General features: G+C 40.2%; 4 protein-coding genes, 1 long non-coding RNA gene, 3 other non-coding genes and 1 pseudogene across 14 annotated transcripts; 5 read left to right on the forward strand and 4 right to left on the reverse strand.

The window, feature by feature from the left end:
• The first annotated feature begins 34,253 nt into the window (after positions 1 to 34,253).
• Positions 34,254 to 550,255, forward strand: COL25A1 (collagen type XXV alpha 1 chain). Of its 6 annotated transcripts, XM_027543857.1 has the most exons (39): positions 34,259 to 35,765; positions 36,849 to 36,918; positions 306,763 to 306,807; positions 308,790 to 308,797; positions 341,096 to 341,113; positions 376,867 to 376,893; positions 377,043 to 377,069; positions 418,063 to 418,134; positions 418,875 to 418,982; positions 420,474 to 420,509; positions 437,882 to 437,908; positions 440,312 to 440,356; positions 463,018 to 463,071; positions 465,107 to 465,133; positions 467,781 to 467,825; positions 475,663 to 475,695; positions 476,104 to 476,139; positions 480,918 to 480,962; positions 495,054 to 495,116; positions 499,469 to 499,537; positions 500,507 to 500,551; positions 502,120 to 502,164; positions 503,304 to 503,381; positions 509,626 to 509,649; positions 510,278 to 510,322; positions 514,529 to 514,573; positions 516,762 to 516,842; positions 517,693 to 517,755; positions 518,386 to 518,436; positions 521,004 to 521,030; positions 525,598 to 525,678; positions 528,335 to 528,370; positions 530,505 to 530,558; positions 535,195 to 535,248; positions 536,659 to 536,685; positions 537,640 to 537,693; positions 542,075 to 542,152; positions 543,950 to 543,988; positions 549,542 to 550,037. In XM_027543857.1, exons 1-39 carry the CDS (start codon positions 35,469 to 35,471, stop codon positions 549,542 to 549,544), a joined length of 2,082 nt encoding a protein of 693 aa, XP_027399658.1. In that variant the 5' UTR covers positions 34,259 to 35,468; the 3' UTR covers positions 549,545 to 550,037. The 6 variants fall into 6 exon arrangements, with proteins under 6 accessions (XP_027399663.1, XP_027399660.1, XP_027399659.1 ...); XM_027543859.1 differs by lacking the exons at positions 418,063 to 418,134; positions 500,507 to 500,551; positions 542,075 to 542,152; positions 549,542 to 550,037 and adding exons at positions 417,265 to 417,324; positions 541,386 to 541,472; positions 550,128 to 550,255 and having other exon boundaries at positions 34,255 to 35,765; XM_027543858.1 differs by lacking the exons at positions 500,507 to 500,551; positions 542,075 to 542,152; positions 549,542 to 550,037 and adding exons at positions 541,386 to 541,472; positions 550,128 to 550,255 and having other exon boundaries at positions 34,256 to 35,765.
• LOC113894040 lies at positions 64,138 to 64,692 on the reverse strand (annotated as a pseudogene).
• Positions 65,267 to 65,338, forward strand: TRNAS-GGA. Its single transcript has one exon. It is a non-coding gene; the product is annotated as a tRNA-Ser (tRNA).
• A 7,291-nt stretch (positions 550,256 to 557,546) lies between the features above and the next one.
• Positions 557,547 to 557,681, forward strand: LOC113894818. The gene has a single exon (XR_003511663.1). It is a non-coding gene; the product is annotated as a small nucleolar RNA SNORA70 (small nucleolar RNA).
• A 17,751-nt stretch (positions 557,682 to 575,432) lies between these two features.
• LOC113894864 lies at positions 575,433 to 575,534 on the forward strand. Its single transcript, XR_003511701.1, has one exon. It is a non-coding gene; the product is annotated as a U6 spliceosomal RNA (small nuclear RNA).
• A 9,927-nt stretch (positions 575,535 to 585,461) lies between these two features.
• ETNPPL (ethanolamine-phosphate phospho-lyase) lies at positions 585,462 to 605,260 on the forward strand. Its single transcript, XM_027543863.1, has 13 exons — positions 585,462 to 585,684; positions 588,352 to 588,470; positions 588,735 to 588,894; positions 591,178 to 591,252; positions 594,588 to 594,678; positions 595,726 to 595,842; positions 597,579 to 597,661; positions 598,466 to 598,691; positions 599,611 to 599,765; positions 600,380 to 600,469; positions 600,693 to 600,823; positions 602,390 to 602,457; positions 603,876 to 605,260. Exons 1-13 carry the CDS (start codon positions 585,629 to 585,631, stop codon positions 603,996 to 603,998), a joined length of 1,494 nt encoding a protein of 497 aa, XP_027399664.1. The 5' UTR covers positions 585,462 to 585,628; the 3' UTR covers positions 603,999 to 605,260.
• Positions 605,261 to 664,121: 58,861 nt separating this feature from the next.
• On the reverse strand, positions 664,122 to 675,831 carry OSTC (oligosaccharyltransferase complex non-catalytic subunit). Its single transcript, XM_027543864.1, has 4 exons — positions 675,628 to 675,831; positions 671,062 to 671,155; positions 667,953 to 668,150; positions 664,122 to 664,695 (listed from the first exon to the last, which is right to left on the reverse strand). Exons 1-4 carry the CDS (start codon positions 675,764 to 675,766, stop codon positions 664,677 to 664,679), a joined length of 450 nt encoding a protein of 149 aa, XP_027399665.1. The 5' UTR covers positions 675,767 to 675,831; the 3' UTR covers positions 664,122 to 664,676.
• A 27,476-nt stretch (positions 675,832 to 703,307) lies between these two features.
• Positions 703,308 to 707,923, reverse strand: RPL34 (ribosomal protein L34). Its single transcript, XM_027543866.1, has 5 exons — positions 707,894 to 707,923; positions 706,892 to 706,965; positions 706,710 to 706,809; positions 706,323 to 706,426; positions 703,308 to 703,440 (listed from the first exon to the last, which is right to left on the reverse strand). Exons 2-5 carry the CDS (start codon positions 706,954 to 706,956, stop codon positions 703,356 to 703,358), a joined length of 354 nt encoding a protein of 117 aa, XP_027399667.1. The 5' UTR covers positions 706,957 to 706,965; positions 707,894 to 707,923; the 3' UTR covers positions 703,308 to 703,355.
• Positions 707,924 to 895,434: 187,511 nt separating this feature from the next.
• On the reverse strand, positions 895,435 to 1,080,826 carry LOC113894044. Of its 2 annotated transcripts, XR_003511451.1 has the most exons (5): positions 1,080,648 to 1,080,826; positions 1,079,085 to 1,079,200; positions 1,037,346 to 1,037,541; positions 901,040 to 901,104; positions 895,435 to 896,662 (listed from the first exon to the last, which is right to left on the reverse strand). It is a non-coding gene; the product is annotated as an uncharacterized LOC113894044 (long non-coding RNA). The 2 variants fall into 2 exon arrangements; XR_003511452.1 differs by lacking the exons at positions 895,435 to 896,662; positions 901,040 to 901,104 and adding an exon at positions 1,035,391 to 1,035,600.
• Positions 1,080,827 to 1,098,703: the final 17,877 nt, after the last annotated feature.

A 1,098,703-nucleotide genomic window follows, 5' to 3' on the forward strand; every position in this document is an offset into this window, starting at 1 on the left:
AATGACTTTGTGTATATTTTTGGGAAAGATGGAGTTATCAGTGTCCCAGCTGTCACTCTTTCACTGTATTTTCTCCACTCCCACATCTGACCTATAGGAACCTCTACCTACAATCAGAAGGAATGGCACTTTATCCTATCGATAAGTGTGCTCTGTGGGGTTACTTCCAGTCTTTCCCTTAACAATCCCTTACTGTTCTTAAGGGCTAATTTTCAAGTTTTAGAAGCTTACAGGAAGTTATTGGGATAGATTTTTGCTGGTTTTTGAAATGAGTTCTGTTGGTTTCTCACCAGCTTTAGATTTTATGATACTGTAAATGAAGTGAAGTCGCTCAGTCATGTCTGACTCTTTGCGACCCCATGGACTATAGCCCCCCAGTCTCCTCCATCCATGGGATTTTCCAGGCAAGAGTACTGGAGTGGGTTGCCATTTCCTTCTCCAGGGGATCTTCCTAACCCAGGGATTGAACTCGGGTCTCCTGCATTGCAGGCAGACTCTTTACCATCTGAGGCACCAGGGAATCCCATGATACTATAAGCATGATCACTAAGCAACTAAATACTTTTTAAGAGTCTGCTTGTTGGATTCTCAAAACCACTTATTTCTGTGATTCCTGACAATAATGAAATCTAACATTAGAATATAAAGTACCTGAGAAGATAACAAGACAATTTTAATGATGAGATATAATGTTAGAAAAATATACTCCTTTGGAAGTTTTATCTTAATTTCTATTCATGCCCTCACAAAAAGCTTCTGATGAATCTAAGGAGAGAAGTGGAAATAATCATTTTTTATAAAATATGTTTTTTCTTCATGAGTGGAATGAAGATAGCACTTGCTAATCAATTAAAAAATGCTTTGAGTCTTCCTCATTGTAGGGACCTAGGAGTATCTGTCTTCCAAATGGAAAACTAAGACAGTTGAGGCACAACATTAAAAAAACCATTGGCTGTGTTCCGTGTGGAGTATCTGGTTTGACACTTTAGCACAGTTACACCCATTAGACAATTGTTGAGACATTGATTCCTCTCTCCCCTACAGGTCTCCCCTACCTTCCCACAGTTCAATTTGTTCCCAGGTCCTGATGAAACTAACACATCAATTTTTTGAATACATTCCCCTTGCTCCTCTCCACTTTTGCACCTTTGTCCAGATCATCTTTATCTCCAGCCTAGTTACTTGCAGTGGCTTCTAAATAATTGCTCAGTCTCTAACCTGTGGTCCATACCGAGGCAAGAGTATCTCTAGGAAATGCAAATTTGATCGTGTCACCAATCTGTTTAAAGTTTCTAGACTCCTTCCCATTGCCTTCAGGGGAAAGTCCAGGTGTCTCAGTTTGCTTTAAAAAACCCTTCCTCCAATATCATCAGTTACCTCTTTCCTTCCTTTTGAGTTCTTTTTCCTTCTTCACATACTCTTTCCTCTGACAGGACCATTCTGCCCCCACTTTTCATCTGTTGAACTGTACTTCAGGTCTCAGCAGAAAGGCTACTTTATCATGGAGGCAGATCCTCTCTTAGATACCTTGCTATGAGGTTTTCCTTAGATGCCCGTCTTCTCTGCTGAGAAGAGAAGAGAACTATAAGCTTCATGAGGATTAGGACTTTGTCTGTTGACTTCCCACCTAGTTAGTACCTAAACCAAGTACCAGACACATCAGAAGTGGTCAACAAATACTTGTTATATAAAAGAAGTAAGTGATTCCCACATTGCTGGCATGTAGTAAGCATTTGATGAATGGCAGCTCTTTGCATCTACGTCTAGGTCACTATCAATGTACACACGTGTACACATGTGGCATGGTCAATATTAATAAAATAGTCTTGTTGTACATAATAGACTCACACTGAAGACTATGATAGGAAGGATACAGTCTGTTTATTTATTGAAATGATTGCAAGTGTGTAAATTGGCTCTCCACCCAAACTGGAAAATACTCTTATAAATAAACATGTTCCAGTGCTGCTGAGACTTAAATTTGAATGAGCTTTCTGTGTAGGAGAAGTGGTAGAAGAGTACACGTGTGGTGAAATTTTAGTAGCCAGTGATATTTGAACATACACAGAGGTTATGGTGAGCAAATGTTGAAGTTATTACTATTTAACATGCTCAGTACTAAGAGCTCACACTGAAGCTGGGTACAATTGATCATTTAAAAGGCTATGTCCTTGCCAGATGGAGTAACATGTTCTGATTTAGGAAGGGATTGAAGAGATTTGAGGTTTTGTTAAACCTTAGCTTTACTACAAAGCTCTTCCTGGCTCCCTGGTGTATGTTGGAACTTCATGGCATTAAAGGTGAAGACGATGGTAAAGTGAGAGGCAAGGAGGAGTGTGAACCGGCTGAGCGGACCAACCCTCAGCAGCTGGCTTCCAGTTGCTACTTGCTTTCCAAAGGCAACAGTGGTATGCACAAGGAAAAACAAATCAGGGAGTTAGAAAAATGTGATTGTGACATTTATGTCACTTTCCCTGATTGAAATATTGAGAGCTGAGAAGTGACTTTCCAAGCCAATTTCTCACTGATAAGCTCTGTTCCAGGAATAGCTGAGCCACATGGAGTCAATGACTGCAATCCCTTTCCTTTATTACTTTATGACCTCAGTGTCAGCAGAACAAAAAGTGTATGTTCAGAGGGTCTGTAAGTACCCAGTTATGTTTTCTCAGAGATATACCCACTTTTAACCTCTCAAATCAAGAAATACATGTTTTCTCTTTGAAAAATTAGAATTAAGAAAGAATTTCAAAGATCAATGTATATCCAAATTGGATCAATATCATTTTTCAGTCATTCTCTTGAGCTAACCCCAAATCTCTCAATTGGATGCCATCTTTAAAGATTTGACTCTGAAGGAGAGAATGAGTGACTGTGCTCTAAGTATCTGCTCTCCATGACTCTACCATAGTAATTCTGTGTTGGTAGATATAATATATCTTGCTCTAGTCTGCCTACTGGGGGCTTCCCAGGTGACTCAGTAGTATAGCATCCACCTGCCAATGCAGGAGACAAAGGTTCAATCCCTGGGTCAGGAAGAACTCCTGGTGAAAGAAATGGAAACTGCAGTATTCTTGCTGGGAAATTCCATGGACGGAGGAGCCTGGAAGGCTACAGCTCATAGGGTCACGAAAGAGTTGGACATAACTGAGTGACTAAACAACAATAACAGTCTACTGGCTCTTCTTCTCCTGTATTTTTTATTTATTTTTTATTTTTTGGCCATGCCATGCAGCTTGTGGGATCTTTGTTCCCCAACCAGGAATTGAACCCATGCCTTCCAGGTCCCTACACAATAAAAACATGGAGTATTAACCACTGGATCGCCAGGGAATTCCCTCTCTTGCATTTTAATTATTCCAATGGTCTTAGTATATGTGGCTTGAGCACTGTTAAGAGATGTGAAAAAGATGTCCATTTGGAAATCCATATCTGTAGAATCAAAATGAATAAACTTAGCATACACAACACCTAACTCATGACCCCTTCTGGTTCCAAAGTAACAGCTACGTAGTGCTGAGAGGTGTAGAAGTCAACTTTCTCTCCTCTTCTTGAATTCTTCATTGAAAAGGTTGAGCAGATCACAGGTTTGGCAAAGCTGTTTTAAAACACACATTTTTGGCAACAGGGACAATCATGAAACAAGGGAATTATTTTAGGATGTATGAATACTTGCTCACTGTCCCCCAGCAGTGACCTGATGGAGCTCATATCAACCTGTTCTGATCTACTGCACAGGGTCCTTGCATGTGGATCTACAGCTGGGGCCTGGGCGATTCTCCACTCACCAGTGACACTTTTTAGACCCTGAAAAAACTTTGCCTCTAATTTTAGACAAGAGTTTTGAGATTACGTAAAATATCTTTATATACTACTTTTCTTCCATATAGTTTATTTTTAAATGTCATGTCATAACCATTTCCGTTTATGAATGATCTGATGAAAAGATAAACATGTTTTAAAATATAATTTAAACATTGAAGCAAAATCCCCTAAGGCTTCATATATTTTCAAAATATATGAGATATTAAAACAATAGTATGTTAAATTAAAAATTGAAAAGAACTACAAAAATAGTGTGTTAATATGCCTATTATATAAAAGTGGGCTTCCCTGGTGGCTCAGAATATAAAGAATCTGCCTGCAATGTAGGAGACCCGGGTTCAATCCCTGGGTTGGGAAGATTCCCTGGAGAAAGGAATGGCTATCCAATCCAGTATTCTTGCCTGGAAAATTTCATGGACAGAAGAAACTGGTGGGCTACAGTCCATGTAGTCACAAAGAGTTGGACACGACTGATCGAATAACACTATACAAAAATACTTTCATGCTACAGGGGAAAAACATGCTCATGACATATATAATTATATATTTAATTTTTATGAGAAGTAGACTTAATTTACTGATAGGATGTTTATATAAATTATAATTGTGAATATCTCTCTTCTTTCATCATTCTTTTGGGGGATTTCACTTAAAAAAATAACACCCCAAACTAACAAAAAGTACAAAACAACAACAAAAAATGAATTTTAAAATGGATAAAGAAATTCTTTAAAAACTAGAGAAAAATAGCATCCACAACCAAAGATTTAAATAAGAAAACAATTCCTACGAAATATGTGTAATAGCTGTTCATAGTCCTGCACAACTGTTATTTTACTTAAATATCACAGTTTTAAAGAGACACCGTCATCCTGGGATATATGATGCATGCATGTATGGTGTGTTGCTGCTCTAGAAAGAGTCAAGGCAAATCCCATTTTTATGGCTCCAGTTTTTAAATCCCAGGAAGACTTTGCAGAATGAGACTGACAAGAGGGACAGGTGGATATTGGCTCCAACTTGGTGACAAGTTTTCAACCTCAGCTGCATTCTTACAACAGGGGAGTGAAGAGCAGCTGGCAGCCTGGGAGCCACTGTTCTACAGATGGAATTCTTGTGGCAGAGAGAAGAATGTTCTATCTGGCTCCCCAAGCTTTATGAACAAAGAGCATAACTTAAGAGATTGAACCTACTGTTTGATCTAAATGGTGGAGCTTTATTCCCTGGACCCTCTCTCCCATCTTTTGTATTACAGTCTTAGTGATTTGTGTTTAGAAAAGGATATAAAGTTTGCCAATTTATCATTAGCCAATGATTTCTCTGAAGTCAATATGCTCTTCTAAAAACCCATCTCTCACATTTGTGAGGTTTGGGGTAAAAAAATAAATAAGGCCCACCTATCCTATATCCACAAATTTATCAGTTATAAATCAAGCTAGCAAATTGTTAAATGGGAGGTGTTCTTTCTCCTAACCTGGACTTGCCTACCAGAGCAGGGACGTGTGGAGGAAGTCAGTCCTATTCTGCCATTACTGACTCTGTTCCATACACCTGGGGCTCCATGTGCACACATGTGCTTAGTCGCTCAGTCGTGACTGACTCTTTGTGATCCCATGGACTGTAGCCCACCAGGCTCCTCTCCCCATGGAACTTTCCAGGCAAGAATACTGGCATAGGTTGCCACACCCTCCTCCAAGAGATCTTTCTGACCCGGGATCACACTCGCATCTCATGTGTCTCCTGCATTGGCAGGAAGATCCTTTACCACTAGCACCATCTGGGAAGCCCATGTGCACATGTATTAATGCCCCAACTCACATGTCTAGGCTCCGTCTGCTTGCCTATAGCTACCCCTTGGTCACCTTCGAACTAGGAATTTTGGAAGCAGGTTGGGGACTATTTAAGCTGGGAGTTCTATGGTCCTAGAACTCAGAAAGCGGTCCAGAGGGAAAGCTCAGGCTCTGAGGGGCACATCCCCCTCCCCTGCAGCAGGGGGAAGGGTAGGGCTGGAGGGGAGCTAGAGAGGAGAGCTCATCAGCGCGAAGCTCAAGACAAGAGCCCCTTTACCTGGGTCTAGGACAATGCTTTTCTTTCAAACCTCGAAGTCTATAATATTGTTCCCTCCATGGCCAGGCAGGGAGGAAGACATTGTGGTTAACTTCTAAATTCTCCATTTAATTAAGTATGGTTAAAGCCAGTAATTATTTACCTGGTGTTTATGGCCCATCTGCTCTCAAACTGGGAACGATTTCAGTAAAGACAGGGTAGACTCTTTACTGCTGCACATAAAATATGAAACCTGGTGGTTCCACGTGGAGATCATGCCTCCCTTGCATTTTCTATAGCCTTTGGAAGGGTGACTGCAAATGCAGACTCATCTCCTCCCAGTTAGTTATATTTGACAGAACTTTGGTCTGAAAGGTAAATGGTATCCATTATTCTAATCCTATAAATAAGAGAAGCTGGAAAAGCCTTTCACTTTATGGTTACTTCAAATACACAATAAAGTAGGAAAGGAGCCAGTAGCAGAAGCAAAAATCTACTGGTTCTTAGAAATCAGTGAAATACAGGTTGTGATAGAACACAGAACTAAAAAGACCTGACCCATATTGCCTCATAATATAGTGAACAGAAATTTAAAAGAAAGAACAGAGAGAGGAATCCCCATTTGCGTTACTCATAGAATCACCCATAAATTAGTGACGTGATGTAGGCGAGAAACCCCGCACAGTGTTGGCAGGAAAGTTAATGTTACATAGATTTTTACTGTAAGGTCCAGGGGAGCCCAGCCAAGTGGAAAAAATAGCTGAGTTATGGTGGAAACCAGTCACCTTGTTAAAACTGAACAACCAGGTGTGTAGGGAAAGAATAGCACGAGAGACTGGTTTCTTTCCTGCTGAACACAAGCATTCACTGTGAACAGAGAAAAGGAATCTTTGTGACAAGCATAGAGGACAAAAAATGGCGAATTTGTTTTTTTTAATAATAGTGTATTGATATTAGCTGTCCTGGGTCTTTGTTGCTGCGCGGGCTTTTCTCTAGCTGCAGCAAGCAGTGGCTATTTTCTGGTTGAGATGCGTGGGCTTCTCACTGCAGTGGCTTCTCTGGCTGTGGGGTACGGGCTCTGGGGTATGCCGGCTCCAGCAGCTGCGGCACGTGGGCTCAGAAGTTGTGGCTCCTGGCTGTAGAGCGCAGGTTCCATAGCTGTGGCGGAAGGGCTTAGTTTCTTCGTGGCATGTGGGATCTCCCGGATCAGGGATGGAACGCGTGTCTCCTGCACTGGCGGGTGGATTCTTTACCACCGAGCCAAGAGAAGCCACCACAATGAGAAGCCCACAGTTGGTGGGTCTGAATGCTTACAAACTAACCTATGACACGAGTCCATTCTGGGTTTCACAATATAGTCCAGGAGAGCTACATGTCGAGCTACAATTACACTCTATTTCTTGGAACAACCTTAGTTGAAGTGTTTGTTTTAGCACAGAGTCTATAGCAATACAAACTGGGATAAGTTCACATAGATGGAGGATACATTTATTTTTCCCATGATTTTTTTTCCTCCTAAAGAATAATGAATTAGACAAACAGAATGGATGTAGATCACTCTCATCCCAAAATAAAAACCTTTGGTGAATGTTGTGCAGTGAATAAGAACGGTTCAGAGTAAAAGATCATAGGTCTTGGCTTTAAAAGAATGCGTTTGTGTTAATCAGTTATGTCTGACTCTTTGCAGCCCCCTGGACTGTAGCACACCAGGCTCCTCTGTCCATGGAATTCTCCAGACAAGAATTCTGGAGTGGGTAGTCATTCCCTTCTCCAGGAGATCTTGCTATCCCAGGAATCAAACCCGGGTCTCCTGCATTGTAGGCAGTTTCCTTACTATCTGAGCCACCAGGGAAGCCCTGGTAAAAGAATGCTGCTGTTGCTAAGTCACTTCAGTCGTGTCCGACTCTGTGCCACCCCAGAGATGGCAGCCTACCAGGCTCCCCCGTCCCTGGGATTCTCCAGGCAAGAACACTGGAGTGGGTTGCCATTTCCTTCTCCAATGCAGGAAAGTGAAAAGTGAAAGTCAAGTCACTCAGTCATGTCTGACTCTTAGCGACCCCATGGACTGCAGCCCACCAGGCTCCTCCATCCATGGGATTTTCCAGGCAAGAGTACTGGAGTGGGGTGCCATTGCCTTCTCTGGGTAAAAGAATAGTATTTACCAAAAACAATAATAAAATTTGATCTAAAAATATAAAGAGTATTTACATTCATAAAGATGACACAGGGCTTCCCTGGTGGCTTAGTGGTAAAGAATTTGTCTGCCAATGGAGGAGACGTGGGTTTGATCCCTGGTCTGGGAAGATCCCACATGCTGAGGAGCAACGAAGCCTGTGTGCCACAGCTATTGAGCCCATGCTCTAAAGCCCGGGAATTACAACTACTGAGCCCACACGCCTCAACTACTGAAGCCCTTACGTTCCAGAGCCTGTGTTCCACGACGAGAGGCCTCCACAATGAGAAGCCCAAGCACTGCAACTAGGGAGTAGCCTCTGCTTGCAGCAGCTAGAGGAAAGCCCGCTCAGCAGCAAAGGTCCAGCACAGCATGAAATAAATAAATGAATAAATAAAACTATTTTAAAAAATGAAATAAATACTCATGCAAGACTTCCTGTTGCTTTGCGGATAAAAACCCTGTATGACCAGACCCCTCCCTGCCTGTCTAGCCTTATCTCCCGAATCTCTCTGTTCTGCACTGATCTGCATTGTTACTTAACTTCTCCTTCCCCCTCCAACACCACGTGCTTTTCTCTCTCACTCACAGTGTCTGATTTTCTTCCTTCTCTTGCTAAATCCATTCCCTTTCTAGTCTCAACTTTAATGTTACCTTCCCAGGGAACTTTCTCCATTTTAAAACCAGGCCAGTTAGGGCTCCTATTGAACACTTCCATGAAACAACTGTAGCTTTCCTTCTGTGTAGAAATAAAAATTTCGGTCACAGGGTGATCCTGGCCTTTTCCATTTCAGCTGCTAAAGAGTGTGTTAGTTTGTTTCTTCCACTTTCACAACTTCCAGGGAAATTTTTATATAAGGTGGGGGGAAAGGGGAAGTGGAGAAGACACCAGGGAGGTGAGAAATGGGGAACAAAGTAGAAATAAAGGGCCGCCGTGGCCTCAGGCTGGGGGCTGAAATGTTTTGTGACTTCAAGGAATGAGTCAAGTGACAAGGAGAGGGAATTTGTGGAAGTGTTGCTGAGGATAAGTATTTCTTCCCTGTTGGAATTACCTGTTAGTTCCTGGACTACATTCTTTGCAACCGCGCTGAGACTGAATCGCACGTCCTGGTGTGAGCAACACTTCTTGCAGTGTAGAGTTGTTTGTGTAATTATGCTTTTCTTTTCCTCCCCACCCCGTAGACTGCAGGGCAGGACTCATTCCTGTGTTCTTCAGAGCTCAGTTCCCAGTGCCTAAGACAGGGTTTGGCCCATAGTAAATACTCAGTAAATACTAACTGAATGGACAAGTGAGTACACATACGTGTCAATCCATTCTATTTTAGATTTCTAATCACTAAATAGCACCCTAGGCCTCAGTGACAAAATTATGCTCCTTGGCCAGAGTTCTGTAAAAGATGTTCTGAGCTGGTTTTCAGATACCTGCTATTAGAAACTTTTAAAATAAACTTTTTTTTTTCCTTCTCACCACATTCTGATGATACTAAAAGGTGCAAGGATTGAATCTTAATATGATTCTTATAATTGAAATGAAACTTACCCAATACTTATACACTTTTCAAAGTATTAAAATACTTCCTGAAAGAATTCTGTCTTGGTACACTTGTTAGCTAACAGTTTCTGTCTATTGAAGAGCAAAGAGAGTGTATATAATGCTGCTACTTACTGGGAATTTACCGTAGGCTTGGCAGTACAGTATTTACTACACACAAGCTACATCATTTGAACACATAACTAATACTTTGATGTAGGTATTAGTTCCTGATTTTTACCAGTATGGAAACTGGTTGAATGGTCTTGCCCAGGTCTCCTAATTTAGAAAAGGTGGAGCTGGAGTTCAAACCTAGGCCTGCTGATTCTGAAGTTTAATGCTGGTGAGAGGCAACATTCATTTTTTAATTTTGAAGAATAAAGTACCTAATTGATTAAGAGTTTGGTTAACTTGTAGTTATAAGAGTTTGATTAGCTTGCAATTATAACAGCAAGTCGGGGTCCACAGTCTTGCTCCACCTTCTTTTTTCCAGAGATCACGTCCACTTATCGTGCCTCTAATCCACACTGTCCATTATGGAACTTTTCTAATATTTAATACTATTGACTAGGTAAAGACAACGCATAGTTAATGTACTTCACAAGAAGCCTTATGTCAGTTGAGTAACTTGACAGAAGCCCAAAACAGTATGAAAACCCACTTTCAGCCACTGTAGTCTACCAGCTACTTCTCTGGATTAATTACCTGTTGACCTTTATTTTCATAAAAATCCACGTTGGCTTTTGCAATTTCATCTTCTGGATTATTAACCCTCTGTGTTCATCTAGATCATCTAGAAATTTTTCTCCCCTTCAAAAAGATTACCTCATCCTCTTTTTAAAGACTTAATGGAACAAAATACATGCATTGAAGGCAGCCAAAAATTGATCCTGGGAAAAAGTACTCAATGAGTTGACTAGAAAGTAGATTATATCTTTTTTTTAAAGTTTATTTGAAAACAAAACAGAACTGAGGCCCAGATGGGGTTAAGTAACTTACTAAGACAAAATGGTTCCATAGGCCAGGCCAAGAACAGGAAACCCTAGATCTTCCTCATAATTATTGTGTGGCTAAGGCTAGACCCTGATGCTATCTGTGCTTCATTTCCTTTTCCTCCTTGTGGTGTAAAAGACTGAGAAACATACATTGAAAAGTTCTAGAGATCCATTAAAAACAACTTTGCATAAAATATTAGTAACATAACTTTCTAGTCCTTTGGCTTAAGTCAAGACTCCATTGAGGCTTAGTTTTCTTTCTGGTGTGTGTGTGTGTGTTCAGTCATGTCTGACTCTTTGCAACCGTATGGACTGTAGCCCCCAGGCTCCTCTCTCCATGGAATTTTCCAGGCAATAATAGTGGAGCGGGCTGCAATTTCATGCTCCAGAGGATCTTCCAAACCCAGGGACTGAACCTGTGTCTCCTGCATTGGCAGGCGGATTCTTTACCACTGTTCCACCTATCCGAGGCAAAAACAGTGAGAAAGGCAGGAGGTGACCTGAGAGAGGGTGCTGTGGAGAAGGAGAGTTGGCTGGAACCAAGTCTTCCATGTGCTCAGACGAGCCTCACACTCTTCTATGATAAGACTCTCTATTCCTTCTAATGCCCAAACTCTTCTGGTAGAGTGATCAACCATTCCTGTTGTCCAAGACTGTTTGGGGGTAATGGGTCCCAGAATGTGGGACTTTTAGTGCTAAAACCAGGAAACCTGAGCAAATCAGGATGAGCTAGTCAACCTTCTTGTGTTCCCTCTCTTTTCTTAAAATTAATTTTTATTGGAGTATAGTTGCTTTACAATGTTGTATTAGTTTCTACTGTACAGCAGAATGAATCAGCCACATATAATATGTATGTCCCCTCCCCTTCAAACTTCCTTTCTATTTAGGTGCATTAAGTTGAGTTCCCTGTGTAATACAGTGTGTTCTCATTCGTTATCTATTTTATATATAGGATCAATAGTGTACATGTATCAATCCCAGTCAGAAAAACAAATATTGCATGTTAATGCATATATGTGGAGTCTAGAAAAATGGTATATATAGATGATCTTATTTGCAAAGCAGAAATAGAGACACAGACATAGAAAATAAATATATGGATTTTTTTTTTTGATAGCATCACACTCAACGGACACGAATTTGAGCAAACTCCAGGAGATAGTGGAGGACAGAGGAGCCTGGTGTGCTGTAGTCCTTGGGATCGCAAAGAGTCAGACAGGACTTAGTGTCTGAACAACAGCAACAACTCTTTTTTAAAATACAAGTTGCTGCTGCTGCTGCTAAGCTGCTTCAGTCGTGTCCGACTCTGCGCGACCCCAGAGACGGCAGCCCACCAGGCTCCGCCGTCCCTGGGATTCTCCAGGCAAGAACACTGGAGTGGGTTGCCATTTCCTTCTCCAATGCATGAAAGTGAAAAGTGAAAGTGAAGTCGCTCAGTCGTGTCCAACTCTTAGTGACCCCATGGACTGCAGCCTACCAGGCTCCTCCGCATTTTTAGAAAAGATCAGTGTTTCTTCATTAAGAACCATATTCAATAGTTGACATATTTAGGGGGCCATTGTATGAAAAAGATATATCTTAGATCATAGACACATGCTCAGTAAGGTGAGGTGCTCATAGTAAAAGAGAGTGTCAAGAACAGAATATGTCCCAAGGAACAGCAGATCTTATTGTAGCTCAAGCTTACACAGGGTTATACATTCATTGAGAGGAACAGCCATAGAACTGCAAGCATTGTTTAAATTATTTATATTCTCAGGATCCCCACCCTTTACTCCACAAGCACGTATAATTAAATTCACATAATTTAAATCCCTCTACTGAAAGAGACATCTGGATGTAGGAGAAGACTGATACAGCAGTCAAAGACCTCAGAGAATGTGGAGAGTGGCTTGGAGGTGAGCAGTTGTTAAAAACAAGTGTGACGCATATAAGATAGAGAACTTCCAATCACAGTTTGGGCTGAACCTCCAAAGACTGAGAATAAAACAGGACATGCCCGGTCACAGTCATGCATAGAGGTAGGTCCTGAATTCTGCCTTCAGGACAGGCTACATGATGGAGGTCAAAGAAGCTCTAAGAAAAAGATCTGGGGGAGAGAACTGTGGTATGAGTAGCCTGTTCTCCCATGGGAGAAGGGAGTGGGTATGTTTGGGTTGTACACATTCGCACTGTAAGCTATGTGAGAGAGGCTTCAAGGAGCCCTTCTGGAAACCTGGCCCATGTCCGCTGGGGTTGAGAATGCATATGTGCTGATACTGACACACCACTGGGAAGGCTAAAAGGGAGAGCCGTGTACTGTCACTAACTGCAAGGAAAGGATACACGAATTTTCCTTTGGAGCAAGTAAAACCATCAGGACTGGGGACAGAGGAATAGACTCAGCCTAGAGCCAACTTAAAAGTCATCTTGCCAAGAAGGCTGCCTGGAGGGTTATGGAATCCCAACAGAGAGAATCTGGAGTGTACTGCCAAATGCTCTGGAGATTAGAGTTGGGGTTATTAGTGACCAGCAGAGAAAAAGGCCCCTTCCTTTAAAAAATGTAGACTTCTGAGGAAACTTCAAAACCACTCTGCTGGAGAAAGTTCCGGCTCTAATCAACAGCCAGGCTCAGAGTGTTCCAGTGTTAGATCACAGTGGCAGCAGCTACCATAATAACCATCACTGCAGGCTTTCCCATAATACCCTTTTCCCTGGTGCAGACCATGGAAAGGTCAAGGATGCTGACAGGATGCTGGAGTAGAAGGAGGCGAAATTAGGAGGGAGAATAAAAGATGACACATACCATTCTCTCCCACTCTGTCCACCACACAAAGCCTTCCAGGTCGAAAGGGGTTTGAACTGATAGAGGAAAATCTCTATAGTAGACAAAAGTTAGAGATGTTGATGATTTCACGTAACTGGATATCTTAATTATTCAAATATAATCTCTTGGGGAAGACAGAGATTGGAGTCATGAAGAAAATGATGGAAAAGTTATAGGATCAGTTCACTATTTCATTCAAAGTATAGGAAGAAACGAGTTCTTAGATGGGATTTAAAGGGACTGTGTGTGTGTGTGTTTGTATATGTATATGAGAGTGACAGAGGAAGAGTGAGAGAGAGAGACCCAACTGAGTTCAGCCTGTTTAACAACAGCTGGCATTTATACTGTACTTATTATGTGCCTGGCACTGTTCTTTTTCATGTGATAAATCACTTAATACTCATAGCAACTCTATGAGACAGGTACTATTATTTCTCACATTTTGCAGATGAGGAACTTGAGAGCCAAAGAAGTAAAAGTAATTTGACAAGATCACACACCCAATAAGTGGAGAAGTTGGGGTTAAAACTCAGATATAACCTAGGAGTTCATACTCCTAATCGCAATTCACAGGTGGTGCTAGTGGTAAAGAACATGTCTGCCAATGCAGGAGACACAAGGGACGCAGGTTCGATCCCTGGGTTGGAAAGATCCCCTGGAGAAGGAAATGCAACCCACTCCAGTATTCTTGCCTGGAGAATTCCATGGACAGAGGAGCCATGGGGTCACAAAGAGTCGGACACGACCGAAGCGATTTACCATACTTAGCACTATGCAATATGCTTTGCTTGTTCTAAGAAAATGGTTACAAAAAGATGCTGAGGGACTCACAGAAAAATGGTTTTTGATTGAGCAGGTTAGAGCAATGGTCTGGAAGCACCTCTTATGTAGGAGGAGGCTGCCAATGGCCGGCACCTAGGAACTCCAGCTGGAATTTGAGTGCATTGTAGTCTTGGGGTTGCTGTAGGTTTTCATCCCCAGAGGACTCTCAGCAGACCTGGGGCGGGGGTTGCCACTTTTCACCAACAGAGAGACTTTCTTAGACATGGGTCCATTGAAGGTTTTTCTTTTTGAATACTACCTATTTTATTTCTACCCTTTTGAATTATTTTGCTTCTGATCTGGTCCCCACTTCTGGGCTCCTTTTTGTCTTGAGTCATCAGGGTGCTAATGTGAAATGCCATTATTTCATTGTGTCCCTCCTTCAACTTCAAGACTAACTTAAAATCTTTCCTGATTAAGTAAGTACTAAGTACCATACATCATGCATAATGCTCACTTTCGTATGCAAGGATTCCAGACATCACAGCTTCAGAATGTGCCCCAAATTATTTGATTTGATTAATTATTGGAGAAAAGATATATTTCCATAATAAATTAGACATAATGGAGAATATAGTAATGAAAAATTTTGTAGATATGTTTTTGCAGAGTTAAAATTCTCCAACCTTGAAAGTCAGTGAATACAAAGTCATAGTTTTCATGAATTTTATTACTCTCTTACACTTTTTATATCATTGTAATATAGTGAAAATTATTTTATTGCATTCATGCAAAATTTAATGTCAAAATAATGAGGCTGCACTGAGGCTTACAGCAGGAAAACTTAGGCACTTAAATGCTATTTTTCTTATTCCATTCTGGCAATACTACCTAAAGTGCCAGTCAACTGTGAGAAGAAAGTGGATGGAAATTAGTGAGGAATCAGATAAAGGAAGGAATATTGGGAGGTCAAACTAAGATCACTTAGAAGGGGGGTGGGTTCTCCTTTTCTACTCTAACTTCTCATCTTCCAACTTGGACTTCTTAAAAGAGTAAATCTTGGATAGGTTCAATATGAAATTAAAGTTTTTCTAAATTATTTTTTAATATATGCATGCATGTACGCATGCCCAGTTGCTCAGTCATGTCCGGCTCTTTGTGACTCCCGAAACTGTAGGTTGCCAGGTTTGCTCTGCCCGTGCAATTTCCCAGGCAAGAACACTGGAGAGGGTTGCCATTTCCTTCTCCAACATTTTTACCACCTTAGAGTAATTACTCTGTATTTTTAATTTTTGAAAGTAGAATAAAGATTAAGTTCTAGACTTGAAAGAAAATTCATTCGTTCATTCACTCTTTTTTAAACAGATGTTTTCATTAGATATTTTCTAACACTTACTCAACTATGTTTGATCTACCAAAATGGCAATTTCATGTGAGTCAAATAAATGCTGTATGTCTGGGACTCTGTTAAGTGCTTAGTTAGAATGGTCTTATCCAGTCCATCACTTTACAAATGAGAAAGGAAAATAAAGCTAGCTTGTAAAGTCTGTTGATAAAACTATTATAAGAACAATAAAGAATAATACATTTCTAAGAGCTAAACAAAAATATGCTTGTTAGTATATGTATTCGAGGTGTAGTTTTGCTTCCTGTGGATTTACAGCTCCTGTGGCACCATTCATTTTCCTGATACTTTACTCTTGTACATTTTGAACATGTTGATGAAGTCCTATGTCATAGGTACTTAAAAAAGAAAATGAAAAGAAACTTTCTAAAGTGTAAACAAATAAAAACATTATAAAGTGGGAAAGTCTGAAAACATGCCTGTTTATTTTTCATGTTAAGGTGGAAAACTCTTTAGCCTCCTGGGTAAATATTCATTATCTTAATTGACTTCTGGCTAGTTAAGTCTTTGGGAGGATAAAAAATAGTCTGTGGGTAAAATACTTTTGCTGGAAACTATAGGAGTGGAATGAAAGCAACATCTGAATTTCACTCTGAAACCAGAAAATCTAATACAGTAATAATGATTTCGTCATGCTGCTTTTTCCAGGCGTGATCAATAAAAGAGGGGAAGTCAAGTCTTACTTTGAACACTGGAGTTCAATAAAGAACCAAGTAAAAGAGCTGAAAAAGAAATCAGAACTACATTAATTTGGAAGCACGCACTGGTAAGAAAAAGTCCAAACAGAGGAGTGTGAAGAGAAATGGAAAGAAACAAAACTGTTCCATTAAAAAGGTGTTTAAAGGGCTTATTCTCCCTCAGCGTGCATACATATAAATTCCATTAGTGTTAATAGACCTAACTGCATGACTCACGCAGAGAATAGAGTGACTTGTGTATATGTAGTTAAATGAAGTCTAGGAAAAGTCAGTTAAAAACCATAGATGATAGTTCAGGACTCTAATAGACTTATAGATATCTGCAAGAAAGGTGTTTAATTTTAATCAATGGAATAATGTGTTTTTCTTTCACTTAAGACAGAAGTTATAAAAATGGCAAATGGAAATAAGCCTAAATTTAGCTCTTAAAATTATTGCTTAAAGGTAAGCGATATATTTTTTGCTCTAAATGGTAAAATTGATCCCTTGTGAAAGATTTATAATTTGTATTCAAATTAGAAGTCATATAAGGAATTCAAACTACTGTCTATTTTTCCTAGCTTTCATAGTCAGAAAGAAGAGAGAGAAAGAAAGAGAGAGAGAGAGTCAGAGATAGATTCATTTACACAGAGACAAAACTCTGCTCTTTGGTTATTTATAAAATGGAGCATAATCGAACCAAATTTTTAAGAAAATGCATGCTGCTGCTGCTAAGTCGCTTCAGTCGTGTCCGACTCTGTGCGACCCCATAGACGGCAGCTCACCAGGTTCCCCCATCCCTAGGATTCTCCAGGCAAGAACACTGGAGTGGGTTGCCATTTCCTTCTCCAATGCATGAAGGTGAAAAGGGAAAGTGAAGTCGCTCAGTCGTGTCCAACTCTTCACAACCCCATGGAGCAGCCTACCAGGCTCCTCTGTCCATGGGATTTTCCAGGCAAGAGTACTGGAGTGGGGTGCCATTGCCTTCTCTGAAGAAAATGCATAATGGTACACAAACTAGTAGATGGAAATCTCATAATCAAGGGAGGAACTGTTTCTGGAAGAAACCTTGTGATTACTTTGCACTAGTTCAAGTGAACAATAAAGTTCTTTATCCAGAAGAGATAGAAAGCTAAGGATGTTTTTCTTCATAGAAAAAAGTTAATGGTTACAAATAAAAGTTTTCTTTATGAGTATTTACTACTTATGTCTTATAAGCCATGCATTATTTGAAACCAAGCATGTTGTAATCCTTTACCTTAGTCCTCACGATTCTATGTGTATTAAATATGTTCTCAAATATTTAAGTAAAGATGAATAAATGAAGATGAAAGTGGATTTGGAAATAAAAAATGTCTTGCTTGAAGTGTTTTCTTTGAAGTGTCTTATCTTTCCTCTGCTTTTGGAAAAAGTTGGGTTTAGCACTGAGAAATGCTTTAGACAGAAGTTGAATGCGTCAGTACTGACGTGATCTTTTTTTCTAGCAAAAGGAACTACATTTAGGAAGAAGAATGTGAGAGAGTTCTCTTTTGGTTTAGTTTAATAAGAAGCAGATCTTAGAGGGACTTGATATCATGCATTTGCATTAAGCTTTAATCCTTTACTCTATATCTCTAGTATTATGGTACTGAAGTCATACTTATTATAAAGCAGTAAGTCTCTAATATTGCTATCTCTTTCCAATCCACTTTAATTTTTAATCATTTTAAAGGATCCTATAGATTTTAAGACCTAATACAGCAATATTTTTGAAACAGAAGGTTTATAAAATTTGCCTATTCAACTGCACTAGCATCAGATGTACATATTGTGTACTGTTTAAACAACCAGCTCTAAGTTAGGAAAATTATTAAAAACTATGGGAAGCCTAAGAAGACTCTATGATGTGCAATGTTATTTCTTCACTGATAGTGCATACACAGTAGTACCAGAACTAGAAGGGTGAATTTAGTTTTAATGTAAATACTAATTACTATAGTGATGCTGCTAAGATGAGGCTACTGGGAGGGCTGGCATAGAGGGTGGGATGGGAAACTGAAAATTGCACATATCCACAAGAATTAAAAAGGGCTCTGCAGGACTTCCCTGGTGGACCAGTGGCTAAGACTCCATTCTCCCAATGCAGTGAGCCTGGGTTCTACCCGTAGTCAGGGAACCAGATCCCACATGCAGCAGCTAGAGTTTGCATACTGATAAAGATTCCTCATACCACAACTAAGACCCAGTGCAGCCAAATAAATAAAATAAATATTTCTAAAAAGGGGCTTTGTAGTACCAAGTATTGGGGCGTGTGTAGAGCACCTGGAGCTCTCATACATAGCTGGTGGGAGTATCAATTGTGCCCACTTTGAAAAATGGTGTGGTGGTATTTCTTAGTGCCAAGCATTTGCAAAATGTATGAACCAATCATCTTCTAGGTACACACACAATGGGAATGCATAGATACTTACCTAAAGACTCAAGCAAGTTATAGAACACTATTTGTAATAGCCAAAGATTGCATCCAACCTAAATATCCATCAACTGTAATATGGATAAATAAATTGTGTTATAGTCAAGCATAGAAATATTGGGTTGGCCAAAAAGTTAGTTTGAGTTTTTCCATAAGATATAACTCGAATTTTGGGCAACCCAATGGATACGGTAACAGGAATAAATATGGATACTACATGGAATCTCAGAAACATAGCATTGAGCAAAGAAGTCAGGGAAAGACAAGTCTGTTCTGTTTGAATCCATTTATAGAAAGTTAACAAGAAGCAGGCTTCAGTTCTTTATGGAATGGCAGAGCGAGTCATGCCTGTTTCTTAATCTGGGCATAGGTTACCCAGCAGGGTTCACTTTGTGAGCGTTTATGGAGGCGGACACTTTTGATTTGTGCAGTTTTCTATTTTTGGATGCATGTTAACTTTCAACAAAAAATTTACTTTCATCCTCAATAAGTATAGGCCTTATGGAAGCTTGGGAACTCAAGCCCTAAGGGAAGAACTTCCCTTTTCTTCAAAAGGGAAGAAAAATTGGGAGAGTACTGTGGTCAGTGCCTTCAGTCTATGATCACTTAAGGGAATACAATGAGTATTTTGATAAAACCTGAGGTCATGATAAATAATAATATAGACTCACCATTAATATTCAGAAAATCTGAGGAGATTCAAGCTTAAGTCAGAATAGTCACAGATATGGTTTTCAAAAGAACAGGGACAAATAAGACTAGAAGACAAGATGAAATGCCAGAGTTGAAAAAGCAAACTGTTGATATATAAACAGAGTATCCCATAGTAGTTTGGAATGAAGGGCCTGCAAATCCATGAGTGGGCTTAAAGTTCTCTTGCCCATGCGTGAGGCCTGGGCAACTATGTAAGGTTTATATAGAAGGCTGGAAAACAAAATGACAGGACTTCATGACTTACCGTTTTATTTATAAATCAGTTATCACATAGTCATGCCCTATACTTGTAAATTTCCTTCTGTTTTTCAAACTATGCTCTGACTTCTACATGTAAAACATGGTGTAACAAGCAAATCAGACATTTAAAAATTAATTAATTAGGCTGCATCAGGTCTTAGTTTGGAGAAGGCAATGGCACCCCACTCCAGTACTCTTGCCTGGAAAATCCCCATGGACGGAGGAGCCTGGTGGGCTGCAGTCCATAGGGTCGATAAGAGTCGGACACAACTGAGCGACTTCACTTTGACTTTTCACTTTCATGCATTGGAGAAGGAAATGGCAACCCACTCCAGTGTTCTTGCCTGGAGAATCCCAGGGACGGGGGAGCCTGGTGAGCTGCCGTCTATGGGGTCGCACAGAGTCGGACACGACTGAAGCGGCTTAGCAGCAGCAGCAGCAGCCTAAGACATACGTTTAGCGGCAGTCTGATCGTTTCGCAGTTTACTTCAGAGACAAAATCAGAGTAACTTTGAAATTTGATCACCAGTAGGCAAGAATGGAGAAGGCAATGGCACCCTACTCCAGTACTCTTGCCTGGAGAATCCCAGGGACAGGGGAGCCTGGTGGGCTGCCATCTATAGGGTCGCACAGAGTTGGACACAACTGAAGTGACTTAGCAGCAGCAGCAGCAGCAGCAACAGTTACTGAGTACTTGTATATGAGACACTGTTCTTAACATTTTACATCTACACTGTCTTGTTTAATTCTCACAATTATCCTGCAACTTAGAGGAAAAGGTGTACAGTGATGAGGGGCAGAGCCAGGGTTCAAGGCCAGGTTAGTCTGACTGCAAACTGTATTCAGTTTTATCCTGTCAACTATATTTAGCCATCAGACATAAAAATGCTTTGAAATCTCAGTGAATATACCTGTAAGTCTTCCTTAACTCAGCTCTTACCAAAAAGAGAAGGCCATCCTCACCACCCCACTAGGTTCCTTTTTTTCATCCATGACAGCTGGATCACATCCACAGGAAGCCATCAGCAGGTGAGGGAGGTGGTGGGAGATCTCTCTCAGGAAAGGGTGGCTCATCCTTGGCAAAGACGCAGCACAATAAGGCTCCTGTGCACTTGAATGGAGCTCCTTAGGGTGACCCTCCCTCTCTCTGTGAGGCCGGCCTTCAACTCTCCCCACCCTCACACGCAGCCTCTGCTTCCCTTTGATCATCCTTCAGTGTGAGCTGCGGTCTCTTCTTTCCTTCCCCAGTCGTCTGTGACAAAGAGAGCCTGGTGTCTTTCTCTTAAGGGGAGAACAAGGAGTGGTGGATCTTGAAATACGCCCTTTCTTCATCTCTGTGGGTACAGGATCAATACACAGAGATCATAAACTCATACATCTACAGAAGGGACATTTATTTAAATGACTGACAGCAGAGGTGGTGAGGCCTTCTTGTCTAGATTTTTCATAGAGAAAAAATAGGGTTAAAATGTGTGTGCATGTATGTGTGTAGGGGGTGTGGATTTGAGGGTCTAAAATTCACTGATGGCAAGGAGAAGGGCAGAAAGCTGCATTTATAGGACGTTTTTCATTAGATTGAGAAAGTGAACGTGCAGGGTGTGAAGGGTGATGGTGGGGGACTGATGGGAAATGTGGCCAGCAGGAAAAATTAATCTTTCTCCAGGGACGCAGCGTCTACTTAGCCCCAGCTGATGGCTGCCAGTTGGCAATGAAAACAGTTGCCAGATCTTCTGAGTTTTCAGAAGATGGAAATCCAGATTTTTTTTTTAAATGGGAAATCTCCTATTTTTAAAATGCCGTGAGGGCCAAACCAAACATGATTATGGGCTGCATTCAGCCTGTGGCCTACCATTCTGAGACCTTTGATTTATAGCCCTCGCGGAACAGGACGTTTCGGTTCCAGTTTGTAATCCCGAGGCTTGCTCCTTCCAGACTCAGTTGGTTCTCTGTACTTCGCCTTCCTCCTTCACTCTTTTATTATTTACACACATGTCTGATGTCCCCTCAAGATGATACATTCTTTGGATGGCACGACTTGCATCTTGTTCGGTTTCCTACCTTCTCTGTGGTTTTCTATGGAGCTTTAAATAGAGCAACACTCAGTCAGTGCTGGCTTGACAAGTGTTTGTTAATGCAAGCGCAAAGCTAGTCCAGGGAAATAAAAAACTCTACGTGGGGCCCATTTGCTGAAACATAATTTGCCAAAAAACAAGTATCTGAAAGCCATTTTGGGATTTCCACTTTCAGTGATAGTTGATGATAATTCATTCCAAATTTTTTTGTAAAATAAATATAGAAAACATCTTATTAAGAACATCATGGGGCTTCCCCTAGAGCTCAGCGGTAAAGAATCTGCCTGCCAATGCAGGAGACATGGATTTGATTCCTCTGTCAGGAAGATCCCATGGAGGAGGAAAGGGCAACTCACTCCAGTATTCTTGCCTGGAGAATCTCATGGACAAAGCAGCCTAGTAGGCTACGGTCCATAGGGTCACAAAGAGTCAGACGTGACTGAGCAGCTACGCATGTAAGAACATCAAAAGCTGAACAAAATAATGGGGAATTGCTCTGAGAACACAGAGGGAGTTTAAGAGTGCACACTGGTGAACAGATACATCTTTTATTCTTCACGGGGGCCTTCAGACTGAGTAGAAGGAGACAGAGGGAAGGAGGAAGAGACCCATAGGTGGGATAGAATTGGAAAAAAGATGGAGACCTTGGAGACTTACATATCAATAATTATCAAAATATGGGGCTTGAGTTCTTTAGCCACTTGAATCAGATTTACTTTTGTAAATGATGCTTTTCTAATTGTTCTCTAGACAAGTTTTGTATGCATTGTATTTTAACTTGCAATTTGTATAAATTCACCATCTGCTATCATTACAAAAGTGTTGGAAAAAAAGGTTACTTAGTTGAGAAAAAGGTTACTGAAAAGAAACAGCCAATCCTTCTAGGAACTTTGTGAAGCTGAGATTGTATAAAGTTCCCTGAATTGGACTTGTTGCTATGATAACATGACGAGCTGCCAACTTGTTGATAAAATTGTATTTCACATCAGTCCATCAGTCTTGGTGTAAGACCAGTCAGAGAAATTTCCTATTCAGGTGTGAGATGTGTAATAGATGACTATATAATGAGTGGTCTGAAAAACATAATGAGGTGATTAAAATACATAACTTACCTGGATTTTTGCCTCTAGCCTACTGCCAGACCTCTCCTGATGCCACACTCTACCCATTTGCAATGATTTTCATCTAATACTAACTTCTAGGAATTTATGTGAACACATGTCTATCAGACGCATTAGTGACAAGAGTAAGAACATGTCTATCATATTAGCAGTGAGCTACATATCCCTTGCTCCTTATAGTAAATGACATCTCAAAAAGTGAGACCTTAAATATTCTTTGCAATGTCAACATGCTTGAGGAAAATGATTGCTTTTCACAAACAAGTACTTTTAGTTTTAATGATTATTTAGGGATGTTGAAACAACATGTCAGACATGTCCTGTTGGGAGAATTGAATAAAATTTGTTAATTTTTTTTTCTTTTTAGCTATAAATTCTGACTGTAATATTGTCTTTCAATTTTTATACATGTCTGTGGTAGATAGGTATATGAATGAGATGTTAAATCTTGATTTTAATGTTTGCATTTTGTTGAATACTTAGTTTAATGGAAAGTGGTTTAATAACCAAGTTTTTTTCTGTTTTTAAAAACTGATGTGCAATTAGCCATTTAAAAGTATACAATTCAGGGTCATTTAGTTTATTCACACTGTTGTGTAAACACTACCACTTCCTAGTTCTAAGACTATTTCATCACCCTGGAGGAAAACCTCTATGCCTATGAGGGAATCACTGCCCATTCTCCCCTCCCCCTCACCTCCTGGTTACTATTAATCTGCTTTTGGCCTTTATGGACTTGCCTAATCTGGACGTATCATACAGAAGGAGTCATACAATATGTGACCATTGGTGTTAGGTTTCTTTCACTTAGCCTAATGTTTTTGAGGTTCATCCAAGTTATAGCATCTACGTACTTTGTTTCTTTTCATGGCTGAATAATATTTTATGGCACATTATGCATACATCATGTATACATAATGACTTATCCTTTCATCAGTTAATGAACAATTGGGTTGCTTCTCCTTTTTGCTATTATAACTATGTAGTAAACATTCATGTACAAGTTTCTGTGTGGCTAGATGTTTTCATTTTTCTTCGGTATATACTTAAGAGTAGAATTACTGTGTTACATGATAATTCTATAACTTTTTAAGAAACTGCCAAAACATAACCAAGTTTTAAATACTCAGATTGCCTTTGAATTTGAAACAATATACGGCATCTTTTCTTTTGATGGCTTAATTCATTAAAAAATTTTTTTTTAACTTAAAAATTTTTTTTTTTTAGCTGTGGCGTGTGAACTCTTAGCTGTGTCATGTGGGATATAGTTCTAGTTCCATACACGTTTTTCTGTAGACATATGCTTTCATTTCTTCTGCAGATATACCTAAGGGTAGAATTGCTGGCTTATATGGTGACTCTATGTTAACCTTTTTGAAGAACTGCCAGATGCTTCCAAAGTCTGTACTATTTTGCATTTCCACTAGCAGTGAATGAAGGTTCCAACTTCTCCACATCTTTGGTAACACTTGTTACTATTGGTCTTTTTATTATAGCTATCCTAGTGAGTGTGAAGTGATAATCTTGGTGCAGTTTTAATTCATGTTTCCCTGATGGTTAATGATGTTGTATGTTTTCATGTAACATACTTATTGCCTATTTGGGTGTCCTCTTGGAAAAAATGTCTATTCAGGCTTTTTTTTTTTTTTTTTTTCCTGTTTAAAAATCGGGTTGTCTTTTTATTATTGAGGTGTAAGAGTTTTTGTATTTTCTAAATTCAAGTCCCTCATCAGATATACGATTTGCAAGTATTTTCTACCATTTTGTGGGTTGACTTTGCACATTTTGATCATTGAGACACAAAAGTTTTAAATTTTGATGAAGCCCAATTTGCCTGTTGTTTCTTTTGTTGTTTGTGCAATTGCTTAGTGTATCTAAGAAATCACTATCCAAACCAAAATCATGAAGGTTTATTCCTCCGGTTCTTCCAAGGACTTTATAGATGTAAGTCTTTCATTATTTTGGGCTAATTTTTATAATACAGTATGAAGGAGGATCCAGTTTTATTCTTTTGTATATGAATTTTCAATTGTTTAAGTGATACTATATATTATTTTTCTAAGACTGTAAACTTTTTATGTATTAATAAATTTGAGGGGGCATATTTCCCCATTTATGTCAGTGTTAACATCCATTTTCCACAAAATGGAAATGAGGAGTTTCTCATTTTCTTTCCTTGAATATTTTAGCCCTCAGCTCACCACTCTCTATCACTATTCCTTTCAAATAAAAAAAAAAAATGATTTCAAGGCCCATGCAGATGATTGTTCAAATATCTTGGTGTCTCTGTATTTTATTTAACCTAATAATCTTGTTGTACAGCTTACCTCAGCCATTTGCCTCCAAGGTCATATTCTAGATCAGTAGTCCTCAATTAGAATCAGAATTAGCTCTTAATTAGAATTGGTTGGGGAGTTTTTAAATGATATCAGTGATAGTCCTTCTCCAGCATAATTACAACAAAGCCTCCTGGGATATGACCTGAGCATCTTCATTTCCAATGTGACACCAGGGTTGAGAAACGCGGCCCAGACACTGCCATCACCAATCACTTTATAACATGCCTCATATCAAATACTCCACTCCTCAGGTGCCACCTGCTAATTTTCCATCTCACCGGTTTGAGTAAACTAATTCCAGTAAACCTTCCATTGGAACTTATAATCCACTCATCTCAGCATCTTTTCATTGTCCCTCATATCTCTAGCGTCTATACTTTCCTTATGTGGTTATATTGACGGCCCCCAGTGAATCCTGCCTCCAGTATTCATGCCCTTGTGTAGTCCCCCCTCACCCCCAAACCCCACTAGAAATAATGCTAGCTATGTGACTTGCTTTAACCCCTAAAATGTGGTCAAAAGGACACTGCTGTTTGAGAAGAAGCCTAGCTACCCTGCTGGAGAGAGCACGTGAAAGGACCACTTTTGTTGTTTAGTCCCTAAGACATGCCCAGCTGTTTTGTGACCCCATGGACTGCAGCCCACCCAGCTCCTCTGTCCATAGGATTTCCCAGGCAAGAATTCTGGGTGGGTTGCCATTTCCTTCTCCAGGGGATCTTCACGATTCAAGGATTGAGCCTGTGTCTCTTGCATTGGCAGGTGGATTCTTTACTACTGAGCCACCAGGGAAGCACAGAAAGACCACACAAAGAAGCTAAGTGAAGAGGAAGAGGCCCTGAGGGAACAGGTACTAGAGCCGAGAAATGCAAATGACAGTAAGGCTCCAGGCTCCAGACAGTCCAGGTGATTTCAGCCTGCAATGCTGAGACCCACTCAACTTTGAAAATTGAGAACCATACCAAAAGCATGCTCTATAGAGGCATACTAAACTGATGAGAAAACTGAGGCACAGAAAAGTTAAGCAATTTACCCCAAATTACATAGCTATCAAATGGTACAGCTGGATTATGGGTTTAGGCCGTCTGGCCTTGAAGTCTGGACTTGTAACCATGATCTGAGTCAATGCTACAAACATGTTTTGTCTACTTGGCATTATAACAAAAAGTCGGTCGATTTGGTAAGTTCAATGAAATGCTGCTTATTAGAATTAGCAATATAATTGGCGAATTTTGGGGGAAAATCCATTAAGTGAGATTATGCATGCATGCATGCCAACTCTCGTCAGTCGTGTCCGACTCTGTGCAACCCCATAGACGGCAACCCCACCAGGCTCCTCTGTCCACAGGATTCTCTAGGCAAGAATACTGGAGTGGGCTGCCATTTCCTTCTCCAAAGTGAGATTATACTACTACTAAGTCGCTTCAGTCATGTCCGACTCTGTGCGACCCCATGGACTGCAGCCTACCAGGCTTCTCCATCCATGGAATTCTCCAGGCAAGAACACTGGAGTGGGTTGCCATTTCCTTCTCCAATGCATGAAAGTGGAAAGTGAAAGTGAAGTTGCTCAGTCTTGTCTGACTCTTAGCGACCCCATGGACTGCAGCCTACCAGGCTTCTCCATCCATGGAATTCTCCAGGCAAGAACCCTGGAGTGGGTTGCCATTTCCTTCTCCAATGCATGAAAGTGGAAAGTGAAAGTGAAGTTGCTCAGTCTTGTCCGACTCTTAGCGACCCCATGGACTGCAGCCTACCAGGCTCCTCCATACATGGGATTTTCCGGGCAACAGTGCTGGAGTGGGGTGCCATTGTCTTCTCCAAAAGTGAGATTATAATCCCACATAATTTAAGGTTTAAGAAAAAATTTACCTCCTCTCTAAAGACAAACAAAACAAAAACAAAATAGGAAACCACATAAAACTGACTCTGCAGAGAGAAATGGGATTTTGGAGGACAAGTTAACCTCAAAAATTAATAGTGCTAAAAAAAGATATTTTCTAAAGAAACTGAAATATTTTTCTCTCGTGTAATAAATCTAAAAATAACATAACATGATTATTCAATGCCTTATTTTGGTCAGAGAATCTTTCTAAATACAAGTAAGACATCAAAATTTGGAGTGTGTGTTAATTCACCTCTCTGCTATATATCCACTATTGATAAACCTCTTAGAAGCCTATGGGAATGGATTATGTCCTCCCCTGCCTTTTTAAAAAAATGAACACATATAACTACATTAAAATATTTTCCTTCTATCTTCAATTTTCCTCTTTATCTTGTTTTTCTTACATTCATCTTTTTTTCTTACTTTAACTTCTTACCGTGTCTCTCTGTCAGAAGTCTTTGTTTATTTCTTTTTTTTGGGGCCTCAACATTGGTAACAGGAATTGTAACAGAAGGAGGAGAGATGAGAGTGATTGAATAGCTTGACTAGTTGATTCTTTTTGAGTCGCACCAACGGGAGGCATCAAAGAAACAGAACATATTTTACTGCTTAATATGCCTTAATAGAGGGCATCCTAATTTTGCATGAGATGGAAGACATATCTTTCCAATTTTTCCTGGTGGGTGTGTCAGTAAAACAAGAATGCATCTAAAGAGATTGTTATTGTGGGGCCTGCTTGGCATTCTGCTGTTTACGATACCACTTATGAAGCTGTCACAGATAAAGACTGATTTCTTGTGACTCTGAATCTGTTAGTTTCTAACAGATTATCTGTTGTAACCACAATTATGATTACCACAAACAGTGAATTAAACAATACAAACATTAATTATATTTCTGATAATAAAAAGTCCTAAAATCAAAGAACTGGCAAAGCCATATTCTTTCTGGACACTCTAGGGGAGAATTTCTTTCTTGACTTCTTCATTTTCTAGAAACTGCCCATAGACTTTGGCTTTGAGTTCCAATTTCAAAGCTAGTATTCACATCACTCTGACCCCTGCATCTCCTCCTACTCTGAAATCTTGTTTCTCTCTTATAAGAACCCTTGAAGTTACATTGGGCCCACCCACAGAATCAAAGAAAATCTCCCCATCTCAAGATCCTTAACCTCTCACACCTGCAATCCATTTTGTCAAGTAAGGTAACATTCCTCATTACAGGTTTTGGAAGACCTGTAGACATCTTTGGAATGTAGACATCTTTGGAAATCCATTATTTTTCCAATCACCAACCAGCTGCCATTGATATTATCCAAGAGACAAATTGGGGTCAGCTAGACTCCACCATTTTTAGTGCTATTTTTACTTTTTTGAATCCTTATTCATACAGGAGCCAAAACAAACAGAACAACAGGGGTTCAAATGCCCAGAGTATTCTTGATCCACACATTCTCTGTGCTTGATGCAGAGAAATCAAGGTTTAGAAATCCTAGCGCTAATGACTGGTACATTTCTGGTATACCATGCCCATCAAAGAAATAAAGGAAAACTGATCCTCTGGATAAAGATTCCAAATCCACAGAATTCCAGCTCTCCCTTTCCACTGAGATCTGGCAGTTCTGAGAGCCTGTGAGAGTTCTTTTTTCAACTTTTTATTTTATATTAGAATATAGCTGATAAACAAAGTTGTAAGAGTTTCAAGTGGACAGCAATTGGACTCAGCAACACACCTACGTGTATCCATGTTCCTCTAAGCTTCCCTCCCATCTAGGCTGCCACATAACGCTGAGCAGAGTTCCTTATGCTATACAATAGGTCCTTGTTGGTTCATTTAAGAATTGTTAATATACCTTCTCAGGGCCAATTTCCACAAAGGATAGTATAAGAACATTACATCACCCTAATTAAATGTGTGACCTACTGTCAGCCTCCATCAGCACAGAAAATGGCTTTTCTATTTAAGTGTTAACAGCATGGTGCCTTGCCCCAAAGAAAAGTTCCTCATACTCTTTGTTTCTGTACCTTCATTAGAGAAACTGGCATGGAGGGTGTGAGGGGAAAGATGAACAAAGAGGAAGGTGAGATGACAGACATCAGGTGTTGACGTATAAGACAGGGTTTCCACCCTTGGGACAATAGAAAGTATTGAAGGAATTTAGGTGGATAGGGAGAGGAGGACATGGGAGAAGTCAAGGGTTATTTACTGCGTATTTTGGCTTGGGGATGCTGGATGAATGGCGGCTCCATTCACTGAATAAAGGAGGAAGAGCAGGGTTTGGAGGGAAGATGCAGGTCAAGTTGTAATTGCTTAGGACATCCAAGTGGAAATGGTTATATGGCTCAGGAGAAAGGTTTGGGCGTATTACAAATACGGGTTTATCACTCATCAGTGCAAATGCAGTAACAGAGAGCAAGACTGGAGACAGTGTACAAAGTTAGAAGAGAAGATGGCACAAGACAGAGTTGCGAGGAGCACTGACATTTAGAGAATAGGGAGAGGAAAGCCTGAAAAGAAGCTTAAGGAATGGTAAAACAGGTAACTGGGAAATCTGCAAGAGTTGACATGCTAAAAAATTTGTACTCATGCCCTGGGAGCTATTATTGGAAATATGTTTCAGTTCAGTTCAGTTCAGTCGCTTAGTCGTGTCCGACTCTTTGTGACCCCATGGACTGCAGCACAACAGGCTTCCCTGTGCATCACCAACTCCCGGAGTTCACTCAAACTCATGTCCACTGAGTCGGTGATACCATCCAACCATCTCATCCTGTGTTGTCTCCTTCTCCCCTGGCCTTCAATCTTTCCCAGCATCAGGGTCTTTTCAAACGAGTCATTTCTTCACATCAGGTGGCCAAAGAATTGGACTTTCAGCTTCAGCATCAGTCCTTCCAATGAATATTCAGGACTGATCTCCTCTCCTTTAGGATGAACTGGTTGGATCTCCTTGCAGTCCAAGGGACTCTCAGGAGTCTTCTCCAACACCACAGTTTAAAAGCATCAATTCTTCTGTGCTCAGTTTTCTTTATAGTCCAACTCTCACACCCATACATGACCACTGGAAAAACCATAGCTTTGACTAGATGGACCTTTGTTGGCAAAGTAATGTCTTTGGTTTTTAATATGCTTTCTAAGTTGATCATAACTTTTCTTCCAAGGAGTAAGCGTCTTTTAATTTCATGGCTGCAGTCCCCAAAATCTGCAGTGATTTTGGAGACCAAGGAAATAAAGTCTCTCACTGTTTCCATTGTTTCCCCATCTATTTGCCATGAAGTGATGGGACCAGATGCCATGATCTTAGTTTTCTGAATGTTGAGCTTTAAGCCAACTTTTTCACTCTCCTCTTTAACTTTCATGAAGAGGCTCTCTAGTTCTTCTTTTCTTTCTGCCATAAGGGTGGTGTTATCTGCATATCTGAGGTTATTGATATTTCTCCCTGCAATCTTGATTTCAGCTTGTGCTTCATCCAGTCCAGAATTTCTCATGATGTACTCTGCATATAAGTTAAATAAACAGGTGACAATATACAGCCTTGACATACTCCTTTTCCTATTTGGAACCAGTCTGTTGTTCCATGTCCAGTTCTAACTGTTGCTTCTGGATCTACATACAGATTTCTTAAGAGGCAAGTCAGGTGGTGGTCTGGTCCTCCCATCTCTTGAAGGATTTTCCAGTTTGTGGTGATCCACACAGTCAAAGGCTTTGGCATAGTCAAAAAAGCAGAAGTAGATGTTTTCTGGAACTCTCTCGCTTTTTTATTGATCCAGTGGATGTTGGCAATTTGATCTCTGGTTCCTCTGCCTTTTCTAAAACCAGCTTGAATATCTGGAAGTTTTCAGTTCATGTACTGTTGAAGCCTGTCTTGGAGAATTTTGAGCATTACTTTGCTAGTGTGTGAGATGAGTGCAATTGTGCAGTAGTTTGAGCACTCTTTGGCATTGCCTTTCTTTGGAATTAGAATGAAAACTGACCTTTTTCAGTCCTGTGGCCACTGCTGAGTTCTCCAAATTTGCTGGCATATTGGGTGTAGCACTTTCACAGCATCAACTTTTAGTTGATTTGAAATAGTTCAACTGGAATTCCATCACCTCCACTAGCTTTGTTCATAGTGATGCTTCCTAAGGCCCACTTGACTTCATATTCCAGGATGTCTGACTCTAGGCGAATGATCACACCATCATGGTTATCTGGGTCATGAAGATCTTTTTTGTATAGTTCTTTTGTGTATTCTTGCCACCTCTTCTAAATATCTTCTGCTTCTGTTAGGTTCATACCATTTCTGTCCTTTATTGTGCACATCTTGCATGAAATATACTCTTGGTTTCTCTAATTTTCTTGAAGAGATCTCTAGTCTTTCCCATTCTATTGTTTTCCTCTCTTTCTTTTCATTGATCATTGAGGAAGGCTTTCTTATCTCTCCTTGTATTTGGAATTCTGCATTCAAATGGGTATATCTTTCCCTTTCTCCTTTGCCTTTCACTTCTGTTCTTTTCAGATCTATTTGTAAGGCCTCTTCAGACAACCATTTTGCCTTTTTGGATTTCTTTATCTTGGGGATGGTTTTGATCACTGCCTCCTGTACAATGTCAGGAACCTCCGTCCGTAGTTCTTCAGGCACTCTGTCTATCAGATCTAATCCTTTGAATCTATTTGTCACTTCCACTGTATAATCATAAGGGATTTGGTTTAGGTCATACATGAATGGTCTGGTGGTTTTCCCTACTTTCTTCAATTTAAGTCTGTAAATGTCAATAAGGAGTTTATGATCTGAGCTACATTCAGCTCCTGGTCTTGTTTTTGCTGACTGTATAGAGTTCTCCATCTTTGGCTGCAAAGAATATAATCTGATTTCGGTGTTGACCATCTGGTGATGTCCATGTGCAGAGTCTTCTCTTGTGTTGTTGGAAAAGGGTGTTTGCTATGACCAGTGCATTCTCTTGGCAAAACTCTATTAGCCTTTGCCCTGCTTTGTTCTGTACTCCAAAGCCAAATTTGCTGGTTACTCCAGGTGTTTCTTGACTTCCTACTTTTGCATTCCAGTCCCCTATTATGAAAAAGACATATTTTTGGGTGTTAGTTCTAGGAGGTCTTATAGGTCTTCATAGAACCATTCATCTTCAGCTTCTTCAGCATTACTGGTTGGGACATAGACTTCGATTACTGTGATATTGAATGGTTTGCTTTGGAAATAAACAGAGATCATTCTGTTGTTTTTGAGATTGCATCCAAGTACTGCATTTTGGACTCTTTTGTTGACTATGATGGCTACTCCATTTCTTCTAAGGGATTATTGCCCACAATAGTAGATATAATGGTCATCTGAGTTAAATTCACCCATTCCAGTCCATTTTACTTCTCTGATTCCTAAAATGTCAATGTTCACTCTTGCCATCTCCTGTTTGACCACTTCTAATTTGCCTTGATTCATGGACCTGACATTCCAGGTTCCTATGCAATATTGCTCTTTACATCATCGGACTTTACTTCCATCACCAGTCACATCCACAACTGGGTGCTGTTTTTGCTTGGCTCCATATCTTCATTCTTTCTGGAGTTATTTCTCTACTGATCTCTAGTAGCATATTGGGCACCTACCGACTTGGGGAGTTCATCTTTCAGTGTCCCATCTTTTTGCCTTTTCATACTGTTCATGGGGTTCTAAGGCAAGAATACTGAAGCATGTTTAATCACAGCTAAATGTGCCTTGCAAATTGTTTCCTTATATCCAAAATGGAGCCAGTAATTTCTTTCTTGCATCACATGATTATGTGTTTTAAATGAAAAAGTATATTTGAAAATATTTTGCAAAGTGTTACTCCAGTGGTCTCAAATTTTAGTGTGCCTCAAAATCATTAGGAAGATGTGTTAAAACACAGATTGCAGTGTTTCTGATTATTAGTAATAGTAGTAGTTTCTGAGTCAGTAGATGTGGGTGCATGGTAAGTCGATTCAGGTGTGTTAGACTCTTTGAGACCCCATGGACTGTAGCCCGCCAAGCTCCTCCTGTCCATGGGATTCTCTCAGCAAGAATACTGGAGTGGATTGCCATTTTCTCCTCCAGGGGATCTTCCCCATCCAGGGATGGAACCCATATCTCTTAGATCTCCTGCATTGCAGGCAGGTTCTTTACCACTAGCACCACCTGAGAGGCTCTAGGTGGTGGGTGAAGACCTAGAATCTGAATTTTGCATAAGATCTCAGAAGATACTGATGTTTCAGTCTGGAGCCCCTCTATGAGAACTACTGTGTAATCCATTGTGTAATGCAAATGTAAGGAATTAGGCTTTTGATTTTATAGCAGAATTCACTGTTTTCCTCTGATTTGGGTTTTATACCCTAATTTTTTCAAAGTTGTGTCCTCCATCAGCAAGGTTGTTGAAATATCTCTACCCTGCTTCACGCCTAGTAATGCTGTTGTTCATTCAGTCCTGTCCAACTCTTTGCAATCTCATGGACTGTAACCCACCAGGCTCCTCTGTTCATGGGATTTCCCAGGCAAGAATACTGGAGTGTGTTGCCATTTCCTTTTCCAAGGGATCTTCCCCACCCAAGGATGGAACCTTCGACTCCCATTGGCAGGCAGATTCTCTCCCACTGAGCCCTCTGGGAAGCCGTTGCACCTAGCAATACCTGTTTACATTTATGACACAGCAGTTTACTATTTTGTTGATTGTTTACAAGAGTGAGCAACAACTTGCCGATTAATCTTGATTAAGAAGGATATGAAAAACGATGTTATATTTCTCGTGGGGAGAAGGAGCTAAGAAGGAACTCTGGAGTAAAAGGTAGAAATGTTTTTTTCTTTGAAGTCGATTAGATACAGAATGCTACTTGTTACCTACTTTCAAAAAGCCCCCTGGAAACTTGTAATTTGATCCAGAGGGCTCAGCAGGAGGAGAGACAGGTAAAAGGAAAAGTTGACCTCATTCTTCAGTCCTTTCAGAAATTCTGAGAAATGTGTGTACCTCAACACTCCGTTCTTTAGTCTCACAAAACAGGGAATCAGGAAAATGCATTAGCACCCTAGTACAGATTAGGAGCACGGGGCGGAGAGGAGGCTCAACCCCAGCAAGCCAGAAGGAAACTGGGGGAGGGGAGAGAGAACCTCCCGAGTCGGAGACGGCAGTGCGGCCGTGGGAAGACAAGGGAAGTGGGGAAATGTACTTCAGGCGTCAGCCAGACACTCGGCCTCCAGGCATGTGGGAAGGCGAGGGAGGAGGGAAGAAGGCTCTGCACCAAGTCGGGATCGCCGGAGCTCCTGCCACTGCTTCCGAGGGAAGACATAGAGAGCTAGAGCTTTCTGCTTCCCCCTCTTCTCTCCTGGAGGCCATTTCTCCACATTTAACCGGGATAAAATGGGGGCACCGCGCCGAGACAGAGCAAGCCAGGATCGCCAGCCCCCAACTGCCGACCCTGCTTCGGCCCCCGGCCCAGGCGGGGCGAACTGGCCTTAGGGGACGCTGAAGTTACTCGGAGAAAGAGGGAGGGTTCGCCAAGCTGCTCTCCAATCGCCTTGGCAGCTCCAGTTATTTGCATCTATTATGCTAATGAAAGACCTCCGGCTCCGCTCCCACCCGAGCGGCCCGCCCCTCCCGGGCTCTCCCCGGTCCCGCCCACGGGCTGGGCGAAGGTGAATATATTATGCTAATAAGGCGGGCCTCTGCCAGCCTCGGGAAGGGGGGCGCACTGCCACGGGAGCCGCGGGCTGGAGGCGGCTCGCCGAGAGTGGGTCGGGGGAGGGACGCCGCTCGTCGGAGCGCGCGCGCGCTCATACACGAGCATCCCGAAGGGTATTTAAGGCTCGTACACGCCGGGCTGCGGAGATACTTCGGGCGGCCGCGACTCGGGCCTCGCGACTCGCGTTTTCTCCTTGGGTATTTCTTTCTCCTCTCTGCTCTTCCCCACTTGGCCACCCTTTTTGCACTGCGCTCTCGCGGTCTGTGTCAGCCTTTTTGCCTGGAACTGAATCTAGGTGGGAAACGGAGATAAAACACCGAATAGGTAGAAATAAGGGAAACTAACAGAGGCGCAACAGGTCCGGTGCTCTGTGGCAAGGGTCAGCGGCGGCCCCTCGCAGCGCCTCTGCCGCTGTCCCCTGGACCCCGCGCGGCCGCCCTCTTCAGAGGAGGTCCCCGTCCTCGGAGGGGCCAGGAGGGACACCGGAGGGTGGGTTTCATTCTGGATTTTACCTTATCGCCACCGGTCCGCGGACTGAGGGTGCTTTTCCCTCGCAGCTGGGAGGGGGAGAAGAAAGCGGAGGATGGTCCAGGTCTGCGGTTCTCGGCGCTGATCCATCCTTGCGCTCCGGCTCCGACTCCTCCAACTAGTTGTGCAGCTATCGGGACGAACTTTGCAGGAATCATCCTTTTTCTTTTAAGATTATTGGAAGTGCTAGAGGGTGGGAGGCGAAGCCGAGACAGCCGACCCCGCCACAATGCTGGTGAAGAAGCAAGCAGGGAAAGGAGGGGGGCGGGAGCCGGGCTCAGAGGACCGGAGCCCAGCCGGGCAGCGTTGTGCCCGCCCCGTGTCGCCGTGCGCGGCCCTGGCGACCCTCCTGTCCGTGGTGGCCGTGATGTCTTGTCTGTACCTGGGGGTGAAAACCAACGACCTCCAGGCGAGGATCGCTGCCCTCGAGTCTGCCAAAGGAGACCCTTCCATCCGTCTGCTGCCTGATTGTGTCGATCAGCTCAAAGCAATGGTGCAAGAGAAAGTGGAGCGACTTCTGGCTCAGGTGTGAAAGGCTGGGTGTGTTTTGTACGTGGATAACATCTTACAGTCGCGAGTCTGTGTGCATGACCAACCTCTGCCTTACTATATGCAGATGTAGTATGGCTTGTGCACACATATGTGTTAGGCCACCATCTCTGCTTACTGTAGCATATATTTGTATATGCACATCCTCTCTTACCACCCTCTCTGTATCATCTTCCCTTACTCTTCTTAATGTTTGCATGCTAAACATATATGGAAGTCTAAAAGGGGGAAAGGTGGCTAGAATGGCACCTAGGTTGGCATTTAAGCTCTTTTTAGTTTCTGAAGCTGTGTGTGGATCTTTCCCAATATTGTGGAGAATATTTCTTGCAGAGATAACATCTGTTAAATCCTTCATACAGTATAGGAAGGTTAGGGTCATTTGTGTCATTAACATAGCGATAGGATTGGAAATCACTCCTAAAAGTGAAATAACTGCATGTGATTTTATTACTTCACACATTGAATATTTTCATGTTAAATGTTTAAAAGAAAAAAATAGTCGCCCTGTTTATTTATTTTTGGTAAAGGATGCAGTGCCACGGGTGTTTGTGAATGCAGAGCCATTGGAGTTGAGAGTTGAAAGGAATCTGTGTTATGTTCATCAAAACCAGGAGTGCTTTAGAGTCCAGTTAGGGGATTTTCTGGGACTTGCTCTTCCAACAGAGAGGTTGGTTGGCAGTAGTGGCAGCACAGCATGATAAGTAGTTGACATTTATGGGTAAAATATTGGTTGTTTTAAAACTCTTAGCTTACCTAAAACTGCAGCGTGTTAATACTGATTCTGTACAATGACTGCATATGCCTGAGCTGAGAGGGAGGGTGATGGTAGTTGAAGAATGAAGAAAGATGTTATGCAAGTCCCACAGCCTTGATACCATCTCAATGGTCGTTTTCTTTTTTTTAGGGCCTGGGTACTGTTACCTTTTGACTAGAGTCCAAGTACATATGTAAACGTTAGTTATGCAGGCTGGTAAATCAGGCATATAGCCAGAGAGTCCCTAAAGAATCCATTTCTCCGCAATGCTACTGATGATTGTTAATACCTCTTCTTTTCCTCCAGAAGTCCTATGAACATATGGCTAAAATAAGAATCGCGAGAGAAGCACCTTCAGAATGCAATTGCCCGGCAGGTAAAATGGAACTTATTTCATAAGGTTTCCTCCATAGCAGAGCATTTTAAAACAAAGGTCCTATGTCTGTCAAGTCTACCTGTAATAATAGTAAAGAAAGAATGCAGACCCAACTTACTTTAATAAAATCAACATGTCTGGGTAAAAGAATGGCAGATAAAGCCACAAATATTATTTTAAGCAGCATACCAAGGTCTGCTAAGGGCAAGCAAAGAAGATAGAGATCTTCATCAAAGAAAATACCTGCAAGATGATGTCCAAAAACAAAGTTCTTAGTTTCACAGATTGAAAATTATTCTTTGGTTTTACTTGCTTTTGTTATCTATAGTGAGAAGGATTGCAGGACACATTAAACTTGAACTCCTTAGTGGCTGATACTGCATTAGTACAGATTTCTGTTTGCTCCCCTTGATGGACGATCATGTTAGCAAACCACCCTCACTTCTTTGTCTGCTTTTATTTTCTATAAGAAAGGTTCTCTCTCCTATCCTATAGCAATGAGGACTGAAAAGAAATTAGTTGTTTATCTTGAGCTTCTCATTACCAACTACTGTGTTCTCAATGACTTCTCAGAAAAGGCTGTTACATTTTTACCATTTTTCTGTGTGGCTTTAGGAAACTATATTAATGACCTCCTTCTATATTCGTAGAAGAAGGGAGGAGAAAGACATCAATGAATCAAAATCTCTGGGTAATCATTAAATCTTCCTTCACAGACCTCTGAGGCTTGGTGGTCAGTCTTCTGTAGACCTACAATTTAGAAGCCTTTGGAATATGTCCATTGGAAAGTATCTAGTGGCTTTAGCTGAGAGAAGTCATGAAAAACTCCCATGAGTCTTGAGATTTTTGTTTCAGATAAATGTTGTTAATGTATTTCTGAACAAATTAGTTTCTCTTATCATCATGTATAGGAAAGTAAGTCTCTTACATTTTCTTTCATGTTCAGGAATATGATACTTAGTTACTTACACTGTATGGAAAGACTAGTTCCTATATTTTTTTCACATTCTGAGGTTTTTGCCTCATGACAATTTGTTTTGACACAGCTAAACCAGGTACCATGTTTAGAAATTTCAAATGTCAGCTCCTGATTTTATGTCATAAAAATGTCACTGTTTATATTTTGCTATATTATCGACCATAATGGAGCTGTATTTTTGGAAAATGAAGACCTTTCAATTGAGAAGGCATGTAAATTAGGTAACAGGAAAACAAAGAATTAATGTTTATATTGTAGGTTTCATTCTTAGTTGTTTAAAGTTGGGAAAGATCTCAGAAGTCAGAAATTCAAGGAAGGCACTTTTCTAGTGCAGGAATTAGCCCACAACAACCTCATCAGCCTGTAGGGATTATTTAAATTCCCAAGACAGTTGGTACAGGACTTCACTGATCATACCACTCAGAATGCAGCATTTTCTGTATAGAATATTCTCTCTAGCGGTGTGAAAATGCTTAGCATTTAATTAATGGGATTCTTAGTGAACTTGGTAAAAAGTAGAAAAGTGACAACCACAGCCCCGAGTTCTGTGTTTTTAGGGGTTTTAACTGCTTCATGATGTTTGATGTGAGTTGGTTGTTGAGGTCTAATTTGCAATCTGGAAGAAAGTCATTACATTTAGAGTTTACCTGAGATAATCTTGGATGATCATTTGGAACCGTTTTTCTTCTAAACATAATTTAACAATAAACGGCCATTTCACCATAATAACAATTAAGTAAGTGATTCCCTTGGCATTTCTGTTGGCTCTTAGGATGGCTGCTTTACTTTCTTGCCACCACTAGAGCTCCACATTACACCAGTTTTCACCAGGTTACTTCAGAGGGAAACTTTTGAAGGTGCATAGTCCAATACACAGAATTAGACAGGTTTCTTGCTGACAAATCGCTGTTATAGAAAACCCTGTCTTCTGCTTGTGGAAGAATTAGACATCATCAAAATAAAGGCAATATGTTGAAAATAGTATCCTGGGGGAAAACCAGCTATTTTGAGTTATGGTCAGCAAGATATTGTTTTAGGGACTGGGCTAGCCAAGAGGATTAGAAAGGAGATACAGCACTTCCCACCTGGTTTGGCTTTCCCCTTTGTTTGCAGTGACTAAGAGTTGTCACCCAGACATCTGTTTGCAGGGCAGAGTGAGACAAGTCTGTGACCTCAGCTCAGTTCCTGTGGAGAGATGCCCACCCCTTGAAGTTGACACTCTTGTTGACAGCCTCCATCACAGAGCCAAGGACTGATAGCAGAGGGCTGCTGTGTTATTTGTGTTCACTTTTTGATAGAATTCAATACCAGTGAGGTTTATCTAGGTAGGCTACAAACAATCATAGAATTGAAAGCTTTTATTTTTCCTTTAAACTGGAGTATAATTGCTTTACAATGTGTGTTAGTTTCTGCTGTACAACGTGAACCAGCTCTATGTATACATACAGACCCTCCTTCTGAGCCTTTTCCCCACCAGCTCCCCCATCCCACCTTCTAGGTCATCACAGAGCACCAAGCTGAGCTCCCTGTGCTATGCAGCGGCTGCCTACTAGCTGTCTGCTTTGTACGGGGTAGTGGATATATGTCAGTGCTCCTCTCACTATTCACCCCCCCTTCTCCTCCCAAACTCCCCCCGCATTCCCCGCCCCGTGTCCACAAGTCCCTTCTCTATGTCTGCACGTCTATTGAAAGCTTCTTTTTTTTTTAACAAAAGAAGGAAATTTTGTGGGAGAGTTTATTTGATAACAAACTATTGTCAAACCGTTTTTCATTGTAGGGGAAGCAATCTTGCATTTAATCTTCACAACAGCCCCAAGAGTTAAATATTAGTAATCTCATTTTACAGGTGGAGAAACTGGGACTCAGAGAAGATGACTAACTTAACATGGTAAAGGCAAGGGCAGGATTCATGCCCACATCTGACTGAGTCAAACACAAAGTCTGATGAGGAATTGAAGATGCGTATAGGTTTTGGAGCTCAACAGCTCTGGATTGGAATCCTAGGTCTGCTACTAAATAACTGTATTACCTTGGTCAGACTAATGAACCTCCCTATGTTCCAGTTTCCATCTGTAAAAAAAGGGACTAATATTATTTTCCTTATAAGTTGATAGTTTACCTAAATTCTGGCATATTAGTGGCTATTCATTAGATGATATCAGTTACTATTCTTTTTAATATATTGTGTGTTACTTGACTCTGATCTGGTCCATGGGGACATGTGATATAGGTGGGAAAACTAAGACCTGAAGATGTGTAACTTACTCAAAACCCCATGGCTAGTTAATGACAGGTTTTGGATGAGAACACTGTGCTTAATTAAGCAAACATATCTGTAGGCCATTTATGCAGATAATCAAAGGAGTCAGTATCTCTTGGTGCTACATCAGTGAAGATGTTACAGATACTATATTAGTCTACTAAATTATTTTTACCAAAATTCTAGGAAAAGGTTTTGACCTTGTAGGTAAATCATGATTGTAGTGGATAGAACCATGGCTTAAAAGAGTATGGGAATAAAGAATGTCTTGGCAGTTTTGATACCAGATGTTTACAAAAAGAAGTACTTTGACTAATTTTCATGCTTATTTTTTAACAGCTTTATTGAAGTATATTTTATAGTATTTAAGAATATGATTAAAAAAATTAAAAACAATTTATGGAGCTGGGAAGCCATCACCACAACCCAATTTTAGATCACTTCATCATTCCCCAAAATTCACATTTACTTTTTTCAGGTGCTCAGGAGAAGGTCTATTTTTTGAATATTTGCTTTAAAGAAACCTCAAAATAAAAAGTTAAAAACCATACAAGTTAGAGTTCTGTTTAGCAGAATATTTGATTTAGCAGTAGCTGAACCATGGAAATTCAGGTGACTTCTGTGGCTTGGCCTCTGTAAAGCTTGACCCTCATAGGAGAGAATAAATCGGCTCTTTCCGATGGCTGTAGAATTCCATTTGGGGTTCTGTTTTTAGAGTCCTACATAAGGTATGTACAGATTAGGCATATTTATGGGAAGGCTTCTATGTTCCAGTTATGAAGACCACTGGGAACCAGACAGATAAACAAATGGTGTTTAGATAACAAAGGTTTCTGTACCTTACTCATCAGCTGTGCCTGCCCAGAGTCTTAGAGAAAAGAACCTCTGTGGCGAAATGGGCAGAGAAGGTGAATGGGCAATAAAGAATCCAAAGGTCTAATTGTGATGATTGGTAGTGACCTTTCTTCCATGACAGCATTTCTGGAGGAGCAATCAGGATCTACCAGTAGGATTGTTTTAATGATAGACCCTGGTATATTCAGATAGAGAGCCTGTCCTGATCAAGGGGTTGCTTATTTGTCATTGGGGTCATGGACTATAGATCTGTAAATTAGTTCAACAAAAAATCCTGAAGCTATTTTGTCTGGCAAGTGAGAGAACTTTGGGGGAGTCCCAAAGAGTTGTTCAGTTGCTCAGTCATGTCCGACTCTCTGTGACCCCATGGACTACAGCACACCAGGCTTCCCTGTCCTTCACCATCTCCCACAACTTGCTCAAACTCATGTCCATTGAGTCGGTGATGCCATCCAATCATCTTGTCCTCTATCATCCCCTTCTCCTCCTGTGTTATCTCTTTCCCACCACCAGTCTTTTCTAGAGTCAGCTCTTTGCATCAGGTGGCCAAAGTATTGGACCTTCAGCTTCAGCATCAATCATTCCAATGAATATTCAGGGTTGATTTCCTTTAGGATTGAGTATATATAGATTATTCTTAAATCTTATTTTTGAATAAGGTATATTAATTCTCTTATAACAAAATTTTGATAAAAATATAGTGGAAAAAAAAAAAAGAACCCTGAGTTCTAACCCTGGTTTTGCCATTAATGTGTTATACAATCTCAGGGAAATCACTTTCAAGAACGACTTTTACAGACTCTATTTTCGTATCTCCCAGATAGCGGTGTTGGACTAGAATGATTTCGAAGGGCATTTGTCAATTCTCCAGGTGTGAAGAGCCTGTTGTGTGCTAAATATCTTGACACAGGGAAAAGGCTGATGAACAAGGCAGACTTGATATCTGCCCTCGTGGCACTTACATTTCAATGAGGATGGCAGATATTTGAAATGACTTGAATTCACCAGCCTGACAAGTACAACCCAGAGAAAGTACAGTGTGCTTTGGAGCACATGACCAAAATTTCATCCATACTGTTAATACTATGGATTTTCTTCCCTTTTCGTGCAGGAAGAGACTTTCATAGTAGGAGAAACTCATAACATGAGAAAATCTGGCTTCTGATTACAAATAAGAACTTTGGCAATGGATAAAAATGCACCTGGCTTTTGTCTTTCCAAGAATTTATGGCCAGATGAAGTACACTGATAGCTGTTTACACTGCTATCCAACTGAAACAAAAAGTGCCTCTAGTATATAAAAGGCTGTGGTAGAGAGCATGTCGATCTGTTTTTCTACATTTCTTCGGAAAACAGTGAGATTTGGGCTGAATAAGAGTTGAAACTTCCTACTTGGTGGTACTGAAAAGTTCCACTGAATCTGGCTCCGCTGCATTCACGGGTTATGATGAAGTAGTGTAGTGCATCTAGTCATCTACTCAGTGAGTCTAGCCAGAAATAAAAAAGGTTTATCCCATAATTTCTGAGGTCCTTCCACACCCTTCAAGTGCGTGAAAATGGTTGGAGACAAAGTCATATTAAATGTCGGTAAGTAGAAATACCTCTGATTCAGAAATATGAATGCCACAATCTCTGGTGACTCCTCTTGTGGCAACTTCTCGATTTGGGGTGGAAAATGTTAGCTGTAACTTTAAGATTGTGCGTCCTTTCCCATCACATGAAAAGACCTTTAAATTACCTTGCTAACATAAATCTGCTTTATCATATAAAACTGTATTTCCTACTAACATGGTTTTTCACTTACGCTGTACATTTTTCTTTACCGGCTACAAAATGAATGGAAAGAGTGAATCAAGTCAGGACATAATAATGTATAGATTTTCAATTATGTTAGGCAAAGAATAGTCAGAAGCGGTTTGCAGAAAGAAAGCAAATTAAAATGCCATAAGTGTTATTTAAATGAGACTAGCAGGCATTCCCCTCCTCTACTCAAGCCAAACAATGCAATGTGGCATCTGAGTGCCTCCAAGCCTTCCCGTTAAATGGTTTCAGTCCTAATGAGTACGGCCGTCTGGGTGTAACACTTTTAGTTGGTCCAGCAGTGAGAGCTGACAAAATGCCCTCTCACCTGAAGAGCGGAGGACAAATTGCTTGTTGAAGCAGGTTCTCTTCTTTTTCAGCTTCTCTTCTGTTTCTCTTGTCTGAAAGTCATTGAGAAGCAAATCCTTCAAATACTCTTTTCTCCTTCTTACTTTAGTAATTCTGTTTTTCTTTCCTCAAGCTGGGAGTTATGTAAGAGAAGGGTATACATTCTGTGCAGGGGTTTGTTGTTTCCAGCTCAGCTGAAGAATGTATAGGTCACACATAGCCTCTCAGGACCTGTGCTTCTGATGGTTTGTAAGTGTTCAAAGCCAACTGCCTGGCATGTTTGAATGTCAAGATTAGGTTTAGGGATGGAGAAGGAGGGCATTGCTTCATTGACAAGATTAGGTGAATGGAGGGCTAGTGGGGAACACGCCAGAATCAGGACTCTTACAGTTCAAGGGGACACTATTTTCTGCAGGGGGAGCCTCAGTAGACACTCATCAAAATGACATCAATCTATGTTATCTTGAGTGGATACCATCTAAAACCTATTATGAAAAAGTGTTTTTAGTTCCTCCTTCCATTTAATGGAGGAGGAAATGGCACCCCACTGCAGTATTCTTGCCTGGAAGATTCCATGGACAGAGCAGCCTGGCAGGCTACAATCCGTAGGGTCGCAGAGTTGGACATGGCGGAGCAACTGAGGATGAACTACTTCATAAAGGCTACTTGGTGGTTTGCTGGGAGCTGAGAATATGAAAACCATGTTATGAGTCAGTCTGGGTTGACGCAGTAGCCCAGCTAAACCCAGAATCATTCCCGTCCTCCCTGGTTTGCCAATACATGTCAAGTTCCATGCAGTGATTTAATGCACCATGATACTTAACACCTTTTTAAAGAATTTGTGTTAAAAATGATTGTGGCACACCCAGATAAGCTTTAGACATGCATTGTTACTGTTTCATTTGGATTGTGTTCGGCAACCTTGCAACGTAAAAATGTTTTATGGTCAACTTTTAAAAAGGAGGAGATGCTTTAAGTGGGAGGCAAAAGTAATTGGAAATTCACTTATGACTTAAAATTGAGCACTTTTCACTGGTATCATGTATTTCTTCATAGGAATATTCCGTGTTTAAGTAACAGGATTCCTTGAAGAAATGCCACCAGAGGGCAGGCACCTTCCCTTTGTGACCACTAGGAGGAGAAACTGAGCTGAACCAGTGGGATTGTCACCTGCTTCTCACTTAAATTCCTAGTAGACTTCTACCTCTCAAATTGTTTACTATGGAAAAGTTTAATGGACTCAGTATAATTATTAATAATGATGAAGTTTAAATCTATCACTTTGTTGTTTTGCTATTTATCCCATTAGATCTTTGTTTCCTTTTCCCATTTTTCTGCCAATAACCCATGGATTTTTAAATAAATGCTTTGTCTAATTTCAAAAAAAAAAAAAAAAGAAAAAAGTTTAATGGAAGGAACAAGTAACCTCTTCCATCTGTATTTGAAGACTAGGCTGTCTTATCAGCTTTAAGATATTTAAAATAATCTAGTAAATTGCACTTTTGTATTAGTCAAAAATTTAGTTATTTAGTAGATAAATTCACATATATGAACTTGAGGCTGGTATTCCAATAACTAGAATAAATGAACTAAATGTAATTGAGCTTATCAGTTGAAGATTTTGTGCTTCTATTTTGTACTTTCTCAGAATCAAGAATTGTTTGGAATTGCTATCATGCTTTTGACATAATTTCGTTTGGAGGCTCCATTTCAACTTCAGTCATCACATAATACGTTAGTTGGAATGTGTTCTTAATTTTTGTCATACTGTGCCTCTTAGTCTGATTGGTTTGTCTGATTTTCCAGAAATGCCAAAAACTATGTGTTCATTTGGATAATCATAATTTTGATTTTGGGCTTCTTCCCAGGTGACTGAGTGGTAAAGAATCTGCCTGCCAATGCAGGAGTTGAGGGTTCGATTCCTGGGTCAGGAAGATCCCTGGAGAAGGAAGTGGCATCCCACTCCAGTATTCTTGCCCGGGAATTCCTACAGATAAAGGAGCCTGGCGGGCTACAGTTCATGGAGTTGCAGAAGAGTTGGACAGTACTTAGTGTCTAAACAACAATAACAATTTTGATTTTAGGAGCTCTAGGCTTCTGGATTATGTACACAAAGTTTTTATTTTTATATTTTAAATGTAATCAGCACATATTTAAATATTGTTTTCACATTTAGGCTAAGTGAATGAATTATAGCCCGCCCTAGCTTGTGCATTATGATAATATAGTCAGAATATGTCACTTCCACTCCAGTATTCTTACCTGGAGAATCCCAGGGAGACAGGAGCCTGGAAGGCTGCTGTCTATGGGGTCACACACAGTTGGACATGACTGAAGCGACTTAGCAGCAGCAACAGCAGAAATAGGTCTGATTGTGGCAAAGGTAAAATGTATTCTTCTTTCCTCAAATATTTCAGATGTAAGGAGAGTGAGAAGGGAGAAAAAAGCCACCTATATCCTGTAATCTCTTGAAATCATATCTCTTTACCATCATATAGCAAGCTTGGTACTTTAGAGTTCCTATTATAAATCTGGACAATGGTTAAGAGAGTAAGAGCAATTCTCTCTGTCTCCAACATCCTCTTTTACTCTTGCAGCAGCTAATGGGAGAGAAAAATCTTGTAGAAGTCTCTCCATCCAGTCAATTACAGAGCCAGAATGGTGGTATTATTTTTGATCCTTTATATACTAAAGTCAAATGTGCCTGGAACTTTGACACAGTTCTTTCTCAATATTCCTGTATCTTTAGGTCAGTTCTGACAGTTATTAAATGTAAGTTGTTTGTATTACCTTTCTAGGAATTGTGAAACTCCAATTTATGTCTTCAGTTCAGTTTAGTTGCTCAGTCGTGTCTGATTCTTTGCGACCCCATGGACTGCAGCACACCAGGCCTCCCTGTCCATCACCAACTCCCGGAGTCCACCCAAACTCATGTCCATTGAGTCAGTGCTGCCATCCAACCATCTCATCCTCTGTCGTCCCCTTCTCCGCCTGCCCTCAATCTTGCCCAGCAGCAGGGTCTTTTCAAATGAGTCAGCTCTTCGCATCAGATGGTCAAAGTATTGGAGTTTTAGCTTCAACATCAGTCGTTCCAGTGAACACCCAGGATTGATTTGTGTCTTAAGGGCTCCAAAATCCAGCTGGCATTTTAAAAATGTGCATGACATGATCATAAGATAACACATTCCCATAAACCACGGAAAAAAAAACAACCTTTTGACCTGAAAGTCATATAGAATTGCTGGCAAATTCTAGGGCTTTGCCAGTGAACTTTGGAATACTAAAAATCATCTTTCTACTGAAAAAAGTAGGGCTTGATGTCAGAGCAGACAAAGTTTGAATGGACACAAGAATCTTAAATAGATGCCTTTCTGAGGATGGTTATCAACCTGGTTGGATGTCAGATGAGTTAAGTGTGTCAAGGGTCATGTGTCTCTCATGGGCAGATCCTAATGCTAATTACTATGTGGTTTCACAGAGTAATTGCAGTCGACTTCCTGAGGGAGTGGGTTGGGAGTCCATTTCTACCAATCTCATTTATAAGCTCCATGGCTGGGGTTCTGGTTTGTATCTGTGTATCTCTAGGGCTTATTGTAGAGTTCTCTACAGAAAGTTAGCTATAAAAGTTCATAATGATCATAATGAAGATCTGTCAACTTGATTTGGTTGAGAACTTTTTTTGTGGTTTATCTCTACGTACACTAATTATCCTTATCCCTATGCTTTTTAAACATTTTCTCTGAGGATTTTCGGGGCCAAAGCATATTAAAGTTAATACAAATCTTAGAGGTCAAGTGGTTCAGGGGTTTTCCAGCATTTCTCAAAGAGCCTGAAACTTTAGAAAAAAATGAAATCTTATGAGGAAATCCAGTATATAAAGTTGTATATAATGTTAGCCACGCACACAGTGATTAACCCTGGAGGTCAGAGGAGACAGAGGCCAAAACCTTATTTGATCTTTTTTTCCGTTGCTCACCTCACTCCCCCATAGTGGCCCCTGAAGAACTCCAGAGAAGTTTAGAAATCCTTTGGTTTCTGTTAATAGTTTACTCAAAGGCCAAGCCCCAGTGTGATCCCAGCTCCTGTGTTTAGACACACCATGTGTTTGTCGATACATAAACCCTCTCCAAAATTCTGTAACTAGAAACTTTACAAGGAAGGATGGAAACAAAACTGTATATTAAAAGGAATGGAATCCAGAAAGGACTATTAATAAAATATTGTCCTGTAATAGTTTTAGTAGTCTAGCAAAGGAGATGTAATAATAGAATTAGCGCTGGAAAGCTGTCAAAGTGCATTGTGTAACTGAGCGTGGGACTGTGTGTCAGGAAATCATCTCATCCCTTTTCTTAACGTCGCTTATTTTTTAAGCTTCCAAGTCGCAGTATTGTTGTTTTTCTATGACAGTTTTGTGTGTGTGTGTTTTCATATTTTTCCCTATGTATTTTTACTTATTCTGTAATTTTGGATATGTCTATGAAGCTTCCTCACCAAGTTAGAACAATCCATTGCCTATTTTATATATGTATTTAAAGCAATTGATTTTCTAAACTAATAGTGAATACTTGGTTTGCAAAGTAGTATACAAAAGATGGTGATGGACAGGGAGGCCTGGCGTGCTGTGATTCATGGGGTCGCAAAGAGTCGGACACGACTGAGCGACTGAACTGAACTGATAAAAAAGATAACTATCCCCAAATTATATTATTTATAGAAAATTTATATTGTGGAAAAGTTGTCATTAAAGATACTTGTAAGATCTTTGAGACTGTCTTTTTGATCTGATTCTTATTGTGTTAAACTGATGTTTATGTATTAAAATTTAGATTGACAGGGTAATGTGAATATGTGAATTGCACATCTGTGTTTAAATAATAATAGGAATTAAAAACATTGTAGCCAATGCTGAAGGGATATGTGTAATACTTTTCAGGAAGAAAGTGTAAATCTAGGTACAAGCATTCTGTAGCAAATACTGCAAAAATAAGTTTGAAAGACTGAACTCTTCCTCCCATTGAAATGAACATGCAGTATCATCTGCGGTGCTGTTAGCTGTACTGAGTAGCTAGTCGTGGACAGTAGTTTGGTCAAGTGCAACACCTTGAGTGTCTTACTGGGCAGATAACAGAATGACAACTGTACATGTTACTGAACTTTGGTGAGCAGTTTATTTTCTCCTTAATACCCTATGGGCTTTCAGGAAGTCTGGAAGAGAAAAATGACTTTTCTTTTTTAAATGACTTTGTAGTTACTTTGTCTTTTGAGAGAAGACAGAGCAGCAAAGATAGGCTGACCTGGTACTAATGACTGGAAAGACCATTTATGCCAGCCAAAGCTACCATGAGCTGTAAAAAGTCTAATCAAACTGTATTCCCTGAATTTACTGTCAAAATGGTAGAGACATACTGACAACCTCCCAGGTGTTTAAGCAGTGAGCTTGACAGCGTGGCTTAGTATTGCTATACATGTTATGCATCTGAAAGTTTTTAATAAAAGAACTCTAGCATGGAGAAATTACACATGTAAAGGAGCGAGGGCCTTTATGTTCTTGTATAGTTTCCTTCTGTGCATAGTTATTTAATGTTCTAGATTTCCACTATTTCTGAGGATACAGTCCTGAATATTGCTTTGGTTCTGCAATCAAGTTCTGTGTAAGGAATGCTATGTGTTGGTAGTAAAAATTTATGTTATTAATGCCAGTTTTAGAATGCTAAAAAGTTAATTTTAGAAAAACTTAAAAAATTTTAAATCTATTTATGGCTGTGCTGGGTCTTTGTTGCTGCATTGGCTTTTCTCTAGTTTTGGTGGGCGGGGATTACTCTCTACTTGTGGTGAATGGGCTTCTCATCGCAGTGGCTTCTTTTGCTGTGGAGCAGAGGCTCAATAGTTGTGGCATACGGGTTTAGTTGCCCCATAGAGTGTGGGATCTTCACAGATTAGGGATCAAATTCGTGTCTCCTGAATTGGCAGGCAGATTCTTTACCACTAAGCTACCAGGGAAGCCCCCAAAAGTTAAGGCAGAAAGTATCCTTGAGTTGAGACGTCTGAGGTATACTTTCTGGTTTTTGAAGTCTCCATTTTTGTTTAACTGTAATGCTATACGACTAGCATTTTGAATGTTCACACTGCTTTTGCAGTTATAGGATGTGGTGAGATTAATAATGTTCATTGAATTCCTAAAAGCCAAGAATGAATGCAGCAAACACACCCAGAGACATGTGATTCTCTATCAGGCTATATCCATGAACAAGCATTGCCCTAAAGTGAGCTGTTGTTGGCAAATAGAATGGACAAGGTTATCTTTGGGGTGGAGCCATGTATCTGTGAAACTGCAAAAATAGAGGATCTTCTATGTTCTCAAATAAAAGCTCCCATTCTAGTCAAACCTCTCTTCTCTCCATCCTCTCTTCTTCTCTAGCATGAATATAACTCTATTTTGCCTCTATTCTATAGATGACACTTTACCTGGCTTATAGTCTGCCTCTAAATTGACCATTCAGAAGCTTTGTTATCCTTAGGTCCCCAAACCTCTAGGCGTTTCCTGGGCAATATTATACTTGTGATTAAATCCAGCAACATAACTGAGAAAACATCAATGGCAAATGTCAGTATTCTATCAAATTTCAGAAAGTAACTGCTTCCCCAAAATTACTGTTAAAAGATAAATTTCCAAAAAAGGTAAAATCAATAAACATGTGTTAAGGATTTTACTTGAATCAATAAAGAAGTAACTGGTAAGATGTGATAACCAGTTCAAAGTAGAATTTAAAGACAGATACATTTATAGATCTAGAATATTGAAACTAATATATAAATGGAGGGAGAACTGGACTTTTTCCTCAGTAAGGGAGATAAATCAGTTGCATGCAGAATTTGCATGTCTATAGACAACAGTTAATTTTTTTAATGCACTAAGTTTTTTAAATTGGAGTTTAGTTGTTTTACAGTGTGGTGTTAGTTTCTGCTGCACAGCTAAGTGAATCAGTTATATGTATACATAAATTCCCCTCTTTTTTGGGTTTCCTTTCCATTTAGCACAGAGCATTGAGTAGAATCCCCTGAGCTGCACAATAGGTTCTCATTAATTATTTATTTCATACATAGTAGTGTATATGTCAATCCTAATCTTCCATCTCACCCACCCCTCCTTCCCTTCCTTCAGTTCAGTTCAGTCAGTCGCTCAGTCGTGTCCGACTCTTTGCGACCCCATGAATCGCAGCACGCCAGGCCTCCCTGTCCATCACCAACTCCCAGAGTTCACTCAGACTCAGGTCCATCGAGTCAGTGATGCCATCCAGCCATCTCATCCTCTGTCGTCCCCTTCTCCTCCTGCCCCCAATCCCTCCCAGCATCAGAGTCTTTTCCAATGAGTCACCTCTTCTCATGAGGTGGCCAAAGGACTGGAGTTTCAGCTTCAGCATCATTCCTTCCAAAGAAATCCCAGGGCTGATCTCCTTCAGAATGGACTGGTTGGATCTCCTTCCTTAGTGTCCGTTTATTTGTTCTCTGTGTCTGTGCCTCTGTACATCTGTACCATTTTTCTAGATGCCACATGTATGCTTTAATATATGATATCTGTTTTTCTTTTTCTGAATTTACTTTACTCCATATGACAGTCTCTAGGTTCACCCATGTATCTAATTATGTGAGTTTGTTATTAGTTATCTACAACTTACAGCATTCTACAATAGCTTCCAAAGAATCGGATAAGTGGGACAGGTGTGCTCTAGATTATGCAGAAAACTAGATTACTAGTTTTCTGTTGGAGCATATGTTTTCCTCCACGTTACATGAGAGCAACTTCACAGGAAAAAATTCTTTTAGGTTAAAAAAAAAATGGTTTTTTACACTTCAGTGTAGTAATGGTTGTTTATTTTCTGTCTTTATCCTTGTTCTTATCTTATGGGTTGTGTGGTACTCAGTTTTCTTATTGTTGCTAAAATTATGTAAAGAACAGTTCCTTTCAGTTTGACTTTAAATGCTTCATTTACTAGACCCTTGGTGGCAGTGTTGATTGCTATGCCTGTATTACTAGTATCCTGGACATAAGTGGCCTTTAAAATGGTAACGCTGAAAATTTGTTTAAGGGAGAAACCACTTTGGAAGACTCAGTGTCCTGTGTTTGGGTATCAGTGAGTAGTTCTTCTAATGTAAAAGGAGGAATTGCTGACCTTGCTCTTGTGTTTTGGGATACGATGCCCAGGCATTATTTCTACAGAGACCACATTTGCTTGGTGTGAGCATGTGGCTGGCTCTGGGGTTCTGTGCTGCTATTTTGGACGTCCTGGCTTTGACTTCAGTTATCTTATTTACTAGTTTGGCTTTTCACTGGGCACTCCAACCAATTCCCTTCATATTCATTCATGTGTTTCCAGTTCAGATAGCTGTCTTTAGTCCATACTGGGCTTCCTTGGTGGCTCAGATGGTATAAGAATCTGCCTGCAATGCAAGAGACCTGGGTTCGATCCCTGGGTTGGGAAGATCCCCTGGAGTAAGAAATGGCAGTATTCTTGCCTGGGAAATTCCATGGGCAGAGGAACCTGGTGGGCAACAGTCCATGGGATCGCCAAGAGTCAGATATGACTGAGAGACTAACACTTTCACTTTCTGAGATTTATTTCCTGTTCTTGGCCAGTTACCTCTCCTGTTGTCTCTGTTTTGTTTGATCTTCCTTCCTTCTCCTGATACCTATGGACACTATTCACTTACCATCTCAAAGAGCTCAGCCCTCAGCTGCCCAGGGGTATAGACACTCTTCTCTGCTCCAGCCTATTTCAGTTGCTTCTACCTTTTGACTAAGCCCACTGAACTTTTGGCAGAAGAAGGACTGAAGCTATATAATGGCCCTCCCATATGTTCTTGGAAGAAAGTGTGTTAGAATAGGGGCTGGGTGGGTGGTGACACATTGAACTACATGGTGATTGGCCAGCTTTTTTGGTAGGGAAATATTTACCTTCTTCAGAAGCAGTTTATGTTCTGAGAGTCTCCTATTACTAGATGGAGGAGTGAGTTAATTATAAATATTAAATATTCTGTATATTAGTATGTAAAATTTCTATTTTATAGGTAGTAACTGACCTCTGGTATTACCTAACTCCAACCATCTCTGACAAAGACTAAGGGATCGTGTGTACAGTAGTCTTTAAATGTCTTTTTATTCAACTAATAAAATATATATTGCCATTTACTATGAATGACACCCTGTGCCATATGCCTTACTATTTAAAGAAATAAGTAGGCTGCTGAACTCTTACAAAGGAACAGTGGTGTTGAAACGGCAGACTGGACTACAAGGGAAGTAAAAGCTAGAAAAATATAGCCTGTAGCCAACTGTATCTAATTTTAATGGGTTTAAAACTACAATGATAATTGGTATTTGAACTCATAATTCTAGTTCATTTACTTTTCGTGAATTCAAAAATAGCAACATGTTATTAAAGAAGTTACTTGGATTTTTTAAAAAACTTCTTCTAGAAAATGGAAAAGTTCTCTAATGAATGTTGTGATACTTTGGAGAAATGCTGGCTACATGCCAATTAGGTGATTTTTCTCAGGATAAATTATCTCTGTGAGTTAGTTGTGAGGTCAAGTGTAATGTTTTTAACCCTTCGGCAGGTTGCTTTCCATTGGCAGTTATTTTTACGGAGACTTGCAGGCTTTCGTAAAAGTCAGTTCAGATTCTATGGCCATGTTTTCTAGTGAGGACAGAATCTCTGGGACTTGGCTAGACTCTTGGCTTTTAAAGAACAGAGTCCATTCAGGTGGCCTTAAGGAAACAGGAGTGCAGGGATTCTGAGCTTTGTCACTGTTTACACTGTGGGCTGGATAATTCTTTGTTGTGGGGTGGTCCTGTGCACTGTGGAATGTTTAGCCGCATCCCTGGGCTCTCCTCACTGGATGCTAGTTGCACTCCCTTTCTAGAATACAAAAAATGGTTCAACATTGCCAGATGTTCCCCAGGGGTCGAAATCACTGCCAGTGATTGCAGGATGCGATTGTGTGCTCAGACGTGTCCGATTCTGTGCAACTCCATGGACTGTAGCCCGCCAGGCTCCTCTGTTCATGGGATTCTCCAGGCAAGACTACTGGAGTGGGTTGGTTTTTCCTCCTCCAGGGGATCTTCCTGACCCAGGGATCAAACCCGCAGCTCCTGCGACTCATGCGTTGCAGGCGGATTCTTTACCACTGAGCCATCTGGATACCCAGTGAGTAAGGAAGGCAGGAATATCAGCTCCACAGCAGGCTCCTCTAGAAGAATAGGAGATGGAAGGTGATCAGAACACTCAGGACGTATTAACAGTATCATCCCCTCATCTGGAGGCGGCCAGTGTAGGACCCTCTGAGCTTTAAGCATTCTATCTCTGCTTCTACTGCTTTTGTCAAGGTTGCTCTCTTCTCTCCTCCTTGTGGTAAGAGAGAAAGTATTGCCCCAGGTCGACCTCCTTCTTTGTGTTTGATTATAGCATTGTTATTATTATTAAAATCATACATACATATGACACGACAACAAACAAACATTTGTATGGCACACAATGCCTCCCCCAGAGGAGTCTGCTGTTACTAGTTTGTTGTGTATCTTCCCAATACAAACTGATTTACATCATTCTTTTTCAAGGCTATAGAGTAATCTGTTGTATAGACATACCACAATGTATACAATAAGAAGACAGATCACTTAAAAAAGTTTAGACATTGCTTCCTAGTTCTTTTCCTATTTCCTGAAGGAAGATTGCTTTGATTTGTACTTTTATTCTACGCAGCCTGATGCTGTACATGTGGCAGCTTAATAAATACTCATGGATGAAAGGTATTCAGTTCAGTTCAGTCACTCAGTCGTGTCTGAGTCTTTGCGACCCCATGAACCGCAGCACACCAGGCCTCCCTGTCCATCACCACCTCCTGGAGTCCACCCAAACTCATGTCCATTGAGTCAGTGATGCCATCCAGCCATCTCATCCTCTGTTGTCCCCTTCTCCTCCTGCCTTCAATCTTTCCCAGCATCAGGGTCTTTTCAAATGAATCAGCTCTTCGCGTCAGGTGGCCAAAGTATTGGAGTTTCAGCTTCAACATCAGTCCTTCCAGTGAACACCCAGGACTGATCTCCTTTAGGATGGACTGGTTGGATCTCCTTGCAGTCCAAGGGACTCTCAAGAGTCTTCTCTAACACCACAGTTCAAAAGCATCAATTCTTCTGTGCTCAGCTTTCTTTATAGTCCAACTCTCACAACCATACGTGACTACTGGAAAAACCATAGCCTTGACTAGATGGACCTTTGTTGGCAAAGTAATGTCTCTGCTTTTTAATATGCTTTGTAGGTTGGTCATAACTTTCCTTCCAAAGAGTAAGCGTCTTTTAATTTCATGGCTGCAGTCACAATCTGCAGTGATTTTGGAGCCCCCCAAAATAAAATCTGACACTGTTTCCACTGTTTTCCCATCTATTTGCCACGAAGTGAACGTTGAGCTTTAAGCCAACTTTTTCACTCTCCTCTTTCACTTTCATCAAGAGGCTCTTTAGTTCTTCACTTTCTGCCATAAGGGTGGTGTCATCTGCATATCTGAGGTTATTGATATTTCTCCCGACAATCTTGATTCCAGCTTGTGCTTCCTCCAGCCCAGCGTTTCTCATGATGTACTCTGCATATAAATTAAATAAGCAGGGTGACAATATACAGCCTTGATGTACTCCTTTTCCTACTTGGAACCAGTCTGGTGTTCCATGTCCATTTCTAACTGTTGCTTTCTGACCTGCATACAGGTTTCTCAAGAGGCAGGTCAGGTGGTCTGGTATTCCCATCTCTTTCAGAATTTTCCACAGTTTATTGTGATCCATGCAGTCAAAGGCTTTGGCATAGTCAATAAAGCAGAAATAAATGTTTTTCTGGAACTCTCTTGCTTTTCAGTGATCCAGCGGCAATTGTTGGCAATTTGATCTCTGGTTTCTCTGCCTTTTCTAAAACCAGCTTGAACATCTGGAAGTTCATGGTTCACGTATTGCTGAAGCCTGGCTTGGAGAAATTTGAACATTAATTTACTAGCATGTGAAATGAGTGCAATTGTGCAGTAGTTTGAGCATTCTTTGGCATTGCCTTTCTTTGGGATTAGAATGAAAACTGACCTTTTCCAGTCCTGTGGCCACTGCTGAGTTTTCCAGTGATATGCTGATGACAAATATTTAACAACTGCTCTAAAAAAAGAAGCCCCAAGTTATAGCATTTGTAGATTTCCAAGATGTGAATATCCCACCAGAGTCACTTGAAAGCTAAGAAAGTGACATTAGGAAGCGTTAAGTTTGGGTGTTGACTAGTTTTGTTTTTCATATAATTTATCTCATTGTAAGGTTATATAGTTTAAATTCTAATAGTGACTGTTTTAACAATAAACTTCCTAAATCCTGAAAAGTGAAAATTGGATTTCCCCGAGTCAGTATCCAGTACCCATTGGCACTGGTATCCCTGATTCCATATAGAATGTATTATGTGGTTCTTGATAATGTCTCCAAACGGTAATGCTGTTTTTGATAGTATTTTAGAATCTCAGTGTTGTGAAGATCTTTAAAGGCTATCCAGACTTAACATTGTACCTGATACTTGAATTCCCTCAGTGACATTTTGACTAAATGATCATAACTCATTATTATTTCTTGAATAGACCATTCAGTCTTTGGACCAGTTTATTACAAAGCTTCTTCTGTTTGTTAGGTTAAAATTCATCTTTTGGGCATTCACCATTTGATTCTGTATACCATCCCGCCCTGCATCATAAAAAAGAATTCAAATACCTCTGTCTTGTGACAACTCGTCAAATATGTGAAATCATCTATTCTAATTTCTTATTGAGAGTTTTGTTCTAAAATGCCATTGACTTATTGAGACATTTCAGGGTGTCTGCTTCTTCCTTAAAATGTTGCACATTGATTTGAATAAAGCCTCAGATGCCTGGTGGTCATCTGTGAGGAGGAAAGAGAAGAAAACTTCCCTAGTTTTATATACTCTACTGTAAATGCAGCCTAATATGACAGTACTTTTCTTTCTGGTTCCATAATTCTATTAACTGACACTGAGTTTAATATTGATGAAAACCCCTAAGTATTTTTCACATATGCTTCTGTTAAGGCCTGTCTTTCTCACTCTTGATTTTGCAGTTTTGGTTTTTTGGGGAGTGGGGAGGCAAATCAAGACTTTCTATTGTATTCACTAGATTTTCATCTATTTTTATAGACCCAAATCCCAGCCTTTCAGGACTTGCTGGGATTGTGATTCTTTCAATACATTTCCAACTTTTCTTGGCTTCATATGATCTGGAAATTTGATGAACTGACCAACATGGTTTTCTTCTGATTCTGTGATGAAATGCCCAAGCTTAAGAGAGCTCAGGAGAGAACCAAATGGCTTTCTAGTAGTCTTTCCCTTTTGCTTACCATTCATCTATTTATGAGCAGCTTAGGAATTGTCTTTATAACAATGATCCATGTGCTCTTGTCTTTTGTTTATCTCAATGTGTCCAGCTGTGTTCCCTAGAACACCATTTCTTCTTCATGTTAGCAAACAAGTTTCAAGACAAGTTAGAGATGCACTGAGTAAGCAGATTTATTTACTGTAGGATATGTGTATTGTGATCTCCAAAATGGGGAATATAATGTATCATGTTTTAAACATTTATGGTCATGAAACACTTTTCTGTTTAGATAAAATTATATGTCTAAGAGCCACCTGTTCATGGGTGGATAAATGCTTTCATTAAACTAGCGTGTTCTGTCTTCAGATTGGAGTGTAAGAGCCACCTAACAGCATTCAGATAACTTAAAACATTCTTCTTACCAAGTATAGCCCTGGTGGCCCAGGTAGGTCTCCTGCCTGCAATGCAGGAGACGTGGGTTCAGTCCCTGCAGTTGGGAAGATGCCCTGGAGGAGGGCATGGCAACCCACTCCAGTGTTCTTGCCTAGAGAATCCCATGGATTGAGGAGCCTGGTGGGCTTCAGTCCATGGGGTTGCAAAGAGTTGGACACGACTGAGCAACTTACTGATCTACTACATAGTATTTATGGGTTACAGGTGTACAGTATAGTGAGTCACAATTTTTAAAATTATAGTCCATTTGTGGTGGTTATAAAATATTGGCTATATTCTCCATGTTGTATAATATATTCTTGTAGCTTATTTTACACCTAGTAATTTGTATCTCTTATTCCCTTACCTTTATGTTGCTCCCTTTCCCCATTAACAATTTTTCTCTTTTTATGCCTTTTGATTATTTTTAAGTTATAAAAAATAACTTCACAGTGAATAATCTTATATCTTTATGCCTTTGTGTGGATTGCCTATATTACCTATAAGTAGAATCGGTAATTCAAATATTATGAATGTTTCTACATCCCATAATGCATATGAATTACATAGAAAGTGAATAAAAGTGTTGCTCTCTTGGCGCCCTCTCTAGCATGGTAGGGAACTCTTGAAGTGGGGTGGTAATACAACCATAGTAAAAGGAATTAGGAAATGGTATTTTAAAATATTTAAAAATTCTTCTTGATTCTATTCTTAAGTGAAATCTCCTCATAATTCCTTCCAAAGTCTGTTCATTTTTTCACCCTTTAGCTTAAGTTTAGTTTTTGTGCTATAAATGGGAAAATATTGTAGTTTTGTAAGTACAAAAGAGTGAGTGCATGCTGTTACTTCGGTCATCTCTGATTCAGCAATCCTATGGACTGTAGCCTGCCAGGCTCCTCTGTCCATCGGATTCTCCAGGCATGAATACTGGAGTGGGTTGCCATCACCTCCTCTAGGGGATCTTCCCCACCCAGGGATCGAACCCATGTCTCTTATGTCTCCTGCATTGGCAGGCGAGTTCTTTACCACTGAGCCACCAGGGAAGCCAGTAATCTGAATATAATAATCATTTCTGAAGCACTTGACTGTTTTTGAAGTTTTGTCCTGAGGCTTTGCAGAAACTTTGATTTCTGTTGCTTTTATTCATTGGAAAGATGGATTTAAAATGCAGCCAGAAGCCTATCAACATTCTACTGTATTTTTGAATATTTGAAGAATTGCTTAGTATGAACTTTATTCTTTATATAAAAACAGGATTTCATGGAGAGGTGAACTAGTTTCAAAAATATATTTGAAGCAAAAACATAATTTAACAGTGTGACTCATCAGTTTCCCATTAGGTTGGTTTTCTGTTGCCTGCAAGATGGCATATTGACATGTTCTGGAAACTCAGTGAGAATACATGATTATATTAATGGAATTGCATTTGACTGTCACTTAGAAAGAATGGTCCCTGTTCTAGAGGTTTTCAGAGAAGAGAAGTGTTTTTAAGGAAGAAAGTTACTAGAGTGACTAGGAAATGGGCTTATATTACTACAAAATTGAGCTATAGTCTTAAAACAAAACACCTTCTTTTTTTTATTTTATTTTATTTTTAAACTTTACATAATTGTATTAGTTTTGCCAAATATCAAAATGAATCCACCACAGGTATACATGTGTTCCCCATCCTGAACCCTCCTCCCTCCTCCCTCCCCATACCATCCCTCTGGGTCGTCCCAGTGCACTAGCCCCAAGCATCCAGTATCGTGTATCGAACCTGGACTGGCAACTCGTTTCTTACATGATATTTTACATGTTTCAATGCCATTCTCCCAAATCTTCCCACCCTCTCCCTCTCCCACAGAGTCCATAAGACTGTTCTATACATCAGTGTCTCTTTTGCTGTCTCGTACACCGGGTTATTGTTACCATCTTTCTAAATTCCATATATATGCGTTAGTATACTGTATTTATGTTTTTCCTTCTGGTTTACTTCACTCTGTATAATAGGCTCCAGTTTCATCCACCTCATTAGAACTGATTCAAATGTATTCTTTTTAATGGCTGAGTAATACTCCATTGTGTATATGTACCACTGCTTTCTTATCCATTCATCTGCTGATGGACATCTAGGTTGCTTCCATGTCCTGGCTATTATAAACAGTGCTGCGATGAACATTGGGGTACACGTGTCTCTTTCCCTTCTGGTTTCCTCAGTGTGTATGCCCAGCAGTGGGATTGCTGGGTCATAAGGCAGTTCTATTTCCAGTTTTTTAAGGAATCTCCACACTGTTCTCCATAGTGGCTGTACTAGTTTGCATTCCCACCAACAGTGTAAGAGGGTTCCCTTTTCTCCACACCCTCTCCAGCATTTATTATTTGTAGACTTTTGGATCGCAGCCATTCTGACTGGTGTGAAATGGTACCTCATAGTGGTTTTGATTTGCATTTCTCTGATAATGAGTGATGTTGAGCATCTTTTCATGTGTTTGTTAGCCATCTGTATGTCTTCTTTGGAGAAATGTCTATTTAGTTCTTTGGCCCATTTTTTGATTGGGTCATTTATTTTTCTGGAGTTGAGCTGTAGGAGTTGCTTGTATATTTTTGAGATTAGTTGTTTGTCAGTTGCTTCATTTGCTATTATTTTCTCCCATTCTGAAGGCTGTCTTTTCACCTTGCTAATAGTTTCCTTTGATGTGCAGAAGCTTTTAAGGTTAATTGGGTCCCATTTGTTTATTTTTGCTTTTATTTCCAATATTCTGGGAGGTGGGTCATAGAGGATCCTGCTGTGATGTATGTCAGAGAGTGTTTTGCCTATGTTCTCCTCTAGGAGTTTTATAGTTTCTGGTCTTACGTTTAGATCTTTAATCCATTTTGAGTTTATTTTGGTGTATGGTGTTAGAAAGTGGTCTAGTTTCATTCTTTTACAAGTGGTTGACCAGATTTCCCAGCACCGCTTGTTAAAGAGATTGTCTTTAATCCATTGTATATTCTTGCCTCCTTTGTCAAAGATAAGGTGTCCATATGTGCATGGATTTATCTCTGGGCTTTCTATTTTATTCCATTGATCTATATTTCTGTCTTTGTGCCAGTACCATACTGTCTTGATAACTTGGCTTTGTAGTAGAGCCTGAAGTCAGGTAGGTTGATTCCTCCAGTTCCATTCTTCTTTCTCAAGATCGCTTTGGCTATTCGAGGTTTTTTGTATTTCCATACAAATTGTGAAATTATTTGTTCTAGCTCTGTGAAGAATACTGTTGGTAGCTTGATAGGGATTGCGTTGAATCTATAAATTGCTTTGGGTAGTATACTCATTTTCACTATATTGATTCTTCCAATCCATGAACATGGTATATTTCTCCATCTATTAGTGTCCTCTTTGATTTCTTTCACCAGTGTTTTATAGTTTTCTATATATAGGTCTTTAGTTTCTTTAGGTAGATATATTCCTAAGTATTTTATTCTTTCCATTGCAATGGTGAATGGAATTGTTTCCTTAATTTCTCTTTCAGTTTTCTCATTATTAGTATATAGGAATGCAAGGGATTTCTGTGTGTTGATTTTATATCCTGCAACTTTACTATAGTCATTGATTATTTCTAGTAATTTTCTGGTGGAATCTTTAGGGTTTTCTATGTAGAGGATCATGTCGTCTGCAAATAGTGAGAGTTTTACTTCTTCTTTTCCAGTTTGGATTCCTTTTATTTCTTTTTCTGCTCTGATTGCTGTGGCCAAAACTTCCAAAACTATGTTGAATAGTAATGGTGAAAGTGGGCACCCTTGTCTTGTTCCTGACTTTAGAGGAAATGCTTTCAATTTTTCACCATTGAGGATAATGTTTGCTGTGGGTTTGTCATATATAGCTTTTATTATGTTGAGGTATGTTCCTTCTATTCCTGCTTTCTGGAGAGTTTTTATCATAAATGGATGTTGAATTTTGTCAAAGGCTTTCTCTGCATCTATTGAGATAATCATATGGTTTTTATTTTTCAATTTGTTAATGTGGTGTATTACATTGATTGATTTGCGGATATTGAAGAATCCTTGCATGCGTGGGATAAAGCCCACTTGATCATGGTGTATGATCTTTTTAATGTGTTGTTGGATTCTGATTGCTAGAATTTTGTTAAGGATTTTTGCATCTATGTTCATCAGTGATATTGGCCTGTAGTTTTCTTTTTTGTGGGATCTTTGTCAGGTTTTGGTATTAGGGTGATGGTGGCCTCATAGAATGAGTTTGGAAGTTTACCTTCCTCTGCAATTTTTTGGAAGAGTTTGAGCAGGATAGGTGTCAGCTTTTCTCTAAATTTTTGGTAGAATTCAGCTGTGAAGCCATCTAGACCGGGGCTTTTGTTTGCTGGAAGATTTTTGATTACAGTTTCAATTTCCATGCTTGTGATGGGTCTGTTAAGATTTTCTATTTCTTCCTGGTCGAGTTTTGGAAAGTTGTACTTTTCTAAGAATTTGTCCATTTCTTCCACGTTGTCCATTTTATTGGCATATAATTGTTGATAGTAGTCTCTTATGATCTTTTGTATTTCTGTGTTGTCTGTTGTGATCTCTCCATTTTCGTTTCTAATTTTGTTGATTTGATTTTTCTCCCTTTGTTTCTTGATGAGTCTGGCTAATGGTTTGTCAATTTTATTTATCCTTTCAAAGAACCAGCTTTTGGTTTTGTTGATTTTTGCTATGGTCTCTTTTGTTTCTTTTGCATTTATTTCTGCTCTAATTTTTAAGATTTCTTTCCTTCTACTAACCCTGGGGTTCTTCATTTCTTCCTTTTCTAGTTGCTTTAAGTGTAGAGTTAGGTTATTTATTTGACTTTTTTCTTGTTTCTTGAGGTGTGCCTGTATTGCTATGAACTTTCCCCTTAGGACTGCTTTTACTGTGTCCCACAGGTTTTGGGTTGTTGTGTTTTCATTTTCATTCGTTTCTATGCAAATTTTGATTTCTTTTTTGATTTCTTCTGTGATTTGTTGGTTATTCAGCAGCGTGTTGTTCAGCCTCCATATGTTGGAATTTTTAATAGTTTTTCTCCTGTAATTGAGATCTAATCTTACTGCATTGTGGTCAGAAAAAATGCTTGGAATGATTTCTATTTTTTTTGAATTTACCAAGGCTAGCTTTATGGCCCAGGATGTGATCTATCCTGGAGAAGGTTCCATGTGCACTTGAGAAAAAGGTGAAATTCATTGTTTTGGGATGAAATGTCCTATAGATATCAATTAGGTCTAACTGGTCTATTGTATCGTTTAAAGTTTGTGTTTCCTTGTTAATTTTCTGTTTAGTTGATCTATCCATAGGTGTGAGTGGGGTATTAAAGTCTCCCACTATTATTGTGTTATTGTTAATTTCTCCTTTCATACTTGTTAGCATTTGTCTTATGTACTGTGGTGCTCCCATGTTGGGTGCGTATATATTTATAATTGTTATATCTTCTTGGATTGATCCTTTGATCATTATGTAGTGACCTTCTTTGTCTCTTTTCACAGCCTTTGTTTTAAAGTCTATTTTATCTGATATGAGTATTGCTACTCCTGCTTTCTTTTGGTTCCTATTTGCATGGAAAATCTTTTTCCAGCCCTTCACTTTCAGTCTGTATGTGTCCCCTGTTTTGAGGTGGGTCTCTTGTAGACAACATATGTAGGGGTCTTGTTTTTGTATCCATTCAGCCAGTCTTTGTCTTTTGGTTGGGGCATTCAATCCATTTACGTTTAAGGTAACTACTGATAAGTATGATCCCGTTGCCATTTACTTTATTGTTTTGGGTTCGAGTTTATACACTGTTTTTGTGTTTCCTGTCTAGAGAATATCGTTTAGTATTTGTTGGAGAGCTGGTTTGGTGGTGCAGAATTCTCTCAGCTTTTGCTTGTCTGAAAAGCTTTTGATTTCTCCTTCATACTTGAATGAGATCCTTGCTGGGTACAATAATCTGGGCTGTAGGTTATTTTCTTTCATCATTTTAAGTATGTCTTGCCATTCCCTCCTGGCTTGAAGAGTTTCTATTGAAAGATCACCTGTTATCCTTATGGGAATTCCCTTGTGTGTTATTTGTTGTTTTTCCCTTGCTGCTTTTAATATTTGTTCTTTGTGTTTGATCTTTGTTAATTTGATTAATATGTGTCTTGGGGTGTTTCTCCTATTAAACGCTACAACATTCAAATCATAGGGGTTCCAGAAGAAGAAGACAAAAAGAAAGACCATGAGAAAATACTTGAGGAGATAATAGTGGAAAACTTCCCTAAAATGGGGAAGGAAATAATCACCCAAGTCCAAGAAACCCAGAGAGTCCCAAAACACCTTCTATTAATCTCTTTACTTTAGTTGTTTTTGTTTAGTCCCTAAATTGTTTCCAACTCTTTTGCGATCCCATGGACTGTAGCCCACCAGGCTCCTCTGTCCATGGGATTTTCCAAGCAAGAATACTGGAGTGGGTTGCCATTTCCTTCTCCAGAGGATCTTCCCACCCCTGGGATCTAACCCATGTCTCCTGAGTCTCTAACACTGGCAGGCGGATTCTTTACCACTGAGCCACCAGGGAAGCCCCTTTACTTTAGTGTCGCTCCTTATTAACTAGCTGGGCATAATCTGTTAATCCAGTATTTGGGGGGAAAACAGATTAATAACCATTAAGAACTTGGAAGTGGCCTTTCCCATTGAAAGCTATTGTACTTCATGCATATAAAAATATGCTTTGAGTAGATTATTAGTTGTGACCATTACGGGACCAAGTTGCCCCTTTAGGGCACAGTCAGCTCAGATCCACGCGCCTTCCAGAGTGGACACTCAGGCCAATTAAACATTCCAAAGGTGGCTTGAGATATGGAGTACTAGTCCGTCCTTGCAAAGTTAGAATTTCTACTGTTTGATTAAAAAGCAATCTAAAAATGTCAAAATAACTGTTCTTCCCACACCTCCAACTTTAAAAAATACCTCATTTATTTGGAACCTAGGTTTTCTTTCCTGTTTTTGGAAAAGAGAAAAATTCTAAAAATATAGCAAGCTGATGTCAGGGATTTGTTCAAGACAGCAATTTTCAGGTCGTGACATAAAGTCAATTCATAGCAATCTCATAATCTATAGTTGCTGGGTTTCATTCTTAATCACAAAAGAAAAATTAAACAATGTCTTAAAAAGTCGTAGGTTTTTTCAGTAGGTCTTTCTACTAGTGTTTGGTGTAAGAGGTCTTCTGACTCTGATTATTGAGATTTTTAGTAAAGCCAACACAGAACAAATGAAGAAAATAACCGACACTAGCCTTGACATCAACATGCGCTTCAATCATGGTCTGCCGTTTTTTTTGATCATAGAGTACATTTTTTATAAGTAAGATCCATACCACAGAAGTTAGTCATGCAGTTTTTTTCCTCTGAACATCCTCAGTAATTCTCTTGGATTTTCTGAATGCAATTATCATCCTGCAGATCAGCAAGGCTTGTTTCAAAAACATGACCCTTGAGGCCATCAGGTCAATTTTGGTTTCTTGAGTTCTTGTGACTAGTGTTTTCCATAGTTCTCATAGCTCGTGCTTTCATGTCCTACCAATCTTTTTTAGAAAATAGATCAACCATTTTCTTCTTGGCTCCGTTTTTTCTGCCTTCCGTAAGGCTTTTGTTCTTGCCAGCCGCCATGGTGCTGCTCGCAGAGCCAAAAGGGTGTGTTTCCTTTAAAATTGATAAGATTCAGGTTAAGCATTTTTGGCAAGAATATTTTATAGGCAATACTGTCTCATTCTTTGTTGCTTTAACAGCTAAATACAATTCCACTGAATGGATGTATAATTGAAACAAGACTGTCAATGGATAAACATTTGGGTTGTTTTTCACCTTAAAATATCTTTTCAACATAGAGTAATGCACTTTGGTAAAGAGAGGAGAATACTTAAAATTTGCTCATATTTTCATCTTCTTTGTTCAGGCCTGTTGAAGTGTTTAATATCTGTGTGTTTTCTTCGGTCCTAAAGCAGACCCAGAGAGTGAGCGTTCACTTGTGTGAAAGACAACAGTTTAAGGTCAATGAAAATGTTTGAATCTCAGTGTGATTATTTAGGCTGTTAAAAGGATCATCACCAAAGAAGAAAGTGTTTTTGCATTGGCTCTGTTCTGAAGGCTTCTGTGAGAATATGCTTGCTCTGAAGCAGGGGGGTGTAGGTCAGTTTGTGGAAGACCTCTATGAAAAGTAGCTTCTTCATAAGATGATGTAGACCCTTTGCTAGCTGCTAGACCCTGGCACATCTTTCAGTACCCTTAGAATCATTAGATTGGGATTTCTTTATTAGATCTGACTAAGGGGCTTCCCTGGTGGCTCAGAGGTTAAAGTGTCTGCCTGGAATGCAGGAGACCCAGGTTCAATCCCTGGGTTGGGAACTTTCCCTGGAGAAGGAAATGGCAACCCACTCCAGTACTCTAGCCTGGAGAATCCCATGGAGGGAGGAGCCTGGTAGGCTACAGTACACAGACTTGCAAAGAGTTGGACACGACTGAGCAACTTCATGACACAACAGTGATTCATGTTTGAACCCTTAATTGTAGGATTTTTTTTCATAAGTGGTCTGTTTTTTAGAAAACATTTTTTTTAAATATCTTTTATATTAGATTATTTGCTTTTATACACTTTTTTTTAACTTTTCAAGAACTCATAGTTTGCTTTTAATTATGAGAGAGGTATATATATATATATATATATATTTTTTTTTAATCACAAAATTACCTTCTTAATGGATAAACACTAAATCAGTTGCATTCCTTGGTCCTTGACTATGAAAATCTCATAACTACAGTTTAAAAAGATTTTAAACTTAAACATTAAACCAGTTGTAACAAATTGGAGGATTAGTTTACTTTCTTAAAAAAAATCATTTGTTGAGAGTTCTTCAAGGGAGGTGAACCCCTTGTCCAAGTCACCAAATTCTTCATGAACAGAATTGAAACTGAAAGGTAGTCCTTGGGGGAAATATTCTTATTTTAACTACCTCATTAAGAGAAGGCTGTTTCTCATAATTAGCCAGACCTAAGGACTCAGTATAGCATATTGTAAATTTTCATAAGAAATGCATTTCTTATATGTATGATAGTATATTTAGTTCTTTAGAATTCTGTAAGAACTGATAAATGGCCATTCAGTTCTATAAAATAGCTTTCATAGGAAGAACATAAAAAACATTTCTCAAGAAACTATAGGACTAAATTTAAAAAAATATATAGTTTAAGGCATCTAGCCTTTTTCTTTGATGAAGCTGCCAAATATTTATTTCAGTATACCATTTAAAAATATACCAGAAGGACAAACACCAATACAGTATACTAACGCATATATATGGAATTTAGAAAGATGGTAATGATAACCCTGTATACGAGACAGCAAAAGAGACACTGATGTATAGAACAGGCTTATGGACTCTGTGGGAGAGGGAGAGGGTGGTAAGATTTGGGAGAATGGCATTGAAACATGTGAAATGTCATGTATGAAACGAGATGCCAGTCCAGGTTCAATGCACGATGCTGGATGCTTGGGACTGGTGCACTGGGACGACCCAGAGGGATGGTATGGGGAGGGAGGAGGGAGGAGGGTTCAGGATGGATTTTCTTTTAAAAATTTAAAATAAAAAAAAAAAAAAGAAGGTTCACACCAAAAAAAAAAAAAATATATATATATATATGAAATATGAATGCTAGACAGAAGATATAATCATTGTACATTTATAAAGTCCCATAGTTGCATGCTGTCTGACTAGTAGACTATAATGGGTTTGAAAATGAATAGATCAAGTTCTATTATTGTGTTTGCAGAGAGGTGGCCTGGATTGATGTGCTGATTCAACTCAAGTTCATTAAAATAACAGCACATATTGAGTTTAGAAAATACTCACATGCAAGTCATGGTGTAACATAATGATAATAAGATATATTAATTGGGCCAGAAAAACTAATATTGAACTGCAAGAAGTAGAATTGTTGCAGGAAAGGGGACCCCTTCCAGGGCCCTAAATTGGGCTCTTGTCTAACACTTGGAAATGAATTGTCCGAGGAGACACATGTGCTGACAAAGCAAGAGATTTTATTGGGAAACAGCACCCGGGTGGAGAGCAGTAGGGTAAGGGAACCCAGGAGAACTGATCTGCCATGTGGCTCACAGTCTCGGGTTTTATGGTGATGGGATTAGTTTCCAGGTTGTCTTTGGCCAACCATTCTAATTTAGAGTCTTTCCTGGTGGCGCACGCATCGCCCAGCCAAGATGGATGCTAGCGAGAGGGATTCTGGAAAGTGGACGGACACGCGGTGTCTCCTTTTGACCTTTCCCGAACTCTTCCGGTTGGTGGTGGCTTATTAGTTCTGTATTCCTTACCAGGATCTCATGTCATAAAACAACTCACGTGAATGGTTACTAAAGGGCTTGGCCAGGGTGGGCGGTTTCAGTCAGTGTGCTTCCCCTAACAGAATCAGATACATGGAAATGATCTCAGTTCTATGAAAGACTTCCAAGGCATTGATATTTACTACTAAGTGAACTTTCTCTATGAACTATGTGTTAATATTTTCAATAAAGACTTATTTGTTATTGAAGTGTAGGAAGCCAGATTTTCTTGGGACATTGTTCTGATATTTATTACAGGAAAAATCCAAATTAGTTGCTACATACTTTGAGAAGAAATTCTCTTTCAAAACTGGAGAAATCAGTAAGATTTTCCTTCCTCCCTCTTTTGCCCCACTCCTGCCTCTTGTCTTTCAATCAGGCTAATTACTCGAAGCAACTGCTTATTTGAGGCTTTTTGGAAATTAGTATAAACGTGTGAATGATGACGGACTTTACACAGGGGTTTCCTGTCTGGTTGGTAAAATATATTTTCATGGGGAAAACAGAGGTGCTAATCCCACTGAAGTTTTCAATCATCCCTTTCAGAAGCACAGGCGGAAGGAGAAGGTGAAGAGGAACATACAAGGCTGCATTTGTAACTTGTGCCTGGGACAAGTAGGTAGCAGTTTTCCTGTGTGATGCACAGACAGAACCATGCATGTAGTATTTTGTTTAGTTTTGAAGGAAATACTGACAAATGAGAGCAGTTCTAGAGAGATGAAAGGCAATGAGGATGAAAGACATCAAAAAATATATTTTTTAACATCTGAAATTTATCTTAAAGGAATAACAGCAGAAGAAAATAGGAACACTTAGCTTGAAAAAGACAAGAGCTAGAGATGGTAGTGATGTTAAGGAAGCAGGGTGGCTATTGTCAGATGTGTGGTGGACCATGTCTGCTTAGAACTGCAGAGCAGAACTTGGATCTGGGAAGAAGTTAACAGGGATAAATCTTGGTACCTACTCCACTCCCAACAACGTTCTTGTTTAAAAATGGCTTCCTTTCTAACACAACACTATAAATTAACTACATTTCAGTTTTTAAAAAGTGGCTTCCTTTTGCTGTGGTGGGCTGTCTATCATGGGGAGATTTCAAGAATGACAGTGAAAATAGTTATTAATTGCCTACTATGTGTCAAGCACTGTCTTAGGTATATACAATAATATGACATAATCTTTATCTTTGTAAAGTGAAGGTGAAATTTGCTCAGTCATGTCCGACTCTTTGGGACCTCAGGGTCTATACAGTCCATGGATTTCTCCAGGCCAGAATATTGGAGTGAGTAGCTTTTCTCTTCTTCAGGGGATCTTCCCAACCCAGGGATTGAACCCAGGTCTCCTGCACTGCAGGTGGATTCTTTATCAGCTGAGCCACCAGGGAAGCCCAAGAATACTGGAGTGGGTAGCTTATCCCTTCTCCAGGGGATCTTCCTGACCCAGGAATTGAACCTGGGTCTCCTGCTTTGTAGGAGGATTCTTTACCAGCTGAGCTACCAGGGAAGCCCCTTTATCCTTGAGGGCTTATCATCTAGTAAAAAGAGACACGTGTAATAAGCATAGTTAAATGTTATCAGTTCTGTGAGAGCAGTGTAAGCAGAGAAGAGTGAGCCAGGGAAGACTAGAGAAGATATTGTCTTTGAGGTTAACACTGGACAGTGTATGGGCATTTGCCCAGAGGAGGGAGGCTGAGAGAGGACCCTCACATGGCTTCCTGTCAGAGGTTTTGTAGGAAGGCGTTTACCGCTTTGGCAGCAGGGTGGTGTGTAGACAAACCCCAGGGCCTGTTATAATTCTATAGCTCTACCAATGATTGCCTTCTAAAATAAAACTTTACAGAGAGAAACCTAACATTGCACTCTATTCTTCATTTTGCCTGAGGTTGAATAAAATTGTCATTTCTGGTAATATTTCTTATATAAAGAGACAGAATTATTACAACTCTTCGGGAAAACGCCTGTTGGCAGTAAAGAGCACTTGTTTCCAAGGGAAGACAGAGTCCCTTTCCAAATCCTCTTTTCTTCTCCCTCGGGCGCTTCTGCATATTCTGTAGTTGACTACATCCACTGTTTTCTATTCTGTGTGGCAGGATGTTACAAAGAGGGTCCCTCATATCTCTATCTTGCTTTGTGTCCAGACACACTAATCTTTTTGTTAGGTCGTGGTTGGTCACTTCAGCCTAAAACCCCATGAAACCTCTGGGGAAAAGTGGTCAGTGATGAACTTTTGTGACAGACAGACATCAGTTCAAAGCCTGTGCAGTGTTAGGGTTGACGGAAGCTGTAATGGCCCATGAGAAGAGGCTCACAGGGGGTCCTTTTTCAGGGCAAAAGGACAGATGGTTTTCTCTACTCGAGATCATACACAATGCACAATAGCTCCAGTACTTGCTCCTAACCATGTTACATGCCCGCCTTCTTCATGACGGGAACGGACACTTTTTATAGACCCAGCAGGGGGACATTTACTCGTTGCTGCTGTTCTTTTCAGCTGTTTTGTCGGTAGGCTAAGCCTGCCCTTTTGTAGAGGGACAAAAAGGGATTTAGTAAAACACTGGCTCCATAAAGAGGGTCATTGTGTACACATGTACCTTCCATGTAAAAACTAACGTATTTTAAACACAGTCAAAGGAAAGTTCAACAATCAATAACTCTGGGTCTCAATTATTTGTGGTAAAATATAGTCAATGGTTTTTATTGTGTTAATGCATGCTGAAAATTTTCATAGAGAAAGTTAATCATCTGTGTATTATATAAGATACACAGTATATTATTTCTAGACAATTTTAAGTATCATAACCACATGTACTATACCAAGCTACTTAAATATCTATTATACCAGTTTTAATTGCTGAATTTAGTCATAATTTTTCAGTTATACATAGAATATGGTTTTCCATTTATACTTTCAAGTGTCCTAAATACTTAATTTAGCTTTATAAAGAAAGAGATAGCTTTGTATATTTCTTTGAATTCTTAGATTATTTGTTTTAATAGACATTAATTGGAAAGATAATTTCTAGCATTTTTATGCGATTGCTTCTGTCCCTTAGGACTTGGCATATTTCCTACATATTCAACAATATTAATATAAAATATTAGATGAAAGAATTTTATATAAATTCACTAAATGATTAATTAATTTATTAATTAATTTCCAATTAATCTGTGGAAATGACTTCTCCCTCTGTAAACCAGTCTAAAGCTAAAAAGAATAATATCAGTTTAATTTATTAGAATCTTATTAAATTGTGTATTTTTCTTTTCATCTCTTTCTGTTATATCCAAAATTGGAAATTTGAGATGAAAATAATCTTTACACAGAAAATTAAGGTGTTTTTAAATTAAAGAACCAGAAAAGCAGATTTTGAATTGAGTTTTGATTGTCAACTTTTTTTCAAATTGAAAAAATAAAACATCTGATTGATAGGAAAATAAAATATACTTTGACAGATTGGAGATTGTGTAATATAAATACAAAGGAGCATCGCATGATACATGACTGATTTCTAAGGTGAGTGGTACTGATTGTATGTGCTATCTGGAGGAAAGAGGATTTGCGTCTGTGTGTCCGGTAATCCTGTGTTTCACCGTGTAAAGGAGAAATGTCCTTTAAAAATTCTTTGTTTTTATACTCATTTGATCTCTACAGCAACCTGGACAGCAGGTATGACAGGCATTATTATCACAATTTGCACAGAAGAAAACCAAGACCCACAGGTAATGCCACACTTGTCCAAGTTGGAGGTGTCAACCTTTTCTTTTTCTGATTGCTAGGATGGGTCTTCTGCTTAAGCACAGAGTAATAATTTCCTTAAAATAGGATTGCTGACACACCGAGACAGGTGGCCATTAGTACCTTTGATGCTATTAGAAACCATTGGGTCAAACATAATTGCTTTCAATCAACTAATTACATCTATTCAGAAGTAATAATCATATGAAAACACATTATTTTGAGAACTTGGTGTATTATTATCTTCTGGCAAGTAAGAAATGCAAAAGTTACATTCATTTTCTGTATATTAATGATTTTTAAGCAGCCCAATTTGCTGATGTAGTTCAGTGCCAATTTGGTTCTTCCATAAGACTATATAAGACTCTATGTGGTACTTGGCAAATTTGAGGTAAATTTGAAATTTCAATTATTAGCATTTAGTTCAATAAAAATCTGGGGATATATTTCTTACACAATCAACTCATGCTTAGTTTTTAAAAATCTCATTACTTTTTGTTGGAAGACTTAGTCTTCCAATTTGGTGACTTAGTGACTTCCAAAGTACTGACTTAGTAATTCAGACAATTATAATAATCTTTCTTTTTGTATTAATTGAGACTCTGGTGAGATTGGAATATTTTGCTGAGCTGGGTGGGGTTACAAAGGAAGCAATCCAATGTGTGGCATCTAATGTCTCTTGATCTTCTCTGTCTGGAACTTAGTTCAGATATTACCCAATCCCTTACATCTCTACCTCTGGTGGTTCTTCAAAAGGCCGTCTGAGGACATTTCTAAAATGCAAGTTTTATGTCATGCTTAAATATCTCCATTCACTCACCATGCTTTTAAAAATAATTTTACTTTATTTATTTTTGGTTGTGCTAGGCCTTCGTTGCTGCTCTGATATTTTTCTCTAGTTTCAGTGAGTGGGAAGGCCACGCTCTTTTTTTGGAGCACAGGCTCTTGGGCGCATGGACTTCAGTAGCTGCCACTCCCAGGCTCTAGAGCACAGACTCAATAGCTGTGGCACACGGTCTTAGTTGCTCCAAGGCCTTGGGATCTTCTCAGGTCAGGGATTGCACCTGTGTCTCCAGCACTGGCACACGGACTCTTTACCACTGAGCCACCAGGAGAGCCCTCCCCATTGCTTTTAGGATGAAGCCCACTTGACACCGTGCTTATAGTCTTCATTCCCTCAGATATGCTGGTTTCTACTTTGTGTCTTTGCTTTCTTATTTTTGCCTGCAGTGTTCTCTATTAATCTCTGCCTGCTTATGCTTCAAAACCTGCTCAAATGTCAATCCAGGTGACATGCCTCCCCCCAAGTCTTCCAGGCATAGTTAGAACCTCTATTGAGGATTTCGATAGATTGCTCTCATAGGAATACTTCTTCACATCTCAGTTATTTATTTGGGGGCCTGTCTACCCTACACAGTGCCTCTCTCATAGTGTATACTCAGTGAGCATTTGCTGGAGAATCTCTGCTTTCAAAGAGCTTTATGAAGAGTTGGGTAACACAACTATCAATGAACTCAGGTTACAAAAAAGATTTTTTGGCTAATCGTAAATAATGCTGTCATGATTACCTTAGTTTCTATATCCTTTAAATTATGGAGTTGGATTAAATTATTTCCAAAGTATATACTTGCTTAAAATTTGGCCATTTAAGGAGAGGAAACTCCAGTACTTTGGCTACCTCATGCAGTTGACTCATTGGAAAAGACTCTGATGCTGGGAGGGATTGGGGGCAGGAGGAGAAGGGGACGACAGAGGATGAGATGGCTGGATGGCATCACTGACTCGATGGACGTGAGTCTGAGTGAACTCCGGGAGTTGGTGATGGACAGGGAGGCCTGGCATGCTGCGATTCATGGGGTTGCAAAGAATTGGACACAACTGAGCCACTGAACTGAACTGAACTGAAGGAGAGTAACAATGTGATATATTTTAATAATGACATGTAGGAAGTGGTGTTTCATTTGCACGCTGTTCCACACATTAAAGAAAAACTTCAGCCCCCTCCATGATTTCACTGTGATACAATTGGAAAGAGGCTTCTTGATTCTTAATCCAACTTTTCAAAAATTTACAAAAATGCCCTGCATGCTAAGTGAAGACTTTCAGAGAAAAAGTCTTTACAATGAAAACATTGGTGGAATTTTGGAAGGATTTAATTTCCCTCCCCCCACCCCTGCTGATTCTTTGAAAAAGTTTAGCATGAACACTATAAAAATTATATGCTTTCTCCCCAGGTTCTAAGTCACATCTTAAAATTTGAAGTAAAAAGGAACTCATCAGTATGAAAAATAACTATGGTGTCCAGGGTTGAAGTTTTTTACATAAATAATTCCCTGGAAAGGTGCTGGTCAAATTTCTCTTTTGCACAGTTCATAGCATGTAACTGGTATTCAATAATATTTAATATAATGAATTACAGAGTCTTTGAAAATTTAGGCCTCTAAAGACCAAATCCAAGATGGTAGATGGGATTTTCACATGACTGTGAAGACAGGGTAGAAGTTGACATAGTTGGCCTCCTGGGGGTGTTTCATCACACGAATGAAGGAGCTATATTCACTTAATTTATTTTAGCGAAAGAAAGACTATTCTCTTTAATAGCCACTTATTTAAGGCCAAAGGGTAAAGAAGGCCAGAGGAAGTGATGTCAATTTCAGTTAGGTTCTATTTTATAGAATGTAGTGCACTATAAAATTTGGCATTTTCTCTCCCAGCTTTTTTTAACAGCCAGCATTATTTTATTTGCCTTCATTAAATTTACATTTTAGCTTCTGCTCTTCTATGTTGTTAGGAATTTTGCATTTAAGTGTTTTTGAGTAAAAATAATAAATGGAAAAGAAAATGGCACTATATTCTAAATTAATGCAAACAAGAAAGTTGATTATTTTTCACGGAGGCAGCAGTGGTGTACCCAGTGAGTGAACGTAGGCTTTGGAACCAGATAGAACTGGCTCTGATGCTCAAACTTACCAACTGTTTGACCTTGGGCACATGACTGAAATCCATCCAGCCTCAGTTTTCTCATTCATAAAATAGAAATGCTAACATCCATTAAGAATTAGGAACAAAGTATAGTAGGCATCTAGCATCATGCTGTCACACAGGAAGGTGTTAAATAAATGGAATAGAATAATTTTGGTGGCTAAGTTGTAGAAGCCTCTGGTCTTTAAATTCTAGTTTTTATTGAAAGAATTACATTCCATAAAATTTTCAGCGCCTAACACTTAGCCTGACACATGGCAGAGTCTCGGTAAATATTTACCAAATAAATGAACTAGTGTAATTTTGTGCAAGAAGGGCCTGCTCACGTAAACCACTGGTGTTGTGTAGTATAAATAGTAAACAGGGAAAACTAAGAAAAAGGTCAAGAGTGGAGTGTGTGTGTGTGTGTGTGTGCTCAGTCATGTTCAACTCTTTGGATACTCCATGGACTGTACCTGTGGAATTTTCCAGGCAGAATACTGGAGCTAGTTGCTGTTTCCTATGCCAGGGGATCTTTCCAACCCAGGGACTGAACCCATGTCTCCTGCATTGGCACATGGATTCTTTACCACTGCACCAACTGGGAAGAGTTGGAGAAGTAGCTCTAAATGCCTGAGTGTCATGAAGGAGGCTAGACTGCATCCTCTGGGGGAAGGTTCCAGGAGAGGGTCCTCCCCCTTAATTCTCTACAGATTTATGTGGATGGTGAAGGGGCAACATGGTGAGTCACCATGAAGAAGGGAACCAAGAGGAGGCGGTCTCCTTAACAAAGGGTGCCGTCAGGTCTCAGAGACTGGGTACCTTCTGTTAAGCCAACTCATGCTCTGAGGCCAGCCTTGTGCTGAGGCCTGGATGTATGGATTTGCCCTCCTGAGCAGTGGAAGTAGTCCCATTTAGCAAATCCCTTTTCTGGTTCATACATACTAGGTTATCATGACTGACTTTTAATCTTTTTCTGTTTCATAAACATAAACAGTATTAAATTTGTGCATGTCTTTGGCTCCACTTATTTCATTTCAGAATAGTTTATTTTTGAAGGAGTTACCCAGGTTCATTGTACAAGAATATAAAGATAAAAGAAGTATTTTTTTCCTAAAAACCTGCTCTTTTCTCCAGAAGACATCACAGTAGCCTATTTCTTGCATAATCTTTCCAGAGGTGGCTTATGCATGCAAGTATTCCTTCATGGCTCAGAAGGTAAAGAATCTGCCTGCAGTGTAGGAGACCCAGGTTCGATCCCTGGCTCAGGAAGATTCCCTGGAGAAGGGAATGGCTACCTACTCCAGCATTCTTGCCTGGAGAATTCCATGGACAGAGGAGCCTTCTAGGCTACATCCATGGGGTCGTAAAGAGTCAGATACGACTGAGCGACTGTCACTGTCACCTTTTTGGTTCATGTATGTTCCATATGCTTTATTAGGACAGTAGTCACCACTTAGGACCTCACAACAGCAGTAGTTTGCAACATAAAGTATATACGAACCTTGTGATTAAATGTGCATAAGTACCTACCCTAATTGTAACAGTTTCTTGAAAAGAAAAAACAATGGGAAAAAAGTTCAAATAGCTGCAGATAGACATCCTTTGGTCACTCCAGTCTCTTCATGCATATGCTATTACCTGTGGTGAAAATAATTGAGCTTTGTTCAAACAGTGTTGTGTTTGTAATACACTGCAGATATTCACACCTTTTAAAAAATGTTTAAAGGTGAATTTCCGTCAGTGTGATGATTTACTTATAGTCCAAATTTTATGGTAACTTAAATTCGGCATTTTAAAGTTTTAGATTTCTTTCTCCCAGATAATCTCTCTTACAATTTTTCCATACTAACAAAATAATCTTGATGAATGGATGTCATAAATAGACAATATGAGCTAAATCCAAACCTCAGATAAAGTCTAATTTGATTAAAGGTCTTTTGGGTAGTTTTGTACTGTGTTATTCATAAAGGACATATACAAAGCTGTACTGACTAAATTAAAAAAAAATATGAAGTGTGAAATTTTTTTGTTTGACTATTATGCTGAAAACTGACAATGGAGTTTTGTTTAACTTGATCAGGGACATTGAATATTTTTAAAAAGTTGGCTTATTTCCTAGTTTCTTTGAGTTTTTTTTTTTTTTTTTTTTCATTTTTAGATCCTTATAAATACAATTGAATAGTAAAGAACATTTAATGTTTTGAATGTGAAAAGAACTTTTGTGTGTTTGGAAAACTTTTATTCAAATAATGGGTAAATATGGGATTTAAGCAGATGTATTACGCTCTCTTATTTTGTCAGTCATAGGAATGAGAGCTTGGGCTTGTATTTGCTACCAGTAGGGCTAGATAAATGGAGGTTTCTGATAGTGTATTTGGAAAGGTGACTAAAAGGACAGTTTTTACAAACCCATCAAAAACTCTGTAGATGTTTCCCACTGATTTTAAGAGCTGTAGCTCAGCATTTGGGTTCATTAGCTTTTCCATCATGTGATTTAGGATGATCTCAGATTCAAGTGATGTAGTTTAATCTAATTAAGACATAATGCAGAATAAGCTTGAAATACAATAGTGAAGGCTCTCAAAGAACTCCCAAAAGGCTGACACAATGAAAGTCCTGGGTTCAGTTTATAACCAAAATTACTACTTGTTTTTCACTTGAACAAACATGCAATTCAACTGTACAGAAAAAGATTTGTGTCTATATTTTTATGTCACTTTTCCTGTGGCTGAGAATAATCTTTACCCTGTCTTCTACAGTGAATACTCATTTATTTGTCTTTTTTTCCGCCTCAGAGAATACCTCTTTTGGGGAGGGGGGGGCACACCGCTGGGCCCACGGCAGTGAAAGCACCAAGTTCTAACCACTGGACTGCAAGGGAATTCCCAAAAATATGTAACTAAAAGTTGGTATTTACTAGTAAATGGGTGTAAACATTATGTACTGAGGAGGTCGTGCTGACTGGTCAGGAGGCACCCATTTAGTTTTGAAGGTTCGCCCTAGATTATTAACATATTCTTTCCTGGCTTCTTTATCTCGACAAACCTAGTGCCAACAACGAAAGCAATCTATAAAGTATATTTTGAGGTGAATGGGGAGTTTTTAGGATATTGGATGTTATGCTTAAAGCATAAACTCGGTTATTAGCATTCTTTCTTTGATATATCCCATTTTTATGCATGTTTCTGAAGGTCATTTATCTTTGCCTCTTTATTTCTAGAGAATAAGAGTAGCTTCCTTAGCTGCTCTTCCATAGCCTTCCAGAAAATAATAAAAGTATTAGCTGATACGCTTTATACCAAGTATCAAGCATTAAGTATTTTTCACATAATATCTCAGTTAATCCTTACAATAACCTATTAGCCCAATTTTGTAGATGGGATAAATGCGCCCCCCAGGAGGCTAAATAACTTTCACGTATCAGGTACTTTTTAAAATGGAGGTTCAGTTCAGTTCAGTCACTCAGTCTTATCCAACTCTGCAACCCCATGGACTGCAGCATGCCAGGCTTCCCTGTCCAACTCCCGGAGCTTAGTTCTTAGTTATTATGGAGTCCAAGCTTATACTTCTTAACTATTATACCTATTGGGAGCTTCCCCAGTGGCTCAGCAGTAAAGAATCCACCTGCAGTGCAGGAGCCACAGGAGACATGGGTTCAGTCCCTGTATTGGGAAGATCGCCTGAAGGAGGGCATGGCAAACCACTCTAGTATTCTTGCCTGGAGAATCCCATGGACAGAGAAGACTGGTGGGCTACAGTCCATAGGGTTGCAAAGAGTTGGATGTGACTGAAGTGACTCAACAGGCAAGCATGTATACTTATTACCATAAGAGACTATTAAAAAAAGAAAACTTTAGCAAAGTAAATATTTGGAGGTACTGTTAGTAGCAGGAAGGATGCATAGGGAATAAAAGAGCACCTGGGAGAAGAGGACTGTTGAAAAGAATTATGTTAATATGTTGTTGTTTAGTTGCTCAGTTGTGTCCAGCTCTTTGTGACCCCATGAATCGCAGCATGCCAGGCCTCTCTGTCCCTCACCATCTCCCGGAGTTTGCTCAAACGCCTGTCCATTGAGTTGGTGATGCCATCCAACCATCTGATCCTCTGTCGTCCCCTTCTCCTCCTGCCTTCAGTCTTTCCCAGCATCAGGGTCTTTTCCAATGAGTCAGCTCTTCACATCAGGCAGTCAAAGTATTGGAGTTTCAGCTTCACCATCAGTCCTTCCAATGAATATTCAGGAATTTCCTTTAGGATGGACTGGTTGGATCTCCTTGCAGTCCAAGGGACTCTCAAGAGTCTTCTCCAGCATGAGTCTCCGTCTTATGTTAATGTGAAAGGACTGCAGAAAAAGGGCTGTATTCACTGAAATGGCTCCTGTGTAGTTTCTGTGCTTTGAAAACGAGTATACCAGTAAAATTCGATACATCATGTAATGCTTTAATTTTTTTAGGTTGATTTTCTGAGTGTTTATCTTCTTAATGTTGCCTGTTTTTAATAGCCATTTAGTGTGCAGATTATCAGAAAAAGCAGATCAGTTATTCTGAAAGTGAAATTTTAAAAAGTCTGGTGGTGTATAGCATGGGGCCACAACAATGGCTGTATTGGAGAATAATCCTGACATTCATTCGTATTCTGCTGTTATATCTTTAATTCCTTGTGTAGTTCAAATGATTTATAGTATATACTATTATTACATCAAAAAAATGCATGTTAAAATAGGTATCTATTGCCTTAATTATGTCATCTTAGTGAAAACATATTAAAATATCACTGTTAATTGATAAAAAATACCAAAGAGAAAGCATAGTTTATTTAAAGAAAGTGGTGCTGTTTAAACTGCTCCTTCGACTTTCAGCTAGTGTTTTTTGCAGATATGATCTTTAGTCCAAAGTTTTAGCCCATGCTGAATATTTTTCAATGTCTCAGTTCTCAAATTTTAATAGATAGGTTAATAGATTTGAATAAGAGAGTTGAACCGACATAGCTCATGATTTGCCCTGAAAACCTGAGGATTTTCTAATTAAATACTAGATGATCAGTCAGTGCTGCTCAGCTTACTAAATCATGAATTTTTCCATCTTAGTGACATGGTTAAAATTGGAAATGTCAAAAATGCCTGAACAAGAGTGTGATTCATGGACTTGAGCCTGGACTTGTTTTCAATTTTCTTTATTAAAAAAAGACATTATAAGTAGATTAACTAGAAATTATAGTGTACCTATTAACCTGTCTTTTAGCAAGACTGTGTTTCTAAGTTAGAAAACATTTACTTCCTTCAACAAAAGTGGTGTTAGTCTCTTTAAAATATAATACAATTAATTAATTTCTCAACATCAGAGGCGAAAACCATGTGTTGTTGAATTTCATTTGAAATCTCCTTAGAGAGACTTGATCAGCCTGATCTCTGGTTGGGCAGCTCAAAACTCAAAGCAGATTGAACTGAATTTATTATTCCCTAATAAATAATAAATAAATACAAATCAACTTTGTTCCTCCCTTTGCACCTTTCTCAGTGAATGGTGCTCATTGTCCAAACCAACCTCTTGAGAACTATTCTTAACTTTGTCATTTTTCATTCACTGGGGCATGTCTGTCCTCCCAGATGTCTCAGATCTGTCTGTTCTTCTCTGCTGCTTCTGCTGCAACTCTCGTCCTGCCCACCCATATCTTTCCTTGGGTGATGGTAACAGCCTGATTTCCCCTACTTTGTTATTGCTTTCTTCCAGTCTGTTTTCCACACTGTAGCCAGAGTGGTCTTTCTAAAGTGGAGTCTGGTGACTCTGGAAACAAGTCCAAATATCTGAACAGGGCGGACCTCTACTGGAGCTGCATCCGCCTTCCACCCTCATCTCGGGCCCTTCTGGCTGTCCTTGAGCCATATAGCACTCTCTTCTGCTCTCCCATGCTGTGTGCTCCTTTGCAACCTCTGAACCTCTACCCATGACGTCACAGGAGACTCTTCGTCTCCCTCAGCCTTCAATTCCTGCTTAAACCTTCTTCTCTTCCTGGAGCTTAAGTTCTCCTGCTTATGTTCTTTTGTCTGGATTCCATAGAATGCAGTCCTTAAAAATTTTTTCTGTACTTGTAATCCTTTTTTATAATATGTTAAGATGGTTTGATTCTAAAGTACATGTAGGAAGGAACTTTTTTCCCCCAGCGTTGTGTGCCCAAAGTTCAAGAGTTTCTCATAGCCCATGGAGAACACTTAGCAGATGTTTATTTAATGTATGAATGATTCAGGTATGCCTTTTTTGGGGGGTGAGGCGAGTGGTAGAGTGTAGTAGCTCTTGGGCTTCCCTGATAGCTCAGCTGGTAAAGAATCCACCTGCAGTGCAGGAGACCTGGGTTTAATTCCTGGGTCAGGAAGATCCCCCGAAGAAAGGATAGGCTACACTCCAGTATTCTTGGACTTCCCTGGTGGCTTAGACAGTAAAGGCTCTGCCTGCAAGGTGGGAGACCTGGGTTTGATCTCTGGGTTGGGAAGATCCCCTGGAGGAGGGCATGGCAACCCACTCCAGTATTCTTGCCTGGAGAATCCCCATGGACAGAGGAGCTCGGTCCATGGGGTCACAAAGAATCGACAGGACTGAGTGACTAAGCACAGCACAGCACGTAGTAGCTTTTTCATTACTATGCAAAGTACATTCTCAAGGTAGCACGAAAGAAGAACATTTAGAAAATGTAAGTGGGAGAACACACATGGCTCAGTGACAGAAAATGAGGCAGGAATATAGTATAAAATTCCAGAGGCAGAGAGGACTTTGTTTTAAACAATGTTCAGATTATTAATCTATCCATCAACCTTATAACAATTTCCGTTGAAACAGAGTCTGTAGCTGGATTGTAGGAACCAAAAAACCTCAAATTAGACATGTCTTTCTAATATCTAAACTAATTTCTTTTGCTGTAATATAAACTCATTTCTTATCTTTGGTGAAATTAAGAGCTTTGTACACCTACTTAGGTTACTACCATGTTTTTCTGTTTTCCTCCAATATATGAGGTTTCTTTTTTCCTCTTTCTTTCATATTGTATCTTATTTTCTAATCTTTTAATTATTCTTATTGCTAGTACTTTTTAAAATTTATTATTTTTTTAATTGAAGGACAATTGCTTTACAGAATTGTGTTGGTTTCTGCCAAACATCAACATGAATCAGCCATAGGTGTACATATGTCCCCTCGCTCCTGAACCTCCCTCCCACTTATTGCCAGTATTTGAACCTGAGTATGCCATCCTTTCGGAGAAGGCAATGGCAACTCAGTCCAGTACTCTTGCCTGGAAAATCCCATGGACGAAGGAGCCAGGAAGGCTGCAGTCCATGGGGTCGCACAGAGTTGGACACGACTGAAGCGACTTAGCAGCAGCAGCAGCAGCAGCATGCCATCCTTTATGCATAAACCAGAGTCATCAAAAACTGGTTAGTAATGAATACAGTGAAAAGATTACTACTTTTAAGGCTGATTATTGTGTTCTTTTGAAATATGTCTCTAGCAAATCTCTGCCTGATATATTATAAAGGATTTCATAATTTGTGACTAAAAAAAGTATTGCCCTTAATCTGAAAGATTTTGATGGACAAATTGCCCCAAAATCATTCCTTCTAATAAAATGCTACTGTGCATAAAGAACTTAAAAATAAATATATCTTTCTCAGCATTTTTTCCAGATTGAGCTTAATTATGACCCTTTTGACAAATAAACGCTGAAGGCAGGAATATGCACTTTGCAAATTGGATGACACTTTTAAAAAAAGAAACTTTTGCTAATGAACTAAGAATGGCTCTGTCTGGCCCACTGTGGTTTAGATATATAGAATGATGCTGTATTATATGCTATAATTTTTTTCGGTTATGGCTAGGATGGGGGAGTTTTAGAGCTTGCATTACACTATGCTTTTAAGAGTAGAGTAGGTAAATGTATGGGAAAATGGGAGAAGTGCTCTGAAAATGTACAGGCCAGAAATCCAGATCAGGCTGACCTTCACCTTACAGGAATCAAAAGTTCCTTGTTATGAGAAAACAAAAGGGAAATAATATAGGCCAAGGACATTTAAAATTACTGTATTTTAAAATATAAAATAAAATGACTGTACATTAAAATAAAATAGTATTACTACATCAATGATTTGCTATAAGAGCACCTTGAGAGATGCTTCAGAGATGCTCAAGTGGGCAAAGTCACCTGTTAGAGGAGAACACTGTTAATTTCTTTATACGTAAAAGCTGATTCCATTCAAGGAGTATTTACTTAGCATTTGTAATATGTCTAGCACTAAACTGTATACTGTGAGGAGCAATATTTTAAAAATTTGTTTTCTTGTGATGAGAACTTTTAAGATCTATTCTCTTAGCAACTTTCAAATATATAGTATAGTACTGTTAACTCTTCTCAGATAGCTTAATGGTAAAGAATCTACCTGCAATGCAGGAGATGCAGGTTCAATCCTTAGGTCAAAAAGATCCTCTGGAGGAGGAAATGGCAACCCACTCCAGTGTTCTTGCCTGGGGAATCCCATGGACAGAAGAGCCTGGTGGAGTATAGTCCATGGGGTTGCAAAGAGTTGGATATGACTGAGCTTGTATGCATGCTCAATGGTTAAATCACATATGATCCTCAGATCCTGTATACTTCAATGAACACTGCTTATTTTCCCCTTTCCCACCTCCTGCATGAAGCACTTCTGACAGATCCTAGCTGTGTGATTTCTTCCTCAGACTTTGCTGTGGTGTTAACATATTGACCTCTGATGTAGCCTCGAATAATTTATCTTCTTGCATTGTTTATTTCATGTCATTGTATCTCAGTTATGAACTAAATTAAACAGTCTTGGGAGGAACCCCATGTCTTGAACAATGGTATCAGATCAGATCAGATCAGTCGCTCAGTCGTGTCCAACCCATGAATCGCAGCACGCCAGGCCTCCCTGTCCATCACCAACTCCCGGAGTTCACTCAGACTCACGTCCATCGAGTCAGTGATGCCATCCAGCCATCTCATCCTCTGTCGTCCCCTTCTCCTCCTGCCCCCAATCCCTCCCAGCATCAGAGTCTTTTCTGATGAGTCAACTCTTCGCATGAGGTGGCCAAAGTGACTGGAGTTTCAGCTTTAGCATCATTCCTTCCAAAGAAATCCCAGGGCTGATCTCCTTCAGAATGGACTGGTTGGATCTCCTTGCAGTCCAAGGGACTCTCAAGAGTCTTCTCCAACACCAGAGTTCAAAAGCCTCAATAGTAATGCATAATAAACATGAAATGACGTTGGCTTTGAGGAGTGTTCTTTTTTACTTTAAGAAGTTAAACATACGTTGAAATACTATACTTTGGAATAAGGCTGCTAAACATTTTTATGGTTTTTATTACCTCCTAGTCTTCATAGGAAATCTCCCTTGGTTGCTTTATTTTTAAAATGATAATAATTTTAACAATAGTTTGTATCATTATTTATGGATTTACAGATTACATTTATGTTGTGGTGCTGTATAATATTTGACTGTAAAGGTAGTAAAAGCAATAATTTAAAATGATAATAATGATTGTTAATGTTTATTGAGCACTTATTGAGCAGTACAGCCACTGTTTCAAGTGTTTTATATGCATCAAATTCATTTTATTCTCAAAATAGTTATGAGGCTGCTGCTGCTGCTGCTAAGTTGCTTCAGTTGTGTCCGACTCTGTGCGACCCCATAGACGGCAGCCCACCAGGCTCCCCCGTCCGTGGGATTCGCCAGGCAAGAACACTGGAGTGGGTTGCCATTTAATTATGAGGCAAGTATTATTTATTCCTATTTCATTGATGATAAACTGAGGCACAGATAGACTTGTACTAAGTCCAATGGGTAGTATAATGGTCACAGAGCTCATAAGGTTGACTAGGGTTATATTGGGGAATAGGTTATATATTTATTTTTTTTTTCAACTCTTAAAATTTTAATTTTTTCCCAGTTTTATTGAGATGTAATTGACATATGAGTTTAAGATGTATAGTGTAATGGGAGCAGTTAAATTTAAAATGCCTATGGGTAATGGAAAAGACTATCAGGATGAATGTTGTGTGGTTAGTAGAAAACCATTTTGATTTCTATACCAAAGAGTAATATGGTCAGACAGTCTTTTAGGGAGATTAAGCTCAAAAGTATAAAGTAAATGACACAGACTGGAAGGCAGGAGACCAAGCTGCTGCAGTTTTCAGCTGTGAAACTATAAGGGCCTGAGACTTGAAGGGAGCAGGAAGAATGGGAAAGAAGTGCCAGAAAGGAGGATTCAACTGGGCTTTGTTACTGCTTGGTAAGGGAGACCGAGGTGTCAGTGATGACTTGCAGCTGTTTGACTTCGGCTAATGGTGATCTCATTAGGAGGTGGTCTGTCCTCGCCTTTAACCACCTTCCGAATACTTAACATTTCAACTAACCTTCTTTTGAAATTCTTTTTCCTTCTTTCTGCTGGTGACGATTGTTAAATCTTGGTTTTCGTCTTACCTAATTCCTCCTTCAGAGTTTTTTCCTGTAGTGCAAAGTCTTCAAAGCCTCAATCTGAAACATTTCTTTTACTTTCACATGCCCACTTCATGATAGAATGTGTATGCTGTCCAGTTAACCTTTAATCCAGGGGCAGTGTGGCCTCATGGAAGGAGGAAGCGCTGGGCCTGAGTCCCAACCACACATTAGTAGCTGTGGAAAACAATGCCTTTGATCTTAATTCGCTCATTTATAAATGGGAAGGATACCTGCCTTATGCAGTTATTATGAGTACTAAATGAATCCAGGGAAAAAGCTCCAAACACACTAGTTCCTTACCAAATTTTATTTGCTCCTTAAAAGAATTTTTTTTTTTTAGATTTTTTGGCTCTGGGCATGTGGGATCTTAGTTCCCCAACCAGGAATGGAACGCGCACTCCCTGCATTAGAAGTGCAGAGTCTTAACCACTGGACCACAAGGGATGTCCTCTTCTATTTGCTCTTTTTGTTCCTCTTACTCCTCTTCAAATATTTTCCTTCAGTTCAAGTTTCCCTGATGGAGGCTCTCCCTACCTTTGTAGGAATAGTTGTGATTTTCTTTTGCTTGCCAGATGTTAAGCTATACATTATCATCATTCATGGATTAATAGCACAGTGATTGTCTTTCTGTTTTAAACATGGAATGAGTTAATACTCTAAAAAAAATATAAGATATGAACTACAAAGAGGTGGAATCGTAAACTGGTTTTATGTGAAATTACATTTCAGACTATGGGTGAAAATTTATCTTCAGATCGGCTTAAGTGCAGTCTGAAAACAAGCTGTGGGAACATGATATGTGAAATATAGAAATTTCCACAGCTCTGATGTATCTAGAAATTTTATTTATACAGATGTTATGAATGATACAATGATTGATCTTTTGTATAGCAGTTAGAATGGGGATTTCATTTGATTGAAAATGCTGTTGTGAAGAGTATGGATCTCAGTATGGATCTCAGTATGGATCTATGACGCACATAGATTAATAGGAAGCACTATCTTTGCAGATGGGTGAGACAATACTATTTGCTACTGGGAAACCAGTCAGTGAGTTCAACTTACATGAGTGCTTAGTCACTTCAGTCTTTAGTTGTTTCCATCTCTTTGCGACCCTATGGACTGTATCCCACCAGGCTTCTCTGTCCATGGGATTCTCCAGGCAAGAGTACTGGAGTGGGTTTCCATGCCATCTTCCAAGGGATTTTTCAACTCAGGGATCGAACTTGCATCTTCTGCATAGCAGGCGAATTCTCTGCTATTGAGCCACTGGGGAAGCCCTGAGATCAAATTAGGTAAGTTCTTATTAAGGATTTGAAAATGACCCACAAGCGACTCTTTTCTGAATCAGTTAACTTTTTGAACTCTAATTGTCCGTCTAGTCAAAGCTATGGTTTTTCCAATAGTCATGTATGGATGTGAGAGTTGGACCATAAAGAAAGCTGAGTGCCAAAGAATTAATGCTTTTGAACTGTGGTGTTGGAGAAGACTCTTGAGAGTTCCTTGGATTGCAAGGAGATCCAACCAGTCCATCCTAAAAGAAATCAGTCCTGAATATTCATTGGAAGGACTGATGCTGAAGCTGAAAGTCCAATACTTTGGCCACCTGATGTGAAGAACTGACTGATTGGAAAAGACCTTGATGCTGGGAAACATTGAAGGCCAGGGGAGAAGGAGACAACAGAGGATGAGATGGTTGGATGGCATCACTGATTCAATGGACATGAGCTTGAGTAAACTCCAGGGGCTGGTAATGGACAGGGAGGCCTGGCGTGCTGCAGTCCATGGGCTTGCAAAGAGTCGGACACGACTGACTGAACTGAACTAAACCGATCTCAAGGGTAAAATATTAAAAATAATCTCAGAACATAGAGTGTGAAGAGGTTTTAGGTATGATCTAGTATACACCCATTGTTTTAGAGAGGCAGAAACTGAGGTTTAGAGATTGTAACTTGGCTAGGATGCCCAATAATGACAGTGGTAAGTCAGGTCAAACTTAAGTCTCTTAATTCCCAGTATTCTTGCCACTCTACCACAAAAGCCCCATAAGCATGAACAGTATTTCAACCAAACACTGGTCTAGAAATGAGGCTTCTGAGAAATTGAAAAAAATTGGGGGAGTATTTATAGACTTCTTAGATCACAAAAATTCAGCTATCCTCAAATATTCACATGAGATGGATGCTTCAGGAATATCCGTCACTCTGGTACCTTGCGCACTGACATCCACTGGAGAACCTGAACTCCAGGTTGAGAGGATGCCTCAAAAGCCGCTTATGGTCAGGATAGTTGCAGTTGTACACATTCACCCAAGGTGAATTTGATATGCAAAAATTAATTTATTAATAACTGTTACACATTTTCTGAATGAGAAAAGAATTCTTACAGTTTAGCTGTTGATCAAATTTGATTTTTTTTGGAAAATTATTAGAAATATAGTACCAGAAGGCCGGAGAAGGAAATGGCAACCCACTCCAGTATTCTTGCCTGGAAAATCCCATGGACGGAGAAGCCTGGTGGGCTACAGTCCATGGGGTCGCAAAGAATCGGACACGAGATCGACTTGACTTTGACTTTACTTTACCAGAAGGCCACTTTAAAACAATGTGGTAAACTCTTGCATTCCTGCTTAAGTTAGATCAATACCAACAACCATACATACACCAACACACACATGCACACACACACACATGCACACACACACACACAGGACAGTTCAGTTTTGCCACTCAGTCGTGTCTGACTCTTAGAGACCCAATGGACTGCAGCACGCCAGACTTCCCTGTCCATCACCAACTCCCAGAGCTTGCTCAAACTCATGTCCATCGAGTTGGTGATACCATCCAACGATCTCACACGCTGTCGTCCCCTTCTCCTCCCACCTTCAATCTTTCCCAGCATCAGGGTGTTTTCCAAGGAGTTAGTTCTTTGCCTCAGGTGGCCAAAGTATTGGAGTTTCAGCATCAGTTCTTCCAGTGAACTCAGGACTGATCTCCTTCAGAATGGACTGGTTGGATCTCCTTGCAGTCCAAGGGACTCTCAAGAGTCTTCTCCAGCACCACAGTTCAAAAGCATCAATTCTTCGGTGCTCTGCTTTCTTTATAGTCCAACTTTCACATCCATACATGACTACTGGAAAAACCACAGCTTTGACTAGAGGGACCTTTGTCAGTAAAGTAACGTCTGCTTTTTAATATGCTGTCTAGGTTGGTCATAGCTTTTCTTCCAAGGAGCAAGTGTCTTTTAATTTCATGGCTGCAGTCACCATCTGCAGTGATTTTGGAGACCAAGAAAATAAAGTCTCTCACTGTTTCCATTGTTTCCCCTTCTATTTGCTATGAAGTGATGGGACCAGATGCCATGATCTTAGTTTTTTGAAAGTTGAATTTTAAGGCAGCCTTTTCACTCTCCTCTCACTTTCATCAAGAGGCTCTTTAGTTCCTCTTCATTTTTTGCCATAAGGGTGGTGTCATCTGTGTATCTGAGGTTATTGATATTTCTTCCGGCAATCTTGGTTCCAGCTTGTGCCTCATCCAGACCGGCATTTTGCATGATGTACTTTGCATATACGCCATATACTTAGGACAGTGACTAACAGGTTCCCATCTCTGTGTAGTTTCTCTATATGGCTCTTTTCTGAAAGGCTTCAGATTCCTGTGGAGGAGGTGAGATTAGCACTGATGAGCAGACAGTGTGGGAACTTGATTTGCTTTGTTCTAAAGCCCAGTTATGACTTCTGGACTGTCATTTGAAATCTGTAAAATACCCATTTTAACTAAGTAAAGATATAAGGGCAGAATGGATATATTCAAAACTCAAAGCAAAAAAAATCTGGTTAGAGTGTATAACAGATGCAGTATTCATTGTGAGTTTAATATATTTGAGATTGACAGAAAGCGTCAGTAGTTTGAAGTTATCCATTATTTTAATGAGAGGAATTTATATGATGTTGCTGTTTAGATTTTTCATCAGCTTCTCACTTCTGCTTTATTGGTTTAGGGGAAAACCAAAAAAAATGTATAAAGATTTTTTAAAAATAGTCTAGAACATATTAATAAAGATTATTTGAATGAATGAGCAAGCAGTAGTTTTCATTTGGGAGGGAGTGTAGTTGAGGGGAGAGAAGGGGAAGCACACAGGAATTCTCTGGATGGCCTTCCCAACCACAAATATTCACCCTGTTTCCCGTTCAGAGACACAGCGCCTTGGGCAGAACCATGGCTCTGGAGCAACGAATTAAAATAAATTTGGAAGTCACCCAAACCACAAGGCCTGTGAGCTTTGCACCAAATTTTCAACTTCAATAGAGTCTGGGTTTGTTTTAGCAATATGGCACTTTTTGGGTTTGATGATTTAAGTTTTATTTTTAAATTAAATTGTAGTATATGATGAAGTTACTCTTGAAATGTATGAATTCAGATGTTACAAGGATGCTATTTATGAGCAAAATAATTTTTCATTATGGCTAAGCTCAGAATTCTTGAAAAGTATCAAAGTTTTTGTTTTGTTTTGTTTTGCTCCAAGTAACAGAATGCTCCCATTAAGTAAAAATTTTCACTGAGAAGAGGTGTTTTCCCCACTTAAACAAGATACATTTTTTTCTATTAGTTCAACTGCCAGATTTCACCTTGTAGAAAAAAGATAGCATTTTCTTTGCCCAGTGACACCAAGGCATCCCTAACAAATGAGATTTTTGTAGGCTTTATATTTGCATTAGCTTTTTGAAACTAAGAGAATTCTGCATAAATACATAGCACAGTGCTTGGTGCATGGTAAAGCCCAAGAAATGTTAATTTTTTTTTTTTCTGTTTTCTTTCTTCTCAAAAGACATCCAGAATTTATTTCAGTGAATTTATCTATTGATTTGGAAGCCCTGTCAAAAGTTGGAAAAATCTCACTGTTGAGCAGTGTGTCTCATTTTCAAGCATGTTGATCAAAATGTAGTAGCAGGCAAGCTTATTAAAGGAATTTCTTTAAATTCAGCTCAATTTAATAAAAATTTATTTACTAACTACCACGCACAAGGCACTTATATAGACATTTTAGGGGATAGAAAGATGAGTACAACATAATTTCTATGTAGCTTATAATCCATGGTTGGTTAAAATGAGGGGGACATATATTCAACATAATGTAACATTATATATATGTGTGTGTGTGTATACATGCATATACGCATTCACATATATAATATAAACATATGCACATGTACACATAACACGTTGTAGAGTCCAGGTCTCTAAAACTTACAACCCATTATTCTTTCCATTATACCATATACAGCTTCTCAGGAAAGAAGTGAAGTGAAAGTCAGTCATGTCCGATTCTTTGTGACCCCATGGACTATTCAGTTCATGAAATTCTCTAGGCCGGAATACTGAAGTGGGTAGCCTTTCCCTTCTCCAGGGTATCTTCCCAACCCAGGGATCGAACCCAGGTCTCCAGCATTGCAGGTGAATTCTCAAGAAAGAAAGTGGGTTTTAATTCCCACCTTCCATTTACTTAGTTGGTGTAACCCATAAGTGTTTCAGTATATTTCCAAAATTTTAAGCTTTCTCTCACTAATTAGGGCATTGAAGGAAATGTTCCTGGATTAGCAAACTATATGAATTACAGGTTATTTCTAAGTAAGCATAAATTTAAAATATTTCAAGTACACACAGTAACCCAATTTTCTTGCTAACTAATGTTGTGTGCATAGAGGGCAGTAGAAATCTTATTGAGCATGCTTTAATGAGCCTAAAAAACTCAAGTGTAATTAATGTTCTAAAGTACTTAAAAAGAGTTCACCTAGGAAGTTTAAGTAGGTCATGCATATTTACTTTGGTAATTTTTTTCTATCATTTAAAATTTATTTTTAATGGGAGAATAATTGCTTTACAGGTAATTTTTTTTAAATAAACACTTTCTTTAGTAGATGCACAGATTAAGTTTAATCTTGAAAATGTGATAGACTCTAAAACTGTGGTTATTCCTATGTTGCATGTGTATATATACACACACACACACACACACACACACATACATATATAAAATCTTTGTTTATTCCTCGAGATTGTTTTTGACTATAGAGAGTAAGACAATGTTTTTTCCCCCAGGTATATAATAATTTGTTTTGGACCAGGGTGGACAGAAGGTAGCTCATTATATTCATTGTGCAAGGAACTACCTTATGCCCTGAGGAATAAGAAGATGATGAGATTGTTAAGATGATATGACTCTTGGCTTCAAGTTACTTGTAGTCTATTGTGTGTTAGTTGCTCAATCGTTTCCAACTCTTTGGGACCCTGTGGACTGTATCCTGCCAGGCTCCTCTGTCCATGGGAATTTCCAGGCAAGAATACTGGAGTAGGTTGCCATTCCCTTCTCCAGGGTATCTTCCAAACCTGAGGATCAAACCCAGGTCTCCCGTATTGCAGACAGATTCTTTATCATCTGAGCCACTAGGGAAAAGCCAGTAGTCTATTAAGAGGTGATATGAAGAAATAATTACAATGGGGGGATAATATCATGTCCCATCAAAAAGATCCAAACAAGATGCTGTGAGAATTTAGAGAAAAGAGCTGTTACTTTGGCCTGGGAGACTCGAGAAAACCTTTCTAGAGGAGCTGGCATTTGAGCTGGGCTCTTAAAGGCAAGACTGGATTTGAACATAAGGAAGGTATTTCTGAACATTTTCCACTATGTATATGAATTAGTTTGTTGTTTAGTCACTAAGTCATGTCTGACTCTTTTGTGACCTCATGAACTGTAGCCCACACGGCTCCTCTGTCAATGTGATTTTCCAGGCAAGAATACTGAAGTGAGTTACCATTTCCTTCTCCAGGGGATCTTCCCCCACCCAAGGACTGAACCCACGTCTTCTGCATCTCCTGCATTGGCAAGCGGATTTTTTTTTTTTTTTTTCCACTGAGCCACCAGGGAAGCCTATGAATTAGTTAAGGTGGTTAAAATACCTAGTTCTTACTACCATTTCCAGCATCCAGTGGGCATTCAGTAATTGTTGCTGAATACGTGCATGAACCAGAAGGTTAATTGCATGCCACTAGCTGTCTTCCTTATAAGAATGCTGTCAGAAAAGTAATTGGAAAATTTCTGCCCAGGTGCCGACTTAAGCAATGCCTCTGCACTTATCAAGGGCTTTAACTGCTTAGTTGCCCTACATTCATCTTCATTAAGTATCAGGCTTTATCCCTGAAAAATGGTGCAGCTGCTTGGTGGCTATTTCCCATACCCCTCACTAATCAGCTGTCCACCAGAGAGCTGGGTTGATGTTTCAGACAAACATCTGAAACTTTAGAGCACCTATTCTGTTTCTTAAACATTTTAAATTGAGGTAACATTGGTTTTGTAACATTTTATAACTTTCGCTTGTACCGAATTGTATTTTAACTTCTGTACACACTGCTAAGTCGCTTCAGTCGTGTCTGACTCTGTGCGACCCCATAGACGGCAGCCCACCAAGCTCCCCCGTCCCTGGGACTCTTCAGGCAAGAACACTGGAGTGGGTTGCCATTTCCTTCTCCAATGCATGAAAGTGAAAAGTGAAAGTGAAGTCGCTCAGCTGTGTCTGACTCTTAACGACCCCATGGACTGCAGCCTACCAGGCTCCTCCACCCATGGATTTTCCAGGCAAGAGGACTGGAGTGGGGTGCCATCGCCCTCTCCGTCTGTACACAGTACAGCGTGTTAACTACCGAAAGCTTAGCTTTCATGTGTCACCGTACAGTTGATCCCCCTTACCCATTTCACCCTTCCTCTCTCATCCCTCCTGGTAATCACTACTCTGTTCTCTGTATGTGTGTGTTTATTTGGTCTATTCATTTATTTAGGTTTTCTTTTTGTTTCTTTTTGATTACAGTGATTATAGTATTTTTACTCCACTATTTATGTGGATTTTTTCATATAAGCTTCTTAAAGGTAAAACTCATGTGGTTTCATCTTTGATTCCCTCACAAACTCCAGAACAGAGACCTCTTCCTAGATGACTTAACAAATCTGTAGAATGAATACGTGTATTAATGAAGATGCTTAATGAGAGAGCTGGGAGGAGTGAATAGGAGAAAGAGGATCGATTCATATGTGGAGGAAAAATGAGCACAGTGGAGTCAACTCTGCAAAAGAATTAGAGTGCAATTTAACCCTAAAATATTTATAAAATTTTAAGATTTGTTGAGTGTGTATTCAGATATATTTTGATTTGGCTATACAGATACACTAATTATAACAAATATGTTAAGAAAGTTCATACAGTATGATCTCAAATCACTTCTGAGAAATGAGTGCCTTGAGTTATGATGGGGAACTCACGTGTGCGCGAGTGCCAAATTGCTTCAGTTGTGTCTGACTCTTTGCCATCCTATGGACTGTAGCCCACGAGACTCCTTTGTCCGTGGGATTCTCCAGGCATGAATACTGGAGTGGGTTGCCGTTTCCTTCTCCAGGGGATCTTTCTGACCCAGGGATCAAACCCGTGTCTTGTGCATCTCCTGTGTTGCAGGTGGATACTTTACCATTGAGCCCCCGGGGAAGATGGGGAACTCACTCATCACCAATTAGAGCACTGTGTACTTTTCTTATGTTTTAATATCCGGTGATCCAAATTTCACTGATGGAACTGACAATGATTTTGTCTCGGAAGCTTTCACTGTAAGGACTCGCTTGCTGCTGGAACTAGTAGCTCCCTGGCTCTCCTGTAATGCTGACTATAAAGGTTTATCACACGCATGTGCTTCAGTGCAGCTCAGGTCAGTCGCTCAGTCGTTTCTGACTCTTTGCGACCCCATGAATTACAGCACGCCAGGCCTCCCTGTCCATCACCAACTCCCGGGGTTTACTCAAACTCATGTCCATCAAGTCGGTGATCCATCCAGCCATCTCATCCTCTGTTGTCCCCTTCTTCTCCTGCCTTAGTTTTATAATAAAATATGCAATTTTACACGCAATATTGTAAGGAAAATCTGAACATTGATCAGTATAATTGCCCTGTTTATAATGTTGCTTCTGAGTAGACTTAAGGAATTTGAAATATCCCTCTGAGATAATGTCTATCTTCCTACTTAAAAAATGATTTTCTGACGCTTTGGATGCTTTTATTGTTGTTAGTGTTTTTGTTTTGTGTATTACTTATGCTTTTTTAGAATACTATTTTTTATTACTTAATAAAACACAACTAGAAGATCACCTATTAAAAAAAAAAAACAAAAAAAACCCCCAAAACCAGTAGCTAAGGCCCAGTCTCTGCATTCTCCCTTCCTTCTTGGATATAGTTCTTTACATAAGGCTTCTTTATATTTTTCTTTCAGATTTAATCCTTACTTTGTGCTGCACTTTTCTTAATTATCATCTGCTGTGTTTTTGCCCGATGCTCTGCCTTTGTAATCACCACTGCTCTAGTCCTTCAGTCAGGGTTAATCTAGTCTGTGTTCATTCAATATCTGCACAGACTGGATGAATGGATCCACCTCTTGAATTCCAATCAAACCTGCTATTTGCTGATTGTATTTCTTCTTGTCTTGTGTTTTTTCTGCCTTTTCTTTGCCCATCACTATGCTCTCTACATATGGTAGAACATCTCTGTTATTTCAGAAATGTTATTTCACTTCTCTGGAGTGACCCTTCAATAGATGCTTTGACCTTCAAAATAAGCTTTCTTTCCACACCTTCATACTAGTTAATTATGTCCTGCATACCAGTCCCAACCCAGAGTGCCAACTACCTGGAGACCTTTCAGGCTTCTGTCTTTGCTTATAACAAACAGGATCATGTCGGTCTAGGAGACAGGTGTCCCTATTTCCTGGTTTGCCTAGGACAATTCTGGGTTTCGCCAGCTATTCTGGTTTAATTATTAATAGAACCCCCTTCACTCTCAAAAGTAAGATATGTAATATGGTCACCTAACCTCCTCCTAAGATATGACAGTAGCCAAACTTTAAAATTTTGTTTTGTGTGTTTCAATTTTAGGGCCATATTGAGGAACTTTGAGGTTTAGTTTTTAAAATCAGATCACATAAACTGTGTAGTTTATGAAATGATTTTCAGCTTACAGCTATTTGAAAAGACATTATAAAATATAAGGATATAAAATGGACAGATCAAGGCACAAAAATTTTTCTCAAGGTCCACACATTTCTGGATAATATATTATTATAGGCTTAAGAATTCCTAGGAAGCCAATTTTAAAAGATTTGTTTCATTTCCCCTTATCAAATATTCTGGAAAACAGCCCACTGTCCAAGACACTTAATTTTGAGTGCCTATAATTGTATATGTTTAGTTATGTAAGCTCTTTTGGGGACCATATAGCAAGTAATGCAGTTATTGAATCACTCAAGTGAGGAATTATAACAATTCTAAAAATATAGCATCTCAAGATATCTTTTAAAAAATAGTGTTAGCGTGCCTTTCAAGTTCAGTGTAGCAGAAAATGACTAGGCCCTGGTAATTATTCTCAGGGCTGCCGTCTGTGAATTAAAGCTTAAATGCCTTGAATTGCAGATGCTTCAGTTCCTTTTTTATTCACTTTGTAAAGTCCCCTAAAATTATTGCAAATTACCTCAACAGAAAGAAAACAGTGGGATCTTGTGTGTACATTTAAGTGAAAAATATAATCATTGGAAGGCCTACAAGGTGACACAGCACTTTTTCTGATAATTCTGTGAACTTTACAGATATTACTATCCTGCTTTTCCTAATATTTCAATGGATACTAAGATCTGGAAAAAAGAATAACCCATAGAGTAGACGCTATGCTTTTCCATTGCACATGCGTAATTTCCTTGACTTAGGGAGTTCAGTGTCTTATGTTTGGGCTATTTTTATGATGAAACAAATTTGCTTCTGTTTCTTTTCTTTTTATATCCTTCGCCTATTTCAGGATAGGTAAAGAGGATAGTGTTTTAACATGATTGTAAAGTCAAGAAAGGAGGTCTACTGTAGTCTGGGGCTTTGGGCAAGTTCTAAAAACCCTTTATGTAGAAGTTTTATCTTCCAGATCTCTTTTGACTTTGACTTTTAACTTCACTGCCTCCAGTAATTTTTTATACAATTCATGTGTATTAAAATAGACATAAGAGAATCTGACTCAAAATCACAGGTTTATAGATACGGAAGAGACACGAGAGAATTTATCTTCCTAAATTTCCATTAGCACCACAGCTCCCAACTCCAGAGAGGGTCATCTATGTCAGACATGAAGACTTTTAGAGATAATAGCCCATTCCATTATTAAACAACCCAGCTCTCTGAGAGATCTCTTAGATCTCACCTAAGTCCTTCATATTGGAATTTAAGGTTATTTCCTTTGGTTCTGTCCTCATTGTCGATAGAGAACAGCTGGTCACTGGGATAACTGATCAAATACCTTAAGAATGTTATTAAATCATCCATCAGTCTTCCCTTCAGCAGGCGCAATAATCTCTGTTGCTTTAATCTTTCCCCATAGATATTACTTTCCAACCCTTTAATCATCTTTGTGGCTCTTCTCCACTTTAGTAGAGTTAAATTTGGACCCAACAAATTGGGTACAGGTTTTAAAAAACCGTTCCTTTTAGAATAAAGAGCAACTATCTGGTCCTTGAAGCTTTTGGCAGTGTTCCAGCTGCACCCAGAGGCCCCTTTCATCCCAGAGACAGAGTTGGTTCCTAAACCTTTTCCTTCCAAGTTCACAGCACAATGTTTTCCATGTGTGTTGATGGCATGAAGACTCACGGGATCAAAAAGAGATGAAGCCCTAATATTAAGGTGACACTCCATTTACTTCTATTTTCTTCCCCCTCCTACATTGCAAAATTTTATTTAGTTTATGAATATAACTATTAGTTGAAGTGATATTTTAAGTAGGCTAGTTAATATTGAAAAATTAAAGTTTTTAAAGATATCAAAAACAGCTTAGAGGAAGCTTCTTTTAGTTTAATGAAAGAAATACAAATAGGTTTGCTAAGTTAACAATGAATAATCATTTGTGTAAAGAATTTCTCGAACTGTGGGAGTAAAAGAGTGAAGAAAGTTTTCATGAAATAAAAATGCCAGTTACTTACACTTGTTATTATAAAAGTGTGAGTGTCTAAATGCAAATAATGTCAATATCAAGGTAACTTTTACATAGAATGTGAGTTTTAAGTAACAAAGAGGAATAATTCAAATATAGTATATGACTTCTGGTCTACTGGGTTTATACCACAAACTCTATCCCAAGCTCCATCTTATGAACACTAATATTGGCTAGTCTCCCAGACCATAAAGCTACCATTCTTAATTTGACCTTCAACCCCACCGCTCCACCTCTTGACAAACTTTGACAGATTGTGTGTTGGTGTGTGTGTTTATTACAGGGAGTAAAATGGAGTGCATATGGGTTAAGAACATTCATTATTCCAAGATTAGAGTTTGCCTTTAAAAAATGAGGCTGAAGACTTTCAAGCAGAATAGACTATTAGAAAAACTGGTGGTGGAAACTGGCTTGTTACACAAATGATATAAAGGTGAGGAAACGTGGCTGTGAAACACAGCGGCTATTGGAGTTTTTGTAGGAAAAGCTGGGATGACAAGCATGCAAGCATGTGCAAAGCAAGCAGTGTTCCACTTTATAAAGGCTCAGGACACTGATGTCACGGTTAGAGAATGTGGGGTCTGTGAAAGATGAAGCCCATCAGCCATGAATATTCCAGACCCAGGGCTCTTGGTCTTTGTATTCAGCAACACTTACATGCTTGACACAACTTAAGGACACAGGTGGAAAAAAGTCAAGACTTGATATGGTGTCTTTATGTCAGTTTTTTTAAAGTGCAATAGAAGTGTATTATATGTGTAATAAAAAAGACTTATGAACACATCAGGAATCTGTACAAATGAATTAAAGTCATGGAGGTAGTTTTCTGGGGGTAAGATTGGGGTTACTAGGTTCCACTAACTCTACTTCAACAACAAATTCTAAATGTTTCCTGTGCTATAAATTAGAAACTACTTGTTTTTTAATTAAGACCATCTGTAAACTCAGAAGGACTTGAGGACTAAAGGAGTACCAAGGCTAAAACTGGTAGTGTTTATTTCTCAGGTCAAATGTTTTCTGCTAGGTAAACATTTCATAGATTTGAGATATCTCATGACCTGTTGCCTTTAAAGATCTCCCATTAAGTAGCTAACAGGTGATTTAATGGCAGTGTGTTCAGAAACCATCTAGAAAATAAGACGACCCTCTTTGGTGTGTGTGTGTGTGTGTGTGTGTGTGTGTGTGTGTGTGTGTGTATATATATATGACTTAATACAATTTTTAGCAATAGATCTTGATGATTTAAACAAGGTGTCTGTTATTTTAGGGACTGGACAAAGAAGGTGAAAATAAAGAAATATGGCACTCTAGAAAATATAAACCTTATAGATGATGTTTTGGAAAGAAAGAGGGCATTCAAGTGGGACGATAAAGAATTCTGGCAAAGCTAAAAAGCAGTAGCTTCACTGAAGAACAAGAATGATTTGACTCTCATGGCTATTACAGGTTTCCAGAATGTGAAGATTTAAAGACACCTTAGAGATTGTCTAGTTTAGTCCTTTAAATTTATAGATTAATAGCAAACAAGCAGACAGACCCCCTGAGGTGCAGAAAATTCTTCCTTTATTTTGTCTTTGTATTCAACTGAAACACTGGTGGGATGAATACTAAGGAAGTGAACAGTTATTCAACAAATAAATGTGGGAGGCATTGTGTAGTGTTCTGGAAGAATTAATCTTCATTCAAAGTAACACAATAAATTGATATTAGGAAAAGCAATTAAGTGCTTTCATGGAATTAAAAAGATTTGTAATTTTTTTAGTTGTAAAAGATTTATAATTTTCAGAAAAGATTTATAATTTTATATGAGATAAGATGTACAAGTGATCACAGTTCAGTAGCAGTGGTTGAACTTAATGGACTGCTAAACTCCGAGGCAGGCAAGTGTATTATCTTATTTAATTCTTACATTGACCTTATAAGGTCCTACTATTATTATCTTCCCTATTTTACAGCTCAATAAACTGAACCATAGAGAGATGAAACTGCTAGCTCAAGTGAGAGTCTCAGGGTTTGAACTCAAGTCTATCTTTCTGCAGAGTCTGTTCATAATTGACACTACTGTGCCTTTGACGATACAAGGAGGTACACTAGGAAGTGTACTGCAAGAAAGATGTATATGGACTTCTACGTGGAACTGAAAGATTATTGGAGAAAATTGCTTGGACCAGGGTGGAGGGTAGGGTTGGAAATAGGTCTCTGGGAGATGGTGGTCCTTGTAATGGCCTTTGAAGGATGGTAAATTTTAGTTGGATATTATTGAGAAGCATGATCCTGAAAGTTTAAGGATGTCATATCTTCTTTTAGCAATAATGGAATGGATTCCAGAATAGTTGGTTCAAAGATTGCCATTGAACCATTCCTTTACCAATGTACATTCTGTGCATTAATAAGAGTGGAAATTCTCCAATCTTGGCTTTAAATAATCCTTAGGGTAACTCCCTTGTTTACTCATATAATTTTTATTTCTCTTTTTACTGCCTCAGTTGAAGGTTTATACCCTTGTAAACTTTGTATTTGAAGAGTTCCATCTGGTTGAAACCCAGTTTCTCCCCAAATATGTTGAATTCTAAAAGAGAATTTTTCAAAATGCCTCAGGCATGAGATGTTTTATTCATTTCCACTGACAGATGAATTACTCTTGCTTTTCATTTTTCTGGTTGTGCCATTTATTTGAGCAGTCATGTCTCAGCACTTATTGTTTGTAATGTGTAGATCACATTGGAGATGTTTTTATATTTCCTTTCTGGTTATCCACAAAAGAGAACAAAGTACTGCTACTTGAATGCTGGGATAATATCTAACATGGTAGTAAAATAGGGCTTGTTGTAAATTATATCTTTTGTAATAACTGATTCAGATCAGTCACTTAGCTTTTTAGCATGTTCAACTGACCAACTGGTAACATAGCTGCTAGTCAAAATATTTCTTTATAAACTTTAATGTTACATGTTTCTAACAGTTGGAAGCCATTCCTTCATTTTCAGTGATCATTATACATAATTTATAACAATGTTTCTAGAAAATTTTCCTTCAATGTTTTAGAAAAATTTTTTGAGGAGAAAAAAAGAGCTCACTATTGTCTGATTATCTTCTATATAAATTCCTGTTGAGGAACAAAGATAATAAAAAGACTAATATATATTATGTCTAGCTTTTAACATGGTCTATAAATTGATATTTAGAAAATATAAATCATTAGAGAGAAATATTAAATCTCAAAACAAACAAGAAAATCTTAAAGTGTAAAATAATAAATAATGATGTATTTCTAGAAAATAGTTATTCAGAGGAGACTCAGAGTCAAAATACCTGCCATGGATTAGGATAACTTTTTCAATATAAACAATATTTAACAATCAACTACATTTTGTGCCAGGCTTATGGACTGACCATTATTTATTCATTTCCTGAAGTACTGAATGGGGGAAGTGGCCATTTATGGTTGTACCCATAAATTTTATGAGAGCTTTTAAGAATGAACTGGAGGGACAACCCTGAGGGATGAGATGAGGAGGGAGGTGGGAGGGGGGTTCAGGATGCAGAACACATGTATACCCAGGGCTGATTCATGTCAATGTATGGCAAGAACCACTACACTAGTGTAAAGTAATTAGCCTCCAATTAAAATAAAAAAAAATAAATAAATAAACTGGAGAAGTTAAACATGTTTGGGGAATGGCTTTGGGTTTCCTCCAATTCAGGACTAATATTCTCTGCTAGCTTCTATTGCTTCTAATGCCTGGCAAATAAGAAAGTTCAAAATGGCTGTTATGTATACAAATTTATCTTAGTTTCTGAAGTGTATCTTGTTTTATTCAACAGATGTAGTCTTGAAAAAAAATTTTTTTTCCTCTAATTAAAATAAATAAATTTAAATTAGAAAATTTTTTGTATAACAAAGTTTTATAAGTTAGATTTTTAAATACATACTGGAACTTATTTAAATGATAGTACAAGAGTGAAGAAATGTTTGGCAAAATTTCTCCAAGGTTTTATATTCCAAATATTTGTAAGTTTGTGTTTTTTTGAACTGTTATTATTTTACAATAGGCTGTAAAGTTTTATCTTCAAGCAATTTTATGAAGACTACAAATGAAATAGTTACTAAGTATAATCAGTATACAAGAAATCAGTGTTAGATATTTAAGCACACAGAAAAGGTTATACCTAGAGCTAACTGCCGAATTTGTGCCGATTAGCAGGTTATATACTTAGACATAACTTTGCCATAAATAAGTAATAAATATCCCTGATATAGAGGATATTTCCCCTGAACTCTACTGCAAAATCTAGACTACACAAGCAGGTGTCAAGAGACCTGACTGCACAGTGTATGGCATAGTCTGAGCATTGCCTGTTCCTTGTTGCTCGTTTCATGACTTTATTGAATGAACTTGGTGAGGTCTGTGCTCTTTGTCAGATGCTGCCACCGAAATCTCTGCTCAGTTAGCTTAATTGTTAGCTGATGACTGAGTAGAGATTTCTTTAAATGCTTCAAATCAATACAGTAAGTCTCTATTTTGGGACAGGTTTCTCTCGTGATCTAAGATGGCTGCCGGCAGCAACTGGTAGAGCACATTCCTTGGGGTGGGAGGGTGGGCAGAGGGAACCAGCTTCTTTGAGCAAACCAAATCGACATAGACTAAGTCTTCCCTGAAACTAATGTTAATTGCTGGCAGGGTGAAGGACATGGTCATAGTTGGCTCAATTTAAACATTTGGAGTTGGAATGAGTGTTAGAGAGCCAACCACATGGCTAGCAGAGTTAACTTCTGGAGAATAACCTTCAATAAGGGAAAGGCACAGTCTTGAAAGATAGAAACAGCTCAAAAATGGAAGACTGGAGACAATGATTGAGAATTCTTGCCCAAGGCTTGGCTTTTTGTTCTTGCCTTCATCTTTATTTATGCAAAGACGAAGTTTGTTGTGGGAAGAATATTTACTTTAGTCACACTAAGATTAATTTTCAAATTTGTCTGTATAAGCTTCTACTCGTTTTTTAAATTTTCTGTAATGCAGTAAGGTGTGAATGAGGTTGCTTCAAGAAACAGTTTGGGGCAATGTAATGAACACTGAGGAAAAGTTTGTAAGGAGTAGGTAGGTAGGAAATCAGAAAATATTTGAAACTGAGAAATATTCTACTGAATTTCTATTATTCAAGCTGGGGAACACTATTATGTTTGGAAGCAATAACTATGATCTTTAGAACATGAAATTATTCAGTAGCTGGAGAATGGTAACAGGATTGTACCTAGTAAGTGGTATTAAGTATGGTACATTGTGTTCTTTGGCCCCTAGAAGCTTCTAATTACCCACTGCAGAACACTGCAGCATGAGTAATGGAGCTTCGTGCTCTATAGAGTAATGTCAGATGGCCCATTTATTATCTTTGAGAAGTGGATCAGTGTTATTATAGGTCATTACCTGTCTCCTACATGATGAATACATTGAATCTCAAAAATATGAATCACATTACTAAAGATCATGCACATAGCTTATATTGTGAATGTCTCAATTATTTCTTCCAGTGTTTGTTCAATGCTCATTCAATGAGCTTCCTTTGACAAACAGCCTTAAATATTATTTCTCCCAATATTCAGGAAAAGAAAAATATCTACATACTATCTTTTAATATTCTCTGTTTCCTGATGTTCATGAGGTGAGATAGTTTTGTACTTGTTGAACTAGAATGAATCTGGCAGCCAGGGTACTATAGAAGGAAATCCAGTGTAATTAACATGGAGGAACAAAGAAAGAACAAGAGAAAGAGAATATGGTTTAGCAGCCTCAAAGTAAAATTATAGAGAATATATTTATTATACTTAATTATGAGAGTGATTATATTTTCATTAGGCAGCACATTCCTCTGTCTTGCTAAGTGAATTGGAATGCTGTATACAGCTGATTAGCATTAAGGAGTTGTGACTCCCTTAAAAAAATAAAACCAGCCCGAAGTCCTGCAATTCATAATATGTAGGGTAAAGCCATATTTGACAGAAAGGAAGAAGGCAAAATTCATTAAGTATCCGAAGATAGTTGTTGCTAACGTTCGGTCTAATTCCAACATTTTGGACTTCCTCTTTTCCACTGCAGATAGCAATTATCACTTTTTAATGTGGCTTTGAAATTTTAGAACAGAATCTTTGTGAAGTGCATCAAGCATTCTTGAACTGTTTTCAGAACATTCTTTTCATGGAGCCATGGAGCCAGCTGCTCTTCTGCCTTAGTCAGTTAGTGTTCTGTCATTGATGTTTTTAAGAATGCGTGTATAATAAAACAGAATCTGAGACATTGATCCTGCTACAGCTATTTTAAGGAGGCAATAATAGCAAAATGAGACACTGATTTATAATGTATTGTTCTCTGGTCTAGACCAGATTACGTGATTTGTCACAGAGGTTACCTATGTATATCACTTAGGAAAAAAAGTGCTATTGAAGTAACTGCAGAACAATTGAATGGACTTTTTTCATGCTAAAGAATAATGCGTCTTCCGTTAGGGAATTATTATGGACTAAGGTTCTTGATGTCTTTCTTGATAGCTTCACAAAGGCATTAAAACAATGACACAGCTACTAGGATAATTCAGTCCGAAAGTGTTTTTGTTGAAGACAAAGTTTTGTTCATTCTATATGTATAAAAAGTGAGTCCGAATTTCAGCCAAAATTACAGGAGTGTTGCTTAGCACCAACATTTTCTGATCCAATATCTAAAGTCATCTTGCAGTTTTATTGACTGAAATAGTAATATTTACCTGTTTCATTTTTTTCTCTGTGACATGTTAGAAAATCAATCAATGTGATGAATTCTGAGTATTTTGTGTCCGAGACCGGTAGAGAAAAATTGTCAGCAATGGATTCTGATATGTTCTCTTGCTCATGGTGTGGCTTATTATCAAAGTTCTGATGCTTGTACTTATGAGTCGAAGGTACATTTCTCTCTTTTTATCCACTTACTCTACAAATTGATTGTGTAGAGAACTGGGTGACTTCTGAAATCAATAGCAATCATATTTGGATTTTTACGAACATCTGGTTAACCCAAGATATTGAAGTGATGACTTCAGAATCCTTAGAAATTGATTATCCTACATCAAAGAACTGTCATGTGTTGAGTAGTTATATATAAGTTCTATATGAGATGCTATTTATGCTTTAGCCTGTGTAGTTTTCACAACACAACCATTAGTGTAAGGATCTAATTTCCTTATTTTGCGCTTGAGGAAACAATCTCAGCAAGTTTCTGACTTGCCAGATTACACATAGTAACTGGGAGAGCTGAGGTTTAAACCAGGTCTGTGAATCTCAAGGCACGCTTTTTCTTCTGTCCTGTTGCCAGTCAGCCATAGAGAAACATCTATTTCAGTAAACACAAATAAATCTGCTTAGAAAATGCCATTTAGTTTCAACCATCAGGATAGAATTCATAGGATAAAAAAATAAAGCAAGCCGAGTCACAGTACCGATCCAGATAGACTTCTTTTATCACATCCCTGACCACACACCTCATGTCATATACAAAGAGCCACCTTCTCCTTGCAGTTGTCTTTCCTGGATTTCCCTGTGAAAGTTTGCCCTCTTTGATATATTATATCACACATCACAAACAAGAATGTGATGCAGCTTGAGACTGGCTTAAGCGGAACTTGTAGTCACTAAAGTCTTATGTGTAAAATGAGGATGTTGAATGAAAAACAGCTCTATCTTGGAACTTCTAAACTGTAGATAAGCTGTATCTTGGAACTTCTAAACTGTAGAATTCCAAGATGTACAGATGAGTTTGTCATGTAACATGGGTCTTGACTATAAGTATTCAGTAGTTTTTGAAGACTGAAATGCAATCCCTAAGTCATAGCAGTAGTTACATTGAGTAACCTTCACTGATCATGAATAATTTTATTGTTTGACGTCTAATTTTTATCAGCACTTTTGAGTTTATATTTTTGGTAGTAGAAATCTATTTCTGTTTCTATGTCACCTAACCTCCATTTGTTTTCTGTGCCACCAATTTAAGTAATCTGTTTGAATGTACTTTTTCCATCTTTTAAGTTTTTTTAAATTAAGTGCTTTTGAAATAGAACCTTTGAATTGGCCAAAGTGCTCCCCCTTTTGATAGTTGAAACAGTACGTTTGTGGTTATTAACATATTGGTGGTAAACTTTCTGGCAACTTCTGGGTCCTTAAACAATGGTAAACACATATCTGTAATTAAGACTATTTCAGAAACTTTTAATTAAATGTCACAGCTGTTGATTTATCTGAAAGATAAATCATTGGGAATGTTACAAATAACATCACTATGGTGCAATAATATAATTCATTACAGTATTATATCACTTAAAAAGGATTTTAGGAAAATTCCTGTGTGTGTGTATCAAACCTAAGATAAAGACATTCACCTTGATAGTGAAAGTACAGTAGATTCTTATTATTCATAGATTCCATATTTACAATTTACCTACTTGCAAAAATTTGTTTGTAACCCTCAAGTCAGTTCCTGCAGCACTTTTGCAGTTATTCATGGATATGCGTAGAGTGGTGAAAAATCTGAGTTGCCCAAAGCTCACATGTCCAACTGAAGTGAGCGAGGTGATGATTGCCCTTCTTGGTTCAACTACTGAACAGCAAATACTTTTTTTTTTTCGGTCTATTTAGTACCATATTTTGGGGGGGTATTTTTGTGTATTTTATTGGTTGTCTCACCGTTTCATATGGCCTCAGGTATAGTGCTAAGTGCTATCTAGTGTTTTTAAGCACAGGAAGGCCATGATGTGGACAGATTATGTATTAGGCAAGCATTGTTTAATCTTGAGTGCTAGTGCTGTTGCCAACGTGTTCAACATTAATGAATCAAAAATATCTATTAAAAAGATATTTTTAAATGGAAACACTCATAAAATAGGTTATATATAAAGGAGTTGACAAAAATGGTGTGAATCAAAAGCTCACAGGAACCTAACTTCCTATTTCCATTAAGAACAGTGCTTCAGAATTTGCTAATTTAACATATGTGGTGACTTTATAAAACTTAACTATTGTAAATAAAAAGAATAGACTACAGTTAGAGTCACAACAAAATAGCTCCAAAATTGTTAGAGAGATTTTTCAAATGTTGTTATTTTTGAAATCAATTTTTCTTAGGGAAGGGGGGGGCAACCGCACAACGTAAAGCTATTTTATGCTTTTGCCAAATGCTTCTCCTGGGATTTCTCTTAAGGTATTAACATTACTCTTGTACATTTTGTTCATTCTCGCTTTCAAATTTTACTGCTTCTTTAGACATATACTGCAACTTATCGTATAATTATACAAAAATGACAGTTAGTTATGCAGTTGGGCTTTTAAAAGAAATTTTGTTTAAAGACTAATGCAAGTAACTACAAGATAAGCTATTCATAAACAGAGAGATAGAAAAAGTCTCCCTTACAGTTCACTCAGTTACTGAACTATTAGGAATTGCAATGCGACAAACTTCAGTGGACCCTGCACATTAAGGGATGATGTTCCTATATATGGCTGATTCACGTCAATGTAGGGCAAAAATCACTACAATATTGTAAAATAATTAGCCTCCAATTAAAATAAATTAATTAATTTTAAAAAATTAAAAAAAAAAAAAAGGGATGATGTTCCTACTGTAGTTGGTCTCTGGTTAAGAAGGGATCTTTAGAAAGCTGTAGCAGGTTTTCACATTGTAGGAAAAGCCTTGGTAGAATTCATTCTGATGGCCCAAAAAAGGAGAGAAGTCTTTAGATTTTTCCCTTTGGATTGATAGGAGATAAGGCTTGATTACTGTTGAACATAATAGTATGTTAAGTAGCAATTGAATGGTGCTTTGCTGCAGATGGTGACTGCAACCATGAAATTAAAAGATGCTTACTCCTTGGGAGGAAAGTTATAACCAACCTAGACAGCATATTAAAAAAGCACATTACTTTGCCAACAAAGGTCTGTCTAGTCAGGGCTATGGTTTTTCCGGTAGTCATGTATCGATGCGAGAATTGGACTATAAAGAAAGCTGAGTGCCGAAGAATTGAACTGTGGTGTTGGAGAAGACTCTTGAGAGTCCCTTGGACTGAAAGGAGATCCAACCAGTCTATCCTAAAGGAAATCAGTCCTGAATATTCAAAGGAAGGACTGATGTTGAAATTGAAACTCCAATACTGGCCACCTAATGTGAAGAGCTGACTCATTTGAAAAGACCCCGATGCTGGGAAAGATTGAAGGCGGGAGGAGAAGGGGAAGACAGAGGATGAGATGATTGGATGGCATCACCGACTCAAAATACATGAGTTTGAATAAACTCCGGGAGTTGGTGATGGACAGGGAGGCCTGGCATGCTGTGGGCTATGGGGTCACAAAGAGTTGGACATGACTGAGCAACTGAGTTGAGCTGAACTTGGATAGGAGATGTGGCTTGATTAACATTGAACATATTACTATGGTTATTTAGGGGTTGAATGGTGCTTGGCATAAATCTCTGCTGTTTTTCTGTGGGTAATTTTTCTGAAAACAGTTCTGTTAAATTAATTAAAACAAGGTGTCTGATGCCATGGGTAGCCTATGAAAGCAAACCAAGATCTAAGCCCATAAATGCCTCAAGGTTATGAAATCAAAACCTAAGAACAGCCCATCACAAATAGCCCACTAGGCTTTAAGCTGAAGCCAGTCAATAACTTCCTTGCTTTACTTCTGCCTTTTCTCTATAAGTCTCTCCTGAGCTCCAGTTGGTGGAATGTTCCTGACCACTTCCAGTGTTGCTCAGTTCGAATCTGGTTTTGTTCAAATAAACTCTTAAAAATTTTAATATGCCTCAGTTTATCTTTTAACAGTTCTTTGTGGGTTATTTTAGAAGTAGTTGTCAGACACCTACTGATAAATGATCATATAATTAGAAAGTCTCACCTTTTTGAGATCTGACTGCTGTGTTCATCAAAGTGTGATTCCAAGGTCACCTGCCCTGTGATTAGCTGGGGGATTATGAAGTTTGCAAATTCCCTAGGGACCCACTCCAGCTTGATTAAATCAGATTTTCTGGGAGTGTTGCTCATGTACCTGTATTTTTTTAACAAACATGTTGGGTACACTACTCTTCTACTGAGTTTGTGGAAAACCAGAGTGTTATATATTATTTAGTCAAGTGAATTACATTCTTTGCCAAAAATAGATTTGGTTTTCAAAAAAATCTCCAAGGAGTACAGATATAGCCCACATTAAGTAAACCTAATATGTGAAAATAGAGATAAACTCTAAGGTGATATGATATTTAGAGCTGTATGTCAAACTTAGAAGTATGAAGTCTTATTACTTTCAGTGCAGTCACTCAAGGGACCTCCATGTATAGGTCTTCCACATATCCTTTCATACATGTTTTCCCCATGTGGGCAATTCCTGTGACTTTTTTTTTTTTGGTATTTCAGATTTTTTCAGAACCTGATTGATAACTTCCCAAAGCAGTCTGATCACTTTTTTCACCTTCTCCTTTCTTTTTAAATACAAATGACATTATCCATCAGGTTCATCAGGTTATCATAAGTCCTGGCTCAGAATAACTGTGACTATTTCTAAAAGTCACGTGCACTTTTAAAAGAAAATGCTGAGGATATTAAAAATACCAAAACAGGAGTTCAGAATCTGTTTAAAACAATGAAATAAATATCAAGATAACATCTTAAGGTGCTTACTTGGAAGAGGATGATGGAAGTTCTGAGATGTATGTTTCAAAATTAGTAGATATAGGTATATTTCCTATTAATATTGATAGTTATATACTCATATATCCTTATTGATATAAACATCTTATATTCAACACTAGATGTAAGCTAGTTTATATGCTATGCTTGGCTGTAAAAGGCATTATTTAGTAATAAATGTGGAGGACATTATTATTTAATACCTTTACTGAGCCTACTGGATACATTTTGTTAAGCAATGGCCTGATTCAGTTCAGTTCAGTTCAGTCGTGTCCCACACTTTGCAACCCCATGGACTGCAGCATGCCAGGCTTCACCGTCACCACCAACTCCCAGAGTTTACTCAAGCTCATGTCCATTGAGTCGGTGATGGCATCCAACTATCTCATCCTCTGTCGTCCCCTTCTCCTCCCGCCTTTAATCTTTCCCAGCATCAGAGTCTTTTCCAATTAGTCAGTTCTTTGCATCAGGTGGCCACAGTATTGGAGTTTCAGCTTCAGCATCAGTCCTTCTAATGAACATTCAGGACTGATTTCCTTTAGGATTGACTGGTTGGATCTCCTTTCAGTCCAAGGGACTCTCAAGAGTCTTCTCCAATACCACAGTTCAAAAGCATAATTCTTCGGTGCTCAGCTTTCTTTATAGTCCAACTCTCATATCCATACATGACTACTGGAAAAACCAAAGCTTTGACTAGACAGACCTTTGTTGGCAAAGTAATGTCTCTGCTTTTTAATATGCTATCCAGGTTGTTCATGGCTTTTCTTCCAAGGAGCAAGTGTCTTTTAATTTCATGGCTGCAGTCACCATCTGAAGTGATTTTGGAGCCCCAAAGCAAAGTCTATCACTATTTGCATTGTTTCCCCATCTGTTTGCATTGTTTCCCCATCTATTTGCCATGAAGTGATGGGACCAGATGCCATGATCTTAGTTTTCTGGATGTTGAGTTTTAAGCCAACTGTTTCACTCTCCTCTTTCACTTTCATCAAGAGGCCCTTTAGTTCTTCTTCACTTTCTGCCATAAGGGTGGTGTCATCTGCATATCTGAGGTTATTGATATTTCTCCTGGCAGTCTTGATTCCAGCTTGTGCTTCATCCAGCCCAGCATTTCTCATGATGTATTCTGCATATAAATTAAATAAGCAGGGTGACGATATACAATTATACAGTGGAAATGACTAATAGATTCAAGGGGTTAGATCGGATAGACAGTGCACCTGAAGAACTGTGGACAGAGGTTTGTGACATTGTATAGGAGGCAGTGACCAAAACCATCCCCAAGAAAAATAAATCCAAAAAGGCAAAATGGTTGTCTGAGGAGGCCTTACAAATAGCTGTGAAAAGAAGAGAAGTGAAAGGCAAAGGAGAAAAGGAAAGATATACCCATTTGAATGCAGAGTTCAAAAGAACAGCAAGGAGAGATAAGAAAGCCTTCCTCAATGATCAATGCAAAAAATAAAGGGAAAAAAATAGAATGGGAAAGACTAGAGATCTCTCCAAGAAAATTAGAGATACCAAGGGAACATTTCATGCAAAGATGGGCTCAATAAAGAACAGAAATGGTATGGACTTAACAGAAGCAGAAGATATTAAGAAGAGGTGGCAAGAATACACCAAAGAACTATACAAAAAGAAAAAAGAGCTTAATAATCCATACAACCACAATGCTGTGATCACTTACCTAAATCCGGACATCCTAGAATGTAAAGTCAAGTGGGCCTTAGGAAACATCACTACGAACAAAGCTAGTGGAGGTGATGGAATTCCAGTTGAGCTATTTCAAATCCTAAAAGATGATACTGTGAAAGTGCTCCTCTCAATATGCCAGCAAATTTGGAAAACTCAGCAGTGGCCACAGGACTGGAAAAGGGCAGTTTTCATTCCAATCCCAAAGAAAGGCAATGCCAAAGAATCTCAAACTGCCGCACAATTGCACTCATCTCACACGCTAGCAAAGTAATGCTCAAAATTCTCCAAGCCAGGCTTCAGCAATACGTGAACTGTGAACTTCCAGATGTTCAAGCTGGATTTAGAAAAGGCAGAGGCACCAGAGATCAAATTGCCAACATGCATTGGATCATTGAAAAAGCTAGAGAGTTCCAGAAAAATATCTACTTCTGCTTTATTGACTATGCCAAAGCCTTTGAATGTGTGGATCACAACAAACTGTGGAAAATTCTTAATAGACTGATTAATAAGATTTAACTAATGAATACAGTAGATAAGATGCACTTTCCTGAGTTCCATGGAGTTTTGAGTCTACTAAGCTTATAATGTTTTAGGAAGAGAATCATCTTTACTCAAATAAAGATACAGTTTGATTTCCCTATTAATTAAGATCAAGGTGGGGATGGAAGAGATGAGCCCCATTCCCTTTCTCTCAGAACCCTTTGCTGACTTTGTTTCGGTGCTTCTAGCTATTAGAAACTCTCACCAACTGATTCCCCCTAGGCCTAAACTTTGGGGATTCAGGGTTTTTAAATCAGTATTTAGGACACAGAATCATCATAGTGCAGTTTTGCTGGTGAACTTGTAATAATAATATCCAATGTTTTCATGTAAAAATGTATCCCAGATTTCTATGGGAAAATTTAAGAATAAGATTGAGACCTGCTTGGTTGCAATAGATATATTAAGATAATAGTGTTTATTTTTAGATAAGGTCTGCTATGGTGGCCTGATTAATAGGCTGATACAGATTAGAAAAGTGCAAATATCTATAACAACATAAATTTCCATTTTAATTTATTTCTTTATTTCTATAGATGACATAAAATTAAAAATTATAGCATGAGGAGATTTAGCCTGAAAATAAAGAAGCGCTTCCTGATCATGTATGGACTTAGAGCATATTTAGGAAAAAATACTGAAATTTCACTCTTAGAGTCAATCCTTAGTCTCTTTGAGTTGGTTTATGTATAATACCAGCTGAAGGCAAGAGGATCCGCTTCTGTGGTACTGTTTAGTCCTCAGAATACACCATACATGTACCTGCTAAGCCGCTTCAGTCGTGTCCGACTCTGCACGACCCCATAGACGGCAGCCCACCAGGCTCCCCCGTCCCTGGGATTCTCCAGACAAGAACACTGGAGTGGGTTGCCATTGCCTTCTCCAATGCAGGAAAGTGAAAAGTGAAAGTGAAGTCGCTCAGTTGTGTCCGACTCTAGCAACCCCATGGACTGCAGCCCACCAGGCTCCTCTGTCCATGGGATTTTCCAGGCAAGAGTAATGGAATGGGTGCCGTTGCCTTCTCCGATACATGTACCTACATGCTCATATACATGCAACCATCCATTTTTTAATTAGTTTTTAGTGCTAATCATTTTTAGGCAATTAATGAAACTAATCAGGTTTCTTTCTAGATGTATAGAAGACAGAGTTATTGAAACAATAAAGTGGATTTGTATAGTATCTGTTTAGGGAATTATTTAGAACACTGGAAAACAAAACCCGAAAGGCAGCAGTACAGCTTTTCCGCTCAGCAATGTAGATTTACTTCATCCTGAGCCCAGGACCGACAGCTTCCTTTGGGAACATGTCTGGTTTATAGCTGCAAAGACAATATGACCTTTTAAAACTCTCTTGGGTCACTGAGGAAATAGTTGACTAGGTGTGTGAAGTAAGGCTTCTACATTCTACATTTAGCATTAATCTAAAGAGAGATGAAATTTATAAGTTAACATATTAAGATGTTTGTATAGTAATTATTAAGTTGATTATTAATTAGCTTAATATTAATTTTTGAGAAATAAACCCTAATAAGTACTTAGTAAAGCCCAGAGCTTATATAGTTGAATTTTTAGTTTATCAAGTTTCTCTGAATATCAACTTTTAAAAAAATATTATTGTTTCAAATGTTGAGAAGTATTAGAATTGAGATTGAAGAATAAAGAGTTTTTGGAACACTGTGCTTAAATGAAAAGACGTGGTAATATAATTTAAAAAATATGATTTATGTCTAATTTTATTTTAAAATTTTATGAGTTTCTTGATGCTTTTATGTCTGTATGCTGAGTTTGCACTCACTCGATCCTCCTGCCACCTCTTTTAGGGGTTATATCACAGCAACATTGGCCCATGACCGTGCCCCTATGAGGGTTTTATTGGCAAACAAGATCTTTAAAATTTATATCACTGAAGAAGACTGACATAAAGGGAATATTAAGGTATAGTTATTGAGTGATAAAGCCTTTGCATTTCAGATGTGATCATGAGCTCATGCATGTGGTAGGTTAATCGTGAAAGGAAGGCCAAGACAGCCAGGTGTGTAGTAACCTTGGTGTGGAGCCCCTTACACAGAAGGTATGCATTGAGTCTCCTGACTGTTAACAGTATTGCATGCCCTCAATCTGATATTCAAAAGCACTATTGCTTAAAAATAATACAAGTTTTTTAAAAGAGTTATTTTGTATTTATATTTTAATTGCCTTTTAAACCCAATTTCTTGTTATAACAGATATGAATATGTGTTTCGGGGTATTAGAAATGAAGCATTTACATAATGTGTTTTAAGGACAGCAGAAACCTGCTGGGTTCAGATATATTTCTGCAAATTCTTGAAAACATTACCTGGGATTTCATCCATTACTATTTCAAAGAAATTTAGTAGTTTTCTGTGATCCCTATGGGTTGAGGCTTTCAGAACTCATCAGAGAAATTCACATAAATTTTCATTCTACTCTGATTTAGTGGAAATTAAGCAAACTTGAGAAAATTTGAAACTGCCTCAGTTTTCAGTGAATAATTTATTCACACAAAGAGTAATATGGGCTTTTTTTCCCCTATAGGGTTTTATCAGTAATTCACTCCAAATTATTTAGCCCTTGATATGGATAAGACACTATGCTAGGTTGGGAAACTGTTGTTTCCTAGGAATTTTGGATCTAAAGACCTACCCTCATATTCAGTTTGTGCATTGTTAAGTCTTAGTTTTATATGTCAGCTATACAATTTTTCTGGAAAAATATTTATATATACTAGTAAGATACTTGTTGATTTTATATTTTTTCAGAGAAATTATAAATGTAGAAACCTCATAAATAATGTGATTCTAAAAAGTGAAATAACAGTATTATTGGCAATAAATCATATTATATTTGGTCACTAAAAGAAAAGAAAATTATTTCCATGTTCTTAAAGAAATTTGAATTTAGTTCCCCAAATTTAGATTTTAATAATGTACTTTTGAGCTTTTTTCTATTATTTTAATCTGAGTGACGTTATTCCTGTTAGGTTTGATTTGATCTTAATAGCAAAACACATTTCTGTATATTATGAAAAAATTCTACTCTTTATAGACAGTGCTATAGATATGATAGTAAAAATATTATTACCATATTTAAAACATGCAGTGTATTCAATTTTCAGACCTTCATTAAGAAATAACATTAAAATTATCTGTATTTCATTGGGGTAACCACAGGGTGCTTGATGAAAAACTTTTTGGATAGTCTTTGTGTCCAGTTTGAGTTGCTTTTGTTCATAAACATCTGTGATGTAGACTTACTTCTGAGTATCTCTTCATTTGAGATAAACCACAAGTACCTGAAGTGAACTACATGTCTGCTTAATCTCAAGGAACCTTTAGGTTCAGAAATATGGGTTCACTGAAAAGCAAGATCAGTTAATCTTTAAAATAAAATATAATGAACCAATAAAAGAACTACAGTTCAAGTCGCTGACATCATACTAAATGTATTCCAGGAAATAGACATCTTTTCATAGTATGATTTTGCTGAATTTTTCTCTTTTAGAATATACAAAGACTCAATTGACTGAGAACTCCTTTATTAGATTAGAAGTAAGGCTATAAACGACATATGGCACCTTCTAGCCTGCTTTCTAATTAGGAAACAAATAATAGATACAGATTTTCCATTGCATTAATGAGCACAGATACAAATACACATGACTTGTTTTTCAAGGGATTAAAATAGTATAGAAACAATAAACATAGAGCCATTTTTATTTTAATATGACTTTTCAAAACAGGATCGCAAAAGAAGCTGGTTTATTAGAGGATAAATTGATATTTTGTAACTTTATAATGTCATGTGGTAGGTGATCTCAAGACAGAAGTGAAAATTATAGCTATAGACATCAAGGAAGTGTTAGCCTTTTTCTTCAGGCTAAGCTACACAAAAGTAAACTCTACAAAGTCATGACAGGCTGTTTATACTAGGATGTACAATGATTCTCTCAATCTCATTGAGAATGATAGACAGGAATTGGTGAAAATAAAAGCCTGGCATAGGAGAGGTAAAAAGTAATTAAAGCCTGATACCTAGGTTTATGTTTCCTTCTGGTGGGTGGCACAGAGTGATGGGGCAGGAGCTTAAGGGTTGCGGGAAGGAGAGTAGGAAGAAGAGGCCAGTAACATGGAACGGAGACTGAGGTTAAAATCTGGTCATTAAAAGACTTAAATTATTTGTTTTCAGCCTTTCTTGTACCTTAAAAACCCCCAAACATAAAACCTCAATCTTATTGTGACCATTTATAGTGACTGCCTTGAAATGCACACTTCTGACAAGTGGGAAACTGGATAATACACTAAGTTAGAAATAAAAGAACCCAGAAATCTAGTCATGTGTAAATCAAAGTTCTTTGTGGCCCCAACTTTATCACCTATAAAACAGATTATCTGTATAATACCTTCTAGTTCTATCTTATTGTGATTTGGTAATTCTATAAATAAACTGGACTAGCTTACTTGCTTTTCTACTTGAACGATTCCAACTAGACAACTTACCAGGAAAAGTTTATATTGATTCATTTATACAAATTTAAATTTGTTTATCCTTGATTAATTTCTTGAATTTATAACTGGCTAGTCAAATTCCACCAATAGCTAGATTAACATAGTTGAGATCGATTAGATTGCAAAAGTCTAGTGAGGCATCACGAGCCTTGTGGAGGTATTCTAGCTATGAACCTATTAGGTAGAGGATGTTATGAAGGAGGAAAATGATCATTGTGGTGTCATTTTTTAAACTTTTTCTTTTTTTTGATAATTACTTTGATCTTAAATCTATTTTAGATTTAAGTTGTAGAGATCAGTATAATCTCATTGGCTCCCATGAATATGGTACTCATTTGGTCATCTTTGCTAGATGAATTCAGGGTGTATTTATTCAGAATATGTATTTAAAGGGTAATTTTTTTAAAGTGAAGAAGATGAAAATTAGTGAGATATATATATTAGGTTTGGGTCTTCCCTGGTGGCTCAGATGGTAAAGAATCTGCTTCTAATGCGGGGACCCTGGTTCGATCCCTGGGTCAGGAAGATCCCCTGGAGAGGGAATGGCACCCATTCCAGTATTCTTGACTGCAGAATTCCATGGACAGAGGAGCCTAGCAGGCTGCAGTCCATGGTAGCAGAGAGTTGGACAGGACTTAGTGACTAACACTTTCACTTTCACACTTCATATTAGTTTCAAACCAATAAAAGTTCAAAAGCATTTCAATCGGTAAGAATATGTATCCAAAATTTTCCTGAAGTTAGGAGACTTACATGGTTTCTGGCCTAAGAGCTGAGAAAATACAGATTGCATAATTTGAACAAGGACATGGCAGAATGACAAATTATATCAAAATTTGAAATGGGTGGAGGCAAAATCTACACAGAGACTGGATTGTCTTGAGTTTGGATAACATTTAGATTATCCAGCGTTTGGATAACATGAAGCCCCTTAGCTGCCATAAAGTGTAAGTTTAGTTCAAAAGCCAAAAAGAAAAAAAAATAGTAGCGATTGATTCTACAGAACTTTAGTATTTAGTAACACTTTCCACTGTAGTACAATAATAAATCATGTTTCCTAGTCTATAAAGTATTGTGGAGCCTCCAAATTGCATCTTGTCAAACAGAACAACCCATATTATAGGATTTATCCTAAAGGTGAATGTTATTTTCATCTTTATTGGCAACTGAGAAATGATTTTACTGTACAGTAAAATATCTTACTTGATATGTGATACTACTGTCAATCATCTATATGAGTAAATCAACTTTAGGATAAACACATACCTCCAAGAAGAAGACATGAGTATAGAATAGTACACAAAGGCATAGTCTGTGGAGCCAGATCGCCTGGGCTGTGGGAGTGTACAGATTACATGTGACTTCACGTGACTCAGCTTCTGGCTTGTCAGGTCCTACCTATAACTGAATTGACATCTTTGAGACCTGTTGCATTAAACATTTCAAAGCTTCAGGATTAATATTAGGATATTAATTGTATCTGTTAAGGCTGTTTTTGAGGTTTAATTATCTAGTCCACAAAAAAGGTCAAGTGTGTCTAAGTGCTAAATATTAGTTATTATATGATTATATTTGTTTTACGTTTCAATGAAATACGGCGTTAATGGTCAGATAGCCAAAGAAACAAATGGAATTAGCCTTAAAATATGGCCAAACAAAGAAAATCTAAAATCTCATTTCAAAGAAATGTAAAGAGGACTGATTGTTACAATCATTTTATGTACAAGCCATACCAGATGTTATTTTTTTTCCCAACTTTCAATCATGGTTGAAAGTATAGCAAGAAAGCCTCGTTCCAAGCACAAGAGAGAGCTCCACAACAATGGTGATTATACTGCTTGGAAGGAAACAGAGTTCTTTTAGTAGTGAGCATCTTTCTGTACACTTACTGGCTATTTGTATAATGTCTTTGGAGAAGTGTCTATTCAAATTATTTGCTCATTTTTAAATTGTCTTTTTGATAAAATTTGTCTTTTATTATTGACTTTTAGAAGTTCTTCATTCTGGATACATCTCTTATCAAATGTATGATTTACAAATATTTTCTCCCATTCTCTGGATTGTCTTTTCATTATTTTATGATGTTCTTGAAATCACAGATGTTTTATTTTGATGTCTAATTAATCTATTTTTTATGTTGATATAAAATTAAAAAGAATGCCTAATCTAAGGTCATGAAGATTTGCTTTTTTTTTCTCTAGAGTTTTTATAGTTATTAGCTATTACATTTAAGTCTATGAGTCATTTTGAATTAATTTTTGTGTCTGATGAGAAGTAGAGGTTAAACTTCATTATTTTGCTCATGGACATCCAGTTGTCCCAGCACCATTTATTGAAAAGGTGGTCTTTTCTCTATTAAATGGTCTTGGCTCCTGTGTCAAAAATCAGTTGACTATAAATATAAGTCCCATATCCTTTTTAAATTCTAGACTTTATCTAATTTGTTCCAGTTAAATGGAAAACTGAGTATGATTTTTCTTAAATATACTTTATAATAAAGTCTCCTTTCCTTTCATCCAATTGATAAATCATTTCCATTGTCAGTTTCTTTGTTATTAGTACACCAAGTTTTTTATGTTTCAGCTGAAACTAATTTTCTTTTATTTCTGTAAGTCAAATGACCTTTGTCTTCCTTGCAATGTTTTACTAAATTAACTTTCTACTTAGATGTTCCTTATACTCAGGGGAAAAATATTAATTTGAATGGAAGTTGCCTGTGTCTACTAAAAGAAAGAATCCATTATATTTCTAGTTCTTTAATTCATTTGTTGATGTGTGTGTGTGTGTGTGGGTGGGTGGGTGTGTGTGTTTGAGTCACTCAGTTGTGTCTGACTCTTTGCAACCCCATGGACTGGTAGCCCACCAGGCTCCTCTGCCCATGGAATTCTCCAGGCAAGAATACTGGAGTGGGTTGCCATTTCCTCCTCCTGGGGATCTTCCCGACTCAGGGATCAAACCTGGGTCTCCTGCATTACAGGTAGATTTTTTTACCATCTGAACCACTAGGGAAATCCCTAACAGATATCTTTAGTAGTCAAAAAGATAATATTGTATAACTAAAGGGTCATATAGAATAATTCTAACATTAACACAATTAGAGAGATTGGGAGAAGTTTCATAGCTCTCAGAAGAAATTTACTTAAAAATCTAGTATAATTTCCAAAGCAGAAGTAAAACTTACATAAAGAAATCCTCCATTACCCTTTCTGTAAACCCCAGTACACTCAAATTGCAAATTTATTATTATTTCTCAGAATTTCCTTTTTATGAAACATTGTCTTGCCTGGGTCCTGCACAAGCTACAAAATAAGCCATATCTATTTGATTAACTCAGTTGCCAAAATTTAGATATCACCTTTGCAGTCTCACAGTCTCTCTCCTTTTCTCATGTACCTTTTAGGCTTACTTATAAGACCATAATGTAAGACTTACTTACATTATAAGACCATAATGTCAATTACAAATTCTACCTTAACCCCCAACACTCTCATGCAATGACATGCTAGTGCTATTGGCAAAATCTATCAGGTGTTCAGATTTTGTGTGGACTTGGAAAAAGTGAAATTCGAACGTGAAGGTAAGTTAACTTTTTTCCTCTTAGAAACTTTAACGAAAAATATAATAAAATTTGTGCCCTCTTTGGTAGCAAGATCTTGATACTGTTTGATTATTGGGGATTTTATTCAACTGGTTAAAATTCATTTCTTCAAACTTCCTTAATGGATTTGAAGAAGCTGATGATAAAAGTAAATTCAAGGACCTCATCAGCTAGGGCTAAATGAACCCAAAAACCTAGTTCTCTAGTCTCTCATTCAGTCTTTTTTTTTTTTCCTTTAAAATTATTTATTTGGCCGCTCTGGGTCTTAGTTGTAGCATGCAGGATCTTTAGTTGAGGCATGTGGGATCTAGTTCCCTGACCAGTGATTGAACCCGAGCCCCTTGCTTTGGGAGCATAGAGTCTTAGCCACTGGACCACCAGGGAGGACCTTCATTCAGTCTTGATTTTCTCTTCATGAGCTCATGTTATCTCTCCCATCTGCATGATGGGTCTGGTGATGGCTAAGGGACTGGCTTGCACCAAGAGTCCATTTCATGTTTGTACCATACAACATACGGTAATGATATTCCTGAAAATTGCAAATTAAATGTTTACAAATAGAATATTTTAAAATACACAAGTCAAGTTTACCAATCAGATTACCATTGTAAAATGATAATATAAAAAGTTTTTATAAAGCTAACCACCTCCTGATTTACCTGTTTTAAGTTATATTTTAGCTTTTTAAAAGATTGAAAGTAGAGACCAAATATTTTTACCAGCTAAGTAATTTGAAAAATGGTCTTTGAATTTATTAGGCTGGGAAAAGCATTTTAGTGATTTAATTGAGAAGAAGTTTAATGAAATACAAAATATCTCCAAGTTAGTGGTCTCCTCTTTGAAACATTCATAATAGCAAATGTAGTGAAATTATCAAAATAATAAAAGTAGCAATAATTAGATAGCTGCAGTCTGAAAAGTTACACTTTATCATCTGAAGTAAAATATTGACTCACTGAGAAGCTGAACTTTGACTTTAGACTTTTTCTTAAGATCTTGGGAACCCTATGTAAAGCATTTATTAGGCAAACACAGTAAAAATTAGATTTTTTGTATTTGTTTTTTAGTTGAGTGATGATAGCTTTATAATATTGGTTTGATTTCTGTCATACGTCAACATGAGTTAACCATAGGGGTACATATGTCCCCTCCCTCTTGAATCTCTCTCCTCCCTCCCTTCCTTAAAAATTAGATATTTTAAACTAAGAGATTAACTTAGAAAATCAAGAAAAAAAACTGATTTTTAAAAAGAATAATATACCTGTTGCTCTCAGAATTTACCTTTTAAATAAAACTCCTAGTACAGATTTTCTTTGGAGAAGGCAATGGCACCCCACTCCAGTACTCCTGCCTGGAAAATCCCATGGACGAGGAGCCTGGTGGGCTGTAGTCCATGGGGTCGCTGAGGGTCGGACACGACTGAGCGACTTCACTTTCACTTTTCACATTCATGCATTGGAGAAGGCAATGGCAACCCAACCCAGTGTTCTTGCCTGGAGAATCCCAGGGACGGGGGAGCCTGGTGGGCTGCTGTCTATGGGGTCGCACAGAGTCGGACACGACTGAAGTGACTTAGCAGCAGCAGCACATATTTTCTTAGTTGCTTTGGATCAGTATGAAGGCAGATGCATTAGGTAGGCCAAGTTTGTCTTTAGTATCTTCTACTTCTCTTTAATATGTATGGTTGTATTAACAAATTGTTAAGAATAGCTTTTTTTTTTTTTTTTTTAATTTTATTTTATTTTTAAACTTTACATAATTGTATTAGTTTTGCCAAACATCAAAATGAATCCACCACAGGTATACATGTGTTCCCCATCCTGAACCCTCCTCCCTCCTCCCTCCCCATACCATCCCTCTGGGTCATCCCAGTGCACTAGCCCCAAGCATCCAGTATCGTGCATCGAACCTGGACTGGCAACTCGTTTCTTACATGATATTTTACATGTTACAATGTCATTCTCCCAAATCTTCCCACCCTCTCCCTCTCCCATAGGGTCCATAAGACTGTTCTATACATCAGTGTCTCTTTTGCTGTCTCGTACACAGGGTTATTGTTACCATCTTTCTAAATTCCATATATATGCGTTAGAATACTGTATTTATGTTTTTCCTTCTGGCTTACTTCACTCTGTATAATAGGCTCCAGTTTCATCCACCTCATTAGAACTGATTCAAATGTATTCTTTTTAATGGCTGAGTAATACTCCATTGTGTATATGTACCACAGCTTTCTTATCCATTCATCTGCTGATGGACATCTAGGTTGCTTCCATGTCTTGGCTATTATAAACAGTGCTGCGATGAACATTGGGGTACACGTGTCTCTTTCCCTTCTGGTTTCCTCAGTGTGTATGCCCAGCAGTGGGGTTGCTGGATCATAAGGCAGTTCTATTTCCAGTTTTTTAAGGAATCTCCACACTGTTCTCCATAGTGGCTGTACTAGTTTGCATTCCCACCAACAGTGTAAGAGGGTTCCCTTTTCTCCACACCCTCTCCAGCATTTATTATTTGTAGACTTTTGGATCGCAGCCATTCTGACTGGTGTGAAATGGTACCTCATAGTGGTTTTGATTTGCATTTCTCTGATAATGAGTGATGTTGAGCATCTTTTCATGTGTTTGTTAGCCATCTGTATGTCTTTTTTGGAGAAATGTCTATTTAGTTCTTTGGCCCATTTTTTGATTGGGTCGTTTATTTTTCTGGAGTTGAGCTGTAGGAGTTGCTTGTATATTTTTGAGATTAGTTGTTTGTCGGTTGCTTCATTTGCTATTATTTTCTCCCATTCTGAAGGCTGTCTTTTCACCTTGCTAATAGTTTCCTTTGATGTGCAGAAGCTTTTAAGGTTAATTAGGTCCCATTTGTTTATTTTTGCTTTTATTTCCAATATTCTGGGAGGTGGGTCATAGAGGATCCTGCTGTGATGTATGTCGGAGAGTGTTTTGCCTATGTTCTCCTCTAGGAGTTTTATAGTTTCTGGTCTTACGTTTAGATCTTTAATCCATTTTGAGTTTATTTTTGTGTATGGTGTTAGAAAGTGGTCCAGTTTCATTCTTTTACAAGTGGTTGACCAGATTTCCCAGCACCACTTGTTAAAGAGATTGTCTTTAATCCATTGTATATTCTTGCCTCCTTCGTCGAAGATAAGGTGTCCATATGTGCGTGGATTTATCTCTGGGCTTTCTATTTTATTCCATTGATCAATATTTCTGTCTTTGTGCCAGTACCATACTGTCTTGATAACTGTGGCTTTGTAGTAGAGCCTGAAGTCAGGTAGGTTGATTCCTCCAGTTCCATTCTTCTTTCTCAAGATCGCTTTGGCTATTCGAGGTTTTTTGTATTTCCATACAAATTGTGAAATTATTTGTTCTAGCTCTGTGAAGAATACTGTTGGTAGCTTGATAGGGATTGCGTTGAATCTATAAATTGCTTTGGGTAGTATACTCATTTTCACTATATTGATTCTTCCAATCCATGAACATGGTATATTTCTCCATCTATTAGTGTCCTCTTTGATTTCTTTCACCAGTGTTTTATAGTTTTCTATATATAGGCCTTTAGTTTCTTTAGGTAGATATATTCCTAAGTATTTTATTCTTTCTGTTGCAATGGTGAATGGAATTGTTTCCTTAATTTCTCTTTCTGTTTTCTCATTATTAGTGTATAGGAATGCAAGGGATTTCTGTGTGTTGATTTTATATCCTGCAACTTTACTGTAGTCATTGATTATTTCTAGTAATTTTCTGGTGGACTCTTTAGGGTTTTCTATGTAGAGGATCATGTCATCTGCAAATAGTGAGAGTTTTACTTCTTCTTTTCCAATTTGGATTCCTTTTATTTCTTTTTCTGCTCTGATTGCTGTGGCCAAAACTTCCAAAACTATGTTGAATAGTAATGGTGAAAGTGGGCACCCTTGTCTTGTTCCTGACTTTAGAGGAAATGCTTTCAATTTTTCACCATTGAGGATAATGTTTGCAGTGGGTTTGTCATATATAGCTTTTATTATGTTGAGGTATGTTCCTTCTATTCCTGCTTTCTGGAGAGTTTTTATCATAAATGGATGTTGAATTTTGTCAAAGGCTTTCTCTGCATCTATTGAAATAATCATATGGTTTTTATTTTTCAATTTGTTAATGTGGTGTATTACATTGATTGATTTGCGGATATTGAAGAATCCTTGCATCCCTGGGATAAAGCCCACTTGATCATGGTGTATGATCTTTTTAATGTGTTGTTGGATTCTGATTGCTAGAATTTTGTTAAGGATTTTTGCATCTATGTTCATCAGTGATATTGGCCTGTAGTTTTCTTTTTTTGTGGGATCTTTGTCAGGTTTTGGTATTAGGGTGATGGTGGCCTCATAGAATGAGTTTGGAAGTTTACCTTCCTCTGCAATTTTCTGGAAGAGTTTGAGCAGGATAGGTGTTAGCTCTTCTCTAAATTTTTGGTAGAATTCAGCTGTGAAGCCGTCTGGACCGGGGCTTTTGTTTGCTGGAAGATTTTTGATTACAGTTTCAATTTCCATGCTTGTGATGGGTCTGTTAAGATTTTCTATTTCTTCCTGGTCCAGTTTTGGAAAGTTGTACTTTTCTAAGAATTTGTCCATTTCTTCCACGTTGTCCATTTTATTGGCATATAATTGTTGATAGTAGTCTCTTATGATCTTTTGTATTTCTGTGTTGTCTGTTGTGATCTCTCCATTTTCATTTCTAATTTTGTTGATTTGATTTTTCTCCCTTTGTTTCTTGATGAGTCTGGCTAATGGTTTGTCGATTTTATTTATCCTTTCAAAGAACCAGCTTTTGGTTTTGTTGATTTTTGCTATGGTCTCTTTTGTTTCTTTTGCATTTATTTCTGCTCTAATTTTTAAGATTTCTTTCCTTCTACTAACCCTGGGGTTCTTCATTTCTTCCTTTTCTAGTTGCTTTAGGTGTAGAGTTAGGTTATTTATTTGACTTTTTTCTTGTTTCTTGAGGTGTGCCTGTATTGCTATGAACTTTCCCCTTAGGACTGCTTTTACCGTGTCCCACAGGTTTTGGGTTGTTGTGTTTTCATTTTCATTCGTTTCTATGCAAATTTTGATTTCTTTTTTGATTTCTTCTGTGATTTGTTGGTTATTCAGCAGCGTGTTGTTCAGCCTCCATATGTTGGAATTTTTAATAGTTTTTCTCCTGTAATTGAGATCTAATCTTACTGCATTGTGGTCACTAAAGGATATTCTCTAGACAGGAAACACAAAAACGGTGTATAAACTCGAACCCAAAACAATAAAGTAAATGGCAACGGGAACATACTTATCAGTAATTACCTTAAACGTAAATGGGTTGAATGCCCCAACCAAAAGACAAAGACTGGCTGAATGGATACAAAAACAAGACCCCTACATATGTTGTCTACAAGAGACCCACCTCAAAACAGGGGACACATACAGACTGAAAGTGAAGGGCTGGAAAAAGATTTTCCATGCAAATAGAGACCAAAAGAAAGCAGGAGTAGCAATACTCATATCAGATAAAATAGACTTTAAAACAAAGGCTGTGAAAAGAGACAAAGAAGGTCACTACATAATGATCAAAGGATCAATCCAAGAAGAAGATATAACAATTATAAATATATATGCACCCAACACGGGAGCACCACAGTACGTAAGACAAATGCTAACAAGTATGAAAGGAGAAATTAACAATAACACAATAATAGTGGGAGACTTTAATACCCCACTTACACCTATGGATAGATCAACTAAACAGAAAATTAACAAGGAAACACAAACTTTAAACGATACAATAGACCAGTTAGACCTAATTGATATCTATAGGTCATTTCATCCCAAAACAATGAATTTCACCTTTTTCTCAAGCGCACATGGAACCTTCTCCAGGATAGATCACATCCTGGGCCATAAAGCTAGCCTTGGTAAATTCAAAAAGATAGAAATCATTCCAAGAATAGCTTTTTAAAAGATTGAAAGTAGAGACTAAATATTTTTACCAGCTAAGTAATTTGAAAAGTGATCTTTGAACTTATTAGGCTGGGAAAAGCATTTTAGTGATTTAATTGAAAAGAAGTTTAATGAAATAAGAATTTAATGTTTAAAAAGATGTTCTTAACAAAGCACCACAAACTGTGGACCTAAAACAACAGAAACCTATTTTCTCACAATTCTTTAGGCTAGAAATCAGAAACCAAGATGCTGGCAGGGTCATGCTCCCCTCAAAGCTTCTAGGGAAGGATCCTTCCTTCCCTTTTTCAGCTTTGAGCCCCAGATGTTCTTTGGTACGTGGCAGCATCACCCAGTCAATGCCTCTGTCCTTACACCCATGTCATCCCTCTGTCTGTATCAGTGTCTCTTCTCTCTTTTTCATAAGGACAATAGTCATTTTGGATTAGGGCTCATTCTAATCTAGTATGACTTCATCTTCACTTGGTTGACAAATACCCCATTCCCAAGTAAGATTGCATTGACAGGTATAAGTGATTAGGAGTTGAACATCTCTTTTGGAAGGACACAATTCAGCCTATCTATTATCTTTAATTTCCTAAGCACTTCTGTGAAAGTCCATTCAGTTTACTTTGTCTTTGAATCTTGTTTGTTTCATTGATCCATCCATCCATCCAACAAGCAAAACTAAACCTGCTGTGTGACGGCCTGTACTTACATTCTGTTAGAAGTTGACAGACGACCAAGCCATTAAAAATATAAAAACATTTTTTTCATAATAACTTACAAAGAAAAGTGGCTCAGATGGTAAAGAATCTGCCTGCAACGCAGGAGATCCAAGTCCAATCCCTGGGTCAGGAAGATCCCCTGGAGAAGGAATGGCAACCCACTCCAGTATTCTTGTCTGGAAAATTCCATGGGCAGAGGAGCCTGGTGGGCTATATAGTTCATGGGGTTGCAAAGAGTCGGACACAACTGACTGACTAACACTTTCACTTTACAAAGATAAATTAGGCATGAAAGAATATAAAAAAATGTGGGGATGATAGGCATGGCGTGTGCACGGCAGCTACATTTCAGACAGGATAATCAGTGTCAGCTCTCTGCTCTGCTAAATGAATACATCTGAACTTGTTGGTGATCACTAGCCAATGTGCTGACTCATTCATGTAATATAGTAAAAACATCCTCCTAGAAATAATTCCTAAAGTTAGACAAGTGGTCAAATATAGATAATACAAACTTGGGTTTTATAAAAATGGCTTTGAGGAATGTCCCTTGCTGTATTCATTCAGCTAACCAGTGTTATGTGCATTCTGTGTGCCAAGACCTCTGCCAGGTGCGGGAGATGCAAAATTGTAAGCAGAAAAAGGCAGCTTCTGCCCTCCTGGAACTGTATATTATAGGGCTGCCCCTCAAATCCTGATGTAATGTGGAAATCATTCTCAGATAACAAAGAACCAGCAGCTCTTTGGTATATGAGGAAGAGTCAGTTTGAATCTGACTTTACTAATGTGTTTCCTGCTGATCTCGAAGCAAAAGAATGGAATGTAATTCATTAGTTGTTGAAATGATATCTTTTAAATATTCATAGCTTATTGATTAAAGGCCATGTATCAATATTCTAGGGAGGAAGAAAATTTAGGGTATGAGTGCTGATGGCTAACCTCAGATAAGCTATGTTGTTTTCCTTGGTTTAAAGTTTTGGGTTATTTTTACAGAAATATTATAGTGGAAAATATTATTATGAGCTGCATAGCCCAGCTGTGAAATACAAAAGCTGGTAGAGACCAAATTTTATTTGACAATTTGTTTATTGACTTTTAGAATATAAAACCAAAAGAAACCATGTACTTTCATTTAAGAAAACAAATCTTCATTTCTTAGAGGACAAATCAAAGTTTGCTGAGTAGCTCACCTAAAAAAAAAAATGACCCAAGTTGTTACCCTGATTTCCTGTAGACTGTGTATATCTGCCAGCTATTGTTTTACTAAGATGAATGAATCTCTGCCAGAGGATTTAAAAGCTCTTTTAGAACTATAAAATTCCTTAGTGTACAGAAATAAAATTTGCTGAGCTAAATGTTCATCAAAAGGTAATGCATCAAGCTAAAGGAAAAGTCTCCAGACACACAGGCAGATTGTACATGTAGATTTTCTTGTATATCATGTTAAAACAAAAAGTATGGAATGCATCTGTTACTGGCCTGAAAACCAGATTAAACCAGAATGGAACCTGCCAAGATCTTCCTCACTGTTATGCCAGTCATGCTAAGATCCAAGGGCACCCATGGCATTCAGTGAGTGCTTAGTAAGCGTCCTGTCTGGCATCTTTGACTGAATTACATCTCGGGTTCTGATGCTCTCCAGCTTTACTGACGCAGAGGGTAGATGTGTCCTTGCCTCCCTTTTGTGGTGTGTTTTATCTCAAGTTGATACTTTTTTTATTCTCTCCACTTGGCCCTCCTCCAATATGTAACTTGTTTTACATATTTTTATTATATCCAAGCTGAGACTGTTAGGAAATGAAACATATACATTTTAATAATTGTGAAACTACGGCTTATTTGTTTTTCTAACAAAGTCGATAATCTAGGGCTTTTCTTGACCTTAGTGGTTTTTTACACGAACAATGGATATTGATTTCCGGGCCACTCCCAGTTTCCTATAGACTAAGTATATGTATTATTAACTATAAGTCAGGGAATCATGCTATCTATATTTCTTCTAGAATTTTTGGGTTTACTACAATGGAATTTTATTTTAATTCTATTGTATGAAACAGTGTAATTGATATTATGAAATTTTTAATGTATTTTGTTGTTTTTTTTTTTTGCTTGGGATTTAGGTTGGTTAAAATGCACCATTTGTGAGGCTAAAGAAACAAATTTATTCCCTCTGAATCTGAAGTTTTATTCTCTTTCCTGATCACACATTGTCCCTTTAATCACAGATCAGCAATCTCACCATATGTGTGTCATTGACTATACAGAGAATTCAAGCAAAATGGTAGAATGGTTTGAGGCTAATCTGTCATCACTTTGAGATACCAGCTTCTCGTGTGTAACAGTAGGGTTACTTTCATGTGTGAAGGATGTTGGGTAGAGCACACTGCCCTGACTATGTCATGTTATAGCAGAGTTCTGTTGCATTTGCTCTTTAGTTGCTAAGTTGTGTCCAACTCTTTGCAACCCTATGGACTATAGCCCACCGGGGCCCTCTGTCCGTGGGATTTCCCAGGCAAGAATACTAGAGTGGGTTGCCATCTGTTGTGTTACTTGTCATAAAATAAGATGGTGAGTTCTCATGTTAGATGAAACTCATTCTTTTTAATTTATTGAGAAATAAAGGCATTTAATAAGCAAGCTTACACTTGGGACAGCTATGGTTGGGACATTGTTCTGATTATCTATTTTTGTGGAATAAGCCACTTCCAAAATAGCAGCAGTCATTTAATTTGCTCACAATTATGCATTTAGGACTGAGTCTGTCTTTGTTTGACATGGAATCAACAAGGTAGTTCAAATAGGGCTTCAGAACCTGTTTCAAAGATGGCTCATCACATGGCTCACAGGTTGGTACTGACTATTGCCTGGAGTTTACCTGGGGCTGTTAACCAGGCTTCTCAGGTCCTTTCCATGTGGGCCTCCCTGTTGGGCTGTTCGGGCTTCCTCAACGGCATGGCAGCTAGATTCCCAGAGCAGTGTTCCAAAAGACGGGAAACAGAGGATGCCAGCATATCAAGACATGGGTCTAGAAACTGGCTCACTATCTCTTGTGCTAAATTCTGCTGGTCACAGAACCCACTCAGATTTACGGGGAGGGAACATAACCCTCACCCCTTGGTGGAAAGAATGTCAAGTAATCTATCATCATATTCTGGGAAAATATAGGCACTTGGCCACTTCTGTAATCTTAGGTTAGAATCTGTCAGTCACATCCCAAAACAATGGAATCAGGTCAACAGATATCGTGATCTGACAAGCTGCATTCTAGAAATCCACTCTACCTTTTTTGCGTATTTTTCTCTTTCTAGGTGCGTACCAACACATGAATCTCCTATAGTAAACTTGAAGTCATCAACATTTCTAGGCAGAAATAATCCATCCTTTTGTCAGTGGTCTCAAAATATTTTCTATTATCAGATCAGATCAGATCAGTCGCTCAGTCGTGTCCGACTCTTTGCGACCCCATGAATCGCAGCATGCCAGGCCTCCCTGTCCATCACCAACTCCCGGAGTTCACTCAGACTCACGTCCATCGAGTCAGTGATGCCATCCAGCCATCTCATCCTCTGTCGTCCCCTTCTCCTCCTGCCCCCAATCCCTCCCAGCATCAGAGTCTTTTCCAATGAGTCAACTCTTCGCATGAGGTGGATTATGCATCTCTATAATTACTTGTAAAAAAGTTTCTTCTATTTTCTTCTATATGTAGTGAAGAATGTTATATTTTATTATTCCTGCAGAAGAGGACAGATGGTTCCTTGCCTTCATCTCTGTGAATGAAAATTTTTGAGTATGTATCAGACTACTAATATTTTATTTCCCTTACAAAAATATTAGGAATTAAAAAAGTAAAAAAAAAATTAAGAACTTATAATGTATTATCCTTGTGTGCCTGGGTTTGCACACCTCATTGTAGGGAACTCTAGAGTACTGTTTTTTTCTCTTTCTTTGGCTTTCCACCTTATTCTCTATTCATTTTTGGCACACAGTCTGAAAATAGTTCCTTCTCTCTTGATATGAGTGTTTCATTCTTCATCTTAAGAAAGGGGGTCTAATTCCCTTCCTCTTTAATCTGGGCTGGGCTTGGTGTTATCCTGACCAGTAGAATGTGGCAGAAGTTAGGTTGTATGAGGTCTGAAGTTCTGTGAAGGCATGCAGCCTCCCTCTAGGCCTTTTAGAATGTTGTCTCTTGGAATGTCCCCTTTTAGAACTTAGCCTCCTTGTTGTGAGAATGCCGAGCCATGTAGATCATCTGTGTGTACGGCTCCTGCTGCCACTCCAGCTGAAAGCCAGGTGAGTGTGTCATTTTGGATGTCCAACCCACTCATGCCTTCAGATGACTCTAGTCCCAGCCATCGTCTGTGACCATGTTAGAGAACCACCCAGTCAAGCTTCCAGAATGATGAGAGAAAAGAGCAAATTGTTCTTTTAAGTCACTAAGTTTACAGGCAGTTTGTTATGCAGCAGTAGATAGCCAGAACATATTCTTCCTTATTCTATTGATTGGTCTTCCAATTATTAATGCCCTCCTATGAGTCATGACTCTGGAGAAGGAAATGGCAACCCACTCCAGTATTCTTGCCTGGAGAATTCCATGGACAGAGAAGCCTGGTGGGCTGCAGTCCGTGGGGTTGCAAACAGTCAGACACAACTGAGCAACTAACACACACACACACACAAACACACACATGAGTCATGACTAAAGAATCTCATTAAGAACATTAAAATGTGTGTTTTTTATAGACAAGGAAACTGAGGCTCAGAGACATTAGTTAATCTCTTTAAGGTCAAATTGTCAGGAAGAGAGGGTCTGGGATTAAAAATGTAGGTCTTTTGGATATGAGAACCTATATTCTTTCTACTGAAGCATTCTTCATGTCAGACTGCATGTCACTGTGAAATAGTATTAATGTCATTCAACATGATTATCTGGTTTGCTAAACAGCCCATAGTAGGGCTTCCCAGGTAGTGCTGATGGTAAAGAATCCGCCTGCCAATGCAGGAGATTCAAGAGATGTGGGTTCGATCCCTGCATTGGGAATATCCCAATCAACTCCACTGGAGTGGAGTAATGGCACTCCACTCCAGTATTCTTGCCTCCAAAATTCCTTGGGCAGAGGAGCCTGGTGGGCTGTAGTCCATGGAGCTGCAAAGAATTGAACATGAAGCAACTGAGCACAAACAGACCATGGCAGGTAGAAGCTTTTGTTGGATCCTTGGATTCCTCAGGGCTTGGAAAGAGGTAAACAAACAAACAAACCCCAGCCAGATTAGAAAAGTAATTGGCAGTGTCAGGAACCCCTAGCAATGGAGGTGTTTCTGAAAAACCCTATAGTCATCCTACAAAAGAAAAAGCTTTAAAAATCTTCCAGGTTAATAGAGTAGGACGCCAGTTTACAGCAACAACAGTAAAATAAGAATGTTTTGTTGCCCATACCTCTTCTGTCTCCAAAATTATGATCATCCATTCCCCACCCAGTTCTGGAAGGGTCAGAATAGGGAGTTGGTGAGCAGGATAGGAGGTGAGCTAGATAAGTCCATTCAGCTGCCTCCCAGGTCACAGGAAAGCTTTGTCTGTGTTAGTCGTTCAGTCATGTCTGACTCTTTGCGACCTCATGGACTGTAGCTCTCAGGCTTCTCTGTCCATGGAATTCTCCAGGCAAGAATACTGGAGTGGGTTGCCAATCCCTTCTCTAGGGGATTTTTCCTGACCCAGGACTCGAACCTGGGTTTACCGCATTGCAGGCAGATTCTTTACCATCTGAGCCACCAGCGAAGCCCAGCTTTGCCTAGGGGTAGGTGAAATTGCCGGACTGGGGAGTGATAATGGCAATCTTAATAATAACATGAGACTGGCTTTATAGATTATCAGATTGAGATATTTTCCAACTTAAAGAAAATATAGGCATTTTTATTATCTAGGAGTTATCAAAAATGTCATGATTGTCTGAGTTTCTAGCCATGGCAAGGGAAAAAATTGACCCACTGCGTAAATTCTGAAGACAGTGGGAGACTAAATTAGGTCATTGCAATTTTATCTGTTGAGTTGGGCTGCTATGCCACCTATTAACATAGGTGCATAGCACCAATGTTGCAGCTAGATTGCACTGTGCAGTGTTTCATAGGGTGAGCAGAAACCTAAGAATGAATGTGGTTAGATTATGAGCTCTTTTGGAATGGAAGTGAATTTAAAATTTTTAAGCAAAGAAAGATCTCTTTGTGGAGAGAATAGAGGCACTCAGAGATTCTATACCTTTTTTATTAAAACTTAAAATTTCAGTAAAAATATTATAATTATTCAATATAAAATGGAGTTTTCTAATAACCATATTATGTGACTTGCATTTTGTTTTGATGATGATGCTGTTAGAGGCCTTTCAACGTTTCAGGTAATTTTTTTAAGGCTTCTCTCCTTTATCTTACTCCCTCTCTTTTCCCTTCCTGAAATTGGTTCATCACCAAACTATAACAAAATTAATATATAACAAAGCACAAATATTATATTTTGATAGTTATTCTTGAAAGCAAGTGTTTCTGTTGAAGGTTTAGTGTTAATAAACAGTTCAGTTCAGTCACTCAGTCGTGTCCGACTCTTTGTGACCTCATGAATTGCAGCACGCCAGGCCTCCCTGTCCATCACCAACTCCCGGAGTTCACCCAGACTCAAGTCCATCAAGTCCGTGATGCCATCCAGCCATTTCATCCTCTGTCGTCCCCTTCTCCTCCTGCCCCCAATCCCTCCCAGCATCAGAGTCTTTTCCAATGAGTCAACTCTTCGCATGAGGTGGCCAAAGTACTGGAGTTTCAGCTTTAGCATCATTCCTTCCAAAAAAAATCCCAGGGCTGATCTGGACTGGTTGGATCTCCTTGCAGTCCCAGGGACTCTCAAGAGTCTTCTCCAACACCACTGTTCAAAAGCATCAATTCTTTGGCGTTCAGCCTTCTTCACAGTCCAACTCTCACATCCATACATGACCACAGGAAAAACCATAGCCTTGACTAGACGGACCTTTGTTAGCAAAGTAATGTCTCTGCTTTTCAATATGCTATCTAGGTTAGTCATAACTTTCCTTCCAAGGAGTAAGTGCCTTTTAATTTCATGGCTGCAATCACCATCTGCAGTGATTTTGGAGCCCAAAATAATAAAGTCTGAAATTGTTTCCACTGTTTCCCCATCTATTTCCCACATAGCAACATCATATAATCTTTTTAGTGAGACAGATAATTATATAGAAATGCTCATATTTAATGCAAAGATAATGATTGTGTTTTACTAACCAAACATTGTTGAAAGAAAGCAAAGGAAATTTATTAATGTCATTACTGATGACCTTTTCTGTTGTATTTTTTGGATTTGTAAATGAATTATTATTTTCCCCAAAGACATTAAAATTTATTGCTGCACGCTCATTCATTTCAGTCATGTTCGACTCTTCTCGACCCTATGGACTATAGCCCACCAGGCTCTTCTGTCCTTGGGATTTCCCAGGCAACAGTACTGGAGTGGGTTGCCATACCCTCCTCCAGGGAATCTGAACCTGAGTCTCTTATGTCTCCTTCATTGGCAGGCTGGTTCTTTACCACTGTCACCACCTGGGAAACTCAAAATTTTAAAATCTCATTCAAATAAATAAGAGTCTTTTACTCATTAAAAGTAAAGGCAGCATTAAATGTAAAATAACACAGAAAAGATTAACTGATAAGCTCTTTCTTTCCAGATATGAAAATATACCGCTACATATCTGGAAAGAAAGAGCTTATCAGTTAGTTGTCTCTGATTTTTCCTACATTTTAATGCTGCCTTTATTTTTATTGAGTAAAATACTCTTATTGATTAGGATGAGATTTTATCTCTGAAGGAGTTCACTGGGTCATCCATCAAATCAGGATCTCTCATTTAATCTCCTATCAGCTGTTTGGTATAATCAAAATAAAGTCTTTACCATTCAGTATTATTATGTGCTTAACTTCACCTGCTTTTGGAAACAGAAATAGATACTAGCTTATTCCCAGTATGTGTGGAGCAAGTTACACCCATTGTTTTCTGGCCTTTCTTTCTTGCATAGAACTCTCACTGAGGCTGTTAAATTTACTTGAAATGTTAAGAAGTCGTCTTGCTTTCACCACAGATATCTGGAGAAGGAAGATTTGCCAAAAAATGCCATATTTAACATTTTTGATCATAAAAATGGAAGACATATTCACTGAATATGATCAATAATATAATAGTAAAGTAACTTTCATTCAGTTAAAATTATACACTACTTATTTTCTTAGGGCAGTGGTAAGAGCAGGAAGTAGGAAACTGTTAAGAAATGTCTGGTTTATGTCTGTGGCTTGAATGAGAAGCCAGAGGATGGAGAAGGAAATGGTCATGCTCAGGGCACCTTGTGTTCCATGTGAGATGGAGCATCACACCCACAGGTGAGCGTTCAGGAAATGCGGTACATTGAAGCAAAGCATGCGGACTCATGATGTATTTGTACCTGCTGCTCTCCAAAATGGAAGCAAAAATATTTGAGTTAACATTTTCCTCCCTAATATGAGTCTTTGTAGAGTCGTTGATAAAATAAATAGTCTTTACAGAACAGTAGATTGGATTAAAAAACAACAACAACAAACTAACTAAAATCACTGTGTTGATACCTTCTGAGAAAAATTCTTGTTTTTAAACCACCTGAATGAGATCTAAAAATGCCAGTTTTTCTTATTGACTAATTTTTTTTTTTCTTGGAAAAAAACTTTGGCCTGCAGGGATCTGCAAGGTCTGCTGGGCCAAGTGAGGTAGAGGCTGCAGCTATGTTTAGGGTGTGGAGCAGTGTCTGCGACAAAGAGAGAGGCCTTGGTAGATGTTTGCTGAATGAATGCAGGTAGTCCACAAGAACATGCCGTGCTAAGTGATTATTATTTTTGGTTTACTGGGTTGCCTGTGTTCAGAAGCATAAACATCAGCCTAAAAGCTCCAGTCAAAGCAGTTTTTCCTAGACTGATGCATGGTACATGGAAGGGTTCGCTTCAGAGTTGTTATTCAATGCTTATATTTTAGCTCTTCTAGTCATATGATTTTCCATTATTGCATGTTAAACTCTAATTGGCTGAGGACATATGGCAAGAGTACACATGTGTGTCTCTATAATTCTTTTTTAAGCCACAAGGCACCTAGTTTATGATCCCTGGGAAAAGAGGTGATTACAATGTGTCTGCTTTAGAAAGACTAGGAAAGGCCTTCCAGTGATTGTGGAAGAAGCTTTAGAATGTCTTAGCAACAGGTGTCGTGATGTCTTGTTGGAAAACTTAAAAAAAATTATTTATGTATTTTTGGCTTCGTCAGATCTTAGTTGCGGCCCATTGCATCATGCAGGATCTTTTTTGTAGCATGTGGACTCTCTAGTTGTAGTGTTCAGGGTTAGTTGCCCCACAGCATGTGGGATCTTAGTTCCCTGACGAGGGATTGAACCCACATCTCTCGCTTTGCAAGGTGGATTCTTAACTGCTGGACCATCAGGGAAGTCCCAGGAAAGCTATTCTTTAATGGCGTGTGCCTACTACTGTTCTTGGAAGCTCTGTGTAGATTAGATTGCTCTGCAAAACATAACTCTTCAGGTCTATTTGGATGAATTGTCAAATAAACATTCCCTTTTGTTTCTAAGCTTTTTCAACATCCTGAAGATTCTCTTCAATGAACAATAATGAATATGGTTAGTAATCACTGTGCACGCATGTGTGTTTAGTTGCTCAGACGTGTCCGACTCTATGCAACCCCATGGACTGTAGCCTGCCAGGTTCCTCTGTCCAGGGGGTTCTCCAGGCAAGAATACTGGAGTGGGTTGCCATACCCTCCTCCAGGGGATCTTCCCAACCCAGGGATCAAACCCACGTCTCCTGCGGCTCCTGCATTGGCAGGAGCGGGTTCCTTACCACTAAGGCCACGTGGGAATCCCTAGTAATCACTGTGCATGCTAAATTGCTTCAGTTGTGTCTGACTCTCTGCGACCCTATAGTAATCACTGCTGCTGCTAAGTCGATTCAGTCGTGTCTGACCCTGTGCGACCCCATAGACGGCAGCCCACCAGGCTCCCCCGTCCCTGGGATTCTCCAGGCAAGAACACTGGAGTGGGCTGCCATTTTCTTCTCCAATGCATGAAAGTGAAAAGTCAAAGTGAAGTCGCTCAGTCGTGTCCAACTCTTAGCAACCCCATGGACTGCAGCCTCCCAGGCTCCTCCGTCCATGGGATTCTCCAGGCAAGAGTACTGGAGTGGGGTGCCATTGCCTTCTCCTTAGTAATCACTAACTTGATGTAAATAAAGTTAGGAACATTTCTTACATTATGGGGCAATGCTTAGTGCTTATTTCAAAACAATAGATAGCCTGTTTTTTTCTGTTTTCTTCTGCATTAGTCAAACAAATAAACTGCTCTTTTCTCACTAACATTTGCCTAAGGAAAAACTATGCACTAACTAGAAAAGTAGTGTTCTGAGAAATTTCCATGAAAAGTGCCAGTCGGCACCTGAGCTGTATCCTAAGTGTTTTGTCAGTGACGGAAGCCTCAGGGACAAGCCATCACGAGTGAGAACAGAACTGCGCTGAGGACCGCGAGTGATCCTCGCGATTCACTGACTCCGCTATTCCCTTATGTCACTATAACCGGGCTCCAGGAAGACTGCCAAGATGTCCGGGTTTCCCTCTCCAGCCCCCCAGAGCTAACTGATGATCGGACCCGGGATGCCTTGACTCAGCCGTACCGCATACACACAGTGCGGTCCCGAGGCCGCCGGCATCCTCACCACCGACTTCTTTGTTGGGCAACTTCCTAAGGCAGCGTGGGGCAGCAGAAATGCCGGGCTCTTCACCAAAAAGCAAAGTCCCGTTGGTGAACCCTCGCCTGAGGGTAAACGGGATGTTAACTAGGGTCTCTAATGTGTTGGATTTCAGGTTAAGGGGTGTAATTTATGGGTTGTGTTGGTAAGATTCCGGCTTTTTTTGTTTGCAATCGTAAATTTTATTTCTAAGTTCTGCGCAGAAATTAGGTACGGAAAGCAGATTTTTATACACTACTGAGGAATTTCAACGGAAAGAACCCCATTTGGTGGAGTTTGAGGCCCAGTTCAGCTGATTGGATGGGTCCTTGGGGGCCACTGATGTATTACACTAGACGGTAGACATGAGGGAGTTGTCAGACTGCCACCGGGGCTTTCCTTCCCCCCATCCCCTCCCTGGTTCTTGCCAAGTCTGCTTTGCATTTGAAGTTGATTGAAATGGGTCTCACTGTTAACCTGTCAACTGAAACCCCTGTGATTTAGAAGGCTTTTTGTTCATTTCATTGGTGCAAGAAATTAAAGTGAGAAATCTGGATCCTTTTAGAGCGCTGGAGATGACCAAACAGAACAGCATCTGGACTTACCCCCAATTAATGGAAAAGTGTTGTCAGGTGCAGAAATGAAATTTTTTTTTAGAAAGGTAGTTCTTTGGTGCCAAAAGTTTGTTGTGGGTAATGACCTCTCTGGAGCTATTCAGAAAGTCCCTGGAAAACATTATGAAGAATTATACCATCTTGGATTTAGGTGCATTTATTCTTCCTAAGACCACAAAATGCTTTCATATATGGGTTATCTCATTTATCTTCATAACATCAGCATGAAACAGTCTGTGGCAGGTATAATTATCCACTCTATGGAGAGAGAAATGGGGTGTCCAGAGAAACCAGAGAGTCACAGAATGTTTATGTTTTGTAGTGTTTTTCTTTCCAAATAGATGAAAATACTCTTTATTATGTGAGGAAGCTATTTATTATGGGCACGTTGTGTACAGTAGAAAGGTGTTAACCATTTTGTGCCATATGATAACTTGAGGGGGTAGCCATAAGTTGCTGTCTATTAAATCACTTTGTATATTGTCTATTTTTGGTGAATTGAACAAGTTATGAATGAAAACAAACTTGTCTGGAAAATGGGTTAAAATAATCTTTTTCTTGGTCCTTAGAAACTGGAAATGTAACTTGTCCAGCAGTAACGAAACAGAACCAGATGTTATTTTCCAGAGTAGAAAGCAGCCTGACATGAACACCTTGGTCACAGAGTCTGGGGGTTGAGCCAGATTTAAAGCATTGTTACTGTATTACATCAGAGATGCTGTGAAGAAAAAAATGATGTAAAATTATGGGAACTGAATTGGACTCTTTTGGAAAAAAAGGTGTTTGGTAAATTAAGTATGTTGTCAAGAATCCCTGAAGTATACTTGAGGAAAGTGTTAGGGGGGATTTTATTAGATAGGATACAAGGTTTTCTAAGGCAACAGAGAATCTAAAAATATCTCGACAACCAGGATAGAAGTTTTCTTCCTTTTTTGTAAGTCTGGGTAAGTGGCCAGGGTGGTCTGGCAGCTTGACAGTATCGGAAACCTAGGATCCTTTTAATTCAGTGTTTCATTTTATGGTCTGAGTTGATCCTTATTTTCTTTACCATGTCAATATTCCAATTGCTGGGGGGTTGAAGGTTGGGGAAGAGACAGTGTACCAATCAGAGCCCTATATATCAGTGTTTATCCACTTGGCTTCCCTGGTGGCTCAAATGGTAAAGAATCTGCTCATAATGTGGGAGACCCTGGTTTGATGCCTGGGTTGGGAAAATCCCCTGGAGAAGGGAATGGCTACTCACTCTAGTATTCTTGCCAGGACAACTCCATGGACAGAGGAGCCTGGTGGACTACAGTCCATGGGATCATAAGGAGTTGGACATAACTGAGTGACTTTGCAAGAGATCCACTATCCATTGGTCAGACCTGAGTCCTATGGACACATTTAGTTTGAGAGAGCCTGGGACATAAAGTCTTTAGCTAGGTAGCCGTATGCTCAGCTAAAATGTGAAGGGCTGATACTAAGTCAAGAAGGGGAGAAAGTATATTGAGGAAAACCCAGCAGTCTCCAGCACAGAAATATATGGGGCAAAATTTTAATCTATTTTGAGATGTATCAATTCTATGGTTGTTTTAGAGTTAAATGTTACCCAGTGTGCTTTCTGGGGCTTCCCTGGTGGCTTAGTGGTAAAGAACTGCCTGCAACACAGGAGATGTGACAGGAGCTATGGGTTCAATCCCTGGGTGAATCCCCTGGAGCAGGAAATGGCAACCCACTCCAGTATTCTTGCCTGGAGAATCCCATGGACAGAGGAGCCTGGCAGGCTACAGTCCATGGGGTTGCAAGAGCTGGACATGACTTAGCAACTAAACAACAGAATAAAAATGTGCTTTCTAGACAACATTGGTGATGAATATATGAATATGTCTATCATCTGATAGATTTCCTTAACTCAATTGAGATTTGTGACATAGCTAAATCATTAAGATAATGAATTGTGTATTTTTTATATTAAAAGGGTGAATATAAATTTGGTTACTTTTGCCGTGTTCCTTAGTACTTTGCATTGGAGTAATCATAGTTTGGTAAAAAATTCCCTAACACTCCTCCCTACTCTTAACACACACATTAAGACAGTAAAATTGGAAGAAATACTAAGAATTTACTTATTTATCAATTCTATATTACAAAATCAAATTTGTCAGTCCTGGTAGAATTAGAAATACCATTTAGCTACAAGAAAGGGTAAGGAGTCATTTGACCAGAATACTAAAGATTAGTTTTTAGGGGTGAAGGTATATATTTTTCTTCTTTGGTCATAAGTATTGCAACAAGTTTTAAAAATGTTTTTTTGAAAGATTTTAGAAAATATTTTTACTTACTGGATTGAACTTATGAAAATATCATCTATTTCTGTTTAATATCAAAGAAGTAGCTGTGTTGTGTCTATAAACAGCCTATCTTTCTATAAACAAAAGTTCTCTCTGGTTTCAGTTTCTTTAAATTTCATAATTGTTCATATAACCTTGCTCAGTTGCTTCCGTCGTGTCTGACTTTGTGACCCTAAGGACTGTAGGCCACCAGGCTCCTCTTGTCCATGGCAAGAATACTGGAGTGGGTTGCCATTTTCTGCTCCAAGGGATCTTCCCGACCCAGTGATCAAACCCTTCTCTCCCGAGTCTCCTGCGTTGCAGGCAGGTTCTTTACCACTGAGCCGGCAGGGAAGCCCCATATGCCCTTAGTGCAATATTTATATTATTTTCTAAGTACTCTATTGCTTGCCATAGTTGTTTGTTTTGTTAATTGCTTTTACTGTTTTTGGCTTTTTTGGTCTTAATAAAAGTGTATTAGGCCACTTTTCCAGACTATTCCTAAGATGTGAAGGAAAAGAGCTTTCTGGCTGTGATATGTCTCTCACTCTTTGGTACAGAATCTTTCAGCTTATAATGCAAATATTAACCTTTGCTGAAGTCCAGTTGGGAATGATCCATCCATTTTGGGATCCTTTGGGACTGAATATTCTTCTTTAAATTTTTAAATTGCACTAATATAGGCAGGTAGTTTGGAGAAAGCAATGGCACCCCACCCCAGTACTCTTGCCTGGAAAATCCCATGGATGGAGGAGCCTGGGAGGCTGCAGTCCATGGGGTCGCTTCACTTTTCACTTTCATGCATTGGAGAAGGCAATGGCAACCCACTCCAGTGTTCTTGCCTGGAGAATCCCAGGGACGGGGGAGCCTGGTGGGCTGCCGTCTATGGGGTCGCACAGAGTTGGACACGACTGAAGCGACTTAGCAGTAGCAGCAGCAGGCAGATAGTTTAAGAAATCTAAATGCTGATGATAAAAAAACTTTTCTCTGCCCCACACTCTTTCTACCCTTAATTTCTATTCCACAGAATCAAACACTTGAAACTATTTAGCCATTGTTTCTATTATTTATTTCTCTATTTCTAAATAAAATGCTTGTGGGACTATTTTTAAGTCTTTTTAAAGTAAAAAGCATGCATTTAAAAAATTGATGTCTAGCTTTTAACGATGATTTTATTGTACTCTGCCTGCAACTACATATGCCCTCAGTATACATAGATATCCTCCCTTTCAAGAGCTGTTTTATTATTTGTGCTTCAGTCACGGTTCAGTGGTTATAGTACTATGATTATATAGAAATTGATCAGAGATGAGCCATGGAGTGTTTTATGATTATATTTTCTTTTGGAATTAAACATTGCTCTGTTTTTTCTTTATCTTTCTATTTCATCTCACCATTGCTTCACCTTAAAACATTGCCAAAGAGATTAAATTCATCTCACTATGGTTTAAAAAAAAAAAAACAACCAAGAAAACAAAAAGCAAACAAAAACCTCAGACAACCTATAGGGCTCTTTTTGTTTGTTTTCTTGGCGACATTCTTAGAGTTCCCAGTCTTGCTCCCTTCTAGACTGGTATTCTCTGGGCCTGAGAAGCATTGTCTAGCATCATCCTATGAATTTCTTTTGCTTCCTCTTCCTCCTCCCTTGATTCCATATTCTCTTTCTTGGGTGAATCACTGTTGAGTGGACTACATCAGCCATTAATTCCTGAGAAAGGGTATATGCGAAGTAAGTTTTTCAGGCCTTTTATTTCTAAAATGTCTCTATTTTGTACTTAGCTAGTAAAGAATTCTAAGTTGGAAATCATTTTAGCTCAAAAAATTGAAAGCATGGCTCCATTTGTCTTCTAGTTACTTTTATTGTATCAGAGAACTCTAGAGCCTTACTGATTCTCTGTCCTTCATATGTGTCCTGTTTTTCTCTCTTTGTTTTATGAAGCTCTTGTTTATCTACAATTGTCTGAAATTTTAGTGTGATACACTTTTGTGTGACTATTTTCAGTCAGTAAGATGGATACTTATGGAAAGCACTTTTCAATCTCTAATTTCCTTCGTTCTAGGATTTTAGGAGGAGAGAGTATTATTTCATTATTTCTATCCCTCTGTTGCCACTACTCATCTCATTCGTTCTCTCTCGTCTCCCTCTATCTCTCTCAGTCTCCATATACATATATATAATCTATAAAAATATAGCTATATAAGAAATATATGTTTAGATATATACCTATATATCTATCTGTCTGCACACTTATAAAGACACAGATACAGATGGATGGATAGATAGATAGGAAGATAGATAGGGAGTGTGTTTTGCAAATGTTTTCTCCCAGTCTGTGACTTTGTCTTTTCATTCTTTTAACAATGTCTTTTGGAGATCAGAAGTTTTACATTTTAATGAAGTCCAGTTTATCAGTTTTTTTCTTTCATGTATTGTGGTTTTGGTATTGTATCTGAAAGGTCATTGCCAGATCTAAAGTCACATGGTTTTCTCAAATGTTGTCTTCTAGGACTTTTGTAGTTTTACTTTTTGCATTTAGGTCTGCAATCCATTTTGAGTTAATTCCTGTGAAAGGTACAGGGTCTGCTTTTAGATTCTGCTTTTGTATGTGAACATCCAGAGGTACCAGCACCGTTTGTTGAGAAAAGTATCTTTGCTCCACACTGTATTGCCTTTGTTCCTCTTTCAAGGATCAGTTGCCTCTATTTGTGTGAATCTAGTTCTAGGATGTCTCTTCTGTTTCATTTGTCTATTTGTATGTATATATTGCCAATACCACACTGTCTTGATTACTGAAGCTTTGTAATAAGTCTTGAAGTTGGTAGTGTCAGTCCTCCAACTTTGTTCTTCTTCAACATTGTGTTGGCTATTCTGAGTCTATTGCCTTTCCATTTAAATTTTAAAACCAGTCTGTCAGTATCCACAAAAGAACTTGCTGCAATCTTGATTGGTATTGCATTGAGTCTATGGATCAAGTTAGGAAGAACTGACATTCTAACAATATTGAGTCTTCTTATCCATGATTGTGGTATATCTCTTCATTAATTTTGTCCTTTGATTTCTTTCATTTGAGTTTTATAGTTTTTCTCACATGAATCTTTACATATTTTATTAGATTTATACCTATTTTATTTTTTATTTTGGTAAATTAAATGGTATTTGTTTCAAATTCCAATTTTTATTGTTGGTACACGGGAAAGCAATTGTATCTGTTTATTAACTTTGTATCCTGCAGTCTTGCTATAATTGCTTATTAGTTCTAGGAGGTTTCTTTTTCTTTTTCCAGTTCTTTGGGATTTTCTACATTAAGAACTTGCTGTCTATGGAAAAAATAGTTTTATTTATTTCTTCTCAATCTGTATACTTTTAATATCCTTTTCTTGTCTTGTTGCATTAGCTGGAACTTTCAGTATGATGTTTAATGGGAGTAGTAAGAGTGGGCATCCTTGTGTTTACCTCGTATTAGAGACAAAGCTTCTAGTTTCTCAGCATTAGGTCTGATGTAAGTTTGGTTTTAGTAGATGTTCTTTGTCAAGTTGAGGAAGTCCTCTTCTGTTAGTTTTCTGGGAAATTTTATAATGAATGGGCATTGGATTTTGCCAGGTATTTTTTTCTGCATCTGTTGATATGATCATAGGGATTTTCTTCCTTTAGCCTGTTGATATGGTGGATTACATTAATTGATTTTTGAATATTGAGCCAGTCTTGCACAGCTGGAATAAATCTTACTTGCTTGTGGCATATAGTTATTTTTAAACATAATAGGATTCAATTTCTCTATAATGTTTATTTACTGTGTTCTTTATGATAAATTACTGAACCAAGTAATCACCAACAGAAAATGTAGCCTTTTTTTCATAGTAGTCTTGTGATAAATGTTTCTTAATAAAGATAGGATTTAGAAACTGATTGTGTTTGGTGAGTAAGAGGACATGACTGAAGATCACTCTAAACAGTTGAGATTTGTTGAGAAGGAAAAGACAAGAGATGGAAAAGAAAAGAGGAGAAATAGATATTCAAAAATAAAGTATTTCAAAAGATATTAAAGAATACTTATTTTCGTGGTTCTAGTATTATGGCTGGAGAAAGCAATGGCACCCCACTCCAGTACTCTTGCCTGGAAAATCCCATGGACAGAGGATCCTGGAAGGTTGCAGTCCATGGGGTCCCTAAGAGTTGGACTGGAGTGGGCGACTTCACTTTGACTTTTCACTTTCATGCATCGGGGAAGGAAATGGCAACCCACTCCAGTGTTCTTGCCTGGAGAATCCCAGGGACGGGGGAGCCTGGTGGGCTGCAGTCTATGGGGTTGCACAGAGTTGGACACAACTGAAGCGACTTAGCAGCATCAGTATTATGGCCAGAAAGAGGTATATATCTAAGTAACCGAATAAGCAGGAAATAAGTTGAAGACAGAGAATTTTGGAAATTGTCTATGTATTAGTGACAGTTGAAGCTGTATAAGTGTAAGTGTATGATATTGTTAAGTGGGGGAATGGAAAAAAGATGAAAGGTTTGAAATGGACACTCAGGAATACTTATACATAGATAGATAAAAGAGAATCAACAAGAGATAGAGAAGATGCATATCAATGGAGAACCAAAATGTTATAATATCACAGAAGTAAAAGGAGGAATTGCAAGGACCAAGGATTGTAATCAACAATGAATGTGAAAGAAAAATTGGAAAAATGGGAGCCAAACAAAGAGCCATGTATTTGATAAATATAAGTTCATTGATAAAACTTTTCCCCTTAAAGTATAAGGAGTGGATGTTAGAATGCATAAGGTAAAACAGGAAGTGGAGGCAGTGATTGTAGACTATGCTTTCAGAAATGTTGACAGTGAAAAGAAGAGAGAAGTTAATTCAAAGGCATAGCAAGATTGAAGGAGGTATCTCATCAGCAGTAAGGTTTTAGCATGTCTGATTGCTGCGTCAAAGGAGACACTGGAGAAATAGTGTGAAGATTCAAGATGGAAAGGAAATATTAGACAGAATGAGGTTGCCATTTAATATATTGCTGCCTCAAAATAAGCCAACATGTAAGTGATCGGTTACTGAATGATTTAGATGTCTTTTAGAAAGCTTTAATATATAAAGGTGTATATCAGTTAGTTTAGCTGAGGCTGTTCTTCAGTAATCCACAATCCCCAAGTCTCAGCGGCTTAAAAGAACTAAGTTGTATTTCTTGCGGACACTCTGTGTATATCATGTAACAGGTCAGCTGGGGATTTTGCTGCAGTTCATTCTTACTCTAGGATCCAGGGTAATAGAACAGCTCTTTTTCTGAAGATTGCTAGTCACTCTGATACAGGAAAAAAGAGACGTGATAAATTAAACACTGACTTCTTAAGCTTTCAGTTGTAAGTGACTTTTGGTCACTTGCACTCACAGTTCATTCACCAAATCAAGTCACATGGCTGTGCTGTCTCCCCAGGGATGGGAAGTACAATCTTAATTTAATACTTGCCAGGAAGGAGAGCAGAATATTTGCAAACCAGAGTATTTGCAAATAGTCCTAATGAGCACCATAAGGAATATATTTACCTGGAGTAATATATTGAGTTACAGTTATCAAAAATCTAACATTTATGATCATTTCTGTAAATAGTTGAGCAGTACATTTTTCTTCAGGAAAATAATCCTATACTACAACTTTGCTCCTAAGGGGAAAATATGATTGGAATTAGAGCTCATTTACAGTTACAATGTCATTTTCAGTACTCTGTCTCAGAAGTATACAATATGATGATAGAAACATAAAAGGAATACATTGGGTTTTACCAATTATCACTTTTAAATGTGAAATAATGAACTTTGGTAAAAAAAGTAACATTTTTTCTTAGAACTTGTTGACTTAAAGACCCTTTTCATTCCTTAAAATTCTAGATAATTCCTTTAAATAGTGTCAAGTTCTATAAAGGAGGAAAATAGAAGATGAAACAAAGATCTGACCCAGTTCTCAGGCTAATAGTTTAGTCCCCTCTAACTGTACAGTTGCAGTTTAAAACATTCCGTATTATCCCAACAGGAAACATTTCCTTTGTACAAGTGATGGTGCACGTTTGGTTCAGCGTAGATTCAGTTCCCAGTTGCAACTTATACATGCTGTACAGGGAAGTGTTTAGTGTTCAAACAAGAATTATACTTCATTATCCTAGTTTCAAGTTTCTGCATCATCTCATGAATCTGACAGCTTCTTCACAAATGTACTTATTTAGAAGTCTTCAGAGAAGCGTCCTAGACATTTGTAGCATTAATAGGGATTTAGATTGTAAACGATTTTAAGTATGGGGATGGCAGGTGTGGTAATTTTATGGATTTTGAAACATTTTCTCATCACAGTTGTAACAGACCTATCTGCAGTACTTTGCTGTGTCTGTTAAAAAGGCTCCAGGGCCAGAATAGAACCCAATCAGGGTGCTTTTACTGTTGGGTGGCATCCATTTCCTTGATGTCCTGTACAGTCTTGCAAGAGTTTCTCTGTAGGACGTGACTGTTGAGTGAGTTTTACCTGGCTGTCAGTGAATTTAAGAGAGTAAAAGGAGACTCTCTCTGCAGTACTAATAAAGTTTCTTTGGAACATAAAAGGAATGAAATCAGGTGTCTAGAAGCCTGCCAGAGAGATAAAATGCAATGTGCTTTAGCCATTGTTTTTCTCCTGATTAAGTGCATAGTATTAAAGCTACATATAAGTTTGGTGTGTGTGTTTGGGTGCATAGGTAGAATCTGATGTGGTTAAAAAAAGGTAGACTTTACTGTTTAGGGAGCTGAGAAGAGAGTGTTCAGTTCAGTTCAGCCGCTCAGTCGTGTCCGGCTCTTTGGGACCCCATGAATCGCAGCACGCCAGGCCTCCCTGTCCATCACCAACTCCTGGAGTTCACTCAGACTCACGTCCATCGAGTCAGTGATGCCATCCAGCCATCTCATCCTCTGTCGTCCCCTTCTCCTCCTGCCCCCAATCCCTCCCAGCATCAGAGTCTTTTCCGATGGGTCAACTCTTCGCATGAGGTGGCCAAAGTTTTGGAGTTTCAGCTTTAGCATCAGTCCTTCCAAAGAACACCCAGGACTTATCTCCTTTAGAATGGACTGGTTGGATCTCCTTGCAGTCCAAAGGACTCTCAAGAGTCTTCTCCAACACCACAGTTCAAAAGCATCAATTCTTCGGCACTCAGCTTTCTTCACAGTCCAACTCTCCCATCCATACACGACCACTGGAAAAACCATAGCCTTGACTAGACGTGTTAGTTATTTCCAAAAAGGGCCTTTTGACCAGGGTTGTGTTGGTTTAAAGAATCTACAAAAGAGGTAAGTGTTGGCGAGACACCACACTCATTTTTTAAACAACCCGAGTAAGACAAAATGGAAGAGGTTCAAAGTACAAGCAAACAGTGTAAAAGTACAAGGAAAAATTAATTCTAAGACATATACAATCCAAGAAAAAAAATCAAAATATTTTTGTTATCAAGGATCAGGGCTTGTTTAAAATAGATTTTTTAAAGTAATTTTACTTATGTATGTATTTTTGACTGCGCTGGGTCTTCATTTCTGCTCGGGCTTTTCTCTAGTGGTGGTGAGTGGGGACTACTATCTATGTGTAGTGCCTGGGTGGTCTCTTGTTGCAGAGCATGGGCTCTAGAAATGTGGGCTTCAGTAGCTGTGGCTGCCGGGCTCTACAGAACAGGCTCAACAGTTGTGGTACACAGGATTAGTTGCTCCACGGCGTGTGGGAATCTTCCCTGATCAGGGAACAAGCCCATTCTCCTGCACTGGGAGGTGGATTCTTTACTGTTGAGCCCCCAGGGAAGCTCTGAAATAGATTTTTATTAATGAGAAAGCATATTGCTTGGATATAACCACTGGGAGCATATAGTTTCATGTGTATCATGAATAATTTTAGCTTGTACTAGAGAGGCCTTCCACTGATTTGCTGCTGCTGTTGTTCAGTGGCTAAGTCATGTCTGACTCTTTGCAACCTGGTGAACTGCAGCACGCCAGGCTCCTCTGTCCTCCACTATCTCCTGGAATTTGTTCAAATTCATGTGCACTTCCACTGATACATGTTAATTATTTAATGAAATATAAAATATTTTGACAGGATAAGTGACTTATTCATCTGCTGAACCAGTCACCTTAAATCTGTAATAATACTCAGCGTATTGTCAGGTATAAAGTCTTAGAACTCTTTAGTTGATTTCAAGGATTTTGAATTAAGATGTTTGCCTGGAATTTTTTTTTTTTTTTAAGATGTTGACCTGGAATTTTAAGTGGAATTGAGGCTTAGAAACAGCCTGAATAATATTATTTTCATGAAAATACGATATAGGCTTCTGAATTTAGGTGTTTCCCACGAGTACTTCCGAGGTGGTGCTGTTGGTAAAGAATCTACCTGCCAATGCAGGAAATGTGGGTTTGATCTCTGGGTCGGGAAGATGCCCTGGAGTAGGAAGTGGCACCTCACTCCAATAATCTTGCCTGGGAAATCCCACGGACAGAGGAACCTGGCAGGCTACAGTCCATGTGTTGCAAAGAGTTGGACACGACTGAGCATGCATGGGTACTTATAGATTTTAACGTGAAATTTAAAAATATTGTCACATGACTTTAATATTTGAGCATATAGTTTGACTAAATATATGTGTTTGTGGGATTTGCATATATTAGTAAATTTTTACATAGGTTAATAGATTTTAAATGGACCATAAGTAATAAGTAATAGCCATATTATTTATCTAAAAGTTTGTGTTTTAACATTGCATGATAACTAGGTTAAAGATGAATCTCTGTAAAATAACTCTGGCACCTATCAGTATTTACACACTGATAATCAAAATGTCTCAGTGGTTGATTGATTTTCTGTGCCTGAGGGAGCGCCATCGGAGAAGGCGATGGCACTCCACTCCAGTACTCTCTCCTGGAAAATCCCATGGACGGAGGAGCCTGGTAGCTGCAGCCCATGAGGTCGCTAAGAGTCAGACACGAATGAGCGACTTCCCTTTCACTTTTCACCTTTATGCTTTGGAGAAGGAAATGGCAACCCACTCCAGTGTTCTTGCCTGGAGAATCCCAGGGACGGGGGAGCCTGGTGGGCTGCTGTCTATGGGGTCACACACAGTCGGACACAACTGAAGTGACTTAGCAGCAGCAGCAACAGCAGCAGGAGCACCATAGCTTTCTTGTTAAATTTACTACCACTACAGAGGTAGTGGTTTTGAGGTATAAGATTTATAAGATGAAGTACAGTTTTCTATTTTTAGTTCCTCGCACACAGAAGAATGCTTGGTAATAGCTGCACTTTATCTGTGAGCTGCACTAAATTTTTATAAATTATAGGCTCCATATTTCTGAGGCCAAATTTAAAAAAACACCTTCTTCTGAAAGATTTAAAGTGGAGAGTACTGTCATACTCATTGTATAGAATCCTGGTAGAGATGCAAGTGAGGATGCATGATTTGTGTCTAGGATTACAACTGTATTAGAGCAAACACATTTAACATATACATATCTTTGTGTATGTATCAGTTCAGTTCAGTCGCTCAGTCGTGTCCGACTCTTTGCGACCCCATGAATCGCAGCACGCCAGGCCTCCCTGTCCATCACCAACTCCTGGAGTTCACCCAAACTCATGTGCATGGAGTCAGTTATGCCATCCAGCCATCTCACTCTCTGTTGTCCCCTTCTCCTCCTGCCCCCAATCCCTCCCAGCATCAGGGTCTTTTCCAGTGAGTCAACTCTTTGCATGAGGTGGCCAAAGTATTGGAGTTTCAGCCTCATCATCAGTCCTTCCAAAGAACACCCAGGACTGATCTCCTTCAGAATGGACTGGTTGGATCTCCTTGCAGTCCAAGGGACTCTCAAGAGTCTTCTCCAGCACCACAGTTCAAAAGCATCAATTCTTCGGCGCTCAGCCTTCTTCACAGTCCAACTCTCACATCCATACATGAGTACTGGAAAAGCCATAGCCTTGACTAAATGGACCTTTGTTGGCAAAGTAATGTCTCTGCTTTTGAATATGCTGTCTAGGTTGGTCATAACTTTCCTTCCAAGGAGTAAGTGTCTTTTAATTTCATGGCTGCAGTCACCATCTGCAGTGATTTTGGAGCCCCCAAAAATAAAGTCTGACACTGTTTCCACTGTTTCCCCATCTATTTCCCATGAAGTGATGGGACCAGATGCCATGATCTTAGTTTTCTGAATGTTGAGCTTTAAACCAACTTTTTCTCTTCTCTTTCACTTTCATCAAGAGGCTTTTTAGTTCCTCTTCACTTTCTGCCATAAGGGTGCTGTCATCTGCATATCTGAGGTTATTGATATTTCTCTCGGCAATCTTGATTCCAGCTTGTGCTTCTTTCAGCCCATCGTTTCTCATTATGTACTCGCATATAAGTTAAATAAGCAGGGTGACAATGTACAGCCTTAACGTACTCCTTTTCCTATTTGGAACCAGTCTGTTTTTCCATGTCCATTTCTAACTGTTGCTTCCTGACCTGCATATAGGTTTCTCAAGAGGCAGGTCAGGTGGTCTGGTGTTCCCATCTTTCAGAATTTTCCACAGTTTATTGTGATCCACACAGTCAAAGGCTTTGGCATAGTCAATAAAGCAGAAATAGATGTTTTTCTGGAACTCTCTTGCTTTTTTGATGATCCAGCGGATGTTGGCAATTTGATCTCTGGTTCCCCTGCCTTTCCTAAAACCAGCTTAAACAACTGGAAGTTCACGGTTCACGTATTGCTGAAGCCTGGCTTGGAGAATTTTGAGCATTACTTTACTAGCATGTGAGATGAGTGCAATTGTGCGGCGGTTTGAGCATTCTTTGGCATTGTCTTTCTTCGGGATTAGAATGAAAACTGACCTTTTCCAGTCCTGTGGCCACTGCTGAGTTTTCCAAATTTGCTGGCCTATTGAGTGCAGCACTTTCACAGCATCATCTTTCAGGATTTGAAAGAGCTCAACTGGAATTCCATCACCTCCACTAGCTTTGTTCGTAGTGATGCTTTCTAAGGCCCACTGGACTTCACATTCCAGGATGTCTGGCTCTAGGTGAGTGATCACACCATCGTGATTATCTTGGTCATGAAGATCTTTTTTTGTACAGTTCTTCTGTGTATTCTTGCCACCTCTTCTTAACATCTTCTGCTTTTGTTAGGTCCATACCATTTCTGTCATTTATTGAGCCCATCTTTGCATGAAGTGTTCCGTTGGTATCTCTAATTTTCTGGAAGAGATCTCTAGTCTTTCCCATTCTGTTGTTTTCCTCTATTTCTTTGCATTGATTGCTAAAGAAGGCTTTCTTATCTCTCCTTGCTGTTCTTTGAAACTCTGCATTCAGATGGGAATATCTTTCCTTTTCTCCTTTGCTTTTCCCTTCTCTTCTTTTCACAGCTGTTTGTAAGGTCTCCCCAGACAGCCATTTTGCTTTTTTGCATTGCTTTTCCATGGGGATGGTCTTGATACCTGTCTCCCGTACAATGTCACGAACCTCTGTCCATAGTTCATCAGGTACTCTGTCTATCAGATCTAGTCCCTTAAATCTATTTCTCACTTCCACTGTATACATATGTTATAGTGTATATAGTATATTTATACATATATGTTAACACATTCCTAACTATGAGAGTGATTTCTTTTATTGTTTAGATAACTGAATTTAAGTAAGTAATCAGATTGTGTTCATTTCATTAAATATTGCTTTGGGTTTAAAGAGGAAAGAAGGCTGTCTGATTGAGTTTGCTTTCAGCACTGCAGTTGTGCTTTGCCAGAGGTCTCATCTCCCTGTAATGAAGGTCTATTATCTTCTCTAGCAAGTTCCAGCAACCTGTGTGCAATACACAGGGAACATCTTTGTATTAGACATGGAGCATGAGCCCAAACCAATTACCCCAGGAAAGATACCACATTTACTCCTCGGTGGATTGCTTCCTTCACTGCTGCTGCTCTTTCAGAGACAGGACAGAGGGGAAAAAAGAGCTCTCTGTAAATATGAAATTTAAAAGAATAGCTGGAAATCTCTGTGTTGGGAGCCAAGTATGCTATACCACATTGACTTCCTTTTTAGAATACCAGAAAATGAAAAACACATGGGGTGACTTGTTGAGTTGATTTTTGTTCTGTACTCTATTCTTGTTACGGATTCATTTTCAGTATCAAGCATTCTGAATGCCTCTTGGTGGACGCATGTGGGTTTGAAAACATCACAGCATGTGGGACCCAGTGAAACAAGAATTTCATTTGTTTTCCTTGGCTTCTGTATGTCATGATCTGTTCAATATGACAGACTAGGAAATGGTAAATTTTAGCAAGGTCTTAGGGCTGAGTCGTGAACTCCACTTTGGTTAGGATAAGAAGTCTGGTAATGAGAAGTGAACTGATATTCTAGTTGGTTGTTTCATTTATGCAACTCATATTATTGGATTTTAGTTCTCACTGTTGAGACTGGAGCACCTCATTATGTGTCCAGGCGCATCCTACTTTGTGTTTTTTCTGTTTGTTTAGCACCCATTCTATTCTATCAGATGAACGTTAGGCTCTATTAAGATAAATATACATAAAGTTGTACCAGCCACTTATTGTTACAATAATGCCATGTAACAAGTAGCCACACTATGACATAAAACAAAAAGCATGTATTAAGTTCTTATGTTTGTGGAGGTCAGCAGATCTAGACTGGGCAGCAGATCTCATCTAGGGCAGCTGGCTGGGGCTGCTCTGCTCCACATGTCTCTCTTTCTCCTCTTGGGACAGAGGGCTATACCTGCCGTGTTTTTCTTGCAGCAGCAGTAGAAGTATAAGAGGGCAAGCTCAATCATACGTGTGCAGATCGGTGTTTTAAAGGGGAGGTGTCACATTATATCCATTAGTGTTCTATTGGTCAAAGCTTGGTACATGGATAAATCCAAAGTCAAGGAGCAGAGAAATATTTTCATCCTCTCTACTGGAGGAATTCAAAAGTACCTGGTTATAGGGAGTGGTAAAGAACTAAAGCCATTAACACAGCTTACCATAAGGGTTATTGCTTTTTCTCATACTCTTGATAAGAACAGAACATTCAAATAGACTGAATTGAAGGAATCAAAGGAAGAAGTTTACAAAGTAATAATACTGGTCTATTAAATTGCTTGATTAAATATATAATTGCCTAATTATATGCTTTTCTCCTGCCTCTATATGCTCTGTGGAGTAATGATGAGAAAAAAGAGAAAAAGTCACTCAGTCGTGTCTGACTCTTGGCAACTCCATGGACTATACAGACTATGGAATTCTCCAGGCCAGAATACTAGAGTGAGTAGCCTTTCCCTTCTTCAGGAGTTCTTCCCGACCCAGGGATTGAACCCAGGTCTCCCACATTGCAGGTGGATTCTTTACCAACTGAGCTATCAGGGAAGGCCAGAGTAATGACATCTTCTTTGTTATATTATGCCCAGGATCTAGAATAGTTGTTGGCATGAAAGCAAAACATACATTATTTCAATGAATTAGTGAACTTTAAAGTTAGGCTTCTCCCAGAATCAGTTAGGAAAACAAACTCATTGATTTTTTAACTGGGATATAATTGACATATACCATTTTATTAGTTTTAGGCATACAACATAATTATACAGATAGATAACAAATAAATTTAGTTAACATCCATTACCACACATTGTTGCAATTTTTTTCTTGTGATGAAGGCTAATAAGATCTACTGTCTTAGCAACTTTCAAATGCACAGTACAGTTTTGTTAACTATACTCACCATGCTCTACATTATACCCCCAGAAATTATTTACAATGGAGGGTTTGTACTTTTTGACGACCTTCACCCATTTCATCTGCACTCCGCTTCTGGGAACTAACAGTCTGCTCTCTGGATTTATGTTTGTTTGTTTGTTTTTAAAGATTCACTATATAAGTAAGATCATAGAATATTTGCCTTTCTCTCATGACTTATTTCACTTAGCAAAAGACGCTTTCAAGAAGCATCCATGTGGTCTCAAATGGCAGAATTTCCTTCTTTTTTCTGGCTAAATAATACTCCATTGTATTGAATATGCACCCCGCATTTTTTTTATTTGACTGGTAGATACCTAGATTGTTTCCATGTCTTGGCTATTGTGAATAATGCTTCAGTGGATATGGGGGTGCAGATAGCTTTTAAAAAGTATTTACTTATTTATCATATCTTTTTGAGCTAACAAACTTATTCTGGCTTGCATGAATGTTTGAGATCTTGTCGTTGAGTCTGGATATTTAACTGGATATAGTTGAAATACTTTAACAGTTAGTGCTTAAGCGGATTCATTTTGATATTTGGCAAAACTAATACAATTATGTAAAGTTTAAAAATAAAATAAAATTTAAAAAAAAAGAAATTTTGTGTTTGACAAAAAAGGGTCTAATTTTTAAGGAAAGAGAAAGGTATTAGTTATTATTTTCATCAATTAATATCTTGATTCCTCTCTCCCTTTTCAGTGGTTTCTTCCTCTTGATATATAAAAGAATCAAGTTGATTATATCCTAAAACTTTGATCTGACTTCTTAAAGCTACCATACCATCTCTCTTCTTTCCACTGTCAAATTTCTTGAAGGCATTATGTATACTTCCTGGGTTTCCACTTCCTTAGCCTCCACCTCCTCTTTTACCTGCCGTATTCCAGACTGACCCCACTTCTGCCTCTGCTTCCTGAGAATGGAGTTCCTAATCCAAAGCTTTTTTTCTTTTTTTTCAAAAAGAATTTATGTTTTAAGGACTCTTTGTAGCATATACTAAATGTTTCCAAAATGGCCTATATAAAGAGCTCATTAACAAAATATCCAGTAATCACTTCTAGAGAGTTCAGGATGGAATTTCAGTTTCACTTTCTGAACCCAAACAGTAAGCTAATGAGGGACTGTTTTACTGCAGGAGGGCTTGTGACACAGATGACACAAACTTTTTCTTAAGGTGTGTCATCCTTTGCCTCTCTGTAGTGGTAGCCACAAATTAACTACTTCTTGGGCCTTTTTAAATTTTGTATTTAAAGTATTAACCATTTCTGTTCTCAACACTATGTTAGTTAGTTCACTCAGTTGTGTCCGACTCTTTGCGACCCCATTAACCGCAGCACGCCAGGCCTCCCTGTCCATCACCCACTCCCGAGTCCACCCAAACCCATGTCCATCGAGTCAATGATGCCATCCAACCATCTCATCCTCTGTCGTCCCCTTCTTCTCCTGCCCTCAGTCTTTCCCAGCATCAGGGTCTTTTCAAATGAGTCAGCTCTTTTCATCAGGTGGCCAAAGTAATGGAGTCTAAGCTTCAACATCAGTCCTTCCAATGAACACCCAGAACTGGTCTCCTTTAGGATGGACTGGTTGAACCTCCTTGCAGTCCAAGGGACTCTCAAGAGTCTTCTCCAACACCACAGTTCAAAAGTATCCATTCGTCTATGTAGGCTTCCTGGAATAAACAGATGCATAGAACACAGTGCTTGGCATACGAAGATTTGCATGAACAGCTAGTTTATTGAAGAGTCACAACTTTATAGGAGTCCCACCATGAAACTTTAAAAATGTTTCCAGTCACTGCCTTTAATTTTCAGTTGAATTCTCTTTTTCCATTTCTTAATGATATCTTAAACGATATAATTTTCTGGTCATTTTCATTGATTGAAAATTCAGTCCAGGTCAGAACTTTAATCTCAAACTTGACTTAAATCTTCTGTCCTCTCCTCTGCCTGTGGCTGACTTAACCAGCTGCTCTCAGGATTTGCAGAGGGTGGGGGCTATCCATCCGCTTTTCACCTCTCATCCCCCTTCTTCATTTTTGGGTGGTGGTGGGTCTAAACCTCACCAGCACCACCCTTCCCTCTCCTGGGGGCCTGCATAGCTCTCATCCTCACTTTGTTGGTGTGGCTGTTTCTGTTACCAGCACTGACTGATGTCTGATGGCCTGAAATACGTGGTCATCCACCACATGGCCACGTCTGCCTTTCCAGGATTGGGTGCTACAGTTCCTCAACATACCCTCTGTTCTAGTCAAGCGAAATTACTGCTGCATCCCAAGCAGATTCTGTGTTTCCCTGGGCTATCCCTCTCAAGTTCTAATCCGACTGTAAGAATCAGCTTAAATGGTTACGTAACTTATATAGCTCTTGCTGTCACCCTTTTTGAAATTAATTTCTCTCTCAGCACATTCTTATTGCACTTCATTTTTCTTAGAAAAGTTGCCGTTTCTACTTTGATTGTAGTGATTTATAGGATGCTTCTCTTTGGTACCAGTGTGTAAATTCCTTTAGCGCAGAGACTGAATCTTGTGTTTCCTCTAGTGCCTTCTTACAGTTGGTGGAATAGAAACTCACTCTTAGAGGGCTCTCAGATGTCGAGTGTGCTATCTTATTCAGAGATTCAGCAATTGGGGGCATAATGTTTTAAAAGTCAGAATATTACTGCATGCGTAAGTGCTTTTCATAGTTCTTATTGCTATCAACACTCAATAAATGATTTAAGCTGTAATATCCATTTTTGGGGGATGGCAGATATTGGATCTGTTAACCCAAAATGTAGTGGATACTCTTAAGGCAGAATGTATTCCTTGTGGAGTGCAGGGGAGACCTCAAAGCCAAAGGTGGCTGGTCCCAGGGAGTGGCTTTCGGTAACATGGCTAAAGGCAAGCAGCCTACTAAGCCCTCGATCTTTCTGAGCAGCTGCTGAGCTTTCTGTGTTTCGTGTGTTCCTTTCTTGTGGGTGACAAGTACCAAATCTCTAAGGCACGCAAGGGTATGAAAATGAGAATTTGGGGTTCATGGCCTCAGCTGTTTGAATTTGTCACCCTGCTCAAATAGCACAAATTCTCTTCTCCCTTTAGCGTGGTCTTTCTCGGCTTCCTACAAGAATGTGATTTTTCCCCGACCTGATGGGCCAATGCTGAAGAAGGCAGTGGCACCCCACTCCAGTACTCTTGCCTGGAGAATCCCAGGGACGGGGGAGCCTGGCGGGCTGCTGTTGATGGGGTCGCACAGTTGGACATGACTAAAGCGACTTAGCAGCAGCAGCAGATGGGCAAATGCATAAGTTGCTTCATCACTGAATTTACTATGAAACCAACTGTTTTCCTAGTGTGTGGAATCAATGTAAACAAAACCAAGAAGCATGGTTTGTGGCTTATTTAAAATACTGCTTTCTGTATATTATTCCTGCAAACTTTCTGCTTTGGGATAACGATCTGGTATGTATTAGTAACCTTGCGGGAAAATGCTGAAGCAATTTGCCATCTTCTCTTAACAATAACACTCTTCTAGCCCAGAAGGGTGATATGCTTTATGCAGCAGATATAAAATAATTTCTGAACTCAAGAATTAAGGCTATTCTCCAAATTTATTTTGGATCACCATTTTGCTCCCTTATGTGTCACGGTACATGAAAGATGCCTCTCAGCAGCTCTAAATGTCAGGTCTGACGTGTGTGCCTGATTTTATTAGTTAGCATTAAAATCTATGGACTAATAAGGAAAAGAAAAAAGATATGGATTATGAAACAGTAATGAAATAGCAGTGTTTAGAATATATAGGCTCTACAAAATAACTAATCAATTCCTATTATATCCATCTCTTTCATATTTTTTCCAAGAAGAAATTGAATCAGCTGATCAGATAATTTCAAGATCCATTTTTTAAAAAATTTCCATTGTACACACTCATTAAGTTTGTTAATATCACACATGACTTTCCCTAAGACACTGACCAAGCTACTGTTCTACTTACACCTGCAATCTCTCACCTGCATCTACCAGACTGCATTGTTTATGGTGCAGAATCAGGTGAGCTCCACATTGGAACTGACTAGATTACAAGAGCGTGGATATACATATATACATATGTATATGTGTGGATATACATATGTATATATGTATATGTGGATATACATATGTGAATATGTATCTTTCTTCCTCCCTTCCTTGCTCCCTTACTTCCTTCTCTATTTGAATGCTTAGTGAATATTTTCCTTATTCTTATGATTAAAATATTTGTCAATATGTTTCTTAGCATTGGTTTTCTTCCCATAGATTTTGCTGGAAACATGATGAGTCCATTCGTTTGAATACCTGGGATTTGTTTCAGTCTAAGAAAGTTTTTCTTTGATTTGTCTTTTATTATTGTTTCTGTTCCAGTCGATTTAGTGAAATACCAAAATCATTGGCTGTCTCTCCATTCTTTTGCCTACAAACATGTCATCTTCGCTCTTGTTTTTTTAAATTTGTTTTCTTTCGCATTAATAGAGAACATCTGAAGTTTTCCCTTCACATTACTGGTTGTATTTTATGAAGCATAAATTTTGCTCTTTATTGCCTTTCTGCTCAATTTATTTTATCCCTGCCTTGTTAGATTTTTTTTTTAAACATGAAATTTTGAAACATCATTTATTTTTTAAATACCACAAATGAAATGAAAGGTAAAGGACAAATATTTGGTGGAGGAAGAAAACCCCACCAGTATTGAGGTTTATAAGCTTAATGAAAATAGCTCTTCCAACTGAGAAAAGTATCCACACCTGTTTTAAAGAACCTGCAGTCCTTGCCTCCTGTGTGTCTCTTTCATTATCACACAAAACATTTCACTTCTGACACTGCTGCTGCTGCTGCTAAGTCGCCTCAGTCGTGTCCGACTCTGTTCGACCCCATAGACGGCAGCCCACCAGGCTCCGCGGTCCCTGGGATTCTCCAGGCAAGAATACTGGAGTGGGTTGCCATTTCCTTCTCCAATGCAGGAAAGTGAAAAGTGAAAGTGAAGTCGCTCAGTCGTGTCCGACTCTTAGCGACCCCATGGACTGCAGCCCACCAGGCTCCTCCCTCCATGGGATTTTCCAGGCAAGAGTACTGCAGTGGGGTGCCATTGCCTTCTTCACTCTGACACTTCTGGTCACCAAATGTCAGGGGTTTTTCCTCACACCACCAAGTAATTCTCTGCAAACCAGCTGATTTTCCTGCAACATAATTCTGACACTATCCTCCTGAGGCTGAGGACTCAGTCTCCTGAGACTGTCCCCGCTTCAGATGCCAACCCCAAGTGCAGGTTGTTGCCTGTACTTCAGTGCTTCTGATCAGTTGTTATGTCTGAGGTTCCCATGACCTCTTCCTTGCTACTGCTAAGTCACTTCAGTCGTGTCCAACGCTGTGCGACCCCATAGATGGCAGCCCACCAGGCTCCCCGGTCCCTGGGATTCTCCAGGCAAGACCACTGGAGTGGGTTGCCATTTCCTTCTCCAATGCATGAAAGTGAAAAGTGAAAGTGAAGTCGACTCTTAGTGACCCCATGGACTGCAGCCTACCAGGCTCCTCTGTCCATGGATTTTCCAGGCAAGAGTACTGGGGTGGGGTGCCATTGCCTTCTCCCACCCCTTCCTGAGGTTTGATTAATTTGCTGGAGCAGTTCACAAAACTCAGAGAAACACTTACTTATGTTTACCAGTTTATCAAAGGATATGATAAGGGATGGGTTTCCCAGGTGGCTCATTGGGTAAAGAGTCTGCCTGCAATGCAGGAGGTGTAGGAGACGTGGGTTCAATCCCTGGGTCGGGAATATTCCCTGAAGGAGGGCACAGCAACTCACTCTAGTATTCTTCCCTGGAGAATCCCATGGACAGAGGAGCCTGGTGGGCTACAGTCCATGGGGTGGTTGCAAAGAGTTGGACACGACTGAAGTGGCTGAGCACACACACATGCAGGATAAAGGATACAGATGAATGGACCGTTGAGGAGGTACGTAGGGTGAGGTCTGGGAGGGTCCTGAGCACAGCTTCAGTCCTGGAGTCGGAGTGCATTACCTTTCTTGTATCTGGATTTACCAGCCTGGAATCTTTCTGAACCCCGTGCGATTGAGATTTTTGGAGGTTTCCTCATTTAGGCATGAGCAATCATTACCTCCATTTTCAGTCCTCCTTTCTCAAGAGAACAGGGGGCGAGGCTGAAAAATCCAGACTCCTAATCATGTCTTGTTCTTTGTGGTGACAAGCTCCCATCCTGGAGCCCACCCAGAGTCGCCTCCTTGGAACAAAACACACTCCTATTAACCAGGAAATTCAAAGTGTTTCAGGAGCCCTGTGTCAGGAACTGGGGTCAAAGACCAAATATGAGAACAAAAGTTGCTTCTAATACTCTTATCGCTTAGGATATCACAGAGACTTTAGGGGTGTGTGCTATGGCCTGAGGCAGAGACCAATATATATTATATATACATACCACATATATTTTTTTCTATATTTTCACAATTCTCTAAGAGAGAAGCTATCAGAGGCAATTGCAAGCACTTGATGGAAGATGACAAATAGACAAATTCAGGACAAGTGCTAAACCTAATCAGTAAATATGTTGGTTATTATTTTAACCAACATAATTTTAAAATATAAACTTTCAAGATTAAACAGTAGATACAATGCTGAAGTATATTTGCTTAATGGATAATCACAAATCTTGCTAACAGCAGAGCAAACTTTAATAAACTTCTTGAAACCAATTTATTGATATATGTCAAGAAACTTAAAAAGGAAAAAAGAATTCATTGATCCAGCAATCTTACTTGTGGAAAGTTGTTGTAAAGAAATTATCAAAGGTCTTATGAAAAGTATAAGTACAAGGATGCTTCTTATGCTTTAAAATTGTAATTAGCCTCCAATTAAAATAAATAAATTTAAAAAATTAGAAAATAAAAGAGTTAAATACCCGATTCAAGAGAATCATACATGATAGAATACATATATGGTGTAATATGCATCTTTTAAAAAATCTGTTTTAAAAGAGAATTTTTGGATGTGGGAAAAACGTTTTAATATTAATGGAAATAAAGGATAAAGATTGTGTATGATTCTCATTAACTAAATAACCTGTTGTTTTCTGTCTACATACACATGCACACACACACACTCTTCATTTATTATTATTACTATTTAGTTCATCCTTTGATCTTTTAACCACAACCCATTCTCTTCTGAATTTCTCCTTTTTCATGGAAGGCATGCCATCTTGTGTCCTATGGAAGATTTCCTCCCGTAAATATGTTTAGATGTCTCCTTACTTCGTTTTGCAGTACCTTTCTCCTTAGGTACCTTATGAATTGGACTTTTGTTTATGCAGTCTTGAGGTGAGAGATCAGCCTATGATTGATGATAGCCCGTGAGTTACCGTTGGCCTCATCCTTGGACCACTTGAGTGCAATCCCACTCTTAAGTTCTACGGTGCCCTAGAAGTTTGATTCATTTATCTTGCCCAGTGTTGCCTGTCTGGTTGACTTTCATCCAGTACGGCTCAGCTGGGCTGAAATGGTGGTTTCTCTTGTGCTTTCCCCTTACTGCACATTTCTCTGACACTGGGAACAAATGGAATCATGAGAAACTTACCAGGAGGGATTGTGTTTAGAGATATGTATCACCAGTTGTTCCCAATCTTGATGCCCACGTATTTCTAGCTTGGTTTTTATTAGCGAGGAGAGAACAGGATAGGGTAGCTGGCTTGAGAAACAAGCAGGAAAAAGAGTAGCTGGTCACCTTTGTGTTTGTGAACCAGAGAAGAGATGGTGGGGGGGGGACACAGGCTCTATAGGCCCACATTAGAGTTGGCACTGCGGTTACTCCCTATCGATTGTGATTTCCTGATTTGTCTCATTGGCTTTGTCATTAGTGGCATATTATTCCAGATTCGTAGCTCTCCCATTACTCTAGTTTTTTTTATAATGTGACTTTTCTCAGGTTGAGAGGCTATCTTCATACTTATAAAGTTGGAAACTTTATTATGAAGTTGGAAAAGACTGCTTCAGGGGCTGCTTAATGAAATACAATTTTAAGTAGGAAGAAGGAGAAAGAGATGTTTTTAATCCTTAAACCATTCTTCTCCAGTTAGTGTACTTTACTTGCTCTAGTATGAGAGAGAAGATGGCATATGTCTGTAGCTTGGGCAAGCAGTACAGCTTATTTTAGCAAGATGATCACATTTTTCCATTGCACTTGGCTTTGCCACATTATATCATTGTAATCAAATGAAGCTGCCAGTCACTGAGAGTAGAAAAAAAACATAATTATATGGAATTATACAGTAGCTTCATGTTGAAGCTATGCCATGATGTAAATGTATGAATTCATAATGCTAACTACTGGAGCTCTTATAATGTGCCAGGTACTGTTTTGAACATTTTGTATTTATTAACTCATTTTATTCTCCCATTAACTCTATGAGGTAACTATTCTTTTTAAAGTCTTACAGATGAGGAAACTGAGGTATGGAGAAGTCAAGTAACTTGTTCTAAGTGTTATAGCTGGTAAGTGTCAGAGGTGGCATTCTAGGGAATTTCCTGGTGGTCCAGTGGTTAGGACACTGCACTTTCATTGCTGAGCTCATGGGCTGTGCAGTGTGGCTTAAAAAAAAATAGAAGAGCGTTGTAAATTTTTTCTCCTAAAATCCCAAATTCAGGTTTTTTTTTTTTTTTTTAATTTTATTAGTAATCTAAATATAAGTAAAGAAACCTGGAGAAGTCTTTGAGAAGAAGGATGGAAAAGTTTGTTGATTGTCATCTATGTCTATATCTAACCTATAATACACAGAAACACAAACACAGAACTTTATATGTATTTTTAAAAAATGTATTTATTTATGTCTGCACTGGGTCCTCACTGTTTTGTAAGTGCTTTCTCTAGTGGTGGTAAGTGGAGTCTTCTCTTCCTTGTGGCGCACAGGCTTCCTGTTGTGCGGCTTCTCTGTGGAGCACAGGCCCTTGGAGGCGTGGGCTTCAGGAGCTGTGGCTTGTGGGCTCTGGAGCTTGGGTTCAGTGGTGTAGCATATGGGCTTAGCTGCTCTGTGGCATATGAAATCTTCCTGGACCAGAGTTTGAACCCATGTCCTCTGCACTGGCAGGTGGAGTCCCATCCACGGCACCACCTGGAGAAGAAAATGGCAACCTACTTCAATATGCTTGCCTAGGAAAATCCCATGGACAGAAGAGCCTGGTGGGCTACAGTCCATGGGGTCGCAAAGAGTCAGACACGACTGAAGCAGCTTAGCACACATACACCACCAGAGAAGTCCACTCTATGTTAATATTGAAAAGGGTACTATTCCAGCACAATAACCTCTTTCTATTGTTTCTCTTTTCATCCAAGTATTTTGAAAGTAATTTTTATAACTTTGCCTTCTTTGGTATATAGAGATAATACCAGTGATTTCCCAGTATCATACTCATAAGAGTTTTCCGCTATAAGAATGAAAAAATTGCATTGGCTGATTCTTTATTTTCTCATACCACTTTCCATAGACCATCAATAGTTTGAATTTGTGAGATGGATAAACACAGTTTTGAGCCTAGGTTTTGGCCATAAGAGAGAGCAAATCATACAGTAATGTTAAATTCATGGCTTGGATCTTTTCAGAAACATTCTCTAATCAAATCAGCTCCTGGGAACAGATTATTTACATCTGGAAGGCACATATTATGTAAATGCTTCTCCTTCCCATGTTTGTTTAGAGGGACTCAGAATTATCCCCAGGTGGAGAAGTCTACATTTTATTGTCTCTCGGGTGTAGCAACCATGCGTCATTTGTCACACTGTGGAATGAGCTACCCTTCTGGAGAGGACCATTTGAAAGGGCTACCCCAGAAGGGCTTTCAATGTCTTTGGTGAGGTTTTTTTGTTTTTTCATTTTCAAGAATTCCTGAATCTACTAGAACATTCTTGGGATGCTTTAAAAAATGTTTTGGGTTGTTTTAGTAGGCATCATGCAATAATATAAAAGATGAGGTATGGCATGCATTCACAAACAAAATTAACTTTAAAACCGAAGGTCCTTTTTCCCCCTGAATATTTCTACCATTTTATAGTTCTCCCAAGTATTTCTTCAGTGTTTTTACTTTAAAAATCCAAAGATGTAAGAAGCATTCGAGAAAAGAGGACAGTGGAAGAAGCGTGCAATAAATGAATAGATATTTTTTTAAAAGTTTGATTCAGACATATAAGATGATGGAGTGTTAGAAGTGAGGTCTTTCAGTTTACTAAGAAGACTGAATCACAAAGAATTGATTTCTCTAAAATGACACAGGCAGCAGCTGGGCCATGGGAAAGACTTCAGTGTGGTTCACTTTCATTCCACCAGCTCACGTCACTTAAAGGTTGGGAGAATAACCAAAGTTCTGGTGAGAAAGATGCCTCATTGCTGTTCTTCTCTCAGATATTCAGTTCAGTTCAGTTCAGGTCAGTCACTCAGTCATGTCCGGCTCTTTGGGACCCCATGAATCACAGCACACCAGGCCTCCCTGTCCATCACCATCTCCTGGAGTTCACTCAAACTCATGTCCATCGAGTCGGTGATGCCATCCAGCCATCTCATCCTCTGTTGCCCCCTTCTCCTCTTGCCCCCAATCCCTCCCAGCATTGGAGTCTTTTCCAATGAGTCAGTTCTTCGCGTGAGATGGCCACAGTACTGGAGTTTCAGCTTTAGCATCATTCCTTCCAAAGAACACCCAGGACTGATCTCCTTTAGAATGGACTGGTTGGATCTCCTTGCAGTCCAAGGGACTCTCAAGAGTCTTCTCCAACACCACACTTCAAAAGCATCAATTCTTTGGCGCTCAGCTTTCTTCACAGTCCAACTCTCATATCCATACATGACCACTGGAAAAACCATAGCCTTGACTAGACGGACCTTTGTTGGCAAAGTAATATCTCTGCTTTTCAATATGCTATATGACAAATAGCAGAAAGACCCTACCTTAGTCTGCTTCAGCTGCCATAACAAAATACTACAGTCTGGGTGGCTTAAAAATCAGAAATTGATTTTCTCACCATTATAGAATCTAGAAGTCTCAGATCAAGGTCTGGCGGGGTTGGTTTCTGCTGAGAGCTTTCTTCCTGGCTCAAAGATGGTCACCTTCTTGCTGTATTATCACATGACAACAGAGGGAGAATGAGCTCTCTGGTGTCTTTTTCTTATAAGGACACTGATACTATTAGATTAGGGCCCCACCCTAAAGACCTCATTTAACCTTAATTAGTTCCTTAGAGGCCCTAGCCCCAAATACAGCCACACTGGGGGTTAGGGGGTTCATATGAACTCTAAGGGTTGGGGGGGGGGGGATGCAAATACTCAATGCATAACAAAACTGTAGTGTTTCCTAGTCATAGCAGGGAACACATTTAGTTTTATCTGAATCATAGGCAAGAGGGAAGAAACTTAGATCTTGTACGAGACACATCTGGATTTGATCCTGTGGCTCCTTTATTTAGTACCTATATGACCATGGATGAATTATTTAATCTTTCTGAGTCTTGGTGTTCTCATTTGTAAAATGGTAATGATAATACTTCATGACTACTGTAGAATGTACTTAGCACAGTGCTGTTCATATGGTCAAGTGCTCAATATATGAAAATGATTACTATTACTAGCTGGTAGATATAGTATAGAGCAAGGACTAAATTTGCCTTATCCAAGAAAAACTATTGTAAGCAAATATTCCCTAGTCTTTAAACTATTTTATGATATGAATAATCTTAGGAGAAGTAAAGCTATAATTATGTGTGTAGTTAGGGAAGAAGCAACACTATATATACCTTGAAAAATGGCTTTAAAATTAGTTTCTTTGGCCTTAAGATTCTTGACTGTTTATAACACTTTTTCTCTACAAATCTTTGAATTTTTAAATAATTTTATACCAGGGAAGAGTTATCACTGACTCACCTTCTTCTGGGGATCCCAGAGGGCAGAATCAGGACCAAGTGATGGGCTTTTGCGGAAGAAAGATTTAATTTCAACTAAAGAGAGAACTGCAGAACAGTCTGAGCTATTTGAATAAGGAATGAGTTTTCTCATGAGGTGGTGAGTTCCTTATCTCTGAACAAGGACCACTTGGCAGGAATATTGTAGGGTTTCAAGAAGAGGACAGGAAGCTGCTTATAGGACTTCAGAGACTTCTTCTAGTTTAAACTTCTGTGATTACAGAATGTCATTTTCAGGAAGTCTCTCACTTTAGAAAAGGATGTGCAAACGGCAGTTACCTCAGTGTCTGGCTTATGACTTAGAAAATAGAACCCTGATTGGTCTGTTCAGGCAGCCGTGGAACTTGAAGTTCTTTCAGATTGTTCCTTGTGTCTTAGGGCTACTGATGATGACTTTGGAGCTAAATATAGCCTAGAAAGTACCATTGTGTGTCCAGCCACTCTGAGCCAGTGCAGCAGACTTCCTTCTTACCTTGGTGTCTAACACTTCATTAGGCTCTGGACATGATCCTGTTGTTAGATGCCAGCACAAGCATTTCATTACAGATTCAGGAAATGATGAAGAGATAAATGTTAAAAAGAATGTTTCCAAGGAAGATATTAATGGAGTGTTAATGCATCTCACTCTCTTCCCAGAGTAGAATTCTCTAGAGGGTTTTGGGTTTATGAGAGTGAGAGTTAATCCATGCCAATAGAATCTGTAGCTTCATTTAGCAACAAAGTAAGTATGAATATTAATTAAAATACGGGGTTTAGGACTTCCTTGTAAGCAAAATTCCTTGAAAACTTCCATCTGGAACAAAGCCATATGCTTGCTCAGTCATGGAAACCTAGAGCCAGAAAGACTAATATATACTTTCCCTAGCTCTGAAGGCAAGACAATAACAACATTGTATTCTCCAAACTGAAGAATTGTCGACAGCAGCATTTTCACAAAGGGAGCTTCAAAGGAAACTTGTGAAAGAACCTTTAAAGGAGTTTCCGGAGCTCAGTCATTTTTTAAAAGCTGCTGTGTGTTTTAAAGGTATTAGCAAATAGGCTTCATGAATACTTTAAGTTTAAATATCAATTTAGTCTTTACCATTTCAGTTTGGACACTGTAAATCACAAAGCCATTCTGAATATTCTAGCTGTCTTATTAAAATCCAGCAAGGGAAATGTATGTACTGGCCTCTGTGTTGTGCCTGCCTTGAAATTTTGTGCTTTTAGGATCAGCATTTATTTCTAAAGACAAAGAATGCTTTAAAGTGCACAGCATTTTTTTCACGTTAGAGTTTCAAATGTTTTTGAGATGTTCTAGAGAATCTGAAATGCATCATATAGTTAACCAGTGTATAGATGAAAAAGTGTGCTTGCTGTATCTCTGAGTTGTCCTTAAAATGACCTTTTATATTTGAAATCACTTGAGGGTAGGAGAAAGAGAAAGAAAAAAGCACAGAAAAGTGGAGTTTGTAAAATGAAAGTTTTCGCATTTTTTCCCACCAGCTACCAAATAAATGTTTGTTCTTTGCTCCTGGGACTTGAGATGTGGTTGATGAAAGGAACCCTATGAACTTCATTTTTGTTCACCATTTGGTACGAGTATAAACTTCATCATCAGTTTTTCTGCCTCACTCTTGCTTTCCATTCTCTTCTCTTTTTCTCCTTTCTAGATTTGTGGCAGGTGGGTATAGGAGCAAAGGACTTGATATTGTACAATCAGGATGCTGGGGAATGGTGAACAATGTCGTTGTTTTATTTCAATGTATTTTAAGGTATCCTGAAATATGATAATAGGTATGGGAGGGGAGAGGGGCGTCTCTCAGTCACCATATCATTTAGGTTAATGGTCCTATAAGATTTAATATATGATAGGTTTTTTTTTTCTATTTGGTTATTTAAATATAGCATGTACATGTCAATCCCGAACTCCCTAACTATGTCTCCCCATACCAGGTAAGCATAAGTTGTTCCTTAAGTCTGTGAGTCTGTTTCTGGTTTGTAAATAAGTTCGTTTGTAACATTTTTTAAGATTCCGTATGTAAGTGATATCACACGATATTTCTTTTTCTCTGACTTACTTCACTCTGTATGACAATCTCTTGGTCTACTTGTGTTGCTGCAAATGGCATTATTTCATTCTTTTTTAACATGCTAGTTTTAGTGGTTGCCTATAATGAAAGTAACTAGGCCAACCCTTGTTTTAAATATTCCTGACACTAGGTAAAACTGTTGCAGTATAATGAACAGTGAAGTGGGGACAAAAAGGATTCTGATAAAGTTAGGCTGGTTCCACTTTTTCTTTTTTAATGTTGTGACCTCTGTTGTTCTCAGAAAAGCAGCTTGAAGCCTGAAGGGCTAATAGGAAACCTTTTCTATATTATAGTACAAAAAGTTCTCAGGCTGCAAGTTTGCAATTTATCCTAACACCTGCTGTGGTAGGCCCCAGGCTGAGTCTGCCTCTAATTCCAGGGGCCTTCTGGTGTGTGTGATTTCAGTTCCTCGCTCATACGGTGAGGGAACTTTCAGTCTCTGTAGCCCAAGCTTTGTTTAATAGGAACGTTTTGATGAACTGTGTGTAGAGCTGTCTAAATGAGTTTTGTTTGCAGCTATTACCTGGGCATCCTTAGCGCTTTAGAACACTCTGTAGAACAGTTGGGAAGTGCCAGGAGCACCTATGAACCAGAAACGTTGCCTGAACTTTTACCGTGTTTACCAAATGTTTTACTTTCAAATAGTTATATTGATTTTTTTTTTTAAACGGATGTCTGTCTTATTCAAACATTATTATATATAGCTGTTGGGATCAATATAATCATGCCATATAGCTCACCCTTTTGGATTACTTTTACTTAATATTGAATGAAACCTACCCTCTACCCGTATCCCCTGCTCTGTGCTTTTTACAAATAATTTAAAATCATAGCAAACTACCTTTAAGGAGTATGCTGCTGCTGCTGCCAAGTCGCTTCAGTCGTGTCCAGCTCTGTGCGACCCCATAGACGGCAGCCCACCAGGCTCCCCTGTCCCTGGGATTCTCCAGGCAAGAACACTGGAGTGGGTTGCCATTTCCTTCTCCAATTAAGGAGTATAGTGTATCCTATTTGGACAATTAGAAATTGGTCTCTATTTTCAAAAGATAGTAATATCTTTAATATAGGTAATAATATAATCTTTTCCCATAGAAATTAAATTTGTGTTAATTAATTTGATCTTATTTGGGTAAGTTTTATGAATTATTAATATTAAATTTATTTAATTTCAAATCAAGTAGTCACCATTCAAAGTAGGAAGTTTTCTGGATGGAACTCTGGTCTGTGAAGCCCCTGAAATTGAGTGTAAAATCATTCATGTATGTGAACCTTTTGGGGAGAAGGTCCATAATTTTTGTCATTCTCATAGAGATTCTGTCCCTCACCCACACCCTCAAACACATACAATATTCAAGAATCAGAGAATTAATATAAAGTAGAAGGGACTAGCAAAACTTGGTGAGCTGGTGAAAAGATTTTAAGGATTTATTTCCAAGACTACTTCCAAGTGCTTCCTGTTGTATAGAACTTTCTTCCTTTGGTACAGACCTTCCGAGGACCTTCACTGCATAGACGACATTAGTGTTAGGAATTAGGATATTATATGTTCAATTCTTTTTTCTTCTGAAAACAAAAAACTCTAGAAATGTTATAAATATGTATCAAAGTATTATTGTAGTAGTGTATTTTACAAATTCTAAAAAAAATAACCATTTTTTTCCTTTGAAAATTTAAGTAATTTGCAATAACTGATTTTATTTTCTAGAATTCAGCCCTTATGACATTATTTCAAAGGGCTTTTAAATTTCAAAAAAACAAATTTGAAGTGTGCTTTACAAATTTCTTAGTGGAGAACTTCTTAATATAAGAGATTTAAAAAAATATTTCTGAATTCTGAAAGTCCTGTCGATAATCATCACCATCGCCAACTGTGCCAAGCACAGTTGTAAGTACTTTTCATGTATTAATTCATGTAATTATAATAATCTTATGCAGTAAGTACTACTATTAGCCCCATTATATGATAAGAAAACTGAAACAAAAAGAAGTTAAATAAGTTGCCCAACATACTTTCTTCCTGTAATTTAAATGTGTGAAAAAAAATGTATGTTTAAATTTCACTATCCTGGTTTTTCTTTATATCTGGTCATCAGAGCTGGGGTATTAAAAGCCTGAACACATACATTTGACTCATTATCTGGGCTTCAAAATCAAATTTATTTCAGAATTTAGCTTTGAATTTTGAAGCCACTTTTGCAGTGTTGCCTAAGATCTTATCTTATGGTCACTGCATATATTTACTAATTAACTTGAGATCTACAAGCAATTTGTCAGCATTTTAGTCTTCCTAAATTTCCCATTCTCTAAATAAAATTTGAGAGCAAGATATTAAACATTTTCACTAAAGTGAAGACCTCACTCTAACCAAACATATTCCTTAACAACATATTCTAAGAGCAGAAAGTTCACCCTTTACCAAAACTGCATGGTGCTTACCGCATTGCAGCATCTGTTTGACAAAAGCCTTGGAACACAATAATTAAAGTATGCAAATCTCTTCATAATGGTCTGATTTTACAGTCATTGCTCATAGAAAATCCCAATTGATTTCAGATGTGAAGCATTTTGTTATTAAGTTTTAATTGTTGATTAAATAATAAGAAACATACACAGAACTTTCCAATCCTCTATTTAAAAATAAAACAGCATTCTGATAAGCTTTTCTAGTACGTCTCCAAGAGTTCAAATTCTAGAGAAGACTGCATTAACAAAAACACAACATAAAATCTTCAAATTTGGTTGTGCAGATGATCTGAAAAAGTATGTATATGTAGGTTTATAACCCAGGAAGTAATCAGTGACAGGTGTTGGTTAAGTGCTTTTGTGACTGGTTATCTGAAATCAAGCAATTTGTGAAACAAATGGAGACTGCATACTCACATGGACACTACCTTTCTCTTCCCTAGCCTGCCAGGTTTCTAACAGGGAGTCTGGTTTCTGAAATTCAGAGAAATTGAAGTGAGGAGCAAATGTTTAGGATCACGAATGCATATCTGGTGTCTCAGATGACTGTGGTGTCACAGGATGGGATGGACATGCATAGCTTTGAAATCCTCAGCCCTTGCGGGAGCTGCCCAAACAGTTGCTGCGTCAGGTGCGGGGGGCATGGGGGGAGGGGAGGCTGGTTCGGGCAGGTTGCTCGGAAGGCCGTCGGTGACTCAGAAGAGGATATTCGGCGTGTGCCAGTTCAGAGGCATCTCAGAGATGTTGATTTAATAGAGTGGGACACAGGTGGTGACTGTCACCTTGACGGTCTTCCTGTCATTAGTGGCAGATGATTTGCTGTGCCTTCAGATTAGGAAGTGAAGATATAATTGCCCGGAGGCTTGTCTTCAGTGACAGGCGACGCTTGGAAAAACATTTCTGGACAATTGTTTCCCCCTATTTTTAAAAATGGAAGTCTGATATTGCTCCCATGAGTTTATTCCTTGATGTTGCCTGCTTGCGTGATACCCTACTCTCCTATTTCAGGCCTGCTGTTACAGAAAAACTGTAAGCTCTTCCATTAGATCTGAAGCTCAAACATCGGCTAGGTATTATGAAATCTATTTTTCAGATGAAGAAACTGAAACTTAGTTTGTCACAGGCACACCATAGCCAACAAATGCAAGGTGAAGTGTCAGTCTAAATTGATTGGCTTCACATTTGGTTTAAGTGCTCTTTCTACAATACAATGCTCCGTCTAAATGGAAAGTTCTAGTTATTGTCTCTTGTTGTTTAGTTGCTAAGTCATGTCTGACTCTTTTGCCACCCCATGGACCGTAGCCAGCCAGGCTCCTCTGTTCATGGGATTTTCCAGGCAAGAGTAGATTGCCATTTCCTTCTCCAGGGGATCTTCCCAAGCCAGGGATTGATCCCACGTCTTCTGCATTGGCAGGCAGATTCTTTACCACTGAGCCACCAGCGAAGCCCCCTAATTATTGTTGTTTTTTCCCTTAATTTCATGTTTGTTTTTAAAAAATACCTTGTGGGTCCATAGTTAATAAACTCTGACCGATGACAGATATGAACATTTTGGAGTTTCCTTTCCTCAGGAGAAAGGCACTTGACAATTCCCTCTTTTCAAGAATGTTTCAGATATTTGAATTTGTTATATTGTATTTGAATCACTGGCATGGGGATGTATAAAGGAGGGAACACATCAACCAGAATAGTAAAAAAGAAACTTACTCAAGTAGATAACTGAATTAGGGTAATAAATTAAAGTTAATTCCCCAGAAATTGTAAGATCAGTCTATATTAAGCCTACAATATGAGATGAAAATAGATATTTTGCTTGCATTTAAGTCACTGACCCGTTTTAGAGTACTACGTTCAAAACACTACTCAGTTCTTTATGAAGCAGCAGTTTGTGACAGCTTAGGTCAGTGTTACCTTTGCTGTCTTCCTCACAAGATTAACATATCTCTGCTCTTTTGCATTATTTATATAGTTAATTTTGATAACGGGCAGTTTGTAGTCTCTGATGTTTGCTGCAGAGGCACCCACAGAAGCAGATTTAACTAGGGCCATAATTACACAGTGAGTCACATTATCTGGCAAATCGGGCTCTAAAGTTTAAATTATTCAAAAATGTTTTTGTTGTGAGCTCTGGCACATCCTCATTAGCATGGAGCTAGTCAGCCAGGCTGAATCAATCACGCAGGGAGAATTCGTGTCCTGCCAGGCTTGTCGCCTCCTGTTAACTCACAAGATAAACTTGGCCTGGGACTCATCTTGGCTGGGGAGAGTGTCGGCTGTATTGATAGCAGATGGTGCCCACTCCATCTGGCCTAAAAGGTTCAGTTTAAAAATGAAGGAGTAGGGTCTGCAGATGGGGGCAAGTCCTAGGAAGAAACCTGTGCGAATAAAGTTTTGTATTCTCACTTTGGTCCCTGGATCCTCGTTTTGTTTTTGAGTTTAGATTTTTACCAGCAACCCACAAGTGCTAGGATGGGTGCGTGGTTCTCTCGGCGGTTGTTCAGGTTTTGTTTACACTGTGTATCTTTACCTTTAAACTTTTCTTCCTCCATCTCACTCTAGAGGCAATGCAACCGAAACTCTGAGAGGAATGTGTCCAAGTGACACAGTGAAGTAGTGACAGACGGGGGCTCCTAATTCAGGCCAACACAGGCTTCTCTCCCTTCCATCTCTTGTCATTATCCTGGAGAAGGTTATTTCCCAATTTAGAAACTTGATTTTGTTTGTGTATTTGTTTGTGCTATTTGTCCCCAGACCAGGAAATCAATATACAGATACTCAACCTGTGTTAATTTCCTAGGGCTGTTGTAGTAAACTACCACCAACCTGGTAGCTGAAAACAGAGATTTATTCTCTTATGGTTCTGGAGGCCAGCAGTCCAAAATCCAGACGTCCTCAGGGCCATTCTTCCTCTGAACTCTGGGGGGTATCCTACCTTTTCTCTGCCAGCATTTCCAGGCATTTCTTGGCTTATGGCAGCATAACTCAGATCTCTTCCTCTGTCTTCACGTGGCCTTCTCTGTTTCTCCTCCTCTGTGTCTTCTCCTCTTACCACAAGGACATTTGTCATTGAGTTTAGAGCCCACCTGGTTAATCCAGGATGATCTCAAGACCCTTCTTTAATTATAGCTGAAAAACCCCCTTTTCCAAACAAGTCTCATTCATGGACACTGGGGTTCAGACTTGGACATATCTTTTTTGGGGAGGAGGACACAATTCAACCCACTGTGCCATTTTCATGCTGTCTTAATTCACTCAATCCTCTGTTTATAGGAACTTTCTCATTTTTAACTTTTTTTCCCTATTGCAACCTGTTTTTACTGACCCTTTTTAGTCTCTGAGAGAAACATTAATTATCATTAATGTTTTCTGTATCATTAATGGGTCCTCTATTCTGATGAGTCAAGTCCCCTCTCTAGATGCTCTGTCAACTCCTTGGGGAAAGAGGCTATGTATTTTATCTTTGTAGCTACAGTGGGTGGCCCTGGTATGTGTCTGGTAAGTGTTGAATAGATGAATGGCTGTATGACAATTAGTAGAACCTTTCAAATGTTCATGATCCATTATACTATTCTCTAATGCAGTTCTATCAAACAACATTTTTAATGTAGAGATTGATGCTTATTGGAAAAGGCATTTAGTAGGTCATGAAATGTGGTTTAAAAATAATTTAAAATGAGAAAATACTGATACCATGGGCCCTCTGTAAAGATGTAGTTTTAATAAGCTCTGGGAGATGGACAGGGAAGCCTGGTGTGCTGCAGTCCATGGGGTCACAAAGAGTCAGACACGACTGAGCTACTGAACTGAACTGAAAAACTTACTAGGTGCAAATCCTTCCCAGGTGGCGCTAATGGTAAAGAACCTGCCCAACAGTGCAGGGAACCTAAGAGAGGTGTGCTCGATCCCCAAGTGGAAAGACCCCCTGGAGGAGGGCATAGCAACCCACCCCAGAATTCTTGTCTAGAGAATCCCATAGACAGAGGAGCCTGGCAGGCTATAGTCCATAGGATCACAAAAGAGCTGGACATGGCTAAAGCAACTTAGCACACATGCACATCTGTAGGTCTTCATTAGACAGTATTTGGTCTGAATTTTTAGCTCTGCTATGGAAGAAGCACAAGCTGGAATCAAGATTGCCGGGAGAAATATCAATAACCTCAGATATGCAGATGACACCACCCTTATGGCAGAAAGTGAAGAGGAACTCAAAAGCCTCTTGATGAAAGTGAAAGTGGAGAGTGAAAAAGTTGGCTTAAAGCTCAACATTCAGAAAACGAAGATCATGGCATCCAGTCCCACCACTTCATGGCAAATAGATGGTGAAACAGTGGAAACAGTGTCAGACTTTGTTTTTTGGGGTTCCAAAATCACTGCAGATGGTGACTGCAGCCATGAAATTAAAAGATGCTTACTCCTTGGAAGGAAAGTTATGACCAACCTAGACAGCATATTCAAAAGCAGAGACATTACTTTGCCAACAAAGGTCCGTCTAGTCAAGGCTATGGTTTTTCCTGTGGTCATGTATGGATGTGAGAGTTGGACTCTGAAGAAGGCTGAGCACCAAAGAATTGATGCTTTTGAACTGTGGTGTTGGAGAAGACTCTTGAGAGTCCCTTGGACTGCAAGGAGATCCAACCAGTCCATTCTGAAGGAGATCAGCCCTGGGTGTTCTTTGGAAGGAATGATGCTAAAGCTGAAACTCCAGTACTTTGGCCACCTCATGTGAAGAGTTGACTCATTGGAAAAGACTCTGATGCTGGGAGGGATTGGGGGCAGGAGGAGAAGGGGACGACAGAGGATGAGATGGCTGGATGGCATCACTGACTCGATGGACATGAGTCTGAGTGAACTCTGGGAGTTGGTGATGGACAGAGAGGCCTGGCGTGCTGCAATTCACGGGGTCACAAAGAGTCAGACATGACTGAGAGACTGAACTGAACTGAACTGATGGTATTTTGTGTGGTTTTAGATCTACCTGTTGAACGACTACAAATTCAACAGATTTTGAAGCGCTTTATTCTCAGAAAGACTATTTGTTTGCAAAAATTAAATATCTTGGGATAAATAAATAAGTAATATTTTTGAATACTTGGGTAGATTGATGTTATGTACCAGCAGGGAAGTATTTAATCTTAAAATGTATGAAGATTTAAAAAAAACGATGTTTTTAAGATACAATGACAATTGTGTATTTTGTATGAGTAACTTTATTGGGATAATGTATATTCACCAATCTTGTGCCTCAATTAGACAAGATTTCCCTAACCTATCAGCAGTATAAACTAAAGTTAGTTAATAATGATTGTGTATGTTAGTTGCTCAGTTGTGTCAGACTCTTTGTGACCCCCATGTACTATAGCTGCCAGGCTCCTCTGTTCTTGGGATTTTTCAGGCAAGAATACTGGAGTGGCTTGCCATTTCCTTCTCCAGGGGATCTTCCTGACCCAGGGATCAAACTCGGGTCTCTTGCATTGCAGTCTGGCTACATCTGAGCCACCAGGGAAGCCTAATAATGATTACTTTATGGAATAATCATTGAGTGGTAAAGATTCATTCTCAGGATCCCAACTTTCAAATAAAATATGTTAGCTGTGCAAAAACCAGCTTTGAAAATGGTACAAACCATGTGCTTTGTAGTACTAGAAATCTAATGTCATTTTTCACGACCTTGACCCTGAGTAGAAGCCCATGGAAGTTTCCATATCCTTTTTTGGTAATAAAGCTTAACATGCAACTAAAATGATTTGTATGTATACAACAAGGCAAGTCTGTGATTTTGCATTAGAACAACCAATTAAGTTGCTATTTTAATTGCCTTCTTTTCATACTGGTGGAGGAAGGATTCCTGCCCAAGAGTTATAGGGATGCCTGAGCTCACAGCACCTGACATTGGACAGATCAGATGGACAGCAGTTTACTGGTCACACGTATTCTCATAGCTTGGGGAGAAGGACACTGCATGTCATGGAGGGTCACATAGGGTTTGCATAACCAAAGGCTGTGAGAGGCAGGCTTCAGAGTATGAAGAGGGTGTGGTGGCCCTGGTTCCTATGGGAGGATGTAATTGGCTTGCTTGAAAAATTCTATCAGTTGACAAGGAACTGAAACTCACTGCTCAGGGATTAGCAAGAACTGTGCCTATGCCCCTTGATAAAAGGGTATTTTGGCTAGAGGACCTGTGGGAGCAAGATGGGAGGGGAGTGTAGGCCATTTGAGGCCCTCCCAGTTTTACTAAATGTCAAGAGAGCATGTAATATGGGTCTTAACTTTAGTCCTTATGCTTCACTTGTTACTTGTGATTCACAGGGTTTTAATATTTTTAGGCACAGAAGTATATTCATTTCTCATAGACATCAAGGACTCAGGGGTGACCAATTTTTTCTTGGAGTCTATGGACAGGACTTAGAAGGTGGCCTAAGGTTTATGTTTTACAAGTTCTAGCACCTCTCTCTCTGGAGAAGGCAATGGCAACCCACTCCAGTACTCTTGCCTGGAAAATCCCATGGGTGGAGGAGCCTGGTAGGCTGCAGTCCATGGGGTCGCAAAGAGTAGAAAACGACTGACTGACTTCACTTTCACGCATTGGAGAAGGAAATGGCAACCCACTCCAGTGTTCTTGCCTGGAGAATCCCAGGGACGGGGGAGCCTGGTGGGCTGCCGTCTCTGGGGTCGCACAGAGTCGGACACGACTGACGCGACTTAGCAGCAGCAGCAGCACCTCTCTCAACATTTAGCTTTTATATTTGACAATATAGCATATTCAGTATATGTGAGAATTGTATCTGACAATGATTACATTTTGAGTTTAGAATGATTTATTTTAAGCAGACTGTAATTATTGTTTTGTTGCTTTGGTAACAGAGTTCTTACTCTATGAGAATTTTTATAAAGATGATCCCTGACTTAATCATGGTTCAACTCAACAATTTTTCAACTTTATGATGGTGCAAAAGCAATGGACATTCAGTAGAAACTGGACTTTTGAATTTTGGTATTTTTTCTGGTCTAGTGATATGCAGTATGATACTCTCTTGATATGTTGGGCAGTGTCAGCAGTTGCAGCTCTCCATCAGGCATGTAATCAACTTTCGATAAATGTAGAATCATTCTGTACCCACACAACCATTTTAATTTTTGCTACCAGTACAGGATTCACACTTTATTATAGGATAGGCATTGTCTTAGATGATTTTTCCCAACTGTAAATGTTCTGAGTGTGTTTAAGGTAGGTGAAGCTAAGCTATAATGTGTCTAGGCTATAATCTCTTAGGTGATTGAACTTCTGATATTTTCAATTTAACATGGTTTTATCAGGACATAACTTCATCATCATGTGTTGAGGAAGATCTATAATTGATTTTTTTTACACTAGTATTTTTGCCAATTCAGGCTTGCTGTTGGCTCATAAAACAGGTTCAGAGAGAAACAATCACTGTAGATGTCTTACTAAAAAAAAGTGTAACTTTGCATGCCCTTAAGTACAGTAAAATTATATATTTCTTTAGTGCAATTTATTGATACACTCAAAATAATATTTCCTGTTTTGTTTCAGATACATAAGACTCTCAATGAAGGACATTTATTTTATCAAAAATTTTCTCACATCTCACTGCATGGTTTTTACCATGTTCAATTTTAAGAACTCCAGCAACTCCTAGCAGTACCTTCTTAAGGATCAAGCTCTTCTGTATTGAAAGCTACTATTTAGGATATTCTTACTCTAAGGCATCTTAAGTGCTTAAGTATGACATTTTATTTTGAGTATTTTTATGGTATCTTATATTTATAGTTGACTAGTCAACCATGTTTACTGTTTATCCCACCATGATCTTTTCCATGATGTAGATTTGATTTATTTTCCCATTCAGCATAGGTATAGTGAGTGCTTGACAGAAGGGGAGGGTGACTGATTTAAAGGCCCACAGGAGATTATAGCGCTACTCTCAGCCTTAGAGATTCTAGGATGCTGTTTACTTAACTGAATTGCATTGAAAAAAAAGCTTTTAAATGTTGGTCTCAAAGAGGGATTCTGAATTTTAGTGTTCTAATAGTACCAAAAGGAGTCTAGTCATTAGTTGAGAATTGAAATGGCTTGTGGCAAAGTGGTATAATCAAGATGGATTATAATCAAGATGGATTATGGTCTTGCAGGCAGGACACTTAGACCCACAGGAGGCAAGCAGGATCTGATTGTGGTCAGGACATGGATTTGTAGGAAGGCTAAAATCAACCAAATTCATCTTCAGGTCCCAACCAGGGCGTTAGGACCTCAGGGATGCCTTTCTATCCCCTCCTGCCACCCCTTGGGATAGTGTCCTTGCCAAGTGTCTTATTATTCTTCCTCTATTCTCTTCTATCACATTTGATTGTATTTGCTTCCTGAAATACGCTTCCCCCGCTAGACTATAAACTTTATGATGGCAAAGACTGTAACTATGTTGTTTACTGTTTTTAATCTCCATCCCTTAGCGCATGCCTCACAGAATGAATGTTTGCTGAACAGTGAGTAGAGGGAGAAACACAGGGAGGTTTAAGTACCAGGAAATGTTCTCAGTGAGCAAGAAGCAAATGGCTTACTCCCCGCATTGTCGCAGGCGTCCAGCACTGGTGGTTCAGGTGACCCTGCAGAACATGTTAGACCTTCAAATGCCTGCAGCTGTTTTCTCAGGTTCTGATCCCTTGAGGAGAAACTCTTTACTTTCATTTTCATTACCTCTGTGTATGTGTTGGAAAGGCTTAATTTTAAGATCTATCCTCTCAGCAAATTACTAGTGAACACTACAGTATTGTTTACTGTTGCCACCATGCGGTACATTAGAGTTCCAGAAATTACTCATTTTCACAACCAAAACTTTGTACCTTTTTGCCAGCATCACCCCATACCCCCTTACCCCAGCCTATGGCAACAGCAAAAGTTCTCACTGGTTACGGGCATTGAAAGACCTAAAAAGTGTGAATTGCGTAGTCTGCATTCAACTATAGTAAATTCATTTCTCCACTTGAACTAAACAAAAGAGCTTATGAAACCTGCTTATTAAGAGTATTTTTTAGAAGGACCTGCTATAGATTTCCTATTTCAAGAGCAATATGTTTTTAGCAGGTAACTAAATTTTATCTCTAATTTTCATCTTTCCTATTAAGGAATTGTTTCTTCTCCCTAATGAATAAAATGTCAGAAAAAAATATAAGACACTGTTTAATTTCCTCCTTACTTGCATTTTTTCCCCAATGGAAAATAAAATATTGATTTAGAAAATGCTATGGATTACACCCTCTGTTCAGATTAGTTCTATGACATTTATTTTCCTTTGAACTAATGTTCATAGCTGGAAACACCAAATCCTTTACTTTACAAATTATTTCATTGATTTGTTCAATTAATATGGAGGTTAATTCATGTATTTTGTAATACACGTATATAAATGAATATATGAAATTACATTGTTTTTAAAAATAAATCATGGAATTGAAAATATTGAATTCTGGAATTCTTGGGGCTAATTTGACAATATCAATATAACAATATACTACCAGGAAACATGCTCTGTGATACAAAAATATAAAATGCTTTAGTTTGTCTCTTTTGTTGCTTGCCATTTTGGGAGGAAAAAATATTCATTTGACTTTAGATAAGATTTTAAATATAAATCCAAACAAATTAGTTAAAGGAAAGCTATGTTTCATTATATTAGGATAGAAACAAGTTGTTAACATATATTAATTTGGACTATTTAGTCTTCATTAAAATCCCTAGAACTGGGTGGAATCTGATCAACCTAACCAAAATGATCCAACTCAGCCTAAATATGCATTTTGAAAATTTGTTTATTTAGCTGTCATTGAGTGCTTATATTAAGCATCAGGTAGGTGATAGATAGTTAGCTATAGATGTATATGTACACACACTAAGATAATAGAGACATGGTCTTATACAGCAAGAGAATATAGACAAATATGAGTAAATGTCGTAAAAGAGGTGAACAGATTCCTGTGACAGTGTTGCTAATCATTCCTGGCTAAATTAGAGAAGGCTGAGAACAGAGGGAAAGAAAATTTAAGCCAAGTAGTATGTACAGGACAAGATTTACCAAGGGGCCCACACAGGCAGATGTGAGGTATCAAGTGTAGCTGGACACAGTGAGTGAGTGAAGTGGAATAGTAGCTGAGGCTGGAGAGGTGCTATGGGAATGAACTTGAATAAGGACATTTAGGCCATGTAAAGGGCACTAAAGGGTATCCTGTAGAGAGTGAGGAGCATGTAGAGGATTTTAAAGACATTATTAGATTTTTAGCCAGATGATTTTCAGAATAGTGTGAGCAGGGAGAATTTGGGAAGAGTAGCCCAAGACACATGCAATAGCTCAGGTGAGAGGTGCTGAGCCTCTGGACATGGGGATGAAGAAGGGCAACTTGGAACCGTTTGATGAATTCTCAACACAAGTTTCTAAAGAGATGCAAGGAAATTTAATTAAAAAATATTAGATTCTCTCTACTATGGATAATATTTCATTTGTCTTATAAGCTTGTAATACTTTCTGAGTCAAATTTTGGCGTAGTTTGAATCACAGCTTGGTTTAGTTTCGTCTGGTTCCAGATTAAATTTTTGGCACAGCCTTGAAATAGCATCCCCTGCGAGGAAACGTTAATATGATATATAACAGCTCCTGAGAGTCATATATGTCAACAGGAACTGGAACTTCATAGGTATATTTTGAGTTTAGCAAAGGACATACTATAAATAATAATGATAATAATAATATAAATTTGGAATCTTATGACTGAGCATTGTTTATATGCATGTTTGTGTGAGATGCATGTGGTAGAATGCATTGGAATGATATAATAATTATTTCTTCCTATTTGTAAGTTAAAGAAAGAACTTTAACTCACAGAGAAACTACAAAGCAAGAGAACTACATTGCATTTGCAAAGTGATCTAGCAAAAACTTCCCCTCTCTTGCTGGTACTTGCTTTGATCTTTAGTATTTATTTGGTAGTATTTCTTGCATCTGTGATGGTGAGAGTTCTGTAATAAATTCACTTAAAATCTTCAGCATTTTAAAGCCAGAAAAGAAACCAAGAATGTGTAGGAAGAGTTTAGAGAGATATCACTGAAATTTCACTTCACCTTGAAAATAGTTCTGGTCAAGGGACTGTCATGATTCATTTAATTTTTCAAGAAGGTGCAGAGACTCCTTCAGAAGAACTAATGAGCCATTATGGGAGAGTTGGATGCTCAATTCTTAGTTCATCTTTCTTTCTTAGGATCCTCAGAAATGGCAATCTAAAGGTTCAACTGGTTGCTGTAATCCATGTTCTCTCTGCCCAGATTTATTGGTGTAAGGATTTAAGGATATATTAGTATATGAATGGAGGGCAAGATGAACAGTTTTTACTAAATTGTTTCTCTAGTTCTAGAAATCAGGAATCCATCAACCTTCCACCTCTATCTATCCAAAATTGTTGATAAGTTTATCAGTGGTGGTCTTTTTCTACTAGACCATAAGAGCCTATATATCCATGTTGTCAATGGGGTGTCTGGCCCTAAGCTAATGCACATTAAGTATGTCTCAAAAGAAAGGGAGGGGGAAGCTTGGAGGGAGAGAGAAAAGAGGGGAAGCTAGTCTCAGAAAGTAGAAGACAAGACAAAATCTCATCATTTTAATCACTGTTACAAGTGTAATTATACTGACCCTTTTCTTAAAATGCTAAAAACGTTATGATGATACATTTCAAGAGCAGTCCCTGAAACAATGAATATTTGTTTTTCTTGAATGTTCTCAAACTTGTTCTTCATCCATTGAATAAGCTGTGGGCAAAAGGCTTTACTTTGTGCTACGTAGGTGGAATTAGTGATAGAAAATATAGAGGAGTTATGGGGCATAACTCAGGAAGAACTTGGCTCAACTCCTGATGTGTCTCTTGCCTCACTTTGCAGCCATATATTGCCTAGGATTTGCACACATGTTGTCTTGAATGGGACTCTTGAGAGAGAAAGATGAGTTTTATAAAATGGACTTCTGGTTCAATTTCAAGGATTATTTAAATCTACTTAAGATGTTATAGACATTCCTATAGGGTTTTTGTTCCCTCTTACAAACTTTTGTCTAAAGCACAAAGTTTCCATTTTCCTTCCATTTCATGAAATTGAAGAAAACCATACTTGTTAAAAAAAATTCCTAACAAAGACTTCATTGAGCATATCCATTTTCTAGAAATTTGATTAAAATTCACTTTCCAATTTCAGTGGCATGTTATTTACATGATTCTTTTCCACTGCCTGTAAACAAATTTCTTCTCGCAGATTTCCCAATCCTAACTAGCATGAAAACTGTCCGATATATCGAATTCACTAAAGATGTCTAATATCACTCAGCAATAAAAAATAAAGGAATTCAGAATTCTTGAAAAAAGCCACTAGCCACAGACTGTAATTTACATATTTGTTTTATATTAATGAATGCGTTATTTGGCATTAATGTCCAAAAGACAAAAGCAATGGCATAGTGCAACAATCAGAACCTTAATAAGACTTGTGTTCTCACAGCTCCAGGAAATCTTTTCATTGGAAATATGCTTCACTGTAACCGACTTGATACAGATCAGCAGAGTGCAAAGCCCATTTCACAAATATTTTGATGTTTAGGCCCCAGGAAAAAATGGCACCTGTTCCAACTCTGAATGCAGAACCCAAATAAACAGCAGAGTCAGAGCACCACTAGAAGTTGGCTTCATTGTTTTTATTTGTGAGCCAAAAGTAATAGGGAAGATTGGAATTTTATACACCAGATTGGTTGGAAAGCAGATTCAGTTGAATTTCCAGCCAAAATGAAAGCAGGAAAATGACACTTATTTGATTGAGGACATAAAGAGAAAGAAGAAAAAGTGACAGAATGATAGTTAGATTGGCAGAAAGAAGCTAATGAGTCCCAGCTGTACTTAAAAGAGAAGCTTTAAGGTTTTTAAAGCGTGAATAGTCATGGAAGGAAGGAGATTGGGATAATTGATCTAACAGACACGGCAAATGAAATCCATTTGTTGTTCAGTGGGGGCTCTGGACTATGCCACTGAATACCTTTAGCTCATCTCATCTTATACATTGTAACTAAAAATACACATACTGTCACACACTCATAGAAAACTCACATTGATTTGAACTGTACTGATTTGAAATTCAAGTACCATGTGTATCAGTCTTATTAAATAGAAAATTTGAACTAATTTTATTCATTTTCCATGGTTTTCAAAAAATAAAAATGGAAATCTAAACTTAATGTCATCTTTTTAAAGCAAGGCCTCAAGAAATCAGAATTTTTTAATGTTGAAATCCCAGGTGCTTTCAGATGCTGAAGATGCTTCAGTCTCAGGAAACATTTATTTGAACACCTATTTATGTACAAGCCCTATCCTTAAAACAAACCCTATAAAAACAAATTATTTACATTACATTCAGGTGGCACTAATGGTAAAGGAACTGTTTGCCAATGCAGGAGACATAAGGGACACGGGTTCGATCCGTGGGTCAGAGATCCCCTGGAGGAGGGCATTGAAAGCCACTCCAGTATTCTTGCCTAGAGAATCTCTCTGACTGTAGAGCCTCGCAGGCTCCCGGCCATAGGATCTCAGAGTCAGACATGACTGACGTGACTTAGCACACAATGATACTGAAATAGCACATGCTTGATATGAATTGTAATTTCCTACCAGGTACACTAGCAGGACTTTTTCTTTTTTAAATAATGTAGAATGTCTAAAACTGCCTTTGTGGTGTGTGTGTGCTCAGTCGTGCTCAACTCTTTGCAACTCCATGGACTGTTGCCCGCCAGGCTCCTTTGTCCAAGGAATTTTCCGGGCAAAAATACTGGAGTGGGTTGCCATTTCTTCCTCCAGGGGATCTTCCTGACCCAGGGATTGAACCTATGTCTCTGGTGTCTCCTGCATTAGCAGGTGGATTCTTTACCACTCTGCCACCTGGGAAACCCAAAATTCTCTTCAAAAACCTTTAAAATGAATATGTATGTACTAATTTTAATTTGTATCCATGTTTTCTTGGTTTTCTTTTTTCATGTTGATGGTTGAAAATTATTAGAGATGACACTGATATCTGATTTGGGGTCTTTAGTGTTGTTAGAGTTGACAAGTTTTTTCTGACTCAACCTAATGCACAGGGACTTTGTGACAACTCTACATATTCTGCTTGAAAGTTATGAACTTTATTTAAATATTTAAAAAATTGCCATTTTTTAATTTATTAACTATTGAAGTTAAAGCCTAAACTTGAGCTAATTTATCTACTTGAATTCTCATTTAACTTAGAGAACTAGATTCTTATTTAGAGAATCTAGTTCTCTAAGTTAAATTAGAGAATCTAAGAGAACTTAGGTTATCTGAACTCAGAGAATCTAGTTCTAGGTACAGATGGTGTTACTTGGCTGTCATTGTATATTGAAGATAATACATTTGAAAGATGCCTCTCTGAGTTCAGGTCTGGGACCTAAATAGGAGTTCAGGGATCACATTCCTCCAAGCCATCCAACCAGACTTGGTAAGAAATGAATTATTAAAACAGCGAGAAGATAGTCATATATCAAAGTAGGCTTAATTATGATTATTCAGATAGAGCCTGGGCTGAAAGTTCATATTGATAATATCATAAACCAAGTTGTGAAAATGCTTCAAATATTTAAGAGAACAAAAAACACCCACATTTGAGAGAATTGGGCTTCCTGGTGACTCAAATGGTAAAGAATTCGCTTGCAATGCAGATCTGGATTTGATCCTGGGTCAGGAAGATCCCCTGGAAAAGGGAATGGCTACCCACTCCAGTATTCTTGCCTGGAGAATTCCATGGACAGAGGAGCCTGGGGAGTGATAGTCCATGGGGTCACAAGGAGCCGGACACAACAGGGCGACTAACAGACACATGACTGAATTATTTAGAGAAATTGATCAGCATAATTATTCATTAACACGTGATTCCCATAGACCTGTTGAATGAATAAGAATAACCCTTGTTAAGTAAATGATTAAATGAATGCTGTAACTTAGTCTGGATTACTAAATTAAAATTATCTTGAACTAGTCAGAGGAGGCAACACTATTTTAACTAACAATTCTCCCTAAATCCAGTCTCTTAGCATAAAGATGTGTATTTCTTGCTCAGGTCCACTCCAGCATGTGGGGGTGGTGTGGAGGTGTGAGATGGAGGAATTGTCTCTGCTCTTGCATTCATTCAGGGTTCCAGGATCCTTTCGTTGTATCTCTGTGCTAACATCCATTCAAGACCTTGTCTTCCATAGTGGCTAAGAAAAGAGGAAAATCTTGGAGGATTTGCATAGAGGGCTTTTTGCATAAGCCAGGGCTAAAAGGACTTACCTGGTGGCTCAGACAGTAAAGAATCTTGCCTGTAAAGCAGGAGCCAGGTTCAATCTCTGGGTGGGAAGGTCCCCTGGAGAAGGGAATGGCAACCCACTCCAGTATTCTCGCTTGGAGAATTCCATGGACAGAGGAGCCTGACAGGCTACAGTCCATGGGGTAGCGAAGAATTGGACAGGACTGAGCGACTAACACTAGGGCTAAGAGTGGTCCATATCATTTCCGTTCACATCCCACTATGTGCCCAAGCACAAAGGGAAACAGTTTGGTGAATACACAGCACTCTCATCCACAAGCATTTCCTGAAGAAAGATTTTGCAGTTCATAATTTTCACTAATTAAGACTGACCATCCCACTCGTACCACATTACTTAGGTTTTACAACTTGGGCTAGGTAATTACTTAGCAAAAGTGTTGAAGCAATTTGCAGTTCTGTGATGATCAACATAGACCAGTTTTACATTGGTTCTAAGCTGAAGAGGTCAGGAAATCCCCCTGAATTATTTGTTTTACTTTTATAATTAGAAATGACTCTTTGGTGTATTGCAACAGATCAGAACCAGAAACTGGTAGGATTGGATGAGCAGAGACACAGGTGGCTTCCCATAATGAACCCGATATGAGGAATTTGGAGCAGTTCAAGAGCTGAGCTGGCTTCCAGGTGTTCCTGTTCCCAAAGTCAGATTTGGGTTACCTGCCAAGGAAGTAAAGCCTATTCATCAAAAAACACCTTTAGCCATTTATGCTGCTTAGGCTTCCAAAGGCTGCCATGCAACACTCGCAGCAGAATTTCCTGCTATGGGGAAATGGTTGATCTTCTGCAATTAGTCTGCTTCAATTTCCCACTGCTTCCCTTCGGCATGTTTTTAGCCCACCTCCTTCTCACCCTCAGTTCTTTCATAGCCTATCTTGCATATCCTCTAGTCACATAAACAATGCACTCTGGAGTTTTGATTGCTACATGGCTGCAGCAAAGACCACAGTGTCTGGTGGAAACAATTTTGGGCTGATGAACTGGCAACTTAAAGTTGATGCCACCAGTTTAGCCTTTTACACACCTCTAAACCTTGCCGGATTTACTCAAAGAGACTGTGCAGCTAAGTTCTTGGGTTGTATTTCACTAACCAGATAGGATAACTTTTGTCTTAGCCTGGGATGCCAAGGAAACAGCCTAAGAAGTTTACTTGTTAGCACTTTACTGGGGAGTGCAAACCCAGGGAAGCAGAAGTGAGGAGAAAAGTAGAGCAAGGCAGGGAGGATAGAAGGTACAAGGAGCATGTTTCCAACAGGGCCACAGCTTCACACAAGCTCCCTGAAGATTGCCGAGTTTCATATGACATCGTCGGAGAGGACAAAGGAGCTACTGCCTGTCAGAGCAGTCTCTCAGGAAGTGGAAAAGAATCTATTCACTGGCTCTCTCCTGATAAAATTAGTTAAAATTCTCTCTCCGAGGGAGAGGGGCACTAACTCTCAGCCCTTTCAGGTTGTATCGTTTGAATCTCCAGGCAGTTGCCCCTGATTCTGGTCCTGCTAGTCTCTGTTAGGCAGGGCTTCCCAGGGCCACTGCATCTGAGCCAGTGCGTTTGCTGTGGCAGCCACTGTCTGCAGGACCTCAGGAGTCACGACTGCTGAGGCTCTTCTGGCCAGAAAGCAGTGTCCGGATTGGGGGAGGGGAGTAGGAGGAAAGGATGAGGGCGTGTAAACCGAGTGCAGTAAACTGGGATTCTTGCATCCCGCTCTTTTTAGCCATGCCCATTCTGGTTTCCATAACTGTCATATTAGTCCAATTCATATTACAGTGATCTCCTTGACTCTAGACATTCCTCACTGCAAAATCTAAATTCTTAGTGTCTTGAACTTCCATTGTAGTTAGGGAGACTGAGAAAAGTCAGGTAAAACAATCAGTGTGATAATTTCATGGAGCAGCAAGTGCCATTTAGAAAACAAAGCAGGGTGACGTATAGTCATTGCAGGTGCTGAGAATCCATACAGCTTGGTGTTTGGAGGCTTTTACCATTTTCCCTGCCTCTCTCCGTTGCCTTGCTAACTTCAACAAATTCATCTCGGATTCTTCTCCAACATGGTCTTCCTGATCCAGAAACTTGAAACTATTTGCAGTCCTCCACATTTGACTTGCTAATTTTATTTTGGGGTTTTTACTTGTATCAGTACTTGAATAAAAAAAATGCCCTCCATTCTTCCTGATTAATTTTTCTCCTGTTCATCCTTCAAAATCTGATTAAAAACTCACCTGCTACAGGAAGCCTTTCCTGATATGCTTTCCCCTTGTTATATCTTCAATTGCCTGTATTTATGTCAACTGCCTTATATTATGTTAATTTGAACCGATTTCTATAGTATCTTAAATATGTTCTTAAGTCACTTTCAGAGTTCTTTATTCAACATTGCTTTCCTGGCCCCATATGCAGAGCCTTGGGCAAAAGTGTTGGAATGACTGGCAGATACCACTTAGGAGATTCAGGGCTATGTAGAGAGAGGTTCAGTACGTAGTACATTGCGCGAGGTTGGATGTGAACCACTTCTTCACACTTTATACTAGTTCACATAAGATCCCTAGTTACATCACTAACTGGTTCTGTGATCTTATCTGACTTTTCACATCTAAAAATGAGTCTTATAATGAACTGCAACATCTTTTCTAACCTCAGTATAACTTTAAAATATTAATGTAGTACTGGAATAATATATGTTTTCTGAATTGTATAAGGAAATAGACCATAAATTTTGGAATTTAAGTGTGGAAAAGAAACCCTTTATTATGTAAAATGAAGATAATATTTGGCTTTAAAATTTAGAGTGCTGGAAAAGCAACAGGGTCTAGGTATAAATGTAAATTCTCTCATCCCTTCCCTAACAACTCAGTGTCAAGGGTTCAGGAGGCTTAAACAGTCAATCCAGGTATTCTGTTATAGGTATGATATAATATTACTGGATGTAGATAGTTTGAGATAAAGAAAAGAAGAATTGATCTATTAGGTCATAAAGCAAAATCGAGTAAAAAGAACTAATATGATTTTCAATCATTGAGAACAGTGTATACTCTCTTGACATTTTGGACCTGATAATTCTTTGTTTTGAAGGGCTTGTCCTATGCATGATAAAACGTTCAGCAGGATTCTGTGGTCTTTATCCACTGGAAGCCAGTACCACCCTCCACTCATGAGAATCAATATTTCCAGAATTTATCAAATGCCACTGGGGGCAGAATTGCCCTGGTTGAGAATCACTGAATTAGAACATGTTGAAATCCATATAAAGGAGTTGAAATATGTAAAGTATTATAAGTATTTCTTGTACTGATTGTATAAAATATCCAGAGTCTAACAATATTCAAATTTATGAAATTATTAATTATAATGAGGGGAAATAATTCAATTATTTAGTATGTAGGATGTTAAAAGGATTTGGGGGTACCTTTATTTTAAAACAGTATTTTTTGAATTTGAAAAACAGTGAATCCTAATGAGAGTTTTTAGTTCTTTCCTCACTTACAGGTCAGGCTAACAGGTCACTGGCAGTCCCTTGGGGTCAGTGGTTGGGTCACATAGCTCTTCCTGCTGACCTCTGGCTCCCTGGCTGTCTGTTGGAGCAACAATAAGCCACTCTTGCAGTAATTAGAGCAAATGTGTTAAATTGTGCAGATGGATAGAGCCTGGTCACAAGAGAACTTTTGGGTGGTGGTTGCTTATCCACAATCAATTGAAGCAAAGCAAACTTAGTGATGAAAACATAAAATAAGTGAAAGTCTCCTCAGCATTTCTTTTCATTTGATTTAAATTTGGTTTGGCTTCTACATCCTTAAAAATGAGTGACAAACATGACAATATTTATTCCTTTGGGTTAATTATGGCCAATTTCCAAGGCAGTTTTATTTTCTAACAGTTTGCTCTATTTATAAACATAATAAAATTTTTGTTAACTTCATATTACTAATTCAGCGTTTCTAAAAATGAACCAAAGAGCTGTTATTTTCTTTTCTTCAACTTTTTACATATGCTCAGTTTTCAGGAAGCTCTTATATTGAGTAATGGAATTATATTTTTACTTAGACATTTACTTATTCATGGATACCTCTTGAACCTAAGTTAAGAAAAAAATGTAAATTTCTATTCTAGAACAAAATTTGGAAAAAGCAATGAGGATCTTGGCCCTTGTGTTTAAACTGTAGTCATCATTTTATTATTCTATTCCTACCTAAGCACGATGCCTTTTTGTTTTTTATTTACATATTCTAAGAGACATTGGTTTAGTCAGTTATAATTTTTTGTTATTTTACCCTCTGACCTCTTCAAAAGTGTGTGGTATTCAGTATTTACTTTATTTTCTACTTATTCTTTGGTAATCAATTTATTTCCTATTGTGCTACTAATCTCTTTGTTCTGATTGTCTTGTTTTTTATGTAGATTATTCTGTTTGTTCCTAATGCCTTCCTTTCATACTTTTTTGTTTTGTTTTGTTTAATTTATTTAAAAAATTTAATTTATTTCTTTAATTGAAGGATAATTGCTTTACAGAATTTTGTTCTTTTCTGTCAAACCTCAACATGAATCAGCCATAGGTGTATATATATATATATATATATACATATCCCCTCTGTTTTGAACCTCCTTCCCATCTCCCTCTCCATCTCACCCCCTCGGTTGATACAGAGCCCCTGTTTGAGTTCCCTGAGTCATACTCCAAATTCCCATTTGCTATCTATTTTACATATGGTAATATAAGTTTCCATGTTACTCTTTCCATACATCTCACCCTCTCCTCCCCTTTCCCTGTGTCCATAAGTCTGTTCAGGTGTATGAACCTAGAGCCTATTATACAGAGTGAAGTAAGTCAGAAAGAGAAAGATAAATATCGTATGCTGCTGCTAAGTCGTTTCAGTCGTGTCCGACTCTGCGCGACCCCATAGACGGCAGCCCACTAGGCTCCTCTGTCCCTGGGATTCTCCAGGCAAGAATACTGGAGTGGGTTGCAATTTCCTTCTCCAGTGCATGAAAGTGAAAAGTGATATTGTATACTAAGGCATATATAAAGAATCTAGAAAGATGGTACTGAAGAATTTATTTGCAGGGCAGCAGTGGAGAAGCAGACGTAGAGAACAGCCTTTCGTACTTTCGACCTTCTCAGTTAGCCTACCAATATGTCTTCTGTTCCTACGGATTCCACGCCTCACTTTCAAAATGCTGCACTGGTTCCCAGTGTTGATAATGTACCACATCTGCAGCCATTCCAACCCCAAGCCCAGAAACCTGTCTTGTGAGTTTGGAGTGCCCAAGGTTGAGGTCTTTTTTTGATCCTTTTCTTCACAATGAATGCTTTCCATGGCTCATTCTTTTTTACTCACCTATTGTGTACTGCACATCCTGCTTCTTACTGTCCAATTACTTAACTGTTGGCCATTGTGATTTTGGAAGAAAGCCTGAGGAGAGCTCGTGCAATGAGGGGAAGGACCCAGCAGAGTAGGATGGTGCTGATGGTGAGAAGTAGGAGCAGATGGTTCTCCGTCATACTTTCGTGTTCTCATGATGTCTTCATTATGAAGAAAGGTGAGAACTCACTCATAAATTATATTTTTATTTCCTTAAAAAACTGTCACCAAAAAAAAAAAAAAAAACCTGTCACCAAAACCACTATTAGCATTAGAGAAATTTAGATTGTAGTAAGAGCCAGTTGAGTAGTATATTCTACTGAACTTGTGACAGTATCTTTATTTTTTCATAGCTATTTGTTCTTTATTTTATTTACTTATTTTTTGCATATATATATATATATATCTTTTCTTTTAGATTGTTACATAATATTGAGTAGCGTTTCCTGTGCTATACAGTAGGTCCTTGTTAGTTATCCATTTTTAAATAAACCAGTATGTAGATATTAATCTCACACTCCCTATTTATCCCTTTCCCCATCCTTTCCCCCTAAGGTCATTCTCTATAGTCTGTGAGTCTGTTTCTGTTTTGTAAATAAGTTCATTTGTATCATTTCTTCTTAGATTCCACATACAAGCAATATCATTTGATATTGGTCTTTCTCTGTCTGACCCACTTCACTCAGTATGACAATCTCTGGGTCCGTCCATGTTGCTGGATGCATTATTTCATTCTTTTTAACGACTGAGTAAAGCCTCCTATGCTAGAGAATACTTTCACAACATTCTTGCCATTTTCTTTTTTCATGTGGAATGTATCATATTTTTTTAGTTTATTTCTGTTCATTATCTCTATTTTGGAGTACTATAAGAAATTTTAGCATATGATAAATATTTTTACTTGATATTTTGTAACATTGAAAGTCTGTCTATATGGATTGTGCCACTTACTAGAGTTGCTTTTTTCTCTTTCAGCTCTATTGAGGTATAGTCAACAAATAAAATTGTAAGATGTTTAAAAGTGTACATTGTGATGATGTGGTATCCATATATCTCATTCTGAACAGGTTTCCTCCCATCTAGTTAATGAATGCAACTACAGAATTGCTTTTAATCATACAATTAAATGTATATTACATCAATATGTAATAAAATATAATAGACTTATGAGAGTGTTATTATAGACTTATGAGTGTAGCCAAAGCAGATAAACAGAATTTGGTGTTATAAGAAACTCTCATGTTAATATTGGATGTTTATAGGGAGAGCAACTAGGTGTGGCAAGGAGAGTTTTTCACTGTATAGCCATTTGTTTCTTTTGAATTTTGAACCAGGTGATGATACTACCTATTAAAAAAATCATGTTAAATCTTTAGAGCTTAAAGTATTCTCTTTAAAATTCTGAAGCTTGCTCCCTGTAAAACCTTCCATAAATCACTGAAGCACAATACCATGTACATACCTCTATGAAGCCACTGATTATATTTAATTCCAGCAATTGTCCATCTCTCTGTCTCCTTTACAGATAACTTTGATGGTAGGGCCATGACTCATTCTTCTTTTTATCTGGAGCCCAGATTTGCTACTAGAATATTGTGCTTACTTAAATAGGAATTTAATGATTGAGTAAGCATCTTGTTTGATGGGTTTTATGTTTGTTTCTACCTTGCCTTATTACCATTGTGCTGTATATTCAACATGTTTTGAAAAAAGGACTATATAGCATATTATAATGCAGCTTCTTGATAGCATTTCCTAGAAACTTTTAGTGGGAGTTAGAAGTGTCACTGAAAAAAATGTCTTATCTGTGTTTTTCATTAACTTTAAAATATTGCCAACAATAGGAAGGCACACAGATTGGTAAATAACAAGGATAATTCCCCTGCCCCCCCTCCACCTAACCCTGCCAGCTTTAGAGCATTTTGATAAGCTAAAACTGAAAACTATTTTTCTGTTTTCTTTTCTTTCTTATTTTAAATTGTCATGACTTTCCATAGGCTAGATACTGCAATACATTTAAAATAGAATATTTGCATTGAAAAAAAATCAATGAATTTTATAGGAGCATATAGGGAAAGTGATGCGCAGTTTAATTTATTTTTTTCTTTAGTCCAACAGGTGGTTTGTCAACATCCATGTAATTTTATATAGGAGTATTCAGAGGCTTTAGGCTGTCGATGATGGCATGCCCGCTATGTGCATGCCTTTGATCCCGTGTGTGCTTTGGTGTCGGGCATGGCACGGCACTCCACGCCACTCTGTGGCAGAGGCTGTGGGACTGTGTGCTCAGCGCCAGCAGGCTGGTTTCTCTTGCCAACAGCAGTCAGTGTCTGCTCCTCCTGGGCAGGAACAAGCAGCTGTACTTGCAAAAGATGTATTTTTTATATACTACATGGTTGTCTTGTTACCAATAGCCTTCAAAATTCTTACAAGGCAAGATTGTGATTTTAAAATAAATATGAAATAAAGTTGCAGCAGTGGTTTTATTTTGCTTCAGTTGGTTATAGCTAAGAATATATATCAGAAGCAAGAGTATTAATATGCTTTTGAATTTATTGCCATCTTTCTTTAAGGAGCTAAAACATGTTGTACATACTGTCTTCAAGGTTCCCTTGAGGAGTTATGAAATAGTACAGGTAAATGTATTGGGGAAGCCCCACAGGAAACACCAGAAGTTATTTTGTTGACTAAATTATGGAACCACTTGACTCTCTGCACTGTGCTCTGGAGGTCACCTGCCAAGGAGAGTTTCCCAAGGCGAGTTAATTGAAAATTGTTATGATCTTACTGGAGTATGCTCTTTGGATTTTAGTTGTCTTAACTCAAGTTTTTCAGTTGAGACTTGATCTTAAAGATATGAGCATTCTAGAATCCCAGTAATTTTTGTTGAGTCAAAATTCATTTTGTGAACTTTCATCTCAGTTTCTTCAAATTCAGGAGCTATCTGTAAGGCAATTGACTATCCATTAAAAACTTGAATTTAAGTGTAGGATCTTGCACTGGATCCTGTGTACTTATCTGCTAGATGCCTTTGCTTTCATCAAGCTTAGGCTGAAAATGAAAAAGGTCTCCAGATGTTATTCTGGGTAGCTAGAATTCACATGCAAAATCACATAGATTTACAGCAGTGACTCCTGACTTTTATTGGATTGCAGACTCCTTTGAGAATCTAGCCATGCACAGAAAAAAGTACTCATGTGAAGCTTTTTGCTTGTAATCTTAAGAGGATCAAAGACTTGCTGAAGTGAGAGTAAGAACCCTTGATCTGTTTGTGGTTCACTGGTAACAAGAACTGGAGGAAATAGAGTGAATATTTGTTTTGTTTATTCTCTTTTCTTGTTTCTGTGTGATTTACAGTTGAAATCCTAAATTATCCTCTTTTTTTTCCATATCTCTTACCCACTTAAATCCCCAAACAGGCCCTAGATTTTGTATCTCTACACATCACTTTGTTTTGTAGGTGAGGTAATACCAACATAGTATAGATTTGAGGCAATTCCAAAAGGAATAGTCAGGAGTGGCAAATTTAGATGGAAAACCAGATTTAAAATCACTTACAGATGAATGCTCTTCAGAGCTTGCTGCTTGACCATTTAGAATTAAACATTTTTAACTAGCTAATTTTGCTAGAATATGACATACAGCTTGCTTTGGTTCTCCTGCCTTTTTTTATTTAGCATACCAGTAGACATGGAAATAAAAAAGCAAGCCAGCTTTCAGTTTTTTAGTTGTCCTCATTCTCATCCAGGGAGGCCTACTTCAAAAACTGGGTCTCAAAGATCCTTAGCTTTTATCTAGAACAGACAACGCACTTGAGAAAGTTCCTTTAGTTCTTTTGTCTCAGTTGACATTGACACACTGGGTCAGACCTGTCCCAAAGCACCATGTCTAAAAGGCTTCCTTTATGTGTTTCTAATTGGGATTCTTTCTCAGGAGGGTCAAATTAGAGCTCCTGAGACTGGGACTACAGCGCTGGCAGTTGACAGCAGCAGCTCGGTTCCTCCCCTTGAGATACGTAAGACAGCCACTTAGCGCTTGTTCCTACAGACTTTTGACAAATGGCCCTACTCTGCCTGTGTACCTAATAGACATTTTTTGTTTTTCTTCTGGAGCAGTGCCAAAACCATCATTTTTCCTTAAGCACTCTATTTCTGCTTTGTTCTCTTTGCTTTTGCCTTTTGTTTGCCGTGGTTCAGTTTGTTCAAAAACATTTGCAAGTGTTTCTTGTTTATGTATGGTTGTCTAGCATACTGACGTAAGGGGGACTGGCTTAATCAGCCTTTTGGATGTATTAACCTCTTAGGAAAATTCACTCTGCTTGATTGAATGAAACAAATCTTTGAACACCTAGACTGTTCTGTTGGTCTGTTGATGAAGATGATGCGGGATAGATTAGGTGGTAATAACGTACATTCAGCATTATCACAACCAAAATTAATTGTTTAGCAAAGACAGGATATAACTGAAGACACCTGCCAAAGATTCATAGATTTTTCAACGAGGTACCAAGACTTTAGTGCATTCATTTTAACTTTCTGTAGCATTTTGGCACACAGATTTTCTAGGATTCCATTTTGGGTAATTTTGAAACAGGAAGTTTTTATAAAGATTTTAAATTGCCTCATACATCTAAGCTCATCTAAGGTACTGGAATTTAAGTACCTTACAGTGTCCTTTTAGAATCCTGTTGTTTTAAAGCCTGAGAAGTAATTTATGACTGTGAAAATAGAAATGATAAATTGAAGACGGAGGTATGTGTTGCTTTTCCCCAACAGCCTGAGGGATAACAGTGGAGGTCAGACAACTTAAGTCCGTTTCTCTGTCTTTGGTTCTGTCATGTTCTTGCAGAAGGAGAGGTATTTTTTCTGAGAAGTGGAAATAAGAGTGCCAAGTGATTCCTATCTTTAAATACTGTGAAGTTTGGTTAGTTTTCTGCTCCCTTGACCAGAATTACTTAAAATGGGAAAATCAGGTGCTTCCTGGTGGTCCAGTTTTTGGGAGTTCACCTTGCAATGCAGGGGAAATTAGTTTGATCCCTGGTCTGGGAAGATCCCACGTGCCTCAGAGCAGCTGAGCCCATGTGCCCAACTACTAAAGCCTGCAGCCCCTAGAGCCCTTGGTCTGTAACAAGAGGCCCCCACGGTGAGAAGCCCATGGACCTTAGCCTCCGCTCACAACTAGTGAAAGCCTGTGCAGTGATGAAGCAGCCTATAAATAAATAAATTTTTTTAAGGGAAAATTTAATATTATGAATATACTTAACATCATGAACATCTTTCCTGCCTTGTTTTGATTCTGTAAATAGTAATTTATTATTTTAGCATATTCTTTTTTAAATTTATTTTTTAATTGGAAGAAAATTGTTTTGCAATGTGGTGTTGGTTTCTGCTTTACAACAACACGAATCAGTCAAAATTTTGTACACATATACTCCCTCCCCTCTCCCATCCCACCCTTCTAGGTCATCACAGAGCGCCAGGCTGGGCTCCCTGAGTCATAGGACAACTTTCCACTAGCTATCTGTTTTACACAGCGTGGTGTATATATGTCAATTTTACTCTCTCAATTCATCTCACTCTCTCCTTCCCCCGCTGTGCCCACAAGTCCTTCTCTACATCTGTATCTCCATTCCTTTCTGGCAAATAGGTTCATCAGTACCATTTTTCTAGATTCCATATATAAACTTTAATATATGATATTTGTTTTCTCTTTCTGACTTACTTCACTCTGTATAACAGGCTCTGGATTTGTCCACTTCGCTATCACTGACTCAAATGCATTCCTTTTAATATCTGAGTAATAGTCCACTGTATATATGTACTGCATCTTTATCCACTCATCTGTCAATAGATGACATTGACATGTCATCCAGGTTGCTCCCATGTCTTGGCTATTGTAAATAGTGTTGCAATATACTTCAGGGTACATGTGTCTTTTAGAAGTGTGATTTTCTCAGGGTAATGCCTACTAGTGAAATTGCTGGGTCTTATGGCATTACTTTGCCAACAAAAGTCCATCTAGTCAAGGCTATGGTTTTTCCAGTGGTCATGTATGGATGGGAGAGTTGGACTGTGAAGAAAGCTGAGCGCTGAAGAATTGATGCTTTTAAACTGTGGTGTTGGAGAAGACTCTTGAGAGTCCCTTGGACTGCAAGGAGATCCGACCAGTCCATTCTAAAAGAGATCAGTCCTGGGTGTTCTTTGGAAGGACTGATGCTGAAGCTGAAACTCCAATACTTTGGCCACCTGATGCGAAGAGTTGACTCACTGGAAAAGACTCTGATGCTGGGAGGGATTGGGGGCAGGAGGAGAAGGGGACGACAGAGGATCAGATGGCTGGATGGCATCACCAACTCGATGGACATGAGTTTGAGTAAACTCCAGGAGTTGGTGATGGACAGGGAAGCCTGGCGTGCTGCGATTCATGGGGTCACAAAGAGTTGGACACAACTGAGCGACTGAACTGAACTGAACTGAATGGTAGATTTATTCCTAGATTTTTAAGAAATTTCCATACTGTTCTCCATAATGACTGTATCAGTTTGCATTCACACCAGGAATGCAGAGGGTTCCCTTTTCTCCACATCCTCTCCAGCATTTATTGTTTATAGATTTTTTGATGATGGCCATTCTGACAGGTGTGACGTGTTACCTCATTGTGGTTTTGATTTATATTTCTCTAATAATGAGCAATGTAGAGCATCTTTTCATGTATTTATTGGCCATTCCTGCCTTGCTTTAAATACTTTGACTAATATCAGAGCTTCCTTTGCAGTCTGAAAGGTCTATGTATATGGAGAAAATATAATAGGATCATCTTTTTCCTCTTTGCTTGTTAATAATGTATTTGCCAGGCTCTTCTTCATGTCCACTAAAGAAAGAGTCTCTAAGTGTTAGAAAATATTCCTCATGATTGAAATCTCAAGAATAGGGAAATTAAATTAGAAGAGAAACTTCCTGCATGTTTGCTTCACTTGACACACTTTGGGATTTTAATTTCTCACTTTCTTTTGATTAAAAAGACATGCTTTCTCTTGAAATTACCTGTTCATGTAGAAAATTGGTAAACTTTAACTTGCAGTTCTTCTAAACACATATGCTTCATCTAGGAACACCATTAGGGAATATTTGGCTAGATCTAGTCAAGCGTCCCCTTTCATGGAAAGTGAAAGAGGAGAGTGTAAAACCTGGCTTAAAACTCAACATTAAAAAACTAAGATCATGACATCTGGTCCCATCACTTTATGGCAAATACATGGAGAAACAATGGAAACAGTGAGAGATTTTATTTTCTTGGGCTCCAAAATCATGGCAGATGGTGACTGCAGCCATGAAATTAAAAGACACTTGCTCCTTGGAAGAAAGTTGAATGACATGCCCCAACACACACATACTGGCCATCAGCAAAGACTGGGAACTTACTGGTTCTAGGCAGTTAAGGTTATTTCTGTATAGTTATTGAAAGTGAAAGTGAAGAAAATGAGGTTGCTCAGTCATGTCCGACTCTTTGCGACCCCATGGACCTATGACCAACCTAGACAGCATATTAAAAAACAGAGAATTACTTTGCTGACAAAGTATTTACTTTATTATTTTACAAATAAAGTAAAGTCTATCTAGTCAAAGCTATGGTTTTTCCAGTAGTCATGAATGGATATGAGAGTTGGACTGTAAAGAAAGCTGATCACTGAAGAATTGATGCCTTTGAACTGTGGTGTTGGAGAAGACTCTTGAGAGTCCCTTGGACTGCAAGGAGATCAAACCAGTCAATCTTAAGGGAAATCAACCCTGAATATTCACTGGAAGGACTGATGCTGAAGGTCCAGTATTTTGGTCATCTGATGTGAACAGACAATTCATTGGAAAAGTCCCTGATGCTGGGAAAGATTGAGGACAGAAGGAGAAGAGAGTGTCAGAGGATGAGATGACTGGATGGCATCACCAACCAATGAACATGAACTTGGGCAAACTCTGGGAGATAGTGAGAGACAGGGAGGCCTGACATGCTGCAGTCCATGGGGTCGCAAAGAGTAGGACATGACTAGGCAGCTGAACAACAGCAACAACTATTTCTTTAGTCTTAGTTTATATTGCCTGATGTAATTAGATCAGATAAAAAGATTAGTCATATAGTCAGAGTATCTTTTGAAACATAAAAGGTTCTATTTCTAAGAATCAATGAGAGATGAACCAACTTTGGAGTAAGTGAAAGGTTAGTCAGACAATGATAGTTTGTGTATTCCAATAGTGTGAAATGTTATTTCCAAATATTTCTAGGATTCCTAGGGATAACCTGGAGGGCTTCTTGAAACCAACTGATTCTAATTGAAGAATTTCTGATGTCACTCAATTTTTTTTTTTCAGGACAATTAAGAATTTTAAAAAAGTCAGGTTAATGGAGGGAAAAAAAAAAATCTATATCTATCTTACATAAATTACTACTCCACAAGCAAATATTAGTAAAACAGTAATGCTAAAACTCTAAAGGATATAAAATACTTTTCCATGATTACTCAATAGTCAGTGTCAGTTATATTATTATGGGAGAGTTGATGAAGTGAATGCTAGCTAAGTCTAGTGTGTCCTAGAAGAGACATGAAATGGTCAGTAATTCTAGAAGGTTCTTTGTATTTAAGGAGATATCATTCATCAGGACATTTGTTAATTTGTAGGTAAATCTCAGTGGCATAGAAATGACCTCTAAAACATTCACATTTCTTTTACTGAGGTGAAATTTACATAAGAAAAAATTAATCATTTTAATACATATAATTCAGTGGTATTATGTACATTTACAATGCTGTGAAAACAATATATTATTTTTTTTACTAAGTGCTAAATAATAAAATCTGTGGCATTCTTAGAAATTACTTACCAAGTTAAGAGCCTTTTTAAAAGGTTTGAAATTTGTCTCTTTGCAGATCATACCTAATTGATTTTCAACCAACCAAAAGAGAAGTCAGGAAAACAGGGTTTGATATCTTATCATTGTTTTCCCTACATTTGCAAAGCTGATTCAATTGGAACTGTTAAATTGATAAATGAATAGAGAACTTAATTTGCAATTTCAAAGCTTCAGTCAAGGAATTTAATATTAAGGGTAAACAGTTGCGTGATTTCACTTATATGTGAAATCTAAAAAGCAGAACAAATAAAAAAATGTATCAAAGTAGAAATAGACTCATAGATACAGAGAACAAAGTGGTAGTTGTCAGAGAGGAGAGGGAAGGGAAATGGGTAAAGGGGATCGAGAAGTACAAACTTGGAGTTATAAAGTAAATTAGTCATGGGGATGTAATATGCAGCATAGAAAAGTTAGTCAATAATATTGTAATAACTTCATGTACTGACACATTTTAACCAGACTTATTGTGATGATCATTTGTAATGTATAAAAATATTGAATCACTATGTTGGACACCTGAAACTAGTATCCTATTGTAAGTCAATTATACTTCAGTTTTTTCGAAAAGGTAAACAGTTTCACAACAAATTCAGTGACATTTTGATGTATAGGTCATCTTGAGATCTAAAACTATTCAGATAGCAGAATAATGAAGAATGTAAATGTACGCATAATATATTTCAGTACTGAAATTTGTCATTAGATATGAAGATCCCAGTGTCAAGTTTAATTCTCATAGAACAGTTGTTTCTCCCACGTTCACTCTGGGTGCAATTTTCCTGTCTTACATAACTGTTGATTCTATTAATGATAATTATTTTAGAAACATGCTGTTAAAATAAATTGGATAGCTGCAAGAAACTTTTCACCACATCTCTATATTTCTCCTTTTCTTTCTTACCCCCTAGACTGAAATAGAACTGCTTGCTATGTAACATCCCTGGGGTTTATCCAAAGTATAAATTCCCATTTTCTTGACAGTTTAGAAATTATGACCACAGTTTTTACTCATCTCGTAAGTACCCTTAGGAGGTATTACTTGATTAACTAGACAGGAGAGAACGGCCAAAGACCTTAGAAACTTAAGAAGCCTAATAGTTTCTCATTTTAAGAATCGCAGTGGGGCTAGACAACTTTTAGAAAACTCACAGAAAAAAATAGATCAAAATGTGATCATTCATAATATTGCAATGGCCTCTGTATGGCTTTACTTTCTTTATCTCAAAGTAATAATAACCAATTTTGGAAAGTAGATTAGGTAAATTAGAGACTGTATGTATTTACATTACATGTTCATTAGGCATTCATATAAAATTATTCTCAGGAACAATCAATCCAGAAACATTCATTATGTGTGAAAACCAGAAATGGCCTCTTGATCATTTATGTATTTCCACATTATCATCCATCTAATCCCATAGAGCAGCCAGTTATTATATGCTTCACATCATTTTTCATTAATATATATATTACATCCATTTTTAAAAATCCTAATTATTTAAGAAAGAAGCTGTAAGTAAAATATATAGTTCTGAGCCAAGTATTTCCCAATGATCTCAATTCAGTGTTCGTATTGATGTCTGCTTTTCTGTGTTTTGTAGACTCATTTATATTTAGCAACTCCCAACCTCAGTGACATATGTTATTCTTATGGCTTATAGTCAGAACTGTGTATGTTGCCAGTGTCATATTTTTAGATTCTAAATTCCCATGGGCAGAGATTATATTTTATTAATGCTATTTAAAATCACCTCAGGGCATAGCTCTGACATGTACTTCAATAGGTTCAATTAATATTAATCAATGAACATCTAAGTGTAGTGTAGCCTTCCATATATTTCATTAGTTGATTGCTAAAATTTAATATATATTAAACTATTCAGTAATTTTCAGCTTTCTTTAATGATGGCAAGTGATCCAGTAGGAAATCATTTTGAAATGACTCTTGACCATTGACAATTGACGATTTGGATTCATTGCCAAAGCGATTCTATTCCACATTTACAAAAAAGGGTACTTTCTTTCTGTATACCAGTCTTCCCTGGTGGCTCAGATGGGCTTCCCTGGTGGCTCGAATGGTAAAGAATCTGCCTGCAATGTGAGAGACCTGGGTTTGATCCCTGGACCCTGAACATCCCCTGGAGAAGGGCATGGCAACCCATTCCAATATTCTTGCCTGGTGAATTCCATGGACAGAGGAGCCTGGTGGACTACAGTTCATAGGGTTGCAAAGAGTTGAGTCGGAGATGACTGAGTGACTGATGCTTTCACTTTTTCCCCCCTGTATACAAGCGCTGTGTTGTAAGGAAAATAGGGCTTCAAAAATAGGCAGGTCTCAATTTTGGAGTGTATGTGGAAGAGAGATTGAAATTAAATTTATTTCAAAATGTGGATATAATAATCCAAATAAATATGCTGTGATAAGAAACTGTTGTGGGGGAGTAATCAATTGATATATTGTGTGTTTTTGGAAAGTGAAAGTCTTTCAGTACAGACTCTTTGTGACACCATGGATTGTAGCCTGCCAGGCTCCTCTATCCATGGGATTCTCCAAGCAAGAATCCTGGAGTGGGTTGCCATTCCCTTCTTCATGGGATGTTCCTGACCCAGGGACCGAACCCAGGTCTCTTGCACTGCAGGCAGATTCTTTACCCTTCAAGCCACCAGGGAAATCTGGTGATTTTGGAGAAAGACTTCAAAGAGAAGATACATGAAAGGTGAAAATATATGAAAATATGCAAGATAGAGAAAGGAGAGAATAGAAGTGGGTGGGAAGAAGACTCAAAAAGAGTGAGAAGCATAAGTCAAGTCACAGAGGTATGAATATTTGTGAAAGGTTGAAGGCGGATGCAGCTGCACCCTAAAATGAGTGGAGGAAGGACCACAGAGGACACTGGTCAGAAATTAAAGCAAGAGGGTAAGAAGTCGTTGACCGCCATGCTATGGTTGGGGCAGAGGAGGGTCACGAGGCGCCACCAGAACTTGGAAAGTGAGAGAATGACAAGACGAAACTGTGGATGAGAAATCATTATTGCAACAATATGGAGGGTGCCTTGGAACTGAGCAAGACTGACACAGGGAAATATATGATGATTTCCTGGGAAGAGAGGGAGAGCAAGTTGCAGACTCAGGACACATCTGAGTGCTGACAGATGAACAGGCATCAATGAAAGTTTCATTTTTTCTAATTTGGGCACGTGACAAGATGGTAGAATGGATATTTCCTTTGAATAAATTGGTTTTGAAGTTCTTTTATGAAGGTAAGAATAAGCTACTCTTTTCCCATGTTAAGTGATAGTTAAAATTGCGAAATATGTATAAGTAAAAGCAACCTCTGTTATAATTTAAAAATATTGTTATTAAGTCTTATTTCTGTAAGTTTAATTCTTTATCCGGAAAATTTTGTGGCTTAGGTTAAGAATTAAATGATCGTTAACTCATTAATCATTAAGATTTGCTCAAGTTCTAAATTCTGTGACTGTAAATTTCTGTTGATCTAGTTTTTTTGAACTGAAACTTTCCCATAGTAGTACAGTGATGGGAAGACACTGTATGAAGTTCAAGTTCTTTATATTTCCTGATACCTTATCTCTACAATATTTCACTTTAATTTACACTGCCTCAGATCAGATCAGATCAGTCACTCAGTCGTGTCCGACTCTTTGCGACCCCATGAAATGCAGCACGCCAGGCCTCCCTGTCCATCACCAACTCTCGGAGTTCACTCAGACTCACGTCCATTGAGTCAGTGATGCCATACAGCCATCTCATCCTCTGTCGTCCCCTTCTCCTCTTGCCCCCAATCCCTCCCAGCATCAGAGCCTTTTCCAATGAGTCAACTCTTCGCATGAGGTGGCCAAAGTACTGGAGTTTCAGCTTCAGCACATTCCTTCCAAAGAAATCCCAGGGCTGATCTCCTTCAGAATGGACTGGTTGGATCTCCTTGCAGTTTAAGGGACTCTCAAGAGTCTTCTCCAACACCACAGTTCAAAAGCATCAATTCTTCTGCGCTCAGCCTTCTTCACAGTCCAACTCTCACATCCATACATGACCACAGGAAAAACCATAGCCTTGACTAGGCGGACCTTTGCTGGCAAAGTAATGTCTCTGCTTTTGAATGTGCTATCTAGGTTGGTCATAAACCGAGTAGGAAGTGAGGAAATTTGTCCTAACAATTACTTTAAAAAGGATTAATCTCTCCTGACCTCTGCTAAAGAAAAAATTGTTCACAATACTGTGAAAGAACAGTAAGACAAATTTTTTTCAGGGGACTTTTAGGATAGGTTATAAGAACCACTGTGATGGAGTTTTGCAGCGGGGGCAGTGGGGAGAGAAATTGGAGTCAGCTCCAAATACAACAAGGACAAGTGGGGACTTGTAGCCAAAGAGTAGGCTGGGGATCAGCAGACGAAAATTACTAAGAGGAAACCTCAGGCTTAAGACTAGTTCTGGTTACAGTGAACTAACAGGATTCTTGCTGAAGGCGGGCCTGAGCGATCACACATCACCTGGTCAATCAGATATTGAAGGTGATCATAGAGGTTCTGGTTAAACCAACTTAATAAGATTCTCACTAATATTGGATAACACAGAGAAGAACATGGAAGCCCAGAAGTTGAGGACTAGTTGAAAAAGAGATCAGAGGAGCTTGACTTAAGTTTGGCCATGAAGAGAATCTTCATCATATCTTAGCTCGGAGATCTTGACCGTCTGCTATCTGCTATGATAAAAATAACTTCTCTTAACCTGGGTAGTCTTTCAAGCGGTTCATTAATAGAGGTAACACATTCTCATTTTAAGACTGATTTTTAGATATACAAATAGAAATACTCTACTGTATTTTCAATCGATTATCAGTACAAATCCAAAATAGTATAAAGGTGGGGGGGAACACCCTGATTACAAATATCAATACTTTCTGCAAATAGACATTTGAAAAATAGTTTCTCCTGAACTGATTTTCCTGGCCCAGGGTTCAGAGGAGTGAGCAGTCCCTTGGGGTCATGTGCAGGCTCAGAGTGAGGAAAGTGAAACCTCTTTTTCTAGTACTAGCGAGTCTATGATGGAGAAGCCTTGTGCTTAAGTCAGGACTCCTTAGGTGGAAAAAGAGGACCAGATTTCATGATGTAGTGTTAATCTGAAGTATGTTTGCAATTTAGAAGTCTGCATGTAAGTTCGTTCATCATGGGGCATTTAAAACTGAATAACAAGCTGAGATGTCGACTGGGATTAAAATTAGGAAAATGCAGGCAAGAAATGCAAATGCTGCGAAGGCATGCAAATGTTGTGAAGGATTTCTGAGTTATTTTACTCCTTCTCTCGCCATGACCTGCACTAATACGAGAATAATGTGATCCTGTCTTGGCCCACACAGTTTGGGATTTAACACAGTTTTCTTGGTCCTCATTCCAATCCATGTCAGGCCCCTGTGAAGTTCTTTATTTCCGGTATAAACACGGGTTTGGTCTGAAGACATTAGCAGGTTCCAGAGACACATTGGCTTGAGCTTCTCAAGCCCAGTAGTTATACAAGTATAAAATTTGGAGGTCATTAATTGAAATGAAATAATGGGAAATGAGAAAAGGAAACTCCGTATTCTGTAAGAGTGGAAACCTACTTCTGTGTCCTGAAGGGAAATCGCTGCAGGGGGACATGGACTGCATCACGGCTGCCTCTTGACAGCTTCACCTTGGAGAGACACAAATTAAATCCTTTCAGTTGCTGTTTTGAAGCTAAAAGTGTTTGACCGGTTCAGCCCCTGAATGGTGTTTAAGGAATAAAGAGAAAAGAGCAGGAAGTTCTAATTGGCAAATTACTCCTTGTTATTTAGTTTGGCTTCCAAGTTGGAAATTCCAATAATGAGGAGCTTTGTGGGACTTGCCCTTGAGGAGAACCAGGGGGCTTTTTGTTCAATTACTATTTAATGTGAAGATATTCAAGAAACATATTGTAGCATTTAAGCCATCACTTTCTATTAAACAAACATTGTCATATAATGATTTTTAAATCTCTCTTCATAGATGCTTTTATGATTCTGAACCATCTAAGTGAAGTGTAAATTGCAAAGAAGACATAAATGGATTTTTCTTGTTATGTAGTATTTATAGAGGTGATATTACTTAATGACAGTTTCTCAAAAATGTTAGAAGATATATGTTTACCTAATAGTTATCTAAACTTCTTCATCATGGTTATTCTAATCTTGATTAGAATTAAAAAAAAAAAAAACTCTAAAGATTTCTTCAGAGTCATTCTAAACTGACCTTACAGCAAGTTGAACATTTCCTTTTGATGCTAACATTTCTGAATGTTAATGAATAATTTATTTGATTGTTTACTTAATAAGCTACAGAAGCTTTTTTAACATTAATTTTGACTTACACACAAATGGTTTTAAAAAATGGGTTTCAATCTGCAGAATTACCTCATAGACTAATTAGCATTACTCTAGAATGGAGGATTATTTCATATTTGGAAGTATATCATAGTGGTTAAAAAGAATATTTTTCATTTTCTACTTTGATGGTACCTCTGAACTTCAATATTTGACCTTATCAAAAGTTATAAAAGGAATGATGAAAAAGAGTTTTGCTCAATGAATGCAATTTTAAGAATAAATGATTATGTGTAATTTTTCATTAATCTTCAGAAGATGGCCACATCATTTAGATAAATAACAACTAAGGTTTTAGTTGAACACTTCTGTTTACTTTTATTGCTTGGATTTTAAATTTTAATATTATTGGATTTTAAAGGAGAAAGTGACCTTTCCTTTCTTGATTATTGGAATTTTTTGTCTTCGTTTAATAGTTTGTTACTTGGCTAAACGATTTTATGACATCAGTGTTACTTGAAACAATCATGCAGTTGAAATGACTGTGAATTAATTACCAGTTTCCTTTTTACAATTAAATGTCTCACACAGGAACAATTCATATAATGCTTTTGGAAATGCTAATGGTTCCTCAGGTACTAATCTTGCCGTGTTTCTGAATACTTATAGAATTGTGTCTCCTGAGTGGGTCAGGGACTGATGCTATGTTGTGAAGAGCTACACTGAGGTGTCAAGCTGGTAAATGGAATAGTTTTCTGATGAGATGTGCGTCTGAAACTTCTTCCCTAATGAGTTTGTTTTCACTGATCAAACAGAATGAAATTGCCTTTTTTTTTCTTTCCAGTGTTTTATAAAATTTCTCTAAATTGGAGCTTATATCTGGAAGTTGTGAAAACAATTGAAAATGCTCCGTCTTTGAGATGCACAGAGGACAAACTTCTTGATTAAGGGATTCAACTCTTTTATTTTGATGGAAAGTTATCCTAAGCACTCTACAGATTATTTTGAGAGCCCATTGAATTTGATGTAGTGTGACAAGCTGTGACTTGGGAGCTGGTGCAAAAGAGGCAGGCACCATGTCATTAATATGTATGTATGACTGGCAGAGCAGATCAAATTTCTCCCTGTAATCTGATGGAATATAATGTGATTAGACTTCCCTTTTATAATCCCTTTAGACTACCTTTTTTGGGGGGTAGTAGTTTGAGAATCGGAGAAGGCAATGGCAACCCACTCCAGTACTTTTGCCTGGAAAATCCCATGGGTGGAGGAGCCTGGTAGCCTGTAGTCCATGGGGTCGCTAAGAGTTAGACACGACTGAAGCGACTTAGCAGCAGCAGCAGCAGTTTGAGAATGGGTTGGGAGGCAACGGACTCTAGGTACGGAAATAAATAGGGCATTGCCAATGGTCTCAGAGCTTCCCAGGTGGCTCAGTAGTAAAGAATCTGCCTGTCATGCAGGAGGTGCAGGAGACGTGAGTTCAGTCCCTGGGTCAGGAAGATCCCCTGGAGTAGGCAATGGCAAACCACTCCAGTATTCTTGCCAGGAAAATTCCAGGAGGAGCCTGGCGGGCTACAGTCCATAGCCACGACTGAGTGACTCAGCATGCCCACATGCCAGTGGTCTAGACTGGAGATGATAGAGGCCTAAATTAAAGCAGTGAACCAGAAGGGGGATTTTTAAGAAATTGATCAGGTTGATTGTTGACTGATTAATGTGATTATTGAGGTGGAAGTTTTACACAGGGTATGGAACTTTAGACTAGAATTTTGTAGCAGAAATTGTTATTTGTTTATTGGGAACCCCCCACCCCCCAACTGAGCAGATTATCAGTAGCTCCAGAGTGCTTCTGGGACAACAGAGTCAGGACTTATAAATGAAGTAAGGAATTTACATTGTTCTCTTTGGTCAGCCAAAGACATACTTGACCTGTTCTTGTATCAGTACATTCTCTCTCCCGCCCTGCCCGCCCCCACCCCCATCTTCCATACAAAGGAGATCTTATTCTAAGAATCTGTAAAAATCCCTTACAATGTATAGCAATCTAATTTTATAAGAACACTTAAAATGCATCAAAGTCTTTTTGTTTGTATAACATGCAATGCTCATTTTTACCTCATAAAAGTTTAATATTAATAAATATGACTTTGAAAAAGAAATTGTTATTTGTTTAAATATTTATTTTCCTGGATGGATCTAGGTTATTCTTTCAGGCTTATTGTGACAGTTTTATAGAATATCTAAATTTGCAAGTAGAGATATGTTTAATATTTTCTCCTTAAAATCCTTTAACATATTCTCATTCCATTAGGTTAATGCTCAACCCAATTTTTAAACATAGTATATTAGCTATCTTCTGCTGTATTAGCAAACTACTCTAAAACTTAGCGGCTGGAAGCAACACACATTTATTATCCCACAGTTTCTCTGGGTCAGGTGTTAAGGAGTGGGTAATACTGACTTCCTGGTGGCTCAGCAGTAAGGAATCCACCTGCCAATGCAGGAGACATGGATTCGATCCCTGGGTTGGGAAGATACCTTGGAGAAGATGATGGTAACCCACTCCAGTATTCTTGCCTGGGAAATTCCATGGACAGAGGAGCCTGGTGGGCTACAAGTCCATGGAGTCACAGAGAGTCAGACGTGACTTAATGACTGAGCACACACACATATATAGTACTAACTTCATGGTCTCTCACAAAGCTGCAGTCAAGGTGTCAGCCAGAACTGCAGTCATCTCAAGGCACAACTTGGAAAGAATTTGCTTCCGGGCTTACTCATGTGAAGCTCAGAGGACATGTGGGCTCCAAAGGACTGCCTCATGACATGTCACTTGGCTTCTCCCAGAGTGAGAGATGAATGAGTGATCCAGAAGGAGAGGCAACACCCATACCAGAAGCCACAGTCTTTGAATAACCTCATCGTGGAAGTGACAGCCCATCACTTTTGCTGTACAGGCATGTCTCATTGTATTGTGTTTCAAGATCTTTTATTTTTCACAAATTGAAGGCTTGTGGCAACCCTGCAACAAGCAAGTCTATCAGTGTCATTGTCCCGATAGCATTTGCTTATTTTGTGTCTGAGTCATGTTCTGATAATTCTCACGATATTTCAAACCCTCCACCAGCAACAAGATTACAATTCACTGAAGGCTCAGGTGGTGGCTAGTTTTTTTTTTAGAAATAAAGTATTTTTAAGTGAAGATTTGTACGTTGTTTTTTTAGAGGTAATGCTATTGCACAGTCAATGCACTACAGAATAGCGTAAACATAACCTTTACATATGTTGAGAAACCAAAATTTTGTGTGACTTGCTTTATTGCGTGTTTGCTTTATTGAGGTGTTCTGGAACCGAACCTGCAGTATCTTTGAACTATGCCTGTAAGCTATTAATTAGGAGTGAGGCAATAATTCAGCCCACACTCCAGAACTGAAGGCTACACAAGCCAGGGATCCCTGTGGCTTTCTCAGAGGCCGCCTACCACACGTGGCTGACATCATCTGGACCCTAACTACCCAACTCTCCAGTTTCATGCCTTGCCAGGTTTCCACTCACACTAGACTCCAGCCAAGTCAAACTTCCTTCAGCTCCTGAAATGCTCCATGCTCTCGCTTGCTTGCAGACTTTCCCCTCTTCACTTGGCTAACTCACACGTGTCCTGTAGATTCCAGCTCATGTACCCTTCCTCAGGAAGCATTTCCTCACTGTGTTTTCTCAGTCCCCTCAATTTCCTAAAAGCTCGGACACGACTGAGCGACTGAACTGAACTGAACTGAACTTCTTCAAGTTTAGCATGTGTCAGATTTAAGATTCTCGCTTTTTAATAGTGTGCCTTTTCTACCAACCGTAAGCTATATCCTTAACACAAAGGCTTCTCCCTGGCACAATACTAGATACTTATTAATATTTGTTGAATGAATAGCTGAATGAATACCATAAAGTGTGGTCAGTGTGATCAACAAGCTTATTTTGTTGCTGTTGTTGTTCAGGTGCTCAGTCGTGTCTGGCTTTTTGTGATCCCATGGATTTTGGACTTCAGCACACCAGGCTATCCTGTCCTTCACTGTCTCTGGAGTTTGCTCAAACGCATGTCCATTGAGTCGATGATGCTATTCAACTGTTTCATCTTCTGTTGCCCCCTTCCCCTCCTGCCCTCAATCTTTCCCAGCATCAGGATCTTTTCCAATGAAAAAGAAGTGCAAAATGGTTGTCTGAGGAGGCCTTACAAATAGCTTAGAGAAGAAGAGAAGCAAAAGGCAAAGGAGATAAGGAAAGATATACCCATGTGAATACAGAGTTCCAACAAGTTTATAGTCTCATAAATGTGGATCAGAGAGCCACTGCGTATAACAGCCTCTGAATACTTTTTATTGACCTACGTCCCAAGTTTGTTGCTTTAAAAAAGCCAATTTCTATTTTATATAATGTTCTCTATTTTCTCCTCCCAGTTTTATGACTATGCTACAGATTGAGTTTGGAGTTAAGAGAGTAAGAGTAAGGAAAAAAGCTCTGTTTAAGCAAAGCTTCAATTGTTTGGCAGAAACCAGACCTTGTTTTGACTTAAACTGTCCTCACTTTTTTTCAAAGTTGATAGCAGGCAATGCCAAGAATCAAAACGGATTTAGTTTGAGTATATTACTTTCAGTCTAGGTGGAGTCATAAGTGGTTTTAAAATTTTTGCATTGAAAATGTGGACATAATAGTTTGTATTTTCTGGCTTCACAGTTGGGGCAACTTTACGTGATTATGCATTTCTTTTCAGTTAAAATGAGAACAAATCCTTTTTAGTGAGTAAACACAAAAATGAAGCAGAGCGGAGAGAAATAATTAATGTATTTTAACTTCTTCAAAGAGTAGACTCTTTGTGTCTTAGTCATTTCCACAATTCCAACTCCTCAGTCCCATATAACGTGTCTCCTGTCTCCGTGTCTTTGTGGAATTTCTTCTGGCAAAGCTTATGAAACTGACTTACTGCCCAAAGCAGGGGGTTCCCGGCGTTTATCTAGTGGAACCTTTCTACTGCATTGCACTCTTGATTACTGCCTCTTTTTTGAAACTCTTCTCACTTGGAGGTTTCAGAATAGGACTCTGCTGGTGGCGGTGGTGGTTCTCCTCTTTCTTCTCTTCCTTTTTCTTCATCACTTTTTTTTTTCCTTGCAGTTTCTTCTCAGCTGTCTTCTGGAGCTCCTCTTTTCCCGCTCCCTAAGGAGGGCTCTACAGCTTCTATTTGGACCCTCCAATTCTTCTTGGTCTACAAGAAATTCCTTTACTTGTATTTTATCTGTCACTTATATCTTGATGACTTTAAGTTTCCAGCTCAGACTTCTTCCCCAGGCCTCAGACTTTTATTTCCCTCTGTTAACCTTTTTGGGGCTTCCCTGAGGGCTCAGATGGTAAAGCGTCTGCCTGCAATGCAGGAAACTGGGGTCTGATCCCTGAGTCAGGAAGATACCCTGAAGAAGGAAATGGCAACCCACTCCAGACTCTTGCCTGGAAAATTCCATGGATAGAGGAGCCTGGTGGGCTACAGTCCATGGGGTTGCAAAGACTGAGCGACTTCACTTTTCTTAAAACTTTTAACCTTTTTACCTAAATGTTCTGCAAGCACTTCAGACTCTGAAACTTGCTGCTTCTTTGTACCCTCTCGTGCATCTCAAGAGGCTCTGTCATCTCACTGATGGCTCTGTCATGCATGCAGTTCACACAATGATTCTAGATTTTATTGTCCACTCTCCCATGCAATGATTTAATTACTAAGTCCAGGTGATTTTATTATTACCTTCTAAATATACGGTTTTCAACCTTTTTCTCCTTTAAACACCTGAGAGCTATGACAGACTTATAGATGTCATTAACAGTGGGTCACAATGTCAGTGATTCTTATTGGAAATAAGGGTACACTCCTTAGGGGAGATCCTTAGAGGGAGTGGAGGGGCCATGGATGGTCTGAAACAAGCCTCTTCATGATTTTTATAGCCTTCAGAGATTGAGAATTGGTGTCCTAACTTCTGTGAGAATCAGATGCTCTCTAGCTGGCAGATGCTTCTGATTTAGTGGTAACCTTTATCCCAGTTCTCTGATGACTGGAATATTGTTTCACCTTCAGTCTAATCTATCTTTTACATAATTACCTGAGTGATTATCTAATATAAAAACCCATTATCTCCACTCGAGACTTCTAAAGATTCACCATTACCCATAAGTAGTTCTATAGTCTGGCCTTTGTCTTCCTTCCCAGTTCTCTGCCTTTTGTTTAGTTCACAGTTCCATGGAACTCATCTTTTCTGAGTATCCCCTTCCTCTGTCTGAGGTAGTATTTTCTTTGTTTTTTATTTGACTGACAGTTGTCCATCATTTAATACTCATTTCTTCCAAGAAACATTTCCTGACCCCTATCGCTCGCCCCACAGTCCTCCCCAGATCAGTGTGTTCTAAGTTTTCCACATGTGCACGTAGAATTTTGTGAAAATTTAAATAATTGCATGTGCACATGTTTACTGTTATTATGTGTTTTTATTTTCTTTCCATTTACTGAGAATATTTTGAGGTTGAGGACCATGTCTCATTCATCTTTGTCTCTAGTGTGTCTATGGTTTTTTTGTATGTTTATAAATGTTTGTGGAAGAGAAAGGTGAATTAATAGATTTAAGCAGTTTATCCATTTCTTTCACTTAAATATTTTTATTGCATACCTACTGTGTGACAGTCATCACTCTGTACACAGATTGCTGTAGTAAAAACTTTTTATAAAAGTTAAAAAATTCCTGCCCCCATAGGTTATTTTGCTAGTATGGGTTGATATAATAGCTGTTGATAGTTACATGAACATTTTGATAAACATTCAACAAGTTAGGCTTTTTCTTGGTGAATGAATGAATCTCTGCTAAGTATTTTTCAAATTTGTACTTTGGATATTTCTTCCTCCAACATTTCCTCCTGGGGAAACATTTATTAGGTAGAATTATGAAAAAAACCTATAAATCACAAATTACCCATAGTGAATACTAAAAAGTATTGGACAATAGTAGAAAATAATATCAAAATAAGATCTTGTGTTTCAGTTAAATTTTAACTTCTGTTACTTGGCCCACAACACTAAATGTTTCTTTAATATTATTACAAAATATGTTATTTCTCCAATACTTGGAAAAATTGAAATTGTAAAATTAGTTTCACTACAGACATTTCTTACTAAATATCATGTCCAGAAAGAGGAATTATATCTTATCTTTGAAACTAGGAGTGTAGAAAAAAGGTCTCTAGCTCTAGTCTAGCGGTAGTAAATGCTTTACTAATTAATATTATAAATGGGCTGTTTATTAATAGTTGTCTTTCTAAACCATAATATAGTCATTTGGGGGAGGAAAAAGTCAGGTTCACAAATCAATTATTTCATTAGGAAAAATGTAAATGAACACGTAACACGAATATTCCTACTTTTTATGGCACTACATATCACCATGAATCAATCCTCACGACCTAAATACTAGTATTTAGTATTTTCAATTGGAAAAATGAAAATAGAATATATTTTCACAAATGGGCTGTTTATATATTTCCACAAAGTAATGGTAGATTCTAGAAGATTTAAAGAATTGTTATTAGAAAACTATGTTTGGCAGAACTAATGCAATTATGTAAAGTTTAAAAATAAAATAAAATTAAAATATGAAAAAAAAAAGAAAATTACACCATTTCCACCCTTATGTCTCCTAAAAATGAAAAAAAACAAAAAACACAAAAACAACCAAAAACACCTGTACCATTAATTCCTTATTTTCAGAGGATAATGCATAACTCCCCAAAGCACGCTCCAATATATCAAAATCTTTACTTTGGCTCAATAGGTTTTCTTAATAACATCAAAATATGATTAAATTAAATTTTTAATATAATTTATTCAAAATGTGATTATTGAATCAAATTACTAAACTTTTTGAAGTTTTATTTAAATTAAAACATTTTAACATATTGTCAAGGATGAAAGTAAATGGCAACCCACTCCAGTATTCTTGCCTGGAGAATCCTGTGGACGGAGGACCCTGGTGGGCTGCTGTTTATGGGGTCCCACAATGTCAGACACGACTGAAGTGACTTAGCATAGCATAGCAAGGATGAAAGTGGGAATTGCCTGCTAGTCCAGTGGTTAGGACTCAGCTCTTCCATTGCCAGGATCTAGGTTACATCCCTGGTTGGGTGGGGAAATGAAAGTGGGTAATTGCAAGTCTAAGATAAGACCCTATCCTTTACCTACCAATCATAGCCTATCTAGCAGTATTAGGTTCCAAGAAATTAGTTCTCCGAAGGGTGTTGGAAGTAGCTTCATTGAAAACTTTTCTTGAGAATCTGGGAACAGAATTTCAATAAGAAACTAAAGCTATATAGAGAGACTTTAATTAAAATCTGTTGGCTTTTCCTCCCTGATTGCTGCTTGAATGAGCACCAACCATTGTTTATCTCACTCCCATTGTTTATTGATGCATTTGTGAACTAACCATTCCTCTGAAAGTGAAAGTCGTTCAGTCATGTCCAACTGTTTGTGACCCCATGGACTGTACAGTCTATGGAATCAAGCCAGGGTTTCCTGCATTGCAAGTGGATTCTTTACCAGCTGAGCCATCAGGGAAGTCCAAGAATACTGGAATGGGTAGCCTATCCTTTCTCCAGGGGATCTTCCCAGCCCAGGAATCAAACCAGGGTCTTCTGCATTGCAAGTGTATTCTTTACCAGCTGAGCTACCAGGGACGCCCTTACCCTGTTCCTCTACCCCCGTTCTTTTTCCTTTTTCAGATCTAATATTTTTAACCTTAAAACCTCACTGACACTTTTCAGCACCATGGGTCTCCAAATCCAGTTCTGATGAACTTACTTAGTGACCTTTATCTGTTTCAAAGGCTAGTGCTCCTCCCAGGCTGGCTCCTCTTCCCTGCCTGGCTCCATGGCAGCTGGGGAAGAGCTGGGGAAGAGCTGGAGGCACCCCTCTGCCCCCCTGCCCTCCATTAAATAATGTCGTTGGCAACTGTGCTGACATTGCCGGCTCCCGGCAATTGTCCAGCAGTGGCACGTGCTTGTCATCAGGCACCGCAGCATACCTGGTCTTACACTGTCAACATTCATGTGTACTGGCTGGGTTCCTGATGAAGGTGGAGTTGAGGGGGGCTGGCTTCTGTGATGGATTTGCCCTGGTATGTGCTGTCTTGCTTTTCCATATGCACCCTGCTCGTCATCTCCCAAATACAGGTTATATCTGGATCATGATGATAAGATGAAGGATTTTACAGTCCTGGTTGGTTGTATCTTTCAACTCCCTGTACATCTCAGACTCCCCTCATCTTTTTTGCTTGTATATTCTCACTGAATATTAGTAAAATATGTGATATTAACAAAGCAAATTATATGGCCTAGAAATGATAATCTGATTAAATCAGATAGTGAATGCAACAGTATATTAAAAACTTTATTCAGAATAATCTTGCTTTCAATCATCTTTCACATTTCAGTCACTTTGGTATCTAGAGCAGTACAATAAAAATATAGTGCTATCCACTTGCACAATTTAAAATTTTCTCATAGCTACATTAAAAAAAATAAAAAGAAACAGGTGAAACTAATTTTAATAATGTATTTTATTTAACCCAGTGTATCCAAAATAATTTTTCAACAAACAATCGACAAAAACATTACTGAGATTTCTTCATTCTTTTTTTTTTTCCATTTAAGTCTTCAAAAATGGCACAGCCATTTTATACTCCTCCAGTTTCAGAATCCCTTGCTGTCCTTTGGGAATCCCTTGCTGTACTAAACTTCTATTTCTCCTTTTAAGAGCTCTTTGTCTTATAAGGTTAAATGTAATTGTCTAATCAGATATTATTGCCAAAAAATCTGAAACAAGCCAAAAGCTTGTTAGAAATGTGAACTTTCATCTCTTCTCAGCCTTTTGGCTAAGATCAAGTGAATTAAGAGCTTTCATTTAGTACTGTTATGCTGCAATGCATCCCCAGTAGCTAACGTGCCTTGAGATATTAAATAGTGATGGTATGGAACTATTGTGATGAGCAAGGTATTTAAAATTGTTTTTCTTTTTTTATATTATTCTTTAAAAATCTCTTTTTATATATGAATTATAAATTAGTGGCTGACTAATATAATTTATAAATAAATATAAATATATTATAAATGCAGATTCAAAAAGAAAGGGGTATATGTTCAAAAATATTTGATGACCACTGGTATACAGGATAAAGTCTAAATATTTCAGTTCATTTTTAAGGTCCTTTTACTTTACCCCCATAGTAACTCCATTGAAACTACCAGAGCTTTCCCCCATGTTTCCTCTAAGTTAAGGCCACCAAAGAAAGCCTGATTCTCCTTAATTTGTGTGCTTTAACTCAACATTTCATTTCTTGTATCTGTGATTTTGCTCAAGTTTATGTTCTTGTTTGCTTCTCTTTCATCTTTTTACCTAAAAAATAATCTTTTCTTTCAGGATTCAGCACAATTTCCACTTCCTGGAAATCATACTAGAATGGTTACTCCATCCTATGTTACTATCTTTTTGACTCGAATTCTTGTATTTTTTTTTTTTTTGTTGCTATTTATTTTGACATCCATCTATAGACTATCTTTTATTATTGTTTACCTTTTTTTTCTTTTAGTGTATATATTCTGTTTTCTCAACTAGATTTTAAGTATTTTAAAGCAGGAACATTGTATGTCTTTTGTTGACCTTTTATTATAGTGTACAGAGCTTCATAACATTATATAAATTAACACTGCTAAGTTGCTTCAGTCGTGTCCGACTCTGTGCAACCCCATAGACGGCAGCCTACCAGGCTTCCCTGTCCCTGGGATTCTCCATGCAAGAACACTGGAGTAGGGTGTCATTTCCTTCTCCAATGCATAAAAGTGAAAAGTGAAGTTGCTCAGTCGTATCTGACTCTAGCGACCCCATGGACTGCAGCCCACCAGGCTCCTCTGTCCATGGGATTTTCTAGGCAAAAGTACTGGAGTGGGGTGCCATTGCCTTCTCCGAAATTAACACTAGGCTGAAACAAAATTAAGATTTAAATACTCCTGATTTAACCTTAATCATCCTCATCATGACATCCTATCTTATTCTCTATGGTCTAGAGGGATTTTATTGATAAATGTGTATGTTCTATGGAAATATGGGTTTAATAAATAATTTCTTTGTGAAGCCAAGAAATTTTCTGTTATCTCATGATTCCATGATATCTCAGAACTCCATGGTTTTTATCCTTAAACAACTTTGTCTTTGTAAGAGATAAGGATAATTTAGAGACTTTCCCTGAAAGGCTTAGTAAACTTGGCTAACTCTATATAATCTCCCATAACTTGTGACAGTCTAGCAGGAATGGAAATATGGGGTGGTTTATTAGCAGAAATGTTGTCACATGATGTAGGTGAGAAGATAACATTTGACGTCTGTCAAAGGAACGGGACAAATTTCACAAATCAAACCCCAGCTTGGCCCAGGTTTCAGTGTCATCACATCATATAATCACCATTTAACTCATATTTCACCTATGTTAGTGGTATATTGCCTTCTCTGAACATTTTTATGTTATGTCTTTAGAAAATGAGAAGTTATTTTATAAGGTTTGTTATATTTGAGCACAGCAATTGGGATTTGAGTGAAAATTACACAAAAGTGTTAGAAAATAAGGTTAGACAAAATAAGGTGCGTACAACTAAATAAGGGAAAGTGAAGTTATTGTTTAATGGGTACAGTGTTTCAGTTTTACAAGATGAAAAGAGTTTTGGAGATGGATGGTGGTGATGACCCAAGCTCCCTTACCTTGGAATCTGTTTTATACTCTCTCTAGTTTGGGAATCCCTTGCTGTCCTTCTCAGTTTCACATTGGTTATCACACAATGTGCTTCTTACCATGGTTTTAAATTTCTTAAAGTAGTAGTAATTCCAGACAGATAAACTGGAAAAGAACCTGGGTATTAACTTTTCCTATTCTCTCCTCTCCAAATGAGTCTTTGGTGATTAGATAGCAGACAGTCCCCTGAAATCACCATTGTGAGGTTTCCTCCTGTGTACCATGGGTCATTGTTTTAATCCCTCTGCTGCTGCTGCTGCTAAGTTGCTTCAGTCGTGTCCGACTCTGTGCGACCCCATAGACGGCAGCCCACCAGGCTCCCCCATCCCTGGGATTCTCCAGGCAAGAACACTGGAGTAGGTTGCCATTTCCTTCTCCAATGAATGAAAGTGAAAAGTGAAAGTGAAGTCGCTCAGTCAAAGACAGTCCCTGCCCTACTCTGGGATACACTGCAAGATAACAGCTTCATCATGCTCATTTCTTAGGGCCAGGTTAACTCTCAAGCTAGAGTGGATGTTCCCTGGCCAAGGCTAAACTCTTAGCCATAGATATTCAAGCATTTTCAGGCACAGAAAAGCCAAACACACTTCGGTATAGAGCTGACTGCAAAGCTAAATCCCTACCATGATTTATTGACTGAAATATTCCTTGGAGAGGTGGGGGCTCAGTTGCTATAGAACGGAATATAGTATCTCTTTAGATACCAGAGGAGGATGCATGCATGCGTGCTATGTTGCTTCAGTCATGTCCAACTCTTTGCAGCCCTATGAACTATAACCCACCAGGTTCCTCTGTCCATGAGATTCTCCAGGCAAGAATTACTGGAGTGCGTTGGCATGCCCTCCTCCAGGGGATCTTCCCCACCCAGGGACTGAAGCCACGTCTCCTGCATTGCAGGCAGATTCCTCATTGCTGAGCCACTGGGGAAGCCCAGAGGAGGCTTCAGGGAGTAAACTTGTCATTTCTCATTGTTTTTGACAATTTCAATTCTATTTAAGTTTCTTTTATACCAAGTTTTGTTGTTCAGTTACTCAGTTATGTCTGACTCTCTGTAACACCGTGGACTGCAGCATGCCAGGCTTCCCTGTCCTTCACTACTGACATATGGTATGAGTGTTGCCTTTGTTCATATAGGTGTCCAGGTATTGTGTTTACGTTTGGGGTGTGTACAGATCAATATGCTCTGTTCCCCACTCGAATGTTGATGGCTACCTCTCCATCATCACGTTCAACAATATTCCTTTGCTAACTAGATCCATGTTGTATATAGGTACATAACAGTAACAAACAGTATCTCAAAAGGAACTAACATTGGCTGTTTACTAAGTGGTTTTAGTCCAGTTAGTCCTCATACTAGCCCTCCAAGATTGGTTTTACTGTCCCTTTTTTTTTTTTTCTTTTAACCGATGAGGAATCTAAGGCTTAAAGAGTAACCTACCTGAGATCACCCAACTAGTAAATGATAGAGCTGTGTTTTCATGCCTCATACGTCTCGATCCAAAATCAATGACTTTCCTACTTTAGCATACCATTTCAACTAGAGCTTATTTCTGCATCAATAACTCATCCTCTCTTTGGGTACTGGAAAGAATAGTTGACTAACTGTAACTCAACCATGTTGAGGTTCCATTATACCTTATAAATGTTTGATTCAAGCAGCACATACTTAGGAATGAAGGACTGGTCCTAATACTCAAATGGGTCAAAGCACTGTAGAATGTTTTATGGCTAGGACAGAATATGCTGTTCCAATGTAATGTTCTGCCTTGTCATGAGTGATTCTTATTCAATATTTTGAAGCTTTTCCTCCCTTTCTCTTATCACACTTATCTAATTGTTTAATGAATGAAAAAATGAGTTCTGAAAGTGAGAATGTAGAGCGAGGAGAGAAGTATCCTATGAAGCATAATCCTATAGCTTTTATTTATTTTTAAATATTTGTTTATTTGGCTGTGTCGGGTCTTAGTTGCATCATGCAGCGTTGTTGCGATGCAGACTCTCTAGTTGTGTGTGGGCTCAGTAATTGCGGCTCACAGGCTGAGTTCCCTGACCAGGGGTCAAATCCATGTCCCCAGTATTGAGGCGGATTCTTTTTTTAAGATAAGCTTTTTTCTTTTTTTAATTGGAGGATAATTGCTTTGTGAATCAGCTATAAGTATACATACATCCCCTCCCTCTTGGACCTCTTTCCCACCCTCCACCCTGTCCCACCCACCTAGGTTGTCACAGAGCTCTGGGTTGAGCTTGTGTGATACAGCAACTTCCCACTAGCTATCTATTTACATATAATAATGTATAATGTATACATTTCAATGCTGCTCTCTCATCCCACCCTTCTCCAACTGTTTCCTCAAGCCTGTTCTCTGTGTCTGTGTCTCTGTTCCTGTGCAAGGCAGATTCTTAACCACTGCACCTCCAGGGAAGTCCTAGAATCCCATAGCTTTTAAAGTGAAAGTTATCAGGTCACCACTTATCTCATATTTGGAATAAATACAATAGACTTTGTGTTAGACTGTAACAGATATCTGGTGTAATTTAGTTTCATTTGTCCTTGAAACAAGAAGATTTGCTATATTTTGGAATATTATTAAAATGTGCACTAGTTTGTGTTTATATTACTATCGAATCTCATTACTGTGTTTTGTTTTTATTCTTAGTATAGGACATGGTGATATGATAATGACATATGCTTGAATTCTGTTCTCAAATCAGAGCATGTCAGGTTAGGAAATATTGTTCTACCTTCCTGTTTCCAGAAATAAATTTAAGATGTAAATTTCACTGCTTGCAAATGTTCTGATTCCTGATAGCCTTGACTTAAAAGTGCATACAAAATGGAATAAATTGGCTTCTAATGAGTCAGTTTGTCTTGTTTAAGAAAGAACTTGAACATTTATCAACAAAGTATGTTTTTCATTTGTGTACTTTACTTTTTTATCATGAGATGTATGAAAAAATTCTAGAGTTTTAAATCTTCTTTTCATTTAAATTAGCAAAATAGTGAGACTTTCCACATACACATTTTCTTCCTTAAGAAGAAGGCTACAGCACAACAAAGCACATAGAAGTTAATAATAGAGCTTGGTGAATGAGAACAAGACTTGGTGTTGGAATAGGAATTGAAATTACACTGTGCCTCTCTTCCCACCTTTTTGTTTTCTTCAAAAGAGGAACCATTAACAGGCAGTATTGACTGAAGGAAAAAGAAGTCACAACCTAAAATTTGAGAATTATGTTTTATTCAGGAACCTTCGGAGAAGGCAATGGCACCCCACTCCAGTACTCTTGCCTGGAAAATCCCATGGACAGAGGAGCCTGGTAGGCTGCAGTCCATGGGGTCACTAAGAGTCGGACACGACTGAGCGACTTCACTTTCACTTTTCACTTTTTTGCATTGGAGAAGGAAATGGCAACACACCCCAGTGTTCTTGCCTGGAGAATCCCAGGGGCGGGGGAGCCTGGTGGGCTGCCGTCTATGGGGTCGAACAGAGTCGGACACGACTGAAGCAACTTAGCAGTAGTAGCAGCAGCAGCAGGAAACTTACTGAGAACTACAACCTGGGATAAAGCTTCTCAGATAGCTCTGAGGGACTTTTCCAAAGAGGTAAGCGAGGAGCCAGAATATGTAGGAGCTTATGCTGGGAAAGAAAAAAAGATATAGACAAACATAACAAAAATTACTGCTAACCACAAAAACCAGACATCTCAAGTTAATGATTTTAGTGCCTTTCTATGTATGGTTTTAGAAAAGGCAGAGGAACCAGAGATCAAATTGCCAACATCTGCTGGATCATGGAAAAAGCAAGAGAGTTCCAGAAAAACATCTATTTCTGTTTTATTGACTATGCCAAAGCCTTTGACTGTGTGGATCACAATAAACTGTGGAAAATTCTGAAAGAGATGGGAATACCAGACCACCTGATCTGCCTCTTGAGAAATTTGTATGCAGGTCAGGAAGCAACAGTTAGAACTGGACATGGAACAACAGAATGGTTCCAAATAGGAAAAGGAGTACGTCAAGGCTGTATATTGTCACCTTGTTTATTTAACTTATATGCAGAGTACATCATGAGAAACACTGGACTGGAAGAAACACAAGCTGGAATCAAGATTGCCGGGAGAAATATCAATAACCTCAGATATGCAGATGACACCACCCTTATGGCAGAAAGTGAAGAGGAACTAAAAAGCCTCTTGGTGAAAGTGAAAGTGGAGAGTGAAAAAGTTGGCTTAAAGCTCAACATTCAGAAAACAAAGATCATGGCATCTGGTCCCATCACTTCATGGGAAATAGATGGGGAAACAGTAGAAACAGTGTCAGACTTTATTTTGGGGGGCTCCAAAATCACTGCAGATGGTGACTGCAGCCATGAAATTAAAAGATTCTTACTCCTTGGAAGAAAAGTTAGGGCCAACCAAGTCAGCATATTAAAAACCAGAGACAGTACTTTGTCAACAAAGGTCCGCCTAGTCAAGGCTATGGTTTTTCCTGTGGTCATGTATGGATGTGAGAGTTGGACTGTGAAGAAGGCTGAGCACGGAAGAATTGATGCTTTTGAACTGTGGTGTTGGGGAAGACTCTTGAGAGTCCCTTGGACTGCACAGAGATCCAACCAGTCCATTCTGAAGGATGTCAGCCCTGGGAATTCTTTGGAAGGAATGATGCTGAAGCTGAAACTCCAATACTTTGGCCACCTCATGCGAAGAGTTGACTCATTGGAAAAGACTCTGATGCTGGGAGGGATTGGGGGCAGGAGGAGAAGGGAATGACAGAGGATGATGAGATGGCTGGATGGTATCACTGACTCGATGGACGTGAGTCTGAGTGAACTCTGGGAGTTGGTGATGGACAGGGAGGCCTGGCGTGCTGCGATTCATGGGGTTGCAAAGAGTTGGACATGACTGAGCAACTGATCTGATCTGATCTGATCTGATGTATGGGAAGATTAAGAGTCTGGACTTTTGAAGTTATTCCTTTGATACTCAACTGTCTAGGGCCAGTATCCTCTTTTTCTCCATCTTGAATTCCCCTCCGGTCAAACCATCCGGGAGCTGCTGCAGTGGCATATGGCTTGATAGCAGGCAATGTTTTGTTGTCTACAGTAGTACTTCTCAAGTCACAAAATACTTCTTTCCTAATAACCTTACCAGAAAAATGGCAAAAGTTGTTTTTATGTGATATTGAAATCATGTTCAGTTAGCCATTCTTTCTATGTTTATATCTACCGTCATTTGCAATTTTCATCTTGTCAGCCCACCAAAGTGAGGGGTTCTCTTTCACTGGGGATAAATCTGTATATTGAATGGACTACCTAGATTATAGCAAACACTCTTGAAAAAAAAATCCTTGTAACTGTTAGTAATGTCATATCATCATGATATTTTTCCCTAAGGGAAAGCAATCTGCTACCTGACTTTTTTCCACATATTCATGTAGGATTAAAAGTTGATGTTTAACGGCTTCCCAGGTGGTTCAAGTGGTAAAGAATCCTCTTGCCAATGCAGGAGACACAGGCAGGAGAGGCAGGTTTTGTTCTCTGAGTCAGGAAGATCCCTGGAAGAAAGAAATGGCAACCCACTCCAGTATTCTTGCCCGGGAAATCCCATGGACAGAGGAGCCTGGTAGCCTATAGTCCATAGGGTTGCAAAGAGTCAGACATGACTTAGCGACTGAGTACAAAAGTTAAAGTTTAAACATCTCTTTGATAGCTCTAAGAAAGCAGTTTCCTATCTGTTGACATTGGTTCGATTGCAGAGTAGGGGCCTATTAGGTAGAATTCCATGTCAGAGTCCTCTCCTTGATTTGTTGCTGTTGTTATTCTAAGGGAAAAAATGAGGGTTTTCTTTGTTTTAAAAAATTCTATAAGTATTAATCAAACGTGATGAACAAATAGGCTACTTCACACTTTTAGGACACTCAGCCAAGTATCAAACATAGTTAAATGTATTTATTGAGAAATTCCCAGTTATAATAAAAGGGAGAATAAAATAAGTACTTTTAATCTTTTGCTCTATCCAAAGAAGAGAATAGAGAATGTTTCTCTATCCAAAATAGATAATGAATTAGTAGAACTGAACTATTTGGCTATTTAAGTCTGTGTTTTGCTTGTTTGATTTTGGATACAATTGTTCCTCTTTAGAAATTAGAATAATTCAGTTATTGTTAAGTGTTTGCCATAGAAGGCAAACTTTATTAGTTTTCAACTATTAATACACCTTTAAAAAAAGTATAACAACTATTCATTCTCCACTATCAGTAAAAGATTAAACTCTGGAAGGAAAATAAAGAAAACATTTCCATTTTTACAGTTTCTATTTTCACATCTATCTTTGTGAGTTTATATGATATTCCTTTAAAAATTGTTTGTAAATCAGAAAAATAAAAAATTTGTGTATACCTGTGGTGGATTCATTTTGATATTTGGCAAAACTAATACAATTATGTAAAGTTTAAAAATAAAATAAAATTAAAAAAAAATTTGTGCATCATTAAGGAAAGATTGTAGCCAGAATGGAAAATTTCACAAAATCATATATTTTAGACTTTTATTTTAGAGAATGATTATAGCTAATAATGTCTAGCCTCCACTGAGTACTTTGCCCACATAATTACATGGTGTAATTTAACATTACATTTTAGGATGTTAATTAAAACCTTCAATTTAAGTCAGGATAAAATTCTGAGAAATACATGGGATCTGGGAGTGGGAGTGGAAGCTGAATAATTGTCTTACTGTATTAAATTAAACACTGATTAAATAGGGAGCAGAGATTGCAAAAAAAAATATCATCTTGCACAAAGTAAAATACTAATTTGATATGTTTTAAAGTTCATGTTGACACTATTCAAGTGTGGAATAGTATGATAAAAATGATCAGAGAATGTAGTATTTTACTTCTTGTGTGTCTAGACTTGCATTTTGTGAATTTCTTTTTCTTTATGAATCAAATATACTCTGAACTTTTAATGTGAGGTCATCGGTGCACATTCTGGGCCTCGGGAGAGTGGATTGAAACAGCATGTAGATTTTATATATCTGTCCCTCAACTTGTATAAACTTACCTTGCTGTTTGTTTGCATTTGTGTGTCAGAGGCCATGAGGAACCATCAGGAGATGCAGAATTTCAAGATGAAGTTGAAATCCTAGGGAGACAGAAGTAATCCACGGTGGCTTTAGGGCCCAGGCCCAGGTCCAAGAACAACAGCTGGTCCCATCAAATGCTTAAAATAATTAAGAATATATTATGGTTCTTTACACAAATGTGGAAATAATTTCAGTTTTCAATTTCAGTATCTATAGAGTATTTTTTCTTTGTAGTTGTGAGATGCTTTATTTCTTAACCATTGGTCTCCAAATAAACATATTGCTACATACATATTTTGTTAGGGAGAAGTTCAGTATACTTAATTGTATTTCCATGTACTTATTGATTTACCCAAGCCCTGTTTTTGCCATAATTTAATCATTGCATCTTAATCATTTATTCATCCATTCGACAAATGTTATTATAAGCTAGGAACTTATTTATTGGTTTTATTGATCAGATTGTGAAAATAGTGAAAAATGAATTTTCATTTAGAAGGACACAATTAATGGAATGATGTGATTTTGCTGTGTTAAGCAGAGATCTCTAGATTTATATTAAACCAAAAAGTTTGTGGTTTGGGGCAGTAAATCTGGCATCATTAACATTGGTTCCTTATTTTTCTAGCTCCTGATTATTTTTTGAGAAGGGAAGACTTCCTTATTAAAGTTCTTGTTAACAGAGAAAAATTAAACTCCCCACACATCAGTCATTATAATCTGCTCTGCATGTGAAAGGTGTCAAAAATATATCACTGGAATCTTTGAGACGTCTTACAGCCTCTCAATAGTGGGCTTAAGTATAAGGATATTTGATTCCTCTTGCACAGCCTTAGAGGGTCTGCAGTGTTCCCTGCAGATAACTTACTTCATCACCTGAGTGTAATGAATATGAGTAGTGATGAGCTGCACAATGTGCTATTGTTGGATAAAGTAGACATCCATAGACGTCAATTGTTAAAAGGTGGTTGATGGCCCTGTTAAATTCAACTACATCCTTACTGATCATTTCTGATAGAGAGGTGTTGGAGCTCCAGTTACCATAGTAGCCTCATCTATTTCTCCTTGTTGTGCTATCAGTTTTTGCCTCGTGTGCTTTGATGCTTTTTTGTTAGGTGCCTACACCCAAGGATTGTTATGTCTTCTTAGAGTATTTGACCCTTATGATAGTGTAATGCCCTGCCTTGTCCCTGATAACTTTCCTTGCTCTGGAGTCTGCTCTGTCTGAAATTAATATAGGTATTCCAGCTTTCTTTTGATTAGCATCAACAAGGTATATCTAGATCTATTTCTTCATTCACTTACTTTTAAGTGTCTTTTTATTAAAAGTGGGCTTATAGATAATGAACAGTTGAGCCTTGTTTTATAATATGATCATTGGTGTGATTATAACATTGAAATTTAAATTGGGTACTGACATAGCTGGATTCATATCTACCATATTTATTACTGTTTTTTATTTTGTTGCCCTTGTTTTTGTTCTTATTTTTGTCTTCTGTAATTTTTCTGCTCTTTAGGTTTGAATTGAGCTTTTTATATGATTCTATTTTCTGTCCTTTCTTAACATATCAGTTGCACTTCTTTTTTCACTTTTCTTTGATGGTCTCCCTAGAGTTCACAATATACATTTACAACTTACCCCAGTTGTCTTTCAAAGAACACTATACCACTTCATGGATAGAGTGAATATCTTATGTTTATAAAATAATCTTAATTCCTTTCTTTCATACCTTGTCTCTTTGTTGTCATTCAATTCAAAGAATTTGTAAGTATATATAATGTACATTTGGACATACTGGCAATGGCGACCCACCCCAGTACTCTTGCCTGGAAAATCCCATGGATGGAGGAGCCTGGTAGGCTGCAGTCCATGGGGTCAAGAAGAGTCGGACACAACTGAGCGACTTCACTTTCACTTTTCACTTTCATGCATTGGAGAAGGAAATGGCAACCCACTCCAGTGTTCTTGCCTGGAGAATCCCAGGGATGGCAGAGCCTGGTGGGCTGCCTTCAGTGGGGTCGCATAGAGTCCGACACGACTGAAGCAACTTAGCAGCAGCAGCAGCAGTACATGATTGACTATATTATTGTCATTATTATTTTAAACAAGCTGTTATCTGCTAGATCAGTTAAGCAGAAGAGAAATAAAAGTTTTTATTTTACCTGCACTTATTCCTTCTCTGATGCTTCCTTTTTTATGTAGATCCCAGTTTCTGAACTACTTCATTTTTCTTTTCTATGTGGAAGTTGTTTTACCATTTCTTGCATGACAAGTCTACTGGCAACAAATTTCCTCAATTTCTTTTTCTAAAATAGTCTTTATTTCTTCATCACTTGCAAAGGATAATTTCACAGAGTATAGAATTCTAGGTTAGTGGTTTCAATTTTAAAGCATAGGTTCAAAGGGTACAGAGTTTTCAACACTTAAAGTATTTAGAGTGTTTTTTGAGAAGTTGGATATAATTCTTATCCTTGCTGCTCAATAGGTATGGTGTTTTCCTCACTCTCACCCCTTGACTTTTTCAAGATTAAAAAAAAAAAATCTGTGATTTTCTCAAGTTTGAATATGATATGCCTAAGTGTCCTTCCCCACCTTCGCCCCCCCCATTTATAGTTTGATGTTCTCTGAGCTTCCTGGACCTGTGGTTTGATGTCTGACATTAATTTGAGGAAATTCTTAGCCCTTACTGGGCTCCCCAGGTGACACAATGGTAGAGATCACATGCCAGTGCAGGAAATGCAAGAGACAGGAGTTCAGTCCCTGGGCGGGGAGGATCCCCTGGAGGAGGAAATGGCAACCCGCTCCAGTATTCTTGCCTGGAAAATTCCACGGACGTAGGAGCCTGGTGGCCTACATTCCATGGGGTCACAAAAGAGTTGCAACCGAGCACATTATTTTAAATATTGCCTCTTTCCTTTTTCTCTTTCTTTTCCTTCTAGTGTTCTCATTAGGTATGTGTTACACTTCTTATAATTGTCACATGGTTCTTGGATACTTGGTTCTTTTTTAAAAGTCTTTTCTTGATTTATTTTTTAGTTTTGGAAATTTCGATTGTCATATTCTTAAATTCAGAGATTTTTTTCCTAGCCATGTCCAATCTACTAATGAGCCAGCCCACCAAAGACATTCATCATTTCTGTTACAGTGATTTTGATCTCTAGCATTTCTTTTTGATTCTTTCTTAGAATTTTCATCTCTCTGCCGACATTCTCTATTATATCTGTTCTTGCATGTTGTGTATTTTTCCCATTAATGTCTTTAGCATGTTAGTCACAGTTTAAAAAAAGAAAAAACAAAAAAACCCTGATAATGGCACCATCTCTGCCATTTCTGACTCTGGTGCTTGTTTATTGTCTTCAAACTGTATTTTTTTTTTTCTTTACCTTTTAGTATGTCTTGTAATTTTTTGTTGGAAAATGGACATGATATATTAGAAAAGGCAAGTGTGGTGTTTAGGCCTTTAGTAATGTGATAGATGTTGGGAGAGAGGAAATGTCTACAGTTCTATGATTAGATCTCAGTCTTTAGTTCTGATCATGGACTGTCAGTTTCAGCAGTGCTTACTGTTTTTTTCCCTCCTCTCAGGTGGGACAGAATGGCTCGAGGTGGTGTTTTCCTCCCTCTGTGTTAGGTTCTGCTATAACCCCAACAGATTTTGCAGTGGTAAAATTGTTTCCACTGGTAAAAGGCCTGAGGGTGGCCGTTTAAAGAAGAACAGAATACTCTGCCATATTTCAGAATGGTTCCAGAACTTTGAGAGAATTTGTCTTCAGTATTCCTATGAGGACATGTTTGAACTCCTAGAGATAAAACAGAAGTTTGTGGGTGTCCTTATAATTGAGACCTTGTGGAATTTTTAACTCTCAGACTTGTCCACACTGAGCCTCCAGCAATTCATCAGTGATATTTTAGATTCCCCTACCCTGGCACTAGTTCTGGTGGTGGTTTTTGCTTGTGGGTTTCCGCTTTCAAGTTGTGAAAGCTGTGATTCTCTTTTTCTGCCAGTCTTTCTCTCTAATTTGGGCTTGCTGTGTGCCATGTCACCTAACTTCTCTGAAAGAATGAGTTGTTGATTTTTTAGTTGGTTTAAAGCTTTTTTACTTGTTGTTAGGGAAGAATGGAAACTTTTAAGCTTCTTTATCTGTGGGACTGGAAACTTAAAGTTACATGTGTTCCTTGAAAGCACTGATTATGTCTAAGTCATCTTTATACATCCCCTTAATGTAATTATCAGAGAAGGCGATGGCACCCCACTGCAGTACTCTTGCCTGGAAAATCCCATGGATGGAGGAGCCTGGTAGGCTGTAGTCCATGGGGTCACACATGAGTTGGACACAACTGAGCGACTTCACTTTCACTTTTCACTTTCATGCATTGGAGAAGGAAATGGCAACCCACTCCAGTGTTCTTGCCTGGAGAATCCCAGGGACGGGGGAGCCTGGCGGGCTGCCATCTATTGGGTTGCACAGAGTCGGACACGACTGAAGCGACTTAGCAGCAGCAGCAGCAGCAGTGTAATTGTCATGGTACCTCCTATGTAGTTGGTTCTCAATCCTCTCAAATGAATGACTAGGTATGTGTCTACACTGTCATAAATTTTTTTGTGATCCCTTTCTACTGTTGAAATTCTGTTTTGTTTTGCTTTTACTCATCTGTCCTAAAGTGTGACATCTCCACTGTTGCAAGTCTGGACAGTGAATCTACAATTGAAATATGTGACTGGAATTTGTCCCAACTTCAATCATATGGTCAAAGGTCACCTTCTCTAAGATACATGTTAAGCAGAGGGGGTTTCACGTGTACTGTTGAGACATCATCTTGGCAGCAGCTTCTCCAGATCTCATGCTCCTTTCGCAGATCTAAGCACTGCTGGGGCTGCTTCTCACATGGATGCATCAGGAGCTGGAATTCTGGAACTACTGACTCCTTGATGCATCTATTCTACTCTAGCTTCAGGAGAGGGGTTTTGTAAGAAAAGCTACACAGTTCTTTTATTGCCTAATATCTCACCCTTTTCCCCACTGAAACCCCTGTTACATCTCCACACTCCTTTCTACAGTTTTCATCAACATTACCCAAGGAATGGAAATGAATGATGGAAAGTAGAACAGAAAAAAATAGATATAAAATCAATGTTACGACTGTCCATCTAGTTCAAATGTAAAAAACTAAGAATATTAAGCCCTGCACACTTCATTTTCTTGGCTTTTGACGGAGTTCTTCATAAGCCTACCTTTTGACTTTCTGTTTGCCTGTACCCAGTCCCACCCCATAGACCTTAGTATCCTTAGGATTTATCTTTCTTCCTACACAAGAAAGTCTTTGAGATCATGAATCCTACAGCAGCTCCCACAGTCTGAAATACTGTTTAGCATGGGAAAAGAAATGCTAAGTGAAGTGGTAAAGCTCCAGCAGAACCATCTGGGTGGGCTTTTCTACTTTAATTCTATATCCTTTTGAAGTCTCCCTGAGCATACAAGCTATTGCTCTGCTCCTTCATTTTGTGATTGTAGAGTGGCCAACTATTGGATCAAATACACTCATGCACCCATATACATCTACACACAGACAAATATAAAAGTAATTTTTGTTAAAGAACAGTAGAGATTCATACTAGCTAAATATATTTTCCTAAATATAACCTAACTTGCAGGTTCCTATGCCCATAACCATTCTACTACCATTTCATACTCAGAGGTCAATATTACATAAGGAATAGTCCATTACCAGGCTTATGGGTTACCTGCCAATTTATGGCTGCTCCCTAGCTGTCTTGACATGGTCTTAAAAGCTATACTTTCCTGTAGCTCATGCCAACTCAAATTCTTAGCTAACATGTCACTTACAATAATCTTTGGACATGCAAAGGAGAAAAATAAAGAGATCCATTTTGTTTCTGTTCAAGCCAATCCCCTGGAAGTCAGGGTGCAGGTATTTCAGTTGCTGCTTAAAATCTACTGGATAATTTTAAAGAAAACTTCTGATGTATAATTTTATGATTCTAAGCACTACAAAAATGTTACACCTTATTTTGAATTTTATGTAAACATCAGATCTTCCCTGGTGGCTCAGAGGGTAAGGCGTCTGCCTACAATGTGGGAGACCTGGGTTCAATCCCTGGGTCGGGAAGATCTCCTGGAGAAGGAAATGGCAACCCACTCCAGTATTCTTGCCTGGAAAATCCCATGGACGGAGGAGCCTGGTAAGCTACAGCCCATGGGGTCACAAAGAGTTGGACACAACTGAGCGACTTCACTTTAAATAGATCACAAGCCCCAATGTTCAGTGCAGCTACAAAATGTTCATTGCATCACTACAAAAATGTTACACCTTATTTTGAATTTTATTTAAACATGGGAATTTGATTTTTGGACTGATGCATTTTGTTTCCATCTTACAAGTATTTCATTGGCTAGCTATATTCACAAAGTTTTAATGACTTCTTAGTGTTCTAAGAATTATTGGTCTAGCTGTCTAATTTGATTGAAGTTTGATTCTTGTCTTAACAAATACTTTATTGAAGTTGTTCTTTACTGTCTGGCAGTTTTCTTATGCCTTAAATATATAATCATTCCTTCCTTCAGAAGACCAAAAATTGGGTGGTCTTGAAGATGTAGTACTAACACAATTTAAATGCAAGAGTAATTTCAGCATTCAGATTGCCACTTATATGCTACCAGTGCTATGCATGCCTTACATAAAGAAAATACCCAGTTGCCTATCTTTGGCAACCTCACACTCTACTACCTGCCAAAAATGAAATTGCTCTACATCATGTTGCTATTCTTTGTAAATGTGTTTGAATCTTATGCTCCAGACTTACTGAAGCGGTTTGAATTCCCAGGATATAGACTATTTTCTTATGTTTTCATGACTTCCACACACTGTTCCCTTAGTTCAGAAGTCACATTCCACCTCTCAGCCCCATTCTCCATCACCTTCTACACCTGCATAACTCCTTATCCTTCAAAACTCAGCTCAGATGTCATATCCTTTGGAAAGCTTTTCAATTCTGCCTTCTCCATCAAGCCTGGATTGAATGTCCACCCTGCAGTTATATTTACACAAAATTATCTGCCTTTACATGTTTATAGCTTTATAAATCTCTCTCCTAATTGGCGAGCCCAGTGATCTTAGGAACTAATGCCACTTATGTCTGTATTGTCAGCACATAGTAGATGACCAGTTAATATTTAATGAACTGAGGGAAATATTGCTTGTGGGTACTTATCAAAGTATTCATTCTGATTTTTCTATTGCACCTGGATGATGTATGTGAAGCTCACCAATCCGCTAAGTCACCCACATATTCTATAGAGAAGACTTTTTATTTCTTAAAATATTTGGATCTTTTCCTGGAACTGTTATCATTATTGTTCTTACTGTAAGTGTGTGATAGATGGACATTGACAATTACTGATCATCTGTGATTGCTAGATCTGCTAGATTAGTATATTTTCTCATTTAATGCTTGTGATTACCCTTTAAGATTGTTCTTTTATTGTCTTCATTTTAAAATCAAGGACCTAAACACTAAGAAACACTAAGTAATTTTTTCAATTTCATATCTGCTAATTGGCAGAGCTAGGATCTAATTCTAAGTCTATCAATTATTCAGAGCTCCTCCTTTTTGCACTATTCATGTTGTATTTATTTTGATGTATAGAAAGTGCTCATGAAAGGTTCCTAGAAGAAGATCTTTATGTATGGAAATAGCATTAAAGGAGTGATTCATAGAATGGTTAGCTCAGTCATCATACCCTTATATTCCCCAACTTACCATAAGTAGCTATTCAGTTTTAAATATATTTGGCCTTAAACATGTCCATTAAACAACCACAGTGAGCATTTTCAGAAACTATACTGCTATAAAAATAAAGTCCCCTGGACACTTTGAGAATTACAGAAAATTAATAACAACACTTAAACTAAAAGTTACATTTGATATCACACACACAAAAATCCATACATGTTAAGCCGTCAAGACAGAGCTTTGCTTTCGAAAAAAATCTCTTGTGATATTAAGGGATCACTTTGGAATTCTCTAAAAATGTGATATTACGTCTCTGCACAGTGTCCAGGATACAGGATCTGGTTTGCACATTTGTGACAAATCTCTTCCCAGAGCTGCAAAACAATTTGTTTCTGTCATCAGGGGGTTAAAGAGGCAGTTTTCTTCCTGTGCTGTTGAGAGACTTTTTTTTTCCCCTAAGAGATCAGGGAAATACATCAGAAGAGAAGATTACTCACATTTGCCCCAGTGCTACTAAAATGGTTGTTTTTTGTCTCTCCCGTGTGGAAGCCTTTCCTGTTCTTCACTTATCAAAGAAATTGAATAAGTGCTCCTATGCCACCTCTGCTGTTTCAGTTCTCTGGTTTCCCCCTTATCAATCAGATTTGAACTTGGTTGTAGAGGGAGCTTTAGTTCAAAGCTCAGCTGAATTTGGTGGTCCTTCTTCAAGTCTTTGTGGACATGTGCCAATTTTGTAAAACTACTACAGAGTTCAGCAGACTTTTGCATTCTTGGCAAGATTCCATCTCTAAGAGATCTGGGATAAGAATAGGAATAACACTACATAGAGAATAAAAAAACCTTTGTGGGAATGTGATAGAGTAGTTTATATCATGTGCTTCCTCATTTTTCTCTGCTCTGTAATGATATGAATTTTTCAGGCTATATCAAATGTAAAATTTACTTTCTTTGGAATACTCTAATTTTTATTTATTTTTTTGAGAATTAATTTTTAATAAGGAAATATTTGTATATTCACTTTACTTAAAATTTTAATATAGACTGAGAAGAGATATTAGAGAGAGAGAAAAAATTGCCTTTTTAATAGATAGCATACTAAAATAGAAATGTTGGATTTTATCATTTATTCACCTATTTAGATAACCTTTGAAGGCATCAGGGAAAAAAAATTCTACAGTTTAATTAAATTCATTAATAATAACAGTGCCAAAAATAATGATCATTTATTGAGCACTTATTTAATTTTTATAAATAGGAACTTTCACCAGTGTTTTACATATATCATTTTATTTAATTGTCACAAGAATCTTATGAGGATTAATTGACTTATTTGCCTTCTCCAAAAGAGGAAAATGAAGTATACAGAAGTTAAGAAAATTTCCTAAGGCCAGACAGTATTTCAGTTAGTATGCTTTTGATGACAAGAAGAGAAAATAAAACAGTAGGGACATTTACTAGCTGACCTAACTATCAGTCCAGAGTTAGAGCTACTCCAGGGTTAAGTCAGTGACATCATCAGAGACCTGTTTTCTTCTCATCTTTCTACTTTGCTGTCCTTAGCAAATTATCTTGTCCAGCTACCCTTTAAAATGGCTGCTATATTTTCAGACATCATAGGCAGAAAACTTTGTCACCAGAGAGAAAGAAAAAGGAAGAAGCGCTTTTCTCAGCTCTCTTTTTAAGAAAGAGGAGTCCCTTCCCGGATATTCTTTAGGCAGTCTTATACTGTCACCTCATTGGCTGGAATCACATTATATGCTCAAGTCTAAACCAATCACCAACGAAAGGAGACAATTCCTACACAACTGGCCTCTCCCAGTAAAGATTCACTCCAGTCCAGTTCAGTCGCTCAGTTGTGTCTGACTCCTTGTGACCCCATGAAACGCAGCATGCCAGGCCTCCCTGTCCATCAAACTCCCAGAGTTTACCCAAACTTATGTCCATTGAGTCGGTGATGCCGTCCAACCATCTCATCCTCTGTCATCCCCTTCTCCTCCTGCCTTCAATCTTTCCCAGCATCAGGGGCTTTTCAAATGAGTCAGTTCTTTGCATTGGGTGGCCTAAGTATTGGAGTTTCAGCTTCAATATCAGTCCTTCCAATGACCCAGGACTGATCTCCTTTAAGATGGACTGGTTGGATCTCCTTGCAGTCCAAGGGACTCTCGAGAGTCTTCTCCAACACCACAATTCAAAAGCATCAATTTTTCTGCGCTCAGCTTTCTTTGTAGTCCAAATCTCACATCTATACATGACCACTGGAAAAACCATAGCTTTGAGTAGATGGACCTTTGTTGACAAAATAATGTCTCTGCTTTTTAATATGCTGTCTAGGTTGGTCATAACTTTCCTTCCAAGGAGTAAGCGTCTTTTAATTTCATGACTGCAATCACATCTGTAGTGATTTTGGAGCCCCAAAAAACAAAGTCAGCCACTGTTTCCCCATCTATTTCCCATGAAGTGATGGGACTGGATCCCACGATCTTAATTTTCTGAATGTTGAGCTTTAAGCCAACTTTTTCACTCTCCTCATCACTTTCATCAAGAGGCTTTTTAGTTCTTCTTCACTTTCTGCCATAGGGGTGGTGTCATCTGCATATCTGAGGTTATTGATATTTCTCCCGGCAATCTTGATTCCAGCTTGTGCTTCCTCCAGCCCAGCGTTTCTCATAATGTTCTCTACATGTAAGTTAAATAAGCAGGGTGACAATGTACAGCCTTGATGTACTCCTTTTCCTATTTGGAACCAGTCTATTGTTCCATGTCCAGTTCTAACTGTTGCTTCCTGACCTGCATACAGGTTTCTCAAAGGCAGGCCAGATGGTCTGGTATTTCCATCTCTTTCAGAATTTTCCACAGTTTATTGTGATCCACACAGTCAAAGGCTTTGGCATAGTCAATAAAGTAGAAATAAATGTTTTTCTGGAATTCTCTTGCTTTTTTGATGATCCAGCAGATGTTGGCAATTTGATCTCTGGTTCCTCTGCCTTTTCGAAAACCAGCTTGAACATCTGGAAGTTCACGGTTCACATATTGCTGAAGCCTGGCTTAAAGAATTTTGAGCATTACTTTGCTAGCGTGTGAGATGAGTGCAATAGTGCAGTAGTTTGAGCATTCTTTGGCATTGCCTTTCTTTGGGATTGTGTTGAAAACTGACCTTTTCCAGTCCTGTGGCCACTGCTGAGTTTTCCAAATTTGCTGGCATACTGAGTGCAGCACTTTCACAGCATCATCTTTTAGGATTTGAAATAGCTCAACTGGAATTCCATCACCTCCACTAGCTTTGTTCATAGTGATGCTTCCTAAGACCCACTTGCCTTCACATTCCAGGATGTCTGGCTCTAGGTGAGTGATCACACCTCGATATGATTATCTGGGTTGTGAAGATCTTTTTTGTACAGTTCTTCTGTGTATTCTTGCCACCACTTCCCAATATCTTCTGCTTCTGTTAGGTCCATACCATTTCTGTCCTTTATCGAGCCCATCTTTGCATGAAATGTTCCCTTGGTATCTCTAATTTTTTAAAAGAGATCTCTAGTCTTTCCCATTCTATTCTTTTCCTCTATTTCTTTGCATTGATCACTGAGGAAGACTTTCTTAACTCTCTTGCTATTCTTTGGAACTCTGCATTCAAATGGGAATATCTTTCCTTTTCTCCTTTGCTTTTCACTTCCATTCTTTTCACAGCTATTTGTAAGGCCTCCTCAGACAGCCATTTTTCTTTTTTGCATTTTTTTCCCTTGGGGGTGCTCTTGATCCCTGTCTCCTATACAATGTCACGAACCTCCGTCCATAGTTCATCAGGCACTCTGTCTATCAGATCTAGTCCCTTAAATCTATTTCTCACTTCCACTGTATAATCATAAGGGATTTGATTTAGGTCATACCCGAATGGTCTAGTGGTTTTCCCTACTTTCTTCAATTTAAGTCTGAATTTGGTAATAAGGAATTCATGTTCTGAGCCACAGTCAGCTCCTGGTCTTGTTTTTGTTGACTGTATAGAGCTTCTCCATCTTTGGCTGCAAAGAATATAATCAATCTGATTTTGGTATTGACCATCTGGTGATGTTGAAGTGTAGAGTCTTCTCTTGTGTTGTTGGAAGAGAGTGTTTGCTATGACCAGTGCGTTCTCTTGGCAAAACTCTATTAGCCTTTGCCCTGCTTCATTCCGTATTCTAAGGCTCAATTTGCCTGTTAATCCAGGTATTTCTTGACTTTGTACTTTTGCATTCTAGTCCCTTATAATGAGAAGGACATCTTTTTTTTGAGTATTAGTTCTAAAAGGTCTTATAGGTCTTCATAGAACCGTTCAACTTCAGCTTCTTCAGCATTACTGTTTGGGACATAGACTTGGATTACTGTGATATTGAATGGTTTGCCTTGGGAACGAATAGAGATCATTCTGTCGTTTTTGAGATTGCATCCAAGTACTGCATTTTGGACTCTTGTTGACTGTGATGGCTACTCCATTTCTTCTAAGGGATTCCTGCCTGCAGTAGTAGATATAATGGTCATCTGAGTTAAATTCACCCATTCCAGTCCATTTTAGTTCGCTGATTCCTAGAATGTCAATGTTCACTCTTGCCATCTCCTGTTTGACCACTTCCAATTTGCCTTGATTCATGGACCTAACATTCCAGGTTCCTATGCAATATTGGTCTAAACAGCGTCAGACCTTGCTTCTATCACCAGTCACATCCACAACTGGGTGTTGTTTTTGCTTTGACTCCATCCTTTCATTCTTTCTGGAGTTATTTCTCCACTGATCTCCAGTAGCATATTGGGCACCTACCGACCTGGGGAGTTCATCTTTCAGTGTCCTATCTTTTTGCCTTTTCACCTTTGTCTTCTATTTCTCCTCCAAATAGACCCTCAGAGAAAAGTGAACAATATGGGGCTTTGTTAGCAAGGAAGATTAGTGGGCAGGGGACTATGGCTGCTGGAGAGGTGGCCAACAACATCTCACATATACTAACAAGTTGTGGCCTGAAGTCCAGACCCAAGCAGGTTGCTGCTTCTTAGCCTGTGCTCTTAGCCACAGGCTATGAAAAGTTTAATACTAGATTCTCAAGCAGTTTTCTCTAATCTTTTGTAACAATCACATATTCTAAAGAGCAAAGTTGAGCAAAGCGTGATGTTGGAGAAAACTCTTGAGAGTCCCTTGGACTGCAAGGAGATCCAACCAGTTCATCCTAAAGGAAATCAGTCCTGAATATTCATTGGAAGGACTGATGCTGAAGCTGAAACTCCAATACTTTGGCCACCTGATGCGAAGAACTGACTCATTAGAAAAGAGTCTGATGCTGGGAAAGATTGAAGACAGGAGGATAAGGGGGCAACAGAGGATGAGATTGTTGGACAGCATCACCAACGTGATAGACATGGGTCTGAGTAAACTCTGGGATTTGGTGATGAACAGGGAAGCCTGGCATGCTGCAGTCCATGGGACCGCAAAGAGTTGGACTCGACTAAGCGACTGAACTGAAAGAGCAAAGAAGCATATTTTTCAAACAGGAATTTGGGGTGAAGGAGATTTCTAACCCACAGTTCACCACATTTACTATGGACAGATAAGCTTTAACCTGTAAAGGATATATGTATCTTAAAAGGATATATGTATAATACCTTAATGTTTCTTAAGAAGAGTAGACAGTAGTCATTATCATTAATCACATCTACTTCCCATGAGAAGAGAAGAAATAAATCATTACAGAATGAGGAGGAGTCTCAGACTTCATTTAAATATCTGGAGGATCTTCTGTAACATCCAACAATTATTGCCCATGTTTATTTATAAGAAAATGGAAATATAATGATATGATTTCATTTATACTACTAAATTAATCCATTTATTTACCATTTCTTTACTCAGTAAATATTTATTTAGTGCAAATAAAAAAAAGATTACATTAAAGGCAGTAGGATAGAAACAAACAGAAACTAGAGAGAATAAACAGAAGTCTGAGGAAACCATAATCTGTCTCAAAGACTAAATATGAGATTCTTCCAGTGTATTAAAGTATGCATTTCTTTAGTTTTAGGGTAATATTCACTGTAGAAAAATGACATTGAAAAATAAACTTTTTTCAATCATTATGTGTTAAGCATTAAACATCTACTATATTCCTGACATTATTTGGTATTGTTGATTTAAAATAAATACTACATTCTTCCTTTAAAGAGCTGATAAACTAATGAAGGAGAAAAGTAAGCACTTGGCTACAACATTACGAAAGCTGTGTAATGGAATGTATTTAAAGTCCAAGAAGATCAGGGATGGAAGATCAGGGATAGCTTCACAAAGGAGTATAATGTTTGGGCTGAGGCTTAAAGAATAAGAAGAATTTTCCAGGTGGTCTAGCCATTACCCAGCTGGCCAAGGCCAAATCTAGTCCGGAAGCACTGGACTGTACCCACCAGTGTCCATCAGGGAAGTTCCAGGGGGTAGGGTTCCAAAGCCAAGACAGGGCACTTTACTGGCTTGCTACTGAGCCAGAAAGCATAAACATAAAGCAGTTAATTCCTGCTGGATGCAGAGAAGAGGAAGGAAAGACATTCCACATAGAATGAATAGTATTTGCAAAAATATACCACAGTACCTTGAGGAAACACAACTATGGCTGAATAAGGATCCTATGTGTAGATGTACAAGGAGAAGCTGAATAAAAATAGGAAGCAGTGACTATGAAAAGATTCTGAAGGGCCTAGTGTGCCATGTAGAAGTTTTGAACTGATCCTATCCATGAGGAATTCTTGAAGGATAAATGTTATCTGCTTAAAAGTTTAGAAAGATCACTCTGGAGCTGACTTGGAAATACCTTTCAGGGATATGGGATTGTAATTGTAGTCACGGAGACCAGGTAGGATGCAGTTGCAATTGCAGACAAGAGCAGATGAAGGGCCAAGCTGAACCCGTGATAGTAGATATGGAAAGGGGGAAGGGAAACGTATATATGTTATCCAGTCTCTATAGATTTTGAAAACCTATTAGATGCGGTGACACTAAGAGTCCAGGATAATGGACTCTTATCCACTGTCCACTGTCTCCAATTTCTTGGTAGACAGTGGTGCCATTACTCTTGATTGAAATTAGAGAATGAAGAGGAACAGGATAAACTGAGGGAGTATAAAGCATGAGTTTGAGGCTAGGAATGGGGAAGAGTGAAGGAATAACCTGAAAAATCCAGTTTTGTGCAAATTGTAAACAAGGCATTTGGAGACTTTGCTCATGTGAAACTGGTGATATTTACCTAGAGATTAGGAGTGATATGTGACTTAAAGCTACAGATTTGAGAGGCATAAATATTTAGGTTGAGCCATGCTGCTGCTGCTGCTAAGTTGCTTCAGTCGTGTCCAACTCTGTGCGACCCCATAGACGGAAGCCCACCAGGCTCCCCTGTCCCTGGGATTCTCCAGGCAAGAATACTGGAGTGGATTGCCATTTCCTTCTCCAATGCATGAAAGTGAGAAGTGAAAGTGAAGTCGTTCAGTCATGTCTGACTCCTAGTGACCCCATGGACTGCAGCCTACCAGGCTTCTCCATCCATGGGATTTTCTAGGCAAGAGTACTGGAGTGGGTTGCCATTGCCTTCTCCGAGGTTGAGCCATAGAGGTAGGTAAACTCCTACAAGAAATAGAGCTAACAGAGAAGAGAGTAAAGGATATGAATTTTGGAAAGCATTAACATTCCAGGGACAGTGAGAAAAAGTGGACTGAGTCTGTAAATCACAAAATGGAATTATGGAAAACAAAAGTAAAGAAATTTCAAAGTGACTGCTAAAACATAAACATGATAAACATGATAGAGAATTTATCCAGGAAGTTAAAGGCTTCCTGAATAAATACCAGCTGAATATCAACCCTAGGGGACAGATTTCAAATCAGTGATGTGGTCCCTTTTTAGATGTACCTGGTTTCCTCTAGCCTTGTGATTGAAGACTGTTTTAGGAAACATGGCCATTAGGTAATATCAGAAGAAATGACAATGAAAGCTCTTTTAATGCTTTACTTGACATCATCTTAGTGGAGGATAGAGGACTGCTGCTGCTAAGTCGCTTCAGTCATGTCCGACTCTGTGCGACCCCATAGACGGCAGCCCACCAGGCTCCCCCGTCCCTGGGATTCTCCAGGCAAGGACACTGGAGTGGGTTGCCATTTCCTTCTCCAATGCATGAAAGTGAAAAGTGAAAGTGAAGTCGCTTAGTCGTGTCCGACTCTTAGCGACCCCATGAACTGCAGCCCACAAGGCTCCTCCATCCATGGGATTTTCCAGGCAAGAGTACTGGAGTGGGGTGCCAATGGGGAATTATTTATAATATAGTAGAAAGGTCCAAAGTAGGATTTTGGTTAATTAATTAATAGTTTTTGGTCAATAGACAGTAAGTAACAAATAGCTATGGTTGGCGAGAATAGAGAAGGGGAAAAATGGAGTGGGTGCTCACTCGAATCTCTGAGTGCTCCTGGAACAGCGTTTGCAGCCGCCTTGTCCTTTGTGGTGGGTGTCCTGAGCATTCTCAGTAGCACTCACTCACCACTGAATGACAGGACCAGGAATTTCCTTAAATTTGTACCTTAAAACAGCCGTCCACAACAACTTTTTGTACAAGGGACTGGTTTCATGGAAGACAGTTCTGTGGATGGCGGGGGCAAGGGGGATAGTTTGGGGATGATTCAAGAGCATTACATTTATTGTGCACTTTATTTCTATTATTGTTACATTGTGATATATAATGAAATAATTATACAGCTCACCATAATACAGAATCAGTGGGAGCCCGGAAGTTGTTTTCCTGAGCTCAGGTGGTAATGTGAGGGATGGGGAGCGACTGTAAATACAAATGAAGCTTTGCTTGCTTACCACTCACCTTCTGCTGTTCGGCCCAGTTCCTAACAGGCCACAGACGGGGAGAGGTCTGTGGCCCGGGGGCTGGGGACCCCTGCCTTAAGGGAGACAATGTGGTGTGGCCTGAAGGGCAAGAAATACAGAAGACGTGAGTAGATGGTGATCTTGGACACTTCCGGTGATCCATGGCTACTACTTTCTTCTACCCTGAGTGATGAGGAGTTAATGCAGAACTTTAAAAGAAAAGCTCTTCCCATTTTTTGATTGGGTCGTTTATTTTTCTGGAGTTGAGCTGTAGGAGTTGCTTGTATATTTTTGAGATTAGTTGTTTGTCCGTTGCTTCATTTGCTATTATTTTCTCCCATTCTGAAGGCTGTCTTTTCACCTTGCTAATAGTTTCCTTTGATGTGCAGAAGCTTTTAAGGTTAATTAGGTCCCATTTGTTTATTTTTGCTTTTATTTCCAATATTCTGGGAGGTGGGTCATAGAGGATCCTGCTGTGATGTATGTCGGAGAGTGTTTTGCCTATGTTCTCCTCTAGGAGTTTTATAGTTTCTGGTCTTACGTTTAGATCTTTAATCCATTTTGAGTTTATTTTTGTGTATGGTGTTAGAAAGTGGTCCAGTTTCATTCTTTTACAAGTGGTTGACCAGATTTCCCAGCACCACTTGTTAAAGAGATTGTCTTTAATCCATTGTATATTCTTGCCTCCTTTGTCGAAGATAAGGTGTCCATATGTGCGTGGATTTATCTCTGGGCTTTCTATTTTATTCCATTGATCAATATTTCTGTCTTTGTGCCAGTACCATACTGTCTTGATAACTGTGGCTTTGTAGTAGAGCCTGAAGTCAGGTAGGTTGATTCCTCCAGTTCCATTCTTCTTTCTCAAGATCGCTTTGGCTATTCGAGGTTTTTTGTATTTCCATACAAATTGTGAAATTATTTGTTCTAGCTCTGTGAAGAATACTGTTGGTAGCTTGATAGGGATTGCGTTGAATCTATAAATTGCTTTGGGTAGTATACTCATTTTCACTATATTGATTCTTCCAATCCATGAACATGGTATATTTCTCCATCTATTAGTGTCCTCTTTGATTTCTTTCACCAGTGTTTTATAGTTTTCTATATATAGGTCTTTAGTTTCTTTAGGTAGATATATTCCTAAGAACTAAATAGACATTTCTCCAAAAAAGACATACAGATGGCTAACAAACACATGAAAAGATGCTCAACATCACTCATTATCAGAGAAATGCAAATCAAAACCACTATGAGGTACCATTTCACACCAGTCAGAATGGCTGCGATCCAAAAGTCTACAAATAATAAATGCTGGAGAGGGTGTGGAGAAAAGGGAACCCTTTTGCACTGTTGGTGGGAATGCAAACTAGTACAGCCACTATGGAGAACAGTGTGGAGATTCCTTAAAAAACTGGAAATAGAACTGCCTTATGATCCAGCAACCCCACTGCTGGGCATACACACTGAGGAAACCAGAAGGGAAAGAGACACGTGTACCCCAATGTTCATCGCAGCACTGTTTATAATAGCCAAGACATGGAAGCAACCTAGATGTCCATCAGCAGATGAATGGATAAGAAAGCTGTGGTACATATACACAATGGAGTATTACTCAGCCATTAAAAAGAATACATTTGAATCAGTTCTAATTAGGTGGATGAAACTGGAGCCTATTATACAGAGTGAAGTAAGCCAGAAGGAAAAACATAAATACAGTATACTAACGCATATATATGGAATTTAGAAAGATGGTAACAATAACCCGGTGTACGAGACAGCAAAAGAGACACTGATGTATAGAACAGTCTTATGGACTCTGTGGGAGAGGGAGAGGGTGGGAAGATTTGGGAGAATGGCAATGAAACATGTAAAATATCATGTAGGAAATGAGTTGCCAGTCCAGGTTCGATGCATGATGCTGGATGCTGGGGGCTGGTGCACTGGGACGGCCCAGAGGGATGGTATGGGGAGGGAGGAGGGAGGAGGGTTCGGGATGGGGAGCACATGTATACCTGTGGCGGATTCATTTTGATATTTGGCAAAACTAATACAATTATGTAAAGTTTAAAAATAAAATAAAATTAGAGAAAAAAAAAAAAAAAAAGAAAAGCTCTTCCCAGCGATTATTTGTTCTTTGACTCTATAGCACACACTCAGTCTCTCTGAATCTTCTCACGTTATTCAAGGTGTATCTACATCAGAAATAAAATTATTTGAATTTTTAAATACTCTATTTATACATTTGGCTTCCTTGGTAGCTTAGCTGGTAAAGAATATGCCTGCCATGCAGGAGACCCTGATTCGATTCCTAGGTCGGGAAGATCCCCTGGAGAAGGGATAGGCTCCCCACTCTGGTATTCTTGGGCTTCCCTGGTGGCTCAGCTGGTAAAGAATCCACCTGCAATGCAGGAGACCTGGGTTTGATCCTTGGGTTGGGAAGATCCCTGGAGAAGGGAACAGCTACCCACTCCAGTATTCTGGCCTGGAGAATTCCATGGTCTGTGTAGTCCATGGGGTTGCAAAGAGTTGGATGTGACTGAGTGACTTTCACTTTCACATGCATATATTTTAATGTTTCTATAATGTATGCATATGTATATATTTTGTGTTTCAGAGTCTGCACAGAAATAAATATAAACTAAACACAATATTTTATTTCTATGTCCAAGGAAAAAAGTAGGCATTTTTTTAACCTAAAGGGTAAAATTTTAAAAAACGTTTCCTACCAAATGCTCTAAACAATTAGCTGTATTTTCACACAAGATATAGATTTCATGTAACTTGGACATGTACATAAATAGGTTTATAAAGTATGTTGAACATTTATGCTGATACTTTTTAGATTTGTATTTTAAAAACAAAAGGATGGGAAGAGTTGATCACATGGAATTCAAAGTTAAAGGAATTTAAAGAAAAAATGTTGTTATACATCGATCCCTTTCTCTACTCAAAGGTACGCTGTGTACCCATGAGACACAGACAATGAGAGAAAGAACAAAGAGTTTGGATTTATTTTAAAGTATGTCTTTGTTTTGAGAAGTCATTAGTAGTCATACTGGTGACCTGGTTTTGGGTAAAGCCCATCCGTTTCTGATACTTGTTACTGTGACTTTAGAGATGTCAGCATTATTCTCTGTATAGGGGATGGTATTGCTCTCTGTTCATTTTAGGTGAAGTTGCATGATGAAAGGGGAGGGATAACTGACTTTAATCTCCTCTGTTTTCCTCTCCCCACCCCAGACATTTCCATGTTTCTCTTGTCAACAGTAAAAAGTGTTATCTTGCTATATGACAATTCGTTAGTTTTCTTCTCGTGATGGAAATAGGTGAAAAATTTTATATTAGCTCAAGGGGAACTGTAATACATATTACCCACTTCTGAACTGTTATGTTGAGGTCTAAACATTAAAATGTCTGGTCATCTTTGAGGATGAAAGGTGGGTGAAATCTGTAAATAATAGACTTTGTGGAAAATACCTCTTGGAGATCTCATGAAGGTAAGAAACCCAGAAAAAAATGTTTCCTTGGGAATTTCACGGAGGTGGGGGCAAGTGTTTTTAGTAACAGCCTCATTTTCTTTAATATCACTTTTTGTCTAAATTGTTTCATTGGGACTTATGGTAAGTACTGTATCTATCATTAGGTTTTACACTAAGTTAAGAAACCTTTTACTGGAGCACTTATTACATTCTGAAAGAATATTGAGAATTATACATGCATGGAATTATACATGCAACATGAAATATTGCTCCATTTGGATGAGACCTTTAATTTCTGTTCTTTAATATATTTTGTCCATTGTTGATAAGACATAGAGACAAATGCTTTTATTTGTATTCTTCCTATGTAGCAATTTTATTTATTTATTTTCTATGGCTTCTGAAATAGCTGAATGCTTCTTCAAGGTATTCATGTGTTATGAATAATACTATAAAGTAGCTGTGATGAAAAAGCATGTCAGTCTTTATGGCCAGCCTCTCATAAAATATATAGTTTCAGAATTTCGTAGATCTCCCTTTTGGGGAGGGCAAATTTTAAGGTAAAGAAAACACCCTTGCACTCACAAAATAAATATAAATGTCAATGTTTTGTTTTAAGTAGGTGTAGTTTGTGTAAAAGATGAGGCATGACCAATTGAAGTAGAAAATCACTGCTCATCTTTCTCAAGATTTAAAAAATATGTCATAGGTCACTGTAACAATAATCTGTAACAGGATATTCTGGGATGGAACTGGGGAGACGGAGAAGAAAGATAATTGTGTTAAAAATTTGTTTTCTTTTAGTAAAGAGATTAAGAATGTCCCTTTCCCTGTGTTCTCATCTTCATTGTATGAGTGGTAGCACTCACACTAAAATGTAGAAGACTCCAACAGTTTGTTCATTAAATGCATTTGGGGATCATGTCTGACATCCTAGAAAATAATATGTTGCTACTGCTGCTAAGTCGCTTCAGTCGTGTTCAACTCTGTGAGACCCCACTGACGGCAGCGCACCAGGCTCCTCCGTCCCTGGGATTCTCCAGGCAGGAACACTGGAGTGGGTTGCCATTTCCTTCTCCAATGCATGCATGAGACCCCATAGACGTCAGCCCACCAGGTTCCTCCGTCCCTGGGGTTCTCTAGGCAAGAATACTGGAGTGGGTTGCCATTTTCCTTCTCCTGAATAAAAGTGGTACTTAGGATTGTTATAGAGTAAGGTCATTTTGACAGGAAATTTTTTCTAGAAGTTTCTTCTAGAATGAACCATATTCAATAAATGGAAATATAATTGATAGATTTTATAGGGGAGACTGAAGTGTATTTAAAACGAAAAGCTGCTGCTTGGTACAGTAAAGTTTGCTGAAGAAGTTTTGGGGTTTTATTTAATATCTTTACCATCTATTTCCTTGAGAAAAGCAGCCTTAAGGACAAGTACCAGAACTCTTCCTGTGGTATTTTACACTCTTTAGAAGAAGGAAAATGGACTATTTCCAAGTAGTTGGAGACATTTTCATAGTTCTTGATTTCACCTTTTCATATCTCTCCATTTTCTTTTTGTTATGCAGTATGAGATTATCAAATATAAAATTATTTATATTTCTCCAATTTCTTTGTCATTTAGTTTGAATAAAATGACCAGAGTTTTTTAATATAATTTTTTGTCATAGATAATTACAAACAAATGCAAAAGCATAGAGACTAGCTTAATGAAATTAGTTTTTCCTCAACCAGCCTGAACAATGATCCATATACGGCCTGTATTCCTACCTTCTTTCTCCCAATGCTAAGATTATTTTGAAAAGTTTCAAAATAAAATATTCTTTTATATGCAGATATTTCATTATTTATCTCTAAGAGTTTAGGACTCTGTTGTAATTACAATCCTGTTATCATATATAATACTTAGCAATAATTGCTGAATATCACCAAAGATTCACAAGTATTTTCATTTCCTTGATTTTATATAGACTTAGTGTTTCTCTTGTTTGAATCAGAATCCAAGCTTTTCAAAATTGGTTGATATGTCTCATACATATTTTTCATTTGTAGGTTGCCTCTCTCATTCATTACTGTTGGTGAAGAAGTTAGGTAATTGTCCTATAGTTTCCTACAGTCTGGACTTTATTATTGCATTCCCAAAGGTGTCTTTTAATGTGTCCCTCTGTTCCCAGTATTTCCTTCAAATTGGTAGTTAGAGTAGTGATTTTTCTAATTTAGTATTCCTTTTTCACTTATTAGTTGAAATATTTTTGAAAGAGGAACTTCTTATCATCATCTATTCGAGTTACTCTGAGCTACAATTTCTATAGAAAAGGAAGGAGCCATACCTAATTCTTTCCCTTCATTTATCACTGTTCAGAATAATGAATTGGTTTCCTAGCATCTGCCCAAATTGACCAATGTCTGTCTGTGTTTTTAATATCATTAAAAACTCATGAATTTAATGTGTCAATACTTGGTAGTTATTATCTTTATTAGTACTTAAATTGCCCCATGTTTTATCCAAACTGGCTTGTGAGCCCTTTCACAAAACTCTGGTGGTCTTGATAACTTCCTTTCTACATAGTTTGACAAAAAACTGCAGGTTCCTCTTGATTATTTCCTATCCCAGACCTGAACTTAGACATTTCTCCAAGGAATTCTAGTTTCTTTCCATGGCAAGTGGTATTTTAATGTCAACATTCTGGATTTTTTGGTTTCTGGAAGAACTGTTACTTTGAAATTTGTTTGCTACTTTATGAAAGTAGATACATGGCTACAGATACAAATAAAATATTAGTGCTTTATAGGCTTGATCGTATGACTTTAGACATGATCCTAAAACATAGGTGATAAATTAATTTTTATTTTAATAATGGAACTGTTGACTAGCACAGACTTTGAGTGCATAATGTAAGGCAGAAAATAAAAGTATTTGGTAACGCTTACTCCTTGGATGGAAAGTTATGACCAACCTAGATAGCATATTCAAAAGCAGAGACATTACTTTGCCAACAAAGGTCCGTCTAGTCAAGGCTATGGTTTTTCCAGTGGTCATGTATGGATGTGAGAGTTGGGCTGTGAAGAAAGCTGAGCGCCAAAGAATTGATGCTTTTGAACTGTGGTGTTGGAGAAGACTCTTGAGAGTCCCTTGGACTGCAAGGAGATCCAACAAGTCCATTCTAAAGGAGATCAGCCCTGGGTGTTCTTTGGAAGGAATGATGCTAAAGCTGTAACTCCAGTACTTCGGCCACCTCATGCGAAGAGATGACTCATTGGAAAAGACTCTGATGCTGGGAGGGATTGGGGGCAGGAGGAGGAGGGGACGACAGAGGATGAGATGGCTGGATGGCATCACCGACTCGATGGATGTGAGTTTGAGTGAACTCCGGGAGTTGGTGATGGACAGGGAGGCCTGGCGTGCTGCGATTCATGGGGTCGCAAAGAGTTGGACAGGACTGAGCGACTGAACTGAACTGAATGCTGCCTAAAGGAATGTAGTTTGAACGTCCTGCTGAATTTGTCTATAGAGTTAACATTTTGACATGCAGATTTGATTGTGAAACCATCACTTAAAAAGTATAATTGGGTGCTAAGAAATAGAATGAGTTTGCTATGAAAACAAATAATTTGATAATGGTCTCTTATGTATTTAACATAGTTGATTGAAGTTAATGAAATTAGATTTCTTTGTAGCACTCTCTGGGGACAAGAATGAAAGTTTCAGAACATTAGTTTGTGTCTGTGACTCTTAAAGTTCTTTGTGTTAAGGAATCTTTTTTTTTTCTTGCGTGCTAGTGCTATTATCAAGCCACTGTGAGAGTTCAGTGTTTATGTGACCTGTAAGTATTTACTTAGCAAAAGGGTAGATTTTAAAACTAAGCACAATGATAATTACATTAAGTATAAATGGTCTAAACACCTCCCCAATTAAAAGGCAGATAGTATTATTTTGGATAAATTGCAAGACTCAACTATATATATATTCAGAAATTCAATAGAAATTAAAGAAAGCTGGAGTGGCTATTTTAATATTAGACAAAATAGATTTTTTTTTTAATGATGTATGGTTGATTTACAACTTGTGTTCATTTCTGGTACACAGCAAAGTGATTCAATAATATATATATTCTTTTTCATATTCTTTTCCATTATGGTTTATTATAGGCTATTGATTATACCATAATCAATTATACCTAAGCTATACCATAGACACTTATTGTTTATCTATTTTATATTTAGTAGTTTGTATCTGCTAATCCCAAACTCCTATTTGTTCCTCTCCCTCTCCCTTTCCCCTTTGGCAACTGTAAGTTTGTTTTCTATGTCTGTACAAAGTTTAAGAAAAAAAAAATCACAAGATTATCAAATACATGTTTATCCACCTGTATAAGTGATTTTTATACATTTATGGTTTTATATGTTACATTTACATATAAATATATGTGCATGCATACATTTAAAGTTAGAAGTTTCATACTTCTTTGAAATAAATGGAGTTAGAATAATTAAATGTAACTGATAGATTTCTATAGGGCAAGCATGATAATCATGCTGCAACTCTGTATAATGGAAAATGCTTCTTATAAAGAAGTTAATTCCCAAAGGGAGCAAAATATCACAAAAATAGAAATACAGAGCATTTAATGTTACTCTTTAAGCTTTTTTATAAAAATGATAGCCTGGACATGTGTAATGGGTTATTTATTTATAGAATGAAGTTCACTGAACTTTTGGTTGTGAGTTGTGAGTTTTCACAGGGGATGAGGAAGAACCTTTCAGCAGTAGCTCAATCAGTTCAGGGTGTGTGAAAGGGAAACCTAAGAAGAGCATTGAAAGGGTCTCAGCTTTGTGAAAGAGCCAGATGTCAGCCTGAAGGGTAGCCTTGTCTGCTTTCCATGATGGGGAGAGTATGTCATGAGCGAGATGATAAATGTATGGAATAAATTACTGGGAAAGGCAGTTGGAGGAGAGCATAGGTGAATTTAAGAAACACCTAGACTTGTTTTTGGAGAAAACAGATTGATGAGTCTAGGAAAGCAGCAGAGTTGTATTAGCTTCTGCAAACAAAGTGACTGATGGTTACCTTGAGAAAGATTTTTTTTTCCTTTGTATACTTTTTACATTTTTATGTATCTTCAATCTCTGTTTTAAAGCTTCTTACCGCCCCCCCACCCGTGAATCACACTATTCTTTTACAAACAATTTGTTTTCAACTTTATCTATCAAGAGGTCAGTTTAACTTAGGTTTGGAGCATCAAAAACTATTTACTTTAGCTTTTTTAGCAAACTTCACTGCTTACTGCATTTTTATTCACTTTGTAATCATTGCGAGTTTGGCTTTACCTGTCCATTCCTCCTCAGCCTCTACCTTTCATGTTTATGGCTAAGACTCATAGGATTTGACAAAATATGTTGAATATTTATGGTTTTTCTGACTCTGTTTGGATTCTACTTTGAAGTATTTTCCAATTGTCCAGAGGTATTTCATGATGTAAACAACATAGTCTCATCATACTTTAAAAAGGAAATTATGAATTGTCTCCCAGTCCCCTTATCGTCCACTTAGATTTTCATTTAAAGCTCCTCTGAAGTAGTCACTTAAATTTTCCTGCAATGCTGATTCTAGAATTCTGAGACCAGAAATAGCTATACAGTATATAGCATGTGACATCCTTTTTCAATGTCACATCTGAAACTCTGCACCCTCTGAAACACACCTTCTCAGAGTTATTTGTGTGGAAATTTATGATTAGCTTTAATTATTAGAGGTTAACATTTTTCTCTGGAAAGATAAACTTGATGGTAAAGGTATTAAGAAGGAGATTTTTTAATAAATATTTTCATTCTTTCAGTTTAGAAAGCTAGAGGGGCAATAAGCAGGCATCCTCATCTTGCAATACTGTTTTAACATTTCCTAATCAACTTTAAGGTGCCTGCACATAATTTAAATCTAGTTTAACCTTAAATTTTGTTGTAAATAGTCTTTGCCCTCATAAATGTGCTTATATATTCTGTATTTCTGCACCCCTCTCTAAAGATCTTTATTATCTTGCATGTTTCTTTTATGTTCTCATAGTTTCTTGAATTTTTTCTCAACATTTGTTTGCAACATTATATATAAATATTCTATTCATAATATAGCCAAAGCATCACTTTTCATGGAAGTTAAACAGAACATTTGGTAAAAATAGAATGCTATATTTTTGCCATATCTTCTCTTTTCTATAAAAAAAAGCTACATATAACATTAAATATGTTTTCCTCTTATCTAGAAATTCAAATACTTCAGATGGATATCAGGTTAATTTTGGCTTTTCCAAGTCAGTTTAACACAATCTTTATGTTAACATAGATTTCTATGAATAGTTCCATATTTATTGTTAAATCTTTCTTTCCCAAAAAAAAGCAATATTCTGACTCTGTATAAAATTCTGCAAAAGATTCAGTTTAGAAGTTTTGACTTGACTATATTTTTATTACTGTACATAAAATCTCTTAAAGGAAAGCATCTTTTAAAGATTTATAGATCAATAGAAAATTGTGTGAAATAATAATAGTTAACATTCCTCCTGCATGTGTTGTGAGTCCTGTATACCCTTAATACTTTACAAGGACCACATGCTTTGAAGTAATTTATGTTAAAATACCCATTTTACAAATAAGGAGACTGAGTTTTCACAGGTTGAGTGACCTATCCAGTATCACAAAACTAATAAGTACTAGAGACAGTAACGACTCAAGACAGTATGATTCCAAAATCCATAGAATCAGTAGTTAATATGACCTCTACATTATTTCATTTGGTTTTCTAGTCTCTCAAATTTTGTGATTAACAGTGGTTATATAAATGTCCTATTCTTGAAGTGGTTTGGAAAGTATGGGTCCTTTTGTTTTTTATCTTCTTGATGAGTTATATTTCTTGTTTTCAGTTGAAATTACCTGGCACAGATAGTACAGATATTTAAATTAGTAAAGAAAACAAATGTAAATAAAGAAGAGTGATCAAGACTTTAACAAAGATCAAAGTTTTGTTTTTTCTTTGAGAATAAGAGTTTTTAATTATTACTCAGAAAGTGAAAATGGTTCATAATATCAAAGATGTTTGAATTATACTTAAATTGCCTCTACCACACAGAAAAATATTTACTTACCTAAATAGGACAGTTTCCTTGATCATCTTATTAAAAAATGTTATACCTGCACATGGATTATGGGGCTTCTCACTTGAAGCAAGTGCTGGTATCACAAGCAGAAACACGCACTTGTCCAGAGATATGTTCTCTTTGTCCCCAGTCTCCCTGTATTTTACAGCATCTTTGCTCAACCATCAGGTTCTGCATCAGATTACCTGGGGCCTTCCTCTGGCTCATAGCTGCTTATCTGCAGGACAGCTTGGGTCTTAGAAACTAGGTATCACCTTAAGCAACTTAACACTTCCTTTTCTCTTTAAAGAAAAATAGCACACCATAAATCGAGAATTTTCAGGAAGTATATGATACAGATAAAGGCGCTCAAAATGCTGTCTAGAACAATGGAAAGTCCTCCATGTATGTGCGTTCAGAGAGCAATGGAAACAGTTTACTGAAGCAGAGACTTCTATGAAATTGATATGCTTTCTGTGCCTGGTAAATGTTATTCTTCCATCATCCAAATGAGTGTTATTTACATTTTAAAAAGTGAAATTTGTTGTTTATGTGAGATAATATACTTCCAGTGATCGTGGTTCACCAGTCAGCCTCTTCTGCCACAGTCAGACAGTGGAAAGAGCTCTTGGCTGGGAGCTGTGCTGTTGAGTGACATTCTGTAACAGGCATGCTTTTTGGTTGGTGTGTTTATATAAAATTAAAAATAGGAGTAGCTGAACTTGGTTAACTAGTTGGCAAATGGAATTATAAATATATAGAACTTAATAATCAGAGAAGGCAATGGCACCCCACTCCAGTACTCTTGCCTGGAAAATCCCATGGACGGAGGAGCCTGGTGTGCTGTAGTCCATGGGGTCGCTAAGAGTCGGACACGACTGAGTGACTTCACTTTCACTTTTCACTTTCATGCATTGGAGAAGGAAATGGCAACCCTCTCCAGTGTTCTTGGCTGGAGAATCCCAGGGACAGGGGAGCCTGCCAGGCTGCCATCTCTGGGGTCCCACAGAGTCGGACATGACTGAAGTGACTTAGCAGCAGCAGCAGAACTTAATAATAATAACAATAATAAAGCAGGAGTATTAGTAGTATTAATATGCTGTCTAGGTCTGTCATAGTTTTCCTTCCAAGGAGCAATAGTTTGAAGAACAAACTATTCTCTGCTGAGGAAATAATAGGGCAAAAATTTTTAATACTCTATTTTGCTGTGCATGACAAAAATAAGCATTAAATGTCACATGATAATGACAATGTCTATTTGCTCTCATGTCACCAATCAACTATTTTCTATAGCTGTCTAACTCTTCATTCCAAGTCCAAACACTTTTACTCCATTTTAATTCCCTAAATCTTTGCTCAGTTAATGGATTCATCTTCAACTTCTGGGTAAATGTAAATCTTTGAGTATACAAAGAACTACGCTTCTCTGGTGGCTCAGCGGTTAAGCATTTGGTTGCAATGCAGGAGCTACAGGTTCTGTCCCTGGGTTGGGAAGGTCCCCTGGAGAAGGAAATGGAAACTCACTCCACTATTCTTGCCTGGGAAATCCCACAGATAGAGGAGCCTGGTGGACTACAGTCCATGGGGTCACAAAAGAGTCAGACACGACTTAGTGACTAAACAGTAACAGCAAGGCAAAGAGCTAATGTCTACTTTTTTATATTGCTGTCTTTATATGATTAGTTCTGTGCATGTGGACATGCCCATCAGGGGTTGCCAAGAATAATAAGATAACTTGATCTCCTTTCTCATTTTCTAGATAAAAGCCTTAGGTAAGTATGAGGGTCACCTTATTAAGTCCAGCTAGGCCTTGTTTTACAAATACCCTGGCCTCCAACCCCATCTTGGTTCATTTTACTGTTGTCTTATTCAGAAACATACTTCAAAGGCTTTTCAGAAGAGCAGCTGATTTTCACAGTCTGGGAAGCTTTGGCTTAGGATCCTTCAAGCTTCCCCAAGAGAAGCATGAGCTGCTCACGCGTTGTCTCTGTATGATCTCTTGGTATGAAGCCTTTGGGCCTGGACATATTGGCTGCACATGTACTGCAGTCCAGTTGTGTGCTCTTGAGAAGATAAGTCAGAGAGAATCCACAGTCTATATCTGTTTCCTGGCATTTTGGTTTTGCATTGTTATGCCCCATTCCAACGAAGAATAATGGGAGGAGTTTCTTTTGTTCCAGAAAGCACGATTCAGCCCCCAGTTTTCACACTTTCTGGGTTTTAAAAAAACCCACTAGTGTATTTTTTTTTTTAAATGCATCATTCATCTGTTTTGTTCTAATGGAAGCTGAGTCTTTAGTTGTTCAATCACTAAATCATGTCTGACTCTTCGCCACCCTGTGGACTGCTGCATTGAGGTCTTTTCTCCAATGAGTTAGCTCTTTGTATCAGGTGGCCAAAGCATTGGAGCTTCAGCATTAGTCTTTCCAATGAGTATTCTAGGTTGACTTCCTTTAGACTGGTTTGATCTCCTTGCTGTCCAAGGGACTCTCAAGAATCTTCTCCAGCACCACAGTTCGAAAGCATCAATTCTTCAGTCTTAGTCTTCATTATGGTCCAACTCTCACACCTATACTTGACTACTGGAAAAGCCATAGTTTTGACTATATGGATGTTTGTCAGCAAAGTGATGTCTCTACTTTTTAATATGCTGTCTAGGTCTGTCATAGTTTTCCTTCCAAGGAGCAACAGTCTTAATATCAGGGCTGCGGTCACCATCTGCAGTGATTTTGGAACCCAGGAAAATAAAATCTGTCACTGTTTCCACTTTTTCCCCTTCTATTTTCCATGAAGTTATGGGACTGGATGTCACTATCTTAGTTTTGTTATGTGGAGTTTTAAGCCAGATTTTTCACTCTCCTCTTTTTCCCTCCTGAAGAGGCTCTTTAGTTCCTCTTCACTTTCTGCCATTAGAGTGGTATCATCTGCATATTTGAGGTTGTTGTTATTTTTTCCGGCAATCTTGATTCCAGCTTGTGATTCACCCAGCCTAACTTTTTGCCTGATGTGCTCCGCATATAAGTTAAATAAGCAGGGTGACAATATACAGCCTTGTTGTATCCATTATTCATTTATTTTGTTCTAATGGATGCTGAATCTTTAGAAAGTACATAGTTGGCATTTTGATAGTCGTGAAATGGAATGAATTATCAGTGCATGTTGCCGTTTAGTCACTAAGTTATATCCGACCCCATGGACTGTAGCCTGCCAAGCTTCTCTGTCCATGGGATTTCTCAGGCAAGAGTATTGGAGTGGTTTGCCATTTCCTTCTCTAGGGAATTTTTCCAACCCAGGGATTGAACCCAGGTCTCCTGCATTGGCAGATGGATTCTTTACCACTGAGCCACGGAGTCATTTCTGAGGAGAAGGCAATGGCACCCCATTCCAGTACTCTTGCCTGGAGAATCCCATGGATGGAGGAGCCTGGTAGGCTCCAGTCCATGGGGTCGCTAAGAGTCGGACACGACTGAGCAACTTCACTTTCACTTTTCACTTTCATGCATTGGAGAAGGAAATGGCAACCCACTCCAGCATTCTTGCCTGGAGAATCCCAGGGACGGGGGAGCCTGGTGGGCTGCCGTGTATGCGGTCGCACAGAGTCGGACACGACTGAAGCAACTTAGCAGCAGCAGCAGCAGCAGTGTTAGTATATATCTATTCACTATCATTGAAAGAATTAGGATTTGCAGAGTATCAGAAATGTTAATTCATCACTTTGAATGTTTGAATAACCTTTTGTTACAGCTACTTGAAATTTCCAGGTGTTGCAAAAATATTGAAGCTAAAAACTTTTATTTGGGACGATGTTTTTCCATATGAACTTCAAGTGATGGCTGATTATATGGGCTGAGAATAAAGCAAATGATTTTCTTTTAAAAATCTGGACAAAATAGGCAAGAAAGGTGAGCTGGTCATTCAAAGGCAAGACTGGCATATATTTAAGCTACTTGACCTGTGGTTGTTGCCTTCTGTGGTTGTTGAAAAACCTGTTTTCAAATGTAGTCTTTGTTACTCATCAGATGACTTAAAAGAAGGCTTATTGTGACTTCCAGGGGAGGATTTTCAAACTAATCATCAACAGTCCACATTTCCACTGATGAATGTCTGAAATCCTAAAGTTTTCAGACATGTGGCATGAAGGGTAGCGCCAAAATGCAGTCTCTTAATGCTGTGTGATGTAAATGATTTGATTAAGTTGACAGTCAACTACCAAACATAAGAACCTTATGTCAAGTACTAGGTATGAATATGAATCAAACTAAGCCCAAAAGAAGGTCGCAGTGACAAGTAAAAGAATCGAAGATTCCTAACTTAATAAATATAATGCCACACATTATTTTTGAGGAATCATTTTTAAAACTTGTTTTTAAAAAAAGGAAGGAAAGTTTAAAAAAAATCATGGCACAAAGTGAACTTGAATATTCAAGAGGATTATGGTGATGTATTTAATGGTTCTCTTCTGATGGAGTTCCAGTGTCTGTGCCAAGCAAATGTAATGGAAATGAGGAAAATTAAATTCAAGAGTTTGCTTTATGAAACCTCAGTTCTTCTGGCAGGATCTGAATGAGGACTTGTTTGACTAGTCAACCCTAGATATTATCTCTTATCCAACATGTGCCTGTGGCTTGGATGGACTTCCTTTGTATTTTTATGCAATTGTCAATGAAGAAAGGAAGAGCTCACTGACACCCACTAGAAGGATATTATGCATAAGGAGAAAGATTTAGAAAACCCTGCAAGGCAAATTATTTCTTTCATTTATCTTTTCATTTATTCAACAAACATTTATTGAAGCACTTCAAAGCAGTGTGCTGAATTTGAATAAACACATAATATTAAAGAACCGACCTTTAAAAATTATGGCTTCTTTGATTTGTCATGGATGTTTTCCAACTCAATTCCCTTAAAAAGTTAAAAACACTTTTGCAGTGAGAAATATTAAAAGAAATCAGTTAAAATTTACAATGGACTGAGAAAAAGCTTAAATCTTTTGATGGTAATTTTGAAGTAACCAAAGTATTATCATCCAGATTACATGACTAATTGATGCAAAAACATGCTATTAAAATTTTTGGTCCCAATGTGCTTTGCCTCAGATATTATTTAACAAGTTGTTAGTTCTGGCAATTTTTCTTAGAATGTGACTCTTAGGAAACAACTATATGTTTGTGTATGTGCATGTTTGGCTGTGTGTACTTTTTAAGAAGAGGGATTAAATTAGTTAATAGGTCAGAGGATTTTTAGTTGTAATCCTAAGAAGGGCTGGAAAGTCCATTTTACACTAATGGAGGAAATGGGGGTGTGATTTTTAGTTTCAGTTTGTCTTTTTCAAAACGTTATTAAAGTTGTGTCCAATAGTCCTCTTTTAATTTAAAATGCATGCTCTGCATGTGCTTAGAAGATCAGCTAAGTCCAAGGTTTCTTGCTTTGTTCAGACCCAGAGCAGTAAATTGGACCAGTGTTTGGTGTAACTTTCACCAGTAAAGACAAAAAAGTGACTGGGGTTTTATATTAGTTTGTAAAGTGGTAGTCAGAGTTAAAATTTTTTCTATTAATGTGTTTTAATTTAACCTTCAACTTTCTGAACCTCTTGAGATCACAGTTGATTGTTATCTCCGTTCTGTAGATAAGCAGTCTGGGGTTCATACAGATGGAGTTGCTCAAGGTCCTCCAACTTCAGCTGGACAGAGACTCGAACTAAATCTTCTCATGCCAAGATATATGCTCTTTCATTACAACTTAGGAACCTCCAAGAAATGTTGGGGATTCGTAAAAAAAATGCTATGCATGTAGGAGGAACTAGCATTGTTTTGTAAACATTGTTATTTACCTAAAATGAAAAGTGTTAGTCACTCACTTGTGTCCAACCCTTTGCGACCTCAAGGACTGTCAGGTTCTTCCATCCATGGGATTCTCCAGGCAAGAACACTGGAGTGGGTTTCCTTTTCCTCTCCTGGAGATCTGCCCTACCCGGGATCAAACCCAGGTCTGCTGCATTGTAGGCAGATTCTTTACCATCTAAGCCTCCAGGGAAGCCATTATTTACCTATGAAGTTAGAAATTCATATTTATATATATATATATTTCTTTTTTTTACTTGACATTCCCTGGTGTCTCAGATGGTAAAGAGTCTGCCTGCAATGCAGGAAACCCGGAAACCAGGAAACCCCTGGGTTTGATCCCAGGGTCAGGAAGATCTCCTGGAGAAGGAAATGGCAACCCACTCCAGTATTCTTGCCTGGAGAATCCCATGGACAGAGGAGCCTGGTGGGCTAAAGTTCATGGGGTAGCAAAATATGGGTTAAACATAAATGAGTGAGTAACATTTTCACTTTCAATGGAAACAAGATTTTGAAGTTTCATTTTGCCCATGATTTAATACCTTAAAATTCAAGGTTAACTTCTAAAAGAGTAAGAGGGTAAGGGAATAAATCTTGTGCATGTGCACTGGGTTATGTCTGACTCTATGACCCTATGAACTGTAGCCTGCTAGGCTCCTCTGTCCGTGGGATTCTCCAGGCAGGAATACTGGAGTGGGTTGCCATGCCCTCCTCCAGGGGATTTCCTGATCCAGGGATTAAACCAGAGTCTCCTGCCTTGGCAGGTGGATTCTTTACCACTGATCTGCCTGGGAAGCCCCTGTTCTTTGCTGAAAGCAATATTTATTCCCCTGGGTGTGTGTGGGGGTATGTGTTTGCAAGAATACGTGCATTTATATGTTTTAACTTCTCTTCGGGCTGCATGCCTTGGTCTCAGATCTCACTGTGGACCAGCGGTCGTGGCCCTTGTCCTATGGTCACTTTCCCTGGGTCACAAATAGCTTTCTTTATTGCTTTAGAGGGCTATAAATTTTTCATGATCCCAAGCTGAGTTTTAACCAGTCACCTCAAGGTGAAAAGCTCAGTATCACGTTACTGTTTCCTTGGGCTGTCATCCATTGCCTCTGACCAACATGTCATAAATGTTTTAAGACTCTGCAGCTCTTTCAGCGTGGTTCTAATCTGAGGTCTACAGCTCGGGCTCACATCTCAATGAATCTTGGAAAACTTGCTCCTGCACTTGTGTGTTCATGCAGAGCAGGCAGACTCTTCAAAATAAGTGGTGATGTGTCCTGGCCTATTTCAGATTAAAATGGATTCCCTGTGAGTCTAGTGTTAAGGACAACAGTATTGCACAGGGCTTTTTTTCCACCCAAAGAGTTATTAGTCAGACATATGAGCCATTATGCAGGAAAGGGAAGAATTGTCCTGGAAATGCTTTGGCTGACTTCTAAAAGAGCTCTCAGGAAGTGATATATGCTCTTGAGCACTCTACTGTGAACTCTGTTAAGTGTTGTGGATATGTTTTAAAGTACAGGATGGACATACACACAAAGACAATTCAAATTAAAATAACTTTTAAGCAAAAATATTGGACAGCTCAGAAACACATGAGAATTGTATAGATAATGGCTCTAGAGTTTTGAGGGCAGAGAAGTACTTGGCACTGAGGAAGACTTCCTTAGTGAAATAAGTTTGAGTTGCATTTTAAAGAGTGATGGGATTTGAAGGGGCAAAAAGGAGAGTATTCATGAGCAAAATAATAGAAAAAGTGAAAGCCTTTTAGTAGAGTAGGGAAATGAGTCTAACTGTAGTTAAGAGTTTACAGGAAGGAGAATCGAAGCAAACAAAGTAGAAATTAAGACTGTGGTCCAGGTTCTTCCTTGGTGGCCCAGTGGCTAAGACTCCAGGCTCCCAATTCAGGGACCTGGGTTCAATCCTAGTAGGAAAACTAGATCCCACATGCCACAGTTAAGAGCTCCCATGAAACAATTACAGATGTTGCAAGGAAGATGGACGATCCCTCGAGTGACCATCAAGACCTGGTACAGCCTAGTAAATAAATAAATACTAAAAACAAGCAGAAAGACTGTAGGCCGGATTACAGAAGCCCTTAGATGGACCCAGCTTTACCCTGGAGCACTGCAAAAAAAGCTTTCACCCACTTCCTATTCAACTATTTATACAATGCTTTGTCTTCTAGGGGCTGTGCCAAATTTGTATTAACATTTTGCCCTTTGCTGCTGCTAAGTCACTTCAGTCGTGTCCGACTCTGTGCGACCCCATAGACGGCAGCCCACCAGGCTCCCCTGTCCCTGGAATTCTCCAGGCAAAAACACTGGAGTGGGTTGCCATTTCCTTCTCCAAAAGAGAAGAAACTGAGCAAATTTAGAATCTATTCCTGTACATAAAAAATATAGGCTTTGCTGAAGAGAAGACTTTCCCCAGATCTTTTTCACAAAAATTACCTCTGTGTTCAATCCCGGCTGTAATTATTAGCAACCTTGACTTCAGTTTGGTGATATGCCTTCATCTTTTAAAAATGCCAGCCCCTAGGCTGAGTCCAAAAGACAGTTTCCTTCATTGTTATATCATGTCATGTGACTCAGTACAGTTCTCAATGATGTTAATTCAGAAAATAAACTTTCAAGTGGAATTTAAAACTGATATGTTCTTCTTGGCTTTCTGACCAAGAGTAAGTACTAATATATGAAACCTAAGAAGTAAAGAATGTTTTGTTTTTTAAAAAATAGCACTTACTTATATTATCTTTAATAAGACATTTAGACATAACATAACTGCATTTCAGCACTTGCAAGCAATTTGTTTAGTTCTGGTTGCTATAAATTCTAGAACTATATATTTTTAATTTACTTTCTGAAAACACATTCAGGGTTTCCTAACAGCTTCTTGAATTTTTGATAAATGTAATGAAATGACTGATGAAAGATATCTTCCTCTGTGTTTAAGATGCAAAGTCATTTGCCAAAGGGAAAAAATTATTATGTGAAGATAGAGTGTAGAAGAAAAATAAAGAAACCTGTTAACAAGGAAACAGTAGAAGATAAAGACTCAGATTAGATTTTCATAGATAAAAAATATCAAAGGCTTGTTACAGAAGGGATTATGTAGAATAATCAGCTCCTTATACTTTTGTAACTCAAAGGTACTAATCTGAGCTTAAACTCTATGTAGAGAAAAAGAAATTTGCTTAAAGAGTAACTTTATTCTGAAATAGAAGCATTTTATATTTATATATAATGAATTTTGTAAACTGAAACCATGCAGAATATAGTGCTTCATATTTTTGTCAGTTCAATTGAATCTATAGAAAATATTACCTATTCAGCAATTATAATTCTAAAATATATTCAAATAAGTCACATAGTATATGTAACTGCGCTAAACGTCTCAAGCAGATCTGACTTCATTGTTTATGATCACTCATGTAAGAATGGAGGTGAAGTTTACCTTTGCATTTTTAATGAAAGAACAGAGTAATAAAATCAGTACAGTTACATATGAGAAATTACTTCTCAGTGCTTTTGAATTCTCCACTTTGTAGAAAGGAAGAAAACCTAAGGTTTATTAATAAGAGGTGATGCCATGCACCTTCCCTGCGTTCTGTGAGGTAGGCATTCTAATGAATAAATTGATGATCAGAAATAAAACTGACCTGCTCAACATGGGTTGCAGTTGTTTCATTGGAAGAACACTTATTTCCTGGGTTTTTATAGGCATGACTCTGTTATCTTTTATTATTGAGTTTTCTCATGGGAAAGGTGGGGGTCAGTTTGATTTTTTCTCTCTCTCTTAGTAATGACCTGATCTTTCTGTCAGGATGATTAAATGACCCTTTGTTTGTAACTTTTATGTCTCCAGTTTGATTGCCCTGTGTTCGTTTTCCTGGAAGTAGTTTATATCTTCCTTTGTTTTGGATTTCTTGAACTACTCTTTCCGAGTTTCCCATTGTGCTTGTCTAGCTGTCTTCTTCAGGTGTAAGGCACAGCTCCCTTTTAAGTCCTCTCAAACTTTTTATTGATAAAGAATTGTTTAGTTTCATGAAAGTGAAAAGTGAAAGTAAATTCGATCAGTCGTGTCCAACTCTTTGGGACCCCATGAATTATAGCCTACCAGGCTCCTCCCTCCATGGGATTCTCCAGGTGAGAGTACTGGAGTGGATTGCCATTTCCTTTTCCAAGGGATCTTCCCGACCCAGGGATCGAACCCAGGTCTCCTGCATTCCAGGCAGATGCTTTAACCTCTGAGCCACCAGGGAAGCCCCAAGTTTCATGAGACCAAGTTGAATGGAAGAAAGTCCCTGATGTCTAGAAGTTTACAGATTTATGGGGGAGACAGACAGATTAAACAACCAGTACATTCATGATGCTTATGATAATAGTGGTACCCAGTAAGTTCACTGAAAGAACAAATATCTCAGATCTATTCCTTGAATATTCTGAGAGCTTAAAAAAAAAAAAAACAAACTGTTAAAAGTCACTGCTGTATTTCAGGCTTCCCTGGTGACACTACTGGTAAAGAACCCATCCGCCGATGAGAGAGTCTTGAGAAATACTGGTTCAATCCCTGGGTCAGGAAGATCCCCTGAAGGAGGGCGTGGCAACCCACTCCAGTATTCTTGCCTGGAGAATCCCATGGACAAAGCAGCCTGGTGGGCTGCAGTCCATAGGGTCGCAAAGAGTTGGACACAAAGTGACTTAACACGCACGCATGCACAGTTTTTATAGTAGATTTAATTTTAATGTCTTTAGTGCAATTTAGATAATAAACTGGATTCTAGTCCTGGATCCGATCTTAAGTTCTAGTAGGGAATTTATCTAGAAGTGGGAAAAGATACTTGGTCCTCATTTGTGGGATTATGGCAAAATTAAAACAAGATACTTTAAAAAGTGAATAATTCTCTTAAAATGTACCTTAAGACTTTATCATTGGATTCATCTTTACTTCTGTTTCTAGTGGGTAGGGAAGATTGAATTGGCATACATTTTGTAACCTTTCTAGATAATGAGCATGGAACTTAGCATAGTACCTGGAACATTACAAACACTAAATATAAGCTATTAAAAAATTTACTAAAGATACTGGTGTTTTCATGAAATGGCAAAATTATTTACCATTGATGACTTTCATCTTGATCCTCCCAACAGAACTTGACAATGCAAAGTTTTCTCATTTATGTAGTTTGAATGTTGTATTTTTGAATCAGTAAAATTAGAAAAATATGCTTTAATCTTGTTTAATAATTTCTCCATTATGAACATATTCATGGTGAAATATTTATTAGCAGGCTAGGAATTTTATTTATGGATTGAAAACAACTTAGTCCTCTTACTACTAGAAAGTTTTAAGAATTTATGGTTTCAGGCGAACATTTTACATTTGAACTGGTTTTTGCAACTTGTGTGTGGCCGAGATCTCAGAATCACTGACTTGAGCCTCAGTTCTATTTGGCTACAGTTGGCACCAGAACCTTAAATTGTGCCATTATGCCTGTCCCTCATTGTAAAGCCACAATTACTCCAGTTCTTAAATTCAGAATTATTTTTGTCATCTACTGATATTAGATATTAGAAATGTAGACTCAGGAAGCTGAGAAAGTCTTCAGTTTACTTTTGTTTGCATTTCACTATCATTTGTGACCTTAAACTTAACTGTCTTTGTCATGAGATTAGAGAAGAAATATTTTTAATGTTGCATACCTATTGCTTGTTTTTGCAGCTTAGAGAATGATGAGGTTACAGAATCTATAAAATAGAATCACAGGTATTAGCATTAACTTTGATAATTGTGGATTACATAAAATACCTCTGATATTTTACCTAAATTGCATGATATATCGCATTGTCCCATTTTCCTTTTTAATAGGTATTTTTATGATTAGTATAGTATCTAAGATTAAAAGGTTTTTTTGAAGATTTTTCCTCTGGTTTATAAATCATCTTCTCTTTGTATCTGCAGAATAATGTTTTGGTGAACACTTGTGCAGAACACTGTGTAAGATACTTTTCAAAAACTAGACTCAGCTGAGACAGGCCTTGAGCTGTGTAAACTAACATCCTCAAGTATCAGGCAAAATTGGTAAGATTAAAATTTGCAAAGCACTTATCTAATACTAAGATGCAGCATAAACTATGCCTTTTCATGTGTGTTGATTATTTTTTTAATATTATTTCAAATTTAAATAAGTTTCTTATAAAAGTATTTTCAATTAAAAAAAAGAAACTTAGAGTCTATTCATTACCTCCCAGAAACTTCAGAGTATTAAATAACTCCTGTACTAACTTTTTGGATGCCAGTCAAGTTGTATGTTATTTTTAAAACATAATGATATGAATAGTATATAGAATAAGGCTTAAATAATAATCAGAGACCAGTGTATATCTGAGTACACTGCAGCTATTGACCCAATATATAACTATTACGGGAATTCTAATTCTTCAAAAAAAATACAGGTAAGACATAGTATGAAGAAGGCAATAAATTTTTGAGGAATATAAATTCTAATGTTCATGATTGAATATCAGTATTTAATAAGAGAGCTTTTTAGAATAAAGAAGGCAGAATAAAAGTAACATATATTCCTAGAGGTGTAGCCACCAGGTCAGTCAGTAATAGATTAAATGATCTTAAACCTGAAGTGGTCAGAAAGAGCAGGGAGCCACCCAATGTGAAACAGGGACCTTGCATGTTGGAGAAGAGTCTATTTCGTGTGTGCAGATGAGTTAGAGTCCACTTCTATCTATAGTAAAGTGTGCTGCATGGATCACTTGAGAGAAGGTTGTGAGACTTCGAGGAATAGGTTAGGTGGTTTTGTTGCCATTTTGGTGTTAGGAGGGAAGGGTAGGGGATGAGGAGTATGTTTGAATTTATATTATGGGTGCTGAGCCTCTTATTTACTCTGTCCAGTTGAAAGACTTTATGAAACCTAGGGTGTTTGCTGTCTACGTAATTGACGACTGTTGATCCTATATTAGTCATCCTATATATGCTGTTTTTCTCAAAGAGTTTTGGGTTTTCTTTTTTACTAAAATAAAAAATGATGCCAAAGCATGAGTACTAACAGCAGCATTACTAAAGGCTAGGATTAAGCCATGGCTCTGGGATTACTTGAATGTTATGTCTTCACTAGCTCCCTGGAACATCCTGCCCACCCACTGAGTGATTGTTAGGCAGGTCCGTCATCATCCCTCATCATACTCACAGTCACATTTCCACACCAGCTAGGTGATAGCAGGTGTCCTGTTGTTCACTATCTGCCAGACCCTTTCCTTGCCCTGCCCCTCCACCACCTCTCCCAGCTGAACCATGTCATACAGCCCTCCTGTGTCAAAGGTCCGATCAGTGAACTTAGTGTGATATTTTAAAATTAATAGATTTTTTTTTTTTGGAACGAATATTTTTAGAATGATTTTAGATTTACAAACAATTAACAAATAGTTCAGAGAGTTTCCATACACCCCATCACTGCTTCACAGCCTTCTCTATTAGTAACATATTACATTAGCATGGTTCATTTGGTTACATGGTTACAATTAATGAACAACATTGATAACAGTAATATAAACTGAAGTCCATGTATTACTCACATTACTTCTTACCTAATGTCATTTTCCTATTGCAGATATCATCTATGATACCACATCACATTTAGTCATCATACTTTCTCTTTGGACTCCTTTTGAGTTTGACAGTTTCTCAGACTTTCCTTGTTTTTAATGACCTTGACTGTTTTGAAGATTACTTAGTCATCAGGTATTTTGTAGACTGTTCTTCAGTTGGGATATTTCAGATGTTTTTAATAATTAGATTGGGGCTATGGATTTTGGGGAGGCAGACCACAGAGATAAAGTACCCTTTTCATCACATCATATCAAAAGTAGTTATTCTCTACAGGATTTATGACTGTTGTTGACTTTAATCATGTGGCTAAATCACTGATTGTATTCTCCATATTTGCGGTACTTTGGTTTAGATGGTAAGCCAACATGGGAAACCTGGGTTGGGAGGATCCCCTGGAGAAGGAAAGGGCAGCCCACTCCAGTATTCTTGCCTGGGGAATCCCCATGGCAGAGGCGCCTGGCAGGCTAAAGTCCATGTGGTTGCAAAGAGTTGAACAGGACTGAGCGACTAAGCACAGTAATTCTTTGGGTACTTTCAAGAGACTTTCAACTAACACCTTTAACTAAGGGATTCTGATATTTTGAAAATGCAATTTTCCTAGATTCCTATGAGTTAGAAGGGACACTTCTTAGAAGAGTTAACTAAAATAGTCAGGTGTGGGTGATGAATAATTATTAATAGTCCAGAAATAATTCCAATGGTCAAGCATAGGGCAAGATATAACAGTGCTTTCTTATTTAGAAATATTAAGAGTTCTATATTTTAAAATAAAGACAGAATCAAGATTGTTAATTAATTAGAGAAGAGCCCACACAGCTCCTCTATGTATTTTTTTAATAATTTCAATGTTATGTAGTTCAAATCCTATTACAAAGATTCCATCACAAAACATATCTCAAAGCATAGGTAGGAGAGATGTTACCTGGAGTATAGTCATTTAAAGGCTAATTTCCCTCCCCCACCTTATTCCTCAACTTTATCATTATTAGGCAAATTGGCATCTATTCCCTCAGTTTTATGGATGTTGAGAGTCAAACATACAACATATGTTTTAATTTACCAAGTAAAATTCTTTATTTTCCTTTTGGTACCCGAATGTTTCTGAGTTGAACATTCAGCATCCTTCGGCTCGTATGTTAATTATGCATTCTGCTGCTGCTGCTGCTAAGTCACTTCAGTCGTGTCCGACTCTGTGCGACCCCATAGACGGCAGCCCACCAGGCTCCTCCGTCCCTGGGATTCTCCAGGCAAGAACACTGGAGTGGGTTGCCATTTCCTTCTCCAGTGCATGAAAGTGAAAAGGGAAAGTGAAGTCGCTCAGTCATGTCCGACTCTTCGAGACCCCATGGACTGTAGCCTACCAGGCTCCTCTATCCATGGGATTTTCCAGGCAAGAGTACTGGAGTGGCGTGCCATTGCCTTCTCCGTAATTATGCATTACTCATAGTGAAAGGTTCAAATTTGTTATGCTGCAACTGTTCAGTCCTTGACAGATGACTCTGATAGGTCACACCCATTTTTAAGTAAATAAAGAACAGCAAGAGCAGAATTTCTTCTTTAAAAAAAATGTGTAGTACTGGGAGTTTCTTTGGCAAGTTACCATTTGCCCTTTTACTTTAAGTCTAGAAAACTCATGTGCTTTCCAGCAGAGTTAATAATATTTTTAGGACAGGGTCCTCTTGGAGCTTCCTTAGTGGCTTCCACATCTATTACCCCTTTGGCTTACTCTACTCTCTGCATTTAACAAACATTATGGTAGCTTCTACTTTATCCTTTTAAAATATACTGGGACTACTTTTAGGGTTGGAAACTCTTATGTGTTCTCATTTATTTTCTTAACAATTTTTTATTGAGCGTTTTTACGTACTAGGCAATGTCCCTGGTGCTAGCTGTGCAAAGAGGAACGTATTCACTTGGAGCACGCGTGAAGAATTACTAAGTTGGTTCTGCTGAGATGCTGAATACCTGGAGGGAACAGAGGAAGATGAGATTGGAAAAGTGGTCTGAATGCTAGACTAAAGTTTTTGCATTCTATCCCTTGGTGGCATTTTGTGCAGTGGAAGTATATAGTCAGAGATGTCCGTAAGGAAGATTAACGGCAATATGTTTATTATGTTGGAGAGGGGGAGCTAGGATTTCATTTAGAATTTTATAATTGTCTGGGTAGATGGAATTGAAGACCTAAATTGAGGCCAAATAAGTGGAATCAGAAGAAATAATTGGTGTAAGATATATTGCAGAATGGGCAAGAAAGACAGCGAGTAGTCAAAGTTTGTAAGGTTAGAACCTGAAGGAAAGTATAACACTTAAGAGAAATGAAACCCAAGGGGTACATCTGAGGGCAAGATAAGTTATGTTTTGAAAATTTTGTATTTGAGAAATCTGAAAGTTCTCTGTGTAGACATATAAGACTATTAGGAGTGCAGGCTTGTATCTTGTATGCATCCTAGGGCTGGCGCTTTAAACGAGGGGACGGAGCCCAGGATACAGAAGATGAGAGAATGTACATGGAAGCGTGAGACAAGGAAGAACCGAAATGTGGAGAACAGGCACATAGATATTAAGGGTGACTGAAAAGCAAAGGTCAGAAGTGGAATGAGAACTGAATAACTGATGCCCCAGAAGCCAGAGGAGACTTAGCAAATGCTTCAAATGCTGCTGTGAAGTCTAAGGACAGGACGTAGAAAAAAGAAAAAGGTCATTCCATTTGGAAAGTTATTGCTGACTACTGAGAGAGCTCTTTTGGAATTGTCGGATAAAAATCAAAATGCAAGAAAGAATAGGCATATATAAAAATGTTAATTAGGATCACTGTTTGAGAAAACAGAGGAGCACTAAGCATATGTCCCAGAAAACCAAATGAAATGAAATAAAACAATCTAGACACCAACTAATAGTGCTCAGATGTGAAAACCACTGATTTATATGAAGTGAGAGACTGGTATTGCATCATAAATAAGTCATACTGGGCCCACAGGACATAATGGAACATGAGCTTGAACCCTGGGCATAAAATCTGGTATGTGGTTCTTGATATGGTGTTGCTTATATAATATCATACCAGAATAAATTCTCAAGAAATTCAATTTAATGTAAAAAGTAGTTTAGGCTCCCCTGTAGTGTTAGAGAGATTAAGTATGTGATGTGAAAATAAACATGTTTCAACAATCTCAGTCACCAAAAATGATATCTTGAGAATTTTCAGTGGAAAATAGATTTTTTGATACTTAGTATTGCTGATTTTTTAAGAGGTAATTTTAAGTAGTTTCCTTCATTACAGTTTTGGTTTTTAAATTTCAACTCTGCAAGAAAAATATTAATACTGTGGCCTTAATTAGGGAAAAGCATCTGTTCAGTTCAGTTAAATCACTCAGTCCTGTCTGACTCTTTGCGACCCCATGGACTGCAGCACGCCAGGCCTCCCTGTCCATCACCAACTCCCGGAGTTCACTCAAACTCATGTCCATAGAGTCGGTGATGCCATCCAACCATTTCATCCTCTGTCATCCCCTTCTCCTCATGCCCTCAATCTTTCCCAGAATCAGGGTCTTTTCAAATAAATCAGTTCCTCACATCAGGTGGCCAAAGTATTAGAGTTTCAGCTTCAGCATCAGTCCTTCCAATGAATATTCAGGACTGATTTCCATTAGGATGGACTGTTTGGATCTCTTTGCTGTCCAGGGGACTCTCAAGAGTCTTCTCCAACACCACAGTTCAAAAGCATCAATTCTTTGGCACTCAGCCTTCTTTATAGTCCAACTCTCACATCCATACATGACCACTGGAAAAACCATAGCTTTGACTAGACAGACATTTGTTGGCAAAGTAATGTCTCTGCTTTTTAATATGCTGTCTAGGTTGGTCATAATTTTTCTTTCAAAGAGCAAGCGTCTTTTAATTTCATGGCTGCAGTCACCATCTGCAGTGATTTTGGAGCCCAATAAAATAAAGTCTGTCACTGTTTCCATTGTTTCCCCATCTGTTTGCCATGAAGTGATGGGACCGGTTGCCATGATCTTAGTTTTCTGAATGTTGAGCTTTAAGCCAACTTTTTCACTCCTCTCACTTTCATCAAGAGGCTCTTCAGTGCTTCCCTTTCTGCCAAAGTGTGGTGTCATCTGCATACCTGAGGTTATTGATATTTCTCCCAGCAATCCTGATTCCAGCTTGTGCTTCATCCAGTCCAGCATTTCTCATGACTTACTCTGAATATAAATTAAAGAAACAGGTGACAATATATAGTCTTAACATACTCCTTTCCCTATTTGGAACCAGTCTGTTGTTCCATGTCCAGTTCTAACTGTTGCTTCTTGACCTGCATACAGATTTCTTAGGAGGCAGGTCAGGTGGTCAGGTATTCCCATCTCTTGAAGAATTTACCACAGTTTGTTGTGATCTACACAGTTAAAGGCTTTGGCATAGTTAATAAAGCAGTAGATTGTTTTTCTGGAATTCTCTTGCTTTTTCTATGATCCAACGGATGTTGGCAATTTGATCTCTGGTTCCTCTGCTTTTTCTAAATCCAGCTTGAACATCTGGAAATTTGTGGTTCACACACTGTTGAAGCCTGGCTTGGAGCATTTTGAGCATTACTTTACTAGTGTATGAGATGAGTGCAATTGTGCAGTAGTTTGGGCATTCTTTGGCTTTGCCTTTCTTTGGGATTAGAATGAAAACTGACCATTTCCAGTCCTGTGGCCATTGCTGAGTTTTCTAAATTTGCTTGGATATTGAGTGTAGCACTTTCACAGCATCATCTTTTAGGATTTGAAATAGCTCAACTGGAATTCCATTACCTCCAGTAGCTTTGTCCATAAGGATACTCCCTAAGGCCCACTTGACTTTGCATTCCAGGATGTCTGGTTCTAGGTGAGTGATCGCACCATCATGGTTATCTGGGTTGTGAAGATCTATTTTGTACAGTTCTTCTGTGTATTGTTGCTACTTCTTAATATCTTCTGCTTCTGTTGAGTCCATACCATTTCTGTCCTTTATTGTGCCCACTTGCATGAAGTGTTCCTTAGTATCTCTAATTTCCTTGAAGAAATCTCTAGTCTTTCTCATTCTATTGTTTTCCTCTATGTCTTTGCACTGATCGCTGAGGAAGGCTTTCTTATGTCTCCTTGCTATTCTTGGAGCTCTGTATTCTGTATTCCTTTTTTTCGTTCACATCTTTTATTCTTTCAACAAATATTAGTTAATTAAGTCCTTTCCAAAATCTGTACCAGGTGCCAAGGAATCAAAGATGAAGAAAATGTGTCCTTTACCCTCAAGGAACTTCTAGCCCTGTAGTGGAAACAGATGAAACAAATTAATGCAGTAATGTGTTGTAGCCTCTAAGACAATATACATGATTTCAGAGGATACAAAACAAGGGAACTCTGTTCTACTTGTGGGCAGAGTCATTAGGAACAAGCTTTGGAAAGTTTGTGACACTTAAGTCTTGAAATATGGGTAAATGGATTGTTCTTTCCTCTTAGAAAAGAGTACATGTAATCTTTCTCCCTTCAATTTAAGTTGTTTTTCTATTGCTGAATTTAAAAGAATAGATGAGAGGGAAAAGAGAAAAGATGGAAGGGAAACCGACTTGAAAAACTAGGGAGATGAAAGGTTAGGTTTTGGGGTTTTTTGTCCCCTTATTCTGTATCTTTCTGGAAGCTAATTACAGAAACCTGCCTACTCTTTGTGAAAGTACTGCATAAAGCTATTTTAATTTAGCATAATTATTGGCATTACTATGTTTTGATTATAATGAATATGTAGTTAAGAAATAGAGCAGTCTGGAATATATGGAGTAATGCAAATTGTTATACTTTCCTTGAGAAGTTGTTTTTCACTTTTTAGCTTCACAATCACTTTTTTTGACTTTCAGAAGCAGTAATTAATCTAATGTATATTGGGAAGTCAAATAAATCTATTTTTTATTTTATTTTTTATTTTACAGTTAGCAATATCAGAAAATTTAGGCTAGATTTCTTAGGCAAATACTTGGATTTGTTTCTCAAAAAATCCTAAAACAGATGAATGCTTCTTTGTTTTGAAGTCCTATTAAATTTTCATTACAATATCAGATTTTTTAAGCCACATGTTTCCTCTAGAAAGTTTTGTTTTAGAAAATGGGTGTTTTATAAAACTTGTTTTATATACTACCATTTTCATAAATTTCCTTCTCTCATCGTATTGTATTTCTCATCCAATAATATTCTGGGAGAGATTCTTTTCTTAAGGAAACAATGTTGTTTTGTTTAAAATATCAATCCTGAAAATACAGTACACATAGATATTTTTGGATTCATCACTAATGCTTATTAAAATTTTTAACAGTAAAAAATTGAAAAAAATGGAATTAATTTCTGTCTTTCAGATCTAAAGACATTTACTCAAGATTTTCCTTTCTTTTTTCCGAAGAGATGATCCAAGCATAGTTACTTGATATGAAGCAAAAAATTCCCGTGGGTGATAGAGTATTGAAAGCTAAATTGTTACGGAATAGTAGACTGAAAGAGCTTTGTACATTTTTCCTGTTATGCGTCAAGCAGGTCTTAATCAATTCATATGTGTGAGGCAGAGGAGTTGCCCATAAAATAGGATGGAATCTTGGGGAAAATGTGAAACATACACAGAATGGTCTTGAATTCTCCCAGCTGTATTGCTCACCCATATTGCAACCTTGGGCAAGTGACTTAATCTCTGAAACTTTTCCTTTTCTGTTCAATGTGGATACTACTCCTCTGCTCAGAACTTTTATGAGGAACAAATGAGATTAATATACTATGCTTCTATCACAATAAATAGCATATAATAAGAACTCAGTAATTTAAGGGGGTTTATTTCAATAATTCACGTGAGAGATAAAAGCTAAAAAGAGGACACTTTCATTGAGAATGAGAAGGGAGGGATATAGTTAGGAAATATTCATAAAATTTGAGCGATTTAATTTAATAGTACAGTTGTGAAAAAATAGTAATAAATATGAGGGAGTTTGAGTCTGAGATGTCCAAAGAACATAAAGCATGTAGGAATCCCATCTGCTACTCATTGGAGCTCTGGGTTTAACATCTTTTGATAGTTACATGAAAAATATGGCTGCTCATCACTGTCCTTAAGGTAAGCTTAAGGAATAACATATTTAAAATTAATTTCCCAAATTGTGTTTAATTAGGTGAGAAATATAAAGGAACTTTTGGGAAAAGAATTAATCTTTTTTTTTTCAGTGTGACACGTTTGCGTAAGAGTATCATAGACTTATGGAGTCCTGGAGGTAATTTATTCCTTGCTTCTTGTGTATAAACATGCATTTTTTTTTTTCTATCAGGATTAAATCTCTTAGGTAAAAACTATATTAGTGTATTTATTTTATTATACTTAAAAAAATCTCTAAGGAAACAGTTTAGTATAGTGATTAAGAGCTAATACTATGCAGCCATACTGCCTGGGTTCATTTCCCAGCTCTGCTACTTACTAAGTGGTTAAGAAGATACTTAACTTCCCTATGCCTCCATTTTCTTATCTGTAAAATGGGGATAATAGTATCTATCATATAAAGTTAAGTTGAGGATTAAGTGAGTTAATGTTTGTAATAGGACAGTGCCTGGTGGAGTGGCTTGTGCTGTAAATGTGTTGGTTGTTATTAATGTGGTGGTGATGACAACACAATTTTGTGATGATTGTGTCCAAATACAACCTGGCACAGTCCGGTGTTCTTGAGTAAAGCAGGCAGGCACCTTCTGTGAGTATAAACAGCTTTGTACTGGCTGGAAAGCAAGTCGTTTGAGTCACTTCCCATTTCTATGCCTTTCGTGGTCTGAGTTTGAATTCCGTATCATTGATTCCTATTCCACATTGCTACTGTCAACTTTAGTTATTTCAGTAGATTTGAAGTGATTTCAAAACTACTAGCTTTGACTCACTTCAACTCTTCGAAATGTAAAATAAAACTTTTTCAGGAAGACTGGAAGCATCTGACACGAAAATTGGTGTGTCAGCTCCAAAATGAGGAAACCTGCTCTGAATAAATAAAAATCTTTGTCTTCTTATTTTTTGCAGTGGAAAGACAGATTTTCTCAGCCACCGCCACAATAAGACAGAATTAACTTCTTTTCTTGTGGAAAAATTTTAGCTCTCTGAACTTGAATTTTTATGGCTTGTGAAAGTGAAAGTCACTCAGTTGTGTCTGACTCTTTGCAACCCCAAGAACTATACAGTCCATGGAATTCTCCAGGCCAGAATACTGGAGTGGGTAGCCATTTCCTTCTCCAGGGGATCTTCCCAACCCAGGAATAGAACCCAGATTTTGCATTGCAGGCGGATTCTTTACCAACTGAGCCACCAAGGAAGATTTATGGCTTTTATCATAATTGTATGGTATTAATTGTGTGTCTCCCCTTACATACTGGTATCCTCTTGTGGATAAGAGAATGTGTTATTTTTCAGCTTTTCACCCAGTACCAGTTTAGCACAGTTTCTAGCCCAGAAAGCACCAACATTTTTGCTGTTGTTGAATGAATGTATGAGTCAATTCAAAAGGATTACTCAAGTTATTCTAAAGTTAGTGTATATTAAATACAATCCTATACAGTTCAAGTGGATTAATAGTGAATAATGGGTAATATTCTCCAATAGAACAATGAGAGCATTCAACTGACTAGCAGGAGAATCTGTCTAGACATCAAGAAAAAATGAAAATCTTACGTAGAAGAAAATCCATCTAAGAGATTGTGAGGTTTTGCTTTAGTTCAGTCTGAGGCTCAAGATTATTATGAAACTATATTTCAGAGTGATCTGTCTTACTTAACACCATTCTTTCATTCGCCTCCTGAAAAAAAAAAAAAAAAGGCACAGTAACCTAGATCATCAATCTGTTTCCAAGAACATCAGCAGAAATTGTAAGATCCCTCTGACCACAAGGCTCTGTAAGCTTGCCAGTGAAAACATGCATGTTTTTCTTTTTGCCTTTTGCATTTGGTGCACCATGCAGTGGGAGAAACAAAAATCAAGTTTCACAAGTTCTGTGGGCTGAGTTTCCGCCAACACTCACCTTTGGAACCGTCCTTGGGAGCCAGATGCAGCTGTTGGACACACTAAGGAGATGCCAGACTTTAAGACAAGGGCCCACAGGAAGAACACCCCCCAGGATTTCAGCATGGGGTTCCACACAAGGTGGCCCGTGATGCTGAGTTGCAGACACTCTGCAGTGTTCCTGCTCTCACACAACATAGTCCACACTACACTCCTGCCTTGTGATTCTGCTAGTTAAGTTTTTCCCTCTATAAATTTTAGCATTTCACCTAGAAATAACTCTTCTACATGTTATAAGCCCAACTTACACATTTGAATGGGGTTATGATTAAATGGTGTCTTTTTTTTTTTTTTGCCATAATCCACTTGAATCTTGATCTGTTTCAATAAATGTATATTTTTAATCTGATGCTAGAAAGCACTGAAAAGCAGCTATATGATAAATACTTTTTAAAAGCATTATTAATTTTTGGGGTTTTTGACAAAAGCCTGCTTGGCAGTTCTGATGATGCAAATGCTTCATGTCTTTCATTTTATTCAGCTAAAGAAAAATACAGATTTTATTTGAGAGTGTCTGGCAATATATAAGAAGTAGATAATCTCAAAAATTACTTAAATTATGCTTAAATGCCTCAAAGTAGTACAATTAATTTAATTAGACTATAATAACCCTCTAAAGGAGAATCATAAATATCAAGCTACTTTTAAATAGTACTACAACCATTGATTCTTATTTTAAAGTTAAAACAAAAACTTCCAGCATGTTCTAGGAAATGAATCATGTGTGATATTATTCCAATGTTTCTTTGGGTTCTGGAGGGTTTAGAAAAATTAATTTAACCAAGAAACTCAAACATAGCAAAAAGCTTCTTAGGAAACAGACTAGTCAAGAGACTCTCTGGACAGGCCCTAGAAATGGTGATATTGCAGGATCAGCCAAGAGCAAAAGACAAGAAAACACCTCACCACCATGTGCTACAACCGAGCCATGCCCATCCTCTATGGGTGATCCGGAATTACTCTCGGTGGGTGATAGCCAAAGAGTGGAGTGTATATCTATCAGACTACTCTAAATGTGAAGATTTCAGTCACCTACCACAATGTTGGAGAGACTACCCTCGTCAGAGTAACAAATGACTTCCTTACATGGCAGACTTTGCTTTCTCCTCCAGTCTTATCCTTCCACACTTGCTCTCAGTACAGCTTTCAACACCATTGATGATGATCTAGTTTGAAAATGCTTGAGGGAGTTTGCCTTTTTGTTGAAATGGCTTTATTCTTACCCTTCAGACAGTTGACATCCTGTGTCAATGGCTGCTCATTGTTCTGGGGCTGAAGTGCTTGAGGCTGGTGTTCAGCAGGGTCTAATACTAATATGGGCCCACAGCCTGCCTTTAGGCCGGCCCTGTGACTGCCAGATGCTGTAGCAGCGTTAACTGAGCTGTTTAAAAGGTGTTGCTACCTTTTTCCCCCTGGTGGCCGGTGGGGAAGAAGGAAGAAGTGGGAGGCTGGCTTTGTTTTTAATGAAATTATGAAATTATAAATCTGGAAAGAAATTACACAAACTGACAGTCTGTCCTGTGTTCTCTGGAGCAGCGACTTGGCCTTGTGCTGAAATATTGTTGTATATAGCTATCCCACCATATTTTGCTCTCTACTACATTTCTGTTCTAAAAATTTATTGGTTTAAATTTTTTCCTTTACATGATTTTAATGCTTCCTAATTTTGGTTTTCCATTATCAAACTGTTCACTTAGTATGTGGCAATTAGCTTACCTCATGATTTACTTTAAACAGAGCATTAGCATCATTGCAGGATCCTCTGACTCTACTTATTGTGGTTTAGTCACTCAGTTGTGTCTATTTTGTGACCCCCATGGACTATAGCCCATCAATCTCCTCTGTCTATAGGGTTTCCCAGGTAAGAATACTAGAGTAGGTTGCCATTTCCTTCTCCATGGGATCTTCCCAACCCAGATGCCTCTCCTATATTGGCAGGTAGATTCTTTACCACTGACCCACCAGGGAACCTCAACTCTACTTATTAACGTAATAGATCTCATTAGGAATGATATGCAAATCTTTTGGTCACTTTCTCAATTAGGAGACTCTAGAAGACTCTTGCAGAGAAGGCAATGGCACCCCACTCCAGTACTCTTGCCTGGAAAATCCCATGGATGGAGGAGCCTGGTAGCCTGCAGTCCATGGGGTCGATAAGAGTCGGACACGACTGAGTGACTTCACTTCACTCTTCACTTTCATGCATTGGAGAAGGTAATGGCAAACTCACTCCAGTGTTCTTGCCTGGAGAATCCCAGGGACGGTGGAGCCTAGTGGGCTGCCGTCTATGGGGTCGCACAAAGTCGGACACGACTGAAGCGACTTAGCAGCAGCAGCAGAAGACTCTTGAGAGTCCCTTGGACTGCAAGGAGATCCAAACAGTCCATTCTAAAGGAGATCGGTCCTGGGTGTCCTTTGGAAGGAATGATGCTAAAGCTGAAACTCCAGTACTTTGGCCACCTCATGCGCAGAGTTGACTCATTGTAAAAGACTCTGATGCTGGGAGAGATTGGGGGCAGGAGGAGAAGGAGACGACAGAGGATGAGATGACTGGATGGCATCACCAACTCGATGGACGTGAGTTTGAGTGAACTCCTGGAGATGGTGATGGACAGGGAGGCCTGGCATGCTGCGATTCATGGGGTCACAAAGAGTCAGACATGACTGAGCGACTGAACTGAACTGAGAATAGCAGGGTTAGGCACATAATAAGCACTCAATAAATGGTCATTGATTAATAAATGAACAATTACTAAGGTCAATAAAGGTGGTCCAGTGAGTGGGACAAGAGAATAAGTTCTACTTAAAGAGAAAGTTATAATTTTACTGTGAAGTATAAAGCAGGTATTACTTACATGGTTTAAAACACCTGAAAAATCATGTATATGTGACTCTTCCATTTAGGAAATTCTGCTAAATGCTAAGACTATAGACATATGTATTGTGAATGTTTAAACCTTCAGGTTTTACATTGTCAGTCAGAACCCCAGGAAACACATGATGTATACATTTATATGAACATTCAAGTGAACACATAAATTATACAGATTGGTGATTTGACTGAATCTAAATGGATTAGGTGAAAGGAAAATATACACAGAAAATGTAAACAGATTGAAAATGTAAACACATTAAAATTCTTAATATATTTTTATTACAGATTGTGTTAACTATTTTTCCTTTGGGCTATATATTTTCAGTGTTAATAAAATATATATATATATATTTACTTTTCAGTGTTAATGACAATTTTTGAGGGAAAATATAAAAATATGTATACTCTACCACAATTTTATGGAGAAAATCTAACACAAAATAAGATTTTTATCTTTTGTCAATTTTTTCATTCTTTTCAGATTACAAAATATTAGCTCTTATGACTGTTTTCCCCTTCAAACATGATTCTGGTCATGTCTTGACTTTACTCCAAAATTTATGGACTAACTTAAAATTTCTTCTTTATTTGTTATTATGTACACCTAACTGTATGTACATCTAAAATATTTCCCATTTTAATGTATATATATATGACTAATCTACTAATTCAGTATTTAATAACAATAGGATAGAAAGTGTTTATAAACCACTTGAAAATTAAGTTTCAAAGAACAAAATAACAAGATTAATAATGATATTCTGTCCTGGTTATTAGGACCACCATCATAGATACTAAAATTCAGTAAATGTTGGTGTTTTCTGGGTTTTGAATTGATATCTGACAATTATTTTCCCATCATAAAACTGTGAGATGATGTTGCCATATGAGGAGTGTTACCAGCCTTTAGAGCATCTATCTGTATCTGTTACTGAGAAAATCTATCACTGTTTGGGTAGGAAATTACATTTTCCTTGACTTTTTGCCTTTTTTGTTTTTTTGCTAGGGATACATATAATAAAAGGCTCACCTTACTTGAGTACTTTCTAAGGGGAACTATTGTGGGTAGAAAACTTTTTTGGGTAGATACGTAAGACTTGGGATCACCAGTGTTTTAGTCGTGTGCATACCCCTTTCAGTCTTATTAAGAAAGAACTTTGTATTTTACTAGGGCCTGAGTAGTGTCAATGGCACTCTAGTAATTTTATAAAAATTTATAAAAATAAAACAAACACGGTTTTCTTAAATGAAAGATCTGTGATTTTCTTGAACTATATTCTACTGAACGCCTAAATGAAGGCACTATTGTAGTATAAATCATTTAATCATACCCTCATAATTAATGAGAATAATACACAGAGCTCCCTTTAAATCTTATGTTAATTTCATTACTCTCATAAGTCACATCATCAGGAATCCATCTGCCTGTAAATTAGATTTGGATGCAGTTTAAATAGCTTGAGAGAACACTTTGAATTTTATACACTAGCTAACCCAGTTTAATATTTTGTATCATTTTATATATTCATGTTGTATTTTTTGCTACATGATAGCATAGAAAATTTCAAGATTAGTTATCTATTTCTTCTTTGAAGCAAAAAAGCCAGTAATACTGTGTGTGTGAAGCAGGGATATGGGGTGTGGTGGCTAGAGTTGGTCATAGTCTCTGGAGCCCTTAGACAGCAAAAGAGACACTGATGTATAGATCAGTCTTATGGACTCTGTGGGAGAGGGAGAGGGTGGGGAGATTTGGGAGAATGGCATTGAAACATGTAAAATACCATGTATGAAACGAGTCGCCAGCCCAGGTTTGATGCATGATACTGGATGCTTGGGGCTGGTGCACTGGGACGATCCAGAGGGAGGGTATGGGGAGGGAGGAGGGAGGAGGGTTCAGGATGGGGAACACAGGTATACCTGTGGTGGATTCATTTCAATATTTGGCGAAACTAATACAATACTGTAAAGTTTAAAAATAAAATAAAATAAAAAAAAAAAAACTGCTATGTAAATACTGACTGTTTACCCTGATTGAATAATCTATTACATCTTTTTATCTGAGTCAAATGATTAGTGTCTCAGCAGAAGGGCATCGTTTTGGCTTTTCTTTTTATATGTTAACCACTGTTCTTAATTGTGGCTATTGTGTCATGGAAACAACAGTAAAAAAAATTAGTAGGATCCAAGGGTAAACAGCAAAATAAAAGGGGCTTGAAGCTTTGGTCTATTAGAGGATATTGAAGAATTGAGTGTTTTCAGCCTTGATGGAAAAAACCAAGAAAGATATGACAGCATCTTAAATTATATAAAGTAAAGTAATGCTAGAATAAATAAAAGAAAGTTAATTTTCAGTAGGCCACAGAAACAGGTAAAGCTGCAATATTTTGTCGTGATGCATAGCTAAACCGTAAGTAGCTAGCATTAACAGTGAAATGCTATGTTTTGAAGCTAAAATTCCAAGGAATACTTCCTAAAGAAGATCTGCTGCAACTGTGTTATTCTTTTAGAGCAAATAACACACTAGGTGAAGGAGCCTGCCCAAAGGATGAAAATGGGTTTTGTCATTATGCAATCTTTGGTCTAATAGGTCTCAGTAGTCTCATGATGCCCATCATGGAGGTTATCTCTAGGATCATTTTCAAACCCTGCTGCTGCTAAGTCGCTTCAGTTGTGTCTGACTCTGTGCGACCCCAGAGACGGCAGCCCACCAGGCTCCGCCATCCCTGGGATTCTCCAGGCAAGAACACTGGAGTGGGTTCCCATTTCCTTCTCCAATGCATGAAAGTGAAAAGTGAAAGTGAAGTCGCTCAGTCATGTCCGACTCTTAGCGACCCCATGGACTGCAGCCTACCAGGCTCCTTTGACCATGGGATTTTCCAGGCAAGAGTACTGGAGTGGGGTGCCACTGCCAAACCCTAGAGAGTTGTTAACAGAGATGATTTACAGCAACACGGATGGACCTCGAGATTGTCATACTGAGTGAGATGAGTCAAAGACAAATACTGTATGACATCACTTACATGTGAAATCTAAAAAGAGATTATACAAACGAACTTATTTACAAAACAGACTCACAGAGTTAGAGAACGAACTTATGGTTAGCAAGGGGAAGGATGGTGGGGAGGAATAGATTGGGAGTTTGGGATTGGCAGGTACATAGTGCTATATTTAAAATGGATAACCAATACAGACCTGCTGTTTAACATGGGGAACTCTGCTCAATATTATTTGACAACCTACATGGGAAAAGAATTTGAAAAAGAATAGATGTATGTATGTGTATAGCGGAATTACTTTGCCATACACCTGAAAATAACACAACATTGTTCCCTCCAATATTTTTTTAAAAGTTAAAAACAAAGAAAATTGATAGCAGAAATTATGTTCTGGAGTTTTAAAAGTATATAAAGAGTTTGTTTATTCTAAGGTGAGTGTTCCAGGTCTTGGTTTCTCGTTCTAAAGCACTCCCTGCTTTCTTCCATCTACCTGACACCCACCCACACACGTGCACACACACACACGGAATTTATCAGAGATTCTCTGAGGTAGCCCAGATTGTGTGTATAACAGTAGAGTGATCCCATCTGGAAACACCAGGAATAATGGTAAATTTGTCCTCAGAGAAAAGCCCCAACCTGATAAAACCAGATTACAGGTCTCGGCCTCAGCCCAGAACACAGTGGAGAAGGAGAATAAACCATTAAACCCTACACTGTGTAGTAAAGTTGGGGCAGCTCTTGTTGGGAGCTTGAGTGGGGTGGTGAGGAGGAGTGTAAACTTTTATGTGGGCCCCCTGTAGAGTCGTGTAACTGATTTAGCACATCTGGGCAAGGAATAGCTTGGCAACTGTAATGCTGATTGCAACACTTACTGTTGAGAAATAAGACATCTTGGTGAGGTTGGGAACCTGCAGTGGTCATGGTGCATGTCATTTCAGAGTAATCAGAAGGCTTTGGAAAGAAGACAGAAAACTTGCAGAGGGGTTTGCAAGCTGAGAATGTGGGTGAATCTATATTACAGACTTCAGGAAGGAAAGAAATTAGAAAATCACTATTAACCACTAGATACAAGAGACCCATATTGATCTTATAATTGCAGGAAGAACAAAGTTCCAAAATCTGGGATCCTTGTAATATGAGTTATGCTTTAGACTGGAAAAAATACTTCAGTGAAAATAATGACCTCAAATACCTATTTTGAAAATAACACAAAGGATTCTCATTGTTTCATTCTCTTTCCAAATTCACCCATACAAAAGATGTAAACAGTTTGTAAATGAGATTCAGTTCTGTTCAGTTCATTCAGTCATGTCCGACTCTTTGCGACCCCATCAATTGCAGCACGCCAGGCCTCCCTATCCATCACCGACTCCCAGAGTTCACCCAAACCCTTGTCCATCGAGTCGGTGATGCCATCCAGCCATCTCATCCTTTGTCGTCACCTTCTCTTCCTGCCCCCAATCCCTCCCAGCATCAGAGTCTTTTCCAATGAGTCAACTCTTCACATGAGGTGGCCGAAGTTTTGGAGTTTCAGCTTTAGCATCAGTCCTTCCAAAGAAAACCCAGGACTGATCTCCTTTAGAATGGACTGGTTGGATCTCCTTGCAGTCCAAGGGACTCTCAAGAGTCTTCCCCAACACCACAGTTCAAAAGCATCAATTCTTTGGCACTCAGCCTTCTTCACAGTCCAACTTTCACGTCCGTACATGACCATTGGAAAAACCATAGCCTTGACTAGACAGACCTTAGCTGGCAAAGTAATGTCTCTGCTTTGGAATATGCTGTCTAGGTTGGTCATAACTTTCCTTCCAAGGACTAAGCGTCTATTAATTTCATGGCTGCAGTCACCATCTGCAGTGATTTGGGAGCCCCCCAAAAATAAAGTCTGACACTATTTCCACTGTTTCCCCATCTATTTCCCATGAAGTGATGGAACCAGGTGCCACGATCTTAGTTTTCTGAATGTTGAGCTTTAAGCCAACTTTTTCACTCTCCTCTTTCACTTTCATCAAGAGGCTTTTTAGTTCCTCTTCACTTTCTGCAAGAAGGGTGGTGTCATCTGCATATCTGAGGTTAAACAACTAGTAAATAAAAAATGTTTACTCCAATTAGTAAAGAAAGAAATGTTAGTTAATTCTAAATAGCATCTTTCATCTATTAGAAATTTCAAGATTAATGGCATTATATAGTGCTGGCACAGAAGTGAAGACCTCAAGTATCATATGTTTCTAGTCAATTTCCACAAGAAGGATCTTTGACTTCTTAGCTCAGTGGTTGTATTTCTGAGATTACTTCCCAAGGAAATAATTTCTATTAAGGAAAAAAACATCAACAACAGCTTGTCATAGTCTATTCAGGTTGCTGTAACAAAACACCATAGATTGAGTAGCTTATAAACAACTGAAATTTATCTTTCACAATTATGGAGACTGGCAGTCCAAGGACACAGCATTAGCATTGGTGAGTTCTGGCAAAGGCCCTCTTTCTGACTGCAGACTGCCAACGTCTTGCCATCCCCACAGGGTGAAAGGGGTAAGGGGTCCCTCTGGAGCCTCTTTTATAAAGGCACTAGTCCTATTCATGAAGGCACCACCTCCCCAAATACCGTCACCTTGCAGGTTAGGATTTCAACATATGAATTTTTAGGACACAAACATTCAAATCATCACTAACCATATGCACAAATAGGTTCATCATGATTTGTTGTTAACGATAGACCCGATGTGTAGGCAACCAAAATGTTCGACAGGATCAAACATTACTGTAAAAGGAAAAATTTACCTAACAAACATGATTATAGATAATGATTATGAACACTGATAAAATATGGGAAATGCTTATTATGTGAGATTAAGTTTAAAAAGGAAAAAATTAAAGAATTAAAAATTCTGTGTATGTGAAACAAGCATATCAAATATATAGTCATGAAAATATACTGTAGTAAAACAGTAGTTCTTTTAGGGACTTGAGAGTTATTTTAAATTGTTTTTTAAAACTTTCTAAACTGGGGATTTCCCTGGAGGTTCGGTGATTAAGACTCTGCTTCTAGTGCAGGGGGTGTGGATTTGATCCTTGCTTGGGGAGCTAAGAACCTCCGTGCCTCGTGGCATGGCCAACAACAAAAAATTTTTTTAAAAAATGAAAAATTTCAAAATTGCCTGTTATATAGTTATCTTGCTTTTTCATTTTAAAAAATTGCATCTTTAAAAAAATTAGCTATTTAAGGTAAGCAACATTATGCCTATTTTATAAATGAATAAATACAATGAGTTTTCAAAATGTTAGATGCCAGAGGCTTCCATGTCTCCTAGGCAACTCCAGTTCTCTTGTTTCTCTCCCAGAAAATTGAGCCAGAGATAGATATGAGTATTTCATGTTTCATAGAACCCTTAAAGTGCACGTGTTGTGATTTGCACTGAGTTCTCTCTTCCTTCCTCCTCCTTTCCTCCCTCCCTCCCTTTTGGTCTGTCAAAGAGGATAAATCTGTTGCATGGTCACTAGGCCCTTAGACCAAATATCCTGTTTACCCATTGCTAGTGTTTCTTCATAGAATTCATCTTTTCATTCAAGTGTAATGATATAAATGCTGTGTTGAGTGTGGGGAGCCTGTAATGTGCCATTAGGAAGACCATGATAAAAGAAAAGGGCAGGTGTCTCACCTGTGAAAAAGCAATAATAGAGGGGATTAGTTTCCCAAGTCCAGCACAGGCTTACTGTACTGGCCAGTATCCAAGCCACTGAAGATATGTGCAGCTGGCCTTGGAGGAGCCTCTGAAAGCCATGGCACGTGCCGCAGGAGGCTTCTGGGTATTTCGTAGAGTAGGACCTACACTTAAAAGACAGGCTTTCAGTTTTAGGTTATTGCTGGACTCTGACATTCCTTTGGTGCATCAGGCTGAAGAACACACGGTAGTGTTTGCTTGATAAAGAATTATCCCAGTGTCTTGATTTTATTTGCGATCAGACTCTCCTCTCCGTGTCCTAAGGCATTCTTTAATTACATAGAAGTAGACTGGGACATTTTTTTCACCTCTCTAATCCCTTGTCTTCCGTCTTCTCCTTCTATTCATTTTTGCTTCTTTCTGCCTGAAATCATTACCATAATCTTGGCCTCAAAAAATCAGCATAAGCCAAAGGCAGTCTCATGAGGGATATATTACTTTCATGTGTGGCCTAAACATAGCACATAAACTACTCCCTGGAAAAGAAAACAAAAAGCGTTCAGCAGGAGCTATAGAATATATTCTTTATAAAGAGATTTTTTTCCCACTGCGTGCCCTGATAGTCTAAATGTTCCCCAATGTGATGAAACAAAATGTGGGTTCTCATCTGGCACCAAAGCATTAAAAACATTCTGTGACTTGTGTTTTAAAGTGTTGTAAAGATAAAAAAATTTTCAGTATTTTTCCCCTGAAGGTCAAAGAGTTATACTGTATTTAGATGATGAGGCTACCCATTCACGCAGGGGAAGGGGGGTGCTGAGGGCATGATGGAGTCACTCAGAAATCAAAAAGTATGGATATCTGAAGAATGCCGGTTCTAAAAATTATTTCTATAGTGAGTCAGATAAAAGCGGTTTTTAAATTTTTTTCATATTTTTTTATTTATTGGATATCTCTTATAAACCTTATCATACCTCCTGGAAAGTAGCAGGAATAACATAAAAAGCACAACTAACTCAAAAGGCTTCTCTCTTGGGATTTTCAGTTCATTATTGCTACCTCTCTACATAAAAGTCAAAGAAAATTTGAAGGTTATAGTGTCTAAAGGAAAATCCTTGCAAGCAATCACAAATACTGTGTAAGTATGAGAATACTTTATATATAAATGTTAAACTCTCAAAGTGACACAATGAAATATGGTGGTTTTTTTTTATGGTAGCTTGTTTGTTCATAGATTCACCAAACATCTATTAATACTGAATCATTCTCTTAGGCACTAAGGCTCAAAGATGAATTAGACTGATTCCTTGTCCTCAAGTACTTGAAATCGGTAGATGCAACTTTTACAGGAATAATCACAGTACAACTTTAATAGGTGCTATAAAGGTGATGGAGGTGGGCAAGATGATATTCAAAATATCAATCAAACAGTGTGGTTCAGGGACCATGAATCAGAATAGTTGTTGTTGTGTTATTGTTCAGTTGCTAAGTTGTGTCTGATTCTTTGAGACCCCATAGACTGTAGCACACCAGGCTCCCCTGTCCTCCACTGTCTCCCAGAGTTTGCTCAGATTCATGTCCATTGAGTTAGTGGTGCTATCTAACCATCTCATCCTCTGCTGCCCTCTTCTCATTTTGCCATCTATCTTTGAATCAGAATAGATACCAGCATTCATTCTGGAACAGAGTTTGAGAGATATCCTGCTGGCTAGGTCATTTTTTTTTTTTTTTTTTTGCATTGAGATCCTGGAGGCTTCCAACAAGGAACCAGCATGGCCAGGGTTATTAAGAGGAGAGGTACTTGGCAGGGAGTGGATGGGTGGGGGGGTGCCTTCAAAACTGGCTAACTAACAACCAATGAGGTAGGGCTTATGTATACCAGCTGCAAAACAGCTCTGGATTTGGAATGTTGCAATTCATTTAAATATGAATGTCCAGATAGTGCCAGGACGATTATTCTAGATTGCTGTCTATTTTAGATTCATTGAGTACATTTCTGCAGCTGTCACTAAGCTTTGTTTCAAATGATGTATGTATCACCCTAGGGCAGGTGGGCCATGTAAATACTTTGATGGGATTCTGCTCAGCTTGAGGTTCTGGATTTAAATGACTGATTGCATGTGTGCGTTCACCAAAGATATTACTATTACAAAAGGGTAGCTATGTTCCTACCTTTAATCTGACCATATTGCATTTCATCGTTGGTTGCTGCAGTGAAATGAAAAACCTTGCCATACAGTGAATACTTTAATCTGTCATCATAAAGAAGGCTTTGTCAATATTGGCTCAAGAAATCTAGGCTAATGACCAAACTGGTGCTAGTCTTTAAGTAAAAATATAGGTTATTCCGTAGTTATCTTTGTATGTGTTCTTCTAAGTTAATATTTTTCGTCTTCATCCAATAGAAAAAAGTAAAGAAAGTTGAAAAGAAACTTATTCTTTGAACACACATACTCGCATCTATAAAACACAAAAAGAGGTATTTACAAGTCTTTTGGCATTATTTGGGTTACTGCATCAATGTTTTACATCACAGCAAAGTGTTTCTGTCAGGTAACTGCAGAAGATGGGTTTCTACTTTATTCTGGAATGTAGAACTCGTCTGGTTAGATTGCAATTCACAAAGCCGAACAAAGACTGGCCTTTGATTTATTACAACTTGTGATCCAATTGAATGGACATGGTCTTACTTCCGAATATTTCTTTTGAGGGAGCCAGAGTGTGTAGCAAGATCAAACAACTGTGCTTCATGATTGTGGGTACTCAGGCAGAATGACTAGGACTCCAGGGGGATTTGTGTGCCTGAATCATGCCCTGGGCACTTCCCCTCCACAATCCCTGTGGAATTTCTCAGCTGCAGCCATCAGTCCTAAGGGTTAGATGAGCCTGAAAGAAACAGACCACGTTGCTCTCATTCATTACCACTGCCTTGTTCTTGCCACAGTTCTGAAGAACCAAAGAATTGGGGGCCCTGGCTGACCTCCTTGCATTTCATTTGATACAGCCTCAATTTCTACCTTCTACCTCCTCAAGGCAGAAAAAGATACCTGGCAGCTGTTATGATACCTGCTTAATGATATGCCTGCCTATTTGATGAAGAATCAGTTGACTGACGTTCTTGTCTTTACTTTGGTGGACCTAGAGTTGCCACTTTTGAGAGTGGGTATTAGGAAATAAATTATTTTGTTTCCTAGAGAAGCATATTGCTGAAAGGTGCTTTAGTACAATCTTTTCGTGTTAGAGATAAAATTCTAAGATTCTGCAAAACTTCATGACAACAGAGCATAAGCGGTCTATGGTTCTCAAACCGCTTATCCTGCTATATCTGTATTTCAGGGATAATGCAAATCAATAATTGCTAATGGAAATCCTGAATTAATTCACTTTATGTGTGTAGAAATATTGGAAATGGTTTCACAGATTCTAAATGAAACCAATAGAAAGATACAAATAACTCTAACAGGTTTGGCCTCAGTTTTGTGACTTGTTACAGATTATGTAATATCATCATCAAATAATTACTTATTTTGCTTGGGTGGAATTTTGTAATCATGTCTCTGAAAGTGACCTTGAATGCTGCTGCTGCTGCTGCTAAGTCGCGTCAGTCGTGTCTGACTCTCTGCGACCCCATAGATGGCAGCCCACCAGGCTCCCCTGTCCCTGGGATTCTCCAGGCAAGAACACTGGAGTGGGTTGCCATTTCCTTCTCCAGTGCATGAAAGTGAAAAGTGAAAGTGAAGTCGCTCAGTCTGTCTGACTCTTAGCGACCCCATGGACTGTAGCCCACCAGGCTCCTCTGTCCATGGGATTTTCCAGGCAAGAGTACTGGAGTGGGGTGCCATCACCTTCTCCAGACCTTGAATGCTATCAGTGTCTAAATACGAGAGTAATGTTTTCCAAGTTTGAGGGCTTGCACCTTCAATTGTAAAGGCGTGTGTGTTACATCTTGAAAGAAAAAACATACAGACTCTGCAGAGAATCTCATTCATATTAACATGTCAGAATTCTGATACCATGTCTAAGGCACAAGATTGACATTTGATTACTGTGTTAATAATAAAAGGACATTTTGTTTTATCTACCCAACATATGTAAATAGTCCATCAAGTTTTTATTCTATAAGGTTTAGATCCTAAGAGCCAGTTTTGACTTTCAATCTTTCCTACTCATGCTTGATATCTAGTTAAGTCTCCATGTTTGATTTTTCTTATCAAATTACTTTTAGTATCTTATTTTTGTCCCTATTGCCACTATATAACTTTATGTCACAGCTTTTATGAGAGATTCAAAATTGGCTTTGATAACTCCTGCCACATTAGTTTCCCCGAAGTATGTGCCACTTTCTTCATGTCATTATCTTGCTACTCAGTCTATAACGGCTTCCTATTATCTGTTGGCGGACTCCAGTACTCTTGCCTGGAAAATCCCATGGACGGAGGAGCCTGGTAGGCTGCAGTCCATGGGGTCTCGAAGAGTCAGACACAACTGAGCGACTTCACTTTCACTTTTCACTTTCATGCATTGGAGAAGGAAATGGCAACCCACTCCAGTGGTCTTGCCTGGAGAATCCTAGGGACGGTGAAGCCTGGTTGGCTGCCGTCTTTGGGGTCGCACAGAGTCGGACACGACTGAAGCGACTTAGCAGCAGCAGCAGCATTATCTGTTGGAGAATTTCCTAACTCCTTCTCCAGTCATTTGAGGGTTTCCATATTCTAGACTCACCTTACTTATCCAACCTCGTTTCAACCAAAAATTCATATTCCTATGAAGGTGGTCTCATGGTTAGCTGCAGTGCACATGGCTAGCTGTATTCATTCATGTCTTGCTCTAATATCCTGCCTTGTCCTTTTTTTGACTACTCTTTTAAATCAAGCTGAAGTTTCACCTCTTTGAAAAGCATCTCTTGATTCTCTTCTCTGAGCTTTGGTGTTATAATCAATGCCATGTACAGGACAACACAGTGTTATATGCTGGCTAATATTACTCCTGCATGCTTATTGTCTTGTTTTTGTTTTAGGCCTTGTATGTCTAACAAGATCACAAGATCTTTTCAGGAAGAATCCATACATATATGCTGCTAATAACATGAGGCATTCTTGCCTATTCTTTGAGTTAAAGTATTTTAAAAGTCAACAACTTTTTTAGGTATACCCACTTTTATCTCAGCAGGAGATATTCAGAGAACAATCAAACTCAATCAAGTATCTAAGGGATTTATTTTATTTATAGGGTTCCTTTTACACCTTGAATATTAACAACTAACTTCAAAGCTTTCTGGTAGAACTTACAAATTCCTTAATGATCATTGTGTAATAAAGAGGCTGAATATGGAGAATGATTAATGATGTACAACCTGATCAAGTCATACATTTTCACAAATATGCATGCTGATGGAATATAAATGACAAAACTGATTAAAATCCTAATATCCTCATCTTGTTCACATCTAAATATAGATATAGAGAATCACTATAAATGAAAATTTAACCTATTGAAGATTTTACATAAAGCTCTTTGTGTAAGAAATTCATTTTAATCATAATGTACAGTTGTCTTATTCAGGATATCTTCTTTTGTGTTTTGAAAGACACCTAATGAGCTCCTTTACTGGCACATTAAAAATATGAGTCATTTTACTAAAGAGCATAAAATAGGTTTTATAGTACCAATTCCATTCTGAGCATCATGGTTCCTTCTATATTCACTATAGTCAATCTTTTCCTTGAAGGTTTCCCTTCTAATGTTACCTGGTATCATTATAAAATGCCATATTTTAAAATTGTTCTATTTTATGAAAAACTCTTGTGAGAGCAAGTTGCAAAATAAAAAAAACCCAAATTTTACTTTGAAATTCAGATCAGATCAGATCAGTCTCTCAGTCGTGTCCGACTCTTTGCGACCCCATTACCCTCTTCCTTATAACCTAAAGTTATAACTCTTGAACTTTCACCCTTGATAGTTAGTTCCTGAGTTCCTGGTCTACTTTATCAGGGCTCTTTCATAAGTCTGTTAAGGATAACTGGCATTTGAGGTTGGTCTTAAACATATTACTTACTGGCCTCTGACACACATCCAAACCTTGGTGTGCCTTGAGGCTTCCATCTTGATTAGAACAAAGGATCTGTGGTAGAAAGCCAATACAATTCTGGTATATGTTTTCTGTGTTACTTAAGGCTGTAAGAGTGTGTGTCTACCAAGATAAAAGACTTGCTATTTTTAAAAAAAACTTTATGTTGGTTCATGTACCACATAGAAAAGAAACTCCGCTTTCCCAAGTTAAAATCGCATGTCTTGGACTGGCCCTTCCACAGTCGCATTGGAAAATGTTTGCTTGCCATGTGATGGAAATAGCAGCAGTGAAGTGCCAGAATTATGATGAAATCATATGGGGAAACGCTTTATACATAATAATCTGTTCATAATGTTTTTGTATTCTAGGGAATTTGCCTGTCAGGATGAATCTGAGATTTAACTGTAAGGAAACAACTCTGTTTATTTTGAAGGAGGCAATGAAACTCTGTGGGGTGGTTGGGAGATTTCAAGTATCTTTTTAATGGCCAAGTGGGACTTGATTTTCTGGTGAAGATCACCTATATTAGCATTTCTATGAGAGGCCAATCATTATCCTAACCTGCACTGCATTTTGTTCTCAGTTAGTTTAACAAGATAATTTGACATTCTGTAGAGTACGTTTCATATGCATGACATTTCAAATACCTCATAGCATTGAGTAAATTAATTCCTTGTATAGGCAAATGGCAGTTCCTCCTTAAACTATGGTATGAAGGATGAAATGCCATTCCTATTGTTATTTAGGAAACCCAGAATAATGATAAAAGAATTGTGTGTTTTTACTTAACAACTCTGTTAAAATGATTATGGTAGTGATGTTGTAAGAAGACAGAATTTATATCACAACAGAATAAATTCATGACTATGCCTAGGGGGCCTATTCTAAAGAATCCACCTGTCAGTGCAAGAGACACAAGAGACATGAGTTCTATCCTGAAGAAGGAAATGGCAACCCACTCCAGTATTCTTGCCTGGAAAAATTCCATGGACAGAGGAGCATGGTGGGCTACAGTTCACGGTATGATGAGCAACTGAGCAGCATATTGGGAGAAAGATTGGAGGAGAACAATGGGCCAATAAAAATATATGATAGGGGAAAAAAGTTTAAGTAAGAAGATGACAGGAATGATGAGTAACCAGGATCTGGGCAAAAGAGACTCTTATGTAGGGTGGAGACTTGGGGTTGAGTAATAGTGGGGTTAGGTTTTCCCAGGGTTACCAAACAGAAACCTGAATTCGCTCACTCACCACACAGCAAAGCTGCTCTACTGACACTGAGTGGCGGTGAAGGAAAGTATAGCATTTATTGCAGACTGCCAAGCAAGGAGAATGGGCAGTTCATGAGCAAAAGACCTAGACTCTGGACTTTTTCTCTTTTTTATGTTTGAATATAATCTCAAAGTGTTTTCTTTTCCTCCTCCTTTCTTTTTTCTTTTTTTTTTTTGCTGTTTTTAAAAATTTATTTTTAATTGGAGGATAATTGCTTTACAATAGTGTGTTGGTTTCTGCAATATATCAACATGAATCGCCCATAGGTATACCCTTAGGGAAGGTTTTTAAAGAACATTTTGCATGAGAGTTGCAGCTTGTGGACTTTCTTCTGGTGGGTTGGTGGTGAGGTATCAGGGTGATGCTTTGGGAATCTTTATCATCAGCTTGGTTCCAGCCAGTCTGGGGTCTAGTACATGTGCTGTCACCATCTTCCATGGGGAGGGGGTCTTGGTTTCTACAGAGCAACTCAAAGATTCATGTCAGATTGCTATGGATATCCCTTGAGAAGAAACTCAAGACTGTTTTATCACTGAACTGTTTGCTTTTCCTGTTTTTCTTCATTCCCTTACTTCCCTAATTACTAACTGGGTCCGTTCTTTGGAACTCAGAAAAGGGCTAGGAGACTAAAGTCTTTTTTCTGCAAATGAGAAGTGTGGACCACAGAAGGGCTTTTGTACCCAGGAAGGCCATGCAGGGTCTTACTCAGTTTCACTGGTGGGAAAACCTTATCTTTTGGGCCAGTATATTTTCCTCCATATATATGGAAGCTTATTGATCAGGAGAATTGCACAGTGAAAATGTATTAAAATAATCACCCCAGTACTTATATACAGATGGATTTGAGAGAGATCAATAAGAATTCAGAGCTGAAGAGTAAAAACCCAAAACATCTGAGGTAGATATTCTCTATGTTTTGTAGATAAAGAAGCAGGTTGTAAAAGGTTAATCTGTCTAAAGTCACACAACTAGTATGTGGCAGAGTCAAGTTCAAACATACGTCTCTGTGGCTTGTTAACAAAATCCAACCTAGTACATTTCAAAGAGCTTTACTGGCTTTATTCAACAATTTGTAAATTGGGGAACATCTCATCTAGTAGATAGAAAGGGGCTTGAGGAACTGCACAAAATGGAAACTTTTATAGGCAGAAGGGAGGAGGAACAAGTGAGTTCTACTAGTCAAAAGGCGGTTTGGTTTTGCAGGCTTACTTTCCTTTAGGAAGTGACAAGGGTGTATCGGGCAGATTACCTAACTGGTGCTAATCAAGCTATTCCTGACTGACTGGTTAAAGAATCCACTTCTGGGAGAGACCAAAACTGTAATCAAGTCTTGATTCAGTGATGTAAGGCCTAGCATAAGTAACTCCACTTTGGGCCTGTTGTTTTATTTATAACAGGCTTATTTTTTTTTAATTGTATTGTGCTATTTTTAACCAGAAGAAATGTTACAAAAATGCTATTGTTATTTCATCTTTTAAAAAACATAGTCATCCATTGAACTAACATGTCCAGGTTTTGAGAACAAAATAGTGAACAAGACAGACACTATCCCTTATTTTTAAAAGATCAATATTTTTCTTATTTATCTCATTCTAAATACTTACATGTAAAAGATTTGTTAAAACTGGTGTGCATGCTATAGTTAACAACACTGTATGATACATTTAAAATTTTGTTTAAAAGATGGGTTTCATGCTAAGTGTTCTTACCATCAATAAAAATTTTTAAAAATTGCATACATTGTGTAAGGGTATATTAACTGAGCATATACATAAATATGTACTATCACACCCTAATAGGTTAACTATAAATGTTTTCAGTGTATGGAGACAGAACAGTTCCTTTCTAGTTTTATAAAATAAAGTTTATCAGTTTTTGTCCAGTGATTTCTCATGATTATTTTACATTTAAAATAAGAAGCCAAAAAATAAGCCTATAAACTGAAATTGTAAACACAGACTTGCAGAAATACTCTTGAACCTGTTCTTTCTGAGTTTATTTAAAGCTCCTATTTCCTTAATGGCAGGTCTCTGTGTTTGTATCAGAAAATAGTGATCCATATTGTGCTTGGTAAACGAGTCCATCTTTCAGTTTTAGAATTCACAATTTGGGAATCAGACTCTCTGGGTATAAATTCCTAACCCACCACTTATTAGACATGTGATGTTGAGCAGTTCACTTAGTCTCTCTGTATCCTCACTTTCCAAACTTGCATTGTGATCATACAATTAGTATAAATAAATGGAACAATGCTTGGTCAGTCAGTGCCAGAAGGGTGATGAACACTCATAAATATTAACCACCATCATTCCCCTTTGTATCATGTTCAGGTATTTTGTGGATTTCTTTTCCTATGGCACCATGTGGTCATCATGTTTGCTGGCTTCCAGGGCCAGCCTCCTATTCTGTCTTTCCTGTTCTCATTGCTTTACTGCACTGGGGCTTGATGCTTGTTTCATCAGGTCCAGACCTCCACGTTGCCCTTTTCCCCTGGTGTGCTCCTATTCCTGCCTTGGTGGCTTCATCTTGACTTTTGTTTACTCATTCTCTATCACTAATTATCCGAGTTAAGCCAGTGCTGTTATGATTACTTTTCCTATTATGACTAATTTTGGCAAAGGCATGAATAATTAATTTAGCATCAGCTTAAAGGCTTGTGGGCCATTTACATGTGTATATTGGTGTATGTGCTGCTACTATATTCATCATCCATCGCTATTTGGCGAAAGCTTATGACATTGCAAAGTCATCAGTGAAAACAAGTCCCGGTTTCCATTAGCCCACTTTCTTTTTTCCATTTCCCATAAGGAAGATTGTTTCAATCTTCGATAAGCTAAGAATTAGTATTATTTAATTCATTGAGAGTATGACAAACTACATTCAACCCTTGGTCTCTTAATCTTTAAAAGTTCTGTTTACCACCCCATATTCCATCAAAACATGGAATCTAGAGACCTTATTTAAATTTTTTTGCAAGCTTGGGAACTGAACTTTTTTTCGTGTTAATATGTGACATTGTATAGGTAACAATCATTCATTATGTAGCATATAATCTCACAAAGAAACACATCTTTCCCATTTCCCAACCCCTATTCTCTGACATCTTGCAGCCCCTCTCCCCTGCAAGTAGAGATTTTTTAAAAAGCTGTCATGACAAATCCCCTGTAGGATCACGGGGTAAAACATTCTAGTACCATAATAATGAAACACTTTATGTGTGGGAGAATGATAGAAATAACAACTGTGCCACATCAGGCCTCATTAAAGTCAATGAACTGCAACACCGGTTATTTGTAGTCTTGAACAGTTTCTATTCAATATTCTACTATATTTATTATTTAAATATTGAAAACAGCAATAGGGATAGCTCCTCATTTGCGAGAATTCCGCTTCTGGAAGCAAAGCATCTGCACAAAGCTCAGAAAACATTTCATTGCGCTAGATTTAGAAATCCCTTTATGTGCAGTACTTTTCTAGTATGTTCTTGTGAGAGTTTCCATTTATCTCATAAATATGCTCATTTCTCCTTATAAAATGTGTAAATATCAGTTAATTTTTGGGTAAACATGAAATGCTTCATTTAAGCCTAGTCTAAGCAAGAACTGAACTTACAGTGAGATAACTGGGAACAAGAAGTTTCAGAAGGCCATTGGCCTATCTCCACAAGGAGTAGCAACTCAGCCACTTTAAAAACAATCCTAATAATCAAGTAATGTCAAGAATTAGATTCACCACAATTCTGATGTATGTTGTATTGATTTGTTTAAAGTAAATAATTAAGTTAATTTGTTTATTTTATTTGTAATTAAATTTATTTAATTACAATTGTTAAAATTTTCCTTTATTTAAAATTGGAAAAATATAGAACTAGATAAGACAAAAGTCCTGCTCTCAGTGTATTTCATGAGAAAGTAAAAACGTACTCTGCCAGAAAGGTATAGCTTACTGCTTAAGGGCTCCTCTAGTGAGCAGTATATTCTGTAATAACTAGCCCATTTTCTTCTACTGCTGCTGCTGCTAAGTCGCTTCAGTCGTGTCTGACTCTGTGCGACGCCATAGACGGCAGCCCACCAGGCTCCCCTGTCCCTGGGATTCTCCAGGCAAGAACACTGGAGTGGGTTCCCATTTCCTTCTCCAATGCATGAAAGTGAAAAGTGAAAGTGACGTCGCTCAGTCGTGTCCGACTCTTCGCAACCCCATGGACTGCAGCCTACCAGGCTCCTCCGTCCATGGGATTTTCCAGGCAAGAGTACTGGAGTGGGGTGCCATTGCCTTCTCCGATTTTCTTCTAAACTAGTGGCTATTCACAATTTTGGCTACTACCCCAAAAAAGTACAGGCGTATCACAGAGATATTATAGCTTCAGTTCCAGACCACCAGAATAAAGTGAATATCGCACAAAGCCAGTCACATAAATGTGTTGGCTTCCCAGTGCATATAAGAGTAGTGTTTATACCATACTGTAGTCTATTAAGTGTGCAATAGCATTATGCTTTAAAAAAGTATATACTTTAATTTTAAAATATTTTATTGCTAAAAACTGATAACCATTATCTGAGCCTTCAAAAAATGAGTCACAGTAGTAACATCAAAAATCACTGACCACAGAGCACCATAGCAAACATAATAATGATGATGAAAAAGTATGACTGTTACAAGAATTGCCAAAATGTGACCCAGAGACAGGAAGTGAGCAAATGTTTTTGAAAAGAAATAATACTGATAGACTTCTTGGACACAGGGTTGCCAAAAACCTTTAATCTGTAAAAACAAAACAAAAAACATAGTATTTGTGAAGAACAAAATGAAGCACAATAAAACAAGGCATGCACCTGCCGCATTTTACATTTAAACCGGGGCGCACATACGTATTCACCCAGTTGTCTTTGGGTGGCCTAATGTGTACACTATTAATGTACTCACACTTACTGGCCATTTTCCTCTTGTTGTACCTTCCATGTGTCCTACACTTTTATCCTCATTAATTGGAGACATTTTTGGCGTAAATTTTCTGTTTCATAAGTTTTACTTGGAATTGTCAAAAAGTTCGTGGTATGAAAGCTTTATAATAAGCATGTTTATGAAAGGGATATTCACAAAATTACTTTAAAGATTTGGTGTTTTTATTTGATTTGTTTAAATCCACTATAGATTTTGGCAAAACAACCTTAATTATTAATCTTAGGGTGCTAGTACATTTTAGATATTCATAGTCCATTAAAGGGCTTCCCAGGTGGCTCAGTGATAAAAAAAAGTCTGCCTGCCAAGTAGGAGACTCCGGTTCTATCCCTGAGTCAGGAAGATATCCTGGAGAAGGAAATGGCAACCCACTCCAGTATTCTTGCCTGGGAAATCCCATGGACAGAGGAGTCTGGTGGGCTACAGTCCATGGGGATCTCAAAGAGTTAGCTATGACTTAGTGACTAAACCACCACCACAGTCTATTAAGATTGTGATTTGGCCTGGTAAGGGTATGAAATTAAAATTTTGCAACTTCTTGCTTACTGTTTATAACTAAAATATTAATGAACTATTTTTGCTAAGAAACTATTCATTTTTTTATTACTCTGATAACTTGTAAGAATAGAATCCCTGAAACATTTGATAGTATGTCTCTTAAAAACAGAGGAAATACTTTTACAACTTTTCAGTTAAATTCATTGCTTTTAAAATAAATACTGTATATCTGGAAAATTCTCTGTAGTGAGAGTTATGGAGCTTGGTTATTGTAAACTTAAATTATTACTTATTTATTATGATTAACTTTCTTTTATAAGCCGACATTCCACAGAGATAAGAAACTTGAGGAAATTTGTAATAAAAACACACATAAAATATGTTTAAAATGAACAAGCCTGTGTTATGTACAGTGAAGTACAGGCTGATTTAAAATACTTTGGGAAGTAAACCTGTGGCCGATTCATTTTGATATTTGGCAAAACTAATACAATTTTGTAAAGTTTAAAAATAAAATAAAATTGTAGTTGGAAAAAAAAAATACTTTGGGAAGTAAATTTCCTGAATAAGAAAAATTATTTCTTTGAAAAATTAACGTGGTGTGAAATAGCATTGGCATGCATCAAGTAGCCCTTGGGCTGAATTTCTGTAAAGGTTTGTCAAGGAATAAGTGTTGTGCCAGTTGCTGTAGATGTAAGGATGTAAGGGAATTCCAACCCTCAAGAGCTCATAGTCTCGTGAGGCAGTAACAAGTAAGAACACATCTGCCTAAGTAGCCCTGTTATAAGAATATGAAGTAGGCTCTTGATCAAATGGGTGTCTTCCCTGGTAGCTCAAATGGTTAAGAATCAGCCTGCAATACAGAAGAACTAGGTTTGATCTGGGTCAGACATATCCTCTGGAGAAGGGCATGGTGATCCACTCTGGTATTGTTGCCTAGAGAATTCCATGGACAGAGGAGCCTGGTGGGCTACAGTCCATGGGGTCGCAAAGAGTCCGACAAGACTAAGCGACTAACACTTTCATTGGTCAAATGAAGCAGTTTGGAACATTTGCCCTGGCTGTGTCCAGTCTCTCTGGAACTCAAATGCAGTGCGAGTTCAAAATGGAGAGACAACGCGGTGAGTCAAAGAGTGCTAAGTCTGCCATTAGGGAGCTGTGAGGGACCTTCTGCAGCTTGTTTTCACCCACCGCTCCTGGCCTTCATTTTTGTTTGCAGGATTCTGATTTATAAACCCATTTAGCCAACAAACTTTGCAAATGGTTGCAGTTCAGTATGCAAATTGGAGCTACTCTGGTAGTCAGTACGAAGCACAGGGTGAAAACTTTTAGGCTGAATCACCTCCTGGGGTTGTTTTAGGACAGACATTCTACGAGTATGGAGAAAACACATTTTAGCTAATATTCGACTTCTACTAGGCATTTGCTGTTTAAGCCTTTACTTCTAATTGTGGAATGCAGAGCTTTGGTCTATGTTGAAAGAATCTCAGGCATTAGACAAGTGAGCAGGTGAGAGGACTTTGGGGAAGTCCTGAAATTCAACTGTGCCTCCTTGTGAGGCTAATCCGGAAGATCTGAAGGTAAACCTGGTTTAGACTTCTGAAAGTAGCTGGATGATGGGGGAGGATGGGCCGTCCAGAAAGGATGATCCGCCGTCTCTTCTGTGTCTGGACAGGGTCCTCCCTCCCTGGGGGCATTTGCAGCTGTTGGAGGCCAGCTCCTGGGACTGATTGAGACGGAGGGGCATCCTAGCTTTGCACTCATTTCTTCTCTAGGCCTCCTTACCCCAGCATCTATCTGCCCCTAGGGCTTCGGAGAAAGCAATGGCACCGCACTCCAGTACTCTTGCCTGGAAAATCCCATGGATAGAGGAGCCTGGTAGGCTGCAGTCCATGGGGTCGCTAGGAGCCGGACACGACTGAGTGACGTCACTTTCACTTTTCACTTTCATGCATTGGAGAAGGAAATGGTAACCCACTCCAGTGTCTTGCCTGGAGAATCCCAGAGATGGGGAAGCCTGGTGGGCTGCTGTCTGTGTGGTCGCACAGAGTCGGACACGACTGAAGCGACTTAGCAGCAGCAGCAGCAGGGCTTATCCATCTGCTAATTACTTCTTACTCAATCGTTCCCTGCTTACCCACAAGCCCTGGTGCTTGCTGTTTCCTTTGCCTTACATTTCTATTTTTCTGTCTTCAGAAATAGGATAAGGGTACAGTTGGCCTTTGTATCTGTGGGTTCTGTGGATTCAACCAACTGTGGATGGAAAAAATGAGAAAAAAATTTTCTAGAAAGTTCCCCAAAGCAGAACTTGAAGTTATTGCACACCAGTGACTATTTACATAGCATTTAATTGTATTTATTATGTACTGAAAGTGATCTAGAGATGATTTACATTATGCAGGAGAATATGCATGGGTTAGATGCAAATGCTACACTGTTTCATATAGGAAATTGAGCATTGGAAGATTTTAGTATCTGAAGGGGGTCCTGGAACTGATTCCCCTGTGGATATCAAGGAACAGCCATGAAGTACTTTATGGTACTTTCTTTGATGTCCTTAAAGAGTCTCCATGTTTCTGGAGATGAAATTCTTCTAAGAAGTTTTATCTTTTTATTACATAGGTAGAATTGTTTAGAAGTCTCGCTATTTTTATAGACAGTGTGACAGTAATATTAGCATAGAAATAGCTTATAAGTTTTACTACAATAATGAAAAATAAAGGAGACAGTTAACATAATATAGAAAGCCGTTTAGTTTTCACCCTCAAGATAATCATATAAATGTAGTGAAGTTAAGGCCATTTACCAGATTTTTTTGGCACACCAAAATCAAAGAGGTTAATTGGAAGTTAGCTCAGTTTACACGTTACTGAAAACCTTTGTCTTTTAACTCTCTGTGTCATATTCTTTTTATTATACTAAATTGCCACTTTGACAATATACCTACCATATGTGGAAGGTAATGTTAACCTGTCACAGTTTCATTCACACATATAATCGGTGTTTTTTATCAAATACTCAAATATATTATGATCGCTTTATGACTAAATATACAAAGAGAATATAAATAAAGCAAAAGAGGGAGCTAGTATTTATTGAGCCATTATTTTGTGCATGTATTACCCACCTTCATGGAAATTCAGTCAAGAATTAATTCCCTGATGACTCGGGCAATGACTCGGGCCATTAGTGACCATTAGGTCATTTTTATAACGAGATGACTGCTATTCTCCCCATCTTCAGGTTTTGATGACAACAGACCTAAGCACAGTCACTAAAAGCATGAGCCTTTGCCTCGTTTCTTTTTTTAAAGAGAGAACTTTTGTTGAAGTCAATGAGTGACACGTAAAAAGCTGTACATATAATGTGAAGAAGCTGATGAGCTTGGAATAAGTATACATCTGTGAAACCATGACCATCATAAAGGCAGAGACAATCCATCATCTCCCCTTCACCGTTCTTATTATTGTTCTGTGGTAAGAACGTAACATGAGCTGTACCCTCTTAGCAAATTTTAGCAATGAATTATTAGCTATAGGCACTATGTTGTATGGTAGAGCTCCAGAATTTATTTATCTGGCATAATTAAAACTGTGTACTCCTTAACCATAATCTCTCCTTTTCTCTATCCCCTGGCAAAAACCACTACTCTCTGCTTCTGTGAATTTGACTGTTTTTGATTCTACACATAAATGAGATTGTACAGTGTTTGTTTTTCTGTTTCTGGCTTATTTCATTTAGCATAGTATACTTCAGATCTATCCATGTTGCTGCAAATGCCAGAATTTCCTTCTTTAATTTTCCATTGCATATATGTACATATGTATATATGACATATACCACGCATTTTCTTTATCCATCATTCATCTGTCAATAGACATTTGTTTCCATATCTCAGCTGTTGTGGAAAATGTTGCAATGGGTGTGGGAATACAGGTATCTCTTTGAGATTCTGATTTCAATTTCTTTGGATAAATACCCACAAATGGGACTTCTGGATCACATGGTAGTTCTAGTTTTAATTTTTTGAGAAATCTCCATGCTGTTTTCTATAGCGGCTGCATCACTTTACATTCCCACCAGTAGTGTAACAGGGTTCTCTTCTCTATACTCTCTCCAACACTTTTTTTTCCCCTTGACTAATAGCCATCTTAACAGGTGTGAGGTAATATTTCCTTGTGGTTTCAATTTGCATTTATCTGATAATTAGTGATGTTGAGCATCCTTTCAAATCTGTGTTGGCCATTTGTATGTCTTCTTTGCAAAAATGTCTATTCAGGTCCTTTGCCCATTTTTTTAAATTGGATACTTTGGCTTTTTGCTATTGACTTGTAGGAGTTCATTACATATTTTGGATATTAACCCCTTATCATATCCATGACTTGAGAATATTTTCTTCCATTCTGTAGTTGAGATTTTTTAGTTTGGTAATCCTGGTTTTATTTGTTTTTGTTTTTTGCTTTTGTTGCTGGTACTTTTGGTGTCATATCCAAAAAATCAGTGCAAGGCCAATGTCAAGAAACTTTCCCACTGTATTTTCTACTAGGAGTTTTACAGTTTCAGCTTTTATGTTTAAGTCTTTAATCCATTTTAGTCGATTTCTTCCCTTTGTTTCTACCCACCTTTTCTTCTCCCTGAAAAGCACACACAGCAGAAATGTGTGTTGAAATAGAAAGCCACAGGTGAAGACAAAATACCCAGCCAATTATGAATCCTGAAACTTTTCTTGAATGCTTCCTGTGTATTTAATTGCAAATGTTTATTAGCAGTAAAAATATTTTTTAATACAAAGAGAATTCCAGTTAAAAAAATCTCTCCTCAAAGTACCTGTCTGTTTCAGTTCAGCTACTAGGAGTGCAAGGAGATCCAACCAGTCCATTCTAAATGAGATCAGTCCTGGGTATTCTTTGGAAGGACTGATGCTAGAGCTGAAACTCCAGTACTTTGGCCACCTCATGCGAAGAGTTGACTCATTGGAAAAGACTCTGATGCTGGGAGGGATTGGGGGCAGGAGGAGAAGGGGACGACAGAGGATGAGATGGCTGGATGGCATCACTGACTCGATGGACGTGAGTCTGAGTGAACTCTGGGAGTTGGTGATGGACAGGGAGGCCTGGCGTGCTGCGATTCATGGGGTCGCAAAGAGTCGGACACGACTGAGCGACTGAACTGAACTGAACTAGAAGTGGAGAAGAGAAAACAACCCAAGTCATAAGAGAATTGATAGGATTTGTTAATTTATCTGATAAGCCAGAAAAGGGTATTCTAGACACCTGTAATAACTACCCACCCTCAAGACCATTGGAAGACCCATATACAGGCATATGTTTATTTCTAGATACATCTCTAACCTTTAGAGAATAGCCTAATCACAGGTAGATACATCATTACTAAGGAGTAGAGGGCTCCAACAATATTAGTTGTGAGCCAAAAGAACTGGGTTGGCTTAAGACACCTTGCTGTGATGTGATTTGATGACCTTGATCTGTCTGCAGTTGAAGTTGTCAACACTGGTCTGTACAACATTGCCGTTATGGCTCATTTTTACTAATTTCTGTCTCAGAATGACAGCCTTTGTACCATCTTTCAAGCAAAAACTCTTTCTGAAGCGTGAACAGTATCAGTTGCCATGAATTTTCTTATTATGAAGAGCAGTCTGGTTTTATCACCTCCCTCTGTTTTCTGTAATTTATTCTTTATTTCATGAATTGTCTGTAGGTTTTTACTTCCTCTGTTGCTGATAGCTTCTGCTTTTCCTCTTCTCATTCATGTTCTTGAACCAGTTTCTTTTGTAGAATCATGTTTTTCTGCTGAGAAAATTCACTCAGAATTTGTGCTGCAAGGATCTGGCCAAATTCAGTGAATAAGAATCAGGTTCCAGCTTCTATATTTGTTCTTACGGCTCATGCCTGGCTGACGCTTCATCACTCAGTTTGGAATAGGAATGGTCATTATCTTTTTCAACTAATGTTAACTATTGTTAACATCGGTCTGGTCTGGTAAGCATCTATCATTTGTCTTTTCTAATTTTTTCATTCTGGTGATCTGCCAGCTGTCCATTGTCAAATTCATTCCATGCATATCATTTTAAATTAATTTTGCTTTAAATTCAAAAGTAATATCAAATGATCTGCATGGTAGACTTCTTAAAAGCTTCTGTTTATTTTCTTTGTATGCAAGATCTTTATGTGTCACGTGTGTTTTGTATAATTTATTAGTTCACAAGATCAGTCTAGTGCTCATTCCAGTCTTCTGTTTCTTACAGCGATTATAATATGCTCTTCTCAAATCTAGTATTTTCTTTGTAAATCCAACAGGGCTTAGATTCTCATTTCCCATAACTTAGTTTAGCTTCATTTTTTCTCTCAAATATTATGAAACTCTTTGGAAAACCTTGTCATAGTCAATAGGTATCTGTCTTACCAAATATCTTCTCAGTTTCCTTAGACTTTATTTTTTTCTCAACTCTCAAAATAATAAGCAAGTTTCCCACAATATTTGGTTCATTTCTGTAAGTCTTCAAATTAAGTATTTAAGGCAAACATGTTCTTTTTTTTCCTGACATGGATTGTGGTATCTTAGTTCTCCAACCAGGATAGAACCCAGGGCCACGACTATGGAAACACTGAGTCCTAACGACTGGACTGCCAAGGAGTCCCCTTAACTTTGTTGCTTGATTTCTTCAAATATATTGCTTCTTTGATAATTCTTTTATAATCTGATATTTTAAAAATATTTTTTAAAGTTCGTTTCAAATTATTACTAGACATTTATATAATTATTGTTTTTACTTGATAAATTCTATTAATATTTAAAAGAAATATTTAAGAAGAAAGTGATAAAGTAATTCCAATAAACAGATATAATTATAGGCTCCAAAAACTTTTCATAAAAATCAGGTCTGGACCCTTCTGGCACCTTTGTTATGGATAAGACAGCAATTAATTTAAGTGTCTCCCATGGTAATCTTCTCTCTGGTAGTTCTTAACATTTTTTTCTTTATCCTAGAATATTTCTAAGTTTCTCCTTCTTTGTGTTTGTGTGATTTATTTTTACTTGCCACTTGAGTATAAGTTCTATCTTAGATCTCTCGTTTTCAATTCTGGCATAGTCTCAAATATTATCTCTTAAACAAAGGCTTCCCTATCACTTCTTTTGAGTTCTCTTATAAGTAAAATTTTTCCTCTTAGCATGGATAAATGAGACTTCCCTGGTGACTAAATGGTAAAGGACCTGCCTGCCAATGTGGGAGACACAGGTTTGATCCCTGGATCAGGAAGATTCCCCTGGAGAAGGAAATGGCAACCCACTCCAGTATTCTTGCCTGGGAAATCCCATGGACAGAGGAGCCTGGCAGGCTACAGTCCATGGGGTCATGAAAGAGTCAGACAAGACTTAGTGACTAAACAACAGCAACAACAATAGATGGATGGATGAATGGATGGATAGATAGGTAAGTAGATAGCTTGATAGCTAGATAGATGACAGAGTCTTATTCTGTTTGGGCTACTATAATAAAATACCACAGATGGGTAGCTTATAAACAACAGAAATTTATTTCTCATGTTTTGGAGGCTGGGATGTCTAAGATCAAGGTGCCAGCACGGTCACCTTCAGATGAGGGCCCTTTTCCTGATTCATAGCCGGCGACTTTTCACTGTGTCCTCACATAATGGAAGGGACTAGGGATCTTTATGGGGTCTTTTTATAAGTTCCATTCATGAGGGCTCCAGCTTCATGATTTAAACACCTCCAAAAGACCTCACTCCTAATATCACCATCTTCGGGGGTTAGAATCTCAACCTGTGAATTTGCACGATACATTTACATTCAGACCACAGTGGATAATTAGATACATCGATAAATACTGGATCTGTCTCTCTGAGCTGCATTCTACATCTTCCAAATCTATTCCTTTTTCAACCATATCCAGGTTAGCATTTATAGATTTATCTTTTTTATTTAGATTTCAGTGACCATTTTCAAGGTTTCTAAAGGATTTTCTTTCAAATCCACTTGTTCCTTTTTTCCTTGTTTATATTTAAAATCCCTTGGTCTTGAATGGATGTTATTTAATTTATCTCTTAAAGCACAATTAACATACTAATCTTTGTCTGATGCTTTCTTAAAATTAATTAATTTTACCTGAAACAAATCCGTGATCTGATTATTGAGTGCTACCTTTCTTAGCATTAGATTTCTTCATGTGTTTTGGAACTTTGATTTCTAACTGTTTGTAAGTTGGAGGTTTTGAGTGTATCTGTGGGTGTACAGTGTTCTCTGGATGTGTGTCTGCCTTTCTTTTCTCTGTATTCACCCCTTCTTACCTAATCATTTTATGCTTGTCTTTACCTGACCTCCCAGCTTTCTAGAGCAGATCTGTTTTAAAATGGCATTTCAGGACTCCTGTCCCAGATTTATGTTGGAAATATCACAGAATTAGGTATCAAACCAACAGAGGCTTACTTCATTTTCCAGTTGAGGGATTATATTCCAGAGATCTAGGTTTTTTTCATCTTCTCTTCAGCATTTATAAGCCCCCAGCTTCAAAAAGTGAGTCTGGCTCTGATGAGAGAAGTTTTGAGCATTTATTCTTCAGGGATAGAACCCATGGGCACCATTTCTACCCCCAGAACTAGGGCCAGGCAGGTTCGTGCTTTATCTCTGCTCTCCACTTTGCATTTCTCATCTATTTCTGGCCTGCAGACATGCCCGTCTTTGTCAAATACAAATACTTCTAAATGTTTTTTGCTTTTTATAATTGACTATGTTTAGAGTAGAAGGAACAAATCAGAGCATAAACTCATGTGCCATCTTTACAACATACTACTAATGGATTTTTCATGCATGTTATTTTAATCTTTTCAACTTCTTTGCTTCTTCAGAGCAGATATACATCTAATACATGAGGACCTATAGTCCTAACTATGCAGATCACAGACAACATAAGTACCTAGTAGTTGCTAAACACTTCTTGTTTTATTTTGTAATATACAAAATTCCTTTGGATTCCTAATCCAAAGGACATTGTATATTATATATCAGAATTTGTCAATATATATATGAATATGTATGTTTTTGAATGTGTATATAAATGCATATTTTTCATACCTATTAGAATTCCCTGGGTTTATTTACCTATTTTTATGTTTCTCCTTATGCTCCCCATCTGGCCAAAGATACCTTGAGTCTGATGAAAATCTCTCTTTATTCCAGAATACAAAAAGAAGTCTGAAATTTCAAATGCCAATTCAAATTTGAACTCTGCTTCAAAACTGCTTCTCCTAATGTTTTCATTTGATCTTATTGTTTGATTGGTTTTTAAACCTCTTAGAAAACACAGATGGCCAGACTTACTCTGTCTCAGGGCTTGCTGGGAAGCTGATCTGGCCACTGCTGTCTTCATTTCCTGTGATGGCGTCTCCATGTGGAAGTCAGTGGCTCAAGATTACAGTTAAGAGCCACGTGGGTGCAAGGCCTGTGCTTCTGTGCCTTGAACTTAGAGTTCAGAAGTCATCCAGCTGCCTTTGCAACTTGTTCTTCAAAACCAGGCAGTTCTGTATTTTCCTTGGCTTCTTTCTCTCAGCAAATATAGTAAGATCTCAATTCTCATTGTGAGCTGATTATTCTCTTCTATCTGCCGGGATCATAATTCAGTGAGAGCTGTTCCTAACCAAGGAAATGAGGGCAGAAATTATATAATTGAGAGTAATGGCTTGAAATCCATGAATATCTAGAAACATGTACAAGTCTGACACATACTAGCTTGGTGGTCTTCATAGGCAACTCACTGAAGAAAAAGTTTTTTTCTCCACTTTAAAAATGAGATCGTCATAAAGACTAAACACTTATTGAATGACAATAATGAGCTAGCCCTTTAGAAAAATGAGACCAATAGTTACTCCCTAAATGGTTTCCAATTAAAAGCGTTCTGATTTTAAGTCAGTGTGTTATTAGAGAAATTCCAATATATAAAAATTCACATTTAATAATCAAGAAAATAATAATGTTTAATAAAATAGAAATATTTGTAAAATTATTTACATTACTAGTATATACATTTAACTAACTGCCAACTAAATATTTTCAAAAGAAGTTTTATGAATGTGACTGAAGAGAAGCTGTAATCATTTTTACTTAGTGCTTTCAATTATTAATATACTGAAATCTTCAGAAAAGAAATTTTCCTAAGAGACATGAAATCTCAACACCACCAATTTTCTTATAAACCCTTTCTTACTGATGATATCTAGGCAAGATGAACAAAAATTCTGAATCTTTAGTGTTTCTAGTAACACATCATTGGTTAGAGATCTAGGACAGCTTTTATAATTAAATGCAGCTAAATAGTTACACTGGGATACCAGAGACAAAGTTAGCCTTTACAAATCACTGGTCCTTTTCATGTTAGTCAAAACAGTGATAAAATATATAGAAATCATTTACTAGCCATTTTGGAATAAAAAAATTCCAAAAATTGTTCTTTGTCTTTCAGGTCCTCCAGGGAAACGAGGTAAGAGGGGCCGAAGAGGAGAATCTGGTAAGTCTCTCTTTCAGCTGTCCTGTGTCATTCATATCCTGGTTAGGGTCCCACATCTGTTCCTCCTAATTAGTGATTGCATTGCTTTGTTGGGTATTGTGTCTATGTGTGTGTGTGTGTGTGTGATGTTTAAATCTTCTCTGCTACATCTAGAATTTTTTTATCTTATTTCCATCAAGCTGTAGGAAGGAGAAGTTTGCAAAATGTTATTAATTACAGTTTAATAACCCCTGGCCCCCTATTTTGGCTTGTTTAGGTTAAATCTGCCCTTTCAGTGTATAGTGGAGAATTTCTTAGCCACACACAGTGTGACAGCATCACCTGCTTTCCATCTACATATAGGTGGTCAGTCAGGGTAGGTTCTCTGCAGAAACATCCACCTTGGGACACCAGGGCATATGTCTTGGATAGATTATTATTATTTTATCCCCTGGTAAAATTTTGCCATGCTTCTACTCTCATTCTTTTCAAAACTTGAGAATTTTTATTCTTCTTGTATAGCCATAGCATTTTAGTGATGACAGGAGCCTTAGTAATCAGTCCAGAGTTTTCATTTTCTAGTTGAGGAAATGGTGGCCCAGAGTGATCAGGTGGTTAGCAAAGCTCGTGCAGTTTTTTTTATGAGCAGAACTTGAAGCACAACCAATTGTCCTGATACCCATTTCAGTGTTTTTCTTTTTTCTTTTTGGTTTCAGGCCAAATCCCTATATGCAAAGTCAAATAAAAACTATTTTTTGAAACCAAGATATTCAAATGAGTGTGTTCAGTTACAGTATTACTAATACTTTGATAAAGTCTAAGACTCCAAAAATGTAAATGTAAATGTGAAGTCTTAACAGGGTATCAGTTCTTTCTTGAAAGATAAGAGGAAGGTAATTAAAGGTCTGATTTTAGTAAGAAATATTATTTTTCAATATTTTCTACCTACAAGTATTTATTAGCATTAAAAACAATCTACTAAGGGTTAAAACGGTGGAAATACTAACACAACAAAAAAGATAAGACAGCAGATTGGGTTTTTGTCTCATCCTCTCCCTCTTGGAAAAATTATGTCAAAGTAAAACGGTTTTATGAAAAAGTATCTGCTTAATTCCTTTAAAGAAATTCTCAAAAGTTATCTTTAAACCTCATTCACTTTAAATAATTGGAAAGTTATATAGATATCCCCTTCATGAATTGTGAAGGTTTATAATAGAGGATGCTTTATAAATTTGTTTTCAAGGAAAAAAATGATAAAACATTGGTGGACCCAAATAATCACTGAATTGATCTTTGTGTTAAAAGAAAGAAAGATGATTAAGGGGAAAAAAGTGAAAAGTTGTACTTAGGCAATTTTACAGAAAATATAAAAATCAGTTCCCAACTTTCTGACTACTGAGAACTGGTGCTTTAATTGAGCATATGGTGTGTGAAATATTGAAATTTTCTTAGACTTTGCCTGTATTTTGATGAGAATACACAGTTTTAAAGAAACATATAAACATCAGGACTTAGTCTTTTACAGATTGAAAATACTACTGAATGGTAAAGATTCTTAAAAAAAATAATGGTACATTTCTGATTTAGCCATTTTACCAAACTCAAGAAAATTATCCATCAATTGTTTACAATCATGAAGGCTAAAGACCCTCCTGATTCATATTATCTAAATTTTGGATATATAAATTAGACAGTCTTTGCTTAAAATACGTGAACCTCTCAGTAATTCATAAACAGGCCTCAGGGAATCTGAATATTCCTTGAAATTTTACATAAAATTCTGTGTGCATATAGAAGTAAATGTATTTTTCTGATGTGGTCTTATAGGTCCATGATCAAAAAATGACTTAGAATCACTGAATTCTTAAGTGGCTTCTGTGTCTCTTGGATTATGTTGATGATGATGATGATGCTCTCATGTTTTATTTCATCTTACTATTTGGCATATTCACTAATTTACTTCTCCTCTTTTTCTTATTCTCTCCACTCTCCTCCGATCATAGGTCCTCCTGTAAGTATATTTGCTGACTTTTGGCTCTTCTGCGTTAATCAGGACCACGTATGTTAAAACTTTGTTAAAATATCAAAGTCTAGTCTGCATTTCAATTAGAAAAATGTTGCTGACCTTTAGTACTTAACTTTGGGAAATTATTTTTTTAAGTACACTATTGTGTGATCATATGATGTATTAGAGTGCAGTATGTGTCAATTAAAAAAACTTTATTTTTAATATAATCACAAACCAATTATTCTCTTGGTAATTTTGGAATAACTTATGAATTATTAATAACTCCTGATATTAAATGTTTTTCCTGGAATCCTGAGGTTTCTTTGTGAGCAAACCCCCAAGCTCTTTCACACGTCTTTCATTCGTTTAAGCCTGTATCTGAAATATTTACATTTGCCAGTACACGAAATGTAGATAGCAACATGATCACGGAAGTGATACCCCCAGAGGGCTTGGTTCAAGCTCACTCCATAGGCAACACTCCCTTTGAAGTCCCCTGGAGTTTTGCCTGCATAAAGAGCTTGAGTTGGGGCCCTGGGAGAGTTGCACTTTCTTTTTTCTTTCCTTGAGTAGGGTCATAGCTGCAGCATTCCAGTCTGCTTTGCACTCACAGGAACAGATTATCTTGTCAGCTTTGAGCTAGATGTGTTTTTGAGTAATATCCTGGATATCTGTTGTCTGACCCCAGTGCCGTACTGTGAGCTGTACGTTTACAGTAGCAGTGATCACTGGCCTTGTTTTCTCATCCCAAGTAGCCAGTGTGCTCCAGGGTTCACAGACTCCGCGTTGGCAACTTCCCTAACAGGCCAGCTTGGTCCAGGGAGAGGGGCTTAGAATATACTCGTTTACTTGATTCAGAGGAAGCATTGGCTTCTAAATATCTTTTGCAGTCTTCCTGCCATGTTCAAGGATGGAACATAAATCATCTTAGAAATGACTTTTTTTTCTGTAACTGACTTTCAGCTCTTGCTTAATGCTAGGCAGATGGCATGCCCCAGGTCTTTGGCTTCATATGTAAACCTCTGTCTTTTGAACTAGAAACAAACCACTACCACTCAAAGGAAACCTTGGCGATTACATCCAGAATAGAGTGTTCAAGGCTTCTTTTTGTGGATGTACATATTAGGTAGGCCAGAGGTAGTTCTATTTCATCTCTGCCTTATGATGACGTTCAGGATGCTAGAATTTCCTCTTTGATCCTTCACAAATTTAGGCAGCCATGTGGCTCCTGCTTTTTGGGGGGCTTTCTATTAGTGCAGGCTCTCTACTCTAAAAGATTTCAATTGATTTAACTTTTTAAAATTGTACAGGCAATATTCTAGGCACTTCACATAACGTTTATTTCGTCTCTGATGTTACCATTCCCATTATCATTAATATCCCTAAACATTACCATTTTTCAACAAGGAAACTGAGGCTCATGGAGGTTAATTATCAGTTGGGCCTCCCAGGGGGTGCTGGTGGTAAGGAACCTGCCTGCCAACACACAGGCCATAAGAGATGTGGGTTGGATCCCTGGGTGGGGAAGGTACCCTGGAGGAGGGCATAGCAATCCACTCCAGTATTCTTGCCTGGAGAATCCCATGTACAGAGGAGCCTGGTGGGCTACAGTCCATGGGGTCGCAAAGAGCAGGACACGACTGAAGCAACTTCGCAGGCATGCATGTACAGCTAAAGAGGATTTGCAAAGTTTGAATTCAGTTAGATATGTCCGATTCTAAATACTTTCTGCTTACCACATTATCTTTCTTCCTCAAAATCATGAATATATTATAACATGGGTCGTTGCTACACGGCTTTGGCAGGCTATGGGCCAAATTGTAATTCTTTTTTTATTGAAATATAGTTAATTTACAATATTATTAGTTTCAGGGATACAACATAATGATTCAATACCAAGTCATATTTCTTGATATAAATAATTACATGTAATAAAAGCATGATAAAATTGTAAAATGGCTAGTTAACATAACATGCATTAATACTATGGCTTCTCAGCTGCATTTTAAAGAAGTTATAATGTCTATAATGTGTTTAGCAAATTGCATCAAATCAAAGAAATAAGGTATAATTGTGAGTTCTTATGTTGACTAAAAACTAGCTCAAGATTAAAAAAACCATTGCTCATGAAAAAAAGAAAAACATGTTTATTCATTATGCTACCTTTCCTAATAGGATGGAGTCTTACTATAGAAGCAAATACAGTCTTGTAGTAAGTACTTGGGACCCCATACTCCTGGAGCCCTTATGGGTGAAATCCTCAAGTCTCCAAAGCCCCATATATGATTTTTAAGAAGTATTTGCTTTTCATCAAATTTTGCTTTAGGTGGTTTTGTAAAATATTTCTGTTATATTTCTTGCATCTGAATAAAAATGGATGAACAGTGACATTATTATGATTAAACAGAATGATCAATTTTATATTTTTTTAGATGCAGTATCCAATTATTGACAATTGGAACTTGCAGTGACCATACTCCTCCTATTTTTAGCGTTTTAATTTTATGTATATTTTTCCTTCCATTTCTTTTTGATAAAGTGAAATTTTAAAGTTTCTGTAATTTTATTTTTAGAAATGTTATTTCCCTAATTCTGTTTAACACAAAATATTTATCTCAACAAATGCAAAATGGATAAAATATCAAGGTTTTGCAGCGATTTTAATAATTGCCATGCCTCTATTCTGTAAACTAAATGTAACACACAAAGGTAGTCTGAAAAATAAATAACCTTGTTTCTGATGAACAATGCATGGCATAGAATCTGTATCAAGTATCCAATAAATCCTTCCAACTTCCATCTAACTGTGAACTTCTGTGGTCCTGTAATTTCACATGTACAGAAAGACTGAAGTGTAACTTTGTGTCCTGATGCATATTTTCTTGTCGTTCACTTTGTTATATGTGATCACTGGTGCAAAAGATAGCATTGGGGCCCTCATCAAAACAAACAAATAAATGGAAGATTGGTTTTCCCCAAGGGACAATAGCAGATAGATCTCTTTTGTCACTGAGAGTCACCTTTTTTTTATCACCCTCCTGCAGTAATACTCTCAAGTAAGACTGAGGAGGGAAAAACACTTAATAATAGAATTTAATTTAGAAACTTTAACATATTTATTTGATATATTTGGAAAACTTGGCAATATCACAGTAGAATTATTTGTGGCTGGAGTGTTAACTTCTGTCAGTTTCTATATCTTGCATAATAAGATCATTTATAATTTAAAACTTAAAATAAAACTTGAAATAGATCCCACATATCGATATACTCTTTAGGAAGTTGTTCAGCTTTTTACTCAGCCTTATCCATTTTGACAAAAAGATATTGCTACCACAGGAATCTTTGCTATAAACAGCTGCAGTGGAACAATTTTATGATAATGTATGTAATTTATTTTATGTGACTATCAGGTGCTTTTTTCTATATTCTTTCTTATAAAAGTAATATGTGTTAAAACACTCCTCTAAAGAAATCCATGCAAGTGCTTGGAGTACCTAGCTTGGATTTTACAAATGTATTTGGTAGAATGATTTGTCTGACCACTGTGTTATCTGATTCCAGATGGCATGAAATTATACCTTCTATTTTGGATATCTCAAAAACACATTTATGTTTCAATAAGAAGCAAAGAGTATGATCAAAAAGTACAAAATAACTTCAGCATTTTTAAGTGTGGCAAATTGTGCACTGGTTTTGACTTTTTAGAGTCAGTGGGAGATGCCTTCTCTCTGTCCTTTTGTCCCCAAAGGAGATGCCATTCTGCTTCACATGCAACAGAATCAAACAAGTCCTGTAACGGTGGCCAGAACAGAGTCAGGAGATCTGTTTTAACTGGCTTTTTCATTTGTATCAGTCTATCGAGTGCTATAGTTGTGCCTGACTGACAAAGATATGATGTTATTGTTAGTAGAGTAGAACCCTCCGAGGTGTGAAATACAACACCTGTTCTGTTCTGTCCACCTTCAACAATTGTCAACAATTGATTTGAAGTCCGGAATCTTGTTGACAGATGAATGAAGCAAACTTTAGCCAAGTTAAGCTTACAGTGCTATTTCTGCCAATGTGGTAGATGAATTAGGAAAAGAAATCTCTGTAGAACTTTTAGATGAGAAACTCTGATATCTTTACTTCATATTGGAAAAAACACCAATATGACTTTTAGGTCAACAGTAAATCCTTTCCAGATACATCCATAACTGCAGTTTATAATAACTACCTAATATGTGTCACTTTACATACTAATTCCCATACCAGCCCAGTAAACTAGAGATATATTATACCCACCCATTTTCCAGAGGAGGAAACAGAGGGTGAGGCATGTCAAGTAAATCTAGCCCAAGGACTCACATCTAGTAGGAAGCAGAATCAGAATTTGAACCCAGGTTTATTTCTCTTCAAAGCCCACATCCCCTCACCCCCATATTTCTACAGGTTGTTTTTTAGGCAAGTAAACTTTAAGTGTTTCTACCTTCTTTGCAAGTATCTTCTTTATCTTATCCTATCTTCTATTATCTAAGGTTTATTTTAAGTTTTTCTTAGCTACCTGTAGATCATACATCTCGTATGTGATCTTTCATACTGTTCTTGATTCAAAACACACTTAGAAATCATCTAATTCTCATCTAACAGAAGTAAATTGGTGAAGACATGAGCTTTGGATCTTGAGTTGAGAAAACTTCATAAAAATTGTAATGGAGTTTTTCAGCAAACATTCCTTTAATTGATTTTTGCTATATTCTTGATTAATTATCAAAATATTTTTATTTCTATTTGGGCTCAGATAGTGTGCTTTTGACTGTGTGGTTGCTATTACTTTTTCTATAATAATAGATGCCACTGTTGTTGGAGGGAAGCAAAGCACGTATTTTGTAGGAAACAATATCCCTGCAAAATACTGGGATGGCTTGATAAATTCAGATGTAGTCACTGTAACAAACCAGATAAGCAATCAAAGCAAACCTGGAGAATTAATTTGTTTTTAATGGCTGTTTGAAAACAGAGTTATAATAGAATGACCATAGGCTGTCACAGATGGGTAGTTCATTTTCAGACCTTATCTCCTGGAACAAAAGGTAGAAAAAGAGACACAACTGTAATCCTTACATAGAATAGAATTCCCCAGTGTTTTTCATGTCTTCTGTTTTGAGTGGTTCAAGCTGCCATGTTTGAAGAGGGAACATGAGTGCAGTGGCAATTTGTTTCACTGCTTCCTCTGATATTGTTTACATAGACTTCGTGCCAGATTAAGCAGAACTTTGAAATTCTGGAAGTAGCAGAGATAATAGATAAAGAAATCCCCAAACTGAAATAAATAAAGGCGTTAAAGTGAAAAAAGAAAGAGGAGGAGGAGAAGGTGGAGGAAAAGACATACAAAAATATTGACAATATATTTTTGCAAGATTATTCTTTCTTTTGGTCCATTTCTGGATACCATCTGTTTTAGAATAACTTTAGCTGTTTTAACAGACAAACTCAGAGATGTTAGTGGCTTACCACGATAGACATTGATTTCTTACACATGATAAAGAGCACGGCTTCTTGCAGGAATCCAGACTCACAAAGACTCTACCATCTTTCACATCTGTGTTCTGATGTTACCCTGCACATAGGCATGAAGCCATTGGATAAGAGAAATAAAGAAAGAGATTTGACGGTCAGGTGGGAGGAATTTTTTGGCCAGCACTAGAAGTAGAAGATTTTATGGTTTATATCATTTCTGACCACATTTCTTTGGCAAGTGTGAAGTCACATTTTCACACCTAACTGCAAGGGAGAGAGAGAAATATAGCTGTGGGCTCAGACAAAAAGCTAAACGAAGTTGGTGAATAGCCAATCTCTGCTGCCTTGTCTGGAAATAATTCCTGGAGAAATTGAAAGAACCAGAAATGTCCAGAAAGATGTATATAGGTATATCACTTGGGGAATAATGTCATCTCTGTCTTTGTAAAATTTTAGAAAGAAACATTTTATCAAAACTATTATCACTAGAAACTTTGAACAGAAACAGGAAGAGAAAATATTTTTTTGAAAAAAAGAGCAAAATAGGAGTTTATGGTGTGGTTTGTAAAAACAGGGTATGAACACCAAATTAGTATCCCCAGCTTCCCCAAGTTACTTCGTACCTTCATTGATAATGAAGACTTATTATCTCCAAGCACTTACAAAATCTTCAAGCACCAACTGACACTGTTATGGTTTTCTCTTTCTTCTCCCTGTTGCTATTTAATTACTAAGTCCTGGCTCACTCTTTGCGACCACAAGGAATGCAGCACGCCAGACTCTTCTGTCCTCCACTATCTCCCAAAGTTTGCTCAAATTCATGTCCCTTGAGTCAATGATGCTATCCAGCCATCTCATCCTCTGCCATCCCCTTCTATTGTCTTCAGTCTTTCCTAACATTGGGACCTTTTCCAGTGATTTGACTCATCACCTTAGGTGGCCAAAGTATTGGAGATTCAGCTTTAACATCAGTCCTTCCAATTAATATTCAGGGTTGATTTCCTTTAGGATTGACTAATTTGATCTCCTTGCAGTCCAAGGGACTCTAAAGAGTCTTTTCCAACACCACGATTTGAAAGCATCATTAAGTTGTTGTTGTGTAGTTGCTTAGTTGTGTCCAACTCTTTGTGACCCCATGGACTATAGCCCATCAGGCTCCTCTGTCCATGGGATTTCCCAGAGCCAAGATTACTGGAATGGGTTGCCATTTCCTTTGCCAGGGCATCTTCCCAACCCAAGGATTGAACCTGTGTCTTCTTCACTGGCAGGCAGATTCTTTACTGATGAGCCACCAGGGAAGCCCAGCCTTTCTTCTCCTGACTGTTTCCCATCCCACTGACCAACTTCATTGCCTTGCAGTGGATCCAAGGTGACCTTCTCAACTAGGAACTGTTCTGTTATCTATCTTGTTTCATATTCCCAATTGTCTCACATCCAAGTTTAATTTTTACTAATGCGTCTATGAAAAAATGATATACTTTTAGAGTCACTTTTATAAGGTTTTAAGAGCGAGCAACTGCCATTCTTGTGGTAGGAAACACGCTGCTATGTGAAGTCACTTCAGTCATGTCTGACTCTTCGCAACCCTATGGACCATAACCTGCCAGGCTCCTCTGTCCGTGGGATTCTCCAGGCAAGGATACTGGAGTGGGTTGCCATGCCTCCTCCAGGGCATCTTCCCAACCCAGGGACTGAACCTGAGGCTCTTCTCCTGCATTGACAGGCAAGGCTTTACCACTAGCACCGCCTGGGAAGCCCAAATTAAAACAAAAACGTGAGTGTTTAGGGATGAATCTTTTTTTATTCCAAAGATTCTTGGAGGATGAAATAAGGAAGAGCTAAAAGAGTGTTTCTTTTTAGGCTAAAAAATAAAAAACAAAAACAAGAAACAGGTGGCACAGGCCAGCAGAACTCTTAAAAATGAGCCCTTCAGTTTTGAAGTCTTTGCTTTTAGTTGCTGATGGGGCACCTGCATACTTTTTTTAAATATCCAGTCTACAAACAAATGGGGTGGCATGTCACTTCTTCCTATTTGACTATCGTATGTCCAAATACCTAGTTGTGTGGCTAAATTCCTAAGGCTGTCTGTGTATACAGACCGGTAATGATGAACAGAACAAATTAGGGAAGTAATTATATGACTTCTATGGATTTATGAGGCAATAACTAGCCATAGTCAAGAAAGCCACTCTAAAATAAAGTGCTGTGAGAGAAGCAGCTTGGATACATTTTTGAATGAACATTTAAAAAAATTAATTTCTATTAAAGTACGGTATAGTTGCTTTACAATGTTGTGTTAGCTTATACTGTATAGCAAAGCAAGTCAGCTCTATGTATACATATATCCCCTCTTTTTTGGATTTCCTTCCCATTTAGGTCACCACAGAGCACTGAGTAGGTTTCCCTGAGCTCTACAGTAGGTCTTCATTAGGTATCTGTTTTATACACAGTATCAGGAGTGTATGTATGGCAATCCCAATCTCCTAGTTCATCCCATTCTCTCACTCTTCTTGGTGTCCCTACATTTGTTCTCTGTGTCTGTGTCTCTATTACTGTTTTGCAAGTAAGATCATCAATAAGATACCATTTTTCTAGATTCCACACATATACATTCATATATGATATTTTGAACAAGGTCAAATGAGCGACTTAAGGCTACATTATTGTTTCGTTATGAATGGCTAAGCATTAAGTACTCTTTGGCCGCACATGATTGCAGAGAAGACCTCAGTGTCTCCATTCTTCCTAATCGGCTGCTTAAAATGCTATGATTTCTTCTTACACAAAGAGAGGCTCCTGCCTAATCTCTGATCATATACCGTGATGCTGACCTACATTTGGCCCAAGTTAACTGAGTGGCTTGTTTGATGTGAATTGAGTCCTAAACTATAACATAGAAAGAATTCCCTCCTTTAGTTATGAAATAAACTTTGGTTCTTGCTTTGGTGGAATTAAAAGGACATCAAGCCTTGGAATCTAAAGTACTCCAGGTTACATAAATGTTCTTGTGGGGCTTTTTTAAGTCATTATGAATGATTCTTTTTGAGACACCTTTTATCTTCACAGCCCTCATACTTTCTTAAGACGTACTTAGTGTTGTAGTGTTAGTTGTTCAGTCACGTTGGACTCTTTGCAACCCCATGGACTGTAGCCCGCCAGGCTCCTCTGTCTATGGGTTTCTCCAGACAAGAATACTGAAGTGGATTGCCATTCCCTTCTCCAGAGGATCCTCCCGATCCAGGCGTCAAACCCGGGGCTCCTCCATTGCAGACAGATTCTTTACCATCTGAGCTACAGGGAAGATCCTAAGATTTAACCCTAAGATTTACTTAGGGTTGAATAAAATAAAACTTTTTCTTGTTTCCTTATGCATTAATGTTTTCAGTCTCAAAAATACATATATATGTCTCATGCTTGTATTTTTGCAGAATGTGTTAATAGAAATGATTTCTGTGAGATAAGAAATGAATAAAGCATGGAATCATGGGATATAGAGGCAAGAGGGACTTTAAAGGGTTATTAATAATTAGTTCATAAAGTTATTTAAAATTTAATGCCCATTCATTCACTGATTCACTCATCAAACTCATTTTGTGTGCCTAATATTTGCCATGCCCTCTGCTCTATATCATGGGGATACAATAGCAAGTAAACATACTCACTGCCTTCAAAGACTTTCGAGTCTAGTGGGAACTAAACAAAACAAAAACATAGTAATATTATGTGAAAAATATGCTCAGGATATGTCAAGGTACAATGGGAAAATCACAGAGGGGTAAATCATCCAAATCTGGGTGGGGAAGAGATCAGGATGCCTCTGAATCTAAGTCACAGTGTTGTCAATATGAAAAATATTATTAATAAATAGCGTGGTGTTTTCCGGAGAAGGCAATGGCACCCCACTCCAGTACTCTTGCCTGGACAATCCCATGGACGGAGGAACTTGGTGGGCTACAGTCCATGGGGTCACTAAGAGTCAGACATGACTGAGCAACTTCACTTTCACTTTTCACTTTCATGCATTGGAGAAGGAAATGACAACCCACTCCAGTGTTCTTGCCTGGAGAATCCCAGGGACGGGGGAGCCTGGTGGGCTGCCGTCTATGGGGTTGCGCAGAGTCGGACACGACTTAAGTGATTTAGCAGCAGCAGCAGCAGCAGTGTTTTCAAGGAGGTTGCATGTTCAAAGCCTTTGTGATACAAGAAAGAAAGGCATTTGGGGAAACTGCATATTGAATAAGGTTGAAATGTAAAGTTCTAGGAGAAGATGAGGAAGTAAACAGAAAGCAGAGACTGTAAAGGACCTTGCATGGCATGCTAAGTAATTGTCCTAAAAGTATAGAATCTGAAGGATTTAAGAAGTTGGGTAGCTTGATCAGACAGACATTTTAGAAAGATCACTCTTGCTAAAGGATGGGAGGAAGACAAATGGGGAGAGATAGTTAAGATGCAGTTGCAATTATTCAGATGAAAAATAGAAGGGCCTGGAGAGATGTAGAGAAAGGGATAGATTCAGCGTGGATTGATGAAGTAGAAATGGCAAGATGTGTGACTAGGTGAAGGGATGAGGAGGAGAGAGAAGTAGGGGTGATTCTCAGGCTTTGTTCTGGAGAATAATAGTGCAGACCACAGGACAGAAACTAAAGAAAGAAGAGCAGATTGGGGAAGGAGATGACGCTGAAGTCTGATTGGAGCCCACATCCAGATTGAGAAAAACGACAGGAATGGAGCGGCCTGAGCTGGCCGGGCCTGAGGTGGCCCGGGCCTGAGGTGAGCAGGAGTCAGGGGGTCCCAGGAAAGCAGGCTGGGCTCTTCCTAGACCCTGCCCCGCTGTGCTCTGCCTTCCCCCCAGCTTCAGGCTGGTCCCATTTTACAGTGTTCTGTGGAAGGAGAGTACAAATAGGAAAACTAACGTGTCTTTACAAAGCGGCTGAGTCACCACGTCTTCCTATCAATAAACAAAGGAGATCCATATTTGTGTAGCTAACTCACAGAAAAGGAAGAATGTTTGGCAGGCTCAGCAGAAACCCAATCTGGAAACTACAAATTTAAAAGCAATTATTTTAAATTTCATATCACAAACTTCCTTTTGGAGGCTTCCGTTAGCTACATCTATGTTAGCATACTCTTCTGGGGGTAGAAATATAAGTGCTTCAGAGCTTTGCTGCCCGGAGTCATTGATTTTAGAGGACACATAAAAGCATACTTTCATCCTGTACTGCAGACACCATCTTTTGTTCTGATACATCATTTCATTCCACGGTAGTAGACACACATGCTTTGTCTCTTGATTTGCAGTTTGGAGAACAGTTTCAACTTGCTCCCTCCCAGAGCGCATTATTAACAACCAATTGGCATACAGTTTCAGACTTTTTCATAGGTGAGACTGAAAATTGAAAGAGTGGATTAGAGGGTTCTCTGCAGGCACCCTGGATAATTTATCGCGCTTCTGTTGTAATGGCTGGATGGATATATCTTTCACCATATGTAGCCTTTCATTTAGACTTCTAATCAATGGTAAAGAATAAGAACTGGTTTTTAAAAACCGGCCCTTGGAGTGGAACTAATCAGCTTGTGGTTTCCCTTCAGGTAGTCTGACCATTATCCAGTATGCCCTCTATGTCCTCACATAGGAAATGACCTAAACTCCCACTTCCAGTTGCGCAGGATTATTTATCCAGATGCCCCCCCTCCATCTCCATCCAACCCTCTACTTTGCATATTAAAGTTAAGCCTCTAATCATTGGACCTTCATGTCTGGAAAGTTGATACGGCATCACCATTTCATACAAACTTACTTTGTACCTTATATGGTGTGACCTGAAAAGAAACTATTTTTGAATTCTTGTGTTCTTTACCAGTTTGAAAGTTGTGTGAAAGATGAGGATTTATTCCTCCGCCTGACTGGATCCCCTGGGCTTTATTTGTTAAGAATGCTATTTTCCCATAGGCATTAGCTCCCATGTTTAGAGGAGAAAAAAATTCCTTATTTTAGCTTTAGTTTGGTAATGTTCATAGAGTTTAGGAGGAGAGACTTTGAAGGGCATAAACAAATGGATGGCGATTTCAGATCGTTGGAACATTTTGAACAAAATGAAAAATTGCTTGACCTTGTACCCAGTATCGTAATTCATAAGAAACTCACTACAGAAATTATGTATTTCCTACAATATGAATTTCCTATATGCATATATTTAATCAAAATTACAAGGCAAATGAATTTAGATTGGGAAACTCCTCCTATTTATCATAGTGAGAAGTTTTTATTTTATCATCAAAAAGTAGCATTAAATATGAGGCAATTTCTTTCATTCCTATTCATTTCAGTAACTTTTGATACTTTCTAAAAGCTCTAATATAGAGCACCTGGATCATTTTCTAAGTTTGTGTTCTGTTTAAAGTAAATTAAATAGAAAGTTTTCATTTATGTAAATTATTACTGGAAATTGACCTGAATCTTCTCTCTATAGTAGTAGGAACTCAATCTATTGCCATAAAGTACAGTGATTACAAAAATGGGACCTACTTTAGTACTTTGAGTGATTTATAATATCCTTATTATATTGTCAGTAGATTACACTCCACAGACAATATAAACATTTCTTTGGGGAAGAGTATTGGTAGCAGTCAAAGGGCACGGTTTTATTAGAATGTTTCTTGTTTGGGGCTAGAAGTCAGCAACATTTCAGGTGTGAAATGTTTCCTGCTTTGCTTGTTGACAGTAGCTACCGCAGGTGGCTTACTATTAAAGTAATTATTATAAGTCTCTTAGAAAATGACATCTTTTTTTGTTGTATATTTGTTCCCACTTTGTCTCACTTTGTGCTGGCTAGCCTTTTAGTGAATAAATACCTTAGCATATCAAGAATGGTATCTAAATAGCATCCTAAATTGCAGATCTTCAAACTTCTTACTTTTAAATTATAACCAAAGCTAGTTACATGTTTGGCTTTATCTAACAAGGGCATCATGTAAAGCCCAGTAAATGAATGTGTGTGCTTATGTGAAACTAGCTCCTCATCTAACATCTAAATGTATATGTAATGGAATACTAAAACCTCCATAATGAAGTATTAACATTCTAATATTTGGCATTTACTGGCTTTTAATTTCTTTCTAACAAATTTAGAAATAGTTCATCTGTAGCAATTGACCAAAGTATTGACCCTTAACTTTTCTGTTAAGTAGAAAAGAATTTTTTAGAAAAGGAATCTTTTCCTAAGATTTTTATCTTCAAATTAGGGAAAGTTTCAGAGTGCATAAAATACTATAATTAGAATTTGAGTTGATGAGAACCTCAGAGATAGAGTCCAAGTTTTCCCTTTACTTTTTAAATTAATTAACTAAAAGTGGATCCCAACCACAAAGAAACACATTGTCACACTGACATAGAACTATTCTGCAGTGATGAAAATGGGCTTATGAATAATGGCATACGGTATTTTCTATCTAGAGTAATTTATTTCTAAGAGGATGTCTTTTGAAACCTCCTTATTTTAAAAAGTTCAGTTCATCAAGGTCCTTATGTCACTTCTGTTACAAAGATCCATCTCTTGTTGATCTACGGGCAACTAATTATCCAGAAATGACCCTTCTCATAGTTTATTGTGTTCTTATCATAATGACACAAACCAACATCAAATGTGTTTCTTGAGTGCTGTTCAAGATGAAGTAGCCATGTGCATTCTGTTTCTGCACATGGAGGTTTTGGTTTCTTAAAAGAAAGAACTTTTAGGTAAAGATGCCTTTCAGTTTCAATCAGCCATAAGCTTTTACATTGACATTTTAAAAATATTTGTGTGGTTAAAAAATAGAATAGCACCATGAAGGAAATATTTCCTACTTTTAAATAATATTAGTCTCTAATGACTTGAATTAAACCTCAAAACTTTATTGATCTCTAATTGCTTGTTTTACCTTAATTTAAATGAAAATAGGGTTAAGAGAAAGCTTGAGAATCTATTTGCTATCTAAGAATTTGAATTATTGGTGTTATTTATAAACTTTTTTTTTTGGTTTTTGGATTCAAACCTTATTTAGACAAAGTTAATTATTATGCAAATGAAATGATAAAAATTTATTACAGAATGACATAAGACTGAATGAAATGCATGTGTGTTGTAAAGGATATTGCTGCAAAAACAAATTATTTTCTTTTTTTTTTTAATTCTATTTTATTTTTAAACTTTACAATATTGTATTAGTTTTGCCAAACATCGAAATGAATCCACCACAGGTATACCCGTGCTCCCCATCCTGAACCCTCCTTCCTCCTCCCTCCCCATACCCTCCCTCTACAAATTATTTTCTTTTCCTATAAGGGTCAGAAGAAAATATGATTCTACCACGTTGTTAGGTTTGATATTTCTCGTTATCCTTAACAAATGTGGGCTCTTCATGAAAGGGTGATGCTGAAAAGAATTTAGAAACCTGGGAAATGTCTATACAGAAAATAGGTGAAAACTCTATTATCTAGGGTCATAAAGAAAGTGGTTTCAAACATATTGTTTCCTTCAAAAATTTGAAAATGAATCATGGTTTGGTTGAAATACTTGAGCTCTCTCTTCTGATGGGGACTGCCCTCACTGTGCCTGCCTGCAGTCACAACATGACTGTACAAATAAGGGGGCCGGATTCCACTGTAGTACCGATGGTGCACGTGGGAATAGACGCAGGGGCTAAAGGAACCCGGAAGCGCACCGCACCTGGCCTCTGACATCGGTGAAAAATCCTCCCTCCACTTAATGGCAGAACCAGGTCCCTCGACTTCCTCTGTGAATAAGGACAGTGCTACATAACTCTCATGTCCTAGTTCATGCTTCACACACCTATATGGTGTGTGTGCATGTGGGTGTGTGTGAACTAAAACCTCTCCCCGAACTCCCCGTTCCATGGGAAAAAGAAAGAAATGGCTAAGGTTTGCAGTTTGTCAAAAGCTTTGAAGAGATGGCTTTAGCAGACTTTATTTCTGGAGGCTTGTACCGCCCCTCCACCCCTTTCGGAAGGACCTGGTGGGTTAGCCTAATTTGCTTCATGCACACCAATTATTAATACAAGCCTCTACCTGTGCCTACTTCCTTTCATTTATACAATTTCAAGGATGGCCAGTCAGCGTGCTCCAGGCAGGACATAGAACCATTCATGCATGGGAACTCGAGCTTTATTCTCTCCCCAGGAGGCTCCTGGCATGCTGTGGCCACAGCCCAGGGAAGACTATCTTTTAGCCCTCAGCAGCTATTTAGAATCATTCAGAAAGAACTTGCTAAGCCTCATCAATAGAGGTAATTTAGCCAGTGGCTCTAAAAATGCTAAGTTACAGTCCCAGTCGCAACTGAGAACATTTATGTTATAGGAGAACTGAAACGCATTCAGTGTACTCTTGGTGATGTTACAATCTCTAATTTAGCCCCAGCATCATTAACTGCATAACGGTATCTATTAAAATAAATTAAGGTAGTTTACTTTTCAATCATTTTTGTCACAGCAAGAAGAGAGGATTAACTAGTTTCCACAATTTAAACCTACGTCAAAAGGTCTTCCAGTTGCTTGGGAAGAAAAAAATCCAATAAAATATGGAAATTTGACAATGTACGAATTTCTCTGTGTCACTTATAACTGCAAAGTCCCCCACTGAAGGGTCTGTGCCTTATTTTTCCTTGTTCCTCTAGTACTACCATAGTGCTTGGCCTTTAGTGGATTGATTGAATAAAAATTCATAAAAAGATAAACTTTTAAAATCAAATATTATATGCCTTCCACTGTCCAGGATGGAGGTTAGAATAATAGCTAAAAAGTTCAGGTTCAGGAAAGACCTGAATTTATATTTCAGTACTGCCACTTTCTAGCTGTGTGATCTTGGCCAAGTCATTCATTCTGTCTCAGTTTCCACAACTGTATAATGGGGGTAACGATAGTACCTATTCATGCTCACAAAACAAAAGGCACAGTGCTAACTTTCGCAGCACCGTAAGTGTTAGCTGTTCAAAGAGCATGCCCTTTAATAGGAGAAGTAAGATACCAAGAGCCATAGTTGAAGGCAGAGTACAGTGCCATAAAATAATTAAGGAAATGATCTGTGGCTATTCAGAAGAAATAAAGTTCCTATCTGCTGGGGGAAAACAGGCAGGTCTTTGAAAGAAATGAAAGCTCTAAAAGCCTGGATGGGATTTAAACAAGTGAAGTGGGCAGGAGGGCAGCCAGACTGGGTGGATGGCAGGAACAAGAATCTCTGAGGAGGTCAGGAGCCTGGAGCAGTAGGAGGGAGGTCACAAGGACCACGGCTTCCCAGGTGGCTCAGTCGGTAAAGAATCTGTCTGCAATGTAGGAGACACAGAAGACGTAGGTTCGATACCTGGGTCAGGAAGATTCTCCTGGAGGAGGAAATGGCACCCACTCCAATATTCTTGCCTGAAAATTTCCAGAAATTGACAGAGAAGCCTGGAGAGCTACAACCCATGGACTCACAAAGAGTCAGACATGACTGAGCACACACACATGCACACAAGGGCCATGGATCCCTCCAGTGGCTGAGCCAAGGGCTTGGACTCCCACGTCTAACTGAGCCTTGATTTGGTCAAGATGAGATGTCATTATCTTTGGTGGAGCAAAATTGAAGTTTTGAAGTTGGGTTAGATCCTGCTGGGACTGCTTGAGTCCTCCAAGTGCTGTATTTCTTCCTCTGGCATTTCAGCAGCACTTTGTTTACATAGCCACTGTAATCCTTAAAGTTTTGTGACTTGATTGGTAGTTTCTTTGGCCTTATTACAGAAAATGTAGGAAATGGTGATTCATGGAAATTCTATGGTAGCTTATCACGAACAATGTCTGGAAAGGTGAATTATAGGAAATCTATAGCCTTTTGGGCAACATACGGGCTTCCCCGCAGGCTCAAGTGGTAAAGAATCTGCCTGCAATGTAGGAGACACAGGAAATGCAGTTCGATCCCTGGATCAGGAAGATCCCCTGGAGAAGTAAATGACAACCCACTCCACTATTCTTGTCTGGGAAATCCCATGGACAGAGGGGCCTGGCAGGTTGCAGTCCATGGGGTCTCAAAGAGTCAGACATGACTGAGTGTCCACTCACTAGGCAACATACTTTGCATAATTGCTCTATACTTCTAATAATTTTTGAGTCTCTATTGAATATCAGTTCAGATCAGTCGCTCAGTCGTGTCTGACTCTTTCAGTTCAGTTCAGTTCAGTTCAGTCGCTGAGTCATGTCCGACTCTGTGCGACCCCATGAATCACAGCACACCAGGCCTCCCTGTCCATCACCAACTCCCGGAGTTCACTCAGACTCACGTCCATCGAGTCAGTGATGCCATCCAGCCATCTCATCCTCTGTTGTCCCCTTCTCCTCCTGCCCCCAATCCCTCCCAGCATCAGAGTCTTTTCCAATGAGTCAACTCTTCACATGAGGTGGCCAAAGTACTGGAGTTTCAGCTTTAGCATCATTCCTTCCAAAGAAATCCCAGGGCTGATCTCCTTCAGAATGGACTGGTTGGATCTCCTTGTAGTCCAAGGGACTCTCAAGAGTCTTCTCCAACACCACAGTTCAAAAGCATCAATTCTTTGGCGCTCAGCTTTCTTCACAGCCCAACTCTCACATCCATACATGACCACAGGAAAAACCATAGCCTTGACTAGACAGACCTTTGTTGGCAAAATAATGTCTCTGCTTTTGAATATGCTATCTAGGTTGGTCATAACTTTCCTTCCAAGGGGTAAGCATCTTTTAATTTCATGGCTGCAGTCACCATCTGCAGTGATTTTGGAGCCCCCCAAAAATAAAGTCTGACACTGTTTCCACTGTTTCCCCATCTATTTCCCATGAAGTGATGGGACCAGATGCCATGATCTTCGTTTTCTGAATGTTGAGCTTTAAGCCAACTTTTTCACTCTCCACTTTCACTTTCATCAAGAGGCTTTTTAGTTCCTCTTCACTTTCTGCCATAAGGGTGGTGTCATCTGCATATCTGAGGTTATTGATATTTCTCCCGGCAATCTTGATTCCAGCTTGTGTTTCTTCCAGTCCAGTGTTTCTCATGATGGACTCTGCATATAAGTTGAATAAGCAGGGTAAAAATATACAGCCTTGACGTACTCCTTTTCCTGTTTGGAACCAGGCTATTGTTCCATATTTAATATAGATAATATTATTTTTATTATTGTTATAGTACATGTTATTGAAACTGTATTCCTGCAATTAAGCCTAAGGAGATAGAAACATAACTAAAATAAAGTTAGAAGTATGGTTTTAAAAACTGTTAAAATATCACTGGTTAAAAACTATGATGATAGATTAAGATCACAGCAGACATTCTACTAACTGAACTTATTAAAGATAGTCTACTGGGTATATCACAAACATAATGTGGAAAGAATAAAAAATTAATCTGACAAAGAAATGGAAAACACTGTTCTGTGGCCCTCTCATATCCTCACTTTCCTCCTGAACAGATTAGATGTCTTGTTCGATCGTTACACTCCTGCTCTTGTTTGTGTACACCTCTAACTCCCTCTCTCCCCCTGTCTTACCCTGGGGAGACCACAAACCTACTTAAATTCAAGTCACCCTCCACTCTGCGCCTGCGCCTGCCCAGCTGAAGGCAGATGGAGGAAAACAACCCTGCTAACTGGCCTCATTTTAAACTCTCAACCACTAATCTTGAGGATGCACAGTGCTATCCATGTCTGCGATCCAATCACTGTCTGACTTTCTTAGCTGTTTCAAATTTTTTTCCTTACTCAATTCTCTAGCATCTCCTTCACACTTAATGTTGTTAAAAAGTATTGTTTGTTGTTTCTCTGCGAAAATAGAAGCCATCAGAATAGAATTCTATGCACTCCCACCACCAAATCTGATAGTTTCCTCAGATCTTTCCTCGTGCTACAAGAAACGAACTGTTCCTTCCTTGTGCGGCTGAACCAATCCCCTCTGCCCTGCTCGTGTTCATTGCTCTTCAATTGTTGTTTCTCTTCTATATCGATTTTCTCTCTCCATTAAATAATTCTGTTAACACAAATGAAGCCATAATATCATCCATCTTAGGGGAAAAAAATTTCCTTGACTTCATATCTTCCTCTAGACACTGTTGCATTTCGCTTCCACTGTCCACAGCAAAACTCCTAGGAAGAGTTGTCCATAACTAAACAAGATATTAGTATCTGCCACTCTGCTGAATCCTTCTTGTTCGGGTCACTGATTATCTTCACTATGAAAAATTCAGGGATCAGGGTTCTGTTCAAATGTTACTAGATCATATTTAACAGAGCCTATTGCTCTCTTCTTGTTGGAACACTTTCATTGCTTATCTCTTTGGTGGGTATATCTCTTTCAAGGTGCTCTTCCAATCTCACTGGCCTCTCCTCAGCCTGGCTAGTTCATTTACTTCTTCTTGGTCTCTAAATGTTGTGCTCAAAGGCTCAGTCCTTGGACCTTTTTTCTTCCTTATTTACATTCACTTGCTAGGTGATTGCATGTAATCTCATGGTTTTAATATCATCTGTATGTCAAAGGTTCCCAGATATATATCTGCGGCCTAGACTTCTCCTTTACTCTGGACTTGTATTTCTAAGTATCTACTCAACATCCCTACATGGCTGTTTCACAGATATCACAAACCATATGTCCAAAACCAGATTCTCCAACCCTGCTCCTCTTTAGTCTTCTCCACAACAGTGTATGACATCGCCATTCCTTTAGTTGCTCCAGGCAAATCTGGGAGTCACTCCTGACTCCTCTTTTTCCTCACACCCTGCATTCAACCGATCTACAAATCTTATACCACTTTCTTCACAATATTCAGTTCAGTTCAGTCACTCATTCAGGTCCGACTCTTGGCAACCCCATGGACTGCAGCACACCAGGCCTCTTTGTCCATTGCCAACTCCCAGAGTTTACTCCAACTCATGTCCATTGAGTCGGTGATGCCATCCAACCATCTCATCCTCTGTTGTCCCCTTCTCCTCCTGCCTTCATTCTTTCCCAGGATCAGGGTCTTTTCAAATGAGTCAGTTCTTTGCATCAGGTGGCCAAATTATTGGAATTTCAGCTTCAGCATCAGTCCTTCCAATGTACATTCAGGACTGATTTCCTTTAGGATGTACTGGTTGGATCTCCTTGCAGTCCAAGGGACTCTCAAGAGTCTTCTCCAACATCACATTTCAAAAGCATCAATTTTTCAGCGCTCAGCCTTCTTCACAGTCCAACTCTCACATCCATACATGACCACTGGAAAAACCATAGCCTTGACTAGACGGACCTTTGTTGGCAAAGTAATGTCTCTGCTTTTTAATATACTGTCTAGGTTGGTCATAACTTTTTTTTCCAAGGAGCAAGAGTCTTTTAATTTCATGGCTGCAGTCACCATCTGCAGTGATTTTGGAGCCTCCCAAAATAAAAGTCTGTGACTGTTTCCACTGTTTCCCCATCTATTTGCCGTGAAGTGACGGGACCAGATGCCATGATCTTAGTTTTCTGAATGTTGCGTTTTAAGCCAACTTTTCACTCTTCCTCTTTCACTTTCATCAAGAGGCTCTTTAGTTCTTCTTGGCTTTCTGCCATAAGGGTGGTGTCATCTGCATATTTGAGGTTATTGATATTTCTCCCGGCAATCTTGATTCCAGCTTGTGCTTCATCCAGTCCAGGATTTCTCATGATGTACTCTGCATATAAGTTAAATAAGCAGGGTGACAATATACAGCCTTGACATACTCCTTTCTCAATTTGGAACCAGTCTGTGGTTCCATTTCCATTTCTAACTGTTGCTTCCTGACCTGCATACAGATTTCTTAGGAGGCAGGTCAGGTGGTCTGGTATTCCCATCTCTAAGAATTTTCCACAGTTTGTTTTGATCCACACAGTCAAAGGCTTTGGCATAGTCAATAAATCAGAAGTAGATGTTTTACTGGAACTCTTTTCCTTTTTTGATGATCCAGCGGATGTTGGCAATTTGATCTCTGGTTCCTCTGTCTTTTATAAATCCAGCTTGAACATCTAGAAGTTCATGGTTCATGTACTGTCGAAGCCTGGCTTGAAGAATTTTGAGCATTACTTTACTAGCGTGTGAGATGAGTACAATTGTGTGGTAGTTTGAGCATTCTTTGGCATTGCCTTTCTTTGGGATTGGAATGAAAACTGACCTTTTCCAGTCCTGTGGCCACTGCTGAGTTTTCCAAATTTGCTGACATATTGGGTGCAGCACTTTCACAGCACCATCTTTTAGGATTTGAAATAGCTCGACTGGAATTCCATCACCTCCACTAGCTTTGTTTGTAGTGATGCTTCCTAAGGCCCACTGGACTTTGCAGTCCAGGATATTTGGCTCTAGGTTAATGATCACACCTTCGTGATTATCTGGGTCGTGAAGTTCTTTTCTGTATAGTTCGTCTGTGTATCTTGCCACCTCTTCTTAATATCTTCTGCTTCTGTTAGGTCCATACCATTTCTGTCCTTTATTGTGCCCATCTTTGTATGAAATGTTCCCTTGGTATCTCTAATTTTCTTGAAGAGATCTCTAGACTTTCCCATTCTGTTGTTTTCCTTTAAGTCTTTGCACTGATCACTGAGGAAGGCTTTCTTATCTTTTCTTGCTATTCTTTGGAACTTTGTATTCAAATGGGTATATCTTTCTTTTTCTCTTTTGCCTTTTGCTTCTCTTCTATCCACTGCTATTTGTAAGGCCTCCTCAGACAATTTTGCCTTTTTGCCTTTTTGCATTTCTTTTCCTTGGGGGTGGTCTTGATCCCTGTCTCCTGTATAATGTCAGGAACCTCCGTCCATAGTTCTTCAGGCATTCTGTCTATCAGATCTAATCCCTTGAATCTATTTGTCACTTCCACTGTATAATCATAAGGGATTTGATTTAGGTCATACCTGAATGATCTAGTGGTTTTCCCTACTTTCTTCAATTTAAGTCTGAATTTTGCAATAAGGATTTCATGGTCTGTGCCACAGTCAGCTCCCAGTCTTGTTTTTGCTAACTGTATAGAACTTCTCCATCTTTGTCTGCAAAGCATATAATCAATCTGATTTCAGTGTTGACCATCTGGTGATGTCCATGAGTAGAGTCTTGTGTTGTGTTGTTGGAAGAGTGTGTTTGCTATGACCAGTGCGTTCTCTTGGCAGAACTCGATTATCCTTTGCCCTGCTTCATTCTGTACTCCAAGGCCAAATTTACATGTTACTCCAGATATTTCTTGGCTTCCTACTTTTGCATTCCAGTCCCCTGTAATGAAAAGGACATCTTTTCTGGTTGTTAGTTCTAGAAGGTCTTATAGATCTTCATAGAACCGTTCAGCTTCAGCTTCTTCAGCATTACTGGTCGGGGCATAGACTTGCATTACTGTGATATTGAATGGTTTGCTTTGGAAATGAACAGAGATCATTCTATCATTTTTGAGATTATATCCAAGTACTACATTTCATGCTCTTTTGTTGACTATGATGGCAACTTCCCAATATATGCAGTATCTAATCATTTTGTCTCCTCTACTGCTCTCCTGGGCCATCCCATCATTTACCTTTTATTTGGATTTTAACTTCCCTCCATGCTTACACTCTTGCCTTCTTACAGTCTTTTCCCCACAGTAAATGCAGTCCCTTTCAAATATAATTCAGGTTATGTCACTTCTCTGTAAAAAACCTGCTCTCAATGGCTTTCTACCTCACCCCAACTAAAAGCCAAGTTCTTATCGCAACTTACAAAGTTCTACATGACCTGGCTCTTCCACCTCTATGACTGCATCCCTGCCTGTTTCCTATTGCTCCCTTGCATCCAGACCCTGGACTGGAAGATCCTATCTCTTTAGTGGGCATTCCTCTTGCTCTTCATTTTCCGTCTTTTCCTCTTGCCTTCCATGATGACCCTATACAGCAGGGCCCTCCTACTCTGTCCTCCTTATCCTCATATATTTTTCTTCTTAACCATTATCACTACTGGGTGGATTATTTATAAACATTTTCCTACAGTCTGTCTCCCCCTACAAACAGCTGAGTCTTTGTTGGCATGGACTTTTTTATTTCTCATATTTACTTTTCCTAGTATTTGAAAAATGCTAACACACAGGAGTGGCTTGCAAATATTGATTGATTGAATAAATGAGCTATCAACCACAGTTTTCCCACCTTCATCCCACACCCAGACAACTTCTACTTCAGAGCGCTTTGAGATTTAGGGCTTAGCACACCTCCATTTTCTGCCCCTGAGCACCCAAATGTATTATTTGCGTGTAGCCTCACTTCCTTTCTCCTCTTCTCAGAGTGATGTCTCTTCTCCTTGCCCTGATTCTCTGACACCACCTCTTTTTGTGTTCTCTTATATTGATATATTGTGCTCTAAAAGCCTTTTCTTTCCTCTCAGCTAAGAGTTGTCTGTCAGTTTGCAAACATTGTCAGATCCTTCCCTTCTACTGCAAAAACAAATAAAAGAACAAAACTTCTAATCTTCGGCCTTTTACCTTCTATCCTGTTTCTTTTCTTCCCTTTATACACAACTACTCAAAAGAATTGTCAACTGAGATTGATGAAGAGTTGGTACACATGCTTTCCACTTTTTGCCTTTTATAGACATTGCTGATTAATCCCAGTGCCATTTTCAAAGTCTATAACCCGGCCTCAAAGCCCTCTCTTAACACATTATCCCAGGTGGCCATTCACAATTAGAGTTGCCACTTGGGATGACACCTGCTTGCCATTTCTGGAGCTTATCCTTAACTTGCTCACCTCACTGCTCAAACAATTACATTTCATATTCTTACTTCCTGTGGGTTAAGTGCAATGGACTCTTTGCAGTCTTCATTTAATTCTCTTTTTGAAATTCTCTCCAATATTGGCTTTATAAAACTCATGTTTGTTGCTATTGTTTTTCATTCTCTTCCTCCTCAGTTACCTTCTGGGGACTCTATTCCTCTCTTCCCCATAAAATGTTTATTTTTGTCTACGCAAGGATTCTTAACCTGGGATGAAAGATTTGCTAGAGAATCCATGGATGGACTTAAAATGTGTGTTTTGTGTGTGCTGGATATTAAGTGTTTGGTGTATGGATATGTCTAGGTAGAGCAGCTATATCTTTTATCCAGTTCAAAGGAGAGTGAAGAATGATCGCTACTTGCTTCCTCTGGATTGTTGTTCAGTCGCTCAGTTGTGTCTGACATTTTTGTGATCCTGTGGATACGCCAGGCTTTCCTGTCCTTGGCTGTCTCCTGAGGTTTGCTCAGACTCATGTCTGTTGAGTCAGTGAGGCCATCCAACCATCTTATCGTCTGTCTCCCCCTTCTCCTCTTGCCCTCAGTCTTTTCCACTATCACAGTTTTTCCAGTGAGTCAGCTCTTCACATCCAGTGGCCAAAGTATTGGAACTCAGCTTTACCTTCCAGTGAATATTCAGGGTTGATTTCCTTTAGGTTTGACTGGTTGGATCTCCTTGCAGTCCAAGGGACTCTCAAGAGTCTTCTCCAACACCACAGTTCAAAAGCATCAATTCTTCGGCACTCAGCCTTTGTTATAGTCCAACTTACACATTCATACATGACTACTGGAAAAACCATAGACTTCCCTGGTGGCTTAGATGTTAAAGCGTCTGCCTACAACGCGGGAGACCCGGGTTTGATCCCTGGGTCGGAAAAATCCTCTGGAGAAGGAAATGGCAACCCACTCCAGTATTCTGGCCTGGAGAATCCCCTGGATGGAGGAGACTGGTTGGCTGTAGTCCATGGGGTCTCAAAGAGTCGGACATAACTGAGGGACTTCCTGGAAAAACCATAACTTTGACTAGATGGACCTTTGTCAGCAAAGTAGTGTCTCTGCTTTTGAATACGCTCTAGGTTTGTCATAGCTTTTCTTTTTTTTTGAAGTTGTGTGATTGGGAATGTTACCCAGCCTCTCTGAAACTTGGTTTGTTCAACTACAAATGATGGAAATGACCCCTAATTTGTAGGCTTATTATAACAGAAATGTCATTCTTGGAGCTCTTGGTGTCTTGTGGAAGTCAGTAAGTTATAGTTGTTATGATACAGCCCCAAAGACCTTGGTCCCTAAAGTACACAAGCTTCTGGGCTTGCAGAGCCTCTCCACCTGAATTTTGAAATAGGTTTCCATTTTTAGGGCTCTGTCTCACTGGAGCAAAAAGCATTATGTGACTCATGTATTATCAATTAGTTGACTCTGCTTTAATTAATTTATTAATGCAAACATGTAAGGCAGCTGCAGAGAGCACGAAGTCCATTTTTTTGCACAATATTTAGAAAATTGGGCATTTACATAAATTTAATCAGACTGAGAGATGTTTACAAATTGGCTTCTCATATTATCTGGCACAATCAAAATAGCATACTTTTAAAGATGTAATAAAATTGGAAGAAGCCAAATTATTCATTATATACAATTTAAGAAAAATTTGTTAGGCAGTAGAAATTGCCTTTGTATTCTTTAAAAAGCATGTATTTTCAAAACAGTGGAAGCTGAGCAGGTGTCTCGACTCACATATATTCTATGTGTTTATTGTATCCTATTAAATGTATGTTTGTAAACTTGTCATTTATTTACATCTTCCAGATTCCATGCCAGTTGGTGAAAAAACTTGGAGATGTAGTTTGTTTTAGAAGTTTGATATACATTTATATCCAAAATTATACATCCTGTAAATGGCTTTATAAAATAATACAGCTAAATCCCCAAGCCCAAATATTTTGGTCTGCAAAACTGCAGTTTCCCAACAAATTCAACTGAGCAGGGATCTCCAGTCTCATGAACCATGGCCTTCTGTAGTTGGTTCTTGACTCTAGAACTCTCCTACCCCTATGTCTATGACAGCTCCATTCCTAGAAATGATGCGGGGCTTACATAGAAGGTGAATTCAAAACTCTTACTTATTGAATTCTAAAGAATAGTTTGAAGAATTTTTCAAATGCTTCCAAGTAATTAAAAACACCCTGAATTGAGAAAGTTGGAAAATGGAATTCAAATCACTGACCTAGATCTTTGAGTGAATGAATCTACTATGGAAAAAATTTGGTTCTGTTTAAAAATTTCTGCAGTGAATTAGGTATCATGCTCAATATTTTTATGATCAAGACATGGGGCTAGAAAAATGTTGGGAAGTACAGAAAAGTCTCAGGATAGAAAGAATTACTCATAATTCCACCACCAAGAAATAACTACCATTTTCATGTATTCTTCCTCTCTTCCTTCCTCTCTTCCTATCTTCTCCTCCCTCACCTCCTTCCTTGTTTCCTTCATTTTCTCTTTCTTTATTTCCTTCCTTCTTTCTTCATATAGATATATTTACAAATATATGTCTGAATAAATACATATATGTATATGCATGTAGAATTATACCCCAGAAAATATATAATCTGCATTTATATGAATAAATTTATATGAATAAATAAAATATGAATATTCATATAAATAAAAATTTATATGAATAAATAAAATATATGAATTGTATAATTGGAATAACACTGCCTTATCATTGTTGTATCATAAGGAATTAATTGTGCATGCTAAGTTGCTTCAGTCATGTCTGTCTCTTTGCGGATCCTATGGACTGTAGCCAACCCAACTCCTCTACCCATGAGATTCTCCAGGCAAGAATACTGGAGTGGATTGCCATGCCCTCCTCCAGGGGAACTTCCCCACCCAGGAATGGAACCCTCATCTCTTACGTCTCCTGCACAGGCAGGTTCTTTACCACTAGCACCTCCTGGGAAATACCAAGGACTAATCATATATAGTCAAATATTTGTATAGAAATAAGTAGACACTGTTATAATAGCAAAAATCTGAATCAATCTCAGTGGAATATTAAGCATTCAATACATTTAAATATTGTAAATTAATGCATAAATGGAATCCTTATCTTTCTTATGCTCTGTATGTGAAACTTTTAATGACAAAAAATGCAGCTGATAAAATTCTTTACTTTCTTATGTTCCCACTGTGACCATTTAATCGTAAGATAAACATAGCATGGTGTTAGAAAAATAATAATGTTTTAAAATTACTGTGGGAAGGACTTAATCTGCTTAAGTATGAGTAAATCTTTAAATAAATCATATTATTTATTTATAAAAGGTAAACATCATGGAAGAAATCTTCCAAGTTGTGAATGAATTTTGTTTCCTTTACATTGAACCCAACAAAACCATCTCCATGTTCACTCTCACTTTCTCTCTTTTCTCTTTCAAATGAACAAGAAAGACATATCCACCAGGCTTGAGTCTATAGCTATTTATTTTCCTGTTGCGTAGAGTATGACTTTTCTTTCCCAGAGTTAAAACCATGGAGGATTAAGTATTTTTCAAAAGAAAAGCTTAAATTGAAATACTCTTATCTAAGTAATATTATGTGACTGTGACTAAGGTAAGAATTATTAATATCTATCCTGCAGGGTAACGCAACAGGCAGTATAAATTATGAATAATGTTTGTTTCAGCCAAGCGTGTAAGAGTCCTTGGAAGCATGAGTAGTTTACAGACACTGCGAGATTAGGCAGTCTTTGCAAAGCCATTTCTTAATGCACATAATCTGTATTGCTTTATTTTCTTCAATTGTTTTTCTCTGTAGTTCATCATCCCCATGTTAATTTGTTTTTAAAATTAATAGACACTTTTTATCTAAATTTGAATTAGTCGAATGAATTGTTGGTGTTGGTTTTATAGCCCACTTTGAATTGCCATGCTACAATGGTATAGCATTTTATAATTTGCAAAGTCATTTGATATAATATTCTCACATTAATTAGATACAGAGACTTAATCAAACTAGGGAGTGATTTTTCTTCAAGATATCAGTCTCATGCTTTTTGTCCTAAGGCACACAGGTAGGTGTCTAAACTTCCCCTGATACCCTTACAGGCTTCTGCCTTAGCTCCATCTCTGGCATCTGAAGAAGATTCCAGTGAGGAAAGAGACTTCCTCTTCAACATAGATGTGTTTATTTGCATGAGCAGAAGCCAAGAGATTAAGAAGTTATATTTTGAAAACGCAACTCTGAAATGTAAGGATAGCCGACTCTCTAATGGTTCTCTAAAAATACTGTAACCAATTTGAGGACCAATCCAAAATTCTCACCTTTCAGCAATTCAGTAATTGTTTCCAAAGCACCTTGTAACTTGGGCACTGGGGTGTCAGGGATTAAATGTGAATAGACTCAGGATGAGCAAGATTCCTGCTTCCTGGTGCTGCAAATGTAGAGTACACATATTCTGCTTACTGGCACAGACTTTGCGTCAAACTGCGACTCAAGAAAGGTTAAGGGATCCCACTGAGATGGTTCTACGTGAGTGCGTGCGTGTGCGTGCAGTCGCTTCAGTCGTGTCTGACTCTGTGCGACCCTAGGGACTGCAGCCTGCCAGGCTCCTCTGTCCACGGTATACTCCAGGCAAGAATACTGGCATGGGTGGCCGTGCCCAGCTCCAGGGGATCTTCCCGACTCAGATATTGAATTCTTGTCTCTTAAGTCTGCCTGCATGGGCAGGCAGGTTCTTAACCGCTAGTGCCTCCTGGGAAGCCTGATGGTTCCTATGATAGGATTCCAACTCTCAGAATGGCTGCCACCAGAATAATCCTGTTGCCAACTGAGACAATCTGAAGCTTTACCTGCATGCTTGCTTCATGTGCTTTTTTCTCCTGAAAAGAAAAATAAACTTGACATCTGAATATGTGGATTTGAACATTTTCAAGAGGTAATGAAGTTACGATGATCATCTTCAAATGATCTTTATAGACTGCAAAGGTTTGAACGTGCAAAAGCATAGAAATGATTATTTTAAAGTTTTTTTTTTTCAGTTCAAGACAGTGAAATAAACTGAATCTGAGTATACTAACGGTGATAGTCAAGCTTAGGTTTCTTAATGCTGAGATTCTAAGTTAAGTGCTTTCTGATTACCTTGAAGCAGAGGGAACACCTTTTAGAGGTTCATGAACAATCATCCTCAAGTTTTTGTAACTGAAAGTAATTTTATTTAAAACTTATCACTGTAAAAATGTATGTGGGTCTGATATCCTAATCAGTATTTCAAAATAAGATGGTATGTGAAAGTACAAATTTTGTGTGCCTGTCTGTGCACGTGCTAACGGAAAAATGGCATCTGTCCCATTTGGAAAAGAATGACCCAGAATCACCAGCCATAAAAAAAGTATCATGTGGTGAAACTAATTGCCTCAGTCAAAAATCTAAATGACTTGGTTGATTTAGAAAAGGGTGTTAGTACTTTCTGGCAACCATAGCTGTGATAACAGCCTGGCAAAAACTGGTTAATACTGCTCTTTAATTGCCTAAAGTAACAATGCATACTCCAGCGATATGTCTTCTCATTTATCATGTTCCATCTTGGTTTACTTGCCTCCCGAAACTTTTAACTTGCTTTGAACACTTTTCTGTCAAGCATCAGCTACTGGCTGATTGTTTTCCGCCATGCTGTTCTGATTACCACGTTTTCAAGTCAGCTTTTCCTGCTGTTTCTTTTTCTTCACGCTGGTGCCTTAGCAGCCTTGAGGGCATTGCACTGAGCTGTTGACGTACAGTAAATCAGCAACTCCATTCTCCATCTTTAAATGTCTGGCCTAAACTTAAGTATTTCTGTGATTTAACTACTTCTCTTGGCATGGCTCCTGATTATGCTAGATTGTACTCTTTTGGGTTTTTATTTATAGAAACATTTTTGATGATTTGCTTGGGGGGAAAAGGTCCTTTTCAGCCATTTTTAAAGATTCAACTTAAAAGTTTTATTTGCTAACCTTCATCATAATTTTTAACTCCTCAGAGTGCATTTTAGAAAACCAAAAGAAATTCACTTTCACTTTTGATTGCTAATAATATTCACTACCTATAAGTTAGAATAGACTTGAAAATGATCCGCTGGTGTATGAAAACACTTGTGCCACTCAGTGAACTACTCAGTAGCAACAAAGAAATTCTGAGATACTTCTTTGGATGATTTGTCTGTGAAGAAGTCTTCGTCACATAGTGTCTTGGATCACCAAGGATATTTCCAAGATGCTTTTCTTGGGCTCTTGTCTACTCTCTATGCTCTGCTCTCCATGGGGGAACTTAACACTTCCACACCCTCTGAAACCTCTCCTCCAACACTTCACTCACTTAGCCAGATGGCTTTATACCATGACTGCCAGATTCCAGCTGCTAGACTGCTTTCTTCTAGGTGTTCACTAGGAGACACCTGGTATTCTACGTGTCTCCAGGTGAAGAGCTTGTTGCATCACACTGAGTTAAGGAGACTTGGTGCAGGCAGCCCTGGAATCTTGTGTATGATTTGTAAGACTTGCATTGTGTAAGCCATGTTTTAGGGAGGTTGCCAAATTTGCCGTTTAGTTTGCATTGTTTTTCTGGGAATCCTCTCTGTCAACCCACTTCCATCTCTCTTTTTCACATTCTCCACCCTGCACATATCCACATACATATATACACACCAAACACACCTCAGATTCATATCTGACATTAGGGTAATCTGAGTTCCCTGGCGCTGTATATGTTCCAATGCCTATATAAAAGTCAACTTTTTATCTTTACCATCACTTACTATTTGTTCTCACTATCACTCATAAAAAGTTTATAATGCAATGTATATTTGTGCAATTTATACAAACATTGTGCTAAAAGTCATTTGTTAAATGTAATGGCAGAAATGCTAGTTTTTAAAGATAGACAAGAAAAGCCTGTAATTTGTAAAACAACCATAGGTATGAAAAAATCTCAGCAATGATGCTAAAATATATTCCTTTGAAGAAATTCTTTCTGATTTTAAAGATGTCTACATTTTAGTCTTTACCAAAAAAAAAAAAAAACATATAAGAAAGGTAATTTATTCTGAGGTTCTATAAAAGGTTCATGGTCACATTTCAGAGTGTGCATTAGCTTAAAAGTTTGGAAAGATCAAAAGTGTAAAGCATCCAGAGGAAGAGTGATCATGCAAGAGCTTGTGAGCATGCACTGTGATTTCATCCATTATGCAGATCTGGAAGATCCATATTTATATGTAGATGAACAGCCCTGTACTTATAGGTTCTCCATGTTTAGAGCTGATGTTAGAGCTGTTTGCTACCCTCAAGAACCTTTGCTGACCCGGTTTTTGTACAGGTATCAGTTAAGAGGCTGGGCGCCCTCTGGCCCTAGGTCTTCATCTGGAAGCAGAGATTCAGGCTGTTGCAGCCTGGGAGTACCTGGGGGGTTTAGTGCCCACTCAAGTTAAGCATGCTCTGGGACCATGCCGATCTCAGTTAAGTCTGCATACAGCTCTGAGTTTAAACTTCCAGAGTGAAAGCCAAAATGGCCTGCTGCAAAATGTTTGAACTTTGGAATCAGTTTGGATTTAAAGTCTGCCCTTTTTGCCTATAGGCTGTGTGATTTTTTAGCTTATTTCTATGAGTCTGTGATCTGGTGGTTCAGACCATAAAGCATCTGCCCGCAATGCGGGAGACCCAGGTTCAATCCCTGGGTTGGGAAGATCCCCTGGAGAAGGAAATGGCAACCCACTCCAGTACTCTTGCCTAGAAAATTCTGTGGATGGAGGAGCCTGGTGGGCTACAGTCCATGGGGTCGCAAAGAGTCAGACGCGACTGAACGACTTCCCTTTTCTATGAGTCTCAGTTTCTTCATTTATAAAATGCAGGACAGTTATAATAAATGGAATAACACATCCAAATTTGCCTGGGACTATAAGGAATGAATGACTGGTATTCTCTTATCCCTCTGCATCACTAAAGAGTCAGGCGTGGGGTGAGTCACATCCACAGTAGCTTGGTATAACTCCGCTTTCTGGTTTGATAGATGAAATCTAGACAGAGCTCTTGGATCTGTTCTATCACCAGTCAGTTAGAGACCGTGTGCCTAGAGGAATTCCAAGTCTGAAGAGAAGCTGAAAGAGAAAGAAAGAGCCTTCTCTGGGAGTTGTATTAGCTCCTTGTTTTTTTGTGTAATACTCAGTGGCATACAGGTGATATAATGAGATTATACATCATTTACTTTTTAAGATTCCCTAATTCAGTGTGAATTTTTTCTTTCATCTCATCTATACAAAATCCAATTGGAGATTTGAAGAAGGTGATGTATAATCAATACTTTTATTCACAGGTGATTTTCCTTTAGTAAGAAACACTTGCAGTTATGCTGTTTTGAAATTTTTATTAGTTTAAGCAACAGGAAAGTGACATGCAAAATAAATCTGATTGACCAGAGGTTACATAATCTTGTTTGTATGAGGAGTTATGATGCACTTTAATTGAGCCAAAGACCTCTCATATTCTTTTAAAATGCCCTTAGATTGGATTATGCAGAGTAAAAGATAGATGTTTATTTTTAATAGACTTAAAGTATTATTGAAACAATGAGAAATGTAAAGAGTTGGTGAATTCTAAAGTTAAACAGCTGCCTCTTTTTTCTTCTCTCTGTGCCATCTCTGAATATGTAGCTCATAATAATAATGTGCTAGAAGATCCTCCCTTTATGTAACCGATTCATTATTATCATGTGAGATGTATTTCACCCTTTGCCTTTTCTTTCTCCATTTTAATTCCAGAGCATAGTAAAACTCTTGAGTCATTTTGGAGTTACATATAACAGATCATAACATCAAGATTTTAGATAAATAGCATAGAGTAAAAATATTAAGAAATAACCTGATTAAAACACAAAGTGAAATTGTCTGTAGTTAGGTATTATTATTTTCAGAAATATTTTGAAAACATGTTCAGAACTAGTTTAAGTTTTGATACTGGAAATACTCACTGAAGAAGCAATTTTATAACTATTTTCCTTTCTTTCTACTTTTCAATTGCAGGGTCAGCCCGGTCCTCAGGTAAGTGAACACTTTTTCTTCTCACAAATTAATTTCAATTTAAGATTTTTCCAGCCTAGAGGTTTTGCCATTCTTTTCAAAGCATATAAAAAAGCTATGAACCAGTAATCATGACACCACACAGTAGACCAAATATTTCCCAGGAGTAAATCTTTGGGGCCTCTTCAGGATTGCGTGAGTCATATCAGCTGTTGGGCCAGATGGCAAGTTTAACAATGTACTATCATATAAAGCAAGACTCTTTAATAGATCTGAGACAGTGCCACAGGGCTTTAATGTAAGATAAAATGACTTAGTAGTAGATGTTGGGTAGGAACTGGTTGGCATTAGGTATTGATTCATCATTACTAATACATTGTCGTCAATCCCCACAGACTGATTATTTAGACTGCCATCCTATCAACTAATTTTGACTTATTATAGATAGATATTTAATTTGTTCTACATTTCCTTTTTTTAAACTTTTTAAAAAATTTTATTTTTAATTGGGAGAAAATTACTTTAATGTTGTGTTGGTTTCTGCCATACAGCAATGAAAATCAGTCATAATTAAATATATATCAACTCCCTCCCCTCCCTATATTTTCAATATAAACTAACTGCTGAAGATATGATTTATCATTATGAATGCAGTCAACAGACAATCTTTTGAGCCCTAAATCATAGTGAAGAAAATGAGGAAATATTAGGAAGGGGAGGAATGTGTATAAAGATGAAACACACAGAAGAAGAGAGTTGTCAGAAATGAACAGTCAATAAAAAACCCTCAATATTAGCAATTATTGTAGTCAGTAGGAAACCAGAGACAAGGAAATGACATTATTAATGTTTTACCTCTAACACCATCATACCTGTAAATAAAATAGTTATTTATTGAGTTCCCTTTTCGTGTTTTTCCCCTCAATATGCTGAATACTTTTTCTGTCCTAGATTGTTTCCTAAATAAGTGATTTTCCCAAATAAGTGGAGCCAATGCCACAAACTGTCTATTATGTGCTGATTCTCCTACTAGACCATGATAATATATTTATATTTTATGAGCTCTGAATATAAGGATATCTAACAAAACAAACAAACCCCCCCCCCCCCCCGGTAGAATATTCCTTTTCACACTACTCATGAGAAATATCTTGAGAAATAATTAATTTATATTCACTCATTATTCACAATAATGAATACTCTCATTATTTATAATTTTCACTTTTTAAAAAATATTTATTGGAGTATAGTTGATTTACAATATTGTGTTAGTTTCAGGTGTACAGAAAAGTGAATCAGTTATACATATACACATATCCAGTCTTTTTTAGATTATTTTCCCACATATACCATTACAGAGTACTGAGCAGAGTTCCCAGTGCTATATGACAGATCCTTATTAGTTATATATTTTATAGATAGTAGTATGTAGTATAGTAGTATGCCACTGATCTAAGATCAAACCAGTCAATCCTAAATGAAATCAACCCTGAATGTTCTTTGAAAGGACTGAAGCTGAAGCTCCAATACTTTGGCCACCTGATGCAAAGAGCTGACTCATTGGAAAAGACCCTGATGTTGGGAAAGATTGAGGGCAGCAGAAGGGGGCAACAGAGAATGAGATGGTTGAATGGCATCATCGACTCAATGGACATGGGTTTGAGCAAACTCTGGGATAAGTGAAGAACAGGGAAGCCTGGCATACTGCAGTCCTGGGGTTGCAGAGTTGGACATGACTGAGTGGCTGAACAACATAATGTATATGTCAGTTCCAGCCTCCCAATTTATCCCTCCTTCCTTTACCCCTTGGTAAACACAAGTTTGTTTTCTATGTCTGTGACTCCTGTTTTGTAAATAAGTTCACTTTTACCCTTCTTTTTTAGATTCCACATGTAATGACATTGTATGATGTTTGTCTTTCTATGTCTGTCTGTCTTCACTCAGTATTACAACCTCTGGGTCCCTCTGTGTTGCTGCAAATGGCGTTATTTTGTTCTTAATTTTCACTCTTATGTTCTAAGTAATCTCAGGCTAGTTACTAGAGGGAAAAAACCCATGGAAGAAAGTCATAGTTTCTTCCCTAAATTCGAAACTGCTACATTATAATGAGATGAAAACAAAGTAAAAGTTGCTTTGCATGCTTTATTTTATTTAATGCTTACAACAGCCCTGAAAGTAATATTATCCTAGATCTAGATCTAAGAGATATATATTTTTGATCTCTTCTTATTCTGTATATATGCTAGGTTTTCCAGGTGGTGCAGTGGTAAAGAATTTGCCTGCCAATGCAGGAGACGCTAGAGATACAGGTTCAGTCTCTGAGTTGGGAAGATCCCCTGGAGTAGAAACTGGCAACCCACACCAGTAATCTTGCCTGAAAAATTCCATGGACAGAGGAGCCTAGTGGGCTACAGTCCTTGGGATCGCAAAGAGTTGGACGTGACTGAGCACATACGCACCTTCTGTATATATCCTTACCTATATATGTATCTGTGTCTGTGAACCTGTGAGAACTATGTACACACACAACCTATGAGAAACAGTGCAGAGCTTGCCTTAGAACTGCCCTGCTGCAGGGCAGGAAAACTAATGCATTTAATCACTAATTTCCCATTCTTCATTGGTGAAAGCTGTACCTGGGTGTTAACTCCCTGGCACTTCTGGCCTACCCTAGAAGGTATAACACACTCCAGCTGTTCAAGGAATGCAGGAAGCCGTAAGAACATATGGGACCTGCATTCTAGCACAGTCTTGGAGAGAGGCAGCGGCGTGTGTTGGCACCTACATCTGCTACAACACTCAAGTGCCAGTGTCCTATAGACGAAATAGAGAGGGAAACTCAGATAGGGCTATAAGGACTGAGAAAACTGGACAGAAAGACAGCATGAAAAGCATAATGAGACATTAGAGAGGATAACTATAAAAGAACATAGAAAAAAAGAACATGGTCATAACAAATTTTGAATGCACAGCCATAGTGAATGAGCAGATGAAGGATGATAAACCAGTACAGGAAGCCAAGAATAGTCAGAACCAGGAACATCTATGGAGGGATCATGGTAGCTGAAATTTAAAAGTGTATCACGGCACTTTAAGAAGCCAAGAGATACCCCGACATTGTCTTTCTACACCATAGGCAAAGAGTTTTGTTGCTACGTCTCCAAGGAAAAGTCTGACCTTCTTCTTATTCCTACATCATTATAGTATTTTTCAAAAGAAACTTCCAATTTTAGATTTTAAATTAGAGAATTATTAACGAACTTTTCACGTAAGTACTAGATGATCATTAACTGCTTGTTACTCATATACAAATGTTTATGTCAATTAGCGTTTTCTTGCATAGGTTGAACATTGCCACATGATCTTATTCACATTGCTGTATGATGTAAAACTCTTAGAAAAACTCAGTACTCTTTCTTTGCTATCACACATTATTTAATAAGGACTTCCAGATTAATAGGGTTTTATTTTGCAGACCAGTGGTAAAAAGGGGAAATATCTTATCATCAAGGAGTTCTGATTGTCTTTCTAAAATTGAAGACGGCTTGGATGGACTTTGATTGTTAAAAAATTGCAAAGACTAGAAAGCTAAATAGCAGTGAACTCTGTTACAGTAACAGTACAAAATTGAATACGAAAATAGGCCTTAGGGAAAAGAGGTGAATCTATGCATTTACCTAAATGGGTGAGAAAATGGTTCTTGACAAGGGAAATGAGATGGTGAAAGGATATTAGAAAGAAAAAATAAAAAAGGCAGTTCTAGCAGCTGTGGTTAAGATAGGAAAAGAGGCAGGGGAATGAATGAAGAGGATATTGCTGTGAACCCACTGAATCAGAGGAAATCAAATCCTTGGAGAGGAAAAGGGATGGTTTAGAGTAAATAATGGTTTTTATTTTTCAATTTGTTAATGTGGTGTATTACATTGATTGATTTGCGGATATTGAAGAATCTTTGCATCCCTGGGATAAAGCCCACTTGGTCATGGTGTATGATCTTTTTAATGTGTTGTTGGATTCTGATTGCTAGAATTTTGTTAAGGATTTTTGCATCTATGTTCATCAGTGATATTGGCCTGTAGTTTTCTTTTTTTGTGGGATCTTTGTCAGGTTTTGGTATTAGGGTGATGGTGGCCTCATAGAATGAGTTTGGAAGTTTACCTTCCTCTGCAATTTTCTGGAAGAGTTTGAGCAGGATAGGTGTTAGCTCTTCTCTAAATTTTTGGTAGAATTCAGCTGTGAAGCCGTCTGGACTGGGGCTTTTGTTTGCTGGAAGATTTTTGATTACAGTTTCAATGATCCAGCGATCCCACTGCTGGGCATACACACTGAGGAAACCAGAAGGGAAAGAGACACGTGTACCCCAATGTTCATCGCAGCACTGTTTATAATAGCCAGGACATGGAAGCAACCTAGATGTCCATCAGCAGATGAATGGATAAGAAAGCTATGGTACATATACACAATGGAGTATTACTCAGCCATTAAAAAGAAAACATTTGAATCAGTTCTGGTGAGGTGGATGAAACTGAAGCCTATTATACAGAGTGAAGTAAGCCAGAAGGAAAAACACCAATACAGTATAATGGCGCATATGTATGGACTTTAGAAAGATGGTAACAATAACCCTGTGTACGAGACAGCAAAAGAGACACTGATATATAGAACAGTCTTATGGACTCTATGGGAGAGGGAGAGGGTGGGAAGATTTGGGAGAATGGCATTGAAACATGTAAAATATCAAGTATGAAACGAGATGCCAGTCCAAGTTCGATGCACGATACTGGATGCTTGGGACTGGTGCACTGGGACGACCCAGAGGGATGGTACGGGGAGGGAGGAGGGAGGAGGGTTCAGGATGGGGAACACATGTATACCTGTGGCGGATTCATTTTGATATTTGGCAAAACTAATACAATTATGTAAAGTTTAAAAATAAAATAAAATTAAAAAAAAATAGAGTAAATAATGTCACAGAAACTTGAAAAAAGCAATTGGGTAGAAAAAGAAAAAAAAAATAACGTGACAACAGAGTAAAGGAAGAAAGAAGGGGAAGAAATGAGAAAACAGACAGATGAACATTTGTATTTCAAACTAAAGGTAGTGGGAGTTATTCAGGGGTGGGGCAAAGTTAATCTGTTGAAATGAAAGTCACCCTGATATTTTTTATTAATCCGTATTGACGTAATTCAGTTCAATAACTCATGTCTATTTTGCCTCTATTAGGTACAAGGCTGTGAAATTGTAGTGAACAAGACAGACTCAGTCTCTGTTGTTTTGGTAGTTCTTTTAATAATAATAGTCAAGTAGAGTGTCAAAGTTCTGTCAGTTCTGCAGACCCGCCATTCTGAGGATGGCTTTAATCATACCTGCGAGGCCTACTCCGTGTTTGCACATCTGGTTAGTCCCCAGGTTCTGTTGGGACTTTGACATGAGGCATTTAAGGAAGCCTTTTTCCTACACACACAGGTGAACCACCATCAGTGCCATTGCTCCAAGTGTGGCCCTCGTGCCATGCCTTAGTCCTGATAATGGGATTCTGCCCAGATCCAGGCACCCCGTTCTGATGACTTGAGTCCTTTCCCAGCTCCACGTGTCTACACTGTTTTTCCATTATCATCGTCATCCAAGGTCCTCCTTTTCCTTTCCTCTCTACTGCTAGGCTGCCCTGCTGGCTCAGCGGTAAAGAATCCACCTGCAATGCAGAAGATGAAGGAGATATGGGGTTTGATCCCTGGGTTGGAAATGGCAACCCACTCCAATATCCTTGCCTGGAGAATCCCATGGACAGGGAGCCTGGTGGGCTACAGTCCATAGAGTTGCAAAGAGTCAGACACGATGGAAGCGACTTAGCCCCCACGCACCCTGGGTGTTAAGTCATGGTGTGTATACTCTGTGCAGCCTTGCTAATGGCTGACTGAACAGGTCGATGCCTCTAACTCACTGCCTGCTTGACAGGACTCTCCATTTCTATTTCTCTTGACCCTGAATCTCTCTTGCCATTCTGCACACTGAGCAGACATGCCTGTTGCCTGGCCTGTCACTGCTGCAAAGGAGCTGAGTCCAAATCCCTGTAGTGGAGTCATCAAGTGGGAATTAAGTTGTAGCATCAACCAGTATCAACTTATATATGTTTTCCAGACAAAGTTTTTCTCTCATGGTTCTTATTATGTCATTCTTCTGACTCACAAACTTTAAATCTCAGTATGATTACCATTTAGACTGCAGTAAAATCTAGTTCCTTCCCTGACATTCAAATTCTTTGACTTGACCTGTTTTTCCAGCACTATATCCTACTGATTTTTAAAAAAATAATTGTATTTATTTATTTTGGCTGTGCTGGGTTTTCATTGCTGCTCAGGCTCTTCTCTAGTTGCGCTGAGCGCGGACTCCTCTCTAGCTGCAGTGCGTGGTCTTTTCATTGATTGGCTCTTCTTGTGGAGAACAGCCTCTAGGGTGCATGGGCTCAGTAGCTGTGACTTCTGGGCAGTAGAGCACAGGCTCAGTAGCTGTGGTGCACAGGCTTAGTTGATCCACAGCATGTGGAATCTTCCCGGATCAGGGATTAAACCTAGTCTCCTGCATTGACAGGTGGATTCTTTACCACTGAGCCACCAGGGAAGCCCCTAGCCCACTGATTTTTAATTAATTTTCTTCCTGGGCACGATACTTCATCCAAACTGAATCAAACCATTAATTCTCTTCTCTTCAAGTCTGTTTTCCTTCATTTGTCTTTTCTTAAACCAGTATTTTCTCCAGAAGTGCTTCCCTCTCAGTGCCTAGATACACTCAGATTCTACACACCCAAATAGGATAACCCTTCATACTTACATGTTACTTCTTCCATCAAGATGTTGTTACTTCCCTTAGCTGAATATAATTTCTCCCTTTTGCTGATTCCACACAGCATTTTATCCTGTACAGCTTTTTATATTACTTTATGTTTTAAAACAGAGAGAATGTAGACAGTTAATCCAGACAGATCGTAAATCACATCCTAGCTCTACCACTTACAAGCTCTGTGATCTTGGGAGAGTTACTCAATCGCTGTGAGTCTTATTTCCCCCATCTGTAAAGCAGAGATGATAAAATCCTATTTCAATGGAGGGTGTGAGGGTTAAGCATGTATATAACTTTTTTCTTTTTTTAGTGTATTTATTTTTTAATTGAAGGATAACTGCTTTACAGAATTTTGTTGGTTTCTGCCAAACGTCAACTTTTAACACAACGTCTACCACGTGCCAGGCACTCAGTATATGTTAATTCCCTCCCTCCCTTTTCCTCTTTCTATTTTATAATAATCATTTATAAACATCTTTTCTTTTTTATTACTAGCTTTTATGATTCTCAGGAGCGGAATCCACGCTTTCTTTAGTCTTTAGTGTCCTCTATAACATCTAACTCAGTTCCTTGTATGTAGTCGAAGTTCAACAAATCTTACTGAGTCACAAGTGGTATATACAAGAGCTTAAGGAAAAGGAAGCTGAGGAGGAGAGAAAACTTTCAGCTTTTCATAATTCTAAGAGCACCAGGCAGTAATACCATCTGTTATCAATTATACCATGTAAAACTGGTCTGAGGTTTCTAAGCTCTGAGATCTTTCTGAACATTTATTGTTGTTAATATCTAACATCCACGTGGTTGGAAGGGCTTCGATGCCTTTGTTTCCTTTCATTATAGTCATTTATTCATGTTGATATTTAATTTTTGGTGAAAATAAACAAATAGCACTCGCCCAGGGCTATACTTATGATGTGTAATTATATTTTGTAGCTATTTATTTGTAGGGTTCAAAGCCCGGATTTAATTTTTAACAATCAGGACAGCTATAGAAAGTAGTTCATGGTGGTTGCAACATGGCATTGCTTAAGCAATAATATTCTCCCATTAATAATAATTTAATATAAATTGTATTTGTATTTGTATTAAAAAACTAGTTGTTTTTTTAAAAACAAAAACCTTCTCAAGATTCTGTCTTGCACACTTTATAAAATATATTGGCCTTATCTTCACCCTGAATAACTCCATCAGCATAGTCAGTAGAGGATAATGAAACAGTGGAATCATTACATTAATGAAAGGTACCCCTTCTATGACAAGGGCATTTCTTTTGCATAAGCTCTGTAGAAGTATAAAGCCCTCCTTGTAACTCCCCTTTGGAGTTGCATGTGAACATAAAGGAGATACAATTCCCTTAGGAATTTGGAAGACTAAAGCTGCGTGCATGGTGTAATTCTGTATTACTCACTGAGAAAAAAATGCAAGAGAAAAACCACAAGCAAATACCATTAGACAACTGCACATGGACGCGTGTGCCTTCCATTTATACTGGTTCAGATGCACTTGAAAAGAAATGGAAGATGTCACTTTGCCTTTTTCCCCAAACTCTTTTTTACTTCTTGTTGTTTTTTTTGCTTTGACATTGTCATTGCCATTTCACAACATTTTACTAAAATGTACAAAAATAAAGCTGCATGTGCCTTGTAAGGAATTATTCCTGAAAAAAAAAAAAATACTATCTTTGGGGACAGTATTTAACTTTTTGCTCATATGCTTTTAATTGTACTTTAAGCTCCTTCTAAGCTAACACTTTAGCAATTCCTATATTTCATGTTTGTGTTTTAGTCCAGGCTTTGTCAGATCCATATAGTCTGACTTGGGGGCAGAGGGGAGAATGTATTCATTCTCTAAGAAATCTGAAATGCATGTGTCTGTGCCCGCATGTGTGTATGCATGCGTGTGCATATGTGTGTACATGTGTACAGAGTCTTTTACTCACTATACAACTGTCCAATTAGTAATGTATCCTACTCTGAATAAACTATGTTAGAACCGATAAAGTATTATCATGCCCCATTATCTACACTTTATGTGGTGATTGTGTTGATAAAGAGAATGATTATAAAAGTCTTAAGATTAAGACTTTGTACTCCAAATAGCTTATACCATTAAGAGTACACACAACAGCTTATTTATTTTACTATAACCATATTTCTTTATTTTTACGTGGTCATTTGTGTATTGAATTGAGGTAACATTACCTCAAAGCTTAATGTTAACTTAGGATTCTTTCCTACTGAAATTAGTTGAAGAAAATTTACTGCCAACTTTGTATTTTGTTTTCTACTAAAGTGAAAGTGAAAGTGAAGTCGCTCAGTCCTGTCCACCCCTTTGCGACCCCGTGGATGGTAGCTACCAGGCTCCACCGTCCACGGGATTTTCCAGGCAAGAATACTGGAGTGGGCTGCCATTTCCTTCTCCAGTTTCTACTAAACATATTCCTTTTAATTCTACCTGCATAAAGGTGAATAACACATAATCTTTCATGAATAATTAATCCAACATGGATTTGCATATATAGCAACTGTTATCATTCTCCAAACTTACTCATTTTTCCATCTCAATTTTTAATACAATGTTGATATATAGAAAATGTACAATAAGGTTTTGTTGAATAAATGTATTTAACAATTTAGATTTAAAACTAATTTTATATTCACTTGATGACATGACTGAAAGAACTGAAAATAGCAGCTTTAACAGTCCATTTTAAAAGCAGCATATGGAATACATTGAATAGGTTAGGGGGATGAGCTCCATGGGAAGACACCTGGATTTACACCTTGGTCTACCACTTACCAGCCGCATGACTTTGGCCAAGTTATTTTTTTCCTCAAGTTTTTCAATGTCATATAAGGGTGATTGGTTTGACTTACCACATGATTTAATGAAGCACTTAAAACAGAGTAGGCACACATAAAGGTTATTATTAAATCTAAACACTTTCATGAGTGTCATTATTAAATTTAAACACCTTCATGGACTTCCCTGGTGGCTCAGACAGTAAAGAATCTGCCTGCACTGCCATCAAAAAGTCTACAAACAATAAATGCTGGAGAATGGGTGGAGAAAAGGGAACCTTCTTACACTGTTGGTGAGAATGCAAGCTAGTACAGCCACTAGAACAGTGAGGAGATTCCTTAAAAAACTGGAACTAGAATGGCCGTTCAACCCAGCAATACGACTGCTGGGCATACACACTGAGGAAATCAGAGTTGAAAGAGACACATGTACCCCAGTGTTCATTGTAGCACTGTTTTACGATACCTAGGACATGGAAGCAACCTCGATGTCCATGGACAGACAAATGGATAAGGAAGTTGTGGTACATATATACAATGGAATATTACTCAGCTATTAAAAAAGAATGCATTTCAGTCAGATCCAATGAGGTGGATGAAATTGGAGCCTATTATACTAAGTAAAGTTAAGTCAGAAAGAGAAACACCAATGCAGTGTATTAACACATATATATGGAATTTAGAGAGATGGTAATGATGACCCTATATGCAAGACACCAAAAGAGACACAGATGTAAAGAACAGACTTTTGGACTCTGTGGGAGAAGATGAGGGTGGGATGATTTGAGAGAATAGCATTGAAACACATACATTACCATGTGTAGAATAGATGACCAGTGCAAGTTCAGTGCATGAAGCAGAGCACTCAAAGCCAGTGCTCTGGGACAACCCAGAGGCTTGGGGTGGGGAGGGAGGTGGGAGGGGGTTCAGGATGGGAGGACGCATGTGTACCCGTGGCTGATCCATGTGATAGCTGGCAAAAACCACCGTAATATTGTAAAGTAATTAGCCTCCGATTAAAATAAATTAATTAATTAAAACAAAAAAAGAATCTTTCTGCAATACAGGAGACCCAGGTTCAATCCCTGGGTCAGGAAGATCCCCTGGAGAAGGGAATGGCATACCACTCCAGTATGCTTGCCTAGAGAATTCCATGGACAGAGGAGCCTGGTGGGCTACAGTCCATGGGGTCTCAGAGTTGAGCTTGACTGAGTGACTAACACACATACAGACACCTTCATACATACCTTCTTATATAAGCATTCACACTGAGACAGAGCCATGAAGATATATTACCCTTGATACTTCTTATGATGGATATATATCCCATAGAATAATGGCCTCCAAAGGTAGAGGTTTAGGATAGTAGTTTAATCTTAAGTAATTCATGAAAAATGATTAGCACTGTTAGATATACTTATTGTATAGATTCTCTATCTGAAATAAACATTTATGTGCACATTTGTGTATCTAATTCTTTCTAAAGATATCAAAAAGCTTTAGTTAGAAATATCGTTCTTCATAGTATTTTATAATATTAACTTATCCCAAACAAGGGCAAGGTATATAAAATGTACAGATATCAGTTATATCTCATATTGCTATATAAATTTATTTCAGTCCCAGTCCAAGACCCAAGAGGACTTTTTAAGAGAATTTAGCAAACTAGTTCTGCAATTCATTTGAAAGAGAAAGGGACCCCAGTGACCATGAATATTTTGAAATGAAAAATGTGGGACAGCTTTCCCTGCTAGATATTGGAGCCCTAAGTCTACAGTAGACTTAGTTTGCAACACTCTGTAAGACTTCTGCTCATGTTCGTGGTGAAACGACTGGGTCCAGATTTAGCCTCCTCCCTATACAATTAAATCACTAGAAAAAATATGTAAAATAATAGTTTTAAGGCCCTGGACAACAGGCAGCACAGAGAAGGAAGACAAACAAGGTGAACCAAATGACTGCTTGAGCATACTGCCTGGAGAGCATTTCTCAGCTGCAGCGCAGGAAGGAGCACCTAAACAGTGGGCTCTGACCTTGGAGGAGGTTAAGGCAGTTGGAATTTTTGGGTCAGGCTAGAGAGCAAAAAGCCAGATGGGAAGAGCTCAGAAGATATGTAGAGAGTCCCCACTGAGAGCTCAACGCATCAGTACATGTGTGTCTTAGCTTAGTTGTTGCAGCAGAATGCTACGGACTGGGTGGCTTAAACAACAAACTTTTATTTCTCTGTAGCCCTTATTTTGTGGTAATTTTAAGTAGAGTAGGCCCACTCCAGTGTTCTTGCCTGGAGAATCCCAGGGACGGGGGAGCCTGGTAGGAGGCCGTCTATGGGGTCGCACAGAGTCAGACACGACTGAAGCGACTTAGCAGCAGCAGCAGCAGCAAGGCTTCCCTGGTGGCTCAGTGATAAAGAATCCTCCTGCCAATGCAGGACACCTGGGTTCGATCCCTGGGTCAGGAAGATCCCCTGGAGAAGGAAATGACAACCCACTCCAGTACTCTTGCCTGGAAAATCCCATGGACAGAGGAGCCTGGTGGGCTATAGTCCATGGGGTTGCAAAAGAGTCAGACACAACTGAGTGCCCAAACAAGAACAATAATCTATAAAAATATCAAATGGATGTCATATACCTGAAACTAATATTGTAAATTAAATAAAAACTTTAACAAATTTTAAAAAGAAATATTGTTCTTAGTGAATTAAAACTAATTTAGCTTGAAGTGTTTCAAACTTTATGAATTTTATAAATGTTCTCAAGTTTATTATATATACATATGTAATTTCTCATATATATCTTTATGAATTTCTTATCCTATGAGAATTCTTGATAGCTAAATTTATTTTCTTTCTATGGATCTCCAGTCATATTTCAATTGATATCACATTTTTATACAAAATATAAATTGTGAATTGTGTAGAGATTAAAATAGAAGAATGTTGTAAGACAGTAGGTAGAAAGATAACTCAAGAAACATCTTATCCTATCTTCTTTCTTTTGACTAGACCACATTTAAACCTAGTTTAAACACTGACTGAAGAAGACTCCATTACCTCACTAAGCTAATGTGAACCTTTACATTTCAGGTTTATTTTTTTCAAGTGATCCATTTATTCAGTATTAATTATTTAAGATCTTAGATCAGGCAGAATCTATCGCAGTAATTCACATTCAGCAAATATCATTTTTATTAAAAAATACATGGAATTAAAAATAAATCAATGGCGATACATCCTCAGTTGATAGTGTTGAATAAATATCATATATTAGCATTTGGCTTAGAATAGTTATGGCACAGATTCTTTGCAACCTCTTACCTGGCAACCTGAGCTATGGTCCTACTTGTAAAAGTAAATAAGCATAGTGAGGTTTTGAGTTCCCAAAAGAAATGTTACTCCTTGCAGTAAACGCAAGGGCCACAGTTTACATTCGTCCCAGTTGTGCCCCACACAAGGCTACTCAGCTCATGCTTCATTTGCCAGGCTGGTGGGGGCTAAATCTGCCTGGAGGAAAGCCTCTTTATCTCATTAATGGAAATCTCAATTTCAGTCATCAGACTCTGAATGAAGTACATGGAGAGTACACTGAAGAAAACTATTGGAAGTCTTAGTGGTGGGCATCAGGATCTGAGATGAGAAGAGTGCATCCAGGAGGAAATGTGTGGGGCTGCCCTGGTGGCTCAGTGGTAAAGAATCTGCCTGCCAATGCAGGAGACACGGGTTCTATCCCTGATCTGAGAAGATCCTACGTGCCTCAGAGCAGCTCAGCCGTGTGTCACAACTATTGAGCCTGTGCTAGAGCCCAGGAGTTGCAAGTACTGAACCCGTGTGTGGCAACTACTGAAACCCTCATGCCCTAGAGCCTGTGCGGTGAAACAAGAAGAAACCCTTGCAATGAAAAGCTCGCACACTGCAACTAGAGAGTCTCCCCTGCTTGCCACACCTGGAGAAAAGCAACGAAGACCATGGGATTCTCCAGGCAAGAATATTGGAGTGGGTTGCCACTTCCTCCTCCAGGGCATCTTCCCAACTCAGAGATTCAACCTGAGTCTCTTATGGGAGGCCTGCTCTTTACCACTAGTGCCACCTGGGAAGCCCACAAATAAATAAAATTATTGGGGGGAAAAAAAGGAAATCTGTGGTGGGCAATAGGCATCATCCTGGAGAGAAGCCACCGCTGAGTGTAGAGGAGATGGACAAGCAGCAGCTGAAACTATGGGAATGAGTGAGATGCTAAGGGAGTGTGTATAGAGGGGAGGAGAAGAAGGCAGGGGTGTGGGGGAGGGTTAGTCAAGAAGTACAGAGGAGGACGAGGAAAAGGAAGCCCCATCAGACAGTGGAAGACCCAGAAAACTTTGCCAAGAAACTGAAAATTCAGCCATGTGAACTTTGTTCCTGGGTTTACAATTAGGAGGTCAGTTAGTAACTTTAGTCACCTATGGTTTTTCAAAGCAGTAATGCCATGGTTTTAGGAGTGACTCAGTATTGAAAATGTAGGGAGAGTGAAAATAGAATATCCTCTTTCTAAAATTTGGAGTCACAGGCAGGAGGGAGAAAGGAGCCAAAAATATCTGCCCATGTTGAGATGTGAGAAAAAAAACCTTTCATTGAACAGAGTTCATTTTATCTTCAGCAGACTGTGCGAAGTTGTTTGATCCTTTTACTGTTAGTTTTAGCTCATCTGAACTAGAGTCATGAGTCTACAAATGAGAAATGGTAGTGACTTTGAAAGGCATAGTTTCTAGCCAAAGTCAAATGTATCCTCATAAGCATTCATTGAGAGCACGTTGAACATACAGATCTGTGACTTTTTGATTGTCAACACAGTATTAAGAGAATATTAATTTTGGCCCTGATGTCTTGTTACAAATCTTTGTTGCAGGAAATCTGCTAATATATTTATTGGATACTTACTGCACATAATGTATGAGACTACACATTTGAATTAGTAAGATAGGTGCATGTGTGCCATTGAAGGAAATGACAACCCACTCCAGTGTTCTTGCCTGGAGAATCCCAGGCAGGGATGGGAAGCCTGGTGGGGTGCCGTCTATGGGGTCGCACAGAGTCGGACATGGCTAAAATGATGCAGCAGCAGCAGCAGCTCCATAGTTGAGGTTGCCAGGTCAGTTCAGTCGCTCAGTCATGTCCAACTCTTTGTGACCCCATGAAAAGCAGCACACCAGGCCTTCCTGTCCATCACCAACTCCCAGAGTTTACTCAAATTCATGTCCACTGAGTTGGTGATGCCATCCAACCATCTCATCCTCTGTCATCCCTGTCTCCTCCTGCCTTCAATCTTTCCCAACATCAGGGTCTTTTCAGATGAATCAGTTCTTCACATCAGGTGGCCAAAGTATTGGACTTTCAGCTTCAACATCTGACCTTCCAATGAATATTCAGGATCGATTTCCTTTAGGATGGACTGGTTGGATCTCCTTGTAGTCCAAGGAACTCTCAAGAGTCTTCTCCAACACCACAGTTCAGAAGCATCAATTGTTCGGTGCTTAGCTTTCTTTATAGTCCAACCCTCACATCCAGACAGGACTACTGGAAAAACCATACCTTGACTAGATGGACCTTTGTTGGCAAAGTAATGTCTCTGGTTTTTAATATGCTGTCTAGGTTGATCATAACTTTTCTCCCAAGGAGTAAGCATCTTTTAATTTTATGGCTGCAGTCACCATCTGCAGTGATTTTTGAGCCCCCCAAAATAAAGTCTGTCACTGTTTTCACTGTTTATCCATCTATTTGCCATGAAGGTTGCCAGATAAGAGGTTTCAAGAAAGGTGTGTTGTAGTTATTCCAAGCAAAATGAAAGTGGGTGGTGTTTATTCAGCAGAAAGAATGGCATAAGCAAAGATACAGAAAGTGAGGAGAGTGAGGGGCATTCTGACCACAGCTGGTATTCAAGGCTGACTGGTGGGGAGGATTGTTATGGGAATGGAGGCAGGGGTGGAATAGGGGATGAGGCAGAAAAGGAAAGATAGAAGCAGATAACAGACAACTTTGGGCACAGAGTTAACACTTTATATGGTAGGCATCAGAAGGGTCATCTCAACTGAATTTTAATTATGTAACTACTTATTTGGGGAATTTTCAATCATATTTAAAAGGAAGAGAAAATAGTGTCATAAACTGCCCAAGGCCCATCACCCAGGTTCAAGAATTATCCAAGGCTAAACCCTAGGGAGTATCAAATAATGAGAACTCATACAAAGGAAAACACTTGAATACGAGACCAGTTGAATACAACCACCAGTAGCACCGTGTGCAGGACACCTCATCTAAACAAAACAAAACAAAATACAAACCAATCCTCAGCAGACAGGATTACCACCTCACTCAGCCTTGCCCATCAGAGGAGAATCAAACAAACAAACAAAAACTCAGGACAAACCTCACCCTATACAAAGCTTACACAAACTACTGGACCAGCCTTAGGAGGGCAGAAACCAAAAGAAAGAAAGAATTCAACCTTGAAGGCTGGGAAAAGGAGACCTCAAACACCATAAGTTAAAAAAAATAGTGAAAAGGCAGAGAACTATTACACAAATGAAGGAACAAACTAGAAACACAGAAGTCCGAATAAATGAAGAGGAAATAGGCAAACTACCTGAAAAAGAATTCAGAATACTGATAATAAAGATGATCAAAAACCTTGAGCACAAAATGGAGAAAATGCAAGAATCAATTAACAAAGACCTAGAAGAATTAAGGAATATACATACAGAGACAAACAACACAATTACTGAAATTAAAAATACTCTAGAAGGAATCAATAGCAAAATATCTGAAGCAGAAGAATGAATCAGTGAGCTGGAAGATAAAATGGTGGAAATAACTTCTGAAGAGCAGAATAAAGTAAAAAGAATGAAAAGAACTGAGGATAGTCTCAGAGATCTCTGGGACAATATCAAATGCACCAACATTCGAATTATAGGGATCCCAGAAAAAGAAGAGAAAAAGAAAGGGTATGAGAAAATTTTTGAAGAGATTATAGTTGAAAATTTCCTCAACATGGAAAAGGAAGTAGTCAATCAGTCCAAGAGGCAGAAAGAGTACCATACAGGATAAATCCAAGGAGAAACACACCAAGACACATACTAATCGAACTAACAAAGACTAAACACAAAGATAGAATATTAAAAACAGTGAGAGAGAAGCAACAGGTAACATACAAGGGAACCCCATACACTTAACAGCTGACCTTTCAGCAGAAACTCTTCAGGCCAGAAGGGAATGGCAGTATATCCTGCCACTTAAAGTATCGAAAGGGAAAAATCTACTACCAAGATTACCATACCTGGCAAGGATCTCATTCAAAATTGATGGAGAAATAAAAAGCTTTTCAGACAAGCAAAAGTTAAGAGAATTCAGTACCACCAAACCAGCTTTACAACAAATGTTAAAGGGACTTATATAGTCAAGAAATACAAGAGAAGAAAAAAGATCTACAAAATCAACCCCAAACAATTAAGAAAATGGCAATAGGAGCGTATATATCAATAATAACTTTAAATGTAAATGGTTTAAATGACCAACCAAAAGACACAGACTGGCTGAATGGATACAAAAACAAGACCCATATATATTCTGTCTACAAGAAACCTACTTCAGACCTAAAGACACATATAGACTGAAAGTGAGAGGATGGAAAAATATATTCCATGCAAATGGGAAGCCAAAGAAAGCTGGAATAGCAATCCTCATATTAGACAAAATAAATCTTAGAATAAAGAAGATTACTAGAGACAAAGATCAGATCAGATCAATTGCTCAGTCATGTCCAACTCTTTGCAACCCCATGAATCGCAGCACGCCAGGCCTCCCTGTCCATCACCAACTCCCGGAGTTCACCCAGACTCACGTCCATTGAATCAGTGATGCCATCCAGCCATCTCATCCTCTGTCATCCCCTTCTCCTCCTGCCCCCAATCCCTCCCAGCATCAGAGTCTTTTCCAATGAGTCAACTCTTCGCATGAGGTGGCCAAAGTACTGGAGTTTCAGCTTTAGCATCATTCCTTCCAAAGAAATCCCAGGGCTGATCTCCTTCAGAATGGACTGGTTGGATCTCCTTGCAGTCCAAGGGACTCTCAAGAGTCTTCTCCAACACCACAGTTCAAAAGCATCAATTCTTCGGCACTCAGCCTTCTTCACAGTCCAACTCTCACATCCATACATGACCACAGGAAAAGAAGGACACTACATAATGATCAAGGGATCAATCCAAGAGGAAGAACATAACAATTATAAATATCTATGCACCCAACATAGGAGCACCTCAATACATAAGACAAACACTAACAGACATAAAAGGAGAAATTGCCAGTAACACAATAATAGTAGGAAACTTTAATGCCCCACTCATGCCAATGGACAGATCATCAAAACAGAAAGTTAATAAGGAAACACAAGTCTTAAATGATACATTAGATGAGATGGACCTCACTGATATCTTCAGGACATTCCATCCAAATGCAGAAGAATACACCTTCTTCTCAAGTGCAGATGGAACATTCTCCAGGATAGACCACATCTTGGGTCACAAATCAAACTTTAGTAAATTTAAGAAAATTGAAATTGTATCAAACATCTTTTCTGGCCACAACGCTATGAGGCTAGATATCAATTACAAGAAAAATAAACTGTAAGAAACACAAACATATGGAGGTTAAACAACACATTTCTAAGTAACCAACAGGTTACTCAAGAAATCAAAAGGGAAATCAAAAAATTTCTAGAAACAAATGACAATGAAAACACAAAACCTATGGGATGCAACAAAAGCAGTTCTGAGAGGGAAGTTTATAGCTATACAATCCTACCTCAAGAAACAAGAAAAACATCAAATAGACAGGCTAACTTTACACCTAAAATAACTGGAAAAAGAAGAAGAACAACAACAACAACAAAACACCAAAATTAGTAGAAGGAAAGAAATCATAAAGATCCAAGCAGAAATAGATGAAAATGAAATGAAAGAAACAGTTGTAAAGATTAATAAAACTAAAAGATGCTTCTTTGAGAAGATAAAACTGACAAACCTTTAGCCAAAATCATCAAGAAAAAGAGAGAGAAGAATCAAATGAAAAAAAATTAGAAGTGAAAAAGGAGAGGTTACAACAGACAATGCTGAAATACAAAGGATTATAAGAGACTATTATGAACAACTATATGGCAATAAAATGGATAACCTAGAAGACATGGACAGATTCTTAGAAAAGTTCAATCTTCCAAGACTGAACCAGGAAGAAATAAAAATTATGAACAACCCAACTACAAGCACTGAAATTGAAGCTGTGATCAAAAATCTTCCCCCACCAAAAAAAAAAGCCCAGGACCAGATGGCTTCACGGGAGAATTCTATCAACCATTTAGAGAAGAGCTAATACCTATCCTTCTAAAACTCTTTCAAAAAATTGCAGAGGAAGGAACACTTTCAAACTCATTCTACAAGACCACCTGATACCAAAACCAGACAAAGACAACACATAAAAAGAAAACTACAAGCCAATATCACTGATGAACGTAGATGCAAAAATCCTCAGAAAAATTTTAGCAAACAGAATTCAGCAATACATCAAAAAGCTCATGTTTCTGATCAAGTTGGCTTTATTCCAGGAATGCAAGGATTCTTCAATATATGCAAATCAATCAATGTGATACACCATATTAACAAATTGAAAGATAAAATCATGATAATCTCAATAGATGCACCGACAAAATTCAGCACCCATTTATGATTAAAACTGTTCAAAAAATGAGCATAGAAGGAACCTACTTCAGTATAGTAAAGGCCATATATGTTAAGCCTACAGCAAACATTATTCTCAATGGTGAGAAACTGAAAGCATTCCCCCTAAGATCAGGAACAAGACAAGGGTGTCCACTTTCACCACTATTATTCAACATAGTTCTGGAAGCCCTAGCTACAGCAATCAGAAAAGAAAAAGGAATAAAAGTAATCCAGATCAGAAAAGAAGTAAAGCTCTCACTGTTTGCAGATGACATGATACTGTACATTGAAAACTCTAAAGATAGTATCAGAAAATTACTAGAGCTAAAAAGTGAATTTAGCAAAATTGCAGCATACAAAAATCAATACACAGAAATCACTTACATTTCTATATATTAACAAAGAAAAATCAGAAATATAAATTAAGGAATCAATCCCATTCACCATTGCAACAAAAAGAATTAAGTATCTAGGAATAAAATTACCTAAGGAGACAAAAGAATTGTACACAGAAAATTATGAGACACTAATTAAAGAAATCAAAGATGACATAAACAGATGGAGAGATATTCTATGTTCCTGGGTAGGAAGAATCAATATTGTGAAAATGACTATACTACTAAATGCCATCTACAGATTCAATGTGATCCCTATCAAATTAACAATAGCATTTTTCACAGAACTAGAACAAAAAATTTCACAATTCATATGAAACACAAAAGACCCCAAATAGCCAAAACCATCCTGAGAAATGGAGCTGGAGGAATGGAATGGAGCTGGAGGAATCAACCTTCCTGACTTCAGATTATACTACAAAGCTACAGTCATCAGGACAGTATGGTCCTGGCACAAATACAGAAATATAGACCAATGGAACAAGATAGCCCAGAAATAAACCCATGCACCTATGGGTACCTTATTTTTCACAAAGGAGGCAAGAGTATACAATGGGGCAAAGACAGTGTCTTCAATAAATAGTGCTGGGAAAACTGGACAGCTACATGCAAAAGAATGAAATTAGAACACTTCCTAACACCATACACAAAGATAAACTCAAAGTGGATTAAAGACCTAAATATAAGACCAGAAACTATGAAACTCTTAGAGGAAAACATAAGCAGAACACTCGTTGAGAGAAATCAAGCAAGATCCTCTAAGACACACCTCCTAGAGTAATGGAAATAAAAACAAAAGTAAACAAGTGGGACCTGGTTAAACTTAAAAGTTTTTGCACATCAAAGGAAGCTATAAGCAAGGTGAAAAGAAAACCTTCAGAATAGGAGAAAATAATAGCAAATGAAACAACTGACAAAGGATTAATTTTCAAAATATATAAGCAACTCATACAACTCAATGCCAGAAAAACAAACGACCCAATCAAAAAGTGGGAAAAAGACTTAAACAGATATTTCTCCAAAGAAGACATACAGATGGCTAACAAACACATGAGAAGATGGTCAACATCGCTAGTTATTAGAGAAATGCAAATCAAAACTACAATGAGATTTCACCTCACACCAGTCAGAATGGCCATCACCAAAAAGTCTACAAACAATAAATACTGGAGAAGTTGTGGAGAAAAGGGAACGCTCTTGCACTGTCAGTGGGAATGTAAATTGATTCAGCCACTATGAAAGACAGTATGGAGATTCTTTAAAAAACTACGAATAAAACCACCATATGACCCAGCAATCCCACTCCTAGGCATATGTCCTGGGGAAACCAAAACTAAAAAAGACACATGTATCCTATTGTTCATTGCAGCACTATCTACAATAGCTAGAACATGGAAGCAACCTAGATGTCCATCGACAGATGGATGGGTAAAGAAGTTGTGGTGCATATACACAATGGAATATTACTCAGCCATAAAAAGGAACACATTTGAGTCAGTCCTGATGAAGTGGATGAACCTAAACCTATTATACAGAGTGAAGTGAGTCAGAAAGAGAAACATAAATATCATATTCTAACACATATATATGGAATCTAGAAAAATGGTATTGAAGAACTTATTTACAGGGAAGCAATGGAGAAACAGACATAGAGAATAGACTTATGGACATGGGGAGAGGGGAGGAGAGGGTGAGATGTGTGGAAAGAGTAACATGGAAACTCTCATTACCATATATAAAATAGATAGCCAATGGGAATTTGCTGTATGGCTCAGGAAACTCATGAGACTTCCCTGGTGGCTCAGACGGTAAAACATCTGCCTATAGTGTGGGATACCTGGTTTTGATCCCTGGTTTGGGAAGATCCCCTGGAGAAGGAAATGGCAACCCACTCCAGTATTCTTGCCTGGAAAATCCCATGGACAGAGGAGCCTGGTGTGCTACAGTCCAAGGGGTCGCAAAGAGTTGGACACGACTGAGCGACCACTTTTCAGGAAACTCAAACAGGGGCTCTATATCAACCTAGAGGGGTGGGATGGGGTGGGAGATGGGTGGGCGTTTCAAAAGGGAGGGAATATATGTGCACATATGGCTGATTAATATTGAGGTTTGACAGAAAACAACAAAATTCTGTAAAACAATTATCTTTCAATAAAAAAAGAAATTGAAAAAAAGAATTATCCAAGGCTAATCTTGTTTCATGAATCTCTCCCTCTCATTTATTTTTTGTTTTCTGATGGTGTATTTAAAACTAAAACCTGGATATCCTATCACTACATGTATAAATGCTGAAATATTAATCTCTAATTGATAACCTTTCTGTAACTTAACTGTCATTTCATTATTGACTCTAATAAAAACAGCAATTATTTAAATGTCATCATACCCAGTTCATATTCAGACTACCTCAGTTGTCTCAAAAACATCCCTTTATAGATGGTTTGAATCAAGATCCAAAACCCACACTTGGAATTTAATTGCTATAGCTCTCCAATCTCTTTTATTCTACAGTCGCCTTCCTTCTCATTTTATTTTTTCATGTCATCAATTTTTCCAGGACATTTGTCCTATATATAGAATGCTCCACATTCTGGATTGATCTGACTTTCTTTTTTTTTTTTTTAATTGTATACATTTAATTTTATTTTATTTTTAAACTTTACAATATTGTATTAGTTTTGCCAAATATTGAAATGAATCTGCCACAGGTATACATGTGTTCCCCATCCTGAACCCTCCTCCCTCCTCCCTCCCCATACCATCCCTCTGGGCCATCCCAGTGCACCAGCCCCAAGCATCCAGTATTGTGCATCGAACCTGGACTGGCAATTCGTTTCATACATGATATTATACATGTTTCAATGCCATTCTCCCAAATCTCCCCACCCTCTCCCTCTCCCTCTCCCACAGAGTCCATAAGACTGTTCTATACATCAGTGTCTCTTTTGCTGTCTCGTACACAGGGTTATTGTTACCATCTTTCTAAATTGCATATATATGCATTAGTATACTGTATTAGTGTTTTTCCTTCTGGTTTACTTCACTCTGTATAATAGGCTCCAGTTTCATCCACCTCATTAGAACTGATTCAAATGTATTCTTTTTAATGGCTGAGTAATACTCCATTGTGTATATGTACCATAGCTTTCTTATCCATTCATCTGCTGATGGACATCTAGGTTGCTTCCATGTCCTGGCTATTATAAACAGTGCTGCAATGAATATTGGGGTACACGTGTCTTTTCCCTTCTGGTTTCCTCAGTGTGTATGCCCAGCAGTGGGATTGCTAGAAGATATACAGATGGCTAACAAACACATGAAAAGATGCTCAGCATCACTCATTATCAGAGAAATGCAAATCAAAACCACTATGAGGAACCATTTCACGCCAGTCAGAATGGCTGCGATCCAAAAGTCTACAAGCAATAAATGCTGGAGAGGGTGTGGAGAAAAGGGAACCCTCTTACACTGTTGGTGGGAATGCAAACTAGTACAGCCACTATGGAGAACAGTGTGGGGATTCCTTAAAAAACTGGAAATAGAACTGCCTTATGATCCAGCAATCCCACTGCTGGGCATACACACTGATCTGACTTTCTTATGGTGCTGTTTAACTTATTCTCTTACCTTCTGTATTTCTTTTAAATATCTTCTGTAAATTCTATTTAGAGGGTTGATTAGGTTCTGGTTTGATTTTCAGGAAGAGTCTCTTATAAAGGCATAATTTATTTCTTATGTCATCATGTCAAGAGGCATAAAATGTTTGGTTGATTGACAGGTCAGTGGTATTGGCCTGCTTTCCACAACCTGTCACCTAATCGCTTTTGCATCCTTGGAGGCTCATTGCCTTAACAACTTTTTCATTGTGGATTACAAATGAACCCTGGATGTTTTTTGAGCTGAGAAGTGATATGTTCAGAAATATGCCTTAGAAAACAGAGCCTGACAAAAGAATGTAGGGTGAAGCAGCATAAAGGAAGACTAAAGATGCTTACACGCTAAATTCTTGTTTTCATGGAACAAGGGTAGTAGCGACAAAATGGAAAGCTAGACTCAAAGGATTTGGGGAGAATGAATCTTGAACTTGTCAATAGAGTCCACTTACTGAATCAGAGATAACGCTTGAGTTTTTAGGCTTGCAGAGTAGCAATGCAACAAAAACTTCCCTCAACAAAAAGCGGGAAGTCAGAAGTCATGACTGGCTTGCAGTAGAAACTGAGAAGTTTGGTTTGGGAATGTTGAGCTGATGATGGCATATCTTGGCTTAGACATCTGGTGAGCAGTTGTGAATGCAGGATTGCAGCTTGGAAAAGAATTTAGGACATAAGTCAGGTAATACTTAGAGCCAAATAGTATATTTGATAGCTGATGAAGGAAGTAAAATGAAAAGACAAAAGGTTTAGACACAAATGTGGGCAATCTTGACATTTATGGGCTTTGTCAACCCTCCTTCTCAAAGCTCTGGTTTATTTAGTTTTGGTTTAGCCCAGGGTAACTCATTTCCAGGCCTCCGGTGACTGGCTCAGCAGTTTCCCTTCCCATAGCTCAGCTTTCTTCTTTCTGATGGAAAGAAATGCCCTCAAGGCCAATATGTATTTCAACTCATGTTACTTTATTTTTCCCAAGGCCAGAATGTAAAAATATGACTTCTACTCTGCTACCTCCTTTCTCTTCCCTCAAATTCAATTTCCTTTCTTTCTATGACCAGTCTATTATTTAGGGAAGTTTGTTGGAGATGATATGAAGTTAGGACCTTAGAATGGTGAAATAGAGGGCAAAGGCAACTTTTCTTCCCTTTGACTTTAGGAGAGGAGGGCAGGAATGTGTTTGAAGACCAAGAAGAAGAATACAAGGGCACTATAATGGGTTTTTAAGTTTTATTTATTTAAAAAGATTTTTTATTGAAGTATAGTTGACTTACAATGTTGTATTAATTTCAGCTATACAGCAAAATGATTCAGATATATATATATATATACATATATATATATACACATACAATTCTTTTTAAATATTCTTTTCCATTATGGTTTTTCATAGGATACTGACATAGTTCTCCGGGCTGTACAGTTCGACCTTGTTGTTTATGCATTCTGTGTGTAATAGCTTACATCTCTAACCCCAACTTCCCACCTGTCCCTCAGTCGTCTCCCCTTTGAGCCACCAATCTGTGTTTTGTATCTGTGATTGTTTCATAGATAAGTTCACTTGGGTCATATTTTATATTCTACATATAAGTGATATCATGTGGTATTTGTCTTTCTGACTTACTTCACTCAGTATGACAATCTCTAGTTGCATTGATTTGGCTGCAAATGGCATTAATTTTATAGCTGAGTAGTATTCCATTGTATTTATGTAAACATCTTTATCCATTCCTCTGTTGATGAGCATTTTGGTTGTTTCCAGGCCTTGGCTGTTGTGAGTAGTGCTGCTATGAACATAGGAGTGCATGTATCTTTTTCAATTATGATTTTGTCCAAGTATACTCAGGAGGGATTGCTGGATCATATGGTAATTCTGTGTTTAGTAGTCTGAGGAACCTCCATACTGTTCTCCATAGTGACTGCACCAAGTTAGATTCACACTGACAGTATAGGAGGGTTCCCTTTTCTCCACATCCTCTCTGGCATTTGTTATTTGTAGAGTTTTTAATGATGGCCATTTTGACCAGTGTGAGGTGGTACCTTATTGTAGTTTTCATTTGCATTTCTCCAATAATTAGCGATGTTGAGCATCTTTTCATGTGCCTATTGGCAATTTGTATTTATTCCTTGGGGAAATGCCCCTTTAGGACTTATACCTGTTTTTCAGTTGGGTTGTTTGCTTTTTTGTTGTTGAGTTGTATGAACTGTTTGTATATTTTGGAAATTAATGGTAATGGTTGAAAAGACAAGTGAGAGCAACAGTGAAGAGCAGCATGAGGGTGGAGGGAATAAATCTGATATTACCTTCACCCAGGAGAGAGGAGGTGAAGATACAGGAAAACATGGAGATGGAGAGCACGGTAGTTGTAGAAGCTTCCATTAAATGCTTTTGCTCTATTTAGTCATCAGCTGAGAATGAGGGAGATTGGGCTTCTAATTTATATAGGAAGCTCAGGAATCATAGAGGAACCACATTCAGGCTCTCCCAGCCTCATCTGACAGTTCTTTTTTCCATTCCCTCTCTGAATCTCCTTAGACTCAAAGGGAACATGATACTCCCATCCCTGGGATCTGTTTAGGTGCCCTTCACAAAATCAATATTGCTCTGTGAGATATTACAAGTGAAGCCAAGAATCAAAGTGACCTTCAAACCAGTGTTTCTTAAATAGCCTGGGCAAAATGATTTGGAGACAGTATATTAGGAACCATGCAAAAATAGACGATTGTAAATTAAACACAAGGTTTAAAGATGAATCTACTTCTGAATACATTTTAGTTATATTGAGGACACTAAGAGTATTGTAGGATAGTTTACACCATTAGCTGTAAAATCACAGGGGCTACTGTGGGCATTTGGAGAGCAAGTTGATACTTTCTTTCGACAAAAGGAATGTTTAGGATTCCAAGTCTTTCACCATGGAGTTCATTTTATTTGACCTCTTAAAAATGAGTTAAAGAAAAAAAAAGCAAAGTTAAACAAAAAAAGTTTTGACAATCTCTTAGAATATTTGGATGTAAGGGATGATTCTAGAAAGAAGGGACCTCTTGGTTTTGATTGGCAGGAGCAGTAATTTGACTGTATTTAATTTGTATTGTGTTAGGAAAGAAAGCCAGAGTGAGCTTCCCTGGTTCCTGCTGTTTTATAAGCCCTTAACTCCATTGAGCTACATCAACCTTGCTTTTGAGAGTCCTTTTTTTAATGTTTGATTTTTCTAAATTTTCTTTTAGTGCTAGACTTCACTAATTGTTTCCTTATGGCAGCTACTCATGATTTAAAACTGATCATGGGTACATATAGTCCCTGGTCAAGGCTCAAGCTGACATCACAAAAGAACTTACACTTACGATCTTACTACAGAAAAGGCCCACGAAATAATAGCTGTAAAGATTAGTTTCTCAATAAGAGGGGCTGGTTTTGATATTTTAAATTTCTGTATATACTGATCCCCTTTTTCTGCTTCATCTCTTTTAATCTTCAATGCAAAATGAAAGGTGTAAAGTCTGAAGCTATAAATCTGTTTATAGCTATAACTCCCTTCCCTGGCTTAGCAGAGTCGACACTATAATAAACACAGTTCTTCTGCAGCAACATTGAATCTAGTTCTTGGATAATTCTTTTGTATGTTGTTTCTTTGAACACAGAAAGTTTTGAGGCATTCTTATCTTTCTGTGTGTTCAATTCACAAGACTTGACTGAGCACCTACTGTATACTAGGATGACTAGGTAGTTCTAGGGCCTAAAGTTTGATCTTATTTAGTCAAAGTAATGTGGTTAAAATGACAATTAAGTGTTTTATTTTGTTTTTGGTGATAATTCCTGAACATTGAAGTAACCTATATTAAACCTGCAGTCTTCAAATGTTTTCAACCTTCTACCTAATACATTTCTCACTGCATTGCTTATTGATTTTAGGAAATCAATATGTTTACTTTCTTCATCCTCAGGTCAAGTATCTGAAAAAGAAATTTACTTTTATGTTTAGAATGGTTAAAATGTTTTAAATGTTGAGTGTGTGAATCATAATTATTACCATTAGTAGATCAGGCATTCTACAAGTTCCTTCATGGACAATGTTTTATTTAAGCAAACAGTAAGTATTGCTTACCCCATTTTTCAGATGAAGAAACTGAGGCTCAAAGAGAATATTTAACCTGCAAGATCACACAGGTGATGACAACCAGCATTTGAGTCTGGATCTGTTTGACTCCAAACCTTGAACTTTTAATCACCAAGATAATTTATTTTATGTATTTTATTTAAAAATAATTCCCCCCAATTATACTTTTTTTTCTTTTTCTTTTTTACTGTTTTCTGAGACGTTTAAAAAGAAATTATACACAAGCACACATATAACCATACACTGATCTATACTTATACATAGGAGCTCCTACATTTTCACATCAGGTTTTCCATAAAAATCTTTATATTTGCACATTATTAACTGAAGTTATTTGCAAAGTTGGAATTTTGTGAAACAAAAAAATTGGTGATTTGAGAAAGAAATGTTCCTAAAAATATATTATGGTGTTAAAGCAGAAGATGGTATACACGTATGAGTTCAAGGTTGAGGTATAGCCTTGGAAGAACACATGTTCACATTTTAGTTAGAGGTGAACCTATGCGAAAGTGCACTTTATTCATAAGGAAGGTAGGTTTATCCACATGCAAATAGCTAGGGTCCCTATTTTTCAAGTAAATGGTAGATTTTTTCATTGTTGATGCTCTTTGCAGTATGATTTTGTGCAGTTTCAGATGCATGCTGAGAACCATGGTCCCAAATTCAGTTTCTTCGTGCCTATATGGTTTTGAGTATCTTCATTGGTACAGTGGGCCAAGTGAATGATAGAGTCAGGGAGAAGATGGAAATCCTGCAATGAGTGAAATGAGGCTTCCATCCTACAAGAGAACACCAGATACTTCATGTTTCCTTCATCCCTGAGAGACTGTGGATACTGATAAAGAAATGTCTTCAAGGGTGCCTGAGCACACAGACATCAAACATGTAGTAGCCACTGAGGCTGTGCTGTGCTTCCAAAGAATGGCCGTGCAGCAGACTGTCTTCTTTATCCTTAAAAGAGTACAGAAATGCTTTTAAAATATATGATTCCATGTTCAGTTTACAGTTTAAAAGGGAAATATACTTTATTTGTTTATAAGTTAACCTAGAAGAAGGATGGTTTCGGTATGGTGGCAGCGCAGTATGACTACCGTATATCATCCATGTTCTTTTTACCCAACGGTATGATAGAGAACCGGAGAAGGCAATGGCACCCAACTCCGGTACTCTTGCCTGGAAAATCCCATGGATGGAGGAGCCTAGAAGGCTGCAGTCCATGGGGTCGCTGAGGGTCAGACACAACTGAGTGACTTCACTTTCACTTTTCACTTTCATGCATTGGAGAAGGAAATGGCAACCCACTCCAGTGTTCTTGCCTGGAGAATCCCAGGGACGGGGAAGCCTGGTGGGCTGCCATCTATGGGGTCACACAGAGTCGGACACAACTGAAGTGACTTAGCATAGCATAGCATAGCATGATAGAGAACTCTCTCTCTCTCTCAGCTATTTTTGATTAGGTCAGCCAAATCTGCCAATACTCTCTTTGGATTTGAAATACATCCCTAAAACCAGATTTTACACTTTGTGGGGTTCACTTCCCTCTGGAGCTGCTGTGTTTATCAGGGTTGATCTTGCTTGAAAAGTGAAAGTTTTAGTTGTTCAGTAGTGTCCAACTGTACAGCATGTACTGTAAGCCCACCAGGCTCCTCTGTCCTTGGAATTCTCCAGGCAAGGATACTGGAGTGGGTAGCCTTTCCTTCTCCAGGGGATCTTCCTGATCCAGGGATCGAACCTGGGTCTCCCACATTGCAGGCAAATTTTTTACCATCTGAGCCACCAGGGAAGCCCTAAACCAGCTTAGGTCAGTGCTTTTCTTCAAATGCACTAAATTGCAAACTTCAAATAAGTAGGACTTCTTCAACCATGATGATCTGTCAGTGGCCCCCAAGTCCAAAGAGTTAACTGGGCTTGTTAATTCTACCTCAGAAATGTCTCCTAAATCTAGAACTTTCCCTGTGTCCTCATTGTCATGATTTTAATTCAGATCTTTGCCACGTCTCTCTTGGACCAAGGCAACAACTTCCTAAGAAGAAAAGCATTCCATGCTCTCATCAAAGTTCCATGAAGCACACTTGATCTTGCTACTCCCTTGTTAAATTGATGACCAAATCAGCCCAGGGACCTAGGTATTGTTAGCCAGTCTTCCCAAATCTCTTTCCTGCTATTCCCTATCTCTACTCCCCACACCACATAGGATCTTACCACTCTGAACTCATCTTTCTCTGATGGCCAGATAGCCTCTCACACATCTACATGTTCATTCCTTCTGCCTGAACAGCCCCACTCCCCCCACCCACCCCCAGTCTCCCTTATCCCAGCCAACTTTCCAGAGCCAGTTCCAATATCATCTTTTAAATTCCAGCTCTCCTACCTTCATTCCTTTTTGTTCTCAGACAACATAGCATTTATTTCACTAGTTATAATTATATTTACATGTCCAGACTCAGAGCACATTGCCTGACTGATGAAAAAGTTAAAGTGTTAGTCATTCAGCCATATCTGACTCTTTACAACCCCCGGCTGTAGCCCCGCTAGGCTCCTCTGTCCATGGACTTCTCCAAGCAAGAATGCTGGAATGGGTAGTCATGTCCTCCTCCAGGGCATCTTCCTGACCCAGGGATTGAACCCCGGTCTCCTGCATTGCGGGCAGATTCTTTACCATCTGAGCCACTACAGTTGGTCATAAAGGCTTAGAAAATGAAACTTGCTTGTCCTCACAATTCTACAGTAATGCAGAGATTCATCAGAAAAAGGATTGTTTTATATCAAAAATACAAATGATTTACACTTTTCTGTGATTCTTATTCCATCATTCTTATTTCAGCAGTTCTGGCTGCCAAGAATTTCCAGGGTTTGCTCCTTTTCCATTTGCATACCTCTAGCAGAATTTATTTATTTTTTTCATGACTGCCGTCTTATAAAAATTATTCCCTCTTTAGCTGTTGCCAGTTCAAAGTAGACAAAATTTACAGTTCTTGTGAGTGAAATGACTTTATTGGTCCATTCAACCCCTATGAATGTATCTGTCTTTTTCAGATATATTTGGATTACTTTTATATAGATTGAAATTCCTATTTTCCTGAATTTCATTTATTTTGCCTCTTATTCTTGTGCTTTTAATTTGGTTTTCTCATTTAATTGAAGTAGATAATAGACTGTGGAAGAAGAGCTGAAACCTTAGTTGTTTGGATAGAAATAGAATTTAGGAGACTAAAATTATTATAGGCCCACATTAAAGTCTTGTTACAAATAGGTTTGTTGCTCTAAGTTCTGTATTTGAAGTCACTTGAATAGGAACTAATTTGAAGTTTGCCACTGAAATTTATAAATACTTTGGTAGTAAGTTAAGAACACTAACAATGCTCTAAAAGAAATGTTCCAGCTGTTAGGTAACAACACTAATAAGAAAGATTTTGTTAACACCTTCAAATTTATGCAATTAGAGCTAATTACATAAAACTACTTATAAAATTATTTAAAATACTCTTATTTATTTATTAAAGTAGACATTATTAAACATCTGACTTCAACATACCAGACAAGATCGGAAGGACAGGAATCCTAAAAAAAAAAGCCTCATATAAAGCTGTGACTCTATTCACCTATTTGTGATGAGTAATTTTACTGCATTTCCTTCCCACTGACCGCAACCTTGTTTTAGCAACAGGCTTTTACCTTCAAGTAGTTACCAACCAGCCATTGATACTGATATCTGGGCAACATATTTGTCCACTAAATATTAGATTGTTAGCTCAGTGTAGGTGGAAGCAGCAAAAAGCCATTATAAAATACTCTGATTCAAATAATTCATTTATTTGTATTGCTGCCTATCCTTTAGTTTATACCAGAGGATTTTGTTTTGTTTTACTCTAAAGACAAAAAAAAAAAAAAAAAAACAAAACCACAAAACTTAAATCATGACCCAGCTTTAATTTTAAAAGTTAATAATCAAAGTAACCCTTCTTTCAATTCTAATGTTTTAATTTAAAAGGGTCATGGCTTCCAAATTTTTAAATACTACCTATGTTGCTAAGGTAGCTCACGTTTTTCTGCACATTTAACTCATATTTGCAGTGTGAAGGATCCAGTTTAGAAAGAAGGGTGGGATTTCACTCAGAGCAGAAGAAAACACCTGCGTTAATCCCGGGAGCACAAATGGGGTCTGGAGTGTCCAGAGCAGCCACCGCAGCTGTGGATGGAGGCTGACCCCTGCTTCGGCTCTGTCTTGAGCTGGCAGGTGCCAGGACGCCATTCTGTCTGCTCAGAAACACTCCCTTTTGAAGCAGCAGTATTTATTGCTCAATTGTGAATGCAAATTTTCATGTGTTCCTGAATTAAGCATCCCCGCTCATGGCAAGTTGTCTAAAGGACTCTAGTGGACACACGTGGCTTTGGTGTTAGTAATTGGACTTTGGGGAAAAGAATCATTTCTGTTGCCCACTGTAAAATAATTTCATAAAAGCTTTGACCTCAGACCTGCCATATCAGCTAACAAAGTGAATTTGGGGGACGGAAACAATGAGAGGCTTGGCCTCTGAAATCTTGCACGAAAAGAAAACTAAGCTTTAAAGAGAATCTTTTGGTGGCGGTGGGAGGGAGAGACTGGAGACGAGTTGGCAGTAATTGTAAGTGACCTTACAGTAGCTGGTTGTTTTAGGGGTCGTTTTTCTTAACACCAGTGTATGAGAAGTGTTTGACTTTGGCAATAGGCTATTTAGCTTTTCCAGAAGAGTCAGTTTAGCTTTTCTAAATCAGCGTGTCCCACCATATCCTCCACCAGTGTTTAGAACATTGCCAAACTCTTTATAGGCATTCACCGAATGTACATAAAAATATAATTAGTTAAACAACATGCTACCTAATCAAACCAAGACCAGAATTTCCATTGTAATTCTAAAACTTGATGCTAGATATCCTCTCATTCATTTCTTTGGGTTCCTCTGCTCCACCAAAAACAAAATCCTACTTGTAGGGCATTAGTGAGCATTTTGTGTGTGTCAAGAATGACCAATACATTTCTTAAACTTAATTTTAAGAGACACCAAACTGTTCTTATTACATGCTACTTGATTCACCGAAAATATTAAGAAAAATGTTAAGAAACATAGTTTTCTTGGGTTCCCATTTTAATGGCAAAATTAACAGGGTATAAGAAAAAAAAGGGTTTGTCTAGTTGCTTCCATTATCTTAGCCCATCTCGCTCTTCCAGATGCTCTAAAATTCCTCTTTTCCACATTTTGAACTTGAGATCTTGAATTCACTGTCCTTGACGCTATGAAAGGCAATTGGGAGGCATTCAAGAGAGCATCTAGTGAAAGCAGGCACCCATTAGGTTTTCCGAGAATCGAGTTCTAGAGCTGCATCCCAACACTTAGCACCCTAATCCACTGCTTTTAAAGCCACACAAGACTAGCTTATGGTCCTGGCCAGCTCACTTACAAGAGATCCAACCTTGATAATCTTCAAGTTTTATTTCTGGAATCTGTAACAGGAATATCATGATACTTTCCTCATTAGATTGGGAGAAGAGTAAATGTAGTAACAGTTGAAAGTCCTTTGTTGATGGCAAAACGTACAGAAGAGAAGACATGATGTTCTTGTTAATGTCATGCTAACCTTACAGCTGTTACCAGAAGTGCTGCAGAGTGGAAATTTGGCACAGCTCCTCTGTAACTCATGTTTAGCAGTATATCTTTTGGTAGGTAGAGCATTCTTACATTCCCACCTGAAATGAGACAGCAGTCTCCATGGGACCTTGGGAGGGACACTTTGCTAGGATTTTGGCTTTACCCCCATCTTAACTTGTGTGTGTCTCCCAACCCTGCTAAAGAGGACGGTGAGAGATTGAAGGTAGCTGAAATGATCCACTTCCTCAGGTGGGCTGAGTCCTGAGACATGACTTCATCTTTGTTGTTGTTCAGTCGCTCAGTCCTGTACGATGCTTTGTGACCCCATGGACTGCAGCACACCAGGCTTCCCTGTCCTTCACTATCTCCTAGAGCTTGCTCAGACTTCATGTCCATTGAGTCGGTGATGCTATCCAACCGTCTAATCCTCTGTCGTCCCCTTCTCCTCCTGTCCTAAGTCTTCCCCAGCATCAGGGTCTTTTCCAATGATCAGCTCTCTGTATCTTTAGCTCTTAAAAACTTTGAGAGCTAGGGAAAAAAAAAAAAATCGATGCCTCTAGAATTCATGTTTCCTGCTAGTATTTTTGTTCAAAGGTAAAAAAATCTCAATGTGGCTGAATAATAGACAACTGGCCAACAAAATAAAAATCTCCAAAAGACCCACCCATCATCTGACTTATGACAAAGATAACATTGTACTTTGATGGGGAAAGGAGGCATTTTCAGTGAATGCTTTTGGGTTAATTTGATAGCCATATGGGGAAGAAAAGCATCTTGACTTTGACCTCACATCATATAAATGACCTTGGAAGAGGCAAAAATTTCTTAAGTGGAACACTAAAAGAGATAACTATAAACATAAAAAATGTTAAATTGAATTTAAGAACTATTCATCAAAAACACCTTTAAGAGAATGTAAACTCAATATGCACTGTGGGAGAATATATTTGTAATAAATATATTCTTTTCTGACAAAAGACTCATATTCAGATATGTAAAGAGCTCTTATCTGTCTATCTAATCTATTTATCCAATGTATAATATATGATGAACTCCAGCAAATAATAGGACAACTCAATAGAAAATGATATGAATAAATACTGTATGGAAGAAGATACAAAGATACAAAACAGCCAATACATTTATTAAAAAGAGTTCAACTTAATCGCTGGAGAAGTACAAAAATTAAAACACTCTGTAAAACCGCTACACCTCCCACCAGAGTGTCTAAAATGAAAAAGATGGAAAATACCAAGTATTGGTGATGATACAGGGGAACTGAAAATTCTCATACATTGCTGATGGAAGTATAATTGTTAGAACCGTAGTGAAATGCTATTTGACAGTATCTACTAACTAATAATCTGAACATATGTATTCTCTGTAATGTAAAAATTCTACTCCTAGATATACACCCAATAGAAATGTGTACAGTTTTTAGCAAAAGACATACACTAGGACGTTTATAGCAGCATATTTGTAATAACCAAGACATAAAAACTTCTGGAAACAAATGGATGTCAATAGTAGGACAAATAAATAAATAATGGTTTATTCACACAGAGTGATATTATAAGGTAGTGAGAACGATCTATAACTACGCACAAAATTTTGCATGAATTTCACACATGCTAAGCAAAAGAAAAGTTATGACCAAGCTAGATACCATATTGAAAAGCAGAGACATTAGTTTGCCAAAAAAGGTCCATCTAGTCAAGGCTATAGTTTTTCCTGTGGTCATGTAAGGATGTGAGAGTTGGACTATGAAGAAAGCTGAGCGCCGAAGAATTGATGCCTTTAAACTGTGGTGTTGGAGAAGGCTCTTGAGAGTCCCTTGGACTGCAAGGAGATCCAACCAGTCCATTCTGAAGGAGATCAGCCCTGGGATTTCTTTAGAAGGAATGATGCTAAAGCTGAAACTCCAGTACTTTGGCCACCTCATGCGAAGAGTTGACTCATTGGAAAAGACTCTGATGCTGGGAGGGATTGGGGGCAGGAGGAGAAGGGGATGACAGAGGATGAGATGGCTGGATGGCATCACTGACTCGATGGACGTGAGTCTGAGTGAACTCTCGGAGTTGGTGATGGACAGGGAGGCCTGGCGTGCTGCGATTCATGGGGTCGCAAAGAGTCGGGCACGACTGAGCGACTGAACTAAACTGAACTGAAGCAAAAGAGGCTAAAACACCGAATGGATGACAGCTAAGAAATACCTTTATATATAGTACAAAAACAGGTAAACTATTCTATCAGAAGTCAGAATAGTGATTATTATTGGTGGTGAGGAGTAACAAGGAAACATCGCAACAGGAGATTTGGGGTTTCTTTAGCTACATTCTATGTGCATTAGATATGTTTAGCTTGTGAAAATTTATTCAGCATTTTATATGCTTATGACATGTATGCTTTCCTGTTTATATATATAATACCATTTTTGCATTCTAATCATATTATAATTATAGTTTTAGAACCTAAAATCCCTTGAGAAACCTCATTGACAGGTACAAATCTGTGTCCTTTGCATGAATCTGTGACTAACCCTAGCTGATCTATTCAAGCTATATTTTAAAATATATTAAAAAAATTTTTTGTCTTTCTTTTTTCCTTATTTCAGGGCCCTCCTGGTCCAAAAGGTGATAAGGTAAGAAAGTATATAGAAGAAACAAATTAAGTTAGTGGAAATCCATACTGGCCTGCCTTATACTATGTTATATTTAGATCTTTTTAATGAGCATCATCTACAGACTTTATTCTAAAAACTATCTATCTTCTCATTTTCCTACTCTACAGGGAGAACAAGGCGATCAGGGACCTCGGGTAAGTTGTTCTCTTCCTTGCCTGGGCAGAAAATTAGTTTTTAGCTCCAAATTCAGTGAATTAAAGTAGCCCTGGCCCCATAACTATGTTGTGTCATGTGGTTTAGTAATGGCTAACAAAAATACCATACTACTTATAACTGAAATAGCCTTAATTATAACTAATGTTTATATCTTGTTGCATTATCTTGATGCCTGTAAATAGGACACTCTACAACAATGATCCCTTATGATTAAGGGCCAGAATCAACTAAAAGTCAACAACAACCACCCTTCCATTGGCCATTGGGTCCTTCAGATTAGTATGCATGGTTTTGTAACATAGAGGCCATGTGGATTCCTATTGAGTTTGGCTTTTTTTGCAGTTAAACTTTATGTGCCATTGCATAAATGTGTTGTATTATAGATGAAAATATTAATGTATTTTATATATTTTCTTCAAAAGTTTGAATAATAGTTATTTGAATTTCTTATTCTTTATAGAATTTTAAACAGATAAAAGGTATAATATCATTTAGCATTCCAGGGAGGAGGGGCATTCCTTTATTCTTCTCAAATGTGGCTTTTTAACCCATCAAAACACAGTGGTGAATGCTTCGTTGTTACCTTGGTAGTGCCAAGTCCTCTGCCTCACATCTGTGCCTTATTACCCAAATGTTCAGACATACTGTTCCAATGATGTAGTGGCTCTGTGCAGACATACCTCTCAATTTTCTCGTGTCACTATGCACAAACGCGAGTATCTGGTTGAAGAGAGTCATTTTTTACAGTGGAAAAGCACTTTTAAAACTTTCAGGTTGAAAACAGAACTGTGTAGGTTTTTTTGTGAAATTCACTCTGTGAAATTAATTATGGAATTTACTTACACTGCAGTATCATGAAAGATACAGTCAATGAAAACTTGAGAAGTTTGTAGTCTTACTCCTCCTATTTAGTAAACTAGATGAAAATTATGGTATGATTTACTTTCCTTTCTATTCTTCTGCCATTTCTTCATGTAGAAATAATGACTATGCTTCAGAGCATTCTGTTTCTCATGGCAGTTTTTCTGTCTGATGTCCAGTTGAAACTTCATCTTAATGGTCAAGGATTAAACATCATGAGTGGCATGGATGTGAATGGAATAAAATTCTCATAGCCTTCAATGATTAGAATGTAGCCACCTTCCCTGTATGTGGCAGTTTTTTCTTGTGGCATGTTCCCATGCACTGAGTATCATTTCTTTCCACATGCAATATCAAAATCACTCGATTTGCCCTTTCCAGGTAAGAGAGAAACTGTTTCTATTCTAAATCTTCTTTTGGCAAAGGAAATGAAAGGGTGGTTCACAGCTTAGCTGTCATCAGTGTGCACACAGCCCTCATTTTCAAAAAGGTGTGTTGGCTTTCATCGTTCCAAAAAGTGATGATTGATTATAAAGCAAGGCCAAATTTTCAGGATGAAACCCGAAACCATGTGAAATTCACCTGGTTTCATGTTGCATTACAAACTAAGACTTGGACCAGGTTCCTTGCAAGTGTGGCCAAAGTTCATGAACTACTTTGACGAACCCAGACTGCCTTTCATACAGATTTCAGCCAATTTTCACACTGACTGGGGCCAAGTTTCACACAATTCAGGGGCCACTTAGCATTTTAGCTGGAAAGTGGCAAAAATTGATCCCATTTTCATCTGGATTTTGCTTTGGGTTGAAACAATTTTGATTGAATTCATAATGCAAGATGAATCTTTATGGATAAAAATTTAAATGTCCTGGGAAGTATATATGAATATGCACGTGAAAACTTATGGAATTGCCTGGCTTTTCTCAGATTCCTAATTTAGAAACAAGGCAGGACACATCTAGCAATCTTACATTTATAATATAAGTAGTGTCAGCTACTTTTTAGAAAATTCACATATCAGTATGGCAAAATGAAGATTTTATATTTCCAGGAAAATCAAAAGTTAGTTAGAACTGGAAATGTCTTTAATTTTAATGAAAACCAACATTTCCCATATTCTTTATGAGCACACTATTCCAGCTGATGCTGACAGAGGCTCTCTTTTTAAAAATGTAGATCTTTGTATTTAAATATCCTTTCCATTTTCATCCTATCATAGAATTTTGAATTTTGAACAAACATAATTCCAAGTAATTTATTTCTTTCCATAACTATATGATCTTCCATTATTTTAATTCTTTGTTATCTAACTTTCCACTGGGATGTATGCTATTTTCTTGAAAGTGAAGTTCTCTCTCTTTTTTTTTTTGGCTCCCCAAATGCCAGACAGGAATATAATAGGTCATAATATGTGAATCAAAGAAGGAAAAATTCGAAGATAAAATAAATATTAAGAAAGTAGAGCTATCTTGAAATACTTGGACATGTATTTATCAATATATATTGAGTGTCTGCTATGCTCAAGGTACCATACTTAACACTATAGAGACTACCAATGTATCCACTTCTCTTGTTCTCTTCTAATACCAGCAGATTCAGCCTATTCTCAGTTCTTCGTTGCTGCTGTACTGTTCCAATTGATTTTGTTTCTGCTCTTACCCTGTACAATGCATTTCCTAAACAGCACCCAGAAACCATTTTATGCTTTAAATTAAATTGTGTTACTCCTTGTTTTAAACCTTAGAATGAAATCCAAACCACTTTGCTTGGCCTCCATGGACCTTCAAGATCTTGCCCTTTAGTTCACTTCAGTTCAGTCGCTCAGTCATGTCCAACTCTTTGCGACCCCATGGACTGCAGCACACCAGGCCTCCTTATCCATCACCAACTCCTGGCAGTTTACTCAAACTCATGTCCATTAGGTTGGTGATGCCATCCAAGCATCTCATCTTCTGTCTTCCCCTTTTCCTCCTCCCTCAGTCTTTCCCGGTATCAGAGTCTTTTCCAATGAATCAGTTCTTCACATCAGGTGGCCAAAGTATTGGAGTTTCAGCATCAGCATCAGCCCTTCTAATGAATATTCAGGACTGATTTCCTTTAGGATGGACTGGTTATATCTCACTGCAGTCCAAGGGACTCTCAAGAGTCTTCTCTGACACCACAGTTCAAAAGCATCAATTCTTCAGTGCTCAGCTTTCTTTATAGTCCAACTCTCATATCCATACATGACTACTGGAAAAACATAGCTTTGACTAGATGGACCTTTGTTGGTAAAGTAGTATCTCTGCTTTATAACATGTTGTCTAGGTTGGCCATAACTTTCCTTCCAAGGAGTAAGCATCTTTTAATTTCATGGCAGCAGTTACCATCTAGGTGATTTAGGAGCCCCCCAAAATAAAGTCTGTTACTGTTTCCACTGTTTCCCCATCTATTTGCCATGAAGTGATGGGACCGGATGCCATAATCTTAGTTTTCTGAATGTTGAGCTTTAAGCCAACTTTTTCACTCTCCTCTTTCACTTTGATCAAGAGGCTTTTTAGTTCTTCGCTTTCTGCCATAAGGGTGGTGTCATCTGCATATCTGAGGTTACTGATATTTCTACCAGCAATCTTGATTCCAGCTTGTGCTTCTTCCAGTCCATGATTTCTCATGATGTTCCCTGGTGGCTCAGATGGTAAAGCGTCTGCCTACAATGTGGGAGACCTGGGTTCGATCCCTGGGTCGGGAAGATCCTCTGGAGAAGGAAATGGCAACCCACTCCAGTACTCTTGCCTGGAAAATCCCATGGACAGAGGAGCCTGGTAGGCTACAGTCTGTGGGGTTGCAAAGAGTTGGACACAACTGAGCGACTTCACTCACTCACTCTGTATATAAGTTAAATAAACAGGATGGCAATATACAGCCTTGATGTACTCCTTTTCCTATTTGTAACCAGTTTGTTGTTCCATGTCCAGTTCAAACTGTTGCTTCTTGACCTGCACACAAGTTTCTCAGGAGGCAGGTCAGATGGTCTGGTATTCCCACCTCTTTCAGAATTTTCCACAGTTTGTTGTGATCCACACAGTCAAAGCCTTTGGCATAGTCAGTAAAGCAGAAGTAGATGTTTTTCTGGAACTCTCTTGCTTTTTCAGTCATCCAACGGATGTTGGCAATTTGATCTCTGGTTCCTCTGCCTTTTCTAAAACAACATTGAACATCTGGAAGTTCACAGTTCATGTACTGTTGAAGGCGGGCTTGGAGAATTTTGAGCATTATTTTACTAACGTGTGAGTTGAGTGCAATTGTGTGGTAGTTTGAGCATTCTTTGGCACTGCCTTTCTTTCGGATTGGAGTGAAAACTGGCCTTTTCCAGTCCTGTGGCCACTGCTGTGTTTTCCAAATTTGCTGGCATATTGAGTGCAGCACTTTCATAGCATCATCTTTTAGGATTTGAAATAGCTAAGCTGGAATTCCATCACCTCCACTAGCTCTGTTCATAGTGATGCATCCTAAGGCCCACTTGACTTCACATTCCAGGATGTCTGGCTCTAGATTGATAATCACACCATTGTGATTATCTGGTCGTGAAGTTCTTTTTTTGTATAGTTCTGTGTATTCTTGCCACCTCTTCTTAATATCTTCTGCTTCTGTTAGATCCATACCATTTCTGTCCTTTATTGTGCCCATCTTTGGATGAAATGTTCCCTTGGTATCTCTAATTTTCTTGAAGAGATCTCTAGACTTTCCCATTCTATTGTTTTCCTCTATTTCTTTGCATTGATCGCCGAGGAAGGCTTTCTTATCTCTCCTTGCTATTCTTTGGAACTCTGCATTCAAATGGGTATATCTTTCTTTTTCTCTTTTGCTTTTTGTTTCTCTTCTATTCACAGCTATTTGTAAGGCCTCCTCAGACAACCATTTTGCCTTTTTGCATTTCTTTTCCTTGGGGGTGGTCTTGATCCCTGCCTCCTGTACAATGTCACGAACCTCTGTCCATAGTTCTTCAGGCACTCTGTCTATCAGATCTAATCCCTTGAATCTATTTCTCACTTCTACTGTATAATCATAAGGGATTTGATTTAGGTCATATCTGAATGATCTAGTGATTTTCCCTGCTTTCTTCAATTTAAGTCTGAATTTGTCAATAAAGAGTTCATGATCTGAGCCACAGTCAGCTCCCAGTCTTGTTTTTGCTGACTGTATAGAGCTTCTCCATCTTTGACTGTAAAGAATATAATCAATCTGATTTTGGTATTGACCATCTAGTGATGTCCATGTGTAGAGTCTTGTCTTGGGTTGTTGGAAGAGGGCGTTTGCTATGACCAGTGCATTCTCTTGGCAAAACTCTATTAACCTTTGCCCTGCTTCATTCTGTGCTCCAAGGCCAAATTTGCCTGTTACTCCAGATATTTCTTGACCTCCTACTTTTGCATTCCAGTCCCCTATAATGAAAAGGACATCTTTTTGGTTTTTAGTTCTAGAAGGTCTCGTAGGTCTTCATAGCACCATTCAATTTCAGCTTCTTCAGCATTACTGGTCAGGGCATAGACTTTGATTACTGTGATATTGAATGATTTGTCTCAGAAGCGAACAGAGATCATTCTGTCATTTTTAAGATTGCTGCATTTTGGACTCTTTTGTTGATTATGATGGCTACTCCATTTCTCCTGAGATTCTTGCCCACAGGAGTAGATATAATAGTCATCTGAGTTAAATCCACCCATTGCAGTCCATTTTAGCTCGCTGATTCCTAAAATGTCGATGTTCACTCTTGCCATCTCCTGTTTGACCGACCACTTCCAAATTGCCTTGATTCATGGACCTAACATTCCAGGTTCCTATGCAGTATTGCTCTGTATAGCATTGGATTTTACTTCCATCACCAGTCACATCCACAGCTGGGTGTTATTTTTGCTTTGGCTCCTTTTTGCTCTTGCCCTTGCCTACTCTATAACCTCATCTCGGACTTGTCTTGATCTCCGCCCACTATGTTCCATCCACGTGTTCTTTAAACACAGCACACTCTCAACGTGATGACTTTCCATTTGTTCTTTACTGGTCTTCTTGTGATTGGGTTTTTCTTATCATTGAGATTTCCTCTCAAATATCTCCTTGGGGAGAACTTCTTAGCTTCATTGTAAATCTGAGATTATCCTATTGTGTTTATTTATTTACTTGCTTCTTTTTAAGGAAGGGCATCTGCAAAACGTTGTTGTTCAATCATTTAGTTCTGTCTGACTCATCGTGACCCTATGGACTGTAACACGCCAGGTTTCCCTGTCCTTCACTCCCAGAGTTTTCTCAAACTCATGTCCATTGAGTCAATGATGCCATCCTCACCTCATCCTCTGTCATCTCCTTTTCCTCATGCCGTCAATCTTTCCCAGCATCAGGGTCTTTTCCAAGGAGTCGGCTCTTCACATCAAGTGGCCAAAGTATTGAAGCTTCAGCTTTAGCATCAGTCCTTGCCCTTCTTTAAAACAAAAACTCCATGAGAATAAGGGCTTGTTCATACCTCCATCACATAGGACAATAAGAACTAAATGAATATTTGTTTAATGTTAAAAGAAAATATAATTTCATCATTATTGCCTTCAAGGAGCTGGTGATCTCATGGGTGCCTGAATAAGAAAACTATGTGGTTGTAGATTATATGTCTTGAATAGCTATACTAAGCCATGCTAGATCAGTGAAGCATCTTCCATTTTTTTTTATTTGTGTTATTTTATTTTATTTATTTTTTATTTTATTTTTTAACTTTACAATATTGTATTGGTTTGCATCTTCCATTTTAAATAATCACTGGAGACTATAGAAAATATGGCATTTGAACTAGGACTTGATAAATGGGTAATCATTAAAAGATTAAATGAAGAGCAAGACATAAACATTCCAGGAAGAAGAAATAGTTCAAATAATATTGCACAAGCAGGAAATGACAGTATTCATTTAAGGAAAAAATTCCATTTGCCAAGGAAATAAGTTAAATATAGAAAAATTGTACCCATATAAGTTTGTAAAACCTTTATTAAAGTTACATTATAGCCCACTCCAGTACTCCTGCCTGGAGAGTCCCATGGACGGAGGAGCCTGGTGGGCTGCAATCCATGAGGTCGCTAAGAGTCAGACAGGACTGAACGACTTCACTTTCACTTTTCACTTTCATGCATTGGAGAAGGAAATGGCAACCCACTCCAGTGTTCCTGCCTGGAGAATGCCAGGGATGGGGGAGCCTGGTGGGCCGCCGTCTATGGGGTCGCACAGAGTTGGTTGCACGACTGAAGTGACTTAGCAGAGCAGAGTAGCAGAACATTTTTAATGTCTTGTGTGGTGAGCAATAAGGAACCATTGAAGATTTTTGAGTATAACATTTATTGTATATTACCACTAGACTATTCAGTATAATTACCAAATGTTCCTTATGAAAATCTATATGGTAATAGTATTAAGTATGGAAAGGAATTGGAAAAGACTGAAAGGAAGGAGACCAAGTAGACCAGGAAATGATGTCAGTCATCTGGTCAAGGTCACAAAAGTCTGGGCTATAGGGATAATGTCCAGTCCTCAATGGAGAATTGAGTAGAGGGCATGGACTGGCTCATCAGGTGTGATTGGAAGTACAGGGCCACACTGAGCAGAACTCAGTACCATAATGAGCAGTGGAGTGTGGCTAAGTTGGTGAGCCAAGGCAGAAATTCCAAAGGAGTGACCAGAATATTGGAGAAAGCTCTATGTTTGCAGTAGAATTCGAAAGGAAAGTTGCATCATCTCATCAATCTTGTCTGCCACAAGCACCAAGCAAAAACCTGGGCAGACAGAAAGGGAAAACCAGGATTATTACTAGTAGAGGAGAATTTGACAAAAGTAAAGTCTTAAAGCAGAAAGTGAGAGAAAATTTTGACTCACACTGGATTTACATCCAAAATCGGTGATCATGGGTAAAGTTGTGACCATGTTAAATTTTCTAAAAAAGAAGAAAAGAAGTAATCAGGGATTAAAATTAAAAATATCAAGATGGAAATTTAATAGCAGTCTTGTAGCTAACTGGATGTTGGAGCTGAGGGTGATGAAGATAAAGATAGAGCTGAGGTTTCCAGCTTGATTCCTTGATAAAGTTGGCCAGAAGAGAGTCAGGAAATAAATGATAAGCTGAATCTTAGTTATGTTGAATTTGGGATCTTGATGAATTACTCCATTGGAATAGTGTAGCAAACAGTTGGAAATACGAGACTAAAAGTCTGAAGTGGTGTCGCAACTGGAAAGAACGGTAACATAGCAAAACTGTCACAGAGTAACAGTTGAAACCATAGGAGGAGAAAAATGAAGGGTGACAGAAGGAAGATAGAAGCATTTTAGAAATATCCACATTGAGCGAGCAGGATGAAAAGCAGACTCAGGAAACTGAGCATTCAAAGGGAAAACCACTACACTGCAATGTTTGAACAATAAGGCCAAATTACTTTTTAAAAAGTGGCCATCAGACTGTTTGTAATAAAAAAAAAAAAGCCACAGGGATGAGACCTATTTAAAAAACACACACACACACAACAATCAGGAGCTAGAGGGGTAGGATGGGGAGGGAGGTGGGATGGAGATTCAGAGGGACGGGACATATGTATACCTATGGCTGATTCATGTTGATATTTAGCAGAAAACAACAAAATTCTGTAAAGCAATTACCCTTCAATTAAAAAAAAAAAAAAAACTTTTGGACTTGGTGTTCTGGAGTCCTGGGGTAGTAAGGAGGTGCATTTTGTTCAGTGGTGAGAGTGAAAGTCAGATTGCAAGAAGTTAAAAGTAAATGGTAGGAAAGATGACTGTCTTTGAATGCTGTTGATGGCATATGATTTAATGCAGAAGAAATGTCTAACCTTTTTGGCGTGAGCTTTCTGTCAGTATGCACTGAACCAATTTCAAGCCTACAGTTTTAGGTATAATATAACAGCCATAGATATCATTTGGTTTTCTTCTACAAGAAACTGAGAGTTAGATTTCCGCAGATGAATGCATCCTGACATTGGAACTGCACTTCCCTCCTTGATTCTTGGGGAGATGTCATTACAGATTTGCTATTAATCTTTGTTTTTGCAGTCAGACATTGCACTTCAGCAGTTAGGCCTTTAGGCTGTATGGTCAGGAGGGTGCTTTTCTATGTTGTCAGTTACCATACTCATGCACAATTTTCTTCATTTCATCCTCAGGGATCTGTATTACAGACTGTTGAAGCTAAGCATTTACTTTGTGTTCAAGTAGAAATTGGAGACCCACCATAAGGGAGTCGTAGGGGGTTTCCTAAGCCAAACGAAAGTTGGACTGAGAAATAATACCTCATGAAACAGTTATAATTGCTCATCACTTAGAGTTGTACAACTTGCAGAACATCTTTCTAGGTAAATTATACATATCATCTCTAAGCCTTCCTACAGTTCAGCAAAGTACGTTATCAGCAAAGAAAAATAGGAAAAGTGAATGCAATAGAGAGAGCTGATTATATCCACATGGGCTGGGGTCAGGCTGGATAGGAATCAGTTCTAATCCTGCCACTATCTGTCTTCATGGTTATGAGAAGGATTAAATAAAATAATGTATGAAGAATCTATAATAAACCCTCAACAGGTCATAGCTGATTATTCTCCTAAAGTTTCACACGAAGAATCTAGGGTAAAGTAACGTGTCCAGTTCACACAATTTGTAAGTGATAGAAGTGGGATTCAAACCCAACTCTCTCAGCCTCTGGTTTGTGCATCTCCTAGTGGATCATGCTACTTCCCTGTCAATCAAGTGGTTGGTATGGCCATCAACCTCAATATGGAAAAGCTGGGGTTACCAAAATTTCTAAGACTGGATTATTTATTTATTGAGTTCTTAAAATATGCCAGCCACTCTACGATGGCAGCTCACTCCAGTACTCTTGCCTGGAAAATCCCATGGACGGAGGAGCCTGGTAGGCTGCAGTCCATGGGGTCACGAAGAGTCGGACACTTACTGAGCGACTTCACTTTCACTTTTCACTTTCATGCACTGGAGAAGGAAATGGCAACCCACTCCAGTGTTCTTGCCTGGAAAATCCCAGGGACGGCAGAACCTGGTGGGCTGCCGTCTGTGGGGTCTCACAGAGTCGGACACGACTAAAGTGACTTAGCAGCAGCAGCAGCTATGAAGACATGTATTTCAGCAATTCTGGGGTCTTCCCTGGTGACTCAGCGGCAAAGAATCACCTGCCAATACAGGAGATGTAGGTTCGATCTCTGGGTGGAAAGATCCGCTGGAGAAGGAAATGGCAACCCACTCTAGTATTCTTGCCTGTGAGCCTGGTGGGCTGCAGTCCATGGGCTCTCAAGAGTCAGACACAACTGAGCGACTAAACCTACCTACTCACAAACTTCATTTTCCATGTACTCCATCATTTATTCTCAAAGGTGAGTTAGTAGCACAGATTTTTTTGTTTTTTCTTTGACGTGGGCCACCTTCAAAGTCCCCATTGAACCTGTTACAACATTGCTTCTGTTCTATGCCCTGACTTTCCGGCCGCAAGGCACGTGGGATCCCAACTCCCCGACCAAGGATTGAACCTGCTACCCACTGCACCGGAAAGCAAAGTCCCAACCATTGGACTGCCAGAGAAGTCCCAGTAGCACCGATTTTAATATGATATATATATTTTTTTCTGATGTAGACTGAGCTCACACAGGTTAAGTGACTGATTCTAGTTCTTTCACACACACCTCCCAAAAGACAATGCTGGAACTCAAACATGAAAATCAAGTTCTGCCCTCTTTCCATAATGTTAGGCTGCCTCCAGATCACTTGTAGGACCTTTTTCAACTTTAGGATCCATTCCTCTATGAATCAGCTTGAAAAAGTTGGGGAGCACACATGAAAATAAGTGCGTCTTTTTTCTTTGCAATCATGACAGTCACAGTCTTTACAATTCATGCACTGTCAACCCTCTGGGAAACAAAGGAATGGCTGAGTGCCACTTAGTAAACCCTGAGACCTCTTGTCATGGAGCTTAGAGAGGCAGGGCAATGCTGACTTCCATCCAAAGTGTGTCCGAATATCCAATTAGCTTGTTGTGATATAGTTTCACTTCTCAGCTCAGGGGCACCAATTTGGAAATTGTATAATATCAAGACCCTGGTGAATTTGCTGTTAGTGATTTTTTTTTTTTTCAGGGTAGCCAAATGAATGAAGTCTGCTTTCTGTAGTTCATAATGCTGTGCTTACATGTTCTACGAGGATTTTGTTGCAAAGCTTCTCTTTGCAAAAGAGATTGAGTTATATTTCTAGATCAGAAGCTGAACCTGAATGTCAAGCGTAAAAGACTCGAGACTTTTCAGTATTTCCACATTGTTGTCTGCACCCACTGTTACTCCCGACCTCTCTCTCCTTCATTACCAAAAAGGACTTTTGCCCAGTTCATGCAGACTTCTGCCCTCATCATGAACCACAGCCCTGGGCTTTGATGTTAATGACTCAAATTTCATTTCTCTGTCTTAGTGACTTAAAAACAGCCTTAAAAATAAGCCAAGCTATTTTAATGTTTCATACTGTCTTTTTAAATTAGGGTATTATGTTGTTCTGAAATTGTGGTACATTTGTTAGTCAAACTTAGGCAGTAAAATGAACAGACATGATGAAGTTATCTTTTGGCTACATATTAATCTTCTAATCAGTTGGCTACCATCCCCTTGCCAAATAACACAAAGGCCTGATAAATAAAAGGTTTAGTGGTTATTGGTCTCAATATCATCAGCCAACAGCTGGTTTTAAATGAGTCCTGAGCCCTCACAGTTTCAATAAGCCACCCAGGAGCACTGCCTAACTATTTTCATCAAATTCTCTTCTCTTCCCAGTGTATTCAAATAAATTTTCATAACAGCTGGGACTATGAAAAATTGATAGCATCTTAAAAACATCTTCAGCAAGACAGATTAAGTTCCAGAAAAGGAAAGCATTTAGAAGTTTATTTTATTATCTTAACCTTTGTTGACTTGAATGATTAAACAGATTCTTTGGCTCTGCTAAAGCATTTAGGCCTGGATATTAATTTGATGTTCTTATTTACTTAACCCTTGCCTTTCTCTTTAGCCCTAATGAATACACTACTCATTTGGTACTGAATGTATTGCCTGTGAAAAGGGAATGAATATAACACAATGGAAAGAAATAAATTGTGAGAAAATTATTTTAATGATTTCCAGATTCAGGAGAAGTTGGCATGGAAACTGCAAGCTCATTAAAATTTGCAAACGTTCTTATTATAATTTATAATCAGAGTTCCTTTTTAAGTGTTCTGTCATACTTCAAACCGCTAAGAGCCCAGGAGCATTTGTAAATTTGTCCTAATGTGGGTTAATTTAAGGAATAAATTATTTTTACAAACAATTCTTGGTAAGTAGACAATATTTCCCTTGGAATTCAGTGTTGGAAATTACACCTCAGTTATTGACTTTATAACTGTGCCCATTAAGGAAAAGAAAAAGAGGTATTATGAGATGTTGAGGAAGAGACTCTATTTACATCACTTTAAGTCTTGACATTTTTGCCTAATGTGAAGTATAAGTATAGTACATATAATCATCCAGTGGGATAAGCTTTTATACAAAATATTTGGAAGTAAAAGTGAACATTTCACAAAACTCTCATATTTAAACAATACATACACACATAGAGTAGTTGAAAAAGCCTGAGGTTTGAGTCCTTAACTGAAAATTAAGAGCTTTAATTAATAATTAACAGTGGAATTATCAGTGACCATAGATGTATTAAAATAAAACCAAATTCATTCCTAAGTATATCCTTTGACAAGGAATTCTGGAGAATAATGCCAGCTGGTTTAAATAACTGTTGGATTTCCTTTTAGTCTTTTTTAATGCAGTGACCTTCATACTAAAATAGCTACTCATTATGTTTTATGAAGTAAGGCAAAGATTTCATTTGTCTACACTTGTACTCATTGCTTATATCAAATGCAATATTTTTTTAAGTTATTTTACTTTTTTCATGATTTATATATCTTGACTTATACGTTACAATCTATTCAGGCTAATATCCTTTATTTCACATTTTTCTTGAAAACTAGTGGAATGAAAGATTTTAGATGTATATATATATTTAATATTATCCCATTTATATTTCTCTTGTTGGAATTTTTCAAGTGCTGCTTTCTGTGAAATATTTTCTAAATAATTTAAAGAATTCCTTGATAGAAAATTGATCTTTTCTGAAATGCAAAACTAGACAGATGATTTTATTCTTTTGTCTTATATTTAAACAAAATAGTTTTCACCTGAATTCATAAGAATTCAAGTGATTAGTTAATTAATTAGATTTGTTAAATCATATAATATGTAGCTATGATTTACATATTGCAAATAGCAAATACAGCAATTTATACTAATAAAATCCAACGCAATTACCACCTTTCTTTTTCTATCACTCCTAAATGCAAAATTATAGTTGCAACAAAATGTTAATGAGGTGGATTAACCAAATAGAAATCATGAAAGTATGAAACAGCAGATTTTTAATGGTGCATCAGGATTTGCAGAAGGGACTAGAATGCAAGACTATATTTTTGACTCATCCCTTCAGAATGGGTGGAAAAATGGCTTATTCACTGACAGATCATGTTCAGGGAGAACAGTTCCTGTAGGTCTGAATGAGAGGGGTCTCTGGAAAGTCATTTAGTGCCAGACAGCAGCATCCTTTCATAAGCATACCTCCACTAATGTGTCCAGCAGCTCCTTGTAGCAGACACAGACTGTAAATCACAAGTGGCAAACAAGACTGGCTTTGTAGGAAAAAGATGTCAGTTGTGAGGTCCTACTTCTCATACAATTCTAAGGTGACTAGAGAAAGTCAGGAAGATTTGATTGTCATTCCTTAGAAGTCAGTTAAATTTTATTTGAAAAACGTTGGTATTCAGATGACCCTTTGTTGACCACTATTATTTTTATTATCACAAGTAAACTTTTAAATGACTTACACATAACAAATAATAATAATTAATAACAATGCAACATTATTGTTTTTATATTTCACTACCAAGGAAACTTCCAGACCTTCTTCTCATACTTTATAACCTTGTAAGTTTAGAATAAATCTGTTGATGAAGAAGTCTAAGTGATGGATAAGGTAGCATCTACATCCTCCAATACAGCATTAAAATATCAAAGAACTAGGAATGTCAGACTGTTTTTCCAGGACAGGAAGTACAGTTAGCTCCAGTCCTAAAGGAATTCATTAGAATTAAGATAGCGAAATGCTGGTGAGTAACTAGGAGAAACCGGCATGGCAGAGAGTCACTGCTCTTCTGGCTTGAAGCCTGTGTGATGTGATGTGAAATAAAAGGAACTAACTATAACCCTAGGAAGTACAAAGGGACAACAGCTGGTAATTCCTGTCTCATTCGCCATGTCTTCAAAAGGACATGTCAGCCTGAACATTCCAAGTTTATTGGCAGGTGAGAAAAAAAGCTACCCAGAGACACCACCAGATTTTTAATTAAGAATACATTCAATGGTTTTAAAACATAGTTTGATTGCATGGGTCTTTCATCAGTTTATTTTTAGAAGCTGAGTTAATCTATTTATCTAGATTGTTAAAATTGTGGCCCAGCTTTGAAAGATCGCACCCAGCTCTTGACTGCATCATAAAGGGAGACCATCAGCATGTGACATTTCCGGGATGGCTGAAGGGAGATTCTTCCACTGGTGAAGTAGGAAGTGTGGAATGAAGGATGTGACTGAGGAGCTGCGCCCAAACACAGAACACGCCAGAGAATCTTCTAAAACACAAGTTCCCTGTGTTTGGTAGTTTGTTTATTTCAAGGTGTACAAGTGGTTTCTCATATCAAACACTTGCTTTTTTGCAACAATGGCTTAAAATATTATAATGTTTGTTATTCTGTATGTAAGTGTTAAGACAGATATCATTCTCATTAATAGGAATTATTCTACGTATAGAGATAGATATATACACATATGTGTATGTGGATATTTACTTACAATTACACTGCCTATACTGTCTTAGTGAAAAGAGTTCTCCATAAGCATAGATTATTATTCATATATACAAGTTATAAACACATAGAAATGTGAACCAACCCACTCTTGTTCATATTCTGACTCCTATTAAAAAAGGCATGTAAATATTGAAAGTGATTTGTTAAGTTCTTTTGGAAGTAAATAATATTTCTTCCTTAGCTGCTTTTTAAAACAGCATTTTTGTGCTCAGTGTGGCATTTTAGAATTATCTAAAGAGAAGAAGATGCTGTGAAAGTGCTGCACTCAATATGCCAGCAAATTTGGAAAACTCAACAGTGGCCACAGGACTGGAAAAGATCAGTTTTTATTCCAATCCCAAAGAAAGGCAATGCCAAAGAATGCTCAAACTACCGCACAATTGCACTCATCTCACACGCTAGTAAAGTAATGCTCAAAATTCTCCAAGCCAGGCTTCAGCAATACGTGAACTGTGAACTTCCAGTTGTTCAAGCTGGTTTTAGAAAAGTCAGAGGTACTAGAGACCAAATTGCCAACATCTGCTGGATCATCAAAAAAGCAAGAGAGTTCCAGAAAAACATCTATTTTTGCTTTATTGACTATGCCAAAGCCTTTGACTGTGTGGATCACAACAAACTGTGGAAAATTCTGAAAGAGATGAGAATACCAGATCACCTGACCTGCCTCTTGAGAAATCTGTATGCAGGTCAGGAAGCAACAGTTTGAACTGGATATGGAACAACAGACTGGTTCCAAATAGGGAAAGGAGTACGTCAAGGCTATATATTGTCACCCTACTTATTTAACTTATATGCAGAGTACATCATGAGAAATGCTGGGCTGGAAGAAGCACAAGCTGGAATCAAGATTGCTGAGAGAAATATCAATAACCTCAGATATGCAGATGACAGCACCCTTATGGCAGAAAGTGAAGAGGAACTCAAAAGCCTCTTGATGAAGGTGAAAGAGGAGAGTGAAAAAGTTGGCTTAAAATTCAACATTCAGAAAACGAAGATCATGGCATCTGGTCCCATCACTTCATGGGACATAGATGGGGAAACAGTGGAAACAGTGTTAGACTTTATTTTTTGGGGCTCCAAAATCACTGCAGATGGTGACTGTAGCCATGAAATTAAAAGACACTTACTCCTTGGAAGGAAAGTTATGACCAACCTAGATAGCATATTCAAAAGCAGAGACATTTTTACTTTGCCAACAAAGGTCCGTCTAGTCAAGGCTATGGTTTTTCCAGTGGTCATGTATGGATGTGAAAGTTGGACTGTGAAGAAAGCTGAGTGCCAAAGAATTGATGCTTTTGAACTGTGGTGTTGGAAAAGACTCTTGAGAGTCCCTTGAACTGCAAGGAGATCCAACCAGTCTATTGTAAAGGAGATCAGCCCTGGGAATTCTTTGGAGGGAATGATGCTAAAGCTGAAACTCCAGTACTTTGGCCACCTCATGCGAAGAGTTGACTCATTGGAAAAGACTGTGATGCTGGGAGGGATTGGGGGCAGGAGGAGAAGAGAATGACAGAGGATGAGATGGCTGGATGGCATCACTGACTTGATGGACGTGAGTCTGAGTGAACTCTGGGAGTTGGTGATGGACAGGGAGGCCTGGCGTGCTGCGATTCATGGGGTCGCAGAGTCAGACACAACTGAGTGACTGAACTGAACTGAACTGAAAGAGATTATAAATTAACTTTAATAGATTCACGCTTAATTTTTATTTGCGCATGTCTTAGCCTGCAAGGAACACTGTTCTCGATGTTTCTTTGCAAAGTAAGATGGAAATGATCACAGTGACAGTCCTTGATAATCACATCAACATGGCTCTGACTCTGCAGTGGTCTACTGACTGAGCTTTCTTATGATCATCTTTAAGAACAAAGAATTTCCTTGACTTGAGTATCAGAGGAAAGTTCGAGATCTAATTCAGAACTCAGTTGCTGTTTCTTTGCTGTAGTTGTTCAGTTGCTCAATCATGTCCGACTCTTTGCAACCCCATAGACTGCAGCCTGCCAGGTTTCCCTGTCCTTGACCATCTCCTGGAGTTTGCTCAAACTCTTGTCCATTGAGTCAGTGACCCCATCTAACCATCTTGTCCTCTGTTGTCCCCTTCTCCTCTTGCCTTCAATCTTCCCCAGCATCAGGGTCTATTCTAATGAGTCGGCTCTTCACATCAGGTGGCTAAAGTATTGGAGCTTCAGCTTCATCATTAGTCCTCCCAATGAATATTTAGGATTGATTTCCTTTAGGATTGACTGATTGGATCTCATTGCAGTCCAAGAGACTCTCAAGAGTCTTCTCCAACACCACAGTTCAAAGACATCAATTCTTCAGCATTCAGCCTTCTTTATGGTTCAACTCTCACATCCTTACGTGACTACTGGAAAAACCATAGCTTTGACTATATGGACTTTTGTTAGCAAAGTAATGTCTCTGCTCTTTAATATGCTGTCTAGGTTGGTCATAACTTTTCTTCCAAGGAGCAAATATCTTTTAATTTTATGGCTGAAGTCACCATCTGCAGTGATTTTGGAGACCAAGAAAATAAAGTCTCTCACTGTTTCCATTGTTTCCCCATCTATTTGCCATGAAGTGATGGAACCAGATGCCATGATCTTTGTTTTTTGAATGCTGAGTTTTAAGTTAGCTTTTTCACTCTCCTCTTTCACCTTCATCAAGAGACTCTTCAGTTCCTCTTCGCTTTCTGCCATAAGAGTGGTGTTATTTGCATATCTGAGGTTATTGATATTTCTCCCTGCAATCTTGATTCCAGCTTGTGCTTCATTCAGCCTGGCATTTCACATGATGTACTCAGCATGTAAGTTAAATAAGCAGGGTGACAATATACAGCCTTGAGGTACTCCTTTCCTAATTTGGAACCAGTCTGTGGTTCCACGTCCAGTTCTAACTGTTGCTTCTTGGCCTGCAGAGAGGTTTCTCAGGAGGCAAGTAAGGTGGTCTGGTATTCCCATCTCTTTAAGAATTGTCTACAGTTCATTGTGATCCACACAAAGACTTTAGCATAGTTAATGAAGCAGAAGTAGATGTTTTTCTGGAATTCTCTTCCTTTTTATATGATCCAACAGATGTTGGCAATTTGATCTCTGGTTCCTCTGCCTTTTCTGAATCCAGCTCAAACATCTGGAAGTTCTCAATTCACGTACTGTTGAAGCCTGGCTTGGAGATTTTGAGCATTATTTTGTTAGTGTGAGAGATGAGTGCAGTTGTGCGGTAGTGTGAACATTCTTTGGCATTGCCTTTCTTTGGGATTGGAATGAAAACTGGCCTTTTCCAGTCCTGTGGCCACTGCTGAGTTTTCCAAATTTGCTGGCATATTGAGTGCAGCACTTTCACAGCATCATCTTTTAGGATTTGAAATAGCTCAGCTAAAATGTCATCACCTCCACTAGCCTTGCTGGTAGTGATGCTTCCCAAGGCCTACTTGAGTTTGGACTCCAGGATGTCTGGCTCTAGGTGAGAGATCACACCATCATGGTCATCTGGGTCATTATGATCTTTTTTGTACAGTTCTTCTGTGCATTCTTGCCACCTCTTAGTATCTTCTGCTTCCCTTAGGTCCATACTGTTTCTGTCCTTTGTTGGGCCCATCTTCATGTGAAATGTTCCCTTGGTATCTCTAACATCTTTGAAGAGATCGCTAGTCTTTCCCATTCTATTGTTTTCCTTCTTGCATTGATCACTTAGGAAGGCTTTCTTCTGTCTCTTTGCTATTCTTTGGAATTCTGCATTCAGATGGGTATATCTTTCCTTTTCTCCTTTGCCTTTCATTTCTCTTCTTTTTCTCAGCTATTTGTAAGGCCTCCTCAGACAACCATTTTGCCTTTTTGCATTTCTTTTTCTTGGGGCTGGTTTTGATCACCATCTTCTGTACGTTACTAACCTCTGTCCTTAGTTCTTCAGGCTGTTTCTTAGTTACCTTATTTCTTTATATTTCTTAATGGTTGAGGACATCAGAATTTACTAGTATGCACTCTAACATGTTCCTTGCATTTAACATAAGTTATGGAAGCACCTTGTAATTTTTCAGTCTTGGCTCTTCCTTACTTTTAATTTATTTTTATTCTGAAGAACTGTTCTTTGAGAAGGTAAACATTGGAAAAATTTTAAATCATTAGTATAGTTTTATCAGATGTTTTGAAAATCGGAAGCTATTTTGTCTTAATCAGCATGACTGATGATTAGCATGACATATGATACATCATGGGCTTCCCTGGTGGCTCAGATGGTAAAGAATCTGCCTGCAATGCAGGAGACCCGGGCTCGATCCCTGGGTTAGGAAGATCCCCTGGAGAAGGAAATTGCTACCCACTCCTGTATTCTTGCCAGGGAAATCCCACAGACAGAGGAGACTGGCAAGCTACAGTCCATGGGATCAGAAAGAGTTGGACACAACTTAGTGACTAAGCACAGCATGATACAGCATATGGCAAAAAGCCCCCAGCTACAAATTAACCATTTTTATTAATTATTTAAATTTATTTGATATTATGTCTTGTTTAAAAAATTTATAGTCCATATGACAATTGCAATAATTTTGATAATGAAAACGATAATAAGAAATATTTTACCTTTATATTGTTATTTTTTATCCACCATGTAGATAACTACTATATTTAAATTAAAAACTTCATCCCTTACATACACCACTTTTATTTTTTGGTATAGATAAACCTAAATTACTTCTGTTTTGACAAAGCAAAGTTTCTAAAGGATTTTCAGTGTTGGGAAATTCTAGAGTACAACTTTATAAAGCCATTTTTGTTGCCTTTTTTGCTCAGTACAAAGTTACTTTTCAGCCTTACAACCCTTTGTTTTGCAGTCATTCATAATTAGTCAATAATATTGTAAAAGGAAATGAACTTTGAGGAATAACAGGAAGAAGGGAATATTTGGACATTTTGGATCTGTTCAGAAAATTAATGTAGAGATTTACCACTTCATCTTTCATTTTACACTTTGAGGCAGAAAAGTCAAACAAAATCGACATAGAAAAAGCTTTCTATGTCACCAGTACAATGTTGAACATTAATGCTGTAACTCTATCCTACTCTTTTGGTATTACTTCCACTTGGGATCCCTATAGTTCTAATAAAATGTGTCAGAGAAGAATGCAGAGTTTGAGTCATGGTATCTACCTAGAATTTTATAAAGTAACTTTTATAATAACTCAAGATTTTCAGAATGTGTCAAATGAAACGGCATGTGCCAATAGGGTTGTAGTTTGAGACGTTGTCACAGCTTATATGAGATTTCTTTTTAGGGTGGAGAGTAACATCTTTGGTTGTAGTGGAGAGGAGTGCAATCTCTTTATTTTTCCTTATTTTTGAAATGTGCTATACTATTTTGTACTATCTTCCCTCTAATGTTTTGTTTTGCATCAATAATTCTCATCAGACAGATTAGAAGCTACAAACTATGTACTAGATTCCAATAGTAGATACATTGTATTTGGCTTACCCAGATTACTTGTTAATATTTTAATGTTGGGCAGTTTCACACAAAATCTTATTTTAAGACTCCTCTTGGAAAATTAGAGAATCTGACACCACTGGGTACATATTCTTTTATAATATCAGTTGGCCAAAGCTGGATGGAATCTCTCCGCTTTAGATAGGCCGTGTATTCTGCCCACTTCAGTTATTTACATGTATGCATAGCCCCTGTTGACACCGGAGTTTGTAATACTCAAATTAGAGATGAAGGTGATTTTGCTTCTGATATTATAAGGACGTGCATATGTGCTAAGTCGCTTCAGTCGTGTCCAACTCTTTGTGACCCGATGGACTGCAGCCCACCTGGCTCCTCTATCCATGAGGATTCACCAGGCAGAATACAGAGTGGGTTGCCTTACCCTCCTCTAGGGGATCTTCCTGACCCAGGGATCGAACCTGCAAGAGACGTAAGAGACAGTTTCAGTCCCATCAAAATAGACACAGGTAACAATACAGCCAATGACAAATCATTTGTCTTCTAGGAATAAGAATACATTATTGCCTTTGATTTAATTTACATGTAATTTGTTTTTAAATTACATAGAATTCTTCTTACAGTGGTAATTGTCAACCTATGGTATTAAAGAATTTTTTAATTAATATACCAAGTCTGTTCAAAGGTCTAAATTAGGAATAGTTCAAGGTGATAGTATTATACCAAGATGGAAATATAATTTATGCTATCTTTCAAAATTTTATTGAAGTATAAATTGTAAATAACAGAATTTTTATTAAGCTACCCCTTTATATATAGAATAACAATTAAATGACATGCAATAATATTAAAAGATATACTTTAGTCCTTTAATTATATATGTTTAAAATTGGAAACAGTACGACACTTAAGGCTTACTCTTTGAAGGCATTCTTTTGATGGAAAAATGCAGCCCCTAATTACAGAATTTCCTCTAGGTTTTTCTTAGCAGTATATGGTGTGTTGGTTTATTACTTAAGATAATAGTATATTATAGCTAAAGTTCACAGATATTTAAAATCATAATATAAATTTAGTTCCATATGTTTTTATTGGACCCAAATAATTTCCTTTATATTAGTCAGTATACTTCTAGAGACATCCATACTTTAAGGAACTGTATATTTCTTCTGGGTTTTTGTTGTTCTGGTTGTTTAGTTATATTAATGGAAACATCTCCCCTTATAAACATTTCTGAATAAATTGCCTTTATGGAGCACCAATAAAAAAATAAGTTAATAAATTGTTTGGTATGGCTCTTTGTACCTATACTGACAAATCCTAAGGAACAGAACTAATTTGAGTCATTATTATTTGACCCTCTTTTCTCTATATTCTCCTTGATGTAAAAATAAATTGAAACCGGATTTCTCTGAGTGTAACAAATACAGAATCTGAGGGTGTGGTTAAAATGATTTTAAAAAGATGGCATGAAGAGGATCCTATGAAGTAGATCATATTTCCCTTTATAAAAAAGAGTTGCATGCATTTGAAACATTTTTTCTTATAGTATGTTTAACTTCTGGATAGTATAGAAACTAAAAACTGACTTTTTATTAGAATTATAAAATATTTTGGCAATGTCAGAAAGGATTTCCAGGTAAATCTTGATTGTCCTATTCTAAAAGGGTGGTGAGAAGGCAGATGAGTAAGAGAAATTCACTTGCTGCTCTATTAAATTTTCTCTTATAACTGCAAAATAAACTCATTTCACAGCCAGTCAACTGACTAAAAATTCACATAGGGTATCCTAAGCTCATGATTCCCGAGTTTTGTTCAAACACCTTTAGTGGCCACGAGCTCGCTCTCTTGAGAAGCAGACTGTTCTAATTCTGCTGCTGCTGCTGCTGCTAAGTCACTTCAGTCGAGTCCAACTCCTAGACAGTTCTAAATATTACAATGTAACTTAATCATTCATTCATTCAACAAATATTTATTGTTCCTTCTTTTGGCTTAACGTCAGCTGTTCACTGCTTCCTATCATTTAGTTTTCGTCCTGCCTTCTAAACTAATTCCTCTTCCACATGACAGCCCATCAGGGATTTTATAGAAACACCGAGTGAAGTTCAGGATTGCAATGACCCCTAAAGCCCTGTTGGTTCAGATGTGCTTCTCTCAACAAGAAGAGCATCAGCCTGACTACTCCCTGTGACGTGCCCCAGGCAGTTCTGAGCCTATTCAAAACAGCTCTCGTTTCCTAGATCACCTTCTTCTGCTCCAACATCCCGGCTTCTTCATCCATTCCTCACGTGACACCTTTATATCTTTCTCTCCTGGTTGTTCTCTATATGTGCTTCTGTCTGCCCTTAAAGGGTAATACTCCAAAATTAAACACATTAATTCAGATGTAGCCTGGCCTAAGCTGGGTAGAACCGACTTGCTTATACCTCTGTTTGTATTAATATGCCTGGAATTAGATTAGCTTTAAAACACATTGGCAATCATATCATGTATTGATGAATACATACATTTATTATCAACTTAAATTCTAAAGTCTGTTTGTTTTTTTTCCACTGCTACTAGCCCTTAATTCCTTCACTGTGTATCAATGTGGCTTGTTTATTGGACCCAAACAATTCTTTACTTTTATCCCCACATTGTAAGTATATTCCATCCTGCTGAGATCCTCTCTTAAAGTCTGACTCTGCCATCCAGCAAATATTACATCTCTCTGTGGTTCCATTTTCTGGAGATTTGAGATATTCCCTTCTCCAGGGGATCTTTCCAGCCTAGGGATTGAACCCAGGTCTCCTGCATTGCAGGCAGATTCTTTACCGTCTGAGCCACCAGGGAAGACCCCAAAAATGAAAATGTTAGTCTCTCAGTTGTGGTCAACTGTTTTGTGACACCACAGACTGTAGCCCAACAGGCTCCTCTGTCCATCGAATTCTCCAGGCAAGAATATTGGAGCCATTCTCTTTTCCAGGGATCTTCCCAACCCAGAGATAGAACCTGCATCTCTTGCATCTCCTGTATTGCAGGCAGATTCTTTACCATCTGAGCCACCAGGGAAGCCTATAGAAACAGATACACAGAGAGAGAAATTATTCCTAGATCTAAATTTTAAGAAGACTAACCTAATCCATGATATAACTATTGAATGGAGTTAAGACTGAAAACAAGAACTATGGGATGAGTTAAGCTTTGTTACCAAGGTAAAGTGTTCAACCAGTTATAAATCCACTTGTTGATTTGCTTTCAGTTCATATTTCTCAATTAATATATGAGAATAATATAATATACCTCTTTCTGTAATCCAGTTATACATGTACATCCATCTAATAACCTTTTTATAAAAAGGCAAAAAAGATCATATTTTTAAACTGAACTTCTTTTCCAGATTTTTACCAACAATCCTTATAATAATCTATTCTAGTCTTAAGTCAATGGAATTCTACCAGTCTATATATATTTTGCAGGATTTACCATCGTCCTTGTTTTCTCTTGTTACTTCTCTTACTTTCTATACTTCCTGAAAAATAATCTTAATGGTTTGGTAATTTTTTTGGCAAATGCTCAGTATTTTAAAAGTTATTTTGAAAAAAAAAATAAATAAAAGTCATTTTGTCATTTAGGTTCCCAAAGTTTTCATTGATAGTTTCTTCACTAGCATTTTATACTACCAGTATTTATTATTTTTAATCCAAATATCTGTATTTTTTCTGTTTGACAGAGAATTAGAAACTAAATAGGAAAGTGATGCTGTTGATTTCATTATTAACAATTTACTCTCAGTTGACTGAAGGCCCAGAAAAAAAGCCTGTTCTTGTATTCTTCTTCTGGTTCCAGTTCTAATGGCAAATGCTCTTTTTACCCTTATTATTTCCCCCAGATCCTGTGGGGCCTTAGTGCTCCTGACCTTCACTGCCACTCTTCTCTATTAATCTGTAGTTTGACTTTCACTTCCTTTTTTTTTTTCCTCCCTTCCATCTAGTAAGACAGTCATTACAAAGGAAATCCAACAAAGATTGGGAGAGTGGAAGGGAAGTGAAAAAAGTGTTAGTCATTCAGTCGTGTCCAACTCTTTGTGACTCCGTAGACTGTAACCCACCAGGATCCTCTGTCCGTGGAATTCTCCAGGCAAGAATACTAGAGTGGGCAGCCATTCCCTTCTGCTAAAGATCTCCCCAACCCAGAGATGGAACCCAGGTCTTCTGCATTGCAGGCAGATTCTTCACCATCTGCGCCATCAGAGAAGCCCAGAAGGGAAATGAAGAGCCTAATAATTCACAAATTGGTTGATGATCCCTTGTACAGAAGTTGACTCTAGCAATGCCTTTGAAAATTATTTTTTTCTTATTCATATTTGTTTCATGCCATTTTCCCAATATTGAATAATTTTCCCAAACATCTCACAAGTCAAGAAGCATGGACAGTTGTACAAATGGGTAAATGTTTATGAAGCTTCATCTCATCTGTTGGTAATGTTATGAAGCTTCATCCCAGAGCTGGAAAATGGTAAATTATTCTTTTTTACTTTGTGACTGTAATTGTTAATATTCCACATCACTCAAGGAGAAAAGCTGACAGTGCCTTATGTGTAAATAAGTAGTTCAGTTTCAATAATGATATGACAGGCATATATCTGTAATTTTTTAGCCACATATGGTAATCATAAAAGTTGCAGCTGATGAGGTGGTAGCACTGGTTACTTATCTGAGTATACCAGATGCCATTTGGTTTTTGAAATGTAAACTTTGTTCTTTATGGGTACTGGAATTGGAAATGCATTGAGTTAAAAATAAGCCCTATGAAATATGTTTTTATTTTGGAAACTGAGCTATTAACTCTTATCTTTAAAGACAATGGAGAAATATTTGTCCTTCGTCTTACTTATGTATAATTCCCTCATTTCATACACAGGATACAGTTATTCACCATTCATTCTTTTTTATTGTTATTTACCAGTAAATAAGGCAAGGATTGAAAGTGTTAGTGGCTCAGTTGTGTCTGACCCTTTGCGAACTGTGGACTGTATAGCCCACCAAGCTCCTCTGTCCAGGGAATTCTCCAGGCAAGAATACTGGAGTGGGTTGCCATTTCCTTCTCCAGCGGATCCTTCTGACCCAGGGACCAAACCCAGGTCTCCTGCATTGCAATCGGGTTCTTTACCATCTAAGCCACCAGGGAAGCCCACAAATAAGGCAAACATTTCATTTAATGTTTACTAAATTAAAAGACAATATTACACTTTGAATTAATTCCTGTAATCATAGGGAGAAAAAAAAAACTTGCTCCTATTACATGTGGCAAATTCCTTTGATACATGGCAGATTAAGTACTTCTAAATAAAGAGAAAATTGACCCCATCAGAAATTGCAGCTACAGCTTATTTTGAGCTCTCATTTTCAGTACCTTTCAAAGACAAGTTAATCTTTATTTTTAACATTTTTGACTGGCTTATTATCATCTGAACATTTGAAACTTGAAGGTATAAAAGGAAATTTGAGGTTAAAAAAAGACTTTGAATATTAGTGTACTTATTTCAAGTACACTATTTCAGTTACCGCTGCACATAAATATGACTTTTAAAAGTAGGTATAATAAGCATCATAGTATGTTATAACTAAGTATTTAAAATGTATAGCACTTCATGAAATAAATCATCACCAACATAGCCAGGAAATGAAAACTAAAAAATAGAAAGTTCATATTATGATTTCTATAGCCATATCATTATAAAATTTAGACTTAATTTCACAGAAGTCAGGGAATTCCATTCTGAGATTCCCAAAGAAACCATAACTCTCACATAGATTACAGTGGCCTCTTTCACGAGGAGCTTAAATCATGGAACTCCTCCCCACTGGATGCATCACTATAGGGTACAGGACTTGGTTTCCAGAAAGGAATTATACCTTGTTTTCTTCTTTCTCCTGGAAGTCCTGGATAACAGTCATATTCTGAAGGTTTTACAATTTAAGAACCAGTGGTCTGGATTGAAGCATGTAGTTGATACAGTGGAAATCTGTAGCCCTTTCTTCACGTGACAAATGTTATAAATAAAGTTCCTGCAAGAGATTAACCAAATCACTTCCTTTCTGAAGCAAAGCCCTCACAAACTTGCCTTGTTTCTAAGTCAACATTCAGAATCATAGATCAAAGACCTTTAGCTGTGGCCCAAATTACCCTTCAAATGTATTTTTGTTTGGACTATAAAGTGTTTTTTTTTTAATTTAAATTTATTTATTTTAATTAGAGGCTAATTACTTTACAGTATTGTATTGGTTTTGCCATACATCAACATGAATCCGCCACTGGTATACGCGTGTTCCCAATCCTGAACCCCCCCCACCTCCCTCCCCATACCATCCCCGTACCATCCCTCTGGGTCATCCCAGTGCACCAGCCCAAGCTTCCTGTGTTTTAAAGTAAATTTGAATTGATTATTGTTGTTTCTCAATCGCTAAGTTGTGTCTGACTCTTTGTGACCTCATGGGCTGCAGCATGCCAAGCTCCTCTGCCCTCCACTATCTCCCAGAGTTCACTCAAATTCATCTCCATTGAGTCAGTGATGGCATACAACCATCTCATCCTCTGTTGCCCCCTTCTGCTCCTGCCCTCAATCTTTTCCATTGAGTTGACTCTTTGCATCAGGTGGCCAAAGTATTGGAGCTTCAGCTTCAGCATTAGTCCTTCCAAGGAATATTCAGCATTGATTTCCTTTTGAATTGATGGTTTGATCTCTTTCCAGTCCAAGGGACTCTCAAGAGTCTTCTCCAACACCTCAGTTCAAAAGCATCAATTCTTCAGCACTTGGCCTTCTCTATGGTCCAACTCTCACATCCATACTTGACTACTGGAAAAACCATAGCTTTGACTATACAGACCTTTGTCAGCCAAGTGGTATCTCTGCTTTTCAATATGCTGTCTAGTTTTGTCATAGCTTTTTTTCCAAGGAGCAATCATCTATTAATTTGGGGGCTGCAATCACCATCTGCAGTAATTTTGGAGCCCAAGAAAATGATGTCTATCACTGTTTCCATTGTTTTTCCATCTATTTGCCATGAAGTGATGGGACCAAATGCTATGATCTTCGTTTTTTGAATGTTGAGTTTTAGGCCAGGTTTTTCACTCTCCTCTTTCACTCTCATCAAGAGGCTCTTTAGTTCTTCTTTGCTTTCTGCCATTAGACTAGTATCATCTGCATATCTGAGGTTGTTGATATTTCTCCTAGCAACCTTGATTCCAGCTTGTGATTCATCCAGCCCAGCATTTCCTATGATGTACTCTGGTTATGTTAAAATAAGCAGGGTGACAGTATACAGCCTTGACATATTCCTTTCTCAATTTTGAACCAGTCTGCTGTCCCATGCTCAGCTGTAACTGTTGCTTCTTGACCTGCACACAAATTGTTCAGGAGGCAGGTAAAGTGGTCTGGTATTCCCATGTCCTTAAGAATTTTCCACAGTTTATTGTGATCCACACAGTCAAAGGCTTTTGCATAGTCAGTGAAGCAGAAGTATGTGTTTTTCTGGAATTTCTTTGATTTTTCTATGATTCAATGGATGTTAGCAATTTGATCTCTGGTTCCTATGCTTTTTCTAAATCCAGCTCGTACATCTGGAAGTTCTTGGTTCACATACTATTGAAGCCTAGCTTGAAGGATTTTGAGCATTACCTTGCTAGTGTGTGAGATGAGCACAGTTGTACGGTAGTATGAACTTTCTTTGGCATGGCCTTTGAATTGGTAGCAAATGTTTAAAATATGAAGCATTCATTACACACACACAAAACAAAAACACACAAATGACACCTGAGATTTCTCGCTTCTCCTGAAGCATGTAAAGATACAGCAGCACTATGTAGACCTTCCCCTGAGGCAAAATCAATCGAGTCCTCATTTCCTTTTAGTCCCAGCTTGACTCCTATGCAGCCAAGTCTCCCCACTTCCTCTTGCCTTAAACCTGCTCGCTTATTTATGTTATCTACCTGGTACTTATAGCCATTTGCATTTACCCCATGTGCAACAAATAGCATCAAATATAAATATTGCTTCTCCCATTGTAGCCACTGGATATAAGTTAAATAAGCAGGGTGACAGTATACAGCCTTGACATATTCCTTTCTCAATTCCTTGATTAATATTCTGTGTAGGGCATTCAAATGTCCTAAGTTGCATCCAGTACTTAAGGTCCATATGGAAACTTGCATATTTAAAGGATGTTTCAAGACACAGACTATTTTAGTTTTGAGTAGTTGAACAGACTGGGAACACACTAAAATTTAGGATGTGGACTAAAGGGGGATATTAGAGAACAGGACTAGTTAAACAGTAGAGGAATGTACCTAGAGTGGTATTACTCCAAGTAACAGTTCTACCTGGTGAACTCTTCCAAGTACTCCATGGTCTTTTGTTGCTAAGGTCAGTTTTGAAGAGTTCCATTATCCCAGGGGGCTATCAGGTGTTGGCTGTGGGCTCAAATTTACTTATGCAGGAGGGTGAACTTCAGAGCTGGATTGGGAAATATGAGGATGACTGTCCACTCATTATAACTGAGCCCCATGGGACACTCGCCAGCTCTTTTATAGGTGGGCTTCCAGCCATCTGCCCCATCTGCAGAAAGAAGAAAAGATGCTGCCATCCAGGAAGCACACCCAAGGAATTTTAGAGTCAAGCCAATCTAATATCATACAAAGGAAGTTTAGCAAACACCCACTAAGCCAGACACTAAATAGAGTCTCTAGGGAATAACAGGACACTTCTTTATGCTTTTCTCCCAGAATGAAAAATGCAAAAAAGTTGAGTTTTTCTTACAGGACAAATGCTGATTTTCCTTTCAGTGTACCATCAGCAAATGAACCCCCTATTTGCCTGGCACTGCTCTTTCCTAATCCTACTGTGCCTCCTCTCCCAAATATAGACTATTTCCTTCCAGAAAGTGGATAGGGTATATTCAATTTGAGGTAAGCTCTTGACCTGGCAACCTCAAGTGAAAAGCACACTTGGTTTTATAGAAGTATAGGAAGTGAAGTGAAGTCGCTCAGTTGTGTCCAACTCTTTGCAACCCCATGGACTGTAGCCTACCGGGCTCCTCTGACCATGGGATTTTCCAGGCAAGAGTACTAGAGTGGGTTGCCATTTCCTTCTCCAGAGAATCTTCCCAACCCAGGGATCGACCTGGGTCTCCTGCATTGTAGGCAGGCGCTTTACCATCTGAGCCACAAGGGAAGCCCTGTAGAAGTATCAGTCAGTTCAGTCGCTCAGTCGTGTCCAACTCCTTGCGACCCCATGAACCGCAGCATGCCAGGCCTCCCTGTTCATCGTGCAGCATATTATTGTATTGTACGTTATCGTGATACTGTACTATCTTTGAGGGAAGATTCTTGGAGAATTAAAAGATTATTAATCTTTTATTAAATAATTCGTAATTTGTATTTCAAATGCAAATTTCATGCAAATCAGATGGGTTGAATTAAAGCTTGCTTTAGCATGATTTCCTTTTTTAAAAGGGGAAAGTTGTTAAGCAAATTATTATGTACTGCTTTGTAATTTGATTAACGCTCTAAACAAAATCTCTGGATTTTTTTTTTTTAATTTCCTAAAAGATCAAAATTTTTTTCAGGTCCGTTTTTGCATTTACTTGCAAAACATGTATGCTAACCATGTGGTTATTAATTCATTAAAGCAATTCATTAAAAGACACTAGGTAACAAATGATCAGGCTAGTCCTGATTAATATATAAAATTGCAATAATAAAGGGAAATTTATTTCTGATTACTGTAAACTTGTATTAATTACAATATGTAATTCAGATTACCATGTATTTAAACAGGACATTTGCCAATCTAGCCTATATTAACAAGTTGTACTGTTCAAAACGAAATGCATTGCCTTAACTTCACAACTTACTACTCTTTCTACAGTCTTTAATTCTGTTCAAAGGATCTTTGTCATCAACTTGGGAACAAGCTTACAGTCCCTTCTTGAAACCCTCAGAGTCAAGCGTGTTTCAGAATTTAGAGTTTTTAGGCACTACAAAGTTATTATTTTCCATCCACCACATATTGTCTGACACTGTGAGCGAGACCCGCGGCACCATGTAATCAAGCCATCAGTTTCTGCAGTGGAGCACATGCATGCTCATGCTAAGATGGATTATTAGTGACCATAAATAGCCTCACATCTGCTCAAATAAGTTTTTGTCACCAAATGAGTTTGCTACAAAGTTATAAAAGTCTTTAGTTAAACTTAAGAAATGTTTTGTTTTCAGGGACCTTTGGAATTGTAGAGAAAGGATCATGAACTACATCTTAATTCTTAATCTTTTTTTTGTAATTTGGCCAGGGTTGGCTTCCTAGGTGGCTCTAGTGGTAAAGAACTCACCTGCCAATGCAGGAGACATAAGAGACATGAGTTCGATCCCCAGGTCAGGAAGATCCCCTGAAGGAAATGGCAACCCACTCCAGTATTCTTGCCGGGAAAATCCCATTGACAAAGTCTGGAAGGCTACAGTCCATGGGGTCACAGAGTCAGACATGACTGCAGTGACTTAGCATGTCCTCCTCAAATGCATGTATGGCATGGGATCTTCATTGTATAAACACCTTCATGGTTTACCACCATGTCCGCCTTTAATGCTTCTTTGAAGACCTCCCGCTTCTATACTATATCAGCTTTTTTAGGTTTTTTCCTAAAAACTGTGTGCTTCACCCCATCTAAACTCAACTTACCAGCAATTTCCAAGTATACCTTCTACCTTTTTGCTCACTATACTTCAGACTGGAATGCCTTCTTCCAGAGGCCCCAAGTCCACACCCCACCCCTCCTCGAATATATTTTCCTTTTCATTCTTCTTTGCCCATCTCAAATCCCAACTTTACAGAAGCACCACTCCATCCCCAAGTCAGAATGTGCTTAGAGAGCATACTGCTCGCTCCTCTAATCAGCATTGTTGTTGTTGTTGTTCAATCACTCAGTCACGTCAAGTCCGACTCTTTGCGGCCCCATGGACTGCAGCATGCCAGGCCTCCCTGTCCTTCACTATCTCCCAGAGCTCAAACTCATGTCCATTTTGTTAGTGATGGCATCCAACCATCTCATCCTTTGTTACCCCCTTCTCCTCCTGCCCTCAATCTTTCCCAACATCAGGGTCTTTTCCAGTGAGTTGGCTCTTTGCCTGGGCCAAAGCAATCAGCAATAATTCCGTATATTTTCTATTTAAATTGATAATCTTGTGATAACCTCTCTCCCCACTAGATTTAAACCCCTACAGCTTCTGTCACTGTATTTTGCATATTGTTTGTTAGATGAAGGAATGGACGTTTCAGTTAATCCCTTTCAGCTCATCAATCTGACTTCCCACAGCAATCCCACACCCCATGGTCATCGCTATTGCCCTCGTCCTAACCTTCCCCAAGTGGAGAACAAGGTCTAGGTCTCAAGGAAATACATAGAACATTACCTAATCTTTGTAATCCAAGTGTAGATTCAGCATTTCTTTGGAAAAGAAAAACATGCTTTCTCTTTGGCTGTAATATTCATCTTGATGATACTGTCTGGAAGGAAAGTGTCAGAGCCCTTGGAGAGCCACCACAGGGTACTTGGTTCTCCGGGTCTTACCTTAAACATCACTTCCCTCGGAAGTCCTCCCTGACCACCTCATCTCAGTTTCGGTCCCCTTTCTGTGGATTCTTGTGGCCTTTGTTTTGCCAACAGTCATCATATTCGCTTCGGGGGTGTGATTCTCAATCCAAACTCTGAATGAGTAAGAAATATGATTCAATTTTCTATAACAACTTGATTTTTGAATCTAAACCTCCGTTTGCCTGTGCCAGCTGAACAATCAAGATCAGTCTTCTTGGGATTTCTACACTTTTATTTCTCCTTTTGGACCAATTCACAGTTCTAGGGTCTTGTAGCAGCAAAAAGCCTGGGGATGGGAACTGAGAGACACCTGGTCTTCCACCATTGGCCCACAGAGTCTGCTGCTGAGAAGGCAGCATGACCCAGCTAAACTGCATGGCCTTTGGAGACCACGTGTCACTGCTGCATCACCAGGGCATCGCGGGGGACTCTGCTGTTTCTGTGCCACACTTCAGACACAGAAATCTTTTTCAGGGCTTCCCATAGGCCTGTGCATCTAGGCATGTCACATAGCCATTTCTTCTTTGCAGTATTACTGCCTTGCTGGAAGTGCTGTAGGGAAGCCAAACCTGAGCCCCCTTTAATCTTGGGGACCACACTTCTCCTTCTCTCTTCCAGTTTGGGGAGTATCTTCCTGGATATTTTTGGTTTCTAGCAATGTTGGCAAACAGGTTTTATTTTCCACTGTCTCCTCTTACCTCTCCTGATGCAGTAGCAGATGGCCAACCAAAAGCTTTATTGAGAGATTAAAAGAAATGGAGGAATATAAGAGAAAAAGAGCATAAATATGTATGTGAAAAGAGATCCCAACCACATTTATAATTGCCTGTTTAACATCTACCTTTCTTCATTATACTCTAAGCTCCATGAAGCCTGGGACAAGGCTTTCTAATCTCAATATCCAAATATTGCCTTTTTATAGTAAACATAAATTCTTGTAGTAGTACAAATTCTTCTTGAATAAATGAATGAATAGATGGGAATGAAATTCAGAGACTGTGAAGAATTTATGGAAAGTACGGTAGCTGAGAGTGTAGATTCTGGGGCAGATGGCCAGTATGTGAATCTTGGCTCTGCTACTTATTGCTAGTTGGGCCAAACACATAGCCTCTCTGTACCTCTAATTCCTCATCATTCAGATGGTTGTTCTGAGGATTAAAAAGCTAACATTGAAATTCTTTGCTTCCATTGCAGGGAGCACAAGTGAGATCAGGGAACTAAGATCCCGAATTGATAAAGCTCTTAGAACTCATGCCTGGCACATAGTATCATTTGAGTGTTGACCACGATCATTACCATCATTATCATTATTTATTGTCTCATTATTATTAAGAAGCCCCAGTACAGGACTGAGCCAATGACTTCGTTGTTGTTCAGTCGCTAAGGCATGTCCGACTCTTTGTATACCAGACTCTCCTGTCCTTCAGTATCTCCTGGGGTTTGCTCAAATTCATGTTCATTGAGGTGGTGATGCTATGATCCAATGATAGCAAAATATTTATTTAAAAATTGACAGAATTTTAATTTTTCACTATTTCCCATACTGTGAGGCTATTTTGTTTTCCTCCCTGATTTCCTCAGGCTCAGGCAGTGATTCTTCAGGAATCCTACCTGTTTTCATGGGGGTCTCGTCTTTTGTTGATATTTCTTAGTTGTATGTCCTTAGTAAATACAACACCTCCTGAAACTCCTTCTCAGATCATATGCGCCAAGGAAATCCTGTCTCAGTATGCATAGTTCAGGTAGTTTTTCTTCTCCTTTACACCCTCCCGTGTTGAAATTTATCCACCATCTTTCTGCTTAGTTACAAGGTCCTTTGCAGTTTGTCTTTGCCTACTTGGCATTTCAGTAGCTATAATATTTAATGACATGACTTCGTCAATGTAGAGATTGCACTATTCTCTTCTAAATAATTTGTAAACTCACACTTATTTTTTACATATGAAGAGATAATTCCTGGAGTAACTAAGGTTAACATTTATGGTAGAACACAATAGCTGACTGTGTGGATCACAACAGGCTGTGGAAAATTCTGAAGGAGATGGGAATACCAGACCACCTGACCTGTCTCCTGAGAAACCTATATGCAGGTCAGGAAGCAACAGTTAGAAATGGACATGGAACAACAGACTGGTTCCAAATAGGAAAAGGAGTACGTCAAGGCTGTATACTGTCACCCTGCTTATTTAACTTATATGCAGAGTACATCATGAGAAACGCTGGGCTGGGAGAAGCACAAGCTGGAATCAAGATTGCAGGGAGAAATATCAATAACCTCAGATATGCAGATGACACCACCCTTATGGCAGAAAGTGAAAAGGAACTAAAAAGCCTCTTGATGAAAGTGAAGGAGGAGAGTGAAAAAGTTGGGTTAAAGCTCAACATTCAGAAAACTAAGATCATGGCATCTGGTCCCATCACTTCATGGGAAATAGATGGGGAAACAGTGGAAACAGTGTCAGACTTTATATTTTTGGGCTCCAAAATCACTGCAGATGGTGACTGCAGCCATGAAATTAAAAGACACTTACTCCTTGGAAGGAAAGTTATGACCAACCTAGATAGCATATTGAAAAGCAGAGACATTACTTTGCCAACAAAGGTCCATCTAGTCAAGGATATGGTTTTTCTAGTGGTCATGTATGGATGTGAGAGTTGGACTATGAAGAAAGCTAAGCACCGAAGAATTGATGCTTTTAAAGTGTGCTGTTGCAGAAGACTCTTGAGAGTCCCTTGAACTGCAAGAAGATCCAACCAGTCCATTCTAAAGGAGATCAGTCCTGGGTGTTCTTTGAAAGGACTGATGCTAAAGCTGAAACTCCAATACTTTGGCCACCTCACACGAAGAGTTGACTCATTGGAAAAGACTCTGATGCTGGGAGGGATTGGGGGCAGGAGGAGAAGGGGACGGCAGAGGATGAGATGGCTGGATGGCATCACCGACTCGATGGACATGAGTTTGAGTGAACTCTGGGAGTTGGTGATGGACAGGGAGGCCTGGCGTGCTGCGATTCATGGGGTCGCAAAGAGTCAGACACGACTGAGCAACTGAATTGAACTGAACTGAACTGAACAATAGCATAGAATTTAGAGTACCTATAAAAAACAAATATTAATATTCTGAGCCAAATATTTTATTTAACTATGGAAAGCTAGCTCTTTCAATAATTATCATAAGACAGTCTTTTTCAGCCAGCTATAAATACTGATTTTCACAGACTCTGATGCTCATTTTATTTGGTTGTTCAAAGAATTATTTTAGCTCTCTAGCTTCATACAGCTGATTTTTCTATTCAGACAGATTATACCATCTACTACAATATGGAATGATTTACCAGCAAATTTCTTTCTTTTAATTTTTCCCTTATTTAGCCTTCTAAGAGTTCCTGCTGTTAAACTAAAGTAATTCTTTTACCTAAATATTTTTGCATTCTATTATAATATTTCCCCATCTGGTCTCTCTTAGCTAGAAATCATTTTATCAACTTATAGGAATATTTGTCTTTATTTATGCTGCTCACATACCCACTATAATGGTTATGCTGCAATGCATGATATGCTTTGGGTAAACAATTATGATACTATTTACATTATGGAGATACTCGGAGTTTCTCATTTTTCAGCATAACATTTATCATTTGTTCCTAAAAATTTGCTATGAGGCCCCCTTGACCACCTTTATAATTAACATAATTGTTAATATTTTCCTCCAGACATCTACAACCTCACAGACATTCCCTTGTGCTTATTAGTGAGCATTTATCATTAGTAATATTGGCCATTGTTAGCCTGCTCTTACTATGGGTCATTTATTTCATGATGCAGTAAACAGTGGAGTCAAGTATATGTGTATGCCATTTTGAGTCATCTGCCTGTTCAGAATTTTTGTTAGAAGAGTTCCTATTCTTCCTGTTTCTACAACCACTTTTTTATTAATTCTATTTGTAGTTGCCTCTTCCTCTGTTCATCCCTTAAATTGAAGTCTTTCCAAAGGTTCCTCTCTAGGTCTATTCTCTCTACCCCCTCTTTAAGCGACTTCACATAGCCCTGTGACTTGAGATTCCTACCTCTCTCCTGAATATTTATATGCATATCCAACTGCTGCCGCTTGGCTGTCCATAAACACTTCAAATTCGGCCATCTAACTGAATTCATCATTCGAAACCAACTCCCTGCTTCCTTCTAGTATTCCCTCTACCATCCTCCTGTTGCTCACGGTGGCGACATAGGACTCTACTCCTCCATCTTCTCTGCATGTTCTCAGCGAAGCTGCAAGTCTCATGAGTCTTACCTCCTTAAATCACATGAAACTATGAATTTGTCCCCCTCTAGTTCTAGAACATAGCCCCTCAACTAGACTACTGTGCATTCTTAGTCACTCAGTCATGTCCGACTCTTTGTGACCCTGTGGACTATAGCCTGCTAGGCTCCTCTGTCCATAGGATTCTCCAGGGAAGAATTCTGGAGTAGGTTGCCATTCTCTTCTGTAGAGGATCTTCCCAACCCAGAGATCAAATCCAGGTTTCCTGCATTGCAGGTGGATTCTTTCCCATCTGAGCCACCAGGGAAGCCTGTAACATTTTCCTAAATGATCATCCTGTCTTTGATTTTATTATGGCTCTGCCAACCCCTGAGCCCTCATTCACCAGTCTTGCATGACTCTGCCAACTGACTGTTAGGTGCACATCTTATTTCCTTTGCAGTCTCTACATGTCTCCATCATAATGGTTAGCACTTCCTATCTTTTCTGCCCACTTATTTTTCCCTATTTCCCCACTACACATTAAACCCAATGAGCTTGGGGTCTTACTCACCATGCAATCCCCAGGGCCTAGCACATTGAAGACTACACAGGAGGCACTCAGTAAATGCTTATTAAATATTGCTGTATGTTAGTCAGTTTTTCAGCTTTCTGATATTTAAACTATAAAACCAGTAGAGAGAAATTATAAACATGTAAATTTCATGATGACAAAGTCTGAATCAGAATTCCTAGATTAAGTTTCTGGCTCTATCATTGCCTTATTGCATACTTTTGACAAAACACAAAATTTTCTCAGTATAATGTAATCGCATAACACTCATCCTTACTGAGTACACAATAAAAATGACAATAGCATCTTGTATTTAATGGCTTCCAAGTAGTTAGAAGCATTTCTTATGAAGTATGTATTTGCCCTCCATCCCTCTGGGGCAGGCCAGCATCTTTCCTTCTAGAAGGCAATGAAGGGGGAGAGAGATCCTCCTGTAACGGAATCTGAACCCTAGTCCTGGTTGGTGACCTTCTTCACAGAATGTGGGGAAGATTCATGAAGTTGTCTAAGTCTTTATGCCCAGGAAAATGGGTTTTAAAAAGTAGTTTTATACTCTTGTGTATCCAATTTCTTAAGCACTCAAAATCTTTGGGGGTGAAAATGAGTACAAATTATTTCAGTATTTCAGCTGATTCCTGGGCTCTTTCTCCATGTTTTTCTAGAGACAGATTTTTTCTTTCCACACCCACTCAAACCATCTGTGTACCAGGCAAATTTTCTGAGATGTAAAATCAAGTGAAATATGTCCATTCCATTTATTTAAAAAGGCCTGTAAGTAATGATACTGTGGAAGAACGGCATGTGTAATGCTAAAGTGCCCTCTCTGTGAACAGCTAGGGCGGCCTAGCAGTTGTGGTCACACGAAGCCTGGGTGTGCAGACAGGCACTCGGCACCAGTGCTTTCAGACTCGCCCTCCAAGGACCTCCTGCAGGAAGCAGGGTCAGCCCAGGGTGCCTGTGTGACCTGGGGGTCTCCCCTGTGAGATCAGGCTCTTTACCACTGTCCAGTGGTAACATTGTTTTAAAGTTTTGTGCCAGGGTTACATTCTACCCCATATTATGTCAACCTTTGCTTTATCTCAAAATGTTTCAAATTACTTACCATTGGGAATTCCCTGGCAATCCAGTGGTTGGGACTCCACAATTCCACTGCAGGAGGCATGGGTTCAATCCCTGGTCAGGGAACTAAGATCCTGCAAGCGCCACAACCAAAAAAAAAAAAAAATTACCATTCATTAAAATTGAGTCTTAAGGAAGAGGCACCACATTTATTATTGTCTTTAAGCTCTTCACAGGACACTCTCATCGTGATCTTGGTTAAGCTTTATCCCAGTTTGAAACACACAGAATCCTAGGATATTGTAGCCCAGGCCGTGAGTTTGTTGTTAGAATTCATGAGAATTGTCCACCTGTCTCTTTTCTACTTCACTGCATGTAAGCTCCTGAAGTCCTTTTGGCTAGCTTGCTAATGAAATCTTTTAAATGTTGTTTTAAGCACCTAATTGGCAGTGCGTCCACAGTTAAGATGATTGAGGAATATATAATCAGCTTCCTCAAACAGAGATTTTCTGTTTGAGAAAAAGGGTCTGTCTGAGATGGGAATCACCTATCCACTTCTCTCTTTAGATCTTACTGGCAACTGGAAACCAAACTAAGTTCTAAAACTTAATGCTTTGTTGGTAAGCATTTAGAAAATATAATCAAACAGCAAGCTGGTCATGTTCAGATATGAGTAAAAAAAGTGACTTATTTATACATGCAAATTTCAAAACATTTGTAAGATTTACCATGTGTGCTGTTAAAAAGGTTTTTTAATTTTAAATTATTTTTGTTAGATAATCCCGTTTCAAGTGACACTATGATTTATCGCCACTAATCAAGATTCCGATCCCTCATAGACTTCTTGTTTGTATCTGTTTTTGTTCTTTGTTACATAAATATGAGGTTTATATATAAAATTCTGACTGTGTAATATAGGGCTAATGAGTCACAGATGGAAAGATGCTGGCACGTAACCATCTAATAACATTTTAAACTCATATTCCATAGTAAAACAAAAGCAAATTGTACACATCTGTTTTCCAACTCGTAGCATTGCTGAATTTGTGAAGAGTCTATGTTTAAAGAACTTTTACTTGAGGAGAACAAAAAGAGGCTATGGGTCACCCTGAAACTACCCAGCCACCCAATAACCTTATTGGAAAGGATTTGGCAAAAGCGATGCGATGTCCTCGACTTTGCCTCCTCAGAAGCCCCAGCTCTTAAAGAAGGAGAACCAAAGGCATTAGGGCTGAAGAGCTGTCTCAGACTACAAACATAATTTTACTGGCTCTCTTAAGAGAAAAAGATTTCTAATAAGGGGAAATAGGGGAGAAAATATACCCAAACTAATAAAATTTAAAAACTAGAAAATGTCTGGCTTTTCCCCAAAAATATCCTTAAAATAGATTTGGGTGGGAAGTGGGGAGAGTGAGGCATAAACCTAGGAAGGAATCTTGCAGACGCTCAAGGCCAAATATTGTGGTTGTTGTTTGCTTTTTGTATGGTAAACGCATTCTGTGTGGGAAAAAAATTGGAATACAAGCCTCTGGTGTCCCGTGTCATTGAAAAAGAAATCGAACACAGGCAAAATTTCTCTCTCAGACCTACCCAATTGATAAAGCCTGTGAAGACAAATTAGTACAAGCTAGTAAAGTTCAGGCCGTTCAAAGCATCCCTCCCTTGCTCTCCTCTGTTACGGAATTCAAAACCACTTTTCTGCTTCAGGGGGGTGTGTGAACTGTCAAGTTCTCTTGGAAAAGTTACGTGACAGAAGCAATTACTGCAGAGTGTGACCATAAATCCCCCTGACACGAAATCCGCATGTTATAAGAGACAGATTTCCATCCACCACCTCTGCAGGCATTCCTGAGACAGGAAAGACCTGAGAGTCATCATAAGATCGGAGAGAGAAATTTTGATATGTGGGTGGTAAGACTATATTTTGTGAGGCATACTGCAGTTATTTGGAGGAATACGTCTGATCTGACTGCAAAATTCTGTTCACTGTTGTCCAGAAAAAGATTTAATACATGTATATCCTGAGTTGTAAACAGAATTCCAGTAGAAGGAAATTACAGTGTTGTGTTCGTAACAGAGTCTGTAGTTACCTCCATTCTGTACTAACATTTTATATGTAAGAGTCCAGAAATGTTGAGTATATACGTGGAATCCCAGTGGACCTGAGTTCTCTAGTTGACCATTCCCTTGAAGGAATGCTTGGCCTGGGGACCCCCTGTGTCTGACTTTGTTTAGGGTGTGTCAACAAGGCAAGACTTACAGCCGGGATGGGGTGGCTTTAGGTGCGTGCTTGTTTTGTATGTCCACCGGTGGAATGTCTGTGTGACGTTTTGTGTCGTGTTGTTTTGCTGCTGTGCCCTGTCCATAGGGTCTGCCAGGCTTCCCCACAGTTGCCGCTCTGCACAGTAATCAGATCCTCACCGTCAAGGTTTGTGGTTGGCACCCATGGCTGCTCGGTCAGAGCCCGCAATCAGCATAAGAATGAGCAAGAACAGCTCAACTGACTTGCCGAGTCCAGTCACTCCCTTCCATCCCGCACAGCAGGTCATCGGGCATCCAGGACCTCACCTCCATCAGTGAGATCACATGTATATTAAAAAGGAGACTCTTGACCCCGAAAGAGGGGAGGATATTGAAGTCGAAGAAAGGCAGGCAAGCTCTCATAGGCTGTGCCATGCCCTGGTAGTCTGATTGGCATGCATCACCATGCTCTGTGAAAGCTTTCAGTACATCAGATAATCCTAAATACTCTGGACTTCGGGCATCAATAACATGACAGTCGCGTTCATGCCACATTATGCTGGTTGATGAATCTGACAGAATTTGAACTGGCACTTTGTCTCTGGACTTTCTGCTCGGAGTACAGGTGACTCGAGGTTACCTGCTTCGCTATATACAATGTTTAAAAGGACCCAACACCCACAGCAAACAAAAAAAGATTCATTTCTAACCAAAAATCTGGTTTCACCACCCCATTTCAGGGTTATGGTTCTTTCAAGAAGAGCCAGAGGGTCCAATGTCAGACACAAGTACCAGTTCTGTTTTTCTGGATGGTTATTATAAGTCTAATGCGTGTATCTTTATTTCTTTCTTGGGGTCTTCTGATGCCTATTCTTCAACTCTCTCACCTCTGAACTCCAACCTTTGACCTCACCTGACTGATCAGATGGTGTTTCCTAAAATCAATCATGGGTTTCTCTCTGCTGATCAGCAGCTCATTAAACGCCGCCTGATTAAGGTAGTGCTTATTCTTGCTCAAGTTGGATTTCTCCTTTACATTCAATTTTTACTCTGTATACTGTTGCTTAACTATTTATCTTTCATGGGTGGGGTGTGGATGGTGGGTATTTATTTTAAAATATACTACAGCGAAATTATGTTTCATGAGCTGCATTTGTTTGAAATGTATATGAAAATACCCAAAGCAAAAGGTATAGAAAGTCTATCTAATTTTTTCTTAAATGAAGAAAAAGGAAAACAGCTTAAAAATTATATCCAGCGATAGATCCAGTTTCTAAGCTCTCTAGCTTTAGAAATGTATAAATTATTTCTCAGCATGACTAGAGCCTTGTGTGTCAAATTTTATAAGTTATGAAAAAGTAGATATTTGTCCAATTATAAATGCAGCCATTTTATTAAGCATGGTGAATATAACCGATGCAGCATTGTCATGGATAAAGTTATGCAGAGGTTTTCCGCCAGCTCTGATATAATGATAACGTACACACTACTTCCAAGAGCTGAGAGTGCTGGTTCCTGAGCTTTGATTTCAACAGTGTCTACTCAGCTCACCCAGCATGAATATTTATTTGCTTCCTGCTGGCAGGCAAATTGCCTACAGGCTTTACGTTTCTGGTTGTTCGGGTTCTTTTTATAGTATAAACATGGATTAGATAATACAAATTTAAAGTGTTGAAAAGAAGACCTGGGTCTTTATCTCTCACAGTTATTGTTGGTCTGTCCCCTTCTGCACTGCAGGGTGACCAAGGTCAGGCTGGGCCGCCAGGCCCTCCGGGCCCACCGGGCCCAAGAGGGCCGCCTGGGGACACAGGGAAGGATGGCCCCCGCGGAATGCCAGGCATGCCCGTGAGTTGCTTTTTTGGATCCGTTGTTCTCACTGGTTTTGTTTCCTTTGAAGTGCTGAGAATTGGGATGGAGTTGGGGACGAGGGGCTGGTGGAGGTCAGGTGAGTGGAGTCGGTTGAGGGAACTGGGATGATAGGAAAGTCACCGGTCAGAGAAGCCACTGCCAACAAGATTCTGCTCCACACTCAACCCACTGGGCACCCATGCAAACCACAGGAGAGGCCTGGAAACAGCGACTGACCTGGTGTTCAGGTAAGCCTCAAGAAGCCTGCGGGTAGAGATGCCTGATCACATGTGTCCTGACTGCCACGGAGGACCTCAAAACCTTTGGTTTAAGTGGAAGGCTGGCTTGAAAAACTAGACGGGAGATTGGTAACATCCCAAAGGACCAAAACAGAGACAATAAAGTCGTATGCAATTTACAGAAAGTAAAAGAGATAAATCATTCTAATGTTTAATCCCTTGCAAGTAATTGCTAATAAAACAGTGAAATTAATGGTTAAAACAACAGCATTTACGATTTGAATATCCTTTATCCTTTGTATGTGAAGCTTATGAATAGAAATAACTTAGCCATCTCAATACTTTGATCTAAGTACTAATTTACTCAGTACTTACTTACTTAGATTGGTGAAGTGTCAATAATAGAGTAACACAAGACATCAGATAAATGATTTAGTTTTGTAGAGGCAAGTCAGCGATTTAAAGAAATAATGGAAAAGGTAAAAAAATTTGTACACTTACGACTTTTGGACCAAAAGTTTAGGTTTATTGCTGAATTAAACTATTTATTTAATATATTGCTTTAACTTATCTTCATTAGTGTTTTCACAGTACAAAGGTAATAATAAAATATTAATCCACAAATAGAAAAAATTGAAAATAAAGGTAACCAAAAAAGAAAAACATCTGCCATAGTCATTAATGTTTGGCATATTTAATTTTTATATTCGCATATTTATTTATGTGAATATAGGGTACCTTAAACCTTTTCTGAGACAACCCCCTCTCCAAAAGCTGCGGTAAATTTGTCTTATGAATGAAGTTGACTTTCAGCATAATTTTCTGGTTGTTAGGACTGCTTTCACCGGACCATCAGAGGTAGAGGTTTCATCTTAAAACTGTCTTCTAAGGTCTCACTTTTTCTCAGGATGAAACCCCAAAAGATAGAGAAAGCCATAGCTGCTTTACAATATAATCACTCCTACTAGTTTTATTTAGAAAACCTTCTTGGCATAGTTATTAAATTTCTGCAGTAAGTAACATAGAGTCATCATATTAAATCTTAAAATGTTTATAAAATGCATTTGAAGAAAGAACTTCAGTACTCTTTAAATTTCATTATGTTTGCATTCCTCTCTTTAGCCTGAGAAGTATATATTTACATTCTCAATCCCCAGTGGATATTGTGAAAAAGACAAAAAAAAAAAAAGATTGACATTGGTTTGTGCTGTTTATGGCATTAATAAAATTATCATTATTCTTTTTTAAGGGTGAGCCAGGGAAACCAGGAGAACAAGGCTTGATGGCAAGTATCTGAATTTCTCTTTTCCTATGTTGAAAAGAATGGAAAGACAAGTTACTCAAAGCTGTGCTCAATACTGTGTGTAACAAATGTATCAATTGTATAACCTATAACAAAAAAAGAGTAAGAATTAGTAAAAGCTCAAAAACTGATAGTGATAACAGAATCACTTTGCTGTACACATGAAGCTAACACAACATTGTAAGTTAACTATACTTCAAATTTTTTCAAATGGTAAATGTATATGTATGTGTGTGTGTGTGTGTGTGTGTGTGTGTGTATGTACGTGTGCTCGCTTAGTTACGTCCAACTCTTTGCAACCTCATGGACTGTAACCCACCAGGCTCCTCTGTCCATGGGATTTCTCAGGCAGGAATACTGGAGTGGGATGCCATTTCCTCCTCCAGAAGATCTTCCCGACCCAGGAATTGAACTTGCATCTCCTGTGTCTCCTGCATTGCACGTGGAATCTTTCCCCCACAGAGTCATTGGGGAGGCCCTGGACTCCTTTAAAATAAACAAGCAAAAAAAGTGATAGATACCGTTCATCACATGGTAAGGAGAGCATGAAAACACATCTGCAGAACTGATACAGGAAGAAAAGAAAGAGGGAGATTCCAGGTGAAGCAAGTGACAAAGAACGCTGAGGAAGACTTCTATAAGAGAGATGAAATTCAGGGATACGCCTGTTAAACAGAAATGAGACATCAGAAGAACCAGGTGTGACTTCCCATGAATTAGTAGAGCAAACCTTCCACAGAGATTCAAGGGGGTTTTCTTTTGTTGAAGGGAGAGAGCAGTTGTGCCTTTTTGACCCCCAAAATTGATAATAAAACAGTAAAGTTAATGGTTAAAACATCAGCAGTTATGGTGTGAATATCATTTGTGCTTCCACCCAGAAACAGTTGTGCCTTCCTGATTTCTGACATTATAAAAGAGCATTAAATGATTCCTCTTGGACTTGCCCATAGACATGTGGGTCCCAGCTCCTCAGGTTTGTTTATCCTTTGCCAGAGATAAAGAATTTGGGGCAGCTTGCTGAGCCCCAAAGAGTAGAATTCCTTCAACCTGCCTCTTCCTGTCTCTGCCTGCCTGTCTCTCTCTGGAGTCGCCTCTCTGACCTACTTTGTGACATAAGCAATATTGGGGAACACAGGGCTGTGGTCTAATAACCCAAATTCCAGAGGATGGTGATGTCTCACACTCGCCCTGGATACAGTGATGACAATCAGCTTGATCACGTCCATTCCACGCGATGTGTGACATGCAGCCTGCAGATGTTCAGGATATAAAATGTATTAAAAAAAAAAAAAAAGTTAGCTGGGTCGTAGTGAATGCACAGAAACACGCTAGTTGGCCAGTAATTAAAACAAATGTGTGCATAGGCTAAAGGTCAAAGGCTTCCCCTACACAGGATGCCTTTAGCAGCCCTCCTGGGAAGACACTCAGCAAGCTGTAGTCCTAGCTGTCATGGAGCTGTCTTCAGAACGTCACTGATGAAGTGGAAGCATCCTGGGACCACACCTGACCCACTGCCTGGAAATTCTCTGCTCCTGACCTATAGGATCAAGATAGATATTTGATATGGATGATCGGGCAGGACGGATTCTTTTTTAAAAACAAGTAAAATGAAAGAAAAGCAACAACAGTGAAAGAGCGTATGTGAAAATTAAACAAAACATCTGTCATCTGTGGTAACTTTTCATACAAATGCAGCATTAGCTCTCAGGATTATAGGATCACAGAAGGTGAAGGATCTTTGGAAATCTTTAAGCATTTGAATGCACCTGTGATTTTTATCATGGATAATGGTCAAAACATTTTACTCCCATACACTCTTATATCAAAGATTACTTGGGATTCTCAGGAGCCCAGGTATGCAGAGTCAACTCAGATTTTTATCATTGCCAGTGATAAATGGTTTTCTACCCCAATGTCCAAAGCAGCTCTGTAATAGATAAAGTTCTAAAATAAAAATGGCTGTTTTAAAAATTATAATCTTATCTTCTCTAAATTCATACATGTACTCTATGATACACTTTGGGAAGAACAATTTAATCTTAATTCTCTACTCTTCCTAGCTTAATGTCATTAAGTATAAATGTCCCATCTAGTCCTAAATGAATTATATCATTGTCTTAATTTGCTCCAATTTCCCATTTCATATAGCTACTTTTCAGATAAAGGTGATCCTTGGATATTTTTTCTCAACTTTTTTTTCTCTTTAAACTCTTCAGATTTAGTTCATACTCTCATTTTTAAAAATGCTGCTAACAAATTCAGTTGAAATCACAAATGTTTGAAGGATGTGTATAATATAGTGATCTTATAAAGTGTGTTGCACAGTTCTTAACAATGTAAAATTCTCCTTTTAAAGAAAACTTGTATAATATATATTTTTAAAAGTAGATAAGTATACATCTCAGTGAATCTTCACAATGTACATAATTGTTTAACCACAAACTAGATCAAGAAATAGAATGTCTCATATCCTAGAAAACCTGCCCTGCTTCCTCACCATCCCCCTCTTCTACCTTCTGCTGAAATAGATTAATTTTGCCTGCATTTGAATTTTATAGTAATAGAATCCTACAATATGTAACTTTTGTGTCTGGATTCTTTCATCCGGCGTTATATTTGTGAGATCATCCACCTCTATTTTAATAGCCTTCACAGCTGGTTACAAAAAAAAAAAAAATTAAGAGGAAGAACCTTACTTCCTTGACTTCCCTGTTAAAACTACATCACTCAAATAGCAGTAAATGAATGAATAGTCTGTCTGACCTTGGGCAAGTCACTTAACCTCTCAATTATTCATCTGTAAAGAAAGGATAATAATACCCTCTCTACCTCCCTTATGAGGTTACCAAAGACAAATGCTATAAATTAGGAGAAAGCACTTTAAAATATATAATGAAGAATTGTATGAGTATGTTATTATTATTATCACTCAATTGTTCCCTCTAGAGTAAATTACAGGTGAGCATGGATTTATATAACAGATGTATTCCTGTAAAGTTCTATATGAATCAGATTTTCATAAATCAACATAGCTTAAATGTACTGGGAAATTTTGCTATTTAAGGCAATCCTATTCAGAGTCTTTTTGTAAAGGAACATAATCCCCTAATTCCTCTTCCCAGAAAACCAAATTTTTATATATTATTTGCTTAAAGAGAAATATTTCTATTTTTAAAGAAATCACTATTTATGTTTGTTAACTTAAATAGCACCTGGGTATTTTAACCTATCTCAAAGAAGAGATACTAAAAATATAATAGCAGCTTTCATGAGGAGAAAATTTTCCTTAGAAATTTTCTTTTTCTTTCAAATATTACGTGTAGGGGATGGGGAGCAGTGAGTGTGTTTTGACTCAAAGTCTGGTAGAAAGAAAAGTATATCATGCCAGTAATTCTGACCTCAAAACAACTTAAAGAGCGTATAACTGTAGTCTGTGACCCTTTTTACTGATCTATAAAATGTAGGCAATGATTTCTATTCTACCCCACTCACTGGGATATGGTAAGAAGCAAGTGAAATAATAAAAAATGTGAAAATGCTTTATGAAACAAAAACTTGCCATAAGTGAGAAGTATTGCTGTTAAGATAAAAATGTCAGATGCCATAACTTCACTTGCAGAAAGCCCACTCGATGAGCCCTAAGAGCTAACAGAGTGATTATAGCTATCAATTAGAGTGTGTCAAATACTGCGATTGATAATGCACCTTAATCCTTTTGTCTTATTTGTTGCTGTCATTGTTTTTGGCCTTCTCTTACGTATCACATCTTCTTACATCATCAGCTTTTCACAACACACCACCAGTTCAACCAAGGGAAGATAATAAATGCCACTGCTCTCATCTTTTGCATAGTACGCTAAACCCACTACATCTGTTGGGTTCTATCATGGGAGAGTGTTTGCTTTCATGAGGATCTTGAGAGGCACTATAGAATTTTTTAAAAGTTTAAGTATCTCTAATGATGAAATGGAAAAACACTAGGAATGATCTAAAATTAGCTCTTATAAAACTGTTTATGAGTCTGTCAGGTGGGGAATTCGTTTTTGTAATCCAGGCTATATATTTTATATTGCAAAAATAATCATCTGCAGATTAACAGCATCTCTGATAGAATAAAAGAGAAGTCTTGCTTCTCAAGCAGTTCCACATTTATTTAGCCCTGCTGTGCATCTATTCCATAAATAAGGCCTTCAGGTTTTCCGAGAAGTTCTGGAGGAGATTTTAAAAGGCAGAATCTTGAGCTAAAATAAACTGGACCCTATTTAAATAAAGAGAAAATCATTCTGGCTTGTAAAACTAGACTCAAAAATCAAACCAAGAACTGACCACAGCTGGAAATGCTAAATTTCTGAACCCCGGGACAAGTTATCTTTATTTTTCAGTTCTTTCAGTTCAGTTTAGTACAGTTCAGTTCAGTCTCTCAGTCGTGTCCCACTCTTTGCGACCCCATGAATCGCAGCACACCAGGCCTCCCTGTCCATCATTAACTCCCGGAGTTCACTCAGACTCACGTCCATTGAGTCAGTGATGCCATCCAGCCATCTCATCCTCTGCCATCCCCTTCTCCTCCTGCCCCCAATCCCTCCCAGCATCAGAGTCTTTTCCAGTGAGTCAACTCTTCGCATGAGGTGGCCAAAGTACTGGAATTTCAGCTTTAGCATCATTCCTTCCAAAGAACACCCAGGGCTGATCTCCTTCAGAATGGACTGGTTGGATCTCCTTGTAGTCCAAGGGACTCTCAAGAGTCTTCTCCAACACCACAGTTCAAAAGCATCAATTCTTCAGCGCTCAGCCTTCTTCACAGTCCAACTCTCACATCCATACATGACCACTGGAAAAACCATAGCCTTGACTAGACAGACCTTAGTTGGCAAAATAATGTCTCTGCTTTTGAATATGCTATCTAGGTTGGTCATAACTCTCCTTCAGTTCTGAAGAACTTTTCAGTTCTTATAACTTTGAATAGTATTGAAATAGTATTTTTGAAGGTGTCTTTCCTTTTGATATTCTTACAGTTTCTTTCTTTGACAAAAGTAGAAGTTCTCAAAAACATAAAAGATAAATGATGTATATTCAGTATACCAACTTGTCCCAGTTTTGTTTTGTTTTTTTTCATATTTATTTATTTATTTGGCTGCACTGGGTCTTGGTTTCAGCATGTAAACTCTTAGTTGCAACATGTGGGATCTAGTTCCCTGACCAGGAATCAAACCTGAGACCCCTGCATTGGGAGGTCAGAGTCTTAGCCGTTGGACCACCAGGGAAGTCCCTGGAAATTATTTTTTTATCCAAAGTATCTATAACCAAGGTTTCCTAGACCATATCCCTTTCCCTACACTGAACTCTTTCTTCCTCTCCCTCCCCCTATATAAACGCAAACTCCATAATGTATCCATTCATCTCTTTATGAATTATAAGAGTACTTACAGTGTCATTCATTGGGCCCTGGTGGTGTCTGAGAGTTTAAAACTCAGAAATTTTTTTTTCTGTTATTGTTCCTTAAAGTGGAATTTATATCGTATCCAAAAATTCATAGGTTTTTTTTTAGTTTATTTTTGTTTTGTCTGCAAACACGTTTAATATATTTGAATATATTAAATATTCAAATGAATACAATGAATTGTATTCAAGTGAATACAATGTATTTCCATAGTAGCTAATAACATAAGCATAAATCATTGCTTCTGCTTCATTTAAGATAAAATTGAATCAACCAATATGTGAAGATTTACTTTAAACATATTTAGTTATAATGTACTGCTATGCCACAGATTTGATAAAAACTTATCATATTACTTAATTGTACTTTGCTCTCTCAGCCTTACTAATCTGCAAGATGATAGAAATCAGACACAGCAGAAGGATTCCCTTCATGATTTTAATCTGGTGGAGCAAGAAAAAGTGTGACAGTGATGGGTACCCAGTCATGTCCAACTCTTTGAGACCCTGTGGACTGTAGCCAACCAAGCTTCTCTGTCTGTGGAATTCCCCAGGCAAGAATACTAGAGTGGGTAGTCTTTCCCTTCTCCAGGGGATCTTCCCAATCCAGGGATCAAACTGGGGTCTCCAACATTGCAGGCAGATTCTTTACCATCTGAGCCACCAGGGAAGCCCTGGTGGAGCAAACAAGCCTTTCAATCACAAATAACCAAAATGACCTAAATCATCTTAGGGTATTTAGTTATTAGACTAGATTTAACAGTGAAATTTTTTTTTATAAAACTGCGTTACTTCAGTTATACACACTGCCTGCTGCGATGCCTTAGCAACCGTTCTAAGCTTTATTATCTTCAGTTAATTTAACTGCCCACGAAATAGTGGTGTGTAATAATGGTGTGTAAATGCCACACCAACAGAGCTCTTCTGACCTATGGTGCTTTTCTCTAGAGCCCGTAATACTTGGTTTTCCAAATTGGCCAAGGCCTGCTCCCTTGTTCTTTCACATGTACCTAATATCCAAATCTCTACTAGACTCCAGCTCTCCCATGTAGATATCTGGAATGCTCACAGGATCAAACTCCACCCACGTGCTTCAAAATACCCACCTCTTTGCCCTGTTACTATAGTGCACAGCAGTGGTATGGCTCACCCTCAGAAGAACAGACCTGGGAAGACGGCAACTCACAGTCCCTGAAGTGAGCTCCAGTCACTGGGGTGGAGAATTCCAAGGTCACAGGTACCCAGAGGAAGTCAAAAGTCAAGGAGTGGGCTACCAAAGGAGGAGGAGTGCAACCAGGAAAGAGATCTCTAAAGCATGGGCCCCAGTGCAAGAACCCCCTTGCCCAGGGTAAGGGCAATACCAAGCCCATGTGTCTGAATGGACTCTTAAACAAATAGACTTCTGCTTTGGTCGGTCACTTCCTTTGAGAAAACTTCACACACAGTCATAGATATTCACATTTCTCTAAGCTAAGTTAGAAACTGTCTTCTCCCCTCCTGCACATTTATCACATCACATATAATATTAACTGTGTTTGGAGCTTAGTGTATTCAATACACTGAGTGACTGAATGATATGAATTGATGATTCAATAAATCAAGTACCAATGCAAGGAAATCCTATTTAGATTTTTATTTTATCCAGTGTCATAGCACACCAGGAGTAGGATTAGACAGGATAAATACAACTACAAAACCACTTTTTCTTCTGCATCACTGTGTATTCATTCATGTATTATAGATAATTTGCAATATGAATGTTCATGAATAGGCATAGTGTAACTAAAAGACTGATTTTCATGAGGAGATTGAAATAATAACTCACAATTTTTAGTCACACTCGATGAGTATTTTTTAAATAGAGCATAAATGATTTAGAAGAAACCTTAGGAATCATCTAGTTAATCACTTTAAAGATAAAGAAATAGCATCAGGATGAATAATAACATGATCAAGCTCACAAAGTAGTCCATGGCAGAAGCAGGGTCAAATCCAGTTCACTGGATTGCAGTCTTATGCATTTTATACCCTAGATCTGCTAGATCTACACTTTCTAATATAGTAGCCACTAGCCATGTGTGGCCATTTAAACTGCAATTAAACAAAATTAAATTTAAAGTTCAGTTCTTAATAATTGTACTAGCCGCATGTCAAGTGCTAAGTCACCACATGTGGTTACTAGCTACCATACTGGGTGGAGCAATAGAGACTATTTCCGTTATTCCAGAAAGTTCTATTGGACAGGACTGGTCTAGATAGAAAACAGATCTGAACAGTAGATGAGTATATATTAAGGTCCTAAATTTAAGTCTTCCTTCTGCTGATTGTGGGATATTTAAATTTTAGCAGTTAGTGTTTTTTAGCATTGTTGATTTAACATGGGAAAAGCACTTACACGTTACTCCTTAGAAATATTTTTTCCTGAGCGTAGCATCGGGTGATAGGCCTTCATAAACCATAAATTTACTGCCTTTATGGTACACTGGGGAAGTATGCTTAATCACAGAGGGCAGAAGAAGCCTGTTAATTTTTCTTTCTTTCCGGATCATTTCCATTTTGGATATAGCACTGAGAAACAATTTATTAAATATTTAGAAAGGATAAAGTGAGCTAATTTCGGCCCTGGATATCTGGTAGGAGGTGATAGAGTCTCTGTTTGGGGATCTAATCAGAGCATAGATTCTCAAATACCTAGATCTGTCTTAAATCTGTTTGCTGTAGTTAACGTTCAATTTTTTGTCTTGGGTCCTGGTTTCATCAAGTGGTAAGAAAAATGTATAGCTTCTTTAATTTCCTGAGCGTTAAGAGACCTCCCTTAAAGAGGTTGGAGCTTCAGGATTTTGAGAAACACCAACAAATGAATCATCCGGGTTTAATATTTTTCCCCAAAAGTCAGCACATGAGATAGAGAAGTCAAAAATAATTTATTCTTTAAAAAAAATTAATTACTGCATTTAAAACTTTTTTCATCAAATATTCATGAATTAAAATATAGTAACATGTCATCTTATAGATAGGCTCTAAAGGAGACCTGTTTTAGAGAAACTTCTTCAAACAATAGAAATTATGGAGTGATGTTATTGAAATGAAAAAATCCCAGATACTTGGGCAGAAACAACTGCCTCAAAACTGAGGACTTCAAGGAGAAAAATAGAATGATGTCTAACTTCCCATAAGAAGAGCTTCAGTTCAGTTCAGTTGCTCAGTCGTGTCCAACTCTTTGTGACCCCATGGACTACAGCACACCAGGCTCTCCATCACCAACTCCCGGAGCTTGCTCAAACTCATGTCCATTGAGTCGGTGATACCAACCAACCATCTCACCCTGTGTCATCCCCTTATGCTCCTGCCTTCAATCTTTCCCAGCATCGGGGTCTTTTCTAATGAGTCAGTTCTTCACATCAGCTGGCCAAAGTATTGGAGCTTGTCCATGCATTTTCTAAATAGATAATGATGGATGAATCACCCTAGTGTTTTGATTCTATTAAGTACTACTGTGAGGCAACCATTTTTATTTCAAAATATTGTTTATATATACTGGGAGATTTTTGCTTTTTAAATTTGACTAAAAGTTTTAGACAGCCATCTATTAAAAAAACAAAAAAAAAAAAACAAAAAAAACCACCAAGCTTTTTCCAGTGATAAGAAGGAAGATAGATAGACTTGTAAAACAATGGCAGAAGTTTGGTAAATGGAATTTTGTAATTTTCATATTTACTCATTCATTGTTGCAATGCAGTCAATAATGATTTATTTGCTAGGAACTGACCTAGGTGCTGAGGATGTAAAATATATGACCTGAAGAATTTGCTTCCTAGTCAAGTAGATTTTATAAATATGTAAATATATTAAAATTCAGCCAGTTAAAATGTGCTCAAGAAACATGGAGGACAAAAACAGGCTCTGTCTGGGTGAACCGGAGAAGGTTCAAAGAGGAAGTGATTGAAGGTTGCTGAGCCTCAAAGGATGATGAAGACCTTTACGTGAAGTCTTAATGTATGGATGACTTGCTGTGACTGAAGAGAGAATTCATGGAGGACTCAAAACGAAAATGAGGCTCTCTCAGCTCAGCTCCGTCCCACTCTTTTTTTGTTTATTCTGTGCTCCTTCTTACCCAGTCCATCTGAATCATTGGCTTTTGTACTGAAAACATATCAGCACACTTTATATTCTAAACATTTCCCCAAAGTTTCTAGTTTGGCATTTCCACACACTTAAGCCATGAAATCTGAATCTTGTAAAACATCACTTGAATTATATTCCAGTCTCCCATATAATAGTGGCTAGAGTTTATGTTTCTTGACCCTCTCTCATCAGACATCCAAGCAGAACACGAAATGTTGTAAAAGTACATCTTACATGAATCCCTCTTAAGTAAGACAAGCTTCTATTATTTATTTCAAATTTCCCCTTATTCTTTGAAACCAATTTTTTGTATCTTCTGATCTTGTGACCAGGTTAATAGCTTTCACAAAGTTATAATTAAAGTCCGTTGCAGCAAACTCTTGAAAAAGTCTGATATTAACATTTTATGACTCTAATAAGTTAGATTTCATGTTATCATTTTTCCCATAGAAACAGACTTTAAAAAGTATTTTCTTCATTTTGCCTAACTTTTATTAAATCCTGGAACAATTCTTAACTCAAAAAGGAAATAATTTTAAGTGGCTTAATAGATTGGGGCTTTTCTCTCCTTCACAGATGGACCACCTCTCTTTCGTTCCCTTTGTTTTTTTATTACAGAAGCTGGTTGTATATTCTTGCATCCAGGAATGACCAGCAGCTTTCAGAGCTTCAGTTTTACTGTTAGCCATCAGGGACAGAGCAGGAACTGTGTCCGCCCCCTGCTCACACAGAACATCATCTCCTAATAGCAGGCAACCAGAAGTTGCCTTAAAACACCTCCCAAGAGGCATCCTAAAGCACATCATTTAGAAACTCTACATCCTGTTTAAGTAATTAATGCCTCAATCAAATTTCTGCTAGCATCAGTAGTGTCGGAAAAATTCATTAATTTTTTTCTATTCCATGATCTCTCAAACAAAAGACTTTTTAATTAAAAAAAATGATATTTTTACAAGCTGGAAAGTGAAGCCAATGCATAATAGCTATAGAAATACCCATTTCATAACTGCCTGCTTTGAAGATTACCATGGTTTGATAATTCTACTTACTCTTTGCATGATGGCTTTCTGAAGTGCATTAGAGACCTTAGACCTACATTCACATCCATGACAGTCTCTGAACGAATGAGACCACGTAGACAAAATGATTTTTGTTTTGCAGTTTTAATGTAGAGACTATGAATTGAATTACTCTACTCACTTTTGCACTTAGAGGTAATCTAGAGGCTATGAAATTAGGCTTGTAGCATTAGAATGACTTGGGTGAACAGGAGTGAAAAATCTTGTCATTGTAATTTTTTTCTGTTGTTTGTTTTTATATTCTTTTTATTTTAAACTTTTAATTTTGTATTGGGGTATAGCCAATTAACATTGTTGTGATAGTTTCACAACTAGTGAAGGGACTCAGCCATACATATACAATGTATCCATTCTCCCCCAAACCCCCCTCCTATCCAGGCTGCCACATAACACTGAGCAGAGTTCCATATGCTATACAGTAAGCCCTTGTTAGTTCTCATTTTAAACATAGCAGTGTGTACATGTCCATCCCAAACTCTCTAACTGTCCCTTCACCCTGGCAACCATAAATTCATTCTCTAAGTTGTGTTGTCATTCTTATCTTGAGACACTATTGTCTAAGATATTAGGGGAAACTTGATTTACTCCATGTATTTATTATTCATTCCTATAATTTTTATCAACCTCAGTTCACTTCAGTTGCTCAGTTATGTCTGATTCTTTGCAACCCCATGGACTGAAGCACTCCAGGCTTCCCTGTCCATCACCAACTCCCAGAGCTTGCTCAAACTCATGTCCATCGAGTTGGTGATGCCATCAAACCATCTCATCCTCTGTCACCCCCTTCTCCTCTTGCCTTCAATCTTTTCCAGCATCAGTGTCTTTTCCAATGAGTCAATTCTTTGCATCACGTGGCCAAAGTAGTGGAGCTTCAGCTTCAGCATCCATCCTTCCAATGAATATTCAGGACTGATTTCCTTTAGGGTTGATTGGTTTGATCTCCTTGCAGTCCAAGGGACTCTCAAGAGTCTTCTCCAACACCACAGTTCAAAAGCATCAATTCTTTGGCATTCAGCTTTCTTTATGGTCCAACTCTCACACATACATGACTACTGAAAAAAATAGCATTGACTAGATGGACCTTTGTTGGCAAAGTAATGTCTCTGCTTTCTAATATGCTGTTCAGGTTGGTCATAGCTTTTCTTCCAAGGAGCAAGCATCTTTTAATTTCATGGCTGCAGTCACCATTTGCAGAGATTTTGGAGCCCAAGAAAATAAAGTCTTCACTGTTTCCATTATTTCTCCATCTATTTGCCAAGAAGTAATGAGTAAGCACCATTTTGCTGACAATCTGTAGTCCGTACACATGTGAGCTGCCTTCCCTCTCCACAGCCCTGCCTTCTACCACCCACCTATTGCCTCCTTGCTGTTATTTGAACACCCTGAGCATGTGCCCACCTCTTGACCTTCGTACTTCTTCTTCCCTTGCCTGGAATATCCTTGCTCCTTCTACATGCATGACTGACTTGATGGCCTCTTCTAGAGTTCTATCCAAGTGTCACTTTATCCCTAGGCCTTCACCAAATCCCCAATTTAAAATGCCACCACATACACTTCTCCCAGTTCCAAACCCCCTATCTGCTTTAACACTTACCCCCGACACAACTTTATATTTTACTTATTTTGTTTATTTATTTATTTGCTATCTTTCTCCATTAACTAGACTATGAAGTCCAGGAAGGCTTGCATTGTCATTTATTTTGTTCACTACTTTATCCCCAGTGCCTAGAACATTGCCTGACACTTAATGGGTATTTAAATAACTGCTAAGTGGATGAATTCATGAATGAACCCAAAAGAACTGAGCATTTACTATGCCAACTATTGTGCATGATAAGAGAAGTTTAGAGTGAAGAAAGAAGTAACCCAACAATCACAACTCTGTTGGTAAATTCTGGGAAGAAGTGCAGTCATAAGGGTACTTTGGAAAACAAAAGAAGGAGACCTAGCCTGAGAGGGATGGCCCTGAGCTCTGAATTATGTAATGGGTGGAGGAGGGAAGACCAGAGAGAAAAAGGCCATTAAGGGAACAGACAGCCAGATGATGCAGAGGTGTAGAGGTGAGAAAGCATGGCTTTTTCAACTGAGGAAAGGTATGAACCTGAAAGCATTTTAAGAAAGGTCCTTAGGCATCACTATGCAGAAAGGGTTGAAGAAGACTGAAAACACGGTGGCTTTTAGCTGGGTGTGACATTCGCTTAGGTGAGAGAGATGGGGGTTGAACAAGACCAGAGCAATGCTGCTGAAGAAGAGGGTGAACTGGAGGTTGTTCTCGAGTTAAGTATCTGGAGGAGTAAAAGATCACCCTCAAGCCCGAGTAATCCACCATTTGGTAAAGGCAATCGCTAAATGGGAACTACAATATTCCTTTAACTTACTTGGCTGCCACTTTTATACATAATATTTTATATAATCTTTAAAAATGGAATCTAGTGGGGCAGGAACAGGAATGACAATCAGTGCACTGTATAATTTCTTGCTTGTTTATAACTTTTTGCTTAACTTGTCATCACTCTCTATAGTCTTTTCTGAAGGAACATGAAAACTCAGGTGCCAACATTTATATGCAGATGAGTGATGCTATTACTCCACGCTTAGAAGTTTTCAATGGCTCGTTTGATCCTTATGAATTGTTATGTTCACTATGCAAGATCCTTTAATGAAAAAAGCTCATACATTCTGACCAAGAGCTTATGTCAGAGTGAGTATATTTTAAGATATAGTTTAACACTTCTAGAATTGAACTTAAATATAATTTATCATATTGAGATTCTGAATGTTACACAATTTTCAATCTGTAGATAAGGATAAAGAAATGATAACAGAAAATAAAAGAGACTAGATAACAGAAAATAAAAGAGTCTACAAAGTAAATGCAAACATACAAGTGCCCGCCAAGAAAATACTTAAGAAAGGAACAATTCATTGATTGATAAGAATGAACTAAAAAGATTGACTCAGTTTTGAAAACTATTTGATTCAAACTTTTAAGACATGGGGTAACAATAATGGATTTATTTTAGAAAACTTAGAACATGAGAACAATTTTAATTTTAGGAATAATAGGAAATACTAGCTTGACTGGTGAATAACGAATTTATGAGTCTTCATCCAAATCATTATTCGGACTAAGAATATAAGCAAGTTTATGAAAGATGAGATAAGTCAGTCAGTGGTTCCATGGCATTTGCTCACTGTTTTATAAATTTGTATTTATACTAGAGGCCACAAAACTACTCAGATGTGGACATCTTAACCAACTGGTAGCAGCATACCCTAACTTCAAAATCAATTTTTGGTCAGTGAAGCTTTCATTGATTGGTCCTTGGAAGGAAAGTTATGACCAACCTAGATAGCATATTCAAAAGCAGAGACATTACTTTGCCAACAAAGGTCCATCTAGTCAAGGCTATGATTTTTCCAGTGGTCATGTATGGATGTGAGAGTTGGACTGTGAAGAAAGCTGAGCGCCGAAGAATTGATGCTTTTGAACTGTGGTGTTGGAGAAGCCTCTTGAGAGTCCCTTGGACTGCAAGGAGATCCAACCAGTCCATTCTAAAGGAGATCAGTCCTGGGTGTTCATTGGAAGGACTGATGCTAAAGCTGAAACTCCAATACTTTGGCCACCTCATGAGAAGAGTTGACTCATTGGAAAAGACCCTGATGCTGGGAGGGGTTGGGGGCAGGAGAAGGGGACAGCAGAGGATGAGATGGCTAGATGGCATCACCGACTCAATGGACATAAGTTTAAGTGAACTCCAGGAGTTGCTGATGGACAGGGAGGCCTGGCATGCTGCGATTCATGGGGTCGCAAAGAGTTGGACACAACTGAGCAACTGAACTGAACTGAACTGAAGCTTAAATTTAATAACCACAATGCCACAGATATATAATGGGATTATTAGTGCATATTCAAAAAATATATACATAAGCAAAATACTGATCAAAATAGCTATCTGTCTGTGTGTGTGTGTGTGTGTCTGTACTCACTTGAACGCATGTCTGCGTCTTATATTCAACACTGCTTTTTCCTAGTTCCCTTCTAATGATAAATGACACTATCTTTGGCTTGCAACCATTTTTCCTGCCAGCACGATCACAGGAGTATATGCATACTTTTGGTAGCTGAGGATATATCCTTGGCGACATTGTCATGAAAATACAAGATATGTATTCACAATTCAAAATTAACGCTACATCTTAAAACTGCTTTTACTTTAGGAGTTTAGCAAAAATAGCAGTAGTTTACTAACAGTGAGAAAATATGATTTTTATAACCTCCTTTGATTTTTATTAAGTATTGTATTAAAATATGCAACTAATAAGATTTCACAGATTTCAGAGCTGTGAGCAGTTTTTCTAAATCTCTGACTTACTGTGATCATGCAACAAAGACAAAATTAGAAAATACCAGATATGTTCATCTCTAGTTAAAACATTTAAAATTTGCTCTTATTTTCATCTGAAAATTTCCCTTCTAGGTTATATGTCAATGTACAAAATGTCCAATTTAATGAACAGTATTCTTTCAAGTGGCAGTTAGGTTTAAAATGGGAAACAAACCTTTTTGAATTGAACATATACATTCTCAGTCTAAACATTGAATTAATGTACTTTTTGTTATATGATTTCCTTTTCAACATCAACATTTTAAAAAGTTAAGTACTCTGGAGACACTTGGAAAAATGGAATCCTAGACAATGATGAAACCCAAGTCTTTTCTTCACTCTCAGATCTCCTATCACTGCAGCTTCGAGATTCTGCCTTTACTTAGCATTAACATTCACTTCCCAAACAATTTACCCAAGTGAGGAAATGATTACACATGTTTATGTGCTAAGCGGAAGGAACCCGTGCAGAGCAGGAAGCTCTGATATGGTTACAGAGATAATTGATTGAGAAAGATCCCTGAGGATGGAGGCAAGGATGAATCCCAGAGTCTATGGATGCCTCTGCCGTGTGGGAGGAGGGCATCTTCCCCCTCTGATATAGGAAGGAGAGCCACGTGGGTTTGAGTTGATGAGAGACATGATGCTGGGAAATTTATTCCTAGAGACTCTGTTTTCTCTGCAAAATCTAAAACAGAGATTTTTAAATTGAAAGAGTAAGATAAGTGAAGAGACAGTCAGACCATGCAGATATATGAGATAACAAGTTCATTAAGAAAATGGTTGGTTGAGTAAATCAAAAAGGAATATATATGGCAAAACATTAATGGTTACATGTAAGTGTAACATATAAATGATAAATACATAAGTGTAGATTATATTACTCTTCCTACCCTTTATCATGCTTTTAACTTTTTGTAATAAAAAGGAAAAAGAAAAAAAATTCACTTTCTTTCAGTTCCTAGGCTTGTAGGCCAGTATTTTTTCATACGTCTGAACATTCTATCTCCTTACCCCTATTGTCACTGAGTCAATAAAGCTACATCCTACATTTTTTTAAAAAAAGGAATATATAAAGGTGATATTGCACAGTGCACTTTCAAAAACCTAACGCTGATTATATGAGGAAATTGTTAGTCTTCCTGATGATTGCAAAATAATTTACGAGGAACAGATTCTCTGAATGTTCTTAAACAGTGTATTTTTAATTAAAAAATTATGCATGACCAATTCTTCCTCTAATTACCATTCTCTTACTTTATTTTATGTTAGAGTCCAATGTAAGATGCTGATTATCTGAAATGTCACACATTGAAAATAAGTTAGCCATTAAGTGTAAAATACACTGAAGTTAAAAGCATTTTTGAAAGAATTGGGAAAAAAGTGCTTAATATTTTTATTTAAAAATAGACCTCAGTAGTCAGAATTATAGCTCTATTTGTGCTCTTTTCTACCATCTCAAAGAATGCCTTGCTCTAAATAAAGCCCACAGATCCCCAACATTGACTTGGCAGTCAAAGAACTCTAAATCTCAGAACTGCCACATTTCCATTTTAAATGTAAATATTCCCATTCATCTTCCTAAATATTATATTTCTTCTCCCCCGTCCCTCCACCCCAGTGTCATAGTCTATGCAACAGCTGACAGCATCTTCTGTTCCCTTTTTTGGTGCACACTAGTTGCCACAATTGGCTTTGGCATCCCCTAGTTTGGAAACACGTTTTTGTGCAGGTCGATGGGCCACATTTCATAAGAGGAAGAATAGAACAAAACATGTTTCTTCATAATGCCATTCAATGATTTCCTTTGCAAATCTGCTTCCTGAAGTTTTGCAGATGCAGAAGTCATAGAACAAGTCAGTGGGCTGGGAACTGCATTGCATTTTAAGTGTTTCTAGAAGCAACATCTCCAGCCTTTTAAATGCGACTGAAGTGATAGATTTGCAGGTGTTTGAAGAAACAGATGCGCTGGAAGGGCAAAGGTTATTTTTTTGATTAATTTATAGTTGATTTACAATATTGTGATTCTTTTTTTAAAAGCAAAAATCGGGGTCCTACTGCATAACGTTCTTCAAAAGAAAACAAGAGAGATAAAATAAAATTTAAAAAAAAGAAAAAAAAAGTAAAGAAAAAAAAAAGAGAGAACAAGAGAGAAGAAAAGACTCATTGTGTACTTCCAACCGAAAAATCTCGTTTTCCTTGATGTACACAACATCAGCATATTTCAGCAAAGAGAACCTTACAGAATAGGACAACTTTAATCAGTCATTTAAGTTTAAAATGGTTACAATATTATGTTAATTGAATTATTTTTCTTTTTTAGGGTCCTCTGGGACCTCCAGGACAAAAGGTAGAGTATAAACAATACTGTGAAAGTAATTATATCCCCATCGCCTAATGACTGGCCTGAGAAGGGAATGGAATTAGCTACTGTGAGCCATACCAAAGCAGTCTGGTTTGTGCGTTCTGCTTTCTAAAAATACAATCATATAATGTGAGCCATTAGATTTCTAATTGACTCCATTATAGAAAGTCCAATAAATCCAGAGCAGACTTCTATTAAGCTGTCTGCCAAATGTGTAGGTTATTGAGTTTTTTAATTCCAATACTAGTAAAATATTGTGACAAAACTTAGAAATCTGAAGGGTCATAAGACATAGCAAATTAAATGCATGGTCTTGCACAAATATATGATTGTCAAAGGACCATTAAACTTGCTTGGTGGCTATATTCAAGTGGCCCACTATTATCTCCCTTTGCTGAAGCAACCCAAAAAATGGCTTCCCGATTGTTATTTCAACATTATCCAGAGCCATCAGACTTGACCCTTTACATTCTGGAGAAGAGAGTCTAACACTTCTAAAATTACATCAATTCTACAGTAGTAAATGCATCAATAGCAGGTAGATGGCCCTTTGTGAACAAAACATCACTAAACCCCCACTCCCTATCCACCTCCCGCCCTACAAGGAGGACATAAAAGGATATTTAACCTGCAGATAACCAAAATAATAATAATAATAATTGTATTACAACAGGTGGAAAAGTGATTATTCTTTATCTTTGGAATCCATCAAAGATAGAGACGTTTATCCCCCAAGCTTGGGCATGTGGCATCTGTTGAAACATGATCCCACGAACCAAGTAAAAGCCAGTGTGTAGTGAGACAACTTGTGTACAGGAACACTTTGTCCTTTGCAATAATGTCTCTATTAAGTATGGTGTGAAATTGTAAAGCTACCCTAATCCACATGCTACCAGGATAAAATTACTGCCTCAGGCTTTGGGAAGTCCTTTAATGACCCACTCAATATAATCACCAAGAAAGCACTAAGGAGCTTGCCATCTCAATTTTTTTTTTGCATGAAATGACTGTATTTTTAATAGACTTTATTTTTTAGAGAAGTTTTGGATTTCTAATTACTATTTTAATCTTTTCCATTATTCTTAAAAAAAATTTAATATCACACACCTACTAAGAAAAATCTGTTTTATAGTGCTAAACAAAATATAAGCACCTTCTATTTAAAAAATGATTTCTCCAGAGCCTCAAAGGAAGATGTGTGGAGGAAAATGACATCACTATTTGAAAACATTTGTTAATGTTTCTGTATCTAGTTAAATGTAAGATTTTCTCAGGTAGTAACTACTTTTCATTTCTATTCTAATCACCCCAGTGCTCATGTGTGCACACATCCAAGTGCTTGTGCATACACACGGACAACATAATATTATAATATTCAGCGTATAGGACTAGTATTGTTCCTAGTCTATGCTCACCATTTGCGACATCCTGTCTAGTCTACTTTGGAAGATATATTCACCCTCACATGGTTTAAACATACTCCCTGAGTCTCGGGGAAATGCTTCAAATACAACAAATTTCACTTTACAACATGGGTCCCTTATAGTGGTTGTTGTTTTCATTACCTTTTATTTTATGGTATTTAATTTCATGAAATTCAAGAGTTACTGGAACAGCTAAGCTTTTTTGAGATGAAACTAAGCCTATTTAATTCTCAAAAGCACCCAAATTTGGAGCCATGAGGCCTTCTGATAGCTTTGCTGCTGCTGCTGCTAAGTCGCTTGTTGTGTCCGACTCTGTGCGACCCCATAGACAGCAGCCCACCAGGCTCCCCCGTCCCTGGGATTCTCCAGGCAAGAACACTGGAGTGGGTTGCCATTTCCGTGTCCAGTGCATGAAAGTGAAAAGTGAAAGTGAAGTCAAAAGCTCAGTCGTGTCCCACTCCTAGCAACCCCATGGACTGCAGCCCACCAGGCCCCTCCGTCCATGGGATTTTCCAGGCAAGAGTACTGGAGTGGGGTGCCATTGCCTTCTCCGTCTGATAGCTTTGGATCTCAATTTATGATGTGAAATGCTTTAAAATCATATTAGGGTTAAGTAGATATTTACAAACATGGTGAGATTTAACTTCATGGCTTCTAGAAAAGCTTGATGATTCTGTTTACATTATTGTGTGTTAGTTCAGTCACTCAGTCGTGTCCGACTCTTTGCGACCCCATGAATCGCAGCACACCAGGCCTCCCTGTCCATCACCATCTCCCGGAATTCACTCAAACTCATGTTCATATTGTGTGTTAGAACACAGTGGATAAGATCTGTAAAACATACCCTCTTGGATATGTTTTGGTAAGATAAAGTGATAGCTGACATAATTAATATGACATAAATTTAGAATTCAACTATTTTGTGCTTATGATATCAACTTATTTTAATCATATGTCTCCTTAGGGTTCTGTTGGAGTGCCTGGAATTCCAGGGATGAATGGACAAAAGGTGAGTTCCATAGAATATACTACTTTTGGTCATTTGAGGAGGATTAAAATCACAAAGTTGTTCTAATCAGTAATGTTGGTAATAAGTTTATATGCATATAAAAATATTATATACACTTTTGAAATATAGAAAAATTGTGTTGCAAATGATCAAATTAGTTTAATTTTTAAACAAATGCATTGAATAGCCAAAAACTCTTAGACAATTTTTCATTTTTTTGATATATATGAGATACAGTGGTATCTTTCTCATAAATATATTTGGAGTAGGAAAAATATGGTATTTAACATTGATTGCGATAAAGTGCACTCTGGTTTATTCTTGTTATTGCAGACTAATATGTATTATTTCTTGCATTAACAAAAGTTATTCCTACAGAGAGATGCTATTGGAATCGTGAATTCAGAAGCTTATTTTACAGCTAAGCAAAATTAAGAATTAAATAGATTTGCTAAACTCTGATAGCATGCTTTTATTGTACTATTAATAATGAAGGGGGAAAAAAAGTTAAAAAAACAAAAAAACAAAAAAAACCCCCACAGCTCTACAAAGACATATCTGTGTGCCTGTGTGCATTTTTTCCTGCAACATATTTGCCAGTGGGACAAAATAGTTACCAAAGTCACTGCAGGCCAGTCTGCCAGGGGCCGGGGAGCTGAGCCAGGGACTTTCCTGTCTCCCTCAGAGTTTCTGGGCTGGCCCTTTGAGATCCTGTGACCCAGCTTCTGTTCCCAGAGGACTTGAAATCCAGGCATTCTGAATTGAAATCATAAAGGGCCCAGCCCTTATAGACAGAATAGACCTCCTCTTGACCTCTTCTAGCTCATCCATCTTTTTTCTCCAATGAGACATAGACAATGGCAATTTAAAACCTACGGAGTGACTAAGAACATGGATCTGCAGCTCAGAGAATGTAAATTTTGACAAAGTCCTTGAATTCTCTGGTCTCAATTTCTTCATCTTTAAAAAGGAGACTAGCGATTCCTACCTCATAAGGTTACTGTGAGGATTAAATGAGGAAATAGGCATAAAGCCCTTATATCCATGTCTGATATTGCTATTAAACTTTTTTTTCAGCTCATTTTAGTGAAATCCTGGATATTTGATTGACCTCTGTTGTAAGAGACTCTCTATTTCCAGAATTCCTTGATTCCCAAGTAAAATTAGTGTTCTTAACCAAATCTTACGGCAGCCTGTGGTCCATAAATCAAACACTGGGCACTAATCAGTAGTTCAATGCCCGTGTCACTGCCGTTCTCCACTCAGTAAAATGCATACCTGTTTGCTTCCCAGATCCTGATAAAGACAGAGGATTACTATTCCATTTAGAATATTGTAGATCATGGAGGGAAACATAAATAAAAATTTGAAAGCATATTCATTCTATGATGAATTTGAAAATTACATAAGAGGATAATATTTAGAAAGGACAAAATATAATGTAAATGTTGTTTATAATATTTGTACACGTAAGGTTAATGTTTTGCTTTTACTTCTTTGTTTCATCTTTGAGATAATCATGAAAATTTATAGAAAACTTTACCCTGAAACAAAACAAGTCTGCAAGTTTAAAACTGTCACATATATGCTTATGAAGACTATGTGTTCTTTCTTTTTTCAAAGGAAGTATGCAATTTCCTTAGCAAGAGAAAGGAATGTGACATTTTCTTGTCCTAGTCACCAAGTTTAAATTATATTTCAAGGAAATAGTTAATATTTGCAGCTTTATGTCTTGTTATACATCTTTGTGGCATTTTTAAGGGTTTTCTGTAAAATCTAGGGAAGCTAAATGATTTCATACTTTTATGAAGATATCAGCAAAATGTAGTTCAAGATTTGTTTTTAATTCATATAACTTAATTAAAACTTTGTTTATAGAATTTCTTTTAATGATAGCCATTATCTAACACCTATAATATTTGCTATATCATCTTAGGACAATAAAGTACAAAAAAACTGAACTCCACATCACTGAAGTAGCAGGTCATTTAGACAGTAAAAACAAAGTTGAAAATAGAGTAATATCGATAATTTACACTTAGAGCTATGAACTTTGCCTTGGTTCTCTAAAATTTATTTCTCTAGAAAGAGAGCCTAGAATCACATTAATAATTTTTTAAGCACCTTGATGTTCTTAAACTGTCTAGAGAAAATATCTTCTTTGCATGATACAATTTCATTTTTTTCCAGAGAAGAACTTTTGATGCTTAGATCATTTTCAAGTACTGGTTAAGGAAGGATGTTATTTCTAAGCTATCAGAAACATGGCAAATAACTAGAAAATTTTTAGAAACTTCTCTATTATAAGAGAGAAAGAAAATGACTGTATTAAGCAAATATTTTACTTGTCTTCCACTAAAATATTTTCCATCCATTCAGATTGAGGTGATTGACTTTGGCCAGTCACTTGATGGTGATTTTTTTTTTTTTTTTTACATTACTTTCCTTTCAGTTTTGGTCAACTTGATTGTTAATCTGAATATTTCTTATTTTTGTAATGGTCCTCCAATTCTTCAGATCGTATTAGGAAAACAGACTTACAGAAGCAGTAACATGGCATTAAACTCCAATCTAGCCCCTTCTAGCAGCAGCAGCAGCAGCCTTATAATCTATCAAGGGCTACTAAACACTCTTCTGTAAAAAGCGGGAGACAGTGTAGTGTGTGGTCTCTGCAGTCTGCGAGAGGAAGCTTCAAGTCTTTGTCCTCCTCTGTGTGAGTTACTTAATGTTTCTAAGGCTCCAGTATAAAATATTAATATAGACTTTGCAATATTAATGGGAAAATATGTCTAAAGTGAACATAATGTAATAGGTACTCAATAAATATTGTCAACTATCTGTAGTACTAATAGTATAACACTTCAAGAATTGCAACAAATGAGCCCTAGGCTTACCCTCTAACAGGACGAGAAGCCAGGAAGAAAATGAAGGTGTAAACTCACACGAGAAGGTAAAATATTTCTGCGCTACCTGCTATGTCTCCAGTCACAATGCACCCCATTCCCAGTAGTAGGAATACAAGTACCTTAGAAAAGAGAAAGACATTTCTCACACCTCTTTGAAACCTCACTCACCCGTGTGGGGTCTTGGAGGAGCACTGTCTGGAGTCAGACACTCTGTGCTCTTACAGCTCATGTGCAGCCTTTGAAACTTCTTCCTGTATGGGCTCAAGGTGGCTTCATTGTAGAGTGAGGGAAGGGGCTGTTCTAATTTATATCTAAGTCTCTTAGAGATACTGTGCATCCACAAAAAGTCACAGGTGTCTCTTTTCCATTCTCTGTTCCCAATTCTAAAAGCAGTTGTTTCCATAACTGGAACTTGTTTCCAATAGCCAAAGCAATTAGGGAAAACTTAATGCTAGGTCTTACCTAAAAAGAAATAAATGTTGCCTTCTTTGCCTCTGGCTAATTTATTTAGCACAGAAACTTTTGTAATTCTCACCAATAGATCTTGTTGGTTCAAAGATATTATAAACATTTTATTTATGCTATTTGATTCATTCCCCGCCCCCCTCTCTCTCACACACATATGTATCTCTGCATGTGTACATGCTCAATCGTACTCAACTCTATGTGACCCCATAGACTATAACCCAACCAGGCTCTCAGCCCATGAGTTTTCCAGGCAAGAATACTGTAGTGGGTTGCCATTTCCTACTCCAGGGGATCTTCCAGACCCAGGGATTGAACCTGCATCTCTTGCATCTCCAGCATTGGCAGACAGATTCTTTACCACTGTGCCACCTGGGAAGCCCATATAACTGAATGTTTGTCAATTAAACTCTGCTTCTCAGATATACTGGAAAGTGGGCTTCAAAATAATTTTGTGATAAAAATATTTTTAGACTAAATAATGCTCAACACAATAAATGGCTGGCTGTAATTTTTTGTATGTATATACATATATATATGTATATCTCAGAACTTTAAACATCTCCACTCTTAACATGTTATTAGAACCCTGAATTTTTCTACTGTTTCCACATTTTTGCATTAGGAATAAATCATCATAATAACAATGTATTTGAATAGCAAGCGGTGCCCAGCACTGTGCAAATGCCATAGGAGAAGAGGGCTAGGGATAATTAGGGGACGTTACAGGTCTGCTTTGTGCAACCCTTAGTTCACATCCTTATCTCTGTTACCATAAAATTAACATTAGAGTTTCAGGATTAAGAACAAATTATTTTGTCTAAGCAGGCTAGAATTTTTCTGAGGTCCCAGAATCATACGGATTGTTTCCAAAGCAAAAGATAAGTATCAGATGATCTTGTTTCATGTATTTTTCAAATGCTTGCTAGGGTTTATTATATCTAAAACTTCAAATACAATATAAATAAAATATTGATATTAATGTATCATCCATGAATCTATCCCAGATAACTATGTGATTTTTTTAAGTAACATTAAAATTTAATTAGTTTATGGCTATGGTATTCAGAGTTCCTTTTCATCTCTTATCCATGAGTCTCACAGTTTTTCACTGACATTAATCCTCACAGCATACTTCTAATGGCATTTTTATTGTAAGCATATCTAGAGAGCAGATAAATGGAAGCCCTCAGACTTTCAAAGGTCAAGCTGTTTATTCAAGTCTATACAGTAAGCTGTATACAGTGAACTCAATACTTTTTTATTCCTGATTCATTTTCTGCAACCACTAAATAAAACTCTTCTCTTTTGCAACCTTGACTTTATCATTAAAATGTCTGAGTTAAATTCCTGAAGGATTTGAATATATTATAGTTCTGTTTATTTCCTGTCTAGTTAGCTTAAATTTACCCAGTGATCTATTACCAAATGTATTTATAACTTTCCAATTTTACACTTTAAGAAAAGATATATAGTGTAAATAAAGTGACTGATTTTTTATTTGAGATTAATTAATAGCTTGGGGAAAGTGTGTTACAGCAGTTTACTACTTTGCTGGTTAAAGTAGAGAATTAAATTATTTTTATTAATTTTTCTATCTTTGAAAGTTGGTAACTGTGTACATTATAGTTCTAATAATACATGATTGTGTTTTCTCTGATAACTATGAAAATAGGATGCTTTCTTTCTTCTTGAAGCAGCATCATTGCTTTCCTATTGTAGGATATTTCTCTTTTTTCTAGTTTTATTGAGATAATGTATACAGCATAAAGGTTTGACTTCCATATATAATGAAATGATTACCACAATAAATTTAGCTAACATCCATCATCTCATGTAGATACAATAAAAAGAAATGGAAAAAAAATGTTTCTCCTTATAGTGAGCACTCAGGATTACTCTCTTAACAACTTTCATATACATCGTACAGCAGTGGTAACTATAGGCATCGTCTTGTGCCTTACATCTCCAGTGTCTAATAAATTGGAAGTTTGTACCTTTGGTGAAGGTCACCTTTCCCAGGTGGGTCACCTTCCTTCAATTCTTCCTTCCCCAAAACCTCCAACCCCGACCTCTGAGAACTACAGATTTTATCTCTTTCTATGAGTTTGGTTTTTTTGTTGTTGTTTTTTTTTTTTTAGATTCCACATAAAAGTGAGATCATAAAGTATTTTAATCTTTCTCTGTCTGACTTATTTTACTTAGCATAATGCCCTCAGGGTTCATCCATGTTGTCACAAATGGCAGGATTTCCTCGTTTATTATGGCTAAATAGTATTGCATTATGCATACACCGTCACTTCTTTATCCACTCGTTGTCGATGGACCCTAGGGCTGTCTCCATGTTTTGGCTACTGTACATAATTTTGCTGTGAACATGGGATGTAGGTGTCTTTTTAAGTTAGCGTGTTCATTTCCTTTGGATATATTCCCTGAAGTGGAATTCCTAGATCATGGGGTAGTTCTATTTTTAAATTTTTGAGGATCCTCCATCCTGTTCTCCATAGTGGCTGTACCAATTTACAGTCTCACCAACAGAGCACAAGATTCCCTTTTCTCCACATCCTCACCAGCGATTGTTACTTTGTGTCTTTTTGACGATAGCTGTTCTGACAGGCACGTGAGATATCTCCTGTGGTTCTGATTTGTGTTTCCCTGATGGTTAGTGATGTTGAGCATCTTTTCATCTGCCTGTTGGCCATTCATCTACAGATATTTCATATAGTAAAATCACATCACCTCTGAGTTCTATGCATATACTCAGAGGCAATTTTATATATAAGCTTACTCTTAAAGAAACTTTTCACTTAATTTTACCTATTGAGAGAAACAAAAGATATTTCTGTCCTTTATATAATTAAATTTAAGTTCCTGTAGAAGGGAATAAAAAGTTGGTTGACAGAAGTAATGTAATGCTTCCTGACTTGAAATTTAAAAAATGATGGTAATTTAAAAAAAAATACACTTTCCCTTGACTTCATTTAGGCATGTTGCTATAAATTTTAATACTCGTTACCATCCTACTAAATGAAGATACTGGGAGAGGTAAGAATAAATAATTGAGGAAATGGGATTGGTGGGGAAATCCAATAGGACTGGGTATGAGAGCAAAGAAACCTGATCACAGGATGTTGCAAAACAAAGCAACAAGAAGGCAAATATCTTTGACTGAATTATGACTTCAAGTCCACTTATATTCCATTTTAATTGAAAAGGCACTATATTTTATAGATAGGATCACCAAAATATTATTTACTAAATCAAATTAAACTACATATATAACCTAATGATTTGGGGGGGAAAAAACTTATGTTAAATGTATTCGTTGATTATTTGCCAGTTTCTTCAATCTTTCATTCAACAAATCTTTTTTCAGTCCTTACTAGTAAGTGCAAGGCACATCTGAGCACTGACATTAAAGTGGTCTCTGCCCTCATGGAATTTCAGCCAATAGAGGGATAGAGACATGATATAAACAGGTACACTAAAAATCTGTTAAATGGCAATACTGTCAAGCACTATAGCAGAGAAGCACAGGGCAGCTTGTCCTGGTGCAAAAAGTCAAGGAATGCTTCCCTGAATAGGTGACTTTCAGTCAGTCAGTCAGTTCAGTCGCTCAGTTGTGTCCGACTCTTTGCAACCCCATGAACTGCAGCACGCCAGGCCTCCCTATCCATCACCATCTCCCGGAGTTCACTCAGACTCACGTCGATCGAGTCAGTGATGCCATCCAGCCATCTCATCCTCTGTCGTCTCCTTTTCCTCCTGCCCCCAATCCTTCCCAGCATCAGAGTCTTTTCCAATGAGTCAACTCTTCGCATGAGGTGGCCAAAGTACTGGAGTTTCAGCTTTAGCATCATTCCTTCCAAAGAACACCCAGGGCTGATCTTCAGAATGGACTGGTTGGATCTCCTTTCGACTTTAGGTGCAGCTTAAATAGTGAACAGCAGTTGGCAAAGGGAAGGGAAAATACCACCACATTGCAGTACTTCCAGATCAAGTTAGACAACCTTGGTCTTAGAATTTTGTTTCTAAAACACCATATTATAAACCACTATAGGACCTAGACTACTCTTTTTTTTTTTTTTTGCAAATTTCTTACCACTAAAATAGTTAGTTGATATAAATCACAAAGCCTGTTCTTTTATCATTAGATCTGATCTCTGAATGACACTCTTGATTTTGAGATTTGCATTAAAAATAAGGCTTCAATGAAATAACTTATTTTGACAATTATAGTGGCTTTACCCAGTTCCCAGGTGGCTCAGTGGTAAAAAATCTGCCTGCCAGTGCAGGAGACATTGAGATGTGAGTTTGTTCCCTGGGTGGGGAAGATCCCTGGAGGAGGAAGTGGCAACCCGCTCCACTATTCTTGCCTGGAGAATCCCATGGACAGAGAAGCCTGGTGGGTTATAGTCCATAGGGTTGCAAAGAGTCGGACATGACTGAGCGCACACACGCACACACTCAAACACACGCACCCACACCTGTTCCATACCAGGTGACATTGCCAAGGGGATAGGAACCATTATCCAACTGTGAAACAGCATGTGTATATGTGTGTGTTAGTGGCTCAGCTGTGTCTGACTCTGCAACCACCAGGCTTCCCTGTCCATGGGATTCTCCAGACAAGAATACTAGAGGGGGTTGCTTTTCCTTTCTCCAGGCGATCTTCCTGACCTAGGGCTCGAATCTGGGTCTCCCACATTGCAGGCAGATTCTCTGCCATCTGAGCCACAGAGGAACCATGAAACAGCATCAGTGGGGTTAATTTAGGAGAGATCAAATTTCCTTTTCAACCGGCTGTGTCTTCTCTGCCTAACACAGACAATAGAAGACAGCAGTGTGTAGTATTTACTAACATGTATTCAGCATCGACTGTCAAGCGCTTCCTAAGTTTACCCCACTTATTCCTCACAGCAATGCTGTGAAGTGGATACTATTATTATCTCCACTGCATTAATGAGGAAACCAAGGCACAGAAAGGATATTTTGCCTATGGTCACCAAGGTGTTTGTAGTAGATTTCAACTTCAAAGTTAGTCAGTCTGCTACAACTGTCAAGAATATGGATTTTAAATTCAGGGAATCCCAGGTCTGTCGTTCAATATTTGTATGGTCTAAGACAAGTTACTTTCCTTCTCTGAATTTAGTTTCCTCATTTGTCAAATGAGAATTGTCATGTTTACTGCAAAGTTTAATTGGACAAAATAAAGGAAGTAATGAATGTAACTGTTTAATTTAAAACACTATTAAATAAGGAAACACTATTTTCCACTTTGATTTGGGAGCATTAGGAACTCCATGACTCAGAAACCTCCAGAGTATGTAAATGAATGTTTGTAAGAGCCATTGTCTCTTTCTACTATTCTTCACTGATCTTTTTTGAAAACTATGTCCAATTTTTCCCATTAGACATAACCATTTACCATTTCCATGAATAATTTGGCACATCTTTTCCCAAGTGAAAAGAGTAATACATCGACTTACTATTAGGAATTGTACTTAGGAAAAAAGAAATTAGCTGGGATTTTGAACTTTAAAAGTGGGTATATTATCAAAGCCATGTTATATTGCAAGTCATAGAATACTTAACAGAGCCAATTTTTTAAATAAAGGTATTTATTGGTCTGTAACATGGAATTCCAGGGCTTCCCTCATAGCTCAGTTGGTAACGAATCCGCCTGAAATGCAGGAGACCCCGGTTCAATTCCTGGGTCAGGAAGATCCCCTGGAGAAGGAAAAGGCTACCCACTCCAGTATTCTGGACTGGAGAATTCTATGGACTGTATAGTCCATGGGGTCGCAAAGAGTCGGACACGACTGAGCGACGTTCGGTTCACAACGTGGAAATCCAGCACTAACACAGCCTGCAGCCTTGACACCTAAGCTTCGTCACTAAGAACCCATTTCTTCCATTTCATCGTCTGTCGTTCATGTTGCTGCTGTCAGCCTAATTCCCTCTCTCCTGGTTCTAAGGTAGCTGCTGATCATGCCTGGGGCTTCATTCTTTCCTATCTACATCCAGAGTGAGTGTCTTTCCCCAAACATCCAACACCGCTTTTGAGTTTCCTTGTTATTGGGTACACATAGGTCCCCTCCTTCTCCTCATTTCCCAGCAAGGGGAATGCCAGATGCTAATTAGCTATTACCACTGTGGTTCCTTTTCTAGCAACCCCAGTCATGTGGAAAGTTGCAGTAAACACTAATTATCTAATTTAGGAGAGATTCGTGTAAGACACCGGAGCTGAGCAAGTGTGTTGTTTCTGACTTATCCCAGTCCTAACAAACTCCTCTGCATCACGTACCCCCTTCATCCATTTTGATATTTTGTCTTCCTGAAACATAAGCCTTTGTTCTTAATCTGTTTTTCTCCATAAGAGTGCTCATAGAGAATAATTTCTCTGATACACAGAAAAGAGAAGCCCACCCCACACTGTGACATCATGCTCCCTGGCTGGGTTTTGGCAACTTTCACACCTTTTATAAGTTATTTAAGAGGGAATACTAGACAGTGTTTTCCTTAGACCCAGGCAGTGCTCCTCTGCTCCTCTTTGTCCCTCTAATGGTGTGTCCCCCACCCCAGAGTGAGGAATCCACAGGGCCTAGGAGATAAGCCATCTCAGAGCTCAGCTCCCCACTTGGAGATCACAGCCCAGGTACCCAGGACCCAAGAATTCCTGCCCTAGCTGTGCTGAGTCTGCTTCCATCGTCTGTAGTGGCCTCTTCCTCAGATCCATTTTCCCAAGGGTGAACCACCAGCTGGCATGTGCACCCATTTACTTGTGAGTGGCCTGGAGCAGCTAAGGGTAGGGAGCTGTGGGCAGAGCTTGCAGGCTGTGGTGTCCACACGCGACTCCCAAGGCCCTTCCTGAAGAATAAGAGAACTGGAAGAGACGGAAGGGAGACATTAGCAGGCGGGATTGGGATGGGGGGCGTCATCTGTGTGTACTTCTCCCTAGACCTTTTAGGGGTGTGCTCAAGGCAGATCATTCTTCTCATTTGTGTAAATTTCACCCAAATAAACTCAATTTAACTGTTTTCTGTGACACCTAAATTCTTAGCTGTATCTTTGCATTTGAATTTCTTTGTTCAAATTATATTTTGTACATTTCTGTCTGCATTAGCAGTACAAAAACTCGATTAAAAAGTGTTAACCACAAACTTACTTCTGAAATAGTCCTTGCTGCTGCTGCTAAGTCGCTTCAGTCGTGTCCGACTCTGTGCGACCCCATAGACCCTGTGCGACCCCTGCTAATGTCTCCCTCCCGGATCTCTTCCAGTTCTCTTACTCTTCAGGAAGGGCCTTGGGAGTCGTGTGTGGACACCTCTGTGCAGCCCACCAGGCTTCCCTGTCCCTGGGATTCTCCAGGCAAGAACACTGGAGTGGGTTGCCATTTCCTTCTCCAATGCATGAAAGTGAAAAGTGAAAGTGAAGTTGCTCAGTCATGTCTTGATTCTAGCGACCCCATGGACTGCAGCCCACCAGGCTCCTCCGTCCATGGGATTTTCTAGGCAAAAGTACTGGAGTGGGGTGCCACTGCCTTCTTACTGTAGTATTATTGACAATAAGACAACTATCAAGTTTTCTTATTTACATTTTTAGATATTCGTACTTTTTTAAAAGTATAATGAATGTTTGGTTATTAGGTTTAGCTTAAGTATTATGTTAAGCAGTTAAACCCATTTCAGTAGATTATCTGAAATAAGATATTTTCATTGTTTCTGACTGATAGAACCATCTACTTTTCTACTGTTATTCATATTACCAAGGAGGACAAAGAGATTTTCATTTTAGGGAGGGAGTTTGCTGATTGGATAAATAAGACAGCACTCCCTTACAGGGATGTCAGTTCTCTGATGTACGACCAAACCCAACTGGTCAGAGTTTTCTGTTTCTCTTCCATGAGTAACAAAGCCTCTGCCTCCAGGAAACAAACAAAAGAAGCATTAGGCGCTGAGTATGCAAGTAGGAGCTACAAACTACTGAATTGCTCCACATTAGTACTCTTGCCTGGAAAATCCCACAGACAGAGGAGCCTGGTGGGCTGCAGTCCATGGGGTTGCCAAGAGTCAGACATGACTGAGCGACTTCACTTTCACTTTTTACTTTCATGCATTGGAGAAGGAAATGGCAACCCACTCCAGTGTTCTTGCCTGGAGAATCCCAGGGACGGGGGAACCTGGTGGGCTGCTGTCTATGGGGTCGCACAGAGTTGGACACAACTGAAGCGACTTAGCAGCAACAGCAGCAGAGGGCGTGAAGCTGAATTCCCAGTGTGGCTGAGGAAAGTGGTAAGAAGGAAGCAGGAAGGTGAGGTGGGAGCGGAAGAGAGGGGAAGGCGGTGAGATTAGCAGTCTGAGTGCTCTGTGATGACACACCTTTCAGGAGCACCAGGTGTTCAACCCTGAGCTCACAAAAGGCCTGAGAAGAGTGAATTTCCTGGATAGCTGGTGAAGAATCACTGGTCTGCAGCAAAACAGAGAAGACATACAGATGCAAGAACTTGAGCACAGGACCCCAGAGCAGGTCCTGGGCTTCCATACTGGGTGAAATTGGGACTTGAAGCAAGTTTAATCAGATGTCAGAGGAACACGGAACCACCACTGACATCTTTAGTCCAACAAAACAACAACTGCTACTAATAAAAGAACAACTAAATCTTAATCCTTTAAACCTGAGAGAGGGTAAGCACCTAATCTGCCCCTGAACACTGCATAGAATAAAAGCTAAACCCCATGGAAGCTCAAGCAATTTGCTCTGTGTCCCAGGACCAGAAGTAGAAAACTTAAATTAGATTGGAGGCTTCCTAATAAGCCGCTTTCTTATTTTATGCAAAAATGAAAGACAAAAGAAACCCAATAAATACGAATGAATTCTTTAGACAAGTTATTCAAATAGAAGGAACACAAATTCAAATAGAAGGGAATTGGAAGACCTGGGTTCTAATCTCACATCTGCCTCTTTGCAGCATTTTGTTTCTGAAAAAGGTACTTTCCCTCTCTGAGCGTGTTTCTTCATCTATCAAGAATGGCTCGCTTGGCTGCTTTCGACTAAAACATTGCCCCGGGACTTCCCCGGAAGTCCAGTGGTTAAGATTCTGTGCTTCTTCTGCAGGGGGCATGGGTTTGATCCATGGTCAGAGAAATAGGATCCCCCATATAAGATAATAAGAAATAAGATCCCCCATATTATCAATGATAATATTGTTCAAGTTGTCTAAGTCCTATTGATTTTATATTTAACTTGCTCTATTAATTACTGAGTGAGGGGTATTGAAAACTCCAACCATAATCATGGATTTGTCTGTTTCTCTTTGCAGTTCTATCAGTTTTTGTTTACATATTTTGAAGCTGTATTATTAGGTACATCAAAATTTAGGATTCCTATGCCCTCTTGATGAATTGACCCCATTGAAATGATCTTCCATATTCCTGGTAATGTTCTTTGCCTTGAAATCTACTTTGTCTGAAATTAATAGGTGGTGCTAGTGGAAAAGAACCCACCTGCCAAAGCAGGACACATAAGAGATGTGGGTTCAATCCCCGGGTCGGGAAAATCCCTTGGAGGAAGACATGGCAACCCAATCCAGTATTCATGCCTGGAGAATCCTATGGACAGAGGAGCCTGGAGGGCTACAGTTCATAGGGTTGCAAAGAGTCAGACAAGAATAAAACAACCTAGCATAAACTCAACTAGTGATAATCATCTTATAGGCAAAAATTTTTTTTGTCAGCATTTCTATGTGAGGTCAGCAGTGTTATTATTTCAAAAGTAGACAAGACATTACCCGCCCCTCCCCTCAAAAATACTATGATCATAATGCAAAATTTGATGAGAAGCCCTGAGCTTCTCATGATCATAAATGCAAAATTTCTAAGCAAAATGTTAGTAAATCAAATCTAATAATAGTTTTTGATGTGCAGTTGGTTAACTCTGCCAATGTGGACCTCTCAGATACAGAGGACTGACTACGTGGAACTTGAGCATCTCTGGATTTTCGTATCCCTGGGAGTCCTGGAATCAATCCCCTGTGAATACCTAGCAACAATTTTATGTAAAAACAGTAGCTTATCATGACCAGATGGCATTTATACCAGGAATTCAGGGTTGGTTTAGTATTTGAGAATCAATCAATGCAATTTTCCACATCAGCAGATTAAAAAAGAAAAACCATATGATCACATCAATTTATGCATAAAAAACATTTGACAGAATGTGCTTCCCTGGTGGCTCAGTTGGTCAAGAAGCCGCCTGCAATGCAGGAGACCGGGTTCAATTCCTGAATCAGGAAGATCCCCTGGAGAAGGAAATGGCAACCCACTCCAGTATTCTTGCCTGGAGAATCCCATGGACAGAGGAGCTTGGTGGGCTACAGTCCATGGGGTTCAAAGAGTCAGACAGGACTGAGCAACTAAACCACCACCATGTATGTACATGTTGCCTATTTGTGAGTGCTTCTGCTTAGGGACATGCAGATGTTAGAGTGAGTCTGTAAGGTAAATGATGACACACGTAGGTTCTGAAAGGGTCTTGGAGGAACTTGAGATGACATGATAAATACACATCTGGCATTGTCCCAGCTGCTCTTCCCCCTTCACTGAGGCACACAGGGTGAGGGGAGGAGCAGATGGAAGAGGGGTGATAACCGAATAGGTGGAAACGTTTATAATGGCTGGGTCCCCGTACTCACAGGCACGACTGTTGGAGCCTCCCGTCCCCCAGGCAGCCACTCTCCCCCGACAGAGTCCTGGCTCAGTGCTTCCCCTTGGCAGCCGTGGACGTTCTGCTCATTCTCAGCATCCTGCCTCTCAGGGGACTCCTCCCGCCGTTCACTGACCCCAGGCTGTCCCTCTATTTTTCAACTTTATTTTAGACTGACCTGCGGAACGTGGATGTGTAACTGCTGGGTCAGTGTCTCTCCCATCTTCTTCCTGGGTCCCCGTCTCTTTTCCCACCGTTGCCTTTTGCCAAAGCTGAGACAAAGAGCTGTCTCTTGCACCAGAGTTGTTGGTCTTTTCCAGTTTCCCAGCAGAGACTTGCTGTCTCTAGCTCTCATCAGGCCTGTACAGGCTTCACATTTCCATATCGACTTAATGTATATTATTTGCATCTCCTGTATTCATTCATTCCTCCAATGTAGATGTACTGAACAATTATTATGCGTAAGGTACAGTTCCAAGGCAATGTGGAAAGAGGAGTAAACAAGAGAAACCAAGTTCATATTCTGGTGGTGGAGAGGGGGTGGGCAATCGGGGCACCAGGTAAAATATAAAATGCCTGATCAAATTTGAATTTCAGATAAACAAACAGCCCATCATTTTTCATGTGCTATGTCTATTTGATACTTAGGATACATTTAATTAAAAATTCTTCTCTTTGTTGTTTATCCAAAGTTAACATTTAACTGGGTTTCTTATATTTTTATTTCCCAAATATGGCAATCCTAGTAGGGGAAACAGAAAAGAAAAAAATTTATCTTAGGTGGTAATTAGTGCAGTAGAGGAAGCAAAGTCAGATATAGGTGGACATCGGGAGTGGTGGTAATTGGGGTAGAATTCTGGACAGCCTCTGTAATAAGGGGCAGTTGTGCTAAGGATAAGAAGGTGAGACTCAATCCCTGGATATCAGAGGGAAGATGGTCCACAGGAGAGAAGCCCAAATGCAAAGACCCTGGTGGCTCCTGCTTAGTATCTGAGAACAAAGAGTTCAGTGTGGCTAGAGTGGTAGAAAGGGAGGTCAGAGAAACAGCAAAGCCAGATCTTGGCTGGGACCCTCACTCAGTGCGATGGAACAGCCTTGGCGAGAACGAAGGGAAGGAATTTATAAGCTTGCCTTGTTTTTCGGAGACTGTTGGAGGTGGGTGGGTGGCAAGGAGATGGGTTAGGAGATTGCTAGAGTCAGCCTCTAGCCCCACCCTGACTGTGGCTCCCCCAGCCCTTCGGCAGCCTCTGCTTCAGATCTGCCCTCTGCTTTCCACCGTGGCAGAGTCTTGGCAGAACTTGGCAGAGTCTGGTGATCGATTTTAACACCACAGTGGGCATCTCCATTCTGAAGTCTCGCTGTACGTTGACTTGCTTGAATACTGATGTGCTCATCCTCTGCTTCTAAATGCATTTGTTTATCATGCCTTATAATAATTACAGAATTTTATAGTTTGAACCAATGCTGTTTGATAGAAACATAAAACGAGCTCCAAAAACAAGCCATAAATGTAAATATGAACTTTCTAGTAGCCACATTTTTTAAAGTGTCTGAAAAGAATTTATTTAGAGCATGAGTGACACTTTAAAGTTAGGGGTAGGAGTCTTATTCTTTTTGTTTGTGTGCAGTAAAATGATACATTCTAGAAATTTCAAGGTCAAATATGTTGGTCATTTTCTACCTCCTGTGTTCAGCCGAGTTTGTGTTCATCCTCACTTGCATTGAGCTTCCCTGGTGGCTCAGATGGTAAAGCGTCTGCGTGCAATGTGGGAGACCCAGGTTTGATCCCTGTGTTGGGAAGATCTCCTGGAGAAGGAAATGGCAACCACTCCAGTATTCTTGCCTGAAGAATCCCACGGATGGAGGAGTCTGGTAGGCTACAGTCCACGGGGTCGCAAAGAGTCGGAAACGACTGAATGACTTCACTTCACTTGCATTAGGGACTAGTGTGGGAGACTAAACTACGCTGAATTGCTTGCCTGCTTAGTCATGCCCAACTCTTTGCAACTCCATGCCTGCCCAGCTTCCCTGTCCATGGGATTTTTTTCCAGGCAGGAATACTGAAGTGGGTTACCATTTCCTCCCCCAGGCACTCTTTCCAACCCAAGGATCAACCCACATCTCCTGCATCTCTTGCATTGCAGGCGGATTCTTTACTGCTGAACCATCAGGGAAGCCTCTAGAGAAAGAGAATAAATAGAAATGGAGAACAGAAACCCCATTTTCCTGACTCTTTCCCGGATAGTTCTAGCTGGAAGTCCCCGTGGGCACTTCACTGCCTTCAGAGAATCCTCCTCTACCAAGGGTTATCTACCCAATAGCTGCCAAAGCTTCTCAAGCCCTGAAGCCTCACAAAAGGTTGCCCCCCTGCCCACCATGACTGCCTGCAGGAGAGGAAACACCAGCAGCCACTGAGATGCTTCTGTGAAGTGTCACTGTCAGGAGGAAAGACCCAGTCCATCCAGTGTTTTAAAGAGGTATCAGTGACCAGTGCTGCCCATTTTTAGTCTTTATTACACATATGCACCAACCACACCAACTCCAGAGGTAGGAGAATAGCCTTAAGACTGACACCATGTTTTGTTCAATATCACTCATTTCATTTGCTGCTGGTGCATGTTCTGGGCAGCAGCCCCGCCTTCTTATCTGCAAGGAGTATGTTCCAAGACCCATAGTGGATGCCTGAAACGGAGGAGAGTACTAAGCACTATGTATACCAGTTTTTTTCCTATATGTGCATGCCTATGATGAAGTTTAATGTAGAAATTAGATACAATAAGAGACTATCTGAACTGCTCACATTTGTGGCCATTATTAAGTAGAATGGGCTTCCCTGGTGGTTCAGACAGTAAGAATCTACCTGCAATATGGGAAACCGAGGATCAATCCCTGAATCAGGAAGATCATCTGGAGAAGGGGATGGCTACCCACTCCAGAATTCTTGACTGGAAAATTCTATAGACAGAGGAACCTGGCAGGCTACATACAGTCCATGGGGTTGCAAAGAGTTGGGCATGGCTGAGTGAATATTAAGTAAAGTAAGGATTACTCGAGCACAAGCACTGTGATGCTCAGACAGTCGATCTGATAATGTAGCCTGGCTACGAAGTGACTAGCTGGCAGGATATGCTGGACAAAGGGATAATTGATGTCCCAGGTGCAATGGAGCAGGATGACATCAGATTTTAGCATGCTACTCAAAACAGCACCCAGTTTAGAACTGTTTGTTTCTAGAATTTTCCTTTTGATATTTTCAGACCTTAGTTGACCATGGATAACTGAAACCTTGGGTAGCTCAGTGGTAAAGAACCCACCTGCCAATGCAGGTGATATAAGAAACGTTGGTTCAATCCCTGGGTCAGGAAGATGCCCTGAAGAAGGAAATGACAATCCACTCCAATATTCCTGCTTGGAAAATCCCATGGGCAGAGGAGCCTGGAAGGCTACAGTCCATGGGGTCGCAAAGAGTTGGACACGACTTAGTGACTAAACAATTGAAACTAAAGAAAACGAACCTAAGGATAAGGGGGGCAATTGCAATTATTTTCATCTTCTGTTTAGATGAGTTCTTTCTGAAAATGTAGTACTTAAAGGAAACAAATATATATTGACAAGGTGAATGTAAAATTATACTGTGCTAAAATTTTTAAGCAATAACTCATTTTAAATTCCCATTGTGATTGAAATGACAGGGAGCAGTATTACTACTAAATGACCTGTTTCTCTTTAGCACTCAGTTTTGTAAGGAAACTACATTCCTTTCTACCTTCAAGTATTCTTTCAAATCGCCCCTGAATAGCTGTACCTGAAATAATTGTAAAAGCCTTGAGTGAGTGTCTGGTTTAAAAAGAAAGAAAGTAGTGTCATCCTTCTCAAAAGGCAGTTCAACTTATTTTTAGCTTAAATGCACAAATTGTCATTTGGGAGTAATGCACTGGGAATTTAAAGTATAATAAAGAAAAATCCATCAATCTACCTGTAGTTAAGATGTTGGCTGCTATTTTTGTTTATTACCATCTTTATAATGTCCCTAGTACTTGTGAATATGAGATGCATTCAGAAACAGATGAATAAAATATCCAATAAACACGAGACTATTTCTCTACATGCATACACACACATACACATAAAACTTAATTCCTCTTTTTTTGGTCTATACTTTTCTGATATATTTCTCTGTATATGTACTTTTTATACTGTATTATGTACAACAATTAAGTAATGTAGCTGTAACTATTTGAGGAAACTCATGAGATTAATACGGAGAAGGCAATGGCACCCCACTCCAGTACTCTTGCCTGGAAAATCCCATGGATGGAGGAGCCTGGTGGGCTGCAGTCCATGGGGTCGTGAAGAGTTGAACACGACTGAATGACTTCACTTTCACTTTTCACTTTCATGCATTGGAGACGGAAATGGCAACCTACTCCAGTGTTCTTGCCTGGAGAATCCCAGGGACGGGGGAGCCTGGTGGGCTGCCGTCTATGGGGTCGCACAGAGTCGCACACGACTGAAGCAACTTAGCAGCAGCAGCAGCAGCAGCAGCAGCATGAGATTAATAATATTCTGTCCTCATATGCTAGAAAATACTAATACACTATATGATGTATGCTTTATTCTTCATTAAGACTCTCCTTTGATTTCTATTTATTATGCCTCTTTATGAAGAAAATTTTGCTCAAAGAAAAAAGTTCCATCTCAATTAGATATCCTTTTAAGTTATTTATGTAGATATCTCTTTTCTCACTCAAAAATAAGCTCTCTGGGCACAGGCACCTGTCATATCTATTTCATCTTTATATCCCAGGAAACACTGCTCAGAGTAAAACATGTAGTAAATCTTCACTAAATGTTAATTGAATGAATTAATGTCTTCCAGAATCCCACTGCTTGGCCTTGGTACTCAAAGTTGTACAATGTTTCATCTGTAACATTACTTTACCATAACCTGGGAAGCTAAATTTGAACAATAATAGAATGTTTCATAACCTCCTAATCTGAATTTGAGTGTATTTTCTTTATTATAACTTTTTAGAAAGGTAAAATGCTATGAGTCACTTTTCCTTCTTTTTATCTTGCCTTGCTTCATTCAGGAAACAGCCTTATTCACTTTTTAGCTTTAAAATCTTGCTGGATACCTATTTAACCTTACAAGGGATAAATGTAGAACTGAACTTTAGGAAGTTCTTATTTGTACTCATTAAAATAGCCACAAAAGTAATTAAGATTATGATATACAATGCTGATGAAGTTGGGAAAAAGTAACAGAGTAGGTGCCTGGAAAAGCAGATAAAGCTCAGATCCTGTTTGGAAAGCAACTTAGAAATATTTACATAGATGTTTAATTTATCTTTAATAGCAAAGTTTGGAAACAATGTAAGTATTCAACAATTTGGGGCAGGTTAAACAAATGATCAGACCTGACTTTGGTAGATGATAAACTATTTATAAGACACAAATACTGTGTAAAACCAAACATGCAGTATAAAATAATAAAAAATCAGTACGTCAAACTATGTAATAAGTTTACAATTGCTTGAAATATGTAAGCATAAATTTAAGAGACTAGAAGGAAACAGGACGAAATGAAAACAGTTATAGAGTGATAGGATTATGGATGCAATGTTTTGCTTCCTTTTACGTTAAAAGATTATTTTAACAAAACATAAAATCAAAGGAAAAAAAGGATCAAGTTTTAGTCCCTCGATGTTCATATTTTAAGAAGGATGTTATGCAGATACCTAAGCATTTGTCTCCCGTGCTTCAAAATCTCAGCATGTATTTCGTCTGGTTCCAGGGGCTTAACCATTAAAAAAAAAAATAATTCTGGCTACCATAGTTATTCTTTGAAAGTCTAAACAAAGTTTGTATTGTTCCCTGGCAGCATTTCTTGTTTGCATTAAACCATGAGTTATGATATTAGTGCATCCTGTTGTAGGTTCTTTGAAGAAGCAGACTCCGTAGCTCTTTTTATGGTTACACAGTAAATGAGAGTCCTCTTTAGGGGTGTATTCCATTTCCTATGGAGTTCTTACCCTTGTGTGCGCTCAGTCACTCAGTTGTGTCTGACTCTTTGCGACCCCATGGACTGTGTGATCCACCAGACTCCTCCATGGAATTTTCCAGGCAAGAATACTGAAGCAAGTTGCCATCTCCTCCTCCAGGGGATCTTCTATTCTTACCCTTAGTGAAACTGAGTGAAGTCGCTCAATCGTGCCCGACTCTTTGCGACCCCATGGATAGTAGCCTGCACCAAGCTCCTCCGTCCATGGGATTTTCAAGGCAAGAGTACTGGAGTGGGTTGCCATTTCCTTCTCCAGGGAATCTTCCCAACCCAGGGATTGAACCCAGGTCTCTCACATTGTAGACAGACGCTTTACCGTCTGAGCCACCTACAAAGGGCATATCAAAATTTTCTTATAATGGCCATCATTATTCTAAGTCAACATGTTTGCCATTTTCTCGAAGAAAATGCAAATGATTGCAATGTAACTTTATAGAGGAAGAAGAATTTCTTCCATGAGTTAAGACATTAGCAATTATAGTACAATAACCCAGTGTAATCGTAAAACATTTTTGCCCTTTTAGAAAGACACTATATGCTTCACATTGCCTAGTTTTATCTGGTAGGTGTACAAAATCATCTTTAAATAAGTTACATTTAGTCCAAGTTTGTATACATTCTGGAGGTCATTTATTAATGAGGAGTATAAACCAAATGATAATGAGGATAGAAATATTCATCACCACCCTCCCAATTTCTAGATGCATTCATTCACCAATGCATAATTGTATTAAGAGCACAACCTCTTAAGGCAGAGTTGTGTAAATCTGGAAAAATTACTTTACCTTTCTGTGCCTTAGTTTCTTCACCTGTTAAAGAGAAATAAAGATAGTACTTATCTCATAGAAACTTGTGAGAATTAAGTGAGTTAATGAATGTAAAATTCCTGGCATTTAAAAAATGTTACCATTTTACTAGGGTATGTGTTTTTGAAGGTAACAGCGCAGATATTAAAATGTCACAATTTCTGCCCTCCGGGCAGCTTAGAAGTGAAAGTGAAAGTCATTCAGTCATGTCTGACTCTTTGTGACCCCATGAACTATACAGTCCATGGAATTCTCCAGGCCAGAATACCGGAGTGGGTGGCCTTTCCCTTCTCCAGGGGATCTTCCCAACCCAGGGATCGAAGCCAGGTGTCCCGCATTGCAGGCAGATTCTCTACCAGCTTAGCCACCAGGGAAGCCTGAGTATACTGGAGTGGGTAGCCTATCCCTTCTCCAGGCAGATCTTCCTGACCCAGGTATTGAACCAGGGTCTCCTGCATTGCAGGTGGATTCTTTACCAACTGACTTATCAGGAAAGTCCTAAGTCAGGCAGCTTAGAGAACATTCTTAAAAAATCAACTAAATTTGCTATGAACCTAAAACTGCTCTAAAAAATAGTCAACTTCAAAGAAAAAAAAATCAACTAAGGAGCAGCTTTTTAACCCTCGGTGGAAAGAAACTTGCCCAGTAGTTGAAGCACATAATAAATGACTTGGGAATGTTTTTACATGAAATTCTAGTTGCTGTACTTTTAAGCTTCATGGAAATAACAAAAGCCACACTGCTTTCTGTCTTCTCCCAGTTTTATTGAGTTACAATTGACATATGACATTGAATTAGTTTTAAGTGTATACCATAATGATTTGATATGTGTATATGTTGTGAAATGATTACCACAATAAGTTTGGTTAACATCCATCATCTCACATAGTTACATTTTTTTTCCTTGTGGTGAGAACTTTTAAGACCTACTCTCTTAACAGCTTTCAAATATACCATAGAGTATTGTTAACTGCAGTCATCATGAAGAATATTTTTCCTTTGCTTCTGAGCACTTGAAAAGATTTTTCCTCTTCTTCTTTGGAAAACAATTGTTGGTTCAGAGTCTAGAAAGACTGATATACCTCGTTATCTTTCTGAAATGTGTAATCTTTCTAGCTAATAGCCATCATCATTTTCTCAAATGTCTGTCACTCAATATGACAATGAAAACCACAACTGTGAATGTTTATTTTAATCATTTTTACAATGAAACTGGGGAGAGAAATCAAAGGCATCTTTATTTTTGTGTCAGATGTGTCTAAAGGAATTAAGTAGATGTGTGTATGCTTCAAGATTTAGGTTTGGAGATGCTCATTTTCCTTAATTCTAATAAATACAATGATTTAGTCTCTGTTTTCCTGAGCTGAGGAATCGCTTGAAAATTCTCCATCAAGTCTTAAATTTTCAGATGTCTTTTACTCATTCAGCAAATATTTACTTGGTGTACCTAGCACCGTGCTAGATATTCATTTCCACTGGTAATTTGCTTTTGCTTTCTTAGTGAAGAAAAGACTGAACACAAGAAAATTAGTCCTCTTGTATCCCTGGTCCATAGTGCATAGAATTTTGGCCCAAACAAGCTAACTTGTATAACTAGTTTCACATACTATGTACTTCTTGAGTATTATTGGATGGTTGGTTATATCCTCTAACAATCTGTATAACGTGTTGACTTTGTGTGCTTTACTTAGTAGTATCTTTTTTTTTTATTTTGAGGGTGAACCCGGGTTGCCTGGAGCAGTAGGACAGAATGGAATACCAGGGCTAAAGGTCGGTACGAAGAAAACCAAGCAGAGTCATTTGAGGCATGATTTTTCATGAAATTTTAAGCTATTACAATTTTTTATATCCCACTGGTTTTACTTGGATGGAATCTCTTGTCCACAGTAAAATATGTTATAGTATAAAACTTTGTGACTAAAGAACAAATGATGTTCATGATTCTCATTACATTAAAAACACACAGAGAGTGTAGGATATGATTGTCTACACTCTGACTTCTGGGATATTTAACGTGAGAAAGCCTGTATTTCAAATATGACTCTTGTCATTTTCCCACTTGATGAATGTATTAAAACATAGGTCACGTCCACACTACCAACGTTCGCATAATTTTTAGGAGACACACTAAAGGAAATGTTTACAGTGCCACTGTGACTTGTCCTCAAGATTTGGCCGCCTCTAAAACTTACATAACCCAACAAGTTAATCAAATGAAAAGCATAAGAAAAATGGGGCATGTTTGAAGTTGAAAAATGGATGTAGTCTGCATTACTAAATAGGAAAAAAATGCAATGGAGATTTGGGGGGTGATTCCAAATTTCCTTTGTTTCTGAAGAACAAATGAATCAGTTAAGTATAAAAAGATTGGTGACAGTTTAGTTTAAACCAGATAAGCAGACAAATCCCAAATCCTTTGATGAGTGACCATCCCTTGAAGTACAGAACTAATGTCTAATCCCATCAGCTGTGCTGCTGTGTATCCATACCCACAGATGCCCGTCAGCTGATTTTACAGATCACATTGCTATTGACAGGCGCCTAGAACAGACCTAAAATTTATAGACCTGTCCTTTGTCCTGCAGGAGAGGAAGGAAAATATTCCTTCTGGGACTACAGCCATTTTCCTGTCTTCTTCCCTCTCTAGCTCCATGCTAAAAAGTCAAATGATAAGAGTTAATGCTTAATGCTTGTTCTCAGTACTGTTCTTCTGTTGCCTAGCAACCATCAGGATGGTTGTTAAGCAGTGAAAGGTAACCAGAAATTCAAAAAGCCAAAGGGTCCAGCCAAGTTTCAGGGAGTGAAAAGAGTGTTGCCTTCAAACTGACTTTAAGAGTGCATTAGGATTTTTAAAAAATGCAATAACCACCTTAAAAATAATTTTTAAAGCAGTGTGACCTTATTGCAACACTTCCTCAAGCTTTTCTTAAGAAGGATATTATTGTAATGTGTGTGATTTGCTGTAGATTTACTCTCTGATTCTGTTCCCTGTCTCTTCCTGGGTAAAATGAAAATGAGACTCTTTTCAGAACACAGTTTTGCGTTTTCGTCTTTGTACTGTCATGATCATCGTTTTTGCATAAAGACATCTCTCCTAAACTCACTTAGATTCTGCCTCAATCTAGTATCTTTTCTGAAAAAACTAATGACTCCTAAAGTACACCTGATTTAGACACGGTGGCTAACAACAGATTGAAGAGCATTCGTGATGTTGTGAAAGGGTCCAAGTTCAGGCCTTAGTCATGTCAGGGCAAAATATTCTGGTGAACTACACTGGTACTCCAGACCCCAGAAATAATCCATGCACCAGGGGGTGCTTTGAATGAAAGATTTCACAGAGGGATGTGCTAGCTCACCTTACTGAGTCTGAGTCTGGCCGGAATAAGATGTCATAATCTCAGAATTGCCTCAACATTGCTCTCCTTAGTGCCCTAAAAGCCAGGCTTTGCTGATCATCTTTAGTCCTCAAAAGAAAAGAATTAAGGTGATATTTGCTATTGATATCCATATTCAATTTTCCAGGAAATTCATCATTTGCTTTTAGAAAGCAACTGAAATGGCAACCCACTCCAGTACTCTTGCCTGGAGAATCCCATGGAGGGAGGAGCCTGGTAGGCTACAGTCCATGGGGTTGCAAAGAGACGGACACGACTGAGCGACTTCACTTTCACTTTCACTATATATTAGCAAAATAGAAAATATCACATATAATTTAACTAGTATTCTCAATATTTAATTTTGTTTAATGTTGCTTAATTAGGTGTTTTATAATTTAATGTGTCACTCACTTTGTCCTTTTGTGCAGGGAGAACCTGGAGAACAAGGAGTAAAGGTGAGATGATTCTGCCTGTTTTTAATCTCCTCCCCCAAGAGGTACCAAACTAAACTGTATTTATATGTGGATGGATAGATAAGTACAGGTATACAAGTATATCTTGGAGATATTGCAGGTTCCATTCCACATCACAGCAATAAAGTGTATATTGCAATAAAATGAAGCACATGAATTTTTGGTTTCTCGGAGCACATAAAAGTTATGCTATACCGTAATCCTCTAAGAGTTCAATAGCATTATAACTCCAAAACAGTATGTATATCTTAATTGAAAAATGATGCTGTTAGAAAAATGGTGCCTTTTGTCTTGCTTGATACATAGTTGCCACAAATCTTCAATTTGTAAAAAATGCGGTGTCTTCGAGGTGCGATAAACAAAGCGCAATAAACAAGCTATGCCTAGATATAGATGTAGATAGATATACTGGCCACTGTTTCTTTCAAACTGCTAATTAATGGAAGGAGAAAGTAGGGTGATTCTTATGTATGTTCAGAAGTTTGGGTAGAAAGATTTAAAGAAAGGAGAAAGCAAATTTAAACATTCTGTGTCAGGCTTTAAAATGGCTTTCAAAAACCTCTAGGCCTGCAAAATTTCTGTTCTGCCTGCTTGCCGATGCCATTCCAGTACTGTTCTAAGCATCCATACCTCTATTACTTCTTAGGTCACTAGGTTAAAGGGATACAGATGTTTACCTGCAACAAACATACTGAAAGTTGTCCCACAAAGAATTCCCATAAAAACCTAAAAAGAGAAACAAAAGGAGAAGCAGAGGGCGTGTGTTTAATTTCTCTCAGACAGACACCCTTCTTCCCACTTTGGGGAATGTTCTCTCGCTATGTACTTTACCGGTATTTAAACGTGTGTTGTCTGTGTAGGCAATCGCCAAGATATCACATAATGCTCTTCATAAGTGACATGATCTTTCTGACAAATCAGTTTCATCACCACTAACCCCAAAAGAAATACATCTACAGATCCAGCAAGCTTTGTGAATTTAACTGTATTTTTGACCATTGTAAAACAAAAATAAAAGACATTGATTTAAACGGAAGGTGAGCAAAGCAGAAGGGTGGCTTTGCTCAGTCAAACCCTTTGCCTCCTGACCTCTCTGAACCAGTTTTCCTAATAAGAAAGTTTGTTTTATTTGTTTTGTTTTTTAACAAAGGGATTTCCAAGCAATTTTTTAAAGCATGCTAATGGGCTGCCTATCAAAAATCCTTCATAACTGATAATCAGTATATTTATTTGGCATCCAACCAGTTCATGGTAATTAATGTGAAATTAATTAGTCATCAGATGACTCTTTTGTGTGGAAAGTAAGGAGGGGAAAGCAGCAGTGCCAGCATGGTTCCACGGGCTCGTGGGATAAAGTGACTCAGACTCCCGGGCGCTCTGGTGTACCCGTCTCCATAAAAGAATTCCCGGGCAGGTTAGCCTCATGCTTATTTGAAACAAGAAGAGAAACCGAAGAGAAAACGTTAAAATCTCCCTCTCTCAACACTCCTTCTTCTCTCAGGGAGGTCATTATCAATAGCTTCTCTCTTATTTTATGGAAAATGTTAAATGATAGAAACGGGACCTCCTATGGGAGCCAGAAGGGTATTCTTAGGGAATACAAGAACAATAATGCATTGTTACTGCTAATGGCCACCATTAACAGCTTATGTTGCGTCAGATATGGTCCTGGTTGCTTTAGACACAGGAATTATTTCTTATAACCCTGTAAAATATTCTCGTCCTTGTGTTGCACAGGAGAAACTTGATGCAAATAGATTTTCACTTGCCCGTTAGGTACTGGAGCTGGGCTAGGTCTCAGGCTCCAAAGTCTGTGATGTTTCCACTAGAACATGCTGTGTGACTTAAAGAATTCGGAATTCAGGACACAAAACATGGATAATACACAAATGACTTGTTTTCTACTACATTGCTTTGTGGGTAGAAAGGAGATATCAGTGACAAAATAGGCATAGGAGCTCTCAAAACTAACAAAAGAAGCATGAACTCCTCAGATTACTTTGCTATGAGTTTTGAAGATTCTCTAATAAGGTAAAATTTTTATTTATTGACTTTATTAAAACATTTATTTCTCAATGCAAAACATGTATGCCCAGATAAGTCAATATTCACTGCACAGTTTTGAGGGCTGTGTCATGCACTTTGAGAGCCTAGAGATTTGAGATGGGCTCGAAGACAGAGTAGAATTTACACAGATGGAAGGGAATGGAGAGGGCAGGAGTCCAGGAATCAGGAATGGGACAAAGAAGGAGACAGAAGGGATAAAGCAGAAAGCATATGGAGGGAATCAGGAGAAAGTCTTTGTTAGAGTGACTCTCTGAGCAGAGGAAGCAGAAAGCAGCTCTAAGTGCCAGAATAAGCTATTAAAAGTCAGAGAAATTACTTTCTGTTAATTTCATGGAGTAGTTTAAAACTATTCAGTCATCTTCATTGTAATAAAGTTTATTTGGACGGGTTGATATCAAGCAGTTGGTCAAGTAAGGTACATTAGCTCTGTTGAACATTTACAACAGCTATTAATATATAGTGCCTCTGAAAGGAAACCTAAAATAAGGAAAACTCAAAATAAGGATACTCATTGCTGAGTATCACCACTATGTTTTCATATATTTCTTTTCTCCCCCCTTAGGGAGATGCTGGAGAGAATGGCCCCAAAGGTGACACAGGCGAAAAGGTACAGTGTTTTTCAAAAATAGGAGAGCATGTATATGAGCAAGAATATTATTTCATTTACATGAAATGGGAGATTTTGAGAAAGTTGAGAGATCATAGCTTAATATGACAAGATCAGAGATAATTTTACAAGATTAGAAAGCATTTAAATATTTAATTGATAAGAAGTGATTATTCTAGCTACAAATTTAAATATTTTAAAAGTAAAATGGTACTTCAAAAATTCTAGAAAATGTGTAGCTGGGTTTCTAGTAATATGACTCAAGACAAAAACACCCCCCTATTTATGTGTAAATGGAGCACTCCGTTTATACACAGATATGTAAAAATAGAGTTCCTAAAGTGATTCCATTTGTCCCAGCTTTAGGACGGAAGATTGCAGGACTGGGATGAGATGTAAGAGTTTGATAAAAGTTAGTGTCCCTTGATTAGAATCTCTAATGCAGTCTTGAAAATTTTCCTCGACTTAAAATGTACCGAACCCAAATATTTTGTCAGCTTTCATATTGTCCTTTTTAAAATTTTTCAACCGTTACTAGCCTTTATATTGCAGTGATCTTTGGTTCATCTTCCTACCTCGTGTTTTTTTCCCCAGGCTATCACAGCTTTTGCTTGGTTTCTTACTTCACAGACGTCTCTGACATAGAAAGGAAATTTTTTCTTCGTTTGTGGTATATGTTAAGAATTGTGGAACATGTGTGCTCAGTCCCGCAGTTGTGTCTGACTGTTTGACCTCAAGAACTGTAGCTGACCAGGCTCCTCTCTCCATGGGATTTCCCAGGAAAAATACTAGAGCGGGTTGCCATTTCCTGCTCCAGGCATCTTCTCAACCCAGGGATCAAACCCAAATCTCTTGCATCTTCTGCATTGGCAGGCAGGTTCTTTACCACTAACACCACCTGGAAAGCCCAGATGAAAATGGAATAGTCAGATATAATGTAAATTGGGCTAATTGATGAGACAAAGAACGATTCATTTAGGCTTGTAGTTGAGAATAGGAATGGTCTAATTTGAAAATTATTACTGTACAGATGGATAATTGTTAGTCATAAAACCATACCCATAAAATAAAGAGAAATTTGTCTTTCTTATTCTTATAAATATTAATATAAATATGGCGTGGGTGGTAGGGATAGATTAATGATAGTGTCACTGAGTAGCAATTGTGTTTGTATTCAAGGGGTAGTCTAGAAGTTCTCTGGCACCAGATGGCTCAGTGGTGAAGAACCCGCCTGCCAATGCAGGAGACACAGGAGACAGGGATTCAATCCCTGGGTTGGGAAGATCTGCTTGAGTAGGAAATGGCAACCTGCTCCAGTACTCTTGCCTGGGGAATTCCACAGGCAGAAGAATCTGGTGGGTTACAGTCCATGGGGTTGCAAAGAGTCAGACGCAACTGAGCACACACACAGTCTAGATGTTAGGATAGACTGTCAGTTTCTTGCAGACCAGGGTTTCTTAACCTCAGCACTACTGACACTCAGTTCAGTTCAGTTCAGTTCAGTTGCTCAGTCGTGTCCGACTCTTTGGGACCCCATGAATCACAGCATGCCAGGCCTCCCTGTCCATCACCAACTCCGGGAGTTCACTCAGACTCATGTCCATCAAGTCAGTGATGCCATCCAGCCATCTCATCCTCTGTCGTCCCCTTCTCCTCTTGCCCCCAATCCCTCCCAGCATCAGAGTCTTTTCCAGTGAGTCAACTCTTTGCATGAGGTGGCCAAAGTACTGGAGTTTCAGCTTTAGCATCATTCCTTCCAAAGAAATCCCAGGGCTGATCTCCTTCAGAATGGACTGGCTGGATCTCCTTGCAGTCCAAGGGACTCTCAAGAGTCTTCTCCAACACCACAGTCCAAAAGCATCAATTCTACTGAGAGTCAGAGCTGGATAATTCTCCATGGGGTAAATGTCGGATGTCTAGCGTCGTTCCTGGCCTCCCCCACTAGATGCCGATAGCATTCCCAAGTTGCAACAACCAACCTTGTCTCCAGAGCTTACCAGTTGTCCCCTGGGGAACAAAATTACCCCGCGTTGAGAACCACTGCTGTAACCCATCTTATTATCTGTTAGATTCAAGTGTCACACTGCAATCCACCACAACACGAGTATGTTTTAATACTAATGAGGTCAATGATATACCTCTATGACTTTTTGAAGTAAAAATTTCAAACCCCAGATCTATAAACACGGATGTTATATTTAACTTTCTTGTTGTGCTTAAAAGCAGAGGTCAGCAAACTTTCCCTGTAAAGGACCAGAAAACGAATCCTTTAGTTTCTGTGAGCCATATGGTGTCTGTCACAACTACTCAACTCTGTCATCGTAGCATGAGAGCAACCGTAGACAATATGTATACTGATGAGAGTGGCTCTATTCCAATAAAACTTTATTTCTGGACATTGAAATTTTAATTTCATGTGCTTTTCACATGTCATGAAATAGTCTTCTGACTTTTTTTAACCATTTAAAATGCAAAACCCATTCTTAGCTCTTGGGCCACGCAAAAACAGGTGGCTAGCTGCATTTGGCCCTCCCAGGCCATAATTGCCAACCTCTGCTTGAAGAAAGGAAATCTTCTAAACAGAGAGCAGTTTCTTCAAGTGAAAACAATCTATGCCAAGTCTGAGCTACGCCTATGTGGATTTCTGTAGAGAGGTTTAAGCTTTAGAAGATGTATTTTTAGAGCTTCATATTTTGAATGTAGGCCAATAATTATTTCACACATTTTTAAAATTTAACATTGTAATACTAAAGCAACTTTTTTACTTTGTAAAGGCTAAATTCATCTCAAAGGAATACTGTTCTTATTTTTTATATTAATGCAAATCATTTACCATACCGACTCACACATAGTAAACTCTCAATAAATGTCAGCTTTCTTACCACATGGAAATGGAAATCAACTAGATTGGTTATTTTTCTTTTTTATCAAAAAGTTTTATTAGTCAATTGAAATTAGGTACAAGAAATGCTTCAGTTAAAATGGAAATCATTTCTATAAACTTTCATTGAGTCTAAACAGAGGGTTGTAAATAGGAATATGTAACATATAGTATGTAATCTGACCTGTAGCATTCATTCCCAAGAATGCTGTAATTGGAATATAATTTTTGATGTGTTTTTTAAACATTTCCTGCTTCTGTCATATAATTTGTTTCCAGCATGTTAGAAACACTCTTCTCACGGCCTTTGGGTTCAGTATGTGAAACTCATTCATCATTTACCAAGTTTGAGATGTAAAATCAAAAAATGCTTCTTTTCTGCCATTGATGTAGTAAATTACATCATCGGCTGATTCACTTTAATAGAATTTTTTTCCCTTTGATCCAACTCTGCCTTTGGATGGTAAAGCAATCTAAACCTTTTCAGACTGGTCATCTGGAAATGCTGTGGGACTGTTAAAAACCTCAGGACTGGGTTTTCTCTGTGGCCAGCAGCTACAATGCACTCTGGACTTAAGAATGACCTGCCAAAGACTGATTTTAATCATACGTGGAGTTACTGAGGGAAGGTTAGATTCTGCTCTTGGAGTGTTAACCTCACCAACTAACGTAGAAATGGATTTCTTACCTTTTATTCCCACACTTGAAAGTAAATGTTGGTGCATTTAAGTCACTTCGGTCATCTCTGACTCTTTGCAACCCTGTAGACTGTAGCCCACCAGACTCTTCTGTCCATGGGATTCTCCAGGCAAGAATACTGGAGTGGGTTGGCATACCCTCTGCCAGGGGATCTTCCCAACAGGGATCAAACCTGCATCTCTTGGGTCTCCTGCATTGGCAGGCAGGCTCTATACATATATACCATTGATTACCATAGGCCATTGGTATCCCAAGGGGATTGATTCCAGGATCCTCGAAGATATCAAAATCCTAGGATGTCCCTTATTTAAAGTGGGGTAAAATTTTCCTATAACCCATGAACTTTCTCCCATATTCAGTTGACCCTTTAACAATGTGGGCCTTAGGGGTACTGAGACTCAGCCACGTTCGAAAATTAGGATATAATTTTATAAAAGACCCACCTTCTACATGCTTCCTTCATATCCCCATTTCCTCCATATGTGGTTCTGCATCTGCCAAATTCAACCAACTGCAGATCATGTGGTACTACATTATTTACTATAGATGTTTTTGAAAAAAAAATCCGCATACAAATGGACTTTTGCAGTTTAAACTCATGCATTCAAAGGTCAACTGTACTTTAAAAAGCATCTCTAGATCACTTATTATACCTATACTATGTAAACAGTTGCCAGGGACCCAGGAATTCAAGTTTTGCTTTTTGGAATTTCCTGTAATTTTTTTTTCCCCTAATATTTTTGATCTGAAGTTGAGTGAATCCACAGGTGCAGAACCCAGAGATATGGAGGGGCAACTGTATTGTAAGCACAGAACAAGGACAGGGTTTGAAACTTTGTCTCCCTCTCTCCTAGTATCCCTGCATCCAGAGCATGGCTGGCACAAAACCGATGCTCAATAAGTACTTACTGAATGAATTAATGAGTGATAGAAATGTCCCCACATTCACTTCATTTATCTACATATCAATGTTGTGTTTAAAAATAATCACAGCCCAAGACAGAAAGTTTCTGTACTTGACTGATTGATTTGTTGTTGTTCAGTCCCTAAGTCATGTCCAACTGTGACTCCATGGACTACAACACGCCAAGTTCCCCTGTCTCCCTGGGTTTGCTCAGATTCATGTCCATTGAGTGAGTCAGTGATGCTGTCTAACCATCTCATCCTCTGCCACCCCCTTCTCCTTTTGCCTTCAGTCTTTCCCAGCATCAAATTCTTTTCCATCAGGGTCTTGTAATGATCAATAGCAAAATCAAATTCATTTACCTCAAGTGCCTTCTAAAAGTATTTTTCATTTTATGATTTGCCCTGCAGATTTACCCTTTCATTTCAAAACCAACAGATTTATGAAGCTAAGAGTATACTTAGAGAGACACAGTTGGGTGTTTTTCCTACTTTAATCCCGTATTCATTTTTACTTTTAGAGGAAAGAGGATTATAAACACTGTTTTATTTTCACTACTTGCAGCATCATCCTTTAAAATGTTTAACTTAGAAATGTCTTCCAGCAGTTGCCTTGCCACTTTCTAAAAGTTATAAAAATTCCTTGAGATTTCACAGTTCTAATTTTTGAAAAGAAAATTGAAATATCAGTTATAGTTGTCCATCAAACAAAACTACTCCAATGTCCACAAATAAATCAGCCTTTCAGGAAACTGATCTTTTCTTCATATTCCCTTTCTCTGAGAACTAAATCTAGCCCTTATTCTCACTAGTGGATTATCCTGTCACTTTCTGCCTTCAATGCTGGAGACCTGGGTTCGATCCCTGGGTTGGGAAGATCCCCTGGAGAAGGGAAAGGCTACCCACTCCAGTATTCTGGCCTGGAGAATTCTATGGACTGTATAGTCCGTGGAATCACAAAGAGTCGGACACAGCTGAGCGACTTTCACTTTCACTTTCTATTAAAATACTAGAATGAAAAAGTTTTTATCTACAGTTAATACAAGCAACTTCCTTTTATTTACAAGTTTACTACAACCATTATGCCTTATTGTCAAAATGAGATAAACCAGTAATTCTTCTCTTATTCTAATAAAAAAGAAAGCACATGGCAGTAGCATTTAAGAAGTCCAAAATTTACTTAGCCTCAAGTTGCTTCAATATCCTCATCTATTGAGAGTAGTAATATCTGTCCTATCTCTTGGGAGGGTTGTGAGGTAAAAATGAGATGAAAAAAAGGGACTTAGCAAAGTCAAACTTGCTTTTATGAATACAAAGGTCTTATTGTGCAAACTATTGCGGCCCTGACTCATTGGTGTTGATGGCTCTCAGATTTGATTTAGTAGAAATAGAAGTACTATTTTATTAACCACATTTATTTCACTTCCCATTCAGAGCTCAATTCAGTGTTAATGTTGGGGAAAAGAAACCAGTATCATTTTACAGTAAGACAGTATTTGGGGTCCTCTTCTATATGTTTCGTCATGTTTTAATTTTTCCTTGAGTAATAGCAACTACAAATGTCAAAGAAAATCATATGTTTCCTCAAATAAGCTACTTTATTATTTCCTTCTCCTTCCTAAGCTCTTTTTTTTTCCTTCCTCAAGGTTTTTGTGTTTTTCATTTTGATTCTTGACTATTGACCTGCTGGAAACCATTCTTTCTGAGATACGTTCATTCATTCACTATATATGTATCCAGCATATTTTATTTAGACACTGAATAAAAATAGGTACTGAGCCTGCCCACATGTGGCTGATCTCCTGATGGAGGGACGAAGAAAGACTCGGCAGAAAACACACACACAAATCCATAGGTAGTGAGCGTGCAGGACACGTAGAGATGTGCGGAGAGAGATGTGGATATGAGGGGCGAGTGTCTAGGTTGGTCGGTGAGGAGTTGAGGCGAAGCCACTCAAGACTTGAACAGACAAGCTGCCAGCCGTGGGAAAAGAAGACAGCGACTGAGGGAGGGAGCAAGTACCCCATGTACAGAGGCCTGAGGTTTGCCTCTTCTCTGGAAGAGACTGATGCGCATAACGAGGAGGTAGACCCTGGGACTCTGTGAGCACTTGCACAGAGAGAACAGCCGAGGAGACCCCAGTAGGTGCCTCTCTCCTTGTGGCTGTTTCTGTTTTCTTAATAGTCATCGTCTGCATTTGCTCCCTTTTGTTTTCCTTGTAGCGTGTTCATGAAAGAGAGGACCAGAAGGAGCTTGGAAATCTAAAGCCTTTGTCTGGCATCACCTCAGAAATAAGCAACATCCCAAGCACCCCCTGAATTCTCTCCGGGCAGCATCTATCTGCCCATGGAGAGCAGATTTGCCTTAGGAATGTAGTCACCCTCCATGAAATCCGGATGGAATACAATGCCTTTTAGAAAACCAGATTCTATCTCACGAGTTCCTCTCAGATCTTCTGTGTGTCCCTGTCACCCACAAGTCATCTATCATCCTGTAAATTTCCGGTGACCGTGTCACAATGAAGTAAGTGTAGGGCCAGAAAAAACGTGCCAGCCACAACTGTGGTGTGCTTCACGAGGAAAGCAAACTGACCAGCTCCGTGGCTTTTTGCAGCTCAACATCGTTAACCCTTTGACTTCATCTGTTGAACCCTGACTTTCTGAAGACCAAAAGAGTTAGGGAATTCCTAGCAAATGATAGCCAGTGACATTAATAAATTTCAGAAATGGAGAAAACTGAAACTCCAGATCTGCTAATGTATTGCTTTAGAATACAACTGTAGCACTCTATCGGAGAAGGCAGTGGCACCCCACTCCAGTACTCTTGCCTGGAAAATCCCATGGACGGAGGAGCCTGGAAGGCTGCAGTCCATGGGGTCGCTGAGGGTCGGACATAACTGAGTGACTTCACTTTCACTTTTCACTTTCATGCATTGGAGAAGGAAATGGCAACCCACTCTAATGTTCTTGCCTGGAGAATCCCAGGGATGGGGGAGCCTGGTGGGCTGCTGTCTATGGGGTCACACAGAGTCGGACACGACTGAAGCGACTTAGCAGCAGCAGCAGCAATAGCACTGTATCAGGGGAAGAGATTCATATTCATATATTTCTATTTATTTCAAGGAATGTAGTCCTCATGTATTTTGCATTCAAAGTAGTTTTAGAAAGTATATTGTTGATCTTGGAAATTATTGACATCTTCACAGCCATATGGATACAAAGTCTTAGGGAGCATAGTTTGACCCATTAGTCACGGCATTTCCCTTGGGCGCTCCTGTCAATAACGGCTCTCAGTGTGTTTGTGTGTTTCCTCTTCTCATAACTTGTAGAATAATCTTCCTGGGTTTCGTTTTAGGGTGACCCGGGATCGTCTGCTGCAGGAATTAAGGTAACTATATGCTTACAAGTGTTTGTACCCCAAGAGTTACAGTTTTGACTTTTGTATGTCTCTTGTTTCTCTTCTCTTTTACCATTTTGGATGGTTCTAACTCTGTTTCTATTCTCCTGCAATAATTGGCTTCCAAATACAACAGGGAGTATCTGCTGGAAGTCTAATAAAGGCTTAAACAATACCTTTCTGATTGGTTTTAATGGAAATGTGGATTTGTATGTAAGCTTTAGACATAGTCAAAGCAGAAAAAAAAAAAAAAAAAGGTTCCTATGTCTAGTAATATAGAGAGTAATAGAGTGAATGAAATGCATGTGTCATCAAGGAGGCTGGAAGTGTCCAGGGGTCTAAGGGTTCTGGAGAGTTCTTTTAAGACTGCCTTTTCCATCTTTGGTTTTCTTTGGCCAGGGAGAACCCGGAGAATCTGGTCGTCCAGGGCAAAAGGTAATTTCCCTATTCTAGTGTGGTTTTAGTACTATTTTATATTCACCATTTTACCATATCTGCTATCCACTGTGTAATATGAGAACAATTATTGAAAATGTTGCTGTTTTCATGCTTTGTATGCAGTGTTATTGTTTTTCATTTTAAAAGGGTTGATGCTGACCATAGCAAAAGTGTAAACACATTCTGTACATGTGAAAGGAAGTTTTATGAACTAAAGTCTGCATGTACTGAGCTGTTTAATACTAACAAGGATCATCTGGGTTGGAATGCCAACAACTTGTCTTGCATGTTTAAAGATACTCTGCATGTTTCTATCTTTCACGAGAAGAAATGAATATTTACTAAACTGTGTCAGTAGGGGATGATGGACAGTTCTTTTAAGATTATATTCCTTTCCTCTCATTTCAAATACTTCCCAGCTGATAGTTCTTTATGTGAATAATATCTTCCTAAGCAATGAATGTTATGTTGTACCAAGAGATTTGTTCATGAACTAAACTTTAGTTGTAGACACTAGCCAAACCACTTTAACCAATCTGTAGTCACATACATTAATTTTTTTTTTTTATCATTTGTGCCTCACCTTAGTGATAAATTAGAGGACATGCAGTGAATATGTTTATTCTCATTTGAGTCTGAAGCTGGAAACAACTGTTAGTAGTTTATCGTCTAAGCATCTGGATATCAACGCCCAGTGCAGATTTCAGATAACAGATATAGCTAACAAGTAAATGTGAATTCCACACTAGGTTAAACCTCCTAAGATCATGACTCTGCCTTTGTCTAGCAGTAACTAATGTTATAGAGAAAAAACATGAATAGAGACATAGAATATACCTCATTAGTATAAAGAAAAAGAATAAATCCCACTGTAGTAGTTTGGAATCTTAAAACATAACATTCAAAACTATTCCCACATTCTTGAAGTTATTGAGAGGATCATTGCTTTGTTTAAACACTTAGGATTAAAGTATTTTTTGAGAAGGTCTTTCACATCTTTTAATATTTCCCTAATTTAAAAATAGGTTTTTCTCTTGAAATTAAGAATCTGAGAGAAACGACTCATTAAGCTTAGTTTTAGATAAAGATGAGACTTTTCTGAAGAGCCCAGCAGAACACTGCAAATTTTTCTGTCCAATGCCTAAAATTTCCTACTGATTCTTTGTGTAAGAAATTTGAAATTAGTGATGTCACAGAGATCCATGATCTGTTTTGGTGTGAAAGAGCATCTGACTTTCTCTAATGAACTAATTTTAAGTTCCTTAGTCTTTAAAAATTGAAGGCTAAATTTAAGCTGCTCTCCAAATCTGTGATAAGGTAAAAGAAATGTCTGCAAAACTGGTATGTCTTTTTGAAACACAAAACAAATTTGCTATAATTTCATATAGGTTTCACTATTTTCAGGGTAGAAGATCCAAATTGATTTTCAATTGGTTAATAAAACTGTGCCTTTATCATGATTACTTAAAAATACATTTTAGATTCATTTCTGAAAGTTTGTAGGTTTACTTATGGAAACGTTGGCTTTTCTTTGCATTTTATTTAAAACCTGTTTTAAATTATATTGAGAGAATTAGATTATATCTGAATGAATATGTGTGTGAATGAATATGTGTATGAATATTACAACTCATCTGAATGAAAATGTGCCCTGAAATGAGCAATATCTTTTTCATCAATATTTAGGCCAGATTCTACCCTTTGATGCAATATCAGTTTCCCACAAATATTTATGACTTCCTTTGTTTAATATCTGGATTTGGCAATACTTACTCCAACATTGATGTAAAAGTAGTGTTCCCATGCTTGCTGGTTGCTTAGCTTGGAAAATGACAAACAGAATGAGTACAGAAGCCATTCAAGGACTCTTCAACAACGTTTGTCTCACCACTGTAGAACTGTGTTGTGGGTTCTTTGATATTTAAGCTTCTGCACTGGGGATGTTCTCAGAAAGTAGAGGATATCCTGACAGAATTGAAGTGCATTGATTAGTTCTCCCCTTTCTGGTATTTGGCAGTATGAAATTTGACTTTTAGTAACGTTCATAATGTAGGAGTGATTTCATTTCAGTTTTTTTTCTTTCATAAACTCAACAGGAGAGTCTGTGATTGATATGTGAGTTAGGGTATATGTATTATAAGGTGAGTGTGTAGATATATGAAATAGGCATTGTGTTTCATCACATGATTTTTTCCTTCCTACCTTCTCCACATCCAGTGGCACTGGTGGTAAGGTGGTGAGCCTGCTGCCTACCTAACTTCTCCACATCTTTTTGAAATTTATATGTATTTTTTAGTTTTAAAGGAGTGAAAATGCTTGTTGCTCCATCGAAAGGGACCATCACAGTAGAAGTATATCGAGAAACACCGGGTGTGTCACGGGGACACGGGGTGAAAGCAGAGAACTGACTTTAACAGTAGACTGGGTCTCCAATAATGGGGAATAAAGAATGAAAGGGAGAGAAAAAAGAAAACCAAAAGTATAATGTATCATTATAAAGTATAATCTACTTGGACAAGTAGTCTTTGAGTGGAATAACAAACCAATTCTTAGTTATGACCCAGACCTGACCTTGGGCTGTACATGCCCAAGAACTCAGCTCAATAAAGCTCTGAGTTAAGAAATAGGCAAGAATGGAGACATTAACTGAAGAACTATCTCTTAATTAAAAGACAAGCCTTGATGGTATAAAGATAGAGAATTTATATAAGAAGAAACATCTTCCTAAAAGTGTTGAGATGTTTCTCGAAGGGTCAAATTAAATGTTTTATAATCTTTTATTATGTGAACTTTTAAGTAAACATAAATTTGGAAAGGTCAAATTTATAAAAATCCAAGACTATGAAATATTAATTACTGAAATATTTGTTCATTAAATAGTAAATTTATAACGTTTATACCTATATACATATGCATATAACATAGGGAACAGCTAAATGCTCAAACTCTGTAAGTATTAAATCTATATTATAAAATATTCCACAATATCTTATACATATTTCTCATGTGAGAAACATGGGTGTGTGTCTATGTATGCATGTGTATGTAAATATCTTACTTTAGTCATTTATCTTTTTATTTTGGTGGGAGGGAAGAGCTTAGTGAGAAAGCTTTTGGAAAAACAGTGTTACAACCCATATGTTTAAATAGGGTTTCCACATGTCTTAAATAGGATGTCTTGAGTTTGGGGGCAGGGCTTCTCTAAGACAAAACAAAACTATGGACTTGTCAGCAATATGCTTACTTTTATTATTTGCTTATTATACAGCAGCTTACTGTATTTTGAAGGGTCTTATACTTTTTTCTTTGTAAAAGAGAATCTTCAGTGAAATATGAATAAGTTCATTTTACTAGATCTTCCTGAAGTCATTTATTGAAGGGGAAAAGGGAAAGAAAAAAGAAAATCAAAGATATAATGTTGTATCTGTGTAAAGTTTAATCTGCTTGGATAAGTATTCTTTGAATGGAATATCAAATTCTTAATAATTATTCTTTCTTCTCTGGCTTAATCTCATCTTAGTCTTGTTCACAAGGCAAACTTTTATTCATGTAGTTTCAAAAAGAATAGCTTTTCTTTTGCATTCCTGAAGCACCTTTGACCTAAACCATTAGGAAAGTCATTGTTCTTTCTATGTCTAATTATACAGCTTCATATAAACAGTATCTGAAGTCATTTTGTGATCATACCAGAGCAAATTATAGTTCTCCATTGTTTGAAAGTAATAATATTAAAGATTAAATGTCTGGCTGCTGTTAGTAGACTTTCCTTGAAATAGGATTGTTCAAGCGTTTAGAGTAGAAGGAGTTTGATGCTTCTGTCTCTTTTGGTATAGTTGGCATAGCACTGGCTTGCAATCCTGAAACAGTGTGACCCTTTTACCTTCAAATGTTATTTCCACAATATTTGGTCACCTCAGCCCAACACGGGATGGGCTTTCATCCCGTGAAATTTAGCAATTTTTTATTTTAGCAATTTTTAGCAACTTTTTTATGCTTTTTTAGTGGAATTCAGGAGATTTTTCAAGCAATAGAACTTCCTGTCAGTATACTTTGTGCTTAAAATAATGTAGACAATCCTGTGAAAATGAGAAGATTTAGCTTGACTCCAGTGTGCTCACCCAAAATGTACCACTTAATCTCAAACCTGTATTCAGAAACAGCTGCATGGTACCATTAGCTCTCAGTGGCTAAGCAGGGCTACCCCAACTCAACAATTGTCAGCTACATGGGCTGGAATTCAGTATAATCTTAACTATGCGTTTATCTTCTCATCATTCAGGAATGGAAAAGAAATAACTGTTATACTTTTAAGTGAGGAAGACTTTTCATGTGTATTGTTTTGATGTGACCATCTGTTCATACAGCCAACTCTTGATTATCTGAGGTAAGAGACCTCTGGAGTAGGGTGCATTGTTCAAATGCAAGTAATCCTCATTTCAGCTGATAGCTTCAACTTCTGCAGCAAGTCATTTACCAGACGGCTTCCTTCTCCTTTTCTCTCTCTCACCTTCTGGTAGTAATGACAATGAGCAAGGAACTGCTCATTCCCCAAAGGGAAACTCCTGGAAAACCTGCGTAAGGGTCAACCCATCCCTGAATCAAGAGTTGACTGAACTGTATAATCTCACCAAATGTCTTGAAGCTAGACAGTATATATTATATATATATATACCTACAGCAAGAATTCAACTGGGAGCATTTGCCATGTTTTTCTCAGATACTGTGCCTGAGTGAATACTGTTCTATAATGCTGTGTGATTTTCCTATCTACGTAGGGTGAACCAGGGCTTCCTGGGCTTCCTGGACTTCCGGGGATAAAGGTAAATACGCACTGACAGTCTTGGCTTCGTAGAAATGTAATTGCGGGAGTCACAAAAATGAAAAAAAAAAAAAAGTGAAAGCTAAAAATATACTGCTGTTCTTTAAATACTCACCAGCCATTTCAACCAATTAAATTTTTAAATGAAAAACAAAGCACAGGTAGCAGAAGTAGAATTACAGACAAAAAACAAACTTATAGTTACCAAAGGGGAAAGCGAGGAGGGGGATAGATTAGGAGTTTGAATCACTTTGCTGTATACCTGAAACTAACACAACACTGTGAAAATCAACTATACGTCAATTAAAAAAGAAAATGAAGCACAGGCATTTCTGAGTTTGTCATGGCTATTTGGATATATATTCACTATATAACCTACTATGCCCCTTAAATAAATGTAAAAATCATTTCACTTGAAGTCATAGGAATTCTTTCAAGTCTAGGAATGTCTCCCTTCACATTTAAATTTACTCTTAAAATCCTATCAGATTTTGACCAGAATTAGAGTCTTAACATCCCCATAAATCTAACCTCCAGGCAGCTGTTTTTGTGATTCACCCATTATAATAATCCCTCCAAAGTGTTTTGTGCCTCCACTTCCTGTCAATAGTTCTCACTGCAAACTACAAATCATATTACTAAGCTTTATTGACCCACGTACTATTCCCATAAAATTTGTATGTGTCTTTTTAAATAACTGCTTAAAGCTTAGTTTGAAAACATTGTTTTACACGTTTTTAAATCATCTAAAGATGTTAAGAAATGGGTTTTTTGTTTAAAATTTTTCATGTGGCAACTGACAAGGCTTAAAAGTTCTATTGCCTTGGCTGTAGTCACTCCCTTAGAATCAGCTTCTTATTTTAAGTTTCTTTTTTAATTCTAGAACTGTTTGATATGAGAACAGAATGCAAGGAGATTTTTCTTTACATTGTTCTTATCTTATAGGATTTTAAATTAATCTCAAGAGTGCTTTAGATGATTCTAAAGTTAACGTTCCTAGTTTCAGTAAGAGAGTTGTACATACTACTTTATGAAGATTGTATTTAAAATGTCTTACATGCATAATATGATTTTAGAATAAATATATTAAATTAATGAGTTCCCAGACATCATATGGTATAATATGTAGTATTTTATGAGGCTATTTGTTATAATTAACAGATATGAAAGCTATGAATTCCAGGTTGGCACTCAGAAATTTTGGTTCTGCGTTTTGTTTGATGTTTCCAGGTTAGCATTATAGATGTTTGGATAGGTCCTTTTAATGTATAATCTTTTGTCTTCTCCATTGAAAAGTACACTCTATAACAACAGTTTACTAAAGAGTTGAAATAATTTCCTTATCTTTTGATATTTAGCAAAAATAACTGAATAAATTGTATGTGATCTCATACTGTAAATATGCGATTAGTAATCCCCCATTGCACATCTTTAGGAGTCCCCCCCACACACACACACAAAAACTTTTTACTAATATTTGGAAAATCATAGATTTTTTTAAACAAATTTAAGAAAATTATATTCAGCACTACTTTAAAAGAACCTGATGGCATTTAAATAAGAGGGGGAGGGGATGCATTTAAAGGGGGAGCGTTTTGGAAAGACTAGGGCAGGATTTCCTGCAGTACTTGCCTGTAGGTCAGCTGGGCTCTGCCACCAACATCAGTCACATGCCGGGAATCTCAGTGCTGTGTGGAAATCCGGTTGTCCTTTCTCCGGAGCGTGAGCTTTCTTGTTAAGAGAGAGTACATAAGGGTGAAGGTATTGGGGTTTTTCCCTCCAAAACAAACAAACAAAGCTACTGTTTTTTCTCATTACCTTTGATTTCTGTCCTCCGCCAGGCAAGATATACCAGTGCATTTCTCTAGTCATCAGTGGACCAGTCCAGAGGTTTTGAGGTTTCAAATTGGGAAAGATGGTGATTTGCCATCTTTAATGTTTTTGTTTTTATTCCTAGGGTCATGGGAAGTTGCCAGACAAATTTTGTTGAAATCTTATAGCTGACATTTTCCATTGTTTTTCTAAGCTGACTGGTGACTATGGTGAAAGGAAGCTATTGATTGACAAAAACCTTTCTGTCATTCACTAGAGATACTTTTCTAGGTAATTATCAAGTGCTGTTGGGTAACTTGTCAGTATTCAATTTAAATCACCAGTTCTATTTTGGATTAATAGCTCTATCTTCTCTAGTTCAGAATGTAAGCGATATGCTTGCCTTATAATGTACTACATGCTCAATATAAACGAGTAATTCTGTAAAGGAGATAATTTAAAAACACATCATAGTAGCAGTCATTGGATATTTTTAAATGTAGAGTTAAAAGTTTATAAATTTATGATATAGCTTCATTAACTTGGGATATTCTTTATTCCTTTCATATGTCTTGCTTCTACTAGGTAGCTAACCATAGGACAGTTAACCTTGATTTCACAGTTTGAATGAGTAATAATACTTAGAAGATGAAACTATTATGTATGGATTTAGAATGCGTGGTAGCAAGAGCATTAGTCATAACCTTCCTAGACCTGTGTTTTTGTTTACCCTTTGGAAATACTTCCTGTTGCTACTCATCTCCCTATCTGCTGGTACTCCAGAGAGCATGCAAATGCCATCCATTATTTCCAAGACATTGAGGAAACCAGCCATGACATACCAGGGAAGCTTTGATTGCCACCTGTTGCTCTCCGGGAATGGTTGGAAACTTAATGAGTATCCACATGCCCTTGCACACAGCTCTCAGGAAATGAGCAAAGTGCCTGAGTACAGACAGCAGACTCATCCATCTATCACCTCAGAGTCCCACTCAGAGAAAAGTGCTAATACCTTCGGCATACATAAAAGTCACTAAGAACAGGCATTGCTTAATTTCAAACTACTCTCAAACTTCCGGCACAAGTATTGGAAAATGCGCTCACCATGTGGAAGACATTTGGAATTCCTATTTCATGCATTCATGGTTCATGTAGTGTTAAGATGTTCAACTGGGAAAATTAAATTATGCACAATGTACCATGCAAACATCAGTCTTCTGGAATAAGAATTGAGCTTAGAAAATTATTTTTATAAATAAGCCTTTAAATACATTTTTCATGGGTAAAGCTTATTGTGACTAGCTTTTCCAATATCACTCACTTAAAAGGGGAAGATTTCAAAATTCCTATTTTTAAACATGTTTTTCCTTTCCATACATTTTGAAACATTATTTACCCTTTTCATGGTTATGTTACCCTAGTCATTAAGTCACGACAGGCAGTGATCAATAGCCTTGACTTTAAAACCAGACTGCCAGTATGTAGATCCTGGTTCTACCCCTCACCAGTTGTGAAGCTGTGGCGTGATACTGGGCAAGTTACCTAATCTCTGTGTGCTGGGTTTCCTTATAAAATGGAAATTATTATTGTACATAACTCAAGGGGTTGTTGTGAGGATTAAATGAATTAATATATGCGCAGCTCCTAAAATAGTACCAAACATATAGTAAATGAGATATAAATTTTAGCCATTGTTAATTCTTTCTCTTGGAGCAGCTCAGAATATTGGAAACATTGTTAATGCACCTGTTCTATAGAGTCTTACCTCCTGTGGGTGATTTCAACCTAGAGATCATAAGGCCCATTTATACCCTGCAGGTTCATAGATGTGACTGAAAACTCCTCTGTAGTGATGGTTGAATGTTACCTTTAAGAGCAGTAAGATAACCTACTTTCTTACATCACACCATTCATCTTTTCCTCTGACCCAGTACATTCCAAGAACAAAGAATAAAGGAGCACAGCTTTCTGGGCGTAAGACGTGGTGCTGAGTTCTCCTTCCTGACACTGTTCACAGGAAAAGCAAAAGCAAAACCTGACATGTAATAATGAAATACTCTAGGCCCCATTCATAGCGTTGCCTAACCCCAGGCATTTTTTACAGATATGGATTTTCAATGCTGGCTTTTCTCCTTTCAACACTGACTACCAGTTTATCTCATCATATTCAGGAAGTAAATTCAGAAAAAAAATGTAGCTGATACAAGAAAATGAATGCAGTAGGGAGACCTAATACAGTAAAAATTACAACAAATCAGAAAAACAAACCATTTAGGTGGCAAAGAAATGTTTACAGTGTTTTCCCTCAAAGCTTGATATTTTTGTTCTGGCTTCCACATTAGTGAAAATTTGACATTCAGATCAAGAACTTGAGGATTGGGAGACAGTAACTAACTCATTATATAAATTCATCCTTGACACTAACTCATATAAGGACTAACTTTTACAGGTGGCAGAAATGTTGCTTTGTCATTCTTAGGATTAAAAGCAGTGCTCACTAACCTATGAAAATTTATCTTCTAAATCCACTGGAGATGAGGTTCCTTCCTCATATATACCAAATCACATTTTAAAAATAAATAAAGTTCTTGGAAATAACATGGGATGTGTAATGAATTCCTAAAAGAAAAGGAAAAAATACTGATTGGAAGGATAACATTGTGTTATTGTTACTTATAATTATTTCCTGCTTGCACAAAGTGTGTCTGAGCAGTTAAGTAGTTTAAGAATTCAATTAGGAAACTCATACAGCCAGAAATCAGAGAGTTTTTCACAGCCATAATGAAACCTCGAATAAATACAAGTATGCTTTCATGATGCAATCCCATGAAGAAAAAGAAAAATCAGAAAGTTATGTTTTCAAAAAAAAAAGAAAGTTATGTTTTCTGCTGCTGCTGCTAAGTTGCTTCAGTCGTGTCCGACTCTGTGTGACCCCATACACGGCAGCCAACCAGGCTCCACCGTCCCTGGGATTCTCCAGGCAAGAACACTGGAGTGGGTGCCATTTCCTTCTCCAATGCATGAAATTGAAAGGAGAAAGTGAAGTCGCTCAGTCGTGTCTGACTCTTAGCGACCCCATGGACTGCAGCCCACCAGGCTTCCCCAGTTCCTGGGATTCTCCAGGCAAGAACACTGGAGTGGGTTGCCATTTCCTTCTCCAATGCATGAAAGTGAAAAGTGAAAGTGAAGTCACTCAGTCGTGTCCGACTCTTATCGAGTTTTAAATAAACTTGCTATTGTATTTCATTTTCATCATAGCCACCAAAATGTTTAATTTGTACTCAAATGTGATCCTTCAGGGAAGTAAGTGTTTTGGGGACAGATTCCATTTTCTCATCCTTTTTTCCCCCCTCAATAGTTTTACAAATCAATCATTACCAAAACTGACTGCCTAGAGGTTCTTATTACAACAAATGTTCTTGCTGTTATCCTCAAAAGTAGGTATCATGCTGACTTGAATTCTAATTAGCCCTTAAGCTAAAAGAATATTGTACGGTTAATGCATTCAGTGTCAAGACAAATTAATCAAAATTATTGGTGATGCCTTTAGCACCCAGGCAAATCAGCACATATTTTCCAAACCCTGTTGTACTATTTTTTGGGCAATGAAAATTGGATGTGTTCTGGGTAATAAATATCATGGAAAGCATGACTTGGTTTAAGCTGGTATATTAGGTTAAAAAAATAATATCTTTTATTCCTTAATTGATAATGACATAAAAATAAAACAAATGGTAATAAATGAAAAACCAGAGAATTTTCTATGGGCAAGAACTAATCAGTTAGGACTTTCTGGCCACCATTCCATTTAACAGATGATAGGTTCTAGAAATTTATAGGGAAACAACTGCTAAACCATTTATTTATGAATGAAGCTGTCTCTACATTCTTACCTTGACTAGTAATTCCATCAACATATTTTTTGACTCTTCTCACTTATATGAAGGACACCCTTTTTGTATTTGACCAAAAGAGGTATTAAATGAACTGTCCCAATAGCCATTTGAAGGGTAAAAATACTTTCTTGTACACGTATATATGTACACATGCTGTGCTTAGCCATCAGTCGTGTCTGACTCTTTACGACTCTTTGGACTGCAGCCCACAGGGCTCCTCTGTCCGTGGGATTTTCCAGGCAAGAATATTGTAGTAGGTTGCCATGCCCTCCTCCAGAGGATCTTCCCAACACAGGAATCGAACCCGTGTCTCCTGTGTCTCCTACATTGAAAGCAGATTCTTTACCTGCTGACCCTACTTTCTTGTCATGTATTAAATGTGAGTTTGAAGAAAAGTCAGTCAGTATTTTATTATGGCATTCCAGGACTTAATGACTTAATGGTAAATTGTTAGATTTCAGAAAGATCATGTTTTTAAGGGATATGTTTTTTTACCCTTTTGTAATAAAGCCAGATTTTGTTGCCTTATTAGTTGGTAACGATTTTTGTTTGCTTTGTTTGGGGGTTTTTTGTTTTGTTTTTGAGGGTTTTTTGGCCAGAATACATAGAGCTTAAGCTATCTCAATAGACTGTCTAAATTTTTTTAAAGTGATGGTGAATGAAAAGTGGCTTCAGTCAAAAATCTTATCTTTGCAACATCTTCTTTTATCTTGCAGAGTGAATAGATCCCACCTTTTCATAACTTAATTATCTTTTGATTTACTTTATTTCTCTGTGTACATACTGCCAATTTATAGAAGAAAACAGAGAGAGGAACTCTAATATTGACACTAGTCAACAGGGGAAAGTTTTGTTGGGTATGAAGAGAAGATAATTTTTTGAAATTTAGCCCCATATTAGTTACTATGACTTATGCCCATTGAGCTTTATAGTACAAGATCAGTGCTGTGGCTGCTGAAAGGTTTAGCTACAATTAGAAAGCTCAGTGTGAGATCCTTAGGCCCTCCCAATGTGGTCATGTATAAGTACACCTTTGATTTCAGCTATAGCTATTCTTTGTAGATTGGATTCTGCATCTTTAAGTACCCCCACTGTTTAAAGTTCCCATTCAAATTAGCAACCTGTGTCAGATTTTCAGAGAGCTCTGTTTGCTGCTACTGCTGCTCCCAGTTTATTTCTAGACCTACCAATTGTGCTTTATCCTAAATTAATAGCATTTATTCTGCCCAGCCCAAATCCCAGTTTACTTGCCAAAACCACAGTCACCCCATTATTCACCTTTTCTACCAGCTCAACACAGGCAGATGTGTTACCATCTGGGTATTGAGACCTAGTGTTCAAACTAATTGGTGGTGAGCTAATGAATTGATGTTAAGGCGAAACAAAAGACAAAACTCATGAAACAACTAAAGATAAATATCTAAGATAAGACAGGAAAGTTAAACCATTTTTTTTAATTTGAAATTTGATGCTGCATTAATGCCATTTCCAATAGCATGTACAGAGCTGCGATTTCTGTTTCTCTGACAACAGTTTGATCACTGACAGGCATGTGGTTTGGGTAGCAGAATTTGGTGGCCAGCCATTACTTATGTTTTAGCAATTAAAAGGTTGGATTGTATTAAGGGTTCTGATAAATAGTGTTGTATTTTTTTTTTTAATTTCCAGGCTTTGGTTAAATCACAGCTCTGTATTTATTTTAAGAGTTAGCCATTACATTGTTTATATTTTTCTGTTTGCCAAGAGGGTAGATCTCATGGGATATTGCCAGAACCAGTGAAGACAAAACAATAAGAAAAACAGTGGATTATCCTGGGTTTAATCGTTATGATCATGGTAGAGGAATAGAACATTTTAGGATGCTTGTTCCTCTCCATTCTTCCCCTCTTCTCTTCCTCCATCTCTCTCCCTGCTAGTTGGTTGCCTTCACTCTTTTGATTCACTTCCAATGAGATCAACAACTCCAATATGAACGGAACTCTGTTTTACTTTGTAATCTTATTCTCAATAATAACAAAAGTAAAAACCTCAAATGTTATCACATTTGAGATAGTGAGTAAATAGGTAGAGAGAATGAAGGAAAATTTCATTTTGAGATATATATGTGTGTGAAAGAAAGTGAAAGTGAAGTCGCTCAGTCGTGTCTGACTCTTTGTGACCCCATGGACTGTAGCCTACCAGGCTCCTCTGTCCATGGGATTTTCCAGGCAATAGTACTGGAGTGGATTGCCATTTCCTTCTCCAGGGGATCTTCCAGACCCAGGGATCGAACCCAGGTCTCCCACATTGTAGACAGATGCTTTACTGCCTGAGCCACCAGGGAAGCACTGTATATGTATGTGTATATATATATATATATATATATATATGAGTAAAGCAGATTAAAGTGGCTCTGAAGTAATTATGCTCTTAATTTATTCCTATACTATTCATTGATGTCCTGGTGTTCATAACAAACCAACGTTTGATGCCTCTGACTTTCCCGCATTTTCTTAGACATTTTTTGGTTGTCATTTGTTTAAAAAAAGCACTAGCACATCATAAACTGAAAAGATTAATATTGTTTCAGAAAAGGTCACATTTTATTGTTTTCACTTAAATGGTAGAGCTATTTTACTTGCTGTTTCCCTGTATAAATAATGACAGCCAACATCTGCCCTTTTCTCATGTTATTCCAACAGTGGCCCACTGAAATTATAATTGGGTTTTCTAGTTCAGGTAATTGCCTTGTAGAAAAGTAAAGGGGAAAAAACTCTGGATTTAATTGTTTCTTAATTAAAAGTATGATAGGAGCTTAATTCCATTATGGTGCCAATTTCCTCTATTGCATCTCTCCCACACTTTGTCTATTCAGGCAATCTGTGTGGATAACTTCTAATTTAGCAATATCCTATTTCCTGTTGATTATATGAGATTAGATATGTAAAAACAGCTCTGTGAATCATCATACAGTTCAATAGAAATAGTTACTTCTCCCGCATATTGCCCTGAAATTTACGAAAACTCATTTTTGTGTAGTCTAATTTACTTCAAAGATGATTTTGCAAAAGCATTTTGTGTTTGAGTCATATTTTAGCTGCTTTCCCCTACCTTCCTTTGACTCAGTCTCCTTCCTTTATCCTGGATAACTAGAATTATGGCTAGAGTAGAATAACCAGTTGCTTATTTTTTTAATCACATCAAAGTATTTATAGAACCATAGGTTGTCATAACCTTTCTGCTAGACATTTTAGGAGATTCTAGGACCTTTAAACTCTATATCAATCCTTGCAAAGAGGCAAGATTTTTTTTAAGGATTACATTATTTAGGGAAATTTAACAGATATGACCATTTTCTCCTTTTCTTTTCTTACAGGAATAAAATTCATTCTTAGTAAACCTGTCATTTGTCTACCTTACACGTGGTTGGCTTTTCAATCCTAAATGTTCTGGCAGATGGATATTGACTCATAAAATGATTACATAGTCACATGAGAAAATTTAGGGTTACTTCTTGAAAGTAATTGAAGAAGTACTGAATATAACCCCATACAGGTTGTAAAGAATCAAGAAGTTAAAAAAAAAAAAAAGAGTCAAGAAGTCACCATGTGTATTACCAACTAGCTATTGAGATATTGTAATAGTACTACTAATATTAATACTACTACTACTAATAATAATATTGGTAGCTGGCATTTTTGAGCCTATAAGATAAGAGCAACAATAACATTTATCATTCACTTACTTTGTTCTAGAGTTGGTGCTGATTGCTTTGTTCACATTATCTAATAAATCTTGACTAAGCCACCCCCAAATGACACCAGAATCATACATTATTTGGCACCTCAGGATTCCAGCTTGCAAAGTCAGGCTTTAACTCAATTCTGTATGTTTGTACCAACAGTTCTCAAAGATTTAACTTCAAAACCCTTTTACACACCCAAAAATTAAGATTTAAAGAGTTTTTATTTGTTTATACATATTGATGTGTCTGTATTAGAAATTAAAATAGAGAAATTTAAACAGGTCATTATATGTTAATTAAATAACATTTTATGAAATATAGCTGAGTTTTACAAAACAAACAAAAAATTAACAGGAATAGCAACATTATTATCGTTTTATGTTGTTTTTTTTTTTCAAATCTCTTCAACATCTGACTTAATCAAAGGTAGCTTGATTCTCTTACCTGCTTCGATTTTCTTTCTGTTGCAATTTGTCTTGGTTGAAGCACAAGAAGGAAAACCAGCCTCATATAGATATGTAATTGGACAAAGGAAGATGATTTTCATAGCCTTTCTATAAAAGTGTGGATGTTCTTTCTTAATACTACCCCAAACTCTACAAGTGGTAGCTTCAACTTAAAGGTTAGGTACAATGTGAAATCTGAAACCATGTCGATGAAACTTTCCAACTCTGTACAATAATAAGGTTAAGTGAATAGGCGCTCTGAGACCTCTGGTATAAGCCTAGGAAAGTAAGAAGCAGCCCAACCAGCTTAAGGCCATGAGTAGACATATTTATGCCTTATTTACTTCAATAATTCTTTCAAGCCTGAGACAGGAAAGGGACCAATGATTATTTCCTCCCCATCCTGCCAAGACATAGACTAGATGGACACAATGTCTCTAAAGAAATTGAGAGCTCTGGAGTTAAATAATCATAAAACTGTGGTCCTAAAGTTAAGTATTGTTTCCCTTGAGTAAATTGAAGGAAGAAATGAATGTATTGAGATGGCGGATGCTTTCTTAGAGTGGCAGGAAAAAGTATAACTAATCATACTCAAAGTCTTTAATACTAGTCAGTATTAATAGTGCTAAAGTTGTTAAGAGTCCAGTCCTTTGCTAATTTTATATCTTGAAATAAAAATTTTTACCCTGAACATTCTGCTTGAAGGAAATTTCTATCCATTTTACTCAGGAGAACTTAAATAGATTCTGTTTTTAAAAAGGAAAAAAAAAAACAACACTTCAGCCATTGAGATCACAAAGCCTTATTTATTTGTGAATTATGAAATTGCATGCTTTGTCTTTTTATGAACTAAACCCTTGCCTGAATAAGAAAAACATTTTTGCAGCATTTACTCTTTTTTCTTCTCTTTTATTAGTATGCTTTAATGGTGCTTCCATTTGCTTTGCTAGCAGTGAAATCTTTATTTCCACTTGAAGATATATGAATCTTGTTTACCTTTAAACTTTCTACCTGTTAACTTGCATTATATTTTCATGATATAATGTGGTTGCATTATATTTTCATGATATAATGTGGTTGCATTATATTTTCATAATATTTTCATGACAGAAAGTGGTTACTAATAATATACATGACTTTAATACAGCCTTTTTTCTTGAGGGTGGAGAGGGAAAATTTTTATGCTTGTATATATCATTTTATTGAGAGAAATATCTTACATGTAAATAAATGTTTCTTAACTTTTTTTGCTGTTGTTTCAAATAAGTTAAACTTTTTTTACAAGAAGTAGAATGGTCGTCATTGATTTTTCTGAATATAGTTGATTCTCATTTTAGGCTATTACGAGATCCATCCAAGGCTATTTGTTCAGCTTTTCCTCTCCACTATGTGTAAGGGTATGGAGACAAGTAGAATACAGTTATAGAAATTTCGCAAACAATAAACCTAGAGCATTAGTTCCCCTACATTTTTTTTTCTTAAACCAGTACCCTGAACATCAGAGCTAGAAATAAATCCATTTGAGTTATTCATCAAGGGTGATCTTTTTGTTCCCTACCCAATACCAAGGTTTTATATGGCATATATTTTTTAAAAACTCAGTATTTCAAAAATATTTGATGGCATTCTAACATTTCATATAAAACATCTTCTCTGCATCTTTCTGCTCAGCGCTAAAAAAAACAAATGTTGAAATATAGGTACTTTAAAAGAAAATCAAATTTATCAAACAACATTAGCAGAAATAATCCAATGGGGAAAAACAAATAAGCAAACAAATCCCAGGAAATATGGGAACAGAGTCATTATGTTTTTGCTTTGTTTTGCTTGAAAACATCATCACAGATTTCAAGAAGTTAGAATTTTACATTTGAGCTCATGTAGTTAAGAAGAAAATAAAACTTTACAGTTTATATGTGAACACTGGTCTCGGGTGTTCACTGGTGCCAAATATATGGTGTTTTTCCAACACTGGTTCTCCAACTCTGATTCTCTGACACCAACTCATGTCCTATTGTGACACTCACTGCTCAGAGTTAGCTTCAGATTCCACAGGTTTAAGGGTTCAGTCCCACAAGACGGCCCTCACTTCAGACCCCAGTCCAAGTACCACCCCTCCTTACCTGCACTTCCATCTGACTTGGTTACAAATTCCAGGGTGCTCACAGCCACTCACTCCCACCCCTATCCAAGCTCGATAATTCGCTACAATAACTTACAGAACTCAGGGAAATGCATACTTACCATTACAGTGTAGTGCAAAAGGTGAAAGTGAACACTAGCCAAATGAAGAGATACAGAGGGTGAAGTCAGAAGGGTCCTGAGTGCAGGAGCCTGTGACCCTGTGGAGTTGGGGTGCCATCCTGCTAGCACATGGAGATGTTCATCAGCTCAGAGGCTCTCCAGTCCCCATTGCCTAGGTCATCTTACGGAGGCTGTGTTACGTTGGCATGATTGATTAAAGCTTTGCCCACTGCTGAGTTAACTCAGTCGCCAGCCCTCTCCCCTCTGGAGAGATGGTAAGAGGACGGGAAATGTTGAGAGTTCCAACCTTCTTATCACAGCCTGATCCTGAAGCTCTCTAGAGGCCCACCACAGTCACCCCATTAGCAACAGGTATTTTTAAAAGAAGCTTAGCTTGTTGCGAGTAACAAAAGATGCTCCTATTTACTCTTCAGTTCAGTTCAGTCACTCAGTCGTGTCCAACTCTTTTCGACCCCATGGACTGCTGCATGCCAGGCTTCCCTGTCCATCACCATCTCCCGGAGCTTGCTCAAACTCATGTCCATCAAGTTGGTGATGCCATCTAACCATCTCATTCTCTGTCCGCCTTCTCCTCCTGCCCTCAATCTTTCCCAGCATCAGGGTCTTTTCCAATGAGTCGGTTCTTTGCATCAGGTGGCCAAAGTATTGGAGCTTCAGCTTCAGCATCAGTTCTTCCAATAGATATTCAGGACTGATTTCCTTTAGGATTGACTGATTTGATCTCCTTGCAGTCCAAGGGACTATTACTCTTACTACTCAGGAAATTCCAAAGATTTTAGAAACTAGGAACAAGACCAAATATATTTTTCTATTATACTACAACTGGGTTTCCTCCAGGTAATAGAGAAGAGATTTTGGAGGTATGGCAAGGAGAGATTTTTTTGCTTTTTATGCTGAACATTCTTGAATCTCTTCCCTAGTCACACCCACTGAATCACTCATGCATTGCTGCCTACCATATAAGCATCCCAAACTGCAGTGACTTATAACTACAGTCAACTCACATTTTGGGAGGAATAAGCATCTGAGTGTAGCTCAGCTGGGTACCTCTAGCTCAGTGTCTCCCAGGAGGATGCAATCCAGCTGTCAGCCAGGGCTGTGATCTCATCTGAAGACTCTAATGGGATGGAGCACCTGCTCCCAAGTTCACACATATGGCCATTGGCCGACCTTGGTCCTCACCTTGGGGACCTGTCTGTAGGGCTACTCACAGCATGGCAGCTTGTTTCCTCCGAAGTGAATTGACTCAACTGAGAGAGGACAAGAAAGAGCCCTCAAGATGGAAGCTACAGTCTTTTAATAACTTAGTCTCAGAAATGATATCCTATTACTTCTTGCATATTCTGCTCATTAGCTATGAGTCAGTAAATCCTGTGCACACTCAAGCAGAGGGGTTTTGCAAGGGAATTGAATACCAGCAAGTGGTATCATTGAGGCCCATCTTACAGGCTGCCTACCACATCCACCCCAACATAATGGACCTGATTTGGTAAATGATAAGAAGCACGAGACAATAGATGAGAAAGAAAATTGTAAAGACATTTATCTGGTCTCTTTGTCACTTTTACTTTTCAGAGCTTCTCCAAAGTTTTGCTCAAAGTGTTGTCACTGGTCAAAACCAATTCTAATTAATTTTATAGTTAGTATCTGGATCTCAGCAAAAGCTGTATACAATCAAAGAAGTAAAATCCCAGTGAAGTGAAAAGTGAAAGTCACTCAGTCTTTGCGACCCCATGGACTATGCAGATTCTCCAGGCCAGAATAGTGGAGTGGGTAGCCGTTCCTTTCTCCAGGGGATCTTCCCAACCCAAGGATAGAACCCAGGGATTGAACCCAGGTCTCCCACATTGTAGACGGATTCTTTATCAGCTGACCCACCGGGGACGAACAATAGTTCACATATTTACTGTCAAACATGTGGTGATCTCATCTGTCCATTTTTTTTAAAGGGAGAACCAGGTTTCATTGGTCCTCAGGGAGAACCAGGCTTACCAGGGTTACCAGGAACAAAGGTAAGTGGAGTGTTTTCCCCTTCCTTTCTTTCTGAAAAATTTTTGTGGCATATTTTTAGTCCATTTTGTTACTCAGGTGACCAGATAGTCTTGCCTAATAGAGAACTAAATCAGCTTAGCACCCATTCCCAACACTTCTCATAGTAATAGCATATTATTGTAATTAGAGTAATAGGAAGTTAATTCCAGAAAGCCTTAGGCAGGGCAACAGGATGGTGGGATACATTCGTTGTTCCAGTTGTCCCCCAGTTGCACCTAAATTGATGTGATGCTGTTAGTCTTCTGGCCATATGGAAAAGTGAGGCAATTCTGAGAAGGAGAGGTAGAACTCATTAACTCCAGCTCCTCGTTACCCATTTGAAGACATACTTGTAAATCAAACATGAACTCCCTAGATTGCAAAGGCAAGTTCTGATGTCATATAGATTCCTAGTGCTTCATCCTGAAAGGATCCATCCTGAAAAACGTCTGCAGAAAAATCCTGTAATGAAAACCATCTCATGATCTTCCACTTGGCAACCCGAGAGAGGGCCCTGAAAGCAAAATCTATATGCTGCCATATAAAAAGTTATGTTGCTGTGGATACAGTCAGAGCCATGGTTCCCTTTTTATCTACCCGGAAAGACATAAAAAGGTGCCGTTCTGAGGATGGAACTTTATTCATGACAGACTCATGAATCAAAGAAAGAGCAAAATTAGATCAAACTACATTCTTTTATTTTTAAACTGTAGCAGTCTTTGCCTCAATGTGTATTTCCAGATATAAGCCAGGATGACTTCCAAGAGCTCGAGAAATATGTTCCTGGTCTGTTCTGACAGAGGAGTCCTCATTTCCACTGGTCAAGAGAAAATAACTCTAATCCTAGTAAATGGAAACTACGCATGGCCTAAGGGGGACTGAAGCTCGGTCGAATTTACGCAAAATTGCTCTTTTCTCAGCAAGTTCTTTTTCACATAATGAGCTGACAAGCTTATTAACAAAATATGAGGAATGCCTGCTTTAGCCTGAACAGATTTACACACAAAGTGCACTTTCTAGAATCAAGTGAGCTAGATCAGGAGGATAACAGGCATCCTGTGTCCACATCAGAACAGTTGTATGGCTTGCAGCCTCAGAGTCAGGCAGAGAAAGAGGTGGCTTTGTGGATAAGTGCAGAGAAGCGGGAAACCTGCTCAGTGCCAGCGAGGACCAGGCATGAATGTGATTTCTGTTTGTGGCATCTTGTTTGCGAAACAAGGAAAAATAGAAGAAACACAGACAGACCCCTGGAGAGTAGAGTTCATCCCTAAATATCTTTTCTTTTGTTCATTTATTTTAAACTGTTCCATAGTCAAAAAATTCCAGATGTAGAGCTATAAAATCAACATTAATTACTGTCCATGAAGAACCTGGGCTGACTTTACAGATCCCATACTTTTATAACAAATATTACTTTGCACTCCCAAGAAAAGTAAAAACTGTACTGTAACTGCTTTGTAGTTCCACAGAAAGGATGTGAATAAGAAATTCATTTAAGAATATTTTGAAGTTAATTTTTGGCTAAACTGCCTAACATGAAATTGGTATCATAATGGAAAAATCATGATTATTTAAAAATCTCTTTCAGCCAAATACTAGTCTTTTTCCAGTTGTGTAGACAGGATTTGTACCAATAAATTCAGATTTTAAAAAAACTAACACTGCATATTTTATCCCCAACACAATGAAGAGAGAGCATAATGAAGATGTATAATGGTATCTAAAAATCTGTTTTATGTGCTGCTGTATTCTCAGCATCTGTATCAGTGCCTGCAAGAAATCTACATCAGTCTAAAGAAATAGGACTTTATCATGAATAATTTAGAAAACTTTGAATAATATTGTTTATTCATTAATTCAACACATTTTTTCCCAGACATTTTTCTATTGAGAATGGAGATTAAATGCAACAAAAACAGTTTCTACTGAAGCTTACACTGTAATATGTGTGAGAAAGGGATGGAAGGAAAAAAAAAATGTAATTCCAGAGAATAATAAGCAATTAATTAGGGGTATTATGTTAATAAGTGATTCTAGGTAAATATATAGAGACTTCACACCTATGATATATATGCTATAGAGAAATGATTTTCTAAGATTTTTGCTTTTCCCTAAAATAAGATTATAGTTACCATTTTAGAATTCATCTGTAAAATATTAAGCAAATAACCAAACATTTATAAATGTAAATTCCATATACCAGTAGAAGCACTTCAGTTTCTAATCCCTGGAAAATCCCTTCTGGAGCATTTTTTCCATCTTCTGCCTCCAGTCAAGTTCCAGCCTCTCCATTCTTCTACTCCCTTTTGATTCATACTGAGAAATTTACTCAGTCTTCCATAATCCTGGCCCTAATCTATCCCACCTCCCCTGCAAAACCACAGAGTCTTCCCAAAGTGGGCATGATACAGATAAAGATCTTGGAATTCAAAACTCTCCATCACCCATAACAAATCCAACCCTACTTTCTTTTCCTTTCCAAGATGAATCTATCCTTTAGTGAGGAGGGTGCCTCCTTCATCCATTAACATGCCATCACCAGAAGTCAAAACTTGTTTGATTATTCAAATTCTACCCATCACACAGGAAGCTGAACTCTCAATTCTGTGTTCAGGGAAAAACAGAACCATCTTCCTAGAGGGTGATTTGGCAAGATTTTAAAGTGTTTTTATTTTTGACACAGACATTTCCCCACTAGGAATTTATTCTGAGAAAATGACCAGAGATGTGCAAAATATTTACATACCAAAACATCTATGCAAAAATTGAAGATTGAGTACAATCCATTCTAAATTACAGCTCTCCCATGTTAAAGGCTTTGGGAAAATTACTTAATCTTTCTGAGCTTCAGTTTCCTCATCTGTAGACTATGGATACTAACACCTTTCTCATTTGTCTTGAGAACTCAATAGGATAATGCATGTAAAGTGTTGTGTGCACTCCTCAAAAGCACAGTCATAAGCAATAATAATTGTAAAATACACCCTACCCATCCTTCAGGCGGAGAAGGCAATGGCACCCCACTCCAGTACTCTTGCCTGGAAAATCCCATGGACAGAAGAGCCTGGTGGGCTGCAGTCCATGGGGTAGCTCAGAGTCGGACACGACTGAGCAACTTCCCTTTCACTTTTCACTTTCATGCACTGGAGAAGGAAATGGCAACCCACTCCAGTATTCTTGCCTGGAGAATCCCAGGGACAGGGGAGCCTGGTGGGCTGCTGTCTATGGGGTCGCACAGAGTCGTACACGACTGAAGCGACTTAGCAGCAGCAGCAGCAGCAGCAGCTGGGTTTCACCCGCTCCAGTGTTCTTGCCTGGAGAATCCCAGGGACGGGGGAGCCTGGTGGGCTGCCATCTCAGGGGTCACACAGAGTCGGACACGACTGAAGCGACTTAGCAGCAGCAGCAGCAGCAGCAGCTGGGTTTCACCCGCTCCAGTGTTCTTGCCTGGAGAATCCCAGGGACAGGGGAGCCTGGTGGGCTGCTGTCTATGGGGTCGCACAGAGTCGTACACGACTGAAGCGACTTAGCAGCAGCAGCAGCAGCAGGATCCTTCAGGACTTGACCCAGGTCTCAGCAAAAAGTCAGTCCAGACTGTTGAAAACCCTGTGGAGTTTCTTCTTCTCTCACATATGACTTTACATTATTCCTTAACCCTAAACTATTTTGTTCATGTGGATCTTATCTTACTAGAGCACTGGCCCTCGGAGGGCAGTGACCACGATCATCGTTCCCAGATCTATAAATGTAGCAAAAACTGTAATACCTGCATGTCTTATACCGTGACGAGGACTTTTTATTTTAAATTATGAAACCAGTACTATAATTTTCTCCATTTTATAGAGGAAACTGAAGCTTTCAGAACTTAACTAATTTTCCCCAAAACACAGACCTGGTAAGTAATAGAGCCAAGATTAAAGTAGAGAATGTCAAATTACAAAACCTGGTGCTTAGTCATTTTGCCATGCTTCTTCCTAGTAGATCTTAAAAAGTCACTGCAGAGTGAAGACTATGCCAGTGCCTGTGGTGAGGCTTAAGGATGGCCCTTATCAATTCCCTTTAAAGGTCTTTCTGTTTACCAACGTAGGTGTCTGACAGGCATTTACCAAACCATTTCCTCGTCTATAAAAATGCGGATGAAAATGCAAACACTGTATAGTTGTTTCGATTATTAAATGAGATAATCCATGCTGAAGTTAATACAATGCTGAGTATGTAGTAAATAAATAGTCACTTTCTACTTTCTTTGGTTTTATTCACTTCACTCATTAATCTACAGGGACCGGTTGGGGGAAGATGGGTCACCATTTACTTATTTTGTGATTTGTGACAGGGTGAACGTGGGGAGGCAGGGCCTCCTGGACGAGGGGATCGAGGGGAGCCCGGAGCCCCTGGACCAAAGGTCAGTTATTCTCACACTGGAAAACAACAGTCTCAGTTTGGAAATGTATACCACTTACTTTTAGAACATGCAACTAAAATAAAATTATTCAAGGGGTATTAAAACAGCCCAAAATCACAAATAATTCATTGAAATGCATACCAATTTGTTATTTTCTAAAAGGGGTTTTACAATTCAACTTTTCCAGTTTACTCCGTTCCATTCAGTCAACAAATTTAATAACACATCAAAATGTCAATGGGGAGGGACTGTCACACTAACACATTACCACTCAAGGCATATTAAAACCTACTGAGTCTGGTGATTAGGACTCTGCACTTTCACTGCAGAGGGCACAGGTTCAACCCCTAATCAGGGAACTAAGATCTCACAAGCTGATCGGCCTGGCCAAAAACAAAAAAAAATCCCTGCATTTAAAAATATATATATATAACAAAAATAAACAAGCAAACAAAAACCTACTGAGGAAAATGTGGATCCAGACCATTAGTTTCCATGGTAACTTGATGGTAAGTAACACCTTGAAAATATGAGAACTAAGGATTTATTTGACTGTTCACTTTATTCCTCTAAGCTTCCTGCAAACTGATATGGTAACACTTTATTTTAATAACCCATCCTAGAGACATGGGAAATGACTTCCTCTTTGATGAAATTTATAAGCAAACACTTTTGAGACTACTGAGAATTATCTGCAGAACTCTTCCCATCCACCAATGGGTGGTCAGACTTTAGAATTATAATGACGCGAAGGTTGGTGAAGAGCCCAGGGAGTGAACTAATGATGTGCTGATAATGCTTATGTTCAGTGTTGTAACAGTTTACATTATAGACAGCCATCTATTAAAGCAGTTAAAATAAAGTGTTTCCATTTTTCTTCATTATTCTGAGTCACTGCTAATTTCTTTTTCCTATTGTTGTCTCCCTCTATTATTTTCTCTTTTCCATCTTTATATTCTTCTATAATAGGGGAAACAAGGTGAATCAGGAACTAGAGGCCCGAAAGGGTCAAAGGTCAGTACCCGGGTAACCATTTTAACATAACATGAGGCCATCAAGAGCTGTGCTTCTCACCTTTTCCACAGGAAAGTCATGTTTTGGACTAGACTCTTTCACACACTGGCATTGCAGTAATTTCACCCTTATGATGATATCCTGGTTTGTTTCATCTTGTTTTTGTGTTCTTGTGCTTCAGACCATTCTTTAAGAGAAAATGTACTTCCTGTTTCATAAATATAGCTTATTTGGAAAAAATTAAGTACTTAGTTTACATTATGTGCAATATAATATTTTTTTATTTCCTGGCTGTCTTTGTGATAAATGTTCAACTACAGTTTGCTTTTAAGTCAGTTGACTCCCTCCATTGCATTAAAACTTCACCACCAATGGAAATTCTCTCCTTTATCATGTTCTTATAGAACCTGCAATAATCTGTATACTATTAGCAGAATCATGTTATTTGAGATTCTATTAATGACTAGCATGGGAAATGGGGAAAACAGAAAACAGATATTAGTAATTCTGCATTCAAGCAAATTTAATTATTATGGTCCATGTTACTAGCATACTGTGGATAGAAAAAATCATAATCCTTTTTACTGCTTATCTTCACTGGTCCTTATCCAGTTTATAAGGATATGGAGAAAGATACAGAAAAATGCTTTGAATTCTGTTTAGGAAAAGGGCTCTATAAATTTTAGGCTATTTGAAAGAACTCTCAGTTCTACACAGGTTCAAATCTCTCCTCCAAATTTTCTGTTGAGATTTCCGAGACTTTCTGAAGTATTCTTAGTGATATATTTTGGAGTTTGAGGCGTAGGTGATTCCTAGTGTCTGTCCAGGGAGGGGGGTGAGGTGGCAAAAACACTATAAATGGACATTTAAAGACTTGACTTTACACTGGAAAAAAGAGAGAGAGCCAGGTTTGCCCAGCTCTTGACCTTCAACCTGGCCACCCTGGTCTAACAGGCTGCTGTCCTCTTGAGCACTTCCTAAGTAGAAAAGTTTTCCTTAGATCCTTATCATCAGAGGGAGACCCAGCTGGGGACCTTTCCCTCCTAAATCTCCCAACACTGAGCTCCCCGTTGATCTCTCTTCCTTCCTTGTCCTGATTGTCTACACTTTTTCTTCTTAGAGAACAGACAACCTATTAATTGGTTGCCTCTTTTCCCCCTTGCACCAAATCTCTTCATATAAAGGCAAGAACATGGCTCAATCTGAGAGATAAAAGCCTAACTTTGGGTGTCATAGAAGCCACTTGCTTTGCCTTTGAAGATCCCTAATAAACAAGTTACTGTATGTGTTGTCGTTTCAAGATACTCTGTCATCTGAAGGGGGAAATTTAATTCACTTCAAGGGGCATCTTAGAGAAGAGTTTGCCATGTTAGGAGTTATTGTATTTCAAGTTGCTATTTTACATTTCAAAAGTTCATATTAAAGGTGCCACTGAATGATAGTAAATCCTTGGATTTAAATCCTTGGATTAAATACTTGGATATCAAATCCTTGGATTTGAGATATTTGGGGACTCTTGGCCTCACTACTAACTAACTAGGTTCTTTTTCTCTTTTTACCGGGGAAAGGGCGATCGTGGAGACAAGGGGGACTCTGGAGCCCTGGGACCAAGGGTGAGTGTGTCTCGTCTACAGCTTTGGCCTCCAACGAGCCTAGATTTGAAGTATGTGTCTATGTGGCTTTTCACAAGGCACTTGGATTAATCATACCCAATAATAGCACAGGAGGTAGACCACTGTGATTATTCCTGCTACCACTCCCTTTCTTCCTATTTTTTAGTGTAGTCACTGGGAGCACTGAGTCTGTAAATTTGGACACATAAGATAGGCTTCACAAGAAGAAGTGAAGAACTCTGCTTTCCCTCTGCTAAATGAGCAGTCGCAAACCCACAGCTATCTAACAGTAGAACTTTCCACTTTTCAAGTAACTCAATAGTAAAGAAAGAAATAGTCTAAATTTTCAGAACCTTTTTAAAACACAGAGAATTAGGACGTAACTAATGGAAATTCAGTGGCAGAGATACTGAGTAGGGTAGACGTCTTAAAAATATTTGTTCCCTCCATATATATATATATATATTCAAATATATATATGCATGCATATTTATTCCCTGTTTGATTCAATTTTAATGGAGTTCTATTCCTGTTGGAAAAGCAAGCATTTCCTGTAGTTCTATCTTCTTAAAGAATGTTCTATCTTCTTAAAGAATGAGGAAGCAATCTTTGTGGTATGGATGTGGAGAAAGATGTCAGGGGTTGCTTTAATAAATATGGATAAAGCCAGCAAGATTTTGTCAGTCAAATCAGATTAGCCTACAAATAATAATTTTCAGGGAGCAGTTTTTGATATTGAATCTTTTTTCTTTTTTATCTGAATTAATATCTTTAACATACCACAGGCAGGAAGTTGGAAGTAGTTTGCCTGCTTTGAAATAAGGACAAACTTTGAACATGGTTTATTTATTTTAACATGGATTTGGGCCTCAGTCGAGAATTGATGGTCAGAGAGAGTGTGCGTGCTGCTCTTTCTGTTTCTGCCACCGTCCCTTCTCCATCCTAGCCTAATGTTCTCTTGGTTTAGGTCAGAGAGAGCGTGCGTGTTGCTCTTTCTGTTTCTGCCACCGTCCCTTCTCCATCCTAGCCTAATGTTCTCTTGGTTTAGGTCAGAGAGAGCGTGCGTGTTGCTCTTTCTGTTTCTGCCACCGTCCCTTCTCCATCCTAGCCTAATGTTCTCTTGGTTTATTTTTCCATAGGGTCCACCTGGTCAAAAGGGAGATGCAGGAGCCACCGAGATCATAGACTACAATGGCAACCTCCACGAAGCCTTGCAGGCAAGTGACTGCTCCCCATCCTGACACAGACAGGGACCCCGCTGAGACCTGGAGTGTGTGGAAATATCACCTTCCACCCGCCTCAGCTCTCAGAGGGCTCTACCTCTCAAAGCACACCTTTTCCCTCATCTTTTGAACCCAGCTTCTTCTCCCTGGCCAAGTTTACCCTCTTTATTTCCTAGTGTTTTTCAATCCTTCCTTTTATTTTCCTTCTTCCTCCAGATATATTTAGCTTTATCTGGTTTAACGTATATTGGTTTTGCAAATCTTCGTCTCCTTTCTTGAAAAGTGAACTTAACAAAACCATTAAGAGCCCTGTGGCTCTGGAGTTGGAGCTGCCTGGGTTCAGATCTCTTGCTTACTAAGTGCATGAGCTAGAGCAAGTTATTTAGTTCTCTGTGAAATGAGGACAATAATAGCATCTGCCTCAAAGCATAAATAGGGCTGTTGTGAGAAGTACATGGCTAAATACTTGGAAACGTGCCTGGCACATGAGGCCTCTATCATTGCTTCTTAATACTGCTACTGTTCAATTCTTTTTCTTCCATCAAGTAAAAACACATAGAGGGTAGTCAAGAGGGTTACTCTTCTGATTTTCCTAAATTATCACTATTTTGATGACCCCAATCTACTCAAAACCCTCAGTGACCCCCTTGCCTACTCTATCAAGTCTAAGCATCTCTATCTGATGTTTAAGCCCCATAACCCTGTCTTTTCTATACAGATTTTTTTATTTCTCCACAACATAGTTATCATATCTATAAAAATTGCTCCTTTTTTTCCTGGTTCATCTTTTCCTTTCATTCATCTCTAAATCCTCTTCAACAGTTCACTTGCCACCCAGACAAGTTCCTCCTCTGAATCCTTTTAAATATTAGCAGTCAGGACCAAGTAGTTTAACATTTAATTATTCTCCCAAATCCCCTGATTTACTTTAGTCTTGCCTCTTACCAAATTGTAAATTACTTGTTGACAGAAAACTTGTTGTATGGTTATTTTGACTCCTGCAATGTGTCCAACCCAGGTCTGGGAATGTAAATATTAAATAAAGTTATTGGTTGTATTAGTGATTACACTTAGTTCATATGCACAACCCATTTCTCTGCTCGAAGGTCAAATTAGTTGTTTTAAATGTTTTTCCATTTTGTACTTGCTTGAATTTTTTCCCTCTATATGATTTCACTAGCATTACCAAATTATGGTAGATCTACAACACTTCTATGGATCCTTTGTTACAACTGTCATTTTTAACTAATAAAGCATTTATTACATAGTTTTTACAGAATCTATCTTCAGCTTAGCCTATTTTTCATTCTTTTTCTTCTTCTGGTAAAGCACAAAGAAAAGCATGCTTACTGCTTGGAGAAACATCCCTTGGGCAGTGTGTTCAGTCAACAGCTTGCATGAGTGTTCCTCAGCACAAGTGGATTAGACTCAAGCAGTAGATTCTGGGCTCCTGTCAAGTTCTAGAACATGCTTTCTAAATTCTCCCCTGTTCCCCAGAAGTTGCTGTCTGCATGTATAAAGAAAGAAAAAAACAGAAAGTTTTGGTTACCTACTATGTTGTCAGAGTTCTTACTTATAAAATGTAGGGACACATTTTCAACTTTGTGAACAATATTGTCAATTTCCCTTGAACTGCTTCCAGTGGCACCGTGATTCTTTTAACTGCCTTTAAGAGGTATCCATTCTCTTATCTTTCAAGATATACTCCAATATTTTTGGCCATGGCCATTTTATGGAAAAATTGTGGAAGAGTTTTAAAGCCTTTACATGAACAAGAGCTTGGCATGAAGCAAACTACCCTTAGTCTAAAACCAAAATCTGCTTTGATTTCTCCTCTATTATTAACTAGGTGTGTCCCTTTGGGGAAATCACAAAATGTCTATATTTTATTGATCTGATCGTTAAATGAGAATGTTTCTAAATGGATCTTTTATGCTTAGAGTTTTTTTTAGGAGCTGAATATTCTTTGTTGATGTGCCTGAATACACTGTACTTTTTTAAAAAATCTAACACCTACATCTTGATATGAAACAAGAAATGTGCACTCACTTTCTTTTTTTACCTTCAGTTCTATTTGACTATAAACCAGTCACTATCCATCACAACCAACTAGTTCATGTTTATGTCTCAATCTTCACTCAGTCAGTTCAGTCTCTCAGTTGTGTCTGACTCTGTCACCCCACGGACTGCAGCACACCAGGCTTTCCTGTCCATCACCAATTCCTGGAGCTTTCTCAAACTCATGATCATCAAGTTGGTGATGCCATCCAACCCTCTCATCCTCTGTCGCCCCATTCTCCTCCTGCCTTCAATCTTGCCCAGCACCAGGGTCTTTTCCAATGAGTCAGTTCTTTACACCAGGTGGCCAAAGTATTGGAGCTTCAGCTTCAGCATCAGTCCTTCCAATGAACTTTCAAGACTGATTTCGTTTAGTTTTAACTGGTTTGATCTCCTTGCAGTGCAAGGGACTCTAAAGAGTCTTCTCCAATACCACAGTTCAAAAGCATCAATTCTTTAGCACTCAGCCTTCTTTATGGTCCAACTTTCTCATCCATACATAACTACTGGAAAAACCATAGCTTTGACTATATGGACCTTTGTTGGCAAAATAATGTCTGCTTTTTAATATACTGTCTAGGTTGGTCTCAACCTTAAGATTTATTATTCTTATGGAGTTATTTAGGCAACTAAGCATTGTGCTTGTAAATAACTTATTGTTATTTTTTCACTTCAAAACTATGTCTTTGTTTTCCCAATATAGTACTCTAGCAGATTGAGTACTTAATAAATAAATTAAATAGCCATTAGATTGAGAGGAAGTAATAGACACTTGTTCTTCTAGTTCTCTAACCAGTGATGGATAGTCACAGTTTTGCAAATTCTATGTCACTATCGCCTCCTCTTTAAAAAAAGGCCTGCAAAAAAAAAAAAAAATCTAGAGTAATTAGATAAATAAGAGCATATTATAGTTATAAAATATCACCCTAGAAATATAAAATTTTAATGTTGCCTCTATTGAAAATTGTTACAGGCATACCTCCTTTTATTGTGCTTCACTTTATTGCACTTTGAAGATACTGCTTTTTTTTTTTTTTACAAATTGAAAGTTTATGGCAACTCTGTGCCAAGCAAGTCTATTGGCTCCATTTTTCCAACAGGATTTACTCACTACATGTTTTTCTGCCACATTTTGGTAATTCTCACAATATTGCAAATTTGTTGATTTTGATTTTATTTGTTATGGTGATCTGCGATTGTTTTTCCTCGCCCTGCTACGTGGCTTGCAGAATCTTAGTTCCCTGACCGGATCAAACCCCAGCCCACTGGACCACCAGGGAATTCCTTGTGATCCGTGATCTTTGATGTTACGGTTGCAAAAAGATTAAGACTCTCTGAAAGTTCAGATGATAGTTAGCATTTTTTAGTGTAAAAGTATTTTTATTGAAGTATAATTAATGTACAATATTACATATGTTACAGGTAAACAATACACTGATTTTTCATTTTTAAAGGTTATGGTTATTATAAAATATTGGCCATGGTACAATATATCCTTGAGCTATAAAGTATTTTTCAATTAGGGTATGTACATTGTTCTTTAGACATAATGCTATTGCACACTTAATAGGCCACATTACAGTTTAAACATAACTTTACTTACACTGGGAAATCAAAAATTTGTATGACTTGCTTTATTGCAATATTCACTTTATTTCAGTGGTGTGAAACCCTAACCTGCAATATCTCCAAGGTATGCCTATATTTACATGGACATTTGTCATAAGTCATTTATTTTTTTTTTAAGGTGGTTATGTTTCCACAATTAGCAGCAAAACCTTTTCATTTAAAAGCTCTTAAAAGCTCTAACTGAAGCTTTTAAAATTTCTCAACACCATATAAACTAAACCTGTTCTCTAGGGTAAATCAGAGGTGATTTTAAGCTTGCTTCATTATAAGCCATGAAAGAAAATAACCTTTAATCTTAAAGCGATTCACATTAGCATCTAAGAGAATAAATTACCGAGCATCCTTCTAGCCGTCAACCAATTTACAGCTTTTCTATCTCATGCCTTCCATTTCACATCACAACTCAGTAGAGAATGACATGGCTTTCTCCATCACTACCCAAAATTCTGGTTTTCAAATCATTACTGAAGTTCAGCAGAGAACCCTGCTGAGTTTATGTTGTGTTAACTTAGAGGAACCACATACAAGAAATCCAAAGTGAGCCAACATATTTGCGAAGTCCCTGAGTGTCTACACACTGGTTCTTCAGGATGGCAGTAACATTATGGTTTTGAGAAGTTGGCTTAGTTTTCTGTCATTTATTCTTCTGTTGAATGGGTGGAAACTACCCTGTATAATTTTTAGGTCTCACAAATATAGTTATTTAACAAAGTCATTTAAGCCCCATCTGTTCAATAGTTGAGGTTCCAATAATATAATATTCTTTTATTTATGCAATTCATTATAAAACATGTTGTTATCCCTAAATTAAAAGAAAAAGACAAACTAGTTTTGCATTTAGGTGGAAAATGAAACATGTATGGCACAGATTGGAAAACTTTGGAGAGTTCAAATTTTAAGCTACTCCCCTTTCTAAGCTTTTCTGGATTTGCTTTCTAGTTAAAAAAAAGAATTTTTAGTTGGAAGGCTATGGCAAGGAAATTATTTCTGCTCAGTAATTTTCTAATAGCCTTTTAAAAATGACTCATCTATATACGGGAGCTAAGAAGTAGCTTTCTCATAACCATAAATTCAACTCTTGGCCTAGGTAAATCCTTTAAGTATAAAATAAGTGGTGTCTTATGTTAACATATATATGATGGTATAAAAATCTGGACCTTGATTTTTTTTATAACTTTGCCCCCAGTTTGTGGCCATTTTGCCCTTTACCTTAGAAGCAAACCTTACTGGGTTGTTTTTTCCTACCCTGTTCTCTCTGAAGCTGTAAGGACTATGACTGATTTTACCATAGAATACAAACTTGCACCATCTCTATGTGTGCATAAATACATTGTTTCTAAGATATGATGACACTATATCACTAAAAACTCAAGTGTCTGAACTGAGATAGATAGATAATGTTAAAATTATTTTTTACAACACAATAAAAACAGCACCTTGAATTAGATAATGGAATGGAGTAGTGCTTGGTGATGGACAGGGAGGCCTGGCGTGCTGCAGTCCATGGGGTCACAAAGAGTCAGACAGAACTGAGCAACTGAGTGACTGAACTGAACTGAACTGATGGAGTAGTGGAAGACAAAGGGATGGAGTTAAACTGATATTCACAAGGTCACACGTAACTGGACAGTGTTTTTTTCTAGGACCAGAGCTCCTAATAGAAAATGTTCTCCCCTCTAAAATCCCATAAAGTGGCACAGACCTTCAGCGGGCAATAAGCCTGAGCACTGTCCATGCTCCGCAACAAGAGAAGCCACCGCAACGAGAAGCCACCACTAGCGTGTAGCCCCAGGTTGCTGCAACTAGAGAAAGCCTGTGCACCGCAGTGAAGACCAAGCTCAGTCAAAAATAAATAATTTTTAAGAAAAAAAGCTTTTTTAAATCAGCAAAAAAAGAAAAGTGGTGCAGAAAAGAAAAGAAAAAAGTGCCTTACAGAAGTTTTTGTATAACACTTGGACTAGAAAATCTTAATACAAAAACATTTCATGGATTAGGGATTGGCTGTTTTAGAGATTCACACTTTGAGAGAATGTATTTTGATACAGTATTCAAGCCCTTTAAGAAACAAGGTGAATCCCATGTCAGTTCCTATCTTAGTCTTGTCACACACACACACTTAAGCTAATTATAATACAACAAACAAGATACAAACTAAAAGACAAAAGCATAACTTACACAGTTAGATATTTCATTTTCTCTAATCAAGGTACTCTAGAAATAGAGCTTTTATGAATAGCAGAGTTTCTTAGCTCACAGTTATGCTGACAAACCACAGGGGCATACTATTTTACTTCATAATTTAAGTCAAGTGAATTAAATTTTTGACGTTTTCTTTCTCCTTTATCCATAGGGTTTTAAATAAAATTCTAAAAATTATTTGTAAAAAGAATCTTTACAATCTATGGTATTTGTTCAAAAATAGGATGGTATGTTCTCAGTTTCTTGTCAGTTCTTACCAAAACATAATCCAAAAGTTGATTATTTCAGAAATGTATTACTGTACTTTGGCACTAATTAGGTAACTGTCTTTATCAATACATTTTCTCAACAGAGGATTACCACCTTAACAGTCACGGTAACTCCTATTGCATGATTTCTGTGGTTTGTGACTTTGTATTCAGTGTTGATGCATGCCGGTCATAATGGTACTAATGTAACCATTGTTTTTATCTGATAGTTAATATATTTTCTTATGTCAATAACCTTTTACAACATTTGCCCCAGTTGAATCACTTTGTCTGCTTAGTTAAAAAAAAAAAAAAGTCAAGAAAAAATGTATTGCTATTTTTCTTAAAAGTCTTTGGCCTTATCTCAGTAATACAGCTTTGTTCTTTAGTGTTCGGGAAATTAAAGTGTTTGTGGCGGGTGGGAGAAGTGTTTCTAGAAACAGAGGAAATATTAGGAAGTTAATTCAACCCTGAAAGATGAATGTGGAACAGGGCAGCAATGATTTAACATTGTCTTACAAATCAACTTGAGAGCATTATTTTAACCCAAATATGGTGGGGTGTTTTTTTTTGCATATATTTAGGTAGTTTTTATAATTCTGTAACCAGTGAAATGTTTCCTCTTTGCAAATCAATATTGGAGGATATTTGATTATGATAGAAATTAGGGAAGTGTATAGTGTGCTTATTATTTAAAGCATATATTTTAATACAGATAGTTGCTATCTTTTAAAACTTTGTCTTTTCTGGATTTAGGGTCCCCCTGGACCACCTGGACCTCAAGGACTACAAGGGCCAAAGGTTATTCTTTGTTTTATTTGTTTCCATTTACTACATATGGTGCAGAGAATCCATATTAAATATATGTGCCTTTGAAAATCAGTCTTATGAAATCCTGAAAGAGCTGAGATCAGCAATATTGCTTAAGAGAGCTGAAAATAGAAACTGAGTTCTGGACTAAAGGAAGAGGAATCAGAAAAAAGTAAAAATTAGGAAGGAAGTGAAAGAAATAGAAATGGCATTAAGTTTAGAGGGAGAACACTCAGAAAAACAGAGTATTCAACAAAGGAGAAATACGTTTTACAGAAATGGTAAGTGTAAAGAAACACCTAATGTGGTATATGGAAAAAAGGCAAACGTTTAAATCAAGAAGGATTAAAGGAAGATTTGCTCTGACATTAAAAAAGATCCTTATCTTCAATGCTTTTGTAAAAAAGAACGAGAAAAGCTTCAGCATGACACATTCACAAATGATAATTTTAAAAACAATTTTCAGTCATGTTGACAACACATACTGTATATACATTCAATTGTTCTGCCATTTAAACTTCATCTAATAAAACATACCTGGAGACGGCAATGGCACCCCACTCCAGTCCTCTTGCCTGGAAAATCCCATACCAACTATAAACAGAAGGAATAAAATTACTTGATTATATCAAAAATTTGTTGGTAGCATTAACTTTTTCTCTGCAAACTAAAGCTTATTCAACCATGCTCAATCAGTTAACACATGGCCAGCAATTCTGTCTTTTCAGGACTGAACTACATATGTTGAAATATGACTTTTGTCATTGGGTTTTTTGTAGATGATTCAAGTGGTGTCAAAATCCATCTTTTATTTATGCCTCTTAAGGCAGTTTATTTGCAAAATCTATCACACTCACACGCAAATGCACACATTAGTTTTTGTACTTTTCTCTTTCAAGATACTTAAAAACAGAAAACTAGCACATAGAAACAATTATTTTTTCTATTAGAAAAAGGAATACAGAGTAAAATATTACTAAGGTCCTTGGCTATGTGAGATATATTTAAAACATAGACTCTAATTTCAAACAGATTTCATGTATAACATTAATGTAAGTTTGGGGATTTTTTACTTTTTATTTCTCCACCACATTCTGGTCCCTAAGAGATATAACACAAAAAAATGCTCCAATAATATACAGCCTATATTCCCGGTAAACAAGTTGACCTGGATCCCTTTTCTTTATTTTTTTTTCTAGATTTGAATATTTAATATAATTCACTAAATTTACAAAAATAAATTAAACTTTCAGATTTAATTACACAATTTATTTAAAATATTGATAGTATAGTTTGTAATTTTTGTAATATAGGTTGTTTCAGTTATTTTAGAGACAAGAAACATTTTTTTAAAGAAATAGAACTTAAATAATATGTGCATCTAGAGGTTCCTTGAAGAGATGGTGACAATCATGACATACAGAGTGGTTTATGTCATTCAATTAAAATAGTCTATCTCTTCTTTGATAAAATAAATTCATGATCTGCAATCCCATTGCAGTATTTGATATGGTATGCGAAAGTCATTGGGTCCCTGTTCTTTAATATCTTGGTGAGCTAGACTAGACAATCTAAAAGAAAATCTGCAGATTCCTTTTTTCTCTGTGTAGAGTCAACCAAGGTCAGAGTTCCTTGCTTTATCCCCTCACTTGACTAAGTCTCCAGAAGCAAAATTGTCCTCAATGCTAAATGTGTGCCTTATTCTGTACAAACTTCAAAAAACTTGAAACTTGACTCTTCTTTGTAGCTCAGAGGCCTGCAGAAGCCCAAAAGGACTTGACCCAAAAGAGGCAAGAAGGACTACCTAGCCAAGAAATCTATGTTGTTAAAACCTACATCCCCTGTTTTTTATAATTCAACTGCTATTCATTTAGTAATCATATCAATCAATAATTAATTGGTGGACCTCTATTCCATGATAAGTACTATTACCTAGTAAAGATAGGAGGATATAATAAAGGGTTTCATCAAGGAGCTGTCAGTTCAAGGATGGAGAAAGGAAGGTAAAGGCAGTTATTAGTACATAGAGTAAGTGCATTGGGTAAGAAGCATATAGGAAGTGTGCTCTCTGCCTTGGGGTCAAGATTGACTTGGAACTGAAAGTGAAAGCAACAGAAATTGGCCAAATGAATGTCTAGACAAGTAGGGTGGGGACGGGGTTAGTCATCCTCCTTTACCTCTTACCTGTTAGCCTTCCCACCTTGCTGGTATGCTGGCCCACCTCATACACTGACAATGATCTTGTAATTGGGATCCTGGGTTAGCTGATACAGTCTTTGATGCTTTCCATGAGCTCCCCTTGATAAAGCTGGGATAATTGGAGTGAGATGTGCCTATGAACTGGAGTCAGCAAATGCAGTGTGAGTCAAATATAAAACTCATTCCTGCTCAGGACTCAGAGCCTCAGACTGAATGTGAACCAAGTCAATTAGTATTTCTCCTTTCTTTATCAAACCAGGACTGTTTGACTTCTTATATATCAAATGTGCAAGCTAAGTTGCTTCAGTAGTGTCTGACTCTTTGCAACCCTGTGGACTGTGGCCCTCCAGGTTCCTCTGTTCATGGGATTCTCCAGGCAAGAATACTGGAGTTGAAGAAAAAAATACAAAAAAGAAAATAAAATAACAAAAAAATGAAAAAAAAAAAAATTCGAAAAAAGAAGAAAAAAAAAGAATACTGGGGTGGGTTGCCATGCTCTCCTCCAGGGGATCTTCCCAACGCAGGGGTCGAACCCCCATGTCGTATGTCTCCTGCATTGGCAGGTGGGTTCTTTAGCACTAGCTGCACCTAGGAAGCCCTATACAAATAACTCTTTACAAACTACATTTGGTGGGTGAAGGATAAATAATTCATGAACTGTATTTTTGTTTTAAACATTTGTGAGTCACAGTTTGGAAGGAAAAACGTAGCAACCATTATCCAACCCAGAGTGCTGACAGATATTCAGATTGCATGAGACTAGGGCTTAACCAGTTGCAGCCAACCTCAGCAGACTTGTTTGTGGCAAAATAAACTTTGCCACTACCACAAAGAGCAGGAAATCTAGAATTTAAAGGAAGAAAAAAGTGTTTTTCTTTTTTTCATTTGTTTGTCATGCCTTCCTTTAACATTTGGAAGGATCAAATTTCACACTATGACCAAACAGCTCTTAAAGTTTTTACCAGGGAAAGAAGCTCCAACCATTTCATATTGTGGTTTATATTGTGGTTTATAACATCACCAAACAAGGCTTTCTAGAAAAACAGCCTCAAGTCAGCTTCCTTGGAAATCTGTCTGTAAGGCAAACCATTCACTCACTCCAAAGAACTCGTTTTACAAAGTTTCCATGATGTGGAAATCAGAGATATTTATAATGGGATCTACCTAAATGACCCATTGATATAATATCTTATCTTTCAAAGAATTTGCTTGTTCAGTACGTTTCTTACTGAAAGGTGACTGGACATTTGTTGTTTGAATAAATCTCCAGCATGTTGTTTAAATTTGTTTTTAATGGAACATCTTCAGTTAAGAAAAATAAATCCATGTATTTGAGGTTTGTCAAGGGTTCTAATAAATCATAATATGAATAGTAACTTTAGTTCATTCCTAGCATAGTATAGGAAATTGAATTGATCTCAAAGTAATTTTCTGTGGATTAAGATATTATCTGATTTATGATATCCTTCAGTGAGGCTTATCTGGAAATAGCACATTCACAATCATTATGAATTTGTATTCACTGTTCAAACAATGCCAGGTGAAATATTATAAATGTATGTGGCTTTGCATGTTATTTTTTCTTAAGTTAACTGCTATGGTTTTGCTCTTTTCTCAAATTTGAAAATAAGAGACATCATGCAGATTTTTTAAGGAGAAAAAAATTAATTGAGGCATATAGGTTGTTGCTATAGGATATGCTCTGCCATCAAATGATAGCAATTTTTTTAGCCTGAATCTCATATGAGGGGATAAAATTTTTAAAAATGCTAGATCTTATTTAGCTACAGACAAATATTATTATACATAATATTCAAAAAATGTTATTTCACTTTGTGTAATGATGCGGTATGATGTAATAACATATTCAAGTTAGGATGCATTTGCTGAAAAGTTAAATTGCACTGTTACCAGCTAGCATCATTTTTTGCATCATTTTTAGTGTAGTATGCTACCAATAATAAAGAAGAAGCTAGCCATTAATTTTTGTCTTAACAGGGAGAGCCAGGATCTCCAGGAGTCCCAGGAGTTGATGGAGAGCAGGTAATTTTCAAAGCTTTACACTGTCATTTAAAGCATTTATTATATATATATATATATATATATAATATAAAGCATTTAAACCTTTTTTTATAGGTTTGAAGACATTGTTGATATATAATATTCTCTTTTTTTACCTTCTGTTCTAGAGATGACATTAACTTTAAAAAGCAATTAGTTTTAACTGGACATTGCTTTTCTTTGTAGAAACATGCAAGTTATATGATACCTTAGATTTGTCTTAATAACTCTGATCAATCTACCAATGACATATGAATTTTTATTAGACTTGTAAGATCATTACCAATTTAGTAAGAATTATCTAATTCTTATTAGTGAATACAAATTAATTTAAGATTTAAATCTGTGACTGTAGTTTCTACAAAATTAGATGTTGCTTACACATGTTATTTTGATATTGTTTTATTTTCCCAAATAAAGATTACACCGAATTTTCTAGATCATTAGAAGAGACAGAAACAAGCAGGACACTTGTAGTTTTGTAGAATATGACAGTATCTCTGAGGGTTTCCCCCTAACACAGAGATTGGCAAACATTTTTGATGAAGGACCAGGGAGTAAATGTTTTAGGCTTTACAGACCATATACATTCTCTATCAAATTTTTAAATTTTATTTTAAACATTCAGCCTGTACAAAAACAATTTCTGAGCTGAATTTGGCCCTATGCCATGGTTTGCTCACCCCTGAAAGAAATGAATCTGACAAGGCAAATGTGGACAATATTCAATATTTAGAGAGTCTAAGCACAAGAATTAGTTTCAAGATATCTGATGTTTTCTGGGCTTCCATAATTTACTCAAGAAATGACTAAAATCAAGAAGATCATAAGAAATCAAGGACATTATTTATACAGCTTGTGGAATAAACTCCTCAGAAGATTGTATTAGATAAGTAAATTAAGAGAAGAGTTATTTTAATATGAGTTGTATATTGAAATCATATAATGTCACACTAAATTAACATGTGGTAGCTAAAAAAAGACTTTAGATGATCCACTGTATCCATCGGAGATCACATTAGCATTTAAAAACCCAGTGGTTTTTCCCCAGTTAATCATTATAAATAATTTGATATATATTATGATATACTACATAGACATCCCTACACATACAATAGCTGAATTTTTTTCTACAGGCTTTACAAAATCTTCTATACTAGGTCCATTGGGTTGGCTATCCTGCTGCTATTACTAGATCCCTAAAATCAACCAGCTTTAAGATCCATCTATCTATTTAGGTACCCACCCATCCTCCTAATAGATGACTCTGAAGTAGGTGCTATGAAATAGGTATAAGTAACAAGAAAAGAACCTTCCTATCCTTAAGTAGTTTTTAGTACAGAAAAGTTGGACAGGTTATTGCAACCAGGAAGCCCTATAATCATAACTGAAATAGCTATGATCATCTCTGCTGAAGAGTGGGCCATCTGGTCATAGTGAACTAAGCCTCCTTGGATAAAAATGCTTAATGATGTACATTAATTTCAGTCTTAGTATTGAAAAATTCCTATGTTTGCCTTCAGAATCCACATATATCTATTTCCTCACTGTAAAACAAGAATAAAAATCACATCCTGGATCACCTCAGAGAGATGTCATGAGAACAAAATAAGAATACAAAGTGGAAGTATTTCTAAGCATTAATTGAACATGAGTGTATAATGAGTGATCTCCCAGTCTGTAGACTGAACCATTGAAAGCTGGTGACCGGAACTTCTGCCTACAGTTAAGGAAGGATAGGGGATGTATAATGAATGGAGATGGGAGAAACTCATTTGTACCTTTCTTACTATAACACTAGGTCCTGGTTCAAAATGTGTACTGTTCTGTTATGCGTTAAGTCCATTAAGCTGTTTTCAGGACTGATGACATAGAAGTAGCTACCAGGTGAAAATGTGGAATCAGAAGAAATGACGTCAACACTTATGCTTATGCTTTTCATACTTAAATGGCCTAAGCAGTAGAATTTAATCTCTTCCATTACAAGGGGAAATTATAGTGATTAATGTAGAAGGTTGCTGTAAGAGATAACTCTACCTAAAAATGAAAATCAGAATCATCTCAGCATAGGGTCCATTTGTTGACAAAATTGATCTGGAATTCCATTTTCCCTACTATGTAACCATCAATGGTCAGTATGATTCTTAAGTGCAAACCGTGTCATTTGTAGGGACTCAAAGGCTCAAAGGGAGACATGGGGGACCCAGGTATGCCAGGTGAAAAAGGAGGAATTGGACTTCCTGGACTACCGGTATGTTTATACTCTTAAAGATGTGTTCATATTGAGATAAATCAAATAATCAGAAAATAGTTGTATTATTAGCTGCAGTCTCATCCAATGATTTATATAATGTTTTTATTTTTAATATTTGAGGTATTTTTGGTTAATTACTACAACTAATTAAGGCACTGGAAGAAGTTTTAAAGCATCTAACCAAATGAATTACAAAATAAACCTTTATGTTTTCTTGATTTTCACTAGAAGATAGTAAAATAAATAGAGTTGGTCATTAACATAAGGTGTAACCAATCATTTTTAAATAAATCATAATTTTAAAACCAAAAAGTACAGAATAATTAAAAACAAAATACAATAGAAAGTGTTCTCTTTATGTGTGCAGTATTATGGGGTGATGTTTTTATGGTTTTCCCCATAATATTTGCTGAGAATTTGGAGACGTAAATGTAGAAAAACACAGGAAAAAAATATAGAAAACCTCACTGCCCTAGATCATTTTTTAAAACAAGGAAATGCATAAATGTCAGTGAAAACTAAAAGACTGCTATTTAAAGTCAGCACCACCATTAAAATATGTTATAATAGGACATATTTAGCAATGTATAATTTAACCCATCAAGCATAACTTAGTTTTTATTTACCTTATAGTTTATTTCAGAAATCATCCACAATCCTAGGGATTTGAGGAAGTTTGCTGCTTAGCTTGAAACTAAAATGCAAGAAGATAAATCCTTGTCTTACATATCATGTTGCATGATATTATAACAATTTCAAGAGGATGATGGATTTGGGGAGAAAATTCAGCTGTTCCTTATACTTTGCAAGTAACTTGACCGGCTCCACTCTTAATGGTTATTTGTAGGGTGCCAATGGAATGAAAGGAGAAAAAGGAGACTCGGGATTGCCAGGTCCACAGGGCCCTTCCGTAAGTCCGTGGTGGTTCAACGCTCATGGTTCCTGAAAAACCCTGAAATGGACAAGTTATTTACCAACTTCAACCCGTGCCAGATGGCTTATCAACAGTAGAAAGACCATGATCCTCTTGGTCTGTCAAGCTATACAAGAAATATCTGTCAACCTTGTACAGGGAGAGACAAAAGTGTCTCAGAGGTCTGAGTTTGAAGCAATTTTTCAGAGGACTGTCTAATCCTGAGGAGAAAATCAGTGGTTTTCCCACGATGCTTGTGGGTCGAGCTCTGTGCACATAGAACCTACGTTTTTTTCTTGTTTTTTCTCTCCAGAGCTTAGTGAAATATTTGAAAGTTTGAACGTGGTTGTAGCATTATAGCATTTCTTGGTAATCAGTTGCTTCCTTTTCTTTTAATGTGCTTTTGATTTATTCTGGCTTTTGTAGAACAATTGTATTTTTTTTTTAAGTTTGTTTTTTTTTCTCACAAAGGAATTTCCAAATGTACAGAATCAAGCACATTACTTCTTCCAGTATCCTTCCTCTGCAACCATTAATGGCCTGAGCAGAGCCCTAGCTTGAGACTCAAGCCTAACTGCCTTATCTAAATGAAGTGACCAAATCTATATTTATTTTCCTGACATGCAGGTCATAGGCCCACCAGGCCCACCAGGTCCCCACGGCCCACCAGGCCCCATGGTAAGTTTCCCTTCTCTCCAAAATGGAATCATTTGTTTAAGAGCATACCTCCAGAGAAAGCATGAACTCATCCCTCAAAACAGCCAGCTTGTATCTGGTACTTCCCAGGCGGAAAATAGGAGGTGTTGTTCTGATTTTACCGTGTTGTCTTTCACTGTCCCAACCATATCTGTTGGAAAGCAGTAGGGGAGTTTTGCGATAGGAAATTTGAAGAAATAGGTTCAGCAAGTTTTACTGTACCCTCTCTGGTGACTAACACCACACAGAATCTGCAGTGTGGGAGACCCCCATTCGATCCCTGGAACAGGAAGATCCCCTGGAGAAGGGAAGGGCAACCCACTCCAGTATTCTTGCCTGGAGAATTACATGGACAGAAGATCCTGGCAGCTATAGTCTATAGGGTTGCAAAGAATTGGACACGACAGACCAACTAACCCTTCACTTTCGCCTAGTATGAACACTGAAAAATCATTTTAACCAATCACTGCTCTAGGCCATTAATACCGTAACAAGTTTAATATTTATAGCTATTAATGAATGTTTTTAACAAACTTTGGTGGGAGAGAGGGGTCTGAACGCTACATGACTTTTGAGATTTTAGTTCCCTGACCAAGGACTGAAGCTGGGTCCTTGATAGTGAGAGCTCAGAGTTCCGACCACTGGACCACCAGGGAATTCCATGTTTCTGACGACAGAGGATGAGATGGCTGGATGGCATCACTGACTCGATGGACGTGAGTCTGAGTGAACTCCTGGAGTTGGTGATGGACAGGGAGGCCTGGTGTGCTGCAATTCATGGGGTCGCAAAGAGTCAGACATGACTGAGCAACTGAACTGAACTGAACCAACTTTGAGGGTTGTGACCCTTTAATGAAACATTCAATAAGAACATTTATAAAACAGTATGAAAACAGAAGCTTACTTCTACACATGATATGTTAATATATTGTTGGATCTTTTTCTTTTCCCTTTTTACGTGCTTTGGCAAATACAGTGTTCACTGCAGATATCTTTCAGTGACCAGTGGAGAAATGACTGTGTCCTCATAGAATTCATGTTCGGTGAAGAAGGTAGCCATTAAGGCAGCATAATTCTCCAAATGTCTACCTAATGACTGTTGTATTAAGGCTGGAACTAGAAGGCAGAATGCTCCAAATGCTTTTGACTGGGACAGATTGGGAACAAGTCAGGCAACCTCTTAGGTCACATTCATCTCGAAGGTGACTCAATAAACCATGTGTCTTCAACCCTGGAGATTAAACAATGTGTCAGTCTCTCTTTACTCCAGTTGTGCTCCAAGAAAGAGCATCATTGGAATGGTCTAAACCACAGAGCATAGCACCAGATCCCAATCATCTACTGGGTTTCTATTTCATACCACAAAACAGTTATAATTAACCATATTTTTATAAACCTAAACGGTTCCTTAAGAATCAAGAAAATGGCATACCTTTGGCTTTTCTGTACTCCCACCACTTTGTTAGAAAATTAAATTTAAAATGCTATATCCGTTCAAATTACAAAATTAATTAGTTTAAAGGAATTTAAAATCACTTCTAAAATGAAATAATACTTGATAAGATGACCACTTCCTGAAAATGTTTATGCACAACTTATTCAAAAGGAAAATGTTATTCCAAAGTAGACATGTATAACAAATCTATCTATTGCTTGATTTAAAAAAAAAAAAACTTTTTCCTCTTGTACGATTTTGCTGACAAGTGTTTAAATACTCCTGTCTCCAAATAGTTTATTTAAATGACTTGAAATTTAAAGCAATCCACAGTAACCTTTATTTAGTTAATTTAGCTTAGCTAATTAGTCTCTATATTTAGATTTTCCACAAAATATATGGGAAAAGCCCTGACTATGGATGTGTTATGACTTCCTTCCATTGGTCAAGAGTTATTACATTTGAGCCTTGAATAATTCATCTTTGTAAAAATAAATGCATTCTAAATACCAATGTTTAGCAGTCCTCTCCTAGAATCCTTTTCTTAGCCTTAAATTAAAGAAATGATCCAACAGGGTTCCAAACTTGACTATCAGTCTCCTCACTTTCTTCCTCCTCTAGATTTTTCAAAACCTTGAGGTTAGAGGAGTTAATAATTGAAAAGATCTCCTCTACTGATACTTAAGAGTTCCAAATATATTTTTGGCAAATTTCTGTCTTTTAAGGTTGACCTCTATTTCATATAAATTCATAATGTATCTCACATAGTCCACCTAGATTTTTTTTGAATAGGAATTTGAGAAATAGAAGTAGTATGGGTTCACAAACACTTTTTTCTGGGTGTTTTTTTCCCTCCCTTGTAACCCTGGCAGATTCCCCTCTCCCTGTCAGAGATACTCAGCAGAAAGAATTGCTATTAATGTATTTCCTATTGCAGAGCTGTCCACGAGCTGGAAGGAACTTTCACTGAGTGTTAATACCCACTGGCCTGCCTCTAGCTGTAGATCAAACAAGATTCTTGTTTTACATCTCTTTTGTTACTTCATATAATAGTCACTTCTGCTGAGAAACAGTGATTCAGTTCTTAATTAAAAGCTGTGTTTTCCGTTTTCAGGGACCCCATGGGCTTCCTGGACCAAAGGTAATCCAACAAATCCCTTGTTTGTTTGATTCTATTTCATTGTTAATCATGGAGAAGCATGACAGACGCATGCCTGTCCTGTCTTATTTATTTGTCAAGTAATGTTGATAATCTTTAAGCCTTTAAGTATACAGATGTTTAAATTTTACAAGGAATGACTTGCCACAAATTTAAGTGATATCACCTGGAGATTAGTCCTCATTTTGCCTTTTTCCTTGTCACTATGTCAGTTTCTTAAGTTACTAATCACAATATTATACTCAAAATCAACATTCCAAAAGGAAAACAAAAGTGAATCTGATGAGGTTCTGAGACTAGTCCAGATGCTCTTTCTTAGTATGGTGTCTCTAGTTATATATTCAGATGGTATTGGTTGATACTTCTTATTTGTCATAATAGCAGTACTGCATCTAAATGCTTTGATTGTCCAGCATCTTAATTTTGCATTTCCCTGTAAGTCACTAGTGTATAATGAGGTAGGGCATATCAAGTGTGCTATACTGAGAAGATTACATCACATACATGTATTCTACATTTGACCTAACAAGAGAACAATGGAGGATAGCCCTTCCTTGTCAGAATTAGTGCAGGTCAAATCGTGAAGATGGATGAAGATGTGTTCTTTGCCTTCGTGTAGACCAAGAAGACACCTTGGAGGATTAATATGAGACAGACTTCTTCCAGCGAGCGTCTGGGATAAGGACCCATCTTCTAATCTCAGCTTTGTCACTGACAGGCCATGCGTCACCTTGGGCAGATTATGTCCCCTCTCTAATCCTTCCTTTACTCGAGGAGTTAACTTGCCTCAGAGTGTTGTGATGATTGGATGAGGTGTGATTACAGAACACTTAGCAGAAGGTCTGTGCAGCTGTTGATAAACACCCACTACATGTCAGCTGTTGTGGCACTCCTGTTTTGATGCTTTGTTCTGAACAGAAAAATTTAGCTAGTCCTCAAGGCTGCTTGGGGGCTTCGCTCGTGGCTCCGATGGTAAAGAATCTGCCTGCGATGCAGGAGACCTGGGTTCAATCCCTGAGTCGGGAAGATCCCCTGGAGAAGAGAATGGCAACCCACTCCAGTATTCTTGCCTGGAGAATCCTGTTGACAGAGGAGCCTGGCAGGCTATAGTCCATAGGGCCACAAAGAGTTGGACATGATTGAAGCGATTTAGCATGCATGCATGCATGCGAGGCTGCTTGAAAGAAGATTCACGACTCTTGACAGCTCCTCAGTAGTGAGTTGATGCATTTAGTGGAGATGGGTTGGGGGAACACATAAATGTAACGTTGGCACTGAGTCGAAAAGCCCATAGGCAGCCCACTGTCTCTTCTGAGGATTCCCTCTGGCCCACCCCACTTTCGGGGTGGTACAGGGATTGCTCTGACTCCAGAAACCTGAGTTTCCTTTTTGAGGTAAAGGAGGTGACTCAGCCAAGAAAGGAAAAAGTTCATGCCTCTTTATTCTTCTTAAAATACTTTACCTTCTGGTAAGGCCAATGAGTGACAGTGTCTCAGTGGCATGAATTATTGTTTAAGATAAGGGCACTGTTGTAGGGGTCAAAAGAGAGAGATTATCTATCAGCTTTGTCTTAGTACTTATCTAACCTCCTTGGATCTCTCTTCTCACACTGGACTAAATACTATTTCCTTCTCTTGGTCTCTCTTTGGATTTTAAGGTACTGCTAAGGACCAGATTAATTGTAATGACTCAGGCCAAAGCCACCAAGATCATTTTTAATTCTATGAGTCATTCAGTTACCCCATCACCATTAAATTAATAGATGCCCAAGATCCTTTTGATATCTACAATGCAGTTATTTACTTTGCTTACACTTAACTTCAATTGTTACTTAAATCATAGATTTCAGAGAATTAAAAGGTTGAAAGCCCCATATAGATTACCTGTGCTAGCCCCTTGATTTTATAAATATTAAACTATGGGCTCAGAAGATTTAGGTTGTTTTCCCTAAATTACACTGCTAAGTAAGTGAAAGATCTGGGACTATAATTTAGGTTCAGAGTTGAAATTTTTGGCCCAAAATTGGGAAAGGAGTATGACAAAGCTGTATATTACTTAACTTATTTGCAGAGTATATTATGCAAAATGCCAGGCTAGATGAATCACAAGCTGGAATCAAGATTGCCAGGAGAAATATCAAGAACCTCAGATATGTAGATGATACAATTCTAATGGCAGAAAGTGAAGAAGAACTAAAGAGCCTCTTGATGAGGTTCAGAGGAGAGTGAAAAAGCTGACTTGAAACTCAACATTCAGAAAACTAAAATCATGGCATCCGGTCTCATCACTTCATGGCAAATAGAAGTGGAAAAAGTGGAAGCAGTGACAGATTTTATTTTCTTGGGCTCCAATATCACCGCAGACAGTGACTACAGCCATGACATTCAAAGACCTTTGCTCCTTGAAAGGAAAGCTATGACAAACCTAGACAGCGTATTAAAAAGGAGAGACATCACTTTGCTGACAAAGGTCCAAATAGTCAAAGCTATGGTTTTTCCAGTAGTCATGTACGGATGTGAGTGTTGGACCATAAAGAAGGCTGAACACCAAAGAATTGATGCTTTCAAATTGTGGTGCTGGAGAAGACTCTTGAGAGTCCCTTGGACTGCAAGGAGATCAAACCAATCAATCTAAAAGGAAATCAGCTCCAAATATTCATTGAAAGGACTGATGCTGAAGCTGAAGCTCCAAAAGTTTGGCCACCTGATGCAAAGAGTTGACTCGCTGGAAAAGACCCTGATGCTGGGAAAGATTGAGGGCAAGAGGAGAAGGGGTTGACAGAGGATGAGATGGTTGGATGGCATCACTGACTCAACAGACATGAATCTGAGCAAACTCTGGAGGATAGTGAAGGACAGGGAAGCCTGGCATGCTGCAGTCCGTGGGGTCGCATAGAGTCAAACATGACTGAGCAACTGAACAGTAGGCTACCTTCTTAATTAATGCTCACTGCTATCAATGTGTGATTCCTCACCAAAGAAATTCATAGCTTACCAAGGCTGCCCTGTCTATTCATCATCTCAAGATCACTTGCTAAATCAAAATCCGCACACATGCAAAGCCATGAATCTCAAGTTTCAATCAGTTAACTGACGTTGATTGCTGAGCCTTGGCTTTAATCTCACATTGATTCTAGCTCTGTGACAGTCACAGGATCCTACTTCCTATCTCAGAACTGCCTGAATCCACTAAGTCATGCCAAGGTGTATATTATTTTGTGACCCCTTTGAAAGTTCAAATATAGAGCACGGTTCCATGGATGAGTCTGGCTCACTGTTCCCTAGAATTTCCTGATGAGGAGAATTACCTGGGGGACATTAACAATATCATTCCTACTATTAACAATATTGTTAATATTAATGTTAATGTTCCTATTAACAATATCATTAATATTAATGTTAATGTTCCTATTAACAATATCGTGCTACTGTGGCCTAGGTGGGGCCCTCGACTCTTTACCAAGCACTGCACTGACTTTCATCTTCAGGCAAATAGGGGAGAAATACTGCCCAGGTTAATAATCCTTCCTGCCATGCAGGCATAATCTCTCCCCTCTCCCACCCCCACCACTCAAGATTGTATAAGCCATTTGAAAATGAAACCATCTTTCTTTCTCAAGTCTTTCAAGATCTTATGATTAAATTAGTATCTATACTTAAAAGGTGAAAAGTGGACAGGTCACAATTCTATTTCTAACATGCTGCTGCTAATAGAAAAGAGTGTATTGCATTTTTAGATTTTTAAAAACAGAGTTGAGAGTTTATCACTTTTCATGACTTTTATAATGTCACATTAAGTTAACTTCAAACCTCCTTTATTCTAACTATTTATTTATTAATTATTATTTATTTTAACTAATTATTCTAAATATTTAGAATATTCTAACTATTTATTAATTTATTAACTATTTTTTTCTACTCTATTTATGGTTAGTAAAACCCATAAAAGTTTTGTGATCTTCACATTCTCTTCCAGGGTTGGCTATTTGTTGTCTATCCTATCGATTAATCCACATAGGGACCTGACTTGGCAATGTCCATGAATGAGGAGTCACCAAATGGCATTACTTCAAACATTGGCCTCTACATTTATCACAATCCCCTGGACAAAATGCTTAAAGGCTTAAAATATTCGTTTGTAACACTGTCCTGCATATTCCAGTTTTCTATTCCAGCAGAGTGGCTCTTTCCTGCTGAACATCCTTGCGCATCCTCTACTCTGACTGTTTTGATTTGCTTGGTCAGAACAATGTAACATAACACTAATTTCCTTGAACTAAAACTGAAAATATTGGAGCTCAGCCATATACTTTTTTGGTCATAGGGAGCAGATTTTCTAAGGAATTTTGCTTCCTAGAAAATTATTTAATTCCAGCTTGTCCATTTTTTGCATTTTTTAAATTAGTTTCGAACTGGTGCAAGACAAATCTAGCCTGACTCTACTGTTACCTAAAACTGGAATCTGCAACCGTGTCAGAGACTGGCTCTTTTCTCTCACAGTTGAAACACCCATGATAGCAACCAAAATTGGCATTTGCTTTTGCATTTAGGGTGAACCAGGGTTAAATGGTGTTAAAGGATTGAAGGGTGAACCAGGTCAAAAGGGTGACAGAGGACCCCTTGGTCTTCCAGTAAGTAAAGAAAACTTTCCATTTCGGTGCAAATCTCAGACTATTCTTTCTACCCTAAGTAACAACTCTGGTTTACTCGGTGACTACCATACAGTTGAGATTTCTGTAATTAGAAAACATATTGTGTTCAAGCAGAGCTCAGCCCAGTTTTATTTTCTCTGATGTCTGCTCATGTGTCAGAGGAAGACCCCATAACAAACAACACCATGAGTGTTCAATTACATACGTGCCAGCCTTCCTCTTTTACAGCTGACAGTTCTTCCCCCATCACCCTCCCCTTTAAAAAAAATGTTATACGGATTGTTTCATAATTTCTCCCAAACGCTTTTATAGTTTAGTGTAGTGTAAGATCCTCCCTCAATTTTCATTTTTTCTTCTTCGATACTGGAAAGCACAGCCCCTTGTCAGTGGCAGGTATGCAGTTGGCCATTGCTGAAGGCGTGAGTTCAGTGCCGTGGCTCCTACATTAATCAGTCATATTGTGGTCTAAATGTTGTGTGTTGTTTGTGTTGGAAATGCCCTCTTATGAGGTTCTTGTGGCAATTATAAATAGTATGGAAGAAGTATTTCGCAGTTATTTAGAGATTTTTTTTATTTTGAATGAAAAGATTGCATCTTTTATGCTCTTTATGCTAGTCTTCTTTCTGCAATAACTAAAAAGTTATTAAATGATCATTAAATATAGGGTTTTTTGTTTGGGGCCACACTGTGTGGCATACAGGATCTTAGTTCCCTGACCAGGACTTGAACTGTGCCCCCTGCAGTGGACACACAGAGTCCTAATCACTGAACTTCCAGGGAATTCCTAAATGTGAGCTTTAGTTTCAAGCTTTTTTTTTTAATTTCAAGCTTTTTAATATTCTTTCTATTCAGTGAATGCAGATAAAAATCAGTAGAGAACATTATAGATTACATTATTAAAATATGACATAAAAATGGTAATAGAAAATATTTCATATACATATTTTATGCATAAAAAATTGGTGACTACTTATTTTACTTTTTCCACAGGTACTGTATTATAAGTACTAAAGTATTCCTCTTGATAGCCAATGCCTTACATAATTTCAGGCATATAGTAGATGCTTAATATGCATTCATTTATTGAATGAATGATGTAAGTCTTACATTAGAATATAGGTTAAATCACACCAATTAAATCATGCCACAAGTGTGAAATCCAAAACCTCTATAACGACTGTGAGTCAGGAATTCACATTCCAGGTAAATATTAATATAATATTATTTGTGTAAAAATTTTATCATCCCCTTATTTATTTTTAAATGCTATAATAGTGGTGGCTCTGAAGAAAGTATCAAAAAAGCAAAGTAAAAATTTGGATTTCTATTTTACTTAAACCCTCAATTTTATTTCTTTGAAGTTTGCCCTAATTTCAAATTTAGGATGGTCAACCATTTTTATGCAACATTTAGCCAAAAGCTCTACATCTTCTAGCTCTAAACAAACAATAACACACACATTTTTAAAAATTTTAATCATTTCTAGCTAAATTAAATTTTGCAGTTATAATCTGATTCACAATAGGATTGTACAGAAGGAATTGTACAATAAAAAAACTAAAAGTACCCCCAAATGTATGATGTAGCATCATTGGTAGAGTTTGCAGCTGGAATAGATTGTTTTTCTTCCATTTTATATTATTAACTACATCTGAAGCATAAAATGGGGAAATAGTTCTGCAACCTTGCCAAGAGAATTTATAGAACTAGTGCATTGTCTTTCTTAAATACTCCTTGATCAAATCAACATTTTCAAGGGCTATAAATAAACATTTGAGTTTTGAGATACAAAAGCCATATTAAAAAAGTAATTGTGCTTACTCTTAAAACAAGCATTGAAAATGTCATCTTTTGGTCATACGTTATACATAGCCTAGGGATGAGGAAATAAAAGCATGCGTTGCCTGAACACAGCATTAGATTTTTAAAGCATTTCCCACTCAGACTCTGATGCTTGATTGTTTGTAGTGAGCTGAGGAACAATGTTTGGGGCAGTTAATTTTTGTTTGGACTCAGGAAATTTTTCTGCCTTTTTCCCATTCCTAGAAGTCCCTCTAGTGGTGACTAATGTGAACACAGTAAGAACAACGCAGAAACAATTATTGTTTGTGTAAAATCCAGAGTCACCCTGACATGTTAAAATTCTGCATTTGTTTTTCATAAATGCTATTTTAACAAGTAAAACTAGAGCTCTTTTCCTCTCCTCTGAAATTATAACTTGATTATTATAATGAGCCCTTACCTAGGAGACTGGCCATTATCTTTTTTCCAGAACCTAAAGAAATATATTGTGAATAGCACAGTCTTTAGAAAATTTAATTTCATATGGAAATTAGCAACCCGGACTGTTACTGGTAACTATTTCAAAGCCCACTTTATAAACCTCATTCACTTGATTTCCAAATAAGAATTTGCTGAATGGAAATGTCATTAAAATGCCATCATCTGTGGGGTGTTTATTGTCATGTGCTTTGTTTTGTTTTTTTAACTAACAATTTGTAGCGATGTGATTTTCATCTCAGAACCCTGTGACTGCCTATTATGTTGTTTGAAGTGTTACATTTGTTCATCAGTACCTCATACTAATCTCTGTTCTTGTCATTTGTGTCACACCCACCAACCCTGCTACACACAGGGAGCATCTGGCTTAGACGGAAAGCCAGGATCCCGGGTGAGTCAGCACCTCAACTTGCTCCAACATGTTTTGTGGCTGTGAATTTTATGCTTTAGGACAGACTCCCATCGAACGATGAGGAGTGCATGGGACTGGAGCGGAAGGAGAAGGTGGACAAAGAGAGTGGCCAAAAAAGGGAGAAGCAGAGGGAGCATGGGTGGCAGGCCTGTTTGAGACACAGCCTACACTCCAGAACATCTTCTGAAGCCTGGGTTCAGGTCCGGATAACTTGCAACACGGGAAGAATGACCAGTCTGATTGACTTCATTGTCTTAGAATCCCAGACAGATTTTTTTCATAACCAATGGATACATCCCGCAATTCCATGTGAGAGGCCCTCTGAAGGAATCAAAATCATGTGAAATCATTTTAACTTGTTTTCCTTTTTTATGTTCATGTCTATATTAGAAACGTAACTTCTTCCCTGGAACTAACTTTCAGATCTCTGTGCATTGAAATGATTCATCTGTCTTCTGTCATTTTGTCTCTTTTCTATGGTTTCTAAGAGCTCCTTCTCTTAAAGTTCAGCTTCAGGTCTTCAATATTTAGAAGTTTTCTGAAGATGAGCTTGGACTTCAGGCAGTAAGAAAGAGATCAAACTTGATGATAATGCAGCAACACTAGAATGAGTTTAAAACCCTGAATTATTTCATGTCACAAGGCTCCAATATTGTAAACAAGAAGAGTAAAAGAGAAATAGGAATACTGTTTAAAAAAATTGTGCTGGAATAGCTCCTATGTTTGTAAATGCCATAACAAATTCATTACAAATCTAAGCATAGTCTTCCTGAAAATGAACAAATATATCTGAGGTCCTTGCTAGATATTTTAAAATAATTTTATTTATTTTATTTTTATTTTTGGCTGTGCTGGGTCTTTGTTGCTGCCCAGGCTTTTCGCTAGTTCCGGAGAGTGGGGGCTGCTCTCCAGGTGCAGAGCTCTGTCTTCTGATTGCAGTGGCTTGTCTTGCTGCTGAGCACAGGCTCCAGGGTGCGTGGGCTTCAGTAGTTGCGGCACAGGGGCTCAGTAGTTATGGCTCCCGGCCTCTGGAGCGCAGGCGCAATAGTTGTGGTGCAAGGGCTTAGTTGCTCCGCGGCATGTGGGAATCTTCCCAACCCAGGCATTGAACCCATGTCTGCTGCATTGGCAGGCGAAATCTTTACCACTGAGCCACCAGGGAAGCCCCTTGCTACATTTTTAAGCATCAAAAGAAATTCCAAACTCCTCAATTTATTTACTTATTTTTTATTTTATATTTTTGCCACACCCCACGGCTGCAGGATCCTTGTTTCCTGACTAGGCCTCGAACCAATGCCCCCTGTAATGGAAGAGCAAAGTCCTAACCACTGGACCATAGGGGAATTCCCAAGCTCTTCAATTCTAAAAACCTGTTTCAGGACGTTATTATTTTCACTGGACCTCAGTGTTCCTTTGTTCATTCAAATATCGCCTAGTCTGCCACAAAAATCCTAATCCTGAATCAGAAGGCCAGAGGGCAATTATGCCATTAGATCACCTGGCTGCCTGGTTTGTGCCTTGCAAGCTCACAGACCTGAGCCACTGCAGCAGAACCCATGAGAGGAATTCCTTCCTCCTAAGCCCCCTGCTCCTTCCAACAGAGCTGAAGAAAGTTTAAACAGTTAAAACATTGTTCTCATTTATTTAATTTTTTTTTTTACTTCTATAACTGTTCGAGCCTCTTAAGCAGCTGAAAACAAGACTTCAGAGCATTTGTGGCCAAGAGGAGTTGGGGGGTAACTGTGGGGCCAGAGAATGGATGTGAATAAGAGGTGATGTGAAGCAAGAACAATTACATTTTTCTTCATATGGTTTTAGGGGCAAAGTGAAGATGTTCTATTTAGCCAGGGAGGAAATAGATAATTAAAGTTGATGCACAGTTTTGTGTGTGTGCCTTTCATTGAAATATGCAGTTATATAAATCATTCCTTTTGCATGAGTTTCTTGAAAACTACTGGCCTGAAAGAATCAAGAATAAAGCAGTTTGAAAGGAGATGTGTCATCTTACTTTCTAAGGCATATTCACCCAGGAAAAGTCCAGGATAAATTATAACTGCATTTCTTACAACCCTTGGGATATGTCTCATATCTTCTTATTTTTATCTTTTTTTAGGGTACAGATGGCCCTATGGGACCCCATGGCCCTGCAGGTCCCAAAGGAGAAAGAGTAAGTCACTCCTGAGGTTATAGAGCTGTGGCCTAAAGAAAACACAAAGTGTGGCTTTTCCTGTTTAGCTGATCTGATATGTTCATTTCCCAGAAGAAATAAAAGACCATCTAATAGTAAATGGAAATAGATACCGTCTTAAGTTCTACTCAAAGTCCTCACACAGGGAGAATGACAGAGTATTAGAATATGACTGCTTTAATTTAAAAAAAAAAGCAAAAACAATGCATATATTTTCATAGCTTAAATAAATAGCTCAGACCATTGCTTCTTAACCCATAAGGAAGATATTTTCATTGGGCCTTTATCCAGAAAGTTGAAGTCAATAGGGCTAAAATTTCCGGGATTATATAATCTGGTTGATAATCTTTTATATAAAGCTCTTGTATTCATTCAGAATAAGTTATAACCTGTTTTTAAGGGAAATTACAAAACCTAAGTATTCTCTGCACAGTTACACATGCTTCTTTTATTTTAAGCAAAAGAATAGCCTTTCTTTAATCATAAGGAAATAATTTTAGTGCTTTTTAAAACAAAAACCTCTTACAACCTCTCTATATCTTTGAGGGGGAAAAAGAAATTCAGTGTAGAAGATAAATATCTGACACAAAAAAGAAATGTACTAAAGCATCAGCAGCTGGTTATCTTTCTAGAACTTCTCTCCCTTTTTTTTCTGTTTTTCTCTCCTTTTCTTTTCCTCACCTTGGAAAACTTAGAAGGTTTTTTTGTGTCTGAGTAGAACTGTGTAATCAATTTCCCCACCATCCAGGATGGATGTAAAGAAAGTATCCTAATAGTGAGGTCTTCAAAATGTTGGGATGATTTGCTGTGCATGTTTGTGGTCTTTTAAAACTAGATAAGAGTTTCATCAGTCTGGGATAATTTGCTTTAAAACAGAGAGCCATATAGAGATTTCTTTGGCATACATTCCAATCCTATAATATCATGTCCTATAAAGTGAAATCATTTAGTAAATATTTATCACATTACAATATACAAAACACAGGGTACTCTAGTGTGAAATGGAAATGCTCTCCTCCCATTTGTGAAGTCTGTTTTGCTAATTGTTCTAGTGAATTGCATAATACTATTATAATTGATTCATGATCCTATAACCTTTTATTAATACACTGTATATATTTACTCAGTACAGTAAAGGAATCAGCTATATTCCATGATTTAAAAGAGTTTATAATCTAATTGTAGAGGAAAAAAATATCTGCAAGGAATAACTTGATAATGATGCCAAAATGAATACAAATATTGCCGACTGTGGATTCAGCGATGAGGAAAGCTGGTGTTACTCAAGAATGCTTCTAGAACGGAGTGACTCCTAAAGGAAGAAATCATATGAGCCTGATTATCACTGTCTTATTCCTAAGATCAAACCAAAGACTTATGAAGATCATCTTACTTAGAAATATTTAAAAGCCAAGAGTCTCACGCTGCTGATGCATTCAAGCATTGTATCAAGAGATTCAGCACGTGGACTAAAAATGGAGCACCAAATCTCAAGTAGTCTATTGGCAGAAGGCCCTGGGACTCAAGAGGGTTTACCGTTTGGTAAATCAGCTGTTACTTCCGAGAGCTCTGCAGTGTCACAAGAGTATCAGGTCTCAGCGCTGGGGCGGAATGCACCAGGGGAGCAAATGAAATGACTAAGAATTTGTGCAGGCATAGTTTAAGTCAAATGGTGTGCAGTGTAAAGTGTTATGCTTATATTTACTCGGCGTGTTAACTATCTTAACTGGATCAGATAGCAGTACTCTCCAAGTGTCCCTCACCCTAAGTGCTAAACTGGAGTGAGATTCTCAGAGTTAATTGGTTGAGGTGCCATCTGGACTCTCTTGAAAAAGTTTCAAATTTTAAAGAGGCAGGAATCAAGAAAGGGGGCCATTCTAGATTAATCCCTCAGTATAGACAGGCAAATTAAAAATCCTGAATGAAATGAGACAAGCCTAAAAGAAAATAGGTGTTTGATGGACAGTACTGTTTGAGAATTGTCAAATACATGACCAGCAGTATTAGTATGCATGACTAGTAGTAGTAGTATGCATGACTAGCAGTATTGAGTACACGTGACTAGCAGTGTTAGTACACATGACTAGCAGTCTTAGTATACAGCTCCTCAGAGCACCTGATGGTCCTGCCTTCAGCTGATTTCTTCATCTTGGCCTTGTAACTACTTAGAAACTCTGTAGAATGTGTTAAATTTGAGAGAGGTTCAGCATTCTTTTGGAATGAATTAATCCAGGAAAAGAAGTGGTGCATTCAAAACCATGTGTTAATATTTCACTCCTAAAAGTTTTCAAACGAGGACCGTTAGGATGATTTTGGTTCTAAGTGACAGAATCCCAACTCAAAATGGCTTTAAACAGTAAAGAAATTGATAGTTTTATGTAGCAAAATATTCGAAGAAGGAAGTCTAGTCTTTGCTTCTGTGCCCTTTCCCTGGCTGGCTTTGCCTTTTGACCACAGGCAAGCTGGTTACAGTGGTTCCAGACTTCCCCTCTGGAGAGGCATCAGCAGAGAACAAACACAGGGACCCTCTTCTCCTTTATCTTCCTTAGCATCAAGGAAACCTTTGCCCAAGCTTCCCAGCGACTTCCCCTGACACCTCAGTGACCAGAATTGGGTCATATGTCCATTTCTGAAACAGTCACTGGCGAGGGGGATGCAGTTGTCATTATTAGCTTAAAGTAATTATTTGGGATGGGCAGTTCTATAAACGGAGTTTTCCATAGACAAATGCTTCATGACGGCTTTATTCAAATCAGTCACGGTGTATTAATTTTAAAAACAATAAAGCTGAAGTATTTAATCAGAGGAGGAAGGAGGGACTAGGTATATCTTAATAATCTATGGAGATATTTCAAACTAGATCTACTCTAATCCATTGAGTTTCTTCAAATTAGACAGGCTTCAAGTTATGTGAATTCTCCTTCTAAATCCCCACCTCCCACTACACACACACACACACCGTCACCGTCAGCACCACTACCTTGTAAAAAAAATCATAAATAACACTGCCAGATGGCAGCACTTATTTTGAATAAGTACTCTTTGGGTTGCCAAGCCCTTCATTAAAAACAAGACCTTTAACTGTATAATAACAATGACAGTTATTATTTATGGACATATTATTTAGCAAAATATATTTCATAGTTTATAATAACATTTCATCTTTAGAAAAATTACTGCAGAACATGTATTCTTCTGATTTTACAGCCAATGAAACAGACACAGAAAGGTTAAGAAAATTACTCAAGGCCGCAGGACTAGTAAGTGCCAGAACTGGCATTCAAATTTAAATCTGTTTCATTTCAAAGCCTGGCTACTTTACTGAATACAGCTCCTGTTCTTTCAGTAATAAACATGAAGTAAAAATGGAACTTTTACTAAGTTCAACAAGATTTTATTGTATTTATTCCCAGTAATCTGATACTATATGTGCCTCTAAGTGACAGTGTTAATTAGCACCAACAACTCCTAAATTTAAAGATTGTTAACAGTGAGTTGAAATTTGCCCCCATGGCAATCTAGAGAGTAGAGAAACACAGAATAACCCTTGGATCTGTATGCACAGTTATCAGCTGAATTTGTCATTTTACCCTTGAAAAAGATTTAGCACCTTTATACTTCCTCAAGGGTGGTGATAAAAGAAGGTAACATTTTCTGTTTGGCCCTCGTATAAACATCGCCATTCCTCCTCAAGTTTTTATTCTATGGACTATCAAACTTTGGAGATGGCAACAGAAGAAAATACTACTTGAAATGCAGAACATTTATTTCTCTACTATCACAATTATATCATATTCCTGGAACCACCTCCAATTGCACTTTTATAAGTGTTCAGATTACTGTCTAAGCCAAGGTAAACTATTCTCCTTCGAGAGGTACATGGAGAGAGCGATGAAGGCAGTAAATTCCTACATTATCAAGCATTGAAGAGAAGGCATAAAAGTTTTTAAACCCTCTTTTTCATAAAGGAAGAAAAACATGCACGACTGTACTGATTTGACTTGATTCATTAATTCTACAAATATTTACTGATGTGCCAGACACTATTTAAGCTGTGGGCATGCAGTAGGGAACAAAGCCAGGATCCGGATACCCTGATGTGCATATTCTAAGGAAGGACTCAGCAGAGGATAGACAATTTATAACATGGGTATGTCTCCCGGTATATGAGCACTCTCAAGTAAAATACAACTCACGTAGGATGGAGGGGAGGGGAGTAAAGGAGGAAAGGCTTGCTGAAGAGGAGACATTTGGTAGGAAGAAAAAAAAACATTTTATCCTTACATTTTTGAAAGAGTAGTAACTTAAAATAATTAGTAATGAATAAACATTTCACATGAATGCCAAAGAAACCCAAGCACAGCACATTAGATAGGCAAGTCCTTTTGCACAGTTGGACAGCGTCAGTCTGACCTACAGCCCTTTCAGAGGTGATTCTGTAAAATGCACTAATATTTTCTTTTGCTGTATCACTGGCAGCAACCCTGGAAGAGTCTGCCTTTTTAGAAGTTTGATAGAATGATGCTTCAAATAGAGGCTTTAGACACAAAGCATTAGAGAAAGTGTATGAATATAGACGTTTGTGTATGATCGGAACTCTCATCTTTTATTATAGGGTGAAAAAGGAGCTATGGGAGAGCCGGGACCCCGAGGGCCGTATGGTCTGCCCGTGAGTTCTGTGTCTCGCGATGTTTCCCCCAGCATGTGTAGACGATCTGTTACTGGCGCAGTTAACTCTCCCCTCATGGGCAGACTAATCCCATTAGAGGAGCAAAGAGCAACCCGCTAATTCTCTTCAACACCAGTGTAACCGTGTGTTTCAGAGATAGGTCATATTTGTGCCATGTTCTCACACTCAGGTACACTCATCCGCGTGCTTCACAAGACTGAGAGGATCAGAGGCTGTCCATGAGATGGACAGGGCTAAGCTGAAAGCAGGATTTGGGGCCATCTGACTGGACGGGTACTTGGCCTTTCCGTGGGAGGTCATTGTACCAGAAGTGGGTGTGGAAGCTTTATTTAAAACAGCTGTCTTCAGACTTTATCCATTCTCACAGATAACTTACGAAAACTGCTCTTGCTAATAAAAGTTATTTCTAAATGGATATTGACAATGGTTTTGCTGTTTCTGACCTTTCTAAATCACTGTGATGACAAGTGATCTTCAGAACAGAGAATGTTTGATAGTGTTCTATCTTCTGAAAATTCTCAGTTACCCCCACTTCAAATTGAGGGCCTGGGGTCTGCTTCAGAATATTCTTTTTAGGATAATTGTGAATGATGCAATGGGGTAAGATAGGACTTCAGTAGAAGCACATACTTACTGTCATCTCGAGGTTTTTAACCACTGTGTAGCTTCCACATACCTTGCACATTCTAGTTTTTATAAACTGAAATAAAAGCGTCAGCCATGATTATTTGAGTGCTAAAAGAGATGCCGATTTTGAAATAGATTTCAAAATCTAATTGATGGAATCAAGCATCTTCTCAGCAACTTTTGGGTGGATCCATTGTGTGACCCTGGTCATTGCCCAGAAAATCTGCTCCACAGGAGTGAACGGATAGGAGACCATTCATCTACAAACAGTTTTTAAATTGTGAGCTTCACACCCTCAATATTTATAGACAAAGTGCACATCTAGACAAACGAAAGCTGTATTTAACAAACAGTTTTCACATTCTTTGCTCACTCATTTATTAAGCTGTCAAAGTAAAGTAGTTTTGATTTCCATATTCTATTAGTGCTTGTGCGTTTTTAAATCAACTAAACAGTATTTTTGCTTTTGACTTACTCCTAGATAAGTAACTTGGATACCAAGAATTAAACTTCAGCAAAATATCACACTATTTAACCTGATACATACTAAAACATGTTCATCACCCTTAACTGCAACATTAACAGTCGCTTCACTCGATTTAGTGGAAGAAATTTGCATTACTAACCAATAGAGGATTTTTTTCACTTTTCTGAATTAGTTGTTTTAATACTAGTGTTGCATGTCCAGGCAGCCTTAAATAGAACAATAGCCTATTCATGAAACGTAGGAACACTAATGTAGCTACTGTGGTTCTTTGGCAGGGGAAAGATGGAGAGCCTGGTCTTGATGTAAGTAAAACATACAGTAAACATCTTCCCATTATAATAGATGCTGATGGTCTCCATCGTCAATCACAGCAAGAATAGTTCTAATTTTTTTCTGTGCACAGAGTTACGCATACAGCATATGTTGCTGTGCATGTAGACAGCAATATGAAATCTACCGCTAGTGTCTGCATGAGATAGACATGGAGGCAAAGACCATAATTAGTTTGGTATAAAATTAATAACTGACAGTTGATATACTCCAAAATACTTTCCCAAATTAGAGACACTCAACATCTGTGGCTGAACCACTTATTTTAAAATATGCATAAAATTGAAACATCTTTTACATGCTACCCTTAGGGAAATGGTTATGTTTATTTTTAAAGCTGTTATACGGTATTTTTCTTTTTAGCATTAAAGTCTCTATATATCTTATAGTAACATAATTTTCTAAAAATAATGTTAAAGTCAATCCGTCTTGAAATGTTTACTGCTCGTCCTGTATTATGTGAACAATAGCAGGAGCAGAAGTGTTAGTAGTAATTGTGTATCAGGCACCTGTGGTGTGCAGACATCATTCTGGTACTTTATATACATCTTCGAGTTTAATGCTCACATTGGGAGTTGTGTAGTAAATATTAACCTCATTTTATGGTCAAAGGACTAACATGCTGAGGTGAGTGATTTGCCCACAGCCACACAAATCCAAGGACGTGCCATGATTCACACTAGGGTCCTAATATTCTCTCCACTCCATTTCTTTGGAGAAGCAGCAAGAAACCTTTGTTTATAGATACTTGAGATGTTAGGAAACTGTTATTTCCAAGTACTACTTTACCCGTCTAAGTTTTGAGATTTGGGGCCATGCCACGTTTCTTTATATTTGCGTTCGGAAACATGAAATCTTGTTTCTTTCAGTATGGTTTTGCCACAGTTACATCAATAGATCTTTTTGGTTTGCTTTTTGTCCTGTAGGGTTTCCCTGGTCCACGAGGCGAGAAGGGTGACCTGGGAGAAAAGGGGGAAAAGGTGACCTCTCCAACCTAGCATGTGCCTGCTTGATTTTTCTGCTTCTGTCTGCTTTGCTGTTCAAGCTGTGTGATTCTTTCTTACATCTCATCTTTCTCCATCCTGTGCTCCAAAAAGACACTGATGTCTGATCTAATGAACCAGGTCTTCACAGAGGAATAAAGAAGGCTACACTGAAAGAAATAAGGGCACTGTTAGTGTAAAAGAAAAGAATTATAATCCCCCGAAAACCAGGCTACAATTTTTTGGACTACCTGACACCAATTAGTTGAAAAACTGAAGTTTCCAGGAGGTGTCAAAAATGAGAGGGGCAGGCATTTATTACATTAATAATATTAAATAGCGCAAATCTGCAACAGTCTTCTGGCAGAGCTCACCTAAGCCTATAAAGCCAGCACCTCATTTATCTCCACAACATTCACGGTAGAGACAGGATATGTCCTGTATCTTGATTTTTTTAGTTGGAAAGTGGAAGACAAGCATTGTTTCTGAGACCATTACACAGGGACCAGGACTTGTTGCCTTCAAACACCACAGGCATTTTAAATGAAGATATTAGTGTATTTTATGAGATTGGTTTTTAGGTTCTATCTCAAGATAGATAAGGAGCCAATATCAGACAAAATGGTTTTATGTCTGGAAACAAAGTTTGGATTATGGCTATTTTAAACCACTTTTTCTTCTTTGAAGAATAGTTATATATAGTTTTATATATATATATATATATATATATGACACAGATGAAGAAGGGGGAAAAAAAAGAAACCTCTATAGAATAATGAAAATCCTAAAGTGGCTGAATTGTACTTCCACAGTTCAAATTTAAACCAATTCTCTTTCTCAGATTGGGCTTCCCATGTGGCTCAGTGGTAAAGAATCAGCCTTCCAGTATTGGCAGGAGATGCAGGAGACACAGGTTCGATCCCTGGGACAGGAAGATCCCCTGGAGGAGGAAATGGCAACTCACTCCAGTATTCTTGCCTGGAAAATCCCCTGGACAGAGGAGCCTGTCAGGCTACAGTCCATGGGGTCACAAAGAGTAGGACGTGACTGAATGACTGAACACACACACACACACACACAGAGTTCTCAGATTAATTTATGCTCTACTTAACACACTATTTTCAAAACCCTATAAATTCTCTTTAACAGTAAAGTTCATAGATGTTAAAAAGCAAGGCCAAATGAGAGTTGCCCCAAAAAGGATATTAAGCCTTCTGTGTATTCTTCGGGCTTTAAACAATACTTAGCTTCCCACTCCTAGGAAAGTGCATGTGAGTGGTTATATAAAACATCACTATCATCTTTGTCAACATCATCATATTTATTGATGTGTTTTTATGTTTTTCCTAGAGCTTTACATATGAGAGTCTTGTAATCTTCATAACAACCCCCTAAGGGTGGCGTTATCATTGTCCCCATTTCATAGGCAAGGAAACTGAGGCATAAAAAAGTTCTTTTATTCTGAACTGTAAATTGTAACTATGAAATATACATGTTTTGAGGTAAAAGCTTTGGGCCCAAGGTGTGTGTGTGTGTGTGTGTGTGCCTTCAAGATTATAGACATTTATTTTATACTTACCTAATGGATTATATGAGTCTAAAACTTCATCCACTCAAAATAATGTTAGCATTATGAAGATATTCATTCTAATGATCTTTTAAACAAAGAAGAAATTACCAGTATTATAACTTGTGAAAACCTAAAGCTACAAATTTAATCCTCAGAATAATGTTAATCACTCAATACAAAAGTATTTCTGTACTTCAGATTCCATTATTAGAAGTTTTATACTTAGGAAATTAGATCCAAATGTGAGCCCTTTATGTATATCATTCTTTGACAGTGGAGATAAAAATTAGCAAGAGCCCCTATGTATTTATATCCACAAAGACACAGTTGCAAAACTATGCTGATTAATAATAACACTGACACATTATTCTCTACAATAGTATCTGTTTTCCATAAAGCTTGAGGTTCTCTAAAATATTGGTAAAAAATGATTCCCTGAGCCTGTTACAGTCAGCATTCATATGACAATGCTTTTTCATTGAATGATTAATCTGAGTTGATTAACCAATCAAAGGAATGGAGTCCTAAATTAGTAACACCCAGCATACCTGGTGTCGGTCACACCTATGTGAGGAGGAGCCCACTGCCTCTCAAATAAGTCTAAGTCAGTTTTATGTCACAGAACAATGTTATTTGCTGAAGAAGAGTGTTGATTCATCTCGCATGCGTGAGCAATTTACTCCCAAAGCTCCTCCCATCGTCCTTCCTATCACACCTGCTTTCATTTCATGTCACCCTGGCATCTCGAGTCTTTGTTTTTGATTGCGATCAACTAAGCCACACAGAATTTCTCTTTCCCCGATAGTAGAGAAACCCAACTGGTTTTGATTCTGAGCCTTCTGATGCAATCTTTTTGGCACACAGGAGATCAATGTGGAGTTTCACTCACACAGTCAGAACGAATGCATTAATTTGAATGCATATCTCATCTATATCTGTTATGTATATGTCTTTGAATATTAATGCTGTTTTGCTTCTGAAATTATTCAGATTTACTGTATCTGTCATCCTGATTGCAGAATGAATATACTCATTTAAATATGTATTGCATAGTATTTTGTATTCTGCACTGCACCAGCTTCTTGTCTATAAATATGCAGATATTTATGCTAATATGAAACAGCTGAGGTACATTCCTTCCTTCGCCTCCTTTTGCCTCCTTTCCTTAATTCCATGCAAACTTCCACAACCTTTACCTTGATTCCTAAATACTAATTCCCATGGCTACATTCCCACTATGTAATTATCCTGCCTACCTCATTTTTAATATTAGCTCAACTGAATCCAAACTGCTTTTCCCCTCTGGAACAAAACTTTTTTTTCTTTTGCTTTTGTTACCTTGTGAGTAAGCTGGAAACCCATTTACCATTGTGAATACCTGGCATGACATCAAATAAGCAATTAAAAAACATCTCTTGGTTTATAAATAAGTCTATTTCTCCAACTGACATTGCTAAGAAATCTTAGCACTTTTAAAATTTATTTACCTGACACAATCAGGGAAGTATTTGTTTTTAGTTTCCTTAAAAAGAATGTTAAAAGAAAGAGAAGGATCTTTTTTAACACACTGTGTTTAAATGAGAGCTACAAAAAATGATGTCAGAAAGTTGGATACATTTCAAAAAGATACAAATATTTTTTCCTTTTCCTCTGGCTCATGTAACTTTCATCTCTTATAGGATTAGGGTGGGAAAAAAGTTGGTAGGTACTGCAGATTGGCTGTGAAAGCCTCCATTATTCCTCTCAACTTCCCCTGCCACCGGCTGACTTCAATACAGTTGGTGTCTGCCGTCTTCACCGGAGCTGTGGCGGGAACACCTCATTCACAAGGACCCTGGCATTGGGTCTAAGTCAGCACTGATCCTCCTTTCTGACGTGTCAGCTTTTAAGTTCTTCTTTCATCTTGCTGAGTCTTTTTAATGAAATCTTGTATTTCACTCCCCAGAATCCATCGCCACGCTGAAAGTCTGTTTTTTCATAACGTCATGCCTTATCTAAACCAGAAAACGGTGGTAAATGCCCTTCCAGACTTTCATTGGCTAAACCATCTTTTGAATCACCATTACTTCCCCCCACCCGAAATAAAAACTGTCTTTTATTTAAACCCTTGTATCCACAGGGGGAAAAGGGAAAGAAAGGCAAAAAGGGGCCTAAAGGGGAGAAAGGAGAACAGGGTGCTCCTGGATTAGATGCACCGTGCCCGTTGGTATGTCTGACTTGTGCAACTGTCTCCAGGTGCCCCATGCGGAGGCTGAGCTGGGAGAGGAGCAAGCTGGAGGGGCCATACCAGCGCAGTTCTGATTGGGTCTGTTTTCAAAAGACAAAAAGCATTTTATTTTGTTATGGGAGTATAGCCGATTAACAATGCTGTGATACTTTCAGGTGGACAGCAAAGGGACCCACCCATACACATACATGTATCCACTCTCCTGATTGGGGTCTTTTAACATAGACTTTAAAGTCCCTCGGGTTTTCCTGGTGTGTGCCACCCTTTGCCTCTGGTCACCAGCTCTTGGGTTTCTCAGCAGTCAAGGATTGATGTGCATCCAGGGAGTGAATGCAGGATCAGAGGAGGAACCAGGACTCTTCCCTCACGCTCCCCAGAGCAGGTCCAGGTGCCCAGACAAGCCCTGGTTATAGGACCACGTCAAGCTCTGTTGTCTTTTGTCCAACCTCGCTGGCTGTTGCCTTTCCCTTCAGAGTTGCTCCTCTCCCAGTCTTTTGTTACCGTGGTTATTTCTTTAGCAGGATTTGTGCTCAAGTGATTTCTTCTGTTTAGTAACGTTATGAGTTAATCTTTACAAACAGGGATTCCGTGGCGTTAAGGGGGAAAAAGGGGAGCCAGGCCAGCCTGGCCTGGATGGGCTGGATGCCCCTTGCCAATTGGTACAGTATTTCTCTTTCCTACCACCCTGCATGCCATTCCTTTGTTTATTACGCATTCATCCCTCTCAGTGTAAAGTGGTACTTCCAGAGCAAGCTTTCCATGATAAACACACCACATGCATGTGCATGAATAGCTCCTTCAGCGACTCTGCAGAGTGAAGAGAGCATGTGTTTCAATCAGTGACTGCGAACTAACCTCCTGACGTTGTTCTCACAGCTGACATGGGTGCCATGTCTGTGTCCTGGGGAATGTCAATTTATCCAGTAACTATTTCAAGATGACAATAAAAGTACATTAAAAAAAAGTAAAGGTACAGCTAGGCTTTAACTTTGGGTTTTTCCCCTAAAGTTAGCTTTTTTTCTTTAAAAGAAATAAAGGCATTTTTGCCACTTCCACTAAATTTCTGTCAGGCTGTAAATAAGGCCAAACCTACAAAGTTAAGCTTCTATGGTCAAGATTTAACCAGTTCGAGGGAATGCTGTTAAGAGACCATAGAGACAAAAGCCAAACTTCTTGAAGCTTCTAAAGGTGATAATAGTCTGTAGCCCATATCCTCTTCTTTGTCACATAACCTTTTCAATTTAATGGCCTCTCCTTTTGAAACTCACTTTCCTAAAGTAGAAAGATCTTCCCTACCTCCATTTGGCATGAACTCAAAATCCTTCTTACACTAAAATCTAAAATTCTACTGGGTGATCCTTCTCCTTGTACCAATCTGGCATTACCAATTTTTTCCCAAATAAAGTCATTTTAAGGTGTTTTTTTTTTAAAAAAAAACAATTAAAAAGTATATTCTGACTTTCTGAGGTGTAAAGGAAAATTGTATGATTGTGTTGATGGTTATATTTGGTCTGCATGTTCTCGTATTATTCTTAAGTACTAAGCATGATTCTTTAAAGATAAATTTATGCTTCTCAAGTCTTTTAAGAGATTGCATAAGAGAAGAAATTTTTATTCAGTCAATAATTGCAGTTAGATTTCCATATGATGTGCCCGGTCTTTTATTTTGTTTGCTTGATATTGACAATAAATAATAGTTTACAATCATTTCGCTGGGAGAAAACACAAGCATGCTTCATAGTATGTCGGTTCTTCTTATTTATATCATTTGTATCTGAAGAGTGCTTACACCTTAAGTGAAAATAAATTTTGCAACATTTTTGTTTATTCAGGACTTGTTAATTGGCTTCTGAAGAATTTCAATTAAAAAATTGACAAAGACTTTGGATAACATTTTACTGTAAAGATATAAACACTACTTATTTTTTACTCCAATCAATTTAATGGTCTACTTTTTCTGCTTTCAATCTAGAAAAGTTGAAAAATACGCCATGTGAAGAGCTATAAACTTCAGATATAAATGGTTCATCACTGATTACTCATCATTATTATGCATTTAGCCATAAAACATAGTGATCAGGAAGAGAAGTTATTTTCATTTATTGAATAAAGATAATTATAAAAGGCATTTTAATGAAATTAAGAGAAATAGTACAGATTTATTATCTAAAGATATAACTAAGTAGACCACTAGGTTTTACAAATCATTGTTCAACGTTAAGGATAAATATTTGTATATTTTATTTATTTGCAAAATGTGTACTCACTTTGGAAAACATTTGAATTTCCTTCATTTTAACTAGTGTTGGGTAGTCTATTAGGGGTGGATAAAAGATGCCTATGACTAAAGCCACCTAACAGCTATAAATCCATTGTTAAGCCTCTGAGCTTATTAATTATGAAGTATGATAACTTTTGTGGAAGCTGAGGAATTTTTATTCTTCTTTTTAAAATAGGGGCCAGATGGATTACCCATGCCTGGCTGTTGGCAAAAGGTAGGCATTACAGAGTTATTTCTAAAAGAAGCACTCTCCCTTTCTCTTCACCTGGCCTAGCCCTTTCCATTTAGAACAGATTTTTTTTTTAAATTTCACATTCTTGGAATGTATATGGGTATTAAAAAGCAAAAGCTTCCATCTCTGGAATACCTTTTGATGGTATTTGCTGCTAATTTATTTCTAAATGGATAAGTGAAAATAGTACCTAGCAAACACTGTAATTTGGACCTCTCCTTATTTAATCTTTTCTTCAAAATGGAAAGGGGCAGTGCATCTTGACAATGGTTTGCTTGTGTCAAATTCCTTTTCTTCCTATTGTTTCAAATTATTCTTAATTGTGATTCCTTTCCTATTTATACTCAATTACTTAGATAAAATATGCAAATACACGGTAGAACCCTGTCGATCAATATTAGTCACAAAGCTGAGAAAGCAGAAAATGTAAGAATGATTTTTTTATTCAAAGATGCCTTGATTTATTTAGGAGAATATGGTTATATTTAAGTTGATATACTTTATGATAGCAGTTTGCTCTAGACTCTGCATTTGGCCACCCATAGTCACCGTGTGTGTATTCAGTAGAGAAGGGAACTTATTCTTCATAGAGAACCTGTGTAAAAAGGCTGTGTGATAAGCCCTTTCATATAGGTGACATCACTTTAATCCTTATCATAATCCTATAGGGTATCACTGGGCTTTCCATGTGACTCAGTGGTAAAGAATCCACCTGCCAATATTGGCAGGAGATGCAGGTTCGATCCTTGGGTCAGGAAGATCCCCTGGAGGAGGAAATGGCACCCAGCTCCAGTATTCTTGCTGGGGAAATCCCATGGACGGAGGAGCCTGATGACACAACTGGGCACACAGCACAGGGTGTTAGTAACCCCAGTGACGCTGTGAGGGAAATGAAATGCAGAAAAGTTAAGTAACCTCCAAGGGCACAGACCTAGTATGTTACAGAACTAGAAGTAGACAGTGGAAAGCAGTGGCAGAACTTTGCGGAGGGAAGAGATCTGTATACTGTGCTGTGCAGAGAATACCAAACCTTTACACTGTAACGGTGCAAACCTCAGCATAAAGCACTGTGCGTACGCTACCTAAGGTTAAAGGAGTTCCACTGATGTGAAAATGAGCTGAGGGAAGTATCAGTTCAGTTCAGTTCAGTTCAATTGCTCAGTCATGTCCGACTCTTCATGACCCCGTGCATCGCAGCATGCCAGGCCTCCCTGTCCATCACCAACTCCCGGAGTTCACTCAGACTCACGTCCATCGAGTCAGTGATGTCATCCAGCCATCTCATCCTCTGTCATCCCCTTCTCCTCCTGCCCCCAATCCCTCCCAGCATCAGATTCTTTTCTAATGAGTCAACTCTTCGCATGAGGTGGCCAAAGTACTGGAGTTTCAGCTTTAGCATCATTCCTTCCAAAGAACACCCAGGACTGATCTCCTTTAGAATGGACTGGTTGGATCTCCTTGCAGTCCAAGGGATTCTCAAGAGTCTTCTCCAACACCACTTCAACAACACCACTTCAAAAGCATCAATTCTTCAGCACTCAGCTTTTTCACAGTCCAACTCTCACATCCATACATGACCACTGGAAAAATCATAGCCTTGACTAGACCAACCTTTGTTGGCAAAGTAATGTCTCTGCTTTTGAATATGCTATCTAGGTTGGTCATAACTTTCCTTCCAAGGAGTAAGTGTCTTTTAATTTCATGGCTGCAATCACCATCTGCAGTGATTTTGGAGCCCCAAAAATAAAGTCTGCTACTGTTGCCCCATCTATTTCCCATGAAGTGATGGGACCAGATGTCATGATCTTCGTTTTCTGAATGTTGAGCTTTAAGCCAACTTTTTTACTCTGCTCTTTCACTTTCATCAAGAGGCTTTTTAGTTCCTCTTCACTTTGTGCCATAAGGGTGGTGTCATCTGCATATCTGAGGTTGTTGATACTTCTCCCGGCAATCTTGATTCCAGCTTGTGCTTCTTCCAGCCCAGCATTTCTCATGATGTACTGTGCATATAAGTTAAATAAGCAGGGTGACAATATACAGCCTTGACGTACTCCTTTTCCTATTTGGAACCAGAGGGAAGTATACATGCACTTTTATCATTTTGAATTTTTTCCTCTAACACTGTGGCTTATTCAGTCATTTTTTAAAAAATGTATTGAAGTATAGTTAATTTAGTGTGTAATATTGTGTTCCTTCCTTCTGTACAGCAGTGATTCAGTTATACACATATTCTTTTTCATATTCTTTCCCATTATGGTTTATTGCAAAATATTGAATATAGTTCCCTGTGCTATACTTTAGGACCTTGTTTATCATTTTTCAGGCGTTTTTGACTGGCAGGCTTCACGGGCAAAACTGCAGGAAGGCAGAGAGACATGGAGAGACAGGACTCTTATTTACCTCTCATCTCATCAACTCTATTGGTGAGGAGATCCTGTGAAACTGCCTCTCTTGCCTAACTACTGTCATACCAGCTTGGCCAGGGAAAGAAAACCCTTCTCTCCCAGTCATTTATTCAGTAGCTTCCCATACTCCACTTTCAGCCTGTCAGACCACTAGCTCCCTCACTTTGGAGGTCAACTGGTTCTTAGGAAGATGAGCCTGTCATCATAGTCTTCTTCACCTGAGAAAACTATCCTTTCACCGTCATAACCCCTGTTCTCAGAATTTTTAATACCATCCTGAGCTGGAATTACCATCTGCTCTTTAACCTTGGCCCTGTAATCTGATCCTGTCATGATTTTTTAATCCAGTCATCCGAACACTTTACATGGAGGGAGATGTGAAAGGCCTAACCTTATTCAGCCTCTGACACTACTCGGAACTTGGGTTCACGTCATTTTCAGCCTCTTCTAAACCATGGCCCTTTCGTGAGGCATAAAAATAATGGCAACAAGCAAAGGATTCATCATCTTGTTGGTTCATAAAATGGCCAGACCATTTTATGAGCTAATGTGAGTGGCTCAGAAAATCAGAAATTTCCCTTTTAGGTACTTATTTTTCCACAGAATATATACTATGCCCTGTATAAGATTAAGGCTCTCCTAAATCTAGCCTCTCTTTATATGAAGAATATATACAACACTTAAATCAATTAGACTTCAATAACATTTTTAAATGGTAAAAAAGAGAATAACTCAGTGATAAAGCTTCAAGATTGCTTACCACATTCCCCAACACAATCAAATGCAAACCATTGTGATCATCCTCTCCCAACATCTTCCTGCACCAAAAAGAGAGAAAGAAAACAATTAATTGGGGTTGGTAGAGGCAAACTATTCAATTTAGAATGGATAAACAAGGTCCTACTATATAACACAAGAACTATATCCAATCTCCTGGGATAAGCCATAATGGAAAAGAATATTTTTTTAAAAGTGTATGCATGGGTAAAATTGAGTCACTTTGCTGTAACAGCAGAAGTTGGCACAACATTGTAAACCAACAGTACTTCAATTAAAAAAAAAAAATTAGAAAAATGAAATGTTCTAAAATTTCTTCTGTGGTCAACTTAGCCATCTCAAATACGCTGTTGGTCAAATCAAATTAATTTTTAAGTGATATTATTAAAAGAAGGCCAGGAGATTACTTAGTCCTGTTTTAGTGGACCACATTTTTGAATATTAAGTTTAGTAGTGTCTAGAGTGATGCAGGTTCAAACCCTGAATTGGGAAGATCCCCTGGATCGGGAAATGGCAACCTGCTCCAGTATTCTTGCCTGGAAAATCCCAGGCAGAGGAGCCTGGTGGGCTACAGTCCATGGGGTCACAAAGAGTCAGATGTGACTGAGCACACACACAAAGTCTCTAGACTCAGTGATAAATGTTTGACTGAAAATTCAGATTGTAGCCACAGTAGAAAGCACTGTGATTAATGAACAAGTCCTATTTTTTTTTTTTTTTTTTAATTCCCTCTCTGGTGGCTCAGATGGTAAAGCGTCTATCTACAATGCGGGAGACCTGGGTTCAATGCCTGGGTCGGGAAGATCCCCTGGAGAAGGAAATGGCAATCCACTCCAGTATTCTTGCCTGGAAAATCCCATGGACAGGGGAGCCTGGTAGGCTACAGTCCATGGGGTCGCGAAGAGTCGGACACGACTGAGCGACTTTCCTTTCCTTTCCTATTGTTTTTATGCTGCTCTCAATAATAATTTTTTCATGTAAAACTATTTGATCTTTATTTAAATTACTTTTCTTTCTAGATATAGTTCAGTTATCTGTATTTGGAGAATAATGATGTATCAATTCACATTGTAATTCATACAGTGAGTAAAAGGCAGAACTCATGGTTCAGAAAATCCTTACAAGCTATTAAAGTTATCATCTGTCCTTATCCAGAGATTAAAAACCACTTCATAGGAAAAATACCTATAGCCTTCACATTTTTACATGTTTCATGAAATTTTGTTTTTTCAGATAGGGCAGGCTTGCAACAGAATCTTCCTAAAGTAAGGTGACCGATTTTTTAAATTAAGTTTTAAAAGCTTGTGGGGAAAAAAGGATCTTTAAAATTCTGGAGACTATTTACAAAACATTGGTTTCTCAAAAAATATGTTTGAAATTTGAGATGAGTGGGTGTGTGGAGAAAAGAATACTTCCTGTACACATTCTCTGGCCTTAGCATGATGTGTGTAACACTAAGTGAACTTTATTGCTAAAAATCACAGGGTACCCAGCCTCTTACACATACTTAATATAGCATCTATTTTTACTGGAGAGAAAAAAGCAAATATTTTTAATTAGTGAAATGAAAGATGACTGAGGATGAGTCACCATTGTGATGGGGAGATGAGAGATCTTTAACATCGTCCTTCTCTGGACATTCTACTTTTCTCACTGATTTTTGTTTGCAAAAAAGTCAAGTTTGTCACCAAGATCTGCTCTATAAGTTATACCTCAAAGACTTTTGTTCTTGTATTCTCTCAGACTTAAAACTTCAGCTCCAGGGCAACCTTAGTAATTATGGCTGCCACCCAGAGCAAGGAACTGGGCATTTCTAGATCTTTAGATCACAGTAGAACCTGTCATACAGCTTGAAGACTTGACAAGAGAGGTCAGTCCTGCTCGCCCTTCACAGCAGGGCAGGGCCGGGAAAAGGAAATAAGAACAAGGACAGCGGAGTGTTACAGTTGGGTGTCAGTGAAATAAGCAGTGCATTACACTTGTGTTCTAATGCTTGGAGACGATTACATAAGCCATGCATAGAACATGTATTTTAATTATGGTGTGTCTGTGATAAAATTCAAATTTTCTGCTTTCCCAGAATAGTTAGTGAGACAAACACTTCCCACAGACTTCTCAGTAGCAAAATAAAAATGTGGGTTGAACCGAGGATAAAATGTTTGATGAGTTTTAGAAAACTAGTGTATAGGACATATCAACTGGCTCATTGATTAAAAAAAACCAACAAAACAACTTCTATTCAGGGTTCTACCAGTTTTCTTAAAATAAAGCCAATTGGGAATTTTTATCCTAAACTACTAATTCTCTATATTTCTCTTTTTTGTTTGTTTGTTTGTTGTTTGTTTTCCTGCAGTGATGAATCTAACCTTCCGAGCATGACGTTGTGTATATAATGGTCCAGTTTTTATATTTATAGTTGAAATTGGATTGCAGATTGTACAAGTCTGAGATATGTTTACATGTAGCTGCTTCTTCCTGTTGGCTGTCGTACACATATCCATCTTTTCTTCCCTTACATCTAAAATCGGGCAAGATGTGAAACCAGTAAGAAGCCTGCAGAAAATATAGATCAGTATCTCTTTATCTTATGTGAAGATATGTATTTATATGGACCCAGTGATAGAAATCGATTGTTCTTGCTATTTTCTTACCTTGGGCTTGTTAATTGCATGGGCAAAAAAAGCGCCATGAGATAGTTTACATGAAATTGTGACCAAATACGAACTCAAAGCTATGAAAATGTACTATATGGACTGAGTTTAGAGTTTATCATCACAGCCCTCCTCACCTTTGCTGTTCATACCCACACCACCCACTGAAACTGACTAAAGAGCATGATTGTGTGCCGAGCCTGCTTGCTGTGCACCTTCAGATGCTAGCATGCCGCGTGATGAGTCATTTGATCACAACGGAGCTTTTATTTCTTTTGTCATCTCAAGGGGGTTACACCGTGGCTTATTGCCAAAAAGTGATAAGGTGGTGGAGAGCGCACACACAAATGGTCTTGTATTTTACGGGCGCTGCGGTCCCAGCTACAGATCTTCAGCTTCCAGGATTGTGGGCTCATGTGGCCTCCTTGGTTAAAATGTCCGGGGGCTGAGCTAGTTGCTGACACCAGTTTTCCTTGGGCTGCCCTTGGCAGTGAAGACAAGGATAGAGGATTGGTTCAGCCTCCTGCGCTGTCTCTCGTGTGACCAAGCAGAAAAGAGGTTTACAAAAAGGCAGGCACCCAGAATAGTGGACTTTTTTTTTTTTAATAAACCAAATTCCAGCAAGTGTCAAAATGGGTGCATTTGGAAAATGACAGAGGCGTACAGCACTTCTTTGGGGTAGGAGGTTCTTGGAATGGCAGTCCCTGTTGCTGAAGACAAAGCATGTGTACATCTCACCAAAGCTTGGGTTGCTGAAGAAATCACAAATCCCAGGAAGCGGGTGGATGAAACAACCTTTCCTGAAGATGTAGGAGAGTTCACCCTACATTGTCTACAGAAGCTGATGTGAGAGCTTGCTCCCATCCAAGATCCAACCCGTGCTAAACATTTTCTACAAACTTCTAGAAACAGAACGATATTTTCCATTCTGTTTAATACTTTTTTCTTTTAGCCCCAGGAATATTCAGGAAACTTTTTTTTCAGCTTTTGTCACATTTATTTTGAACAATTTTTTTTTTTTGTCTTCAAAGCCTTGCAACTTGGTACACCAATGGTCCAGATGAGCTTTTGCTAACTTCCCTCTTGTTCTGAATAATTGAGGAGAATATAAAAGAAGCTCCACTTTCAGTTCAGTCATTGTAAAGCATCAAAGTTAAGCCATTTTTCAGTACTTTTTGACTTTTTTTGTAGGATGAATATAACATACATAGTGATTATCAGTTAAGATAAAGTCAAGATTTGGTCACATTTGATAGTATTAACTCATTTCTATTTCTTGTAGTTCTATTTAGATCTAAGTTGTATCTATATTTGGATTTCTTTTATCTTTTTTATATTTCTAAATGTTTGTCTTATGCACAGACCAAATCTGAGATCTCAGAAAGCTGTGAAATATAGTTGCCATTAAGAGTATTTTTTTCAACTACTTGCTCAAAAGTTACCTAATTGTATTAGACGGAGCATTTCTTTGCACAGTAAAGAGTTGCCAGCGTGTTTTGAAATGACTTATTACGTTAGGGTTACGTTAGGAGGAACATCATCAGTGAGCAGTCACTCTTTCAACCCATTGGACAATACAATTTCTCATTTCGGGCCGTTTTGTGGGAAATTTTCTGGTTTCATGTATAGGTTTTCACCAGCAGAAGGGAAATTACCTCACCATTGGCTTCTGGTGACAACAGTTAAGATAACGATTGTAAGACAGGGATCCTAAGATCCTTATGATCTCTTTCAGATTATATAACCAAATGCTCAGTTATACAAAATGCCTTCTTTTTGTTTCGATTATGTTTTTGAGAATTGAAAGATGTTTGAACGAATCTATCAATCAAATTGGTAACATTTCTAGTAACATTCCACACTCCGAAACCAATTTAGCATTTTTCAAACAAAAGAGGGCATTTTCTACCCATCTCTTGTATGAGCTGGCTAGGATATGGTGTTTTTTCAATGTCTGAAACAATTTGTCTTAAATGGTTTGGAAAAATGAACTAAAGCGGGTAAAGCTACAATCTCTTCAGGAGAACAAATAGTAGTGTCTTGAGAAAAATCTGGTGGCTATATTTCTTCCTGTCTATCTTTCTTTCTACTCCTCCAGCAGAAAGAGGAATCAAGATGGATCACTATTTAAAACTTGCACAGCTTCAAAAGAGAATACCTCAACATCAAAAGAGAAACATTTCACGTACAAAAAATATATATATTTTTTAAACATGGCCCTTTAGAATACTGTTCTATCCTATGTGTATATTGAGGTTTTGCTCTATAACTGATTTGACAAAATTGATTTTTATTCCATGATTAAAGGAAGCTGTAAACTTTCAATATATTTATTTCTTTGGGGAAAACCAAAGGACTGTGGTCCTCCTCTTTGTTCCATGGAATTACTAGGTCTTAACCATCTTGCATAATTTTCAGCTTTTGTTATTAAAATATTTTAAATCATCCATTTTGTTATCAACATAGAAAATCCTCAAGTAATTGCCTAATGAACTCATGAATGTGTCTGCTGATATATGTGTTGGCAGATACATATCTTTCTTTAAGTTTTCTTTCTTTTAATTTCTCATTGGATAGAAGATTAAGAAAAAATACATGAGAGACACATTGAAAATAAGTCAAGATCAGGTTCTATTTCTGATAAGCATCTTTTAAGAATGTCAAATTGGTATGTGTTTTAGCTTTTAAATTGTTTTCCATTTATGTTGGTGCTAATGTATTTCTCTTTCTTTATGGAAAATGCAATTCTACTATGGATAATTTCATTTCTCTGTTTAACAGCATTCCTAAACTGTTAGTGTGTGATTTTAATTTTAAAGTTTATGGATTCACTATAATTATGGTTCAATGACCAGTCTTTCTTAATGTAAAAGAAAACAAAACAGCGTACCCTTAGGTGATGTGTGTTTGTTTGGATTGTGGATCCTCTTATTTCATGTTCATTTCATGTATCATATGCCTTTATCAACTTTCATCTTTTAGCTTATATAATTTGAGTGACAAAACCAACATTAGACAACCTGCATACATTCATAGAGTACCTGACACATAAATATGCTGAAATTTTTCTTCTAGTTTTCATTTTCATTATGAAAAGCAGTCATGAAAGGTTTTTCTTATTTGATTTCATAGAAAACATGAGAATATCTTTAATTTCTACCAGAAATTATCTGTTCTTAAACCTTGTGCATGATGTTCTGATGAGACAGTAAGAACTCTGATTCACCCAGTAGTTCAATCTATATATGCTTTGTCTACTATATGTATATATATATACACACACCTCTCTGCTAGTTTGGAAATGATCAAATCAGCATGATCAAATTAGGACATTAATGGAAAAATTAATGGAAATTAATGGGAAAAATAACTGGTATCATATCTTTATCACTTAGAAAACATGCTTAATTTTCCAAAGTTTTATTTTTAATGTTTCTATTGTAGCATAAAAAGTTAACACAATATTTCATTCTTTTTTTTTTGACCATTATATATAATCTTGCCCAGAAATACACAATGCTTGTTAAGGTGGGTGATGTTTTTATGTCTCCTAATAAATGATCATAGGAACATGCAGATATTGATATTTGAAATCTTGTTTTTCTCTACTTCTTGATAATGAATTTATATTAATAATTATTGTTACCAAAAATGAACTTTTAAAATTTTTACCAAAACAAACAAAAACCTTGCTGTATCTAAAAAGTCAGGACCTCAACAACTTAATCTTATATTCTCAAGAATAAAGATTAAGAACAGTCACCTGTGATTCTGGCTGTTAAAATAATTCATTCCTAGTGGAATTAACATACTTGACCAGTTATAATTCTGCTAAGTTATTTTAGAATATAAAGACCTTCAGTCCCTAATCTTTCCCATTTTTGTTGAAATAGCTTCATATCAGCTTGATTTACTATATGCCATAGCAGAGATACCCTTACAACTTAAATTTTAAGTGGATTTTGTTTTTGCTAATTCAATACTGAAACATTTTAATGGCATTTCTCATTTTTTAATGTATTTAAATGCAGAAGTTATCCTATGCTGCTTATTGACAAAACTGTCCTTTGGGGAATAAGAAGACTTTTTCAACCTGACCTATTACATTTGATTTACTAATAACAAAGTACCAACATTTCTCAAAATGCAGTGGATATTCTCATATATCTCAGAAATATTAATTGGATTCACAAAAGAATGTCTTACATATCATTGACATTTATGTGAATATTCTTTATACTGTTGTAAATGTTTCATGCAATTTAATAACATTTTTAAAAGATGTATGTATCTGATTTTCCTTTAGAAAATATATTTTTATTTGTATTTTTTACATTTTAAAGTTCATCTCTATGTGCAGCTATTTTTATATTGCCAAAAAAAATCACATAAATACAAAATGAGAGAAAATGCAAAAAAAAAATATTTTGGCAAGCATTACACTGCATATTTTTCTTACTGTTGTGTAGGCCAGTCTCATGTAATTGATTATTCTAAGAATGTGTTGTGTCTTACCCCTGTAAATATGGCACAAACCTGTTTTTCTTGATAGTATAAATAATTGAAAGATTGAATTCTCCCTGTTTGATTTCTTGTTTCATTTCATGATCATTTCTCCAGCTGAGATTACAGAATCAAAAGACACAGTGGTTTTTGATTTGCAGCCTGGAGATAACTGCCTTGTGTTCAGTTTCTGATTTGTTTTTATTTGCTTTTTTAACTTGTTTTCAGGGTTCCTAGTTTGTGAGAAGTTGATCTTCATAATTATTTTTACACTATTTATGACTTATTTTCATAATGTAAAAAGTGTGTAATTATTACAATATTAATCCAAACATGGTCATGAATTGTATTGTTATAAAGCTTTATTGATGTTCACGAACACCGTGGTCTGTCTTCTCTAATTTAAACACAGTCCATGAAGAATTTTATTCTATTTTTCTACAGTACTGTAACACTACCATTCAACTTAGTGCTCCGCTATAGTGATTTTCTGCACACACAAAAAAAAGACTCATACTTTCTGTTAATTAGATAGTAAAAACTATACTGAGCCTCTCCTCCAAGTTCACTTTTCTTCCAGAACCATTCATCTTGAATTAAACTCCCTTGTATTCAGTTGACTCTTACCTGTGCCACATCAAATCAGGGATTCGAGTGTAGTACCTAGCAATCACATCAATGTATTGAATAATGAGTGACTGAATGCCTCTCTAAGGCATCAGTTATTTTTGCGTCCTCACTAAAAGAGCCCTTGTCTTTCTTGCCCTTACCCATAGCGCTCGATGCAGGTGACGGTTGTCTGTTAGTCACTCAGTCGTGTCTGACTCTCTGTGGCCCCATGGACGGTAGCCCACCAGGTTCCTCTGTCCATGGGATTCCCCAGGCAAGAGTACCATCAACACCCTTTTAAACACTCTTTCCTTTAGTTCCCGTATCATGTCCCTTCACTCTTGTTTTCTCCTACATTAAAAAAAAAATTTATTCAAGTATAGTTGAATTATAATGCTGTGTTAATTTCTGCTGTATAACAAAGTGATCAAATAATATGCATATATATATATATATATATATACATTCTTTTCCATTATGGTTTATTACAGGATATTGAATATAATTCTTTGTGCTACACAGTAGGACCTTGTTATTTACCCATTCTATATGTAAGTTTGCATCTGCGAATCCCAAACTCCCAATCCTTCTTTTCCGCATCCCCTCCCCCTTGGAAACCACAAGCCTAGTCTCTGTGTCTGTGAGTCTGTTTCATAGTTATCTTCATTTGTGTCATATTTTAAATTCCACATATAAGTGATACCATATGACACTTGTCTTTTCCTGACTTACTTTGCTTAGGGTGATAATGTCTAGGTCCATCCATGTCACTGCAAATGGCTTTATTTCATTCTTTTTTATGATTGAGTGATATTCCCTTACTCATGCTATATATCCATCATATATATACCACATGCTGTCTATCCATCCATCTACCAGTGGACATTGAGGTTGCTTCCATGTCTTCGTTTTTGTAAATAGTGCTGCTGTGTTGCATGTATCTTTTTGAATTATAGTTTTGTGTGGGGGCTTCCCTGGTGGCTCAAATGGTACAAACATCCACCTGCAATGTGGGAGACCCCAGTTTGATCCCTGGGTTGGGAAGATCCCCTGGGTGAGGGCATGGCAGTCTGCTCCAGTATTCTTGCCTGGAGAATCCCCATGGACAGAAGAGCCTGGTGGGCTACAGTCCATGGGGTCACAGAGAGTCGGACACGACTGAGCGACTAAGCAGACACATGCCCAGGGGTGGGATTCCTGAATCATATGGTAGCTCTATTTTTAGTTTTCTGAGGAGCCTCCATACTGTTCTCCATAGTGGTTGTACCAGTTTACTTTCCCACCAGCAGTATATCTCCTACTTTTCATTCTCATTTTCTTTTGCCAGCTCTTTCCCCTCTTCCTGACCATTAAATGATAATCCTCAGGATTCTGACCTCCATGCTTCTTTTGCTCTTCTCCACCATATTTTTTCCTCCAGGAAAGCTCATTTACTCCCACAAAGATCAAGTTATTATTGGCAATGCAGATTTTCTTCTGACTTCCAAACCAACTATTACAGACACGTCTACCAGGATGTCCCACAGGCCGTCCTCATCTTCACACCTGGTTCTTTTCCAAGCTTCCATATTATGGAATGTACTGTCCCCCACCTGCCATCTAAGCAAACATGATGGAAATGTCAGAATCCCTCTAGACACCACCTGCCTCTCATTACCCACCCACTGCTGCACACATAAGCATCTAATTACCAAATCCCTTCAATTCTATCTCCCTAATATCTTTTGGGATCCACCTCCTTTCTCCTTGTCCCCATTACCATTGTGTCAGTCTAGGCTTCCCCCAGTTCTTTTGGGGGGACTTTTAGAAGAACCTTCTAAGTGGCCTCCCTGCCTCTAATAACCAACTCCCCTCCACCTCATCGTACTCCATGTCACTCTGAGGGTAATGATAGATTTAAAGAAAGCAAATATGGCCATGTCTTATTTATGAATTTATTTATTTCACTTCCTATAGAATTTGAAGTAAATTAAACAAACACTTATAAAGAAATTAAATACATACATTTAAAAACAATCAAGAAAACCAGACTTAAACAAAGTTCAAGGTCACAAAGACAGTTGTAGTGAAAAGATATGAGTTAAAATTGTATGATTCTGAGCTTCCCGGTGTCCATAACAAAAAAAGAAATATGTCAATAACATGTTTACATCATCTGTAAAGTGAAAATACTACTTCCTCAAAAGAATCAAAGCTGATTGACAAGAAATACCTTATGTGAGATTTCTCATGGATGGTGCTACTGTTTAGGGCACAACTACAATGAACCCAACAGCAGATTTTTGTAATGTTCTTCATTATACGTCAAGTGCATGTGCCAAAACCATCAATGAAAACAGTTATTCAGAAGACTAATCATGCCATTCCCTTGCTTGAAATCCTCTGTGGACTTTTTATCATGCAGGTATTTACTTGGGGATAAAGTAGCAAGCCCTTTGCAATCCCACTCTGCCTAGCATCATATCCTGCTGGTCAGCAACCCTCACCCCATGTTAAACTATATGAGGATCCCTTTGTCTGCTTCCTGGGCCTGAAACTGTCTCCATCCCATCCTCAGCATCCAGCTGAAGAATTCTTGCTCTTTTTTAAAATTTTTTGCAGCCAATTGAGCTGACCTTCCTCTTTTCCCCATGGGGGCCCAGTGTGCAATAGCCGCAAACAGCGGCCTCCTTGGTGGTGTGCGCAGCCTGTGGCCTGTATGGGCTGCCCTAAGGGACCTTGGAGACAACCCTTCTGGTGGACATTTATAATTGGCATGCTATCTCTGGTCTAGGCTCCAGACGGTTATGCATGGTGCCTTTGGAAAGCCCCAGGGCACAGTAGCCACTAACCAAAACATTATGTCCATCCACACCAAGCTGCAGAACAAGAAGCATGAGGTTGAGGCCCTCTGCAGAACCAAGTTCAAGTTCCCCAGCTACCAAAAGATCCACATCCCCAAGAAATGGGGATTTACTGGTTTAATATGGATGAATTTGAAATCATGGTGGCAGAAAAGCAGCTCATCCCAGGTGGCTACAGGTCAGACACATCCCTAACCAGGACCCCTGGACAACTGACAGTCTCTGCAGTTAGCAGGGAGAAGGCGATGGCACCCCACTCCAGTACTCTTGCCTGGGAAATCCCATGGATGGAGGAGCTTGGTAGGTTACAGTCCATGGGGTCGCGAAGAGTCGGACACCACTGAGCGACTTCACTTTCACTTTTCACTTCATGCATTGGAGAAGGGAATGGCAACCCACTCCATATTCTTGCCTGGAAAATCCCAGGGATGGGGAAGCCTGGTGGGCTGCCGTCTATGGGGTCACACAGAGTCGGACACGACTGAAGTGACTTAGCAGCAGCAGCAGTTAGCAGAGCCTTAGTGCCGTCCCTTCCTTACTCATAGTTTTGTGTGCTCAGTCATGTCCGACTCTTTGTGACCCCATGGACTATAGCCCACCAAGTTCCTCTGTCCATGGAATTTTCCAAGCAACAATATTGGAGTGGGTTGCCGTTTCCTACTCCAGGGGATCGTCCTGACCCAGGGATTGAACCCACAACTTCTGTGTCTCCTGCATTGCCAGGTGGATTCTTTACCACTGAGCCACCTGGGAAGCCCCTCCTTAAGCATCAGCTCAGTTCAGTTCAGTTCAGTCGCTCAGTCGTGTCCGACTCTTTGTGACCCCATGAATTGCAGCACGCCAGGCCTCCCTGTCCATCACCAACTCCTGGAGTTCACTCAAACTCACATCCATCGAGTCAGTGGTGCCATCCAGCCATCTCATCCTCTGTCGTCCCCTTCTCCACCAGTAAATCCTACTTTTCTGTCAAAAAAAGAATTATTGCTCTTTCAAGACCCAATCCATGTGTCAACATCCTAAACACCCCTTCCTGCCAACTTTAAATTCTCCCATTTTCTATGCTCCACTAATTACTTTTACTTATCACTGCTGAAACACTTATCAACTTGTTGATAATTACATGTTTATCTCTCTCCTCTACTGGATGGTGTACCAAAGATGAACCCAATTTTTATAGATTTTCCGTAAATATTTTCAAGTGAATAAATGAGAGACAAAAGTTACAAAAACAACAAACTCACTTAGACTTACCTATTTTATTAATGTACATAATGGATAAAGCACCAATCTTTCCTGGGTGATAGGAATGTTTTTGTTCAATGAGGTGACCCTGGGTGGGCTCCTGGATGGGGACTGATCATCAGAAAGACCAAATCATGATTAGACAGCTTGGAATTTTCAGGCCTAACCCCCCATTCTTGTGAGAAAAGAGAAGGGCTGGAAATTGAGTTAATGTCTTGGATGAACCATCATAAAATTCTAATAGTACGGGGTTCCGAGAGCCTCGAGGTTGGTGAATGCATGGAGATTTGGGGAGACTGATGGACCCAAAAAGAGCATGGAAGCTCTGTGCCCGTCCCACATACCTTGTCCTATCCATCTCTTCCATCTGGCTTTTCATCTATATCCTTTTATAATCAATTAATCAACAGTAAGTAAACTTAAAAAAAAAAATTCTCTGGCCTTACCTCTCATCATTCTCTCTCCTGTACTTTTACAACCTGCCCTTGTCTTTCAGTTCTTCAACCAAGCTCTTCTCTGTCACTTCCAGAGCCCCAGTCTGTCACGTTTTCATCCCTTCTTCACCTAAAACCCCACTTCACCTCCCCAACTCTTATCTATTCTTCATGTCGCAATTTAGACATTCTTCTGTGCTCCCTTTGCATTTTGGATTTAATTTCTCACAGCACTCCCATGGTACTGTTCCACAGAGAATCTCTGTTGTTTACTCTTTAGTTCTGAATGTCCAGCACAATGCCTGGCAGGGAGTTGGCACTCAATAAATATCTGTTGAATAAATAAGTGGAAGAAAGCAATAACCCACAGGGATACAAAACAAGCCATCCAAGGATATTATGAGCAACTGAGTGTGAAAATATGAAACAGTGAGAGTACAATTCTTGATAAAAATTGCATGATTATTCCATTAACTCAGACATGATAACATAGTTCTATAGGCCTGTTCTTTTCTGTTCTCTTATATCAATATCGAATAAATATCAATGCCAAATAGTGAAAGCAAAAAAGACTTAAGGGATCTATTCCTTATTTCTTTTGGATCAAGTTGTGTTCCCTAAAAATATCTTATGATCTAGTAATGGGTGTTCCACCAAAAAAAAAAAAAAATCATTAAATATAAGAATATGTACTGGAATGTCCATGAAAAGGATAAAGGATATAGTCTCCAGAGAACACTTTGGAAAATGCTGCTCTCCAATAGTACTTGATCTAAATCAACACCTGCCACAGCTCAGACATGCAGGAGTCCGCATGCCTGTGTCTTGTAGCTCAGTCAGCATTCCTATCACAGGGGCCGCTCCAAGAAGCGACTCTCCTCAAAGCTGTCCTCGTCCATAACACCTCACCCTCTGGCATGCTTTTCCACTCCGCCTTCTCGTCTTCATTGCTTGCCTCAATCCTCGTTCACATCTCCACTCTAAAATGTACTCGGATTCGCTTGAATTGGAACTTGATTTGAGTGTCGACTCAAATCTATCATTCAAGGCAATGACAAGAGCCAAGAGTAATAAAGTCCCATGTGGAAAACGTGCTTCAGCAGAGCATACAATAGGCAGCCAACCAGACACAAACGTTTCTAGCTAATTTATGAGTTTGTACTTACAAGTGGAGGGGCAGGTTGGAATAGGAGAACAAGAAAAGCAGGTGAACCACGTTTATATTGAACCTGTATATCAAGTCACAGACTGAACAGATAGGCACATTAACGTTTTCAGACTGTGGAAGAAAGAGCTGTTGACTCCACCTGTGGCTGAAATGATGGGTAGATAAAACATCAACTATCTGAGAAACATGGTGTTGAATAACTGGGGAGTTTCCTGTTCAGTCTCCCTTTCATAAAGTATCAGTCAAAACAAACATAAACAAATGCAAGGGATAATGGAAAAATGGGTTCAAAATGTTGGGTGAGAGAACTTATCTTTAAAGGTTTTAGTGACGTATTTTGCACTATTTGCTACTTTAAATTTACTGTCCACAAAACACTGTCATAATTAGCTCTCACTCCTCTTTTTTAATTCATCTAACCATTTTAGCAGTGCTCTGAGAGTTCCACAACAGTAAAGATACCTTTTCTACTTTAAGGGCCAAAGGACTCATTGATTTTAAAAGAGTACTTTCCTCCCTGACTCAGCACCCCTCCCAAAAATATAGGATAGGGAAAATAATCTAATTATGTTATGCTCTTGATACCAAAAAAGAGGGAGGGAGAGGAAACACATAACAAAAGAATGGGGAGACTGAAATATAGCATTTGATAAAATTCAATAGCTATTCCTGATAAAAATTGGAAAGAACTGAGTTTCCTTAAATGATATAGGCATGAATATATTAGAAACCTACAGCAAATATCTTTCTTTTTTACTTTTTGTTTTGGCCATGCCACACAGTTAATAGGATCTCAGTTCCCCAACCAGGGATGGAAACTGCATCCCCTGCATTGGAAGGGCAGAGTCTTAACCACTGGACTGCCATGGAAATCTACATTGTTCTTTAAAAAAACAAAACAAGAACACTTTCTTGGGAATTCCCTGGCAGCCCAATGGTTAGGCCTCTGCACCTTCACTAGAAGGGACCCAGGTTCAATCCTTGGTTGGGGAATTAAGATCCTGCAAGCCATGCCTGGTGACCAAAAAAAAAAAAAAAAGAATCACCACAACCTACAAACATGTTTCTTAATAGCAAAATGTTAGAAACATTTCCTTTAAAATCAAAAACAAGATAAAGATATTTAATATCACTACTGCTATTAAACATTGTATTGAAAATCTCAGTCAATGTAATCAGAAAATTAAAAGTGAAGCAAAAGTGTTAGAAAGAAAGAAACAAAACTGCCTGTGTTCCTTGTCTCTGGCAGCTGTAATAAATTAGCAAAGTTTAGTGGCTTGAAACAGCACAAATATATTATCTTATAGTTCCATAGTTTGGAATCCAAAATGGGTCTCACTGGGATAAAATCAAGGTGTTAGCAGGTCAGCATCCCTTTTTGGTGGCTCTAGAGGGAGAGAAAGACGCATCCTTGGATTGTCCAGCTTCTGGTGGCTGTCCTCACCCCTTGGCTCATGGCCTCCTTCCTCTGTCTTTAAAGCCAACATCAGGCCAATTCTTGAGGCTGCCATCTCTCTGGTTCTTCCTTTTCTGCCTCCCTCTTCCTCTTTTAAGGACCTTTTGATTATACGCGTCTACCTGTATAGTCTAGGATTCACCCTATTGTAAAGTCAGGTGGTTAGCAAACAATTTTTCTGCATCTTAATTCTCCTTTGGTGGATAGCATAACATATTTTCCAGAGATTTAGGACATGGACATCTTTGGGGGTTCATTATTCTGCTCACTACATGCCATTATTCACAGATTATTTGAATTATTTGATTGTGTATATAAATAAATTCAAAGGAACTGATAATTTTATCAGATTTTGTAGTATTGTCATTTGCTAAAATTTTTAAGTAGTTACAGCACCAATGTTTTTTATAAAATAAAGATGCCATCTATATCTCATACCTTTCTCAAGCTATACTGGTAAGAATAGTTGAAACTTCTCAATATGGTAATACTTAAATATTTATTGACTTCTATTCATCTTCAAAATATTAAGCTATTTGAGGATTTCCTGAAAGAGCATGTGACCGGCTATTATTTTACATACTGCCACAGTGAATCCTCATAATGCTGAGAAGCAAATATTATTCTCTCTCTTTTACAAATAGAAAAGCTGTGACTCAGAGAAGTTGGAACACTGGTTATCCAGAAATAAGTGATCCTATGAGTATCTTAATGCAAGACAAACATTACAGCTCTGGGAAGTTCTACCGCTGTACAGTTCCAGCTCTCTGCCCTCTCGGAGGTTCTTGGTGCCACCACCATTTCTTCTACCCTGAACTGACATGATTCCATATGTGACCAGTGATGGTAAACAACAATAATATCGCTTTAAATTTACAGAGCATTTTGTGTACTTAAGCCGTCATCATATCAATTACATCTGATTCTCACAACATACAAGATGAATAGCAGTATATTAATATTTTATGTGAGAAAAGGATTCAAAGAGGAGGACTGGCCCTGGTGACACAGTTTTTCCTAGCAGACCATAGAACCAGAGTCTCCTAACTTCTAGAACACTGACCTACACCAAGAAACATAAGTGGGAAAACCTGCAAAACACACAATATTCCAAAAGCCTTTTTAACGTGTATTTCCATGAGATGTTTGGGGGCAGAAAATAATCTATTCTAAAGTCTCATCATTTTCTTCTGAGTTTCTTTTAAGGGGGTTATAGTAGGAGTAAATTATTTCTAGAATGTTCTTAATTGATGTTTGAAGTCTTTCTTGGCATTCAAAAGACAAGTCATTTAATGTTTAAGAACTCAGTTGCTGGAGTCAAAAGCCTGTATTTGAATCCCTGTTTGACCCCTTACCATGGCAATATATCTCATCTCAGTGGGCTTCAGTGTCCTAGTATGTAAAATGGGATTCATTTCACTCCCTCGAGGTAGTGAGTTAATAATACAGGCTTCCCTGGTGGCTCAGATGGTAAAGAATCTGCCTACAATGTGAAAGACCTGGGTTAGATCCCTGGGCTGGGAAGATTCCCTACAGGAGGGCATGGCAACCCACTCCAATACCGGAGAATTGCCTGGAGAATTCCATGGACAGAGAAGACTGGTGGGCTACAGTCTCTGGGGTCGCAAAGAGTCGGACGTGACTGAGCGACTAACTCTAGACTAGACTAGTGACTTAATATGTACACAGGCTTAAGTCAGAGCCTGGCCCGGAGTCAGTACTCAGTAAGCACTAGCTATTATTCTCTACAGAGCAGAAGCCTTGCGTATCTATTATCTTAGTGAAAGATTACAGTGATTAGAAGGTTCCAATCTATATTTGTTGTTAAAAGCTAAATGCTTTCTCTTGCATGTCAGTGATGCCTTTACGGTCACAAAAGCATCTGTATAATGTAAGCACCAACTCCGATAGGAGAGCTAATGAGAAGGATAAGTAGTTTTCTTCTCCCCTCAACCCAGCTTTATTGAAATATAATTGACAAATAAAAATTGTATATATTTAAAGTATATAATATGGTGTTTTGATATATGTATACATTTTGAAATGACTGCCAAAATCAAGCTAATTATCATACTCATCACCCTACATGGTTACCATTGGTGTGTGTGCATGATGAGATACAGTATTATTAACCATAGTCATTAGACTCTACATGAAACTGTACTCTAGACCTCCAGAATTTATTCATCTTACATAACTGAAACTTTGGACTTTTTGCACCCATTTTGCCTACTCCTTAGACCCTGGAAACTACCATTCTACTCTCTACTTTAATAAGTTCAACTTCTTTAGAGTCCACATATAAGTGAGATCACACAATATTTTTCTTTCTTACTACATATCACATCTTCTTTATCCATTCATCTGTTGATAGACACTTAGAGTGTTTCCATATTCTTTCTTAAAATTGTATTCATTTATTTATGGCTGTGCTGGGTCTTTGTTGCTGCACCAGCTTTTCTCTAGTTGCATCGAGCCGGGGCTACTCTCTAGCTGCTAGAGCTACTCTCTGGCTACTGGGCTTTCACGCCAGTAGCTTCTCTTGTTTCAGAGTATGAGCTCTAGGGCACATGGGCTCAGTAGTTGTGGTTCCCAGGTCCCAGAGCCCAGGCTTAAGAGTTGTGGTGGAAGGGCTTAGTTGCTCCAGGCCCGTGGGATCTTTCCAGATCAGGGATCAAACCCGTGTTTCCTGCGTTGGCAGGCATATTCTTTACCACTGAGCCACCAGGGAAGCCCCTCCATATCTTGACAATTGTAAATAACACTGCAGGTAGTTTTCCTCTACAACTTGAGTTCAAAAACAATGCATATCACCACTAAAGATAGTTTAGTATTGACAGGGGAAATATATGAGACTCAGGAATGAACAATGAGAGGAAAGACCATCAAAAGACAGCTGCATTAAGAACCACTGAAGTAGAGGCATTTTGGTAAATTTTCACCTGTGTGGTATGCACAGTGTAATCAAAGCTGGACAAGCTAGAATTCCAGTGTCTTTCTTGAGCAGTTCCACACGCCAGAACACTGAACTTTTGTGTTCCAAGGCTGGCACTACACGATGTACTGTAATAGTAACAAAGACAAAGAGATTAACACCAAGCTTAGGGTACTGAGACTGTCATGAAATAGTCTCTTCCTGTTTAAGTTAATAGTGCAGAATTTTATTGACACTCAATAAAGGTTAACTCATAAACTCTTCTGTCATATAGCAGTTCAGTTCACACTTGTGTTCTCTTAAAGACATTTGCATTTTATCTAAAAGCCAGCTAGCACTGAAGCTCAGCAAGAAATCGGTAAGTAACTCTAATGTTGTTTCCTCTGCAGAGGCCATGCCTCTCACTCACATGCACTTGAGCTGTTTTCTGATACTAGCAATAGGTTCACAACAAACCAAGAAAGCACTCTGGTTCAAGGTCCTTCAAGACCAACGGCTTGAATCTAAGGGATCTGCCAACCCATCAAACCTAACTGGGTTCTTAGTTCAATATCATATGGGCTCTGTGACCAAACTCTACTCCATCAGTTCAGCTCAACAAATAGTCACAGAAGTTGCTATCAAGGTCTGTAAAAATAAGACACAAAGGGATTCTACAAGTACAGAGGTAATAGTAATAGCTGTCATTTAATGAGTGTGCACTGCCTACCAGCATGCTAAGTCATCACAAACGTTATCTCGTTTATATCACCCTGGGATTTAGATATGACCTTTTAAATTTTATGTTTATTTTTGGCTGTGCTGGGTCTTCATTGCTTGACGTTTCATTCTGGGCTTTCTCTAGTTGTGGCAAACAGGGGCTGCTCTCTAGTTGCGGTACACAGACTTACGGCTGTGGCTTCTCCTGTTGAAGAGCATAGGCTCTAGGGTGAGAGGGCCTCAGTAGTCGCAGCGCAGGGGCTTAGTTCCTGGACCAGAGATAGAACCTGTGTCCCCTGCATTGGCAAGAAGATTCTTAACCCCTGGACCACGAGGGACCAACAACAGAAACCACTGGTCTCAGTTTACACATTACAAAACTGAAAGAAATCTTAAGTGATTTCCTCCAAGCTCACACAGCTAGAAAATAGCAGCACCAGAATCTGAAACGAAGCTGATTCTCCACACTCACCACGAGGCTAAAACTAATGGCCTTGCAGTCAATTTAAAGTTAGAGGTGTGTTCAGGGTGTATAGTGTGGCACAAAGGGACATTTTGGCAAAACTACCTTCATTTCTCACTCTGCATGTCAAGAATGCTGGAAAGGATTATGACTGGATTCAAGGAAGGAAGCTACGAACACTGCTGCTGCTGCTGCTATCGCTTCAGTCATGTCCGATTCTGTGCGACCCCATAGACGGCAGCCCACCAGGTTCCTCTGTCCCTGGGATTCTCCAGGCAAGAACACTGGAGTGGGCTGCCATTTCCTTCTCCAATGCATGCATGCATGCTAAGTCGCTTCTGACTCTGCGTGACCCTATGGACAGCAGCCCACCAGGCTCCTCTGTCCACGGGATTCTCTAGGCAAGAATACTGGAGTGGGTTGCCATTTCCTTCTCCTGGGCTACGAACCCTAAAAGACTCCAAATGTATGCTTCTAACAACTGGGAACTGGAAGGGTGATCATCCCCTCCTCTCTAAGACCAGAACCGAAATCAGGAATCACACTACTTGCTAAAAAGGTTTTCTGTCCTCCCATCACAGAATTCTGAGGGGTAAAGGCTTCTTAAATAATCTCACCAATAGAGGGCAGACCCTGAATGCCCAGAAAACTGTATCCTTAAATGCCCTTGGACCCAGTTTCCTTAAAAGCTCACATATAATAAAGAGTTATAGCTGCCAGTCCTCCTGGTTGTATTAGTGACCCCAAATTTATTTCATTTATTTGAAGTAAGGTCTTATTTTTAAGAGAACAGTATCAAAAACAAACTACATGCTTCTACAAATTCCCAATCCCAATAATGCAAGGATTTTTTTTTTAGAATAAAACTTACTTATACCATTAGCAGGCTTTCCCAGCAAACCCAAGGACAGATGTGTATTTGATAAAACTCAGAAATCTGAGGGCTAACTGGCAAAGATAGGTTAAAATAAATAAGCTATAAATAAAATATTTGCCCTAGAAAGGCCCACCTACTTGAAAACTGGCAGAAAAAAATTTGCCTTAGTGCTAATAAATTCTTTTGGGGTTTTACTTTGTTTATTACTTATTTATTTCTGGCTTCACTGGGTCTTCATTGCTGCATGCAGGCTGTTCTCTAATTGCAGTGCTTGGGCTTCTCATGGGGTGACTCCTATTGTTCTGGAGCACGGGCTTTGGAGCACACGTGGGTAGTTGTGACCTACACTGGCTTAGTTGCCTCGTGGTATATAGGGTCTTCCCACTAATAAATCCTTGATTTTTTAAAATTAAATGAATTCTGTGCTTTTTAAAACAATGACCAATAACCTTATCTTTTATAAAATTACCATGACTGATTTGATAGCCATTTTTAATATAAAACCATTTGATTGTTCAAAAAGTGAAAATTGTCTAGTAGCTGTCTTTCAATATTTCTTAAGCTACCTTTCCCAACCCCACACTTTATTCCAGTCAAAAACACTTTAGCACACAACACATATAAAGCTCCCAGATATGATGAGCAAAGGGAAGTTTCTGTCCTCAAGGTATGTGTAATCTATATAGACACCATCAACCACTGGAAAGCCCTGGGCGCATACAATAAATTTAATAATGATAACACAAAGAAAATGTTGTGGGGAAAATCAAGAGAAATATTAAATAGTTCTTGAACTCATGGGTCTTAAACAGAAGAAAGGTGCTTTCATATTCAGTTCAGTTCAGTTCATTTCAGTTGCTCAGTCGTGTCCAACTCCTTGCGACCCCATGGACTGCAGCACACCAGGCTTCCCTGTCCTTCACCATCTCCCGGAGTTTGCTCAAACTCACGTCCATTGAGTTGGTGATGCCATCCAACCATCTCATCCTCTGTCATCCTCTTCTCCTCCTGCCTTCAATCTTTATGGTCATGATTTTCAATCCCTGAATCAGATTTTTCTTAGCACATGAAGACATTCTGACTGGAGAGGAACAGAGGCTCTGGTCTACTTGCAAATGAGTTTGTGTCTGCGTATGGACTTTTTATAGAAAAATCTTTCATATAAGGAAGTGTAGAAAAACCCACATTACTGATGGACACTGTACAGGCAGAACAGAAGCCTGTCCTGGAGAAGACCAGAGTCCTGGGGCTTGTCCCTGAAACAAGGGGTGACTTTGGGCAGTGGTGACCCTCAAGGTTAGAGGAATTTGAAATGGGGTTTCCCACCAAACATGGAGACTGGTCATCCTGCTCAGACTTACAAACATTCCAGTAAAGAGTGCAGCTAGATTGAGGAGAACGGCATGCACTTTCTCCCACAACCTCTACTGATGACCAGCTGTGCTTCCTGAGGTGCAAATGAGAAAGCAGATCGAGGATTCCAAAAAAGAACAGACGTTTGGAAATAAAGAAATGTTCACTCATTTCAGAGCTTGAAATCAACTATCTATAACATAATGCCTGAAAATAAACCCCTTTTACATTCTTCAAGGTTATCCAAATTTAAAACACATGGATAGTTTGCTGCTGCTAAGTCACTTCAGTCATGTCTGACTCTGTGCAACCCCAGAGACAGCAGCCCACCAGGCTTTCCCGTCCCTGGGATTCTCCAGGCAAGAACACTGGAGTGGGTTGCCATTTCCTTCTCCTTAATTATCCGCCCCCGCCCCCCCGCCCCGCCCCGGCAAAAAAATCTCTATCTTCCTGTTTCAAATCATATCCTGTGGCTAATAATCAGCAAAAATCAACTAACACGTATTTCACAAACTTTCTTGGATATAGAACCTTGCTCTGTGACCACCATTGCAAAAGGAAGGGAATTGGATGCCTAAGAGCACCAGCATTATGACTACAAGCAAAAACAAGCTCCAGATAAGCCTGGGTATTTATTACTATAAGCATTATTACCAACTTAGTATAAGATAACGTATTTTTCTAACATTTCCCAATTTAAAAATCATTTCACATTGATTTTATCATCTGAATCTTATAGAATCTATAAGAACCAGTTGGGGAAAATGAAATGGCCTGGCTGTAAGTCCCCCACAGGAGGGGGGGACTGAATCCCGCCCCAGGCAGGAGAAAGTACACAGGTCTGAGAAGATCTCTGGACTGCAGGTAATGAGGAGGGAGCCTCAGACCCATTTTATACGAAATGAAGACAGCGATATAGAGGAGGACGGTACCCTTTCAGGGCTGGGGATTAAGACTAACCTCCAACTCTGAGCCTTTCCTGGCCTTCCAGCACTACTAGACTTCGTGACTTCCTGAGCCAGGGGCGGGAAAGAGTCTGGTTTGGGGCCTGAAATAATTTACTAAAGTATCCTAGCCATTAACCGCAAGACCCAACCCTTGCAGAGCATTAATCACATCTCAGGACTATACAGATATCTATTTCCTCTCCCTCCCTTCCAGCATCAGCTATCTTACTTTACCTGAGGAAACTGACGAAGAGAAAACGTAAGACCACATTTTGACCAAGATCACACACCTACGCTCAGAGCCAGGCCCTGAACTCAGGCCGTCTGCCCACCTAGTTATGCTTACCCCAGGAGGGACCACCACTGCCAGGGCACTAAAGAGTGCCGCTCCACAGTGACAGGGCCTGGAAAGCGTGCTTGTAAAAACCCTTTATTTAGAAGGCTTTCACAGGGCTTTTCTGGTGGCTCAGTGTTAAGAGTCCACCTGCCAATGCAGGAGCCATTGGTTCAATCCCTGGTCCAGGAAGACTGTACATACCATGGAGCAACTAAGCCCAGGAACCCATACGTCTCAGTCACTGAAGCCCGAGAGCCCGGGAGCCCGTGCTCCACAAGAGAAGCCACTGCAATGAGAAGCCCTCACTGCACGGAAAAGTAGCCCCACTCACCACAACCAGAGAAAGCCCGCACAGCAACAAGGCCCAGCACACCCAGAAATAAATAACTAAATAAAGTTATAGAATGGCTTTCACAATCTTGGCACGTGAATGTTGCAGTTTGGGTAACAACTGGACTCCCCAGGTGGTGCAGTGGATAAGAATCTGCCTGCCAGTGCAGAGGACATGTATTCAATCCCTGGTCCAGGAAAGTTCCACGTGCTGTGGAACAACCAAGACTTTGTGCTACAACTACTGAAATCCACATGCTCTAGAGTCTGCAACGAAGAGTAGCCCTCACTCTCTGCAACTAGAGAAAGCCCTTGAGCACCAGGGAAGACCCAGCACAGCCGTAAATAAATAAAATTATATTTAAAATAAAGGAATCTGATAACAATCAACCTAAAGCAATAATAGGAATCTACTTTTTAAAAAATATTTATTTGTTTGGCTTTGTCAGGTCTTCATCGCGGCACTCGGGATCTTAGCGTCAGGCAGGACCTTTCGTTGGGATACATGGACGCTCTAGGTGTGTCACGTGGGCCCCGGAACACACAGGCTCAGTAACTGCCCCGTGTGGGCTTAGTTATTCTGCAACACCTGTGACCTAAGTTCCCCGATCAGGGATTGAACCATGTCTCCTGGATTGCAAGGCAGATCCATAACCACTGGATCACCAGGGAAATCCCAATAGTAGGAATTTAAATGTAAGAAAGTCAAAGAGCATCAAAGGCAGAGCAGACCCTTCACAAGGAAAGCATGAGGCCTGGCGATTTAAATTACAAGGAGATTTGTTGAAGAGCAAAGAAAAACATAAAGTATATTTCTTAAAACTGACAGCATTGTTTTTTTCCAAATAAAAATACTTCTGTATCAACAGCATCTTAAACCCCTTAGCGACAGATCTTTATGAAGGATAAAGTGAGGAAAGAAATGATTAAAGCTTCTACGAACCTTCATAATTGATGTATGTGATCAGTTGATTCTCTTTTAGTTAATTCCTCCGGGAAAATGAGATGTCTGTAACATGGGAATTCTCAGGTCTTCCATTCCTACAAATTAAAGAGCAGAAGTCATTAATTAATGTCCTATCAAAACCAGACATCTTACATATATAATAATAGTAACAACTGCAGTAATGGCTAACACTTATTAAACACAAGATGTAATGCCAAGCATAATTCTAAGTGCTTTACTGTTTTATCTCATTTGATCTTCCCAACAACCTAATTTTTGCCTTATTTTTCATAAAAGGAAATTGAATCATATACCCAAAAATTAGACAGCCAGCAAACAACAGAGCCAGCATTTGTATCAAGCAATCTAACTCCAAGACCTAAACTCTTAACCCATGAACGTATGATATGTCATTTAATTTAAGCCTACTCATAATCCTGTCCTGGGAGATGCTTTTTACAGCTCACAAAATTGTGGCTCAAATGGGTTAAGCAGTTGAAACAGAGCTCAAATTCAGGTCAGTCTGTCTCCAAAACTCCTATTCCTTCTACCATGGTTTCCCTAAAAGGAAAAGAGATGCCAAAGATGAAGATGAGCGACAGGTCTGGGAAAGGAACTCTCCACAGACGCAAACCAGATGTCAGCTGGGGTCTCCCCTGCCCCCTTGAAATCTAGGAAACAGTGTCTATAAACTATTTTGTACATGTTGGGAGAAGTCCCAGGAGGGGTTGAAGTGTTTTCTCCTGGCCAGCTCAGCTTCCAGTTTCCACCTGTGCTGAGTCCTGGTTCCCACTCTCCACCATGGACCCCATGATGGAATTCAACCCCAGTCCCTTGATTTCCACAGCAGTCCCCAGGTGTGCGTACCAGACAACCCTGCTCTTTAAAAAACTGTTTCCTTGACTTTTTTCTCCTACACCCGAGCTCCAGCTTCCACTGATGACCCTCCTCTCTCTCTCCTTCCCCCTGCTCTCTTCACCTTGAACCCCAAACCTCCGGAACAAGAATCCCTCCACTTTCCCAGGCAGCGCCGTTCAGTCTCATGACCCCTCTGACACAAGACCCTCCCTGACGCCTACAGTCTCAGATCCAGAAAGCTCCTCAAGGCATTTTCCTTTCCACAGTAGTTCTCCCTTTCAGAGAAGGCATGACTCTGGCTCTGGCCGCAGCAGCTGCCCCCACTACAAAACCCACCTCGAATCTTCCCATCAGGTCAACCTGGGCTGGGGAGGAATTTCAAGGCAACCAAAGCTGAATGTCAAGAAAACCTCAGCATATTTTTTTTTTTGAAGTTTATAGTTTCAAACTAGACACCAATTTACTGCCATTTTAAAAAATAAAACATATATATTTCATAACCTTGGCTGCTCCAGCCTGCATCTCCACATCCCTCAATACCAGCAGCAAAAGGGGAAGAAAGGAATCTCGTTGACCAAGTCTTTGGCAGCCACTCGGCTCTGAAGGCTTGCCAGTTTCTGGGAGGCTGCTTGCTGGCGGCTGACCTGGGTCCCTGGCGCTCCCATCTCCCCTGTGTACTCTTTTTTTTGGATCCACTGGGTCTTTGTTGTCGCATGTGGGCTTTCTCTAATTGTGACAAGCAGGGGTTACTCTTCACTGTGGTTCATGGGCACATGGGCTTCAGTGGTTGCAGCATGCCAATGGGTTCCCTTCCCAGGGAAGTCCCTAAATTTACATTTACTCTTAGAATTATTTTGAGTACCTACTATATGCCAGGCTCTGGACAAAACACGAGGGATGCAGTGGGGAAAGGTCAGACCCTGTCTCTGGCCCATGGACCTTTAATTCCTGAGAAGAAAAATTCGGCTTTAAACATACCTAATTTATTAATTACAATCATGACAAGTACTACAAAGGGAAAGGATGAGATGCTGTGAAAATACTGGAAAAAGATAGGCTGACTCGTAGCCACGTTGGCTTCCTAAGTGGGGAGCAGCGAGGCTGATGGAGGTTGAAGACACCAGCATCGAGCACGGTTGAAGCTGGGATCTGAGCGGAGTGTGCAGAGATGAGGGTAGGGTGCGCATCATGAGAGCAGCTCCAAGCAGGGCCATTGCGCCTGGAGGTGAGCTGAAAAGAGGGAACAAGCAAGAAGTGAGGCTGTGGGACACAGGGCTAGCAGCCCTTGCTTGGGACTGCGGATTGTGTTCCGAAGATGAATGTGAAATCGTGAAGTATTTGCAGGGACGGGGAATGATGCAGCTCTCATGCTAAAGGTGTCTCTTTGGCTGCTCTGAGGATGAGGCACTGGAAGGGACCCATGAGGAGCCCTGGAGCAGTAATAAAGAGGCCGCTGGTGTAATTCAGGCAAGAGATGATGAGATCTCAGACTAGGAATAACAGCCATGTTGAAATGGCCCTGTGGCCTTTCTCCTATTGAAATGTTCCTCACACTTGCCTGATAAGAATCTGTGACGTTCATTAAAAATACAGGTTCCCAGAGTCCCATGCTGCAATGGGGTGGAGTTTGGGAATCTGTACTTTTTTTTTTTTTTTTTAATCTGGTTGTTTATTTTTCTATTATTGATTTTTAAGAATTCCTTATTATATTTGTAAACATGTGACAATTAGCTTTTTTATTATAATGTAAGCACCAGATATTAAGTTGTTGATTGCTAGACATCCATACTTTAAACAAACTTCCTGAGGGATTCCTTTCAGTAGACAAACTTGTCCCGTGTTACCCTGCAGTGTACACTGAGAAATAGACCTTCCTTTCCCCTGCAAAATAATTCAGTTTCTAAGGATGGTGCTTTTCATGACCTCAGTCAGCAGAGGATGCAGGAGAAATCTCACCGTTCACAGAATGCATTCCCTATTTGGCACTTCTTCTGTAATACAGGTCCAATTTTAGGTTACCTACATTTGTGGGTTTTAGGTCTGTTTCTTCACACATGAGCTTTTTTCTTTTTGTTTTGGGTTTTTTAAATAATTTATTTGTTTTATTTTTGGCTGTGCTGGATCTTAGTTGCTGCACGCAGGCTTTCTCTAGTTGCAGAGAGCAAGGGCTACCCTCTAGCTACGGTGCACGGGTTTCTCCTTGCAGTGGCTTCTTTAGTGGTGGAGAACAAGATCTAGGAGCTTGGGCTTCAGTAGTCGTGGCATACGGGCTCAGTAGTAGTGGCTCCAGGGCTTAGTTGCTCTGTGGCATGTGGAATCTTCTGAGACCACGGATTTAACCCGTGTCCCCTGCATTGGCAGGAGGATTCCTACCCACTGTACCACCAGGGGAGTCTTCTTCTTTTTTTTTTTTCTTTTTTCTTGTAGTATTAATTTATGTGCAGCTGTCAAGAGAGGCAAAAAGGAGGTACTTCTGCAAAAACTACCAGGAACAGCAGGATTGTAGAACAATAGATGGAGCTAGAGTCTAGCTCTATATTCATTCTATAAACATCCTGCCGAACTCAGCCCATCTCCCCCGACCATCAACTGCTGACCTGGGGACGTCTTACTTGCCCCCAACCTCTGCCAGCTTCTACAGAGGAAAACATCAAGACCTTACATGGATTATGTGCTTGGAAAATGCTTTCCAATATTGTCTTAGTTGCATATGATCCAGGTGGAGTAAGAAGGAGTTTTTTGCACTTCATCCATCCAGTTATCCTCTATCAATTTATCTACACAGAGAGCACAGCACAGTGGGTAGAAGGAAAAGTTTAGGAATCAGTCTACCAAAGTTCAAGTCCTGACTCTTTCAGTTATTAATTGGAGAAGTTACTTAATCTCTTTGCTTTTCAGTTTTCACACATGAAAAACCAAAATAATTATGGTATACTACTTTGTTCAGGCTGTAATAAGGAAGTACCACAGATTGAATTGAGACAAGCGGCAAGGGGGAGGGGACAACTTTTTGTTGTTGTGCCACCAGACATGTGGAATCTTAGTTCCCCAACCAGGGATCAAACTCATGGCCCCTGCATTAGAGGGATGGAGTCTTAACCACTGGACCATCAAGGAAGTCCTCCATTATGCATTTATTTATGTGACTAAGCACTGCATGCAGAACTTCCCCAACTAGGGATTGGACCCATGCCCCCATTGGAAGCACAGTGTCTTAACCAATAGACCATGAGGCAAGTCCCAAGGGCAGAACCTTTAAAAGAATAGCCTTTGAGGATACCACAAAAACTGGTTACAAAATGTGCTCACCACAGGGAACTCTGCTCAATATTATGTAGTAACTTGAATGGGAAGAGAGTGGGGGAGAATGGATACATACGTGTGAATATGTACAGCCCAGCCGCTTTGCTGTGCACCCAAGACTATGGCAACATTATTAACCAGCTACACTCCAACATAAAAGAAAAGAGAAAAGAGGAAAAAAGAATACAAGGATGGGCCAGTATTAGAAAACTATTAGTGTAACCTGCCACTATTAATAAATCAAATAATAAAAATCATATGATTACCTCAAAGGGGGAAAAAAAAAACACTCACTTTGGCAGCACATTTACTAAAACTGGAATGATACAGAGAAGATTCGTATGGTCCCTGAGCAAGGATGGATGAGTATTCATGAAGCATTCCATATTTTTATTAAGGGGTGGGGGGGAAATCTGGTTACAACCAATTAGGGCCAAGATGGCAGAAGATTCCACTTCCAGTAGACCTTGAACTTCACTGTACTCTCATTGTAATATTAGCATATGCTGAATGACAGTTCCCAGGCTGACCATAAAAGGTCAAAAAGTGGGTGGTGGCCCCATTCTTGGAGATTCCTGCCCTTTCTTCAAAATAGTTAGCATAATTATTAGCATAACAAAATAGTTAGTTTAACAGATATTCCTTTTTTTGTTAGCATATAAAATTACCCAGCCCATAACAACTAAATGACCCCATACCCCGGGGCCACTCTCACCTTCTGAAACAGACTATTGTTGTTGTTCTTCAGTCCCTAAGTCATGTCCAATTCTTTGCCACCCTGTGCACTCCAGCATGCCAGGCTTCCCTGTCCTTCACTTTCTCCCTGAGTTTGGTCAAACTCATGTCCATTGAGTCAGAGATGCCGTCCAACCATCTCATCCTCTGTCACCCCCTTCTCCAGTCTTTCCCAGCATCAGGGTCTTATCCAATGAATCGGGTCTTCACGCCAAGTGGCCAAAGTATCAGAGCTTCATCTTCAGCATCTGACGCAGACTACATTTTGCTATATGATGTGGATTTAGATAAACTCACTCTCCCTATACTGTGGCTCACTCTTGAATTCTTTCCTGCTTGAAGCCGAGAACCCCCACTTGGTGGGCTGTCCCAGGGAGTTGCCTGGGACAAGGATTTGACCTGGAATGTGACCATTCTTTCCTGTCCCATTCTCCTGCAATAGAATGGCATGGTTGTTGCTGCTGTTTAGTCACTCAGTTGTGTCCAGCTCTTTGCAACCCCACTGACTGTAGCCCACCAGGCTCCACTGTCTATGGAATTCTCCAGGCAAGGATACTGGAGTGGGTTGCCATTTCCTTCTCCAAGGGATCTTCCCAAACCAAGGGTCAAACCCAAGACTCCTGCCTTGCAGGCAGATTCTTTACCACCGGGCCACCAGGGAAGCTCATAGAATGACTGAGACAACATAAGTTTATTTTCTCACAATTCTGGAAGCTAGAAGTTTCTTCGGAGGTTTCTTCGGAGGCCTTGCTCCTTGGCTTGCAGATGGTCATCTTCTCCCTGTGTCTTACCATGGTCTTCCCTCTGTACATGTGTATGTCTGTGTCCTCATCTTGAAACCAAGCAGGACTCTGTGGGGGCCTCCCAGGTACAAATCCTTTTAGTATGCTGGCCCTCCCTCCCATTTCTTGTTTGTAGGAAATAGAGTTCATTCAGCCTCCTTGACCTTCCCTGAGTTCCACAGAGCAGATTAAACAGGTGCTAATCAGGGGAGGAAAGGAATGCAGAAACAGGGGAGGAGCAGTCAAGCAAGGAGATCCAATCAGTCTATCCTAGAGGAAATCAACCCTGAATATTCACTGGAAGGACTGATGCTGAAGCTGAAGCTCCAATACTTTGGCCACCTGATGCAAAGAGCCAACTCACTGGAAAAAGAAAACCCTGATTCTGGGAAAGGTCATGGTTGGATAGGATCATGGCTCAATGGACAGGAGACTGAGCAAACAGGAGAAGGTGAAGGACAGAGTAGCCTGGTGTGCTACAGTCCACGGGATCACGGAGAGTCAGACATGACTGAGCAACAACAAGAAGTCAAGAAAACCAGTGGGTTAGGGTCCTGATTCCTTCTCAGGGAATATCCATAACAATATATCTCCGAGTTCTTCTGCAAGAACTAAGCTCTTCCTCCCCTTGGTGGAAGATGGTAACTTCAGGCTGAGCATAAGACTCCTGTTACCTCACCACTAACCCATCATTAGAGAGTCACGTACCCTGCAGCCCTAACTCCAAATTTTGTCTATTAAAAACCCTTCTCTGAAAAGCATCAGTGACTTCACGGTTTCTGAGGACCCATTCTCCTTGTTGGCTCTGCTGTAAACCTTTCTCTGTTCCAAACTCTGACATGTCAGATTGTTTGGCCTTGCTGTGCATCGGACCCACAAACTTGAGTCCGGCAACAGCTGGAGAACCTCTGTTGCTGGGCACATACACTGCATTCACCTTTGCACATTTCTCACTGACCAAAACATTAAAACCTGCTGTTCAAACTCTTCTCAGCAAACTACTGGGTGGAATTCTTTAAGTCCCAGACTCGTGTGGGCTGTGCTTTCTCATTTCAGGCATGTATGTACCAGTGTGGTTTGCTTGATCCAACCTAGATGGTTGAGAAATCAGTGATGTTCAGGTCAGAACCCACTCAGCAGGGTGAGCCAATCAATAGGGTCAGGACCCAAGCTGAGTGAACGTCAAGGGAGGAAGGCACTTCTGCACCCACCCCTAACCAAACAGTCCTAGGATGGAGAAGCACAAGAGAAAATATATCAAAAATACCTCTGGTATTTGACAAAGTATTGCATAGGGCAATCTGTTGATTTTATCCATCTTTATTCTGGTGCTATTATGTGTCTGTCTTTATATTTAAAGACCATTTGTGGTACTTAGTTAATTTTATATATCCTACAGTGTGAAAGAAATTAAACAATTTGGGGAAATGATGTTTTATGTTAACTTGCTTTCCCATTAAAGACAATGAGTCTAAGTATTTCTCTCCTTAAAAAAAAATGGTTAAGAGGTAAGCTGGCAGTCAACACCCAAGAGCTAAATGATGGTAAGAACTTTAAAATCTTCAAAACAAGATTAGTAAGTCTTTAAATGGGTTTTCCTTTCAGTATGTCAACAAACATTTATCAGCGTGCCATACACCCTCAAAGCTCAGTGGGTAAAGAATCTCCCTGCAATGCAGGAGACCCGGGTTTGATCCTTGGGTGGGGAATATCCCCTGGAGAAGGAAAAGGCAACCTACTCCAGAATTCTTGCCTGGAGAATCCCAGAGACAGAGGAACCTGGCAGCCTACAGTCCGTGGGGTCACAAGAATCGGACACTACTTAGCAACCAAACCACCACCACCATATGCCAAGGGTTGGGCTAGTGCTGGGGTACATTGATGAATAAAACAGATAAAGACCCAACAAAGAGGGAATTAAGACAGAGGAACAGAAGAGATATTAGTTTTTTATATTCACTAAGAACTGTTTGAAACAGAATAGTCCAGGATGATATCTCTGAGGCTGACTATGGAATATAAACTGAAACAAATATAGTATATGAATTTGATTAAAGACAAGGGAGATAGGTGTGGTGTGTGTGTGCTGGGTGGTAGGGGTGGGATGGAAGGTGTCGAAAATGAGCCTGGAGAATAAAGCTGGAAGTCACTGATGGGTTTCAAGGAGGGAATGGACACTGCATAGGGTCGGAAGCGGAAGCAAGGAAATGAGTTAATAGAGTATATTTACAGAGTGTTGGCAAAATGCAGAAGGCTTACACAGGGTGGTAGTAGATCAGGTGATAGCACATAGATTTAAAGGTATATTTTAAAGTGGAGGCAGCAGGACTTAAAATAATTCAACAGGAGGACAGAGTTGAGAAAAAGATAAGATTATCCAGGGCTCCTAGTCTTCTGGCTTAGGATAATTTCCTTCAGTTTATTTCCTTCAAAGCATTTACCACAATTAAAGCTTTTTAAGGCATTATCTTGTTGATTTGTTTACTTTCTTACTGAGTCCAGCAAAGGAGAAAAGGAAAGATATTCCCATCTGAATGCAGAGTTCCAAAGAATAGCAAGGAGAGATAAAAAAGCCTTCCTCAGCGACCAATGCAAAGAAATAGAGGAAAACAACAGAATGGGAAGGACTAGCTATCTCTTCAAGAAAATTAGAGATACCAAGGGAACATTTCATGCAAAGATGAACTCCATAAAGGACAGAAATGGTATGGACCTAACAGAAGCAGAAGATATTAAGAAGAGGTGGCAAGAATACACAGAAGAACTGTACAAAAAAAGATCTTCACGACCCAGATAATCACGATGGTGTGATCAGTCACCTACAGCCAGACATCCTGGAACGTGAAGTCAAGTGGGCCTTAGAAAGCATCACTACAAACAAAGCTAGTGGAGGTGATGGAATTCCAGTTGAGCTATTTTAAATCCTGAAAGATGATGCTGTGAAAGTGTTGCACTCAATATGCCAGCAAATTTGGAAAACTCAGCAGTGGCCACAGGACTGGAAAAGGTCCGTTTTCATTCCAATCCCAAAGAAAGGCAATGCCAAAGAATGCTCAAACTACCACACAATTGCACTCATTTCACACGCTAGTAAAGTAATGCTCAAAATTCTCCAAGCCAGGCTTCAGCAATATGTGAACCGTCAACTTCCAGATGTTCAAGCTGGTTTTAGAAAAGGCAGAGGAACCAGAGATCAAATTGCCAACATCCGCTAGATCAGCGAAAAACCAAGACAGTTCCAGAAAAACATCTATTTCTGCTTTGACTATGCCAAAGCCTTTGGCTGTGTGGATCACAAAAAAACTGTGGAAAATTCTGAAAGAAATGGGAATACCAGACCATCTGACCTGCCTCCTGAGAAACCTGTATGCAGGTCAGGAAGCAACAGTTAGAATTGGACATGGAACAACAGACTGGTTTCAAATAGGAAAAGGAGTATGTCAAGGCTGTATATTGTCACCCTGCTTATTTAACTTATATGCAGAGTACTTCACGAGAAACGCTGGGCTGGAAGAAGCACAAGCTGGAATCAAGATTGCCGGGAGAAATATCGGTAACATCCGATATGCAGATGACACCATCTAAAAAGCCTCTTGATGAAAGTGAAAGAGGAGAGTGAAAAAGTTAGCTTAAAGCTCAACATTCAGAAAACTACAATCATGGCATCTGGTCCCATCACTTCATGGGAAATAGATGGGGAAACAGTGGAAACAGTGTCAGATTTTATTTTGGGGGGCTCCAAAATCACTGCAGATGGTGACTGCAGCCATGAAATTCAGTTCAGTTCAGTTCAGTTCAGTCGCTCAGTCGTGTCCGACTCTTTGCGACCCCATGAATTGCAGCACGCCAGGCCTCCCTGTCCATCACCAACTCCCGGAGTTCACTGAGACTCACATCCATCGAGTCAGTGATGCCATCCAGCCATCTCATCCTCTGTTGTCCCCTTCTCCTCCTGCCCCCAATCCCTCCCAGCATCAGAGTCTTTTCCAATGAGTCAACTCTTTGCATCAGATGGCCAAAGTACTGGAGTTTCAGCTTTAGCATCATTCCTTCCAAAGAACACCCAGGACTGATCTCCTTTAGAATGGACTGGTTATATCTCCTTGCAGTCTAAGGGACTCTCAAGAGTCTTCTCCAACACCACATTTCAAAAGCATCAATTCTTTGGCGCTCAGCTTTCTTCACAGTCCATCCCTCATATCCATACATGACCACTGGAAAAACCATAGCCTTGACTAGACAGACCTTTGTTGGCAAAGTAATGTCTCTGCTTTTGAATATGCTATCTAGATTGGTCATAACTTTCCTTCCAAGGAGTAAGTGTCTTTTAATTTCATGGCTGCAATCACCATCTGCAGTGATTTTGGAGCCCCCCAAAATAAAGTCTGACAGTGTTTCCACTGTTTCCCCATCTATTTCCCATGAAGTGATGGGACCAGATGCCATGATTGTAGTTTTCTGAATGTTGAGCTTTAAGCCAACTTTTTCACTCTCCACTAACCATGAAATTAAAAGACGCTTACTCTTTGGAAGGAAAGTTATGACCAGCCTAGATAGCTATTCAAAAGCAGAGACGTTACTTTGACAACAAAGGTCCGTCTAGTCAAGGCTATGGTTTTCCCAGTGGTCATATATGGATGTTAGGGTTGGACTATAAAGAAAGATGAGCACCGAAGAATTGATGCTTTTGAACTCTGGTGTTGGAGAAGACTCTTGAGAGTCCCTTGGACTGCAAGGAGATCCAACCAGTCCATTCTAAAGGAGACCAGTCCTGGGTGTTCACTGGAAGGACTGATGTTGAAACTGAAACTCCAGTACTTTGGCCACCTCATGGGAAAAGTTGACTCATTGGAAAAAACCCTGATGCTGGGAAGGACTGGGGGCAGGAGGAGAAGGGGACAACAGAGGATGAGATGGCTGGTTGGCATCACTGACTCAATGGACATGGATTTGGGTAGACTGTGGGAGTTAGTCATGGACAGGGAGGCCTGGCGTGCTGTGATTCATGGGGTCACAAAGAGTCGGACACAACTGAGTGACTGAACTGAACTGAACTGAACTGAACTGAGTCCAGGAAGAATAATGCTGTCCAGGTGAAAAGTAATGCATTATCCAGCAATCCCACTCCAGGGCATATACCATAAAGAGCTATATGCACTCCAATGTTTACAGCAGCACTGTTTACAATAATCAAGATAAGGAAGCACCTAAATGTCCCCTGACCAATGAATGCATAAAGGAGGTGCAGTACATATATATAATAGAATATAACTCAGCCATAAAAAAGAATGAAATAATGTCATTTGCAGCAACATGGATGAACCTAGAGATTGTCGTACTGAGTGAAGTAAACCAAAGACAGAAAGACAAATACCGTATGATGTTGCTTATATGTTAAAAAGAAAAAAAAAAAGATACAAATGAACTTGTATACATAACAGAAATAGGCAGGCCCACAGACAGAAAAAAAAAAAAAAACTTATGGTTATCAAAGGGGAAAGGGAGAAGAGTGATAAATTAGGAGTTTGGGATTAACATATATACATTATTGTATATATAAATTTGGAGAAGGAAATGGCAATCCACTCCAGTACTCTTGCCTGGGAAATTCCATGGACAGAGGAGCCTGATGGGCTACAGTCCATAGGTGGCAAAGAGTCGGACATGACTTGGCAACAACAACATATATTAAAATAGATAACCAGCAAGAACCAACTGGGAAGAGGGAACTATAGTCAATATTTTGTAATAACCTGTAAGGGAAAAGAATCTCAAAAAGAATATGTTTATATATAAAGCATATATATACATATCACTGAATCACTTTTCTGTACAAATGAAAATAACACAGCATTGTAATTCAACTATACTTCAATTTTTTAAAAATCAAAATTAAAAGTAATGCAAAGCACATAGGTAATTTAAAATTTTTAATTTGCTAATAGTCACATTAAGAAGATGTGTAATTATATATATTTAAATTATATATATAATATATATATATATATATATGGCCATGCACCATGCAGGATCTTAATTCCCCAACCTAGGATTGAACCCATGCCCCCTGTGATGGAAGTACTGAGTCTTAACCACTATATATTTTCACGATATATTCTACTTAATCCCATAAATCCAAAATATTATTTCAATAAGCAAACAAAATCAGAAATAATGAGAGATTTTACTACTCTTTTTATACTGAGTCTTCAAAATATGGTGTGTCTTTTCCACCGACAGCACATCTCAAGTCAGCCTAGCAACAGTTCAAGTCCTTAATAACCGCCTGTGGCTAGTGGCTTTGTACCGGGTGGGCACTGCAGATCCGCAGTAGCAGGCACTCAAGGCAGACATGTTCAGTCTGGTTCACTGTTCTTCTCCAGCAACTGAAACGTTCAGTGGCACATAGAGAGTATTTGATATATCGCGAATGAGCGAACAGATGCCTAGTGATGGGGGTGTGTACTGGAGGCCATAATTTTGGGGATGGGCTCAGAGCTTCCACTTGGATTCCTCTTGGTCCAGACAACTTGGTCGGAGGCATCTAAGAGACGTCACAATGAAGATGTCAAGAAAGGAAGTGGATGGGACGTGGTGGTAAAAGAACGAGAAAAAGAGAAGGAAAAGGTGGAAGGAAGGAAGGAAGGGAAGGAAGGAAGAAAGAAAGAGGAGATGAGAATCTGGGACTGAGAGAAATCTGAGTGAATATGTAATTTTGGTATTTGATGATTTCTAAATCCAAGGGAATCATTTCTGGATTACCTGAGGAAAGAGTGCAGAACAAAGAGAAAGCCTAGGACCCCATGCGCAGAGATACCAACATTGAAATGTTGAGAATGTTGAGCTAGAGAAGAAAATCAGGAATGCGTGGTCGCGTCAAGAAATCAAAAAATGAAGAGTTTCAAGAAGAAAGGAGTAGCCAGCCCTGCTGAAAGTTCTGGTTTAAAAAAAAAAAAAAAAAAAAAACAGAATAAAAAACGAAGAATACAAGAGCATTGAGACCTTAACAATTATCCCAACACACATTTCACAATCATGATCTCTTTTTAGCCCTGCTTTGTAATGCTTTTAGTTAGAGAATGATTGAGGTTTTTTCTTTAATACGAAATTTGAACATTTTAAAGAAATTTGGCCTCCAAAATGTCAAGAAACCCAGCTAGTTTATGCAAGAACTAGGTCAAGAACCCAAGACCCTAGGGACTTCCCTGGCAGTCCAGTGGTTAAGACTCCAAGCTTCCACTGCAGGCTGCATCCGTTTAATCCCTGGTTGGGGAACTAAGACCCCCACATTACAGCAGGGCAGCCAGAATAAATAATAAAAGAGAGCTCAAGACCAGGATTATTTTTTTTTTTCAGGATTATTTATTTAAAGAACATACTTTAAAGCACTGGAAATAACTGGAGGTTTATGGAGGGAGCCTGCCTGTATGTGGCTTCACTAGCTGGTTTGAGAGTCGATGTACACTTGGCAGTATCTTTCAAGTGTGTGAACAAGACCGAGATTACATGACTGGGATTTCTTGCAAGCTTCCTAAATGTCTTCTCCCCTTCATTGATAACACCTAGAATTCTTAACATGTTTTTCCTCATAGAACTCCATTTCTCAACCTATCTTAGGCAATGAAATAATCCTACTAATCCTGCAGGAAATCAATATTAATTAATAACTTTACTCAAGAGAAAGGTAAGTTACAAACATTTATCAAGCATGTTCTTACTGGTAAAATAAGCTTTCTCTGCTGTCTTAAAAACACAAAGAATGAAACGATCTCATCTAAACTCTATGGCTAAGCAGTTGTGTGACCTTGAATAATAAGATTTTACCTTTCCTGTACCTACATGTCCTTATCTACAAAGCACAGGGGATAAATCAGATGATCTCTACTTCTTCAAATAGTTTATGATTTAGTGCTATAGTTAATTAGGTTTCCTTCTGTCCACATATTTAACTTTAAATTTGATCAGTGAGAGAAGAGAACCCTGAAGGAAGTCAAGAAACCTAGGAATGAATTCAGGTTCCCCATCAGGTAGACCTGTAATAACTGTTCCCATATGTTAAATAAGGTGGTAACTTTCAGGCTTACCTCAGTCAGGGTTGTTACAATGCTTTGTAATCTGTACCGTTTCAGAGAAACTACAAGTGCAATTATCTCTAAAGCAGGTGTTTGAAACCGGGGTATATATTATCCCTCCCAACAAATAACAGACTGAGTTCCTGTGATTAACCCTTTGGGTGTGTGACTTCTTACTCTTGTTAAGCAGATTTTGGTATTGAAACTTGCTCAAAAGGAGAATGGAGACAAAAGTCCTGTTATCTCCAGGGAGTGCCTATCTTTGAATGTGTACAAATAAAGGGAGAAAGGAAAGAAGAAAGGAGGGAAGAAAAGAAAGAAAAAAAGAAAGGAGGTCTTCCCAAGTGGTCCAGTGGCTAAGACTCCCTGCTCTCGATGCAAGCGGCCCAGATCCTGCGTGCCACAACTAAGACTCAGTGCAGCCAAATAAATAAATAAATATTTTAAAAAGAGAGTGGGAAGGAGGGAATTCATAGGCAGAAAAGGAGGAAAGGCCATGGCGAGGCAGGCTTAGAAAAATAAAAGGCGAGTTAGGAGAACAACTATGGGGAGGGGAAGTGGGCAGCAGGGCGGGAAGGGAGCGAGTTAGCCTGGGGCAAGAGCGGAGGCGGGGGTAGGGGGTGGCGACTGAGTGGCTAGCCCAGGCACTGGCCAGGCGGGCACCAGGCGGAGGAGGGAGGAGGAGGGTGGGGCTTGGCGAAGGGCAAAGGCGGGGCAAGACTTAAAAGGGAGATGACCCCAGCGGGTTGACACCGACCTCGACCTCCGACGCCTAGGGCCAGGGGACCCAACGAGGGAAAACAGGGAAGGGCCGCAGCTGAGGCCGTCCGCGGGCTCCGGACGCGGGCGCAGGGACTGGAGAGGGAGACCTCTGGGGGCTCCCGGCACCCTGCCACCATGTGCGAGCTGTACAGCAAGCAAGAGACCCTGGCTCTGAGGAGAAAACACATCGGGTAAGGGCTCCCCAGCCCAGAAGAGAGGCGCAGAGAGTGGGAATCACCAGGTCACCAGCGCAGGGAGCGGAGAGCTGAAGCGGGGCCGGGAGCTGGCTGGCTGGGGTCCCGCGGGGAGCGGGACCTGCCGCTTGCCCGCCGCACCTGCGTGCACGCGCCGCCGCCCGCGCCCCAGGGGGGCTCCCTTGCAGCCGAGTCCCGGGTGATCCCCGCGCTCTGCAGCCCGCGGCGAGGCTGAGGGCTGCGGGCTGGCTGGGGGAATTGACCATGAGGGTTGATAGCCACTGAAGAACACCGTTCCAGGGCTGGGCTCTGGAAGGGGAGAAGGGTAGTTCTCCGCCACGCTCACCTACTCGAAAGTTTTCCATAAGTATGAACTCTGAAATATTTTTGACGATGGCTATGAAAACTAATTCTGACAACTTTTGTTGAAAGCGAACTCTTCCTTCTTGCACGCTTCGTTAAGAAGTGAAAGGTTAATCTAGCCAGTGGAGGCGGGGGGTGGGGGGGGGGGTGGGAAGCGTGGACACTTTTTAAAGGGTAAGATGCCCTTACTCACCTTGGTCTCCCCAGATGTGCCCGCACTACAACGTAAAGATGCAGGGTTCTCTCGGGTCTATTTTCGTTTTGCTCACATTAATAGTATAAACGACTTGGTGAGTGAGCGTACAGGACCCATACTTAAGTCAGACCTGGGCTCTGGTCCTAGAAGAGTGTTCAGTTACCTTGTGATCTCTGTCACATTAAATTCCTCTTCTATGAAAGTCTGAGTGGCAAGGTGGGAAGTACATTAACAAAAAGGCAAGGTCAAGTCCACAGTTTTCAGCCCACATTCATAAGGAAGAATTTTTCTGGATTTTAACTTGTAGTTAATAAACTAACAACTGAATTTGAACCAATAAGAAATTCTCATTAGTTTCATTTTAGCTGATGACACTTAATTTTAGGTATTTTAAAAATTTTATTACTTATTCACAATAATTACAGTACTTTCTAAACTGTTGTGTATCAGTTTAATACGTAACTATTTACCCTCTAAACTACTCTAGTGCACATGGGAACATGTTTTCTGTGCATGCAAAGCCACCAAAATAAAACGATATTTTGGGAGCTTTTCTAGTGGTCCAGTGATTAGGACTCCTTGCTTCAAATGCAGGGAGTTTGGGTTCAATCCTGGTTGGGGAACTAGGATCCCACATTTCCTCATGGCATGACCAAAATAAAATAAATAAATAAATAAAAATAATAATAATATATTTTGTTTAGTTTCTAAACATCCATGGAGCCAAGATCAGAAATGTTTGTAATGTTTTCATGTTGCTAAAACTTGTACTCCAGACAGCCACCAAGTAACCATAAATAGGGATGACATTTTATTAGACTCAAAAGAGTGGGTTAAAAGGTTAGAATAATAATTGGATCGTATTATTTAAGAATGGAAAATCCATTTGCTGCAGAACAAGAACCAATTAAAAGACATGAAAATGATCTGTAAAATCTCCTGCACACTATTTAACACTAAGTTATTTGTAGTAGCTTTTAGTGCTATTCATTTCTTTACAAGTAGGTTTGAGGGAGAGATTAGATGACAAGCAAGCTCTATTTTGGGCAATGGCATAAGACAGTCTTTTTTTTCTTCCAATTTTATTGGTATGTAATTGACATACGGCACTGTATTAAGTTTGAGTTTCACAGCATAACGATTTGACTTACATCATGAAATGACTATCACAGTTAAGTTTGGTGAACATCCATCATCCCATTAATACAAAATTTAAGAAATAGAAAATCCCCTAGGATTTGCTTTCTTAACAACTTTCGTATAAAACATACAGCAGTGTTATAATCAATCATGTTAAAAGGTAAGACGCCCTTATCATGTTGTACATGATACTTATTTACCTTAGTACTTATTTACCTTATAAATGGGAGTTTGCGCCTTTTGACTATACTCATCTGATTTCCCTGCCTCCCAGCTCTTCCCAAGGAGTGTAATCTCTTTTTTTCTATGAGTTTATTTTGAAGCATGATTCACCTACAACACTGTGTTAATTCCTACTATACAATATAGCGATTCAATATTTCCATACATTTCAATTTGGTCACTGTGGTAAATCTAGTTACAATCAAGACAAAAATCTGCTTCCAAATTCTGGTTTTCTCTCTTATTGGCTTGAACCAAGCTTCTTAATTTTTCTGTGCCTGTTTTCTCACCTATAAAAGTGAGAATGATGATAACTCCTATTATATTATTGTTGGAAGGATTAAATGAGATAATATTTGTAATAGCTATCAGTTCTTAATATATAGGAAGGCTCAAAAAAAAATTTTTTTTTTCCTAGTTGAACAAAATTTCCCAAAGGAAAATTAGTTCTTGGTTTGTGTAATTAGAGCTGTCAGAGTTGATCCATGGGCCTCTAAAAGGTATTGTCAGATCGTGGCAAATTTAATATAACAAGCATAAGAAATGTGAGCAATGTCACGGATGGGGGGTTAAGGTAAAAGTTTCCAGGCTAATATGAAATTAAAAAAAAAAAAATGTCACCTAGGTTGTGTTTTCCCTTTCTTTTATGTAATTGTAATTTTCCACCCATCGTGACCTTGACCGAGAAGGGCAAACACTGAGCAGTCCTACCAGACCAAAGTGTTTCCTTTCATTATTTCTAGGCCTTCATGCAAAGTTTTCTTTGCTGCGGATCCCATCAAAATAGTGCGAGCCCAGCGGCAGTACATGTTTGACGAGAAAGGTGACCAGTACTTGGATTGCATCAACAACGTTGCCCATGGTAATGTGCTGTCTTTGTTGTGCCTTGAAGGATACATTTATGGATTAAGGCAGCCTTGGCACCATTGATATTTGTCCCAGGATTTGCAGTGGCTGCAGTTCCTCGGCTGAACAGGGCCCTTAGTCCTAGGCTGGGAAAAGCTAGAACAAAATCTGGGAGAGGAACAGGATCAACTTTTCTTTTTTTTTGCTTCAGAATCTGCCTCACTTCCCAGGCATTTCGAATTGTAACTCATTTTGAGGACTTTTGTCTTTTAAATTTTAGTGGGACACTGCCACCCAGAAGTGGTCAAAGCTGCCCAGAAACAGATGGAACTACTAAATACAAATTCTCGATTCCTCCACGACAACATTGTTGAGTATGCCAAGCGCCTCTCAGCAACCCTGCCGGACAGACTCTCTGTTTGCTATTTTACAAATTCAGGGTAGGTTTCAAGGTTTTTCCAGCCATCCCCATTCCCATGAATCTCCTTGTTTCCTCTCTCACACGTCTTTTCTATTTTGATTGCTGGTGGAGTAGGAATACCTAAACAGGTTGCCTGAGACTCTTACTAATGACCCTGCATGGGGGACCTGATGTCCTGGTTCTTTCACTTGGGCCCACCAGCTCCTTGTAGATAAGATACCTTACATTGTGTTCCAAGGCTCTTGATGTAGCCTGTAAGTGCAGTCCCATGATTAACATGTGCGAGTCACTCAAGACTTTTTACTACCATGCTTCTTTGGTGATAGATGGGGAAGGTGCACCAGTAGGGATCCCTAAACATTTCCCCAGCACAAACACAAAGGAGGAAGGAATAAATTCAAGTGAATAGATGTGTTACAACTTTTAAATTCTGTAAATTCAGATGGTTGTATCCCATTCTGTTGAATATTATGCAGACATTAAAAAGTATGTTTTGGGGGGAACTCCCTGGCAGCCCGGTGGTTAGGACTTCAAGCTTCCACTTCAGAGAGCCTGGGTTTGATTCCTGGTCAGGGAACTAAGATCCCACAAGCCGGGAAGTGCAGCAAAAAAAAAAAGTATGTTTTTGAAAATACGTGTTTATAGACAGGTGAAAAGCTTACCTATTAGGAGGAAAGCTGTCTATACAACACAGACTCTTATTTTTTAAATGATATATATGTACATATATACTAAAACTAAAAGAGATTCTGTGATTCCTTTTCTTTCTGGCCATGCCTGAGGCTTGTGGAATCTTAGTTCCCCACCAGGGATTGAACCCAGCCCCCTCCAGTAGAAACTCGGAGTCTTAACCATCGGACTGCCAGGGGGCTTCCACACTTCTCTTTTCAATGAGGTATTCTAAAACCCAATTTATAACCAGAAAATTGTTCTTTTTTTTTTTCCTTTGTAAAGAATTAAGACATGTTAGGATCTAATTTGTTGTTTTAAAGCATTCTTGCCTTCAGTGAATTAAATAGCGTAGTAGTATTTGACTTTCCCTTCCAAAGAATCCTATGCTGTCAAAGAATGATTAGCCTTAAAGAGCACTGTCACCAAAGACTGGAGGTAACAGAGCCTGGAATAGTATTCATACAAAGAACATTCTGGAAGTTAACCAGGCTTCAGTCAACACTGGCTCTACCTCTTCGTAGCTGTGAGAACTTATCCTTGTTACTTAACCTCTCTGAGCCTTCACCCATAAAAAGATGACAATACTTGCCTTGAAGAGTAGTTATGAGAATCAGTATAAGTAAAACAGTATAATACCTGGCGCATGATAAACATGCCACAAAAGATTACTTTTCCACCTGTGTCTGAGTAGTATATCTAGACTCTCTACAGCAGATAGAAAGATTACGATCTTCATTTTTTAAAGTCTCATTTATCCATCGATCTACTTATTTTTGGCAATGCTGGGTCTTCGTTGCAGCTTGGAGTTTTCTCTAGTTGAAGCGAGCGGGGCTGCTCTCCAAGTTGTGGTATGTGGGCTTCTCACTGGTGGCTTCTCTTGTTGCATAGCATGAGCTCCAGGTACACGGGCTTCAGTAGTTGCCGCAAGTGGGCTCAGTAGTTGTGGCCCATGGGCTTAGCTGCTCCTTAGCCTGCGGGATGGAGAAGGAATGGCAACCCACTCCAGTGTTCTTGCCTGGAGAATCCCAGGGACGGGGAGGACTGGTGGGCTGCTGTCTCTGGGGTCGCACAGAGTCGGACACGACTGAAGCGACTTAGCAGCAGCAGCAGCACGTGGGATCTTCCTGGGCCAGGGGTTGAACCCCTGTCTCCTGCACCGGCAGGAGGATTCTTTACCATTGAGCCACCAGGGAAGCCCTGATCTTCATTTTCCAGATAAGAAACTAATCAAGTATTAGGTCAGCACAACACGGTTCAGCCTCCCTCCGGTTAGTGGGACCTTAGACTCCGATTCCTCCCATTGAGATCACACTTAATATAGGTTTCTTGGGCTCCTCAAACTTAGTCACCTATGATATGGCTGAATGGGGCCAGAATTTGAAATAAGCAGTATATCCTTAATTTGTGCTGAGTTTCCACGTGCGTCTCATTCTTTTTTGAAGACATCTGGGGAACTTAGGAGGATGATGTGAGATGGCTGGCTGGGCAAGATTGAGGGGGAAAAGAGGACCTCAACTTATTTATTTATGCAGTTCTGTGTAGTTGAAATCCTCAACTTTGAAAATAGCATTTCAAAGGATTTTTAAAGAGCTTATGTCACATTGCTCCTCTCTCTCTACTATCTTAATAGATCGGAAGCCAATGACTTAGCCTTACGCCTGGCTCGGCAGTTCAGAGGCCACCAAGATGTGATCACTCTTGACCAGTAAGTCTTGGATACGAAACTTCTCAGCAGAAAGGTCCTTCCGAGATGAAAACACATTGATCCTATCTACACTAATACCAGAAGTAGGTACAGAGGAGGCTGGATGGCACAAGGATTTTTTTTTTTTTATTATGTTTAAGATTTCAAGGCCAACTCTGGCCTAGAGAACACTTAATTCTTTCCAAGCACCTGGAGGCTCTTTTGGGTCCTGTGGTCATGGTCTCATGGGCTTTGTATGAATTAGAATTTACTTTCACACATTAACTATTTACTGAGCCACTGCAATGTGATTATCTATGTAATTGATTTAAAAGACAGTAATTTAGAGCAAATTTTAATGACTACAAGCAGCCAAGTTTAAAAAAAAAAGGGGGGGGGCGGTTTTGGCTACATTGTACAGCATGCAGGATCTTAGTTCCCCCACCAGAAATCAAACCCAGACTTCCTGCATTGGGAGCAGAAGTCTTACCTACTGGACTGCCAGAGAAGTCCCAAATTCATTACAATTTGACAACTTCTATCTTAAATGAGATTTTTTTTTTTAATTGTTTCTGCCTGCCCACCCCACTAATCTCACACACAGGGTTGAACTGAACATGCACCTCATTTCTTGCCCATCTATAGGCTTCTCTTGTTTTATGTGTTGGTTGATGTAGTCATTCTCTATTGTGACTGCAGCAAATTATCACAAACAGTGGTTTAAGCAACATGAATTTATTCTCTTACAGTTCTGGAGGTCAGATGTCCAAAATGGGCCTCACTGGGCTGCAAGTTAGGTGGCAGTAGGGCTGCAGTCCTAGAGACTCTAGGGGGAAATGTGTTGCCTTGCCTCCAGCTTCTAGAGGCTGCCTGCCTTGCTTGGCTTTGGGCCCCTTCATCCACCTTCAGAGCCAGCCATGCCATCACTCCAGCCCCTGCTTCCATCACATCCCTGTCTCTGACCACCATCCCCCTGCCACCTTCTTTCACTTATAAAGACTCTTGTAATAACATTGGCCCCTCCAGGATTATCACTCCATTTCATGATGCTTAATCACATCTGCAAGGTCCCCTTTGCCATGTAACATATTCTCAGGTTCTGAGGATTAGAACGTGGGCATTTTTGGGGAGGGCAGGCATGATGCTGCCTATCGCAGAATGGACACTGACTGCTCTCTATGCCCAGCTACCACAGGCAGCACTGCAGTAAGCACCCTTAGACATGTGCCCTTATGGACCTTTCTGAGGATCTCTTAGGAATAAGCACCCAGAAACAGGATTGCTAGGCCATAGGGATACTGTAAACATTATTGATTTGACTAAATGCTGTCAGGTCGGTCTCCAGAGTGGTTGAAACACTCTACCCAGTGCATGAAATGTTCCATTTCCCCATATCCTGGGCAAAGCCTGAGAGGATTGTGCCTTTTTTTCCTTTAATAGTTTCTGGTCTAATAAGTATAAAATAATATCAATGTTGTTTGTATTTGCAATTTTCTAATTATGAGATTGAGTATCTCTTCATATGCTTATTGTACATTTGTGACTCCCCTTCTGAGAATTAGCTTCACTGGTGGCTCAGATGGTAAAGAATCTGCCTGCAATGAGAGAGGCCGGGTTCGATCCCTGGATTGGGACGATCTCTTGGAAAAAGAAATGGTAACCCACTCCAGTATTTTTGCCTGGAGAATCCAATGGACAGAGGAGCCTGGCGGGCTATAGTCCATGGGGTTGCAAAGAGTCAGACACAACTAAGCGACTGACCCACTTTTTTTCGAGAATTATCTGCTTATATTCTTTACCCAGTTTTTCTACTGGGATTCCCATCCTTGTTTTTGTGGTTGCATGCATAGACTGGATCAGAAGATCTCAGCCTGGACTGTGTTTTAGAAATACCTGGGGAAATGTTCTTTTTATAGTGCCAGTCAGTGCCCAGGCCCCACCCCAGACCAGTTAAAGAGAGTCTCTAGAGGCAGAGTCCAGAAACCAAGTTTCCCAAGTGATTCTTTATGCACACAGACCATTATGGAAGTTAGCCTCTTTTATTTGAGACATTACAAATATTTTTTCCCAATCTATCACCTGCCTTTTAACTTTGTCTATGACATCCATCTACCCAAAAAAATTTTGATTGAATCCAAGAGTTTGCATTTTCTTCCTATGGTTTGGTTTTCTAAGTTTTGTTAAAATCTTTCCCCCATACATACCCATCACCATCCCTCAGATCACAAAGATGCTCTTCATTTTCTTCTACTGTCTGTAACTGCTCCTCAATTAACTCCACCTAGAGGCCATTGTGTTGCCATTTACGTATGGCTGAGCTTGCTTCTGTCCCAGTCATAACTTTGTTCTTATTCCAATACCATACTAATTTCATTGCTATCGCTTTGTAGGATGTTTTAATCTATGGTAGAGGAAGTACTCCCTCTTTGCTTTATCTATTCATGGGCCTTTTATAATTTCCAGAGAGAGACAGAGCCTGTTATGTGCTGGCACAGAAAGAGAGATATCAACATTTGATCTACTGTGTGTGTGCACGCGCTCAGACACTTAGTCATGCCCGACTCTTTGCAACCCCATGGAGATTCTCCAGATAAGAATACTGGAGTGGGATGCCATTTCCTCCTCCAGGGGATCTTCCCAACCCAGGGATCAAACCCCTGTCTCTTATGTCTCCTGCATGAACAGGCAGATTCTTTACCACCATCACCACCTGGGAAGCCCTTATAACTTCCAGTCTCCTGATTATATATATCTTGGAAGAAAAAAACATTCAGGGAAATAGCATAGCCACCTGATTTTAAGTGAAAGAAAGGAATTTTACAACCTTAGGAAGAACTAAGTTCGATCACCTCTCAACCTTAGTTCTTTTTGAAAAAACCGCCTATTCCTTACCAATTTGCATTTGTTCAAAATGTGCTATTGGACATCCTTTAGAAACCATCCTAAACAGAAACACAGCCCATTTTATGATATAAATTTGTTAAAATTTACTAGAATATAACTATAAAATGCATTTAAAGAATACGTACATCTGATATTTCTCATGAAACTAGAGAAAATAATATTTTATACTTAATCTAATTTAGCAGAGCTAATACAAGCCAAAGAAATTAAGCTTTTTTCTGGCTAAAAACTGCCTACAAGGATACATACTTGGCTTTCTATGTGTTTTATTGCCTGAATCAGGAGAGCTGGACAAATTAATGGCCAGTCCTACCATGAAAAATAGGATTCCATATAGTTAAATCTGGCACCAATGTTGAGATTCTCCCTGGATGATACGCAATACTATTTTTCACATCCTGGAAGAGCATCCTGCTTTGAATGATGTTGGTTACCATTCCTTTTTGTTTCAGCGCTTACCACGGTCACCTATCATCTTTAATTGAGATCAGTCCATATAAATTTCAAAAGGGCAAAGATGTCAAGAAAGAATTTGTGCATGTGGTAAGTATCTTGGAATTCAAGAATCAGAATGTTACTACTGGAAGAGTGCCCAGTGATAATCCAGACCAATCTTTGCATTGAAATGAAACCACGAAAAAGGAAACCAAGATACAGAGCTGTTATATGACTTGCTAAAAGTCAGAGAGCTAATGACAAGATGTGGGTTAAAATCCATTGATGCGTACCATACAAATCAGTACAGTGGTAGTGACAGCTGTTATTCACAGCTCTTATTTTATTTTTCTTGCCCCTGGATCTTCAATTACTTTTTCTATCACTGAAGCCAATTTGAAACTCAGAATTGCATCAGGTGTGTATGACTGTCTTAAAATTACTCTATGCTAAATTATTATGTAAATTTATTAAGTCAAATAAATATTAAATGAAAGAAAATAAAGAAACCAAGTTGTTGAAGCAGTAAAACTCATTTGGCCTAATTAAGGATCAGTGGACATTTTTAAGAGAATCATGAATACATTTTTTCAAAATTTTAAGATCTGAAATTACTCCTAAAGCACTCTGAATTTCTGAATGATTACAATTTGCTATATAGTTGGTAAGTGCTGGTTTATTTTCTTCTTCTTTTTTAAAAATATTTCTTGGCCTCATCAGACAGCACATAGAATCTTAGTTCACCTACCAGAGATCGAACCCATACCTCCTGCTTTGGAAAAGCTCAGAGTCTTAACCACTGGACCACCAGGGAGGTCCCTATTTTCTACATAGAACAGTTAGTACAGTTTCCATTCATTGAAATTTTCAAATAACATAATCACATTTGTTGTTTGAATTGCCCCTTATGTGATCAGGGATGCAATTTTGACTTCCAAGGGCCTAGAAGTAAATCCAAGCTCCTGTTCACAATGCAAAGATTTCAAGTGTCACTGAATTCAGAAATGTTAAGGAAAAAGAGCAGAAGAACCTCGAGTCACATAAATCCATAGGTCACCTTTCTATTATGCTCTTGTGGGGAAATACCCTTTCTTAAAAGCTCATTTGTCCAGGAGAAAGATCATGAGAAACTGTTATATCTTTTGATGTTTTCAGGCACCAGCTCCAGATACTTACAGAGGAAAATACAGAGAAGACCATGTAGACCCGGCCAGTGCTTATGCAGATGAAGTGAAGAAAATTATTGACGAAGCTCATAACAGCGGAAGGAAGGTTTGTATTTGCAGCTTTGGAAACACGTTAACATCTTTCATAAAATAGATTGAAATTATCACGATACACTAGAGAGGTGGAAAAGGATTAGACGGCAAATCCTTTCTGTCCTTCTCTGGTTACATTTTCACTTAGTTCATATATCAAAAAATGCATTATTGTAGTCATGCCTCTAAGACTATTTTTATTTATCCTGGAAATGTAATTATTGTACCTGTTTCAGAACTGGTGGTCAGATTCTAACCTTCCCAGTGGGATGCAGACTGTGGTGCAAAGGGATAGGAGGAGAGAATTAAGAAAGGTGATAGCCCATGGACAGAACATTCCAAATGAGAGTAACATGAGGGGCTAACATAAGGTGAAGAGGCAGGGTAGCCCCAGGGCCTCAGGATCAATGCAGGCTCCTGGACCCTGGGAGCCTTAGTTTTCCCTAGGATTGGTTCAGCTTTCCTGAAGGTGCTGAGCCTGGGTAAGACCAAGCAGGAAAATGCTCTTCCAATCTGTGTCTGCACTTTTTTTTTTTAATCTTCATTGAATTTATTACAATATTTCTTCTGTTTCATGTTTTAGTGTTTTATTTTGTTTTGTTTGGCTGAAAAGCATGTGGAATCTTAGCTCCCTCCCTGGGGATAGAACCCTCACTCCCTGTATTGGAAGGTGAAGTCCCAGCCACTGGACTGCCAGGGACATCCCCGGGTCTGCACTTCTAAAACAAACCAAAATCCTACCGAGTAGGAAGAGCTTTTGTTTTCTCAGCCTTCACTCTACCATCTTCCACCTTCAGCCTAATGTTAAATTCTCAACCCACGTAGGGGTTACTTACATGAAGTTTTAATGTGATTTGACATATGCTTTGCCTTTAAATTGATTTATGGCATCAATATGGCAATTTAAAAAACTTAGTAATTGAGAGAAAAATGAAGACTTTGTGTTTTCCAGTTCAAGTATTTTTATCTTAATGACTGGAGAGTCATTTGCCTTTCTTAGCTATTTTCTTCTTTTTCTTCCTAACCCATTCATTTTTCATATCTTAAAAGAGGTAGTCTAGAGTAGAACCTTGGTTCCCTTGTATGTTTGTTTTTAATTGAAGTATAGTTGATGGCTTGACTTCTTATCTCATACTATTTCCATGCTTCCTCTGAATTTAGTGATTTTTTTATTCTCCTTTCTTAGCCTCTAGACCATTTCCTCTGCAGGTCTATGGTGAATTGCCTATGTTGGTCAAGTTGTAAGCCTGGTTTAGGGCAAGAACCAGAAAGAGAGCCCAGTAACTAAGGTCTGTGACCACAGGTCACCTTCTCACCTCCCTGGTGAAAAGTCCAGACTCGGGCAGTCCTAATTCAACAAGTTGAGTAAATAGGCATTACAGTGTATGTTTGCAACCTGGGTGATTTTGTAGAGGCTCGTATCAAAGACTGATCAAGATATCCGTCTTATTCAGTTGATCCTACTGCAAACACTGCATTTAAATTAATTATGGAGAGATGGAAGGCACCTTTTCCACCATTTCTAGTGGTAGTTTCATAAGAAACCTAAAATTTCAGAAACTAATGCTTCAGATCACTTGTTTTTCCAGCATGAACATCTTTTCTTTTTAATCAAATGGCCAATTTGCCTCTTGCCAGGGGTCCATTCCCAACCATGTTTAAGTCACCCTCTCTATAAGAAGTCCTTTTTTTTTTAGGGGGTACGGGAGGGGGACCGAATGGACTTTGACCCCATCTTCTCTTGTATAGATTGCTGCCTTTATTGCTGAATCCATGCAGAGTTGTGGCGGACAAATAATTCCTCCAGCAGGCTACTTCCAGAAAGTGGCAGAGTATGTACTTGGGCATCTTTGGTCAAACAGAAGGAACTGTGACAGTTCCGCAGGGTCATCTGGTTGTTCGCGAAGTATGGAAGTACTTCCCATTGTTGTTTAGTAGCTGAGTCATGTCAAACTTTTTGGCGACCAACTGTAGCCCACCAAGCTCCTCTGTCCATGGGATTTCCCAGGCAAGAATCCTGGAGTGGGTTGTCATTTCCTTCTCTAGGGGATCTTCCCAACCCAGGGATCGAACTCAAGTCTCCTGCACTGGCAGGCAGGTTCTTTACTGCTGAGCCACCAGGGACTAGATGGTAAATAGCCACTTGGGAGTGCCTGCCGCCCAGGACTCCTGGAACTCCTCACCTTCCAAGATCCCAGCTAATAAAGGGTTTGAACACAGTCTAGCCGGGGGGTCCTTGTGGGCTCTGCCCCACTTTACCCACCCGGCATCCTCTCTGATTGATTGGTGTCCAAGCTTTGCTGATTAGTAAAAAGTTGAAGACTAACTCTGCTAACATTACTTTTTGTTCACTTTTTTCTCTTGCCACTTAAAATACTGCAGTAGAGCTTACTTTAAGCAGCACAAACCCAAACAACATAAACTATATCTTATCTGGAAATGACGTGATTATATTTCAAAGGCAATGACATCACATAGATGTCATTGGGGATTTGAGCACTGAAATGTTTTTAACAAAGATTACAGACTTCAGGTTAACACCATTCTTTTTAAGTCCTCAATAATCCGAATCTTGAAGGGAGGATATGGGGGCTGTCAGTGACCTGAAGGCATCATGCTGCCCTTTTGCTTTTCAGATATGTCCGTGGAGCAGGAGGTGTGTTTATAGCTGATGAAGTTCAAGTAGGCTTTGGCCGAGTCGGGAAACATTTCTGGAGTTTCCAAATGTTTGGCGAAGACTTCGTTCCAGACATAGTCACAATGGGAAAACCAATGGGCAATGGGCACCCAATGGCATGCGTGGTAACAACCAAAGAAATTGCAGAAGCCTTCAGTGCCTCTGGGATGGAGTATTTCAACACGGTAAATTTTGACCTCCCACTTTAATGCTAAGAGGGAAAAATTCTGTGTGTTCTTACATTTCTTTCCAATGTAATAAAGAATAAATCTCACTGTTGCCAGCTAATGACCCCAGAACCGAAGCCAGACTTTGATCTAACCATATTTTATTCTGTTTGGCACAATCCTCCTTGTATTTTTTATTGTATCTTTCCCCTTTCTAAAATGTTCCTATTGATTGTTCCAGTGATAGATGGATGCCCTGGTAAACTCTAGAGGTTATGATATTTCATTAACAGATGATATGATCTTTTTTTGTTTGTATCACACTTAAATTCTCAAAACACATCTGAAGTGTTTAGATGATTCAGTACTATAAATATTATATGGCTGTCATAGGAGATACTAACTAAATTTCTATCTTTGGGAAATTTTATTTCCTTGATTTTGCCCCCAAAAGTTGTAAAATTCTCAAGTTTGGAAAGACTGTTATAGTTTGTGCAGTATGTGTAATAGGACTTGTTGCAGCTAAAACTCAGAATCAAAATCTAGGAACATAAATTATTTGGAGAAAATGTCATTTTTTGGCTTTTTTTTTTTTTTCACACAGATATTCAAGTGCTGCAATCCACATCCTTCTAACTAAACCACACTCTGAAATCCTTAATTCCCAACACAATATCTGTGTTTGGTTTGGATGAATTTATACATTCTCCAGTAGTCCTTCATACCAGTTATGTAGCATATATATAATTTAGAATTATATTCTCAATCCTGAATGAATAGAATTATGCTATATTCTAAACTTAAAAAACTAATATCACAAGGGAAAATTTTATTGAAATTATATCTTTACTTGCTTAAATATGAGCCAGATTTCTCATAGATGAAGCAACAGCATGAATTCAACTAGTCTGTTTTCTCATTTATCTTTTTTCTGCAGTATGGAGGAAATCCAGTATCTTCTGCTGTTGGTTTGGCCGTCCTGGATGTAATAAAAAATGAAGATCTTCAAGGAAATGCCACAAGAGTAGGGAATTATCTTACTGAGTTACTGAATAAGCAGAAGACTAAACATACTTTGATAGGAGACATCAGGTATGTTTATCAAGGAATTGTAGTTATTTGTATGTCCAAATGAATATTGGTGAGCTTATAAATTTAAAATAAATTACACAAAACCAAATCTAGAAAACACTGAAAAAACGTTTTTCATTCAGTACCCAGATATATCACTTTTAACTTTTGGGTATATATCTTTCCTGACTTACACTTTTTTAAAAAAAAATTAAGCCAGGATAATTTCAACAGCTAGAAGGTGAAAAGAAGAACCTTAAAGTAACTCTATATGATCTATGAAAAAATAATTTAAATGACATCTAAGAAACATCACTATTTTTCATATATGTATTTATCATCATTGATGTAATATGAAACTAAATAGTATAAGATTGTTTTTAAGCCTTTTTTTTTTTTTTTGCAATTATGTGATGAAAAAAAAAACTGGATTACAAAAACTAATTTCAGAAACTAAGGAGTCCTGTGGACACTGGATTGGTATCATGGATTAATTAGAACTAGTAACAACTACCTTTAAAGAGACTCATATTCAGCCTCAAATCAAACTTGAGTTTGACAACTGTGTTAATTTTTTGTGACAATGTGGTGCTTGATAGAGTATATGTCAAGTTTCCTTTCTTTATCTCCCTCAGGGGCGTTGGCCTTTTTATTGGGATTGACTTAGTGAAGGACCATCAGCAAAGGACCCCCGCCACAGCAGAAGCTCAGCACATCATCTACAAGTAAACCACCCCTCACCTGTTTGGTATCTCAGCTTGAATGCTGTCCACCCTCTTGAATGTTTTTACTTCCTCTCTTCTCCCTGAATATGGAAAGTTTAAGACTCTTGCAATTACAAACATGACTTCTTTCATGCATATACTAAATTGCTGTCTGTTCACATCATTCTGAAATCATCTTAGTTATTGCTTGTATGCACTCACATGTATTTCCTGCACTAATTAGGATGAAAGAAAAGCGAGTGCTTCTCAGTGCCGACGGACCTCACAGAAACGTCCTTAAAATAAAACCACCTATGTGCTTCACTGAGGAAGATGCCAAGTTTATGGTGGAACAACTTGATGGTATTCTAACAGGTCTGTCCACAGATCTTTAAATAAGATGCCCCCCACAACTCCATCCTGGTCATACATGACAGTGCATCTTGCTGTCCATGGTAGAAGTGAAGGAGGGTGGAAATGACTGTATAAATTTATATTATCATTTATTTTCACTTTAAAAAAATAATTGCATGTCTTCATTGTACCACAAACCATAGATGTTGCAGTGTAAGAGTCTTTGAGCTTTATACCCTGAAAATACTTGAAATGTTGTTAATAAAACTTATAGGCTATAGGTTAACAGTTATTTGCTATTCCCTGACTCATTTGACTTTGTGCTTCACTTACTGCAATTTCATTTTTGAGGATTTGTTCATCATTCAGAATTATAGCCTGTCATAGGAATTAATCTTTTTTGACCTCTGTTAAATAATGAGGTTGGGCTTCCCAAGTGGTGGTGGTGGTGCTGCTGCTGCTAAGTCGCTTCAGTCGTGTCCAACTCTGTGTGACCCCATAGATGGCAGCCCACCAGGCTCCCCCATCCCTGGGATTCTCCAGGCAAGAACACTGGAGTGGGTTGCCATTTCCTTCTCCAATGCATGAAAGTGAAAAGTGAAAGTGAAGTCGCTCAGTAGTGTCCGACTCCTAGCGACCCCATGGACTGCAGCCCACCAGGCTCCTCCATCCATGGGATTTTCCAGGCAAGAGTACTGGAGTGGGGTGCCATTGCCTTCTCCCCAGGTGGTGCTAGTGGTTAAGAATTCACCTGCCAATGTAGGAGACACAAGAGATGCAGGTTTGATCCCTAAGTTGGGAAGATCCCCTGAATTAGGAAGTGGCAATCACTTGCCTGGAGAATCGCAATGGACAGAGGAGCCTGGTGGGCTACCATCCATGGGGTCACAAAGAGTTGGACACAATTGAGTGACCGAGCATACACATTAAATAATTAGGTTAATTTATTTTTCATAAATTGAGATTAGCTAAGTAAGGGAGCAATGTAAAACCATACTGAAAAACATAAAGCCCTTTCAAATGTTGGAGCTTTTAGGTATATTAAAGATTTTACTTCTCTGCTCCCACTCAGCCTCTTGGGGTTGGGATAAGGCTGATAAGCCAGGAATCAGTGCAGTATACAAAATAGATCATTAATATTGGAAAGTTGAGAGGCAGCCCCAAGTTATTTGTAACACAGTCACTGTCTTTGGACTAAGAGACTCCCAAACCTGGCCAGCAGTCCTCACACACCTGTTTCCTCTGGTCCCTTGAAGGCCAGGTGGATCAGAGTACATGTTGGGACAAATGTCACTATTACTTAAAATTCAGCTCAGAGCCTGAACATTTTTAGCAGTGGGTCTGGACAATTCTTTTAACAATGTGAATGAGACGGAGCTAATGCAGGCTGAGAGTCGTGTGTAATGGTGAAATGCTGCAAAAAAGTTGAAGAGAAGTGATTTTAAAACACGTGGACCTCTCTATTTTTCTCTAGTAAGAGTATCCCTATAGTTACCAAAATGGGTTTTTTGTTTTTCTTAAGGATTTTTTTAAATGTCTTATATTTATGTTTTATGTTTTTTTTCCATCTTATCTACCTTGATGAAGGTTTAGAAGAAGCCACTGGAGCTGAAACTGAGAGTGGCATCTCTAAGAATACTCCTTGCAGAACCAAGGTAAGAGTCACTTGCTTAATATTTAAGGGAAAAGTTTAAAATTGGAGAATAAAAAGGAATGCAAATGTTTTAAAATTGTACAGTGACTTTTAGAACAAACCCACCTTTGCTACAGTTGGCTTACTGTTGCAATTCTGAGTGCACAATTAAATTCCAAGGCAAGTGTCATGCCACTTGACATCTATAAAAGCAAACAACCATTTTTACAGGGTCATTCCCATGCTGAAAATAATCATAATAACCTTCAGGCTTGCAAAGAGGGCCTTCAAAATATAGAGAGAGAGGATAGCAAATGTCCTGAGCTCCTTCCTGTTTTTCTGAGTGATGCTTGACACTGCTTCGAAGTCCCACATCCCACTTCTTAATCAACAAAAGCTTCAGCAGTGTGACTTCAAAATGCCAGAGTTCGATCGTCCATTAAATTAAAGTAGAAACTTCGACTGGCAACAGGGCCTGGGAACCGTCTCGCGCTGAGTGGCCTAGTTTTTGCATTTGATGTGCTGCCAGCAGAGGGCTTCCCCATTCTCTCCCCAGGCTCCCCAGGCTGTAAGAAAGGGCTCCCCAGGTCGGGAAACAGAAAGGCAAAACCTTGAGAGGCTCTGTTGCATAATCTGTTATTTGTTTATGACTTTGACGCATAAAGGAACCCTCGGTACCTCGAGTCCGCCTACACATCGAGTATAGTCAGAAAAGCCCTTTCCCTGAGTGAAAAGCATGAGGACCTTTGAATGAGGGCAAATGATCAGCTCACAGGGTGCTTCTGTTTCTTGGTGCAACACAAGCCAATGCTAGGGATCAGCTCCCCTCTGCTGTGTGAGAGTCGCATAGAGAGTCTGGGGCAGAATCACGGCTGTCTGAACCTAGCAAGTTTTGGAAAGTGCTCAGACCCTCAGTTGTGTCTGACTCTTTGCAACCCCATGGACTGTAGCCCACCAGGCTCTTCTGTCCGTCTTCTGGCAAGAATATTGTAGTGGCTTGCGATGCCCTCCTCCGGGGGATCTTACCAACCCAGAAATGGAACCAGTGTCTCTTTCGTCTCCTTCATTGGCAGGTGGATTCTTTACTACTAGCACCACCAGGAAGCCTATAAGCATTGAAAAGGAGCTTATTGAAAAGGGACTCTGAAAAAAGAGTTCCCCCACCAGAAATGCCACTGTGGAGCTGGCAAAGTTAGCATGCCTTTCTGAGTTTGGCTTGGACTCCCAGATTTTAGGTTGCTATTACATTTCTGGTGTCTGTGGAAGGTAGTAATCGGGGTTAGCGAGGAACAACGCCCTAACACAGCACTCCTGTGCTGTGCTGTGCTGCTTTTGTGTTCTCCCACACGCCGCATTCCTGTGGGGTCAGCTCTGCGGAGGCTGGAGGCTGGGCGCGTTAGCAGTGGGCTGCCCTCTGGAATTTGTTCGCTTGTCTTACAGATGCCCAAGGAAGCACAGTCAGAATTGCTCAGAGACAGCAGCCTGGAATCCAGAGAAAATCCCAGCCAAAAGAGAAATGGATTGTGCACAGATTCACTGCTCAGCAAGAGGCTCAGGACGTGAGAGATGAGCGTTTTACAAGATAAATGTCCGGAGTTACAGAGGATGAGTGCAGATAGTCCCTTCTGTTAAAGCTCTGTTGTACCCTCTGAAAGAAATGTTTGCATTTACTCAGAGGTATAAAGTCAGTGAGTCATAAGATTAATCCAAATGATAATCGAACCATGTCAAGACTATTAGTTCAGCATTTAGCCTATTAATTCCTTACTTGAGATTTCTGCAAGTACTTCCTTTATTCTACTCAATTTAAGCTTCAAATGAAATATTTATTAAGTTGACAGTTTTACTTCTGATGTTTTAATCTTTGACATGACAGAGTAAAGTACAGTAGGTTCCTGAACTTTGGAGACTTAGTGCCTTAAAATATTGAATTCTTTAATGATTTAATTTATAAATATTTATGGCTATAATAAAATAAAAGATGATAAGAACCAAAAAAAATTTTTTTTGACTAGAGAAGTATGTACTGTTCTTTCTCGGAGAATCATAGAGTTGGGTGGTAAAGTCAAAAGCCATTTGGGGAAAAATCACATAGCAAATGTGAAGAAGGGAATGAATAATCTGGACTCTTGTTGGGGAACTAGGTTAATCGTGATCCTCTGGGGATGAGGGCACAGGTGCAGAGGCCAGACAAGGAGTAGACACAGAAACACTTAAACATGGAGCTGGAGCAGTAGCCAGAGCACCACATTCACCTCGGCTCTGGCTAATCAGACTGTCATCTTGGCAAGTCACTTAGCTACTAGATGAGAAATTAACTTTGCAAGCAATCCTCTTCTCCTTCTCATCCAGCCTATCAACCCTGACACACAGAGAGATCTTCAAGAATCTCTTCCTTAAATGTGCAAGTGCCATGAGACTTGGAGGCTTGTGTGAGTACTGACCTGGAAGAAATTTGACTTTTAGCCTTGACTTCTTATTATTTCTCAATTGCCCTCCTAACAGTTATTAAGCTTTGTATGTTGGGTTTTTTTGGGGGGAAGCGTTCTTTGTTTTGGGGTTGTGCCTCATGACTTGTGGGATCTTAACTGCCCAACCAGGAATTGAACACTACTTGGGCCCTGGTAGTGTGGTAGTGGAAACACAGCACACTAACCACTGGACCGCCAGGGAATTCCCTGTGCATTGGTTTTTGTTCTATAAAGATGAGTTAAATAATTTTGCTATGGCCGTTTCATGATAGCTGAGAAAGATGTTGGGGGGGAAATTAAATGTAAAAAGCTTCCTTTATGAGTTGACCATAATAAAATGCTGTGAAAATGCAAGGTCTTGTTGTTAAAATAGTTTCGTCTCCTAAATGTATAATTGACTATGGGTCTGAGCTGGATTGCACCAAGATTGATTCCCAGGTAGAGAGGAGAAAGCATGAAGGTCTCTGTGGTTTGCTTCTATGAAACCAAGGTTAATTCCAAGACCGTTAGACCTTTTACAGCACAGGTCAGTACTCCTGGGAACACTCCTTGTGTGCTGAGAAAGTACTTGTCTCCTTGAAAGAAACTGTTTCCGTCTCTGCCGCCTTGGCCACCCTGCTCATGTGCCATTATGCCTATTGTGGGGGTGGCTAATGTCCAAGTGTCTGATGTCAACCGGCCAAGTCATTTTGTCTATTTGGTTGTTCAGCCTTCTTCTGTTAGTGGATGCTTTTTGGTGGACATGAACATGTGACACAGAAAATCTTAACCTGTGGTTTTTATTCCATATATTCATTCATATGCCTCTTCCCAACACCTCCTTTTGCCACACACTTTCTAATTCTTTCAGGCTCCTGACCAGCCATGCAACCACTCCCCAGTGCTCATGATTTCACATATATGCTTGCTTTTTTTTCCCCACGGGACATTGAAGACCAGGTGCACCTTTCAAAGTTCTAGCACTGGGAAGATCTTCCCTGGCCGAGTGTGCCAAGCACTGGGCCATCATTCACTTTACTGAAGTGATAGATCCCTGATTCTTCATAGGGTTTACTGCTGCTGCTAAGTCACTTCAGTCGTGTCCGACTCTGTGCGACCCCAGAGACGGCAGCCCACCAGGCTTCCCTGTCCCTGGGATTCTCCAGGCAAGAACACTGGAGTGGGTTGCCATTTCCTTCTCCAATGCAGGAAAGTGAAAAGTGAAAGTGAAGTCGCTCAGTCGTGTCCGACTCTAGCGACCCCATGGACTGCAGCCTACCAGGTTCCTCCGTCCATGGGATTTTCTAGGCAAAAGTACTGGAGTGGGGTGCCATTGCCTTCTCTGCTTCATAGGGTTTATCTCCCACCATCTCAAGCAAACGTGTCTTACTGAGGCTTCCAGCAGATCAGCTGCCTCTCTTTCTACAGCATGATCTCTTCTTACTAACTGCTCATCAGAGAGTCCAGTCTTCTCTTTAAGGAATTACTTTTACTATGTATTTTTTTAAATTAATTTATTTTTTTAATTGAAGGATAACTATTTTCTTAAGCCACCTTATATTATCACTTGGCATTCGCTGTTAATTTCCTTCACATCTGTAGTCATTTGTTTTGTTATATTGTTGTTGTTATATTTTAATTTTTTCTATATATTTTCCCCAAGTTTTTATTTTGAAACCTTTTAAACTTTCAGGAAAGTTTCATATATTTCATGTAGCCTTCACTGGGATTCATCAGTTGTTCATATTTTGCTCCACTTACTTTCCTGTCTGTGTGCCTACACATGTACTTTTTGGCTTTGACTAAGCCATTTGGGCCATTGGGAATTTAATTGCTGGCATAAAGACAATTTACCCTGAATATTTCACTTTTATCTTTCCCCAAAACAAGGGCATTCTCCTACAAGTCAATTATTACATTAGGGGCATTTAATATTAGTTTATAATAATATTTAATATATAATTGATATTCACATTTTTAATTATGTCAGTAGTGTCCTTTGTAGCTTTTTTTTTTTAATTCAGAATTCTTTTTGGCTGAGATGTACAGCACATCTCAGATGCGGGATCTTAGTTCCCCAACCAGGGATCAAATCCCCTCCACCTGTGGTGGAAGCAGAGACTTTACCACTAGACCATCAGGGAAGTCCCCCAAATTTAGAATTCTATCAAAGATTCTTCACAGCATTTAGTTGTCACTTCTGTTTAGTCTCTTTTCACCTAGAATGCTTCAACCAGTTAGACATTTAGAAGAATGTCTCAGTTTGAATTTATATAATATTCCTCATGATTAAATTCAGGTTAAACATTTTTGGCCAAAAAAACAAAAAATTACATAGGTGATGTATACAGATTAATTTTCAAATGTGAAACTAAACTGAAATCAACCCAATTTGGTCATAATCCATTATTTTGTATATGTATGTATATACATATAGATTACATACAGGATAATCTATTCTATATATAGTATGTATATATGTATATACGCAAAAATCCTAAACAAAATTCTAGCAAACTAAACCCATACTCATTAAGAGCCAATGTGCAGGACTTCCCTGGTGGCTCAGTTGTAAAGAATTTGTGAGCCGATGCAGGAGATATTGAGTTCGATCCCTAGTCAGGAAAGATCCCACATGCAGTGGAGCAACAGTCCATGAGCCACAACTGTTGAGGCTGTGCTCTAGACCCTGGGAACTGCAGCTATGAGCCCATGCTCCACAATTACTGAAGCCCTTGTGCCCCAGAGTCCTGCTCTGCATCAAGAGAAGCCACTGCAAGCAAGAGGAGCCCCTGCTTGCCACAACTAGAGAAAACTTCGACTCAGCTCATCTCAGCCAAAAACAAATGCATATATTAACATATATAGAAAAACCAATATGCAATATTGACTGGGATTTTTACCCTCTTCCTTATCAACACAAAGGGCTTCCCCAGTGGCTCAGTGGTAAAGAATCCACCTGCAAAGCAGGAGACACAGGAGACACAGGCTCCATCCCTGGGTCAGGAAGATCCCCCGGAGGAGGAAATGGTAACTCTTTCCAGTATTCTTGCCTGGAAAATCCCATGGATAGGGGAACCTGGCTGGCTACAGTCGATGCAGTTGCAAAGAGTTGAACCCAACTGAAGCAACTGAGCTCACAGGCACGATCAATGAAAAGACTTTAGAATATTTTTATTTTATTTATCTCCCTCTGATGTTACTATTTTGAATTTTAAATCTGTAATTTTAGGCATATATATATATGTATTGTTTAATATGTATGCTTTTTATTGTTCTCCATTTCTTCGTTCCATTTCGAATTATTTTCCCTATTTTCTTGAAGAACATCCTTTTAGTATCTCCTCTAGAGTGGGTCCTTGGTTTGGCTTCCTAGTTTGACTGATGGATAAACTGAAGACCACAGGTGTTGAGTGGCTGGATGAGGTGCCCACGTCTTTGAAGCCGGGACTGCCACACAGACCACTGACTCCCAGGCCAGTGATTTTTCCTCTACATCATTTTTAAATGTTGGGATCAGAGGCATACAAGTAAACAATGCCATGGATGGTTAAATCTATTAATGAAATGTTCTAAAACCAGTTATTTTTATGAATTGGCTTTGAACTATTAATTTTAGCGAGCAAAAGGAAAACAGTTTATCAGCCAGTGACACACACCAAAATGTTAATTAGGAAAACCCACTCAAGTGACCCAGTAACAAATACACACAATACTTCTACTAGTTAATGCTGACCTAAACATAATGAAACATGGGCCACCAAATGCTGACTTCTACATCCTTACTATTTTATATACCGATAGCAACATCATCTCTGAACTGAAATAGTTACAATAAGGAAAGTAAAAATCCAGGGTGCATTTTCCTCCCCTGGGAAGAAGAAAATTGCAACAATAACATATAACTTGAAGTGGAAATGGGGCTGTAGAAGCAGAAAGTACCGCTTTAGAAAGCAAAAATGACTTTCAGAGAGCCACAGGCCCCTAACACTTGTTCCTTCAGAAGACCCTGAGGACTCCCTGATTTTAACTGGCCCTGCTACATCACACATAGCTTATGTTCTTCTTGGTGGGATACAAATTAAAAAGGAGAAACAAAGAAGATAGAGAACACTAATCCCTCATTCCTTTTGTATATTCAATTATTTGCTTTTATTCTTCACTATTCTTAAAATATTGCTCTGTGATATTCCTGAAATTCTTAACCTATGATGTCTATCTTGGGATTTACAATTTGTTGTGTTTTTTTTTTTTTCTTACACCATGCAGCTTGTGGAGTCTTAGTTCCCAACTGGGGACTGAACCCCAGCCCGCGGCAGTGAAAGCTCTGAGTCTTAATCACTCAGCTGCCACGAAAGTCCTTGAACTGCTCCTTTATTTATATCTCTTTTCTAAAGGATTTCAATTGTACAGACTGCTTTTATAGAAACACCAGCTTTTCCGTGATGGGCAGATTCAATCACTTCAACACTCTTGTGATCGTCCAATGAGGCAACAAACAAAGTGCCCTGGAGGCTGGGATGGAGGTTACTCGGAAACTCAGCAACAGGGGCTTCCGCTCACCCAGGTCAATCTGGCTGCAGCCACTCCTGAGTGCCCAGTCTGCCAACAGCAGAGGCCAACACGCAACCTCCAACATGGCCCCATTCCCCAGGGAGTCAGCCAGCTGCCTGGTGACGTGTTGCTTAAATTATCCTGCTTCAAACATGGAAGGGGTAGTGCCTTATTTTACTAGGAGACAGTTACTCTGGATATGAGTTTTCCTTTCCTGCCTGAAATGCTTCTACCTAAACCATCATCCACGGATTTACAAAGTCATTTTCCACTGCCATGGTACTACACACTCCTGAGGAATGCATTTCAAAGAAAATAAAATGTGGAAGAGGGCCCAGGATCACAGAGTTCACTAGTCTTCCCATGTTCTTCATTCTGAAACAAGAGCACATTAATACATTCTCTGTTAGTTGAAGGTTATCCCAGGTGGGGTTCCCTAGGAACAGAGTCTGAGACAGGGATTCTAGTGCAAGTGAATTACTGGAGGTGCTTTCAGGAGTAGCAGGTTAAGGAAGTAAGGGGAAGCAAGAGGTCTTGGAAAGAAGGCAGCAAAGATATCCTTAGTTGGAACCCAACCAGATCTGAATGCAGATGACCACCTGCAATTAAGCCTGCTTCAGGCAAGGGTGTGCGAGTGCTGTCTCTTCAGTCATGTCTGACTGTTTGCAATCCCACTAGGCTCCTCTGTTCATGGGATTCTCCAGGCAAGAATACTGGAGTGGGTTGCCATTTCCTTCTCCAGAGGATCTTCCTGATCCAGGATTTGAACCCTGGTCTCCTGCATTGCAGGCAGACTTTTTACCAACTGAGCTACAAAGGAAGCCCCCAAAGAACTGCACCCTCTGGGGTTCGAACTCTGGACCTACAGATTATGAGACTGATGCGCTGCCTGCTGCGCTAAGAAGGCAGAACTGAGAAGCTCCTTGGGGCTTCCATATCAGGCCGTCATTGGCTGCAGGACAAAGAGGGGACAAAGTTTCCAGACAACTCTAGAAAGCCAACTCCCTTGGGCAGAGGGTAGTTCTCCAGAGAAAGGAGAGCCCTGAGCCATCAGCAACCATTGCTTAAGAGTAATCGGAGGAGGGGCTTCCCTGATGATCCAGTGGTTAAGAATCAGCCCTTCCACTGCAGGGTATATAGGTTCCATCCCTGATCAGGGAAACTAAGATTCACACATACCCCAGGGCTTCTGAAGTCCATGCATTCTAGAGCCTGTGCAGCCTAAAGAAAGAAAAAATAGGGCTTCCCTGGTGACTCAGAAGGTAAAAAATCCACATGCAATGCAGGAGACCTGGGTTCGATCTCTGGGTCTGGAAGATCCCCTGGAGAAGGAAACAGCTACCCACTCCAGTGTCCTGACTTGGAGAATTCCATTGACAGAGGAGCCTGGCGGGCGACAGTCCAAGGGGTCGCAGAGAATCAGACAGGACTGAGTGACTTTCACTTTCAGGAGTTGGGGGATGGGTACACCAAGCTGATGAGTCTGTCTGGGTGGGGTCCCACAAGCATCCATTCAAAGGGGATCCTTCTTTTAAGCGTAGAAGAGATTTGTTTGTGAGTCTGCTAACACATTTTCTTTTATTTGGAGACAGAAAAGCATAATCCTTCACTTAGGTATCTGAACATGTAAACAGCATTTTAAAACTGTTTTCTTGTGCTGTCAGGAAAAAAAATAAAAAAACAAACAAAATTGAAAAATTCTACATATTAGGCACACATCTACTCTTAAGCAGGAAACAATGAAGTGTGCTCCGAGGTGTCAACTCGAAAATACCCACATATCCCACCCAGATGCTGAGCAACTGTGAATTCCTTCCCCCCAAAGACTGAGGTTGAAAAAACTGGTGAGAAAATAGAGGAAACAGATTTCCCTGAGTGGGAGTGTTTTGAATTTAAAGTCCAAAGGCAGGGTAGGGTGGTCTGGGAAGGAGGCAATCTAGCTCAGGATGGAAAGGAAACGGGAAGGGTCATGGTGGGGCTCTGCCCTGACTCCATTGCCTTGGGACACCCACAGCCTACAGATCTCCCAGGTGTCCTACAGATCTACACTGCTCCAGGTGTCCCAACAGTATTCAGTTCAGTTGCTCAGTCGAGTCTGACTCTTTGCAACCCCATCGACTGCAGCACGGCAGGCTTCCCTGTCCATCACCAACTCCCAGAGCCTACTCAAACTCACGTCCATCGCATCGGTGATGGCATCCAAAAATCTCATCCTCTGTCATCCCCTTCTCCTCCCACCTTCAATCTCTCCCAGCATCAGGGTCTTTTCAAATGATCAGTTCTTCCCATCAGGTGGCCGAAGTACTGAAGTTTCAGCTTCAGCATCAGTCCTTCCAATGAATATTCAGGACTGATTTCCTTCAGGATTGACTGGTTCAATCTCCTTGCAGTTGAAGGGACCCTCAAGAGTCTTCTCCAACACCGCAGTTCAAAAGCATCAATTCTTCAGTGCTCAGCTTTCCTTATGGTCCAGCTCTCACATTCATTCATGACTACTAGAAAAACCGTAAATTTGACTAGATGGACCTTTGTTGGTAAAGTAATGTTTCTGCTTTTATATGCTGCCTAGATTGGTCATAACTGTTCTTCCAAGGAGCAAGCATCTTTTAATTTCATGCCTGCAGTCACCATCTGCAGCGATTTAGGAGCCCCCCAAAAATAAAATCTCTCACTGTTTCCATTGTTTCCCCATCTATTTGCCATGAAGTGATGGGACTAGATGTCTTGATCTTAGTTTTCTGAATGTTGAGCTTTAAGGCAACATTTTCACTCTCCTCTTTCACTTTCATCAAGAGGCTCTGTAGTTCTTCTTTGCTTTCTGCCATAAGGGTAGTGTTATCTGCATATCTGAGGTTATTGATATTTCTCCTGGCAATCTTGATTCCAATTTGTGCTTCATCCAGCCAGGCATTTTGTAAGATGTACTCTGCATATAAGTTAAATAAGCAGGGTGACAATATACAGCCTTGACGTACTCCTTTTCCTATTTGGAACCAGTCTGTTGTTCCGTGTCCAGTTCTAACTGTTGCTTCCTGACCTGCATACAGGTTTCTCAGGGGCAGGTCAGGTGGTCTGGTATTCCCATCTCTTGAAGAATTTTCCACAGTTTATTGTGATCCACACAGCCAAAGGCTTTGGCATAGTCAATAAAGCAGATGTTTTTCTGGAACTCTCTTGCTTTTTTGATGATCCAGCAGATGTTGTCAATTTGATCTCTGGTTCCTCTGCCTTTTCTAAATCTAGCTTGAACATCTGGAATTTCATGGTTCACATATTGCTGAAGCCTGGCTTGGAGAATTTTGAGCATTACTTTACTAGCATATGAGATGAAGCAATCGTGCAGTAGTCTTAACATTCTTTACTATTGCCTTTCTTTGGGATTGGAATGAAAATTGACCTTTTCCAGTCCTGTGGCCACTGCTGAGTTTTCCAAATTTGCTGGCATATTGAGTGCAGCACTTTCACAGCATCATATTTAGGATTTGAAATAGCTAAGCTGGAATTCCATCACCTCCACTAGCTTTGTTCATAGTGATGCTTCCTAAGGCCCACTTGACTTCACATTCCAGGATGTCTGGCTCTGGGTGAGTGATCACACCATCGTGGTTAACTGGGTCATGAAGATCTTTTTTGTATAGTTTTTCTGTGTATTCTTGCCACCTCTTCTTAATATCTTCTGCTTCTGTTAGGTCCATACCATTTCTGTTCTTTATTGTGCCCATCTTTGCATGAAAAGTTCCCTTTGTATCTCCAATTTTCTTGAAGAGATCTCTAGTCTTTCCATTCTATTGTTTTCCTCTATTTCTTTGCATTGTTCACGGAGGCTTTCTTATTTCTCCTGCTCTTCATTGAAACTCTGCATTGAAATGGATATACTTTTCCTTTTCTCCTTTGCCTTTAGCTTCTCTTCTTTTCTCAGCTATTTGTAAGGCCTCCTCAGACAACCATTTTGCCTTTTTGCATTTCTTTCTCTTGGGGATGGTCTTGATCACTGCCTCCTATACAATGTCATGAACCTCCATCCATAGTTCTTCAGGCAATCTCTATCAGATCTAATCCCTTGAATATATTTGTCACTTTCACTGTAGAAATAGAAGAAAACAACAGAATGGGAAAGACTAGGGATCTCTTTAAGAAAATTAGAGATACCAAGGGAACATTTCATGCAAAGATGGGCTCAATAAAGGACACAAATGGTATGGACCTAACAGAAGCAGAAGATATTAAGAAGAGGTGGCAAGAATACACAGAAGAACTGTACTAAAAAGATCTTCACGACCCAGATAATCACGATGGTGTGATCACTCACCTAGAGCCAGACATCCTAGAATGTGAAGTCAAGTGAACCTTAGAAAGCATCACTACAAGCAAAGCTAGTGGAGGTGAAGGAATTCCAGTTGAGCTATTCCAAATCCTGAAAGATGATGCTGTGAAAGTGCTGCACTCAATATGCCAGCAAATTTGGAAAACTCAGCAGTGGCCACAGGACTGGAAAAGATCTTTTCATTCCAATCCCAAAGAAAGGCAATGCCAAAGAATGCTCAAACTACTGCACAATTGCACTCATCACATACGCTAGTAAAGTAATGCTCAAAATTCTCCAAGCCAGGCTTCAGCAATACGTGACCCGTGAACTTCCAGATGTTCAAGCAGGTTTTAGGAAAGGCAGAGGAACAGAGATCAAATGGCCAACATCCACTGGATCATGGAAAAAGCAATAGAGTTCCAGAAAAACATCTATTTCTGCTTTATTGACTATGCCAAAGCCTTTGACTGTGTGGATCACAATAAACTGTGGAAAATTCTGAAAGAGATGGGCATACCAGACCACCTGACCTGCCTCTTGAGAAACCTATATGCAGGTCAGGAAGCAACAGTTAGAACTGGACATGGAACAACAGACTGGTTCCAAATAGGAAAAGGAGTACGTCAAGGCTGTATATTGTCACCCTGCTTATTTAACTTATATGAAGAGTACATCATGAGAAATGCTGGGCTGGAAGAAGCACAAGCTGGAATGGAGATTGCTGGGAGAAATATCAATAACCTCAGATATGCAGATGACACCACCCTTATGGCAGAAAGTGAAGAGGAACTAAAAAGCCTCTTGATGAAAATGAAAGAGGAGAGTGAACAAGTAGGCTTAATGCTCAACATTCAGAAAACTAAGATCAACGCATCTGGTCCCATCACTTCATGGCAGATAGATGGGGAAACAGTGCAAACAGTGTCAGACTCTATTTTTTTGGGCTCCAAAATCACTCCAGATGGTGATTGCAGCCATGAAATTAAAAGACACTTGCTCCTTGGAAGGAAAGTTATGACCAATCTAGATAGCATATTAAAAAGCAGAGATATTACTTTGCCAACAAAGGTCCGTCTAGTCAAGGCTATGGTTTTTCCAGTAGTCATGTATGGATGTGAAATTTGGACTGTGAAGAAAGCTGAGTGCTGATGAATTGATGGTTCTGAACTGTGGTGATGGAGAAGACTCTTGAGAGTCCCCTGGACTGCAAGGAGATCCAACCAGTCCATCCTAAAGGAGACCAGTCCTGGGTGTTCAGTGGAAGGACTGATGCTGAGGCTGAAACTCCAATACTTTGGCCACCTCATCTGAAGAGTTGACTCATTGGAAAAGACCCTGATGCTGGGAGGGATTGGGGGCAGGAGAAGGGGACGACAGAGGATGAGATGGCTGGATGGCATCACCGACTCGATGCACATGAGTCTGGGTGAACTCTGGGAGTTAGTGATGGACAGGGAGGCCTGGCATGCTGCGATTCATGGGGTTGCAAAGAGTCAGACACGACTGAGCGACTGAACTGAACTGTAAAATCATAAGGGATTTGATTTAGTCATACCTGAATGGTCTAGTTCTAGTGGTTTTCCCTACTTTCTTCAATTTAAGTCTAAATTTGGCAATAAGGAGTTCATTATCTGAGTCACAGTCAGCTCTTGGTCTTGTTTTTGCTGACTGTATGGAGCTTCTCCATCTTTGGCTGCAAAGAATATAATCAATCTGATTTTGATATTGACCATCTGGTAATCTGGTGATGTCCTTGTGTAGAGTCTTGTCTTTTGTTGTTGGAAGAGGGTGTTTGCTATGACCAATGTGTTCTCTTGGCAAAACTCTGTTAACCTTTGACCTGCTTCATTTTGTACTCCAAGGCCAAATTTGCCTATTACTCCAGGTATCTCTTCTCTTCCTACTTTTGCATTCCAGTCCCATATAATGAAAAGGACATTTTTTTTTTTTTTTTTTGGTTGTTAGTTCTAGAAGGTCCGTAGATATTCATAGAAGCATTCAACTTCTGCTTCTTCAGCATTACTGGTCAGGGGCATAGACTTGGATTACTGTGATATTGAATGGTTTGCCTTGGAAATGAACAGAGATAATTCTCTCATTTTTGAGACTGCATCCAAGTACTGCATTTTGGACTCTTTTATTGACTATGAGGGCTATTCCATTTCTTCTAAGGGATTCTTGCCCACAGTAGTAGATATAATGGTCATCTGAGTTAAATTCACCCATTCCAGACCATTTTAGTTAATTCCTAAAATGTTGATGTTCACTCTTGCCATCTCCTGTTAGACCACTTCCAATTTGCCTTGATTCATGGACCTAACATTCCAGGTTCCTATGCAATATTGCTCTTTACAGCATCAGACTTTACTTCCATCACCAGTCACATCCACAACTGGGTGGTGTTTTTGCTTTGGCTCCATCCCTTCATTCTTTCTGGAGTTAGTTCTCCACTGATCTCCAGTAGCAGATTTAGCACCTACCCACCTGGGGAGTTCATCTTTCAGTGTCCTATCTTTTTGCCTTTTTATACTGTTCATGGGGTTCTCAAGGCAAGAATACTGAAGCGGTTTGCCATTCCCTTCTCCAGTGGGCCACATTTTGTCAGAGCTCTCCACCATGACCCATCTGTCTCTGGTGGCCCTACAGGGCATGGCTCATACTTTCATTGAGTTATATAAGGCTGTGGTCCATGTGATCAGTTTGGTTAGTTTTCTGTGACTGTGGTTTTCATTCTGTCTTCCTACTGATGGATAAGGATAAGAGGCTTACTGGGTCTTGTTCTGATGGGTGGGGCCATGATCAGTAAATCTTTAATCCAATTTTCTGTTGGTGGGTGGGGCTGTGTTCCCTCCCTGTTGTTTGACCTGAGGCCACCTCTACCTATGGTGGAGGTAATGAAGATAATGGCCTCCTTCAGAAGGTCCCATGCATGCACTGCTGCACTCCATGTCCCCGACCCTGCAGCAGGCCACTGCTGACCCACACCTCCACGGAGACTTCTGGATACTCACAGGCAAGTCTGGGTCAGTCTCTTGTGGGGTCACTGCTCCTTTCTCCAGGGTCCTGGTGGGCACATGGTTTTGTTTGTGCCCTCCAAGAGTCTGTTTCCCCAGCCCTGTGTAAGTTCTGGCAGCTGTATTGTGGCGTTAATGGTGACCTTATGGAGAATTAAAAGAAAAAATAAATATATCTGCATAAATCACCCTTGCAATGAGTCCTTAAAGAAGATTGAACTTCAGGGGACTAATAACCACTCTATGTATGTCTTCTAGAATGGCAAGACAAAGCCCACTACAACTCTCCTGAAATCCACTAGACTACAAATAGTTGAATCTAAGTTTTTTCCTTTTTATAAAATATAATGGTGCATAGTGACCTTTAAGGTGGAGGGGAAAACTGGCATTTTATTAAACATTATTAAACAATTCACACATTTATCTTTTCTAAATGAAATAAACCCATTTATTCCAGTCTTTCTGCATCCAAACCTGTTTCCCAAGTGTTGATTAACTTTTTTTTAACTTGAGTTTAATTACATATGAAGTATCATTTATACACAGTAAAATTCACTCTTTTAAGCTATGTAGATTGGTAACAGTATATTCATATTTGACAAATATATATGAAATGAGTGTGAAAGCCAGTAAGACCCCTTCTTTCTGATCTGTGGTCAAAGTGTGTTTTACTCCAGGAACTTTGTTTGTATGCATGAAGTGGCTCAGCGTCAGACCTAAACTGTGTTTGAAAGGTCAGGGTAGAGAATCTCCCATTTCTACAGAAACAGGCAGAGACACTCTTTGTTTATAATCAAGCCTTGAGGAGGAAATGCGAGGGTCAGCTGTTTCTGTGGGCAACACATGAACTCGGTGTTTTCTTACCCCCATTCAGGTTAAAAAGTGTCAGGTCGAGACTCCACACTACAGTATGAGTCAAGAACCAAAGTTCAATTTTCTGAAAAATCAGAGCCTTCCTAGCCCTTGGAGTCCACAGTCAGATGCATGACAGCTCGGGTTAATTTAATCATTTTTATTCTAAACGTTGAGGTCATTATGCATCTGCTTTAAAAGGAGCAAGATGATGAATTTTCTCTGACATTCAACATTATAAAAATCAGAAGTCAAGATGGCTGTGATGCATTTGAATAAAAAAAAAAACATCTACAGTTGGTAATTTAAATGGAGTTGGCCTTTCTATGAAAATGTGAGAAGCTATTGTTACAAACAACTGCTTCAGGATCCTCAAACAAAAGAATAATTTACATATTCAATAGGAAAAATTTCCAGTGAATAACACAAAATTGTAACTGAAACTTCAAATTGAGTCACTTTATTTCTAAATAAATATCAAATAAGAAATCTATATGGATGAGGAAAGGGCAACCCACTCTAGTATTCTTGCCTGGAAAATCCCATGGACAGAGAAGCCTGGCAGGCTACAGTCCATGGGGTCTCAAAGAGTCAGACTTGACTTAGCTACAGAGCAGGCATCCTTAAATAAAACATTTTAGGACTGAATTTCCTGAGGAAGGTACAATATGTAGCATTTTTCTTCCATGTTGTTCCTGACCAAGTGGTTTCAAGGATTCTTAGAAAAACATAAAAAACAAATAAACAAAAAATTCTATTCCAGGGCACTCTCTTGCATCAGCTTTGCCTTCAAAGTATACAAACACATGAAAAGAAGGTATGAGGCAAAGCTTAAGCATAGTCAGTAAAAGTTTAAAGATTTGATAATGGCACAAGTGGCCTTTTCTTAAAAATGGCATTATTAAGAGCCAAAGCTGAGTCAAAGAAGTAACAAGATGAGCAGGGCGTGAACACTACAAACCCAAGAGAACCACAGGAGTATACAGAAACTTGTGACAAGTAGGGGAGCGAGCCTAATGACAAGGAACAAGTGGTAGGGCACAGTATGGCAGAAATTTGATGTATGAAATGGTAAACCATCGCCACTTAGCCTCCCTTCCCCCCATCATGCTGCATTGAGTGAATGTTTGAGTGCTTCATGGCTTAGCCAGCAGGTTTTAGTGGTAAAAATTCAGTGAACTTCAAAAACAGATAAATTGTGGTCTAAGAGAATATGCTCATGAATCAGGGCAGATATGTTTAGGGGAAAAAAGACGTTTATTCACTCTGGCTTTGTAGGGCGTGCGATGCTCCTGCCAAACCTTGTTTTAAAATTAATCAGAGAAATATTTCTTGTAAATTCAAATAAGATGCACCAGAAAAGCTTGTATATTACAGTTATGTTGCTGCTAAACTGACATGACTTTGATGTGGTGTTTTGTGGCTTTTGAACATACAATCAGATCAGTGCCCATTCATAAATGTTGTATAAATAGTTCAACCTATCACAGTTGAAAAATCCGTTTAAATGAAAAGAAACAACAAAAAATCTGATGTTGAACAACCCATACACTGATTTTATGTTCGGGACAGTTCTTAGAACCTGTTAACATTGCAACTTTATCTTAGCTTTCCAGAGTGAGTATATAGTATTAGCTATATGTTATGACCTCACGTTGAAAACTATGAAAAGTTCTGGGGTCTATTAAAGTTTTGGGGTCTAAAAAAAAAAAAGAAAGAAATTTGTGGCCCTGGGACTTCCCTGGTGGTCCAGTGGTTAAGAATCTGCTTTCCAACACAGGGAATGGGGATTCCCTCTCTGGTTGAAGAACTAAGATCCCACATGCCACGGGGTAACTTAGCCCTCGCACCTCAACTAAGACACATGCAGCCAAATAAATAAACGAAAAGAAAGAAATCTAGAGCTCTGAAAAGAAAACCTAAGAGTTTCTCCAAAATCCTTTAATATGGCAAAACCCAAATATAATTTAAATAAAAAAGCTTTGCTCCAAAAATGCATGAAATCTTTTCATTGTGATTGCTTCCATATGTCTTTTTGAAAGCTTCACAGGTCAAATTCAAGAGTGATAGAAAACAGTCTTTATTTTTTTAATGACATGTTTGCATTAGATAGTCCTACATTAGTGCTCTATCAGATCTGGCTTGATTCTGGGTGTTATAACCTGGGAATGCAGGCAGACATGGCCCCTCAAGAGGGAATTGCTGCCAGTTGGGGAAAGAAAAACAGGTACCCTCAAAGTTGCCAGATGATTAGAATAGGCAGTGAGACTTCTAAATGAAAGGATAGGAAAATTTTCTTAGCTTCATCTCCTTGATTAAGTCACAAAGACTTGACTTTCACTAATGTGTAACCATGAAGTTTATCTTGGGTTTTCTGGAAAATAGACCCTGAGACAAGAACCTGGGGGCAGATGGTTTGTTTAGGAGTAACCCCCGGAAGCAGACGTACGGAAGTGGGGAAGGCAATCCTGGGAAAGGTGAGGAATAATAATGAAGGAATCACCGCCCTCATGTAAGTTTTTTTTTAAGTACTTTGAAATCATTAAAGGCTAAAAGGCTTCAACAGTACATGAACCGAGAATTTCCAGATGTTCAAGCCGGATTTAGAAAAGGGAGAGGAATCAGAGATCAAATAGCCAATACCCGCTGGATCATCGAAAAAGCAAGAGAGTTTCAGAAAAGCATCTACTTCTGCTTCAGTGACTACGCTAAAGCCTTTGACTGTGTGGATCACAACAAACTGTGGGAAATTCTTAAAGGGATGGGAATATCAGATCACCTGACCTGCCTCCTGAGAAATCTGTATGCAGGTCAAGAAGCAACAGTTAGAACTGGACATGGAACAACAGACCGGTTCCAAATAGGAAAAGGAGTACGTCAAGGCTGTATATTGTCACCCTGCTTATTTAACTTATATGCAGTGTACATCATGAGAAACACTGGACTGGAAGAAGCACAAGCTGGAATCAAGATTGCTGGGAGAAATAACAATAACCTCAGATATGCAGATGACACCACCCTTATGGCAGAATGCAAAGAAGGACTAAAGAGCCTATTGATGAAAGTGAAAGAGGAGAGTGAAAAGTTGGCTTAAAACTCAACATTCAGAAAACTAAGATCAAGGCGTCGGGTCCCATTACTTCATGGCAAATATATGGAGAAACAATGGAAACAGTGAGAGACTTTATTTTTCAGGCTCCAAAATCACTGCAGATGGTGACTGCAGCCATAAAATTAAAAGATGCTTGCTCCTTTGAAGAAAAGCTATGACCAACCTAGACAGCATATTAAAAAGCGGAGATGTTACTCAGCCGACAAAGGTCCATCTAGTCAAAGCTATGGTTTTTCCAGTAGTCATGTATGGATGTGAGAGTTGGACCATAAAGAAAGCTGAATGCCAAAGAATTGATGCTTTTGAACTATAGTGTTGGAGACTTTGGAGAGTCCCTTGGACTGCAAGGAGATTGAACTGGTCAATCCTGAAGAAAATCAGTCCTGAATATTCACTGGAAGGACTGATGCTGAAGCTGAAACTCCAATACTTTGGCCACCTGATGCAAAGAACTGACTCATTTGAAAAGACTCTGATGCTGGGAGAGATTGAAGGTGGGAAGAGAAGGGGATGCCAGAGGATGAGATAGTTCGATGGCATCACTGACTCAATGGACATGAGTTTGAGTAAACTCCGGGAGTTGGTGATGGGCAGGGAGACCTGGCTTGCTGTGGTCCATGGGGTCACAAAGAGTCAGACATGACTTAGCGACTGAACTGAACTGATGTGAAGAAGTGACTTATTGGACAAGACCCTGATGCTGGGAAAGATTGAAGGTAGGAGGAGAAGGGGATGACAAAGGATGAGATGGTTGGATGGCATCACTGACTCAATGGACATGAGTATGAGCGAACTCTGAGAGTTGGTGATGGACAGGGAAGCCTGGCACGCTGCAGTCCATGGGGTTGCAAAGAGTCAGACACAACTGAGCAACTGAACTGAACTGAAAGGTTGACTTTAATTTCCCATGACTTGGAATTCTTATCTATCTTTTCTTCTAAAAATATTCCCATGCTAGGTCTGCTCTTCCTGTGTTTGTTTCCACAGATACAAGGTGTGTGCTCAAACTAAGGACAGCCTTTGGCCCAGCCTCCCACTCCAGTGCCTCCTAGAGCATTTCTCAGGCTTGAAAGTCTATGACTGAAGAGGGGTGAAAACCTGTGAAGATGTAGGTCTGTTTGGTAAATGTCAACTCAGATGACCCATCAAAAGCCCAACTACACTGCACTGGAGGAGGAAAGAGAGATGGCATGCCTCACTGGAGTCCTAGAGGCAGGTTGGGTGACACAGTCATGATAAGTGATCCCTTTGGCAAATATTTCTTGAGCTCTTCTGGTTTTCTTGCCTAGGATCAGTGCCTTTCAGAAGTATCAGATGTAAATGGCACAAGGACAACACCAGGCCATATGTGCTATTGCCGCAGGGGATAAATGGGATGTGAGAGGACGGTCATGTCCCAGGTCTCAAGTGAGTCCCCTGGGACTGGCTGCCAAGTGAGCGGCAAGCCAGCCATTGTAAAGTAAAAGTAGGTTTCTTCAGAGATAGACAGAATGCATTCTGTCTCAGAAAGGGAGAGCAGGCCGGGCCCTAAGGTGTGGGGGTGGTTAGTTTTTATGAGCAGGGTAATATCCCAGGCTAATGAGTGGGAGGACTGTTTTAGGGAAGGGATGGGAATTTCCAGGAATTGGGTTACCACCCACTTTTTAGCCTTTTATGGTCAGTTTCAGAACTCTCAGGGCTTCCCTGGTGGCTCAGAGGTTAAAAGTGTCTGCTTCCAATGCAGGAGACCTGGGTTCAATCCCTGGGTCAGGAAGATCCCCTGGAAAAGGAAATGGCAATCCACTCCAGTATTCTTGCCTGGAGAATCCCATGGACGGAGGAGCCTGGTAGACCCCAGTCCGTGGGGTCGCAAAGAGTCGGACACGACTGAGCGACTTCACTTTCACTTCAGAACTCTCATGGTGCCTGTGGCTGTGCTGCGTAGCATACGTTAATATATTACAGTGACATACAATGAGGCTCAAGGTCTACTGGAAGTCCACTCTTCTGCCATCGTGGACCTGGGTGGTTCTAACCAGCTTATGGAATACTGTCAACTGCTATATCATTTTTTAAAACTTGAGCCCTGCCCCTTTCCTGACTCACGGTCAGGAAGGTGTACCTATCATCAAGGTGCATAGGGAGTGTGATGGAAACTTTGAAAAGAGCCATCAACTCTATCCAGGACGGTCCTGACGTCTTCATGGTCCAGAAGACCTTGAAAGAAACGGAGAAGGGTGACACCACCTTCCAGACATAGAAACAGCGTGGCAAACACCCAGCGTCTAGAATGAGAACCAATGAAAAGAAAGGGAAAGGGAAGACAGGAGGAGGGAGAAAAGGTAAGGGTGGCGAAGGTATATGAAGGCAATTTATAAAGGAATTTGGGCTTCATCTTCTAAACTATGGAGTAGCCTGTGAAGAGCTTTAAGCAAACATGTTTGCATTATATATTACCTAAAAGGTATAATCTAAAGATCTCTCTAAGGTGGCTGCAAGGTAGAGAGCAAAGGGGTGAATTTGAAAGTAGAGGAGAGGTACTATGTTAGTTTCCTTTGCTGCTGTAACAAATTATCACAAATTTAGTGGCTTAAAACATAAATTTATTCTCTTTGTGTTCTGAAGGTCAGAAGTCCAAAAGGAATCCTAAAGGGTTATTAAAAAGCAAGGTATTGGCAGGGCTGGTTCTTTCTGCAGACTCCAGGGGAGAATCTGTTTCCTTGTTTTCTCCAGTTTTTAGAGACCACCTGCATTGCTTGGCTCCTGATCCACTTCCTCCCCCTTCAAAGTGCCTCCCTCCAACTTCTATATCTGTCATCCCATCCCCTCCATCTTTGACCTTCTTGCCTCCTTCTTCTTAGGGCCCTTGTGATTACAGCAGACCCAGCTGGATCATCCAGGGTAATCGCCCCATCTCAAAAATCCTTAGTCACATCTGCAAAGTCCCTTCGGATATAAGGTAATGTTCACAGTTCCAGAGATTTGGACAGGACATCTCTTAGGGGCTATTATTCAGTCTACTACAATGATAGTTTGCAAGTGAGAGACAAGTCACATGAACACCTAAAATACATGGGAATATCCTAAAATAAAGGAGATCTAGGAAGGAAGAATATGTTTCATTTTCTTTTCTCCAATGCAGAATGAGAAACTTGTTACAAACAAATACAAACAAAAAGAATTAGAATCTTAGATGTTCTAGGTTTCTTCTCTTCTTACCCAACGCTTCCTTTACATTTTGTGTGTGGGTGTGTTTCCACTAGACAACTGCTGTGATTCCAGAGTGCAAGTTCTGGGGGCTGATGATGGACAGGGAAGCCTGGCGTCCTGCAGTCCATGGGGTGGCAGAGTCGGACACGACTGAGAGACTGAACTGAGTGCCCATAAGTCAAGCAAAATGTAACACTGGTCTCTCTCTTGAGACTGATAACAGCATAAAAGTTTGGTAATAGAGTATTGAAGCACATTGATGTGTAGTCATTCAGGAAGTAAGTCTTCTCTCAACTATCTCCCTTTGAGGTCCTGGAGAGCACCAGTGCTCTAATTTGCATTTTTATCTCCAATGAGTGGAGCACAGGCTTCCCAGGTGGCGCTAGTGGTAAAAGAACCTATCTGCCAATGCAGGAGATGTAAGAGGTGCTGGTTCGATCACTGGGTGGGGAAGATCCTCTGGAGGAGGGCATGATAACCTATTCCAGTATTCTTGCCTGGAGAATCCCACGGACAGAGGAGCTTGGCGAGCTACAACCCACAGGGTCGCACAGAGTTGGACATGACTGAAGTGACTTAGCACACACACACAAGGAATGGAGCACAAACAATTTCTACACTAAATGTTTCCCATCTGCTGCTCCAGCACGCATTTCTTCTTTTCCTCATCTTTACAGGGCTAGATTTCCAAATGGATGTCCAACACTCACACATACACACACTTGTTAGCATAGTCAGTCAGCATTTCCCATTCCATGGCCCAGTCCCTGGACCACTGGCCTAAGCTGTTCCCAGCAGAGTGAATGCTACAACAGAACTCTTCTGTTTTGAGGATGTGAATCTAAAACTTATACAGACACTTAGGCAGCCTGAGGATAAAAGTAATACCTCTTGAAGAGAAACACGTCGTTGAACCACTGAAAAAATCAACCCTAAAGCCTGCTCTTCCTCTGGACATTCCAGTTAAATGAGCCAGTAAATCCTTTTTGCTCATTAAGCTAATTTAAATTGTTTTCCTATTTTTGCAAGCCAACATTTGCTAACAGGAACATATTTATTCGTTGGTGAATGAATAAATGAATAACAAGAAAAATATTTTCATTACAACCTTCTTCTTAATCTACTCAGAACATTTTTAGTGCTGATATCATCAAAATATCTGTTTCCCCCCCCCCTACCCTGGGCATTGGCATAATTAGGAAAATACAGTCACATGATTTTTAAATTATATATTTATTTATAAATTATATATATATATATATATATCAAATAAAGATACTTGAAATGTGGTTTTCTAGGGTGCAGGGTTTAAGGGGCAGAAATTCTAATCAGATTGCTGAGAATTAGGGTCCTGGTCTTAGAGAAGCTTTTGCAAGGTTAACACTTTGCTTTCCTTTACTTATTGGAGTTTGAGATTGACTTTGGGGAACTCAGCGTTTATGAGGGTGTCAAGGCCTTTACTCCTCGTGGCCTTTACTGGTTCAAAGGTTGCTGCTCCTCACTGCTTTTCCAAAAATCATTTGGTGTATTAAATATTAAATAAAGAAATGGTAAAATCAATTGTAGAAAAGGAATCCAGTCCCAAGGCTACTTATAATTATACTTGTAATATTTATAGGCAGGTAAGGAGAATGTAAGGGTGTTTCACCCTCTTATGTCACCAATTCAATTTAATTTTCTCCATTTGTATGAAAACCCATTTGGGGCAGAGAATTGAGCATTTTTGATCCCACCAAAATAACAGAATTGGCCTGACCCACCTACATTTTGACCTTAAAAAGCCCTTTCAAAATTGCCTCCCTCCAAGATTTGTCTTCTCCAGATTCATGTATCTCGCTACTCTTCTTAATTTGTCTTTATCTACTCACAGAGGAAAGTACGTGTAGCTTCTCAGAGGCTGAAAATTTCTGCTGACTTTTCATAAATGCTGCCAACTACAAATTGGCACTTGCCAGCGACTGAACAACAACAAAAAGTGCGTGTGAACCCTGTGCTGTTCCACCTTCAACACGCACTGAGGGGCATTCAGGGTAGAGGAGGTAGGGGCATTCAGGGGAGAGGGCTCCAGGGAAACTGGTGGAACAGGTCTTTAGATAGATATTTTCAGGAACTGAGTTCACGAACCCAACCCTTGCATTTCCTCCAATCCAGAAAAGCAGTAAATCCCTTCATGGTGACATCAGCTCCTTGTGACAGGCGGAAAATGTTTTGTAAAATAAGCGCTTGACTGCACTGAACTCCCCCTTCAACAAAATCACATATTAATATGTTGACCTTCCCCCATGACTTCCTTGAGCAGTCTCTCAGAGCTATCTGAGGGGCTGTCTCCTGGGCTTCCGTCCTCATTTTGCCCCAAATAAAACTGAACTCTCAACTCTTAGATTGTGCATCTTTTTTAGTCAACGATGCTAACCCTGTTTCAGCTGTTTTAACTATTTTAATCAAACATTGCTATTTTATTCTTGTATCCTCACTGCACTTTCTCACCAGAGCCACAGTTTTGTAACTATGAATATACTTAAGCATATTGAGCAATTTTTTTTCCTGAGTAGTTTGTGTAGTATGTATGTAAACCTATTTGTTACTCTTCTGTAGCAATAATATAAAATACAACTAGCAAAGTACATGTAAAAACTCAAAACTAGGTCCGTCTAGTCAAGGCTATGGTTTTTGCCGTGGTCGTACATGGATGTGAGAGTTGGACTGTGAAGAAAGCTGAGCGCCGAAGAATTGATGCTTTTTGTTTTTCTGTTTTTTAATTTTATTTTATTTTTAAACTTTACAATATTGTATTAGTTTTGCCAAATATCGAAATGAATCCACCACAGGTATACATGTGTTCCCCATCCTGAACCCTCCTCCCTCCTCCCTCCGCATACCATCCCTCTGGGTCGTCCCAGTGCACCAGCCCCAAGCATCCAGTATCGTGCATCGAACCTGGACTGGCGACTCGTTTCATACATGATATTATACATGTTTCAATGCCATTCTCCCAAATCTTCCCACCCTCTCCCTCTCCCACAGAGTCCATAAGACTGTTCTATACATCAGTGTCTCTTTTGCTGTCTCGTATACAGGGTTATTGTTACCATCTTTCTAAATTCCATATATATGCGTTAGTATACTGTATTGGTGTTTTTCTTTCTGGCTTACTTCACTCTGTATAATAGGCAGAATTGATGCTTTTGAACTGTGGTGTTGGAGAAGACTCTTGAGAGTCCCTTGGACTGCAAGGAGATCCAACCAGTCCATTCTGAAGGAGATCAGCCCTGGGATTTCTTTGGAAGGAATGATGCTAAAGCTGAAACTCCAGTACTTGGCCACTTCATGGGAAGAGCTGACTCATTGGAAAAGACTCTGATGCTGGGAGGGATTGGGGGCAGGAGGAGAAGGGGACGACAGAGGGATGAGATGGCTGGGTGGCATTATTGACTCGATGGACGTGAGTCTGAGTGAACTCCGGGAGTTGGTGATAGACAGGGAGGCCTGGCGTGCTGTGATTCATGGGGTCGCAGAGTCGGACACGACTGAGTGACTGAACTGAACTGAATTGATAGATACCACACATTGTCTTTTTTTAATATGTATTTATTTGGCTATGTTGGGTCTTAGTTGCTCCATGTGCTGCCTGTGGAACCTTAGTTCCTAGACCAGGAATCAAACCCCTGCCCCCTGCATTGCAAGACAGATTCTTAACCACTGGGCCACCAGGGAAGTCCCACATCCAGTTTTTAAACTGCTCATAACTGGTGGCTTATTTCTTAATGGGGCTGGGAGAACGAGGCAGCCTCCAAGAGGAAAATGAAGCTAGATCCACAGTCCAGACCTTTCACTTGGTTAAACACCCTTAGGTAACAGATTAAAATATTTAAAACTAAACTAACTTATTTTAAAATATATATAACCATAAAGAACAGAAAACCTTTCTAAACATGTTACACAATTTAGAAACCAAAGAAGAAAAAAGTGAGAAATGCTACCATGGAAAAACTTATTTGTAAAAGCTCTAAATCTAGAAAAAATTTTTCTTTAGAAAGAGCTACGTGAAGAATTATTAACAAGGTGTAATTAGAGCAATGTAATTCACACATTAATTTTTCTGTTGTATCTGTGTGTGTATGGGGATGTGTGTGGAATAGTTGAGTCTGCAGAGCAACTCCCTTCCCTGTCTTTCTCTGATCACACCAAAGTCTGTATCCTCACACATGGTTAAAAATTCTCCTTTACTGACATACAGAACAGACTTGTGGACACAGCAGGGGAAGGAGAAGGAGGGACAGATGGAGAGTAGCACTGAAACATATATATTACCATATGTAAAACAGACAGCTAGTGGAGAGTTGCCATGAAACACAGGGACTCAACCCAGTTGTTGTTATTCAGTCGCTCAGTCGTGTCCGACTCTTTGAGACCCCATGAACCACAGCACGGTAGGCTTCCCTGTCCATCACCAATTCCCAGAGCCTACTCAAACTCATGTCCATTGCATCGGTGATGCCATCAACCACCTCGTCCTCTGTTGTCCCCTTCTCCTGCCTTCAGCCTTTCCCAGCGTCAGGGTCTTTCCCAGTGAGTCAGCTCTTCGCATCAGGTGGCCCAAGTATTGGAGCTTCAGCTTTAGCATAAGTCTTTCCAGTGAATATTCAGGGTTGATTTCCTTTAGGATTGACTGGTTTCTGGTTTGATCTCCTTGCAGTCCAAGGGACTCTCAGGAGTCTTCTCCAACACTACAGTTTAAAGGCATCAGTTCTTTGGCACTCAGCCTTTTTTGTTGTCCAACTCTCACATCCGTACATGACTACTGGAAACCCATAGCTTTGACTCTACAGACCTTTGTTGGCAAAGTAACGTCTCTGCTTTTGAATACGCTGTCTAGGTTTGTCATTGCTTTTCTTTCAAGGAGCAAGCATCTTTTAATTTCATGGCTGCAGTCAGTGTCCACAGTAATTTTGGAGCCCAAGAAAATAAAGTCTGTCACTGTTTCCATTATTTCCCCATCTATTTGCATAAAGTGATGGGACCAGATGCCATGGTCTTCACTTTTTGAATGCTGAATTTTAAGCCAGCTCTGTGACAATCTAGAGGGGTGGGATGGGATGGGATGGGTGGGCAGGGAGAGGCAAGAGGGAGGGGACATGACTGATTCATGTTGTATGGCGGAAATCAACACAACATTGTAAAGCAATTATCCTCCAATTAAAAAGAAAAACAAATGTCTGCTTTCCTCCTGCTCCATCCTTGTTTGCACTGAGAGTGGGGAGATAAGAGGAGCTGGCAAAGAAGAAAATGACTACTGCTCCTTGTTAAGGGGAGGGGAGTTGAGGTGAAAGCTGGCTGCCTTGAGAATGGAGAGGATACGCAGCGCTATCTGTAGCCCCCAGCTCACTCTTAGCTATCTGTGAACCCTCTGGCACTGGTCTTCCCACAGGAAAGCTCTCCTTCATTTGACACGTGCTGTTTGAGAAAATTAGAAGGGAGTGGAAAGAGGAAGTGTCCATAGGTATGGTTATTATTATAAAGAACAGTTGCAACGACTTGCGGCTTGGAAATTGGATCTATGGTCACCGTTCACTCCAGGGTAGGATCTCTGACGGTTCCAGGCCCAGGAATTCTAGGGAAAATACAGGGACGCAGCAATGGGTGACCTTTTGATGCAGAAGGCCAGCAGTGGCTCCGCTTGCTGAAATGATAGCCTAGAGGGGACAGAAAAGGCTGTTAGAAGTGGGAGGAGCCTGGGGTGGCACCCAGAGGCTAGATGGGGGAGCCATGGCGAAGTGGGAGGAGCTCCAGTGCCCTGCTCACTTTCCAAAGGAGACAGTGGGAATGAAAGCTTAGAGCCTTGCCAGAGTGTGAGCAGCTCCAAGTGTGATGAGACCTGGACTCGACCGGCGTTGGAAAACAATCTGACGTACACTGGGGCGTATAAGTGGATAACTGACAGGGCCGGGAGGAGCAGAGAGAGAGTGCAACTGAAGAAAGCTTATTTATTCACTTCTCCCTGCTCTTGTCATCTAGGGTCAAGTTCACAGTTAGAAGAGCATGAACTGTCTGTCACTTGGCAGGAAGGTGTGATATGTTGCAAGGAAAGGAGAAGCTAACCTGCAAGTAGGATTCATCCGGTTCTAATCATTTGCCTACCTCCTACACGGTGTCTGCAATCTCCCTTTCTTCCAGGGGTTCAAAGAGACAGAAGGGTTCCATCCAGGCTGCTTGGACTGCCCTGCCCTTGAGCCACCTTCATAGTTTCCCTAGTCTGCTTCCAATTTCCAGAAGGAAAATAATGCAAACCAATTTGAAAGGAAAGGGATTGTCCCTAAAATGTGGCAGCTCTCCTGTAAAATGTCTCTCTCGCAGTTCCCAGAAATGGTTGTCTGTCTCTAGAGAATGTCATAGAATGTGAAAAGGAGGGGCTCTGAGTTTATAGATGCTCAGATTGAAGCTGGAGTTGACCACAAAAGTGTTTACTCCCAACTCCTCATTTTATTTGGGAAGAAATAGAGACCTAGGAAGGTTAAGGGACATGCCCGTGGTCATCTAGTCCCCCTCTCTAGACATCTTTAGGTGGCTCTGTCAAATGTACTAGCTAATGACCTCCCACCACCTCCTTTGTGAATTTTACTTAATACAGGAGGATCCCTAATAGCCATGTGGGTGCTCTGTGAACTTAGTCCACTTGCTGTAACTGATCAGATCAGGAGTACATACACAGTTGTGGCATTCATCTCTTAATATTTGAAGCCACAAAAAAAGAAAAGAAAAAAATGTGAAACTGTTAGTGATCCAAAACTTTTTATAGGGCTGGAAATATAACTTGTAAATTCAGGAAATATTACTCACATGTACGTTAAAGAGGCATATTCACCTGTCACATACCTGTGCACCAAGGAACAAAGAAGGGGGTACACAGAGTGAAGCAATTGTGTAGAAAGCAATGGTAGAAAAATGTGAAGAGGGTGTGAATCCTGGGGTCCTCGTAGTTCCACTTTCCAGTCACTCGCTGAGCTTGGCTGCATTCCTGCTCTTGGACATATCCCTCCGCCCCACCCCTTTTATCCGTGTTACAGTTCAAGTTGTTGTTGTTCGGTCGCTAAGTTGTGTCTGACTCTTTGTGACCCCAGGGACTGCAGCATGCCAGGCTTCCCTGTCCTTAAGTTATTTGCTTCTGTTACTTGCAACCAAGGAATACTAATATCCTCTCACAGTAGGAGTAGACGTGGGTGCCAGCATGGCTCTCTCAGCCTGCACTCCTGACGATCAAACAAGGAGCCCACCTGAGCCTCCTTTTTCCCATTGGTTGCTGAGGAAATACCTGCAGAGGGGCCATTGGGAACTGCTTTTCTGCATCCAGAAGGATGCAGCATGGCAGGGATGCTACTAAGAGCACCCAGATGCCCACGTGATGGGGATGTATATAAAAAGGGAGAGATCACAGCTGAGTGGTCTGACCATCTGAATTACTGCCCCCCAATCCTCCTGGGACAGCCCAGCTCTGGCTTTCCCCTTTTCTCTGTCTGAGATCCCGTCATGACTACTTTCTTAGTCTCTGTGTGTTCTTAGATCGGTCCTGACAGCCATTTCTGAAAAACCTAGCTAAGTCCAGGTCTCCTGCCTGGGAGCAAATATTCTCTCACTGCAGCTCAGGATTACAGACCTCCAGTCCCTGGTTCCACATTTCTCAGGTCAGTCATCTGCTTTCTTTTGCCCGGGCCCTGATCTCCAAGACATCCTCCCGGGTCTTAGGTTGGGTTCCTCAGCAATAAACCCTGGGAAAGCCTTTGTGCAAGTGGATTATCTCAAGGAGTGCTGGCAGGGAGATGGGAGGGGAGGGAGGGAGGGCAGGCATGTGTGTTAGGAAGAAGGTTACTACTTTGGGCAGCTTGGGTGCAACCCCGCCCAGGGGGCTTGAGGGACAGTGGGAAAATGCCTCAGAGTTTACAGAAGTTTGCTAATATTCAAGGAAGCTAAAATCTATTTATCTTCCAATTCCCAAGCAAAGTGAGCTGATGGCTATTCCTGGAGGATCAACTTGCCAATACCGCGGGCATTGGAGAAGGAAATGGCAACCCATTCCAGTGTTCTTGCCTGGAGAATCCCAGGGATGGTGGAGCCTGGTGGGCTGCCGTCTATGGGGTTGCACGGAGTCGGACACGACTGAAGCAACTTAGCAGCAGCAGCAGCTGTCCCACACTTGGCTTGAGAGCAAGCAGAAGAGATGCAGGTCCTTGCAACAGGATGCTTTCCACACATGTCCCCTGGTGAGGTCCCAGGGGGCGTGGGCAGAGCACAGCAGTGTCCACTACAGCCCATGTGTCCCGACTGCACCTGGGCTTTGGTACATGATTACACAAGCTTGGCATTGTCCAACCGGAATCGAAGACAAAGCATTCAGATATGAGGACCCTGGAGGCCTGTATTCAGCAGAGACGAGCTCCAGAACTTGAACCTCAGGCTGGTACTCATCCCCACTCAACTTCAGCCCCTGGAAAGCAGAATTAAATCTATTCCACACAATTTTGCACAAATGGAGATGTTACTTTGTGATGTTAATCACATATGTATAAACTTAGTATTTTTGTGTTTAAGGAAAAGCCTTATTTCCAAGGCCGTTCCAAGTTTTTATCAAGTCTCTCTTTCTCCTACCTCCATGAATGTAAATGCAGGATCAAGGAATGCCACAGGACAAAGATATTAATATTTGTTCCTCTGCTAAAGCATAACACAGTCGAAAGAGCATGAACTTTGGAATGAACCAAGCTAGTTTTACTTCTGCTTTTGTGTCTTAAAAAATCCTTCTCAACACTGAAGTCAGGAAGATATACTTTAATGTATTTTCTAAAGGCTTTATAGCATTTCACATTTAAATATTTAATCCAGTTAGAATTGATTTTTCTATCTGAGCTTTTTTCCGGTTTAGATTACCCAGTTGTCGAAGAAACATCTATTGTAAAGACCATCCTTTCTCCAGAGTATCACCTTGTCATATATCTAGTGTCCATACAAATGTGAGTTTGTTTTAGACTCTACTCTGCTCCAGTGGTCTATTTATCCATCCCTGGAACAAAACCACAATGTGTTGATCAGTACGGCTTACAAGTCTTTTCATCCAGTAGGACAGGTTCTCCTACTTTACTTTTCTTGTGGACTTCCTCACCAATCCTTGACCCTTTGTACTTCAGTATAAACTATAGAATCCGCTTATCAAAGTAATTGTTGGAATTTTGATTGGGATTGCTGAATCAATAAATCATTTGGTGGAGAATTGACATACATACAGTACACACTTCCTTCCATTTATATAAAGTTAAAAGCTCAAAAAACTACAGTGCTTAGAGATTGATAAATTTAAAATACAGCAAAGAATCAATTACCATCATAGTCAATGGAGTGATTACATCTGAGAGGGAAGTAAGAGGCTTTGATTTCAAAGGGATACACAAGAAGCATTTGTTTTATTTTTTGACCTGATGGTAGTTATATGAGGGTCTGCCTTGTAATTATTTATTAAAATGCATATCTATGATTTGCTTAATTTTTATAGTATTGTTCATGATGAAATATTTTTAAAATTCTAACTCTGCCTTTTGCTAGTTATTAATTTTTGTTACATTAAAAAAATGTAACAGTTTCTCTCTAAGCCCTAGTTTTCCCATTTGTAAACTGGAGTTCATACCTACATCAGATTTATCTTTTCTTACAACATTGCAAACAACACATACTACTATGCTTAACACATGCTAGATCATCAAGAAATGCTGGTTTACTTCCCACTCCCAGGCAATCTCTAGTAGAATCAACCAGAAGTGAAATGACAACATCTAGGAGGATTATGTACTTAGGAGTCCCCTGCATGCAGCTTTGGACTTGAACTCTGTCCTGTACAAAACAAATGTTGACTGGACTGTGAGGTTATCTCTTGCTCTTTCTGGAAATCATGACATCTGTCAGTTTTATCACCTTAGGTGTAGGGCAAAGTGAAATCCGTTCAATAATGCTTATCTCTAAACCAGCCTTCTGCTGAGCCACCAATTGGCAATGGGCTTCCTTCCCACCCCTTTCACTCTGTCCTTGGCTTTAGAGAAATGAACCTGTAGCCTTTGACCCCCTACAGGGAGGCACTGCAAGACTGCAAATGGTAGGGAATGGTGGTAGAGGTTTTTAAATATTCATTCTGAATTGAGATCCCTTTAAAATAATGCCTGGGCCAGGGCGGTGGGTGGGAGAAAGGGAGGGGAATGGGTATTTTGTGATACACACACACACACACATATCTTCTTTGCAGCTATTACAAGCCAGGCACCAAAGTTAGTCTTTTAATAGCAAAAATTAAAACAATAATGGCTAAGAGATGAGTGATTGCTAAATACGCCAATCCTTTTGTTTTGTACTTCAGGTGTATTATTTTATTTAATCCTCTCATGATAATGTGTTCTTTTTATCCCTCATTTTTCAGTGAGGGATACTAGCTTTACTACCTTCACTTACTAGCTTTACCTAGTAAGCTGGGTCTTAGAGAAGTTATGACTTGCCCAATGTCTCATAACTAGTAAACTGTGGGGACCTTAATATGCTGTGTATCTAAATTTGTGTAATGGCAAGTTAGGAACTGAAGAGGTGGAGATACATGTACTCTGTATGCGTGCGAACTGGCCTTTACGCTGTGTCTTCTGTTTCTGCAATGAATGACTGTCACGGAGTGGTCTATTCTCCTCCCTGCGTCATTCCTCTGTGACTGGTGGATGCATGAGTGAGTGAGTGAGTATGAAAATTTCTCAGTCATGTCCGACTCTTTTGCAACCCCATGGACTGTAGCCCAGCAGGCTCCTCTGTCCATGCAATTTCCCAGGCAAGAAAATTGGAGTGAGTTGCCATTTCCTTCTGCAGGGGATCTTCCCAACCCAGGGGTCAAACCCGAGTATTCTGCATTGCAGATTCTTTACCATCTGAGCCACCAGGAAAGCCCTGGTTGACACATAACAGTTCACTAATACATAACCACAATGAGTTTCCTGCTCAGATTGGCTCTGTGAGTATTAATTAATCATGGTAAAAATGAGATGATGCAGGACGAAAAGGACACAGGTTTTAACCCCTCTTATCACAAGTGCATTTTATAGCCAGTTATTCCACATCTGAAGGAACAAAATTTCCAACTGTACACAAATTAGTTGCTGGTTGGGCCTTGCAGAAAGCAATTGTCTGTGGTCGAAAGAAATTTCTGACCCTAGACCTTTAAGACAAAAACCAACTAACCAATATGGATATGAATGAAAATGTATATTTTGTGACATACACACACATATATATATCTTTTTTGCAGCTATTACAAACCAGGCACCAAAGTTAGTCTCTTAAAAATTAAAACAATTATGGCTAAGAGATGAGTGATTGCTAAATACGCCAATCATTTTGTTTTGTATTTCAGGTGTATTGTTTTATTTAATCCTCTCATGATAATGTGTTCTTTTTATCCCTCATTTTTCAGTGAGAGATACTAGCTTTACTACCTTCACTTACTAGCTTTACCTAGTAAGCTGGGTCTGAACTGCTCTAAGGATCTGCCAGTCCTTCCACAGAGCCTCCCAGCGTCCCTCAGTGTCTGTCCCTGTTATGGTGGCTCTTCAGCTCCACCTATAGCTCCTGTTTCGAGCTCTACACCCATGCAGTGTAGACTGGGAACTTTAATCACCGCTTTCTCAATTCATTCCTTAAATGAATCCAAGCACTGGGCTCGTTCATCACTACTGTTCACCTGACTAAGTCAAGATTTACCCAGAAACATCCCAGAAGATGTCTTTGGGTATACCTTGTTACCATGGTGGCGGTGAGCTGCCCATCAACATGTCCTTTGAAACTTATCTTGCACCTAGCCCAAGAGACTGCTGGACCTCTTCCTAATTTACAGGAATCCCTAGATTTCTTGGCCAAGATGATACCTGACGACCGATTGACCCTTGTTCATCTATTGGCAGAACAAGGAGAGGTTTGTGCAACTGCCAATACTTTCTGTTGCACATACATCAATACCTCTTTCCAGGCAAAAATCCACGCTGAGGAAATCTGACAACAAGCTACTTGGCTTCATTAGACAATTAACCACCAACACTAGATAGTTAATATGGGCGGGGAAATTGAAAACTGGTTATCTTGTTTGTTTGCTTGGATCCCACAAGGTTTAAAAAACTTTCTGGCAGGAGGTTTTCATTTTTTATAACTTTTCTTTTCAATCATGCTGATTTATGCCATATTTATGCTAGTGCTCTGCCGTCTTCCCTACTGTTGTAAACCTGTGACTAAGATTTTTCAGTCCAAGAAGGAGACCTAGGACCTCCAGGTCCAGACCTTCTATTCTAAAAATAGATAAACATGTTAGACTTGAACCCCGAGATTAACAAAAATATATATCCAAGCAGAATGTCTCCTTGGCAGGGGTAACATCACCCCTCCTACCTGGTCAACATTAAGGAAACCCTCCTAAAGTTAACCTGGATCCTTCCTTTCCTAGGTCCTTTAATAGGTATTGCTATTCATCTTTTTAGCCCTTGTTTGTTTAACCGTTTGGTTACATTCATGTCTTTCTGAGGTAAGATTCATGATGGCTCAAGGAATCCAGCCCATTCCGGCAGAAACAGGCTGAAGGCTGCTTAACAACACGTCTCACCTGCTCCATCATGTGACCCTAACCAAGGACTTACCATATGGAGCCCATTTGTATAATAAACCCATTTTCACAATGAACAGGATACATACCAGAACCTGCCCCTTTTCAATAAAAACAGCCAACAGATTTCCCTGATAGTCCAGTGGTCGAAACTCCATGCTCCCACTGCAAAGGGTGTGGGTTTGATTCTTCGTTAAAGTGAAGAGGAACTAAAAAGCCTCCTGATGAAAGTGAAAGAGGAGAGTGAAAAAGTTGGCTTAAAGCTCAACATTCAGAAAACAAAGATCATGGCATCTGGTCCCATCACTTCATGGGAAATAGATGGGGAAACAGTGGAAACAGTGTCAGACTTTATTTTGGGGGGCTCCAAAATCACTGCAGATGGTGACTGCAGCCATGAAATTAAAAGACGCTTACTCCTTGGAAGGAAAGTTATGACCAACCTAGACAGCATATTCAAAAGCAGAGACATTATTTTGCCAACAAAGGTCCATCTAGTCAAGGCTATGGTTTTTCCAGTGGTCATGTATGGATGTGAGAGTTGGACTGTGAAGAAGGCTGAGCGCCGAAGAATTGATGCTTTTGAAGTGTGGTGTTGGAGAAGACTCTTGAGAGTCCCTTGGACTGCAAGGAAGTCCAACCAGTCCATTCTAGAGGAGATCATCCCTCGGTGTTCTTTGGAAGGAATGATGCTAAAGCTGAAACTCCAGTACTTTGGCCACCTCATGCGAAGAGTTGACTCATTGGAAAAGACCCTGATGCTGGGAGGGATTGGGGGCAGGAGGAGAAGGGGATGACAGAGGATGAGATGGCTGGATGGCATCACTGACTCGATGGACGTGAGTCTGAGTGAACTCCGGGAGTTGGTGATGGACAGGGAGGCCTGACGTGCTGCAATTCATGGGGTTGCAAAGAGTCGGACACAACTGAGCGACTGAACTGAACTAGTAAACTAAGATCCTGCATGCTGCATGGTACAGACAAAAAAAAATTTTTAAGTGAATAAAATTTTAAAAATAGATAAAAACAACCAAAAAAGTAGAATCCTCTCAGTCGCTAGAGGTAGCGTGACATAGCCATGAGCTGCTGTTCAGAAAAGAACTAGAGATCTCAAGAGTCACTGGACACAAAGAAAGAACAGAGAATGAAGGAAATATAGACCGGATACACACTGGAATCCCCTGGGAAATTAAAAAATCATGACACCATGGTACCATCCCCAAGAGATTTTAATGCAATTGGTTTGGGGCACTGGCAATTTTAATGCAATTGGTTTGGGGATTTTAAAAATTCCCCAGCATCCCAAGGGGTTCTAATGAGCCATCAAAGCTGAGAACCACTGACATAGAGGAGAAACATAATTGATAGGAAGTTGGGCAATTTTAGGAAAAGACAAAGGTGATAAGAATTATGTTGATTAAACTTTTTTAAGTTTTTTTTTTTTTTTTTTTAGCTACACTGCATGGCATATGTGATCTTAGGTCCCCAGCTAGGGATCAAACCCATGCCCCCACCAATGGAAGCACATAGTCTTAACCACCAGACCACCAGGGAAGTCCCTTGACTGAACTTTTTATCCTTTATGGCAACTTCATGTTTTAAGTAACGACGGTCTATTCAGCACCTGCTGTGTGCAGGGAACTATACTTCACATTTGGACATTCCTTACAGTGACCCTGGAGTTTTCTAGCCGAGGAAGTTAAAAGTCAGGTGAGGAAACTCCTCTGAGGACAAATGACTCCTAAGTTGCAGAGTCTGTGTCTTTCCTTTACACCAGCTGCTCCAACTTTAGTATGCATCAGAGCCACCAGGACGCTTGCTAGAAAAGCCCTATCACAGGGGTCCCCAAACTTTTTGGCACCAGGTTTTATGGAAGACAATTTTCCCACAGCCAAGGGGTGAGGGGATGGTTTCAGGATGTTTCAAGCACAGAGATGGGGAACAGCTGTAAATACAGATGAAGCTTTTCTCACTTGCCTGATGCTCACCTCCTGCTGTGTGGCCACAGACCAACACCAGGGCTTAGGGCCCCCTGCTCCATCACACAGGGATGAAATTAAATAGGTTTCAACAGGCTTGAGTCTTTCTCTCCAGGTTAGTCTGATGCACGCGCTCCACAGAGAACTTTTGAGAAAGAGTTTCCCATCTACACTGTTTCCTCTGGCACAGGGCTCCCAACATAGTAGAAGCTCAAAAAAAATGTTGGCAGAGGTAGGGAGGGAGAGGGACTTCCTCAGTGGCTCAGCAGTAAAGAATCCACCTGTATCGCAGGAGACATAGATTTGATCCCTGGGTCAGGAAGATCCCCTGGAGGAGGGCATGGCAACCCACTCCGGTATTCCTGCCTGGAGGATCCCAGAGACAGAGGAGCTTGGCAGGCTACAGTCCATGGGGTTGCAAAGAGTCAGACATGACTGAAGCGACTTAGCACACACACATGCAGGCAGGGAGCGAGGAAAGAAGGAAACGAGGCAGGAAGGGTACACTTCGGGCTATACTAATAGTTGAGTAGTGATTATTAATTGATTCACTGAGTAATAACTAGGATGACTGTAAGACAGTAGTCAAAAATAATAAGGGATATATCTGTGGGGCTTGTTTGTCCGTCTTTCTTCCTATTTGGTGTCCAAGAGCTCCAGTGAGAAACTCTGAAAATGGGGGTTTAGAGGCAGAACAGGGCCACCCCAGGGGTGGGAGGCAGGCAGAGTGGGTATATTCTTCCACAGGGCCACCAAGGTGGCCTGAGAACGCCAGAGGCGTCCAGTTCCAAAGCCTCGGCTCTTGAGCACAAAGGCGCTTTCTTGTTTACACACCTATTTTATTTAACTTGATTTTGACATCCATGAAGAAAAACATCCGTTAACACACATAAAATTGCAGAGGATCAAGCTTGCAGTTCCAGCTGGCATTTCAGCTCTATTTAATGAACAGTACCATCCAGCAAGAAGGATTCCATCCTTTTAAAGAAAAGGTCATAGGCAAAGTGACAAGAACAAAATAGATCTGAGAGTTAAATGACTCTGCCTGCACAAGCAGGAGAAAATCACTCTAAGTTATATACCATTGCCCCCAAAATCTCTATATCGAAAAAGTAATAATTACCAAGTTTCAGCAGCACATAATATTTTATCTAACCACATTTGTGGCCAATAAAGGAATTCAGACAGTCCCTCAGAGTCTGTTCACTGCCAAGGATAGAACTGTGTTGTAATATTGACAGAGAGCCAAGCCACATCTCTTCCTGCCTCACCTTCCCCCAAGTTCTCTGCAACCATCATTAATTGCCTGTCAAAGCCAGTGACAAGAGCTGACCAGTGACCCAGAGATAGAACTTCAGTGAATATTTCCTCTTTCAACTAAGCATATTTGTGGGTTTCTGATGGACTTTAGTATGTGTTTGTTGAATGCACAAATAAGTCGAAGAATTAATCTAAAGATAGCCTGGGAATCAATGTAAACAAGTTTACATTGGACTTCCCCAGTGGTCCAATGGTCAAGACTCTGCACTTCCACTGCAGGGGACTTGGGTTCAGTCCCTGGACAGGGAGGTTCTTCAAGGTGCAGCCAAAAAGAAAAAAAAGGTTACATAACTGGAAAAAGAAAAGTACTTGGAATGATTCAGAAATGCTGTAGTAGTTGCTCACTAAATGAGTGTTACATGGCAGGGAGGGAAAAAGTACTCTTTGAGACACAGAACCAGGTGAAGCACATTTATGGGAAACCCCAAGGCTGTTTCCAAAATGTGCCTCATACCAAGTGTCTTGTGTTTTTATTAAAAATGCAAATTCCCCATGCTCCTGCTATACATATTCGATTTCTGCAGATCTACTGCAAAGACTGGAAATCTGTATTTACAAAATTCCTAAATACCCACGGGCCAAGCTGTTATGGTCATGTGCTATTTTCCTTCAGTTCAGTGGAGTTTGACCCATTCATTCATTCATCAAACTTTTATTGTCTACTGTACACTAGGCAGGAAGTTAGGTACCAGGAATCCAGCAAGACCAAGGAACACCAGGTCCTGTGCTTATGGGGCTTATCTTAAGGGAAATTAGAAACTTTCTCAATGAAATGAGATAACAACTCAAGAGCATTTTGAGACTAACACGCCTTTATTAAGTCCCTGGTCTGATAGATGAGAAAAGGGAGAGGACAGACAGAAAGAAATCTCTTATAAAAGGATTCAGACTCAAAGTATAGGAAGATGCTAGAATGTGTGCAAATGCTTATTTTCTTATCCTCACCAGCACCCCGGGTGGGGGGCCTGAGAAGAGAAGCATTCCTGTGGTTTCCTCGGGGTCACTGCAGTGACCAGAAGTGGCCACAGACCCAGAGCTAAGGCCTGACATCCACAACAGGAACGTGTCCTTCCCTGGGGCCTCTGGGACTTGACATACAAGCGTTTCCAGAAAGTAAATGTTGTAATTACTGCAACAGATGAGTGAAGCTTTCACTGGTTTCTGAAGAGCATTTGCTGTGAAAGTCTCCTCAGGGAGGCAATGGAGAGGTGGGGCCACGGGCGCTTCTCTTTATTAGCAGTCGACAGTAAATGGGTTCCAGGGCTGAAGTACCGAAAAGCACCAGAATCCTGGCTTCTCCACTTATTTATTGTGTGAGTCAAGGTAACTCCTTGAGCCTGTTTTCTTGTTCCTCAGGATTGTCATGAGCATTATATGTCAAAAAACATTTGAAGTGTTTGGCAGAATTGCTGGGCCATGGTAGGCAATTAACGAGTCATTGCAATTATTTTCATAGATGTGCATAAAAAGGATAAGGATATATGTGTTGATGGATACCAGTTTTTCTGGCTGTCATCTTGACAAGTTTCCTACTTATGGAAACTTTAAGTTTCCACACCCATCGTCCAGATTTTCTATATAGAAGTTATGCATTAAAAGCTTTTCTACACTTCCCTGGGGGTGCCACAGATAAGAAACCACTTGCCAATGCAGGGGACATGGGTTCTATCCCCGATCCAGGAGGATCCCATATGCGGATGGGCAACTAAGCCAGTTGTTGTTGTTATTTTAGTTGCTAAGTTGTGTCTGACTCTTTCGTGGCCCCATGGACTGTAGCCTGCCAGGCTCCCCTGTCCATGGGGTTTCCCAGGCAAGAATACTGGAGTGGATTGTCATTTCCTTCTCCAGGGGATCTTCCCGACCCAGGGATGGAATCTGTGTCTCCTGCGTTGGCAGGTGGATTCTTTACCCGTTGTGCCACCAGGGAAGCCCAGCTAAGCTTGTGCACCACAGCTACTGACCCAGCGCCCTAGAGCCTGTGCTCTGCAATAAGAGAAGCCACTGCAGTAAGTCTGTATACCGCAGCTAGAGAGTAGCCCCTGCTCACTGCTGCTAGAGAAAGCTTGAGCACAGCATTGAGCTTTTGACTGCACATCACAGTCAAAAATAAATTAATTAATTAATTGAAAAGAAAAATCTTTTCTCATTCAAAGAGTGTAAGAGTAGGTCCTCGTGGATTTAACACCATTAGAGAAGGATCCCCAGCACAGACCTAGCTGAAGATGGGTTTCCAGGGTCTCTGCATTTATTCCTGACAAGTAAGAATTGTTCCTGGTATGCAAATTTTAATGACAAATGTTAAGGACTAAAGCATGACCAGTATTGAGTTTTAGCTAATCAATTTAGAGATCAGAAAGAGAGTTCAGAGCATTGGTGGGTTATAGAATTTAAACAGTGGGTGAAACAGACACCTAAGGAGCTAGGGACAGAATGAAAGCAACTGAGACTTGGGGTCCCCTTGGAAGGGGAGTCTCAAACGAAGACAAGGAAGGAAAAATTATCAAAAGGAGGGCAGAGTATCTCCATCAGAACCTTGGGTACTTTGAGTAGTACCTGGGTCTCAGCCTGGCACTGAACCCCATCAGGCCATTTATTCACTGGTCCATTCATGTGTCCATTCAACAGGTTTTTTATTATGGACCTAACGTGCAACTGCTCATCACAGCAAGTACATAAAAAATTCCTGAACAGGATTATCAGAATGCTCCATGTAATGACTGACTTTTGGGCAGGTTACTTTATCTTTGTGCCTTAATTTATTAATTGATGAAATGAGCACAATAGCAGTACTTACCTCATAGATATGTGATAAGGATTAAATTCTTATTTCAAGAATTTAAAGTGTGAAGTGCTAAGAAGCGTGCCTAGAAAACGGTAACTCCTCAATAAATATTAGCTACTGCTTATTATGAATAGAAAGTCGTTTGGGTATCAAACTACGAATGCTATTTTTAGGAGATTATCAAATCTTTCCATCCCCTGATCATCCCCACCACCCCAACATACACACACACTCCAGTTCAAGGTCATAAGATTTACCGTCAGCTCCATCTTTCCCAGACTTGAAATTTTCAGAGGTCTTTCCTTTTCCTTCCTTTAGATACCTCACGTAAGATTCTTCTGTTTCACCTCATTCACATTCCCTCCCCTCATTTTTGCAACTCTAGAACTCCTGTTTCTGTTCAGAGCATTCATTTTATTCTCATGCTTACTGCTCTCTCTAATGAGTCTTGGCTTCTCCAACACCTACGACTGGAGACAGTTTAAAAGAACCAGATAGAAAGTGCTCAATAAATATTCTTTTCCTTCACTCTCATCATTTTTTTTAACGTGACTCTCTATCTTTGAGATCTATGATCCAAGTTAAAAATGACTGGTTCATCTTAAGGTGATTAATAGACTTTAATTCATTCTTATGCCCTTAAACTGATGACTCTCACAGGACTCAGCCTAAGATTTACTTATATTTGAGCTATGTCTACAATTTTCTTCAAATCTCCCTGTCACCATTTGCCCACCACAGAAAATGGAAATCTCATCAAATTCCTGCTGACCCCACAAGGGTATTATAAAGGTTAATGAGGCAATTTCCCAGCAGTGTTTTGAGTGCTGAGAGTGTATGAATATTATTATGGCAAAAGTATTGAGGACTTTCAGTGCTTATAAAATAGCAGACATTTCCCTCAGGCTGTTAGATAAGAATTTTTAATTTTAACTTTTCAGATTTCAGTAAATTCAGTTTCTTTCATCTTTAGAGTTTTGTTTTGATGGTATGGAATTCTGAGTCTTCTGTAAATTAGACTGTATATGTATAAATACAAACACTTATATGTATTTATATATGTGCATAAATAATTTTATTTGTATTTAATAAAATACAAATGATTTTATGTATAATACTATATACTATATATAATATATATAATTATATATAATATAATACTCCAGTGATTTTATGTATAATACTAAAAAAATCCTTCCAGAAATAAGTTTCTGAAAGGATAAATATTAAAGAGTTGAGAAAGGAATATTTACCCATCACTGCATCTTCAATCTGATGCTTGAATTCCCCCTAGGATAACAGTGGTAAATGTTATCTATGCGTAAATCTCCCCACTGACAACTTATTTCATTCTAGAAACTTTCTAAAGTGTAGAGAATTCTCCTTTTGCCAGGGAAGGGCCATTTCATGTTGTCTCCTCACCCCTGAAAGTTCCAACTCTTCTTCCATCCTCATGCAGTAGGCGATCTTGATTCTTGCTTTGCTGGGGAAATGAAAGCCATCAGAGGAGTACTTCCATAACCTCCCTTCCCCACACATTCTGCGTTCTCTCTGCCTCCTATGGATGGATGAACTGTCTGTGCTTCTGGCTAAGACCATCCTCTCTCCTCGCTTTAGGACCCTGCACTACCGTTCTTTCCATCATTTGTATCATCCACTTTCCTCTTCTTACTGAATTATTCCCATCAGCATACAAGTATATTGTGAATTTTCCCATCTTCAAATAACGTTTTAAACCCCACGTGTCCCTTCAGCTAATACTCATTTCTCTCCAGCCTTCTTTGTTTTTCCTGTGTTTATTTCTTTTTTAAATTTGTATTTATTTTATTTTCTTTTTCAGCTGCACTCGGCCTTCATTGCTGCTTGTGGCCTTTTCGTAGTTGCAGCAAGCAGGGTCTACTCACTGATGATGCTTGGGCTCCTCGTTGCTGTGACTTCTCTTGTGGAGCAGGGCTCTAAGCGGGTGGGCTTCAGTAGCTGGGCAAAGGAGCTTAGTTGCTCTGCAGCATGGAGGATCTTCCTGGATCAGGGATCAAACCCATGTCCCCTGAATTGCAAGGCAGATTCTTAACCACTGGACCTCGAGGGAAGCCCCTCTGTCCCTTTCTGGCCAAAGTCTTTGAAAGTATTGCATGTGCCTGCTAATCCAAGACCTCTCCTCCAGTTCATCACAAATGCCCAGCCATGCCATCCACACTGCACTTCTCTAGGTCACCAGGGCCCTCCAGGTTGCTAAACCTGCTGACCATTTTTCAGTCCTCATCTCCTGGGACCTAGTGGGGGCTGATGACCTAGCGGATCACTCTCTCTGTCTTGAAATACTTCTCCCACTCAGCTTCTGGACACACCTCTTGCCTGCTTTTCCTCCCTCTTTTCTAGCTGCTCATTCTCAGTTCTTTGGTTCTGCCTTCCACATACTTCACTTCCAACCCCACCTTCAGGCCCCAGCCTTGTCTGAGTTACTATCATCTCTCACTTATGTTATTGCAACTCATCTCACAACCCGTCTCCCTTCAGCTCCCCTTGTGGGAGTTTCTCACTGCAGCAGCCAAACTGATCCTGTTACAATAGGTCAAGTGGGGGACTTCCCCGACAGTCCAGTGCTTAAGACTCCAAGCTTCCACTGCAGAGGGCATGGGTTCTGCCCCTGATCTGGGAACTAAGATCTCCCCAAAACAAAGATTTTTAAAAATAGAAAGCATTATTAAGGGTGTAATGCAGTCCCTTAGTCTCCCCAGTCCTGTGGTACTGCATCATACAGCATGCTGCGCACTTCAATGATACACACAGATGTGGGATTTGCTGTCTAAGACCACATCCTGAACAACCTACCATTCAGCTCCCTGTCGATTGTCACTTGGCAAAGTAAAATCATACAGCCACATTATCTCCCTGTTAGTACTCATCTTGACCCATCCCTTCAATCCAAGTGGAAGACTTGTGGTGGTCATCTCCTGATGACCTTCCCTTGCCAACATTCTTTATTCTTTTAATTCTAGAATAAATAAATAAGCATGCATCTTAAATAAAATAGGTCAAGTTGAGTCATCTTTCTGCTCAAAACACCGCAGGGGCCTCCCATTCTATCTGAAGTAAAAGCGAAGTCTTTTCTGCCCACTGTGATGGGATCCTATGTTACCTTCTAATCTCTTCTCCCCTGCTTGTGCTCTGTCGCTAAGTTGTGCCCGACTCTTTGTGACCCCATGGACTATAGCCTGCCAGCCTCCTCAGTCCATGGGATTCTCCAGGCAAGAAAACTGGATGGGTTGCCATTTCCTTCTCCAGGGGATCTTCCTGCCTCCTGTATTGGCATGCAGATTCTTTCCCACTGAGCCACCTGGGAAGCCCCTTCTCTCCTGCTCCATCCCCTCTTTGTCACTCCACTCCAGCCGTCTGGGCCTCCTTAGAGCCCAGCCCTCGCTAGTCCTTCTATCCATAGGGCCTTTCTCCTTGCTCTTTCTACTCTCCCTACAAACTTCCTCCTTCTTCTCCCCTCCCTCACTTCCTTCATGTCCTTACTCAAGAGTTGCCCTTCTCAGGAAGGCCTTCATTGACCATCCTATCAAAAATTGTACGTACCACCTTCCCCCCCAAATTCATATTCCCTTTTTCAGCCTTTATTTGGCCTCAGCACTTTTCGTATCTGCCTTTATCTCATTCATTTGTTTATTATCTGTCTTGCACATTAGAATGTAAGCTCCATGGGGATGGGGAATTTTTTTTTTTCTTCTATTTTGTTTACTGTTTTATCCAGTGCCTAGAACAATATCTGGAAACTAATAAACATTCACTATAAATATTTGATGAATAAATTATGAATGAAAGAGATAAGTCACTTTGTTATAAATGGCCAACTGTTGGGACAGGAGAATTCAACTACTGGCATCACAGCACCTCTTTGGTGAGGATTAGACCATCTGTACATCTGTATGTACCCTGTACATTCTCAGGGCAATGAAGCTTCTTGGCTGGGTGACCTCACCCTAACCCCAAAACAGCCAGCGCTGACCAGTCTTCCCCACAGAGGTCAGCTCGTGCTCAGAGAGGACAAACTCTCCACCAGAAGGAATTTGTCAAGCTTATCGCCATGAAGTCATCAACAGAGGCAAATAAGATTGTGTCCTTCTTCAATATGCTGCTAAGTTATCAGGCTTCGATCTTGGCTTTTGCCTCTCAGTTTTTTGTTCCCAACTCCAACTGGTGAAGATTTCTATTCAGATTTCATTAAACTCTGCAGGAACTGGCTGTATTATAGTTTTCTGCTCTTAGGAGTTTGACTCTCACTGTCAGCCTGAGCATAAACATTTAAGTACGGTATCATTCATCAACCATTTATAGAGCTACAAAGTCCCAAGCACAGTGTGATGGAGGCAAGAATAAACAAGACCCAGTCCTTGCCTTTGAGGAGATGGGAGTCTAGAGGGAGAGGGAGACTTAGGGGTGAATTCAATGCAATATCACAAGAGCAGAGACAGATGAAGGGTTACAGGTATGCCAAGCAGAGAAGGATGAAGTTTGTGGGGATCTATGAGTTTTGTAGGAAGAGAAGGTGCTTGCTGAAAAAAGAAAGTACATCACAGCCAGAATCGCTGCAGTAGATTCCCTCAAATACAATGATCTCCATCTCACCCAACACAACACAAAAGCCAACTCCTGCTTGCCTTTAGCCTGAACAGTCCTCCACCTAAAAATGACATGGTCTTTTACAAAATGTTATATGTCATTTGATCCATCCCCAGGAATTGCCTCTCTGTGATGAATATCAGGCTGAGTAAGTAGCACAAGATAAAGTCATCAGAGGGGCCCATTTGTTAGGTTTCCCACCTTGGACTCAGACTAGTAGAGCTGTGGCTTGAGAGATTAACTTTGCCCGTTTGGGCATTCCTTCCATTGCTGAGGAAGTCAGAGCCCGGGGCCGGGACTGCCCTCCCAGGTGTACCTGGTGAGTTATGTCATGTTGTCTCTCAGCAGGATCTAATCTGAACACATATGAAGTGAATGAATCAATTATTGGAACTTACTTCCTGCATTTCCCAAACCTGTCTTACTGCTCTGCAGACCTGAAGTAGGCAACCCTGCTCTGAACTATTCCCCTTCCCACATGTCATTTGGTGGCAAAGAGCCTGCGTAGCCCAGAGAACCAGCACTAGGAGATCTGTTGGACCACTGCCCCACATCTTCAGCCATCCTTGAGCCGCTCAAAGCTTCGACTTTAAAGAAGCCCCAAGACTTCCCCTAGTGGTCCAGTGGTTAAGAATTCACCTACCAATACAGGGGACATGGGTTCAATTCCCAGTCTGGGAGGATTCCATATGCTGCAGAGCAACTAAACCCATGCACCACTACTGAGCCTAGATCCTAGAGTCCTAGCCCTGCAACCAGCCACCGCAATGAGACGCCCGTGCACCACAACTAGAGAACCGCCCCTGCTCCCCACAACCAGAGAAAGCCCAAGCTCCGCAACGAAGATTCAGCATGGCCATAAACAAATCAAAGATTTTAAATAAATGAGTCTCCGAATGGGTTTCCAGGACTATGAAAGTGAAAGTTGCTCAGTCACGTCAGACTCTATGCGACCCCATGAACTATACAGGAATTCTCCAGGCCGGAATACTGGAGTGGGTAGCCATTCCCTTCTCCAGGGCATCTTCCCAACCCAGAGATGGAACCCAAGTCTCCCTCATTGCAGGTGGATTCTTTACTAGCTGGGAAGCCCGAGAATACTGGAGTGGGTAGCCTGTCCCCCTGGAGAAGGAAATGGTAACGCACTCCCGTATTCTTAGCTGGGAAATCCGACAGACAGAGGAGCCTGGCGGGCTACATACAGTCCATGGGGTCACAAAGAGTCAGACACAACTGAGCGACTACAAACAACAACAACAAAAGAGAGTTCTGTCCTCTGTCCTTGGTGCTTTAAGATAACTCCTGTTAACTGAGTCAAATGTCACTAGATTTAAGCTGATCTACCCACGTTGTGAATATTTATTCGACAGAGCCAGGACCAGGTAGGGAAGACAAAGTCCTGAGCAAAGAACATGTCATTTTTCCTGAACCAAACTCCAAATATAGGTCTTTGTTGGGGTATTAAAACCGATTACATCTTGGCATTGAAGGTTGTTTTTTTTTTTTTATTCCTCAAGTATTCCTCACTGAGCCAGATTCCCCAGAGTTTGTCCTGATTTGGGACAACACAGGGAATGGAAAAAATGACATGTTCTTTGCTCAGGACTTTGTCCTCCCTACCTGGTCCAAGCTCTATCAAATAAATATTCACAGTCATGGGTAGGTCAGCTTAAATCTAGTGACACTGGGCTCTTTCAGCTTCAGTAAATAGGTTATCTTGAAGTACAAAGGACAGAGGACAGAAGTCCCTTTTACTGTTTCTGTTGTCTAGATGCCCAGTCTTGTCTGACCCTTTGTGACACCATGCACTGTATGTAGCCTGCCAGCCTCCTCTGTCCATCGGATTTCCCAGCACATTGCCATTTCCTTCTCCAGGGGATTTTCCTGACTCAGGGATCGGAACTGCATCTCCTGCTTGGCAGATAGATTCTTAACCCCTGAGCCACCTGGGAAGCCTCCAGAGCATGAGCCTTGTACAATCAGGGTAAGCTGAGAGACTGGCAGGCCAGCAGTTCCTGAGTCTGGGCCATGGATTCATGCTGACTCTGGCATCTCTACTGTTCCCCTTCCCTCTGCCTGTCTACAGTTAGACTTCAGCTGTCTTTCCTGCTGCTGCCAACTCCCATTTTAAAACATCTGACTGTGCCATTTCCCACAATCTAATGTATCTTATTTCTGTTAGTCTTGGTATGGGCTACTGGTTAGTCTCTACACAGCTGTCCTTAGCTCTATGAGTTGAGATCAGGGCAGCTGAGCTACAGGGCTCCAGGCGTGGAGACCTGGGCATAAAGAACTGCCTGTAGCCACTTATCTCATGAGGGGACGGTGTCAGGCGCAGACCAAATGGCCTGTACAGTACGGACAGTTTCCAGCTCTCTGGTGTCTTTGAACCATTTCAAGAGAAACAGCACTTTTGAGACCTATCAGATGGAAGAAACTGCAAGGGCTTTGCACGTGCATATTGTAGGCAAAGATGTTTCTTCTCTTTATCAGTTTTCTCTTCTTAACACTTGGGTTTAACATATCCAACCTACAGAATTGTTTGAGGGATCTGAAAGTTCTGAACACAGGGCCAAGTACGTAGTCACAATTTGACATCAATGGCCATTCCCTTCCTTTGAGGTGTACAGTCAGTCACACATGCAGAGTCTTTAAACAGGATTGGTTCCACCTTGGTGAAGCCTGGTTGGCCATGCCTTTGGGCTTAGATGAGGGGAAATAGTAACATCTAGTGTTGGTTGAGAGTTTTTCCTGTATGAACACCTTTAATCTCCATATCCTCATTTTTCTTCATAACACTTGTCTATCTGACATTACATGTTGACTAGTTTGGATATGTCTCCCCTTCTAAGACTTAATCTCCACGAGGATCTTATCCTCTTTAGGTTGTTTTCTTCTATCATCAGCATCCTGAAGAATACTTGACAGTTCTTTAAATATTTGTTGAATAAATAAATTTAATCCCCTAGCAAACTATGCTAGAGGTAATATGATTACTTCTTATTTCAGATTAAAAAAAAAAAAAAAAGCTGAGGCACTGAGGAGTCACGTAAGCTGCACAAGGTCACAGAGCGGGTGGTGGAGGCCAGATTAAAACCCAGACTGACCTGAGTATCCCCACACTCTGCCACTGTGGTCTCCTGCCTCTGGGAAGAAAGACTGCCTTTCAGCCCCTGTCTCTATGAATTAGACTCACACTTGTGTTTTTTTGTTTTGTTTTTTTAATGAAATAATTAATTCCCTTCAGCACTGATGCTATTTATCAGCAGCAGTGGCGCACATTTTACCTCCCCAACCCCACTCTTGAAAGAGGGATAGCATGACAATCACCGCAACGAGGAACACGTCTGGTCAAGGGCCATTGCCAGGTCCAAAGAGCCCGTGTAACCCTGGGACCAAGGCCGAAATGAAATGCCAGCAGCTTAGAAAGTTAAGACAGGTGGTCCTGTACAGCGGCTGCCCAATGGGGCTAACATCTGAGCTACTGTATAAAGAGGACCTTCTGACAGCTGAGTCATGTTTTTCCAAAAGATGAACTACCTTCATAAGCTGTAGGGAAAAACATGCCCCACATTTCTAGCCCGAGTGAGACGTGTCAGGAGCACTTCAGCTGCAGCCTGTTGGAATTGTCACGGCAAGATTGTCTCAAAGGACGAATCTTCAGGTCTAACTCAATCAAAACGAAATCTTCAGAGAACACAAGTGGCTTGAGGCAAAAGTGCTGCAGTTGGGCGGTAATACTTTCGTCACGAGTAAACATGTCAAGAGAAGAACAGCCATAGCATTTAAATAGGATCAGAATGATAGAATATGAACTAGACTCATAAAAGACTCCTCATAAAAATTTATTAAATGTGACTGAAATTTATGGAATCTCAAATGAATATTCTAGTTCTGGCCTAATAACTACATTCTAATACATTTATTCATTCAACATGATTTACTTGCTTACAGATAAATATATATCACATTATCTGGGGTTGACTTCAAAATAGCCTGGTATGGGAGTGGAGGGATGGGGGGATTATCTCTGAAATAAAACTGTGCCTGAGTGTTTTGTTTTTCAGTGTCTGGTTTTATTTATTTGGCTGCACCACGTCTTGGTCATAGCATGTGGGATCTTCAGTCTTCATTTCAAGGTATGGGATCTTTAGCTGAGGCATGTAGGATCTAGTTCCCTGACCAAGGATGGAACCCGAGTCCTCTCCACTGGGGGTATGGAGTCTTAGCCACTGGACTATCAGAGAAGTCCCAGCACTGAGACTGATTTGGTGACGCTAAGAATGGGTAGGAGGAGAAGGGAATGAAAGAGGATGAGATGGTTGGATGGCATCACCGACTTGATAGACCTGAGTTTGAGCAAGCTCCGGGAGTTGGTGATGGACAGGGAAGCCTGGCGTGCTGCAGTCCACAGGGTCGCAAAGAGTCAGACACGACTCTGAGCGACTGAACTGAACTGCAGCAATGGGTAAGGAGAGATTTATTGTACTATTCAATCCTCTTTCACTTCTTCAGTGTTTAAAATTTCCATAATAAAAGTGAAAAGATCAAGAAAACCTTCACACAAGAATTCTTGAGCACTTCTGATTTGCATGAGCTTTCCTGGTAGCTCAGTTAAAGAATCAACCTGCCATGCAGGAGACCTGGTTCAGTCCCTGGGTTGAGAAGATTCCCTGGAGAAGGAAATGGCAACTCACTACAGTATTCTTGCCTGGGAAATCCCACAGACAGAGGAGCCTGGCAGACTATAAAGTCTGATTTGCATAGCACCACTGTGCTTCATGCTGTGGAGTGTGTGCAATCCAGTTCCACCTTGAGGAGTCCAAAGTCCCAGTAGGGAAATAGAGCAGGCACTCAGGGATCCCAAATCCCAAGAGGGCTTTGGTTCGTCAAGAGAGACAGAGGGAAAGCCCAACGAGGTTCAACTTCCTGGAGCCTGGTTAGTACTGTGTTCATTGAAACAGCCTTGTTATGAAGATTTGAAATACTATTCCAACCTAACTTACAGTGCCCCTGACACTCGTCACAGAGAACAGACATCTGTTATCTTACACGTCCTGGGATGTGGTGGGAAAGTAGAGAAGCTAATTTTCTTCCTGGACAGGACACAGCTGTGCTGGAGTATACTATTTGAAAAGAAATGCAAAGATTTGGCTAGGAAATCAAGCTGGGGGTTGGAATGAGGGATAGAAGGGGTACAGTCAGGAGTGTGTCAGATGGAGATGGTTCTGCAGTGATTAAGTGATCCTAAAAATGTCCCCCAAATGAGAGCTCAAGCACTTGTCTCCTTTATTGAAATCATCTTGCCAAACAGGTAAATACTCAAATCTACTGGACAAAGGCTTCTAATATCCTGGACAGTGCAAGAGAAATCTTGCTGACTGCTTGGGGATGTTCTTTTTCACAGGTCAGGCCAACCCTGCCCCTTTTACCCTTTAGCCACCTGCAGACCGACCTTGGTACAAGTGGACGAGCGTCCAGAGCTTGCACTTAGCCCACCGACTGGAGGTGGTGCTCCCACACTCTCAGTTCTACATCTGCGGTTTCTTGACTTATAATCCAAGGTAACTAATTACCTCTACTATAGGATTTTCTACCAGTTAAATAAGAGTGCTTTCATTTCCCTTTTTTAAAAGTTCTTAATAGGTCTCCTCATTGCTGAAGCCATGAACTCCCAACATGAACAAATGCCTTGATTCATTTTGCTCTCATACTTGAATAAAAAATGAAATAAAGATGCTACATTATAAAGAGGAAGTAAGGGGAATTCTCTGGCAGTCCAATGGTTAGAATTTGGAGCTTTCACTGCGGTGGACCGGGTTCAAAACCCAGTCAGAAAACTAAGATCCTGCAAGCCTTGGGCATGGCTATAAAAGAAAAAGAAAATAAGGTGCATACATATAACCTGGTACATATAATTCATGTACAATTAAATTAACATGCTTTCAGATAAAAACTGCACGAAAGCATACTTTTCTAAATTCCAGCTAAATGAATGCCATGTGAAATATCTCTCATTAGTAATCAGTGGAGTAAGAGACATGTATTTTGTAAACTTTAAAATAGTCTCCAAAAGTTATTTCTACTTCAGCCCCCAAACGTAAATTAAGTTCCTATTATATGCTGAGTACTGGGTACATTTCTCAGATGCAAATGATGAGGCTAAACTGATACAGTATAAGAGATACAGCAGGTGACTATGAATATTATATGCAGGGCTATGCCATGGAGAATTTTGTGAAAAAAGTAAATAAGAAACAGGATCAGACCCTCGAGTAAAGTAATTTTCAGTCTAGTTGATTCTGTTTTATAAATATTTAAAAGTTTTCTATTCCTTTGAGGTCAAATAAGGACACATTCCTGGAATGTTCCATTGTGGTGAAGAGCAGAGGCTCTGGGTCCATCACCTACTGTGCAATCTTTAGCAAGTGACTTGACCTCTCTGAGTTTTCTCAGCTACAAAATGGGCCAAACACTACTACTCTCATAGTATTGTTGTGAGACTGCAGTGAGGTGACAAATGAAGAATGCTGGGGACAATGCCAGGCACACAATACATTCTCAATAAATATTAGCAAATAGCTAATATTAATACCTACCCAGGTGGCACCGTGGTTAAGAATCTGCCTGCCAATGCAGGAGACACAGGCTTGATCCCTGGGTTGGGAAGATCCCCAGGGGTAGGAAAGATCCCCAAGGGGTAGGAAATGGCAACCCATTCCAGAATTCTTGCTTGGAAAATTCCATGGACAGAGGAACCTGGCAGGCTACAGTCCAAGGGGCCACAAAGAGTCGGACATGACTGAGCAACTGAGCATGCAAGAGCTTGAACAACAACAACTCTTTCCAAGGTAGAAGAAAGTCCTCTCAAGAAAAGAGTTAGGGATGTAACAGGTTAAAAGTCCTAGAGAATGGAGCACTGTATTAAGACTAGTGAATCAGCACTTTCCTGTTTCCTCCCCAGCTGCTCAGAAACACTGATTAACATGCTCAGAGGAAGAGTTCCAAGACAAATTCCAATGACAAGGAAAACAACCAACTTCCCTGGTAGACAGGCAGTTCCTTTATTAAAGTTCCATTCTAGTAACAAACTGGTTATGCGACATTTTGGGTGTCAGAGGGGAAGCGGGAAGAAACAGCATAACTTCACGTGCTGGACCCCAAAGACCCATTCAGCTTTTTCTGGTAGGTCTGTCTTTGCTTCTCAAAGTGCTGACCAGACATGGCCCAGGGCAAAGAACATCCAGCCATGTGGACCCACATAGGACAAACCTGTGGCAAAGACCTGCGTGGATTACTCAACCTCTGCATGCCTCAGAGAAGAGGCGCTTACACCAAGTGGGGGTGTGACCGACCGCTCATGGCCAAGCTTAGGGAGTGGAAGAACTAGTAGTTTGTCCTGGCCTGCCTTTGAGAGGTTATCTAAATATTTGGCGGATCTTCTATTTGATTGTTGAAGCAGACTCTTTTTTGGCTGCCCCCTGGTGGCTTATGGGATTTTAGTTCCCTGACCAGGTATTGAACCCAGGTCCTTGGCAGTGCAGAGTCTCTAACCACTGGACTGCCAGAGAATTCACTGCTGAAGACTTTTATGTGGCATTTCCAGCTACAGTGCAGCTCCTATCTTGAGACCGCTCTTAGAAATGTTAAAGAACAATATAGTCACCACCCTATAATTGCTTCCCTGGTAGCTCAGCTGGTAAAGAATCCACCTGCAATGCAGGAGACCCTGGTTCGATTCCTGGGTTGGGAAGATCCCCTGGAGAAGGAAACAGCTACCTACCCCAGTATTCTGGCCTAGAGAATTCCATGGACTATATAGTCCATGGGATTACAAAGAGTAGGACATGACTGAGTGACTTTCGCTTTCTATAATTGACAGGTGGCTCTGTATCAATTAATAATTGATTTTGGAAAATCATAAGAGAGCTTGAGAAACAAAGAGAATACAAATTTTCAGCAGCATCTGGAATATTCTACTTCCCATTTGGAAGCATTATGTATTGAATAGCTGGTACCTATGGGTGGAAAAAAAGATGGTATTAGTATTATTATCCTTTTATAGATGAAAGATTGTATTAAAAATACATGTATGAATTAAAAATATGCTTTAACTCTCAGTGGCTTTGGTATCCTATTTATGATCACAAAAGTCTTAATAAATTGCAGTATCTAGCCCCTGAGCTCCTGGGAGACATTTGAAAGTCACAGAAGATCAGACATATCAGCTCCTTCACAAAGGAGTCCTGGACTCCTAAGGTCACTTAACTCTGGACATCAAATCATGGCACTTAGCATTGGGAGACAACTCAGTAATCAATCAATTATTCAAGGGGAAAAGTTCCTTCTTGGTAAAATAGTAAGTGTTCCTTTGAAAGTTCTTAACCACATGTAAAAACAAGAATTTGAAATAGGCCTAAGAACATAGTTACATAAATCTGAAGCAATAGCAGGGTTGCACCCAGGCCTGGCACAAGGTGCATGCCCAGTTGCTCAGTCCTGACTCTCTGTGACCACCTGGACTATAGCCCTATAGGCTTCTCTGTCCAAGGGATTTTCCAGGCAAGAATACAGGAGTGGGTAGCCATTTCCTTCCCCAGGGGATCTTCCTGACCCAGGGATCAAACTTGCATAGCCTACGTTTCCTACATCGGCAGACAGATTCTTTAGTGATTGAGCCACCTGGGAATATTTGAAAGTGTTAGTCGTTCAGTCATGTCTGTCTCTTTGCAACCCATGGACTGTAGACCAGCAGGCTCCTCTGTCCATGGAATTCTCCAAATGCTGGAATGGGTAGCCATTCCCTTCTCCAGGGGATCTTCCCCATCCAGAGATCAAAACAGGGTCTCCTGCACTGAAGGCAGATTCTTTCCTGTCTGAGCCACCAGGTAGGAGCTCAATAAATGCTTCTACCTATTTGATTATCAAGAGCCCCATCTGCTGGTCAAACAGAATTCATTTGCAACCCTGCAGATAACTGTTTAGAAAACCCGTGTGTCAGAAAATTAGAAGACATGAAAGGAATATTGAAGGTGAAAGGGGCTCTGGAGGTCACCTGATCCAATCCATTTTTTCACAAATAAAGAAGCTTATTATAATACTGGTGTATTCTAACTAAAAGAAATGGGGAACATCAAAAAATTTATCAATACTATAGATCATATAAAATATTGACTGTGAGACAATGAGTACGAACTTTTTAAGGTGAGAGTATTCCACACATTGAAGATGTTTTCTGGTTTAAAGCTGATACCTGTTCTTCTCACACACACAAAAAATGTAAAACTTTGGACTTGGAATTAAACTAAAGTGTGAATTGAGGTTTTACCCCTGATGTTTCCTGGTTTAGGTATTTACCTCTCTGGCTTAACAGACTTCATCCTAAATACTTAATAATAATAAAGTAACAATCCTTCATAATCCTCCTCTATAAGGAGGTAAAATCACCTGTCTAAAGCTTAACAAACAGCAGGCACAGAGTCAGAACCCCAAAATTGCTATTATTAATATTGTGAACTAACAATAGCTTCCTATATAAGTCTAACACCAGGATTGTCAGAATTTGGATAATGTATATAAAAACTCTTCAAAATTGAAAATTTACAGTACAACTAAAAGTTACAGTTTTAATTTGGACACAGAGCAATGGTGTTTAAAACATAACATTTTAAATCATCGATTTAACAAGAAATTCTTTAAAAAAGAAAAAAATGAGGGAAAATTTCCCTGGCTGTCCAGTGGTTAAGACTCCACACTTCCACTGCAAGGGGCATGGGTTCGGTCTCTAGTCAGAGAAATAAGATCCTGCAAGCCTTGCTGTATGATCAAAAAGGAAAAAAAAAAAAAAAGGAACATTTCTTTGATAAACTACATTCTTAAAACACAAGCTTTCATTTGCTATCTGGAAAGATTGGTCTGGCTTCTCTATTTCTCTACACTCCAAAAACTGAACTGAAAAGTTCTTTCTTTGGTTCGCCTCTCTCTCCTCACATTTCATTAGCTGCAACAGAAGCTACAAGAAGCCAGCACACACTTTCTACTTTCTGCCTGGAAGTCTCTCCCTTGGATCCATGGGTTCACTAGGTGCCCTTTCTATTTTCCACGTTAACAGCAGGCAGCAGAACCTGCTGCCTTCCCTTCAGCCTCCAAGGTCATTTTCCTCACTGTCTTCAAGCCCTCGTCAAACTTACCTGGAGACCTGTACCTAGGTCTTCTCGAAGCCCTTCTAGGTGGCATCCTCTACCTTCTCAAGACCCTGGCAGTGTCCATCCATTACTCAGTCCCAAAGCCAAGGCCACACCCCCATTCCAGTTATCTATGCTGCATACAAAGCCACCCCAAAATGTAATACCTAAGAGCAACAGCTTATTAATACTTCTCCAGGTTTTCTAGGCTAGAGGGGCAGTTCTCCCTGGGGTGTTTCCAGTGGCTGCAGTCACCTGCAGCTGGGACTGGCTGTCCACGAGGGCTCACTCCCAGGCCAGTAGTTGATGGTGGTGCATGGGGCTCTGCTGGCATCTCTAGTGCAGTGTGTTGGTGGTGTGTGGGCTTAGCTGCCTGGAGGAAATGTGGGGTCTTAGCTTCCCAATCAGGGTTGGAACCCATGTCCCCTGCTTTGGAAGGTGGATTCTTAACCACTGGACCCCCAGGAAAGTCTGTAGAAGTGACCAGTTTTATAGAGAGAAAAGCATGAAGCAGACCCACGGGATGCATCAGAAGAAAACAGTGGCATCCTCAGAGTCCCATATTCTCAACCCTGGTACTCTCAACACCCAGCATCCCTGCCCTGAGTATCATCACACTCCAGCATCTGAATAATTTACCCTCTTTGCTTAAGACAGCTTGAGTGAGTTTCTCACACTTGCAATTAAAAGTCATAGTGCAATAAATGCAAAAGAAACAAAGGAGATCATAGCAAAAATCAACAAAGCCAAAAGCTGGCTCTTTGAAAGGATAAATAAAATTGACAAACCATTAGCCAGACTCATCAAGAAACAAAGGGAGAAAAATCAAATCAATAAAATTAGAAATGAAAATGGAGAGATCACAACAGACAACACAGAAATACAAAGGATCATAAGAGACTACTCTCAGCAATTATATGCCAATAAAATGGACAATGTGGAAGAAATGGACAAATTCTTAGAAAAGTACAACTTTCCAAAACTGAACCAGGAAGAAATAGAAAATCTTGACAGACCCATCACAAGCACGGAAATTGAAACTGTAATCAGAAACCTTCCAGCAAATAAAAGCCCAGGTCCAGACAGCTTCACAGCTGAATTCTACCAAAATTTAGAGAAGAGATGACTCCTATCCTACCCAAACTCTTCCAGAAAATTGCAGAGGAAGGTAAACTTCCAAACTCACTCTATGAGGCCACCATCACCCTAATACCAAAACCTGACAAAGATGCCACAAAAAAAGAAAACTACAGGCCAATATCACTGATGAACACAGATGCAAAAATCCTTAATAAAATTCTAGCAATCAGAATCCAACAATACATTAAAAAGATCATACACCATGACCAAGTGGGCTTTATCCCAGGGATGCAAGGATTCTTCAATATCTGGAAACCAATCAATGTAAGAAAAACACATTAACAAATTGAAACATAAAAGCCATATGATTATCTCAACAGATACAGAGAAAGCCTTTGATAAAATTCAACATCTATTTATGATAAAAAACTCTCCAGAAAGCAGGAATAGAAGGAACATACCTCAACATAATAAAAGCTATATATGACAAACCCACAGCAAACATTATCCTCAATGGTGAAAAATTGAAAGCATTTCCCCTAAAGTCAGGAACAAGACAAGGGTGCCCACTCTCACCACTGCTATTCAACATAGTTTTGGAAGTTCTGGCCACAGCAATAAGAGCAGAAAAAGAAATAAAAGGAATCCAAGTTGGAAAAGAAGTAAAACTCTCACTGTTTGCAGATGACATGATCCTCTACACAGAAAACCCTAAAGACTCCACAAGAAAATTACTAGAGCTAATCAATGAATATAGTAAAGTTGCAGGATATAAATTCAACACACAAACATCCCTTGCATTCCTATACACTAATAATGAGAAAATAGAAAGAGAAATTAAGGAAACAATTCCATTCACTGTTGCAACGAAAAGAAAAAAATATTTAGGAATATATCTACCTAAAGAAACTAAAGACCTATATATAGAAAACTATAAAACACTGGTGAAAGAAATCAAAGAGGACACTAATAGGTGGAGAAATATACCACGTTCATGGATCGGAAGAATCAATATAGTGAAAATGACTATACTACCCAAAGCAATCTATAGATTCAATGCAACCCCTATCAAGCTACCAACGGTATTTTTCACAGAGCTAGAACAAATAATTTCACAATTTGTATGGAAATACAAAAAACCTCGAATAGCCAAAGCAATCTTGAGAAAGAAGAATGGAACTGGAGGAATCAATCTGCCTGGCTTCAGGCTCTACTACAAAGCCACAGTTATCAAGACAGTATGATACTGGCACAAAGACAGAAATATAGATCAATGGAACAAAATAAAAAGCCCAGAGATAAACCCACACACCTATGGACACCTTATCTTTGACAAAGGAGGCAAGAATATACATTGGATTAAAGACAATCTCTTTAACAAGTGGTGCTGGGAAAACTGGTCAACCACACTTGTAAAAGAATGAAACTAGAACACTTTCTAACACCATACACAAAAATAAACTCAAAACGGATTAAAGATCTAAACATAAGACCAAAAACTATAAAAATCTTAGAGGAGAACATAGGCAAAACACTCTCTGACATACATCACAGCAGGATCCTCTATGACCCACCTCCCAGAATATTGGAAATAAAAGCAAAAATAAACAAATGGGATCTAATTAAAATGAAAAGCTTCTGCACAACAAAAGAAACTATTAGCAAGGTGAAAAGACAGCCTTCAGAATGGGAGAAAATAATAGCAAATTAAGCAACTGACAAACTAATCTCAAAAATATACAAGCAACTCGTGCAGCTCAATTCCAGAAAAATAAACGACCCAATCAAAAAATGGGCCAAAGAACTAAATAGACATTTCTCCAAATAAGACATACAGATGGCTAACAAACACATGAAAAGATGCTCAACATCACTCATTATCAGAGAAATGCAAATCAAAACCACAATGAGGTACCATTTCACGCCAGTCAGAATGGCTGCTATCCAAAAGTCTGCAAGCAATAAATGCTAGAGAGGGTGTGGAGAAAAGGGAACCCTCTTACACTGTTGGTGGGAATGCAAACTAGTACAGCCACTATGGAGAACAGTGTGGAGATTTCTTAAAAAATTGGAAATAGAACTGCCATACGAACCAGCAATCCCACTGCTGGGCATACACACTGAGGAAACCAGAATTGAAAGAGACACGTGTACCCCAATGTTCATCACAGCACTGTTTATAATAGCCAGGACATGGAAGCAATCTAGATGTCCATCAGCAGATGAATGGATAAGAAAGCTGTGGTACATATACACAATGGAGTATTACTCAGCCGTTAAAAAGAACATTTGAATCAGTTCTAATGAGGTGGATGAAACTGGAGCCTATTACACAGAGTGAAATAAGCCAGAAGGAAAAACACCACTACAGTATACTAACGCATATATATGGAATTTAGAAAGATGGTAACGACAACCCTGTATGCGAGACAGCAAAAGAGACACTGATGTATAGGACAGTGTTTTGGACTCTGTGGGCGGGGGAGCGGGGGGGGATGATTTGGGAGAATGGCATTAAAACATGTATAATATCATATAAGAAATGAATCGCCAGTCCAGGTTCAATGCAGAATACAGGAAGCTTGGGGCTGGTGCACTGGGACGACCCAGAGGGATGATATGGGGAGGGAGGTGGGAGGGGGGTTCAGGATGGGGAACACGTGTACATCCGTGGCGGATGCATGTTGATGTATGGCAAACCAATACAATATTGTAAAGTAAAAAATAATAAATTTTTAAAAAAAGGAAGAAAAAAAAAAGTCATAGTGCAAAAAAGAAAAACAAGAGATTAGGGGGAAATGTATTTGTACCTTGAAATACTTAGGCAGATGAGTAGCCATCGTTCTCACAACAAATTAAAGGCTTGCCTCACCACAAGTCTGGGCTTAGGTGCTCCTCTCTTGTGTTCCTGTGGCCAAGAGAATTGGTCCCTTGGTGTATAGTCAGTGGAGAATAAATTCCACATGAACAAAGGTTGTGTTTTTCTTGTTAACATAACCCTGCATCTGGCATTACCTCTTTTATTAATATAAATAAGTGTGTACTCGTTACTACCTTCAGGGACTGATCTGTATCAGAAAACAGTATATAATGAAAAGAACTGGTCTGCTTTGCAGAAGACCTGGGTTCTAGTTCAAGCTCTACAACAATGAATCACCATTTTCTTATAAGCAAAGTGGAGAAATAACCTTTTTCCCAGCGTTACATTTCAGGAATATACCAGTTACTAAGAACCTAAGTTGCTCCACACTTCCCACTTCAGAAAGACATTAACAAGCAGAGCACCACCCTCCTTTTATAAGCAAGTGAATGTCTGTCAGTGTGTCCCACTCTCTGCGACCCCGTGGACTGTAGCCTGCCAGGCTCCTCTGTCCATGGGATTCTCCAAGCAAGAACACTGGAGTGTTGCCATGCCCTCCTCCAGGGGATCTTCTGGAGCCAGAGATTGGGTCCAACCCAGGTCTCCTGCACTGCAGGCAGATTCTTCACTGTCTGAGCCACTAAGGAAGCCCCTTATAAGCAAGGTACGCAGGATTTCCTCATTGTAATCCTATAAAGAGGGTATTTTCTTTCTAAATCTGTGGCAAACAGAGATGTGCTGCTCAGACCCCCTAATGGCTAGCTGCAAGGAGGGGCCAGCTGACAGTCTCCAAGCTTTGTCAGGCTTCCCTTACCTTTCCACCATGTTAGTCTCAAGACGGCACCAGGCCAAAATCCGAAGAGGCAGTGAATGGTACAAAGGCCCAGCTCTTTCCACCCAACATGTTTCTGGCAGGCATTCTTTCCTCTGGAGCTCCCCCTGGGCTGACACCAATTCTGTCAGCTGTGTATCACAGGATGGAGCATCTCCTGGCAACTTCTGCATCTTCTTTACCTCTCACTGGAATTGTTCTTTAGTCGCTAAGTTGTATCTGACTCTTTTGCAACCCCATGGTCTGTAGCCCGCCAGGCTTCCCTGTCCATGGGATTCCCCAGGTACCAATACTAGACCGAGTTGCCACTTCCTCCTCCAGGGGATCTTCCCCACTCAGGGATCAAACCCGTCTCCTCCATTGGCAGGCAGGCTGTTTACCGCTGAGCCACAAGGGAATCCCTTCACCAGTTACTCTCCACTAAACCATTTTGCCCTTCTAACTCCATTGTAGCATACACATTCTAGAGAATTCTGTAATAAAATCAAAGACTAGTTTGTTTCCGATCTAGGCCATTAATTTACTCTATCTCATTTATTTAACCTCTGCTGATGTTAATACTGCTTAGCAGGCTTTTTATCAGGCTGTTAACATTTTGGCAGTGTCCCCAAAAGCAAAAGTCTAGTACAAGGCACAACTTTTTCCTTCACATAAAACACTGCAATTTTACCAGTAGAATTATTTAAATACATCTCATTGTGTTTAGTCAAAAAACAAAACCTTAAAAAGCTATGACATAGAAACACACCCCAAACCTTAACAGCGCCATCTGGTGGTACTTAACAGGAACTTCTCACTATTCAATCTCAGGAAAAGACCTAAATCATAAAACCTTTGTGTCACCTTGTCCATCTAGTTTAATCAGGTTTTAAAATAAGGCCAAAAAACAAAAAAAAACAGAAAATATAAGTTAAATCAAGCCTTTAAAGTTGGTGGATACATACAGGTCTTGTTTTCCTTTTTCAGAGCTTTGGATATAGTAACCACCTCTCCCACCTCTCATCACTAATGGACTGTTCTTGCATTGTTTTTGTTGGTTGTTATTTATCAGTATCTGAGATTTTATAAACATTTTTTAACTTTTCAATAATTTGACTTCCTTATAAGCATATAAGCTCTGTGCTCCCTGGCATACAATATGTTCTCAAAACTTTCTGGATAAATAATAAATCTTTTTAATGAACAGCTACATTTAGATCAGTCCTGGAATAAGGGAAAAAATCCACCTGAGCTGAAATTTTACTGTAAACTTAAAGATCTTAGGATAAGAGTTGAGACCCCAGAGAAGCGTCCTCCTCCCAACCTCCATGACAACCACAAGTCTGTTCCCTACAGGCTTCGCAGGCGGTGCAGTGGGAAAGAATCCACCTGCCAGTGCAGGAAACACAAGGGATGCAGGCTAGATCCCTGGGTTGGGAGGATCGCTGGAGGAGGAAATGGCAACCCACTCCAGCATCCTTGCCTGGAAAATCCCAAGGACAGAGAAGCCTGGCAGGCTGCAGTCCATGGAGTCGCAAAGAGTCAGACACAACTAAGCAACTGAGCATGCAGGCCCAGCCCGCTGGGGGGAACCAAAAGCCCTGGCTAGAAGAAATTAGGAGAAGACCAGACTAGTCTACAGATGTTTTTATGTGCTCAACACTGTATTAATTACTGGAAGTGAATGCCTGAAGGGAACTTCATCTAACACAATCACATTTAAAACCGACATGACTGCGTAGCCCGTGCTTGAATATTTATAGGGATATGGATATTTATGCCACCTCATTAGACATCCTGCTGCCTACACCTGGAGACTTCAAGCTACCAACAGTAGCTTGATAGTTACAGGATGGGAGTGGATTAATTACAGACTGAAGATTAATACCATCAATAAAAAAAAACACAAAAGTTAATTAGAAAAATTATTTATTTCTGCTCCTTTCATACATCTTATTGTTCCTGAAACAGTCTTCCATATATATCTGAAACGATGTACTGTCACACACTCTGTTTAAAGGCAAAGCACCATTGGTAAAGCTGATCAGCTGTCCAGAGTTCTCAGCTTATGGGATCACGTGTCCTGATTTTACATTAATTTCTGAAGGTCAGAAAAGTCACCTCCAAAAAATGTTAAGGGGTTTGTAAAAAATAATCACTTTATTCAATATTATAGCTATAGAAATGAAGTACATTTTAAGAAATGAAAAAAAAAGAAGAAAATGTCACTTAATATCATTGGTACATCAGTGAAGGCCAGCAGGAAAAAATACTGATAAGCTTGTCTCTGACACCAAGAAGACATTCTAGTCCACGCTTTAATATGCTTCCTATGTTTTCACTAGATGTTTCTTTTCTGCTGCTTTTCATCCTTCTCTGTATTTCATATCTGAGGACTGGTATAGCCTTTAAAATTTCATTAACAGGAGCAAATTCAGTACCTGCTGATTTCTTCTCAAAAGGCACTCTAACCCATCAGATAGCCCCTGTAAAACATAAAATTTATAAACACAAAGAGTGAAAAGGAAGCAACATTTCAAAGTGTCCCAAACAAATTTTATGATGAATCAAAGGACAATCTGAAAATATAAATGTGTGATTCCTCATTGTGGTTCTTCTTTCATATCTTGCCCCCTCAATAAATATAATACATTACTGGGCCTTGGTTCCATTATCCTTCCCCCTCAAAGGACAAATTTACAAACCAATATGCTAAATGACACCAGATAAGAAAAGAAAGAAAAGAAAATGTTATGTAAAAGTTAAAGCTAAGAGTTAGAATCAATCTCCTTTGGATTCTCACAATTCCAACAAGAGTCACAAAGCTTTTTATAGAAAGCAGCTCATTTCAATATCCCAGAAAGCCTAATATTACCAAAGGGAAGGATGGAGGGACCAGGAGCTGTCCATGCCTGGGAAGTGAGCCCTCGCACCCTGCGCCTGTTTCTTTAGGAAATGTCCTGACGGTGGGCAGGGGCGTCAGCTGTAGCTGTTGAGCAAGTCACACTTCACAATGTTCAAATAGAAGATCCTTTTACTAAATGGACAAGGTAGGCCCTGAAATTCCCTTTAAATTCAGGTAGTAACAGTCTGCTTTATAAAGCTCCAAACTTTTCCTTTTGCAATAAATCCTTGCAACCTATTAGGATCAAGAGGAAAATAGAAAGGCTGTGTAAAACTATCTACATTAAGAAAGGGGTAAAAACATCCTGTCCTCATTGATGCCTTTAGAACTTCTCTGCTTTTGACCCTGTTTCTAACATGAGTAGATAAGCTTGGGCAAACCTTAGCTTCCTCATCTGTAAAATGGAGTTACATCAAAGAATTTAAAGGATTATATAAGACAATCTACCAATATAGTAACTGCTACTCACAGCAGTAAGCACTTGACAAACATTAGCTATTATTAGTTCAGAGTCTCAAGTTTCTTCCTCTCTTAGGTGGCGGCAAAAAACTGCATCATAGGGTTGATACCTCCCACCGTGCCTGACACAGCGCAGACACTCAGGAATGAGATTTTCCTCCTTCCGGCTCCTAGACCCACCTGACTCCCTACAGGTCTTGGGTCTACGTGCAGCCTAAGTGATCTCCTTAGAACTCATTTATCCCTTTCTTTCTGCTCTACCAGCCTAGCCGATTCACACTCTGAGCACAGAGATACAGAACTTTAATCTCACAACCCTGAGACAACCCAGGGTTGAATAAAAAATAAAAAGGCTCTTAACATATATATTCATTTTGAAGACCTCCACGTAAACTTGCTAAGGTAATGCCTGATACTTCACAAAAAGCATACTTCAAGACCTAAGCTTCACAAGTACTTAATCTGAAAGAGAACCGACAGGTGTATGTATATAACTGGATCACTTTGTTGTACTCCTGAAACTAACACAACACTGTAAACCAACGATACTCCATTATAAAAAAAAGATTAAACCTATAATAAAATAAAACCTGTCAGATAATTCTTAACAACGGTAACAAAAAAAAAAGACCTAAGCTTCACAGGAAATAAAAGGTTCAAGAAGATTCTAAGAAGTGCCCACCACCAGTGTCGGCACCGAGGGAAGCTGCTCAACAGCTAGCTTATGCTATGAAACAAAAGAGCTGAGGACTCTTTAGGGACAGCTGTCGGTCATCTGCATGTGCTGATATGCAAACACAGGACATTTATCTCTTGATATAGTTATACGCTGCGGTATTCTTCCTTGTAATTAGTGTGTGACCTATGCTTCCGCATCAAATAAAGCCATCTTTTAATGTTTAAAACTGTCAGTAGGAAGGACACCAGGTCTTTTAAAAAGCATAGCTCAGAAAATATAAAGCAGGTTGTACTCTTTCACTGCTCTTGTTTTCTCAGGGTACCTGTTGTTAAGGATATCAGATTCTTGGTGAAAGGGAGTGCTACCCTGGAAGTTATCTTACGGCACAGCCATCTTTTATCTCAGATGCTAGCAACTTATCTGATGTGAAAAAATTCCTGGTTACTGGTGTTTTTTACTGTATTGTTGCTGTCTCATTTATTACATATCTAATGCTTCTATATGTTGGGACATCAAAGAGAATCTATGCCCAAGACGACACATCCCTTCCTTGCTGGTGGTAGTAACCACACCCGTCATGAGGAATGTGCAGGCCCACAGACCTGGCTCATCATCTCTCTGGGGCCTGCAAATATGCCAAAATGCAATACTGTTGCGTCCCTTTATTTTCTAAAACTGTCCCATTGCTTCTCCCCATGCCACACTCAAGGTACCAGGCATTAGGAGCTGTAAATGAGAAACCACATCAGAGAGGGGACCATAAAGTCTTTCCTCTTTAAAATTTAAACCTTAGATTTGGCTGCTTGGTAAGTTACAGAAACAGCAATCTTTTGTTTAGACTACTGTTCTGTTTTGACTACATCTATCTACACCTGAAACCCAGAGAGTATACTCCTGTTTCTTATTTCCTATTGTTAGATCTTAGTCAACTATCTTGGAAATTGGCCTACGGAATGCAGAAAACAAATGTTTACATAAATAATTACAAAAGATGAAAGTAATCCAGAGAATTAAACAATTTTCAAAATTTTTTTCTAAGCAGGAGATAGCTCAGCTCTGTTATCCTATCCTTCAAATGCCATTTTCTTTCTTTTCTGGGGGGGGCAGCGCCACGGCACACGGCTTGCAGGATCTTAAGTTTCCCAAGCAGGGGTCAAACACAGGCCCTGCAGTGAAAGCACCAAGTCCTAACCACTGGACCGCCAAGGAATTCCCAAACCAATTTATTTTTGTCCCAAAGATAACGTAAGCTTTCTGAATGAATCTAAATAATGTAATATATATATGAAAGTCTCTTTTCTGTCCAAGGCTTAATCGATTTTCCTCCTATCAATATTCAGAAAGCAGCAGCAATTAATGGCTTGAAAATACTCTCTATTATTATTAGTTCTATGGGAATTCTTCCAAGGTCACAGATTAACCAAAAAGCACTTTTAGAGAAAAGCCTCCATCAGCGGTCACTGATGCTACAGCAAAATAACTGGATTTTCTCATGAACATACATGGAAATAACAGGAAGATCTGTTTGTTTCCATTTTGCTACTAACCTTAAGCAAGTCACACATTTCTTTGGTTCTCAAAATGTTCATCTATTTAAATGAGGGTTAAATTAAATCTCCTATGATTTCACATGATCCACAAAATTATTTTACTAGTTTGCAAGTTAAGATATTGATTATACAAAGCACTGAATAACTTACGGCAGCTTCATTCTCATGAATACTCTAGCCATGAAAAAACTCAATAGGACACACACGAATCCAATGAATAAAAGAAGAAACCTATTGAGTTTGGGAATGTTTGGTGCATTGGATCGGTCCAGGATTATAAAACCTAAACCTCCCATTGTAAACAGGAAGCTGGATGCAAGTCCTTCCATAATGTACTGTCCATTTACTCTGAAAAAGAAGAAAACAGCAAAACAGTCAATGAAAATTTCCAGAAAAATAAAAAGTTTTTTCCTCAGATTGAAATTCCTATTTCTGCTAAAACATTTTTGTGTTTATTTTTTATTCTTGTAAGTGTTTTACCATATTTCTGGCTATTCATTCCAATAATTATTTATTGAGAGCCTATTATGCATCAAGTACTGTTCTAGGCTCTGGAAATATAACAATGAACAAACAAGAGAAAAATCTTTCATCTTCATGGAGCTTATGCTCAAAAAAAAAACTTTAAAACTCAACTAACACAACTATCTACGTAAAACCAAAATGCACATTTTAATTATTAGCTTAAAAAGTCAACTACTATAGGTACATGAACCTTTTACGCAGAATTTTAGTTTTGCTTTTAAAAGTTATGTTATTTAAATGTCTACTATCGATTTCAAATTGTGAACTGGTTAGAAATGTTTCCTGAGTTTTATAGTAATTAACAAACCTCTTATTTCAAAGGGAAATTTTTAAAAGCAAGTTTTCTTAATTAAGGCTTCATGAACTCCACAAAGATTTCCAGCAACCTATAAACTCTTCAGTTCCTGTATATACGTGCATATGATTGTTCTAGTGTGTGTGCATGCTCAACTGTGTCCCACTCTTTGCGACCCCCGTGGACTGTAGCCTGCCAAGCGCCTCTGTCCACAGAATTTCCCAGGCAAGAGTACTGGAGTGCATGGCCATGTCCTCCAGGGGATCTTCCTGACCCAGGAATCGAACCTGAGTCTCCTGCATCTCCTGCACTGGCAGGCAGAGTCTTTATAACTGCGCCACCCGGGAAGCCTCTTTCTAGGGGTGAAAAGCTTTCAAATTCTCAAGAGTTCATGGACCCCAAAAGGCACATTTCTCTGTTAAAGATATGATTTATACAAAGACACATGTAAATAAAGTATATGCATGCATGTGTGTATGTATGTGTATATATACATACATTTGCTAAACTAATTGCTTTAACTGAAAACAACACATGCAGCAGTTTCAAAATTCAAATTCAAATGTCAACCCTGTGAAAAGTCTCCCTACCAGCAGGATGTCCAGCCACCCAGAACCCTCTTCCCTGCAGAGAATCATGGTAATCTTTCCAGGAATATTCTCTGCATGGAATACCATTCGTGTAACTGTAAATACAAATATGGGGCTTCCCTGGTGGCTCAATGGTTAAGAATCTGCCTGCCAATGCAGGAGATGCCAGTCCAATCCCTGGGTCAGGAAGATCCCCTGGAGGAGGAAATGGCAACCCACTCCAATATTCTTGCCTGGAGAATCCCATGGACAGAGGAACCTGGCGGGCTCCAGTCCATGGGGTTGCAAAGAGTTGGACACCACTGAGAGTGAGCACAAACACACACAAACACAAATAAAGAGCTATCTTTAGGTAGACAGTTACCAAGTGGATTTTATAAGGCAATACAACAAACACTGTTCAAGGGAAATAAACAACAGGAACTCTCAAGTCTCAAATATTACTTTTCTTATTTAACAGTATAGGGTCTTCCCTAGTAGCTCAGCTGGTAAAGAATCTGCCTGCGATGCAAGAGACCCCAGTTTGATTCCTGGGTTGGGAAGATCCGCTGGAGAAGGGATAGGCTACCCACTCCAATATTCTTGGGCTTTGCTGGTGGCTCAGCTGGTAAAGAATCTGCCTGCAATGTGGCAAACCTGGGTTCGATCCCTGGGTTGGGAAGATCCCCTGGAGAAGGGAATGGCAACCCACTCCAGTCTTATGGCCTGGAGAATTCCATGGACCATACAGTCACACGGAGAAGGCAACGGCACCCCACTCCAGTACTCTTGCCTGGAAAATCTCATGGATGGAGAAGCCTGGTAGGCTGCAGTCCATGGGGTTGCTAAGAGTCAGATATGACTGTGCAACTTCACTTTCACTTTTCATTTTCATGCACTGGAGAAGGAAATAGCAACCCACTCCAATGTTCTTGCCTGGAGAATCCCAGGGACGGGGGAGCCTGGTGGGCTGCCATCCATGGGGTCACACAGAGCCAGACACGACTGAAGCGACTTAGCAGCAGCATACAGTCACAAAGAGTCGGACACGACTGAGCGACTTTCACTTCACTTCACAACAAACACTGTTCAGGAAAAATAAACAGCAGGACCTCCCAAGTCTCAAATATTATTTTTCTTATTTAACAGTATAATCCAGTGGCCCAATTTTTTTTTTGGGTTGTGCTGGGTCTTCACTGCTGTTTGAGGGCTTTTCTGCCCTAGTTGGAGTGACTGGGGGCTACTCTTGCAGAGCCTGGGCTCTAGGCGCAGGGGCTCCACCAGATGCAAGGGCTCTGGAGTGCAGGCTACATAGCTGAGGTGCACACATTGAGCTGCTCCGCAGTATGTGAGGTCTTCCCTGACCAGGGATCAAACTGCAGTGAAAGGCAGATTCTTAACCACTGGACCACCAGCAAAGCCGCACATAGTTTTCCTTAAATGGCCAAACAGTATATATCTTCCGCTTGTCACCCATATAGTCTGTGTCACACTTACCACAGTAGCTTGAAAGCAGCCATAGATAGTATAGAAGTAAATGGTTGTACCTAACTCCAATAAAGCTTTATTTACAAATAAATACGTACCAGTTTACTGACCCTAGAACAACCTACAAATAAATGTATTTTAAACTGATATCTTCCTTTAAATAAGTGATTATGCCCATCATTGTGAAATATTTTCTAATACAGATAATATACTTTTATTCTTGTTCTTGTCCACTTCCTACAATCTCTAAATTTAGCATTTTAAAACAGCTATTGTCAAAATACAAATCGACCCAATAGGTTGTGCCATAATTTTAAATACGCAGGCATGCCCCAGCAATCTTCTTTCCCACCATCGAATCACTCAAAATGGTATCTTTTACCTGTAGGCCAAGAAAGCGACTGGTCTCTGATGCCCGTGTTCATCAGTCACTGAGCCGACACTTGGAGGTTCAACAATAACATCATAAATGATTCCTAAATGAAAGGTAAGAACATAGATTAGACTGAATTTCTAATTTATTTAGTTTGTATCTATCTCTAAAGTGAAAGTGTTAGTTGCTCAGTTGCATCTGATTCTTTGTGACCCTATGGACTGTAGCTTGCCAGAGTCCTCTGTCCATGGAATTCTCCAGGTAAGAATACTGGAGTGGTTAGCCATTTCCTTCTCCAGGGGATCGTCCTGCCCCAGGGTCAAACTGGGTCTCCTGCATTGCAAGAGGAACTTTTACTGTCCGAGTCAACAGGGAAGCCCATTTGTCTCTAGAGGTTCATTTGTATTTAAGTAATATTTCCTTTTGGGGCTTCCCAGGCGGTGCTAGTGGTAAAGAACCTGCCTGCCAAAGCAGGAGACGCAGGTTCGATCCCTGGGTGAGGAAGACCCCCTGGAAAAGGAAATGGCAACCCACTCTAGTATTCTTGCCTGGAGAATCCCATGGACAGAGGAGCCTGGCGGGGTACAGTCGATGGGAGTCATGAAGAGTTGGACACCACTGAGTAACTGAGCAGAGAAATCTTAGAGCCTGAGTGCTGGAGAAGATTGGGAGCCCATTCACAGAAAGATACTGAAGTTAAAGGAAGTATCTGTCTCTAAAGATGCATTTATATTTAAACAGAACTGCTCTAATGTATTATTACAGTGAAATGAGGCCCAGCTTATCTCCTATACTTCAGATAAACCATTCAGAAATTCAACTCAGTGTTTTTAGAATGACTTGTAAATCAGAATTATCTCCAAAAAGAGATATTTTATGACAGAATTCATTCAGTAACTGTTTCCAAACTCAAGAATGACTCCACAATAAAGGAAATTTAACATTAAAGGCTACTTCTAATTCAAGAAAAATGTTACACATATGCTTGGATATGTTTCTATAATTAAGAGGTAACTAGAGAATTTTTCTTGCTTAAAAGTAAAATGAGACATTTTAAAATCACATCATTAAGCAGACTGGCAATACAGGAGGCACATGATCATTTCATTATGTCTTAATGACCACTTATGTTACTGCCCATCGACACTGTTTTCCAAATCTCCTGCTGTCAACATCTACTCTTTTATCTTCTCCACGGTTTTCGACCATCCTCATTTTTAGCTTTTTTTAAGCATAGCAAGATGGTCTCCCTCACCTCTGATAACAAAACCACCATTTAGGAATTGCCTAATGCTACCTCACCATCAAATCCACAAACTGGAACCAGCTTCCATCTTCACCTCCTTCCCTCCAGCTACACCAGAGGAAGAGTCCCTCCTCCTATCACGATGGGATCCCCTTTGCAATCATCAGGACTCCACACCCTTACCATTTCAAAGACTGTTCCTCTGGCTAGCTCCTGTCTTTCCTGTATTATCTATCAACCTCCCATTCCCTACATCAACCTTTCCTTGACACCAGATCCTCCTAGTTAACATTCTATTTCTATGCTTCCTTTTGGAAAGGGAGCCAGGCTTCTTTCTGGAAAAGAAAAAAAGAATTTGGTAAACTTGCTGTCTCCACTTTCTCATTTACCCTTCATTCCTTAACTCACTCCAATCTGACTTCTGCCACCACTGATATTACTCTTGCTAAGGTGACCAATGACCTTGCTGTGGTCAAATTCAAAGGACACTTTCAGTTCTCAGCTTAGGAGGTTTCCTAGCAGCACTCCATCCAGTTTACTAAATCCATTTCTTGGGGGGTGGGAGGGATGGCTTCTTATGGCTTTTGTGACACTCCTATCCATGTTTTTCTTGCTCTCTCTCTTGCTGAGCCGCTTCTATAAAACCACTAAACATCGGAGTTCCCTAGGGTTTGATCCACTATTTTCTTCTCTTTCTACATTCTTTTCCCAACTGAACCAATCCCTTCACATGGCTTTTCTATGCTAATGATCCTCAACGTGCCAACACCTATCAAATGTTCACACCATTAAAATTAGATGTAAGCAAGGAGATCCAACCAATCCATCCTAAAGGAAATCAGTCCTGAATATTCATTGGAAGGACTGATGCTGAAGGTGAAACTCCAATACTCTGGCCACCTGATGTGAAGAACTGACTCATCTGAAAAGACCCTGATGCTGGGAATGACTGAGGCAGGAGGAGACGGGGACGACAGAGAATGGGATGTTTGGATGGCATCAGCGACTCAATGGACTTGAGTCTGAGTAAGGTCCAGGAGGTGGTGATGGACAGGGGAGCCTGGCGTATTTCAGTCCATGGGTCGCAAAGAGTCAGACACAACTGAGTAACTGAACTGAACCGAAGCTCCATAAGGACAGAAATTCTGTCTCTGTTCTTCAATATCTGGCTTATAGGAGGAGTTCCAAAAACATCTGTTATTGACTAACTTCAATACAAACCTCTTTTCTCACTTCCTATCTGCATACTTGACATTTTCAACTAATTATAGTTGGTCTGTCCAACTATTACATATCCCAAAGTGACCTCTGGATTCACCATTCCCCACCAAAAAACCACTTTATTTCTTTAGTCTTCTCAGAAAATGACACTTCCGCCTACTCAGTGCTCAAACTAGATACCAGTAAAATAGTAAAATTCCTTCACGCCATTCTCCCCCTACATCCAATCAATCATCACCAAGATTCTGCTTCCAAGATATCTTTCATTGTATCTTCCTCCATCTCCGCTGCCACCATCCTAAGTACACTGTAAAACCCACCTAAATGGTCTCTTAATCCCATATTTGTTCAAACTTTTCCCTCTGCCCAGATACTCTTCCCCCAATCTTGCAGCCTTTGGCTAACACATCATTTCCTCAGGGTCTCCAACGTAAATGATGTTCCTAACTCTGATTATTTTTCAAAATCTCTTTTTCTTTTCCTTCAAGGCACTTGTGGCAATCTGCAATGGAAAAAATGTTATGGAGAAAAATTTACATGAGATTTAATGTGTCTCAACCAATGGCATTACAAGCATCATGAAGGGAGGGCCCTTATCTGTTATAGTCATTGTTCTCTCCAGTACTTAATGCCTAGAACTTAATAGGGACTCAGTACATTATTTGCTGACTATTTCTCAGCAATAAGTATTGTTTATTTATAAAGGTACACTCAGTATTCAGGTGATTCCTTTCCAGTGGCAAACCCAACTCCCGTATGAGATAGCTCATGGCCTTGGCCACTAAAAGGGGTCCTCTCACTTCCGCCAGAAGTTAGGGCAAAGAATTTCCCCATTACAAAAACTGACAGGGAAAAAGGAGCCAGAATGAAAACTGTGAGGTTTCCAGTAAAGGCCCTGGCTCCAAGGGAGGTTAAGGGTTACAGGAAAGATTTCTAGCAGATGAAGATTTTTTTTAAAAAAGCAACATACATTTTAAATTTTGTTTATTCAGTTCAGCCCCTATTAATGAGCTGAGCAAATGTTAATACTAATGTTATGCTTGGACAGTATCTTAGCAACATAAAAAGTATTTTAAATGTAACTTATTTTGAACATAAATTAACTGTCATTATCCTAGATTTGGGAGAAGGGTAAACCTAAAGGTTCATGCTAGAACTAATCCCGCATTTCAAATACTTCCCTCTTCAGTGCCAATTATTCTCACAAAACGTCTATGAAAATGATGTCTCCGACTATTCCCTTAAAAATAGTCATCTGCTCTTGCTGTCCTTAATCTGTACAGCTTTAATTTTATCATTTCCAAATTAAGCTCTCCACTTCCCCAAATCCAAAAGTGCAGTAGCACAGTGCTGAGTAAATCATGGAAATGTTGAAGGGGTGGTGGCTATGAAAAGACTGCAGCCGGATTGCCAACTCACCACTATATAAAGCGACGCCCCTTTTGCAAAGAACAGGATAAGATGATAATGCAAAAGTGTTCAAAAGTAATGCTATTCCCCTTATTCTTTAAATTCTCCACTTCTGCTCTCTCAAATACGACAGCTTCTGAAAATTTATCTCCAACCTCAAATATTTATCAAAACCGTGGGTTTCGGAAGATTCCATTCATACGTATTGCTGACTGAGGAGAAAGCGACACCAAGCCTTAGGTTCGAGCTGACAAATCCAGACTGTTAAGTGTCTACCAAAGTTCCAGGGACCACAGACAGAGAAGGTAGAAGTCCCACACCCTCCTGATCAACAGTGGAAATAGAATGGGCCAGAACAGATTTTCCTAGGGCCTTTATTAAGTAACTCATGGCATGCAATAACAACAGCAACAATCTGGGCTTGAAAAATACACTATTCAACTCGGATCGTTTAGCTAAGAGGCCAGGAAAGTGAAGGCAACGGGATAGAGAACACGACTCCTCTCAAGATACAAGACAGGGCGTGAGGGTAAAGAAACCTTTGGGCGGTGAACACTTAGGACCCCAGAATTTCCCTCCACCCTCCGAAAAGACTGAGAGCAGGGCGATGCTTTCCCCGGCTGAAAGTCAGGGAACTGACGCGCCCCCGGGGCGGGCCGGCTCTCCGAGCCTCTCGGGCTCCCGGCAGGCCGAGTTACCTCCGGTAATGAGGAAGTAAGACACCACCACCAGAGCGTACACCGTCATGGCCGACGGCATGTGCACCCAGGGCGGCTTCTTCAGCTTCAGGTTCGGGCATTCGAGCACTAAGAACGGGACTCGGTACAAACTCTCCATGTTGGCGGTAGCAGGGGACGCTCTCGGCCTCCAGCCCCACGCGACACCCGGAAACAGGCCCGCCCTCCCTTTCCCCGGCGCGTGCGCAGGGAAGCGACCGGCAGGTCCTCAACGCTCGGAGGCAGTGTGTACACCCCCAGAAGAAAAGAAGGAACTATAAAAACGGATAAGTGACGTGACCCAAAACTATGTATTACAGAATCTTGTGAAACATAAATTTGAATAAGAAGTTCAATTATTGCCAATGAATAAACAGGCGATTTATGCACCTTCAAGGACCTGCAGGCCTTCAGACGTGGCCAAGCCGGAGAAGCAGAGGGAACTGAATCTATCTGAGCCCCTCCCACTCACAGATCCCGCGGATTTTGGAAGCTGATTGGACGCGGAGCGCCCTAGGTTCCCAGAGCCAGAGGATGAATGGGGAAGTTTGGGAAATGTTGTCTTTTTTATTAGCGGGTTTTTCAAGAGTTTGAGAAAGTCCTAGGTTGTTGAGCTTTTACTTCCTGATGTAGCAGTGGTGCTAATAATAATAACTGTTAATAATAATTGCTACGTTAATATTTTATAACATTTGAAAATATATATCTAATTTAGAGCTATCACAAATGTCAAGAAGACATCGCCACAAGATGCCTAAAGCAGAGACTTTGAAGTGACCAAAATACTATTTTAAATAACCCGTGTCCTCTGCTGTTTTCGTAAATGCTTTCGTAAAATCTTTCAGGCCGAAAATCTTGAGATCCTCCTGGTTTCTCTATGAAACCTCCATGTCCAAAGTATCAACAAATCTTTTTGGTTGTACTACTACCAAAAAAAAAAAAATCTAATTGATCCACTTCTCTCCATTTCATATTTACCACCCTAGTGGAAGGCACCATCGTATATAGCCTGGGCTAGAAATTTACAATCCAAGCGAATGAAAATAATTGATGGAGAATTTGTCTTTGGGGATGGACTAGATGGCCTAAAAAGTCTTTGTTTTCTGTTTAGTTTTTCTTTTTTATATACTCTCTTGAAAGTGAAAGTGAAGTCGCTCAGTCGTGTCCGACTCTTTGCAACCCTGTGGACTGTAGCCCAGCATGCTCCTCCGTCCATGGGATTCTCCAGGCAAGAATACTGCAGTAGGTTGCCATTTCCTTCTCCAGGGGATCTTCCTGACCCAGGGATCGGACCCAGGGATCGAACCCAGGTCTCCCACATTGCAGGCAGATGCTTTACCTTTGAGACACCACGATTTTTTACAGGATGGCATGAGCTCAGAGGGTAAAGCGTCTGCGGCAATGCAGGAGACCCGGGTTCGATTCCTGGGTTGGGAAGATCCCCTGGAGAAGGAAATGGCAATCCACTCCAGCACTCTTGCCTGGAAAATCCCATGGACGCAGGAGCCTGATAGGCTACGGTTCATGGGGTACCAAAGAGTCGGACACTACTGAGCGAATTCACTTTCACTTTCTTGCGTTGGTTCTGCACTTTCAGTGACTCAATTAATGAGAAATTGTTTAAATACCATAATAATAAAAATACTTATAAAATGTAGTAGCATCTAACTCTAAATATAGACGAGGCTTGCTGCCCTAACTGTTTACCAGTGAGAGTCTCCCCAGAGTCTTACTTAGTGTGTATTAAGGAAGGTATGTTAATGGTAGATTATGAGAGAGCCACTAATAACACCAATAATAAAAGCTGTTTACACCACAGCCAGCATTTACACATGGGAAGTTTTTCTGGGGACTATACAACAGAATATTTCTGAAATTCCCATGCTGCTCCTGCTAAGTGGCTTCAGTTGTGTCTAACTCTGTGTGACCCCATAGACAGTGGCCCACCAGGTTCCTCTGTCCCTGGGATTCTCCACTCAGGAATTCTGGAGTGGGTTGCCACTTCCTTCTCTAATGCATGCATGCATGCTAAGTTGCTTCAGTCGTGTCCGACTCTGCGACCCTATGGACAACAGCCCACCAGGCTCCTCTGTCCACAGGATTCTCCAGGCAAGAATACCGGAGTGGGTTGCCATTTCCTTCTCCAGAAATTCCCATAGTTTTATAAATAAGGAAAACTTTGGAACAATTAAAAATATGTTGCCTTGAAAAAAATAAGAAAAAATGTATAAATTAAAATTTTTAAGCTTTCTTCATATCTTCTGAAGGGAAGCTAATGTTAATTAACCACCTCTTGGCAGATATTATATTGTCATTTACATTAGTTCTTACTTACTCTTCATGACAATTCTATTAGGTAATTACTAATGTCACCACTTTACATATGACAAGACTGAAGCTTGGGAAGTAAAATAAACTCAAAAGGCATATTATGTGATTGGATATGAACTAAAGGCAATTGCCCTAACGTAAAGCAGATTTAAGACATTTGAAATGAGACAAGTTTATATACTTATCCTTCCTCATATATCTTGGGGCCAAATAAGTCCATATACACTGTGGATAAGGCACAGAATTTTTAAAAAGTATCAACTTTCCAATAAAAAAATAAAACTAAAGTCAGAACACATCAGTTCAGTTCAGTCACTCAGTCGTGTCTGACTCTTTGCGACCCCGTGAACTGCGGCACACCAGGCTTCCCTGTCCATCACCAAGTGCCGGAGTCTACCCAAACCCATGTCCATCGAGTCGGTGATGCCATACAACCATTTAATCCCCTGTTCCCTTCTCCTCCTGCCCTCAATCTTTCCCAGCATGAGGGTCTTTTCAAATGAGTCAGCTCTTCGCCTCAGGTGGCCAAAGTATTGGAGTTTCAGCTTCAACATCAGTCCTTCCAATGAACACCCAGGACTGATCTCCTTTAGGACGGACTGGTTGGATCTCCTTGCAGTCCAATGGACTCTCAAGAGTCTTCTCCAACACCACAGTTCAAAAGGATCAATTCTTCGGTGCTCAGCTTTCTTTATAATCCAACTCTCAAATTCATACATGACTACTGGAGAAACCATAGCCTTGACTAGACGGACCTTTGTTGGCAAAATAATGTCTCTGCTTTTTAATATGCTATCTCAGTTCAGTTCAGTTCAGTCGCTCAGTCGTGTCCGACTCTTTGCGACCCCATGAACTGCAGCACGCCAGGCCTCCCTGTCCATCACCAACTCCCTGAGTTCACTCAGACTCAACGTCCATCGAGTCAGTGATGCCATCCAGCCATCTCATCCTCTCTTGTCTCCTTCTCCTCCTGCCCCCAATCCCTCCCAGCATCAGAGTCTTTTCCAATGAGTCAACTCTTTGCATCAAGTGGCCAAAGTACTGGAGTTTCAGCTTTAGCATCATTCCTTCCAAAGAACACCCAGGACTGATCTCCTTCAGAATGGACTGGTTGGATCTCTTTGCAATCCAAGGGACTCTCAAGAGTCTTCTCCAACACCACAGTTCAAAAGGATCAATTCTTCGGTGCTCAGCTTTCTTTATAATCCAACTCTCAAATTCATACATGACTACTGGAGAAACCATAGCCTTGACTAGACGGACCTTTGTTGGCAAAATAATGTCTCTGCTTTTTAATATGCTATCTCAGTTCAGTTCAGTTCAGTCACTCAGTCGTGTCCGACTCTTTGCGACCCCATGAACTGCAGCACGCCAGGCCTCCCTGTCCATCACCAACTCCCTGAGTTCACTCAGACTCAACGTCCATCGAGTCAGTGATGCCATCCAGCCATCTCATCCTCTCTTGTCTCCTTCTCCTCCTGCCCCCAATCCCTCCCAGCATCAGAGTCTTTTCCAATGAGTCAACTCTTTGCATCAAGTGGCCAAAGTACTGGAGTTTCAGCTTTAGCATCATTCCTTCCAAAGAACACCCAGGACTGATCTCCTTCAGAATGGACTGGTTGGATCTCTTTGCAATCCAAGGGACTCTCAAGAGTCTTCTCCAACACCACAGTTCAAAAGCATCAATTCTTTGGTGCTCAGCCTTCTTCACAGTCCAGCTCTCACATCCATACATGACCACTGGAAAAACCATAGCCTTGACTAGACGGACCTTTGTTGTCTAGGTTGGTCATAACTTTCCTTCCAAAGAGTAAGCGTCTTTTAATTTCATGGCTGCAGTCACCATCTGCAGTGATTTTGGAGCCCCCCAAAATAAAGTCTCTCACTGTTTGCACTGTTTCCCCATCTCTTTGCCATGAAGTGATGGCACCGGATGCCATGATCTTAGTTTTCTGAATGTTGAGTTTTAAGCCAACTTTTTCACTCTCCTCTTTCACTTTCATCAAGAGTCTCTTTAGTTCTTCTCCACTTTCTGCCATAAGGTTGGTATCATCTGCATATCTGATGCAGATAATATTATGCAGATAATATGATGATATTATATAAGAATAACAGATGATATCTGTTATTGATATTTCTCCTGGCAATCTTGATTCCAGCTTGTGCTTCTTCCAGCCCAGTGTTTCTCATGATGTACTCTGCATATAAGTTAAATAAGCAGGGTAACAATATACAGCCTTCACGTACTCCTTTTACTATTTGGAACCAGTCTGTTCCATGTCCAGTTCTAACTGTTGCTTCCTGATATGCATACAGATTTCTCAAGAAGTCAGGTGGTCTGGTATTCCCATCCCTTTCAGAATTTTCCACAGTTTATTGTGATCCACATTCACCTATATATCAAATTATTACTGTCATGTCTTTATGCTAAAAGTTTGTTCCAAGAACCAATTCATTATTATTTTTAACACCTTAAACTTTCAAATATTTTCCAACTTGAGTTTGTAATGTTCTACAAGCCAGGTAAAAAAAGAAATCTTTCACGCGTCAAATATGTACATCTATTACCATCTGTGTCCAAACCAGTAATCTTCCTATAGAAAATGTTTTTTTTTAAATACAACATAAACTTTGCGACTGAAAACGAAACAAATAATGAATATAAGCCTGGGCATTAGGGCATGCCTTAAGTAAACAGAATCTAATTCAGTGGGTGATTATTGTCTGTAGATGAAGAAGGACAAATGTTGAAAGAAACAAACTCGAAACATGTATTCATCTGAAGCGAGCCAGGCAAGAGCAATGTCCCTCTGCCTGCCCAGCCGCCAGTGCTGCTGTTCTTCAATAAAATCAGAGTTGATGGATTAAAAAAACACATTTTGTATAGAAGTGCCTATAATTTTAAGCTACATATAAAAGCAAAAAGGACTAATTCTTGCTGCGCACAATCAAATCCATACTCGAGGAAAGGAGCATAAAACGTATCTACCAAGATTTTCATACTTAATGTAAAAACTTTTAATAAAAAGCCTTGAAGTCAGGAATGGCTGAGCCAGTCAAAAGAGAAGGTAAACCCTACAGATAAGTTTTTTGTTTTGGCGGAGCTTTTTTGGCTGCACAGCGTGCAGAAGCTTAGTATTCCAGCCAGGGATCTAACCCATGCCCCAGCAGTGGAAGCAGAGTCTTAACCCCTGCACCACCAGAGGAAGAGTCCACAAATAAGTTTTTAAGTAAATTCTAAACAAACCAGATAATATCAAGGCTATTAATACTACCAACTTCATTTTTTTTTAAATATACACTAGAGAGGAAATTAGTAACTTTTTTAAAATCAGAGAATAATATACAATTTTATCCTAGATTTATTTCCAAAGATATTTTACAGTTTAGATGACAGTCTCTTGAACTATGCTCTTCCCTTCTGGGTTTTGTATAAGCATGAGAATATTTGTTTCCCCAGCTCAGTGTTTATTGAGCGATAACTCTATGCCAGGCACTCTGTGAATCACTATTATGTATCATGATCTATACAAACTCTTTCCAACGCAATACGAAATTGTAGATATTGTCACTATTGCTGTCATTTCTTTTAAACTTTGAAAATTAGTAAGTAAAACATAGGTACATGCCCATTGTAACAACAGAAACACATATGGAAATATTTTTCTTCATCGTGCTCCTGCTAAGTTGCTTCAGTTGTGTCTGACTCTGCGACACCATGGACTACAGCCTGCCAGACTCCTCTGTCCGTGGGATATTTTCTGGCAAGAACACTGGAGTGGGTTGCCATTTCCTTCTCCAGGGGATCTTCCTGACCTGTGTCTCCGGCATTGCATTTACTGCTGAGCCACCAGGGAAGCCCCTTCTCTTCATAAGTGCTCTCATTTTAGTTCTCCTTCCAGAAGTAGTGAGGATCGTGGAATTAGTTTTGGAATGCACAGTTGAAATAAACATACTCAAGGTCAAAGAATCCCCGTCCTTGTTCCTTTTTTTTTTTTTGCCACCCTAAGCTACTGGTGGGCTTTCCCGGTGGCTCAGTGGTAAAGAATCCATCTGCAATTCAGGAGACACAGGAGACCTGGGTTCAGTCTCTGCATCAGGAAGATATTCTGGAGAAGGAAATAGCAACCCACTCCAGTATTCTTGCCTGGAAAATCCCACAAACAGAGGAGCAAAGAGTTGGACATAACTGAGCACCTATGCACGCGGTACTTTGTAACATATGAGATATTCTTTCCAAGGTAAAGGATAGTTACTGCATCTGACTTCTCCTTCCACCAAGTTGTACAATGCTTAGAGAACCTTTGGAGGCAACATATACCTCATTTAATCATACTATTCCAGTCTATTTAGTGAGTAGTCCAATAAGCTGCTTGTTTTGAGTAAGACCCAGAACAAGCAAAGACTATGCAAAAGGTCCAGTCTGCCAGTTTGCTAAACTGCTCTGTCACTTGAGCCTTATGACTCAGCAGATCCAATATCATTTATGATATTGCATTTATGATGTCTGTGGCAGGTAGGGATGCTTAATGAATTTTTTGACAAGCCCCTTAAGGTTAATCACAGTGTGAAGCCCTAGAGTTTTAGAGCAAATCTATGTCATCCTTAGCAGGTAAATAATTTCCTTTGAGAAATAGCTTCTGGCTCACCACTGGATCTTCAGTTCAGTTCAGTCACTCAGTTGTGTCCAACTCTTTGCGACCCCATGAATTGCAGCACGCCAGGCCTCCCTGTCCATCACCAACTCCCGGAGTCCACCCAAACGCATGTGCATCGAGTCGGTGATGCCATCCAGCCATCTCATCCTCTGTCGTCCCCTTCTCCTCTTGCCCCCCAATCCCTCCCAGCATCAGAGTCTTTTCCAATGAGTCAACTCTTTGCATCAGGTGGCCAAAGTACTGGAGTTTCAGCTTTAGCATCATTCCTTCCAAAGAACACCTAGGGCTGATCTCCTTTAGAATGGACTGGTTGGCTCTCCTTGCAGTCCAAGGGACTCTCAAGAGTCTTCTCCAACACCACAGTTCAAAAGCATCAATTCTTCAGTGCTCAGCTTTCTTCACAGTCCAACTCTCACATCCATACATGACTACTGGAAAAACCATAGCCTTGACTAGATGGACCTTTGTTGGCAAAGTAATGTCTCTGCTTTTGAATATGCTATCTAGGTTGGTCATAACTTTCCTTCAAGGCTAAACTATTAGTCAATGGCAACAAGTCCCCATGAAACCTGAACCAGCCACCCCCAATTTGGCATTGTCTGACCTTAGTTCAGTTCAGTCACTCAGTTGTGTCTGACTCTTTGTGACCCTATGGACTGCAGCACACCAGGCTTCCCTGTCCATCACCAACTCCTGGAGCTTGCTCAAACTCATATCCAGTGAGTTGGTGATGCCATCCAGCCATCTCATCCTCTGTCACCCCCTTCTCTTCCTGCCTTCAATCTTTCCCAGCATCAGAGTCTATTCTAAAGAGTCGGTTCTTCTCATCAGGTGGCCAAAGTGTTGGAGCTTCAGCTTTAGCATCAGTTCTTCCAAATGATTTCCTTTAGGACTGACTAGTTTGATCTCCTTGAAGTCCAAGGGACTCTCAAAAGTCTTCTCCAACACCACAGTTCAAAAGCATCAATTCTTTGATGCTCAACTTTCTTTATGGTCCAACTCTCACATCCATATATGACTACTGGAAAAGCCATAACTTTGACTAGATGGACCTTTGTCAGCCAAGTAATGTCTCTGCTTTTTAATATGCTGTCTAGGTTGGTCATAACTTTTTGTCCCAGGAGCAGCCATCTTTTAATTTCATGGCTGCAGTCACCATCTTCGGTGATTCTGGAGCCCCCAAAAATAAAGTCTCTCACTGTTTCCATTGTTTTCCCATCTACTTGTCATGAAATGATGGGCCCAGATGCCATAATCTTAGTTTTCTGAATGTTGAGTCTTAAGACAACTTTTTCACTCTCCTCTTTCACTTTCATCAAGAGGCTCTTAAGTTCTTCGCTTTCTGCCATAAAGGTGGTGTCATCTGCATATCTGAGGTTATTGATATTTCTCCCAGCAATCTTGATTCCAGCTTGTGCTTCATCCAGTCCAGCATTTCACATGATGTACTCTGCATATAAGTTAAATAAGCAAGGTGACAATATTCAGCCTTGATGGACTCCTTTCCCAATTTGGAACCAATCTGTTGTTCCGTATCCAGTTCTAACTGTTGCTTCTTGACCTGCATATAGATTTCTCCGGAGGCAAGTCAGGTGGTCTGATATTCCCATCTCTTTCAGAATTTTCCACAGTTTATTGTGATCCACACAGTCAAAGGCTTTGACATAGTCAATAAAGCAAAGTAGTTGTTTTTCTGGAACTCTCTTGCCTTTTCAATGATCCAACAGATATTGGCAATTTGATCTCTGGTTCCTCTGCCTTTTCTAAATCCAGCTTGAACATCTGGAATTTCACAGTTCATGTACTGTTGAAGCCTGGCTTGGGGAATTTTGACTCATTAGTAGCAGCTAATCATTTGGTAAATGGATGTCTAAAGGGAACTAAAATGAATACAACCAGAAAGATGTTGAGGAGATCTGGAAGAGAGACATATGGATAAACCTCTCTGTATCAGCATGAAGTATGAAAATATTTGTACCCCATGTGGATTTCCACCAAATAGCCATCTATGTAGAGAAAAAATTTTAGGAAGATGAGATGACCCTTCCTGTGGACATTAGTCATCTTCTTTCCCCAGTCACTCCTGTCCATGTCCAGCAGGTCCACAAACAAAGGGCCATGGTAGCAGGGATGGAAGTTATGCATGGACTTCACTCATCAAGGCTGATCCGGCTAGAGCCACTGCTGAGTGCCCCAACTGCCAACAGCAGAAATCAACAATGAGCCCACAGTCTGGCATGGATCTCCAGGAGGATGAGCCACCCACTTGGTAGCAGGTTAATTACACAGGAACACTTCCAGTAGCACTTAGTTCTTACTGAAATAGATGTTTACACTGAATACAACTTTTCAATCCTTGCCCACAGTGCTTCTACCAAAATCACTATTGTGTGGACTTGAGGAATGCCTTAATCAGTATCATGGTAGCCCACATAGCACTGCTTCTCACCAAGAAACCTGTTTGACAGCATATGAATTGTGGTGATTGGCTCATGTTATGGAATTCACTGGTCTCATCGAGTGCACCATCGCCTTGAAGCAGCTCTGTGAAATGGTGGAATTGGCCTTTTGAAAACTCAGTTATGCTTCCAGATTAATGTCAACACCTTCTAGGGCTAGGACAATGTCTTCTGAGATGCAGCATGTGCTGTAAATCAGTGATCAGTGTATGATGCCTCTTCTCTTAGAGCCAGGATTCACCAGTCCCGGAATCAAGTGTCAAAGGTGGGAATGACTCCACTCACTGTTACTTCTAGTCACGTACTAGTAAAGTTTTTGCTTCCTATTTCCTACAACTTTAGGCTTTGCTGGTCTACAAGGTTTAGTCCCAAGGGAGGAATATTTCCACCAAGGGACACTGCAATGGTTCCATTAAACAGGGTCAATGTGTTTTTCAGCACTGAATTCCTTGGATCTCTCACAGTGCTGGCACATAATGTGTGCATGTGTGTGTGTGTGTTAGTTATTCAGTCATGTCCGACTCAGCAACTCCACAGACTGTAGCCAGCCAGGCTGCTCTGTCCTTTGAATTCTCCAGGCAAGAATACTGGAATGGGTTGCATTCCCTTCTGCAGGGCATCTTTCCAACCCAAGGATTGAACCCGGTTCTCCCACATCACAGGCAGATTACCATCTGAGCCACCAAGGAAGCCCACAGTAGGACTCACTAAATATTAGTTGAATCAATCAACAAACAAGCAAACCCGTGGCTCTTCTATCTCTTTTGATCCTTCAGTGCGTCATCTTAACAATTGTGCTTAATTAATGTTTCTTTAGTTTGTCCTCTCCTCTCCATCTTCCCCACCATTTAATAGTCCAGACCCACGTTGTCTCCTGCTCCATTTCTCTCAACTTTGCAGGCAGGGTGCTCTTTCTAAGAAACTGAACACATTTCAAAAGTGCCCATTAAGACTCCAGCTTTACTGCTAACTAGAGAAGTAAGTTGGATCAGACGCAAAATTTGGTTTGTTTTTATTCTTTACTATCTCCTTTCTTTTCTATCTCATAGCTTCTTTCCATAGTTTAATACCTATTTTGTGGAAATTGTGAGTATACTCTTAAAGCATCTGCCTACTCCTTAGGAGAGGTGGGAATCAATGAGGGCAAGCAATAGTGCAGGTGATAATAATGTTCACCACTATTCATTCTGCAGGCATTCGTGGAGCATGTAGCAGAGACAGCACTATACTATGCGATGAGGGGTGCCTGATTCCTGCCCCCAAGAGACTGGCATTATAATCAAAGGAGAAACACATACCCAATTAATGGCAGTGCTGTCTGAGAAGGGCATGCTTATTGGAGGTTTGCTTTGAGAATCCTGGAGGGAGTCATTATCTCAGGGAGGAAAATGCAGGCTTACCAAGGAGTTCACATTTGAGCTGAGCATCGAAGGAGGAGCTGGATTCTTTAAGGGTCAGGAAAAAGCTTTTTAGGAATAAGGACCAGCCTGAGACAAGAAAGAAAGGTGAGAGAGTACAAAGGAAGATGAGTGGTTGTGTATGACAGAAAGTAAAGGAAGACTGGTTGGGGATACTACTCAAAAGGGAAGGATGGAGCTGGATTGTAGAGGGGTTCTCAGGATGCATTTAGATTTTATTATATAGGCAGTTAAAAAACCACCGAAGCTATGGCTTCATGTTTGTTTGATAGAAACCAACACAATACTGTAAAGCAATCATCGTTTAGTTTAAAACGAATTAATTAAATTAATTTTAAAAAATAAAAAAATTGAAGGATTATTTTTTAAATTGAAATAGTTGTGTGTTTGAAAGATAGATGAAACAGCAGAAAGACGTGAAGCACAGAGACCTTTCAGGACCTTCATGGGGACTCTAGGTGGGGACTCTAGATGATGAGTGTGTGACAGACTGGGGAGTGGAGAGAGCAGGGAGGTTGGTGGTGATGGAAAGATTAAAAAGGATCTTTCACAGATAAAATCAGTTGAATTTGGTCAACAAATAGATACGAGGCTTGGTAAAAATGAACTGTGTAATAATGGCCCAGGCAACTCTGCAGCTTTGTCCAAGAGCTGGACCAAACAGGAAGGTTTTCCTGGAGCAGGAGGAGGAGCCTGGGAGAATGGCAGGTGTCATGCAGTGCTTATATGGACACAGGAGCCATGTCGGAGTGCTTTCCTCAGGGACTTTGGTTATAGGTGCACTCCCTGCCCATCACCCCCAGACCACACAGAGGCCCCAGAGAGAGATGCAGGGGGCAGGAGGCGGAGGTCCTGCCATCCGCTGGCAAGAACTGCTGTTCTAGGAGGACCCAGCAGGGTTGGACCTTAGTAGGGTTGGGAAAGAGGCTAGGTTTAGAGATCCAGAAGTCAGCAGTGACTGGGTAATGGTGGGAGCCATACCAGTGGATGAACTGCTGAAATGTGAAATGGAGCGGGCAGGGCTTTTATTTGGAGGGATCACAAATTTCCTTGCTGATATAAGCTATGCGCTCTCTTCCCAGAAAAGTACCCCCACACATCCACCGACTGCTACTGCTGCTAAGTCGCATCAGTCGTGTCCGACTCTGTGCGACCCCATAGACGGCAGCCCACCAGGCTCCTCTGTCCCTGGGATTCTCCAGGCAAGAATCCAGGAGTGCGTTGCACCATTTCCTTCTCCAATGCATGAAAGTGAAAAGTGAAAGTGAAGTCGCTCAGTCGTGCCCGACTCTTAGCGACCCCATGGACTGCAGCCTACCAGGCTTCTCTGTCCATGGGATTTTGCAGGCAAGAGTACTGGAGTGGGTTGCCATTGCCTTCTCTGAATGTGGCTATAATTACAGGAAGTTCACAGAGTAAAGTTAAAAGAGTGAGAGGGAAGAGACCCAAAGATGTTGCCTAGGGAATCATCTGCATGATTAAGAGGTTACTACAAAGTAGATACAGCAAGATCAAAGGGCCCAGGGAGAGAAGGAGCAGAGAAAGCTCAGGAGAGCCAGTCTCCAGCAAATCACATAGAGTGAAACTGAACAGAAGCCACTGGGTTTGACCACTGGGCATTGGTAACTTTTGACCAGTGAGTATTTTGTTGAGTGTACAATATTATGATGGCTTGAGTAGGGATCTGATGCCATGACTAGGCACAGTCCTAGAATATGGTATCATGATAAAGGTTTGGTGAATTAATTTGTTAATTTCAGTACTATGGTGGCAGGAGAAGCCAGACTGCAGAGGAAAGAAGTGAATAGGAATTTAAAAAAATAATAGTAGTGAAAATAATAGCAGTGAATCAATATAGAGTCTATCCCTCCCAGTACAGCTGGGTATGAAAGGGAGAGGAGATGGTAGCAGAGAGGGGTTTTCAAGGATGGTGGGAACTTGGGTACATTTGTATAAAATGGGGCAAAGGAAATTGTGGACAGGGAGGGACTGAAGGAGAGCGGGTTAAGTAACAGAACAATATTAGGGCCGTGGTGAGAGTGTGTGGAGGGAGCCCACCAGGGGTGAAGCTTACCTTGGGAAAGATTTGAACCATCTAAAGAAAGAGAGCAGCAAGAAGGTTAGTGGCATAAGGAAGTCAATCAACACTTAGTGTCCTGTTAACCTGTCATATAGGAGAAGGCAATGGCACCCCACTCCAGTACTCTTGCCTGGAAAATCCCATGGACAGAGGAGCCTGGTGGGCTGCAGTCCATGGGGTCACTGAGGGTCGGGCACAACTGAGTGACTTCACTTTCACTTTTCACTTTCATGCATTGGAGAAGGAAATGGCAACCCACTCCAGTGTTCTTGCCTGGAGAATCCCAGGGATGGGGGAGCCTGGTAGGCTGCGATCTATGGGGTCACACAGAGTCGGACACGACTGAAGAAACTTAGCAGCAGCAGCAGCAAACTGTCGTATGTAAACAATCCAATAGGCATTATTGATTCCACTTTTCCAGGTGAGGAAACTGAGGTTTATAGAGATTGAAAACATACTAAATTCGACATAGTTCGAAAGTAGCCCTGGCTACCTGACTACAAAGCCCATGCTTTTACATACATTAAAGTTTAAAGGTGCCAAAGAGGGCGAGGGAGCTCCAGAAGCTCATACCTAGTGGTTTGCATACTTTCAGATATTATTAGACAACCTGGAGTGAGTGCTGGGTTGAGGAGAGAGGTAAAGACTTTGAGACAGCCAGTGTGAAGAGTGGATTACTGTGTAACATAGGGATCAGATTTTTAAGAATTAATTAATTAATATATAGAATTTATTAGATATGTATGGGCTTCCCTGGTTGTTCAGACAATAAAGAATCTGCCTGCAATGCGGGAGACCCAAGTACCGTCCCTGATTTAGGAAGATCCCCTGGAGAAGGGAATGGCTGTAGCCACTCCGGTATTCTTGCCTGGAGAATTCCATGGACAGAGGAGCCTGATGGGCTACAGTCCATGGGGTCGAAAACAGTCAGACTTGACTGAGCAACTTTCACCCACTCACTCAGTGATGATAGTAGTACTCTTCCATTATTTGTAATATAAGTTATTGCCAACAAAGGTCCGTCTAGTCAAGGCTATGGTTTTTCCTGTATTCATGTATGGATGTGAGAGTTGGACTGTGAAGAAGGCTGAGCACCGAAGAATTGATGCTTTTGAACAGTGGTGTTGGAGAAGACTCTTGAGAGTCCCTTGGACTGCAAGGAGATCCAACCAGTCCATTCTGAAGGAGATCAGCTCTGGGAGTTCTTTGGAAGGACTGATGCTAAAGCTGAAACTCCAGTACTTTGGCCACCCATGCGAAAAGTTGACTCATTGGAAAAGACTCTGATGCTGGGAGGGATTGGGGGCAAGAGGAGAAGGGGACGACAGAGGATGAGATGGCTGGATGGCATCACTGACTCAATGGACTTGAGTCTGAGTGAACTCCAGGAGTCGGTGATAGACAGGGAGGCCTGGCGTGCTGTGATTCATGGGGTCGCAAAAAGTCGGACATTACTGAGCGACTGAACATGAACTGAACTGATGTATATATATATATATATATACACACACTCATTTTACTCTAAATTTATTGAAGGAAAATAACTGTAAATCTGTACATTTTTTTTAGCTTTCCTGCAAAGCTGTTGCAATTCAACTCAAGAACCATTTTTCTGACAGCTGCCCACATGTAATTCCTTTCTGTGGCCACAGCAGGGCAGACGTTCTCTTTTATAAAAATCACAGTCCTTTATAGTTTTAACTTCACCCAAATGTATTTTCAATACTTTGAGATTTATAAAACAATATTCACTGGCATAATGAAAAGGCAAACTTATTTAAAAGAAACTTGCCTCAATGCCATGATCAAATAAGTGCAATGAAATATTACACAAATGGAAAAGGCTGCTTCTCACACAGTCAAGCCTATCTTTAAAATGCGAATGGTTTACTCTTTTAATGATGAAAGAAAAATCTTGTGAAAGCAGTATTTTCAGATGAATTAAATAGCAAACCCAGGATATTTACTTTTATATTTAGTTGCTTTGCAAATCATACAGACTTATAAAAGCGAGAACAGAAATGTGTATTTGTCTGGCAAGTTTTAATTATTAAATCCTAAAAAAGGGAAAATTTCTAGTTAAGGTTTGAAAAGTAAACTTAATAGAATTCATTCTCAATATAGAAAATTTTAAAGAATAAATAGCAACAATGGCCTCTAGCAGGTTCATACAGATGATTCTTGCTTGTTTGTTTTTTTTCCAAATAAGATCACCTGTTCAGAGTTATAAAATTCAGAGTACCAAGGATTAAAAACATGAAAATCAAATGCCATCTCCCGCTTATCATCTCCTTCCTGTCCCCATCCTTTTTCTCTGAAAGTAATCACTATTAGTAAATTCTTGTGATGAAGAATATTTTCCAAGGAATGTTTTACCCCACGATTAGGAACGGCATTTAAAGCAAGAGACTTTAATCTTTTCAAAAGAACGCGAACCAGAATGCAGATCACTATTTAGTTGCACATGTGAGATGTGGCAGTGGCCTGAAAACCAAAGGCCTGAGTACGTGGTTCACCGCCCTGCCGCCACCCCCGCCCACACATTTCAGAGTGGAGGAGAAATCAAAGCGCCTTCTCACCTCCAGAAACGATCTTTCCAGAGGTGAGCTATTTGGGGGACTTTTGAACAGCAGCTGCTCCTGCTGTCTGCCAGAAGCCCGGAGAAAAGAGGGTTGTCAGTTCGGTCCTTTTAGGCACTGAAACCGATCTAACAAAACAAAACAATTTTAGCTTGGAAATGACAAGGGACTCTGGAAGACATTGATTTATCCATGTTTGCACACAGTGAAGAGCAAAGTATGCTTTATATATACCGAATAAAATATCTAAGTTTTTAAGAATGTTGTAAAATATTTCCATATGTACATTATATCAAAGTACTTCCCCCCTCCCAAGTTCGGTTGAAAGGAAATACCCAGAGCATTAGGCCCATCAGAATAGATGTCTCCAGTTGTGGTTTTCAGATGCCCTAACGTGCTTCTGCCCAGAACTAATCAAATACAGCTTGGCACTTTCAGGCGGGGTGTGGGTATAATTCCTTACAAAGAGAGAGAGAAAAAAATCATTCTGGGTTGCCTTTTCAGTCTATTTCCAAAGTTATCACTTGTCTTTAATCATTCCAAATGAAAAGACTCCATAGTGACCATCTTCATGCACTGTGTTTCTCCTCCATAAATATATGAGAAGGCAGCTTTGGGACCAGAAGCAGGAAAACATCATGAGTTCTATGGTGTGGATAACACAGGATATTTCATTGAACCTCTGAAGTTATAGTATCTTCATTTTATAGGTGAGGCGACTAAGACTTAAGAGAGAGGAAGACACTTGTTCAAAGTCACCTAACTGGTTAATGAAGAACTTAAGATTGAAAGCCACATTCACCTAACACCAAATTGTACACAGTTGACCCTTGAACAACACCGGGGGTTGTAAAGCATCTGAGCATGACTTACAGTCAGTTGTCAGTATCTGTGGTTTTGCGTCGGTGGATTCAACCAACTGCAGACCCTATAGTACTGTAGTTTCTATATCTTAAAAAATCCATGAATAAGTGGACCTGCACAATTTAAACCTGTGTTATTCAGCATCAGCTGTCCTTTCTACCATAACTTGGGAAAGGCTGGTCCAAGATCCATCTCTGTGAGGATCAACTAGGTGATCTTGATAAAATGTAAGTTCTTGGCCCGATCTTCAGAGATTCTGATTGAGGAAGTCTTAGGGGGCGCTCAGGAAACTGCATTTAAAACACCTCCCCAGGGACTTCCCTGGAGACCCAGTGGTTAAGACTCTGCACTTGGCCCACTAGGGGCGAGGGTTCAATCCCTGAGATGGAACTAAGATATCGCATCCTGCATGCTGAGTGAGCAGTATGGCCAAAATAAACAAATAAATAACAAAAAAAATCTCCCCAGCAGATTCTTAGAGGCACTATGTGAAGACAGCCATGGGCTGACAGAAGTAGATAGTAGATTTATATGGCTACAAGCCAAGAACTGTCAAGGACTGCCAGCAACAACCAGGAACTAGGAAGAGCTCTATGCAGAGTCTCAGAGGGAGCAGAACCCGGCCAAGACCTTCATTTTAGTTTGCTAGCTTCAGTATTTTGAGACAGTAAATTCTGGTTCTTTTTTTAAGCAAAACTAACAAACAAAAACTCCTCAGATCAGATTAGATCAGTCGCTCAGTCGTGTCCGACTCTTTGCGACCCCATGAATCGCAGCACGCCAGGCCTCCCTGTCCATCACCAACTCCTGGAGTTCACTCAGACTCATGTCCATCGAGTCAGTGATGCCATCCAGCCATCTCATCCTCTGTCATCCCCTTCTCCTCTTGCCCCCAATCCCTCCCAGCATCAGAGTCTTTTCCCATGAGTCAACTCTTCGCATGAGGTGGCCAAAGTACTGGAGTTTCAGCTTTAGCATCAGTCCTTCCAAAGAAATCCCAGGGCTGATCTACTTCAGAATGGACTGGTTGGATCTCCTTGCAGTCCAAGGGACTCTCAAGAGTCTTCTCCAACACCACAGTTCAAAAGCATCAATTCTTTGGTGCTCAGCCTTCTTCACAGTCCAACTCTCACATCTGTACATGACCACAAGAAAAACCATAGCCTTGACTAGACGAACCTTTGTTGGCAAAGTAATGTCTCTGCTTTTGAATATGCTATCTAGGTTGGTCATAACTTTCCTTCCAAGGAGTAAGCGTGAATCTAGACTGTCTACACGGCAATGCTCAGATTTTTAGAACAGAAAGGGAAGTTTCCTATGACAATCCTCCTTCAGGCCCCTGACATCTCTTTGTAAAGAGCTAGTGATCTCAGCTTGCTTTGACCATGACCGTGTTAGCTTTGTATTTAATAGTTAATATTTGTATTTGTAGTTAATAGCTTTGTATTAAAAGTTAATAGTTTGTGTGGTCCTTGACTCCTAGCAGGTTGAACTACTAGCTTCACCTGCTTGAAATTCCTTTAGCAGAAGTCAGTCTTTCAACCCACTGACAGAAATTTTGAAGCTAAAATGTAAATAGTTCTAGAGGGAACATACCAACTCATGTTCACACATGGCTATTGGCAGATGTGTTCTGAGATCAGTTTTTGTTTTTTTTTTTTAATTGGCATATAGTTGCTTTACAATGTTGTGCTAGTTTCTGCCGTACAACAAAGTGAATGAGCTATATGTGTTAGTTGCTCAGTCATGTCTGCCTCTTTCGGACCCCATGGACTGTAGCTTGCCAGTCTCCTCTGTCTATGGAATTCTCCAGGCAAGAAAACTGGAATGAGTAGCCATTCCCTTCTCCAATGGGATCTTCCCAATCCAGGGATCAAACCCAAGTCTCCTGCATTGCAGGCAGATTCTTTACTGTCTGAGCCACGAGGGAAGCCAGTATCAACTATAGGTATACATATATCCCCTCCTTTTGGGACCTCCCTCCCAATCCCTAGATGGATGACCCTCACCCATCTAGGTCATCACAGAGCACCAAGCTGAGCTTCCTGCACTATACATGAAAAGATTATCAACATCACTAATTACTAGAGAAATGAGGCTAGGTTTTGAAGAAATGTGGAAAGGGACCCTGAACTAATGTCTGTTAATTCCCTGCTAGATACCAAGTTCTTTATAACTTTTGGAAGTGGAGTATTTTTATACTCATTGGTGACTCACACAGTAAAGAATCTGTCTGCATTGCAGGAGACCCAGGTCTGATCCCTGGTTTAGGAAGATTCCGCTGGAGAAGGGTTTGGCTACCCATTCCAGTATTCTTGCCTGGGAAATTCTATTGACAGAGCATCCTGGCGGGCTATAGTCCTCGGGGTCGCAAAGAATCAGACACAACTGAGCAACTAACACTTGAAGAGCTCACAAAGCAGAGACTCAGAGAATTTAAGCAGCTTCTCAAGTTCACATAACAACACTAGTGGAAACTATGAAATTTTGTCGAATACTCCAAGCCACACACCTGCATGCGTGGAAAGAGGGGTAAGGGAAACAAATGAGAGACTCCAGAAACTCTTCCCAGGGTAAGCACTGGCTTAGTGCCTGCACACAACCAGTGCAGAGTTAATATTTGTTGAATGAATTGATGTCAGTTCTTCATGCCATCAAAGAGAACTCTCTAAACACCAGTGTACTGAAAACACTTTGGAGTCTCTTATTAATTCCCAGAGTAATTCTCTAACTTGCTCAGAAAGCAAAGCACTTAGAAATCATGGTGCTCTTTTCAGAACATGATCAACTTATACATTAAGCCACAAATTAACTTATTGTTAATCGATTTTGTGAAAACAATATCCAGAATCGAAGATTTAAGAAAAAATATAAACCAATACATTCACCCATACGTTTACAGTTTTGTCTAAAAATTGTGAATCTTAGATTCCTTTGCAAAAGTTTAAAACTTTATTCACTGCTATTTCTTTTTTCCAAAATGTTAAATTTCTCCAGATAATGTTTGGAAGAGAAATATAATCTCCCTGGTTTGACATAGTGCATTCCCAGAAATTTTAGAACTTATTAAAATGATGCAAAAAAATTTTGTTTATATTCAAATGGTGTTTACCAAGGTTGAGATAATAGTAAGCAGGTTTCTCACCTACACAAAAATCTGATTGGGTACTGGAGAGTCACGTAGGAGTCAGGATGGTTTGTTGAGCAGGGCTGTCCTGTACATCACAGAATGTCAGTTCCCCAACAAAATGCCTCATAGGTGTCATTCCAGTTTGAACCACTGATTTAAACTAATTACCCAAGAATCATAAATTAAAAAGCTAAACTACAAGCTCCTGGAAGGCACCCGTTATCACATTCACCCTTGAGCCGCATCCAGTGGCTGAAGCACAGCGGTCATAGGGCTTTGTATCTTGCCCTGACTTACGCACAAGGGAGATGTTTGATACTGGAGCAGGATATCCTGGCTCACATTGGGATGACCTGAATTCAGATACTAGGTTGGCCAAAAAGTTTCTTTGTATTTTTTCATGAGGTGTTACAGAAAAACCTGAATGAAATTTTTGGCCAACCCAGTAGAACAGGGTCGGGTAGGGGGGTGATGGTCATTTTAATTTAACATCATCACCTCTTTTATCTCCCCAAATTGTCAAATGAATCATTCTCGAGAGAGAGTCCCTTGAAAGCAAAGTAAAGAGAACAGGGTTGAAAAAGCAGTGATGCTTTGCTTTATCCAGAGGACAAATGGGTGTTAAGACTCCACACCTCTCTCGTTTGCTTTTTCTTTCTTAGAGACAGAATTGTGGAATTACTAATCAGGAAAAGACTTCCAACATGAAAACATGGTTTAAAATTCCATAAAGGAAATGGAATGGTAACACAAGTCAAGAAGAAGGAAGACTCTAAAACTTCCAATTGTTAAAAGAGCTTATTCCTTTAAAAAAAAAAAAAAAGGCTGCTGTGCAACTTCCATCTGATATATTTAAAAAGTGATAGAATAATTTTGAAAAGAAATATTCATACCTTTACTATGTTGGAAATGATATCCTTTGAAATGATTTTAAATTTATGGTGAAAAATTTTGGATGATAATCTAAAATCGTGTGAGGGTCTGTAGAGCTTTTCAAAATTCTTTAAGGAATATACAAGCAAAAAAAAAAAAATTTTAAAGACCATAGAACTGTTTCAGTGGTATATTGCTGTATAACCAACCACCTTAAAATTTAGTGTGATAGAACAATTGTTTTATTTTTTTCTCACTGTCCTTTGGGTTGATTAGATTCAACCAGGCAGATTTCTGCTGGTTTTTGCTTGAGGTTTCTCATGTAGTTGGTCAGCTGGCAGCTGTAGCTGGAAGCAGGGGTCATCTAGAGCAGGGAAGGTTCACAATCTACAACTTGCAGGCCACCTGTGACCCAATATCAGTTTTGTAAATAAAACTCTATTGGAACACAGCCATGACCATTCATTTCAGTACTGACTACGGCTGCTTCCACACTCTATTGGTAAAGCTGAGCGGCTGCAACAGAGACGATATGGTTTACAAAGTCTTTACAGAACTTACTGTAAAATGTAGTAAACATTTGGATTTTCTTTAAGACCATTTGTTCGATAGGCATGTTAAATAGGCATGTAAACTTACTTCCAACCAAAGAGAGAGAGAGAGAAAGAGGGCATAGCCCTGAGGCTATTTGCACAGGCCAAGGAATATAAAAGCTGAGTGAATATCAGGGGAATTGAGTCAATAATTTTGATGCTTTCTCTCCTTAACAGGTTGATGCCTAAATTATCTAGGGGATAGCATAATTTAAATATCCTCTGATGCACAGGAGTGTCTTTTCTCCTAACTGAAATAAACAGTTTAGGAAAGCTTTTCCTTCACTGGTCTTACTTAGGAAGGAAAAAATGTCACAGAGCTTTTGACTGGACACAGGTGGACTTAAAGCTATGTGCTAACACGGATGCCCCTTCTCAGTGATTAACGATTTGCTCACACACATTAGATTTACTGAGCTCTAAATACTGAGAATGAATTGCATTGCATGTATTGTTTTTATGCTTTTTTATACAAATTGTTTCTTGACTTAGGGCATTTGGACATGTTGGTTCTTACATCTGGAATGTTCTCCCTTCTTGTCACTCAGCTGACATCCTTGCTCTGAGTTTAAATGTGACTTCCTCTGAAAAGCCTGGCTTCACTCCCAATGAGGTTCCTTTTTACATGGTTTCACAGTGCTGTGTACTTCATTTTGGTTTTTATTCTATTGTGTGCAATTAAAAACATATTTGTATCCTCATTTAACCAAGTCCCCCATGTAACCATGAGAGCAGGGGAAGAGTTTGCTTTGTTGACAATTGTATTAATGTTCACCCAGCAACATTGTTCCTGGAACGTAATTGAATTTCTCATAAATATTTGTTGAATGAATGAATGAAATCTGAAACAAGTTATAAAGTAATGTAAATATATGGCAAAATATTTACATAGTCCTTCAAATTAACCAGAAACATTTAAGACTTACTCAAAATTATTGACTAGCTAATATTTTGGAAACCAGAAATTATCTTTTGATCCAGAATTATTGTGGATATCATCCTTTAAAAAGGAAACTCATGGAGTCTTAACTTTTCTACTCTTGGTTTTAAATAAAGTGTTTATCATTGTTAAAAGAGATGAAACTTTCAACATTTCAAGATTTTAAATTCTGTTTTTCTCCATATTCACAGAACTGGATTCAATAAAAGACTCATTGTCATTTATAAAATCAAATTTCAGAATATTCGTAGATTCAATTTATTACAAAAAAATTTAAGGGCAAATAATAATCAAACATGTACCAGATTTATAGAGAGCTCCTGGTACCAACAAAATCATACCTAACTTGTAGTAATAGACTGTAATTTGAATAATATCCAGTGACTTGCTGGTAATATAAACATCAAGCTCCTTGGAAGGAGAAAAAGAATTTTGTGGTACCTGCTGATTTCCCAGGTGTAAATACTCCTTCCATACCAATTTCAAGGCCCCAAACTGACATCACTGAACACAGAGCTGGAAAGAGATGCACACAGCTGACTCACATAGCTGGAATAAGCTGGATCCACACTCCAGTGGTTCTATTGGTAATATCGTATAACTATAGGACTTTTACTGGCAATAAGTAATCGAACTCCGAGAAAAAATCGTAATGTTCAGCTCTGCTTCACAGTCTTACTCCACAGGAACTGTATATGATTTTAATTGGTGTGATAAGATAGTTAACAGTTAAAGCTAGACATCAGATCAGATCAGATCAGTCGCTCAGTTGTGTCTGACTCTTTGCCACCCCATGAATCGCAGCACGCCAGGCCTCCCTGTCCATCACCAACTCCCGGAGTTCACTCAGACTCACGTCCATCGAGTCAGTGATGCCACCCAGCCATCTCATCCTCTGTCGTCCCCCTCTCCTCCTGCCCCCAATCCCTCCCAGCATCAGAGTCTTTTCCCATGAGTCAACTCTTCGCATGAGGTGGCCAAAGTACTGGAGTTTCAGCTTTAGCATCAGTCCTTCCAAAGAAATCCCAGGGCTGATCTCCTTCAGAATGGACTGGTTGGATCTCCTTGCAGTCCAAGGGACTCTCAAGAGTCTTCTCCAACACCACAGTTCAAAAGCATCAATTCTTTGGTACTCAGCCTTCTTCACAGTCCAACTCTTACATCCATACATGACCACAGAAAAAACCATAGCCTTGACTAGACGAAACTTTGTTGGAGCCCTGAGTATTAAAATTCTGGGAGTCCAAGTTACAAATTATTAGTGTAAAAACTGTAGGTATGCCATTGACGCTGCTGAAAATAAACTTGATTTATTTATTTAAACATATGGAGACTTTCTGCTTTTAAGGGTGAAAGAACTCCCCACCCCCATCCCAATCCTTCTAATAGAATTTATAAGCAATTCAGTGGAAGGAGAAATACTAGACTTTAAAAAGAAACCACTGACTACATTCACATGTCTTTTTAGGAACCTGTCAAGAGTACTTTAAGTCACACACACAGAACTGGATTTAATAAAAGCTTCATTTTCTTTACAAAATCAAAACCCAAAACAGTGCAGAATCCATTTTGATCATTTGGACGGAGCTGATACTATGTTCACACCAGTCTTCGCTCTTCTGTGTCTACACATCACAAGATGAACTCTGCAGTCCTGCGAGTGCAGGTGTGGGAGGAGGGAACTGGACCAGAGAGTGCAAGAGAATGAGGTGAAGAGGACCTGCCTTAGTGAAGGGAGCATGAAGTGCAGTCTGTGGTTAAAAACGTAGTGGCAAAGACAGGTGAAGAAATGGTCACCAATCAGGCACATTTCACATCCCGTCTTGGGGACTGTGTGTTTGTGCTTCCCCCAGGTTTTAAGGGTTCACAGGTGGCTCAGTGCCAAAGAATCCACCTGCCAATGCAGGAGATTCAGGAGACGCAGGTTCAATCCCTGGGTCCGGAAGATCCCCCGGAAAAGGAAACAGCAACCCACTCCAGTATTCTTGGCTGGAGAATCTCATGGGCAGAGGAGCCTGGCGGGCTACCGTCCATAATGTCCCAAAGAATGGGACACAGCTGAGCATGCACGCAAGAAAAAGCAGAAGAGAGCTTTCTTCCCTCTCCCCTGTCCATCATGTGAAGACACAAGATAACAGCCATTGGCCTACTGGGAACAGCGGGGGTCTTCACCAAGAGCAATCTGCCAGCACCTTCAATTTGGATTTCCATCTCCAGAAATGTGAGACATCAATGTCTGATGTTTAAGTCACCCGGTGTATGGTAATTTGTTATGGCAGCTTGAGCTAGGAACCTTAGGAAACATCACTGCCACCCTAATAATTAAAGTTGACTAGTGAAGTACTGTACTCCAGTACCAGTTTATGAATTAAAAAAAAAAAAAAGATTGGCATAAATGAAATAGAAAGCTGTATAAAAATGTGCACAAATGTTAAAACAGAGAAAAATTGACAGTAGCCCAAATGTTCAAATGAAAGAAACTATTGAAATTATGCTACATAGATTTGATGGCATATATAGTCACTAAAATAATTATTTTGAAAGAAATATGCTCACAGGGGTTAAGTGGGTAGGGCGGGGGGGAAAGGATTGAATATTTACATATAGTGCTTATATATATATATATTTTTTTTTTTTTTTGGGCAGCATTGGCTTCATTGCCCATGAGCCAGCTATCTGTCGCAAGCACATGGGCTGCCTTTAGTTGCAGAGGGCTCTCTAGTTGCCCCTCAGCACTTGGGATCTTGGTTCCCAGACCAGAGATTGAACCTGCATCCCCTTCACTGGAAGGTGGATTCCTAATCACTGGACCACCAGGGAAGTTCCACAACTTTTAAGATATGTAACTTGGGAATTCCCTGGCAGTCCAGTGGTTAGACTTGGCACTGTCACTACTGGGTCTCCAGTAGGATCCCTGATTGGGGAACTAAAATCCCATAAGCTGCACAGCACTGCCAAAAAAAAAAAAAAAACCCTAAATTTAAAAAATAATAACTAGAAAACAAAATGGGAGGAGAGATATCAAACTGTTAAAAATGATCATCTGTATACTGAAACTGACCCTGGGAAAAGACCCTGATGCTGGGAAAGATTGAAGGCAAGAGGAGAGGACAGGATGAGATGGTTGGATGGCATCACCGACTCAATGGACGAGAGTCTGAGCAAGCTCCAGCAGTTGGTGATAGACAGGGAAGCCTGGCGTGCTGAGGTCCATGGGGTTGCAAAAAGTTAGACACGATGGAGTGACTGAACTCATACTGAAACTGAAGGTGATTTCATTCTGTTTTTCCATACTTTCCAAATTATCTATAAAGTTGTTTTTTTAAGACTAGTGGACATTTCAAACTTAGAAAAGGTTGAACTATCTGAACACCCTTAAAGCAAAGTGCAATTAAAGAGCTTCTTGATGCAGGTGAAAAAGGAGCATGAAAAAGCTGGCTTAAAATTCAATTCAAAAAACAAATATCATGGCATTTGGTCTCATCACTTCATGACAAGTTAGATGGGGAACAATGGAAACAGTGACCGACTTTATTTTCCTGGGCTCCAAAATCACTGTGAACGGTGACTGCAGTCATGAAATTAAGACAACTGCTCCTTGGAAGAAAAGCTATGACAAATTTAGACAGAGTATTAAAAACCAGGTATTACTTTGCCTACAAAGGTCCATATAGTCAAAGCTATGGTTTTTCCAGTAGTCACGAACAGATGTGAGAGCTGGATATAAAAGGCTGTGTGCTGAAGAACTGATGCCTTCGAACTGTGGTGCTGCAGTAGACCCTTGGACAGCAAGACCAGAGCAGTCAATCCTAAAGGAAATCAAACCTGAATATTCACTGGAAGGACTGATGCTGAAGCTGAAGCTCCACTACTTTGGCACCTGATGCGAAGAGGCAACTCATTGGAAAAGACCCTGACGCTGTGAAAGATTGAAGGCAGAAGGGGACAACATAGGATGAGATGGTTTGATGGCATCACCGACTCAATGGACATGAGTTTGAGCAAGCTCCAGGAAATGGATGGGGAAGCCTGGCATCCTGTAGTCCATGGGATCGCAGAGTTGGACACAACTGAGCCACTGAACAACAAAAAGTCACCTCAAGTATGAAACTTCAATGCTTTGACTTTCTCAAATTTCTAAGTTAATCCATTTATTTTGCAGAAACTTACTAGTCCTCATGTCTTGTGTTCTGTTAAATTCTTCAGTGGAACTGTCTTTCGTAGGGAGGGAAGAGTCCTGACAGACAAGAACTCATGCTGAGCTACTCAAGACTTTTAACACCTATTTACTCTATAAGCCAATCAAGTAATTGAATTTATTTTAAAAGCACCATCTTTTAATTAAATTTTTATCAAACACAGTACTACAGGATCACATGTCCATGCAGTACACATCAGCCTAGGGCAGAAAAGGGTTTAATCTACTTCAGAATCCAATGTTTTTCAATTATATCCCCAATAAAAATTTCAGTGATTAAACATAATTTTATTATCCTGGTTGTTTAACAATTCTTGGGATTGGAGGGTGTTTAGGGAAGGCTGATGAACTGTCCCAAGACTGAACTTTGACAATAAAGGGCTTCAGCTATCGTTCCTTATGCTAGTGTTTATTGGGGGTACCTCCATCACTGATCACACCACACCACTTCCAAGTATTCTAGCAACACAAGCGGCTCTGGGTAATATATATAACCTACACCTCAATTTACCTCACTCAAGCCAGAAACCATCACATGATAGTTGGGTTCCACACTAAATTAAGATGTTAAGTGCTGTGGACATGCCATTAAGTATCATTGATAAATTTATAATGGCCCTGAGTTCAAGTGCCACCTGGCCCCTTAGTTTTGCCTTGCCTCTTCTGCAAAAATGTTAAAGGGCATGGTCTTGATTTTAATCAAGAGAAAACACTCTTCATGACACTTGAGTCTCATAATGCTAGTAACAGTAAACACCTAAATGGAAAAAGGTCAAATTTTACAGAACTTAGATACTTTTCCAGCTTCTAGATTCTCGGCTTGTGAAAACAGCACTTGCTTTCTACTCTCGAGATGGGAAATAAGCTTGACATGTCCTAAGGAACGACCTTGTAAGACAATTCAGAAGAGCTTATGTAGACCACTTTCAAGAATACTTGATACAGTCTTAAAAGTGTCAGCTGCTCAGTCATGTCATGTCAGACCCTGCAACCCTGTGGACAGTTAAGAACACTGGAGTTGGTTGCCATTCCCTTCTCCATGGGATCTTCCTGACCAGGGATTGAACCTGGGCCTCCTGCATTGCAGGTAGACTCTACCAGCTGAGTCACCAGCGAAGTCCACTGATAGTCTAAATACTGCAAAAATGAGCTATTATTAAAATCTTTAGAGGGTTAAATAACCCGCAATTAATGCAAGAGACCTGGGTTCCAGCCCTGGAGATGGGAATGGCTACCCACTCCAGTATTCTTGCCTGGAGAGTTCCAGAGGAGCCTTGTGGGCTACAGTCCAAGGGGTCACAAAGAGTCCAACACAACTAGGTGACTAACACTCACAGTGTTTATTAACAGGAACAATATAACATAGCCTCTAGGAGAAAATACGTTACAGTCCGTATTTTAATGTGTCTAAAATTCCAGCAATCACTGACTACCAATTATTTTCAGAAAAAGTGATCAACTAAAAACTGTAGTGTATGTGTTGGGAATCTCCAGTTACCACAGAAACCAAACCTGTACACTAACAAACCACAATAGAAGTGAACAGAACGAGGCGTTTTGATTTATTACTCAAAAACGGTTCATTTTTTATTTAGCTTTCTGACTCTGTGCTTGTGCTTTCAATACTTTCACAACGATCTTCTGCTCTTCAATAAGGAAAGCGCGCTTGATCCTAGAAGAGAAAATATCAGTTTAAAAAAGTTTCATAAAAAACTGCATAGCGTGGGGGGTTCAAGAGGGAGGCGATGTATGTATACTCATGGCTGATTCACATGGTTGTATGGCAGAAACCAACACAACATTGTAAAGCAATTATCCTTCGATTAAAAATAAATTTTAAAAAATCACAATCTTTTAACACTGTAAATTAATTTAACTTCCATAAATGGGGGAAAAAAAAAAAGAGAGAGAGAGAGAAAGAACTGAGTTGATCATATCAGCTAAGATGCTCAGAAGGGTAAAGGAAACCTACACAGGTAGATTTAAAACTTTAAAAGCTGAGATTTTATGGATAGACCTTTTCAGCCTAACGTGTCCTTCCTACATTGGAACTTAAAACAGGTTAATTCAATTTTATGCCAGCAGCACCCCTTCTGAGCCATGATACACTATAAATTCATCCCACAGGAGACTCTGTCACTTATGACAGCTTTTATACAACCTCATTTCATCACTGGGATTCAAGACTAATGAAACTACTACATTCGTCAGCATGTCTTAGAACTTCCATTTAGAGAGGAAACACACGGGAATCTCCTGGTGTTCCAGTGGTTAGGACTCTGAGCTTTCACTGCCTAGGGTCTAGGTTGAGAGACGAAAGCATTTTATTTATCACTATTATTGCTGCTAAGTCGCTTCAGTCGTGTCCGACTCTGTGCGACCCCATAGATGGCAGCCCACCAGGCTCCCCCGTCCCTGGGATTCTCCAGGCAAGAACACTGGAGTGGGTTGCTATTTCCTTCTCCAATGTATCAAAATGAAAAGTGAAAGTGAAGTCGCTCAGTCATGTCCAACTCTTAGCGACCCCATGGACTGCAGCCTACCAGGCTCCACTATCCACGGGATTTTCCAGGCAAGAGTACTAGAGTGGGGTGCCAAAATAGCCAAGTCCTTATTACCATTTGTAAAGCTACTTCCACAGATAAACTCCCACAGAAACCCACCCCTCCATGCACCCCATTGGTACCCCTGGCTACCCTCAAAACCCTGGGGTTTCTGACTCCTTCAGATGTCCCAGATGAAATCACACTACAGAAATAGTTGATATCCTTCTTACTCAGAGCAAAACAGACTCCCTCAGTGTCACAGCAAATGCTATGCTTTAAGCTATGCTACGCTTTAAGCTATGCTACAGATCTACACCCAAACCTCCAGAAGCTAGGGCTTCATTTTTAATAAATATGCTCATGGGGTTACATTCAGCAGAGCCTGAGAACCAGAGAGACTGGTAATAAGCTCCTGTACCTTGAAATTCACAACCCATTCATCCAATGTACCTTTCCAGTTTCATTTCTCATTCCCTCTGGAATCTCAATGTGTCAGACTAAACCATGCTCAATCCCTGTCAGCAATGCCCTCTTCACCTCTTGTGGAAACTTACCCATCATTCAGGTTCCACCTCAAACACTACCCCCAGATTCTCAGCTACTTTAATGTCATTTCTCCTCCAAACTTCAACCATAGTTAAGTTTTTCTGTATAAGTTATATATATTTTGCTTGTATTTGTTTCGATGTAACATACCTAACCTCCCCTTACAAATTAACTCCTGAAAAGCAAAGTGTCGTTAGATTCGGTACAGGGACTGAGCCAGATTATTTCACAGAACAAGTTGAATAAACTGGAAGCAAACCATGTCTCTGAACCAATTTATCTTATAAAGACCAACACGTCTCAAATCTTTCCACTTAAGTCTTTGGAGACAATTTAATGTAGCCAGTGGGATTAATTAAGAGCAAGAGCCTCAATAAAACCTGGGATGAATCCTCTTACCAGCTATGAAACTTTAAGCAACAAGCCTTGGGTTTTCCACAAAAAATAAGTAAATAAATTGATACCTCCCTGATGGACTTTTGACAGCGTTTCTTTTTAAAACAGGAAAGGCCGCACAGCTGGGCAAGCAGGATCTCAGCTCCCCAACCAGGGATGGAATCTGGGGCCCCTGCATTGGGAGCTCCGAGTCTTACCCACTGGACCAAGTCCCCTGACAGTGTTTATCATAAAACCGCTGAGCAAGTATTATCCTTATACACCCTACTCCTGCCTATGCCACTACCTGGAGAAATCAACAGCAACAGCAATCCACTCCAGTATTCTTGTCTGGAAAATTCCATGTAAAGAGGAGCCTGATGGGCTACAGTTTACAGGGTTGCAAATAGTCAGACACAACTGAGCGCACACACATGCCACTACCAATCCTTGTGCATATCCACAAGACCCAACAATCTCCCAATAACCCCCTTTACCCTCAGTCCAGCCTTCGGGTTCATGCAGGTGCCATTTCCTTAGCCTTAACAAAGTAGAGAAACCATTCCAAGCACGCATCCTTTGTTGAATGCCTTTACTATCCACACTGGGGCACATTCAGTCTCTGGGACCCCAAAGTTTTCCCAGCCCTGTTCAAACCTCACCAATCCCCCCATTTGTAAGAATCAAGCCAAAAACCTGTCCTATAGGGCCCTTCCTGACTTGTGACATTTCTACCTTTCCTAACATCTCCCACAGTGCTCTGCTCCAACCACATTAGAACCATACCCAGCTGTTTCGTTTCTACAATCTTTAAGACTTTCCACTCCCCATCATCAACCAAACCTTACCAGACTCAGCTTTTTAATTTCTACATAGTATAAAGATGTCCAAACATCATACCTAAATTAATTGGGACTATATAATTAATATAATTTTTAAATTTGTACAGCACCAATTATCTCCAATCAAGGAAGGATTCTAGAATATGCGACTTTTGTTATTTTTCCACTATTCTAACGATTAGCATGCAGTGCCACACAAACACACACACTTGTTTAAGACAGCCCCTCTGGTTTCAGCTACTTACCTGTCGCGGACACATTTAGCACACATGGAACCACCATAGGCTCGGCTGACGTGTTTCTTCGTTTTAGACAACCTCATGAGAACTTTTGGTCTCACAGCACGAACCTGCATAAAGAAAATGTTGACATTATTTTGTGAAGCGTTGACAGAAATTTTCCTTGATATTCGATGAGTGTGAAGCGTAAACATTAACGATCTACCCGAAGAGCATTTCACTCTACTTGTCTTACAGGCTTTAAAAGAAAGCCTATGTTCTTCATATTTGGATCATAAACCCTTAGTAATTCCCCACCCTCCTACCGGTGACCGCTCCTTCCCTCACTCCCTTATGGAGGAATTAATGTTCAGACGTTCAACCCTTGTTACTCATAGCAAAAGGTTCACTTACGCCTCTCAGTCGGCCTGGGCACACACCACATGCAGATTTTGGTGCTTTCCCAACCTTCTTGGTATAAAGGTAAACAATTCTGTTACCAGGGGTCCGGGACCTACGAAGTGAGAGAGTAGACAACAGCTCAGCATTCCGCAGAATAAATGACAATACCTGTATTAAATTTTGGAAATACTTACAGCCTGGTTTTGTTAGAGGCTGTATTGTAGGACAGCCTACGACGGTACGTCAGACGCTGCACCATCCTGAAGGCCTAAATAGTTAAGAAATAAAAATGCAATCACAGAGTTTACACATTACCCATGTATATTTTTACACAGGATATCCTTGCACTAAGGTATCTTATGAGAAGGATTCCATGTTTTAAAACTGGCTGGCCCTCTGTAGGCGCAAATTCTGTATCCGCAGATTCAACAAACTGCAGAGCAAAAATATTCAAGGAAAAAAAATTTTCAGCAAGTTCCAAAGAGCAAACGTTGAATCCGCTGTGTGCTTTAACTATTTACATAGCCGTCTACATTGTATTATGTTTTATAAGCAATCTAGAGATGATTTAAAGTATACGGGAGGATTTTATATGAAGGACTCGAGTACCAGCGATTTTGGAATCCTCCGGGTTACTGGAACACCCGATGGACAGCTGTACTTCTCATTTCCCAGGTAACTACCCAAAATAATATATTAATAAAACACACATTACACTTGAACTGTCAGCCGACACGGAACCGGCCGTCTGCCTTTCCAAAACCAAGACAGAAAACTCCAAATCAAAACACTTTAATGCATTTTGAAGTGACCCTGACATGCCGCTTGTCGGCCCTCCCAAAGCATAGCTACAGGCGCGGCGTTAAAACGCGGCCCTAACATATGAGAACGTTCCGCGATATCGCAGTTTCAAGCAGCCGAAACACAACTCATTTGTTTCCGAACGCTGGACTGCGAAGGCGGCAAAGCCAGGGGTGCTGAGCTCCGGCCACTCACTGATCCAAAGCAAAGGTCGAGATCAAAGGATGTCTAAAGCTAAATTCCGAGGAACAGCTCACCACCAACCTTCCTCCGAAGCTCTTACACCTATGCTAAGTAAACAAACTGTGCCTGAGAGATCCTGGCCCCTGCAACTCCCCGGATGGCGGCCGATTGTAAATGCAGTAGCGATAAAGCGAAGAAACAAGCAACCATACCTCTAGATGCCGTCCTGGGAAGAGGAAGAAGGAAGTCCTTGCGGGTTCAAGGGTCAAATACGATCGCGCATGACAGGAAATAAGTCATTGGAAGAGGCGTGGTGACAAGGACGCCGCCATCTTGTACGGAAGTCTTGTAGTGCCCCTCGGTCGCGGGGATTCACAACACCGCCACGTTTTGCGTCAAGTGACGCGTCTCCCCTCCGTAGGCCGGGTTGTGTTTCAGCCTACCGCCTACCGCAACAGCGACACACAGAGGTCATTTGGGGATCGGTGTAGAAACAAATGATAAAGGAGCTAGCTGCAAAAGGCAGAGGTGGGACAGTTCAATTCAGTCGCTCAGTTGTGTCCGACTCTTTGCGACCCCATGAACCGCAGCACGCCAGGCCTCCCTGTCTATCACCAAATCCCGGAGTCCACCCAAACCCATGTGCATTGAGTCGGTGATGCCATCCAACCATCTCATCCTCTATCGTCCCTGTCTCCTCCTGCCTTCAGTCTTTCCCAGCATCAGGGTCTTTTCAAATGAGTTCAGTTCTTCGCATCAGGTGGCCAAAGTATTGGAATTTCGGCTTCAACATCAATCCTTCCAATGAACACCCAGGACTGAACTCTTTTAGGATGGACTGTTTGGATCTCCTTGCAGTCCAAGGGACTCTAAAGAGTCTTCTCCAACACTACAGTTCAAAAACAGCAATTCTTCGGTGCTCAGCTTCTTTATAGTCCAACTCTTGACTAGATGGACCTTTGTTGGCAAAGTAATGTCTCTGCTTTTAAATATGCTGTCTAGGTTGGTCATAGCTTTTCTTCCAAGGAGTAAGCGACTTTTTTCATGGCTGCAGTCACCATCTGCAGTGATTTTGGAGCCCCCAAAAATAAAGTCTGACACTGTTTCCAGTTTCCCCATCTGTTTCCCATGAAGTGACGGGACGAGATGCCATGATCTTAGTTTTCTGAATGTTGAGATTTAGGCCAACTTTTTCACTCTCCTCTTTCACTTTCATCAAGGGTCTCTTTAGTTCTTCTTCACTTTCTGCCATAAGGGTGGTGTCATCTGCGTATCTGAAAGTGAAAGTGAAAGAAAGTGAAGTCGCTCAGTTGTTTCCGACTCTTTGCGACCAGTGGACTGTAGCCCATCAAACTCCTATGGCCATGGGATTCTCCAGGCAATAATACTGGAGTGGGTTGCCATTTCCTTCTCCAGGGGATCTTCCCAACCCAGGGATTGAACCCAGGTCTCCCACATTGCAGGCAGATGCTTTAACCTCTGTGCCACCAGGGAAGCCCTTAAATACGAGAATACAGTCTCTCAGAAAACCTCCTATAGAGGCACAGAACCTGCATATCTGAGGTTATTGATATTTCTCCCAGCCATCTTAATTCCAGCTTGTGCTTCTTCCAGCCCAGTGTCTCTCATGATGTACTCTGCATATAAGTTAAATAAGCAGGGTTACAATATACAGCCTTGATGTACTCCTTTTCCTATTTGGAACCAGTCTGTTGTTCCATGTCCAGTTCTAACTGTTGCTTCCTGACCTGCATATAGGTTTCTCAAGAGGCAGGTCAGGTGGTCTGGTATTCCCATCTCTTGCAGGATTTTCCAGTTTGTTGTGATCCACACAGTCAAAGGCTTTGTTATAGTCAATAAAGCAGAAATAGATGTTTTTCTGGAACTCTTGTTTTTTTGATCCAGCAGATGTTGGCCATTTGATCTCTGGTTCCTGTGCCTTTTCTAAACCCAGCTTGAACATCTGGAAGTTCACGATTCAAATATTGTTGAAGCCTGGCTTGGAGAATTTTAAGCATTCCTTTGCTCTAGGTGGGACAAGATCTACCTTTTTCCATTCTCACAGGTGCTAGAGCACATTGGACTTACAGAGCATCAATTTTGGGGTTAGGCCTCAGTTTAAATCCCAGTTCTGACACTTGGCACTAGGTCACCTTTGAGAAGTTAGTATCCTTAACTGTTCCTTTTTTCTTGTCATTCGTTCAAAGCACAAATTTTACAAATTAGGGTTCTAATCCAGTATCTGCCGATTATTAGTTGTGTTATGTTGGTTGAGTCCTTTAATCTACAAAAGGAAGATAGTAACTACCCTGAAGAATTATGTTCGTGATCAGAGTCATTATGAAGTTAAAGCACTCAGTACAGTTTCTTATAGAGAGTACTCAATAGATGGTAGCTCACTTTAGGATTATGTGCAAAAAGTTTCTTGAGGCTTCATATGGGTTGTAAAGTTTGAGCTGGGCCTTAAAGATGAGGAGGAAGAAAAAAAAATGTTTACATTAAGTGCCTCTGTTTATTTTTCCAAGAAGAGAGTCCTTTGCTTTCGTTATATTGTCAAAGGGGCTCAGAACGTCCAAAAAAATGAAGAGCACCTTGGGCTCTAAGGAAGATGGCTGAAAAGGGTCTTTATATACTGAGAGAGAGTTGTATGCTGGTGTATTGGGGAATGCTTTTAAAAAATACATCTTTAAGGAAATAAAGGTAAAATCAGGGGACCCACAATGTGGTTACTACTGAGTGTAGGGTAAGGGAGTTAGAGAAGGCAAGGTTTGGAATGCACTTTACAGAAACAGAACGCCTTTAATGAGGCAAGAAGGGGCAGCAGTCAGATTAGTGAGCTGCTGCACTAACCCAAGAAAAGAGTAAAGTATATATAGGCATGTATGTGGAAAGTTACTGTCTTAAGGGGGCCTGTTCTTCTCCAAGGTTGTTTGGAGTAGTTATCTCTTAAACGGCTGGGGCAAGAAATTCTGGAGATCGGCCAGAGGCTGGACCAGCTGGGAGCTGGGTGTAATCAACCTTAATGTCCATTTTTTCTTTGGGTGAGAGAGTTCTTTGTTTTGCATAGAATGATGGGGAGGACTTGGAGGGGAGTTTTAACTCAAGGCTATTTTGAGCCGTGTAACTTTCCTTCATGGAGGCCTTGTCTGTTCGAACAGGAAGCTCTGAAATTGGTGTGGCTCTTCCTCAGTTCAGTTCAGTCCCTCAGTCGTGTCCAACTCTTTGCGACCCCATGGACTGCAGTACACCAGGTTTCCCAGTCAATCACCAACTCCCAGAGCTTCCTCAAACTCATGTCTACTGAGTCAGTGATGCCATGCAACCATCTCATCCTCTATAGTCCCCTTCTCCTCCTGCCTTAATCTTTCCCAGCATCAAGGTCTTTCCATATGAGTTAGTTCTTCGAGTCAGGTGGCCAAATTATTGGAGCTTCAGCATCAGTCCTTTCAATGAATGATGGTGGTGGTGTTTTAGTCACAGAGTCATGTCTGACTCTTGTGATCCCATGGACTGGGAACCTACCAGGCTGCTCTGTCCATGGGATTCTCCAGGCAAGAATGCTGGAGTGGATTGCCATTTCTTTCTCCAGGGAAAGAATGAATAGTCAATACTGATTTCCTTTAGGATTGACAGGCTTGCAGTCCAAGGGACTCTCAAGAGTCTTCTCCAACACCACAGTTCAAAAGCATCAATTCTTCAGCGCTCAGCTTTCTTCACAGTCCAACTCTCACATCCATACATGACTACTGGAAAAACCATAGCTTTGACTAGATGGACCTTTGTTGGCTGAGTAATGTCTCTGCTTTTTATTATGCTGTCTAGGTTGGTCATAGTTTTTCTTCCAAGGAGCCAGCATCTTTTAATTTCATGGCTTCAGACACCATCTGCAGTGATTTGGGAGCCCAAGAAAATAAAAGTCTATAACTATTTCTGTTGTTTCTCCATCTATTTGCCATGAAGTGATAGGACCAGATGCCATGATCTTAGTTTTTTGAATGTTGAGTCTTAAACCAGCTTTTCACTGTCTCACCTTCATCAAGAGGCTCTTTAGTTCCTCTTTGTTTTCTGCCGTAAGGGTGGTGCCATCTGTATATCTGAGATTATTGATACTTCTCCAGGCAATCTTGATTTTCAGCTCGTGCTTCATCCAGCCTGGCATTTCACATGATGCACATAAGTTAAATAAGCAGGGTGACAATATACAGCCTTGACATACTCCTTTGCCAATTTGGAACCAGTCCATTGTTCCATGTCTGGTTCTAACTGGTGCTTCTTGACCTACATTCGGGTTTCTCAGGAGGGGAGTAAGGTGGTCTGGTATTCCCATCTCTTTAAGAATTTTCCACAGTTTTTTGACCCACACAGTCAAAGGCTTGTCAATGAAGCAGAAGTACATGTTTTTCTGGAATTCTCTTGCCAACAGATGTTAGCAATTTGATCCCTGGTTCCTCTGCCTTTTCTGAATCCAGCTTGAACATCTAGAATGTCTCTGTTCATGTACTGTTGAAGCCTCACTTGGAGAATTTTGAGCATTACTTTGTTAGTGTGTGGGATGAGTGCAACTGTGTGGTAGTTTGAGCATTCTTTGGCATTGCCTTTCTTTGGGATTGGAATGAAAATTGATCTTTTCTAGTCCTGTGGCTACTGTTGAGTTTTTCAAATTTGCTGGCATATTGAGTGCAGCATTTTCACAGCATCATCTTTTAGGATTTGAAATAGCTAAGCTGGAATTCCATCACCTCCACTAGCTTTGTTCATACTGGTGCTTCTTAAGGCCCATTTGACTTCACACTCCAGGATGTCTGGCTCTAGGTGAGTGATCACACCTTTGTGGTTATCTGGGTCACAAAGATCTCTTTTGTATAGCTCTTCTGTGTGTTTTTGCCACCTAATATCTTCTGTTTCTGTTAGGGTCATACCATTTCTGTCCTTTATTGTGCCCATCTTTGCATGAAATGTTACCTTGGGATCTCTAATTTTCTTGAAGGGATCTCTAATCTTTCCCATCCTATTGTTTTCCTCTATTTCATTGCATTGATCACTAGGAAGATTTTCTTATCTCTCCTTGCTATTCTTTGGAACTCAGCATTCAGATGGATATAGCTTTCCTTTTCTCTTTTGCTTTCTGCTTCTCTTCTTTTCTCAGCTATTTGTAAAGCCTTCTCAGACAACTATTATGCATTTTTGCATTTCTTTTTCTTGGGGATGGTCTTGCTCACTGCCTCCTGTACAGTGTTACAAACCTTCATCCATAGTACTCTGGGCACTCTATAGAATCTAATCCCTTGAAAATATTTGTCACTTCCACTGCACAATTGTTAGGGATTTGATTTAGGTCATACCTGAATGGTCTAGTGGTTTTCTCTACTTTCTTCCATTTAAGTCTGAATTTTGCAATACGGAGTTCATGATCTGATCCACAGTCAGCTCCAGGTCTTGTTTTTGCTGACTGTATAGAGCTTCTCTGTCTTTGGCTGCAAAGAATGTAATCAATCTGATTTCGGTATTGACCATCTGGTGATGTCCATGTATAGAGTCATCTCTTGTGTTGTTGGAAGACGGTGTTTCTATGACCAGTGTGTTCTCTTGGCAAAACTCTGTTAGCCTTTGCCCTGCTTCATTTTGTACTCCAAGGCCAAACTTGCCTGTTACTCCAGATATTGCTTGGCTTCCTACTTTTGAATCCCAGTCCCCTATGATGAAAAGGACATCTTTTTTCTGGTGTTAGTTTTAGAAGGTCTTCATAGAACCAATCATCTTCAGCTTTTTTGGCACTAGTGGTTGGCACATAGATTTGGATTATTGTGATATTGAATGGTTTGCCTTGGAAACAAACAGAGATCATTTTGTAGTTTTTGAGGTTGCATCCAAATACTGCATTTCAGACTCTTTTGTGGCTCTTCGTGGCTGCCCTAAACTGGCAGGAAGCTGGGCCTCTGCACCCCCACATCAGCCAGTCTTTGGTCTGGTGGCTCCCTGACCGTGAGCGAGGCAGTCTCTTGAAGCTGAGAGCAATGTCCAATGACCCAGCTAATATCCTTAGTCCAGAAGAGAGGATTTGCATAGAGCATCTCAGTGTCCACTCAAGTTCCCTTCCAGTTTTTCCAGGCCAGTTATTGAGGTGAGAAAGCAGGTGAGTGACCAAGGGCAGATTCCCTGTCCATGCAGACCTATGTCAGACTGTGAGACCTGTAATTCCATCCTGTTCACATTTGTCACCACGCCAAATGGGAGGCTCTGGTTTTACCCCTCCCTTTGCTGACTCTCACATAGCTGCTTCTCCCCTGACCTTGTCATAGTTCCTTCTCTCCTTCCCAGTCCTTCCCTTTTCATCCCTTGGAAAGTCTTTCATCTCTGTACCAGTCCTTGAGATGAAGTCTGGGGCAGAGAGTCAAATGTGGTCTTTGAATGAATGAACAACTGAATGCATTTACTTGGAATATATTCCATTTCTGGAAAGACTTTCCCAGCAGTTGAGTGTAACAGAAGGTGGGGGCCGTTAGTGCACTGCAGTGAACTTGGTGGACTTCACCTATCTTTCCATGCCCACCTCCACTCCAGTAGATAAGAACCGTGGTCTCACTGTCACAGTTTTCCCTTATCGTACTTCACCTAGTTCTATAACATGACTTTTCTCCTCTTTCAATCTGTATTTGCATTTTTTTCTCTATCAGACTTGCCAGAGACATGGCACTGTTATTAAACACTTCAAAGAACCTCATTTGCTTTTATTAATCTTTTAGTTTTTTGTCCATTAATTTCTGTGTACACTTACTAAATATCTCCAGTTACATATTGTACTGGTTTTTTTTTTTTTTTTAATAGTAGTTTTATTTATGTATTTATTTTTGGCTGTGCTGAGTCTTCGTTGTTGCACGGGCTTTTCTCTAGTTGCAGCAAGTGGGGCCCCTCTCTAGTTGAGGTGTGCAGGCTTTTCACTGCAGTGGCCTCGCCTCTTTCAGATCGTGGGCTCTAGGGCTTGCGGGCTTCAGTAGTTGTGGCTCCTGGGCTCTAGAGCACAGGTTCAGTAGCTGTGGCCCACAGGCTTTTTTGCTCTGAGGCATGTGGGATCTTCCAGGACCAGGGATCAAACCCATGTTTCCTGCATTGACATGTGGTTTCTCACCACTGAGCCACCAGGCAAGTCCTGTACTTTTAAAAAAAAAAAAAAATCTATTTATTTATTTGGCTGTATCCAGTCTTAGTTGCAGCACTCGAGATTGTCAGTCTTCATTGGGGTATGTGGGATCTCTTTTAGTTGTGGCCTGTGGGATCTAGTTCCCTGACCAAGGGTTGAACCTGGGCCCCCTGCAATGGGTGCTCAGTCTTAGCCACTGGACCACCAGGGATGTCCCCGCAGTGTATTCTTATCACTGTATCTCTAGGCCCTTCTTCTGGTTATTGTTTGCTGCATAACAAGCCATCTCAAACTTAGTGGCATAAAATAACATCACTGTATTACACTTACGGAGTCCATGGGTCAAACATTTCTGCATGGCATAGTGGGAATTATTTGTCTTTGCTACAAGATGACAGGGGTGCTTCAGTTGGGGGTGACTTGAACAGTTGCAGACTAGAGTCATCTGAAGACTTTTTAAGTTAATTCCTGGGTCGGGATACCTCAAAAACCCAGCTCAGCCTGAGACCACCAATCAGAGCACCTCTACACAACATCTCTGGGGCTTGGATTCTCACATACATGGCAGCTGAGAGAGAGCGTCTTTAGAGGGAGCGTATAGAAAGCAAGCAGTCTAAGAGAACCTGTAGAAGCTGCATGGCCTTTTATAATCTAGCCTTCAGAGCAACATAGCATCATTTCCACCGTATTCTATTGACCAAAGCTGTTATGAGCCCCCAGATCCAAAGGGGGTGGACATATATTCTTACCTCTTGATGGATAGAAAAAGTGAAAGTGTTAGTCACTCAGCTGTGTTCAACTCTTTGCAACCCCATACACTGTAGCCCTCCAGGCTCCTCTGTCCATGAGATTCTCCAGGCAAGAATACTGGAGTAGGTTACCATGCCCTCCTCCCGGGGATCTTCCTGACCCAGGGGTTGAACCCATAACTCATGTCTCCTGCATTGGCAGGTGGGTTCTTTACCACCTGGGGAGCCCTGATGGATAGCAATTTTGGGATTCTATTTTAAAGCTACTACAGTTTCCTACACTCTTTAATATTTATTATCCTTTTCTTTTTCCATGCTCTGTTCTGTTTTCTTTTGACCTGTCTTCCAGTTCATTGACTCTCTTTTCAGTATAACTCCAATGGCCTTTTAATTTCAGTTCTAAGCTTTCCTTTTCTCTTTTTATACTTCCTATTCTATGCAGACATTTTTATCTTTGGTTTCTCTTTCCTTGAATACTTGAGTATATTTAGCAGAATTAGTTTTAATGTTTTGTGACTGACAGCTCCATTATCTGAAACTCCCAACCTTCTATTGTCTGATATTTCTCTCGGTTTTGTTGTCTTGTTACCTCATGTGACTGGTTGCTTTTTGTTGAGTTCAGGATATTTTATATGAAATATTAAAATAATTTTAGGCCTTGAGTATCTACTTATATACAGATTTTAGAATCAACTTGTTTAGGTCCAGATAAAAACTTGTTGACATTTTTATTACATTAGATTAACATGTTAACTTGGGGAGAATTGACCTCTTTGTGATGTTCAGTCATCCTATCCAACAGCATGGAATGTCTTTCCATTTATTCATCTTTATTTTTAAAGCTTTACTGATATAGATTTTCTGCATTTTTTATTGTTTATTTTACCCCTTGTTTTGGAGGGGTGTCCTGGAGAAGGCAATGGCACCCCACTCCAGTACTCTTGCCTGGAAAATCCCATGGGCGGAGGAGCCTGGTAGGCTGCCGTCCATGGGGTCGAGAAGAGTCGGACACGACTGAGCGACTTCACTTTCACTTTTCACTTTCATGCATTGGAGAAGGAAATAGCAACCGACTCCAGTGTTCTTGCCTGGAGAATCCCAGGGATGTGGGAGCCTGGTGGGCTGCCACAAAGTCGGACATGACTGAATCGACTTAGTAGCAGCCAGGCATATTATCAAGGTATATTACCTCTTCCTTTCTAATTCTTATGCCTTTTGTCCAATTCCATTACCTGATGCTTCAAACACAATATTAAATAGCAGTGTAGATAATGTTTTTTTTTTTTTTGCATATTCCTGACTTTAGCAGAAAAGCATCCAGTGTTTCTCTGCTAAGTGTGCTAAAGAGATAGCCATTGATCATTGTTTCTTAGTGAATTATATTTTTTGCTATGTCAGGAATGAGTGTTGAATTTGTTGATTTTCTTCCCTGTATCTGCTAAGATGATAATTGAAATTTTCTCCTCGGGTCAATTCTTGTAGTCAGTAATATGGGGTGTGGGGGAAGCAGCATCTTTTCTAATTTGCACAAAGTCACCGTGGTGTTCCTGTTTCCCTGGCCATTCCTCTCTTGGAACGTTCTTCCCCCAGATGTCTTACTGGGGGCTGGGGACATGACTTCCTCTTACTTCCTTTACTTCTTTGCGTCACTTTTCAGTGAGGCCTATCCTAACTATTCCACAGAAATCATACATTTCTATCCCTCATTGGTGCTTATAGATGCCCTCAACCCTGTTCTGTTTTTTCCTGCACTTATCATTTTCTAGATTCTATATATCTATTTATTATGTTTATTATATGTTTTCTTTCTCCATCAGAAGCATGCTCCAAGAAGTAGGGAGTTTTATCCTTCTAAAAAGAATTTTTTTGACTGATATAGTTTCTTTCTTTTTTTTGTTTTGTTTGTTTATACATTATTTATTTTCTTTTTTATTTTTTCTTTTGACTGATATATTTTTAATGCCCAGAGTGGTGCCTGGCACATAGCAAGAACTCAAAATAATTTTTGAGTGAATGTATGAGATTGAAGCTTATCAAGGAATGCTGAGAGGGAGCATTTGAACTTGAGTTTTCTGTTACAGAGAGCTTGAAGTTAAAAACCTAACTTTTTTTTTCTATAAATGAGGTTATATTTATATTTGCAGCCATTGAGATACAGAAAAGGGATTGAAAGACTTTCATTGTAGATCTTGTGTACTTTGTCCTATTACTGGATGTCACAGCTTATAGTGCTTTATGAATAATGCATTTTCTTAGCATTGTGATTATTTGTGAATAGCTCAAATATGTTACACCGTATTTTGTGTATTAAAAACATTAGTTGGTCCAATGTAAACACTTAAAATGTGTCATGGTTTTGGTTATCTTGTTTTGGCATGTCTTCATTTTTAAACTGATACTTGGGAACCTCAGGCAAGGTGGCCTCAAGCTTTTCTTCACCTCTGAGAGGCCCTGACGGAGACGACCGCTCATCTTACACTGAGCTCTGAGTCTTCCAAACTACTATTGAGTCCTTTGGTTAATTGTGCCACCTGCATCTTTAACTGCTTTGCCAGTTTGAGCTGTGATTTAGACATAATTTTTGCTACAAACAGTTAAAATATGAGAGCATTTTAACCACTCTAAAATTTAGAAATAGGAACTTGAGCCAAATTAGATTTTTCTAATAGAAATGTTCTGAGCCTAAAGCCCTAAAGGAGAGTAAGGAAACCAATTAACTTTAATTTAAATAATTATGTCTTAAGTAGTAAATGAACCAAGTTCTATTGTTAAAGAACAACTGTATTAAATCCCTGAAAGGTTAGCTTCAAAATGGCATTAATGCAGTGGTTTCGTGTCTAACTAATGAAATAAGTTTCTATTGGACATTGTAACCTCTGTTTGTTTTACTAGGCATTGTTATTGAGCATGTGGAGGGGAAAGATTGAGAGATCAAGGACAAAATAATTCCCACTAATGTTCCTATTGTTAGTAACTTTTTTAAAGCCACAAACAAAAAACTAATCATTTCACTCCTGGGAAAAATAGCACAATAAAATGGGAGAGCAGCTTATTTTTTTATTCTGAAACTTGCATATATATATATATATGATTTTCTGTTTGTCCTTGCTGTTTTAAAATGATTTATGATGATTCAGATCACTATAACTATAATGACTGAACTTCAGAGAATGTCTATAAACATTAAGGCAACCATCAACAGTATATTAATAAGGTAAAGTGCTAGAATCGGCACTAGGTTAATGCCTGGAGATGTATTTTGGATGAGTTTATGTAATAGAATAGAAAGAATATGAGTTTGGCAGACAGATAGTTTGAAGTCAGATCATGGGGGGTTTTAAATACTACGCTCAGAGACTTAAATGCTACCTTTGTGACCTTAGGAAGGCCAGGTTAACCTCACTGAGACCATCTCCTTATCTGTATATGGGAACGTGTGTGTGTGTGCACGCGTGCTTGGTCATGTCCAACTCTTTGCAATTGCATGGACAGTAGCGTGCCAGGCTTTTCTCTCTATGAGATTTTCCAAGCAAGAATACTGGAGTGGTTGCCATTTCTTACTCCAAGGAATCTTTCCGACCCGGGATTGAACCTGCATCTCTTGCATCTCCTGCATTGGCAGGTGGCTTCTTTACCAGTGCGCCACCTGGGAAGCTCTGTATATAGGAATAGTGGCAACCCACTCCAGTGTTCTTGCCTGGAGAATCCCAGGGGTGGGGAAGCCTGGTGGGCTGCCGTCTATGGGGTCACACAGAGTCGGACACGACTGAAGTGACTTAGCATAGCATACAATAGCAATCCTATATTATGGGTATGCTGGGAGAATTACCAGATATAACACATATCATCGAGGCTGGCACACACTGGAAACTAAGTATTGGTCTTACTTTGTTTTCTAGAAGTGAAATGCTGCTTTCTGCCATCCCTTATTAACCACTTCTGCATATCAGTGTTATATCTTGTGCTTGGCTACTGTTTGCTGTGTTCTTGGGAGAATCTTTTCATTTCCTTGGGTATATTGGGGAAGAAGTCTAAAGAAACTAGTACAGAATTTATCAGAATGGAAATTAGCATGGATTGACAGGCAAGGGCAAAAAGAGTTAAAAGGGTTGGAATATCAAAGCCTTGACTTTCTGAAGATACTTTTTTCTTCAAAACATAGCCACTGCCTTTGCTGGTAACGTGACCTGTATCTTGTTCCAATTATTTATGCAAATCAAAGTAATTTTTTTTTCTCTGTGAAGGACTCGAAATGATTCTATTGAAAAATCCAATGCGTTTCCATTATTGCTTGCTCAACAGCTATGCTTACTCTGTATTAATAGTGAGAGGAAAACAGTTTTGTAGACTGCTTCTCTGCCCCTGATCGAGAGTACATAATATCATGTTTGTGTTGAAACTTTTTCTCCTGAAATGTCATAACCCCATATGGAAGAGAATTAAAATCCTATTATTTTAATTTACATCTCGCCACAAGATAAGTAAAGTTATCATTGAAATTCTAATTAAATGGGATGATTGACTAAGGTAGCACATCAAAGAAAAGAAGCGAATATGATAAGTCAAAGACTTATTAATTAGTCTGCGTGGAAGAAATTCCAGGGATGTCAAGCTGAGCCTGCTGCAAGGAGAAAAAAAGCAGACAAGAAAACGTTCATTTCTTTGAAGTTAGGAACTGAGATAGTGATGGAGGTAATTGTGTCTGACTGGATCCAGTAATGAAGAGCTGTAAATCAGACCTCAGAATCGAAGGAAAGATTCAAGTAACGAATGTGGCTGGCCCGCTCCTGCTGTGAAGAAACAGAACGCAGAGCGCACTAATTGACCCAGCCTATTTCCCAGTAGTTCTCTGTTATTATTTATTAATTTTTAATTTCTGAATTATTTACATCCTGGGAAATTATTCTTGACAGCCTGTTAGGCGTGCCAAAGTTAATGGAGGATGAAAGGACTGGTACCAGAATTAGCAGGGATGTGTTCACAGGCTACTGGATTTAATGATTTTGGAAAGAAAAATTGATTTCACACAGCGTGTCACTTTATACTACTTTAGGGATACACCAGCTATTTGATTAATTGAGGAATAACCAATTCAAAGTATATTTGAAGTGTAAATGAGTCACACTGCTCAGCTGTTTATTTTTCCCTCTCTCAGAGAGATCCGAGTTTTCTTGAAGCTGATGATTCAAAGCTGATGAAGACACACTTGAACGCTTTGAATGCACACCTGTTTGATTCGTATTAAACACAGAAGGGAAGAAAACCCAGAAATACAAAAGGAGATATTTTCACTCTTCTCATTTCTTCTAATCTCTTTATATGATTTTTTTCCTTTCTTTTTTTTTTAACTCCAGCATCTTGCACAGCAGCAGTTGCAATCTGTATCTTTTAAACACTAAGCTCTGGAAAATTTTTCATTTATAGCCTATGAGACAATTAGAAGCAGTGCTTGCTAATGAATAGAAAGAACAAATAGAAGAAAAGTGTATTCAAAGGAAACAATGACATTAATGAATAAGGTAAGAGGATTAATCTATTAGGAAAGTGAGTGAGGCAGAAATAAGCCATCACCCACCAGTCTAAAAGCTCACGGCATCATGGCATCTCCTTTTTGGCCAACCTTGTTAGCTTCGGTTCATCTTCTGATCTCATCTTTGTCCATCTCTCTCTGGCCTAACCTTGCAACTGGTCTCAAGTCAGATTTTCCTCTTCCATTGCATTTCTCAAAGTTTAATGTGCAAGTAGATCACGTGGGGGGCTCTTGCTACTCTGCAGGTTTAGATTCGATGGGTCAGGAAAGAGGGACTGAGAGTCTGCTGGGGTTCCCAGGTAAAGCTCATGCTGCTGGTCCTTGACCAGTCTTTGAGCTGCAAGGTCCTACAAAACTCATTTGAAAAAAGAAAAAAAAACATTGCTTTTAACCATGTAACTCTCATTCAGACCCATGAGTTGATTTCCAAATACCAACATTTAAATTTGGATTCCTTAGTGTGGCATTCAAGATCTTCCTAATACGATCACAACCTGCCCTCCTGGTCATATCCTACATTCCCCAGCTCCGTGCTCTTGTTTATGCTCTTTCTTATTCCTGAAATGCCTCTGTCTTTGAGAATTCTACCAGTGCCTCAAGGTGTATCTCAAATATCACATCCCCAGTGTTGGCTATTCTAACCTTTTCTCTCACTCAACAAGCCATGAGTTCACCACTAAGTTCTTCTCTCATATTTTAGCTTTATCTCTTGCTTGCCATGCGATTTCCAATCTTGCATTATTGCCATTAATATACTTATTTTTCCCTATGGTACTTAACCCCTATACCTTTCCAAATGTAGAGGAAAAAACATTTTTTAAAAGCCTCCTAATTTCACATATACCATAAAGATTCAGACAAAAATGAACCATAAGAAATTGTGTCATGCATATATGATGGGGAAATGTCCAGGAGTCTAACTAAAAATTTAAAAAGACAAAATTATACTGTGGTTCTTTGTAAGCTAACTCTGGCTAATAAGCAAACAGAGAAGGAGTCGAGGATTGTCCAGAGAATAGAAGATAGATTTCATAAAATTGAGTTTAGGTGAGCAAGAATACCACCCAATAAGAGACTGATCTCTTAGTGCCCATGTTAAGAGGATTTACTTAGGTCTAGATCTTACTCTTTCTCCTAGGGATTGACTCATAAGTACAGTCGCCCCAAAAAAGGAAAAGGATTGGAGCCAGGCCATTCCCCTTGGGAAGATTGCTTATTAATCCTATATCCCAGAACTGTGTTCATTCTTGCTCTTGAGTTCTGGCTGTTCATCTTTTACTTCAACTGATTTTTAACACTGGCAGCTAGAGAACTCTAAGTGATATGAAAGACAGTCACAGCAGTAGGTGTTCAATAGAGATTTACTCATCATCCACATGGTGATTCAGATATGAATTTTATACATTCTCAGGGACAAGTCTCTAGTCTCTTTGTACACAGGTATATTGCCTTTGTGCTTTTCCACAAATTTTTCCTTGCACCCAGAATGTCATGCTCCCTGCTCCCTTCTCTACTTGCTCAACGCCTACTCTTTCTTTATTTTTTTTAACATTAGTATCACCCAAAGGAGAGAATCAGGCTTCCCTGGTAGCTCAGTGATAAAGAATCCATCTGCCAGTGCAGGAGACACAGTTTCAGTCCCTGGGTTGGGAAGATTCCATGGAGAAGGAAATGACAACCCACTCCAGTATTTCTGCCTGAAAAATCCCATGGATAGAGAAGCCTGGTGGGCTACAATCCAAAGGGTCGCAAAGACTAAACACACAAAGGGGTCGTTATTCTAAGTTTTATTATGAAAAAAATTCCACATACATCAAAGTTAAAAGAACCATAAGATGAAACTCACATATCCCCTGCCTGGCGTCAATAATTGTTAACATTTTGCTGTGTTATATTTTTTCAGAGTAAATTTGACATTATTACTTTCCCTGCCTAAGACTCACCATACAACTCCTAAGAATAAGGGTATACTTCTATATAACACAATTCCTTTATTATGCCTCAGAAAATTAGTAGTAATTCCATATTAATCCAGTTGTTTCAGGAATATCTTTTATATGTTTTTTGTTTTTTTAAATAAGATCAAATCAAGTTGTTCACTCGTATTTGATTGTTCAGTCAGTTCAGTTCAGTTCAGTTCAGTCGCTCAGTCGTGTCCGACTCTGCGACGCTATGAATCGAAGCACGCCAGGCCTCCCTGTCCATCTCCAACTCCCGGAGTTCACTCAGACTCACGTCCATCGAGTCAGTGATGCCATCCAGCCATCTCATCCTCTGTTGTCCCCTTCTCCTCCTGCCCCCAATCCCTCCCAGCATCAGAGTCTTTTCCAATGAGTCAACTCTTCGCATGAGGTGGCCAAAGTACTGGAGTTTCAGCTTTAGCATCAGTCCTTCCAAAGAAATCCCAGGGCTGATCTCCTTCAGAATGGACTGGTTGGCTCTCCTTGCAGTCCAAGGGACTCTCAAGAGTCTTCTCTAACACCATAGTTCAAAAGCATCAATTCTTTGGTGCTCAGCCTTCTTCACAGTCCAACTCTCACATCCATACATGACCACTGGAAAAACCACAGTCTTGACTAGACAGACCTTTGTTGGCAGAGTAATGTCTCTGCTTTTGACTATGCTATCTAGGTTGGTCATAACTTTCCTTCCAAGGAGTAAGCGTCTTTTAATTTCATGGCTGCAGTCACCATCTGCAGTGATTGTTAGGTTTCCTTAGTCACTTTTCATATAGAACAGGGCATTATCTTTTTTATGATGGTGTTGACTCTTTGAGAGTCATGTTGCTCCTCTATCTCCTATACTTTTGGTAAACTGAAAGTTAGGTCTAGCGGTTTGATTAGATTCATGCTAAATATTTTTAGCAAGACTGTTTCTCAGGTAATGACGTGTATTTCTCATCATATCAGGAGGCATATTATATCTGCTTGTCCTACTATCAGTGATGCTGTGTTTGATCATTGACCAAGATATGGCCCCAAGATCATTCCATTTTAAAGCTAAAATTTGCACCATTTTAAAAATCTTCAGCTCAAATGTGATGTTGTAATCTCTTCCCCTTATGTAGTAATTATCCCTTACTTTGTTCACCATGTATCTATATCATAATACTTCTACTCTGTATTATGGCAATAAGTTTTTTAAGTAATTTTTGTTTATTTATTTCTATTTGTTTTTGGCTGTGCTGGGTCTTCGTTGCTGCAAGGGCCTTTCTTGAGTTGTGGCGAGCAGGGGCAACTCTCTGGTTGTGGTGTGTGGGCTTCTCATTGCAACAGCTTCCCTTGTGGAGCTCGGGCTCGAGGGTGCTCGGGCTTCAGCAGCTGTGGCTCCAAGCTCAGTAATTGTGACAAGAGGATTTAGTTGCTCCATGGCATGTGGGATCCTCCCAGATCAGGGATCAAACCTATGTCTCCTGCATTGGCAGGCAGACTCTTTACCTCTGAGCTCCCAGGGAAGCCCTATGGTCATAATTTTGACATATGTTTTCCTTGCTAGATGGTAAAATCGTTAGGGGGAAGACTGATATTTTATTAATTTTATTTTCTTCACATTCTTTTGCGGGAAAGAAGCAAAGTATAAATGTAAAAATGCATTTCATTTATATTTGAAACTCCCATGTTCAGCATGTGAAAGATTCTTTATAAGGAATTATGAGCCTTAGCTGCTCCAACCCTCAGAATGATCTATCAGTGAAAGAAATATTTTTGAATATACTCATTTTTTGTAGACTGTTTCCACTGAACTTTGGAACCACAGTTTCAAATAGCTGGTAGCCGCACCACATGGAATAGGGAAGTCTAGAAGATACTCCTAAGGATTCTTGGCCATTCATTACTGATCAAGTCCCATACAAGTCTTATATTGAGAGGGTTATTTTACTGAGTTCTGGGTTATGTGGTTCATGTATTATCCAGTCTATTCAGCTCATGAGACCAGACAACTCTGTCTAAAATGAATAGGCAGATTTTTACTCATTAGCAGTTCTAAAAACACTCACTAAAAACAACCTCCTTAAAGAAAAGGTGGTCAAAGGGAGTTCTAATGGCAGTGTAGGTTAATACTATTTGAAAGGTCAGAATCCTTGACAAGACAAACAAAGGGATAATATAGGAACTCATTTGGTGGGATGTTTATAACTGACATCAGCATAGGAATGAGGAGTGATTCAAATTATTAATTGTTAGGAAATATTGCAGTGTGGTTATGGGGTAGGAGCAAACCAATGAACAGAATGGAGAGTTCAGAAATCTGTGTTTATGGGAATTTGATATATGATAAATATACCATAAAAAATGGAAAAGGATGCCTTGTTTGATATATGATATTAAGAAAACTGGGTCCTCACTGGGAGAAAAAGCAGAATTTATGACTTAACACCTTATAAAGATGAACTCTAGATGGATTACAAACCTAAGTGAGAAAAGCAAAAAGGCAGAGCTAGAAGAAAAAGAATATGAAGTTTATCAAACTGTAAAATTACTAATCATAAAAGAAAAATGGATGATTTAACTGCATCAATATTAAGGTGTTTCTGTTCAATGAAGGATACCAAAAACAAAGTTAGCAGAGATAAAATAATTTCAGCATTGAAAACTAACAAAGATTAATATCTAGATCAATGCTGTCCATTGAAAATATAATATGAGCCATATATGTATCTTATGTTCTAGTAATTACATTAAAAAATTAAAAAGTAAAATTAGTTTTAATAATATATTTTACCCAATATACCCTGAATATTAGCATTTTAACATGTATTCCAAAAAGAAAATTATTAATGAAATGTTAAAAAAATTTTATACTAAGTACTTGAAATCTGGTATATATCTTACACTTATAGCACATCTCAATTTAGACACTAAATTTTCATTGGAAATATTATATTTCATAAAATATAGACCCAGTTGTTCCAACATACTTAAAAATTTTCCAATAAATATAGTAAACCCTCCAAAATATTTTCTGTTAATATTTATCCATGTTGACAAAACTGGTTCATCTTTTTTAGGAGAATTGATCTGACCTTAAAGCAAAAGCATATCAGTTTTAAAACTACATTAATTCAAAGCAAGTAAATTAACTAACTTTTGTATTACTTAGTGTTAAATGTTGAATTCAAACGGGTATTGTATAATTTAAAAAGCAACTCTAAACTTACCAATGTTACAAGACATTCTTCAAATTTTCCTTGTGCTTTTTTCTTTTTACAATCAAATTCTCTGATGGCTGTCAAAGAGTAGAAATTATCTGCACCACAAATTTAATTTTCAAGCCATGAGACACAAGGGATAGAATGGGTGCTGTGGTTACCTTGCGGGTGTCTAATCCCGGCAGGACCCTAAGCTATCTTTGCCTTCCTCCTCCCGGTTTCGTACTGGTGACTTTTTGGCAAACACAGCCTTAGGGCATAAAGGTCAGCCTCGATGATGGATTAGGGTGCAGAAACAAACTCTTCAGTGCCATAGGTCTTCCCCTTTCCTGACTTTTTCATTTTGGAGGGAGCATATCCTCACTATCTTCTCAAGAAATAGTATGTAGGAATTAAATTTTTGAGACCTTGTATACCTGAAATGGAGAAGGAAATGGCAACCCACTCCAGTACTCTTGCCTGAAAAATCCCATGGAAGGAGGAGCCTGGTAGGCTACAGTCCATGGGGTCGCAAAAGAGTCGGACACAACTGAGTGACTTCACTTCACTCATTTCATACTTTATTACTGGAGAAGGAAATGGCAACCCACTCCAGTATTCTTGCCTGGAGAATCCCATGGACAGAGGAGCCTGGCGGGCCATGGTCCATGGGGTCTCAGAGAGTCAGACACGACTGAAGTGACTAAGCACATATCTGAAAACATCTTTGTTTCCCTCATATGTATTTGATAGTTTAGCTGAATCTAGAATTACACTAGGAATACTTTAACTCGGGAAGTTTGAAGGTCTTTCTCCCTTGTCTTACTGCAACCGAGAAGTCTGAAGTCATAGTGATTCCTGATTCTTTGTATATAACCTGTTTTTCTCTCTGAAAGCTTATAGGATCTTCTCTTGGTTCCCAGTGCTCTGAAATTTCAGTGATGTTCCTTAATACAGATCTACTCCAGTGTACTTTTTTTTTTGGTGGGGGCACTCAGTGGACACTTTCCACCTGGTAACTCGTGTCTTTAGTTTTGAGAAATTTTTATTGATTTATTTTATTGATGGTTTTTCCATTTTGTTTCTTCTATGCTCTTTTCTAGGAAAAAATATCCATTATTAAAACGTTGAACCCTCAGGTTGGTTCCTTTTATTTTTTTGTCTTTTCTCCTATTTTCTTTTCTCTTTTGTCTTTTTTACTCTACTTTCTCAGATCTTCAAATTTATCTTCCATTTCTTCTACTGATTTTTTTTCATTTCAGCTATTTTTTATTTTCAAGAGCTCTTTTTACACTCTGAATTTTCCTTATAAATAGTAAAAGCACCTTTTAAAAAAGTTTTCACAGGGGTAATCTTTTTCTTCTGATTTCTCAGAAGATACTAATAGTTTTAAGCGTTCTTCTCTTTCTACAGTCTCTATTTTCTCCAAGTTACTTGCTTTTGATCTTTGGTTTCGGCCCCTGTCTTCTGTGGTAGAGGTCCTCCTCAAATATCTGGTCATCCTCTCTTATACGCTCATAAATAAGAATGAGGGGCTGAAATATAGTTGATTGCTCTGATTACTTTCAAAAGGCTTGTTTCCTTTGAATGACACTGTCAGACGATATGGGTGGTCTGTTTGTCGGTTAACTCTTGATGTCAATATTTTCAAGTCTTTCCTCTTAGGTTGGTTATGTTTATCGGAAAATAATCTTCCAATCTCTTGCCTAGAGGGAAATAGTCAGGCTGCTGGCATCCTAGCAGCCGGCTTAGGGAAGAGATAGAAGTTGCCGGCACTCCGCTTTCAGTCATGACATCTCTCTGTGTTTGGTATGATAGTAATATCCCTTCAATTATGTCTAACATCTCTCAGTCCAGGGGCCTTCTGCATTTACTTCTGAGAATACACTATTATGCTACGTAGTTTATGTGTACCTAATTTAATGTAAATGCTATATCCAGGCTCTTCAGTCCATGGGATTCTCCAGGCAAGGGTACTGGAGTGGGTTGCCATTCTCTTCTCCAGGGGATCTTCCCAACCCAGGGATCAAACCCAGGTCTTCCTCATTGCAGACAGATTCTTTACAGTCTGAGCCACCAGGGAAGCCCATATTAAAATATAGCCGTGTGCAATGTGAGCAGATATAGAGAGCTAGCCTGGGGGAACAGCTTTCACCCAGTCCTCATTTTAGCCCCCTAGCTATTTCAGCCTCCCCTTTACAGCTTCTGCACAAAGCAGAGGTGTTAAGTGCTGCCTGTTGTCAATCTGCTTTCTAGCTTCCAAAATTTTACTGTTCTTGTGTTCTCTTATGTTCACTGTCATGTGGGTTCATGCCTTTTAAAGAATTTTTTTATTCAAGTTTTAGTGGAATTTTGCAGAAAAATGAGATGTGCAGTTTATTCTACCATCTGAACCCAGAAAACCATTTAGGTCCCTTTTTCTTCTTTTAAAATGATCAGTGAAGCAGACGTTGCAGGTTATTGAGATAAAGACCAATCTAGGGGTTTTCCTGTTTCCTTTATCCTCTTTCCATGACAACGTGAAGCAATATTTAGATAGAACAAGTATTTACACTCTCTGCTATTGAGAAAACTAGTTTTGAAAATTTGAACAGTCTGAACGAACACATTTTGGCCCTTGAAGCTGACTCAGAGGGATTTTCCACCACCCGTGATTAATCTTGATGCACAGGGTAGCTGGTTACTTAAAGAACAGAGGCATTCACCATGTTACCTCTCCAGGTTGGTAGCGATTGATTCCTCTGAGAGCAAATTCAAACTACATTATCTCATTTGAGGGAATTATGGTGTCCAGTTTTTCTCTAACAAAGATGTCAAACAGCATGAAAGTTTAATTTCTGAACAAGAAACTTTCTTGTGTTACTTATTACACAGTTACGTGTGTTAATTATTGAAATATGGGTAAATTGTCTTCTGGGAAGGTGTACTTGGGGCTTAATATGAAATACAATAGTAAATAAAAAGTTGGAAAATATTAATTCCATTCATTTCCCATAGAAATGAGAAAAAAAGTCATTCATTGTATTATAACTGCTGTTGATACTTCAGGACTATAAAACGGAAACTTTGCCTAGGATCTCTTCAGCTGACCTTGAGTAACATTTAGCCTTCTTCCTGTTTTTTTTTCTCCCCACCTTCCTTCCTTCCCTCAAACGTGTTTCTTGATTCTCAATGTGTGCAGGGCTCTGAACTAGGTTCTGGAGCTCTAACTGTGAACAGGGCAGATACTGTCCCTGCCTTCTCGAAACTCTCCTCTGGCAGAAGGGACAAAACAGCCCGACTTACTGCCATAAGAAGAGAAAAGAGGAGGACAGTATTCTTGCCTGGAGAAACCCAGGGATGGGGGAGCCTGGTGGGCTGCCATCTGTGGGGGTCGCACAGAGTCGGACACGACTGAAGTGACTTAGCAGCAGCAGCAGGTATAATGTTTGAGCTGAGATCTGAGAGGAGTAAAAGACTTGACCTTAGGCAAAGAGCAGATAAAGCAGGCGACAGAGGTGGTGAGGGGGTGGTGGGGTGGTGGAAGCAGTACCAGACCTAAGTAACAGTACATGTAAATAAATGCCTAGAGGCACTCCTGGATGGCCAGAACCCAGAGAAAGAGAGAGATCAGAGATGAGGTTGGGCAGGCCTTTCCTGGTGGTCCAGTGGTTGGAACTCTGCACTTCCAATGCAGGGAACGTGGATCTGATCCCTGGTTGAGGAACTAAGATCCCACATGCTGCATGGCCAGAAAACCCTCAACAAACAAGCGAAAAAAAAACTGGGCATAAAGCCGAGCCTACATCGTGTTCGGCTATAATATTCCCTCAGGAAAAAAAGAACCCTTTGGAGCAGAAACATAGTGCAGGGAGGTTTCCTCGCTCAATATTTTAAATGGCCATTCAGCTTCAACATGACAATACATTTCAATGAAAGTATTTTACTGAGGACATGTCAGAAAGTACATATGTATTAATATATATATTTATTAGACTACAAAGTGGGTTTTCTAACAGGTAAATAAGAACAGTGTCTATTAAGTCTGCCCAGCACCATCTATTATGTTGTCTGCTAATGTGTCTACCCCCCAGTGTTTTTGTTCTGTTTTGTTTTAATCACAATTCAGTGTTTAAAAGATAAAGCTTTTTTTTTTTTTTCAATAAACATTCACTATTGCTCACTAGCTGAATGCATGTGCTGTCCTAGATCAAGAGGTTAGTGGTGCTTATTTCAATATTAAATAAAAGGATTCATTTTCATTGAAGCAAGCAGGGAATTAAGCTTACAACTTCAATTACCAATAATTAATTCCCTACACTGCAAGCCATGCAGTTTGCATTTAAACTCCCAATGCCCAACGGATAACAAAAATCTATTTTGATCACTTTTTATTTTCATCATTTAAAGAGTACATCTTATTTCAATTAGGCACATGCATTTCTAGATTATAAGAGAGAACAAATATCCTTTCTAAAAAACCAGGCGATTGGAGCCTGGGAGACTTTTAAGCATAACAAAGAAATCCTAGGATCTTTTCATTTCTCTTGCTTTTATTGAAGGAGTGCCTGACATTGTGTAGAATTAGCTACCTCATGTACGAGAACCTGTTATTTATAAGCAGATTATTTCCCTAAATTAGTTTTTTTAATTGAAGTATAGTTGATTTATAATGTTGTGTTAATTACTGCTATAATTAAAGTGAGTCCGTTACATATATATATTTTTTTAAATATTCTTTTCTACTATGGTTTATCATTGAATATAGTTCTCTGTGCTGTACAGCAGGACCTTGTTGTTCATGCATCCTGTACCTGAAAGCTGACGCCTGCTAACCCCAGCATCCCACTCCATCTCTCCTGCAACCCCTCCCCCCTACATTTGTTTTTCCTTATGCATTAAGCTGTTCTTTGGTGGCTTTCCACTGTATGAGAAAAGGAAAGAAGTTGAGCACAGGATTGAAAATGAGGCAAAATTACGTCCTGCTCCAAAGCCAAGCCCCCAGCTTGGGCAGCAGGCCTAAGGATCAGAAGAACTCTTCAGAGAGGGAGACCTGACGGAGAGATGAGTGAGAGACTGACTCATCAGGAGTTTCCGCATTTTGCGGGGACAAGTTCTGAGCAAAAGAAACAAGCTGCCAGGGTGTCACCAAAGCAAAGGCACAGTCAGAGCCAGAGTTCTTAGAGATGTAAAGAGGCTCTTGAAATTAGGTTTTGCAGGAAACAGGCAGACCTGTGTGGCACGCAGAAAATGAGTTCTAAGAAGCCTTTTCTTTCAAGTTTTGAAGACATTAGTTTTCTTCCTGCTTACCAGTGTTAACTTTGCTCATTATTTGTAGTAATTGACCATATTCTAATAATATCTCATTTAAGTGAACCTCAATGAAGTGAAACCATAAATTAACTGGAATCAGCCTCTTCATATGACTTTCAGGAAAAATATTGCAGTGTCAGTCCTTTAATAAAAAGTAACAGCCACAGTGGCAAGTTCTAAGGTTAGTACATATCCATTCCAATCTTCAGTCCACGCTGTGCAATGTCCAAATAGGCTTAGAATCTGATTCCCATACCCTACAATATCCTTAATATAGCCATAACACACTGAAAAGATTCCCATTCTAAGGAAACAAACCAAGATCAACCAATATACTTTAAAAATGATTCTCTTAACATGGGTTGAAGCAAAAAGTATTCTCTGGACAAGTGAACCTTAATCATTAAAAATGGAAACAGTTATTCAGCCTAATATTCAAGTAGTCTGATTAATCAATCAACATTTTCCATCACTAAGTAAAGATATATTCCACATTGAAAGCCCCAGCCATCATGTCAAATTCAGTCAACAGTTTCTAAATGCAAGGAGAAACAAGAAGGATTTTCTGGTTATTAATATACAAACCAAACAAAAGCAGATTTCATGCTTCTGGAGGCCAAAATTCACATCTATTAAAAGCATTTAAACACAGAGACCCACCACTGGCCCAAGTATGTATATGCTTGACACATTGTTAGCACAGCCAAGTATGTCCGTCCTAGGAAATCAAAGCTAAATAATATAGTAAATGATTTCACATGACAGAGAACACATTTTTTTTTTATTGCAGAGTTTTTGTTAATAAACCATTCTGATAAAGGAAAGGTGGAGGAGCAGACTTAACTTCCTTGGGAATAAAGACCAACTATGTGATTCATTTCTTGGTTTCTGTCTTGATGACATTTTTAAGGTCAGACCTTCAACAGTAAAGGTGAGTGACTCATCTTAGACTCTTTGTTGCCTTCCTGCTCCACACCATCTGTCTCTCTCTCTCTGCTGATGCTTTTAACACAGACAAGCAAATTCAACCCAGGACCTTTATTGTGGTGCATACAAATGTAAGTTTCCAAGCACAATGGGCATTGTTAGCCCCATATATCCCTAGTGGACCACACAGCTCTGAGACCCAGCCCTTAGTCATTGATAGCCACAAGGAGCAAAGAGGAGAGAGATGGCTCAAATTTGCTTGGAAAGATAGGTCAACCCTGGAGGTCCACCCAAAGCCTGACGGATTTGCTATTACACGGCTGTTCTTGCCTGGGAAGAAGAGCAGGGTACACTTGAATTGCTTTCCAAGATTCTGTAAATGATGAGCTTCTGAAGCATACCCCTGGCTAAAACCATCTGGGTAAGTATATTAGAACTCAAAAAAGACTGGATCAGAAAGCCAGCGAGATCTTTGTTGTTTCCCAGTTGGAACTGGAGTTTGGTCTCAAGGTCAGCAGTCAGCCAAAGCTTGCAGATGAGCTACTTTCCACAAGTAAAAGAGAGAGTTTATGACCATTGTCTGTCACTAATGCATCTTCGAGTTGCTTTCCCACTAGAGAAACACTGCTCTGTGCTCCTTGTTAGCAAATTACAGGTTTAAGTGAACAGCTAGGTAGGGGTACAGGCTTTGGTAGTGCAACACCACTCTTACTGCATGTGCCCAAAGAGTTCAAGTGGCTTAAAATCAATGGAGGTCATAAAACTAGTTAATCATCAAATGCAAGCTTGAACTCAGGTCTTTTATCATCTCCCTTGACCATGCTGATGATCTAAGTCATCCCAGTGTTTAAGATAGATTGCTATCCCTCAATGTGATGGGTGGAGCAATGCCCCGCCCCCCTCCTAATGTCTACATCCTAAACCTTGGAAGCTACCAATGTGTTTTGTTACATGGCAAAGATTCAATCCCTAGGTTGGGAAGATCTCCTGGAAGAGGGTATGGCAATCCACTCCAGTATTCTTGCCTGGAGAATCCCATGGACAGAGGAGCCTCCTGGGCTCTGGTTCATTGGATTGCAAAGAGCTGGATACGGCTGAAGCTTAGTATGCACATGAAGAGAATTAGGGTTGCAGATGGAATTAAGGTTGCTAATCAACCGAGTTTAAAATAGGGAGATTATTATCCTGGATTATCAAGGTGAGTCCAGTGTAATGACAAAGGTCTTGACATGTGGAAGAAAGAGGTAAAAGAGTCGGTGTTAGGGTGATAAAACTTGAGAAAGTCTTGACTGGGCATTGCCAGCTTTGACAGTAGAAGGGGTCACCAGCCAAGGAATGTGGGCAGCCTCTAGAAACTGAAAAGTCAGAAAAACAGATTTTCCTTTAAAACCCTCAGAAAGGTGGTGTCCAGCCAATTTCCTAATTTCAGCCCAGTGAGACTCATTTTGGACTTCTGACCTCCAGCTCTCTAAAAGAATACATTTGTGTCACTTAAATTTGTGGAAATTGGTTACAGCAACAAGAGAAAACTCATAGTCTCTGCTGTTGTCGTTCAGTGACCAAGTCTGTACGATTCTTCGGGACCCCATGGACGGCAGCACACCAGGTTTCTCTATCCCTCACCATCTCCCAGAGTTTGCTCAAGGTCATGACAAGTGAGTCAGGGATGCCATCCAACCAATTCATCCTCTGTTGCTCATTCCTTCTTCTGCCTTCAATCTTTCTCAGCATCAGGGTCTTTTCCAACACACTCTCTAAAGTCTCTAAAAATAAACACATGCTAACAAAACTCAACAGTACACCTTACTATTTTTAAAAAAGTAACTATTATTTCTCAGAGGTTTGATGTTTAACAAGTTGTAACAATTAAGAAAGCCTTCGCTGATGGCTCATTGGTAAAGAATCCACCTGCAATGCAGAAGACGCAGGTATGATCCTTGTACCAGAAAGCTCCCCTGGAGAAGGAAATGGCAACCCACTCCAGTACTCTTGCCTGGGAAATCCCATAGACAGAGGAGCCTGGTGGGCTACAGTCCATGGGGTTGCAAAAGAGTCAGACACAGCTTAGAGACTAAACAACAACAATTAAGAACAGCAGCACATACTCAATATGGTACCTATTATTCATGTCAAGAACTGTTCTAGGGCTTCCCTGGTGGCACAGTGGTAAAGAGTCTGCTGACCAATGCAGTAGACATGGATTTGACTCCTGGTCTAAGAGTATCCCGCATGCCATGGAGCAGCTAAGCCCCTGCGTCACGATTACTTAGCCAATGTGTGGCAGCTACTGAAGCCTATGAACCCTAGATCCCATGCTCTGCAACAAGAGAAGCCACTGCAGTGAGAAGCCCGCACACCACAACTACTGGAGAGAAGCCCCCTCTCTCCACCACTGGAGAAAACCCCACGCAGCAGCAAAGACCCAGCACAGCCAGAAAAAAAAGTGTTCTAGATGGTAGATATGTTAACTCATTTAAACATTTTCAGAACACTGTGAGGTGGTTCTATTATCACCCCTACTTTACAGAGAAAAGAACGGAGCACAGAGAAGTCATGTACCAAACTTGTCCATGGTTACACAGCTGGAACGCTGCAGAACTGGAACCGAACCCAGACTTGAGCCGGTCTACTGCTGGGCCATTCTGCTTCTCTCAGCGGTAGTGGCTCAACAGCTGGCATCCTTACCCAGAGTCAACACCTCTTGTCTTTTACACAGGAACTGAACAAAATTGCTTACGGTAATACGTTGTTTTCTAGTTCATAGATTTCCTTCAAAATATTTTTAGCTTTTTCCTATAGGCTTTCCATACTGTTACTCAGCCTTTCTTCTCTTCTTAGCACTGAGACTGTTTTTATGTTGATTACCAAACATGTTATAGCCTTGCAGATATGGGTTATTCAAGAACTGATCAATATGTCTGGTTTCCCAGCTCAATTGTTTCTTTTCCTTTTTGCCTCTTGCCCTCTTCAGATTCCTTACCCCACCGACTAGTCTACTTGCAGTGAAGGGCAGAGGAGGTGCAAATAAAATCTGCCGACTTAGATACTCATCAACAGTTATCTTGACAAAGCAGGAGGTTCACCCATCATTGCCTACCATGGATTTTCTCTTTTTTCTGCTTTTTTGTAAAAGGAAACTTAAGCTTCTTGTGTTCCTATGATGTCTTACATTTAGACATACTTTTCTTTTAAATCTTCATTTTAATGTAGGCTTCTGAGAGTTGTTAATTTGATTTGTTCATGCTATGCCATGTTCTCCGTTATCACAGATGATCAGGAATTAGCTTTAATCATGTTTTGCTTTGTGTTTTGTTTTGGTCTCTAGACATAGAAAGCCAAAATGAGCCTTGTTCTTCAAGGCTTCCTTCCCATTTTAAATATGCCTCACTCGGATTGTCCATAAATGGAAAGGGATTAGTAGTGGCTGATAAATCAGCAGAGACTGTCTGAAGTATTTTTGAAAAGGAGTTTATGGAATAGTCTGGACTCTTTTAGAAGAGCTCAGTGATCTAGGTTTCATTAGCAGATGTAGATGCATATGTTGGAGGTGAGCTAGTCTTACAACTGCCACATATTTGGCCATGCCTGCTGGCCTGAGTCCAGAACTGTTTCACCAAAAATTCCTACTGAACTTCTGTGTGGATGAACTTGGGTCTAGGTGGTACCATCTGTTACAACCTTCCCATCTTCCTGAATCCCCAGAGCTTTCAAAAAACTTGAAACTACCGTAAACCTCATATTGTATAATTCTCTAAAATATAGCCTAAAACGAATGGAGATAATATTAAATTAAGTACAGAGTGTTTTAGGCTTCAAATAATATTTTACCAACTTGAAGGATTATTAGAAAGTCATTGACAGCTGGTATATACTTTCTTCTGGAGAAGGAAATGGCAACCCACTCCAGTACTCTTGCCTGGAAAATTCCGTGGATAGAGGATCCTGGTAGGCTACAGTCCATGGGGTCGCAGAGTCAGACATGACTGAGTGACTTCACTTTCACTTTTATACACTTTCTTTTTATAACAATAGTTATCATTTCTTGAGTTTTTTTAATCGGTGAGGTCCTTTGCTCAGTGAATTTATACAGTTAACTTATTTTATCCTCATCCAAACCTACACATTGGTATTTCTGACTCCCATTTTGCAGAAGAGAAAATTCAGGCCAATGAGGTTAAGTAACTTTCATTTGTTTCCAGAGGAATCTCCCCAGAAGGCTTTCATGGAGGATTGCCTCCCAGAGCAAAAAAACAAATAATCAGAGGGATGCCTTTCCAATGCACCTCAGCCCACAGATGATATTGAACCCACTTCTTGCTCTCCCTATTTGAAAAAGTGCGAGTTACCAGAGCAGAAATATTGAGCTGTATGTTTGAAGCCATCGAGGGATTAGACAAGGCCAGACCTCAGCGATGCCTGCCTCTCAGGACTGTGTTAAGATGGAGCAACCAGTCCGTCTCAGTGCCTTTTATCTCCCTTTCTAGGTCAGTCCCTGCAGGGCTTCAATCCCGTCAGTTACTCTTCTCTGCATCGCCTATCAATTATTTGCTGTCTTGCTCTGGGGTTGTGATATATAAAAGAAGATGCATATCAAGCTGTGAAGTTTTGCCTGAATTTCCCGGGTTCTTGCCTCAATTTTCTGCTTAATTTTTGCTTTAGAGACAAGTTATACAATGAGGGGTTTCCTTTTGCATCGGCGGTCAGGGCAGAAAGTTTGGAAAGCTTGGTAATTAACAAGGGCTCATGAAATCCAACCTCTGGCAGGAACTTAAACCAAATGAAATATCAGTTGAGAGACTATTTGGATGTTCTGTTGAGGCTTTGTCTGGGTTCAGGCTTTCAAAAACACAAGCTTAAAAACACCCATCCATGCTTCAAGTTGGTGCATGAGGTGTGCTGAGCTGGGTCACACAGGCCAGGAAAAAATATTTGGGTGATATTATTTTGATTCACTCCAGTTTTGAGGGTTAAAGTTAAGTGAAAGTTACCATGTCTACCTTTTTTTTTTTTTTTTTAACAGACAGGTGAGTAGAAAAGTACTTTCAGAACTTTCAGAAAAGTACTTTCAGAAAATTGCATGGAAAACTGAATTCAGGTACTTGAGACAGCGATGATCAAACATCATGTTATATAAATGGCTACTGGTTACTTAATGCCTTTTAACTAGAATAGTATTATGAGTATACTACCTAGACTTTTGCGGTGCTTGAGAAGACTCTTGAGAGTCCCTTGGACAGCAAGGAGATCAAACCAGTCAATCCTAAAGGAAATAAACCCTGAATATTCATTAGAAGGACTGATGCTGAAGCTCCAATACTTTGGCCACCTGATGAGAAGAGCCGACTCATTGGAAAAGGACCTGAGGTTGGGAAAGATTGAAGGCAGGAGGAGAGGGGGATGACAGAAGACGAGATGGTTGGTTGGAATCACCGACTCAATGGACATGAGTTTGAGCAGACTCTGGGAGAGGTGAAGGACAGGAAAGCCTGATATGCTGCTTCCATGAGTCCATGGGGTCACAAAGAGTAGGACTCAACTGAGCGACTCAACAGCAACAACAGCAACAACTTAGACTTTATGCCTACTACTCAATTTAGAGTGAGTAGTGATGATCTCTTGTTTTAAGAGCAATGATGAGATTATATTCCCATTAGCAAGTTCTTGCTGAAGTTATACAGACTGTGCTGTTTGCTATATGTTCACCAAAATCCATTTCTTACCTACTTTGCAGACAGACAGCCTACATCTGCCAGCCTCCCCCGTACTTAGCTGTGACCATATAACTGGGTTCTGACCAGTGAAATGTGGGTGGAAGTGAGGTACACTACTTCTAGCTAGACTCTCCTCCCCTCAAACTGCTGTAATACTCTTCAGAGTCTCTCTGACTTCCACCCTCTGACTATGTGATCCAAGAGAGGACTCTGAGACCATTCTTTTGAAGCCACATTGATGAAATGATGAAATGACTTGACATTGAACATTGTGTGTGAAAGAGAACCTTTTTTTGTGATAAGATCCTGGAGCCTGTTATAGCAGCTAATACTACTTACCCTAAGTAATAAAGAAATAGTTTATGCAAACTAGATAAACATAGTGCTTATTAGCAGCCCTGAGTAAGTAAAATTGCATTGCTTTTGCAAATTAAATTGGATTTGAATTGAGATCTCAAAATCTATGCTTTTCCTGTTGCTCTAGTATACAGAACCAAAATAACTAATTGAAAATTCAGTATATCGATCATTGTGTTATTTGTTACCATGTCCAGCAAATGGTTTGTCTGATATTTTAATTAAAATTAACAGGTATTTAAACTCAATAAGTTAGTTGTTTACATGACATAAAGAGTTTACAAGTGAGCTCCTTGCTTATGTGAAGAAGATGAAGATTTTATATTTCTTATCTGTTTTCAACAGTAAAATTAGCAGTCTTAAAATCCCTTTTGGAGAAGGCAATGGTACCCCACTCCAGTACTCTTGCCTGGAAAATCCCAAGGCGGAGGAGCCTGGTGGGCTGCAGTCCATCTGACTGAGCGACTTCACTTTCACTTTTCACTTTCATGCATTGGAGAAGGAAATGGCAACCCACTCCAGTGTTCTTAACTGGAGAATCCCAGGGACGGGGGAGCCTGGTGGGCTGCCGTCTATGGGGTTGCACAGAGTCGGACACGACTGAGGCGACTTAGCAGCAGCAGCAGCAGCAAAACCCTTTTAAATGCTCAGTTTACCTGAAAGCATTTGAATAGTCAACTTAAAGTAACAACATTTAATTTATCTTGAGTATCTCAATGATACTTTAACCAATTTAGTTTATTTTTGTACTTAACCTTTTGTTTCCTAGAGAACTGTCCAAGTGAGTTTAAAATCTTTGGGGGGAAAATGGTAGTGAACATGATATAAAACCATCAACTGCTTATTATAACATTAGACTAACCAGGGAAAAGCAAAGTAGCAACAGGACTAGTACTTTATGAACAAATGTGCTTTCAAATAATCTTAAGCTCTGATAGGAGAAAGAAATGGAATTTTTAAAATAAACCTCAGTAGGAGAACTCAGATGCGTTTTGGAACACAAATTGGAAGCTACTTATTAAACAAGGGTAATTTGTTCTGGGTCTACACCACAAGATGACTTCAAATGCCTTTAAAGTAGGTCATTTGACTGCTCTAAAATGTTTGGCATATGGCAACCTTCTTTAGCATATCTGTAATATAGTTAGACTGCATCCGAGTAGCATCCTTGGGATTTCTGACCATATCAAAGCATCATCAAGGAGCTCTAATGAGACAGTTTGCTTAATTGAAATACTTTAAACTACCATGTAGTACAGCATGAAAAAAATATTATTTTTCATTAGTTGAACTATTTCTGCTAGCCCCAAACTAGAAGTCCTAACGTTGGAGCATGATATAATGCATTGTAAAACCTGTTGAATGGCAGGTCACAAAGAGGAATTTAAATGAAAGAATTCATCTAAAATATCAAGACTTTGGACTTTCTTCATGGCGTGGTAGATAAGAATCTGCCTGCTAATGCAGTGGACGTGGGTTCGATCCGTGGTCCAGGAAGATTCCACATGTCCTGGAGCAACTAAGCCATGCACCACAGCCACGGAACACATGCTCCAGAGCCTGGGAGCTGCAGCAGCTGAGCCCACACACCCTCAAGCCTGTGCTCCACAAGAGAAGCCTCCACAAGGAGACGCCTGCACACTGCAACCAGAGAGTAGCCCCAGCTCAGAGTAACCAGCAAACGGCCGAGAGTAGCAACCAAGACCCAGCATAGCCAATAAATAAATAAATTCAGATAAATTTTTTTAAAAAATCAAGATTTTGCCTTAAACATTATTCTTGGGCATCAATATCTTACTGCCAATTCTGCCAAGCCAGAGGAACTATCAACCAGAAATAGACCCCATGTATTTTGTTACTGTTCAGTCACTCAGTCTGACTGCAACCCCATGGACTACAGCATGCCAGGCTTCCCTGTCCTTCACCATCTCTTGGAGTGCGCTCAAATTTATGTCCATTGAGTTGGTGATGCCATCCAACCATCTCATCCTCTGTCATTCCCTTCTCCTCCTACCTTCAATTTTTCCCAGCATCAGAGTCTTTTCCAGTGAGTCAGCTCTTCTCATTAGGTGGCCAAAGTATTGGAGCTTCAGCTACAGCATCAGTCCTTCCAATGAATATTCAGGGTTGATTTCCTTGAGAATCGACTGGCTTGATCTTGCAGTTCAAGGGATTCTCAAGAGTCTTCTCTAACACCACACTTGGAAAGCATCAGTTCTTCAGCCCTCAGCTGAAGACCATCAGTTCTTCATGGTCCAGCTCTCACATTCGTACATGACTACTGGAAAAACCATAGCTTTGACCAGATGGACCTTTGTGGCATCACTGTTCAGTCACTCTCTTTGTCTTCATAGGCAATGCAGCTCTCGTGTCAACACACAGCCAGAGTGGGTTGCTTCCAACACAGACCATTTATGAATTTTTCTTTGAGTATTTGTATTGCTGAAGATACACTTATTTTGACTTAAGGAAAGCCTGTCTATAGTCAAATGAGAGAATTCACATAGCACTTGTCATGATTGTCTTTCCATTGAAAGAACTGGCTGTCCAACAGCAGAATGTCAAAATAGAATCTCCCATTTGGTTAAAATAGGATCTATCTCAACATAAAGCAGTTTTGTTTTTAAGAAGCACCAAAAAATATCCTGAGACTTGTGTCCCTCACTCAACTGATCTGTTTCATGAGCTAGATCAAGAGGGTCCCAAGGAAATGGGTGGAGAGTGAAAGAAGCTGGATAACAGAGGGGACAGGAATGTTCTTTGTAGGCTAATCTAACATCACCTAAGGATACACTTTGCTTTAACATGTTAGTCATAACTTCAGAAGAAAAAGAACAAGACTCAGGTCTGCTGACCGAGAAGTGGATATGATTGATTTTTAAAATCTGATGCAGTGTTAACAATAGAAAAAGACTTTCTTTGCTTTTTTTTTTTTTTTGAATGATAGCAGAGGTTTGAATTATCTGTTTTTATTTTGTGCAAAGGAATAGTTATAATAAGAAAATTTTATTCCTTGGGGTTAGTTATATGGAGGTGACTTGAAGATTTTTTTTCATTTATTTTTCGGTAATTTTTGTGGGACGTTAATTTTTCTGGTCTGTTTTGCTTTACAGTTAAATGTTTTAGGTGCTGGGCTTCCCAGATGGTGCTAGTGGTAAAGAACCCGCCTGCCAATGCAGGAGACATAAGAGACATGGGTTCTATTCCTGGGTTGGGAAGATCCCTGGAGAAGTTTATGGCCACCCACAACAGTATTCTTGCCTGGAGAATTCCATGGACAGAGGAGCCTGGCAGGCTACAGTCCATAGGGATCGCAGAGTCAGACACTACTGAAGCAACTTAGCACGAACGCACGTGTGCCTTTCAGGTGTTATTCCACTAATCACTATCCCAAGAATCAAGTTCAGAAATTTCTCTAGGCTCATACAGTAAGCATCCATGGACAAGGAGAACTGGACCCAGAAATCTTTGTTTCATGAGTGTTCTTATATTTCTGACATTTTGTGTATAATACTTTTATGATTTTGAGGGTCCTTTTTTAGGCACCCTGGAGAAACTCCTTTCATAGAAAAAATATTAGTGTATTAATAGATTATGCCAGTTATTTTTTCTCACATTTTATAAACTAGACAGTTGAATTTTCCAGCTTGTAAAAAAAAAAAAAATCTCGAATGTTTTGATCGTAAGTCCCTTGAGTCCTATGCTTGGTTGGAGTTTTATTTTCCCATCCCTGATCCAATCTGAAGTTCTTTGTCTGCAATTCAATCTCTGCAGCTTTAATCATTTTGGATTGTACCAATGGCTTCTCAGTAATAAAAGAAATGGGGAGTCAGTCTTGGCATGGGACAAGTCTCTCCAGCTGGAGCAAGATGCTACATATGAGTTGTCTACCCACAAAAGGGCTCACTGTCAGATTAAATTAATGAGCTGCATGTTTTAATCATTAAGGTAGTAGCCACGCAGGGATTCATTGCCTCTGTTTTAATCATTTCTATGTTTCTACCAGCTAGATCATCAAATGCTTTCTTTTGAGGTCTTCCCATTTCATTGCAGAGAATGGCTTCTATGTGGGGCAGAAATAAATGCCTTAGATTCCCAAGGAACACTAAATAACTTTGTCCATCAGGGTTCAGGGCAATTTATAGCCATGTCTTTGTCCTTCAGTGCAGGAATTTGGAGGGACAAGGTTGTAGTCACTATTAGCAAATGGAACCCGCGAGGGTCTCAGTTTGCAAAAAGTCAAAGTAGCAAAGATAGGTTTCAGTAGCTGAGGTCAAAACGGATTATGATGTCATGGCCCATGGGCAGAATTTAGACCAGGTGAGCTGAAAGAGATACTGCCAGCTAAGCCAGTACTGGGGGGCTCTGAATGTTTTGCCTTAACCTGAAATTGCTCTATGCAGACTTTCAACTTGCAGGTCAGTGTAAACTTTCGAGTCGGTGTCTCCTTGGCAAAGTTGGTGTCTGCTTGGCAAGAGACTTGCTGTTCACAGGAGCGTCCATAGTGAGCAGATCAGGACATGTCCCCTCAACTAGATAGATGTTATCAAGCTTATTTCAGGATACTACATACACATACAAATGCCATGAAAACTCCATTTGTATTCTCCTCAGATATTTAGGTTACAGCCAAGTCATATCTAGAACATAGGTTCAAAAAAGAGAAGAAAATCCAATGCATTAATTATTTTGTTTGGATGATGCCAACACATGGCTTGACAGATTTTTCACTTAGTTTTTTAAGTTAAAACAATCATTATGTTGAAGTTTGACAGAAAACAACACAATTCTGTAAGCATTATCCTTCAATTAAAAAATAAATTAAAAAAAAAACCAATCAATTTCTGAGCTCTGTGGGATTATTGCACTGTCTGATGTGTTACCACAGCAACTGTTTGTAGCTTGAATATAGCTTGTTCTAGGTGTGTTATTGGAGAAGGCAATGGCACCCCACTCCAGTACTCTTGCCTGGAAAATCCCATGGACGGAGGAGCCTGGTGGGCTGCAGTCCATGGGGTCGCAAAGAGTCGGACACGACTGAAGCGACTTAGCAGCAGGTGTGTTATAGTGGATTACACTATTCAAGTGTGAGTTTCTAGAGGGCAGGGCTAGTACCATATGTCATTGTCTTTAGGTCTTTGCACATAGTTGACGCTCCATAAAAGATTGTAGAACAGAATTGAATTTTCTGTTGTTATTTAGTCGCTAAGACATGTCCAACTCTTTTGCAACCCCATGGACTGTAGCCCACCAGGTTCCTCTGTCCATGGGATTTCCCAGCCAAGAATACTGGAGTGCGTTACCCATCTCCTTCTGCAGGGGAATCTTCCGAGCCAGGGATAGATCCCGCATCTCCTACATTGGTAAGGCAGATTCATTACCACTGAGCCACCAGGGAAGTGCCAGAATTGAGTAATGTAGAACCAGAAAGTTTCTTCTTTCCTTTCTGGAAACTGGGTGAGCCCAAGGGATGTGGGGGGAGGATTTAGAAATATAAAATCATAGGTTAGACAGGGCCTCAAAGATCATGTAGTTCAACACACTTATTTTACAGATGAGGCAAGTGAGGTCCAGAGAGGTCAGTGATCTGACAAAGTTCACTTAGTTGGTGGCAGAGCCAGAATAGAGATGAGTTCGCATTCACCAGAACTTGCGATGAGAATGTGCTAGATGTGCGTGGTCCAGTATTGTAGTGTGTTAGCCAAGGTTCTCCAGACAAACAGAACCTATACTGTCATTCATTTATTAATTATGAAATTATGAGGCATTGGCTCACACCATGATGGAGATTAAGAAGTGCTACTATCTGCCGTCTGCAAGCTGGAGACCCAGGAAAGCTGGTGGTGTCATTCGGTCCGAGTACAAAGGCCTGAGAAATGGGGGAAACAAAGGTATAAATCCCACTCCCAAGGCAAGAAAAGATATTAGCTATCCCAGCTCAGCAGGAAGGCAGGAGGACAGAGGTGGATTTCTTCTTCTTCTGGCTTTTTGTTCTATCCAGGCCCTCAACAGATGGGAGGATGTCCACCCACACTGGAGAGAGCAATCTGCTTTAGGGTGTGAGCTGATTCAAATGCTAACTCATCCAGAATCACTCCCATAGACACACCCAGAAATGATAGTATTTAATCTGGGTAATCCACTGGCTGGTCGAGTTGACATAAAGTCGTCCATCACCTTAGCTGTTAGAGTCACCTGGACAGTGAGAGCTGGAAATGTGGCAAGAGAGGTGGAGGCACTGAATTTCAGACTTCACTTAACTTTTTTGAACTTTAATTTAAACACAAACTGTGTAAAATATTCTTCCATTAAAGACAACTTTATTGCTTTGGTAGAACCACATTTCACAACCATCATTGAAAATTTAGTGTTTGGAATTGAGACATGCTGTTGGTATATGATAAACACTGGATTTTGAAGACCTCATAGTGAAAAACAGAGTGAAAATTGTTTACAATTTTTTATGTTGATTACATGTTGAAATGGCAATATTTCAACTGGGTTATATTGGGTTAAATAAAATATAAAATTAAAATGACCCTCATTCATTTCTTTTTATTGTCTTTAGCATGGCTACTGGAAAATTTAAAATGGTATATGTAGCTTGCATTATATTTCTATTGAATAGCTTTTGCTAGTGTCTGCCTGCAATGCGGGAGACCTGGGTTCGATCCCTGGGTCGGGAAGATCTCCTGGAGAAGGAAATGGCAACCCACTCCAGTATTCTTGCCTGGAGAACCCCACAGATATGGAGGCTACAGTCCACGGGGTTGCAAAGAGTCGGACACGACTGAGCGACTTCACTTTCACCTTCAACATACATTATTTTATTTAATCCTTACGACAACTATTTCCATGTTACTCTTAACTCCAGTAGGTAGATGAAGAGACTGAGAGTGAGAGGAGTTAAAGAATATGCAGAAAGTCAAGCCACAAGGAAACGGCAGACTCAAGATGATGCCTGGTGTGGCTGACGCATGCTCTTTCTAGGGGTTGTTCTGGACCCAGCTTTCTGAAACTGCTTCAGCAGTACTTCAGATATTCAAAACCAAACTGTAGATCCTAACATACAGATTCATCATCATTCTGCTATTTATTTTCACTAACCACTTCATAGGAAAAAATAGGAGAGCTCTCTTGGCTGACCACTGAAAACTTTTCACTTTTCCCTTTCATGCATTGGAGAAGGAAATGGCAACCCACTCCAGTGTTCTTGCCTGGAGAATCCCAGGGACAGGGGAGACTGGTGGGCTGCCGTCTATGGGGTCGCACAGAGTCGGACACGACTGAAGTGACTTAGCAGCAGCAGCAGGTATAATGTTTGAGCTGAGATCTGAGAGAAGTAAAATAAATGTCATATTTAATATTTGTCATTGTTTCCAATATAAGTCTGATTTTTGCCCACGCAGAGAAAACAAAAGGATAATCCACCAGCTCTGTGTAGAGCATATTTTCTCCATAGGTAAAAATGATTCTTTTTTTACTGCTATTTGAGACTTGGAAATTCTATCACAGTTTTGCTCAGAGTTGCCCGAAGATGCCCAAAGATGTGTCCAAAAAGTTCAGGTTCATGACACCACTTTTGATGAAAGAGTAGTCTGATTTTCCCAAAGACTGTAAATTCACCCAGAATTTGTAGTTGTTTAGTCGCTAAATCGTGTCCAACTCTTTTGCGACCCCATGGCGGTGTAGCCAGGCTTCTCTGTCCCTGGGATTTCCCAGACAAGAATTCTGGAGTAGGTTGCCATTTCCTTTTCCAGGAGTCTTCCCAACCCAGGGATCGAAACCGTGTCTCCTGCACTGTAGGTGGATTCTTTACCACTGAGCCACCAGGGAAGTCCTGAATTGGTAGAAAGACCTGCAGATACACTCCTCACAGTTCTCCCGCCGCCTAGGAAACAACTTGGTATAATTTCACTGCAGTTGAGTTTATCGTCAATAGAGGGCGCCAAAGGATGGAAAAGTAATTATTGATGAATCTGGTTTATTTCTCCAAGTCAATTAGTTATTAAAAATTAATTAGTTAATTTAAAAAACCTTTGAAAAATCATCTTTTCATCTTTAAAAAGGAGGAATCAGCAGTGCTTTTGATATGTGTAATCTCATGTTTCCGATCCAGCCATGGCCAAGCTGACCAGCCCACCCTGACGCACGTCTTTGTTATCTGGCTAGTGTCCTTAGTGGAGAGATAACACCTACTTTCTGGCTCTTTCACCAGAGGACATGGTCAACGTTTCCCCAGCTGGACCCTGTCCAGTAGCTTTGCTTGCAACTAGTCCTTTAATTATTAGCAAATTAAGATCCTTCATAGGGAAGTAAATTGATTCGCCAAGTATTTCAGTTCCTGCCACACAGCAGGCACTTCGTTAGTTTCTGCAGAAACCAGGCACTAAAACAGACCTGCCTGCATGCAACCTATAGTCCAGTGGGCAACAGCGACTGTAACCAAACAACCCACAGACTTACAGTAAAAACTTATCTTGACAAAGCAGTGTTCTAGTGGGGATCTGAAGACTGAGTAAGAGTTAATTAGGTGAAGTAAGGAGGGTTGAGGCAGAAGATTCCAGGCAGAGAGAACAACTGGGTCCATGTATCTGAGCCAGGAAGGAACACAGACACTCCAGGAATTGAAAGTCAGAGTGGCTGGAGCCCCAGAGATAAGAGGACAGCGGCTGAGGCTGGACAGGGAGGCAGAGATCATAGATACTAAGACTTGGTGGCAACACTGTGCAAGGATTTTGTTGTATGTGCAATGCAAAGCCCTTGATAAGTGGATGTTAGGATTAGGCTTATGTATTTAAAAAGATTACCCAAGCTGTTTTGTGGAAAACGGATTAGAAGAGGGCAAGATAACAAGGAAGCTATTGCAGCAGTTCAGATGGGAGATTTTGATGACTTGAACCAAGGTTGTTGTTGTTACTATGAATAAGTTGTGTCCGACTCTTTTGCAACCCCATGGACTGTAGCCCATCAGGCTCCTCTGTCCATGGGATCCTCCAGGCAAGAATACTGGTTGCTTGCCCTCCTCCAGGGGATCTTCCTGACCCAGGGATCGAACCCACGTCTCTTATGTCTCCTGTATTGGCAGACAGGTCTTTACCACTAGCATCACCTGGGAAGCCCATCATGGACCAAGGTACCGATGTTGAAAATGGAGAGATGTGAGCAGGGAAGATCAAACTGGCTGGACATAGTTGTGGATGGAGCACGGTGGTGAGGGAGAGGATATTGTTAAGGATAACTTCTAGGTTTCAGGCTTGAAAAGTGGTTAAGGGTAACTTCTAGGTTTCACAGGTTAGGTTTTACAAACTTAGAAAGCACAGCTGGCAGAGTTTAGAAAGTATTATCATTGCTGATGTGAGGTGGAAATCAAAACTTCCAATACTGGGCAAACTCAGTCCAGGCTGTTGGGCTTCCCATCACATGTCAAAGCCTCTGTGTTATGAAATGAACATTTCAAGAAGATCTGGGCATGACCAACAATATTGTAATGTAATATCACGATACATAACCCAATAGCAATATGTGCATATATGCATACATAGAAAAGGTTCTGGAAGAATATAAGCATGTTGCTACTGTGGTTAATTTTGGAGGGGTGAGATTAGAGGGAGCATCATTTTCAAGTCTAGATGTTACTGTGTTGTCTGAAAAATTTTAAAGTAAGCCTTAATTGGTCTTCTAATTAGTAGAATCCATGAAATTCACCATCATTACCAATAAAAAGCTTTTTTTGGCAGGGAAATTGAAAGCCTTTTGTGGAGCCCCAATAATCTCCTACCTCCATTAGATCTCTGTCCTAGAATCTAGAGAGCCTTTCCATCTGGGGACCTTCTAACCCCAGAGAGCATAGATTCCTCTTGCTGCAGCTCATTAGAGATGCTCAGAAAATCAACATAAGGACTGGCTGTAGAAGCCCTCTCAGCACCATTTGATCTTTTCAGTAGCAAATATGTCATTTGTAGTACAATTGGTCCAGTTCTTATGTGAGGCTAACAGAGCCACTCCAAGATGCTTTTGAGATTCCCTGAACTACAACTACCTACCCGCCTTTCTCCCAATTGTTGTATCCATTTTGCCATATCCCTGAGGACATCACTTCCACTTGTTTGGTAAATAATTAGCCTGCTGCTGTTGGCTATAGAAAGGATTATAAATATTTTAGCACTGCAAGTGATTGAAACCCATCTCTATTTGACTTCATCTATGCCTGCAATGCTTTGGGTAAAAACTTACCTCTTAACATGAGACACCGTTGGGCAGATAACTGTTCTAGGTGTGACAAGAGTAAATTGTTTAGACTGCTTTGGTCAGTGGGCACTTAGAATCAGGCTCTAGTAAGCCGAAGGTTTTGAACTTTTCCAATTTTGGCTCATACCAGTTGATTTTTCTCACGATGTGAGAAATAAATAACCCCATTTCCTAAGAACATTTCTATGCTAATAGGATTTTTAAAAAATTAACTTTAGAAGGGATGCTGCTGCTGCCTAAGTCGCTTCAGTCGTGTCCGACTCTGTGCGACCCCATAGACGGCAGCCCACCAAGGCTCCCCCGTCCCTGGGATTCTCCAGGCAAGAACACTGGAGTGGGTTGCCATTTCCTTCTCCAATGCAGGAAAGTAGGAAGTGAAAGTGAAGTCGCTCAGTCGTGTCTGACTCTTAGCGACCCCATGGACTGCAGCCCACGAGGCTCCTCCGTCCATGGGATTTTCCAGGCAAGAGTACTGGAGTAGGGTGCCATTGCCTTCTCCGTTAGAAGGGATAAAGTACTCATATAACTCAACAGCAAAAAAAATATTTTTGATTAAAAAATAAGTAGAGTACAGTGGGTAAGAATCCACCTGCCAATGCAGGGGACGTGGGTTCGATCCTTGGTCCTGGGGTGTTCGTTCCAGTGCCCTGCAGAGTATCTGTTCTCAGCAAGCCCAGTGTGACTTCTGATGAAAATGTTAACACGTGCCTATTGATTCACAAAGTGAAACAGTACAATGGTGTACAAAGCGATGCTGCCATGCTCTCCTCCTCCAGAGATGACTACTGTTTTCCTTACATACTATAAATGGGCTCATACTGTACTTGGTATCTGAACAACATGCTGACTTTATCAAATAGCATCATGGGGAGCTTCCCATGCCCATTCATAAAGATCTCATCTTTTTAAAGATAGTCAAAAATTTATTCCACCAGTTCTCTACTGATGGCTACCCGGATTACTTACAAATATTTTCTGTGAAACACTGGCAAATGAAGATTCATAGGTCTCTTTGCACATCTGTTTGATTATTTCCTTAGGATAGATTCCTGGAAGTTGAATTGCTGGGTCCAAAGGTAAACATGTTTAAAATCGTGATACATATTGCCCAGTTATACACTCACCAAAAGTAAAATGAGAATACACATTCTTGCATCCAGATCAAGAGAAAGAATATCAGTCTTTCATCTTTGCTAATTTGTTAGGTTAAAAAGTTTTAATTTCATTTCTTTATTAAAATATTAATGAAGTTGAGTTTTTATTTCCGTGCTGGTTACCTGGATGTAGTTTATGAAAATTCAATGAGCAGTATATTTGTGTATGTGCACTTCTGGGGATTAAGTATTATATCTTGGCTTTTTTTGCAGGATGGATTTCTTGTGTCTCTATTAGGCTTCAAGTAGCAGAAAATCAAATATGTATTTAATTAAATTCTTTAATTAAATATGTGTATAATCTCTTATACAACAAGAATTCTATAGCCAGCATGGTGCTGTTATTACTTGTTAGGTCGACTCTTGTAATTCCATGGACTGTAGCCTGCCAGGCTCCTCTGTCCATGGAATTTCCCAGGCGAGAATACTGGAGTGGGTTGCCGTTTCCTTCTCCACACTAGCATGGTACAGGTTGACTAATTCAGTGTATCAGTGCATCTCAGTCACCCTCAGAGCTTTGGCTTAGTTCCCCTCATGAATGTAAGACGGCTGCATCAACTCCAGGCCTCACATGCAGATACCACACTATCCCGTGGGAGCAGAGAGACTGTTTCATCCTATCTGCCTTTATTGTAGGGTAAGGGAGTTAGAGAAGGCGAGGTTTGGAAAAAGAAGGAGACCGGCACCTTACAGGAACAGATCACCTTTAATGAGGCGAGAAGGGGCAGCAGTCAGATTAGTGAGCTGCTGCACTAACCCAAGAAAAGAGTAAGTATATACAGGCATGTATGTGGAAAGCTACTGTCTTAAGGCGCCCTGCTCTTCTCCAAGGTTGTTTGGAGTAGTTATCTCTTAGACGGCTGGGGCAAGGAATTCTGAAGATCGGCCAGAGGCTGGACCAGCTGGGAGCTGGGCGTCGTCAACCTTAATGTCCATTTTTTTCCTTCGGGTGAGAGAGTTCTTTGTTTTGCATAGAATGGTGGGGAGGACCTGGAGAGGAGTTTTAACTCCAGGCTATTTTGAGCCCTGTAACTTTCCTTCATTTATCACTGAAGAAAATCTTTCTTACATACTTCCCTCTTCCCCAAAGGCTTGCTCTCACATCTAATTGGTACGTCCCCACCCTAGTCAATGGCAAGAGGAACCAGTACACCGTCTAAAGGGACAGAGGCTGCTGGGGATGAGGCCCAGCTCCCGGCAGTCTCCTGGAGATTGGGTGTGCGTAGGAGAACAGTGGGAGACCAGATGGAATAGGCAGGTAGGACAAGACTGGGATAGAGCTGGGTTGCCAGTTAGGAAAGAGTTGAGTTATTTCACAATAACCTCAGGAATTAGATATTATTATCCCTATTTTGGAGAAGGCAATGGCACCCCACTCCAGTACTCTTGCTTGGAAAATCCCATGGATGGAGGAGCCTGGTAGGCTGCAGTCCATGGAGCCGCTAAGAGTTGGACACGACTGAATGACTTCACTTTCACTTTTCACTTTCATGCATTGGAGAAGGAAATGGCAACCCACTCCAGTGTTCTTGCCTGGAGAATCCCAGGGACAGGGGAGCCTGGTGGGCTGCTGTCTCTGGGGTCTCACAGAGTCGGACACGACTAAAGCAACTTAGCAACTTAGCAGCAGCATCCTTATTTTAGGGCTTCCCTGGTGGCTCAGCTGGTAAAGAATCTGCCTGCAATGTGGGACACCTCGGTTCGATCCCTGAGTTGGGAAGATCCCCTGGAGAAGGAAATGGCTACCTTCTCCAGTATTCTGGCCTGGAAATTTCCGTGGACTGTATAGACCATGGGGTCGTAAAGAGTCGGACACGACTGAGCGACTTTCACATCACATTCCTATTTTAAAGGTGAGGAAACCTTTAAAATAGGGAAATAGTACCAAGAGAGAAATAACCTTGGCCTGAGTCAAAGGGCCAGTGAATAGAGGAGACAGGAGTGGAGCCCAGGCAGCCTGCTGCTCAAAAAACCCACAGGTCAGGAGTTAGAAGATAGTATGTAAACACTGGCCGGAGTGGAAGCAGCTGGAATAGAGGGGGATAGCTATGATTGTATTCGTATCTGACATTGCCGAGTGCTTCCTGTCTAATGGGAACTGTGTTCTGTGCTAGTTATATGTGACCTCACTGAGTTCTCACAGCTCTGGAAGACGGGCATTCTGTTCCACAAGTAAGGAAACTGGGGCTTCAAGATGGTGAATCACTGGCCAAATTTCAATTGCATTTGAATCTGGGTCTTTAAGACTCCAAAACCTGTGGAATTAATTAATTTCACTATATTACTATTAAAGTATTTTCTAAACAAAAAAAAAACAGGTAATTCAGTGGGAAAAAAGGCACTATAAGATATAAAAGTGTATATTTCCTTTTTTTTTTAATTTTTTAAATTTAAGGATAATTGCTTTACAGAATTTTCTTGTTTTTTGTCATACATCAACAAGAATCAGCCATAGGTACACCCATGTCCCTCCCCTCATCTCCCTCCCCATCCCACCTTTCAGTCTGTACATATACTTTTTTAAATTAAAAGACAAAACCTTAAAGAAAATCCAATTTTAAGTGTGCTTTTGCACTTTGGCTGGTCTGAATCAGTCTTCACATAGTCTGATTGGTCATGGTCTGATACTTTTGAATACCTCGATTTATTTTTTTTCCTCAAAGAAACCTAAATTCAGAATACAGACACTTTTTCCTAGCTTTTTTTTTTCATGAAAAATGTCATGTATATTAACATTTTATTATATATTTACAGACCTTCAGTGATACTTTGTGTATATAATAGGTACCTTGTATTTACCTTTTTTTTTTTAGATGCAATGCAAATTAGTTTTAATTTGTATAACCAACCAGCCAAACCGCTGCTGGCTGTCCGCACAAGTCAGGAGTTCTACCCCCAGTCCACTCTACCCCCTCTCAAGGACTCTGCCTTGCAGAGTTGGGAGCAACTGTAACCCAGAGGATTTTTTCCCTTTTCTTAGTTTCCAGGGAGAGTCTCTCAAGCCCTTGTCCAGATGTTAATGTGGCACATACGGTGCAGAGCCTTGACTTAAATCTTCTTTTCTTTAGTAGAACGTCTGGGTGGAGCAAAGGAAATTGTTAAGAAGTATTATGGTTTCTTTCTCTTATGAGTTGAGTTGGATCCAGCCAACATCCTCAGCGACCTAAGTCACTGCCATCTGTCAGCGGTGGGTGGCCCACACCCAGTGGTCTCCTTGGCTCCCAACAGACAGGTAACTCACATCTGAAAAACCAGCACATCACATCTGGAACTGATTGGCAGAGTCAAAAGAGAATCCAAAAATGGAATCAGTCGCAGAGATAGAACGCCCTGCTTTTTCTTGGAGCTGGTATCTGCTGGGTTCTGGCTTGTGGCATATGTCTAAAGCAACTCAGGAAAGTTTTCCAATGATATAGGCCAACTGAGCATACTTTTCTGAAGCACAACCTCTGACCAAAAATGGAAAGGAATTAAAAAAAAAAGCCCCAAACCAAACACACCCAAACCAACTCCCATCTCTGGTGTGCCACATAAAATAAAATTGCCTGTTGTGAAGATATTTGAATTTAAATTGTTGCCAGTTCTAAGGAAGGGGTAGGGGTAACTGCTTGAGAGATAACCAGAATTGTAACAAAGTCGTCAGGACTAACACTAAAATTAGTGTACGCAGGTGGTACAACTTCTTGCTTCCTCTTCCTTAGATATATAGAGATTACCGAGGGAATAAGAATGACAGGATGGGGGAAAAAATAGAAAACATTTAAGGAAACCACTGTATAAATAGAATATAGTATAGGTTTGCATCAGAATGTTAAAAATAAAAGCATATCTCTTTAAATATTATTTTACTTTGCAAAATATTGCATAAGTATCTCAAGTCTAATTCATAACTGTATTAGGATTTACAGAATATTGTCCCTCTTAAGTGTTTCAGCTAGCAATATACAGTGCACTTCAAATATAAACCATGGCTGCTTTCATAAGAATATTATAGAAATAAAGAAACTGGATGAGTGAAGGAAATGGGGAAACTGTATTTGAAAAATACTCTGATGTATGTATCCTTGGAGGGGCTGAACAGGCAGCCATTGTTAAAGGAGTATTTGTCCTGCAGTCAAGCTGGGGGCTTGGGCTTCCCAAGTGGTGCTAATGGTAAAGAGCCTGTCTGTCAATGCAGGAGACACAGGAGACGTGGGTTCAGTCCCTGGGTCAGGAAGATCCCCCGGAGAAGGAAATGGCACCCACTCCAGCATTCTTGCCTGGGGAATCCCATGAACAGAGGAGCCTGGCAGGCTATGGTGATTGAAGTGACTTAGCAAACACACACGCAGCTGGGGGCTTACAAGTATGTACTTCTCTCCGAAGCTTGGAGCATAGAGTGGAGGGAGCCTGGGATTGGGGGGTAATTCATGAGCTCTGGCATTCGCAGCCCTCCAATCCAGGGCCCTGCTACTTACTGTGTAACTTTAGTTGAGTCACTTAAACTCACTGAGCGTTAGTTTCCTCTTCTATGAAATGAGAGCTGTTAACACCCCTTGGCAAGCGATTGTGGTATAATAAGATAATGATATTAAAGCACATGGGGCCTGGCAGATGCTCTGCCAAAGTTTTTCATCTTCCCTCCTTTCCTTGTTGGTGTAGGGGTCAGTGTTATTCATGGGTTTCTCAGAGACAACCATGGCTTTGATGAATGAAATCTCTGTTTTGCTTTGTACTCTTTTTCTTCTCTTTTCTCGCTCTCTCTTTTTTCTTCTGATGATAGTATGATTAATGCATAGTCCTCATGGAAGAGCTGATTCATTTTCAATGTTCCTTTTTCCTAGCCTAACAGTAATGTCTAAAGTATACACACCTTTGGTAAAAGAAAACATTATCATAATTGTTAGAAGAAATTCATAAGCCACAGGGCTTGATTTTTCCCTCTCCATTTGAGTATGAAAGAGAAAAGAACAGTAAGGAAGCTTGCCTTGAGGTTATTTAAAGTCCTTTAGGAATTGTGCTTCTCTGTCTCTCAGCCTGGGCTTCCCAATTGATGCTAGTGATAAAGAACCCACCTGCAAAGGCAGGAGACATGAGACACGGGTTCGATCCCTGGGTTGGGAAGATTCCCTGGAGGAGGGCATGGCAACACACTCCAGTATCCTTGCCTGGAGAATCCCATGGACAGAGGAGCCCGGTGGGATACAGTCTACGGGGTCACAAAGAGTCGTACACCACTGAAGGGACTTAGCCTGCACACACATCTCTAAGCCTAGGTCCTGGTCTATCTCCAAATGATTGCAAGTCATTCTAACTCTGCCTCAAACTACCAGTTGTATATATCTGCATTGGGATAATGCCGTTCCTTCCACATTGCCTTAACATTGTGCCATTATAGACTCCTGAGTGTGGTCAAGTCCTTCTTGGCAAGGATGAGTCTACTTGTTTTATACCTTTCACAGGGCCAGCTACATATCTGGGCGTGCAGGAAGTAGTTGATAAGTTCTGAATGAGCTGGTGAGTGAATATTTTTGAAACCTATGGTGTCTTTTCATCAGTACCTCCCATCCCCCAAATGTGGATACTGTTTAAAAGGGTCCTACCCCACAGTCAAGGAACTGTTTTCTGCATATCCCACCAGGTAAAACTTTGTTGAGCATCACGTTTCCTAACTACCCTGCCCCCTGAGCATTAATAATACATTAAAAAAATATATTATAGAACTTGCTCTCTCCTGCCCAAGGTTTTGATATTTTACCCTGGGTCCCCAAGGATATCTGCATCATTTTGTACCAGAGGCTCCAGAAAGGCAGGGATATACTTATTCAGATATCTGCCATGCAGAAGGTATGCTAGTTCCTACATAAGTGCTTTTTGTTTTTTCATTTTTAATCAAGCCTGGGTTTTTTGTTTTTATAAACTTTTTATTTTAAATTGAAGTATAGCTGATCAGCATTGTTGTGATAGTTTCAGTTGGACAGTCAAGGGACTCAGTCATACATATTTATGTATCCATTCTCCCCTAAACTCCCCTCGCATCCAGGCTGCCACATAACATTGAGTGGAGTTCCGTGTGCCATACAGTAGGTCCCTGTTGGTTACCCATTTTACATATAGCAGTGTGTACATGTTGATCCCAAACTCCCTAACTATCCCTTTCCCCCATTTCTCCCCTAGGCAATCATAAGTTCATTCTCAAAGTCTCTGAGGTTGTTTCTGTTTTGTAAATAAGTTCAGCGTGCATGCTAAGTTGCTTGCTAAGTCATGTCCAACTCTTTGTGACCCTATGGACTGTAGCTTGCCAGTCTCCTCTGTCCATGGGCTTCTCCAGGCAAGAATACTAAAGTGGGTTGCCATGCCCTCCTCCAGAGGCTCTTCCCCACCTGGGAATCGAACCCGTGTCTCCTATGTGTCCTGCATTGGCAGGCAGGTTCTTTACCACTGAGCCATGTGGGAAGCCCCAAGTAAATTCAGTAAATAGGTGCTTTTGATAATGATACAAACGACAGCCTTCAAGAAGCTGTAGTGCTCTACCATCACCATTAATATGTAGCAGTTCACAACTGGATTTAAATGCAGAACTCCCAAGAAGGTCCCAGTAGTCAAGTCTGAGATGGAATGCATGGTATTCTTCAACCTCTCTTCCTTAAAATCTGTCCAGCTTATGCCCTTTAATGTCCTTTTGAAGTAGAAAAAAATCATATCCTTCACTAAAACTTTCCCTGACTCGGGCATTTAATATTGCTAATTAAGACTGAAAGGCTGGAGTTTTAATTTTTTTTTTTTTTTAATCCTTTCAACCTGAACTATAGGATTCTAGGAACTGAATGTCTGGCCTGTAGTTGCTAGAGGCCTGCCTATGCTTCTTGTGTGCATGATTATAATATGAAAAACTAAGAAAGTGTAATTTTATAGCAACCAAACACATGGTTTTCTCTTTTCCTTTGGGATGAAAATTCCTTCCTGTCGAAACTAAGGTTATGCCCCTACTTGTGAAGCCCAAGGAGAGACACTTTGATGTGAAAAAGGATCCGGGTAGAGTAACGGATACAGAAACCAGTGTGGGAATAGGAGGAGCCTCCAGAAACAGGAAAAGGCATTGTCCTGAGGAGGGGTCATTTCATCCCCCTCCATCGTCACTCAGGCTGTCTGGTTTATTTCCTCCCCCAGGTTGGTGTGGGTTGGAAGGCCAGCCCTTTGTTAATGAGGTCAAGAACAAGACTGCCCATTTTGTGAGGTGGTCAGGCAGGGCTGAACTTTCAGATTTTCAATTTTATGAAAAGTGACCAAGAATGAAATTAATTTGGGCTTCATCTAAGCAATGCCAGAGCAACTGGCTGGGAAGTGAAAATGCCATCGACTGGTGTGGCTCAGCAACATCAAACAAACACCAGTTGCCTTGGTTTTCCAAGGAAATGCTTCCATTGGCCCACAGTTTGGGCATTATGTAGGTGGAAGACCGAAAGCCTGAAGTCAAAAATTTGCTAAAATAAAAAGAACTTTATTTTAAGAGTTCCATATCACATGAATAGCTGCTGCTCAGAAGCACTGATGAACCCAAAGCAGTGCTTATAGCTGGGAACTGTCACGAACTCATTTTCTAGGAAGGCATGGGCACCGTCCCTGTGGATGGGTTCTGTCTTTCTCAGGGGCTTTCTCACCTCTCACACACGCCAGGCTGGACCCTGCAGCTCCCTCTGGGAGCACTGCTGTGTGAGCCCCGGTAGAATGTGCAGCCAGACCTTAGTCATCTGGGAACAGTATGGGAAAGAGTGGCCAAAGCCAGGTCCATCGGGCGCAGGCCGAGCTCTCTGGCCACACTGCTTTCACTACGCTTAGCACTGAACATTGTGAGTGCTTTGGAATGCTTTGTATTAGTTTTCATACCAGTCCATTGCACAGGGCAACTTTATTAATAGAGTTTTAGAGACCAATGAGCTGATGATCAAGAGACTTAAGCGACCTGCACATCATTACCCAGAAAGTGAGCATTAGAGGCAGGATCAGACCTCACTGCCTGACACTCTAATGACTGCATTGTCTATAGAGAGCATTGGCCTCTGTGCTCAGAACCAAAGAGAATCGATTTTCACCTCCAGGACCCTGAAGGAAGCTCTGTCCCTCCCAGGGCCCAGGGAAACCGCAGCAAACCATACCTCAGGATGTGAACTTGGTATGAACTGCTAGAGGTAGTTTTCTGAGCTGAGTGAACTCTTTCTTCTAGGTCACACACAAAGTCCCATGAAGCTTTGAGATGAGTAGGATTTTTTTTTTTCCTAATCTGGAATATTAGTACATAAAAATAAAACCAAAGTACCTTAGGGAACATAAAACTGAGCAATAATCAAAGGCTGATCGTATAAGGTCATTCAATTTGACACGGCAAAATTATGAAACAGCCTCCGTGAGCAAGACCCGGAATGGATAAAATTAGTCCTGAATCTCCAGGAGTTCAGCTTTCTGCAGCAGACAGATACACAGGCAGACCTCAGAGATACTGCAGGTTCAGTTATAGACCGCTGCAGTAAAGTGAATATCTCTAGAAAGTGAGTCACACAAATGTATATAAAATTTATGTTTACACTCTACTGTAATATATTAAGTATGCAATAGCATATGCCTAAGAAAGCAATGTACATGTCTTAATTTAAAAGTACTTTACTGCTAAAAAATGCCAACCATTATCTGAGCCTTCAGTGAGTCCTTATATGTTTGATGGTGGATTGCCTCAATGTTGATGGCTGCTGCCTGATCAAGGTCATAGTGGCTGAAGGTTGGGCTGTGGCAATTTCTTAAAGTAGGACAACAATGAAGTTTGCCACATTGATTGATTCTTCCTCCCATGAATGATTTTCTCTGTAGCATGTAATGTAATTTTACCCATAGCAGAACTTCTTCAAAAATTGGAGTCAGTCCTCTCAAATCCTGTCACTGCTTTATGTAAGTTTATGTAATATTCTAAATCCTTTGTTGTGATTTCAACAATCCTCACAGCATCTTCACCAAGAGTAGATTCCACTTTAAGAAACGACTTCCTTTGTTCATCTATAAGAAGCAACTCTTCATTCATCCACGTTTTATCATGAGATTGCAGGAGTTCAGTCACATCTTCAGGCTCCACCTATAAATCGAGTTCTTCCTATTTCCACCATATCTGTAGTTCATTCTTTCACTGAAATCTTGTACCCCTCCAAGTCATCCATGAAGACTGGAATCAGCTTCTTCCAAACAGTTAATATTGCTATTTTGACTTTTTCCTATGAATCACTAACGTTCTTAATGGCATTTAGACTGGTGAATCCTTTTTAGAAGGTTTTCAATTTACTTTACCCATGTCCTTCAGAGGAATCACTGTCTTTGGCAGCTATAGCCTTATGAAATGTATTTTTTAAATAAGACTTGAAATTCAAAATTGCTCCTTGATCTATGGGATACCGAATGGACGTTGTGTTAGCAGACATGAAAACAACATTAACCTACAACTCCATCAGAGCCCTTGGGTGACCTTGTCACTGAAATATTTTGAAAGAAATATAAATTGTTTTCTGCATAGTGGATCTCTACAGTGGGTTTAAAATATTCAGCAAATCATGATATAAACAGATGTACTGTCATCCGGGCCTCATTGTTCCATTCATAGAGCACAGGCAGAGCAGATTTACCGTCATTCTTAAAGGCCCGATGATTTTTGGAATGGTACATGAGCAGTGGCTTCAACTTAAAGTCACCAGTTGCACTAACCTCTAACAAGAGGGTGAGCCTGACTTTTGAAGCTTTGAAGCCAGGCACTGATTTCTCCTCTCTAGCTAAGAAAGTCCTAGATGACATCTTCTTTCAGCAGAAAGTTGTTTTGTCTATGTTGTACAATCTGTTTCGTGCAGCCACCTTCATTAATGACTGCAGCTAGATATTCTGGATAACTTGCTGCAGCTTCTACAGCGTCACTTGCTGCTTCACCTTGCAGTTTTATGTTCTTTCCTTCAACCTCATGAGTCAACCCCTGCCAGCTTCAGACTTCTCTTCTGCAGTTTTCTCACCTCTTTCCGTCTTTATAGGATTGAATAGAGTTAGCGGCTTGCTCTGGGTTAGGCTTTGGCTTAATGTAATGTTTGGTCTTCTATTCAGACCTCTAAATCTTTCTCTGTATCAGCAATAAGGCTGTTTTGCTTGCTCGTCCTCATGAAGTTTGTAGCTCTTGATTTAAAGTGAGAGATGGGTCCTTTCATTTGAACATTTAGAGGCCATTGTAGGGATATTAATTGATCTAATTTAAAATTGTTGTGTCTCAGGGAATAGGGAGGCCTGAGAAAAGGGAGAGAGATAGAGGAACAGCTGGTTGGTGTAGCAGTCAGAATACACACAACATTTATTGGTTCACTGTCCTGTATGGGCCTGGCTCATGGTGACCACAAACAAGTACAATAGTAACATCAAAGATCATTGACCATAGATCACCATAACAAATATAATTGTAATTAATAAGTTTGAAATACTTTGAGAATCACCAAAATGTGACCTAGAAACCCACAGTAAGTAAGTACTGTTGGAAAAATGGAGCCAATAGACTTGCTTGATGCAGGGTTGCCACAAACCTTCACTTTGTGAAATATGCAGTATCTTCAAAGTGTAATGAATTGAAGTGCAGCAATGTGGTGTGCCTGGACACCCATCTATATCACAAGGCTGTGTCATCCTGCAAGAGAAGAAGAAACAAAATGTTGGGAGGTCCAGAGGAGGAAGCAAAGTGACATTGATTTTGACCAGGGAAGTATGGAAAGATTCTCAGAGGAGATGACAATCGAAATGAACCTTCACAAGTCAGATTCTCAGGAGGAATGATGAGGTCCAGAGCAGTGTGATTTGTCCGAGATCAGAATCAGCTCTATAGCCATCAATCTTAACTGCGTCAAAGCCACCATCTGATCACCACAGGGAGACATGGTGTACTGTGAAGTTGAGATGATTTTGTTCTCAATTCTATTTTGCTCAAAAACCTCAGAATGAGGCAGTGGCAGAAATGACCCATTTTTCTCATTTTGCATAATTTTGTATTCAAATTCTCACTACTGGGGACTTTAATGAGATTATCCAGAGCCTTGAATCAGTCTTAAAGAAGGACTTTCATTTAGAGGAAAATTTTCAAATAGATCAACCATGCATTGAAATCCATTTATGTTTCCTACGTTTCTAAATGATGTTTCCTGAAATATTTGCTTTTTATTAAATTATTTTAGCATAGAGTGAATCCCCTGATTTTTCTGCTTATTTAAGTCAGGATCAAATGAATAGATAAGGCCATGTCTATTATCTCCATGGAAATAGATTAAGAGGTTATAAACATAGGATTAGCGTTAACTATGGTATTAAGCAAGAGAAGCTGGCCATAATGTATGACAATGAGTTGGTAGCGTTAACTATGGTATTAAGCAAGAGAAGCTGGCCATAATGTATGACAATGAGTTGGGTTTTTTTTCATATGCAAAAATAGAGTACTTGTCAAAGCGCCTAGGTATTACACTGAGAGTGGCTTCGTAAATACTTTCTAATAATATCTCCCCTTCAAAGGTGATTTTCCAAGAAATGTATAATGCAAAAAATTAGACAGTTCTGGTTGGACAGATATTAAGTGCAATATTAAGTGCACTTTGTTTTCAAGAATCTGCTTGTGTGGAAGGTTCTACTTAAAACCAGTATTTACAGCTCAAGTTTCCGGATAAGACGTTGGGTACATGTGAATTTTACAGTGAGAATATATGCTGATTTTGTCTAAAAAGCTTATTATGTCAATTATACATAGTATTGTGTACAATAGTTTTTTTTTTTGGCTGAGAGCCATACAACTCTGTTCTAAGGTTAATTCATTCACTTGACTGATCATTATTAAGCACATATGATGAGCCAAGAATTGGCCTACATGCTGGATAAGCAAGTCAGATGTAATCCTTGCTCCAAAAGAGCTTGTGGTTTTATAGGGTAGACTCTTGCCTGGAAAATCCCATGGACGGAGGAGCGTGATGGGCTGTCGTCTATGGGGTCGCACAGAGTTGGACATGACTGAAGCGACTTAGCAGCAGCAGCAGCAGCAATAAACATATAAGTAAATCAACACTCAGGGAGTGTGAAGAATACTGTATTTTATTGAACAGAGATACTTCTGGTTATAAGATACACCATTATTTTCTAAAATTGCTTGGAAAGAAAAGACCATGATTCATGATTTATCCCAATTTCAGAGGTGTTAAAAGGTGGGTGGGGAAGGGGGAGGATGGAGGGGGTGTATATCTTAGAACCAGTGCAGTGCAGTACTCTCAAGGAAAAAGAGGATTATGATAGCCTATCACTAAGGATCTTTATTTTTTTTTATTTGTTTATTTTTAATTGAAGGATAATTGCTTTACAGTATTGCATTGGTTTCTACCAAACATCAACATGAATCAGCCATAGGTTTACCCATGTCCCCTCCCACTTGAAATCCCTTCCACCTCCTCCATTCCACCCCTCTAGGTTATTGTCAAGCCCGGGTTTGAGTTCCCTGAGTCATACAGCAAATTCCTGTTGGCGATCTATTTTGCACACGGCAGTGTATGTTTCCATGTTACTCTCTCCATACCCGCTACCCTTTCCTTCTTTCCCTCCCTCCACCACCAGGTGTGACCATAAGTCTGTTCTCAATGTCTGTATCTCCATTGCTGCTTTGCAAATAGATTCATCAGTACCATCTATCTAGATTTCATATATATATATATATATACACATGCATTAGTTAGTGATGTCACTCAGTTGTGTCCGACTCTTTGCGACCCCATGGACTGTAGCCCACCAGGCTCCTCGGTCCATGGGATTTTCCAGCCATGAATACTGGACTGGGTTGCCATTTCTTTCTCCAGGGGATCTTCCCAACCCAGGGATCGAACCCGGGTCTCCTGCATTGTAGACAGACGCTTTACCATCTGAGCTACCAGGGAAGTCCATATATATACATTTAGTATACAATAATTTTCTCTTTCTGACTTACTTCATTCTGTATACTAGGCTCTAGGTTCATCCACTTCATTGTGACTGACTCAAATGTGTTCCTTTTTATGACTGAGTAACAGTCCATTGTATATATGTACCACAGCTTCTTCATCCATTTATCTGTTGATGGACATCTCGGTTGCTTCCACGTCCTATTGTAAACAGAGCTGAAATGAACATTGGGCTAATTGCCTTTTTCAACTTTGGTTTCCACAGAGTATATGCCTAGTAGTGGGAGGCTAGGTCATATGGTGGTTTTATTCCTAGTTTTTTAAGGAATCTCCATACTGCTCTCCATAGTGGCTATATCAGTTTGCATTCCCACCAACAGTGCAAAAAGGGTTCCACTGGAGATCTTTAAATGGGTATTGACTTACTGATGAGTTAGATTCTAGATTAGACCTGAAGAATAGGAAAAGTTGGTACTACTATAGCCCAAAAAAGAATATTCCAGAAAGCAGGACATGGAGGCAGGATAGCACAAAGCATGTTTGAGGTGCCCAGAGTATACCAATAATTATACCAATAACTGATAAAAAATTGCCCTGGGTTTTCCCCAAGCCTCCACTGAATTGCGTTATAGAATTCTAAATCGTCTAGGCACCTCCCTCTCCACACGGCCCTCGCTGGTGGTTAGAGCTTTCCTGCTCTTGTGACGTGTCCTGCCCCTCTGCGGCTGCTCACCATGCGATCTCCTCCCACTGCTGCTGTCTGCCTGGGGGTCACCTCTCTGCTCTCTGCCACCACCATCCTAGCCTGTGGCCTGCTCCCAGCCGGAGGGAGCCATCCTCTCAATCAGAGTGAATACCACTCTTTGGAAATCTTGGGTGGTCTAACCTGATATTTTAGTTGAGTGGCCACAGATATTTTAGTCCCCCAAGAGGTAGTCTTACTCCTTCAGTTTACTGGTCCCACCGTTTAAGGAACTTGGAGCAACTCCCCCAGGGACTGGTCTGGAGGTACCGTTGAATAACACCACAGTGTTTTTCTTCCTTCCCACAAAAGACCAGCTGGTGCCTTGAGACCAGGCCTGAGCCTTTGGCGATCGCTAACTCAGTGAAAAACTGCTTTCCTTCAGCATGCCTACCCTTCCAGGTCAGGCAAAACCTTTTCTTCCTTTGTTGTTTAGGAGCTTTGAATCTTTTGCTTAAATTTATTTTTATTGGAGTATAGTTGCCTTACACCGTTGTGTTTCTGCTGTACAGCAAAATGAATCAGCTATATGTGTACTTATACTCCCTCTTTTTCTGGATTTCCTTCCCATTTAGGTCACCACTGAGCACAATTAGCAGTTGTCTGGGCTTGGATGGGAATGTACACGGGTAGGAGGACTATTTACAGAGTGATAGAAATGTTCTAATACTGGATTGCGGTGATGGTTACGTAACTGTATATTTGCTAAGATGTCATTGAATCGTACATTTAAAATGGGTGAGGTTTATGGTTTGTAAGTTATACCTCAAAAAAGATGTTTGAGAAAGGAAAAAGCATGCTATATGACATCCGCTGTGACATCAACTAGCCGTGACTCTAACTCCATTAGCACTCATGGACTGTATACGATAAGCCATTTCACCAATCTAACTAGATTCTAGAAACCAACATCTAGTGGGCCCCGAGCACGTGCCACTAATCACTTTCAGATAGATCCCTTGACATAATTATTGCAAAAATGCATTTCACTTGAAATGGAGTAGGAACAGGGACTCGTTTTATTTGCTTATTTATTTGTGTTGACGGTGCTGGGTCTTCATTGCTGTGCAGGCTTTTTCTCTAGTTTCCGAGAGCAGGGAATACTCTTTAGTCGTGGTGTGGACCTCTCATTTCGGGGGCTCCTCTTGTTGCAGAACGTGGGCTTTAAGGTGCTTTGGCTTCAGTAGTTGTGGCTTCTGGGCTCTAGAGCACAGGCTCAATGGTTGTGGTGCACGAGCTTCGTTGCTCTGAGCCATGTGGGATCTTCATGGATCAGGGATTGAAACTGTGTCTCCTGCAATGGTAGATTCTTTACACTGAGCCACCAGGCAAGTCCCCAGAGTCTCATTTTAGATAATACGATCTGTCTTAGAATTTAATGTAGATCAGGGAAAAAGAAGAGAAAGAGATGTAAAGGGAATAGAGAAAAATGAACCAAGCCATGTTAAACCAAGTGTAACTGCCATAATTTCTTGCCCTATTTATGTTCAAATGGTGAATCAGTGGTAACAAAGTCTGGAACACCAACATATATCCCTTCACCGCCCTAGCCTCTGCTTCCTTGTCCATCAGGTTTTCCTGAGTTCATGTGAGTGACTTGAGGAGTCAGTCTGGTTGTTCTGTGTGCTGACTGCAGTGGAGGGCTGTTGGCCTTGGGGATTGTCCCCGAAGAACAAAAGCTGGGATATGTTTCTTCTCTCCGAAGTGGTTCAGTGATAAGACTATTTGAGAACAGGTTGATTTACTCCCTGTTGCCAAGTTCAATGAAGTTTCCTAGCTCAAGAGTCCAGGGCTCTCTGGGTTAAAACTCTTACCCTGGCTGCTTAGAAATCTCAAGTTGAAGCTAATGGGTTTGATTTTGTTAATTACCACTGGGCTGGTGGTAGCAGACATCTGGGTGGTATGGAATTGCTAAATCTCCATGGTTAGGTCTTTCTGGAAGTTAAGTCATGACCAGGACAGGCAGGACTAAATCCTGACTATGACTTGGACTAAGAGGGTAGAGACAAGCCTTTCTCATTCACAGACATTTCCCTGTGGGAAATGATATTTTCCACATTTCCATATTTTAAATGTCTGTGAAATCACAAGGGAGAGTGATATTTTTCTTGGATTATGTCCCATCACAGAGAATTTCAGCCAGACTCTGGCCAAGCCCTTATTGTTCCAGTTCTTAGCAACTAGATCTTTTTGCTTCATGCCCACACTATTGATAAGGGTACAAAGTAAATTCAGGTTGGGTAGATCAAGACTTAGTCAGTGCCCCTCTTCATGCCCAGAAGTACCATCACTCTTATCTCTGTCTCAGGCCAGGACTAGCCACTGTTCCTCTCTCACTCCCAACTACAGTAACTTTTGGATCAAGTCACCTTGATGTATTTTCCTAGTTCTGTATCTCTCTGAGGAAAAGTGAGAGTTATTAGATCCTCTTTTCCTAAGGGACCTTGGTTCCTTGTTCTATCTCTATCTACTGACTTCTTTAAATCATATTTTTTCTAATTCCTCACATCCTATTCCTCCTTAATCCTCTCTACTATAGCATCCACTTTCACCAGGATTTGTAATGAGAGGCTGTGTAGAAAGAGACAGAAATGCCTGGCTAGCTCCCATCTGGTCCAGTCCTCCCCTCTGAATCACTCACACTGAGGAGCAGAGGAAATGTTCCCTCTCTGGTCTGTTCAAATTCTTGGAAACACAGGACAGAGGTGTTTTAGGCCACTGAGTATTGAGATAGGTATGCAGTGATATAAAGCTGGAAAATATGAGAAGTAATTTGAGTCCTCGAATAGCTTGAACACCTCACTTCTATTTATTGTTTATTTAATAATTCAGTTGGGTATAGAGTGTTCGGTTGGAAGAATTTTCCCTCAGAACTTTGAACGTATTGCTCTGCTGTCTTCCAGCTTTGAGTGCTGCTATTGAGAAGTCTGATGTCGTTCAGATTCACACACCATTGCATATGATCTGTTTTGCTTTTTCTTTCCCTCTATGGAAGTTTGGGTTTTGCTCTCTGAGCCCAGTGTTTTTTGCTTTGTTTTGTTTTAAGAAGTTCATAAACTTTTTAAAAATTTTTACTTATTTTTTGCTGTGCTGGGTCTTTGTTTCTGCGTGGGCTTTTTCTCTAACTTCAGGGCGAAGGGGCTGTTCTCTAACTGTGATGTGCAGGCTTCTCGTTGCAATGGTGTCTCGTGTTGTGGAGCGTGGGCACTAGGGTGCTCTGGCTTCAGTAGCTGTGGCACGTGGGCTCAGCTACTCTGAGGCACGTGGGATCTTTCCAGAGCAGGGATCAAACCATGTCTCCTGCACTGACAGGTGGATTCTTTACCACTGAGCCACCAGGGAAATCCAGTGTTTTTAAACGTCAGAAGGGTGTGTTTTGTTGTGGGTCTTAAGTTTCCACTTTCTCTAAGCTCACTAAGTTCATCTCATGCAACCAACTCATTGTTTTCACAAGTTTTATTGTTCTCCTCTACCATTCTCTTGCAAGTTTATGTCTTTCTTTATTAAAAACGAATATTTATTTACTTATTTATTTTTCCGCATCGGGTCTTGGTTGCAGCACATGGGGTCCTTCACTGCAGTGCACAGTCTCTCTAGCTGTGGCGTGTGGGATCTTAGTTCACTGACCAGGGATCCAACCTGTGTCCCCTGCATTGCAAGGTAGATTCTTACCCTCTGGACCACCAGGAAAGTCCTGGTTTATGTCTTTCTAAACCATTCACTGTAATAGTAACAGGAGTTGGAGAAGCACCAGCTGTAATTGTGTGTATAGCCTCCTTGAACTTCTATTTTGCACTATGTATTATTTTATTTAGGGCTTCCCAGGTGGGGCTAGTGGTAAAGAACCTGCCTCCCAATGCAAGAGATGTAGTAGATGCAGGCTCAATCCTTGCAGAAGGGCATGGCAACCCACTCCAGTATTCTTGCATTATTTATGATTTTTTTCACACTGTCCCCCTACAAAATTGTGGATGCTGTGACAGTCAGGACCACTCCTTCTTGTTCACTGCTTATCTTCTTGTTCACTGATAATTACCATCCTCATACAGCGCCTGACATGTAGCTGTCATTTAATGAACAGTGTGAATGGATGAATAAACGTATGGCTGAGGGCAGGGGACAGGAAAAGCGGCACGTGTAGACCCATCACAAGCAAATGTCAGAGTCTCCCTCAGCATTTTGTACAGATCCCTGATTTTTAACTGAGGGAGGAGAGTTCGTCTCCCAGGGGACACCTGGCAGCGCCTGCAGGGGCAGCAGTCTGATCCCAGCATCTGGTGCGCAGTGGCCAGGGGTGCTGCTAAACGCCCTGCAATGCACAGCACAGCCCCTACAACCAAGAATCACCCAGTCCCAGAGGCCAGCTGTGCCGAGGCCAAGAGACCCTGGTACAGATCAAGCTCAAATAGAGGTATTATACACAGAAGTCTCTCTTGAATATGGAGCCCATTTTCAAAATTCCACACGCATGGGTTAAAACTCCCTACTGTGTGCCCTCTTCAGTGAGTGGGCTCAGTGGAGAAGCACTAAGCTTGAGTGTTCCATGGCTCACCCCTATATGGTCATCTTTTACATGATATATACACATTTTTTTGCAAGCTGGGATTAGTGTAACAAATGGAGTAGGGAAGAAATCGACAGAATCCCTACTTAATTCATTATTTTTCTTTCCAACATGCAAAGATAAGTAGATTTAATGGTGTCTTACATTTTTTTTTTTCTCAGCTGCTCTTCCACCTTCTCAGAGGAGAATGCCTACCAGGCTCTTCGCAGTAACCAAATAATGTAATCACAGCCCTCTAAAGGTCTAGAAGGCACCTCATTTTAAGATAGGGTAATTGTGCCTCATCTAGCTGGCTGAGTAGAGAACCAGAATAAGAATACAGGTCTTTCCTAAGAGGTATTCTGTTGTAGCGGGTTCTTTGAATTAAAAATAACAACACCTCCCCACTTCCAAATAAAAAGCCTTTGACTACACAGATTCACTTTCAACAATACAGTTTAAAAAAAAAATGCTCCACCTTCATCTACTTTGATCAAAACTGAACTCACTTGGAGCAACCATCCTATGTCATCTGACCATACCCAATGCTACACCACAGACACAGTTGATTATGACCTGCAGACAAAGCATGGATTTCTAGTCATATGCTGTGACATGCAGCCTATTCAGGAGCCTTCTTTAGGCTACGCTCTGATGACAGTTATGTTTGCAGAGTAAATACACCAAGCTAAACTCAGCGATTAGTCATGGTTGGTTATTTAATGCTTTACCACTCCCAAGCTCCACCTCTGTCTTCAAATTTCACCATTTAAGCCCAAACTACAGTGGGTATAAAATGGACTCTGCTTTCTTCTCTGCAGCCCTTATTCCACTGAAGATACATGTGATGTGGTATTTTAAGAAGTTAGCCGTTCTTGTTTTGGTTACTCCTCTATAGGGGGCCAGATAATGACCCTCTATTTTCTTTTCAAATTTCTGAATGGCAGTACCATCCTATAGGTTCTTTGACATCTCCAGATACATGAGAAGCTTGGACCGAATCCTGGTGCCCAGCTGCTCCCCCTTTCACAGCTGTGTGGGATGGGAGTGCAGACAGACCTTCCTTGTCCCACCTGGCCTGCAGGTGGCCTCTTCCTCCAGGCCCGCAGGACTTCTCTAAGTCGGAATGTTCAACCCACCCTGGGGCTGGGTTTTCACAGAAGTCACCCAGCCTTCTCAATGGGGCACAGACCAAAGCGGGTAACCTGCCATCATCTGAGACCATGGTGTAGACTGAAAGCTCCTTTCGGCACCAAGGGGCATCTGGGAAGTGGAAGTCTTAGTCGCTCAGTTGTGTTCCACTCTTTGTGACCCCATGGACTGTAGCCCGCCAGATTCCTCTGTCCATAGGGATTCTCTAGGCAAGAATACTGGAGTGGGTTGCCACACCTTCCTCCAGGGGATCTTCCCCACCCAGGGATCAAACCAGTGTCTCCTGCATTGCAGGCAGGTTCTTTACCATCTGAGCCACCAGGGAAGCCCCAAAGGGGCATCTGGATACTAGCTGCTTCTCCATCAACCTCCACTTAGCATTCCCTCATTTATGTTCATTTCCTTGTATTATTTTTGTGCCTGACTTTTCTGCACGAAACAGTAGTTCCTTAAGAATAAGGCCCTATCTTTTTTATATTTGTATTATTATATTTTATAATGTACTGCCTCATCCTCAACGATAGCCAACTCTTCAGTTTGACCCTAATGAGTTTAATTCATATTTGCAGTGGGTGACAAGGGGAAGCTATAACCAATGTACTCTGTGCCAGCAGTCCCCAACCTTTTTGGCATCAGGGACTGGTTTCGTGGAAGACAATTTATCCATGGATGGGAAAGAGAGGGATGGGGGAGGATGGTTTGGGGGTGATTCACACGTATTACATTTATTGTGCACTTTATTTTTTATTATGATCACATCAGCTCCACCTCAGATCATCAGGAATTGAGGAGTTGGGAACCCCTTCTCTATGCCATGTCCTTATGTACCTTAATACCTGGTGACTTCCTCTTTGGGAGCTAGACCAGCAGGCATCCGTTTCTTTAAGGAGTTGTCAGTGATGGAATTAGAAGGGGGAAAAGGCAAATTCGTGGTAGGAAACATTGTAAAGGAAAAGCTGCTAGTCAGAATCAGTTTTCCTCCTCTGCCCCAGCCTCCTCACCATATAAAGATCCAAGGAACAAAGCCTGGGGGAAGAGTACGGGAAGAATAAGAGAGCTTTGGGTGTGGATGCTTTTCTGGGCCTTGCCTCCTGCCCCAGCACCCAGAGAGCTTCAGGGGCTCCCTGCTCTGAGCTCCCAGGGGAGCTCAGAATCTGCCCTCTGAATCCGAGGGCTAGAGACTAGCCTTTCCTTTGGACTAGCCTTCCTTTTGTTACTTAAGAACATTTCTAGAATTAGGGGGAGAGAGTAGAGGAAAACTGGAGGGGAGAGAGGAAGGGAGAGAGAATAGAGGGGCTGGGGGAACAGAGAGAGGACAGGGAAGAGACAGGAGGGATGGAAAGGAAGGGCTGCCTTCTCTAGCCTCTCTGCCTGCCAAGCTTGAGTTGAGATTTTCTACACGCTAGCAAGGTCCCTTGAGAGATAGGTATTAGGTCAAATCTGGTTTTTGTTTTTAAATTTTATGATGGGAAGAACACTGAATGTGAGACGGGCCCTCTTAACAGGTGGTTAAGCGTACAACTATTGCTCTCTTCAGGGAGACCGTACAGCAGATCTCCAGAACTTACTCACCTTGCATAACTGAACTTTCTACCCATTGGCCAGCCACTCTCCATCTTGTAGGTGTAAATGTAGGTGTTAGCAACAATTTCATATCATTTAACCTATTGCGACAGGCAGGACCACATTACAACTTTTGTGGGCATCAGGCACTTTTTCCTTTAAAGAAACTAAAAATTGCATTTATGATTATGTTGGGATAAAGACAAATACATGAATATTGTAAATGAAAACATCTTCAATCTAAAAGTTCATTTTGGGGATGTCCCTGGTGGCTCACTGGCTAAGATTCCAGTGCTCCCAATGCAGGGGGCCTGGGTTCGATCCCTGGTCAGGGAACTGGATCCCACATGCCACAGCTGAGACCTGGTACAGCCAAATAAATTTATACAATATATTAAACAAAATAAATAAAAGTTCATTTCTTCTTCTGCTTTATTAAAAAAACACAAACATCTCACAGGCTCCTAAAAGCATAGTGTGCCCTTGGCACTGTGCCTACTCTGCCTGCTGGGATGTCCACTCCTAGGACAGTGTCCCTGTCGACGCAGGCCTGCAGGGCCTGCAGCGGTGCCCTGGGAGCCCCTCCCAGCCCCTACCCAGCCTGGACTCCACTCTCCCTTTTCTCTCCCTGCTTACGTCAATCCCTCCCTTCTCCAGAGGCATGGGCTTCTCCCACCTTGGCCTTTCCACAGGTGAATAAATCCCTCTAATCTCCAAGGCCGGTCAGAAAGTCCTGCTCATATAATTAGTAGGGATATTTCCATTTCAACTGGGAACTAATTGCAAAGGCAGGGCTTTGTGCAGCTATGTAAATTAGCCTGGCTCTCAGCTTGAGAGCTACTCACTATAATATTAAAAACAAACAAACAAAGAAACCTCAAAACATTACCCCCACCATATGGACTATGACCATCATCCATATTATCCCCAGTGACCAGGGAAGGGAGCTCACAACTGATCTTTGTAACAGGAACAGTTAAGCATTGGCAAGGTTTCAGACCTCCCCATCCCCTTCCCCCTCCACTAATTGCCCTTCTGAGATGGTGGCAGAAAACACCCTGGCTCCTGCTTTGAAAACCACAGGGGCTTGTATGGGTGAATGACATTTTATTACTCTGCCTTTTAGAAATTAGCCTCTCTACTGTCAGGCCCACCATGGAACTTTTCTCCACTTCTCCCCCAGATGTCAACCACCCAAATTTCAAATAATACTGGAGAATGGTGTGGCTGGGATGATTTGACTGTATAGCTGTGTCTGGGTAGCTTCGGGGGCCAAGGCTTTGTGGTTAGAAGGAAGTGGGGATTAATAGATAACTTGGGACAACACCTCTGCTCAATGATTCATCATCAGATGAGCTTTGAATAACTGATCCATTAATTGGTTATTTTTGTTGAAACACACACCCACACACATACATAGACCCCTGGTTTTATGAGACTTGCTCTCAAATTGATGTGGGTGGAGGTTTTCATAGCCTTTGGAGTACAGTACTCAGTCTGCTGATTCCTACCCCATATAGCATTCCTGTATTTTTAAATTAAAGAGATTTGATTTTTTTCCTCAGTGATTTTTTTTTTTTTTTTTTTGGTGACAGTTTCAAGATATCCTTTGAAACTATTTGCAGCATTTCAGACTTTTTCAAAACCAAGGCTTTACTTTTTAAACTATTTGTTCCCTCTTTGAGTTAACCACATTAGTTTTTGTATTACAATTTAACAGTTGATTTTTAAAACCATATGGGAACTTTAAGTTAATTAAATATTTTAATTAAAAAGAATATGCATGACATAGATCACTAGTCCTCAGGAATTATTATAGAGTATCTTTGAAAATTAAACTATACTGAACTCAATATTTCATTAATGATTATGAAGATCTTTTCTGATCACAAAACTCTGAAAATCAGTTTTCATTGTGATATTGATGTGAGTAATTTCCAGGTCAATGAAGTGTTCTGGAGACAGATGATAAAATATTTCACTGTGGGAACTGACTATAACACCTGGAAATTATATATATACTGTTAAATTAAAGGACATAATGTATACAAATGAACCAAGCACCGGGGTTGAACATAGTATATGTTCAATGAATAAGAGTAGAATTTGAATATGAATCTCACTTATTCAACAGTATTTATTAAACATCTACTATTACATTGCATCAATTCTAAGCCAGATATTTATTCACTTTTTTTTTTTTTTTTTGTGGCTGTGTTGCACAGCATATGGGATCTTAGTTCCCCAACCAGGGATCAAACCTATGCCTCCTGCAGAGGAAACTGCAGAGTCTTAACCACTGAACCACCAGGGAAGTCCCTATTCATATTTTATTAACTCTAAAATTGTGATGTTTCAACATTAATGTTGGATTGCATTACCATCAGTCAGAGCAATCATAGTATACTGCTGCCACTGCTGCTAAGTCGCTTCAGTCGTGTCCGACTCTGTGTGACCCCATAGATGGCAGCCCATCAGGCTCCCCAGTCCCTGGGATTCTCCAGGCAAGAACACTGGAGTGGGTTGCCATTTCCTTCTCCAATGCATGAAAGTGAAAAGTGAAAGTGAAGTCGTTCAGTTGTGTCCGACTCTTAGTGACCCCATGGACTGCAGCCTACCAGGCTCCTCCATCCATGGGATTTTCCAGGCAAGAGTACTGTAGTGGGGTGCCATTGCCTTCTCCATCATAGTATACTACTTGGCTACAATTTTTTTTTTGCCATGCTGAGGCTTGTGGGATATTAGTTCCTTGACCGGGGATTGAACTGGAATCCTTAGCAGTGAAAGCTCAGAGTCCTTACCACTGGACTGCCAGGGAATTCCCACTTAACTACCATTCCTGGTAGCACAGTTGAATAACTGAGTCCCTTCTTAAGTTTGTCAGTTGGTGTTTCAGGGGCCGTTTAAGGAAGGCGCATGAATTGTGCTCATTTGAAATCTAACACATGCTGACATCAATGAGGCACTAGCCCCTAAACTTGCAGAATGGTGTCTATGGCTTGAAAGAAAACCCCAGAGAAGACAGTGGAGCGCTTTTTTAGGGAATGGTGCCATGCCAAGACTTGGGATGGCACAGATGGTACCTTGGAAAAAGTCACGGACACTGACCACTGAATTTTAAAGGTAATTCGGCAGAGTTAGACTCTGGAGATGAACAAGTTTAGAAAACTGAACCAATCTCTTTTGCTTATGTTTTGCTTTTCACACATGTAAGAGAGATATGATAAATATCTATGACTAAATAACTCTCTTGTACTAAATAGAAAAATGTCTAAGTATTAGGAAAGCAACAAGCATTATGTTATCTTTTTCAGAGGCTTTTTTCCCATTTCCTAATGATGCATCTCACCATCAGGGGTGCCTTCAGTTCAGTCGCTCAGTCGTGTCCACCTCTTTGCGATCCCATGGACCGCAGCATGCCAGGCCTCCCTGTCTATCACCAACTCCCGGAATTTACCCAAGTCGTTGATGCCATCTTAGATTCAGTGAATTCTGGGTACCTATCAGGCTCTGTGCTAGGCTTTGAAGACACAATTAATTAAGCAAATATTGGTAAAATGCCTCCTATGTGTCCCAAACCTGCTACATGCTATGAATGAGCTGGATAAGATCTCACAGAAGTTTCCCTGATTGGGAAGACAGACACCATACAACATACGTACTCTGGTGGGGCAGAAATGTGTAAGTATCATGAAATATATTGCAATAGAGCTAAACACTGGTGTTTAAGACACCATCCTTATTTTCAAACAATTTACAATCCAATGTCAAAGACAGAAGGAAATTTCAAAATTGTGTGTTAAACACCATAAAGTCCCAAAGAGTCTGGAGGAAGTGACAAAATGTCCTGAAGGGAAAGTAAGGATTTACCAGGTGAAGAGTAGAGGGAGAATATTCCAAGCAGAAGGACTGTCACGTTTAAGGGCCGAGAAGTAAGAGGGAGGCTGGTGACTTCCTTCAGCTGTAGAGTTCAGGTAGCAGAGCTTTCACCGTGAGGGGCAACAGATGAGCCTAGAAAGGTAGGCAGAGCTGGGAGGATGGGGTAGGCTAGGATGAGTCTTTTGTTTTTTATACCAAGAGTGGGTTTTATGCAGGATATGGGAGAAGACAATGGCACCTCACTCCAGTACTCTTGCCTGGAACATCCCATGGACGGAGGAGCCTGGAGGGCTGCAGTCCATGGGGTCGCTAAGGGTAGGGCACGACTGAGCAACTTCACTTTCACTTTTCACTTTCATGCATCGGAGAAGGAAACCGCAACCCACTCCAGTGTTCTTGCCTGGAGAATTCCAGGGACAGAGGAGCCTGGTGGACTGCCGTCTATGGGGTCGCACAGAGTCGGACATGACTGAAGCAAGTTAGCAGGAGCAGCAGCACGTGTGATATAGATGTGATAGGATTTGTATTTTAGAAATATCTTTAGAAAGATTTGTATTTTAGAAAGATCTCTTGCTGGAGTGTGGAGAGTGGATTAATTTACTCCCTCCTTCTTCCCTCAAGCAAAGAAGCCAATTGGTGCAGGAAGTAGATGTTAAGGTTTCCAACTTCCCCAACTTGATTGGATCTTTGTCCTGCTCCTGTGCAGGCTTTGTAGTAAAATGCTGACTTCAGTAATTTATGGTCACTGCCCAGGGGGAGCCTGGTTGCAGACAGTAAAATTGTTTTTAAATGAAGTCCTATCAAGTTATTTGACTAGAAATTCAGGTTGATAAACCCACTGATCCACTGAGCAACTGATCAATAAAAATGCCACCTCAATTACATGATAAAATCAAGAATCAAAGTGTACGGTTGCCCTTCTGAGCTTCTGTGGGACTGAAGAATTTCCATCTGAGATTTATCAAAGGGTCTTGAAAGCCAAAGAATGGTTTAGATGAAACTCAATTGATTTTGTGTTTCTGCCAGAACGCAGAGCTTTCTACAGGTCACCGCCTGTCAGGTATAAAAAGTCATAATTTTACCAGAGCCTCGTTTCATGGTTTAGCAGTGTCAGCAAGTGCTGGACTGATAAGCCCTGGTCCTATGTCTGCCTGAGCAGATGTAAACAAAAATGCCAAAAGGTTCGAGGTCAAAGGGAAAAGTGTCACTTTATGGAACTCCCACTCTTTTGGAAAAGCATTTTGGCAAAAAGGTTTCTTTAAGTACGGCCAGGAGACGTGCATTCATGTCACTCCCAGCCAGCACGTTGCCTTTCTTCTTGGAGCCCGTGAAGGGCTGCACACCCCGAGAGATGGGCCATCCAGGAAGGCTCCAGAGCCAGGCAGACCACTGGCATCTGTTTCTCAGTTAATTATTCCTTTCTGAATGTAGTTGCATTTTTTAAGCAACCTTTTGCAAGGAAATAAGGACGGGGCCAAACAAGCCACCTCTAGACAGTTAATCCTCACGTGTGCTTTTGTATTTCTGGGTGTACATGGGTTTACCCCTGCAGGAAACCGTTTAAAGAATGTAGATAATACCTATCAGTGTTGTGAGCCACCCTGTCAAGAGAATAATGTACAATCGAGCATCCTTGTAAGTTATTTATCATACCCTGAGGCTTGATGGAATATAGTTTCCTTGATGAAGAGATAAAGGGAGCAACATAAAAGCAAGGTAAAAGAAGAGCATTTCATTAAAACTGAATCTACCTTCTGGTCGTAATTTTTTTTTACAAGAATTAGTATTATTACTGAAATTTATCATCCCCCAAATTTCCTTCCTAGAACATTCTTTGCAGAAGATAAAGAGAACACTGAGAGAGGGAATGAGATTGGAAGAGGACAGAAATACAGAGAGGTAGAGAAAAAGATGGAGAGACAATGATAGGAGAGAAGCTGAAGAAACTGGCTTGTGTAGAACTGAAATACTGAAAATACAGTTAAAGAGACCAATCCTCCAGAGAATGGAAATAAACAGCTCTGAAAAAGTAATAGCTATTTCTCTGTTGAAATTCTTAGGAGGGGTTTGCAGAGAAGACCACCCTCTGCCCCCACCTCACTCCCAAGGTAGGGCTAAAAGTGAGCTTGTAGAGAACAAGATTAATCGTTGAGAGTAATGGATTCTAACTTGAGCAAACCAGTCTCCTCACCTTAGAACAAGGGGGTCACAGCAAAGGGCTCTGTTTCTTTCAGGGTAGATGGGTGGCCACTGAGAAGTAGCAGGCTCAGGGCCAAGAAAGGGTGGAGGAGAGATAATTGGTGTGTTGTTCCATGTTGAGATTTAGTTCAAATTCTGCTCTGTTTACCCTCCCTCTTCCATTGCTTTGCGAGAAAAGAACCTCAGGAGTAAATAAGCCTCAGGAAGAAGACTAGCTGGTTTTCAGGGCAATATTAATGGTTAGCTAAATAGAGCATCCCAAGAAATAAATGTTTTAACCTCATAATACTGTGATTGTTTAAAAGGACTTAAATGTGAACTGTATAAATACAGATACGATTTATTTGTAAAAAAAAAAAAAATGAAAATATTACATAGAAGGCTACAGCCCCCTTTCCTAGCCTTTCTTAGTTGCAATTCTACCCCAGTCTCTCCCAAGGGGGTCTTTCATCAGTCTACCCATTTTACAGACCTTCTTCTACCTAGAAACTCTGAAGTATTGTTTTATAAGCGTGTTTTTTACTATAAGTAGAATGGGTTGTTTTAATAAACGTCTTTATTATTGAATAAATTTAACGTGTAACATTGTATAAGGTATGCAGCACGTTACTTGGATATATTTATATGTTGAATATGATTGGCATGTAGGGCTATTTATCACATGACATAATTGTAGCTGTTATGTTATTGACTATATTCGTTTTACTCTGCATTAGATCTCTACGATTTGTCTACTACTCATTACAAGTTGTACCCTTAAACTCCGTCACTCTAACCCTCTTGCCATCATCCCCTAGAATCCAGGATTTTACTGTGTTTTTTTTTAAGTTTAACTTCTCTAGATTCCGTACATAAGTGATAGCATGCACTACTTGTCTTTTTCTTCTTTAGCTTAGCATAATGTGCTCAAGGTCCATTCATGCTGTCACAGACGGAAGAATACCCTGCTTCCTCATGGCTGAATGCTATTCCATTGTGTCAGTGTGTATATATCCCAAATCTTTTCTATCTACTCATCTGATGATGGGCATTTAGGTTGTTTCTGTATCTTGGCTATTGTGAATAGTGCTGTGATAAACATGGGTGTGCATACATCTTGTCAAAATCCTGTTTTCATTTTTTTGAGGGATGTACCCAGGAGTGGAATTGCTGAGTTAAATGGTAGGTCTACTTTTAACTTTTTGAGGAACCTCCATACTGTCTTCCACAGTGGTAGGACCAATTTATAGTCTGACCAACAGTGTAGAAGTGTTCTGTATGGTTTTTGTTTTTATGGTTATGTCTTAGAGATGGGTCCTTTTTAGTACATGAATTCCACCTCATTCTTTTTCACTGCTTTATAGTGTTCTGTGTAGGTGTCTGTGTGATAAGTCATAGTTTATTTGGTCACTCCTTTATGATTTGCAATTATGTGGCTTTCAAATTGTTTTTAGCTTCTGTAAATAAATGCTGCAAAGACTGTCCTATACAAGCTTCCTTGCTCACCAATCTGATTGTTTGTTTTTCTAAGGTAGAAATAATTTAATTTCTAGCCTCTGGGTCTCCAGGTCTTATAAGGGCAGCTTGAATTCAGTTATGTGCATCAGAGGGTCTTAAAAATTGCCTCAAAATTGGAGGGAAGGGAAGACTTACTCTTTAATCTTAGCAAAACATTAGTCCATTTCCCAGCTACATAAAATGACTATTAGTTTTTCAGTCTCAATGATTAACTATTGGTTAAGAATGCTACACCTGGCATCATCCCCTCAAAATACTAATTAAATATTCTTTCTCCCTTTTGTAGCCTGCACATTAAATACGTATTTCAGAAAGAAAACGTTTTGAATTTATATGAAACACGCATAAACCAAGACTTTCATCATAATGCTGTGTAAGAATATTGTCTTTTATTAAATGAACATTTAATGAATACATGAGATGAGAAAGAAAGGAAAGGGAATGATGTCAAGGGAACAAAGCATAGTTATTTCTGCCCTGTGCTATCTGTATTGGCAGCATCAGGATCAATCCAGTCACAAATCCGATGAGCAGCTGTTTGCACATCATCGGACTAATGAAGCCCTTTGAATGCCCTGTTATCAACACGATAGAGCAGGAGAGGGAATAAAGAAAGAAAGAGGGAACCGCGGAGAGACATCCTGAAGACAGATTCCCTTTCCCCAGCCACTTGTGGAAATCTATCTCAGGGCAATGGGATCGATTGTGAGTTCTGGCCTTGGGCAAAATTCCTGTTAGCAGTCAATAAATTAATGGGTGACACTTTGAAATGGGTTGACTTTAGCCTAATCAATGTCTGATATGGCAATCTTCCCTCAGGCCAAACTCCCACTAAAGTTCCTAGGTTGGAGCTGACTGAAGAAATGGAGGGATCCTTGAACTTTCTTTCTCCTTCATCTTTTTCTTTTCTTTTTTTTTTTTTAATCTACTGACAAAGCAGAGTGCTGAATTCCGGCACTAACATTCTTATTTCCTGTCCTTGCCTGTCATCTCTTTGACTGTCGTGAAATAACTCTGAGGTCCATAGATTTCGTTTGCATCCAGCTCTCCGGCTACAGAGTTCTTATCTGGCTGATTCTCATGTAATCTCTTCCCTCTCAGAAAGCTGTCCAGAGGGCCAAAGAGGCAGCTCTTCCTTCACAGCAGCGCCTTTTGAAAGCTCTAGGCACCAGGAAACAGAGAAGCCTGCTCTGTTGGTTCAGCTGGCTTTTACAGCTGAAGATAACACGGACCGCAAATCTGTCGGGGTTCGTGTTTTCTTGGAGGGGGAGGAGAATTGGGGGAGCAAACTAAAGAGAAGTTTAAGTTTAATATTTCATAACCGTGTGCTCTTTCCCAGGTTTTATTCCTGTAATATTCTCTGTGTGTGGCCAGACCTTTCATAACACAGCTCTATTGAAGGAGGGTAAAGGAAAAAGGAGGAAGGGCGGAGGCAGGGATGAAAACTAGCCTTTGGGGGAAATAAAAAAAGACCACTGCTTTTAAGTACCAACCATGACCTTGACGGGATGTAGTCAAGGCCTCACAGAATGGAGTTGGCCATTCAATTCTGAAAATAGGATCGGGGGGCAAGCGTGGGTAGCACTTGTAGCGAGGCCAGAAGAGGGAAGTGACCCATTTAGACTCTTCTCTGGAAAAAGTAGGTTCCTGAGGCATCAGAAAGTTGATGGACTGAGAGCTTTCCTTCCCTTGAGGGTGTGTTGGGTAATGTCTGCTGGGAAAAACAAAAAAACAACAATAAATCTGAGGAACAAAGATGGTTGAAACATAGACGCAAAATCTTTTTCTGTAGTTTGGAATCTTTTGTGAAATTAAAAAATAGGAGAAAGACCTCTTTATTTTTTTAATCTCTGGAAAAAGAACAAGCATTGGCGCGTCCACATTATGTATGCAACGCTGTTCCTGCCACCAGGCTGGGCGTCTAACAAGCTTAGCCGCTTAGGAGAAGCATATTTTATTTTCAGGTTGGCCAAGCTATTTCCTGCCTTTGGAGCAAAAACCAGTGCAGCTACTGTACCCTGACGATATTTTTTTCTCTCAGAATATCGTAACCTTTTGAATAACAAGCACGCTGCTCTCTCAAGGGCTCCAAACACACGGATGGAGAAATACAACAGCCCCATTTTATCCCTTCCCTCAAGAAGAACACCCCTTTCTCTACATCTGTCCACCCTCTCAGTGATTTCTGAATGTAAATGTAGAAGATGACAAGTGTTTGATCATGCTAGTGTGAGAAAACATAACCCAAACACACAGTAGTGATTAAGTCACATAGCCTTGAAAAGAGGCAATGAAAATAGGGCCAGTTGCAGTTTCTGGGCTGGGTGGGGTCTGTCCAACCAGGGCAGGGTGACTGGGCAGGGGCGAGGAAAAGTGGGGAGGCAGCTGGCGCCATGATGGAAAGGCTTGTGAATGGTGTTTGGCAGACCACATCCATTGATGAATATTTCTTCAGTGTACAACCATAAGCTCAAAAGACCTTTGATTTCATATAAACCAATGCCCTCATTTTACCAAATAATTTGCTAGGGCAAGAATCACAGTGAAGCCAAGATCCCAGGGCTCTTGTCTCCCAGGTTGGTATTTTCCATTGCTTTGAGTTGGGCATTTTACTACTCAGATTAAAACACAGTCTCTGTCTTCTAGTAGCTTACACTTTAAAACGTCTATTTCCCAGAAAAAGGAGTAGTTTGGGGAATGAATTAGCACTGAGACAACCAAAGAAGATACTTGGTTCTAAGCCTGTGTCGCTGGCCGACCATAAGAAAGCAACTGAGCTTATCTGTGCTCCCAAGGGAACCCAAAGGAGAGGGGGTATTGGGAGAGCTCCTTTAGCATTTTTAAGAGTTGGTGGTTCTATATTAAACCAGTGTGGACTCTTTATGGTGCCATGAGGGCTGTGGGAGTGGTCAGATGTGAGGTTCAGTTGCTCATTTGAAAGTGTGACATTGGAGGAATAGCGCTACCTGTTTCTATAGCAAAGGTCAGTGTGGGTTCTCACAGGGACAGAAAATGGCCTGGCTCTGTATTTCTTCCTTTACAAACAGGCCCCACATGTCAGCTTCCTGACTGACTTCTGGTAAATGATCCTAGAACGGTTCCTGGCATTCACCTCACAGAGGGTTAAAACTTCCTCTCACAAACCAAGGGCTGCACACAGAGGAGGTAGACTACAAAGGAGGGTGTTGTTGCTTATTTTATACCATTTGGGAGAAGAGAGGGCCAAAAAGAGAAAAATGCTGTGGTAGAATTTTTAAAATCCAGATTCATAAGAAAAAAATTTTACAGAGGTTTTTCTTTTTTTTTTAAACTCCATTTTTCCCCTCTCTCCTCTCCATCCAACCTAAACCATCCTTAAAAACCATCTTATTAGAGTAAGAAGGCTTCCTATGCTATCACAGTCTGTTGAGACTCAAGAACTAAGGCTTTGCCCAGAGGTGGCACAGATAGGGGTTGGTGATGTTGGCCCACTGGACTCCCAGCCTTGGCTCCTAAAAGGGCGTGGGGGAAAAGTTTCTTATGGGACTGCTTTCCTCCTTCCCATTAGCAGGACTAGAAGAATATGCTGGAGGCAAAAAAGAGCTCTATCTTCCTTCCTCTGCCCCATTTACTTCCTGAGAACCAAGATGAACAGGACAATCACATCTATTACTGATTCTGATAATTCCTGGAAAATGGCAGCAACCTATATTGTTGGGGACTAGGAAGAAATCAGGGACACAAGCTCAGGTTCAGCTAATATCTGTGTGAAAACAGAAGTGTTTTCTTTAACAAAGACGTGGGTCTTCACCCCTCCAAGAATACTGTGCTCATCAATATCGCTTGTAAATGTTTATGGATGTAATTTTTCAGAGGGGAAATACATAGAATGAAGAATTAACGTCTAGTAAAAAATGACGAATGAACTGCTGGAAACTTTCGTGCTAGTACACTGGGAAATGCAGACAAGCCGATATAGTGCATGTTTAAACAGCACAGAATGAGACAATGTTAAAAATATTTATTTGGGGACCTAAAGGTGTTGACATTTATACGAAGGCCACGCAGACCCGCCCAACTGTCTTTCTGTGCATTACTATACTGTTTAAAGGGCCAACCGCCTCTTTTTTTTTTTAATTGATTTCATTCATTTATTTATTTATTTTGGCTGCGCTGGGTCTTCATTACTATGCAGGCTTTCGCTAGTTGCGGTGAGCAGTGGCTACGTTGCATTGTGCTATGCGGGCTTCTCACGGTGATGGCTTTTCTTGGTGTGGACCTCAGGCTCTAGAGCATGCAGGCTTCAGTAGAGGCAGCACCTGGGCTTGGTAGTTGCAGCTCAGTTGGGCTCAGGCTTGGTGGTTGTGGTGCACAAGCTTAGTTGCTCCATGGCACATGGCGTCTTCCCGGACCAGGAATCAAACCTGTGTCCCCAGCACTGGTAGGCAGATTCTTATCCACTGTGCCGCCAGAAGGGGCCAATCACCTCTTGAGAGTTAACATGCTTTATTTACTAAAAATAAGAAAAAAGAAAAAGAAAAAAAATTTGGTACCAGTTTTCTTTCTGGGGTAAAAATTTGTTAGCTGTCAAGACAGCCAAGCAGAGGAAAAAGCTTTTCCCCTCCTTTTTAATCTGCTTTGATGACAAGGTAACCTAATAACCAAGCTGTGCATCTTTACTCAAAATACACTGAATCAGTCTCTAGGGCGGGGCCAGATCCTCAACATTTCTCTAAAGCGCCTCAGAAGATTCTGTTGTGCGGTTGAGAAACTGCTTGTCTGGTTTCACCACTTTGAACTGGTATTAGTTAGGAGGAAACTCGTTCAGAAACAGGACACAGGTAAAGCTGCTACGGAACAGTACTGTTACTTTATCAACTGCTGCATCGACCTAAGGGTGTGAAAAGAGCTTTGAGGGTCTGATTGTCTCGTTCATGTGCATCTGGATAGGAGCATACTCCAGGAATGGATATTCTGTTTTCTACAGATTTCAGTGCTAGGTATCCAAGTATCTTTTTTTTTTTTTTTTTAATTTTTGTAAGAGTCTAATTGATTTGGGGGCTTCCCTAGTGGCTCAGATGGTAAAGAATCTGCCTGCAAACACAGGAAACTCTGGTTAGATCCTGGGTCAGGAGGATCCCCTGGAGGAGGAAATAGCAACCCACTCCAGTATTCTTATCTGCAGAATCGCATGGACAGAGGAGCCTGGCGGGCTGCAGTTCATGGAGTGGCAGAAGAGTCAGACATGACAGCGACTAAACAACAACAACATGGTTGACTTATGATGTGTGTCAGTTTCTGCTGTACAGCAAAGTGAATAAGTGATATGTATACACACAGGCCCATTTTTAAAAGATTCTTTTCCCATATAGATTTCAATATTTTGTAATTCATTTCAAAACATTGCAATGGATGGAAAAGCAAGTAAGTAGACCAATGGCACCCCACTCCAGTACTCTTGCATGGAAAATCCCATGGACAGAGGAGCCTGGTAGGCTGCAATCCATGGGGTCGCTAAGAGTTGGACACGACTGAGCGACTTCACTTTCACGTTTCACTTTCATGCGTTGGAGAAGGAAATGGCAACCCACTCCAGTGTTCTTGCCTGGAGAATCCCAGGGATTTCGGAGCCTGGTGGGCTGCTACGGGGTCACACAGAGTCGGACACGACTGAAGCGACTTAGCAGAAGCAGCAGACCTGTAGTAAAATGCATTCTAGAAAGAGCTTATTTTTATAGAAAATAAAAAGGGAATTAAAGGTGAAGTTAGGATTGCTTTGAAACTGTGCACCATGGGTAAATTTTCATGTGTGCATATTACAAATAAAACTGACTTTCACAAAACCAATTTATGAATGCTCTTAGAACTCTCTACCAAAATTTTTCTTCTTGGTTAATGCCAGAGAAGGTGTTTTAGCCATTTCTCTGATCGCTGTAAAAGTATTGGTCTGGCTAGATTTACAGGTAATTTCCAGTTGCAGTAGCAATAACCTATAACTTACTCATATTTAAAAGCTATAATTATTGGAGGAAAAAAATTAAAGGTAAAACTTCCATCTTCATTGAGATACAAAAGGATGAAAGACTTTTATGAAAGAAAAGACAAAAAGCAGTCATTTAAATGTTGAGGTCAAATATATAAGGTCTGTTTTCTTAATTAAAGAAATTTGGACACGTATAATAGTAAGAAATACTTTCTTTTAATAGCTAAATAGGTAATCAATAGGCTGAGCTTTAAGTCTGATGATCTCCACTCTTTAGTTCCTTTAGGGTCATTTCCTTTTTTTTTTTTCACCGCACCCAGAGGGTGAGTGGAGGTAGTGAAGGAAGGTGTACGTGGCCCTGTCTTAAGACCTAAAGGTAGGAATCCATTTAGTTGATAACAGGTCTTCGTTTATGTGGAGTTCTGAACTCATTTGGGAAAGTGCTTCGCACAAGGAAGGAAGACAATCACTGAACAGTGACACATGGAATCCAATGGGAGACGCAAAAAGGAGGGAAAATTCCTTAGCTTTCCCACTGCATGAAATAGTGAGACTTTTCCTAGCTCAGCCTGGATTCAGCCTAGACTTGCCCCCAGGTCGCATTAGGGTTGCCATGGTTTCCAGACACTTTAGCCTTTGTGGGGTTCCTTCTTTCATAAAACAAAACACCTAAAAATTATATTCTATGACTCTGTTGGTATAAAGACAAATATATTAATATTATATATAAAATACTGTCTTTAACCTAAGTTTTTTTTCTTCTGTTTTAAAAGAAATGAACAGTTTTTGCCCTGAATGCACTGGGGGCCTTCAGCACTGTGCCTATTGCCTAGTGGAAAAGTTAACCCTGACCGGAAGGCGGTGTGTGAGGAGAGGACTAGCAGAAGAAGGACAGTAGCAAGGGATAGAGTGGGAGTTTGGGATTGACATGCACACACTGATATATTTAAAATAGATAACTGTCAAGTACCTATTGTAAAAAAAAAATAATTTTTTAAAAAAAGGAGTAGTAAGAAGAGGTGAGTCACATAAAGCTTTCTAGACCGTGGTACCAGGGTAAGGATGTTGGAGTTTATTTTCACGAATGAGATGGGATGTTTCAAGGGTTATGAACAGAGAGGTAGCATAATCTGATCCACATTTGAAGGAGATGGTTTCTTTTGTGGAGAAAATACTATAGAAGGTAAGGAAGAAAATCAGAGAGAGTCAAGCAACTATTCTGATAATCTAGGAAAGAGGTGATGTGGCTTGCACTTAAGGCAGTGGTGGAGGTGGTAAGAAGTGATCAGATTATGAGTAGATATTAAAGATAGATGAATAGGATTTGATGATAGACTGAATGTTGAATTGTGATAGAGAAGATTCAAGATGACTCAAAGCTTTTGCTTGAACAACTGAAATTGTGAATTTGTCACTTATTAAGATGGCTAAAGTTGTAGGTAAAGCACATTTAGGGAGGAAAATATCAAGAGTTCTGTTTGGACACATCTAGTTTTAGACGTGGAGAAAGCAATGGCACCCCACTCCAGTACTCTTGCCTGGAAAATCCCATGGATGGAGGAGCCTGGTAGGCTACAGTCCATGGGGTCACAAGGAGTCGGACACGACAGAGCGACTTCACTTTCACTTTTCACTTTCATGCATTGGAGAAGGAAATGGCAACCCACTCCAGTGTTCTTGCCTGGAGAATCCCGGGGACAGGGGAGCCTCATGGGCTGCTGTCTATGGGGTTGCACAGAGTCCAACATGACTAAAGAGACTTAGCAGCAGCAGCAGAAGTTTTAGATGTTTATTAGACATCCAAGGCGGTTGGGGGGTGGCGTCTGGAATTTAGAAAGTGGTCCAGACCAAGGATAGAAATTTTGGTTGCTCTTGGGACTTTTCTGGTGGTCCAGTGGTTTAGATTCTGTGCTTCCACTGTGGGGGCCATGGGTTCAATCCCTGGTTGGGAAACTAAGATCCTATATGCCAGGAGTGGTGCAGCCAAAAAAAAAAAAAAGTCTGGGAGCATCTACTTTCAGGTGGTGTTTAAAGCCAGGAGAGGATGAAATCAGAGAGGGAATGTTATGCAGATACATAGAGAAGCGACCCAAGACTGAAATCTCAGGTGCTCTGATGCTTAGAGCTTGGGCCCATGAAGAGGAACCAACAAATGAGACTTTGTAGGAGTGGCTAGTAGAGTAGGAAGAGTTCTGAGAGAATAGTGCCCTGGAGACCAAGCGAAGAGGCACCTAGGTCTATGCGAGCAGCTGCTTTCAAACTCCGACAGCCTCTGTGTGCCCAGCACCGCATGAAATGATGGTAGTTCCACAAGCTTCCTTCCTTAGTACAGGAGGAAACCAATTGCCCCTGCCAAAAATGTGATGGAAAATCAACCTAACAGCAATTCACCCACTACCGGTATGACCTGCCACAAATAAAGTGATTTAAATAATCTCTTTCTGGTTCAGTTAAGATGTAACTACTCCCGAGAGGGTAAAATAAGTCTTGGAGGTCAGGGTCTTTTCTCCTGATGTGAGAGTCCTTTTAATTGACAGATGACCTCTTTTGGTCACTTTTGAAGAGGCATTTTGGAGGAAATGATGAGAAATGTGTACAAATGGCAGTGTAAGGAATCCGACAATGAAGCCTACCATAGACGTTGACTTGGTTGACACATAGACACGATGGAGAAGGAGCTCAGAAAAAGGAAAATACATGGCTTGGAACTAAAAGAGAAGAAAACAAAATGCAATCAGAAAAAAATAAAAGGAAAAAAGCATCTTCTTTGCTCCAGATAAAGCCTTCCACAACCAATTAAAAGCTACATTTAAATACAGTTGTCACAGATTTAGTCAAACATTGACCATAAGTCAGCACCACCACCCAAGGCTGTTATAGGGTTTCAGAATATTTTTTTCCACTTCATTTTTTTAATTGAAGGATATTTGCTTTACAGAATTTTGTGTTTTTTTGTCATACATAACAAGAATAAGCCGTAAGTACATTTTTAAAGTCCTGGTTCACATTCTATATTGGGATATTGCTTTAATTTTTTTTTCAAGTGCATAAGAAGGAAACAAATTGTCATTAGTGGGGGGTGGTGAGAGGCAATGTATGAAGTCTTTGAGTAATTTAGAAATAAAATCTTTTAAAATATTTTATTTCTCCTCCTTCTGAGAATACATTCTGACACTAGATTATACAACTGTATTCTCTTCAATAGGATTAGATCATAAAGAGACAAAGAGAGACTGAGATTATGGTAAATTTATATCAATCTTTTAATTTCTTTGTCTCTATGAATCTGTATGCAGGTCAAGAGGCAACAGTTAGAACTGTATATGGAACAACAGACTGGTTCCAAATTGAGACAGGAGTACGTCAAGGCTGTATATTGTCACCCTGCTTATTTAACTTATATGCAGAGTACATCATGCAAAATGCTGGGCTGGATGAAGTACAAGCTGGAATCAAGATTGCCAGGAGAAATAGCAATAACCTCAGATATGCAGATGACACCACCCTTATGGCAGAAAGCGAAGAAAAACTAAAGAGCCTCTTGATGAAGGTAAAATAGTAGAGTGAAAAAGTTGGGTTAAGACTCAACATTCAGAAAACTAAGATCATGGCATCCAGTCCCATCACTTCATGGAAAATAGATGGGGAAACAATGAAAACAGTGAGAGATTTTAATTTTGGGGGCTCCAAAATCACTGCAGATGGTGACTGTAGCCATGAACTTAAAAGATGCTTGCCCTTGGAAGAAAAGCTATTATCAACCTAGACAGCATATTAAAAAGCAGAGATATTACTTTGCCAACAAAGGTCCATACAGTCAAAGCTATGGTTTGTTTTTCCAGTAGTCTTGTATGGATATGAGAGTTGGACTATAAAGAAAGCTGAGTGCCAAAGAATTGATGCTTTTGAACTACGGTGTTGAAGACTCTTTAGAGTCCCTTGGACTGCAAGGAGATCCAACCAGTCTGTCCTAAAGGAAATCAGTCCTGAATATTCATTGGAAGGACTGATGCTGAAGCTGAAACTCCATACTTTGGCTACCTGATGTGAAGAACTGACTTATTGGAAAAGACCCTGATGCTGGGAAAAGATTGAAGGCAGGAGGAGAAGGGGGTGACAGAGGATGAGATGGTTGGATGGCATCACTGACTTGATGGGCATGCATTTGAGTATGCTCCAGGAGTTGGTGATGGACAAGGAAGCCTGGTGTGCTGCAGTCCTTGGGGTCGCAAAGAGTCAGCCACGACTGAGCTACTGAACTGATGATGATATAATATGTATAAATATAAAATAAGATATCAGTATACTAATACTATATTTACTAGTATAAAGTAATATAATCATGCAACAAAACTTTGAAACAAATGAAAAAAAATCACCCTATATCAAACCACCCAACACGCCACCATTTTGGACTATTTTCAATCTTTTTCCTAAGCAAATTTCAAAATCTATGCAGGTATAGTTATAAAATATAAAAACATAAAAATATAAAAACATCTTACTTTCTCCATAGAGTATTAAGATAGGATTTTTAAAATGTGGATACTGCCTTTCTAAACTGGAATTTCTTTACAGCAGGATCTTATCTACCCCTTTGAGCTGTGACTCTTTTTTTTTTTGGCTGCACCGGGTCTTTGTGGGCTCAAGAGTTGTGGCATGCAGTCTCTTAAGTTGTGGCGTGTGGGCTTAGTTGCCCCTGGGAGTGTGGGATCTTAGTTTCCAATCAGTGATAGAACCCATGTCCCCTTGCTTTGCTGAAAGTTTTATTTTTGTTTTAGTTTCAAAGGATTCGTTAACAAAAGAACCCACTCATTATTCAAAAATAAACGGTTTCATTTTTTATACGTTATTTGACTTGATTTCAACATACAGTCATTAAAAGAAAAGAAGTAGAAACAACAGAAGCAATAGCATATAGAGCACCGAATTAGGACAACCTACACTCAGACTTGAACAGTGCTGGAAAGACCCTTGTTTACAGCAACTTGGAGTCCCAGCTGGGAGAGGGTCCTGGGTGGTTTGTCCACCTGACAGGTGAGACCTCAAATTGCAGTTTGGGGGGCTCTCTCTTGTAACTCGGAGAAGGCGATGGCACCCCACTCCAGTACTCTTGCCTGGAAAATCCATGGATGGAGGAGCCTGGTGTGCTGCAGTCCATGGGGTCGCTAAGAGTCAGACACGACTGAGCGACTTCACTTTCACTTTTCTCTTTCATGCATTGGAGAAGGAAATGGCAACCCACTCCAGTGTTCTTGCCTGGAGAATCCCGGGGACGGTGGAGCCTGGTGGGCTGCCGTGTATGGGGTCACACAGAGTCAGACACTACTGAAGCGACTTAGCAGCAGCAGCTCTTGTAACTCCAAAACTGTTATTATCATCAGTTTGCATGCAAAAAGGCAGCTTTTTTTTTTCCTTTTAAACTTTTTACAATGACAATATTATTTGTTTCACCTTGTGAGTCACAAGGCTTCTTAAACCTTGGGGGGTTGGCCAGAGCTGCAGGGGCTCAAGAATTCCAAGACCCACTCCCTTTTTTATCTGAAGTGCCACCTGATTTGATGTGCTTGCAGGCAGGCACAGAATCTGGGCAGGGTTCCAGGCAAGGCAGTAGTAGATCAGAGTCCTGCTCTCCTTCTTCTGAAGCCCTAACAAGACTTTCTCCATTTTAAGTTCCCTAACACCCCTGCATTGGAAGGTGGATTCTTAAACACTGGACTGCCAGGGAAGTTCTCTGGGCTGCAACTCCTCCATTGCTCCAGCAATTATTCTCCATCAGCAAATGACGAAAGAGGCTATAAGATGACCCTGTTAATCATCTGCCCTACAGTAAATTTTCTTTTTTCTCTTTGCAATCCAAACCCAATTATTGTTCAGATGTCCACATATTCTTTACTGGCATCCATTCCTAACTAAAAAGCGACTGGGTTTAGCTAGTCCTGGTGGTTCATTCCTCTGGGTATAATCATTCTACTCAGTGAGATGTGAGGAGAAACGTGGGAACAGTTTTTCATTATAGTCCAAGAGTCATGAAGGAGAGATGGTCCTCTTCTTCCAGATTGTCATGCCTACATAACAGAAAACTCTGGAATCATCTTGCAACAAGGAGGAGAGCTAGCTGAAGACAAAGCCAAGATGCTGGGGTGGGCAGAAAAATGACACCTGTAGTAATACTGAGCCACTGCCCGGAGCTGTCCTCTCTCCACTAGGAATTGACCCATTACTTGGGTTTCACAGAGAAAAGGGGCCAGCAAGTGGTGGCCAGTGGACCCTGATTTTGCCCAAGACCTTGGTCCCCTGCAATTACTACTCATTTTTCTCTGATCTATGTCTCTCCTTGTTCCCTTAATTTCAGGAAAGAAGTTCAAAGCATCTCTGGGATCTGGTATTAAATGCTGGAAATCTTAACATTTGGTATGAATTCATTCAGTATATGTGAAGACAGGGAAGGACAGGGAAGCCTGGCGCACTGCAGTTCAGGGGACTGTGGAGAGTCAGAGACAACTTAGTGACTGGACAACCAAGAAATGTGTTTGAGCACCTCTTTTGGTCTTGATTTGGTGTTGGAAGTACAAATAAGAATGAGGCATAATGTCAGTTCTCAGGTTGTTCAATAGGTATAAACCGACGGCCAGTCATGTGTTAGATGCTGGGGTTATCGGAGAGACCAGAGTCTGACAGGAAGAGAGACTCCCATCCCCTAATAACTCATTTTCCACATAATGTACTGTGTTGTAGCACATAATGTGTGTTGTAACAGTGGCATAAATACAATATTCTAAGAGTCAAAAATTGAGAAGTGGCTCATTGTCAAAGAGGACACATTTCATAAAGGGACTAATATTTATGAGGTGCTTTAGCGTGGAAATAATATTGGATGGGCTTCCCTGGTGGCTCAGTGGTAAAGAATCGTCCTGCCAATGCAGGAGACGTGGGTTCGATCCCTGGTTTGGGAAGGTCCCTGGAGGAGGAAACAGCAACCCATCCCACTATTCTTGCCTGGAAAAATCCCATTGACAAGAGGACCTGATGGGCTACAGTCCACGGGGCCACAAAAGAGTCAGACGAAACTTAGTGACTAAGCAACAACAAATTTAAGTGGATATGATTTTCAAGTGGGTATGAGGGGAATTTTTAAAAAACACACACACAGCTTCAGTTGCACAGGGAAATTTTGTATAACAATGATTTGATGGGAAGCCAAATGAGGAATCAAACCATGTACAAGGTGATGCTTCTCTGACAATATATTCAAGTTTGAAGCAACTTGACTTTAAAATCCACTTTCTATGCATTAAAACAGCAACTTAACACTGGAAGTAACAAATAAAATTACACATTAAGTAATGGTCTCTAGGTTATAAAACTGTTCTGAAGTAGACTGAAGATGATCAAGGGATTGAAGGAAATACTCTGGCACTCACTACTGCTATGGTAAGCTCCCTCTGCCGTCAAGGTCTTGCATACATTTGTTTATTGCTGCCCCCACTGATTCCGCCTGATCCTGGGTTATCTGTTGCAATTTGGCACACTATATGGAAACCTATTGACCCCATAGACGCTTATCAAATCTTCAGTCCAGACATTTCGAGTTCGAAATGTATTTTCATTCCCGACAGGGCTAGGATATATTTCATGTTCCTGTTATAAGACCAAACCCCAAAGCTCAGAAAACCTCTATCCTTCTCATAGTGGGTGTTCCAGATACAGGGTGTAGTGTGGCCAACGGTAACTAATCCACAAAGGGGCAGACCTTGTTTTTAGGGTTCTGTGGAACAGCTGGATGGAATTTCCTTCAATAAATGCTCCAAAATCAGACATAGACCTATAGAGCATTAAATGGTAAGTGTTTTTGGATAATAACTTTGATGGCTGTGCAGCAGATGGGCTAAGCAGGGGAATGTTGCTGGAATAGCCCAGATAAGACTTGATGAGAGCAAAGGTCATGTCAGGGGTGTGTGTGTGTGTGTGTGTGTGTGTGTGTGTGCGTGCTTAGTCATGTCTGACTCTACAACTCCATGGACTGTAGCCTGCCAGGCTCCTCTGTTTGTGGGATTCTCCAGGCAACCTTACTGGAGTGGATTGCCATTTCCTAGTCCAGGGGATCTTCTCAACCCAGGGATTGAAGAAAAGTCTTGCATCTCCTCCATTGGCAGGCAGATTCGTACCACTGCATCACCTGGGAAGCCCCAAGAGCAAAGGTAATGGGTGTGAATACATGAGGCTTATGGAAGAGTGCCTTACCTTTGACTAAGTGCCTACTATGAAGTAGGCTCTGTGCTGAGTGATATATATCATGATACATATGGAAGTACAGTTTTAAAGCTATATTGAATGCATGAAATCAGAACACACACATACACACCAGCCCATGCATTCTACTTTTTGCTCAGCACTCTGAGTATTTAGATCTCTATCAATACCTCAGATTGTTGAGTTATAAGTGAGAAGGCCCCCAAAGATAATACAAAAACACAATATAGCTCTTGAGGAAATAAAACTACCATAAACTGAAAAAACAATATGCAAAATAAAATCTTCACGGTCCCGACTGAATAAGAATACTAAATAATGATAACAACAGCGAACTTTTACTCAGTACCAGAATGTATCAGAACCATGCTAAAAGCATGCAGTTCACTCTCATGCAAGGCCTGGAACAAAGATATATAGCAGAGCCAATTAATATTTTTATTTTATAGAAAAGTAAACCACTTTGGAAGTGCTTAATCATTTCCCCAAAGTCACATGGAGAGTGAGTGGCAAAACTCAGACCCAGACATGGGCCTGTCTGACACCCAAGCCTGTCCTACAGACAGAACAGAACACTGGGGCTGGATCACATTCAAGGCCCTTTAAAAGCACATTTTACAGTGAAAAGCTTTAGCCTCGGGGCACTAGAAATTTGGCAATTTCCAGATACATTTGCCTTGTTTTTAATATGGTTGATCTAAATCATTTTTTAAAACTTATTTTTTTTTTAAGATTTGGAAGCATGACTGAACAAGTCTTTAAATCTATCATTTTTGTGGCAGTAAAGTCTGGTTTAAAATGAATACATTTCTTCTTCACTGTATAAAGGACTATTTTACTGTTTTTTTCCTCCCACCTCATCTCCAATCTCATTTCCCGTGAAAGTAACTAAATTCTTGGTACACATGCAGTCTGGCAGTTTCCAGTCTTGACTGTGGGTCCGCATCACTTGGGTTTTTTGTTTGTTTTGTTTTCTTTGTACTGCTAATATTCAAGGCAAAACAATTCAGAAGCAAAGCTAAACCACATCAAAACAAGCCCCGTGTTAAATTTGTTATATTTACTTTCTCCTTTAATCCTCCCAACAACTTCATGAGTTAGATGTTAGTAAACTGAAGTGCAGAGAGATTGTTGTCAATGTCACACACTTGTAAGTGGCCAAGTTCTTTAACACTGGGCTATGTAACTTCTGCTTACTGAAGGGACCAAATCCATTTCCAAAATAACTCCAGTCGGATCCTCCCACAGTAAATTATATTCTCCTCGGTTTACTCACTTCAAATGGTAAAGCTCATCCATCAGAAGAGACTTCACATTCTCATTCATAGGGAGCGTCCTTATCTCCATTGTTTCTAAATTTCTGCCATGCCAAAAGCTCCTATGCTAGCAGGTAAGACTGACGTATACGTCATTGTTTTTATAAAAAACTGTACAACAAAATGGACATGGAACTGGACATGGAACAACAGACTGGTTCCAAATAGGAAAAGGAGTACGTCAAGGCTGTATATTGTTACCCTGCTTATTTAACTTATATGCAGAGTACATCATGAGAAATGCTGGGCTGGAAGAAGCACAAGCTGGAATCAAGATTTCTGGGAGAAATATCAATAACCTCAGATATGCAGATGACACCATCCTTTTGGCAGAAAGTGAAGAGGGACTAAAAAGTCTCTTGATGAAAGTGAAAGTGGAGAGTGAACAAGTTGGCTTAAAGCTCAACATTCAGAAAACAAAGATCATGGCATCCGGTCCCATCCCTTCATGGGAAATAGATGGGGAAACAGTAGAAACAGTGGCTGACTTTATTTTTTTGGGTTCCAAAATCACTGCAGATGGTGATTGCAGCCATGAAATTAAAAGACTCTTACTCCTTGGAAGGAAAGTTATGACCGACCTAGATAGCACATTAAAAAGCAGAGATATTACTTTGCCAACAAAGGTCCGTCTAGTTAAGGCTATGGTTTTTCCAGTGGTCATGTATGGATGCGAGAGTTGGACTGTAAAGAAAGCTGAGTGCCGAAGAATTGATGCTTTTGAACTGTGGTGTTGGAGAAGACTCTTGAGAGTCCCTTGGACTTCAAGGAGATCCAACCAGTCCATTCTGAAGGAGATCAGACCTTGGATTTCTTTGGAAGGAATGATGCTAAAGTTGAAAATCCAGTTCTTTGGCCACCTGATGCGAAGAGTTGACTCATTGGAAAAGACTCTGATGCTGGGAGGGAGTGGGGGCAGGAGAAGAGGACGACAGAGGATGAGATGGCAGGATGGCATCACTGACTTGATGGACATGAGTCTGAGTGAACTCTGGGAGTTGGTGATGGACAGAGAGGCCTGGCGTGCTGCGATTCGTGGGGTTGCAAAGAGCTGGACACGGCTGAGCGACTGAACTGACTGTACAACAAAATTGCTGTTTATTCTTTTTCTCTTTGGCAATGCCCAGTGGTTTGTGGGATCATAGTTCCCAGACCAGGGATTGAACCTGAGCCTCATCAGTGAAAGGGCCAAGTCCAAACCACTGGACCATCAGGGAATTCCCACAGAATTGTCATTTAAAGAGGCAGTCAAAGAGCATGCAGTTAAGAGAATAGAAAAAATATTGTGGAAATGTCAGGTAGTTAATTAATAAAAACATTCTGTCCCTTTAGATGTGTGATGTTTATAGACTTTATCACCTCTTCTATGTACTTTTTATACCTAAAAAAGTATTTATACTTTTTAAGCATAATTACTTACTTTTTAAGTAAGTAATCATACTTACTTTTAAGCTTAAAAGTAGTAAGCAATTAAGAACTGTGGAGCAGCAGGGTAAAGAATCCACCTGTCAATGCAGGAGACTCCAGTTCAATCCCTGGGTTGGAGGGATCCCATGGAGAAGGGCATGGGAACCCACTCCAGGATTATTCCCTGGAGAATTCCACGGACAGAGGAGCCTGGCAGACTACAGTGCATGGGGTTGCAAAGAGTCGGACACGACTAAAACTTTCATTCTTTCACTTTCAGGGTGCTACAATACAAGAACAATTGCTGTGGATGTAAGTAAGAAAGAAGAAAAGCTATGGAAAGAGGACGCGGATCTTAATAGGAATAGAGGCCATTTCGTGTGGGCCAACCAGTCCCATGTAATACAATTGTTCCTGAGGACTTTGTATAGTAAATGATGTTCATAATAAACAACTCTGGGCCATGAAAAAAACATTTAATTTTCTACAATATTCCCCTGAAAATAATATTATTAAGCATCATGGTGTTTAAAATGTCAATTATATAGGAAATTTACAAGTTTATTTTACAATAATGTTTTAAAGATAATAAAACTATCAGATCAGATCAGTCGCTCAGTCGTGGCCAACTCTTTGCAACCCCATAAATCGCAGCACGCCAGGCCTCCCTGTCCATCACCAACTCCCGGAGTTCACTCAGACTCATGTCCATCGAGTCAGTGATGCCATCCTGCCATCTCATCCTCTGTCGTCCCCTTCTCCTCTTGCCCCCAATCCCTCCCAGCATCAGAGTCTTTTCCAATGAGTCAACTCTTCACATGAGGTGGCCAAAGTACTGGAGTTTCAGCTTTAGCATCATTCCTTCCAAAGAAATCCCAGGGCTGATCTCCTTCAGAATGGACTGGTTGGATCTCCTTGCAGTCCGAGGGACTCTCAAGAGTCTTCTCCAACACCACAGTTCAAAAGCATCAATTCTTCGGTGCTCAGCCTTCTTCAACTTTGGAATGCTCTCTGGGATGTTTTTTTCCCAGACAATGCTTGCTTTGCGAGGGTGCTTCAGTTGTGTCTGACTCTTTGCAACCCTATAGACTGTACCCCACCTGGCTCCTCTGTCCACAGGATTCTCCAGGCTAGAATACTGGAGTGGGTTGCCATGCCCTCCTCCAGGGGATCTTTCCGACCCAGGGACCGAACCTGTGTCTCCTGCAGCCTCTGCACTAGGCAGGCGGGCACTCTACCACTAGTGCCACCTGGGAAGCCCAATGCTTGCTATAATCTTAGCATTATTTGCATTTCCTCCCACACTCAAGAGAGAATTAAGGAGTCCAAATCTCAGGTTAGAGACAATGTAAGGTTAAATAGTACACTTAAATATTGTGCAGCTTCGCAGGTGGTGCTGGTGGTAAAGAACCTGTCTGCCAATGCAGGAGACATGAGACACGTGTTCGATCCTTGGGTCAGGAAGCTCCAGAAGGGCATGGCAACCCACTCCAGTATTCTTGCCTGGAGAATCCCCAGGATAGAGGAGCCTGATGGGCTACAGTCCATGGGGTCATAAAGAATTGGACATGACTGAAGCAACTTAGCACGCACGCATGCACACCACACAAGATGAACAGTGACTTCATGTTATGTGTGAAGATGGGTACAAGGTCTTCTTCCTAGTATTTAGGGCCACGCTGGGCTTTCTCTATGATCAACCTAGACAGCATATTAAAAAGCAGAGACATTACTTTGCCAACAAAGGTCCATATAGTCAAGGCTATGGTTTTTCCAGTAGTCATGCATGGATGTGAGAGTTGGACTATAAAGAAAGCTGAGTGCTGAAGAATTGATGCTTTTGAACTGTGGTGTTGAAGAAGACTCTTGAGAGTCCCTTGGACTGAAAGGAGATCCAACCAGTCCATCCTAAAGGAAATCAGACCTGAATATTCATTGGAAGGACTGATGTTGAAGCTGAAACTCCAATACTTTGGCCACCTGATGCAAAGAACTGATTCATTGGAAAAGACCCTGACGCTGGGAAAGATGGAAGGTGGGAGGACAAGGGGACGACAGAGGATGAGATGGCTGGATGGCATCACCGACTGGATGGACACGAGTTCAAGGAAGCTCCGGGAGTTGGTGATGGACAGCGAAGCCTGGCTGCTGCAGTCCCGGGGTCGCAAAGAGTCAGACACGCCTGAGCTACTGAACTGAACTGAACTGGGCTTTCTCATCTCATAAGGCAATGGCATCCCACTCCAGTACTTTTGCCTGGAAAATCCCATGGATGGAGGAGCCTAGTAGGCTGCAGTCCATGGGGTCGCTAAGAGTCGGACACAACTGAGCGACTTCCCTTTCGCTTTTCACTTTCATGCATTGGAGAAGGAGATGGCAACCCACTCCAGTGTTCTTGCCTGGAGAGTCCCAGGGACGGGGGAGCCTGGTGGGCTGCCGTCTATGGGGTCGCACAGAGTCGGACACGACTGAAGTGACTTAGCAGTAGCAAGAAGTCGACAGAACTGAACTGAAGTCGCTTTAAAAGCGCCCACTAGATGGCGCTGAACTAGCAGGGAGGACTGGACCAGGAAGCCTCGCTTTCTGGTCCCCCTCCTCTGTACTGACCCTCACCTCTCGTTCAGTGTGCTTGATGTTCCGAGAGAGCAATTGTTCAGGAATGTCTAATGATAACAGAACCCTTTTTAAACATTAGACAAACACAAGCCGAGGTGGGTAAACATCATTAAGCAGACTTCTCCTTTGTCTGATATTACAGGGAATGACACCTAGCAGCACCTCATGCAAGCTGGTGGGCTTGCAGTTACCCTGTCTATAACAAGGCACCTTTTGAAATACACTGATTCTCTGTTTGGGGTGGAAGACAGTAGGAGAGAGGCGCCAGATAGAAGAACACTTGAAAACTGCGTGTGTTCAGGGACAGAAATGTGAATTTCTCTCTGACAGCAAAGTGGAAGACTCAGACACGAGGAGCCTGGAGTCAGATGTCCTTGTGTTGGAACCTGCCTATTCATGCAAAGCTGAAATATCCTACACTTTCATGGACAGTAACAATAAGTGACGCCTATGTCAATATGGGAAATACATTTTTCTTTCTGATTAAGACCTTTAACTTTTGCAGGGAGAATACTCGTGGCTGCCTTAAATACATCCTGTTAAAATAGAAGCCTGTACTTAATCGCTCCTTTATAGAACATGAGTCTGATTTCAAGCCAGGCAAAAACATGGAGAAAAAAAAGTTTAAGAATAAAGTAATCTTTGTCTCACTTTTGCACTGCGAAAAAGCAGGAGGCATTTGATTAATGTTGATACTTAGGTGTTCATTTTAGAGCAACTTGGGGGATCTAGTGAGTTGAAACTAACTTCTTACCTTATAAATCTTAAAGAACTTCAAGTTGAAAGAATTTTAATATAAAATAATCGTGTCAAAAAAGGAAGCTAAGCATTATTACTTTACTGTTGTTATTATTGCCAAACCAACTAGAGCAGAATTTCTTGACCAAGACCACGAATCTACAATAGTTCTCTCTACAGTTGACCGAGACTCTTTCTTTATTGCTTCCTCCAGGGAGAAAAGCCTGTGTAGACGTGTGTAATGTACTATTTCCTGTTGAGGACTGTCTTTGTGCCAGGAAATGTAGGGGATGTGGATGGTGGGATTATTGGGGGCAGTAAAGGGGGAGTGGAGAAAGGGGAGAGGTCCTTATTGTGGTCAAGTGTGACCGTGGGTCTGAAAACACAGGTGGGAGTGAGAAGGAGCTGGAGGAGAGGAGACTGTGGTCAGGAGTAGACATGGGCACCGTGTGTGTGTTTCTAAACAGCCCTGTTCTCAAAGGTACATTTTGTTTTGGGATGGAGACTGAAGAAAGTGAAAACAGGTTCGGGAGGAGGGTAGAGACACACCAAATTTCACGCCCATAGCAAACATCCAAGGACCCAGAAAATTGTCCGGGTACACTTTCACCAAGTGCTTTGCTGGGTAACCACCAGTGAGGCATCAAAGCTGCTGTGCGATCGCTGATGCCAGTGCTGAGGTCCTCAAGCAAGGGTGTCTGTGGTCACTGGGCTCTCACCTTGGAAGGGAGTGCCGTGCCACACTCCCACAGATAGGCTCTGAGCTGCTGGGGCTGCTCACCAGTGGCAGATGGCCCTGGGGAGGCAGTGGTGAGGAGCAGAGAGGCCCAGTGCCCCAATTTGTTAGGTATTTATCACTGTGCTAAAATCACTCTAAAACTTAGTCGCTTAAAGGAAGAGATATTATCTCATCCAGCCTTTGTGGGTCAAAAACTGGGGAGTGACTTAGCAGGGTAGTTTTGGCTCAGAGCATCTCATGAGGCTACAGTCCAGATGTCAGCCAGGGCTGCAGTCATCTGAAGGTGGCTCACATGTGTACCTGGCAAGTTTCTACTGGCTGTTGGCAGAAGGCCTTTGTTCTTCACCCTGTGGATGCCTCTGTGGGACTGCTTGAGTGCCCTCACAGCATGGCAGCAGGCTTCTCTGGGATAAGTGATGAGAGAGAAAGCCAGAGAGAGAAAGAGGGAGGGGGAAGCCACAACACATTTTATGACCTGGTTGCAAGTCACATATGGTCACTTTGGCCACATTCTATTTGTCATTAAGTTCTATTCACAGAGTAGAGGGAAATTAGGTTCCACCTCTTGAAGAGAGGGGTACCAGTTTACGGACATATTTTAAAACCATCACAGGCAAGGAAGATGGCCATCAGAGGGTGGCAAGGTGGTTATCTCCCAGATGGCTGGGGCAAAGCCCCAGTAGGCTCTCTGTCCCTTATAGCCCCTAGAACAACTGCACATTATCTCAGCTGGGAGCTTTTAAAAGAAATGCTAGCTCAGGAGCCCCAGTCCAGACAGAGTAAGAATCTCTAGGGGGGTGGAATCTGGGAATCTGTATTTTGAAAGCTTCTCATATAATTATGAGCACAGAGAATTTTGAGAACCCTTGGTCTAGGTCAGTGTTGTCCAACAGAAATATAACGTAAGTTGAATGTGTAATTAACATTTTTCTAGTTGTCACATAAAAAAAGTAAAGAGAAACAGATGAAGTAAATGTTAATATATTGATGTTTTCTTTCCCCCAGTATATCCAAGCTCCTATCATTTCAACATGTAATCTATATAAAAAGTTGAGTATATAACTTTTTTTATGCCAGTTGTTTAAAATACCTGTTGTATAAAATGTTAGTATGCGTTTTACACTTATAGCACATTTCTGTTTGGACTGGCCACGTATTAAGTGATCAGTAGCCATACGTGCCTAGTAACAACCATATTTATTAACCAGCATAGGCCTAAACTATAAGCCCCTTGAGGGCAGGGACCTTGTCTGTTTTGTTCACTCCTTTGCACAGAGCCTGGCATATGGTGTGTGTTCAAAACATATTTGTCAAATAGACTAATAATGTGCTGATATGAAATTTAAAGTATATTATAAAATATACAATTACTTCTTATATAGTTTTTCTAAAAAGATTTCAGTTCTGAAACTCTTTATAGGAAACCCTTTTGGAGCTTCCTGCCTTGCTGGTCTGGTATTTAATGTGAAGAAATAAAAGTCATTTTATTGTCTGTGTATGTGATCTGCATGCTCAGTCACTCAATCGCGTCCAACTCTTTGTGACCCTATGGACTGTAGCCTGTCAGGCTCCTCTATATACGGATTTTCCAGGCAAGAATGTTGGAGTGGGTTGCCATTTCCTATTCCAGGGGATCTTCTCAACGCAGGGATCGGACCCACATCTCTTGAGTCTCCTGCATTGGCAGACGGATTCTTTACCACTACGCCGCTTGAGAAGCACATTTTAACATTCAAAACACGGCCTAGACCCATCCTTTCCCAACCCTACCCATACCCCACAGCCCCTGGTCACTCCAGGTCCATCTCTTCCCAGGCTTAGGCGATCTGTAGCAGGAGAGTTTTTGGATCTCCCAGTCAGTTATGTGGCCAGAGGCCAAATCCCTTGCTTAGCTTCTAAAGCATTCATCTGTTTCAGGAACAGTTTCAACACATTGAAAGAAGCTCTTGGCTTATACTTTGGTTTTTTTTTTACTCTTTAGAATTGAAAGAGTTTCTTAGAATTGCAAAACATCTAAAAACATTGATGATACCTACGACAACACAGCGACAACAAACAAAATAGAGTAAAAGTCATGGATGACAAATCATACATGTTAAAGATAACATCCGGAAGGTGGAGGGCTGGTAGTTCTAAATTATGAATTTCGTAGCTGTTTTGGTTCCAAATTATAAATGCAATGCTTAAAAGAAAACAATATGCACACTATACTTTAGAAAAGTATGCCCCTGGTGGCTCAGCGATAAAGAATCTGTCTGCAATGCGTGAGCCTCAGGAGCCAGTGCATTGCATCTCTAGGTCTGAAGATCCCCTCGAGAAGGGAATGGCAACCCACTCCAGTATTCTTTCTGGGAAATCCCATGGACAGAGGAGCCTCTCGGGCTACAGTCTGTGGGGTCGCAGAGTCAGATGCAACTGAGCACGTGCACGCATGGAGGTTTATGCAGAGAAGCACATACAAGTCAGTATTCCAAATACTTCCTGTTAAGCTCCCATAGTCACATATATATATATAAACATATTTTGAAAAATTGGAACTTACTGCTTTATATGAACTTTTTTCCCCTTAACTACATATTGTGATTGTATTCTCCTGATTTCACACAATAATTTACTTTATAAAATTTCATGTAAATGTGTAGACTTATCGATGTCCGTTTATCATTATAAATGTTACATTAAACATGTTTGGACAATAATAAGGGGGTGTGGATAGCCTGGTCTCAGTGGTTACTAGCCCTGAGTACGTAAAGAGAATTTGAGCCAAAGTTCACGAATTTTAATGTTCCACAGACGAGAGTCTCTAATACGACAACGTGACGCTATCCATTGTGGAACCTACACTTTCTAGACATTCCAAACTATTTCTAGGAGCCAGGAATTCCACAGGTGGGCAGTTGGAATACTCTGCCAAAAGCTGGATTAGCAAAGGCACTCAAAGTTCTGGGTCAAAATCATCAGCCAAGTTTTATGCTGACTGATTCTGAACAGAGTTGCAATCAAGTGTGAGCACAGCTTCTGCACTGGATATCTGGGCCCAGAGTTCAGATGGGACAATTTGGGAGCACCAATGACACCTGTTAAGTGATGGAATGGCGGATGCGGGAGGTGAGTCAACACAGCTCCTCCTTGCCTCAGAAAAAAACAAGCAAACTCCAGGTGTCAGTAGTAAAGAAACAACAATTCTATGCACGCAGCCTTTTAGGAAGTACTCCATACTCCCACATTTGTAGATTTTAAGTTAACAAAGATCTCAAGGCAAATATCTTTTAATGACATGTCATTGGGCAAATCACTTAGTTGCCTCATTTGAAAAATGAGGATCAGAGCACTTGGTTATTCAAGCTTTAGTAAGACTAAAATAAGATAATCCACGTAAAGACCTTAGAACAGGCTCTGACACATAGAAAACACTAAATACCTAGCAACTGCTGCTATTATTTGAAAGGGAGCTAAAAAGGAAGAGCTGGTTACATGGAAATAGTGTTCTGTATAAGACAAATATATTGACTGATATATCAAAGTCAAAGAATGTACCTGTAGGAGGAAAAATTGGCCCATGGTTTAGTGGGAACATATTCCCACCAGATCCACACTAAAACAATGTTCGACTTGGAAAACATGATACAAAAATAAAGCAGATATCAGATCGAGTGCTGAAAGCGCTCAGAGACAATAGTTTACCTCCCACGAGGATTCCTTTCAGCTGGTTAAGTGCTAAAAGTCGACTCCTTGTCGGTACTGTACCTTATTTCCTATCCCCGAGGGCACAGTAACCAACCAGGGCATCTGGCCACGAGTCAACGATCCATGTTGTAACAGCAGCCCTGACAGTACACATCCATGGCATCCCTCCAGGGATGAGCCAAGCGTTTTCATTTCCTGTTTAGTATCACACGGGTGCTGATTATTTATGGAGTGGCAGGAGGTCAATTTTTTTTTTTTTTAGGTTGAGCAACCAATCGTGGGTTTTGAAGTCCAGTCCCTAAATAACAATAAAACAAATAATTTGGTTAATCCAAGTTATTCCGTCCACATCTGCTGTGTGGCCACTGAGAGCAATGTCATTGCACTTGGCAATGGGCGGCTGTCACAAACACAGCCCCCCCGTGCTGTCCTGGGACTGTCCGTAGGATTCTGTCTGATGTCCCCAGTTCCACTGCTTGCAGCCATTTCCCACAGTGTCTCTAGCCCTTTGCCTTAAGTGATTGCCTGTGATTGCTGGCTTGTTTCTGGCTTGGCACCACTCCCCAGGTTCCATCATCTGCTCAGTTTTCCTAGCTCCATTTGTACTACAACCCCTGAGGATCAGCCTTTTCTCAGCAAGGCCAAGGCAGCTAACTTAAGGCTATACAAAACAGAATTCTCAGTTATTCCTGGTCTGGGGTGGTTCATGTGGGTGTTAGTTGCTCAGTCGTGTCCGACTCTTTGTGACTCCATGGACTGTAGCCCCAGGCTCCTCTGTCCAGAATTTTCCAGGCAAGAATACTGGAGTAGGTAGCCATTTCCTTCTCCAGGGAATATTGTCAACCAGGGATCAAACCCAGCTCTCCTGCATTGCAGGCAGATTCTTTACCATCGGAGTGATGATGTGGTTCATGGGCCAGCTCCAATTCCTATTTTTCTAAAAAAGTTTTCAGGACTCCAGTAGAATCTCCTATGTGTTGGGTTGGCCAAAACGTTCTGTTGGGTTTTTCCATAAAATGTTTTTGACCAATCCAGTAGTTTCTAGAGTCAACTCCCAATTGAATGTTCCCAGCCAGAGAAGAGTCTTCCTTCTTTAGTAGAAGATGGGAAGAGCTGATATCTTAAAAGTGGCATTGCTTTTTTTGGGGGTGTCGGGGGAGAGATTTAATTTATTTTTAAATTGAGCTGTAATTGACATATAACCTTAGATTAGCCTCATGTATACAACATAATGATTTGATATTTGTACACATTGTGAAATGACCACCATAATAAGTATAGTTCATGTCTGTGGACTTACACGGTTACAAACTTCATTTCCTTGTGATGTGAAGTTTTCTTGATCAAGGTATAGTTGATTTACAATGTCTCAGTATACAGCAAAGTGATTCAGTTATACACACACATACATATATATGTTCTCTATATATTTATCTATTCTTTTGTAATTAATTAATTTATTTTTTGGCTTCCCTGGGTCTTCACTGTTGCATGGCGGGCTTTCTCTAGCTGTGGCAGGCGGGGTCTACTCCTCTTTGCAGTGCACGGGCTTCTCACGTCAGTGGCTTCTCTTGTTGCAGAGCACAGGCTCCAGGGCGTGCGTGCTTCAGTAGCTCTGGCATGTAGTTTCAGTAGCTGTGGCACATTGGCTCAGTGGCCCCGTGGCACGTGGGATCTTTTCAGATCAGGGATTGAACCCGCGTCCCTTGCAGTGGCAGACAGATTCTTAATCAGTAGACCACCAGAGAAGTCCCAATATTTATCTATTAATTTTCAGATTCTTTTCCATTATAGGTCATTACAAGATATTGAATATAGTTCCCTGTGTTATACAGAAGGTCTTTGTTGTTTTGTGGTGAGAATTTTAGGGTCTACTCTCCTAGCAATTTTCAAATATGCAGTACAGTATTATTTCCTGTAGTCACTATGCTGTTCATTACATTTCTAGGACATATTTATTTTATAAAGAGAAGTTTTGCCTTTTGACCCTCCTTCACTTATTTTTCCCACCCCACTCTGCCTGACAACCACCAATCTGTTCTCTGTATCTATGAGTTTGGTTATTTATTATTTTTTTTTTTAGATTCCACATATAAGTGAGATTTACAGTTTTGTCTTTCTCTGATTTCACTGAGCATGATGCCATTGAGGTTCACTTATGTTGTCATAAATGGCAGGATTTCACCTTTTTTATGGCCAAATAATATTCTGTTATATAGCGATATATCTAGACATATCTATATGTCTATCCCAGAATGTGTGTCTGTGTGTATAAATACACAAAGTGCATATATACCCTTATCCATTCATCTATTAATAGACACTACGCTGTTTCCATATATTGGCTATAGTAAATAATGCTGCAGTGGATATGGGGGTACATACATCTTTTTGATTAGTGTTTTTGTTTTCTTTGAATAAATACCCAGAAATGAAATTGATGGATGGTATGGTAGTTCTATTTTTAATTTGTTGAGGAAGCTTCACACTGTTTTCCAGAGTGGCTGCACCAATTTGCATGTCCACCCATAAAGCACAGGAATTCCCTTTTTTTCCACATCCTGGCCAACACTTGTTATTTTTTTTGATCAGAGCCATTCTGTCAGGCAGGAGGTAATAATCTCATTGTGGTTTTGATTTGCATTTCCCTGATGATGGTCCAGTGCTTTCTTACATCCCCGTAGGTAGGCTTCAGGGAACCAGGTCACACAGAGCTAGCTGCACGTATGCCTTAGATTCTGGACGGGAAGACACACCATGTGCATATGTTCTTATTTATGTGTTTATTAAATACTTATTACCTATCTCAAACTATATTTATATTGAATTCAAAAATGAATTAGAAGAATGAAAAGAGCAACATGAATAAATGGTTTGGAAAATTTTTTTTTAATTATTTGAAAGCAGGAACTATGCCAGTTTCATTCATCTTTAAATCTTTAATTTGGATGTAGTGAATACTATGGCCTTGGCATTTATTCCCAAGTCCTTTCTTCTCAGTATGGTCTATTTACCATTTATAGATCATGTGGTACCAGAGAGGCTAACTACGAACTGTGGTTCGAGGGGAGACACATGTGACCTGGGCTAAGCCAGCCACTGTGCTCCTTCCTCTGGTCACGGTACGGCTCACAAGTGAACATGTGACCCAAGTTGGCTCAATCACAATGATTCTTTCAAATTTTTGCTGGGCATTATGAGGCAATGACATTTTCTCTGGGCAGCCATCATTGGACCAGTAGTGGATGATGAAGAAATGACAGAAATTAGAGTAGAAAAATAGGGGGCAAGAGAATAGGTTCCTTGTTTGACATTGCTGTTTTGAGTCACGTTTATTTTTCCATGCAACTGAAAGTATCATCATCAATATGTTGTAATGATGTCTGCCACATAGCAGGTATTCAGTAAGTTTGTAAAATGAGTGAGCGATTGATCAGTTATACCGCATTGAAAGTTTCATACAGACTGAAAATATCTTTGTGTTTTACCTATACTTCACAAGAATTAAAAACAGAAAAATTAGAAAAATCAAAACTAGAGAAAGCCATCAATTTATAATGAAGTATCTTGGTAGTAGAATTTGTGAAACCCAGTGAAATGCGTATACAGAAGTTCTTCTGGATACAAACCCTGGTATCCTTTTCACCCTGAAGGATGTTACATAATAAAGATAAGTACCCTAACCATGGGGCCTCCCCAGTGGTAAAGAATCTTCCTGCAGTTCAGGAGACCCAGGTTCAATCCCTGTGTTGGGAAGATCCCCTGGAGGAGGGCACAGCAACCCACTCTAGTATTCTTGCCTGGAGAATCCCATGGACAGAGGAGCCTGGCTGTAGTTCACAGGGTTGCAAAGAGTAGGATACAACTGAAGTGACTGAGCACGCACAGGCACACTCTAACCATCCTATCTAAAGTTACAACATCCTTTGCTACATTCTCTAACAACGTCCATTCTTTAATTCTCATCCACAGCTGTCACCAACATATTTCATTTTACTTATTTTATCCAGGGATATATATGCAGTATTGTAAACTCTATGGGCTTATGGATTTTAACCTCTTTTAATCATTGTTGTATTCCCAACACCTAGAACAGTTCCTAATAAGTAGTAAACACTTGCTGGTAAATACTTGACAAACAAATGAATAAATTATAATCTTGCTTAGCAAATAGCAATACAGGCAGATTGTGTATAAGTTATCATTTAGAATGGCACAGGGTCTTCTGCTTCAGGTCAGCTAAGGGAGCTTACTTAGGACCCAGAGCCATCCTAGATCTAAGCTTCGGGGAAGTCTAATTCCTCTGAAGATTGGATGGGCGGTATCGATTTCATTTGTTCAGAAGCCATAGAGAAAGATAGTAGGTCAAGTTATCTCTGCATTCTCTCATCTGTATTCTTGTCACTCACCTCTGACAGGCCCTGAGTTGGGACTCTTTAGAGATAATCTCAGTGACTATTTAAAAAAAATGTTTGGAGGCTAATAAAACAAACACAGGTGAGGCTAGAATACCTGCAATTGCATTTTGCTCTAGGAATAAACAATCCTCTAATTCAGCTGCCATTTTTCAAAATAATCAAGCAATGCAGCAAAATTTAAGAAAAAGTTTTAGGTCTCAGGAAATATTTCATCAACCTATAAAATAGGTTAGGGATAGACCCAAAGGTGAGTATGTAGTCTGTCAAATAAATTTTTTACATCAGAGATGTAGTGACAATGACCTTCTAGAAATCCTTTGATCAACCAAACCAAACCAAACCAGGAGCTACATTTTGAAACACTGCAGGAATTTACTGTATATTACATTTGTCTGGACATATCTAAGCTTTTCTCACGTTAGTGACATTCTTGTTTCTATAGAAACTAATGCACTTTAAAGGGAAAACTTAATGGCCAAAAGAGAATAAAAAAGAAGCCCTGTGACAAAAGTTAACTATACGAGGGAAGAACTTGTCAAAGGGTTTTCCCTTGACTTAAATAATTAAAAAAATTTTTAATGCTTATTTATTATTTTGGCTGTGCCGGTTCTTTGCTGCGTTATGCCTGCTTTCTCTAGTTGCAGCGAGCAGGGGTTACTCTTCCTTGCAGCACGAGGTCTTCTCACTGCGGTAGCTTCTCGTTGCAGAGCACGGCCCTAGGGCACTTGGGCTCAGTGGTTGTGGCCCATGGGCTTAGTTGCTCCATGGCATGTGGAATCTTCCCCGACCAAGAATCAAACCTGTGTCCCCAGCACTGACAGGTAGATTCTTAGCCATTGCACCACCAGGGAAGTTCCCTTGATTTAAATAATTTTTGATTGGAGGAAAATATCTTTAAGAAGTAGCTCATGAATAGTTGGCCATGCATTTACAGTCATGAATTACTTTCACCTTGAGGGTTTTTTTTTTGTTATTAATTTATTGGCATATAGTTGATTTACATTTTGAGTTAGCTTCAGGTGTACAGCAAAGTGACTCACTTATACATATACATCTATCCACTTCAAAAAAATTCTTTTCTCATATAAGGCATTACGGAGCAGAGTTCCCTGTTGCTGTACAGTAGGTCCTTATTATTAATAGTTATCTATTTTATATAGGATAGTGTGTATATGTCAATCCCAATCTCCCAATTTAGGTCTCTCTCCCCTCCACTTGAATTTTAAGCACCAGATCATGCTGGAAACTGGGCAAGAGCAAGTGAAATGGGAAAAATGACTCATTTATTAAGCAGTGATACACATTTCATTGTATGATATGATTTATTATGACTACTCAAAGGCAAATAAAGCATTTATTTAATATAAACTCAGAGGGTTAGTCCTGATGTTATGATAGGTATTATCTGGTAAAATTCTGTACATTGCAGCAAATATTTAGCAAGGTCAATGAGGCGATTTAATCTATCCTTTCATGACAAAGAAACTTACTGTAAAAAGTGTTTATATATATTCATACATACCTACGGGCTTCCCAGGTGGCACCAGTAGTAAAGAACCCACCTGCCAATGCAGAGATATAAGAGATGCGGGTTTGATACCCAGATCAGGAAGATGCCCTGGAGGCGGACATGGAAACCTCCTCCAGTATTCTCATCTGGAGAATCCCATGGACAGAGGAGCCTGGCAGACTGCAGTCCATGGGGTCGCAAAGAGGTAGATATGACTGAAGTGACTTAGCATGCGTGCATACGTACATGTATGCATACATACAACTGAAAAATGTGGACGAAGAAACCATCGGTAGAGAAACCAGGCAGCATTGGAATCACTTCCAACAGAGGTTCTTCAGGGCATTTCAATTAGCTCCAGGGAATTTCAGTGTGAGGCTGGTGTGTGGACCAGGATGGGCAGGAGCAGGCAGGGGACAGGTGTGAGAGCTAACCCGCGTCACCTGCCGTCTTTGAGCTGTCGTACTTGGGCACTCCTCCTGAGGCTGAACTGCATTCCGTTGTCTTCCCAGGAGACTTCTCACTGGGGTGGCGCTGAGGAGTGATAGTCCACAGCAGACAAGGACCCTGGGTTCACACAGGCAGAGCGAACTGACCTAAAATATCTTTGTTCAGTTTTACCTGGAGCAGCACTTCAGGGTAGGGTGCATGTATTTGCACAAGTGAATTAAAATCCACGTCTTGGTTGACTGACTGACTGACTAGGGGGAGCAGCCAACTCAAACCCATTTACAGAGAAAAGGAGCAAAAGAAATGCAGCCAGAAGGAAAGAGTGGAAGAAGAATTTTATATCTGGTCACGACACTAAGCCATACAACGTGTCTACAGAAATGATCTTCATATTCAGAAGGCAGTGGATGGAGATAGAGTCACTCATGTTGCTCAGGTTAGGCTAGACCGTGCTGTGGCAGTGAATGCGCTCCCAAGCCACAGGGCTCCACAGAGTGAAAACTTGGTGCTCACATACACCGAGTCCAAAGTCCGCTGGAGGGGAATCACCTCTTCCCAGAAATTCCGGAAAACAGGCTCTCATCACCTCATGGTATGTTCTGCGTACACATGGCTCCCGAGGCTACCTGGTAAGAGACAGAAGGGAAAGGCGCCCTGGCTTTTAAGTGACTCACCCTGGACGGGACATGTTACTTCTGCTCACAGTCGTGTTGCTCCAGTCCAATTCAGAGAATCTGGGGAGTAAAGTGGAGCACATGAATACTCAGCAAATATTAACTGACTTAGCCAAACACATGAAAGGAAATGACAGAAAATGGGTGATAAAGGAGAGGATGAATAAAGGAATTAGACTATTGAGGAATGTAAAGACATAATAGAGCAGGAGGCTAAAACCCAGCCTCTCCCCATGACATTAATGGTTGATTAAGGGTTGACTTTAATCTTAATCTGTAAACAATGCCTTTTTTCTTAACTTACAGAGTAATGCATGTGGACATTTAGGAAAATTTTTGAAAGATTGTATGTATAATTTCACCCCTCCCTTTCCCATCATTCAGTTGCAACATGCTTTTTTTTTTTTTTCTTTTTTAAAATGTGTCCTCAAATATTCCCTTTAGACAGAATTCCTTATTCTCCCCACTGGAAACATGCTGCTTTTCCCTCTAAAGGATCACTTACCGCATGGTTGAACCCAAAGCCCATCTGTGTGCTTTGCGGGACTTGAGTTACTGGGCCCCTTTGCTTCCTCAGGGCCTGGCATGGATCTGGCATAGAACCAAATGAATGAATGATTCTTGCAGGGGTAAGCGAAGGGGTGAATAAATAAATGGATGGATTGTTTGCTTGTTCTTTAAGTTTTGTGTTAAAGTTACGTATTTTCATGTCTCTCTCCTCTGAATTGTGTAGTAAAATTCTTAATTCTTCTTCAAAAGTCTTAGAGGACCCAGATTGATGGGAAGCCAAGATGTGCAGAGGCCTCAGTCTGTGAGGCTGCGAGATACACAGCCTTGTTAGGACATGCCAGGGCAGGATATGGCCACTGGATGCAGTCAGAAAATTGTGCCTGTGGAAACAGAGGGCTATCTGCTAATGCAGGGGATAAGGCTGGAAACCGGGGGCTTTTCATAGGACCACAGGCTAAGAAAAATAGTAAACAGAGTGGGCTGGGAAGATCCAGGATAATCAAGACTGAGACAGAGCTCAGTAGAGATAAAGAGGCTGCTCTGAATCCTGAAATGGAGGTAGTCATCATTTGGATCCCTTAAACTGTAACTTGTTTAATAAATAATATCCTGTAACCAGCCTTCACTGACTAAGCTCTCTTTAATTGTTCTGGCCAATCGCATACCCTCCAAGCTTCACGTAGCTTAGACAATATGTCACAAGACTCCTTTAACCACCCTGAATAGAAAATACCTCTGACGTATGGGTCAATTTAGTAACCGTTGCTTACGCTGTTTTTCAGGAACTGGGAGTCAGCTCTGGTCCAGGTCAGGTTCCAGCCAGTTAAGACTGGTTAGGACACTGACCCTCCGTCTGGGTCTGTGAAAATGTCCAGTGGATGACCTTTTGATGTCAGAGGGCTAAAACTCCACCCTCGGATCATAGCAGCACCGTCAGTTTTGGAATATGAGTCCCATGAAGAAACATGTAACTCAGATATGCCTCCACAGAGCACTGATGACTTCACCTTTTCCTTACTTCCAATCCCATTTTTCCAAACCTCAAAGCACCCTGCTTCTCTATCTGTAACTATCCCAAGCCCCTCTCCTTTGAGGAGGCAGATCTGAGACTTGCTTGACTGCCTCATGAATACATTCCTGCTCTTCATGTTAGCATCTGACTTGATGCGTGTCGGGCAAATGAACCTGGTTCCATAACCAGGTTTGTTCCAACACATGAGAGGCCCGCGAGCAATTTCAGAAGGCAGAGTCAGGGTCCATGAGGTCTTCCAGAGGAAGAAAAGGGTTTGCTCTGAAGCTCAGCGGACTGATGTGTTGACCAGACAGAATGTACCCTTGTTTTCCCGGGAAACAAAACATAACTTTGGATGAAAGGCTAAAAACCTCAGCAAGAATAAAGACAGGATAGTGAATACAAAGGACTAGGGTTTGAGATGAGGGGAGGGACCCCTGGGAGAGGGAAACAGCAAGGGGCTGTTAATGTTTGTTGAGTGGAACCCAAGGCTTTAAACTGGTGCCAAGCTAATTGAGTAATGTGCAGCTTTGTGCCTGGAATTTACCTAATCTCTATGTTACCTGGACTTTGAGCTTCTCTGGACTTGTAGTATAAACTGTTCACCTGAACTGATGATATGTTCGAGTTCAATGGCTACAGTGTGGAAGGGATATGTCTAAAAGGTGTGGGGGCGGGAGAGGGGTTGGTTGCTGCAAAGAGAGTTCAGAACACCAGGGAGTATTCTGTGTAAATAAAACAGTCCGGGTTTCTCCCAGTGATACTAAGGGAAGCACTCAGAGAAACGATAGAGGGAACCAGAAGGCCATGCCTCTTGTCTGGGAGTTTCAGAGGCGCTTACCTCACCTGCTCTGCTTGTTGGGGCATACTCTGTTCTGAGGAAATGACCTGACCTTGCTTTGGCTACACAGACTTGGCTTCTCAGAGCCGCTGGGCTGAGTCACCAGCAGCGCCTATGTTATTCCAAAGCAGCAGCAAGAAAGGTTGAGTGAGTCCTGCTACCACCATGAAGCTTTGGATGGTCTCCAAACACTTAGAACTTCCCTAACGCTATCAAGAGAAGGCAGCCAACTGGAATGTCCTTCCAGAGGGAGTCCTGCCTTCATCAGGAATCTGGGTGAGATGAGAGATTAAGTAAATGCATTGTCAGTTCAGATTTAGTAAGGCAGGTCGATTACCCCATGGAAATGGGGAACGGGAGTGGGTGGAGGAACTTCTGCCTGAGGGAACAGACAAGTTACTGAAAGCCGAAAGTTCACCATCAGAAAGCCCAATACTTAGAAATCAGATACTGTAAATTCACATTGTAACACTATAGAGAAGCATTCCTTATAAACCTGAGATAATTACAATAATACTATCAATAGGGAGCAGGCATTGAACTTGCGTGAGTGCATGCTTAAGTCACTTCAGTCATGTCCAACTCTTTGTGACCCCATGGACTATAGCCCACCAGGCTCTTCTGTCCATGGGATTCTCCAGGAAAGAATACTGGAGTGGGTTGCCATGCCCTCCTCCAAGGGATCTTCCCAACCCAGGGATTGAGCCCATGTCTCTTATGTATCCTACATTGGCAGGCAGGTTCTTTACTACTAACTCCACCTGGGAAGCCCTGGCATTGAACTTATAGCATATCTGACCCAATAACTGAGCAAATTGAGGGCTAAGAAAATGGTGATGGACTCAAGGTCACACCATTTTTATCAAAATGGCTCAACACGTGAAGATATGCAAATGACTCATCAGTATGCTGCTCTGGGACCTTCAGAAAGTTGGAGCTGCCTTTCAACCCAAAGACAGCCCTGTACTGGAAACAAATAATCCCTCTTTCAAACTAACAAACAAAAATAGAACCTATTAGGGAATTCCCTGGCACTTTAGTGGTTAGGATTCTGACACTTAAACTGCTGGGCCCTGTGAGGCAAAAAAAAAAAACAAACATATATATATATACATAAAACCCATTAAAACAAATAAAACAGCAACCACCAAAAATATAACATCAAAAAAACAATTCCTCTAGCCCCAAATTTAATTTTATTAAAAGGAGTATTTTTATATAGACATTGGCCAAAACTTATGAGAGGGAGAGAATTTGCCTGTCCAGACTGAACCCATCTGAATCTTAGAACTTGACCCCTTCCACATTTTAACATTGAATTGCTGCCTAGTGTCCACTCAGCGAGGGGCAGTCTTCCCTGTCCTGCCACCGGGTGGTACTGCTCAGGGATGGGGTCTGTGCCCACAAGGCGAGGAAGCCCACCAGGAGAGCTGACCAGTCCTGGTGGGATGAGAGCTGGGGCTACTGAACGGAAGCCAACAGCTCTGAACCGACTGTGCCACGAGGCCTGATGCTGTTTTCAAATAAACACAGTCATTTCTCTTGGGGAGATCTACCACCATGCTGGGGGATCCACAGTGAGGGATACCCTCCCTGGCTCTTCTCAGGAGAAAGAAACCACTACAATATAGAGAATGATTCTCCCAGGTGGGCCTTACGTTTTCACCCACAGGGGTGACTGAAGACTTCACAACTGAGTGGAATCTCGAGTGCATCTCAGACGACGTGGTTGTGAGCAGAGCCAGGACTCGGAGAGTTACATGGTGAAAAGACCGTGGTCCAGGTTCAAGTCTCAGCTCGAGCGTTCACTCGCTGAGTGAACTCAGTTACTCAGTTACCTCATGGCTCTGAGCCTCAGTAACTTCATCTGTAAAGTAGATGAGGTACTTTTCAAGGCTGCTAGGAAGACTAAGTAAGGGGAGCGGGCACCATAAAGTGTGGCTACAGCAAGGGGAGGGACCACTCCTGACTATTTTTGCCTCCACTTCATGTTCCACCTGCTTCCCTGATGGCCCAGGCGGTAAAGAATCTGCCTCAGGGACTTGAGTCACTTGCCTGTTCTAATCACATCCTGGTCACTTTGTTGGTGACAGAGGGATCCTCTGGCCTAAATAGTGTAAGATGTCTGGACACACGACACTGACAGCAGTTCCTTAGTCACTTATTCTCCAGGTCTGGGGCAGGAGGACATCGGATGCTAACCAGGGCCACGAAGGAGTTGCACTTGGGAGCAGAGTGAACTAGAAGGGGCCATGGAAGGTGTGCGTGTGTGCTCAGCTGCTCACGCGTGTCCGACTCTTATGCAACCCCAGGGACTGTAGCCTGCCAGGCCCTCTCAGTCCAGGGGATTTTCCAGGCAAGAATACTGGAGCAGGTTGCCATTTCCTCCTCCAGGGGATCTTCCAAACCCAGGGATCGAACCCACGTCTCCTGCGTCTCCACCATTGGCAGGCAGATTCTTTGCCATTGAGCCATGGGGGAAGCCTGCAGTATGCAGAAGGCTTTGTAATAACAAGAGGGTGTGATGTTTCCTGATTCCCGCAGGAGGATGTGATTGGCTTCTTGGACTAATTTAGTAAGTTGATAGGGTGGTAAATACCACTGGGTTGAAGACCAGGTCAGGTGTAAGCTGGTGCGGCTAATATAAAGCTAATCAGGTGGGGAGCTTTTCCTACTAGGTCTGGGTAAGCATATCTGGTGAGAACAGGGGGATATCCTGCTTAGGCCTTTGGAACCCTAAAAAACTGAAAGATATTAAGGCAAACTCTTGAAACCTTAGGGCTTTATGATGCATTGCCCAAGATCTCAAGTCTGTGCTCCACTGTGTTCTTATGTTCTGGTTGTATGGCCTTCAACTAGCTAGCTTCAAGCGAGTTCTCCCTGAAAAATACTGTTTAGTACTTACCCCATAGGGCTGCTATGAGAGTGAGTACACTGTGCTTAGCACACTGCCTGGTACATAAGAACTGAGTGGTTGTGAGTGATTGTCACCATTATCCTTGGAGATATTGATAGTAACAGTCATGGCTGGTTTCCTACAATTTTGTTCAGGTTTGAAGAGGTATTTGAGCAAGGGCTTATTTTTAGGTTTTCGGTCACTTGGTAACCTCCGCGGTCACAGGGAAAACGCAGGCTTTACTGTGTTCACAGCACTGACTTGACTTGACTTCCCAGCATCATGAAGGAGCTGTGGGAGGGGTCAGCAGGAGTCGGGAAAGGTTGAGGGGGAGAAACAACTCTAGCTGAGACCTTTCTATTAAGCTGAAGATTTAGACTATTTATAAGTTCTTTCCTTTTACTGTCTAAAAAAAGTTATTTTGATCAGAAATGGAAACAAAGGGATTAAAGGAATCAGAAGAGTGATTTGTAATTGGCCTCCGGACTGCACTCCTGTCTCCATCTGTGAAGAGCAAGCTGGTGAATAAAACTGCGTGGAAGGACTTTATTAGCAGTGGCTTTCCTCCTGCAGCCTGGGATTAGAGGAATACTTTAACCTTGACACATTCATTTTATGATCACAAAGCCTTTCGCCTATCAGTCTATTTTCCCCTTTTCATATTGCCCTGATCCTCGCAGAAGCTCTTAAAATGATCAGAGAATGGTTCTATATTTCTCTCTCTCTCCTCCTCCTTCACATCTTCCCCTCGATGTACTCACCAATTTTAGTAAGACAAAGAAAAACAAACCCTCAAGGGTGTGTGACAGTATTTTCTACACATATTCTAGAAGTCTGCTACAGACGAAAAATACATGTTGCTTTCGATGAAAAGTCAGTGCATGTAGGATTGATTTTCAGAAACAAATTTGTTGAAATTAAAAGATTTCCAGGGAAAGCACAAAAGAATATATAAGAAAAATATCAAATGTATTTAGCCATCAATTCATCTGCAAAGAACAGAGGAAACCAGAAAAAATATGCATAAGATATTTAATCCCAATGGTGATTATGAAAAGGATATATAACTCGTGTAAGAATCCATCTGAAATGGGTATGGGGTAGGCAGCATTGATATGCATAAATCTCTGAGGTTCAAGTGTAAAACTGACTTGTGTATTTATTAAAGTGTGAGATCTATATCAGAGTTAAATGTTAATTGTAAAACACTTGACTAGTCTCCCAAAGACACAATATTCTTTGTTGTTTGATAGGTGGAGAAATCTATGCACCGTACACGAATTTATTATAATTATGGAGTTTTACTTTACTTTTTTCTTTATCCAGCAACATTTTTGACTTGTTTTAGATTAAAGTGTATGTCTCGTTAATTACGGCATTTAGTTCTCAGCTTGTAATTGCTATCTGGTGTTTCGAACTCGCTAGAGCTCTTAGTGTCGCTGTTTCAAGGGGGGCCTGTTGAATTTGCCTGAGGTAAACTAAAACGGAAAGTACCGACTCTCTTAAATAATTTCAGTTATTTCTTGTAGCTTCTGCAGCTTACGATTGTTCCAGCGGAGCGGGTGGGAGTGGTGAAAGGTAGGTAGTACTTCTGATTATCTTCCAATCAGAGGGACCAAGATAGGGGCTTTATAATACTGGCAGGGCTGTGTGCCAAGATGTAATCAAATAGGAAACTGGGTGCCAATGGTAATTTTTTGAAATGTGCTTTTATGACATCCTTCTCCAAGATGAAAGCAGTGTTCCCTAAAACAAACAAACAGCGTCGGACTGGGGCTAAAGCTCTGATATGAAATTTATTTATGTTTCACCAAACCCAACTTGAAAGTAATTGTATATGATTTGAAACTTTTAATTGTTCTTGTTGTTTCTCTCTGCAAATAAGGAAATCCTGGCTTTCTGTAAAAAAAAAAACAACTCTAGATCCTGACTATTGGTTTCTTTTCAAGGTTTTGCCACACTAATTGCTTTCTGTTTGATTCTGTGCCCTTCTGAAATTGAAGGTTGCCTCGAGGCAGGAGAAAAGCTGTGGTGGTGACTTGTGGGTTTGGGGACTGGGGGAACCCACAGTGGTGGCTGCAAGCCAGCCTCATTATCCCCCGGCTTGGGGGGGGGCCAACCAGGGGGCCCGTTTTCCTGCTTCAGATCTGGGCCTTTGACTGGAAGGGTTAGAATCTCAAAGCTTTCTCTTTGCATTATTTATCATTTCTGACTGATAACAGCACCACTCTCTTCTAGGAACCAAACACTGGTCATTATGGTTTGGTTTTAATGTGGTATCATGTATTGTATTTCACTGTTCTTCAACCGCAGATGTACAAACTGAGGATATGTTAAAGGATCTGCGTTTCACAGGAAACAGACATTTCACTTCTTTTCAGCAATGATATGATATTATTGCTTCTACACCAACGGACTCCTACTATTACTATATGATTGCTTCCTTTAAATCTGACTAAACTGGAGTGGTGAAAGTTGGAGTGACTTTATTGGCTTCTGAGAACATGTATGCATTCAATGAAGTCAGAAACAATTTCATCCATGTGTGCCCCGATGGCTTTGTAAATAGGGTTTCAGAATCATAATTCAAAGTATCAATAAAGGAATTGCTTAGTTATCCAGAAAGGTTTACTCTATAAGGCACATAGGTATCCTTGCTGAATGAAAACTTGACCCAAAGTGGAGTCAACAGGGAAGGCTGTGGGTCAGACTGCTTGGATTCAAATCCCAGTTCTGTCACTCACCCGCCAGGAAACTTGGCTGGGACATTTCTCTGTGCTTCGATCTGTCCTGTGCCACCTGAGGGTTTTAATGGTGTCTGGGACTTGGCGGTTTTTAACACATACTGGTGCTTAGAACAGTGCCGGGCACCTGGTGGTGACTTAATAAATGCCAATGACGATGATTAATATTTCCCAAAAATGTTAGTGCTTTTGAAATTGTACCCATTAAATATTACTTGGCATTTTCCTTCAGACTCTGGGTCATCACTGGGGACTTCAGTGATGGCAAAGTGATGCGCTCTGGGCCCCAAGCAAGCTAACCACCTGCCCTCCAGGGGGCACTGCTGTTGCCTCGAGCCTTTAGCAGATATCTTCCTTCTGCCCGCCATCGCCCCATCGCCTGCCCATTACTTTGTGGGCCTGTTGGAGAAGGTGGGGTGTTCTTTGTCTTCTCCCACACAGCTTGCTCTGATTTCTGCTCTCACTGCTCCCCTCCCACACAATCCAAGCCAGTTAAACCACTAATCTCCCACCCATGCTTCCCTTTGATCATAGTCATCCTGCTTATAATGACCCAAGTCAGTCTTTTTCCCCACTAGCTGGTAAGTTCCTGAGACCAGGGGCCCCACGCCTGTCTTGTCTCATGCTCTTCCCTGGAGGTTGGTGAACAGTGTTCCCTAGAGATGGCCATAGCTGCCTACTCCACTTACAAGCATGTGCTCCAGGGGCCAACTTCCAAGGGTTCAAATTCTGGTTTTGCTGGTCTGTATGATGGTGAGAAGGTTACTCAAACTCTCCAGTTTAAAACCTTAGTGACCTCATTAAAAGAAAAGAAAGAAAGAAACTTGCTGACTTCCCAGGATTGTGAGGATTAGATAAAGTTAGCTAAGCAGAAGGACTCGGATATACTAAGTGCTCAATTAAAAGTTGGTAGTTGTTATCACTGTGGCTAAGCTGAGAAAATTATCATTGTGGCTGAGCTGCCGAAGTTGTCCATAATCTTCACCCGGGAACCTCCGCCAGCCTCTGTGGTAGAGGTGGTGGAAAAGGTTGCATGACACCCTAACATGATCCACAGAAAGGAGTTAAAAGGAATAGGAATCTTCAGTGTCATGTTGTGACAATACAAATAGGACAAAGCAGAGAGTTGAAATATCCATTCCGTTTTCTCACATTGAGACTAGATGTAATTCTTCAGCTCTTCAAGCAGCATTGTCTAAAGGGCATCTGCTATCTCATTTTATCCTCACATTAAACTTCTTCAGTGAGTTCTATGAGCTATTTGTACAGCTCAAATTCATTAGGAATTCCAAGTGTGGTCCCAATGGTTCCAACCACCACTCTGACTATAAATTTAGGTAAAACTATTCCTTGTGTTCCCTCTGCATTGTGGTATGATCTGAGAGGATAGTTTTTATCTCCAGGCCACGTTGGTCATGGTCATTCCACCATGGTGGTGGGTCATAGACTCACAGGCCCCCAGATTTGGAAGGAGCCTCAGGGACCACCTAGTTCAATCCCCATCATTTTTCCAGGTGAGGATGAGGAGACCTAAGGAAGTTAGGCCACTTGTCTGAGACCACAGAGCTGGTTACCGGTCGTGGGCTCCCAGCACCTGTTGGTTTCTGAGTTAAGATTTGGGAGAGCCCAGTCCTCTGACTTGTCTGTAAGTACATTTCCCACTAAACTTTCTACTTTGATTACAGGTTTTTATTTTTTAAAATGTGTTTATGGAATGAGCACCAGATGAGGGATCCGGAAGCCTAGGTTTTCTGATTCTATTCCTTACAGGCTTGGGAACAATACTTATTCCCCCATCTTTGTCTGTAAAAGGAGATCAGGGTGTCCACCCTGTTGTCTCAGCAGGGTGCTACAGAATCAGATGAGCCAATAAAGAAGAAACTACTTTGAAAGAAAGACCAAACAGACCTTTGTAAGAGCTGGGCTTGGGTATCAAAACATACTTGTCACCAACACCAGCTCTGCCGTGTGTTGACCCTTGGTCAATGCAGTTCATAAGTGGGAATAAAGCCTATCATCTTATTAAATCTACTCAAAGATGTAAGGAAACGGTATATAAAGTACTAGATACAAGGTGGACTCTCAAGATATGGTTGTCGTTGTTTTTCAGTCACTAAGTTATGTCCAACTCTTTGCAATCCCATGGACTGGAGCACGCCAGACCTCCCTGTCCCTCACTATGTCCTGGAGTTTGCTCAAGTTCATGTCCATTGAATCAGTGATCCCATCCAACCATCTATCCTCTGCTGCCCTCTACTCCTTTTGCCTTCAACAATAAATGCTAGCTATTAAGATGCTTTACAAAAACAGTGGATGGTAACCTGCTTTGCATTACTAGGGATGTGGGCCCTCGTGCTGTCCCATCACTCCCCCAGCTTCGTGGATTTCAGTGTCCATGGTCCTTGTGTGTCTTCAACTCCAGAAACTGGTCACAGTCAATAGCTAGAGGAGCGGGATGCTATTCATGGGGAGCTCAACTGAGTGAACCCGAATGTGTTTATGCTTATCAAATGGCTTGTTAAAGAAACCTTAACTGCAGAATTTATGAAGGGGGAAAAAATGGCTGTTTTGAAAATCAGTTCTGAATGTATTCAGGTTGGTTTCAAAACAATGAACTCTTCCACTTATCCAAATTAAAAATCTAATAAACACTGTGTATGGGAAGATAAAGTCCAAATTACAGACCGGGGTGGGTGGTGGTATTGTCTCCAAATGGCCTCAAGCCAGGTTGTCTCCTTCATATACAACGTGTATGTGTGTATGAGTGAGTGTGTGTGTGTGTGTGTAAATGCCTCTAAGAGCCATGTTCAGGTGACTGAAAATCCCTCCCCACACCTGTGCACAGGGGTGAGGTTGTTGGGAGAGAGGAAGCTCCATGTGTGGGCATCTCCCCACTTGGGAAGCAGGAAGGGCTTTTCAGGCTCTGTGTCATATCCCAGTTCCACTCTCATATTACAGGGAAGAAGGATTGAAAAATGAAGCAGATGCATAGTTGTACACATACATTCATAAAGTCCTCATTAGAAAGTAAAACCGCAGGGTGGGAGCCATCAAAATAAATTGTATTGTCATAAAGCAATTAAGAGAAAATCAGGCAATCATAAGGTGATAAAAGCCTATTAGTTAAAGGGCCTGAAAAACACAGCGGGTTGTAAAAAATTAAATTCTCACACACAGGAAAAAATGCAAATACATGCAATTGTCTCTCTATGGCAAAGAGTCAGATTACTGATGTGGGTGAAGAGTTAAAATCAAAGCCTTGAAAAATGTGAAGTGCGATTTTCTTTCTCATCTGTGCTCTGATTTGAGGATTTCTGTCTTCTAAATTCTTTTCTTTCCTTCACAGTAATCTTACAAAACAGTTTTGTTCTTTGACAATAAGAAGATACATTTTTTTAAATGACAAGTAAGAGCATGCAACAAATTTCACAAAGATTTCCACTTTTAACTCATTGTGACCATTTTATAGTCTTCAGATCTCAAAAGAATCTTATCCTTTTTTTTTTTTTTTGGCTGCATGGCATGTGGGATCTAGTTCCCCAACCAGGGACTGAACCCAGACACCCTGTATTGAGGGTGCAGAGTCTTAACCACTGGACAACCAGGGAAGTCCCCAAATAATCTTATTCTAATGCCATTATTCGGAGAAGGTGATGGACCCCACTCCAGTACTCTTGCCTGGCAAATCCCATGGACAGAGGAGCCTGGTGGGCTGCAGTCCGTGGGGTCTCGAAGAGTCAGACACGACTGAGCAACTTCCCTTTCATTTTTCACTTTCATGCATTGGAGAAGGAAATGGCAACCCACTCCAGTGTTCTTGCATGGAGAATCCCAGGGATGGGGGAGCCTAGTAGGCTGCCATCTATGGGGTCACACAGAGTCGGACACGACTGAAGTAACTTAGCAGCAGCAGCAATGCCATTATTAGAAATGAAGAAACTGAGTCCTGAGAGGGTGAAGTGAGGTTTTCACTTGGCTAGTGGCCTAGTTAATGAAAGCAGATCTGATTCTAGAGACCAGATCACTTCTCTTCTTCCCAGCTCAGAACTCTTTCTACTGAGCTTCCTTGCTTTTTTGCTATGAGGTTAGTCCTTGAAAGATTTGGTCTATATCAGAGATCAGCACACTTTTCTTGCAGAGGGACAGATAGTAAATATTTTTGGTCTTTCAGGCCTTAACGTCTTTCTTGCAGCTACTCAATGTCCATGGTTGTAGTTCAAAAGCAGCCATTCAGTTCAGTTTAGGTCAGTCGCTCAGTCGTGTCCGACTCTTTGCAACCCCATGAATTGCAGCACGCCAGGCCTCCCTGTCCATCACCAACTCCCGGAGTTCACTCAAACTCATGTCCATCAAGTCAGTGATACCATCCAGCCATCTCATCCTCTGTCGTCCCCTTCTCCTCCTGCCCCCAATCCCTCCCAGCATCAGTCTTTTCCAATGAGTCAACCTTCGCGTGAGGTGGCCAAAATATTGGAGTTTCAGCTTTAGCATCATTCCTTTCAAAGAACACCCAGGACTGATCTCCTTTAGAATGGACTGGTTGGATTTCCTTGCAGTCCAAGGGACTCATAGAGGATACTTATACAAGTGAGCATGCCTGAATTCAATGAACTTGTTTACAAATTGAAGGGCCAGATTTGACTGTGATAATTTGCTGACCGTGGTCTCTATAATTTTTTCCCATAATTATTAAGGAATCTTTAACCTAAACCAACATTTCTAGATGTCATAAGGATGTTTCTACGGGAAAATTTACCAGTTCCCTAGGTCAGGTGTGTATTTTTTCTGAGCACTCTTCTAAATTTTCTGAGGCTCTCCGCACTGAGCCCAGTCCTTGCACAACAGTGTCAGAAGCCCCAGTCTTGGGTTAATCTCACCCCTTTCTCCATGTTTCAGTAGCAGGTGTCTCTGCAATGTAAGCTGGTGCCAGCGCAGTGATCTTGCAGGTGTCCTAGACAGGCCTCTGTTTGTCTGCCATGGCTGATCTGAGCTTAAGGCATGGAAATTACAACCGCTTCTGCAACTGGATAAATAACTGTCCTAACACTTTAGGTAAACAGTCTTTTTGGCACTGGGCAGAAGTGTCACATTTATCATATATGAACTTTCCATATGCCCATGAGTTAGTCTGTAGATTTTCACTTCTGTTTCATTAACCTATTTGTCTGTTTCTCCATGAATCTTTGCAATACTGTATCTTCTCCACTGCTACTGCTGCTGCTAAGTCGCTTCAGTTGTGTCCGACTCAATGCGACCCCATAGACGGCAGCCCACCAGGCTCCCCCGTCCCCGGGATTCTCCAGGTAAGAACACTGGAGTGGGTTGCCATTTCCTTCTCCAATGCATGAAAGTGAAAAGTGAAAGTGAAGTCGCTCAGTCGTGTCCGACTCTTAGTGACCCCCTGGACTGCAGCCTACCAGGCTCCTCCGCCCATGGGATTTTCCAGGCAAGAGTGCTGGAGTGGGTTGCCATTGCCTTCTCCACTAGGAAAGTCTTTGTCCAGATTTTCTTTTATATCTTTTAATAAAAACATATAGTTTTCTTCCTAGGTCTTGTACATTTTCGTAATGGTTTTTAAAAACAAGCTACATGTCACTGATTTCTAACATAGCAAACAGGAATATCAGTGGCTGGAGCCTGTGTAGTGAAAGCATGAAGGACTAAGCTGTAAGCAATTGCAGACAAGAGTCTGAGAGTGTTCTATCATTTCCCCATCCTCCTTGGTATGTGGAATGATTGACAGGTGTGTAGCCAAACAAGAAGACAGGGTGGGCAGGGCTGGGAAGAAGAGAACAGAGAGCCAGGCAATTTTATCAAGCACCTGGGCTCAGGCCAGAAGCAAGATGGTCTGAGCTGTGCTTGGTGTTGTCAGCAGCCCCTGGAGAGGGGTCAGAAAGTGTCCCTGGGGCAGGGACTGCAGCACCCTGCTGTTGGGTTTTTGGGATATCCCATATCCATGGGATTTTCCAGGCAAGAGTATTGGAGTGGGGTGCCATTGCCTTCTCCAACTATGTACTAAGAGATATCAAATGCATACCACAGGGTAGGGTCACTTCTTACTAACCCTCCTGTTTATTTTATAAAGTCCTATGTTAAATGAAGTGCTACAGGTATTACTGAGGAGGCTTTTCTGAACCAAGTGTATCCAGTCAGCATATGGCTTCACTCTCCTAGCAAGTATACTGGGCAGCTCAGGTGAGCAGTGCTCCTTAGGCTATGGTGGATGCTGCAGAATGGATTATTGTCATTGGCTTTGACACATGTGAGTGTGCGTGCTAAGTTGCTTCAGTCATGTCCAACTCTTTGCAACCCCATGGACAGTAGCCCGCTAGGCTCCTCGGTCCACGAGATTCTCCAGGCAAACCTGCTGGAGTGGGTGGCCATTTCCTTCTCCAGGGGATCTTCCCAACGCAGGGATTGAACTAGCATCTCTTGTGTCTCCTACATTGACAGGTGGGTTCTTTACCACTAGCGCCACCTTGGAAACCTGAGGCTTTGTCACTCCCAGTGGCAATTAACATATCATTGGCTGTATATTCTTATGTATGAACGTTTCGATTGTATAAACTGAGACACATCTATATCAGGTCATGGCAAGTAGTCATGGTAATGATCACCAAAGAATACCAGCTTATATATATGGCCTGAATTTGCATTAATGTAGAGGTCTCAACCATGGTCTTAGAATTAGTTTGACAAGCTTTTAAAAGATACAGATGCCCAGGCCCCACTCCAGACCAATTGGAACATAATCCCTAAGGGTGGGTCCCAAGCACTGGGATTTAAAAAATTTTTCCAGATGATTCTAATGTGCAGCTGAGGTTGAAAGCCACAGTTTTAGCAAAACCTCTGGAGGCACCAGCTGTCCTGCTCCACACTCTGTTGTTACCAGACTTCTCTCTCTCTTACACTTGTGGAAAACTTACGGGAACCCGGTCTGTTATTTAGGTCACACTAACTTAGTGTTCAAAACCTGAACTTTTTTGGGGGATCTTTTCTCTGTTGTGTTAATTCTTCAAATCCAGAAAGCAATATATCAGAGAGAATTATTTATAGTTCTTAAAAGGACCATTTCAATGCCCAGATCTCATGGGTTTGTCTCCACAGGGACATGGCTGTGGTATTTTTGAAGAGTCTGGTAGGAGTTTCAACAGAAGGAAAAGTTCATTGAACATTAGTGGAATCAAAGCAAGTCCACAGTGGAATACTGTTGTTGAAACAACATTGTATCAGTCAATCTATCCAGATGTAAAGAGGACACAGTAAAGCTAGTCTAAGCAGAAAAATAAATTATGAAGAAATAGGTTGCAGGAAGGAATTGTGCCCAAGTCCTGTGAAGCCTTCCCAGGTGGCTCAGATGGTAAAGAATCTGAATGCAAGAGACCTGAGTTCCATCCCTGGGTCGGAGAAGATCCCCTGGAGAAGGGGACGGCTACCCACTCCAGTATTCTTGCCTGGAGAATCCCATGGACAGAAGAACCTGGCAGGCTACAGTCCATGGGGTCGAAAAGAGTTGGACACGACTGAGCGACTCACACTTTCACTTTCCTGCCCTGTGATCTTTTCTATGAAGCCCCTGCTATTGCCAGTGGAGGGCCAGACAGGACAGCTCACACTGAGGATCTGGGGCTGGAGCCCTTGAAGTTCTGTGAGAACCTAAGCCCACCCCCAGTGGATGCCTTCACCAACAAGTTTGCTAAATGATGTCCATTCTTGAGGTGCTCTTTTCTGAGTAGAGATCTTGACATTGTGTAAGATTATGCACAGCTGCAAGCCTGGCTGGGAAACTGAGTGATTTTTTTTTTAATACCGAGAAAGCAAGACAGATGTTATGAGAAATTTCTAAGACATAGGAAAGATGTTTAAGGTATAGAATGGCCTCTAAGAATAACAAACACCCTGTTGTGCTCTTTCCTTTTGCTTCCCAGAGGTACCCTTGTATGCAACCACTCAATAAAAACTAACTGGACAAGTTGTGTTGTCCATCATCTGTATGTCTACGGGAATTCAAAATTCTGGTATTATCACTCCCTGGAACATGCATACTCTGTCTGATCTCTAATAATAATAATGGGATGGAAGAAAGGCTTTCTTCCCTGCCAAAGACATTCTTGTTCTCAGTGGTGTTGGTGGGGAGAGGTTGTAAATGGGTGTATAAAGAGGTGGAAAAGAACTTCCTTCTAAATTAAAAAAAAAAAATCGACCTGGAAGATTTCATGCCCTGATACCCATGTACTTTCATCTACACCCAAGGTGCCCCTGAGGTCCAGAGCTGGGCTTCACATTTAAAAAGTACTGGAACTTCCCTGAAAATCCAGTGGTTTAGACTCTGCCCTTCCACTGGTGGGGTCCAGGTTCAATCCCTGGATGGGGAATTAAGATCCCACATGTCATGGTATGGCCAAAATTTTTTAAAAAATAATAAATTGAAAGTTTACCAAGTACTTAAAGCTTTTGAAAGAGCTATGTTAAAATCGGAGAAGGTGATGGCACCCCACTCCAGTACTCTTGCCTGGAAAATCCCATGGACGGAGGAGCCCGGTAGGCTGCAGTCCATGGGGTCGCTCAGAGTCGGACAGGACTGAGCGACTTCACTTTCACTTTTCACCTTCACGCACTGGAGAAGGAAATGGCAACCCACTCCAGTGTTCTTGCCTGGAGAATCCCAGGGATGGGGGAGCCTGGTGGGCTGCCGTCTATGGGATCGCACAGAGTTGGACACGACTGAAGCGACTTAGCAGTAGCAGTAACATGTTAAAATACAAATAGAAAAATTAAAGCTTTGTAGAAATGCTGGTAGAAGAATGCTGTGAACAAATGGAAAAAATTTCAAAAATACCATAGATTTTGTGGAGGAGATGGTACTCTTTCTACCAAGGAAAGGAACAAAAAAATTATAGAATAAGAGCAGGGGTTTCATTTAGACCAAAGAAACAGCGCCCCCACAGTGCTGCCTACAGGGCACTCAGCAAGGCCCCTGGCCCTCGCGGTTCTCATGTAACCCAGATGGCTTCCAGGAGGACTTGCCTAGAGACAATATAATGACCCAAAAAACCTGTTCAAGTCTCTTGCAGCTTTTGAGGCTGTGAAAAAGCCTTTCTAGTCCTTCAGTGAAACCAAATTAGTGTCTTCAAGCAAACTAATGAAGCTTATACAGTCAAACGAAGGCTCCAGGTAGGTAGTGGGATGATCAGTAGAATCACCTCTGAGAACCTGCCCGCCCCATGCTCCCGCCTTGCCCTCTGCCCAGAGTGTGAGCAGTCGGCATGCATTTGTGGTCCCTTGTCCTCGTACCCAGGGCGGCATTGGGCCCCTTGAAAGAAGCAAAAAGTCTAAAATATAGACTTCAAAGACAAAGGGGATTCTCTTTTAACATTTTAATTTCATTAAACTTGGATGAATCATGAAAGGTCAGCAAACAAGATAAGCATTGGTCTGGATGCCTTCCAGGAAGGCTGAGCAAGGAGTGGCCCCAGAGCAAAGCACAGTGTAGTGAAGTGTGCCCTGACTGCCGACGGCGCCCTTTCAGGTCCGCCTGCACCCAGCAGGGTCCTCAGAAGCTTAGCTGGGTCTGATTTTTTGCCACCCCATGGACTGTATAGCCTACTAGGCTCCTCTGTCCTTGGCATTGTCCAGGCAAAATTACTGGAGCGGAGCACTTTTCTATTGCAGGCATTTGATTGGTCTCTCTGAGGAAGAAAAGTTGCATGTGGGAACACTTACTATGTTTTCAGGCTATGTAAAAGATGTTAGCATTTCTTGAACTTCCAAGTTCCGTTCTGTCCTTTGCTGTTGCAAGCCTGTTGTAGATGCCAAAGAAAGGTCAAAGTGTAAAAAACAGGGGGCCCAAGCCAACATTTCAAAGGATGTGTTGGTTTCCGCTCAAATTATTGAACAATGAATGAAAGGGAATAAAAATATGTTGATATTAGCTTGACCATTTTGTTTACCAACTGGGCCCTGTAAACACATTATTTTACTTTTATCTTCATAAAATGCTTATGCAGTACCTATCATTGAGGAAAATGAGCTTCAGAGATGGTTGAAAACTGAATTTACCCATAATCTTTCCATTTTGATACACTGTAAACTTGGGCAGACTTTGCTGCAGCCAGCAGTTGTTGGGTGTGACAATAGACACTCTTGGCCCCCACATCTGCTTGGCTTTACCACTTACATGCGTGCTGCCCAGCTTCTAAGTTGGCAGTTCTTTGCCCGAAGACTTTCTCTGGTTGAATTGGAAGCTCATTCTATTCCTGCATCAGGTCCAAAGGATCCATGCAAAAGTGCTGCACTCCCACCCAAGCAGTTGTCAACCAAGGACTGAGAGGAGCTGGTCTATAAATACCCCAGCTCCTGCATCCATCAGGTGGGACCACTCTAAGTCACATCTTCTTTACTGGCACTGAGGTCCTCAGCTAAAATAAGCTTCAGTTGTCCATAGCAGGAACTTGACAACTAAAGAAGATTCTTTCCTTCCTTCTCTCCTTTCCCCACTTCTCTACCAGCATTTCCCAGCACCATCCAAATAACTTGCACTTAGACTCTTGTCTCAGGATCAGCTTCTGGAGGAACTCGAAGTAAGGCAGTTGTGTGCATGCTTGAGGTGTGGGCTGAGGTAACACTGATGGTTTGATGACAAACACGGCCCCATTTCTGCAGCCTTCTCGTTTCCACAACCTTTTTAATATGAATGTTTAGCTCTTCCTATCATGAGATGGAGTGTATTTCTCTATCTCCTGAATCTCTGTTGACCTTGATATATTCTTTGGCCAATAGAGTGAGGTGGAAGTGAGTGTGCTGGGTTGAGTCTAGGCTCCAAGAGGCTTTGTGGGCTTCTGCTCTCTCTCTGTCTCACACACACACACACACTCACATGCACACACTTGGATGCTCTCTCTCAGATGTCTGCTATCCCATTTTAAACAAGTCTAGGTTAGTGTGCTGCAGGGCATGTAGTAGAGCTCCCTAGAGGCTGAAGCCACCAGAGAGCAGCCCGCACCTGGCTGGTGCCCCTGCCAGCCACAGATAACACGAGCGAGTCCAACCACTCTCAGCCAAGCCTGGCCCAGATTAGCATAACCACTCAGCAGACCCAGAGACATGGGACAAAAATAAATATTGCTGTTGAATGCCACTGTTCTTGGCTCTGCGGCACTTCCATGGCAATAGGTCACTGGTGCAGTTACTGCAAGCCCTTCTGATTTCTCTTCTTTCCACTTCCTTCCTTTCACTACATGGTTTTTGTACATATTCATTTTTCCTATTCCTCTCTGCTAGTGTTTATAAATATATTACGATTTTCTTCTGATCATTGGTCAAGCTGGAATTGCTCAGCAATGTGTAGGGGACCTTGCTGTCAATTTTACTGTAACCTAGAATTCCAGGAAATCTTTTTAGACCTTTCCTTCAGTTACTCTGCTTATTACAGGTTGAGTAGCTAGGATATTTTTGTTTAACATAGTAGTATAAGGAATCATCCAAAGAGAGAGTGAAGGGCTGGGGAATGGAGAGGTTTTCAGAGGGCAATGGGAAAGGAAGATTGGCTCCAAGAAGATTTTTAAATCAGAAAGGAGAAGCAGGGAAACAAGATGATGCTTTAGTTTTCCTCATTCTGTAAATGAGCTCTCACTACGTGCCATGCACTGTTAGGAGTTGGGGATGTGAGGGTGTATGAAAGCATGGTTTCTGCCCTTGAAGAACTAAAGTTCTAGTTGAGGGAAAACTAGAAACAACAACAACCAGAGTTAAGTAATTCCCCATTTTCTGGAGGCTTGAAAGAGGATTTGGTAAACGTGAATTTCTCAGGTGGGGACGATGTTCAGAGGAGCATGGAGTTCCTCTGAGGCAGTGGCTTCCTAGCAGGGAGCTTGAAGGATATCAAAGTCCAGAGGACCGGCCGGGTGGGGCCCATCCCAGGGGAGGGTGACAGACACCCGGTTAAGAAGAAGAATTTCTTTTTTTCTCTCTTAGATGCTACATATAAGTGATATCATATATATATATATATATATAACACAAAGGAACAGATTTCCAAAACTTGCAGACATGGAAAATAAACTTGTGGTTACCAAAGGGGAAAGAGGGGGGGAGATAAATTAGGAGTTTGAGATTAACATATACATACTACAATGTTCAAAATAGATAACTGATAAGCACCCATTGTATAGCACAGGGAACTCTACTCAATATTATCTAATAACCTATAAAGGAATATTGGGCTTCAAAATCACTACAGATGGTGACTGCAGCCATGAAATTAAAAGATACTTACTCCTTGGAAGGAAAGTTATGATCAACCTAGATAGTGTATTAAAAAGCAGAGACATTACTTTGCCAACAAAGGACTGTCTAGTCAAGGCTATGGTTTTTCCAGTAGTCATGTATGGATGTGAGAGTTGGACTATAAAGAAGCTGAGCACCGAAGAATTGATGCTTTTGAACTGTGGTGTTAGAGAAAACTCTTAAGAGTCCCTTGGACTGCAAGGAGATCTAACAGTCCACCCTAGGGGAGATTGGTCCTGAGTGTTCATTGGAAGGACTGTTGTTGAAGCTGAAACTCCAATATTTTGGCCACCTGATGCGAAGAACTGACTCATTTGAAAAGACCCTGATGCTGGGAAAGATTGAAGGCAGGAGAAGGGGATGACAGAGGATGAGATGGTTGGATGGCATCACAGACTCAATGGACATGAGTTTGGGTAAACTCTGGGAGTTGGTGATGGACAGAGAGGCCTGGCGTGCTGCACTCCATGGGGTCACAAAGAGTCAGACACGACTGAACGACTGAACTGAACTGATAAAGGAAAATAATCTGAAATATATATATATTATATAATATTATATATCTCCTAAAGAAGGAAATCAGAAAAGGCAATGGCAACCCACTCCAGTACTCTTGCCTGGAAAATCCCATGGACCGAGGAGCCTGGTAGGCTGCAGTCCATGGGGTCACTAAGAGTTGGACACGACTGAGTGACTTAACTTTCACTTTTCACTTTCATGCATTGGGGAAGGAAATGGCAACCCACTCCAGTGTTCTTACCTGGAGAATCCCAGGGACGGTGGAGCTTGGTGGGCTACAGTTCATACAGTAGCAAAGAGTTGGACATGACTTAGCGACTCAGCAACATATACATATGTTCACAGCACAACAATGTGAACTGTGGTGCTATACACCTGAAACTACGTGATACTGTAAATCAACTATACTTCAATATTTTAAAATTTAAGTAAAAAAGAAGAATTCCCTACCATAGCAGGCTTCATTGCACATTGAGGTTCTGAGAACCTGTGAGGCTGAGGATGGGGTCGAGCATCCCCAGGGCCCTCCTGCCTGCTCAAGAAGGGAAATAAAGCTCCCTGGTTGTTGAGGGAAAAGGGTTTGATAGTCACTTGGTAGTTCATAGATTTACGTGTCGTCTACCCTCTTAATAGCAATCAATATGTCATTTGGCATTTGTGTTAATTAAAGTTTTTAATAAAACTTTGGGTTAAGAGTGCTTATCTCCTATTTCAGACATTCCCAGGAGTGCTTAGAATGAGGCTCGGAGTAGAAAAATATGCCATTTGGCAATATTCCATGAAACTAATTACCATAGAGAAGTCGTGAAAATTTGCACAGAAGGGCTTGCTACAAATATTTGAATCAATTCAGAAGACAAAGCACCTTAGTTTTGCCAGATTCTCAGTACAATCCGGTCCCTCAACTCCCATAGGAAGTTTGTGAGAGCATCAATCAATTTGCTTTCCCAAGATTCCAAAAACATAAGCTTGTCCCTTAAAATCTGACTTCCTTTTGGGACCCCACGGAAGCCGGGCTGCTCACACCATGAACTAGGAAAACACTGTTTTCTTTGCTCTTTAGAACATAGTCACCAACATCAACTGCTCCACTGAAGCTAGATATTCAGGACAAAATTTCTGTGTCGTCTTCTGAGAAACGGAAAATAATAGCACCCTGTCAGCCACTTGAACGTAAGCCCCTTAAGGGCAAGGATTTTACTAGTTTAGGTTAGCTTGACTGTATTTCCAGCGCCCATGGTGTATATTTAATAAAAGAATAAAAGGATTATACACCATTTTATACTCAAGAATGGCAAAGCCAATTTAAAATTGAAATAAATAATGAAAAAAAGGAGCTCTTCTCTAGTAAAAGGAAAAAACAACGATTTCTCAATATATGAATTACAGCTACCTATACAAAAAGGATGCCTTCCCACGTGGCTCAGTGGTAAAGAATCCGCCTGCCAATTCGGGAGATGCAGGTTTGATCCCTGGGTTGGGAAGAACCCCTGGAGGAGGAAATGGCAACCCACTCCAGTACTCTTGCCTGGGAAATCCCATGGACAGAGGAGCCTGGCAGGCTGTAGTCCCTGGGGTGGCTAAGAGTCGGACATGACTGAGTGAATGAGCACACACATAAACACACACAGAAAGTATATCTCTGTGGCCCGGGGTGTAAAGAGGCCTTAGAACAGAGCAGGACAAACGTCCCATGTCTCATAGTTTGAAAGTCCCTAGGCAGCTACCCATACCTCTTTTCTGAATCACATTCTGCCTCTGCCCATATTCAGAACGTATATGACCCATGATGGTGATGAGAGGAGTAACCTCTTCTTTCCACTAGGCCAGGGCCTTGGGGATTTTGAGTATCAGAGGACCAGAGGGTGTGCACTGAGAAAGCAAGCACTGGCCATGGTTCATGACAAAACTTCAGGCTGCAGCTTTCTCTTGCATGTGCTCTTCTGTCTTGGTTCTTTGATTCCACAAACAGCTGGTCTCAAAATAATAACATTATTTTTGTTGTTGTTCTACAGATTTAATCTGGTTCTAGGTGTCTGAGAAGGGTTTGGGACTTGCTGCTTTGTAAGTGGGGCTTCCCTGGTGGCTCAGCGATGAAGAATCCACCTGCCATGCAGGAGCCCCGGAAGACACAGAGCTGAATATGGTCTCTACTCAGGAGTTAGTATTAATATCTCATTTAGACAAAGTGGAAAAATGGATGATTGAGGCCGATTAGTGTACGTGAAATAACAAATAGGTCAAGTACCTGGTTTGTGACTCCATTCGCAGTCTCAGTCGTCAGAAACCTGTCTACATGTCATGGACATGTAAAGGAAAATCATTTAAGCCTCTGAGTATAATTTTCTGAGTTTTGTCTATGGAAGACAAAGATGTGCCTATGGCGTTTGTTAAGTATCAAAAGCATGTGACTTGATTTTAATTTTGTTCTCATGGGCTTCCTTGGAAACCTATGAGAAATTCTTGAACTGAAGAATCACGAGGACGGATTGAGGTGCTTGTGCTACGTGGTACTGTGGGAGTGAGGAGCAGAATCGGTGGTCATCAGCACAATTGACCCCAAGTCTGGGTTTATCGTCCTGGATGAGAATCTCAGAGTTAGAAAGGACCCTGATAGTTGTAGCATCTAACCACTCATTCACGGTGCTGCCTCCTTACTCAGACAAGCTGCCATCTCTCCTTGCCTCCCCCAAGGTGTCCATTCCATACAACAGTGATTACACACAGGCAACCCACTGAGTGCTTTGTTCAGCTTGCTTGGTGTTGAGGTGTTTTTAAAATTTACCTTGTAACATTTAAAAACATTCCCTGGAGGTCCAGGGGTTAAGACTTTACGCTTGCAATGCAAGAAGTGAGGGTTTGATTCCTGGTTGGGGAACTGAGATCCTGCATGCTGCAGCCAAGAAAATATTTTTTGAATAAAAAAAATAAAAACTGAGAGAGTCCTCATAATTTTTTGAACTCCAACTTCTCCTAAAGATCAGTTCAGTACATTGGATCAGTGTTCCTACAGACATCAATACCCTGGAGTGTGGCAGCTCCGCCCCATTTAGACAAAGCCTTTGCTTTCCAGCTCGTCAGTTTCCATCCAGATTGCTCTTCATTCATTAAATTGCCTCTATGTGCCATGAAGTCTCTGACTTCTGTCTTAGGACCCCTACTCACTGGCTTGACACCATGAGAGGTCACCTCCATTTCTTTGCAGTCTTTCTGCTCTTGTTCCAGTTTCCTCCGATCTTCTAATTTGTGTCCCCACAGTCTGTTGATACTCTAGTCCCTTGGAGTCAGATGTCATTGAGTTCTCACAGGATCTACATTTTCCCATAGATCCTACATAGTTCGGGCTAACAGAGCTGAATATGGTCTCTACTCAAGAGTGAGTATTAATAGACAAAGTGGAATAATAGATGATTGAGGCAGATTAGTGTGCATGAGATAACAAATAGATCAGGATGAGCTCTCTTGCCCAGCTGTGGAACTCTGCCTACTTGCAGAGAGGTGTGTCTTATTTGCCTTTGGCAAGCTGGTTCTGCCTATGCTGAGAGGACAACTGAGGGTCTTCCTAACATCCTGTGTGGATAGACTCGACTTGAGGGAAGAGGGATATATAATTGTTCATATGGGAAGTGAGTCTGATATCTTTGGTTGTTGATAGTATTGAAGGAAAATTCTTAACGCTCCTATGATTTTTCTGGATTCACTTGTTTATGTGCTTAGCTGGAATCGTGGGAAAGCTAACATTTACTTTACATTCATATTCAAAATATGTTAGCAATATGGTTGCTTTTGGGTGGTCTGAAGGTCTCCTCAGACTTGGACAGGGCCCACTCAGGTCGTAGGAGAGAGATTACTTTTAAGTAATTGAATTTCCACTTGCAGATCAATAATAGGACTTCCTTCCACAGTACCTCTCAGGAAATTTAAATGTTGTTAAATACATGTATATACACATATACAGAGAGAGAGAGAGAGAGAGAAACAAATGAGGAAACTATAAATGTAGAAAAAAATATGTTAAAAACATTTTTGTTCCTTATCACAAGTAGATGGGAGTAAGTATATACTTGACCATCTTACTGAGCATTTCCAAAAAGTAGAAGAAGCTGGTCTTTTCCACTGGGCTTCACTGGCTCCTTGGCTGTTTCTATCAACAGACGGTGGCATGAAGCACCTACATTTACTGGGCAAATTCATTTTAGCTGGGGGAAGGAGAATAATTAATAAAGGTAAAATAAAAGACAACACAAATCTTTAACACAATTCAAACACTATTCCAATTTCTAAAAATTTTAGTTAACATTTTTTATTGCAACTTTTTCAAACCTTAACCTTATTAAAGGGTGACTAAGGAATCGTATCAGAACCATCATATCACACAGAAGATTTTCCCTGATGCCATTTCTAGCTTGGTTAGAAACCTGAAACTTTAGAAATCCACCAAGACTATCGAATTTTGCTAGGTGTTTCTTTTCTCTCCCCCCACTTTTGAGGCTTGCGGGTTTGAAAAATGTCAGCGAAATCTGTGCTATTGTCTCAATACATATATTTTCACGTAAAAATGTTATGAGAAAGAGAGAATAGGGATCCAAATATATCAAGGGGGAAAAAGGTGATTCCAGTTTTTCACAAGTTCAGACAGTCTTAGTTCTTGTCTAAAGTAACACTGCAATTGAAAGTGAAACAACTCAGGTTGTCTTAGACATGCTAGGTGGTAAGTGGAGTCACTCAGGTTTAGCCTATGTAATCAAGCGATGGATAATTATGTCCACTCTGACTGTGGTCATTCAGAGACGTCTCAAGAATGGCAAGATTCAGGAGAGCACTACGGGCCAGTGGATCCATGGCAAGAGGCTTGGGATCCTACCCAGAAGCCACTGAACCATTCCATGAATGGGTCTAGGCTTCCACAGGAAGTAGAGAGTAGTGAAAGCAAAGTACGAAAAAGACCCAGAGACCGAGCTCAATACTAGGATTCAGACAGAGCCTTCCCTGGTAAAATTAAAACCGTTTGCAGTGAGTATTTTGGGCTTCCCTGATGGCTCAGACAGTAAAGAATCCACCTGCAATGCAGGAGACCCAAGTTCAATCCCTAGATCAGGAAGATCCCCTGGAGAAGGGAATGGCAACCCATTCAGTATTCTTACCTGGTGAATTCCATGGACAGAGAAGCCTGGTGGGCTACAGTCCATGAGTTTGCAAAGAGTTGGACATGACTGAGCAACTAACACACACACACACAGTGAGTATTCTGGAGGCAGGCATAGCAATCCACTCCAGTATTCTTGCCTGGAGAATCCTAGGGACAGAGGAGCCTGGTGGGCTACAGTTCATATGTTTGGAAAGAGTCGGGCACAACTGAAGTGACTGAGCATGCATGTATGCATAGTGAGTATTGGTGTCCTTCACTTCACAAAACAAATTTATTTCTAAGAACTTGCATATACCTAAACAGAAAGGGACTAGAGGAAAGGAGTTCTTATTAGGGAAACAACAGAAAGCATCCTTATGGTTATTTTGCAGAGATTCCTTGGTATAGCAAATAATCACTGGCTAATTTGGTTATTTTGGAAGTCTGAATTTTCTTATAAGATTTCTTAAAGATGGCACAACTGTTGTTCATGTATCCAAGTGAGCCACTTGAAAGGCAAAGCTTATATCTTGGTTAATTTATTACTGTTTATCTTTTCTGTGAAGATATTCTTTCTACTCTATTTACAAAACCCAGTTAAGAGCTGCTGGCTATTCATTTGGCATCACAGCTATTGCATAAATAAGTTTATTTTTTATTTTTAAGAATTTCCTTTGTGGAGTATGGCCTCAAAATAAGAGGACAAACACTTAAATCAGCCTTCCCTCCAAACACCATCATACAGAGAAGTGTGTTGGGGGAATGTTCTCTGGCCTCAATAGAAAACACTGAGGGGAAGGGAGGACCTGGCCAAGCATGGGCCTGATTAACAAACACACGTCAAGAACTTGTGACAGACAGAGCCTGCTCTGGGGAAGGAGACCCATGAGACCCACTCCTCTGAGCATTTCCTTCGGAACCACACCACAGGGCTATCTGCTTATTTGCTCTCAGCCACAGCTGTTGACTCAAGGAGATGTGCCAACTGTTGTCTTTCCTGTCGCAAAGCTTGTCTGGCTTCTGAGCCATCGTTCAGGACTGGGCACTTGGAGATGGATGTGGAAAAGCAGAAACAGGAGAGTGCAGACAGGCGGGCATTTGAGAAGTCAGCCTCCCCAGGGCCAGGTGCTTGAAGATGAAAGGATCGTTCTCCCCACGACTGTGCCACAGCCCAGGCTGGGCACAGCTACCCCTTCACCCATCCCCAGTAAGCACCAGGGGTGTTCTCAGGTGAGTGGCTAAAACCACTCATTCGTTTAGTTCAACGAACCCTCCATCATCTGACAGAATGAGAAGGAGGGAAAAATAGGAGGGGTTGGGGGTGGGATGAGAGAAGGGGAAGGAGACCCTCTACTTACAAGTATTTCTCTTCCTCAATCAGCTTTCTCATTTGTCAAGTGACAACAATGCTATTACTCATAAATGATATTGGAAGGATAAACATATACAAAAAAAAATCCACCAAGACCCTGGTTCCCAAAAGACACATAATCAGCTGCCCAGAGTCTAAACCTCACTCCTGGTGCCAGGGCTGACCCCAGACTATTGGAGGAAGGGAGGCTCCAGAACACGGTGGGGAGCCCGTCATCACTCACAAAAGCAGTTCCAACAACCCTGTGGAGGATTTTGCATCCAAATTGGCCATCCTGACTGAATTGAGTGTGCTAGTCACTCAGCTATTGTCTCTCAGCTTCAAAGCCCTCCTCAGCTCCTCTCTGGGACTCTGGAAACTGTGTGTTTCCTTTGTCAGCTGGTTCTCTGTGGGAATCAGCCAATAGAGAAAACGAAGAAAGGAAGACGAGAGGAGGAGAGCACGGCTGTGCAATTGGCTCCCAACTCCAGCTTGGCTGCACCCCCAGCATCAGTCTCAGTGTCTGCCCCTCCCCCTCACAGGGACAGCAGCCCCAGCCAGGGGGTGCCCCTTCTCAGATGCCTGCATCCCAGCTCCAGGAATATCTCTTCACAGGTTCTGATAACCCTGTGTCTTCCCCATGTTTTCTGAACCTTAGAAACGATGGGTACTTTTTGCAGTGAAGTTTGCTGCATTATCTTGGTGCTTCCTTTTTGACTCTATAGTTCTTGAACCCATAGATTCCTATACACGCCCTGATGCATGTTGTGTTCTCATGTTACAATATATAATTCCTTGTAGACACTTGTGTCTAGAGATCTTCCCCATTTGGTATCTTAGCTGCATTGTATTTCTTTAGGTTGATGTGTCATTATTTAACTAGTCCCTTCTTGGTGGACTTTTGGCTTATTTCAGTATTTTGCCAATTCAAACACTGCTTCACATTCCATAACCCATACATCATTTTGCATTCGTGTTGGTATATCTGTGGGACACATTTTCTGAAGTGACATTGCTAGGATCTAAGGATATACTCATTTAGATGGTGCCAAATTGCCCTCCATAGGGACTATGCCACTTTACACTCATGCTAACAACATATGAGAAAGCCTGCTTCCTCTACAGAGTGTTATAAACCACTTATGGAGTTGACAAAGTGAGTCTTTCATTGAACCTCTGAGGTCATGGCTGTGAAATTTAAAAGACTCTCTTTTATAGACCTAAAAACTATAGACTACTTGCCGATGTGTAAGTGAATTCTTTCTCCATGCAGACAGCTTAGGGCTCCACAGGGAGCACTGTACTTTTTCTTAGGCCCATCTTCGCTATCTCAGCACAGATGTGAAGCTTAGAGTGAGGCAGCATGGGGATCAGAAGTCAAAGGCCTGAGGGTGTCTCTGGATGTCAGTATGACCTCCCCACGTCCTCAGCTCCAGATTCCATTTGTGTTATCCTCAAAATGCCAGCAAATTTGGAAAACTCAGCAGTGGCCACAGGACTGGAAAAGGTCAGTTTTCACTCCAATCCCCAAAAAGGGCAATGCCAAAGAATGCTCAAAGTGAAGTCGCCCAGTCGTGTCTGACTCTTTGCGACCCCCTGGACTGTAGCCTACCAGGCTCCTCTGTCCATGGGATTTTCCAGGAAATAGTACTGGAGTGGATTGCCATTTCCTTCTCCAGGGGATCTTCCGAACCCAGGGATCGAACCCAGGTCTCCCGCATTGTAGACAGACGCTTTACCGTTTGAGCCACCAGGGAAGTCTAAAAGAATGCTCAAACTACCGCACAATTCCACGCACCTCACACGCTAGCAAATAATGCTCAAAATTCTCCGAGCCAGGCTTCAACAGTACATGAACCATGAACTTCCAAATTTTCAAGCTGGATTTAGAAAAAGCAGAGGAACCAGAAATTAAATTGCCAACATCCGCTGGATCATCAAAGAAGCAAGAGAGTTCCAGAAAAACATCTACTTCTGATTTATTGACTATGCCAAAGCCTTTGACAGTGTGGATCACAATAAACTGTGGGAAATTCTTGAGGAGATGGGAATACCAGACCATCTGACCTGCCTCCTGAGAAATCGGTATGCAGGTCAAGAAGCAACAGTTAGAACTGGACATGGAACAACAGACTGGTTCCAAATAGGAAAAGGAGTACGTCAAGGCTGTATATTATCACCCTGATTATGTAACTTATATGCAGAGTACATCATGAGAAACGCTGGGCTGGAAGAAGCACAAGCTGGAATCAAGATTGCTGGGAGAAATATCAATAACCTTAGATATGCAGATGACACCACCCTTATGGCAGAAAGTGAAGAAGAACTGAAGAGCCTCTTGATGAAAGTGAAAGAGAAGAATGAAAAAGTTGGCTTAAAGCTCAACATTCAGAAAACTAAGATCATGGCATCTGGTCCCATTCACTTTATGGGAAATGGATGGGGAAACAGTGGAAACAGTGACAGACTTTATATTTTTGGGCTCCAAAATCACTGCAGATGGTGACTGCAGCCATGAAATTAAAAGACACTTGCTCCTTGGAAGAAAAGTTATGACCAACCTAGACCTCATATTAAAAAGAAGAGACATTACTTTGCCAGCAAAGGTCTGTCTAGTCAAAGCTTTGGTTTTTCCAGTAGTCATGTATGAATGTGAAAGTTGGACTATAAAGAAAGTTGAGTGCTGAAGAATTGATGCTTTTGAACTGAGGTGTTGGAGGAGACTCTTGAGAGTCTTTTGGACAGCAAGGAGATCAAACTAGTCAATCCTAAAGGAAATCAGTCCTGAATATTCATTGGAAGAACTGATGCTGAAACTGAAACTCCAATACTTTGGCCATCTGCTGCGAAGAACTGTCATTGGAAAAGACCCTGATGCTGGGAAAGATTGAAGGCAGGAGAAGGGGATGACAGAGGATGAGATGGTTAGATGGCATCACTAACTCAATGGACATGAATTTGAGTAAACTCTGGGAATTGGTGATGGACAGGGAGGCCTGGCGTGCTGCAGTCCATGGGGCTGCAGAGTCGGACACGACTGAGCAACTGAACTGACTGACTGACTTCAATATTTGTACTTCAGAGAGTTTGATCTTATTTTGCATGCAGTGGGGACCTGTTGAAAGGTTTCATCAGGGGAGTGACTGGGGAGAACTCTGGGGAGGACTGATGGGGGAGGGGCTTGCACCCAGGTGGTGCGGAATCCGAGTTTCGCAGTGGCGGCCTGATGAGGGCAGCAGCAGTGAGCTGGAGAGACCCCAGGATGGAGGGAGACAGGAGATGTGAGGAAGAAGGGAGAAGTTACAGATGATGCCAGGATATTTAGCTTGAGGTACTTAGTGAATAGTGAGTAGAAAAGAAGAAGTAGATGGGAGAGTGAAGACAAGGTTTAAATTACACTTGTGTTTTTTGACTTTTTTTCCTAGATTCTTAAATGAAAAATTTAAAACATGCAAGAATGTTGACAAGGTAAATTGAATACTCCTACACTTATTATCTAAATTTAAAAGCTATTAATACCTTGCTCTATCTGATTTATTTTTATTTGTATTGATTGCACACACATGTGTGTTTTTGCAGAAACATTTGAAAGTAAGTTGCAAGCATCATGAAAATTTATCCCTAAATTCAACATGCATCTCCCAAGAATAAGAACATTCTCCTTCATAAACACAATATCATTACCACATTTAAGACAATTTACACTATTTCATTCAGTTCAGTTCAGTCGCTCAGTTGTGTCCAACTCTTTGAGACCCCATGAACTGCAGCATGCCAGGCCTCCCTGTGCATCACCAACTCCCAGAGTCCACCCAAACCCATGTCCATTGAGTCAGTGATGCCATCCAACCATCTCATCCTCTGTCATCCCCTTCTCCTCCTGCCTTCAATCTTTCCCAGAATCAGGGTCTTTTCAAATGAGTCAGCTCTTCACATCAGGTGGCCAAAGTATTGGAGTTTCAGTTTCAGCACCAGTCTTTCTGATGAACACCCAGGACTGATCTCCTCTAGGATGGGCTGGTTGGATCTCCTTGCAGTCCAAGGGACTCTCAAGAGTCTTCTCCAACCTCACAGTTCAAAAGCATCAATTCTTCGGCACTCAGCCTTCTTTATAGTCCAACCCTCACATCCATACATGACCACTGGGAAAACCATAGCCTTGACTAGACAGACCTTTGTTGGCAAAGTATTTCTTTAATATTATCTAATTTTTAATAAATGTTCAAATTTTCCACGTTGTACCCAAAATATCTTTTACAGCTGTTCGTTTAAAGCAAGATCAATCAAGTTTCATGTATTGCATTTGGTTATCTCTCTTTAGTTATTTTATTCTTGAACATTCTCCACTTTCCAAGTGATATTGACCATTATTATTTATTGCTATTTTGAAGAGACCAAGCAGTTTTCTTAGGTCTCACAATTTGGATTTGCCTGATTGTTACTTTCTGGTATCGTTTAACTTGATCCTCTACCCCCAGGGCTTTATATAACAGTAAGTTGAGTATAAAGGCTTAATTACATTCAGGTTAATTTTTTTTTTTTTTTTGGCAAGAATCATTTACAGGTAAAGCTTTATAGTTTGTATTTTATCCCATCAGCAAGTGTATAATGTGGAATACTAATGGTGGAACAATAGGGCTTCCTTGGTGGCTCAGCAGAAAAGAATCTGCCTGCCAATGCAGGAGACACAGGTTTGATTCCTGAGTCAGGGAGAAGATCTCTGGAGAAGGAAATGGGAACCCTCTCCAGTATTCTTGCCTGGGAAATCTCATGGACAGAGGAGCCTGGTGGACTACAGTCCATGGGGTTGGAAAAAAGTTGGGTACAACTTAGCGACTTAACAACAACGAATAGTGGAAGAATATTACATTTGGTCACTTGATTAGTTAAGATGGTGGCCATCATAACTTTCCATTGTAAAGCTATATTTCCCCCTTTGCAAGAAGCAAGTGGTTTGTGGAAGTGCTATTTTGGCACCTAGTTATATATTTTAGCACCTATCTATCCTTCATTGTAAGTTGTATTTTGGAAAGCTGACCCATGGGACATGGGGTAGATTGTCCAGTGGGGAACTGGCAGAGCTTAGGAAGCTGAAGTTCAGAGATAGGACCGGGGGCCACTGGTGTTTGAAGGATGCTGAAGCTGGTGAAGAAGGTGAGCTCATCCAGAAAGGGGTGTACAGAGAAGAGGACGAGGCATGGGCAGTGGAAGTAGAGCAAGCAAGAGACTGGAGAGGAGGCGGGGATGCAGAACGAGAATATGAAGACAAGCCAGGGAGATAAAGTTCCAGGTGGCAGGTAGGGAGGCAGAAACTACATCCAACCCTACAGGGGGTCTGAAGGAGGTCATGGTGTGTAGAAAGCCACCATAACATTCTCAGTACGTAGGTGAGGACAGAATCTGCTTGACAATGATGGCAAGGCAGCCACTTTTCAAGAAGCCAGATGTGGGGCTGCTGCTGCTGCAGCTGCTAAGTCGCTTCAGTCGTGTTCAACTCTGCGCAACCCCATAGACAGCAGCCCACCAGGCTCCGCCATCCCTGGGATTCTCCAGGCAAGAACACTGGAGTGGGTTTCCATTTCCTTCTCCAATGCATGAAAGCGAAAAGTGAAGTCGCTCAGTCGTGCCCAACTCTTAGCAACCCAATGGACTGCAGCCTACCAGGCTCCTCCATGCATGAGATTTTCCAGGCAAGAGTGCTGGAGTGGGATGCCATTGCCTTCTCCAAGAAGCCAGATGTGGGGCAGAGAGCGCCAAAGTGCATATTCAGAAACAAGGGTTGTGGTCATGGAGATTTCATTTTACTCACTTGTTCAGTTGGAGGACGCAGTTTATCTGATCCCATGTGAGGACCAAAAAACAAAGGAGTGGGGACGGGAGAGGACAGAAGAGGCCAGGGGATAATTTAGAGGTGATGGAGCCAGAGGAGACAGGAGGGCACGTGATCAAAGATTCAGTGTCTCACCTTTGGAGAGAATTGTCCTGTTCAAGATAAAAGTAGAATGTGAAGATGCAGAAAAGTGTGGATGTACTGGAAAGGGAAGGTGGAGGAGTTCTTTCCGATGACTTCACTGAGGTTGTAGATATCTCATCTTCCAAGACAGCAGGTGTGGGGGTTCAGGGCCTTGCAGAGAGCAGAGAGTTTTGAACAGCTGCTGTCGAGAATGGGATAGGGAGCCGACACGTGTCCGCACGACAGCAGGGAAGAAGATTGTCAGAGGCCCACCAGAAACACGAATGAAAGGGTCATTCCATATGCGTCTGTAGTTCATTAAGAAGACTGTAGCTTCCTAAAAGGTTCTCATGCGATTCACATCTGCCTCTGCTATAGGTTTAAAAAGTCGGTCAGTGCTGCCTGGAAGTCAGCCTCCCCACCCTGTCTGACAAACACTCCTCAGATGGACCGCCCTCCAGCCCTCCTCCAGGGCCAGTGAGACGCCGGAGCAGTCACACTCACAGAGACCCATTGTGGCATGTCAGAACCCACCGAAAATGTTCCTCCTGTGCATTATTTATGACTTTCCTGCATTTATATAATATCCAGCTTCCTGAAAGTAATTTGTTTTGGATTGTGTAGTGCTGGGCAGCACATCAAAGGTATGCTAAGCAGTGGTAATAAAACATTGAGGTTTATGGTCACTGAGGTATTAAATATCGCTCATAAATTACAGGGTGAGTATTTTAAATGAGCTATGGCTCAGAGAACAGTAGGCGCCCCCTCATAGCACATATTAAGTGTTGGTGCCTAGCTTATTAATTATCAATAGTTTCCAAGGCTTTGTTGCTGTTGTTTTCGTGAAGAGCCAATCTCTGCCCTTTCTACAGCTCTGTGAGTGTGTGTGAGTGAGTATGTTGTGTGCATGGGCTGGCAATAAGCGTAATAAGAAATGTGAGGGTACTTTAGGATACTGTGGAGTCTGATAGCCCTTCATTTAAGAATCGAGTATCCCTCCATTTGAACCCCTGGCACTGTGGTTGCTGTCTCCTAATCAGGCATGCTGCTTACTGCTGCCGACTCCAAGTGGCAAAGTCAGAAGAACCCTACAGCTCTGTTTCACTTCAGGTTCTGATCAGTTTGAATTTTTGGTTCTAAGGCTCTGTCCCTGTGATTCCCACCCTTTCCTGCCAAATTGCGTCCTGCTGACAACGAATTAACTTTCACAGACTCCATTTCAGCCGGAATCCTCTAATGTCCTTTTTTCTCCGCCCACTTTTCGAATTGCGTTACCATCCTCTCGCGTTGTTTTAACCATCACAGCCTCTGAGTTCCCATCTTCTGTCCTGTGTGAGCCTCAGTGTACTTCCTCTCAGATGAATATCTGTAGATTCTTGTGTTTGATTATCCAATCTAGAAATTACCAAGGAGTCCCAGAGGATAACCAAGCACCAAAATTGGAAGGGGGCTGGTGTTTCAGTAAAACTGAATGACTCACACTTTGGAAACTTAACCATTTAAAACAGACACCCCAGAAACAGATGGAACCTCAGGGAATTCTCCCCAGCTTTGCCTAGTGGGAGACCAGAGCTCTAACAGACAGCTGAGAGGGTAAGGTAGCAGGTGGCTGAGCATGTAAATCAGGCTAGACTTCTCTCATCGAATGGCCTTGAAATCTTGCTGGTCAACAGATACCTTTCACTGCATGTGGCTCTGTGTGGCCATATTTGTCCAGCAAGGCCACTGTATACTTTTTTAGTTTGACTTCAATTATATGAAAAGAGGACTCCCACAGAGGAAAGGTAAGTGGACATAATGTAGGTTAGATCTGCTGTGTTCAGTATGTTAATAGCAACTGAGTCACATGTGACTGGCCAGCTCTTGAAATGCAGTGAGACCAAGGAACTGAATTTCTTGTTTTATTTAATTCTAATTATTTAAAACTAATATTTGGAAACCATCACTTGATGCAGTTATTAAAACACTTCCATGTATGCTTGAGATAAGTTGGGTTATTTTAAACCTATCTTTACCACTTTAAATTTTATGAAATCTAAATACAAATATTTCCAATGGAAATTTATCAACCAAACAGAGATACACTCCAGGTGTAAAATGCACACCGTATTTTACAGACTTAGTGTAAAAAATATTTAAAATCTCTTATTTACATATAGGATATTTTGAATATGTTTAGTAAAAAATCTATTATCAAAATTAATTTCATTCATTTATGTTTAATTTTATGTTTATGTTTAATGTTATAAAACATGACTACTAGAGAATTTTAAATTACATATGTGGTTCACATTTTGTTTCTGTTGGATAGCTCTGGGTTAGAACAAAGGTTTTTTGGAGGGACATGGGGAATCCCTGAATTTTACAAAAATCTCGGTTGTAGCCATTAGTGTAGACTTGGCACTGCTGCTGCTGCTGCTGCTAAGTCGCTTCAGTCGTGTCCGACTCTGTGCGACCCCATAGACGGCAGCCCACCAGGCTCCCCCGTCCCTGGGATTCTCCAGGCAAGAACACTGGAGTGGGTTGCCATTTCCTTCCCCAGTGCATGAAAGTGAAAAGTGAAAGTGATATTGCTCAGTTGTGTCCGACCCTCAGCGACCCCATGGACTGCAGCCCACCAGGCTCCTCTGTCCATGGGATTTTCCAGGCAAGAGTACTGGAGTGGGGTGCCATCGCCTTCTCCTAGATCTGGCACTAGCAGGGACAAAATTTGAAGAACGTGCTGAAATACTTAACAGAAACTGCCAAGACTGGGAATTCAGCCTCTACATGCAGATTGAGGATGAATTTCTCTAGAATAATACCAGTCATCTTCTTTTGAATATTTTAAAACTTTATGTAAATGATATTTTTCCTCTATGCATCTATGTCTTTTTTTCCCCTCTTTTGTCCTGAACATTGTTTTTGGAAAGTTCTCCACAGAGATTGGAGAGACACTTGTAGCTCTAGTTAATTCAGCTGTGCTCTTGTCCAGTGTCTACTGTACTATTACAGGAATACATCACCGTTTCTCTATTGAGGGACATTTGCATTGTTCCCACAACTGAGGTAGATTTGTAACCGTTACAAACAAACGGTGCTATGACCGTTCTTGTTTATAGCTCCTCGGACACACGTACAAGAGTTTCTGTAGAGTGTAAGTCTGAAAGTGGAAGGCTGAGAGTTCATACATACACACTTCAGCTTTGCTAGAGAGCGTTCAATTATTCTCCAGGGGTTGTCAGTTGTGTGCTCCCAACAGCAGTGTTGCTTCACTCTCTTCTCCATATGCAGCATTCTTTAAACAAAAATGTTTTGCAATCTAAAGTGTGAAAGTATCTCTTTATTGTTTCATTTGCATTTCTCCAGGCATCTTTTCATATTTATTGATCAGTCAGGCTCTTTTCTTGACATGTATGTTCATAACAATTTGCCTGGGTTTCTACCGGGTGATTTGCCTTTTCCTATAAAGGACTCGTCTACCAGTCCTCTTGAAGCAGATATACAGGTGACAGCTGAGCTATTCAGTGTCTCATTGTTGTTCCTTTCTCTATATTTGTTTTTCCTTCTCTTTAAATGTTTATCTTTGAAGTTTGTCATCTGAGATCAAAGAAAGGCCTCCCCCTTCCCTACTCCCCACCAACGTCTGCTGTTTCTCTTGGATAACTCCAAGGAGTGGAGGGAGAAGACTAGAGCAGGATGGTGCAGCCCTGAGATATGAGCACCAGGAGAGGGGATGAAGTGAGGCCGTTTTTATTTCTCCACCATGGTCAACAGCCATTCTTATGTGTTCTTCCTACATTAAGAACAAAAGCTGCTGCTCTGTCCACAAGAGGAAAAAAAAAAGATTAAAAACTGTCACATTTAGCATATGTAAGCATTGAGAAGGTGCCACTGAGACTATAGTTAGATAACAAAAAATGAAATAATTTGAAGATTACAAAATTACTGCTAATTTAAAAGTAGTCATGAAAACCTGTTTGAGATACTGCACAAATGCTTTTTAAAGCCTCTGTTAAATCTACTGCTAAATATCAGGTTGAATCCATGGAACTGCAATTTTTAATCTCACAATAAGACACAAAGCTTTCTCAATAATTCTAGCTTATGTTTTCATAGACTCTGTGAACAGTCTTTGAAAGCTTTTCTGTGGCCTGTAACAGCTTTTGTTTCTTAGGACACTCGGTATCATAAGTATAGATATGGTCATTAAATGTTAATAATGATACCTAGTATTTATATAACACCTTTCATCCAAGGACCTCAAAGAACTGAGCAAACATTAACTCACTAATTCCCATAAGAGCCATGGAGCAAGAGTTATTATATCCGTTTTACTGAGGAAGGAACTGAGGCACAGAGAGCTAAAGTAAATTAACTTACTTAAGGTCATATGAGATGTTAAAATTGTGGCTGAGAATGGGCCCAGCTCTCATGCTCTCTATTCATGGTGGTCTGAAACATTATCTACTTCTGAGATTTCTCTGCCCTTCCCATTTTCTCCTCTGAGTTGTGTTAAGTAAACAATTATGAAAAGGGAAAATTTTCAGTGCTTAAATGCAAATTTCCAGCAGCACAATGTCATATAATTTTGGAGACATGTTTATCGAGCAAAAGAATAGAGGTGTGTGGCAGAAGATGACAAAGAGTTTATATAAGATGTATTACCATTTTCCCAGTAAAAGAACCCTCAAGTCATTCTGTAAAAGAAGTTGCTCCTTGGGACTTCCCTAGAGGTCCACTGGTTAAGAATCTACCTTCCCAAACACAGGTAGGTATAGGGTTTGAAATCCCTGGTGGGGGAACTAAGATCTCAGGACTAATCCTGTGTGTGCTACAAATAGAGAGGAGCCTGCGCTGCAGTGAAAGACCCCATACACGGCAAGAGAAGCCTGCATGCCTCAACCAAGACCTGACACAGTCAGAAATAAAGTAGATAAATTAATATTTCTTAAAAAAAAAAAGTTGTCACCCATTCCTTTAAAATTGACTAGGGAAGTTCTACCATCTCTACTGGTATTTCTACCAGGTCTACCCTAATAAAAATATTCTGACATTCTTGCAGCTTGACAAGTCCCAGGGACCTCCATTAGTTCACTTGCCCCTGCCCCTGTTTTTACTAGATTCTGAATTTCTTTTTATATTGAACTGACACCTGACCTTGAGGCCTTAGGACTGCCTTCCCTGGCATCATACAGAATAAGCCTAATTCCTTCCCAACGTAACAGACTGTCAGAGCTCCGAACCCAGATCTTTTGTCTCTCTCAACGTTTTTCCTCGCAACAGCCAGAGTTCCAACAACTGTAACTCATATGTGGTCATTTCTAGGGACATTCCATCATGTACGTCCCTATCTGACACACTCCGGTTGATCAAGGTCTCTCTTCAAATGTGGTACTCAGAATGGAAAGTCATATTCCAGATGTGGTTTGAGATTGGAGAGCAGCTGCTTCCACTAACCATACCATAGTTCTTCCTTTATTTCAAAACTGTGGTTTAATCTTCCTACAGTCTTTTCTTCTCCAGGCAAAAAGCAAAACAAGAAAAAGCAAAAATAATCCAATTTATTTCGTCATTTCTTCAAGATTTATTTGTCATTATTTGAATAATTTATATGCCTATTTCCTCTCTTTTTCTAATGTATTTCTAAATTTCATAGAAGTGAACATTATGATCAAGTAACACTTTTAAGCTGATTAAAAACGGTGAGCCTCAACTTCAGTAAATCTCAAGTTGTTTCCTAGCCAGCTGTCAGACCATAACCTTAGTAGATGTGCCTGAAATTTGGGCATACATTTACTCTCTTTCATGCAAATTATTAGCTAAATGCAGCAGTGAGGTTTATTGCTTGTTTTTAGTGTACAAATTGCACGTGTGTGTTGATGATTACAAAAACAATGAGGTTTAGCACAGCAGTTGATAACCCAAGTCCTAGAATCGGATACACATGGGTTTGAATTCTGACCCTACCACTTATGAGACCTTGGATAAATATATTTAAACTCTTTAAACATTCATTTCTTCATGTGTAAAGTGAGGGTTATAATAGGACCTCTCTTATGAGGTTATTGTGAAGATACTATGTAATGATGATCATAAGAGACCTAGCACAGAACCTGATGTAGAGAAAACACTCAACGAATATAAACATTCTTACTGTGGAAATATTTGGAACATACAGAAAACAGGACAAAAGAAAAGTCATTTGTAATCTCCAGCTTGTTTTGGCGATAACTACTATTGCTATTTAGAATATATTCAACATTTCTCTGTACTTTAACTACTCTTGAATAAAGGGGAGTTCTTGCAGAACAACAAGACTATGAAAACGAGCAGGGACATTTCTAATGTCTCAAGATAAGCAATAAACCAATAATAATATCATATTATGATAGACTTAAAACTTTAAGAAATACACAAATACATATATTTAGGTCATTATTATTAGAAGTTGCCAAAAATGATACACAATGGATAAGATATTCTGTCTTTTATAAAAGTAATCAGAAGTGGACATTATTGATAAAATGGGTGTGGTTACAGAAAGCCTCCCAGAACATCACACATAAACACTGGTGCCCTGGCCAGGTGTATGTATATGTCAAGACAGATTTCACCAAGTAACTTGTGGTTCTTAGAACCCATGATTTTATACAATAAATGAGAGATTTATCAAGTTTGGTGATAATACAAAAGTAGTACTTTGAAACTAGTAATATCCATCAGATTTAAATTCCAATAATAGTTTATTCACATTTACTTTCCAAACTTACTTACAAGATTTGTTGCTGTGTTATTGTTTAGTCGCTAAATCGTGTCCAACTCTGGCAACCCCATGGATTGTAGCCCATCAGGCCCCTCTGTCCATGGGATTTCCCAGGCAAGAATACTGGAGTGGGTTGTCATTTCCTCCTCCAGGGGATCTTTCCAACCCAGAGACTGAACCTGCATATCCTGCATTGGCAGGCAGATTCTTTACCACTAAGCACATACAAGGTTTAGCTTATTGATAAATATATTTAAACTTGCACTAAATTGGTTTATTTCTTTTCCCCTAATTCCTTTCCATAATGTGGCCTCTACCCTAGGAAAAAGGATCTATGGTTTTCAAAGAAAGTTTATTTCTGGCTTCTCTGCTGCACCTGATGTATGAGAGCATTATTAGACAGGGGACCACACTTGTTCACCAGAATGGAGCCTCCAGTGTCTTTTCACATCCCCTTTACACAGCCTCCTGAAGCTGCTAATAACATCCGGCCATTATCCTGCAAGACTGGATTCCAGCCAAAGTGGAGAGACTCCCAGCACCGAGACCCTGAGGCATCCCTTACCATCCCTTTGTCAGCCCCCTGAGCCATACCATTCCCATGTAATAAAACTTCTAAGCAGGGCACTGAAGCCAAGGGGGTGGCATTGACTCAGACCAGGCCCTTGCCCTCTTCGGCTCCTGGGCCACAGGTTGGGCCAACATCTCAAAGGCGGAACACCCGTCAGACAGTCCTGGGAGCCTCCTGAGGCTTGACTGGGTGCCAGGCCAGAAGAAAGTGGGGACGGTGGGGCACAGGGTGGGGGACGTAGCTTGAGACACCGCCGTGTTTTTATGGCTCAACCATATCAGTGCAGAGGCAGATGGCCGTGGAGGCTGTTTGAAGAGCGGCCTGTGACAGACCAAGAGGGTGCGGGCTCTGAGTCATGCCGACAGGTGTGTTATTACCAAAGTGATGTAGGGGATCTGGAATGTGACTTAAAAGGCAGTAATGAAACATTATCCATAAACATGTTAACTGCTTCAAGTAATACGGCACTAAAAAGTGAGAGCAATCCCATTCTTATGAAATCTCTGCTCACTGGCCATGAATGAGCAAATACAAGTGATGCACAAACAGAAGTAAGTGAAAGGGCAGGGTGCCACGTCTTTCTGAAGGAAAGCAAACAATGCTTACCCTCCACACCTCTCTCCTGTTCCATGTAATTTCACCCATGTAATTCCCATGACTATTATAAACAGCCTTTCCACATTGGATATCCTCTTAGTTCTTAATAAAATCTTACCCTTTCTTGTCATCCCGACTTGGGATGTAAAGCCTTCCTCTTACTTGAAGTATTATTGGACTTTATACTACAGGGCAGAGAAGGGCATGGCAACCCACTCCAGTATTCCTGTCTGGAGAATCCCATGGACAGAGGAGCCTGGTGGGCAACAGTCCGTGGGGTTGCAAAGAGTCGGACACGACTGAAGCTGCTATGCACACATACTACATACAGGGCAAGCGGTCCGTCACTATCCCCTGTTTGTTCCTGTCTTTCAGGATCATAAAGCATGTGTTTACAACCCACTTTTCAGGTGGAGAAAGCTTCTCCAGCCTGGGGCCCTGGACAGTAACCAGTAGCAGTTATTTCCAGCTTTATGATTGCCGACTGTCCTCCCATGGGAGGGGCAGTGACTGGCTTCGAGCCTAGCTTCCACTAGCAACTGAGGTGGATGGTGCCCTGAACCAGGCTTTCCTGAACTCTACAAGCCTGTTTCCAGCTGCTAACCCAGCAATTTCACCCAAGAGCCCCTCAGATACCCCAGGGAATAGTTTATCATCCCCAGAATCACCTCAGCAAAGACAGACTCAGGATGTTGCCCTGACCAATCAGACCTGTAAATAGGATGGTTACCTATTACAGTTTTTCACATCGTGTATGTTTCCACCTTCTGTTTCTCTGCACATGGGATTAGGATAGTTCACAACTTGAAACATGCTTCATCTTGTTTCTCCTTTTAATGTTATTATCATCCTCAATAATAATATAAAAACAATAAGCAGCAGCAGCTTATTGTACCTATTTGCCCATACTTGTTACTTTTTTAGTTTTCATAGCTGTTGCATGTTATCTCATTATTATTACTAATTGTTTCATGACAACTTTATATACAATTGATTTATTTTGAGCAAATTCAGTATATTATTAAAAAGTATCAATGTAGGTATTAAGGTTGTGCTTTATTCTCAAAATAAATCTAATAATCTCTCTAAAAATCTAATAATCAAAATATTATTAGATGCTGTCTTTATACATTGGTTTCAATTTTGGCTAATGTCTGATTAAGAGAATAGTTAGTTAGTTCAGTTGCTCAGTCGTGTCCGATTCTTTGCAACCCCATGAATCGTAGCACGCCAGGCCTCCCTGTCCATCACCAACTCCCAGAGTTCACTCAGACTCACGTCCATCAAGTCAGTGATGCCATCCAACCATCTCATCCTCTGTCATCCCCTTCTACTCCTGCCCCCAATCCCTCCCAGTATCAGAGTCTTTTCCAATGAGTCAACTCTTTGCATGAGGTGGCCAAAGTACTGGAGTTTCAGCTTTAGCATCATTCCTTCCAAAGAAATCCCAGGGCTGATCTCCTTCAGAATGGACTGGTTGGATCTCCTTGCAGTCCAAGGGACTCTCAAGAGTCTTCTCCAACACCACAGTTCAAAAGCATCAATTCTTCGGCACTCAGCTTTCTTCACAGTCCAACTCACATCCATACATGACCACTGGAAATAGTTGCCCTTAAATATAACTCATTGCTCGGCTAAAGGCTTTTTTCCTGACTAGGACATTTATTGAGGCCTAATATATAACACGGAGAAGGCAATGGCACCCCACTCCAGTACTCTTGCCTGGAAAATCCCATGGATGGAGGAGCCTGGTAGGCTGCAGTCCATGGGGTCACGAAGAGTCGGACACGACTGAGCGACTTCACTTTGACTTTTCACTTTCATGCATCAGAGAAGGAAATGGAAACCCACTCCAGTGTTCTTGCCTGGAGAATCCCAGGGACGGGGGAGCCTGGTGGGCTGCCATCTATGGGGTTGCACAGAGTTGGACACAACCAAAGTGACTTAGCAGCAGCAGCAGCAATATATAACAGTCAGGGCTTCCCTGGTAGCTCAGTGATAAAGAATCTACCTGCCAGGGCAGGACACGTGAGTATAACTTTGAAATAAATGTAAGTTACTGAGGTAATGTCAGTGTTAATCAAGGGTTTAATTATTATATAATTTAAATACTTCAGCTTACCTTTTCCAAAGGGTTCACCTATATTTCTGTTTTGTGTTTTAATTCAAGATTCTGAGATTTTATTAGCTAAATCATTCCCGCTGCCAGAGACTAGTCATGTCTCTACAGGTGAGAAAATGAAAGTCCAGTGAATGTTAACTAACTACCATATTGCCTGCTTTACACTTCTGTGACTTCTTGAGTTTGGAGCAGAAACTCAAATTTATTAAGCATGGATTTTGGATGAAACATTTAGCTGGAAATTAAGCTCAAGCTGTAGAGTAACGCTGCAAACAGTCCTTGCAGCTACAGAGTGGGTATCTGTTGTTCGTAGCCTTAGGCAGATCATTAGACCTTTCTGCACCTCAGCTTCTACACTTGGAGGACAGAACCATCCATTTCAATCGTCCATGATTCTATGGTTCCCAGCAAGGTCGTAGGCTAAATTCCGCACGTGCTTTTGGGTTTAACAGTTGCTTCGGGATTTCTAGAACCCTTTCCTTCTTCTCTCAGTGATCGCAACTGCCACCACTCTTGCTTAGGTAACTGCTCCCCTCTCCTCACCACTCCAGCAACCACTTGTCCTGTAATTCTTGTGTGGCAGCCACTCAGAGCTCTTCACCCGCCTGACCGCAGGGATGAGCCGGCGGTGAACACGGGACCCAGCCAGGGCCAACCCCAGGCTGTCTCAGATTTTCCAAATGGTAGCTGGCAGGGATATTTCTCTTTCCCCTTTGGGACTCTAGTCACAAGGATGGAGCCCTGGAGCTACCTGTCTTCAAGTCCCCAAGCAAGCCAAAGGCCTGAAGTGGAAGTCAAGATGAGAGAAGTGCAGGAGGAGACAGATTCCTGATGGCGCTCCTGGCACCTGATCCAGATGACACTGAGGCCAGCTCCCTGGTCCCCTTCCTGTGATCTGGTTATGGCAGTTCATCACAACCACATCTTTGCTACTAAGCTGTAGAAGAATGGAGTCTCTGTCACTAACAATCAGAAGGGCTCTAAGCACAATTCTCCATCTTCCTCCAACTGCCCATATTCTCTATTCCAATTCAATTAAATTGGGTGAAAGTAGTTTTTATGGTTCTACCTGCTTAATTCACCATGTCCTTAGAGCTTTTACTTTCAAAGTGGTGCAGTCAAGTGACAGACTTACATCAGTGCTGTAGAACACCGGGATTTCAGCTTTAAAGCACTGAGTTTTAAGAAATAAATATCTTTAATCACAAACCAGAGAAATCTCTTTCCATATGAAAAAATGTGAGACCTTCTTCAGTATCTGGATTTTCCGAAAGAGAAAATCAAGCAAGAAGAAAACATCAAATACTAAATCACTGGATAAAACTTCTCTGAAATTCAGGGCTGGGGGCTGTCCTCGGTCATGTAGGATTTGACACTGGAACAAGTGGTAATGATGTGGCTTTTCCTGGTGGCTATGCTGGGGATCAGGAAGATGGGGGAGAGCAGCAGCCCTGGCAGTGTGTGTGAGCTCAGTCACTCAGTCGTGTCCAAGTCTTTGTGACTTCCTGGACTGTGGCCCACCAGGTTCCTCTGTCCATGGGATTATCCAGGCAAGAATACTGGAGTGGGTTGCCATTGCCTTCTCCAGGGTATCTTCCTGACCAAGGATCGAACCTAAATCTCCTGCATTGCAGGCAGATTCTTTACTGCTTGAGTCACTGGGGAAGCCCCCAGCCCTGGCAGACACCTCTGCAAACTCGAACTTGGTGTCATGGAGATTTTCTGATCGACCCTGAAGAGACTGCTGAGCAGGGCATTCCATCTGAAGGCGTAGAGTCGCTCCAGAGCAGCAAGGGCTCCCTACTGCAGGGAAACTGGGATGCATGTGTGAAGGGTGCCATTCAGCACCTCCAGCAAGTATAGAGAATATAGAGGGGCATTTAGTCTAACAGCAGGGGAAGAAAACCACATACAAAAAAACCGCAATCTACGGCCAAAAGTGTAGTTGGGAAGAGAGGTCTTTCTGCCTCACTAGTAAGAATAACTCTAGAAAACCCAAAGGAAACCGCCAAGCCTGTGTTTGGTGCATGGCAGAACTTGTGAAAGACACAAAAGCCAGTGAGTGGCTGAGGGTTCAGACCAACTCTACAGGCCGGGGGGAGACAGCTCCTGAGAGAGCAAACCAACTAGAGCTACTCTCCACCACAGATATTCAAAGATCAACAAGGTTGTTTTCCATTTTAAGTACGACTTATTTGCTTTAAATACAAGTAAGCCTGATTCCCACTGCAAGATGTCATGTATAAATCCCAGGACTTCAGTTCCCCTCTTCCTTCTCATTCCATTTCTACAGTCAGTGCAGCGGGCAGTCCCGTGGTTGGGGTTTGAATCGCACACATACACTTAACACTGCAGCACATGCTAAGTCACTTCAGTCGTGTGCGGCTCTTTTCAGCCCTACGGACCACAGCACACCAGGCTCCTCTGTCCATGGGATTCTCCAGGCAAGAACACTGGTGTGGATTGCCAAGACCTCCTCCAGGGGATCTTCCCGACCCAGGGATTGAACCCACATCTCTTATATCTTCTGCATTGGCAGGTGGGTTCTTAACCACTAGCACGACCTGGGAAGCCCATGCAGAACACTGCAACATATTAATAATATTCAAGCACTAAAGTTTAACAGTGCCGCAAAGGACTGTATAAGCTTACTCTAAGCTTCCGTGTATATTATTGTATATTATTTGTGCCTCATCCTCTTCTCCATTTCTTTAAGTAGTTTCAAAAGTTACACTTTGACTCCAGGAGATACCCTTGAAGTCATCTGGCCTTATTTCCGTGTCATCTGAAGACCAGGACACCAGGGCTCAAAGAGATGATGTGACTTGCTCGGAGTCACACAAGTTGTTAATGGCAGAGACAGAACTAGAAGGTCTGTCCACAGGTCTCCAGAACACCAGGTCCTAACCCAAGCCACGGCTCCAGGGGCTCCTCTACAGAAGACGGGCATCATGACAGGAGAGTTCACAAGAGGAGGTAAAGTGGACCAGCATACCAGTTCACACTGACCAGAGTGGAAACCTGGAGTGAGCAGTCAGAATCGTAACAAGATGAAGACAAATTATGGGGCTTCACTGGTGGCTCAGTGGTCAAGAATCCACCAGTTAATGCAGGAGACGCAGGTTCCATCCCTGATCTGGGAAGATCCCACACACTACGGAGTAACTAAGTCTGTGAGCCACAGCGACTGAGCCTGTACTCTAGCACCTGGGAACCACAACTACTGAGCCCTCACACCACGACTCCTGAAGCCTGTGCACCCTTAGAGCCTGTACCACAGGAAGAGGAGCCACTGCAATGAGAAGCCTGACCACTGCAACTATAGAGTAGCCCCCAGTCACTGCAGCTAGACCAAAGCCTGAACAGCAGCAAAGACTCGGCACTGCCAAAAATAAATAAAATTATAAAAAGAAAACAAACAACAACAGCAAAACCAAAGAATGTTTACTCAAAACTCATCCATCTCAAACTAGATGTTGAAAGGTTTAATAACTATAGTTGCCTTTAAGGCTTTGATGGTAGCTGTGTGCTGTGCTAAGTCATTCAGTCGTGTCCAACTCTTCACAGCACTGTGGACTGTAGCGTGCCAGGTTCCTCTGACCATGGGATTCTCCAGGCAAGAATACTGGAATGGGTTTCCATGTCCTCCTCCAGGGGATCTTCCCAACCCAGGGATCCAACCTGAGGCTCCTGCATTGCAGGCAGATTCTTTACCACTGAGCCACTAGCGAAGCCGGACACTTGCATAATACTTTATCTGTAAGTTCTCAAAATATTGTAAAGCTAGTATGATTTTTACATTACTAGTATGACTTCCATTTTACAGGTGGAGAAACTGAGGCACTAGGTGGAATAAGAAACTTGCCCAAAGTTATACAAAGAAGCAAGAGTGGAACATAGCCTATGACCTACACATGAACCATGGAATAATGGAAGTTTGAAGTGTAAGAGTCTGAATTAAAAGTTCTAATGATCTAAGATCACAAAGCTAGTTAGTAAGTGAGCTGCAATAAACCCGAGGCCCCGTGGATCCCCTGTGGATCCCACGTGATCCTTGTTCACATGCCTGAGTACAGTCCTGCTCTGGCAGATGTGAAGTGAGCCCCAGAATGGACTTCCCAGTGGAGCTCTCTAGCTGCAGGGTCATGCTTCTTTCCTCGTTCCTCTCAAGGGATGATAAGTTCTAGGAGACAGCCTGTCTTGCCTGGTGGTGAAGGCTCAGTGTGGGACCAGCGTGAGAACAACCCACCGAACAGTCCTCATTTCAACTGGTGAGTGGCACCCCCAAGACACCGCAGGCTGTATCCCTTGCCAGGGGCTGTCAGTCATCAACCTGGAGGTCAAGTAGTGGCCAAAATGGCCTGGCAGCATTTGGTGGCCGCTGATCGGACTTGTCAGCTGCATTAGATTCTTAATAGTTTCTTCTTCTTCAACTTGAAAATATTTAGAATTCTTCCCCTTATAGGAGGACACCCTTAAGCAAAAAAGCACCCTCTTACTTTTCCTTTAAATATTCTTTTGACAGCCCCAAGAGATGGCAACTCTGCTACAGTTGAAAAATCTGCTCCACATCAAAGTCACCCTTTCTTTTCACCAGACTCACAGAGCTTTTCATTCCCAGCCCTCCTGAATATTTCGAACGCCACCAGTGTTTACATTTTTGTCCAGCCTACACGTCTTTTCCTGCTTAAGAACCATATACCCTATCACTTTGGTCATGTGGCTAACACGCCCTGCTTCCTTCCTTTTCCTCCGGCTCTTCTGGCCTCTGACTCCGTTACACCCATCCTGGCTGGTGGTACAGTAGGGAATGTTTAAAACATATCAGCTCTTGCCAATGCCCTCTGACATGGTTCCCCTGTTCAGGACTGAAAATACTCCAAGCATTCAATAGCCAGCCTGAGAACCACCAGTGTTCCCTTCATACCTAATATTTCAATAACTGTTCTCTGATGGTGACCATTCTGGAATCTGTTTCATCTCAAGTCTGCTTTCACTGCTCTTGTTCCTAGGGAAAAAGAGTCAGAAAGTAAGGTAGTGATAACTGGGTTTGGAAAGAAGGTAAAACCCTAAGAGTTTATAATCCATGTTTTGCCTCAAAGTAAAAATAGAAACCCTGGTCTACCCAATGACTCTGGGTGGAAAAAAAGCAACAGCCATATTTGGGTTAGAAAAACCATTAACAATCTCCTTCAGCGTATTAAAAAGCAGAGGCATTACTTTGCCAACAAAGATCCATCTAGTCAAGGCTGTGGTTTCTCCAGTGGTCATGTATGGATGTGAGAGTTGGACTATAAAGAAAGCTGAGCACCGAAGAATTGATGCTTTTGAACTGTGGTGTTGGAGAAGACTCTTGAGAGTCCCTTGGACTGCAAGGAGATCCAACCAGTCCATCCTAAAGATCAGTCCTGGGTGTTCATTGGAATTACTGATGCTAAAGCTGAAACTCCAATACTTTGGCCACCTGATGCAAAGAGCTGACTCACTGGAAAAGACCCTGATGCTAGGAAAGATTGAAGGCATGAGGAGAAGGGGACAACAGAGGATGAGATGGCTGGATGGCATCACTGACTCGATGGACATGTGTTTGGGTGGACTCCGGGAGTTGGCGATGGACAGGGAGGCCTGGTGTGCTGCGGTTCATGGAGTCCCAGAGTCGGACACAACTGAGCGACTGAACTGAACTGAAATCTCCTTCTCTGATCCTACTAAAATGTAGGGGAGTAAATTTTCAAGAGAATTCTGCATTCTTCCATAGGAAAAACCTTAGAAAGATCAAGTCATGCCATCTTCTTAGGTTGTGGCTGGACTCATTGGCTCTGTCATTCAACAAAATATTGTTTTTGACTGTCTATCATGGCTGAGGATCCATGCTAAGTTCTCAAGTTAAAGTAGTATGTAAAGCTCATGTGGTACCTGTCCATGGAGCTTATAATCCAGTAGGAGACGATGTGCTGGATGCCCACCTCATCCACTGGGTCTAGTCACTCAGTTGACACTTTTGCAAATTAAATATCCATGGATTACTGTGTATTATATAAGGATACAGACTGCTCTGTTGAGACAATTATTAACAAACTCTGCTAAATCTCAAGCTGCAAAACTTCCTATCTTTGGGGTCAATTGCCTCACCAGCAGGGGGCACTATTGTGCACTTGAACAGAAGTAGCCACAGTCACGTGGGTGCTCTCTAGGAGTGGGACGGACCAAAGGAGGCTTCTAGGCAGCTTAAGAGCTGTGGAGCACTCCAAGGGGGCCCAGCACTCTGTGCTACGTACATAATCTCATTTAAAACGTACAGTGACCTATTTTGTTTATGCTTTCTGGAGAAACGGAAATTCATTAAAGGAAAAGTATTGGTTCAAGGTCAAGAGCTACTGTCAGGCCTCAGCTCAGATCCACTGACTTCAAAGTTCTTTTCTCCCCCGTGACACACTATCTCTCAAACCACAGAAATTAAGATCTGCAATTCAATAACTTAAAGCTAAAAATCTGCCAAACTCATCATTTGTGCAATAGAGGAGATGTATTTTTATAAAAAAGCTATTTGATTTTTAGATCCCTAAAGCTAGGGTTTCTTCATTTCTCCTATTCTTATCTAGAGGTCTTTAACTACAGACCCTTTGGAAAAAAAAATAGATGTATATATATATGTTTACATCAGTTTCAAAAGTTTCATTTCACATCTGGATCTACTAGTGCATTTTTGCCCCAGTCTACCCAGACCACAACAAAAACACCAACACAAAAACATGAATAAAAGGGAAATGCTGTAGGAGCATTCACATGGGAATTGTTATTTAGAAATCATGTCCCTGAGCTCCACTTGTCCTGCCTCTCTGATCCAATTTATCCCCAATTCTCAAGACAATGTAATAGTTTGTCATACCCTGAAGGGGAACCAAAAACCCAAAAACTGTACTTCAAAGCACAGAAACTCCTTACAAACTTAAAAGAAATGATCAAGCAATTTAATATGAAAATGAGTCAAACTTATTAAAAAAAAAAAACATAATTGGAGGCCTGCTGAATGAAGCAAAAGAAATAATTAAGTTTAAAAAAAAAAAAAAAAAAAAAACAGAGTTGTTTCGGGAGGAAATCTGGCTTTTCTAAGAAAACCTATGCCTGTTGAATGTGGTCAGGTGGTTGCATCATGCACTTGAACATGTAGAATTCATGACTCCCTTCTCCAAATTGTGAATGCAGGATGGACTGTAAACCTGTAGAAAAACTGTTTATTAACTGTGTTGTTGTTTGGCTATCTGTAATATCAGTATGATTATTACAATTTGATTTTAAGCTATTGGTTTTCTCTCTCTTTCTTTTTAATTTATTTTTTATTGGAGGATAATTGCTTTACAGAATTTTGTTATTTTCTGCCAAACTTCAACATGAATCAGCCATAGGTATATATATATCCCCTCCCTCTTGAACCTCCCTCCCATCTTCCTCCCCATCTCACCCCTCTAGGTTGATACAGAGGCCCTGTTTGAGTTTCCTGAGCCATACAGCAAATTCCAGTTGGCTATCTATTTTAAATATGGTAATGTAAGTTTCCATGTTACTCTTTCCATACATCTCACCCTCTCCTCTCGTCTCCCCATGTGTCCATAAGTCTACTATGTCTGGTTCTCCATTGCTGCCCTGTAAATAAATTCTTCAGTACTGTTTTTCTAGATTCTGTATACATGGATTTAAATACAATATTTCTCTTTCTCTTTCTGACTCACTTCACTGTAGGATAGGTTCTAGGTTCATCCACCTCATCAGAATTGACTCAAACATGTTCCTTTTTATAGCTCAGTAATATTCCAATGTGTATATGTACCAGAACTTCTTTATTCATTCATCTGTCCGTAGACATCTAGGTTGCTTCCATGTTCCAGCTATTGTAAATAGTGCTGCAATGAACAATGGTATTACATATGTCTTTTCCAATTTTGGTTTCCTCAGGGTATATGCTTAGGAGTGGGATTGCTGAGTCATCAGTTCAATTCAGTTCAGTCACTCACATCTGGATCTACTAGTGCATTTTTGCCCCAGTCTACCCAGACCACAACAAAAACACCAACTCTTTGCGTGTCCGACTCTTTGCGACCCCATGAACCACAGCACACCAGGCCTCCCTGTCCATCACCAACTCCCGGAGTCCACCCAAACACATGTCCATGTCGGTGATGCCATCCAACCATCTCATCCTCTGTCGTCCCCTTCTCCTCCTGCTCTCAATCTTTCCCAGCATCAGGGTCTTTTCTAGTGAGTCAGCTCTTTGCATCAGGTGGCCAAAGTATTGGAGTTTCAGCTTCAACATCAGTCCTTCCAATGAACACCCAGGACTGATGTCCTTTAGGATGGACTGGTTGGATCTCCTTGCAGTCCAAGGGACTCTCAAGAGTCTTCTCCAACACCACAGTTCGATCTCCTTGCAGTCCAAGGGACTCTCAAGAGTCTTTTCCAACACCACAGTTCGATCTCCTTGCAGTCCAAGGGACTCTCAAGAGTCTTCTCCAACACCACAGTTCAAAAGCATCAATTTTTCTGTGCTCAGCTTTCTTTATAGTCCAACTGGAGAAACCGTAGCCTTGACTAGATGGAACTTTGTTGGCAAAATAACGTCTCTGCTTTTGAATATGCTGTCTAGATTGGTCATAACTTTCCTTCCAAGGAGTAAGCATCTTTTAATTTCATGGCTGCAATCACCATCTGCAGTGATTTTTGAGCCCAGAAAAATAAAGTCAGCCACTGTTTCCACTGTTTCCCCATCTATTTGCCATGAAGGGATGGGACCAGATGCCATGATCTTAGTTTTCTGAATGTTAAGTTTTAACTTTTTCACTCTCCTCTCTCACTTTTATCAAGAGGCCCTTTAGTTCTTCTTCACTTTTGCCATAAGGGTGGTGTCATCTGCATATCTGAGGTTATTGATATTTCTCCCGGCAATCTTGATTCCAGGAAGCTGTGCTTCCTCCAGCCCAGCATTCCTCATGATGCACTCTGCACATAAGTTAAATAAGTAGGGTGACAATATACAGCCTTGACGTACTCCTTTTCCTATTTGGAACCAGTCTGGTGTTCCATGTCCAGTTCTAACTGTTGCTTCCTGACCTGCATACAGATTTCTCAAGGGGCAGGTCAGGTGGTCTGGTAGTCCCATCTCTTTCAGAATTTCCCACAGTTTATTGTGATCCACACAGTCAAAGGCTTTGGCATAGTCAAGAAAGCAGAAATAGATGTTTCTCTGGAACTCTCTTGCTTTTTCCATGATCCAGCGGATGTTGGCAATTTGATCTCTGGTTCCTCTGCCTTTCTAAAACCAGCTTGAACATCTGAAAGTTCACGGTTCACATATTGCTGAAGCCTGGCTTGGAGAATTTTGAGCATTACTTTACTAGCATGTGAGATGAGTGCAATTGTGCGGTAGTTCGAGCATTCTTTGGCATTGCCTTTCTTTGGGATTGGAATGAAAACGGACCTTTTTCAGTCCTGTGGCCACTGCTGAGTTTTCCAAATTTGCTGGCATATTGAGTGCAGCACTCTCACGGCATCATCTTTCAGGATTTGGAATAGCTCAACTGGAATTCCATCACCTCCACTAGCTTTGTAGTGATGCTTCCTAAGGCCCACCTGACTTCACATTCCAGGATGTCTGGCTCTAGGTCAGTGATCACACCATCATGATTATCTGGGTCGTGAAGATCTTTTTTGCACAGTTCTTCTGTGTATTCTTGCCACCTCTTCTTAATATCTTCTGGGTCATATGCTGGTTTCATTCCTATTTTTTTAAGGAAAATCCATACTGTCTTCCATAGTGGCTGTATCAATTTACATTCCCACCAACAGTGCAAAAGCATTCCCTTTTCTCTACATCCTCTCCAGCGTTTACTGTTTGTAAACTTTTTGATGATGGCCATTCCGACTGGTGTGAGGTGATATCTCATTGTGGTTTTGATTTGCATTTTTCTCATAATGAGTGATGTTGAGCATCGTTTCCTGTGTTTCTTAGCCATCTGTATGTCTTCTTTGGAGAAATGTCTCTTTAGGTCTTTTTCCCACTTTTTGATTGGAAGGTTTGTTTTTCTAGCATTGAGTTGTATGAGCTGCTTACATATTTTGGAAATTAATTCTTTGTTAGTTGTTTCATTTGCTATTATTTTCTCCTATTCTGAGGGTTCTCTTTTCACCTTGCTTATAGTTTCCTTTGCTGTGCAAAAGCTTTTAAGTTTAATCAGGTCCCACTTGCTTACTTTTGTTTTTATTTCTGTTACTCTAGGAGGTGGGTCAAAGAGGATCTTGCTTTGATTTATGTCATCGAGTGTTCTGCCTATGTTTTCCTCTAAGAGTTTTAGGGTTTCTGGTCTTACACTTAGGTCTTTAATCCACTTTGAGTTTATCTTTATGTATGGTGTTAGGAAGTGTTCTAATCTCATTCTTTTGCATGTAGCTGTCCAGTTTCCCCAGCACCATTTATTGAAGAGGCTGTCTTTGCCCCATTGTATATTCTTGCCTCCTTTGTCAAAAATAAGGTACCCAATAGGTGCATGGGTTTATTTCTGGGCTTTCTATCTTGTTCCATTGGTCTATATTTTTGTTTTTGTGCCAGTCCCATACTGTCTTGATGACTGTAGCTTTGTAGTATAATCTGAAGTCAGGGGGTTGATTCCTCTAGCTCCATTCTTCTTTCTCAAGACTGTTTCGGCTATTAAGGGTCTTTTGTGTTTCCATATGAACTGTGAAATTTTTTTGTTCTAGTTCTGTGAAAAACATCATTGGTAATTTGATAGGGATTGCATTGAATCTGTAGATTGCATATGGTGGATAGTCATTTTTACAATATTGATTCTTCCTACCCAGAAACATGGAATATCTCTCCATCTGTTTATGTTGTCTTTGATTTCTTTCATCAGTGTCTTATAATTTTCTGTGTACACTTCTTTTGTCTCCTTAGGCAAGTTTATTCCTACATATTTATTTCTTTTTGTTGCAGTGGTGAATGGGTTTGATTCCTTGATTTCTCTTTCTGATTTTTCATTGTTAATATGTAGAAATGCAAGTGATTTCTTGTGTATTGATTTTGTATCCTTCAACATTGCTAAATTCACTGATTAGCTCTAGTAATTTTCTGATATTATCTTTAGGGTTTTCTATGTACAGTATCATGTCTTCTGCAAACAGTGAGAGCTTTACTTCTTCTTTTCCAATCTTGATTCCTTTTATTTATTTTTTTTCTTCTCTGATAACTGTAGCTAAGACATCCAGAACTATGTTGAATAATAGTGGTGAAAGTGGACACCCTTGTCTTGTTTCTGATTTTAGGGGGAATGCTTTCAGTTTTTCACCATTGAGAATAATGTTTTCTGTAGGCTTATCATATATGGCCTTTACTATGTTGAGGTAGGTTCCTTCTATGCCCATTTTTTGAAGTTTTAATCATAAATGGGTACTGAATTTTTTCAAAGGCTTTTTCTGCATCTATTGAGACTATCATATGGTTTTATCTTTCAATTTGTTAATATTGTGTATCACATTGATTGATTTGCATATATTAAAGAATCTTTGCATTCCTGGAATAAACCCAAGTTGATCATGGTGTATGAGCTTTTTGATATGTTGAATTTTGTTTGCTAAAATTTTGTTGAGGATTTTTGCATCTATGTTCATCAGTGATATGGGCCTGTAGTTTTCTGTTTTTGTGTTATCTTTGGTTTTGGTATCAGGGTGATTGTGGCCTCGTAGAATGAGTTTGGAAGTGTTCCTTCCTCTGCAATTTTTTTGAAAGAGTTTTAGAAGGGTAGGTATTAGCTCTTCTCTAAATGTTTGATAGAATTCTCCTGTGAAGCCATCTGGTCCTGGGCTTTTGTTTTTTTGGGAGGTTTTTGATCACAGCTTCAATTTCAGTGCTTGTAATTGCATTGTTTATAATTTTTACTTCTTCCTGGTTCAGTCTTGGAAGATTGAACTTTTCTAAGAATCTGTCCATTTCTTCCAGGTTATCTCCATTTTATTGCCATAAAGATTCTCATAATCGTCTCTTAAAATCCTTTGTATTTCTGCATTGTCTGTTGTACCCGTTCCTTTTTCATCTCTAATTTTGTTGATTTGATTCTTCTCTCTTTTATTCTTGATGAGTCTGGCTAAAGGTTTGTCAATTGTTTACCTTCTCAAAGAACCAGCTTTTAATTTTATTAATCTTCACTATTGCTTCTTTCATTTCTTTTTCATTTATTTCTGCTCAGATCTTTATGATTTCTTTCCTTCTACTAATTTTGGGGTTTTTTTGTTCTTCTTTTTCCAGTTGTTTTAGGTGTAAAGTTAGGTTGTCTATTTGATGTTTTTCTTGTTTCCTGAGGTAGGATTGTATTGCTATAAACTTCCCTCTTAGAACTGCTTTTGCTGCATCCCATAGGTTTTGAGTTGTCATGTTTTCATTGTCGTTTGTTTCTAGAAATTTTTTTATTTCCCTTTGATTTCTTCAGTAATCTGTTGGTTATTTAGAAATGTGTTGTTTCCATGTGTTTGTGTTTCTTACAGTTTTTTTCTTGTAACTGATATCTAGTCTCATAATGTTGTGGTCAGAGAAGATGCTTGATACGATTTCAATTTTCTTAAATTTACTGAGGTTTGATTTGTGACCCAAGATGTGGTCTACCCTGGAGAATGTTCCATGTGCACTTGAGAAGAAGGGGTATTCTTCTGCATTTGGATGGAATGTCCTGAAGATATCAATGAGATCCATCTCATCTAATGTATCACTTAAAACTTGTGTGTCCTTATTAATTTTCTGTTTTGATGATCTGTCCATTGGTGTGGGGTGTTAAAGTCTCCTACTATTATTGTGTTACGGTCAAGTTCTCCTTTTATATCTGTCAGAGTTTGTCTTATGTATTGAGGTGCTCCTATGTTGGGTGCATAGATATTTAGAATTGTTATGTCTTCCTCTTGGATTGATCCCTTGATCATTATTTAGTGTCCTTCCTTATCTCTTGTATTCTTCTTTATTTTAACGTCTATTTTGTCTGATATAAGGATTGCTACTCCAGCTTTCTTTTGCTTCCCATTTGTATGGAATATATTTTTCCATCCTCTCACTTTCAGTCTATATGTGTCTTTAGGTCTAAAGTGGGTTTCTTGTAGACAGCATATATATGGGTCTTGTTTTTGTATCCATTCAGCCAGTCTGTGTCTTTTGGTTGGAGCATTTAATCCATTTACATTTAAAGTAATTATTGATATGTATGTTACTATTGTGTTTCTTAATTGTTTGGGGTTGATTTTGTAGATCTTTTTTCTTGTCTTGTATTTATTGACTATATAGGTCCATAATGAAGCAGGGCAAAGACTAATAGAGTTTTGCCAAGAAAATGCACTGATCATAACAAACACCCTCTTCCAACAGCACAAGAGAAGACTCTGTACATGGACATCACCAGATGGTCAACACCGAAATCAGATTGATTATATTCTTTGCAGCCAAAGATGGAGAAGCTCTATACGGTCAGCAAAAACAAGACCAGGAGCTGACTGTGGCTCAGACCATGAACTCCTTATTGCCAAATTCAGACTTAAATTGAAGAAAGTAGGGAAAACCACTAGACCATTTAGGTATGACCTAAATCAAATCCCTTATGATTATACAGTGGAAGTGAGAAATAGGTTTAAGGCCTAGATCTGATAGATAGAGTGCCTGATGAACTATGGAATGAGATTCGTGACATTGTACAGGAGACAGGGATCAAGACCATCCCCAAGAAAAAGAAATGCAAAAAAAACCCAAAATGGCTGTCTGGGGAGGCCTTACAAATAGCTGTGAAAAGAAGAGAAGCGAAAAGCAAAGGAGAAAAGGAAAGATATAAACATCTGAATGCAGAGTTCCAAAGAATTGCAAGAAGAGATAAGAAAGCCTTCAGTGATCAATGCAAAGAAATAGAGGAAAACAACAGAATGGGAAAGACTAGAGATCTCTTCAAGAAAATCAGAGATACCAAAGGAACATTTCATGCAAAGATGGGCTCAATAAAGGACAGAAATGGTGTGGACCTAACAGAAGCAGAAGATATTAAGAAGAGATGGCAAGAATACACAGAAGAATTGTACAAAAAAGATCTTCATGACCCAGATAATCACGATGGTGTGATCACTGACCTAGAGCCAGACATCCTGGAATGTGAAGTCAAGTGGGCCTTAGAAAGCATCACTATGATCAAAGCTAGTGGAGGTGATGGAATTCCAGTTGAGCTATTCCAAATCCTGAAAGATGATGCTATGAAAGTGCTGCACTCAATATGCCAGCAAATTTGAAAAACTCAGCAGTGGCCACAGGACTGGAAAAGGTCCGTTTTCATTCCAATCCCAAAGAAAGGCAATGCCAAAGAATGCTCAAACTACCGCACAATTGCACTCATCTCACACGCTAGTAAAGTAGTGCTCAAAATTCTCCAAGCCAGGCTTCAGCAATATGGGAACCATGAACTTCCTGATGTTCAAGCTGGTTTTCGAAAAGGCAGAGGAACCAGAGATCAAATTGCCAACATCCGCTGGATCATGGAAAAAGCAAGAGAGTTCCAGAAAAACATCTATTTCTGCTTTATTGACTATGCCAAAGCCTTTAACTGTGTGGATCACAATAAACTGTGGACAATTCTGAAAGAGATGGGAATACCAGACCACCTGACCTGCCTCTTGAGAAATCTGTATGCAGGTCAGGAAGCAACAGTTAGAACTGGACATGGAACAACAGACTGGTTCCAAACAGGAAAAGGAGTATGTCAAGGCTGTATATTGTCACCCTGTTTATTTAACTTATATGCAGAGTACATCATGAGAAATGCTGGGCTGGAAGAAACACAAGCTGGAATCAAGATTGCTGGGAGAAATATCAATAATCTCAGATACGCAGATGACACCACCCTTATGGCAGAAAGTGAAGAGGAACTCAAAAGCCTCTTGATGAAGGTGAAAGTGGAGAGTGAAAAAGTTGGCTTAAAACTCAACATTCAGAAAACAAAGATCATGGCATCCGGTCCCATCCCTAGGTCTGTCTAGTCAAGGCTATGGTTTTTCCAGTGGTCATGTATGGATGTGAGAGTTGGACTGTGAAGAAGGCTGAGCGCTGAAGAATTGATGCTTTTGAACTGTGGTGTTGGAGAAGACTCTTGAGAGTCCCTTGGACTGCAAGGAGATCCAACCAGTCCATTCTGAAGGAGATCAGCCCTAGGATTTCTTTGGAAGGAATGATGCTAAAGCTGAAACTCCAGTACTTTGGCCACCTCATGCGAAGAGTTGACTCATTGGAAAAGACTCTGATGCTGGGAGGGATTGGGGGCAGGAGGACAAGGGGACAACGGAGGATGAGATGGCTGGATGGCATCACCGACTCGATGGACATGAGTTTTGGTGGACTCCGGGAGTTGGTGATGGACAGGGAGGCCTGGTGTGCTGCGATTCATGGGGTCATAAAGAGTTGGACACGACTGAGCGACTGATCTGATCTGATCTCATCTGAACATTTGTTGTAAAGCTGGTTTGGTGGTACTGAATTCTCTTAAATTTTGCTTGTCTGAAAAGCTTTTTATTTCTCCATCAATTTTGAATAAGATGCTTGCCAGGTACAGTAATCTTGGTTGTAGATTTTTCCCTTTCAGTACTTTAAATATATCCTGCCATTCCTTTCTGCAGAATTTCTGCTGAAAGATCAGCTATTGAGTGTATGGGGTTTCCCTTGTATATTACTTGTTGCTTCTCCTTGCTCCTTTTAATATTCTTTGTGTTTAGTCTTTGTTAGTTTGATTAGTATGTATCTTGGCGTGTTTCTCCTTGGGTTTATCCTGTATAGGACTCTTTGTGCCTCTTGGACTTGATTGACTATTTCCTTTTCCATCTTGGGGAAATTTTCAACTATAATCTCTTCAAAAATTTTCTCATACCCTTTCTTTTTCTCTTTTTCTTCTGGGACCCCTATAATTCGAATGTTGGCATGTTTGATATACTCTCAGAGGTCTCTGAGACTATTCTCAGTTCTTTTCATTCTTTTTACTTTATTCAGCTCTTCGAAGTTATTTGCACTATATTATCATCCAGCTCACTGATTCGTTCTTCTGCTTCAGGTATTCTGCTATTGATTCCTTCTACAGTATTTTTAACTTCAGTATTGTGTTGTTTGTCTCTGCATATTTATTCTTTAATTTGTCTAGGTCTTTGTTAATTGATTCTTGCATTTTCTCCATTCTGTTTTCAAGGTTTTTGATCATCTCTACTATGATTATTCTGAATTCTTTTCCAGGTAGTTTGCCTACTTCCTCTTCATTTATTTGGACTTCAGTGTTTCTAGTTTGTTCCTTCTTTTGTGTAATATTTCTCTGCCTTTTCATTATTATTTTTTTAACTTATTGTATTTGAGGTCTTCTTTTCCCAGGCTTCAAGGTTGAATTCTTTCTTCCTTTTGGTTTCTGCCCTCCTAAGGTTGGTCCAGTGGTTTGTGTAAGCTTCATATAGGGTGAGATTTGTGCTGAGTTTTTGTTTGTTTGTTTGATTTTCCTCTGATGGGCAAGGCTGAGTGAGGTGGTGATCCTGTCTGCTGTGATTGGGTTTGTGCTTTTGTTTTGTTTGTTGTTTAGATGAGGTGTCCTGCACAGGGTGCTATTGGTGGTTGGGTGATGCCGGGTCTTGTATTCTAGTGGTTTCCTTTGTGTGAGTTCTCACTATTTGATACCCTCTATGGTTAGTTCCGGAGAAGGCAATGGCACCCCACTCCAGTACTCTTGCCTGGAAAACCCCATGGGCAAAGGAGCCTGGTAGGCTGCAGTCCATGGGGTCTCGAAGAGTCGGACACGACTGAGCGACTTCACTTTCCCTTTTCACTTTCATGCATTGGAGAAGGAAATGGCAACCCACTCCAGTGTTCTTGCCTGGAGAATCCCAGGGATGGGGGGGGCCTGGTGAGCTGCTGTCTATGGGGTTGCACAGAGTCAGACACAACTGAAGCAACTCAGCAGGAGCAGCAGCAGGGTTGGTTCTCTGGTAGTCTAAGGTCTTGGAGTCAGTGCTCCCACTCCAAAGGCTCAGGGCTTGATCTCAAGTTTTGCTTGGTTCTATATATTCTTTTCCACTGGTCAGGTACTCCTGTCTGCTCTCAGCTGGTGTTCTGCATGCACTTCTGTGTCTGAAGGTGTATTCCTGATGTACCCATGGAGGGAGATGTACTCCACATCCACCTACTCCTCTGTCACCTTGTTCTCAATAGATTTCATTTTTAAGCCTATGATTCTTATGTAAAAAAGATGCTTGATCAATTTGACCATATGAAAAATTTTTTTTGAAAATCTACTTGGTGAATAGATTGCATCAGGAAGATGGAGGAGTAAGATGTGGAGCTTACCTTCTCCCACAAAATACATCAAAAATGCATTGACGTGTGGATTGGTTCTCACAGAACATCTACTAAACGCTAGCAGAAGACCTCAGACTTCCAGAGGTGTGATAAAATCTCTACATAACTATGGGGTTGGCCGAGGTCTTTGTTGGGATGCAGCGCAGCTCATTTCCCACAGGTGCTGATCCATAGAGTACCTCCTTGGGGAAACAACTTGCACTTTATAACTGGACAGGAAAATCTTTTGGTGAGCGAGAAGGCTAAAGGAAACGAAGGCCAGTGGCGTGACTGTGGCAGAGGCCTGCAGTTACTCTTGAGGAGACCGCCTCAGCCCCAAACCACTGTGACCACCTAACAAGACTGCCTTTCCTGCAGAGTCTCTATTGGTTCTCTTATGATGAGAGAATTTATAGCACAAATGGAATTCTCCTGCCATGATATGGTCTGGCACTGTGTGGTAACAAAGTGACCAGGAGACACCAATGAAAAGGACGTGTGTTTCCATCAGTGTCCATATATCTCATATGAAATGGGTCACTAATGAGTATGTAACCCAAACAAGCATAGTGACACAAGGTCGATTTTTGGAAGGAGCTAAAGAGATGGGAAAGAACTGTGTCTTATATACAGCCTGAGCTGTGAGCTGAACTGCAGGAGAAATACAAAGCCTGTGTTGGAAAGATGAGCTGGCTAGAAAAAGGGAGCAATAAGGACAGGGTAGAGACCAGGACTGAGAGTAGGAGCGGTTAATGCGAAGTGCAGGAAGAAATTCTTTTCACCATACTAATAGCTTTGCATTATTATTGACTTATAAGTATCCATTAGATTTACTAGAGTCAGTACTGAGCATGACTATGACATATTCCTTTGTAAGCTAAGGGCCCCTCACCCAAGGCTTGTTAATCTAACATCAGTAACAGAGTCTCCAGCATGAGTCATAACTCAGAGCACTTCCCTACACGGGAAGGAGCAGGAGAACAGCTGGCATCAGGCATATTTCATGGAAATACTGAGAACCTCGGGAAGTGTATACAGACCCGCCTGGAGCTGGGGAAAGACACTCTAGCTAGAGTAGGAATAAAAGAGTACCAATTAAGCAGAGTTACTATCCCAATTAAGCAACTGTCATGGCCATTAAGAAACTCAAATGAATTTGCTCTGTGATGTTCAGTGAGCTTGCCTGGTGGCAGCCTGATTAAGTGCATTCACTAATCAGGGCACTGTAGCGATTATCAGTATTTCTCAGCTCTTCCATGCCTCTCTGAGTGCTCTGGGAATGACCATTGGCATGGATCCTTGAATGAATGAAGATGGAAATGAAAAGGACATCACAGTCAAAGGGAAACATTCAAATGGCTAGAACAGGTCTTGTTGAAACTGCTGATGCAGCTAGCTGCCTGAGCTTTTCTTGGGATTCTGGGCCATTCCCTCTCTCTGGCTGTCTCATGTCTTGTGATCTAAACAGCTCTCAGGGGTTCTTTGGTCAAACAGGCTGGCCCTGCTTCCTCCTTTTGCTTGGCTGGCAACTCTCACATAGACTTCAATGGCAAAAAGCTGTCATCAGTTCATAAAAGGATCAAACACCTTAAGATGTTGTATACAAGTCCCAGTGATGTTTTCAAATGCACTTCCTTTCCTAGTTCCTCATAGATAACCTTTTGGCATGCAGTGAAGTAATTTGGAAGGCAGATAGCCAGTCCTGGTTTGAGGGAAGTTTTTCCACCCACTAGTTGTCATCGTACATAGCTTGGTTGGAGAGACATCTCATCAATGGAACCTTGTAATATTCTTGTTAGCCACCTTCCTTTTCCTAGGGAACAGGGGTCAAGGGAAGGTCTTTCAAAAGAGGCCAATTGTCAAGGCTGGGGATTACTTTCAAGTCTGCCATCACAGTTCTTATTCTTAACTATTTCTCCCCAAAGAGAAGCAAAAGAAAACACAGCTTTTGATGATGGTTATTCTTTTCATGCCCGCCTAGTTCCTAGCAGAAGAGTTTTCCAACTCTGAGGCTAAATATTGGTTGAAAGTTTAAAGAGGACTTAGAAGACACAGAATGAGGAGAATATTTTGCTACCATCCTATCCATGGCTAGTGGGGCTTTCTTGCTCTCTGGGACAGGAGGTAGAGGATGGATGAGTTGGCTTGGGAAGGAGGAGACTGACCCACTATTCAGAGAATCACAGTCTCTGGTCAGACTGTGGAAAACTTCTTCTAAGGCTTCTTTTAAGACCCTGAAGCTTTTCTCCATGGGGTTCCTCCTGTGAACCATGAGACAGAACATGACTTGAGTGACTATATTCTCAGTTGTCCCAAGAATGTCAGAGAGCTTGTATTATTCTGGAAGGTGCAAGAGAAGAGAAGTTAGTTCGGTATGGGCAAGTGGTATCTCTTCCAGTAATTAGGGCTTAATTCCATCTTGGAACTGGCTGATGAAGGTCGTAAGAGAAACACCACACCTAAAAGCCTGGAGTCAGAGGAGCTAGATAAAATGGCCTTTTCAAGAAGCACAGATGATTAATGTGCTTTAAAAATAAATGCATGTACTTAAAATTTATCTTTCACACAGTCGCAAAGTTTAGGGAAATTTTTTTCAGATGAATCCAAGAAAAACTCCAAAAGTGTCTCAAAGCTCTAGATGGGAGGGTCACAACAAAAGGAAATAAAAATTGCTCCACTTTGGATTCAAATGACCAAAAATGAGCTCATTTCCCAAAGTAATAACTCTGCATCAAATGTGTTAATTTCTCCGTCTTTCTCACAACAAACATTTTGTAGGTCACTATCTGGGTGATGGTGTTAGGGACCTAATAAATGTCTTAGCTGCAAGTTAGACACTGTGTCGAGGCATTCACAGTCAATACAGGGAGGACAGGCATACAAGATGGCCCTGGGAATGCAAGACAGATGGATGCGAGAGCTATTCAGAAAATAGAATCCTTATGAGTTGATAATCAGCTGGACTGGTAGATTGGAGAAAGGTGCTAATTTGTGGGAGCAGCTTTTCTAGGCCTTAAATGAGAAATATATGAGGTGGAATTCAGTTGTGGTTGTGACTGTTGTGGTTGTTACCGTTATGTGGGTGGGGGTGAGATGGTGATGACAAGCTTAGCGCTGGAAGAATTTGAGGTCCGGGTAAGGGATCCAAGTGAAGGCACAGTGAACAGCTGGACACAGGGCTGGGTCTTTGAAAGGAATCTCATCAGGAGATGCAGATCTGAGAGTTCTCAGAAGTTGTGGAATATGTATAGCTCGTTCACGGGGGATGTGTTCACTGAGGAAGGAACTTGGGAAGCAAAGATATGTTTGTGGTAGCAGCATTTGTCCTGCACATTCAAAAGATGACATAAATGCAGCCATCAGAGGGATTCTTGGCCTTGACTCTGACCCAAGGAAATCTTTGCAGGCTTGCTGCTTTAGGTACCAAATCCAACAGCTTTGGCACTTTGCTTGGAGACAACTCTTTTTTCTCCCTTCAAATACTATAATTCTCTAGTTTTCCCCAAGCTCTTGACTTCCCTGAGAGAGACCAAAAAGCCATCTGTGTTCCAATATGTTCTCTTTGCAAATCCACTTGATTTTGCAGCCCATTGCAGGAGGAGATTAAGTAGGAAGACCAGTTGATAGATTTTTTAATATAAATTAGCATCCATATAGCCAAAAATTTGTGAGTCCTCAAAGTTAAAAATATCTGCATAAATTCTTTTGAAAAAAGAGACAAGTATGATGATAGGAAATTTTAAACCATTACACAGAAAAGTATGCACAACAAATACTGAAATACTGCATTTATTGAAAATAATCAAGAAAATAATGTAATGTGAAAAGCAAAATCTAGCACAGAGAAAAATAAGAGTTACTTTCACCTAAGTAAATGAGTGAGAAAATTATTCATAATAATATTCAAAATGATATGCAATAATTTGTTCAGAAAAATCAATGAGCCATGTAGACTAAAATAGCAGTTATTTATAAATGAGGCAAAATACTTAACTCCAATATCTTCATAAATGTATTGCACCTCAGAAAGGGTTCCTGACTACTGAGGGACCCAAATATTGCACTGCCCTGGGTGAAAAGGAAGAAGTTTTGTGAGAAGTTGTACATCGTTTGGCAGTTAAGAAATTGGGCATAAGAGTCAGACTGGCTGGATTCAGATCCCTGATTGAATTCAGACAGCCTGATTATGTGCAAATTACTTTTCCAAGTCTCCATTTTCTCATCTATAAATCAGGTATAACATTAGAACTTTTGGTTAATGCCAGTATAAGACATAAATGAGATAACATGGAGTCTGGGATGTAATTCAATAAATATTATGAGCCCACGATGATGATGTTGACTGAGAAGGATTTTGTTGCTTGTTTTTTTAAAAAATTAATGTTTACTGGAGGATAATTGATTTATAATGTTGCGTTAGTTCTGTTGTACAGCAAAGTGAATCAGTTATGTTGTTCAGTTGCTCAGTCTTGTCCAACTCTTTGCCACCCCGTGGACTGCAGCACACCAGGCTTCCCTGTCCACCACCATCTCCCAGAGCTTTCTCAAACTCATGTCCATTGAGTCAGTGATGCCATCCAACCAACTTTCCCTCTGTCATCCCCTTCTCCTCCTGCCTTCAATCTTTCCCAGCATCAGGGTCTTTTCTAATAAGTAATCTCTTCAAATCAGGTGACCAAAGAATATCCACTCTTTTAGATTCCTTTCCCATTTGTTCATTACAGAGTATTGAGCAGAGTTCCCTGTGCTATACAGTAGGTTCTTATTAGTTATCTATTTTATACATAGTAGTGTGTATGTTTGGAGAAGGAAATGGCAGCCGACTCCAGTATTCTTGCCTAGAGAATCCTGGGGACAGAGGAGCCTGGTGGGCTGCTGTCCATAGGGTCACACAGAGTCAGACATGACTGAAGCGACTTAGCATGCATGCATGCATTGGAGAAGGAAATGGCAACCCACTGCAGTATTCTTGCCTGGAGAATTCCAGGGATGGAGGAGCCTGATGGGCAGCCAGCTATGGGGTTGCACAGAGTCGGACATGACCGAAGCGACTTAGCAGCAGCAGCAGCAGTGTGTATATGTTAATCTCAACCTCCCAATTAATCCCTCCCACTTTTTCCATTTGGTAACCATAAGTTTGTTTTCTACATCTGTGACTCTGTTTTGTAAATAAGTTCATTGCATCATCTTTTAGATTCCACATATAAGTGATATCATTTGATATTTGTTTTTCTCCATCTGACTTACTTCACTCAGTATGATAATCTCTAGGTCCATCCATGCCTGCAAATGGCATGAGTTCTTTTTATGGCTGAGTAATATTCCACTGTATAGATATACCACATCTTCTTTACCCATTCATCTGTTGATGGACATTTCGTTGTTTCCATGTCCTGGCTATTGTAAACAATGCTGCAGTGAACACTGAGGTGCCTGTATCTTTTCAAATTATGGTTTTCTCTGGATATATGCCTGGGAGTGGGATTGTCTGGTCATACGGTAGCTCTATTTTTCGTTTGTTAAGGAACCAGCTGCTTTCCATTGTGGCTATACCAATTTACTTTCCCACCAACAGTATGAGAGGATTCCCTTTGACTGAAAAGGATTCTGAATTGAAATGTGACTCAAAACCACATATTATTAAAACAGGACATTGAGGAACATTATTTAAATACACTATTTTTACAATATGATACAGATGGAGAGTCAGAGCTGCTGCATATGGCTGCACAATCCTGGGGCTCTGTTCATGAGAGGGTAACACACAGAGCCTTGATTTACGCTGTCTCTACTCAGAAAGTAACCCACAGGGATGAGGACTTCCCTTTTCTTCCCTCTTTAAATTAAAAAAAGTTGCCTTTTACCATTGTATCTCAGAACTCCTAAGCCTGTATGTAACTCTCATTCCTGCCACTTTGCTAAGCCACAGAGCCCAAATAAATGCCTCCAGGGGCCAGGCAGTTAAAGAAACACCAGGTGAACTGAGCTGGTGAGCATCAAAGCAGAGAAGACATACTTACTGAAAGGTATTCACAGTCGAATGATTTTGAAACACTGCCTAGCCCAAATAAAACATCTGGAGGGCTCCTCATGCTAACTAGCTGTGTGGCCTTGCTTGAGTCACTTCATCCAAGTTTTCTTAATTTAGCAAAATGAAAGATGGGACCAGTCTTTCACTGAGACTCAGAGTGATGATCACAGAGACTCAGGGATTCAGCTCTTCTTCAGGCTTCTCAGTCTGTCCCCAGAAATCATCATCTCCTGAGTCAAAGGAAAGATACTGGCCTGAGAAAGAACAGACTGTCCTCCAGGAGTGGCCCATCTCCCTTTCCCCACTGCTCCATTACATGGTCTCCTATTTATTTGAGCATAGATTTTATTTTATTTTTTTTTCTTTTTTAAAGGCTGAGTAATATTGTGTGTGTGTGTGTATGTATATGCTATATCTTCTTCATCTGTTCATTTGTAGATGGGTGCTTAGGTTTTTGCTTTGCATTATTGCCCTTCCCAGATATTGTGGGTTTTTTTTTTTGTTGTACAAATTGAAGGTTTGAGTCAAGTCTACGGGAGCCATTTTACCAACATTTGCTCACTTCATGTTTCTGTGTCACGTTTTAGTAATTTTTTAAAAAATTTTATTTTATTTATTTATTTTTTAATTTTTTAAATTAGCATAGATTAGCATAGATAAATTAGCATAATGAGCATAGATTTTAAAATGGTTTAAGTAATATCTATTTGTTGTAAAATACAGCATTTGAGAAATACAGAGACGCATAAAGGAGAAAAAGTCATGCCTCTAAGTGTACACACATACATACTTGGTTTTCCTCTGGTACACACTCAAATACAAATTACAAGAAATTGGGGCCAATCTGTAAATGTTTGTTTATACTATATCTTATGTGGTTAGTATTTTCAATACATTTTAAAATTTAAATAAATATTTCATTGTAGAATCATTTACAGAAAAGTTGCACAGATAGTACAGAGAATTTCCATATATTCTTCATCCATTTCCTCTGTTGCTAACATCTTACATTACTAAGGTAGCTTTGTCACAACTAATCAAACAACACTGATAGATTACTAGTTACTAACTTCATACTCTATTCACATTTCACTAATTTTTCCCTAATGCCCTTTTTCTGGTTTGGGACTCCCTTCAGAATATCACATTGCATTTAGTTTTCATGTCTCTTGTTTTCTTTTTGACTATGACAGATTCTCAGACTGGTCTTTTTTTTCCTCCCTCTATGGCCTTGACATCAAAGGAATAGCGGTCAGGTATTTTGTAGGATGTCCTGGAACTTTGATTTTTCTGATTTTTTTTTTCATGGTGAGGTTAGGATAATGCATTTGGGGGAAGACGATCATGGAGGTGAAGTCCCATTTTCATCACACAATGTCAGAAATACATGCTTCAACAGGACTTATCACTGGCAATGATAACTCTGATCACCTGGTTGGAGAATCGTTTGCCAGATTTCTCCACGGTAAAATTATCTTCCCCCTCTTTTCTTACTTTTGTTTTTGTAAGGAGATCACTAAGCACAGCTCACTCAAGAGGTGAGTCAAACTTCACCATCTTGAAGTAGCAGAATCTACACAAATTATTGGGAATTTTTCTGTACAGGAGATTTGTCTCTTCCTCATTTATTTCCTTGTTTAGTCATTTATTTGCATCAGAATGGACTCAAGGATATTTATTGTAAATTTTGAATTATAATCCAATATGACATTGTCTATTTAATTGCTCACATTGTTGCAGATTTTGCTCCTGAGTGCTTTTTCAGATTGGCTCCTATGTCTCTCTGATGTGCTTACATCCTTTGAGCTTTCTGAGCACTGCAAAAATCTTCCCAGCTCATTTTGTGTACTTCATGTCCCAGCCCTCAGTTCAGTTCAGTTGCTCAGTCGTGTCCAACTCCCTGCGACCCCATGAATCGCAGCCCTAGAATCAGCCAATTCTTCTGGGAGCCCTAGTTCTTTTTCTTTTTTTGGATAATCATATTAGAAACCAACATTATCTAGGTGAGCTCAGTGTAATCACAGGGGTCTTTCTATGTGAGACACAGGAAGACTCAGTGTCACTGGAGGAGGCAATGTGATGATGTAAGTAGAGGCTGGAGTGATATACTTTTGCTGGAGGAAGCTGTCAATGAACACAGGCAGCCACCAGGAGCTGAAAAATGCCAAGAAATGGCGTCTCCTCTCAGAGCCTCAGCAACCAGCCATGTGAAACCTTGACGTTAGCCCAGCGAGACTGATTCCAGACTTCCGATCTCTAGAACTGTAAAAGGATAAGTTTGTGTTGTTTAAGTCACTTTTTTAAAAGAGGAAGAACCACTGTGGCTGAAAAGGCAAAATCAAGAAGGAGTTTCAGGGAGACTATACTATTCATGCTACCATAGTTACTGCTGCTCAACCTGAGGCCAGAGGTTAGTCTGAAGGTACCTCTGCCTGTTTGATAGCTCCCTGGCAAAGAGTGGATCACTCAAACTGCTGTTGAACATAAGTCTGCAGCTACCACAGCCCAGAGTAGCTGAAATAAATTTCTGGGATGGAAAATAAATTTCAGTTTAGAAGGGCATTAGTTCTGGTTTCTAGAATGAAATGCCATAGACTTCATTATTTAACAATATTCTCCCATTTTTGGAGGTTGGAAAGTCCAAGATCAAGGTGCCAGCCAATTTGGTTACAGGTGGGAACCCTCTTCCTGGCTTGTAGATGGTCACCTTCTTTCTGTATTTTGATTCACATGATAGAGAGAGGGAAGTCTCAGTTCAGTTCAGTCACTCATGTCTGACTCTTTGCGACCCCATGGGCTGCAGTATGCCAGGCCTCCCTGTCCATCACCAACTCCCAGAGTCCACCCAAACTCATGTCCATTGAGTCGGTGATGCCATCCAACCATCTCATGCTCTGTCATCCCCTTCTTCTCCTGCCTTCAATATTTCCCAGCATCAGGGTCTTTTCCAATGAGTCAGTTCTTTGCATCAGGTGGCCAAAGTATTGGAGTTTCAGTTTCCTCTTTAAGGACACTAATCTAATCACGGAGGTCCCGCCCTCATGACCATATCTAAACCTATTACCTCTCCAAGGCCCTGCCTCTAAATACCATCAAATTGGAAGCTGGGGTGTTTGTGGTTTTTTTTCCCTTCACTTTTTATTTCATATTGGAGTGCAACTGATTAACAACATTGTGATAGTTTCAGGTGGACAGCAAAGGGACTCAGCCATACATATACACGTATCCATTCTCTGGGAGTTGGGATTTTAACATATGAATTTTGGGGGAACATGTTCAGTCCATAACAAGTCTATAATAATAACAAATGTAATAGTAAGATTTAAGGATTAAGTTTAAGAGATTTAGAGTAGATTCCACTCCATGAAAATAGTAAAATGAAGAGAATGAAATTACATTTAATGTTTATTGAACATTTACTCTGTGCCAAATGCTTTTAGTTGTACTTTTCCAATTAATTCTCACAAAAAAAGTTCTATAAAGTAGACATGTCTCTATTTATTTATTTTACTTTCCCCATTTTAGAGATGAAGAAATGGAGATATAGAAAGGCTAAACAACTTGCCTGGTTGTTGAGGTTAAACTCTTGCCCTCGAAAAGAGTCGGACACAACTGAGCGACTGAACTGAACTGAGAGCTCAGTTGCTAAACAACTTATAATCTCTTATAATGTTAAATAAAAGTTGCAGAACTAGGAGATGATCTGAATCTCCATAAAACCATCATGAGGAAGGCCACTGGAAGCCTAGTGTTTTCAGAGTGAAAGGGACCTTAAAAACCATCCATGTCCTTACTGTAAGAATAAGGAAATGAAAACCCAGTGCCTGACATCACTTAGTTATTCAACAATTTATTTCAGGACCAGAACCAAAACTCAGGCTTGTCTACCGCAAGTCCAGCGCAGTTTCTACAGTTCTACAGATGCTATTGGAGAGAGTGAGATTTCTCTTTCTGATGAAATTCAGAGATTCGCTTTCCTATCCACGGTATACTTGCCTATACCCTAAAGGCAGACCTACAGCAAACAGCATATACATGTGTTCAAGCCAGTCCCATTCCTGAGATGAATCCCAGAAGACTTCCTGGGAGCCCATTTCAATCTCATCCTACCTTCCATGTATCTTCCTTCCCTGAAATCTTCTTTAGTACTTGTCTCTACTCTCTACTGGTCCTCTGAGCAGGTGGTTCAACGAAAAGGGTTGGGGTAGGGGAGGCGCAGAGAGGAAGGTGGAGTGGGTAAGTAAGATGGAGACTAGCCCACCAAGGGAGAATGTCTATGACCATCCCAAAGACAAAGGAAGTTAAAAGACGTGTCCTGAGCACAGATGACAATGTAGAAGTTAATTTGAATCTTCTTACAAGGCCTACTGAAAGGATTGTATTTATTTGGGTGTTTATAGTCTGTTATAGTACTTTAGATATAAAGTAAGTTTATATCTTACTTTTTAAAAAAATGATCCTTATTATTTTACAGTCACACATCATAATCCCTTATAATGTCAAATAAAAAGAAAATAATAATACCTTGTGTTTATATATTGTTTTACAGCTTACTAAGCACTTTTACAACCATGATCTCTTTTAATCCTTACAGTAATGTTGTGAAGTAGCCAAAGAAGGTTATTATTAATCCCCATTTTACAGATGAGGAAACTGAGGTTCAGAGAGAGTAAATGAACATGCTCCATATCGCCCAGCTAGGAAGGAGGGGCCAAGACTGGACTCTACAGCTGGGAACGGAGGAGTACTCTGAATGAAAAGGATCACTGAAGCATTAAGTGTGGCCAGGAGTAGAAATTTTTTTCTGCTTTACCAACTCAGGATTCAAATCAAGTTTCCAGTTTGACTACCGAAAGAGACTTAGAAGGCACATTGACATGATGCAAACAACATACGGAGGGATTAGGAGGTGACAGTTCTCTACAGATGGGGACTGGGGTATACAGCTTCAAGACAGACACAAGGGTATAACATCATTGCTGTAAAAAAGGGATGTGTGAGCGCTAATGAAACGAAAGCCTTAGGAAAGGCACAGAGAGCCAAATAACTTGAACTCTGCTTTTGCCTACTCAGGAAACAATTTTAAAGGGAAGAAAGGAAAGGAAAATGGAAATGATGAAAAATAGCAAGACAGAAAGACATTCCTGGAACTCTTTCTGCCAAACATAATCAAGTATTTCTAATCTCCTTACAAGATGCACACAAATAGTTTCAGAAAAACTAAGCATACACATATTTTCAGGCTCAGCTGCTGGTGAATATTTACACAGTTTTGGAGTATAGGAAGTTATAAAGCATAAAATCAAAAGACAAAATCATTAGGAAAAGATTTATAGATATGATTATACAAAATTCAAACACTTCCTCTCTTAAGTCAGAATAAAAGGAAATGCTATAAACAAAATTGTAAGTGAAAAAGGACAAACTGGAAAATATGTAATGTTTTCATTTTAAAAACTCTAATGAATTAATGATAATAATAATAATAATAAAATGAATTCCACATTTGAGAAATATGGGCTTGGAACCTGTCAGAAAAAAATTATATAGAGACAGCCAGGAAGCATATGATAATATGTTTTACCCTTATTTGTTAGTTATACCAATTCACACCAAAACATTTTACTAATGTGGAACATGTTATAATGAGTGTATAAAAGAGGTTGCTAAATCTTATTTCAGTATCACTCTTTTTTAAAAAATAAACATCCATGTTCTGGAAGAACAATGGTACTCAGACATTAGCAGTGTTACCTCTAAACAGAAAAATATGGATACTTTAAATGTACAGTATCTTTTCTTTTTCCTTATTTAATTTTTAAAGTAATGAACATGAATTACTTTTGTAATAAAGAAACCAAATTGGCCATTACACCTGTAAGCAGGGACATAATTTCTCATTATAGCATTGTTTCTATTTAAAAATCACATTTAACTTACAGCATTTAGATTTTTCAACCCCCATTTCAAGAACACAATCTGCCATGAAATGGGAAGACTTTGTACCCTCCATTTGGATAAATAATTTGAGTTGGCTTGTTCCCCACCTGCCCTTCAGGGTAATTTGCATAGTTACCTCCTGGCCTCTTCCATATAATTACAAGGAAAAGAAGTACCTTGATTATTATATAAACAAACAGCACAATCACATATGGTATCTTCTGCAATTTGGGATGTTGCCTATTTTTATTTTGGAGAAAAATTAGATTGACATTTATTCTGTATAGGCTACATTAGAAACTTAGAACTTCTGAATAAATCACCGACAGGGTCCGATATAGACTCTAATGCAATAGATGTTTTTTCCCCGTTTAGACCCTTCTTTAGTAATCTTGCCCCAGGAGTCCTCTCACGCTTAGCCCCATTACCAAGTATAACCAGCTGTCCATACCGTTGTTTAGCCAGACACAGATCAAGAAAACAAAACACTCCCACCATCAGCCAAGGGACACTTCAGTCGTGTCTGACTCCGTGTGACCCCATGGACCATAGCCTGCCAGACTCCTCTGTCCATGGGATTCTCCAGGTAAGAATACTGGAGTGAGCTGTCATTCCCTTCTACAATGGATCTTCCCAACCCCAGGATCGAACCCACGTCTCAATGTCTCCTGCATTGGCAAGCAGGTTCTTTAGAACTAGCTCCAAAAGGACACTCAGTTCAGTTCAGTTCAGTCGCTCAGTCATGTCCGACTCTTTTCGACCCCGTGAATCGCAGCACGCCAGGCCTCCCTGTCCATCACCAACTCCCGGAGTTCACTCAGACTCACGTCCATCGAGTCAGTGATGCCATCCAGCCATCTCATCCTCTGTCGTCCCCTTGTCCTCCTGCCCCCAATCCCTCCCAGCATCAGAGTCTTTTCCAGTGAGTCAACTCTTCGCATGAGGTGGCCAAAGTACTGGAGTTTCACTACTGGAACCCAAATCAAAGGCAGTGTCACAGAACTTTATTTTCTGTCTCATATATTTCAGAAAGTGAGATCATACTCACTGGAGAAGAGGGATAATCTTTAGGAGACTGAAATTCTGAGACTTTGTTTTCTGTGGCCCCTCATGGAAGGCATTGGGTAGTTTCACTTCATCTTAGAGCACATCATGGTAGCATAGATTTTATATTTTATATTGTTATGTTTTATAAAAATTTTATATTGTTATGTTTCTGGTACAACAAGAGTAAAGAAAAAATTCTTGGTAGCGAAGGCTTCGTTATGTTGTATACACATGAAGAGCACGTGGTGGAAATGGAGATGGCTCTGCTACTGCTGACTCATGTGCGTGGTAGGTGACTGTGTCCTGGGACCACTAGGCACTGCCCCTCCTCCTGGCCAGGTCCCCTGAACACTCCCATAAATGGGAAATACCTTTCCTGGGCGACAGTGCTTTCTCCGCCTCCAGACACCCAGCTGTGTACACACACGGCCTGTTCACATGGGCCCCTATGAGGGTCTCATTTAGAACCCAGGTTGAAATACTCTCTGGAGTCAGGAAGAACCTGGCCAGGGAGCAGTGGAAGATATTTCACAATAATAACGATGATGCCACCTCGCACTTTTCATCTTCAAAGCACTTTACAAACAGTAATTAATTCCCATAAAACTCATGAGGCAAGTAAGTAAACACCATTATCCCCATTTTATGGATGGAGAAACTGAGGGGGAAATAACCAAGCAAATGGCCCCAGGCCCAGAAGAGACAGGGTCGGGGCAGGGATGAGAGGGCAGGAGTTCTTGGTATCTGCCCGTCCCCTCAGGCTCACACTACCAGACCCGCGTCAGGGAAAAGTGGCTGTGGAGCCTCCCCCAGCAGGCCGGGTTCTGGCCTCGCTGCCCGGGGAGATGAATGCGGCTATTCATCGCGTGGGCAGTTTGTGGGCATTCATTTCAAGATCCTTGCAAAATAACAACAACAAAAACCCTATTGAGGCTCCTTTCTCCTCGGACCACGTATTTCCTGAGTTTTTCCTTGAAATCAGGGGATGTGTGGTCCACACACGCCCTCAGGAAGCAGGATTATTCAGCCCACCCTACAATTCCTGGGCGGCGGCATTCAGAAATGTGACCACAGATGAGGCTGTGCTGCAGGAACCTTCCACGGGGCTTCTGGCCCGGCTCCTTCACGAGACATTTAAGAGCCATCTGGCTGGCTTCACCCTGGAACACTTGTCTGGCTGCCTCCTCTCCTTGGGCCTCCCGACTCCGTGTGTTCAAGATGGACACATCTCAAGTAGCTGGCAATTAGACCAAAGCCTTATTTCAATGCTGACAGAGATGGGCCTGGGGAAAAGTCGACTTGAAATGAAAATGGCTTATCAGGGAGGAACCTAGTCTCAGGGGGAATGAAAGGTGCTCACCAAACTACTGCACCACCCCTGACTCAAATTTTACCCAGAACACCCTGCTAGCCAGTGGTGGTATCATCCCTGAGGACTCCAGGATGGATCCCACAGGGCTCTCCGATTCTTTCACCCACCAAAATAACACTGCCACCAATTCCCTCCTCTGCACATCCACTCCCACCACTTCAGAGTTCCTTCAACAGCCTAAGGGTTGCCATGACCACCCACCTCACCTTTGTGGCACATGTAGAAGCTGCTGCTTTAAGCGTTATCTAGATGGTGGTGGTGTCCTGCCCTGGCCCCTAATGAAAGCTAATTGCCTTTGAAGTGCTGAACCAAAGATAACAGACAGTTACCCCAGTCAGCCCCATCCTCCCATCCTGGCTCAACCTTTTGCCTCCCACCTCGCGCACCCTGCAGAGCTTTAGAGAAAGGGACACTTTCTCTCTGCTGCTCTCCCTGGTTCTTTGGGGAGACCAGACCCAGGGAAGCTGGGAGGGTCTCTTGGAAAAGTACTGGCCTGAAGAACATAGGAAGGGGGCCCAGGAAAATAGAGGGCAGATGCGCAGCGGTGGCGGTCCCAGCCCTCAGGGCCCTCGGAGAGAGGCCTTTGGTCCCCCGTGGCGTTTCATTGGCTGACCAGGGACGGCAGTGTGTTGGTCCCAACCACCTCACCCGTCTCATCTGCTAGAACAGGTGGATTTAGTAGCGCATTGGTTTATGCAGTTCATACACGGCCTTTCAGCGAGAATGTAGTACCTCCAGGCAGCAGACCTATTGAATGAGACCGGTGTCCTGAATGTGTAGATGACATGAATCTGACAAGATGACACGGAGGTCAGGAGTGGCCATCCTCTTTCATATGATTGCAAAATTGAACAATCCTAAAAATCACCCCCAAAGCCTGAACAGTATGGTTACAATAATGCTTTGGTCCTTTGGTTTCCGGGGCTGACAAAATCCCCCCCTTTGACCAAACAGTACATGCAGCCCACAGGACGGATTCTTTATCTGCCTTGGAACGGCCACCACTTCCCCTGGCGCTCTGCGCCCCTGCAGCCCCACGGCTGGGCGTGTGCCTGACTCGGGCATCGCCCACGCCCGCTCCCTCCGCGCTGACACGCTCCAGGTGAGCGCTGAGAGGAGCGCTGAGCCGCTCACCACATGAAAGTGGGAGGCCAGCTCGCTGCCAGAGCGCTGGCTGCGCAGCAACGAGGCACGTCACACCTTGGATTTTGAAGTTCAAAAATAGATCGACAATGTTGATACTTAAGGGGACGGTGGGTGGGAGTTGAATTTCTGTTTCTCCAACTCTGTAATTAATTTATCCAGCAAGGAGGCTCTAATGATGCCAGGAAGAGAAAAGAACCCCTGGAGGGGCTGTCTGTGGCTTTTCCTCAGAATGATTGGGTACTGTTGGGTTGGGGCTGCAGCAGAGATGTGAATGAACTCAAAACTGTGTGTGTGTGTGTGTGTGTGTGTACACCGAATATACAGGATGCATGTGATGTGTGTGCTACGTGTTTATATGTGTGTGACGTGACTGCAGTGTTGTGTCTGTGTGCTCTGGTGTGATGGGTATATCTAGCAGTGGTGTGTGTGTGAAAGTGGTACGGTGTGGGTATACGTGGTGTGAGAATGTACAGTTTGACATGTGTGTGCTGTAGTGTGTGTGTTTACATGTGGTGTGTGTGTGTTTACATGTGGTACGTGTGCAGTGTGGGTGTGTGATGCTTATAGTGTACGGTGTGTGTACTCTGAGAATCTGAGGTACTGTGTATGCAGTATGTATGGTGCAAGTGTCCTGTGTATATGTGTGTGAAGCGTAAGTGTGTGGTGTGTAAACATGCATGATGTAAGGGGTAAAGTGTGATATGAGTGTGCTGTAATGTGTGTGTTGCCTTTATGGATGTGAGGTGTGGTGTGTGGATCATATATGTGTGGGGGCGTACATATGAGATGAAGGGTGTGAGGTTTGGTATGTGTGTTCTGTAGGGTGTGTGGGCTATATGTGGTATGTATATCTGGTGTGTCGTGTATTTATGTGTGTGGTGTACACATGTGATACGAAGGTGTGAGGTGTGGTATATGTGCTAGCTGGGGTATAGAGGTGTGTGGTGTGTGTTATTAATACAAGTGGTATGTATGTGTGTGGTGTATATTGTGTGTGGTTTGTCTGAGTGTGTGTGTGTGTATTATGTGTAGTTTGTCTCATGTGTGTATTTTATGTGTGGGATTTATAGTGTGTGTGTGTGAGAGAGAGCATGTGTGTGAGAGACGTGTGCGCGGGTCGGCCGGCAAGCACTTGTGCAGGCAGGCCCGGCCTTCGTCTTTGATGTGAGCGCGGAGGTATCCTGGTAGCTGGCTCTGGGTCCCGACGCTCTTGCTGGAGAGCTAAAGCCCAGCGAGGGAAAAAAGAAAGCACTGCTAACGCACCACGCCCTAAGCCCCTCGGGGAAGGGTTTGAATCGCTTAGCTGGTATCCTACCAAGCTTCGGCCTGCCCCTGGCTGTGCCTCCCCTGAACTTGATCTTGTCTGTGGGAGGCCAGGGCGCTGGAGGAGGGGCAGGCAGGAGGCCATCCTGCCGAGGTTCTGCCCCCTCACGAGGCCGGGGCTCCGGCCTCTGCTGTGATGTCTGTAAAACTTCCATAACAAGGTGCTCCTCTGGTGCGAGGGCTTCACACAAAGCGCTGCCCGGCTGCTGTTTACCGCCCTCTCCTTCAGTGAGGGTGTGAGTGTCCTCCTCACTTGGGAGGATTCTTTGGCTTTCCTTGGCTTTGGAGGTTTCTAAAAACACCTTAAAACCTTTGGAGGTTTCCTAAAAACACCCATCTCACCTAAAACACCCATCTCACCTAAAAACACCCATCTCTAAAGCTCAGAAGGAATTGGCAAACAACAGGCTTGATGACTTCTCTTTTTCTGTTTCTAGCACCAGTGGATAGGGCCTGAGGACAGGCACTCAACTTCCTCATCTCTGCCAGCAGGAAAGGGAGGGAGCAGAAATTCCCTGAGGCTTCCATTCAAACCAGACCCTGGGGCCAATGCTTTGCTGTGAGGTAGCCCGAAAGGGAATGGTTAAGGGCATGGACTTTGACTTCTGCCTATCACTGCTGTGTGACCTTGGACAAATTCCTTCTCTGAGCCTCAGTGTTTTCAAATCTCTAAATTAGAGCTAATAGCAGTATCCCATTCATAGGATTATTTGAGGATTAAGTGATATAATGAATAATAAATTCTAGCATGGTGCCTAGCACACAGTAAGCCATAAATATGCTTTATAAGATAATTCCTCCATTCCCCTGGGTAGGTATTATACCTATAAAGAAAGAGGCTCAGCCAGGTCACACAGCTAATAAGTGGTGGGTTTGCCATTCACGCACGACCATACTGCTAGCACCCCGTGTGGCCACGCTTGTTGCCTTCTACTGCGACTGCATCAAGCGGCCTGCCTTTGAGACCTCTCCCCGGGGGACTGCTGAGTGTCACAGACACTGTCATACCGTTGTCCTTTAGTCTTGAACATATTTTAGGAAGAAGCCTGGGAAGAATGAAGAAAGCACCATAGACTGACAACATGAGGCTACTTCCTTCAGTAGGAGCTGAGAAGTGTCTTTGTAGATTGGTAGAATCCTACATGATATTGTGGGGGTAAAGAATTTGTTACTAAGGGAAAACACACGTGAGAGCTAGACTCCATGATCACATTCACTCAGAACAGAGTCTACTAGAGTCTCTCAGGCCTCCATGCCTTCCCACAGGCTGTTCCCTCTGAAGAAGGCCCTTCCTCCTCCCTCTAGCACCATCTCCACTGCCCGACTCCCTGCTCCCTCACACTTTGAATATACCTCTCTTGCAGTAGTTAGTACCTGGACCTAACTAGTTGTTTATGTCTGTTTCCTGCCCCTGAATTGTGTGTGCCTAGGGACAGGTGCCCTGTCCCACTCACCCATGTTCCACTCACCTGGCAAGGGCCCCTGATGAGAAAGCACACCAGTGCTCACAGAGCACCGTCATTTGGTGAAGCAACACATGTGCAGTGTCCGTGGCGCTGACATTATCCAGGTGCCATGCTGACACTTCAGGTTCAAAGTGGAATGAGGCACAGGCTCAGGGCTGTGGGCACTGCAGCACCAGGGTGTCCACAGAAGAGAAGCCACTTCAAGTGTGCACAGCAAAGGGAACACAGTGCAGATAAGTGGTTTCCACAGGTGCTGAGGCTCTAAGAAGCCAAACAGATGACAAGATAAACCAGAAATTAGCAACAGGTGGGAGCCGCTGATGGCACCAGGAGACAAAGACAGGAGGTGACAGTTCCCAGAGCCCAGGAGCAGAGGCAACCTGCAAGAGAGGCTGTTCTGGGAGTGAGTGCCACCAAGGGGACACAGACAGCAGGGCCTTCTGCCCTCCAGTCTCTGGCCAGCTCCTCCACTGGCCTCTCCCAGCTCCAAGGCAGCTGGTCCGGAGCCTGGCGAGTGCCTCCTGCCAGGTTAGCCTCTCTGGTGCAGAGCAGAGTTTGGGGAGAGGGAGAAGGACGAGACCATACAGGTATGCTGCATCCATGGGAGGAAGGCCACTCTGGAGGGAATGCAGGGCCAGGCTAAGGATGGGCTGAAGGAGGGAAAGCCAGAGTCAGGTAAGCGTGCTGCTTTCAGGGCAAGAAGGTAGGTTAGTTGCCATTTTTTTTTTTTTTGCCACAAATTTAGTGGCATAAAACAATATACATTTATTTTCTCTAGTTACTTTGGGTCAGGAGCACAAGCATGACTTAGCTGGATTCTTGGTTAGGGTCTCAAGTAGCTTCAATCAAGGGGTTGACCAAGCTATGCTTTCATCTAGAGGCTCGACTGGAGGGACATCCACCTGAAAGTTCATGCAGGCTGTTGGCAGAATCAATTCCTTATGGCTGTATGACTGAGGGCCCAGCTTTTTGCTAGTTGTGATGTGCTAAGTCACTTCAGTCATGTCTGACTCTTTGTGATCCCAAGGATTGTAGCCTGCCAAGCTCCTCTATCCATGGGATTCTCCAGGCAAGAATACTGGAGTGGGTTTGTCAGGGGAGTGTGAAATTTCCTCGGTTCTGTCTTGTCTCAACAAAAATTTGAAGCGATGGATGTTAAAGCCCTTGGTGTGTCACAGCTCTCAGACAGACCGCGTTATAGCTCTTGGCTCTCAGACAGACCGTGTCATAGCCCTCGGACAGATCAGTGTTATAGCTCTGTGTTACAGCTCAGTTTTATTTAGAGAATAAAAGGAAAATACATCCTTGAGGCGTGAGGGCATGCTGACCCAAAAGACGTGAAGAGAAGAGAGGGAGAGAGAGACAGAGAGTGTGTGGGGGAAAGAGACCCCTGGCCCTTTGGCTCTTCTTTTTATGTTTTTTTTTTTTTCTCCCCCTGGGTCTGCCCTATGTAAATTGGGCTAGCCAGGAGGGCTGTTTGTTTTATCTGAGGTCCATACTCCGGTCCTAGGACCTTCTTTGTTCTATTTTCTCAGGCTTTTCCCTTCTTTGTCTTTTAGCCACCACTATTCTCAACTCCTTTTTCTTATTCTAACTACCTAACAGGTTGCCATGCCCTCCTCCAGGGGATCTTCTAGACCCAGGGACTGAACCCACGTCTCTTACATCTCCTGCATTGGCAGGCAGGTTCTTTACCACAAGCACCTTCTGGGAAGCCCCAGGCTAGTTGTCAACTGGGACCATCCTTTGGTCCGAGAGCTAACATTGCTATTGGCAGCTGCATGGGCTCCCTCAATGGGGCCATTTACTTGATGAAGCCCACAGGGAGCATCTCTGACTCCAGTTTGCTAAGAGGGAGTCTCTTATAGCACTACATAGTCACATATATGACATCCCCTCACTTTGCTATACGGGTTGGGAGCCTGCACTCAGTGAAAGGGGGTTACACAAAGACATGAACTCTAGGGATGTGATCACTGGGGTCCCCAAGGGTCTGTACATCGTACAATGGATCTCTGCATACCTTGGTTCCGGTTTTCTTCTTCTGCATGTCTAAATTTTTAAGAGTACTCACTAAAGAGTGAAACAGTAGGAACAGTCATATGAATCTTCTGTCCTCTGACTTAGAAAATTAGCAATAAAATCTATAGACATTGCAATTAGTGAAAGCTCAGAAATACTACAAAAATTTGCTAAAACAAATCCCATGTCAAATTAACCTTACCTTTTTCTTACTATCTAAATGCGTCTTAAAACTTAAGTATTTTGCAAGCGTTTTGACCAATAAAATCCAGTTCTAGGAATTTATTCAAAGAAAATTATCACAGATGTGTGCAAAGATTTAGCTACAGGGATGATCACCTCAGCATTGATAATAATTGCAAAACACAAAACCAAAAAACCCCAAACTACAAACAAACTATTATTTAACAATAGGATATTAACTAGTTAGGCTATGATGCATTCATACAATAGAATACGATGACTCTTTTGAATATGATGTGGAAGAATATTGAAATGCATGAAAAAATGTTAACTACATAATAGTGATTTAGTACTACATGGATGTGAGAGTTGGACTGTGAAGAAAGCTGAGCGCTGAAGAATTGATGCTTTTGAACTGTGGTGATGGAGAAGACTCTTGAGAGTCCCTTGGACTGCAAGGAGATCCAACCAGTCCATCCTAAAGGAGATCAGCCCTGGGATTTCTTTGGAAGGAATGATGCTAAAGCTGAAACTCCAGTACTTTGGCCACCTCATGCAAATAGTTGACTCATTGGAAAAGACTCTGATGCTGGGAGGGATTGGGGGCAGGAGGAGAAGGGGACAACAGAGGATGAGACGGCTGGATGGCATCACTGACTCGATGGACATGAGTCTGAGTGAACTCCGGGAGTTGGTGATGGACAGGGAGGCCTGGCGTGCTGCGATTCATGGGGTTGCAGAGAGTCGGACACGACTGAGCAACTGAACTGAACTGACTACTAAAAAGAGGGAAAGGCCTTAACACACACCCCATGGCTCCATTTTGTCTTTGTTTTATTTTAGCATATACAGGCATGGATAAATGACTGGAAAGATTTACACAAAATTGTGACAATATCTTTGGATAATGAAATGAGATGTAACATTTCTTTTGCCTTATTTTATTCTCTAGATTTTCTACCATAAACATTTATCACTTTTATATAGTAAGGAAAACATTAACTTAAAAATATCTAAGTTTCCACAATCAGATATTAGGAACAAAGGGTGTATTGGAAGCCATCTAAAAAACTGGAGAAGGAGGTAACTTTGGGTCATGGTTCTCCTATTTGGTGACACTGTTACCTCAAGCAAATCACTATCTCACTAACCTTGGTTGACTCGTGTGTCATGAAAACACCATTTTCTCTGGCTAAAAGCAGTGTCTACTGTAATGATTAAGACGCTGTGTAGGAAAGTACTTGCTAAATAGTAAAGCATGAGTAATAGAGCATTTTTCCCTTTGACATTCAAATGAAATAAGATCCACCATACAAAGAGAGGTATGAGGAAGGATCTGGTGGTTAAAGTTGTTACTGAATGTTCCTCCACAGCAGAGTTTTCTCCAAAACCCTACATTCAATTACAGTCTCCCTTGGCGTCTGGGTGTGTGTCTGCGTGTGTGTCTTGCTTACCGTTAGCTGCCAGCATGGTCTTGAGGCTGTCAGTTTCCTCTCTGACTTTAGCTCCTACTGTAAGCTTGTAAGGGAAACAGTATGTTACGCTTATAGATTTCTTACCAGGCTCTCTAGGGCTTTTACAAGCTCTAACATTCTGTGATTTGGAGACTCACTGACTCAATGGCCATGAATTTGTGCAAACTCTGGGAGATAGTGAAGGACAGGGAGGCCTGGCAGGCTGAAGTTCATGGGGTCACAAAGGGTTGGCCATGACTTAGCAACTGAACACATACAACACATATATATTCCTAAGTGGAGCACAGCCAAAGAAAATGGGGAATAACAGGAGTCAGGTTTCTTTAAGGAGATTGCTGTCCAGGCTGGTTACATTCCTAGGAGAGGAAAGACTGAAGGATTTTTGATGACACATTATATCAGTGATATAACAGCATACCTCCTGAAGTTCTGTCGTGCTGGCGTAAGTGGTGGCTTTGGAGAACACAATGAAGAATGTGAGCTCTAGCATCAGACTGGCCTGGGTTCAAATTCCAACTTGGGCTCACCGTCTTGTGATCTTGGCAAGCTAAGTCTTGGCTTCCTCTATTATCTTGAAGTCTCATATGGCTTTTACCTTACCTTTGGGGACAATTAAGAGCTGGTAGTACACTGTCTGGCACATAGTGGATGTTTAGTAACCAGTAAATTTAATTACTATTTGGAGTTCATTGGAATAAAGCAGTAGGACAATATTCTTGGTTTAATGTAGCTCTTTATTTCTCCTGGGTCACCAGAGGACATCACCATCTAAAATATGTGCTTGTCTTGGTGTGAGTGTCCTTTGGTGATGTCCAAGTTTTCCAGGGTCAGCTTTTTAGTCACTGACTACACTCAAGGGTTCAACTGTCAAATTCTGAATCTGTGGGGAAGGAACGTGTTAAGATACCATCTGGTTGTAAGTAGTTCCAGCAGGTGAGAGTTTGTTTCTATCCATTTAAAGACGTTTTCTTGAGCTTCCTAATGATATTCTCGTGTGAGCTGTTCTACAGATATTCAGAAGATGTGTGATTCAGATGGTAAAGAATCTGCCCTCAACGCAGGAGAATCAGGTTTGATCCCTGGGTCAGGAAGATCCCCTGGAGAAGGGAATGGCTACCTACTCTAGTATTCTTGCCTGGAGAATCTGATGAACAGAGGAGCTTGGCAGGCTACAGTCTGCAGGGGTCACAAAGAGTCAGACACAACTGAGTGACTAAACACCATATATCCAAACACCTTTGACTTTTTTTGTCAGAGATTGTGTTGAGATATCTGAGAAACTCTTTGTGGAATAAAATTATATTTCATAATCTTGGGAGCTAATTATATTTCATAATCTTTCATAATCTTGCTTGGGGTGAGTTTCTCTTTAAAAAAAACTAAATTGAAGATTTCCCTCTCTAAAAAACTGAACTCAATATATTTCCTAAATACCAGGGTTGCTTGTGCCAAGAAACTTTTTTTTAACTTGGGGAAGTGCAGAAAAGATTCTCTTTAAGTAATCATAAGTGAATGTGGTTTAATTTTTTTTAATTTTAGTAACTTGTTTCCTTCCATTAGAAGAGTAATACATGTTCATGTTCAGAAATTTATTTTCAAACAATTCCTAAGGAAATAAAATGGAAAGAGTCCTGTCTTCACCACCCCATGACCCTCAGAGGAACGCATCCATCTTCCCAGAAGTAATCTCTGTTAAACTGGGCACACAGCCTGCTAGAATTTGAGGAGCTTATACACATGATACAATATCTTGATTTTAACTAAACTTTATTTGAGATAATTGCAGATTTATGTGCAGTTACAGGAAATAATATTGAGAGATGCTATGTACCCTTTGGGTCTTCCCAGTTGGCACTAGTAATAAAGAACCCACTTGCCAATGCAGGAGACATAAAAGATGTGGGCTTGACCCCTGGGTTGGGAAGATTCCCCTGAAGGAGGGCATGGCAACCCACTCCAGTATTCTTGCCTGGAGAATCCCATGGACAGAGGAGCCTGATGGGCTACAGTCTATAGGGTCGTAAAGAGTCGGACACAACTGAAGTGACTTAACACACAGCACACACACAGGTACCCTTTACCAAGTATGCCCCGATGGTAACATCTTGAAAAACTGTAATGCAATATCACAGCCAGGAGGCTGGATACAGTCTGTCAAGAGACAGAACATTCCATATCCACAAGAATCCCTCCTATGGCCCTTTTATAGCCAAATCCACTTTCCTCCTATGACTAGCCCTTCATTGTGTGTTAGTCACTCAGTTGTGTCTGACTCTTTGCGACCCCATGGATAGTAGCCACCAGGCTCCTCTGTCCATGGGATTCTCCAGGCAAGAATACTGGATTGGGTTGCCATTCCCTTCTCCAGGAGATCTTCCCAACCCAGGGACCGAGCCTGGGTCTCCCGCATTGCAGGCAGATTCTTTACCATCTGAGCTACAGGGAAGCTTGTACCCCTTCACTAACCCCTGGCAATTGCTGTGTTCTCCACTTGCATACTTTCATCATTTCAAAATGTCACATAGGGACTTCCCTGGTGGTCCAGTGGTTAAGACTTCGTCTTCCAGTGCAGGGGGTGCAGGTTCAAGCCCTGGTCAGGGAGCTAAGATCCTACATGCTGCAGGGCCAAAAAACCAAAGCATCAAAGGGACACAATATGGTAACAAATTGAATAAAGACTTTAAAAATGGTCCCCATCAAAAGAAAAAAAAATACTTCATGTAGTGGAATTACACAGTACATGACATTTGGGGGCTTGCTTTTGCACTCAGCATCATTTCCTGGAGATTAATCCAGGTTGTTGCGTGAATGACTAGTTTGTACCTTTATTATTGCTGAGTGGTAGTCCATGGTATGGTTATACCACAGTTGGTTATTTATCTGTCAGAGGACATCTCAGTTGCTTCCAGATTGACGCTTTGACAAATGAAGCTGTTATAAACGTTTATGTACAGGTTGTTATGTGAACACAAGTTATCATTTCTCTGGGATAAATGCCCGGAAGTGTAATTGCTGGGTCATATGGTAGAGCCAGCAATGAAGAAACACTTTGTAGAATAAAACTATATTTCATAATGGGTGGATCTTGTGAGCTAAAGGTTTTGATTTCCATCTGGAAAAAATGGAAATTGGAATCATTTTTCCACTCACTGTAGGTTAGGTTTTGTTCCTCTTGGGCTGTTTTCAAGGTTTTTCCTTTGCTTCAGAAGTTTGAAGATGATGTATCTTGATATAGATTTCTTTGGAGATTCTATTTGAGCTTCATTCAGTTTCTTCAATCTACAGACTTATGTCTTTTACCAAATTTGGGAAGTTTTCATCTTTTTTTAATCTTTTTTCCTCCTCTCCTGGAACACTGCTAACAGAAATATTAGATTTTTACATATAGTTCTACATTAGGTCCTTAAGGCTCTGTTCTTTTTCCTTTTTTGCCCAGTCTATTTTCCCTCTGTTTTTCAGAACAGATATTTCCTTATTGATTGATCTGTAGGTTCACTGATTCTTCCCCCGTCCCCTCCGTTCTGCTGTTGAACTTATCCATAGAGTTTGGCTGTTGTTGGCTATTGTATTTTTCATTTCTAAATTTCTGTTTGGTTCATTTTCACATTTTCTATTTCATTGCAGAGAGTTTCTGTTTTTTGTTTTAAGCATTTTCATAATTGCTCACTGAAGCATTTTTATGATGGCTCCTTTAAAAATCATGTCAAATAAGTCTAACAGCTGTGTCATTTCAGTGTTGGTATCTGTTGATTGTTTTTTATTATTTGACTTGAAATCTTATTGGATCTTGATTTTCACTGGAAGTGATTTTCTATTAAAGATAAAGGAGAAAGATAGTGATTTTTTAAATCGAAACCTAGGCATTATGAGACTCTGGATCTTATTTAAGCATCTAGTTTAGCTGCCTGTGACTCTTCTCTGGCATGGGTGGAGGGAGCATTGCCTTTTTACTACCCAGGGGAGTAGACATCCAGGCTTCCCTCCTGGCCTCTATCGACAGTCCTTGTTACTGCTGGGCAAAGGTGGGAGCTGTGCCCTCTACTGGCCCTCCACAGACCCCTGCCTGGGCGAGGCAGGAGCACCTCCTACTGCACTCCACGTGGCCTCCACTGACACCACTGTGGGTAGTGGCCTCGCTGCCTCTGGGCAGTGGGGAGAGTCCTCACCCCCTACTGGGCCTTCTCTGGCATCATTTTGGCACAGGAGTTGGGTGTCTCTTCACAGGCTGGTGAGAGTGGATGTCTAGGCGCTCCACTCTGTCGGGACTATTGTGGGAGGTGGTGAGGACCACAGCTTTTTTCCCCACAGTTTTTGGCTGGAGCAGAGAAGTTATTGACCGAAGATTTTCTGTTTTGCTACACTTCCCCATTCCTGGACCAATGGTTAGAGACAGTCAGCTTTTGTGCTTTTTTTTTTTTTTTGGTCTGTTCCCATTGGTATCTCCAACTGCTGCAGCACCTAGTCCAGGATATATGAGGCAAGAAGAAAACCCAGGGAACTGACCACTGCATCATATCTAGGGTCCCAAACTCCTTAGCTGGTTGGCCCTCATGTCTCTACCTTTCAGAGTCTTCTTAGGCTTGCTGTATACACAATGCTGGGGTATTTACTGTATTCAGTGGGAGGAATAGAGAGAAGCACGTCTATTCTGTCTTCCTGGAAGCGGAAGCCCATGGTTTACTTTTAACAGGGACTCAAATAGTACAAGTTTTCCCTTGAGCTATAAAGCATGCAGTTTTAGCAACTACAAAGAAATAACAGAAGACTACAATTAAGGAAATCTTTAATCTTGAAATTAACTAAATAAAATCATAGTGTCTGTACATTCTAATGTATAACAGGGAAAACGGAACAATGACTGTGTGTTAAAGGCCCAGAATTATGGAGTCAGAAGAGCTTAATTAATATTTTAAACCAAGAGTGTAAATCGAACTGTCTTATGAAGTAACGCCAACCATCAAAGTGAAATGAAGGAGCCAGAGTGCTCACAATCTATATTTTACTGTGTAGAACCCATATTCTCTCTCTCTCTCCTTCTTTCTTTCTTTCCTTCCCCCTTTTTCCCTCCCTCTGTCCTTCCTTCCTTCCTTCTGTTCTTTCACTTTTTAAAAATTTTAAACCTTTGATTTTTTTTTTGCGCTCCCCCCCCCTTTTTGACCCCTACACTGCAGCTTCTTCCTTTATTTCTGGACTAGCCATTAGACTCAACTGATTGAAACTATTGTTTAGTGAAATCTATGGATTATTCTGAACTAATCTTGAGAAAACTTTAGGTAAGGAAAATTCTACAGACTTCCTTTGTGGTTGCTTGAAATAGCACTCTATAGCATTTTACTTTCTGACTTTTCTACATACTCCACTTGGACAAGTATTTTGCAAACCACATTTACTTCCCATCTTCAGGAATTGGGCCAAATTTTCATTTAACTCATTCTAATTTTTACTTAATTTTTCTTAAATCAATTCTTTTTAAAAAAACTTGTTTCAAAAGAAAATTGTAAAAAAGAAGGAAAAGAAAGAAAATAGTACTAGTAAAGTATCTAAAAAAAAAAAAAAAAGTAGAAAGACACCACAATCTCCCATAGTAAACAAGTTCATATCTTGTAAATTTTGGAGTGAGAACGTTCTCTATGGGTGTCCAATCTGCTTCCCTATCTCTGACTGCACTTCATGTTAGTTTCTGTAGATTTTATGAAAATAAATCTCACCAATGCAATAAGTACTTGTCCCATGGAAGAAAACCAAAACTTAATCTTATTCTTATCTCTCCTTTAAAACTTCTGTCTCCTCAAATCTTGTCTCCTTTAAAACTAATTCCTCTGCCACTTGGGGGCTCCCAGGTGGCTTAGTCAGGTTAAGAATCCGCCTGCAATGCAGGAGACTTGGGTTCGATCCCTGGGTCAGGAAGATCCCCTGGAGAAGGAAATGGCAACCCACTTCAGTACTTTTGCCTGGAGAATCCCATGGACAGAGGAGCCTAGTGGGCTATAGTCCATGGGGTCACAAAGAGTCAGACATGACTAAAATGACTGAGCACGCATACATACACTGCCACTTGATGAAAACTCAGGCCCCAAGAATTTTCTACTCATCCTGGAATAACACGCCATCCTAAAATGATTAAGAGAGCTGTGGTCCCCATTCATTCCAAATCAGTAAAGAGAAGGTATCCAGGCCATGGTGAAAATCAGTTCTTGGATTTTGACTTGAAGACCGGACTGCTCCTCCCCTTTCTGCTTCTTGAGGCCTGTGGTTTGAGGCTGGCAGCCCCAGGGGAAGGGAGTGGGGGCGGCTCCTGCTCACCTCCTTTCTTACTCCTGGTCCCTCATACCAACCCCAACCAGCTGACAGAGGGGCAGGATAGGCCCGGAAAGCAGGGGGACAATTCTTCTTTGGTCACTGGCTTTGTGCACTCTGACAATAGCAGATGCCTGCCGCTCACCCTTTCCAAGGTTCCCATCCCTGAGATCCGCCGTCTTGCAACCCCCACTGGCAGCCTTTCCCCATGGCCCTGCCGTTGGAATCCCCATTCTCCGGGTTGGTCCTCTCGTGTAACATTTGACAAGGCTACAGTGCAGCCCTCCTCTCAGAGTTGGCCCACAGCTAATCCCTGAGAAGTGCTCATGTATCCTTTACCCTGAGAAATCAGACGCACAGCCCGTTCCCACTCAGCATCACACTCCCAAAGCTGCCATCAAAACCCAAGCTTTCTCCTTCCTCCTAGATCTCCCCAAGCACCAGACCCAAGCCCACCCTGTCCTCTGACCCATTCTCTGGCAGCTTCTCCTAAAATCCAGGGAGGAGATGCACCTCTGCGTTAGAGTGAGTGGGGATCACAGCTCTCTTGAATGGAGAGTTTCTTACAACATTCCGTGTTCCTCTCCTACACTCGCTAACCCAATTTGGGCCTCTAGCTGAGGGAATCCAAAACTGTAAAGCCAATTCTTAATTTTTTTTTTTCCTTTAGATCATCTGTAAGTGATGATCTGGTATCTCTCTTGGGAATTTCTATATTTTCCTCATTCAAAACTTTAATGTTAACAGCCAGCACAGGAGAACAGCAACTTTTTGTGCCCTCAACTTACTTATGAATATTTCAGGACTTGTTATTAAAGGTTATAAATCTTCCTCAGGCCTCTTCTTTCAGGAGCTAAATGAGCCCAATTCTCAGAGGGTCATTTCTCCAAGGTCCTTTAATAATTTTGATTTTTCTCCTCTAATTTCTCTAGTTTTATTACGTTTCAAATAATTTGTGCATCAGAGAAATGAACATGCAAGATGTGTGCGTGACTTTGACAGTTTTATTTTTCTTTCACTTCCAATTCTTCGTAGGTAGAAGTTTCATATATTTTAAACCCTGCACGTTACAGAAGGGTGTACAAGTGACAGCTTCCTTACATCCTTGTCCCAAGCCCCCCAGCACCATCCCCCACTCCCAGGAAGGAGTATAAGTAGGTCCCTGAGAATCCTTCCAGTGACACTCTGTGTATACATAAGCGATCGTGTATTTATAATCTGTCTCCCACTCACCCTCACACTTTCCCTTTGCTTTTGCCTCTTATAAGAATATCTTCAAGATCCTCTAGATCAGAAAACAATTTCCTCATTTTCTTCTGTAGCTACACTATAGTCCTTTGGCTGGATGTCCCAGACTTTAACTCATTCCCTACTCTTTTTTATTAATTAAAAAAAAAATTAGTTATTTTTAATTGAAGGGTAATTCTTTACAGAATTGTGTTGGTATCTGCCAAACATCAGCATGAATCAGCCATGGGTTTACCCATGACTAGTTCCTTACTCTTGAACATTCCAAAGTCTATCACAAATAATGCTGCGATGAATAATCTAAATACATCATTTAGCTCATATTTGAATATACCTACTGGATAAATTCCTAGAAATAAAATTGCTGGTCAAAGAAGGCATGCAGTTATAGTTCTAAAGATGCTGTCAAATTGTTTTGCATCAGAATGGCACCAGTTATACCCTTCCCAGCAATACAGGAGAGTGCCCATCTATACAGACTCGCCTCCATGCCATGCTGCCAAACTCTTTAATCATTGACAATCCAAATGGTGACATATTGAATCTCAGTTGAGTGAGGCTGAGCAAATAACTTCCCTACACTTCAGTCACTTGTATTTTCTTATTTTGTGAACTATCTTGCACATGATATTTGAATGCTTACCTGGACAGGTCTGGAAATGGTGGAAGGATTACTTCATTGGCCACACAGGTGAATAGTAGGAGATGCTGTCACAGAGAAAGGGACAGGGCTTGATTAAGACAGTGAAGCTTCAGGAGCCCATGTAGCAAGAAGCATGGACTATTTGCCACACACAGTGCAAACATGGACAGTGGTAACTTCAGCCTGGTGCAGAAACAGTTCTAGGTCATGTCTCCCATGCAAATTCCTAGGTGGGTAATGATTTCAAAGAGAAAATTATTAGCAGATAATATGCTCCTGGAGAATCTAGCAAACAGGAAGTTACAAAACAAGCAAAAAAAATCTTGAAAATATTTGATACTCTGAATGTAAGAATTTGTAATATTAATATTTAGTGCTAATGCACTAAAGAAATTTGGTCTTGCAGTTACTGAATCTAGGGAGGGAAATACATGTAGATAAACGATGATAGGTAACAGATGAAAATACACATGTTGACTTAAAATGTACAAGATAGAAGCTGCTTCCCTGATGGATCAATGGTTAAGAATCTGCCTTGTAATGCAGTGGCACCGATTGGATTCCTGGTCAGCAGTGAAGATCCCACATGCCGCAAGGCAACTAAACCCATGTGCCACAGCTACTGAAGCCCAAATGCCCATGCTCCACAACAAGAAAAGCCACCACAGTGAGAGGCCTGCCCACCACAATTAGAGAGTAGCCCACGCTTGCTGCAACTAGAGAAAGCCCATGCACAGCAATGAAGACCCAGCACAGTTGTAAATACTTTTTTTTTTTTAAAATAAGCCTAGTTTAAAAAAAAAAAAAAACAAACACGAAGCAGCAAGCTGTGAGTTGTGTTTATTCAGTGTCTTGCTGAGGACTGTAGCCTGGGAGACAGCATCTCAGAGAGCTCTGAGAAGTTGCCCCATGTACTTTTGCTGAAGGGAGTACGTGCATGCAGCCAAGCACATAACTCAGCAGAAGGTTGCAGCTCATCACCAGGACACATATTTTAGCTAATGGTTTTAGTGCTTTTCTTTCTAAGTATAGGAAAATGCAAAACGCTTGGAAAAATCTTAAAGGTTTCTCCTGAAAATATCTAACTCTGAAGGCCTGTTCTGTCTGTTTTCCCAGAACACAGAGTGCCTCATTCCTGATCTCTGCCCTGAACTCCTTTCAGAGGGTGTTGAAGGTCAGTGACTGCAGTGGCAAACAATCCTTGTAGAGCTGGATGGTGAGTAACATTCTTTAGTTGGCACAGATATATACAGTATATACTATACTTGGTATATAATAACACATACACTGGGTTTCCCGGGTGTCTCAGACAGTAAAGAATCTGCCTGCAATGCAGGAGACCTGGGTTTAATCCCTGGTCCAGAAGATCCCCAAAGAAGTGAATGGCTACTGCCTCCAGTATTCTTGCCTGGAGAATTCCATGGACAGAGGAGCCTGGCAGGCTAAAATAATTGGGGTTGCAAAGAGTCAGACACAACTGAGCGACTAACACTTTCACTTTTTTTCAGCATATACATTGGACTGCAAAGAAATTGAAACAGTCAATCCTAAAGGAAATCAACCCTGAATATTCCTTGGAAGGATTAATGCTGAAGCTGATGCTCCTGGCCACCTGATGCGAAGAGTGGACTCATTAGAAAAGGCCCTGATGCTGGGAAAGATTGAAGGCAGGAGGAGAAGGGAGCAGCATATGATGAGATGATAAGATAGCATCACCAACTCAATGGACATGAGTTTGAGCCAACTCTGGGTGATGGTAGAGGACAGAGGAGCCTGGCATGCTACAGTTCATGGGGTTGCAAAGAGTCAGAGGCGACTTAGCAACTGAAGGACAACAACAAAAACATACACACAATATAAAAGTATTCAAGTATTTTAAACCTTTAAAACAGTAAATGTAATTTGTCCTAAGAGTTAGCTCAAACATTGGTCATTTGATGGTAGAACTGTTATCAGCTGTTTAAGAATGATATACAACACTTACAAAAGCAAAAATAAGCAAAAAAATATTTCTGCCAATTAGTGTGTGTATGTGTTTGTGTGGTGTGGGGGTGCTCTTTCACTATAAGAGGCACTTGCTTTCAAATGTAAAAGATTCATTGTGACTTTAAAATTTTTTTCATTTTATATTGGAGTATAGTGGCTTTGTGTTAGTTGCTTAGCTGTGTCCAACTCTTCATGACAACATGGACTGTAGCCCACCAGGCTCCTCTGTCCATGGAATTCTCCAGGCAAGAATACTGGAGTGGGTAGTATTCCTTTCTCCAGGGAATCTTCCTGACCCAGGGAACAAATTCGAGTCTCCTTGTACTGCAGGCAGATTCTTTACCATCTGAGTCATCAGTGGGTTGATTTAAAATGTTGTGTTAGCTTCAGGTGTACCGCAAAGTGACTCAGTTGTACATGATATATACATACACATATATTCTTTTTCAGACTCTTTTTCCATATAGGTTATTATAGAATATTGAGTTCCACTGTGACTTTGAGCAAATTTGTTTAAACTTTTAAAAATATGTATCTAAAAGGTAGACAATTCTTCAGCTACTCACAGTGTATGTGATGCTTGTAAGGCTTTAAAATCAGACAAGCAGAAAGATTTCTTTGCAAGTCATTCTAGCTCCTTTCACCAATCTCTGGGCAAGTCAACCCTGGAATAACCCGAGGTCCCTGCAGTTGAGGATATCTGCTCACCTGTCCCAGGTGGGCACTGATAACCTGGGAAGCTGTGACTGATCGCAGATGCGGCACCTTCGAGGCTGGAAGGCCCCTGGGCCGATGGAAGCTGTAGGGGGCTTTGATAAACTCTCCGCTATATGGCATGAGATGACAAGAGGGCAGCACCTGAGAATGTCCCGGCTTTGATTCCAGAAGGGAGAGGGGGCCTGGGAGCCATGTGCATCCCGTTAAGAAAGGGAATAAGCACGAAACAATATTAACTTTAGAAATGAGATGAAAGCCCATGTGTGCTAGCTTTCACACAGAAGGGGAGACCCGACGAGCCTCCCAACCCCCTTCAGCTCTGCTTTTAGATGGAAATGATTTTGTTGAACACTGACACAAAAGGAAGATACAGATGTAGTGAAGAGCCTTAGCGCAGAACAATTATATGCAAGTAGGTTACATGAAAATATAGTCTCAAGTGGATGATATCTTGTGCATATTAATTAAGGAAATTATTCTCAGAGCAGCTAGTGTTTAAAACAAGATCTAATCTCTCCTGAGTGGGCCTGCCGCCCTCTCTCTCAGTGTTTAACTTCAAAGGGCTTTGGAGTTGGGGCAAATGAAATTATTATTACTTCAATCTAGAGAGGAAACCTATTCTAACCAACACGAGAGTGAATTCTAGAATTACACATAGCAGTTAATACAAAGAAGAAAAAATATTCCACACTTAAAATGCCTACATGGCAAAATGTTTCTTAACCTTTTTCATCTGATCTGCTTCATCCTCCTATAAAACTTGCACATTTCAGGTACAGAGCTGGAGAAGCGTGTGGGCCAGCTGAAGACACACTCTTATTCACCTATTCTTTTCTTTGACTCAGGGCCATTAGAAATAATACTGTTACCATTAATATTAATAATATTATTACTACTATTAGCTAAGACTTAAATGCATCTGTGGGTCAGGTACTCTTTTCCTTATATTGGCTCATTTAATGTTTTAAAAAGCCCTGTGAGGTTTTAAAGGTTAACAGACCTAGAAAGGTAAATATATTAGTTTACCATAAGAAAATACCACAGACTGGGTGGCGGAAACAACAGAAATGCATTGTCTCACCATTCTGGAGGCTGGAGGATCAAGTTGAAGGATGAGATCATGGCATGAACAGGGCTCGTGTCTCCTGAAACCACTCTCCTAGCCTCACAGGTGGCCACCTCCCCTCTTTGTCCTTATTTTTCTGTCCTCTGCACACACAAATCCCTGGCCCCTTGTGTGTCAAATTCCCTCCTCTTATAAGGACAGCCGAAGATGGAGAAGCTCTATACAGTCAGCAAAAACAAGACCAGGAGCTGACTGTGGCTCAGATCATGAATTCCTTATTGCCAAATTCAGAGTTAACTTGAAGAAAGTAGGGAAAACCACTAGACCAGTAAACCAAATCCACTAAATCAAATCCCTTACGATTATACAGCGGAGATGACAAATAGATTTAAGGGACTACATCTGATAGACAGAGTGCCTGATGAACTATGGAGGGAGGTTCGTGACATTGTACAGGAGACAGGGATCAAGACCATCCCCAAGAAAAAGAAATACAAAAAAGCACAATGGCTGTCTGGGGAGGCCTTACAAATAGCTGTGAAAAGAAGGGAAGCCAAAAGCAGAGGAGAAAAGGAAGGATATACCCATTTGAATGCAGAGTTCCAAAGAATAGCAAGGAGAGATAACAAAGCCTTTCTTAGTAATCAGTGCAAAGAAACAGAGAAGAACAATAGAATGGGAAAGTCTAGAGATCTCTTCAAGAAAATTAGAGATACCAAGGGAACAAAGATGGGCTCGATAAAGGACAGAAATGGTGTGGACCTAACAGAAGCGGAAGATATTAAGAAGAGGTGGCACAAATACACAGAAGAACTATACAAAAAAGATCTTCATGACCCAGATAATCATGATAGTGTGATCACTCCCCTAGAGCCAGATGTTTTGGAATGTGAAATCAAGTGGGCCTTAGGAAGCATCACTACAAACAAAGCTAGTGGAAGTGATGGAATTCCAGTTGAGCTATTCCAAATCCTAAAAGACAATGCTGTGAAAGTGCTGCACTCAATATGCCAGCAAATTTGGAAAACTCAGCAGTGACCACAGGACTGGAAAAGGTCAGTTTTTGTTCCAATCCCAAAGAAAGGCAATGCCAAAGAATGCTCTAACTACCGCACAATTTCACTCATCTCACACGCTAGTAAAGTAATGCTCAAAATTCTCCAAGCCGGACTTCAACAGTATGTGAACCGTGAACTTCCAGATGTTCAAGCTGGTTTTAGAAGAGGCAGAGGAATCAGAGATCAAATTGCCAATATCCCTTGGATCATCAAAAAAGCAAGAGAGTTCCAGAAAAACATCTATTTCTGCTTTATTGACTATGCCAAAGACTTTGATTGTGTGGATCACCACAAACTGTGGAAAATTCTTAAGAGATGGGAATACCAGACTACCTGACCTGCTTCTTAAGAAACCTATATGCAGGTCAGGAAGCAACAGTTAGAACTGGACATGGAACACCAGACTGGTTCCAAATAGGAAAAGGAGTACGTCAAGGCTGTATATTGTCACCCTACTTATTTAACTTATATGCAGAGTACATCATGAGAAATGCTGGGCTGGAGGAAGCACAGCTTCCTGGAATCAAGATTGCTGGGAGAAATATCAATAACCTCAGATATGCAGATGACACCACCCTTATGGCAGAAAGTGAAGAGGAACTAAAGAGCCTCTTGATGAAAGTGAAAGAGGAGAGTGAAAAAGTTGGCTTAAAGCTCAACATTCAGAAAACTAAGATCATGGCATCCAGTCCCATCACTTCACGGCAAATAGATGGGGAAACAATGGAAACAGTGACAGACTTTATTTTGGGGGGCTCCAAAATCACTGCAGATAGTGACTGCAGCCATGAAATTCAAAGACGCTTACTCCTTGGAAGAAAAGTTGTGACCGACCTAGACAGCGTATTAAAAAGGAGACACATTACTTTGCCATCAAAGGTCCCTCTAGTCAAGGTTATGGTTTTTCTAGTAGTCATGTATGGATGTGAGAGCTGGACTATAAATAAAGCTTAGTACTGAAGAATCGATCCTTTTGAATTGTGGTGTTGGAGAAGACTCTTGAGAGACCCTTGGACTGCAAGGAGATCCAACCAGGAAATCAGCCCTGAATATTCATTGGAAGGACTGATGTTAAAGCTGAAACTCCAATACTTTGGCCACCTGATGCGAAGAACTGACTCATTTGAAGAGACCCTGATGCTGGGAAAGATTGAAGGCAGGAGGGGAAAGGGACAACAGAGGATAAGATGGTTGGATGGCATCACCGACTCAATGGACGTGAGTTAAGTAAACTCCAGGAGTTGGTGATGGACAGGGAGGCCTGGTGCACTGCAGTCCATAGGGTCACAAAGAGTCAGACACGACTGAGTGACTGAACTGAATTGACTGAATTGATAAGGACACAAGTCAAACTGGGTTAGGGCCCACCCTACCAGCCTCATTTTAATTTAATCACCTCTTTCTCATCCCTGTCTCCAAATACAGTCACGTTCCTAGGTTCTGAGAATTAGAGCTCCAAAACACAGATTTTTGTTGGGGGCAGGGGATCACCATTCAAACCATAACAGTGAAGTTGTCACCGCAGGCTCTCACAGCAGGTCAGATGTGGAGCTGGGATTTCAACCCTAGGACTAGAGTCATCCTCAACCATCGTGCAACACTGCCCTATTGGCACCAGCCTGTGAGAGGAAAGGCAATGTACATCTATTTCAATCAGGATAATGGTCTCATGACCTATAACAGCTCTAGGTGGGAGGATAAAAGGTAAGACACTGAAAGAAACATCTTTTCAGACAGGACCAGTAAAATGGAATCATACCAATTATTAAGGCTCTGGGGCTTCCATGGTAGCCCAGCTGGTAAAGAATCCTCCTGCAATGCAGGAGATCTGGGTTTGATCCCTGGGTTGGTAAGATCCCCCGGAGAAGGGAAAGGCTACCTACTCCAGTATTCTAGTCTGGGGAACTCCATGGACTGTATAGTCCATGGGGTCGCAAAGAGTTAGACACAACTGAACGACTTTTCACTTCCATATGAATTTAGTAGATTTTTTTTTGTTAAGTTTGTGGGACATTAACCAATTACCCAACATTAGAATTTTAGCTTTAGCTGTTGGTGAAAGCAGTGCTGCCGCCAGGCCACACTCCTGCACGACTGGAAACAGATGCTGGAGGTGGATGGGTACTGGAGAGCCCAGATGCTGAGTGGACACGCTTACCACGGACAAGAAATGCAGATGGCAAAGAGAGACGGAACAGCTACAGATGTGGCTGGATGTGGATAAAGGCAAACACATCTGTGTGGGCTCCCCATCGGTCACTGAGGCAGCCGAGGTGCCCCAGGGAGAGTTGGAGTTAAGTGGAAGTGTGTTCCGACATTTCTGGATCAACCTGAGACCCAGGAAATTCAGGCTGCAGCAGGCAGCACCAGCCTCATTACCTGCTATTTGCTCTGCACTCAGCTCAGCAAGCCCACTCCTGGTTTTCCAAATGTGCTGTGCATGCCCCACACTTACCCATGCCTCTCTGTCCCCTCTGCTGTGAATGCTCTTAATCACCACCACCTTCCCCATCCCTCCAGCAGGTGAAACCTCTTCTGACGACCTCCTGCCTTGGAAACTAAGATGGGTCCCTTTCTTTACTGTCTCGTTGATCTTTATCATTTCATCCCATTCCAGCACTTTCTATGTATTCATGTGTTTCTGTGTCTCCTTTACTTAACAAAATACTTGAAAATATGAACCATTTCTTTTGCATTTTTGTATCTGCTGCCCCTAATACAGTGCCAGGCACATCATAGGTACCCAGCAGATGACTGCAGAATAAATGTCCATCTCAGAGAAACCTAAAGTCCCAGAGATATGTTTTACCTGGTCAGTATGCCACTTGAAAATAATAATAAATATGTTGCTAATGTTTACAACTTCAGAGATTTCACAGACAAAAAGGATTATCTGCTTTAACAATCCAAAGGGCTGGCTATACCAGGCTTGAATTCCCACACGCAATGAGTTAAAATTGAGGAGTGGCCATCCCTTTTGGGGAAGATGTTACTCTGCTGTTTATCCCAATCTCTACCCTATTCTTAAGTGTTGCTACCTCACACCTGCCCTCTTCATGCACGTGGGAAACCCACCTCACCCCATTAGGCATTCTGTACCCCCGATCCCCTTAGACCAATCCATCAGATCCTCCCCTGCTTTTGACCGCCCATGACAGCACATACGGACTACAGTGGTTTTCCATCATCCGGCTCTGGCCATACCCACATCTTGCTCCCTCAGTGTATCCTGAAACGGCAGAAGAGGCGGGAGGAGGATGCTACTTTCGGTTCGTGGAAAGGGAGCTAAAGGGAAGATCTGTCTTCTTCTGGCATATCAGGTGTTGGCACCAGGGAGAAGCAGGATACTGGCCGGGATGGGCAAACAAGCCAGCTGGGAATGGCAGCCCCTGTGTTCCAGCCAGCAAACACCTTTTCAAAGCCTACTTTGCATAAGACAGTTCCGCTGACCACAGCGGAGTCACAGGGGAACAGTTACCCCTGGAACTTCCTTTCTGCAACAGTAGCACCCTGTGTAAGGGAACCAAAGATGGAACATGATCGTCTCATATATATGCTGCCATGAGGTTTCAGACCACCACACTGGCATGAGCTTTCAACGTTGAAAAAATAAATGAAAACTCTCTGGAAATAATAGGAGCACTGTGTCCTGGAACCCGAAGAATAATAATCCCAGGCCATCAGTCATCCAAGCTGAAAACAGTTTCTTCCTCTCTCTTTGCTGGGCCTAGGATGGCAGGACACAGACCCTTAGCCCAGGAGTGATTTGCATCCCTGCCGGGGACACAGAAGAGGCTGCGTCCACCACGGCTGAAAATGCCAGGAAGACAGGGGTCTTTTCCTTTTTAAAGAGTTAGAGTTGCTTCCTATGTATTAGTGTGAAGTGCAGTTTGGGATTGTGCTTCATGGGCCCCAAATATGTGGACTCACAAGGGACTTTTGTGTCCAGATCTGGAGGATTTGCAAGAATATGAACCATGTATGGAGAATTCACATATTCAGAAGGCCACTAAGCCTTTCCCATGCATGGCCTCCCAACAGTCTGAAGTGGTAGGCACTATCCTTACACCATTTTACAGATGGTAATGCTGCAGCTAAGCAGGCTAATCGATGCCACCAAGCCCATGAGTACAAGGTTACAGTACAAGGTTACAACTTGAACTTAGGTCTGTCTGTCTGACCCCACAGCCCTACTCCCAGCTCTCACTCTCTGTTACTTCCTCATTCATTCTCTTATGCCACAAATATTGAGCACTGCCTATGAGTTAGACACTGTCCTAGGTGCTTAGGATACAGCAGTGAATAAATCAGATAAGAATGCGTGCATGCTAAGTCGCTTCAGTCGTGTTTGATGAATTGCAACCCAATGGACTGTAGCCCACCAGGCTCCTCTGTCCATGGGATTCTCCAGCCAAGATTACTGAAGTGGGTTGCCATGCCCTCCTCCAAGAGATCTTCCGGACCCAGGGATTGAACCTGCATCTCTTACGTCTCCTGCATTGGCAGGAGGGTTCTTTACCACAAGAGACACCTGGGAAGCCCCTGGATAAGAATATTTGCTCTCAAGGAAGTTATGTTCAACCCAGGATAGACTGCAGTGCTGTGGAGCCAATATGCCACAGTTGTGAAGACCATTACCTGGTGGACCTCACTTCCAAAGCACTCAGGAAAAAATATGTAAATTTGGGGAAAGGCATGATCTTAGTTGCTGTAGGTGCATTTTTAAGTAAGTTCAAGGGGCTAAAAAAAAGTTCCTGCTCAACTTGAAAATGAGACTTGGGTGTGTTCTATCAGTTTTTCCTGAAGGGGAAAAAAATCCCCCAATTTTAATTCCCTTCTGAACTTAGCCACATGTTGAGATAAGGAAGGTGGGGTTAGAAATCAATTCAGCTCCCTTGGGAGAAAAATTATAGTAATAAGCTTTTAAAAAACGATGATAATAATAAGCTATATGATTTCAAAGTGACTCACCACCACTCCCCCCTTCTTTTTTTTTTTGACAACTGAAATTGATTTTGAAAGGAAAGGCTGTGGAGATTTTCGTTGAATACAATCCAGACGTTCTAAATCTAAACCCTCTCACCAAAGAGACTGCAGATCTGGAGAGCCTGGGCTCTGTTGATAATGCCCTACTCTCTGCCCGACATACTATACCCACCACCACATGTCACTCAACATGCCTGAGAGCTTGTAGATGAAGGAAATAAAGATGGAACAATATTAAGACTGAAATCAATATAGCTTTCTTTTACATTTCCCAATAGTCTCAATAACTTCAAAGGAGCAGATATGAATATAATTAATGAGCAGAACAAACACCAAGTGCAAAATAAATCTGGACCTTGTTTTACGAGCAGTGTTGGAATGATAGATTTAGAACTGTAGACACGTTTGTTGGCGAATCTGACGACTCACTCGTTTCCAAATGGTATAGCCTTTTAGAGCAACTGCAGTTGCATCAGCCTGGGTGCCCCTTAGGAAAAATACTTGCTGGAACCACTTGGTACCGGACTAAACAGAGCCCTTGTACTTTGATGCATTCAGCCGCTGTTAAAATTTATGTTTGAATCAGTATTAGGAGGAATCCTCTGACCAGCTCTCCATTTGGCTATTTCTGCAAGCTAATCCCATTTTAAAATATGTATATTCTTAGGAATCTGACCAAACTGAATAACAACAATGCTCAGAGGAAATTCACACTTGTATTTCGAAAAGAAATAAGAGCTGTCGCTAGAGAACAGGCACAAAAGCCACGAAAACAAAAAGATGGCCTTGGCCGTGGTGCTCTGCTTCTAATTGTGTGCCTTCTTCTGGGAAATCCCTCAACAGTTCTGATCCTCCGTCTCCTCCTCAATGGTAGCAATACAAGTACATGTATTGGGTGTTCACTATGTATTAGACTAATGACCTAGTAAAAGGTTCATGCACCCTTTTAGACTAGTCCTATGAGGTATAGTCATTCTATTACAACCCCTTTTTTATAAATGAGGAAACTGAGGCTCAGACAGCTGCAGTGACTCGCCTGTACTTTTAAGAATGTGAAAACTAGCATTTTAAGTGAATGTCCTGACTGCGCTGCTTCCATTCTCAACCACTATTTTCTTAGGGCTGGCAGTCAGGAGGTACAGATAGTTCATTTATACAATCCTCACGACTTTAAGTCCATTCACTCGTTCTTTGCCTGGTCTCTAAAATGATATTAATACTTGCCCACCTTACATCTTGAACTTCGCACATTGAAAGTCAGAAGATGAGGAAGAAATGAATAACACATCATGACTGTCTATATTTGGTGGAAAGAGAAGCAGCTGGGGGACAAAAAAGGTCTCTCTAATTTCTTCTCACCTTTTACTGCAGGCCTCATGAGTTACAAAGACCTGGGTTCTCTAGTCCTTTGCTTAACAGCCCTCTTAGCCCACTGTGGCCAATAGTATCCTTATTCAGGTGTCCTGTAACAGGCCTACATAGCAAAATCAGAAGTCTTCTGGTAATTCTTCATGAATGTAAACTGTGTGGACTCCAACCAAAGCATTCAGGCCTTGGACTGACAGTTTAAAAGCTAGATTATTAACAATGACTTCCTGTTTAGGGTCAAATCCACTAATTTGTGCTCCATAGTATTGGTCTAACATTTGGGCCCTGGGACAATCCTATTTCTAACACATCTGTCCTCCAAGGACTATAGACACATGAATTTAGCAGATAATGTCCCAGGGAACAAAGAAGTCTCATTACAGTCCTTACACACAAAGCGAAATAAGTTTGTTCTACTGGTTGTTATGAAACACACCCAAATGTCTTGATATTCCATCTTTTAAGTCAGTTGTAAAAAGAGAAATTGTTTGCATCTTTAATAGCATGATGAAGATGTATAAAATCTTGATCCAACTGGCTGTTGGAAGTGAGAATGGCTCCAGGGAGGATGGCTCTGTGGGGAGGGGGTGTGGTGGCGGGTTGGGAGTTGGGGGGGGTGGTGTTCCGGGATGGGGAGACGGGTGAGGTTAGAAGGATGGAGGGGTGTAAATCACCTTGTTCCTGGCCCAGTACAGAAAGGGCATCTGGGATGCTTCCCTCTGCTCCAGCAGCAGCGCTTGGTTAGGCAGGGCAGCAAAATTAAAAACACCCGGCAGAGCCAAGCGGGGACGCGGGTGGGGGGTGGGAAAGACAAAAACAGAAACCACCACTCACAGGAGCGAACCCTGAGTCTTTTTTTATGTGGTAAGGAAATCTAAGATCTAATCAGTAGCCTTAATTGAAAGGCTCAGTGAGGGGGATCTCTAAGCTCCTCTTCCTGCCATTAATTTTAATTTTAGCCTTTCACAGGGTATGGATAGGAGTGAAGGTGGTGCGTAGGGCCCAGCCCTTTAGAACCGTGAGGGCCCCTGGAGAGACGGTGAGGCGCTTCCCCTTCGGAAATCTGCTGAGACCCGACAGGCCCTGGGCGGGGCTGTCGGGGTCCACAGAGGCTCTGTCCCCACAGATCCGCAGAGGAGGGCGTTCCTCCTCCGCTGTGCCCAAGTGCCGCACCGCCCGTGGAGGGAGCCGGCCCGTGGTTCCCCCTTGTCTCCTTTCCTAAAGGTCACGCACGTTGAGGAGTTCCGGGAGAGGATAGGGAGCCGTGCGGAAGGGCAGAGAAGACAAGGAGGTGGGCAGAAAACGAACCACTAGAGCGGCAGCAGGGAGTGCCGCTGAAGAGCTTTCAAGGACTTTCAGACGAATGCCATCCACTCTTTCCTCGCTGTTTCTGCCATTTCGTTGACCGTTCTTGCTAAGTGCTCAATTAAAATCGGTCTCCCAGGTTCCTCAGTAGTAAAGAACTCGCCTGCCGATGCTGGAGACTCAAGGGGACTCGGGTTCCATTCCTGGGCCGGGAAGCTCCCCTGGGGAAGGAAATGGCAACCCACTCCAGTATTCATGGGCTTAGCTGGTAGCTCTGATGGTAAAAAATCTGCCCGCAATGCAGGACCCCCGGGTTTGATCCCTGGGATGGAAAGATCTCCTGGAGGAGGGCAAGGCAACCCACTCCAGTATTCTTGCCTGAAGAATCCCCATGGACAGAGGAGTCTGGTGGGCCACAGTCCGTGGGGTCGCAAAGAGGCACACACGACTGAGCATGCGAGCAGACGGTGCATTGAAGCCGCACTTCGGCGCACCCTACTCACCGGGTATACAGGATGAACTTTCTTCTGCGGGCAAAAGACGTTAATAGTGTCTCCTTTGTGCTTTCACCAGTTTAAAGCCAGAGCAAAACATAATTATAGCAAAGGCTGTTAATGGACTCCGTGGCAGGTTTGCCACCTTTCTCTGTACCTCTTTTTCCGTCCACCGGGCTATGTGCTAGCTCTCATCATCTTCTAATTATCTCTTCCTTTTTTGGCTTCACAGCTTTAGAAGTTACAAGGGTATTAGCTGAATCCAAATTAGTTTTTTTTTTCCCTTTTAAAGGAAAAAAAAAAAAAGAGTAGGTTCTTTTTAGGAGTGGCGCATCACTCCAGACAATCTAACAGGAAAGATATGTAACACGGTCTCTGGCTGAAAAATCTATGAAGCCAAATAAACCCCAGATCAGCTGTAGCCTGCACTGGGTGTAGTGAGTATATTTCAGTCTCTCTTCCACCTCAGGATTTCCACCTGAAAAAAAAATGAAGTAATCACACTTACTAATCTCAGAGTGGCAACTGGTGGATTTAACAGCGCCCTGAAAACGAGACTCCTCTGTTTAATGAAGCAGCTCATTCAGAGGTTTATTCGGCTAATAAAACCCCCGTTTTTCACTTGTGTTTGAAGCTAGTCCATTATTCTTTTGCGTGTGGTTTGAACCAGTTTTCTGTGAGCTGTGGTTGCTCCTGAGGATGGATATGAATGGCACTTATTAGGAAGGGAAGAGCTCATGAATTCAGATCATCCTTAATGCTGAAATGAGCTGTAATGAAGGCCTGAGATCAAAGTGCTTGAGAAGCAACGGCAGATGAATGGGCCCCAGAGCCTGGGTCGCTGCAGAAAAGGATTAGGAAACTTCACTTAAGTAGCCAGAAAGGTTTCCACAGGCTAGCCTGCTCTGCATTTAATTGTTTATGGGATTCGTGGTCGAAAGATATACAAATGGCCTCCCTCAGAGAAAACGGCGTTATCAGATATTTTCCACAAGGGAGAGGAAGGGCTTTAAATTAGTAGCAAGAAGAACAGAAGTGAGGCCATTCTTAACTCCCAGGGAGGGGGCCAGGGTGGGGGAGAGGGGCTGAAGGAAGAGACAGATCCAGAAAGAGGGGAAGAAAGGGAAAGGAGGAGGAAGAAGGAGCAACTGCCTAGCCTTCAGGATAAGCATAGACCCTCCGTCCAGGGAGAAGCACACCCCTCTTTTCCTAAATACTGAACATGAAGCAAAACAGAGCGCCTGCACTGCAGCATGGGTGCCTCCCCACAGCGCATCGAAGCAGCGAGATGCAGGGCGAATGGAAAGCAGATGCAGTGGTGGAGTGCTCCAACTTTTTACTCTCCTCCTTGAAAAGATGTCAAGGATTATTTGTGTTACCTCCCTGGAAAACGCTGAGACGTCTTCTTAAGGGGTGAATGAAAGATGAGTACAAAGAGTTAATTTGAAACCAATCAAGCCCTGTGTTCGTCGACTGCTTCAGAAATCCTTCTGTTTTAATGATGAATTTATTTTCAAAGCAGTGCCGATCCTTTTGAGGGGAATTCCACCTCTCACAGCTGCGCAACGTGCCCTGCAGTGTTGAGCTTTTTCGCCCACCTGCTCTTTGTTAAAACAGCGTGGACTTCCCAGAGCTGAGAGTGTGCCAAGCTGGCTGAGCCCGCCTAAGAGCCATCCTCAGCCTGCAGCCACTGAGGTGTCAGTGAATACACCACAAACCCCTGCAAAACAGGCAGGGCAACTTGGTGGAGCCACACAACCACATGGCAAAGCCACAGACTCCCTCTCACCCAGCAAAGGACCCTCTTGAATTTTCTATGGTTGATCTGTTAACCTAACTTGGCTTCCCCTTGCTGCCCTGTTCAAAAGCAATTGCCTTGAAAATATTATTCTCAAAAATTTTTAAAAACATCACACCTGAAAAACCCTACACAAAATTCCCATTTCGTTGTCCAAGCACAACTCTTGAAGAGACTGGAGGATTTTATCTGCTTTAACTGGGATGGAACTGACATGTTTGTGTTGAAATAGCACCTGGCCATGACTTTAAAAAGCTCCACTTAATAGCTTTGGGTTCCCTGTTTTTCTTTTTTATTCAAATACATCTAATTGTAAGGTTCTGAAATTTAAATGTGGTTGCTGTGCATCTGTTTATCAACAAAGAACTTCTGGATTAATGCAGAAGCACATTTAATAGGCAGAATGCTATCCCTTTGTGCCTTTGAGAGCATCCACAGTCCTCTTAACTAGGAGGATTATGAGATGGAACCCTTAGCAGTGAAATACGCCCTGTTCCCCTCTGTACAAAGATTTGTCCTCCTGGACCATTGAGTCATCTGAGGTCCGCTATTATTCATCCACTCCCAGTGTTGTAGCAAACAGTTAAGAGGGAAATATTGTGCCAAAGTACCTACTTTGTAATTAGGATTCATTGGGAAAATGAAGCGTTTGTTCTAAACTAACTTTCATGAAATGTACATGTCATAACCTTTCATCTTTTCAACTCCAATACCCAGTTTTTCATATCTTTACAGTTCTCTCAAATTTGAGAATCTCAAAATAAGGTGATGAACAGTCCATGTGTGTGTCACGGTAGTTATAGTAACTGGTGAGAGTAATAGTAATAGACTAAAGGCAGGGGATTGAATTTTAAGGAACTTCATTGAGTAAGATTTGACATTATCATCCTAGAGTATCAGACTTCATATGCTTGCTTTCTAGCAGTCTTGGCTAAGACTGTGAATAAGACAAAGATCACTGTTTCTGCTATAGCATCATATAATTTAGGAATCATAAAATGCAACTCAGGAGTGGTACTCAGATAGCAATTTAAGGATTTTCAGAAATACAGCATACTTCAGTGAAATATGTTCCTATTGGATAGATAGAACTTGCATACCCTCGGGTATTTATGAGCAACAGAACTTTCCGGGTGCCTCTGCATTCTTATCAATTCCAGCCTCAACGTCTTGGTGACCCACTAGTGACCACAGTGTCACACGTGCAGGCTGCCAGGTGACCCCGCAGACACAACTTGTTGCACAGAAAATGACCAGACAACTGGAAAAATGGACAGACGGCAGTGCCTTCTCCCCTTTGCCAAATACCAGCTTGCTTAAGACTTGGGTTTAACACACAATGCAATAACCTAGATCGATAGTTTAGTTTGATGTATCTGAATATTTAAAGGTATTATTCCCACTAGAAAAGCTTACTGTTTCCAACTGAAAGCATCTCAAAGTTGTGCTATGAACGTTTTAAAAATCTGCTTATGGGTGTTTGGCTAGAGCAGATTGTTCACAGTGATACTACCACAGTGTATGGCATATGGTAGCTTAAAACAGAGTTGAGCTGCTATCCAGCACCCATTTCCCCTCCATGGGGCGGCCGTTGTGCAGTTTGTATGGGACTGTCTACCTCTCCTCCAGCAACAGGGGTGAGCCCTACATAGCCTAGACCAATCAGTGTAATCCCAATTTCCTATCCACAGTGATTGGTCTAGAGAAGGCACATGACCCAGGACGGTCCAATAAGAGTGAAGCCCAGAACTTTGCTGATTTGGAAAGAAATTCTGTCTCAGTCTAGGGTGGTGTGCAGATAAGTACACAGGCTAAAGTAAACAGCCGTTTTTTCTACTTGGAGAAAAACCAGGCCAAGAATAAAGGCATTAGCCAGAGGAGAGACAGGGCTGAGAGAAGTTTAAAAAACAGAGCCCTGATCAGACCATTCTGAAGTTTGAAATAACCCTGAACTTTTTCAGTTATGTAATCCAACAGATTATATTTATTGCTTAAGCCACCTTGAACTTCAGTGATTTGCAACTGAAAGCTTCCAAATGAACACAAAGTGATTCAATAAATATTTGTTGAATGACTGGATAGTTATACATATTGTAATTTAGTACACATAAAATGTAACATTATTAGTGATCATATTTCTGTTATTAAACTTTGAATCATCAGCAAGCTCTAGGTTGACTTGAAAATTGTAAAGTATTGCATTTTGCATCAACAGCAATAGACCATTGCCTAGAGTTAATGGGCAGAAAAAGATGCTATCAATTCCTGAAAGGTTACTGTACACTTCCATAGAAATAAAACATGTTACATGTACTCACTACACAGAGATGAAGTGAGGCACAGAGTTTTAAATTGTTAAGGTAAAATCTTTTAAACAGATCCCCTAACGGTTCACCATAAGGAAGACAGAGACATCTCAAAAACAGTCACGGATTTGTTCTAGGTCACCCGTCCTCTCGCTTGGTCTTCTGATGACAAATGGCTACAGCCGCAAGGCAGCTGGCTAGGATACAGACCAGCTCAAAGCCCTCTCAAAACTCCATCTACACAGAGGCAACTGGTCCACCCACTGGCCCTGGACTGTGACCTCTAAGAGGGCAGGAACTTGACTTATTCTCTGCAGTGTTCCCACACCTAGTATGTGACACATGAGATATCTATGCATGTGATCAGTTCATGACACACGGTAGGCTGTCAATCATTGTTGAGTGAATGAATGACAATTTACGACTTGGGTCTCATTTGCTCTTGTCTTATTCTGTTTCATATAAGAAGGAGGAGGAAGTGAAAGATATAATTGAGTTAATTTGGGTTTTCCCCTAAGCTGCTCTTTGATCACTTTGACACTTAATTGAGTTCCTGCATCCATCTAAATTCTCTTCAAGATAACCTCACACACCCTCGAGCCATTTTTTCTCAACAGAAAATACAGAGCTTGACTATCAGGAGAGAAACCAGTGAGTCTTTGACTTAAAGAACAGGGTGTAAGTGACCTTTTTTTTGAGCGCTGATTATGAGATCTTAGGAAAGTCATTTTACCTCTCTGGGTTTCAATTTTGTCATCCCTAGAAGAGGAGAGTTGGAGAAGGAAATGGCAACCCACTCCAGTGTTCCTGCCTGGAGAATCCCAAGGACGGGGGAGCCTGGTGGGCTGCCGTCTTTGGGGTCGCACAGAGTCAGAAACGACTGAAGCGACTTAGCAGCAGCAGCAGCAGAAGAGGAGAGTGGAACTGCATGAGTTGCTTTTTCAGCTGTGCTTTATAGAGCCCAAGGTGTTTTAGTAGAGCAAGAGGTTGTTGTCATTTAGTCACTAAATCATGTCCGACTCTTTTGCAGCCCCACAGACTATAGCCCACCAGGCTCCTCTGTCCCTAGGATTTCATAGGCAAGAGTACTGGAGTGGGTTGCCATTTTATTCTCCAGGAGATCTTCCTGACCCAGGGATCGAACCCACGTCTCCTACAGTGGCAAGCAGGTTCTTCACCACTGAGCCATCTGGGAAGTCGAGAGCAAGAAGAGAGAGGGATAAGGCCAGGACTCAGAGCCCTCCACTCCCACATTAGCATAAGAGGGTCCGGAGGCTGGCTGACTGGCTTCCAGTCACAGTCCTACTATTTCCTAGCCGCATGATCTCAGACAAGGTATCTTTCATGCATCTCGGTTTCCCTCCCTGTAAACAGAGATGACAATAGTATTTCTTTACAGCGTGTTATGAGGATTTAATGAATTAATATCTAAAGCTTGGTACATGAAAAATGTTGTATAAATTTCAGATATTACTGTTTTATATATTGGAGTTCTGATAATGTTTAGGCTTAAATGGTTTAAAGGTCTTCTGCTGCCAACAAAAGAAAAATATTTAATTAAAAGAAAGTGTTTAGGGTTTTAAATTAGGATGAAATAGGGGATAGTAAATTGCAAAGGGTCTGGTAGACAGATATTAACCTCTGCAGCCACCATTGTCATTAACACCACACCTCGCCAGCCAGAGTCTGCAGTGTGTTTAACTCAGCACAATGGGCTGCCGCCACTCGAAAAAGCTGGCTTTTTCTCCTGAAGATTATTCTGCGGTCCCATTCAAATGGCCTCTGCGTCGCCGGGCGGCTGATGCCTGGTGCTAGACAGAGAAGGGCTCCGTGGCTAATCGCTCACATTCCTGTGAAGACTGAAGGAAAAGATAAATTTCCTTAACAGTCAACATTTCAAGGGAAGGCATTTTCTTAACAGAAAATGGTGAATATCTGAAAAGATTGAAACCTCAGGCAGTTTAAAATTTGCAAGGAAGGAGTGCCTGGCAGTTCAACTGCTTTAAAATTCCTTTTCCGAAGATATCATATGAATTTAAATAAAACTTGAATGATTATGGTAATTATCCACACTAATAACCTTGCTCAGAAACTCCTTTATCTGTCGTTTCACTTCTAGAATGCTGTAGACTGCCAGGCATCCCTTCTCTCCTTTACCTGGAGAAGAGGGTTTCGATTTCTCAACATCGTGCTCTGGAACTACAATTATGGTTCAGTCTATTTTTGGACTCACCCAGGCTCTTCACCCCCTCACCTGGTACTGATACTGCCCTCACAAGCCCCGCTCTCCTAGTTTGCTCCCCAAACACTGAGCTCAGATCTCCTTTGACATTTGGCTTACATTTCAAAATATTTGTCTACCCCTTCTCCTTCCCTTTTTTTGTTCCTTCCTCCCTACTCTCCTTCTCTCCTTGAGACTAATTGCTATAAAGGTGGGACGGGTGGGTTAGAAATTGCTCCTCCCTATTCCTCAGGACTAAGGTTGGACAGGCCCGTCTCTGTCCCAGAAATATGTGAAGATTAATCCCATTTGCAAGGGCATGCAGGAGCTGTAAATATTTATGGGCAACAGAGAAGGAACTGACCCAAGCACACAGAGTAAAGGAACCAGGCAGAGGGCTGGCCAAACACCAGTGACCCTAGATGCTGCTCCCTGGGTGCCAGGTGCAATTAGCCATCCGGGGGGCCTCCCTTCTGGGTGGGAGGTGACAGGAGTGTGGGAAGTCGATCCTGGCATCAGGAGCAGCAGAATTCTTCTCTCTCCCTTTCCTCTACCCCCAGCCCATTTCTAACTTCCAACCTCTTGGAGGTTTTAGGGACCAATTTAGTAGCCAGAAACTTCCCACACCTCCAACCTGCCTGTTGCTGGCATGGATGACTGACTTGTACTTCTGGGAAGAGGAAACACATGCTCACCCTCCGCTCCCCACCTCCACCATCCTCTCATCTGTTAGAAAACATTAGGGGATGCATAACTTTTCCCACCTTTGTACCCAAGCACATGCAAGCTGTTTTAAGGTCTAAGATTTAAGAGTTTCTTGAATATTCTCCTTCTTTGTTACAATGCAGAGAGAATAAGTTAGAAAGAAATACATTGGTTTACAACAAGATGATTTCTTTTTTCTGGCCTTGCCACCCAGCTTTCAGGATTTTAGTTCCCCGGCTGGGAATTGAATCCCGAGCTCATAGCAGTGAAAGCACCATTGAGTCCTAACCACTGGACTTCCAGGGAATTTGCTAGAACTAGATGACTTATTATTAGAAATTCATTGTCACAGAGAAAACTTTTCACCAAGGGTCACCAGCATTTTCTTGCATTCTGCCAGGAATGGGGAACTCACTACTGCCAAAGGCAGTTCAGTCATGTTGGCCCAGTTTTGTTCATTAGAATCATATTTTGAACAAATGAATACCTGCTTCACAATTGCATGTATCTATCAACCTTTTTCCTACCCCTTAGGGTATTACAGAAGTAATCACAGATAGCTGCTTTGTACCTGATTTTGCTTTTTCATTTGTTTATGTGTGCCCCAGTGTGCCTGCAGGTTCCCTGATAGCTCAGTTGGTAAAGAATCCACCTGCAATGCAGGAGACCCTGAGCTGATTCCTGGTCGGGAAGATCCGCTGGAGAAGGGACAGGCTACCCACTCTAGTATTCTTGGGCTTCTCTTGTGGCTCAGCTTGTAAAGACTCCATCTACAATGCGGGAGACCGGGGTTCGATTCCTGGGTTTGGAAGATCCCCTGGAGAAAGGAAAGGCTGCCCGCTCTGGTATTCTGGCATGGAGAATTCCACGGACTGTATAGTCCATGGGGTCGTAAAGAGTCAGACACGACTGAACAACTTTGACTTCAGTTCACTTCAGAGTGCACGTGTGCTCAGTCGTATCCTACTGTTTGCTACCCCATGGACTCTAGCCTGCCAGGCTTCTCTAGTCACGGGCTAACTCATCTTCTGTAGCTATTCTTCATTTTGTCAGTCTCAGAGGAAGGCAGAGACCTACTTCCCATCACAGAAGCCAAAGAGGACTGGGGATTCCCTCTACTCATCTGCAGACAGCCAGCACATGGTCACATAGCCAATTGGAAGCACTGAGTAGGGTTTTTAATGTGAAGGGGGAGGGGCAGGCTCAGTTGGTGAGGGATCCAGAAGGATCCAGCAGTGATGGCCACCGTGGGCAGTGGAGGAGGGGCTAGCACAGCATCCTAGCTCGATCTGCTGCCGGCCTCACTTGGCTCTTGAGTATTCTCCCCACCAGACCCTCCAGTCTCCTGGTGATGGTACAAGTCACCAAATAATGTTCCAACAAATTCCTCTTTTGCCTACGTTAGCCAGAGTCAGTTTCTGTCATTAGCAACCGTGAGCCCTGACTGATACATTCTCTTCCTCCCACATTCTCCCAGATGGCCTGCTCGCCATCATTGCTCCCCTATCAAGGTGCCCAGCTCTCTCTGTGCACCCTGATGAAGCAGGACTAGTGGAGCTGTCCTCTTTCTGCACCTGGATAGGACACATCTAGTGATGCTAGTGCTCCCGGTGCTGTACAACCACATGGCCCCACTGACTTGTACTCAGTCAGTACCCAACTTTTTCTCTGATATTATAGTTAAGCCATTATCGCCCTCATTCCATAGTGCATGTGAGTGTTTTAATCTGGAACTCCTAGTTCATTTCCAGTAAGAATTTCTCTGTCTTGGGGGAACCCCAAACACCCCAATAATTAGGTTCCTGCCCATTTTCTCCTATGAATGAATCCTACCTCACACCCTAAACTCATGAGTGAGTTTCCTGCCCCCCTTCCCTATTTTTATGCACCCCCCCCCCCACCCCAGGGCCAGAAGGCCTGCTGTGAATCTCACATTCCAGCTGAGTCTCCAAATGACACAGGTGACTATCCATCCCTCATGAACACCACCTGACGGTGCAGCCACCATCGAGTCCCTTGCTCAGCCTCTGCTTAAATGCACGTGCTGGATGTCAGGCTCTGGAGATTGTTGTTTAGTCGCTGAGTTGTGGCTGCCTCTTTGAGACCCCGTGGACCGCAGCATGCCAGGCTTCCCTGTCCCTCACTGTCTCCTGGAGTTCGCTCAAACTCGTGTCCATTGAGTCAGTGATGCTATCTAATCATCTCATCCTCTGCTGCCCCCTTCTCCTCCTGCCTTCAGTCTTTCCCAGCATCAGGGTTTTTTCCGATGAGTCGGCTCTTCGCATCAGGTGGCCAAAGTACTGGTGCTTCAGCTTCAGCATCAGTCCTTCCAATGAACATTCAGGGTTAATTTCCTTTAGGATTGACTGGTTTTATCTCCTTGCTTTCCAAGGGCCTCTCAAAAGTCTTCTCCAGCACCACAGTTCAAAAGCATCAATTCTTACTAGTGGCTTTGGACACAGTGCCCATTCTTGTCCTCGCAAACTGACCTTCTAGTTTCTCTTGAGCTTCAGGTTGGAGTCAGACAATTCAACCCTATATTTCAGTGCCTCTTCTTAATTGATCATGGACATGGAGAAATGGGGGTAGGGGAGAGGAGATTACACGTGTTGGGTGCTTATTATAGACCCACCTTATTAAAGGTCCTTGCATACTTTATGTAGATTATCTTATCAGCTCTCTACCATGGACATGATTGCTCCAGTTTTCCAGATCAGGCAACCACATCTCAGAGAGGACCCAAAGTGCTAAACTAGACACAGGTCTAGCCCTCTTCTTGGCCTCACAATGGCTTAAGCTGAAAGAAGCAAGGAGCCCGGGACCTGCTTGGCCAAGCCTTCAGTTCCCTCTCCGACTTCTGCCCAAGAGAGCAGAGCCATTTATAGGCACACATGGTCTGCAAACTGAATTCTGGTCGGCAGCTTGAATGACTTCAGCAACCAAGCTCTTTCTATAAAGTGCTTACAAATAGAAAAATTGTCCCGTCTGAATTTTGTTTTATTGATTCTGCCAAATAGGAAGGCAAGAATAAAGGTCTGGGAAATCCACAAACTCGAAAATTGGTGTCTGACGAGAGCTGATGGTATCTTCTTGGAGGCAGAGCAATGCCAGCAGCAGTGGCCTAGTTTTGTTTTGAAACCTCCCTTCCTGGAACCACAATTGCTACCGCTTTGGTGGCAGAAGGAAGATGTTTACCCTTCACAAAGATGGCTAGCTTTCCAGCCCTTTATGTAATCTCCTGGGCCACCAAGGGGCCAGCCACATGGTGTCTGCAGATGGGGAGAGAGGCCGACAATTCTCATACCAGGCATTCCTCCACTGTCCTTCCAGCCTGCGTAACAGGTCGCTCCCCTTCCTTCCAGAGAACCTGAGGCTCCACCACTGACTGCCAACTCCCCACTCAGGCCTGACAGCAATTTGTAACTCAGCTTACACAGGCTCTCCTACTGTCTGCGTTTTTGTTTGTAAAATGAGCAATTTGCTGTTGGTCGCTTGGCTCCTCTGTGAAGTCGGCCGCGAGGGCGGCTCACCCAGGGGGACAGCTGGGCAGTGAAAGCAGAGGGCAATCCCCTAGCGCTTGGCTTGCGCCTTTCCCCTCCTTCTGGATCCTGCAAGTACTTTTGTCACATGGAGGCACTCTCGGTTCTCCATGTGTGGTATTTGCAGCAACAGAGAAATCAACCCAGAAGGAAGGGTTTTGATGAGGCATTTGGGAGGTCTGGGCAAATGCAGTGCCCTTCTGGACAGCTGCTTTCTTTGGAAAGACTTGTCTTCTTTTTTGTGAGATGAGGCTCTGGGTGTGGGGAAAAGAGGTGGCAAAAATTTGTCCTAGCTCACACTCGAGGGGTGAAACACACCGGCTCGCTCATCAAGTGATAAAGACGTGGTGAGGAAATCAGAAACCACAGCTGACGCTTATTGCCTCAACGGCCGCGACATTATCTCACCACTCATTTAGAACATATGTTCAACAGCAGCATTGGGGTGCGGGGTCTCAACTGTGCTCTCAACACAGAGGGGAAGAGGTGAGAAGCACTGCATGGAGGAGGCTTCTGTGACAAGTCCTCCAGAAATTCAGAGACCTGCCTTCCCCTCCCTTTTTCCTCCTGATGCGATCACCACCATCTCCACCACGTGCAAACTATTTTGTCATCAGGAACAGTGATAAACACACGTGGCGGTTCCAGCTACCTGTGTTCCACGTTGGCTGAGGGGGAGGTAATGGTACCTTCCTCTCCTCCGTGTCCCCTCCCCCCAAGCGCTCCATCCAGAGGGAAAGGTGCAGGAGCACACTCTTAGCAAGCATTCAAACTATTTCATGAGAAGACCACACTTTGTTCTATTCTGGCTTTGCTCATGGGGGCGGGGGTGGGACGGCACATCTTCAAACGCCTGCTGGCTTAAATGGTGACAGCTGCATGCAACGGGCTTGCTTACAGCCCGCCGGGTGCAGTGGGAGATAACTGCAGGGTAGAACTTCAAAGACAGACCCACTGCAGTCATTCCAACAGCCTGGGGCTGCCTCCTTTAGCTGGTGACTCCCTGCCTCCCTGCATGCAACAAGTGAGTCGAGGGAAACTCAAAAATCGGACTTTGCCTGTGTGCGTGGGGAGTTCCGAAGCAAGGAGGCAAGAATGAGTCAGGAGACGTATCTAGGGCTCTCTGCAAAGCCCTAATTACATTTATCCTAGACAAATGTTTTTTTCTTGGATAGATAGTGAGAGGAACCAACTCATCCTAGCATGTGAGTTTGACCAAACTTTTATGTTTGTAACAGATTATACATTTTACAGGCTGAAAGTGAGTTGAAGTCTTTATTTTGTAAATGTGTGCCTTGCTCCAATGTCATCTGAATTACCCATCTTTGCAGAAATCACTTATTAAAAGTTGGCTCTATGTTAAAATGGATGGTGGCCTTTGATCTTCAACTGAGGAGCCGTTATGGGAGAAACTGTCACACGGAAGATTCAAGAGATGACTTGAAATCCTCGGTTTCTTGCAATGGGTAGCACAGATGGCTGTTTAAGGAACCACATTAAAGAGCCACCATGAAAGGTAGTTATTTCCTGTCTTCTCCATCTGGCAGGTCCTAACGAAATGCACTCCAAGGAGCAGACTCACTGTGACACTGTGTCGACATATGTGGCTACTGATGCTTTGGGTAAGGCTATTCATTTCTATAAATTGCCTCCTGCTGCCCTACCATCCAGCTTGGTCCCTGGTTCTCCTTTCTGTCCAAGTCCTAACTGGCACATGGGCAAGTTCGTATAACCTCTCTAAGCCTTGGTCTTCTCATCTGTGAAATGCGAATGAAAACATCTTATAATAAAAGTAATAAGTATGTTTTGCTTCAGTTACATTGAGTTGGTTCTTCAATGTAAAAGAAGCTATTTGCAAAAATGAATATCCCCGTAGTATGTGTTCGTATAATGCGATATCTATAGAATTCAAATGATGGAAAATAACCTAGCCAATCATGTCTTAAGACATGGGGAAAATATCACACTGTGCTTGTTCTGTGAAAGGAGCAAAGCCTTTGAAGAACAAATAAGACAATCTGTGTAAGGTGATTAGTGTGTCACGTGGTCTGCACTTAAGACACTGAAGTCACTATCCTGTTCACTTCGCCTTTGTGCCCACACCAAATACCACGTCCGTTCTGAAGCCCTGTCCAGTTGTTCTAGCCAGAGATCCTTTCTCCTTAAGCTCCATGGAGTCACCCTGCCCTTGGCACTGATCACCGTATACCTAGGATTGCACTAATGTACGTCACATTTTATATCACACTATAATAAATACTTCCCCTTGTCTTGCATCACTTAGGTTGAGTTGGCCCTACAACTTGAAAGGGAGCCTAACTAATAAATTATGACATATTCATATGATAGAACATAAAACATAATATAACCTGAATGAAATGTCTTAAGATACGGGGAAAGTATTTTGTAACTAAGTGAAAAAAGTGTCATGGAAAACTGTAATACAGTATGTTGGCAAGTAAAAGGCTATGGTTTTTCCAGTGGTCATGTATGGATGTGAGAGTTGGACTGTGAAGAAGGCTGAGCGCCAAAGAATTGATGCTTTTGAACTGTGGTGTTGGAGAAGACTCTTGAGAGTCCCTTGGACTGCAAGGAGATCCAACCAGTCCATTCTGAAGGAGATCAGCCCTGGGAGTTCTTTGGAAGGACTGATGCTAAAGCTGAAACTCCAGTACTTTGGCCACCTCATGAGAAGAGTTGACTCATTGGAAAAGACTCTGATGCTGGGAAGGATTGGGGGCAGGAGGAGAAGGGGATGACAGAAGATGAGATGGCTGGATGGCATCACCGACTCGATGGATGTGAGTCTGGGTGAACTCCGGGAGTTGGTGATAGACAGGGAGGCCTGGCGTGCTGCAATTCATGGGGTCGCAAAGAGTCGGACACGACTGAGCGACTGAACTGAACTGAATAGAACCCCCCAACTGTGTGTATATACACACATATATGTTCAAAAAACCACCAAATAATAACAAATATTTACGATTAACAAATAATAACAAAAATTATTTGGTATTTATTATACCAAATAATAATTGCATATTATTTTAGCATATGTTTGTAGCTGATATTTTATTGCTTCTCTTCATGTTTTTTTTTTTTAATTTTCCTATTTCTACTAAACAGAAAAACAAAAAGGGCAAATTGTGAAGTATGAATGTGGGGTTAAAAACACACACACACAAGGAGTTAGGGAGAATTTAATAAGTTTCTGACTTCATCTGGTTCTTTCAACAAACACTTTTAGAACAAACTGTTACAAATACGAGGCTCTCATAAATACAACAGGAGAAAACAGACTGAAGACAGGTCCTGGCCTTAAGAGGCTTAATATTTAGCTGGGGAGATGAGCCATACAAATGGGAGTGGTGACACAGGGGAGCGGTAGAGGAAGAGGCAGGACGAGTGCTTTTCGGAGCAGGGGTGGGACTCTGATGTGTCCACCGTGCTAGAGGAAGGCTTAGTACAGAGGGGCCTTCAGGACTCCTCAAAGGCAGGCTCCATGGCCATGTGGATTGTTACACTTATTGCTTAAAGAAGTCAGGGATGGAATGATTAAAATAAACTCATATAATCTAGCATTTTTATTTAAATCATTCATTTCAAATGTTTTCTGCACCTACTTTTTTCCAGAGTTGCTAGCAAGCAGTAACATCCCTTGAGTGTGAATTCCATAAACTTCTGGTGACCTAATGTGAAATGCAAGCAGCAGGAAGAGAAAAAAAGCAGATCTGAATGTCCTCAACCAGACTTTCCTCCTCACAGCCCATGAAGAGTAAGAAAATCGGGTTTTTTAAAATGCAAAAATATTTTCAATTAAGGTTAAATTTTATGGAAATTAAACTTTTCTGTAGTGTTTCTGAATAGAACGTTTATCTGATTTTCTCAAAGCTAACAGAAGTATTTTGGGCTTCCCTGGCAGCTCAGCAATAAAGAATCCACCTGCCAATGCAGGAGACGCAGGTTTCATCCCTGGGTCAGGAAGATCCCCTGGAGGAGTGGGTGGCAACCCACTCCAGAATTCTTGCCTAGGAAATCCCATGGACAGAGGAGCCTGGTGGGCTACAGTCCATAGGGTTGCAAAGAGTCACATAGGACTGAGTGACTAAACAACAGTCAGAGTAATTTAATCCTCTACTTTGTTCTAGCCAAAATTATCTGTCATTTTTGCAAAGCATCTTGAAATTTACTGTCAAGATATCCAAATTTACCTCATAAATAAAGGTGAAGAAAGCTCACAACTTTACTTTGAGGGAAATTGTATCCATGTCCAAAGTTCCTAGATTTTCTATTCTACTGCTGTTGCTGCTGCTAAGTCGCTTCAGTCGTGTCCGATTCTGTGCGACCTCATAGACGGCAGCCCACCAGGCTCCTCCATCCCTGGGATTCTCCAGGCAAGAACACTGGAGTGGGTTGCCATTTCCTTCTCCAATGTAGGAAAGTGAAAGTGAAGTCGCTCAGTCGTGTCCAACCCTCAGCAACCCCACGGAAAACTCATGGCAAAGTTGGGAATCTCAAACCACGGCAAATCCAAACAGTTATTTGTTTATAACACATGTAGGCAGGGTGATAAGAAAGAGAAGTGATATCCTAATGATCCCTTACAAAGAGGAAATCAGAAGTGGTCACACAGAAGCAGAATAGATAGGCAGGTTGGTTACCTTACCTGACACAATCTGCTCTATCAACTTAACCAGAGGTGAAATTTAGGCCACAAATTCACTTTCAAGAAAGTCAGAGGCTTCTCTGGGCAGGGCTAGACCTTTTTGGTACTTCCCACTAACTCTCAAGACAGAGATTTTGGCTTTCAGAAGGCTCTCCACATCAAAAAGTTTACTAAGGAAATACATATTTCTGGGTTCTGGAGAAAACCCAGTGGCAATGTTTAAATGAAGACGATGCAACCATTAGCAAGTTTTATCACGTTCTTATGTATAATATTTGAAGGCGGCGACTCAATGACTTCTCATTTGGGGGCAGAATCAGGCAATCAAGGGTCAGCAATGACATCCCAGTACTGAATTCATCCCAGCCCACAGTGCCAAACGACCTTCAAACAGAGTCAGCCAGCAGAGGCCAATGCCAGTAGCAGCTGAATCTTGGCTGCCGTCCAGGCCTCACCCAGCCCTTCTCCCTTCTAGGGTCCCCTCCAACTTCTGTTTCAAAGACAAGGCCAGAGGCTGCCCAGCACTCAACCAGAAGCTTGAGCAGACGTTGAAGGAGCTCAGCCCAAGAAAGCAGAGATTCACACGGCTTAATCTTATCACCCCTTGAGTTACAGAACTGAAACTAGCGCCTCCAAGGCAGTTTTCTGAAAACATATTTTTTCAAGTCATTAGAAATATGCATAATATTATCAGTTACCATTTATAGCTTCTGTATTTCTAGTAACTGGCATTGTTGTTACTTCAGGCAAGCCAGAAAATAAGCATGCCAGGAACTGACAGGGTGTGTTATGTCACCAAAACAAAAGAGCTCATGCTGATAAATGTCAGGTTGGCTTCTTTGTGGGTTTCCCCCTTCCTTCGGCAAAGTTGCAGCTTTTGCCTTCTTTTCCACTCTCAGTATGGGCTGAAGTGTTGAGCAACTCAAGAAGCTGGACTCTTTCCAAGATATCTGCCTTCTAAAGCTATCAGGCACATCAGATGGCCACGACTTTACCAGATACAAGGACTCCGGCCATTTCCTTTGTCTTAGAGCCAGTAATCTAGTAATGTTTTTAAATAACGGATATTCTTGGGTGTCTTGCTCATCTGGCATATTCATCGTGTAGAGAGGAAAAGACAGGATCTTTTTTTGCCACTGAAGACCTGGGTGGTCAGGACTGCCTGAAGGAGGGGAGGACAGAGACTTTCTCAAGTAGCAATGAACAAACAGGAATAGATGTCAGGAGGAAACGTGAAGGAGGAGGGCGGCTAGTGATAAAACTCTGAAAGAGGAGGTTGCAGAAAGCCTCTTCCTTTAGTCCTCCGGACCACTAATCTCTCCCTCTTGATCACTGTTTCTTTTACCTTTTGATTTAACGCCATTGCAGACAAAATAGGAAAAGGCATTCTCTGCCAGGGCCATTTACATTGACTTTCGTCTTCCTGAAACCTAATATACGTTACTGCTTTTGTAAAAGAGGAGCTGATATTATTCCTGGGTTTGCATAGATGTGTGTGTGTGATTTGTTTATACTGATTTCTGCGCCAGGTAGATGCCCACATGCTGCCTGAATGCAAACGAGTATGTGCATATATTAGACACATACAACTACCTACGGTGGTAAAGACTACTAGACATTGACTCCAGGTCTCCCTCCCTCTCTTCCTGGACACTTTGGAGGAAAGCCACTGTCTGGCCAGGGTCATTCACCTTGGACTCTTACTTGAGCAAGAGATTAACTCCTGTTGTGTTTAAACCACAATACAGTGTTGGTTCTACTTATGTAGCAGTTTAACCTAACTTGCAAATACCCCACAGTCATATATATAAACACACACGACTTAGACCTACCACATAGTACATGCCTCTAACCGTCAATACACCACAATGGTAACTTGCATGGCTCCAAAAGTATGAGAATAATTTGAAAGGAGGCTTATGATGGTGCAAAAGCAATGTTTCCTTTGATAGAATTTAAGCATGATTAACAAGCCAAACACATTTTTAGAAGTTACATATGAATCAACTAGGCTTTCCTAATTTTGAAAGCTGGCTGGAACACAGATGATTCCCGTTTGGGCCAGAATTGCATTAATCTGCTTAGACTAAGCCAGTTTTGACAATGGGAATGATATTAAGCAGTCCTAAATATTTCTGAAATGCAATTCTGTGAGTGAGCATGAACGTAAATATGCATACAAGCACATCTAGCCACACGTTAACAAGAGAAAAAAATACTGTGTTCTCTCCGTTAAAAAAAAAAGTCTCATTCTTTTAATCTGTTTATCCCTGTTAAAGGAGCCAAGTGAAGATTACTGAAATTAATGCTTCACATGACCTCACAACACAACCTACACAAGTTAGGAGCAATGATGTTAACCGAGTGTCCACTTGACTATAAGAAAGCATTTGGGGGAGACACTCATTGCATTTCCACGAGCCAGGCAAGCAGTCTGGCTTAAATCTTGTAGGCTTAAATCCTGGCAGCAATATTATCAGAAATAACTCTCACCTCTTTCAATCAGAGATCTGAGACTTTGAAGTAACGCTCAGGTTTATGAAGGCCGAGGAAAACGGAGGCGGGGTCTTTGTCTGCTGGAACTACAGGCGAGATTCTAAAAAACCCACCGATCGTCATTCCCAGGAACAAAACTAGGAAGGGTGAAGAGAACTTTTGCCAATGTTAGTTTTCTAGAACATGCCTTGGGCATAGTAGTGAGAAAAAACAGAGGGAAAAATCAACTGGTGAGCATTACTGGCTGCCAGACAAGATTCAAATAAGCTGTTTAGCCTTTGGTTTCAGCATTCCCAAACATCATAAAGATTTCAGCTCTTGTAAAAGGGGAGCCAATTGTTTACAATAGACTATTCTGGAGGGAGTGGGTGTGTCCCAAGAGGCAAATATTTGCCCATAGGAGGTAATAAAATTGTATCAAGCTCTTACCCCACTGCTGTACGTGGCCATCAATGTGATTAGCTCACTCAAGTCTATTTTAAGATCCTGACAGGCACAAACATTAACAAGAACCTGGCATTTCTCCTTAAGAATATATAATCGACCTTTCAAGTCCGTAATCTTGTTTATCAAAGCGGATGGCAGGGATTTATGCAGAATAGTTTGCACACCTCTTTGATTTCGGCCCCCTGAGAACCCAAACAGGCATCCCACCCAATCCTGTTTTATTTTCGCCATATCCTGTGTTGTTGAATGGGCCTCTTGTAAAAATGCAATGTAAGGCCCTCCCCTTGCAGTTTTTTCTGAAGTTCTGAACAAGTCTTACATCAGTTTTGTAAAATGTGCAGTTCTCTTACATTCCTCAGGCAGACTTTAAAGGTCACGGTCCTAAAGAGTTAGGGAAGTCTGTTTGCATAGACAGGGACCCACATGGATGAAAGGAAGAAAGCAATTTAATCGACAGTTAAGCTGTGTGGGCAAACACAGCATTCCAGAAAATGGTGGATAGAAGTGGGTGGGAGTATGCGGACCTGGATTCTCTTAATCAATCACTTTTAACTTGTGTTACAATTTTTAAACTAAATCTTCCGGCCAAAAAAAAAAAAAAAAAAAAATGCACTCTTTCTTCATTACAGCAATAGTGAAAAAGAGCCAGAGAACCTGTGAACTACTCAAGATTAATCTAAACGACAGAGGAAGAGCTGGAAAATGAAACAGAATCAGGACCTGACTGCCCTCATCAGAGCTAAATCCAGTCATTAAAACTCCCCTTACCATTTCTGATTCTGTGCTTTAATTGTTGAGTTCAGTCCCTTCTCATCTCACAGTATCTCCAAGCACCATCAAGGGAAATATTTTTTTTAATCAAAAACCATAAAACAATGTTTCACATAAATATCCACGCTTTCAATTATCTTTCAAGTTAGTCCAGGTGCTAACGAGAATCCAAACCACTCTTTCTGTGGGGCTGAACAGCGTGCACAATCCAAAGAAAGACACCAAAGAAGAACTCGGCTCTGTTGCTATAAAGCTAATAAATAGTGCAATAAACACAGAATGCGTTCCAGAGAAAGCCTGTGCTCGGAGGTTAGATGCATGACTCAAAGCAGCAGGCTCCCAATACCAAGAGTAGTCGGAAGATCCGGGTGTGAGGCTAGGAAAGGGATTACATGTCATAAGAAAAAGGAAATTATGTTGATAATGATTCCTGGAGTCAGTGCCAGCAACTTCAGCCAACTTGCCTGGAGCTTCATCAAAATGTGCCAAATGTAGGTCCGATGCTGCCAGGATTAAGAACATGTCCCACGAAGATCAAAGGAAGACCCTTGCAATATATATATATATATATTTAATCAGTACAAATATGTCCCCCAACTATGAGATCTCCAGACTGGTAGACTTAACAGATAGTAGAACCATTTCCCAGGTTACTGTTTTAATATGAAACTGGGGCTAATCCTTAATACTACCTGAGCCCCGTGCGTTCATTCATTCATTGACTGTTACTTGTTGGGCACGCACAGCAAGATATTTTGCTCTTTCTGTTCAGGATCTGGAGCTGGGAGATGGGATAACAGGACTGCATTAAAAGATACAGGCTCAGGTAGAATTCAAGTGGTTGGCCAGTCAGTTACTAGATGTGTTAGTTAACCTCCCTAAGCCACACCCATTTCACAGGATCGTTGTAAAGATTAAACAAGGATTTGTGTAAAACACTTGGCAGAGCCCCTGGCACACAGAAGTGCCCAGTCCATGCCCAGCCATTTTTTCAGGCCAAAATTTCTAGAGCATGGGCAAAGTTTCTGAAGAAGAAGAAAATACGCTAGAGTATTCCCAGGTACTTAACACTCTATCATAGTTCCTCTTTACACGCACACAATACTCACAGAACTCTCAGGCTTCCTTCAAATAAATATTTGCAATGAAGTGTGTTTACACATGTGTGATCAGAATTTTTTTTTTTCTTCAACAGTCTGGGAAAGGAGAGAGCCGGATTGTGTGGGGCCAACTCTGGACTGGCATTTGAGCCCCAACAAATACCATATTGTCTGTGCTGCAAAGAGGCTGCTGCTGGTATCTCCGGGAGAGTGTTTACTCGCTTCTAAATTACACCATTGTCCACGCAAGGAGAAAGTCAGCTACCGAGGGGAAAACAGAGGATGGGAAAACAGTTCTTTTTGACAGGAAGAGGAGGGTTCTTCCGCGCTCCTGGTGTCCTGAGGCAACGTTCAGTGATGAATTTTCTCGGCAAAGCCTGGTCCTGAGCTGGTCCTCACTGGAGCTACCTGCGAAACCTTTTCCTGAAATGACCGACGTGGCTTTTGCAACCAGTTAGCACCTGCTCTCAGAACTCGATCCCCCTCCCTAATTGGTTTCAAGTGGAGCCAGGGGATCAGGACTTAATTAGCAGCAATACAGCTCATACTGATCGGTTCCCCCTGCTTCCCCGGGCCCCAGGTTTGTCTCCACTTGGAATCCCTGTGCCTGCTGGACACGTGTGTCTGCAGTGTTCAGGCAGCAGTGCTTGGGGCAGCACCGGGCAGGGCAGGGACCCCCCCGGTGGCAGCTGGTCTCAGGCCACCCTCTGCCCGTGCCCCTCACCCCCTACCCTAGCCAGCCCTGCACCTCCTCCTTGCCCCACTTCGGAGTCGCCCGCTACGCCAGGGCCCGTCACCTCGGCCACCCTGACTAAGAGGCTGACTGGAGTGGGGTCACCCTCACAGGCTGCTGGATGGGCCACAGAGGCCTCAGCCCCTTGTCTTTGCTGGCCCCTGGGCTGCTGAAGAAGGTTCTTGTTTTTGTTTTTTTTTTTCCCTTCACCAAAAAGGGGAAATGCCTCCTGCTCTGTACCAGCTTGAAGCCAAAATAACATGTTTTGGCAACCATGATTTGGCAATTAGGGCCTCAGCGCACTGAAAGCATTCTTCCATGCAAAATATGCCTTGGAAAGAAAACACGAAACCACATCTGAGTGAAAATGTAGGAAGTGAACAAAGGGGTGACAAAGCAGTGAGAGTCAGGAAGGGGGAGCGTTGCGGGGGTGGGGGGCTCCGACACGTCTGGGGAGGCCAGACCACGGCTGGACGCCTGGATGTTTCCACAGACCCAACTCTGGAGCAGTCCAGGGGAGGCTGGAGGCTGAGCCCTGCAGGATCCCTCATCTCTGTGGTGAGCGCACCCTTCCCTGGCCCTCAGACGAAGCCCTGGGCAGGACTTGAGCAAAAGTGAGACAGAGCAGTGGAGCTGAGCCTGAGCTCACACAGTCCCAGGGGGTGCTGTGCCCCTCCTCACCCAGCCTCCTGAAGGCCGTGCACAGGCAGGGACTGGCTCCGACTGCCCAGAATGGAAGCCTCCTCCAGGGGTGCTAGGTCTCTCCTCCCTCTCAGTCTGGCATCACCCCATTTGAGGGGAGGATTTTCTTGGCTGGAGAATCCCAAGGACAGAGGAGCTTGGCAGGCTGCAGTCTGTGGGGTCGCAGAGAGTCAGACACGACTGAGCGACCACCCCTAACTAACTATGGCAAGGAAAGAGACTCCTCTTCCTGCCATTCCAGGGCACCCACAATCTCTGATAAAGAGAGACTCCTGAATGATATAATTTCACCGAAACAAAGGGCGGCTATGACACAGGGCACATTGCCTTAGGTCAGTGTGTGTTTGTTTGCTGTGTTAACTGATGTCACAAACATACATGTTGCCACTTGCTGGTGTCTTCTATCTGGAGCATCTTTCTTCCCTTCCCCTGCCCAACTCCCTGACTTTAGGGGAGGGCAAGAATTTAAAGGCAGGAAACCATGCCCAGCTAAACCTCCCACACAAAAACATAACTCTGCAGTGGGCTCACAAAACGCTATCCTCAGATGCAGTGGCAGCAGAGGGCGGCAGGATAAGGACCAAGATGCTGGCTTCATCTTCCTTATGGCCCTAAACTACCATCTGAAAGTGCACCAGAAAGTGTAAATGGATTTCACTGGTGAGTCTGATATTACCAAGGAGGTTATTTATTACCCTATCAGTGTGCAAATATCCCTTGAACACTGGTTTCATTTTACAATTGTGAATTACGTTCCCCTCACTATTTATTAACTTTTTGACAATTTTTCTAATAACACAGACTGTTAGCATAGAAATTTTTAAATCCTGGTTTGCTTATGCATGACCATTGGATGAACCACTTTAATCACAGAGATATGTCCATTTCTACATGACTTATTTCTGTATAATCATTCACCTGATAACTATAATATAGTCATTGCAAAGACATTTCTGAATTTAGCTTTCATAATGAAAATAAAGTGTTGGGATTTTAAAAGCAAAGTATTATTTATTTTGGTTAGCATATCAAATTTAAAGTTTCTTGTGGTCACAGACTTTAAGATTTTTAAATAAATTATGAATAATATTTGGTGCACTACTGTATAAATCTTTTGTGAGCTATAATTTTGCATAGATAATACCTATAAGTAAATGAGATAGGAATATTATCAACTTTTTCCCCCTTTGTGCATTATCTTTTTAGCTCACTTCAATATAGAGTGGCAAGGTAAATCAGACCATGCAGACTTGGAAGAAAAGTCGCGTCAGCTTGGCGCTGGTCTTGACAGCCTCTGTCCCTCTTTTTCTGGGCCCCCTTTGTTCTGTTTCAATGCCCACAATCTGGAAAAGTTATAGAAGCTTGGTGGTATGCCGGCACATTTTAGCTCGCCTTTGAAACTTTCAGAGAGAGTTCTGCCTGCAACTGAGTTTGGACCCTGACAAAAAGCAAAGTGCATACCATTTTCCATCTGGGCACTTATTAGGAAAAATATTTATCTCCGGTATTGAGGTCTCAAGGTTCTAAAAGGGTTAGTGTCTTTCAAAGGGGGCAATGAGGGCTCCCTCCCTTATTAATTCAGCGACCTGCACTCGCATGGGTGTATTCTCCTCCCACAGGGGAGGCTGGTTCTTGGAGGGTGATGAGTATCTACTGTCAGGAGTAATAGGAGGAACATTGGACAGGACCAGGAAGTCCCCCCATGTATGTTTTAACATAAATTTCTTTTCCTTTAAAGATGGCAGCTAGAATATTATGACAGAATGCTGCTCTCCCCTTGGAGTATTCCTAGGAATACCCTGGGATGGTATTCCTACCCCAGCAGAAACAGATGTGAGCTAACGTTTGCTGAAAGGATCATGGAAGCAGAGGAGATAGCATATATTCCCCTCCGAATAACTTTTTAAATCAGTTACTGTATGTAGTGTCAAAAGCCATGTAAATCCATATTGCATGCTGTAGGAGTGAACTAAATCATTGTTGAATGAATAGACGACAGAAATTGCTTCTCACCCAGGCTTTTGGGGTACTAAATTTTTGCAGGAACACGAATCCCACTATATCATGGGATGACATCCTGGTGTGTTCATTATTAAATAATCCAATACATGGCTTTAAAGAAAAATGTGCCTAAACTGATTCTCCTTCTTCTTAATTGGTTTAAATGCAGTCAGGAAATGGGTTCCCCAAGTGTAATATATCTCTTCTTTACATGCCTGTGGGTGGGTTACCTGTTAGAATCTTCCCCCTTTGTCCACATCTCATAAGTAAGACCCTTGCTCTCGTGGCGCATAGCATGGATGTCCTGTGTCTTTAGCGTTCACCTTGACTTCTACGTCTCCCTTGCCTGGCGTCGCTATGCATCAGGATAGTGCACCCAAACGACTTGCTAAGGAGGTATTAGAGTTTACGTTAGGTTAGTGAAAGGCTGCAGCAGTTTTAAAAATTAAGCTGAAGCAAGAAACGAAGGATGAACACCAGGCATATCCAGTGAGGCGTGGTGAGTGGGGAAGGCGGCAGTCTTCGCCATTTTGTAAAACTGTCTGAGATGCAGTCAAGCATCGGCAAAAGAATCTGACTGGGAAAACTGCTTATTAGAACAGTGATGGCATTGACCTCCCAAGTTTGGGAACTGAACTCTCCTCCACAGGAAGGGCTCCCAAAACAACATAAGCACTGGTGTGGATCTCTTGAGAAGTTGTAACAATGCTGCTTTGCCCAGGGAGAAGCTGTTTTGCCGACCCTTGGGTAAATCATTTAACCTCTGTGGTTTGGTGTTTGCATCTATAAGGAATACTCATTCTGTTTCCATTCCAGGAGACATGAGAACGATGAGTAAGCTGTTGTTTAAAGGCCTGCAGTGCCTCAGATATAGCTTTCACGTAAGGTTATTTGGCTGACTAGGGGGTGGGATTATGATTTGTTTGGTTAGAAGTCATAAGTATGAGAGACTCAAACTACACACCAGTGTTGTTCTTATTTCCAAGACGTTGGTGCAAACAGTACCCTGGAGTAGGATTTTATCCTCTTTCTTCACTGAAAATAAACTTCTTATGTAGTGACCCCATAGTGTCCTTGTGCACTATCTGAGCTGGTCAGAGCTAGGCAGTCTCCCGCTCCTAAAAGCAAGGGCTTGTCTCTGTCTGAATGTGGGAACAGTAACATTTTAATTCTCTGCACAGAGTTTGAGAGTTGTCTCCTTTATTTCCTGTTGACTCAGCTATCTTCTTCCCACATTTTGGGGTTTGTGGTAAATGAAGAATTTGTATTTGGCCACTGGAAACAAGGCCTTTGAATAAGCTGAGAATCATACGGACCCTGTGATCTGCAATTCTCTTTTGCTCATTGATTCACCAATATTAATAAGAATTACATATGCATTTGGTGAAGTGGGTCTTCAGTGATAGGAGAAAGCTTAACTAAATACTGTATATATATAAAAACACAGTTTTAAGATTCCTTACTTCCTTGAAATTCTTTCCAAAACAAATCAGCCCTTGTGAAGGACACACAAAGCCTCGTTTTGTTTCTACAACTTTTCTCTCTTGATGGATACTAGAACTCCACCAAGGGAAGAAATAAAGTGGGAAAGATAAAAATAGAAATTGTCTATGCAAATCCAAGTGCACACTGCAAAAGGATTTCATAGACATTTGACCCAATTCATTTAATAACTTTGAAGGATGTTACAAATACTTTTCTAGTTCTCTTTCCCTATTCCTTCGCAGTTATAAAAAAAGAAAAATTCTTTAAAATTATGTAAATATTTACAGTTTTCCTTTTATATGTCCTGAATTGAAACAATTAACTCATTTTAATCATTTTTAAACCGTTTTAACCCACTTTTAGGTGTATAGTTCAGTCGTGTGCTAAAATTATCACCATCTAGCTCCAGAACGCCATTTTCTTTCAAACATCAAATTTTAAAGCTAAAATCTAGAAGAATTGTTTCCCCTCCCAGTACAAGACTGGGGATTACCGGATCTCAGTACAAAATTAGGAGACTTGTTGGGGGCCGGGTCTAGTTTGGGGTGATTAGAGTTTGGGTCCTGCTGGTAGAAGCCTGTTTTGAGCAGAAGGAAGAGGCAAGCGTGTGGACAAGATGCAGCCAAGTCTCTCTCTAGCAGATGAACAGGATGAGTTAAGTCTGAGAGACAAGCAGACCATGAGGAGAGGGTAAATGGTGAAACCAGTGGCAAAACTCCTGAGGAAGACAGAGAACAAGGCACAGGGTGCAGCAGGATGTGGGAGTTGTGATGTCTTTGCTATACTTTGATATCCCAAAGATGGGCATTTAAATAGCTTTGTCATGGGCATTGCTGTTCACCTCATGGGCAGTGGCAGAAGCAACACTTTCAAAGTGGCTTCATGGCTAACAGACGTGGACACTCTAGACCCAAAGGCAGAGATGAGTGCAGTGGGCGTCATGTGGTGACAATACCTAACAGCCCGATCTGTGGGTGCAAATAAGGCATCCCTTAGGGATTTCCATGAGTAACTTCTGGATACTTTTTGGAAGGACTAGAAACCTATTATCACAAAGATGAAGCTTTGGGTTAACTAACATTTAGGTTACATTATATTATTCCAAAAATGTTATATTATTATTTCTAAATTTCTTCTGCCAAATGGCAAATACACTAGTTATTGTCTCAAATGTGAAACGCTATAATGAGATGATTATATTTCAACAAATGTATGTAAAGGTTTATTTGCAAGCCAAAGATATGAAACACTATATTGTTTTAAAGTGGCAGAGATGCTGCGAAATTTCAATTCAGTGAGGATCCACAAAAGGTCACTCATTCAACCGAGAAACATAAACATACTCTGAGATTCGATCGTAAGTCGGGCTCTGTGGGTAAAGTTATGAAGCAGAATCTGTCCACTCAGAGTCACAAATTTGAGAATGATCTGTTTAAGACAGGAGCTGAGTGTAGGGCCTGAGGAGAGGAAGCCTGGTGAAAACCTTGGCACTGAAGGGCTGTGCAGAGGAGGCATCCTTCACCCTCTGGTGCCAGGTCCCCTCTACCCCCTGCCTTTCCAGCTAGATGACCTCCATGCACGTGGAGGGGACGGGAGGACCCAGCCATTACCAGGACATCCCTCTACTTAAACATGGCGTTTTCCCTTGACTGTGGCCGCTCCATGCTACCAGGATCACTATACCTCTGCTATCAGGAGCAGCCTTCTTTCAGAGTCCCAGTCCTGAAGGATTATGCAAATTCTTTCCGCTCCAGGGCTCCCAAATCTCACCAGCAGATATGCATTCTTCCTCTGTCCCCCCTCCACCCCTACCCTGCTCAGCCTTCCTTCCATACTCGTGTCTTTCTCTTCGCTGGCCCTCCACCCCTCTTATCGGGCCCTCTGGGCATCTGTTGTGTTTCCTCAGCTTTGTCTTGTTGCCTTCCGGGGTGACAGGAAACCCTCACACGTGGGAGTGTACCAGTCAATCTCCCTGCTCTGTGCTGATCTCTATCAACCATGTTCTAGTTCTTGATTTTGTTTCCTTGGAACCCACACATCCTCTCGTCTCTCAACAAAGCCTGGCTCTTACAAATGAAAATCTTGGCTTTCAAATCTATTTTCCCTGAAATGAGCTTCAAGAGCCTATTTTGGAGAAGCTCAACACTGACGCCTTTGTTCTTGGCTGGTTACTACTGCCTTCTCCCTGCAGCAAGGGACGCCCTGGGCTTCCACGGGGGCAGCGGGAACTACCAGCAAGGGAAGGTACATCCAATAATATTTTAAAATATGGTCCTGTTAGAGAAGAATGGCAGGCGGCAGCTGAGGTTGGAAACTGTGAATTCAGAGCAGTGCTGCTCTCACAGTTGCACGGTCTTCTCTAGCAAGGCTCAGAAGGCTGAGCTTGAGCGGATCGTCGCACAGAGGCTGCGGTGTAGAGAGGCATGTTCTTTAAAAAGGTACGGGACAAATGAGTTGAGACGGTTGACAAGACAGTGATTGCTAGATAGTGGAAAAAGTAAAGTCAGAAAGGGCCTGGAGGAAATGTCAGGGTCAAGGGGCTAGACATTTTGGTAAATGTGAAGATAAGTTGATTGGAAAGTAACTGAGTGGGAGTAAGTGACATTTTTTGATCTTAGAGATTTAGAAATGAAACAGTTAATGGAAGTTCAACTCAGATGGGGTCATGCCCAGGTGTGCAGAAAAACATCTTGCCAGTCTCCAAGTTAGGTTGTAAATACTAGATGTCACCTTAAACCTAGTGCATTATTCCTTTTGCATTCTCATTAGAGTGCCTCTGTAAACTATTAAGCTTCCCTTGGGTGGCTGCTGCCAGCAGGAAAAGGCCTACCACAGGCTTCCCAGTCCCTGTCTGGTCTGTGTTCAATCCCCAGTTGGGGAACTAAGATCTTGTGAGCCAAGTGGAGCAGCCAAAAAACACCAAAACACAAAACAAAAGCAGCAACAACAACCTCCTTCCCAACCCCCCCTGAAAAAACCTCGGGAGGGTCTTACATGCCACATCTTCACTGCTTTCCTTACAGAAGGTAATTCAGAGATATAATTCATAATCAATATTTACAAAGCATCTTATAATTTACAAATTGCTTTATTTATCTGTTTTATTAGCCCTGCTGCTAAGTCACTTCAGTCGTGTCCGACTCTGTGCAACCCCATAGACAGCAGCCCACCAGGCTCCCCCATCCCTGGGATTCTCCAGGCAAGAACACCGGAGTGGGTTGCCATTTCCTTCTCCAATGCATGAAAGTGGATGAGGGAAATGGAGGCATCATGAGGTTAAGTCCAAGTTCACAAAGTTAGTTCATCTGCTTCATCCCCCAGACCTGGCCTGGGTATATCTCCTCCAATGTGGCTCTTCGTTCTCTCAGCTGCAGCCCACAGTTCACCTGTCTCTGAGCTTCTTCTTGCCCTATACACACTCTGTACACAGCTCTATTTGCCCGACAGCACTCCAGCGTGATGTGAGAACTCGCCTGTATGTGCAGTGTGTTAGGCCAGCACAGCAGGCCCAGCTCCTCATACAGAATCCCTGACAAACCCTCATGGGTGGTTCTCCAGTGAAGCCGTGGACAACCCTGGGAAGAACAGAGGAGCTAAAAAGCATCTGTGAATCACCAGTGCTTCCCCTGGGCCATCTCTGACAAGCCTCAAGCTGCTGGGTTTTCCAGTTTTCTCGGGTTTTCATGGATTTGTGAAAAGGGAAGCCCTGAGGGCTTGGACAGGTGGCCCAGGGACAGTGCAGGTGATGCTCCTGGGAGTCAAGCATGTAGGAAATGGAACTCTCATAGGCAGATAATCTCTCCCGGACCTTTGGGTTTGAGGAAGAAAAAAGCAGGAAGGAGAACAGAATTTTTACAGCCTTGTATATATTTTCTTGTAAAAGCCAACTTCAAAGGGAGAGAGAATAGTGCTCCTTTCCAAGGAGTCTCATTAATTATCACAGCATCTTTTCAAGGGAAGCACATTGGAAGGAATATTTATCAAATGAGGAAACTGAGTGTGAAATGGCTTGATTATTGGCAAACCAGAAAAATACAACCCAGGGCATTACCAGATTCCTCGTCTAAAGGGCTAGCAACCTCCACCAGGCCACTTAGCCACTCATTAAAGAAACATTTATGGAGACCCTGCTTTGTCCCGGGCACCAGGCCAGGAGCCAGGAAATATGGTCCCTGACCTAGAGGATTTCATACACCACCTGATCACCAGTGAAGTTTGCAAATAATCCAAACAGGCAAATAAATTTCTGTGACACAATGTGCTAAGTACAATAATGGAATGATGAACAAAGAGCAAAGAGATCAGAGGGAGGAGAGTGATTATTTTTGCCTGGGAAGATTAAATAAGACTTTAATTGAAATCTTTAGTCCATCACGATATTTGAGAGCTGGCATTAGCAAAGTTCTGGATTAATATTTTGAATGAATTTGTTAAGGGCTCCCTCCACAGAACTCTGTTTTCATAATCTTACAAAATTAGTGATCCACAGCAACCCCCACCAGCACTGACAATGCATTTTGTAGAGGGTTGCCATAATCCCTAATATTTATTCAGTAATCACCATTTAATATGCAAATGTTGATATCTGAGTTATCTCATTTAATTCTCACAACAAACAATATTCATTTGTCTGCCCATTTTACAGATGAAGCAATTTAGAGAGATTAAGCAATTTCCCATGAGTTCACACCGTGTTTTAAGAACAGCCCTGCTTGAATTAAGGAGGGTCATTAATTGTTTGGGGCACTTGTAACTCAACAGTTACACAAATTAGCATTCATTCTTGTGGCTCAAATTCAACATCATTCATTTAATTAAATTACAATAACATTGATCTTTCACACAATTTTTTTCCTTCTTCTCCCTCAGGGACACCTAAATTGCTCCCTCCTCCCCCAACCCTCTGACTAGAAATGTGAGTAAAATAACTATTTTCTTGTCATTTTATGGGTGACAAAGTTGAGCTGATGGACCATGGTCCCAGAGGTTCAGAATACCTTTCATCTAAGCATTAATGGTGAGTTATACTTAAAGAGGCAGCATTTTTTAAGCTTCAGCTCAAAATATCCTTGACTGGGTGTGTTAAACCAAAGTACCTAATTAGAGATGACTTAAAGTAATACCTTCCTTTGTCACTTAATATCCTCTAACCACGAAAATCCAGAGGTATTTTACCTATACCACAGAAACCTCACTTCCAAGGACATGATAATCACTCTGCAGACGTGTAGCCTCCTGAACTCCGACAATGGAAACTGTGGGACTCGTCTCCACTATTCCCACAGTGGAAAATTCCTGATTACCTCATTCTTCCTGCAGAGCCAAGTAGGTATTCGTTTAAAGGACAGTAACTTGCCAATGAATTAATTATTCAATACAGCTGTCAATATAGAATCGGTATAAATGGTCCTTAAATGCTGAACCTTTAGCCTCAAATTGCCTGGTCTGAATCTCATTGCCTCTGCTTAGTAAGTGTATAACATTTGGGCAAGTTATTTAAACTTGCTAAATCAAACTTGCCTCAGTAGTAGAATACAGGTAATAACTGGTAGAGACTGCAAGTTGCCCAGAGACTTGATGGGTTAATAAGTATAGTTAAGATTTCAAAGAAGTGTGAATATCTATAAATAAGATAGCAGTGCCAGCGTTCCTTTCTCTACTTTTTCAACAGTAGAATAATAGTTGAATACATGACTGCTGAACTGGACTATATTTCCTTGTGTTTCTCATGTCCAGGTGTGGCCATGACTAAATTATCTCTGTGGAATATGAATCAAAATTAGATGTGTCACTTCTAGGTCAGGATGTAGGGATGGTGGAGGAGCACCCTCCTGCTCTCTTTCCTCTTCCTGCTGCTAGAAGTGGTAACAACAGTAACATCAGCAGCAATCATGAGGACCCACGCCACCATCCTAGGTCTCTGGTTGACTCTATGGAACAGAGACATGCATTTGCTGGATTCATGAGAAAAATATATTTCTACCCTGTTTGAGTCACTACATTTGGGGGGGTGGGTATCTATACAGTAACTAAGATTATGGTCCCGTCGCTTCATGGCAAATAGAAGAGGAAAAAGTGGAAGCAGTGACAGATTTTATTTTCTTGGGCTCCAAAATCACTGCAAATGTTGACCGCAGCCATGAAATTAAAAAACATTTGCTCCTTGGAAGGAAAGCAATGACAAACCTAGAGAAAGCAAATTAAAAAGCAGAGATATCGAGTTGCTGACAAAGCTCTGTAGTCAAAGCTATGGTTTTTGCAGTAGTCATGTATGGATGTGAGAGTTGGATCATAAAGAAGGCTGAGTGCCAAAGAATTGATGCTTTTGAACTGTGGTGCTGGAGAAAACTCTTGATAATGCCTTGGACTGCAAGGAAATCAAACCAGTCAATCTTAAAGGAAATCAACCCTGAATATTCATTGGAAGGACTGAAGTTGAAGCTCCAATACTTTGGCCACCTGAAGTGAAGAGTCAACTCACTGGAAAAAACCCCAATGATGTGAAAGATTGAAGGCAATAGGAGAAGGGGGCAGCAGAGGATGGGATAGTTAGATAGCATCACTGACTCAATGGACATGAATTGGAGCAAACTCTGGGAGACAGTGAAGGACAAAGGAGCCTGGTGTGCTGCAGTCGATGGGGTTGCCAAGAGTCAGACACGACTGAGCAACTAGACAACAACAATACAATAGTGAAGTGAAAGTGGAATTCTCCAGGCCAAAATAGTAGAGTGGGTAGATGTTCCTTTCTCCAGGGGATCTTCCCAACCCAGGGATCGAACCCAGGTCTCCCACATTGCAGGCAGATTCCTTACCAGCTGAGCCACCAGGGAAGTCCAAGAATATTGGAGTGGGTAGCCTATCCCTTCTCCAGTGGATCTTCCTGACTCAGGAATAGAACTGGGTTCTCCTGCATTGCAGGTGGATTCTTTACCAAAGAAGCTGTCCGGGAAGCCCAACAATAGAATAAACAGTATCTAAATCATAACATAAAATAAGTATTGAAAAAGATAATACATGAGCTCTTAGCCCAGTGCTCAGCACATATCATTACAACAGTTTTTCAAGTGAGAAGATTGTTTAGCAGTTAAACCCAGGAGCTTAGTACCCCGTGTGTATTGAAATTTTGATTGCTTTTCAGATCAGATCAGATCAGTCGCTCAGTCGTGTCCGACTCTTTGCAACCCCATGAATCGCAGCACGCCAGGCCTCCCTGTCCATCACCAACTCCCGGAGTTCACTCAGACTCATGTCCATCGAGTCAGTGATGCCATCCAGCCATCTCATCCTCTGTCGTCCCCTTCTCCTCCTGCCCCCAATCCCTCCCAGCATCAGAGTCTTTTCCAAGGAGTCAACTCTTCGCATGAGGTGGCCAAAGTACTGGAGTTTCAGCTTTAGCATCATTCCTTCCAAAGAAATCCCAGGGCTGATCTCCTTTACAATAGACTGGTTGGATCTCCTTGCAATCCAAGGGACTCTCAAGAGTCTTCTCCAACACCACAGTTCAAAAGCATCAATTCTTTGGTGCTCAGCCTTCTTCACAGTCCAACTCTCACATCCATACATGACCACAGGAAAAACCATAGCCTTGACTAAATGGACCTTTGTTGGCAAAGTAATGTCTCTGCTTTTCAATATGCTATCTAGGTTGGTCATAACTTTCCTTCCAAGGAGTAAGCGTCTTTTAATTTCATGGCTGCAGTCACCATCTGCAGTGATTTTGGAGCCCAGAAAAATAAAGTCTGACACTGTTTCCACTGTTTCCCCATCTATTTGCCATGAAGTGATGGGACCAGATGCCATGATCTTTGTTTTCTGAATGTTGAGCTTTAAGCCAACTTTTTCACTCCCCACTTTCACCTTCATCAAGAGGCTTTTTAGTTCCTCTTCACTTTCTGCCATAAGGGTGGTGTCATCTGCATACCTGAGGTTATGGGGATTGCTTTCCAAGACCTGTGTAAATGGAGAGATGTTTTGTAATAGGGAGAAAAAGAAGTGAAATCTCCTTCCTATTCAGGGTCTGAGAAAACCTGAGGTCCTTTGACCTGGTTTGAACTGGGAGTTCTCAGCATTATGACCTTGAGGCAAGCTCCCTGATGTAGAAAAAGCAAGCTAGTGCAGAGTTCTCAGTCCAGCAACTCAGAAGCCTTCATTTGACCCAGAAACCCTCTAGCCAGATTAGAGGAGGCACAAGGTCAAAGAGATAAAAATCTAAAGGCCAAACAGAAGTCTCTAATTAATGCCAACAGTCTGCCCTTTATGGCTTCAGTTTGGTTGTTAGTCAACAGTCAAATTAACTATAGTTCATTTCCTAGTACAGTCAACTTACAATTAGGTATAAGAATGAAGGGAAGTAATGGCACTCATGATTTAAAATAATAAGTAAGCACTACAAAAATAATTTTATTTGGCTTTGGAATTGTGTGCATGTAACATTTACCATTTTATCATCTAGAAGGACTTGCTCTCTCCCAAAAGAACTTGGAAAAATTGGTCCACATCTCTTTTTAGTTGTTAATTTTCTATTCCTGGGACTCACTTCACACAGAACTAAAATAAAATCAGTTGCATCCTTACCAGTGTAATTATGTAAAATTATTTCTGGACTGTACTTTATTTAAAGACATTCAAGCATCTTTTCAATCTTAAAGAGCGCATCGGGTCTCTGGGGAATGTGAAACGTATCCATTATAGCACAGGATAAGCGCTGGGGTGACTATGGCCAAAAAAAGTGTCCAGGACGCAACATTGTCTACCCAGCCCTCTCTACCCCTTCCCTTCTGTATGTGCGCCCTGTTATCAAAGGAGCATGCATCTCAAGATGTGACGTTGTTTAATGAACCATTTTCAGCCTGGCTGTTTTATTTTTAGGAGCTTCATTTTAGTGGGGGTGCCTCAGGAAGAAGAGTATTTAAGGACCGCAGGCGACTATTTGTTTCCTAACCTCTTGACCCAAGTTGAGTGTCTGGTTTTCTCCAGGCACGTTCTATTATCAACACTGGGCTGTACCAGGACCACAGTCCAAAGGGGTTAATTGACACAGGGAGGAAAAAAATAACCTGCACTCCATAGCTGCTTCTAAGAGAGCAGCCATTATCACCTCCTAAATCGTTTCTAGAAACTCAAAGAAAGTTGGGTGAGTAAACTTTTTTAATATATTCCCTTCCATATAAATATCTCTCTAAACCCTCATACTCTGCTAGGGGTAAAAACAATTTGACAATATTTAATGAAGATGAAAATGTACGCCCTGAAGGAGCTAGCAGTTCCACTTCTAGATACATGCCATAGACAGGCACTCATATACAAGAACACACAAAGATTAATTCTGGAATTGTTTCAGAAAGGAAAACTGGAAAGAGCCTATATGCCTACCAATAAGAGAATGAATGAAAGTCTATACCATAGTAAAAATTTATCCATTTGGATTTATTAAAATGTAGAAGTATGAATAAATATAAAAACACAATATTAAATGAAAAAAGTCAGTGATGGACTTTTCAATACACCATTTACATTGGTATAAAACAAGACTAAATGTTGCTTCTGGGCATACATAGCTATTGCTTCAGCTATATCAAATTTTAAAACATATCTGGTAATAATTAAGTGGCACTAGTGGTAAAGAACCTGCCAGCCAATGCAGGAGATGAGGATTTGATCTCTGGGTCAGGAAGATCCCCTGGAGGAGGGCATGGCAACCCACTCCAGTATTCTTGCCTGGAGAATCCCATGGACAGAGGAACCTGATGGGTTACAATCCATAGGGTCACGAAGAGTCAGACACGACTGAAGCGACTTAGCACACATGCAATGGTAATAATTAAAGCTCAAATTCAGGACAGTGGTTATCTTGGAGCAGAGATGAGAAAGTAGGAGGAAGAATGGGCTCAAGGAAAGTAGCAAGTAACTCAACCAAATGTCTAACATTTCATTTAAAAGATCTGAGTAAGTATGGCAAAATATTAAAATTTGTCAAAATTCTGTGGTATATCCATGAGTGTTCATTATACTGTTTTCTAGATTTTGCTTATGCCTGAAATATAGGACTTTCCCAAGTGGTCTCTTGATAGTTGAATATAACTGGATGTCACTGTATCACTGATGTTTACAACAAAAAATTTTATCATTGCTTTTCCAAACAGCAATAGCTAAGAATGAGCCAGCATGTGGTGGAAGGAAGGTCCCAGACCATTCTCAACTGCCACGAACTACAAGCAATAGCTAATAATATTACGTGTGTGTATGTGCAGTCACTCAGTCATGTCTGACTCTTTGTGACCTCATGGACTGTAGCCCACCAGGCTCCTCTGTCCATGGGATTTTCCAGGCAAGAGTATTGTAGTGGCTTGTGACAGCTGGATCTTCCCCATCCAGGGACTGAACCTGGGCCTCCTGCATTGGCAAGTGGATTCTTCACCACTGTGCCACCTGGGAAGCCAAACAGTATTATAGATCAAGCATTTATACCCAGGCTAGATTGAATGTTTAACATGCACTATCCCTTGTATTCCTTGCAACAATTCCAAAGAAAAGACACTATCACTATCTCCTCACTATAGATGAGGAAACTGAATTGTAGAGAGTAATCTGGTCAAGATCCCACGTTGAGCAGAGAAGCCAAGAGTCAAACCAATCCCTGCTGGATCCTCTCCACCACTCTATACTGCCTCCTCATGATTGGTGTCCACTGTCTTTACAAACAGTTATTTTCCAGAATTGGGGGGTTCAAAAGTTCATTGGGGTTCCCAATGTAGAAGATGTGAGAATCACTGTGTAGTGACCCTCTGCACTGTGTGAGGCTCTGCACAGAACGATCCCCTGCTATACACCTGCCAAGCCCAGCTGTCACTGCTCGTGCTGGACCACACCTTGGTGAACTTGAAAGCTGTCCTGTCAATAGGACCTTGACTCAGGAGGCAGGCCGGCCAAGGCCTCTCCTCGTGACCACTCTGGAGGCAGAAATGTTCATTCACAGTTTAGATCTATTCAGCATCTAGCCTGAAACAGAGACGTTGTAAATCCCATCAAAATCTCCTCCATTATGTGACACACTTTGTTAGAACAGAATAAGGGGTTCGGCTCTGTTGGACCAGATCAAGTTAGTCTATGTCGAGTATCACATTTTAGATTCAAATCCCTGTTAAACCCTCTGCTTAGGCTCGTGGTTAACAGTATTTTTATATCTGTCTGCAGAGATGACAGGCAGCCCCGCTCTCGAGTGGGCCCAGTGGCCTCTGCGCGGCTGATTTTAGAGGCAGGCTCCATAGATGAAAGGCAGAAATCCCACCACCCCAGTGTCTCCTGATTAGCCTGGAGAAAAGCTGAATGACAAACATGTTTCCAATCTGCCTGGCCCATGCAGGGAAATGGGGCAATCTGGCCTGAAAAGGGATTTAGACTTTTGTTGTGTGCAAGGGAGGAGGGATAGAGAAAAAGGCTGATTTAAATCCATCCACAATGCTTTCCCACTTGGTGATCTCTCAGATAAGAAACAGGCTGGCTGTGGTTCAGACCCATATCACGCCCAAGCATCTTCCCCCTGCCCGCCTCGCTCACCGTTAGGCAGCCGTGGACCTCTCAGATAGAGTCGTGTACGGCAGAGATTATTGCAACTGGTCGTTTCAGGCCACTTGCTCTTTTGGCCAGAATCTTATGATGTGTTTGTTGATTAATAAAACTGGCCTACAGTAAAATTCTCTATAGGACTTCTGGATTAAAACAAGCATCAGTAACAGTGTATGCATTACCCAGTTAGCTGTTCACTTACACTCATCATATTACACTATGTTAATTGCAAAGTCATATAAAATGTGACGTCCAATGTTCGCAAGGCTCATGTGGCAAAGGCTAAGGGTTAAGTAAGTGATTGATTTATTGGAGACACTGCATTAGACAGAATATTTTCATTTCTCTCTTCCCAATAGAGAGAAGAACCCCCAGATATTGAAAATATACACAGTTGATGCAGAGCTTCTTTAACTATGTAAGTCAACACATCATTGTCACCTTTCATTACATAATGTTTATTACACACTGTATGTTCAGGTGGGCAGGGTTTGGGTGCTAAATATTTTTGAAAAATCCACAAGCAGATAGAAATACATCCTCTAAAAGCAGAAGGTCTGGTTTCAGACATACCGTTTTTTTCCCTTTTCAACGCATTGTTAGTATTATGCTGATAGGATGAAGGGTCAGGCTTGGGGAATCTTCCTCCTCACGAGTCCCTTTCCTGGGTGTGGACAGGAGAGGAGCACCTATAAGATAGCTGCTGCTGTACCTTGTGGCCGGCCAGGCTGAGTCCAGGGCATCTCGTTCTGTGGGCATCAGTACAGTGCCTCTTCAAACACAATTATCACAGAGTCTTCAGTGACCTCTTATTGCTGCCATATTTGGGAAACTGCATTCAGATGCAGATTGACCTAAATCCTATCAACCCGTTCAACCATGTGTGCAAGTGTGCATGTGTGCACGCACACGTTTGTGAACAAACATCACACACGTATCTGTACTTATATAAATTCTCCCTAGGGCATTTAAACCCCCCACCCCGACTCCCCAAATTTTCAAATGAGGAGAAATGCTTATTTTCCCAGGCAACTTTGTCAATTGCTCTTGTGCTCTTCTTATAAATATTTCATAGCAAATATTTAACATGATTCTTTCCCCAATCGGATCAGCTTTGAAATGCTTCTCAAAGTGAATTCTCCCCTAACAATAGCTTGATGCAAAAGCTTTTTTTTTCTCTCTCTCTCTTAAGCACGGGTCTGCTGCCATAGCAGCAGGAATAGTTCTTCTTTAACGGAAAGAAAAGATACTTTAAATCAGTAGTCGGTGAAGGTGGGGGCGGCGGCCGGCATAGCACATGCGTACCTTGCGCTTCCAATATGGAGGCCCAGCCTACCTTGACCTCCCCTCCCCCGACAGCAGGCCTGCGATTACTGCCCAGCCTACATTAGAACTGTAATGGGAAGTGACAGGTTTATGTAAATGATCCACATACGGATTTTGCTCTTGTAAAACAGAGCAGTTACTTTGGGCTTTCTAATTATTTCATGCCTTGTGGTTCTCTGATGCGGCTGAGATGACTATACTTGAAAAGTACCCTGTGATTGACAGACTTCTGTCCCCCTGGAGCTCATTAGGGCTCCGGCTTTGGAAGATGGGAAATAACCCTACCAGGCGCCAAAAGAGAGAAAAAGAGTGCACCCCAGCACCAGTGATTCAGTAGATCCATTTGTTCAGATTTATGTTTTGTTGGGGAAACAGTGTTATCAGGAAAGTGTACTCTTGCCTTCCTGGTCCAAACAGACTCTCTGCTTTGGTGCTTTTGATTTTTAAAACCAGCATTTAGAGTCACACAGGCTGTATGATGTAGAACTTGAAGGGTATGAAATGCCAATAGGATTTTTCACAAGAAAGTGGGAAGGAGAGGCAGGTGAGAGGAGCAGGAGGCCACAAGGAACAGTTACAGACTTGAACCAGCTCTAACCGCTGTGGCCACTCTGCAGTCAGCAGGACCGCTGCCTAAGTCAACTCAGCAGAGAAATCAGTGAAAGGGCCGGATAAAGTGGAAAAAATGATCTGGAAAGTCTGACCTTCCCTTCAGTTTACATACACTCTGGTGAGAAGGAGAAGAAGGTGCTAGGATGCAGGAAAGATTGTGAAAAGAAAAAAAAAATCCATAAAGCTGGAAAGACTTTAAACTTCATTTACCTTAATCTTCCCATTTTATGGATCAGAAAATTAAGAGGCAGAGCAGTCACACAGCCAGCTAGCAGCACGGCCAGAACTCGTCCACAGTTTTCTATCCAATACCTGTCTCCTCTCTGGCAGAGCCAGGAAGGGATAGGATGAGGGGGGACCGGGTGACATGAAGTCTGTTGGTGGGTGAGATTCCAAGATAAGTTTCTATAACTGATCTTGTTTTCAAGCCACATACCACTGGGTAGTAAGGAAAACAAACACTTAAATCTCCTAATTAAAGTAAGTGCAATGTCTCTCAGTTTTAAAAAGGAATTCATTCTAGTTTATTTTCTTTTGGATAAATATTTAGTCAAGTTCAATGTCCAAACTTCCTACCGGGACCATTTGTCTTCTTTTCAAAGTTCTCCAACCCCCAGTGTACTTCCCTAAGAAAGCACCTGGGTATGTTGTGTGTCTTTGAGTGACTAGAGGAGCTGCCTGGTGTCAGCTCAGGTGTGTCTGCTGTTCTCTGGTCTCTGATGCCTCTTTAGCTATGTCCACTGTTGAGTAAATGCCATGCAGATAAGCCACCAGCCTCCTTTCCCCTCATCACCATGAACACAAGTCAGTTTCCCTTGGATCCAAGAAGCCATCTTGGAACCTAAAAGGGAGAGGGAGAATATTTCTTCAAAGTGAGGTTGTTATATTAAACAGTAAAATATAAAGATACTCTTTGCTATTTGACAAATTTTAGCACACCACATGGCTTCATATCACTTCCCCTGCCTCCATCATTGACAGTGAAGGGTTCATGAGGAAGCCTGAGTCATCTATGCAGAATAAAGCAGTTACCATTAATTACCATTAGCTTCCCTGGTGGCTCAGATGGTAAAGTGTCTGCCTGCAATGCAGGAGAATCGATACCTGGGTTGGGAAGATCTCCTGGAGAAGGAAACGGCAACCCACTCCAGTACTCTTGCTTGGAGAATCCTATGGACAGAGGAGCCTGGTAGGCAAAGGGTCGGACATGACCAAGTGACTTCACTTTCACTTTTAATTACACATCTGACCCAAATAGTATAAATTTAGACCCCTGCTGTATACAAGCATATTTTGTTTTATTGTACTTTGGTTTATTGCACTTTGCAAAGATCTCAGGGTTTTTCTTTTTTTAATGAATTGCAGGTTTGTGGCAACCTTGTGTTGTCAGATGATAGTTTGCACTTTTAACAGTAAAACATTTTTTAATTAAGGCATGTACATTTTTTTTAGACAATGCCATTGTACACTTAATAGACAACAGTATAGTGAAAATGTAACTTTTTTAGGTACCTGGAAACCAAAAAAATTGATGTGACTCACTTTATTGCAATATTTGCTTTATTTCAGTGGTCTGGAACCCAACCTACAGTATCTTTGAGCTGTGCCTGTATAAGCAACACAGAGCCAGGAAAGAAGGTGCAAACCATGAACTGGAAGTGAGGCAGTAAGTCAGGGGCCAGAGGAGCAAGTAGACCAGTCAATGTAGATAAACGGGTGCATGGAAAGGAAAAGGCCAGCCTCCCGCGGAGGCATGCTGCAAGACTTCCAAGGTGAAGAACAGAGAAAGGAGGAAAGCTGCCCAACTCATTTTAGGAACTAATGAAACCTTGAGTCTGAAACCAGTATGGATAGCACAGGGAAAATGTACAGATCTATTTAGCCTATGAACATATAGGGGAAAATCCTATATAAATTACTTTCTAAGTGAATCTAATTTTGTGTTAAAAAACACAACCCTACTGCAGTTTATCCCAGGAATGCAAGAATGGTTTAATATCAGAAAACCTATCTTAAAAGAGAAAACAGAAGAAAAGGGAAGAAAAGAAAACCTATGAATGCAAAAGGTATTTCATGAAGTTTAGCATTTAGTTATGCTCAAATAATAATAGTTTCAGTAGCCAGGAAGAGAAAGGAACTCTTTTAATCTGATAGACTTTATACCAAAAAACTAAGGTCCACATGGTAGTGGATGAAGAAACCTCACAAGCTATCAGTTCCTTTAAGGTCTTGAACAAAATAAAGTTATTATGATCTCTGATTCTATTTAACCTGTTATTTGATGGCCTCAACAATAAAATTTTCTAAATAGAAGACAAAAAGAGAAAAGATTGTAAGATGTGGTGATTTAAATATGTCCATAAATTCTAACAGTATCTTCTAAAAGTGGAACCTAATTTCTCTCCCCTTGATCTTGGGCTGGACTTAGTGAATTGCTTCTAACAAATAGAATAAAATGAAGTAATGCTGTGTGATTTCTAATACCAGACCAGATTCCTCAATCACTGACCTCAGATACTGTATGATACTAAATATCTGTTGTCTTTAACTGCTACGTTGGGACAATTTGTTTGCGGCAATTGATGACCGATACAAACAAGCATTGGAATACAATATATTAAATCATCCTTCATTGCTGACAACAGAATCATCTATGTAGAAAATCCAACAAAGTATTAAAATTAGTGAGAGGTTAGCAAACTTGCCTTAACACAAAATCATATGGATTAACACAAAAATTCATAGCGTTCTCTTCCAGCAACACCCAAATAAAGTATCATTCACAATAGTGGCAAAACTATAGTGCATCTGGGGGTCAACTTTACAGTGAATGTACAAGACATTGTTACAGAAAAATATTAACATTCTATTAAAAGACAGAAGGTTGAATAAATGGAAACATAGACTACATTTGTGGCTGCTGACTTAATAGTAAAAATATTTCAAATCTTCCTCAATTAATGTGTAATTTCAATGCAAAGACAATAAAAATTCCAGGCAGATTACCCACCTGCCTGGATGGCTCACCATGACCCATCACTATCCTCTGAACATGAACATGCTCTGCCCTGTCGCTAGAATTCCTCAGGCTGCCTTCGGCTGGGTCTATATCCAGGGCCTATCTGGCTGCAGTGGCCACGTTGCTCCCTTCAGCCCATCTCAGAGCCGTGTGCTCTGGATCTGCCTGTTGTTCACTGAGCTCCAAGTTTCTGTTGTGCTATGATAAGAGAGGGCAGGAGAAGCAGGAGGAGAAGAGTGAGGAGGAGTGAGGAGGAGGAAGGAGTCCATGGGAACAATAACATTTGGATCCTGTGAAGGCAGGACCCCTCTGAACACAGTTGCATTAAGAAACTTATGAAACTTTCACTATGAGACCAGAAGATGGGAGCCTGATTATCAATTCATCTGAATAAGCCCATGGGGCATATGTATTTGCAATTAATGAAAACTACTAGAAGGGAGAACTTTTACACAAAGTTTACAAAATATATCAGAAGAAAAATGTCCAAACTGTGTGATAATTCTAGTTAGCAGACCAGTGCAAACAACATTTTTATTGTCTTCATGAATGTAACAGTAGGTTACAAATTTATATGCTCATTTAGATTTGGTATGAAGAAAGGGAGAGATAAATATGAAATAGGGCTCTATCAGTAAAGAACATAGGATCACCAAACCAGAAGTTCTTTTGATTCATTGGCCAAGAAAGGCTATAGTCGATGAGGAATGCAGTCAAAGAAAAGACATCCTGTAGCTATGCGCTAAGAATCATCTGATTGCACTGAATAGTCAAGTGACTCAGCAGTGCAGGATTTGACTCGATGCAAAGGCAAATATTGACCCCTTACCTCACATCCCACTTCTCCTGACTTATTCCTATTCATGCTTCAAAACAACTATGATGTCAACAACTGTGGAATGCTTTCCTCTATACCTCTTCCTTCCACCTCAATTTCCACTAATTGCCCCCTCAGTTCACCCTGCGTTGCCCCCTTCATAGACCTGTCACTCTAATAGGATTAGTTTATTCACCTCTTTCCCCACTAGATTTTGAGCTCTTTAAAGGCAGGGACTGTGTCTTTAATTTCTGTCTCCCAAAGACCCAACCTAGCACCTTAAAGTTAGTAGGCTCTCAATAATATTCGGAGAAGGCACTGGCAACCCACTCCAGTATTCTTGCCTGGAAAATCCCAGGGACAGAGGAGCCTGGTGGGCTGCAGTCCATGGGGTGGCTATGAGTCGGACACGACTGAGCGACTTCACTTTCACTTTTCACTTTCATGCATTGGAGAAGGAAATGGCAACCCACTCCAGTGTTCTTGCCTGGAGAATCCCAGGGATGGGGGAGCCTGGTGGGCTGCTGTCTATGGGGTCACACAGAGTCAGACACGACTGAAGCGACTTAGCAGTAGCAGCAGCAATAATATTCACTCAATGAATGAATGAGTGAATGAATACGTGAATGAATGCTACTGGAATTCATGGGAATTAGATATGATCTCTACAAAGATAAAGGGAAAGTGAAGGCATGAGAGAATAGTGTCACCAAGGCAGATGTGAAAGACAAGTAAGAAGAAGAGAAGACACAGCACAAGTGCCCAAAGGCATGGAGGGAAGTCATCAGCGACTGAAAGAGAAGGAGGTGGTGTGCAGGAATTTTAAACAATAGAGAAAGATAACAGAGATATAGTTCAGGCTGTGGTAGAAGGAAAAGCAAAGGAAAACATTTCTGAAACCTGAAGATAAACAAGAAAAAGTGTAGCAAAAAGATAGGAGGAAGAACATAGCTTATTGAGAAGTGAAGACAGGGTGGTCAAATTTCAGAAGACGTATCCGTATTTGAGGTTCCTCCAGAGGAAGGTGAAGGAGGACAAAATTAGGGGAACTAAGAAATGGAAAGGACAAAGAGAAGTGAGACAAGGAATGCCCTTCCAAGAAGCCATTTAAAGAGCAGATGTGCCAAATAGGAGAGTGAAGTAAGAACTGTTAACGTTTCCTCAGGCCACTGTGCTAGTTTATGTCTTACTTCATTTTTCCTTCATAGCAGCTGGCGGTATTTTACAGATGAGGAAACGATGACCCAGAAAAGTAAAGTTTCATGTTTACATTCACACAGTAAGCAATGGAAATGGGACCCTGAACCAACTCTTTTGGCCTCTGAAGCTTAGAACCTGAAACAAAAAGGAGGGAGACAAAGAAACCATGGGAGGAGGGGAGGAACAGAGGACTTCTGGAGGCAGCTCAAGGGGACCAACACGTTCATCAAATAGGTAAGGCAGGACTAACTCCAAGTCAGTTCACAATACAAATAGAATGTTAGAATTTGGCTGTCCATGTTCTGAGGGAGTAACTTAAGGATAAAAAAAACAAGGAGTGTTTTCTTTTATACATTAGAGTCTGAGAATTTCTCCCTAGGAAGAGACACAAACTTGCAACTTAGAGAAGGCAGCATAAGCTAAAAATAAACTCTTGCATCTCTACAGGAGGCCCCAGTAGGCAGTTCTCTGCTTGTAAAGTGAGGGAGGGATTTAACTCTGGGAGGTGGGGGGAGAAAATGCATGAAGGAGGAAGGGAAATGAGTAGGCAAGGAGGTGGCTCTAGGAGAAGAAGGCTGGGGCAAAAAAAGTCCCCCAGTCAAGAGAGCAGCCTGAGATGAAATGGAGAGCTGAAACGTCTGCTTGGGATTTATGAAGTGTAGCTGTAGGGCTGAGTCAGAATTAGGGTTAGAGACCCCTATGCAGTCTTCAGCCAAGGCAATGAAAAAGAAATTTTAGCATTCTGAATATGGTTGGATTTCTTCTATAAAATGTTGAAGGGAGCCAGGTCAGAATATGGTTTTATGTAGAGTCAAGACAGTCTGTTGGACAAGAGTGCTAAATCTGAATTGCATGCATAAGTAATACTTTTCAAACAAATCCATGAGGTATCGCATATCAAAAGCCTGGAAAACTAAAAGTCATACCTATGTGCCAGCAAACTGTACTGCTTGGACTTCATCATATGGAAATAATAGATGATGTGCATAAAGATTTTGCCTGCCATTATTTCATTAGAGAAAGAATGTGAGGAAAATGAACAGCCCAGCAATAAGTGATTGGTTAAATAAATGATTGGCCACCTGATGCGAAGAGCTGACTCATTTGAAGACCCTGATGCTGGGAAAGACTGAGGGCAGGAGGAGAAGGGGACGACAGAGGATGAGATGGTTGGACGGCATCACCGACTCAATAGACATGGGTTTGGGTGGACTCTGGGAGTTGGTGATGGACAGGGAGGCCTGGCGTGCTGCGGTTCATGGGGTTGCAAAGAGTCAGACACGACTGAGTGACTGAACTGAACTGAAATAAATGATGATGAATACTTAGAGTTGAGTACTACCCACTCACCAAAAAGTTACATTGCAGAGTCATTTGTTCATTTGGCAAATATTTACTGAACGCCTTCAATGTGGTCAGCACTGTTCTAGACACTGATGACTCAACTGAGAACAAATAAATATCTCTGCCCTCCTGGAATTTACATTATGGTGGAGAGAGAAAGACAATATCCAAGTAAACAAATAAGCAATATAATTCAGATGGTGGTAAGTGCCAGGCAGAGTAAAGAAGGAAGAGATTGACTCAAGGGTAGAAGTTATGGCTGTTTTGTGAGCGTGTCTGGGAGGGTCTCATTGTGCACAGAATTGGCTATGCTACAGGACAATGTGTCCTCTGGCCAGAAGGCTTCCTCTTTGGGGAACCAGGATCTCTATACCTGAAGAGCTCAGAGCTGAGAGGACAAAAACACAAAGTCCCCAGGGTGTAACCAGAAGTGATGGTAGCAGGGCCACCCCTACTCCCAGCCCTTGGTTCCTAGGTTCATTTATTCTGCCAGTGGAGACAGTCATCATCTAAGGCGGTTGATTTAAAGTCAAGCACTGCATTCTCAAGGATGGCCCCCATCCTTGCAAGCACCTCCAAGCTGACACTTTAGCTGTGAGTTCAACTCGTCCCATCGTTCTGCCAGGCTGGCAACTTCTGATTGGTGCAATAGGTAATAGGACTGTGGATCCCATGGACCTGGAAAGTGGGTTGCTGGGTCTAATGTGATGATGTCTGAGATCCCGTAGAGGCAGATCAAACATGTTGTAAGCTTTCAGGATCCGCTCGTGGCTGAGGTCCTGAGGGCAAATCCATATTCCAAAAACTTGTCTTTTCCCATCAAGACAACGCTGCCCTTTCTAAGGCAGAAGGGTTTAACTCGCCTGAGGTAGACTGTGCTGCCTCTGGGATTCAGAACTTGTCTCTGCTACAGACAACTTGGCTCTATGGTCCTTGGTTGGTGAGATTGTGTAGGGATCCCTCATCCTAACCCAGGGCCACAGCAGAACACTTCATAAGCTTCAGTTCAGTTCAGTAGACATTGCAGTTCTCTCTAAAGGTCTCTCTAAAGGTTGACTAGGGAACCTTTTCTTGCCCAGCCCTTTCTTCACAGAGCCTTATTCTGGCTTGCTTCTCCTCTTCTACTCTCATCCTCTGTCCTTGCCTACATGGCTACCGTGTTCATACATTCATTGTACCAGCACCACAGTGATGACAGATGGAGGCTGGTGTTAGCTGCTCCAGTTCTGCCTGCTTGGTTGCTGGGTTCCTCTTCCATGGTCGGTGTTTCTGATGGGCATTCAGTAACATGCAGTATGAAGGCTGTCTTATTGGGTAGCAGCTCATTCCCATGTCCACCTACCTGCCTTTACGCCTCGTCTCCTATCTTCTAATCTTTTTTCCTGCTAGGTTCTTAACTGGCTGGTTAAGTTATTTGCCACTCTCTCTGAGTCTGTATTGGGCTTCCCAGGTGGCGCAGTGTTAGAACTTGCCTATCAAGGCAGGAGATGCGGGAGACACGGGTTCGATCTCTAGGTTGGGATGATCCCCCTGGAAGAGGAAATGGCAACCCATTCCATTTTTCAAAATCCCATGGAATTGCAAAGAGGCAGACATGACTGAGCACACAGCACTGAGTGTATATATTCTAACCTAGGGCCGCTCTGTTTCCACACAAAGTGGGTGCTTTGGGGACGATTTTCTGCCGTCCCTGGGGAGGGTGGGAGTACAGCAACTATCCCTTTGTGGTTTGCACACCTGTACCAGGCTGACCTTCCATAAACCAAAGAGTGCTTTTCCCTCCTTGGTCAGTGGGTCATACAGGGTTCCCAGAGGGCCACACGTGCGAGCTGAGGACGCAGCACAGCGGTGGGGTGGCCTGAACCCAGCCCACGTGTGCAGTGGGCTCCTGCTCCCAGCCTCACTCAGGCCTGATCCTGGATGTGCCGTGGGCACCATGGGCTGATGCATGCTGGGCCCGTTGGGCCGTGTGACTGGGTGTCTGACTGGACCAGCAGTAGAGGAGCTGTTCTGGTGGCCTGGTCAGTTGGCATCCTGTAGTGAAGCAGTCCATCTCTACCAGGCACGAGGCCAGGAACCATTTGCAGAAGATACACAGTTCTCCCCTGCAGAAGACATTCTCCGCTCCTGATCCAGCAACCCAGGGGCCCAGGGTCATGACTCTTCCACCGGGGCCAGCCGTAAACTCCCCAGGATGTCCTCTTCCACCGTGACTTCTCTGCAACCACAGGGGCTGCTGGAGGGTAGGGCCTGAGTGGCAGCACTGCTCACACCTCGGCCTGCACCTACTACAGAACTCTTTCTAAATTTCCACTCAAAGAATGTAGCTTTTTGTGTCATCTAATCAGAGCAGTGTTCAGAGGTATGGAATATGCTCTCACCAGAATCCAAAGAGGCTTCTGGGGTGTTATGCTTTCTTCTCTGTGGTGGGAGACATAAGATACAATAATTTTTCCTTTATTTTGGAGGGGACTGAGGTGGCTCAGCTGGTAAAGAATCTGCCTTTACCAGCGGATTCCGTTTTACCAGACCTGTTGCATACCCTGAACCTTGGGGCACATGACCACAGTTCTCGGGTGACCACACCCAAACCTGAACCTGAGGTCACATGTCCACGGTCTCCACGGTGGCACCCCTCGCACACGCTGCAACTGAAGTTATACGTCCGAAGTCTCCAGGGTGACCTCATGTTTCCAAATATTGTACCTCCGGTCACATGTCCTCAGTATCCTGGGTGATCACATATCGCAGTGATGTAGGAGACCCCGGTTTGATTCCTGGGTTAGAAAGATCCTCTGGAGAAGGAATAGGCTACCCACTCCAGTATTCTTGGGCTTCCCTGGTGGCTCAGATGGTAAAGAATCCACCTGCATTGTGGAAGACCTGGGTTGGATCCCTGGGTTGGGAAGGTTCCAAGGAGGGAATGGCTACCCACTCCAGTATTCCTGCCTGGAGAATCCCCATGGACAGAGGAGCCTGGTGGCCTACAGACCTCAGGGTTGCATAAGAGTCAGACACGACTGAGTGACTAAGCATGAGCACAAGGCAGAGAAGAGGAGAGTTAACAGAGCCCTAGGTCAAGATTGTAAACTGCTATCCATTCCACATGGATTTGAACTGGTTTTGATCATCTTTCCTTATAGAAATGGGAAAAAAATATGTGCCAGATCAATGGCCACGTATCATGTAGTCATGACCTTGTTAACGTGCTCTAGCAAAGAGCACAGCTGGCACACAATGCAGCTGTGGCCACTGCACAGTTAAAGTCTGCAACAGTCCCCTGTCATCCTCCAACACCTGCCTGGTTTTCTCAGGGCCCGGACTGATGAACTGAAAAGAGATGATGGGGCCCACCAACTCTGCATCCTTTGCTCTCAAATTACTAAAGACCAGCTGGGATGGGGTTTTGGTTTTAATATATTATGTTGGCTCAGAGTAGGGGGGGTGGGCTGCATGATTCAGAGCTTCCTCTTGGCCTTCCCACCATGAGAGGTCTTATTCCAAAGGCAAAGAAACCAATACAGTGATTGTGCCAAATACAAAGAATATCTTCTCCTGATAGACATTTGGGGCAGGAGATGACCAACTGGGTGGGTCCGTGGACCAATGATGAGTCAAAGCTAGGCCAGGATTCTGTTAATTACATGATGATGATGCTTCAGGTCTCTGGGTGTTGTTAACTTCAATCCTGCAGGAGAAAGGCCTCTGAAGTATCGTCAATCAAGGAAGCAGTGCTCTTCTTCAAGAGTGAAGGGGATGGGAGTTCCCTGGTGGTCCAGTGGTTAAGAATCAGCTTTGCAATGCACGGGACCCAAGTTCAATCCCTGGTCAGGGAACAAAGATCCCACATGCCTCGGAGCAACTAAGTCCATATGCCTCAACTCCTAAGCCCATGTGCCACAACTCGAGAGTCCATGCACCACAACAAAAGGTTCCGCATGATACAACAAAGACCTGATGCACCCAAATAAATAACTATATTTTTTAAAACAATAAGAGTGAAGGAAAGGAAAAGGAAAGGGAAGTTTCTCAGTCGTGTCCGACTCTCTGTGACCCCATGGGCTGTAGCCTACCTACCAGGCTCCTCCGTCCATGGCATTTTCCAGGCAAGAGTACTGGAGTGAGTTGCCATTTCCTTCTCCAGGGGATCTTCCGGACCCAGGGATCGAACCCCGGTCTCCCGCATTGCAGGCAGACGCTTTACCATCTGAGCCACCAGGGAAGCCCCAATAAGAGTGAAGGGGACACTATTTCTGCTAGTTTGAAGAGTTCAGAGAACCCTATGACCCAAGATTTTTGGTTTGACAACCCAGAGGTCTCCCTTCCTGCCAAGGACCCATACTTTCCTGGCCTATCTGCCTCTGTTGAGAATTAAACTTTCTTCAGAGCTCTGTGAATTTTATGATTAACTCCTGGTCTTGGTTCTTAGCTTCTTGTAGCCTTTGGCTTTAGAAGACTAGAGTACTGTATCAGCAGCAAGCAAGGAAGCCCTCTGACTTTCACTCTTACCAATTCAACTGTCAAATAATCATTCTCAGCCTTTTACTGTCTTTTTCCAAAGCATCAGTTGAGCTTGACAAGAGCTACCCAATTCCACCGGCCTTGTGTTATTTCTTTCATATTTACTAACACCTGATACCTCTCACTAGCTGCTGCATTTTCTCCCACCAGTTTCCCATCCCAGAGTCCCAGCAGGGAAAGCCTTAACAATGCTCTGCTTCCTTGGACCAGGGCTTGTCTACACTTCATCCACCACCTCTCACGGGGTCTTCACTGCCAGCTAGGGGGCAAGTGATCCAGCTCCAAACTTCTACCTTAGTGTCTGCTTTCTCAGACCACTTCCAATACCAACTGTTATAGACCAGGTTCCCCAGAAAGAAAACCCTGGGACAAAAATTAGCATGTGAGGTTGATGAGGGTGCACTCTTGGGATTGGGTCTCTGGAAAGGAAGGGATGGGTTGAGCAGGACTGAAGAGAGAAGTGGGGCTGTGATGCAGTCCCAGCTGAAGGCCTTGACCTACCCCACAGGGAGATCTGATGCTGAAATAGCCATTCAAAAGTGATCAGAGTCAGGGCATGGGAGCCTGGCCTTTACACCCTTGCCTCTTGCAGTCCCTGGAAGCCAGCGGCTGATGGGGCATGCCCTTGGGCAAGGGGCACGCCCTTGGGCAAGGGGAATCCCTTCATCCAAGACTTCTAAAGAGAGCTGAGGGCTCAGGGCTGTCTGCCAGCAGCCAACAGCTGGGTAAATAAGTCTTTAGTCCTGAAGGGGATCTGGGTGGTACATCACAGCATTGGTGCCAATTACTTTGGATGCACCAGAAAGATGTTCAAAATAGATTTAAAAATGAAAAAAAAGAGGGGGGGTTATAAAAGAATATTGTCTACATGATCATTAATACACGAGGTATGAATGAGGGTTCTGTCTTTGTGGTGATGGATTCTGATTTGTTTTTCCTCTTGATTATCTACATTTTCTAACATTCCTTTAGTTGACTACTTGTAAAATGGGATGTTACTTTTAACTTTAAAATTTTCTGGAGATAAAATCAAACATGATATAAGAAATTAGAAATAAACTATTTGAAATTCTTCTTGTTATTTTAAGCTATTTCATCAAAAAGATTTAGGTTGTGACTTTTTAATTTAAGTAAGTAAATGCATAAAAGTGAGCTGAGGAACACATGTTGTCTTTTACAATTAGTAAAAATAGTCACACTGTCCAGTCATTGCTACACTGGAAATTATATTGCTGCCATATTGTGGCTTTCATGTGGACACTCAAAAACTCTTGATGAGAAATTATTCTAAGTCCTATTTAGCTGATGGACAAAATGAAAAATAGAGAAGTAAAGATATCCAGCCAAAGCTGCACAGATCACTGGCAGAAAAGACACCCCCAGCTTCTTATTTAGAACCCCGTTTTCTAATTATTCAGCAATCCTTTCTCCAAGTAAAGTTCAGGTTAAGGCATTCAATATCCAACTCACTTGTTCTAAAGTGGCCCTCTTAATTACTAGTGCTCATTACCTTTATGTGTCATTATTGGAGCAGGAGGTGGGGAGGAAGGTGGGAAATGTAAAGGAAATAGGAAGTAATAAATTAATTTCTAACCAAGGTCAGCTGTTCCCCAGAGCACAAAGCAATGGATGGTGGATCGCTCCAGGGGCTTATATTGGCACAAAAAGTTATTTTGACAAAGTTCTTAGGAAGTGGGCAGAAAATTCTATCCAAGATAGAAAATATTCATCAGCTAAAAACTACGGTGAAAAAATATTTGAGTTTAAATATTTCTCTACAAGTTCTTTCTTCTATATCTATTCTTTACAGAACAAGTTGAACCTAAAGCAGCCTCTAGGTAAATGGAATGAGAAGGCGTAATAAAAAGGAATCAGAAAGAGACAGAAACAGATCTCCGAGCATTCTTTCAGTTTGCCAGGCAGCTGGGACAGCATTTCAATTTTTATAGTCTCCTTCAAGCAGCCTTCAATCTGTTGGGGAGTCACATATTACTCAGTCGTGTCCGACTCTTTGCGACCCCATGGACTGTAGCCTACCAGGCTCCTCTTTCCATGGGATTTTCCAGGCAATAGTTACCTGGAGTGGATTGCCATTTCCTTCTCCAGACATATTACTAGTCATCAGTAAATCAGTAATTCATCATTCATCAGTTGAAAAGTAAATAAAACAAACCCACATGACATAGCTAATCGTAGTTTGGTATATGAGATACATAGATACTCAAGACATAAGATTCTCTATGTAATCAGATGCTACAAACTTCACAGATTTTTGTGGACAAGGACAAAAAACACTTTCAAAAACTAAAGTTGATACGAATAAACACAAAATACCTTAAACAAGTGATCAAGACTAACACCCAACCACCATTAAGAGCTTCCTGATGTGTTGCCAAGGAAGACATCCTCACCTGTGTAATAGTCTTACCAAAGTTTCACCTGGACTGTAAGCAAGCCAAGTCCAAAATGCTGGATTAGACACTCACAATGTCACTGCTATAAAAGAAAAAATAAATTCAAACGTGGGGATGGGGGACTAGTCTAGATCAAAGTTAACTAAAATGGCATGACCACTAAATGTAGTGAGGGATATTTGAGGGGATCCTAGATTTTTAAAAGGGTTATCAGGTATATTTTTAATTGAGTAAACTTGAATATGGACTATATATTAGATAATATTAGTTAGTTAGTTCAGTCGCTCAGTCGTGTCCCACTCTTTGCGACCCCATGAATCGCAGCACGCCAGGCCTCCCTGTCCATCACCAACTCCCGGAGTTCATTCAGACTCACGTCCATCGAGTCAGTGATGCCATCCAGCCATCTCATCCTCTGTCATTATTTTATTACTTGTTTGTGATAATGGTGTTTTGGTTACAAAATGCCTTTGTTCTTAGAAGTGTGCTGATGTATTTAGAGGTTAAACGTCATATATCTGCAACTTACTTTAAAATGGTCAGGAAATAAATATCCACATATAAAAAAGAAATGTTTATACATGTGTGTATATATATATATGATTATATTCACATACATAAAATATATACATATATAAAAATGTTTGTGTATGTGTATATATATACATATATATATACAGAGAGAATATGACAAATGTGAATAACTGATGAGTTTAGGTAAAGTACTATTCTTTCACATTCTCTATAGGTTTGACCTCTTTTTTTTTTCCAAAAAGAAATAAAAAAATAAACTCAAAATGAAGGTGATTATTCATCAGTGGAAGTGATTATCCACCAAAGAAAGTGTAAGTGACTTTTATACATGGGGCATTTTGCACCACATTTTCCCCACTATGTCCTTGAATCACAAGCAGAAAGTTAAAAAAAAATCCTCAGGTTGGAGCCCTTTTCAAAGAATTAATGTTGAAAGTGATGTCAATCTTTTAATTTTCACTCTTTGGTCAAAGGTAATATATTTCAAACAATTTTTACATCTATATGAAATTCTGTCTCTCAGATGTACTCTGTTATGATTTCTTTTTATTTTTAAGGAATTAACAAACTTTGAGCTTCAGTTGCTTCCTCTAGAGACTATGGAAGGAGATTTTTAGCAATACATGGTTTATAATCAAAAGCAACTTATAATCTGGCTATAGAAGTCTAATGGCAACCCATTCCAGTATTCTTGCCTGAAAATATCCCATGGACAGAGGAGTCTGGTGGGCTGCAGTCTGTGGGGTCGCAAATAGTCAGACAAGACTGAGCAACTGAGCATGCAGGCATAGAAGTCTAAATTTTACTTATTTTTTCCATTTAAAAAATTTATTTTAATTGGAGGCTAATTACTTTACAATATCGTAGTGGTTTTGCAGTACATTGACATGAATCTGCCACGGGTGTACATGTGTCCCCCATCCTGAGCCCCTCTCCTACCTCCCTCCCCATCTCATCCCTCTAGGTCATCCCAGTGCACCAGCCCTGAGCACCCTGTCTCATGCATCGAACCTGACTGGCAATCTATTTCACATATGATATTATACATGTTTCAATGCTATTCTCTCAAATCATCCCACCCTCGCCTTCTCCCACAGAGTCCAAAAGTCTGTTCTTTATATCTGTGTCTCTTTTGCTGTCTTGCATATATGGTTGTTGTTACTATCTTTCTAAATTCCATATATATGCATTAATATACTGTATTGGTGTTTTTCTTTCTGACTTACTTCACTCTGTATAATAGCCTCCAGTTTCATCCACCTCATTAGAACTGATTCAAATGCATCTTTTTAATAGCTGAGTAATATTGCATTGTGTATACGTACCACAGCTTTCTTATCTGTTCGTCTGCCGATGGACATCTAGGTTGCTTCCATGTCCTGGCTATTGTAAACAGTGCTGCTATGAACATTGGGATACACGTGTCTCTTTAAATTCTGGTTTCCTCGGTGTGTATGCCCAACAGTGGGACTGCTGGATCATATGGCAGTTCTATTTCCAGTTTTTTAAGGAATCTCCACACTGTTCTCCATAGTGGCTGTTCAGTTCAGTTCAGTTCAGTCGCTCAGTCGTGTCCGAGTCTTCGCAACCCCATGAATCGCAGCATGCCAGGCCTTCCTGTCTGTCACCAACTCCCAGAGTTCACTCAAACTCATGTCCATCGAGTCAGTGATGCCATCCAGCCATCTCATCCTCTGTCCTCCCCTTCTCCTCCTGCTCCCAATCCCTTCCAGCATCAGTGTCTTTTCCAATGAGTCAACTCTTCACATGAGGTGGCCAAAGTATTGGAGTTTCAGCTTTAGCATCAGTCCTTCCAATGAACACCCAGGGCTGATCTCCTTCAGAATGGACTGGTTGGACCTCCCTGCAGTCCAAGGGACTCTCAAGAATCTTCTCCAACACCACAGTTCAAAAGCATCAATTCTTTGGCGCTCAGCTTTCTTCCCAGTCCAACTCTCACATCCATACATGACCACAGGAAAAACCATAGCCTTGACTAGACGGACCTTTGTTGGCAAAGTAATATCTCTGCTTTTTAATATGCTATCTAGGTTGGTCATAACTTTCCTTCCAAGGCATAAGTGTCTTTTAATTTCATGGCTGCAATCACCATCTGCAGTGATTTTGGAGCCCAAAAAAATAAAGTCAGCCACTGTTTCCACTATTTCCCCATCTATCTGCCATGAAGTGATGGGACCGGATGCCATGATCTTCATTTTCTGAATGTTGAGCTTTAAGCCAACTTTTTCACTCTCCACTTTCACTTTCATCAAGAGGTATTTTAGTTCCTCTTCACTTTCTGCCATAAGGGTGGTGTCATCTGCGTATCTGAGGTTATTGATATTTCTCCCGGCAATCTTGATTCCAGCTTGTGCTTCTTCCAGCCCAGCGTTTCTCATGATGTACTCTGCATAAAAGTTAAATAATCAGGGTGATAATATACAGCCTTGATAAACTCCTTTTCCTATTTGGAAGCAGTCTGTTGTTCCATGTCCATTTCTAACTGTTGCTTCCTGATCTGCATACAGATTTCTCAAGAGGCAGGTCAGGTGGTCTGGTATTCCCATCTCTTGAAGAATTTCCCACAGTTTATTGTGATCTACACAGTCAAAGGCTTTGGCATAGTCAAGAAAGCAGAAATAGATGTTTTTCTGGAACTCTCTTGCTTTTTCCATGATCCAGCGGATGTTGACAATTTGATCTCTGGTTCCTCTGCCTTTTCGAAAACCAGCTTGAACATCAGGAAGTTCACGATTCACGTTTTGCTGAAGCCTGGCTTGGAGAATTTTGAGCATCACTTTACTAGTGTGTGAGATGAGTGCAATTGTGCGGTAGTTTGAGCATTCTTTGGCATTGCCTTTCTTTGAGATTGGAATGAAAACTGACCTTTTCCAGTCCTGTGGCCACTGCTGAGTTTTCCAAATTTGCTGGCATATTGAGTGCAGCACTTTCACAGCATCATCTTTCAGGATTTGAAATAGCAAAGCATCAATCTCTCTGCAGTGCATGCGTGCTCAGTCGTGTCCAACTCTTTGTGACCCATGGACTGTAGCCCACCTGGTTCACCTGGGAAGTCCCTAGCTGCAGAGATTAGACCTTCTATCTTCAGGCCACAGTCAGCATCTAGGAAGAGGCAAGGAAGGCTCCCAGGTGCAAAATTTAAGGAGGCACTTATTCTCAGGGGCATGCATGTATATAGTGGGCCCCTGAGACTGGCGCCTCCTTAAGGCTTGCACCCTCAGTGTCTGGCTGGACGAGACATGTGCAATGCTGAAGACTTTAAGATGAGTAGGCAGCAAGTGACCCTAGGCCAGGGCTGGACGGAGGCCTGAAGATGAAGAGAACAGGTCAACCTGGTTGGGGAACACTTTCTGGTATTCAGCCTTTGGGGGTGTCCTGCTGCCAATTCTGGACAAGTGAGCCTGAGCCAGGTAAAGAGCTGGGGATCCCACAAGTAGCTCTGGTGTGCTGCATTCTGCACATGGCAGTGACCTTTGTAGGCACTGGTCAATCAGAGACAGTTCAGCTGACTTACTTGTCTAGGAATTCAGACAGTCGATTGCTGATATAAAAACAGCTCCACCTGTGTTAGCTGAGCTTTGTTTCATCAACACTGTATTCATTTCAATCACATCTCAACAACACACAGGCTCCCACTATTTTATGTGAAGAGAAACGACATGGTAATTCTGTTGATCCAATCTCTTTCTTTTTCCATTTCCCTGTCATCTCACCATCATATTCTCCTCCGTCCCTCTTAGTTCCTCTCCCATCCCCTAACATAGCTTCTACGTGCCCCGGTGACCATGACAAAGCGCGGAGGAAGATTTCATTTGTGGCCAAGTTAAAAAGCCCTCTGCAGGTCCCACCAGAGCCCTGGCTGCACACCAAGATGACAGATTCCCGAAGTGCAGACTATCTTCATACAGAAGTTTGACCCTGGAACCCTGTTCCATTTCATCTTTTCTCTGTCTATTGCTTTGTCTGGACTTTTGTTCCCTTTTGCCTTGAAAAGTGCAATTATTCCACAGCGACTGATTTCCCCGGTAGAGGATAGAAAGGCCGTTATTAATTTGTCCTTGCATTAATATACTTCATTTCCTTTCATCTTTATTACCCATCTATATCTTCCTCAGAGGTTTTGTTTACATAAAACAGGACTCTTGGATGCAGAAAGTGCTTAATGAGTCTCAGCATAACCACTACAGAGAGCAAACACGGTACACTCACCCTTTATAATTATGAATCATTTGACTGTATTAAAAAAAAACGTCTTCAGCGAATGGTGCCAGGCAGCTTCTTTTGAGATTTTTTTTTTATTACTATAAAGATCAGCCGTAAACTAAATTATGAGCTTGGTCTATGACATTCTGGCATTAAAGCTCTAAGAGTGAGGGCATATATATTGAACTGTGCTCAGATTACAGGCTTGAATAATTTGATTCTTCGTACTCTCACAAGTCCCTCCTTTTCCTCCCTTCTTCCCTTCCTTCCTCCTGTCTCCCTCCCTTCTTCCCTCCCTCCTTCACTCCCTTCCTTCTTGTTTTAGCCATTCGCACACAGAGCACTACACAAAGAGAAATAAGGTTTCAGGGGCATTAGCCCCCTCAAGCCTACACACATCCTATTTACTCACCAAAGGATCTCTGCTTCAGCAAGCTTGGTATGAAAGCCTGAGTTGCTGCCCAGCGGATTTCCCTCTGAGACTGTATCATGAACAAAGAGCTGGGAACAACTGGTTCAGTTTTAAAAACTAATTACTGAGCTCCTACTATGCACCTTGAATAGCGTAGGTATTATTCAAGCCTGTAATCTGAGCACAGTTCAATATATATGCCCTCAGTCTTGGAGCTTTAATGCCAGAATGTCTTAAGCGCTGATGAAAACCAGATGTGGGAGTAATTAATCCTGTCCTGATGTGGTGAGAAAGCCTATGGAGTTTCAGGGATATTTGACCTGGGCTTTGAAGGATGACTAGGAGTTTGCTAGATAGATAAGGAGGAAGGTGACATTAGACAGAAAGTCCAAGATGATAAAGACAAGGAAATGTGAGCGCACACCAGGGTCTGGGCTGGTTGATGCACACGCATTCCAAAAAGGCATGCCTGCATTGGAAGGTGAGACTGGGAATGAGTGACAGATGGCTTGTGAAAGGACATACAGTCCATTGGGAAACTCAAAGGCAATAATGGGGACAATTCATTCTTTCACAGACTTTTTCTGAATGCCTTTTACATAAATGGCATGGAAGTAAGTGCTAGAGGGAAATAGAAAATGTGGCCCTTGCTCTTCAAGGATTCACAATCTCCCTGAGAATACAGAGGTACATAAGTAACCATAGCTCAAGGCAAAATGAGAACAAGGGAGCTACAGGAGATATATAAAGAAAGCTAATGAGTGCGAGCAATGAATGCCGTCTGGGAAAGCTTCGAGAAGGGTTGACTGGTGAGAAATATGTTTGGGGTACAAAGAATGATGTAAAACAAGGGCAAGAACATACCAGGCAAAAGGAATGACCTGAACAAAATAAACACTATGTGAGAGATCAGTCTGTATTTAGGAGAAGGTAGTGTATAGAGAGGCTGGCTTTGAGGAAGAACACAGTGATGGAAAGACAGGTTGGGATGAGTTTAAGGGAGGCCTTGAATGCCTTAACAAGAAGTCTCGGCTTTATCTAGTAGAAGATAGAGATCAATAGAAGGTTACTTAATAGTGATGTCATATCAAAAGCATAGTCCAGGCGAATATATTTCATCTTAAGAAAATACTCTTTTAATTTAGCAATGGCTGCCAAAGATATTGTCTTGGGAAGGAGTCTGGGCTCAGTGAGGAAGAAATGGGTTCATTTATCCATTCAGTTATATAACCAGCCTAAAGAGTACACCTTCTTCTTGAATTGTAGAGAACCTCTGGGAAAACAATGGTTTAATTGTCTTTGGGCATATCTCCCTTTTATTCACCTCAATAAGATCTCAGGAATAGTGGAGCAACATTCATCAGAGACTTTTATAAGAAGGAAATCCTACCCTAATCAACTCAACAGCAGAACTGAGACATCATTAGTTAATCAGACTGGCCTCGTCCTTTGAAGTTCAAAAGTACCATAAACACACTACAAATTGTTATTAGGAGCCAGGGGAGAGACACCTTTCCAGAACCCAACATAAAAGACCATCTAGTAGCTGTGAAGGTTCTCTAGGCAGCACTCCCTCCACCTCGCTCACTGCAAGTTCTCACGGCCTTGCTTTGCTGATGCCAGCGCGGCTCTGCTTCTCCTGACTCTGAAACACAGGGAAAAAGCAGGGTCCGCTGGCTTCAGCAAACACTGGCATTGCTTGACAGAGACAAAGAGAAAAAGAATCCAGCTCGGTTGGGAAACCTTGGGGCTCAGACAGTAAAGAATCTGCCTGCAATGCAGGAGACCCAGGTTCGATCCCTGGGTCAGGAAGATCTCCTGGAGAAGGGAATGGCAACCCAATCCAGTATTCTTGCCTGGAGAAGTCCATGGACAGAAGAGCCTGGTGGGCTACAGCCCATAGGGTGACAAAGAGTCAGATATGACTGAGTGACCAAACAGCAACAATAGTAGAACCTAAAACCAGGACTTTGGTGGTGATGTGCCAGTGTTTGTTCATCAATTGTGACAAAAATTCTGAGAAGGGGTTGGTCATTGGGTTCATTGGGCTCCCAAAGACTCTAAGGCAGAAATAAGTTAAAGAACTTCTCCCTGTTCTCATCCTTAGGGATGGCGTCTCCTCTCTGTCCTCCAGCAGGCAGGCTTTCTTCCTCCACGTTCCCCTTTGTAAACCTCTCATGCCTCCTTTTTCACATAAAGCGACCTGACTATCTGACTTTGTCCCAGTCTATCTAAACTTGCATGCTTAATACTTTACACTGAGGTTGAGGAATTTGTTAGCAAATAAAAGATTCTCTGGTTATCAACATTCATCCTCCTTAAAAGCAGTGGGGATTATACATAACATTTTTTTTTCCTGTCGTATGTTCAAATTAAAAACTAGAGATTTATTATATGTCCAGAACAGAAACCAGACGATTTTACATTTTGCCAAATTCCAAAAAGAGTAATGTGGGATAACTGCAGTTGCATGACACCATCTTTCTAATTTTTTTCCAGGGATGTTTGTGTGCCCTTTGTAGAAAGGTACCTGGAAGCTGGTGGCCTGCCCGGCCCTTCACTCACTTCTGCCTCCATCTGGAGCACCGCTTTCCCACGCTACTGGCCTTGTCCATCTGTCTGTTAAGTAATACCTCTTCTAGGAGATGTTTTTCAGCTAACCCTTCAGGTACCATCTCCTCTGTATGGACCCAGCATTTATGTCTGTGTGTGCTCAGTCGCTATGTCGTGTCTGACTCTTGTGACTCCAGGGATGGACTGTAGCCCACCAGGCTCCTCTGTCCATGGGGTTTCCCAGGCAAGAATACTGGAGTGGATTGCCATTTCCTACTCTAGGGGATCTTCCCCACCCAGGAATCAAACCCATGTCTCCTATCTTGCAGGCAGATTCTTTACCACTGAGCCACGGAGGAAGCCCCTAAATATGTATTATATCATATTATAATTGTTTGTTTAGTAATAATAGTTAACACTTATTAAGTATCTACATGGTAGATATGTATATATGCCAGGCACTTTTTTTCCCTACCATCTCACAGTGGTTCATTAAATATTTAACATGTGCCATGTTATAATAGGACTTTATAAACATGATACTCACAATAACCCTAATGATATTGCCGTCATCCCTAGTTTGCAGATGAGGAATTTGTGATCCACAAAGATTACATAATATCTCAAAGGTTACACAAATTTGCTCAACTTAACTTTAAATTCCATCAACATCTAAAGTTTGAAATTGAATATTTTGACATTTAGGAATTATTCTTAACTGTTCTTTTAGGTGTAATAATATGCTATGCTAAGTCACTTCAGTCGTGTCCAACTCTGTGTGACCCCATGGACAGCAGCCCACCAGGCTCCCCCGTCCCTGGGATTCTCCAGGCAAGAACACTGGAGTGGGTTGCCATTTCCTTCTCCAATGCATGAAAGAGGAAAGTGAAAGTGAAGTCGCTTAGTCGTGTCCGACCCTCAGCGACCCCATGGACTGCAGCCCACCAGGCTCCTCCATCCATGGGATTTTCCAAGCAAGAGTACTGGAGTGGGGTGCCATTGCCTTCTCCATGTAATAATGGTATTATGATTAAATTATTTTTTACAGTTCTTATCTTTTAGCAATACATTCAGAAACATTTACTGGTTAAAAAAAAAAATAAAAAAGCCAAGTCAGTAAGTCATATCAGTCCCAAAGGACTACCCCAGTGTACAACCCCAGGGTCACCATAGCTTCGAAAGAACCAAACCAGTGGCCAGAGCAGGGTCTTTCTCTAACAAGCTTTGTGTCCTTGGATGAGTTACTTCACTCCTTCCTTTCACAGATGAAGGAGTGGAGCATGATGATTTCCAGGGCCCTGTTCAGCAGGCCGATTCTCAGACAAGGTGATGATTATTTACCTCTGGCTTCAGAACAATTCCATAGTTAATGGTGGTTCTTTAATGAAGACAGACTATAGTCAGATATGATCCAATCTGTCTGGGTTTAGACATAAACTTAATCAAGAAAATATTCTCTTATTAATGCTTCCTTAAAATTAAATATTTCATAGATGTCTAATTTATAAAACCTTTAAAGAGAGTTGCTCTGATTTAAATGATAGCTGAGAATCCCGCCCCCCCCCCCCCCCTCCGCAAATGGCAACCTATGAAAGCTCACTTGTCTGTACTGTCCAGAAAGTGTTTTAATGATTTTTATTTATTTACTAACTCATTTAATTCTCATATCTTTATAAGATGGATACCATTGGAAGATGAGAACTCTGAGGCACAGATAGGTTAAGACACTTGTCCAGTGTCATAAATATAGGAAGTGCCTGGGGTGGGATTCAAACCGGGGCAGCCTGGTCCTAAGTCTGTACTCACAGCTGCCGCACATATATGCCCCTCTCAATGTGGCCACACGTTTCTCTTCCATTACGCTGCAGGCTCCTTGGAAAGGACAGGGGTATGCGACTTTGTATTCCTGCTGCCCATCCTAGAGTTTGCTCAAGCACAGGCGTTCAGTGAATGTGTGCAGAATGAATGAAATTTATTGGATAATTTTCAGAGGGTAAATCAAAGCTCATTAAATTTTATGGATATGAATGTATGGGAGAGATCCAGCTAGGTTCTTTATTTTGAAGATGAAAAGTTAAGTGATTTGCCTGGGACCAGCTGGTTAGTAGCAGAACCAGAAGTGAGACCTAGGTCTCTTGACTAGTAAATCATTAAAAGAATCAAAATCATAAAGGGATGGGATTAACAATTGCTGATATCTTTTTTCTTTATAAAGCTGTTCTTTTTCTAGTCATGGGATGGTGATGATTAAGGGAGTGAGAAAACTGTCCTGGCCATGGCAGAGACGGTGAGGACCCTAGGGTTGGTTTTAGGGTTTTTTTTGCACCCCAAATACCCTTATATGGCAACTACAAAGTGTCTACTTGCCAACATGATCACTTACAATATTGCCTGATTCCCTCAAGTTATCTCTTTCTCTCATAGCACTTGAGCTAGGAGACTGCAAACTAGAGCCTCAGCCCCATTTCAGACTCCAAAACAAACAGGATATAATTAAAGAGTCCTAATTCCATATTCAGATGGCTTCAGTCAATATGTATGTCTAGTCCTTTTCTAACCTGGCTCTTTCTTTTGAGACCAAACCCTCACATATAACCCAATTCTGATTGGACTCTTGTTCTTTCCTGATTGGGCCTAAGATACAGACTGGATAATCAGCTTCTGCAAAATGCAGGACAAGAAACCCTGGGCTCACATTCTCCCACTGCCCACCCCTCCACATCAGCAGACATCACTAATTATCACGGTAGCTCTTCTTCCTGGAGGCGGCTTCAGGATCGTTCTCTAGGAAGCCCCTGCCCTCAAGAGGAAACCTATTTGCCACAAGCTTTATTCCGGTCATTTGCTTCATTCTGGTTTCTCTCCCCTGAAGGAACAGGGGTTCTATCAGTTCCACGGGTCTTGCTGCCTGTCAGATGACATTCCTGATATGGAGCACCACCTGCATTCCTGAGATCCATCTCTGCAGAAGACACAGACTCTGCCCTTCCCTGAAGGAGTGGTTTACAGAGATCATTTGGGATCGAAGCCAGAGAAGAATGTATACCTCACTCAGAGTTCAGTGAAAGTTAGAGATGCATATGCAGTACAGGAAGGATAAAAAGAAAAATGTATTAATAAGGCCAGAGAAAGAAACTGAGGAAACCCAAAAGCAGAAATTGGCAGTAGAATAGATCCCCGGGTCGGGAAGATCCTCTGGAATAGGAAATGGCAACCCACTCCAGTATTCTTCCCTGGGAAATCCCATGGACAGAGGAACCTGGTGGGCCATGCGGTTGCAATGAGTCGGACAGGACTGAGTGACTAACACTTTTTTCACTATACAAACAAAGGGAATTGGAAAACAGAGGAGACAAGACTATAATGTAACAGATCAAGTAAGTGGATGTGTGGTGAGTGGGACAGAGTTACATAATCCATCACATTTGTCTTATTATTGCCAGGAAGTTCAAGTTAAATTTACTATTTGGTAACAATAACAGTAATAGCTCTTCATAACTAGACTTTCTGTGCTCAGCTCTCATTAGAGGCTTAAATTTTTTGTTTTCTTTTGAAAACTATGAGGTATGTCTAAATACACACACATTATATACGTATTAATTTCTGCATTTTCATCTACAATAAGAAAAGATCAGTCCCATTCAAAACCCTAGCTGAAAGCCCACAGGACCTTAGATATCCATCTGGAAAGGGAAATCCAAACGTAACAAGAAATGAAAGACTAAACATCTGTTGATCCTCCTCTCTCAGTAAAGCTCAACGAGTCTTTCTGTGTATGTGTGTGTGCTCGTCATGTCTGACTCTTTGTGAACCCGTGGACTATAGCCCACCAGGCTCCTCTGTCCATGGCATTTCCCAGGCAAGAATACTAGAGTGGGTTGCCATTCCCCTCTCCAGGGGATCTTCCTGATCCTGGGATTGAACCTGGGTCTCCTGCATCAGCAGGCGGATTCCTTACCACTGAGCCACCTGGGAAGCCCCCAGCAACTCTCTACTGGTATTAAGTATGTGTTGAGCTCTGAACTGGATGCTGGGAAGGACACAATATTGAAAAATTGACCCATGTCCTTTAAAGGAAGATTATCTTCTTAGGGATACTGACTGTACAGAAATGTAATAGTTTATTTTTAAAAAATCTGACTCATAATGGATATGTGGTGTGGGTGAGAGGTAAACCTCTGTTGTCTTAAATTATTGATATGTAGTTGTTGCCTGTCACACAGCAACCCTAACCCAGTGATTCTCAGAGTGGGGGTGGGGCGGTCCAGACCAGCAGCATCTGCATCACCTAATCATCTGTTCAGAGAAGGCAATGGCACCCCACTCCAGTACTCTTGCTTGGAAAATCCCATGGATGGAGGAGACTGTTAGGCTGCAATCCATGGGGTCGCTAAGAGTTGGACACGACTGAGCGACTTCACTTTCACTTTTCCCTTTCATGCATTGGAGAAGGAAATGGCAACCCACTCCAGTGTTCTTGCCTGGAGAATCCCAGGGACAGGGGAGCCTGGTGGGCTGCCGTCTATGGGGTCACACAGAGTCGGACACGACTGAAGTGACTTAGCATAGCATAGCATAGCAAGCATCTGTTAGAAATGCTAGTTCTCAGGCCGCACTCCATACACACTGAATCAGAAACTCTGGAGGCGGAGCCCAGGGATCTGTGTTGTAACAAGCACTCCAGGTGATTCTCATGTGTTAAAGTTTGAGAAACTCCAGCTACAATAATCTTTGCCGTGGATATGCCACACTTCCCCTTCTTCGTCCTCCCACAGTGTAAGACCCAGTCGTGCAACCTTATATACCCCCACAGAATGGAATTAGTAATGAAGCCACCTTGCTCAAGTTCTAAACTACTAGTTCCCTTTACAAAAGTTTAGACTCAAATATTTAAGCCAGAGGCCTTGTTTAAAAATGGCATCTGCTCAAGTGAAGCTGGCCTATGCATCCTGAAAGAGGTGAATTCCAAGAACACCGGTGACCACAGTTACTGATAATTTCCTATGTTTTCAGTTGATCCACCATCTCCCAACCCCTCCACCTTTGCAAAAAAACCATTAAGAAGACAAAATTATCATTCCCAAATTATAGGGGAAAACACAGAGGCTAAGAGCAGAGAAGCAACTTTCCTAAGACCCCCCCAGTTTGTGAAGAGTAGAGTCAAATTTGAACCCAAATCTGTCTGACCCCGGAGCCTGTGCACTTTCTCACTCACCTTTGTTACAGGAATGAGCTGTTTTCTGGGAATGCTTGAGAACATAAACATCTAATAGTAAGTCTACCCCACTATCACCAACCCTGCCACCAATTTTCTGGGCATCATTTCATCATTATGCCTTTAACAGTTTTTTGAAAAATGAGAGATTTTACTACTTACCACCCACTTGCCTGTAAACTGGAATGAACTGAGGTATGTAAAAGTGTTAGAGAACTGAGGATGAAAAGTGTTACAAATAGTGTGATTACAAGAAGCAATAAACTAGCTAAAGAATGTAAGGTGCAAGTTGAAACATAAACTGCAATTATGCCTCATAGATATAAAAGAACCCACAGCATTTGGTTCTTTGAATTCTAATAGTAAAATGCGTAACCTAAATTTTACATTAACAGGGCACCCAAATAGCCACTTCAGAAAGACATAATTTGACAAGGATAATCATCAGGAATATTTTTTGAATAGTGGCTAATCTGATATGGAACTTGAACGTTTTTTAGAAAAAAATTCTAGTAATGAAATTTAACAGTTTACTAAATACCAGAGACAGTTTCTATGGTCTTTACATGACTTATTTTACTCTTCATGACAATCCTATGAAGTAAGTCATACTGACATCCTCTATTTTAGAAAAAAGGAACCCTCATACACTGGTAGTTAGAATGTAATTTGTTGCAGCCACTAGGGAGAGCAGTATGCTGCTACTGCTACTGCTAAGTTGCTTCAGTTGTGTCTGACTCTGTGCAACCCCATAGACGGCAGCCCACCAGGCTCCCCCATCCCTGGGATTCTCCAGGCAAGAACACTGGAGTGGGTTGCCATTTCCTTCTCCAATGCATGAAAGGGAAAAGTGAAGTCGCTCAGTCATGCCCAACTCATAGCAACCCCATGGACTGCAGCCTACCAGGCTCCTCCGTCCATGGGATTTTCCAGGCAAGAGTACTGGAGTGGGGTGCCACTGCCTTCTCCAAGGGAGAGCAGTATGGAAGTTCCTTAAAAAAATTAAAAACAGAGCTACCACATGATCCTGTAATCCCACTCCTGGGCATATATCTGGAGAAAATCATAATTCAAAAAAATGCACACACCCCAACATTCACTGCAACGCTATTCACAACGGCCAAGACATGGAAGCAACCTAAATGTCCATCGACAGAGGAGTGGATAAAGACGTAGTATACTTATATAATAGAATATTATTCAGCCATAAAAAAAGAATGAAATAATGCCATTTGCAGAAACATGATGGACCCAGAGACTGTCATACTGAGTGAAGCAAGTCAGACAAAGTATTATATGATATCAGTTATATGTGGAGTCCCCCAAAATTATACAAATGAACTTATATACAAAATAGAAATAAACCCACAGACACAGAAAACAAACTTATGACTACCAAAAGGGAAAGAAGCAGGTGCGATAAATCAGGAGTTTGGGATTAACAGATACACACTGCTGTATATAAAATAGATAACCAACAAGGACCTACTGTATAACACAGGGAAATTTACTCAATATTCTATAATAAACTATATGGAAAAAGAATCTGAAAAAAAATAGATACATACATATATATATCAGTTCAGTTCAGTTCAGTCGCTCAGTCGTGTCTGACTCTTTGCCACCCCATGAATCACAGCACGCCAGGCCTCCCTGTCCATCACCAACTCCCGGAGTTCACTCAGACTCACGTCCATCGAGTCAGTGTTGCCCTCCAGCCATCTCATCCTCTGTCGTCCCCTTGTCTTCCTGCCCCCAATCCCTCCCAGCATCAGAGTCTTTCCCAATGAGTCAACTCTTTGCATGAGGTGGCCAAAGTACTGGAGTTTCAGCTTTAGCATCAGTCCTTCCAAAGAAACTCCAGGGCTGATCTCCTTCAGAATGGACTGGTTGGATCTCCTTGCAGTCCAAGGGACTCTCAAGAGTCTTCTCCAACACCACAGTTCAAAAGCATCAATTCTTTGGCGCTCAGCCTTCTTCACAGTCCAACTCTCACATCCATACATGACCACAGGGAAAACCATAGCCTTGACTAGATGAACCTTTGTTGGCAAAGTAATGTCTCTGCTTTTGAATATGCTATCTAGGTTGGTCATAACTTTTCTTCCAAGGAGTAAGCATCTTTTAATTTCATGGCTGCAGTCACCATCTGCAGTGATTTTGGAGCCCCCCAAAAATAAAGTCTGACACTGTTTCCACTGTTTCCCCATTTATTTCCCATGAAGTGATAGGACCAGATGCCATGATCTTCGTTTTCTGAATGTTGAGTTTTAAGCCAACTTTTTCACTCTCCACTTTCACTTTCATCAAGAGGCTTTTGAGTTCCTCTTCACTTTCTGCTTTAAGGGTGGTATCATCTGCATATCTGAGGGTATTGATATTTCTCCCTGCAATCTTGATTCCAGCTTGCGCTTCTTCCAGCCCAGCGTTTCTCATGAGGTACTCTGCATAGAAGTTAAATAAGCAGGGTGACAATATACAGCCTTGACATACTCCTTTTCCTATTTGGAAGCAGTCTGTTGTTCCATGTCCAGTTCTAACTGTTGCTTCCTGACCTGCATATAAATTTCTCAAGACGCAGGTCAGGTGGTCTGATATTCCCATCTCTTTCAGAATTTTCCACAGTTTATTATGATCCACAAAGTCAAAGGCTTTGGCATAGTCAAGAAAGCAGAAATAGATGTTTTTCCGGGACTCTCATGCTTTTTCCATGATCCAGTGGATGTTGGCAATATATATATATAAAACTGAATCACTTTGTTATACACCTGAAACTAACACAACATTGTAAATCAATTGTACTCCAATAAAACTAAAAAAATATATAAAATGAGACAAATTAAAAAAATGAATTTAGGCAATCTGACTCCACAGTGTATGTGTTAACTGCAATGTTATTTACTAGTAGTTCTATGTTAATAAATCACTATTTTTAAAATCTCTTCCTCTTTTCCCATTACCTTGTTCTTTCTTCTCTTTTTACCATCATTATCTCTGGCTGGGGGGCTTCTCTGATGGCTCAAGTGGTAAAGAATCCTGCAATGCAGGAGACACAGATTTGATCCCTCAGTACAAAGCTCCCCGGGGAGAGGAAATAGCAACCCACTCCAGCATTCTTGCCTGGGGAATCCCACAGACAGAAGAGCCTGGTGGGCTACCATCCACAGGGTCAAAAAGAGTCAGACATGACTGAGCATGCACACACATGTCTCTGGCTGGGCTCATGACTCAGAACTCCAGCAGTAGGTTAATGACAACTGCAATAAACTACAGCAGAACCAAACACCACCACAATGACCACAATGACCACAGCCTTTGTAGTCTTTTAAATGAAGCCATCTAGACAAGGATGTTCTTTAAGCAGGTTCTTGTCAAGGAACCTCAAAAGAAGCAGGGAGCGTTTTGCCCTGACACATAGTATAACAAAAGGAACTCTGGGTACATATATAGACAGCAATTCTTTGTACTCAGCGATAACCCTTGCTCTTCTCAACCTCATGTGCTTCCTTCCTCTGGCAAGTTTCACTCAGTTTCTCTTATCTAAAAACTCTGCCCCAAATTGATGCCTGCCAGATAACTTTCTCAATGGAATCCCATTTCATTTTAGCCTTGGTCAAATTCTTAAAAATCAACCAAGTTGATTCCACAAAGCCCTGAGAACAAGAAATGTGCCCAGCGTAATTCAGCGGGCTAGTGCACAGCGTGGCTCTGAACCCCAGACCTGCCCCCGGGGTCTGGCTTCGGGGAAATGCCCCTGAATCAGAACAGGACTTGGGAACATGGGCTCTGCTCTCCAAGAGACCCTTCCTACTGCCAGTCCCAGTTTTACCACTTATTAGATCTGTGACCTTGAGAATCATTTAATCAGATATTACTATCAGAAAGAGATTCAAATGTAGTTACTTGGAAAGGGTATAAGACTATAGTTTAGAAAAGCCCAATACATCCAGTAAAAAGCTATTTACATTCAAAGATAATGTGTTATTTCTCTTATGCATGATAAACATGCAAAAATGGACATTTCTGTATACCAATAATAACCAATTACAATGTTTAACTTCTTTTTCAAATATTTACCAAAAATACAAAATACAGATTTAGGAAGTGATATACTTTTCTGGTGGCTCAGAGGTTAAAGAATCCACCTGGAATGCAGAAGACGTAGGAGACACAGGTTCGATCCCTGGATCGGGAAGATGCCCTGGAGGAGGGCATGGGAACCCACTCCAGCATCGTTTCTGGGAGAATCCCACGGACAGAGAAGCCTAGCAGGCTACAGTCCATGGGATGCAAAGAGTTGCACACGACTGAAGTGACTGAGCACAATTGAACATCCATCACCAATATTTTAAGAAATAACTTAATTGGTTTAGTAGAAGGAGAAATATTTCTACTTCCAAAAAATATATATGTAATATATGTATATATGTATATATATACATATATATATACATATATATATGTATATATAAAAAAAATATGTGTGTGTATATATATATATATATATATATAGGATGCCTAATTCTTCCCATATACAACATATATGTATCTTTAATGTAATCTCAATCAAAAGCCCAATAAAATTTTTACTAGAATTCTGAAAAATTAAAATAAAACTCATCTATAAAACCAAATGGGTCAAACTATAAAATTCTGAAAGAGATGAGCAAGGATAAAAGACTATTTTATCAAATAGTAAAATATAGTATAAAACACAAATCCAAACAGTGTGTTAGTTCTAATACAAAACTAGACATAACACCAACGGGTCTATATAGGAAATTTGTTATGTATACAAATGTAACATATGATATGGAAATTTAAGATGCTTTTATAAATGGTATTGTGCTATCTCATTAGAAACCGTGGGAGAGAAACAAACTTAAGTCTATACCTCACACAAAACCCAAATAAGTCCCAAATGCTGTTAAGAATTAAAGAAAACATAAAACAAAAACTAGTACAGAAGATCTAACAATCAAATATTAAGAGGAAGAATAACTTCATACATTTGAAAATAGATAAAATTTCCCTATACAAAGACAGCTTTCCTTTAAAAAAATTTAAATTATAAACATTAAAATAAAAAAGCATATGGATTAAGAAAAACAATTTCAATAAAAATGGCAAATGATGATTTTCATACCATCTTGACAATATAAAAAGCCTGCTCAAATCAATTTTTGAATGATGTCAAAATAAGCTAAAATATGTAAAGAGTTCCCACACATAGACAAGAAAATAAGGTGCTAATAAATAATTAGGCAAGGGATAAAACAGACAATTCATACAAAGAAGAAATACAATGAATAAACAAGCCTCTGGAAGATATATTAACATCACCATTAATCCAAGAAATGCAAATTAAGGCAACATTGGGGCACCCTTTTCTAACTGTAAGATTAACAAACATTGTCTTTCGATAAAAATACTCAGTGTCAGTGAGACCATAATGAAATCAATCACACACTCATATTTTTGGTATCGAGAGAGGCACACAAGCATTTGAGTCACAAAGCAGCAAATCACCTATGTTAAACAAGAAAAAACTTTAAAATAGGAAAACTGCAAGCACAAAGGTGTTTACAGCAGTGCTATATTTTTATTAAAAATTCTAACAATTACCTAAATGTCTTGGTGCGCACTTGCTCTAGGAAGCTTTGCCATCCTGCCTGCCCTGCTGCTTCCCAGGCTTCAGGCTTCAGTCTCTCCCGAGCATCCTTATCACGGATATGTCCCCAGGCTTTGGCATGGGACCTGGCACATAGTAGGGGTTAGTAATTACTGTTGAATGAATGAATAAATGAATGAATCCATGTTAAACAGTAGCAGATTGTATTAGTATGGCTCTTGACGAAATATGAAGCTATTAATTTGCTAATTATGAAGATTATGTCGCAACTCAGAAAATGCTTGGGGATAGTAGTGCCAAGTGGGGGAAAGAAACAGAAGACATAAGTGCACGTATATTATGATTGTAACTAGATACTTGTTGTAGGCGCGTGGACAAACCCTGGTGGATATGTAAACCCAATAATGTTTTTCTGTTGTTGTTGTTGGAGCCATAGTATTATGGATATTTGGCTTTTTCTTTTTTTAAAAAAGCATATTATTTTTTCTCTTTTTACAACTATAAAAAGTCGGGAGGTGGGGGTGGAATTCACAAGCCGTGAGTTAGGATATTTGGCTGCCAGTCCTGACTCTGCTATTTAATAGCTTCCTGACCTTGGACAACCTGCTGGAACTCTTTGAGCCTCAGTTTCCTCATCTATTAAATGAGGAAAATAGCTACCTCTCAGAACTGTTGTGAGGTGTAAATGGCCTAATGCATGTGAAAGGATTTTATAAACTATGAAAAGCTATATAAATGAGGTGCCATTATTATTAAAGCAGCCTTTGTCTCCTAAGAGAAATGGTCTTTTTTCTTCCAAATTGTTTACATTTAGTCATTTACATATGACACACAAAAAATTCCTAAGTTACTGAAATACACAACATCACAAACTAATATTAGACAGACCCTAAAAGCACATCAGGCAGTAGTGGATTTCCCACTGGGGAAGTAGAGGGACCCATGAGGTGCTGGAGGTGAATGGGAAATGAACCCAAAGGGAGACAGATTCTCCACGTAATCAAATAAGGAAAGTCACAGAAAAATCTAAAGTCAACTTTTCAACATTAATTATTTAATTTTCAACAACCCATTCCTATCCCTAGTTAGCCAGTCCTCTTCCTTCTAGATGGTGACTATTGTTTTATTATGCGTTCTTCTAGGATACTTTATGCACATGTAAGTGAACACGAACGTGTTACTTTTTTCCTTTCAGAAAAATTTAACTATACATCTTGGTGCTTTTTACATATTGGTACATAGAGAATTTCCTTATTTCTTTTGCAGCTGTGCTCTACGTCATTCATTGAATAGATGTGCCTTTCTTTGTTTATTTTATCAATCCCTTTTGAAAGAATATCTGGGTTGTTTCCAATCATTTTCTCTGCCCTCTGAGGAAGGAAGGCTTCATTCTGCCTTAATGCCTTAAGTGGTGACAAAGAGGCAACTAGAGATCAGGTCCAGAGCAAGCCCAGCCCAGGGACACCCCTGCTCGCTCCTCTTCTGAGCAAGCAGACAGACCTTTGGAATCTTCGCAGTTATTTTTCTTGCCCTCAGTCAAAATCACACAGTTGCGAGGACCTATTTCAGTTAGCCCTCTTCTTAAAAGTCAGTATAATGCGATAGTGAAGATTCTAAAACCAGACTACCTGGGTCCAAGAACTGGCTCTTCCCACTTACTATTCAAATTCTGTCTCAAAATGGGGATAATAATAGTAAACACCTCACAGGGTTTTATAAGGCTTAAGTGAGCTATGTAGGTATCAGTGGCTCTTATAATGTCCACATCTTTCAAGGGGTATTTAGGAAGGAGCAACCAAAACAAAAAAAGGTGTCTTTATCTCAAGGAATAAATCCTAAATCAGTGGTTCTCAAAATGTGGTCTGTGGACCAACCGTGCCACCTGGCAACTTGTGAGAAATGTAAACCTGCCGAATCAGAATCCCTGAGCGTGGGAGGGACAGCCCAGCAACCTGGTTTTTAACAAGCCCTCTAGGTAATTCTGATAAATGCTATGGTTTAAGAACTATTGTTCTAAAATGTAGGGTTTGGCAGGGGAGGGTGGTTTTAAAACATACTCAGATCATGGAATGCCTGAAAATCATGTTCTTTATGGGACCTCATGAGTTGGTGACACAGAATTTCATGCATTTTACTACTGGAAAAATATGCCTATATTATTTGTATGAAGTTTTCTGTGTCTCAAAAAATATAACAAATATATTGTTTTCTTTTAGATGACATTTCCAAAGTTTTCTCTCGGCATCTGTTGGCTACTAATAGTTCAGTAGCATCAGCAGATCAAATAGTAGCAGGTGTCCATTAATTAAAAATATGGAGGTGAAAAATTCAAAATGGAAAAGTTCTAACTCTTAAACTTAACTCTATAATTACAAAATGGGACTGAACCACCATGATTTAACTTTAGTCTTGTTTTCATTTGTTTATTTACTCAGTGTTTACTGATCACTGACTACATTGTCAAAGCTTTCCTGAGCTCTTGGGATTTTAGTGAATAAGACCGGCAAGAGAAAGATATTATCTATCCATTCATCTATCTACAGGAAATCACAGCCCAACTTGTACTATACCCATGCTTCCAAGCCATTGCGCAGTTTTCAGAGAGAAACAAGCCATTATGGTCCCCGTCCTCCCTGGAACCAGCACAGTGCTTTCTTCAATGAAGAAATTCTATTATCCTGTACTATAAGCAAAGGATGTCAAGTAGGTCTGAAGTTAATTTCAGCCAGTTGGGGGGGCCTCTCTGGAGCATTATTTTGAGAAAGATTCTGAAACAATATTCTGACTCGGCAGGAAAGAGTGCTGGACACAAGAGAGAAGAGCATACCAACATAAGGGTTTTTATTTGCAAACCACTGAAACTCCAGTACTTTGGCCACCTCATGCGAAGAGTTGACTCACTGGAAAAGACTGATGCTGGGAGGGATTGGGGGCAGAGGGACGACAGAGGATGAGATGGCTGGATGGCATCACTGACTCGATGGATGTGAGTCTGAGTGAACTCCGGGAGTTGGTGATGGACAGGGAGGCCTGGCGTGCTGCAATTCATGGAGTCGCAAAGAGTCGGACACGACTGAGTGACTGAACTGAACTTAACTGAAGAGTATAGCCTTTCTATTCTTTTAGGAAATAGCCTCCCATTTTCCAAAGGAAAAGCAAATGATTGGGTGATAAAATCATACCTTTTGCCTTGTGTCCCTCTGAGGCTCCTGGTATCATTGGCATCCTTTTGTCTTGTGCTTTCCTTCTCTAAGAGCTTTTGGGAATGGCCTGGTCAAGGTCAGAGTCAGTGAACAGTGCCTCCCTGATGTCAAATAAATTAGCATAAGACATAGAGAACAGACTTACGGACACGGTGGGGTTGAGGGTAAGAAGGAGAGGGTGGGACGAGTGGAGAGAGTAGCCTGGAAACACACACACTAACATATGTAAAATAGATAGCCAGTGGGAATTTGCTGTATGATGCAGGGATCTCAAACCTAGGCTCTGTGACGACCTAGAGAGGTGGCGTAGGGTGAGAGGTGGGAGGGAATCTCAAAAAAAGGGAGGGGACATATGTATACCTATGGCTGATCCATGTTGATGTATGGCAGAAACCAACATAATCTTGTAATTAGCCTTTTATTAAAAATAAGTAAATTTAAAAAATACATTAGCATGGAATGATTTTCTCTGTAGTGTCTGGGCTGAGGCCCCAGTGCCTATCCCTGCCGTTTCCTTCCATTGGCTTCAGGACACCTGGCTTGCTCCTAAGTGTGAAACAGCAGGGTTTGTTTCCCTGAATGAGAGAGCACACCCCTTCCCCTTTGCTTCTTGGTTGGCATTACACGGATGTGAACAAATGGTCCTTCCTTTCCACCTCCATGTCAACCAACCCCTTGGAATAAACATAAAGAAGACTCCCACTCAAACTTCACGGAAGAGAACACAAGGAGACAAAATGGGCATTAGGGTCAAGAATCACCTGGTTGGGCTGGGTCTCCATTTGCTCTACAATTAAAAAAGGTGTGTGTGGCATTTCTACCTTACTCTTTATTTGCTCACATGCCTCTCTGACAAGGAAATCATGAATCCCTATTTAAGGTTCATTAGGCTCAGAGCTCTGGGGAAGTAAGTCTGAACTGGACCAACCTGGCTCATGTGGTCAGCTAGAGCTATAATGTGGAATGTGCTGCAGAAAATCCATTCCATGCTTTAAAGGACAAAAACCCTGGCACTCCAAAGATTTTTATTTTCCAGCCCATTGCCTTCAAGAAAAACCAATATGGAAACATTCCCAGAATATCTTTCAATTAGTTCTACTGAGAACAAATGGAGATTCTATTTATCCTGATTTGCTGAAGATATTAGAAATCAAGTTTCTCTCCCTCCCCCCAAAATGTTAAAGAAGTTCACCATATTTGCTCATCACCTGATTATTTTCTTGTATTATTTGGATTTCCTTTTCTTGGTCTTCCTTTCTAAATATTTCTATTTTCTTAACAAGTTTCTTTAAGTGTCTCAAACATAGTGTTTTTGACCTCTTTTTTTATTATTATTATTTTTTTGTACACATCAAAAAGTGCATATATGTTCTGGAACTATTTAATTCTAAACCCCACCACAAAATGATGCTTTATGATATGTTTAAAGTTGTAAACTGGGAATCACATCAATGTGTTCCATAGAAAACTAATTGTAAAAACTTATTAGATCTTCACCCAGTTGATTCTACTTTTATACCACTGTGATATCTGATTAAAATGTGGCTAACTCTCAGTTAACCCTAATAATGGACAAGAAGAGTACTGTTGAATTAAATCACAGATTACTGTTTCTATGTTTCTATAATAATATCAATCTCCCCCCCATCAGAATGCAGAACTGACACTAAAGGGGAATACTGACAGGTTTATTTTGTGTTGTTTTTCTTCCTGTCTTCTTTTGGAAAACAATGGGCAAAGACAAGAGGAAAAAGAGTATAGGATGAACACCATGAAAGTGCCATGAACCATCCCTAGAGAGTAAAAAAAACATGGCTTTTGTTGGGGATTTCAAGATTGTGGATATAATACGCCATGTCCATTCACTGGCTTTAGGCACAGTTTTTACGGCCAGTCATAAAATGGAAAGTAAAGGTTCATTGTGAAACAGTTGGCACATATTTAACAAAGGTAAGACAAGCTGGCACCACTATAATTTATGCCCATTAGCATGGGGTTCAGTGGTGATCCTATGGTAGAGGGCACAGCTAATAAAGAACTTCAAAAGAAGAGAGAACAAATTACGAAATATAGATTTGTATAAGCAGTTTACATTTTCAACGATGGTGAAATTAAATTTAACTTGCAACGGCTAGCAATTTCACTACTAGTTCATATAAATAACCCAGCAAATCTATAAATGGATAAAGATTTCACACGAGTTTTTCCATAAAAAAGACCCAGTTATAATATCTAAGATCTATTTTACTTTCAAAAGAATTGAAATGATAGCTCTTGAAAGCACTTAAGAAAGGTTATCTGTCAAATCTACACTTGTAAAGATTTTATTTGTGAAGACAGTGACTAACTGGATCCCTTTGCCTTGTAATAATAACTGCCCCCCACCCCCACCATAGTTCTAAAAATAGGAACTAATTGACTCCTTGACCCTTACTTTTACAGGTAAAACAATTCCATCTCCATTAGCCCATTTTCCGTACCCGTGGTTATCTGGTTATCTTTCTCTGGATCTTTTCACCATTCCCACTTTTCTCTCAAAGTAAGACAGTCAGCTAGGTCTCAGTGAAGTTTCCTTCAAACCCCCCAAGAAGCATTTCCACTTCTTCTAACTTTTGTGTGCTTTCCTTTAGTTTGGGCAATTCCATCAAAAACATAACCAGGCACTTCTGAATTCCTAAGAGAAAAGATCTGAACACAAAGATGACAACTAAACCTTTGAAACCATAAGAGCACTAATCTCCTTATTAAGAGTACGGAGGGCCTGCAAAACCACACGAGCTCCTCTGGAGAACATATTCTTTACCTGACTGACAGCTCTGCTGCAAGACAGGCTCTCTGCTCATCTCAGGTCTTGCTATAAGAGCTTATACTGTGATGCACAATATAGGAGAGGAATGAGCAGAATGCCATGACGGAGACACTTAAATCAGTTGCTTTTTCGTGCAATAAAGCACGAAAGTTGCTAAGTCCAGTTCTTTCTGAGACCCCAGAGATCAAAAAGAATTCAGTGAAGGGCAATAATTTGAAGAGCAATTACTATGGTATTCTTTATCAGAAATTTTGTGAAATGTACGTTTGGCACACTTATTTCTGTCATACTTTCTCACATTTCAAATGCTAAGGTAATCCACTGAAAAATATCAATTTGATAATTAAAGCTTGAATGGCCTGGCGTGTTGCATCAGACCATGGAGCAAACTGAAGGTCCATCTCAATGGTATTTACTAGTATCACAATGGTCACACCAATTACACCCCTCACAAGTTATGGAACAAATAAAGACAACTGTGAATGCTTGGCAGTCAAACTGAAACAGAGACTCTTCTATTTAACTAGAGGGGCTGAAAGGAGTGCTGTAAGTCCAAGATTCATAAGCCCCTATATACTTCTTTATCACATGTCCTTGTGTGCTTTACTGCTCAAAATGTGGCCCCCGTACCTGCAGCATGGGCAGCACCGGTGAACTGTGAGAAACGCAGAATCCCTGGTCCCACCTCCGACTGATTAAACCCACACTTTGACAGCATTGCCAAGTGATCTGTATGTATATTAAAGTCTGAGGAACACTACTTTCATATGTGTGTGTGTGTGTGTGTGTGTGTGTATGTGCCAACTACTAGCTATAAAATGATTTTGTCCTCTTAAGCTCCCTCACCAAGAAGTTAAAAACACTAGTTTAATAAAAATATAGCAATCACAACTCTCCTGTAAAGCCACTGGCAAAGCCTTTTGTCGTTAGATTCGTGGGAAGGCCAGGGGAAAACCAGTTAAAAGACGGCTCTTGGCAAAACATCAAATACTCCCTTCCATGTCTTACCTTGTCTAGTGAGGAATCTCCCTAGAATTGACTTCTTTATTTCACACACTTTTCTACCATTCAGAGTCTAGAAAAACTTCAAAGGAGGACCAGGTGCTCTAAAATTAACAGCTGTTTATAATTTTAATTAATTTTCTGCAAGACTTTAGTTTCCTAGCAGTCCTGAGATGATTCTGAACACAAGTGGAAGAGCAAGCAGCCTATGAGCATATTCACCCAAGGGTCAACACGACTCTACAACTCACAGCAAGGGGACTCGGAAAAGGTAGGGGGAGGGGGGAAGGTTTTGTCACACAAAGTACTTGGAACCTTCTTTCACCTGTTCAAATGAACACAGCAAGAGATCTAATTTGAGGTGAATTATAATACCTTTCTTTGAAATGCTACATGGCTTCCAAACCAGGCTGTGGTTTAGTTTTCCATGATGTCAGAACTTCATGGATAGAACATTTTAGGAACAGAAGCGTGCGTTCTGATGGAAAAGGGACAGATATCTATAGACGAGATTTCAAAGGATATGGAGAACAATTTCTCACCCTTGTAGCTTATTTTCATTGGAGACAAAACAGCAACTGGTAGAAATTCTTGCTCATTCCCCAAACTATCCCTTTCAAGAAAGTACTCATATTTTCAGGTACCTTAAGGAATCAGGCAATGGCACCCCACTCCAGTACTCTTGCCTGGAAAATCCCATGGACGGAGGAGCCTGGTAGGCTGCAGTCCACAGGGTCACAAAGAGTCAGACATGACTGAGCGACTTCACTTTCACTTTTCACTTTCATGCATTGGAGAAGGAAATGGCAAGCCACTCCAGTGTTCTTGCCTGGAGAATCCCAGGGATGGGGGAGCCTGGTGGGCTGCCGTCTATGGGGTCGCACAGAGTCAGACACGACTGAAGCAACTTAGCAGCAGCAGCAGCAGCAGCAGCAGCAGCAAGGAGTCATTTGTACATGGGCTCTTAAATTTCCCCTTCCTTGTTTTCTCTGCCTAGCATATATTGTGTCTCAGTATCTGCACAGAACAGTCTGAAGACAAGTACTGTACAGGATTCCTTAGAGTGGTGCTTCCTAAAAAGTGGACCAGAGGTCACCTGCATCACAATCAACTGGAGTTGTTACAATGCAACTCAGGAGCCTCTGGATCTAATAAGCCAGAATCCACAGAAGTTAGGTCTTGAAACCTACATTTTAAAACAAGCTCCTAAGTGATGTTACCTACATACCAATGCTTACAGTTGAAAATCAGCTGAGTTTTGGATTATGAGAGCATCCCAGCCTATATAGTATTCCATAACTATCTCCAGCATGTAGGGAGGGGTACGAATGAGCCTGAAGTGTCTTACCATCTTGGGAATTACAAGCAGCCTGGGTGCTAGGGGAAAAACAAGGTGTATCAGTGGATATATGTGCTGGTGATTTAAATGAAGGAATGACATCCAGCCCAGGTCCTGTCCATCCTGTGAAAAGACATTTCCACAACCAACCATAGCACCCAGCGAGTTCTCTTGAACTTTGGGCACAATCACTGTCAGGAAGAAGTGGGATGTCAGCTAGATGGTTTGTATTGTAGAAACCCCTAAAGTAACACACAGCACTTCAATTTTGTACCTGGTGGTCCTTGCCTGAATTCACTTTGCAGCTGATTTTCATATCTTGGGTTGTTTTAGAATTTGCAGGGCCACCAGAATTAAGCTCCCATTTGTTAGCTTCTATGCAAGAAATGAGTAGGTTTAAATTTTCCTTCTGGATCAGCAATAGACAATTCTCTAAATTGTCTATTCACAAAGCTCTAAATTCACAGTGCTCTTGTCAACATTATTGGTGTTTTTTGGTCTTTTCCAGGTAGAAAGGAAATACTTATTTGAATAGTAGAATAAGAAGGTGATCCAGAAAGACAGGGCTTCCCTGATAACTCAGTTGATAAAGAATCTGCTTGCAATGCAGGAGACCCCGGTTTGATTCCTGGGTCGGGGAAGATCCCCTGGAGAAGGGCTAGGCTACCCACTCCAATATTCTTGGACTTCCCTTGTGGCTCAGTTGGTAAAGAATCTGCCTGCATGTGGGAGACCTGGGTTTGATCCCTGGGATGGGAAGATCCCCTGGAGAAGGGAAAGGCTACCCACTCCAGTATTCTGGCCTGGAGAATTCCATGGACTGTATAGTCCATGCGGTCGCAAAGAGTCGGACACAACTGAGTGACTTTCACTTCACTTCACTTCCAGAAAAAGAACCATTACAACATTCAATGTTTATAGGAGAATATTAATGCACATTTTAATTTAAACTCCAAAGACGACAAACGAATTAACTGGTACATATTTTAAACCACTCTTATAGTAAAACAGTCTCTTTGAATTTTGTTTCTTATCAAGATAAGTTCATTCTTCCATTGAAATCAGCAATGATGTAATAGATTTCTGATACGGTTTTTCCACCAACCCATACACCCAGCCCAGATTCATAAACTGTCATCTGGACACCTACAAATTTTGATCAATAGTTAACCATTTCATGTTTCACTTAATGTGAGATTTCCTCTTTGAGGTCTTATATTAAAAAAAAAAATTACACAAGGAATTAAGTTTCGCCATAATGGAGTACTAGAGGAAGGTATGTCTGGCCCATGAACCAAATGATTTCCATCCTTATGTAAAGCGGACAGCCCTAGGTGTATCACCAGGCTCCTAATAGATAACCATTGATTCTTTTTCCCTAAAATGACTGACTGCTGCCCCTATATACTACTCCAAACTAACTACACTCAGAATGAAATAAGGTTGGTATCTGCATGACAGGAAATGAACATATGATCTTTGAGTGACGTATGCAGCCACCCTCACTTACATTTTTAACCCTATGTTCCTTGGGTTCTCAACATTACTGATATGCAAACAGAGATCTATGCTGGATGCCTGTTCTCCATGCCCCCAATTTCCATCATTCCACAGAGCTCCCCGTTCAGTGTCTGGTGTTTCTGGATCTGAAGGGGCCAGATAATTGGCCGATCCATATAGAGTGCTTTAGCACAATTTGGTATGTTCAAGTGACAAAAACCTAAACAGCATGAGACAGCAAGTCGGGAGGTGAGGAAGGTGTCTTTTTTTAAAGTGACCTTTGTGAAGCACACAAGCACCAGCAGGTAGGAGTGAAGAAGTCCGCCTTAGCTTTCATAAAGCTGCATGGAGACAAAGTAACTGTTTATTCCCAGTTCATACGGCTCCCAGCAAAGGTGTGCAGCTCTCACTGGCCATCAGTTTATGAAGTTACTAAGGGCTTGTTTGCCCTTAATTTCCTAGAGGACTGGTAGGAAATAAAATCAAAGACTGTCACAATTTACTCAATAGAGAACTTCTCAAATAAGTTGAATGATTTTCCTCAAGTGTTGTAATAATTCCACTCTGAGCCTAGATTAAAATTCAGAAGATAGACAAGCCTGGAAAGACAGCATAGGGTGTGTCCTCTGGACCCAGACCGCATCAAACAGGATCTCCCACCATCCTTACAAGAATCCTGTAAAGTTTTCTTATACCCATTCTACAGACGAGGAAATAGGTCGTTTGGCTAACTTCACATGGTTGGAAAACATCAGAGGAAGGAATCGAACACACACCTTCTTTTTTCAAAACCCATGCATGTAAGCTCTAAGTAAAGTGTTGTACAAAGTATGGTATGCACACACTCCTTTAGGTGGTACCTGGGAGAAAGCTTCACTTGTGCAGAAGTTCTCAAACTTGACTCTGAGTGAGAATCATCTTGAAGCTCGTTAAAATGCAGAACCCCAGAGCCTCCCCAAGGGTTGACTTTCGAGTCAGCACCACACAGGTGATTCTGCATCGTGTGTTCTGACAGCCTCACTCTGAGAAACTCACTAGAGATAGAAATATTAACACTACAAAACCATTTCACAAACTTTTTAAAGTCTTCCTTTTAAAATAAACTTAAGTACAAAGTTGGGGGGGGTGGTATTTTAAATCCACATGTTATTTTTTGAATTTCACTTTATTTAAAGAAATACAACATTAAAGAAATCGCTGTAGAGGGGGATGGCAGATCTCTCAAAGATGATATTATAGAGCTTGGTACTGTGAAGACTGATATCTGGAAAAACCCAGAGATTAAGATTGAAAAGAAAGGGATGTGCTTCTGTTAGTCCAGATACAGGCATAAACTGAAAAGCAGAGACTGTCTGGGAGCTCGGGGACCGTCTGCTGCTTCCATGGCCCAGTCCTACCACTGGGCAGCATGGGGATAAGGACACCAAGAAGACCACCGGGATTCAGAGTGGGACCTTCTCTCTGGTTAACCGAAGGCATGCACAGGGGGCACCCTCCCCCACTGCCGTGCTCCAGTGGCTGGAGGGACCTGACAGCTTCCTCAGCTTTTGATAAGTGTTCTAGACTGTTAGAGGCCAGAGACCACTTCGACGGTCAATAAAAGCTTTGCATCCTTTTCCCAGAAAAATGTTCACATACACACATACAGAAGTATGTCGCCCTATTTCACGGGTTTCTCAGTTCATCCACAGACTCCAATTTAAGTACTCCTTTATGTCAAAATGAAGAGTTCGTTTCAGCTCATGGCAATTCTGTTTGAATTCCACTGATCCCTCCTCTGAGTAAAAAATTCTAAACAGTTCTCAGGGCTCCCAGTGGGGTGGAGCTGGGGAGGGGGTGTCAAGAGTTAGAAGGAGACTCCCTGACTCTACAAAGAGGATTCAGACATTCACACGTTTTGGCAGAATGCCAAAGGAGCTCAAAACTCAGAAATACCTTTTATTAAAAAATGTGCAGAGTCGGACATGACTGGACGACTGAACAACAACCACACAAACACCTTTTAAAAAATACACTTCTAAATGTAAATAAAACACACATAACAGAAAGCTCCTACAAAACAGAAGTATGGCATAGTGAATTATCATCAGGTAACAGCCTATGACCAATACTCAGGTCAAAAAACAGGACTGCCAGCTGCCCAGCAGTCCCTCAGCCCAGCAGCCCATCACAGCTCCTTCCTGCCTTCAGAAGCAACCACTATCCTGAGATTAAGAGCAACAATTTCCTGTAGCTCCTTCTGATTTTATCATCCAAGTGTCCGTCCTGAGACACTGTCATTTAATCTTGTCCATTCTTCAAAATCTGATATATATTTTCAACCTCTTTTAACCTACCACTTAACTTCCATGCCGTTTCTTAATTCCTTATAATTTACCTCTTGAAAAAAGTCTTAGGCTCTTTAACAGTAGTGTTTCCCATGGGCTGGATTTTACTGATCTACCCTTGGTTTAGTTCATTTTGTTCTTCTGTCCTTGGTATCTCCTGTAAACTAGCAGCTGAATACAGAGAGTAGATCAGATTCAGTTTGGCAAAGTTCAATTTGTGCTGTGTTCTTCCTTAAAAAGGCACCCAATGTCTGGTTTTCATTCCTTTTTGATGTAAGCAGCCACTGACTCAATGCCTGGATCTATTCATTTATTAGGAGTTACAAGATTGTGACATTCTAATTTTATTATTTTGTTTTCATTTGTTAGCTGTAATAATTTTATAAGGAGATAACCTAGTGGTATGGTTCACAAAGGAGAAGCAGATTTTTTCCCTTTTATCTATCCAGTTTTTAAATAATTGAATTGGTACCTGCTATCTTCAAAAGGTGGCCAACTAGTGCCTTCCATATATATAAAATTATGAATGCACAGATTTCAAGGTATTTGATGGATTTCAAGCCTTTACAATTCTTATCCATTCTGAAGTTTAGATTGGTCAGTGGGAACCTTGTCTTCAAGTTGGTTCTCAAGTCCATTGCACATGACCCTATCTGTCTTAGAGAGCTTCTTTGCTATCCAGTATCACAAGGCATGCCAGGCTTTTATTGTATCTCCTTCCCCAGACTTGGGATCAGCTTTTCCAATAAACCCCAATTTCTTTTAGAGGGAATGGTATTTCAAGACCACATCTGAGCCCTAGAGATATTCATTTTTTCCTGAGTTGGTTATTTTCAATGAACAGAGCTAGGAAATGCACATACTAGATATGAATATGTTTTCAAAATACAATACCTCATAAGCTCATACTGGTACTTCCAATTCAAAACTGGGTCCAAAAGATTTTTACAGGGTTCAGGGAACAATATTTCCTAAGTTCTTTCATGTTGATTATAATTTTTGATGTCCTATCTACCTGAAACTCAGTTTTACTAAATATAAAATCTTGGTGCATATTTTCCTTCCCTCAGTCCTTAAATATTTTACACCATTTTCTTCTGGCATAAAGCACTGTTGTTGAAAAGTCTGATGATAACCTAATTGGATTTTCCTTCCATGTCATATGCTTTCTTTGTTTATATATACAAAGGATTAGGATTTTTTTTTCTTTAAAGTTCAGTAATTTTACAAGTTTTTTTTTTTCTTGATGTTGGTCATTCTGGGTCAGTATTCTAAGGTTCACAGTGTGCTTTTTTTTAAATGTAATTTCAATTTTTCTTTCAGAAGTATTTTCTGTAATTTTAGCATTTGCTTGATTCCTGTCCATTGGTTTTCTTCTTTAGGGACTCCTGTGATCTGCAAGCTTAATTTTCTTTGCCTGTCTTCAAATATCCGTCTTATTGTCTTGAGTCTTTTCTTATTTCTTAATTTTCCTTAATTAAGAAATTTTCCTCCTTTTTACCTTCTACTTCCCTCAAGGAATTATCTCATATTTATTCACTCTTGCACTTCTTTTAACTTAATCTTCACTTTTTCTTTTAAGCAATTTTTTGACACCTATCCTCTGATCTTTGAATTTTTCAAACAGTGGTTTCTGTTGTTCCTTTATGTTTTGAACAGTTTACTTAAAATATTTAGCTTTTTGAAAAATAGTACATTATTATTTTTATCTTTTTTTGCATATGTCTTCCTGGTATGTTTTATTGCCTGTTGAGACATTATTCTGCTCTCAATTCTCTTTTTACTTATAGTAACTCTGTATAAAATGTGATCTCAATAATTTCCTACTGTTATTTTTATGTAAAATTATTTTCCTGAACTTTTTGGGAGAGATTTGGCTCATATAATTTTCTTAACAGAGATCTCTCCTCTGTTGTTTTGTAAATTGTTCTAATAATTATATATAGGCTCAGACAGTAAAGAATCTGCTGGCAATGCAGAAGACTGTGGTTTTGGGGTTTGGTCCCTAGGTTGGGAAGATCCCCTGAAGAAGGGAATGGCTACCCATTCCAGTATTCTTGCCTGGAGAATTCCATGGACAGAGGAGCCTTGCGTGCTACAGTCCATGGGGTTGCAAAGAGTTGGATAAAACTAACACTTTCACTTCACATTCATGTATATATATGACAGCTATAAACACCTGACCAGTCCTACTTAAAACTGTTAAGATCATCAAAAACAGGGAAAGTCTGAGACACTGTTATAGGCAGGAAGAGCCTGCTGCTGATGCTGCTAAGTTGCTTCGGTCATGTCCGGCTCTGTGCGACCCCATAGATGGCAGCCCACCAAGCTCCTCTGTCCCTGGGATTCTCCAGGCAAGAATACTGGAGTGGGTTGCCATTTCCTTCTCCAATGCATGCATGCATGCTAAGTTGCTTCAGTCATGTCCGACTCTGTGTGACCCTATGGACAGCAGCCCACCAGGCTCCTCTGTCCACAGGATTCTGTAGGCAAGAATACTGGAGTGGGCTGCCATTTCCTTCTCCAAGAAGAGCCTAAGGAGACATAATAGAGAAATGTAATGGCGTACCATGAATGAAACCCTAAAATAGGAAAAGGATATTAGGTAAAATTTTAGGAGATGTGAATAACATATAACTTAGGCAATAATCATATATTAATACAGGTTTATATTTAACTTAAATGCAGAGAACATCATGAGAAACACTGGGCTGGAAGAAGCACAAGCTGGAATCAAGATTGCCGGGAGAAATATCAATAACCTCACATAAGCAGATGACACCACCCTTATGGCAGAAAGTGAAGAGGAACTCAAAAGCCTCTTGATGAAAGTGAAAGAGGAGAGTGAAAACAGTTGGCTTAAAGTTCAACATTTAGAAAACGAAGATCATGGTATCTGGTCCCATCACTTCATGGGAAATAGATGGGGAAACAGTGGAAACAGTGTCAGACTTTTATTTTTCTGGGCTCCAAAATCACTGTAGATGGTGACTGCAGCCATGAAATTAAAAGACACTTACTCCTTGGAAGGAAAGTTATGACCAACCTAGATAGCATATTCAAAAGCAGAGACATTACTTTGCCAACAAAGGTCCATCTAGTCAAGGCTATGGTTTTTCCTGTGGTCATGTATGGATGTGAGAGTTGGACTGTGAAGAAAGCTGAGCGCTGAAGAATTGATGCTTTTGAACTGTGGTGTTGAAGACTCTTGAGAGTCCCTTGGACTGCAAGGAGATCCAACCAGTCCATTCTAAAGGAGATCAGCCCTGGGATTTCTTTGGAAGGAATGATGCTAAAGCTGAAACTCCAGTACTTTGGCCACCTCATGCGAAGAGCTGACTCACTGGAAAAGACTCTGATGCTGGGAGGGATTGGGGGCAGGAGGAGAAGGGGACAACAGAGGATGAGATGGCTGGATGGCGTCACTGACTCGATGGACAAGAGTTTGGGTGAACTCCGGGAGTTGGTGATGGACAGGGAGGCCTGGTATGCTGCGATTCATGAGGGCCAAAGAGTCGGACACGACTGAGTGACTGAACTGAACTGAACTGATAAATTATAAAAACTCTACAAAGCTAACATAGGATGCTACAGATGTTATTAATAGTGGAAACTGGGCAGGGAGTATATGAGAATTCTCTGTACTATCTTCTCAATTTTTGTGTCAATCTAAAACTGTTCTAAAAAAGTAAAGTCTGTGATACACACACAGACACACCAGTTTGCTAAGAATTCCTGGCTCTGTTTTCATCCATTTTCACCTGAACCTTCTCTTCCCTTCATCTCTTCAGTGTGAGGCCCTGGGGAAGGAAGAGGTCTGGCGGGTCCGTTGCAGAGCTCACAGAGGCCCTACTGCTCCTGTCACTTAGAGCCTTAACGTAAGCCTTGAAAACCAGCACGTGCACTGGGCAAACACCTGACAAGATCAGCTGTTGTTATCAAGTTGACCTGCTTTAGTTCCAAATTTCACCTATCTTGAGGTCCCTCAATTTTCATATTCATCAAATCCAGCCCCACTGCTTCCCTCTGTTTCCTCTTATACAGATATCAGAAGGCACAGGTCTTGTAGCTCATATTTTAGGATTCACTAGTTCATCTTATTTCCTGCCATTTAATACATACGTATTGTCCAAGGATTTTTAGTTTTATGATACAGTTTCTCTATTTTTTTCCTTATAGTTTAGAATATGTATATGAAGAGCATTGTTGAGATACAATTCATATGGCATATAATTCACCCTGTCCTTTTTGTGGGGAATTTAGGAAGACCCCCCCAAATCATGCTGCCACCATTTCCCCAACATTTTAAAACCAAACTTGAAGGCCATTATCAACAACATAGATTACTGAGATAAAGAGGATTTTATTATGATAGAAGATCCGATAGCTCGTTTAACTATAGATAGGCTAAAATGTGCTGTGGGTGGTAGCGATGTGATACTATATTTTCCCATGTGTTTAGAAGTAGAAACTCTAGGGGGGGAGGAGCCAAGATGGCGGAGGAGTAGGACGGGGAGAACACTTTCTCCTCCACAAATTCATCAAAAGAGCATTTAAACGTCGAGTAAATTCCACAAAACAACTTCTGAATGCCAGCAGAGGACATCAGGCACCCATAAAAGCAACCAACTCTTCGAAAGGAGAGAGAAGAAATACAGCTCCACCCACCAGAACACCGACACAAGCTTCCCTAACCAGGAAACCTTGACAAGCCACCTGTACAAACCCACACACAGTGAGGAAACGCCACAATAAAGAGAACTCCACAAACTGCCAGAATACAGAAAGGACACCCCAAACTCAGCAATTTAAACAAGATGAAGAGACAGAGGAATACTCAGCAGATAAAGGAACAGGATAAATGCCCACCAAACCAAACAAAAGAGGAAGAGATAGGGAATCTACCTGATAAAGAATTCCGAATAATGATAGTGAAATTGATCCAAAATCTTGAAACTAAAATGGAATCACAGATAAATAGCCTGGAGACAAGGATTGAGAAGATGCAAGAAAGGTTTAACAAGGACCTAGAAGAAATAAAAAAGAGTCAATATATAATGAATAATGCAATAAATGAAATTAAAAACACTCTGGAGGCAACAAATAGTAGAATAACAGAGGCAGAAGATAGGATTAGTGAATTAGAAGATAGAATGGTAGAAATAAATGAATCAGAGAGGATAAAAGAAAAATGAATTAAAAGAAATGAGGACAATCTCAGAGACCTCCAGGACAATATTAAACGCTACAACATTCAAGTCATAGGGGTTCCAGAAGAAGAAGACAAAAAGAAAGACCATGAGAAAATACTTGAGGAGATAATAGTGGAAAACTTCCCTAAAATGGGGAAGGAAATAATCACCTAAGTCCAAGAAACCCAGAGAGTCCCAAACAGGATAAACCCAAGGAGAAATACCCCAAGACACATATTAATCAAATTAACAAAGATCAAACACAAAGAACAAATATTAAAAGCAGCAAGGGAAAAACAACAAATAACACACAAGGGAATTCCCATAAGGATAACAGCTGATCTTTCAATAGAAACTCTTCAAGCCAGGAGGGAATGGCAAGACATACTTAAAATGATGAAAGAAAATAACCTACAGCCCAGATTATTGTACCCAGCAAGGATCTCATTCAAGTATGAAGGAGAAATCAAAGGCTTTTCAGACAAGCAAAAGCTGAGAGAATTCTGCACCACCAAACCAGCTCTCCAACAAATACTATAGGATATTCTCTAGACAGGAAACACAAAAACAGTGTATAAACTCGAACCCAAAACAATAAAGTAAATGGCAACGGGATCATACTTATCAGTAATTACCTTAAACGTAAATGGGTTGAATGCCCCAACCAAAAGACAAAGACTGGCTGAATGGATACAAAAACAAGACCCCTACATATGTTGTCTACAAGAGACCCACCTCAAAACAGGGGACACATACAGACTGAAAGTGAAGGGCTGGAAAAAGATTTTCCATGCAAATAGGAACCAAAAGAAAGCAGGAGTAGCAATACTCATATCAGATAAAATAGACTTTAAAACAAAGGCTGTGAAAAGAGACAAAGAAGGTCACTACATAATGATCAAAGGATCAATCCAAGAAGAAGATATAACAATTATAAATATATATGCACCCAACATGGGAGCACCACAGTACATAAGACAAATGCTAACAAGTATGAAAGGAGAAATTAACAATAACACAATAATAGTGCGAGACTTTAATACCCCACTTACACCTATGGATAGATCAACTAAACAGCAAATTAACAAGGAAACACAAACTTTAAACGATACAATAGACCAGTTAGACCTAATTGATATCTATAGGACATTTCATCCCAAAACAATGAATTTCACCTTTTTCTCAAGCGCACATGGAACCTTCTCCAGGATAGATCACATCCTGGGCCATAAAGCTAGCCTTGGTAAATTCAAAAAAATAGAAATCATTCCAAGCATTTTTTCTGACCACAATGCAGTAAGATTAGATCTCAATTACAGGAGAAAAACTATTAAAAATTCCAACATATGGAGGCTGAACAACACGCTGCTGAATAACCAACAGATCACAGAAGAAATCAAAAAAGAAATCAAAATTTGCATAGAAACGAATGAAAATGAAAACACAACAACCCAAAACCTGTGGGACATGGTAAAAGCAGTCCTAAGGGGAAAGTTCATAGCAATACAGGCACACCTCAAGAAACAAGAAAAAAGTCAAATAAATAACCTAACTCTACACCTAAAGCAACTAGAAAAGGAAGAAATGAAGAACCCCAGGGTTAGTAGAAGGAAAGAAATCTTAAAAATTAGGGCAGAAATAAATGCAAAAGAAACAAAAGAGACCATAGCAAAAATCAACAAAACCAAAAGCTGGTTCTTTGAAAGGATAAATAAAATTGACAAACCATTAGCCAGACTCATCAAGAAACAAAGGGAGAAAAATCAAATCAATAAAATTAGAAACGAAAATGGAGAGATCACAACAGACAACACAGAAATACAAAGGATCATAAGAGACTACTATCAACAATTATATGCCAATAAAATGGACAACGTGGAAGAAATGGACAAATTCTTAGAAAAGTACAACTTTCCAAAACTCGACCAGGAAGAAATAGAAAATCTTAACAGACCCATCACAAGCATGGAAATTGAAACTGTAATCAAAAATCTTCCAGCAAACAAAAGCCCAGGTCCAGACGGCTTCACAGCTGAATTCTACCAAAAATTTAGAGAAGAGCTGACACCTATCCTGCTCAAACTCTTCCAAAAAATTGCAGAGGAAGGTAAACTTCCAAACTCATTCTATGAGGCCACCATCACCCTAATACCAAAACCTGACAAAGATGCCACAAAAAAAGAAAACTACAGGCCAATATCACTGATGAACATAGATGCAAAAATCCTTAACAAAATTCTAGCAATCAGAATCCAACAACACATTAAAAAGATCATACACCATGACCAAGTGGGCTTTATCCCAGGGATGCAAGGATTCTTCAATATCCGCAAATCAATCAATGTAATACACCACATTAACAAATTGAAAAATAAAAACCATATGATTATCTCAATAGATGCAGAGAAAGCCTTTGACAAAATTCAACATCCATTTATGATAAAAAGTCTCCAGAAAGCAGGAATAGAAGGAACATACCTCAACATAATAAAAGCTATATATGACAAACCCACAGCAAACATTATCCTCAATGGTGAAAAATTGAAAGCATTTCCTCTAAAGTCAGGAACAAGACAAGGGTGCCCACTTTCACCATTACTATTCAACATAGTTTTGGAAGTTTTGGCCACAGCAATCAGAGCAGAAAAAGAAATAAAAGGAATCCAAATTGGAAAAGAAGAAGTAAAACTCTCACTATTTGCAGATGACATGATCTACATAGAAAACCCTAAAGATTCCACCAGAAAATTACTAGAAATAATCAATGACTATAGTAAAGTTGCAGGATATAAAATCAACACACAGAAATCCCTTGCATTCCTATACACTAATAATGAGAAAACAGAAAGAAATTAAGGAAACAATTCCATTCACCATTGCAACGGAAAGAATAAAATACTTAGGAATATATCTACCTAAAGAAACTAAAGACCTATATATAGAAAACTATAAAACACTGGTGAAAGAAATCAAATAGATGGAGAAATATACCATGTTCATGGATTGGAAGAATCAATATAGTGAAAATGAGTATACTACCCAAAGCAATTTATAGATTCAATGCAATCCCTATCAAGCTACCAACAGTATTCTTCACAGAGCTAGAACAAATAATTTCACAATTTGTATGGAAATACAAAAAACCTCGAATAGCCAAAGCGATCTTGAGAAAGAAGAATGGAACTGGAGGAATCAACCTACCTGACTTCAGGCTCTACTACAAAGCCACAGTTATCAAGACAGTATGGTACTGGCACAAAGACAGAAATATAGATCAATGGAACAAAATAGAAAGCCCAGAGATAAATCCACGCACATATGGACACCTTATCTTTGACACAGGAGGCAAGAATATACAATGGATTAAGGACAATCTCTTTAACAAGTGGTGCTGGGAAAACTGGTCAACCACTTGTAAAAGAATGAAACTAGAACACTTTCTAACACCATACACCAAAATAAACTCAAAATGGATTAACGATCTAAACGTAAGACCAGAAACTATAAAACTCCTAGAGGAGAACATAGGCAAAACACTCTCCGACATACATCACAGCAGGATCCTCTATGACCCACCTCCCAGAATATTGGAAATAAAATCAAAAATAAACAAATGGGACCTAATTAACCTTAAAAGCTTCTGCACATCAAAGGAAACTATTAGCAAGGTGAAAAGACAGCCTTCAGAATGGGAGAAAATAATAGCAAATGAAGCAACTGACAAACAACTAATCTCAAAAATATACAAGCAACTCCTACAGCTCAACTCCAGAAAAATAAATGACCCAATCAAAAAATGGGCCAAAGAACTAAATAGACATTTCTCCAAAGAAGACATACAGAGGGCTAACAAACACATGAAAAGATGCTCAACATCACTCATTATCAGAGAAATGCAAATCAAAACCACTATGAGGTACCATTTCACACCAGTCAGAATGGCTGTGATCCAAAAGTCTACAAACAATAAATGCTGGAGAGGGTGTGGAGAAAAGGAAACCTTCTTACACTGTTGGTGGGAATGCAAACTAGTACAGCCACTATGGAGAACAGTGTGGAGATTCCTTAAAAAACTGGAAATAGAACTGCCTTATGATCCAGCAATCCCACTGCTGGGCATACACACTGAGGAAACCAGAAGGGAAAGAGACACGTATACCCCAATGTTTATCGCAGCACTGTTTATAATAGCCAGGACATGGAAGCAACCTAGATGTCCATCAGCAGATGAATGGATAAGAAAGCTGTGGTACATATACACAATGGAGTATTACTCAGCCATTAAAAAGAACACATTTGAATCAGTTCTAATGAGGTGGATGAAACTGGAGCCTATTATACAGAGTGAAGTAAGCCAGAAGGAAAAACATAAATACAGTATACTAACGCATATATATGGAATTTAGAAAGATAGTAACAATAACCCGGTGTACGAGACAGCAAAAGAGACACTGATGTATAGAACAGTCTTATGGACTCTGTGGGAGAGGGAGAGGGTGGGAAGATTTGGGAGAATAACATTGAAACATGTAAAATATCATGTAAGAAACGAGTTGCCAGTCCAGGTTCGATACACAATACTGGATGCTTGGGGCTAGTGCACTGGGACGACCCAGAGGGATGGTATGGGGAGGGAGGAGGGAGGAGGGTTCAGGATGGGGAACACATGTATACCTGTGGCGGATTCATTTTGATATTTGGCAAAACTAATACAATTATGTAAAGTTTAAAAATAAAATAAAATTTAAAAAAAAAGAAAGAAAGAAACTCTAGGGCTTCCTGTCACATGTGGCATACGGCCAGTTTACAATTCTTGACAGTGCTATGGCACAGACAGTATATGGCAGTTTTGGCAAGAACATTTAAAATCCACCAATCATTCCAATAATCTCAGTAATTTTGCCTGAATTTCTCCTAGCTGATTGGTCTTTGAGGAGTTAAAGGAAAAATACAAAATGTACACAAGTATAATTTCCCCATCTTACGCCAGGGCATGCATACGTCTGGGGGATTTTCCTCCTCTTACCCAAGACACACAGCTCTGCACTGGAGAAGGGAGGATTCAGTAATACAAAATCCAGGTGATGCTGGAACAATCAACCCACTGTGAAACAATAATACCTCATTAAAAAAAAATTTTTTTTTAAACCCAAACTCTCAAGGTCTCCTTTCTACCGTCCGTGATTTGAGCAGAACACCAACACCATATTATTGGCTCAGGCCCCATGAGCCTGATTCTACTACTAATGCTGATAGACGCTTTTCAAAGGACCTGCTCATACAATAGTCTGTAAACTGCCAACTAAGTAAAATTAAACTTGTTAGAAAGAATCCATTCGGCCTCCAAGGACTTTTTCCCCAAGGTGTTAATAAGTCTCACTGTGAACACACATTTCGTTTATTCTGTCTGCCTTGACCATTCTTCAGGCAGAGTGGTAAAAGGCAGCCAATGATTAAGTACTAGGACCTGCCCCCACCCCCGCCCACCCCCCCCCCCCCACACACACACAATCCATAGCCTGGATAATCAACCCTTAAATAAAAGACAATAGGCCTCATAATATTTTATTTTAAAGTTGCAACTAGACCTCTTTGGAGTTAGACAGAGGCTCTTTCTTCCCAGAACACTATAAGGATGAGAGGCCACCCTCAAAATGCTACCCTAACACAGACTGATCCCCATACACACCACCAGTCATAGTTTGTTTTCTTAAATAGCAAAAGTTTATTTTATTTTACTGCTCCATCAAAATTATTTATCTCATTTATCATACAGTTCCTGCCTAGTGTGTTTTGCCAGAACTAACATGCATGAAAATTATGTTAATGGGCCTTGGCCTGGTTTTAATGTACTTCATATAATCAAGAAACTAAACAGAAAGGGCTCTGAAAGGTACCCATTCTACTTGGAAGAACCGCCTGCTCTTGTAAGACACGTTTTTGAGGAGAGTCACTGCCAAGGATCAAACCACCAGCAGGGCCCTTAGAAAAGACCTCTTTATTCCAAGAAGAAAACACTGAGGGACTTATCAGTGTGCCCTACTCCATCAAGGGCCTGAGGTCTCCATTAACCGGCGGTGGTTTCATGGAGAGAGACTGGGAAGTGATTTGGAAAGGATTCTTCACACGAAAACTGACCCAGAGAGAAATTAAGTTTCAGTTTTTGAGGAGAAGCCAGCTTGGTGAAAACCATCCATTGCTTGAGGAAATCAGTGTGTGTATACACAGGGATGTCAGATAGTGCTGGCCTGGTGGTCCACTTACAGAACACACTGACGCAGGGAAAAGCCATATTATAAAGACGTCTTTCTGCTGCTTCTGAGAAGTGAATATCCTAAGACTTAGTACAAGATAGACCCATAAATTTTCCTCCATAAATAGGTCATATAGAAAAACTCCATTAAACTTGCCAAAGAACTGAAATTCTGAAGAGCAGTTTTAAATAGCTTTGTGATGTTGTTTTGAATATTTATATTTGTATGCTATTTTTTAAAGAAACAATTGCAAAACATTTCTTAAAGGCCAGGAATTGGGGTAACTCTGGGATACAACAACAACAAAAAAATTCTATTAGTGATATAAAAAGAATGATAAAATCAGATGAAATCTATGTGACTAAAATGGAAATCTGTATGCAGGTCAGGAAGCAACAGTTAGAACTGAACATGGAACAACAGACTGGTTCCAAATTGGTAAAGGAGTCCGTCAAGGCTGTATATTGTCACCCTGCTTATTTAACTTATATGCAGAGTACATCATGCAAAATGCCAAGCTGGATGAAGCACAAGCTGGAATCAAGATTGCCGGGGGAAATATCAATAACCTCAGATATGCAGATGGTACCACTCTTATGGCAGAAAGCAAAGAAGAACTAAAGAGCCTCTTGATGAAAGTGAAAGGTGAGAGTGAAAAAGTTGGCTTAAAACTGAACATTCAGAAAACTAAGATCATGGCATCTGGTCCTATCTCTTCATGGCAAATAGGGAAACGGTGGAAATAGTGACTTTATATTTTTGGGCTCCAAAATCACTGCAATTGGTGACTACAGCCATGAAATTAAAAGATGCTTGCTTCCTGGAAGAAAAGTTATGACCAACCTGCTGCTGCTGCTGCTGCTGCTGCTGCTGCTAAGTCGCTTCAGTTGTGTCCGACTCTGTGTGACCCTATAGACGGCAGCCCACCAGGCTCCGCCATCCCTGGGATTCTCCAGGCAAGAACGCTGGAGTGGGTTGCCATTTCCTTCTCCAATGCATGAAAGTGAAAGTGAAAGTGAAGTCACTCAGTTGTGTCCAACCCTCAGCGACCCCATGGACTGCAGCCTACCAGGCTCCTCCGTCCATAGGATTTTCCAGGCAAGAGTACTGGAGTGGGGTGCCATTGCCTTCTCCGATGACCAACCTAGACAGCATATTAAGAAGCAGAGACATTACTTTGCCCACAAAAGTTTGTCTAGTCAAAGCTATGGTTTTTCTAGTAGTCATGTATGGATGTGAGAGTTGGACTGTAAAGAAAGCTGAGTGCAGAAGAATTGATGCTTTTGAACTGTGGTGTTGGAGAAGACTCTTGAGAGCCTCTCAGACTGCAAGGAGGTCCAACCAGTCCATCCTAAATGAAATCAGTCCCGAATATTCATTGGAAGGACTGATGCTGAAGCTGAAACTCCAATACTTTGGCCACCTGATGTGAAGAACTGACTCATTTGAAGAGACCGTGATGCTGGGAAAGATTGAAGGCAGGAGGAGAAGGGGACGACAGAGGATGAGATGGTTGGATGGCATCACCGACTCAGTGGACATGAGTTTGAGTGAGCTCTGGGAGTTGGTGATGGACAGTGTGCTGCAGTCCATGGGGTCACAAAAAATCGGATATGACTGAGCGGCTGAACCGAACTGAAATGAAAAAGGAAAGAAAGATGCTAATCTGCTCTTCTTAATCTTGAATGATAGTATCAGACGGACTGATTGACCCATTAAACATACGGAGTTGAACTTAGTTGATAAAATGGCCAAAATGATCTCAAAAGGACTGCAGTGTGTGAAATATGTAACTTTCGCCCTTTTCCCAGACACCATCAAGGACATTGGTGTCACCTCTATTCCAGTGACAGGAGGATTTTTGTGCATTTCACAGGAGAAATGGTGCTGGCTTCCAAGTTTTTGTTTTTGTTTTGTCTTGTCTAATATTTCTTCCATCGAGAACAAGAATTTTGTTTCATTAAAAATAACAAGGCAAAGATAATCAGCAAGGACCCACTATATAGCACAGAGAACTCTGCTCAATATTCTGTAAAAACATAAATGGAAAAACAATTTGAAACAGAATAGACACATATATGTATCACTGAATTGCTTTGCTGTATACCCGAAACTAACACAACACTGTTAATCACCTATGCTCTAATATAAAATAAAAATTAAAACAACAGCAACAAAAAGGCAAAAACACAGCTGGACATCGAAGAGCGGGCTGTGCCTGTGAGAGGAGGCAGTGGGACAGGTCGTGGAGACTGCAGGCTAGCCAAGACTCTGCAAGCAAAGTAGGACCTGAACAATGACATGATCTTAATAAAGTATCCTATAGAAGGGCACCTTCCCATTGGTTTAACCCCAGATAAAACTCCACAATTGCAACTTTTGTCTGTTTATTCAAATTAAACAAGGCCTTGCCTATGGAAATAAAAATATATACACTTGAAAAGAGGTGGCACATGAAACTTATTGCTTATTTTGTACTTCAACCCAATGCTGCTGGCTGCTGCTGCTGCTGCTAAGTCACTTCAGTCGTGTCCGACTCTGTGCGACCCCACACACGGCAGCCCACAAGGCTCCCCCATCCCTGGGATTCTCCAGGCAAGAATACTGGAGTGGGTTGCCATTTCCTTCTCCAATGCATGAAAGTGAAAAATGAAAGTGAAGTCGCTCAGTCGTGTCCAACTCTTAGCGACCCCATGGACTGCAGCCCACCAGGCTCCTCCGTCCATGGGATTTTCCAGGCAAGAGTACTGGAGTGGGGTGCCATTGCCTTCTCCGACCCAATACATGAGTCAAATTCTTTCTTTGCTATTTGTTGTAACAGGAGCAGCTGGGGTTTGAAGGAGAGCAGGGGCAGAGGCAACAGTGGTGAGGCAGAGAAGGGGACAACCGGACCCCTGGGGTGGAAAGAGAAAATAAACCCTGACCGGGTGAAATAACAGAAATAGAAGATTAAATAAAAATAGTAGTGGAAGTCAAGTCTTAACCATGCATTTTACCTTTAGCATTTCACTTACAGCCAGTCCTGCGGGTAGAACAAAAGAATAATCCTTCTCTATTCTGCTTAACCTTGTGATAGTAAGGTCTAGGAGTAAGCCATATTTTAAAAAAGATGTTGACCAACTGTTGTATGTCCAGAAGAATATGACTAGGAGATGAACATCATGAAGGGTCTTTAAGGAGACTAAGTATGTTTAGCTAGTGAAGATTCAGCAGAAGCATGGTAATTATTTCAGAGTCTGTAAAGGAGGCAGGAAGACAAATATGTACACTTATAAGTGTTGCCATTGACAACACATAGAGGACCAATGAAAGGAGATACATTTGGGATCAATGTAGAGTATTCTAATATTCATAATGATCAAAAGGGGAATGAACTGTTTCACAAAATAGTGAGGGCTCTATCTCTAGATGTATTCAATAGTCAGCTGCTGAGTACTCAGAGCTAGTATAGAAAGAGATTATGCATTATCAGTGAGAGCTCTCAACTGCAAGTGACAAAAAAAAATTACATGGCTTCAACAAAAAGGAAATGAATTGGTTTGATGAAACTCTAGATTCAGCACAGAAGGATCTAGATGCTCAGTAGTATCATTAAGAATCTCTCTTAAAAAATTTTTTTTTTCTTTTGATGTGGACAATTTTTAGTCTTTATTGAATTTGTTACAATACCACTTCTGTTTTATATTTTGGTTTTTTGACTACCAGGCATGTGGAATCTTAGCTACCCAACCAGGGATCCAACCCACACTGGATCCAACCCACACTGGATCCAACCCACACTGGATCCAACCCCAGAGATCCAACCCACTGCACTGGAAGGCAAAGTCTTAACCACTGGACCACCAGGGAAGTCCCAGGAATCTCTATCACTCAGTTCCACCTGCCTTCCTGTTGGCTTCATACTAAGATGGTGACCAAGATGGCAACCACAGTTTCAGTCTCAAACTCTGCCAACTAAGCAATGGAAGTGGACTTTCCCCTTTTTGGACAGCACCAGCAATTTCTGGAATTCACTCTAGATTAGGTCAAGTGCCTCCCCTGAACCTATCGCTATGAACATGGGGAAGCAGCAATCCCATTAGCCTGAACTAAGTCACGTGCTCGCCCTTGCACAAATCCAGGCAGTGGTATGCAGCACTCTCTTTGGCCAAGTTTGGGTCATGTGCACACCCCTAGAGCAGGAAAGGAGACTGGGTATGGACTCAATGATCTCTCCCTGCCAAACCATGTGGACCTAGAGCTGCCAAGGGAAAATCAAAATGCTATTAACCAGTGAAAGAGGGAGGGTTTCAGGGCAGACAAAAATAATGGCTATCTTGTATGAGAATAGGAGACAGGCATACAAAACTTTTATGACCTTTTTCAGTTAAAAACTTTATTTGTTGACTTATTTTATAAGTCACACTTGCTAAGTCAAGAACTAGCAAGAAAATTACTTATTTCTAGAATTTAAAGCTGAATTTTGACTTTTTAGTCATTTAACCCCTTAGATATTCAGTAATATTGATATAGAAAATGAATATTCAAGTAGTAGTTATTCATCTCCTTTTGTAAGATGTATGCAGATAGAAACCACTGGTGCACTAGCAAATGGCTTTCTGTAAAATAAAGCCCTGGTATAGTATCTGCCAATTTCCATAGTATAAGTACTCCCGCAACAGTCAATTTCAAGCTCTCAACCTGCGGTCACTAAACAGATTTGGGAAGAGATGTGTATTTTCCTGTTCCTGAGTGGTGCCATCCAGGCTGTAGTACATCACTTCACAAGACTTAATAAATGTTCCAAACCTGTGAAACATAATCTCAATTGATGAAGTCCAAGGCTTTGTTTTGTTTTTTCCATTTCTTTTGATGATACAGTAAGAGACTATGGATTTAAAATATAGCATTGAGGGGGGGCGGGGATTAGTCGCTTAGTCATGTCCAACTCTTTGCAACCCCACGAACTGTAGCCCGTCAGGCTCCTCTATCCATGGGATTCTCCAGGCAAGAATACTGGAGTGGATTGCCAGTCCCTTCTCCAGAGGATCTTCCTGACCCAGGGATTGAACCCAGGTCTCCTGTGTTGCAGGCAGATTCTTTACCATCTGAGATACAGGGAAGATCTAAAATATATAGCTATATAAAATATAGCATAAAATATTTAAATTAAGTACATCAATTTCCCCATAATGGATACTATTCACTATGACAGTGGATTTTTTTCAACATGGTATGGAATTTCCTATTGAATTCTTCATAAAATAGTTCTCATTTCTTATGGTTTGATATGAATGATCTTGAAGGGTAACAGAGGCACTGATAGATGGTGGCTTATTATGATACTTCCAGACTAGTTTGAAAAGCCTAACACCCCTCTAACTGCTATGAAAGCGAACCACTGAAAGTGTTAGTCGCTTAGTCGTATCTGGCTCTTTGTGATCCTATTAACTATAGCCCACCAGGCTCCTCTATTCATGGAATTCTCCAGGCAAAAATACTGGGACCAGTAGCCATCCCTTCTTTAGAGCATCTTCCCAACCCAGGGATCAAACCCGCATTTCTTGCATTGCAGGCAGAATCTTTACCGTCTGAGCCACAAGGAAAGCCCCTGCTGCTGCTGCTAAGTCACTTCAGTCGTGTCCGACTCTGTGCGACCCCACACACGGCAGCCCACCAGGTTCCCCCGCCCCTGGGATTCTTCAGGCAAGAACACTGGAGTGGGTTGCCATTTCTTCCTCCAATGCATGAAAGTGAAAAGTGAAAGTGAAGTCGCCCAGTCGTGTCCAACTCTTCGAGACCCCACGGACTGCAGCCTACCAAGTTCCTCCATCCATGGGATTTTCCAGGCAAGAGTACTGGAGTGGGTTGCCATTGCCTTCTCTGGAAAGCCCCTAAACTGCTATAATTTTTGTAAAACCGAATCTAATGGGAAATAGAACATATATCTATAATAGTTTATCAATGATGTGACTTGTTTGTGATAAATACAAAAAAACCCCACAAAAACAAATACAACTGTGCATGAATGTCATATGGCAGCCATTCGGCAAGAAGGGAACTGACTCTGAGGAACTGGCACAGAAAATCAATAAGAGAGGGAGTTCCCCTCACAGTTCAGTGGTAAGGGCTCTGTTTCCACTGCACGGGGCATGGTTTCAATCTCTGGTCGGTGATGTAAGATTCTGCAAGCTGCACTACCAAAAAAAAGTCAATAGAGTCATTCCTCAGAGTGTGAGAACACACAAAGGTACCTCTAGCAGGGTTTCTCACCATATTTCTTCCAAAAAGGCTTCAGTTCAAACTTCAAGCATCCTATATATCCCAGATAGACAATGCCATTATTTAAAAGAAATTGCTCAGAATTCAACCTTCTCAAATATTGTAAAATAGAATATCAGATCAGATCAGTCACTCAGTCCTGTCCGACTCTTTGCGACCCCACGAATCGCAGCACGCCAGGCCTCCCTGTCCATCACCAACTCCCGGAGTTCACTCAGACTCACGTCCATTGAGTCGGTGATGCCATCCAGCCATCTCATCCTCTGTCGTCCCCTTCTCCTCCTGCCCCCAATCCCTCCCAGCATCAGAGTCTTTTCCAGTGAGTCAGCTCTTCGCATGAGGTGGCCAAAGTACTGGAGTTTCAGCTTTAGCATCATTCCTTCCAAAGAAATCCCAGGGCTGATCTCCTTCAGAATGGACTGGTTTGATCTCCTTGCAGTCCAAGGGACTCTCAAGAGTCTTCTCCAACACCACAGTTCAAAAGCATCAATTCTTTGGTGCTCAGCTTTCTTCACAGTCCAACTCTCACATCCATACATGACCACAGGAAAAACCATAGCCTTGACTAGACGAACCTTTGTTGGCAAAGTAATGTCTCTGCTTTTGAATATACTATCTAGGTTGGTCATAACTTTTCTTCCAAGGAGTAAGTGCCTTTTAATTTCATGGCTGCAGTCACCATCTGCAGTGATTTTGGAGCCCAGAAAAATAAAGTCTGACACTGTTTCCACTGTTTCCCCACCTATTTCCCATGAAGTGATGGGACCGGATGCCATGATCTTCATTTTCTGAATGTTGAGCTTTAAGCCAACAGAATATAGCTATATATATATATATATATATATATATATATATATATGTATATATGTCATTTTTTATTGTATCCTGTTAGAATTTTAGAAATTGATTTTGTCCTGACCATCAGCAGCCTCAACTATTTATCCAGTTTGAACTGTGAAAAGGGAAATTTCAACACAACACTTGGAAATAGTACAGAACTCTTACTTTGTCCCAGACACTGCTCAGTTTAACATGAGTCCTTTGAAACATTCAGTCAACAAACAGTATCACACCAGACTGAGGTCTACAGGCCCAATAAGAGGGTTCCAAGAGGCATCCAAACAGTAAAGGCCTGAGCTGGGCTTTTGCGGTGGCTCAGTGGTAAAGAATCTGCCTGCCAGTGTAGGAGACATGGGTTCAATCCGTGGTCTGAGAAGATCCCACAGGCCTCAGAGCAACCAAGCCAAGGTGCCAAGACTCCTGAGCCTGTGCTCTAGAGCCCGTGAGCCACAGCTACTGAAGCCCAAGCGCCCTAGCGCCTGTGCTCTGCAACAAGAGAAGCCCCCACAGTGAGCAGCTCATGCACCACGAGTAGAGAGTAGCCCCTGCTTGCTGTAACTAGAGAAAGCCCAAGAAGCAATGAAGATCCAACACAGCCAAAAATTAATTAATTAATTAAAATTTTTAAAAAGGCCTGAGTCAGAGCTCAGGAGCTGAAGCCTAAGCGCACAGAATGAACGAGTGAGGGAGGTGCAAGGCCACCCAGGGAGGCCAGAAGAGGATCACCTTGCTCCCTGGAGCTGTGTGGGCTGTTTGTTCCACTTAGCACATCAGAGAAAGAACAAATATAGAACATACTTCTGAAAATCAGAAGTCTGAATTTTAAAATGTATGGGCTTTTTACAAAATCTGTGGGGAAGTTATTTTTAAGAAAATGATAAAACCCAGAAACCATAAATGAAAAAGATTGATCTGCTGAATCTGTCTCAAAATTTTTAGATTCTATAGGAAAAAATACTACCAATTAAGTAAAAAGACAAACTTGAAAAAAACTTTTGTAATCATACTGCTTGGTACAAAAAGACCTTTTATAAGTCAGTAGAAAGAAAAGAAGAAAAAAAAAAAAACAGAAGGAAGGAAAGAAGGGAGGGAAGGAAGGGAAAAAGAAAAGCAAAGGACAAACATGATAAGCTTCTCACAATTTTATATACATCACTCATAATTTAAAAATATAAGCACCATTCATAAATTTTAAAACACAAATTTACACAACAATGATGTATCCTTTTTTAATGATATATCTAAAAGTAAAGCAAGCGTGTCAGCCAGTGTGTGGTGGCAGATGAATTATGCAACTTTTCTCCAGGACAATTTGGCAAAACATCAAAATTTAAAATGCATATATCCTATGACTTCACAATCTGATTTAAATCCAGAATTCAGAGAAATAAATGAAATTAGATTTTGACTAATGAAGAAGCAAGCCACCCAAAACTGAACACTATTGTGATGATATAATTTATGAGAGAATGTGAGGTTTCTTGAACTGGCCTGATGGATGGCAGGTCAACTTAGAAGAATATTTATGAGCAGAGCTAATAAATTCAGAGCCTACTTTGATCTGTGACTTGCTTGAATTGGTTCTGCCTTACCTTCCCCCAGACTGATCATCCTGTAGAAACCAAGACTACTCAACACCCAGCGTATCACACAGGTGAGCAAGCTCTGTACCAGAGCAGGGAGAGGAGAGTTAAGTATGAAGCAGAATAACAAAAAAAGCAAATGCTGTGTGACTGCATGGGTGGGAATGGCTTCAGAGAAGAATATTACCCGAAACCGGCCTTGAACAACAGCAGAGGACTGAAGGACGTGTGCTTATCTTCTCCTGTGAGAACTCCAAAACTACAACTCACTGCTGAACAACTGTCAACTGGAGAATGTTGGATCCCACCAAAAAAGGATACCCCACGTCCAAGGGCAAAGGAGAAGCCCCAGCAAGATTGTAGGAGGGGTGAAACGCTCAGAGGGCTCACACAAACCTTGTGTGCACCAGGACCCAGGAGAAAGGAGCAGTGACCCCACATGAGACTGACCCAGACTTGCCTATGAGTGTCCAGGAGTCTCCAGCGGAGGTGTGGGTTGACGGTGGCCTGCTGCAGGGTTGGGGGTGCTGAGTGGGGCACTGCATGCATAGGACCTTTTGAAGGCAGTCGAAATTATCTTCATTAGCTCCACCATAGTTTGGCCTCAGGTCAAACAACAGGGAGGGAACGCAGCCCTGTCCATCAACAGAAAATTGGATTAAAGATTTACTGAGCATGGCCCCGCCCACCAGAACAAGACCCAGTTTCCCCCTCAGTCAGTCTCCCCCATCAGGAAGCTTCCATAAGCCTTGTATCTTTATCCATCAGAAAAGTGAAGTCACTCAGTCGTGCCTGACTCTTTGCAACCCCATGGATAGTAGCCTGCACCAAGCTCCTCCATCCATGGGATTTTCAAGGCAAGAGTACTGGAGTGGGTTGCCATTTCCTTCTCCAGGGAATCTTCCCAACCCAGGGATCGAACCCAGGTCTCTCACATTGTAGACAGTCGCTTTACCATCTGAGCCAATCAGAGGGCAGACAGAATGAAAACCACAATCACAGGAAACTAACCAAACTGATCACATGGACTACAGCCTTGTCTAACTCAATGAAACTATGAGCCATGCTGTGTAGGACCACCCAAGACAGATGGGTCATGGTGGAGAATTCTGACAAAACGTCCACTGGAGAAGGGAATGGCAAACCACTTCAGTATTCTTGCCTTGAGAATCCCATGAACAGTATGAAAAGGCAAAAGATAGGACACTGAAAGATGGACTCCCCAGGTCGGTAGGTGCCCAATATGCCACTGGAGATCAGTGGAGAAATAACTCCAGAAAAATGAAGAGATGGAGCTAAAGCAAAAACAACACCCAATTGTGGATGTGACTGGTGATGGAAGTAAAGTCCTATGCTGTAAAGAGCAATATTGCATAGGAACCTGGAATGTCAGGTCCATGAATCAAGGCAAATTGGAAGTGGTCAAATAGGAGATGGCAAGAGTGAACATTGACATTTTAGGAATCAGCGAGCTAAAACGGACTGGAATGGGTGAATTTAACTCAGATGACCATTATATCTACTACTGTGGGCAAGAATCTCTTAGAAGAAATGGAGTAGCCCTCATAGTCAACAAAAGAGTCTGAAATGCAATACTTGGATGCAGTCTCAAAAACAACAGAATGATCTCTGTTTGTTTCCAAGGCAAACCATTCAATATCACAGTAATCCAAGTCTATGCCCCAACCAGTAATGCTGAAGAAGCTGAACGGTTCTATGAAGACCCATAAGACCTTCTAGAATTAACACCCCGCAAAAGATGTCCTTTTCATTATAGGAGACTGGAATGCAAAAGTAAGAAGTCAAGAAATACCTGGAGTAACAGGCAAATTTGGCCTTGGGAGTACAGAATGAAGCAGGGCAAAGGCTAACAGAGTTTTGCCAAGAGAACACACTGGTCAATGCAAACACCCTCTTCCAACAACACAAGAGAAAATTCTACACATGGACATCACTAGATGGTCAATACTGAAATCAGATTGATTATATTCTTTGCAGCCAAAAATGGAGAAGCTCTAACAGTCAGCAAAAACAAGACCAGGAGCTGACTGTGGCTCAGATCATGAACTCCTTATGGCCAAATTCAGGCTTAAATTGAAGAAAGTAGGGAAAACCACTAGACCATTCAGGTACGACCTAAATCAAATCCCTTATGATTATACAGTGGAAGTGACAAATAGATTCAAGGGATTAGAACTGACAGACAGAATGCCTGAAGAACTATGAACAGAGGTTCATGACATTGTACAAGAGGCAGTGATCAAGACCATCCCCAAGAGAAAGAAATGCAAAAAGGCAAAATGGTTGTCTGAGGAGGCCTTACAAATAGCTGAGAAAAGAAGAGAAGCTAAAGGCAAGGGAGAAAAGGAACGATACACCCATTTGAATGCAGAGTTCCAAAGAATAGCAAGGAGAGATAAGAAAGCCTTCCTCAGTAATCAGTGCAAAGAAATAGAGGCAAATAATAGAATAGGAGAGACTAGAGATCTCTTCAAGAAAATTAGAGATACCAAGGGAACATTTCATGCAAGGATGGACACAATAAAGGACAGAAATGGTATGGACCTAACAGAAGTAGAAGATATTAAGAAGAGGTGGCACAAATACACAGAAGAACTATACAAAAAAGATCTTCATGACCCAGATAACCACAATGGTGTGATCACTCACCTAGAGCCAGATGTTTTGGAATGTGAAGTCAAGTTAGCCTTAGGAAGCATCACTACAAACAAAGCTAGTGGAGGTGATGGAATTCCAGTTGAGCTATTTCAAATCCTAAAAGATGATGCTGTGAAAGTGCAGCACTCAATATGCCAGCAAATTTGGAAAACTCAGCAGTGGCCACAGGACTGGAAAAAGTTTTCATTCCAATCTCAAAGAAAGGCAATGCCAAAAAATGTTCAAACTATCACACAATTGCACTCATCTCACATGCTAGTAAAGTAATGCTCAAAATTCTCCAAGCCAGGCTTCAGCAATACGTGAACAATAAACTTCCAGATGTTGAAGCTTGTTTTAGAAAAGGCAGAGGAACCAGAGATCAAATTGCCAATATTTGTTGGATCATCAAAAAAGCAGAGAGTTCCAGAAAAACATTTACTTCTGCTTTATTGACTACGCCAAAGCCTTTGACTGTGCAGATCACAATAAACTGTGGAAAATTCTTCAAGAGGTGGGAATACCAGACCACCTGACCTGCCTCCTGAGAAATCTGTATGCAGGTCAAGAAGCAACAGTTAGAACTGGACATGGAACAACCAACTGGTTCCAAATCGGGAAAGGAGTCCATCAAGGCTGTGTACTGTCACCCTGCTTATTTAACTTATATGCAGAGTACATCATGCGAAATGCTGGGCTGGATGAAGCACAAGCAGGAATCAAGATTGCTGGGAGAGATATCAATAACCTCAGATACACTGATGATACCACCCTTATGGCAGAAAGCAAAGAACTAAAGAGCCTTTTGATGAAAGTGAAAGGGGAAAGTGAAAAAGTTGTCTTAAAACTTAACATTCAGAAAACTAAGATCATGACATCCAGTTCCATCACTTCGTGGCAAATAGATAGGGAAACAATGGAAACAGTGACAGACTTTATATTTTGGGGCTCCAAAATCACTGAAGATGGTGATTGCAGCCATGAAATTAAAAGATGCTTACACCTTGGAAGAAAAGTTATGACCGACCTAGACAGCATATTCAAAAGCAGAGACATTACTTTGCCAACAAAGGTCCATCTAATCAAGGTTATGGTTTTTCCAGTAGTCATGTATGGATGTGAAAGTTGAACTATAAAGAAAACTGAGCGCTAAAGAATTGATGCTTTTGAACTGTGGTGTTGGAGAAGACTCTTGAGAGTCCCTTGGACTGCAAGGAGATCCAACCAGTCCATCCTAAAGGAAATCAGTCCTGAATATTCATTGAAAGGACTGATGCTGAAGCTGAAACTCCAATACTTTGGCTACCTGATGTGAAGAACTGACTCTTGGAAAAGACCCTGATGCTGGGAAAGATTTAAGGTGGGAGGAAAAGGGGATAACAGAGGATGAGATGGTTGGATGGCACCACCAACTCGATGGACATGAGTTTGAGTAAGCTCTGGAAGCTGGTAATGGACAGGGAAGACTGGCGTGCTGCAGTCCATGGGGTCACAGAGAGTCGGACATGACTGAGCAACTGAACTGAACTGAACTGAGAGGATTGGAAGGGGCTTCCAAGGTGGCACTAGTGGTAAAGAACCCACCTGCCAATGCAGGAGAAGCAAGATACTTGGTTTCGATCCCTGGGTTGGGAAGATCCCCTAAAGAATGAAGTGGCAAACCACTCCAGTATTATGGCTTGGAGAATCCCATGGACAGAGGAGCCTGGTGGGCTACAGTCCATAGGGTCGCAAAGAGTCAGATATGACTGAAGCAACTTAGCAAGCATGCAAAGGATTCATAAGGGCATTCCAAGAAAAGGAAAGACCCAGATCAGGAACCAGGAATGGGCAAGAAAATTTGAGACAAATCTGGAACACATCAGAACATGAACAATAAGATTTTTGGCACCTATCTACTGGTACATCCATCAATAGACCAAGGGAAGCAAAACCCCTGGGTCTCAAGATATTCTATATTGGTGTGTCCCAAGCTTTGTATATTTATGACTCTCCCTCAAAGTTTTCACTTCATTGGCTGATAGACATATTTACTCTAAATTTTTCCTTTTAAATCTATTCCTTTTCTTTTCAGCCTTATCTTAAGGAATAATATCTATGGAATAACAGGCTTGGTATGTTAGAAGTAGTTCTTCTAATACATCTTAAGTAAACATAGAGCTAACGAAATGTTTTTAAAAGTTCCCTGTATACCACCTCATATCATACTGTGAACCAACAAAGAAATACATGACCTACTTTGAAAAATCTGGGTCTTCAGAGATAGTCCCTTCAAACTTAGCCACGTGAAAGTTGTCATTTGTCCGTGTTTACATCACAAATGACAACCTAGACCAAACATGAACTGTGAAATTGACTGCACCAGATGGCATTTTTAAACCGTGCTGAAACATACCTTAATACACTACAGTAGAATGAGGAAAGAGTATCTGGGCGCAACTCCTGTGTGTAGTCTATGTACTTGTTATCTAAAAAATCCTGCGAATCCTTATAATAACCTATAATAGAAAAGAATCTGAAAAAAAATTCAAATAACCTTGCTATACACCTGAAGCTAACACAATTGTAAATCAACTATATTCAATTTTAAAAAATCCTATAAATAGACAAAGAATTTTCACAAAATCAAATACTGTAACCAAGCAAGCAGCCTCCTAAACACCTTTATATTCCAAAACCCTGACAACCTGATATTAAATAGCATTTCAAAGGAGTCTGGGCTCAGTTTTGACTTCCAACCTTTGAGAAAGGTTGTTGGATCCCACTTAAAAGCATGACTATCCCCTAAGGAGAAAGACCACAATACCACAAGAAACAAGAAAAAAAAAAAAATACAACCATCAATTATCTTCCAACATTTACTAAAGGAGGAGAGGTTTCAAAATAGTGTGCCAGCTGGCTGGAGTGGTAGGGTGCCTTCCCTACCTGTTCATTTGCTTAAGGTCTCACCAGCATAAATTTCTGGGTGACCAGGGAAGATTTTTAACTAGATTATAACTCTGTCAGTGTAAACCTCTCTTCATGGAAAATGAAACAACTTCCCTTCCATTGGTCACCGGAAGGAATCAGGGGATCATGGCTGCCTTGCCCTTCTGGTTAAATGGTTATGGTTTTGGCAATCCAGGCTGATTCTGTTTCTATTCCCCCATTTATCCCTAAACCATACAAAACCCCACTTCCTCATGCAGCCAGTGAGGCTGAAGTGGGAGATGAGTCTGGGGGTACCCGGTGAAGCATGCTCTGGGGCACTTGAAGAAAATGACAAAAATGATGGATGGTTTGGGAAACAGTCCTCACGATGAGAGAAGTCGAAGAATTTAGGTATATTGTGCTGCGAGAGAAGACTGAGAGCAGTAAGGGGAAGCGATGGCTATTGACGGGCGCGTGACAAGGGTCTGTCGGACCATATGCTCCATAAGAGTGGAGCCACACCAAACTTGACAGGAGATGTTTCTTGTGAGCTGCAGTTCCCTGCCTGCCTTCTAGAACATTGACAGGGTAGAAGGCAGGGCAGCAAGCGGTGCAGGCACAGACTCTGAGCCTCAGTTTCCTGGCCTGTAAAATAACAGGAATGGCGCCTACCTCACCATTTCCGTGAGGGTTCTCTTCGTTATTCTATGTAAAACGCTCGAGCCCAGTGTCTGGCACTCAGTAAGTGCTGTGTGTTTGCTATGGTTGTTGTCTTGTTAGCTTTATGTGAACTACAAGCACCTGCTCTATCTCCATCAGGACAGAGAAGGTCAGGGATTCAATTAAAGTGCATGAAGTTGAGGTGAGATGTTGAGTATAACAACATTAGTTATCAGGCAGGAATGGGAATTTTGTCCTTTGGGATGGCCTGATTTTGCTGTTGTTTGAGTGAGTTGGTGTGAACATAGTCCTTTCTAGAGGGTAAGGTGCATACAGGTTGACTGTGGAGTTCTTCAGGCTGGCTGATTTGATATCAACCAGGTGACCACACCAGCCCTGGATACAGAAATTTCTCATCAATGTATCTCACAAGAAACATCTCCTGTCAAGATCTATGTTGTTTTACTTGCGTGCATATGGCTGACAGATCTTTGCCGTCTACCAGTCAATAAACATGTGTGATGGCGCCTCTCTTTATGGCGTGGGGGCTGCGGGCGTGGCGGTAAGAAGTGTCTCTGAATCCAAACTTTACAAAGGATGTGAGCAGGCTCTGTGTGTCTCTGCTGTCCATGTCAGTCAATAAAATTAGATCCTTATACCTCCCTTTCCTTGAAGGCATTTAATGAGTTACATATTCATTGCTTTAAGAAACACTCTTGAATACATTTGTGGGCAGAAAAAAGAACTACTTGGGCTGGGTTTCCATGCCATAAAAATTTGGTGATAGGAAGTAACCTCAAACACTGGTGAAATCTTCTGAACGAAGTGGGAGTCTGTCTGCTGAACGACTGCAGAATCCCTTCCTATGGGGAGCTGCTTATTGGTAGACAGATGTGGCTCAGTGGGCGTTTAAATCCCGGAGATCCTTGACATTTGCATGATTCAACTGTGTGTAGTAGACTTCGGGGAAGCGACCTCAGTGGTCTGTGTCATGTAATCGTTTGTAATTCTGCTGCAAGGCTGGAGCTCCTGAGAGACCGTGTAGCTAATGATGGGACATGGTGGACTTCTGTAGGGCAGTCCAACATATTGTCAAAATTGGGACCAATGAATTACTGGACATATTGGGACCACTTTTGAGAGTAAAACGGGTGCTATTAAGAATTACAACAGGACCACAGGCATGAACAGAGTCTGTCCTGGGCAAGGAGAAACATGGTCCCCCCACTTAATGTCCAGCATTGGAATCTTCTATTTGTGCAAGTTGCATCTCTGATTCTTGTTGTTCAGTCACCCAGTCATGTCCAACTCTTTGCAACCCCACAGACTGCAGCACACCAGACCTCTCTGTCCCTCACCATCTCCTGAAGTTTGCCCAAGTTCATGTCCTTTGGATTGGTGTTGCCATCTGGCCATCTCATCCTCTGATGCCCTCTTTTCCTACTGCCCTCAATCTTTCACAGCATCAGGGACTTTTCCAATGAGTTACCTGTTCACAACAGATGATTAAGTACTCTTAAAAACAGTCTTTATTTAAAACAGCAATAAAATGAGAAATTTTAATTCAGTTTGGTTAACTTGTACGAAGGTTTGCAGACAAAGCAGATAACTAGCAAAACAGGAGGCTATCTAAACATGTCCATTTTGGAGATTCATCAAAATCTTGCCCTAGAACCCTTGTGAATCTCCCAAGAATTTGCTGAATTTTTAAACAGAGCACAGATCTGAATACTGTATGTCCTAACTGTGTATTTCTATCAAATTAGGTCACGACACACATACGAAGATGACCATCTGAGTGCAACTCCAAACCACATCACTGGGTTTGTTACTCAGCTCACCAAAGTAAATGATCAAGTGGGTCACTGGTGATATTGATATCTTGTAAGAAATTAATCATTTAACTTGGAAAATTTTGGAATCTGAAGCATCGTATAAAAATAGCCCTACATCATATGAAAGCAGCTTCTGGGTAAGAGGAAATAGGCCAATAATTACCATATGCTGTACATTCACTGTGTGAGGCTGTTTGCTAGACTCTTCATAGATGTGCTCTGATTTAATCTCCACACCTCTATAAAAGAGATATGATCCTCACTTAGCTGCTTGAGAAATTAGAAAGTTTGCGTAACTTGCTCAGGGAAAGTCATTTATATTTTCAGTAAGCGTTTTTACACAATCATGGTCAGGAGGCATGCTTAAAGTTGGCAGCAGAAAATGAACTTTAATCTTCTGCTCACCTGGGAAGGGGAAGAGAAATTATTTGCTGCCTCCAAGAAACTACTACTATTCAATCTATGATGCACCGACAAAATTCTAGAGACTAATTACACTAAGATCAGTTCTTTCCTACAAACTAACCTGTCTATTTGTTGGCTGTGATGTTGTTCCTCATACAATTTTCAGGAAATCTGGAGGAATTCTGGGACATCCTGAGTGACATGAACAGGGTAGTGGTTTGCAAATATTTTACTATCAATATTAAGAAAGTCCCTGGGAACTTCCCTGGTGGCTCAGTGGTAAAGTATTCGTCTGCCACTGCAGGGGACCCGGGTTTGATCCTTGATCTGGGAAGATCCCACATGCCTGAGTAACTAAGCCCTTGATCCACAATTTCTGAGCCTGTGCTCTAGAGCCCGGGGACTGCAACTACCAAAGTCCGCATTCCAAGAGCTCAGGCTCCTCAAGAGAAGCCACCACCATGAGAATCCCGCATACTGCAACTAGAGAAAAGCCCACGCAGCAACAAAGACCCAGCACAGCCAAAAATAAAAAATAGATGAATAATCTTAAAAAAAGAAAGAAAGCCCCATTTGGGGTAATCTCTTTCCTAGTCTTCCTGAGTGAGCGAAGGACTAGACACACAACCTGTTCTTCATTCAACATCCAAGAAAATGACGCTCACACTTAGTACAGTGCAAAGAAGTAGCTTGCAAATAAATGCCTGTTCATGTGTGTATTATCCACTAGGCTGTGAGTTCCTTGAGCCCAAGTTTTAGGACTCATTCAATTTGATTATAATCTGTGCTTATATAGTATAGATTGCATGTGCCTCATACGTAAATATATGTTCATGTAATAAACAGCAATGAAAATAACATAACCAGTCTCCTTTTCTAAAAATGCCATTTCTCAAGTCTCTATTTTCCAGAATCTATCCAGATTTGTTAAGTGTGTTTATATTTATTGTAATTGAGGTAGCTTCCAATTTTTTGAGGAATTTGAATTTATATGTCCAGCCCTGAGTTCCAGGCACACATAAGCAACTTCTGAATTGACTTTCCACTTGTATTTCTAACAGGCATCTCAGACTGTCAAGGCCAAAACAGAACTGTGGATTTCACCCTCACCCCACCCCAGAGTGATCCTCCTCACTCTTCCCATCCCAGTACCTTCAGTAGGTATCTTGTATCACTTTTGTCCAGGCCATCATTGTCTTAGCCCAACAACTTCCACCTGGTCTCCCTGTTCCCATCCTTGTGTCCCTAATACACAGCGACAGTTACAGTGCCCTTAAAGTAGTACTCGTATCGTGTTACTCACAGTCCAACGCCTCCAGTGGTTTCTCAAGATGCTTAGAACAAAATCCAAGCTCCTTGTCAGGGGTTCCAATTTTCTACATGATCTGTGGCCTGCCTGCTTCTCTGATCTCATTTCCGACCTCTCCACCATATCCATGGGGCCCAAACCCCTTTCTGCCCCAGGAACCTGCCAGGCTGTTCTCCTCTGAGAACTCTGAGTTCCCCCTTGTTGTCTCCGGGCACTGCAATGTCTTCTCCTGGTTCCTGTCTCTGATCACCCCAGTCTCAGCTTAGGCACTGGTCTTCCCTGGCCAACCCTCTAAAGCAGATCTATCTCCAAGTGCGCTCTAGAACATGCCCTATAGCGTCTGCTTTGAAAATTATTTTGTTTATTGTCTGTTTCCCTTGCTCACATCCAGAACACAATCTCCATGAGAGCAGGGACTTGTCTATCTCATTCACTGCTGTATTCCCAGCTTCTAGAATGGAACATGTGCTTACTTGTGGGAAAAAGAGGGAGAAATTCTGGGGAAAAAAAAAAACCCACAAGGCCAGTGAGAAATCTGAATTTTAGGATAGTCATCAGGAAGCGGCTCTTCTGTAGACACATGATGCTTTCTTTGTTGTCAGCCAGAAGAGTGAGGACGACACACAAAGAGCAATCCAGAGACAAATGTGCAACAGTTTGCTCTGACGGCATGGCCAAACGGAAGTCTGTCAGTGTGCTGGCAGAACAGATGTTCTCCAAGCTGCCTGAAGGGCCAGCACAGCTGTGGGGGACACGCGGCTCGCTCAAAAGGGAGTGGGCAGGACTCTCACCTCACAGGACAGAGCCTCACTGCCCGAAAGCCCTGTAGCAGACACAAAACACGCTGTGCTAAAGAGACAGCCCGACCGTTCTGCACAATGGAAAGAGTGGAAAGAGGCTGAAGAATTGATCTATTTTAGGAATTAAGAAATGTGATTCTATCCCGCCCCAAATCTGGGTCACTGTGACTAATTAGCTCCCACTTTGGATACATATGTTTACCTCTGGTTTCCCTAATTATGACCTCCTGATACTGATATCATACCCTCACCCTCTTTGAGATGCAGTTAAAATGGTGTTTACGTACCAAATAAACTTCAAAGGCCATCCTGCAATGAATTTCATTGCTTTGGGACATTTTAATGTCCAATACAAAATGTAACATAATCAGTATAATGAAAATGTGATAACTGCTCATCACTGTAGAATTATTGGAGCCCCTAGCATGGTACTAACCACAGCTCACGTGGCTGTAACTTCTTACAGAATGATCCAGCCTCTTCTTCAGAAGCACATGCTGCTGCTGCTAAGTCGCTTCAGTCGTGTCTGACTCTGTGTGACCCCATAGACGGCAGCCCACCAGGCTCCTCCGTCCCTGGGATTCTCCAGGCAAGAATACTGGAGTGGGTTGCCATTTCCTTCTCTAATGCATGCATGCATGCTAAGTCGCTTCAGTTGTGTCCAACTCTGTGCAACCCTAGGGACAGCAGCCCACCAGGCTCCTCTGGCCACAGGATTCTCTAGGCAAGAATACTGGAGTGGGTTGCCATTTCCTTCTCCAATGCATGCATGCATGCTAAGTCGCTTCAGTTGTGTCCAACTCTGTGCAACCCTAGGGACAGCAGCCCACCAGGCTCCTCTGGCCACAGGATTCTCTAGGCAAGAATACTGGAGTGGGTTGCCATTTCCTTCTCCACAGAAGCACATGACATACTCTTGAGAATTTAGAAGACCCACTACTCTCTCCCTCCATCATCATCTACCTCATTAAAGATACCTAATTTTTTGCTTTCTGGTCATTTCTAAGGGAATCAGAAGTGCTTATCCTGCTCTGGTTGAATCCTTCATTTGCTGCGGTGTGAAGGAAGCATGGGGGCTTTGAAATCATGCACGCTGGGTGACCTAGACCAGTTAGGACACTTCTGCCACCTACGATTTCCTCTGATGTGTGATGCTCCTGTTTTTGGCCCTTCTATGGGTCAGCAAGTTGCAGTTTGGCCATCACCTCTCACAAGCAGGAAATGCTTCTCTGTGGTTTCAGTATCACACATCACACCTACTAGTTACGGGGAGGGGGCTGTGACGGAAGAGATCCACCCCAAAGTTCTGTGATGAGGTTACTGGAGCAGGGGACTGTGACCAAGAGTGGAATGAAGGACAACAGCCCACTGAGCTACGTTTTGAGATGAGATAGGAATAGTCTGGAATAAAAAAAATGTGCCACTTTCTGGCTATGTGGTATCAGATGACTAACAACTTCTATAGTCCTCATTTCTGAAAACGACAAAAAATATAGCACTTGCCTTGTAGGCTGCTGAAAGGATTAAATTAGGTAGTACAGGTGAAGGGTTTAGCATAGTCCCTGGCATTTAGTAAGTGTGTCAATAAATCTTAGCTTTCACCTTAGCAGTATGGAGAATTTGAATTTCCAGATGCCATTTACTGATAAATGGTGATTAAATGCATCATTAGTTGTAGTTTGATGACTTTGTTAGAAGGATTTGGTCAAGAAAATCCAAGGCTCTTCCTGCACAGCATTTCCAGTATTCCTGGAAGGGAAAGGAGTACGTCAAGGCTGTATATTGTGACCCTGCTTATTTAACTTACATGCAGAGTACATCATGAGAAATGCCAGGCTGGATGAAACACAAGCTGGAATTAAGATTGCCAGGAGAAATATCAATAACCTCAGATATGCAGATGACACCACCCTTATGGCAGAAAGCAAAGAAAAACTAAAGAGTCTCTTGAAGAAAGTGAAAGGGGAGAGTGAAAAAGTTGGCTTAGAACTCAACATTCAGAAAACTAAGATCGTGCCATCTGGTCCCATTGCTTCATGGCAAACAGATGGGGAAACAATGGAAATAGTGACAGACTTTATTTTGGGGGGCTCCAAAATCACTGCAGATGGTGACTTCAGCCATGAAATTAAAAGACGCTTGCTTCTTAGAAGAAAAGCTATGACCAACCTAGACAGCATATTAAAAAGCAGAGACGTCACTTTGCAACAAAGGTTCATCTAGTCAAGGCTACGGTTTTTCCAGTGGTCATGTATGGATGTGAGAGTTGGACTATAAAGAAAACAGAGCACTGAAGAATTGATGCTTTTGAACTGTGGTGTTGGAGAAGACTCTTGAGAATCACTTGGACTGCAAGGAGATCCAACCAGTCCATCCTAAAGGAAATCAGTCCTGAATATTCACTGGAAGGACTGATGCTGAATCTGAAGCTCCAATACTTTGGTCACCTGATGAGAAGAACTGACTCATTGGAAAAGACCCTGATGCTGGGAAAGATGGAAGGTAAGAGAAGGGGACGACAGAGGATGAGATGGTTGGATGGCATCACTGACTCTATGGACTGAGTTTGAGCAAGCTTCGGGAGTTGGTGATGGACAGAGAAGCCTGGAATCAATGGGGTTGCAAAGAGTCGGACATGACTGAGTGACTGAACTGAATGGAACTGGAAGGGTTAGAGGAGGGAGGCACAGTGCCAGCAGAGACGTTATTTCACAAAACCAGTTACCTGGGAGTCCAAGGCCTAGGTGCCCTGGCATGGTTACTATATGAAAAAGTAATGACAGAAATACCCACTTCATAGATAACCGTGAGTATTAACTGAGATCAATTATTTGAAACTACCTACAGTCTAGGAAATCATATTCTTTTTCTCTTTACATGGTTTGGAAAATGCTTAAAATCTTTATCTAGTAACTTACAGAATTTTTTTAAAAAATCAAAAATCTAAAGAGATTGCTTCTTTCCATGATAAATTCTTGGCCTGCTACGTGTTTACTGAACATTTTTTTCTAATAATCTTCCCTTCCTTTCTCATCCCTTGATCCTTTCTTTCCCTGGTAGTCCCTCTACTTCTCACATTCCTTTAATTTGCATTTTGTTGCAAAATCCTGGTGCAAGAGCTTTATTGTAGCACCAATAAAAGAATAACTTTTTAAAATGGTCAGTCTCTACAGAAAAGAGTAGAATACTAGCAAGATGCATCCTGCCACACTCTGATAGATATTCTTTTCTGAATAAAAAAAAAAAAAAAAAAGACTCTTTTGGTATTCTATGCAAATGAACTTGACTCTAAGTTGGAAACACATTGAGCTGCCTCCTCAAGCAAACATGTCTTTTCAATGTCAGAATTCTTGAAAGTCCTTGAATGAAAATTCACTTCCCTCTAGAGTTGTATTGATGTATTTTTAATATTGCCATTTTTCTTTTATTGTTGCATAAAGATGCATTCTAATTTTGTTTGTAGCTTATAATAAAAAGGAACCAAGGGAAAAACTAGGAAGGGTCTATTGAAAGAGTTAAATCATTTCCCTACAGCTTTCCTAAGCGGAACTGATAGTCTTAGTCTGACTTAGAGAGCTGGAATAGAAAGGCTGCCAACATCTGTTTTGGTCAGAGACAGATAAAAGAGACTAATTCATAGCGGGAATAACCCATGTATGGCATTCTGTATTCCATTACCCTTTTCACAAAAAAAAATACACATGATATAGATAGATATATTTCTACCTAAACTTTTCCACAGTGAAATGAAAGAAAGGTCAAAGGCTCAAAGAGTTATTATTGATTTATTTACCTAGAATGAAGCCAGGAGGCATAGAGCATCAATAGCACCGCCACCACATTGCAAGGTTGGCTGTCAGACATTTAACAAAACATTTTAAAATCTAAAAATGCAGAGGTGAAAATAACTTTTCAAATACCTGTAGAAATATGGGTTAGGGCTGACCTAAACAAATGAAATGCAGGAATAATGTAAAGTCTTCATTTTATCCATTTGTTTTAACCTTCTCTCCATTAAAACTAGTTCAAAAATTGTTAACATATAGCCAAATAAACTAGTTTGAGACCCTCTTTTCTCATTACTGACAAAGGTGCTAACAGGTAGGCCAGAGAAGAAGTAAGCTATGTGGATAACTGATGAAATCAGTAAGCCACACAGAAATAATCAGGACTTGCCTTATCAAGAGATCAAGGCCAGAAGGAAAAAATAGTTTGCATTTGACAGGAATGCAACTGTGGAGGTGAGGGAGACAGATATTGTTTCTTTGGTTGGTTAGTTGGTTGGCTGGCTAGGAATGAAGACTGTTAGTTCCATTTCTTACTCAAGAATCCACAAAAAGCCCTCAATACCCAGGGTCATCAAGAAACTTTAACTGTGAATTACTTCAGGCAAGTAGTTCTGGTTTAAAATCTATTTCACTTTCGACGTGAATCTTTGCATCAGTGAAACAGTGATGTGATAAGTAGAATGTTTATGATATACTCTTGACAATGAATGGGAAAATCTTGAGTCAAAACAGCCCAGCGGATGAACTACATACCACAGGTTTCACATCCAGAGCCTGCGATTCCTCTTTTATGTGAGAGGAAGAGCTCCACCTTGGATACTCCAAAAGCGAAGGGGATGGGCAATCTTGATCTCCTTGGGGCTTGAATTCTCTCCTCCTGTTCAAAATTAAGCACAAGCTCTTCATGTCTAATCCTGCTCCTTCACTCTTCTACATCTTTCCCTCTTTCTTCTCTTCTTGGTCCTCTTTTTCACCTTTCCTTTCTCTTCCATCACCTCGGAAACTGTCTAGGTGGGAAATACGTCTTATACCTAAACGCTGGAATTCAAGCTCAGTGCAGGCTGACATTGTACAAAGAGAACACAGAGAAGATACTCAAATAGGCACAGTAAAAGCGAAACCAGGACCACCCCTAAGGTTTCATACCGGGGAAATAGTTATGTCAGAAGGGAAGCAGCCCCTGGACAGGGAGATTCAGACTGATATGGTGTATTGTTTCTTATACCGCAGGATCTGAAAACATTTGCTTATGAGCAACTGTCTTGTTAAACAACAACTGTAGTCTTTGATACTCAGCACATCTTACAAATGTTTTATGTTTCTGAATTCTTTAAATATCTAGAGCCTTGATTAATCAGAAATCAATGAAATGGAACATTACCACAACTACTCCCTCAAAATTTTATAACTTTTTGGTCATCCCACTTTATAAGAAAATCATACACTTTAAATGACTCACAGAGACCACAGATATGATTGATAAATACGTCCCCATGTACACGTAAGGCAGTGTGCATTCAGGCCAATCTCTTAAACCTTCTACAGGCAGAGCACACAATGCTGAACATATTCATATTCAGAATCTTAATCCTGAAGCAGAACAGAGCCATGATAATGGAAGAAATATTGCTATGTTCTCTCTTCTTACTAAAGCCAGAAAAACTGCTACTACCCTTCAGAAAGATTTTCAACAAGAGAGAATATTCTTTTTTCTTTGCATTCCAGATAATTGAATTTCTTTTTTCATTTGCCAAAGAATGTCAGCGCTCTGATCCTTCTAAGAAATCTGGGAGTAGTAGCCTGGAATTATTTATGATTTATGCCTACTGCCATAAAGGATTTGAGGCCTGGAAATCAAAGAACTGATATGACCAATATGCTAGACTCTACTCTTGACTTTTTGACCAAAGATGTGTGCTTCATTTACTCTAACAGTAGAACAAGAGACAGAAAGTCATAGGATGACAGAGTTCAAAGGGACCTTTACTACTGGAAACTGTAGATCATTTTATAGAAAACTAAGTCCCAGGGAAGTGAAATAACCTATGGCCAACGGGCTCATCAGTAGCAGAACTGGGAGTAAAACCAGGTCCCCTGACTCCAAACTTTCCCTATTGCCCTGTACAATCTCATCTCTGCTTAGGAATTATTATCAGGGTGAGACCATTTTGTAGTCTGTGAATGCTGAAACATACCCTGGAAATACAAAATAATGTCCACTTTTCCTCTAAACACCGAGTTCTACCTTGATACTTAGACTGCAAATGGGTCAGAAACCAACATCTCAGCTACCATGTGGCCACCACCACGTTCTTCCTTTCCCTGACACTGTCGCTGGGGTTCCTGTCCCTGGAGAAGGCATTGATCAAATGGGGTCCAAAGAGCCCCTGCCTCTGGAAGCATCACGCCCACCTTTAGACTTCCACATTGCCTTCCCTGGGTGGTGGAGGTGGGAGTGTGGGGAGAGTCTGGCTCCCGTGCTGTGGGCCAGAGCTGCTAGATTGTTAACCTAGGGGTAGGGGTGCATACAAAGGAGGGATAATAGGCTATCGAACTGAAGAGGGCCTGAAGCAAGCGCTGGGAGATGGAATATAGCTCCAGAGTACCAGAGCGGAAGAACGCCATAGGAAGGCAGTCCGAATAAATAACAGATCTTTATGCTTTTCACATGTAGTCTTACGATGAATAAGATCCACCCTTAGGACCTGCAGAGGAATGGCTAGAAAGACTGTCTCTTTCTTCTCTCTGTGAGGTCCCAAGAGCCAGCTCAAGCAGGCCAGGTACCTTTGTCCCTCACGTGTCCCATAGTCCCTCCTCCAGTGTCTAACACAGAGAAAACTTCGGCTCTGGGGAAATTCAAAGCGGTAGTAGGAAACAACTTCATCGATGGGCAGCGGTGTGCTTGAAAAAGTTTAGCAATCAGTTCTCTAGAAAAAAAAACTGCGTATTAATATAAGCTAAGTTTTCCTGATATAAAGAATGTGTGGCTACAATTTATAAATATAATAAAATGTATAAAACCTGCAAACAGAAGGGGAAATTGGAAGCAGTAACAAATTTTATTTTCTTGAGCTCCAAAATCACTGTGGACAGTAATTTCAGTCATGAAATTAAAAGACATCTGCTCCTTGGAAAGAAAGCCATGACAAAACTAGACAGTGTATTAAAAAGCAGAGACATCGCTTTGCTTACAAAGGTCCATACAGTCAAAGTTATGGTTTTTTCAATAGTCATGTACAGATGTGAGAGTAATAAGGAAGGCTGAGAGCCAAGGAATTGATGCTTTCAAACTGTGGTATTGGAGAAGACTCTTGAGGGTCCCTTGGATTGCAGGGAGATCAAGCCAGTCAAACCTAAAGAAAATCAACCCTGAATATTCATTGGAAGGGTTGATGCTGAAGCTGAAGCTCTAATACTATGGCCACTTGATGTGAAGAGCCAACTCATAGGAAAAGACCCTGATGCTGGGAAAGACTGAGGGCAGGAGGAGAAGGGGGAAGCAGAGGACAAAATGGTTAGATAGCATCACTGACTTGATGGACATGAATCTGAGCAAACTCTGAGAGACAGTGGAGGACAGAGGTGTCTGGCATGCTACAGTCCACGGGGTCACAAAGAGTCAGACATGACTTAGTGACTGAACAATAACAACAAATAAACCTATATTATAAATTCTATGTAGTCAATTGATTTCTCACAGAATGTTTTCCTTGATTTTTATCTAATTCTTGTATTCTTAGTTAAGAATACAAGATAACCTGCAGTTGCAATTATCAAACAAGTACAATTCCCACAGGAATGCTGGTGAATATTTTCATGTGTCTTAAGGAGTAATAAACAACAAAGACATATATCAGAACCACACTTGTTCATTGATGACATAAGAAACTCCTTTGCTGAATTAGACAATGGTGTTTGAACACTAGAAGAATATTTCCTCAATTTGGGGGGCTATTCACAGTGTAATGAATATAGCTATGACACTTGATTAAAATGAACATGCATTAACATTTTCTCCATCACTTTCCTAGTCCAGATAATCAACAAAACAACAAATCAAGCCGTCATTTGTAGTCAGTTTCTGTGATGTAAATACTACCATCATGCTGACTTATGTGACATCCCTGAAGGCAGACACACGGCAGCACACCGCCATATGACCTGTCCACCATACAGGTATGACAAATATAAGTGACCTCAAGAGCAGAGTATATTGAAAAGTGGTCAAATAATCAGAAAGGGGTAAGGGTAGGCTATTTGCTACATTTGTTTTTAATTTTTTTAATTAAAATTTTTAATTATTTTTTTGGCTGCCCTGGGTCTTTGTTGCTGTGTGCCGGCTTCCTCTAGTTGCAGTGAGTGGGTCTACTCTTCACTGTGGTGCACGGGCTTCTCACTGCAGCGGCCTCTCTCATTGCAGGGCACAGACTCCAGGCACACGGGCTTCAGCAGCTGCAGCACTCGGGCTCAGTAGCTGTGGCAGAGGGGCTTAGGTGCTCCACAGAATGTGCAGTCTTCCTGGATCAGGGATTGAACCCGTGTCCCCTGCATTGTAAGGCAGATTCTTATGCACTGAGCCACCAGGGAAGACCTATATAATTTAATTTTAAATAGTGACTGTTTGACAGCTGGCTCACACAATTCCTAAACCTTAACAACCAGCTCTTATACACTGGTATTAGCTGGCTCCAGCACTCCACAAAGGGGAAAAGATACTCTTTGGAAAACAAAGCCTCAGTAAAAAAGCTCGCTATTTCATAAGATATATGTTCATATTAAGTTATAAAAGTCATTTATTAAGAAACTGAATCTTCACAACCCTCTTCCAGTCAGTAGATTCGGCATGTCTGTCCAAGCGTGTGTGGGGTTCGAGTCTCCCACTTCCCCCACAGCCTCTAACCACCCTCACCAACTTACCCACAGACTCCCACTGCACAGAAGGGATTCATTTAACACACCTCATGAGAGTTTCACCTTGTCCTATCCAAAATAACTTTTTCTGGAGCCAATTTTTTAGTGTAATTTATTCCAAACCTTTGATGGGGAAACTTGTACTCTTGAAGCCGTTCAGATGTGCAGCCAGCGGGAAGGCTCCTGGGCCACATTGGCTGCTACGGCTACAGACGCTGCAGCCGGCCCGACAGCCAGGGACACTACGTGGGTTTGAAACATTCCTTGAGGGATAGCTGATCCATAGCCTACAAATGAATGCATTATGCTTATCCACGTACATGTTTTTCATCTGTGACAGGTATTTTATGGATTGGAGGCTTCATTTAAATGTTATATAATCCTCCTTTAATAAGCAATGCGAATATTCAGTATAATTGAAACAAGAAAGACAGCCTTTGTGTCAGCATAACTGGCTCAGAAATAAAGAACTCACCACAGACTAGAGCTTCACCATCAGTTATGTTAGAAGGTACGACCACATGTCTGTCATAGTTTAATCATCATGAAAGAAGGATAAATGATATATGGATTTTGGCCTTTTTATATGGTCATCCTGAACTTCTCCAACATAATAACCTAGAGAAATATACTGTTGGTCAATTTACTAATTTGGTTTAACTAAATGCAAGGCCAGGATGAATCAATGAAAAATAATAAGTTACAAAATGCTTTTTACCAAACACATTTCTTTTTAAAAATTAAGTTGTATTACCAATTAACAAGCAGAACTCTTATTTCAATGGCTTTAATGTGGGGGAGATTAATGTCAAGTAGAGAACTGAACCTAATCTTAAAGACTTTGACTTGGAGCATTTAGGACAATGTCTGGCTAAACACTCAAAAGGAGTTCCAAGAATGAATGAATGAATGTCTTAATAACTAAAGGCAATTTACTAACATTATTTTTAAAATTTCTTTTGTCCTGTAGGTTAAAAATACATTTATAATTATACTTAAGATGCTAATTTTAAAATATACATTCTATTAATATTATTAAAATGTAGGACCTCACTAAATTATCATATTTTCCATTATAGGAGTAGACAACTCTTTTGTTTTGTCATATCCAGAATCCATTTCCCTTTCTGCCATTTCCCTGATTTTCTCTTGGGAAACTGTCTCTCCCCTTCACACAGTCCATCAGGCTATGCCTAGGTTGACTCCAACCTCAGTCCACAGAAGGGCATATGATCCAGACCTGGCCAGTTAGATCCTGCTGTCCACAGTAACTGATTTGGGGATGGGCACGTGACCTGCTCGGGACCAATAAAATATATTCCGAAGACCTTTGCTGGAACGATTATGAGAGAAACGCTCTCCTTCTATAGTGTACTCACCTGGTAGGGCGGAAGCCTGGTGGAAGCCTGGTGTTGACGGCAGCCACATTCAGCTTAAGCTTAACCAGACTGGGAATAAGCCCGTGCAGGAGAATGCAAAGCCGAGCGATACATACGAACTCTTGATGGATGACATTATCTGTATCCGCGCATGACTAAACGGTCCTCTACTCTTGGACTTTCCAGTTTCATATACCTGTAGTTGAGACGGGTTTCTGTCACTAACAACCAGATGAGTTTACTCTACGAGTTTCAAGTATGCCTATTTTCAAAGCATGTTCTCTTCGTTATATTTTAAAACCCAGTGAAAGTACACAGGTTTCTTCAGTTGACAATATGCATAATTTAAACTCTTGCTAACCATTTTAATTAAGGGCTTCAGCAATTCTAAAAGCCAAGAACTGAGTTTTAACAGAATCTACAAAGTAAAGGTTTCTCTGTTTACCTTGATGGCCTCAAGAAGCTAAGACAATAAATAACTCAAATTTTGGAAGACTTATTTATTCAAAAAGTCTTTTCTCCATACAGGGCTTTGTGGTTAAATAATACCCATCACCACCGAAGACAGGGATCTAGAAATACAGCATTAGGATGACCAGAAGTACACAGATTCACAAAATGAAAACCCTAGAAGATGGCTATTCTTCTAGGATTCACGGAATGCCTCACAAAACTCTTCAAAGGGAAATTTTAAGATGCCTATTCCAAAACAATTTGCTATCCCAAATACTGTTCTGTGGAGTCAAAGGGAACATAAAGGTGTGGAAACAGGAGTCCTAAACTGGACGTGGTGGTTCCCACTTCTGGTACTTGCTGTCTGTGTGATCCAGTATGTCAGCTTTAGTCTCTCCATCTAGAAAACAAGGATGCTCTTCCTCATTTCTTCCTCAGGAGAATCAGTGCAGCTGGTGGACTTTAAGTACTCTAATAGCTCCACAAATGAGCTATCAACTATCACTTTCAACATATTAATAATATTGCTGTATTTATTGACAGAGTTCACATACTTTAAATCTGGTGTGGTAAGCAGTTAGTACACAGGGAATTTATCCACAAACTCCCTACCTGTGTACCTGAGACAGACTTACACAAGGGCCTAAGCACTTTGCAATAAGAGGATTAACAGCACTCCTCTGCTCTGTGATCTGTCCTTTGCTGTGCAAGCAGCATGCTAAGCACTATAAGAGTTATAAAGATGTGTGAGACAGTCTCTGCTTTCTAAGAATATAGAGGCCAGCTGTAGAGCCAAACATATCTTGCAGCATGAGTGCCAGAGCAGATGGGCAAGCAAATGGCTATCTCAGTGGCAAGCAAGAAGTGGTTAAATCTAGTTACCCTTCATTAAAAAATGAGCATTTCCAGACAATTTCAAAAATGGCTTGTGTTCTAACAGGTGCTATGGAAGAAGACTCACAAGTAAAAGGAAGGCTCTCTGGAAAGACAGTGAGTAATCAAAATGCATCAGGAATCCATGAAAGTTTGGAGTTGGGGAGCAAACCCTGAAGGCTTTGTCAGACTGGGGAGAGCTGTGAACACGAGCAAAGAAGTTGGGCTTTATTCTGCAGACAATAATGAGCCATGGTAGTTTTTAAATGAATGAGCTACAAAACCAAGCTAAAATTTAAAAAGAAAAGGCAAGCATCAGAGTGAAGGATTTCTTGAGTAAAGAACATTGGCAGGCAGGAAAAGTTAGAGAGTGTTGGAATTTATCCAGGTAATAGAATATTAGAATCTGAATTTATGCAAGTGACACTGGGAGTGAAAATGAAGGAAGATAATTTAGAGAATTCTGCATATAAACTAAAAATATTATTTGATAAAAAGTTGGATATGGGAAATAAAGGGAGGTGCCAGTACTTCTTGATAGTGGCTGGGAAGTTGACAGCAATACTGGTCAAGTAGGAAATTCAGTGGAACAACACGATTAGAAATAAAGGCACATTTTGTACCTTCAGGATTTGAGGTGATGGTGACATAGCATAAGAGATATTGAGAGGCAACTGAAAATTGAGATGTTTGGTCAGGATGAAGGTTAGAGCTAGAGACAGAGCTAGAAACCATGAGATCTCGCAAGGAGAGACTTGTAGAATAGTATAGAGGGTTATATGGGAAAGGATGAGCCAGAAGTGACTCACCGTTCCAGAAGGGAAGGAATTTTTCACTTCAGAAGTGAAAAAGTTTTAAGAAGGGAGTGTTCCCTGCTTAACAGACTGCAGAAAGAAAGAAGATGGAGAGAATTTGCCCATTAAAAGCTCATTTTGACTTTAACTGAAAACTTAAATTAAAAAAAAATTTTCATTTTATATATACAAATACTTGAGAAATTTTTCATCCCTAGGACCAGGGCCAATTAACATATGAGTTGTAAAACTTGGTACTATAGAACGTTGGTTTAAATAAGAATAATCATTTACATTTCTTAAATCCTAAGCACTGTCTCAAATGTTATTTTCCTAGGTTTTCTTTCCCCAAATTACTCTTTTTTTCCCAAAACATACCCCCAAAAAAGTAACATTAGGGATTTGAGTGATTATTTTTTAGTTTTACACATTTAAGTGTGTTTTTTTTAATTTTTAAAAATATATTAATCAACTTTATTTTCAAAACACTAACCTAGGAATTATAATTCAACAAAGTTTCCATTTGAAAAAATACTGGGTTGGTGAAAAAGTTCACTCGAGTTTTTTCTGTCATATCTTATGGAAAAATCCAAACGAAATTTTGGACAATAAAGCATGCGTGCATGCTCGGTTGCTCAGTCATGTCTGATTCTTTGCAGCCCATGGACTGTAGTCCACCACGCTCCTTTGCTCATGGAAAGCAAAGTATTAATACTGGAATGGGTTGCCATTGCCTCCTCCAAGGTATCTTCCCGAAATAGGAACCAAACCCATATCTCTTGTGGCTCCTGCATTGGCAGGTGGATTCTTTACCACCGAGATAATAGTGAAAGTGAAAGCGAAGTTGCTCAGTCGTGTTCGACTCTTTGCGACCCCATGGACTGTACCCTACCAGGCTCCTCAGTCCCTGGAATTTTCCAGGCAAGAGTACTGGAGTGGGGTGCCATTTCCTTCAAAAATTTACTTTAGAAAAGAGACAAAAGAGCCTTAGGCTTCCTACTGTGTTCTTGGTAGCTCAGCAATAGGAGGGAGTCCAGCTTACGGAGAGGGAAACAAAGAGATCTCCTCAGTGGACACATCTTTATTTTGACAGAAGGATGTTGCAGGCTAGCAAAATTGCTTAGCAGAAAAGACCCTCATGCTTTCCTTACAAGCTTTCTGGGAAGGCAACAGGATAAAGTCCCAGTGTCATGAACGTCCCCTTGAATCCACCAGCACTGAAGAAACTCATTGGGAGTTAGAGATGGAGGAGCAAAACCTAGCCACCAAGGTGAGAACTGGAGAGGAGGAAAGGGGAGAAGTCTTTTCTCTGATGAGGGATGACCCTTTGAGGAGGACCATATTGGGTGTTCTAATGGGGATGTCATGATAATTTTACGGACTTGATTTTTGTCCTAGTGACTTTACACTTCAGAAATCAGTCTTCAATGTATCCAGATACAACTGCTTAGATTTCTTTGCTTAGCTCTTCTACTATAAAATATATTTCACTCTGAAGTGCAAGAATTGCTTAAACGGAAAAGTTCAATGGAATTAACTTTCACTGGTCACTTCTTTCCTGTTTCTGGCCACTTATGATTAAGGCTTCTTTTAAGCCTTAATCATAAGGCTTAAAAGAACTGTACTTTTAAGGATACTTCTTCCTGTACTTCTTTTAAGGATAACTTGAGGTCATTAATGTCCATCTATGTTTAAACATTAAAAAAATTTTATACTTACTTTAGAAAGTTGCACAGCAAAATGTTTCTCTATGTGTTAGTTTTTAACTGAGTGAAAATTTTGCTCCAAAAAAGAGAATTATATAAAATTCAAGGGTGGGTGCCTGCCCATTCCATCATTTCCCAAAAAAATATGCAGTAATGACAGCTAGACTCAAGTTTTTGGCTGCCAATCTTACAGAGTTTCTCTGGAAGCAGTCCAAGGCACAAACCCAAGGCAGTCACAGCCTCTTTATGGCTCTGATGCCCAGCACAGAGCTGCCGTCAGTTTGCAGTGTCCCAAGAACCACAACACACTAGCAGAACCACTCCGCAGAATTCAGTCTGGATCCAAACCTGCCCCTGGTAAAAGGGAAAGCCCATCAGTTGAGCAGGTCAATGGCAAAAGAAAGGCACATCAAAAACGGAGAGAGCTTTGCCATGGGTATATCCCCACAGAACTGTCACTACAATTGAGAAAACAGACATTTCCATCACCACCCTCCCGACCAAAGTTTCTCTGTGGCCCTTGGTAATCCATCCTTCCCCTCATCTCCATCCCCAGATAACCACTGATCTGCTTTCTGTCACCATAGATCTGTTTGTATTTTCTAGAAAGGAATCATGCTCTATGTATTTCTTTTTTGCCTAGCTTAAAGCATAAGGAGTTTAAGATTTATTCATGTCATTCTGTATATTGATGCTTTGTTCTTTTTGTAGTAAGGTTCTACTCGCTGGATACACAACAATTTAACTATCTATTGATGAGTTCATGGGTTATTTCCAGTTTTAGAAATAAAGTTGCCACAACATCTGTACACAAGTATTTGTGTAGAAATATGCTTTCCTCTTATTTTAGTTAAATCAGATCAGATCAGATCAGTCACTCAGTCGTGTCCGACTCTTTGCGACCCCATGAATCGCAGCACGCCAGGCCTCCCTGTCCATCACCAACTCCCGGAGTTCACTCAGACTCAGTCCATCGAGTCAGTGATGCCATCCAGCCATCTCATCCTCTGTCGTCCCCTTCTCCTCCTGCCCCCAATCCCTCCCAGCATCAGAGTCTTTTCCCATGAGTCAACTCTTTGCTTGAGGTGGCCAAAGTACTGGAGTTTCAGCTTTAGCATCATTCCTTCCAAAGAAATCCCAGGGCTGATCTCCTTCAGAATGGACTGGTTGGATCTCCTTGCAGTCCAAGGGACTCTCAAGAGTCTTCTCCAACACCACACTTCAAAAGCATCAATTCTTCGGCGCTCAGCCTTCTTCACAGTCCAACTCTCACATCCATACATGACCACAGGAAAAACCATAGCCTTGACTAGTCGAACCTTTGTTAGCAAAGTAATGTCTCTGCTTTTGAATATGCTATTTAGGTTGGTCATAACTTTCCTTCCAAGGAGTAAGTATCTTTTAATTTCATGGCTGCAGTCACCATCTGTAGTGATTTTGGAGCCCAGAAAAATAAAGTCTGACACTGTTTCCACTGTTTCCCCATCTATTTCCCATGAAGTGATGGGACCGGATGCCATGATCTTCGTTTTCTGAATGTTGAGCTTTAAGCCAACTTTTTCACTCTCCACTTTCACTTTCATCAAGAGGCTTTTTAGTTCCTTTTCACTTTTTGCCATAAGGGTGGTGTCATCTGCATATCTGAGATTATTGATATTTCAGTTAAATACATGCGAGTAAAATGACTCATGTCATGTGGTAGGTATACGCTTAACTTTTAAAGAGATTTCTAAGCTGTGTGTGTAGAATTTGTACTGTTTTCCATTAAATCTCTGATGGAATTTACAAATAAGGCATTCACAAATAAAGCCATCTGGGCCTGAGGTTTTCTTTGTGGGAAAATTTTTTTACTATCGACACTAATTCAATATCTATAATACACTTAGATTCACTTAAATGTTGTCCTAAGTTTCACTGATGCTCTGTTTTGATCTTCTTATCTCTCTCTTTTCTTTCTGTCTTTGGATATATTCTATTGCCTTCAAATTTACTAATCTCTTCTGTATTGCTTAATCTGCTACTAATCCCATCTGGTGTATTTATTCTCAAGCCCTGATTTTTCATCCCTTTAAGTTTGATTTAGATCTTTTTGATCTTTTCCGTATTTCTCCTTGTCATGTTCATGCTCTCCCCTATTTTCTTAAACATATGAAGCATATTTCTAATAGCTCTTTTAATGTCCTTATCTATTAATCTTATGATCCACGTCATTTCTGGGTCTGTTTCTATTGACTGACTTATCTCCTTATTACACTGTGAATTTTCCCACTTGTTTGCAGGCATCCTCATTTTTCACTAGTGTCAGCCACTGTGACCTTTGGCTGTGAAGTGACAGATTCTTGTGGCTGAATTCCTTTAAATATTCTTGAACATTGTTCTGGGAAAGTTAAGTTACTTAGAAACAGGTTGACCCTTTCAAGGCTTGTTTTTAATGTTTGCTAGGTGAGTCCACAATAACATTTCATGTAGAGGAAATACCTTCTGAGCATTTACTGAACATTCTGTATTAAGAGGTCTTTTCACTTTGAATAGGGGAAAATGAACTATTCCTTGCTCTAGGGAGCTCTGCCATGAGCTCTGGGGATTGTTCTAACTACTTCTTCCCACTGATTCTTTCCCTGTCCTCAGGATTTTCCTCACATACATGCACTGATTAGTACTTAGCTAAAGACTTCAAGGTGGGCTTCCCTGGTGGCTCGGATGGTAAAGAATCTGCCTGCAATTCAGGAGACACAGGTTCAATCCTTGAGAGAATGGCAAGCCACTCCAGTATTCTTGCCTGGAGAATACCAAGGACAGAGGAGCCTGGTATGCTACAGTCCATGGTGTCGCAAAGGGTCAGACATGACTGACAGACTAACACACACACACACACACACACACATACACACACAAAGACGTAAGTTACTCTGAATATCTCCAGGGCACTGTCTGTCTCTCTGCAGCTCTCTATTCTCTGGCACTCTGCCCATGGATTCTAGTCACCTTGGCATCCTCAAGTTACAAACTCTTTCCTCTCATCTCAGGAGGTTGCACTGCAGTCTCGAAACATTCACCAGACAATGAGCTGGGCCAGTCACAGGATTCACTTCGTTTGTTTCCCTTTTCTCAGAGACTGTTGTCCTATACTGTCTATTTTAAAATAACTAAACATGATTGTTTCACATATTTTCGCCCCCCACCCTTTTTAGTTGTTTAAGGCAGAAGGATAAACCCCACCCTACCCCACAATCCATCACAGCACAATGTGAAACTCTGATTAAGGGGATGTAATATCAGGGTCAGAGATTTGAACTAAAATTCCAAAGGTTAATGCTGAACAGTTCCCACAGACTTCTCCATCTGACCCAGAGCTTCCCAACACATGTGTGGACCAAGCGGATGCAGTGTCCCTGATAGGAATCTTATTTTCATTTCCATAAGTTAAGATTCAGAGTATAAGTTTGTATTGCTCCACATTTTCAGATCCTACCCCAATGAATTGGAGACATTTTCTCTCTAACTCTGCATGCGTGTATATGTATGTGTGTAGCAGGGGTGGGCACGGGAGGGGAGGAAGTGTTTCTGTAAAGACACATGCGTATATATTTTGCATCCAGCTGTGTGACTGGATTTAGGCTTAGAATATAATTTATGAGTAAACTTTGTTTAATGCACATAAACAGGAAATAGACACTTGTGAATTCATTAATTAAAATCCTGTTCAGAGAAGTATTGTGAAGGCTAATCCTTTGCTCACATGAATGAGATCCGGCTGTCAGTATGAAAAATATAGAATGAGGTCCTGCTAAGGAACCACCTTGGAACTTCATACCATTGGGCAGTTTCACTCAAGAGCCCTCTGCGTTTCCCCTGTCCTAAGACTGGGTCTTCCTCTCAAGGAAGCAAGCTCTTGACAGGGCTAGAGCTTTGCATGAAAATTCATCACAACTCACCGGCCCCCACCCTGTCCTTTCCTCCGACTCTGTTCCTAGAGCTGCCTTGGCTGCCTGCCCAGACCCTTGCCTTGTCAAACTTGGGCCCACCTTGTTTCTCATGCCCGGCTGAACCCAAGGCCATCCACCTTTCCTTGACCTTTTGGATAAATTTTCTGGGCTCCTGTCTGCCTGTCCACCTGGCCATCGCTTGGCCCAATGCCCAGTATATGTTAAAAGCAAAAGGCAGGATAAAGAAATCTATTTGTTTCCTCTGAACGATGGAAAGGCAGCCAGCGGTCAGGAGAGATGGATATGGTGCGTACTTATAAAGTTAAATGAACCACGGATGCAGCTACGATACTAATGCAGTTCAACAAAACACCTCTTAACCCAGGCACTGTGCAAAGGTCTGGAACACCAGCTGAATAAGATGCTGGCTGCTCACCTTCCAGTTTGGGAGACAGACAAGAAAGGAGATTATAATTCAGCACATAAGAAAATAACAGCTTCTCCTTGTCTGTCTAGTTTTGAAGTCTCTACTTTAATTTACATATATGTTCAAACAACAGACTATATATATTACTGCTAGATGACAACTGGGCTTCTCTGGTGGTTCAGCTGGTAAAGAATCTGCCTGCAATACAGGAGACCTGGGTTTGATCCCTGGGTTAGGAAGATCCCCTGGAGAAGGGAATGGATACCCACTCCAGTAATCTGGCTTGGACACTTCCATGGACTGTATAATCCACAGGGTCACAGAGTCAGACACCATGTTCAGACTGATTTCCACAAACAGTTTACATGTTTATCTTTCTGACTAAACTATAAATTCCCTGTCACTCCTAGTGACTAACATAAATTTTCCTTGAATTAAAATATATGCAGCTCCCATATATAAGGGCCAACTCTGTTGTTGTTTGATCACTAAGTCATGTCTGACTCTTTGCTACCCCTTGATTGCAGCATGCCAGGCTCCTCTGTCCTCTACTATCTTCCAGAATTGCTCAAATTCACATCTATTAAGTCAGTCTTGCTGTCTGACCTTCATCCTCTGCTGCTCCCTTCTCCTTCTGCCTTCAATCCTTCCCAGCATCAGTGTCTTTTCCAATGAGTCAGCTCTTATCATCAGGTCTACTATAAGGTAATAAATTAATTATACAAGCAACACATAATAAAGTAAAGCGTACATCTTGATAAATAGCAATAATTCTAAATATTTGAGAAAATAGTTACAATTCACAATGCTAACAGGCTAATTAACTAAATGATTTAAAGGTTAATGAATATTCATTGTTTGCTCGAGCTTTATCTTTGATGTGTGTGTGTGTGGCGAGGCCATAGCCACATATGAGCAACCATGGCCCTGCTGGTACCATTCATTTGGGTGACTGACAAGATGACAGCTAGAATTCATACCGTCAAACAAGAAAACGTCTAGATCCTGCTCTTGTTGCTTAATTTTTCATCTTTTGGCCACTACTTTCACCTACTACAGTTTTACTCTGTGTAAAGTTGCCTGAAAGAAAGAAGATAAGCCCGGATAGCTTTGTGCCTAGTAGAGGCAGGAAGGATTTAGAGTAGCCAAGGAGGGGTAGGAGGTGGAAGGGGCAATCCAGCTGATGCTATTGGTTAGGATTCTTCCAAGTGGGGGGCGGGGGGAGTAATAGTAATTGGAGTGTGACGAGCACTGCACTGTGCACGCTGCCTGTGGAACCTCACTGGAACCTCACAGTAATGTTGTGAGGCAGGCTTGATTATTCCCATTTTATAGATGAGTAAGGGAGATTCATCTACCTACCAAAGTCACATTTACCTGCTAAATGCAGAGTCTAGATCTAGATATTTACATGTACTACCCAGCATTGTATCAAATCATTGTGAAATGAAGATCTTCAAGGTGTGCAAGATGGATGCACTGCAGCAGATTAGACTGGAACGAATACCTTGATTGGCACTGGGATACACTGAAGCTCAGCGAAAGCCAATATGACAGTGATACAAACCCCACTGCTGCTGCTGCTGCGTCGCTTCAGTCATGTCTGACTCTGTGCGACCCCATAGATGGCAGCCCACCAGGCTCCCCCATCCCTGGGATTCTCCAGGCAAGAACACTGGAGTGGGTTGCCGTTTCCTTCTCCAGTGCATGCAAGTGAAAAGTGGAAGTGAAGTCATTCAGTCGTGTCCGGCTCCTAGCGACCGCATGGACTGCAGCCTACCAGGCGCCTCCACCCATGGGATTTTCCAGGCAAGAGTACTGGAGTGGGGTGCCATTGCCTTCTCCTACAAACCCCACAGGATGTCCTAAAGACACAAACTAAAATTGTCTCATATAGTTCGTTATGAATCATTTTTTGAAGCAAACGACCCCCAGCAGCCTCAGGTATCAGAGGGTGAACATCACTTCGCACACACCCAGAAGTGAGGACCACTGCGCGGTTGAAATAGTGCCGGTGCGAGGAAAGCACGCCTGAGCCCACATTCAAGTGTTCTGCTTCCTGACAGTATTCCCCCAATTCTAAAGTCCTCTTCACTCCAGATGATAACCGTTTAAGCTCCCCAAGGAAGCTCTTGGTGCTCAGTTGAACTCCATGTTGCCACCTGCCCTGTTCACTGCTGACTCACTCTACCCCCACATATAGGATGAGTCTGACTGTCTCTGCTGCATGCCAGATGCTAACCCAGAGGCCCCTCTGCCTTTGCTGAGCCCTTTCACCAGGCAAACACGTGACATACACTCTTAACTTCACAATTTAAGAGTATATGGTCTGTGCTTCCTACAGTTTTGTTGCCATAGGGAAACATTTAGTTCTGCGTCGAGTGCTATCAAAACAACATACCTCCACATACAACTGTTAACTCTCCCACTCTTCAACACATGCACGCACACACATGTATGCATGCGTGCACCCCAGACAACAATCTCTTCATGGAAGTTAGTCAATGCCCTTGTCTTTTTTAGCCTGTGATTAAACAAGGCATTTTTTTCTTCCATTAGAGCTATTTTCCCTAATTATCTAGGCTTCCTTAGCAAAGGAAAAAAAGAAACAAATCAATAATCTATACATGCTGCGACTGTCTCAGTCTTTGAGGTGCTTTTCAGGGCAGTGATTCACTGTGGAGCTTTGAAGATCACCCACCCCAGGCTAAACAAAAACAAATGTCCTTCTGATTACCACCTCAAACAACACAGGGCTTGACATCTTAGAACTTTCTCCCTTGGATGACATGTGGCAAATGCCTGTGAAAAAGCAACACTACGTGTTGGAACTTGGGGGTTTATTTTGGAGACTGGATGTGGAACAGTTCAGAGGACAGGCTCTGAGAAGTGAATCCTAGGCCTGCTAAAGTATGGCCTTGAGGAAGCTACTTTGCCTTCTAGAAAACAGAAATGGTATTTTTTTTCATCTCACATGACTTAATTAGATAATTCATAAAATTATAGTAGACTATTAATACTTTAGTATAGTATCTAGCACATAATAAGGCTTCAATAAATGTTAGCTATTATTATTCCAACAAACTCTGTCAGTATCACCATGGCATCTTCAGCCTGCTTCCCAGTCTCCTTCCTATCACTGGAATATTGCCCTAAATGGAAATTTCCATTCTCTTCCTCTGGCATCACTTCCCACACCCTCCTTCCAATCTGGCTCAGCTCCTTCCATCCCCACATCATGAATTCCTGCACCTCCCACCTCCACTATGTCCTGGGGAACCTCTGTCTTAATATAAACAAACATCCTCTTTGTCCTTTCTCCTCCGTACTGGCTTGTCCCTGTAGATACCATTTCCCTTACAACCCATTCTCATAGAGACCACTCATTTATAACCCACCACCTTTGAGATGAGCATACTCTAATCACAAACCTACTTCTTCAGTTGTCTCCCAATATCTACTTACCTCTGAAATCACATATATCACCTTTCTCCATTTTGTTGCATCTCTGTTTTTTACCTTTTTCATAAATTACACCTAGTTCAAAATTTGTTCTTACTCCTATACTTAATAATTATGCTCCATTAATAGGCTCATGAAACCCTGCATCAGGCACTGGGAGTACAAACATAAATAAGACCTTATCCTGCTGCTGCTGCTAAGTTGCTTCAGTCGTGTCCGACTCTGTGCGACCCCATAAACAGAAGTCCACCAGGCTCCCCCGTCCCTGGGTTTCTCCAGGCAAGAACACTGGAGTGGGTTGCCATTTCCTTCTCCAGTGCATGGAAGTGAAAAGTGAAAGTGAAGTCGCTCAGTCGTGTCTGACTCTTCGTGACCCCATGGACTGCGGCCTACCAGGCTCCTCCGCCCATGGGGTTTTCCAGGCAAGAGTACTGGAGTGGGGTGCCAATGCCTTCTCTGAGACCTTATCCTAGCTGTACGAATTAGTCTAGTGGGAAGGCAGACATGTAGTAAGAAGGGCACAGTGCTGACACAGAGCTCAGTACTGGTGCAGTGAAAGATCAAACCCTGTAGGTACCTCAATGTCCATGGTGTCAGCCCTCCCAAGCCCCTTATCTTACATGTTCTTAATCACCTCCACCTCCTACTTCCCCTTCTCTGACACAGACCCCCACTTTAGACTTGGTTGTTCATAATTTAAAGCTGCTCACCTCCAAGACCTTAAACTCTTAAATCCCCCTCTTAGATGATAACCTCCGATCCCTGCTAAAACTGCTCTTTGCCCTCATTTTCCTTCAATTCCTAAGACATTCCCTATTGTCATTACTCACTGATCCCTTTTAAGTCCTACAACCTCTAACTGCACCACTAATTCTATCAGCCCATGTTCTCTAGTCTTGATTTACTTTAAGAATCCCTAACCTGTGTCTTCAAAATATCCCTATTCACATTTTCTCCTCCCAAGGTACTAGCTGTCCCTTGATTAATGGAGGCATTAAAAATAATTTTAAAATGGAATAATCCCACTATAATCTATATATCCAATCTCACCTAGCCCCTTTTCTTACTCCAATAGTACTTTTACTCAGTGAAACCCAATCATATTCCCTACAAATCAATTCCACATCGTTCCCTTTCCTCAAATCCTCCTACCACTTTGCCTCAGCTGAGGCCACGTGCGTGCATGCTTAGTCGCTCAGTCGTGTCCAACTCTTCATGACCCTATGAACTGTAGCCCATCAGGCTCCTCTGTCCATGGGATTCTCCAGACAAGAATACTGGAGTGGACTGCCATGCCCTCCTTCAGGGAAATCTTCCCGGCCCAGGAATCAAACCCCCATCTCTTACTTCTCCTGCACCAACAGATGGCTTCTTTACTACTAAGGCCACCTGGGAAGCCCTGTCAATTTCCCCGTGCATGCATGCATGCTAAGGTCTTTCAGTCGTGTCCGACTCTGCAAACTGTCCCCCTCCCCGCCCCGCATTCCTCCTCAAAATATTTTTACATTTTCACCCATTTTCTCCTCCTTTCCTTCCCAGTACAGAGAAGAGCGCTCTGCTCTCCAAGGCTGACTGCTATACCCGTGACCTTGATTCTATCCACTTCATCCTCCTCGAGTACCCAAGATAATTGTCAGATGACAATTTTATTCTTCCCTTTCACCCTCTCCACTGTCCTTCCCCCTCAGCCTATAAGCAAGCCGAAATCTCTCTTCCTATCCCCAAAGAGCATTCCCTTGACATAATATCCCCCAACCTCCTGTCCTTTCTCTTTTCTTCTCTTCACTGCCAACTTATGGAAAGAAACAGACTCACTGATTCCCACTTCCTGACCACCCACTCATATCTTATGCCTTTGCAATCTGGCGTCCAGCCAAGGGGCTCTAATAACAGTGTTTTAACACAGATCACTGAGGAAAGTACAGGATGCTAGAGGAATCCCTTGAAACCAAGGTTAAAATAGAATAGAGTTAGGCCTATTTAGGGAGATTCTCACAGGAATTAAACACCACCCAATTCTCATGGTTGTGTATTGTTGATTTAAAAGGAAAAAAATGTTCTTAATTGTTTTTCTGAAAGAGGAAGAAACTTCAGGATGTAAATTACAAATCATGTGGACTTTTTCCTCTTCCTTAAAATACTCTAATTTTCAGAATGTAATGACAATATTTGGTGTTTTATAGATCCATCTTGATTTTATAATCTATAACTTTTCTGTTTTGTATGAAATGAACCATATTGGGTCTTACAGTTCATACAGTGCTCTTTATTTATAAAGGAATTCCCAGGAAGAGCAATGAATCAATTTAACTAATTTTTCCACTATTCTGAAGAGAAGAATAAAAAATTGGGGGAAAACATGTCTGTAATGAAGTTGTCTATAATCCCCAGTCCTTGCAATCAAGGACAATGACATGCCCTTCTAACTATGGCAGAACAAACTTCAATATTAATATCATGTTTTCCTGTGTTTTAGGGGGGAGTTGCAGGAGAAGGCAATGGCACTCTACTCCAGTACTCTTGCCTGGAAAATCCCATGGACGGAGGAGCCTGGTGGGCTGCAGTCCATGGGGTCACTAGAGTCGGACACGATTGAGCGACTTCACTTTCACTTTTCACTTTCATGCATTGGAGAAGGAAATGGCAACCCACTCCAGTGTTCTTGCCTGGAGAATCCCAGGGATGGGGGAGCCTGGTGGGCTTCTGTCTATGGGGTCGCACAGAGTCGGACACGACTGAAGCGACTTAGCAGCAGCAGCGGGGGGTTTGCACGTGGTTGGTTCTGTCCACACCTTTACTGTGACTCACTTTCACTGGAATTCTGCTGACAATCTGTTCTAAAGCACTCTTGCCTTGCAAAGAGCTGTGTTATTTCTCCCTTGACATATCTCTATTAGTGTCATCAATTAACCCCATGCTTGGTAGTTTCACAATATAAATGCCTTATAATTAGGATAATGGCATTCAATCACAGTATAAGAATCAACTGAGCCTTCAGAAAACTGAGGGTGTGGCCTCTCTGCCTGATCTCCCCACTTTCAGATAAGTAAGGACATTTCTACTTCTGCCTTTTGCTTTACACTTCTTGCTATTCAGGGTGATATCTGAGAGTATCAACAGAGTAAGAGTGCTTCTCTCATTTGCAAAACAAAAAACAAAAAAAGTGTTAGATTTTAATTATTTTAGAAGCAAGTTTGGAGGAAAGTATGATTTTGAGAATATAGAGTCCTCCTTTTGTGAGCATATTCTGAAGTAAAAGGAGCTCATCACAATGACTATTCACCATCACACAGTTGAGCAGAAAAGAGTCGAATGCTGTTTGCGAGTACCTAGAAAATGCCAGAGCCAAGTAGCCAAGATGCATAGAAGTTATCCTTTTTACTGCAAAATCACAAAGGTGGCAAAATGCAGCGAGCCAGGGCTGTCTTTTTGTTCTAATGATCTAAGTATTCGGATTAAGAAATTGCCTTTCTCTTATATTTCACCAGGAGTATATCCAGCTAAGAACTTTAGATCTGTTAGCTGTGGAACAATAATGCACCTTTCCACAGCTCTTTCCTGACAAATGAAGTAAGAAGCCTAGGGTAAAACTCCTCTACACTGTAATTAAGACTGGAATACATCTTGTCCTTTGTCCAACACTGCTTACTTATACAATGTTATTCACACACCAAAGGGAATTCTAGTTACCATGAAAAACAAGCCACAGGGACACTATAGAAATTTCCCACAATTATTTGTTCCAAAGTAAATACGTTTCCTTTGATTTTGACAAAACCATAAAACACAGAAGTGTATTGTGAGGCTCTGTCTAGCGGTGTGTTTACCAATACCCTGGAGGCTTCACTCTTTGAAACGCAACAAGATTACATCATGCTGCTTCATCTCTCATTATTTGACATGCATATATATTATACCTAACAATCAGACATCAGCAGAAGAAAACAATACACTAATTCTTGAATCAGTGTTCTGTTTTATACTCCATTTGAAAAGGGTAATCATGACTTAGCTTAAATAAGGCTCTATGCCTCAGTTCAATGCAGTTCAGTTAAGTCGCTCAGTTATGTCCAACTCTTTGTGACCCCATGGACTGCAGCACATCAGGCCTCCCTGTACATCACCAACTCCGGGCATTTACTCAAACTCATGTCCATTGAGTCAGTGATGCCATCCAACCATCTCATCCTCTGTTGGCCCCTCTCCTCCCACCTTCAATCTTTCCTAGCATCAGGGTCTTTTCAAATGAGTTAGCTCTTCACATCAGGTGGCCAAAGTATTGGAGTTTCAGCTTCAACATGAGCCCTTCCAATTAATATTCAGGACTGATTTCCTTTAGGATTGACTGGTTGGATCTCCTTGCAGTCCAAGGGACTCTCAAGAGTCTAGATTACAAGTTTCAAAGCGTGAAAGTGTTGGCCGAGCCTGGGTCCCTGATATAATATGGGAAACACAGAACGTTCATCTGACATTTTCTGAAGGCCTTCATGAGTTTCAGTTCATGTATAGCACAGGAATGGACAACAAATTATATAGAGATTTCTAAACTTTACCACCATTCCTCTCAGCCATAATAACAATAACTTCATTTTCACTGAACTTTCTTTTCTCTTCCAATCCAACAGGCCTGTCTTCCAAATATTTAAGCCTCTATGATTCTACTCTCCACAACCAGAGAGTCACTTCAACGGAGTACTTTGTTTTCAATTTAGATGACAAATTCCCTCTTCTCTCTTCATCTATTCAGGGCATACTGGGATTATAAAAGAATCATACATGCTCACACACCACACAAGGAAAAAACTTCAGTACTTTATAGTTTCTCTTTGTGTTTATTCTTTTATTTATTCATTGACTCTGTAGATGTTGAACATCTAAAATATGCTAGACATTAACTTTCCAAGGAATAATACAGAAGTATCTTGTACTTCTATGACCTCCTTCATTCTGGTTTGTTCACGACCATTCACATCCATTCCCATGGCTATACCTTAGCTTTATCACCACATGGAACTGGGTCGCCTGAACCCATAAACACAAACTGCATCTTCTGATCTATGTCCGTCTGCTATTCCTTTACTTTTAAAAAATCTATTCTTTGATATTACTGACACCTTCAGTTCCCCACCACTTAGAGGTCTGAAAGCACATCTGGATTCAGACACTAGCTTACCTGGAGCCCACAGTTACAGCACAGAGGCCAGTACCCTTGTTTCTAGTCTCCTTTGTCCTTTCGTGGTCTTCACCATGACCATCCCCAGCTCAGTTCAACCCACCTGGACCCACAGAAGGATCAGTGGAATGATGTGGCCCCAGACAAGGTTCTGGGCTTTGGAGTCAGCCTGCAGTTTGCATTTGCTTCTGCCAATTGCCAGCTGTGTGGCTTTATTAAGCATTTAACCTCTACAAGCCTCGGTTTCTCTATCCATATGATGTAAATAATGATTCCTACATCACAGGCCTTATTATGAGGACTAGAGAACAGGCATCTTAACCACATAGCATAGCCTTCTTCTGGCACATAGAAGGCATGAATAAATAGAAATGTTTGTCTGTTTCTAGTGCAGTTCTGCTAAGTCTTTCTGGAGAAAATTGCATATTCATGTTGCTGGGCTCCATTATAAATTTATGAGCTCCATCCTTCGCTTGCCCCTCAAGGGTTTCTCATCTACTCCATTTCCGTTCTCCATAACAGCTGTTCCAAACCTTTATGCCTTTTCTCAAGGGTCCTGCCAGATTCCTGCCTCCCCTGCTCTCAGCAGGTGGCTTAACTTCCTGCTGAGAAAGCAGGTGCCTGTGAGCATGTACAACTTCCGCTTCTGTCCTGATATCTCCGATCAGCTCTATCATCATGCCTCCTCTCCCACTTCACTCCAATCTCAGGAAAAGAAGCATCCCCGCTCACTCGATCATTAATGAAATGACCCAGAAAGTATTTGTTGAATGTTGATTGATGGACCGACCATATGTCAGAGCCTGGGCTGTGTGCCAACCTGGTCTCAAACAGCTCTAGCCTCATGGAGAAGTCAGATCAGTGCACAAACAAGAAACAAACAACAGGATTAATGCTATGATAAATGCAAAGACAAGTACTAGCCAAGGCTTGCAAGGTCAGCTAGGCCAGCTTCCCATAGCGGGCTGCATCTGAACGGAAGACTGAAAAAGAAACAGTAGCAGCCAGGTTAGAGGGAAGGGGAGAGTGCTTATAGACAAAGAAAGCAGGCTGTGCAAATCATGGAAACATGGAAGACCCGGGTGCTGGGCTCAGATTTCATCACAGATGTAAGGAACCTGGAGCACATAGCTGTTGGAAACAACCACTGGGCCAGACACTCAGTTTGTGTCACCGAGTGGACAGGAATGAAGAAGCCAGACAGACCCTCCTGCTGCTGCTGCTAAGTCACTTCAGTCATGTCCGACTCTGTGCGACCCCATAGATGGCAGCCCACCAGGCTCCCCCGTCCCTGGGATTCTCCAGACTTGCTCCAAATCCAGATATCTAGTGTTAGAGAGGATGATCAGGAAAACTTCCAGTTTTTTCACATCACTTCTGTCCTGGAAATAGAATGTCTCATATGACTGAGATGAGACACATAGATTATGACCACAGGCCTTAAGAAATACGGCCAAGGTGCCTGAACCATTTTCTGTCTGCGTTGAAGGAAATTTTAAACACTTTTGTTTAAAAATTCTATTTGCTTCCTTTTTCAATATGCATGCTGTGCTGTGTGCTGCACTTAGTCACTCAGTCAAGTCCGATTCTGTAAGACCCCATGGACTGTAGCCCGCCAGGCTCCTCTGCCCATGCGGATTCTCCAGGCAAGAATACTGGAGTGGGTTGCCATGTCCTCCTCCAGGGGATCTTCCCAACTGAGGAATCGAACCCAGATTTCCCGCATTGCAGGCAGATTCTTTACCATGTGAGCCACCAGAGAAGCCCTTCAATATGTGTACCTCCACAAATAGATAAATAGGGACTTCCCTCATAGTTGAGTTGGTACTTCAATATGTGTACCTCCACAAATAGATAAATAGGGACTTCCCTCATAGTTGAGTTGGTACTTTTTCTTTCTGAAAAGTACTTTTAAAAGATTGAAAATGCCTAAAAGAAAACACAAGCAATAAGTTCCTTGCCATTAGTCTGGGCAATGAATTTTTTAGATTTGACACCGAAAGCAGAGGCAACAGAAGCAATAATAAACAACTGGGACTACATCAAACTAATGCACAACAAAGGAAACCATTAACAAAATGAAAAGGCAACCTACCGAATGGGAGAAAATATTTGCATATCATATATCAGATAAAGGGGTAATATTCAAAATATATTAAGAGCTCATACAACTCAAAATCAAAAACATGAATAATACAACTTAAAAAAAATAAGCAGATAATCTGAATAGACATTTTTCCAAAGAAGATACACAGGTGGTCAACAAGCACATGAAAAGATGATCAACATCACTAATAATCAGAGAAATGGAAATCATCTCTCTGATTTGCCTTGGAGGTTACAGTCCATGGGGTCACGAAGAGTCAGATATGAGTTGAGTGACTAATACTTTCACTATATGTGGGATTCTGGGGCCATGGTCCTTTTTCCTTTAGAATACAGTGTTTGCTTATGAACTGAAAATTTCCAAGGTAAGAAGTATGAAGTAAGAACTTTTTCAAAAAGAAAGCATTAATGTCTGTCCTAAGGATTTCATGATTTCATAAAACTGATCTAAGAATAATTTATATTCTACTAGAAAAACGATGGCTAATTTTTATAAAGGTACAATCATTAGTTTTTTGTTTTTAAACTGAGAAGGAAAACAGCAAATGTGATTAACCTCCATGATTAAGAAAATTAGTTTATGCAGAATAAATTATTTTCTAATGACAGTGGTTTTGGGGAAAGTGTATAAAATTAAGTACTGCAAAATAAGTTCCTCAAGAGTCCTGGAGAGTCCCTGGAGTTGGGAAGGCATTCTGGGTTATATAACATACAGCAATGGAAGAGGATTCGTCAGGTACTTCACCTACGCTATTTTCTTCAGAACAGATTCTCAGAGAATTAAACACTTACCTGAGATCCCAACACTAGTAAATAATTGGCAGAGCTCAAATTTGGACCCAGCTGTATGCCTCTAGCACACATCTCCTTTGCAGTCCACCCCATCACCGGGAGTGTCTATGTGTTCATGGCACTGGGCTAGGTGCTTCAACAGATGGAAGGGTGAACATCCCTGCCTGCGTGTTAGCTGACGGACCCTATTTAATGTACCTAGCTGAAAAAAAGAATGAAAAGAAAACTAGCATTTCTCTTCCTGTCAGTAAAAATTAAACCATGATTCTATGATTCAGAAGAAAAATGTCCTTATCCAGGTGCATTTTTATACATTAGCATTTAGGGCAAATTGCCCAGAAATCCAATACTAATTTACCCTTAGGATCTCAGCCCACAGTTACTGTTGGAATTTTTGGCAAGTAGATTTCCCTGAGGGTAATAGTCAAATTAAGAAGCCTTCTTAAAGAAAAGGTGTGAGAGTCTTAGGCAACAGTTCAAAGCTTGGTGTTCAAAGGTGGGGAGGGGTACTTAGCCAGGGGGTGCTCCAGTGGGTAAAGGAGGTGAGAGAGTGCCTGTTTCCTTACTATGAACCTCTGTTTAATGGCGCGGTGATAGACTTGGTACGCAGTGGTGATAATCTTTACTTTGCTCTCAAAATAACAGTGAACCGTAATTTAAATTCTACAGCAGATTTGGGAGGTGAACACTTCCAGGGTCAAACTTGAACTCTTTGCAACTATAAAATGCCAATGTGAGTTTAGTAGCCCAGAAAAGCACCTCCCACACCTGTAATACTCTCAAATTCATGAGTTTAATTCCTATTGCGCTGAGAGCCCCCTTAGGTTAACCAAAAAAATAACAATAATAACAGTAGTTACCTTTTTGATCACTTACTATGTGAAATGTACTCTTCTTAAGGTTTTACCATTCAGTGACTCCTCATAATAACTCTATGTTTACATATCTATTTTATAGATGAGAAAACTGAGGTCCAGTGAGACTAAGTGATTTGCCAAAGATTATAAAGCTGGTAACTAGCAGATCCAAGATTTGAACCTACACAGACTAGGCCCTGACCAAGCATTACTGACCACTGCCATTTACAAGGTTCCACGAGGTCACATATGACCTTTAATGAAAATTTTCTTATCACTTGGATTAATAGTGCTTGGGCTGAGTGTGAGTTTGGCTGAGGAAATTGACTTGCTTTTAGACGAACTCCTACAAAGTTAAGCAGTATCTTTTGTAGACCCCAGAGGAATCTATAAGAAGAAATGTCAAGGAAATTTAAACATCAAGATGGAAAGAGGTGGAAATCAGCAGGACAATATTAAGGGGAAGCCACTATTGAAGCCTGGCGTGCTGCAGTCCGTGGTGTCGCAGAGTCGGACGTGACTGAGCGACTGAACAGCAACAACTACTTAATGGGCAGGTCCCCACTCATCCCCAAAACAGTTTGCAGTAATAGGATTAAGTCATGCCCCACTACCTCATAAGCTGAAGGTATTAAACCTGCTCACTGCTCTGATCAGAACTGATTTAAGAGTTGGGTATGGCTGGGCTGGGCTTCCCAGGTGGCTCAGTGGTAAAGAATCCGCCTGCCAGAGCAGGAGGCGCAGGAGATAAGGGTTCCATCCCTGGGTCAGGAAGATCCCCTGGAGGAGGAAATGGCAACCCACTCCAGTATTCCTGCCTGGGAAATTTCATGGACAGAAGAGTCTGGAGGGCTACTGTCAATGGGGCATAAAGAGTCAGACACAACTTAGCGACTAAGCAAGCACACATTCATGGCTGGGCCTCTGAATGCAAAGGCATTATGGGTAAGGGGCTGAGAACAGAGAGACTGGAATTAGAATAAACATAACAATTTCCAGGTCCATGCCCAATTCCAAACTTGGGAAAATATCTACTTCCCAATGTGAATTACATTTCTACTGTCAAGATACCTGACCTACCTTAGTGGCGTGGGAAACCCCCTTCCTTTACACATTACATACAATGTAATGTAATGTATAATGTTCAATACAAGTGTGTTGACTGATATCCAGTGTAAGGTAAAGGATCGCCCTTCATCTTCTTACTGTCCCCCAGTGATCCTCTTGGAGAATCACTTCCTCCACTTTGCCAGTGAGCACCTCCCCAGAACAGGACACCTACTCTAGACAGCCTGCAGCTGGGTTGGTTAGGAGCTGGCTGCATATGCTCCAGCTGGCCCGACCAGCTTGACCAGTGAGACGCAGGGCGAGGCAAACCAAGGACTCAACAGTCCTGTGCAAGACAGCCAAGCTGGCTTCTCTATTAGGCCCACGAAAGACTACAATTCCTCTTCAGCAAAGTGGAACCGACCAGGAACCTAGAGATAAGAACCTCAGGGATGGGTTTTCCTGGTTGGCTTTTTAACTTTATACGGCAGTGAAAGACCAGAGTGTTTTAGTTGTTTGCATCTTCCCACATTCCAAGTTTTCCATCAAGGATGTCTCTGGCTATCAGGGAAAACATTAGCAGCAAGAGGGGGAGATTGGCCACCTTTTATTTCTATCAACTTCAGAAGCATTGCTTTTTGCCAAACTGCCTACCCCACACGAAAGGATTCTCTTTCTTCTGGTTTTGATGTGGTTATCTGGCAAGATAGATGTGACTTTTCTTAGCATTTCCCTTTCTCCAGCCAAAGCACAAACACACGGTCTCATTTCTATAATTCTTTAACCTACAGGAGACTTGTGCACTTGGGTTGATGGCAGGTCTGTTGGGGTCCTTCCTGGAACAGCTGAAGAATCGGGGGTCACTTCCTCATAGGCTACGTGTCCAGACAAAGACATAAGCCCCATGAGATGAGGGTCTGCACATTGGTCTTACAAGCCCTGTGTTCCCAGCACTGGTCATAATGCCTGGTACATAACAGGTATTCTGAGTATCTAATACTGTAGATTACAACATCTTTCCCCAAATTTTCTCATGGGACACTAGATCCAAAGGATGCTCAGCAAAAAAAAAAAAAAGTCTATTTTTTGATAAAGTGAGCTTGATAAGGGGCTTCCCTGGTGGCTCAGCAGTAAAGAAACTGCCTGCCAATGCCGGAGATGTGGGTTTGGATCCTGGGGTCGGGAAGATTACCTGGAGAAGGAAATGGCAGCCCACTCCAGTATTCTTGCCTGGGAAATCCCATGGACAGAGGAATCTGGTGGGCTACAGTCCATGGGCCCACAAAGGGTTGGACACAACTTAGTGACTAAACAACACAATCTTGATAAATTCTACACATCAGAGCCCCTTTCAAGAATCCCCATTCAAGTTAACCTACTTAAGAGGCTTTTCAGTTTTTCTGTAAAGAAATACAGATTCACCCTCTACTGCTTCCAATAGTCCTTCAAGCGACTATTCTAGACTTTCCCCTGAAATCATTAATACACAAGCCTGATGAACTGTAACTTTCAACTCATCCTGGGTGCAAATAGGGATAACAAGCTCCCTTCTGCCTTCCTACGGTGTATTTCAATGCCTAGGCACAACCAGGTGGATTTATTTCTGGAGAATGATTGTCTTCAATTTAAGTTTCATAGCCTAATAGTATCTCAGGGCATTTACTTTGCATTTAAGATGAAGACCACAGATTTGTATATATTATGGAAATAGACTATAGTTCCCATTTTGATAAGGAATGTGAAAGCCCAGCCTAGTCACCAGCACTGCCATGAGGGAGTGATGGAATGTGTCCATACATTGACATGGATGGTCTTTACCTAAGTATAAGGAGGACTTTCATTTTCATGCATGCATGCTAAATCATTTCAGTCATGTCAAACTCTTTGTGCCCCATGAACTGTAGCCCACCAATCTCCACTTCCCATGGGATTCTCCAGGCCAGAATACTGGAGTAGGTTGCCATTTACTCTCCAGGGGATCTTTCTGACCCAGGGATTGAACCCATGTCTCTTATATCTCCTGCATTGGCAGGTGGGTTCTTAACCACTAGTGCCACCTGATAGATGTTTAAAACCCCAAAATGTTTTAAACATCTCAGTGATTCCAGACCCAAGAATTTATCCTGAGGATATGTGTAAAGTTATCTTATAAGATTTCTTATCAACTGTGAAAAATTAGAAGCCATTTAAATGTCCAACAGTATGATCTTAATAAACTACAGTACATGATATACAACAGAATAAAATTAAAAGCCATCATTTATTGAATGGTCTGCCAGACACTGCTCTGTAAGGGGTTCATATGTGTTAACTCAATCCTCACAACAAACCTATAAGGCAATTCTATCTCCCTCTTTTTACAGATGAGCACACAAAGGCACAGAGTAGCAGAGTAAACTGCACGAGGCCACATGGGGTGGAACAAGGATTTCAGCCTGGGGAGCCTGGCTCCAGGGCCCATGCCCTGCATCTGTACTGGACCTCACTTTCAAGAAGAATGCATTCAGTTCAGTTCAGTTGTCGCTCAGCCGTGTCTGACTCTTTGCGACCCCATGGACTGCAGCACGCCAGGCCTTCCTGTCCATCACCAATTCCCGGAATTTACTCAAACTCAGGTCCGTTGAGTCGGTGATGCCATCCAACCATCTAATACTCTGTCGTCCCCTTCTTCTCCTGCGTTCAATTTTTCCCAGCATCCGGGTCTTTTCAAATGAGTCAGTTCCTTGAATCAGGTGGCCAAAATATTGGAGTTTCAGCTTCAGCATCAGTCCTTCCATTGAATATTCAGGATTGATTTGTTTAGGATGGACTGGTTGGATCTCCTTGCAGTCCAAAGGACTCTCAAGAGCCTTCTCCAACATCACAGTCCAAATGCGTGGGTGTGTGCTAAGTTGCTTCAGTCATGTCCAACTCTTTGAAAACCCATGAACCACAGCGTGCCAGGCTCTTCTGTCCATGGGATTCTCTAGGCAAGAATACTGGAGTCGGTTGCCATTTCATTCTTCAGGGGATCTTCTGACCCAGAGATACAACCCACGTCTCTTACATCTCCTGCATGGCAGGTGGTTTTTGTTTTTTACCACTGAACTGCCTGGGAAGCCTCAAGAAGGATGATGTTACTTCAAATATCCATAACTTCATACACATATATACAAAACACAGTAACAGCAAAAATGGAATGTTCTCCACTTTAAAATCAGTAATCTTCCTTTTTGCTTTATTGCTCATCTATATTTACTAAATTTTCCACAACAAGTATCTGATATTTTAGTTCAAAAATAAAAACAATAAAAATTGGTGCTATTACTTTGACTGGAAACCAAACTCCTAGAGTCAGCTCAACATAAAATGCAAGCCAATACACTGCAGAAGAATGGGAGCCCGGCAGCAGGGGGAGGGCTCCTCCAGGGCCCAGGGTCCAGGCCTCTAGTGGTACACACCACCCATGATCCCGTAAACCAACAAGCTCTCTGCGAGGAACAGAGCTAAACAGAGACCATCTCTTGGACCTTCCTTCAGCTAGCTTCCAAACCTCAATTTTCTCAACCCAGCCAGGTTTTATGATTACCAACAGTGACAGTGAGTTTCAAGTCCATAGTCTTTTGAAAACTTAGGAAATAAGGTAAGTAATAAATGGGAGGAATTGGGACTTCACAGAGTCTGTGTGGACATGGTCTCCTGCAAAGAGTGCACTCAATATGTAAAGGTTAGAACTGCATAGAATCTTAGAGATAAAACTCAAATATCTTCATTTAGCAAAGACTGCAAGACTCAGAGAGGTTGAGTAACTTGTACTCAGTTACCTGGACTGCCAGGGGCCAAACCAGAATTAAAAACCAACTTTTTAGGGCCTAGTCTATACTCCCGCCATTCAGCCATAACTACCTCAGGGACTTGGGCTCAGCTGAAAGAAGGGGAAAGGTATTGATTAGAAAAAAAACAAACAGATATTTTATGAAAGCCGTTTTCTATTCACTCTTATTACACTACCAGCATTTACAAAAGAGAAGTATACAGAGTAAAACGTGAGGGCCTCCCTCCACATACCATAACTCCCTCCACCAAGAAGTGATTGCCACAGTCAGTAATTTTGGGTGTCACCTTCCAAACCTCTTTCCATCAGTGTCATACATGTATTTAGCAGTGTGCTAGAACCAGTCTGAATCGGTCGTTGAGAGTCAAATTTTCAGGAAAGTTGTGAGCTGGATGATAAATGCAGTCATTATTAAAAATTAATTTATATAAACTTACAATTTAATTACATATTTAAAAAGATAAGTACTCAAAACTTAAAAAAAAAAAAAAAACTGTATCACTTCCCTTTTCGTTTTTTTTTAAACTACATTTTACTATTACCTATGTTCTTGGGGTTATTTACATTTATCACATTTGTGTGGTGGATAAACGAACAGTGCATTACTGCTCATCTCTTTCCAACTTCACGTCTCGTGACAACGTATTGTAGAATCCACTGGAGTGGAAGTGTTTACAGCAAGAAACTGACATACCCTACAAACCAGGGCCTGCCCCACCTCCTCCAAACAGCCAGTTTCCAAGCATTTATTGGCACACCATGATAGATATATTTTTTCAAGTATTTTTTCTCATCATAAATAGACTACAGAAAAAAATTTAAATCTGTTAAATGTATTTCTTTTCCCTGTAGAAAATAGAGCAGAAGCAGGTGAAATATGTTGCCATGAACCTTTTTTCTAAACTATTCTTCCCTTCATTTTCTCTCAATTACCTCCTCCCTTGTTGCTCTAGCCAGTTTTAACTAAATCCCAGTTCTTTTTAACTTCCCTCTTCAAGTGTATCCTGCCTGCCCTCTTCTATTCACCCCATACCTCTCAAGTCTTAAAGAAAGAAAAAGCATTTTTAAAGATAAAGGTGAAGTTCTCCTAAGGTAATTAAGAGACAACACAACAAGAATGGCTGGGTTGGCTTTGCCATGGTCAGCGATTTACTGCAGCTCTGACCCTCCTAGGCTCCTGAGTATCAGAGGGAAAGCAACATACTTAGTCCTCTTTGTTTACACACCAAAAGATTAGGTTTCCTCAAATTCCTAAGCAACTTCAGAAGATTAGCTTTTAGATAGGAAACTTCATAGGCTGAGTAAGCTGAGAAAAGAAAAAAGAAAAAAATCATGTCACCCTCAAGCAGTTCCATCAAGGGATGAAATTTTAAATCACATCATGTCTCACACCCATTTCTTAGTGCAAAATAAATCACTCGAACAGAGTGCAAGCCAATTTTTACTTTAAAAATGTTGTGTCCTAAGGCTGTCTTCTTGAACTTCAAAAGCACACTTTGTAATTACTCTACCTATCAAAGGAAACTCAACACTTCACCTCCAATCTTCTTCAGCTTGTGTTATCACTTTTAATTGTTAATAAACCACATTAATTTTAAACTGATTATTCTGTTTGGGAATTCAGTGTTTTCAAACAGAATACACTGAATTATATATAAATGAGCTTATTTACGTACAAGCTAAAGTTAAATGGGGCTTTTTCTCACTACCTGTCATTGGTTTTATTTTTAGAAATTTCTGGCATTTCGGAGACACAGCAATTCTTGTCCCTCACTTTTTAAAGGAATAGTTTTCTGGGAATGAGAAAGATTTAAAAATGCCAGGGATTTTATCAGGGTTTGTGTCCAAACTGGTATCATTTGATCCTGGCTGGTGAATCAGCTTGCAATTATTTTTAAGGAAAATGAAGGACTAAAAAATAATTTGCCAAATTCAGGCCACGGTATCAACCTGTATAAATCGTTCAGATTTATCTGAATGTAAGCAATCATTACATGCTTTCTTTGCTTAACGAGTTTTTCCCCACCTGGTATTAACAAGCTAAGTGCTTGTTATCAACCTTCCCACCACTGTGGGCACTGGTCATGTCTATCTGACAAAAGCGTTTGTTCACAAACCATATTTTTCCAGCCTGGCCAATTTCCTCTGGTGGTTACTAACACAATGCTCTTGAGATGGAAGCACCTCGTGTTTGTGCTCACTCTGGCACCAAGCTCACAGTTCAGGAGCTCTCAGAACACCCTTCTCTCTGCTCTAACTGCACCCACGGTGCCGAGCCTCCGCCTGAAGGGCGCTCTCTCTCCTCTGCCAAGCGAGCCCAGTTCCGCAGCGCCCTTCCCACTCTCCCGGGTAGCACTGGCAAGCCTGCCTCCCAGTCCCACGGTGCAGGGCTAGCGCCCCCACCCCCACCAACATCCCCACCAGCTCTGTCAAGAGCTTTCTGTGGTGCCAGACGCTACTCTGCGTGTTTTACACATGTTAAGTAATCCTCACCACGACCTTATTAGTAAGCGCATTCTTATTCTCACTTTGTAGATAAGAGCCCTAGGGCTTGAGAGATTGGTGCCCGAGGTCACCAGGCTGGTAGGAGACAGGGCAGCCAGCTCCAGGGACAGCACGCTGAAGCCCCCTACCACACCTCCCTGCTCCATCAAGCAACCAAGTCACCTACACAATGGCTTCTCCACTGGCCATGCACCTGCAGAGGGCAGGGGCCACCTCCTACCCATTCCTGCAGCACCCAGAGTGCCTGCCATAGTGCCTGGGGAGTGGTAGGGGAACATGAACTGTGTATGGAAGGAATGGACTTTTCCTACCATTTCTAGGTTTGTGAATTGGGAGATGTCTCCACAAGGAGATAGCCTATGGTGCCGTCGGGGAAAGAGCTCACCGAGCTGGTGGCCCTTGATGTACACGGCCTGAAGCCCAAATCTCTCCATTCCTGGGCTATGCAAGGGGAGTAACGTGACTGACTGTGTCAAACGGGTACACATGGATCAAGTATCACCTCCCCTTGAAGGTTATAGCAAGTAAGGGGCCACAGATGGTACTTGACGTAAGTCAGTGATGGAAGCTGGAATAAGCTAGCAGAGCTGACCCTGGAGGTTGGAATTAGCCTATCTTTCTGATTCTTTTATCACTCTACTAGCATAATTATAATTTAAATGTATTCAGTTACTTACACATACCCTATCTTGTACCCAGAATAGTTTATATATTCTGCAGATCTATTAATTGGAAATGAAAAGAAATAAGAAAACAAAACCAGGGACAATAAATGGAACTCAGAATGAACCTAATACAAAAAAAAAAAGTACACAACAGAGTTGCTGCATATTTGCTATGACTGTGGCAAAAGAATGAAATATATGTAGCCCTTTATGATGTACATTCACCAAGATGCTCATACTGGATCTTCAAAGAGGACATTCCCTAGTGCTAATGTTATTATGAGCAGATTCCAGGTGAGGAACTGGGAGCTCAGAGAGAAGAAGGAGCTTAACTGAGTCCACACAGTGAATGTGAGTGTGACCAAGGCTAGCCTTGAGGTCAGGAACTGATTTCGAAGTCTGTTCTGAGAGGTCTCACAATCAGCCACACCTGAACCATCTTCCCCACATGAGGGGAAATAATTAACTATAGTTGAAATACCATAGTTATTTGTCCCCTTTACCTACAGTTAGTACAGCATAGTCAGAGAAGGCAATGGCAACCCACTCCAGTACTCTTGCCTGGAAAATCCCATGGACGGAGGACCCTCGTAGGCTGCAGTCCATGGGGTTTCGAAGAGTTGGACATGACTGAGCGACTTCACTTTCACTTTTCACTTTCATGCATTGGAGAAGGCAATGGCAACCCACTCCAGTGTTCTTGCCTGGAGAATCCCAGGGATGGGGGAGCCTGGTGGGCTGCCGTCTGTGGGGTCGCACAGAGTCGGACATGACTGAAGCGACTTAGCAGCAGCACAGCATAGTAACAATAACTGAGGCTATGCGACATCTGCGTCTGGTTCTAGAACCAGTGTTTTGTGAGTCTGATGCTGTGTCCTTGTCCACTCCTACTCACCCGAGTCGCAAGCCCTCCCCGTCACAGCTCAGGTCTAGGCAGCACTGTTTTCCTGAACCTGCTTTCTGGGTTAAGACCAGAAACCTCACCTCCACCTCTTTACTCTAAGTTCCGTGGTTAGAGAAATCTTTTGAGGAGGACTGCTGGGGGAGGGCAGTGGTCCCTGGACAGGGCAGGTCTTCACTCTGCCCAGGGCACAGGGAAACCTGTGGACCAGACTCCTGGTGTCTTGTCATAATCCTGATACCCCTCTTCCCTCTAGTTAGATAGGAACCAAAATATGAATCAGAGGGTCTCTGACATAGGGATCTGAAAAAAAAATGTAGAAGAGATGCTGATAACAGAGAAAAAGAACGACTCACAGACATGTGATTTCTGGGAAGGCTGCTTCCAGAGACAGACCTGCATCTTACGAGCCTCGGTGGACTCTCCTCCCTTCTGCCCCTTCAGCCCTGGCTCTCGCTCCATCACTCCTGCTCCCCCACATGCTAACCTCCTTTCCCAGGACAGCTCCCCACCTGAGCAACCTTAAGGAAGGTGCTTCAGAGGCTGCCTTTCCAGAAGTGTTTCTGAGCACTTGCTGCTGCTGCCAGCATCTACACAAGGTTTCACTGCGGGGTACAAAAGTAGACAGAGTGAAGAAACATAATACGACCCACTTAGACGTGGGATTAGTGGCGGCCAGACACACGGAGAGATAAAAATCCCTCAGCCTCCCGCAGACTTACTGTGTGGAGCGGTCCAGCTGATGTGCTAGCCATCTTCCCTGAACAATAAGACAACAGAATGCTTTCTATTCAGGGACAGGGTCACTAGTAACGCTCTGGCCAACGGCACAAACAGTCTGGCTGCCCCCACTTGCCTGTCTCTCCTTACATGGCTCTTTCCTGGCTGCGATAATGGACTGACATACGCACTCATAGATCCTTCTCTTGAGAAAACTGGGAGGTTGAGGGGGGAGCCCCAACATCATCTTCAGGCTATCTGGAGTCCAGCCACTTCGTCTCTTTATAAAACTACCTACAACCAATAAACTGTGGATTTAAAAAAATGCTTGTGAGGGAACAGGAAATAAAATCCAAAGACATCTCAAAAAAAAAAAAGGAAAAGAGACTTTGGGAAATAGTTTACTCATCTTCTTACTCAAATACCCTGATAAGATGACCGCAAGATAGCAGATGACTCATTTACTGGAACAAACTTTTGAGATAATGCAGGACACCTTCATTTTACAGATGAAGAAGCAGAGGCCCAAGCAAGGTAAATGACTATCTCAAGGTCACAGCACATAGTGTTAGGACCAGAAACTAAGTGACCAAGACAGGTGGCAGGGATAGAAAAGCGGTGACAGACAGCAGTTTGAGAACCCAGGACTGCTGGGATCACCAGGCTCCTGCAGAAAGGCAAGGCATCTGCACCCTGTTGCCCCCCGCTGGTCCCATACAGTCCCTCCATCCCCGTGGCCTTTCCTACCGCTTCCACCCCTCCCAACCCACCCAGCCTGGGGTGGGTGCCACTTCACATTTACATCGGGGGATGCCGTCACAGGTGATAAGATGCAGATGGGAGGACACAAGTCATTTGAGCCCCGTTCTACACAGCGGGCCCTTTCCACTCCAGGAATGGGCGCAGGCATGACCACAGCAAAGGAAGCCTACTTCTTTTATTTATCCTTATTTATACATGTCCCCCTGCCCACCAAAAAAATAAACCTGTCACAAAAAGATCTTAAGGCAGCTTATTTTTTTAAGGCTTAAGCAACAAAAGTATATGAACTTGAAGTGTTCTAAAAAAAAAAGTGCCAGAATGAAGAATGAGATCAGGATGCCATCATCCCATGGCAAACAGCAACAACACCCTCTTCACCATGCTTACAAAAACACGTTGCAGAGGAATTGGAGAGAAGACTACAATGAATGTTATTGAGTTTTAGGGGTTTGTTTTTTGTTTTTTAATCAATGTTATCACTTAAGAACTAGCTTCCTTTTCTCTATAGTCGAGCACTTGTAGCTTGAAGTAACAGTTGGCCCTTGATGACAATGCTCTAAAAAAGCCTCATCTGCTTCTAACGATCCCCTTGGAGGCCTCAAGGGATTCCTAAAGACTGGATTCCGATTTACTCACTATTGACTTAATTTACAGACTTTCTTTTCTAAACTCTTTGGTGATGTTTAATAATACATAGTTAAGTTTTACCATAGAAATAAGACTGATCACCACGATGAGATGTATCAAAGGTGGGTAACCTTTGAATCTTCCCAAAGAGGGGGAGTGTTCGGAGCCTGGGTATGCAGACCAGCATCTAAAATCGTATGTTGAGTAACTGAACACATCTGAGAAAAGAGACTCACTGCCACTTAAAATACCTACTCTAGTCTCCAGCACATCTGTGGAGCAATTAAAGAACCAAGTGCACAGTTAGAATTCAGGTCAGCACACAGCAACAATGGGGCTCTTTGATGTGAGGTCAGCTTTGGTCATTCTCATATACTCATTAAACAGGTTAATCAACTTAGTGCAGGACACAGGACAGGAGTAACCAAAAACTTATTTAATTACCATTACCCTGAAAGCATCAGCAGAAAGATCTGCTTTATTTGTTGGATGTAGTGATCACTGTTTCATTGTCAGTGCATTCTAGAGCTAAGGTGCCATTTCTGGAATTGTGTGCTTTTTTTTCTAGCTAATGAAATGTAGATATTACACTAATATCTGTTAGTATTTATTACTTTTAATTAATATATTACAAAAATAGATGGTCTGGTCCTTTTTCCAAATCCTTGCAAAGATTTCTCTTTCTTGGTTTACATAATAAAGCATGGGTTGAATTTGTGGATACGTGAATATGTAGCAAGTTCTTTACATTTGTTTTCTTCCCTTGAGTTCGGAAGGTGTTTTGTTGCTGCTGCTGTTTTATTTTTATTTTTTAGCTGTGCTGAGTCTTCCCTGCTGCACACGGGGCTTCACTAGGTGTGGGGACTGGGGTACTCCCCAGTTGTGGTGCGCGGGCTTCTCATTGTGATGCCTCCTCTAGTCTCGGCTCTCAGGCTCCAGAGCACTGGCTTCCAGAGTTGTGGCATGGGGGTTTAGTTGCCCCGCGGCAGGTGGGATCTTATTTCCCAGATCAGGAATCAAACCTGGCATTAGTAGGCAAATTCTTAACCATGGGGCCACCAGGGAAGTCCCAAGAAGGTGTTAATACAACACACTCAGTTGAGTAAACCTCATTCATGTTCTCCTAAGATGTCTAATGAATTACCCTTAAGGAAGGCAGTTAATACAAACGGCTAGTGCTACTGTGAATGCTTTCCTTGAGAGACCTGGGCTTTCGGTCAACCAAGCTTGGATTCTAAAGCAGCTCACTGATCTGCAAATGCTCTTTTGTGGACCGAAGATAATGATAATAATCCTACTCTGCAGGACTGTTGTGAAGACATAAGAAAACAATGCACACAAAATGCTTCGCGCAGTGTTTGGAACACAGTAAAACTTAATGTTAAAATGTTAGACTTGAGTGGGAGCCTAATAGTCACCTAATTGAACGCCATCTTTTTCAGAGGAGAAAAGTGAAGCTCATTGATGTTAAGTGCAGAGTTAATTAATAACATACACGTGAACTGATCAGTTAGAAAAATTATAATGTCATAATAATAGATGTTGAAAGTAATTTCATGAAACCCACTACTAATTTAAAAGAAGAGAAATAAAGATGGGTATTTGCCTATTAAAATTAAAATATGGTATAAAAGCACATCATTTTTTAAAACGTGGCCCTGAAGAAAGAATAAACACTGGTGAAATGAAATACATGGCCCACCAAAAAAATTGTGTTTTTGTATAGATAATCATCCGTGGTAATACTTGAAATTATTCTTCAAAATAGGATATAAAGAGCTAAATATTTTTATAAACTAGAAAATACAGATAAAATATAAATTGATATTTATCAGATCTGTTTAAGGAGGGTATTTTAATTTTTCATTAGTGATAAAGATTACAAAAGAAAATATCTACAGTGTAAAATTTTAATCATCCATTTAAGAAAAATGACTAAAAGTTAAAGTAAACAAAATGAGAAATACATTTTAGCAGACTCTGACGGTTGCCTATCCTGTATCCATTCTCCTTTTTTATTTACTAACAGAACTCTAATTTTGTTGAAGTAACAATGCATCCAGCTAAAAACCCTGCTTTAGACATCTTTGCAGTAAGGGTTGGAGAGGTGATAAGTCTGGACAGAAGGAATGTATTGGAGATTGCCAACTGAGGGCATCCAGAAAGGCATCACAGAAGAGACAAATCCCAGCTAGTCCTTGGTGCTCGGCCCAGAGCTCTCAGAAACTCTTTATCTGTTCCGTGCACCCTGGCCTTGTGTCTGTGCATCCCGATTCTAACAGCTGGCACCTGTTACTTTCTTCAAACAGCTCTCTTTGGGCGACTAGAGCCGCTGTGTCCGACGGCCTGGTGCTCACATCCCCATGCCTCCCCCAGCAGCTGGGGCAGGGGTCTGCTACTTTCTTGGAGACGGAAATGAAACAGACTTGTGTAGCTCGTGCTGTGTTCCCCTTGAACTCAAGTTGAAGCACTCCCTTGCTTGGCTGTATAGTCTTCTCTGGGCTGCTTCTCTCATTCCATCTACTTACAGACTTCTCCTAGAACTACTTGCTCAGTAAATCACTAACACGTGAATAGACCAGGGTCTGCTTCTGGGGAATCTGACCTAACACATTCCCTTCTATCTTTTGTTCTTTTACCCTTTATAATGGCACCTTTTTCCTTCCTGGAGCAGAGAAGAAATGCCCAGAGGTTCAGCAGCCATCTGGCAACCATGAGGCAGTAAGTACATTGTCAAAAGTCCATACACTAAGGATGACGTAGCAGAAAAATGAGAAGAGTCTGAATACAAAATGATATGATTAATTGTCATGCCAGTCCTGGACTGATACCCTTAGATTTATTTTTTCATAAGACAGGCAACATCTAACTCATTTATATGCCTGAGTGGCATGTAACACTAGCCCCCAAAAGATGTTCATATTCTAATCCTTTGGAACGGTGGTTATGTTATGTTACATGACAAAGAGGAATTGAGGGCACAGATGGAATGAAGGTTGAAATTCTGGTAACCTTAAAACGGAGAGTATTCTGGATTACACAGGTGGGCCCAATGTAATCACAAGAGTCTTTAAAAGCAGAAAAGAGCTCAGAGCCAGAGCAGAAGATGTGATGATGGAGGCAGAAATGGGAGTTATACTACATGAGAATGACTGAACCTGCCATCACTGGCTTTGAAGATAGAGGAAAAGGTCTCAGCCAAGGAAAATGGGCAGGCTCCAGAAGCTGGACAAGACAGGAAAACATCCTCTCCCCTAGGGCCTCCTGGTGGTTCAGCAGTAAAGAATCAGCATGCAATGTAGGAGACGCTGGGGATGTGGGTTCACTCCCTGGGTCAGAATGATCCCCTGGAAGAGGGATGGCAACCCACTCCAGTATTCTTGCTTGGACAATCCCATTGGCAGAGGAGGCTGGTGTGCTACTGTCATTGGGGTTGCAAAGAGTTAGACATGACTGAGCATGCACGCTATGCCAGGGCCTCGAGAAGGGAACACGTCCTGCTAACACTTTGACTGTAGCCCAATGAGACCCATTTTTGGACCTGTGACCTCCATAACTATAAGAGAAAACACTTGCATTTTTCAAGCAACTGTTGCTGCTGCTGCTAAGTCGCTTCAGTCGTGTCCGGCTCTGTGCGACCCCATAGACAGCAGCCCACCAGGCTTCCCCGTCCCTGGGATTCTCCAGGCAAGAACACTGGAGTGGGTTGCCATTTCCTTCTCCAATGCATGAAAGTGAAAAGTGAAAGTGAAGTCGCTCAGTCGTGTCCAACTCTGGTGACCCCATGGACTGCAGCCCACCAGGCTCCTCCGTCCATGGGATTTTCCAGGCGAGAGTACTGGAGTGGGGTGCCATTGCCTTCTCCGCTTCAAGCAACTAAGTTTGTAATAATTTATTGCAGCAATAATGGAAAACTAAAACATTTATATATACTTGAAATTTTCTAAGAGAGCAGGTCTTCAGTGTTCTCATCAAAAAGAGTCACGATGTGAGACAATGGAAGTGTTATTTAACTTAAGTGTGGCAATGATTTCACAATGTTTCAATATCAAATCATCATATGGCACACTTTAAATGTACGCTATTCTATTTGTCAATTATACCTCAATAAGACTTTGGCCACCTCATGCGAAGAGTTGACTCATTGGAAAAGACTCTGATGCTGGGAGGGATTGGGGGCAGGAGGAGAAGGGGACGACAGAGGATGAGATGGCTGGATGGCGTCACTGACTCGATGGACATACGTTTGAGTGAACTCCGGGAGTTGGTGATGGACAGGGAGGCCTGGCATGCTGCAATTCACGGGTCACAAAGAGTCGGACAGGTCAGGAAGTTAAGATGCTAAGAAATAGCATGGAAATAGGGTTTTCCATAAAAATACATGAAACATTTTTAAATATCAAGAGTCATTATGTTATAATATTACATGAAGAAGCAAGACACAGAATTTATATTGTATCAGTATGTTTCCAACTATATTTTTAAAATAAGCCTTGAAAAAAAGATTCAAGGGAAAGATTTTTCAATGGTGAGATCTAGGGTGTTTTTTCCTTCTTTCTATTACTTTTTTGTATAAGTTATATTCAAATGGCTAGTTGTTTCACTTTATTCAGGTCTCCTTGCTAGGAAAAAGAAAATAAACTGCTTAAAAAATAATTACAATGCAGTATGCTATTTGTAATAATACATGGAAGGAAGTGTAAAGCCAAGGGCTGGCAGAAAGGAACGGAGAACACTGGGAGAGCATCACAGAGGAGCGGGGAACTAAGGGGAATCTCATCCAGGAGCACCAGGGGAAAAGGGTGCTCTAGATACAGGAAGGGCCGTGTGAGCCCAGGGTGTTGCATAAGAAACAGCTGTGATGGCTGTACTGCTGCCTGAGGAGAGAGCAGCACAGGATCCGGTACAAGAAGCCACACCTGAGAGGGGTTTACAACACAGACAGCAGAGTTTGACCTTGACTCTGTGGAGAAGTACTTTTTGGCAGGAAAGAGCCATGATCGTGTTTGTATTTTGTATAAGTTTTTCTGCCACAGTGGACAGGGGACCCAGAGGCATGGGGATAAGTTCGTGCTATTGCAATTGTCCAGGCAAGAGGTCTGAACTGAAGAGCAGATAAGGGAGGTAAAAAGAACAAACTCAACAGATACTGAAAGAAGAGTCACAGAGGACTGAATCAGAGTAAGTAGTGAGGTTGACTCTCAGCGTTTATTGAGCACTTTTCTACCAACTTTTTCCTAGTTTTAAAAATAAATAAAATTAAATTAAAAAAAAAAATAGAAATAAGAGCCAACATGCACACAGAAAGCCACACAAATGCACGCCGTGCAGCTCCATGAGTGATCACAAAGGGAACACGCCCGTGTGATCACCATGCCACCAATCACTTCTTGGACTACTGGGGCCTCAAAGGACGTGATATCCACGTGCTCAGGTCAAAAACCTAGGAGCCATCTTTCATTCCTTTCTACCCTTCATATCATACATCTCAGCCTTCAGCAAGTCCTGTCAGCTCTACCTTCAAAATATACTCAGAACTCAACCTTTCTCACCATCTCTACTGTTACCAGCCAACCCCAAGCCACTGTCACTTCCAGTCTGGACTCTGGCACAGGCTCCTGCCCATTCGCTCTCATCCCACTCTTGCTCTCCAGATCTATTCTCCCTGCAACCATTGGCATAGTCCTTTTCACATGAGGATTGCATCCGGTCACTGTCTACAGTAGATCATCTCCATGACCCTAGTTCTTTACTCCTCTCTGTACTGGTGTCTTTAGCTACGTAACTTCGCAGTGAACTGCTCACCCCTCTGATTCTGGGCTCAGGTGTGTGTTTTGCAGAGCAGATATGATCAAGAGGAGGCTGGAAATGGCTTTCAGTATTTAGCAGTTTTTGTTTTTGCAAAATCATCCCTGAATGGAGAACAATCCAATTCATGGTATCGCCGCGTCCTCCTGATCTAACATGCCTTTCCAGATTGCCTTGCACAGTCTTGCCCTATACCCACCGTGGTCTCTGCCTCCCCGGCCCTACTCTCTGGCTCTCGGAGTCCAGGCCAGGATCCCACCTTTCCCCTGGGCCCTTCCCTACCCACATTGGCCCATGTCAGTCTCGCCCACTCTGCTAGGTGCCTTTTAGCAATCTCCCCCCACCAACTCCACATTGGCATCAGATAAAAAGGAATCTCCAGGCTCTCTCACTATGTACCTGTCTCCCTCCCCACTTTACTCTAGACTTTATTCAGCTGCCCTTCCCATCTCTGCCTTGTCCTGGAAATTGACCACTCAGCATCATCTTTGGGGCTCATTTTGAGTCCCTTACAGCTATGCTGCTGCTGCTGCTAAGTTGCTTCAGTCGTGTCTGACTCTGTGTGACCCCACAGACGGCAGCCCACCAGGCTCCCCCGTCCCTGGGATTCTCCAGGCAAGAACACTGGAGTGGGTTACCATTTCCTTCTCCAATGCATGAAAGTGAAAAGTGAAAGTGAAGTTGCTCAGTTGTGTCCGACTCTTAGCAACCCCATGGACTGCAGCCCACCAGGCTCCTCCATCCATGGAATTTTCCAGGCAAGACTACTGGAGTGGGGGTGCCATTGCCTTCTCCGAGAGGCCCACACACGTTTATGCAAAAAGGGACTTCCCTGGTGGTCCAGTGATTAAGACTCCATGTATCCCATGCAAGTGGCATGGGTTTGATGCCTGGTTGGGGAACTAAGATTCCACATGCCATGCAGTGCAACCAAAAAAAAAGAAAAAAAAAATAATAAAGATATAATAATGAATCCAGCCTGGATTATATTCCTCTTTGTTCCCTATGTTTGTAGAATATATATATTTTAATATTTCTTTAATGGAGGAAGAGGCCCACAAAGGGAAAAATTTCTAAGACAACCAAAAGTCATAATACTATCCTGGTGGTTTTTAGTATATTATCATCTTCTGTGGGCATGTAAGTGTTTCAACTTAACTATAAATGCCTTAAAAATGAGTATTGCCTAGACTTCCCTGGCTGTCCCAATGGTTAAGACTCTGTACTTCCACTGCAGAGGGCACAGGTTCAACTCCTGGTTGGGGAAATAAGATCTCACATGCCTCATGGCATGGCCAAAAAAGAAAAAAAAAGTTAAAAAAATATATATCGTCATTCAGTCGCTAAGTCATGTCTGACTCTTTGTGACCCGATGAATTGAAGCATGTCAGACTTCCCTGTCGGAGAAGGCAATGGCACCCCACTCCAGTACTCTTGCCTGGAAAATCCCATGGATGGAGGAGTTTGGAAGGCTGCAGTCCATGAGGTCGCTAGGAGTCAGACACAACTGAGCGACTTCACTTTCACTTTTCATTTTCATGCATTGGAGAAGGAAATGACAACCCATTCCAGTGTTCTTGCCTGGAGAATCCCAGGGACGGGGGAGCCTGGTGGGCTGCTGTCTGTGGGGTCGCAGAGAGTCGGACAGGACTGAAGTGACTTAGCAGCAGCAGCAGACTTCCCTGTCCTTCATTGTCTCCTGGTGCTTGCTCAAACTCATGTCCATTGAATCAGTGATGCCATCCAACCATCTCATCCTCTGCCACCCCGTTCTCCTCTTGCCCTCAATCTTTCCCAGCATCAGGGTCTTCTCCCATGAGTCTGGCCTTTTTTTGCATATTCATTTTCCCTACAGAAACTTTCTTATCAGATACTTGTTTTAATTGGCTGAGCATGTGCAACATGTTGCCCATAACACAGAAAGGTCATGGCTGCATTTTCTCTATTCTAGCATCAAAGCTACAGATGATAGACCATGTGAGCCCCAAACAGTAGCTTAATCCACATAAAGACAGTGATGATCTCCCACTGTTGGTGGGAAGTTCACAGTCAGGTAGCATTCTCACACATTATTAGAGGCAAACGAGAGGAGGCGGTGATTCTGCTCATTCATTCATTTAGGGGAATCCTGGCTCCTCTCCTCTCACTAGTTATATGGCCTAGGTAAGTAATTTAAGCTCTTTGCCTAGATTCCTGAACTGGAAACTGGGGAATAAATAAGGCACTCACTTCAGAGGGCTGTGATGAATAATAAATGAGACAATCCACTTCAAGGCCTAGAATGGTGCCTGGTGAACATGCTTGAAATGGTAGCTGTCAATTAATTAGACAAAAAACTGAGTGCCAATATGTTTATTGATTGAATGAACCAAACATCTAGAGTTCATGTCTCTGGGCTCTCTTTCTCTGCAGCACTCCTCCGTTAAGCACACCAGCTGTGGGAACCCTGCATCAGTCTGACCCAGCCACATAAACCAAGCACACTGGTATTCACCTGGCCTTTGGCGGAATGAAGGCGCTTTGAAGGTTTCTCACCCTGCCAAGTGTCTGCTGGCTGAAGAGAGGACTTGTCAGTGTCCCAAGGGTGGGAGATGACTGCAACAGCCATCTAACTGGCCTCCCATGCCCCAGCATTGCCCCCACTTCAGGGCACTCTCCACAGAGCCGTGGGCAGATCTTTGTGAAGGTGTGAGTTAGGTCACATCACTTCCGTGATCATCTTTGAAAGGCCTCTCCCTGTATTTCAATAACAAATCCTCAATTGCTGACCAAGCTCTCAGCCTCCTACCCCAGCCTGCTCTCCACCGTCTCCCTACCCACCCCCCACCCCAGTCCATACTCCAGACTTGACCTTTGTTTGTCATTTCTCCAAGCAGCACTTTCTCTTTATCCACAGATAAAGGCCTGCCTAGACCTTGGAGTTCCCTCTGCCTGGACTGTTTCCTCTTTTCTCTTCACTTGGCTAGCTCTCACTCCACCTGGGGAGCACTCTGATTCCCAGACCAGATTACACTCTCCTGCTCTGCTCTCCTACAGCATCTAGCTCTTTCCCACCATCACTGCAGTCTGTCGTAATTATCTGCTTAAAGTCTGTCTATCCCAACAGAGCACAATCTTGCTGGGGTCACCAGAATGCCTGCCTTGGTCTTGGCGGAATCCTGAAAGCCTCCCATAGTGCCTGGCTCATAGTGTCTCTCAACACCCTGGCTGAAAGAATGAGTTAAAAAATTAAAGAATAAAGTCCCAAAGGGTGGGGGGAACCAAAAATGAGTCTCCACACCAAGCATAAATCTGCATTCACTAAAACAGAGGGGGAGCAGAGAATAAGAGGGATACAGAGGCAGCCCCCCTGTGCCTCAGTTTCCCCATCTGTAACTGAGGACGCTGAAAAGCCTATCTTACAAGGCTCTTGTGAGGATTAAATGAATCGACAGAAATAAAGCACTTAGAACAGGATGTGACATATGCTGGCACTGTACATGATTATTATTTTCATTATTCACATGGGGCATTTTTCCTGGATGGTGTAACTCATTCCACACAGCAAATGCGGGAGCAGCTTACTGAAGCATGCATGCCCAGGAAGGGGAGTCTGAGGACTGGCAGGCAGTGTGCAATGCCCCATCCTAGAGGGGTACCAAACCGGAATGGCTGAGGCTGCTCCTCCCTGAAGTGTCCTGTTATCTCCAACATGGTCCTGATGTGGAAGTTACGACCCTGCTCTCAGGAAATGCACATAACTCACTGCTGCATTTTCAGCCCATCTGGAGAGCTGGGCCCAATGAGTATTCCGTCTTTATCCTTCCCAGTCCCCAAGAATAACACATCAAAGAGCATGTTTGCATCCCTACAACAGATAACAGCACTGCCATAAGCTTCAGGGGCCATGCACGCTACAGACAGAATGAATTAATAATTTCATGTATTTATAAAATATAAATTAACCCAAGAAATGTATAACTCCAAGTGAAATTCCAGCTTTTTAAAACTGAACAGAGAAAGACACTTTGATAAATAAAAGGTTAGTAAATGTTCATCATGTGGTATCACCAAATTGGAATTTATCACATGGAACAAATCGTTCCTCTCTGATAGATAAACGTAGATACACAGAAGCATCAGTCTCTGGGGATGAGGAGGGTACAGAATCCAGACAATTGATTTTTTAAATTACATTTGATTATTTGATGCCCTTTTTAACAATAAAAAAGCAAACAGAATGATCAGTAAGGATTCTGAAGGCTCTTCTGCATTTATATAAGCGCAGCAAATTACTTGTAAAAACCATGGGCATTTACCTCTGTCTTCGTGTATAACATACCATGTCTGTGTGGGACCCAGTTTGCTTTGATGGTAAACAGCTCTTTTCTCTGAAACCTTGCTTTCTCTTGCTCTGCTCTGGGTTGAGAGGTTCCCTTAATAGCCAAACTAGTTCTCCTGGAAAAAGAAAAAGAAAGTAGTGAGAGAAATGTATGTATCAGACTTCTTTCTTTTTCATAATACTGTAATGATAATTTACATTCATATTCAAAGATATAAAGATCCATACACTAGCTTTGTAGAGAAGTAGTCAAAACATAAAGCAGTCCTCTACCATATATATTTAGTGTTATACTAAATATACCACAGCAAAGACAAAAAAAATGTATGAGTCTATTACCCAAAGACATAGTATACTAAAAATTATCCTTTTTCCTTCCTGGGTCTCAACTCCAAAACAGAACAGTATGCATATGGATGAAAATCCTGCAGATATTTATTTACATTGATTATTTATTACTGAGATTGGGGATTATTTTGTTGCTAAATAGGCTTGAAGGGCTTCCCTGGTGGCTCAGTGATAAAGAATCTGCCTGCCAGTGTAGGAGACCTGAGTTCAATCCCTGGGTGGGCATGGCAACCCACTCCAGTATTCTTGCCTGAAGAATCCCATGGACAGAGGAGCCTGGCGGGCTACAGTCCATGGGGTCACAAAGAGTTGGACGTGACTTAGTGACTAAACAACAACAAACAGGTTTGAGGAGAAGGCAATGGCGCCCCACTCCAGTACTCTTGCCTGGCAAATCCCATGGATGGAGGAGCCTGGTAGGCTGCAGTCCATGGGGTCGCTAAGAGTCGGACACGACTGAGCAAATTCCCTTTCACTTTTCACTTTCATGCATTGGAGAAGAAAATGGCAACCCACTCCAGTGTTCTTGCCTGGAGAATCCCAGGGATGGTAGAGCCTGATGGGCTGCCATCTATGGGGTCGCACAGAGTCAGACACGACTGAAGTGACTTAGCAGCAGCATGTTTATCTATGAGCTATTTCCAAACATTATTAAGGATATATCATTAGAAAAGAGAGCAACTAAATAACTTAAGTTTCTATTTTCCTCATTAATATTGTTCCATTGAAAACCTGAAATAACATTAATAACAGTTTATATATATAGCAGGATTTTATAACTACAGTAGAAAACAAATGAAATTTAAAAAAGAAGAAGGAATCATTAGCATCACCTCCAGGTTCAAAAAAAAAAAGTGAGCTGAGATGGAAGGCCTTACTATATAAAATCAAGAATACTTTTTTCCATACTGAAAAATGGGTCAAGTTTTGCTGAGTAACACCATTGACTGAAAAACGTTAATTACAATAAATCTCCAGAAACACCCTGAGCTAGAATCTCCCCCTGTAGCTCAGGAGGATCTGTGGAGCAGATCAAGGAGCTTGCCCCTGCCCTCTTCTCCTGTTCTCTGGCTCTTTCTCAATGTTCCCAGGTGAGCTAGAAAATTCCCCTTTGGCAGCAGAGCCTGGAAGTGGCACCCAGAAGGGCCCACGGTTGCCCTTAGTGGAAGCTCCTTAATGGCTCCCCAGACACAGAGCAGTAAGCCAGAGACTCACCCAGAGCCAGGCCAGTGAGCTCGGTCCCAGTCGGGCCGCCGGCCTCTCGGCAGTGCCCGTCCGAGCAGACACTCCCACGCTGCAGCCACACACCGAGCCGCCTGAGAGAAGGGAGGAGATCCTTCCTGCTCCACACTCCTCCACCCGCCTGGCGCACCTGAGCCAAGTCCACCCTTCCCACTGCCACACCCGGGAAAACCGGGCTGCGCACAGAATCGAATAGCAATGCACTGAAAGGCGAGGCGGCGGAACAGTGTGTGGCGCCTGTACCTCGCAGAACCCCGATCACTGAGGCTTCTCCCCAGAACTCTCCCTTTGCGGTGCACCATGTATGTGCTAATACCAAGCTGTGGCCTCAAGCGATGTGCTCGGTATAAAGCTTATATGAGACCAGGGAGAACGGGAGTTGGCCAGGGATACAAGCTACCTTTTATTATAAATTTTATTGTACTGAGAGCTATGCATACATTATCTCTGGAAGTTTCTGTGATCACTCTAGTCTATATAATTGATGCTCAGAGACATTAAGTACCTTGCCCAAGATCACACGGTTGGTAAGTATCTGAGCTAGGTTTGAACCCGGATTTGTAAGACCCTGTGCCTTTAACCACCGGGGGGAAAAAAGCCCATCCTGCTTATCTTTGTAGGTTACGCAAATGTGGACAGTAAGAAAAAGAACCCATTTAATGACTTAACAAGCAACAGTTTCATCAAAATACGTACAACAGCGTTATCAACAGCATGTGAAGGCGAGACATTAACAAAGGCCCAAAGAAATGTTGGTTTGCCTTTATATGAAACACACACACATACATACACACACAATTAGGTGAGACTAATGGAACAGTGCAAATACAGCAAGGCACATGTAGGGCAGAAAGAGCATGAATCATGTAATCACATGATCTGATTCTGTGGTCATAAGGGTTTTCCTCCAGCCATACAAGAGCCTGCATGGTTAACCCCAGAGACTGTGAAGAGCAGGTTGCTGCCTCCCTCTGTGGGTTAACCAAAGAGCAGTACTACTAAGCACGACGTGGTTTCCTGATGGGATCCCAGAACAGAAAATGACATGAATGGAAACGCTAGTGAGAGTTGAGTGAAGTCTGCTGCTGCTAAGTCGATTCAGTCGCAGTGTCCGACTCTGCGACCCTATGGACAGCAGCCCTCCAGGCTCCTCTGTCCACAGGATTCTCCAGGCAAGAATACTGGAGTGGGCTGCCATTTCCTTCTCCCAAGAGTAAAGTCTAGAGTTTAGTTAAAAGTAACATACCAATGTTAGTTTCTATTTTGACAAATGTTCCATAGTTGTTTACAATGATTGATATTAGGGCGAACTGAGTAAAGGGAATACAAGAACACTGTACTACTTTAGAAGCTTTTCTGTAAAATAAACAAGTATTGCAAAATGTAAGATTTGCTTTTAAAAAGTTAAGTAAAATTTAAATATAAAAATGAGAGAGAGAAAGAGAGAATGTAATCCTAGAGACTAGAAAATTATCTTGCTGTCCTCTTACTATATCCAAAGGGGACCACTATGCAGGGTGATTTTGCAAATGTTTTTCATTTTTTATGTTACTAATAGTATCATACGGATGCAAAATCCCTAGCTGTGTATATTTAAATAAAGAAGAAGATGATTCTCAAAGATCAGAAATATTTATGTATGTTAAGTAAGTCAAAATCTTGCTTTGTCTGAATAACTCTCTGGGGAGCTTACCCTCTTGCTAGTAAATCATTAGCAGGAATTCTCTTTCCAGGAGTGAGTATTAAAAGAATCTGCCACTAGACATAAAAGAAGACTTGGAAAAAAACGGCAAAAAATACCATGTCCTGAGATAAAGACTTCATATGCTAAAATTCAATTCTCCCTATATCAACCTGTAAACATAATGTGCTTCCAACAAAAGGCTAACTATTTTTGTGGGGGAACTAGACAAGCTGATTTCAACAGCCATAAGCAAGCAGTAATAGCCATGAAAATCTGGAGAAAAAATAGTAATAGGAGAGAGCCAACTCTACAAGATTTAAAAGTACATAAAGAAACTACAGTTTTAAAAGCAAAGTGGTACTGACTTTGACTAGAAAACTGGTCAATGACATAAAACAGAATATCCAGAAACAGAACTAAATTCCTGAAGTTATTTAATACATATAATAGTAACTTGTCAAAACATTAATGGAAAGATATATTATTTAATAGGTGATGCTGAAGCAAACAGATGGCAGTATGTATAATACTAGTTAGGCTGGTTTTCTACCTTTTACCGTCCATCAAAATAAATTCCAGACACACCAAATATTAATTCATAAACAAACAGATAAAAACACAGAAGGATTTTTTAAAAATAAACTACAGTATTTTGGGAAAAGTCTCTTTAAGTATAATATAAAACCCTTATGTCATAAAAAATGAAGATCTGGATATCTGACTACACGAAAACAAAAATTTTCTGCATAGTGAAGGGAGAGGGATAAACAAAGTAAAATACACACAGCACACTGGTAAATATGTTTGTGATTCGTATTCCAGGAAAGAAGATGAACATTATTAATATATAAAAAGCTGTAACAAATCAATAAAGAAAAGAACAAAATTCAACAGAAAAATGGGCGAAAGGATATAAATGTACAGTTCACAGAACTGGAAACACAAAGAACCCTTTAAACGGAGGCAAATATGTTCATCTTTAAGGGGAGTCAACATTAAACTGCATCAAGGCTCCATTTCCACTTTCTAGACTGGCATAGATCCAGAAGTGTAATATCATACAATGTTACAAAGGATGTGAAGAAACAAGCGCTCCCTTACACATGACTGGAGGGGGTATATACATGATATTCATGTAAAGCAAGGCTATACAATTTCAAACAGAAGCACATTCTGACTTGGTAAGTCCAATTCTAGTTTTGTTTATCCTCTAGGCACACTCTCACAATTGCAAAATTCCACAGCTACAAGAACATTAATTGCCACATTGTTGATGATAGCAAGACTGGAAACTACCTAAATATCTGTTGATAGAGGACAAATTAAACTAGGGTACATATAACGGAATGCTATGTTGCAGATAAAAAGACTGAAGCAATTCTATGAGGACTGAGAGGAAAAAACCTCCAAAATATATTAAGTGAAAAAAGCAAACAATTGAACAACATGCTGTTGTTTGGAGTGGTGGGGGGCGGGGGGGGCGGAGGTCGTATATTTATAAATGGATATAAAAATCTGTGTAGGAGAACAGCTGGCTAGGGGGACAAATGTAGAAAGAGATTTGGTGACAGTACTCTGTAAGATTACTCTTTTGGCCTTTTGAATTATTTTATAATGAACTATAAGTCCATTTTAAATAAGGAAGATAAACAAAGTTAATTTTATATGAAACTCCATCAAATGCTCTGTAACTACATAAATGCATTTCTGAGAAGAAAGTGAAAACAAACAAAGCCACCTGGGTCTTCAGGCCCCGGTCCCTGATCCTCAGCAGTCCCCACCCTCTCCCTAGGAAAACAATGCAGTGTTAAACCCTCAAAGCCTCTCAGCTCCGTTGTTACGGTAATTGTGTTTACTCTTTTCCAAACAAAGTCATTAGAATCAGAAAAGTAAACGTGCTCAGTCCTCAGTTCTTTGATGTCATCTTCCTCCTTGCTCCCAGTGTGGGACTCCGCAGCCCAAGGCACCATGGCCCAGAGCCTGATACACAAATTCCATAAGTACACAAAGCCTGATGCACAAATTCTATAAGCATTGCCATAGCTACACCATACTGCTTGTGATCGTGATGCAAAACAAACAAAACATAAGGAAAAACTAATCTGAAATAAAAAAACACAAGCTATGGGGATTATTCTGCCCTTTGAACACCTACAGAGATTATGAAACTGTGGAGTGTTTTAAAATTTCAGAACAATTTTTCAGCATGACCAAGTCCTAGATACAAGACCATTCTCTTTGCTGAAAATAATATCTGATGAAGGCAAATGGTATGTTGAAACAGTAAGAACCAGTGTCTGTGCCACCTGAGCCTATCAGATGCTTTCCCTCTAGGTGACCCTTGTTAATCACCTCAGCTCTAAATATGATTTTAGGATTTCAGGTTCCTACGACTGCAAAGCTGGTGGCTGTGTAGTCATGCTGACTGGATCTACGCAGGGGAAAGATAGAGCCATCCCTGCCCTATCAGATGAATTATTCGACTCATCCAGATAAAGCACTCTGGTCAATGGGACACCTACGGGCTCCTCCACTCCAAACCTCCCAGGGATCAGTCAGTTCTCACTTTGTGGGGTCCTGAGTCTACTCTCCTGGAGCTTCGGCTGCTTCTTTTGTTGTTTCTCCCTTTTTAACACTCCCTTTCACCTCAATTCCTTATAGCAAAAAGTTTGAAGTTGGAAGGGATTTAAGAAGGAAAAAAAATAGAAAACAATCCAAAAGAAATTTGCTAGAATATCTTTTGCTCATTTAACACCCTGAGGTTAAGCTTCTCTAACGGCATGTAAATCCTTGGGCTTTTTTTCATTACTTTATGTACTTGCAATAAAAACATTCCTTCAGATGTTAGAAATTCTAACTAAAACAAGAACAAAGAGTGTTCCTTCTTTTCAGCTCTCCACCCAAAGTTATCATTGTAAATCAAGGTAAGAAAGTAAATTAACTACTGGCATTTAAATGTTTGCTGTCCCAAATATTTATTCTTTCCCACTCCCCCAAATTTGTTTCATACAAAACAATGCTCATAAAAACAATAAATATTCATTCTTTATCTACCAAAATTTTTAGATCAAAGTCCTGTGTGGCCCAAATCCTGAATAGCAAAAAGTAATGCTGTTTGTTCAGCAGGAAGCCTTCAACTTCCCAATAGCAAACTGACCAAGTTTGCTTTCCACTTATCTTTTAAGTACTTGTGTGCTAGGTATAAACGTAAGAACATGATTAGCACTTCACATTTGCATAGAACATTGTGAGTTTCTTGTTGTTATTTAGTGGCTAAGTCCTGTCCAACTCTTTTTTGACCCCACGGACTGTAGCCTGCCAGGCTCCTCTGTCCGTGGGACTTCCCAGGCAAAAATACTGGAGTGGGTTGCCATTTCCTTCTCCAGGGTATCTTCCCCACCCAGGGATCGAACCTGGGTCTCCTGCTTAGGCAGGCAGATTCTTTACCATTGAGCCACCAGGGAAGCTAAACGTCGTTTCACTTAGCTCTTAATGTACGGTGTGCCAGTGCGCAGCAAAGCCCGCGGCACCCTCCGCCGTGTGGTCTGTCCGTGTCTGCCTCCCATTACTAGAATGTAAACTCCAGGGAGGAACTAGGTCTACTCTACTTGAGCAATCTCAGAGCTGGAACCACATGCATTTTTTAAACTGACAAGAGTGCTGATGTTTTATTCTTTTCTTGGGCTCATAAAACTGCTATAGGCCCCCACTCACGCTCCCCAGCAAAAGGAAGCTAGGGTCTCCATCTTCCCTGCCGCATTCCTACTTTTCTGCCAGCTCCATTTAGGCTGAACATTTGTGGAGAGCTGTTGAGAACCTCCGAGAAGAGGCTCCCTTACTCCCAGTCCTGAGGGGCACAAACCATCCCCACCCTTGCCAGCTCTGACTTGCCAGAGCCTCACTGTCCTCCCTGACTTGTGGTGCCCCTTGAGAGTGCCCCCCTCCAACACGTGCACACACACACACATATGCACACAATTGCCATACTCAGATGACCAGACAGCCCCTGGCTTTCCATCCAGATCTACAGAAGGATTCCCATGGTGTGTACACCTTTCTGCCGGTCCCCTAAGAGCTCTATGTTTCCCTGAGAAGTACCTGTTCCCAGAGATTTTGTCTGTCTCTTTGCCTTGTTCAGGGACAAAGCTGTTGTCTCTGGGGACATGGTCTTGTGTGATGAGCTTGGCAAACAACTTTAAAATGACGGTAGAGGATCCAGCCAGGGCAGATTAGTCAAGGGTAGATACATGTGCCCACCCCTGCAAACTGCTTTGTCTTTCAAGCGCCCTGGGGCATCTCTTTCAGAGAGTACAGAAGAGAGCATGGAGATTAAGTCACAGACCTGGCGGCCTCCCAGCTGGTGCTAGCGGTCAAGAACCTGCCTGCCAATGCAGGACACCTAAGAGACATGGGTTTGATCTCTGGGTCGGGAAAATCCTCTGGAGGAGGGCATGGCAACCCACTCCAGTATTCTTGCCTGAATCCCCATGGACAGAGGAGCCTGGGGGGCCACAGTCTATAGAGTCACAAAGAGTTGGACAAGACTGAAGCAATTTAGCACACACACACACACAGAGACTTGGTAAACTGCTTTTAGTGAGATGGATTACCATCCCACCAAATTATGTAGGGACACGTACATATTGCTGGACTACTGAGCCATCATATGTTACTTGCTTCCACTGAGTCAAATGTAAGACACGGCCTCCACCTTCAATGTCCCTCATCAGAGGCAGTAGAGGGCACAGGCCCCAGGTCCCAGATCTGCCATAAACCCATCTGGATGACCTGTAGCCTAGCTTTGAGCTTCAGTTTTCATTCTGTGAGATGATGTTACTCTGCTTTGCAGATTACTTCCAGGATTGGACATGATGGGTGACACACAGGGCGGACGGCAGGAGGGAGAGATTCAGCAAATAACAGGCCTACTTATGCTGTTTTTTAAGGGCTTGCTGAGATGCATGGTCCATGCTCTCAGGAGACTTATGGACATAAGTGGAGGGGGCAAACGTGTAAATATTATGTAGGCCCCAGAATGGACCTCGCCATAGGGTGAAGCCCCAGGATGCGGAGCAAAGGAAGCATGGGCCTGCCTTTTGGGGTGGGGAAGTCCTTCACAGAAGAGATGACAAGGGGACTTCCCGGGAGTCCAGTGATTAAGACTCCACATGCCCACTGCAGGGGGTGTGGGTTCGAACCCTGCTCAGGAAATTAGGATGCCATATGTGGCACATCTTGGCCAGATTGGAAAAACAAAAAAGAGGTCACACAACCTGAGCCATGAAGGATGTTTAATTGAGGACAAGCGAAGACTGGAATGGCACTGCAGGTGGAGGGAACGGCATGAGCAAAGGCCTGGAGGTTCAGAACATTTGGAGCCTGTAGGATAAGCCTGAGTCATGTGGCATAAGCCTGTAGGGTGGGAGACAGGAAGCCTGAGAGAAGCAGAGGCAGAATAGAGTGAATTTTTAAGCCCTTACACGCAACAGGGGGTATTCATTGAATTGCGTTTCCTCTTGAAAGCCTTTCTATTAATTTTAATTGGAAAAATAACATGCTCATTGTTTAAGAAAAAAATCCAGTTATATAAAAGCAATAAAATAAACCATCCTGCCCCATTCCCTAGAGGTTAACAGTTTAGTATTTATCCTGGACTATTCACTGAAGGGTGTTTTAGGAATACTTTTCAGTGTGTTTTTTTTAAAAAAAAATTTTATATAAAAAAAAGATCTGATTTTTTATTTAAAATAAAAATTACTCTTGGTATAAGGCGGTGGGTAGGGTGACTGAAGGTGGGGAGACTTCCCCAGTGCAAGGGGCTCAAACACCACAGGCCCTGCATGGAGACCGTGCTGTGGGGCGAGAGGAGGGAGCTTGAGTCCTCATCAGCTGCAAGAGTGACAGAGAGCGGGGAGTCAAGCAGGACATTTTGATTTCTGCTTAAATTAATGAGACTGGATCTACGAAGAAACACAGGTGTGTGGGGTGAAATTATGAGCATAACTCTGGACATGAGAAGTGTGGTGTGGCTTGGGACATCCAGGAAAGGAAGTCATATATCTGGGGTTAAGTATAGGAATCTGACTTAAAGAAGTAGGCATGCAGGAGATTTCGTGTGATGGTGAGATTACTCAGGTAGAAGTAGAGGAAGGCCCACATTTAAGAATTGAGCAGAGATAGGGGCCTTTACAAGGATGAAAAGGAGCTGACCCAGGAGGGGAGATAGGAGAGCATGCCACAGTCAGTGAGGCTCCTTCCAGAAGGATCTGAAGTGTCTAATGCTCTGAGTAATTTGACTCAAGTGAAAATGCGCTTTGCTCATAGTAGTCAGGGAGCTTTACTGGAATGGGTTCAGCACATCATTTGCGTATATTATTAGAAAAGAGCAGGAAGGAAATATAACACAATGTCAACAGTACTTATTTCTGCACGTTGAGGTTATGGGTGATAGCTATTTCCTTCTGTTCCTAGAAAAAAGATGAGGGGTAACAGAGGAAGAAGAAGGTGCAGTATTCCAAAAGGAAACATTTAAAAATTATATCATTAAAGCAAATTTATTCAATATGTCCAAGCATTTAAAATTGTAAGGGAAGACAATAACTTTATGGGGAAAACAGCATAAAATAATATTGCCACTATGTTACTGCTTGCTGTTTTGCAAAGCATGAAGCATGGCAGAAAACTCCCTACACAAAGTATGGTAGGAAACTCTCTGCTTCCCCCAAAAGATCCCACAAAGTCAATTCAGGAACCCACAGCAGGGAGTTCCCCAAATTTCAGGCATTTAGTCCATGAATTTTGTCAATTCCCTTTACCACTAGTCCTGCTATTTAATAAACATTGCATTTAAACAAACTCATTTTTTAAACTTAAATGTATTCATTTCTGTCACAATAGTAAATATAAAATAATTAGCATAATACATAGAAGATAACTGAAAAATTAGTATACTGAAAACAAAACAATTATTAGTAATTCTAGCAAGATGCTCTCAATAATCCAAGATGTCCGAGCTTGAGTCCTGAACTAGCTCTCTGGTAATAAGGAAGATCAACACTTATTGCTGTTGTTCAGTCGCTAAGTCATGTCCAACTCTTTGCACACCCAGAGACTGCAGCACGCCAGGCTCCTCTGTCCTCTACTATCTCTTGGAGTTTGCTCAAGTTCATGTCCATTGAGTCAGTGATGCTATCTAGCCATCTCATCCTCTGCCACCCGCTTCTCCTTTTGCCTTCAGTCTGTCCCAGCATCAGGGTAAGAATGAGTGGGCTCTTTGCATCAGGTGACCAAAGTATTAGGGCTTCAGTTTTCCTGGTGGGTCAGTGGTAAAGAATCCGCCCGCCAATGCAGGAGACACAGGTTCCATCCTTGGGTGGGTAAGATCTCCTAGAGAAGGAAATGGCAACCCACTCCAGTACTTTTGCCTGGAAAAACCCAGGGACAGAGGAACCTGGCGGGCTACATGGGGTGCAAAGAGTTGGACATGACTTAGTGACTAAACAACAATAACCATCAACAGCACTAGAAGTGGTTAAAGCCTTACTGGTAGTGTAGTTTGGGTTTAAGAATTCCATTGCAAATCATTTACTTGAAAGGAGAAGGAAACATAGAAACACAAATAAAAGAGTTGGGAAGCGAGAGAGAAAAGGGAAGGAAGCCAATAAATGATGTATTATCAAGCCAGTGATCACTCTGGACAACTGGAGCTTAACCCCCCTGAGCAAACTCTGGGAACCAGTGCAGCACACACCTCAGAACCAGCCCACACAGTGGGTGAGAGAGCTGGGGTAGCTGAACACCAAACACTGTTAAAGGTTGATTGTGGGGATATGCATCTCCTAGCATTACTGGGCTGTCTCTAGGGCAGCAAAGCAGCCCCCGGGGGAAGAGATGAACTCAGGCAAAGAATACAAGTGCTTCAGCTGGAAGGCACTTGATAAAGGTGGCCACGTGGACAGGGCTCCAACAGAGGTTGCTACATACCAGGCTGAGGCCGCAAGAGAATACACAAGGAAAGCGTGTACATTTGTCAATGCCAATCTCCCAGTTCATCTCACACCCACCTTCCCCCTTGAGACTGACATTGAGATGATTTACAACTACCATATATAAAATAGACAACCAACGAGAACCCACCGTATAACACAGGGAGCTTGATTCAATGTGATGACCTACATGGGAAGGAGATCTAAAAAGGAAGCGATATACATATACTTACACTGATTGACTTTGCTGTATAGCAGAAAAAACAACACTGTAAAGCAACTATACTCCAATAAAAAATTTTTTTTAATAAATAAAAGTAAGTTCTCTCATTGCTTGAGTCAAAGGAATTTATGGAGAACCTGTTAATCACTCAAAATCATCTCCCACACCACCAAGCTAAGGTTCCCCTAGCCCAGGAAATCAGATAACCTAGTAAGTCTGAAGTAATTTGGAAGGTGCTGAGCCTAACCCAACAACTGTCCTGAGGAGCCTGGTCAAATCTCATCCACACCAGCTTACTGAAAAAACAGACCTTTTCCAATATTTTAAAATTTAGGTTTATTTTCCTCCCTATCCGTTAGAAATAGCCTCATCATATCTGCCTGCCCAACAGAGTGGTCAAAAAGTGTCTTCTCTATGGGAGCAATCATTAGGATGAAAAATCTGTGTTGACAACATAGACAAATGAAAGCATGCTTGGTCATTCTAAAAAGGACTTTTTAACCCTTAAAAGATAGTAAATTCCTTCGAGTAATAGCTCCCTGGATTCATTTAAAATATGATTTACTTATAAATATCAAACTCTACAACAGCCATAGCTCACAACTATAATAAAGGATAAGTATACAAGTTCCAGGTGCTACCAGTGTTTGTAATTTTTATAGATATTCTTTCATTCAACAAATATTTGTGGGACCGTTTCTGTATACCAGGAACTGTTCTAGGTGTCTGGAGATACAGCAATGAAGGAAACACAAAAATCCCTTTCCTCCAGGAAACTACACCCTAGAGAGGAAGACAGTCAATAAATAAATGAAAAATAGGTACAGGATGTCAGCTGGTAATAAGTGTTACAAACAAAGGAGGAAAAGAGTATAGGGAGGACCCTTGGCTGGGGACACATTCTAATTTTAAATAGGGTGATCGGAGAAGACCTTACTGACAAGAAATATTCAGAAAGACCCAAAGGAGGTCGAGGGAGTAAGCCATGTGAAGATCTGGGAAAGATAACTACAAAGAGAGCAAATAGCCTATGTGGGGATCGTGGGGCAAGATCTCGCCTGAGATTTGAGAAACAGTAAGGAAACTGGTAACGCTGGTTCAGAGTCAGAAAAGGGAAGAGCAGGAGGAGACAAAGAAAAGAGGAAAAAGGGGTGGGTGGGGGTCACGTAGAGGTGTGTATACCATTGTGAAATCGTAAACTAAGGGAGAGTTCTGGGCAAGGGAAAGACCTGGTCTGACTCAGGTTTAAGCAGATCCCCATGGGAGCTCTGCAGATGATAGACAGAAACAGGGAGGCTTGTTGGGAGGCTGTTGTCAAAATCCAGAGAGGTGATGGCAACTTGAACTAGGTTGGTGAGAAGTAGTTGGTTCTGACCACATTTTATAGGTCACAAAGTACAGGCTTTGGAGAGAGATTAGATACGGGAAACAAGAGAAATTTTAGGGTGAAGGACGGTGCTAAGGCTTTTGGCATGAGCAGTAGAGAAACAGACCTATTGTTTCCTGAGATAGAGAAGACTAAACAGGAGCAGGTTTGGGGAAAGATCAGAAGTTGCATTTTGAACATGTGAAGTTTCAGAGACCTATCAGACATCCCAATGGAGGGTCTGTAGGCAGTTGGAGCAAGTCTGTGCGTCAGGGATGAGGTCTAGGTCAAAGCAAAAACTGGGAGTTGCCAGCATCTACAGTATATTTAAAGGCATGAGACTGGATGAGGTCAACAAGGGAAGGAATCAGATAGAAGGGGCTGAGAGGCTGAGCCACAGGGGCAGTCCACCAACCAGAGGTCAGGGAGAACACGGGGGATGAGCAGAAGAGACTGAGGGGGCACCCAGAAGACCAGGAAAGAACCAGAAGCTGAGGGTATCCTGGAAACAAAACAGCTTTGAAGAAAGAATACTCAACAGTGTCCAATGTTGATGGTGGTCAAATAAGGAGACTGAGAACTGACCGTCAGATTTAGCAGTTTCAGTGAAGAGCTGGGACGAAATACATGTCCACAGTGTGTCCAGGAGAGAAGGGTGAAGAGAAATGTATTGTATCTACCACCCTCTTTGTGTTGGTGATTTTGGAACCAAAAGAAATGTCTGATTTTCCCAACAAAATTAAGTATAATTATTAACTCTGCTTAATTTATCAACTCAGGTTAAAAAAACCCAACTAGCTTTTTCTTCCACAGTAGGGTGTTTGCCTAAGATTTTTATAATTGGCTTAATTTTCTGCTTTACTTTTTACATGAACAAAAATACTGGCTACATACTATAATATGTGTGGTATATCTGGTAAATATTCTTCATGCGTAGTCTCTGTAGTAAGCGACCTGAAGTATATTATTTATATAAGTCAGTAAATATATATCTCTTTCTCTTCCCATCTGGTGGGGTATCCATAACCTAGAAGAGGCGTTTCCCTGATGGCTCAGTGGTAAAGAATCCACCCACCAATGCAGGAGACACAGGTTCTATCCCTGATCTGCGAAGATCCCACATGCTGAGGAGCAACTAAGCCCTTGATCCACAACTGATTAAGCCCGTGCTGCAGAGCCCGGGAGCCAACTACTAAAGCCTGTGTGCCCTAGAGCCTGTGCTCCGCAACAAGAGAAGCCACCGCAACTAGAAGCCCTCACACTGCAAGTAGAGAAAAGCCCTAGAGAAAAGCCTGTACAGCAGCCAAGACCCAGCCAGTCAAAAATATAAATAAATAAGTAAACATAATCTAGAAGACAGGAAAAAGGAGATGATGGGAAGAAAAGAAGAAGCAAGCAATATTCTGAATTTTCTCCAGCCCGATGATGGAGTCAGCTCCATTTAAATTCAGTGTCGACCCATGGGATGAACACACAAAGTCACAATCATCAGTGTCCACAGTATCAGAGGCTGGGAGTATAGTTACCTGACTCATGTACATTGTGAATTAAGTTACCAAAGTAAAAAGATGAATTTCTCTTTCCTTTTCAATTAAATCTGTGCCCTGTTGATCTGAATACTGTCCTGAGTTTCTTTAAACTATTTAAATCAGTTGTAATGGCTGCAGTATCATTTTTATTTGATTTTGAATTCTTTCATCTTAGAAGAAACCACGAGGAAATAGGATTTCACTCACTCCCTGGTTAACTAGAAGTGAGAGCAGTTTTACTCAAAGGATCATAGTCCTAGGCTATAAATTATTGTTTCATTTCTTTTCCTTCTTTTTTTTCCCCCTTCAATTAAAAAAAAAAAAAAAGAACAGAAAGAGACAGTATAGCTGAAATAAAGTTTATTTCCATAAAATGTTTCTCCCACAGTGCTGGGAATCCTAAGATAAGAGTCCTGTATTCAAATGTGAGAGGTAGAAAATGTAATTTACTTCAAGCATTATGTGAAACAGAATAAGCTCTTAAAAAAAATAAACCATAGTAAGTGAGATACTCACAGTAACTAATGTAGTATAATGTCCACTCGATTTTCAACCCTTTTTCACGTTTAGTAAGTAATCAAAAAATAAATAGATGATGATGATGATTTTCATTTAAAGATCATTTTTGCTGTTGCTAGTGTTGGAATAATGAATATAATTAATTATAGAACATTAACTCTTGCACAGAAAACAAACCAAAAATACCCACTTTGGTTTATAAGTGAACGGGAGAGACAAAAACTATTTAATAAGTAAACTTTTTTCACAGATTATGACAATTTTTACTGTCTCTCTCTCTATCCAACTGGCCTTCTCATAGACATGGATCTTTTTCATTATCTTAATTTTCAGCTCATTTATAACTTATTACCAACACAGCCACTATACAAAGGTGTTTTCTTACCTAAGTGACTCTTTGTGGTGACCAACTGACCACCTTAGGCACCAAATCATCCTTCTTGTCAGCTTTTAATTTCCTTCATTTTCAGGGATCAAACTATGAAATTCTCATAGCTCACCAGTGCAAACAGTTTATCAAGCGATTTCACAGCCACATGCTGCAGGGCATACGGCAAAAGGGGGACAGATGAAGGCAGCGAGAAGCATGATGGCAACTGGGAGCGTTCTGCAGTACATACCTGGGCTAAATCCTGAATGTTGTTTTCACATTTTTGTTTTTACTTCTCTCACAGCATGCCATGTCTTTGGACTACTAGGATAGTAATCCAAGAAGTTCTGACAGTTAGGAAATCATTTGACCTGAAACTTACTGCAGTTCATGCCACAATCTTGACCTGTTTACTGGCTGGATTGTTCTGGCATGGGCATCTTAACCCATATTTTAGTTGATAAAATTTTCCCTTTCCTGGGAAGTCCAGGTTTATCTTCATATTAGAGGAAGAAAGAGACAGAAACAGAGAAGAAGACAAAAACGTCAACTACTTCACAATAAGGGGAAAAAACATCAGACTACATCCTGTCTGTATATTTTAACACTTCCTATAAGAGAAATCCAGGAAATACGCTTTTTTTTTTTCCCCCCAGTGAGTACAATTTTGTGCCACAGTCAAGAGACCCTCCTGTTTGCTGAGCTCAACTGCATGTATCCAGTAGACTAGACCAGACAGAGGCTGGAAGAATGTTAAACTCAGTAGGCATGCACTAGGGGGATGCACTAATCTGCTCTCTTGCTCTACTGTGTTTCTACACCCACCAAGGATCCCCATGTTCCCAAGTCTCTGGGATCCAGCTGCCTGGAAATCACCCCATCACTTCTTTCTCAACTTACCCCACAGCCTCCTCCGCCAAACGTTCATATCTAAAGCACCCCAGACCTGTTCTGACTGCTGTGTCTGTTGGGACCACAAATATCATTTCATCCATTACACTGGAAAACAATTTGCAACACAAATATTTCAACAAATTCACTTGGTCCGTATTTCAATTCAGCATTTCAATTGTATTTCAACCAAATATTATGAGTTTCATTTCTTCCCTTCCTATAATGTACATTATCAACACATTTTCTGGAAAGGCATATTTCAATCTGACAAGTTTTTCAAATGGAGAAATTAAATCATAGAATTTAAAGGAAATGTGCAAAGTAGTCAGTTAAGAAGTCTAACAACACACGACATGTCACCAAAAATGCAGCTTAAAAAGCTGCTTCAAAATAAGTTCATCCCAACCTAGAGTCTGTCATACAGACTGAAGTAAGTCAGAAAGAGAAAAACAAATACTGTCTATTGATGCATATATGCGGAATCTAGCAGAATAGTACTGAAGAACCTATTTGCAGGGCAGGAATGGAGACACAGATGTGGAGAATGGACTTGGGAACAAATCAGGGGAAGGAGAAGGTGGGGGGAATGGAGAGAGCAGCACCGCCATATATACGCTGCCGTACGTAAACCAGATGCTCGTGAAAAGCTGCTGTTCACAGAGGAGCCTAGCCTGGTCCCTGACGGGCGGGACGGGAGTACAGGTGGGAGGGAGGCTCAAGAAGGAGGGGATACACGTATACTTAGGACCGATTCACCTTGCTGTACAGCAGAAACCAACACAACACAGTAAAGCAATTACCCTCCAAGTAAAAATACATTTTAAAAAAAGTTCATCCCATAGCTCTGGGAATTTCTGACGATTGACATGTTCTGTATCTTGATTGGAATGATGATGTCACAAGTGTGTATATATATATATATATATTTATTTATAAAAACTCATTGAATTGTACACTTAAGACCTGTTCATTTCACTGTTTAACTTTTAGCTTAGAGATTGACAAGCCCACCTTTCTCACTGCTGTAAATGATCAGAGCCCCTTTGCACTAGTTTCCACACACCTACTAGCTGGCCTTGAAATTAGCGCCTCATCCTCTCCTCTTCTTTTCCTTGCTGGTTAATTACTTTATGTTCTTTCTTTTTTATTATCATCATCAAACTTCCCTAGGATCAGTTCACTTTTTAAATATTTGTATCATATCACATTTAACATTTTATTATCTTTTACTGTATATAAATACTGATTCACTGTATATAAATGTTTCTAAAAGTACAAAGAAGATAAAAATCATCCATGTCTCTACTATTCAGAGAAAACTACTCTCAGTATTTTAGTTTCTACACTTCTGAGTGTATTCAATAGACACTGACTGAGTGCCCACTTTGTGGCAGGACTTGTCCTAGGCACCAAGTACTGTGCTAAGCAAACAGTACCCTGCCATCATAGAACTTAACATGCTAATAAACGATACATACAGAGGGATTTTTAAAAAATGAGGCAGGATTGTGCTTATTCCTTTATAATCTGATTTTTCCACTTAGCAAGACACCACTAATATTTTTTCAAGTGAACAAAAATTGTATGATGTCATTTTCATAGCTGCACAGTGCTCTATGGTATGGCTATATTAAAATTCATTTAATAAACCCCCTAATTCAAACAACTAGACATTTTAGTTATAACTTACATTTCTCTAAATATCTCGTTACAATTTTTAAAAAATATATATCTCATGGTCTTTCTGGTAAAATAATTTTAGGAATCATGGCTAACATAACTGTTTTCCTTTAAACACCCTTCACTTCAGTGGTGGCACAAGCTTAAGCCTTAATTTTCTGTACTTTTGAGGAAAGACTCTATAGGTTATTTTCAAAGTCACAGTAAAGGATGCCTGTTCACGTACTTACACCCAAGAATACTTTCTACTATAAAGGTACACCAAGGCCTTGGAGGTAGATACTGTACCAGAAGGTTCTTTACCCATTTCTTCTAGGAAATTACCCTGCTCTCTCTATTGCATCAGGATTTAAATATATGAAATGGGTGGAATGATTTTTGCAACTATAAAGCATTTGCCTAAGCCTGGGGCTAGTGCCTTATGAAGGTGTTTTGGTTGAAAACTCCAGGCACAGGACATAGGGAGATTTACTATCTGGCCCATGTGTGGTCAAGAAGCCGCTGAGGAAGTAAAGCTGAAAATGCAGTCTGGGTGGGAGTGAGAGCTCTCTACATTTCCGGACAAACCTTTGATCCTACAGAACTTTGAGTTTAGCAATTTTGCAGGGGAGGAGAAAGTCATTCTCAAAAACATGATACAGGAAATCTTCAACTTACATATTTCCCAAGGTTTAATTAAATCTATCTTTTACAGTAAATCTATTATTTAGTAAATTACAGTAAATCTATTATTTACAGTGTTAAAAAAACACTCAGAGAAACAATTCAGCAACACACTTGAACAACAACTATTCACTGAGCCCCTATTACGTGCAAAGCATTGTTATAGTACACTCAAGAAGATGATCACAATCTCAAGCTGGTTCACAAAGACTTATTTCACTCTCCAATGAAGTTGAAAGCCTATATTTGCAAAGAAAAAAGTATATAACAATATATTGTTATAATATTCTTTAAGGAGATCAGCCCTGGGATTTGTTTGGAAGGAATGATGCTAAAGCTGAAACTCCAGTACTTTGGCCACCTCATGAGAAGAGCTGACTCATTGGAAAAGACTCTGATGCTGGGAGGGATTGGGGGCAGGAGGAGAAGGGGACGACAGAGGATGAGATGGCTGGATGGCATCACTGACTCGATGGACCTGAGTCTGAGTGAACTCCGGGAGTTGGTGATAGACAGGGAGGCCTGGCGTGCTGCGATTCATAGGGTTGCAAAGAGTCGGACACGACTGAGCGACTGAACTGAACTAACTGAACTGATGTATTTTTTGATCATCTACTGTTTTGAGGGGATTGTGCAAAGTATTGGGGAGGGGGTGCTTGACAAAGATGATCCAGACAAAACCTGTCGTTAAAGGGTTGACAGACTACAGTTGTGTTACTACAGATGTTCTTCTGAGCCCTCCAAATGACCTGAGAGTGTGACCTGAGAGGCACACTCTCAAGTGTTGTGGGCAACACTCCAAATTTGAAAAACTTAATATAAAATAAAGAATATAAGATCTCTCATTATACATTGAAATGGTAATATTTTGGATATGTTGCTTAAATAAAATGTACTATGAAAATTAATGTGTTTCTTCTAGTTTTTTAATTTAAAATTAAATTGCATGATACTTGTATCGGCAGTGCTGATCTACACAATTATAGTTCTACCTACTCAGTGCTTATAACATAGGTCAGTTAACTTTATACCAAATATATGTGACCTTCCACAAAGGAGGTATTACAGATGAAGAAACTGAGGGTTCAAAGGCTATAATAATTCATTTTATTCATT

This window comes from Bos indicus x Bos taurus, chromosome 6, assembly GCF_003369695.1.
Source record: "Bos indicus x Bos taurus breed Angus x Brahman F1 hybrid chromosome 6, Bos_hybrid_MaternalHap_v2.0, whole genome shotgun sequence".
Taxonomy (NCBI): Eukaryota; Metazoa; Chordata; class Mammalia; order Artiodactyla; family Bovidae; genus Bos; species Bos indicus x Bos taurus.

Coding starts and splice junctions, on each gene's coding strand:
- COL25A1 (XM_027543857.1), top strand. CDS start 35,469: ATGCTGGTGAAGAAGCAAGCAGGGAAAGGAGGGGGGCGGGAGCCGGGC. Junction 437,909..440,311: donor TGGGACCTCCAGGACAAAAG/GTAGAGTATAAA, acceptor ATGTCTCCTTAG/GGTTCTGTTGGAGTGCCTGG. Junction 528,371..530,504: donor ACGGAAAGCCAGGATCCCGG/GTGAGTCAGCAC, acceptor ATCTTTTTTTAG/GGTACAGATGGCCCTATGGG.
- ETNPPL (XM_027543863.1), top strand. CDS start 585,629: ATGTGCGAGCTGTACAGCAAGCAAGAGACCCTGGCTCTGAGGAGAAAA. Junction 588,895..591,177: donor TGCTATTTTACAAATTCAGG/GTAGGTTTCAAG, acceptor CTATCTTAATAG/ATCGGAAGCCAATGACTTAG. Junction 602,458..603,875: donor ATACTCCTTGCAGAACCAAG/GTAAGAGTCACT, acceptor CTTGTCTTACAG/ATGCCCAAGGAAGCACAGTC.
- OSTC (XM_027543864.1), bottom strand. CDS start 675,766: ATGGAGAGTTTGTACCGAGTCCCGTTCTTAGTGCTCGAATGCCCGAAC. Junction 671,156..675,627: donor TTACTTCCTCATTACCGGAG/GTAACTCGGCCT, acceptor CCTTTCATTTAG/GAATCATTTATGATGTTATT. Junction 668,151..671,061: donor GTCGCTTTCTTGGCCTACAG/GTAAAAGATACC, acceptor CTTCTTTTTCAG/AGTAAATGGACAGTACATTA.
- RPL34 (XM_027543866.1), bottom strand. CDS start 706,956: ATGGTGCAGCGTCTGACGTACCGTCGTAGGCTGTCCTACAATACAGCC. Junction 706,427..706,709: donor GCCCAGGCCGACTGAGAGGC/GTAAGTGAACCT, acceptor TTCTTTATGCAG/GTTCGTGCTGTGAGACCAAA. Junction 703,441..706,322: donor GCTAAATGTGTCCGCGACAG/GTAAGTAGCTGA, acceptor TTTCTCTTCTAG/GATCAAGCGCGCTTTCCTTA.